The 1021336-nt window shown below is 40.5% G+C and overlaps 6 protein-coding genes, 1 long non-coding RNA gene, 1 other non-coding gene and 1 pseudogene across 24 annotated transcripts; 7 read left to right on the top strand and 2 right to left on the bottom strand.

Annotated features, from left to right (window-relative positions):
* Positions 1-81757: 81757 nt before the first annotated feature.
* On the bottom strand, positions 81758-91197 carry VIM (vimentin). Its single transcript, XM_063709918.1, has 9 exons — positions 89358-91197; positions 88633-88693; positions 85672-85767; positions 85423-85584; positions 84534-84659; positions 83963-84183; positions 83462-83505; positions 82972-83057; positions 81758-82122 (listed from the first exon to the last, which is right to left on the bottom strand). The coding sequence occupies exons 1-9, from the start codon at positions 89918-89920 to the stop codon at positions 82081-82083; spliced, it is 1401 nt and encodes a 466-aa protein (XP_063565988.1). The 5' UTR covers positions 89921-91197; the 3' UTR covers positions 81758-82080.
* A 7933-nt stretch (positions 91198-99130) lies between these two features.
* Positions 99131-105290, top strand: LOC109028502 (uncharacterized). The gene is made up of 2 exons (XR_008668841.2): positions 99131-103350; positions 104165-105290. It is a non-coding gene; the product is annotated as an uncharacterized lncRNA (long non-coding RNA).
* A 12348-nt stretch (positions 105291-117638) lies between these two features.
* Positions 117639-172708, top strand: TRDMT1 (tRNA aspartic acid methyltransferase 1). Of its 11 annotated transcripts, none has more exons than XM_019035596.4 (11): positions 117639-117930; positions 144800-144909; positions 150554-150630; positions 157238-157309; positions 157927-157992; positions 159082-159151; positions 160227-160310; positions 161671-162014; positions 164721-164778; positions 165825-165954; positions 170326-172708. In XM_019035596.4, the coding sequence occupies exons 1-11, from the start codon at positions 117867-117869 to the stop codon at positions 170424-170426; spliced, it is 1176 nt and encodes a 391-aa protein (XP_018891141.1). In that variant the 5' UTR covers positions 117639-117866; the 3' UTR covers positions 170427-172708. The 11 variants fall into 11 exon arrangements, with proteins under 11 accessions (XP_018891141.1, XP_030871483.1, XP_055208209.1 ...); XM_031015623.3 differs by having other exon boundaries at positions 117698-117930; positions 161671-161993; XM_055352234.2 differs by lacking the exon at positions 170326-172708 and adding an exon at positions 166453-168742 and having other exon boundaries at positions 117698-117930.
* A 15673-nt stretch (positions 172709-188381) lies between these two features.
* CUBN (cubilin) lies at positions 188382-497809 on the top strand. The gene is made up of 67 exons (XM_031015408.3): positions 188382-189786; positions 190180-190309; positions 191491-191586; positions 192598-192636; positions 195704-195805; positions 196496-196599; positions 203807-203933; positions 205213-205375; positions 208338-208469; positions 209648-209743; positions 213807-213925; positions 214772-214958; positions 216141-216253; positions 219112-219346; positions 231009-231190; positions 233605-233767; positions 234907-235097; positions 247397-247541; positions 247764-247942; positions 250593-250758; positions 251083-251299; positions 253724-253854; positions 271748-271937; positions 273258-273418; positions 274160-274341; positions 275451-275607; positions 278214-278401; positions 299440-299590; positions 329029-329210; positions 335211-335385; positions 336843-337012; positions 365058-365217; positions 367249-367362; positions 369518-369628; positions 371024-371152; positions 372263-372395; positions 379428-379633; positions 380507-380691; positions 381874-382066; positions 386375-386572; positions 391340-391486; positions 393890-394080; positions 394240-394423; positions 399540-399714; positions 400877-401055; positions 403635-403844; positions 404494-404634; positions 405673-405854; positions 412141-412312; positions 413359-413565; positions 415652-415801; positions 418333-418454; positions 418942-419167; positions 420608-420795; positions 429255-429411; positions 431226-431375; positions 442687-442887; positions 445260-445389; positions 449911-450128; positions 470011-470219; positions 480384-480546; positions 480896-481101; positions 485048-485195; positions 486263-486444; positions 490048-490213; positions 492684-492919; positions 496638-497809. Exons 1-67 carry the CDS (start codon positions 189668-189670, stop codon positions 496743-496745), a joined length of 10869 nt encoding a protein of 3622 aa, XP_030871268.3. The 5' UTR covers positions 188382-189667; the 3' UTR covers positions 496746-497809.
* A 6359-nt stretch (positions 497810-504168) lies between these two features.
* RSU1 (Ras suppressor protein 1) lies at positions 504169-730556 on the top strand. Of its 2 annotated transcripts, XM_004049102.4 has the most exons (9): positions 504169-504401; positions 504645-504756; positions 539641-539691; positions 557181-557301; positions 566756-566874; positions 568740-568822; positions 569090-569204; positions 626466-626598; positions 727767-730556. In XM_004049102.4, the coding sequence occupies exons 2-9, from the start codon at positions 504648-504650 to the stop codon at positions 727867-727869; spliced, it is 834 nt and encodes a 277-aa protein (XP_004049150.1). In that variant the 5' UTR covers positions 504169-504401; positions 504645-504647; the 3' UTR covers positions 727870-730556. The 2 variants fall into 2 exon arrangements, with proteins under 2 accessions (XP_004049150.1, XP_018890841.1); XM_019035296.3 differs by lacking the exon at positions 539641-539691 and having other exon boundaries at positions 504190-504401.
* Positions 730557-798931: 68375 nt separating this feature from the next.
* Positions 798932-808829, top strand: C1QL3 (complement C1q like 3). Its single transcript, XM_031015560.3, has 2 exons — positions 798932-800336; positions 806106-808829. Exons 1-2 carry the CDS (start codon positions 799749-799751, stop codon positions 806283-806285), a joined length of 768 nt encoding a protein of 255 aa, XP_030871420.1. The 5' UTR covers positions 798932-799748; the 3' UTR covers positions 806286-808829.
* Positions 808830-808991: 162 nt separating this feature from the next.
* PTER (phosphotriesterase related) lies at positions 808992-886106 on the bottom strand. Of its 6 annotated transcripts, XM_063709915.1 has the most exons (9): positions 885957-886083; positions 885384-885649; positions 866964-867037; positions 855795-855873; positions 844785-844912; positions 836204-836683; positions 834402-834667; positions 815643-815783; positions 808992-809763 (listed from the first exon to the last, which is right to left on the bottom strand). In XM_063709915.1, exons 6-9 carry the CDS (start codon positions 836633-836635, stop codon positions 809553-809555), a joined length of 1050 nt encoding a protein of 349 aa, XP_063565985.1. In that variant the 5' UTR covers positions 836636-836683; positions 844785-844912; positions 855795-855873; positions 866964-867037; positions 885384-885649; positions 885957-886083; the 3' UTR covers positions 808992-809552. The 6 variants fall into 6 exon arrangements, with proteins under 6 accessions (XP_063565985.1, XP_063565986.1, XP_055208207.1 ...); XM_063709916.1 differs by lacking the exon at positions 885384-885649 and having other exon boundaries at positions 885957-886027; XM_055352232.2 differs by lacking the exons at positions 866964-867037; positions 885384-885649 and having other exon boundaries at positions 885957-886106.
* LOC115936157 (uncharacterized) lies at positions 848699-848860 on the top strand (annotated as a pseudogene).
* Positions 886107-924134: 38028 nt separating the features above from the next.
* Positions 924135-924239, top strand: LOC115936145 (small nucleolar RNA U13). The gene has a single exon (XR_004071723.1). It is a non-coding gene; the product is annotated as a small nucleolar RNA U13 (small nucleolar RNA).
* The last annotated feature ends 97097 nt before the right edge of the window (positions 924240-1021336 follow it).

Below are 1021336 nucleotides of genomic sequence, written 5' to 3'. Positions count from 1 at the left end.
TCTTCTTGCAGTTCTAGCGATTTTTGCTTCATGCATTTTGAAATTCTGTTTAGTATATGCATGAATATTTAGGATTGTTATGTTTTCTTGATCAATGATCCATTGTTATAAAATAATCCTCTTTATCCCTGCTAATATTTTTTCTCTAAAATCTAATTTGTCTGATATTATTATAGCCACTCTAGCTTTTTATGTTACTGTTAGCATATCTTTTTATCGTAGTTTTACTTTTAAGTTGATTCTTTATATCAAAAGTGTTTTTAATTAACTGAATATAGTTGAGTTTTGCTTTTTGATATAACCTGGAAATCTGCCTTTTATTTGGTGCTTTGTAATTAATGCCACACATTATTCTTATACATATATTGTAAACCCCCAGGACATTATTATTTTTCTGCTTTAAACTGTCAGTTACCTTTCAAAAATATTTTTTTAAGGCTGGGCATGATGGCTCACACCTATAGTACCAGCACTTTGGGAGGCCAAAAATGCTGGATCGCTTGAGCCCAGGAGTTCGTGACCAGCCTGGGAAATATAGCGAGACCTTGTCTGTACAAAAAATACAAAAAAAAAACACAAAACAAAACAAAACAAAAAACACACACAGCCATTGTGGCACACACCTGTAGTCCCAGCAACCTGAGAGGCTGAGGTGGGAGGATCGCTTGAGCCCAGGAGGTCGAGGCTGCAGTGAGCTGTGATCATGCTACTGCACTCCAGCCTGGGTGACAAAGTGAGACTGCGTCTCAAAAATATTTTTTTCTTTTTAAAGAAAATATTTTTTTCTCTTATCTTTCTTTGTTTTTTTTAATTGATTAACTTATTTATTATTTTACTTTAAGTTCCAGGATATATGAGCAGAACGTTCAGGTTTGTTACATAGGCATACATGTGCCATGGTGGTTTGCTGCACCTATTAACCTGTCATCTAGGTTCCCTCCCCTCAGCCCCCAACACCCCAACAAACCCTAGTGTGTGTTGTTCCCCTACCTGTGTTCATGTTTTCTCATTGTTCAACTCACACTTATAAGTGAGAACATGTGGTGTTTGGCTTTCTGTTCCTGTGTTAGTTTGCTGAGGGCAATGGCCTCCAGCTTCATCCATGTCCCTGCAAAGGACATGATCGCATTCCTTTTTATGGCTGCATAGGATTCCATGGTCTATAGGTACCATATTTTCTTTATCCAGTCTATCATTGATGGGCATTTGGGTTGGTTCCATGTCTTTGCTATTGTAAACAGTGCTGCAATAAACATATGTGTGCATGTGTCTTTACAGTAGAATGATTTATATTCCTTTGTGTATATACCCAGTAATGAGATTGCTGGGTTGAATGGTATTTCTGGTTCTAGAACCTTGAGGAATCGCCACATTGTCTTCCACAATGGTTGAACTAATTTACATTCCTACCAACAGGGTAGAAGCGTTCCTATTTCTCCACAGGCTCACCAGCATCTATTGTTTCTTGACTTTTTAATAATTGCCATTCTGACTGGCGTGAGATAGTATCTCATTGTGGTTTTGATCTGCATTTCTCTAATGATCAGTGATGTTAAGCTTTTCTTCATATGTTTGTTGACTGCATAAATGTCCTGTCTCGAGAAGTATCTAGTCATAACCTTTGCCCACTTTTTGATGGGGTTCTTTTTTTCTTGTAAATTTGTTTAAGTTCCCTGTAGATTCTCGATATTAGCCCTTTGTCAGATGAGTAGATTGCAGATATTTTCTCCCATTCTGTAGGTTGCCTGTTCACTCTGATGATAGTTTCTTTTGCTGTACAGAAGCTCTTTAGTTTAATTAGATCTTATGTGTCAATTCTGGCTTTTGTTGCAATTGCTTTTGGCGTTTTCTTCATGAAGTCTTTGCCTTTGCCTATGTCCTGAATGGTATTGCCTAGGTTTTCTCCTAGGGTTTTTATGGTTTTGGGTTTTACATTTAATTCTTTAATCCATCTTGAGTTAATTTTTGGGTAAGGTGTAAGAAGGGGTCCACTTTCAGTTTTCCACATATGAATAGCCAGTAAGAAAAGAATTTATATTTACTTATATTTACCATTTCCAGTGTTCTTCATATTGTGTGAAGATTTAGACTTTTAATGATTATCATTTCTCCGAGGGATTTTCTTTAACATGCCTTATAGTGCCAGACTGCCTGGTAATACATTTTTTCAGCTTTTGTATGTCTGAAAAGTGTTTATTTCTTCATTTTCAAGTGATATTTTTGCTGGCGATGAATTCTAGATTGATGGCATCTTTCACTACTTTAAATGTGTGCTATTCTTCTGACTTGTATCGTTTTCAATGCAAAGTCTGTTGTCATCCTTATTTTTGTTCTCAGATACATCATATATCTTTTTGTTATTGTTCCTTTTAAGATATTGCTTTCTACCACTGGTTCTAAGCACTTTTATTTTTATATGTATTGGTGTCATTTTCTTTATGTGTTTTGTACTTGGAATTCTTTGAGCTTCTCATTAATAGATCTGTGAGCTTATAGCTTTCATTAAATTTAGAAAGTTTTTTTGCCATTATTTTCAAATCTTTTCTGTGTACTCCCTTCCCCTTTTCAGGGACTTCAATTACTCATACATATGAAGCCACTTTAATTTGTTCTGTAATTCACTGATTCTCTGTTCATTTTATTTGTTTTTTTCTTTGGAAAAGAACTTTCCAAAGTAAATTCTTTAGATAATTTCTATTATCTTTGTGTACTACATAATTTCTATTTGGATCATTTCTGTTCCTATTTCTTCAACCTAACTAGTATTTTCTTTTGCAATGTCTAATTTTCCATTAATCTCAATCTATGTGTTTTTAATCTAAAACACTGTAGAAGTTTGATTTGTGTCTTTTTCTATCTTCCTTGTCTATTGTATTAGTCCATTTGCACTCCTGTAACAAAAATATCATAGACTGGCTGGCTTACAAATAACAGAAATCTATTTTTTCTCACCGTTCTGGAGTCAGGGAAGTACAAGATGCAGGCAGCAGCCTTGGTCTAATGAAGGCCCACTTCCTGGTTCATAAATAACCTTCTTCTTACTGTGTCCTCACATGGCAAAAGGGTGGATGGAATTTTCTGGAGCCTTTTCAATAAGGGCACTAATCCCATTCATAAGATCTTTGGCTTCATAAGCTAATCATCTCCCAAAACCCCTACCTTCAAATATCATCACATTGGTGATTATGTTTCAACATATGAATTTAGGGGAGTCATAAACATTTAGTCTATAGCATCTCTATTTGACATGTGCTATCATTCTTCTACCCTCTTCAACACATAAAATATAGTTTTAACTCTTCTAATGTCCTTTTCTACTAATTTCATCATCTGTGTAATTCCTGGATCTGTCTCTACTAATTAATTTTCTTCTCATTATGGGTTATATTTTCCTGCTTCTTTGAATGTCTGGTAATTTTTTTATTGAGTGCCAGACATTGTGAATTTTACTTTGTTAGATGCTGGATATTTTGATATTCTGACAAATATCTTAAAATTTATTCCCAAAGCATTTGAGTTACTTGCAAACTTAGAAACAATTTGCTTCTTTCAGAGGCTTACTTTTAGTCTTTGTTGGAATGAGAGCAGTGGTTATTCTAGTTTTTTGGTGTTTATTTTAGTTTTCTCTTGTGCCTCTTCTAATTTTTTCCCATTCTCAGACAATACCCTTGTGAGTACACTACTCCAGTTCAGGGTCACAGGTGGCCAGAGCCTATTCGAGCAGCTTCAGGGCAAGGAGGGAACAAAACCTGGCAGGATTCCCCTGCATCCCAGGACACATTCACACCCACACCCCACACCCAGTATTCTCATTAGACTGCAACCACGTTGACACACCAATTCACATAATATGCACATTTCTGGTATATAGTGAGAAATTGGAGTACCCTGAGAAAAACCAGGCATGTGTGGAGAGAACATTCAAGCTCTACACAAACAGTGGCCCCAGCCAGCAATTAAAGTTTTTTTTTTCTCATCAACAATATAACAAAACAATGTTGAATGAACCCATGTTATTCAATGACCTGCTGGGCAAGGTTGTCCTTTCTGTTGGGTGGGAGCATGAATTATTGCTGGACTTCTAAGTTTCAGGGGATGTTCCCTTTGCTCCTTTGGGGTGACTCTTCCCTGACTCAAGTAGTGATATGGTTTGGCTGTGTCCCCAGCCAAATCTCATCTTGAATTGTAGCTCCCATAATTCCCCTGTGTGGTGGGAGGGACCCAGTGGGAGATAATTGAATCATGGAGGCGATTTCGCCCATACTATTCTCATGGTAGTGAGTAAATCTCACGAGATCTGATGGTTTTTTTAAGGGGAAACCCCTTTTGCTTGGCTCTCATTCTCTTCTTTTTTCTGCCGCCACGTGAGATGTGCCTTTCACCTTCCACCATGATTTTGAGGCCTCCCCAGCCACGTGAAACTGTGAGTCTTTTTTTTTGGTAAATTGCCCAGTCTCAGGTATGTCTTTTTCAGCAGCAGGAAAACAAACTAATGCAGGTAGTTTCCTCCCACACATGTGCTGGTCAGGACTCATTTGAAGACTAGAGGGAACCCTCTGCTGAGATCCATGAAGCTGTCTTCCCTCTGCAGCTCCCTTGGTCTTCCAGGCTCCTAGATCTGTAACCTCTCTACTCAGACCTCTGGACCCCACTGAGTTCCTCCTGCCTGTGCTGTAGCCTGCAAACCCTCCAGGCAGTGGGCTGGGCATCAGTAGGCTCACCTCATTTCTTTTCTCTTTCTTGAGGATCACAGTCCTGAGTTTCCTGATGTCCAGTGTCTGAAAACCATTGTTTCATATAGCTTGTCTGGTTTTCCTTTTTATATTTGTTTAGATGGCGGCTAAATCCAGTCCTTGGTACTTCACCTTATTCAGAAGGAGAAATTACCTTCTGATTTTATTTTTATAGTGTTTGTCTCTTGTTTTTATTGGGGTTGCTGCAAATATCTTCTAGTAGTTCCCTCTGCCCATCTGAAATTTGAGCCTGTCTTCTCAGTCCCAGGATTATGTGATCACTTTCAACTTAGACCACCAGAAGTCAGTGGGATCCCATGGCACTAATTCTATTAGAAGAAAGTTTTATTTTAATAAAAACATTTTATTGGCCGGGTGCAGTGGCTCCTGCTGTAATCCCAGCACTTTGGGAGGTAGAGGCGGGCAGATCACTTGAAGTTGAGAGTTCAAGACCAGCCTGGGCAACACGGCAAAACCCCATCTCTACTAAAAATACAAAACTTATCCCGGCATGGTGGTGCAAGTCTGTGGTCCCAGATACTTGGGAGTCTGAGGCACGAGAATCGAATCACTTGAATCCAGGAGGCAGAGGCTGCAGTGAGCAGAGATCACACCACTTGCTGAGGCGTTGGTGGTACAGTGGTTAGCATAGCTGCCTTCCACACCACTGCATTCCAGCCTAGTCAACAGAGCGAGACCCTGTCTCAAAAAAAAAATTTTTTTTTATTAAGTGCTTACTATATATTTGGCACCTATATAAGCACTTGGCCTAGATTATCTTATCTTATTTAAACCTAAGTCAGGGTAGAGTTTTACTATCTACATTTTATAAGTCTGAAACCTGAGGTTAAGAAAGGCTAAGAAACTTGTCCTAGGTTTTATAGTTACAAACGTTAGGGGCAAGTTTCAAATTCCGATTGTATACCCAAAGCCCATGTGCTTAATCAGTATCTTTTAGTTTCATTGTTGTTGATGGTTGAAAAAAATAACATCTAAAATTTAAAAGTTTTGGAATTTGACCATCATTATATTGGTTTTTTGTTTTTTTTTAAATTGTCCCGTTCTTTGTGATTGGTTCCAAATTTTAACTTTTCTCATTTAAGGAATTATCACTCAAGCTTATACTATAAATTTTGTTTATTCTACTGGATTTATTTTAAAGTTTAATTAACTTTGGAATTATCCAATATGTTGTACTCTGATAAATTAGTTTATTTTCTGGGCCTTTAAGAGTGTGTGTGTATGCACGTGTGTGTGTATGAGTGTGTGCGACATCCAATAAAATACCACTGCATTATTATTCTATTCTTTGCCTTTTGAGGATCTCAAAGAGATTGAAAACCCTCACCTCAGCGATTACAGTGTCTTCCCGGGACACTAATATCACCAACTCATCTGATGTGAAAATGCAAGCAATCAAAAATCCAGGCTGTTAAACATTTGCTTAATTGTTCCGTAAGTTAGTAGCAGGTATTCAGCGTGTAGACAACCAACACCCCACGTCTGGTGTCCTTTATTAAAAGCTTGCTCTGTGTCGAGCACTGTGCCTAATACTTTACATGTATTATCATGAATTACTGGAAGAATGCAATATAGCTATCCAGCTGACTTTCACAGATAAAAAACTGGCTTAGAACCATTAGAGTGCTTTCAGCCACAAATATCAAAAAGCCCCATCAAATTGTTTTACACTGTTTGGAATTCTTGGCTCACAGATCTGGAAGTCCAGAGACAGGGAAGCTTAACAGTTGCCTTCACCCTTTGGTTCTGGCTTCATTTCCCTGTGGCATCTTAGCCCAGTTTACCTCTGTGTGATGACTTCATGCTGAGACCAGCTGTTGAACAAGTGTCATACATGCAGGTCTCATATCTGTATATCTGTATATCTGCAGTGCAGAGGAGAAGGTCACTTCTGGACTATCCCGGAAGAAAGAACTTTCTTTAAAGCCCCTACAAACCTTTGCTTGTTTCTCATTGGTTCACATTGTCCACACTCCTATTCTATTCTATTCTATTCTATTCTATTCTATTCTATTCTATTCTATTCTATTCTATTCTATTCATTTATTTATTGTTTTTATTTTTGAGATGGAGTCTCGGTCTGTCACCCAGGCCGGAATGCAGTGGTGCGATCTTGGCTCACTGCAACCTCCGCCTCCCAGGTTCAAGTGATTCTCCTGCCTCAGCCTCCTGAGTGGCTGGGATTACAGGTATGAGCCACCACGCCTGGCTAATTTTTGTATTTTTAGTAGAGATGAGTTTCACCATGTTGGTCAGGCTAGTCTCGTACTCTTGACCACGTGATCCACCCGCCTCAGTCTCCCAATGTGCTAGGATTACAGGCCTGAGTTACTGCGCCCGGCCCACATGCCTGTTCTTAAAGTAGCCATTGGCAAAGGGATTTGGGGTGTAACCCTCACCTTTAGTCTCATCCCTAGGGGTTCTAAGGCGGACACGTGTGTACCCGAGCAAATTGAGGGTTCTGTCGGGAAGGAGGAAGGGAGGAATAAATGATGTTGGATGGGCAACTAACCATAGTTAGTATAAGTATCTTCCCCTGTCTCCTAAGTGACTGAACTAGAGTTTGAGCTCAAATAGTTCGGTCTCCACATTTCATGATCTTCTCTCAAGTCCTGAAGCTTCTTAGAATGCCATCCTGCTGATCACTGAGCAGATACGCTGTAGGTGACATTAAATTCTCCCCCATAAAATTAGTTACTAGACACGACATGCATTCACTCTAGAAACAATACTTACATCGCTACCTTTTAAAAATTCCTTTTATGCACTGATTAAATTACATCATCGATATTTTATTAATACCACAGTGTGTAAACACTGGAAGATATTATATAAATATCATCGATATTGTGTTAATAACATAGTGTGTTAACACAAGATGATAGGAAATAAATAAATATGATTGATATATTTTATTAATATCACGGCATGTTAACACTAGATGATATGGCTGGGCGCAGTGGCTCACACCTGTAATCCCAGAACTTTGGGAGGCCAAGACGAGTGGATCACCTGAGTTCAGGAGTTCAAGACCAGCCTGGCCAACATGGTGAAACGCTGTCTCTACTAAAAAATACAAAAATTAGCTGGATGTGGTGGCGCATGCCTGTAATCCCAGCTACTCTGGAGGCTGAGGCAGGAGAATTGCTGGAACCTGGGAGGGGGAGGTTGCAGTGAGCCGAGATCATGCCATTGTACTCCAGCCCACGCCGACAACAGCCAGACAGTATTACAGGGGAGTGTACACACCCCCCACGATATAGGGGTACTATCATCCTTTCTCTTCCTGGATATTACGACCGCTATCATAGGGGGGTGTATACATGCCCTGCGATATCGGGGATACTATGAGTCTTCCCCCCGCTGGATTTTTCGACCAGTATCATAAAGGGGTGTATAAACTCTCTGCGATATTGGGGTCACTATCATCCTGTCCCTTCCTGGAAATAATATCCGGAATCACAGGGGAGTGAAAACGCCACATGTGATATGGGGGGTACTATCATTCTGTCCTCCCTTAGATACTGCAACCGGTATCACGGGGGGTGTACACATCCCCTGCGACATTAGGGGTACTATCACCCTATCTCCCTCTGAATATTACGACCGCTATCACAGGGTGGTGTATATATGCCTTGCGATGTCGGGGGTACTATCATCCTGTCCCACCCTTGATATTTCGACCGGTAGCATTATCCTGCTTCTCCCTGGATATTACGACCAGTATTACAGGGGTGTGTACACACCCCCTGCAATATTGCAGGTACTATCATCCTGTCCCCAATAGAATATTACGTCCAGTATCACGGACTGTAATTTTAGGAGTAATGTCTCTGTAGAATATGATAAATAATATCACAGAATGTACACCAACTGTGATATTAGGTGTAATATCTCCCTAGAATATTAAGAATAATATCCCAGTGTGTACACCCCCTTGTGATATTAGGAGTAATATCTCCCTAAAATATTATGAATAATATCACAGGGTATACACCCGCTATGATATTAAAAGTAATATTTCCCTAGGAAATTACGAATAATATCATGGTGGGTCTACACCCTTCATACTACCTGTGATATTGGGTGTACACCTACCATGATATTAGGAGTATTATCTCCCTGGGATATTACGAAAAATATCACAGGGTGTACAACTACTGTGATACTAGAAGTAAAATCCTTCTAGGACATCACGAATATCACAAAGGGTGTACACACATGGTGTACACCCACTGTGATATTAGGAGTAGTATCTTCCTAAGATATTACAAATAATACTCCTAATTATTTGCTCCTAAATATTATTCCTAATATCACAGAAGGTGTATACTCATGATGTACACCCACTGTGATATTAGGAGTAATATCTCCCTAGGATATTACAAATTACATCACAGGGTTTACACAAATGGTATATGCTTAATGTGATATTAGCAATAATATATTCCTAGGATACGTACAAATAATACCACAGGGTGTACACTCACTGTGGTATTAGGAGTAATATCTCCCTAGGATATTACAAATAATATCACAGGGTGTACACACATGGTGTACATTCACTGTGATATTAGAAGTAATATTTCCCTAGGATAGCATGGATAATAAAACAAGGTGCACAGACTTGGTGTAAACCCACTGTGATATTAAAAGTAATATCTTCCTAGAATGTTACAAATAATATCACAGGGTGTACACTCACTGTGATATTAGTAGTAATATCTCCTTAGGATATTACAAATAATTTCACAAGGTGTACACCCACTGTGATATTAAGAGTAATATATTCCTAAAATATTACCATACTATCACAGAGCCTACCCCCACTGTGTTATTAGGAGTAATACCTTCCCAGGATATTACGAATAACATCACAAGGGTGTACACCCACTTTGATATTAGGTGTAATCGATGCCTAGAATATTACAATAGTATCATAGAATGTACACCTATTGTGATTTAGAAGAAATGGCTTTCTAGGATATTGCACATAATATCACAGGGTATACACCCACTGTGATATTAGGAGAAATCACTCTCTAGGATGTTATGAATAATATCACAGGGTTCACACCCACTGTGATATTAGAAGTAATATCTCCCTAGGATATTATGTATAATATCACAGGGTGTATACTCACTTTGATATTAGAAGTAATATCTCCCTAGGATATTATGAATAATATTACAGGGTGTATACACATGGTGTACACCAAATGTGATATTAGGAATAATATCTCCCTAAGATATGAATAATAGTGTGTTAACACTAGATGAAATTATACAGCTATCATCGATGTACTTCGTCAATATCATAGTGTGCTAACACTAGATGATCTAGAAATAACATTGATTTATTTCATCAATATCATAGTGTGTCAACTCTGTGTCAACACTAGATGATATTACATAAATATCATCCATATTTATTAATATCACTAGATGATATAAAAATATCATTGATATTTTATTAATATCATAGTATGTTAACACTAGATGTTCTGTATTAAATTGAAATGTAATATGGAGGATCTGATATTCTTATTTTTCTTTTTCATAAGACAATACGTTGATTAGTTTTTTCATCAAACAAGTGTAATGAAACGTGTGCTCATGTGTGAAGTCTTAGAAATAGCTATTAAGACTAGACTTTGTAGTAGACTTTCTGGACCTACTGATCTTTGGGTAAAGATAGTGATATTTTAACAAGTTTGTCTAAAGAGCTCAATGCTGATGGCTTCCTAAAATAGTTGCCCTTTCATTCAGTATTCACCCAAGCTGCTCTTCTAAGAATCGTGCAGTGTCTTATACATTAGCAACACCACAGTAGTTCTACTCACAGGACAATGGTTGGTTTCCTAGCAATAAACATCTCTGAAGACAATGCATCTTTTCATTTTACATCAGTAAGTCAACAGCTTATAAAAGTTTATTCTTTTTGTTTTGTTTTCTGATATTTATTTTAAAAGTCATATATTTGTATTAGCAAATTAAAAAGAAAGGTATAGAGTAAAAAGTAAAAGTTGTGGAGTAAAAAAACTCCATGAACAAAATGAAAATATAGTACACAAAAGATTACTCTCCAGACTATATAATTACTGACATTAAATCAATACAAAAACATTTAAATACCAAAAAGTTAATAATAAAAAGAAGTTATTCACAGTTTTAAAAATCTAAGCTTCATTTATACTCAGGAAAATGTAATCATTGAAATCACACTGACATACCATTTCCAGTCCAAGAGACTGGGGGGGAAAAGTTATGAATAACGCTAAATGATTAATCTCAATCTACAGTTAAGACTGTACATTAGAATCACTAATTTAGAGAACAATTTGACAATGTCTAGTAAAGATGACGATGCACACGTCAGAAACTCAGAAAATGAATTTCCAGGTATTTGCCCAAGAGAGACTCTTGCCCATGTGCTCAAAGAGAGATGTACTGGTAACTAGCATTGTTCATAAATGCAAATAAAAAAGACACATTAATCCAGATAGTGGATAAATAAACTGCATATTACACACTACAATACCACGAGAAGACAAAAATTAACTAAATTTAAAAAGTGTATGTTTCAATGGGTTAATCTCAAAAACACAGTCTGGAGGGTTTTTAAAGAAAATTTGCAAGTAGTAGAAGAATATGTGCAATATTATATTATTTTATAAAGATACTATTTAATAGAGTAATCATATGTCCTAGTTTGCCCAGACAGTCCTAGTTTATCCTTTTTCATTCTCAAAGTTGTCCAGTTTGAATGGCAATGTATATAGTCACCAAGGTTCTTTGAAATTAGAATTTCGTAAACAGAATTCATTAAGAATGTACCACATCATTACTGAAAAGTTTAAAGTTCAGGTTTTTTAAACTCTTAACCAGAGATGGCATATTTCTAACCCTCTGAGATTCAAGAGGACATTGATACCTGGTCACACAGGTGTGTAAAGGTCTTTAGGGGAACTGCCTGAATTTTGAACGCTTTTTATCTCTACTGTGAATGGATTTTGTTTTCTGAATGGGCATCTCTCTAGAAATGATGCATAATTAGAAAACTATGAGGTCAGTTCCAGTACTTCCCTGGTTCATTCCAGTACCAGCTTCCAATTGCGGTCATAAATATATTTAATCTCTCTTTTTCTTTTCCTTCATTCTAAGAAATGTAAATGGAAGTACCCACGCCACAAAATATCTTCATAGATTAATACGTTCAGCATTTTAAAGGTAAAAGCAACCTATCACTTAAATATCCTAACATATTTATTGTCAGCTTGTGAAAATATTTCTGGATACAATTAAAGCTAGACATTGAAGACACCAGAGTAATTATAGCTCTCCTGAAGATCAGAAAAAGAATTCACTGTGTGAAAAATAAAACTGGTCCTAATTTAAACACAGGTTTCAAAAGAAGACCTTATGCAGCCAACAAACATATGAAAAAGAGCTCATCATCACTGGTCATTAGAGAAATGCAAATCAAAACCACAATGAGATACCATCTCACACTAGTTAGAATGGCAATTATTAAAAAGTCAGGAAACAACAGATGCTGGCAAGGATGTGGAGAAATAGGAATGCTTTTACACTGTTAGTGGGAGTGTAAATCAGTTCAACCATTGTGGAAGACAGTGTGGCGATTCCTCAAGGATCTAAAACTAGATATACCATTTGACCCAGCGATCCCATTACTGGGTATATACCCAAATGATTAGAAATCATTCTACTGTAAAGACACATGCACACGTATGTTTATTGCAGTGCTATTCACAATAGCAAACACCTGAAACCCACCCAAATGCCCATCAATGTTAGACTGGATAAAGAAAATGTGGCACATATACAACATGGAATACTATGCAGCCATAAAAAAGGGTGAGTTCATGTCCTTTGCAGGGACATGGATGTAGCTGGAAATCCTCATTCTCAGCAAGCTAACACAGGAAGAGGAAACCAAACTACACGTGTTCTCACTCATGAGTGGGAGCTGAACAATAAGAACATATAGGCACAGGGAGGGGAACGTCACACACTGGGGCCTTTTGGGGGGTGGGGGGCAAAGGGAGGGATACCATTAGGAGAAATACCTTATGTAGATGACGGGTTGATGGGTGCAGCAAACCACCATGGCACATGTATACCTATGTAACAAACCCGCAGTTCTGCACATGTATCCCAGAACTTAAAGTATAATTTCAAAAAAGAAGAAAAATAAAACTGGTCCTGATTTAAACACAGGTACCAGCCCACTCAAGAGGTGGTGCCAATATTTATTTTCCCTGTTGACAAAATATTCCTCCCATCTCCATGGCACGGTAATAACAGTAAATAGGCTTCCTTGTCTATACATGCCAGAGACAATTATTAACGCTTTTTTTTTTTTTTTTAAGACCAGCAGTCTCCCTTTGTCACCCCAGGTTGGAGTGCAGTGGTGTGATCATGGCTCACTGAAGCCTCTAATTCCTGGGCTCAAGCGATTTTTCCACCTCACCCTCCTGAGTACTTAGAACCACAGGAGTGTACCACCACACCTGGATAACTTTTTAAGTTTTTGTAGAGATGGGATCTCACTGTTTTCCAGTCTTGAACTCCTGGCCTCAAGCCATCCTCCGTCCTCAGTCTCTCAAAGCACTAGGACTACAGGCGTGAGCCACCACGCCCAGCCAATTATTAACATTTTTATGGTATATTGGAAAACTTCAGAAAACATTTCTTTGCTTCTTGCTTTTTGTCTGTCTTTTCTATGTTTTGAAAAGCTACTAAAAATTCCATACCATTTCTAAATAAATCTTAATATCTGATAAATTTCCAGTTCTCTCTGTTTCATTTAATACATATCTTTGGGTAAATATGTTTTATAACTAGAGGGCTTCTGTGATAAATAGCCTGTTTTACAATGTTTGCATTTGTAAATATTGAATATCATTGAGCACTGATGGCCATGTAATAAACATGGTATCAGCATATTTTCTTATCATAGTAGATATCATATAAGGACTCAGCTACTTGTAACTGACTAAAACCAAAATACATGATCTATTATTTATAAATAACTTCTGAGATTTGTATAAACTATCACCAACTTTTCTTGAGTTGTCATTTTATTGAATTTTTTTAGGTTTTCACTAGTGTTTTATCCTCATTTTATAGATAAGAAAATTAAAGATTCAAAACTTGAGCTAGATTTACAACTAAGTGGAAACTAAAAAAATACATGTTTAATAACTCCTTATTTTGAAATATTTTAAATTTCCTAGTAATAATATTTTCAAGAATAGTATAATAAATTTCCCATATGCTCCTTTAGATGAAATTACCAATTGATTTGGGGTTATATGAATGAGATTATGATTCTTCATCCTAAATTCCTAAATCACCAAGTCCTTTCTTTTCCTTTCTTTCTTTCTCCTTCCTTCCTTCCTTCCCTCCCTCCTTCCTTCCTTTTCTTTCTCTTTCTTTTTTCCTTTTCTTTCTTTCTTTCTTTCCATATTTCTCTCTGTCTCTTTCTTTTTTTTTTTTTTTTTGACAGACTCTTGCTCTGTTGCCCAGGCTGGAGTGCAGTGGGGCAATCTCGGCTCACTGCGGCCTCCACCTCTTGGGCTCAAGTGGTCCTCTCACCTCAGCCTCCCAAGTAGCTGGGACTACAGGCATGTGCCACCATGCCCAGCTAATTTCTTTTGTATCTTTTGGTAGAGAGAGGGTCTCACTATGTTGCCAAGTTTGGTCTAGAAATTCTGGGCTCAAGCGATCCTCCCACCTTGGCCTCCCAAAGTAATGGGATTACAGGTGTGAGCCATTGAGCCTGGTCTCACCAAGTATTTTCTAAGAACAGTATCATCTGCTTATATAACTATAATATAATTGGAAATGAATTGCAGAAAAAAAACTTCCTTCTTTACCAACATACTCGATTGCCTCCTCCATCTGGGTGAAGAACAAGAGTATTATTTATGTCTGCAATCCTTGAGTCAGTTATTTATTCAGTTCCTGAGAAGAATTTTTCTAGTGTTTTTGCTATTCTTTGGCATATTTGTAGGCAACTGGTGAGTGGTATTTTACTTGTCAGGAAATACAGTCTGAAAATACTTCACAAAATTCTTATTATTATAACTCATTTTTAGCTAGCTTTTAAGCAGCCTACATGGTCTCTGGATGCAAATTAGAAAATTGAGCAAGAGATGAGAGTCAGCAGATTTTCTCTTCCAAAATATCATTCAACACATTTACTGCAGTGAATCAAACAAAACAGAACTCTTTGGTCTTCAGAAGTCTTTGGTTTCTTCTGTATGCCTTAAGAAAATGTCAGGGTCATTCATTTTTGTCACAGCCTTTCTGAGGATTATTACAAAACACTGGAAGGTTTTAGGGTTCCCCTGTCTTCTCTCCATTTCCAGCAAAGGGGTGAACACTGGTTTTGAACACATCTTCAAGCAGAGGACTCTATAGGCTTCCTATGACATGTATTCCAAGGATGTTTTTCTTTCTTCTGCATAATAAAATTTGGAATCAATGAATTCTGACCTTAAGGACTTCACTACATTTACTGGTCGAGCCACGAACCTGGAAGTATTTTGTGAGCTCTCAACCTTGGCACTGTTGCAAGGCAAGTGATATGGTTTTGCTGTGTCCCACTCAAATCTCATCTTGAATTGTGGCTCCCATAATTCCCTTGTGTTGTGGGAGGGACCTGGGAGGAGATCATTGAATCATGAGGGCAGTTTCCCCCATACTGTTCTCATGGTAGTGAATAAGTCTCACGAGATCTGATGGTTTTATAAGTGGAAACCTCTTTCACTTGGTTCTCATGCTGTCTGGCCTGCTGCCACGTAAGACATGCCTTTCACCTTCTGCCATGATTGTGAGGCCTCCCCAGCCACGTGTAACTGTGAGTCCATTAAACATCCTTTTCTTTATAAATGATCCAGTCTCAGGTATGTCTTTATCAGCAGCATGAAAACGGAGTAATACAGCCGGACACAAAAACAAACCAGCCACATTACAGCATCCCATCACAGGTAACAAGTTTGACTTTTCATTCTAGTTCCTCAGTAGATAGGCAGTAAAATTGTATGTATAATATTAGGCACTTGGAGGTATGACCTGTCAACCTCTGAGACAATGGGGATGGCAAAGCACCTCCGTTTAATAAAGAGCAGTATGTACTGGCACTTCTGACATTAAACATAACATCCATCTTTCCCCAGACACTTCATGGAAGCTAGATTCCTGATGAGACAATGATCTCATTCCCATTTTATTTTTCATAGAACTACAGTCTCAAAGCTTAAAGCTGGCATATTTTTTTGTTCCCAATATTTCAACCATATGTCAGGTTCACGGAGTTGATGAACTCAAGTCCCTTGGCATGCTGAGGGCTCTGCCTGCTTAGCCACCCGCCAGGTCTCAGAAGAGAGCTCAGAGATGCCTGCCCTAAGAGGTTTGCTGTCCTCATCTCTAAAGTTCTTTCTTTCATTCCCCCAAATCAACAAACCGGTGATGACTACTTTGTCCAAGACAAGGTGGGAGGGGAGGACATTTTAAAGGCAGGATGGGGCTGGACATCGTGGCTCACACCTGAAATCTCAGGACTTTGGGAGGCCAAGATGGGAGGATCGCTTGAGCCCAGGAGTTCGAGACCAGCCTGGACAATGTAGTGAGACTGCATCTCCACAAAAAGTTTAAAAAATTAGCCCACTGTGGTGGCACACACCTGTAGCCCCAGCTACTTGGGAGGCCCAGGTGGTGGGATCACTTGAGCCCAGGAGTTTGAGGTTGCAGGGAACCACGACTGCACCACTGCATTTCAGCCTTGGCAACAGAGCAAGACTCTGTCTCTAAATTTAAATAAATAAACACTAATTTTAGATGCAGTTAATTATTTCTTTGAGTTGCCTTGCCCATAAGGCTGTGGGGTAAATGAGCCATGAAAAGTGAGAAGCACATAGGGTCTCAACACATGTAGCCATAGCTGTTTATTACATTATTATTATCTCACACACATTTCTGTTTTTTTTTTTATTTTGAGACAGGGTCTTGCTCTCTTGCCCAGGCTGGAGTGCAATGGAACAATTACAGCTCACTGGAGCCTTCAGCTCCTGAGCTCAAGCAATCTTTCCATCTCAGCCTCCCAAGTAGCTGGGGATACAGGTGCACACCACCATGCCCAGCTAATTTTTGTTTTTGGTGGTTTTTTTTTGTAGAGATGGGGTCTCACTATATTGTCCAAGCTGGTCTCCAACTCCTGGCTTCAAGCAATCTACCTCCCTCAACTCCCCAGTGTGCTGGGATTACAGGTGTGAGCCACTGTGCCGGGCCTACACATTCCTTTTATAACCTCTAAAAGTATGGAACAGAGATGTGTCAATGAGAACATCCTAAAAGCTGACGGTAAGCAAATGTAACTTGTAGTGAAATAAAGTCAATATTATATATGTAAAGAGACTTCTGCCATTATATTTAAACTGCAATTAATCAAGACTACATTGTAAAGCATGTTATTCTTTTTTCTTTTGAGGTATACAAATGGTTGTCTTTTAGTTGTGATTTCCAAGTGGAGAAATTTTTGGTAGGCACTCTGGACTTCCCCTACATTATTTTTGTTCCAGTGAAATGCAGCTTCTCATAGATTCTAGAAATCTATACTTGAATGAAGTCATTTTTCAAAATAAAATAATAGTAACTGTTTTCAAAGATATATTCAAATGACTGGATTTTTAAAATATTAATCGACATTCAAGAGAGGCAAAATTAATGCACTGTTTTTAAAGTATAAGTCAAGTATTGTTAAGATATTTCAGTCAGGCCAGGTGCAGTGGCTCATGCCGGTAATCCTAGCACTTTGGGAGGCTGAGACAGGAAGATCACTAGAGCCCAGGAGTTTGAGACTGGCCTGGGCAACATGGCAAGACCCTGTCTCTACAAAAGATTAAAAAGTTAGCTGGGTGTAATGGCAAGCACCGGTAGTCCCTGCTACTTGGGAGGCTGAGAAGGGAGGATTGCTTGAGCCCAGGAGGCTGCAGTGAGCCATGTTCACACTGCTGCACTCTAGCCTGGGTGACAGAACAAGAACTTGTCTCAAAAAAAAAAAAAAATCCAGGCCACGTGTGGTGGCTCACGCCTGTAATCCCAGCACTTTGGGAGGCTCAGGCAGGTAGCTCACCTGAGGTCAGGAGTTCGAGGCCAACAAGGTGAAACTCCGTCTCCACTAAAAATACAAAAATTAGCTAGGCACCTGTTATCCCAGCCATTCAGGAGGCTGAGGCAGGAGAATCACTTGAACCTGCGAGGCGGAGATTGCAGCGAGCTGAGATTGTGCCATTGCACTCCAGCCTAGGCGATGAAGTGAGACTCCATCTTAAAAAAAAAAGCCCAATAACTACTTTGTGTTTAAATCCTTGAAAAAGTATAAAGATGCATTTGGTTCATGTGGCGACTAAGCAATGTTTTAAGGAACGAGCAAAGACATCTTTTTATTCTGTGTTTATGGTTTCTCTGCCGATGTGATTCCCTCAAAAACTTAAGAAAAATTTCTGAAATTTTACTTCCTATCAGTTGCTTGTGTTAGTAACCAAACCTGTGTTCTTTCCTAGATGTAATCATCAAGGCCAGTTAATTTTTTTTTTCTATCTCTCCTGCCTCTTTTTTTCCACTTATTTTTAATTACCTTAAGGCTGGCGGGGCGCGGTGGCTCACGCCTGTAATCCCAGCACTTTGGGAGGCCAAGGTGGGCAGATCATGAGGTCAGGAGATCAAGACCATCCTGGGTAACACCGTGAAACCCCCGTCTCTACTAAAAAAAAAATACAAAAAAATTAGCCGGGCGTGATGGTGGTCGCCTGTAGTCCCAGCTACTCAGGAGGCTGAGGCAGGAGAATGGCGTGAACCCGGGAGGCAGAGCTTGCAGTGAGCTGAGATCGCGCCACTACACCCCAGCATGGGAGACAGAGCGAGACTCCGTCTCAAAAAAAAAAAAAAAAAAAATTACCTTAAGGTCGTGCAATGTAGATAAGGCAGGAGGGAAGGCTTGGAAAAGTTGTCATGCTGAATCAAACTTTGGGCAAAACTGTCACTGCTACAAATTGGGAAGAAGACCACATGCCTACTAGAACTGTAGCTTTGAGGGAAGAACTTGGAAATCAGAACATTAGAAGTGTTCATTGCTATCACTTATATTTAGCAAAGTGTTTTAAGAATGAGAAGAGCTCATATAAGAAATGGCTGCTTTGAGACACAGATAGAAGGGAACCGAGTGAGACCATCCAACTGGTGATATGAACTGTTGGAAAATCCATGCTTTGCACTATGCAAGGGACGCTTTTGGATCCTATGCAAAAGGGGAAGACCCCCAAGAGCTTTCCCTGAGATTGCCACTGACCAAGCATCATAATTCTAAAGTACTAAATGCTACTGCTAACTCCTTTGTTTTAGTTGAAAATTCTAGCATTCATAAATATAACTGGTAGTCCCCAGCTTATTAAGTGATTGCATAAATAGAAAAATCAGGCCAGGCGCAGTGGCTCATGCTTGCAATCCCAGCAGTTTGGGAGGCTGAGGCGGGTGGATCACTTGAGGCTAGGAGTTCAAGACCAGCCTGGCCAACATGGTGAAACCCCATCTCTACTAAAAATACAAAAATTAGCCAGACTTGGTGGCAGGTGCCCATAATGCCAGCTACTTGGGAGGCTGAGGCAGGAGAATCACTTGAACCTGGGAGGCAGAGGTTGCAGTGAGCAAAGATTGCACCACTGCACTCCAGCCTGGGTGACAGAGCGAGACTCTGTCTCAAGAAAGAAAAAAAAATAGAAAAAGCATGTAATAAAATGTAATGTAATCTTTATTAGATGATATTCAACTGCTCTTATTATAATTGTAATCTGAATTCAATAAGAGATGAAAATGCATTATCTTCATCTATAAAACACATACACAGCACATACATATTCACACACAAGTACACAAAAACACACACACACATACAGCTAAATTAGAGCTCTGTGACTCCTTGGCAGTGCCACTGGGAAACACAGATGACAGAAACTTTATATTTGGGTTTCTAGGAAAGCACGTTAGCATAAATTACAACAATGATATTTTCTACCAATTTACGGTTTCCCTGTTATCTGCACTTACTTTAAAATCTCTCCAATAATGATCTTTACTGCAAGTATATTCACAGTTTACTTATAGGAAAAATGACATAACCATAGCTACCAGCCTGGTGCAGTGGCTCCCCCCTGTAAACCCAACACTCTGGGAGGCCGAGGCCAGCAGATTTCTTGAGCTCAGGAACTTAAGACCAGCCTGGGCAACATAGCAAGACCCCGTCTCTACCAAAAATACAAAAATTAACCAGATGTGGTGGTATGTGCCTGTAGTCCCAGCTACTTAGAAGGCTGAGGTGGGAGGATCGCTCGAGCTCAGAAAGTCGAGGCTGCAGTGAGTGTGATCTCACCGCCCCTGCACTCCAGCCTGGGTGACAGAGCAAGACCCTGTCTCTAAATAAATAAAAAAGTAGCTACTATTTATTGAATGTACTTGCTGGCATTTTACACATATCCTCTAACTTTCATAGTTGCCCTCATATTTAGGTACTATTAGCCTTGTAGTGGTTGTGAGTATTTTATTTTCTACTAATAGGAAATTCACTTTAAAATATCTAAAAAATAAATAGGAAATTGACTAAAATATACTGCCTCAGTCAAGAGCAGTTTGGCCTCTTGCGTGACTTAAGCCAAGAAACGAAAGGCCATGGGATACCAAGACAGTCCCCTCTTCAGTCACGCTCCCTATGTCTGGAACCACATTGACCTTGATTTCCACATATGGCTTCTAGTTCTCTGCTGTCTGACTTTCTTGGCTTTTTCTCGCACCTGCTACCCCACCATTCTCTGGTGCCAGTCACAAACAGAGATTCAGTGACAGCTATTTCATGTCAACTACAACTTCCCTGGAGAGGAAAGCTAATGGTTCGGTCTGGGTTACACATCACATCCACTCCAGATAATAGTCATGCAGTAACAAACATGGCTGCTAAATGATTCACAATAGCCAACATGTGGAAACAACCGAAGTGGTGAATGGATGAATGGATACAATGTGAAATATACATACACACACAATGGAATATTATGCAGGCTTAAAAAAGAAGGAAATCCTGCCATTTGCAACAACATGAATAAACTTGGAGGACATTATGTTAAGTGAAACAAGCCAGACACAGAAAGACAAACATTGCATGAATCTCACTTATCGTGGAAACTAAAGGAGTCAAACTCACAGAAGCAGAGGGTAGAGTGATCGTTGCCAGGGGCTGGGAGTAGAAGGAGAGGTGGGGGAATGGGGACATGTCAATCAAATGGTACAAACTTTCAGTTATAGATGAGATAAAAAAGTTCTGGAGACGTGATGTACAGCATGGTGACTACACTTAATAATTACATATTGTACACTTGAAATTTGCTGAGAGAAGATCTTAAGTGTTCTCAACACATACACACACATACACACACACAGAAAATAATAACTGTGAGGCAATGGATATGTTAATTCAGCCCTCATAGAAACACACAGCATATTTTAATATATTAACATATATTAATTGGCTTGATTGTGGCAATCGATTCACAAAATAAACATATGCAAAACATCATATTGTACTCTTCAAGTATTTGCAATTTTTTTGAAGACAGGGTCTTGCTCTGTTGCCCAGGCTGGAGTGCAGTGGTGCCATCATGGCTCACTGCAGGCTCCACTTCCCCAGGCTCAAGTGATCCTCCTACCTCAGCCTCAGAAGTAGTTGGGACTACAGTTGATGCCACCACACCTGGCTAATTTTTTGTATTTTTTTTTTTCAATAGAGACAGCATTTCACTATACTGCCTAGGCTGGTCTTGATCTTCTGGGCTCAAGCAATCTGTCCACCTTGGCCTCTCATAGTGCTAAGATTATAGGCGTGAGCCACTGCACCTGGTCACAATTTTTATTTGTCAATCAACAAAGTTTTATTTGTCTCAATAAAGCTGGGGGAAAAAAAACTCACCTGGTTGCCAACACTCCAGTCTGAGCAGGAACATAGGAGGAGGGGACTTACTTAGAGGAAGGATACTATGAGGTCTAAGCAGACACCATAAGGAGATATTCTACAACCACTATCTTAAAAATAAGAAAGCAGAGACATTGACAAGGTGAATAATTTATCCAAAGCCGCTAAAAAGAGGAGAAGCCAGCAGGAATTCAACTCGGGTCTTTGTGACTCCTAAGCCCATAACGTTAAGCTTTGCTCTCAGCTTCCTGTAGAGCATTCACTGCAGTTCTTTGAATCACCATCTTCTCATTTTATTATCTGAATTCAGATACATACAACTCGTAAGTAAATGAATAACCCATGATCATCATAATCCTCAACTCCTTTAGAAATTTTAATAAATTTAAAAATTTAATAAATTTTCAGTTAACCTGTCTTCTCCTTAAGGATTTATCCAACATGAATACACACTGGAGAAATAAGTAAGATTTAAAAAGCCTTACTATTAATTTACTTTCCCACTAAATCCAGTGGATTTCCCAGAAGTTGAATCTTCTGGGAAAAAATGTTTAACTCATTGATAGGCAGAAATGAGAGACCCATTGAGTAGATAATATGGTTCCTCCGGAGGTGACTTTTTTTTTTCTTTGAGATAGGGTCTTACTCTGTTGCCTAGGCTGGAGTGCAGTGGCGCTATCTTGGCTCACTGCAACCTCCACCTCTCCTGCCTCAGCCTCCTGCGTAGCTGGGATTACAGGCACTTACCACCACCCCCAGCTAATTTTTGTATTGCAAATTTTGTACTGCAAATTTTGTATTTGCAGTAGAGACAGTTTCACCATGTTGGCCAGGCTGGTCTCAAACTCCTGGCCTCAAGTGATCTGCCTGACTCAGCCTCACAAAGTGCTGGGATTACAGGTATGAGCCACCACACCTGGCTGACATTTTTAAAATCTTAAGCCCTGCTATTAGTTGTAGTTAGAGCCTTGTAATTCTTCTTCATAACCAAAATAAGGGAACGCCCCTTGAACCAGCTGGTGTCTTAGTTATGACACTTCTGTTCTGCAAGAAGTGAAGGTGAATGGATGGCAAAATGTTTTCTGCTATCAGAAAATAAGGATTTTATGATTCTGAGAAAACAAAAGGTAGTAGAGCAATTCCTGGTGAAAGATTCTGTGCAAAAACGGGTAAGCTTTTAATCTTACCCGAAGAGGAGTGATTCCGCTCTGTGGTGCTTGAACCTGTCTAAATGGAAACAGGCTGTCACATAAAATCAGCATGAATTCATACACGCAATGGCTTTTTGATGTGGATTGACTATCCTGTAGGGCCCTCTAGGGACTGAACTGTAATCTCCAAAACTCGTTTCAATCAGACCCGAGAACCAGAGGTGAAACCATTGTGTTCAGGTGACCCACGTCTTCAGCTCAGTCTTGCCTTCAAGAGATTTTCTGCAATATGTTATTTGACTTCATTCACTAGGTACAAATCTAATGTTTGAGAGAGGAAGGAAGAGGGGCATCGTCATATTTTCTTAAAGGATTATTTATTTTAGCAGAGAGTAGCTATCAGGGAACTGAATTTCATAATCACCACTATCTAATAACCTGCACTGTGGCTAAATCAGATTTGCTCTTCTCCTGAAATGAAGGATTAGCAGAATTGCAGGTGCTGAAATGGCAATTTAATAGAAGCTTCTATTTTCTACAGTTTAACAGAGGTGAGAACGGTTGGCACGCATGGGACATAAAGGTGTCCAGTGGAATGCATAATGCTGACAGCCCTGTAGAAATGCACCTGCTCTAATGGATGATCCTTTCTCATTATACACAGAATGCTACTCACAAGCTATAAACTACAGAGAGTCAAAATATTAGATCGCAACCACAGGACACATTAAAAGTTAAACCGGCTGGGCGCGGTGGTTCACGCCTATAATCTCAGCACTTTGGGAGGCTGAGTCGCGCAGATCACGAGGTCAGGAGATCGATACCATCCTGGCTAACACGGCGAAACCCCGTCTCCACTAAAAATACAAAAAATTAGCCAGGAATGGTGGCGGGCGCCTGTAGTCCCAGCTACTCAGGAGGCTGAGGCATGAGAATGGCGTGAACCCGGGAGACGGAGCTTGCAGTGAGCCGAGATTGCGCCACTGCACTCCAGCCTGGGCAACAGAGCAAGACTGAGTCTCAAAAAAGAAAAAGAAAAAAAAAAAAACCACCAAGCTCTCCAGATTGCTAAATGGTGACTTGGGCTGATAGTTATTTTCAGCTTTTGATTTTCAAAGCTTTCTGAGGGTGCTTTGGGTTGCTCACAGGTCAATGTCCCTCTTCTTTTTGTTTCACAGGGAAATAAAATTCTCACCTCCTGGGTGTGGGGACAATTTTTCATCCTCAAAAAATTAGGTGGCAGGGAATAGTGGAGATCCTCCAGCTTGCTCAGGATTCAACTTGTAAAGCCTCCAGTATTCATATATTTCAGCTCATGTGATCTTTATTGTAGACAATTTAAAAAATTCTAGCCTGGATCTCTTTTATGAAGCGGGTCTTCTGTGCTATAAATGATTTAGTGGGAACTCAAAAATGTTTATTGGTTCATAATTTCATAAATGTGGTGCAAGTGACTGGGGAAAACGAAAAAGTAGTGTTTCTTTTAAAATAAAATAACACTCGATAAAAAGTTAGTTCTTCTCTCCATTCTCAGACTAGACATTAATCCCATGGTGTTCTTGGCATTCTGAAATACAGTAATCCAAAGGAAATATTTCTTTCTTTCCATGCACATATGTATGTTTGAATGAATGTAAGCTACCTTCTGTGTTTTCAACTGATTCTGAATTACTGGCAAAATAGCAATGGTAGTGCCACCAGAAGCCATTTGATCAGCATGAGTAATAGTGATACCAGGTTATAAAGAAGAATTATGACTTCTTCCCATTTATCTTTTTTCCATGAGGTCTTCAGGGTGGCAGCTCTTAACCAGTAGTTCAAAAGAGCAACGTTTACATTTTGATTTAAAAAGAAAAAATAGTAACTCTCCACCCAAACAATACTGACCCAATATTACAAAAAGAGATTGTTGAGAAGAGAGATTATTTAGACTTGACCTAGTATGCCTAGCAGCAGCCTCTTTTTTCATATTAGTATTATACTAACTTGAATTTGGTTTATTCAAACTAGAACTGTTTATGAAGTGACTTTTGTAGTCTGTGTCACCTGTACATACAGCTTGAATCCTTAAAAGATGCAGGGTAAATGTACACAAACGTACCTATAAAAGGTGCATGGTAAATGTGTACAAATTTACCTATAAAAGGTGCATGATAAATGTATACAATTAATGTCATACATGCACAGTAGCAGGTGGAGTGTTGCACAGAGTGGATGAGAAATGCGTTATGGAGTGAGTACCTGTCCCTGCAAATGATTGGTCTCACTTAGCTTCATGTTGCTGTCAAGGAAGGAAAAGCATTTAGGAAGCGAGTGAACACTTGAACTCCTGAGTAAACAAGAGAAGGCTGTCAGGATAGGAAACTGTTGTATTCAAAAGATGCTAAGGGCAATTAATTGCAGAAGCCGAGGAAACCCTCAATTTCACACTACGATGTATTCAAGAAATAATTATTACTGTGGAAGTCCATTTCTGACCATTCGTTTTGTGTTATGTGAACCCAAAAGTATCTGAGACATATCTCAATCAATTTAAAAAGTTTATTCTGCCAAGGTTAAGGACATGCCCGTGACACAGCCTCAAGAGGTCCTGAAAACATGTGCCTAAGGTGGTCAGTGAACAGCTTGGTTTTATACTTTTTTTTTGAGATGGAGTCTCACTCTGTCACCCAGGCTGGAGTGCAGTGGCGCAATCTTGGCTCACTGTAACCTATGACTCCAGGGTTCATGCCATTGTCCTGCCTCAGCCTCTCAAGTATCTGGGACTACAGGCACCCGCCACCGCGCCCGGCTAATTTTTTGTATTTTTGGTAGAGACACAGGTTCACCGTGTTAGCCAGGATGGTCTCGATCTCCTGACCTCGTGATCCGCCCTCCTCAGTCTCCCAAAGTGTTGGGATTACAGGCGTGAACCACCGCACCCGGCCGGTTTTATACATTTTATGGAGACATGAGACGTCAGTCAATATGTGTAAGATGAATACTGGTTCGCTCTGGAAAGGTCGGACAACTTGAAGCTAGGAAGAAGTCTGCCGTGTCATAAGTAGTTAAGAGACAATCGGTTGCATTCTTTTGAGTCTCTGATTAGCCTTTCACTGAATACACAATCTACCTGTGAGATGACAGTAGAGGAATAGTCACTCAAGCCTTAGTGTGGCTCCGTGAAACAAAAGGGCAGAGAAAGCTATCAGATATGCATTTGCCTCACATGAGCAGAGGGATGACTTTGAGTTCTGTGTGTCCGCTGTCCACAAGGAATTTCCTTGTGGGCAAATTGTGAGGGAGGGAGGTAGCTGGTTTATCTTTGTAGCTTTGTTATTTAGGAATCAAATGGGAGGCAGCTTTGCCTGATGCGGTTCCCTGCTTGACTTTTCCTTATGGCTTAATAATTTTGGGATCCTGAGATACGAGTCTCTAGGTCCCTCCAAGTACATCCCAGCTTTGCACACTTGCAAGAATAAATTAGACATGGATCCTATGCTCAAGAATGCAACACACTAGTTAGGGAAATAAAATATGTAAGAAGCAACTCTAATAAAGCCTGGAAGTGAGCCACAGCATGTGAGAAATAGAGGGGGATAGCTCAGCTGTGCTGTGCAGACTTTCCTGCGGATCCTCCGGGAGGAGACCTGCTGTGGGGAGTGGAGTTAGCTAAAGAGCTCCACTGGCCACACCTCCAGGACCTACTGCAGACTTCAGCCAGGGCCATACACTCTCTGGGTTGCTCCCAGTCAGTAAGGATGGGACACCTGAGCCAAACCATTCTGCTCCAGGGCAGCACTCTAACAATCTTTGCTCCAGGGCACTCCATCATCCTGGCCAGGCTTTCTCAGAGCTGCACTGGAATCTGAGGTTCTTCCTGACACCTCCTCCTTCCTCTTCTTTCACAGGTGTCAGACTGCAAGCCTGGTCTGGAAGCTTTGCCGACTCTTGGTCCTCCTCTCCTTTACCTTCTACAGGGGATTCCAATTCCCCTAATAAATTTCTTGCATGTGTTATTCTATATTGATATCTCTTTCCTGGATGACATGAACTGATACTGAAAGCTAAAGTCTTTGAAGGTTCAGAAAAGTGATCAGTTTTCATTCATTTGCGGAGATTAGGAAAGAAGACGAAGATAAGGGAACATTTGAGCTGGGCCTCTCTATGAGGCAGATGGGAGTAGAAGTAAAACACTCTTTAGCACATTTAAAAATATGAAATGGTTTATATTAATGAATGAATTCTAAGACCATTCTTTGAGACTGCCATAGTGGTGCTCCATTGATTTCAACACCAACTGGTATGATTTGGATCTGTATCCCCTCCCAAATCTCATGTCGGATTATAATCCCCAGTGTTCGAGGTGGGGCCTGGTGGGAGCTGCCTGGATCATGGGGTGGATCCTTCAAGTATGGTCTAGCACCATCTTCTAGGTGCCGCTCTCATAATAGTGAGAGAGTTATCACAAGATCTGGTTGTTTAAAAGTGTGTACCTCCGGCTGGGCATGGTGGCTTATGCCTGTAATGCCAGCACTTTGGGAGGCTGAGGTGGGTGGATCACGAGGTCAGGAGTTCGAGACCGGCCTGACCAACATGGTAAAACCCCGTCTCTGCTAAAAATACAAAAATTAGCCGGGCATGGTGGTGTGCGCCTGTAATCTCAGCTACTTGGGAGGCTGAGGCAGGAGCGCTGCTTGAACCCGGGAGGCAGAAGTTGTGGTGAGCTGAGATCGTGCTATTGCACTCCAGCCTGGGCAATAACAGCAAAACTCTGTCTCAAAAAAAAAAAAAAAGTATGTACCTCCCCCTTTCCTTTCTCTCTGGTCCTGCTGCGGCCACATAAGATGTGCCTGCTTCCTCTTCACCTTCCGCCACGATTGTAAGTTTCCTGAGGCCTCCCCAGAGGCAGAAGTCATCGTGGTTCCTGTACAGCCTGCAGAACCATGAGTCAATTAAACTTCTTTTCTTAAGCTGGGCGCAGTGGCTCACGCCTGTAATCCCAGCACTTTGGGAGGCCGAAGTGGGTGGATTACTTGAGGCCAGGAGTTTGAGACCAGCCTTGCCAACATGGTGAAACTCCGTCTCTACTAAATATACAAAAAAATTAACTAAGCATGGTGGCAAGTGCCTGTAGTCCCAGCAACTCGGGAGGCTGAGGCAGGAGAATCGCTTGAACCCGGGAGGTGGAGATTGCAGTGAGCCTGCAGTAAGCCGAGATCACAAGACTGCACTCCAGCCTGGGTGACAGAGTGAGACTCCATCGCAAATGTATATATATAAAAATAAAGCTCTTTTCTTTGTAAATTACTCTGTCTCAGGTATTTCTTTATAGCAGGGCGAGAACAGACTAATACACCAAATGTAGCAAAATTCATCATTGGGATTCCATGACATCTCTTTCCCACCAGGTATTCTAGCAAATGGCTTACCTTGACCCCTTCTACCTTCCCTGCCTATGCTGTAGATGAGGGAACTACAGAGTTGTGAAGTTCCGTAAGTCACTGAGGGCAGCTGAGGGACAAAGTGAAGGAAAAAATATTCCACTAATGATCTCAGCCTTAAAATACTCAGCTGCCCCACTGGGATTTATGTCTTTGAGAAAAGAAACCATTATTGTGTAGCACCTCACTTCTATATTAATTTTCCTAAAACATTTACTGGCTTGCTCCAAAAGCTTCTCTGTGGCTATTCACTCCCTAGAGAAGGTCCAAGAAATACAAGAATCTCAAACGGCTTTCCACTTCACAAACAGTGCAGGTGTTGGGCATCCTATGGTTAAATAAGATCTAGAAACAGTTTGTACCATAGCATATACTGAGGGGGACTTACAATGCACATACACAGAGAAGGTCCTGGAAGTTCTAAAGTAAAGAAAACATTCAACTTCATTTACTTTCATGTTTGCCAAACTTATTTGATCACAGTGTTCTTAATTCAGCCACCCCCAATAAATATCTCACAGAATTTGTCCTCTTTGAGAAATTCTGGCTTGGAAGTTTCTTTTATTCTATTTCATAAAAGTTTTATTTTTTTTTAGTCATAAAAGAACACTGTGATGGTTAATTTTAGGTGTCAACTTGACTGGGCTAAGGGATACGCAGATAGCTGGTAAAGTATTATTTCTGGGTATGTCTGTTCAGGTGTTTCCAGAAAAGATTGACATTTGAGTCGGAAGAAAGATCTGCCCTCACCAACGTGGGTGGCACCTTATAATCCACTGAGGGCCCAGAGAGAACTAAAAGGAAGAGAAAAGGTCAATTTGCTTGCTCACTCCTGGAGCTGAGATGCCAATTTTTTCCCACCCTTGGACGTCAGAACTCCAGCATCTCCAGTTGTCAGACTCGGGGATTGCACCAGTGGCGCCCCCCAACCCCGGATCTCAGGCCTTCAGACTGGGGCTGAGCCGCAGTATTGGTTTCCCTTGCTCTCTAGCTTGCAGATAACCCATTGTGAGACTTTGCAGCCTCCATAGTCTTGTGAGGCAATTCCCCTCATAATTAATCTTTTTCTTCCTTCCTTTCTTTCTTTCTTTCTTTCTTTCTTTCTTTCTTTCTTTCTTTCTTTCTTTCTTTCTTTTTCTTTCTTTCTCTGTCTCTTTCTTTTTCTGTCTCTCTTTCTTTCTTTCTCTCTCCTTCCTTCCTTCCTTTTTCTTTCTATCTCATTTATCTGTCTATCAAATCATCTATCTGTCTCTATCATCTATCATCCTATCTATCCATTTATCTCTACCATCTCTCTTTCTCTACCTCTATTACTTGTTTCTCACACTGCTATGAAGAAATACCTGAGACTGACTAGTTTATAAAGGAAAGAGGTTTAATTGATTCACAGTTCCACATGGCTGGAGAGGCATCAGGAGACTTACAATTATGATGGAAGGCAAAGGAGAAGCAGGCACCTTCTTCACAGGGCAGCAGGATGGAATACGTACAAGCAGGGGAAATGCCAGATGCTTATAAAACCATCAGATCTCATGAGACTCACTCCTTATCACTAGAAGAGTATGGTGAAGACTGCTCCCATAATCCAATTACCTCCACCAGGTTTTGCTCTTGACATATGTGGATTACAATTCAAGATGAGATTTTGGGTGGGGGCACAGTCAAACCATATCATTCTGCCTCTGGCCCCCTCCCAAATCTCATGTCCTCATATTTCAAAATGCAATCATACCTTTTCAACAGTCCCCCGAAATCTTAACTCTTTCCAGCATTAACCCGAAAGTCCAAGTCCAAAGTCTCATCTGAGACAAGGTAAGTCCTTTCCATCTATGGGCCTGTAAAATCAAAAGAAAGTTAGTTACTTCCTAGATATGATGGGAGCACAAGCCTTGGGTAAATTCTCCTGTTCCAAATGGGAGAAATTGGCCAAAACAAAAGGGCTACATGCCCCATGCAAGTTTGAAATCCATCAAGGAAATCATTAAATCTTAAAGCTCCGAAATGATTTCCTTTGATTCCATGGCTCACATCCAGGTCATGCTGATGCAAGAGGTAGGCTCCTATGGCCTCAGGCAGCTTTGCTCCTGTGGCTTTGTAGGGTACCATCCCCCACCTCAGCCGCTTCCAAAGGTGGCATTGAGTGTCTGGCTTCTAGGTGCATGCTGCAAGCTGTCAGTGGATCTACCATTCTGGAGTCTGGAGGACAGTGGCTCTCTTCTCACAGCTCCACTAGGTGGTGGCCCAGTGGGGACTCGGTGGGGGCACAAATCCCACATTTCCCTTCTGCACTGCCCTAGCAGAGTTTCTCCATGAAGGCTCCGACCCTGCAGCAAATTTTTGCCTGGACATCCAGGAGTTTCCATACATCCTCTGAAATCTAGGCAGAGGTTCCCAAATTTCGATTCTTGACTTCTGTGCACCCACAGGCTGAATACCACACGGGAACTGCCAAGGTTTGGGGCTCACAACCTCTGAAGCAACAGCCCAAGCTGTACTTTAACCCTCTTTAGCCACGGCTGGAGCTGGCACAGCTAGGATGCAGGGCACCAAGTCCCAAGGCTGCAAACAGCCGCAGGGCGCTGGACCTGCCCCACAAAACCATTTTTTCCTCCTAGGCCTCTGGGCCTGTCATGTGGGTAGGGCTGCCATGAAGTTATCTGTTATGCCCTGGAGACATTTCCCCCATTGGCTAGGTGATTAACATTTGGCCCCTTGTTACTTATGCAAATTTCTGCAGCTGGCTTGAATTTCTCCCCAGAAAATAGATTTTTCTTTTCTCTTGTATTGTCAGGCTGCAAAATTTCCAAACTTTTATGTTCTGTCACCTCTTGAATGCTTTGCTGTTTAAGAATTTCTTCTGTCAGATACCCTAAGTCATCTCTCTCAAGTTCAAAGTTCCACAGATCTCTACTGCAGAGGCAAAATGCTGCCAGTCTCTTTGCTAAAGCATAGCGAGGGTCACCTTTATTCCAGTTCCCAAAAAGTTCCTCATCTTCATCTGAGACCACCTCAGCCTGGACTTCACTGTTCACATCGCTATCAGCATTTTGGTCAAAACCATTTAACAAGTCTTTAGGAAGTTCCAAACTTTCCCACATCTTCCTTTCTTCTTCTGAGCCCTCCAAATTGTTCCAATCTCTGCCTGTTACCCCATTCCAAAGTTATTCCACATTTTCAGGTACCTTTCTAGCAGCACTCCACTTCTGGGACCAATTTATACTGCTTTGAAGAAATGGGTAATTTATAAAGGAAAGAAGTTTAATTGATTCACAGTTTATTATGGCTGGGGAGGTCTCAGGAGACTTACAATCATGGCAGAAGGCAAAGGAGAAGCAGACACCTTCACAGGGCAGCAGGACGGAATGAGTACAAGCAGGGGAAATGCCAGATGCTGATAAAACCATCAGATCATATGAGACTCACTCATTATCACAAGAACAGCATGGGGGAAACCACCTCTATGATCCAATTACCTCCACTTGGTCCATCCTTGACACATGGGGATTATAATTCAAGATGAGATTTTGAGTGGGGATACAGCCTAACCATATCACTATCTGTCTTCCTATCCATATATCTATCATCCATCAAATCATCTACGATGTATCAGTCTTCCTATCTATCTCCCTATCTATCATCGATCTATTTATCTTCCTATGTATTTATCTATCTAAACATCTATCTATCTCTATCTATCTATGTCTATCCTCTATCTTCCTATCTATCTCTCTATCTATTAAGTCATGTATTTATCTCTCTGTTTATCAAATCATCTATTCTCTCTCTCTCTCTCTGCCATTGGTTCTGTTCCTTGGAGAACCCTGACTAATACAAACACACATTAATTAAAATTAAGACTCAAAAATATATGAAACAGAGAGGCAAAACCATCTCTGATATCTTGTCACATGATACTATTTAATTTTGGAGACCTGCTTTTCATATATTTCTTTATATCCATACACATATAGAATGATGCATAGATATTGATATAGTTTGGCTCTTCATCCCCACCCAAATCTCATGTTGAATTGTAATCCCCACATGTCAGGGGAGGGGCCTGGTGGAGGTGATTGAATCATGGTGGCAGATTTCTCCCGTGCTGTTCTTGTGATAGTGAGGTGTTCTCACGAGATCTGATGGTTTAAAAGTGTGGCACTTCCCCCCTCAGTCTCTCTCTCTTCCTACCATGTAAGAAGTGCCTTTCTTCCCCTTCACCTTCCACCATGATTGTGTTTCCTGAGGCCTCCCCAGCAATATGGAACTGTGAGTCAGCTAAACCTCTTTTTTCATAAATTACCCAGTCTCAGAGAGTTTTTTTTATAGCAATGTGAAAATGGGCTAACAGAGATATCATACATATTTTTTAATCTTGGGTCTCTCTCTCTCTCTTTCCTTCCCAAACATTGGCATTACTACCATCTCTCTCCACCACCAGCAGAAGCAGGGTACCTTGTGTACTAAGCTACTGAGCATCCTTCTGGACCTTCCTTCATGCTTTTGTACAAGCATAAACACAGATACAATGTGATTTAACTTTTTTTTACTAAAATGAAATCATATTATGGAAATTCCTCCATATCTTAGCTTTCTCACTTAATAATACATTGAAAAATTCTTCTGATTTGATCTATTTAGATCTAACTCATTTTAAAATTTTATTTTATAAATTTATTTAAAGTTTTTTAAATTCTTAGTAGAGGTGGGATCTCACTATGTTGCCTGGGCTGCTCTTGAACTCCTGGCCTTAATTATCTTCCTGCCTCAGCCTCCCAAAGTGCTGGGATTACAGGCATGAGCCACCATGCCTGGCCATAACTCATTTTTAATAGGTGAACAATTGTACACCGTATGGAGGTATTAATATGTTTTCAGCCATTTTCCTATTGATTGGCATTTTCTTTTCTAAAAATCTCTACAATATTGCTGTAAAATCTCCCTGATCATATATTCCTATAGATTGTTGCATTTATTTTATTTCCATGGGATGGATCCCTAGAACTGGAATTGCTAAAACAAATTACACACACACACACACACACACACACACACACAACTTGAATTTTAATGTATATTATTGGATTGTTTCTCAATAGGTTGTGACAATTCATACTTCCACCACCAAATATAAGAGAATCTTTTTTTCCTGTGGGCCTCCAGCCATAAGCATCTGTAATTCCCCCTTGTAATTGCCAATATTATGGGCACAATGATGTCTATTGTTTTAATGTGCATTTACTTGCCTACCAGGGCAATTAACATATTTTTGCCCTAGTAGTTGTTGCAGATACTATCAGTGTTCTGTCGGGTCCTCTCACTCTTACCTTTTCTGTGAATGCCTGCTGGACTTCCAGCTGCCAACACCTGCATCTCCTTGCTAGAGGGCTTTCCTCAGCTGTGACAATATCTTATACTGCTGTCTTTCTTAATTGTAGATCTTCCATTACCTTTTCCATCCCTTCTATGGTAATTTGTTTATTCATGGTTTTTGCTTCCTCTGGGATCAATAGTGGCAGCTTATATTTTGCTAAAAAAATACACATTTCCTCCAGGTTTTGACCTTTATTTCTGTGCATTGTCCTAGGATATTCTTAAAACTATTTTAATGCCTTCCTTATCTATGGTCATGTTTTCTTTCTCATTCCTAAGCTTGTATATTTCTGTCCTCTTTAATTCTTGATTAAACTCATGGAAGTTTGTCTATTTTATTGGTCCTTTGGAAGAACTGGCTTTGGGATATATTTAACCTATTATTACATTTTATTTCTTTTTGTTATCTTAATTCCTTCTTGTGCTACTTTTTGTTTTTTATTTCTAATTTCTTAAACCAAGCATTGAATTTTTTAAAAAATTTATTGTTTCTTCTATAATCATGGAGACATTTGTGCAGAAGGTGCTAACTGCAGGTCTGGCTGCTAAACTCCACATGTTCCCAAAAAAGGCCTGCCTTTATGATCAGCCCTAGCTGGCTCCTGGGAGCTGAGCTCTGAGATGTTGAAATATTCTGCAGGATAAGAGAATTTTGCATGACTGAGGCCTAGGGCTACCTGGTACTAGTTTAGTCAGATCGTTTATGCTAACAATGTGATTTATGGTGATGCTTATTTTTGCTATTTTTGCTCTGAGACGCTGAGGGCAATCATGCATGTACTACGTCTATGTTACTGACTCTGCCAGTAAAAACCGTGGACACCAAGCCTCAGGTAAGTTTCCCTGGCTGGCAATATTTTGCATGTATAGTCACACATTCTTGCTGGGAGAATTAAATGCACCTGTGTTTCTCTACTGGGCGAGGACATCTGGAAGTTGGCACTTAGTTTCTCCTGGACTTTGCTCCATGACCCTTGGCATTTTGCTGATTTTAATCTGCATCTTTCCCTGCAATAAACTGTAATTGTGAGCACACCGGCTTTTCTGACTCCTCTGAGTCCTACTAGTATATTGACAAGCCTGAGGGTGGTCTTGGGGACCCCCAACACAGCTTTCAAGCTTGTAATCTCCCCATGAGTATAGTTGTCATTGTGTACCAGATGCTTTTATTATTATTATTATTTGAAATAAATTCCTTCCTCTGTTGCCCAGGCTAGAGTACAGCGGCGTGGTCTCGGCTCACTGCAGCCTCCACCTCCTGGGTTCAAGCGATTCTCCTGCCTCAGCCCCCCAAGTAGCTGAGATTACAGGTCTGCACCATCACACCCAGCTAATTTTTGTATTTTTAGTGGAGATGGGTTTTCACCATGTTGGCCAGGCTGGTCTCAAACTCCTGACCTCAAGTGATCTGCCTGCCTCGACCTCCCTAAGTGCTGGGATTACAGGCAGGAGCCACCATGCCCGGCCTGTGTGCCAGAGGTTTTAGAATGTAGTGGCCTTCCTTTCACTGGTCTACCTACAGTTGATGATTTTATTTTGACTTTTCTCTTCTATCAAAGATTTAAGTAGAAGTGGATTTATTATTTTCTGAGTAATAGAGGCATAGTTTTATTTTTTGCCTAACTGTATCAGATTATGATCAAGGAATGTGGTCTCTTAAAATTTCTTCTTTTGAAAATGTGTTAGTTTTTTTCTTTGTTTGAACAATTAGCTTCATAATTAAATACTGTTTCTTGACTATTACATGAAAGCAAGATAGAATTCCTACATACTTCAGATACTCTATTTCCCTATTGCTTTTATTCATACACCAGAAAGTAGATAAATTTAGACTACTTTTAATTTTACTTAACTCACTCCCATCCCCTCAAGGCCTAGCTTTTGCTAAATTTATAACTTTTAGTACAAGGCTGTTGTTAGTATTTCACTCACAGTGCATGGAAGAAAGAGGCTTTGTACTCTACATGGATCAGATCTGTCAGAGGCAGCTTAAATCACTTCTATATCTGTTGGGAATAGAACTGGTAAGGGAAGAAAAAGCTCTCTAAAAAATAGGAGAACAGGCACAGTGTGGTGGATTCATTATCACAAGGCCAGAAAGTTCACATCCTGAGTGGTAGGTTACTTGTCACAAAACTGATGAGTTAATTTACAGCTGAAGTGAAGAAAATCAATTTCCCATAACAACATTTTCAAGCTTTGTGGTTAAACCATTATATTTACAGGCCTTGTTGTCAAACACATTTCTCAGGAATTCCTGTTGTTGTTTTTTTCTTATAGCTATCAGTAAATTTAGGGACAGTACCTCTAACTGAGCTAGCATACGGTTTGTTCTCCCAGACCATGAATGCTTTTAGTTTCTAGCACTGTTTGTTTGTTTAAAGTGCTCTTGTCGTCACCAGGAAATAAATATTCTTTATCTTTTTTTTCTTATCTTGCTAATGTTGGAAGTAAGAGCTCAGGGTCACAAAGAAAATGAGCAGTAAAACAAAGAATTTCTCAGCAAGGCAAATTTACTTCCGCAGAAGGGTGCTGCTCATAAACCTGGCTGTCACAAGAGCACGCGGAGCAAAGAAGAGTAGGGGGTTTTCTTCCTAATGCAGATTCTGCCTCTGTGTCTTTCCCGCATTGCCTGGGGTTGGACTGCACAATGCAAATTGGTCTCAATTGGCTAAACATTTAAACTCTCTTAGATAAGGTAGGTGCGTGATAGAGGAGAGAGGGAGAGGAGGAAGGGGTCACCTATAGGGCACTAGAAAGCTAACCTATTCCCACATAAGGAAAGGAATGTGGACTGGGGCTGTGGCATGTCTAAGTATATTTAGACAGGTTAAGGTGCAGCAAAAGCGGGGGCGGGGGGTGGGTACTTGGAATTAGAGAATAACGAATAGGGGAACTGGGCATGCTGTTTGAAGAGGAACCTAGCTGTATCTAACACTAAGAAAGGCAGTATTAGCACAGCCCTTAAGGACTTAAGTCACCAAATCTAGTTTCCTCACAAGGCTTGTCATCAAATAAAATGGCAAATTAGATTTCTATCACTAAGATCAGCCAAAAAAATTAAATGCATAATTTCTAATTTTTATATTCTACCATTCTCTGTTTAGGCTTAACAATGTATACATTTTTTGAAATGTTCTTTATTGGCCACTATTTAACCTTCTTTTCCCCCTTCTCTGTCCTCTGACATCTGAGATATTTTGTTTGGCTAAAAGTTTTTTTCTTGAATATTCTCCTGGGATGTTCACAGATTATATAGTTTTGGAATTCTGGAATATTTATAAATGTCTTTGTTTTCCTTGATGGGTGAATGATATCTTAGATGGAAACACATTTCCTGGATTTTAGTCTGTGGGTGTCCAAACTCTTCCATGTTCATTCCACAGATAAATGTAATGCTAATCTTATATGTGTATGCATACATTACTAAATTTTATGTCTAGAATGTTGTAAAAATTTATTCTTCATTTTGGAATTCAGCAATTTTGATGAAATGCATAGAGACGCCCCAGAACTCTCAATTATTGAATTTTAGACTCAGTTGAGGCAATAGGCAGAATAGTGGTCTTCCAAAGATGTCTAATCCCAAGAATTTGTGAATATGTTCTATTACAAGGGGGAATTAAGATTGTGGATGGAATTAAGGTTGCTAATCAGATGACCTTGAGATGGGGAGGTTATCCTTGATTATCTAGGTGTGGGAGGCAGGAGGGTCAGAGTCCTGTAGAGATTTGAAGAGGCCCCTTTGCTGGCTTTGAACATGGAGGAAGCGGCCATGAGCCAAGGAATGTAGGTGGCCTGGAAAAGGTAAGGACATGGAGTTTTTCCCTAAGGCCTCTTCAAAAAACACAACCCCACCAACAATTTTCTTTTAGTCCAGTGAGACCTATTTTGAACTTCTGACCTCCAGAACTGTAAGATAATAGATTTGTGCTGTTTTTAAGCTGCTAAATTCATGGTCATTTGTAACAGCAGTAATAGAAATCTCATACAGTTGATCTGGCATCAAGAGGGAAACAAATCCTGCCTAAGCTACTTCCTGTGGGCCTGGGTAGAGGCTTTGCTGACATCCTCCAGGTCTGCTAATGGCTTGCAGGTGCCAAATTGCAGAGAAACAGCTGGAAATTGGAGTCCAGAGAAAAGGACAGGAGGAAAGCACTCTGGAATCCTCTCCGTAAAATCCTCATTACTTAAGCTTTTCAACCTTCTCTCCTGCCATTCCCTAGCACCGTATCTTCATGTTAGCCCTGAGCTTCATTTCTCTAGCAAAACCAGGCTACATACTGTTTTTCCATGCCATTTGTTTGAGTGGAAATATTCTATTGTGTAACAAATGTAGAGGTTTCAGGCAAGAGAGAGGGAAAAAAAAAAACACCTAGATCTGAAAAACAAACAAAACCATTGTCAGGTATTGCTCTTGTTGTCTGGGGGATAAAACCAGAGTTATGGGTCACAGAGATTTTGACATTCCCTGAACTGTGTAGGGTAAGAGAGCCTCTAACTATAGTAAACAAATAAATTAGTGAGAATAATTAGCATGACCTACAGTAAGACCAGGGTTAGGCTAAAGAAAATAACTGACAAAATAGAGTTAAAGCCATGCCTGAGACTTTCAGTGAGGGAATTAAAAAGCAACAGATCTAATTAAGTAGTCTGGTACACCATTTGGAATTTGGAATTTGCTTGTTAATTAGAAGCCTTGCTCTATTTGGCAATAATTATTGCTGACTGGAAAATGTATACATGCAGCAGTACTCTTTTTAATGAGGCAATGCACTCTCAAACACACTTCTCTGTCAAAAGTACATATTACCACAGGCAAAAATAAGATAAAAGGCACAGGAATGTTTCCAGATATCAGACAGCAGTTTAAGAAATGTAAGTAAAATAACATCAAATGTTCAAGGAAAAATAAGCTACGTCGGATTTTGTTTGGAGGGGAGAGGATGGTGAATTGCAGAGGAGAGAAACCCACCAGGGATGGGCTAACACTGGATGATGAAGGGAGACGAGGGTCCTGTCTGAGTCCAAGAGTGGGCAAGAGGTGGTAAGAACAGGGTTGGGGAACTACACAGCCCCTGAGCCCAATCAGCCTGCTCATCATCGCAAATAAAGTTTTACTGGAACATAACTAGCACCCATTGGTTAAGTCATCATCATCTACAGCTGCTTTTGTATTACGGTAGCAGGGCTGAATAGTTGTGGCAAAGACCATACAGCCCCCAAAGTTGAAAATATTTACAGCCTCACCCTTTACAAAAGTAGTTTGCTGAGCCTTGGTTAGAGGAAGGTCTCTGGTCATAGCTCTCCATAGAAGCACTGAGATTAGTTGTGAGGTACATTGGGATTCAGTGGTAACTAATAATAATTTAATGGCCCAAGTTGACAAATGATTCACTTTTTAACAATTAAAATACAGCGGATGCAAAGTTATCCCCATGAAGAACTCTCGTATACTTTCCTTGGGAAAGAAAGAGATAGTAGGCCAGGTGTGGTGGCTCATGCCTGTAATCCCAGCATTTTGGGAGGCCAAGGCAGGTGGATTGCTTGAGACTGGAGTTCAACACCAACTAGATAACATAGTGGGACCCCCTCCCCCGCCCGCCCCCCGCCCCCCACCCCCCGATCGCTACAAAAAATGTAAAAATGAGCTGGGCAAGGTAGTGCACACCTGTAATGCCTGCTACTTGGGAGGCTTAGATGGGGGGATTGCTTGAGCCCAGGAAGTCAAGGATGCAGTGGGCCGTGACTGTACCACAGCAGAACAGCCTGGGTGACAGAGTTAGATCCTGTCTCAAAAAACAAAAGCGAGAGAGAGAGAGAAAAGAAGAAGAAGAAGAAGAAGAAGAAAAGGAGAAGAAGGAGAAGAAGAAGAAGAATAAGAAGGAGGAGAAGGAGGAGGAGAAGGAGGAGGAGGAGAGGAGGAGGAGGGGAGAAGGAGGAAGGGGAAGGCGGGGAGGGGGAGGGGAGTTACAGCTACCAAGCAGAATTTTATACAGAAAGAGAGAGAGAAAGAAAGGAAGGAAGGAAAGAAAAAGCGAGTTACAGCTAGCAAGCAGAATTCTGTATGTCCAGGAAAGAAAGTGAGTTACAGCTACCAAGCAGAATCTTCTGTTCCCTGGACATGAAATGAGTGAGACTCTATCACGTGACTCACTCTCAGGGTTAATCCCAGCACTCCTTTTGAGTGAGTTGTGTGGTAGACGTGACTCCCACCCATCATGAATACCTGCTGAGAAAACACAGTGAAAACTGCTTCCCTACAGAAGCCTGAATTAAGGGTTTGGGGAAGAGTGTGTGTGTGTGTGTGTGTGTGTGTGTGTGTGTGAAAGGTGTCAGTGATGAGGAGACCCAGAGGACCTTTCTTCTTCAGCAGCACAGCCTGGCCTAAACCTCTACGAGGCTCACCCTGCGTCCTCCAGCTCTGATTCAGGGGTCATTCTAGGGCCGCCTATTTGACGGCCCTCCCTCCTGGTTGTCCATCCAAAGGTCAACATCAGGTGTTCCTTTCGACTCACTGAAAAGGCCTAAAGGTGATTTCAGGTGTTCCTTGTATCCTAAAAATGTTCTGCTCTCTCTGTTGGAAGTTTAGGGTGGTGGGGAGGTGGGTATGGAGTTGAGGACACAGGATGAGAGGTTTAGAGAAAATGCAATGTGTGATTGAGCAAATACCTAAGAGTGAATCTGTAAGCTACATGGATGTGCTTTGGTCAAGAATTAGGCTGAGGCAGACATCCGGGCCTGCATGACTTAGTGAGTTTAGGGCACAGGCGCAATACTCCACTTGTTATATAACCTGTTTGGGTAAGCTCATACCTGTCTTTGAGCCATTATTGTTTGAAAAAGTATAACTGCCCGGCTAACACTGTGTATATGGCTTGGCTCGGCCCAGCACGGAACGGAATGGCTCGACATGGCTCGGGCGCTGGTGCCCAGAGAGAGAGTAAGGCTACTTACCCCTGTAAGGGAGAGTGGGTCACCTTGAAGGCAGGCAGTGGGGAGCCAGGAACCAGCTTGTGCCCAGAGGGAAAGAGTTAAGCTGCTCTCCCTGTAAGAGAGAGCTGGCCTTGTAGGCCAGAGAGCGCAGCTGCAGGTGTGGGGTCGGCGAGAGCCTCAGAGCTGGAGCAAATAGCCGAAGTAAAGGTGGACGGTGTGAGTACGCTGCTGATGAGAGAGCTGCTGCATAAAACCATATTCACCTGCCTATGGCCCCCTGAGTGTTCTTTCAGCTATCTGCCCACCCACCCACTCCCCTCAAACCTCAGCTGGGGCTCACACCTGAAAGAATCGCTTTCTGTTAGTCCCTACTTAACTGGTACCATATTCTCTCTGGTTTGGGGAGTGGAAGGAGGTGGAAAGAATAATGGCAAAACGGTCTCCTAAAAACTAGAACGTCACAAACTTTTCCCAAGGCAGACCTGGGAACGTATTGAAGGCAGAGACGGGATCTGCAGAGAGAAATTTTGAAGCTCATAATTTTATGAAATGCTGAGCTATTTGCCTTCAATTCGACCAGGAAAAACAGAAGCTTTATGTCGAAATATGTCATTTTTTTTCATAAAGCAGACCCCTGCTTTAGATTACATAGAAAGATACTTGAGTTTGTCTTGATTACTTTAGTCTTGTTTTTTTTTTAAAAAAAAAATCGTAAATGTAAATTCCATATGCTTTAAAGGTTGGGACTTTATCCTATCTCATGTTAAATGCATCTGTTCTAGTGCCGGATAGCACTGAATAAATGAGTTGATTGCAATTAATCACAGACACTTCACAAACGGTCATTCAATAAAGTTGAGCAATGCTTATCCAGGTGTTTAATACGGAGGACTGATTTCATTCCTGGAGGTGGGGGAAGAAGCTAGTGCTTCATTTGTGAGATCTGAAATATTTTCTGATGTCTACCACCATAAATGTATTGTTCCAAATTCCCCCTTACACTCATGGTCTCGGAAAGGAAATAGAAAATGTGAAAAATTCACCATATATATATGAGTGTGTGTGTGTATATATATACATATAGATACACATATGTGTGTGTATATATACATACATATGTATACATCATAGATATATACCATGTTTGTAAGTATACCGTGTGTGTGTGTATATATATATAACATATATACCATGTATGTATACAATAGAAATAGAAAATGGGAAAAATTCACCATATATATGTATATATACATATATATACACACATATATAGTATATAATTTAAGCACCTGGAGGGCAGAGTCTTTATCTTGTTCACTGTGTATCCCTAGCACTTAAAATCTTATCTGACACACAGAAGAGACCAAGTTTTTTCTTTTCTTTTTTTGTTTTTCTTTGTTTTTTTGAGATGGAGTCTTGCTCCGTCACCCACCACTGCCTTGGCCTTGGGTCTGCCCGCCTCAGCCTCCTAAAGTGCTGGGATTACAGGTGTGAGCCACTGCGCCTGGCCTGTTTATTTGTTTTTGAGACAGGGTCTCTCTCTGTTGGCAGGCTGGAGTGCAGTGGTGCAGTCATAGCTCACTGCAGCCTCAACCTCCCAAGGTCAAGCGATCCTCCCATCTCAGCCTCCCAAGTAGCTGAAAGTACAGGTGCACAGCACCATGCTCAGCTAATTTTTATATTTTTTGTCAAAACAGGGTTTCACCATGTTGCCCAGGCTGGTCTCAAACCCCTGGGCTCAAGTGATCCTCCTGTCTCGGACTCCCAAAGCTCTGGGATTCCAGGCATGAATCATTGCACCTGGCCAAGGCTAAGTACTTTTAAAATTGTACTCTTAACAGGCTTTTTTTCTTGTGTTGCTGTAGTTTTAACTCCTTAAGTCAAATATTCTGATTTCTGAATGTCTTTCTGCAACCACAGGGAGAACTTTACCAGATATTATGCAGATCAAATTTAAGATGTGAATAAACAACAATAGAGAAGTAGACTTTATATATATTTGATTTCTCAAGAAAGTGTTCCTTTACTTCCCTTACTTTATTCTGTCGCATCTTATTTATTTTGCTTTATCAATTCAAAGATATCATCTCAGTGTTTATTTTCACAAGGGGAGCCTGTGAGGTTGGGGGAGCTACTGTTTCTTTAGCGAAAAAGAAGCAGTGGGCTGGGCACGGTGGCTCATGCCTGTTATCCCAGCACTTTAGGAGGCCGAGGTGAGTGGATTACTTGAGGTCAGGAGTTCAAGACCAGCCTGGCCAACATGGTGAAATGCCGTCTCTACTAAAAATAAAAAAAATTAGCTGGACGTGGTGGCGGGCGCCTGAAATCACAGCTACTTGGGAGGCTGAAGCAGGAGAATCACTTGAAGCTGGGAGGTGGAGTTTGTAGTGAGCCGAGATGATGCCACTGCACTTCAGCCTGGGTGACAGGGCGAAACTCAGTCTCAAAAAAAAAAAAAAAAGAAGAAGAAGAAGAGGAAGTGGCAACTACAATAACTACAATGTACTCTTTACACAGCAAGGACTTTGTGTAAAAAGAGGGCATTTACGTAAGTTTGAGGTAAATATAAAAATAACTTCCTCATGCTTCCAAAACCATTCACTATGCCCTACATTCTCTCTTTAACAAGAAATGAATAAAAGTGAAATCTAGAATGAGGTTAATATTTTAGAAGTACTGTGATCCCATCTGTTTGGTAAGAGAGAAATAATATAACCTTCACATTTTTAAAGTTCTTTCAAGAAGATTTGAAGTAAGTACAAGAAGGAATATAGGTTCGTAACTTTGATCTACTACAAGTCATAGATATTTTAGGTTTCTATAGGAGGGATGGTATGCACCATAGCCAAGCCTGGTGTACCTCATTCTTTTATAGCTATACATAGTGTTCATTTGCCTTCAAATTTGAGATATCCATTAACCTGAGATTTCTATATTTATGTTTCAAGATAGCTAGAAAGAGCAAGAATCAACAAAAGCTGATGATTTAATAGGGGACAATTGTGTCATATTCTTAGACTAGTGAGTGGGGAAGACTTCAGATTAGAAAATAACCAAAAGTAGGACTTTATTATTATTATTATTTGAGAGGGAGTCTCACTCTGTCACCCAGGCTGGAGTGCAGTGATGGGATCTCGGCTCACTGCAACCTCTGCCTCCCAGGTTCAAGTGATTCTCCTGCCTCTGCCTCCCTAGTAGCTGGGACTGCAGGCGCACACCACCATGCCCAGCTAGTTTTTGTATTTTTGGTAGAGATGGGGTTTTACCATGTTGGCCAGGCTGGTCTCAAACTCCTGACCTCAAGTGATCTTCCCACCTCAGCCTGAAGACTTATATTATTTTAACATTGAATTAGAGACTATAGGGTGAATTTTAAGGAACTCAATAAAAATTATCATTTTCTTTAATAAAAAAAGTTGTATGATGTTTATAATCCTAAATAAAAGAAGGTTACACTGTTATTTTGAGTTTTTCTGTTTGATGATCTTCAACTCACTTATTTCTGGAGTATCAAAATAAGGTGGGAATTGGGTCCTACCAAGCTGCTGGGCTTCTCTATTTGAAAAAAATGAAGAGTTAGAATCATCAAGTTCATGTCATTCACACTTTGAAGTTATTTTACATAAACTTTAAATTTTTAAAAAATCACCATAAATTGAAATAGAGCTCAAGATTAAGAAAGCAATTAGAGGGTTTGGAGGAGAGGCAGGAAATAGCTATTTGACTGAGCCAGTTTCTGAATAATGCTATAATTTGGATTGAATCTTCTGGCCGTGTGGTTTGTTATTCAGTCTGCTTTAAGACTTTCTCAAAATATTGAATACTTTTGTGGAGTTCTTGATTGCCAACTATAGATTATATCATGCTAACATGGTTTTATTTCTCAGGTTTTAATGAAACTCTTATTCTTAAAAGAAAAATTCAGCATATTGATTCTTCTTTACTCATGTAATAAGCTCTGCAATATCATAGTAAAACACACTGGCTTCATTTTTTATGTTAGTAGTCTTTTGATATAAAATTCCTGTTAATTTTCCAGCTAACAGAACAGCAGTGTGTTCTGATTCAAATTGAGACTGGCCAGTTTTGTTGTGCGTATTTGATGGAAAATAATTGCCCTCCCTGCATGTCACCTAGCTAAATGGATTTTATCTCATTTCTGAGATGTTTTATATACCATAATCACATGGAACTTGAAAGGGACATGAAAGCTTGTCTGTGCTGACAAATCTCACCTTATCTGAACCATTATTATGTGTTAATTTCCTTCTGTGAGTTTTTGCTCTGCCATTGATTATAAATCAGAGTCTATTTTTTCCAATGTATTAGTCATCAATACTTATGACATTTATAGATGGGTGGAACATGGTAATTTTCAGTGATTTTTCATATACCTTGTCCCATTTGGCCCAAGGGGGCATTCTTCTTCATTTTGCAAAAGGGAAGGCCACAGCTCAGCAGGATCAAATGGCTCCAGGTAGACCCACAGTGGATGAATGACAGAGCCAAAAGCTGTGTTGTATTTCTGGCCTTGAGGATTGGTAGAGCTGTCTCATTTCACAAGGGATGAGTTTTAAGATGTCCATCATAAAATGCCAGCAACAATAATCTATGGTAATCATCATAGATGTTGGATTGAAGCTTCAATTTTCTAGAACCACTGCCTCTAAAGGAGCTCTAGTGTGTCATACAAAAGGGTTCTATTTCATCTTTTGGTGTACTTCAGGAACTAGAAGTTTTCATACTAGAGATTCTCCAGAGGATACTGAATTATTTAAACCACTGAAAAGCTGCCCTGAGAAGAGTGAGGGAACCACTTGAAAGATTATTTTAATGTAGAGGGATAATGGAACAATTTGCTGAGTTTTAAACCACCACATTAGCAAGATGGTTGCTAAGCTAATTAAGCCTCCTGCCCCATGTTGTGCCACTGAAAGCTGAAGTCCTCAACCAGTTGCCTCATTTCCATTCTCCTGTTTTGAGAGCCTGCGTTTCTCCCAATGAAGAGGTAAACTGTTTCTTCTCTGGGAAAGCAGGGGGCTGCCTGCCATTGACTTTCATGCTGCACCCTTTTGTGCCTAATATCCCATAAAAGGGAGTCCCTGTCTCCTGCCACTGAAGTGTACCTAACACCTAGATTGTTGTGAGACGTGCACACTTTGCCTATGTGAACTGTGAATTTTTGCAAAAATGTATCACTATTATAAAGGGCCCTGCCCTACACTGTTCATCACATGCAGGATGTATAGTAAATGTTAGCTGATGGAGTAATCATTCTTCTAAGACTTTCCAGCTCCTTTTCTTAAGCTGGCAACACCTGTGCTAGGTGCTTTTATGTGTGTTTATTTTAAAAGACAAGAAGGAGGCTTGAAGGGGAGAGCAAAGAAGCTGGCGAGCACCAGCTTAAGAAGAGCGTTAGCAACTAAGATAGTGGGAGAGGCTGGGTGTGGTGGCTGACACCTGTAATCCCAGCGCTTTGGGAGGGCGGGGCAGGTGGATCACTTGAAGTTGGGAGTTCAAGACTAGCCTGGCCAAAATGGTGAAACCCCGCCTCTACTAAAAATACAAAAAAATTGGCTGGGTATGGTGGCACGCATATGTACTCCCAGCTACTTGGGAGGCTGAGGCAGAAGGATCGCTTGAACCTGGGAGGCAGAGGCTGCAGTGAGTCAAGATCGTGCCACAGCACTCCAGCCTGGGCAACAGAGAGAGACTCTGTATCAAAAAGGATAGTGGGAGATAGGGCGGGGCACAGTGGCTCACACCTGTAATCTCAGCACTTCGGGACCAATCCCACATTTCCCTTCAGCACTGCCCTAGCAGAGTTTCTCTATGAAGGCTCTGACCCTGCAGCAACTTTTTGCCTGGACATCCAGGAGTTTCCATACATCCTCTGAAATCTAGGCGGAGGTTCCCAAACTTCAATTCCTGACTTCTGTGCACCCACAGGCTGAATACCACATGGGAGCTGCCAAGGTTTGGGGCTCACACCCTCTGAAGCAACAGCCCAAGCTGTACTTTGACCCCTTTTAGCCACAGCCAGAGCTGGCACAGCTAGGATGCTGGGCACCAAGTCCCAAAGCTTTGGGAGGCCGAGGCCAGTGGATCACGAGGTCAGGAGACCGACACCATCCTGGCCAACAGGGTGAAACCCCATCTCTACTCAAAATGCAAAAGTTAGGTGGGTGTGGTGGTGCATGCCTGTAGTCCCAGCTACTCGGAAGGCTGAGGCAGGAGAATTGCTTGAAGCCGGGAGGCGGAGGTTGCAGTGAGCCGAGGTTGTGCCACTGCACTCCAGCCTGGTGACCAAGGTGTGAGCCCCAAACCTTGGCAGCTCCCATATGGTATTCAGCCTGTGGGTGCACAGAAGTCAGGAATTGAGGTTTGGGAATCTCCACCTAGATTTCAGAGGATGTATGGTAACTCCTGGATGTCCAGGCAAAAAGTTGCTGCAGGGTCGGAGCCTTCATAGAGAAACTCTGCCAGGACAGTGCAGAAGGGAAATGTGGGATTGGTCCCAAAGTGCTGAGATTACAGGTGTGAGCCACTGTGCCCGGCCCTATCTCCCACTATCTTCTTGGATACAGAGTCTCTCTCTGTTGCCCAGGCTGGAGTTCAGTGGCGCGATGTCGACTCACTTCAGCCTCTGCCTCCCGGGTTCAAGCGATCCTCCCACCTCCTCCTCCGGAGTAGCTGGGACTACACATGTGTGCCACCACACCCAGCTATTTTTTTTTTGTACTTTTAGTGGAGGCAGGGTTTCCCCATTTTGGCCAGACTAGTCTTGAACTCCCGACCTCAAGTGATCCACCTGCCCTGGCCTCCCAAAGTGCTGGTATTACAGGCGTGAGCCCCCTCGCCAAGCCTCTCCCACTATCTTAATTGCTAATGCTTTTCTTAAGCTGAGACTCTGTCTCAAAAAAAAAAAAATAGTGGGAGATACCCACTGCGGAATCAATGCTGCAGTCTACACAAGTAAGGTCAAGAGAAGCCAACTCAGGCTACTTTCTTCTTCCAAAATAATGGTTTGTTTAGTTATCCATTAGAATTCTTTCTACAACGTGCACCTCCATAAGAAATGACTCTCCTTAGTATTTCTGACTCATGAAGATACATCTCATGGAACTCATGCCTTGACATGAATTTCTAGGCAATATCAGCTCTGAGCTTGGCTACACCCCAGATTCTGCAGAGCAAAACAAAAGCAAAAATCAAGGAGGCAGTGTGGAAAGAATTCCTTGAATAATCCATGTCATAAACCATCACACAAAAACCACACTGAACTTCTTTGAAGCCTGAAAGCTCTGAAGCTGTCCTGTAGATAATTAGATATTTACATTCTCTAGAGTTCTAATTTAAAGCAGAAATGATGGCAAAGAAATCAGATGAGACAGTTTGCTAGTTTACCAGACATAAAAACCGTGTGTGTGTGTGTGTGTGTGTGTGTGTGTGTGTGTAAAATCTTATTTTCGTTTCTGAAAATCTGGAGCAGATTTTTTTTTCTTTTGAGATGGGGTCTTACTCTGTTGTCCAGGCTGGAGCGCAGTGGCATGATCTCAGCTCACTGCAACCTCCACCTCCCGGGCTCAAGCTTGAGCAGGTTTTCTGAAAAGATCACTCACTCCTGATAAAATGAATTTCCAGGAACCACAGTATAAGATACATCAAGTCCATAGAATCCATAGATGGACTACTGTTAACCCTCAGATCAGAGTCATAGAATTTAGTCTGCCTACTAAAGAAAAGAGAAGAGGAAGTGAAGCAACACCTATTAAGCCCTCATTTGAGGCCCTCCCTGTGCTAGGTGCTTTTATTTGTGTTTGTTTTTAAAGTGAAGAAAGATGCTTAAAAGGGAGAGCAAAGAAAGATGGCTTAGAATAACCAGAGTGCCAAATGCTTGCTTTGAGTTTACAGCTTGACTCTATCACAAGGTAAAGGATATAACCTTAAACTAGAGAACACTCTTTCATATTCTCCACTCTAAAATACAATCTCTACTTAGACAACTAATGGTCCTTAAAATGCCTCATCAAGGAAGCTGTGGAACACGTCTAAAATGTAGAGTTGTTTTTCCTTTCTTTTTTCCAGGTAATAAACACTTGACATTTAGAAAATGTGGTTCTAAATTTACGAAGAACACCATGTTTTCAGCTGTGCTCACAGTCACATACGTAAATATTTATTATCAAACAGGCTTCCATTTATTACTGTGGGAGTTACTGTCAGCTTTAGAAAGGAAGATTACTGCCTGTAATCTCTCTGTCTGTAAATGGAGAATAAAGTGATATTCAATTTAAAATTATGGAAAGAGAGATAACTACTTTGTAATTACTTACCCTGCCTTTCTTGGTGCCTCATGTACCTCGCACAATTATGAATCATGGTTTAAATTGTATTCCCTCAGATCATCACAAGAAGGTTGGCAGTAGCTTTAGCAAAAAAAAAAAAAAAAAAAAAAAAAAAAATGAAGGCTTGGTTCATCACGGTCTTAGTGGCAAGCCAGATGTTGTGGGAAGTCAGGGATCCCGAATGGAGGGACCGGCTGGAGCCATGGCAAAGGAACATAAATTGTGAAGATTTCAGGGACATTTATCACTTCCCTAATAATATTCTTAAAATTTCTTACGCCTGTCTTACTTTAATCTCTTAATCCTGTTATCTTCGTAAGTTGAGGATGTACGTCACCACAGGTCCATTGTGATCATTGTGTTAACTGTAAAAGTTGATCGTAAAACGTGTGTTTGAACAATGTGAAATCAGTGCACCTTGAAAACAAACAGAATAACAGCGATTTTAGGGAACAAGGGAAGACAACCATATGTTCTGACTGCCTGTGGGGTCGGGCAAAAAAAACCATATTTTTCTTCTTGCAGAGAGCCTACAAATGGACGTGCAAGTGGGAGAGATATCGCTAAATTCTTTTCCTAGCAAGGAATATTAATATTAAGACTGTAGGAAAAGAATTGCATTCCTGGGGGGAGGTCTATAAACAGTCACTCCGGGAGTGTCTGTCCTATGCAGCTGAGATAAGGACTGAGATATGCCCTGGTCTCCTGCAGTACCCTCAGGCTTACTGGGATTGGGAAACCCCACTCTGGTAAATTCAAGGTCAGACTAGATCTCTGCTCTCGAACCCTGTTTTCTGTTGTTTGAGATGTTTATCAAGACAATACGTGCACAGCTGAACATAGACCCTTCTCAGGAGTTCCTGATTTTGTCCTTGCCCTGTTTCCTCAGAAGCATGTGATCTTTGTTCTCCTTTTTGCCCTTTGAAGCATGTGATCTTGTGACCTACTCCCTGTTCTTGCACCCCCTCCCCTTTTAAAATCCCTAATAAAACTTGCTGGCTTTCAGGCTCAGGTGGGCATTACAGTCCTACTGATATGTGATGTCACCCCCAGCGGCCCAGCTGTAAAATTCCTCTCTTTGTACTCTTTCTCTTTATTTCTCAGACCCACAGACACTTAGGGAAAATAGAAAGAACCTACACTGAAATATTGGGGGCGGGTTCCCCCAATACCACAGACTCCAACTCTGGCTATCTTGAACTGCATTTCCAATTTATCAGAATGAGATGGGAGATGGAGGACCAGGCTTGGAAAAAACAGCCAAGAAGTCTGGGGAAGCTAGAGAGCTGGAATCACACAAAAGAGCACGCGGTGTCTAGTCCATAAATCATCAACGATGTGGCCATGAACATGAACCTCAGACATCTCTCTACCTTCCTAACACTCATTGAAGATTTGAAGTCCAAGGAAAGAGTCCTCCATCCCTGTCTGCTTTGTGGTAGAAAGAGGAATTGTCTGTTACTTAGATTTCAGTAGAAAGACTTCCACACTACGAGAGATTTCCTAAAAGGGAGAATAGGGTACTAAGAGAAGAATAGTGTTGCTGTTGGATGATGCTTTGGATGACATTATATCCTCAACATTCAAGGACAAGCTTATCTAAAATAGAGAATATAATATATTCTTATATTTAATCTTATCTCTTGTTATAAGTAAAATGTTTATTCAGAAACAGAATGCTTGTTCCTTGGTACTGCAAGGAAAAATCACCATTCAGCCAAAAAGTTTTCTCAGCAAGGCAAATTTACTTTCTGCAGAAAGGGTGCTCCTCGCAGATGGAATAATGGTGAGAAGGAGGGAAGCAATTTTTATCCCTTAAACAGCTTGCCCTTGCTACTGTGTCCTGTCCCCATTGGCTGGAGCCAGACCGCATAATCTAAACTGAACCTGATTGACTAACAACTTAAAATTTTCTAAATAGATAAAAGCAATGTACAACAAAGGAAAAGTGGAAGTTGTTTTTGAAAAGACTTAGAAAAGTGGTAACATTCCTAAATAAGGAAGGGGTATACGCTGCAAGCTGGGACATGCCTGTGAGCATGTCCAGCACAGATATCTTGGTTAAAGTACAAGGACATAGAATGTACTCATTCCTTTATATCTAACAGCTACATAATATAGGGCTTAAAAAAGAGTTATTAGTGTGAAGCAAGGAGGTTTGAAGAAAGTTAGTCTTTAAAAGAAACTATGATTTCTAACACTTATGATTTATTCTTTAACAAGAAGGGATAATTTGAAGAGGAACTTTTTACTTTCTACATCTCTCTTCCTCTGGCAATGAACACTGTTAAATCAAGTTTAGCCTAAAGTTACCTCCCTACATATTTTAAGTTCAGCCTAAAGGTTTCTCTGTACATAGTGAACCATAACCTAAATGGAACTGTAAACAGACTGTAGCCTACTTTTGCGCCAGTCACCAAGTTTTGCCAATCACATTGGCCAACTGTTCAAACCATGTTCAGATAAGGCAAATGCCAAGCAACAACCAATCCAGCTGTTTCTGTCCCTCACTTCCATTTTCTGTATGTCATTTTCCTTTTTCTGTCCATAAATCCTCTTCCACCACATGGCTGTCCTGGAGTATCTGAGCTCGCTCTGGCTCAGGATGCTGTCTGAGTCATGAGTCGTTCTTTGCTCAATTAAATTATTTTAAATTTAACTTGGCTACAGTTTTTCTTTTAACCCCACCATCCCTACAACCAGTTTAAAAGCAAAGAAGACTATTGGCTATGATCTAGTTCAAAGTCCTCCTTCTACAGGTAAAGCAAGAATCTGAGATAACCATGGTTTTGCTCAACATCACCAGTGAAAAGTAACAGTGCTGGGCCTTGAACTCATTTCTTCTGAGCCGATATACAGTGACTTTTTCCATCAATCATGCTCAAGTCTCAATCACCCAATAGTGGTAAAAACACGGGGGCATTTTCACCAGCCCAATTAAATACTACTTTCTGCTCCATGAGGCTCTACCATAAGTTCTGTGGGAGTGAGAATATCTTTCATTGCGAACTCCATGGTCTTAAAAAAGTTGCTTAATTTCTCTGAATTCCTGTTGCTTTGCTTGTAAAATACATAAATAAATAAAAACACACTCACCCTTCCTACCTTACACCATTGTTTTACAAAATGATGATGCTAATATGTAAGGAAAACATTTGTATACCGTGAAAAATTATCCGTGTGTAAAAATACTTGAAAATATCATTTAACTAATTACAATAATTAAAACATGACTTTGGGCTGGGCATGGTGGCTCATGCCTATAATCCCAGCACTTTGGGAGATGGAGGCAGGCAGATCAGTTGAGATCGGGAGTTTGAGACGAACCTGGCCAATATGGTGAAACCCTGTCCCTACTAAAAAATACAAAAATTAGCCAGGTGTGGTGGCACGCGCCTGCAATCCCTCAGCCTCCCTCAGCTCCTCAGGAGGCTGAACCAGGAGAATCGCTTGAACCTGGAGGTGGAGGTGGCAGTGAGCTAAGATCACTCCACTGCACTCCAGCCTGGGTGAAAAAAAAAAAAAAAGCAGGAATCTAGGTAGAGGAGTCAGGGGAGTCTAAGGAGCTACCAAACCTAAGTCAGAAAACACTATATCAATATTAATATCCCACTGTATTATGTAATATCCCACGGTGGCTCATGCCTGTAATCCCAGCACTTCGGATCTTGTGGATAACCTGAGGTTAGGAGTTCAAGACCAGCCTGGCCAACGTGGTGAAACCCTGTCTCTACTAAAAATACTAAAAACTAGCCAGGCACAGTAGTGGGTGCCTGTAATCCCAGCTACTCGGGAGGCTGAGGCAGGAGAATCACTTGAACTCGGGAGGGAGAGGTTACAGTGAGCTGAGATTGTGCTACTGCACTTACAACCTGGGCAAGAAGAGCAAAACTCCGTCTCAAAACAAAAACAAAAACATAAACCAAAAAACCCACTGTTGTTAATAGTAACTAATTTTGAGGGCTGATTGCATAGCAGTACTTGACAGGGTTTTCTAATCCTCACACTGCCTACATTGTCATCTCTCTATTGTGCAGATGAACCCTGAAGCCCAGAGATACTATATAACCCAGCCCAAAGTCCTCCACCATTCTGGTGGTGGAACTAGGATTTAAACCTGCATCTTACTTCCTGCAAAACAGCATTCTGTGCTGTTCCACTGCTTGCTCTACCACAATCTTCCCCAAAGCTATAGTGCTATACTTAAAAATTAAGGGATGACTCTTGCCTGTAGTACCAGCTAATCCGGAGACTGATCGCTTGAGCCCAGGAGTTCAAGACCAGTCTTGGCAACACAGAGAGACTCCATTCTCAAAAAAAAGTGTGCTGGGGAGAAATAACAGCTGCATTATTTTGCCTAAAAACAATTATAATGCAATCATTTATTGAGCAGTATATGTGCTAATGTCTTATCTGTATTATCTCATTGAACTGTTCACAATATTCACAATATACTCTGAGAAATCTGAGGTCTAGAAAAGTTAAGGAAGTTGTCTATGACCTGGCAGATGGCAAGTTACCGAGTCAGGATGCAAATTCACCTGTGACTCCAGATCCCCTTAGCTTAATTGCTTGCCATTGCCAGATTCTACAGAAAGCCTAAAGCTGAAACAGAATAAATTAACTACTGGGATTTCATTCTGTCACCCTAGCTGGAGCAACTGTGAACTTCTGGGCTCAGGCGATCCTCCCACCTCAGCCTCCTGAGTAGCTGGGACTACAGGCATGCACCACCACACCTGGCTAATTTTAAAATTTTTGTAGAGATAGGATCTCGCTACATTGCCTAGCCTGGTCTCAAACTCCAGGGCTCGAGTAATCTTCCCACTTCAGCCTCCCAAAGTGCTAGGATTACAGGTGTGACCTACCATGTCTAACCTATGGGGGCATTTCTGATTCAGAACCCAAACACCTCTTCTCTCTCATGATAAGTAGAATCTGTATATTGGGAATGGGTGTGAAGTAAATTTTTAGTATTTATTTATTTATTTATTTGGAGAGGGAGTCTCTTGCTCTGTTGCCCAGGCTGGAGTGCAGTGGTGCAATCTCGGCTCAGTGCAACTTCCACCTCCCGGGTTGAAGCGATTCTCCTGCCTCAGCTTCCCGAGTAGCTGGGACTACAGGCACGTGCCACCATGCCTAGCTAATGTTTTTTGTATTTTTAATAGAGATGAGGTTTCACCATGTTGGCCAGGATGGTCTTGAACTCCTGACCTCAGGTGATCCACCCACCTTGGCTTCCCAAAGTGCTGGGATTACAGGTGTGAGCCACTGTGCCCGGCCGATTTTTAGTGCTTCTACATTAGGCAAACCCATCTTTCCTGGCAATTTTCTTATGTACACTTTGTTTATACTTTGAAACAACTGAAATTTTGAGAGCTATTTCCCCTCACATACGAAGCCAATTGACGGGGGCCACCTCAATGCTCTTGACCTCTAGTGGGGATTGGACCCCACAGATTCTTGCTACTCAGTGCTGTCCCAGGCCAGCGTATCAACATCTCTTGGGAGCTTGCTGGAGATGCAGTATCTCAGGCCCCGCCCTTGGCAGCTGAAACAGAACCTTCATTTTAACAAGATTCCCTAGTGAGTCGAGTGCAAATTAAAGTTTGAGAAGTACTCTCCTAAATCACAGCTTGGTCAGTCAAGAAGCAAATGGTCCCAGGATGTTTCTATCCTTTAAATGTAACAACAATCCCATTACTGAGTTTTTTTGTTCCTTTTGTTTGTTTGTTTTTGTTTTTTTTGAGATGGAGCATTGCTTTGTCGCCCAGGCTGGAGTGCAGTAGTGCCATCTCAGCTCACTGCAACCTCCACTTCCCAGGTTCAAGCAATTCTCCTGCCCCAGCCTCCTGAGTAGCTGGGGCTACAGGTGCATGCCACAACACCCAGCTAATTTTTGTATTTTTAGTAGAGATGTGGTTTCACCATGTTGGTCAGGCGTGTCTCGAACACCTGACCTCAGGTGATCCACCCGCCTCGGCCTCCCAAAGTGCTAGGATTACAGGTGTGAGCCACTGCGCCCAGCCATTACTCAGTGTGTAATGTAAACCACAGGCACTTTGAGTTCGTGGTCTCTAATTACTGACAGAGTCATTTAGGGCAGATATCCTCAATTCTCATTTCCAGCTGAGAAAGAATGAGATTTGGGAGACATAGTAACTTGGTAGAAATTACACAGCCAATAAATGAAAGTTCCTGGATGTGAACACAGGTTTATCTTCTGACTGAGCAATATTACTTCCCATTCTTCTTGCTGTTTTTCAAAGCACCGTTTTTGATGAGGTAGGTCCTGGGGTCATAAAGAGAAAGGAATTTTGTTCATTTTACTCTTCCCTGGACTGTGTGAAATATTTCAGGTATAGAGACTAAGTCAATGATTATCTATCTGGTGGATTAAAGAACAGACAATTCAGAAATGGTCTTGATGGTCATAAGTCAATTTAAAAAATTTATTTAGAAGGGATCCTCAGGAATGCCTAATTGTATCCACTGGATTTTAATACTTTCAATTCCGTGCAACTAAATGTGGCCCTTGGAAAAGTCCTGTGACTTCCGAACCCACCAGTAGATGTCAGTATTTCTTTGGACACCACAATGGCCTCTCAAGTTTTTGCCCTACCAGGCTCTTCACAAGATCCATTGTGTCTGAAGAAGGAGCAGCGACTTTTTTTCTACATTTTTACTTGGTTGGAACAATCTTCTGAGATATCTTCAAGGGTGTTAGTGACTCCAAGGCAGTACTCTCTTGCCCTCTGTCTCTCCCTGTCTCTCTCTGTCTCTGTATGTGTGCGCCTCTTTCCTTCTCTTTCTCTCCCTATTTCCTCTCCCCATACTCCCACACTGACATTTTTTAATGAAAAAGATGATTTTCTCCCATGAAGATATTTCTGTGCAGATGTTGGAAAAGGACATTCGAAGACACTAAAGTCAGATTTTGTCAAGCCCTCTGGCTGGTAAACCAATCAGATCCCACTCTCCAGGAATGAAGCAACTATTATGTTGGGGTGAAAGTTATTGCTATTACTTTTAATGGCAAAAAACCACGATTTTTCCCCCAACCTAATACTACCATGCTAAATGCCAATTCAAAAAGGATTGCCCTTTGAAGAAAAAAAGTCAGAAGTTAGCAGGAAGGATAGCTCACTTGAAGTATCGTCAGAGTTAGCTTAGGTAAAGACTGTAGCTTTCTACTAAAGCGTAATTTATTTCTCAAAGAATATTTTATATGCAACTATTTTCTGGGCTCTGTTCTGGAGCTTTATTAAATGTGTAAGAAGGCTGAATAATTGATCAGGTTAACCGAAGACTATAATTTAAGCTGACAGGCATTTGATTTTAGATGCTGGTGTCGCATTTGTGTGGCTTTTTCACGCATCTGCCAGCAACGGGTACGCTAAGACAATTATGTTCTTCCCACTGGACTGCGTTTTCTTGTCTCCTTTTCAGAACGATCCTTCTATTTTTTTTTTAGAAAAAGCTTTGCTTTAGGTTAACCACATAAAATTATTTGACAGATATCTGAAGAGACTCACTTCCTTGACAAGAGAGGTTAATAGTAGCTTCTCAGTAAGGAAAAAAAAAAAAAACGCTGAGAGGGATTAAATAAGAGAAATGCTTTCTGAGTCATTAGATGCTAGACAGGTTAAAATACCAGAAAAGTACACTGTAGCATTCAATTTGGCACGAGGTAATGACTTAATGATTTTCCCGATTTCTGATATTCGGTGTGGAACACTTAAGCCTTTCTGAGGCCTGATTAGCAAAGTTTTATTTCCCTTTGCAGAAGAGGATGTAATTAGTTGTTAGGTGGACAATTTAGAAGTGCTTTAGGATTTTTCACACTGCTGGTTTCATAATTTAGCGATTATGTAGCTTGATGGTGAGAGTCATTACGTTCAAGAAGTTTGGAAATTGAACTAGTCCAGTGTTTCCCAGAACCTCATCTATTTACAAGCTAGAGGGGTTTTTTTTTTTGATATTAATATTCTATAGTGGTTGAGGACATATAGTGTGTAACTGCATTCAGAGCCCAGCTTTGTAATTTACTAGCCGAATGACCTTGTCAATATTACTTAACTTCTATAAACCACAGTTTCCTTATCTGCAAAATGGGGGTGATAATGCTTTATTTGTAGGATGATTGTGAAGTGTCTATAATATTATTAGTTCTCTATCCCCATCCTCCACTCTGAGGACTGGTTTTAGGTATGTATGGGGGAGGCTGGCCTACCACAGATTTTATCTACTCTTTCAAAATAATCACAAGTTATGCACATACTCTGTGCCAGGCAGTATGAACTGAACACCGAAGATACTCCAGTGAACAAGACAGAAGAGGCTTCTACTGGCATGAAACTTACATTCTAATGGAGGACACAGAAAATTATAAAGTAAACAAACACATAAATACGGAATAACATAGATAGTAATGAGTGTGTAGAAGGAAAGTAAGGTAGGATAAGGAAACAAAGTAAAGAAGAAGATCAAGGAAAGTCACTTTGAGTAAATGACTGTGTTAGTCCCTTCTCACATTGCTATGAAGCACTACCTGAGACTGGGTAATTACATAAATTACCTAGTATAAATTTATAAAGAAAAGAGGTTTAGTTGACAAACAGTTCTGCAGGAAGTACAGGAAGGTGCCTGGGGAGGCCTCAGGAAACTTACAATCAGAGTGGAAAGGGGAAGGGGAAGCAAGTATTTCTTCACGCAGCAGCAGGAGAGACAGAGCATGAAGAGGGAAATGCTACACACTTTTAAACAAGCAGATCTTCTGAGAACTCATTGTTATCACAAGAACAGCAAGGGGGAAGTCTGCCCCTATGATTCAATGGCCACCTACCATGCCCCTCCTCCAACACATGAGGATTACAATTTGACATGAGATTTAGCTGGGGACACAGAGCCAAACCATATTAATAACATTAAAGGAAAACAATAATTTTAAAACTTTAGTTGGGCCTTCGTGTAGCTGAAGAGGCCATCAAAGGATGGCTGGATATGTAATGAATTTCTTTTCTCAAATGCAGAGAGAGCCAAGGCACAGTCTGAAAAATGAGAATGAACACATACACTGTTCTGTCTGAAAATGTAATATTTTCTCCTCATTGGAGGCTCAGAGGAATCTTTGCAGATTCTGCTGCATTTATGGAAATACTCTTCTTTAATAAGAATTAGTGTGTGGCCCTGATGACCAAACAGATGACTATGGAGGTTCAGAGCTCCCTTTGAGAAATGGAATACAGCTGATTGACAGTCTCAAGCTATCATACCTCTGCATTCTTTCTAAACCAATTATACCACTAGGCTATTCCCACCCAATGATGTAGCCGGGCATGTACACTGGCATAGGAACATTTGCCTGTTGAAAGATTCCTCTAATCGGCAACTTTTGTTCAGGACACCCCATAGTCCTAGCCAAGACTTTTCTTAGAGAAGCTCTGTAAGCTCAGACTCTTCCAGATCAATTCTTCCTTTTTCCTCTCCTTTTACAGATATAAAACTTACACTGTGATCTGAAGGCTTGTCCTGCCTACTTCTTCTCCAGGTTCATTTATCTGTCACAGACTGTATTAGTCTGTTTGCATGCTGCTGATAAAGGCATACCCAAGACTGGGCACTTTACAAAAGATAGTGGTTGAATGTACTTACAGTTCCACGTGGCTGGCTTCACAATCATGGTGGAAGGCAAGGAGGAGCAAGTCATGTCTTACATGGATGGCAGCAGGCAAAAAGAGAGCTTGTGCAGGGAAACTCTCATTTTTTAAGACCATCAGATCTCATGAGACTTATTCACTATCACAAGAACAGCACAGGAAAGACCTGCCCCCATAATTCAATTATCTCCCACTGGGTCCCTCCCACAACACATGGGAATTCAAGATGAGATTTGGGTGGGGACACAGCCAAACCATATCACAGACATTTCATACAATAAGTCTTTTGTACATATAATCCTGTCTTGGCTTCTACTTCTTAGAAGACCTGAACAGACACAGTTGGAACCAGGAGTGATCAGAGAAAACAGCTAGTAAGATAAGGTCTGCAGGCCTGGACTGATGGTGGAGGATGGGGTGTCACTTAACCATTAGAAGCCAGGGAGTCATGATGACCATAGTGACCAGCAAGCTTGGAAGAGCAGCCAAAGAGTCTTGGCCTACAGAAAGTTGTGAAGATGGTTAATAGAACCTAGCTCCTTTAGGGGAAAAATAGACAGTCAACCAGCAAGGGGCCTTCTTAATTTCTACAACAAGAAAAAAGGCAAGAATGGAGGAGCAGAAAACTAACGGTGATCACCCAATAAAAAGTTTTCATACCTTGCTCAGTTCTCGGACTTTAGTCAATTTTCAGATCTAGAAGCTATTGGCTCAAGAGGTAGTTGAAGCCCTAAGAGAAAGAACTCTGCAATGCTGCAGCAATAATTCCTGTAATGATTCCCAAGACTACTCTCCAGACAGATCTGTAGCTGTTTACCTGAGCAACTGTACACTGGGGTAAGTGGAATCTCTAGAACTTTTGGGGGACTTTTGAACACAGGCTCTCAACTGATTATAGTACCCAGAGATCTGAAGCAACACTATGGCCCCTCTGTTAGAATGGGGGATTTGGGGACAAAGAAACAAACAGGGTGTTGGGTAAAGTGTTATTCAGAGTGGGCCCACTGGGTGCATAGACAAGTCCACTCATCATTTTTCTAGTCGGCAAGTGTAGAGTTGAAATGAATGTACTTGACAGCAGGAGTATCCCCACCTTGGGACATCAGCTTACAAGGTAAGAGCTATCACAGTAGAAAAGGTCAAGTAGAAGTCTGAATCTTGCCCCCTCCATGGTCAAGATAGTAAATCACAAACAATATCACATACCAGGGGGTGGCAAACATAAATACCATCATTAAAAACCAAAGGAATGCAGGAGTGGTGAGCTCTATCCTATCTCTGTTCAATTCACCACCGGCCTGAGCCTTGCAGAAACTGGCTGGATCTAAGAAAATGACTGTAGACTAATAATGCACACTCAACCAAGTAGTAGTCCTATTTTGGCTGCAGTGCTGAAAGTGGCATTGCTAGAACAGATTAATAATGTCTCCAGTAAGAGCGTGCTGCCATTGATTTGGCAAACGTGGGTTTGTGTGTGTGTGTTTTTTTTTTTTTGAGATGGAGTCTCATTTAGTCACCCAAGCTGGAGTGCAGTGGTGTAACCATGGCTCAGTGCAACCTCTACCTCCCAGGTTCAAGTGATTCTCCTGCCTCAGCCTCCCAAGTAGCTGGGACTACAGGCGTGTGCCACCATGCCTGGCTAATTTTTGTATTTTTAGTAGAGACGAGTTTTGCCATGTAAGCCAGACTGGTCTTGAACCACTGACCTCAGGTGGTTCACCCACCTCGGCCTCCCAAAGTGCTGGGATTACAGGCATGAGCAACTGCGCCCAGCGTCTATTCTTATCAGAAACAGTTTGCGTTCACGTGGAATGGACAGGAACATTCATTTACAGTTTTGCTCCAGGCTTCTGTTAATTCCCCACTCTCAGCTGTGGTGGAATCCAAGGAGATCTAGACATCCCGTAGAATATCATATCCATTCCCCATATCAATGCCATCATACTGATTGAGCAGGACCAGGAAGAGATGGCCAGGACACTGAAGGCCTTGGTAAGAAACATGCATAGCAGAAGGTGGAGGATAAACCCTGTGAAAAGTCAGGGACCTGCTGCTTTATAAAGTGTTTAGGGGTCAGAGGTTAGGGAAATGCCTGGCTATTCCCTCCAAAGTGAAAAACAATTGCTGCATCTTGCATCCCTTTCCCCAAAGAACAGCACACAGCCTGTTAAACCTCTTTGGAACCTTCTTGGTTTATGGAATGCTGCTTTTGTCCATACACCAGCTAACACAGAGGGCTGCCTGCTTTGTGAGTCCAGAGCAAGGAAGGGCTCTGCACAGGTCCAACCCATGGAATGAGCAGCCTTGATTCATTGGCCATAACATCCAAGGAAGGACTCTGTGCAGGTCCAGCCCATGGAATGAGCAGCCTTGATTCATTGACCATAACATCCAAGGAAGGACTCTGCAGCAGTTCCAGCCCATGGAATGAGAAGCCTTGATTCATTGGCCATAACATCCAAGGAAGGACTCTGCAGCAGGTCCAGCCCATGGAATGAGCAGCCTTGATTCATTGGCCATAACATCCAGCTGACGTTTTGATGTCGGAGGGGTCCTCGGTGAGAAAAGATGTAGTGTGTCATTTATAGAAAGTCCAAACAGGAAAAATACTATGCAGACCCCTGGATTCTGAAGGAAGGCCATGTCATCTGCAGAGAATCACATCATTGAGGAATAGTTACCGTTACTGCATCTTACTAAAGATGAAAATGATACATCTCAAGTTAAGTCTGAACAGGGCCAGAGAGCACATGTAAGCTGCAGGATCAGGCAGACCAGAGGTCCCCAAGTCACCATCCATGGTTGCATTAATCCCCCTTCCCCAGCTCACACCCGTGGCCCTATGGGGAGAGATGCCACACAACCAGATGAACGAGGAACAACTTGAGTTTGGTTTATATATGGGCTGGCTCAGTTTGTGGGTATATGATGAAAATACCTGGTGGTTCCATTGCTGACATATTCAGAGGTGGCCTTAAAAGATAGTGGGGGCTGGCTACAGTGGCTCATGCCTGTAATCCCAGCACTTCGGGAGGCCGAGGTGGGCAAGTCATCTGAGGTCAGGAGTTCGAGACCACCCTGGCCAACATGGCGAAACGCTGCCTCTACTAAAAATACAAAAATTAGCAGACATGGTGGCACGTGCCTGTAATCACAGCTACTCAGGAGGCTGAGACAGGAGAATCGCTTGAACCCAGGAGGCAGAGGTTTCAGTGAGCCAAGATTGCACCACTGCGCTCCAGCCTGGGCGACAGAGCAAGACTCCATCTCACAAAGAAGAAAAAAGATAGTGGGGAGGGGAAAAAAGTTTCCTAATGAGCAGGATGCAAGTGGTGTTTCTGGCATAGAAGGAGAAGGAACCCAAGGTAAGATTATATAGATATCCCTAGGCTGAGACCACCAGCATGGCTAGCGGGTCAAAGGCCTGTAAAGAAAAGGACCAGACCATTAGACGCAAGGAGGGCTGGGGTAGAGGCAGGTGGATGGACAAAATGGAGATGCACAGCAACAAAAACATTAACATGTGATCCAAAAAATTTTGTACACAAAGTTTTTGTATCACATATTAATGGCCACCAGAGAGCATCCCACCACAGAAGTCACACTGAACAGCCAAGTGGACAAAATGACACAGCCAATTAATATTAGCCAGCCTCAGCATTGATCTCTCTGGAACTGGGAAAATGAGCATAAAAATGGAGTGGGCATGGTAGCCAACCAGAGGCTACACATGGGCCCAAAGCTATAGACACCCATTTCCCAAGGACAGGCTACCTACTGCAGGCACTGATTATTAAAGTCAAGCAGGCCTGCCCGCCTCTGGGCCACGTGATAGCTTTGCACTTAGTATGCATAACCAGAGACCCCAAATCTCTCTATGTTCTCTGAGCAGCTGGCTTGATTCCACAATTCATCTTCTCTAGCTTTGAGGACAGTAGTCCATCCTTAGCAGAAATCCATTTACAATGTATTTTTAGAACATCCAAAAAAACAATATTTGAAATTCAACTTTCTGTCATTCTAGTAGGCTCACATTTTATAACCTCAAACTTTATTTGCAGAAACCTATTAAAAAGAAGGTCCATTAACAAAATTATAAGAATGCAGAGTTGCTTTGGAATAGGCCACCTTGTCGTTTTTCTGATCAACCTTCTTTAGATAGTTGTTGGCATTACCAGGTCCTGCTTTTGTTGTTGACTTTAGCACAAATGGTAAAATCTCATCCACACAGTATTGTCAAGAGAACTTTATAGTCAAGCCAAGAAATGTCATTAGCTCATGGTACTGAAAGCCAGGCATAGGTCTGAATATATCAAATTCTTGAATACAACAGACTGGAACTGCATGGGTGACATTCTGTTTTCATTTTCTCCATCAGTTTGAGGCAAAAGAACTCAAATGGTAACTCATGGCTTGAAAGGTGGCTACTCAGAATAGGCAGAATGATTTGCTAAAGCACATGGCATTTGGAAGAAAAATTGTCTGTACCTGTCAAACCCCATAGGGAGAAGCACTTTGAAATGTGTACTGCCTGGAGTGGATTGCATTGTTTTATAGGCAGTTCATCCTACCTACCACCTGGGGACAACGTCAACCTATCCATTTCTTTTTTTCCTCACAGTAAACCGATTTATGATCAGTGAATCGCAGAGGGGAAGAGAATTTATCTGGAGGTGGTAAGGAGAACATTCAGTTATTTGACTACACCCGTAACCCTACATACACTGGATTCTACAAAGGTAATTTATATTATCCATATTTAATTGGAATTCAAAGATAAGATTTGTGGGGTGAAATTGGCAACAAATAGAAAAAGAAATGTTTTTAAGATTGTCAAGCATAATATAAGCTTTCCAGAATTAACTTCAGACTATGTATTTATCTAAAATTAATTTTGTTTGTAGTTGGTGGACAATTAGGTATGAAATTTGTGTATTGTCAAAGAAATCTTTGAAAAGTCATAAAGGGACATTAAAACCATCCATTCATCATCCTTTTTCCTTAAAGAAGGAACACATTTCTTCAGGTCAGAAGACAGGGGACAGAAAGAGAATGTTGGTACATGTTACAGAAAACTGTCAGAAAAACTTTTGGTTATATAATGCTGGCATCTCCCTTTTAAGGGTCCTCCTCAAAGTAATTTTCTAATTAACGCATGTTAGAGGGATGCTTGCTCTATCAAAAATAAAATTTCATACACATGCGTTCATTCTTGAGTGCTTTATTATGTTTCCTTGGTGCCTGTTTCTGTACCAATCTACACTATTACATTTTACTACAGCTGTATCTGGTAGGATGTGTTTTTCTATCTAGATATTCTCCTTATCTTATCCCATCCCCACCTTATCTCATCTTATCTCACCTCACCTTATCTTATCTCATCTTATCTCATCTTATCTGGGGTGTCTTATCTCCTCTTGGCCTTTTGCTTTTCTTTATATATAATTTATCTGTAAATAGTTTTGGATTTTCCAAATAAGCAATAGTATCATTTGTAATTCATGACATTTTAATCTCTTCTATTACTATGCCCTCTTTTTTTTTTTTTTTGAGATGGAGTATTGCTCTATTGCCCAGGCTGGAGTGCAGGGGCACAATCTCAGCTCACTGCAAGCTCCGCCTCCCAAGTTCACGCCATTCTCCTGCCTCAGCCTCCAGAGTAGCTGTGACTACAGGCACCCACCACCATGCCTGGCTAATTTTTTGTATTTTTTAGTAGAGGTGGGGTTTTACCGTGTTAGCCAGGATGGTCTCCATTTCCTGATTCGTGATCCGCCCACCTCAGCCTCCCAAAGTGCTGTGATTACAGCTGTGAGCCACTGCGCCAGGCCACTATGCCTTTTAAGTCTTTATTTTTTTGAGACAGGGTCTCATTCTTTCACCCAGGCAGAAATGCAGTGATATGATCATAGTGCACTGCAGCCTCAACTTCCCAGGCTCAAGCTATCCTCCCACCTCAGCCTTGCCTGCACTGAATAGCTGGGACTACAAGCATGGACTACCACATCTAGTTAAATTTTTAATTTTTTGTAGAGATAAGGTTTCACTATGTTGCCCAGGTTAATCTCAAACTGCTGGGCTTAAGCAATCCTCCCACTTTGGCCTCCCAAAGTGCTGGGATTACAGGGATGAGCCACTGTGCCTGACCTTTTTTTTTTTTTTCTCCTGTGGTACAATATTGGATAGGAGTGGGAATGGATAGTGGGTGTTCTTGTTCTTTTGATCTTATAGGGACTAGTTATATTATTTCCGTATTGTTTTTTATATTTACTCCTGGTTTCTTTCTTTCTTTTTTTTTTTTTTTTCTGAGACAGGGTATCACTCCCTCACCCAGGCTAGAGTACAGTGGCACAATCTCTGCTCACTGCAACCTCTGTCTCCTCGGTTCAAGTGTTTCTCCAGCCTCAGCCTCCTGAGTAGCTGAGATTACAGGCATGCACAATAATGTCCAGCTAAATTTTTTTTGTATTGTTAGCAGAGATGAGGTTTCACCATGTTGGCCATGCTGGTCTTGAACTCCTGGCTTCAAGTGAACCCCCACCTCAGCCTCCCAAAGTTTGGTTTCTTATAGATCCTTTTACCAAGTTAAGAAAAGTCTTTATATTCCTATTTTTTTTGTAAGTTTTTATAATGATTAGATGTTGAATTTTATGGAACATTTTTTCTATATTTCAAGCGGATCATGTTACAGCCTAGCCAATACACCACAATGTAGCAGTCTCTCGTTATGAGGTTTCGCCTGGAGTTCTTTGTCTCATGACCAAGAGAATTAAGGAGTGTGGACACAAAGGGTGAGGTTGGAGCAAAAGTTTAATAAACAAAAGAAGAAAGCACTCTGCTGTGGAGAGAGGGCCTGGAAAAGGGTTGCCATTTTTACAATTGAACGCAAAAGCTTTTATAAAAAACCAGTGAGGGCTAGACATCTCATTTGCATAAGGTGTGAATTTCTGGTAGCTCCACCCTGTCCTCCTAATGCGCATGCAGGCCATTAGGTTGAGTTACTCCTATTGTTTTTTTCCCCTTAGTGTGCACATGTTAGGGGACAGAATTTTCCATTGCAGGCATGTCTGGACAAGTCACCTGTGTAGTGTTTCTTATCTGTGTGGCTGTAGGCATGTCTCAAGCAAGCCCACTTGTTCAAGTTCCCTTATCTGTGCCTGCAGCTTGAGTTTTCAGGCTGTTCTTTTGTTTGAAAAAATTCAACTGAGGACCCACCCTAACTGCCTGCCTGCCAGGTTTTTTCCTTTCTCCTCTCTCCATCACATGATTTTCTGCTTTAATTTTTTTTCTTCCTCTCTTTTTTTCTTTTCTTTTCTTTTTTTTTTTTTTTTTGAGCTAGGGTCTCACTCTGTTGCCCAGGCTGGAGTCTAGTGGTTCAATCATAACTCACTGCAGCCTCAACCCCTGGGGCTCAAGCAATCCTCCCACTTCAGCCTCCTGAGTAGCTGAGACTACAGGCATGCACCACCATGCCCATCTAATTGTTTTTTTTAATTATTTTCTTCTTAATTTTTTTTAATTTGTTGCACAGATGAGGTTTCACTATATTGCTTAGGCTGGCCTCAAACTCCTGGGCTCAAGTGATCCACCCACTTCAGCCTCCCAAAGCACTAGGATTACAGGTGTGAGCCATTGCATCTCACCATTTTTCCCTCTAATTTCTTAATGTATTAAATTGTGTACATCAATTTTGAATATTAAAATAATATTACTTTTCTGAGCTATATCCAACATGCGTATTATCTTTATACACTGATAATACATTTAAACATTTTAAAATATATTGCTAGATTTGTGTAGTGGCAAGGAAAATAGATCATGAACATCTCTTGTTTCAGGGAGCATCATTAACTGACAGCTCCACTTGCCACCCTTCTGGATCATCACTACATCTGGGTCAAAAGCATGCCTCCCCCAGCCTCCTCCCAACCAATGACTGCATGTGGTAAAGATTATGGTACTGACCCATTCCTATGGGACATAAAATTCCTCTAAACTGTGATTGACTTAAGGACCCCCTCATTGACTTGGCCAAAATTTTCTTGAGTCTGCCCTGCAATCGAGGTACTCCTATTCCTCCGTCCTTCCCTCTCTCCTTTCGCTAGTTTAAGAGTTACATTAACACCTGAAGTCTCACCTGCCTACTCCTACTTCTTCCCATTTATCCTTCTCTAGAAGTCTCTTGTACATCTAAGCCCACTTTTTGCTTCTCAAAGAACCTTAGCCAACACAATTGTTTTGCTGATACTTCATTAAGATGTTTGCCTCAATATCCCTGAATAAAGTTAGGCTGCAATTTTCATCTCCTGTTGCATCTCTGTATAGTTTTGGAATTAAGGTTATGCTACTGTTTTTGTCCCCTTCAAAATTCACGTTGAAACCTAATCCCAATGCAACAGTATTGAGAGGCGTGGGCTTGAGGGGGTGATTAAGTCATGACAGTTACACTCTCATGAATGGGATTAGGTTTCTTATAAAAGGTCTTGACAGAGGGAGTACAACGCTTTTCACCCCTTCCATCTCTTTTGCTGTCTGAAGACACAATGTTCCTCCAGAGGGGAACATTACAGCAACAAGGCACCATCTTGGAAATGAAGAGCTGACCTGACCAGACTCGGAACCTGCTAGCACCTTGATCTTGGACTTCCCAGCTCCAGAACTATGAAAAATAAATTTCTGTTCTTTATAAATTACCCAATCTCAGATATTTCGTGACAGCAGCACAAATAGATTCACAAATATAGTAAGTTTGATAATGTTTCCTCATTTTCTGATCTGGAAGCATTTGACTTGACTTTGTATATTAAATGCTTGGCAGAACTTAACTGTTAGGTCATTTTGGTATTTTCTTTTAAGAAAGACTTTTAACTATTGACTTGACTTGATGGTAACGAGACTATTGAGATTTTTCTTTCTTTCTTTCTTTCTTTTTTTTTTTTTTGAGAAAGTTTTGCTCTTGTTGCCCAGGCTGGAGTGCAATGGCGCCACCTCTGCTCACTGCAAATTCCGCCTCCAGGGTGCAAGCAATTCTCCTTTCCCAGCTTCCCATGTAGTTGGCATTACAGGCGCATGCCATTAGGCCCAGCGAATTTTTGTAGTAGAGACGGGGTTTCACCATGTTGGCCAGGCTGGTACTGAACTCCTGACCTCAGGTGATCCACCCTCCTCGGCCTCCCAAAGTGCTCGTATTACAGGCGTGAGCCACCGCTCCCAGCCTATTTAGATTTTTCGTATCTTCTTCAGTCAGTTTTGATTGCGACTTCCTGTTTAAAAGATTTATGGAGTTTCATTAACCTAGTTGAGCTACCCTGCAATAAACTCATCTTCAGTCAAGGAGCACACCAAATGCATGTTACTTTTGCACCATCATAAAGTGGAAAAATCATAAAGTAAACAATGGAAGAATAGGTTGTATCTATGGTAGATTGTATTTGCCAAAATTGCACACCATCTTACCTCATCTCACATGCTCTTCTGTAGTGTGACCTTGCCACTGTCCCATGAAGAAGTGGAATCTGCTTCTCTACCCGTGAATTTGGGTGGTCCTTGTGACATATTTGACTGACAAAATATAATGGTAATTATCCTGTGCCATTTACAGATGCAGCCCTTATCAAACCTGGACATTACTGCTTTCTGCCTCTTAGCAGTGAGTCACAATGCCAAAAGCATAAATAACCTGAGATCTTGCTGTGAGATGCCTAGGCCCTGGATTCTGAGATAATTAGTAGAAAGTAAAATAAGTCAAGGAGCACTGAAGAAAGAGACAGAAGAATGAAGAAGACATCTTACAAGTCCAGTACAGTTTGCTTCAGATAACCACAGCTCAGCTGCCATCTCATTGTAATTGCATGAACATTCCCAAGTAAACTCTCCAGCTGTGCCAACTCACAGAAAAATAAATTGTTGTTTTAAGCTGCCGAGTTTTGCAGTTAGATGTTTCAGAGTGGCAATAGATAACTGGAATGCAAATGCTATTCAACTTATGATAAGGTTACCTCCCAGTAAACAAATCTTTTTTTTTTTTTTATACTTTAAGTTTTAGGGTACATGTGCACCTTGTGCAGGTTAGTTACATATGTATACATGTGCCATGCTGGTGCACTGCACCCACTAACTCGTCATCTAGCATTAGGTATATCTCCCAATGCTATCCCTCCCCCCTCCCCCTACCCCACAACAGTCCCCAGAGTGTGATATTCCCCTTCCTGTGTCCATGTGATCTCACTGTTCGATTCCCACCTATGAGTGAGAATATGCGGTGTTTGGTTTTTTGTTCTTGTGACAGTTTACTGAGAATGATGTTTTCCAGTTTCATCCATGTCCCTACAAAGGACATGAACTCATCCTTTTTTATGGCTGCATAGTATTCCATGGTGTATATGTGCCACATTTTCTTAATCCAGTCCATCATTGTTGGACATTTGGGTTGGTTCCAAGTCTTTGCTATGGGGAATAATGCCGCAATAAACATACGTGTGCATGTGTCTTTATAGCAGCATGATTTATAGTCCTTTGGGTATATACCCAGTAATGGGATGGCTGGGTCAAATGGTATTTCCAGTTCTAGATCCCTGAGGAATCGCCACACTGACTTCCACAATGGTTGAACTAGTTTACAGTCCCATTGACAGTGTAAAAGTGTTCCTATTTCTCTACATCCTCTCCAGCACCTGTTGTTTCCTGACTTATTAATGATTGCCGTTCTAACTGGTGTGAGATGGTATCTCATTGTGGTTTTGATTTGCATTTCTCTGATGGCCAGTGATGATGAGCATTTTTTCATGTGTTTTTTGACTGCATAAATGTCTTCCTTTGAGAAGTGTCTGTTCATGTCCTTCGCCCACTTTTTGATGGGGTTGTTTGTTTTTTTCTTGTAAATTTGTTTGAGTTCATTGTAGATTCTGGATATTAGCCCTTTGCCAGATGAGTAGGTTGCGAAAATTTTCTCCCATTTTGTAGGTTGCCTGTTCACTCTGATGGTAGTTTCTTTTGCTGTGCAGAAGCTCTTTAGTTTAATTAGATCCCATTTGTCAATTTTGGCTTTGGTTGCCGTTGCTTTTGGTGTTTTGGACATGAAGTCCTTGCCCGTGCCTATGTCCTGAATGGTAATGCCTAGGTTTTCTTCTAGGGTTTTTATGGTTTTATGTCTAACGTTTAAGTCTTTAATCCATCTTGAATTGATTTTTGTATAAGGTGTAAGGAAGGGATCCAGTTTCAGCTTTCTACATATGGCTAGCTAGTTTTCCCAGCACCATTTATTAAATAGGGAATCCTTTCCCCATTGCTTGTTTTTGTCAGGTTTGTCAAAGATCAGATAGTTGTAGATATATGGCGTTATTTCTGAGGGCTCTGTTCTGTTCCATTGATCTGTATCTCTGTTTTGGTGCCAGTACCTTGCTGTTTTGGTTACTGTAGCCTTGTAGTATAGTTTGAAGTCAGGTAGCATGATGCCTCCAGCTTTGTTCTTTTGGCTTAGGATTGACTTGGCGATGTGGGCTCTTTTTTGGTTCCATATGAACTTTAAAGTAGTTTTTTCCAATTCTGTGAAGAAAGTCATTGGTAGCTTGATGGGGATGGCATCGAATCTATAAATTACCTCGGGCAGTATGGCCATTTTCATGATATTGATTCTTCCTACCCTGAGCATGGAATGTTCTTCCATTTGTTTGTATCCTCTTTTATTTCATTGAGCAGTGGTTTGTAGTTCTCCTTGAAGAGGTCCTTCACATCCCTTGTAAGTTGGATTCCTAGGTATTTTATTCTCTTTGAAGCAATTGTGAATGGGAGTTCACTCCTGATTTGGCTCTCTGTTTGTCTGTTGTTGGTGTATAAGAATGCTTGTGATTTTTGTACATTGATTTTGTATCCTGAGACTTTGCTGAAGTTGCTTATCAGCTTAAGGAGATTTTGGGCTGAGACAATGGGGTTTTCTAGATATACAATCATGTCGTCTGCAAACAGGGACAATTTGACTTCCTCTTTTCCTAATCGAATACCCTTTATTTCCTTCTCCTGCCTAATTGCCCTGGCCAGAACTTCCAACACTATGTTGAATAGGAGTGGTGAGAGAGGGCATCCCTGTCTTGTGCCAGTTTTCAAAGGGAATGCTTCCAGTTTTTGCCCATTCAGTATGATATTGGCTGTGGGTTTGTCATAGATAGCTCTTATTATTTTGAAATACGTCCCATCAATACCTAATTTATTGAGAGTTTTTAGCATGAAGGGTTGTTGAATTTTGTCAAAGGCCTTTTCTGCATCTATTGAGATAATCATGTGGTTTTTGTCTTTGGCTCTGTTTATATGCTGGATTACATTTATTGATTTGCGTATATTGAACCAGCCTTGCATCCCAGGGATGAAGCCCACTTGATCATGGTGGATAAGCTTTTTGATGTGCTGCTGGATTCGTTTTGCCAGTATTTTATTGAGGATTTTTGCATCAATGTTCGTCAAGGATATTGGTCTAAAATTCTCTTTTTTTTTGTTGTGTCTCTGCCTGGCTTTGGTATCAGAATGATGCTGGCTTCATAAAATGAGTTAGGGAGGATTCCCTCTTTTTCTATTGATTGGAATAGTTTCAGAAGGAATGGTACCAGTTCCTCCTTGTACCTCTGGTAGAATTCGGCTGTGAATCCATCTGGTCCTGGACTCTTTTTGGTTGGTAAGCTATTGATTATTGCCACAATTTCAGATCCTGTTATTGGTCTATTCAGAGATTCAACTTCTTCCTGGTTTAGTCTTAGGAGAGTGTATGTGTCGAGGAATTTATCCGTTTCTTCTAGATTTTCTAGTTTATTTGTGTAGAGGTGTTTGTAGTATTCTCTGATGGTAGTTTGTATTTCTGTGGGATCGGTGGTGATATCCCCTTTATTGTTTTTTATTGTGTCTATTTGATTCTTCTCTCTTTTTTTCTTTATTAGTCTTGCTAGCAGTCTATCAATTTTGTTGATCCTTTCAAAAAACCAGCTCCTGGATTCATTAATTTTTTGAAGGGCTTTTTGTGTCTCTATTTCCTTCAGTTCTGCTCTGATTTTAGTTATTTCTTGCCTTCTGCTAGCTTTTGAATGTGTTTGCTCTTGCTTTTCTAGTTCTTTTAATTGTGATGTTAGGGTGTCAATTTTGGATCTTTCCTGCTTTCTCTTGTGGGCATTTAGTGCTATAAATTTCCCTCTACACACTGCTTTGAATGCATCCCAGAGATTCTGGTATGTTGTGTCTTTGTTCTCGTTGGTTTCAAAGAACATCTTTATTTCTGCCTTCATTTCGTTATGTACCCAGTAGTCATTCAGGAGCAGGTTGTTCAGTTTCCATGTAGTTGAGCGGTTTTGAGTGAGATTCTTAATCCTGAGTTCTAGTTTGATTGCACTGTGGTCTGAGAGATAGTTTGTTATAATTTCTGTTCTTTTACATTTGCTGAGGAGAGCTTTACTTCCAAGTATGTGGTCAATTTTGGAATAGGTGTGGTGTGGTGCTGAAAAAAAATGTATATTCTGTTGATTTGGGGTGGAGAGTTCTGTAGATGTCTATTAGGTCCGCTTGGTGCAGAGCTGAGTTCAATTCCTGGGTATCCTTGTCGACTTTCTGTCTCGTTGATCTGTGTAATGTTGACAGTGGGGTGTTAAAGTCTCCCATTATTAATGTGTGGGAGTCTAAGTCTCTTTGTAGGTCACTCAGGACTTGCTTTATGAATCTTGGTGCTCCTGTATTGGGTGCACATATATTTAGGATAGTTAGCTCTTCTTGTTGAATTGATCCCTTTACCATTATGTAATGACATTCTTTGTCTCTTTTGATCTTTGTTGGTTTAAAGTCTGTTTTATCAGAGACTAGGATTGCAACCCCTGCCTTTTTTTGTTTTCCATTTGCTTGGTAGATCTTCCTCCATCCTTTTATTTTGAGCCTATGTGTGTCTCTGCACGTGAGATGGGTTTCCTGCATACAGCACACTGATGGGTCTTGACTCTTTATCCAATTTGCCAGTCTGTGTCTTTTAATTGGAGCATTTAGTCCATTGACATTTAAAGTTAATATTGTTATGTGTGAATTTGATCCTGTCATTATGATGTTAGCTGGTTATTTTGCTCGTTAGTTGATGCAGTTTCTTCCTAGTCTTGATGGTCTTTACATTTTGGCATGATTTTGCAGTGGCTGGTACCAGTGGTTCCTTTCCATGTTTAGTGCTTCCTTCAGGAGCTCTTTTAGGGCAGGCCTGGTGGTGACCAAATCTCTCAGCATTTGCTTGTCTGTAAAGTATTTTATTTCTCCTTCGCTTATGAAGCTTAGCTTGGCTGGATATGAAATTCTGGGTTGAAAATTCTTGTCTTTAAAAATGTTGAATATTGGCCCCCACTCTCTTCTGGCTTTTAGGGTTTCTGCCGAGAGATCTGCTGTTAGTCTGATGGGCTTCCCTTTGAGGGTAACCCGACCTTTCTCTCTGGCTGCCCTTAACATTTTTTCCTTCATTTCAACTTTGGTGAATCTGACAATTATGTGTCTTGGAGTTGCTCTTCTCGAGGAGTATCTTTGTGGCATTCTCTGTATTTCCTGAATCTGAACTTTGGCCTGCCTTGCTAGATTGGGGAAATTCTCCTGGATAATATCCTGCAGAGTGTTTTCCAACTTGGTTCCATTCTCCCCATCACTTTCAGGTACACCAATCAGATGTAGATTTGGTCTTTTCACATAGTCCCATATTTCTTGGAGGCTTTGCTCATTTCTTTTTATTCTTTTTTCTCTAAACTTCCCTTCTTGCTTCATTTCATTCATTTCATCTTCCATCACTGATACCCTTTCTTCCAGTTGATCGCATTGGCTCCTGAGGCTTCTGCATTCTTCACGTAGTTCTCGAGCCTTGGTTTTCAGCTCCATCAGCTCCTTTAAGCACTTCTCTGTATTGGTTATTCTAGTTATATATTCTTCTAAATTTTTTCAAAGTTTTCAACTTCTTTGCCTTTGGTTTGAATGTCCTCCTGTAGCTCAGAGTAATTTGATCGTCTGAAGCCTTCTTCTCTCAGCTCGTCAAAGTCATTCTCCATCCAGCTTTGTTCCGTTGCTGGTGAGGAACTGCGTTCCTTTGGAGGAGGAGAGGTGCTCTGCTTTCTAGAGTTTCCAGTTTTTCTGTTCTGTTTTTTCCCCATCTTTGTGGTTTTATCTACTTTTGGTCTTTGATGATGGTGATGTACAGATGGGTTTTTGGTGTAGATGTCCTTGCTGTTTGTTAGTTTTCCTTCTAACAGACAGGACCCTCAGCTGCAGGTCTGTTGGAATACCCTGCCGTGTGAGGTGTCAGTGTGCCCCTGCTGGGGGGTGCCTCCCAGTTAGGCTGCTCGGGGGTCAGGGAGCCACTTGAGGAAGCAGTCTGCCCGTTCTCAGATCTCCAGCTGCGTGCTGGGAGAACCACTGCTCTCTTCAAAGCTGTCAGACAGGGACATTTAAGTCTGCGGAGGTTACTGCTGTCTTTTTGTTTGTCTGTGCCCTGCCCCCAGAGGTGGAGCCTACAGAGGCAGGCAGGCCTCCTTGAGCTGTGGTGGGCTCCACCCAGTTGGAGCTTCCCTGCTGCTTTGTTTACCTAAGCGAGCCTGGGCAATGGCGGGCGCCCCTCCCCCAGCCTCGCTGCGGCCTTGCAGTTTGATCTCAGACTGCTGTGCTGGCAATCAGCGAGACTCCGTGGGCGTAGGACCCTCGGAGCCAGGTGCAGGATATAATCTCGTGGTGCGCCATTTTTTAAGCCATCGGAAAAGCGCAGTATTGGGGTGGGAGTGACCCGATTTTCCAGGTGCCGTCCATCACCCCTTTCTTTGACTCGGAAAGGGAACTCCCTGACCCCTTGTGCTTCCCGAGTGAGGCAATGCCTCACCCTGCTTCGGCTCGTGCACGGTGCACGCACCCACTGACCTGCGCCCACTGTCTGGCACTCCCTAGTGAGATGAACCCGGTACCTCAGATGGAAATGCAGAAATCACCCATCTTCTGCGTCGCTCATGCTGGGAGCTGTAGACCAGAGCTGTTCCTATTCGGCCATCTTGGCTCCTCCCATCCCAGTAAACAAATCTAAAGTCAAGGAGCATACTCAATGCATATCTCTTTCACTCCATTGTAAAGTGGAAAAATCATCAAACCATTGTAAGCTGGGGATGTCTGTACCTCTCCCCTCCATAAAAACAACTATAGTATTTGGAACACACACACAAACACACACACACACACACACACACCCTGCCCCACCACACACACACCCCTAGCTGTTTGAATGCCTATGAAAGCAAACAATGCAGTCCTGAATTAAGTTGGAGAGTTATACTCCTTGAAAGAAGAAAAATATGCAAGGTAAAATTCATGTTTGCCTGGCTTTTCCCATGAGGGTAATTTCCAAATGAGGGAGAGAGAGCTCAAACATAAAATGGAATTCTTATTGGGCTGAGGGGACAGGAATTCATTCCAATTATTGGCCGTCTCCTAAGCTGCATGTTCAGGAAGAGGCTCCAAGAAACACAGCAGAAAACAGCACCCAGGAAGCTAAAAGTTGGGCAGAGATTTCAGCACCTCAGTAGTGTTGGAGAAACAGAAGTTAGAGTTTAGCTCTGCCAAGGTGGAAGGGCTTTGATAAACGCACGCAGGTTGTAGTTGAGGCGGAGAAATAGCCCACACTAGGGCTAAAGAACGCAGTTGGGAAGTAAGTACCAGTACTAAGATAATGTTTAAATAGACCAGCCCTAACAAAGGCTAAAACTAACTCTGGCCAGGATCGAGGTAATGCCTGGTTCTCCCTTTTCCTGTAAAAAAGAAAACTTTTCTTGTTCTTTAGAGGAAGAAAACATCATCCAGGTCCTACCTAAGTATCCATTTAAAATGTCCAGCATTAAGGAGAAATTATGAGACATGCTAAAAAATAAAAAAAGAGAGACCAAATGATCATAACAAAAACAGAAGATGGATAAATGTAATTCACATGTTATTTACATGTTGACTTTAGCACAGAAGGACATTTAAGCCACTATGAAAAATAAATTAAAAAAATAAGTGCAATTTATATAATTAACTACATAAAGGAGAAGATAATAGAAAAAATATCTCATATTCTGGAGAGACAGAGGCCTATATTGAGTTATGAACAGCATCGGGACTGGAATCTACTGTCTGAACAGAACTTGACCCTCCTTCAGGTTACCTTGCATCAAGGAGAATTGAATTGAACTGAACTGACCTGGTGGTCTGCTTTGCCACATTTACCAAGTAAAACGGGTAGGCCGTACTGGTCAATATTCCTGGAAAAGATAGCTGTTATATGGGGACTGGAATTAATGGATTACAGTTGATTTAAGAAGTAGACAGTGCTTGCCTGTAAGCATGTCCTGTAGGCTTCACTTGTGCTGTATGTCTTTTGTATGTAGTATGTACAGTTAAACATATATAGTACACCTCATGCATTTTCCTTATGTTCTCTGTTCTTTCCCAGTAGGCTGATAGACTGTGAACTCAGTAACAGAGGAAACTTTATCATTGTACAGCCAGCACCTAGCATAGTGCCTGATACATACAAGAAACTGAAACTTCCTAAGAAATCGGCCTTCTGGTATTGTAGAATGAGAAAAATTTTCACTGGCGGGTACCCTACTTATTGATTCTTCCAAGGTCTTTGACGGCTGCCTGCTTGCCTCCTACAGTGCCCTAAAAGAAGTATTTGCTTGACATGAAAGATCTTTGTAGAAAGACTCCATGGAACTGACCTCAAACTGCCCTGACTCTAGACAAGGGACCAAAAAAAAAAAAAAAAAAAAAAAAGTGGAGAAGCTGGGCAGTCACAAATGATCAACAAATCTGTAAGCCATGCATTCCCTATCAATGATTTTGCAAATTTACAGCTTTTGAAAATCTGTATCACAGACCTATTGTGAGTACAGACAAGGAGAGTGTTTCCCAATGTTTAATGGTGATCCTAGTATGAGCTGAAGTGTGTTTCCCCAAAATTCATATGTTGAAGCCCTAACCTCCAGTACTTCAAAATGTGGCTGTATTTGGGCTGGGCGTGGTGGCTCACACTTGTAATCCCAGCACCTTGGGAGGCCCAGGTGGGCAGATCACTTGAGGTCAGGAGTTCGAGACCAGCCTGGCAAACATAGCAAAACCCCGTCTCTATTCAAATACAAAAATTAGCTGGGCATGGTGGTGTGTAGCTGTAATCCTAGCTACTTGGGAGGTTGAGGTAGGAGAATCGCTTGAACCCAGGAGGCAGAGGTTGCAGTGAGCCAATATTGTGCCACTACACCCCAGCCTGGGTGACAGAGTGAGACTCCATCTCAAAAAAAAAAAAAATTGTAACAGTATTTGGAGATAAGGCCTTTAAATAGGTGATTAAGGTAGAATGGAACCATACGGGTAGGCCCTAATCCAGTGGGACTAGTGTCTTTAGAAGAAGACACTAGGACACAGACCAAACAGACTAAGGGGTGACCACGTGAGGTCATAGGGAGAACGTGTCATCTGCAAGCCAAGGGGAGAGGCTCAGAATAAACCAACCCTGCCAGCACCTCTATCTTGGACTTCCAGCCTCTGTTACTGTGAGACAATAAAATTCTGTTGTTTAAACCACCCAGTCTGTGGTATTCTGTTACAGTAACACTAGCTGAGTAGTACAGACCCTTCTTCATGCAGCTGGTCTGGCAGGTTGGAGAAGGAGCCTTCGTGTGGGCATAGCGCCTGCTTTATCCTTGCTTCCTTCAAAAAGCTCATGAGTAATCCTTAGGATGGAGCTGTCTTAGGCTGTTTCGGGTGCTGTAACAAAATCATGCGCACTGGGTGGCTTTTAAACAACAGAAACATTTCTCACAGTTCTGGAGGCTGAGAAGTTCATGATCAAAGCACCAGCAGATTCCGTGTCTGCTGAGGGCCACTTCCTGGTTTATAGAAGGTGCCTTCTTGCTGTGTCCTCGCATGATGGAAGGGACAAGTGGGTTTTTAAGGGTCTTTTTTGAGATGGGGTCTCCTCTGTCACCCAGGCTGGAGTACAGTGGCACCTTCTTAGCTCACTGCAGACTTGAGTTCCTGGGTTCTTGTGATCCTCTCCCACCTCAGCCTCCAAAGTAGCTGGGACTATAGGCACGTACCACCATGCCTGTTTTTTTTATATTTTTATTTTTTGTAGATATGGGGCCTCATATTGTTGCCCAAGCTGGTCTTGAACTCTGGTCTCAAGCAATCCTCCTGCCTCAGCATCCCAAAGTGTTGGGATTATGGGCTTTTTTATTTTATTTTATTTTATTTATTTTTTTGAGGTAGGGTCTCACTCTGTCACCCAGGCTAGAGTGCAGTGGCATGATCTTGGCTCATGCAACTTCTGCCTCCGGGGCTTAAGTGATTCTCCTACCTCAGCCTCCCGAGTAACTGGGACTACAGGTGTGCACCACCACACCTGGTTTGTTTGTTTTTTGTTTTTTGTAGAGATAGGGTTTCACGATGTTGCTCAGGTTGGTCTGGAATTCCTGGACTCAAACAATCCACCTGCCTTAGCCTCCAAACCTGCTGAGATTACAAGTGTAAACCACCACGCCCAGCCTGGAGTTTCTTTTATAAGGGCATTAATCTCATTCACAAGGGCTTCGGCCTCCTGACCTAATCACTTCACAAGAGACATATCTGAATACCATGACGTTGCAGGTTAGGTTTCAACATACAAAGTTGGGGGGACACAAACATTCAGACGATTGTTGGAGTGAAAGTCTGTCTCCCTCCCCCATCGCTACACACACTCACTCCCTTAGTCTCATAGCCTGGGAAGAGATTTTATTTTTTTAGCACCTTTGTTAGCGGCTAGTTGTGGGAAGACAACTCACTACATTTTAGGCTAAAAGTAGACATTTGTTTCATTCACCAGCAGCCTCTTCCATCTGTCACTGTGAGAAAACTTAGTAGGACTTTACAGTCACATGAGTTCCATGAATTTCACCATCCCCTTAGTAACTTTTTTCAGACTTAAACACTTTATGCCACCATTTCTTTCTCCCCATCCCCCTACTTTTTTCCGTCTCCTTTAATCTTGGATTAATATTATACATGAAGGAACCAAGCATTAATCTCTCTTTCACCATAGGTGGTGAGAACATAATTTCTTTTTATAAATTTTTCAAAGTGGAAGATAAGGAAAAACGCTAACAGTATAATTAAAGATAAAATAAAAGAAGACTGAAATAAATTTGAATTCTTCTGAGATGGGGCACCTGCGAGGTTTTTCGTTATGGTCTAATTTCTGACAGTCGCAGATAAGGGAGGCCCACTCCTCTTTTCCATTTCTGGGATGTGACTTTAGAAAGAGCTGTAAGATATTTTTTTTTCATTGAGATTCAGGGGGTATATGTGCAGGTTTGTTACATAGATATATTGCGTAATGCTAGAGCTTGGGCTTCTGTTGAACCCATCACCTAAGTACTCAATAGGTGGTTTCTCAACCCTTGCCCTCCTCCCAACCTCCTCCTTTTTGAAGTCCCCAGTGTCTGTTGTTTCCATCTGTAAAGCATATTTTTTCTTTTTCTGAGATAGAGTCTCATTCTGTTGCCCAGGCTGGAGTGCAGTGGCACAATCTCGGCTCACTGCAACCTCCATCTCCTGGGTTCAAGCAATTCTCATGCCTCAGCCTCCCGAGTGGTTGAGATTACAGGTGTGCACCACCACCCCTGGCTAGTTTTTGTGTCTTTAGTAGAGACGGGGTTTCGCCTTATTGGCCAGGCTGGTCTTGAACTCCTGACCTCAGGGGATCCACCCACCTTGGTCACCATGCCTGGCCTCCATCTGTAAAGGATTTTTAAGGGTGGGAGTCTACTAATCTCAATAGGTATGAGCAGAACTTGCTGTCCTGGTTCTTTTCCCCTGAAAGAAAACTGTGGCTTGTTTTTCAATTTTTAAAAAAATAATAAGGAGTCTGGTGTGTGAAGAAAGCCAATATGGGGCTGGGGTCTTCCCTGGATGACCCTTATAAGCCAAAGGTGGGATAGAAGTGGAAGAGGAGACAGGGATCCTAGGGTTAGGAGGCTGCGGGGAACAGTGGTGAGAATGGCTAAAGAACAGAAAGCAAAACGAAAAATCAAATAGAAAAAGTTTCATAAGGGCCCAAAGACCTGGATGTTTACACTAATAAAATTAATTATGCCATTTTCCATGTCAGTTGTTTGAATATGGGGGCTGAGGGGACAGACACATTTTCTGTAAGATTATTCTAAGGGTAGCATGACCTGACCACATACAATCTATTGTCCAAACTGTTATTATTAATAATTATGCTTACACAACAGTCATAAACCAAGAGTGTCCCAAGTAAACTAGAATGTAAAGTTTACTTTTACGTTTAGAATTTACATTTAGAATGGCTAGGAGTTACTTCAGCAGCCAATCCTTTTTATCTTTTTTTCTAAGACAGCATCTCGCTCTGTCACCCAGGCTGGAGTTTAGTGGTACAATCTTGGCTCACTGAAACCTCTACCTTCCAAGCTGAAGCAATTCTACTGCCTCTGCCTCCAGAGTAGCTGGGGTTATAGGCATGCACCACCATGGCTGGCTAATTTTTGTATTTTTTGTGGAGACAGGATTTCGCCACGTTGGCCAGTCTAGTCTGGAACTCCTGACTTCAAGTGATCCACCCGCCTCAGCCTCCCAAAGTGCTGATATTACAGGCATGAGCCACTGCATCCAGCCCCAATCTTTTCTTTATTCATGCAGTACCCACAGTAACCAAAGTGATGAAAATCACAGTGAACATTCCTGCAAATGGGCAGGGCTTTGTGAGAACCATCTTACTAGTTAACTCCAGAGAGAGGCAGATGCAAACACAGAAAAATTATGACAATGTCTACCACATCATTCTCGGAGGAGAGAAGATAATAATATTTCCATAATTTGAAACTTAGAGATGTCCGAGAACGTACTCGAAGTTTTCACTCCAGAACACACATTATTGACCATTACTACACTATTGTCTCTTGGCAATACCTTCTCTCGTCTATTTATATAAGTTCTATGCTCACACTGAGTGCTTTCTAGGGAGCTTTCCATGACTGCCCCACTTCATTTTTATTGCTCCAGACTTTGAAACCTTATTACACCTACAGTTAGCACCATGTGATTCACGTGTAATAATCTCATCTCCCCGGAAGAAAAGGTAAGAGGTTTTATTTTGTGCCTAATGCCATTCTCCAAACACAAAGGTCTTTACAAATATCTGTATCTACAGATAGATGGATATAGGTATAGCTATCACACACACACACAATAAAGCAGAACGGTTTCATATATTAAATCTTGGTGAACTAGGTTGAGTGTGGTGGCTTATGCCTGTAATCCCAGCTTTTTAGGAGGCCGAGGGAGGATTGCTTGAGCACGGGAGTTCCAGGCTAGGCTGGACAACACTTTGAGACCCCATCTCTACAAAAAATTTAAAAAATTAGCCAGGTGTGTGGCTAGTTTTGGGAAGACAACTCACATTTTAGGCTAAAGTTAGACATTCGTTTATTTGTTTTGAGTACTCCTAGCTACTGAGGAGGCTGAGGTGGGAGGATTGCCTGAGCCTAGGAGTCGCTGGCTGCAGGGAACTATGATTGAGTCACTTTACTCCAGCTTGAGTGACAAAGTGAGATCCTGTCTTAAATAAAAGAAAAACTTGGTGAACTTTTTCCATTTCTCTGCATCTTGCTAGCGGAAGATAAGCCCCTATATCTTGGCAACTTCCTATGCTTTAACTCCCAAAGTGGAATTTGTGTTACTCATATGCTATATGTACTAAAAAAGTTATTATTTTTTAATTTTAGGAAGTCTGTTTGTTATGATTAAAATCACAGAGCTGAGCTCATTTTATAGAGACCTATCTTCATTTTGGTACAAGTTATTTTATTCGACAGCACCTATTTGTAAATGTTTTTAAGTAATAATAAAAAGAAGTGAGGTCTATCAAAAATGACAAAATTAAGAACTACATCTCAAGCATAAATAACCTGAATTTATCAAGTTACATGATTGTAATGACAAATTAACTAATAGGACCAAGTAGAGAATTGTTTAGATATTATCCAATAAATAACACAACAAAAGAGTTTTTCCAAAGATTTATTGAAGCAGAAACAAGTTGGTTGGATACTTGCTGGAAAAAAAAAAAGCAGTTTTAATGGTATTCAAAATACCTTTTAAAAATTATTCTAGCACAAGATTTTTCTGTAAACTAGATTATGTTGTAAACTTTTTTCTAAATCTTGTAGGAGTGTCGGTTGTTAAGAACTAGAGCTTATTCCTATTCCAAATCTATCTTGCGCTCCTGAAAAACTGCAGAAAGGCACTTGAAAGCTGTTTCTTTAAGATATGGATTTCTTTTTTATTCTTGCTGGTAATATATTGCTGCACTGAGTGTGTGCAATTTTTATTCAAGGTCATCGTGATGCTGAGAAGTTTCGTTGATAACCTGTTTAAAAAAAAAAACCCAAAATAAATATAATGCCACATGCCAAAGACTAAATTATCCTATATATCACGGCAAATAAAAATCCTGCTAAATATATGTAATTTACTGTGCAAATCAGAAGGTTATGTTGCTTCTGCATGAGTGAAAGCTAGAAGGGGCAGACACACAAGACCCTCTTCCACTACAGGCAATATAAGGATCCAGTGGAATGCTGTAACTTACAAAAAGAAATTTCTTAAAAAACTGTGTTTATAAAAGATGGTATAATAGTTGTACACAACACAGCCAAGTTTAAAAGCAATTAAGACATTAAAATGTGCAGCAGGTACATTTTAAATTTATGTGCAAGGGAAGATTTCATGATTACTACAATCAATTGCAACTATTTCTTTCCTGGCATAGGGAGGTAATAAGAAACTAAATGATCATATGGCACATGCTTGTATTAAATAGATGGGTTTAGGAATCTATAAAGTATGGAGGTAGGAAGACACCATATATCCAGGATCAAAACATTCCTCATATTGAGGTAGTCTAGTGAAGCTGTTTCATGTAGCTGCTTTAGGAAGTGGTTTAAGGAAGCTTACTCCCACTTCAAATTAAGCACCAAAGCATATCACTAATTCTGGAGCACAGGAAGATTGGTATCTCAACTTCACATCCAGGAGCCAAATAATTAGTTGGCTGTGTGTACTGCTGGAAGAAGAAGCCTATTCTTTTTTTACTAGGCATGAATGAAACCTGAACCTCTCAAATTAGCCAGCTGTATCTGAGATGTAGATTCATTGATTTTAAAATATATCAACTCCTGTATGAGATTACTCTATTTTTTACTTAAAAGATACCAACCTGTCCATCTCTAGTTTCAACCGTCTTAATCAGAAGTGTCCTTTTTGAGTGGGTGTCAACCAGAGGGAGTGAATCCAGATTAGTTTCTAAATAAACAAACAGGCCAAAAATGAGTAAAAATGAGTTTTTTCTTGGAAAAACCAAGTAACCATTTTACTGAAACAATTATGATTCGTGGGGGAGAGGCAATTGTGTAAAGTACTACTCCCCAAATAATTTTAAGGTAGTCTCTGTTTGCAAACCCAGGCCCTGACACTCTTGAGCATCAGGATGAGATAGTACTTGCAGCAGGAAGAAGGAAAAAGGAGTTTGCATTTAACTTAAAGCATAGAATGCAAGAGTATACTTGGGTTTGAAAATTATAAATGTTTTATAGAGTTTTCTCTTATATGGCATTTTTTCAGATATCCTAAAAAAAATGAATGCTTTGACATAAACACAGTGGTTACAAGCTGCTGACGTTTTTCTTAAAGGGAAATAAAATGCTTACCCCTCAGGTTCAGGGAGGAAAAGTTTGGAAGAGGCAGAGAAATCCTATAAAGAGATGAAGAGAAACAGTAAAATTGTTGGCAAATAACTTCAACCACTAGGAACAAATTAACACACTTTTTGTTTTCATCACGTAAGAAAACGTACTGTTTTAAATCATAAACTAGAGATTTGTCTCAGAAACATTTTCCCATGACTTGTCTTGTTAGTACATTTAAAATATGTTACTACAAGCATTTTCTCCACAGGAGCATGAACAGGAGTTAGGAGTGGAGGCTTTGACAGAGTTATGGGTTCAAATCCCAGCTCTGCTGTTGATTAACCCTTACTTCAGCAAGTCACTAACTCTCTCTCAATTCAAATTCCTCCTCTACAAAAAGTGGAAAGTAGTTACCTCAAAGAAACTTTCTAAAGATTAAATGTGACACTGCTTAGAGCCCAGTGGCACAGGGCCTAACAAATGGTCACCATTAGTTCACACATCCAAGTCTGAGTTCCCTACCTGCTCTCCTCGCCTTCCAGCAGCTTCCTGTAGGTGGCAATCTCAATGTCAAGGGCCATCTTAACATTGAGCAGGTCTTGATATTCACGAAGGTGACGAGCCATTTCCTCCTTCATATTCTGAATCTCATCCTGCAGGCGGCCAATAGTGTCTTGGTAGTTAGCAGCTTCAACGGCAAAGTTCTCTTCCATTTCACGCATCTGGCGTTCCAGGGACTCATTCTGCAGGAGGTGAGAAAGATGTCTGGTGTTATTTCTCAGAAAAACCCAGCTGTTCCCAGAACCATTTACAGACCTTCTGCAATAATTTCCATTAGCGGCAAATGGCGACCACTCTAATTTTAGGTGGAGAATGCAAGTACCAAGTCCTTCATATTAGAAGCAATGATATAGGCAAGCTAAAACCTTCAAGAGTTCCATGAAGTCCCTTTTGAGTCTGTCTTGATAACTCATTTTCTTTGCATTATGATATACATTTTTACTCACTCAACATTTTGTTCAGGTATCATCATGAGCTTAGTCAGCAGAATGGGTCATTATTTTCCCTCTTTTACTGCAGGGTTGGTACTCACGGTTCCTTTAAGGGCATCCACTTCACAGGTGAGGGACTGCACCTGTCTCCGGTACTCAGTGGACTCCTGCTTTGCCTGGCGCAGGGCATCATTGTTCCGGTTGGCAGCCTCAGAGAGGTCAGCAAACTGTCGGGAAGAAAACAGAAATGTAGATTGCTCACATTCAAGTCTTTTGACTCTCTTAGAAAAAAAAATCATATTTCTCACTGAATGTCTTCCAGTATAGGTTTAAATTTCTGTTTTGAAAGCCAGGGAAAGAGCAGTGGAGTACTGACATTAGTATTTTCAGAGTTCACTCTACAGTGCTCATTTCAACACAGTGGAGGTCAAAGGTATGGCATTGGGGTTTACTTGGAGGCAAGGTTAGGGGGAAGAGAGTCTGCTATTCTGAAGGAGGTGATGTGGCCAGGCGTGGTGGCTCACGCCTGTAATCCCAACATTTTGGGAGGCTGAGGAGGGTGGATCACCTGAGGTCAGGAGTTTGAGAGAAGCCTGGTCAACATGGTGAAACCCATCTCTACTAAAAATACAAAAATTAGCCGGGCATGGTGGTGCTTGCCTGTGGTCCCAGCTCTTAGGGGGCTGAGGCAGGAGAATCACTTGAACCTGGGAGGCGGAGGTTGCAGTGTGCCAAGATGATGCCACTGCACTCCAGCCTGGGCAGTAGAGCAAGACTCTGTCTCATAAATAAATAAGAGAATAAATAAATAAATAAATAAAGGAGGTGATGTGAGTGGTGGGGAGGCTGTGGTGACAAACACAATATGAGCAAGAAGTCAAAGCCAGCTTTGCATTGGAGCTAGAGGATATTTAGGAATCACACACAGGTATGGGGTTTTGAGAACACAATGCTTTTCTTTGGTTGAAGCCGCACTGATTTGTTTCCTACCTTGGATTTGTACCATTCTTCTGCCTCCTGCAGGTTCTTGGCAGCCACACTTTCATATTGCTGACGTACGTCACGCAGGGCAGCCGTGAGGTCAGGCTTGGAAACATCCACATCGATTTGGACATGCTGTTCCTGAATCTGAGCCTGCAGCTCCTGGATTTCCTGCAAAAAGAACAGACAGACGGTCAGCTCTGCCAACCGTGGGGGCTGCCTTACCCTCATTCATTCCCCGAAAGTCACTCCACTAACCTCTTCGTGGAGTTTCTTCAAAAAGGCAATCTCTTCTTGCAAAGATTCCACTTTGCGTTCAAGGTCAAGACGTGCCAGAGACGCATTGTCAACATCCTATTTTGAAGAGAGAAAAGACAGGACATGGAGGATGTAAAAGTGTATGGCTTATCTCATTTATTTGTCTTAGATTAACCATCTGAACCTAGTCTCCTTACTATAGAAAAGGCGTTGACACATTTTATGACCCTGGAATAGGTTTATAAATCATTCAGTGCTATAATATGCTGTGCTTTCTCCTGCTCACTAATATATTTTAATTGTGACTGCTTGTGTTTTACTCAAGGTGGTGATCAGACAATTTTAAAATAAATAAATGTCCACACACATGGTAAACTGCACTCAATCATGACTGAATCCACATTTTACCAGTGATATTTTAAAATTACTTTTTAAGGCTGGTCATGGTGGCTTACGCTTGTAATCCCAGCACTTTGGGAGGCTGAGACGGGTGGATCACTTGAGGTCAGGAGTTCGAGACCAGCCTAGCCAACATGGCGAAACCCCGTCTCTACCAAAAATACAAAAATTAGCTGGGTGTGGTGGCACATGCCTGTAGTCCCAGCTACTTGGGAGGTTGAGGCAGGAGAATTTCTTCAACCCAGGAGGCAGAGGTTGCAGTGAGCCAACATAGTGCCACTGCACTCCAGCCTGGGCAACAGAGTGACACTCTGTCTCAAAAAATAAAGTAATTCATTTAATTTAATTACTTTTTAAATCCAGAAAATCTATGCCACAACATTTTTAAGATTTGTTTTGTAATTTCATGGAATAACATGATGATAGAGGTGGACAAATTTTCACAACTTCATGTACACTTGAGTACATGGAGAACAGAAACTTGTGCTTCAAGAGTTTTAGCTTTTTTCTCCACTCAAATCTTTTGAAACTTATCCTTAGCTCCAAAGCAAATATGTAGTCATCTGGCATCCATTGTACAAGGCTAGATTTATATTCAATAACCCAATTCAGGATATGCAGGCCAAAGATTCAGTTCAGGAAAAAATGGAAAAGAAATGTAACTCTGAACTGTATTTGCTTTGCTTTCTCTGGTGAATTTTTCTTCTAAAACTCCTTTGACTCATCCTATAAAGGCATGTCTTTTTCACTTGCCACTGTATCAGTTCAGTTAGCCTGTTTCAGAATGACTGGTCAAGCTTGCAAAGAATGAAACTACATAAAGGATTTTTTCTGATTCAGCTGTCCTTCTATATTTCCATTTATAAAGCTCAGCATTCCAAATCACAATATGTAATCTTGCAACTAAGATTTTATTTCCTCTCAAAAGGATGCGTGAGGATTGCTTATCTTGTCAGCAATTATATTTGGAGTTTATAGCCTTACGGTCTTAAACTGTTGAGACTTTTCTAACACCTTAGTGGAAAAATGAATGAAGAGTGGGTGACAAAAAGATCAGACTTGATGAAAACATTCATTTTTACTTGTTAAGCCCTGAAAAATACATAAAAGATATTTTACTAACCTCCAAAGAAAGATCAATGTGGTATTCTATCACATTGAAGAGAATGAGGAATTTTGCTTAATCTCGAAACAGAGGATCTTTTGTATTGATGTTGTTTTATGTTAACTCACTACACTGCAGAAAACATGACAGGTATGATAATCAAAAATGCTCAAGGACTAAAATGAACCACACATTGCTGTGGTTTAATTTGGTAAATGTATTTCAGTTTCAAAATGTTATACTGCACTATTCATCTGAGAGTGCTTTGCAGTTAATCCCAGTAAATATTCCACGGAATAAAACTATAAACTATAATGGGGATCTTCTGGCTTTTGGATTCCAATTTTAAGTTAAAAATTCTGTAAGTCCATTTAATTTTGGTGAAAAAAAAAAACACGCACAAAAACCCTTTAGTTAAAATTCAGTTTTTCAGCCTTGGGTTTATTACTATTATTATTTTTTATGGCAAGAGTGCTAGAGAACACAAGAACCCAATCAAGAAAGGACTTTTAAAATGTGAGGTATGCTTGTAGCTTTAAAAACTTTTTACATTACATACTTCTCAAGTCTGGGCCAGATATTAGATAACGGATGTTAGCAAATACTTGTGTCCAATTAGAACCGTGCTTACATCATTATATATTCAGTAAGAATGTAGCCTGTTGCAAAGCTTCCCTGGGAATACAAAGACTCCTATTATTTCTGTCCAGAGCCACCACATTTGCCAGAATGTCTGTATCTACATTCCATAGTGAAGCCCATAGAAACCATTAATACCCCTTAGCCGAGGGGACAGATGGCTCCTTTTCACCCTTATTAGATCACAAAATAGTTGTGCATAGTGATACTTCCATCGAACTTTAATGCCACAATAGAATTTGCAAAGAAGAAAAGAAACTTGCTGGCTCCATTCCAGTTGGAAACTAAGTTTTCTTATCTTCCAACACGTTTTCCATTTTAAACTGCAGGGCATAATTGCGCTTTTTGTGGCCTTGTAAAAATTAAGCAACTTGACTTTGGCAAACCACAATCTAAAACTGTAACCGTTCGAAACCAGAAGGTCAATGTGTTGCAAAACTGTGCGACATTTTGGAAACAAAGTAAAAAGTTAAAAGATTTGTCTTTATGTCCCAAGGAACTGCTTAGAAATTATTCAAGGATCGCTTGAACCTGGGAGGCGGAGGTTGCAGTGAGCCAAGATCTCGCCACTGCACTCCAGCCTGGGCGACAGAGTGAGACTCCGTCTCAAAAAAAAAAAAAAAAATCGTTCAAAGGGTTTTATTAATATTTTTTCTAATCATGAGAAGCTCCAACCTGTGGTCTTCCCGCCACTAGAGGGCTTTACGCGCAGCCCTGAAGTTTTGCACTTTTTAGACGTGAGTTAAGCAACTTTTAGAATTGCTCGTGGGTTGTGTTGGGTGGGGTCAGGCGGCTGCGAGTGGGAAGAGTCTACAAACCTGTCTGAAAGATTGCAGGGTGTTCTCGGCTTCCTCTCTCTGAAGCATCTCCTCCTGCAATCTGAAACAGTTGCGCATTAACCAAAGGGGAACGGGGAAACCGCCAGGGGCGGGGCGGCCACACCCAACCACCACGTATTCGCTCTGCGCCTCCAGAGCAGCTGCGCCACCTCCGCGCAACTAGCGCCTGCAGCTTTCAGACCTGCTGCCCTCGGCAGTTTTCAGCGGGACCTCGGGCACCGCGCAGAGGGGCAATCACCGTGGCCGCACAGACCTACAGGACAGCCCCGCCATCCCCGCCCCCGAGGGACCATCCCTTTGTCTCGCTCCCTCCACCGCCTTCCCCTCCTTCCTTCTCCCGCCCGGTGATTGGCAGCCTGCCAGAAGGGGCAGGAAACTTTCTGAAAGTTTGGAGGACTGGCTATCATTGTGCCCAAGGGCCTTCAACTGCACACAAAGTGGTAGTTTTAAGAAATCTGTAACTTGAAACGGAGCGTCCTTGGGCAATGTGTGGGGACAGAGGAGGAAATGCGAACTGCAAGGTCTGGGTTCTGGGCGGGGCTGCGCCACCACAGCCACAGCCCGGCTCTCCGCTGTCTCCCTGGCAGGCCTCCCCCCGGCCACATCCCCAAGGGCGTGGCAGCTCTCGCGGGGGCCGGGGGGGCGTTCCCCTCTCCCTCCAGCCCCCTCCCGAGGCCCAGCTACTTGCATGGGCGCAGCCTTACTTCTCCCGGAGGCGCATGATGTCCTCGGCCAGGTTGTCGCGCTCCACCTCGACGCGGGCTTTGTCGTTGGTTAGCTGGTCCACCTGCCGGCGCAGCTCTCGCATCTCTTCCTCGTAGAGGTCCCCCAGGCGCGACTTGCCCTGGCCCTTGAGCTGCTCGAGCTCGGCCAGCAGGATCTTATTCTGCTGCTCCAGGAAGCGCACCTTGTCGATGTAGTTGGCGAAGCGGTCATTCAGCTCCTGCAGCTCCACCTTCTCGTTGGTGCGGGTGTTCTTGAACTCGGTGTTGATGGCGTCGGCCAGCGAGAAGTCCACCGAGTCCTGCAGGAGCCGCACCCCGGGCACGCTGCTCCGCAGGCGCACGGCAGAGGAGCGCGTGGCATACACGCCGCCCGGGGACGAGGCGTAGAGGCTGCGGCTGGTGCTGGGGCGCAGCGCGCTGCCCAGGCTGTAGGTGCGGGTGGACGTAGTCACGTAGCTCCGGCTGGAGCTCGGCCGGCTCGCAGTGCCCGGGCCGCCGAACATCCTGCGGTAGGAGGACGAGGACACGGACCTGGTGGACATGGCTGCGGAGGGTGGCGATGGGCTGGGCGGCGGCGGTGGCGCGGACTGGCTCCCGGAGAAGAGGCGAACGAGGGCGCGGTGGGTGTGGGTGGTGGGAGCGCGGCTGCGTCTTTGACGCGGGGACCTCGGAGCGAGAATGGCAGAGGACTGGACCCCGCCGAGGGCGCTGTTTTTATAACCCCGTTAGTAAAGAGGGTCCCCTCCCACTGCCATCCCAGCCGCGGAGCGCGCCAGCCAATAGGGACCTAGCGAGAAGCGGGGAGGGTGGGCGGTTGGGGTGGGGGCGCCCTCGAGCCTTCCTGCTCCGGGGCCTGGGACTGGGCATGGTCCCATTACTTCAGCGCTGGCCTGGGACTTTTGGGGGCTTTCCGGATGATAGTCTGAGCTGGGCTCACCCTGGGGTGCTGAAAAAGGCGGGGTCGCGCGGTGAGGGGGGGATCCGCCCGGGACTGAACTAGAGGGGTCCAGTGGCACCACGCCAAAGGGGCGTGGGAGGAGGCGCGCAGCGGCCTCGGGGCTGCGGTCAGGTGGGGAGACCCGCGGGCAAAGGAGCGGGAAGAGGAAAGAGTAAGGAATCCCTCAGATCTGAAGTCGCGGAGAAAGAAACAAAGAGCGCCTGAGATTGGAACGCGGGGTGGGGGCGCGCACAGCGCAGGAACGCAGGGCACGGGCCTCGCCGCAGCCTCGCGCACCGCCCGCTTGGAAAGGGGGGCTGCTCCGGCCCGCGCCTCTGTCCATCGACTTGCCTTGGCGGGGAGACGTTGGGGGGAGGGGAGGTTCTGTCGAGGGACCTAACGGGCTCAGTCCAGCTTCGGACGGCGGGAGTTGCGAGACGGCGGTGGCAGAGGAAAGCCCGAGGGAGAAGGGTGGGGTCGCTTAGTCACCGGCGGTGACTCACCGCGCCCTGCTGTCCCGCCGATTGAGGGCTCCTAGCGGTTTAGGGGAAACCGTTAGACCAGATTGATTCAAGTCTCCGCGGGCTCCGCGCGCGCTGCTAGTTCTCAGTGCTACCAACTTAGAGCTGGGCCATCGCTTTGCTGTGTGCGGTCGGGCCCTGTGGGGGACAAGAGAGCCCCTAAGTTCTTAATAACTCGCTAAAGCCTGGCTTTGCTCGAATGTGCGGACTTTTTGTTAGCAAGAAACTTCTGCAGCCTTTGGAGAGGCGCCATACGTGGGCCTCCCAGATCACGATTGCACCGGGAAGGTTTTTCTTGCAGAGTCCCCGCCCCCGTCCCTCCGGTCTCCTCTCGCTCTTCCCCCTCCCCCCATGAAACCACACCCAACTTTTTAAACAAGATCTGAAAATTCTGGGTGAAAGAGGAAACTCGACGTCCGTAGTTTCAAAATCGAACTCAGTGATCAGTGGTTTTTACCCTGGTGGAAGTCATTAAAGGTATAATATGAGCCAGTTAAAGAATTAATTAGGTGTTGCTTAAAAACCCCAGTTTGATTAATGAGTTCAAATGAAAGGCAATTATATAACACAAATGACAGAATGTTTGGCGGCAATAGATTTATGTGTTAATTTTAGGACAGCAATGCACAGTACAGGGTTCACGGTGATTTGTCTGGGAAATGTCATAGGTCCTGTTTTCCAAAAGAATTCATGCAACTGACCTTGGGGTGAGGGGGATAAAACTGTCTACGCAGCAAAAAACTTCGTGTCCAAGACATGGAGGGAGTGTTCAGATTCGGTCACTTTAACCTATCTAGGGAAATCACTCAATCCAAGGGCTGTTGTTTCAATATTAGTAGCGAGCAGAGCTGAGTACTTACCCGCCAAGGGAGATAAAAGGAGACTATGTAAATCAGTCTTCTCGTGATTTAGTAGCAACTGAAAAGGCACAGGTTTTTTTGAGTATTTAGATTTATGGTGTACTGAAAGGATTAACTGCAGAACCACTGTAAAATTGATTCTGCAGTGGATAGGAGAAAAAAAAGTATTTCTTTTTTTTTTTTTTGGTGGCGGCAGGGGGTACTGCAGGTTACTTGGTATTTAAGAAACATAATTTAGAGGTAAATGAAGAGCGTATTCTGACTTATTTGGACAAGCCTCTTTTAGGCAATATTTTGTTTACCTTTTCCCAGTTCGTTCTTGCAAATGGTGCTTGCCAAGGTGGAATTACAGGACTCTCTACTGCCCAGCTCGCCTGCTGGGGCTTTCTTTTATTCTCTCTTTCACTGGGAGGCTGCAGGTCATTCCCCAAGAGCATTCCTGGGGCTGGGTGCCCTGGAGGACAGGCCTATGCTCTGAGTTACATCTTGCTTTCTGAGAGCCCTTTATTCAAGCCACTGCTCAGCAAATGCCACCATTGTGAGTTTGCCTGGAACCCTTAGAATGAGAAAAGTGATCTCCCTGTGGGAGGAAGAGAGTGTGGAACTCACTTCTACATGCAGTGCCGATCCCAGGGCAATGCAGTGGCACTGTCAGGGGACGCTTGCTGACTCACTATGGAAAAGGAGGACAAGGCATTGGCGAGGTGTGGCACTGTGCCCTGCTGGTTCCCATAGCCGATTCCTCAGGGCTGCGGTGATGTCTCCTGGAATGGGCAGTGGTCCTCTTCATCATCTCAGGGATAGGTAGCTCCTCCTTCCAACCTGTCCCCATTCTGAAGTCTCTGGGCTGTGATAGGCTGCTCTCTTGTCACAGACATATGTTTGTTTGATGCATATAGAATGTATAAAAGTGTAGATGTTCTGTAGTCCCAGCACTTTGGGAGGCCAAAGCAGGAGGATTGCTTGAGATCAGGAGTTTGAGACCAGCTTAGGCAACATATATATATGAAACCAAAAAAAGCCAGGCGTGATGGTGCACACCTGTGGTCCCCGCTACTTGGGAGACTGAGGCAGGGGGATTGCTTGAGCCTGGGAAATTGAGGCTGCAGTAGGCTGTGCACACCACTGCACTCCACCCTGTGCAACAGAGTGAGAACCTGTCTCAAAATAAAGTATATGTATGTACTACACACACATAAACATATGCACATATACAGCGTTCAATGTGTTTTTCCTATTAGAAAATGCCATTGTTTTTGGTGGGCTGTAAGAGAAGTGAAAGTTGCAGAAACACTTTCATTCATTCATGTAGAATTCATGAGACTTAAGAATTCATTTCATTCTGAGATAAGATATACAGTGCCTCAATCAATGGGTGATAGTTTTCAGTCAGGGAGATCAATGAATCTGAACTCACATCCTTGAGTGAGACAACTCAGCCTGCTCTCTATGCTACTATGTTCTTAGGTATCTTTTGGGTACACAGACATAGCTTTCCCGGGTTTTGTGTTTAGTTTTTAATTGCTATGAAAACCTATCTGAGAAGTATTTTTAAGTGCTGGACTGGGAAGCTGCTTTCAACACAGCAGGATGCAAGTCGCATATAAATAAAGACGTGGTGGTATAATTCATAGGCCAGGCATAAACACTGCCACATCTAAATTAACAACAGTGATTTTGGAATTTGCAAGCTGTCATGATGTCAGTTGAATTGGGTGACTTAAACTGACGGACCAGCCAGCCGTGTGGACAGAAGCTTAGTGGCCTATGGAGGCTTTGGGAAAGCTGGCTAGCCGTGCCAAGAGAACAGCATCTAGCAGGACTGTTTGGATGGAATGTTAGAAAGAAGAAGGAGGGTACACTGAGAGCATGAAAACCATAGTAAAACCTAAAATCCATGGAAATACAGGTAATAATAATAAATAGTATAATAAGTAATGTCGATGCCAACTGAATGACAGACACTGTGTATATATTTAATTTAACTTAATGCACTCACACCCTCCTGCAGGATAGACTTGATCATCCATTTCACTAATGAGGAGCCTAAGATGCAGGCTAGCAATTTTCTTGTGGTTGTGTGACTAGCAGGGGTGGGAAGAAGGGGACAAGAATTTGAATCGAGGCCTTTCTGACTCTAAATGCACTTCTCTTTTCTGTTTGCCTTGATAACAAAATTTTGCTTACTATCAACCAGTTCAATTCACAAATATTAAGTGCTGGACTTATTATTTAGGGACCTACTGTGTTCCAGGAACTGAAGAGATGGGATGATTAACACAGATCTTGCTGCGAAGGGGCATATTTTTAGAGGAATTTGGCAGACAGCTATAACACCATGTTTAGGATGTAAAATGATGTAAAAAACAAAATCAAATGACTTAACAGTGATCATACTATATAAGAAGGGAGATTTGTTTTCACCTGCATTCTAAAACATTATTTTCATTTGTGAGTTAAAAATTTTCATTTAGATTCCATTTTGCCTCTTAGGAGGAATCACATGCAAGATTGGGTTTAGCTCGTCTCACGCCCTAAAACCCATGAACCACCGTCGCTTCCCCCGCCAGCTTCCCTGTCTATTCAGGGCAATACAGCAAAACAACAAGATTGGAAACTTTCATCGTTGCCACTTCCTAACTCTTCCATCTCAGATCCAATGGGTATCATGCCCCGCTCTTCCTGGATCCACTCCTCTGTTACGTTGCTGTCACTCAGATCCAAGCCATTTCATACCTCCTTCCTGCAATACTGCAATTGGCTTCCGTTCCTCCATGCTTTCTTTCTTTCTTTTTTTTTTTTTGAGACGGAGTCTCGCCCTATCCCCCGGGGCTGCAGTGCAGTGGCGCGATCTCGGCTCACTGCAAGCTCCGCCTCCCAGGTTCACGCCATTCTCCTGCCTCAGCCTCCCCAGTAGCTGGGACTACAGGCGCCCGCCACCAAGCGCGGCTAAGTTTTTGTATTTTTTTAGTAGAGACGGGGTTTCACTGTGTTAGCCAGGATGGTCTCAATCTCCTGACCTCGTGATCCGCCCGCCTTGGCCTCCCGAAGTGCTGGGATTACAGGTGTGAGCCACTGCGCCCGGCCCCTCCATGCTTTCTTTTCTCTCACCAATGCATCTATCTTCAAGCCATCACCCCTTTTTCTTTAAAACTTATATATATATATAGAGAGAGAGAGAGAGAGAGAGAGAGAGAGACAAAGGCTTGCTCTGTTGCCTAGGCTGGAGTGCGGTGGCGCAGTCATAGCTCACTGCAGCCTCTTAACTCCTGAGCTCAAGCATTCCTACTGCCTTAGCCTCCCTAGAAGCTGGGAGTGCCACCCATGCCCAGCTAACTTTTTATTTTTTGTAGAGCCAGGGTCTTGCTGTGTTGCCCAAGCTGGTCTTGAACTCCTGGGCTCAAGCAATCCTCCAGCATTGGCCTCCCAAAATGCTGGGATTAAATGTGTGAGCCTCCACATTTGGCCAAAAACTTCCTTCTTTAAACTTCTTGGCAGGAATTGCTCATCTCCTCACTAGAATGTAATCTCCCTAAGGGCAGGTAGGAATTTTTCTCTCTTTTGTTGACTATTGTATTTCCAGTGGCTAGAGAAAAGCCAGGCACATCTGTTGAATATATACATTAATACATGAGTAGTTCATAGAAGGAAGAAATATAGGTGTGGGGCTAATATTTACTGGTGCTTATTATGTTTAAGCATTGTGCTAGTCAATTTAGACATGACTACATTTAATCTTCACAAGGTATCATGATACACAACTTTTATTCTTTTACTCCGAACATATTTATTGAGTATTTGCCATGTGCCGGGCAGTCTGGTAGACACTGGGGAAGGGACCAAAGCAGGTATGGCCCAAAGCCTCTTGGAACATAGTGTAGAGTCTGCGTATATGTATATGATACAGAGAGACAATACTCGTAAAGGAACAAACAAAATGATTGCAACTGGTGATAAAGACTATGAGGGAAACAGAAATTTTCCTGCAGAGGAGGTTGAGGATCATAGTTAACTAATGCCCTTTGGAAGTTATGTCAAGTATATATATCTATCCTCATTTTCCACTGTTCCCCTCAGGCAGCAATTTCAGTAGAACCCTAAGGTCCTTCTTCTTCCATGAATATAGTACATTTCCCCCATCCTCAGGTCTTTCCTCATATTCCATTCAACAGATAGATGTATTCGTATTTTTTTGCACTGCCTGCAATGTTTCTTAGTATATTTCAGTAAGTAAGGTACTTTTTGTGCCTCTAGGGATCTCATAGCTTTGTATAAGGATTAGAAAGCAGATAAAGAGTTGGAATACATAGCAGAATGTGGTAAGTGAGTGCTGTAGCACAGATAGGATAAAATGCTAAAGAGCATAGGTGGAGAAATAATCATTGCAGCGCTATTCACAATAACAAAGACATGGAATCAACTCAGGTGCCCATTAACAGTGGATTGGATAAAGAAAACATGGTACATATACACTGTAGAATATTACATAAGCATAAAAAAGAATGAAATCATGCCCTTTGTAGCAACACGGGTACAAGTAGTAGAAACCATAAACCTAAGCAAATTAATGCAGAAACAGAAAACCAAATACTGCATGTTCTCACTTCTAAGTGGGAGCTAAACATTGAGTATACACAGACACAAAGATGGAAACAATAAACACTAGGGATTCCCAAAGTGGGAAGGGAGGGAGGAGGCAAGGATTGAAAGACCACCTATCGAGTACTATGTTCACTATTTGGGCAAAGGGATCATTAGAAGCCCAAACCTCAGTATCACACAACATACCCATGTAACAAACCTGCACATGTACCCCCTAAATCTAAATTTAAAAAACTATAATACTATACCTAAAAATAAGTTAAATATTGTTGAGAAAACAAATGATCCTATCTACTTGGGGGAGAACAGAAAATGTCATTAGAAAAGATAGTATTTGAAGAATGAGTACAATTTCTACAGTTTATCATGGCAAAGAAAGGTTGCTCTACTGCTGACCAAACAGTATAAGCAAAAACTGTGTGGGTGGCAGAGTGCTGAGGACATTTAGGGAACAGTAATAATCCCAGGGTTGCTGGATTATGGAGTATTTGTAGGGGAGAAAGGGAACTGAAAGTTAACGTGGGGCCATGCGTTGGATGAGTAAATGCCAGGAAGAGGAGTTGATAATTAATGTGGTGGGCAGAGGGAATGCACTGTGAATTTCAACTAGGAGAAAGACATGCTTGTAGCTGTATTTTAGGGGTGGAGAATGAGGCTGATTTGAGGTCTGCTTGAGGTAGATCAAGTGAATGGTAAAGGGAGCCTGACGCGGAGATGATTTAAGGAATTGTGATGTTTAAGGGCTAGGGGATAAGAAAAATCGAGTGGGCTCTGAGCCTTGTGAACAGGATAATTAAAAGAATAGATGCGGCTGGGCGCTGTGGCTCACGCCTGTAATCCCAGCACTTTGGGAGACCCAGGTGGGCGGATCATGAGGTCAAGAGATGGAGACCATCCTGGTTAACATCGTGAAACTCTGTCTCTACTAAAAATACAAAAATTAGCTGGGCCTGGTGGTGCTCGCCTGTAGTCCCAGCTACTGGGGAGGTTGGAGCAGGAGAATCGCTTGAACCCAGGAGGCGGAGGTTGCAGTGAGCCGAGATTCTGCCCCTGTACTCCAGCCTGGCGACAGAATGAGGCTCCATCTCAAAAAAAAAAAAAAAAAAAAAAAAAAAAAGAAAGAAAGAAAGAATAGATGCATTCCAGACAGAAATAATTAGTTGGAAAGTTAATTTGAGTTGAAAGACGGTTAATTCAGGTCCCTTAACCTGGAAGTATCTTCCCTTCTCTAGTCTATATAAATTATAGTCTCATGAAGGTGAACTGTAATTGGATAGTGTGGTTTTACATTATGCAGCAGTGGTCCCCAGCCTTTTTGGCACCAGGGACCGATTCCATGGAAGTCAATTTTTCCATGGACCAGGCGGGGGGATGGTTTCAGGATGATTCAAACATTTCTATTATTATTGCATTGTAATATATAATGAAATAATTATACAACTCACCATAATATAAAATCAGTGGGAGCCCTGAGCTGGTTTTCCTGCAACTATATGGTCCCATCTGGGGATGATGGGAGACAATGATGGATCATCAGGCGTTATGTTCTCATAAAGAGCGCACAACCTGGATCCCTGGTATGCACAGTTCACAATGGGGTTCACGCTCCTACAAGAATCTAATACCCACCGACCACTATCAGACCATGGCCCAGGGTCTACAGCATTTCTAAGCACTTCTAATCTGTTCCCTTAAAGGAATAAAGTAGATGGTCTTTTATTGTCATTTAGCTGCTTTGAGTGTGTTAATCTTGTTCCCATAGCTAGTATAAAATCATGAACTTCATCACGATTCTCTAAAACAGTGTTTAAAACATCAGAAGGGAAAGAAAAACCTTAAAGACACTTTCTGGGAGGTATCTTTGAACATTTGAGGGGGAAAACACAGCTAACAATTCCCTGTAGACTATAAGTGATTTTTAACTTCATCAATGTCTAATTCACAGTCTATGACAGAGGAAAGAGAAGGTGGTAAGTATGCAGGGGGAACACAAGAGTTTAATTAACAGATGGAGGAGAAATCTAGTGCAAAAATAGCTCCAGCTGATGTTGGACAAAGAATTAAAGCCAGATTTTCAGTATTAGTTCACTTGATCAAAAAACAGTAACAACCAAAAACAAACAAAAACCCCATCAATCCAGTTATAAAAACCTCATGTCACTTGAAAGAGCCCTAAATGACATCATCCCAGTTTAGTTACTGGCTGAGTTAGACTACCATAAGAAAACTAGCAGGTATTTGCCCAGTGGCCTATACTGTTGTTTTTCCTTTTTTTTTTTTTTTTTTGTAGACAGAAAAAGGTTATGCCACAGCTAGAAAATTTGCCAAGTGCAATTAGCATCTTGGGAATTTATTCTGCCTACTTTGAGGAGGTCATGTAGTTCCCCAGTGGTAGAAGTTTTTTTCTCAAGATATTTAGGTAAGGGACCTAATAATAATTTTGTTTAATAGCACAATTCTCTTTGTTAACTTTTTTTGTAGGTTCAAGGGTACATGTGCAGGTTTGTTATGTAGGTAAATTCGTGTCATGTGGGTTTGTTGTATGGATGATTTCATCACTCAGGTATTAAGCTTAGTATCCAACAGTTATTTTTTCTTATCTTCTCCCTTCTTCCACCCACCACCCTCAAGTAGGCCCCAGTGTCTGTTGTTACCCTCTTTGTGTCCATGTGTTCTCATCTTATCTCCCACTTATAAGTGACAACATGCAGTATTTGCTTTTCTGTTCCTGCATTAGTTTGCTAAGGATGATGGTCTCCAGCTGCATCCATGTTACTGCAAAGGACTTGATCTCTTTTTTTTTTTTTTTTTTTTTTTGAGACAGAGTCTCACTGTCTCCCAGGTTGGAGTGCAGTGGCACGATCTTGGCTGACTGCAACCTCTGCCTCCCAGGTTCAAGCAATTCTCCTGCCTCAGCCTCCCAAGTAGCTGGGATTAGAGGTGCATGCCACCATGCCTGGCTAATTTTTGTGTTTTAGTAGAGATGGGGTTTCCGCATATTGGCCAGGCTGGTCTCGAACTCCTGACCTCAGGTGATCTGCCCACCTTGGCCTCCCAAAGTGCTGGGATTACAGGCGTGAGCCACCGTGCCTGGCTGATGTTCTTTTTCATGGTTGCATTGTATTCCATGGTGTATATGTACCACATTTTCCTTAGCCAGTCTCCTATTGATGTGCATATCAGTTTATTAATTTTCTTTTAAAGAACAGATAAATTTATAATGTAAATTTTTATTTGCCTTTATGGTAACCTGTGACATTGGAAGGGGATTATTGACCATCTGTATAGTCATAATCTCTTTCCTATAAATCTGAAAAATATAATGGAACTCCATCTTATGTATTTCAAAACTGATTAATGAATTGACTGATATTTTCAAAAATGGACAATTGGGAGATGCTTTAACTCTGGCATATCACATTCACTCAGCCAGTGAAATGATTTTCTTCAGTATATTAAATATTATATTTAATTGTGAATATGTTTGATAAACTCAGAGTTTAAAATAAACCTCTCAAGCTTTGGTTTTTGTGTATGGTGACAAAGCTCAGTATGATTTGCAGAGGTTGGAAATGAAAATCAAAGACAAATTCTAGAAAAAAAATAACACAAAGTAATCCTAAATGAAGCCATGTAGCAAATGGAAGGAAATATAAAATGACATAATGACAATATGCAAGGATGAAAAGATAAGAAAATTCATTAACATTACAATGAGATATAAGTAAAGAAAGACCATTCAGAGTTAACTGTAGCAGAATAAAGGATTTGGCAGCCCTCTTTGTAATTCTACCATGACGATTTCCAAACCACTGAATAAGGTTTTGTATTTCTAATTAGCTAAGTACTAGAAATATGTTCTCTAATGTGACTCATATGGATATGTGGCATATGGACAAAAAAATTCTGTGGTACTCAAGCTTAATATAGATTAAATACATGTTCTTTGTGACATAAATTATGAGAAGTTTTTCCGATACAATATTGTAATTTACTTGAATGGCATCTCTAGAACTTCAGACAGGTGTGATAGAATACACTGCAGAGATATTTATGTGTTTGATCAGGGTTTTTCTTTTTCTTTTTTTAAGACAGAGTCTCACTCTGTTGTCCAGGCTGGAGTGCAGTGGCACTATCTCGGCTCCAACCTCTGCCCCCCAAGTTCAGGCGATTCTCCTGCCTCAGCCTCCCAAATAGCTGGGATTACAAGTGCCCACCACTATGCCCGGCTAATGTTGTATTTTTAGTAGAGATGGGGTTTCACCATGTTGGCCAGGCTGGTCTCAAACTCCTAACCTCCAGTGATCCACCCACCTCAGCCTCCCAAAGTTTTGTAATTACAGGCGTGAGCCACCACACCAGGCCAGGGTTTTTCCTTTGCTAACTCTAGGCTAGCTTTCACAGTCCTTGACCAATACTAGGTCTTTGAGTGAACCCCAAACAATCATCACCAGGCACACTTTGATATCATTGCTAAAACTGAAGTCTGACCTGGATAGAAAGGCTAATGGTAACCATAATGATTGCTTTCATATATTGAGTGCCTATGACATATGAAAGCAATCATTATGTACTGCCCATGGGTTACCTTATTTAATCCTCACGACAGCCCGGTTTGACATATGAAGAAACTGAGGCACAGAGAAGGTAAGTAGCTTACTCAAGTTTATCCAGCCAAGAAGTGGCAGACCTGAACACAGGACTTCTGGCTCCAGTCCCCAAACTCTAAACCTTACCGTGCTGTAGTACTTTATATGCAATAGTAATTTTGTGCTACCATTGGAGATGTCCCCAAATCTCTTTGGCATTGTTATCATGATGTTTGTCTCTTTGGTCTACTTTTTTCCTGTTCTGATGCAGCAACAGGACCCATTTTGATTCAGAGAATATGGTGCCCTTAATGAATCATCAAGAAGTCCATAGACAGTTTTAGGGGTTTTCTGTGGAGATCTCATTTCTTAATTCTGACTCAACCCACCAGAATGAATGGATAATTATGGCATTTGAATCTTGCATACGATTAAGTGAATAAAAATGCTTTGCCCCATTTGCTAGTAGAAAAGAAATAAAGCCACATTTTTGGAATGCAATACTTATATCAGTTAAAAACAACTTCTCCCTATACTTACCGTCTATTAGTTTGATTTTTAGGGAGATTTATTAACATTTTAGTCCTTCATGGTAGTACTATTGTGCAATCCAAGAATTATGGGGGAGTTTTTGGAAATGAGAGGAGGCTCAGGGAATTATAGGCAACCAAGATTCTCAAGGCCAAACCCAACAGCGATACTGATAATACATGTGTGCTTAATATCCAGTTTTTAAATTTTCTCATGCAATACTAATCTCATTGCTTTTGTATGTCAGATTTTAAAATAGAGCATGCTTAATGTACTTCACATGTCTGCAAGGGGAACAGCAGCAAATACCACAGTCCCATGGTAAATAATGTACCCAACAGCGTTACTGATAATACATATGTGCTTACTATCCAGTTTTTAAATTTTCTCATGCAATACTAATCTCATTGCTTATGTATGTCAGATTTTAAAATAGAGCATGCTTAATGTACTTCACATGTCTGCAAGGGGAACAGCAGCAAATACCACAGTCCCATGGTAAATATAAGGGAAAAACAAAGGCACATATGTGTTAACAAGTCTGATGAATGGCTCATGCCTGTAATTGCAGCACTTTGGGAGGCCCAGGTGAGAGGATCACGAGGTCAGGTGTTCGAGACCAGCCTGGCCAACATGGTGAAACCCCGTCTCTACTAAAAATACAAAAATTAGCCGGGCGTGGTGGCAGGCACCTGTAATCCCAGTTACTCGGGAGGCTGAGGCAGGAGAGTCACTTGAAACCAGAAGGTGGAGGTTGCAGTGAGCTGAGATCACACCACTGCACTCCAGCCTGGGCAACAAGAGCAAAACTCCGTCTCAACAGCAACAACAACAACAATAACAGCAAAGCCTGATGAAATCCTAACTCAGCAGTGGCACAATTACTTCATAGATTGGATTATTTTGAAAAGAACCAGCAAACCCCATTTGGTAGATGTATTTTGAGTCTTTTTTTTTTTCTGAGACAGGATCTTGCAATATCACCCAGGCTAGAATACAGTGACTCCATCACAGCTCACTGTAGCCTCGACCTCCTGGGCTCAGGCAATCCTCTTACCTCAGCCTCTTGAGCAGCTGGGACTACAGGCACATGCCACCATGCCCAGATAATTTTCTTAAAATATATTTTGTAGAGACAGGGTTTTGCCGTGTTGTCAGGCTAGTCGCAAGCTCCTGAGCTCAAGTGACCCCTCCTTGGCCTACCCAAAGTGCTGGGATTACAGGCATCAGCCACTGCGCCTGTGCGGCCTGCATTTTGAATCTGTAGGTGAGCCGGCTCCCTGCTAGGTGCTAAGGACACAGAAATGAATACCACCCCTCCCTTCCTCTCAGAGGGCTCCCAATCTGCTCCTCTTTTCTCTGTTAAATCATTTTGCCTTTGAGTCTTGCATAATGATGTGGCCACATTGAGACCTAGTTGAACAGTTTCACAATAACTCCCTTAAGTCAGAGGGCCTTGGTGAAATAACATTGACTTTTACTCTGAAATCCATGAAAATACAAAGTTTACTGTTTTGTTCTCCTTGATAAAATATAGCATAATAACTAGTTGCTGGGTTACTACCTAAAACACAGGCCCCAAACTACAGCCAGGAAGGGCAGTTAGCAATTAAGTAAAGGAAATGACTATGACTAGTGGGTCTGAAACCCAACACACTGCCCATATCCTTCTTAGCATAGGGAGGCATTGATGTTACTTAGGCAACTTTTATCACTAAGGAAGTAGTTTTGGTGACTCATGCTCATACAGAATGACTTATTTCAAGACCTGAGCGTTCAGTAACCTTACCATTATGCTTCTGTTTTCTTTTTTTTTGGACTCAGATAGCAAAGCTCCCTTTGGATGACATAGATTTATTACTTAGTAGTATATTATGTATTGGCTGTCCCACATTTTGAAATTTAATGGACTCGTGGTGATCAAAATAAAAGGTCAGTATTTCCTACAATATATTGATACGTTAAAGGTAGAACTAACACCTTATTTTCTAAGCAGAACTATTATCTTATTAACATATCTTATTTAATGTCTAAGTTGACATTTCTTGCCAATTTTTTTTACTTAATGTAACAGTGCTGTTTCAAATACTAGTCATTATTTAATAACTAAAATGGAATGCTGAAGAATTTTATGCTATGACATAAAATGCCGTATTTTTTTCCCCAAATATATGAAAAATGGAATTAAAATCTCCACTGAGTGTTGCTATTACAAAAGGAAGAAATCCTAAGGAAATTCATTGGCTAGGTTCTCGGTTCAGATTTACAGCCTACCTGCTTGATGGCCCAACAGCATTTATTTCTTGACAATTGACATTTTTTTCTGTGTTAAAAATAGCTGAGAAGTGTAGAAAAATTAGTTAATTAAAAGAGTTATAGGTTGCTAATGTGTTTGGAGAGCTTTATGGAAGAACTTACTGTTGACAGAAAAAGCAAGCCACAAGCCAAGGAACTGAGCTGGCTTCTGGGATAGTGCAGGAGCAACTTGGCTTGGGTTCCAGGGTTTGTCGGGAGCCTTGGAGATGCCAGCTTCCAGTGTGGTCAGCCCAGGAGTTACCTGAATCACTAGTATACCTTTTGTCCTAATTCCAGAAATCATGCCATAAATCTCAAAATTTGGACAGTGTTACTTGAGCTGTTTTTATTTTGCTTTCAGTTGAGTCCTTTTCTGGTTTTAATTTTGTAGCTGGAACAGCTTGAAAAAGGCAATGAGTCATGACAAATATTTCTTTTCTTCTCAATATAGAAGCCTTCGATGTGAGGCCCAGGCATTGAGTACCATGTGTGCGATTCACGAGGCTTGGCATCTGAACAATTTTTTGGAAGGATCCATCAGGACAACACATCGGGGGTGTACTAGTGAAGTGATTTTCAAAATGTGCTACTCAGACCTGTAGCATCAGCATCACCGGATAATTTGTTAGAAATTCCAACTGTTAGGCCCCACTTTAGACCAACTGAATGTGAAACTCTGGGAGTACGTGGGGCACAGCAATTTGTGTTTTTACAAGACTTACCAGGTGATTCTGAGAACCACTGTGCTAGTGAATTGTTCCTGTCTGTGGCCACGTAGAATAAGAAAACCATAGGGTTGGAAAATGGGGAAATTGATGAGTGTTCGCTTATGAGGAAATGAAGAATAGATAGAAAAGAATTAGTTAACTTTTGGAATTCAAAAAAGAAGCAGTTTGTAAAAGCCAGGAATTTGATTTGAAGGACTAATTGCTTGCAGAATCTTTGCTTTCTCAGAGAGGGGCAATCCAGATCACTAGGTTACCGTGAAATATATTGGTATGGCTCTAAAATTCTAGAATAATCTCTTTAGTGAGAAAAGGCATACCTTTCCATATTAGGACAAAACTTCAAATCAGGTTTGTAAAATCCTATAAGATTATTGTATCCCATTGCCATGGCCAACTTGTTTGTCTCTGGAGATCCCAGTTTCTACATCTGAAAACCATATGCATTCCTGCTCACCAGGAATTATCTCGCTGAATGAAGCAAGAGATTCAGGATGTGTAAGAGAATTTATGAAGCATTTGGATTACCAAGAAATGTGAAGTATAAAGATCAAGAATGATTAATACAAACACTGATGGTAAAGAGGTGTTTCGAAGTCGATACAAAAAATGAGTTGCTTATTTCAGTCTCTCTTTGATATGTCTGCCTTTTTAGTGCTGACTCTATCATGTATTCACTATTTGATTTTCAGTGAATCACATTTTTTAAAGCTTTTAATCTGTTTCCTCAAAAAATATATTTTTAAAAAATATTTACTCAGAATTGTTGTGAGAATAAAATTGATTCGATTGATATTTCAAAAAAGAAATATATTTTTAAAAAATAAAGCAATACCATTTTTGGATATGCTAGTGCTCTGACTGTTATTTTATGTCTGGGTTGAGGAATCCTAAAGGACTGTTGACATAATGACATCATCCAGGGGTTTGGAATAAGAGTATACATCAGCAAGTTTTCTGATTACAAAAAGTAGCTATGTTTACTTTTCTGTTAATTCTCCTTCAGTGGAATGTTTCAATTTTCTCATGAGATGGGGGAGATCCATTTTTTTGAGAGCTCTGTTTTATTAAAGAAAGCAAGTCTGGTGGCTCATGCCTATAATTTTAGCACTTCAAGAGGCTGAAGTGGGAGGATCACCTGAGCTCAGGAATTCAAGACCAGCCTGGGCAACATAGCAAAAACCTATCTCTATGAAAAATTTTTAAAAACTAGCTGGGCATGGTGTTGCATGCCTGTAGTACCAGCCACTCAGGAGGCTGAGATGGGAGGATCACTTAAGCCCTGGAGGACTAGGCTGCAGTGAGCAATAAGCTATGATCATGCCACTGCACTCCGGTCTGGAAGACAGAGTTTGTTTAAAAAAAAGGCAAATTTGATACTTTGTGTCCTTTGAACTGAGAAAATACACTTCATTCATTCTTTCAGGGAAGAAAAGTGGGACTCTGGAGTCAGAGTACCCAAGGTAAATTTCTCAGCTCCTAAGCTTAGTAATTATGCTACCTTGGAAGAGCCTCATTTTCTTGATATAAAAAATGGAGGTGATAATAACAGTTGTATGTACATGAAATGAGAAATGTATATAAAATACATAATCGATTGTCTGGCCTAGAGTAAATCCTCAATAAGTGTTGATGGTTGGTGATGATATTATTAAACTATGGCATAAAGAGGAGAAAAAAGAACCTGTGTCCAAAAACCAAGGGCAGGAAGGAATAAGAAGACAAGAGAGCAGTTGATAAACGATCATTTTACAAATGAAAATTTGTGCAGCTCCTGTGACTTTTCCAGTCATTTATTAAAACCAAACCATTCTTTGATCACTTCTAAGGAGAAAAGTGATCATAGTAATTTACAACGCTCACATGTATGTAACTTTCAAAATTTCAATCTTGCCCAAGAGTTAATATCCTCCCTCCCGTGGCTTGACTGTGCCTTAGGAAAGGGAAGTCCTGGGTTTCTCACTCGCCCTACTTAGGTGCCTCCCTTCCTCTTTCCTCATTTTGCTAACTAAGGTTTCTTGCCACTGCAGGATTAGAGCTCACAGAGGGAAAGAGGTGCAGGAGATAAGAAAACTCTTACTTGACAAGGGCTATTGGTGATCTGGTGTTTACACCTCAAGGTTTGGCATATGCTCAAAGCTGGCCCTTTTTCTAGCAGGTGCTTCTTTGGGGTTTTCTTCTCTCTCTCTCTCTTTCTCTCTCTCTCTCTCTGTCTCTCCCTCTCTTTCTCTTTCTCAAAGCTTCCCTGACATGCAAACATGCCCTTGTGTCCTGCTTCTCTGTGACTGCTGCCACAGCCCCTAGGAGTCATTCAGTGGTATACCCCTTGTTCCTTTTTGCATGACACCTTTTTTTCTTGTGAGTGACCCCTTGAACAGGGCTTAAGACAGCTTTCTGTCTTGTATGGCTCAGATCTATCCAAGGGAATTACTTTGCCTCCCCAAACTCAAAGGTTAGATGGTTACATTTTAAACTCTCTCGGTGGTTCTCTGAATCTCCTTGTCTCAGGCTTGAGGTGAGAAGCAGACAGCCTCTATAGCATGCTGATAACTTTCTCCAAAGACCTTCTCTTTGTCTTCAAGAATCTTCAACTCTTTTGTACCTTCAACATAAGTATATGTTTGTAAGAATTATGTAACTATTTCTGCCCCCCTTCCTTTGGAAAACTTGCATTATACTGCTATATTTCACTTTGGAATATGTTTCTAGTGTTTGGGTACCTTAGGCAAAATATACTCATTTTTTTTTTCCTTTTTCTTTTTGAGAGACAGGTCTCACTAGTCACCCAGGCTGGAGTGCAGTGGTACAATGATAGCTCACTGCAGCCTCAAACTCCTTGGCTCAAGTGATCCTCCTGCCTCAGCCTCCTGAGTACCTGGGACTACAGGCACACACCCCCACACCTAGCTAATTAAATTTTTTTGTTTTGTTTTGTTTTTTTTAAAGGCTGGTCTTTAACTTCTGGCCTCAAGGGATCCTGCTGTTCTGGTTTCCCAAAACACTGGGATTGTAGACATGAGCTACTGCACTGCAATGGCCAAAATGTGGTCTATAGCGCCATATTAAAGGTAAAAGGGGGAATAAATCACTTTGTGGATGCCCTGACTTTACAGACCATCATCCTGTAGGAGCTGAGGCTGCTGAGGTGAAGATGCTTTATACACGCAAGGGTTGTAATTATGACTTTCATGGTACTCAGTCTAATCACAAAATATAGCTTTAAAGGTGAATTATTTTTGAAATGTTCATATTTAGTATTTTCCTCATAGGCAGAATTTTGAAAGAGTGCCTATCTGAGGCCTGACATATTGTTTGGGGAGCTAAAATGTGTTTAAAATGTAACGTTCAGAGGAAGTTAACTGCTAACTTTTCTCAGTTGTAAGATGATTCCAGATTCCCATGTATATAAAATACATCAGTCTTAAGACAAATTAAACAAAATGTATTATGTATTTTATTTAAATTATTATTTTTTGCACTTCAGGCATAAATATTTTTAAATATGAAAACTCCACATGAACATATGCGTACAACTCTGAGCTCATTGCAAAAATGTCTGTGACTGCCTTGTCATAGTTTTGGAGATGAACATCTTTATTAGAAGACATTCAACAAACTTAAAATTTTTTTTAAGGGGGAGGATGGAATCAAGGTTAACAGAAGGAAGTGCCTTTAATTTTTGTATACTTTTGTAATTTGTTTTACCCCTGGAAATTAGCATGTATTATTTTTAAAATGCAGAAAAATAAAGTCAGCATTTAAAAAGGGTATATATCTTTGATGTGTTTAATGAAGTACAGAACTGACAATGATAACATATTAGGTGAAAAAGAGCTAGGTATAAAACATATGCAATAAGATTCTGATTTGGGTAAAATACAATTAGTTCAAAGACTACGGGGGAGAAACCTCAAAATGTTAGCTATGGTCAGGCACGGTGGCTCACACCTGTAATCCCAGCACTTTGGGAGGCCAAGAAAGGCAGAACAGTTGAGGTCACGAGTTTAAGGCCAGTCTGGCCAACATGATGAAACTCGTCTCTACCAAAAATACAAAAATTAGCCAGGTGTGCTGGTGCATGCCTATAGTCCCAGCTACTCAGGAGGCTGAGGCAGGAGAATCACTTGAATCCAGGAGGTGGAGGTTGCAGTGGAGGTTGCAGTGAGCTGAGATCGCACAAAAGCAAAAAAGAGAAAAAATGGTCAGAAGCGAGACTCTTGCAGTTATATTGAGTTTTCAGTACTTTGGGCTTTTCCAATGTTTGTTTATTAAGTCCCTTTCACTTTAGGCGATAATCAAAAATTTATTTTCCAAACAATAATGCCTCATCTCTCGAGGGAACAAGTAACATGATAAAACTGCTTTTTGATTTTAAAACTGTGCAAAGATATATAAATAATGCTGTTTGTGGCATTCTTTTTTCACTCTATTCTAGGATTTGGTCCTAAAATGAAACGAGAAAAAAAAAAAAAAAAAGACATGCGGACTCCTGACATTCTTTCCTAACCAGAATCCTGTCTAACTCCTAATATGAAATCCTTCCTCAAAATATATACTAACTCCCTTTCATTTTTATGTGATGAGTTCCAGCCTATTTTTTCCTCAAAAAACTAGTGTTATCGTCTAAATTCCCTTCTTTTAAAAATATGTTTGTGTGATTTGCAAATAAATCTGTTAACCTGCAGAATGTTAACTTATGTGACTTTGAGCAAATGACATGAAGTTTTCTACTTTTTATTTGTAAAAAAGTGAATATTAAAAAAGAAAAGCCGATAGGTCTAAAATGGGTTAATAAGCATTTTAAACATTTATAAAGTTATTTGAAACATACAAGTCATTATTGTGTTATTATTATTTTCCTATTAGTCAAACATACTTTTTCTGTCTTTTGGAATGTGGTCTATTTTCGTCAGCCAGTATTCTCTGAGTGACTAAACATAGTACCAATCCCATTGGAGGATTTATACATTTTAACTTAGCAGTAATTACCTTAGATGGAAATAAAACATTTTAGTCTTGATCTGCAGGAATAAGTTTAACTCTGTAAAGTAAAGGTTGACAGCCTCTAGAACATGAGGCTAGAGGAGAAAGTTTGAAAAATGAAATGTGCTTGTATGTTGTAATATGCTCACATAAGTGACTTGAAACTGACAAGAAATGTTTTAATAATTTTAAATAATAGGAAGTTTTTTTCTTATAGAGTGAATAGATACAGTCATGGCAGTACTATAAAAGTGTTATTATATTTTAGTTATATTTGTCATTATTGGATCATGTGAGAACAATTCTAAGTGATATTGTTGTCTACCTAAACTAGTACCTAAGTAGGGTAAAATTAAAAGTCTTTGTCTTTGAATTTTCTCTGGGTTTTAGTTTATCAGTTCTGATGATGTAGCAATGCAGAAAAAAGACTATGAAGGGTTGTGTGCCTGTGTATGTGTGTATGTGTATGTGTGTTTTCCCTTTCCTGGTGTGGGTAGGTCTGATTTGTGTTCTTTGGTTACCTTGAGCAGTTCTAAATGTTCAGATAAATTACAAGAGAAAAGGAGCAAAGTACTAACAGCTCTCCAAGATACTAAATTCTGTCTCCTATATTCTCAACATGGGTCGTGTTTTTCCACCTGAAAAGATTGAAGGCTATAATAGAAAACAATAAAGAAAGACACCTTGTTAGGCAATATGCAAATTAATCTCTTGGTAATATACCCTTTATGGAAACATACTAGGAAAATAATTCTCCCTATTGTTAGAAGAAATGGGTTATATATTATGACAAAGTTGTTCAGAAAGTGAAAGGAAACCAGTATTTATTGTTCTAGGCACATTATTGATATATATCTATCAGTGTGTGTGTGTGTACCTATGTATATACTGATATATATACATATATACACACTTATATACATTGTGTTTATATTGAAATGTACATATATACATTGTCTATATACACACATTGTATATATAGATATGTACACATATAAATGATATATGTATATATTGATATGTACACATATATAATTGATACGTGTACAATTATATACACATGATATATATATACACACACAGTTACCTTGTTATCAAATATTACCCGTTTAATATGTGAAGAAAGGGAGTATTTGAGGCAGGATCCATGGTAATCCATCTAGTTCTAAGGACCATATACTTTGTACTGTATCAAGCTGTCTTTGCAGGAGTGATTGGGCAGGGGATCTGTTATCAATGTTAAACATTAGTTTCTGAGATAGTCTCTAATTTGTGCAGCTATGTTAACATTTTTGTCTGGCTTTTATAGCATGCATTACCGTATCAGATCAAGTTTGCTTCATAGATCTCTGAAGTTCCCCTCAGTCCTCAGGTCAGCCTGCTCTCAGGAAGTGACATATTGTGCCTCCTATGATTGCTTTGCTTTAGATCCCTGGCCTTGCCTCTGGGTGTAGAGGGGCAGCAGGCAGGACCAAATGAGTCTACTTAGTATCTTTTATACTAAGTTACAGTGTAGCTGTTGCTCTACCTCTCTATCTTTGCTCCCCATTCCAGAGGAGATTTTGTTTGAACAAAAGGCTTTATGTCTAAAAATAGTTTAAAAAACAGTGTATCAAATAGTCCTTAAGATACTTTCTAGTTCTAATTTTCTGTGAAGTTAAGAAAGCAGTTTTAAAGAATGGATCCCACTATATTTACTTTGAAACATCATCTTTTAAATTTGCTGCAAAATATTTTTAAATTGAGAATTTAAGAATGAGCCTCCAAGAGCAAAATCCATGTTAAAAATCTATGAGTACTTTGAAATGGCAAAGTATGAGGCAAACTGCATGGTTTCTATTTTATTTGGCAGAAAATGTATAATTAACTTTATTCATGATCCTAATTTTTAAAAACATGTTTTCTTTTTATTCCTTCTGAGGTAAGTGTAAGATAACATTATTCACAGTCAGAAGTCACTAGAATATACTTTATAACAGAAAAGTACTACTTCTGGCTGGGCACGGTGGCTCATGCCTGTAACCCAGGCTTTTGGGGGGCCATGGCGAGTGGATCACTTGAGGTCAGGAGTTCGAGACTAGCCTGGCCAACATGGCGAAACCCCGTCTCTGCTAAAAATATAAAAGCTGGGTGTGGTGGTGCACACTTGTAATCCCAGCTACTTGGGTGGCTGAGGCAGGAGAATCACTTGAATCTGGAAGGTGGAGCTTGCAGTGAGCTGAAATTGCACCATTGCACTCCAGCCTGGGTGACAGAGTGAGACTCTGTCTCAAAAAAAAAAAAAAAAAAAAAAAAGTACTACTCCTTAAAGACATCATGAAGTTCATTTTCCATCTGTTCTTTTTCTCTTGAAAGTTTATCACATCCACTGACAGAACACATCTGCTGTTCCTGTTTCTTTTCCTCCATGACAGTTTATCAGTAAGGTGACTGGATAATAGAGAAAGAGAAAGAATGTTTAGCTGTAAGGTTTGCTTTAATTTGAGTTCGTTTTGCCCCATATTTTGGGGGACATTTATTTAAAATTGGTGCTCAGTATGCAATAATTGATGCACACATTCCAACACTGGTCATTTATTGATGGGCTATTAATAAAGGCTGTAACTAAAAGGGACCATCACTGCATAGCAGCTCTGCCCAATAGAACTTTCTGTGATGATGGAAATATTCTACATCTGTGCTGAGCAATACGGAGCACTTGATATGTGCCTAGTATAATTAATTCAATTTTATTTAATGTTAATTAAATTAATTTAAACTTAATTTACCAAATGTGGCTACTGGTTATCCTATTGGATAGTGAGAATCAATTAAATTAGAAAAAATCCCCTATGCTTTGGAAATGAAAGTATTCAATTGCATTTTTTACTATTGGCACTTTTATGGTCTGAAATAGATTACAAAGTTTTGCACTTTGTAAGTTTTTTGTTTGTTTGCTTGCTTGCTTGTTTGTGTTTTGAGACAGAGTCTCGCTCTGTCAGCCAGGCCTCCCAAAGTGCTGGGATTACAGGCAAGATCCACCACTCCGGCTGCTTTTTAAATTTTTTAAATTGCAAATCTCCTCAGTGCCTAGTGTATGAAAGAGTCAACACATGACTAGCTGCTATAAAATAGGTTCCCCTCCTCTGCACCCCAGATCTCCCCAGTTCATGAATCCTGGTTAAGGTCACTGAAAAAATTTTCCCCGAAGATTGTCAGAGCTGTAGCTCTGGCCTTCACAGCAATCCTGGTTCTTCTGGAAGTTAAGAGTTAAGCGGTATCTATTTTACTATGAATTCTGCTGTCTATTCTCTGACTTCTTTATTTCCATGCTCAGCACCTACTCAGTCAGGGCTGAGGTAGCTTCCAGACTTTCAGTCTTTACTCCACGACGGTCTAAGCCGAGGAACCCTGAACACTTCCTACAGGGCCTAAAGCTGCCCTAGAGCCCTTGAATGTCTGTAGCCATCTGGTTCGCTCTACCATATGCTGATCTATGTTCAGTTTGTTTCATGCAGTGTTGGCTCCTAAAATGGGTATCACCAAGCTGGACTGTGACCAATGCGAGGGATCTGAATCATGCCATGTGATAGTTCATAGCCGACAGGACTGAGAATGCATCACTTAGAGGATGTCATTGCACAGGCACTCTTTATTTAACATACATTTATTTGTATTGTGCTAGGCACTGGGCTAAGTGCTTTTAATCTTCATAGCAACTGCATGTCCTATTACTTATACATTTTAGAGGTGCACTTGGGCTCAAAAAAGGATGTAGTGACTTTCTCCACGTCACCTAGCTAGGGAGCAGCAGCAGCAGATGTGTGCTTCCTGTCTACACTGTGGCTCTCAAGCTTGCATTCTTAACCACAAAGCAAATCATTATAGAAGAGAAAAAAATCTTTTTTTTTTTTGAGATGGAGTTTCACTCTTGTTGACCAGGCTGGAGTGCAATGGCACAATTTTGGCTTACTGCAACCTCTGCCTCCCGGGTTCAGCGATTCTCCTGCCTCAGCCTCCCGAGGAGCAGGGATTATAGGCATGCACCACCATGAGCCGCTAATTTTTGTATTTTTAGTAGAGACGGGGTTTCACCATGTTGGTCAGGCTGGTCTCGAACTCCTGACATCAGGTGATCCACCCGCCTCGGCCTCCCAAATGCTGGGATTACAGGTGTGAGCCACCTCACCCAGCCCCCAACCGACTAATTTTTGTATTTGTAGTAGAGATGGGTTTCACCATGTTGGCCAAGCTGGTCTTGAACTCCTGACCTCAGGTAATCCACCCGCCTCTGCCTCCCAAAGTGCTGGGATTACAGGCATGAGCCACAGTGCCCAACCAGAAGAGGAATAATTCTTTAAAATCAGTGCAGAGGGCAAATCTAAAAGAAACTGGAATTTAGGAGACTATAAGGAAGAATTTTCTAATAATTCCAGCTGTTCACCATGAAACATTTCATTAGCAGTTTGCAAGCTGAGGCTTATTGCCCACGGATCAGGAAAATAGTAGAAGGCATTCTCAAATAAGTGGGAGCTCAGAAGTGGTAAATGAGCTCTGTGGGCCTTTCCAATTCAAATTTGTAAAATTTACTCTGTTGAGGACATTTCTTATTGTCAATTTCTTCTCATATGACTTTTTCTTTTTCCATTCAATTCATAAAGACCTTCTTTTTTGGTATAAAGCCAGAATGCAACTTATTCATGACTGAAATTGGCATAAGCAGGGTGTCCTCAGCCTGTAAGTGAGCCTGTATAGGAATCCACGTCATGTTTTGCTGAGAAAGAGAGTGGCCTGGATCATGGAAATTCAAAGATGATTGAAAAAGCATTTTCAGCACTTGGAAAACTTTATTTCATTTAATTAGATATTAATGATCAGTGAAAGAACACATAAGGGTAGAAGATAAAAATGTCATTAGATTCCAAGCCCAGTGCCTTCAATAATTGAGTGTGTGCTATTACTCTTTTAATATGGTCCTTAGTATTGTGATGTGCCCCTTAATTATTTCTGATATGCTTTATATGTGCCTTTATTTTCCAGGTGTTAATTAATGTGTTTTTTTTTAAAGAAACACATTTTCTGCTTTTAGAGAAAATGTAGTAAATATACTAACATTCCAGTTTTGATATTTGCTTGCTTTTTAAAAAGTATGTCTAGTTTCTCTAATTAAAATATAAATAGTATTGTACCTATCATTGAGGATGACTTTATGGGAAATTATGGGACTAGAGAGCTTTTCTTCTCTCTTATGAGCCTGCAGGATTTGCTTTCGGAAAAAGTAATCAATATTTACTTTCATTCTGCTCACCTCACTTTTCTCCTCAGCTACTCCCTACTGTATCACCTCCACCAGCCCTCCCACTCTTCCACCAAATCATGTAATTTGTGCCAGTGGTTGGAAGACACTTGCATACATAATCCCAGGGGGCCTAATATCTACAGATGCTTCCATGGAGATAGTCGTAAATTATGATTATGGAGAGAGTTTTCATTCTTGAAATAATTAGCACGAGATAAGCCTTAGAGAGGAAATAATACATAAAGATGTGGCACGTATGAGGTGAAAATTGGGCTAGAATAACTGGAAGGATTGAATGACAAGTACAAGGGTGATCTGTATTTCAGAAGATGAGGGAGACCTAGGAGTTGCAATGTGTCAGGGTATTTTAGGCTGGGAGTCTAGAAGGAAGGTTCCACTTGAAGTATAGGTCTTAAAGAAGTCTAGGAGATTTCTAGAGAAGGGAAAGAACACAAGCAGAGAAGTGAACTGAAGGGCATGTTTGGGGAACACCAAGTAGTTTCATTTATAGCAGAGTTCAAGAAGAGAAAAAAGTTAAGGAAGAAAAGTAAGTTCAGGGCTACACCGTGAAGATCCTTAAGTATCAGAGTAAACAGTTTGTAATCAGCCTGTGTGGGGAAGGGGTTTGAGGCTCCTTCCTCTCAGGAGGTTGGTATTTTTCATTAACTCTGCCATGTGTCTGTACTGTCTCTCCCCTACAGGTAAGGTCTTTTGTCACATTTATTTTGATTTATAGCATGAATGCTGAAAATTCCAGATTTGTTTAATATATTGGTTTTTGGCTATATATAAATCACTATGACTACATAGTTCCCTTTACATTTTATGTACTGATGTTTATTTCTGGTACTATATGTAATAAATATTTAAAAAGTTTGCTTCATGCATTATACATATGTCAGTGTGTACATGGTTTCTGTAAGCTGAGTTAGTTTAAGAGTACATTTGCTTAAAGCAGGTAACAAGTCTTCTTTCTACATATTTCAAATTCAATAAATAATTAACAGGTTGCCAAATCAGGTCTCATTTTTTCTAATTTGAATTCAGCCATGAATTCATTTCTTGGCACTAAAACACCCTCAACAATCCATCTCTTTCTGTTCCCTTCTCCTTTATCTTACAGATGAGGAAACGAGGGTCATCTCAAAGTCACACAATCAGTTAACTGGCAATGCCAGGGCTAAAGCTGAGTTATCTGGTATCTTTCTACCACACACCTCTTCTTATCTGAAAGTGACTAACAAAAAGCAAAGCACATGGCCAATGCACATGTACAATTTAAAAGTTAATTTCATAGACCACATCAGAAGGAACCAGTGAATTCTATAATTTGGATGCAGTGGTTATACTTTTGTTAACAGCATTACATTAGCAGGCATGCAACATTTCTAACAAATCAGTTATCGTTATTACAAGTGGTACCCCCAAGTTCCCCCTAACAAAAACCTGTGGCAGTGTTGGGAACAAAGAGAAGAACACTTCACAACGGGAACATTTTCTATCCTCCATATGGGCACCTTATTTTTATTTATAATTGACTGTAAACACCGCTCCCCCCACAAAATTTCTAAGCTCGCCCCAGCTGACTGAGTGAACACCTCCACCAAGCGGATTCCAAAGAAACTTGAAAAACTAGTTCAGGCCATGCTGGGAAAGGGAAGTCAGACATGCCTCATTATACTCTCCTCTCTTTGGAGTTCAGGCACAACTGACCAGTATTAATATTAAAACAAGAGATCTTCATACTGACAAAACAGACTCTTCTTAGCAATAAGATACCCAAATTCCAACATGACTCTAGTATAGCATCACATGAAAGATAGCAGGCCCTAAATCAAAGCATTTTACCCTAAAATAAATTTCTTTGACACTTTTTGAAATGGCCCTGCACAGCCATCCCCTGTGGGGAAAATCTACATTCTATAGAGACTCCCTTTCCCTTTCCAGGTCTTTTCCTGATCCAAGAGAGATTTAACTAAGAGTCTGGCATCTTTTTACACATGATAAGAGACATTTGCCAATTATTTTCTCTGAAGCCTGTTACGTATGAGACTTCGTCTACATAATAAGAACCTTGGTCTCCACCTTATCTTAACCCAGACACATTCCTTTCTATTGATTCCAGGTCTTTAGGTCACAACTTAACTCTCAACCAACTGCCAATCAGAAAATCTTTGAATCCACCTGTAACCTGGAATCCTTCCCCTTTTTGAGTTGTCCCATCTTTATGGACCAAACTAAGTACACCTTGCATATACCAGTTAATGTCCTTATGTCTCCCTAAAACCATATAATCCCAAGCTGTAGCCCAACCACCTTGGGTACATGTTGTCAGGACCCTGTGGGGTTGTGTCATGGGTCACGGTCCTCACCTTGTGCTCAGAATAAACCTTTTCAAACGTTTTACGGAGTTTGGCTTTTTTCGTCAACATGAGCCTCTAACAGTTGGTTACTGGATCATCCTGAGGAATCAAGGCCCTAGCACTTAAAGACCCATAAATAATCCTGCGTGATATTCACTGTGTATTCTATGTAGGTGTAATTTCCAAGCTAAAACATAATTAACCCCACTAATAGACACAACAAACATCCTCTGTATTATTAGCACGCACACAGGGCTTTCTCTGCTGCGAGTCGACTTGTGTCCTTACTTATAATTCTGGAATCTTCTCTAGGAGAGAGGCTGGTCTAATTTCTCTCTATTGACCCAGGGCAGGCAGGAAACAAGGCACACTGTGGAAAGAATGTTTGAATGTTCAGGCTTCTAAGTGACAGAAAAGCAGCTTGTCTGAAAAATGATTTTTTTCTGGCTTCTAACCAGTGTTAATTCACTTGGAAACCAAGGCAGTTTTCTCCCCTTTACTGAACTCTGGATTTCTTTTCCAATCAAGGCCCCTGACACCAAAGAAGGAAATGGAGCGTAAATCAGGCTACAGAGTGGCTGCCATTTATTCGGGAAGCCTTATTGTTTTCCGTCCTTTGTTCCCCTCCAGACCCTTGCCAACCCCCAGGCCGCGAGGCCCTCTGAAGCCCTGAGCCTGGAGCGGTAGGAGACGGGGGAACTGAAACGCCGCGGAACCAGAGGCTGAGGGAGCGGCGCGATGGAGGGAGGAGGAGCGACGGACCGGCAGGCCTAGCTCCGGGGCTGCGGCGGCTGAGGCGCGGGGATGGAACCCCTGCGGGTGCTGGAGCTGTACAGCGGCGTGGGCGGCATGCACCACGCGCTGAGAGGTGAGAGTCCATCGAGCACCCCTCTCTCTATTCCCTCACGGGGGCTGGTTGGAGCACCCGCGCCGGGAAGGGGCGGAGCGGCGAGACGCTAGGGGCGGACACTGTGGGGCGGACACTGTGGGGCGGCCCTCGGTTGTCGTGGAAACAGCTCCTGCGCGCCGCCCTGTCCACCCCTTCAGACGCTGACTCCCTTCTGCTGGCGCCGAGTCTGGCTCGAGGGGCCGCACATGGCGCCTCAAAGGGCCCAGTTGGGAGTCAGGATTCGCAAGGCAGTAAATCAACCTCAAAGGGTATCAAAGGGGCGAGACCCTCGCCTGGTGCCAAGCCCCCATTCTAAGTGTGCAGCCACCGAGAAGCATGGAGACTCGGTCCTTCATCCTGGGGGGCTTCCCAGCTGGGGAGGGAGGGAGCTGGCAGGGGCTCCCCTGGTGAGAGATGGATCTTGGAAGGGGTAATAGCTACAATTCAAGGTAGAAGTTTGCGAATGTTAAATAGGACGGTAGAGGAAGCTTGAAGAACTTGGAAGTCTGATCGTTGGAAAGAAACGTGTCTTCTATAGTTCTGCGTTTAGATGCCAGAGAACTGAGTTCCAGCTTGGTGGCAGTGTGACGTTGGGCTAGTTCGTGAACAGTGATGAACCTGTTTCCTGGTTTTAAAAGAGAATGATTATTATAAGGATTAAAGTCTGTCAAGTGCTTGTTAGTGCCTGATACATTGTAACCACTCCAAATATTACACATTATTATCACTATTAGTTTAAAACGACATCACTAGATATTATCAAGCAAACTATTACTTTTATGCACGTCTTTGATTTTGAGGTTTTTGATTTCTTTCATGCTGAGTTGGAACTGAAAGTTTTACTTTTGGTGATATTCACTCAAAATTATTTATTGAGCTCCTATTCTGTGCCAGATTTTGTGCTAGGAGCTGGGGATATAGAATGACAAACAGGCTTTGAAGGTGCATGTTTATTCTTAAATTACTAAGACAACCACCAAACTGAAACTTCCCTGCTTCCTTATTTAGGACCAAGAGTAACAAGAGACTAACTGTAAGATACAGACAATATTGAATGGATTTGGCATATAAGTTTTTTGAGCAGATTTATTGAGTTTCAATTCTAGACTAGGTTAATGATCATTAAGTTTTTAGTACTTGTTTGCTGGCTTTCTATCTTTATTTCTCATTTTAAAACTTAGCAGCATCAAAGCAAAACTCTAGTACTATTTACTCTTTGTTAATTCTCTGAAGTGATATAATGTCCGCGTTTTCCCATATCTTGAAACTCCTTAATGAATTGCTTAGTACTTTGTCATAAGCTGTAATTCAGCCATTCCTTAAGTGTCGAATATTTAGATCATTCTTCAGTTTTTTGCAAGTACAGTGTGCTACAGTTACATTCTTGAGCATAATGCCGATTTTCTCTTTAAGCATGTTTCCTAACTGTTGGAATTAATTCAACAGTAAGACTTAACTGTGTGCTAGTTACTAAGTGAAAAACTGAGAATTTTTAAGGCTTTTGAGAGAGAGGATAGCAAGTTGCTTTTCAGAGATTTTTGAGTGCCTTAACTACATATTCATCAGGGATATGTATTATCAATTTTTAATCCTTGCTAATTTGTTAGGGGAAATTGTGTAATTTTAAGTGACAGTTTTGGGATTAATGAAAGAGTAAAATATTTGCTCTCCTATTAGCCAATGCAATGTGAATTTGTACACGTTTTTCTATTGCCAGTGCTGCTGTTGTGAATCCAAGCTATTATGTTCTCTAATTTAAATTATTAACATAGTTTCCCAGCTTCTCTCCTTACTTCCATTCTGCCTCACTACTCCATCTGTTTTCCTTCTAGCAGGCAGAATGATCATTTGCACAGTAAACCAGATCATGTTACTTCGTTGCTTAAATGGTTGCTTTTGAGACTGTAATCACAGTCCCATCTTAACAGGCTTGTGAGTTCTGGCTTCTGTCTTCTCTTCAATTTTATCTGCCACTCTCCCTTCAGCATCCCGCTTCACCGTCAACACCCAAAGCTGAAATTCTAATTAAACGATTCCCTGAATTCTTTCCTCAGCCTTTCTTGTCGAGGCTTACTGGTTTTCTTTCTCTCTACTCCTCAAACCCTCGAAGTTCTTCGATGTTCTGGCCTTTGCTTTTGCTGTTGCCTCATCCAGAGTGCTCCCTAACCCCAGACTTTTTCACTCTAGCTTCGGTTCACATTTCATGTCTTAGTTCATATATTGGCCTTCCCTGGCTGACCCTGTGATCCAAAGCAACTTTCCTGCCTCCCTGTACCTCTCTGCTCTCTCATCTTTTCGGTGGAAATCTGCATGTTAGGGATATAGACTCTTAATCATATTGATGCAAATATTTTTCCACGCTTGTTTGCCTTCCAATGTTCACTTATTTGATGTACTAAAGTTTAAAATTTACTTGTAATAAAATGCATTGCTCCTTTCCAGGTGGTTTTTAATATAATAATAAAGACTAATAACAGCAGCTAACTCTAGTGTTTATTAGGGATCTTTTAAATTCAGGTCCTTTTTAAAGTATGTAATAAACTAGTTAGCAGTAGAACCGGTGTTCTAACCTAGGTCTACCTACCTGACCTTTTAACTATGCTATGTTGCCGTTGTTCTGGTTAGAACTACTAACTTCCTTGGATCTATACATTAAATAATATAACAAGCAGCACAAAAGGAATAATATTGAACTTCAGTTTTGACTGATTTCTAGATAAGGTTCATAATGGAATTTTTTTATTGTGGTAAAACACAACATGAAATGTATCATTTAAACTATTTTTAAATGTATAGTTCAATGGCATTAAGTACATTCACAATGTTGTGCAACCATCACCCTTGTTTGTTTCTAAAAGTTTTTAATCATCTCAAACAGAGCTCTGTACCTATTAAACAATAACTCCAAATTCCCTTTCCCCCCAGTCCCTGGTAACCTTGATTCTGCTTTGTCTTTATGAACTTGTCTACTCTGTGTACCACACATAAGTAGAATAATACATTTGTCCTTTTGTGTCTGGCTTATTTCACTTAGAATAATGTCTTCAAAGTTCATTTATTTTGTAGCCTGTATCAATATCTCAGTTCTTTTTGTGGTTGAATAATATTCCATTGTATAGCTGTACAATTTCGTGTATCCATTCTTCTGTTGATAGACACTTGAGTTGTATCAATTACCTGCTGACCATGGTGAATAGTGCTGCTTTGGATATTGGTATATAAGTATTGTTTGAGTCCTTACTTTTAAGTTTTGGGGTATAGACCTAGCAGTGGAATTGCTGGATCATATGATAATTCTGTGTAACTCTTGAGGAACCACCAGCCTGTTTTCCGCAGCAGCGGCACAATTTTCCATTGCATGAGCACTCCGTTTCCTCCATCTCCATATTCTCCACTTGTTATTCCATTTTTTAAAAATAGTAGCCATTCTGATGGATATGAAATCACATCCTATTGTGGTTTTGATTTGCATTTTCTTAATAGCTAAAGATGTTGAACATCTTTTCTTTTTCTTTTTTTTTTTTTGAGATGGAGTTCCGCTCTTCTTGCCCAGGCTGGAGTGCAATGGCGCGATCTCAGTTCACTGCAACCTCCGCCTCCCGGGTTCAAGCGATCTTCCTGCCTCAGCCTCCCGAGCAGCTGGGATTACAAGTCCCTGCCACCATGCCCGGCTAATTTTTTGTATTTTTAGTAGAGATGGGGTTTCACCATGTTGGCCAGGCTGGTCTCGAACTCCTGACCTCAGGCGATCCACCCACCTTGGCCTCCCAAAGTGTTGGGATTACAGGTGTGAGCCACTGTGCCGGGTTGTTGAGGGTCTTTTCATGTGCCTGTTAATCATTTGTTTTCTTCAATACAGAGAAGTGTCTTTTCAAGGCCTTTGCCCATTTTGGAATTTTCTTTTTGTTGTTGTTGAGTTGTAGGCTTTATAGATTCTGGATCTTAATGTCTTATTAGATATATGATTTGCAAATATTTTTCCCCACATTAGTGAATTTTCAGTTATAAAAAGTATATTTAATTTCTTTAGCAACATGATAGATTTGCCTCAAACCCAGTGAACATTTAAAAAATATGTCAATAAAAGTTTTTCATCCTTATCAGCATATCCAATGTGCTGTTGCATTTTTACAGTCACTACATAGATGCTTCTGTATTTTCTAAATTTCATTTAACTTGATTTATATCTATTTTCCCATGTATTTACATGGCTTAAATGTACCATTCTTTGCTGTTCCTTTCTGTTCCTGTACAGCCTCTAGCACAGTACCACACTCTTTCTAGCTTACTATTGAGGTTACTATTGAATTGATAATCATTCTGCTATCGTCGTATCAAATGAGGAAGGTTTATTTAGCCCAGATTCTTTTTTTGTATTATATGTAGTTCTTAGTTGCAACCCACAGAATCCACTCTAGCTAACATAATCAGGAAAAAAAAAATTAAAAACATTTGGAAACTCACAGAATCTCCAGGACACCCAACAAACAGGTTAGGTGAACAGGAGCACTGCCCACACTATAGTGTGGGTATTGCCACAGTGAAACTTTATCCCGACATCACAGCTTACACCAACAGTGCTGGGTTCTGGAAGCCAGAAGTGCTGTCACAGTTTTCCCTTGAGAGGTGGATGCCTCTTAACCACCTCCCTCGCCAGAAAGATGGGGTTCCTCATTTGTTTAAGTCCTTCCATTGCTACCTCTGAATTGAAGTCTCTCCTCACACTGCTAACTCTAAACTGAGGTCTTATCATGTGGATGCAGGTGGTTGGTAGGCACTAGATACCACGGCCAGACAAGGGAAGCTGAGAAGGTGAGTTCTGGCTTCTATTTGGGGAAGGAAGGATCCATACTGTGGCAAATTTTCAAACACAGGAAACATAGGCAAAGATTCTAGATGGCCACAGTGTAACAATGTCTATTACATTTTTAAATACATATTTGACCTATACAGAAACTACTTATGTGCACTTTGATATTTATGTCTGCACAGTCTACAAAGTTTTGGCTAATGAGAATCTTCCAAGTGAAAATATCTTCTTTCAGAAAGCAGTGGAAGAAGTAGTGTCACAGGTTATATATCAGTGGAGCCTGCAAGGTCACCTGCAAATATATGCAAATAAGATTGTGTATGTTTCTCATTTTAAAATGTGGTATCAGGAGCAGAGTAAAGTGTGGTTTAAGGTGGTGAATAAAGGAAAGCTCTAGCTGCATGACTGTTTTCTATATAGTCAAATATTGGAGTCAGCCTTAAAAGCAAAAAGGCCTGTCTGCCAAATAGCTTCTAAAGCTCTTCCAGGGAGTTGGCTTTGAGTTTTACCCCATAATACTTCATTGTGTTTAGTAAGAATTACTCAGGCTTAATATTTTCTTTTAAAATGCTAAGCCTCTCATTTGTCACGTATTAATTATTCATTTTCTGAATCTCTTTGGTCTTTGTTCCTCAATGACTTACATGCCAACTTGGGAGTCTACCAGACCAGCTTGTAACTGGGTGTGTTTGTAACTCAATCAGGCAACTACATTACGATGAAGTGTATTTGTATGTAGATACGAATGTCACCTAAGGATATTTTTATAGCATCAGTTGTTAGGGGCTGGCATATGAACCGCTTAATTTTTTTTTCAGTTATACATACCTGTCTTTGGGATCATAAAATTTTCCTTTTCATGCCTCTTTCCTTCTAGTTACTCTTATATAGCAAGTCAGATTTAAAATGAAGCAACGTAAAAAGTTGTCCTATTAAAATAAATTTATCATTTCTTTTCTGGCAGCTGTGGAAGTTAATAAACTTGAAATACAAAAAAGAAATACGTAAGATGAATTTTGAGTATTCAGTAAAAGAGAACTTTAACTTCCCATTAGACAATTGAATTACTTATCTTTTCTTGTGAGGAATAATGTGTGCTTACTTCACTGCAAAGTATTTTTTGGGGTTAGGGGTAAATGTTTTTTTTTTTTTTTTTCAACTTCTAGATTCAAGGGGTACATGTGCAAGTTTGTTACTTAGGTATATTGTGTGATGCTCAGATGTGAGGTATCAATGATCCCACCACCCAGGCACTGAGCATAGTACCCACAGTTAGTTTTTTAACCTTTGCTGCCACCCTTCTCTCTCTAGTAGTCCGCAGTTGTCTATTATTGCCATCTTTTTGTCCATGAGTATCCAATGTTTAACTCCCACTTATTAGTGAGAACATGAGGTATTTGGTTTTCTGTTTCTGTGTTAATTCGCTAAGGATAATGGCCTCCAGATGCATCCATGTTGCTACAAAGGATATGATTTTGTTCTTTTTTATGGCTGCATAGTATTCCAATGGTGTATATATACCACATTTTCTTAATTCAGTCCGCCATTGATGGGCACGTCTTTGCTATTGTGACTAGTGCTGTGATGAACATGCAAGTATATGTGTCTTTTTGGTAGAATGATTTGCTTTCTTTTGCATATATACTCAGTAATGAGCTTGCTGGGTTGAATGGTAGTTTTGTTTTAAGTTCTTTGAGAAATTTCCAAGCTGCTTTCCACCATGGCTGAATTTATTTACATTCCCATCAACAGTGCATAAGGGTTCCCTTTTCTCCGCAGCCTTGCCAGCATCTGCGGGTTTTTTTGACTTTTTTTTTTTTTTTTTTTTTGAGTCGGATTCTTGCTTTGTTGCACAGGCTGGAGTGCAGTGGTGCAATCTTGGCTCACTGCAACCTCTGCCTCCCGGTTTCAAGCTCTTCTCCTGCCTCAGCCTCCCTAGTAGCTGTGATTACAGGTGCCCACCACCACGCTTGGCTAATTTTTGTATTTTTAGTAGAGACAGGGTTTCACCATGTTGACCAGGCTGGTCTCGAACTCCTGATCCCAAGCAATCCACCTGTCTTGATCTCCCAAAGTGCTGGGATTACAGGCATGAGCCATCACGCCTAGCCTTTTATTGACTTTTTAATCGTAGCCATTGTGACTGGTGTGAGATGCTGTCTTATTGTGGTTTTGATTGGCATTTCTTGAAGATTAGCGATGATGACTATTTTTTTTCATTTTGTTGATGGGCCACTTCTTTTGAGAAGTATCTGTTCATGTCTTTTGCCTAGTTTTTAAATGGGGTTGTTTGTTTTTCGCTTGTTCAGTTGTTTAAGTTTCTTTTAGATTCTGGATATTAGACCTTTCCCAGATGCATAGTTTGCAAATATTTTCTCCCATTCTGTGAGTTGTCTGTTTACTTTGTTGATAGTTTCTTTAGCTGTGCTGAAGCTCTGTAGTTTAATTAGGTCCCACTTGTCAATTTTGTTTTTGTTGCAATCGCTTATGAAGACTTAGTCATAAATTCTTTTCCAAGGCCAATGTCCAGAGTGGTGTTTCCTAGGTTTTCTTCTAGAATTCTTATTGTTCGAGGTCTTACGTTTAAGTCTTTAATCCATCTTGAGTTAATTTTTGTATATGGTGAAAGGTAGGGGTCCGGTTTCATTCTCCTGCATATGGCTAGCCAGCTATCCTAGCACCGTTTATTAAATAGTGAGTCCTTTCCCCATTTTTTTTTTGTCTACTTTGTTGAAGATCAGATGACTGTAGGTGTGTGCCTTTATTTCTGGGTTATCTATTCTGTTTCGTTTGTCTAATATGTCTGTTTTGTACCAGTACCATGCTGTCTTGGTTACCGTAGTCTTATAGTGTAGTTTGAAGTCCATTAATGTGATACCTCTGGCCTTGTTCTTTTTGCTTAGGATTGCTTTGGCTATTCAGGCTTTTATATGGTTCCATATGAGTTTTAGAATAGGTTTTTTCCAATTTTATGAAAAAATGATGCTAGTAGTTTGACAGGAATAGCACTGAATCTGTAGATTGCTTCAGGCAGTACTACCATTTTAACAACATTGATTTTTTGAATCCATAAGCATGGGATGTTTTTCCATTTGTTTGTCACCTGTATGATGTGTCTTAGCAGTATTTTGTCGTTCTCCTTGTAGAGATCTTTCACCTCCTTGGTTAGATGTATTCCTAGGTATTTTTATATGTTTTTTGTGGCTGTTATAAAGAAGATCACATTCTTGATTTGACTCTCAGTTCGAACATTATTTGTGCATAGAAATGCTTCTAATTTTTGCACATTAATTTAGTATCCTGAAACTTTGATGAAGTCATTTATTAGTTCCAGTAGACTTTTGGTGGAGTCTTTAGAGTATTCTAGGTATAAAATAATATCATCTGCAAAGAGAGATCGTTTGACGTCTTCTCACTCTGTCACCCAGGGTGGAGTGCAGTGGCTTAATCTTGGCTCACTGCAACCTCTGCCTCCTGGGTTCCAGCGATTCTCCTGCTTCAGCCTCCCGGGTAGCTGGGACTACAGGCATGCGCCACCATGCCTGGCTAATTTTGTATTTTTAGTAGAGACGGGGTTTCACCATGTTGGCCAGGCTGGTCTCGAACTCCTGACCTCAGGTGATCAGCCCACCTTGACCTCCCAAAGTGCTGGGATTACAGGTGTGAGCCACTGTGCCTGGCTCCTTTATTTCTTTCTGTTGAGGGATTGCTCTGGCTAGTACTTCCAATACTATGTTGAATAGAGTGGTGAGAATGGGCATCCTTGTCTTGTTTCAGTTCGCAAGGGGAATGCTTCCATCATTTGCCCACTCAGTATGATGTTGGCTGTGGGCTTGTCATAGATGCCTCTTATTATTTTGAGGTATGTTCCTTTGATGCCTACTTTCTTCAGGGGTTTTTATCATGAGGAAATGTTGGATTTTATTGAAAGCTTTTTCCACATCTTTTGAGAGGATCATATGGATTTTGTTTATTCAGTGTACCTTGATGTTCAAATACGTTTAGAAACTCTCCACACAACATCTTTCCTTGAGACCTTCTCAAGACACGTGAAATGTATCAGGTTTTGAGAAGTAAAGAAGCTGTTTGGCTTAAAACAGTGCCTCCCATATGTATTTATATTTGGGCAAGGACCCTGCTGCTCCTGCCCCCCGCCCACCCTTTTGTTTTGTGGGGAAGGAGAGCACACCTACATTGTGAAAACAGCGCTCCTTAGTGCGTGTTTCCGGAAATGTCTGATGGGCAACAAAAGGGCAGTGATGGAGCTGAGGGAGATGCTGGGGTTGTGAAAGAAAAGACGCGCCAGGGCTATACATATTAGCCAACTGTGTTCATAATTTGGACGAACTTTGAAATAAGCTTCTCTGTAATATTTCTATTAGGCAGGTATTGTCGTTCTTACTATCTCTGTTTTCTCCTAGAATGCCCAAGGCTGAACTACTGGTCTCTGATCCCTTCCAAAACTTGCCACTCCTGTAACCTGCCTCACCCCAATAACAGGTGGCTTTGTTCTTCTAGTTGCCGACACCTGAGCCTTGGAGTCATCTTGTTTCTTCTTTTTCACCCACATCAGCCAGTTCTACAGGCTCTACCTTCAGACTATATTTATAACTCTATCATTTCTCTCCATTTTCACCTTTACCACCTGATCTATAATCTCTCTCCTGTCTTGTCAGACTTAATTTTTGCGCTGCCCAGATTTGCTTGGCCCCACCTGCCTCCTGGCCTGGGGCTGCTGGTTCAGTGTCACACCCTGACTAATGCCACCTTGCCTCATCTGACACTGTCAGGGGGTGATGGCCGAGCTTGACCCTCAGAATGATTGTCAACCTCTGTACCTGGACTCAGGTGAAGCGTCAGGCTGTGGGCATGCACTCTGTCTGCTCAGTAGCTGTCTTGAGGAGTCAGATCACAAAACCTGACTTGTGTGTGTAGGTAGCAGGGAGGTGGGGAGTCACGCTTTGGGGGGACTTTTGACCAGTAACAGACAGGATGAGAAAGGAGCCAGCAGATACAACTCTCTCCCTCCTCCCCCTGCGGTGCTCCTTGCTCAAATGCCAGTGAGAAGATAGGAAGTGCTATTTCAGACCCAGTAGCGTCTCTACTGCAGGGCATCTCATCATCTCCCACAGCAGATACAGCCCTCCCCTGACAGCTCTGAGGTGTGGTCATCCCATCCAGCCTGGCTCTACCAAATCCCTCATGCCAGAGCAGTTGGCTGGGTTTCTGGGAAGCATTGACCGACGTGCTAATGCACTCCCTCCTTCTCTGCCTCACTGCCCTAACTCTTGCTGCTTCGGAGTTTTCCTTCCAGATAAAGCATCTGCAGCTAAGCTTGGCCTGAGCTACTTTTCTGGGACTCTGGACAAAGGATTATTGCAGTAGCCTCTTTACTGATCTTGCTTCTGCTCTGGCATCGCAAGTTTGTTTTCAGTAGAGTGGCCAGAGTGATCTTTAAAAAATATATCTGGTAAGTTATTACTGTGATTAAAACTCCTGAGGAGCTTCTCTGACCACTCAAAAACCAGAGTCCTGAATGGGTCCCCAGGCCTGCTTGGGCTAGAGACACTTTCTCTCTGGGGCCACATCTCCTGTGGCTGTCCCCTTGCTCACTCTACTCCAGGCTCCCTGGCCTCTTGGTTGTTCTTCCTACAAAACCAGCATGTTCCCATCTCTGGGCCTTTGCCGTGTCTCTTCTCTCTGTCCTAGAAAGTGCTTCTCCCTGATATCTGTCAGGCCCATCCCCTCATCTCTTCCAGGTTGCTGCTAAAGAGACATTCTGTAACCGACCTACATAAAACTAGAACCACTCCCTTCTCCCATGCTGTCTTGCTCTGGTTTTTAGTTTTCTCCATAGTACTTTTTATTGTTAGGCATAATTTAAACTTGTGTGTTTATTGTCTGTCTCTCTCCTCTAGAATGTAGGCTCCATGATAGGATAGGCTTTGTCTGGAATAATCCTTTTATATACTTGTTGAATGCGTGAATGAACAAATGAAAAAATGAACTATAGGCATGCTTGCTGTGAAATATCTGCAGCTTGATGTAGATATCATCCTTCTGTGATAAGTTTAAACTGAAGTATTAAGTCTGAATCATGAAGAGTTTTTGTAGGCATGGTTGTGTGTGAGATTTTAATAGATAACAAATATTTTTCTGTAATACATGATAAAACTTTTTTGTTCTTTTTATTTAAAACATTTTAAATATTGTCAAAATAATCAGGGCTTTTGAGAATAAATTGGTCTTTACTCACTGTAAAATTTAAATCATATGCTAACAGTGAGCTATGGCCAAAATAATTAAGTTTAAGTGGTTTTTTTTTTCTCTTTTATTCCTGTCAAGAAATATGAACTCTTTATTTTTCAAAGTTGAAAAGAAGTTGATGTATGAGAGCAAATCTACACATAATTACATGGTGATTATTATCATAATGATAAATAAGGTCAAGGTTACATGTACAGTTTGGTGTCTGGAACCTTTTTAGAATCTCTGTTGCCTTTTGCTTTCCCATGGAACATTATCAGAAATATTGGTGAAAAGTGCTACCCAGGAATAGTGCCAACCAGCTCTCATCTTGTCTAAAAGCATAAAATTATATCTCATTTTTAGGGACTAGGTAAAGTGTATGTTGGAATTTTAAAAATTACCGTTACTTCGCCTGGACCAATGATTTCTTTTACTTATATCCACTAATTATTTTCATTCTGAGACTTTAAATCAACACAAACCTAGCCAAACCCCTTTGTCTAAAGTAAAAAAGCTCTATTAGAGAGCTGAACATTAATATTAAATAGTTCTTTTGCATCCATTACTGATTTTTGTTCAAACTCAATAATGAAGTTAATTACCCTCTAGTACTCAATGAATGAGACTTAAGAAACAAATGCCAGAGTCTTTTAGCACATACAGGACCCCATAGATTTTGGCAGATGCCTTCATTAGAGTTGAATTTTGGTTCAAAAAGAACCTATAATTCAAAGGATTTGTAGTTTAAAAATTCTAGTTAAATTTAAATCATATGTTAGCATATGATTTTAAATTAACTAGAATTTTAAAACTATGCTAAACTTTAATAGATCGCTAAGGTTTAGATGGTAATAAAGTACCAGAATAATTTCTCTGCTTCTTCAGAATGGATGTTATTCTTGTGTTCTCAATTTATTTTTGTGTTATTGTTTGCTGAGATAATTGTTAAAACTATATTATTTGAATATTCAGATTAAATGATGTTCTTTGTTGATTGTGACTTAATCTCTAGCTTGTTCTCCATCCAGTGAGATTTCTTTTCATTAATTTTGAACTGTCAGAATGTTGGTACCATGGTTTGAAGAAAAAGATGTGAATCTACCATTTTTCTAAATTTTTTATGGCTTTGCATATCAATATATGGCAAAGGCACTATATTTAAAATCCAAGGGTTTTTTGCTATGAAGACATCATCTTTTGCATTTCCTTCATGACTGTAAATTCAAAGGCTTGTGATCCCAGTATTTTAACTAAGAACAAAAACAAAATACAAACATATATACATATACTCTTATAGACATGTTTGGCATAAATTCTTCTATATGAGATATTCATTTTACCTGAAAAATTATACTTCAGAAAGAGAGTATGGCCTTATAATTTAGTCTTCTGAAAGGAAATCTCTTCATATTACTCAATTACTAAACTTTTCAAAAATAGCAAATCAATAAAGTACTGCTTGGATAAACTACATTTGCCTGAAGAAACTTAATACCAGTTCTAGATGCTTATTGAGGTCACTCAATGGAATTGGCCAAAAACCATAGAAATGAATTTAAAGATCTAGAAGTAATTTTTAGGAGGATGACCTCACAATTACAAGTGTTGGATGTTATTGTAAACAAGCCTTTTGAAAATTACTTTATAAAGCAATACAGTAGGTGATTACTTTGCGGAAATCACAAATAGCTACTGGGTATTTGTGGTGGGCATAAAATTTCCAGTGACATCATTATACACGAACTCAAAAAGGGCTAGTTCTCAAGTAACTCTGACTGAAGGAAAGTTGGTGTGTCCTTGAACACTGTTAGATGATTTAAAAGGTGGCTCTGTTGATGATAGTGACCCTGATTTCAAAGAGGCACATGAGAAAGCAGAATAAAATCATTTCATGAACTTTGAGTAGAAAATATACAATATTTCCAAATGAACATGCTAAGATAGTGCTGTATAAAATATGTTGGAGGCTTCTCCTTGTGTGAAGCTCTGTGGGAGCAGGGATTCATTGTTTTCTCATCTCTGCCTGGAGCCAGAGCCAGCCTCAGTCATGCTCAATAAATATGTCTTGAATTCATAAATGAACCTGGTTATAAACTCACAGGAAATACTTGCTGAAAATATTTTGCAGAGCATGAATAAACACTTGACAGGGTTGGTAAAACGTTTTCATAAGCATTGTCCATTTCAGTAGTGAGGGGATAAGAAATCCTTTCTCTATTTTTTAAAGATATTACCTGGAATTATATCTTTATAAATTCATAACGGATCCTAAAGATTACCTCAGATGGCTTCTTCAGGTGCATATTTATTGAATACAAGCTAGCCAGACCTGTTAAATGGGATAAATACCCTTTTCCCTTCCCATGTTAACACCTAAGAGCTGTAATTCTTCATGCCAGTTAAAAAAAAGTTCAAAAAACAGAGTTTGTTTTACTAATGTAGAACTTAATTTTAATATAAAAATAGTAATTAAACTGAATATAAAAAATAAAATATGTTTAAATTATAAATTATACAATATGAAGTCATTTGACTATTTTGGCTACATCCTTAAACGTATATAATGAAAACGGCCAGAAATCTAATTTTGGATATTCTCATGGGGAAAATAGGGGATTAACGTTTATTCTAGTTGTCTTATGTTTGGGCACATACAGTGGGTATGTGTGTAATGTATTTGTGTTTAGACACAGAAAAAGGTCAGGAAAGATGCACAGTGAACTGTTCTCAGTACCAAAACTTGTATCCTCTGCCCTGCCTCCCTATCCTCTGGCCTGTTTTGTTTTTCACTTTAGCACTTATTACTGCCTATCATATTTTGTATTGTACTTGTTTATCTTTAAAATTGACTGCCTCCTCTTCTAGAATGTAAGCTCCTTGAGGGTGGGATTTTTTTGTTGCATTTTGTTCTATTTTGTTCACCATTGTATCCTTGGGTCTAAAAGCACCATTGTATAGTGGATGCTCAACAAATATTTGTAGAATTAATGAATAAGCTATAGTACATGAACATTTTAAAGGTTGTTGATGATTGTCAAATTATTTTTTTAAAAGGACATACTAGTTTATATTCAATAACGTCTCTGTGACCATAAATATGCCAATATAATATGTTAACCCATATAATTTACTAGGTGAAATTGTTATCTTAATTTTTGATTACTAGTGAAGTTGAATATTTAAAAATTATTATGTGCATTTCTTGTTTTTTATTTTTAGCAATATTAGTAATACATTTGTTAAAAAATTGGGACACACTAAAAATATTCATTTATTCAGTACGTAACTATGGAGTGATTTTTCTTTGTTGCTTACTGTGTTGTATGGTGAGGATACAGCATTGAACGAGACAGTCATGTTCCTTTTTCCAGAGATTTTGCTCTACTGGGCAATACCAATGCTACATAAATAGAGAAGAAAATTTAAAAAACTCACCAATGATGCTAATGCAGACATAAACACTGGCGAAGGCTTAGATTAAATCTTTATTCTAATGTGACCATGAACATTAAAATAAATTATAGCTTTCTTTCTTTACTTAGAATATCTTGAATATTTTCGCTTGCCATTAAATGTAGAATTTATAAACTTTTAATGGTTGTATGATACTCCACTTTATGAAAGTACAGTATTTGTTCGGATTAATCATCTATTCTGGGACATTTAGATCATTCATAAATTTGCACTATTATAAATAAAATAGCATCACTTATCCTATATATAAATATTTTCTTTACATCTCTAATTATTATCATATGTATGAGTTTCCTATTGCTGCTGTAACAAACATAAACTTAGTGGCTTAAAGCAACACAGGTTTATTAGCTTATAATTCTGGAGGTCAGAAGTCTTAAAATCAAGGTATCCACAGGGCTGCATTCCTTCTGGAGGTTCTAGGGGAGAATTCATTTGCTTGGCTTTTCTAGCTTCTAGGAGCTGCCCATAGTACGTGGCTCATTATCCCTTTTTCTATCTTTGAAGCCAGAAGTGTAGCATCCCAAAGCCTTCTCTCTGACCTCTACTCCATCTCCAAATCCCCTTCTCTGATTTTAATCTTCCTCAGTCCTTCCTGTGATTATACTGGGCCCACCTGCATAATTCAGGATAATCTCCTCATCTCAAGTTTAATCACATCTTCAAAATCCGGATTCCCATGTAAGGTAACATTTTCACAGGTTTCAGGGATTAGGATGTGGATATCTTTGGGGATTATTATTTTGCCTATCACACCTTAAGAAATGTGCCAAAACGTAAAACTAAAAAATCCAAAGTAATTTTTAGGGTTTTAAATGTATACCACCAAATATTCATTGAAATATTGACTGTTAATTGATGCTCACAACTGCATTGACCTTATTTATTTATTTATTTATTTATTTATTTATTTATTTATTATACTGTAAGTTCTAGGGTACATGTGCACAACATGCAGGTTTGTTACATAGGTATACATGTGCCATGTTGGTGTGCTGCACCTGTTAACTTGTTATTTACATTAGGTATATCTCCTAATGCTATCCCTCCTTCCTCCCTCCACCCCACAACAGGCCCTGGTGTGTGATGTTCCCACCCTGTGTCCAAGTGTTCTCATTGTTCAATTCCCACCTATGAGTGAGAATGTGTGGTGTTTGGTTTTCTGTCCTTGCAATAGTTTGCTGAGAATGATGGTTTCCAGCTTCATCCATGTCCCTACAAAGGACATGAACTCATACTTTTTATGGCTGCATAGTATTCCATGGTGTATATGTGCCACATTTTCTTAATCCAGTCTATCATTGATGGACATTTGGGTTGGTTCCAAGTCTTTGCTATTGTGAATAGTGCCGCAATAAACATACCTGTGCATGTGTCTTTATGGCAGCATGATTTATAATCCTTTGGGTATATGCCCAGTAATGGGATGGTATTTCTAGTTCTAGATCCCTGAAGAATCGCCACACTGTCTTCTACAATGGTTGAACTAGTTTACAGTCCCACCAACAGTGTGAAAGCATTCCTATTTCTCCACATCCTCTCCAGCACCTGTTGTTTCCTGAGTTTTTAATGATCGCCGTTCTAACTGGTGTGAGATGGTATCTTGTTGTGGTTTTGATTTGCATTTCTCTGATGGCCAGTGATGATGAGCATTTTTTCATGTGTCTTTTGGCTGCATAAATGTCTTCTTTTGAGAAGTGCCGCACTGACGATTTTTAAATCACACCTGGTCCTTTCTAGCATTTGATATTCTCATTTTTAAAAAGTCTTTGCCCTTTCAATAATAATAATGGCAAACATTTATTATATGCCAGACACTAATCAAATAATAATCCCCAAAGATGTCCACATCCTATTATAGTTATTAACTCATTTAGTCCTCAGAAAATTCTATGGCACGGGTACTTTATTATCCTCTTAATAGGTGAAGATACTGAGGCTTAAAGACACAGAGAAACTTGCCTAAATCACACAACTGGAAATAGCCAAGCTAGGATATAAATGCAGAATTCTAGCAGAGAAAGAGAGAAGGAAATACACAAACAGATATCCATATTCTAAATCTTCATCAGGACGTATGAACACACACACACACAAAATAAAAAATTCCATAAGACTGTCCCTAAGATAGCTTTGATAAAAAATAAAATAATAATGCCTAATGTTGAATACTGTGTGGCTTAGTGGAAAAAGATTTGTAGAGAATGATGTGGTTAGGAGGAGACTTGGAAAGGGGAAATGAGTGAGGCAGTTGAAGTGCATAGGTCTTATGACAAGCCTATACTTTCTGGCCTAGTGCAAAACTGTAAAACTTAACTCTCCTTTTAGAGGTATCTGTAGCAGAAATTATACTGCTAGTGTTTTGCAGGATAGGATTTGAAATTTTATTGAGTCAATAATGATGAAAAGTAGAAGCTTTCAAGGAGGGCTAACTATAAAGCAAAGAAGGCTCAGAATGGGAAGACAAATTTAGAGAGGATTTTCTTAGGCTAATTTTAGGGATCTTTGTGAGTTAATTATTATATATATTATACTATATGTTATAAAATATTAAAATACTTATATTTTTACAAGTCTTTAAAAATTCAGTTAACTAGATATAGGGTACTAATGTTTATGTCACTTCTCATTTTTTCATTGACTTTTCCATAAATACGTCAGAAATGATCACCTCATAAGTTATGAGAAAGCATCAGTAAAGAGGACCGTAAACATTTTATAGTAAGGAACCATTCATGAGTGGTCATTCACTCAAAACAAATGTATGTAAAACAAAATCAAAGTCTTTGTTGTTCACACCTGTAATTGACCGCATCACATGTGTTTCTATTATTTCTTGACTTTTTAAGTAGTTTATATCTTTTGACTTCTGTAAGCATGTGAATAGGTTACTTTCAGCTCTACATTTTTTGAGCGTATGCTAGCTACTTGCTGATCTTTAGAAGACTTTCATAAGGTAGTTTAATTTTTAGTTTTTCTTTTGATTATTGTTGAGTTAGCAGGTAAAATAATGCACTGAGTTACAATTGTTGTAATTATAATGAGTTATAATTGTTTACTGGTGTGTATGTGCCTGTGCCAGGTCACAGCACAATTGGCATGCCTTGAGAAAAGAGCCAAACCTTTCTTGTCTGTCCTTGTTACTTTCCTTTTGTTGTTTTTCAGGGTCAAAACCAAGAGCAGCATTGAATTCTTTCGTTCCAAAATAAAAGTCATTTTTTTGTTTGCTTTTTGCCAATAATAAAAATAGTACATTCTTGCCAGGCGTGGTGGCTCATGCCTGTAATCCCAGCACTTTGGGAGGCCGAGGCAGGTGGATCACGAGGTCAGGAGTTCGAGACCAGCCTGGCCCATATGGTGAAACCCTGTCTCTTTCTAAAAATACAAGAATTAGCCGGGCATGGTGGCACACACCTGTAGTCCCAGCTACTCAGGAAGCTGAAGCAGAAGAATCACTTGAACCCAGGAGGTGGAGATTGCAGTGAGCTGAGATCATGCCACGGCACTCCAGCCTGGGCGACAGAGCAAGAGTCCATCTCAAAAAAATAAATAAAGGTATAAATAAAATAATAGTATATTCTCAATGAGAAAAAAATCAAATTATTCAAAAGAGTTTAAAGGAAGAAGAATTACCTCCAAATCTCACCACCAGGAGATAGCCTCTGTTGATATTTGCTGTTTTCTCTGTCCTAAGGTGCACACATACACATACACATACACTTTATAAAACTTGGATTTTTACTCAAGATATTCTGAAACTGCTCTATGTAGTAAATAATATGGATATTGCTTTGTGACAGTAAATATGGATGTTATCTTTTTAACATCTCTATTTTCATACATGTATGTAATCTTACACTCTTATCTTTACATACTTGTTTACAATTTTCCTTAGCAAACATTTCCAGATGTAGTATAACTAGGTCTAATAATCAGAAGAATTATGTCAATTTATACCACAAATGACATGAGGGACAGCACATTTTCTTAAATCCTTGCTGGCATTAGACAGTGTTCATTTATCCAGTCTTTGCCAAGCTGCTAAGTAAAACTGGTTAATGTGGATTTCTGTCATTATTGATGAGGTTTGGCATCTTTTATATGTTTATCGATCATTTAAAATTTGGTATTTTTGAATTGCTTGTAATGAAATTTCTATTTTAACTGTTTTACTTTCAGGACTTGAGCTTTGTAAGAATTGATGAGACTGGGCAACTGAAAATATTCTGTGCTCCTTAAAAGACATGGGAGCTATAGTTTATAAGTAGCTCTCTCTCTGTATTTGTTGTATTTAGTATCCATATGTAGAAATAGGTAATTGGATATTACCATAAGGAAGTCTTCACTCCCCAAATTGAAGACTATTGACCTTCTTTCTTCAATTTAGAACAGTTTTATCAAGAAGAATATTTCTATTTTGTAGATGCATGGTTAATTAATTACTTATTTACAGGACTTTTGCATTCATATTGCTCTGTTTGCCAGTTTGGAATTCGAAATGCTTCTCCTCATAGGAACAAATGGCATATTAGTTTGTGTTCACTTGAATGCCACTTAGAAGTGTTATTTGCAAGTGACAGAAACTTAGCTCAGACTGGTTTCCTAAAAGTTGTAAATATGGACTCATTTAATTGACCAGGTCCAAATGTAGGCCCAGTTAGGGGTAGAGTTTGAAGCAGGGGCTCAAATCATGTCACCAGAAACCAGTTTTTTTCTCCATGTATCTCAGCCTTGTTTCTTCTAGGTTGGGTGCATTTTTATATATGTTCTCCCCTTATTGCATCAAAATGCCTGTAGTAGCCTCTGAACTTATCTCCATCCAAGGTTTAACCTGGTAAGAAAGATCAAGCAACTCTTGCTATTAATAGTTACACAAGAAAAAGCCAGGGGTCACCTCTTATTGTGCCTAATTGGCTTGTTTTGAGTTGCATGCCCATCCTGAAACCGGTCTGGCTAGTCTTACTGGCTCAGGCACTTGACCGAGGCTTCTAGAAGCTAGGAGAGGGGGATTTGAGGCCATCTGAACCACTTCAACAGAGCATGAGTGAGGTAAGGTTCCCCCAAAGAAAATCTGGGACTATTGCCAGAAAAGGAGGGGCCAGATGCTGGTAAAACAGAAAACAAATGTCCACTCATTTTGTATCCTCAGTAGAGTGCTCAGTACATGATAGGTAATCTCACAGATATTTACTTACTGCCTGACAATAGCACTACTGGGACTATATTTAAGACATTTGTAACATAAATAGAATTTTGTAGGTTTCCTGGGAACTTCATTGTAGGTGTTTCCAAGGTAAAAAATTTGACCTAAATGTCAAACAATTACTTAAAAATGAGCATTGAGATAATCATATAAGTTCAGACATATTAAATACGTTTTAAGCTAGCAGTGTTCTCAGAAACAGGAGAACAAGGAGGGTAATCAGTAATAATCAGGAGTTGATTTTAGGAAGTATAATTCACTTATTCTCCTGTATATATTCAGTCAATAGATGTTTATTGAGCGCCTATTCTGTGCCAATTACTGCAATGCCTGGGTGCTGAGAGTACCCATATGAATGAGACATGGTGTCAGCACTGAGATGATTGACTAGTCTAGTGTGGGAGCAACTGTCCTGGGAAAAATGTGACAGTAGAGTGAAGTGGAGTGTGATGAGAGTGCACGGATCAGCCTTCATGGTCCGTCACAGCAAACGGAGCTCAAGTCATTACATCTGCTTTCCAAACCTCCAGTGGAAAGGCCAGAGAGCATAGGGAACTACCGCTCTCTTCCTTTATAGAACACTCTCTGAGAGTCTGATGCACTTATTCTGTCTCATTAATCTGACCTTAGTCCATGGCTGCATCTAGCTGTAGAGGGGTGGCAGATATCCTTTTAGCAGGGTGCATTGCCACAGTGAATAAATTTGATGTTTGGTTATTGAAGAGGAGGAAGAAATAAATGTTGGGATATGCAAATAATTTTTGCAGAGATAGTATAACTAGAAATCATATTTTTGAGTCATTAGTAAAACATATTAGTAAAATTTCATTAGCAAAATTTAATTTGATGTAAAATTTACTTCAAAGAGACTGAGCACTAAGGAGAAATTGTGAAGTTCCTTGAGTTCTGTAATAGGAAAAATATGTTGTTTGCTATCCATCATTCATACTGTTTCTTAGGTACTCATTTGCTTAGTGTTCAGTTTAACATTTTGCTAGGCAGTTTGAAATGGGAAGAGGGACAAGGGAATTAAAGATTGATTATCATGAAAAAAAGCACGGCACTATTTCACCTAAGGTCCAGCTTTGTCTAGGAAATACTAGTTTCTCTCCTAATAGACAGTTATAAGTAGAAGGAAAAAATTAAGCATTAATGCAATGTTACTTCATGTTGATTCCCACAAATCAGGTTTTCTCTGTACCGAATATGGAAAGAGAATTTTTTTTTTTTTTTTTGAGACAGAGTTCCGCTCTTTTGCCCAGGCTGGAGTGAAGTGGCTCAATCTCGGCTCACTGCAACCTCCACCTCGTGGGTTCAAGCGATTCTCCTGCCTCAGGCCCTGAGTAGCTGGGATTACAGGTGCCTACCACCATGCCTAGCTGATTTTTGTGTTTTTAGTAGAGACGGGGTTTTGCCATGTTGGCCAGGCTGGTCTCAAACTCCTGACCTCAGGTGATCCACCCACCTCAGCCTCCCATAGTGCTAGGATGAAAGGCGTGAGCCACCACACCCAGCAGAAAGAGAAAATTTATATTGTTTGTCATAGTTCACTTACTATTTTTATTCCTTAATAGTTGTTTTAAACATAGTATCTAGGAAAGGCAAATTAATAGACAAACATAACCATAAAAGAGCATTTCTCTTGTATCAGTTCTTTAGTTTCTAACCAGTGAATTAGGGTGAAAAGGCCAAGATCTTTGTCAATAATGGCAGGTAGTAAAAGATGATCTGAAGACCTACACTTCTTACTTAAATGCTCATAGAGTATTAGGGCTAGAAGGTGTCTTTAGAGGTTTGCTTAGTGGGACTATCCTCCTCCAAATTGGATAAAACAAGTAATAAATATCCTGGGAAGAAAATTTTTCTGCCCTGTGTTAAAAAAATCCTTTCCCCGATACCTCCGATTTCTCTCTTTCATTCTAGGGTTTCATAGCAAGGTCAGGAAAGCTTTTCCCATCAATGCTAGTCTCTTGGGATTAAATTTTAGCCCGTTTCTGTTTTTCCTCTTTTTTTTTTTATTAGTAGAGATTGGAATCAGCTAGTTTTTGTCATTTGTGAAGATCTCTTCTTACATTACTTGAAACTCTTTCAAAAATATTTCTCCTGCAGTTCATCTCCCAGATGAACAGTATGAGTCTTAAGCTTTTGTCACTGGTCTTATTTTCTAACCTTAATAATAATGATAATGATTGTTTTAATTTTGATTTTTAAATTTTAGTTAAAATAACCATTATCATTATTATTTTATCTATTTAATCTATAATATTCCAGATAAATGCCAAGCAGTGAATATGAATTTTAATAATTATTGAGCATTTACTATATCCTAGGCGTTCGTTACCTATATTCTTTTTAGAGACCAGTTTATGCCCCTGGAAATTGAGGTCCCTGCATCATCAGGACTAAGGGTAATGCTGGGCTGTGTGGCCTTTCTGTAGCCCCTGCTGAAAGTGGATAACTAAATTGCTTTTTCTCTTCTCTTCTGCCAAGGAAAGCTTCAGGGCTGGTGCGAGGTTGTGGGTTGAGGGGCTGGAGAAGCTGTATTAGCTACCTCATGACATCAACATGACTTTAAATAGACTTTCCTAGAGATGTTCTGGAAAGATTACTCATGCCTTAATTTTCTTTCTCAAGGTCCTCCTCAAAACTCCAAACTGCATTATACTATCTGACATAACATCTTTATTTTCCATTCTTTGTAGATTCCTTCACTGTGCTCCTTTTTTTTTACATTAATTTGCCATATTTCTCTCTTCCACCACTTCTCTGGTTCTGGTATGTCTTTTGGTATTTTGTTGAAAAATAAATTCTCCTAAGATATAGTGTCAAGGACGTGATAATTTCATAGATCTCCAGCAGTTCCAATCCGTATTTTGGCTGGTGGTCTCTTATATTTAGTTGGGTGTTAGTAACAATAATAATCTAAGGTATGTCTTGACACAAAGTAAATTTTGTTTTGAGTGTTAGCTGACTATGGAAACTTTCTAAGGAAACTAGATCTTTGAAAAATATTTTTAATGTATTTTTTATTTTATTCTTGGAAATAATTTATCAGCAATTTTTAAAATGCAAGAATTTTTTTTTTTTTTCTGAGACATAGTCTCACTCTGTCATCTAGGCGGGAGTGCAATGGTGCAATCTCAGCTTACTGTACCCGCCGCCTCCAGGGTTCAAGCGATTCTCCTGCTTCAGCCTCCTGAGTAGCTGGGATTACAGGCATGTGCCACCATGCCCGGCTAATTTTTGTATTTTTAGTAGAGATAGGGTTTCACTATTTTGGCCAGGCTGGTCTCAAACTCCGAACCTCAAATGGTGCGCCCTCCTTGGCTTCCCAAAGTGCTAGAATTACAGGTGTGAGCCACCTCACCCAGCAAAATACAAGAACTTTTAAAAAGAACAAAACAATACACTTTACTAATAGTGATAAAACATTTGGCAGCAATTTTAAGTTCAGATCCTTATAGGTCTGTATGTTCTTTAGTACTTTTATTCCTAACTAAGCCAGCACTTTGAATGAAAGGACATTGGATGTATTCAACTGATCTTTCATCTTACAACTAGATGTCAGTGTTAACATACTTGATTAAATGTCTCAGGTGTGAGTATAATGAGTAATTCAGTAGTTACTCACCTATACGAGATATAGATTAGAAAATAAATAATAAAGAAGGAATAGAATTTTAAAAATTTCTTACCTTATTTCAAAGTGGACTGGTTATGCCTTAGTTTTCTTTCTCAAGGTCCTCCTCAAAACTTCAAACTGCATTATATTATCTAACATAACGTCTTTACATTTACATTTTTTACATTTGCATTTACATCTTGTAAATATTGATTTTTTTCCCACATTAATAACTACACAAGAACAGTTAAATTTTTTTATTTATTTGATTAGGAAAGTCAAGAAGAGTGTGAACTTGTAAAGCTTTTCACTACTACCAACAAAAAGTTCTTCCCTACAGCGTTTCCAGAAAGAATCATCAGAAAAAGAAAGGAAAGTATTGCTGTTCAAATGTCTGTGTGTGTGTGTGTGTCTGTGTGTGTGTGTTTCTTGTCTATTTTTGTAAGAAGCATATTGAAAGCAAGAATTATGTATGTATCCTCAGTGACATTTCTAACATCTTACCTAGAAATCTCTCTTGAAATAACTAAATCTACCTTTTAAATTTAGTCCTCATATAAATGGAAGCGTGATGTCCTTATGTATTCCTTTCGGAGCCAATCTGACAACCTTTTAAAATAATTTGTACTGTGTTTCTCAGCCAAGCGTGGTGGCCCACACCTGTAATCCCAGCACTTTGGAAGGCTGAGGCAGGCAGATCACTTGAGGTCAGGAGTTTGAGACCAGCCTGGCCAACATGGTGAAACCCTGTCCCTACTAAAAATACAGAAATTAGCTGGGTGTGGTGGCACGTGTCTGTAGTTTCTGTTACTCTGGAGACTGAGGCAGGAGAATCAAATTGCTTGAACCTGAGAGGTGGAGGTTGCAGTGAGCCGAGATCATGCCACTGAACTCCAGCCTGGGCAACAGAGTGAGACACTATCTCAAAAAATAAATAAATAAATAAATAAATAAATAAATAAATAAAATAAATAATTGTGTTTCTCTAAGTAGGATATCTCACCTTTTTTTTTAAACCAGGCTTCCTGTTAATAAATATGAAATCCTGAATATTAACTGAAATATCATGAATAAAGTCTAGGCAAAGTAATACATCAAAGTACTGAAAACACATCCTCTTCCTCTGTTTCAATGAAAAGATACTCACGAATCCCTTTCCCAAATTCTGCCTCCTTTTTGAGAATTACTACTCTTGGATCACTCAAGCGATGGAGCTCACATAGGCAAAATTCTATAGAATTATATTCACTTTGACATTTTTAATTATACATTTTCAAAATCTATATATGTAACTTAAAAGTAAAGAATTTTGGAGATTGTAGATTTAAACTGTATACTAAGAAATATCAAGGCAACTAGTCTTTGGCAAGTTAAGATTTTGACAGAATTGACAGGTTTGCTTTTTAAAACTTATCTGTTAAGTTTAACCTTTTCGTTAGAAACAATAACCACCCCCCAATTCTATTTTGAAAAGGCAAGTTGAATTAGTGTCAGTAATATCTTAGTACATCCATTTCTCTTAATAGAAATAACTTTTTAAGTTATGCAGTAGGTCCTAATTTTATAACAGTCTAAAATATGTGCATCAATCCATGCAAACCGTGCATTTGCTTATTGGCTTTGAAAATCTGTTCTTTCCTGAGAAAGAACTTTCAGTTCATCAGTTTTTGGATCACCATATGAAATACTCATTTGGCAGTTGATTTTTGTCAGTTTTTGTGACCTCCAGGCATATAACACAAGAACATAAAATTAATTATTGATTACAGTGCAGATTCAGCACATCTCTGTACATTTTCACTCTGCCTGAAAAAAGATACAAGTCCTATTAACCAATGTCAGGCAATCCCAGTTTGCTTCATATATGGTGGAAATACAAGCAGGCTACATCATGCTGATTACAACATATTTAACAAAACAGTAAAATAGTACAATGAAGTTTATTTAATTTTCAACTGTCTTACAGTGATTAGTAGTAGCTTAATTCTTGACTTGAATTATGATAGTTTTGTGTTTGCAAATTGATCTTATATATTAATATTTTCTTTTGTTTAGAAGCCTTCTTGATTTATGTTTCAAGATCTGATGGCTTTAACAGATATAATTTATAACCTCAAATTTATTTTATACTAAGGCCAGTAACTACTTATTGCACTTAAATGCAGAAGAGGCAGCTGTCTATGGCATTACTGATCAGACCACCAAGTTTGCAGCACGCAGGGGATCTTACTTTTCAGCAGGATACCTGCTGAGTGTCTTGAGCCTAGCAGCCATTTAGTATAAATCCTTGGAGACATTTGTGCCTTTCTTTTCTTCCTGGCCTCATCTCTTCTAGGCCTCAGTGGAAGGTTATGATTGTTTTCTGAGCGTGTGTGAGCCTTTCTCCTTGCCCTGTCTCCTGTGGTCTGCTTTTATTTCCGGGTGCCTGCTGCATGAGTCCTAGTTCCTCACACCATTCTTTTTTTTTTTTTTTTTTCCCTTTTTTGATATTTGGGGTAAGCTAATCAGCTGACTATTAATCAGCTAATGGTATTAAAGAATCGGCTACTTGGATCTACTATGTAATATTATATTGCTTTCTCTGATGATTTTCTGAAGTCTCAAATACTTTTATTTTTAAAACTTCACACTTTCTCCTGACTTGGGTCAGGGCATGCACATAATTGGTTTTATACATATTTGGGGAAAGAGGGTGGTCATTGTAAAATATAGCTACGGCTACAATTGTGGAGTTCCAATTTCGGCTAACATTAAAGAATATGCTAGAATTCTCTGAATCTGAAAACATTTTGAAAACGGTTTTCTTCACCAGCAAGACAGAAGGGCAGTGAAGGCATTCCTTTATAATTATTTCCCTTATTCTTCTTATATTCTCTTCTGGTCTGTCAACATTTAAAATGTTGGTAAATGAACCGTTTACATTTGGATACCAATTAATTGTTCATCTCATTTAAAAACTTATGTAAGCTCTAATTGGGTGAATTTTGTCAAATGTGAATTACATCTCAATAAAGCTGTTACTAAAAAAACAATTAAAGCATTTTCAATGGTACTGTGAAGCAACATTGTATTAATGTGAGAAGGTGCAGAACAAATGGTAGTTTATTTATACAAAGTTCCAGATCATAGGGCTTTTAGAATATATCTCACTTTTCAATTTTTGGTTTGTTTTAACTTAGGAAAACTTTCTATTTGACTTATAAGTGTGTCTCTTAATGAGGGAGGAAAGCAAATATAAGAGGTAAGCACTAAAATATTTAAATCTTATCTTTAGCATTGGAATGCTGTTTAGAGAGATGAACCAGAAGTCCATGTTCAAATATTTCACTTCATGCCTGGCTTCCCCAGGCCTGACCTTCCACTGACAGTCTGAGATGAGGCTAATAAATGAGGAAATAAGGAAATGGATTACTAAATTCTGCTATTTTGATTTCTTTCTATAATGAACTTAAGGACTTTTCTTTTCAAGATATTCCATTTATCATTACAGAAAGCTGTATACCTGCACAAGTGGTGGCTGCCATTGATGTCAACACTGTCGCTAATGAAGTATACAAGTATAATTTTCCTAACACACAGTTACTTGCCAAGACAATTGAAGTGAGTAATTGTCATTGTTTTAATAAGTATGTAGCAAGGGAAATGTGATTGAAAAACACTGCCTAATACTGGTTTCCGTTGGCTTAATTGGAAGATAAAGCATATATAAATTTAAGAGTTCAGGAGAAGGGGATTAACATTTTATATCCTATCAGAAGATAGCATGCTTTTAAAAAAAAGTCCAGCTATAGACAGGGAGATCAATATTTTGGTCTTTCAGAGAAATAATTGAAATGTAAGGATATGCTTGACTTCTAAATGCTTGGTTCTGTGGTGATATTGAACTTTGAAAAAGTATTTACTTTTATTAAATACTTATGCAATATATATAGCATGCAGTAAGAACAAGGGAGAAAAATCATTGGCTATTACTGAATGCTTCTTATTTTAGCAAACCTGTCAAGGTTAACCTTTTTCACCTGTGATGACTTCAGCACAAGTATTGAAACACTGATTTATGTTGAGTTATTTTTTAAATAATGTGAAATTGGCTGGGCGCGGTGGCTGACGCCTGTAATACCAGCACTTTGGGAGGCCGAGGCAGGTGGATCACGAAGTTACGAGTTCGAGACCAGCCTGGCTGACATAGCAAAACCTGGTCTCTACTAAAAATACAAAAATTAGCCAGGTGTGTTGGCACATGCCTGTAGTCCCAGCTACTTGGGAGGCTGAGGCAGGAGAATCGCTTGAACCCAGGAGGCGGAGGTTGCAGTGAGCTGAGATCGCGCCACTGCACTCCAGCCTGGTCGACTTTGTCTCAAAAAAAAAAAAAAAAAAAAAAAAGAACCTGTGTTGTTTCTCCTAATTTATTATGAAAAATTTTACAAGCAAATTTCTCATGAAATTTCTCATAATTTACATGCAATAAACATGTAGTTTATTGTACGTAATTTTAAGTGGGCATTTTGAGTTTCGACTCAGTCATCAACTGTGTAACTACCACCACCACAATCAAGACTTAGAACACTTCCATCATGCTAAATTGTTCTTAGTGCCACATTTCTGTCAGTCTCCAACCCCAAACCAGGTGACAATGGATCTGCTTTCTTTTCATTATGGATTAAGTTTTCCCTTCCTAGTATATCACAAATAAAATCATAAGAGTGTAGTTCTTTTGAGTGGAACTGCTTTTGTTTAGTGTTGATGGTTTTGGAATTCATCATGTTTTGTTGTATATCAATAATTTGCTCTTTTTTATTGTTGAGTGATATTTTGTACAGTAGAATATCATATACTACAATATGTGTATGTATTCACATTATTATAGACATTTAAGTAGTTTCTAGTTTTTTACCATTACAAGTAAAGTTGCAATGAACATATATGTACAAATCTGTGTGGATCTTAGTTTTCATTTATTGTGGATAAATACCTACATTTATTAAACTTTATGAGAAAATACCAAATTTTCGAATTTTTTGAAGTGTTTTTACCATTTTACATTGTCACTATTTTTATTTGGATTTTTAAAAAATTCATTATTCTTCACTAATGTCTTTTTAAATACAATTAGTCATAATATTTATTCAATGTAAACTGAAATTTCTTTTTAAATATCTAATTATCTATATCTATCTTTGTTTTATTTTCTTATTGGATTCTCTAGGGTTTACAAGATGCATCTTTTACTTGTGGAAGCCCGCGTTCAAATAACATTATACCACTTTATGTTTAAATTTTAACAGTATTCCTCCAATTTCGCCTACGGTCTATTTTGATATTTTGTCTTGCACTTTACTGCTACGAATGTTATAGGCACCAACATACATTGTTACTATTTTTTGGATTAAATAGTCAAATATCTATTAAAGAACTTTTAAAAAGCACAAAAAGTCTTTTATATTTATCTATATACCTACAATTTTCAGCACTTTTTATCCTTGTGTTTTAGATCAAAGTTTGCATGTGATATAATTTTTCTTCTTCCTGAAAAACCTTCTTTAGTGTCTCTTGTTGGTTATATGTGGAAAGGGACAAATTACCTTGGTGCTTTTGAGTAAAAAAGTGTTTTATTTTGTCTTCACTGTGAAATATAATTTTTACTCATTTTTTTTTCTTTTTTGGAGAGGCAGGGTCTCACTGTGTGCCCAGGCTGGTCTCAAACTCTTGGGCTCAACTGATCCTCCCACATCAGCCTCTCAAAGTGCTGGGATTACAGGCATGAGCCACTGTGCCTGGCCCACTGAATCTTTGATTGCATTCATTTTGAAAGATATTTTTGTAAAAATCTGCTTGTTTTCTTTTAATACTTTCCTGTGTTACCTGGGTTACTTAATTTCTGGCTTAAGGTCTGTAATAATTTCTGTTTTCATTCCTCTTAATATATTGTGTCTTTCTCTGTCTACATTTAAGATTTTATCTTTATCACGTGTTTTGAAAAGTTTTATTTTGATGTGCTCTTTATGTTTTTCTTTATTTGTAGTGCTTGGACCTTGTGGTGCTTTTCTTATTTATAATTTTCATCAAATTTGGGGGTTTTGACCATTATTGCTTCAAAAATAATCTCTGTTCTCTTTCTTCACTTTCTCCAGTTACATACTGTAGAGTAAATGATAGCTACCGAAGACAGAGTGATCCGTGATAAATATCATTAATGCCTCTGAAGAAGAGAATGACTCCAGTGGAACAAAAACTCTTAATAAAAATAGATAAAAATTTTTCTAGAATGAAATTTACAATATAACATCCATGAGCCCTTCTGGAACAGATGACTGCATCACATAATCTAGCTGAGCAAGAGATGAATCAAAGTAGAAAACCCAGGAATGAAGCTGCTGTGTTAGGAGGAAAACTATGGTTAGAAAATAGCTGAAAATGTTGTAAAGCTTTGCAGTGTAGAAATAATAATGTAATCGGAGTGGGAAGAGTCAGTGAGACACAAAAAATATGTCTTTGCAGATAAATGAAACTATCAATTTTTTAGGACATTGTTCAGTGTTATTGTCAGGGTCTCAACAGAGTTGGGGAAGAGAAAGCTCAGCTGTCAAGAGCGTTAAAGTAGCTGATTAAGGCCAAAAACAAAAGAGTTAAGGCTTCACTCACTTACGGTGGTGTTACTGGCAAGAATCTAAAAGCAGAGACAATGCCACTCTCTCGGTTCCATTTACCCATGGATCAGTGTATATGTGAGGGCCCTCTCACTGTTGAGGGAATCCTTGGCCTTAAGGGAAGGGAAAGCAGGGAGGGCTAGCAGTGGAAAAGTGCTGGGGACTGAGTCAGAGTGGCACACTCTTCAGGTGTCATCAGTGTCTTCAGGGTTTCCCACACCTCCCCACACAAGGAGGCCTTGGCAGAGAAGTTCTGCTCAAGGCCTCAGATAAGGACACCTCGGAATGAAGGCTCTGGGACTAAGAATGCAAATGTTCCAAGAGCCTGACACACACATATCTAACCTTGACTACACACACACACGCGCACACACACACACACACACACACACACACATCTAAATCCAGTAACATACCAAATGGTGAAACTTTAAAAGTATTCTCATTAAAATAATAAAAAGACAAAGATGTCCACCATTAGCACTATTACTTGATATAGTTGTGGATCTGTTAGCTAATGTACTTACACAGAGAAATATCATATAAATAGAAATATTTGAAAATGTGATTGAGTATGCCGGAAAATACCAACAAGTTAAGCAAAAATAGTATATGAGGAACAATTAGTGCTTTAATAAGGAGGCTGGCTACAAAAATATGATAACCTATAGCATACAATATACAAATAAAAACCTACTAGAAGACATAATAGGAGAAAGTTCCTATTTTTAGTAACAACACAAGAATCTGTATAACAAGAAATCTATATAACTCACATGGGAGTTAAAGAGATTTGAAAAATGATGAAAGCATACTGTGGTCTTGGATAGGATGGCTGAATATTGTAAAAATATTGGCTCTGTTTCACTATAACTTCAATAAAATAGTCAAAAGTTGTTGTTTTCTAATCTGCCAAGTTCTCCCTAAAGTTCAAATGGAAATTCAGTTTAAGAATAGCCAGAAGACTTTCTGAGAAAATAAGCAGTAAGGCAGGCAGAGGGACAAATACACCTGCCAGTCAATACAGGATGAACAGTGTTAGCACACTGACTTGATCTAATATTATCTGAAAGCAAAAGTATTTTCCTTAACTTGTATTGTCATATAATGTAAAAAATCAATTTCCATTGGCTTTAAAATATTTAGTCATTAAAAATAACCTGTGTATTTCCATGACTACTTTGTTTAATCCAAATACACTTTCATTGACCTAGAATACCAGGTTAAATAAGTTGTGAATGGTTCAATTTAGTGATGAATTTTTGCCTAACTGCCTTATCAGTTGGCCTACACTATTAAAAAAATCACTATTTTCAAGAATCTGTTAAAGCTGTAATTTTTTTCAGTGGCTAGCTGTATTAGAGACATTGACTCTGTTTACTTCCTTTCGATTCTAGACATAGCATGCCCCTGGAATAATTGCTATGAGAGATTGTTGTTTTATTTTTACTTTAGTTTTAGGAATTTAGCTGTTATCATTCCACGTCCAGTTGCTTATCATAATGGCCCTGTATGTACAGGCTGTTGAACTTGAATGTGATGTGCTAATACCCTGCCCCGTGTGTTTTGGCAGACTGCTCAGTGTAGGATTTTCAGATTGCTTTCCTTAACACTGGGGAGTCGAGAAGTGCTTTAGGAAATTTTCAATATCTGATTTTGATTTCATTTTCACAGTTGTATATTTAATTATTTAAAATCCTATGATCAAAAACTGATAGATGTGCACATTCAAACTGTTAATACAATGGAGACAACTGACATGTTCCCACGTTAACTCACTCTTTACAGGATTCAGAGTAAAGCTTTTCCTGCTTTATTCATGTGCTTGAACTTCTTAGAAGTGGGCTATAATTAGGAAGGTTTTGATTCTGGGCTCATTTCTTTAAGTTTCTAGCTAAAGATGTGCACTGAGAGTGCTTAATGTGAGTTGGCAAACCCCTGACGTGTGCTTCCCTGCGTTTGTCTTCTGAGATATAGAAAGGGAGCAACACAGCACAGTTTTCAGCTAGTTAGCCCATTAGGAATTCTTTTGATTCATCTTGTCAACAGTCATTTGAAGTTCATTGCACACAACCGCAAAACAAAATAATTGTGGATATCTGAGAATGAGGCCCTTTTCCATTTGATAATATATGAACAGATGTATATGAAAGGGATGGTGACTGGTCTGAATTTCACATTTGCTAAATAAAGAACATTATTGACAGGTAGGTATTTAAAAATTTGCTAGACCCCATCCCCATGAAAGTTATCAATTATAAAATAAGGTTCTCCACGTTTTACTCTAGAAAACAGCAGTGTTACACTTGAGGCATGATACAGGCCAGATGTGCTTAGGATCCAGGAAACAACTGTTCCAGCTCTGGGCTGGTGCTGGGACCTTGGGGGAAGTCACTTAATTTCTTAGCTTCAGTTTACTGCCCCACTTCCTTCACAGGATTGCTTTGAGAAGTTAGTTAACCAAAGTTGATTTGACAAGCATTTTATTATAAACTGTTTCAGTTTCTGATATATTTAATTATAGTTAGTATTTTCCTTCTTCCCCATTCTATCCATGTTTTTATGTTCTTTTTTCCCCCTAAATGTTCATTCCTCAGGGCATTACACTCGAAGAGTTTGACAGATTATCTTTCGATATGATTTTAATGAGCCCTCCCTGCCAGCCATTCACAAGGTATGTGTCATAAATATTTCAGTGTTGTATTGGTCCATTTTCATGCTGCTGATAAAGACATACCTGAGACTGGGCAATTTACAAAAGAAAGAGGTTTACTAGACTTACAGTTCCATGTGGCTAGGGAAACCTCACAATCATGGCGGAAGGCAAGGAGGAACAAGTCACGGGCAGCAGGTAAAGAGAGAGATGTTGTGCAGGGAAACTGCCCTTTATAGAACCATCAGATCTCATGAGACTTATTCACTGTCACAAGAACAGCACAGCAGAGACCTGCCCCCATGATTCAGTTACCTCCCACCGGGTCCGTCCCACAACAGGTGGAAATTCAAGATGAGATTTGGATGGGGACACAGCCAAACCATATCAAGTGTAGAGAAAGTGCTTTTGAAGGACTTACTAAATCAGATCATACTGTAGTGTCAAACATGGACACTCTGAAGTTTATTAGCTGCATTTCATAGTTTGGAAATTTTTTCATAAATCCTTTTATCTACTTATGTATGTATTTATTTATTTTTAAATAATAATAATTATTGGGACAGGGTCTTGCTCTGTCACCCAGGCTGCAGTGCAGTAGCATGAGCACAGCTCCCTGCAGCCTCAATCTCCCAGGTTCAAGCAATCCTCCTGCCTCAGCCTCCTGAGTAGCTGGGACTAAAGGTATGTACTTCCATGCCCAGCTAATTTTTAAATTTTTGGTAGAGATGGCGTCTCACTATGTTGCCATGGCTGGCCTAAAAGCCCTGGGCTCAAGCTATCCTCCCACCTCGACCTCCCAAAGTGCTGGGATTATACACGGAGCCACCGTGCCCAGCCTCCATTCATATTTATAATTAAGCATTAATCACAAAGGAAATAGCAGTTGCTACCACATGAGCAAATTAATTTGGTCAAAAGTAGATATGCAAGACTGTAGGATACCTCTTTTATACTTACCTAAGACACAATGTTTATTTCCAGCCCAAAGTACCTTAATTCATTTAAACTAATGAGCATTCAAGAATATCTTTCTAATACTGATTAAGCAAAGTGAATTTCCACAATAAATATTCAATTCCTAAATTGCTTAATTGTACAATTTAAAAGCTAGTTAAGCATGCACTTGTGAACTTTACATTTCTTAAAATTCATATGTACATTGAATAATTCTGACTTTTCATAGCAACATTATAATCTCTTCATTTAAAAAATTATATATATGTGTGTATATATATATTTGGCTATATTTTTCAGGAAATTATATCTTCGACCAAATCTTGACTAATTCATTTTCATTTAGATGTTTTTAATAAGAGTATTTTGGATTATTTTAAATGATAATAGCAGTAGTAATCCTCTAAGTGTCTATGTCTTATGCAGAGGATGTCATTTAATTTAACAAGCTTATGGGGTAGCCATTGCTGTTATAATGATTTTACAGATGAGAAACTGGGGCATAGAAAGGTTAACTTTCTCTAGGATATACAATTAAAGAATGTCAGAGCCAAGATATGTCAATCATTTTATATATTCCATGATTTTAAGTAGAATATCATATGTAATAACCAGTCTAATTCAGTGAAAGAATATTTTAATGCCAAATTTCCATCTACATTTGGATTTATTTAAACAATTCTCTAGGAAATGAATTTCCCAAGGATTTGTTGTTCACCTACAAGCCAGGCATTATTTTTGATGCTGTAGTTCCTGTCCTTTGGGAGCTCATAGTCTAATGGGAATGGCTGACAAATAATTATCTTATAATGTTATCTTAAATTATCTTATAAGCTATATAATAAGAGAATGCCGAAAGTGTCAGAGGAGTGCAGAGGAGAAAAGGGCTTGCTGCATACCAAGAGAAGGGAATTCTTTCAGAGGTGATGTCTGAACTGTGTCTGGAAGTAGATTAGGAGTGTATCAGAGCAGGCAGAGGCCATTCCATCTCAGGGTGGCTCTAGGCACGTGCAAGAGTGTGGCCTGTGGAGTACAGTGAGCAGGATATACACAGCGGAATGCAGCTCCAGCTCTGTGAAGCCTCAGGTAATACTGCAGAGGGCCCCGTAGCTTTCCTACTCCCACCTCCCCCTTGTCTTAGCACAGCTCCAGCTGCTGATGGCAGGAGTAACTGATTCTGTAGTCCTCATGTGAAAGTCTGACAGGAAAGGACAAATAAGAACTGAAGATTTCTGAGAAGTCTGTTCACGTCCAGTCTAATCCCATAGCTGAACCTCAGATCCACTGATGGTTTTGGTCCTGCCATCAGGTATGAGGAAAGTGACCAATGATGCCAGGTAACTTATTTAAGACTCTGAAGATAAATAGCATGCTTTTTTTTTATTATTATACTTTAAGTTTTAGGATACATGTGCACAACGTGCAGGTTTGTTACATATGTATACGTGTGCCATGTTGGTGTGCTGCACCCATTAACTCATCATTTACATTAGGTATATCTCCTAATGCTATCCCTCCTCCCTCCCCCCACCCCACAACAGGCCCCGGTGTGTGATGTTCCCCTTCCTGTGTCCATGTGTTCTGATTGTTCAATTCCCACCTACGAGTGAGAACTTGCGGTGTTTGGTTTTTTGTCCTTGCAATAGTTTGCTGAGAATGATGGTTTCCAGCTTCATCCATGTCCCTACAAAGGACATGAACTCATCCTTTTTATGGCTGCATAGTATTCCATGGTGTATATGTGCCACATTTTCTTAATCTAGTCTATCATTGTTGGACATTTGGGTTGGTTCCAAGTCTTTGCTATTGTGAATAGTGCCGCAATAAACATACATGTGCATGTGTCTTTATAGCAGCATGATTTATAATCCTTTGGGTATATACCCAGTAATGGGATGGCAGGGTCAAATGGTATTTCTAGTTCTAGATCCCTGAGGAATCCCCACACTGACTTCCACAATGGTTGAACTAGTTTACAGTCCCACCCACAGTGTAAAAGTGTTCCTATTTCTCCACATCCTCTCCAGCACCTGTTGTTTCCTGAGTTTTTAATGATCGCCATTCTAGCTGGTGTGAGATGGTATCTCATTGTGGTTTTGATTTGCATCTCTGTGATGGCCAGTGATGATGAGCATTTTTTCATGTGTCTTTTGGCTGCATAAATGTCTTCTTTTGAGAAGTGTCTGTTCATGTCCTTCGCCCACTTTTTGATGGGGTTTTTTTGTTTTTTTCTTGTAAATTTGTTTGAGTTCATTGTAGATTCTGGATATTAGCCCTTTGTCAGATGAGTAGATTGCAAAAATTTTCTCCCATTCTGTAGGTTGCCTGTTCACTCTGATGGTAGTTTCTTTTGCTGTGCAGAAGCTCTTTAGTTTAATGAGATCCCATTTGTCAATTTTGGCTTTTGTTGCCATTGCTTTTGGTGTTTTAGACATGAAGTCCTTGCCCATGCCTATGTCCTGAATGGTATTGCCTAGGTTTTCTTCTAGGGTTTTTATGGTTTTAGGTCTAACATTTAAGTCTTTAATCCATCTTGAATTGATTTTTGTATAAGGTGTAAGGAAGGGATCCAGTTTCAGCTTTCTACATATGGCTAGCCAGTTTTGCCAGCACCATTTATTAAATAGGGAATCCTTTCCCCATTTCTTGTTTTTGTCAGGTTTGTCAAAGATCAGATGGTTGTAGATATGTGGCATTATTTCTGAGGGCTCTGTTCTGTTCCATTGATCTATATCTCTGTTTTGGTACCAGTACCATGCTGTTTTGGTTACTGTAGCCTTGTAGTATAGTTTGAAGTCAGGTAGCATGATGCCTCCAGCTTCGTTCTTTTGGCTTAGGATTGACTTGGCAATGTGGGCTCTTTTTTGGTTCCATATGAACTTTAAAGTAGTTTTTTCCAGTTCTGTGAAGAAAATCATTGGTAGCTTGATGGGGATGGCATCGAATCTATAAATTACCTTGGGCAGTGTGGCCATTTTCACAATACTGATTCTTCCTACACATGAGCATGGAATGTTCTTCCATTTGTTTGTATCCTCTTTTATTTCATTGAGCAGTGGTTTGTAGATCTCCTTGAAGAGGTCCTTCACATCCCTTGTAAATTGGATTCCTAGGTATTTTATTATCTTTGAAGCAATTGTGAATGGGAGTTCACTCATGATTTGGCTCTCTGTTTGTCTGTTATTGGTGTATAAGAATGCTTGTAATTTTTGCACATTGATTTTGTATCCTGAGACTTTGCTGAAGTTGCTTATCAGCTTAAGGAGATTTTGGGCTGAGATGATGGATTTTTCTAGATATACAATCATGTCATCTGCAAATAGGGACAATTCGACTTCCTCTTTTCCTAATTGAATGCCCTTTATTTCCTTCTCCTGCCTGATTGCCCTGGCCAGAACTTCCAACACTATGTTGAATAGGAGTGATGAGAGAGGGCATCCCTGTCTTGTGCCAGTTTTCAAAGGGAATGCTTCCAGTTTTTGCCCATTCAGTATGATATTGGCTGTGGGTTTGTCATAGATAGCTCTTATTATTTTGAGATAAGTCCCATCAATACCTAATTTATTGAGAGTTTTTAGCATGAAGGGTTGTTGAATTTTGTCAAAGGTCTTTTCTGCATTTATTGAGATAATCATGTGGTTTTTGTCGTTGGTTCTGTTTATATGCTGGATTACATTTATTGATTTGCATATGTTGAACCAGCCTTGCATCCCAGGGGTGAAGCCCACTTGATCGTGGTGGATAAGCTTTTTGATGTGCTGCTGGATTCGGTTTGCCAGTATTTTATTGTGGATTTTTGCATCGATGTTCATCAGGGATATTGGTCTAAAATTCTCTTTTTTTGTTGTGTCTCTGCTAGGCTTTGGTATCAGGATGATGCTGGCCTCATAAAATGAGTTAGGGAGGATTCCCTCTTTTTCTATTGATTGGAATAGTTTCAGAAGGAATGGTACCAGCTCCTTTTTGTACCTCTGGTAGAATTTGACTGTGAATCTGTCTGGTCCTGGACTTTTTTTGGTTGGTAAGCTATTAATTATTGCCTCAATTTCAGAGCCTGTTATTGGTCTATTCAGAGATTCAACTTCTTCCTGGTTTAGTCTTGGGAGGGTGTATGTGTTGAGGAATTTATCCATTTCTTCTAGATTTTCTAGTTTATTTGTGTAGAGGTGTTTATAGTATTCTGTGATGGTGGTTTGTATTTCTGTGGGATCGGTGGTGATATCCCCTTTATCATTTTTTTATTGCATCTATTTGATTCTTCTCTCTTCTTTATTAGTCTTGCTAGTGGTCTATCAATTTTGTTGATCTTTTCAGAAAACCAGCTCCTGGATTCATTTATTTTTTGAAGGGTTTTTTGTGTCTCTATTTCCTTCAGTTCTGCTCTGATTTTAGTTATTTCTTGCCTTCTCCTAGCTTTTGAATGTGTTTGCTGTTGCTTCTCTAGTTCTTTTAATTGTGATGTTAGGGTGTCAATTTTAGATCTTTCCTGCTTTCTCTTGTGGGCTTTTAGTGCTATAAATTTCCCTCTATACACATGCTTTTGAACCCTGGTCCTCTGTTCCTGCTGCTCAGGCTCAATTCAAGTCTTCATTTCTGCTTTTCTGCTTTATCCTCTATTCCTGCTGCTTGGGTTCAATTCAAGTCTTCATTTCTGCTTTATCTTTGGTCATGCTGTGAATCTTACTTGTAGGATCTATTTGCTAGCCCAAATACTGCCTGTTTACATGACTTGTTTTGACCGTGGTTACTCTAACCAAGTTGCACCTCCTGCTTATAGAATCTAGACTTCAGCTTAAGTCTCTCCTATTTACTTTGGACAAAATTGTGTTAGTTTTACCTACTGCTTTGATTGGCTTAGATTGGCCACCAGTGCCATTAGCTTCGGGTTGCTACTCCATTCAGCAGTTCATTCATCTGAACTCTGGTTATATCACCAAGGGGAAAGCAAAAAGTGTAGTCAGCCAGCATATGTGTGTGTGTTTTCCTAAACAAAGTGATTTTAAGAGAGCAGTTGGTTTTATTCTGCATTGACTTCTTGTTCTTTTTTGATTAATGTAAGTCATTTGTCATATTGTTTTATAAAGATAAATTTTAAGTGTACTTATTAGATATGTAAGGATTTTTTTCTTTTAAACCTCTGCCTTCCAGGTTCAAGTGATTCTTGTGCCTCTGCCTCCTGAGTAGGTGGGATTACAGGCGTACCCCACCACGCCCGGCTGATTTTTGCATTTTTAATAGAGATGGAGTTTTGCCATGTTGGCCAGGCTGGTCTGGAACTCCCGGGCTCAAGTGTTCTGTCCACCTCAGCCTTCCGAAGTGCTGGGATTATAGATGTGAGCCACCACGCTCGATCTAATTTTTGTATTTTTAGTAGAGACGGGGTTTCGCCATGTCGGCCAGGCTGGTCCCGAACTCCTGGCCTCACGTAATCCACCTGCCTCACCTCCCAAAGTGCTGGGATTACAGGCGTGAGCCTCTGCGCCTGGACCCCTTTTTTCTTTGTAAATGAATAAATGTATTTTCTTCTCTGTAACAACAAAGATGACCCTATTTTTTGTGAGGACCAACTTATTGTTATTCTCCTTTTGACTTAAAAAGTAATTTGACATCTTTTTATCAGATTCTTAATAAACTTTCTGTGTTTTATTTATTTATTTTTTTACCCCTTTAGGATTGGCCGGCAGGGTGATATGACTGATTCAAGGACGAATAGCTTCTTATATATTCTAGATATTCTCCCAAGGTAAAAACTTAGGTTCCTGTACAAGCATACCTTTAATTTGAAACTCCAGGTCTGGAAGAATGTGACGTTTGTCATTTTGTAGAGGATAGCCATTTATACATGCTCCCTTGAGATATTGGGCATGTCATTTATCTTCTCCTACCATGACTTATAGAGTAACTGCAAATGTTTCACAATTCCATGCTTGCCACCACAGTGAGTGACAGGGAATCACAGCCTACTAGCTAGATTCTGCTGCCTCTGCTCATAGTGTTGATGCAGATGGTGCTAATATTAGTGAATGCTGTTACCCATGGCCTGGAAGTATGTGCAAACCCTTAAAGCCACCCTTCTGTGTGAGTAGCAGCCCTTTCAGTTGACACTGCAGAGGCTCTGTGTGAACCCATGCTTGAGATAAACTTCAATGGAAATCAACATTTCAAATGTTAACTTTATCAAGTGTGCTGTGTTTAAGGGAAAAATGAATAAAATATAGTTTGTCTCCAGCCTTATAAAATTCCATTTTAAAAAGAGTTCAGAAAATTACTTACCTCGTATTTCCCACAAGTAATGATTTTCTCTACTTTTTCTTCTTAGTAATGAGATATTTAGAATTCCATTTGTTTATTTTTTTATAGATTACAAAAATTACCAAAGTATATTCTTTTGGAAAATGTTAAAGGTTTTGAAGTATCTTCTACAAGGTAAAAAAATGTATTTGTCTTGCATACATCTTAGACTTGGTATATCTTATAGTAGGAACTGTTGTGAAATAAAAATCTTAAAAACCAGTGCATACATTCTGACATTTTATATATTAAATGTCTTATTCATCAGTATTGATTTTACTAATAATGTAAAGTATTACAAAGTTTTGTTCAACTGATTCTTTTCTATTTTGATATTTTCGAATTTTTCTGGAGTGAGTGGTTGGTAAGAATGGCATTTCTCAGTTTTAGTCATTTATATTGGTGCTTATTTCTGTGGAAGTAGAAATGTTTTCAGTAAGAATTGGTCCTGTTGACAAGTATTTTCTGCCCTACAGTTGGATGCAGGAAGAATCCCTGTGTCGGGGTTCTTTCAGATGGTGGCTCAGCTGGAGAGAAAGCATCCACCCGAGTCCTTGAGTCAGCTGCTGTCTGTAACAGTGCTCCTATCTGATTGGCCACCTTGAAGATAAAGTTCTAGTTCCCATGGCAGATTGATCATCACTAGATTAGCAATTCTGACTTTCATCAGTTTGGATAATTTATCTGGCAGCTTTATTTATTTGTAATAATGAATTATCTGTATCTTTTGATTCAATATTATTTCTGAGGTGCTGAACTTAGTAAAAACGTAGGGTCATTATCTTTCTAAACAAGTGAACTTACAGTTTTCACTTAAAATGAGGTTCTGTGGGCCGGGCGCGGTGGCTCACGCCTGTAATCCCAGCACTTTGGGAGGCCGCGGCGGGTGGATCATGAGGTCGGGAGTTCAAGACCAGCCTGGCCAAGATGGTGAAACCCTGTATCTACTAAAAATACAAAAAAATTAGCCAGGCGTGGTGGTGGGTGCCTGTAATCCCAGTTACTCAGGAGACTGAGGCAGAGAATTGCTTGAACCCGGGAGGCAGAGGATGCAGTGAGCCGAGATTGCGCCATTGCATTCCAGCCTGGGCGACAGAGTGAGACTCTTTCTCAAAAAAACCCAAAAAAACAAGGAAACAAAAAGAAACCCAGTTTTGGTGTACATTATTTAAATAAGAACCGCCTTTCCAAGTAAAGAATTAAATTTTTTTTTTTTCTTTTTAGAGACCTCTTGATACAAACGATAGAAAATTGTGGCTTTCAGTACCAAGAGTTTCTATTATCTCCAACCTCTGTAGGTACCACAGTTATAAATGCTTATATAAATTATAATTTAAAGGCTTTTTTTCCCAAAGGAATTTGATTCGATAAGCAGAATGGCTTTATTTTGGATAATATTATAGGTAAACTCTGAAAATAGTTTAGATTATGGGTCTTCCTTCCCAAAGAATTTAGTGCATGCATATAAATTCATTCATACATATTTTATGAAAAAAATTATATAGCTTGAAAGAGAGACTATATTTCTCTTTTAGAGAGCAAAGGATAGCATATTTTGAAAATATGTCAAGTTTGGTATTTCCAAACTTGGTGTTAATAATGTTAATAATTAATAATGTTAATGTTTCAAAATAATCCAAAATAGAAAACAATATAAACATGTAGTAACTTTCTAGTTACTACTTTGGGGACATAACATTAAGTTGAAAACACTGCTTCCATTTCATGGATAAGAAATTTAAGTAATTGATCATGATAAGACAAGTTATTTGACAGATTTGAATTTTGCAAGTGTTGCTGTCAGCTTTTTGTTATTGTTCTTGTTAGTTTCTTGTCATCTTTAGCCATATTATATTGTTCTTTGCCCAGAAATTAATAGAAAACCCATTACAAAAATTCAAGATACAAGCTGCGGAAATTGGCAACATATTTGATCTCTTTAAATTTATTTCATATTTATTGCCTTTTAGCTTGTAAAACATAGTGAATCATCCTTTTTTAACAAAATGAGGTAATAAATAACCAAGAATAGCTATATTTGAATTTTTAAATTATTAATATATTATCAATAACGAATGTAAAAATATTTGTACTACATCTTAGCTGGGAAATATAAAATGGAAGTGACTTGTAGATATATTTGTCAGCTTCAATCTTTAACTCATTCAAATAAAAGTACAAAGTAGCAACTTAATAGTTTAGAATGTACTACAATGGAGTCTTCTACAAATCCATAGCAAATTTTCCTGTGGTAGAAGCTAATTGTAGGCTCGTTTGAGTTTTTTGTTGTTGCTGTTTAACTTGGTGCTAAAGTTAGTACCGGTCTCTTTAATTTTTTAGCGTAACTAACTGCTTTGCTTTGCTTACAGCTTGGCATTCCAAATTCAAGGCTACGATATTTTCTTATTGCAAAGCTTCAGTCAGAGCCATTACCCTTTCAAGCCCCTGGTCAGGTATTATTATTGGAATTTTATTATGAGTATTATGGCTTATTTATTATAAATATATATTAGTCTGCTAATTTATTTTCAAGAACTACTTTGTGTCTCTGTGTACTATAGAATCTAAAGTATAGACCATGCCCTAGGTCCATCTTCAAGGCCGTTTTCATCTTGCCACTTTTATTGTTTTAAAACAAAACAAAAACAAAACAAAACAATTTTTCTTTTCCTCATTAGAAAACAAATGAGTTAAAAAACTTATCATTAGTATTGTTGTCTTCCTCCTTCCCCCATAATTTCCCTTTTGACCGTTGACTATTTTGCATTTATCATTTTATCCTTCCCATAGAAGCCATTGGTTACTTTTGATAATATTTTATCTTAAAAGTGGCTTACAAATATTTTAATACATGGGTTGCATTTTCTTTAAAGCCAATGCTATTTAGCTTAATTGATTAAAATACAGTAATGATTAGTACAAGCTAGAATAAAATGCTTAATTGCTACAGATAGAATCTCTAATTATGTGAGCAGTTTTACATGCTTAGGTCAAAAAACGGGGATGGATAACTGAGTTTCAGCATTTTGGCGAAACTCTCCTTAACTTTCATAGGTAAGGACACAAAAGTCATGTCTACTAATAAGGGATTGGTAGTGTCACCTCAATCCCTTTATAGTATAATACTAATATTGCTCCCTTTCCATAGTAGCCAATTCCAATGTAAAGTTAATATACCTTACACATTGTATTAAGTTAATAGTAACTTTATACATTGACTTCAAGGACTTCATCATTAAAAATTCCTGGAATGGTTTTCCTTTTACAAAATAGGACTTTATACATGGTTATACCTTTTGCAGAAACAAGTTTTTCCCATAGGACTCATGAGTAGAAATAACCTTTCACAGTGAAAAGCGCTTTTCCTTTTTTAATTGCTAGTTTTCCTTTAGATCATAGCTATGTTTTGGTTTTTCCTTTTTAATGAAGGAGTATGGCAAAACTTGATTCAAAACACGTTTTCTGGAAATGTTAGTGTTGCTTTCTAAACTTCTTTTCCAAATAGGATACAAATATGATTTATCTGTATTCAGTATATACTTTCTGTTAGTTTATTGAATGTTTTTATTAATAAATACTGTAAACACTAATCCATGAAATAAATCATCTGTAGCCTGATGACAGATCATATAGCTATATGATTAATAACTTGTAATAACTTGTACAAATACAAGTAAACCACAATTTCTATCTTTTAATGGCAACCCCATAAAGACTAATGAGGTTTTTTTTTGTAATGTTGACTGGGCATTATTAATTTCTCTTATTTTTAATGCAACTTTTGACAATTTATGTATTTTTATGTAATGCCAGGTACTGATGGAGTTCCCCAAAATTGAATCTGTACATCCACAAAAATATGCAATGGATGTAGAAAATAAAATTCAAGAAAAGAACATTGAACCAAATATTAGCTTTGATGGCAGCATACAGTGTTCTGGAAAAGATGCCATTCTTTTTAAGCTTGAAACTGCAGAAGAAATTCACAGGAAAAATCAACAAGATAGTGATCTCTCTGTGAAAATGCTAAAAGATTTTCTTGAAGATGACACTGACATGAACCAGTATCTTTTACCACCAAAGTCATTGCTGCGATATGCTCTTCTATTAGACATTGTTCAACCCACTTGTAGAAGGTCCGTGTGCTTTACCAAAGGGTAGGTTTTAAAGATCTATTCATCCTGTATCCAAAATAACCAGGTTTTTTAAAGCTATTGTTTCTTTAAGTTCTTCTAAAAACAAGGAGCATTTTATAAAATGTTTTTGCTAGAATGATGTATTTTCCCTTAATTGCCTGCTTCATGTTCCAGTAGAACACAAGTAAAAATTCCGTTTGGCAGAACATTATGTGCACCACCCACAAAAGTGCTCATAAAAGACAATGTCATTTGTTTGGTGACCTTCATAGGAGCTTAAATACCCATAGTGGAGACATGGTTTCTGTAGACTATTACTTGCTAATTCTTTAGCACTTCTGTGGCACATCATACCTCAAGTGTTCACTCTTATGATCAATGTATAATAAGAAATTAAATTTTAAACTAAAGAAGTAATATTGAGTCATCTGGAGAATATTAGGGTAACTTTTAAATTTAAATTTTATTCAGGTTTTTATATAAGTAATATATGCCCAAGGTTTCCAATTCAAAAGATAACTAAGATTGTAAGACTCTCTTCCATTTCTGTCTCTTGACCATTCAGTTCTTCTCCCCACATGTGACCAATGATATCAGTTTACTGTATAATCTTCCAGAGGTATTGTATCTGAAAGTGTATTTAAATATCCATGTGTATTTTATCCCCCTTTATAAGTAAATGGCAGGATATTATATATATGCCCCTTTTTTCACTGCACAATATAAATAGAATATTATCGCATATCAGTACTTAAAGGACTTTCTGTTTTCATGGTGTAGGTATATTATATAATTTACTTTACTGGTTACCTATTCATGAACATTTAGAGGGCTTCCTTTGGGTTATTACTTGAACATTTAATACAGTTCTCACTAATTTTTTTAAACCTAGAAAGGGGAAAATTAGACCTTTTTAAGAAAAATTTTGGCCGGGCACGCTGGCTTATGCCTGTAATCCCAACACTTAGGGAGGCTGAGGCAGGTAGATCACCTGAGGTCAGGAGTTTGAGACTAGCCTGGCCAACATGGTGAAACCCTGTCTGTACGAAGACTACAAAAATTGACCAGGCATGGTGGTGGGTGCCTGCAATCCCAGCTACTTGGGAGACTGAGGCAGGAGAATCGCTTCAATCTGGGGGGCAGAGGTTGCAGTGAGCCGAGATCATATCCCTGCACTCCAGCCTGGGCGACAGTGAGACTCTGTCTCAAAAAAAAAAAGAAAAATTTTGCCAAGGATCTCTGTCTGTGCTTTCTGAATGCTACTCAACCTCATTTGGTAGGTAGTTGTATGATTTGTCAATTCAGGCTTTCTGTTCTTACCTTCTAGCTAGCTATTAATATCTTGTATGATACACTGTACCCCAGTAGAACCATACCAGAGTCATTCTGGCTTTATTATACTCTGCCCTTGTACTTCAGGGGAAAGGGTTTATTGCTTTCCATTATCTTGAAAGACTTCACTGGGCTGTCGTCAATTACCAAGTTCAATAGGTTCTGTTTAGGACTCTCATAAAATAAGACTTAGCAATTTTGTAATAAAAAACAACCTTGAAATTCTTTTCTAATTATAAAGATGACATAAAAGGAGCCTGATGGTAAAATTTATTTTGGTATAGATACTGTGTGTATATACACACATATTTATATGTGTAATATATATGAAAAAGACAGTTTGAAAAAAATTTTTTTTTCCTGGTTTGACTTTTTCCCTCTTAATTCTTATTTTAAACTGTTTTCTTTGTGAAAAAGAAATAATGCTAATATGTTGAACAGCCAGCTTGGCAATAATCTTAGAGAGAGAAATACTGCTAATGACTTGCATTTCTGAAGTGTTTTATACTTTCTATGCAGTTTTTTATATAATGGTCTGATTGTTGTATGAAAGTGATCATAAAATCATACTGTGTTAAATGACAAGCAGACATAGGATCAGTGGCACTGTGTTTGCTGTGGTGTTAGAGAGCAGGGTGGTGGGTTCCTGAGAGGAAATGATGGTTCAGGCGTGATAAAAATGGCAGCAATTTCTTTTCACCTATACAACATTTAGGTTAATGTGTCAAGGGAGCCATTATTGAATTATATTTGAATATAAAGTGCATCCTTTCCAGTGATGAACATTCAAGACAAGACAATTAATAAAAAGAAATGACAATTTATAGTTCATCATTCAGTGGTGTTTACTCAACTCAAAAAACTGTGCCATGTTTCATTTCTGAGACATTTATTATTTATTATTATTATCATTTTTTTGAGACGGAGTCTCACTCTGTTGCCCAGGCTGGAGTGCAGTGGCGTGATCTTGGCTCACTGCAACCTCCGCCTCCCAGGTTCAAGAGATTCTCCTACCTCAGCCTCCTGAGTTAGGCACGCACCACCACGCCTGGCTCATTTTTTAAATATTTTTAGTAGAGACAGGATTTCACCATGTTGGCCAGGCTGACCTCGAACTCCTGACCTCAGGTGATCCACCTGCCTGGGGCTCCCAAAGTGCTGGGATTACAGACATTAGCCACTGTGCCTGGCCCATTGATGAGACGTTTGAATGGAACTATATTATGTCTTTTACCTAGTAATTTTTTACCTACAAAGGATATTTATGTGACATTATTCAAGGTATTTCAGAAGGATGTAACTGTGTAGATTGATTAATTCATTCAATAAATATTTAAGAAATTTAGCATTAACACATACATCAGGTGCTGCATAATAGTTGTGTTGATTTTTCAGATATGGAAGCTACATAGAAGGGACAGGGTCTGTGTTACAGACTGCAGAGGATGTGCAGGTACTATGCATGTTTTAAAGCTAAAACACTTTAAAACTTTTAACTAAAATTGTTTAATACTTTGAGAACATTAGAATAATTTTATGCATTCAACTGGCCATGAATATATATTTTATTCATTCATATGTATATTCATATCTATAATATTTTATTACTGTTGAATAAATCTTTTTCTTGTTGCTCTACATGAGTATATGCACAAGGAATGTTTTATGTTTTTCTTTTTCTTATTTTTACCTTCTGCTTTTCTTTTATTCCATAAATAGTAGTTGAAACTCAGCCTACAATAGTTAATGGTCTCTAAAATGTTGTACAAACATCTTAATATTGGAGCCCTCCTTTGCAGCACACACTGTAAAACTTCCATTTAAGGAAAAAAAAATCTTAACAATATGCTTTATGAATACTTCAGTTGTTAACTCTTCATGGTGTCATGGTTGAATACAAGTCTAATATATAGCAAGTTTTATATTTTTTTGAATAATTTTAAAGTGAGATCACATTATCTTTTATACTGATTCAAACTTTTAACTACTGATAAAATTTACCCATGGTAAAAATTCTGTTATAGGCAATTGAATGTCTGGATTTGAGAAATTATATTTGCTTAATATATTTAATCATTTTAAGGAAGTATCTTGATGAACCTGAGTATAAAAAAATAAAAGTTTTAATGATTCTCCTGTTTTATTGTAAAATCGACTTTGTTGTTCTGTCAAGCTTCATTTGCATTTTTCACTATATTTCTTTTATATTGTCATTTATTGTTTATACTCTTATGATTTTATTTTAAGGGCTCAAAAATGACAGACACCCTGAAAAATATCCTGATCTGTTGAATGTTAACCTTTTTTTCTTTTCAAAGTTTACATTGCCCTTATCGAGCCAATATGTAGTCTATTGCACAGAGCCATTTTGCCCTGTGCACTTTGCCACTGTGTGTTACAGCAGACTGTATGTCCATCGAGTTTAAACTATCTCACAGCAGGAGATCTTAAATCTAGTTGCACATTACTTTTTTAGTTATCTTGGGTATTTTCTTACAGGTTGAGAATATCTACAAATCCCTTACCAACTTGTCACAAGAAGAGCAGATAACAAAGCTGTCAATGCTTAAACTGCGATATTTCACTCCTAAAGAAATAGCAAATCTCCTTGGATTTCCTCCAGAGTTCGGTATGTGGGATACATGCAGAATTCAGCTTTCATGTGTTAAAACTCTCAAAAATCTTTAGGGACTTGTGTGTCTAGGACTTGCCTAAACAAATGGGCTCAAGAAACCTCTTTCCTTTCCTGATCATGCCATTTATGGCATCTTTCTTCCCTCTTTCCCCTCATAACTGCCTCATTCGGTTCTCTACTGACTCATTCTCCCTCTCTCTAACTCCAGTAGTGGGTCACAGAGGTTGGCATGGCTAGAAGGGTCACATTGGCAATTCCTTGCCTCTTTCCACAGATGGCTGTGCATAGCATCCCCTTTCCAGCTTATTTTCTTTTCCAGAGGTCCTCTCCTAATCACCCCACACTAGAGCTTGTGAAAGAATGCTTTCGATTGGCTTTTTATAAATTAAAAGGCAGTTGAGGGATTATTTTGGAAGGGTGGGGGTGTATTGGTATTTATTCTCCTCAGAGATACACCTGTGTCAGCTGTGTGCCCCTATCCTTCTCTACAAGGGGTAGGTGGAAAAAGAGGAGGTGGAGAGGCTGTCTAGGAAGGAGCTTTCATAATGGAACGAAAGGGGGACTCAGAAGATGAAATTGACACAGGAGATGAATTGACACAGAGTTAATGAAAGATTGGGGATCTACAGCAAGGAATCTCAAGAACAAATGGGAAGATTTAGTTGTAGAGTGAGAAAGTCAAAGGCCTAATTCCATTGGCAGTCCAAGAAGTCCAGGGATTGGTGCTCTGAAGAGATTGGACACACTGCTTTGGCCTTCTCAGAGATGCCCCAGCCCATCTCCCTGATCCCACTACCGGGGCCAGTGCTCTCAGCTCTGAGGAGGCTGTGGGTTTCTTAGGCCTGGGGTGGGCATGCTCCCAGTACCTGGCTGATGGGCTGGGAGGAAGACTCACCTTCCTCGCATGCTTCCCTGGCTAGAGAAGGAGGAAATGTGCTTTTGAGGACTCTTGAGAGTTCGAATGCAGAAAAGTCAAACTTTGTTAAGTCCAATACTTTTGTAATATTAATATGGCACTATCCCTCAAATAAATAATGGGTTTAATAGATCTTGTTTCAAATTCTAAATAATGGATTTAAGCTGAGGTTTTGGAACACAACCATTTTGTACATAGGGAACAAACTGCCAATATAATTTGACTACTCTCTTGGTAATTGATTCTCTGAGTGTAGTCGCAGCAACCAGGTTTATTTTGTACTCCCTGCCTCTTTCTTGGTGATCTCATGTTTGTCCCAAATATCCTGGGGAGTGTTGTTTGAGAAAAATACAAACTTTCCTTGTAGTTTATGTCACAAAACGAGTGACAGCATTACAAAACAAATAGAAGAGCTGAGAATTAGACTCAAGAATTCTCATTCCTAGTCTGCTTTCCTAGCTACTATTTTTTTTCCTTTTTTTAGATGAGCAATCAGACATACTCTTGAAGACAGAAAAGAGATTAACTATTTAATTAAAATGAATTCCTCAGCTTTTTTTCAGTGCTTTTTTGTTTTCAAAGGGCAGTGGTCACTTTGGTAATACTGAACCTTGGTAAGGAGCACAGAGCCCAGAGTCAGACTGAATGATTTCATATCCCAGCCCCACCTTAACCGTTCCCTTCTTTAGTTTACTTCTCTGTAAAATGAGGATGATCATAACTCCTGCTTCGTAGAGTTATTGTGATAGTTAAATGAGTCAATGTTTATGAAATTCTTATATAATATCTGAGACATAATGTAAAATTTGTTTTAGCTTTCATTTTTAGAATGAGCCATGTATTTACTTTTATAATCTTTATTTCATAAATATTTTTCTCATTTTTTAAAATTTAAAGTGGGTGAAATAGAATTTTTTCAAAGCTCTCTGAATATATATGTATAATACTTAGAAAAACAGCCTTTGAAATTACTGAACCTCCTTTTAAAATGCGTGATATGTTTGTGGAGTTGAGCTTACCCTGATGTCACCACTGAGCAGCACCGTGACACAACTGTCCCTCATGTGTGTGTTTCCAACATTATTGACCCTGGGTCCAATAATGGGCATTGTTTGAGCTGTTTGTCTACTGGCAATGATGGATCTGCATTGATCCTTCCAAACGCTCTGTCCTGGTTCTGTGACTGGTGGTGTGTATTCTGCGGTAGCGGGCTTTTGAAGAAAAACACTAACCTGTCCTTATGGGTGAAAGCTGATATCTTGACCTTGTTCATCCCATGTTTCTTTGTTTTTGAGGATTATTATTGTTATTTTTAATGTACCTAAGTTTTTTAAAAGTTGTTTTTTAACTTAACAAATTATGTCATTTTTTTCACAAGTTGTTAGATTGGTAGAAAAGTAATTTGCCATCACTTTCAATGGCAAAAACTGCAGTTACTTTTGTGCCAACCTAATAGTTTAGATTTAAAGAAATATGCACAGATGCTTTACTTTCAGTGGCAAAAACTGCAATACTTTTGCGCCAACCTAATAATTTAGATTTAAAGAAATATGCACAGATGCACGTGCACACACACACACACGTGCACACACACATAGATATAATTTGTACGAATCTTACCTGTTTGTTTTCAAACCTTTCTTTCCTTCTGAGGTAATTGTAATATCGCAAAAGATCATCTCTGGGATAGTCTAAAAGCCTGTTTGTAGGTACATTTGTACCTCTGGCTACTTTGAAGTAAATAATTTTAGATAAATAATGTGCTTGCCTAAGATATTATCTTTAGAATAGAAACTTTATGATCATGTTTAATTGCAACAGTAATTGCTGTTATTTTATTGCAGTTAATAAAATGTCAAGTGTCAATGAAGCAATTTTATTGTAACTAATTCTACCTTCCTGTCCTCACGAGTATATGAAATTTTGCTATTCTTAATGCTCCTAATTGTTTTTCATTTTCTTATCTAAGTTATTTTTCCTTTATTTCCTTGCTATGCTAGAGTATGCTGAATGTGGAATCCTGCCATTATAACTAACATTATAGTGCACACTCTTGTACGTGGACAGTCTTTTATGCTGATATTTGCAAGGCCTTCTTCCAGCATATGAGGGATCCATGGGCCTTTTTGTTTTAAGAAAGGAATGTAGCAAATGGAAGTCCAATATGAGAAAGGCAATTTGTGGAAGCAGAGTGTAAAAACATCCGTGGGGTACTTGTATCCAGAATATGTAAAGGACTCTTACCATTCAACAATTAAAAAAAGAGAAATCCAATTTTAAAATGGGCAAGGATTTGAGTCAACATTTCTCCAAAAGGAATAGATAAATGGCCAATAAGCACATTAAAAATATGTTAGTTAGTTATTAGGGAAATGTAAATCAAAACACAATGTGATATTACTTCATACTCATTAGGATGGCTAAAATAGAAAAGACAAACAATAATAGTATTGATGAAGATGTGGAGATATTGGAAGCCTCATACATTGTTGGGTGTGAATGTAAAATGGTGCAGCTGCTTTGAAAAACAGTCTAATGGTTCCTCATACCTTAAAAATAGAGTTAGCGTGTGACCCAGCAGTTTCACCCCTATGTATATATCCAAGAGAACTGAAAATATGTATCTATACAAAAACATACATGAATGTTCATAACAGCATTATTCTCAACAGCCAAAAAAGTAGATACAATCCAAATGTCTATGAATGAATGAATGGAAAAATAAAATGTGATAAATCCATACAATAGAATATTATTCACCGACAACAAGGAATGAAGTATTAATACATGCTATGACATGAATGAATGTTTAAAACATGTTTAGTGAAAGAAAGCAGACACAAAAGACAACATATTTTATGGCTCCGTTTATATGAAATATAATCCAGTAGACAACCCTAGAAACAGAAAGTAGATTAATGGTTGGGGGGCCGGGAGGTAGTAGGGAGTGACTGCTAATAGGTACGAAATTTTTTTTTGAAGAAATGAAAATATTCTGGAATTAGATAATGGAGATGTTTGAAAAACTCAGTGACTATACTAACAACCTCTTAATTGTACACTTTAAATGGGTGATTTTTATGCTATGCAAATTATATCCATAAAAGGATTATTAAATCAAAGAAAGAACTGTGAAATAATAGCAGCCACAGCTTTTTTAAAAAGTGCACTAATACATGCATTTCTCTGAGTTCTGTGGATATTATATGTGTACGTGTGTGTGTGCTGAGCATAACACATAATGTGATGTGTTACTATCTCACTGTGTAGGCAATATAATGTTATAGAATATTTTTGGCTCCAAATTCTCTTTTGTTAATAAAACTTCATGGAGACCTTAGTGATTTGATTATGAAATGACCGCTGTGCCCTTACTAAAGGATACATCCTTTCATTTCTGGAAATTGTGATTACAAATGATTTCTTTAAATTGTTCTTTGTCTTTTTAGGATTTCCTAAGAAGATAACAGTGAAACAGCGTTATCGCCTACTTGGAAATAGTCTCAACGTGCATGTAGTAGCTAAACTAATCAAAATACTATATGAATAATTTTGAAATAACTCTGAAAGATGGTCATATGATATTCCTTCATTTTCAGAGAGTAATTCTGAAATTCTATTTTGAGCTAATTCTGGTGAAATTTAACTAAATTATTTTAATCTGTCCTTAATAAGAAATTTGGATTTTATAAAAAAAATCCATGTGTTTCATCAAATTTATATTACTGTATTTTATAAAATACGAACTATTGTTATGCTTTATGGAGAGTATATTTTCATATGAAACTGGTAAATATATATGTGGAATATTCTTTTTAAAAATGATTTTATAAACAAATCAAGGAGCACTAGAGCTTTAGTGTCTACATGAGTATCTTGTGAAGTGTCATAACAGGCATAACATATTTTTATGTTAATTAAAGAAGTTTTTTATTTCTAATTTTAAAATAATGATTCTAATTCTAGCCCATTGAATGTTTTACTTAATTTCCAATCCTGTAAATATTTCTTTATTTCATCTAAACAAATGCATATGATATGTAAACCAAATTATCATCATTCAATTTATACAGCAGACTGAAGAATACGTCAGGAAAAATAATCCTAAATGTTTGATTACCTCTCCATGAAGCGGCCACAGAAACTGTTGGTGCACATTATCTACATTTTCCTCAGCCTCTATCTGAAGGACAAAACTCATTTTTCCTTCTTCATTTTGTATGTACTTTCCTTTAGTTGGCTATTATCAAAGCTTGTTTTTGTCTTCTCAGCTTCTGAGTTGAATTTGCCTTTGCACGCTGAGGAATGTAGCATGACGTTAAGATTTCAGGGAGGAAGCTGCCCTCTGATCCCATGTCATATGACACTACTCCCCTCCCCCCAGTTGTTCTTTATTGTAGCAACATACACTCTGAATGAACTTTTATGACTTTTAACTTTCTCTGTCTCTCTTCCTCAGCAGACCTCTTGGAATTAGGGTTTCTAATCAAACTAAGTCTTGCATCGTAAATTCTATGGTTTGTGATAAAAGCAAGTGACAAAGAGAAGAGAGATGAAAAGAAACAAGTCCAGAAATCATATTACAAGATTTTAATTCAAATTTTTCTTCTTAAAAGTCAACTATTTAGAGGTGGATAAATTGGAAGTTTGTGCATTGCTTGTGGGAACGTAAAATGGTTCAGCTGCTGTTGGAAAACGCTATGGAGGTTCGTCACAAAATTCAACATAGAATTACCCTATGATTCAGCGATTCCACCTCAGGCTATAGACCCAAAAGAATTGAAAGCAGGGACTTGAACAGATATTTGTACGCCAGTGTTTATAACACCATTATTTACAGTAGCCAAAAGGTAGAAGCAGCCCAAGTGTCATCCCATTCACCCATGAATGGATGCAGGAAGTGTGTTCCGTGCATGCAGTGGAATAGTACCAGCCTTCCGCAGGAAGGAAATTCTGACATATGCGGTGACACGGATGAACCTTGAGTATATTATGCGAAGTGAAATAAGCCACCCTGTGGGGAGGGAGAATGGGTAGTTAGTGCATAATGGATACAAAGTTTCTGATTGGGGTGATGAGAAAGTTCTGGAGGTGGATGGGGAGGATGGTTGCACAACAGTGTGAGTGTACTTAATGCCACTGCAACTGTATATTTAAAAATAGTTAAAATGATAAATTTTACATTATGTATATTTTACTGCAATTGAAAAAATCATACTCTATTACCAATTTTTCAGAACTCATAGATAAATATGAATGTAGGGAAGCTGCAAGCCAGCCCATATACAGAAACTATCACTGTCTACATTTTTCATATGTGTTCAGACAGAGCCTATTACAAGTTTCAAATTTCAGTAAACAATCGCAAATTATTTTGGCACACTTTCATGTAGTTTCTGTTCACTGCTGAAATATTCTAAATAAAATGGTTTAGAGTTTTACTGTAACTACGAATAATTATGCTATAATTATAGTATCCCACATTCGGTTGAGCAACATTACACAAAATAAGTGTCGAGTTACTGTGCACCAACTATAAATACTTGAAAGGTCGGTAGAGACATTTGCTTACAAACTGGTAGACAGAATGTAGCTTAGTGGAATTCTTAAATTATGGGAATGTATTCACAGGAAGACGGTGATTCTTGCCCTTAATTCATAATTGAAAATATGCAGTAACAAGCATAAAACTCACATCTTAATATGTATCTACCAGTGTCATTCAATTAGCAGATGTATATGTATGCATAATTAATTTGGAAAATGTTATTTTATGGAATGTCTGCTATATGCTTTTGGTAATAATGCTGTATATAAAATTTGCACTGGAAATTCTGTTTCCTGATGTTTGGACTTGTACATTTATTCAGATGTTGGAAAACATAGCTTCTCATTTTCAGGAGAACTGTGTGTAATTCAGTCTTCACCATACCTTACAGTAAACCGATTTTTCGTTCTCCTTTTCCCATCATCCCTGCTCTTTTAAACGGCTTGCCAGATAATTCTAAGGTATTTATTACCCTGCTTCATATTTTTAGTATGTCTTCAGGATCCAAAACTAATTCTAAAAGGTGACCAAATCAATTAATGTAAACAAAATGAGTCATAATTGGAAAATGATTTCGAAGAGGTGGGTAGTCATTGTAGGAGGGGTCAGAGCCTGACAATCCTCAGTGGCAGGCAAGAAAGAGGAATGACGGCATCACCTTCACAGAGGACCCTGGCCATGGTGTTCTGGCTGTGAAATCAGACCTTCACCATGGGCACTGCCCTATGTCTGGAAAGATGAGAAAATACCTCCAACCTTCAGCCAACTTATTCTTCCTCAAAAAGTAGAGCCTTCTAAAGAGGCAAAAACAGTAGTTGAAATTGTGAACAGTGAAGGTCCACCCAGCACTTTTTTTAGAAATTTGAGGGTAAACTGTTGCTTGAAATGACCCAACTTTTCAAAGAGGTAAAGTTATTTAGTAGAGAGGCTTTTAAGTTGCCCTGAAAGGCTGTATTGCTACCATGTGGGATGTAAAATTGGATGGGGTTAGAGATGAGTGCAGGCAATTCAACGCATTGGTAGGGGTGGAATTCCTCAGCAGAAATAACCATCTGGGTTTTTGCTCCCATCTCAACCTAGTTCAGGTCTAGAGTGATTAAGCTGGAGACTTCTGAGGAGAGAGAAATGAACTAAAGATAAATACAACTGATTTAATTTTAGCCATAGCAGAACAGAACAAAGAAGCAACCACATTTCATCTAACATCAAGCACCTACTAAAGGATGCATTCTGCAGGCCAGCTGCATCTGCATCCAAACCAAAGTCACTCTGGTTGCTCTTTTGCTTTGATAACTTAAGAGTTTAGAAACAAGAGGTTTCTAAAAAAGCCAAGATAACACAATAAGGACCAAATTTTAATCCCACATAGACAAAGAGATTAAAGTGGGTTTTCCTGAATTGCTTATCTTATGAACAGGTTACCTTGTCATAATTTGGCCTTCGGCTTGGGATTCTAACTGTTTTAGGCCACCAGTTATGACACTGACTTACTAATAGCTTTGGACTTTGAAACTGTGTGAGGGTCATATAGCCTCAGCAGTTTTCTTGTACCCTGTGATTGCACTGAGATTATATAATTTTTAAAGACATGGCCTTTGGACCTCTGTCTACTAGTTAATCTCTTCCATCTACCATTCAAATGTGCTATATACAACTATCATATCAGCTTCTTAGCAAGCACTTTTCTGGTCCTCTGTCACACCCACCAAGATGTCTAGTTATGCCTTTCATTTGAGAGTTTCCCTTTGCTGTTTTTTTGTTTTGTTTTGTTTTGTTTTGTTTTGTTTTTGAGACTGAGTCTCGCTCTGTTGCCCGGGCTGGAGTGCAGTGGCGTGATCTCGGCTCACTGCAATCTCCCCCTCCCGGGTTAAAGTGATTTTCCTGCCTCAGCCTCCCTAATAGCTGGGATTACAGGCGAGTGCCACCACACCTAGCTAATTTTTGTATTAGTAGAGATCGGGTTTCACCATGTTGGCCAGGCTGGTCTCGAACACCACCTGACTTCAAGTTAATCCACCCACTTGGCTTCCCAAAGTGCTGGGTTTTACAGGCATGAGCCACCACGCCCAGCCTCCCTTTGCATGTTTTTTAAAAAGGCATTAAGCATCTTGCACATGTTCTTTAGTTTCAGTTTGCATGAGTCAACCTGTGTGCATCATTTTCCCTTTTACTATTTCTTGTCTTTGCTGGTGAAATTTTAAAGCTTCAGTTTAAAAAAAAAAAAGTATTTTTTTGTTGTTGTTGTTTCTAGCTTCCATTTCTCTCTTTAGGCTGTCTAGGAACATTTTAAGGTACTCATGCTCTTCAAAATCTTACACAATCAAGATCCAAACTCCATCACCATTCGTGTCTTAGCTTGTGAATTTATTTCTTTTTAAATATATTTGTTCAAGAAATATGAGCATGTGCAATGAGCTGTTTTGGCTTTGTATTCCCCAAGTTCTCATATACATTGGCTTTATATTTACCATAGATTCTGAGTCTTACTTTCAGCCACATCCAGCACTTACTGAAGTCTCCCTCAAGTACACCACACTTGACTCCTAAAGCTTCCAAAATCTCATTTTTCCTATAAATATGAGACCGGAAATTTTCACAAAAATTACAAGATAGGAACTGAGTTCTCCCATAGAACTCTTTTCTGAATAACCCTAGGGTTTTTTTTATTTCTTTGCTTGTACCTAGCATGGCTTCAGTGTTCACTTCAAATATTTGCTCTGTATTTTGTTTGCATTTTGATTTCTATTTTTATCAGGACAGATTGAAATTATAAGAGTGTACATAGAGAACATGTTTGTTTAGCTAAATTAGCTCTATAATCAGATGAGATCACCTAGAGGGTCAGAGGATGAGAGTGAAAGAGAGAAAGAGAAAAAGAAGAGCAGAGGCTTGGAGCTGACTTATCTGAAGATTCCGTCCTCAGGTCTCTTTCTACCCTTCACTTTTCATGCCATTTTTCTTAGAGATTCTCACCCTTTCCTACAACTTCAGCCATTTTGCCGATGACATCCAGATGACTCTAAATCTGCTGTTTTCCTAAGTCCTATTCTAGAATCTTCATGCTGGGACATTTTTAACTTGGATATCTTGCTATTCAAGTTGTATCGGATTTGCATCAAATTTAGCATGCTTGCAACCTAAGCACACTCCATTCTATAGTCATTTCCACTCTTGACTTTAATATTTATGGTACGGTTAGTCTCCACATCTTCCAAGTTCAAGCCTCATAACCAAAGATCATCTTCACCTTCCTTCTCACTCTTTATTCCATTGGTCAGCTTCTGTTAAAATGGCCTTCCTAAGGCAGGCCTCTGAACGATCATTTATTTTTAGGAAAACTTATAAAAAGTCACTGAGATTTAAAAACACCCACACATATATTTGCAATCATATTTGTGTGCTTGGTTAAACATGTCGACATTTAACAGATTTGAGCCTTCTAAATTTAATCTAGCATGAATGTTGTTTTTACTAAAATATTTGCTGTTTTACTCACTTAGCTGGTTCCTTACACAAGTCCAGTTAAATTTCACATGTGAAAAAAATGACTGAAAACACCCAATGGAATGTGATACTCCTTGTGTAGTAGAAATGAGTTGAGTTTCATATTTAAGAGCTGATCCTATGAATGAGTAGACAATAAGCTGAATAGTTGTTACGATCTGAGTTTTAAAAATGGAAAATGTTTCATGTTTTAGAGAATGTAAACTTCCACAAGGGCAGAGATTGTTAATACGTTTTCCCCCCAGTGACTTAAAACAGTACTGGCACATAGTAAGCACTCAATAAATATTTGTTGAATGAGTGAATGTAGGAACCATACTGGAATCAATATTGAAGCTACATAGAAAGCACCACACTGTGGAGTTCAAACAATGTCTTTAAGTTGTTCTCTTGAAAACTATTTAATTTGTCTGTTACTGCCACTTCTTCCATGCCCAGAGGAACAGCCAAAGTTACTCAAGTCTGGAACACATGATTTAAAAAATAATTCTGGGATAGGCTTTTGGCTTTTGGAAAGTAGCGCAAATAAAACTTTTTAAAATACTGTATTCTGACTTCTGGTCTTGACAAGAGAGTGTAGATTTATTTCTCCCTGCTCTCCCTGAAAAGTATAATTATAAACTCTGGGTAAGTATAATTATAAAATAATGCAAGAGGAATCAGAAGGAGAATTCTGAAAGGTGGGAACAGGAAGACACACTGTGGAGGGACCCCAAGACTAGAGGAACAACATGGTTCCAAGACATCTGACCCGTCACCCAACAGAGGAAGGTTACCCAGGCTTGGTGTTTCCCGACCTATAACCACACAATAGAAGACAGCCCAGAAAGGCTCGTTCCTACAGAAGAGGGAACTGAAGTCTGGTCGGTAATACCAGGTGAGTCTGGCTCTACCAGCACGGGGGTATATCAGGAACCCCACTGACAAACATCCAGACCTGAGACTTGTCTTTTGTGCTGAGAGATGAGCATCCAGGGGCCTCTGGCAAAAAGCATCTAACCCAGGAAGATTTTTTATTACCCTGAGCCTGAGACTCCCTTCTCCCAGAGGTACCATGGGACCTGGCTTGGGAGAAAATCCTTCTTTCCCTAAAGTAGCATCATGAAGGACCATTCGGGAACCCCAGCAGCACCAGATAAACCAAGCAGACCAAAATAACACTGCAAAGGCTTTAAAAACTAAATTACCACTGGAGTCATAGCCCACAAAAACTAAGCCAGGGCTTGCATGCTAAACATAAATGGAGTGACTGCCTACTAAAAATAAAAGATTAAAATAATAGACAAAAGGTTCAGGATACGATGTAAAATAGCCTGTCATACCAAGAACCAGAAAAATCACAACTTGAATAAGAAATGACAGTCAACAGATGACAACACTGAGACAAATCAGATGTTGGAATTACTTGACAAGGATTTTAAGCAACTCTCATAAAAATGCTTCAACAGGTAATTACAAGTTGTCTTGCCACAAAAAATAGAAAAGCTCAGCAAAGAAATAGAAGTTAACAAAAGAACCATTATGGTAGGTGCACTATATGCCAATTTTTAAGAATAGAAATAAATGGCAGTTATGTAACTGAAAAATAACCAAAATAGAAAACATTCTGTGGTAACAGATAATTTGATTAGATCCTGGACATTTTGTCTGTTACATTAACTTTATTTTCAGAAATTTAATTATGATGTGTCTTGGCATGAATTTCTTTCAAAGTGGCAGATATTTCAAAGTGAATGTAATATCCTGTTTGGTGTTCATTCACCTTCTTGAATCTGAACATTTATATCTTTTGCTAAACTTGAGATCAGTAGTAGAGAGGAAATGACAGAAGATAGAAATCAGTGAACCTGAGGATGGATCAGTAGAATTTACCTGATCTAAATGATAGGGCAAAGATAGGCTGACAAAAAAAATTAACAGAGCCTTGGGGACCTGTGGGACAATAACAAAAGAACCAACATTTATATGTTTGGGGTGCCAGAAGTAGAGGGGAAAAAATGGAGCTGAAAGAGCATTTAAATAATGGCTGGAAACATCCCAAATTTGGCAAAACCTTAAAAGCAGCTGGAGGCTGGGCGTGGTGGCTGACACCTGTAATCCCAGCACTTTAGGAGGCGAAGGGGGGCAGATCATAAGGTCAGGAGATAGAGACCATCCTGGCCAACATGGTGAAACCCTGTCTCTACTAAAATACAAAAAAATTAGCCGGGCATGGTGGTGCATGCCTGTAGTCCCAGCTACTCGGGAGGCTGAGGCAGGGGAATGGCTTGAACCCAGGAGCGGAGACTGCACTCCAGCCTGGTGACAGAGTGAGACTCCGTCTCAAAAAAATAAATAAATAAATGAAAGCAGCTGGAGAAAAATGACACGTTGCCATGGGGCGGGGGACACAATTTGGATGACAGTAGATGTCTCATCCAAAACCATGAGGACCAGAAGGAGGTGGCATTGTCAACTATGAATTCTATATCTAGCCAAACTATCCTTCAAGAGATCTCTGTTTTATCTATATATGTATCGATACATATATACCTCTATGCAGCTCTTTACAATTATTAGGGAGAGCAGGTAGTTAACATGGAATTAGGCTTATCTGATATGTGAAATAATCAAAGATGAAAGGAAGACACCTAACGTATAGCTAATGATTATAACTGTGAAATTATTCATCTAAAAATAGATTGGAATAAAATAATGATAGCAGTTATGTTAGAGTAATAGCATTTTAATTTTTCTTGTTTATATTTTTCAATTTAATGTGATCTTTTTTGTTGTTTTTGTTTTCATCAATGTGGCATAATATTAGTTTTATAATTTAAAATGTTCTTTCTTTCAAAACACTCAATTTCAAGTCTTTACTGTAGAGTCTGGTCATTGTAAGCTTGTAAGTTGCTACCTCATTTGCATCTTGATGCTATGTAATATAATCCCCTCCCCTGCTGACTTTTTTCCTCCAGAGCAGAAGCTACATCTTGCCCATTTGTGTATCCTCAGTACCTTTCTCAGATGCTGACAGATAGTGGGTACCTAATAAATAATTGTCCAATTAACTGACTTAGATATGAGTATGCTGAGTATGATAATAGAATTGTAGGTTCTTTCATGGCTTGGGGGATTGTTTGAATAATTCTGTCAGCCAAAAAGAAAAGAAGTGCTGGGCATGGTGCCTCACACCTGTAATCCCAGCACTTTGGGAGGTCGAGGTGAACGGACCATGAGGTCAGGAGTTCAAGACCAGCCTGGCCATGATGAAACCCTATCTCTACTAAAGGTACAAAAAAAAAAACATTAGCTGGACGTGGTGGCATGTGCCTGTAATCTCAGCTATTCAGGAGGCTGAGGCAGGAGACTCACTGGAACCTGGGAGGCGGAGGTTGCAGTGAGCCGAGATCATGCCATTGCATCAATCCAGCCTGGGTGATGCGGCAAGACTCTGTCTCAAAAAAAAAAAAAAAAAAAAAAAGAAGCACATTAGATGTTACTGGAAGAATATTTAATGCCAAAATTGTGTATAACTCCTAGGGTATTGTTTATGTCTCTTCTAAACATAGTCTAGGAATTGTTGACAAAGCTTGATTTAGCAGTACTTCCGTAACAAATATGGTCCAAGTCACTATAAAGAAAGCATACAAAGGTGTTGTTTTTTATAGATCTTAGAATAATGGCATTGAAAAAGACAGAAGTGAGGTCATCTCATCCTTTCTGCCATTGCTGACAACACCTTAAATCTTCCCACAGATCTATGTGGCACTTCAATTAACAAATCCCCTGGGAATGATGCCCCTTTGTAAGGCATCAGCCTTGTTAAATCCCTCCTCTTACCGTAAATCACATCCGTAATGCAAAGCTTCCTCTCACAAGATAAAGATGCCTGTGTGTACTGCTTCTGCGTCTATCTTCCCAATTAAAGGTACAAGAGGCAGAGTCTGAAGAGTGCCAAGTATCCCCAAACTTTGTTTTCTTTTTCTTTTTTTTCATTTTCCTTCCCAGAAGAGAACCAAACTGTTTTTTTCTTCCCCCCCTCGGTGGTGACATCCTCACCTCTCTTGCTCTCCTCCCCTAATAGAACACAAAATATCGTCACAAAGATGTACTTTCCCCTTTTCCTAAGATCAGATCCAATATAAGTTGTTCGCAGTTATTTACCACCTACATTTCTTCTGTCATTCATGCTGAAGTCTGAGTGCAATCAGACATTTTCCTTTGATTATCGTATGAATGGTGTCTAAATATTTAACTTCACCACCTTGTTTGGGGAATTTTAGGGGTCACCAAGTAGAAAACTCATTTTGTCCTTTTTAGGTTGATTTGGAACAGGATGGCAGGAGGGTTCACCTATGGTAAACGCCGCTTCATTGCTTCACACCTTGGAAACCAAGCTTGGATTAATCCAGTGGAGCTGCTGAAGTCCCCATTCCGGGAGCTGTTGGAGGTAGAGAAAGCTCTGTTGATTTTTCTACTAGCTTTTGGAGCCTTTAATCCTAGCAATTAGTATCTCCTCTGCTATGGCTGATCCTTAACCACTCCCTGTCTCATAATGATGCGAGACCCTCCAGTGCATATTTTATGTTTTCTGTAACATTTGCTTGAGTTACAATTAGGAAGCTGTGTGTGCACACGTGTGTATACATGTGCCACGAACACCCCTGTGCTCGTCCTCCAAAGCCCTATTCCCCTATTGCGTTTGTCCCTCTGGATTTGAATTTCGTTATTTTTTTCTCATTGTTTATGAAGGGATTATATTACTTAAAAAAAAAAACTTGAAAAAAGTGGAAAAGTTCTCCAAACTCTCAACAATCTGCTTTCTCAGGAAAAGCTCTGCCAAACCTCAGTAATTTAAATGGTAATGATTAACTCATAATTCTTTTTCATTCTAATCAAAGATAATTGTAGTCATTGTAATAATGAGCATGGAGAACAAATGTCTGCTTTATGTGCCTTGAGCCAAGACCACACTGCTTTCAAAAAGATCAGTTCATCACAGTAGTAGACTTGGTAATTTCCTACGTGGTAATGGACTTCCCATGAAATGAGCAAAAGAATAGTTTTAAATGTACCTTGATTTCCATAATTATTTTAGGTAATCCTTCATGGAAAATGAAAGAATTGGAACAATGTTATATTGCCCTGAAATTTTGCAGAAAATCACAAAACTGACATATGTAAATGTATCTTTTAAGCAATGTTACGTCCCTGAAAAAGAGAATGAATTAAGTGTCATGAAGGTTAAAAGATCGTTATATTCACAAATGTTTCCATTAACGACTAAAAACCAGATTAATTCTACAGTGTTCTGTTTTAAACTGATATGAACATGAAAAGGGACTAAAAAAAGCACAAAAGCCAGATTGAAGCTATAACCTGTAATGGGAGCTAGCATTAGGGGTGTGAGAATCTTGCCAATTTGTCCATCCTCCAACGCACCTCTGCATCTCAACCCTCTCCTCATTTTTATGACTCCCACATTGATCCAGTCCTCCAGATAAATTCAGCTGGCCTAGCAGAAATATCACATAAGGATTATTGCACTCAAGATAAACGAACATCCCCCTATTAAAAAGATTAAATCAACATTCTTTAACCTGCCACTTAAGGCTTTCTGTCGATGTCTCTTCCTTTACCCAGCCACTTTCCTTCAAGGTCACCCTGCTGGACAAGTGGAATAACCTTTTTTTTTTTCTTTTTTTTTTTGGCAGAGTTTCGCTCTGTCACCCACGCTGGAGTGCAGTGGCGCTCGGCTTGCTGCAAACCCGCCTCCTGGGTTCAAGCGATTCTCCTGCCCCAGCCTTGCCTCCTGAGTAGCTGGGACTACAGGCGTGTGCCACCATGCCCGGCTAATTTTTTTGTATTTTTAGTAGAGACAGGGTTTCACCATGTTGGCTGGTCTCAAATTCCTGACCTCAAATGATCAGCCCGCCTTGGCCTCCCAAAGTGCTGGGATTACAGGCACGAGGCACTGCGCCCGGCCAGTGGAACCACTTTCTATAGTGTGCCCATACTGGGCCTTGGACATCTTTCCTAGTTTGGTACCTGCTGTTTACTTAACAGCATGTTACTGTGTATCTGTGCCATCTTGTCACACTTGTCTTTGTAATGTTGCCTAACTCTGGCTCTCCAGATTTGTACATTATGACTTTATTGTAACTCAGAGAAGGTCAATAAATTTACTTCTTTCAAATTTCCCCCATGGTCAAGGACTTCGTATATCTTCACTAAATGCTTATTAAGCCTCTAAAACAATGGAATTTAGATAAAGCTGGTAGGAATAAAAAGTGAACATTGGTATAAAAAACAGCAGTGAAATATACTAATGTGGCAATGAGATGCTCTTCAAGAATTTGGAGAAAAATATACAAAATAAGAGGGTAAGTAAAGTCTGTACACTTAGTATAAAATCTCCAGTCACCTCTACTAGTCCAGGTAGAAAACTGGAGAATTTTTTTCTGAACATCTCCAGGGCAAGATGCCTTCAAAGATGGGCATTTGGCATTCCCCAGTGAAATTGTCAGTTTGCCATTCAGTTGCTCTGTGGCAAAGCCTGCCAGTTATAATCACCACCCATGCACACAGAGCCTACCATCCATTCTGTAATGTGTTATTTTTAAATGTCAATGAACATATAAGGATCCATAGGTATTTGAGGAAAGCCTCTAGCATGAAATAGAAAGACCTAAACCAGCAAACAAATGGGAGAAAAACAACTTAGAGAAAACGGAGCCCATACAGGAAACAAGAAAACGTCAAAAAGCAACTATCTAAAAATTACTAGATGATGTTACAACTACGAAACAAGAGCAAAAAGCAAAAAAGGGGTTTTCAAATTTAAAATGATAGCAACATTTTAAAACAAATTACTAGAAAATTAAAAGATAAATACTTTCTCAGAAAGTGTAACAAAACAAGACAAAGAGGTGGAAAATAGAAAATTATTTAAAAATTGGAGAATCAATCTAAGAAAAATGTAGAAATGGAAATGCAGACGCAATGGCAGGGACCACTTGACTCTCTTCATGAGTGAAGGTGTCTTTGTGCTCCTAGGTCACTTTAATGAGTGTACAGATAATTGGCAGGGAGGAGGATCTTTGTAAAATGAAGATTCTAATTCAGCAGGTTGGCGGTAGCACCTGAGATTTTGCATTTCTGACACGCTCCTGAGTGACGCCTGTGCTGGGTCTGTGGACCACACTTGGAGTAGAAAGGTTCTAGTCTACGCCATCTCTACATCTTCCCCACTCCCATCTTAGATGGTTAAACCACTTGCAGAGAGTGAGGCCTGTGAAGCAGCAGAGTGGTTGATGTTCCTTAGAGCTCTATGTATCCAAATCTGAACTATCTTTCCTCCAAAATCTTCTTCCCCTGATTATTCTCTTACTCAATTAATGACATCTCTTTCCTTCCAATTCCAATTTTCCAAGCAAGAAACCTCTGTTCTTTTTTTTTTTTTTTTTTTTTTTTTTTTGAGACAGTCTCCCTCTGTTGCCCAGGCTGGAGTGCAGTAGTGCATAGTGCAATCATGGTTCACTGCAGCCTCTGCCTCCCAGGTTCAAGTGATTCTCCTGCCTCAGCCTCCTGAGTAGCTGGGACTACAGGTGCCCGCCACCACGCCTAGCTAATTTTTGTATTTTTAGTAGAGACAGGGTTTCACCATGTTGGCCAGGCTGGTCTTGAACTCCCGACCTCAAGTGATCTGCCTGCCTCGGCCTCCCAAAGTGTCAGGATTACAGACATGAGCCACTGCACCCGGCCAACTTCCCCCTCTAATAGTTCTAATGAAATATTAACTGCCCAAGTATTTCTTTAGCCTGTTTTCTGAATATCTTTCTCACTGTCTCCTCATCTGACTGTCCATTGCCTTAAGGCTCCCCAGGTCACATCTCTTTAAGTGTACTCTAGGCGGGCGGATCACGAGGTCAGGAGTTCGAAACCACCCTGGCCAACATGGTGAAACCCCGTCTCTAATAATAATACAAAAATTAGCCGGGCGTGGTGGTGTGTGCCTGCAATCCCAGCTACTCGGGAGGTGGAGGCAGGAGAATTGCCTGAACCCAGGAGGCAGAGGTTGCAGTAAGCCGAGATCACGCCACTGCACTCCAGCCTGGGTGACAGAGTGAGACTCCGTCTGCGGGGGGAAACATGTACTCTAACCTCCTTACCAACTCTGGGTCTCAGACATGGCTCCACAGGGATGCTTGTAAAATGCAAACATGACCATGTTAATCTCTTCCCTAAGAGACTCTCATAATTCTGCAGTATTAGAAGTAAATAAAATCTAAGCTCATTAAAATGATATTTCAAAGTCCTTCTTGATTTGGCTTCCTGTTCATTTTTAAAACTTCATCTCCCACATATACACACTGCTGTAGCCCTGGTGAGCTACTTTCTACTGAAAAGCTTTGTATACACCATTACTCTGCCTGAAACTCCTCACTCCACTATTCTACCTGGGAACTACTCAGATGGACTCCTGGGAAGCCTGAATTCCCCTTCCAGGCAGAGTTAATTCTCTCCTCCATTGTTCTCCAATAAAGGTCTCTCTCTCTCTCTCTCTCTCTCTCTCTCTCCCCCCCTCCCCCCACCTCTGTTTTTGTCCTTAGCCATATTCTGATTACCATGACCCCTTCTTAACCTTAAATTCCCCTCATATGAAATTCTAGTATACTGGGATTAACTTTCATGTATGTTTTTGATGACCACAGGAATTTTTATTTGTGAAGTCTGTGGGAATTATTTAAAGGAGGAGCAAAGAACTGAGCATTCAGAATATAAAGGGAGGAGAAGTGAATGTCACAGAAGGAGAAAAGGTTGCACAGAGATATCTTGAAAAACATAAAAAACAGGAGAAATGAGTAGTTCATTCTGATTCTTACAACCACCTTCAGGTGGTTTTGGAAGGAGGGAGGGAGGGAGAGAAGGGAGCTAAGACTTCAGTGAGAAAGGCTGTGGAGCCAGGATGAGGAAGAAAGAGAAAGGTGAGACCATGCGACAGGACCGGAGCAGAAGTCAGCAGGTCATGAATTATGGATGAGCAGTACACTGAACATTTGGATACCACCCTATTCCATGTACCATGTATGATATCAGCAACAATGCAAAATACATTTGCGTGTGTCTTGCTGAAGAAGTCAAAGAGAGTAAAGGCTGATGAGTGGAAATCAACAGTACAGCAGACACCGTTATAAACTTAAAGTCTACAACATGCCATTGATGTTATCAGTGTTCTGACCTAAGGGTTTTATTTATTTTTTATTATTTTATTTTATTTTTATTTTTTGAGACAGAGTCTCACTCTGTCACCCAGGCTGGAGGGCAGTGGCATGATCTCAGCTCACTGCAAGCTCCGCTTCCCGGGTTCAAGCCATTCTCCTGCCTCAGCCTCCTGAGTAGCTGGTACTACAGGCGCCCACCACCACGCCCAGCTAATTTTTTGTATTTTTAGTAGAGACGGGGTTTCACCGTGTTAGCCAGGATGGTCTCCATCTCCTGACCTCGTGACCCACCCGCCTCGGCCTCGCAAAGTGCTGGGATTACAGGTTTGAGCCACCGCGCCGGGCCCTAAGGGTTTTATTTTAATGAATGCGTACAAATGTGCATAAGGGTTCCTTAGGTAAACTCTCCAACTAGGTGCCCTCCTCCAAACACTGAGCAGCCCCCAGAGCAGATCCTCCCTGTCCGAGGGCTCTATTGCTAGCACCCCATTTAAAAGCTTCCTCACCCTGGTTACTCAGTTCCACTCAAGGATGATACCGTTTCTTTTGGATTGCCTGCTCTTCAAAACTCTTGGATTTAAATGGAATCTTGCTCTCCACCCACCAATGTGGAGTTGTTCTGTGCTTCCTGGAGTCACCTTGCCTTGTTCTTAGACATCAGTTACCTTTGCCTCACACCTTTAACTCCGGGTCAGCAATCATCTTCCTCACTCAAAGTCCCCAATTCATCTCTCTGCTCTGAAATCCTCTTTTATAGGAGAAATGATCAGACACCCTTGCTTCTCCTTGTACCCAAGATTATAAAGACAGCTGTGAATTCTTTTTGTCATTTTTTCTTTTAAGGAATCTAAACCCAAGAGAGGATACAGGAGGGTGAGGATTATTATATTTCTTTACATGATATTGATAACAGCTTATATTTAATGAACACTTATTTTGTGCCAGAAACCTAATGTGCTAAACATTTTACATAGCTTCAGTGCTGTTATTATCTGTCTGCTGATGAAAAAACAAGGTTCCGTGGTCAGTAAGTGATGGAGTCAGACTTTGAACGCACATAAATGAGCTTCAGGCCCATGTTCTTAACCTTCAACCATGTGGTCTTCCCTAGACTGGAGCCTTCAGAGGGAATAATCTGCAATTTACTACATTTCGTGTTCCTATCATCTTATAGATGGCTAATATGTGAAGGGCACATGCAGAATATTAGTGGAATGCATTCTAGATTAGGGAACAGACAGGAGCTTTACTAGTCAATGAAAGATAGAATTTCAGGTCTATAGAATGTTTACCTTGGGGGAGGAGAAGAAGAGAGGTTATCTACCATATAGATCTGAAGGTCATAGATTCTAAAACTACTTTAATTCATCTTTCCTGAAGTATTTCTGAATAGAGTAAGTAAACAGAATGAGTGACAATGCCTTGGAAACAGCAATTGATTTTTATATTGCTTTTCACAGAGTCAACATATGCAGACAGTCTGACTTGTCTATTGATCTGAGCTAGAGTTGAGTGAATGAGCTGGATGTAAAATTCCCTAACTCATCACTAAAAGTCAGTCAGACCTTGAAAGACGGTTACTTTCTTTTTTTTTTCTAACATGGGTGACAATGAGCAATTGAATGCTTAGATTGGGAGCTGAGAGAGTATCTTTACTTTGTTGAGTAATAAACACATTAATTAACAAAACAGGAAAATCCTGTCAAAGAGGAAGTCCTTATTAAGATCATGCTGGAGGCCTTTTCTATTGCACTGGAAAGATTAGCTGAGTTCAGTGGTCTTTAAGAAAGTATAATCATGAAAATAGTTACGTCCAGAGCTCAGAGAGTTTGAATTGTCCTTTTGATTGGAAGATTCTAGCCCAGACTATTTTATCCTATTCTAAACTTGCCAAAAATTTCATATTGTCAAGCTTTCCCTCCACCCCATGCCAAGTTGTTAAGCTTTCAAATAAACAAATTTATTATGATAAATTTCATCTCTATTGATGTAAAGGCTATTGGATATCTTTTCTTAGCATTTAATTTAATACCAAATTAATATTTTGTATCATCCTGATATATGAAGACATTTACAAATATAGAAGAGAAATAATTTTAATCAGTTTTATTGTGCTGTAATTTACATCTACCAAAGATTATCTATTTTAAGTATACAGCTTTATGAGTTTTGACAAATTTATACAGTCATGCAACCACAATCACAATCATGATACAGAACATTTTCATCACCCTGAAATATTCCCTCATGCCTCCTTGCGATCAATCTCCTCCCCAACCCCTGGCCTCTGATTTGTTGTCTATCAGTGTAGTTTTGGCTTTTTTAGATTTTCATATGGAATCATATGATATAGAATCACTTAGGAAGTAGTCTTTTGTGTCTTATTGTTGTCCTTGAAAAATATTTTTAAGCAAGCAAAATGACTTGCCACATGTTGGCAGAAAAATATTTGCAAAATACATATTTGAAAATTCTTGTATCTAGAATATGTGAGCTCTTACAATCAATAAAAGACAAACAACAAAATTTTAAAAAATAGGCAAAATATCTAAACAGAGTTCACCGAAGAAGATAAACAAATGGCAAATATACATAAAAAGATGCCCAACATCTTTGGTAATTAGGGAAATATAAATTAAAATCATAATGAGATACCTATGTTGACACAAAGACCTGTTCACAAATGTTCATAACAGCTTTATTTATAATAGTCCCAAACTGGAAATAACTCAAGTGTTTATCAACTGATGAGCAGAGAAGCAAACTATGGGATAGCCATATGATGAAATACTACTCAATAATAAAAGGGAACCAATTAATGATATACACTACAGCACAGATGAATTACAAAAGCATTATGTTGAGTGAAAGAAGCAGATACAAGAGACATATAGAAGAAATTGGGAAGGTTTAAAAAAAATTTTAAAAGCAGTGACTATTTGAGTATCACAAGTAAAGTTTTTTTTTTTTTTTGAGACGGCATCTCGCTCTGTCCCCCAGGCTGGAGTGCAGTGGCATGATCTCGGCTCACTGCAAGCTCCGCCTCCCGGGTTCACGCCATTCTCCTGCCTCAGCCTCCTGAGTAGCTGGGACTACAGGCGCCTGCCACTAAACCCGGCTAATTTTTTGTATTTGTAGTAGAGACGGGGTTTCACCACGTTAGCCAGGATGGTCTCTGTCTCCTGACCTCGTGATCCGCCCGCCTCGGCCTCCCAAAGTGCTGGGATTACAGGCGTGAGCCACCGAGCCCGGCATAAGTAAAGAATTATAAGCTATGGTACATAATGATCCTCTCCTCAAAGAGCCTACATAAGTAAGACACAAAATAAGTAAAACACAAAGAGGCTTGTCCTGAAAGAGCCTGCATGGGTATTAACCAATGCAATGGTAATTACCTAGAGATTTTTCTTAGAAGTGAGATTTTACAGCTCTCCCTCAAATTCAGTTTTGTCTGTGTGCTCATGGAAAGTCTGAGTGCATCAATAGTTGATTTTACAATCGGAATGTAGAATATTTTCATCACTCTCAGTGGTTTCTGTAGTCCCAGCACAGAGTCAGTGGGGACATCAATGCTCCATGTCCTCAAACCATATATCCAGCTGGAAGGGTGTATAGCGCAGTGTGGAAAGTGGGAATGGATTCCACAGCCGTCCATAGGTCCCACAGGGATAATGAAAAGTAAAAAGTACAAATTCTTTGTACATTCTGGATATTAACCCATTTTCATATATATATGATTTGCAAATATTTTCTTCCATTCTGTGAGTTGCTTTTTCACCCTGTTGATGTATTTTTTGATGCACAAACGTTTTTAATTTTGATGTATTCCAATTTATATCTTTTGGTTGTCTGTGTGTTTTTCTTTTTTTGCCCATGCTTTTGGTATCATACTCAAGAAATCATTGCCAAATCCAAAATCCAAGGTCATGAATTTTTCTCCTATTCTTCTGAGTTTTATGTTATAGTTTCAGATTTTTTGAACCATTGTGAGTTAATTTTATAGTTTTAGCTATTAGATTTAGATCTTTGAACTTTTTTGAGTTAATTTTTGCATATGGTATGAGGTAAGCCTCCAACTTCTTTTGCATGTGGATATCTAGTTTTCCTAGCACTGGGTAAAGTTGGAACTCCTCTGCAGGGGAGGTGAGGAAGGAGGGGAACAGAGAAAGGTGTAGATGATGACCAGTTTACTTTTGTTGAAACCTAGTTACTTTTAAGCAAAGATTGTTTAAGTGGATGTTTTCAAAGCTGCTTGTTACTGTTTCAAAGGTCAAATAGATAATGATTAAGTTGCGCATCACTTAAGATAGATTTTGACCTCTCACAAGTTGAAGAGTACTGAAGATCTAAGATCATTTACATCCCTCTGGAAGAAAAAATAACATAGCCTTCTAGGGCAAAGAAGAAAAAACTCAACAGTTACAGGATATTCCATGGTTCAAAGTACACCTGCCTGGTTTGCTGTTCTCCAAAATCCCATGCTCATTTGGTTGGAGTGGCCTCACTCTTACCTGCCAACCTGGGAGGTTGGTGATGAACATGTCTTTACCTTTTCTTTGGAGTTTGCTTACCTTATTAACATTTGCTGAAGTAAATGGCGAAGCTGGAGAACTTGAGCTGCAGAGACAAAAAAGAAGCATCCATCTCCAACAGTAAGTAAACACATGGGTCATTCCTGCTCAGGGACTAGGCTAATTCCTCACCAGTTTTCCCAAATAGCCAGATAAACCAAGGTGCAATTTTTCTTGAGGAAAATTATGTTGAGAAGCAAACAGGGAAAAACATTTAGACTGAGGTATGAAATTACTTTCCTATGCACAAATTATTGTCTGTCATTTTGCAAATAATCTGTTTACAATTGCCAGGAGGTATCTCTGAGAAATGTGCAGAGAAAAAAGTGGCAGATGAGCAGGGGCAGTTGGGTTGAGTTGATCAAAAAGTGAAGATGTATTTGGCCTGTAGTTATTCAGTAAGAAACTTTGTTATTTTGGTTTAAAAATTGTACCTGCTAATTACTGATGCATTCTCTGGTTTGAATTATATAGGCCTCGAATGGCTACAGAGAGAGGAAATTTGGTGTTTCTTACGGGGTCTGCTCAAAACATTGAGTTTAGAACCGGATCCCTGGGAAAAATTAAATTAAATGATGAAGATCTCAGTGAGTGTTTACATCAGGTAATACACTGGAAATATCTTGAAGTCATTTTGTATATCCATATACGGTGACTTAATTGAACAAGTCTAGATTAATCTGTACCTTGAATCTTTTTTAATTATTATTTTTTATTAATACATAATTTGATGCATTCTTATAATGTGTAAAGTTCAAATCAGGGTAATTGGGATATCCATCACCTTAAATATTTACCTTTTCTTCATGCTAAGAACGTATGAATTGTTCTCTTCTAGTTGTTTTGAAATGTACAATAGATTAATGTAAACTATAGTCACCCTACTGGTCTATCAAACACTAGGTCTTATTTCTTCTATCTAACTGTATATTGTATTCATTAATCAACCTGTTTTCAACCTCCCTCCCCCTTCCTAGTGTACCTTGAATCTGTAGCATAGAGAACATAATTGGGCATCAGACATGTTCTTGCAAAGGACGATGGCCTGGGGTTAATGGCGGGTAGAGGGAGTATGCTGTGCCAGACAATGCACGCTAGTCCAGAGAAGGCACGGAGGGTAGAACTGAAACTCCTCCACAGGGGATGCGAGGAAGTAGGGGACCAAGGATATGTGGACATGTGACCAGTTTGCTTTTGCCACAGAACAGAATTGGCCAGTTATTCTCCTGCCTTTCTGGGTGTTTTCAGTTCCCAATAATCACTGCATATTTCAGTCATAATGTTAGAAGTCAGCATTATTCAGAGCTTACTGTAGGCCATCCACTGTGCTTAGCACCGTATGGATGTTATCTCATTTGACCTTCACAGCTGTCCTATGAGGTGGCCTTTATTGTCACCCTAGTTTTATGAGAGGTAAAGAAACCCTGAAGCAGTTAAGTAACTTGCCCAGGACATGCAATAAATAGCTGAGCCAGGACTTAAAACCTAAACAGTCTGCTTCCAAGCCAGGTTTCTTAATAAGCACCCTAAACTGGTATTATAGGAAAACATACAAATGGAAAATACCTTGATCTATTGTTACCGAAAAGGATAAGTGGAATTATGCTGTGGCTATTTTAGCCCAGTGTTTATTACGCATGGTGTTGTTTTGGTTTTTATAATAATAGGCAAGATCTTAGTGCTTAAAGTAGAATACTACTCAAGTTTTTAATTATATTACTGTAAGATAAATATGATATCTTCACTAGTGCTCTTCATTTCTTCTTCTTCTTTTTCTAAAATTAGATCCAGAAAAACAAAGATGATATTATAGAGTTAAAAGGGAGTGCAATTGGTCTGCCTCAAAATATATCTAGTCAAATCTATCAGCTTAATTCCAAGGTAAGTCTGACATCTACATCACAAGAACCAATGAGTTCTCCCTAATTCTATTTTATAAGTAACCGTTTTGTAGGGGATATACCAACTTTGCGTGCTCTTTAGAGATTTAGCATGTAACTACGCACTGTTTGGTTAAATGACACAGCTGTAATGGAGGCTGTAGAAGTGATGGACAGAAGGTAGGAAATGCTGTGCAAGCACTTGTTGCAGAGGTAGGCCTTGGGCTGGGAGCAGTGGCTCACTGCAAGTGAATGGATGATTAATATAAAAAACTGCCTGTAATCCCAGCAATTTGGGAGGCCACAGAGGGAGGATCGCTTGAGCCCAGGAGTTTGAGACCAGCCTGGCCAACATAGTGAGACTCCGTCTCTACCAAAAAAAAAAAAAAAATAGCTGGGCATGGTGGCATGAGCCTGTACTCACAGCTACTTGGGAGGCTGAAGTGGGAGGATGGCTTGAGCCAGGGAGGTTGAGACTGCAGTGAGCTGTGATCATGCCACTGTGCTCCAGCCCAGGCAACAGAGTGGGACCTCGCCAGAAAAAAAAAAAAAAGAAAGAGACAGAAAGAAAGAAAGACAGAGAGAGAGAGAGAGACAGAGAGAAAGAAAGACAGAGTGAAAGAAAGAGAGAGAAAGAAAGAAAGGAAGAAAGAAAGAAAAGAAGCCTTGCTGAAGTTCTGAGAGCAACCTTCTTATTGGGGAAGTGGATGTATCACTGACATTTATGAATGTTCCCATAGTCACTGCCTACAGAGAAGCAATTGGTCAACTTATCAGTGGGTTGTACTTTAAAAAAAAACTTAAAAAAACCCCAGAAATCTATGTGATAGGAGGGAATAGAAAGGAAGAAAATCCTGAGGGGAGAGGAATGAAGAGGAAAAAGGGAATAAAAGGAGGAATGAACAAAGTGTGCCCCTAGCAGAGGGCATTAGGACAATATGTCAAGGATATAACATCACATGTGCAATGCCTTTGAACCAGCTAACTGAAGCTTTTTCTTCCCTATTGCCAGCTGGTGGATCTTGAGAGAAAATTCCAAGGCTTGCAGCAGGTAGGTCTCATCCTACTACATACCCAACATCTTTCACAGAAAACATACTAGAATCATTAATAGAGCTGCTATTCTTATTTTAAAGGTGAATTGATGATTAATATTAAAAACCTGCTTTTTCCCATAATTTAATTCTCATCCCAGCATATGCTTCCCAGGATGCAGATGCAGAGCTGAGTCTAAGACAGATGAAATGACAAGGCTGAGGTCGCTGAGCCTGTTAGGGCTTCTGACCCTGAGTTTGCAGCCCACAGCCCACATCCTTTACCATCACCCTTTAGCTGTGTGTGCTGTGCTTGGTCAGCTAGTGATCTCCCAACTTGCTGATTCTCCCATCAGGGACTGGGGCTCAGAAAGCAAGCATCCTCTCTTACACTAAACTCGGAAGTCTAGATGTATCACAAAATAGTCCGAATTTTCTTAAAATGACATTTGCTGGTAATTAAACTTGAACGGTTTCTTACAGAAAACATTCTATAACTGTACTACATGCTTGTAGACTGATCTATGTAAACTTAGGCTTCTTACCCCTTTTGTAGGAAGCTGACCTTTTAAAGACTTTCATGGAAGCTGTAACCTTCTATGCAGAGAAATGTACAGAATCTCTTCATATTTAAAATTTTGCATAAAAGTCTGGGGATTCCAGTGTAAGAATTTCTGCAAAAATATTCTTCATCTGTTTTGCTCATGCTTCAAGCATTTCCTTCTACTTTTAAGTTTGATCTGTCCCACTGTGAAGGACAGATACAAAAAAAAGGACTCATGCAGATTGAGGCAGGTCCCACCATTCTGGCAAGGATTGCTGCTGCAAACCTTTTTGTCATTTGATGATCAAGTTCGTGTATTCCTTTTCTCCACTTAGATAATACATTGACCCCTCAGCTGTCATTTTTTAGAGAGTAGTTGAGCGAAAGAAAATGAGTAAAGAATAGTGCTGTGGACCGTGACACTGCACTCAAGTTTTGTCTCCTGGAGGGCTTCATTATTTTTGCTCGGCCGGTCCTCCTACCCCCATCCCTCAGGAGGAACGTTGAATGATTTTCAAATGTGAATGCCTTTGTGCCTTTGGATAGGGCAAATGCTCTCTGGCCACCACAGTCCCCACCACTCCCTATTGTCTTCCTCCTGACTCCTGATTTCATTTTCTACTGGGCCCCTGTAGGCTTTTAAGATTTTAGTCCCCAGACAGTGTTCCTTTTGTCTGACAGAAAACCTTTGAATGAGTTTGTGGTTAATGTTTTAAAGAGCATTCTATGATGGACAGAGCCAATTGTTGTGCTAACACAAAGAGAAAAATAGAATAATGGAATAAAACAGGGTTCGTAAAGAGACCCCCAGATGTATGGTCATCTAATTTATGACCAAAGTGGAGAAGGAATGTGCTTTGCAGAAAATGGTATTGAGTCAGTTGGCTATCCTCTGGCTTTCTATTTCATCCATAAAATGAAGGAAACCGACGTAATTTTTTTTATGAGTCACTGTATATAGTATGTTGTATTTGTATGTGTGTGTGTATGTATGTGCATATATATAGACACATATATAATATATATGTATGTGTGTGTATACATATATATGAAATGTAATGAACAGTTTGCCCCTATTTTAACTTTTTAAAAACAGAGAATTAGGTTGGGTACGGTGGCTCACGCCTGTAATCCCAGCACTTTAGGAGGCCGAGGCAGGTGGATCATGTGAGGTCGGGAGTTTGAGACCAGCCTGGTCAACATGGTGGAACCCTGTCTCTACTAAAAATAGGAAAATTAGCCAGGCGTAGTGGGACATTCCCGTAGTCCCAGCTACTGAGGAGGCTGAGGCATGAGAATCGCTTCAACCCAAGAGGTGGAGGTTGCAGTGAGCCGAGATCATACCACTGCACTCCAGCCTGGGTGACAGACCGAGGCTCCATCTCAAAAACAAACAAACAAAACAACAATACCAACCAAAACCCAGACAATTGGACTATGAGTGAAATTCATAAAATGGTCATCATTGCATAATCAAGTGTTCCCTCTAAAGAAGTTTTCTCTGGCTGGGCGCGGTGGCTCACACCTGTAATCCCAGCACTTTAGGAGGCTGAGGCGGGTGGATCACGAGGTCAGGAGATCGAGACCATCCTGGCTAACACGGTGAAACCCCGTCTCTACTAAAAATACAAAAAATTAGCTGGGTGTGGTGGCGGGCGCCTGTAGTCCCAGCTACTTAGGAGGCTGAGGCAGGAGAATGGCATGGACCCGGGAGGCAGAGCCTGCAGTGAGCAGAGATCGCGCCACTGCACTCCAGCCTGGGCAACAGAGCAAGACTCTGTCTCAAAAAAAAGAAAAAAAATAATCAAAGAGAAAGAAAAAAGAAAAAAGAAAAAAAAGAAGTTTTCTCTGCACCCAAAGGCAATAAAAATCTTAACAAGATTCAAACTGGTAGCTGACATAGGGTCAGATTCACCAGGTTATGTAGATGTAGATGTAGACAAAGGTAGGTCTGTTTGTGATCTGGGTTGAAAGCAGTTAGGTGAGCACCAGGGTGAAAGATATGTCTTAGCTGGCCACATTTCTAACAAAGGGACTTGGAGCAGGAGTTCAGTCACCTTAACCCATGGGAGGAGGGGCAGCAGCAGCAGATGATTATATTTCAAAGGCTCACCTCGAGGGACCAAAGATAAGAATCACCGGTAAAATAACCGGAATCTCCATTTTATTTTCTTTGTGCAATAGCAACATCCGTTATTATTTCCACACCTGAAACCTTTACTCCTGTCCACTGAGGTCTCTTTCTCAGGTGAATAATTCTTTTCCAAGACAAAGTGAGAATCTTCTCCCCTCAGACTTCATCCCACCCGTGGTCAAAAGCATGCTGAGAGTTAAGGAATAGGAACAAGATTGATAATAGAAAATGCTTTCTGTTTTTTCACAAGAGAGGTGATTTGAAGAAGAACATAAGTAATGGCTTTAAAGTGTAGAAGGAGACCCCCACTGATTCAGAGTTAAATGTAATCCCACGTGCACGGTAACATGCGTTTTGTTGCTGCTGACTGCAAGTCATCTCATTGACTGTCCTGTTTTTGTTTCAGACTGTTGACAAAAAGGTTTGCAGCAGCAATCCTTGCCAGAATGGTGGAACCTGCCTCAATCTGCATGATTCCTTTTTTTGTATCTGTCCCCCACAGTGGAAGGTGAGTCACCTACTCTTTGGTTAAGAATGATGGCAGGTCAGCATCTGTGGTTTCCTTGGAATCATCAGGCATATTTAATTCTCCATCTAAAGTTTCTAGGATTCTGTGGCCTCCCAAATCAAATTGAAATATACCAGGTATGCTAAAACCCAGACAGTGGTGAGTATGATTGTATAACCCACCAAATACTAAAGCCATTGAAAGGAGAGGTTCACTTGATTGGATAACTGCCTGGAAGAACACAATATTTCTGTTAACATTAATTTAACTTTTTCAGCATTGGAAAGTACCAAACAAATCTTGACATACCTATGCAAATTTTCTCGTTTTCTTTGTTTGTTTATTTTTTCTGATAACGGTGGAAACTGTCTCCAGCATGCGCATAAAAAAAAAAAGTTAAGTAAGTATTCCCAGATGTAGCACCACTGTGAACTGAGGATTCTATTATGTTTAGATAAGGATTCCTCTCCTGTGACTGCTGTGATCTTACGAAGAGCTCTTGTGTTCTATTAGGTGAAATCTGAGTTCCAGAGGAAGAATAGCCAGGGGTTAATATCAGTATTATTGTATTTGGCTTTATGAGGACTTATATACTGTCCACGTATAAATCCTTAAACGTATCATATGAATGTTCGCTCCAGATACCTCTGTGACCTTTGGCACCTGACTTTGTTCCTTATATGATCACAGGGTCCTCTCTGCTCAGCTGATGTTAACGAATGTGAGATTTACTCAGGAACACCCTTGAGCTGCCAGAATGGAGGCACATGTGTTAATACAATGGGAAGTTACAGGTAACTTTTTTTTTTTTTTGGTAAATATCAGGTATATTTTTGAAGGCCTAGAACATCCCATAGTTAAGAGCATCCTAAATTAACTATCTGTATTCCACCAAAAGTTGGTACTCCATGAGGAAATATTTAGCTCTTGCTTAATGTCTACATAGCTATTTTTACTTAATTGAAGAAAAGCTCATGAGTCCTTTACTCTCACCCCGTGAAGAAATCCTTGCTCTAACATCCCCAAGGAACCAGAAGAAGGCTCCCGTGATTGGCACAGAGAGTAAGCATGGCCTGGTGCAAAAGGAGCTGAAGACTTGGGAAGAGCCAGAGCATTGAAGGGGAGCCACTGAATGGCCTTAAGTAGAAAAGGGGACACCCCACCACTCCAGTGCCCCCACCTGTACTCTTTCCATGTATTAGCAAGCTCATAGTTTTGGGTAAAGAGAGCTTTAGTCAATGCTATGTCAAAATGTGACCATAACAAGGTCAAAGATTAAACTGAGGTTCAATGAATGAAGTAACTCTCTCTGACCACAGTCATCGTTATCATTACAGCTCTATCTTCTCTTCTGACTTATTCTGTCAAGTGACTTGTCCACAGAATTCTCCTGCTCAGCTCAGGCATCACTTTCTGCAGGAAACCTTCCCTTCCCTTTTTAAGCAGAGTGAGGCATCTCAGGGCCTCTATGTTCCCATCATGCTCTAGGGATATCCATCATCAAAGCTTTGCTGATGACACACACATTGTCTTTCTAATAACGAAGTCCAAAAAATTAAGGCAGATCAATGCCAAACTTACTTTTGTACAGTTCTTTGAAGTCACCTTTTAAACTAGACATTGTCTTTCCTTATACTTTGGCTGGTCTCTTTTATTGGTGATTTTTAAAAGATTAATAGATAAATTCTGCTATAGAATGAACAAATCCTTTCAATACTCTGGAGTAGAATCTCACTGGATTAAAGAGCAATTTTATTTGCTCTCTTACTGGTGTTTCTGCTATCTTGTTCTTCAATTTCCACATAACAATATCCATTCTAGTCTTTCCAGCAAAAATGAGTGCAGTAATTTTGTTTTCTAAACCATCACTATTTTTTTTAAATTTTATTATTATTATACTTTAAGTTTTAGGGTACATGTGCACAACGTGCAGGTTTGTTACTTATGTATACATGTGCCATGTTGGTGTGCTGCACCCATTAACTCATCATTTAGCATTAGGTATATCTCCTAATGCTATCCCTCCACCCTCCCCCCACCCCCCACCCCACAACAGTCCCCAGAGTGTGATGTTCCCCTTCCTGTGTCCATGTGTTCTCATTGTTCAATTCCCACCTATGAGTGAGAACATGCGGTGTTTGGTTTTTTGTCCTTGCGATAGTTTGCTGAGAATGATGGTTTCCAGCTTCATCCATGTCCCTACAAAGGACATGAACTCATCACTTTTTATGGCTGCATAGTATTCCATGTTAAACCATCACTATTAACACACACTTCTAAAAATGCAGTCACAAACCTTCTCTTTTTATTTGATACTTTTGTTTTTTTGATCTGATCTTTAAAACTTTTACTCATTCCAGGTTATAAACTCAAATTATTCAAACTTCTACTAGATATGTCTATGAGTTCAATCATTATGCAAAAGTAAAATTAACCACTTCTGACTTAAATTTAGTGTTATGTTATTAAAGTGCTTTTTGATTCCAGGACTCTGTTTCTCATTTAAATGAAGCCTTTTTTCCCTGCCTTTGTTAGGCTTGGGCTGGAAGCAAAATGCAGTCTAGTCTCTCATTTCCTTGAACCCATTATCTCCTGATTTCTGTTTATGGGCATTTATCAAGGAGGATTGCTACATAGAGGTATTGGTGGCAAATGTCCAGGCTCCTAGAACTTCTGCTTTCTGACCTTCCTGATATCTAGGAATGTTATAGAGATTAGATTTCACTCCTAGTCTTCCTTTATCATCACTGTCTTTTGGAGTCTTGTGGGCCAATACAGCGACAAGTATGGGCAAACTGTGATGAGATCCATAGACCAAGATAAAGGCTGTTGCTGTTTTCAGCACGTTATTTTTTTCCCCCTGCAAAATGAAAAACAAAACAAAAACCCTTTTACTACTCACCACTCTTTGCAGCATGTCAGAGGTTAGAGTTCTTTATCCACACACACATATGACGGAATGAGAGCTAGGAGGGAAGGAACCATTTATTTGTTGAAAGCTGCATTTCTAAATGACAGATTCAACTTTGTAAGAACAGTACGAAATTCTCTCTTGCACTCTTTTATAAAGGAGAGCAAGAATGCAGAAGAACTGATGATGTGTGGATGGCTTTGGAAATGATCTTGATTCCTAGACTCTGCCCTTCATAGATTTGCTGGAGGACATTAGAGAACAGAGCATTTAAATCAGGGTTCTTTCTCTTGATATGGGAATAGTTTCTGAAACCTCATGAATTCCATTTCATTATCTACACTTTAAGTCCCCTAATTCAGGCATATGTTGGAGACTTTTTGAGGGAATAAAAGAAAATGAAAAAAGGTGCATGAGCATAAGATTAAATTATTGCTTTGTGGAATCCACGTGTAATGAAACAAGTGAACATTTAGATACTTTCTTGAGTTCTGTTAATTATGTGAGGTTAAATCCTTGTTAATCAGGATATTCACTGAGGCTAGAAAACCCTTTGGGAAATTTCAGCACACATTAGCTAAAAGAAAACTTGAGCCTCAGAATCATCTGGACCTGCAAAAATGTAGTCATGGCATCAAAGTTCGCTTTGGAGTTCGGACCTCATTCAGTTTCTTTAACTCTTTGAGCTCTTTTACTTGGATGGAAAAAGGAGTCTTTAACTGGATTAATAATTTGCCATTTTAAAGACCTCTGAAAAGGTGCAGATACTCATTCATGGAAAGTCCTGTTTCATACCTGTTTCATAGGTAAACTTCTGATGGAAATTCTTTTTTAGAACAATGATTATAGCACAAGAAACATCATTTTCTGTTTCCACTGATTCTTTTGGCTTGAGGTCTAGACCCAGAGCTTCAGACAACTAACACAATTATATTTTGCCACTTCTCCGTGCTGTTACTCCCTCTTTGTTCTGAAGACTTGATTCTTACTGTTTCCCTGCTCACTTTGTTTGGTTTGTTTGTTTTTGTTTGTTTGTTTTTGAGACGGAGTCTTGCTCTTGTCACCCAGGCTGGAGTGCAATTGCTGCAACCTCCGCATCCTGGGTACAAGCAATTCTCCTGCCTCAGCCTCCCAAGTAGCTGGGATTACAGGCACCTGACACCATACACGGCTAATTTTTGTATTTTTAGTAGAGATGGGGTTTCACCATGTTGGCCAGGCTGGTCTCAAACTCCTGACCTCAGGTGATCTGCCCGCTTCAGCCACCCAAAGTGCTGGGATTACAGGCGTGAGCCACCGTGCCCAGCCTCCCCTTCTTACTTTGGATTTAAGACAGCCCTTGGGATCTGAACTTGCTATGCATGGATGGTGTGTGTTGTACATTTAGGGCTCAGATCTAGAAGGCTTTCCAGAAAAACAAAAAGTTGAGTTTCTCTGGTTTTCCAGAAACATGATGATTAGTAAATTTTATTTCACTTATTTCCATTCATATCACTGGTAGATTTTACATCATACAGAGTTTAAACAATGAGGATAATCTGGTTTTAGCTCAGGTGGTAGTTAGGTATTAAACTTATTACCTTTTTCAGTCAGTCAGTAAAATTAGTATTGAACCATGGACTCTAACACAAGTTAAACTATGACTATCAAAGTGTGTTTAACCTCTTCTCAATTGCCAAAATGCACTTGCAGTGTTTTCAAAGAAAAGCCCAGATTTTTCTGCTGGAACCAAGTTGGCAATAAAAGGTCATAGAAAAGACACTTCTGCTATATCAGTAACTAATAACTAAAGCAGGAATAGTAGTAAGTTGGTTTTAAAAATACAATATATGGCTTTTATTTTCACTTAGGGAGGTATATAAGTAATTGTCCATTTTTAAAGGCTATATCAAGACACCTTGAAAATATATTTTGCCTGTTAACCCTGTTATGTTTAAAAGGTACATGAGGCTGGGCATGGTGGCTCACACCTGTAATCCCAGCATTTTGGGAGGCCGAGGTGGGTGGATCACCTGATGTCAGGAGTTCGAGACCAGCCTTGCTAACATGGTGAAACCCTGTCTCTACCAAAAAATGCAATACTTAGCTTACCTGCTGGCACGCATCTGTAGTCCCAGCTACTTGAGAGGCAGAGGTGGGAAGATTGCTTGAACCTGGGAGGCAGATGTTGCAGTGAGCCGAGATCGCACCACTGCACTCCGCCTGGGCACAAGACCCTGTCTCAAAACAAAACAAAACAAAACAAAACAAAAAGGTGCATAAAAATGCAGCATCTTCATATAACTCTACTTATCAGAATGTAAGAATATAACATGCAGGAACAATGGTGCAGGAGCCGGGTAGACCTAAGTGTCTATTTATCTTCTGCCAATTATTCATTTTGTGGTTTTGGGAAATGTTAGTCTGTAAAATGGGATTAATAATACTTGTCTTTGAGGATCATAGGAAGGAATCCTATGGTTTACTTGAGTTTCTTCCTCCCTTTCTCTATCTTCTCACATCATCTAAACTTAAGTGAAAGAAGTATACTCTGTAGCTATTTAGAGAACAGTATAGGATTAATGCCTACTCATCTCCCAGTGATAATAGCAAGGATGAAGGAAGAGAGAGATAAAGAGAAAGGATTTAACTGCAGGTCCATGAACCAGAATCTCCTCTCAAATCTTATGTCATTTTGCAATAGTTAAGCACTTAGTGATAAAATAAAGACAATCTTCTTAGCACTTGCTACAGGGGAATGCCTTTAGACTGCAATATGACCATAATTCACTGAGATTACCACTATTATTTCATAAGAAATTGAGGCAGAGGGAGTTAGTACATTGTCTGGGTGAACAGTTAACAGGAAGGACCAAAATTTAAACCTAGGCAATCTTATCCCAGGGGTTTCCAAACACTCAGATCTCCCAGATATAGAAAATGGAAAGCTAGTAACAGTTGGTTTAAAGATTCTTCAGCAGGGTGCGGTGGCTCACGCCTGTAATCCCAGGACTTTGGGAGGCCGAGGTGGGCAGATCACCTGAGGTCAAGAGTTCGAGACTAGCGTCTACCTCTAGAAAAGAGACTTCTGCCAAATCAGTAACTAATCAATTGGTTTCACCACATGGTGAAAACCCATCTCTACTAAAAAAAAAAAAAAAAATTAGCCAGGTGTGGTGGCACGCACCTGTAGTCCGAGCTACTCGGGAGGCTGAAGCAGGAGAATTGCTTGAACCTGGGAGGCGGAGGTTGCAGTGAGCTGAGATCACACCACTGCAGTCCAGCCTGGGTGACAGAGTGAGACTCCATCTCAAAAAAAAAAACAAAAACAAAAGTAAAAAAGATTCTTAAACATTTTTGGGAGGTGTTGGGACAGGTGGCAAAGTAAGCTTTTAGTAATGAAGCCTCCTGGATCAAATGCTCAAATATGTGTATGAACTGTTTTAAAGTTCCATAATCCTCAAGAGTCTAATTAAATTCTCTATACAAATATTCTATGTAAAGATGGGAGGACAAAGAGGAAAGAAAACAATATGAGAAGGAAAGTAGAGAGAGATGCGGGGAATATAAATGTCTATGGGGGCGATGGATAATTCAATTTCTCTTTAAGTTTAATCATTTATTGTTATTTTCCTATGACTTTATCTTAGTGAGCCATTCCAAAGGCAACTTTGGAATGCTCAGAAATGTCATGTATTAATGAATCAGCTTTTATGTAAATATATACTGATGTTGTAAATTGCATGGAACATATTTATACCAAAAAATATTCATTTATTGGAAACTCACATTTATTTGGGCATGCTGTATTTTTGTTTGCTAAGTCTGTCCTCCCGACATGAATGCATGGATGGTGCTCCCTGCATTCTTATTCTCCATTTCTGGCCACACCCATTGCTCTCCTCTTCCTTAGAAACTGCCAAAAAGCTGCCACCCCAGCAATTGGTTCTGGGGCCCACCACAGGCAAGCCGAATCCTGTGCCTGGAGTTTGGTTCTTGATGCCTTTCAAACAGTCAAATGCTAATTTCCCACAATGTCATTCATACATTGTCATCCATGAACATTACTAAGCTCCTTGTACCTCACTGTGTCTTGTTAAAATAGCTCTTTTCCTTTGTAGAATGGCATGGGAGGGAGGCCTGGCCACGCAGGCACGCCCTGTTCCTTGTCTCTGACCCCTGGCACCAACAGTCATTTCCCCCATGAGAGCTTTTCTTGCCAATTCGGCTCAAGTCCGGCAATCGGCAACCTCTGGGCCTAGCCCTCCCTCTCCATCAGATGTGCTCTGGCATGTGGGGATAGGCTTAGGCTTCTGGGACTCCTCTACCCTCCTCCTCCCCTAGCTCCCATGCTCAGATCATAGAAGTTCCCATTAAGCTGCAGAGATAAGGCTAAAGCAGCTTTAACAATGACAAGGGTTTAAAACAACATTGCTTATTTGATTATCATTGGACTTAAATCTTCTAGTAACAAAGCACCCACTGCTAGCTTACGCATAATGTAATAATTACCACATTTTGTTGGAAATTCAAGTGTGCCTATGAAAGAAATGCCACTGTATTATATTATATAACTACACTTTTTATGGGTAGAAGACATATTGCCCTTTGTAATATAATAATAATGATCATAGACTGTGAGGTGTGGACACTGGATTGCATGTGGGGTTATATAATCCTAGAGAGCATTCGGAGTTATCAGTGTAGCCCACGTTGCCTGTGCTTCATGGCAGGTCCAATTGGACAGATGATGAATGGATTTGCTGATCTCTCCCTTTACCTTCTTGAACTAACTCTATTACCTTTGGCTTATACACATCTGACCTTTGAAAATGCTGTTTGATGACCTGATAACACAAGAATTTATAGCGCTAGGCTTACCAGATAATAAGTTGTGATTCACCAACATTGTATTTACTCAATCCACCACTTGGAGCAGAGCAGAGTGATTTTTCTCCCGAGACTCCAGTCAGTAAATTTGCATTGCTGGCTGACGATTCCAAGTTAACATCGTTGATTTGTAATTTTAATTATTTTTCTCATTGATATTAAGAGACAGGCACTGGCCCCAAAGCGCATGCCCTGACATTGTGCTTTTGTGTAACCAACAGTTGTCACTGCCCACCTGAGACGTACGGACCCCAGTGTGCATCCAAATATGATGACTGTGAAGGGGGTTCTGTGGCACGCTGTGTCCATGGCATCTGTGAGGATTTAATCCGAGAGCAAGCTGGAGAGGTGGGTCTCTTCCCCAAATGTGCCTCCTTGCAGAGAGCCATGGTTAGTAGCTCCTCCTCCTCCTATGCCCACTGTATACAAGCACTACCTGGAGCTTGCAGAGGTGAAGTCACTTCCTGTCTGTAAGTGGGACGTAGGCGAGGAAGGGAGATGAAATATGCAGGAAGTAGGACCCAGAGATTAAGATGTCATTATGTAAAATAGGATTTTTTTTTTTTTTTTTTTGAGATGGAGCCTCACTCTGTCACCCAGGCTGGAGTGCAGTGGCACGATCTCAGCTCACTGCAACCTTCACCTCCCAGGTTCAAGCAATTCTCGTGACTCAGCCTCCTGAGTAGCTGGGATTACAGGGGCATGCCAACATGCCTGGCTAATTTTGGTATTTTTAGTAGAGACGGGGTTTTGCCATGTTGGCCAGGATGGTCTCGAACTCCTGACCTCAGGTGATCCACCCGCCTCAGCCCTGCAAAGCACTGCGATTACAGGCATGAGCCACCATGCCCGGCCGAAATGGGACCATTTTTATTATCCCGTCATGACTCTCTCTGAGATAAGACCTTCTCTTGGCCTTGTAAGTTTTATTTTAACAGTGACAAAACACAGGAATATAAAAGGACCAGTCTTGTTGGCAACATGTGGTTTCAAGGAGTCTGACTTTTCCCGGCCTGGGTCTCTGGAACTGCTGCAGACTCTAAGAGCCCACTCCCCAGAACGACCCTCCATGCCCTGCGTCCTGATGACTCTGACTCCTGACCCTCAAGGTTGTCCAGTCTTGGCTGGCTTGGCTCTTCAAGAGAACTTCAATTCTTTATTTTTAGTTGTATTTTTTCTACCCATGTGATGGAAAATAGTTCCCGTCCAATGATGGGGATGGAAGGGTTGAGGAGGTGGGTAGGAGGAAGAACTTTCCAAAGAAAAACAAACAGAATTGATTTTCCAAGGTCTGTGCCTACATGGGTGTTTTTCCCTCTAAAAACATAGCAGGCTGAGTTGATTGACTTTAATTATATTGACTTACAGTTCTTGATTGTTGTTACTCTTTCCCTGGCATCTTTGGGAGAAATTATAGCTTGCTTTTACTCTGAAATAAAGATGTTTCCCTTTTTGCATGGTCTGGTCTAAATGCTTAATCATATGGGAAGAAAAAGAGAAGCCAGTGGATTGGCCTTATGCAAATGAACGTTAGAGGATAAACAGTTTGGGGCTTGATGAAATGTTCAAAGGCTTTTCTTGCTGATTTTCATGATTGTCTTTATTCACGCTGTTGTCATCCTGCCAGCCCAAGTACAGCTGCATCTGTGATGCTGGGTGGATGTCTTCACCCAACAGCCCTGCCTGCACGCTGGACAGAGACGAGTGCAGCTTCCAGCCCGGGCCTTGCTCCACACTTGTGCAGTGTTTCAACACTCAAGGCTCTTTCTACTGTGGGGCCTGTCCAACAGGTACATTCTCAGGGCCACATGCCAGGCTCTGCATGCCAGGTTGGCGGGGTGCCAGAACCAATTTTCTTTCACTATTGATGAGTAAGAAGACCATTCTTAGGAGGTGTTCAAATCCAGTTTTGTGTCCTGGTTCTGCTCAACGATCTCACTGCTATCACAATTCCACGTCAAAAGGGGGAGGCTTGTCCAAAACTGTGCTAGAGTCAGACTTTGGGGCAAGGTTAGCCATAGAATTTGTAAGTTAGACAATGCATTGCAGTGACCACCAACTGACCAGATTTGAGATCAAAAGAGATACTCTAGTCCCACCTTTCGTACTAACCAGATGTTTGTACACATGGGGAAATTATTTGACCTCTTTGCATCTCCACCACAGTCTAGTAGCTCTTGCCTGGGTGTGTCATTAGAGTATCTTGCAGCCTTGACCTAAACAGAGGTATCCAGCTCCATTACGCCCTGCAGCGACTGAATCTCCAGGGATGCCATATGTTGAGTCATGGAAAACATGGGCTCCGTTAGTCAAAGATTGCCTGGGTTTGAATCCGAGGGCATCTTTTGTTTTATGAGATAGTCATCATATATTCCACACATTTTTTTTTTGTAGGATGCCTACTATGAGCAAAGCACTGTGCTGGGTGCATTGGTAGGCAATTAGCCAGACCTCAGGTTCATCTGCGCTCCAGGGGTGTTCTTAGAAATGGAGCCACAAAGATAATGTAATAATAGTAGCTGGTTTTGTTTTGTTTTGTTGTTGTTGTTTTGAGACAGAGTCTCTCCCTGTCACCCAGGCTGGAGTACAGTGGCATGATCTCAGCTCACTGCAACCTCCACCTCCTGGTTTCAAGCGATTCTCCTGCCTCACCCTCCCGAGTAGCTGGGATTACAGGCACACGCCATCACACCCGGCTAATTTTTGTATTTTTAGTAGAGACGGGGTTTGCCATGTTGGCCAGGCTGGTCTCAAACTCCTGGCCTCAAGTGATCTGCCTGCCTTGGCCTCCAAAACTGCTGGGGTTACAGGCGTGAGCCACCACACACGGCCTGGTTTTTATTTTTAATCAAAGTGTTATTAAGGCATTGTATAAGCAATTTTTAATTGTTTTAACTACAACAAAATCAAGACATGGTAAAAATAAGTATTACTCACATTTTACAATATGAGAACTTGAGCTTAAAGAGGTTGAATAACTTGCCCAAGATTGCATAGCTTTACAGATAGCCAGAATTGAAACCCAAGTTTCTTGGCAAGTTTCTTCTTGCCAAGAAACCCCACACACCTATTGCCCCATGTAGTGATTTTTGGTTTAGTGGTTTTCTACGTGTATATATTTAGATCTTGTAAAACTGGAAAGAAATGGAAAAAAAAAACCTACAAAGACTTTTTCCCTCTTAGTTCTCAGGGGCAAGCACAACTTGCAAGCAGTCACATTTTGAAGGTAATTTATCATGGACAATCTTTAAAAACTATAAATCACAAAAATAAATTATTTAAATTAGAAGATTGGCAATGTTTTTACATTCTTCTTTTTATTGTTGGAGAGGAAAAAGAGAAACAATTTTTTTGTTTTCTTGTTTATCACCCTATTTTTCCTGAAATATATAGTAGTTATATTTTATAAGCAGCAAAGCAATATATGCTGTTATAAAATATCACTACAAAAATATGGAAAAAATAGAAAAAAATACCTTTGATCTTATCACACAGAGGACCATGATGAACATTTGGGCATTTTTTTCTTCCAACTTTTTTTCATGTACACATTTTGCCATGCACAAATATGATAATTTTCTTAGGTAGAGTCTTAGAAGAGGATTCTACTTAAATCAAAGAATATGAATATTTTTAAATCTTTAAAGGTTTTTAAGAATTCTTATAATTTTAATAATTTGAATTATAAATCTACAACCATTGAATAAAATGGGAACCACTAAACTAAAATTATTAAATCTCATCTTCCTAATGACACCATTAGTCATTTGTTCTCCTTCTTCTTCTACTTTATTCTTCATTCGTACAAGCACATATGCAAGAGTTTAAAAAATTCTTTCCCCATTAGGAGTATGAGCCAAATCCTCCATATGATTTTAACAGTTAGTTTGTTTTTGTTTTTGAGACAAAGTCTCGCCCAGGCTGGAGTGCAGTGGTGCAATCTTGGCTTACTGCAACCTCTACCTCCCGGGTTTGAGGGATTCTTCTGCCTCAGCCTCCCAAGTAGCTGGGACTACAGGCATGAACCACCACATCCAGCTGATTTTTGTATTTTTAGTACAGATGGTGTTTCACCATTTTGGCCAGGCTGGTCTTGAACTCCTGGCCTCAGGTGATCTGCCCACCTCGGCCTCCCAAAGTGCTGGGATTACAGGCATGAGCCACCTTGCCCAGCCACATTTAGTATTTTAATTAATGTATATACAAAAATTCTTTCAATGTGTGTGTATGCAAATGCAGGTATACAGGTGTACACGATATTAAAAAGTGTTTTTAGTATTTGGTCACAAAGATGAAACATAAGGTGTTCAGCTATGCTTCTATTGATAATTGAGGGGTTTTTCCCTATTAAACAGTGCTGCGGTAGACATCCTCTTACCTACTTATACCAATATACTACCATCTTAGTATACTGGTAGTTTTATCACAGTAGGCTGAGTTTTAATAAGTGCAACTGGCAGTCAAAGTCTATGTATTTTAAAAATTTTAGTGAATACTGCCAGAGCTCTTTCCAAATAGGTTATATCAATTTAATGTCTAACTATCAGCATATAAGAGGAGCCCATTTGCCCACTTTGTTGTCAGAATTTGATTTTAAGAATTCAGAACAACTTTTGTCAATCTGATAAGCATATCTCATTTTTATTTTATAGTTCCTTAGGTGGAGAAGGTTTTTATATGTTTTGATTCTTGTATTTCTTCCTTGTTGACTTGTCTATAGAGCTAAACTTTTAAATCCTCTTGTTTTCCTAGGCTGGCAAGGCAATGGATATGTTTGCGAAGATATCAATGAATGTGAGATAAATAACGGCGGCTGTTCTGTGGCTCCACCCGTTGAGTGTGTGAATACACCTGGGTCTTCCCACTGCCAGGCCTGTCCACCAGGTGCTGCCTCGGTTCAACGTCAACCTCCTGACCCCAGCACGGGGAACACAGACATATGAATACGGAATCTAGTGCTCCATTTAAAATATGATTTCTGGCTGAGTGCGGTTGCTCATGCCTGTAATCCCAGCACTTTGGGAGGCTGAGGTGGGCAGATCACATGAGGTCAGGAGTTCGAGCCTGGCCAACATGGTGAAACCCTGTCTCTACTAAAAAGACAAAAATTATCTGGGCATGGTGGTGCATGCTTGTAATCCTAGCTACTCAGGAGGCTGAGGCACGAGAATCGCTTGAACCTGGGAAGCGGAGATTGCAGTGAGCTGAGATCGCACCATTGCACTCCAGCCTGGGCAACAGAGTGAGACTCTGTCTTAAAAAAATAAAAAATAAAATATGATTTCTGTCTTAGGAGAGGAAATAGTACAGAAAGTTTTGCTTATCTTGTGAATTCAGGACACATTAGTACAACTCTATGATAAGAAAGAAAAAACATTCTGAATATCAGTAGAAAACAAGCTTTACAAACTGTCAAATAGCTACAAAGATAATGCAGAATTTGAAAAGTTTTCTGAGTGGATCACAGACTTACTGTTCCATTGCCCTCACGAATAATTTATTAATATCGTGCACTCCTGAGTTGTTTTGCATATACCAAGTTTACTAAACCACAGGCAGCACAGTAGGCATATATTGTAATTGTTGGTTTCCCTCCTTTTCTGGAAAGAAGTCTTTTCTGCTATTCTCTAATCTAAATCGAATTACTACCCAAGAAGTTCAGGGAGTACTAAGGGATAAACTGAAACCTTGTATGTTTAAATAACATGGAACTACAGTACTTTGGGCTTCTATAATAATTGACCTCTAAGAACATCAGAGTCACTGTAATATAAAAATATTAACTTTCTTAGTGTCAGCACTTTCTAAGTCTACCAGTAGTTTTATACATATTTTTTTCATTAGAAACAACCCAGAACATTGTTACTAATCAGGTTACTAATTCTTGTCATTTTTCTTATTTATGAAATTTCATTTGTTGATGACATTTTATACTTATATTTTTTGTTTTGATGATAGAGGATCCCTGATTGGTCCATTTCATGATATTTGAATCCTAGACAGGCATTGTCCTCTCATCTTCTTGACATTGTTTCTTATGCCCCGGCTCTTGTTCTCATCAGGGTACCAGGGTGACGGAAGAGTGTGCACACTCATAGACATCTGCTCAGTCAGTAATGGAGGCTGCCACCCAGATGCCTCATGCTCCTCAACTCTAGGTAATGACTCATCTCTCTCTTTGGCTTTGGGTATTGTAATATGACCTTCTAAACCAATTCAACATCTTAAACACAAAATCCTCTGTTCTCAAAATTGTTATTTTTGACCTTCAAACCTAAAATTAATCCATGCCATAAAACTACACATTTGGCTTTCTTAAATATGTAATAAACTGTGCTCTTTAATGGTCTGCTCTGATTTAGGAAATAAGGTAATTAAGCCAGTTAATTAATTAATGACTGTATTCCAACAAGCAGGCAGGAGAAAAGGAGGAAGAAGGCAATGCCACCTGTTTTTAAAGGACTCTTCCATTTCTAGGCCATTGCTTAGAACTGAGCCTTGCTGCAAAGGGAGTTTGGGAAGTACACTCTATATTTCAGGCATCCTGAGTCCAGCTGAAATAAGGAGTTCAGAACGAAGGAAGTAGAAAATAGATCTAGGGTGACAACCAACAGTGTTTGCAATGCTGCATAGAAGGGTTTAACCCTGTAATTTAACAAAATATATACTGCTAAACTTTCTCCAAGAAAGATTGTATCAATTTATGTATTCACTGACAGTGTATAAAAATACATATTTACTCCATCTTTGACAATAATAGATATTATTATTATTTTTCATCTTGGTCAGTTTTATAGGCAAAATTAGTTTTTCCATTATTTTCATTTATACTTTTTGATTACTAATAATTAATACTTTCCACATTTTCACTGGGCATCTTTCTACTTGTTCATCCCCTTTGCTCTCTTTCTTTCTTACTGATTGGTAAAATTTCTTTATGTACTAAGGACATTATCTCATTATCTGTCTTATGTTTTATAAGTGTTTTTCCTGGCATGTTGTTTTTGTTTTAATCTTGTAGTGGTAGTGCTATTCAGAAGTTTAGAATTTTTACGTAGTCAAAAAGATAAATCTTTTCTCTTACTATTTCTCCCTTCACAGTCATGTTTAGGAAGGCTTTCTTTGCTGAACTCTTTAAAAATTGTCAAGTACATGTTCTTTTATACTTCTATGGTTTCTTTTTTTATGGTGAGATATTTTATATTTTTAGAATGTATTTTTTTATCCGTAGCATCAAATAGAGATCTGGCTTGGTATTTTTGCTCAAATAAGTGGACCCAATTCCATTTCTTGAATAATCATGTCTCTTGCTATTTCAAGATACCACCTTTATTTTTTATTAATTTGTCATATACTTGCATATATAGAAAAGAACATATATGTGTATGTAAACACACACACACACACACACACATATACTTGTGACTAAATGCTTATTAAATGATTATCAACATACCAAAGTGGTTAGGAGCATGATTTCTAGATAAAGACTGCTTGCGTTTTTCCCTGGGCTCCACCATATTTTAGCGCTTGTCCTCAGTGAAGACACTTAATCTCTATGCTTTAGTTCTTCATCTGTAAAATGAGGATAATAATAGCACCTACCTCAGGGTGCTTCAGATGATTAAATGAGTCCTTATATGCAAAGTGCTTGTAACAAATATTATTACAAAAATAACTCTTTTTTAATATGGAGGACAGTCATAATGTTATGACATGAAGTATTAATAACACTTTATGTACTTTTAGGCTGCCCTTCTTTACTGCAACCTGTAAGCTTACCCTGGGAAACTTAAAAAATATCTACTCAGAACTTCAACAGTTTTAGAGCTTGCTTACTCCATTTTTCCCTACAAATATTTTTAAAAGAAGTGATTAACTATAAAAAAATGCATTTCTAGGCAATTATTTATTTAAAAGAAATATTTGTGTTTTTTAATATTGAAGTGGAATCTTGCAAGTAATATAAGCTGAGAACATAATGAAACTTATATTTTTGCCAGGCGCGGTGGCTCACGCCTGTCATCCCAGCACTTTGGGAGGTCGAGGCAGGTGGATCACGAGGTCAGGAGATAGAGACCATCCTGGCCAACATGGTGAAACCCCGTCTCTACTGAAAATACAAAAAATTAGCCAGGCGTGGTGGCGGGCACCTGTAGTCCCAGCTACTCGGGAGGCTGAGGCAGGAGAATGGCCTGAACCCGGGAGGTGGAGCTTGCAGTGAGCTGAGATCGCACCACTACACTCCAGCCTGGGCGACACAGAGCGAGACTCCGTCTCAAAAAAAAAAAAAAAAAGAACAACTTATATTGTCATTCAATTCTACTGTAAATCTGTCACATTGTGTAATTTGTTCTATTTTTTAAATTATTCAGCAGGGTTTTTCTATCCATCTTAAACAGTTCTTGCTGATGGAGGAATGTAGTTAACTGCCACATTGATTTCCTTGTATTATTTCAACCATTGTGCAGTAGTAGAAAGAACATATATTTCTGCAATGAGATGTGGCTTTTTGCTATTAAGTGAGAAATCTGGAAAAGTCTCTGGATATTAAATTTAGTAAAATTTTGTAATGTCTATGACGAGTATTTTTTACCTAACATTGCGTAAGAAAACTGTCAAGACGCTGGATGCTCTAAAACTATTGTTAGCTATTACCTCATGTCATCATAATTAATCGTGGATGTTAATTCATGTTTTAAATAGACACGATCATTTCAAATTCCTTTTGACCAAGTTCCTTCCCAACCTAATTTGATTGCCATTGTTTTAACCTTGTACCTTGGCGATGAGGAGCTCATCAGAAGTGTGGGAGAAGTTTTGGTGCTGGTATTTTGTTGATGTCCCCATATATTTATGTTACTATATTATCTTCAATCTGTGGTTTTATTGCAAACATCTTTTAGAGACTTAAGTTCATTCTGTGATAGCTATTTAGCCTTTTTAGAACTGGCAGCATGCAATCTGCACATCCACATAACTGGGGACATGTGGCCTGCCTCTGTAAGCCACACTCCTGTACAGGTGTGCTGTAGGCAGCCTACACACAAGGGGGATGCTTGCTCTCTGGGCTCCCCTCATTCTAGCTGTGTGTGTGTGTCCTTGGCCGGGACAGGCTGTCTGTGTTCTGGCTTCATCTGTAAAGTGGGGATTATAAGAGAGTACCTATATAGGGCTTTTTTTTTTTTTTTTTTTTTTGAGATGGCGTTTTGCTCTGTCGCCCAGGCTGGAGTGCAGTGGCAGGATCTTGGCTCACTGCAACCTCCACCTCCTGGGTTCAAGCGATTCTCCTGCCTTGGCCTCCTGATTAGCCTGGACTACAGGCCACCATGCCCCGCTAATTGTTTTGTATTTTTAGTAGAGACAGGGCTTAACCATGTTGGCCAGGCTGGTCTCAAACTCCTGACCTCAGGTGATCCGCCTGCCTCGGCCTCCCAAAGTTCAGGGATTACAGATTCCATAGGGCTCTTTATTAGTATTATTATTATTATTATTAAAAAATTTTTTTCTTGGAAATGGAGTCTCACTCTGTCGCCCAGGCTGGAGTGCAGTGGCACTATCTCAGCTCACTACAACCTCTGCCTCCTGGGTTCAAGTGATTCTCCTGCCTCACCCTCCCAAGTAGCTGGGATTACAGGCGTGTGCCACCATGCCTGGCTAATTTTTGTATTTTTAGTAGAGACAGGGTTTCTCCACATTGGCCAGGCTGGTCTCAAACTCCTGAACTCAAGTGATCTGCCCTCCTCAGCCTCCCAAACTGCTGGGATTACAGGCGTGAGCCACTGTGCCTGGCCCTCTATTGGGCTCTTGGGAGGATTAAATCAGTCAGAGTAAGTCCAGTGCTTGCAACAGATAGTTTCATCCTAAGAATCTCCTTTTCTGCATTAACTCCTCCATGATGAGGAATGTCTGTCTTCCCCAGGTGCAGCTCACCTTTGTGCACAGCTCAGGACCATCTGACATATGGGCTGACAGCACCCATGTCAACCCAGTACGTCAATAATGTGTGGAAGGCATTTAATGGCTTTCTTATTTTAAGATAAGAAATACAAAAATAAAGATTCTCATATTTTCTCCTCATACCTTGTTTTGTCTGCCCATCAAAATACGCAGACTGGATGTTGGTGGATCCTTGTCTAGACAGCAGATTCTGAGTTTAGATACTGCATCCGAACAGAGGAGGAGACCTGTATTTACACGTTTGTTTTTATTTCTGAACAGGTTCCTTACCTCTCTGCACGTGTCTCCCGGGTTATACTGGAAATGGCTATGGGCCAAATGGATGTGTGCAGCTCAGTAATATTTGCCTAAGTCACCCCTGTCTAAATGGACAATGCATCGTGAGTCCTTTGTTCTTCCTGTGGACAGAGAGTACCTGAGAATTAGTTTCACGCCTATAAAATGTAACGTTATAGGATTCAGGAATGTTAAGATAATGAGTCAAGTTTCAGATAAGGAACTGTCGAGAACTCTCAGATGAAAGATAGATAATGATTTTAGTTCTCAGAAAAAAATATTGAGTTAATTTTTCGTCTCAGTGGTTTATGAAGTACTAAAACTACGCCTGCGGTTTGATCTAAATAAATCTGACATACAAAACAATTACCATTTAAACCTATTAATAACAAGTAGATTACTAGAAAATACTTACATATAAATACACATATATTTGTAGCACCTGTTAAATATATCAGTAGGTCAGGCATGGTGGCTCATGCCTGTAATCCCAACACTTTGGGAGGGTGAGGCAGCTGCATCACGAGCCAGGAGATCAAGACCAGCCTGACCGACATGGTGAAACACTGTCTCTACTGAAAAAAGTTAGCCAGGTGTGGTGGCGCATGCCTGTAATCCCAGCTACTCAGGAGGCTGAGACCGGAGAATCACTTGAACCCGGGAGGTAGAGGTTGCAGTGAGCTGAGATTGCACCACTGCACTCCAGCCTGGGCGACAGAGCGAGACTCCATCTCAAAAAAAAAATTATATATATATAATTATACATATATAATTATTACATAAATAATTATTTTTAAATATATAATAATTATATATTATTTTATATATAATAATTATATATAATTATTATATATTATATATCTCCATGGCACTACATTCCTATTATTTGGATTGATTAAAGTTTATTGTCTATCCATTTGTTTTATGGTATTGTGTTTTTTTCTCCTTAGGACGCTGTCTCTGGTTATTTTTGTAAGTGTGACTCAGGTTGGACAGGTGTCAACTGTACAGAAAACATCAATGAGTGTTTGAGCAGCCCCTGTTTGAATGGAGGAACTTGTGTTGATGGCGTTGATTCTTTCAGTTGTGAATGCACACGTCTCTGGACTGGAGCTCTCTGTCAGGTTCCTCAGCAAGGTACAGTCAGCATTTCTTATGCCACGTATGCTCACAGCATAGCAGCAGCATCCTTTAATGAGTCCCTCAACAGATTCCTCTGCTGAACCCACTTTCTTGTCCAGTTGCTCAGATACTGAGAACTAAGTCTTTCCTTGCAGAAATGGTATAAAATTCACAAGCTAAATATTTATAAATCTCACTGTAAGCCAAGAACTTTTCTTCCAAAGAATAATTACATTAGTATTTGCCATTTTCACTATGTCCTTTTTGAATATAAAACATGCTAAGGTATTGTCTTTTATGGTTTTCTAAAGGGAAGTTTTCTGAGGAGCAGCCACTTAATTTCCCTAGAGTACTGCATTGAATCAAGTCCTTCTCCCTTTCCAGGATACACAGTGGCTTCCCGTTGCCTGTTAAATAGAGACTGGGATTAATTTTCAATGATCTTCTATAACCAAGTCTCACTCAATCCATCTAACCTTTTTTTTTCACTAGTTCCCTAGAAATGCCTTCACTCAAGCAAGTTTTCTTTCGTCATCGGACCCCATGTACCACCATGAGTATTTTCCACTGTGTTCATTTATTTGGAATGTTTCTCCCTATAAACCTCCTCACACATCTTCCTTGTTTCTCATCCAGATGTGTCTGTCCCTCAGGAGCACTTCCGTCTCAACTTCTTCCATAAAGTCACTTTTGACTCTTCTGCCCCTCACTTAAACTCCTGATTTGGAATCAACACATTTATTGAGAGGTTGTTGTTATATGTTTAGGACAATAGTAGACCCTATGGAAAAATATGAAAGTGTAAAATGCTGTCTCCACTTATGAACTGCTCACCTTGCAGCTGAGGAGACAAGACCAACCCCAATGGGAGAACAGATACAAGAGTTAAAGATATGAGCTATGTTGTGGGGGGTGAAATCGGGTGTCACAGGGACATAGAGAATGGGAATCAGTGAAAACATAAGACATGGCAGTTCATGGAGCAGGTGATGAGGCATCAGCTGAGCTTTGAACAAGAGGTGGGATTTCTGTGGAAGTTGACAGAAAAAGGGCACAGAGGAGAGGGAATGGCAGGGCTTTTATCTCCAACTTTCATTACTCAAATTTTCTCTAAGTTTATCAGCAGCAGGGTTACAGTTGCCCAACCTCTTCCTTTTAGGAAGCTCTGAAAAGCACAGTTCATCTTTTCCTTTGCAGTTTGTGGAGAGTCCCTCTCAGGAATAAATGGAAGCTTCAGCTACAGGAGCCCAGATGTTGGTTATGTTCATGATGTTAACTGCTTCTGGGTTATCAAAACTGAAATGGGAAAGGTAAATGCAGTAACTCTTGCCCAAATGCATATTATATTTGTATATATAAATATGGAGTATGTGTATATTTTATTACATAAAATACATGCAATGATAATTCAACTATCATATATTGAGTGCTTACTAAGTACGGAGTGCCATTATTTTGGCTAGACATATACCTACCTTTTCATAACCTTACATTAATTGTTTGAAATAAGTCACAGGGGCTGGGTGCAGTAGCTCTTGCCTATAATCCCAGCACTTTGAGAGGATGAGGTGGGTGCATCACCTGAGGTCAGGAGTTCCAGACCAGTCCGGTCAATATGGCGAAACCCTGTCTCTACTAAAAATAAAACAAATAAAAAAAAATTAGCCAGGTGTACTGGCACATTCCTGTAATCCCAGCTACTCGGGAGGCTGAGGCAGGAGAATTGCTTGAATCCAGGAGGCAGAGTTTGTAGTGAGCGGAGACAGTGCCACTGTACTCCAGCCTGGCCAACAGAGTAAGACTCCATCTCACAAAAAAAAAAAAAAAAAAAAAAAAGAGTAACAAGGCCAGGCCTGGTGGCTCACGCCTGTGATCCTAGTACTTTATGAGGCTGAGGCGGGCACATTGCCTGAGGTCAGGAATTCAAGACCAGCCTGGCCAACATGGTGAAAATCTGGCTCTACTAAAATGACAAAAATTAGCCAGGTATGGTGATGGGTGCCTTTAATCTCAGGTACTAGGAAGGCTGAGGCAGGAGAATCACTTGAGCTCAGGAGGCAGAGGTTCCAGTGAGCTGAGATTGCGCCACTGCACTCCAGCCTGGGTGACAGAGCAAGACTCCGTCTCAAAAATAAATAAATAAATAAATAAATAAATAAATAAATAAATAAATAAGAAGATCCTCCTTTTATAGATGAAATAATGAAAAATAGGTGAAGCTAAACATTTTTTGTTAACACTTCTTAGCTTGTAATTGTAATAGTTGAATTTCAAAGTCAAGTTTGTCTGGTTCCAAAGTCCAGGCTTTCTCCAGCATCAGTGATTCTCTACACTGGTTGACTGACTGCAAGCCGCTAGTTAATTTGTAAAATCATGTTGTTACTGAGACAGTATTTTAGAAGATGGTTGCTCAGTTTTATGTTGATTATTATGCAAAAATGGCCACTGATATTAAGATAGTTTTCTTATCAAATATCTTTGCTCTGCCATGTTCTATGCTAAGTGCTTCAGATACATTACAGCATTCCATTTTTAACTCTCATAACCCTGAAAGATAGAAATTATTATCTTCATTTTACACATGAGGAAACAGAGCCTAGTGCCATTAAGAAGTGTGTCCAGGTGCATGTGGTTCGAAAGTGGCATGCAGTGACTCAGACACAGGCCAGTCACCTCCACAGCCTGTCACTCTGAGCCGCTCCGTGAACACTCTTCAAATTAAGATCCAAGTCCAAGGTTTTTAGTGCTCTTATACCCGACATTAATTACCCAGACATTTCTAAATATTGTTTCTCAACCACCTCCTGGATTCATAAAAATAAAATGGTATGTCTGAGTAGATAAAATTTTCCCTTGAAATCCTGTTAACTTTTTCCAGCAAACTATTACAGAGGGCATTGTACAAGGGTCAAAAAACATTTTTTTTCCCTTGAGGAGGGAGGACTATTTGCGACCTGGTAACCTCACACTAAAATAAACTCCAAAATAAATTTCCCAGTGGGTATGCTATGTGAATTTCCTTCCTTCCATTTAGTTTTCATGAATTCTATTTCCTGGCATTGAAAACATTCTTTTGAAAAAAAAAATATTCTTAGGTGAGAAACTTGTAATACTTTTATTACCAATTTGCAAGAAAATTCATCTTGTTTTTTTCTTGATTATTGTGATTTCATATCTTCTCACTCATAATGGACATAATATGGTAGAAAATATATACAAATCAGGATAGTTCAATTAATGAACATTTGAATTTCATTTAAACTGTTTTAAGAAAGTCATGTAGTAATAGGTAACTGATCTTAAAATACCCTAGCACAGAATTTCAAAAATTCCTTATATTCTTTTTCATTAACTGAATATTGTTGTGATTTTAGGTTCTGATGAAAATTAAATTCGACAGCCTTCTTTTGATTGTTTATCTCAAATGAGGTTGTCAGTACATTTTATAAGTTATATTACTATATTTGAAGTCTGTATTCTAATCCATTAGGACACATTTTTGTGTTTATTCTCTTCTACTTGTATGCTCAGTATTTTTCCTGTTACCTTCCTCTCATTCTCTACTCTTGGTATTACTCATCCTTTAATTATATACAGTCCCTGAAGCCTTCCAGGCCTTGCTTGTCTACATCCCACCTACTCCGCCCACACCTGAGTGTGTCGGTCTGGGCTGGCGTCAGAATCTTAGCCCCTCTGGAATCAACATCCCTGGCGGGCAGTGATGAACGTCTGTGTGTTTGATACAGGCCACAGGTTATTCAGGGAATTGGGGTGTACATTCTTGTGAATGGTAATATTAGCCAGTTCAACTTAATTCAGGTAGATTTTCAAATCTCCAATTTATTTTACTGCTTTAGAAACAATGTCAGTTATATATTTGACATACCTTGGTCTGGTGGACTTGACGAGTTTAATGAAATTGGGGTAAATCTATGTTATTAACATTAACATTTTTTGATATATTTTGATATTAGTTGAAGTTTGTTTTAATAATATTTAGCACAAGTTATTTAATATATAGATTGCCATATGTACTGGTGGATAATTAGGAAATGATAGGTCTAGCTCTTGAAAGTGCCTCAGTATGAATGCTGCCTAGGAAGTGGGAGAAATACTTTAAAATTAACATGGAAGTAAAAGATAATATATGTGGCCTTTGTATTTTTAGGTCCTGCGTATCACTTTCACTTTTTTCCGGTTAGAATCCATGGACAACTGTCCACACGAGTTTCTTCAGGTTTATGATGGAGATTCCTCTTCTGCTTTTCAACTTGGAAGATTTTGTGGCTCCAGCCTCCCTCATGAACTCCTCAGCAGTGACAATGCTCTCTATTTTCATCTCTATTCTGAACATTTAAGAAATGGGAGAGGCTTTACAGTAAGATGGGAAACACAGCAACCAGGTATGTGTGAACCTGGAGAAAAAAACAAGCAAAATTTTGAGGTTATTAAGTTTTCTTAATCAGTGTTAGACTTTTGGATACATGAGATGTTTTGGGATCTGAAGATATATAATATTTTTATAATTTATTTTATTTTACTCATTTATTTATTTTGAGATAAGGTCTCACTCTGTTGCCCAGGCTGGAGTGCAGTGGCCTGATCAAGGCTCACTGAAACCTCGACCTCCTTTGCTCAAGTGATCCTCACACCTCAGCCTTCTGAGTAGCTGGGACTACAGGTGTGCACCACCACTCCAGGCTAATGTTTTGTGTGTTTTTTATAGAGATAGAGTTTCTCTATGTTGCCCAGACTGGTCTCAAACTCCTGGGCTCAAGCAATCCATCTAATTTGGCCTCCCAAAGTGCTGGGATTACAGGCATGAGCCACTGTGACCAACCATAATTACTTTAAAATCAAATCAATCTAGAATGAATTAGAATTTATTTTGTGTCTAAAGACAACAAAATAAGCATGAAATAGAAGGGATTAAAAAACATGAGTCTTAGTTGGTCCCTTATCAAATTACTGAACAGCCTTTTTATAAGCTCTACTAGTAGTTTACTGCAGGAATATTGAGGACATTGTCCACCCCTTCATGTAGTATTCCTTCATCTTAATGATCACTGAATACTTTTTTCTTTTTGTTATTATTTTGTTTTAATTATTCTATTTTCTTTTAAGTTTTTACTATGAAAGTTTTAAACAAATAAAAAGTAAAGAGATCAGTATACCATGCCCCCAATTCATTCATCAGTACATCTGTGGATCAGTTTCAGCATTTTCTCATCTTTTTTACTGGTGTTTTTATCTATCCTGATGCTACCTAGGCTTAACTTCTGAAGCTTGAAATCTGAGAGTGTAATTTCAACTTTGTTCTTTTCAAAGATGTTGGATATTGTGCATTTCCATATAAGTTTTTGAATCAACTTGTCAGTTTTCCCAAAGAATTTTATGGGAATTACATTGAATCTATAATTAACTTTGGAAGAAATGACATCTTAAAAATATTCAGCCTGCCAATGCATGAAAATAAACTATTTTTAAATTTAGTTCTCTTTTCATTTATCCTGGCGATGTTTTATAGCTTTCAGTGTCTAAGTATTCCATATCTTTGTTGGATTTATTTATAGATATTTGATATATTATGCTTAGTGAAATATTAATTTTCTAAAATTTAATTTTTCACTTATGTAAAAATATGTATTTTTTAAATATTTGATTTTGATTCCATATACATTGTTAAATTCACTCATCATGTCTAATTATTTTTTGTAGATTCTTTTGGATTTTTTAAACATACACAATTACATCATGTGTGAATGAAGGATATTTTTCCTCTTCCTTTCCAGTCTTTGTAACTATTATTTCTTTTCCTTGACTTATTGCCCTGGCTAGGACCTTCAATACCAAGCTGAATAAAAGTGGTGAAAAGGAAGTCCTTGTCTTTTCCCCAGCAGCATGGGGAAATGCTCAATATTTCATTGTTGAATATGATGTTAGCTGTAAGTTTTCACAGATAATTTTTATCAGATGAAGAGTGTTCTTTCCTGTGTCAACTACTATTGCTGTATAACTGATTTCCCACAAATTTAGTGTTGTAGAACATTAATCATTTGACTTTCTTTCTGATTTTGTGGGCCAGGAATTTGGAAAGAACCTAACATGACAGTTGCTACTTGAAATCTATTCAGCAATTATAAGCGGGTGTCATCTGGGACTGTAGCAGTCTAAAGGCTGGACTGGGCTGAATATCCAAGATGGCCTACTCCAGTGGCTACCAATTGATGCTGGCTTTCAATGAGAGTTCAACTAGGCTATGGACCTGAGTGCCTATATGTGGCTACTCTAAAAAGTTTGTCTTAGAATAGTGAAACTTTTTTCGTGGCAATTGGCTTCTCTCAGAGCAAGCATTACAACAGAACCAGACAGGTACTGCGTGGGAATTTTTCAGCCTATGTTTGGAAGTCATTGTGTTATTTCTGCCATACTCAATGGGTTAAATTAGTCACAAGCTGACCCAAATTCAAGGCGAGGGGACATAGGCCCACTTCTAAATGGGAGAGGTGTCAGAATTTATAAAGAATTAAAAAAACGCACACCTTTTGTTCCTAGTTACCAAGAATTTTAAAAAATCATGAATGAACGTTGAAACATATAAAATACTTTTTCTGACTCTGTTCAGGTGATCATATGTTTTTTGTCCTCTATTCTGTAAATATAGTGAGTTAAATTGATTGATTTTGAATGGTGAATCAACTTTGCATTCATCAAATATTTTCCATTTGTTCATGGCAAGTTATGCTTTTTATACATTGCTAGATTTTATTTGCTAATATATATTTTTAGGATTTTTATATCTATATTTGGGTGATATTCTTTTGTAATTTTGTCAAGTTACAGGTAATGTCAATCTTTTAAAATTAATAGAAAAGTGTCCTCTCTTTTTATATTCTCTGGAAGGATTTGTGTAAGATTGACAATATTTCTTAAATGTTTGAAATAATTTACCATAAAGTTAATTGAGCCTGCAGGCTTCCTTGTGAGAAGGCTTTAAATTATGATTCAATGTATTTAATATAGATCTATTCAGACTTTACATTTCTTCTTTTTTCAGTTTTGGTAATTTTTTCTCAAGAAACTCATCTGTACTTTCAGAATATTTTCTTACTATGTTTTAGTGTTCGTACGCTCTGTAGTGATGTCGTCTCTTTTAATTCCTGATGTTGATAATTTATGTTATCTTTTTTACCTTGATAAGTCTTACCAAGGATTTGTTAGTTTTACTAATGTTTTCAAAATTCCAACTATTGGCTCCGTTAATGTTTTCTGTTGATTTTTATTTCATTGATTTTCCTCATGGTTTTATCATTTTCTTCCCTTGTGTTATTTTGCACCTAATGTACAGTTACTTTAAAAATTTTTCCTAGCTTCTTGACTTGGAAGCATTGACAAATGAGTTTGAACTTTTTAGAATTTCTAATGTATGCACTAAAACTAATGCATTTTCCTTGGAGAACTTTTATTTGCATCCCACAGGTTTTAATATGTATGTTTTCATTAGCATTCAGCTGAAAGTATTTTGTCATTTTTATTTTGAATTCTCTGTGACCATAGGTTTTATTAAAATTATACTCTTTATTTACCAATGTGATCACTAATCATGCAGTATATTATTTCAATCTTTAAAATTTGTTGAGATTTACTTTATAGACTAAAGTCTATTTTGGTGCATTTATTGTATGGACAGGAAAGAATGTATATTCTGTAATGGTTAGATGTAGTCCTCTACCTATATTAACTTAGTCAAGTTGGTAAATAGTGTTTTTCAAATATTAAATTTCTTTACTGATTTAAAAAAATATTTGCTTTATTACTTAGTGAAAAAGTTATAGTAAAATCTCAAACTATGATTCTAGATTTGCCACCTTTTTGTTCTGAAACTTTTCCTTTATATATTTTCTTATATTATTTTTATCTTCTTTTTCCAATATTTCAAGCATTTATGTTTTCCCAGCTTTATTGGAGCTTAACTGACAAATGAAAGTTATATATATTTAAGATGTACAATGTAATGTTTTGATATTTTGATATATGTATAACTTGTGAAATGATTACCACAATCTAACTAATATATCTATCATACATAGTTACCATTTTAGTCAATATGGTGAAAATATTTAAGATCTACTCTCAGCAATTTTCAAGTGTATAATACAATATTGTTAATGATAGTCACCATGCTGTACATTAGATCTCCAGAAGCTATTCATTCCAGAGAACATAAACGTTTTACCCTTTGACCAACATTTCCCTATTGCCCCCACCTCTCAGCTCCTGGCCACCACCATTCTACTTTCTGCTTCTATGAGTTTAACTTTTTTTAGATTTCACATATAAGCGAGAGCATGCAGTGTTTGTCCTCCTATGTCTGGCTTATTTCACTTAGCATGTCTCGCTGTTTCATCCATGTTGTCACAAATGACAGGATTTCCTTTTCTTTTTAAGGATAAATAATATCCCATTTATGTCTGCGTGTGTTTTTGTGTGTATTTATATATTGCACATTTTCTTTATCCATTTACCTGTTGATGAGCACTTAGATTGATTCCATATCTTGGCTATGGTGAATGTATGAATGTATTGTGAATAATGCTGCAATGAACATGAAAGTGCAGATAGCTCTTCCAGATATTTATTTAATTTTCTGTGGATATATAACCAGAAGTGAGATTGCTGAATCACGTGGTAGCTCTGTGTTTAATTTTTTGAGGAACCTCCATATTGTTTTAAATATGGCTGTACCAATATACTTTCAACAAGGGTTCCCTTTTCTCCACATCTCATCAATACTTGTTGTCTTTTATCTTCTCGATAATGGCCATTCTAACAAGTGTGAGGTGGCATCTTGTTGTGGTTTTGATTTGCATTTCCATGATGATTAGTGATGTTGAGCATTTTCTCATATATTTGTTGACCATTTATATGTTTTCTATTGAGAAATGTCTATTTGGATCCTTTGCCCATTTTTAAGATTGGGTTAGTTTGTTTTGTTGATATTGAGTTGAGTTTTTTATATATTTCAGTTGTGCTTTTGTGGTCATATCCAAAAAAATCACTACTCAGACTAATGTCATAGGGCTTTTCCTGTATGTTTTCCTGGATTAGTTCTTCAGTTTTAGGCCTTATGTTTAAGTCTTTAATTTTGAGTTGACTTTGTATGTGGTGTGGGATAAGGGTTCAGTTTCATTTTTCTGCAAATGGATATCCAGTTTTCTTAGCACCATTTATTATAGACTATCCTTTAAATGTTGTATGTTCTTGCCATGTTTGTCAAAAATCAGTTCAGCATAATGTATGGACTTATTTCTGGGCTCTCTATTCTGTTCCATAGGTCTAGATATCTGTTTTTAATGCCAATACCATACTGTTTTGATTACTACAGTTTTGTAATATATTTTAAAATCAAGTAGTGTATTTTTATTTTAAATGTGTTTTTAAATCAGGATGCCTCCAGGTTTCTTCTTTTTGCTCAAGATTGCTTTAGCTATTTGGGGTCTTTTGTGGTTTCATATGAATTATAGGATTCTTTTTCTATTTTGTGAAAAATACCATTGGAATTCTGTTAGAGATGGCATTGAACTGTAGACTGCTTTGCATAGTATGGACATTTTAACAGTATTCTTTCAATTTGTGAACACCAAATATTTTCTTTTTTTCATTAATGTGGTATAGTTTTCAAAATACAGATATTTCACTTTCTTGGTTAAATTCATTCCTAAGTATTTAACTTTTTGACACTATTGTAAATGGGATTTTCTTCTTAATTTCCTTTTTGTACAGTTAGTTGTTAATGTATAGAAATGCAACTAATTTTATATGTTGATTTTATATCCTGTAACTTTACTGAATTAGTTTGTTCATTTATTAGTTCTAAAAGTATTTTGGTGGAGTCTTTAGGGTATTCTACGTATGAAAGATCATGCCATTTGCAAACAGACCATTTTACATTCTAATGGGATCATTTTTCTTCAGCCTGAAGAACGTATTTTAATATTTCTCACAGAGCATGTCTGTTGAAGCCAGATTCCCTCAGCTTTTGTTTAAGAATGCATTTTTTACCTTAATTTTTGAAGGATATTATTACACATAGAATTTTAGGTTGACCATTTCCTATTAGCTCTCTAAGAATGCCACATCAGTGTCTTGTCACTTCCATAATTTTTTTGGGGAGAGGAACCTCAGCAGTAATTCTTGTTGTTCTCCTGAAGATAATGTGTCTTTTTCTCCCCCCTCACGGCTTTTTTTGTGTGTTTATATTTAATTTTCCACAACTTGATTATGGCGTATCTAGATCTGGTTTTCTCTGTGTTTGTCCTGCTTGAGAGTCACTGAGAGTTTTGAATCTATAGGTTGCTTTCTTTTATACAATTTTGAGAAATTTCAGCCAATATTTTTTCAAATATTGCATTGCCACTTTTCTTCTCTTTCTTCTCCTTCTGAGACTCAAATTACACATATGCTGAAGGGTTTGACTGTTTCTAATAGTTCTTGTGGTTTTATATTCTTGCCTTCTTTTTTTGCTTTGATTCTATTTGGTTATTTTGTTTTGGAAAGTCTGTAAGTACTGTTGAAATGTTCTTCAACTATTTTGTCAACCTTTTCCTCTAAGTTTTATCATAGTTATTTTGGAGTCATTGTTTGGTAGCCTCAGTATCTGGAATGTTTCTGGCTTTGCTCAGATTGCCTGTTTTATTTATTATTGGTTTTTTTTTTTTTTTTTTTACTACTTCCTCACAGGCCTAGTCAGTTTTTATTGTGAGCAGGACATTATACGTGATATGTTGCAGGGGTTCTGGATTATATTATCTTCCTCTCAGAAGGGTTGGGTTTTGTTCTAGTAGGCACTTATGTTCCTGGCAGATCACTTTCATTCAATCAAGGCTTGAATTTACAGGGGACCTATTTCAAATTTTCCATGAATTCTGGTGGACTGCCATATTTCCTAGAATAAGAATCTTACTACTGTAGCATACTTTTCTCGTGTTTCAATTCAGTTTTCAGGGTTTTCATAAAAGTATCTCCTTTCTGACTGAATGAGGCAACACATCCCTTCAGTATTTATTATGCAGTCTCTCTTCAATTCTTAGCAACCTCCCTCCCCTCCAAAACTGTTCTCTGTTAGACCTGCTGTCTTCTCTGTGCATTTGCAGCTTGGGAATGAGCTAAGGACCCAAGGAAATGCCTGTACATTTTTGAGGTGCCATTTCCATGCAGCTGCTTTCCTTATAGTATGCAGCTCCAAAAGCCCCAGATGCTTTGGTAGCCCTAAATCATGAGTTGTTTGTTTACCATAGCAAGGGTATTGCTGTCTCCTTGGGCTTCACTTCTTTGAATTCTTGAGTGTGTATGGGACATACTTCATATGCTTCTCTTTTCAGAGATTACAGTCCTTTGCTGTTTGTTCTCAATGCCTGAAAATGATAAAAACTAAAACAAACAAACAATAATTCCTTACTATTATCAAACATTAATCATTGTTCATTTTTTCTTAAGTGAGAGCAAGTTTATTAAGAAAGTAAAGAAATAAAAGAATGGCTACTCCATAAGCAGAGCAGTGGCATGGACTGCTTGACTGAGTATACTTACAGTTATTTTGTGATTATTTGCTAAACAAGGAGTGAATTATTCATCAGTTTTCTGGGTAAGAGGTGGGCAATTCCTGGAACTGAGGGTTCCTCTTCTTTTTAGACCATGTGGGGTAACTTCCTGATGTTACCATGGCATTTGTAAACTGTCATAGCACTGGTAGGAGTGTCTTTTAGCATGCTAATGCACTATAATTAGCATATAGTGAGCAGTGAGGACGACCAGAGGTCACTTTCCTCACCATCTTGGTTTTGGTGGTTTTTGACTGCCTTCTTTACTGCATCCTGTTTTATCAACAAGGTCTTTGCGACCTGTATCTTGTGCCGACCTCCTATCTCATCCCGTGACTATGAATTCCTTAAACTCCTGGAAATGCAGTCTAGTAGGTCTCAGCCCTATTTTATCCAGCCCCTATTCAAGATGGAGTTGCTCTGGTTTGAATGCCTATGGTTTATTACCCCACTCCCTTTTACAAGGGGACCTTTAATCCTAAGGGTTGTAGAGGGACGACAGTCCATTTTCTGTAACTCCTTCAGGATGAATAGGGGTGATGATATTCCTGCCTAACTATTAGGGTCTCTTGTATTCAGGGTAGAGAGGAGCTTAGTCAGAAAGCGTCAGTATGGTGAGACCCGTTCATAACTCTGATAAAAGGTGATATCCACAGTCGGCCAATTGGTGCTGCAGTCTGTTTCCTATGGGTCAGGGGTTTCCTCCGTATCGTCCCTGTGGGGTTTGCCAGGAAGATGTTACCAGAAAGGAGTCCTGATCTAGACCCCAAGAGAGGGTTCTTGGACCTTGCACAAGAAAGAATTTGGGGTGAGTCCATACAGTAAAGTGAAAGCAAGTTTATTAAGAAAGTAAAGGAATAAAGAATGGCTACTCCATAGGCAGAGCAGCCCATTGTTCAAATTTATTTGTGAAAGAAATGGATTGTTTGTTCTGTAGATCATCCCACATCTTGGATTTTGCTGTTTATATTCTACATGCCATTTGTCATGTTGTTTGTAAACTGGTACTTATACCAAAAAGTTTGGTTAAATCCAGGGGGTTTTATTTGGTAAAAAATAATCTTTTCAGGAGATACATGAAATCTGCTTTTCTATTATGAAGTTAACATTGGTCAGAGTGTTCTGATCTCCTCAGGTTGAACTTCCCATTAAAAGCTTCTTTTGCACTTTCTCTAATGGTTTTAGCATTCTTTAGGTTCATGATTTAGATGAGTTAGTCATTGCGACCTACAACATGATAATAGTTTGATTTTATTATTTCTTCTTTATTTATTTATTATTTGAAGTTATTTAATGGAATAGAAGTTACTCATATCAGCTATTTGGTTGCTCTCATACAGAGATCATGTAGGAAAGGTAGGATAAATGCTTGATTTTCTCTCTTTTTCTTTTTTTTAAAAGTATTCAAATTAATAACTTGGTTCCTTAGCATTCTTCAAAATGGTCACTTATTCCATTTTATTTTGTTTTGTTTTTGATATCTGTACATTTATATATTATATCACATTTGATGTGCTTTAATCAATTCTAGGCATTTAAAAATGAAACATTTTTCCATGTTTTGTTTGTTACGTTTGTTAATAATTTGTTTTCAAAACTCTGGAAAATTTTCCAGTTAGTTTCTGAACTTCTTTAACCAAACTCCAGTTATCTTTGAAAGCTTCTTTGCTTTCTGGTCAGAAAAGATGTTCTAGGCTCTTCCTGCATATTATTTACCTCAGGACTGAAAACCCTGATTTCCCTAAAGAGCTCCTACTTTTTCTGTGGGAAATGGTATTTAGATCTCACAATCTGGGTGCTACGGATGGCTATTGGTACTGGGTGTGTCATCGTCTCTAGACCTTTCAGTGGACAGAATTAGAAAACACTTTTTTGTTGTTTTTTAAAGAAAAAATACCCTATATATTCATAGTGATCTTACACTGTATTGGAATATTGAGATTATAGAGTTCCTTTTTTTTTTTTTTTTTTTTTTACTTTACATTTCTACCTCTTCTCTCATACAGTAAAAATCCTGGTTGACATGAACATATTATTTATGTACTTAGTCCTACTGTACATATTTTCAAAATAACAATACTAATATTATTACTAATGGTATGATAACTGGAAACCATTTAAGATTTCTTTGTTCTTTTTTGTGTATTTAAAATATGTTTTGCTTGAGCGGTATAGTCAAATTACAGTGTTTAAGGTCCCTTGGAATATTTCTACTCTCTATGGTTGTCAGCTCAATGCAGTTATTTCACCAGTTTCACTTCAGTTGTGATTTTAAAGATTTCTTTCATTTTTCTCAAGTTTTGCTTTATAATTATGTAAAATATATTTATAGTTCCAAAGCCAAATCAATGGGCATGGTAGATTATGAGAGGTCTAGCTTTTTTTTTTTCCTGTCCCTTCCACTCTGTTCTTTCTCCCCCATTAGAGAACAGTTTTTATTAGTTTTTCATTTATCCTTCTATTTAAAAATTAAGCAAATGATCTCATATGATTGTGTTTTCCTCTTTCTTAGATAAAAGGGAGCATAATATACACACTGGTCTATAGTTGGCTTTTTTTTCACATCATATATCCTGGAGATTACTCCATAATCAGAGCATAGCATGCCGCTACGTGATGTCTCATTTTCTGTTCAATCAATACTCTATTGACGGACATTTGGCTTGTTTCCAGTCCTTTGGCCATTTTCTTTTTAGTCCTTTGTTTTTTATTTTTGAGACAGGGTGCGATCGTGTCTCACAGCAGCCTCAACCTCCCAGGCTCAAATGATCCTCCTTCCTCAGTCTCCCCAGTAGCTGGGATTACAGACACACACCACCATACCCAGCTAATTTTTATTTTTTTATTTTTTGTAGCGATGGGGTCTCCTCATGTTGCCCAGGCCGTTCTTAAACTGGGCTCAAATGATATTCCTGCCTCAGCCTCCCAAAGTGCTGGGACTACAAGCATGAGACATCACACCCAGTCTTGTTTCCAATCTTTTGGAATTCCAAATGTTACTGCAACAAAATACCTTATTCACTTGTCATATTGTATTTTTGCCAATGTACCTTTGGGATATCTTTCCAATGGTAGTATTGTTTGGTCAAAAAAAAAATGAAATGCATAGGCTTTTGCTAGGTATTGCTATATTCTCTTATGTAGTGATCGTACCATCTTGCATTCTCTAGCAATGTGTGAGAACGTCTGTGTCCCCACAGCCTCTCCAATAATTTGTTTTCAAAACTCTGCATTTTTAACATTCTGAGGGGTAAGAAATGGCATCTCAATTAAGGTTTTATTTGCACCTTCTTTGTGATGAGTGAGGTTGAACATCCTTTCATATGTTTAAGAGACATCTGAACTTTTTTCAGTGCACTCTATTCATGTCTCTATTCTTTTTAGAAGTTCTGTATATTTTAGGATAATAACTCTTTGTTGCATATTGCATTTTTTCTTATTTTGTCATTAATCTTTTCCTTTTCTTATGCTATTTTATGCATTTAAAAGTGGTAACTTTTAAAGTATTACATTGGGAAATGCCTCTTTTTCTGAGGAACTGAGATGTTTTCTCAGTAGGAACAATGAGACTCATGGAACTAATTTGTTTCATTTTTTACTTTGGCAGCAAAATTTTTATTTGAACAACCTGTATAGCTATGTAAATTTCATATCTTACACATCTAAAATGTTACCTATCTCACTTATTTCTAATGTCTGTATTACTACAGTCTGGATTTTTATTATTTAGTGTTTCTATCATTTGATTTACAGTAGCATTTCTCATAGAAATCTAAGCCACTACAGATTCTTTGTTAAATAAATGTGGGTATTAATGAAGAGCAGGTTCTTCCAGTCACTAGTCAGCAACGTTAGGGGGCCGGTGTGGTATAATGAGGATGGTAGTGGGGTCAGCATCAGAAAGCCTGGCTCAGTCCCTCACTTGCTCCATTCTTGGAACAGTGGCTCGATCACTACAGACATTTGAATTTTTTCATTTATTAAATGAATGTTTTAACTATATGATAGTATTAAGAAACCTTCTCAAATGAAAATTATGTAGCGCTTAACCATTTTAATATGCAAAGTGATCTGGTTTGCTGAAACACATAGAGGTAGGCAGAAGTTCTGGAATTCTTTACAATTTCACATACAGAAATTAATATCATCAGAGTGAAAAAGATGACTCTGCAATCCTGGTATTCATCCCTCAGATGGTTCAGCCCTGTTTAAATAGTGTCAGCATGTGATGGCTCACAAGCACAGAGCTTGACACATGGGTGATTCATTTGTTTATCAATTGATACTTCTAGACTTGTAACTTTATAAAACTGGAAAATGTAAGTCTTTTTTAATTTATGAGGGTGTCTAAAACTACTCATAGTTATTTAAACAAAGTTTGGCTTCTTACGCCAAGGGCTCTGATCATTCTCCATGAATTATAACATCTATACAAATGTAACATTATTTTTCCCTCTTATTTTAGACTGTGGAGGTATCCTGACTGGTCCTTACGGTTCTATTAAGTCTCCGGGGTATCCTGGAAACTATCCCCCAGGAAGAGATTGTGTCTGGATTGTTGTAACTAGTCCTGACCTCCTGGTAACATTTACTTTTGGGACCTTGAGCCTCGAGCACCATGATGACTGCAACAAAGATTACCTTGAGGTAAATAATTATATTTAGATAGAACATATCACAATATGATTAGGACTCAGGGCACTATGGTCTAGCCATGCCCGTGGATGACCCCAAAATATTAGCTGTAGTTAGGTGTGTTTCTCAATAGTCAGTCAATATCTAACTCTTGCAAAGTCTGTATTTTTAATTGTGCCTGTTTGTTGCTTCTTCTTCTGGGTTCCATTTGAATCTGGGAAACAGATTACCTTGCCCTGCTATGGTGTTACCTGGAAGCTCACACCTCTGCCATGAGAATGCAGAATTTATGAAATAAACACTCAGTAATAGCCATCTCCTTCAATGCAGATTCAAACCTTCCATTGTCTATGGTAAACTGGCAAGGTCTTTCACAGCTTAACTGTAGTATTCCACGAAGAGGCCGGGTGTGGTGGCTCAAGCCTGAAATCCCTGCATTTTGGGAGGCTGAGGTGGGCAGATCACTTTAGGTTAGGAGTTGGAGACAGCCTGGCCAACATGGTGAAAACCCATCTCTATTAAAAATACAAAAACTAACTGGACAAGGTGGCGGGTGTCTGTAACCCCAGCTAGTCGTGAGTCTGAGGCAGGAGAATTGTTTGGACCCGGGAGGCGGAGGTTGCAGTGAGCTGAAATCGTGCCACTGCACTCCAGCCTGGGTGACAGAGTGAGGCTCTGTCTGAAAAAAAAAAAAAAAGAAAAAGAAAAATAATAGTGATTGTGTTGAACTGGGTTAGGTTCCTGGAATAAAGTAATCATTATTACTGCGAGGAGAGGTATCAGCCGAAGCTCCTTCTGCCTGCCCATTAGTAAAAGATTAAAATATGGAGGAGGAGAAAAGGCTCTTATATTCAAATGCCGTTTGTACGTAGGTGCATCAAAAAGTGTTGCTCTTCATTTGTAGACTGACAAGATAATGGAGAAGATTGAGTTCCCAGGTTGTCCTGTATTTTTTATCACCATAAATCTCAGCCCCTTGCAGTAGTGTGAAAAAGACAATACGCATTTCCAAGTCCATTAGAGAGGGATAGAGTCAATGCAATTATTCATAAACGATAGAAGGATGTGGTGTCAAAAAGGGGCTCCGCAAGTAAAAGTCATTAGTAATTCAGCAATAATGGATTTGAAACGTTTGGGAATGACTGGAAGATCTGTCTCTCTCTGGAAAATTTCTGCAAAATGGTCATTTAAATGTTGACAGAAAAGTGAGTTATCTTGAAATTAATTTTCAATAAATTCCATCAGGTTAAAATTAGAGGCTTTAAAAAATTCCTACACATTCATTTCTGGAGACCATATGGTAGAAAGTGTCAACCACTCTTACAATATTGAAATGTCTCTCATTTCTCTTTAAACTACAGTATTTCAAAGAACCAGTTAAATATTAGAATAAAGTAATGCTGCCATCTAACTTTGATCCCAGTAAGAAAAGTAATTTGAATAGACAAAATTGACCATATTAAAATATTCTTTTGATCATTGACTCTTCGGTGGCCTATATAGTATAGAATTTGCAATTACAACAAATTTATAGAGAGATTGACATGATTACATCATAGATTAAAAACCAACAATTAGAAAAGGATTTCTAAGGTCACATCATTATCATTGTAGTACTTACTTACTATCAAAGTTGCATTTTTAAATTCACTAACCTGTCTTTCTGTTGTGTCTAATCTGACAGCACTTCCTCTCTACCTCTGACCCTTCTGAAAACCTGGACCAAGTGATGAATCAGTTGGCATCAATGGTGTTCCTTCTTCTGTTTTCTTTGCTTATATTCATTTTCTTCTAGATCACTAAGAATTTATAATGAAAAAAATCAAAAGGGAAAGATCTTTGATTAGTAACATCATGACAGAAATTCAAACTATATGTCCAGCCTTGGAATTGAAATCCAGTCACAGGCCAGGCGCAGTGGCTCATGCCTGTAATCCCAGCACTTTGGGAGGCCGAGATGGGCAGATCATGAGGTCAAGAGATTGAGACCATCCTGGCCAATATGGTGAAACCCCGTCTCTACTAAAAATACAACAAATAGCTGGGTGTGGTGGCAGGTGCCTGTAGTCCCAGCTACTTGGGAGGCTGAGGCAGGAGAATTGCTTGAACCTGGGAGGTGGAGGTTGCAGTCAGCTGAGATCACACCACTGCACTCCAGCCTGGTGACAGAGCAAGACTCCATCTCAAAAAAAAAAAAAAAAAAAGAAAAAAAAGAAAAAATTCAGACAGAGAGAAGGCACTGGGGTGATGGGAGAAGGAGACACCCTTTGCTGAACCTCAGCCATGAGTTACATTTGGATGTGATGGGGAAACTTCCTTGAGCGATCACTTTTAAATGATAGATTTTATGAAGTTAATATCCAAAGTGACCTAGTTTGTTAAAAATCTGACCATTTTGAGCTTAATGATTCATCCTTTTGTTTTAGATTCGAGATGGTCCTTTGTATCAGGACCCCCTTCTTGGGAAGTTCTGCACCACTTTCTCTGTCCCACCGCTCCAGACTACTGGCCCCTTTGCCAGAATTCACTTCCATTCAGACTCCCAGATTAGTGACCAAGGCTTCCATATCACCTACTTAACATCACCTTGTAAGTAACCTACCAGTTGGGAGCTTAAGAGGGATTTGAAGGCCAATGCTATGCTTACATCTGTTTTATATTTTAATGTGATTCAGAGGATGACTGACTGTCTTAGACCAAGAACACTTCTTTGTAAATATTTCTCTCATAGCTTCATATTTTTTCTTTATCTTCCCGATGCTCTATTATTAATACTGCAATACCCTTTGATCCCTAAATTATGGGATCCACATCATGATAAAGATGTATGAGGCACCCAAACTTAAATAATTCAGGGCACCAGGTCCCTCGTGGTGTTTGATGTTTAGTTGTGAGAGAGGTTTGTGCATGCGAGCAGTGCAGTCTCTCTGGATTTTATCCTCGGATCAAGTCCAGCTGCACTGGGGCTGGGGCTGGCTTCCAGCATCACAGTGTCCCAGACTCTAGAGCTTCCCTTCCAGCCAAATACTATTAGCTGTTAGGACCTCAGTTGCTTTGAAACCTTAAAACAAACAAACAACAAAACACAGGAAATACTCTATGATTTGGATTTTTTTAGGGAAGTGGAGGATTTTGTTTATGACATCTATTATTGTGCCCTTAATAAATGTTCTCAGAAAAAGTACCTTTTAAGTTTCAATATCAGGAAGAGTAACAATGAACATCTTTACTTGTCCCCTTTCTTCATTTCCTTTTCTTTCCACGGAATCTGGTGCCAACCTCCTGTTCCCCTTTCAATTGTTTTCTGTGCAAATCAACTCCCCCTGGCTACATCTTGCTATTCTGTATTCATTTTTTCTTTAATCTGCTTCATGTATACAGTTATGTAGTTTATTTTGTTACATGTTTTTAATAGCCATCTCAAATCTTATTGGAATGAAGCAGAGCATTCATGTATTTAAAAAGCAACTTATAGAACAGAATGGCAGATTGGAAGCTAGATCACACATCTCTGCATCTATTTCTTTAAGCCACTACAGAGATGTCCCACAACACATCAAACTGAAAATCTTAAAATTAGAGGCACAAGCTTATAGAGGGTGAATAAAATGGATATGTGCTTGTGTGTGTGTGTGTGTGTGTGTGTAAATTTTTAGAAATTGGATCCAATGCCTGCAAGCCAGAGCACTGCCATTGCCATGACCTGTTCGTCTCTTCCCTGTTCTTAGCGGATCTGCGTTGTGGTGGGAACTACACGGACCCAGAGGGTGAGCTCTTCTTGCCTGAGTTGTCTGGGCCTTTCACTCACACCAGGCAATGCGTCTATATGATGAAGCAGCCCCAGGGAGAACAAATACAAATCAACTTCACCCACGTGGAGCTGCAATGCCAGAGTGACAGTTCTCAGAATTACATTGAGGTAACTGTCACTACTCAATCGCCCTTAGATGACATTCATCAACATTTTTATATTCTGCAGAGTGGTGGTCTTCAAAAGATTGTTGGGCCACCAGCAGCCAGAATACCTGAGAACTTGTTAGAAATACAATAATAACTAAGCTCTAACGACTAAGGTGCAGGCAAATAAGGCTGATAGGATGTACTAATAAGATACAGATTTATTATCTAGAATAATTAATACAGGAAAGAACTCAACCCAGGAAAGTGAAGGGATTTGCCCAGATGACCCAGCTAGTCAGTGGTAATAAAGTTTAAGTGTTGAATGACCCTTGTTTTGGAGGTTAGGGTTTTTCCTTCCTTTACTCTGCTTGCTCTCCTCCAGAAATCTTTAATTTTGATTTAAGTGTGCGTAATGATTGTAATACAGGGAATATTTGAAACAGAGACAGGCTGTTTTTGTTTGCTGGGCCTGGTATTTCTTATGCTAAATTATTGGTCAAGCCACAAATTAAAGTGTTGAGCAAGGTAAAACATTGTTTTTTGGGCATAATCATTTTACATAAACTAGAGAAGAATTTACAATTTTGTTTGTTTGTGCAAGTTAAATCCATTTATTCATCCAGGAAAAACCTATGTGACCTTCTGTCCTCTTCTTTCTACGTTTAGACAGAGGAAACAGAACTTTAGCATAAGATCTAGCTAGACTTAGTTGAAGTGCATTGACCATAGCACTACAGCAGTATGTATGTATGTATGTATGTATGTATGTATGTATTTATTTATTTTGAGACGGAGTTTTGCTCTTGTTGCCCAGGCTAGAGTACAATGTCGTGATCTCGGCTCACCGCAACCTCTGCCTCCTGAGTTCAAGCAATTCTCCTGCCTCAGCCTCCTGAGTAGCTGGCATTACAGGCATGTGCCACCACGCCCGGCTAATTTTGTATTTTTAGTAGAGATGAGGTTTCTCCATGTTGGGCAGGCTGGTCTCAAACTCCCAACCTCAGGTGATCCTCCGGCCTCAGCCTCCCAAAGTGCTGGGATTACAGGCATGAGCTACTACACCTGGCCTGCATTTTTTTAATCCAGAAATTTTTATATCAGATCATTTCAGAATGGGTATATTTATTCAATTTAGGTTTTCTAAAGTCTCTTATAAAGTATATTAAAGTTTTATACTATGGAAGAATTTCAAATATTTTTATGTAATCAAAATTAAATTATTAACCCTTTTTTTTAACTTTTGAGAACAGCAAAAATAGCTTTCAATTAGAGAGTGCTTCCTATACTCCAGGTACTATTATAAGACTTTAAAATAGTATAACAAATTAAATAGATAATGATTATTGTCAGCTTACTGCCTGCCATGTGCGGTAAGTGCTTTTCGTGAGTTATTTCATTGAATCCTCTCAACAACCATTATTATTTCTGTTTTAATCTTAGGAAACTGTAGCCCAGAGAAGTTACTTGTCCATGGTTACATGTCTAGCAAGTAATGGAGCTGGGATTCAAATTTAGGAGATCTAGTTATACTGATCTTCAGTAAGAACAGAAATGCAATTGTGTGACTTTGACTACAAGAGGTGTCTCATCTTCCACAGGGAGGAAGGTCTTGTGAATTACCCAATTCCATACCTGGCTCTCCGATCACGAGACTAAAACGTGAAGCCGAGCATCATGATTTTCTCAGATACGCAAGAATGTAACTATAATTTTCAGGGAAATTTGGGGCCCTTTCTATTAAAGCCTTCATGGTGATTCTGTGGTTCTAAAGAACTATCAGTACCTCTGAATGGTTCATCCTCTCAGGCTTTGCAGAACACTAGAACTGAATTTCAGTGAGCGGTTCCATGAACCCCTCTGAATTCTTCTGAAAAGTTCACACAAAAAATCATAAAACTGGCTTTGGAAGATTTAATTTCTTAAACCAGAATGGTCGAATGTTTTGTAGCCAGAAGGGGATTAAAGTTAGTTCACCTAACTTCTTATTTTAGTTCATTTGTCAGATGACCGTATAACCTTGGACAAACAATTCTTTATCTGGATCTTTCAGTTCCTACTTCAGTAAGATGTCCTATCTATTTCTCTAAACTTTGGGGGTAGAATCAAGGAAATAAATGATAAAAGAAGCTTGAAGTGTTAAAAAAAATAATGAAAGTGCAAGGTTTTTCTGGAACAAAGTTTTAACTCTAGCCTTGAATTTATCAGTTCAGAGACAGCCGATGTGGCTGTCACAGTTGGCCAGCGAGGTATCTACATTCTGATGTAACCACATATCCTCAAAGTCTTGACCAAATTTCCCTCAAGGATTGTTGATGGAAAAAAAACTGTATTATTCAGAAGGACAGGTCATGTATGGTGATTTAAATATTAATAGATAGATTTTTATATTATATCTTTGACCAGCCAACCTAAAGGAATACAACCAACCTGTAGAATGTTGGCATCAGCAAGGACCTTAATTTTACAAATGAGAAAATTGAGGCTCACAAAGGTCAAACTCTAGTTATTGTCAAAGTAGAACTTAGATGTACCTCTATGAGATTCTAGATGGGCATACGTTGACTTTGGTTAAAGCTCTTGTCTTTAAATCATCTCTATCCATTGGGAAAATTTGTGAACTGAACCCGTTTTCTAAAAAGTATATTCACTTCTCTTGTTGTTCTTCAGATAGTGGTCATAGAAGAAAGTGATACAGGAACCAAATTCTAATGGCATTATTATGACTCAATATATTGTTCCCTAAAATGATGTCTTCATTTTTTAAAGCTATCTCTAAAAAATGAAATATTTATGAAAAAGAATTAAAAAAAGAATGTTGGTATTTTGAATACTTTGGTGGTTTAGAGGGGGGTTGACTTTGTCCTTTACTGACTCCATTGATGAGTAAAAGCAGTCCACCCAAAATTTTAGAAAGAGTAGAGAACAGAAAAGAAATTCTACAGAGATGTGGGAGAATGATCCTAAGGACATTTACTTTGCATGTGAATAGGTGTACTTTTAAGAATCCTAGATCTTCTCTTTGTGTGGTTTTAGGTGCCTTGGTTGCCAGGCAAACATATCCTTCAAATGAAGATTAAGGTACCATTGCTGAGTGTGTATCTTTCACGGATACTGTGGTTTCGAAAGACTTACTTTTGCTCAGTAAGAGAGTTCCATAAGCATTCATTAAAGAATAGATTTTAACTGCAAAAGATAAGAATGATATTGACCCAGTGTAGCATATCTTTCTTTTTTTAACACAAGAAACACACATTAACATATTAATTCTTAGATTTATATATCTCTCTTAAGTGAAGTTTCTACTTTTAAAGATATACATTACCCATGGAAGATGTGACATGGCTACAAATGAATGAATACAAGAACAGATCAATTGTTAGTTCATCTGTTTTTGTCGAGGAGAGCTTTTAAATTGTATAGAATAGTTCAATGAAGGTGATGGAAGCATCTTTCCAGAATAAAAAGCAGCACCTCTCGTTAATATTTCATAAGTGATTTAAGCCATGAGAACTCTGAGTGAAGGACACATAGGTAGTAATGAAAGTTTAATTTTAAATCCCAGAGAAGGGAAGTTGTAGGCTGAATAATAAATTCAGAAGGCTATACGATGTTAAGGTGAAGGCTTGAGGTAGGATACGAAGGGAAATGAGTAGAATTGTTCACCCATCAAATCTCCTTGACCAATCCCAAAGTATCTGCCTCCTCTCCCCAGAGACACTGAGGAACCAGAAAGGGAGCTCTACAAGAGACGCAGGGAGAGCGATGTGCCTTCTGGAGAAAGAGAAGGGCTTTTGAGAAGTTGTTCTTTCTTAGATGTGGAAAGCAAATACAAACAGAAAAGTTGAAAAATATAATCAATAAGACAGGAAGGAGTAATTTACATTGAATTTTATTTCTGAAATCTAGGGAATATACCTGTTCTACAAGTGGCGTTGAACCCTAATTCATCATATTTTAGACCTCTATGGCAATCCCAGTAAATTAACAAAGCAGAAATTGTACATCTCTTCACAATATAACATAACCCAAGATTATTTATAAACATTTTAAAATGCCCAAGTGTGTGGAAGTATGTGAACTCTCCAAAATAATCATTGGCTTGAGAAAGAAATAAAAAATGAAAGACTACATAGAAAATGACAAACAGGAAATGCTGTGTATCAAAACCTGTGAGATGTGATGAAACTCAACTCCCTGGTAAAATCTTTAAGATTTAAAAGAAGAGAACCAAAATAATTGGGAAAGCAGGAGAGCAGAAGCTGAGGCAGGAAGGTCTGTCCTCCGTCTGAACCTTTGCTTTCACCACCTTCCCCTCCATCCTTCCCTCTATGTCTCCCTCCCCGCTACACTCCTGCTTCAGCCTAAGCAGCCCTCCCGCATCTCCTGCATGTCTTTAGATGAATGCAAATTCACAAAGGACCTCCTTTTGTGACTTCTTAGGCATTGAGATGATTCCGCTATGAGCTTGGGATTGGGTGGGGGAGAGCCAGGACTTGTGGAATGCATGAGGCACTTGCTTCCCTCAAGTGGACCTGCTGCTCAGAGTCTCACGGCTGCAATTCACAGAATACACACCTAAATGTCAGAAAAAGAATAAGGCCTGGAGCAAGCAAACACACCACATAGGCTGAATAGTATTGTGTTTTTCAGTTAAGTACATATTGAAATTAATTGTAGGTCAGAAAAATATCTTTCTAGAGAGGGTAGGATAAAGGGAAAAGGGGAAGATCCTCAAGAGTTTGCACTCTTGGCCGGGCATGGTGGCTCATGCCTGTAACTCCAGCACTTTGGGAGGCTGAGGTGGGTGGATCACCTGAGGTCAGGAGTTTGAGACCAGCCTGGCCAACATGGTGTGAAACCCCATCTCTACTAAAAATACAAAAAAGTAGCCAGGTGTGATGGTGGGCACCTGTAATCCCAGCTACTTGGGAGGCTGAGGCAGGAGAATCACTTGAATCCAAGAGGTGGAGGTTGCAGTGAGCTGAAATCACGCCACTGTACTCCAGCTTGGGTGACAGAGTGAGACTCCATCTAAAAAAAAAAGAAACAAAAAAGAGTTTGCATTCTTGAGCATATTGGATTTAGGGTTTTGACAGAGACTAGGAACATTTGGTTAGACTCTGAGCTCTGTTGTTGTGAGCACAGTTTTTCCACAACTGCTGGACCATCCTGATGCTTTTTAGTGAAGGAAGAAGATAGGCCATTCCTCTAGTGAAATAATTCTGTAGGTTGGAGTAGTGGGAGGCAGGAAACAGACTGAGAGATGATAGAACACCTAATTTGGAGTTGTGAGAGCTTGTAGAGAATACATTTTTGCTGTGTTTGAAGGAGTTGCATGCTCATGTAGAAGCTGCAAACCCATTGAACATGCGTGATGTAGAGCAGTAAGCAGGAATAAGAGGATAGGGATGGACCATTATCAAGAACATTACAAATTCCTAGGTCAAATAGAGGGTATGGCTGGTACTTTTCTGATATAAAATGGAAACAATATTGCATGGAAACATGATAAAACCCTTCAGCTCTCTGTGTTACTAAAGGCAAGATACCTGTAAGCCACAGCTTCCTCATGTGTAATAGGGATAGTACTAGTAGTTTCCCAAAAGGGACCAAAAGAGACCATTCATTCATTTATCTATTCATTCTCTAAATATTTATCAAACCACTTAGGTTTCAGTCTCCATGCTAGGGAATGGGTATGTAATATAGATATTAAATAAGTAAGCACACACTACATAATTTCAAGAGGAGATAAGTATGGGCAGGAAAGAAACAGTACTGTAAGAGAAAAGAACGGGCTACTGACTTCAGTGGAGCAGTTTGAGTTTGCTTCTCAAGGGTCTTTGTATGGGTAGCTCATTCTCATCTGTAGACCCTGTACGTAGGATCTGCAGATGAGGAGTGAGCAATGCAAAGAACTGAGAGAAGGAGGACTCCAGGTAGTGGTGCTAATCCAGCCCTAGAGACTGAAGTCAGAAAAAATAAACTAAAATAATTGGAAATAGACCAGGGTGGCTGGAATCACACAGGGATGGAAGAGAGCAATATGAGTTAGGCAGGAGCTAGACCCTGAAGGGTCTTGTAGACTGAGATAAAGAGCCTGAGTTATATTCTATATGCAAGGACAAACAATTAGAATGTTCCTTGTCACATTGTGCCTGTCACACAATGAATGCTCACTGAAGTTAACATCATGATGATAATGACGATGATGATCATCATGATGGGGAGAAGAGAGGGCAGGAGAAGGTGACCTACTGGAGTTTGCAATCATGAGGGAAGGCACTTCTAGGTAAAACTTATTCATGTGTTCTTGATTTTAGAATATCAGATCTTAAAAGATCAGATTATATTTATTAATAGAGATGTTAGAAGGGACACTGTTTCACAAGGCATGAAAAGGTTTAAAATACCAACTCTAAAAATCATGAAACATACTAATAAAGAACAAAGGATAATAACCAAAGTAAATGATTTTGAGATCCTAAATGGCTTCTCTCATCTCTTATCCTCCTCACCCCTTATTCTCTCACTGGGGGCAGGGCCTCATTCCTCTCCTGCTCACCCAGATTAGCCCAAGGCTCCTCTCTAAGGTCCAGTCTTTACTTAGCTGAGATGTATGTCAGCCTGAAGCTCACTTCACAGAAAGCCACATGTTAAAGACTACCATACGGTGTGGTTCTGTTTTCAGCTCTCAGATGGACTAAGCGTAAGTGCCAGCATATTTGAATGGCTTTGAATTAAAATTTAATGCTTATTATTTTAGAAATTATAGTATAAAACCAAATCTGGATTCATAGCAGAGGAAGACAAATGAGCGTGCGTAATAAGACAAGGCTTTGGGACTTGACTCATTCCAGATGTTAAAGCTCACGACTCATTAGGCTCAAAAGCCCACATTTAAAATTTCATGTAAATGGTGTTTCTCATCCCAGTACATTTTAGTTCTCTCTATAGAAAATCATTCCTTTACAAAAACTCATTTTTTTTTTATGAGTAGTTTCTCTTCTGGAACTAGTTTAATCTGATGAATGTAAAAATTGGAAGCCATTTGGAATACACCATATGCTGAACATCCTGGGACCTGAAACCTTCAGTGTTTCCTGGACGAATAAGGCAATCCACAAGAAATCTGAACCTGGTCCATGAAACACTAGAATTTTGAATTGGTTCTTGTTGTTTCCTTGCAAATGCAATTCACTAAAAAGAATGAATTCGCTGTGACTCCTCTGCAAGTGATCACGGCATGGCTTCACCTGACTTAGAAAAATTCAGTTTTTCTGCACAAACCAGACTCAGATATTGGTCATCTTTCTCTAGGTTATGCTGCAATAACAAACAATTAGTAACAACAACCAGAAAAATCAAAAACAATAACAAACCAAAAGCATCTGTGGCTTTCAATAACTTGTTTATTCTTTGCTCACAATAGCAGGTTAGTTTTGGATCCATTGCAGTTCTGTTTCCTATGTCAGTTTCCTGTGCCTTCACCGTCCTGAGACCCAGGCTCTAGAGCTTGCTGGGGGAAAAGTAAAAGATGGTTGAATTATGCAGTGACTTCCAAAGCTTCTACGTGGAAATTGGTGTATCACTTTTGCTCACACTCTGTTGGGCAAAGCAAGTCCTATGGCTAAGCCCATAGTCAATGGGAAGATTATGTATTAATTCTCTGTTTGGCGGTATTGCAAGTCACATGGCAAAAAGCATAGATAGTCAATCCTTTTACAGGAAGGGAAGTGAATAACTATGTAAAATAATGCCATCCATCCCAGTTCATGAGCATAAAGGAAAGAGGTTGTTTTTTTTTTTTTTTGGTGGGGGTGCAAATTTATCAAGTCCTAGATTATTGAATGCAATACATGCTGCAGAGGTAGCTAGGGTCACTTTAGAACATTTGATGAATTTTATTCTAGTGTCTCTTTCAAAGTAGTTGTAGTTAAAGTATTGCCATGTCTAGGATCCAGGGAGAATACAGGCTTTCAGAATTAATAAGGTTTCATTTCCACAGAGAGAGAGAGAAACAGAGCCAAAATCAATTGCACCTTCTAGGTTCAGGGCCCTTGAGCCCTATGAGTTCCTCTTAAAACATTTGGACTACAGCTGCCTTTCTCCTTGTTAAAATCTTTGAATTTCATTAGTTGGTGCCCAGGGGAATGGCCCACTTTGGCTTGCAGTGATGCTATTTGGCTGGGTTTTTTTCCTTCTTGTCATCTTCTAATGGGCAAAATAAAAAAGAAAGACTACAATCTTCGAAGAAGCAAATAGAACCCTGGAGGATTAGAGAGCAGGAAGATAACTTACTCTGTGTTTCATGCTTTCTAGTTTTCAAGAACTGCAGTATGTCTGTATCTCTAACAAAAACTGAACCATCATACTGTACCTTAAAATTAATGAATCAACAAGAATTTGTCAAATACCTATTTGCGAAGTTTTTTTTGTTAGATGCTGAAGGGCAAACAGAAATTTTTCCCTTCCCTCAGAGACTTACTGTTTGGTTAGAGATAAATTTAGCATAACTTTACTACAATATGTGAAATTTGTGTTACAGATGTTGTAAGAGCTCAGAGAAAAGAACTAGTATGAGCCTGAGTCAGTGGAGAGGCATGTGATTTTTCGTGTCTGTGTCAGACTCTATCATATGGCTGAATCATAATTTATTTAATCACCTCACTATTATTAGGCCTTTAGAATGGTTTCAATTATTGTTATTATAGAGCAGACTTTGATGTGGATCTGTATATGTCTTTTCCTGCATCTTGAATATCCTTGTGATACAGTGTTAGAAGCGAAATACCCTTAATACATATTGTCAGTTTATTTTCCAGAACTTTGTACTTCCACCAGTTATGGATGAGAGTAACTGTGTCGCCACATCCCTACCAACTTTGAATATCATCCTTTTAAAATCTTTCCTTTACTGGCTAGGCACGGTGGTTCACATCTGTAATCCCAGCACTTTAGGAGGTCAAGGCAGGCAGATCACCTGAGGTCAAGAGTTCAAGACCAGCCTGGCCAACATAGTGAAACCCCATCTCTACTAAAAATACAAAAATTAGCTGGGCGTGGTGGCGTGCCCTTGCAGTCTCAGCTATTTGGGAGGCTGAGGCAGGAGAATTGCTTGAATCTGGGAGGCGGAGGTTGCAGTGATCCGAGATCGTGCCACTGCACTCCAGCCTAGGTGACAGAGTGAGACTTCATCTCAAAAAAAAAAAAAAAAAAAATAGAAAACAAAGAAAAATCTTCTCTTTACTACCTGTTTGCCTTGGCCTAGATAACTCCTACTCAGCTTTCAAGTCTCCACTTAAATGTTATTTCCACTGAGTTTTCCATAATCCCCTGGGTGAGTTCAGAGTCTTTGGTTAACCCAGTGGTTCTCTACAATTTAAGACTTTTTAATATCACTCCTTGATTATTCAGAAATGAAATTCACTGATTTAACCCCACTAGACACATTATATTTAAAAATATGTAAAGTTGTAAGAATAACATTAAGAAAAAACAAAGTAACAGAATAAAATCACATTTATTTCAGTATCTGAAAACCTAGGCAAGCTGTACTTGAAGACAAAATAAAGTAGTTGATTGTCCAGACCCCAAATTGCTATGAATATGACAGTACAAATGCAGGCTGACACAGTTATGTGGGTTGGTGACTAATTTTTCAGAAATAGTGACTAACTCTTGACAGATTTCCAGGAGAAAGAATCTTCAGTTTACACTCTACTTGTAATCCTGGAAAATTCAGTATGCATTAAAATTGCACAAAACTACTTTGCACTTAATATGTAAAATAGAGCGAGATTTTACACCCAATAACAGAACTTTCACTTATGTGAATGTCACACAGGTTCAGGAGAATTCTTGTTGTGTGTGACGTTCACATTTCAGGCTGCCTCGTGTCTTTGGTCCCTTGCTACTTACTAAATGCCAGTAATGCCCCATGATTGCTGTGATAATAATTAACACAAAACCAAAAAGGTACTCACACATTTCCCAAATGCTAGATTGTGGTCCCTGCTGAGAACCATTGGTTAGGTAACAATGAAGCATCCTGTGCTTCCCCAAAAACCACAGTCATCATACTTTTCAAAAATGTTCCTGCCTATTGTTAGTTCCTTGTGAGCAGTGACTGTTTCATGGTATTGTCACCTGCACAGTTCCTGGCATTTATTCATGCCTTGATAATGTTAATGAAGTGAATGAATTAATATTTGGATGGCTGTATCCTTCAGAATAATTGTACTGAACAGCGGCAGTATATATATCCATCGAATAATTCCTGCTCATAGTAGCAAGCCTCCAGTGTTTCACCTCTAAAAATGTCCAGAATAACAACAGCTATCCTTAGTCAACATTTTCCATTACCAAACATTTGGCTAAGGAATTCACACTATTGTTTCATCTGTTTGCTTCAACAACCCCATGAGCTTAGATAGAGTAACTTGCTCAAGGCTATTAAGTGAGGTGGTTTGTAAGTGACAGAGGTAGGTTTTGAACCCAAGTCCATAGACTGCGTTCATGGCCACTATCCTATAAGAGCTGGCTATTTGGCCGGGCGCAGTGGCTCACGCGTGTAATCCCAGCACTTTGGGAGTCCGAGGTGGGTGGATCACCTGAGATTGGGAGTTTGAGACCAGTCTGACCAACATAAAGAAACCCCGTCTCTACTAAAAATACAAAACTAGCTGGGTGTGGTGGCACATGCCTGTAATCCCAGCTACTTGGGAGGCTGAGGCAGGAGAATCACTTGAACCCAGGAGGCGGAGGTTGCGGTGAACTGAGATCACGCCATTGCACTCCAGCCTGGGTGACAAGAGCGAAACTCCATCTCAAAAAAAAAAAAAAAAAAAAAGAGCTGGTTATTGATTTAAAATCAGTAGTCTATTATATGAAGGAAATTCCTTTTTTTCTAATAAAACAGGAATGCTAACAATGTTTTTTGAATTTATGGAGTTATCATATGGCTTATCTGATCTCCTGAGGAAGTTAATTTATAGTTTATAATTTCTAACCTTTCTTGCACTATTCTTATTCCCATATTTGATCTGGTATATAAGCTGGCAATGGACTGTGAATTTATTTTTCTAGAACTGTGTTCAGGATTTGTGTATCTATATTAATAGGTGACATCAGTCTATAGTTTTTATTTCTATAATCTATGTTGGGATTTGGTAACAGCGTTCTGACAAAAATTAGTTGGAAATTATTCTATGTTTGAGGATGGCTTAGAATAAATTATACATGGGAATTATCTCTTCCTTAAAAGTTTTAAAGAATGTACTAAGTAGAGCATCTTATGGGAGATTTTTCTTTTTGGGGGTTGAGGGTGGGATGGGAATAATTATTTGATAATGTTTTCAATTTTATTTATGACTTATGTCTGTTCAAATCTTATTTTTCTTCTCCTTCAGATAATCTCAATGTTATACTTTTTCTGAAAATAACCCATTAAAAACATGCATAGAGTTGTACATAGATTTCATGTTTAAAAAAATCTTAGTATCTGTGTCTTTGTCATTTTTAATTTTGTATATTTGTGCTTATATATTTATTTTCTTATTAGACTTGCGAGAGATTTGTCTTTTATATCCCCACCCGTAACCTTCCTCAAAAAAACAGTTCTTGAATGTATTTATGAATACCACATGATTTTGTATTTCATTTATTAAGTTTTGCTCTTCTTTTTACTGTATTCTTCCTCATTTTAAGGATTTTTTTCTAACTTAAAAAAATTGTACATAGAGCTGGGTCTCACTATGTTGCCCAGGCTGTCTCCAATTCCTCCCACCTTGACCTTCCAAAGTGCTGAGATAATAGGTGTGTGCCACTGTCCCTGGCCTTCTTTCTGAGTTTTTAAGTCGACTCCTTACATTCTTTTACTTTCTCTCTCTTTCATCAACTTTTCTTTTTTTCCTTTTTTCTTTCAATGGCAAAAGTAGTTTAGTCCATAACTTTCTTTGATTGCAGATTTGGCTAACACTTGTATTTTTTCATAGGTAATATTCTCATTTTTTATTGTTTTCCAAGTAGTATAAATTGTGAATTTATTTCCTCTTTGACATTGTGAAAATTATTAGGAGAACATTGTTTAAATTCTTGTGATTTTGGACTTTATTGGCTTAGGATTTTATCAGCATTTCATGTTATTGCATTGTGCTTAAAAATGACCTACTACTTTAGAAAATAATAGAAATATGTAACTCAAATTGGATTATCATTCATTTTGAATCTGCCATTTTTTCATCTCCAAGTAATGCCACCATTGCCGATGTAGGTTTCTTTATTAGAATTACATCTCTATTTTATTTTTCTCTTTAGGTTCGAGATGGTGAAACCTTACTTGGAAAAGTCTGTGGCAATGGAACCATCTCTCACATTAAATCCATTACTAATAGTGTCTGGATCAGGTTTAAAATAGATGCTTCTGTTGAAAAAGCTAGTTTCAGAGCTGTTTATCAAGTCGGTAAGGAAACATATAATTTTTAAGTGTCTAATTTGCCTGATTGTAATATTTTAATTCTTCAAAATAATTTAGTCATTTTATGTCCTCAAGTGTTAAGTGGAAAATATTCTCATAGAAATGTTATATTCGGTTATCTCCTCAGGCAGTATTAGATTTTGCAATAAAATTGAGATAAAATTATTAATATCTGGACAAGCACTACTATAATTTTTATGCTTCCAGCTTGCGGGGGTGAATTAACTGGAGAAGGAGTCATTCGCTCACCTTTTTTTCCTAACGTGTATCCTGGAGAAAGAACCTGTAGGTGGACCATCCACCAGCCCCAAAGCCAAGTCATTCTCCTCAACTTCACTGTCTTTGAAATTGGAAGTTCTGCCCACTGTGAAACAGATTATGTTGAGGTAAGAGGGGAAAAATCTTTGAATTTGTATTTGGTTGTATATTATAAAAAATATTATGGGTTGTTGTCTTCAAATCTGTTATAGGAAATGAAAGTAGTTTATGTAGACCAATATGTCTTATGGATACATATGTAAAAATCCTCAGCAAAATACTGGTTCAGTGAATCTAGCACAAGGATTTATATACCATGATTAAGTGAGATTTGTCCCGAGAATTCTAGGTTGATATAAAACCCCAGAATCAGTTAATGTAATACATGGTACCAATAAAATAAAGAACAAAAACTCCATGATCACCTCAATAGATGTGAGACCTGGATTTTGCTAGATTTGACAAAATCCAACATCCTTTCAAGATGAAACACTCAACAAACTAGGAATAGAAGGAACCTTCCTTAATCTCATAATGGACATTCATTTAAAAACTCACATCTAACATCGTATTTAATTATGAAACACTGAATGCTTTGCCCCTATGGTCACAAAAAGACAAGAACTTCTGTTCTCACTACTTCTATTCAGCATTACACTGGAAATTCTAGCTAGAGCAATTAAGTAAGGAGAAGAGATAAAATGCATCCAGAATGAAAGGGAACGAGTAAAATTCTCTCTATTCACAGATAACATGACCTTGTATATAGAAAATCATAAGAAATCCACAGACATAAAAAACGATTAGAACTAATCCATTCAGCAAGTTGTGGGTTATGAGATCAAAATATAGAAATCTTTCTTTTTCTATACACCAGCAATGAACAATTTGAAAATGAAATCAAGGAAACAATTCCATTTACAATAGCATAAAAAATAATAAACATCAAGGAATACAGTTCTAAAAATAAGTGTAAAACTTGTCCTCTGAGACTATAAAACGTCCTTGAAGGAAATTTAAAAAGACCTAAATAAATGGAAAGACATTTAATGTTCATGGATTAGAAGACAATATTGTTAAGATGGCAATACTCCCTAAAGTGAGCTAAAGATTCAATTCAATCCCCATAAAAATCACAGCGGGCTCTTTTTAAAAAATACATAAGCTGATCGTAAAATTCATATGAATATGCAAGGGAACCAGAATAACCAAAATGTTCTTGAAAAATTACAAAGTTGAAGGCCTCACACTTCCTGATTTCAAAACTTAGAACAAAGCTACAATAATCAAGACAGTATCTTATTGAAGTAAGGATATAAATATAGATCTATGGAACACAATTGCAAGTCCAGAAGTGAACACATACTTTTATGGCCAATTGATATATGAAAATGATGCCAAAACATATCAATGGAGAAAAATCATTTTTTCAACAAATGGTGCTCAATAGCCACATGCAAAATTATGTTGCTGGACCCCTTCCTTATAGCATACACAAAAATTAACTAAAAATGGATTATAGACCTAAATGTCAGAGCTAAAACCATGAAACTCTTAGGAGAAACCTAGGAGTAGTCTCTATGCCCTTCAGTTTAGGCAAAGCCTTCTTAAATATGACACAAAAAGCACAAACAAAAAAAGAAAAAAGAAAAATAACTTCCTCAAAATTAAAAACAAATAACTTGATTTTTAAAATGGGCAAAGGAGGCTGAGCACAGTGGCTCACACCTCATCCCAGCACTTTAAGAGATCAAGGTGGATGAATTACTTGAGCTCAGGAGTTCAAGACCAGCCTGGGCAACATAGTGAGACCCCATCTCTACAAAAAATTTAAAAAATAGCTGAATGTGGTAATACACGCCTGTAGCCTCAGCTACTCAGAAGGCTGTGGTAGGAGGATCACTTGAGCCTGGGAGGTAGAGGCTGCAGTGAGCTATGATTGTGCCATTGCACCCTAGCCTGGGTAACAGAGTGAGACCCTGTATCAAAAAAAAAAAAATGCCAAAAACAAAAGGACACACCCATAGGATAGCTATAATAAGAAGAGTCAGATAATGGTGTGGACAAGGATGTGGAGAAATTGGAACCTTTATACACTCCTGGTGGAGATGTAAAATGGTATAGCCACCTTGAAAAAAAGTTGGCAGTTCCTCAAAAAGTTAAACATAGAGATACCATCTGATCCAGCAATTTTACTTTTAGATATATTCTCAAGGGGAATGAAAATATATGTCCACACAAAAATTTGTATGTGAATAGATCTACAGTCATCATCTATAATAACATATACAAGTAGCAAAATGCAATCATTATTTTTAATTTTAAAAGTAGAAACAACTTAAGTGTCCATCAACTGGTAAACGGATAAATAAAATGTGGTGTATCTTTACAGTGGAATATTATAAGGCATTAAAAAAGAGTGAGATAATGATCCATGCTACAACGTGGATGAACTTTGAAAATGTTATACAGTGTGAAAGAAGCTAATCACAAAAGACCGCATATTGTATAATCCCATTTTGTTTGAAATGTCCAAAATGGGCAATCTACAGAGACAGAAAGTAGATTAGTGGCTGCCTGGGGCTGTGGTTTCAGGGGAATGGGGAGTGACTGCTAAAGGATATGAGTGTTTTTTGGGGGGTGACTAAAATGTGCTAAAATTGATTGTATTCTCAAATTGATTTGTACTCTATTAAAAACATTTCAGAAATAATTATTCTTGAAGCAGTTTTCAATATTGATATACAACATAGTTGAACATATCTTCTCTAATTTTAGATTGGTAGCAGTTCCATTTTGGGTTCTCCTGAAAATAAAAAGTATTGTGGTACAGACATACCTTCATTTATAACATCTGTGTACAATTTTCTTTATGTCACATTCGTGAAAAGTTCTTCTACTGAAAACCATGGTTTCATGGCTAAGTTCAGTGCTGAGGATTTGGGTAAGAGATTGTTCCCTTTTTTTTTTCCTCCTCTTGGGCTTGTATCAGAATAAGTGAATGTTAGAAATAAATTATATGAAAATCATCTGTACTGTGAAAAATTTTAAAGTACACTCAAAGACAAAGAATATATATTTTCTAATCAACATTTATATCAAAAGTTAATTGTTACTTACTAATAAGAGAAAAATCAGGTTATCTTAAGTGGCATCTAAGAAACATTTTTCCTTTTAATCTTTGAAGAGGTTATTATCAGAGCCTTTTAATTTGAAATCCAGGTAGCTTGGTTACTTGCTGCGGTAATTATAATTTTTATTTCAACAGCATGTGGAGAAATTCTTACAGAATCAACAGGGACCATTCAAAGTCCTGGCCATCCAAATGTCTACCCCCACGGTATCAACTGTACTTGGCATATATTAGTCCAACCTAATCACCTGATTCATTTAATGTTCGAAACATTTCATCTGGAGTTTCATTACAATTGCACAAATGACTACTTGGAAGTTTATGACACCGACTCTGAGACATCCCTTGGAAGGTAAGGTTATTTTTGTTTGTTTGTTTAACAATAAAACTTCACTGATTTCCTGCTTCAGTGAAGGATCTTAAAATCGACCACGTTGTGTTATGAAAACCAGGCGAGATCCTCATGCTTCTTAATGACCACTTCTACATAACTACTCTGTAGTTTGGGCCTGTAGGCATTAAGTTTTGACATCTGTATATATTCATGAAGTCAAAACCAAAATTAAAATAATGCATATATCCACTACCCACGAAACTTTTTTCCTTTCTGTTATAATTCCTTGCTTTTGCTCCTCACCCCCACCCACAGGAAGCCACAAATCTACTTTCTATCTCTGTAGATTCATTTACATATCATCTAAATGGAATCGTACTATACGTACTGAATGTTTTTCTGACTTTCCTCAATTAGCATAATTTTTTGTTGAGCTTCTTGGATCCAAAGATTTGTAGTTTTATCCAATTGAAACATTCTTGGCCACTGGTTCTTAAAATATTTTTCTGTCTTTCCTCCCCATTAGGGACTCCGATTTCATGTATATTAGGCACTTGAAATTGTTCTACAACTCTCTTGATAGTCTGTTTGATTTCAAGCCTCTGTTCTCTGTGTGTTTTACTTTGGAAAGTTTCTACTACTATATATTCAAGTTCACTCATCTTTTCTTCTGCAATGTCTAATCTGCTATTAACTTTACCAAGTGTATTTTTCATCTTAGATATTGTAGTTTTCATTTTAGAAGTTCAATGTGAGTCATTTTATATGTAGTCCATGTCTCTACTTTACACATGAATTTTTTTTCTCTAGCTTAAAAAATCTATGAGATATAGTTGTAGCTATTTTAATGACTTTATCTACTAATTCAAACATTTGGATTGTTTCCTGCTATGGCTTTATAGATTGATTTTTCCTCTCTTTCTGAGTTATACTTTCCCACGTCTTTTCATGTCTGGGTAATATTCAGTGGGATACCAGACATTTTCAATTTTATGTTTTTGGCTGCTGGACATTGTCATATTCCTGTAAGTATTCATGAGCGTTGTTCTGGAAAGCAGTTAAGCTACTTGGAAACAGGTTGATCCATTTCAGTTTTGCCTTTAAACTCATTTGTTTCCTGTCTCTGAAGGTTTGTTGTCCTACATTGCTTGATATCCAGTGTTTTGAGAGCCATTGTTTTATACGTTTTTGTCCAGGATTTTTGTTGTTTCAGGTGCAAAGTTAAATCTAGCCCCTGTTATTACATTTCTGTTGGAAATGGAAATCTTTTGATATTTTAAAATGTCTTTATCTTGCATTTTATTTTCTTTATTTCTCATTCATGTTTTAAATATCCTTCTTATCCTAATCTTTCATCTTTTTAACTTTCTTCTTTTTCTTTTTTGGGAAGATACTTAACACATCACCACTGCAAAATACAGAACGTTTGCTGAATGGCATAAACTATAATGATCTTCCCTAAATTTCATATACATGGGCATATACGAAGGCATTTAAAATATCCATTAGTTCACCTACCTTTATTTTGATGAAGATATTAAATTTTTTTCACACTGCAATGGTATTATACACCAAATTTTCTTTCTTTTTCTCCTTTAGCAATTGACTTATCCATTTCCCGTACTCAACATTTCCTCTTTTTTTGGTTTCTATATTTGTTTTCTTTATCATTTCTTTTGGTTAATTTTACTAAGTGTGCTTTGATTTGAGATTCCTATTTGATTGTCACTTCTTCCTACAGGTATTTCTCCAGATAAAAGCTCATGGCATTCTGTCTTTTATCACAACTCTCTTTTTAACATTAATAGAATAGTTTTTCTGAGCTAAACTGCTTTTGTTCAGCAGAAACATGGCATGGCTGAATCATCACTCATCTCTTTATAAGTGAGCTGTTTAAGGACAATAGATTCCCTCTATAGGGATTACGATTCTAGGCACTGTTCTAAGTGCTTTATATACAGGGTATTAACTCATCACGTTCTCAAAACAACTCTATGAAGTAGGTACTGTCATCATTCCCATTTTAGGGATGAGGAAGGCAAGGCACAGGGATTGAGTGATCTATGAGTTTAGATTAGAGAGATGACTCTATGATTTTATGATATATTGTTTCCCTTTGTTGTATAAGTTTATTACATTTCTATTAAAAAGTGTATTAATATGCTATATGGCAATCTAGTGTAGCTTTTACTAAACTTCTCATACATGACAACTCACATAGCCAGTCACATACCTAAAACCATTTCAGGGATATAATCATGAACAGGACAATCTGTAGTAAGTTTGCAAATCTTTTTTGCCTGAAATATATTTGTGTTTTAAGGTTGATGAGAGGTAGAGAACAAAACCTATTATTATATTTACATGTCCAAATTTTTGTTACATCATTTTCAATATACCAAACTAAAATACACACATCTGTCCTTTCTTGGTTTGGAATAGATACTGTGGAAAATCGATCCCGCCATCTCTCACAAGCAGTGGTAACTCATTGATGCTGGTGTTTGTGACTGACTCTGACCTCGCTTATGAAGGCTTCTCAATAAACTATGAAGCAATCAGTGCAGCAACAGGTAACAAAACAGCATTGCATACTCGGTTTTATTGACTCCATTGCAAAACAGTGCTAATAGCTAAAACACAATGAGAATACATCATCCGCAAACCTGTGGCACACAATGAGAGCTATATTTAGAATAAAGGGTAGTGACTTAAATACCTTCCTTATTAAAAGTAGTGACTAGATAAGAATATTGTGTCAATATTAAATCTTCTAATGTTGGTAATTGTACTGTGGTTTTGTTAAAAGAATGTTTTTTCTTCCCTTAGGAACAATACACTGAAGTTTTCAGACTGTAAAGAAATATAATGTCTCCAAAGTACTCTGAATTGGCTGAGATAATAAGTGTGAATATTTGTGTGTCTGTGCGCATGTGTGTGTGGGGGGGGGAGAGAGAGAGAGAGAAATGATAAAGTAATGGGAGCAGAATACAAATACATAATAAATCTGGGTAAAAAGAATTCAGGAGCTCATTCTTGCATCTTTTAAAATTCTATCAGAATGAAAAGTTACCAAAGAGACTGAATACTTATGTTAAGAAATTAGAAACAGAATAACAACGTATAAAAATTAGAGACTACCGCATGAAATTCCAGGGAAAGGAATGGAAGATTTCTTGGCAAAATATGCATTTCTCAATTTGACCTAATGAAGTTAAACTTTTCAGCATTTATTCCTTTCATTGTATTTTTCTTATTACTTAATTTCTCATTATTACTATGCTCTTTGCAAATGAAGTATAGGAAACAAATCCCTTTTGCAGGCACGGTCTTTGAGGTAAGATGTGAACCAGAGGTGCTCACAGCCCCAAGAGCCTGTGCATGGGATTGATGAAGGAGTCATATTTCGTTAGGCTCATGTTTCCCTAGGATGTGTTCTTTTTTAGAGACTCTGAGCTTTCCTTTTGCATCATTGTATTAAAGGACCCAAATAACATCCAGCATAGACCCATAGTAGGCATATGGTGACCATGCTTCCAAGCATTTCTCCGCCTTGGGATTACCCCAGCAGCATGGTACAATTCACTGAGCTCCCTCCAGAAAGAACTGGTAGCTTTTCCTATGTTGGGACATGCAACCTGTGACACACTCTGGCATCCTGAGAACCCCAGGTGCTTATCTTTTAAAGTTCCCACTCCCTAAAATAAATAAAAGTTTAAACATCTCCCACTCAAAATCTTACCCAATTTCCCATTTATTTCTCCTTCAGAGGGGCTGGCCACTACTCTTCATTTCAGGCAAAACTCTGCAGCAGTTCAAGTTCTATGTTTGAAAGCATGGCTTTAGATTTGCTCCAGAATCCTGAGTGTGAGAGAATCAATCGATACTTTTCTCCCAGGTGGGAACCTCTGCAGGAGCAGTTCATTATCCAGCTCAAGTGCAAGCGCATGCGAAATGGAATCCCTGGCAGTTACAATAGGCTATGGTGTGTGATTGACGTATTCACTGGACTTCATTCAGGTGGTTAACATCCAGTGACCAAAATTGGTTTCTTAAGAAATTATAGGGTGCACACAATTTTTCATGCTGTTGTAGTTTTATCTGTCTCGTATGTTTGGCCCCAAAGCACACTGAATATTAGATCAGGATTTGGAACAAGTCACTTGAACTCTCTAGGCCAGTTTTCTCATCTGTAAAATTAAGGAATTGGATTTGGTAATCTTCGAGAGATGACTTCTGGCTTTAATCATCTATGAACATAATTTTAATTTGCTGCATGAATAAACTGGCTGTATCTTAGATAACATATAATACAGGCAGGGCCTCCTGAAAATGTGGAAATCTTTGTAATGATATGCAAAGTAAGACATACCTTTGTAAAACAATTCTATTACCATCCTAGCTTGTAAGGCAATATTTTGTGCAGAAAGAACCCAGAGCAGTTAAAATAATTGGGCAGGATATTAGATTTTAATTCTAAAAGTTTTCAGAAAGATAAGATACAGGTAAAATAAAAATGAGTCAGGAAAAGAGATAGAAGCAAACTGGACAGGAAAGGAAACTATAAAGAAAGAGAGAAGAAAAAGCAAGCGATAAAAGTGAAGGGGAGACGATGTTTTCATAGAAACTCAAAAGATTCTCCAGCCGGCTTCCCTGTGTGATAATCATTACTTTGGCCTCTATTTGGTCTGCATAAGGCTGAAATCACAGACCAGGGAGTGTTTGCTTTCTGTCCCTGGGCTGAGCCCGGCTGGTCACTGTGCCCGCTTGTTGTTGGATGAACTCATAGGTCTGACTAACACAGTCAAGCCATTCTAAATAGCAATCAGATGACGAGATCCAGGAAGACACAACACACCTTCTGTTTATAATTCTGGAGCCTGTCACAGTTTCCCATAGATCAAGACCTGAGATATCGGCTCTCATGCATTGCTGAGGGGGGGTCCTGCAGCATTTTTTAGGGAAGGGCTGGTGTCAGGAGACTGAGCTGGTGTTGGGCTGGTGACACCAGGTGGTGGGCTAGTCCTTTAAGGCAGTGGCTAGACCTAGAAGGCAGCCAGAGTCAGAGTGAGCTGCTGGTGTGGAAACACAGAGATGCTAGGACTCATTCTTTTCGGGTGTCATCGTATGTTGGATATTTTCTGCAGAATAAAATAGCATCAGGGAAAAGCATCAAGGGAAGCTGAGTCATTGGCCCTCATCTTACTTTACTGTTCTAACAGAAGTTATTTCCAGAGCAGTAATGTTGGTATTTGGTTGTTGATTTCTAGCTCCTCAGCCAACAGGTGTGAGTTTGCCTGCTGAAGTCTTTCTTGTCTTCATCTGATAAAGGTTAAGTTTCCGGATTTGAGTTCAGATACTTTTCCATCTGTAGTTTGTGCCATGTGGCTATGATGTCAGCCCCAAAATATGTGTTTGGGAGAAAAAAGATTGGCTTCTTGTGATTACTGGGACTTCCTCCCTTGTTACTTTGTTTCTGCCTTTATCCAGATGTGCCTGGGAAAACAGAAAGAAAAGAACTAACAAGTAGAAGGTTAACAGGTTAAAACTCTTACGAAGTTCTTAGAAACTACAAGACTAATCTTTAATTTAACGTATTAGATTTTGCTCATTCAAACTACAAAATATTTGAATCTTGAGAGAATGTGATTGACTAATGTTATCAATTTAAAGTAAAATTTTATATTCTATTAACATGTATTGCATATACATTAATATATAATCCTGCTAAGAGGGAACTTTAAAAGTATAAACAGGAACAGATAAATGTACCTGATTCATTTTCAACTTTAATATTAGAGGAAAACCTATTTAACATCTAGTCCAATGCTTTTCAAACTGCAATTCATGACTCATTCGTGAGTCATGAAATTAATTTATTTGGTTGCTACTTGTGATTGTTAAAAGTATGGAGTAGGATAGAAAGGAATAGGAGAGAAAGTATCAGAGTTTATCATACAAAGTAAGGTGCCGCTTCATGAGACCCGTTTGTAGTATCTCCACGCACGTGGGTGGCTAATGTAAATGTATTTTTTAGGGTATGTCAAGAAAGTTTGAAGCACAAATCTATTCCAGTTACCTTAATTTTCAAATGAGGGAGATAGAAGTCTAGGATGTTGAATTTATCCTCCCAAGAATACATAGCTGATTGGTTTGAAAGTCAGACTAAACAACTGAGTCCCGTCTTAGAATCCATTGCTTTTGCCATGTCTAGGTTAGCTCTTAGAAACGCTCTAAATGAACTGCATATAACAGCTAGTAACATTTAATTCAGGGCTATCATCAAACTGTGGTGGATTTTTCATATTTCCTGCAAAGCGAAAACCTTCACAGTTGTCCAGGGAAATGGCCAAGGATGATCCCAACAACAACAACACAGGATTAGAGATGAGCCCTACTGGGCTTTCTTGGCCTCCGTCCTTCCCAGGGCAGGGTTCCCACCTACTCGTCAGTGGGTGGTTAGTGCTGTTTTTTTATCAGTGATCCTGGAATGAGCTCAGAAGAGGCATCTAGCAGTGCAAAGTTAAGAAATGATGACAAACATGCCCAAAGAGGCCTTCTTTACACTAAACGGGTAAAGAGAGTTCTGTTTCTATTTTAAAACTTCAGTTTGGGAGTGTAGTGTTCTCAAATTCTAGTGTTCATAAGAAATTTGAGATGGGGGATTTTCTTGCTATAAATTCAGGCATCTGGGCCCCACCCAGAAATTCTGATTAAAATAGGTCTAGGGTGCTTGTTTGCCAAGCAATTCAAGGGGTTCTAATGAAACTTTGTAGTTTATCAAGGACTCTGAAAGTCAAGCCTTAGCATGTGAATTGCTGTAGAATTACAAGGGAGATACAATAGTAGATTGGACTGTAACTGCTCATGATGGAAAGTACTATTCATGACACAGGGAAAGGGGATGCTGTAGGGAGGTCAGAAGTCTTGGTCCTACTCTCAGCCTTGATACTAATTAGGAATACTTTTTTTTATTTGTTTTTGGGTTTTTTTTGTTGTTGTTTTTGTTGTTTGTTGGTTTGTTTTTTGAGATGGAGTTTCGCTCTTGTTGCCCACGCTGGAGTGCAATGGCAAGATCTCAGCTCACTGTAACCTCTGCCTCCTAGGTTCAAGTGATTCTCCTGCCTCAGCCTCCCAAGTAGCTGGGATTACAGGCATGGTCACCATGCCTGGCTAATTTTGTATTTTTAGTAGAGACAGGGTTTCACTGTGTTGGTCAGGCTGGTCCTGAACTCCTGACCTCAGGTGATCCCCCCGCCTCGGCCTCCCAAAGTGCTGTTATTACAGGCATGAGCCACCGCACCCAGCCATAATTTGGAATACTCTGGACAACTCACAAGCCTCTCTGATTATTTCTATCCACCTTGAATTCTGTATTCTTTGCTATGAGAGATTCAGATATTTTCCCTCTGGAAAAGGTGTTGTAGTAAGTCGATTCGTCTTTTAAAGATTTACTTTCTTACTGGCTAGTGTTTTCTCATAATTTGGTATGTACAGGTGTCCCAGCACTTCTCTGCTCAGTTCATTTATCTTGTTTGTTATATTTCTTACTCCTTAGAATAAAAATGCAACAAAATGCTTAATCATGATATTCTGAGTTCCCTACTTGTCTTCATCCTTAAATTGACATTTCCTGTGTAGAAAAACCAGGGATTGTGGCCAGGCAGGGTGGCTTATGCCTGTAATCCCAGCACTTTGGGAGGCCGAGGCAGTCGGATCACCTGAGATCGGGAGTTCGAGACCAGCCTGACCAACATGGAGAAACCCAGTTTCTACTAAAAATACAAAACTAGCCAGGCATGGTGGCTCATGCCTGTAATCCCAGCCACTTGGGAGGCTGAGGCAGGAGAATTGCTTGAACCTGGGAGGCAGAGGTTGTGGTGAGAGAAAATCGCACCACTGCACTCCAGCCTGGGCAACAAGAGCGAAACTCCATGAAAAAAAAAAGAAAAAGAAAAAGAAAAGAAAAACCAGGGATTGTTAAAGAGAATAGGATTTGGAAAGAGGGAACTTGGGTTCATATTTTATCTTGGCCATGTCTGAAGTTAAGTGTCTTTTAGAATTTAATCTCCAGGAACCTGAGATCTCTCATCTACACCTCTCTAAAAAGTGTGGTGATAATGCCTGGCTGTTTTGCAAAGTTGAAGAAGACAAAATGAGACATTCAATGTGAAAATTACATTAGAGTTGTAAAGGACCATGACTTTGCCAGATATAAAATATGATTCTCAATATCCAAGGACAATTTTACAATAGCTACTTTGCTTATTTCTATATGAATCTGCACTGGTCATCTGAGAGGGAAAAGAAAAAGCAATGACCATGACCGCCTAGCAGAAAATTGTGGCAAAATGTTAAGTTTGATTGAGAAGCCTTCTTCTTTCTTAAGGGAGAAACTGAACCTGTAATTATATCTTCCCTTGGGTCTTCACTTTGAAGGATGCTAAACCAAATATGTCTGTGGAAGCAGATGATGGCTCCTGGGTTGGCTGTTTATTTAGCACATTCCTAGAATATCTGCGGTCATATGGATTCATTCAGAAACCAAACATTTCATAAGTGATTTCAGAAAGCATGGCCTAAAGATTGAGCCTCAATGTAATTGGATAGTCACATAAATCATCCCATAATGCAAAGCAGGAAGGAGCTGGAGCATTTCCCCATAATCTAGAGTCTCCCTATGAGATGCATTCCTCTCTCCAGAGGATCAGCTTATCCTATTTCTGTGGCTCAAATTTTATGGGACTGATATCATTGTTGCTTTGTGGTTTGGAAGGTTATAGATGTTTCTCATTTTCCCCTTTGATAATGAGCCAAGTCCTGTGTTACAAAAACTTATCTGAAAATGTTTAGTGAAGGCAAAGATACATTGTGAGTTTTAGAAAAGTCTAGTTTTGTGATTTTTGTAATGGTCCACAGAAGGCATTTGTATGTTTTTTCATTTCTTTCTTTACTTTTTTTTTTTTTGAGGTTGGTCAGAGAGAAAAATATGTGAGTTTTGCCAACAGTTGTCTTTGATCCTCAGAGATGTGCTTTTCCATTGCTAGTTCAGTTGAATTTAGGGGATAGAAAAAATGTACTTTCATTTTTCATTTCTTTGTAAATGTTCTTAGACCATAATAAAAGGCTAAACTGATATTGGATATGAATTTTCCTTTGGCAATATAAGATAAAATAAAAGGCATAGATACATTTTTATCTTTGCATTTTGTGTTGATGTAATAATAAGCATCATGCCAACACATAAATATCCTTGTATGGAAACACATTCTAATTTAATCATTTGTGTTTTGTTGAAAATCACAAGAGGAAACCAAAACTTAGTATTGATATTTTTCAGTATTACTATTATTCTAGAAGGAGCCATTTATATTGTCAAGGGAAGAAATGTAAACATCTATAGAGTTCAGTGATAGTTAAGAGGGGTTTTTAATCTTTCAAGAAATAGATACATTAAGTTCAGAGAATAGTAATTTTTCTCTCTATGAAATTTGAATCTTATAAAACTACCATTAGGTTTTAAGATTAAATATCCTATTGTTTAATATGTGTAGCAGGGGTCCCTTCAAATATGATGTTTTATTTCTCTATTTCAATTTTATGTATTCTGTATTAGATACCTGAATTATTTATTGGACTTTCTCTAGAGAGTGCAACCTGTCTGCGCACAGAACTTTCAAGCTTTTAACATAATATGGATTTTTTCCTGTAATTTCAGTAAATTTATCCATAATTTTCAGAATTGTGTACACCCATTTAACCACCTCTCCATTTAAGCTATCGAATACTTCTGTCCCTCCAGAAGGGATCCTCGTGTTCCTTTTATTAGTTTCCTCAACACCCTCTATGTCAGCAAACACACACCTGGTTTCTACCAATATAGAAGTTTTAACTGTGCAAAAGGCAGCTGTGAACAGGAATACATAGTATGTATTCTTTTGTGTCTGGCTTCTTTTTTTTTTAGACGGAGTCTCTCTGTCACCCAGGCTGGAGTGCAGTGGCGCGATCTCGGCTCACTGCTACCTCCGCCTCCCAGGTTCAAGCGATTCTCTTGCCTCAGCCTGCCCAGTAGCTGGGATTACAGGCGCGCGCCACCATGCCCGGCTAATTTTTTGTATTTTTAGTAGAGACGGGTTTTCATCATGTTGACCAGGCTGGTCTTGAACTCCTGACCTCTTGATCTGCCCAAATTGGCCTCCCAAAGTGCTGGGATTACAGGCGTGAGCCACCACACCCGGCTTGGCTTCTTTCATTTAGCATAATGTGTCTGGAAATTTTTCATGTTGCTGTATTTGTGTGTTTTTTTCTTTCTATTGCTGACTAGCCTTCCATTGCATGAATATATCATAATTTGATTATATGTTCACCTGTTGTTAGATAGTTGAGCTTTTTTTTCCCCAGTTTTTAGCTATTACAAAAAAAGCTACCATGAACATTGACTTGCAGGTTTTTTGTGGACGTATTCATTCTCTTGCGTAAAATACCTAGGAGTAGAATTTCTGGGTCTCATATGGTAATGATATGTTTAACTTTACAAGAAAGTGCTAAATTGTTTTCCAAAGTGGTTATGCCATTTTGTATTCCCACCTATATGATTGACAATTCTGAAATAGGAATTGGGACTCCACACCAGACCAGATGGAAGACTGGCTAAAACAGGGAAGAGACAGAAGCACCTCTGCATAAGACATGCCCAACAGCGCCATGACAGTGTGCCATTGCCATGACAACACCCAGAAGTTACCATCCTTTTTCTAGAAATTTCCAAATAACTCACCCCTTAATTTGCATGTGGGTGTAAATATGACTGCACAACTGCGTCAAGCTGCTACTCTCAACACGTTGCCTATGGGGTAGCTCTGCTCTGCAGGAGCAGTCACGGAGCTGGAACACTGATACCTCAGTGAAGCTGATTTTTTCTACCACCAGCTCACCCTTGAATTCTTTCCTGGGCAAAGCCCAAAACCTTCCTGGGTGGAGTCCCAATATGGGGGCTTGCCTGCCTTGCAGCAGTTCTTTTCTCCATCTTTCCCAATCCTTAATATTGCCAACCTTTTCATTTTTAGCCACTGGCAGTTACATAGCAGTATCTGATGGTTTTATTTTGCATTTCCCCGATGACTAATAGTGCTGAGTCCTTTTCACATGCTTTTTGACAATTCATTTATTTTCTTTTGTGAGGTGTTCATTAAAACCATATGGTTCATTTTTGTTTGTTTCTTATTAATGAGTCATATGTTATATATTCTGCATACAAATACGTCCTTTGCCAGATAAATGTATTGCAAGTATTTTCTTCCAGTGTGTGGCTAAACTTTTCTTTTCCTTATGGTATCCTTTGAAGAACAGAAGTTCAATATATCCTTTTATCCCTTTTATAGTTAGTGCATTTTGTATCTTGTCTGAGAAATATTTCACTACCGAAGTTATCAGGATCTCCCACGTGCATCCTTCTAGAAGTTGTTTTTTTTTGAGACGGAGTCTCACTCTGTCGCCCAGGCTGGAGTCCGGTGGCGCGATCTTGGCTCACTGCAAGCTCCGAATCCCGGGTTCACGTCATTCTCTTGCCTCAGCCTCCCGAGTAGCTGGGACTGCAGGCGCCCGCCACCACGCCCAGGTAATTTTTTGTATTTTTAGTAGAGACGGGTTTCACCGTGTGAGCCAAGATGGTCTCGATATCCTGACCTTGTGATCCCCCCGCCTCGGCTTCCCAAAGTGCTGGAATTACAGGCGTGAGCCACCGCACCCGGCTCCTTCTAGAAGTTTTATGGTTTGAGATTTTATACGTGTTCTATGATCCATTTTGAATCGGTTTTTCTATATGGTGTGAGTTATGTGTCCAAGTGTGTTTAGCAAATGGTATTTAATTGTTCAAGCACCATTTATCGAAAAGATTCTCCTTCACCCCCACTCCCACTGAATTGCTTTTGCATTTTTGTTGAAAATCACCTGCCTGTGTTCATGTGTAGGTCTGCTTGTGGAATCTCTATTTCATCACACTGCTGTACATATTTACCACTTTAACAATAGAACATTATATTTCTTAATGTTACATAATTTCATATTGTATATTAAAATCTGGAAGTATAAAACCTCTAGATTGATACTTATTTTTCAAAATTGTTTGGGCTATCCTAGATTTTTTGTGTCTCCATATTCATTTTAGAATCAGCTTTTCAATATATAAAAAAACTTGAGAATTTGATTGAGATTGCATTGAATTTACAGACCAATTTGGGGATAAAGGTCATCTTAAATTCAGCCTTCCAATCCATGAACATATTTTACCTCTCCATTTATTCAGATCTTCCTTCATTTCCTTCAGCAATAAAGTTTTTAGTGTAGAGTTTGTGCATGTTTCTATTAAACTTGTTATCAAGTGTTTCGTGTTTTTATGCTATTATAAAATGACATGCCATATTATATATGCTATTTTAAATTTTACTTTCTGGTTGTTTGGCTGATATATGCAACATAAATGGATTTTTGTGCACATATCTTGTATTCTGCAGTCTTGTTTAACTCAGTTATTAGTTCTAATAACTTAAATAAATCCTTTAGTATATACTACATAGATGACAATAACTGTGAATAAGTTAAATAAGTTTTATTTTTTCCCTTCTCTCTCTCTGTCCCTCTTTCTCTGTGTATGTGTATTGCTGTGATGGCTAGAACTTTCTGTGCATTCTTGAACAGAAAGGATGAGGTTGGAATGTTGACCTTTTTCTTAATCTTGACAGGAAAGCGTTTAGTCCTTCACCACTTAAGTATGATGTTAGCTTTGGATTTTCCATAGATGCCATTCATCAGTTTGTGGAGTTCCCTTCTGGGCATACTTGCTGAGTTTTTATCCTGGATAGGTGTTGAATTTTTCTGCATCTTTTGGTATCTTTCAAAGCTTTTCTTTTTTTATTCTGTTTAGGTGGTAAATTACGTTGATTTAGTTTTCTACTGTCAAACCAATCTTGTATAATACATCAGAACTCCACCTGGTTCTGATCTATTATAATTTTTACGTGTATTCAGAATTGTTATGCTAAAATTTTCTTATGGATTTTTGCATCAATGTAAGACATACTGAACTGTAATCTTTCTGAATTTCTTTGGTTTGGTATAGGAGTAATATTGGTCTTGTTAGTTAGAAAATATCTTCTCCTCTATTTTCTGAGTTTGTGGAATATAAAAAATTTCTTAATTGTTTGATACAATTTCAGCAGTGAAATTATTTGAGTCTGTAGTTTTCTTTGTAGGAAGGTTTAATATTACAAATTTAATTTCTTCAATTAATAGAGACTATTAAAGCTTTCTATTTCATTTTGAGTCAGTTATGGGAATTTTGAAAGAATTCATCTATTTTATGTATGTTGTCAAATATATTTGCACAGGTTTTTGTAATGGTGTCTTTCTATTATTTTAATGTCTGAAGATTCTATAGTGACATCCCCTCTTCATTCCTGAAAATGGTAATTTGTGTTTTTTTTTCTTTTTTCTTTAATCAGTTTTGGTAGAATTCTATCAATTTTAATAATTTTCTCAAAGAACCAGTTTTTGACATTGTTTATTTTCTCTATTGCTATTGCATTTTCCATTTAATTGATTTCTGTTCTTATATTATTTCATTTAATTCTTGCCTTAGTTAGCTTTTCTCTAGTTTCTTTAGATAAAAATTAACTACGGATAGATAGATATAGATATAGCCTTTAAGCACTACTTCACTTCACCTCCCCAGTTTTTTTTTTTTTTTTTGAGACGGAGTTTCACTCTCGTTGCCCAGGCTGGAGTGCAGTGGTGCGATCTCAGCTCACTGCAACCTCCACCTCCTGGTTTCAAGTGATTCTCCTGCCTCAGCCTCCCAAGTAGCTGGGATTACAGGCGCTCACCACCATGCCTGGTTAATTTTTGTATTTTTGGTAGAGACGGGGTTTCACCATGTTGGTCACCCTGGTCTTGAACTCCTGACCACATAATCTGCCTGCCTTGGCCTCCCAAAGTGCTAGGATTACAGGATTGAGCCACTGCGCCCAGCCACCTCCCAAATTTTAATGTTTTATTTTCACTAACCTCCAGCTCAAAATATTTTCCAATTATCTTGTGATCTCTTCTTTGTTCTATGGATTATTTGCAAATGTATTATTTAACTTTCAAATACTTGCAGGTTTTCTAGATGTCTTATTGATTTATAATTTCAGTTTTATTGTGGTTAAATGATATGCTTTCTAAGTTTTCAATTGTTTAAAATTTATGGAGAAATGTGTTACAGCCCTGCATGTGGTCTATGCTGCTGAGTGTTTCATGTATGCTTGAAAAACTGTGTTGTCTGCAGTTATTAAGTGTAGTGCTCTCTGTCAATTAGCTTTAAGTCGGCTGAGTGTTGGTCAGATTTTCTATACCCCTATTCATCTTTATCTGTTTCATTTTCAGTTACTGAGAGAAAGGTGTTAAAATCTTCAACTCTAATCATGGTTTTATTTTTTTCTTTAATTTTTGCCTTTTCACTTTCCTTCATGTATTTTGAAACTATTACTTCGTCCATGCACATTTAGGATTATTATGTTTTACTGATAAATCGTCCCCTTTGTCATTATGAAATGTCTTTCTATAAATCTAATAATATTATCCTTCTTGAAGTCACTTTTGTTTGATATTATTTCAGTGATTTCAGCTTTCTTATATTTACTGTTCATATGGTATATCTTTTTTCATTCTTTTACTTACAACTTAGTTTCACCATTATATATAATGGCATCATTATATATAATGTGCATGTATAGTAAAAAACATATAATTGGGTCCTGCTTTTTCTGTTTTTTAGTTGAAGAATTTAGACCATTTACAACTAATGTAATTATTTTTATGGTTGAATTTAACATACCATTATGGTAGTTGTTTTCCATTCATCTCTTTTTGTGTTGCCATTATTCTGTCTTCATTTTGGTTTACAGAATATTATTAGTATTCCATTCTATTTCCTTCATTGTCTTTTTAATGATACCTTTTTTTTTGTATTTTTACATTAGGTCTAAAAATATACTCCTTAACTTATAAGCAAGTTTTCTTAGAGTTAATATGCAGCTGCTTTACATTTCATACCTTCCAATTCATACCTGACACTTCATATTACACAAATTCCCCTTTATACTTCACAAGTGAAATACTGTCATACTAGTGTAATTCCATGTGCCTATCCTTCTGTGTGCTGTTTTAGTTATATCTTTTACTTCTCTCTGTGTTATAAATTCACCTTACTATTATTTTTGCTTTAAATCACTAATTCTCTCTCTCTCTCTCTCTCTTTTTTTTTTTTTTTTTGAGACTGAGTCTCACTCTGTTGCTCAGGCTGGAGTGCAGTGGCAAGCTCCCAGCTCACTGCAACTTCCACCTTTCGGGTTTCAGCAATTCTCGTGCCTCAGCCTCCCGAGTAGCTGGGACTACAGGCATGCACCACCACGCCTGGCTAATTTTTGTATTTTTTTTAGTAGAGACAGGGTTTCACCATGTTGGCCAGGCTGGTCTCGGACTCCTGACCTCAGGTGATCTGCCCACCTCAGCCTCCCAAAGTGCTGGGATTACAGGCATGAGCCACCACACCCAGCCTACTTCTCTCTATATTATAAATTCACCTTACTATTATTTTTGCTTTAAATCACTAATTCTCTTTTAAGGAGATAATGAAAAGAAAGCCTAGCATTTATATTTATACAATGATTTATCATTTCCAGTGTTCTTCATTCCTTCTTGGAGATATTTTCTGTTTGGTATCATTTTCCTTTGGCCCAATGGATATTATTATTTCATACAGTACAAGTCTTCCAGTGACAAATTATGTCAGCTTCTGTTTGTTTAAAAATGTTACACTCTCGTTTTTTAAAAAAGTAGTTTTGCTGGATATTTAAACCTGTTTTCCCCATCTCAACATTTTAAAGATGTGTTCCATTTTCTTCTTGCCTCCATTGCTTCTGATTAGAAGCCAGCTGTCATCCTTATCATGATGTCCCTGTATGTGATGTGGCTTCCCCCCCGCCCCAACTGGCTTCTGTGTTTTCCTTGTTTCTGTTTTCTAATAGATTCACTCTGACATGTCCAAGTGTAGTTTTCTTTTATTTCTCCTGTTTAGTATTGACTGAACTCCTATATCTTACTAGACATTTTTCATAAAATTTAGGAGAATTTTAGCCCCTATTTCCTTCTCTTTTTTTGACCCATTTTTATTACCTTCTCCTTCTGGTTCTCTAATTGTATGTGTGTTAACCTATTTGTTGTTTTTTCTTTGTTTTTTTTAAATATCTGTCCATTTTCCCGGAGTTCTTTTTTCTTTGTTCTTTAGATTAAATTACGTCTATTAATACATATTAAAGTTTACTGACCTTTTTTTCTTCTGCCTACAGTTTACTGTTCAACTTGTCATGAAGTTTTAATTTGAATTAGTGTAATTTTAAGTTATATAATTTCCATGGTTCCTTTTAATAATTTTCTCCCTTTTTGGGCCAAAATTTCTTATCTGTTTACTTTTTAAGGCTTTTTCTTTAAGTCTTTGCACATATTTTTAATGGCTGCTTTAAAGTGTTTCTCTTTTAAATCTAACACCTGGATCATCTTTGAATCACAAGATGATATTTTTTTTCTCAACTATGACCACATTTTTCTTGACTACTGATGACATTTCTTTTCTTGATTTGATTCATATTTTCTCATTTTTTGTTTTGTTTTTTTTAAGATGGACTCTCACTTTGTCGCCAGGCTGGAGTGCAGTGGCATGATCTCGGCTTACTGCAAACTCCACCTCCCAGGTTCAAGCGATCCTCCTGCCTTAGCCTCCTGAGTAGCTGGGACTACAGGTGCCCACCACCACACCCAGCTAATTTTTTGTATTTTTAGTAGAGATGGGGTTTCACCATGTTGGCCAGGATGGTCTTGATCTCTTGACCTCATGATCCACCTGCCTTGACCTCCTAAAGTGCTGGGATTACAGGTGTGAGCCACCGCACCCAGCCCATATTTTCTTTTTTTTTTTTTTTTAACATTTGTAATAGTTTTGGGTTTTATAGTGGACATGATAGGTTGGGACATGATATGGGTGTCCCATATCATGGGGGTAAATTATGTGTTGTAGACACTCTGTATTATCTTATCTTCCTCTGAAGCTAGTTTGATATCTAGCTGATTACTTTGTATCTGCATAGGTTTATATCTTTACTTGCTAAAGAATATTTGTGAACATCCCTGTTTCTCGAGCCCCTCTAACTTGCTAGGTCTCAACCTCCAACTTCTATGATTCCTGCAGGTCTTGTTAAGACTTATCCTTTGGCAGGGAAGTTCTAGAGAGCCCTACTCTTGGCCATGGTCTTCACTTGTAAGATATGGCCTTTTAGGTGTCTCGTTTGAATGCCTGAGGTGTTAAGGAGGTATCCCCATTCTGGAATGGGAGAGAACTCTAAATGATCTTGTTTCCACTTCCAGCCTAGTAGCAGCTCCTGTCTGACATGCTTTCTGAAGTCTCACCTTATGTATTCTCAGCCCAGGCTTAGCTAAGAATCCATGGGAAGCCCTACTCAGATGCCCGGCTTTCCTCTCTATATACTTCTTCTTCTCTGTAGAATTTCCATATAGTTCCAGCTGCTTTGGCAACTCTAATCTTTGCATCATCAGCTCAGTAGGACTGTCATTCACTACTTGGACTTCAGCTCCCTTCTGTGGTCAGGAAATTCTGCACAGGTAGAAAGCCAAGGAAATCAAGAGTCGTACATCATGAGTTTCCTTTCTGTCAAGAATCACAATCTTGTACTGCAGATTGTCCAATATTTTGTTCAGTTTTACAGTTCTTAAGGAGAGCAGCTAGTTTAGTACAGTTGCTTGTCATAGCTGGAATTAAAAAAATATTAAAGAAACTCAGCCAACCAGGATAGAGTACAGGAAGAAGAGAGAGAGGAAAAATGAGGTGAGAAAAATAGAAGTCGTAGGATTGGGATTTAGGGGTAGTTTGAAAGAGAAGAACTGAGTGGAGTAGGGAGAGTGGGAGGAACTTAGATGCATGTAGCAGTCCCCTTCGTTTCCAACACATCATGTAATAATATTTCAACAACTACTTACTGGGACCTCATCTGGGCCAGGTGCTACAGTAATAGTAAATAATGGTTAATAAAGTCTTAGTCATATCCCAAGGTTTAGTAAGGTAAATATACTCACATAAAAACAATTACAAAATATGTTTGGGGTTCAAATTGCTATTTGCATAACATTTTATTATGCGAGATAAATTAATTCTGCTTGGTTGGGAAAGGTTTCAGCCAACCTTAAATGATGGGTAAGAGTGTATATGTTAAACTGTGTATTGGCAGGGGTTGTGGGGTGGTGGGTTAGGTAAAGGGTAAAGCATTTCAGACAAAGTGAATGGTGTAAATATCACTGGAACACATCAAGAACTGTAGTTTACTTTTGTGCCAGCAACAGAAAAGAAGCTTGGTGAGTAAATCAAAATTTCAGTACAGATTAACAGACTCCCACCAGTTGTTCCAGAATAATCACATGCATGTAAGCAAGATAAAGGGAAACTACCCATCATTATTGCCCCAAAATGTCATTAATTCAGGTTCCTCCACCTGAGAACCTAATCACACTTAACATTCTCCCGCAGACAAGTTGCATTACAGATATGCAAGACAATTGTATTTCCCCTCCGGGAGTACAGTGAGTAAGCAAGAACAAGTGACGACAGATAATTTCCTCTAAATATTTGATTTACTGGCTAAAGCTCTGTGTGTGTGGGTCAATGAGTCTGTCTATTGTGTCAACTCAGGGATACTGGGTCATTGCTTTCACTTGATGTCCTTTTTTTAGCTTAGTAAGTTTCGTTACTGGGTCTGAAATATTAATAGACCAATGCTATACTCCTCCCCGCTCTCTTTATCCCTCTTTTCTGCCTTTCCTGTTGTCTCCCTTCTGTCTGTCTTATTCCCTTCCTCTCTACCTTCCTTTCCACTTGGGGAAATATTTTGGCAGACTACAGAGAAGCATACTTTTCTGTACTTTTGGAGTTAAACATAATCTTTGGTGTTAAATGTCACTGTGAATTCCTTCAATAAAGTAAAGCCTTGATTGCTTGCTGTTTAAAATAGAGTAAAATCAAATATCTGGTGAATGCCCATTCCTTTGAGAGCTACACACAGATAGTAGAACCTATAATATGTTCTATGCATCTCTATGTTTTCAATACCAGTGATTCTTCTTTTCTGAGTATGGGGATTATATAGCAGCAACTAGGGAAACAGCATAACTAAACATCCTTATTATTATTATTATTTTGACTCACAATGAAACACAATAGTTTATTGTATCCAAAACCTTTCAGTAGGAGACCTCTGTCTACTCCTATACCCTATATTTAGGTTATGGCTGGATGCAATTGGAAATACATTAAAAATGCATTTATTTGCTGGGCATGGTGGTGCATGCTTGTAGTCCCAGCCGCTGGGGAGGCTGAGACAGGAGAATTGCTTGAACTCGGGGGGCAGAGGTTGCAGTGAGCCAAGATCCCGCCACTCCACTCCAGCCTTGGCAACAGAGCAAGACCCTGTCTCAAAAGCAAAAACAAAAACAAAAGCATTCAAACCAGATTTTCTTTGTAAAATATTTCAGATTTGGAGGGCATAGGAGATTGAGTGGGTGGTAGTAAACACAGAATCGACTGAATAGGTAACGTTAAAACTGTTAAACTAGAAAAGTTTTTAAAGAAGATATTTATTTAGGACTTCAAAATTGTCCAGGTACTATGCTAAATGTTTTATAAATGACCTAATGTCTTCCTTATAATGTAAATGACCACCATTTACTGAGTGCATATCATGGGCTAAGCCCTTGTAATGCATTATCTTTAACTCTTAAACCTTCAGTCAAAGGTAGCAACCCTCTTCATTTGCGAGATGTGAGAACTAAGGCTTAGAGAAGTACAGTAACTCTCCCAAGGCTGCAGAGCTTGTCAGTGTTTGAGAGGGTTTTCATTCGAGATCACTCTGATCCTTGAGCCTGGGCTCCTATTCTTCACCCCATGGTGGAGGTACCTGCTTTGTCATTTCTCATAAATGCATGCTTTGGTGAAAACCACTTTAAAGGGAGCTTATGAAAAGACAAGACTGAATTATTTCTAGGCCCTCCTGCAGTGGATCCTAATTTTTAATGTTTATGGTAATTTGCAAGGATTAGAAAAACGTAACACTTTCAAGACTTAAAGGGTTGTTTACTCAAGATATATATAACAATTTCCACTCCATAGCTTAGATTTATTGTTGGTAATTATTTTGCCTTTAAGATTACAAAAACTTTGTTTCAGAATGAAATCTTTATTTGCACATTCCAGAATGGCTTATTGAAAATCAAGTATAGGCACAAATTAATGAAATACATATTACTGGATGTATTATAAACATATCAATATTTTCTATTTTCTCTCTTATGGTCTGTTTCTGTTCACAGCATGTTTGCAAGACTACACAGATGATTTGGGGACATTCACTTCTCCAAACTTCCCCAATAATTATCCCAACAACTGGGAATGCATTTATCGGATCACAGTGAGAACTGGCCAACTGATTGCAGTGCACTTCACAAACTTCTCCTTGGAGGAAGCCATTGGAAACTATTATACAGATTTTCTGGAAATCAGGTCAGCACTTTTATTTATTTCATTATAATCTTTTCATTATTTATTCTCATTAATAATCTTTCCTAGGAAGATTAAGGAAAAAAATATGGAAATTCTCTGCAAAGCTCCCTGCTGTGCACTTTCTTGCAAGAAATAAAGTTTGTCATTTGGAGCCTGACTTAGGAGAAATACAGGAATTGCATGATTCTGTGGTTATTTTGAAGTGATTATTTTATTGGAAATACTTGGAAATAAACTCCAGATTTTATGTGGGCAAAGAAACAGATGTGCTACTACTCTGAAATGATGTAACTTGCTACTGTTGAATACCTACTTTAATTATGTAAAATCGATGTAAATTTTAGGCTGTTTGCTGTTCATTTAATCTAATTATATTACAAAATGATGGCAGGATAGCAATCTTAAAGTTTTCACAAAGTTTTCATGTTCAGATAATAAAAGTCTAGGCTTGTGAATTTCAGTACAAGGCATTATTCTTTCATTATCATCACTTTGAAAGAATGTGTTTAAAAAATTATATATGCAGTAAAAGTAAGTTAACTTATATGTTACTATCTCTCCATGACACTACTTTGAGTTAAATTAGGCTAATCATTCTGGTGGGCATCTAAATCAAATGTTTTATTTGGGATTTTAAATCTGGAATCTTATGTATTATAATAAATGTTATTCTATAATATAAAGTAAGGTATTAAAATAATAAATCATAATTGGACCCTATCGTGCTAAAATAACATAATTTTCTTAATTTACAGCAGTTACTCACTGGACTTTGATGTTGAATAAATCCCTTTTTTATTGTTTGTTTCAAAAAGCTACAGATTATAAACTAGATTTAAGGCCCCAAAAGTTTTTAGGAAAATGCTATTTCCAGAATTTTGCTAAATATATCAAATATGATATATTACATTTCAAAAATTTCCAAATCAGAAGGAAAACATTGAAAGATTCTCTGTAAAATACAGCAGTATGTTTATATAGTTAATAGTATAGTTTCTTTATCATGTTTTCTCTGACACATTTGCCAGAGGCTTTATTCGAAAGGGTGAAGATTAAACATATTCTCTCAGTTTGTGATTGGTTATATAAAACACCATGCCAGCCATGAATGATGGTTATTCTTTGTTAAGTCATTCAAATATGATTTTTAAAAATTTAAAAGTTAAAATCGTGTTTTTTAGAGTAAGTGTAGTGTTTGAGAGAAATTACTTCATCCAATAAACTGCTAATGTTTGCAATCCCAAAGTTCAAATTATGTTAAATGTTTATACAGTAATATTGTCAGTAACCCAATAAATTTTAATTTCTGTATTCTGCCAGAGATGGAGGCTATGAAAAATCACCATTGTTGGGAATATTCTACGGCTCAAATCTACCCCCAACAATCATCTCTCATAGTAACAAACTATGGTTAAAATTTAAGAGTGACCAAATAGACACAAGGTCTGGATTCTCAGCTTACTGGGATGGGTCATCAACAGGTAAATAGCAAAGAGCTGTCTTTTACTGGAGAAGCCAATCTGATTGGTTTCTTGATTCCGGGATTGTCATGCTCTGTCCATCACGTGTCCATGTTTGCTCAGCTGTATTTAAACTTCAATATTGCAAATAATTTTAAATTAACAGCAGCCATTTCTTTTTAACAGACAAAGGGAGAAAGTTCTAGTTTCTTTTTATCAATAAATAAGAATCCTGGTTAGAATAAGGAAATTGCATTAATGGAAATTGGGGCTGGGTGCTGTGGCTCACTCCCGTACTCACAAACACTTTGGGAGGCCGAGGCAGGGGGATCACCTGAGGTCAGGAGTTTGAAACCAGCCTGGCCAACATAGTCTCTACTAAACATAGTCTCTACTCGCCAACCCCGTCTCTACTAAAAATACAAAAATTAGCTGGACGTGGTGGCAGGTGCCTATAATCTCAGCTACTAGGGAGGCTGAGGCAGGAGAATCGCTTGAACCTAGGAGGTGGAAATTGCAGTGAGTCGAGATCATGCCGTTGCACTCCAGCCTGGGTGACCCAGTGAGACTCCATCTCAAAAAAAAAAAAAAAAGAAAAAATAGAAATTGGATTTTTAGGCTATAACTACTCTTTCATGATGCCATTTTGCTGTGCAATTTGATTTAAAGGATAGTAGAATGGCACCAGTTTAATGCAGACAAAAAGATTCAATTTCCCCAGAAGGAAAGGGGTGTGCGTCATTCCATTTCTTTCTCCTCTAGGTTGCGGGGGTAATCTCACCACTTCAAGCGGCACGTTCATATCTCCCAACTACCCGATGCCCTATTACCACAGCTCTGAATGCTACTGGTGGTTGAAATCTAGCCACGGCAGCGCATTTGAACTGGAATTCAAAGACTTTCACTTGGAGCATCATCCAAACTGCACTTTAGATTACCTGGCTGTATGTATAATGTTTCCATCATATTGTTCCCTGCTCCCATCTCACCCAACACACAATGCACTTATTTTTATTTTCGAGATTCAGGAAAGGGGAGCATCTAAACCGAACATCCATATAAAAATTCAAACAAAATAAAAACATAAAAGAAGTTTGGTGAAAATGACCATCTTCGAAGTACTCAATGGCTCGATACACTAAGTATTTAAAATATATTGATAGACTATTAAGATATGGTGAAAATCTCCTGAAAGGGATTACAAGATTTATTATAATCATTATTTATGTTTTTCCACATATGCATTGAAAAATCACAATTTAGAAGACAGTTTTGGCGAAGTAGAGAAGATAATATGAGTCATTCAACTAGGACTTTTCACAGTACAGCAATTCACCATTGTTCATTTGTTAAAAATCTAAATAAAAATGTATTGAAGTGTCATGAATCATAAACTATGGAATCAAAAAACAAGGAAGACAATTGACATCAGCTGCGGCATTACAATATGTATTGGGCTTTCATTTTCAATCTTCAGCCTTCAGCGTAAGCTCACACGCTTGTTACTGCTGCACGTGTCCACAGCTTAATTGCCTGAGTTTATGGCCTGAGTTTATAAATACCTAAATATAATTTGTAAGGTTATTTTATTTCATGGCTATTCTTTTGTGATGTCATATATATAACAAAAGATATATCTTTATTATATATAAAGATATATTTATTTTATATATATTTATGTTTACATATAAATATTTAATACATATATAAATATATGTATTTAATATATATATAAAATATATGTATTTAATACATATATAAAATATATGTATTTAATACATATATAAAAATGTATGTATTTAATACATATATAAAAATATATGTATTTAATACATATATAAAAATATATGTATTAAATAAATTTATTTTATAAATATATTATATATAATTAATATTTATAATATTTTATATACAATTACATATAATATATTTATTTATAATATATATACATAATAAATATATATATTTTTTCTTCCTCACTTCTTCTGGATTATAGTGCTTTACATAATGTTTATAGTCTCAACCATCTAACATTCAAAATATTTTCTTAAAGGTATATGATGGCCCAAGTAGCAACTCTCATCTGCTAACTCAGCTTTGTGGGGATGAGAAACCCCCTCTTATTCGTTCTAGTGGAGACAGCATGTTTATAAAACTGAGGACAGATGAAGGTCAGCAAGGACGTGGCTTCAAGGCTGAATACCGGCAGAGTAAGTGTGAATACCGGCAGAGTGAGTGTGTATACTGGCAGAGTAAGTGTGAATACCAGCAGAGTAAATGTGAATACCGGCAAAGTAAGTATGTATACTGGCTGTCCCGTGCCTAGAGTGGGCCTTCAAATTCTTGAAACAAACTGAAATAAGTGTAACGCATTGGTGTGAGCAATTGAACTTCATCTTAGTTTCTTCTGTGAATCGTTTAACTGCATTTGAGGGAGAAATACGTATTAAATTTAACCACATATAACTAAAACATCTGGCAAACTATAGAAACTTAGAAGAGTATTTAATATGCTGAGAGAGTTGCAATTCAGTGAAAGATCAGTGTACCAGACTAATGACTAATAGCTTTTCATTTGCCTCACACATTGCAATCTTGCAGTGTACATTATATTATTCCAATGTACATAGTATTCTATCACACTAGTCTCTACCTTAAAAAGTACCTTAATTTTATTAGGGAAAGCTGTGGTCCATGTGAGTCATGCATGGAATAAGCATGTTCTTTACAGTAGAAAAATCTGGCCATTGTACAGATGCCATTTTAAATCTACTGTTCCCAGATAGCAACATGATGGAATTAAAGGAACACTGAGCAAAATGTCAAGGGGCCTGGGGTTTGTTCTGACTCCTAACCCTTGAGAAAGTCACTTTTCTTTGTGGTCCCATGGTTTCTTCTTTTAGAAAAGGAGATTAAATTAGATGGTCTCTAAACCTGCCTTCTAGCTCTAGAATTAAATGCTTTTTGAAGTTAGCTCCAAAATGGACATTCAAGAAAACAACATTTTCTTGAATTTGTTATTTGATAGAGACTTTTACTTTATCAAAGTAAAGTCTAGGTTTTGGAAACATAATTCTACTGAATCAAAATTTATCCATGATTTTACACAATTATCTTTTCCCACAGAATCAAAATTTATCCATAATTTTATGTAATTATCTGAAAATGGAATTAAAAGTCACAAAATTATTAACTGAATACACAATACCCTTGAATTAACTGAAAGAGTAATAACATTTAACCTTGATTATGTATGAATTTTAAGATTCACATTGATTTATATCTGGGGATTAGGCTGAATCCTAGATAGTTTTGAATATTGAGTTTTAATATATAGCTTTGTTCTTCAGAAATGTATCACTAGTACATAAAAAGGTCTCCTAAGTTCTATCAGAGATACATCTGTTTGACTATGTAATCATTTCTCTAATTTTATTACTGCTGTGCTAATCTATTTCTGGTTATACTCAGATTGTTTAAGGGTTTCTTTTTTTTCCTTTTCATTTCTGAGATATTTTATTTTTCTCTCATAATTTCAGAAACCTGAAAGTGTAAATGAGTGCACATAAGAGGCAAAATCAGAGCAAACTAGTGAGATTATCTGTACAATTTGCCATGGGAAATTGGAGATTTACAAATAGTGTAAGGTCTGAGTGCTGAGAGTGGCCCATGTGGTTTACTGGAATGTATTTTCCTGGGCCCTGTGTTGCCCCTAGTCATCGAGGCACGTGATGCCTATCTGCCTAATAGGTGTACCTTCTCACAGGCTTCTAAAACAATAAGATTATTCTTTAAAAATCCTTTATGGACAAAACTGCGACCTAAAGATTTTCAAACAGGATGGGTTTAAGTATTCTCCCTGCTCCAACAAAGCAATATTTTGAAGAGCCACAAATGTACACTTTTTTAAACCAAAGTTATAAATGGTGTTCTACCCACCTGCAGAAAGCATATCGTAGTAGGAATACATCTATGAATCACACTTTCAGAGACAGCTCATTCCATGTAATGTTTATTTCCCGTTCTCTTTTATTGCACATCATAGAGATAATATATTCCTTGTTTCAGTCATTAGGATTGGTTGAACTGGGCACCCAGGATTAGACATACTTAGAGGTATCTGGTTTGGTTTTGTTGAAAACTCAGCTCAAGAAAATGCCACCATTGGATTGAAGACTTTTTTTCTGTAATTTCACATTTTCCTTTCTTCTTTAAATCCTTTCTACTCTGTCTATTCGCTTGGTACTTCCTGATGACTAACTAGAGGGAGAACGGAGCCTTTATTGTGAATTTCACGCAGACTTTTGAATGTCCAACAAAGCCATGTTGTTACTGGTTTTTAGCATTCCCATAGGATTTTGGGTTTTTAAACTGTTGAATTTAAAAGTCAGAATTTCTGTCCCTTCCACATGTTGACATTAAAAAAACAGCAGCGCAGAACGTCGAATGCGCTTCTCTAACAAACAAATCAGACTGATCCCTGAATATAATCAAGTTATTCTGCTCTCCACAAATTCAAGGGAATTTGATGCCTATTTTAACATGACTATTTAATTTTCATGACTCTTTAGTTTGAATTCACTTCAGTATTATTTCACATTTCTTCTAAATGGAAATCCTTTCACTATGAAAATATTGCACCAAATATATATGTGTGTGTGTCTCTGTGTGTGTATATATACACACACATATATACACATCATATGTGTGTGTGTACATACACAGATGATTTTTATTTTTTTTTAAAGGAAAATCTCATCTTGGAGCACTTATGAAGTATATAATAGTGGTTCTTAACAGTCATTTCTTTTTCCAGCATGTGAGAATGTGGTAATAGTCAATCAAACCTATGGCATCTTAGAGAGTATAGGGTATCCGAATCCTTATTCTGAAAATCAGCATTGCAACTGGACCATCCGGGCAACAACAGGCAACACTGTGAACTACACATTTTTAGCATTTGACTTGGAACATCACATAAACTGCTCCACAGATTATTTAGAGGTATGTATTATAAAGCTTGATTGATCACTGCTTTTTCAGATCAAGGGAGATGTGTCAAGTTAGAATCCATCATGCTTTTTAGAATAAAATCCCTAACTCTGCCCCACGCATCTATAACACACCAACCACCCATGGTATTTGAACAGGTATATTTCATATTTAATGTATTAAATTGTGAATACAGAGAACTATCTATGTTTTTAGGTTTCAGTGTAACTTCTGGACTCATTGACCTCATATTACTTAACTTACATGGAAGGAGAGTAATAACCTCTATTTTTTGTTGGTTGTTTTTATGTTTGTTCTCTGTGTATAAGAGATCAGAAGATGTTTGGGTATCTTGGATTTATTTAAGATGTCATTTTTCTAGTATGAGGTATCATGGTTTTAATTGTTGTTTTTATTTTTAAATGTAAGTTCATTTCAGTATATTTTTATTTTTGTAAAATTGAAGTTTCAATTGTTATAATCATGACCACTAGTAACATTTATTCAACTGTCTGTATGCAATTTTAGGCAATAAATGTTGCTTAAATATTAGGCAACCTTGAATATAAGGTAATATGTTATTTTTGCAATAAGAAATTTTAACTTAAAAAGCTTTTTGATAACTTGCATATGTAACTTTTAGAGCTACAAATTGGGAGGTTATTTTGGCATCTACGTTTCGTCATCAGTAAAATAACTTTTTGAGTCATCTAAGGCATTATCTTTATTTCTGTCTATATTGTTAATATATAATACTTCAAAAAATCCACATATAATGTTTTCACTAGATACCCTTTCTGAAGTGATAAGTACTTGCTCTGATAACAGGACATTTTTTTCCCACCTGCCCACCTACCTGCAGCCTAGTGACTTAAGGTAGTTGTTTTTAAGATGGTCAGTGATTTTTAGAAGTCTTACTTACAAAGACTTCAACATCCATTGCTGGCAACTCTGGGGTCATATTCCCAGGAAAAAATATGTTATTCTTGTAAAATGTTCTTAATTGTGTTTTTACAAGTTGTATAGGAAAACTAGCATTGGTTGAGGTTGTTTGAGGTTAACATATATTTTCCAAATAGCACTTTTGTTTATGAAAACAAAGAGTGACAACAAAGCATTCTGCATTTTGAGAGACTCTGTGAGGTCCTAACTATAAGGAGATTCCCTTGTTTTTCAGAGATAATTTTTTGGGAAAAAATTTTGCCTTATATTTACAAAAGTACAATATTACAGAAATATTAGCCATAGTGTTTACCCATTAGAAAGTTTTGTTTACCAGTATTCTAAGAAAATATGACACAACATGAAACAAACTTACAAGCACGTACTTGGCAATGGTTTTAAAGTCCACCTTCCTTGACCTGGAGTTCAACTGGTCTTCACAAGCTTAATGATACCAGGATGGTATCATTAAGATACTACTAGAATAGGCATCCATTTCTTCACATGGTGAGACCTTGTTTGTGTTTTAGAAAAAGCAGAAAAGTTGCTTTCAAAGCCCTTTGTTTATACCATGAACACAGCAGTTGGTCATACCTCCTTTTACCAGTTAGGACTATCCTGATTCCCACTGGACTGTGGGCTTCTCGAAGGTCTGTGCTGTCTCCTACTAACTTTGTAACCCAGGCACTTATTATACAGGTGGGACATTACAGGAGTTCAGTAAGTTCAAGTTGAATTGAATATCACAGCCATATTTTAGTATCAGCCTAATGATAACTACTAATGAATGAGAAAGATTGAATTCCAAACTGGCGTTTTTGTATGACCTCCTACACACGCAGTGCAATCCTACAAATTGGAGCACAAACCAAAATAGGACTCATGACCTTGCCGAGCGTTGCACGTATAACAGTGTGCTGGGCACCATAATCGTGATTTGGTAAAGCATAATGGAGAAAGCTACAGAAAGGAGGATGCTTTTGAACTGGGCTTTAAAGGAGGCTTTGGCAGAAAGAGGGGGGAGGAAAGAGATGAAACATTTCCAGGACCTGAACTCCACTTCTTTCGACTCATTTGAGGATGAAATGGCAACAAAAAGGTGTTTAAAAACTCAAATTAAAAAATGCTTGTTCCAGCAACTGCAGAGTAGCTCATTAGAGCCCCTTATGGATGACGTGTCTGTCATGTTATGGTCATGCCATTTCTCTTGTGCAACATTGACGGTGAAAGAGCAAAAATACAAAATGAGAACCAGAAGTTCAGAAAGGCCTTCCAAAAAAACGGCGCTGTTGCCAGAGGGAGGAGATTGTTTTCCATCTCTGTGAGCCAAGAGGCCAGACCACAGCAATAGCTGCAATAGCTGGTCTATGATGGAAATTTTAACACACAAACAACCATTTACAGAGAGAAAATTCACACACACAGAAATCTAGCTTCCATTATTTTAATCGCTTCTGGGTTTTTTCAACTGACTTCCCCAAATCCCAATTGGATGCCTGTTACTAGAGCCAGAATTTAGTTATTCTGAATTAATAAAATGGAAACTATAAAAAGACTTAATTACGTGCTGGTCAGACACTATCCCGCCTTGATGAGAGGAATGGGTTGGAAAAGATCCCATTGGAAACCAAATGCATCCTTTATTATTTCACCCTCTGGGCAAAACAAAATGTTTCAGATCTGGAAATAAAATATACAGTGGGAGAAGGGACCATTTGCTTAAAGGAGTAAGACCATTTGCCCGTGCACACATGGGGAATCAACCTGAAGAGTTCTGGCTGTATTTTACAACTTGATTTCAGTCTTCCATTTTTTTTTGAGTCTGAGTCTCCATGCAGAAGAGGAGATTTCAAACGAGTGATTGAATATAGAAATGGAAATGATAGATTTGGGAGAAATCAACATGGAGATGTATAGGAAGCCCAGGGTGTTTGTTAAGTCAACAGGGAGCATGTGTGTAGTGAGAAGAGGAAGTAGGAACACTAAGAGGTGATTGTGGCTGGGCACGGTGGCTCACGCCTATAATCTCAGCTACTCAGGAGGCTGAGGCAGGAGAATCACTAGAACCCGGGAGGCAGAGTTTGCAGTGAGCTGGGATCGAACCATTGCATTCCAGCCTGGGTGACGAAGTGAGACCCTGTCTCAAAAAAAAAAAAAAAAAGAGGTGACTGTCATGGGAGCCAAGGGAAGAGCAGTCGAGAGAGGTTGTGGTTCAGAAGGGTCCCTTGGAGATCAGTGTGACTCTGGTCAGAGCAGTGTTTGTGGGGTGGCGAGAGCAGGAACCAGACAGTGTAAAGAGGTACAAAGAGGAGAGTGAGTGTAGACTGAAGTCTAGGTCCCTGAATTCTGAGGCTCTCTGTAACAAACCAGAGTAAGTGATGGCTTCTTTTCTCCAATCCTTATCCTTCATTTCCCTAACTGGTCCTCATCTAGTTCACGTGTGTGGGACACACTCCTTTGCATGTTCTCTTGTATGTCAGTGCCTCTTTAAATGTGGCCCCAGAATTGGATGCAACAGTTCAACTAAACCTGGCTAGGCCCAAGTAGGTTGGAACTATATTATCCAGTTCATATATTTCTGGTGGTCTATGCTGAAGTTAAATGGGGTTTATTGTAGCTAAGTCATGATATTGGCCTATATCAAGATTTATAATCTCCATATCACTTTTACATGAATTATGAATTTATAGCCTTAGTTTATACGATTTTTAAGAATCTAAACAGAGATATTTTTCCTAATAAGTCAGATTTGATTTTGTCTGAGAATCCCAACACATCATGACCTCCCTAAATCTTCATTCATTGCTTTTCAGAGCATTATTCATTTGCATACAGACTCATTGGCCACTGACCTAGTACTTCTTCAAAAATAATTGATAAAAATGTCAAACAAGATTGCATCTATTTCAAATACTTTTAAATGATAGGTTCTTTTGGTTAAAATCGATCTATTATTAAGTGCTTTTGGAATAGCACTATTCAAACTACTAGGTAATAAAAGCTAATATTTATTCAGCATGTATTATTTGCCAGGTAATTCTCACAGCAACCCTGTATTATAAGAAATATTATTCCCATTCGTTAGGTGAGAAAAGTGAGGCAGATATAGGTTGTTCATATTCAGAAAGATTATAAGTGTCAAGGCAGGCCTTCTAGCAGGCACTGTAACTCCACACCGATGCTCTCAGCCATAACACCACATACCCCGGGAGCACTCTCACAGCGTCCTGTCACCCTCACAGGGATCATGGGGAAGTGTTCCTGCAGCCCCCAAGTCTGCCATTCTATTGACACTGCTGCAAAGAGAAATCAGTGTTTTGCATGACTCCATAGATAAGCAGGTGTCATTTATTATAGTCACCTCTTTCTTTGCTTCATGTTGACAAATTATTTTTAGTGTCTAATTTAGAATTTTTCCAAAAATTACTGTTAATCTTACTGATCTACGAGATTCTAGAATGAATCTTTCCCCATCTTGGAAGCTGGAACGTTTTCCCTTCAGCCCCCTGGCAGCCCTGCTGGTTCTCCTTGCCTGGGCTCGCACTCTTGGTGGTGGCACCGAAACACAATCTGAGCCACATGAAGAGGACAGGCGCATGTGACAGGGTGGTTACTTTGAGAAGGCTCACACCTCCCCACACACAGGAGAGGCTGAGAAGCCCGGAGAAGGTGGGAAGCCAAGACAGTGAGGCAGATTCTCCACTCCCACTTCCTAAGGCTCTGCTCCTGCTCCCTGACTGTTCCCATCCATTCCCATCACTCTCCCCAAAGGCTTCCTCTGAGTATCAGCAACCTCAGAATTTTAGCTTCAACAACATGACCACCCCAGCCTTGACCCTACAGGATCATTTACCTCAAGTGCTTGCATACAACCGGACTTTCCCTTGGTGACAAATCCCCAGCACAGGGAGCTCATGTGTTTGAGCTCGACAGCAAATGCATGGGTCTAGCCTGCCTATGGACAGTACTCATTAGGGCAGTGTAGCCAAGCCCTCTAGCCGGTGATGTTCACAGATTATGTTCTGGGCAGAAGCAGAACTTGTGAGCAGGGGCATAGATTCTGCTGGAATGCTAAAACTTTTTTTTTTTTAATTTAACTTTCAAGTTCAGGGTATGTGCACTACCCTGATAGTAGTACACATACCCTGAACTTATTTATTATGTAGGTAAATTTGTGTCATGGGTGTTTGTTGCACAGATCATTTCATCACCTAGGTATTAGCCTAGTTCTCATTATTTTTTTGGATCCTCTCCCTCCTCCCACCCTCCACCCTCAGGTAGGCCCCAGTGCCTGCTGTTTCCCTGTCATGTGTCCATGTGTTCTCAGCACTTAGCTCCCACATATAAGTGAGAACATGCAGTACTTGGTTTTCTGTTTCCTGCATTCGTTTGCTGAGGAAAATGGCCTCCAGCTCCATTCACATTCTTGCAAAGGACCTGATCTTGCTCTTTTTTATGGCTGCGTCGAAAACATTAACCATGAACTAAGCACCCATGAATTCACCAAGATTACAAAATCAACTCTGTAATGACTATACCTTTCAGTGCTGTAGAATATAATTCCCTTAAGCCTGGAAAAGTTCATTGAAAAGAGTTGACTCTTTTATCTTCTAAACTGGAATTCCATGTCTCTTCTTCCAGTTTCAAAATCAAACTAGGCATATTTCTACCTCCTCTTCATTGACATCACACTCTCTTCTGAAAGCATCCATGCCATCCATGTTTCCCTCTTTCATTTGCCCTAGTCACAGCCTTAAAATTAGACATTTTTTCTAATGTTCAACAATATTTTTCTGTGCCATTTCCCAAAGTTTAGCTAGTTCGTATGTGTACCCATAAAATGGTCAGAAAGTTCCATGGAGCCTCTTGGGTTTCTGCTTAGATTGATTTCTTTAGAGGGTTCTCCTTTTTTGCACCCCCCAAAATTATTCCTGATTTTGTAGTGAGAATTTAGTTTTTCAGAATTTGCCAATTTTCTAGAATGTTCTTTCCTTTTTCGATTGCTTTTTCATTTGTTTTTTTTTTTTATCCGTAGGTTTATATCTTGTTTTGAAGTTTGAATCCCCAAAACCTTAGTCCGGTTAAGTGGTCAGCCATCACAGGCTCTAAGTTAAGGCAAGGCGATCACTGTCTCCTATTGTTTTGGTCACTTCCATATTAACAACCACTTCTTTGCTAGCCAGAATTAGTCCAGAGTTGCACTTCTCTTCACTGTCTCCTTTATATGAGGAGAGCATATAAAGAATTCAACAAATGCTACATTTTTTGGGGAACAAGACGTCTCATAAGCGTCCAGATGGTTGAAACAGTCTCCCCGTCGCCACTCCTGTAGATCTCTTTTGGTACATTAGTGTTTATGGATTTCCTTTACAAAAGATTGCAGTCTCTACTGAAAAGAAGCTGAGGTGGGAGGATAAAGTCCTTATCACTGGCTACCAAATCTGGCTGCATTCCAGAATCATCTGGGGATCTTGTTAGAAAAATTTATTCCTAGTCCTCATCCCAGACTTAATCAAATCCTTGAGGATTCCCCAAGAGCAAGCTTTGCACAAGCCCCTGGTCCAGCACTTGAGACCACTGTTCATAGCCCACTTCCACCAAGATAGCCTGTTTTATCTTCACTTCAATGCTCTCTCCTGGGGAGGGAAAAGTATCTTAATAGGCATCTTGTTAACATACATTTGCCTGCTATTAAATGTTACTTTCCAGTGAGGACTTACTCTTCCATTGCTATGGCTGAGTTATGTATTTTATCTCACCAAGGCCTGGTCATACTGTTGATATTATGTTTACCTCATTATATTAAAAATGTCAGATTCACTTTACAGTTTTTGTATTCTGATTCTAAACTTTCTCCCCCTTTTCCTTACCGGGCACCTTGACCACTATCATCTTCCATTAAATCATTTTCTTATTCCTTCCCCTTTTCTACTAAAGTCCATTTCAAGTCCTCGTGATAGTGTGGGGGACTTCAATCAAAGGCATTTCCCTCCAGTCTTTATAACATGCATTTCATCTCTTGCCAAATCCTTGCTGATGTCATCCTGTTCACCCCAAATGCTTATATCACAGTTTGTTGCACTCCCATATTCTCCTTTCAGTTGCAAAATAATGCATTCCAAGAGGAAGAATGGATAAAAACATCACCAGTATCCCTGAATCTTGCAGTGTCACATCCATATTCTCCATGTCTATAGCCTAAACAACATTTTCCATATACCATGACTGAGAAACATCGGGCTCATGGGATATTGTCAATACTTAAGGTGATGCTAGCTGTTATGGAGAACTCATACATTCTCAGTTGCTTACTGCAACACAGGTTGTTTCTAATCACATCAGAGTAAAAGGCAGGTGTTCCTGGCTTCCATGTGGTAGTTCATGAAACCAAAGGAAGGGGAAGTCAATTTGCAGAAGCCACATAACTGTCTCTGCCACAAATGTTGGTAGATGTTTCACAAATAGAGACCTATATTCTAATAAATCTGTGATATGCCAAATTAAAACACAATTAAGCAGGGTTTGTTGTTTTGTTTTGTGTTTGCTGTGGTATTTCCTCAGGCTGTCACTATCCTAAATATGCATTCTTCATTCCTTTATCCATGCATCCAGTCAGTAGGATATATTTTAGACACTTAGGCTATGGACATGTGACTGTTTTAGCATCAGTTTTCCTTGTCATGACGGAGGAAACACACCTTAATCAATTTATCACGCAATAAAAATTTAACCACAGGCAGTGTTAAGTGCTGGGAGGGACAGTTATAGTGCACCCAGAAGGCATGAGATGGGAACTGAGCTCCTTTGTGGGTCAGGAAAGGCCTCCCCGAGGATGAATAACACACCAGGTGCCAGGAGGCTTGAGATGTGAGGGACTGGAAGGAGAGCAGTGTGAGGCTCTCAGGTGGACAGGGACCTGGCCTGCAGAGCAGGGTGGGCACATTAAGAGTTTCAGAGACCTCCTGGAGAGCAGCAGGAGGTCTTTCAAGGATGTGGTGAGATCTGCACTTTTAAAACAATCACTCTGGCTACCAGAATAAACTGGAGGGAGGTAAGAGTAACGGTGGAGACCCAGTAAGGGGATTGCTATAGGCCAAGGGAGAGAGAGCTCCAGGTCTTCACCATTGCTGGGGAGGAAGCATGAGATCGAATGATTTCAGAGCACTTAGGAGGTACAATTGACAGAGATGGATAACAACAGGATGAAGGAAAGGGAGACATCAGAATATAGCCTGATAGATAGAACTGCATGCAGGGAAAACCACCAGGGGAGATTAGTCCCAAAGAGATTATCCTTGCCCAGAAGTCTGATTAATGAACATCTATTGGACATTTGTATTCCATAGAACATTCTCAGGAAAACATTATTCTAGAGATATTTTCCAAGTTTATTTCATTTTCCCCTCATACAAACAAGCAAACTTTGAAGTTCATGAGGCATTAGAGAGTTATTCGCATCTCAGGTGTTATTTTGAGAATTACGGTAATATTTGTCATTAATGGAATGCCCATCATGTGCTAGACACTACTACCAACACTTTGATAGATATAATTGTCTGTCCTCATAGTAGTCCAGTAACTGAGTATAATTATGCTCACAGGAGAACAGGGATTGAGATGGGGAACCATACTCAGTGCAGGAAGTGTCATCACTACAGGAAGTGATGAAACTACATTCACACTCAGTGCTGCATGAATACAGTGTGGGCTCTGGAGTCCACCTGGCTCCAAAGCTCTTTACCAGCTGTGATCTTGGGCAAGGAATTTAATGTCTGGCTGCTTTGGTTCTCTCGTGTGTAAAATGAAGATAATAATCCACACACCTGGAAAATATTGAGTCCTCAGGAAATGCTTATTACTCCCCTCCACACCCCTTCTGGAGAGATCCCAGCTCCTGCCTGGTCATTCAGCTTCTTCCTGGGTCACTTCAGGAAATGGTTTCTCACCCTTACACCAGCTGACCTCCATCTCTTGCAAATGCCATCTCCGTTCCTTGTGCCCTGCCAGTTAGGAGCGGTGGCTCCTCCCTGGCGAGGTCTATCTTCCTCTCCAGGCAGAGTTCACATTTTGTTTTCTTTCTCTTCCGAGTTCCCTAACTCGATTCATGGACTTCTCCATAAGGGCTTTGCTTTCTCTCTGTGCTCTCAGAATCTGTTTAAAGGCAAATTTCTTCTGTCCTTGGAAAGACCTTGCATCCGCTCTAATAAGTGAAGCGTAAATCACTGTTTGTGTTTGCAGTGCACGTCGCTGCTGGTCACATGAAGGCATAACAGATTCCAAACAGGTGCCAAGGATGATTCTTCAGTTTCCAAATTGCTTGGTTTAAAGGTAAATGCCAGTCTTTAGCTCCCTATTGAAAACAGCTCCAGGCACTGTGCTTTCTATTGTTCTAGAGGGGAGTCACTGGAATTAGAACTGCCTCAGCCAGCACTCTTCTATCTGGTGACTACCATGGGATGCTAATGACAAAGATGTAGTAAGTCCGCTAGCACTCATTCGCAAGAGAATGTCTTCTAGGCACCCAGACATATGATAGAATGTGCTAAATTGGTAGTCTCTGTACCTGCTTCAGAGTGAAGCAGGTAACTTCAGAATGAAGTTTAAACCCAAACTCCACTACTTAGTAGCTAGGTGACCTTGGGCAAGTTCCTTAGTGTGTATGTGCCTCACTTTCCCCTTCTGTAAAACGGAGTAATAGGAGTCAATGAATCCATGTATGTAAAGAGCCAAAACAAAGTCTGGCAAATAGCGAACAAATCTATAAATGTTCACTGTTATTATTTGCACTGATGCTGATGTAAGAGAAACACCTCAGTAAGGTGTAGAGAAATTCACAAATAGAGAGTCTTCAATTCTTTAGGTTGAGATATAATTAATGATTCATTTCTCAAGACATTTAATTTTCCTCTTGTTTTCTGCCTGCAGCCTGCATGGTTAATGCATTTTGACACGTCTCACCAAGGATAAATGACAAATGATAAAACCAACAATTTTTGTCCACTTATTTTACTCAAATCTCCGTTAAGAAAAATAATGAAAAAAATTTTAATTTCAGTGACTAACAGGAGTGTTCGTATTGTCCCTATCATTTTAAAAATTGTTTTGGTTACTCTCTATTATTACAGAGAATAAAGACTTGCTGTATCCTGGAGTTTAACAACTCTTATTTTATTTTATTTTATTTTTGAGACAGAGTCTTACTCTGTCGCCCAGGCTGGAGTGCAGTGGCGTAATCTTGGCTCACTGCAACCTGTGCCTCCCGGGTTCCAATGATTCTCCTGCCTCAGCCTCCCGAGTAGCTGGGGCCACAGGCACCCACCACCACACCTGGCTAATTTTTGTATTTTTAGTAGAAATGGGGTTTCACCATGTTGGTCAGGCTGGTCTCGAACTCCTGACCTCAGGTGATCCACACACCTCAGCTTCCCAAAGTGCAGGGATTACAGGCATGAGCCACCATGCCCGACCAACAATGCTTATTCTTAAGAAAAGAATTGCCACTGAAGGAAATAGGAAAAATTCTTCTTGAGTAGTTGATGCCTTTCAAAATATTAAATTACTAAACCTCTACCTACCTCGGTTTCCAGAACTCTAAAATGAAGATAACAATACTACCTGCATTACAGAGCTGCTAGGATTTTTAAATTAGAATAATGACCAGCATGGAATAAGTGCTAATACATATTATCTATGGTTATTTTAACATAAACATAGTCTCATGGATTATTTTTTTGCGCTCTGAAACAGGAGACCCCAATCTTTTTGGCACCAGGGACTGTTTTTGTGGAAGACAGTTTTTCCACGGACCAGGGGTGGGGTGGGAGGGTGGTTTCAGGATGATTCAAGTGCATTGTATTTATTGTGCATTTTATTTCCATTATTCTTACATTGTAATATATAGTGAAATAATTATACAAGTCACCATCATGTAGAATCAGTGGGAGCCCTGAGCTTGGTTTCCTTCATTAGACAGTACCACTGGGGGGTGATGGGAAACAATGACAGATTATCAGGCATTCGATTCTCATAAGGAGCATGCAACCTAGATTCCTCGCATGTGCAGTTCACAATAGGGTTCATGCTCCTATGAGAGTTTAATGCCACCAGTACTGGGGCCCTTGCTCTATAGCATTTTGAGGTAAATAAATCTGTGGTTTCCAGAGCAGCCTTCCCTGTTGTAATTAACATCAATTGGCCCCACTGTGTTGAAAGCAGTGCTGCTTCTCCTGCCTCCCAGTTTTCCTACAAAAGCCACTGGGATTGTAGATAAAATCCTGTTTTCCAGTTGGCGAGATGCAGAGAAGCAGATGAGATTTTGTCTGAGCAGCTGTGGATCTGAGCCGACTTTGATTATGGCTCCACCGCCAACGCTTCCTGGGCAGATGAGTCATGCTTCCTGGAACTGTCTGTCAGAGGAAGTTTGCTTCTGGGACTTGTGCATTTTGCTTAGAGCTTAGAGATAAGCTATTACAATTCTAAGTTCAGCTGCTATTCAAAAACATGCCTAAAAGCTGGGAAGAGTTTACCAAACATTTCAATTTATAACTTGATACCAGATATGAGTCTAGCACCGTACTAAGCATGATACCTGGATTCAAAAAAAGTTTAGAATGAAGTATATCCATTAGTTAGTGAAGCCAGATGCTTTGTAGTGTCGTTGAGTTTAGCATGAGGCATTTTAGAAGAAATTTTGGTTTTAAGATTGCCTGAGTAAAATGTGATTTTTTAGTTATAAAAAATTGAAAGAAGAAATGTTATTTCAGTGTGATCAGAATCCCTTTCCTTAAAAAGAAATGCTGATCTTTTCTGACCATCTTTCACAATGAAGGATTTTCGTATGATTGCATTAATTTGCAGCAGTTAATGAACCAAACATTCCAACCTTCAAAAGAGCCTCTACTCTCAGATTCAAAAGAAACTCTGCGTGTTTCCTCTCTTCAAACATGAAGGACAGAATTAGGATGAATAATAATCAAACTTAAAATAATTTCTGAACTACCCTGAAGCAGTAAAAATTCCATTAGATGCTCAGAACTTGAATTGTCCTATGCACACTGCCTTTCCTGGTTGACCTCAGGTTGCTCTGCTCCTCAGACTGGCCAAAGGCAGGGCAACCGAAAGGTCTCTTCCACTATGAGACAGGCTCATGGTATGAATAAGCATGCATTGAGCAAAATGCTAAATTTTAAACACTGGTAATCACAGTTGTGGATTTCAGTTAACTATGTTGACTTTCTGCTTTTTAAAATGGGAAAGATTTCCAATGGCAACATTACAGAATTTTGTTTAAACACATCTTTACCCTGCAGTTCCTACATTGGCTCTTTATTTATTTATTTATTATTTTTTCTTTCTTTCTTTATTTTTTTTTGAGACAGAGTCTCACTCTGTTGCCCAGGCTTGAGTGCAGTGTTGTATTCTCAGTTCACTGCAACCTCCGCCTCCCAGATTCAAGTCATTCTCCTCCCTCAGCCTCCTGAGTAGCTGGGATTACATGCGCCCACCACCACGCCTGGCGAATTTTTGTATTTTTAGTAGAGACAGGGTTTCGCCTTGATGGCCAGTGTGGTCTCGGGCTCCTGGCCTCACGTGATCCACCCACTTCGGCCTCCCAAAGTGCTGGGATTACAGGCGTGAACCACCGCACCCGGCAGGCTCTTTATTTAATAGACTTTCTTGTCCTGCTCTCACTGTCTTCAGGGAGAGCCCGGATGGCAGTCCTCTGGCTTCTTCCAGCTCAAAGGTCTGTGATTTCACGTTGTTCTATGAACCAGGTTCTTCTCTGTTCCTGAGACCATCTGCAGCAGGTGGTGAGAATTTTAAGAGGCATAATAATAATAATAATAATAATAATAATAATAATAAATGTTTAGTGTTTTACTGTAGCAGGACAATTGGCAGAGGGAAGGCTGAGGTTTATGGAATTAAATTTTCATGTATACACAGGAGAGTATGCTTAGGTTTCAAAGCATTTCACTTACCACTAGGGAGGGATTTAGGAGCCCTTGCTCCATCAGTGACTATCAAAACATATGTTTACATGAAACCATCAGTCCCTGAACATCTGAAGACATTATTATTTTTAAAATTTTTAATTTTTGTGGGTAATTAATAGGTGTATATATTATGGGGTACATGGTGTGTTTTGATACAGGCATGCAATGCGTGATAGTCACATCATGGAAATAAAGAAATAATTTTTTGTAAATAATTAGCCTAATTAATAATAAAAATCTAGTTATGATAAAAGGAAGCATTATAGGCAAAATATGATTTTAAATTAATGCTGGAGCAGATTACCTTACATGGTAACATTTCAGTGGATTAATTTTTACATATAACCTTGAGATACTTAAGAAAAGATTATGGAGATAGACAATATAATATTTTTAGTAGGCCAGGTGTTTATTTGACAGTCTAAAATGGTATGAAATTCTGAGATTGGAGAAGCATTACTAATGCATATCTCTACTGCCATGTCAATAGGTCCCCAAAGATATTGCTTTAAAAATAAATTTATCAGGTCACAAAGGAATTTATAGTCATTATAGGAAATTGGGAAAATGCAGAAAAAGCTAGATTAAAAAATCCTAAATTATATCACTATTACTAATGTTTGGTGGTATTGATTTCCTGTCATCGCTCATTGTATATTTATTTTATTTTAATATTCGAAGGAGATTATTCAGTACATACTAACCCTTAATGACTTTTTTCACCTAGCAATAGCTTGTGACTATTTCCCCATGTTATTTATTATGTCATTTTCAACATTGCACATCCCATCATCACAATACAGCCGCCAATTCCTGTTGTGAAACACTTAGAATCTTTTCAAATCTTCACCATTAGAAACAGTTCTGAGATAAATATCTTTGTAGTTAAATGTTTTCCCACACCCATGATTGGACAATGATTTAAAAAATAAAAAGACCCAAATTGTGGCTTCTAATAGGAGTAATATATAGAAAGCAGAAATAAAAATGTAAATTCACTAGTAAGAGCAGACAGCAACTAGCCACCACATAGAAAGGAAACGCTGGTTTTTATATGAGACAGACCTGTAACTCAGGGTGACACCAAGTAACTCAAAATGTGGTCTTTCGATGGGTTTTTTGCTCTCATGCAAAGCCCAACATTATGAGTAATTGTTACTTTTAGATGATATTTCATATTTCCTGCCCCACCCTGTCAGCACATGGCAAGGCGGCTTTTTCTGTGCCTATGTCAGGGAGCATGCTATGAGTGGCCATGTGCCTTATGGAGGGGACTTAGCCTCCCAAGGGCCATCTTGGAGTCCGCTGGGATCAACCATGCTCTGCTTATCAGCCTTTCTCTACATTTGCCTCATTTATCCACCATGATTTGATTTTGCATTTGCCCCCTTGGGCTTTGCTTATCCACAATGGAAGCGCTGTATCTCCTCCGTGATTCTTATTATTTATTTATTTATTTATTTATTTTTGAGAGAGAATCTTGCTCTGTTTCCCAGGCTGGAGTGCAGTGGTGCGATCTCGGCTCACTGCAAGCTCCACCTCCTGGGGTTCAAGTGATTCTCCTGCCTCAGTCTTCCAAGTAGCTGGGACTACAGGCGTACGCCACCACACCCGGCTAATTTTTTGTATTTTTAGTAGAGACAGGGTTTTGCCACGTTGCCCAGGCTGGTCTTTAACTCCTGGCCTCAGGTGATCACCCGCTTCGGCTTCCCTAAGGGCTGGGATTACAGGCGTGAGCCACCACACCCAGCCTCTGTGATTCTTGTTTTGCAATTTCTACTGTTGTTACAGGAACATTTCAAAGCCCTTCAAATTTAAAGTAACCTAAACTTGGATAAAGTTCCAAGTTTTTCCAGGAGATGTGAGTGCAAACCTCAGCAACAACATTTTTAACGATCACCCTAATGAGGCCTCTCCACAGATCCTGCTGTGGTGGTTGTTTGGGGTGGGGAACATCTGAGCAGATGCCCTGAGAATTCCCTAGGTCCCATCCTTCTGAATCTCCAGTGATTCAGCAGCAGGAACTACAGGGCTGGGTAGGACCCAAAGGGGAAGGGAGGCTGCAACAGGAAGAAATGCTTCTCACTTTTAGCATGAGAGCCACTTTGCTTGCCAGTGGACTCTATCCACCTCACCGTGGCAGCCTTAACAGCCTCTGGTTTCCTAACTCTCTTTGCTGCTGTCCCCTGCATGATCTGTCCTCCCGCAATCCCTTCCACACACACAGCATGCTTATCTCCACCCCACACAGGATGATTCGCCTTGGTTTCTGCATGGCTGTCCGGGATGCCTCAGTCTCCACAATGCCCAGGTTGTCATAGCAACACACTGCAAGGATTGGCCTCCACCTCCTCACTGAATTCATCACTTCCCCATCTGCCCTACCAGTGACGATTTCTGTGAACTCTTTTATGTGAGTCAGCTCCTGTTCTCTAATCCCCAACATCTTTCTTTTCTCATAGCTATTTTGGGTGGTTTCTCTGGAAAAAAATGTTGATTCCCTTTGCCTCTGACAAAGAGTTAGAGTAACAATTTGAGCACATTCCACATGCCAGGCCTCATAGCAAACCTTTTACGTGGTTTATCTCATTTGCTGTTGGCAACAATATTATGAGATAAGTACCATTATGGTGCCAGATTTATAGATAAAGGTATTTTAGCTTGAAGAAGTTCAATAATTTTCACAAAATTGTGTTCTCTAAATTTTAGAGCTGGGCTATGAACACAGAGCCTGGCTCTGGCCACATTGACATTAGTCTAGTACATTCTACAATAAAATTGCTTTCCTGCTTGTGATTGAAATATAATCTTCTATTAGTGACACTGACTTCAAAATGCCACTCTATAAACTCATTGAGTATAGTTCTCAAAAATTGAACGATCATCTTTTCATTGAGTAGAATTTTTATTCTATAGAAAGAGTAGGGGATTGTCTACTACACCCAAAATTTCTCCTCACAGCAGATGAATTATTTCAATTACATATTAAGCTCTAAAGAATAGAGGTTTTATGGAATTTGCAAAGATTTATAATTGGAAATGGACCAAATTATTCTCCAGAAGTTTCTCCATGTTTTAATGATATCATCCTAAAGAAACTCTTGAGTTGCTTTTTCTACATGAACTATATTTAATTAATTCTTAAAATTGATCTCCTATAAAAAAGAATTTTCTTCCAGAAGACCTTCCAGGAAATAAAAGAAACAACATTTACAAACAGTATGAATTAGATGTCAATCTAAAACAGAAAGGGCTGAGTTTTAATTGTCATTCACTGTGATTCTAAAATGAGTTTGGGGCTGGGCATGGTGGCTCACACTTGTAATCTCAGCTCTTTGGGAAGCCGAGGTGGGCAGATTGCTTGAGCCCAGGAGTTCGAGACCAGCCTGGGCAACATGGCGAAACTCTGTCTCTACAAAAAATACAAAAAAAGTAGCTGGGCATGGTACTGCATGCCTGTAGTTTCAGCCATCAGGAGGCTTAGGCAGGAGGATTGCTTGAGCCTGGGAGGGTGAGGCTACAGTTAACCTTATTGCACCACTGCACTCCAGCCTGTGCAACAGAGCAAGATCCTGTCTCAAACAAACAAAAGAATAGTTAAGAAAAAAAGTTAATCTCTACATCCCAAGCTCATATATATAAGATAATTACTTGTAATTTTAATTTATTACAGTTTTAAATTTTTAGCCATAAAACAATTTAGCAAGCAAGGCACTTGAAAGACATATTTTTGTTCTTGGAGATCCTGCAGTTCATAAAGTTGATTTCTACTGAGGGGACAGGTGGGATGTCTGCGTCTCTGCTCACTTAGAACTTGACTTTCAGTGACTCCTAAGTACCCTCAATCTTACAAAAAAATTGGATCTCTATCAGTGATTGACCACACTTGGTGTCTTTAGTGTTATATCCTCCCCTTTGTTATGGGTCCTTCCTATTTAGAAGTCCACGGATCACTTCCTACTGCAACTGGAGTCTGAATTCACTAATGGTATTGTAAACCGTGTGCCAAATTATCAAACCCGCACAAAGGAAGTAGAAACTGGTAACTATGGCTAAGGCAAGAGATTTCCTTCCTCTCTGAGTGTGTCAAGAGGAGTTGAGATATTTGGGGGTAGGGTGGGGGTGGGGGGACCTAAGCCACGAAAATCCTAAATGAATAATCTCTTTAAGAGAATAACAAAAGATTTCACAGAGGAAGGTTTTGTAATATACACATCTCCACATCTGAAGATATATTTAATGGCCAATTTGAAAATGTAAGCATTATTTTAGTAATTTAGAAAAATACCTCTAAACACAGTTATAGAAATTAGATCTGCATATTCAAGGTGAGAATCGCAATCTTTCTTAGTTTTTACTAGTTTCCTTTCTGTAACTCAATTAGAACTTCAAGTATTGTTCACTCTGAGTAGATCTTCAGGCTCTCTAAAAGCAGGGCCGCTCCAGCGTGCTTGTCAGTAGTTGCAATGAGTCACAGCTGGAATGTCCTGTGGTTAACATTCTGCTCTGAAAACAGAATCAGAATCAGTGAGACGGGTTTCCGTGGTAACCTGTATTTGTATACTTTGAAAAATGACTGTTCCTTTTTGTGTGGTTTTGGGTGGTCAATTTGCGCGGGAATGAATTGTAGAGGTGACGTTACCCATCTGTGTGAATATAAACAAAAAACCTGATTTTATTAACGGCAAACTTTAAAAAACGAGGTATGAGTTTTTTTTTTTCCTTTTCGAGACATTCTACACATTTATTACTTGATTGGACATTATATTTAAGCATTTTCATAAATGTCTATTTGATGCTTATTTTAATGCATAATTTTCTCCCCCTCAAAGGCAAAAAGAAACTAATTGTCATTCATCAGTGTTGCCCCCGAAACCTACTGCCTAGCCCCTCCACCCCCACCCAGTACTTTTACAATGTGTTATTAAAGACCACTGAACAGCTGAGATCCAGGGGTCTCCTTCAATGCGTAATCCCATCCAGAAGGAAGGAAAAAAAAAATCTCTTTAAGTCACGTGAAAATGCCACGTCTCTTAACCTTACAGAGCTGACAGGCAAAAATGCTACGCTGTTCATGACCTTGTGCAGAATTGAAATATGATTCCGCAACATGTTGCGACCTAGTATTCCATAAGACACATCGAGCTTAGGGTGATTATAGTTATGGAGAAATCTTACCTTCTGTTTTGTTGGATAAGGGTTATGATGACTTAGCCTGGGCTCAGAGGCCTGACAGAAATGAAATAATTTATGCTTTGGTCACTAAATTACAATCCAAAGGTTAAGATTTGGGGAGTGAAAGATGGTAGAGCATTTGCTTGCTAATTACTCCACTACTTGGGAGCAGTATGTTTGTTTCTGTGCTAATTAGTTTAGAACTGTACTTCATGCCCTAGAATTAAGAAAAACTCTAAAGCTGAGATGAATCTCCTGCAGGGAAGCAGGGATTTAGAAGCACAGACTGCAAGGTTGGCCTCTCGCCCTCCAGTTTCTCCGCCTGCATGAGAGGGTGGGACTGAACGCTAAGGTGAAAAGCTTCTGTTCCGTTTCGTTTCCCTCTTCATTTTCTGTTGCTTTATTCTTCTCTCATTCTCCCCTATTCATTATAGGGGAGGCTTCTGATAAATGTGTAGAATATGAGAAACTTGATAATAAATATACACATTCAAAGCAGCAGTACGAAAAACAGAAAAAAAGGAAGCTACAGCAGTAAGCCTGAAAAATAAAACTCATCTTTATTCATTTGCTTAAAATGCTTAGGTTTAGTGCTTTGGGGTGAATGACATAATAGGCTTCTGAGCTTGTCTTTTTAAAAATATCTGCTGACCTTCCCTGAAATCTCACAAGCACTTATGATGAGCAGCCGATTTGAGAACTCAGCGAGACACGCCAAGGTTTAAAAATCTGCGATTTATCATAACCTTAAACAAGGCCCTCACCTGGTTCTCCCTTCTACGGAGTGGCACAAAGGGTCCAAATCCTTTATGGTCTAAGAGGAGCCTGTTGAAATTGAGGATTGTATGGCACTACTACCTATCTAACTGTACAGAGTGCAAATAATCGTGCAGATTGGGTCCTAAGTAGAATAAATACAGCTGGCGGGGGAAATCACTGCGTTCATTCATTGGAGGTGCATGGGGAACCTGCCTTTATCAAAGCCCTGCTCTGGGCAGTGAGGGGAAGGCCAGAGGTGGTCTGTGCTTTAAGGCGACTCACAATCAGTAGGGGAGGTAAGACACACAAGCCCATAACAAGAATGCCTGGGGATGTGACCATTTCCACAAAAGAAGCACAGATGAAAAGCTAAGGGCTTTCAAAGGCAGACTAATTTATGCCTGACTGCAGGGATTAGGGGCGGCTCCATGGAGGTGCTTTGTAACATTTGGTGGTAAAGTTCTCCACACTCAAATCAATATGTTTCAAACAATATTTCATGTCATAACATTTTTTTCAATGAAAATAATTTGATCAGTCTGGAATTCATTGAATCCAGATTATACATTTATGCACGGACACATGCAAACACACAGACACTCACACATACTCTTAAGTAGATGTACTCTCCAAGGGAATCCTCGAGGAAATCCATGAGTCCATTACCAGGTATTTTATGTTTCGTTGTCATGGGCAGCTTATCCCAAGGGTAACTTGAACAAAGTGTTTAAAGGGAACATGAAGGCGATTAGGTGAAAATGTAATGGCCTTAGTCCTGAGGAAGCCAGTCTTGTTGGATTGCCATTATCTTTCTCAAGTGAAGAGATATAGTAGAGAGATTTTTGTGTTTTTTAATTTCTATTTTTCAGTTTGGAGATATACAGCTGATAAAATCATTAAATGAGGTAGGTTAAGGGGACACAACCTTGCACCCTCCATTTCTCTTTGAAGATGTATAAATACCTCAATGGAAAAATGGGCGAAGACATCAGTAAACAATTTACAAGAGAAGAAATCTAAATGCCCCTAAACATGAAAAAACATCCTTCAATGTCAAAGTAATTAAAATAACACAAATTAAGACAATTACAAAAAGGCAATTTTTCACTGTCAGTACTAGTTTAAAACATGGTCGTCATCATAATTGACAAAGCTCCACTGAAAGAAACACCTCTGTTAACTGCTTGTGGGAGGACAGGTTGGTATAAACTTTCTGGTAAGAAATTTAATAATATTTTGTAAAGAGCCATATGATTATACTGTTTGTTATTCCCTTTCTAGGAATCTTTTAAAAGAAACATTTGAAGTATCAAACAGCTATTTATATCAGCAAAAGATTGGAAATACCTTAAATGAAACAACAATAGAATTATAATATAAATACATTATATTTGTGGCATTTTACGCCAAGGTTTACACAATTAAGTGATATGTTCAATGAAAAACAAGAAACACAATTAAATACATAGCTCAAATGTATAAACACATATATACACCTGCACAAATAGGTATATTACACATATATACAAATGAAAAAAGTATCAAGAGAAATTTTTGGATTTAATGAAATATTAACAGTGTTTGTCTTTAGTCGAATCAATGTTTGTATTTTCCTTTTTCATATATTTCTAAAATGTCTGATTATTTTACAGGTAGCATTTATTTTAAAAATTACCTCTTGAGGGGATGGCTACCCCATTTTCTATGATGTGATTATTATACATTGCATGCCTGTGTCAAAGTATCTCATGTACCCTATAAATATATACACCTAATATGTACCCATAAACATTTAAAAATATTTTTAAATTATATCTTACAATTATAATAGCTGCTATTCATTGAGCCCCACTATGTGTTGTTAATATGTGAATGCCTACGATTTCCGTATTCTGAGCCTGAATTATACTTTGGACTTGCTAGGTTGACATAAAACCAAAAGTTACTAGTTGGGTTTCCAAATTTATTGGGCTTAGGAATCAGATCCATCTCTAATACCCTCTCTATGCAATTATCGATTTTTAATTCTTATGTTGAGTTCTGTGTACTCAATCCACCTCAGCAGATTTACCTCTAACTTTTGAACCAAGGAACAGCTTTTGCTACTTGTGTAGACTTGGATTTTTCCATCCCACAAACCATGTGTTTTTATATGGGAAAGTTTCTCTTCAATTTCAGCTCTATGATGGACCACGGCGGATGGGACGCTACTGTGGAGTAGACCTGCCCCCTCCAGGGAGTACTACAAGCTCCAAGCTTCAAGTGCTGCTCCTTACAGATGGGGTTGGCCGCCGTGAGAAAGGATTTCAGATGCAGTGGTTTGTTTACGGTAAGCTAGGTGCTGATCTCAGTTGTATTTGCAGTTGCTATTTGGCCAAGAATTTTTTCTTTTTCAGTTCCAAACTTAGAAACAATACCATGAACAAATAATGGAACCCAGGTAGTCATCTCATGCAAGGGTTTAAGAAATATACTTAGACATTGATGGAACTTGGAGAGTTAAGTCTGTTAGGATTAAGAGAGGAAGTGACATCAAAGTGGAAAGAATTTGGTTAATTGTAGGTGTAGTAATAAATTGCCTTAGATAAAGAAGCAGAATGAAGTTTCTAGGGATGAAGAGTTGAACCTGGGTATAGCAAGCTAACTGCAAGTTGGGGTGGGAGTATCTCAGGTGCAATGGAATAGAATGAGACTTAAGGCTCACCTTGACGTTAAGCAGAGAAAGGGTAGGGATAGACTAGAAAGAATGAAAGACAGGGATGGGGAAAAGGAAGGGGTAGGGTTGGCTTGAGAGGAGGAGAATTTAAGCTGCGATGCACAAAGCCAGGGGCATATGTTGTACTTGTCAAACAGGAAGGGGCACATCTGGATCCCACCTACGAATTGGTGGTTCAGGAAGCAGGTAGGGATCATCATTCCTCTGAAGATGAAAGGTCTTCTTTAACAAGAGATCTGAAATGTCTTCAAATCTCAGGTGGGCCAATCTGCAAGTGGAGAGCCCCAGAGCAGTGGTTCCCAAAATGTGGTCCCTAGAGAGCAGCATCAGCATTACCTGGAACCTGTTAGAAATTCAAATTCTTGGGCCCCATCCCAGGCCTACAGAATCACAAACTTTGAAGTGGAGCCCAATAATCTGTGTCTTAACTGGTCTCCCTGGTGATTAAAGTTTGGAAACTACTGAGAGGTGAAGCCGGCTGAGCTTCTGGGTCAGGTGGGGACTTGGAGAACTTTTCTGTCTAGCTAAAGGTTTGTAAATGCACCAATCAGCGCTCTGTGTCTAGCTAAAGGTTTGTAAATGCACCAATCAGCACTCTGTAAAAACCCACCAATCAGCGCTCTGTGTCTAGCTAAAGGTTTGTAAATGTACCAATCAGCAGTCTGTAAAAACGGACCAATCAGTGCTCTATAAAATGTATGAATCAGTGCTCTGTAAAATGGACCAATCAGTGCTCTGTAAAATGGACCAATCAGCAGGACGTGGGCGGGGCCAAATAAAGGAATAAAAGCTGGCCACCCTAGCCAGCAGCGGCAACCCACTTGGGTCCCCTTCCACACTGTGGAAGCTTTGTTCTTTCACTCTTCACAATGAATCTTGCTGCTGCTCACTCTTTGGGTCCACACTACCTTAATGAGCTGTAGCACTCACTGCGAAGGTCTGCGGCTTCATTCCTGAAGTCAGCGAGACCATGAACCCACAAGAAGGAAAAAACTGCAGACGCATCTGAACATCTGAACAGACAAAATCCGGACACACCATCTTTAAGAACTATAACACTCACCACGAGGGTCCGCAGCTTCATTCTTGAAGTCAGCGAGACCAAGAACCCACTGGAAGGAATAAATTCCGGACACATTTTGGTGACCCAGATGGGACAATCACCAAGCGGTGAGTACCATTGGACCCCTTTCGCTTGCTATTCTGTCCTATTTTTCCTTAGAATTTGGGGGCTATATACTGGGCACCTGTCGGCCAGTTAAAAGTGACTAGCATGGCCGCCGGACTAAAGACATGGGTGTCAGGCTTTCTGGGAAATGGCTCTGTAACAACCCCCAACTCTTCGGAGTTGGGAGCGTTGGTTGGCCTGGAACCAGCTTCCGCTTTTCCTGTACTTCTGGGCTGAGCTGAGGGTTGACAGAGAGGAAAGCCATTCAGCTCTGGGGTCCCAACAACAAGTTGGTTGACCCTGCAGCCATGAGTAGAACTCTCAAAGTCATGTCACCCAAGCAAGACTTGCCCATCTATCCTATCTATCCTGACCCTTGCCTCCTGGGTCCTAATGCCTGTCAGACAAATTTCCTCTCGCCTCTCTTCTCTGAGGCTAGTCCCGCTTCTAAAAACCACTCCCTGTCTCTGTTGCTTTTCTAGGTTCTCCTGTAAGAATGATTTCTAGTATAAACTCCAGGACTCTGTTACCTTCTTTAGGCACCTGGGCTCACCAATCAGAAAGACATAATTTTTGCCCAAAGCCCCATTGTAGGGGGTACTATCTGGAATTTTAGGATCCCTCCTCAGACAAGCAGGCCTATCAAAAGCTATTCCTGAAGCTAGGATATGGGTAGCATCAGAAATTGTATCCTTCCTATTCATATAAGTGAGGACAAAAGGCATCACTCTTCCAACTCTGGAGATCCCTTCCCTTCCTCAGGATATGGCCCTCTGCTTCATTTTTGGGGCATAACACCTTTATACGATGTGGGTTAGGTCCCAGTACTAACAAGAGAATGCTTAGGACTCTAACAGGTTTTCGAGAATGTGTCAGTAAGGGCCACTAAATCCAATTTTTCTTGGTCCTCCTTGTGGTCTAGGAGGACAGGCAAGGGTGCAGGTTTTGGAGAATACATTGGTACGGGCCACTAAATCTGACCTTCCTCAGTCCTCCTTGTGGTCTAGGAGGAAAACTAGTGTTTCTGCTGCTGCGTTGGTGAGTGCAACTATTCCGATCAGCAGGGTCCAGGGACTGTTGTGGGTTCTTGGGCAGAGGGAGAAACAAAACAAACCAAAACCATGGGCAGTTTTGTCTTTCAGATGGGAAACACTCAGGCATCAACAGGCTCACCCTTGAAATGTGTCCTAAGCCATTGGGACCAATTTGACCCACAAACCCTGAAAAAGAGGTGGCTCACTTTTTTCTGCACTATGGCCTGGCCCCAATATTCTCTCTCTGATGGGGATAAATGGCCACCTGAGGGAAGTATAAATTACAATACTATCCTGCAGCTTGGCCTTTTCTGTAAGAGGGAAGGCAAATGGAGTGAAATACCTTATGTCCAAGCTTTCTTTTCATTGAAGGTGAATACACAACTATGCAAAGCTTGCAATTTACATCCCACAGGAGGACCTTTCAGCTTACCCCCATATCCTAGCCTCCCTATAGCTCCGCTCCCTATTAATGATAAGCCTCCTCTAATCTCCCCCACCCAGAAGGAAATAAGCAAAGAAATCTCCAAGGGACCACAAAAACCCCCGGGATATTGGTTATGTACCCTTAAAGCTGTAGGGAGAGGAGAATTTGGCCCAACCCAGGTACATGTCCCCTTCTCCCTCTCTGATTTAAAGCAGATCAATGCAGACCTGGGTAAGTTTTCAGATGATTCTGATAGGTACATAGATGTCCTACAGGGTCTAGGGCAAACCTTTGATCTCACTTGAAGAGATATCTTGCTATTGTTAGATCAAACCCTGGCCTTTAATGAAAAGAATGCGGCTTTAGCTGCAGCCCAAGAGTTTGGAGATACCTGGTGTCTTAGTGAAGTAAATGATAGGATGACAGCTGAAGAAAGGGACAAATTCCCTACTGGTCAAAAAGCCTTCCCCAGTATGGATCCCCACTGGGACCTCGACTCAGATTATGGGGACTGGAGTTGTAAACATCCAATGACCTGTGCTCTAGAAGGACTGAGGAGAATTAGGAAAAAGCCCATGAATTATTCAATGATGTCCACCATAACTCAGGGAAAGGAAGAAAATCCTTCTGCCTTCCTCGAGCGGCTATGGGAGGCCTTAAGAAAATATACTCACCTGTCACCCAACTCACTTGAGGGTCAATTGATCCTAAAAGATAAATTTATTACCCAATCAGCTGCAGATATCAGGAGAAGGCTCCAGAAGCGAGCCCTGGGCCCTGAACAAAATCTGGAGGCATTATTAAACCTGGTAACCTCAGTGTTCTATCATAGGGACCAAGAGGAACAGACCCAAAAGGAAAAGTGAGATCAGAGAAAGGCCACAGCCTTAGTCATGGTCCTCAGACAAACAAACCTTGGTGGTTCAGAAAGGACAAAAAATGGAGCAGGCCAATCACCTGGGAGGGCTTGTTATCAGTGTAGTTTACAAGGACACTTTAAAAAAGATTGTCCAGTGAGAAACAAGCCGCCCCCTTGTCCATGTCCACTATGCTGAGGCAATCACTGGAAGGTGCACTGCCCCAGAGTGCAGTGGTTCTCTGGGCCAGAAGTCCCCAGCCAGATGATCCAACAACAGGACTGAGGGTGCCTGGGGCAAGTGCCAGCTCATGTTATGACCCTCATTGAGCCCTGGGTACATTTAACCATTGAGGGCCAGGAAATTGACTTCCTCCTGGACACTGGCATGGCCTTCTCAGTGTTAATCTCTTGTCCTGGATGACTGTCCTCAAGGTCCGTTACCATCCAAGGAAAACTGGGACATCCTGTAACCAGGTATTTCTCCTACCTCCCCAGTTGTAATTGGGAGACTTTGCTCTTTTCACATGCCTTCTTGTTATGCCTGAAAGTCCCACACCCTTTTTAGGGAGGGATATATTAGCCAAAGCTGGAGCTATTATCTACATGAATATGGGGAACAATTTACCCATTTGTTTTCCCCTACTTGAGGAGGGAATCAACCCTGGAGTCTGGACACTGGAAGGACAATTTGGAAGGGTAAAAAATGCCCACCCAGTCCAAATCAGGCTAAAAGACCCCACCACTTTTCCTTATCAAAGGCAATATCCCTCAAGGCCTGAAGCTCATAAAGGATTACAGGATATTGTTAAACATTTAAAAGCTCAAGGCTTAGTAAGGAAATGCAGCAGTCCCTGCAACACCCCAATTCTAGGAGTACAATAGTCGAAAGGTCATTGGAGACTAGTGCAGGATCTTGGACTCATCAATGAGGTGGTTCCTCTATGTCCAGTTGTACTGAACCCCTGTACCCTGCTCTCTCAAATGCCAAGGGAGGCAGATTGGTTTGCTGTTCTGGACCTCAAGGATGCCTTCTTCTGTATTCTCCTGCACTCTGACTCCCAGTTTCTCTTTGCCTTTGAGGATCCCACAGACCACACGTCCCAACTTACATGGATAGTTGTGCCCCAAGGGTTTAGGGATAGCCCTCATCTGTTTGCTTAGGCACTGGCCCAAGATCTAGGTAACTTCTCAAGTCCAGGCACTCTGGTCCTTCAATATGTGGATGATTTACTTTTGGCTACCTGTTTGGAAGCCTCATCCCAGCAGGCGACTCTAGATCTCTTGAAATTTCTAGCTAATCAAGGGTACAAGGCATCTAGGTCAAAGACCCAGCTTTGCCTACAGCAGGCCAAATATCTAGGCCTAATCTTAGCCAGAGGAACCAGGGCCCTCAGCAAGGAACGAAAGCAGCCTACACTGGATTATGCTCACCCTAAGACATTAAAACAGTTGCGGGGGTTCCTTGGAATCATCGGCTTTTGCTGACTGTGGATCCCCAGATACAAGGAGATAGCCAGGCCCCTCTATACTCTAATCAAGGAGACCCAGAGGGCAAATACTCATCTAGTAGAATGGGAACCAGGGGCAGAAACAGCCTTCAAAACCTTAAAGCAGGCCCTAGTAAAAGCTCCAGCTTTAAGCTTTCCCACAGGACAAAACTTTTCTTTATACATCACAGAGAGAGCAGGAATAGCTCTTGGGGTCCTTAGACTCATGGGACAACCCCACAACCAGTGGCATACCTAAGTAAGAAAATTGATATAGTAGCAATAGTCAGAGGCTACCAAAATAATACAAGGAAAGGATCTCACTGTCTGGACTACTCATGATGTAAATGGCATACTAGGTGCCAAAGGAAGTTTATGGCTATCAGACAACCGCCTACTTAGATACCAGGTGCTACTCCTTGAGGGACCAGTGCTTCAGATACGTATGTGCATGGCCCTCAACCCTGCCACTTTTCTCCCAGAGGATGGGGAACCGATTGAGCATGACTGCCAACAAATTATAGTCCAGATTTATGCAGCCTGAGATGATCTTTTACAAGTCCCCTTAGCTAATCCTGACCTTAACCTATATACTGATGAAAGTTCATTTGTGGAAAATGGGATACGAAAGGCAGGTTGTGCCATAGTTAGTGATGTAACCGTACTGAAGTAAGCCTCTTCCCCCAGGGACCAGCAACTAGTTAGCAGAACTAGTGGCACTTACTTGAGCCTTAGAACTGGGAAACGGAAAAAGAATAAATGTGTATACAGATAGCAAGTATGCTTATCTAATCCTACATGCCCGTGCTGCAATATGGAAAGAAAGGGAGTTCCTAACCTCTGGGGGAACCCCCATTAAATACCACAAGGAAATCATGGAGTTATTGTACTCAGTGCCAAAACCCAAGGAGGTGGCAGTCTTACACTGCTGAAGCCATCAAAAAGGGGAAGGAGAGAGGAGAACAGCAGCATAAGTGGCTGGCAGAGGCAGGGAAAGACCAGCAGAAAGGAAAGAAAGAGACAGAAAGTCAGACAGAGAGACAGAGAGAGGAAGAGAGAGACAAAGAGGGAGTCAGAAAGAGAAAGAAAGAAGGAGACAGAGAGGAAGAGACAGAGAGAAAGTCAGAGAGTGAGAGAGAAGAAGAGACAGAGAGACAGAGAGAGAAAGAGAAAGATAGGAAGTCAAAAGAAGGAGACAGGAAGAGACAGAGAGAAAGTCAGAGAGAGAGAGAGGAAGAGACAGACAAAGTCAGAGAAGGAAAGAGAGGAAGAGACAAAGGAGTCAAAGAGAGGGAAAGATATAGAAGTAGTAAAGAAAAAACAGTGTACCCTATTCCTTTAAAAGCCAGGGTAAATTTAAAACCTATAATAGATAATTGAAGGTCTTCTCTGTAACTCTGTAACACTCCAATACCACCTTGTTGTCAGTGTAAACAAGGGCATAACCTGAAAGCACTGAGGCCACTGACAACCTGTAGCATTCCTAGCAAACATCCTTAACCCAGCAAGTTTCCTAACAGGATCTAAATCTTAATTACCATACAAAGGTCCCACCAGACATAGGAGGAACTCCCTTCAGGACAGGATATAGATGGTTCCTCCCAGGTGATTAAGGAAAAAGACACAATGGGTATTCAGGAAACTCTTATAGAAGCAGAGTTAGGAAAATTGCCTAATAATTGGTCTGCTCAAATGTGCAAGTTGTTTTCACTCAGCCAAATCTTAAAGTACTTACAGAATCAGGAAGGAGCCATCTATACCAATTCTAAGTTAATATGGATGGAATGAGGTTTTATTAATAGCAAAGAAAAATTAAAATCCCAAATTTACAAGGTTTTCTACTAATGTAGAGTTTGCTAAAAGTTAACAGTGTAACATGCATTATCCTACTACCACACACTCTCAAAGCATTTCTCAGACAGTTTGCAAGAAATAACCAAATCTGTCCAGTAAGGATAGTAACTACAATCCCAAATAGACTCTTTGGCAGCAGTGACTCTCCGAAACTGCTGAGGCCTAGACCCTCCTCACTGCGGAGAAAGGAGGACTTTGCACCTTCTTTGGGAAAGAGTGTTGCTTTTACACTAACCAGTAAGGGATAGTACGAGATGCCACCCAGCATTTACAGGAAAAGGCTTCTCATATCAGACAACGCCTTTCAAACCAACCTCTGGAGTTGGGCAACATGCCTTCTCCCCTTTCTAGGTCCCATGGCAGCCATCTTGCTATTACTTGCCTTCGGGCCCTGTATTTTTAACCTCCTTGTCAAATTTGTTTCCTCTAGAATCAAGGCCATCAAGCTACAGATGGTCTTACAAATGGAACCCCAAATGAGCTCAACTAACAGCTTCTATCAAGGACCCCTGGACCGACCCACTGGCCCTTTCACTGGCCTAAAGAGTTCCCCTCTGGAGGACACTACAACTGCAGGGCCCCTTCTTTGCCCCTATCCAGTGGGAAGTAGCTAGAGTGGTCATCACCCAATTCCCAGCAGCATTTGGGGTGTCCTGTTTAGAGGGGGGATTAAGAGGTGAAGCCAGCTGAGCTTCTGGGTCAGGTGGGGACTTGGAGAACTTTTCTGTCTAGCTAAAGGTTTGTAAATGCGCCAATCAGCACTCTGTGTCTAGCTAAAGGTTTGTAAATGCACCAATCAGCACTTTGTAAAAACACACCAATCTGCGCTCTGTGTCTAATTAAAGGTTTGTAAACGCACCGATCAGCACTCTGTAAAAACGGACCAATCTGCACTCTGTAAAATGGACCAATCAGTGCTCTGTAAAATGGACCAATCAGCAGGACATGGGCAGGGCCAAATAAGGGAATAAAAGCTGGCCACCCGAGCTAGCAGCGGCAACCTGCTCGGGTCCCCTTCCACGCTGTGGAAGCTTTGTTCTCTCACTCTTCACAATAAATCTTGCTGCTGCTCACTCTTTGGGTTCACACTACCTTTATGAGCTGTAACACTCACTGTGAAGGTCTGCGGCTTCATTCCTGAAGTCAGCAAGACCACGAACCCACCGGGAGGAACAAACAACTCCGTACTACCTTTAAGGGCCGTAACACTCATGGTGAAGGTCTGCAGCTTCACTCCTAAAGTCAGTGAGACCACAAACCCACTGGAAGGATGAAACTGTGGACACATCTGAACATCTGAACAAACTCCGGACACACCATCTTTAAGAACTGTAACACTCACTGTGAGGGTCCATGGTTTCATTCTTGAAGTCAGCGAGACCAAGAACCCACCAGAAGGAATAAATTCCAGAGACACTACTGTCTTGGAGTGATCTAGCCCTGGAACATGTAGTGCTTGTGGGTCTCATAGCAGTAGTTCTCAACCATGATGCTAGAGCTCATTGGTGTATTTCAATCAACTGGAAAGAGAAGTGGAGTTCCAAGATTATACCAGGAATCAAGCATAGACATCTAAGCTGTGGCCCTGCTGTCAAAATCAGGGCTGAGCTCTAGCTGAGCACACGTGAATGTGTGCAGTGGTTGACTCTTAACATTGTTCACATTCTGGTGCACTCATTATAGGAATGTCAGACCTACTTATAACTGAATAGCCCTATTATACACTTAAGAGTGCTAGGCGTTCTGAGATTATAAACTGGGCTCTGAGTGTATGTCTTTTAAAATATGTGTGGGGCTTTCAGTATTTAAAAATAGTCAGTGGTCATCCACAGAGCTACTTGCAGCTTGAAACGTACATTAGGAATTCCCAAAGTAAATGAGTTGTGATAATTAAGCTTGTAGAAGTTCTGGACCTTCCTCTTCATCAAGTGAGTAGATATTTATTTATTTATTTATTTATCGAGATAGGCTCTCGCTCTGTCATCCGAACTGGAGTGCAGTGATCTGATCATAGCTCACTGGAGCCTTGAGCTCTGAGGCTTAAGTGATTCTCTCACCTCAGCCTCTTGAGTAGCTGAGACTACAGGTGTGTACCACTGCACCTGGCATTTTTTTTTTTTAGTAGAGTTGAGGTCTTGCTGTGTTGCCCAGTCTGATCTTGAACTTCTGAGCTCAAGCAATCCTCCTGCCTTGGCCTCCCAAAGTGATGGGATTACAGGTGTGAGCCACTGCACCTGGCCCAAGTGGGTAGATTCAACCTAAGTCAACTCATGGATCCGTTAAATGCAGGGATTGGATTGATTCATCTCTATAATACAGATGATCTGTAGTATTCCATGATCCTGAAACACATGATTCTAACTAGAGACAGTGTGAAAAGAGACAGAAAGGTCAGGAGAATCCTGGGAAATGGCCCAGAATTTCAAGGGCTGGGGCATTCTCCAGAGCATACGTGCTACCCAGATGCTCCTGTGCACATGAACCCTGGGGATCTTGTTGGATAGAGGATGGGGTCTGGGGCAAGGCCCATGAATCTGCATTTCTAACAAGCTCCTGGGTAATGCTGCTGGTGCTGCTCTATGGACTGCTCTGAGGAACAAGGTGAGAGCAAGTGTTGAGACTGGAGAAATGAGATGGTAGAAAGACAGTATCCGTAGAGACTGGAGAATCCTTCTGAGATGTTGAAAGGGCACATTGTACTGTTTGTTTTAATGACAGTAGGATAATAGCAAGATCTAAAGCAGAGAGAACTTTCCCCCAGGGACAGAAGTGTAGAAGGTAAGAAATGTTAACCAGGAAGCCTGGGCTCAGGGCCCTGGAGAGTGTTCTCAGTCCTAGATGCACCATTGGAATTGCCTGGGAGTTTTAAAAAGTGCCCATGCCTGGGTTCCAATATCCAGAGACAGGATTCAATTGGTCTGCAGTGGGGCCCTGACTATTGCTAATTTCTAAATGCTCCTCAAGTGATTCATCCGTACAGTCAGGATGGAGAGTTTGGGAGGGCAGTGATTTTGCTGATTACTTCCTCCTAAGTGGCTGCTTCCTCTCCCCTCCAGGCTGTTCTAGCCTTACTAACCCAAGGCCACTCTAAGGAGCTTGATTGAACGGTCATGGCAGGCTGTGCCCAGATTACTGTATCAATGGGCTCTTCCAGCCAACGTGCTGAATATTCTGGTGAAATCTCTGAGTTTTATGTTGGGAACATTTTTTTCTACCAGTTCTACTTGGAATCTGTCTTCCTTTGGGAGAGTCAAAGGCACCCTCTGTCTATTCTGCTTTCCTGTTTACTATTTCAAAACTTTCTCCCAGTTGCTGGAAACTCGGAGCTGGAGTTATGCAACAAAATGTTGCCAGCTGGGACCAGAACTGAAATATAAAATTGTTTTTTAACTCTGTGCTGCTCACAATATGTAAATTATACTTGGGAGGAAACTTCTGGAAAGGAATTTTTAGTCATTTAGATCTGTGCAAAATTGACTATCATATTCTACAGGTATGCAATGCCACAGGTACACAGAGTTCAATACTCTGCATCTGAAGTAGGTCTTTAGTTTGAGATAACCTGAGAAGGGGAGCCCACAGAGAGGGCGAGCTCTTCCATGGGAGAGGTCCCGCCATTTTTGATCCATTGGAGGTAAATGCAAGACGTAAATCATGATGTATCATTCACGCATTTGTTCATTCCACAGACACTAAGGATGTCTTTTGTGCCAGGTACTGTGCTGAGACGGGGGACACAGAGTGACTCAGACCAGCAGGCCTGGTTTCTACTCTACAGAGCTAGGCTAGGTGGGAGAAGCAGACATCACGCAAAAACACACTTAAATAAATAGAAAATCAAAACCATGAGTAGTGCCAAGCGGGCACACACAGGGCATCTGACTTGGGCCCAGCAGGAGGTCAGGGATGATCTCCATGCAAATGAGACCTCTGAACCAAAACCTAAAAAATAAGCAGGAGTTAACTAGGCAAGCAGGATAAGGAAAAGGATTCCAGGTAGAAGAAAGACCCTGTGATAGGAGGGAGCAGGGAGAGCCCGAGGGACCTGAGAAGTCAAGAGGATGGAACTGAGTCGAAGAGAAACAGCGCTGCCAAGGTGGCTGCAGAGCTAAGCATATAATGTGGCTAAGCACACACACACACACACACACACACACACACACACACACACGGGCAGGGATTCTGCAGCCATGGGGCCAAAATAAATTTAAAAATTACTCTCAATGCTCAAGACACAGACACACACACCACACACACACACACACGGGGAGGGACTCTACAGCCACGCGACTAAATAAATGTAAAAATTACTCTCAGTGCTCAAGAGACACACACCACACACACACACACACACACACACACACACACACACACACACACACACACCACACACGGGCAGGGACTCTACAGCCATGCGGCTAAACAAATGTAAAAATTACTCTCAATGCTCAAGTGTAATTGTAATTTTTATTTTGAGACAAGGTGTCATTCTATTTCCCAGGCTAGAGTGCAGTGGCGCGATCTCAGCTCACTGCAGCCTCAGCCTTTTGATAAGGTGATCCTCCCACCTCATCCTCTTGAGTAGCTGGGACTACAGGGGTGCACCACTTCACCCAGTTAACTTTTGTATTTTTTGTAGAGATAGGGTTTCTCTGTTTTCCAGGCTGGTCTCAAACTCCTGAGCTAAGCAATTTGCTAGCTTTGGCCTCTCAAAATGCTGGGATTACAGGCATGAGCCACTGAGCTGGTCATAACATTCTTAAATGCATTTGTGTGAGTGTGTGTAACATATCAGAAGGAAAGTAATTAGAAAGGCTTCTCCCTGCACAGCCCCACAAGGGATATCTCAGAATCAGGTGGAGGGCTCAGGATAGCCCCCCTAACGCTGGCCCTGGAGTTGCTCTTCCTGCCCTGGCCAGGTCAAGTGGCTTTAAACTCCTAGCCTCTTTTCCTCAGAATCCTATCACCTTGCAATCCCTTCCCCCTGCCCCACCCTCCCCACTGGACTCTTTTCTAAACTGTGCAGTACGATCTCCAAACACCAAGCAGAGAGTTCAAACTTGGCAGCGACATCATTTCCTGAGCACTGCTTCTGAGGAAGAGTTCCTACACACTTCATTCATTTCCCCAGTTCATACACAAACGCATTTACAAAATATGCTTCTTTGTGAACGACATAAACCTTCTATTGGCTTTAAGAAAACGGATCTACAGCGAGGTTTTATCTGTGGGCTCTTTCTGAACATGGCCACGTAGACATGAGACAAAGTAACATTGCAGGGCCTTTTATGCGGGTCCTCAAAGAGGGCCCCACCCTGGAAATAAAGAAATGGCCACAGTTGCCCTGTCTCTAATCGGTTCATGGTATTCAGCCTTGACAGCATTGTCCAGCAGCTGAATTCGGCCTTGGAGGCCTCCAAGGGGAGGGGGTGGGGGATAGGGGTGGGGAATACAGAAGTTTCCGCAGGCTGTGTGAAAAGTGGCCTCCCAACCAGCTGCACAGACCCCCTCGCCTCTTCTGGTTGTTGCTCCCAGAAGCCTTCTTTCACTTAGTGATGGAATCCAGCATACAAACAAGGTCAAGGAGCTTTGTGAGCCAGAGAGTGACATTTGCAAAGGGAGGGAACCCTTCAGCTGGGAGCTCGCAGGAGCAGGGCTAAGGGGCATGTGATCAGGAGGTGATGTCACCCAGGATTTCCACAAAGGAAAAAGTGGCCTTTTCTTTGGGAAGATAGATGACATCAGCCTCTCAAATGGGGGCTGGGTCCATTTTATCTTCCTTTTAGCTATTAATGAGATTTCTCAAGCCTTGAGAAGTTTCAGAAATTAGTTAGAAGAGAACATTTTAAAAACCGTGTCAACATCTTTTATGACTGACTCGGTTTGGATGTAAGCCAGTGCCTTCTTGACTACCTGTGGGCATGAGGCACTGTACCAAAGGGCTTTTAAAAAACATCTTTAGAGCACTGGCAGAAAACCGCCATGAGGTCAGCAGTGTTTCTCTTAAAGTTAGATCTTTGCTCCAGGTCTCTTTCTCTCGAGTGGTCTTTCATTAGTCTTTGTTTATCACTGGTCTTTCAGGGGAATTCCTTCTCATTCAAAAATTTTATTCCTTTTATGACTTAGAGTACATGTAGTAGGATTTCTGGGAGGTTCACCCTTTAAAGACAAAGGTTTTATCTTTTGTAATTCTGTTATCCACTTGTCTTGTGTGAGAGAAAGTGCCTTAGGGTGTGAGGGTGAGTAAGCTGGGCTCTAGGAGAAGATCTGCTGGACCCAGCCTATAATGAACAGGCAGCTACAACTGTGAATCATGTTAATTACATGATTATTTACATGTCAATTACACATACCCTCTGCCAGCAGATATTTTTTGAGAAGAAGTTTTTCATTCATTCAACCAACCATCCAGCACATATTTTGGGCTTGGTGTCTAAATGTAGAGAGTATTAATTTGCTTGGGCTGTCGTAACAAAAATGCCACAGATTGGGAGGCTTAAGCAGCGGAAGTGTGCTGTCTCCTGGAGGCTGGAAGTCCAAGGTCAAGGTGGCGGCAGGGTTGGTTTCTCCTGAGGCCTCTCTCCTTGGTTTGCGGATGCTGCCTTTTCCCTGTGTCCTCACATGGTGTTTTCTCTGTGTGTGTTCATCCTGATAGCTCTGTGTGTCCAAATTTGCTCCTTATAAGGACACCAGTCAGATTGGATTACAGTCCATTCAGCTTCATTTTAACTTAATCGCCTCTTTTTAAAGGCCCTATCCCCAAAGACAGTCACATTCTGAGGTCTGGGAGTAATAACTTCAACATATGAATTTTGGCAGAGATACAATTCAGCCCATACCAGAAAGGAAGGAGATCACATTCTTGACTTTGGGGAGTTAGTCATAGAGTAGGCAAGGCGGGTAAACCTAGTGTAGAAATATATACATAATCCAGGACGCCATGGGAACACAGAAAAAAATAGCTAGGACAGACTGCGGAAGTTCGAAGGGCCCTCCAGGCAGCTCTGACATTTGAACTGAGTTTTAAAGAATGGGCAAGAATTGATCAGACAAATATCTGGGAGAGGAAGGCATTTCTAAGTAGAAGCAGCAAGGCGTGAGGGCACAAAAGTTTTGCAAAGAGCAAGTCCTTCAGCTAGACCACACATTCTCTGCATTCTCCATTGGGGCAGTATCAACTCCAAGGAGGTAAAATTGGCTCTTGGTAGGGGGATTAAGAAATTCTTACTCTTTAATGTATAAAGCATGAAGATATACTGTACATAACAGATATGCAATATACTTGTGGTATTAAATTTTCATGGTTGAGAATTTGGAAAAAAATGTCCGAATAATCTCCTTAGGGGGCTGATAATGAACAAAAGGTGAGAAACACTAGGGAAAGGGAGTGATAGAAGTTGAGGCAGGACACGTTATCAGAAACCAACTGATAAGAAACATCACAAGAATTTGGATTTTATCCTGCCATCAGGGAAAGACCACCAATGGATTTTTAAGTGGGAAATTTAGTGATGCAAACAGAAGTACACTTTAGAATAAGAGTTCTGGTAAGTAGAGGGATGCCCAAGAAGAGGAAGAGACTGAGAGTTTGGTGACTAGTCAGAGCAGGGAGAAAGGAAATGAGTAGTGGGTGAGGCAGTGTATTAAAGAGCTGTTTAGGGCTGGGCGCAGTGGCTCACACCTATAATCCCAGCACTTCAGGAGGCCAAGGCAGGTGGACCATGAGGTCAGGAGTTTGAGACTGGCCTGGCCCACCCCATCTCTACTAAAAATTCAAAAATTAGCCAGCTGTGGTGGTGCGTGCCTGTAATCCTAGCTACTCAGGAGGCTGAGGCAGGAGAATAGCTTGAAACTGGGAGGCAGAAGTTGCAGTGAGCCAAGATGGCACCACTGCACTCCAGCCTGGGCAATAGAGTGAGATTCTGCTAAAAAAAAAAAAAAATAAAAGAGCTATTTAGAAGGTAGGATGGGCAGATCTGATGGTGGAGTAGATGTGTGTCAATCTGGGAGACAGAAGAAGGAATCATGGATAGCTCCCGTTTTCCTGCGGTATATGATTTGGCGCATGTTGGTGCCATTATTCATAGATAGGAAATCCCAGATAAAGACCATGTTTGGGGGAAAATTGTGAGCTTCTATTTGAACATGCTGAATTTGAGATGTTCAGGGGATGCATCCTTTCAGCAATTGCCGGTGTCAGTATAAAAATTAGGTGAGGCTTTGGGCCAGAGAAAGAGACTTTGGAATAAACTACATGTTGGTGAATTTGGAGTTGTGAGCATGATGAAATATATATCCAAAACTGTGCAAGGTATTTTTAGGCATATGAAAGAAATGCCACGTTAGTCTTTGTCTTCAAGCTGTGCATGATCAGTTAGGAAGCAGGTGTAGAAAACTAACAAGTGCTGAACTGTGAGGTGCCTATTGCAAGGCTAGTAAGGAGGCTGGAAGTCATTGGGGAAAATCTTCACGGACTCTGAGATTTTAGAGCCCTTGAAGAATGATCAGGACAAGAAATGACAGATGGTGCCTGGATAAGCATGAGCAAAGAAAGAGAGAGAAACAAGCCTGATGTTATGAAGACAGTGGGATATGAGGCTTCGTAGACCTCCTGGGCTAGATTCTTTAGAACTCTCAAAGCCAGCCAGACTAGTGTGAACTTAATGTAGGAAGGAAAAGGGAACCACTGTTGTTTTAGACAATGGAGTGGGAAATGTCAAGGGAGGAGATTACAACTGGAGACATCATAGATCACAGTGACAGAGGCAACCCCAGGGGACCATTCTGGGTCCTGGTTACTAGGAGCAGGGAATAGCGGTCTGCAGAGACAAGACAACTGATGATCCAAGGTGAGTAACATTCTGATGAATCCTCAGCAAAGACACTCAAGGGCTATGTGGCCAGTGCTGTGATAAATCCTGGCACAGAAAATATTAGACCAATTGCTGCATTCTCTCTTCCTAATAATTTCTTCAAAGTTATAACTTTGAAATACAGACTCATGATTACCTAAGTTTTCCAGTTTGAAAATGATTTTAGGGCTCTTTTTTGTTATTGAACAAAAAACTTTTGTTGAACGAAAAAATTTTATTGAACAAAAAATGTTCAATTTAAAATTTTTATTATTGTGTGTCCTTGCTGCCACGTGGTGAAAAAATTCACAACAATCTGGAAGTATGATGTTGGCAATGAAAGTGATTTATGATTTGTGGTCAGCAAAGATTCTAGGGCAGGTTCACAGGGCTGGGCTGTGAATCACACTGTCTGGTTCTAATCTCAGGCGCAGACCTTCTCTCTGTAGGTGATGGAATTGCTTTCATAGTGTCGCTTCCTGCTAGGCTGTGATAGACATAATGTCACACAGAGAGAAATGGTAAAGCACCCATCCATCAGCCTCCAAAGTAACCTCAAGAATGTGATGTCAGATAAGGAAATCCTGCTTGGTTTTGGTAGAAATTTAAGTAAAAGAGAAGCTTTTAAAAACAACTAGCTCTGTTTAAGTTAAGAGATATTTCCCTAAATGCTGACTATTCTTTCTCTCACATTTATACATGCTATATCCCATCCTGTTTATGATGGCTTTTTCAGCCTATTTGATATTTTGGGCTTTTGTCTTTGCGATACTCTTAAAATATTTTTAAGCATGGAGACTGGAAATGAGTTCCATCTTAGTGTGGAACCAAAGCACAGGTTTCTGCATCATGATACTGAGTCTGATTTTTATTTATGACAAATTTTCACTTATATCTTTTCTGCAAAGAAATTCTTAATGGACGATGCTCATTTCTAAGAAATCTGTTTCTAAATAACTCCTTGTTGTAAAGTTGGGATAGTGACTAAGAAAATCCCGCAGCTCTTTTGGCCTTGACTTCAGAGTTTCTCCAGCAAGGTCCCAATGATCAGAGGCAGCATTAAAGCTGTGCATATGCAGACCTTTCAGAATGAGTGGAAAAGCTCACTCCTGACATTTCTGCCTCCTTGACGACAGCGGTAAATACACATCCACAGAGTTGACCTTCATCTCATGTTGGCTCTGAGTCTCTTCACCAGCAAGGGCCTCTCAGGAGTCTCGCCGCCCCATTCCCATGTCGCCACTGTTTGAAAAAGTTGGAGTTCTATTTCTATTGCCACTCTTTGAAACAGTTATAAAAAGAAAAAAAAAATAACCCTCAAACCACCATGACCTTCCCAAATCACAGATTGCACAATTTGTAATAACAGTCCTTGAGATCTGGGCCAAAGAAAGGGGTTTCTCGAAACTTCTGTTTGTGTTCTGGTTCCCTGGCAACAATATCCCCAATAGAGAAATGCATGTACTTTGCAGGGGATTCCACACTTTTTCGTATGACACAAAAACCAAAACCACACTTTTTTTTTTTTCAGTTTCAAATATCATAGCAGCCAAAAATGAAGTGTAGAAACTTGAGTTCTAAGCCAACTCAGAACAAATGTGACGTTCAGCGTAGAACCTGAATTTTTGTCCCCAGAGGTTTCTCTTTTTGACCATTGACTTAAATGTTGCCATATTTGTTTCAAACATTACATATCCAAGCACTTGTTTTGTGTGAATGCACTGTGTACTCAGAGGAACAGAGGAAGCAGTGCCAGGTGGCAGCAGCATTGTCTCACAAACAGAACAAATCTGGTGGAGGACAGTAACTACCACTTGTAAGAGTTAGTAGAATTTGATAATCTGTAGATCAGTAATGACAATAGTATACTCTGTCCCTGATTTTTTTCTCCTCTTAGTTCCACAGGCTACTCAAATATAGACTATTTTGACCCTGTGTACCAAAATAATGAAATTGAAGGAATGCAGGATAAATAATATAGATTTTACCACCTAAATGTAATCTTAAATTTGTCTGAAGATATTATGATAAAAATAAACTATCTTGCCATATAAAGAGTGAATGAAAATATGATTAAACGCTTAGTGCATTGGTTTGACATCTCATTCACTATTACTGTTGTTGATGTTATCATTTTAAAACATGACTCAACATATGTAATTTAAAAATATGATCTTGAGAAGTGAAGCCAGCTGGACTTCCTGGGTCCAGTGGGGACTTGGAGAACTTTTCTGTCTAGCTTGAAGGATTGTAAATGCACCAATCGGCGCTCTGTGGCTAGCTAAAGGTTTGTAAACGCACCAATCAGCACTCTGTAAAAACAGACCAATCAGCACCCTGTAAAATGGACCAATCAGCACTCTGTAAAGTGGACCAACCAGCGCTCTGTAAAATGGACCAATCAGCAGGATGTGGGCGGGGCCAAATAAGGGAGTAAAAGCTGGCCTCCTGAGCAGCAGTGGCAGTCCACTGGGGTTGCCTTCCACGCTGTGGAAGCTTTGTTCTTTTGCTCTTCACAATAAATCTTGCTGCTGCTCACTCTTTGGGTCCTCACTACATTTATGAGCTGTAACACTCACTCCAAAGGTCTCCAGCTTCAGTCCTGAAGCCAGCAAGACCACAAAGCTCCTGGGAGGAATGAACAACTCCGAAAGCGCCACCTTTATGAGCTGTAACACTCACCGTGAAGGTCTGCTGCTTCAGTCCTGAAGTCAGTGAGACCACAAACCCACCGGGAAGAACGAACAACTCTGGACACACCACCTTTAAGAGCTGTAACACTCACTGTGAAGGTCTGCAGCTTCACACCTGAAGTCAGTAAGATCACGAACGCACCAGAAGGAAGAAACTCCGGACACGTCTCAACATTTGAAGGAGCAAACTCCGGACACACCATCTTTAAGAACTGTAACACTCACTCTGAGGGTCTGCAGCTTCATTCTTGAAGTCAGCGAGACCAAGAACCCCCCGGAAGAAACCAATTCCGAACACAATCTCATGTCTCATCCCGATAATTGTCTTAAATGAGCATTATCGTTCCCTTATTATGGATGAGAAAACTAAGGAAGAAGCCTGAGACAAGTTAAGTGACGTGTCCAAACGTACAAATCCACTAAGCAATGGAATCAGAACACAAAACTCAGTGTGTGATGTCAAACTCAAAGGCCATGCAATAAGTAGCACGATGGTGCCTGAAAGCAAATATTTTTTCCCCACAGCTTTTCATTGCAAAAAAAGGTCAAATGATATTGCAAGGCAAAGAAGGTCAGAGCTTATAGTAGGTAATTTTATAAATTCCCATAATAATAAATGTTTTTAAAGAGATGTGTGCAATCTTTCCCAAGTAAATGGTGATCCAGTTTCAAAGGCTTCCCACTAAATTACACAATTCATTCTTTCTTTAGGTTCAAGTAGCAATAATATGTGGGTTGGGGCGGAGGGGCGCATTGCTTGGCAAAAGTCAAGTTCAAAATAGCTGATGTTATTTGCAATCCTTAAACACAATTTCTGCTTTATTACTCATTTTATAAAGTGCTGTTCTGGAGCTGCTATATGTTGCTGATGGAATCCACCGATCTGGGAGAAACCACGGAGATCATCTGGTCATTTACCAAGGTTTAGTTATACAAACTCGCTTACAGGAGGGAGAAGTTGTATTAAAGTGAAGAGTGAAAGGGTAGCTGCTCCCAGAACAGCTTGGCCGGGCTAGAGTGGGCCATGGGAATGGAGTGGAGCATGTGAGGATTTGGGTAATTTAGTTGTTTTGCTTCCCCTAAGCTAAGGACCCAGGCTGGATGCAGGATTTGCCCTGCGAGGGGCCTGCAGCATGGGATGCTGTAATCAGAGAAAACAATCTTGAGGCTCAGATTTGGACAGAGTTTAAAGGGTCACAGAACACCACTGCCATGGACGTGGTGCTGCCCACATGTGTCCATTTCCCCGGGTGGAGTCCTCTCCCTGCAGAGGGAAGGTTAGAGGTTGGAGGAGGTGAGGGAAGGAATCAGGGAGAGGCCTGCAATGTGGGTCCCTGGAGGCTCTTTGAGCTTTTCCCTGCAAGAGCCCTGTGTACCAAAATAATGAAATTGAAGGAATGCAGGTTTGAATAATATTTCTAAATAGAGGTATGACTGTTGAACTTGGAAACTGCCTACAGATAACATGTTTTCTCTGTCTTTGTTTGTTTGAGGGATTTCATAAAGAAGCTTTCAGTAGCCTTAGGCATGACTGCTTATTTCAGGGAAGATTAGTACAGTTATCTTAGTCTCATTTCTTTCCTTGTACCTTTTTATACTAAACTTTGTTTAGAAGTCTTCAATCATTTCAAAAACATCCAAGGAGAGGGAAAAGAGATTGATCAAATGATTGATTTCTCCTGAAGAATTGTAAGCAAGGGATTTCTACTGGGAAACCATTTTTTAATTTGATTGAAATTAGTAGCTTAAAAGGAAACTGATAAAGTTAATCAAAGTGAAAAGATGACAAGATTGGCTAACTTCTCTAGGTTAAGACGAAGGATAGTATCCTTTTGTATACAGGAAATTAAAATTTATATTACACAGAAACTCCAAAATTATGGCTTCTTTGGATTTCTTTCTCTTTGATGATGTACTAAAGGGAAACACATCAGTATTTAGATCTAGGCCATCTTAGATAGTCAGATGGCTATGACAGTCTTAACTTTGAGTATTTATATGACATCTTGAATAGGAATGTAAAGGTCATTTTATAGCGGTCCACAGCATTGATTTCTAAGCTTCTTGTATCTGTTTTCCAAGTCACTGACTTCATGCAATAACTTATTCTTTCACTGTTTTTTATTGTATCTCTACCATTGAAACCCAACGCTCTACTTTATATCCACTGCTGTATAGAAATTAGTCGAATAAAATGGATTATCACAAAATGTCGGGCAAGGATGAAGTCTCCATGGAACATGAAACTTTCTAAACGTTCATTGACTCTCCAACGCTAAAAATCGTTATGACTTAACTCCCTGGTTCTTGGGTTTACCTATTTCTTCCTGATGTGATACCTGGCTCTGTATTTGCTGCTAGTTTTCTCAACAATAGACCTTTTCTATTTTCATGAAAATCTTACCCTTGACCAACCATCCTCTAAACCTCAAGATGACAAATAGGAAGTAATAATTACAAGATGGAATACAGAAGGTTTACAAATGTGCACTCCTTGAATACCACACAAATAGTTGTTACCATTTTGTACCTACCTGGGAGTTTGGCCACCTCAATTATCAGGAAAAGAATGAGGATATATTAGCTTCTTAGGGCTACTGTAACTAAGTAACATAAACTGGGTGGCATGGGACAACAGAAATTTGTTCTCTTTATTCTGGAGGCTGGAATTCCAAAGTCAAGGTGTTGGCAGGGTCATCCCTCTGACGGCTCTAGGGAAGACCCTTCCTTGCTTCTTCTAGCTTCTGTTGATTGATGGCTGTCTTTGGCTTTCTAAGCCTTGTAGATGCATAACTCCAATTTATGCCTCTATCCACACATGACCTTCTTCCTTCTTAGTGTCTGGGACCAAATTTCCCTCTTCGTATAAGGATACCAAGAATATTGGATTTCAGTTCCACCCCAATCCAGTATGATCTCATTTTAACTTGATTGCATCTGCCAAGACCCTTTCCTCCAAAAAGGTCACAGTCACAGGTTCCTGGTAGGCAAGAGTCTGGGGGGACAGTGTTCAACCCAATACAGGGACAACTCTCTCCTCTCCTGGAGTCACGATGTTTTGTCCTCTTCTCCCTTTTCACTATCTTCTTTCTTCCTTCTTTTTTCTCAAGGAAATTTTATGTTCCTTGGCCTTTATATTACTTGATTTTCTTCTTTGATTTCATCTCGTGATCACTCCAGTTTGTGTCCCCTTCCTCACAGAATGCATGCTATCTGACCAAATCCCTCAGAAAAATCCATCTGCACATGCTTCATGTCCTTATGAATTTGAGGAGCTCCACCCTTGGCCTTGTGTTCAGAGAGGACTAGTGACCCTAGTAGGACAGATGCCTATCACTTGGCCACATACCTGTGAAATGTTGGGGAATTAACTGGTAACATCAAACCAGGAATTACTGACTTTTTGTGGTTCTCATTTCATGCCAGTCACCTTTGGACAACTTTGGCCATTTTAAGGAGCACATATTCCTGTCCACTTCCCCACCCTCCCTGACCTGAAAGTTTCTGTTCAAAATCTTTGTAATTAACGTTTTTTTATGTTTCATAGATGTATCAGAAGTGAGGCCTGTATACTCACTCCAGGAAATAGTTCACTTTGCCTTGGGTTGGGCCTTCCCCCGATTCTGAGCTCTTAGTTACCAATTCACATCACACCTGCCTTACCAAAAGAGTCCTTGCTGGCAGTTTCCCTTTTGTGTCCTCCCTTCATCCACAAGCTGCCTTTTTTTTTTTTTTTTTTTTTTTTTTTTTTTTTTTTTTTTGAGATGGAGTCTCACTCTGTCGCCAGGCTGGAGTGCAGTGGTGTGATCTCAGCTCACTGCAACCTCCACTTCTTGGGTTCAAGTGATTCTCCTGCCTCAGTCTCCTGAGTAGCTGGGACTACAGGTGCCTGCCACCACGCCCAGCTAATTTTTTATATTTTTAATAGAGACAGGGTTTCACCATGTTTGCCAGGATGGTCTCGATCTCCAGACCTTGTGATCGGCCTGCCTTTGCCTCCCTAAGTGCTGGGATTACAGGCATGAGCCACTGCGCCCAGCCCACAAGCCGCCTTTTTACACAATGAAGGCAAACTGGCCTTGCCAATGAGGCACATCTCAAGGTCTTATAGAGCAGAAAGAGTTTTTATTGTTAAGTTATAGAAAAAAAGCTATTAAAATATAAATTGAGCATTTTAATGAAGCACGTGAACATCCTCACTAATTACTTTTAAAATTTAATTCTTTTTCACTGTGCCTTGGCTTTTGGCTTCGTTTTAACAGCAACTGTTGATTTCCCAGGCATTTCCTTTAGGAATGAAGGGATAAGGGTGGGAGGGTGTCGGTGCTGGATCACTTCTCTCTTCCTTTTCTGCCATCCTCTTTGGGCTTTAGCCATGTCTATTTCAAGATGTTATTCCTCCTGATGCCATCAGTTTATGGCATATAGTTTCAGGAAAATGCCAGCCAGCAAAGCGCTGACTGCATTTGAGCAGTCGCCGGGCAATACAGCATTTACTTTTTAAATTTTGTGCCTTGGATTCCATTTAGCTGTTTCATTACTGGTTTGCTTTTATTAAAGCTCTTATTAAAAACACACAGATACGAACTTAAAGATAGTACCTACATAGGAGATTATTATTAAATGTTTCAGTACTGGAATTTTATAACTCATGGCTTGTTTTGGACAAAAACCAAAACAATATTAGTGAAGTTCTTTTATGAAGGTATTTTAAGTTATCTACACAAGTAAGCAGGTTTAGCAACAGCTTGTAACTCTTGGTTGTTATGAGTTCAGCAGATCAATGTGCTTCCTGCAGATAAAGCAAGCACTTCCTTTCAGCTGATGAGCGAGAGTTTGGAGGAAAATCAAGGCAAACAGATGATCAGTCACCAGTTCTAAAACTTTTATAAAGATTAACTCTTTAAAACTGGAATACATAGGCTTCTCTTCAGGGCATTATTTTATTCCAGTTCAGCTGGTGTCTAATGATGTATTCTGTTAGATTTTGCCTCAAAGTCAATTAAAAGATTTTTGCTTTGTTTACATTTTCCAGGTTGCTATGGTGATTGTCTTCAGTGGAGGGACAGGACAGTAATGAGGGCAGCATTCAACATTGTTAGTTCCGTGCCTTTGAGCTGAAGTTCTCGGCAAGGCATGGGGGAGAGAGAACACAGAAGTGGAGGTCAGGATCGGGGAGGGTTGGTGTCACAATAGGGTTTTGTACCCACATCTGCCATTCACTAAGTGATATGAGCATGTTCCACAGCTTTCTTGAACCTCACTTTGCTCACCTCTACAATGGGCCTGACGTCATTGTTACCTGCCTCCCGTTGTCATGATTAATTTCAAATAAAATAATGCATTTCAAATAAAAATAATTCAAATAAAATAAAAGCACTTGAGAACTGAACTACCATAAAAATATGGATTGTCTTTTAAAAAATTTTTGTGCACCTTAATGAAAAACCAATTTCTTACCTCTTCTCTAGCTATTCATGATAGCTTTTTAACCAGTAATTCCTCTTCTAGCTCCAAGTCTTTGTCTCAAATCTGGGGATAAAGTCTTGTGAGGATACAAAACACGGCCAGGTGTGGTGGCTCATACCTGTAATCCCAGCACTTTGGGAGGGAAAGGTGGATCACTTGAGCCTAGGAGTTCAAGACCAGCCTGGGCAATATAGCAAGATCCTGTTTCAAAAGAAAAGAGTAAAAAAAAAAAGTAAAGATAGAATACACAGCGTGTATGAAAGGATTGTGATATGCACAACATTTAGCTAAAAACTTTGGATTGTTTCATTCGTTCTATGTAACAACCCTATGAAGTAAGTATTCATACAGCTATAGATGAAAGAAAGGTTAGATTACTTACCTAGGAACTATCACAGCCAGTTTAGGAACCCATTTGTCTGAACTACAGCCCATGCTTCCTCTGTTACACTATAATGTTTCCAAAAGTTTTGCAATCTAACATGCCAATTAAGCAGTTCTAAAATCGTGTCTACTCCATGAAAACTTTCTCTTACCAAAGTGACAAAGAGCCACTGTGTCTATTTTTCTCAAAACTCTTTATTCCTCATGTCACTGTTCCCTTCTTGGTTGGTATTTTCATCTTTTTCATTTTTGAGATGGGGTCTTGCTCTGTCACCCAGGCTGGAGAGCAGTGGTGTGATCTCAGCTCAACGCGACTTCCACCTCCTGGGTTCAAGCAATTCTCCTGCCTCAGTCTCCTGAATAGTTGAGATTACAGGCACATACCACCACGCCCAGCTAATTTTTGCATTTTTAGTAGAGACAGGGTTTCACCATGTTGGGACAGGCTGGTCTCGAACTCCTGACCTCAGGTGATCTGCCCACCTTGGTCTCCCAAAGTGTTGGGATTACAGGTGTGAACTACCACGCCTGGCTGGTATTTTCATCTTTTAAATTATCTTCTTTTATCTTCTTTGGAAAGGCTTTTCTAAATCATTGTCATCTATTTTAGATTATGAATGACCAGTGTTAAAAACTTCTCTATTTCTTTTACATTTTATTGTTCATTCAACTGGACAGGTAACCGGATGACGACAAGGATGCTGGTGATCTAAACATCCCTGCCTGTGTTATTTCCTGATGGGTATTGGTTTATATAACTTCTTTCCTCTCCAGACTTGTGTATTCTCCATCTCTTTTTCCCTTCCCTGTTTGTTATCCCTTTGTCATGCGTCCAGAGTCGCAAATATGACTGGTAATGGCAGGATGAGTTATTTATTCTTATTTGTAACTTACCAGTGATTAACATGTAAAGGATAGAATAGTATTCAGGTTGTTTTCTTCAAATAAAAACTTATTGAAATTACTCTTAGTAAACTGAAGGAGAAGCAAAAAGGGTTTAATAACTTGCAAGAAGACATGTGGGCAATAACACTTTTTATGTCTATAAATGTCTTTCTTTTTTTCAAAAGATATTAAATATGCTTTGCTTCTATAGCACTGCTTGTATTATGGGCAGATGCTCAATAAACACTTATGAGTGAATGAAGGAATAAAAATAAATGGAATTGGGAAGCTAGTTTACCTCTTTCAAATTTTAGAAATACGAAGACAGTTAAGTTTCTACCGTAATTACCAGAATTACAACGTGCAGGTTTGTTACATATGTATGCATGTGCCATGTTGGTGTGCTGCATCCTCCTAGTACTGTATAATTTTGACCAGAAAGTACCACTAAATTAATCTATCCTATTTTGCATTTGCTGTGAACTTTTAATTCAAATGTTTCCTTTTGATATGTTAATCCTCAGAGGTAGTGAGAGCATGAAGGAGAAAAAGAAAACTCAGAGATTTCAAGCCCTGTTTCTTTCCCTCTTTCTCATGATCATACAATATTTTTCCTGACAGAGTATCACTTATAAAATTGAAATTTCTCAGCTGGGCATGGTGGCTCACACCTGTAATCCCAGCACTTTGGGAGGCCAAGGCGGGTGGATCACCTAAGGTCAGGAGTTCGAGACCAGCCTGGCCAACATGGTGATGAAACCCCATCTCTACTAAAAAAAAAAAAAGAAAAGAAAAAGAAATTTTTCTTTAAGAAACATACATATATGTGCTATTAACAAGATATACTTAAAAGTAAAATTTTGCTCTTTTTATTAAAGAAAACCTTTTGGATTATTTGCTTTAAATACTAGGAAAAAAGACATTGTGGGTCCATATAACTATACTGTAATTTTTTTAAAGCATTACTGAATGCCACGAATCTGTATTACCATTCCAGTTTACAGCGACAATTTAAGGGTATTAGTATCCTGTTATTTGCGAAGGAATTCACAAGGAAACGTAAAACAATTGGAAAAGACAATGGTAAAATGTTACACAGAGTTTTATGTGAATCAACTAAGATAAAAAAATTGAATCAGATTGGCTGATGAACGAATGCTAAATAAAAATGCAGAAATGAGCTATCTAAACTTTCATTTCCTTCTTATCTTTTATATCATGTGGCCATAAAGTTATTTTCCTCTAGATTTTTTCCATTGGATAATTTATTTGATACCACTGATAGAAAGAACCATCTGAGCTGAAAATGCAAGTTGAGAAAAAAATTTCAGTAACAGGCTTTGCTTACCTGTAATGTATTTTAGTAAAAGGTGGTACATCTTAACACGAGTTACATGAGGCACTGTGTTGTACCACTCCGGAAGCATCCTGTTATAGAATGTCCTGTGAGCGGTGCTCCCTGGAGTTGGGCATTGGTACAGGAGATACGGACAATCTGTGATGATTTTGGCTTCAGGAATATTTGCCATGTGTTGTTGTAGTCGGACAAATATTTTCTCATCTTTTACGGTACTTGTGTTTTTTTAAGATTCATCGTAGTCTCTAAACAATGTCAGCACATCTAATTTTAAACAGCTTTTTCGTAGGCTTTAGAAATAAAAGCGGGAACTTTTTAGGACACAGGAAAGATATTGCTCTGTGCAATACATTTAAAGTCTGAAAACGCAGAGGTTTTCAAGTGAAAGGAGACTGAGAAGTCAAGAAGATAGTAGTGCTTTGAGCTAGAGTCAGATTTCTCTGCCGAATCAAGATTCTTAGAATTCTCAGTGCTTCTCAGTGCAGTGGGGAATTCTGCACGGAGATTTTTTTTTTAACTCCTTAACTTTTAAAAGCTTTTCTTCTAACTCACTGTACAGGAGGAATTTGCATAGAGTGGACAGTAGACAAGATCTCAGACTTGGTGTTTTACTTTAGAAGCCATGGTAGTTTAATGTTATTCATGTGAAAAATGCACGTTTACTCATAATGGAGTGAGGAGGCGCTGTTACTTTTATTTTTTATTATTATACTTTAAGTTCTAGGGTACATGTGCACAGCATGCAGGTTTGTCACATATGTATGCATGTGCCATGTTGGTGTGCTGCACCCATTAACTCGTCATTTACATTAGGTATTCCTCCTAATGCTATCCCTCCCCCCTCCCCCCACCCCATGACAGACCTTGGTGTGTGATGTTCCCCACCCTGTGTCCAAGTGTTCTCATTGTTGAATTCCCACCTATGAGTGAGAACATGTGGTGTTTGGTTTTCTGTCCTTGTGACAGTGTGCTCAGAATGATGGTTTCCAGCTTCATCCATGTCCCTACAAAGGATATGAACTCATCATTTTTTATGGCTGCATAGTATTCCATGGTGTATATGTGCCACATTTTCTTAATCCAGTCTATCATTGATGGACATTTGGGTTGGTTCCAAGTCTTTGCTATTGTGAATAGTGCCGGAATAAACATACGTGTGCATGTGTCTTTATAGCAGCATGATTTATATTCCTTTGGGTATATACCCAGTAATGGGATGGCTGGGTCAAATGGTATTTTTAGTTCTAGATCCCTGAGGAATTGCCACATTGACTTCCACAATGGTTGAACTAGTTTACAGTCCCACCAACAGTGTAAAAGTGTTCCTATTTCTCCACATCCTCTCCAGCACTTGTTGTTTCCTGACTTTTTAATGATCGCACATAAAAAGCCTTGATGAAGAATAAGAGAAGGTAATTGGAAGAATTTACCAACCAATAAAGAATATTTAAAAAAAAAACAGAAAAAGAGGCCCAGAAATGTTAAGAGCAAAAAATGTTTTGTTAATCACCAAAAATTGCTGTTGGAAAACAAGATAATTTCTTTTCTAATTGTGTCTCTCATAAGCCTTCCTCAAATTTTACCTCTTCTGCAAAGTTTTCTCTTCCTCTCCATATTGAAATCTCTGTCTGAATTCCTGCAAACGATTTGACAGCCTGTGCGGTATAGTAATGAAGTATTAAGATACAACCAGATCACCTCAGTTAGTGTCCTAGCATCAATTAACCTTGGAAAATCCACACCACCTATGTTTGCACTGATTTGCTCATTTAAGATTTGGATCCTAACAGTACCTACCTCATGTGGTCCTTATGAGTACTGAAACAGAAAACACATGGAAAGCCCATATGAGCACTCAATGAAAGGTGGCATTATTCTACTGTGTGCCGCAGGCTACAGCATTTGATTATTTGTTGTCATGGTCTGCCTGAATGGCTTTCTAAGGCATGGCATATCCAGATTCTGAAACACATGCTGTTGTCTTTTTCCTTGGTTGGATTTTTCTATATCCATTGTATTTTTTTAAGGTAAATTTGCTGAGTTAGGAACTATATAATTTACTTGTTTATTTCCTACAGTCTTTGGTACAAAGCTAAGGATTTTTAGCCCTTAAAATTCTAGTTCTTAGATCTGCACGGGACTGTGGAATAATGTATTAGCTACAAGGACACTGAAGGCCCAGGGACCTGAAGTTCACGACCACGGCTCACACAGTCCATTGTACTTCCAACTATGTTATGTAATTCTTACCTCATTATAATAAAGAAAATCTAAAATTAGAATGACTTTTTTTTTTAAAGTAGAAAGGTTTGATATGGTAAGAAAAAGGATCGAGCATTATTGTACTAAATTATATATAATCCAGTGGTTTTTTTTTTGAAAGGATAAACTTAATAAGTTGTAGCCATGATTTTTTTCTCATTGTTTTATAACTGCATAATTATAACTTTATTGTAACTTAACGGTTTTCTCCTAAATTAGGCATTGTATATTTATGATGGCCTTTCGGTGAGTTGAATTTGGAATTATTTTCCACGGGCTGTTGCCCACTTTGAACTGACTGAGCCTTGCTGTTTTAACAGGTTGTGGTGGAGAGCTGTCTGGGGCCACAGGCTCCTTCAGCAGCCCCGGGTACCCCAACAGGTATCCACCAAACAAGGAGTGTATCTGGTACATTAGGACGGCCCCCGGGAGTAGCATTCAGCTCACCATCCATGACTTCGATGTGGAGTATCATTCAAGGTGCAACTTTGATGTCTTGGAGGTAGGAAGTGAGATGGTTTTTTCAGCACATTCCAAAGTTTGGGGTAGAACAGGAAATCACTCTGCCAAGATTCCGAATTCTTTCCAGTAGTCAGCAGTGTTCTATTCTTAGACATTTTAATGAGCATCAGCCCTTCGGTGATCATTTGGTAGACATGGGATTAATATGTGGTTTGGGTTTTCCTGAAGCAATGCCTGAGGGCCTTGCAGCAGCTGAGTTAGGAGGTGATGCCAGGAAGCAGGAGCCCAGGACGAGTGAGTGAAGGAAAGGAGGAGGGGGAACCAGCAGAGGGAGCCCCTGGGGGCAACTTGGGCTCCGTCCGCTGGGACCTTCTGAAGGACCACAGTGGAGGCACTGGTCCGCCAACTCTGGTTCCCATTGGTAAGGACTGCACTTGGGATGGCTAACACCTCACACTTGCAGTCTGAGAAAGCTCCCCCAGAAAGAGCATTCGTGTGGCGGAGCATAGAGACTGGGCACTGCCGACAAGCACAGGGACGGCCTACCAGGGCTGCCGCTGCTCTTCAAGGGGCCGCCAGGGCCATCTGCCGCAGAGCGCTTTTGTAAAAAAAATGGCCACCTAAGTAGCATGAGGCATTTGAAGATGAAAATTTTCCCAGCGCTTCTGCGAAGGGTGTGTCTTGGATCATTAAAACAGTCTTTGAGAATCTTGAGCCCAAAAGTTTATTATAATCAATGTTTAATTGCAGGAATTTAGTCATTAGAATATGTGTGTGTGTGTGTATATATATATATATATTTTAAATATATAGCTTTAAAATATTTTGTTATAGTTTATAAAATTATATAAATATAATTCATTATAATTATATAACATACTATATAGTTACATTATTTATGTAATATTCTTATATAATTTTATAACATATATAGATATGTCCCAGATATATGTAATATATTATGTAGTATATTATATACTTACATTATAAATTATAATAATTAATAATTACAATAATTAATATTTATTATAATAGATTATTATATTATATATTTTAATGTAAGTATATAATACAGTACGTAATTATGTAATATGTTATATATAGTCACATGTATGTAACACATTTATTATGTATACTTTGAACTTTGACCTGTCTGCAAACTTTAATATCTTCCAAATACACACAAAAATCCTGTCACCTCAGCTCTAGGGACTGCTGTAGCACAGCATGACAAGGATTCTATATCCAGTAGAACCTAAATTCCATGAGGCTAGATGTTTGTTTGCTTTGTTTTACTGCTATATTCCCAGCTCCACAGAGTACCTGGCAAAGAGTAAACACTCAATAGATGTTTGTGGAATGAATGAAAGCATCAACATCTCTGGTTGTCACACCATAATAATGCACATTTAGGGCACTGTACAGAGGAATTTTTACCTCCATGTTCTCATTTAAACATTAAATCGTTCCATGAGGTAAGAGGGGAATTTTATTCCCATTTTACAGTGGTCAAAACTAACGCTCAAAAAGATTAATGGGCTTTTCTATGACCACATGGAAGGGGAGTGGAAGAGCTAATAACTGAAGCCAGTCACTGCTCAACACTTCAGTAAATCCTGAGACCATAGATGGGTGCAGGGTGCAAGGGGTCGATATGAATAGTATGGACGTTACAGGAAACTTTAACAAAAACTTTAATTATAAAACAAGTTCTTACCTTGAAAAGAAATGGAATTATCCCCTCAGTGAGAGTCACTAAGAATTACTTTTAGTAGCTCTAAAAGACTTACCATTTCTATCTCTGATTTCATTTACTGTAGCTCTACAGACAATTTACTATTGTAATTGTAAATGAAATCAGATAGAACTGGAAAGTCTTCACGGAAGGACTGTTGCCAAGTCATGACTCCATCTCAGAGGAGAAACAAGGTGCCTCCTGAAATTCACACTCACAGCACAAAGTAGGACTAGCATGCACATGCAGAATGTTCAGATGGCCTCGCTCACCTGCAAGGATATTGCTTGGTTGCATAAGACCCCTTATCACTTACAAAGGGCTGGAGGTGGATCTTCCACAGCTATGTGCAATGTTCCAAACCCTTTATTTTCATACTCCAAAGTGCATGTGATTGTTGCCCACTTGGCAAATTATAAATGGGCCAATTGTGTTTCGGGTTGTGTCATACCCATTACGGGAGAAAGTAGAGACAGGGGCTGTTCCCTGCAAGCAGGCCTGGGGCCTGAGGGACGAAATCAGGGACTCCAGGCAGAAGCAGCTTTCAAGGAGAGCCCTATGCCTGACAGAAATGGCTGTGAGAAGACACACAGTCTGCTTGGGGCTTATTTTTATTATGACAAGCTGACATTGCAGTGGCCTCCCATGTTCCACCAAAAGCAGGGTTTGGGGGACTATTCTGAGGCTCTTAAATATTTGGGGAAAGTTTTTTTCTGAAAGCTAAAATGAGCAACCCTCTGACATTTTGTTCAAAAGCCTTGTTTTGCTTTTCTGCAAATGTTCATTTGGAAAATGCTGTAATAAAATTGGGCTAATGGTGATGGAATGGTTTTTTTCACCCCTCCCTAGCTGCTGATAACATGTTAGTAGTCGGTTTAAAAGTTTGTTACCCGTGATGGGCATGTGATCTAAAAACTTTGCTGACTTTCTCAGCCTGCATGTGAGTGTAGTCAAGTGGGGCCTTACAGTCACTAAGTATTGGGCTTACCTGGGTTTCACAAAATTTATTCAGAAGCCATTTTTCCCCTGAAAAATCAGAGTTCGGAAAGTGGCCCATTGCAAAAAGCAGCAGCTGTTTGGTTACTCATAACCCCGGAATGCTGACTTGATTGTAACAATAAATGGAGCTAACAGAGCAGAAAGAAATGTTCAAAACAGATTAAAACCATAGGCTTTGAAATGTCCTCCATCCTGAGCATTTGCTAAAACACACTTTTAAATCTCTGATCATCAGACCACTTCTTTTTCCCCCAAAGTTTAGTCACATGCTGTAGTGGAATGAACCACGCCCTGAAATTCTTTCCATCTTTTTCTTCTTTTGAAGAGTCGTGTACTAACTATCGGTTTTATTTGTGGAAGCCAGAAGGACCATTGTTTCGGTCATGGAAACACACTGCCTGATTTTACTTTAATCTCTGAGAAAGTCTTTAGAGAGATTCTGAACTGGCATTAGGCAGAAAAGGAAATCCACTCCTTGGAGCAGTAAACCAGGACAATTGCTTGGTGTGGACAGTTACCTCAGTCTGGCCTCTCTGCGATAGGCTTTTGTGAGCTCAGCCTTGCAAGAAGGGAAGCAAATAATGTCCAAAGTGGCAGTGTTTATTCTTCTAGAGGCTTCTGGGTCCAGCCAACTCATACCCATTATGTTTGTGATCTCAAGGGGATGTTTGAGCAGAGAAAACAAAGAATATTTTGCCGACATGAGAGTTTTCTTTGTTAGAACTTAACACTTGCGTTCAGTGGTCTTTCCAAATATGTGCTGTTGGTTGGGCTTGGGTGATGGGGAGCACATGCTGTCAGTTTCATGCTGTGGGGACTGTGCCCTAGGCAAGGGGGTAGGGAGATCTTGAAAATGGGAAAGAAAGCTGGCTCTACACACCATGCAAGCTTGCTTCTGCCATTTGCATATGTGTACGTGTCAGGGGCCACACAGGGCTCTTCCTAAAGCCCTGCTTTTGATGGGACTTGGGGGGAGTGCACAAACATCAGCTCCTCCTAATAAAAATAAGCCTGAAGCAGTCGGTATGCTTCATTCCTTTGCAATTACTCTCCTTGTGCTCAGCCCTCTGTGGAACAGCAGTTTCATTCATTTTGGCCTTTACCGGATGGCTGGGGGGAATTAATCAGACAAAGAAATCATTATAGATTCAAATCACACACTCCTCCCCAAAGTAGGCTTCTTGTTCTCACTCCCTCTCTCCAGAGAACACTTGAGTGATTTTCCTATCAGTCGGCAGTGGGTCCTGAGGGTGGGCAAGGGCCGGGGGTGCTGAGGAATGGGGGCAGAGTGTCCCGAGGTGGGGGAAAGGCACAGAGGGAGGGTGGGAGGGCGCTGTGCCCAGATCCCCCTGAGAGCCGCCTTCCTGGCTCTGGCCCTGAGTGCCTGTACATGGATGGCTGCGGTTGCAGTTGTGAAGGTGTCAGATACCAACTCTTTGAAAACTGTCTCCCAAAGATGGTCTTTCTTTTACAAATCGAAGTTTGAAAAGACCTGAAGATGAAGAGTCAGCATCTTCTATTTGATTCCCATCCTCCCTTCGCCACCCTCCCCAGCCCCACACATACACACAGGAGATAAACAGGACCCAGAGGAGACTGAGAAACCTGTCTGTGAGGCCTCCTGGAGGCCTGGCCTAGGCTATCCTTGCCCGCAAGATGCCCTCCGTGAGCCCAAGGAGACTCTTTCCAGAGGACTATGTCACTGAGGTATTGGATTCCAGTCAGACAGACAGTTTGGCAGATTTGGAGGAGCCTACGTGGTCTGAAGTCATGTGTGATAGATCTAGAAGTGAAACAAGAGAGTTCCCTGACCACCCCGTTGCAGGACCTGTGACAGGGGTGTGGCACATGTGTTTGGCTGTGGTGCCCTCAAACCCCTTATGGGAGGGGGAGCATGCAGATTGGCAGGTGCAGGAACCCAGGCAAGATGCTACCCACAGTAGGGTCTAGTGGTGGGTGCCTATGACTCTCAAAGTCCCCATGGGCAGGCTACAGTATTCTTTTAGCTCTGCCATCCACAGAGGGCTCAAGTGTTAACCAGCTCAGTGACTCTTGGTACCTGACTTCTTGTCTGGCATCCAGGAAGAATCAGGTCACACACGGACTTGAAGGATGGTGAATGTGGGGATTTTATTGGGTGATGGAGGTAGCTGTCATTGCAATGGATGGGGAACTGGAAAGGGGATGGAGTGTGAAGATGATCTTCCCCATAGAGTTTGGCTGTGCTGTGGATGATCAACTGTCTGACCATCCCCAGCCAAACTACTCTCAACGTTCAGATGCTCCTTCTCTCTCCTTCTCTGCCATGTTGTTCTTCTCCTCCTCTGCTCTTCTATTCATCTGCCCATCTGCTCGTGGAGCCTGGAGTTGGAGGTTTATATGGGTACAGGAGATGGGGACGTGGCAGGCCAAAAGGCAACATCTGGGTGTGAAAACAAGAATGCCTGTTCCCATTTAGGGCCATGGGTTTCCAGGCTTGGGGATGGGGCATTTGCCAGGGAACCTCCCTCTTCTACCCAGTGTTTCCCTGTCTGCTGTCTATATCAGAAGGAGCCATCTGGAGACTAAGGCAGAGTCTAGGGCAATCCCTGAGCAGAAAAGTGGGATGCACTTAGTCAGGTTCCTGGGCATGGGCGTGCTGGGAGCAGGCACAGGGAGGGTGCATAGCATCCCCTTCCTTAGGCTCCAAAACACACCCAGAGAGCTGGTATTTCCACTCCTCCTAAAGAAGCATACGTGTTATATTCAATGTGTGGTCTTAGAAAACATTCAGTTTGCAGGGTAGGTGGAAATTCCTAAAAATATAACTGGGATATTGGTAGCCTTCAGTGAACTCAACTTTCATAACAAAATGGCTTTATGCTAAGACTAATCATATGTGCCAGAGTTAGAAAATCAGACATTTCTTTTTTTAAAGGTCCCCCTAAAATTCAGAAAATCGACTTAATATTGTATGATCTGTAATGTTTCTGCTAGAGAAAGCAGGAAAGCCCACGAAGACATGAAAAAGACAAAAAGAGGAGATAGGGAAGATTCTGGAATAATCTACTCCGTCCTCCTCTGCAATTCTGACTGATGAAACAAGCAGGCATTTTATGGGTGATTGAACTTGTGTGTTCCTAAGGCACAGGGAGTGCCTTTGAAAACTCAGCTCAAGTTTATAGTGCATCCCCACCCAGGGAGGCTGAGATTTCAATCTCTAATAATCATAGAACCCAAGGAGCCGGGGGTCAAAATGAGCCAGGGCAAGGGCCTGTAATTGCTTAAAATATTTTTTAAAGTCTTTTTTCCTACATCCCATGTTAGATCTATGGAGGCCCCGATTTCCACTCTCCCAGAATAGCCCAACTGTGTACCCAGAGATCACCTGAGAACCCGATGCAGGTCTCCAGCACTGGAAATGAGCTAGCAATTCGATTCAAGACCGACTTGTCTATAAATGGGAGAGGCTTCAATGCGTCATGGCAAGCAGTCACTGGAGGTGAGTGAGAAAAGGAGGTTTCCTAAAGTACTTAAGCTGAGCCCTCATTAAATTTCATGAAATGCTTGGGAAAACGTATGAAGGCTACACACTGATAACTTAGTGACATCCCAAAGGGCAGCCTACTGAGACCTGACATATACCCTTCCCTAAAATACGTGATAAAGTTTAACTTCCTAAGGGTCACCACATATGTGAAAGCAAGAATGTAAGTGTGTAAGACCATGGTGAGAGCAGAACTAGGGTGATAGGCCAGACCCACTCTCCAAGGGCTCATACCTCTTAACCAGCCTCCATACCTCATGCCATAGTACAGACCTTTAGATTCTTGGCAAATATCAAACTTGCAAACATTAAATTTGTGAATCCCAAGGAATTACTGTGTGTTCTATGGTGACTTTCTGCCCAAGATTTTAGGTAGTCTAAATAAATTGCCTGTTGTATATTTTTAAACTATAACAAAAATCTATGGCACAAAATAGTGTAACAGATGTTAGCATATGCAACTACTAGAGATAGCCACATTTGCAGAATGCTTACTGAGTACTAGGCACTTTTCTAACTATTTTATGAGGATTATCTCTAGTCCTTACAACCACCCTGTGAGGGAAGTCCGCTTCATATCCTCATCTTACCAGTGTGGACACTGAAGCTTAAAAGGTTAGTGGCTTGCCCAAAATTCCACAGCTAGAAAATGTCAAAGCACATATGTGATCCCAGACTACCTTATGGCCACACTTCTTCAACTCTATCATAACCAAGGTATCTATATAAGAGCTCTCCCCTTAAGTTAATTATGTAGGAATTTAAATAAACACACACACACACACACACACACACACACATTTACTGTTTAGATTACCCCTAAATGATTCTCCATTATTAGAAAATAGTGCCAAATTTTTCTATTATTGGTTTATATTATCATAAATCCAAGAAATGGTGGGTCATAGAGAAGACATTGCACTAACAGGTATTTGATAACATCAAAGGAATTTTTAAAAACCTAAGTAACTGTACTATATCCGAATATTAAATTTTTAAAGGGTAGATATTAAATTATTTTTAAATGCATGCACTACTAGATTATCACAATTCTTGGAAGGAAACATGTTATTCTTCCAGTATGCTATATTTTTAGAGGACAATGAAGAAGCAGCGTTCCATGGCTTTGTGAAAACGTGATTTCATTTGCGTTTCCTTTTAATTATTTTTAAAAATAAATTTTGGCATCTGTATTTAAAGTGTTTGAAGTATTTTCTTAGTATCATCTATGTCATCCCTTCTTATTCTGTTGGGATAAATGGCTTAATGTGGATATCAAATTCTTCAGTGTTTTTAGCATCGACTAACTGATAGTCAAGCAAAGTAATGTATTGATCTATACAACCAGGTAATGGATTATTTTAGAGCATCCATGATTCCTCTCATGAAATAATTGTGTTCCCCACTTCCAGGTTGTGGTGGGATTTTCCAGGCTCCCAGTGGAGAGATTCATTCTCCAAATTACCCCAGTCCTTATAGGAGCAACACAGACTGTTCTTGGGTTATTCGGGTTGACAGAAATCATCGTGTTCTCTTGAACTTCACTGACTTTGATCTTGAACCACAAGACTCTTGTATTATGGTAAGTGACATAAATTTCAAGCATTGTCTCCAGTCAAATCTGGGTCAAAACACTGCCATGTAAGCGTATTTAGTGAATGTACTACTTATGGGTGTTTTTAATGTCGAATCATAGGAAACCAAACTATTAGCAACTTAAAATATAAGGACATTTATTTTTTACCTAAAAACAAATCAGGAAGTAGATAATCTCTAGGTTTTTTAGCAAGTCAGTTTCTGCTCTACCATTATTAGCCTGTTGGCTTTTCATTTTGTTGTTACTTCATGGTCAAAAAATGGCTGCAGTGGTTTTTATCTGAATGTCCTACCTGAGTCTACCTCTGAAAAAAGAAAGAAGCAATAGTGTTAACTATTTCTGTTTTGTTTGTGTTTCTTTTAATAAGGAAAGCAAATTTTCCAAAAAAGCCCCCGATATATCATTAGCCAGAACTGACTACAAAAGAGATCCAGAAAGTATCATGGAATAGATTTATCATAAATGTTTTAGATCAATTATTATTATTAAGCCTCTGGGATTTTCACAGGATTCTGCTTCTCTTGAGACAAGGATATCTTGATTTGCTACTTGAACAAATCCATGTTCTGATAGAACAGGTTGGGAGATGGGAGTGGAGGAGAAGGAATATGGCTATGAATTGGTCAGATGACAAAAAGAGTTTCTGCTACTGAGATGGGAGAGTTTCCTTGACTCCTTTACAGGACTTGTGAAGGGGGTGGCTTATTTGCTTGGCTGCCTAGCTGAATTCAGGAGGGAGCACGCGAATAGACGAATGCAGGAACCAGGGTGAACAAACCCTAGAACTGGCTGGTCCCTCCTCTCTGGTCGGAGCAGGCTCTGTGCATGGCCCATGGCAGCGTCCAAGCTTGTTACAATGCTCTTTTAGCTCTGCCATCTCGGAGAGGGTGTCTGCGACCCCAAGAGCCCAAAAGGGCATGTGTTGCAATCAGTGCTCTTTTAGCATTTGCCGTCCATGGACAGCTAAGTGTTAACCAGCTCAGTGGAGGGTCAGGGTGACGGCCTTTTACACCCTGACCTCTTGGTACCTGAGTTCTTGTCCAGTGTCCAGGAAGAATCAGGTCACACGAACAAATTGAAGGGTGGTGAATGTGGATAACTTTATTAAGAGGTAGAAGTGGCTCTCAGCAGGAAGGCGAGCTTGAAAGAGGTTGGAGGAAGTGGGTTGCAGGAGTCTGGCCTTCCTTGGCTGAACTCCTCTCTGACCATAGTCTCCGATGTCCAGCTCCTTCTTCTCCTCTTGACGTTCAGACACTTCTCTCTTCTGTGTGTGTGTGTCTGCTGAGTCTGGGGCTTGGAGTTCTTATGGGCACCAGATGGGCGCAGGGCAGGCCAAAAGGCAACATTTGGGTGGGAAAACAGGGATGGTTCTCACTTTAAGTGGCAGATCCAGGCTTGAGGGTGGAGCACTCACCAGGGACCTCAACCTCTTCTACCAAGCATTTTCCTGCCTTCTGTCCCATCACTACTACCAACACTTTTAATGCATTCCTACCTGAAACTAATGCTTTGCGCTTCATATAAGAGTGAATGAAGTTTTATTTTGAAGGTTTCTTTTTTCTTTCTGTTTTTAAATTTTTTGGCTACCTAATTTTCTTTTATTATTGTTATTATTATTATACTTTAAGTTCTGGGATACATGTGTAGAAGCTGCAGGTTTGTTACATAGGTATACACGTGCCATGGTGGTTTGCTGCTCTCATCAACCCGTCATCTACATAAGGTATTTCTCCTAATGCTGTCCCTCCCTTAGCCCCCCACCCCTCGACAGGCACCGGTGTGTGATGTTCCCCTCCCTGTGTCCATGCGTTCTCATTGTTCAACTCCCACTTACGAGTGAGAATATGCGGTGTTTGGTTTTTTGTTCCTGCGTTAGTTTGCTGAGAATGATGGTTTCCAGCTTCATCCATGTCCCTTCAAAGTACATGAACTCATCCTTTTTTATGGCTACAAAGTATTCCATGGTGTATAGGTGCCACATTTTCTTTATCCAGTATATCATTGATGGACATTTGGGTTGGTTCCAAGTCTTTGCCATTGTGAATAGTGCTGCATTAAACATACATGTGCATCTGTCTTTATAGTAGAATGATTTATAATCCTTTGGGTATATACCCAGTAATGGGATTGCTGAGTCAAATGGTGTTTCTGGTTCTAGATCCTTGAGGAATTGCCACATTGTCTTCCACAATGGTTGAACTAATTTACACTCCCACCAACAGAGTAAAAACGTTCCTATTTCTCCACATCCTTGCCAGCATCTGTTGTTTCCTGACTTTTTAATGATTGCCATTCTAACTGGCATGAGATGGTATCTCATTGTGGTTTTGATTTGCATTTCTCTAAGGACCAATGATGGTGAACTTTTTTTTTCATATGTTTGTTGGCTGCATAAATGTCTTCTTTTAAGTGTCTGTTCATATCCTTTGCCCACTTTTTGATGAGGTTGTTTATTTTTTTCTTGTAAATTTCTTTAAGTTTCTTGTAGATTCTGGATATTAGCCCTTTGTCAGCTGGATAGATTGCAAAAATTCTCTCCTATTCTGTAGATTGCCTGTTCACTCTGGTGATAGTTTCTTTTGCTATGAAGAAGCTCTTTAGTTTAATTAGATCCCATTTGTTAATTTTGGCTTTTGTTGCCATTGCTCTTGGTGTTTAAGTCATGAAGTGTTTAAGACATTAAGCCCATGCCTATGTCCTGAATGGTATTGCCTAGGTTTTCTTCTAGGGTTTTTATGATTTTAGGTCTTACATTTAAGTCTTTAATCCATCTTGAGTTAATTTTTGTATAAGGTGTAAGGAAGGGGTCCAATTTCAGTTTTCTGCATATGGCTAGCCAGTTTTCCCAACTCCATTTATTAAATAGGGAATCCTTTCCTCGTTGCTTGTTTTTGTCAGGTTTGTTAAAGATCAGATGGTTGTAGATGTGTGGCGTTATTTCTGAGGCCTTTCTTCTGTTACATTGGTCAGTATATCTCTTTTGGTACCAGTACCATGCTGTTTTGGTTACTGTAGGCTTGTAGTATAGTTTGAAGTCAGGTAACGTTATGTCTCCAGCTTTGTTCTTTTTGCTTAGGATTGTCTTGGCTATACAGGCTCTTTTTTGGTTCCACATGAAATTTAGAGTTTTTTTTCTAATTCAGTGAAGAAAGTCAATGGTAGCTTGATGGGTATAGCATTGAATCTATAAATTACTTTGGACATTATGGCCATTTTCATGATATTAATTCTTCCTATCCATGAGCGTGGAATGTTTTTCCATTTGTTTGTGTCCTCTCTTATTTCCTTGAGCAGTGGTTTATAATTCTCCTTGAAGAGATCCTTCACATCCCTTGTAAGTTGTATTCCTAGGTATTTTATTCTCTTTGTAGCAATTGTGAATGGGAGTTCACTCATGATTTGGCTTTCTGTTTGGCTATTACTGGTGTATAGGAATGCTTGTGATTTTTGCACATTGATTTTGTGTCCTGAGACTTTGCTGAAGTTGCCTCTGTCTCAGCTTAAGAAGATTTTGGGCTGAGACGATGGGGTTTTCTAAATATACAATCATGTCATCCACTACAGAGACAATTTGACTTCCTCTCTATTTGAATATGCTTTGTTTCTTTCTCTTGCCTGATTGCTCTGACCTGAACTTCCAATACTATGTTGAATAGGAGTGGTTAGAGAGGGCACCCTTGTTTTGTTCCGGGCTACCTGATTTTCTAACAAAAAGTTTTTCATCTTTCATTTGTGTATATCAACATTTCATTCAAATACAAACCAGATTCTCTTGGTTACTGGATCTTTCAATGTTAGCGTCCTGATAGTTTCCTACACAATTTCCAACTGGCTAGCTTCTTTCAAATTTAACTCAAGAAAACTCAAAGGTTGTTTTACATTTTTCCAAGTAGTCCATTTTAATGGTATGATTTCAATATTATTTTACAAGATTAGGTTATTAATGAAAGTTAAGTTTATTTATCACTGTATATTAACCATCCAAATGAGTCTTCAGAGTCTAAGTTGGCTAAGCATCATGCAGAATGAAAGTGTAGAACATCCAGCTACTCTCATGACAAAGACCATTTCGAAATTTTGGATGACATTTACAAACATCTTTCTAAAAGTAGCCAATGGCTCATGAGGTAGTGTGAAGTTTCTGAGTGAATATCTGAGAGAGGTGTGAGTCCAGTCTTTGGGACCATTTTTGCCTGCAGGGCCTTTACTGATCCACAGAGGTTTAGCAGCTCTTCTGAGAGCCTCTCAGGACAAAGAGGACCAAAGTTTGAGTCCAGAGCTTTGTTAGAGTGGCAGTCTTGGTAAGCCATTCGTATCTTAGGTAAAATGAAAGGAAAACAGCCTTCACTGAGACTGCATTCAATGTTTGAGTTACCTGAGTGAATCCCCAAAATCGGAAGCCATGAAATAATGAGAGTGAATCTTGTATTTCTTGTGCATCTAGGCACTGGACATCCAGCAAAAGCAATTTAAAATCTTCTTCAAAGGGAGATATTAACATTCTAGACATTATTTCTACCTATAATTTTTCATGTGTAATAGCCGATTAAATAAGAGAGTTCCCTGACCTCCGTTACAGGGCATTCAACAGGGGTGTGTCTCATCTGTTCAAGTGCTGCATGTTCAAACCCCTTATGGGCAGGGAAGCATGCAGACAGGGGTGCAGGAGCCGGGGAGAGTGCTTCTGGACTCCGGGCCCCATGGTAGCATCTAGCGGTGGGTGCCTACAACTCCCAAAGCCCTAGTGGGCATGCTACAGTGCTCTTTTAGCTCTGCCATCCTCAGATGGCTTAAGTTTTAACCAGCTCAGTGTCCTCTTGGTACCCATCTTCTTGTTTGGTGTCCAGGAAGAATCAGGTCACACATGGACTTGAAGGATGGTGAATGCAGGGGTTTTACTGGATGATGGAGACGGCTCCCAGTGGGATGGATGGGGAGCTGGAAAGGGGGTGGAAAGGGAAGATGATCCTCCCCCTGGAGTTCACTGTCCCATGGCCGATTTCTTCTTTGACTGACCCTGGCTGAACTCCTCTCAATGTTCAGATGCTCCTTCTCTTCTCTCTTTCTCTGCTGTACTGCTTTTCTGCTCCTCGGCTCTTCTATCTATCTGCTCATCTGCTTGTCTACTTTTGAAGCCTGGGTTTAGGGGTTTATATGAGTACAGGATAAGGGGGTGTGGCAGGCCAAAAGGCAAAATTTGGGTGTGGAAACAGGAATGCCTGTTCCCATTTAGGGCCGTGGGTTTCCAGGCTTGAGAGTGGGGCCTTTGCTGGGGAACTGCCCTCTTCTACCTAGTATTTCCCTGTATCCTGTGTGTATCACCAACACACTATCAAAGATAGTCATGTACTTGAGGGGACAATATAACAAAAATGAGATGTAATATGAGTAAGAGACAATAGAAACAAATCCACTAATATGCCAGATACTAAAGTTACCTGGCACACTTGCTATACAACTGTGATTACTCAACTCATGGAAATAAAAGTCAAACTGAGAACTTTCAGCAAGGAACTGCATAGTATAGAAAGTGACATTGCAGTATGAAGAAGACCCAACTACAAATCTGAGAAATGATAAATACCATAGCTAAAATTAACACCTCAGCAGAAGGTTTTTTGGGGGGATTAGGCAGAGATGAAGAGATAAATAGTGACTACAGAGAAACAGTGAACTGGAAGATAAGTCAAGAATCTACTCAGAAAAAAGTATGGATAAAAAAAGGATGAAAAATATATAAGAGAGGTTAAGACACATAGAGAACACTCAGAAAGTATATAACACACACTTAATTGGAGTCTCACAAGGAAAAGAGAGATATATGGAACAGAAGCAAACTTTGAAGAGCTACTGACTAAAATTTTTCCAAAACTGGTGGAAGTCATCATTAAAAAAATAGAATCTCAAGGAACCCAAACAGCAAAGCAGGATAAATAGAATGATGTACTTTTCTTAAAAAAAAAAAAACAAAGATAAAGAAAAAATGTTACAGTCAGCTAGAGGAGTAGGTAGGTGGGGAACAGATTGCTTGTTAGAAAGTAGAGACTAAATGCTGACTTTTCAACCAGGATTGGAAGTAAAAAAAATTTTTTTTAAGGCAATAGAGTGATATATTCAGATTAAAGAAAAAAAAAGTAACTACCAGCCGGGAACTCTATGCTCTCCTAAAATTCCTTTAAGAATGAAGGTGAGGCTGTGTATGGCAGATCACACCTGTAATTTCAGCACTTTGGGAGCATGAGGCAAGAGGATCACTTGAGCCCAGGAGTTTGAGACCAGCCTGGGCAATGTAGTGAGACCCTGTCTCTACAAAACAGTTAAAAAATTAGCCAAGCATGGTGGCACAGACCTGTAATCCCAGCTACTTGGGAGGCTGAGGTGAAAGGACCACTTGAGGGTGGAAGGCAGGAGTTGCAGTGAGCACAGATCTTGCCACTGCACTTCAGCCTAGGCAACAAGCAAGACCCTGTCTGTTAAAAAAAAAAAAAAGGAATAACGGTGAAATAAATATTGAAGCAAAAGAAGGGCCTTGGCCCGGCATGGTGGCTCACAACTGTAATCCCAGCACGTTGGGAGGCCTAGGCAGGCAGATCATGAAGTCAGGAGGTCGAGACCATCCTGGCCAACATGGTGAAACCCCATCTCTATTAAAAATACAAAAATTAGCTGGGCGTGGTGGTGTGTGCTTGTAATCCCAGCAACTTGGGAGGCTGAGGCATGAGAATCGCTTGAACCCAGGAGGCGGAGGTTGCAGTGAGCCAAGATTGCGTCACTGCACTCCAGCCTGGCAACACAGCGAGACTCCTTCTCAAACAAAAAAAAAAAAAAAAAAAAAAAAAGAGGATCTTTAAGAGACGTTTGAATGGGCCAGAGACAAAGCTACTTATAGTTTTGACTATGGTGGGTATTGCTCTACCCCTTGTTTCCTCCCTCGTCTGCATGGTGTTCTTTTCTTTGATACAGTGCAGAATCCATGGAATTTAACATACAAAGTGTGTCACCAAACCAAAGCCTAGGTCAACAGCATGCAGCATGGCTAGGATTTTCCCTCTTGTGGTCATGAGGAGGGTTTTCCACCTACATGGGACATAAACACACAGACAAGGTTTTCTATGAACACTGCCATATTTCAGCATGCAGCTGGGCTTGGCTTAACAAAGTGCAGCAGGAGGAAACAGCAGGAGTGAAACCTCAAATGCGATCGGGTCTTAGGCACAGAGATGGAAAATAAACTCAAAAACAAGTGCTGGGAGGAGTTTGGGCTGGTAGGTAAGGCAAAATATAAAATGTAATAATAGTCCAAACAACTTGTCAGAATCAGATAATGCTGTATGAAGTACAGTTGACTCTTGAACAATGCTGGGATTAGGGTCGTTGGCCCCCTGCTTCCCTGTCGTGCAGTGAAAAATCTACGTACAACTTTCAAGTCCCCCAAAACTTAACTACTAATACCTATGATGGACAGAAGGCTTACCGTTAACATAAACAGTCAATTAACAGATATTTTATATGTTTTATATATTACATACTGTATTCTTTCAACAAAGTAAGCTAGAGAAAATAAAATGCTATCAAGAAAATTGTAAAGAAGAGAAAATATATTTACTATTTATTAAGTGGAAGTTGATCATCATAAAGGTCTCCATCCTCATCATCTTCACATTGAGTGGGTTGGGGAGGAAGAGGGAGGGGGCGCTAGTCTTGCTGTCTCAGGGGTGCCAGAGACGGAAGAAAATCTGTGTTTAAGTGGACCCAGGCAGTTCAAACCTGTGTTGTTCAAGACTTAACTGTAGGCCGGGCGCGGTGGCTCACGCCTGTAATCCCAGCACTTTAGGAGGCCGAGGCGGGGGGATCACGAGGTCAGGAGATCGAGACCATCCTGGCTAACACTGTGAAACCCCGTCTCTACTAAAAATATAAAAAATCAGCCAGGTGTGGCGGGAACTCGGGAGGCGGAGCTTGCAGTGAGCCAAGATCACGCCACTGCACTCCAGCCTGGGCGACAGAGTGAGACCCCCTCTCAAAAAAAAAAAAAGAGTTAATTGTAGTTGGAAAATCCCAGCCAGTGGGCAGAAGAGACATTAGAAGCAAATACCTCTAAGCATCCAGGCAAGATATTAAAATAAAAAGTGAGCCACACTGAGAGTGTGAGTCAGCACAGTACTTCAGCTAAGAAATCTAGCTCTAATATAGGGTGGTTCTGGGGCTGAGCCTGGACTTTGTGATATTCTAGCTGTGTTCTTTGGAAGAAAGTGAATCTTTCAGCTTCAGTTTCCTTAATGGAAATGGGGATAATAAGAGGACCTGGGTCAGATTTATTGTTAGGTATTTGAGATAATATAGATGACCTGCTTGCTGTCCCATAGAAAGTTCTCCACTTGTGCTAGCCATTATGATGCTACTGATGGTGAGTGTTTTGGGGGAGTTTCATTTAATGAGGACTAGAAGAAGAGACAGCGTCGAATACTAGGAGCAGAAATGCAGAAATGCACTTAGAAGTCAGAGTCAGACATGCATGCCCATGTTCGTCACAGCACTGTCCACAATAGCAAAGGCATGGAATCAACCTAGATGCCCATCAGTGGTGCATGGGATAAAGAAAACGTGCTACATATGCACCAGGGAATGTGACACAGCCACAAGAATGAACAAGATCATGTCCTTTTCAGCAACATGGATAGAGCTGGAGGCCATAATCCTAAATGAAGTAACAAAGGAACAGAAAACTAAATACTGCATGTTCTCACTTAGAAGTGGGAGCTAAACACTGAGTACATATGGACACAAAGAAGGGAACAACAGGCACCAGGGCCTACTTGAGGTTGGAAGCTGGGAGGAGGGAGCAAATTGAAAAACTACCCATCACATTCTTTGCTTATTACCTGGGTGACAAAATAGACTGTACACCAAACCCCCATGACAGGCAATTTACCTCTATAGCAAACCTGCACATGGACCCTTGAACCTAAGGTGAAAGTTTTTTAAAAAAAGAAGTCAGGGTCAGGACTTGCCATCTGTAATTCTGGGCCTCAAGCTCTTAAGTAGAAGAGCCTACTTTCGAATCTTTCTCGTAGTATAGCACCTAGGATTTAGCACATCTAGGACTCAGTGCTCTGGAATCATTGTGAAAATGGCCGACATCATTCATTTGGGCCTGGAAGCCAGAGAAGCATTCACACTGGAGGCGACATTTAAGTGGCAGAGTCTCGCCAGTAGAAATGCAGCAGTGAGGCCACGAGGGGAGGCTGCAAGGGAAGGATGGGGAAATGGTGCACACACATTTGGGAATAAAAAATGAGAGTGTTGTCCCTGGAGCGTGAACAAATGCTGGGGAGCATGTGGAGACCAAGGGGCTACAGAAGACATCTGAGCTCTCTTCTGCTCCAGTTAAGAATTTGAAATTATCCTATAGGTAGTATGGAGTCAGTGAAAATTTTCTGTAAAATGGGAATAACATACTCAGAGCTGTATTCTACAGTGACAACAGGCAGCAGTGTGTGAAGAATGGGTTGGCAGAGAAAAAGAAAGATGGTAGCATGTCTGTTTGGGAAGCAATGGAAAAAGCTTGGATCAGAGGTGATAAGGTCTCATAGTAGGCAGTGGTCTTGGGACACATGGAGAGCGCAGGGACACGTGGAGAACTGTCACGGTGGCAGTCACTAGAATTAGAGGCTAATTACATGGTGGTGGGTGGAGCTGGTGATAGAGATGGTGGGGGGAAGGCTATTTGCTTGAAGAATGAATGAATGTCTGGGAGTGATGGCTCATACCTGTAATTCCAGCACTTTGGGAGGCCGAGACAGGAGAATTGTTTGAGCTCAGGAGTTCGACACCAGCCTGGACCCCATCTCTGCAAAAAAATAAAAAAATTAGTCTGGCAAAGTGGGACATACCTATATTCCCAGTAACTCAGGAGGCTGAGGTGGGAGGATGGCTTGAGCATGGGAGGTCGAGGCTGCGGTGAGCTGTGATCACACCACTGTACTACAGCCTGGGTGACGGCATGACCCTGTTTCAAAAAAAAAAAAAAATTGTGAATGATGAGGCCATTAACTGAGTAAAGGGAGTAGATGATAGTGAGTTTGACTTATAAACTTTTGGGTTTAAATATTATATAGTTTGACATAAGAGTTCAGAGCTTGGGATAGGATCTGAGCTAGACATATACAATTGAGGATAATTTCTGTATATTGGGTGGTTATTAAAGTTGTGGGAGTAGGTATGATCACTTTTAGGAGTATTTTACCAAGAGAAAGGGGCCAAGCCAACTGTTGGGGAAACACTGCCATGTAACGGGTGGATGAAAGATCAGAGGAGAGGAGGCTGAGGAGGTGCGCTGAGTGCTTGGCAGAGAACCAGAAGAGTGGTAGCATTCAAACCACGAGGGAAGCTGAATTTCAAGGGTGGGTGATCAAAGGTATCAAATCCCATGCAGGATACCAACGAGCATGAGGATTGCAACAAAGCCCCTGGATTCCGTCTTTAATAACCTGCAAGGAGCAGGATTGTGGCGGGTGGTGGTGGAAGACTCAAGGTCACAGTGGTCAGGAGGTGCAGGAGCTTCTGAGCTTTTCCCCAGAGTTACGGAAATGAGTGGCATAAGGAGAAAATGGGCAGTAACCAATGGGTTAACCAAAATCAGTGGAGAGTTGGTTTTTTTTTTAAAAAAAGGAGAAATTTAAGTTGTGTCAAGAGGGCAGGGTGGAAAAAGAGCAGCTGAATGTTAGAGCCAGGCGAACAATAGAGAAAATCATGTTTTCAGGACAGAGACACCAAGAAGCGCCAGATTGGTTCTATTAATTTTGTATTTTTTAGAATAAGAAATTGAAACCCATGGCTTGGCACAAGATTTTTCTGATTTATAAATTCATTATGTTAAAAATTGCATAAATTGTATACAAACTAGTCATTTTTTCTTGGATGATTTATAAATCAACTTTACAAAAAGATAAGGAAGTTTTAAAAGAAAACAAGACTGTCCAGGTAAGTCGGGGTGGAGATCTGCTATATATTTGCCAAATGTGCCCACTTAAGGGGACAGGAGGTCTGCAGAGGTTTGGAACCAGACCAGGCAATGCCCTGGCAAGGCTGGAAGCTTGGCTTGCAGTTACAGTTAGTTGTCCAGGGATTCATGAAGGCCGGCGTTGAAGCACCAGCCCTCTATCTTTACAGCCAGATGGACACTGGACGGGAAACGTACCCCAAAGTCCAACATCTTACATAATATCTCTGCAGTCTCAGTTCATATAAAGCCAATCATTCATTTTGGAGACATACAAGTTAACGTCCTGGTCCTGTTGCTTACACAGAGTTATTAGCAAAGAGAAAAATATTCAGTCACCAGTGATGCTGTCAGATAATGTTGGGGTTCAGGAGATTTTTAATAGAGTTCAAGTGTGCTCTTTAAATACCCGTGAAAATTATGCTGGAATGGGACCAGCCATCCTGTTTTTTCAAAACTTCTATAACAATTTGGGTTGTTAGAAGAAGAAATAGTAATTTAGCTGTGTGTTAAATATGATTTCACATATGATTAACTGTCATAAACCTATAGATACATAGAATGTTAAGGTTGGAAGAAGAAAGCTTAGAGTTCGTTTGCTGTTGTCACCCAATTTTTTAAAAAAAGACATTGACGTGGAGGTGGGGCAGTGCAAAAAATAAAAATAAATTTAAAAAATAAAAAAGATATTGAGATCCAGAAATGTCAGGGTCAAGGCTAAGTAGAAATTAACAGCAGGATCAGCACTAAAACGAAAGCCTTATGCTTCCTACAAAGTGAATAAGCATTTCGGTAAAATATAAAAATTGCAGTTATGTACAGGAAACGGAATGGCAGACTGGAAAAATAGAGGGAGAAAATAAACTTAGGGTCAGGCTGGAGCCACTTTGATTTTTTTTTTTTTTTTTTGAGATGGAGTTTCACTCTTGTTGCCCAGGCTGGAGTGCAAAGGCGTGATCTCAGCTCACTGCGACCTCCACCTCCCAGGTTCAAGCAATTCTCCTGCCTCAGCCTCCCAAGTAGCTGGGATTACAGGTGTGTGCCACCATGCCCGGCTAATATTTTGTGTTTTTAGTAGAGATGGGGTTTCACCATGTTGGCCAGGCTGGTTTTGAACTTCTGACCTCAGGTGATCCACCCGCCTCGGCCTCCGATTACAGGTGTGAATGCTGGAATTATAGGTGTGAGCCACCGTGCCCAGCCCACTTTGACTTCTATATCTGATGAACCCAGCCTTCATTTGTCAATAGAAGGAAAAGTGTTAAGATTTCAAATATGAAAAGGAAAGTGTCCTTGCTTTGAAGTCAGGAGGTCAGGGTTTCCTTCATTACTTTCCTCTTCGGTGCCAAATATGTACCAGACACCGCCAGGCACTTGTTTCTGGACATGTACCACCCCTCACCCTCTTCATGGCTTGGGGTTCTTAGTTTGCTTATTTAGAAAATCAGGTGCCTGGGGAACACAAGCAGAAAGAAGAAAACTAAGGAAGAGGATTCAGTTAGGAGTTGCATTTGTGGGTAAGAAAAGGAGGACAAGATGGCAGATGAAATGGCCACTGAGGGCCCAGTGACGTCAGTGGTGGTTTCATCCTCAAAGCTGAAGTCAGCCTCAGGCAGCCACCAGGCTTCACATGGTCTCTGGGTTACAAGACTATCCCCATACTCTTCTGGGAATACAACAGAAAGCTCTTCTTAGAGTAGGCGTAGTCCCCATAGGTTCCAAATTGAGGCAAGCTAAGCCCACATGTAACAGCCATTACTCTTGGTGTCATGGAAACAAAGGCAAAATTCGCCAAGTAGAAGAAACAAATGAACATTTAAAAATGGAACAGTAGACTGGGCTCAGTGGCTCACGCCTGTAATCCCAGCACTTTGGGATGCCAAGGCAGGCGGATCACGAGGTCAAGAGATCGAGACCATCCTGGCCAACATGGTGAAACCCCGTCTCTACTAAAAATACAAAAAATAGCTGGGCTTGGTGGCGCATACCTGTAGTCCCAGCTACTCGGGAGGCTAAGGCAGGAGAATCACTTGAACCCCGGAGGCAGAGGCTGCAGTGAGCTGGGATCATGCCACTGCACTCCAGCCTGGCAACTGAGCAAGACTCCGTCTAAAAAAAAAAAAATGGAGCAGTAATACACAGCCTCCATCCTCTTTCACAGAACCCACAGCAGTAGTCTTTATATCGCCAAAGCACCAATGTTTTTGATGCATGAATTGTTAATAGATGCATAGCTGAATAAATGAATTTTTGTCATCTCTGCTCCTGCAATGCTCAGTGCTTTGGTGGAAAGTCTCAGAGGACACCATCGGGAATGTGCTGTACTGAGTTCACTCCCTGGCACTGTTATTGATATACAATCTTCGTGTGTGAGCCACATGAGGACTTAGATAACATCACAGAAGTGCGTTTTCTAGAATTGCATGCTGCTATAATGAGAAAAGGGAAAAACTGAATTTTTTGACTTCTATTGAAATTGTGATGGCATCAAGGGGAGCTAATCAGGAAGCTGGACTTGCAGGCAGGTTTCAACACATTTGGTAATATATTTGCACTTTCTGCTCAGTCACCTTCAAGTGTCTGGTGTGATTAACCTTGGGCTCTCCTCAATGACACATCAGGAGCATTTCTTGCTAAGGAAGCTGTGGGACCCATTGGCTGGGCGTGGCCTTGTCTGGTCAGCACGCAAGTGGCTTCATTACGTTTCCTTTCACGAAGGCTGAGTATTAAAGTGACCTCCGACTGACAGTTTAATTGCTTAATTAGAGCCTTTCTTCTAAGTCTTCGATTCATGTAGCTCTGCAAGCTCTTATTGATCTCCTAGAAAGGCTGCTTGTAGCTCAGTGTGAGAGCAGGAAGAGGAAAGTCCGTTCAGCAGCACCAGCTGGCCCCTGGAGATTCCTGACCTCTGCTTCCAGCATCCTCTTTGCTCAGATCATTGGAATGTCTGCTTTGTGAGAATCAGCAAGGAGCAGCTCAAAGCAAGCCGACCATGGTCCAGGGCCTGCCTCTCATTTGGAGGAAAACACAAACGAGGGCTAACAGAGCCTGGTACCAAAAAGAAAAAGAAAAAGCAATATGATTAGTAGCTTCTGAAGCTTTTTGTGGCTATCTAGAAGAAAGAAAGAAAAGTGTCTGATGTGATCCGGAAAAAAAAAAAAATTCCCTGTTCTCCCACCCAAAGCTGCAGTGTCTGTTGTTGTTCCATTATTCGACAATAAAATGCAGGGTGGAACAGGGCAGATATCTAACGCAGCATCCTCTTTTGTTGTATTTTTGTAATACACCACCCATGATGTGTTTCCTTTTAAAACACTGATAGTTTCCAAAGCAGAACAAACAGACACAGGAATAATAGAACTCCGGGTTTCAAAGAGATGATGGAAACAAGTCTTCTTTAAATATTTACTGTTTTACAAACAAATCCATGACAGAAACCAGTCTCTCTCTCCCCTCCTCTTCCTCTTTCCCTGTCTCTCTTTTCCTCTCTCTCTCTCTTTTTCTCTCTCTCTCTCCCTGTCTTTCTGTCCCTCTTTCTTTCCCTCTTCCTCTTCCTCTCTCTCTCTTCCTCTTTCCCTCTCTCTCTCTCCGTCTCTCCATCTCTCTCTCTCCCTGTCTCTCCTTCTTTCTCTCTCCGTCTCTCCTTCTCTCTCTCTCCCTCTGTCTCTCCTTCTCTCTCTCTCCCTCTGTCTCTCCTTCTCTCTCTCTCTGTCTCTCCTTCTTTCTCTCTCCCTCTGTCTCTCCTTCTCTCTCTTTCTCCCTCCTTCTCTTCTTGTCTTTCCCTTTCTTTGTTCCTCTCCCTCCCTGTCTCTCTCTCTCCCTCTCCCTTTTTGTCTCTTTCTCTCTCTCCTCCCTCTGTCTCTCTCTCACTCTCTCTTTCTTCCCTCCCTCCTTTACGCCCCACCACAGGAATTTTTGTTTCCATCTGATACTTGAGGATGATCTTTTACAAACGTTTATCTTGTGACTTGCATTTGTATTAACATGCTTAGCTACTTTGCTTCCTGGTGCGGGTATCTTATTAACAACCAAATGCTGAGCCAGTGCTTTGCATCTATCTGCAAGATGAAGGAAGAGTTGAGTTGAAGCCACAGCTCTCAATCTGTGGACACGGGTTTGGTTTGGCTTGGTTTCCATTTCAGCTCAGACTCTCCTTAAATGTTTATTTGTGAAAGTAAAACGAGCATCTTAGATTTCTTCTCATGTCAACATTTCCAGGAATCTTTGAGTCAGTGCTCGCAACAACTGCAAATTTTTAGAGTTTATAGTCTCTTGTAAGATGTGAAGACTGAGTGGGAGAGTGTAGAACAAAGAAATAGGGGTGAACGCATCGTGATATGAGATGTGGGGTTGTGAATTGAACTTAGTATTGAATTTCCAAGGAGCGTAACTGGAAAAAAATCACTGACAAAGGAAACCGATGCTTCCTCCTTCCCCAGCCCCAAGAAAAGATGCTATAATGAGTAATATTTTCATTTCCTTCCGCACTCACATTTATGACTGTAACAGCTTGTATAATTTCCTGAGGGATTTCCCTCCCTATCACTTAATGTTTCCTCTATTTTGGAGAAGTTCATATTCCAAAGTGGGAATTCCATTAGCAGCTATACCGCCATATTATAACATGTGAAAATACCTCATGGACTCTCGATCCTCAAAATCACTTTGCACCTCCGTGTGAATTATCTCTCCTGTGCCCTAAATGTCTTATCCTTCACCACATTTTTGCACCCTGCTAAGATCAAAGGCAATCCAGGGCAGGAGACCTGTGTTACCATCTGGAGTTAAAAATGTAGCAAAGCGGGACTGGCACAGTGGTTCATGCCTGTAATCCCAGCACTTTGAAAGGCCAAGGTGGGTGGATCATTTGAGGTCAAGAGTTCAAGACCAGCCTGGCCAACATGGTGAGACCCTGTCTCTACTAAAAATACGAAATGTAGCTGGCTGTACTGGTGCATGCCTGTAATCCCAGCTACTGTGGAGGCTGAGACATGAGAATTGCTTGAACCTGGGAGACAGAGGCTGCAGTGAGCCGAGATTGCACCACTGCACTCCATTCTGGGTGACAGAGCGAGACTCTGTCTCAGAAAAAAAAAAAAAAAATGTAGTAAAGCATAAGGGTCCAGGTGAGAAAGAGGCCACACTAGACCAGAGAATGGCGGTTGGACCAGAGAAGGACAAGGAGGAGCTTCATATCTGAATCCAGGAATAGAATCAAGTTTATGTGGCAACGATAGAAGTTCTGGGTTTATGTATTGACCCCAGACACTGCACTCTTTGTTACCCATTCTGCTAAGTGAGCCATGCTGGGAATCCCATGCACGTTCACTGGAATGGAATGCAGGACAGATGCCAACCACTTGGAAAGCCACAGGAGCCCAGTACAAGACTTTCTCAAATGCTACTGAGGATGCTTGATTGCAGGTTCAGATGCAAAGGATGGGGGACTCCCACCCTATTTCCAGAGCTGCTGTGGTTTTCTTTCTTGGAGACCGTGAATATCTCACTTAGCTTCACAGAATCATGGTCTCTCAACATTCTAACTGAATTAATACAACTTGATTTCACCTTTTCTCTAGGTTTAATCATACTTGGTCGGATGTCAGACAGATGGGGTTTGTATATTGGCTCTGCACTGCTAAGCATGTGATTGGGCAAGTCATGTATGTTTTCAGAGCTCAGTTTTCCCTGCTGCAAAGTGGAACTGTAAGAATCAAATGTAAACAAATGTATTTAAAGTACCTATCAGTGTCTGGTTCAGATAAGTATTTGCTGCTATTCCTAATTTTTCTATTACAATAACTCCTGCTTCTATTACTATTAACGCTATGTTAAAGATCTTAAGGAATCTTTTAAAAAAATTTTCTCCCTGAGCAAGATGAAACTTAGTAAACAAGAAGATAAAAAATCCAGTAGAAAAAAATTCCTCACTTCCTACTTTCCAACAATCTCAGGGAATATATTCCTGTTTTTTTTTTTTAGAAATAAAAATACAGATATTACTGAGGAAGCTACAATTCATTTCCCCTTCAGTCATGAGGGGTGCAAACGATGACTGACATTTCAGTCAGGTGGTCACGAGCCATTTAATCACCCCAGGGTTTTGATTACAGCAGAGAGGGGCAGCTGCTGAAGTGCTCTGCATCACGTCCACGTCAGTCACGTGGTCTTTAGTGCTTAGGCAAAGCATGCGTGATTACTGGTCTTTATTTCGTGCAATTTAAAAATGTATGCTCAGCTTTACTTTAGTATGTGATGTTACATTTTAGAAAGCGCACGCTGTGCACTGAGTTGTTTTGAGACTGAATGGAAGGAAGACACAAATGGAAGGCAGGGGAAATTTCAGGGTGTTGTAGTGGCCTAGGCAAGATGTAATGAGGCCCCACACCAAGACACCAGAGAGGGACATGGATGAAGTAGAGGGAAGGAGCCAAGCGATACATCGGACAAACAGATGTTAGAACATGCTGATCCATTACATGTAGCAGGGATGGGGGCGGTTCCCCAAACGGTCTGGCCGTTGGGTACATGCTTCCGGCATTTACTGTGGCAAGAAATGTAGGTAAGGGAGAAATGAGAGGGACAGGAAGAGGGCTTCAGTTTGAGACACTGATTTTCGGGGTTTGTGGAACATGGAAGAGATGATGTCTACCATACAGTTGTCTATACGAGCCTAGGGCTTAGGGGAGAGGACTGGGGCACAGTTATAGATATTAGGCAATGAACAGATGCTTTGGAGATCTTAAAACAGAAGCCATGTCCATTAAACTTGATACATTCCTGGCGGCAGCAAGAGGCTAGATTAACTGGCATTAGTAGCCATCTGGCTTGAGTACTGCAGTGCTGTTATGTGAATAGTGCCCTTTCATGTCTGTATGTAATCACTTATGCGTCCGAGTGATGAAACACTAAAGAACTTTTAATATAGATTTTATTTTTCAATCTTACATGCTCCTCATATTAAATTTGTAGAATACAGAAAAGAAGAAATAAGAAATTAATGCCATCCTTGGTATTACAATATAGATACAAGCTATTGAAATTTTGGTTTATTTCCCTCACTAACACACACATACAAATATATACATGCACTCATGTACACACAAACATGCATAGTTAAGATAATATTATATATAATTTTATATCTTGCCTTTTTCACTTCATATTATTTGAAATTTTCTTAAATAGTTTCTTTGGCTAGTCAATGAAATGGACGTGCTGTAATTCAGTTAGCCACGGTTTATTATTAACCATTTGGATTATTAATGGGTTTTTTCTTTTCTTGTTATAACAATGCTATGAGGAGTATCTTTATATGTGAATCTTAGTACATTTCCTATTATTTCCTTTATATAGCTTTTCTTTTCTTTATTGAACACTATACTATGAAATATTTTAAGTATGTAGAGAAATACAGACTATAAGATGCATACAAAGTATATAACATACAAAAACTTCTCCCTGTCCAGACTGGCCAAATCTTCATATTTTGCCACATTTGCTTCAAGTTCTTTTGTTTTCTCCCAAACAGAAATGAACTGTTCAAGACACAGGTGAAGTCCCACGTGCTCCTATCATTGATCCCATGCCCTGTTCCCCGTCCCAGAGGAAACTGCTAATGAGATTTCTGGTTTGTGATTCCCATGAAGGTTTTTATAGTTTTTTCATTGTATGCATATATCCATACACACTATGAAATATTATTTTGCATATTTTAAGACTTTATGTACATCATGTCACACGCTACATATCCTTCTTCAACTTGCTCTATTCACTCATTATTCTGTTTTTCACATTTTCTACATTGTAACGCATACAGATCTAATGCATTCTTTTAGTCACTACACATTCTATTTTATATATGCACCACAAGTCATTTGCCCATTCTCCTGTTAATGAACATTTAAGTTGCTTGCAATATTTTTCCTTAGCAACTTTTTGTACCGAATATTCTTGTAGCAATATCTGTATGTAACCACCTAAGACTTTCTCTAGTGTAAACCTGCAGAAGTAGAATATCTAGCTTTTAACTTTTCTGTATGTTGTTAAATTTCATTAGAAATTTATATATGAGGCTGGACACAGTGGCTCATGCCTGTAATCCCAGCACTTTGGGAGGCTGAGGTGGATGGATTGCTTGAGGTCAGGAGTTCGAAAATAGCCTGGCCAACATGCAGAAAACCTGTCCCTACTAAAAATACAAAAAATTAGCTGAGCGTGGTGTTGTGTACCTGTAATCCCAGCTGCTCGGGAGGCTGAGGCAGGAGAATCACTTGAACCTGGAAGGCAGAGGTTGCAGTGAGCACCACTGCACTCCAACCTGGGTGACAGAGTAAGACTCTGTCTCAAAAAAAAAAAAAAAAAAAAAAAAAAAAGAAAGAAAGAAAAGAAAAGAAAAGAAAAAAGAAATGTATATATGAGAATTTCTGGAATGAAGTGAGAAAAACTTACCTTCATACTTGTAATTAGTTTCCACAAAACTTTCAGTACATTGTCTTATTTGATCTTTACAATAACCTTATGAGGCTGCAAGGCGAGTTTACCTACCCTCATTTTTAGATGAGGTCTCTGAGGTGCTTACTGCAAAGAGCAGCACAGCATGTGACTTGAATACAGCACTGGACAGCCTCATTCTTCGGAAGCCTTTGTTCTTCATTCCACACCCGCAGACTTACCCCAGAACTTACCGGCTTAAGACAACAACATTTACAGTTTCCGTGGGTCAGGAAGCCAGGTGCCACTCACCTGCGTGCTTCCTGGCTCACTCATGTGAATGTACACAGGGTTCAGTTCCTTGCAGGCTGGTGGCTGAGGCCTCCCTTGACTCCCTGCCACACAGGCCTCTCCACAGAGTATCTCAGAACACGGCACCTTGCTCACCAGGGCAAGCAATAGAGAGGACAAGAGAGAGTCCAACAAGACAGAAAGTGCTAGCAAGAGGGCAGGAACCATCTCTTCTCACCTCATTATGGAGGTGACAGACTATCACTTCCATTGTATTCTGTTAATTAGAACAAATCACGAGGTCTATCCCATACGCCAGGGAGGAGATTACACAGAGGCATGAATACCAGGACGTGGGGCTCACTGAGAGCTGGGTCAGAAGTTGCCTACCACCCCGCTCCCCTACAATCTCCAGTTGGAAAATTTTCATTTCTTATCTCTCCCACTCCTACCTACCCATATTTCTGGACAACCCCCCCCCCCCCCCCCCCCACCCCTTGGTTCTCTTTTCTTTTTTCCCTCCATAGCTTTCTAATTCCCTACTTCATTTCTTACACAGCAATTTAGCTCCCACTTTGTCTCACTTTAATACTAGAGGCTAACATCTATCACATGCTTACTAAATGCCGGCCACTCTCCTAAGTATTTGTATCTTTTAACTTATTCTTGTGAACAGTATGAGCTATATATTCATATTAATCCAATTTTGCAGATTAAGAAACTTCGCAACAGATGAGGAAGCAAAGAGAAGGGGGCAGCTTGTCCCCAACAACATAAAATAACACCTCCCCTACTATACTCATGTTCTGAGAGCCTATGAAGATATTTTCGTCAATAAAGATTGCTTTTCCGGCCGGGCGCGGTGGCTCACGCCTGTAATCCCAGCACTTTGGGAGGCCGAGGCGGGCGGATCACGAGGTCAGGAGATGGAGACCATCCTGGCTAACACGGTGAAACCTTGTCTCTACTGAAAATACAAAAAAATTAGCCGGGCGTGGTGGCGGGCGCCTGTAGTCCCAGCTACTCAGGAGGCTGAGGCAGGAGAATGGCGTGAACCCGGGAGGCGGAGGTTGCAGTGAGTCGAGATCGCGCCACTGCTCTCCAACCTGGGCCACAGAGCGAGACTCCGTCTCAAAAAAAAAAAAAAAAAAAAAAGAGATTGCTTTTCCCTCTAAAAGGAACCCTGCCACCAACTTTTAAATAATGCAACATACTTTTAAATAATGCTTATTTATACGACAAAGGTGTGTATGAGAAGTAAAAAGTTCCCTTTGCTTGGCTTCTTTATTTTCCCACATTACCGTTCTTTAGAACTATGATCACAGGCCTCCAGAACTAGAAATGCCACCAGGAAGGGATGTTGGTCTCTCACTTGAATGGTTTTCCTCCTGTGTCACTTGATATGTGACAAAGTTGAACACATGTTAACTTTAGAAATGATGGACATTTATGCAAATCTCCTCAAGGTATCGAAGCATCAGGTATGAAAATTAAGGCTGGGCACATGCCTATAATCCCAGCACTTTGGGAGGCTGAGATGGGAGGATCGCTTGAGACAGGGATTCCACACTAGGCAACACAGCAAAATCCCCTCTCTACAAAACATTTAAAAATTAGCCAAGTGTGGTGGTGCACACCTGTAGTCCCAGCTATTTGGGAGGCTGAGGTGGGAGGATCCCTTAAGCCCAGGAGGTCAAGGCTGCAGTGAGCTGTCACACCACTGTATGCCAGCCTGGGTGACAGGGTAAGACCCTGACTACAAAAATAATAATTATAATAATAATTAAAAGAAATTTCATAAATGTTTGGCTTAGTTCTCACTTCTGGCTAGAGCTAAGGATGTGGAGGGGACTTGATAGCACCATAATATCTCATGTGTTCAGAATACTGTGGGCCTTGGGGACGGGTCCGATGTCCTCTGCCCACATTCTGCCTCTGCCTTCTCTCACCCTGTTGGTGAAGGGCCCCCGGGAGCAGAGTGCATGATTTTGGCTGTGCCCTGTGGTTGGGCCCCTTCATTCTCCTTCAGACCTGGCATATAGGAAGCCTGCCCAGAAAGCAGCCGAGCTGACCTCCGTCCCCCTGTGAATAGCCTCTTACCCACAATTGTGTCTACTATGTGTTTACAGCATTGAATCCATGAGGGCAAGGACAGCTGTTTCTTAACTCAGGGTTTTCCTCAACCCTAGTTCTCAATTTTTAGAGACTAGCAACTGTCATACATATTCATTTATTCATTTGTTCATCAAACATTTATTGCCTGTATGTGCCAGGTTCTGTACTTTTTAAAAAGTCTCCTATTTTTATATAATAAAGTTAAGCTTTTTGTTTTTGTGGGGGTTTTTTGTTTGTTTTGTTTTGAGATGGAGTCTTATTCTGTCACCCAGGCTGGAGTACAGTGGCACCATCTCCACTCACTGTAGCCTCTGCCTCCCGGGTTCAAGCAATTCTCGTGCCTCAGCCTCCCAGGTAGCTGGGATTACAGGCACACGTCACTACGCCTGGCTAATTTTTGTATTTTTAATAGAGATGGGGTTTCACCATGTTGGCCAGACTGGTCTCAAACTCCTGACCTCAGGTGATCCACCCGCCTCGGCCTCCCAAAGTGCTGGGATTACAGGCGTGAGCCACTGCACCCGGCCTCATATGTATTTTGAATATGTGTGTTAGTATCTTGGCATTTTATAAAATTCTGGATATTTTACAAAAAGACTGGTCAACTTTTCTGTAGAAATCAAATGACCACTCCACTAGATCTGCCTCTGTTTTAAGAGCTTCTGCAGTTAGAATTCTCTGGGGGACAGTGGCCACTTTTTATTTTGTGGCTTCAACTTCAAATTTTTATTTTATTACTATCATCTAGAAATAAATTAGTTGACATGTACAAAGTTTTATTTCGTTTGTATATTGCCCTGACTTTTACCACTTAAGTAACGATCGGAAAATCAATGCTGAGGCCTAGCAAACTCTTGGCAGTAGACTTAAGTAAGAATTATATGTTATATTAATACATGTGTATCCAATAGTAATATCATTTGCTAGCTTTGCCTTGGGAACTAAATGGAAGTTAAGGGGAAATTCATATTGATAATTTTTATGACTTTAGAATTGTAAATGAATGGGAACAAGGTTTCTCATATTTTCTTCCTTGAAGTGCTTTTCTTGTGGAATTTTATAAATTGAAACTTTAAATGTGAGTTGTTTTTTGTTTTGTTTTTTTTTTTGAGACGGAGTTTCGCTCTTGTTGCCCAGGCTGGAGTGCAATGGCACTATCTCAGCTCACCACAACCTCCGCCTCCTGGGTTCAAGTGATTCTCCTGCCTCAGCCTCCCGAGTAGCTGGGATTACAGGCATGTGCCACCACACCTGGCTAATTTTGTATTTTTAGTAGAGATGGAGCTTCTCCATGCTGGTCAGGCTGGTCTTGAACTCCTGACTTCAGGTGATCTGCCCACCTCAGCTTCCCAAAGTCTGGGATTACAGGCGTGAACCACCACACGAAGGCTGAGAATATTGATTTGATATTATAAGTGTTAAAAACACTCAAATGAAAGAATTTATATTTCAAAATCTGTTAAAAATATTCTCCCTCCTTGATAGCCTGAGGTTTTAAAATTTCATAAAATGACAATTAGGTACATAAAACTTAATAACTATAATGCTACGGTTTGAATGTGTCCCCTCCAAGTTCATGTGCTGGAAGCTTAATACCTCCTCCAGTGTCAGGAGGTATGGCCTTTGGGTGGTGTTCAGGTACTGAAAGCCTTGCCATCATGAATGGATTAATGTTGCTATAAAAAGGGCTTGCAAGAGCGGGTTCTCTCTCTTCTGCACTTCTGCCACTTGGTGACATGATGTTCCTCCCCACAAGAGGATGCACCATTCAAGGTACCACCTTGAAGCAGAGAGACCTGGCTGTAACTTGCTGGCAGCTTGTTCTTGGACTTCCCAGCCTTCAGAACTGTTAGAAATAAATTTCTGCTCTTTATAAATCACCTGGCCTCAGGTATTCTATGGTATCACAAAGAAGCAGACTGAGATGTGTCGTGAGCATTTTAAAGAGAAGTAACATGGTAAATCTAGAATTTGGAGAGAGAAGACTCTGCTACTCACTAGTGATGTGAACTTGGATGACTTACTAGCTTACACTGAATGAGACGGTAGTTTAATAGCTTACGCACTTGCCTCCCTGTCTTTATTTTTATAGAAAATCACATAGGTTAGGATGTTTGTGATGAAGCTTGTAGAATTATAACATGCTCATCACATTTGGGGTGTCATCGGTATATAATTTGAATTCCGGGACACATGAAAACCTTCTTTTTATTGAGATGGAGTCTCACTCTGTCACCCATGATGGAGTGCAGTGGTGCAATTGCGGCTCACTGCAACCTCTGCCTCCTGGGTTGAAGCAAATCTCATGCCTCAGCCTCCTGAGTAGCTGGGATTACAGGCGCCCGCCACCATGCCTGGCTAATTTTTTTTTTGTATTTTTAGTAGAGACATGGTTTTGTCATGTTGGCCAGGCTGGTCTCGAGAAAACCTTCTATTTTTGATCCATTCCTTGTGAAGTATTACTTCAGCCAGATGAATTTTAGCAGAGGTCTTGTAATTCCAGGACCTCAGGGGCTGGGGGTAGGGGAAATAGCTGGGAAATCTGTAAAGCTTCTAGGTGTGCCCCTTTCAAAGGATCCCCAAGGAAACGGGTCATTCGGGTGATTTTCTGAAGATTTCAGCCTTAATGTTTTAGTTTACTTTTGTTCCCCTTACTTCCTCTTGTCCCTTGAGAGGATTCCAACCACTCAGACTGAAAACAAGGACTGTGAGAGGGAAGAAACAATATGTACTTACTCCTTGGACCTTTGAATTTCGGAGAAAATTTTTTTAAAACCAGAAGAGTCTTATTTTGTGAGTCCATGGACTTGCAAAATCTTAGAGTTTTTTCTTTTTTTTTTTTTTTGAGAAGTCTATAAACACCATAGAACCCATTGTTCCACTAGTTTAAAAACTTAAGAAATGCTAGACACTTAGGTTGATTCCATATTTTGGCTATTGTGACTAGTGCTTCAGTTAACAAGGAAATGCAGATATATTCAACATACTTATTTAATTTCCTTTGTCTGTTTATCCCAGGAGTGAGACTGTTGGATCATATGGTAGCTCTATTTTTGATTTTTTGAGAAATGTCCATACTGTTTTTCATAATGGCTGTATCAATTTACATTCCCATCAATAGTGTGTAAAGGTTCCCTTTTCCCCACATCCACACCAGCCCTTGTTATTTTCTAATTGGGATAAAGTGGTATTTCACTGTGGCTTTGATTTGGATTTCACTGGTGATTAGTGATGTTGAGCATTTTTTCATTTACCTGTTGGTCATTTGTATGTCTTCTCTTGAAGACAAAAAGACTTATCAATGGATGAATGGATTTTTAAAATGTGATATATATAAACAATGGGATGGTACTTAGCAATAGAAATGAACACAATCCTGTCATTTGTGGCATCATGGATGAGCCTGAAGGACTTTATGTTCATGGAAATAAGCCAGGCACAGAAAGATAAATATTGCATGATCTCACTCATTTGTGGAGTGTAAAAATGCTGATCTCGCACAAGTACAGGGTAGAATAGTGGTTACCAGAGGCTGGGGACGGTAGCAGGGAGGAAATTATGGGGAGATATTTGTCAAGGGGTACACAATTACAGTTAGGTAAGAGGAATAAGTTCTGATGTTCTATAACACAGTAGGGCACCCACAGTAAACAATATTATGGTTTATAAATATTATAGTGTGTTAAAAGTAACTGGAAGAGAGGATTCTTAATGATCTCACCACAAATAAATGATAAATGTTTGAATTGATGGTCATGCTGAATACCATGATTTGATAATTACACAATGTATATGTGTATTGAAACATCACACTATACCTCATACATGTGTTCAATTATTATGCATCAGTTAAAACCAAAATAAAAAATAAATATAAACTATATATATTCATAAAATTGAATCTTAAACTTTTATAAAAATGAAAAAATGCTATTCTAAACAAATAAATGAATAAATTATCTTGAGAGAAGTAAATAGTCTGTGACTTAAGATTCAATTGGTATATTCTCCATACTCTGTAACCACAGATGTTCTAAGAAGGTATTCATTATCCTTTGATATTAAAACTAAGACAGTATTAATAGAATATTACTAAAAGCTTAGGACACTGTATCTATAACCTTAGGACAGCATAAAACCAAGTATAGAGATAATAAAGACTTGAATTAAACCAATGGTGGTGCTATGTGAGAGTAGACTCAAGTATGAATGTAGTAAGAGGTTTTGTAGTGACGGGTTAAATGTCATTTTGTCTACTGTTTACAGTGTTCAACGTGTTCAAAGGAAGCATTCATACTAGATTGGAAATTATAATTTGAATTGGTTAGAAAAATGGAATTTAGTTTTTAATCAATCTTTGTTGAATGAAAATCAGTCATCAGCTTTCATTTATTGGAGATATATATATATATATATTTAAATTTTGAACATTAAATAATAAAAAAGAAAAGATTTGCTGTTCCAGAACAGACCCACATTTGTTTTAAACTTATTATTGTAAGAGCTTTAGCTCCTCAGAAAGTTAAAAATCCTATTGATATTTGATTCATGGGCTTGTATAAGCCAAACTGAGAATATACTGCCAATCATACCTGTGGCTAAAGAGAACATGCAGAATCATACCTGTGAGCTAAACAGAACACCGATTATAATCATCACCAGATTTCTAAAGTCACTTGCGAGTACCTTCCTTACATTGAATCTCTGAACTTTCTATTTTTTTCCCCAAGATTTTCTTATGAAATATAAATGGCAATTTGTTTTGAATGAAATGGCCATATTTTACCTTCATACTTTCAGTCACATTCTAGTGGTTGGCAGGTTGATGCATGCGTCCTGCTCACTTGACACCTTGCAGTGAACAGGAGGAAAGGGTTTCAGTTCTGGACTCTGGAATCTAGTGGTCTGATTCAACGTGACCTGCTCCCTCTTAGGAATTGTGTGACTTGGGCCCATTACTTAGGCTCTCTGTGCCTCTGTTGTCCTGTTCTTAAAAATAGAAAGAAATTTGGGAGGATAAAATGGGACAGTGTATGTGAAGGGCTGAATCCAGTTCCTGGCACATAGTAGGCACTAATGAATGGGAGTTATTATTAATCATCCAAGCAGAGGAACTCATTTCCCCCCTGATTTACACATAAGAGTATTCAAAAACTCATCTAGACACTGAGTTCCAAGCAAATTAGTAAGCTTCAAATTTTACAAATCAATACAGAGATTTCAGGTATATGTGACGTTGATTCCATTTCATTACATGCCTGGAGGGTCAGCTAGGTCCCAGCATGGCACTAGGCAAGACAGAGACCAACAGTTAAAAAGAGAGAGGTAATTTTCTTTTCCTTTTTTTTTTTTTTTTTTTGAGACAGAATCTCACTCTCTGTTGCCCAGGCTGGAGTGCAGTGGTGGGATCTCAGCTCACTGCAACCTCCGCCTCCCGGGTTCAAGCAATTCCCCTGCCTCAGCCTCCTGAGTAGCTTTGACTACAGGTGCACACCACCACACCTGGCTAATTTGTGTATTTTTTGTTAGAGACGGGGTCTCGCCATGTTGGCCAGGCTGGTCTTGAACTCCTGACCTCAGGTGATCCACCCGCCTCAGCCTCCCAAAGTGCTGGGATTGTAGATGTGAGCCACCATGCACAGGCAAAAAGAGAGAGAGGTAGTTTTCTAAATCAGCCTTATATCACCTCTATCATTTGAAAAGAATTCTGCCATTTCTCTTCTCTTGAGCATTACCCTATCACGAAACTTGTGAAGAACAAACAGATCCAACAAATGTTGGGATTCTGACAACAAATGCTCATCACTCATCATTATTTCTCATCTGTTTTCTCATGTGTCTATTCTTGCATTACACATTTCCAGCACATGTTGTGGGCATGGCCTGTGAGGTGACTACACTGGGGTTGGGGAGGAAGGGGAGTGTGGAAGGGACGGCATTTATGAAGATATCAAGAAATCTAATAGTGGCTCTGACAGAGGAAGTCCTGCTGAAATTCACGTCAGCATCCCTAGAAATGACCAAAGACTTGTTACAGCTGTGAGACAAGACAAGAAAATAAAGCCAGTTTCCCTAGATCCAGCAAACGTGTGATTTTCCACTAGTACATCGGTATGCAGACAGTTCATGGAATACAGGCCTTCTAGATGTGAATCTGAACCACTGTTTGCCCTGTCTCCTTTCTTGTAGGCATACGATGGCTTAAGCTCCACAATGTCCCGCCTTGCCAGGACGTGTGGAAGGGAGCAGCTGGCTAACCCCATCGTCTCCTCAGGAAACAGCCTCTTCTTGAGATTTCAGTCTGGCCCTTCCAGACAGAACAGAGGCTTCCGAGCTCAATTCAGGCAAGGCAAGTACCTGTGGATCTTCCCAAGCACAAGAGAAATCTTCAGTGCTCTGTTTGGTGCAACAGTGAAATGAGACCTGTGCTCAGAAATTGATCACAGCCTTCTACATAACATGTAAAAAATTAAATAGAACAAAAGAACTGTGACTTACAATTATCCCAACTCCTGATGCTTGTAACCTTCTTCTCTGACTTCCTTTGGACCCGCATCTCTAACAAGTTTAAAAGTGCTTTTAAGACTAGAAACAGTATAGAAAAGTTTTTATCCAAATTCACTGATCTAGCACTACCCAAGGCTTTACACTAGAATGGGATACACTGCTATCAATTACAAGACTTGCTTGTAATGTAATCAGATTCCAGCCCCCGGAAGCAGTGGTTTCCCTCATTTCTGAATCCTGCCATTGTCCAACTGAGGAGTCACTGCTGTTTTCCATTTATTTTTCTTTCTTTGTTCCCTCCCTTCCTCCCCTCCTCCCCTCTTCTTCCCTTTCCTCTCCTCCCCTTCCTTTTCCTCATCTCTCTGTCCCTCCCCTTCCCTTTCTTTCCACAGGGTCTCTCTCTGTCACCCAGGCTGGAGTGCAGTGGTGCAATCACGGCTCACTGAAGCCTCGACCTCCCAGGCTCAGGCAATCCTCCCACCTCAGCCTCCTGAGTAGCTGGGACTATAGGTGCACCCCCACACCTGGCTATTTTTTTTCTTTTTTAGAGATGGGATCTGCTCTGTTGCCCGGGCTGGTCTCAAACTCCTGGCCTCAAGTGATTCTCCTGTCTTAGCCTCCCAAAGTGCTAGAATTACAGGCATGAGCCACCATACCTGGCCATTGTTTTTGTTTTTAAATCACCACTTCTCCAAGACCTTTTTACCCATTGCCTTTCATCTGCTCGTTCTAAGAGGTGAACCCCTTATCCCATAGTCAGAGATGACTTGTATTCAGATGATTCAGAACATTCACTACAAATACATTTAGTCTGTGTAGTCATTATGTCTATCTTAGTCAACTCGCTTATATTCTGTAGTAAAGAGCTCTGGATGGGGACGGTGCCTGGATCGAGGTCTCCCAAATACGCACCATAGACCTTTAGACTTCGGAGCAAGACAGACTATATTCTTGTTGATTTTAAAGAAAAACTAGTTTCCTAATAGTTCTCTTGCATGTTATTATTCACTTGTATGTTGCTTCATAGTAAAAAGTCCCTGCTAGCTTTCATCTGGACTATAACAACCTCCTGAAAGTCACCTACCCTTACCCCATCTCTCTCCAAAGTCGCCTGTAAAAGCCCTGCTCTGATCATGCCATTGGAATGCTCAATGTCTGTCCTGTCTCCACCTGGCCTGGAGAATAAAGCTCAAGCTCCTGCAGATGTTAACCAAGAGCCCCAGAACCCACCCTGACCTCTCTCCAGCGTCAGTCACCCACATCCCTGGGGCACCCCATGCTCCAGCTGAGCCTCTATAGATGCTCCTCTGTGTCTGCTCAGGCAGTCCCCTCCCTGGCCTCCCTTTTCTCACCCTCCAAGTCCTAGTTTAGCCTCGGCCTCCTCCTCAGCAAGACTCCTCTTACGCCCTCCAGCGGTGACCGCCTCTCCCTCTTCAAGACTCCCATTGAATTTTGCTCTTCTCTAGTAATCTGCAGTCATCCTTATGAAGCCTTGTTCAATTGAGTATTTATTTTCCTGAAAAAAAGAAGTCATTTATAAGCAGACTATCCCTATACCTATGATTTATGAGTGGGCAATGTAAGTGAATCCATGCAAGAATTTTGTTTGAATGACTTAGGCAATTCATAGACATTTAACCTGTTGCTTTTTGCCACTTCCTACTTCCTGTAGTTGAAGAATAATTGTTAAAAATATAAACTGTGCTCCTGTTTTCTCATGGTTTATGTACAGCTCTTCTTATGGAGAATTTTCTTGGCGTGCATTTTAGAAATAAGAAAAATCATTGATGGTTTTATTCATCAAATAATTGTTTTGTACGGTCAGTAGAAATGAAAAGCATATGACATGTATGTGTGTTTGTGTGTTCCTCAGCCTGCGGAGGCCACATCCTCACCAGCTCATTTGATACTGTTTCCTCTCCACGGTTCCCTGACAATTATCCAAACAATCAGAACTGCAGCTGGATCATTCAAGCGCAACCTCCATGTAAGTAACAAAAATAAAAAAGAAAAGGCACACAGGAGAGAAGGTGTCTGTGGCAAGGTCAGTCTATGAGTAACCTTCTTATCTCAGTGCTAACAATCGATGGCCTTCCTCTTCATCTTTTGCAAGTCCCAATTCCTGATGTGCATAAGAACAAGCATTTCCTAATCTGATAGGGAAGTCATTTTTACAGTTGCTTCTAAATTTAAAAACAATTTCTTTTTTTTTCATTTCAAGGCCTAGCAAAGGTTAAAAAACACACACACGCACAACAACACAACACACCTACAACCTTGCTGTATTAACAGGCGTATGAGATTGGGGGTAAACCAAAATAATCGATAAATAGTTTTTGACATGTGTGCCTTGAGTATAGCTGATGCTCAAGACAGTTGCTGAGTGAACAAATGAATAAGAGTCACAGACTGGAGAATCAGTGACTCACGGGCCAGAATGCAATGCGTGCGCCTATCCATCAAAGCAAACATTCATAAAACCTGGGCTCTCCTGCAAGGTACTATTCCAGCACAGGCCTAGAAGAAACACTGAAGAAACGCTTACTTTCTTTTCTTTTTTGGAACCCTCGAATCTTATTTTCTGACCTGGTAACAGTCTGATGGTAAGGACTTCTGTCCTCATTTTACAGACAGAGAACATCAGGAAATGCCCCTCGAGGACATGACAGAATGGCTGCAAAGCGGGTGATGCTGGGGCCCTTCTGAGTCCTGTTTCAGAGGAGCCCTGCCCTCCTTTGAGGTTTGCAGGAAAATACAGTTTCAGGCATAATGTAGGAAAGGCTTTAAGTTCTTCACTCTGCACAGTAATTAATCGCCTGTGTGAAAATAGGGAAGTCATTTAAGCTAATGAGGCCATGAAAAAGTAATCTGCAAAATGAAGAGTTTGGCTTAAATATTCTCTAGCACTTTCCCCTGGGATGTCAGGAGTTAACAAATTGCTTGTATCTTCATTGACATGCATAAGATGTGGCAGCCAATGATGTCATCCTTAGCCAATTCAAACGGGGAGGTGGAGCCCCAAAGAAAATTGCCAGCCGGCCAGAAACTGAGCTGTCGATAAAGAAGCCCCCTCCCTTGAACTGAGAAGTTTGTGCTTGAGGATTATTTTCTAATGAGTTGTAAAGCATTTAGGTGAAAGATCTCACTGGTTCAAGAACAGCAATAGGAAAAGATCCTATTCTGAAGATTAGGGAGCTTGAAGAACAACAAAAAGAAAATGTATCCTGGTGCTTGCTGTTCTGCAAGTAATTCAAAACTTTCTTGATAAATGTCTCTGAACCTTAGGGCACTAGCTCTAGCCTGAAAATAAAACTGAGTGAGCTAAAATGTGAGCGCCAGGGAGAAAAGAATGCCTTATTTACAAGCACATGCAAAGAATCCGAATTTAAGGAAATGAGTCTATTGAGAAAAATGCTTCTGCGAGGAGCACAGCAATGGTGATATAAAAACTGGAAAGATGGCATTTTCCAACAAGATATTACCTTACAGTGCCTGGAATGAACCTACCCAGGAGTCCTCTTATTTACCACTGCCAGTGTTTCAGATGCCACAGGCACTTTCAAAAGCATCTATTCCGTTACTCTTCAAAGGAAACCATCTATTCTATTACTCTTCAAAGGAAACCATCTAGGATAGAAGTTGTCCCCTTCCCTTGCTTTATCCCTTCAACCATGTGCAAATCCGCCTCATTCATTACTTCTCTGCTGGAGAACCCTTACATGAAATTACCAGAAGTAAAATTTATCTCCCTGTATGTTTTTTAATTTTAATTTTATTTTGTAAAAAAATTTTATTGTTAATTTTTGTGGGTACATAGTAGATGTATATATTTATGGGGTACATGAGATGTTTTGATATAGGCATGCAATGTGAAATAATCCCATCATGGAAATGGGGTATCCATCCCTTCAAGCATTTATCCTTTGTGTTACAAATAATCCAATTATACTCTTTTAATTATTTTTAAATGTACAATAAGTTATTATCGACTACAATTACCCTGTTGTGCTATCAAACAGGTCTTACTCATTCCTTCTATTTTTTATAGTCATTAACCATCCCCACCTCCCTGTCTTGCCCCATCTCCCTGTATGTTTTATTTGCCAGTACTTTACGAGAGAATCTTGTCTTTTTTCTTCCAGTAAATCATATCACCCTCTCTTTTACCCACTTTGAACTTGAAAGAAGCACAACGTGTGCACGTGACTTTGTAGAAATTTTGGATGGCGGCCACGAAGACGCGCCCGTCCGAGGTACCTCAGCGTTCACTCATCTACATCTGTGGTCTTGGCTGTGCTTTATTTATAGATCTGCATATTTATAGGCTGCCATTCTAGGTTACAATGTTTCCAATAAATAGAAAGAGCAGCCTAAGCCAAATAAAGATGATTAGAGGAAAAGAAAGCAGGCTTGAATGTGGGGTTCAGGGAACTCAGCCTGTTTATTAATATATTCAAACGTGTGAATAGTTTGTGTATATGTTTTAAAACATTTAAAAATTGCAGCTGCTTTAAAGAATAGTGGAATGCAACCCATCCCAGCATTAGATAGCATTCTGTCAGAAATTTCTTGTTAATATTTGACCAAGTTCTTACATTCACATGGAGCATGTTTCTTTCAGCCTTGTCCTTAGTGGAAGCGAAAATAAAAGCACTTAATTAATTAATTAATTAATTCCATTAAAAATCTGTCTTTTGGTTTGTTAGACATCCCAATAAAATTAAAGAGTGCCGCTATCTAGTTTCTGAAATGCTCTCAGGCAAAACAAACAAACAAACAAACAAACACACACACACACACACACACACCAGGCCATTTAAGCTTTCTCCGTAAATTTCCTAACTTTTGAATTTTGTTGTAAAAACTTCTCATCCTGCACTAGATGACAAGGTCTGTCAGAGAGGAGACTGTTTTGCCTGTTGCCTAATTCCCAGTGCCCAGGACAGTGTCTGAGACAATAGTGAACAATCAATGAACTCTCCACACCCTATGCACACCTCTCACAGCATTGCCTGAGGTCTTTGTTAGTAAGCATTTGACCAAGGATAAGGGTATATTATTTAACAAGCTGTTACATAGCAATACCTTGCACTGAGTACTGTTCTCAGTATGTTATAAATAGTAGGTCAATCCTTGTAATCTTATGAGATAGGTTTGATTATTTTCAATATGCCCCTTTTTCCAAGTGGGGAAACTGAGGCACCAAGCACGTAAGTCACTTGCCTAGGATCACACAGCTAGCAAATGGCTGAGCCAGGGGCTGAATCCAGATAGCCTGGCTCCAGCATCCACACTTTTCTGTGCTACAAAATATTGGATATTAGTGCATTTATTTGTATGGGTCCACCTGGGCTGGAGATTTTTGCTTTAGGTACATGTGTCCCTTGGTCATCTAAGTTTTTCCTCTGGTCCTATTGTTCTTGATCATGTTTATAAATCACCTCTCCTATATATAGCTCCTATATATAGTTTATTTTAAATCATCAGGTATTGTCTCAAACACTGACCCTGAATGAAGTGGTTCTCCTAGTGGCAATTTCTTCACTTTGTTTTGGTGTCTTGTAATTCGAGTAAAGATGTGTTTCCTAGAAACAGCGGTCTCTGCCATGTTGTCATTCATTCTCTTTGTCGTTATCTTCATTATTTAGGCCGTTACTGTGGCACCGACATGCCCCATCCTATCACATCCTTCAGCAGCGCCCTGACGCTGAGGTTCGTCTCTGATTCTAGCATGAGTGCTGGGGGTTTCCACACCACGGTCACTGCATCAGTGTCGAGTAAGAAACGTTAGCACCTGACTCTAGCGGTTAACAGGGATGTGGTAGAAATTCTTGGTTTGTTATTGGGGACTCTGACCTTCGTAGTTGGGAGCTAGTTTCCTGAGATCACCTCTGGGCCAAATCTTACCTTCTTCCCAATTAAGTGATCGTGTTGTAAATTCTAGCAATAATGAACTCTGGAAGTGTGGAGGATTGGTTGGAAATGTAGCTGTCTTTTCAGCTACATGCCATGCTATCAGATGACTTGGTGTTCTTTTGTTGTTTTTGAGACGGAGTCTCACTTGGTCGCCCAGGTTGAAGTGCAATGGCACGGTCTTGGCTCACTACAACCTCCGCCTCCCCGGTTCAAGCGATTCTCCTGCCTCAGCCTCCTGCATAGCTGGGATTACAGGCGACCGCCACCACACCTGGCTAATTTTTGTATTTTTAGTAGAGACGAGGTTTCACTATGTTGGCCAGACTGGTCTCAAACTCCTGACCTCGTGATCCACCAGCCTCGGCCTCCCAAAGTGCTGGGATTACAGGTGTGAGCCACCGCGCTCACCCTGGTGTTCTTTTTGGCTTGTTTGTTAAGGCAGCCCCAACCTGGGGAGGAGAGGAACGAGGAGCTACCCAGGACTGGGTTTCTTAGCCTCTTAGCCCAGAGAGTGCTGTTGGTCACTGCCATCTTCCTTGTTTTTAGTGGTTAAAAGCTACAGAACACCTAGAAGATTGGTGTGTGCATTTCGGTGCTCTACTGAGGGGGAAAGCAAGCATGCTGCGTTGGGTTCTAGGCCAGGGTTGAATAGAATCCTGGTCACAAAAGCCAAGTGGCTGTAGGATGGTAAACAAGTCTTTTATTCTTCAAAGTTACCATTCACAGGAAGAAACAGCTTTGAGAAAAGACATTGCAGAAATTCCTTCTAATCCATCACACTGCATGGCCCTTGGTCTTCAGTTTGCAGAATTGTTCCCTTATTTTATATGACATGAATGTTTTAAAATGTGAGATGGAAATACTATCTATTCTTTTACATTGATAATGGCTCTAGCGTTCTTTCTCCTTTATTTTATAGTGTCTGATGCAGTCTTTGCTCTGATACTCATTTTATTTCTATTTTCTTCCAGCTTGTGGTGGAACGTTCTACATGGCTGAAGGCATCTTCAACAGCCCTGGCTACCCAGACGTTTATCCCCCTAATGTGGAATGTGTCTGGAACATCGTCAGTTCCCCTGGCAACCGGCTCCAGCTGTCTTTTATGTAAATCCTTTTTTTGTTTTGTGTATTGTTTCAGTGCTAATGAATCTGTAGGAAAGAAGTTCTGGTGCTAATAGGATGCGCAACTCATAGTGTACGTGAAATTTAGGAAGTATTTTTCCAGATTTCCTCTGTTTCAGTCATAGTTTGAGTTATAAGTAGCATGAAGTTTCTCTCGACCATAGTTCTTGAGTCCTGTCTAACATTTCCAAAAGTACATTCTTGAGTCCTTGGTGAATGAATGAATCTGTGGCGCATTCATGTTCAGAGTACAGGAATCTTATCTTTTTTTTGGAATTAGACACATTAAGGTTCTTCCAGGGAATCACTAGTATTGTTTATTCCAGCAGAGCCCTCCCATCTCAATTAAGCATTCTTTACGCTTTTATCTTATCCCTACCTCAATCCACCTTTCCTTCTATTTCTGTCAGAAGAATGGTTCTGGGGCTGGGTGTAGTGGCTCATGCCTGTAATCCCGCACTTTGGGAGGCCAAGGCGGGTGGATCACTTGACGTCAAGAGTTCGAGACCAGCCCGGCCAACATGGCGAAACCCCGTCTCTACTAAAAATACAAAAATTAGCCAGGAGTGGTGGCGGGCACCTGTAATCCCAGCTGCTTGGGAGGCTGAGGCAGGAGAATGCCCTGAACCTGGGAGGTGGAGGTTGTGGTGCACTGAGATTGAGCCACTGCAATCCAGCCTGGGCAACAGAGTGAGACTCCATCTTGAAAAAAAAAAAAAAAAAAAAGAATGGTTTTGGAAGTTTTTTTAACTTCCAAACTTAAACTTACTTAAACTTTAAACTTAATTTTTTAGAACACTTTCATATTCCTCATTGCACTACAACACTTTTTGAAATGGACTATAAATATGGAATTAGTAGTAGGATCCTATCACATTCTGAGTGGTCTTAGATTAAACTAGACAGCAACAATAATATCTCCTAGAGTAGATGTAAAAAGCACACATTTTAATCAACTGATAGAGAGGTATATGTGACACGTCACACTGATAATGGATGCTTATTATATATTGAGAGATAAGATCCTGGAATTTAAATTGCCGTTTTGAATTAAAATTTATTTACCAGTCTATTTTACATATTACTAGGCTGTGGTTGGGATTGCTAATTCTGTTTTGAAGAGAATATAAGTAACTTATGGTTGAGAGAAGAGGATTGTTTTGAGGACCCTGGCCTGTTTATTTAAAAGTCTTACTTTTCTTCCAAGACTTGCTAATCTGTGCATGAGGAACTGATTAAAAATATGGGACAACTATCCTATTTGTGGACCAAGTTCAAACATCTCAAGTTGCTTTTTTTAATCCATCAGTCAGACAGAGCCTCTTCAGGGTATAAGTGGCCTTGTGTTAAAACAAAGACACCCTCTGCATGCCGAAAGACAATGCAAGTTTAAGCTGCCTCACAGGAAGGAGGTTTTGGTTTGTGTTTTTTTTTTTTTTTTTTGGGGGGGGACACAGTCTGGCTCTGTTGCCCAGGCTGGAGTGCAATGGAGTGATCTCAGCTCACTGAAACGTCGCCTCCGGGGTTTAAGCTATTCTCCTGCCTCAGCCTCCTGAGTAGCTAGGATTACAGGCACATGCCACCATCCCAGGCTAGTTTTTATATTTTTAGTAGTGATGGAGTTTCACCATGTTGGCCAAGCTGGTCTCGAACTCCCAACTTCAAGTAATTCACCCACCTTGGCCTCCCAAAGTGCTGGGATTACAGGCATGAGCCACCGTGCCTGGCCTGGTTTGTCTTTGTCTTCACTAAGAGCACAGAGTTCTGGATGGGAAGAAATCTATATACTTTATAATGTTTACCAGACATATATTTATTCTTTCACTCAACAGATATTTATTAAGCTCCTAATATGTGCTAGGCATGTAGTTGGCACATGCTACTCTCCTATGAGGTGCTTTCTATATATTGATCAATAAAACACCATCATTGTCCTTAGAATAAAATCCAAAGCCTTTCGCACAGCTTTAGTAGGCCTATCAGAATTGCCAAATAAAATGATTTTTTTTTTTTGGTCTTTTCCTGTTTGTCTCTACCACATTCACATTGTTGACTGCTCTCATTCAGTGGTTGCCAGGAACTGAGCTAGGTGTTCAAGACAGATAAGATTTCAGGTCTTGACAAATTACTCATAAGCCAACATTAAGAAGCTATTTAATTAAATTCATTTTATTTCTGTGGGATAATAATAACAAGTTTCTATAAACAAATTTATAGTAATTTCAAATTTCTAGGACTGTGAAGGTTAAAGAAGATGTCAAATTTAAAACGCATACCACACAGGTAGTGCATAGCAAATGTTTGGTGACTTATTTCTCTCAATCTTTACCATTTCTGAAGTATCTTCTGTGATAGCTCACAAATAAATCCAAACGGGCAGCACTAGGCTCTCCTTCCAGAGGATGGGAGATTACACACACAGAAAGCAAGTTTCGTCTGTTTCAGTGCTTAATAGACATTACATTTTAATTACCATATAGAACATCGTAATGACTCAGCTATTTCCTTTCTCGCCTGTAAGAAGTTAATTTTGATTCCTCTGAGTTACTTGCTTGAGTTTTATTTTTAAAATGGACGTTTTAGGCTGCAAGATGCCTCTTTTTTTGCATTTGATTAATGAGAAGGCAAGGCCTGTGAGTTATTTCTGCCCTGGTCTAAATTCTATCCAGATGGATGCTTGGAAACATTACCCTGGGGTGTGTGAAAGCGTATGAGAAGCATGTGTATCACATCAAGTTCTAAAACATGGGGCTGGGATTGTGGTGAAACTGAGTAGGGAAGAAGACTGGAGAAATTATGGTTGAATCTGCAACAAAAAGGAACGGGGAGAAATAAAACCTAAAAAGGAGTTTTTTGTAAGACATATATTTAACCATTTATTACCCATAATATGACCAACAATGTGAAATATGGTAAATTGTTTTCTTCTGCTTCTCAGAAAGCAGAAAGGGAAGAAAGGGAGATCATTTTCCTCAGAAGGTAAATTACATGCAGTTGTCTCTAAAATCTTTCTATTCAAAGTGCAGTGCAATCTTTCTGACCAGTTACTTCACCCCTGCGGTTTGGTGGGCAGGGAATTGACAGAAATTGTATTTTATACTTGCAGAGTGCTTTTAGAAAGTGATAGGTCTCAGTTCAAGAATCAGAATGAGATAATAAGAAACAGTGATTGTACTATTTTTGTTCCACATCCTACATTTACTAACAGATCTAAGCCAAAGGGTGTAGTCGCTTATAAAATGTACCAGCCTAAAGCAAAGACTTCCAAGCATAATAAAGCTTTTTTTATAGTTTCATTTAATCCTTCTAGGTATTTGCCTACCACCATGTCCAACGGAATGTCTTTTCTGCCATCTAGCACTGGATTACAGTAGTCAAGTACTTAGAAAAGACCTTCACTTTGTAATCTTCTGGAGCATCGGACAGAATGCTAATGTGCATGTTGATCACCTAGGATCTTGCTGAAATTCACTTTCTCACTGAGTTGGTTGGTGGGGCCAGATTCCTTGTTTCAAACAAGCTCTCCGGTGATGCCGATGTTGCTGGATTATGCACTTTGCATAGAAAGATTTTAGAGGCAACTCCGTGTAATTCACCTTCTGAGGAAAATGATCTCCCTTTCTTCCCTTTCTGCTTTCTGAGAAGCAGAAGAAAACAATTTTAGCGTATTTCACATTGTTGATCATATTATGGGTAATAAAATTGAGCCCGAATGTATGCATGAAACTTGGCAGCCATCCCAAAGATGGATTTAGACCAATTCCTTGCAAAATAAAAAAAGATTGAAGATAGAAATATTGTGTTATAAATCATCAGATTGTCAAAGGAGACAAATATGTGGTTTGCTTTGTCTGATGTGGATATATCCTGATTTCAATTATCAGTTATAGCTTGCTGTAAAAATTCCATCTAGACTAGTCCAGATGGTCTATACTGTAGTGACCCACCTTGGTGGAATTGTGAGAGCCACTAGCTTACCACCAGGCTTACTGATTTGGTTAGAGACCTACCGATGCTAGTATCTGGCTTGAGAGCTAGGTTAGAGCAGAACTGACCAGTTACTTCACCCCTGTGGTCTGGTAGGCAGGGAGTGACCAGAGATGTGCCTGGTATATTGATTAGTGGTAGAGCTTGAGGTGGCCAGAGCCTCCAGGCTGGTTATCTCTAACTATTCTCCTCCATTAGCTGAGATAGAGCCCCAGGGGAGCACTTACTTAGCATAAAGTAAAATCTTGCAATGGATAATGTTGAGCATTAACAGAAAGATACACATGACAGAGAAGTACATTTTTCCTTTCCTTTCCCCTTCCCCTTCCCCTTGCCTTCCGTTCCCCTCCTTTCCCTTTCCTTCCCTTCCCTTCCCTTCCTTTCCCTTCCCCTTCCCTTCCTTTTCCCTTCCCTTCCTTTTCCCTTCCCTTCCCTTCCTTTTCCCTTCCCTTCCCTTCCTTTTCCCTTCCCTTCCCTTCCCTTTTTCCTTTCCCCTTTCCTGTTTGAGTTCGTGCTTTCATTTCATTGGGGTATAAACCTAGAAGTGAAATTGCTGGTTCATATGATAATACTGTGTTTAACTTTTTGAGGAACCACCAAACTTTTCTATAGGGGTGGACTATTTTACATTCCCGTTAGTAATGCGTAAGAGTTCTAATTTCTCCATATCCTCATCAGCACTTCTTATTTTCCATTTTTAAATAATAGTCTTCCTGGTGGTTTGTAGTGTTATCTCATTGTGGTTTTGATTTGCATTTCTCTAATGACTAATAATGTTTGAAAATCTTTTCATGTTTTTATTGGCCATTCATAAATCTTCTTAGGAGAAATGTGTATTCGGTTTCTTAGCCATTTTAATTGGGTTATTTGTTTTTTAATTTTCGAGTTGCAGGAGTTATTTTATATTCAGGATACTACCTTGGTCATGTGTTTTTATTTTCTTTGGGTATATATTTAGGGGTGGAATTTCTGGGCATTAATTGGATATACATTTAATTTTATGAGAAACTCCCAAATAATTATTCAAAGTGGCTATGCCAGTATGCAGTCCCACTAGGAATATATAAGACCTCAGTTGCTTTGCACGCTTGTCAACAATTGATCTTGTCAGCCTTTTAATTTTAGCCCTTATGATGGGTGTGGAATGATATCTGACTGTGGTATTTAAGTTGCATTGCTCTGATGACTAATCATGCAGAGTACTTTTCACATTCTTGGTAGCCATTTTCTTGTCTTCTTTTATGATTATCTGTTCAAGCCCTTTGTCCACTTTTAATTTGGTTGTTTTTTCATTATCTGTAGGAATTCCTTTTATATTTCAACTTTGAGTCCCTTGCTAGATAAATGCTTTACGATTATCTCCCCTTTCCCCACCCCGGTCTGTAACTTGCCTTTTCATTTTTTTAAATATATATATTTTTCTGGACAGAGTCTCACTCTGTTGCATAGGCTGGAGTGAAGTGGCACGATCACCCCTCACTTCAGCCTCTATCTCCCAGGCTTAAGCCATCTTCCTGCCTCAGCCTCCCAAGTAGCTGGGATTATAGGCACAGGCCACCACACATAGCTACATTTTATTTTTTGTAGAGAGGGGGTTTCACTGTGTTGCTCAGGCTGGTCTCAAACTCCTGGGCTCAAGTGATCCTCCCACCTCAGCCTCCCAAAGTGCTGAGATTATGGTTGTGAGCTACCACACACAGCTTATTCATTTTCTTATTCATGTCTTTAATGAAATGTTTATTTATGAATTCAAATTTATTAATGTTTTATCTTATGGTTAGTGCTTTTTGCATTCTATCCAAGAAATATTGGCCCATCCCAAGGTCACAAAGATTTTTCTCAATGTTTTCTTCTAGTATCTTTATGTTTCTAGCCTTTATGCTTACATCCTTGAGAAATATTAAATTAGTTTCTGTGTACGAAGATAGGCAGAAGTAGAGGTTCTTTTTTTCCTCTCTCTCCATAAGGATATCCGTTATTGCATCACCATTTGTTAAAATGAGTTTTCCCCTTGATTTGTCTTGGCCCCATGGATTGAATTGGATTGACAGTGTATTTGTGGGTCCCCTTCTGGAAATTCTTTCCTATTCCATTCATCCATTTGTCTACCCTTACACCAATACCACTTTATCTTGAGTAGCTCATGTTTTTAAGCAGTAAGGCCAAGTTTTGAAAGTACTCAGCTAGCACCTACATGTACAAGACTCTTTAGATATGTTACCTATGAACATCATATGAGGTAGATACTATTTCCTATCCTCGACTCCCCATCACATCGTAGTTGCAGAATATAAGACAAGTTGAATAGGTCACATTCAAGCACCAGCGGGTGTTGTTACAAATCCCATAATTTTGCTGCCTCTCCAGAAATTAAGTACGTACGCCTTTGTGGCGCATTTAAGTGCCACCTAAATGGTCCAATCATATTGCCCCAGTTACATGTTTTAATGGTTTCTTTTTTTTTTTATTATTTACCTTCAACCAACCCACACCATGTCTTAGAGGTACTCAGTGTTTTAAACAAACCAGGTATCTCGCAGTTTTCTGAATATGTCCCGCCCTTCTCTGCACATGTGCCTTGGTGGCATGATTCTTTGCCCACCATCTATAGTGCTTACATCCAGCTCATATGTATATTTGCATCTCAAAAAGTCTTCCCATCAAGCTATTGCAGAGCACCACAATCAGATATGATGCCTCTGCTTTGCAATTCTTAAACGCCACTTTATAACTCTGATGGCACTCACACTATTCTGCCTTATATATTTTTTTTCTGTATTCTTACCCAGTTTTGCCCACTAGGAAGAAAACTCCTTGATGGAAGTGTATTCATTGTCTTTGTAGCTATTGGATACACATTTCAACAAATCCGAGTGAAAGAAATTTTTGAGACAGCCAAATAATGTTGTGATCAAAGTTAAAGAAAGTTTAAAAAAGTGAACGGGTTAACCTAGCATGTGATCCAGGAGAATCCCAAAGTCTATTCTCTCAATTTAATCCCTATAAATATTTTTTTCCCCAAATCAGATCTTTCCAGTTGGAAGACTCTCAGGACTGCAGCAGAGATTTTGTGGAGATCCGTGAAGGAAATGCCACGGGTCACTTGGTGGGACGATACTGTGGAAACTCCTTCCCTCTCAATTATTCTTCCATCGTTGGACATACCCTGTGGGTCAGATTTATCTCGGATGGTTCTGGCAGCGGCACAGGCTTCCAGGCCACATTTATGAAGAGTAAGTTGTTTCTATTTTAGTGATAGCTTCCAGAATATGTCTTACAAACTAGAAATAATAATTTTTTCAGTAATATATTAAGCAAGAACAATCCTAAACTCTACACTATTTTCCTACATTGTCTTTGTGAATTACCTTATAACATATTAGAAAAACTGAATTATATATGAATGGCTCAATAAGGGCAAGGGAGAGCACTCTCAATGGTTCTATTGTTCTTTTTAAGCTCTAATTTCTACCTAATGTTAAATTAGTTTTTTTCATGATACTGTGTTAGAGTCTGGTAATATATTATAGTTTGGGTTTGGTGTATTTATATCAAGTGTGTTTCATTTGATTTCATAAACTCTACATTCTTCACATTTAAGACATTTAGTATTACTTTGGGATTGGCTTAAGTGCTTACATATAACAACAATAGGGTATTCTTCTAATAGTATAAAATGTTAAATGTTTTTATTCTCTAGCTCAACTTTTCCATTATTGGCTATTCCATATGTGATTTCAAACTATCAGTTTTTCTTGTAAATTTTTTTAAATGTTCCATTCTTTTGAAAATAGATAAACCAAAATTAGAGAGTGGGGCTGCTCACCCCACCTTCCCATGTCCCCAAGTCCCCTAGGGGCTCAGAACCCCTTTTCACATGGGAAGTTGTGGCCTCTTTTCACACCATGCAACGTTTTAAGGACCTTTTCTAAGGAAGTGATAGCCCAGAAACCAAAAAGGAGGCAGTATTTCTTTCAATAGTCAGAAAAGAAATCACAGTCAATTAAAAGTCCATCCTTTTCAACACCCTTTGCCTTTTGTTTTTTTCATTTGATTAAAGAGCAATTCTAAGTGGGTCTGATTTACTACTCTGTCTTCCCTCCTAGTATTTGGCAATGATAATATTGTGGGAACTCATGGGAAAGTCGCCTCTCCTTTCTGGCCTGAAAACTACCCACATAACTCTAATTACCAATGGACAGTAAATGTGAATGCATCTCACGTTGTCCATGGTAGAATCTTGGAGATGGACATAGAAGAAATACAAAACTGCTATTACGACAAATTAAGGGTGAGTTTCCACATGCAATCAATGTTCACAAATATTGGTGAATTGCTATTGGTAAAAATAAATCCAAGGTAACGTCTATTCAAGCATTTGCAAATCATGTGGGATAGTCTGCTCTAAAGCGTGTTTAGAGCAGACTGCCTCTAGATTACATGGACAAAGGCAATTTCAGTATTGTATTTATGATTTTCCATTTCATATCTAAGGGGTTTTTTAGAATTATTATAATTTTCCTGTTGAGCTTTGTCTAAGCATGCATGTATGTCCTAAATAAGTATTTATTCTGTCCTATTTCCTACTATCCTCTTTGTTTTTATGTTAGAGTATTAAAAATTTTAATGATCATATAAAAATAAATATAAATATAAAAATCATGGTGATCATTGCTATCCAGACATTGGCTACCATATCAATTCCAGAAACACAATCGGATTCTTACAGGCTATGACCCCACCTTATTCATCTTGGATTCTTGGTCATGAATAGAACCCAGTGCCCGATGGGTGCCCAATATGTATGGGAATGACTATTACATAATTTGTTTGGTAGAGTATTTTATAATAACTGTTCATATGAATTTGTCCTGAGCTATTTAAAAATTATCACAGAATATGCCTCAAAATAGGTAATTTGAGATTTTAAAACCAAAGGTAGGAGATTTACTAAGTGCTTTGAACATGGTGAGCCCTGCAAGTTTTGGCTATTTTGTTGTCATTAATTCTTCTTTCCTTCTGTGGAAATATGGACTCCTTTAGGATACCTGTCCACTTTCTCTCATTAAAGCTTTTCTCTTCTTGTTATTTTCCCTTCTTTCTTCCTAATTCCTCCCTTTGAAGCCCCAAAGCACATTTATTAAGTACTGTTGGTAGGCAACCATCTTGGTTCCTATTTTTCCATCCACAAATTTTACTGTAAATCATCTTATGAGTGATTCCCACAGTGCATGTTTATTAATATAATTCTGCAACAAAGATGCAAATGTTTTCAAAACATTAAATTACCTTCAATAATATTTTATATTCTCTGGCAGTATCTGTTTTAAGCTAAAATAAAATGTTTACTCATTTGTCATTTTTTTGTTATGATAACATTGTAATAATATAAGGCATCTTTTTTATTTTATCTTTTTATGAAGAAAAATGTAGATAGATAATACAATGCTCTATTATCTGTTTTTATGTACAGATCTATGATGGGCCTAGCATTCATGCCCGCCTAATTGGAGCTTACTGTGGTACCCAGACTGAATCTTTCAGCTCCACTGGAAATTCTTTGACATTTCATTTTTACTCCGACTCTTCAATCTCGGGGAAGGGATTCCTTCTGGAGTGGTTTGCAGTGGATGCACCTGATGGTGTTTTACCTACCATTGCTCCAGGTGTGTTTGGTAATAAATGAAGTTCTTTTTAGGACTGATATGTGCAGGCCAATGTTTCAAAGGGTCCTATCATAACAGGGGTCAGATATAAAAATAAGTACAGCCCCAAAGCCCTTCCACCATATGTTCAGATGTTATTTTAAATTCATAAACACTACCTTTTGTAGAAATTGTACGTTTCTTTCTAAAAAATGCAGGTTTCCCATTATATTGTTTATATTAATTAGGGGCTTGATATCCATAAGATCATCTACTTACAATTTCTAGAGACCACTTTAGAAATCCCTGAAAATTTGATTTGCAGATACTACACATGTACATTCACACACACACACAATCAGTTAGTTAAGGATCAACTCATAAAAGTAACTATTTTTCCTCTGCATTTTATTTCAAATGTACCTTCAGAAATGCTTCAGTTTCTCCTTAGCTGGTTGTAAATTTCCATGTTTCAAAGTAAAATGGGCCGAATTTTAAACTTTTATTTTACTTTTTTACATTCCTAATCCCCTCAGTGAAAGTAATATTGAGCTAGCATTGTTTGGGGAGACTTTTTTCTTGAAAAATTTTTAGATGACGCCGGGTGCGGTGGCTGATGCCTGTAATCCCAGCACTTTTGGAGGCAGAGGTAGATGGATCACTTGTGGTCGGGGGTTCGAGACTAGCCTGGCCAACATGGCAAAATCCCATCTCTACTAAAAATACAAAAATTAGCTGGGCATGGTAGAGCGCGTCTGTAGCCTCAGCTACTCGGGAGGCTGAGACATGAGAATTGCCTGAACCAGGAGGCAGAGTAGAGTTTGTAGTGAGCCGAGAACATGCCACTGCACTCCAGCCTGGGCGACAGAGTGAGACTCCGTTTCGAAAAGAAAAGCAAAGCAATTTATTTAAATGAATTTGAGCGTTTCTTATGGATTTCAGGATTGACATAGAAGAAATTCATCAGATATTTCTTGGAGGATATTCTAAGTCCTTGAATACGTGATTGGAGCACAGAATCATGGTATCTCATTGAAGAATATTCGAACTCTGAACTTGTTCTATGACTTAAAAGATTAGCCTATTTGCTTCTAACTTCTTATATCAGCAGGTCACTAATGAAGATAATTTGTACTTATATTTATTTAACGTCCCTTAGTATTCCATTCTGAAATGTTGTTCTTACCTCTCTAATAAGGTGCTTTCATGACACTGAATACAAATCTCTTACTTAAAATATTGATCTGTTTATCTAAGAGCAAAGAACCATCAGCAAGATTGACAAATGCAATTTAGAGACAACATTTAATTCTGGATGGATATATCCAGAGTTCTTAGAAATAAACTTGAGTTAAGCTTTCTTTTATATTTACAACCCTCAAGGTAGAAAAGGAATTATTTACTTGTGTAAAATATTATACCAACAAATTTTCTTCTAATATTTTATTATGAAATTTCATAATTATTTGATGTAAGTGGACAGGTGAAGAAGAGAGCCATAAACCTTATTTTTCTTAGTCAAGAAGAAAAAGAAAAAAGGAAAGTAAGGGGTCAAGAGAATTTTAGAGTTTATTAATTATCTAGATGGCATAAGTGATTATCCTGTAATGATACCACACTGTGAAAGTGTCATTAAAACTAAAAAAAACCTTAATATTTTGAAATATGTCAACTTATTGAGCATTGTCCTATCAGTATTTCTTTCTTTCTTTCTTTCTTTTTTTTTTTTTGAGATGGAGTCTCGCTCTGTCGCCCAGGCTGGAGTGCAGTGGCGCAATCTCAGCTCTCTGCAAGCTCCGCCTCCCGGGTTCACACCATTCTCCTGCCTCAGCCTCCCAAGTAGCTGGGACTACAGGTGCCCACCACCACACCCGGCTGATTTTTTTGTATTTTTAGTACAGATGGGGTTTCACCGTGTTAGGCAGGATGGTCTCGATCTCCTGACCTCATGATCTGCCCACCTCGGCCTCCCAAAGTGCTAGAATTACAGGCATGAGCCACTGCATCCGTCCTGTCCTATCAGCATTTCTTATACACATATATATTTATTTTAAATCAACGCATATTTATTGAGAATTTATTATGGATACACTAAGAAGACTAAGAAAAGAAAATGAGATACAATCTCTACTCTCCAGGAGCTTAAAAGTAATGGGAACCAGGCATAGTGGCTCATGCCTATAATCCCAGCACTTTGGGAGGCTGAGGCAGGAGGGTTGCTTGAAGCCCAGGAGTTTGAGACCAGCTTGGGCAACAGAGGGAGACCCCATCTCTACAAAAGATTTAAAAAATTAGGTAGGCATGGTGGTGCATGCCTGTAGTCCCAGCTACTCAGGAGGCAGAGGCAGGGGAATCACTTGAGCCTACGAGTTCCATGCTGCCAGTGAGCAGTGATCATGACACTGCACTCCAGTGAGACCCTGTCCTAAAAATAAATACATAAATAGTAAAAATAAATAATAAATAAAAGAGATTGGGAAAGAAAAAGCACTCATATGTGAGTTAAGTAATGGTATCGTAATTAAATGGGTACATGACAAAGCAAGTGGTAACAGTAGCAAATAAGCAAGGGAAGAAAAATGAGCTTACTGTGGACTAGGGTCAACTGAAGGAAATTCAATGTGTCAAGTAGGAAAAGCAGTCAGTGTGTCAGTCAGGAAAAGCTCAACCATATGGCGGTAACAAACAATTTCAAACTCTTAGGGACTGAAAACAACAGGTCTCCTACATGTTCCTCTCGTGTTAACTGGGTGCCTCTCATCATCCATCACTTCCTAACTCAGGCTGTTGGAGCTGCCATTGTCTGCGATATTGCCTGAGACCATGGCAGGAGGCAAAAGAGCCCTTGGATGTCTCGGTTTAAAAGCGCTCAGTGTACAGTAACACATGCCTTTTGCTCATAGTTCATTGGCCAAAACTGGTCAAATGGCCTCTCTCAGCCACTTGCAGAATGCAGTTCTACCATGTGTTTGGAAGTGGAGACAAAGGAAATATTTGGCAAACAGCACTAATGACCCACAGTCATTATAACCATATTTTACAAATTCAAGATAAGAAATATTTCACATAGAGGAAAACCTTAAAATTTGAAGATACTGGATAACATTCAGCATTCAGATTTTCCATGTGAAATTGCTTTAAAAAAATCTGTAGCCTACATAGTAATAGGGTAAAGAAATCAGGACCTCGTTCTACAACATTTTATATTCACTTCCTGTTGGCCCTGATAAGATTCAAACATATTATGGTATAAAAGTCGTAAACTTCTGAAATGGTGAAGATTGGATCTCTGAAATCTATTGCTACATAAAAGTGATGGCAAAAATAATTGTTAAAATCAACTTTTTGAGAACTCTGGAAATAGACCAAAGCCTTACAACAATCTGTGGCATATTTATTCAAGAAAAATCACTGAATCTCAGTAAGAGTCATTTTTGTGGCATTCTCTTCCTATTCCCATCTCTCTCTCTCCTCCTAGCTTTGTAGTAGCCTCATGACCACAGTAGCTGTGAAAATGAGCAGCTTTAACAGCTGTGGGTGGTGGGGCCGCAGAGGTCCAGAAAACAGCGCATCTCCTCAGCATTGCCATTATTCCAGTTTAGCGACTTCCTGGAAAACTGCATTCTCAGGTCTTGTCTTCACAGGACCTGGGCAAGAGCTCACTCTTTTGTAAACAGCCTTGTCCCTGGGGTCTTTGCCGAAAACAATCAGCAACAGCTGTTTCACATCACAACCGTGCAAGGCAGTGACACCAGTTACAGCTAATGAGAAACTGACCAGTAAACTTGAAAGGAAAAAATGGGGAAGGAGATGCCCACTGGGGCTTTGAAAAGCTCCAACATGTTTCTGGAAATCTAGAAGGCCACACACATAGCCCAGCTGTGCACATGCCCAAAAATAGACCCCGAGAAGGCCCTAATCTGTCACCTCAAAATTGCCTAGATATAAATTACATAAGTAACTACGCAAAAATGATAAAGAAACATGAGAAACACAGGAATGAATACAGTTCTACCTCAGTAATACAGGGGATCCTCTACGTGTCTTTATTGATGCCTAAATAGTCAGCACTCGATATTAAATGGGTTATATAGCAAAATTATGGTGAAAATGGAGAACACAATGCATTTTTTTTACATCAAAGATCAATTGCGGAAATTGCAGCTCTCCGAATCAGTGGGTTACATACGATATTCATTGATTTCTCTGAGAAATTGTTTCAATTGGTTGCTTCTTTTCAGTAGAGGGCTGTCACTTTCAAGTGAAAAAGTGTTAGCTAGCGTCTTTTCCATTAGGGCTGTGTCAAAGATGTTGCTTTCTATTCTACAGGTGCTTGTGGTGGCTTCCTGAGGACGGGAGATGCACCCGTGTTTCTCTTCTCCCCGGGCTGGCCTGACAGTTACAGTAATAGAGTGGACTGTACGTGGCTCATCCAGGCTCCCGACTCTACCGTGGAACTCAACATCCTTTCCCTGGACATTGAATCTCACCGAACGTGTGCCTATGATAGCCTTGTGATACGAGATGGTGAGAACATTATAAAGAACGCTGAGTTTCAACCCTCACACATAATTAGTTCTAGTCCATTATCACCAGACTTGCATACTGCCTCCATCCGTTTGGTTTGGAATTACACAGATATTATGGTCAAGGAAGGCATCAGTACCAGAAATGGCTACAACTTCTGAAGGACATAGAAAGTATTAAATTACCGGTCACAGAATGTCAGGAATAGCACATTTCTATAAGGAAGAAAGGCTTTTTTAGAGGCTTAAGAAGGAAAGAATGGTCTGAATGTCAACGTTTTTCACCTGTCCTATTGAGATACCTCTGAGATAAATACTGATATTTTATATTTCTGGCTGAAAAAAAAACTTATAATTGTAATGTGACTGGACACGGTGGTTCACACCATAATCCCAGCACTTTGGGAGGTCGAGGAGAAGGATCACTTGAGTCCAGGAGTTCAAGACCAGCCTGGGCAGCAGAATGAGACCCTGTCTCTAAAATAATAAGAAGAAGAACGTAAAATAGTGATGTATTCATTTCTCTTTGTCCCCTGAATGTGGGTAGAATAGATAGAGTTAAGGGGTGATATTGTTGTATTCTTTCCTTTGCACACAGGCATGGTGTTGCTATGTGACATAAAGTTAGAGACATAAATATTGCTGATGTATGCCTTATACAAAATTGGGCTTCACAGTTTGCAGGGACTGGAATGAAGGAGGACAGCAGAAAGGCCACATCCTCCACATCAGTATTTCTCAGTGTGGCCCCCAGATCCACAGCATCATTTGTTAGATGTACACGTTCTCAGCAAAAAGAAACGTGTTTGTCTTTGGCCCACAGGTTGCTAGTGTGCAAGATCTTGTCTCCCTTATCCCTGATCCCTAGACCCCTGCTGAGTGAGAAAAATTGAATGGTGAAGGTGCTTTATGTCCCTTTTGTAGAGGCAGGACACTAAGTAGAGACTCAAATCAATCATACACACGTGATGAGATGTCAAAGCGTGACTCTCCCCCATTTTCCCATCAGCAATCGGCTATCAGCACGTTGCACAGAGGAGCATCAAAGCACCAGAATGCTCTCTTCACATCTAAGCCTTCCTGTGCATACTGAAATTTAAAACTTTTCATGTAATGGAAAGGATATGTGTCCTTGCACACATATTCTAGTGTTCAGAACCTACTAGAAGTTTTAAAAAATATCTTTGAAAAAAATCTTAAGTAGGTAACTGCATCTATGAAGTAAATTATGGTTATTCTTTTAAAATCACATTCCATTGAGTTGTTTTTGTTCCATCACTAACTTCTCTTGGAAGCAGAGAGTCTGGGGAGCAGTCCTTTTTTCCTGTGTGGCTTTGCACAGGTCACCAAGTGGCTCCAAACCCGTTCTACCTGTGAGATAGACAAATACCTCCCTCACAGGCTTTTTCTGAGGATTAAGGAAAGTAATAAATGAAATCTTTTTAGCAAAAGTACAAGCATTTTGTAGATGATGAATTTGGAATAGTTTAGATTTCAGTTTACTTAGATGGAAATTTCTAAGAGAGGTTTAATCAGTGTCCTTGCTCAGGCACAGGGCGGCTTGAAAGAGCTAAAGAAACTCAGGTGCATGCCAAAACAACACAAATGTTTTAAATTGGTTATGCGGCCTTTCCGTATGGATTCCTTTTTATGCACTGGCAATGTGAGTAGATGCTCAATAAGGTTCCTTCCTTCCTCATTTGTTTAATTATTTATTCAAGAAATAGTTATTGAGTGCCTAGTCTGTGTCAGTTGGTGAGTATTGTAGTCATTTACACATTGTTAATATATTTTTATGACTAAATTTAATTTTTTTTTTTTTTTTCAGATGGAGTCTCGCTCTTTTGTCCAGGCCGGACTGCAGTGGCGCTATCTTGGCTCACTGCAAACTCTGCCTCCCGGGTTCATGCCATTCTCCTGCCTCAGCCTCCCTAATAGCTGGGACTATAGGCACCCGCCACCACGCTCAGCTAATTTTTTTTTTTTTTTTTTTTTTAGTAGAGACGGGATTTCACTGTGTTAACCAGGATGGTCTTGATCTCCTGACCTCGTGATCTGCCCACCTTGGCCTCCCAAAGTGCTAGGATTACAGGCGTGAGCCACCACACCTGGCCTATGACTAAATTTTAAATCCCACTTCAATTATTTGTTCTTTGCCCAGCCACCCTTTTGCTTCTGAGTAGCAGAAGCATGTAACATTCTGAAGCAAATATCTAAAGCCAACTGGCCACAGACAAAGATACTTATAGGCTATTCCTGCTCATGCAATTGGCCTGTCATCGCAGGCCTTTGGCCGTATGGAGGCTGTGAACCTTCCTGGGCTACCCCAGAGAGGGTCATGCAGCATTCTTGGGAGAACTGAGTCACTGTCCCACCTGCTTATTCATTTTATAGAGTTGCCATGGTTCAAAATGAATCAGCTTCTTCCAGACCACGCACCTACCCATTCTGCATACCAAAGATCCCTCCAAACTGAGATTCCATGAAACTACATTGGTCCTAGCAAAACTTTTAAATAGAAAAGAAATTGTATAAAAAATCAGTAATCCTTTAATCTAGTTCCAGATCTTAAGTGTACTTTCTTCATGACCTTAGATAAATCATTTAATAGCATGGTTTTGGGGCATCTGAGGTTAATCTGCAAAGGTTAACATCACTGCTAACTTCTATCTCTATGCCCTTGCATACAGCAAAGTGACTTGTATCTCCTGTAAGATTCAGTTCCTCATATACAAAATGGGGATAAAAATAAATGCCCACCTAATAGTGTCACTGTGAAGATAAAATCAGATAGTACATGTGAAGCACTTAAAGGGGTATATAGTAATTGCTCAATAAATGTCAGTCTTGAATAATCTTGGGGCCTCAGTGTCTATATCTGTAAACTGAAGAGGTTGGACTAGAGAAAGAATTCCCAAGTTGCCTCCTAGTGCTAGCCTTTACTGTTCTTTGACTTCCCCTCCTCTTTAAAGATTAGGCTCAATCTTTCTGCAATCTATATGTTGAGGTTTTGGAAGGCTCCAGAAATACCCCAGTACTCAGTATGAAGACTGAAGGGGTGGATGGGCAAGTAACAAACCATCTGTGATTTTTGGGTCATCTTCCCACTAATGAGTAGGCTAATCAACAAGCACTTATTTTGAGATAAGCATTGTTTCACCAGATGATCTGGAGTGAATTTTAGAAAAGAAATCAAAATCAATAGACTCAACTCACTTTCATCCAGTGATAAAATATACATGTGAACTAATAACATATAATAAACTTCAAAATTTTGTAGTACAGGTAATCAGAGAATAAGTCAACAAAAAATAATATTGGGTGAAATGTGTAGCAAAACAGCATAATGAAGTGCACTTACTATAAATGCAAAAGAAGTATAAGAGATACACTTTTGAATTATAAAGAACGCAAAAGTTTCCAGAGATCAGAAACCCTCCAAAGAATGCCATTCCGAGCATTTTGTATTTATAACTCTGCCATTACATTTGTAATCACAAGAATAGAAAATAACTTATTTTCTCAAGTGGTTAATAATGAATGAGTTTCAAGTTGTAGTCAGTGCCACAAAGAATCCATGTGGCTGGTTGTATAAAAGGGCATATTTACTCATGTCTCATATTCTATTTCTGTTTTTTATAAACTCGAAATTTATTAATTCTCTGCCTTAGGACAAAAGAAAAAAAAAACAACATATTTTCCCAGCCACGGCATCCAAGTCTGCTATAATCCCCTTTGCTCCATTTTGGTTTCAGCCGGCACAGGGGCTTTGATCAAAGCTTATATCCAAGATAATCAAGATGAAAGGAGACGTGAGGTGCCCCTGCTGTCCTTTGTGTCTCTATGGGGGTGGGGCACAGTTGCTGGAACTCTTCTCTCACCGTCCACACAAGTGTGTGGTTGTTTTTATACCAAAACAAACAAAAGCAATGAACAAACACAGATGAAAAGTTTTGTTTAAAAAAAACCCACTGGCACTGAAGAAAGGGCACATACAATTGCATACCTTTTGGTGAATGATACTGTAACATTAGTGTAGGATCTGAGGTCAAAGAGCCAACTTTTTTTTTTTTCTTTTACCTACTTGACCTTCAGCAATCAGAGTAACTGAGGTCAGAGTCTCTAATCGACAGACATATCATCACTGGGTCTCCATCGCTTCCCAATCCCAGGTACTCTGATTTTGAGTTTTAGTGACAGGGAGAACTGGCAGCCATTTTTTAGAAAGACGGTGGAAACTGTCAAAGACGTCTTTATCAAAAAGGGTAAAGAACCCAGCACTTTGGGAGGCTGAGGAGGGCGGATCACTTGAGATGAGGAGTTCAAGACCAGCCTGGCCAACATGGTAAAACCCCTGCCTCTACTAAAAATACAATAATTAGTCAGAAGTGGTGGTTCACCCCTATAAAACCAGCTACTCAGGAGGCTGAGGCAGGAGAATCACTTGAACCCCGGAGGCAGAGGCTGCATTAAGCCGAGACTGTGCCACTGCACTCCAGACTGGGCAACAGAGGAAGACTCCATCTGAAAAAAAAAAAAAAAAAGCGGGGGAGGGGTGGGAGTAAAGAAAAGGGCAGGAAGCACCGTTGCAAGCTGGAGCCAGAATGATATCACTCCTGAGGGGTCCTTCTTTTTGAGAATCCCATTATCTCCTACCAGTCCTGATGTTCTGAGAAGAATGTGTGAGCTGCTTTGGCTAAGCTGCAAATGATTGTAGAGTAGATTCTCAAGACTGTATTTTCACGTTGTTCCCTTTCTTTCAACGTAGGAGACAATAACTTGGCCCAGCAGCTAGCAGTTCTCTGTGGCAGAGAGATCCCTGGGCCCATCCGGTCTACTGGAGAGTACATGTTCATCCGCTTCACCTCGGACTCCAGTGTAACCAGGGCAGGCTTCAATGCATCCTTTCACAAGAGTAATGAGTTCAAATATTTTTTAATCCCATGTTATCTCATCTCCTCTCTTTTCCTCTCTCTTTCTCTCTTCCTAATATAATTTTTTTGGGCACCAGGACACAAGACAAGTCAGAGGACATGGGTCTCTGCCCAGGCTCTGGATGGCTGGCTCCCCTTACATGGATGCTGAGTCCTGATCCAAAGCACTGGGGCCAAGTCGTACAAAAATGTACTGCCTTCAGGTCTCTGGTGGGGCATCTTCGCTCCAAAGGAGGTGTGTCCAGGGAATGCATGAGAGAGAGCTTTATGGCAATTTTTCAGCCTAGCTGAGGGCTGGAACTAGATAGAGCACAGCTCATATCCATAACTCATCGAAGGAGCAAAACGTCGTCATTTATTCTCATAAATTACTTGGTTGAAGTCATCCATCTGAGGGTTGGCAGGAAGAGTTTGTTGCTCTTGAAATATGAATTTGATGAGTCAAAAGCGGGCACCATATATGGGATACCATCATGCACAGTATGACTGAGACTTTTCAAACTTGACATGTGAAGTCCAGTAACAGCCTTAAATCCAAACTAACTGAAAGGTAATAAAGTAGTCCAAGGAAGAGTGGAAGACTCTCATGTTTTTGATCAAAAAACATAATTTTAAAGTAGATTCTCAATCTAACATTAAAAATTAATCTAATATTTCCTCCATGCTTATATATACCTTTTATAAAGTAGGGAGCAACTGAAAATAAGTTGTGTTCCTCACGCTCAAGGGAGGCAGGCTGCATAGTGGCTTAAGAGCATGGGCTTTGGAACTAGACCTAAGATACATTTTCACCTCTACAATTTAACTAGCTGTGTGAGATGTCTGCCCTTACTGATGAGCTTCTAGTCCCTGACAACTGGAGAATTAATGCCTCCTCCTTTTATCCTCTTCCTTTATCTCCTGCCCTCTCATTCTCATGTATATATTAATATGTATCGCAACTCATTATACATACATACATGTATACACATGTATGTATATAGTAAGGGTGGAACCATTGGAATTAATATGTGTGTTTATATATGTATATAATATATATAAATATGTGTGTGTATCTATGTATATATACATACTTGGCAGCTCCCGGTCTAGAATGTATTTCAAATTTAACCTGTGAGTGGCATAATGGACTTTGGAGACTCAGAAGCGGGGAGGATGGGTGGGGTATGAGGGATAAAAAACTACATATTAGGTGTAATGTATACTAGTCAGGGAACCAGTGCACTAAAATCTAGACTTCACCACTATGCAATTCATCCATGTAATGAAAAACCACTTCTATCCCAATTAGATAGATAGACAGATAGATAGATAGATAGATAGATAGATAGATAGATAGATAGATAGATAGAAAAAATTTCACCTTTGAAAGTTGAACACTTTATTCCCACCCTTTTCCACGCCACCACCCCCCAATTCTACACTCCTCATAATCTTAGCAAATGGAAAGTACATTTTTCTCATTATTTAAGTCAAAATCTTGATGTTATTTTTGACTTTTCTGTTTGTCTCACACTTAACCATCAACAAATCACACAGGCTCTACCCTCACAGTGTATCTAGATTCCAACCACGCCTCTCCATTTCTGTTGCTACCAGCCTAGCCCATGCACCTATCATCTCTCCTTGGCCTCAGGCGGTCCCCTCCTTATTGGACACTCTGCTCCTGTCCTTCCCTGTCCTCCATCCCTTACAGTCTAAGGACTGCACATAGAGTGATATTTTCAAACTTAAGTGAGATCATGCCATTCTGATGCCCAAAACCCTTCAACATCTTCCTCTTCTTACTCAGAATAAGTCTTTTCAGTTTCCTGCATGACCTAGCCATGCTACCTTTGGAATCTCTCATTCTGCCTCATCCATTCTGACTTCCATGATGTACCTCTAACACATCAAGCCTTTACACTGTTTTCTGAACTGGAATGTTTTCTCCCCCATAACTATCTGGCTTGATCCTTTATTTCATTCATGTCTCTGCTAAGATGTTACTCCAATGACGTGGCTTTTCTAACTTAACTCTAACAATAAAGTACCCTTCTCCCTCCTCTCATCCATTTTTCTTTATAGAATTTATCACCATCTCACATGTCATGTATTTGTTTATTGTATGTCTTCCCCATCTATAAAGAAATCTTTATGAAAGCAGGTAATTTGTCTTGTTTACTTACCTCTGTATCCCAGATCTCAACGACCACCACAAACTGAGTAGCCAATAGCATGTGCTCAATACATGCTTGTTATGATAATCATTTCCTGCAGTCTGGCTTTATTTTCAAGCAGTTGTATTGCCTCCACTTTGAAAACTCCCCAAGAAAACTAAGAAAGCATAAAAATCAAGTTGCCAATGCTATTTAAATAACCGGCCTTTGTTTCTTTGTGGGAAGGCTGCGGTGGATATTTGCATGCAGACAGAGGGATCATCACGTCCCCCAAGTATCCAGAGACTTACCCATCCAACCTCAACTGTTCTTGGCATGTCCTGGTCCAAAGTGGCCTGACCATTGCTGTCCATTTTGAACAGCCTTTCCAGATTCCAAATGGAGATTCTTCTTGCAACCAGGGGGATTACTTGGTGGTAGGTCTTGCTGCTACCCTTTCTAATTACATTTTCCATAGACTTCATTCAGAAAACAAAATGATAATTTTTCTCTCCTGGGACATAAATGGATAAGAATTGCGTACTCCTTCTTTTGCAATGTAAAGGAGTTGATGCAGTTTTTATTTGTCTTTCCAGCTAAGAAATGGTCCTGATATCTATTCTCCACCCTTGGGACCCCCTGGAGGAAATGGTCATTTTTGTGGCAGTCATGCTTCATCAACTCTGTTCACCTCGGATAATCAAATGTTTGTTCAGTTTATTTCTGATCACAGTAATGAAGGGCAAGGATTTAAAATCAAATATGAGGCAAAGAGTTTAGGTAAGTATTTTCACTGAGAATTATATCTGCTTTTCCTGCAATTGCTTGATCTTCTTTGATATAAAATTTTCTTTTCTGAACCAACAGTAATAGAATTAATAAGAATGCCTACTGTCAAGTACTTATTATAGTTGATACATTCAATATCTCATCGTGACTACTTTTCAAGTAAAGTATCATTATTTCCATTTTAAAGATAAGTAAAGTGAGGCTTGGGCTTTTCCAAGGCCACATACCTAATTAGTGAGCAAAGTGAAATTTTCCATGAGCATAAAATAAACTATTCTTCTTGATCCCTGAAATTCCTTAGTCCTTTCCATTATAAGATGTCTAATTGTAAGTTAATTCTAGTTACAGAAACATTATAAGACTTACATTTGCCTTATTTTGTAATAATTTGTATGCTGTTTTCAAAAGAACACATAATTTTTTGATTCTATTATTACTGATTTAATTATATATTACATGATATCCTTAATTGCTTGTACTTAATTACACTTGATTATAATTGGATTTAATTCTACTGTAATGATTTGATTTTGATGACATTTGCTTTTTAGTAATGTTTAATTGAATAAATAAATGAATAAATAGGCATCACTTCAAAAAAAGGGAGTAATGTCAGTAGAAAGTAATATAATAATAAATTTTTCCTTTGTCCCACCAGAAGGTAGATAATATAGATTTCAAAATGATCCTATGACTTGAATCCCAGATTCATATATATAATATATATATATATATAAATGAAATCATATGTTTTATTGCACATTGTATGAGATTTAAAGTCAACATGGTTTCTTTATTTTGGTAAAAGAGATGCATAAGAGTCTTCACCAACTGACACACAAAAATAAGCAAATAGCTTGAGTAAGGTCCAAAACACCAGGGAAGGAGCTTTGGTCACTTCCCAGAGCTCTGACACAAGGAGGGAGCTTTAATGCAGCTCTGTGGGCACCTGCGCCATTGCTTTCTAAGCTGGGACCTTCTCATCCCTCCATCTCTTGATGCTGAGCTTTGCAGGTGAGTCATGAATGGGCAGTTTTCACCTGGTACCAAAGCATTTCAAGAGTAGCAGTGTTCTGAGTCTAGTGAGTAGACGTCAGCCCATCCTACCCATCCTACATAACTCTATTCTTTTGTTTTTGTTTATAATAGACTCAGTCTTTTTTTTCTTTCTTGAGACAGGGTCTCTCTCTGTCGCCCAGGCTGGAGTACAGCGGCACGATCTCAGGTTACTGCAACCTCTGCCTCAGGTTCAAGTGATTTCCTGACCCAGCCTCCCTAGTAGCTGGGATTATAGGCATGCACCATCATGCCCAGCTAATTTTTGTACTTTTGGTAAACATGGGATTTCACCATGTTGCCCAGACTGGTCTTGAATTCCTGAGCTCAGGTGAGCCACCTGCCTCGGCTTCCCAAAGTGCTAGGATTACTGGAGTGAGCCACTGTCCTCAGCCAATAGACTCAGTTTGATTTATATTTTTAAAGTCAACATTTAGTGGTAATTCAGGTACACTAAGAGATACACTAAGGGTGTGTTTGACATTGCACCTCTTCTATTCCTTTGTGGATTCACTGTTCATGCAAGTATGGTTATGGCCATTACTTTCTCCCTGTCTTTCTTGAAGCTTATTATGACTCCTGTTAACATCAGACTTAAAAGTCTTTTGATTTCACAACCTGTTCTTGGCAACCTGAAACAACAGCATCACTGTTATTTCTCTCTACTTACCAACTCAACCATGTTCCATAACTATAGCCAGCCTTCTACTTCCCACATCTATCTGGCTATCTTCCCACCATATCTATTTCCATGCCACTCCCACTTCTCAGCCTTTAACCTAGGTCCTTTTGTGAACATTTTTTGACATCAAATCACCTAGTTTTATACCATTTTTCTCCAGAGACACTCCTTCACTATGGTTGGTTGAGATTTCTAGGACCCTGTGGTAGATGCCTTTTATTCTCACCTGATTAATAGGCCTGTTAATTAATTAATCAAACAGTTACAAGGTGTTTCACATCATGCAAACCACCGAGTTCTGCCAAGGAGTTCACAGTGTGGTAGAGGAGACAGACAAGCAAAGGCACAATTAGAACATGATATAAGGCTGGGCACGGTGGTTCATGCCTGTAATCCCAGCACTTTGAGAAGCCAAGGCAGGAGGATCAATTGAGCTTAGGAGTTTGAGACCAACCTGGGTAACATAGAAAGACCTTAGTTTTCAAAGTAGCTGAACATGGTGGCGCACTTCTGTGGTTTCACCTGCTCAGTAAGCTGAGTTGGGAGGATCTCTTGAGCCCGGGAAGTTGAGGCTGCAGTGAGCCACGATCATACCACTGCACTCCAGCCTGAGTGACAAAGCAAGACCCTGTCTCAAAGGAAAAAAAAAAAAAAAAAAAAGAACATGGTATATGGTATAATAAGTGCTAGAAAGAGGAATGCACAGAACAGAAACACCTACTTCAGCCCAGGACATCAGAGAGGGTTCCAGGGGAAGTGGATGAAGAGATTTGGCCATCAGTGATAAAAAGATGTGAATGCGTAGAAAGTCTCAATGTTACAAGTCATATTCAGTAATTTGAAAGAATTCACTACTGCTAGAGAACAGAGTCAAAAAGAGATAAACATAATAGTGATGAAGCAGGCAGGAATCACTGTGCTCAGGGCCCTGGATACCACCCTAAGTTAGTTAAGATGTTAATCAAAAGGTTATGGGAGGCATTGGAAGTTTTTGCTCCAAAGCCTGAACAGCGTGATCAGATTAAAAACACTAATGTAGCTGCAACACTGAAAACATTGGAGACGGGGAAGGCTGAAGAGAGAGAGACCAGATGAAAGAGTAATTTAGGGAAAAAAATTACTCCCTGAACTAAGGCAATGGCAGTAAGAAGGTAGGAGAGAGGGCATATCAAAGATATTATAAATACAGGATTGAGTGAATTTGGCGGTCAGTTGGATGTGAGGCAGGAGGGAAGGGATGGGAGGAGCCTTAGGAGCAGTTGTTAGGTTTTTGGCTGTGTGGATCCATTCTTCCCACAGACATTTATCAAGAACTTTCCATGGGACAGACACTGTATCAGGCCCCGGGGATGTGGCAGTAAACAAACAAAATCCATGTCCTCATGGAACCTAATTCTAGTGTTAAGATGCAGACAATAAATAAGTAAAATATATAATATGCCATATGGTGAAAGGTATCAAGGAGAAAAATAAGGCAGTAAGAGTGGATGCAGAGTGTCCATAGGAAGAGGGGCTGATGCTGTCATCAGCAGACTCAGGTATGGAGCTCTGGATGACGAGCAAATGAGAATGTTCATTTGAGACAAGTTCAGTTTGAAATCTCTGAATTACCTCCATTGGAGATGCCCAGTAAGTGGTCGGAACAGGAATCTCGAGGTCAGAACAGGGATCTAGACTGAATCTGTAAATACGGAATAATCAACAGACTGCTTATCATTTAAGTCATGAGGATGTATGACAGCAATTGAGGAATTATTCAGAGTGAGATGAAAGGCCTACAGGAGGATTCCTGAGGGCCTCCAGCAATGTCAGGGAAGCCCTGGAGAGATGCACCCAAGAGCCAGAGGAAGAATGATGTGAAGAGTAAAAGGAGGAGAAGAGCTTGGCGTCAGAAGCCAAGGGACAAAAATGTAAAGAAGAACAGTGTGATCAACTGTGTTAAATGCTGTGGATATAAAATAAGAATTTAAAAAGTTCTTTGGGCGTATGACTGTGAGGTGACTTGGGAGAACGTGAGTGCTTTCATAGGGTTGAAGAAGGAAGGGCAAAAAGAGAGAAAGAGAGACAGACAGACAGATAGGGAGAGAGAGATTAAATAGGGCAAGATCCTGCAGGAGACAATAGGATGGGAACTTGATCCAGAGATACAGGAAGTTAACGTACAGAGGGAAAAATAGAGTGTAGAGATGCAGATTAATTTATTGAGGATAGTAACAAATTAGGGGTAACAAATTGAAGAGATTCTCATCTGATTTCTTCTACTTTCTTTGTAAAGTGGAGCCTAATGTAATGTGCTTAGAATCAAGAGGAAATGGGGAAAGTCAAGGGTTTAGGGAGTAGAGTTCCAAACAGCCATTGTAGTTTATATGAAAAGTAATGGGTGAATTGCTTGGCGGTGTTGAGATGGGATAACATATATTTGCAGGGGCATCAATTTCCATGAATGAATGGCTTGAATTGAACACAACCACGGAGTTGGTATTTTGCAAGGGAAGTTTGAAGGAAAGACACGAAGCAAGGGAGTTGGAGCTCATCAAAGGGATTTGCAATTTAGAGTTTCAGAGATGGGGGAGTTGGAAGTATGACAGAATTCAGGATGTGACTATAAGTGGGATGAGTGACAGTGGACACAAATGTTCTAGAGTTGAGCAGATCAAGTATGTGTATGGCTAAGTGATTGGACAGGTTAATTTCATTGGCATTGTAAGTACTTTTACTCCTGTCTGGTTTGTTTGTTGAAAATGCCAAAGAATATTTATTGATAATAGAAAAATATTTTTTGATAATACTTTGGTTTTTTAGAAAAGGAATATTAAAAAGCTCCTTTATCCTCTGGCATAACATTACTAATAAGTTATTTCATTCCATTGATCTTGTTTCTCAAATGCGTCTAAATCCTGAAGAAATGTAATGAATGAATGCTCCCTGAGTTGTGCAAAGATATATCTGCTTAGTCTTTTAAATATACCGAGGTCATAGCTCTGCATCATTCTGCTGTACTGAATGCTCAGTGAGAAGCTGTAACTGCTAGCATACTTACATGCTTATCGAAGTGGTGGATATTTATTCATGCTTCTGTGATGTTCTGCCCCGTGCACCATGTGCCATAATCATTTGGTTGGCTTTAAGAAAGAATGAAATTTCCAATGAGAATAGATAGATGGTCTGGCAAAATAAAAAGTGTCACACCTGGTAGCTCCCTCGATAGCAAATTGAGAATTTGTTTGCTGGAAAAGAAAATGAGGATCATAACAGATGAAAGGAAATGGAGACAAAATACAGAGAAGTCGACTTTAAAAGATGATTTGTGGCCATTGACTGCATCCCCTTCACCAGATCATAGACTGATTTAAGTGTGTTTGCTCACAGCCTGTGGGGGCAACGTCTACATCCATGATGCTGATTCTGCTGGGTATGTGACCTCCCCCAACCACCCTCATAATTATCCCCCGCACGCTGATTGCATTTGGATCTTAGCGGCTCCACCGGAAACACGCATACAGCTGCAATTTGAAGATCAATTCGATATTGAAGTAACACCCAAGTATGTCACTTCCATTTTCATTTTTTTCCTACCCAAAGTTAGTATTTTTTAAGCGTCATGTCTCAAAACAGTCCATTTCTTTCAGTAGCACATACTGCAAGGAAATCTAGGGGAGAAGGGAAATGCTTAATGGCTCAGGCCTGAAAACACAGTCGGCCAGCCACTCTCCCATCAGCTGAGCCGGTTATGTACGTGGATACTGTCCCTTGTGACCCTAGACACTTCCTGCAAGGGACACTGAGGGTGGCTACTTGAGATTGATGTTATCCATTCTTCCTCCCACAGGAAATATATCGTGTTTCTGATAGATGAATATTTATTTGCCCAGCCTCATATTCGGTGTCACAAATGATAAAATGTCTGTTTAACAAGTGGGAATTTGTGTGGTGTGTCACCCGGGGTCAGCACTGTCGGAACAGTACTAAAGCATGCACAGTATAATTTCTCAGTCTTTATTTAATAAGAGTTCTGAAAGGATTACAAAACAGTAAGTCTTACTATGTTGAAGAGAAAGAAAAACTATATTGATTGTAGAAAACATTTTTCTCTTTCCTTGAACAAAAGTGTGTATACATTTGCATGAATGCAGCTGTGGTGCAAAACTTGGATATAAGATCTTTTGTTACTATTTCTGGCACTGGGTCTAATACTACTCTTCCACTCATGGAGCATTAATTGGCTAATGTGACTTCCTGAAGAAACGTTAGATACATGCTTATCTACTTTTATGGACACAGAAAATTCCAGTTGGGACGCTCCATTAGTCCCAATTACATAGCTGTTAGAGAATTTATCTTTGTCCTGTGAAATGTATCAAGTCATTGTGTGGAACAAAATATTTGTTGTTTTTTGAAATTCATAGGGACTAATTTGAAAGCAACATTTATGTTTGTAAAACCAATACAGAATATGGAAGGGAAGTAAATATTCTTGAATGTAGAACATGTAAAACCTGTCTTTTGAGCTACTAATAAAAGAATGTATTATTAGGAAAAATATCATACAGCATTTTAAAGTGACATAGCTTATGCTGATTCTATCATAGTTTTTTATGCTAAGAAATGATGATTTAATAATATCTTCAAAGAAAGTAAGTAAGGTTGTCATTATCAAAATAAGCATTTGACCATGTAAATTTAACAGAATTTTGTTCCCACTTCAGCTGTACTTCCAGCTACCTTGAGTTGCGGGATGGAGTGGATTCGGATGCACCAATACTTTCCAAATTTTGTGGGACATCTTTGCCCAGCAGTCAGTGGTCCTCAGGAGAGGTTATGTATTTGAGATTTCGATCTGACAACAGCCCCACACATGTGGGATTCAAGGCCAAGTATTCTATAGGTAATAATTTTTTTAAAACTTTTATTTTAGGTTCAGGGGTACATGTGCAGATTTGTTATATAGGTAAATTCGTGCTTGGGGGTTTGTTGTAGAGATTATTTCATCAGCCAGGTACTAAGCCTAGTACCTAATAGTTATTTTTTCTGCTCTTCTCCCTTCTCCCACCCTCCACCCTATCAAATGAAAAAAACATTCTGTGCTCATGGATAGGAAGAATCAATATTATTAAAATGGCCATACTGCTCCCCAAAATTTACAGATTCAGTGTGATTCCTATCAAACTATTATGACATTCTTTGCAGAACTAGAAAAAACTATTTTAAAACTCATATGGACCCCAAAAAGAACCCAAATAACCAAGGCCATCCTAAACAAAAAGAACAAAGCTAGAGGCATCACAATACCTGACTTGAAACTATACTACAGGGCTACAGTAACCAAAACAGCATGGTACTGGTACAAAAATAGACACATAGACCAATAGAATGGAGTAGAGACCTCAGAAATAAGGTCTCACACCTACAGGCATCTGATCTTCAACAAAGCTGACAAAAGCAAGCAATAGGGAAAAGATTCCCTATCCAATAAATGATGCTGGGAGAACTGGCCAGCAGTATACAGAAGATTGAAACTGTACCCCTTCCTTATATCATATACAAAAATTAATTCAAGATGGAGTAAAGACTTAACTGCAAAACATGAAACTATAAAAACCCTGGGAAACATTTTTATATTAAATAAGAGTTATAGAATGAATATGTTAAAACTTTTTTAAAAACCATGACTTTTTAAAAATAAGTCTATTTGCCTAATTTTAAAAATATTTTAATGCTAGAAATAAGTAAGGAGTGTAAATGTTTGAAACCACAGTCATTAATCAACTTTAATTTCTTTTAATTTTCATTTTAAAAAGTAATCTAAGTAAACTTGAATATTTTATATTTTCTCTAACTTATTTGTGAAGAAATACATGTGGTTAAATCAAACTGTTTCTTCAGCTTACTATGAAATACAGTAGTTCTCTCTTATCCATGGTTTCATGTTCCATGGTTTCAATGCCCTTGGTAAACAGAGGCCCAAAAATAGGTGAGTACAGTACACCAAGATATTTTGAGAGACCACATTTACATAACTTTTCTTACAGTATACTATTATGATTGTTCTATTTTATTATTAGTTATTGTTGTTAATCTCTTATGTCTAATTTATACAGTAAACTTTATCATAGGTACATATATAGAGAAAAAATAGTCTATATGTCTGTATAGGGTTTGGTACTATCTGAGGTTTTAGGCACTCACTGGGGGTCTTGGAAAGTATCCCCCAAGGAAAAGGAAGAAATGCAGTATGTTTATTACTTTAAGTAATAAAACCATTTAAGAACCAGGTAACTCTATTTAGAACAGTGTCTTTGAATTCCTCATCATATATAAAATAATTAACCTTTTTTTTCTCTGAGTCTCTAGTGCCAAATCAGTCACTGGATAAAAGGCAAACATGTCAGTGGGGCATGGTGGCTCATGCTTGTAATCCTAGCACTTTGGGAGGCCAAGGCAGGTGGATCACGAGGTCAGGAGTTCAAGACCAGCCTGGCCAAGATGGTGAAACCCTGTCTCCACTAAAAATACAAAAATTAGCCAGGCATGGTGGTGGGCGCCTATAATTCCTACTACTCAGGAGGCTGAGGCAGAGAATTGTTTGAACCCAGGAGGCGGAGGTTGCAGTGAGCCGAGATTGCGCCACTGCACTCTAGGCTGGGTGACAGAGCAAGACTCTGTCTCAAAAAAAAGAAAAAAGAAAAGAAAAGAAAAAAAGAAAGCAAATATGCCTCTTCAGCATTTTGATTTCCTTATTTAAAAAATGAGCGGTTGAAGATTCACTATAATATGGTCACAATAGCACATAATTTGGTATCTAATAGGTTTAGACACAAACCAAACAAATATTTAATACCGCGAAAGTTCAGAAAGCCTAGTGGTAACAATGTTTAACTACACCATAGATCATGTTATATCCTGAGTCAAGCTGCATATAATTCAATTAGCTATCACACCCAGCTAATAAGACATAATTGAATAGTAATTTTCAAGGCCCTGAGATATCAGTTACTGTAGTGAACTGTTTAGTTGAGAGTAAAACTAGGAATGGCAGGTGTCCCCACAGTACCCCTTCCAGCTGAGCTTGGGTTCAGTCTTTAGGATCAACACAGGGTACTAGGCAGGCCAGATCAGCCTATCAGTTGGTTCTTGAGATGAAACTTACTTGTGACTGTTAGCTCTTACATAGTGTCCCAAAAGAATTAATGTGACATTACAGAATATTCCATTTAGTCATCATCTTCTGTTTCCCATAATTGTATTGGACTTGTGGTATCATTTCTGTTTACATCAACGGTAGAATTCAAATAATGAGGAAAGCACTAACCATTTTCAGAATTTTAAAAACTTCAATTCAGAGTCACTTGGCACCTAAAAGTTTTCAAATGTGCTGGTGAAATTAAGAAAACAAAATTTGTAATAGAATCAATCTTTCTGGCTTGCTTGCTTTCTTATTTATTTATTTATTTTTATTTTTTGCAGCTCAGTGTGGGGGAAGAGTAACAGGGCAAAGTGGTGTTGTTGAAAGCATTGGACATCCAACACTTCCATATAGAGACAACTTATTCTGTGAGTGGCATCTCCAGGGGCTCTCTGGACACTATCTCACCATCTCTTTTGAAGACTTTAACCTTCAGAATTCCTCTGGCTGTGAAAAAGACTTCGTGGAGATCTGGGACAATCATACCTCTGGTTAGTAAAATATATCTGCTCTCTTTTGGGTGTTTATTTTCACATGTACTTATTCAGCCTCTGAAGTTCTTCACTTCCAAGAAAGGCAAAAGCACATCTATATTCTGCAGAGAAGTGCAGACTAATGAGCTTTGGGCAGTACTGGTGATTCTCTCCCACAATTCTACCATTAACAATGGATGCCCAGAGCCCAGGTGTCATATAGCCCACCCTGGAGGCCACTTGGGGAGAGCAACGGTAGTGGGAAGGCACCTCTTGCTGCTGAGACATCCCATTGCCACATGCCGTTATTTGAGGGGTGTTCTATAGCTTGAGACGGGGAAGGGATCATGCATGTCTCCTAGTGGTAGCATAAGGCAGATACTTGTCACTCTGTTGTCTCAGATCATTTTTTCAACCAAATGAGCAAGTGTTCCTCATTGTGCTGAGATATCCTTCCCCTAATTGGTTGCATTTTTTTCACTTCTTCATGTATTTGAATATGTTCATTTTTATTCATGTTTTCCTGTTGTCTTGACAGAGATTAACGTTTCTTCATAGGCAGGGTCTTGTTTTTTATTATTTTCTTTGTACACACAGGACACCTTGAATAGAGGTTAAAAGAAATCAATCACTTGGACATGTATATTTAATTATTTGTCTCTCACAGGAAACATCTTGGGCAGATACTGTGGAAACACCATTCCTGACAGCGTAGACACTTCTAGCAATATTGCTGTGGTCAGGTTTGTCACAGACGGCTCTGTGACTGCCTCAGGATTCAGACTGCGATTTGAATCCAGTATGGAAGGTGAGTTCATTGATTCATTCAACACAACATTGAGCACCTGCATTGGACAGACACTATGCTAGGCACCAGTGTTAAAATATTTGAAAAACAAAACAAAACATGACCCCTATTTTCTTGGACCTTAATCAGAAAGTCACAGTGATAAACGAAAAATTACAGCTGTGATCAGTGCTATAAGGGAAAATAACTAGTATCACGAGAGAGATAATAAGAGGATGAGAGTTATACTGTAATGCCCACCTTAAGAGAGTCCTGTAGTTACTCAGAATTTGTCTTACTGCAAACCCAACAAACTCAGATGAAATAAAGATCTTGTTCAGAAAAACTGGGTACTTAACATTAACTTTCTGGTTTTCCTCTTTTTTTTTTTTTTGTAAACATGGGGTCTTGCCTTGACCTCCCAAAGTGTTGGGGTTACAGGTGTGAGCCACCACTCCTGGACAATTTTCTTGATTCTTTTTTTTTCTTTTCTGAGACAGTGTCTCACTCTGTTGTCCAGGCTGGAGGGCAATGGCATGATATCAGCTCACTGCAACCTCTGCCTCCCGGGTTCAAGCAATTCTTCTGCCTCAGGCTCCTGAGTAGCTGAGATTACAGGCGCACGCCACAACGCCCGGCTAATTTTTGTATTTTTATTAGAGACAGGGTTTCACCATGTTGGTCAGGCTGGTCTTGAACTCCTGGCCTTCTGATGGGCCTGCCTCGGCCTCCCAAAGTGCTACAAGTGTGAATCACCATGCGTGGCCCGATTTTCCTGATTCTTAAGTTCATTACATTCATTGGTCTCTCATTTCTTGGGCCATGATGATAACTAAATTGCTGCCTGTGGACTATCGCCCATGGAAGGCAGGGTTAAATATTAATAGAGATAAAAAGTGAATGTATATGTTCACTGAAATCCTCATGCACATAAGTAAATATGGAGACTAATTTTATCTAGAAGGATAATTTTTAAATACCTGAATTTTGAGAGCTTTCTTGATGGAAGGAAACATTTTGATTTGATTGAAAGTTTTCTTGGCTTTTTCCCCACATCAGAGTGTGGTGGGGATCTTCAGGGCTCTATTGGAACATTTACTTCTCCCAACTACCCGAACCCAAATCCTCATGGCCGGATCTGCGAGTGGAGAATCACCGCCCTGGAGGGAAGGCGGATCACCCTAACGTTTAACAACCTGAGGCTGGCCACGCATCCGTCCTGCAACAATGAGCATGTGATAGTAAGTGTTCCCTGCCGCCTGAGATGTTATATTCCATCATTTAAAGAGTTTACCGACCCATAAATCATAGTCAGAAAACTAGGTCAGGAAAATTGCCATCTATGCAACTATAACTCAGACAAATTCTAAGTATTGTTGAAAGAGCAAAATCACAGTAACCTGTCAAAATAATTGTAAAAGTTGTTTGAAGAGACTATCAGCTATCACTCTGTGCATCAGGGTCACAGAATAAATTTTAAGAGTGAATGATCATGACAAATGGCAAAACTGGAGAGGCTGTGGGAAGCTAAGCCTACAGCAGCACATAGCTGAATGGGACCAGAGTCACAGCACAAGCCACCACGAAAGTTCTGAGCAGGTGGGTGGTCCTGCATAAGCGCTGCTCTCTCCAGGGGTACCGAGGGACTCTTGGTGGGAGAGCACTGCTACGTGACCTCCATGTCACCAACCTCCAGTGGTTTCAGATGTGCCTTCAGCACTCTCAGCTTCCTGCAGTGAAAGAAAGCAAATGAGATTCCTGAGTGTGAATAACAAATAGATTGTTAACTGTGAAGTGCTGTGCACACATATGTGTGTGTAGATAGGAAGATTGGATTAATATTAGTAAATTTCTCCACCCAACTTGCCCCTTCTGCAGTGTTTGTTATCTCAGTAAATAATTCCAAACTTCTGGTTGCTTGGGTCAAAAATCTTGATGTCTATTTTGGAATCCTTCCTGATGTTATGCCCAGACCGTTTGTTCCCCAAAGAAGACCACCAGAGTCCAGAGTCAAAGCCAAGCGGCAAGGATCTTTACTACAAGTTCGAACCTGGTCCCTCCATTCCACAGCATACAAGAGGGCCCTGAACAATGCGAGTGTTTGCTTTTTATAGCCTGAGAGTTACAGGGGAACAAAGGAATTCTTTTGGTTCCTGCTTTTTCAGTAAAACTTTGAACGGCTGTCTCCTTATCGGAGACTTTCCTGGTGGTGTTTGTACTGGGCTCAGGAAGTTTGAGAGATGTATGGCGATATGTGGTGAGGTGGGAGGATGGGATGTGTTTGTACTGGGCTCAGGAAGTTTGAGAGATATATGGCGATATGTGGTGAGATGGGAGGATGGGATGTGTTTGTACTGGGCTTGTTTGTTTTGAGCCCGGGGCCAAGGAATGTGCCCGGCTCCTTTCACTCACACACCCTATATGGCATCTATAAGCAAGTCCCATTGGGTGTATCTTTAAAAATATCCACAATTGAACTATTTCTCATCATATCTACTACTAATACCCCCACCGTTCACTTGGATTATTTTAGAAAGTTCCACCTCGTCCCCCTGGTTCCGTTCTCATCTCCCTACATTCTCAACACAGCAGGATGTGATGGTTTTAAACCTCAATCGGATCATGTTGCTGCCTTTGAAAATCCTCTAAGGGCTTCTCATCTAACTTAGAGGAAAATCCCAAATTGCACCTGTGGCCCACCTGGCTGATATTATCTGCTGCCCCTCCCTCTTCTACCTGTTTGTCTTATCTCAAATTCCTCTCTTCTTTGCTCTCTGGGATCCAGCCACCTGGCCTCCATTCCGTTCCCTGAATGTGCTGAGATGCTCCCCATCTGGCTGTTGCCTTCATCTGGAATGCCCCTCCCCAGATGGCGGCCTGCTCCACACCCTCACTTCATTGGGGTCTCTGCTTGAATGCCTTTTAATCCATAAGGTCTAAGTACCTTATATTACAGACCCCACCCTGGCCTGACCCTTCTCTGCCATGTTGTTTTGCAGCACTTCACACCTGCTGCCATACATCATTTTGATTTGTTCATCAGTTTATTGTATGCTTCCCCCACTAGAATGTAAGCTCCTTGAGGTCAAGCCATAGTTTCATTCACTGCTGGGGAGTCACTGAATCCCCAGTGCCTGTACATAATAGAGATAAATAATTGTTGAATGAATGGATAGTAGAGGTACTATCATTATCCCTTTTATAACAAGCCACTTTTGTTTTCAGTTTAATTGTCTCCTGTTGGGTAGTGAATTTCAAAAATATGAAATATCTTTGTATCTTATGACCACTTTGTATTGTCGTAAAATGATCTCATTCAACCTTCAGATTTTATTTCCAAGTTCTAATATCTGAAGGACTGAACTGTTTTCTTTCAGATCTTGAAAATAAGAAACCAAGTGTGTTTTCTTTTATTTGAGAGCCAGGAAATTTTGGACTAAGGTTGTTTGTTATAAAGAAACTTTTTTTCCTGTTATTGATTGAATTATATAAACAAAGATGAAGTAGAAAAAATACTAACCACTCCCACTATACCACATTTTGATTCATTTTCTCATCTCTTCTTGGCAAAGCATACTTTATGTACTTGTAATCATGTGATATAAATCCACTTGAATTCTGATTTTAATCTATTTTTCTGGTTATAAATATGATGGATGCTTATTGAGCAATATTTGGAGAGTTCAGAAAATAAAAAATATAAAGATATTTTTAATTCTACTCATGTATTACTAAAATTTTGATGTCTATGCTAACAGTTGTTTTTACCTTTAAAATTATTTTCATAGTTTAAATCATACTGAATATAATGATTATTAGAAATTTTACAAGCAGAGTATTCACATGTCCTTTAGGAAAGAGAATATGAACAGTCATAGTTTTAGATCTCAAATAAAAGTTACAGTCACAACCACAAATTCCAAAGCAGATCTTACTTGTCATCTCCCTATCCCTTAATTATCAACTTATAACTCTTGCAGCTACTGCTGGTCGGTTTTATGTCATTATTTCTAAATAATATTCCTATTCTACTACTCCTTGCTTTTTTTGGACATTATCTATCCACATCCTACTCTAGAAGATGAGACTTACCCCTTTGCCACCACAAACACACATGAGGTATGCAATGTTTATATACTTTCCCAATCGTCTCCCAAAATACATATGTCACAGCTTTTGCTTAAATTGCCGTTCAGTTGACATTACCATGATTATGTAAACACCATTCACAACTGAGCCAAGTAGTGTACTATTGCAACATTTGCTTTTGTTTTCCTAAAGAATAATAATAATTGGGTCCTCTTTACATTTTCTTGGGTTTTATGCATTGATCACCAATTCGTCCACACCCTCTCCACCCCGGATGTGCATCTTTACCTTCTGCAGTAAAACATATCAGTTCCATTTCTTTTCCTCAGTAATATCCTTCCTTGAGCCTTTGTACGTCAGCTGCAAGCCTGATGCTAGCTGTCATTTCAGAATTTCCCTTTGCCATCAAATGTGCAAGTTCCTTCATTCTTCTCCTGGGCTAGAGAGCTGACTTTGTGATGCTATGCACGTCCCTTTCTTGGTTAATTTCCTCTTTTGGTGAGCATACCCTCTTGTAGCTCCCCAAGGAAATGGGCAAGGGCAATAAATCTTTTGAAAAATGGTATACCTGAAATTATCTTTATGTTACCATAAATTTTTGAAAAGTATATATTTAAATATTTTATATGTTTGATATATTAATATATATATGAATATATTAATAATAATTTTGAAGTTTTGTGTTGCTTATTTGGGGTCAGTTTTCTTCATGTTCCTATCTCCTGTTTACTAATATTGGTCTCTGCCTTTTACATTAGTCACTTCCCTAAATGTCTGCTGATCCTTGGCTATTCATTCGTATTTAAGAATGAATTACTGAAAGGATGACTGGCATCTCTGTATGCATGAGGGGGCCCTGACTCTTTAATTAGAGACACCTACAAACCTACAAATGTCATATCCACAGGTCTTTTCTCTTGGGGAGGTTAAAACTCCAGCAACGAATCACTTTCAGAATTAATTTTTCTTCTGAGTCTTTAGTATAATGTCCACATTCCTTTTTTTGAAATGTATTTTTATATGTTCAATGTTTATTTTGGTTCCTCTTTACTCTGCTCCAAACAAGGGCATGTGGATTGGCCTTTGCCCCTACTCTGTTTGATTGAGAACTTGCCGAAAAGAGGAAGAAGAAAGATGAAAGAGGAAGAAGAAGAAGGAGAAGGAGGAGGAGAAGAGGGAGAAGAAGAAGAGGGAGAAGAGAGGGAGAAGGAGAAGAGGGAGAAGGGGAAGGAGAAAAAAAGAAGAACAAGAAGAAGGAGAAGGAGAGAAGAAGAAAAGAAGTAGAAGAAGGAGAAAGGGGAGGAGGAGGAGAATGAGAAGGAGAGGGAGAAAGAGAAAAGAAGAAGTAAAAGATGAAAGAAAAAAAAGAAAAGAGAGAAGAAGAAAGAAGAAGATCTGCTGGTGCAGAGGAGGCAGCTTTAACTTTCATTGCACTGCTTCCTAGCTAATACCTTATCCAGCTGGACTGAGCCTAAAATTTCTCTAAACCCACCTGCCTATCTGACTCTCTGTACAGATAGAGAAAATAAAAAGCTATGCCACCCAGTGTGTCCTACAATAAGACCTGTGTCTGATTTTGTCCCTGCTCATAGCAGATCCTAAATCTCACGTGCCTGCTTCCTATCCATTTGTACTCTGAGAGTTGTAGTTTCTAAGTACAAAAGGGATTAGAGGACAATGATGGGAATTGCATTCTGGTTGCTTCTAACAGCAGAAGTCCATGTGATAAATGGATGACTATAACATGTTCAGTCATTGTGATTCTATGCCAAAGGCAGACTCAGAGGCAGGATAACAGCCATTGATCACAGTTTCCAACATGTCCCATTAACCTTATAGTTGGTTCTAATCCCTTTTGATTCCAGCAATGTGGTGCCCATTCCTGTTTTCAGCATTATAGAAATATTTTTCCTCATCTGTTTCTTTATGCATTACTTAATGGTTTGGAATCAGAGGGATGGTTTGAATCCCAGTTCTATTATTACTAGTTATTTGAACTTCAGCAAATTACATCATCTTTCTGGATTCTGGTATCTTAATCTGGAAAACAGGGATACTGTTATCTGCCTGGGAGGGTGTTTTGTTGATTAGATAAGACAGGCTGAGTGGATGATAAGCAAAGACTGGCATTTTTGTCTGCTCAGTAAATGATAGCAAACTCTTCTTCTGGTCCAGTGAGCCAGAAGACACTTTACACCAGAAGCCCCCAGAGAGCTAAATGTGATTAATTATAGTAAATTTAAAGAGATGACATCTTTTGTTGTGGAGTGCATTCTCCTTCTGCATAACTGTTAGTGCCATAGTCTGAGTCATTATTTCTAATCTTGAGTCATTCAAATCCTTTTAAAAATGGGAATATCAACCATTCAATCAATGAATTATTGTTCACTTATTTCATCTAGATTTTTTTTTGAACTGTGAAAACCAGTCATGCAAATTCATTTGATTTTGTAAAGCATTGGAAGAATAGTTTGCCAATTATTGTAACTATGTGAATGACTACAGCTATTATTTAATATTTTAGAGTCAATAATAATCCATTCTTAGAAATTCAAATAAGTCAGAAAATTGAAGCTTTGAATCCATGACTAATGAGGAAAGAACTATTATGTTTAATTGCAGATGGAGATTGATTTTTCAATTTACTTTTCAAGGTATTTAAAAATATCTGCTTGCTGGGTGCTGTGGCTCACACCTGTAATCCCAGCACTTTGGGAGGCCAAAGCAGGTGGATCACCTGAAGTCAGGAGTTCAAGACCAGCCTGACCAACATGGTGAAACCCCATCTCTACTAAAAATACAAAATTAGCTGGGCGTGGTGGTGCATGCCTATAATCTCAGCTGCTTGGGAGTCTGAGGCAGGAGAACTGCTTGAATCTGGGAAGTGGAGGATACGGTGAGCCAAGATCACACCACTGCACTCCAGCCTGGGCAACAAGAGCAAAACTCTGTCTCAAAAAATAAATAAATAAAAATTAAAGTAAATAAAGAAAAATATCTGCTTTATTATGTACATGAAATCATCAGAAACTGATATTTAAGCTTCCCTTCCAAGTAACAAATGTCCTGATGCATTATTAAGAAAAACTGCCCATCAGTGAGCTCTGCAGACCACATTGTAAGCACAATGGCTCATCTCCTTTACATTGAGAGCACAATTTCCAGTTGCGAAGTGTATAGCAGCTTTTAATCTATCACCACATGGCAGGAAGGCATTACTGCAATACTTTCATTCTGGTGAAATCACCCTGAAGTCACAAAATGTGCTTGGGGTAACAGTGGCTTGTGGCACTGCGATTGAAACCTGCATTGTTAGGTCATTCATTTTGGGGCAGGGTTCCCATAAAAGGAAGTGGGTCTGGGCTGGGAATATCACCTCCTAGGAAATATGCAGTAAGATGGATTGTGTGCCTGAAGGTTAAACTCTTTTTCCAACAGGTATTCAATGGCATTAGAAGTAACTCACCCCAGCTAGAGAAACTGTGTAGTAGCGTGAATGTAAGCAATGAGATTAAATCTTCAGGAAACACAATGAAAGTCATTTTTTTCACGGATGGATCCAGGCCATATGGTGGCTTCACTGCTTCCTATACCTCCAGTGAAGATGCAGGTAATGTAGGATGTTGTAAATGCCCCCCATTTTAATCAGGTGCACTGCAGATGCCCCCAGCTACTGCCAATGGCAGCAGAGCCATCCATTTTCCCTTTAGTGATACTTGAAATCTTTGACATAAGACAAACACACATAAGCAGATCAAAAACGCACTGCAGACAGAAAAAAAGCTTTCTGATTTCAGAAAGAAACTGCCATAGTGAATTTAAAACTTTTAATGCTATTAGATTAGCTTCTAGCACAGTTTCAGGTCATGTTACCATGAGGGTTGGTGACCTGTTCCGTAGTCCCTGGTCAATTCTTTTGTGCTGAAAGAAACCATCTACCTCCTAGAGGGTAACTTAGTCTCAGAGAGTAATTAATTTTACTGGGGACAGAACAGGCTTTATTGTTTCTAGTCATCTATCCACACACATATTTCCAGTGAAAATAAATGGGAGGTTTGATTTGATATAGAATATTCCAAAATTAAGCAATTAATTATAAATATCCTCCTATTTCCTGAATTGGTGCTATTATCTAAGGGTTTTAAAATTTAGAAGTGGGAGTGAATATTAAAAGAAAAATGCTAAGTTATTTCATTGGTACAAGAAGCATCTGTTCCTTTATTAAAAGGGGGCAAATTCATGGCAAATTAATGTCCCATTATCTGTTTGATTTAAAATAATTTATTAGATCAAGTGGAGAATTTCTAATCAAGCCATTAGGACCTGCCACCATTATATTTATGTATTCCTCTAAATTAAATATTAATGAACAGTAGGCCTCAATATTTGGACCTATTGATACAGAGCCAAACGCCCACCACTTAATCTACAGCAACAGGAAAAAAGAGAAGTTGTTGATTTTTGCACATCTTTCCTTTATAAACTTGCAGAAACTTCCACAATTTGCATACCTTTTACCCATAACCCTGACTGCATCTAGAAAAACAAATCAAAGCAGTAATGTTGATGTTTTAGTTACTGTTCCTGTATTGTTTATCTCTTCTGTTGTGGCCTGAATCTTACTACTACTTTCTCTGTTGCCTTCTGTTTTCTTAGTGTGTGGTGGGTCTCTTCCAAATATTCCTGAAGGAAACTTTACTTCTCCTGGCTATGATGGAGTCAGGAATTACTCAAGAAACCTGAACTGCGAATGGACTCTCAGCAATCCAAATCAGGAAAATTCATCCATTTCCATTCATTTTGAAGATTTTTACCTAGAAAGTCACCAAGACTGTCAATTTGATGTCCTCGAGTTTCGAGTGGGTGAGTTCTATCTAAGAATGCATTCTCCCATTTATCTACAATATTCTTTTTATCTTTTTTGTTGTTGTTGCTGCTGCTGTTGTTGTTTTGAGACAGGAGCTTGCTCTCTTGCCCGAACTGGAGTGCAGTGGTGTGATCATAACTCACTGCAGCCTCAACCTCCCAGGCTCAGGTGATCCTCTTGCCTCAGTCCCCCAAGTGGCTTGGACTACAGGTGTACATCACCACATACAACTAATTTTCAAAATTTTTTGTAGAGATGGGGTCTCCCTATGTTGTCCAGGCTTGTCTCAAACTCCTGGCCTCAAGTGATCCTCCCTCTTTGGCCTCCCAAAGTGCTGGGGTTACAGGCATGAGCCACCACGCCTGGCCTACAGTATTCTTCTTATGCTTGGAGACTACTAACAATGAAGGGAGTCAAATGGCTCTAACATAGGTACACACGATCCAAAAGAACTCTGTTCAAAGCCATAATTCTGTGTGTGCCCAGCTGAGGAAAACGAACCCCAGGAACAGTGAGTGAGGCGGATCACTGTACAACTAGACTCTGTGTTACAGTCACTTCGTTTCCTGACATGTGACTTTTGCCGAAGCGAGAGTCCACTACTATCAAGACTCCTTTCCAAGGAGACTGGGACTTAGCATGCTCAGCATGTGTTGGCAGTTTCCTGAACTTCCAGGATTTATGAAGGGGCTGTGAAATTCTCCTGAGGCCTTAGGAGTTAAAAGAAGTTTTGCAATATACCAGATGGAGAAACACATGGAAGCTATTTGGGGAAATAACCCCAAAGCAGTCATTTGTCTTGGTTTTCGTGATGGAAAAGGATTGCGGTGTACTCAATAAACCGTAATTCCCTTAAGAATTTTTAAAACTCTGTATTCAAAGAGGATGAATCAATTTTCTTTCTTTCCCATAGTCAAGGTGTAGGTTATTCATTAGGTTGCTTCCATGATTATGCTGACACGTTTTTCTCAGTAAATAAACAAGTAGATAGAGGAAGACAATAATATTGTAAATAGTACGTAATCATCCATACTGTAAAAGTTTTGCTGAGTTCTGTGTAATCCCAAAATTTAAAGAAAAGGAGGCTGAAAGCAGCAGAAGCTCATCAGTTAGTTGGTGGAGAAGTCCTTGGGAAACTGAGAGGTCAATGTTAATTACCTTTGAGAACGTGAGCGACAGAATTTTCAGGAAGGAGAATTTGATAGAGCCTGCACCCACGGACCAAGGGCCTCAGCCAGAGAGTCCTCCAACCTCTCTGAGGCTGAAGAGTCTAAAAAGGCTTATAAGGGAAAGGGAAATTGTGGTTTGAGAATGTTCTCCATGGAATTCTGATAAACCCTCACCTCCTCTGCCTGGTTCAAAACCACGGGCTTGTGGTATTAAGCAGAACAGCTGTATCTCAAATTTCAGTCAGGTAAATGCTGTCTTCTCTTTATTTGCTCAGGTTTAGAGGCAGTTAAAATACTATATATCATTGATTTAGAAGACAGTGATGTTTATCTGACAGAATAGAAAGAAAGCAGATAAATGAGAGCTCTGTTGGTGCTCTGTACATGTTCATCAAACCCACGAAAAGTAATCTTCATGAAAAATATTAGGCTCAGATCTGACAGCTCTTGGCCTGAATGCTGAATATTGAGTCCATTTCAGTTGATTGAATATGGTGAAGAGATCTTTCAAATTTTAGGCAATGATCACTTTATCTTGAGGATATATTTTATCACTGTTGGTATTATATTTCTTACACCCTACAAAAGGTGTGTCCAAAAGTGCTATTTTAATTCATTGTATCTCTGTTTAGATATGCTGAAATAACTATGAAAACACAAATTGGAACAAAATGGTGTCCATCATAGAGGTTCATTTCAAAATTGCTTTGATTTTTTTGTGTTTGTTTTACCCCCTTGGAGGGACTTTCTTTTGCAGTTAACAGAGACACAGAAACATTGTGCAATGTCTGCTACTAAATCAGAATTTAAATGTGTGTCAATGAATATCTTGAAATTTGTTTTTATCAAATTCATTGAATGTATTTCTCAAAAGCTGTATCAATGATGGCACTTGGTATATTATTTTGTTCAGGTGATGCTGATGGGCCCCTGATGTGGAGACTTTGTGGTCCTTCAAAGCCTACATTGCCATTGGTTATACCTTATTCTCAGGTATGGATTCACTTTGTCACCAACGAACGTGTAGAACACATTGGATTCCATGCAAAGTATTCCTTTACAGGTAAGAATTATAAGTAAGATCTTGATAAAATTACTTATAAAGATTAATTATTTTTTTATAAAGATTTCTTATATATTTTGTTAGATTTATTTCTACATTGCTATTAGTTTTGTTAATATTATCAATGAGATTTTCTAAATTACATTTTTTAATTGGTTGTGGCTGATATCTAGAAATTTTATAATTTGCATAATTTTAAAATTATTATTTAATTTAAAAATTTTCAATAATAAATTGCATAATTTTAAAATTATTATTTAATTTTAAAATTATTCAATAATAAGTATTTTTTAATAATTAATAATTATTAATTATTATTGAATAATTTTAACATTATTTTATAATTTGTGTGATTATTATAAATTTTATAATTTTGCATACATGTAACTTTAGTCCAAAGATCTAGCTATCCTCTTATTAGTGTTAATATGTTGTCTATAGATTCTTTTTGATCTTTCTGTGTAAACTTCTGCAAATGTTAGTTCTTTATGCTTTCAGTCGTAATACTTAATTTCATTTTCTTGCATCCTTTTGCTAGCTAGGGCCACCATTGAATACTGAACAGAAGGAATGATAGCATCTTGTTTCTGACCTGGATGTGACTGTCTATGACATTTTATTATTAAATATATTGGTTGCTCTTAAGTTTCCAATAAATATCTTTTGTTAAAGAAAGTCGCTTCCATCCTTAGTGTGAAAAAGCTTTTTTTAAATGTAAATGGGCATAAGATTTTATCAGATGATTTTCTGCATCCATTGAGATGATTCAACTTTTTCTCCTTTCATAAGTTAATGTGACGAATTATATGAAAGATTTATTTCTCTTGGTAAACCATCCTTGCATTTCTGGGATAAATCCTATTTTGTCATGATGTGTGTTTTATACATATGATGGGTATTATTTGCTAGTGTTTTGTATTGGATTTGCATATGCAACATTCAGAGTTTGTGCTGGAAAACCCAGCCCTACTCTTGACTGCTTCCCTTGGCAATGGGAGGTTTTCTAGTGCCTTTTCACGAGCATGCCAGTTTGTTTAGATTCCCAACTTCATGTAAAAGTCTCAATTCCAGTCCTTCCTTCTGTGGAGACCCAGAGCCCTATCTTCTCCTCCTACCCGGTCATCAAAACCTCAGAGCCCAACCCTGGGACCCAAACCTGCATTCTTTACCCTCTCAGACTTCACTCTTTCAGTTTCACTCCTCTCACTTTGAGTACACTTACTGCTGCTAGATTTTGGAGAGCTGCTTTTCTTTCCATTGAGTTGGCTATGAATCAAAATACGTTTTAGTTATGGTTTTATCTAACATTCCTTTGTGTTATAACCAAATGGCTGGTTGAAGGAGTGAAATTGATTATCTACTCACTCAACCATCTTGCCAGTTGATTTTCCTTCATCAGATTCAAAGAAGAGTCAGGTTTCAGTAAACAGTATTATTTGTATTGAACATCAGACCATATTATTCTTCAGAAATGTATTTGTTTTTCAATTTTCAATTTTCTATGCTAATACCGTATGGAATTTTGTTATTCCTAAACTTTTACCCAATTTTACTTTTCTTCTATTTAATTTCATTTATTTTATACATATATATACATAAAATATACATATACAAAAAATATACAAAATATATATACAAATATATATACTATATATACACAAATATATGTACTATATATACAAATATATATACTATATATACAAATATATATACTATATATACAAATATATATTATATATACAAATATATATACTATATATACAAATATATATATACTATATATACAAATATATATACTATATATACAAACATATATATACTATATATACAAATATATATACTATATATACAAATATATATATACTATATATACAAATATATATACTATATATACAAATATATATATACTATATATACAAATATATATACTATATATACAAATATATATATACTATATATACAAATATATATACTATATATAGTATATACAAATATATATACTATATATAGTGTGTATATATATACTATATATGGTGTGTATATATATATACAGTATATACGGTGTGTGTGTGTGTGTATATATATATATATACTATATATGGTGTATATATATATATATATATATATATGGTTTTTTTTTGAGATGGAGTCTTGTTCTGTCACCCTGACTGGAGTGCAATGGCATGATCTCGGTTCACTACAGCCTCCACCTTCTGATTCAAGCGATTCTCCTGCCTCAGCCTCCTGAATACCTGGGATTACAGGCAGACGCCACCAAGCCCAGCAATTTTTGGATTTTTAATGAGATGGGGTTTCACCACGTTGGCCAGGCTGGTCTTGAGCTCCTGACCTCAGGTGATTTGCCCACTTCGGCCTCCCAAAGTGCTGGTATTACTGGCGTGAGCCACCATGCCTGGCCTTACTATGTTTTTAATCACAAAATCTGATGGTTATGATTACTACTTAGTTTGGCATTATCGGTTCTTTTTTTTACTTCTGTTTTATTGAGAGGGTTACCAATCTCATTTCAGATTGTGGCGGAATACAGATAGGTGACAGTGGAGTGATCACAAGCCCCAACTATCCAAATGCTTATGACAGCCTGACCCACTGCTCTTGGCTGTTGGAGGCCCCACAAGGGCACACCATCACTGTGAGTGCTAATGACTGGCTGAAATGCTTCTGAGACAATAGAACCACAATAGCCTGTCCTGCATGAAAATGGAGCTCTTTTAGTAAGCAAGTGATTAGAGAAGGCTTTGATTCTACAATGAGATCACTGTTTTTCCGTAACATTTTCTCACTAGAGCACATACATTGGCATTTATTATTAATGAAGAGTGAAATCTCTTTTTTAAGCATAGGGAAAGATATACACAGAAGATAATTCTGCATCTTAGAGAGAAGTGTATTCAGTTTCTTAATATGTGTTGCCATCCCAAACCAGGGAAATGTCTTTTCTCAAAATTTCCAAGAGAACCTTCAATAAGGAAAAAAAAGGAGAGGGGAAGGGAGAATTAAATAAGAGACAAAAATACAAATTGTAAAAATTAAAACAAAATTAAACGATTTGTAAGGGCCTTATCTTCGTAACGGTTGATAAAAGCTCACTGACAACCATTTTCTTTTTTCTCCTGCAGCTCACATTTAGTGACTTTGATATTGAACCCCATACAACTTGTGCTTGGGACTCCGTCACTGTCAGGAATGGTGGGTCCCCTGAATCACCCATCATAGGACAGTACTGTGGAAATTCAAACCCCAGGACAATACAGTCAGGTTCCAATCAGCTGGTCGTGACTTTTAACTCAGACCATTCATTGCAAGGTGGTGGATTTTATGCTACATGGAACACACAAACTTTAGGTAAAAGAAATGTTTGCTCCATTTGATTTTCTTTTTAGTGATGTATATTATGAACTCATAATATGTACATTTTGTACCTACTTTACATCAGGCTTAATTCTAAATGTTTGGACATGTCATCTCATGCAGCAACCCTGGTGGGATAACACAATATCAATACCTGGCGTCTCTATTTTGCATGGGCAGAGACTGAGGAAGCATGGGTTGATCATTTGCCCAGATACATACCGATAATTGGTAGAGTCAGGATTTGAATAAAGGCAATTCAGTCCAGAAACTTTGATCTCAACACTTCATGATGCTGCCTTCATCGGCAAAAGGGTGTGGCACAACCTGGGAATCTCAAGTAATAGAAACATGAGTTGGAATCCCAAGTGCTTGAAAATATCTGGAGCCTAAAAGCAGAATGCTGAGTGGTGAGCTGAGGGCAGGAAAATAAGTCCACAACATAAACAGCCTTGGTTTATACGTTATCCCTTGAACAATGGGAAACTGTTGAAGAGTTTTGAAAAGGAAGGTGACAAGATGAGATTTGTAATTTAGAACAAATGCTGTAGTGAATGGGTCCTGAGTCAAAATATGACAGATTTCATTTTAAAAGAATAGTTTTTGTGCGTAGAAAGTATAAACATTGTGAAAATTCTCAGAAAATACAAGGACTTGTATCACATACTTTATTAGGGATTTCTGTAAATCTTGTATATCACACAAGACAATTCTTTCTGGTAGAGTCACAGTTATTATGAAGCTCTTTGTTGACTGAGTCAGACTTCCCCTGGTTAAAAACCACTGGCTGTTATTGAAGTGAGAAGGGAGTTTTAGGTGAATCCCTGATTTCCAGGGGTTTCACAGCAAAAGATTCGGAGAATGCCTCTTTAACTTCATTTTGTTTTGTATGAAAATTCTAGATTTTTCTTCATTTGAATCTACGTAATTAATTTTGATCCATCAGTCAGTTTCAATATGAATCAATCAGATTGCTTAATAAAAGAATTTTCCCCAACTCAAAATCACTTTCTCTAGTCCAGTTAGAGTAATGTTGCAAATGGAGTGTAGAGTAATATTCTCATGTGTGAATGGTAATAAAATACAGAACTTAGCATTGCCAAGTTACATATACTACATAGGCTCAAAGAGAATAAAAATACAGCTCTTGTTTGGAGACAGGATGGAAATCTATCCTCTCTATGGCACGGATTAGTGTTCTTGGTTGAATTCAATATCATTGTAACACAACTGTAACAGCTGAAATTTTCTCTCAATTTAACTCACCTTTCCATTTATGGAGAGAGCTTGCTGTGCACCTGACTGGAAGATGATCACTTGTAAAAAATGATGAATTGAAATCTCACATTTAGAAATGTTCCTTCTGTAGCAGTCTTGAGTTTCCAAAATTACTTTCCTTGCTGATTGATGGCTTTTTACATGACAATATTTCAGGTTGTGGTGGAATATTTCATTCCGATAATGGTACAATCAGATCCCCTCACTGGCCTCAGAATTTTCCCGAAAACAGCAGATGTTCCTGGACGGCCATTACTCACAAAAGTAAACACTTGGAGATCAGCTTTGACAACAACTTCCTAATCCCCAGCGGTGATGGACAATGTCAGAACAGCTTCGTGAAGGTTAGTACACTTGTTCATTTAATTGGAGCCAAGTTGGTTTTGTGAACATTAGTGTTTAAGCTAGAAATGATTCATTGTCGCTCAAAGTAAGAAAATTTTGCTGCCTGGATTCCTTGGATGAAAAGTGAGAAAGTGAGAAACCTCGACTGTTAGGAGTTAGAATTTCTTTTCTTTCTTACTTTTCTAATAGATCCTAAAGAGAAAAATACCCTTTATAATGTAGGGCACTACCACAGGCAAAATTTAAAGCATGCCACAAAAATTACGAAACGTTGAAGGAGCAGCTAATGCTAGCCTCCACCTTGGGCCTTAAGACCCCACAGTCTGAAAAAACCGTGAGAAAGCCATGTAAAAATGATGGGAATGGGGCATCAGGAGAGCAAAGCTCTTTCAAAATCTAAAGTTATAAATGCTGCTCGTGTGGCAGTGGCTTGTCACTTTCCACTGACTTGTGACTATGGTGACTGTCTTAGAAATTCATTTCATCTGTACTGTTTTGCATCTTCCAAGTTATATCTCTAAAAGGTTGTGCCTTTTAGAGAAAGAGTGCCTTATTTCCACTGTGCCTTTCCAGTGGAAATAACACTGGTCACGTTAGCCCCTCCATTCATGTCTGTCATACCTACCTCCTGCATGTTCTTCTCTGAGCTACTTAAACAATTGGCCTTTAAGTTATTCAACTGTAAAATGAAGAGCATGATTCCTTCTTTAGTGGGGCTGTTTTAAGCATTGGAGATAATACGATGTAATAACATAGGTAGTGCTAAGTACTTGGAATTTAAAGTCACTTGATGAGTCAAAGTGGCTTTTATTGTCAGTGTTATTACTTCTATCAACTCTCAAATGATGTTTTATATCTCATTGACCCATGCTTACTGTTCAAATGAAAATCTCATATGTGTATAACATATGTATATAATAAAATACATTTAATATACACTTTTCTTAATGGCTTTTTCCATAAACTAAATGAACTCTCTTCTCATGAAATGAATCAATATCAAGTATTCAGACTTAAGTAAAACTTTCAAGTGCTCCAGTTGTAAAACTGGAATGTGGAAAATGGCCTAGGCTCCTTCCTTCTCTGGATTGAATGGGGGTCCCTCTGATAACATCGGGCAAGCCCAACGCTGCTGGTGAGTGGGATGGATTAGGAACCCTGCCAAAAATAAGTGGCCATGGGAAGCACTCGTCTTCTCCTAATGGGCCCGAGATGCTTGTTTCTGCCAAGAAATGCTGTGTTGGTGGACGGAACCAGTAAAGGGACCCAGCTTCGGCAAGCAGCCCCTGCAGGAAGCCACTTAACACCTGTAAAGCTGAGATTCTCTTTACCCACCGAGAGACACCAGGGTAGGTGGGACTGGAAAAATGGGTCCCAGTCACAGAAAGGGGCCAGTCTGGGAAGCCTCTTTGTCCCCACAGGCCAGACATGCTCCTCTTCCACCCAGAGACATTGAGGTACCCGGGGGTATTGGTAGGGGAAAATTACTATACCCTTTGCCTTCAATTGAGAAACACACAGAGTCCCTCAGGTAGCACCAGCAAGAACCAGTGAGAGCCCTGGTAGCACCATGTAAACCAAGCAGACCAGAATTCCACCACACAGATTCTGAATATTGAAGAGCAACTGGAACTGTAGTCCGCAAATTTGCAAGGCCACGTGGTAAACATAAACAGGGTGACAGCCTGCTAAAATAAAAGATTTGAATAGGACCCAAAGTTCCCTAACATAATAAATGACATGTCCTGGGTACAATCAGAAAGAACACGTCATATCAGGAATCAAGAACATCACAACTTGAAAGAGAAAAGAATCAAGTGATGTCAACAGTGAGATAAATCAGATGTTGAAATATATGACAAGGATGTTGAAGTAGCTTCCATTAACATGCTTCAACAATCACTGACGAGCTCTCTTGAAACAAATAGAAAATATCAGCAAAAAAACAATGGTTACAATAAAGAACTAAATAGCAATTATTGAACTGAAAAATACACTAACATAAATAAAGAACATGCTGAATAGGCTCAATAGTAGCATGGAGATGACAGAGAATAGAATCAGTGAACTTGAAGATGGAACAGTAGAATTCACCCAGTCTGCACAACAAAGAGAAAATAGACTGAAAAAACAAACAAATTAGATCAACACAGACTTAGGGACTCATGGACAATAACAAAAGATTCAACATTTTCTCAAAGGGAGAGGACAGAGTGCAGCTGAAAGAACAGTCAAAGAACTAGTGGCTGTAAACTTTCCCAAATTTGGCAAAAGAAACACACCTATAGGTTCAAGAAGCTGAGTGAACCTAAACCAAGATAAACACAAAGAAATGTAAGTTCAGACATATCTTAATTAAACTTCTGAACACTGAAGGAAAACAAAAAGTCTTGAAAGCAGTCAGAGAGAATTGGGACATTACCTAGAGAGGAAGACCAGTTAGAATAAAAGCAGATTTCTCATCTGAAACCATGGAGGCCCTAATGAATTGACAATATATTCTTCAAGTGCTGAAACAAAGGAATTGTCAACCATACATTTTATATCTGGAAAACTATCTTTCAGGAGTAAAGAGGAAATAAAAACTTCTCATATGAAGGAAAACTAAACAAAATTATCACTAGGAGACCTACCATTAAAGATGGTCAAACAGAAGTTCTTCAAACAAAAATGAAATTATTAAAGAACCGTGGAGCATGAGAAAAGAAAAAGGAATGTGGAAAAAGCAAAAATATGTATACATACAATAGAATATCCTTTTCCCCATAAAGCTTGTGAATCATATCTAATAAAACAAGAAATTATAATGCCCTCTGATACTCAGTATAATGATATGGAAAAGTTGAAAGGGGACCTAAATGGAAATCACATTTCCACAAGTGGTCAGATGTGGATGCTGGTAGACTACTATAATCACATAGGCACATTGTCACACCCAGAACAACCACTACCAAAACTGTGTGAAGAAATGTACAGAGAAACGCTAATATCAATCAAAATGGAATCCCCAAGATATCAAGAAAAGAGAAATAAAGGACCAAAAAGCAGATAAAGTAAACAGAAGTTATATAATAAAATGTAGATACAGAACTGATATATATCAGTATAATTGTAAATAGTTTAGTTAGACCAATCACAATACAGGTTATCAAGCCAAAACATGATCTAAGTGATAATAAACTGATTTCAAATTCAACCACATAGGTACATGAAAAGTAAAAGGATGGAAAAGGATGTCATGCAAAGGTTAACCAAAAAAAGCAGGAGTGGATATATTTATATCTGATGAAGTAGACTTTAGAGTACAGAAAATTACAACAGAAAAAGAGGAATCTTACATAATGATAAAAGGATCAATCCTCCAGGAAGACATAATGATCCTCCTAAATGTGTATGCACCAAACAACAGAGGCGCAAAATGCATAAAGCAATAACTGATAGAGCTAAGAAGAGAGGCAGACAAATCTTCGGTTATAGCTGAGGACTTCAACACTCTCCTCTCAGTAATTGATAGAACAACGAGACAGATAATTGACAAGGATATAGAAGAACTCTACAAAACCATCAGTTAATAGGATCTGATTGACATATATGTGTGTGTGTGTGTGTATATATGTGTGTGTGAGTATATATATATATATATATATATATATATATATATGTAAAATACACCACACAGCAACATCAGAATACACAATTTTTTAGGAACTCTTGTAACATTCCAAGGTAGATCATATCCTGAGACATCAAAAAACCTCAACCAAGTCAAGGAATTGAAATACAGAGTGTGTTCTTTGACTATATTAAAACTGAACTAGAAAACAATAACAGAAAGAATATCTTATTAAGCACTGAGCTGAGCTGGAGAGAACTGAGCTGCCAAGTGTTGGAGCAGCTAATTAAAACAACAGGCCAAAATGTAAGTAACAGTCCTGTCTTTCATCATTTTCTGCTGTGGTGTAAGAGGCCAAACAGGAGAAAGCTCTGTCTCCCTCAATCATCCATTCTTTCCCATGGGAAGTGCCTAGTAAGGATCAGATGGATCAGTGTAGATATAGAAATGGTCTCATTGCCAAGTAAGCCCCAAACAAATATGTGCAGGATCTGAGTGCTAAAAATAATGAAATGCTGGCATAGACCTAAATGAAAGAGACAATTATATTTATGAATTGGAAGACTCAACATAGTAAAGATGTCCCTTCTCCCCAAAATGATGGATAGGTTTAATGCAATTCCTATCCAAATTTATCCAGTCTTTTGTAGGCATAGACAACTTTTTCCACAACTTATATGAAGGCAGAGACCCTTCAATGGCTAAAAGAATCTTGGAAAAGAAAAATAAAATGGGAGGAAGAATTCTACCTTACTATTTACCTAGGCTTACTTATCTTAGTTACAGTAATCAAGACAATGTGGTATTGGTTGAAAACCCAGATGAAAACAGAGAACCTAGAAATACACTCACACAAACATCCTCAATTGATTTTTGACAAAGGTGCAAAAACATTCCCATGTAGGAAGAATGGTTTTTTCAACAAATGGTACTAGAGCAATTGAACATCCACAGGCAAAAAATATGAATCTCAACCTAAACCTCATATTTTGTAGAAAACCTCACTCAAAATAAATGATAGACTGAAAAGTAAAATATAAAACTTCTAGAGAAAAAAAAATAGCAGATGTCTTCAGGACCTGGAGATAGGCAAAGAGGTCTTAGATGAAACAGCAAAAGAATGATTCATAAGAGAAAAAATAAAATGATAAATTTTACCTCATTTAAATTAAAAATCTTATGCCATCTGAAATATTTTCATCCAGTCTGTAGCCGGTCTGTTCATTTTCTTCACATAGGCAATGTACTACTATGTAAAAAATATAAAGAACTCTCAAACTCAGCAGTAGAATACAAACAATTCTATTAGAATATGGACAAAAGACATGGGCAGATATTCTACCAAAGAGACTATACAGATGATAAATACCAGAAAAGATGTTCAACGTCATTAACTTCTGGAGAAGTATGAATTAAAACCACAGTGAGCTATCACTACACACCTATTCGAAGACAAATATTTACCAATTGCATAATATTTACCAATTGCACTCTGGGCATTTATCTGAGAGAAATGAAAACTATGTTTACACAAAAACTTGTTTACGAATCTATATAAATAGCACCTTTATTTGTAATAGTTGAAACCAGCACTAAGGCCTTTCAACAGGTGAACGGTTAAACAAATTGTTGTACTTGCTTACCGTGGAATGTAACTCCTGAATAAAAACAAACTATTCATAGATTAACAATCTGGACAAATCACTGAGGGATTATGCCAAGTGAAAAAAGGCAGCCTCCAAAGATTACATACTCTGCTGTTCCATTTATATAATATTTTGAAATGATAGTGTTTTAGAAATGGAAAGCAGAGAGCCAGAGGTTAGAGAGAAGGCAATGTAGGAGTAAACTGTATGTGGTTATAAATAACAAGAGCAACTTAGGGATTCTTGTGGTATTGGAATTTCAGTATCTTGAATGCAATTGTGTACAACTTGTATATAACTTAATACACACACACACACACACACACACGAGTTCAAGTGAAACTAGGAAACTGAGTAAAATTGGTGAGTTATATCAATGCCAGTAACCTGGTTGTGATAGTATACTACAGTTTTGCAAGATGTCATTATTGGAGGAACTCAGAAATGTGTACAAGGAATTTCTCCATATTATATCTTACAAATGTATGTGAATCTGCAATTATGTCAGTAAACATTTGTTTAAAAAAATAGTTGAATGATAAAATATAACCTACAACCTGACTGAATTATATAGAACACTAAGAAAAATCAGAAAGTTTTTGACCTGATGACAGTTAAGTAACATTTTGTAGGTTCAATATAGTTTTGATGAGTCCTCTGTCATATAGCCAATGAAATGAGTTCTTGATAGGCAAGGCAGAAATGAATATTGAATAACTCTTTACCATTGTCATCACCATTATCATCATTATTATTAAACTTATGTTCCCAGGCCAAAAGGTAGAGATGCCAGATCTATAATTAATGATTTCAGAAAAGTATAAGCACTTAAGCATTCTTGGATTCCTTCATTAAAGAACTTGAGGCTCTTTATTAAGTTTTAGCCCTTCTTACTTTGCCTGTTTAGTAATGTTTGTAAAAATGTAGTATATGGCCCAGGCATGGTGGCTTATGCCTGTAATCCCAGCACTTTTGGAGGCCAAGGCAGGCAGATCACTTGAGTCCAGGAGTTTGAGACCAGGCTGGGCAACATGGTAAAACCCCATCTCTACAAAAAAATACAAAAAACTAGCCAGGCATGGTTGCACGCACCTGTAGTCCCAGCTACTTGGGAGGCTGAAGTGGGAAGATCACCTGAGTCCAGAAAGTCGAGGCTGCAGTGAGCTGTGATTGTGCCACTGCGCTCCAGCCTGAGTGAGAGTGAGACTGTCTCAAAAAAATACATATATATATAAAATATATATACAGATTATCTATTGATAAATTGTGTTTATAATTTTATGAAATGTGGATAAAAAACTGCCATATACTGTTTCCTTGGATAGATTATTAGGGGGAAATCTAATTAGAGATCATTAAGTAAAATTGAGTAGGTGCATTTTTTTCCTGACATTTTTATTGATCTTAGGCATTTGGCAGAATATCTGCACTTTTGTTCTCAGTAGGTCCAGCGCCAGGCACCTCCCTTATCTAATAAATGGCTAATATAATTTGTCTTCAGTAGGATGACTAACAGCTGGATACCCAGTGCTTAAAAATCAATTGAAACAATACAGCTTTAAAGAGCTGAGAATTATTAAACCAATGCTATGAATCAGCGCTATTTCACATCTCTTCCTATGGACTGATTTCCCAATAGAAATGTTTTTAATGACTTGATGTTTTATTGCTGTGGGTAAGGAGTATCCTTGAGAAAAGATGTGTTTGGAATGAGTAATTTGGTATCATTCCATGTGAAGAAAATGTTGAATAGTCAAGTAAGATTAATACACATCCAATAACATCCTGGATTGAGATAATTCTCTGTTGGGAGAGAGCTTGTCTTGGGCACTGTAGGACGCTTAGCAATAGTCCTGGCCCCTGCCCACTAGATACTACCCATCACACCAAGTGTGACAATAGAAAAATGTCTACAAACCTTGCCAGAGGTCCCAAAATTGCTCCTAGTTGAGACCTCTGAACTAGGACGAGCTTCTCTGGTTAATATGTTTAATGTTTTTGGGGTTTTTTTCCCCCCAAGTTTTGTATATTCATTACCTAATATGCATACTTTCCTTGAGTGACTCAGCATTGTAGATAACCATGATCTCTCACCTGAACTAGGGCAAAACATACCTGACTGTTTTCCGGCATCCTTTCTGACTCCTATTTTCCGAATTGTAATGTTTTCCAAAAACCAAGCTTCCTGGTGGCTCCTTGCTGTATTCAGGACAGTGGCCCGAGTCTCTAACGTGTCCTGCAGCCCCCTCTGCAGCCTTCCTCACCCCTTCCTCCTTGGTTTTCTCTCTGTTGTCTGAACTAGCCATGGCCCTTCCTGCCATCGGGGTTCGCTCGGAGCAGGCTCACTTCCCCCAGTTAGGTAAAGCCACCAATTATATATTCTCAACAGCCCCATCATAATGCCTTGTTTATAGCTGGAATTTTGCATGTAAATTTATGATTGTGTGATTCATGTCTCTGTTTTTCCCTGGACTGATAAGAATTGGTTTGATTTGGAATTTTGGTGCTCACCATTTATTTCCAAGCAACTGTTTTTTGCATGAGTATATAAATTCAGTCATTCGAGGTGGCCAGACCAATTAAGCGACAGCCCAGGTCTACTTGGGAGTTGCCAACCAAATCTTTGGTGAATAGCAGACACTGACTGGATGTCAGCTTTTCATCAAAATGGACCCTACAATTGCACACAGCCAAGAAGTGTTCTGATTTATTCCATTTCATGCTGATTATACGTATACTTGGAATTCATGCCCACTTTCTTCATGCACCACGATGTGCCTCTTGCTTGCTGGTGTTGTCCAGCTGTGACCACAATTTGCTATCTTCCCAGGAGCAGGGCTGAGTTCCACCTGGCTGCTCCGTCTCCCTCAGCACCTCGGAAGCTCGGCTAGGTCAGGGCAACTAGAAGTTATGGGGAAACCGAACAGTGATCCAGGAAGCTGGATTTTTAAAAAATCACCACCCAGCTATGCAAAAAGGAATGCCATCTCCTTAGAGAAGTCAAGAATGGGACATGCTACTTTAAAAACAGCTTTAAAAAAATTATTCTCAAAAGAAAATACTACAGATTTGTCCGTGTTTTGTTTACTCTTATGCTTAGTTCTGTATACGTGTGAGTGCCATTATTTTGAAACCTAAGTGCATTAAAATATTGATGGGAAACCCTTAAGCATTAAAGTTCTGTGTATGTCCGTGCTAGGTGTGGGCAGGAACTGAGGAGGTCGACAAAGCCCTGCTAGCCACTGGCTGTGGGAACGTGGCTCCGGGTCCCGTTATCACACCAAGTAACACATTCACTGCCGTCTTCCAGTCTCAGGAGGCACCAGCTCAGGGCTTCTCCGCGTCCTTTGTTAGCCGTAAGTAGCCCTAAGAACCAAACTCAGAGGTCTTTGAGGGAGTGTGGTTGTCACAGGCAGGCAGGGTTGGCTAAACCTGGGGATCTAGGGGAGGAGTATGGGGGTCTACGGGGAGGATGAGTCACCTAATCCCAAGAAGACACCTTTCTTCCAAATAGCAGTGAGAACAGAACTGAATTGAGAAGTGATATAAAAGCCATGAGGGGCACTAGCCAACGTCTAGAAATAAGCCTGGCACCCAGAGTGGGCTGATATTGGGCAGAAGCGCAGATGGCTAGTTTGTTAGCAAACAACCAGTGTGGCTGGCCTGTGGCACCTTGACCACAAAATCCCGTGGGGGGCTTGAAACACATGCAGATTCCTGAGCCTCACTCCAGGCCCATCTGAATTCAGAATTTCCATGACGAAGTCTTTCATGTTTTTTTTTGTTTTTTTTTTTTTTGAGACGGAGTCTCACTCTGTCGCCAGGCTGGAGTGCAGTGGTGCAATCTCGGCTCACTGCAACCTCCACGTCCTGGGTTCACGCCATTCTCCTGCAACCTCCACCTCCTGGGTTCAAGCTGTTCTCCTGCCTTAGCCTGCCGAGTAGCTGGGACTGCAGGTGTGTGCCACCATGCCCAGCTAATTTTTTTTTTTTTTTTGTATTTTTAGTAGAGACGGGGTTTCACCATGTTGGCCAGGATGATCTCGATCTCTTGACCCCGTGAACCGCCCACCTCGGCCTCCCAAAGTGCTGGCATAAGCCACTGTGCCCGGCCGGTCTTGCATGTTTTAACTGTCATCCAGAGGGTTCTCATGCTAAGTCAACTTTGGGAGCCAGTTTCTTTGGGAATGTTCTTTCCTAATTTTGATTAGGGAGGATGGATCTCCTTTTCTAGCTACTGTACACTATTAGATTCGTGGGAAATGTAGCAGTTTTCAAGTCAGAGAAGCAATGGTGTGTGCCTGTTGGCTGAGTTAAATCAAGTGTAGCCACTCATGGCAAACCACTGTTTAGGGAAAAGTTCGAGGAAAGGAATTAGAGGAAGTAATACAATAGACAGGTTTTTCAGACTGAATCAGAGAGTGCTGGAAAGGAAGTACTGAAAGACAACCCCAGACCAAATCTTAGGTCTGCAGGTGGTCCACTGTGTAAGTGTGCACGTGTGTACTTGTGTGTGTTTTAATGTCAATTTAAAAGGATAGAGATATTTTCGTGCTTGATAGATCAGAGAGTGAAGTGAATTAACTAGTCAATGGTTATATGAAAACAAATCATTTTAGTGGTGAAAACATATTTCTTTCTGTTTCGAAAACCAGGGATGCATGTAAGAATTTGATAAGAGTTGGGATTAATAAATCCAGCTAGTTTTAAAAAGCAACCATTGTTTTGGCTAGATTACAATGGTAATTAAAATAGCAGTTTTCTAATAATAAGACATTTTAAAAACATTAATTGTGTAAAGTACTAATCAGATACAAATCATTTTTTATCTGTTTTATTTCTTTATCTGCATGAACCATATTCTATCTTTGCTCATTTATCCTTTCTTAATATCTTAATATTAAGGGATTTGCAGTAGATTTGTGGTAATATTACGAGGACTCAGTCCATAAAACTCTGCAGCATTTTCTAAAAATGTATAATATTCTTATTAAGCACATATGTATGTTTTTAAATCAGAGCTTCATTCTCTTCGTTCTTGCTTCTTCCATTTGGAATATCTCAGGGAACTATGTCTATAGATAATTTAGGAAAATGCCTCTTTCCTTCATGGACAAAATAGATACATGAGAAATAAATGATCTGATGATGACTTTTTGTTCCCACATAGGATGTGGAAGTAATTTCACTGGCCCTTCAGGTTACATCATTTCTCCAAATTACCCAAAACAATATGACAACAACATGAATTGCACCTATGTCATAGAGGCTAATCCTCTGTCAGTGGTCCTCTTGACTTTTGTGTCCTTCCACTTAGAAGGTAAGTTTATTCTTTTAAAAAAATTACGTTTAATTGACAAACAAAAATTGTATATTTATGGTGTACAACATGTTTTGACATATGTACATGTTGTAGAGTGGCTAAATCCAGTTAATTAACATGTCTGCTCACTCACATACTTAGCGCTTTTTGTGGGGAGAGCATTTAAAACCTCTCTTAGCAATTTTTAAGTATTCGGCAAGTAATGAAGTATTTCAGGTATTCAACCTTGTTATTAGCTATTGGCACCATGTTGTACAGTAGATCTCCTGAACTTATTCCTCCTAGCTGAAATTTTGTATCCTGTGACCAATATATCCTAAATCTCCACTCCCACATACCCTACCAGCCTCTGGTAACCAACATTCTACTCTCTGCTTCTATGAGTTCGACATTTTTAGATTCCACATCCGAGTGAGATCATGCAATGTTTGCCTTTCTGCGTATATCTTATTTCACTTAGCATAATGTCCTCCAGGTTCATCCATGTTGTCACAAATGACAAGATTTTATTCTTTTTTAAGGCCAAAGAGTATTCCATTGTGTATATCTACCACATTTTCTTTATCCATTCATTCACTGATGGACACTCAGGTCCATTCCATGTCTTGGCCATTATGAATCATGCTGCAATGAACACGACAGTATAGATAATCTCTTGGACACGCTGATTTGATTTCCTTTGGATCTATGCCCAGAAGTGAACTTGGTGGATCATATGGTAGTTCTGTTTTTAATGTTTTGGGAAACTGCCATGCATTTTTCCATAATGGCTGCACTAATTTACATTCCCATCAAAAGTGTACAAGGAAGAGTTCCCTTTTCTCCACATCCTTGCCAAAACTTATCTCTTGTCTTTTGATAATAGCCTTGGAAGATAAGTTCATTCTTAAGTAAACTCTAATTGGTTCTTCAGAAATGAATGAGGAGTAAGTAGAGGCAGAAGTCTAAAACTCACCATTTAAAGAAAATATTGAAAATATGTTACAGAGTAGTTTTAATGTAAACATGATTAAAATTTCATCCAATTTTTAAAGAATACAAGTATTATTCTATGTATTCCATCTAGAAGTAAAAAAATAGTGAGAAAACTTTAACAACACAAGTATTGCATAGATTGCTTAAAGAAAATAAGTCTGAAATGTTTCATGTTAACATAGCTTTTAATTTATTCACTTGCATTTAAAGTTTATAGACATACGCGTGCACACACACACCCACATTCATGCACACACTATTAACCAAACCAGTGAGAGAAACTATCTTATTGAGTCAACATAGGTGTTCGACAAATATTGAATAAGTGAGTAAATTAATAAAATTAATATAGGCTGGGCACGGTGGCTCACGCCTATAATCCCAGCACTTTGGGAGGCCAAGGTGGGCAGATCACCTGAGGTCGGGAGTTCGAGACCAGCCTGACCAACATGGAGAAACCCTGTCCCTGTTAAAAATACAAAATTAGCCAGGTGTGGTGGCACATGCCTGTAATCCCAGCTACTCGGGAGGCTGAGGCAGGAGAATCGCTTGAACCCAGGAGGCAGAAGTTGCGGTGAGCTGAGATCACGCCATTGCACTCCAGCCTGGCCAACAAGAGCAAAACTCTGTCTCAAAAAGAAAAAATTAATATATGTGCCCTGCTTTTAGTAAATACTACCATTGGGCGTTCTTTCTTCTGCTCCATCTCGGTCATCTTCATCTTCTCAGTCCTGACTCTTCAGTGCCTGAGTTCCTGGCCACAAGTGCCCTCTGTGTTCATTCTCCCACTCTAGGGAATGGGCCTTGGCAGAGGGAACAGTAGAGATGCCGATTTGGGCTGGGCTTTGACTGACAATAGACACAACTTGGTGTTTAATGGAGGCTTTCACACAGTGGAAAGGAAATTCCTTCAAATAGATGGGTATTTTCAACCGCTCATAACCATATTAATTTTCTTGTTACATGTCAGCTTTCTATTTCTAAACCACAATTTATCTGCAGATTTGTCAAGCTACCTCGGTATATTCGAAATTTCTTACTCTTGGGTTAATCTCTCATGGCAGTGAAAAGTTACACTTTGCAAAATGTTCTATAGCCTTCAACATCTGGGAAATGTATGGTTTATAAAAATGACATGTCAGAACTCATAAATGGATAAATTTAACAAAGCTTGTCTCACTTAATCCTTTTTCCTATGACCTCACTGCCTTTTCATACGTCTCTGCAGTTGTAATTTTTAGCACATGTGTTTGCTTAAAAAAATGCCGAGTGTAAATCAATGTATGTCACTGTAAAAATGGAATATAAAGTGTCATCTTTTCAGCATTTGCTAGCACAAAATCCCAGTACCATAAAAAGATGTCCATGATATATGAAGGCCTGAGGGAGGGTAAAATAGTTTGTATAAGATGATCCAATTTTCTTTTTAAAATAATTTGTGTGAATAAAATCTATAAGGCTATTAACCAGTACATTAAGAGTTGTCACCACTGTGTGATAGATTTATTCGAGATGCTTATTTTCTTCTTTATAGCTTTTATGTTATTTTTAAAATTAGGACAATTATTTTAATAACAGGGGAACAACATGTGGCTTGGATTTTGTGTTTGTGGTCATTAAGTTAAATAAACAGTGCATCTCACAAGACCGTATCATTCAGACTAAGAAAGGAGACTCTAGTAATTGTACTATAAAGCCACAGAAAGCACTGCTGATACCAGTGGTGTATGTATTATTATAAGAGACTCTATCATGACCTGAGACAGCTCCCTGAGCTCAGTTGATCAGGTGAGAAAAAGGGGAGCAGCCCTGGAATATCTCAGTATAGTACAGGGAAAGTGAGCACAGCATTTAGGATGGATCTTAATGCCTGGTCAGCCACTTACTGCTATTCAAGTGACTTTGTGCAAATTACTTCACCTTTATTTCTGATACTTATATATATAGCACTTTGCTATATATGTGTGTATGTGTGTGTCTAATATATATTTATTATATATGTATAATAGTAGTTCTGAAAGTCAGATAATGTTAGATTGATTTCTGCTTCCGCTAATGGATTTGCCAATCCTCACTCAGTTGAAGACTGATTCTTTTCTAAGATGGTATCCTTACAACAATGCCATGTGACATTTCCAGTGTTTAAGTGTTCAGCATTTTCAAACTGCTGCCTGAGTAATTTCTGGCTATAGATTCATCTAATTATGATGATTCCCCAAAAGGGTGACATTAATCAAATTTATTTTATAATTAGCTTCTTATCCTTAACCATATCAATGCTGACATTTATTGAATACCATCACCGAGCTAGAGATTCACTAGCTACAGTAAAAGTAACCTTTCCCCAGCCCTTCTAAAGTGAGCCTGAGGGATTCATGTGCAATATATTGGGATGAAAGGGATGAAACTGAGAATTGCTCTCAAGGAAGGTCATAGCTTTATTGAAGGAGCCTTGGCCTTTCTAGCTGCTATAGGCACTTGGAACTGTTTCTGAGAGACTCTGTTCAAATGGCTAAGCATTTCTGAGCCCAGGATCCCAGCAGAGCCAGTGTTGACTTAGGTGGTGATGAAGGTTCTAGATCTGTCATCTTGGTGGACCATTAGCACAAAAGGTGGGATTGGCAAGGAAAAGATGTGGTATCCCAGGCTACAAAATACTGTAAGGAAACACACTTGTCCCTATGTGGCATCTACTAAACATTGACAACTGCTTAGGGAGGGTTTTACTATGAAGGGAAAAATACAGATTGTTGAACCACACTCAACTCTTAGGTTACAAAGGCTCAGTGACCTACTTTCCGCTTACCACAAAGTAACTTGCTCCAAGTTTAATGTTGGTCTAAATTTCTCTAACTTTCTCATTACTTTTACATTTCCAGTACTAGACATCCCATGAAGTACAGACCATTGATGTTTGTCCTCATTTTGGAATCTGGTATTATTACATAACTGCTTATTTTATTTTCCCAAATATTAAACAGTCCAAAATTTTGTGTTCTCATTATTCATGTGGCCAACTAGATGCCCTCAATCTGCTAAAAAAAAAAAAAAAAATTATAGATCCAGTTTTCTTACTTCATAGGTAAAGCACTTCTTGAGGCAAAATGAAGCAAGCCAGTGCCTTCTAAACCTTGATTATTCTTTCATTAAAATTGGATAGTAGGCCAGGTATGGTGGCTCACGCCTGTAATTCCAGCACTTTGGGAGGCCGAGGTGGGCGGATCATGAGGTCAGGGGGTCGAAAACATCCTGGCTAACACGGTGAAACCTTGTCTCTACTAAACAAAATGCAAAAAAATTAGCCGGGCGTGGTGGCGGGCGCCTGTAGTCCCAGCTACTCGGGAAGCTGAAGCAGGAGAATGGCGTGAACCCGGGAGGCAGAGCTTGCAGTGAGCCAAGATTGCACTACTGCCCTCCAGCCTGGACAACAGAGCAAGACTCTGTCTCAAAATAAATAAATAAATAAATAAAATTTAAAAAATAAAAAAAATTGGGTAGTAACATTAATTCACCTTGGTGATAATGAGGAATTTAGAAATTCTCAATTTAAAAATTCTACACGCAGTAAACTGTAAACTCAGTGTTTCTCAGATCCAGTAATTCTTGACAAGCATTGGAGGGTGGAGCAGCACTTAGCTCATGAGGTGGAAACACCAAAGGGACAAATGCCTTTGCTTGTTGTCCTCTAGAGATGGCTTCAAAGCCCCAACAGGAGTGGGCCCAGATTCACACCTAATATTTGCCTAAATTCTCTTGGATTAACTGAAGTCCCAGTTTATGGGTTATACCTAATAGAAAGCTTAAAGAAAAAAAGTAAAAAAAAATTAGTTTTAGATTTTTCTTTTTGACATTTTTTTCCCCATCAAGAAGCACAATAAATGAGCTTTGTCAGTTTTCTTTATTTCCTCCTATTTAAATTTTTTAAAAACTGGTATTGCTCAACTACTGTTTCTTCTCTTTGCTTTCTCAGTTGTTTCTAAAGAGCTCAGAATGCAGTCGCATTCCACATTACTTTAGAAAAAAGTGGGCAGTGGTCCTTTTGAAATGTTTCCTATTGATATTTTATTCAATTGGCAGAGCACTGGAGCAGATGTTGTAGTTTCTGTGAAATCCCTTGTTTGCCTGTGTTACACTCCAATTTGCTTTAATTTGTTTGGCCTTCATGCGCAATGGAACTTAGCTGTATACTAGTACATGCTTCCCCCTCCTCTGAATCATGCCTCCGTAGAGGAGACCAGTCTCCCAGCTACTTAGGGTAAAGTTAACAAGACAGATGATAGGTCTCAGTCACTGCTGCCTGGTAATTCATGTGCCTCTGCCTAGAACCCATTTCTTTCTTCCTTCCTTCCTTTCTTTTTCTTTCTTTCTTCCTTTCCTTCCTTCCTTCCTTCTTTTTCCTTCCTTCTTTTCTTTTCTTTTCTTCACAGAGGCTTGCTCTGTTGCCCAGGCTGGACTACAGTGGTGCAATCTCGGCTCACTGCAACCTCCGCTTCCCAGGTTCAAGCAATTCTCGTGGCTCAGCCTCCTGAGTAGCTGGGATTGCAGGCACCAGACACCATGCCCAGCTAATTATTGTATTTTTAGTAGAGATGGGGTTTCACCTTGTTGGCCAGGCTGGTCTCAAACTCCTGACCTCAAATGATCTGCCTGCCTCAGCCTCCCAAAGTGTTGGGATTACAGGTGTGAGCCACTGTGCCTGGCCCCTAGAACCCATTTCTATTTCCTGAAAATACTTGATCTTATCTACAACATGGAAATATCCCAAACAAAGGGTTTTCCCTCATCTCTAGTCCTCTTTGCTGTCTCAGCCCATGCCCTCCCCCGACTTTGGAGAAAAATTGTGGTCCGACTCTAAATCCCACAGGTTTATTCTATTTGTGGAATTACTCATCCTTAGTTTTCATTCAGTTCTCTCATAGTTCTTAGAACTATGATGAAGTTTGGAATTAGACGTTGCCCAGTAATAAATCCCAGAAAAATAGAACAAAAAATTAAATTTTACTGCATGGCATAGAGCCTTGCCCATTGCAAACGATGAATATGTTTTACAGTTTTTAGGAAGGATGGAAAATAGTCATAAAAACAAATGATAGGGAATCGTTTTGCAGCTCAGAGATTTCAGTAGTAAATGTCTGTCAAGTCACTTGTTGAAGATAGAGTTAAGAATTACTGAGTTCCCGGTCCCATGACGTGGACTCTAGTCCACGGAGAAAGTATTGTTCAATTTCAGGGTGCTTCTCTTCCTCACAAGTTCGCATATGTCTGATTGAATGCTGCCTCTTGGTCATAGACTCAACTTTGATATCCATCTTGCTCCTTGAAGAAGTTTTTCCAAACCTCAACTAAGTTTCCTTCTCTCCCTAGAAGACAGTCACCCCAATTATGAGAGTTTTGTGTATATTTTGATTTTACATGCAATTGGCTCTTCCAATAATGATGAGAAAGTGTTTAATATGATTATTTTCTGACGCCTTTAGTCTGTCACCAAGCACCTTCTCACTGAAGAATCAGGCTGATATTTTTGATCTAATGCAGTGATGGGATATATAGAACTTTAGAATATGATATATGTGTGTAAAGTACTTAATGCCTAATGACACACATATCCATTTTCTTGCATATTACATTGTTCATGTTAATTTTTGATATTTTCTTAGACTTTAGCTAATTTTACCAGCTTCTAATATTATGTACATATTTGATTTCTTTTGGAGAGAATTTGAAAGGGCATAACATCCTACCTTAAACAAATGACTACTAGAAAGGATACAAGAATGTTTTAATCCATGAAACAAGTTGCCAGATATTATAATTTCTACATTTTACTGAATTAGGCTTTGAGAAGCAGACTGTCTTACATAATTTGTTTAGTTAGTTGATATTCTATTGCCATCTACAAAAAATCTAAAATCCCTTGTCAACTTCCTCTGCATTTCCCCAACAAACTTCCTTATTGTTCAATACAGACATTTAATAAATTCTTGATGAGTTTTGATTATGTCTCGTACCACTGCCATTTCATGAATGAACTTTCTGTATTTCAATTAGTTCCTTTAATCAACTATTTGTCAACATAAGTATAAGTGACGCGATACCTTATGTTTCACAGTCTTTTCACTGTTTTCTAAGACAACTGCCACTGTGATCATTTGTGTGATTAGCCCACAACTTAACAACTAACTCTTTAATACTTAACACATGCATAGCAGCCTATTTGATCAAATGTGGGACCAAGATTTCAATCCAGCATCAGCAATTTTTCCCTACATTCTGTGATTTTGGTTTTATAACTTGATATATTGTTGCTAAATAATTTCTATAACTAATGCACAATTGTTTTATTCTGAAACTCATCTACTTTGAATTTTTTAAAATTCCAGTGCAGCTTTTGATGTCTTAAAGACAAATACTAAGTTTATAACTAAGGTACATAATTTGTCAATATTCAAACCATGCATCTGAGTTTAACATTTCTTTTTTGTCCTCTTTTTCCACATCATATTGCTTCTAATTACATGAAAAGGCCATTGAAGTTCAGTCTTTCACTCTTTCAACTTATAGATTTATGCCCAATTAGAAATATTTCTATTCCAGCATTTTCAAAATAAGGGAATTCTTTGAGGTTAATTTAAAAATGTATATCTTGAATTGATACCTCAAGATTTCTGCAGGCTGAATAGAAACTTAGCGAAGGAGCTCAATGTATTCTTAAAATGATTTAAGAATATGTGGTAACTCTTTAATGCACAGAGATACTTTTTAAAAGTATTTGTCAAGATTCTTTGAATGACAAGTTATCTTCAAAAGTTAGCTTAGATACAAAGTAGGGTTTATAAGAAGGATACTGGGTGATTTCATCTCATCAAAGGAAGGGCTTCTAGAACAAAGGAAACCAGGGACATGAATCTGTCAGCATGCTCTCTCTTCCCCGCTCTTTTTGCTGATTTCTGCACAACTTCTTTTTCCCTTATGGCAGCCTGGCTTCCTTAATGTGTCAGGAAACATGGCTGCAGACATTTTTTAAGTTTAGTATCTTTGGCTCCTACCATTGACTCTTACTCAGTTGCAGTTTGGACACATCTGATTGGCCTGGTTTGGGTCTGATGCCATGCCTTGCCATTGATTGACTGGAATTATCAATCAATCAATCAATCAACCATGGTCAGGATGGTGGGGTTGTATAAACAATAGCAACAGTGACTCTAATCATAAAAATATCTACCATATCCATTAGGAGGTTTTATGGCACAATTAACAGGAAACTTGATTCAACCTGGTTTAAACACAAAGGAGCAATTCATTGGTTTTTAATTCTGGAAGGTTTTAAAGTTGGGTGTGCCTCAGATCTCTCAATTCAGCATTTTAATTATGTCATCAAATATTCAACTGTTTCTATTTTTACTTTGTGCTACTCCAGTGTGAGCCTCATCCTAAGGCTGGCTCCTCTCATTGCTGTAGGGGTGCTGCTCTCACAGTGGGTACTCCTCACCCACATCAGAAAGAGAGATGGTTTCTATTCTGTGGTAAGCTAGAGTTCAGTTGTACCATCTTGCAAGAGTCAGTTTTACTCATCTATTCCTATTCTGCATTTAATGACTTGTTGTTAATAGCTTGAAATTGGCTATCGTGGGAGTATTTATACGATGGAAATTGGCAAATGCCACAAATCTCTCGGAGAGTTGGTTGTTATATTTACCAGCATACTACTGCCTCTATTCCAACTTCCAAATATCAAACAAGGGTGTTGAAATTCACCTTTATTGGACTGGATTGGGTGACACACCCACCTTTGAACCAAGGTCTATGGCCAGGGGACTTGGAATTATAAAGTAAGTGTGCATAACAATTTTGTCAGCGTGCTCTTATAGGAAGAGTATTCTAACAGCAAACAGGAAACAGGATGTCTGATTTCAGAGTCCACTGTGCCATAGTATGTGCTTATATAAAATAATGTAGTTTTGGTCATTCCCAATGGGGCATTTGTAAGTAAGTAAATTTTGTGTGTTGGGGTGATGTGGATCATTAGATATATGTTCAAGTTAGCATGGCCATGAAATAAAAGCATTTTGTTCTTGTGGTTTGTAAATGAAAATGGGAAAATATTTCACATTGTTAATCATCAGAGCAATTAAAATTAAATATCACAATGAAGTTTCGTTTCGCATGCACCAGAATGGCTAAAATTAAAAAGACTAACAATGTCAAATGTTGGCATCCCTGCAGAGCACTGGAAGCCCCACACATCCCTGGTGAGAATGTATACTGATGTAACTACTTTGAGATATAGTTTGGCAGTTTCTTGTAAAATTAAATACATACCTAATTTGGGGGCTAATAATTTCACTCCCATTTATATACCCAAAGGAACTGAAAGCATGTGCCCACACAAAATCTCATGCATGAATGTTCATAGCAGCATTATCCATAATAGCCAAAAGGTGGAAACAAACCAAATGTCTGTCAACTGATGAATAGATAAACAACATGTGCTATCACTATAAAAAGGAAAATATTCAGCTGTAAAGAGGAATGACATACTGACACATGCTACTACATGGATGGACTCAAAAACATTATATTAAGTGAAAGAAGCCAGCCACAAAAGGTCACATATTGCATGATTTTATTCATGTGAAATGTCCGGAGTAGACAAATCCATAGAGGCAGAAAGTAGTTTAGTAATTATGTGGGGCAGGAGACCATATACAGGAAGGATGAGACTGGAGTGATTGTTAATGGGCATAACATTTTCCTATGGGCAGTGAAAATGTAGAACTGGGAAGAATGTCAGATGCCAAAAATGTTGTGGGAGAGTAAGTCGGCAACACCAATCTAGGGATCATTTGGTAACCTGAAAAATAGTCTTACCTTAGTGCCAGTATCTAACTTCTGAAAACTTATTCTGATGAAATGATGAAAAACTTCCTCAAATATTTATGTACAGGAATGTTTGTTTCAACAATATTTTTATTTACAGAAATGTGGAGAATATAGAATTTCAAGCAATAGGGGATTGATGGAATGTGGATGGCACATCTATATGTTGGAATTTGATATAGGCATTAATATATTATGTTGTTGCAAAAGTTAGGGTGGTTTTTTTCCTTTCCTTTCATAATAATATAATGTTTTATTTTATTTGAGATGGAGTCTTGCGCTATCACCCGGGCTGGAGTGAAGTGGCACGATCTCAGCTCACTGTAACTTCTGCCTTCCAGGTTCAAGCGATTCTCTTGCCTCAGCCTCCTGAGTAGCTGGGACTACAGGCGCGCACCACCACACCTGACTAATTTTTGTATTTTTAGTAGAGACAGGGTTTTGCCATGTTGCCCAGGCTGGCCTCGAATTCCTGAACTCAGGTGATCCGCCCGCCTAGGCCTCCCAAAGTGCTGGGATTATAGGCATGAGCCACCATGTCTGGCCCTAATATAATGTTTTAGAAGAATATTTAATCACATACAAATGCATGATGGATATAATTTTATATTGATACAAATTAGGTTACCATATGGGTGTCATTTCATATTAATACAAATTAGGTATGATCCAAGTTAATATTTTAACAGTATGTGTTCACCTACAAAAATCACTGGATATGTTGTAGTGGACACATATCTTTTTAATTTCTTGTTTATTTCATTTTATATTTTTCTTTGGGGGATGGTAGGCTGGAGCATATATTCACATTATAATTAGCAAACAAAACAATAATATATATTTTATAGTCCTTAAACACTAATAGTGTTTGTGTGAACATCTGAAATGGTTGTTCAATAAACATTAAGGAGTTTCTAATGATATCTCCATGATAGGAGTCCCTTATCTGGACATAAGCTTGGAGCAAGTTTTCTCAGTAGCAGCGCTATTGACATGTTGGGCTAGGTAGTTTTTTGTGGGTCCCAGAGGGTCCGGGGTGTAGGGGCTGCCCTGTGTATAGCAGCATCTTCAGCAGCATCCCTGGTCTCTACTCCACTCTACAGTGTGACAGCAAAAATGCCTTCAGATAGTGCCAGGTGTTCTTGGGGAGGCAACACGGTCCCCAGTTTACAGTCACTGAGTTAAAGGAACCGTTATATAAAGAAAGGAAATTCTGAATTGTTTCAAGGTGGAATGTGTCTATTGTGAAGTCCTACCTGTTTTATCATACCTGTGCTTGTTTTGTAGTTAGAGTAAACATTGTTTCAACAGGAAACTAAGTTAAATATCTCTTGTTTCTCATTTTAATTTTTATAGCAATTGCATGAATCATCATCACATTTTAGTTTTTATTTTTATGGCATTAATTGTTTGTGTTGATTCTGATCATAATACGGTTGTTCCATGCCTTTTCCAGCTCGTTCCGCTGTGACAGGAAGCTGTGTCAACGATGGCGTGCACATTATCAGAGGTTACAGCGTCACGTCCACCCCATTTGCTACTGTGTGTGGGGATGAGATGCCAGCTCCCCTCACCATCGCCGGGCCAGTTCTGCTTAACTTCTACTCCAACGAGCAAATCACAGACTTCGGATTCAAGTTTTCCTATAGGATAATCTGTGAGTAGCCATAATGACAGAGGTTGGAATTTTCTTCTTTTCTGAGTAATGTATACAAAGAGTTTTCACTGTGATTCATACAGCACTAACTTGAAGATTCAGAGAATTTAAGGGGAAAAGATTGTCAATGAGGTTCATGGTTAAAAAATACATACACACATTTTTTCTTAAAAAGAAGAGGACCTTTTTCAGGAACTTTGGCTAGAACTACTCTGAAAATCAAATGAAGAATTGACATTTGTTTTGTAATTTAATTTAAATAAATACTACTGCTATTTTTTTGTTTTTCTTACCTTACACAAACTTGCCTGTTAGTCCAAATTATCCAGATGCCTGTTTTGTTTCCCCAAGTCATTTTACTAATACAAAAATTAATATTTTATATATTTAGAAGAAATAGAATGTCTTTACAATCTGATAGGAAAGACTTTTTTAAAACACTATGCACAAAGCACAAGCCCTAATGGAAAAGATTGATATATTCAACTATGCTATAATTTACAACTTCTCTGCATCAAAGGCAAAGAGAAAAGAGGAGCAACAGACTGGACAGAGGCATTTGTTGCTACCCAGAAAATTCTAAGGTTGCATTTCCTGATCTTGAATAGTCTTTTCCCCTCCTGCCTGGTTAGTTTGCTGACAGTATTTATGCACTATCTAATAGACATCTCAGCTGCAGTCAAACTGGCACACAAATCTTGTAACATCTTTCTTGAGTCTGTTTCATCTTTGCTCCACCAAACCCATTGCTAAAGGTAGAAAGTTAAATAGTTTCCCTTGGAATAAATTATTGTTCCCATCCCCAGAGAAGACTAAAAACATGTATTTGCTTCTGAAAAGGGCCTCCATAATTTGTTCACATTAGCTGCTATCGGCATCCTGACTCCCACAGTTTGTAACGTATGATTGCATATGGCTGCGTAGCTCTGTTGGCTCTAGCAGAATAGAACCACGCAATTAACGTTTCCTCTCCCGTCGTCTTGTTGAATAAAGAGAAGGATGGATTTGTTTTATTCTTTTGGCACAACTGCTGCTTTGGAGAGGTAAACTCCTGCTTTATATTCTTCTTCTCTTTAATCTCTCATTTTCCTACAAGGAAGTAGTCAAGATTCAATATATTCTAGTATAAGAGGCCCACTTAAAGAGTGTCGTTGACTTCAAATGCTGATATTGTGCAAAGATGGGAGTTATTTAGGCCTTGATAAACTTCCAGAGATCACATAATTGTGTATAAAGTGAAAAGGAGTGATTGCTACCCTTATCTGACATGTAATTCACTTTTACAGATGGACCTGGGGGTCTGAACACACAAGTACTTACAGGCACGTAGAGAAGAGTGCTCCCTGCAAGGTGGGCTCAGCTGAGGCAAAAACAGTAAAGAAATAAAGAGCCTGACATGGCAGCCCCAATTTGTTCCTCATTTCTGAGGATGTAAAGTGGAACGTGTCCACTGATGGTGTATAAACCATGGAAATACTTCAAAATGCATTAACCCCATTATAATTTTAGAATCATAAATATACAAAGATAGGTCTTTCCACTGCAGGGAGAGTGATCATCAGGAGGTACAATCTGATCCTCATATGTAAACCCAAGCAAAAATAATCACTTTATATTGTGGATAAGAAGGCTTTATTACATTTTTATGTCTGTTGTTTTATTGACTAATGGGTCTAGCTCAAGGTTCTGAGCTGTTAATTGCTGGAATCCTGGAGAGGAATGGGCCTGGCCTCCTCCTGCTTGTTGAGGATTGAGGATCAGTGATATTAATACAAACTGGGGCAAGTTTAGTCCTTACCAGTCTCAAAACTGACTGCAAATCCATCAGACTGGAGAGCTATGCATTTGAGCCCACAGAAGGAACTAAACTGGAAAGTTCCAAAAATGATTTCCAGTAGTTTACCTTATAATATTCTAACCCTGACAGAAGAGACAGGGATCTCTATTATTTCAGATTTCCAGATCACAACCTTTCCTAGATCTGTACGCCCAGAACATCATTCTGGCCGCCTTTTCCATACTTCGTTACTGTTGTCATCCCTCTCTCAACCTGTCAATGAAATACAGCGAAGTGATGGTGAAATGTTCCTTCTCGTCATTTTCACTCTGGCCATTAATTTGACTCAGACTGATTCCTTTCCAATTAAATATTCTTCCCTGTTTCTACCCTCGTGCTGTCTTTCATCTTCCTTCCTAGTGGAAAAATCAGAATTATGTGTAAACACAATGAAGGGAGATATAAGTCACTTTAAGAAAAATAATTATTACCTCTTTTAGGGAAAAATGTACAATAGTATAGAATCTCTTAAAATCATTTTTCCATGCTGGGACTAATCGTTGTTCTCTTCATATTCCCTTGTCTTCTGTTGCAGCCTGTGGTGGTGTGTTCAATTTCTCTTCTGGAATCATCACGAGTCCTGCCTATTCATACACAGACTACCCAAATGATATGCACTGTCTGTATACCATCACCGTTAGTGACGACAAGGTGATCGAGCTCAAGTACGTAAGACAAATTGGCTTTCTTAAGAAAATCCTTTCAGCATTATTTATAGAAGAGCCTTTCCTTTATTGATGGAGGGCACTGATTCTCATCAGCAGTCTGGAGGGAAATCTACACGGAGGAGTGATGTTCCTAGATGACAGTTCAACCTGGGAAATGACACTCCCCCTCTCCACACAAGCTGGTAGTAACTAAGGGCAAAAAACAAGCACTCACCAGTTAAAACAGTCGTTATAGTTTCCCAACAATTGTGAAGGAGCATCATAAAATGGATTGTCAAGGTATAATAAGCCCATCTTGAAATCAAAGGAGAGAGGAAGGGCAAGAGAAAGCTGTTGCCATGTGTTGGGTATTTATTATACACAAAGAACTTTGATTCACACGTGCCGTAATTGTCTCATTGTATTCTTAAAACAGTCATATGAGGTATATATAGATTCTAGATTGGGAATTGTATAGATTATTCCCATTTCACTGATGAGGAAACTGAGGCTCAGAAGGATCAAATTGCTTTCCAAAAGTAACACACACATAAAGAGTCAAAATGTGTATTCATGCCAGGCTTCCTCCAAACACCACATCCTCAATGTTTCCCAATACTGTCTCTCAAAGGATACATTTTCTTTTTTCTTTTCTTTTCTTTTTTTTTTTTTTTTTGAGAGAAGGTCTCACTTTGTCACCCAGGCTGGAGTGTAGTGGCACAATCTCGGCTCACTGCAACCTCTGCCTCCCAGGTTCAAGAGATTCTCCTACCTCAGCCTCCTGAGTAGCTGGGATTACAGGCAGGCGCCACCAAGCCCTGCTCAGTTTTGTATTTCTGGTAGTGACGGGGTTTCACCATGTTGGTCAGGCTGGTCTCGAACTCCTGACCTCAAGTGATCCTCCCGCCTCGGCCTCCCACGGTGTTGGGATTACAGGCGTGAGCCACCGCGCCCAGCCTCAAAGGATACATTTTCTAACTACTTAAGAAATCTATTTTTGTACCTGTGTCAGAACACCTCTAAACTGATGCTATGAGAGACGGCTCGCGTCACTGGTCAATTTTCTTCCCAGTCTTACCTATTCCCAACAAGACTGATGAGGGCGATGCAACCTCCCACTCTCCAGAATGATAAAGTTCAAGACTGTTTTCACCTGACAGCCTATTTCGGTGATATACGTATGGCATGTAGTGGGAAACTCTGACAGTAATATAGTTCATGGTCATGTAGGACTTTCCATACAGAAGCCTGATGGGCTAAGACCACACCTACAACCTACCTACCTACCTCCCCTCTATTTGTCTGTGATCATTTTCTACCCTAAAGATTCTGTACTCCCTGCAGTTTACTTCCAGTGGCCTCATGTATCAGTTGGCTCTCCAAGTGAACAAGAGATGTCTTGATGAAAGACATCTCTCATCAAGCCTGATTTGCTTCCTGTATCAGGCGTTCTATAGGCTGGACCTCGAAGAAAACTGCAGCTCTTACCTGGACTATTTGTAGGAAAACAGAGTGTCCTTTAGGTCTTGGGGACAAAAGAACAGAAACTGTCAGATGGCCAGGAGCAGGAGGTCTGTGAAGTACGCCTGCACAGGCGTGGAAGTGTAACTGGGAGCCATTTGCTACTGTGACTCACTGTTTGTTTCTCATATGTGTAGGATTGATTATTGCCTTGTTCTGTTCAGGTTGCTTTAACAAAATATCATAAACTGGGTGGTTTATAAAAAACAAAAGGCTGCAAAAGTCCAAGGTCAAGGCAGATTCGTTGTCTGGTGAGTCCTGTTTTCTGGCTCATAGAAGATACCTTCTTGCTGTGTCTTCATGAGCTGGAAGGGCCTCTTATAAAACACTAATCCCATTTGTGAGGGGTCCTCCCCCATGACCTAATCACCTCCCATAGGCCCCACTTCCTATACCGTTAGCTTAGGGAACATATGAATTTAGGGGAACACAAACATTCCGACCATGGTATACACACCAACTCATAGAGGTATGTTATATATTCTCTCTCTCTTTATCTGTCTATCTATCTATCTATATATGTATGTATACAATCTAAATATATTTTTTCAGTTTTCTGCCTGGATCCTGGAGCTCACCATAATGAAATTTACATCTGCATGTTTATTTTATTTTATTTTACTTATTTATTTATTTGAGACTAGCTCTCACTCTGTCACCCAGGCTGGAGTGCAGTGGCGTGATCTCAGCTCACTGCAACCTCCACCTCCTGGGTTCAAGCGATTCTCCCACCTTAGCCTCCCGAGTAGCTGGGACTACAGGTGTGTGCCACCAGCCTGGGTAATTTTTTTTTTTGTATATATATTTAGTAGAGATGGAGTTTTGCCATGTTGGCCAGGCTGGTCTTGAATCCCTGACCTCAAGTGGTCCACCTGCCTCGGCCTCCCAAAGTGCTGGGATTGCAGGTGTGAGCCACCACACCCAGCCTACATCTGCAGGTTTAGAAAATTATTTATTGCGCACTAAGAGCCTACATTCTAGGAAACAGATAAGATTCTAGGTGTGGTAGAAGATGCAGACATTAATAAAAGGCTCTCAAAAGATTCTGGTTACACAAGCTTTTCTGTCAATGGGCTTTTCAGATCTCTTCTGTGCTCTCCTGGGAAAATGATGTAAAATAAAAAGCCAAAGCAGATTTAAGTCCTCTTAGAAAGTCAGATTTTATTTCTCTTTGTGGATTCTTTTTGTGGAAAATAAATGTGTTGTCTGTAGAGAATTAAAATGAATACAGTGTTGTTGGAAATTATCTAGCTATTGTTCTTCCCTGATCTTTTACAATAACATTAAATGTTAAATGCGGCAAAAGAAAATCAGTACGGTTTTCATCTTGTTCCTCATCATCAGTCTGAAAACCTTCAACCAACCAAAACCTTTTAGAAAAAAAACCAACAATTTTTTTTCTCAAGGCTGTTAAAAGGAAGCATTTATTATATATTTTATATATAAATATATATTATTTAGTATATATTTTCAAAATTATTCCATATTATGAATTGTTTATTAGAGCTGCTGCCAAAATAAATTGAAAATGCGGGCTGGGCATGGTGTCCCATGCCTGTAATCCCAGCACAGGGAGGTTTAGGCAGGCAGGTCACCTGAGGTCAGAAGTTCAAGACCAGCCTGGCCAACATGGCAGAAACCTCATCTCTACTAAAAAATATACATATAATTAAAAAAAATAGCCAGGCATGGTGGTGGACACCTGTAATCCCAGCTACTCGGGAGGCTGAGGCAAGAGAATCACTTGAACCAGGGAGGCAGAGGTTGCAGTGAGCTGAGATAGCGCCACTGCACTCCAGCCTGGGCAACAGAGTGAGACTCTGTCTCAAAAAAAAAAAAGAAAAAGCAGAAGAACCTATAAAAATGAGGACAGGATATGAAATATTATTATTTTTAAACAAGTTTTAAAAATAAGCTATAATAAACCCACCACAAAACTCTAAAGTAAATCCATGTAAGAAGCCTTGCTTGTTCAGGAACTCTAGAAATCTTTATTTGAAATGACAAAGAATAAGGCCTGAATTAAACACTGTATAAGACAGAGAAAAGTTAGGGATGCATCTGTCAGGATGGGTTATGCTCATAGTAACAAACAACTCCACCTCACAGCAGCCTAACTCAACAAGTTTATTTCTCATTCTAATGAGCATGTTCAGTGTGGCCTGGCATGGAAGCTCTGCTCATCGTGGTCATCCAACAACCCAGGCTGATGGAAGCTTCGTTTTTACGTTTGCTTCCATGATCATCACTGCAGTGAGAAGGCAGTGTGGCAAAGCAAGTAGTCGTTTGTAAAGCTTCTTCCGTAAAGTAATATGTATCCCTTCTGCTTACATTTCTGTGGTCAAAGCAACTCTAGCAGCCATGTCAAGCCTCAAAGTGTGCACCTAGGGCAATCCTACCAGTGCTGGGGAGGCAGAGAGCTGGGACCATGTGCAGAAGTGTCAGTGACCACCACAGAGGTCTTAAATGTGAATTTCCTGTTCTTCACCTGACCTTAATATAAACTTCATTTTAAAAGAGGAAAATGAGACTGTGAGGAGAATGGAACTGTGATTCTAAAAGCAGCATTTCTTCTATTATATTAACATGCTTCCCATAAGTTCTACTTCATCTCATAAAATAACAAGGGAAGAGTAAATATGGTATTTTTAATGAGACCTAAAAAACTAAAGTGTTGCTGGGATAGTAAATATCAGTTCAACTTGTCAAAAGTTGTTCTCAGATGGACTTTAATATGCCCTAGACTGTGAATTCCTTGAAATGTAAGACTGTATCTTACTCACCTTGACATCCCCAGCTGCTGTCACAGTTTTTGGTGTATTGTAATTACTAAAAACAAATTTGGCTAAACTTTTGAACTGATCAGTAAAGTACTGTTTGATTTCTCATATTTCCTATCAAGTGAGTTTTGAATGCTCTACTGGTAGTTTTTTCCTTGTCATTTTTTGCAAGAGCTAAAGCTACAATTTAATAGAAGTCCAAATGGAAACATCAGTATTAACAAGGTACATTTCACAGGTTCAGTGATTTTGATGTGGTTCCCTCCACCTCCTGCTCCCATGACTACCTGGCAATTTACGATGGTGCCAATACCAGCGATCCCCTTCTTGGCAAATTCTGCGGTTCCAAGCGCCCACCAAATGTGAAGAGCAGCAATAATAGTATGCTGCTGGTGTTCAAGACAGATTCATTTCAGACAGCAAAAGGCTGGAAGATGTCTTTCCGGCAGACATTGGGTAAGAATTCTGGACTTGTAAATCTATTTTTCAAGATTGTTACCTTTCTGCTTTATTTAATTTCCCTGCCTCCCCACCACACCTGATTATGATTGCTTTTCCTTGAAGCTTAGAAGAATATGCCATGTAAGGGCTTGGTTTTAAAACTTATGTATGACATATTTTAATGTTGTAAAAAAATCACTCAACAAATGTACCCAGCACTTTGGGAGGTTGAAGCGGGTGGATCACCTGAGGTCAGGAGTTCAGCCTGGCCAACATGGTGAAACCCCATCTCTACAAAAATACAAAAATTAGCTGGGCTTGGTGGTGTGTGCCTGTAATCCCAGCTACGCAGGAGGCTGAGGTGGGAGAATTGCTTGAACCCAGGAGATGGAGGTTGCAGTGGGCCAAAATCATACCATTGCACTCTAGCCTGGGTGACAGAGTGAGACTCTGTCTCAAAAAAAAAAAAAAAAAAAAAAGGGTCACTTTGGTAGCACAGTGGAGGAAGGCTAGAAGAACCTACAACATGGGAAGGAAGAAGCTTATGATAGAAATCTGGATGGGAAGTGTCAAAGCCTTGAACGGACCCAGAGGGGAAAGAGATAAAGGGAAGGGCAGAAATCTGAGAGACGGAAGGCAGAATACATTGGAAGCACAGTGTTTGGACTCTGATGATATTTTAATGAGGACATGAATTGAGGATGACTTTCTATAGGTAATTTGTTGGATGGTGGTGGCTTAGGAGACTAAGATTTAAGGGAGAAATGTTTTATTTAATTTGGAGTATTTTAAGTTGGAAGACCTGTTTAAATGGAGCTGTCTAGTTGGAAGCTGATGCTTGAGAAGGAATTTGGACTGGAGAGGGTGATGTAGGGGGGGTAGGTAAAGTTAGGTGAGAGGATAAACTGAAAATATGCCCCAGATTACTCCCACTGCATGTGAGAAATAAATTATCCACATCAAACACCGCTGGTGAGAAATACCCATATCAAATTAACTCAGAATTTTGAATAATTTAAAATAAAAGGTAGTTAATCAATTACCTGTTTGGCTATTCTAACAGCATCAGTGACACAGTCTAAGATCATTAATATTCGACTCTGGAAAGTGTTTTGATCCTTTTCCTTTTGAATATAGATGTGATTAATGTTCTAAAAATGCACAACTCTCCAAACAAATCTCATACTCTGTGAAGACTCAGAAAAATCCAGGCAGTTTTCTGTAATAATAACCCTGATTCACTTTTCAAACTTTCTGTTTCTCCCATAGTGTGGATAAACTTCGTTTCTCTGATGCAAAACAGAGTTTACCTTCAACTTCTTGATATTGGGCATGTGAATTTTTCCATGCAGTACTTGAGGAAAGCAATTAGACATTGTGTTTTGAAGGCTTCCCGGTAAACCACACACCTCAAGACAAATTGTATCAGAAAATCCCTTTGCCACCTCCCCTACTTAGCTGTCTCAACAGTAACTTGAAAGCAAGTCTCACGGGCAGTGAGAGAGTGTTGTCCTAACAGAATTGTGTAGGTGAAGTAGCATACAAAAGCCAGAAGGCTATTTTGAAAGAAAAATTAATTTTCCTTTGGAGATTTTTTTTTTGCACAAAAAAGGGATATATTCTTGCCTTTAGCACAGACTTTAGACCAAATGTCCTATGTCTGCATTTGCTTTGCTACCTTTCAAGTTGTTTTTCTTTTTCCTAATATAGTCTCACAAGAAAATGGTAATTGTTGTGTTAACAATCTCCTCACTGCTATCATCTGCATGAAGCTTCTCAAGTGAGCCAGGGTTCCCTAGCCTCATTAAATTACCATGTCTTTCCAAGCCACAAAGAAGACATTTTTAGACCTATTGTGATTTAACAGAAGGAAAAGTCTTACACTGTCAGAAGCATTGTCTATGCATGAGTCACCGAACAATTACAGTCACTTACTGTTTTCCTCTGGCCACAGTTAGAGAAAAGGTTTAAGTGGAGAATGTAGAAACGGAACTCCTTGCCAGCATTGTGTTACCCCTGTATTTCATGAAGATGATTTTTACCTCTTTTTCATCTGCATAAATGCCATCAGCCACTTGGAAATAACTTTAAAAGTCATTGTAACTACTCTTTGATGGTAATGTTTAAGTGAAAACCTAAGTATTATGATTTTGCATTGCAGTGGTCTTACAAAGCTTTCAAGACCACACTGACAAGTTTATTGATCATTCTGCATAACTTTTAAATTTTGTTTCGTTTTGGTTTTTGTTGTTTGTAGTGAGGAGAGGGGGAAGGAACAATTAGAAGAGCTTTGACTGTAAGGTTTATAGGGTCGTTTAGTTATAGCTTTGGATGAAGACAAACTTGGCTAATAGGATGCCCCTTTTGCCTCCAACTCATTTATGTAAAACAACTCTGTCTTTCCCCTGAAGAGAGGGAAAGCAACTTTGTGGACCAGATAGTGGATTTTCATTTACAAAGCTGTTTGTTCAGCCTGGAAAACAATATCTTCACTTAGTAAATAATTGATGTGAAGAGGAGACCATTTTAGTCTATGATATTTCCGTTTCGATCTTAACTAAAACACTAAGTAGGGTTTTGCAGATTTGCTATTTAGATTATACACTTGGCAATGTTTTATGTACATCTGCTTCAATTTTTCAGGATGAAGAGATTGGCTTATATAATTATGTGACTATTAGGTTCATTTCGCCTTGTGCATTTGTTATATTTGTATTGCTAGTGAGTCACAGCAAATTTGGGGGAACTATCCCTAGTTGCTAATTACTAAATATGTAGTGAAATTGGGTCTCCTTTTTCCTCGGAACTTCTGCTGCTGGAGGCCCATATGCATGGATGCAAGGTAAGGAGAAAGCACATTTGGCAAGCAGGAGCTGATCTCTAACTGCAATGGAAATGTGCCTGCTTGTCTCCCCCCTGTGCTCCAATGCTATATGAATAATTGATCCTGAATGGCGGACAACCAGCAAAATGATCACACTGGGCTGCAGCAATCTGTGAAACTCTGAAATAATCTGCAAATCGGAGCATTTTTCTTAACCGAGTTCATAGTTTGCATCAGATTGTCAATGGCTTCTATGCTCCTATAAAGTTTAAAAAGCTGTTGGTTCTGTGGATTTGGCTAAGTGGGCATGGCCTGTAGGCAGAACGGATGCTTTTAAGTACCTTCTGTCCTGTTAACTTCTGCTAGTTTAGTTGCTGCCCCTTCCTTTACCAGCAGGGTCAGCTCCTGCCTTGACTCTGCTTATGTGTGTCCTGTGCAAAGCACTTCACACTTGCAAACGTATTTTTAACCATCAGAGTCTCCAGTTCTTCTTCCTGAGGGGGTCTCATACCAGAGAGTTGCTTGGCCTATTCACAATATGCACGTCACACTACACACCAAACTTCTACACATAGGGTTAGATCAGGGGCTTTCAGTAAACTTATTTATTTACTGTGCAGTAGCATCGTTGTTTCATTTTTTTTTCTAAAATGATGTATTCTATAACACTTCAGCAAAACTTCAGTGTAGAAAATGGAACTTGGCTCTATTAGATGGGAGGTCTGCAGGCATTTCAATTAGTGAGTTGCCAAGGAGAGACTGAGGGGTGTCCCCTGCAAGACAGCAGGGGGACAGACAGCACAGGAAGACAGATGGGGAAGACGCACCCTCAGGGACAAGTGGTGGCAGTGCCTGTGTTTCTGGAGTTGGTTCCTTCTGGTGGGTTTGTGGTCTCACTGACTTCAAGAATGAAGCCACGGACCTTCGTGGTGAGTATTACAGCTCTTAAAATTGGCATGGACCCAAAGAGTGAGCAGTAGCAGGGTTTATTGTAAAGAGCAAAAGAACAAAACTTCCACAGCGTGGAAGGGGACCCGAGCAGGTTGAGGCTGCTGGCTGGGGTGGCCAGCTTTTATTCCCTTATTGCCCCCTCTCATGTTCCATTTTTGTCCTATCAGAGTGCCCTTTTTTCAATCCTCCCTGTGATTGGGTACTTTTAGGATCCTGCTGATTGGTGCATTTTACAGAGCGTTGATTGGTGCATTTTACAATCCTCTTGCTAGCTACAGAGTGCTGATTGGTGCATTTTACAATCCTCTTGTAAGACAGAAAAGTTCTCCAAGTCCCCACGTGACCCAGGAAGTCCAACTGGCTTCACCTCTCACCTGGACTCAAAGTTCCCAGCCAGCCCCTCTTGCCCAGAGCACACATTGCTGACAACGAGGGCCACTGTCTGCCTTCCTCCACCTGGGGTATTTGTCACATGGAGAATGAGTCAGGTTGCATTAAGGTCAGTTCAGAGACCTTTGCTAAGAGACCAAGGCAAAAATATCCAAGCACATATATAACAAGGACAGAATGAATTACAGTCCAACAAATGTATAAATATGTTCAGGTAGGCTGGGCACGGTGGCTCACGCCTGTAATACTGGCACTTTAGGAGGCCGAGGCAGGCAGATCACTTGAGGTCAGGAGTCCAAGACCAGCCTGGCCTACACGGTGAAACCCCGTCTCTACTAAAAATACAAAAAATTAGCCAGGCATGGTGGTGCATGCTTACAAACCCAGCTACTTGGGAGGGTGAGGCAGGAGAATCACTTGAACCCAGGAGGCAGAGGTTGCAGTGACCCAGTGACCCAAGATAGCACCATTGCACTCCAGCCTGGGCAACAAGAGCAAAACTCCGTCTCAAAAAAAAAAAAAAAAAAAAGCTGGGCATGGTGGCTCACACCTGTAATCTCAGCACTTTTGGAGGCCGACGTGGGTGAATCACCTGAGGTCAGGAGTTCGAGGCCAGCTTGACCAACATGGAGAAACCCTGTCTCTACTAAAAATACAAAATTAGTCAGGCATGGTGGCACATGCCTGTAATCCCAGCTACTCGGGAGGCTGAGGCAGGAGAATCGCTTGAACTTGGGAGGTGAAGGTTGTGGTGAGCCAAGATTGTGCCCAGCCTGAGGAACAAGAGCAAAAAAATCCATCTAAAAAAAAAAAAAAAAAAAAGACATATGGCCAGATGGAAAGAGCTGGTTGATGCATGATATCATTGCCTGGTGATACGGCTTTAGAAAAGCCCTATAACGTTTTGAATCTCAATTTTTATCTACTAAAAAACTGATCAATTTGGAATATTACAACTGTTTAAGAATGTGATGGGGATAAAGCAGATAATTTCTGGAAAGCACCTTAGCTGTCAGAGTGAAAGACTCTATGTATTAGAAAGTAATATTGAAGTCCCAAATTTTCAAGCCCCCCCCAACCCTATTTCCAAGGTTGGGGGGTGGCTGAGGGTGGGGTGGGCAGGGATCAACATTCTCAACAGGACCACATCATGCTACAGTGATTTTTTGTTCTTTCCTACCCACTTTGCAGTGACATCTAACCGTCAAATCCTAAAGTACATTTTATAACCTAAATCTGAAATCAAAAGCTACATTCTGATTAAATCCTCAGGCCTTGCAGAGGCCTGGTGCACAATTGTTACTCCATCGATATTGTCCATATGAGTGATTTACAGAATAAATGGATAAATTGTGCCTACTTCAAAATCATATTTTATAATGAGATATAATAATATACCATATAGAACACATTAGATTTTATCTAGATTCAGCTCATTCTCAAAATTCAATCCTGGTTTATATAATTGTTGGGTAAGCTCTACACAGGGAGGTAAATTGAATCACTTTCATCCTCAGAGAATTAGGAATACCGGATCACACTCAATATTTAGGTCATCTGTGTTTCTCGCCTGTGAGTTTTTGCCTGTTACCTTAACATCTGGAAAATGTCTCTCAAACACGCTAAATGAAGACAGTGGGAGTGGCAGGAGGAAGTTGAAGGGGATAAAAAAGAAGGAAACAGGAAAGAAAGAAAGAAGGAGACAGAGAAAGCTGAAGAGAGTCTAGGGCCACAAAGATGGAAAACATGGTCACAACAAATGGAAAAAAAAAACTAACATGTCCAATTCAGACTTCTGCTTCTAGTTATTTTTAAGTTTCCCAGTTTTGGTGTTAAATTTAAACTTTGTGAGGCATTCTAAAATAGCTAAACAATACAAGAATAAACTTAAAAATTCAATGGCATAAAAAATATATGTATGTGTCTCTAGGTACCTCTTGGTGGCCTGATTGAAGTTGTCAGCTCACGTTACTGTTAGAAGTACAAATGTAATAAGGAAGTTGAATTATAACTTGAATAATTGGATAAATCACTGATCAAATAACTCTCAGTTTAGCAATAATGAGGGTATTGCTCGAAAGCAACCAAGGAATGTCATTTTTCTGGTTTCCTAATGTCATTTGCTCCCTGTGATGAAGTCTGTGAATGAGATGAGCTGAAACTGTAAACCCATTTAAAGAAAAACCCAACTAAGCTTATTTCCGCCCTTTTTAAGCCCTGTACCTTTTACTGGTGATTAGACTTCCCTTGGGGGATGATCCTAAAGACAAGGTTATCTTCAGGTTATTCTTTGTGGGTTTTATGGGGAAAGGTTTTTTGCTGAGCTGAGAATGTGGGAACGGGATAAAGAAACCAACAAATGCTTAGTTCACCAAAACTTTACAAAAGCAAGTAGACAGGAGTTAAATACCACATCAGCAAGAAGAAAGGAAAGGTTCTTAATAAACATATTTCAACACTGGAGTCTGTGCCCCCACCAATGACTAGATTGCCACTCCTGGTCTTGAAAGATGGGGCTGTCCTTGTGAAAATAAAACCACATGGTATAGTGGAGACCAAACTAAGTGATAAAATTGAGTTAATGGTAAATTATAGGATAACATTTTGAAAAACACTGAAGGGAACAGGTGCTGGGAAGAAGCACTTATTATGTGTAATCTAAAACACAAGACGCAACCTAGTTTTGTCGCAGGTAACTGGTTATTTTGGGTTAAATTATTTGTACCCATAAATTCCCTATAATAATCAACATCCTTACTCAGATCAGCCTGGCTTTGTTATAGCATTCCCAGGAACATAAAAACAAAATATATGCAGTGAGCAATAAAAATTTTAAAACATTTTTTTGTTATAAATAAATTGTTAGGAAATATAATAGTGGGACCGTGTTCTTCTCTTCATTCTAATATGTGAAAAGTCTGTTAACATTACATGGTAGCTGTACATTTTGCTCGCTCACAAGTAAAGACTTGTCAGGAAATCCCAGGGCATCGTGAAAATCACTGCTTGTCCCTGAACCTGTGCCCTACCAGATGTAGCATGAGCTGCTTGATGTATATTACTTTATCCAATCCTCAGAGCTACCAGATGAGACAGGAATTACCCCATTTTACAAAGGAAGAAAGAAGAATTTAAGAGATTAAGTAATTTGTCTGTGGTCCAAAGGGTTTGTAAGAGGTAAAGCCAGGCTTTGAACTAGGTTTGACTGTCCCCCAAACTCATGATTTTCTTAGTAAGCCTTCATTGCCTCTGTGGCAATTGATAAAAATACCCAGGGATGTGATTTGTGTGTGTGTGTGTGTGTGTGTGTGTGTGTGTGTGTGTGTGAGAGAGAGAGAGAGAGAGAGAGAGAGAGATGGAGTCTCACTCTGTTGCCAGGCTGGAGTGCAATGGCATGATCTCGGCTCACTGCAACCTCCTTCTCCCAGGTTCAAGCAATTCTCCTGCCTCAGCCCCTTGAGTAGCTGGGATTACCCGCGCATGCAACCACGCCTGGCTAAGTTTTGTATTTTTAGTGGAGACGGGCTTTCACCATGTTGGTCAGGCTGGTCTCGAACTCCTGACCTCATGATCACTCCTCAGCCTCCCAAAGTGCTGGGATTACAGGTGTGAGCCACTGCGCCCGGCCCCCAGGGATTCTTTTTAACAGAAATGTATGCAAAAGGGCACTGGAAGCAGGAAAGAAGGGATCTATGGTACTTGGATGTTCCGTGGAAGAAAGTACACAGGACTGTTAGAGGATGCACCTCAGAGAATGTGAGTCCTGAATTATGGTGCAGTGGGTAAGAGGGTAAACGTGGAGCATCACATCCCAGATTCAAACTCAGTTTGTACATCTCAATGAGGTCGATCTTGGACAATTTACTTATCCACTCTGAGTCTTGATTTTTTTTTTATCTGTAAAAACAGTACACTAATAATAATGACCTTATAGGGTTCAGTGATTAAATTAGAAAATACTTGTCACTCATTTCACATGCAAGAATTTTTAGCTATAAATAGTATTATTTTGGAAGGATAAGAAGGCATTCATTGGCCAGGCATGCTGGCTCACGCCTGTAATCCCAGCGCTTGGGAGGCTGAGGCGGGCTGATCACCTGAGGTCAGGAGTTTGAGACCAGCCTGGCCAACATGGTGAAACCCCATCTCTACCAAAGAATACAAAAATTAGCTAGGCTTGGTGGCACACACCTGTAGTCCCAGCTACTCGGGCAGCTGAAGCAGGACAATCCCTTGAACCTGGGAGGCGGAGGTTGCAGTGAGTGGAGATCACACCACTGCACTCCAGCCTGGGTGACAGAGTGAAACTCTATCTCAAAAAAAAAAAAAAAAAAGGCATTCATTGGGAAAATGGACAATCTATGGAGAAATACAACACATGCACAAAGTTACAGGTGCATCCCATTTTAATGGATGCCGGCTAACCTGAACATTGGTAATGCTTTGGGGCATAAGGCAGAGAACAATAGGTGCTGAGAGAGGAGAGATATGCAAAGGCCAGACATGGAGGGCTCTGTATCATGTGCAAAGAGGAGCCAGTCATTGTTTTGAGCTGGAGAGTGCTATCATCTGGTCAGATTTATTTTAGAAAGCACATCCCAGCACCTCTGGGGATGATGTTTTGAAGTAGCATTCCAGGGAAAAAGTTAGAAAAGTATTGCAATAGTTTAGGCATGGGATGGTAAGAGCAGTGGTACCATGAAAATAAAGAAAGAGACTGAAAGGAGAAATCCTCAAGATATTGAATCAATAACACAGTGTTCCATTTGAGAGAAGCGGCTTGGGAAGAAGAAATAATAATGCTCCTAAGGTTTCTGGACAATGTCTTGTGACACCACTATTCAAATAGAAAATTACTAGGAGAGGACAGTGCTTTGCAGAATAAAATAATAAAAATGTTGGGTTTTGTCTGGAGAATTTTATGCCTTTAGGATATCCAGCTAGTAGTGTTCAGTAGGTAGTCAGATAAGAGAGTTAGAAGCTCAGTAGAAACATCTTGGCTGGAGTTTTGCTCTTTTTTATTTTGAAGCCATATAATGTGGCACATGTACATTTATAATTATTATATCTTTCTAGTGGATTGACTGATACCATTATGTAACAACGTTTTTAAATGCTTTTTGCCTTAATTTCTACTTGTTCTGATTTAGTATAACTTCCATAGCTTTCTTTTGATTCATATTTGCATGATATGTTTTTAAACCCTTTTATTTTCAACTTGTCTCTATCCTGAAGAATGTATTTGGCTTTTGTTTGGCTATGCCTTTCTATTGAAGAATTTAATGTGTTTATATCTGATAAAATTACTAACAATATTAGTTTTAGATAGACCTTTGTACTATTTGTGTTTTGTTTGTCCCACTTCTTTTTGTTTTCCTTTAACTATTTTTTCTTTTTAAAATTAATCACTTTTTTATTACTCCCCTTTTAAAATTCTTATTTATACATCCTGTTACTCTTGTTTCAGTAGTTACCTTAGAGATTACAGTATTCAACCTTAATATGTTAGAATCTAATTTGAAGTTGATACTTTTATCATGTTATAATCAATCATCAATCCAAGGACCTTGGAACATTTTAAACCCACTTACCCACTTCCTGTCTTTTGTGCTATCTATGCCAAGTATTTTAATTCCACGTACATAATAGGTACATAAAACATTTTTATTGTTTTACACAATTACTAATAATGTAAAATTACCCTTGCTGTTATTTTTCTTTTCTTCCTGAAATTCTATGCTTCCATATGGGATTAATGTATTTCTTTTGGAAGACTTCTCTTTTATGTTTCTTTCATTGGAGATCTTCTGGTAAAAAGTGTTCTTTGTTTTTGTTTTTCGAAAATGACTTGATTTTCTTAAATTTTGTGGGATTCTTGCTCTGAGTATAGAGTTCTAATTTGGCATTTATTTTCATTCAGGACTTTATGATGCTATTCCATCATGCTCTGGCTTGTATTATTTTGATTAGGAAGCCATTGCTTTCTATAACTGGGGACCCCCATCCCTCCCCTGGTCATCTCATTGTAGAGTACTGTTATTGTTGCTGTTGTTGTTATTTAATTTTATTTTAGCCATTCTGGTAGGTGTGTATTAATATCTCATGTGGTTTTAATTTAATAGTGAACAATTTTCACATGCTTTTTGTCATCTATATATCTATTCTCTGGTGAAATATCTATTTATATCTTTTACCCATTTTCTAATTGAATTGTTTATTTTTCTACTGTTGGGTTTTGAGAGCTTTTTATCTATTCTCAATCAATGATCCTTTGTCAGTATGTGGTTTGCAAATGTTATTTCCCAGTCTATATCTTGCCTTTTAATTTTCTTGCCTTATATTGGCCTTTCACTGAACAAAAGTTTTTAATGTTGAAGTTCAATTTATCGACTTTTTCTTTTATAGATCATGTTTTTGATACCAAGTCTAAGAATTCTTTGCCTACCCCAAGGTCCCAGAGATTATTCTGGTGTTTTCTTTTAAAAGTTTTATGATTTTACATTTTTCATTTGTGTCTATGATCCATTTTGAGCTCATTTTGGTTTAGATATGAGATTTAGGTGGAAGTCAGTTTTTTGCCTCTGGATGTCCAATTGCTCTAGCACCATTGGTTGAAAAGGCTGTCCTTCCTTCATTGAATTGCACTGGCACATTTGAAAAAAATCAGTTGGACATATTTGTATAGGTCTATTTCTGGGTTCTGTATTCTATTCCATCGATTATGTGTCTAACTCCTCACCAATATCACACTGTCTTGATTACTATAGCTACATGGTAAGCCTTAATATCAGGTGGAGTGATTTCTCCCACTTCATTTTTCTTTGTGAAGTTGTTTTAGCTATTTGAAGGCCTGTGCTTTTCCATATAAATTTTAAAATAAAGGCTGGGTGCAGTGTCTCATGCCTGTAATCCCGGAAATTTGGGAGACCAAGGTGGGAGGATCCCTTGAGGCCAGGAGTTCAAGACCAGCCTGGCCAATATAGCAAGACCCTGTCTTCACCAAAAATAACAAAATTAGCCAGGCATGGTGGCATTTGCCTGTGGTCCTAGCTAACTGGGAGGCTGAGGTAGGAGGATCCCTTGAGCCCAGGAGTTCAAAGTTGCAGTGAGCTGTGATCACACCACTGCACTCCAGTCTGGGTGACAGAGCAAGCCTCTATCCTAAAAAAACGTAAATAAATAAAAATAAAAATAAGTTAAGCTTTTTGATGTTTGCAGAAAAACCTTGCTGAGATTTTTACAGGAATTGCATTAAATCTATCCATCAATTTGGGGAAAACTGATGTCTTTACTATGTTGAGTTTTCCAATCCATGAACATATATGTATCTAGACTTATTTAGGCCTTCTTTTATTTATTTCATTATTTTGTAATTTTCATCACATAAGCTTGTATATGCTTCATTAAGTATATACCTAAATATTTCATTTTTTTGTAATGATTATAAATGGTATTGTTTTTTAATTTTGGTCTCCACATGTTAATGGTTAGTATATTAAAATTTGATTGATTTTTGTGTATTATTCCTTTATCCTGAGTTCTTGCTGAACTCATATATTAGTTCTAAGAATGTTTTTCCATATTACTTGGGATTTTCTGCAGCTAATAGTTACTTGCAAAAGTGGAAATTTTATTTCTTCCTCTCCAGTCTCTCTCTATATTTTTTCTTGCTTTATTCTGGCAAGAATTCTAATACTATGCTGAGTTAGAGGGGTGTGAAATCAATATCGTTGCCTTGTTCCTGATCTTAGGGAGAAAGCGTTTAGTATTTCACCATTAATTATGCTGTTAGCTGTAGGTTTTTGCAGATGGTTTTTATCAAGTCAAGAAATTTCTCCTCTATTCCTAGTTTGCCAAGAGTTTTTATCATGAATGTGTGTTGGATTTTGTCAAATCCTTTTTCAGCATCAACTGACATGATCATGTCATTTTGCTTAGTAAATTATTTTTTTAATTTCCAAGTTGGAAAGAATGATTCTCATAAAATGCCCTGGGGCTAATGATGTATACATAGAGCATTTTCAGTGATATCTAAATAATGCAAGATAAATTATAAGATAACGATAAAATTTTCCTTCTCCTAAGTTCTTTATACAAGTATTGCTCTTTTTCTATTAACTACAGCTACTGATTAGCTTCCTGAAATTACCTTTCTTTTAGTAAATCACCATTCTTTTAGTTTTATGATTCCTAAATATTACCAGACTAAATACACATTTTAATTTAGATTAAGCTGGGTTTCAAATTAGGATAACTAAAGTGAGTCAAAGTAAGTGAAGCTACTAAAAACAAACAAAACAATAAAAAACCTCATTAAAAAAACTACTAACATTTTTTCTTGTAAAACATAAATATTATACCTGAAGTATTGTACACATTGGAGATTAGGGAGTAAAATAATAAACACTGTTTACTTTTAGAGAAAAAGACAAACCAGTTTCATCTGAAACCTAGTAGAATGTTTTTACATGAATACACTGCTTTGGGGCAATTGTGTATCTGCAGCTTTATAAATTACAGTAAGGCTGATTCCAAAAAAGGATAATGCATTTCTAGCCCTGCATCCCTGGGTGGTAGAAAGGAAGCTGTCTAGGTGTGCTCGCATTTCCCTAAGGCACCAGCTTTAAATGTCTTTGTATTCTGCTTCCTGTAGTTTCCAGTAAAGCTTCCTTCAGCTGCAGCCTAAAGCCACAGATGGCTTGCTGGAAACAGGAGAGCGCCTGAAGTCAAGCCAGTCTGTATGTGCTGGTACAGCACACTGTGCACCTTCAGTAGTGCTCAACCAGAGACAGGCAGAGATACTATGCAGACAACCTCAGGAAAAAATGTCAGCCATATAGAATGTGAGCCACAAAAATGTCAGTTCTCCAAATAATGATTTTAAAATGTATCTAACTCCACTGAAGCCTTCGAGATGTTTTATCCGAGAGAATGTAACTATTTTTTCCCTTATCAGATTGATCTTGGCTTAAGCTTCACTCTGAGGTTTAGTCATTGGAAGGTAATAATTCAGGATTCGGTTACCGACTTTTAATTAAGTAGATTTAGACCTGGATCTCACTCCTTATTATGGGGTTATATTTCCAATATTTCTTTAGCCAAAACATGTATTTTCTCTGAAGAAATGGCTCTTTTGTGTGAGAGAGATATTTCCAATTCAGGGAAGAAAGTTAGAGTGACGTTTGTTCTTGGACACAGAGTGTGTCATCAGAGAGTGACTAACACACCTGATTGATGAGGCAGGTGCTGATGGATGAGAGCTGTCTAGGTGGCCCAAAAATGTGTAGTAATGAGGAAATGATGGATTGGTGATGCTAAACATATCAAGGTTAAGATGGCTTATACATTAAAAAATGCAATTTCAAAATACCAGTATGGTAAATATATATGACTTTCTGATGCGTGGGACTCTATTTCATAGTCACAGAGGTCGCCCTTGTTTATATTCCTCCTCCATTGAAACACAGAAAGAGCAATGTGGCAATAGCTCCTTTTAGGAAAGAACCCTTCTTTTGTTAATATTGATCATTACATTTTCTCAAAGACATATACACTTACATTTCATTTTGCATGGAGCAGTTTTGCTATATTTAAGCACTAAAGAGGGGGAATTAGAGCAATTGCTATTCCCTGCACTACACAAATAACTGTTCACTCATGTAATATGATATTCACTTCAAATATTTGACTATTTTGGCCAGGATTATCTCATGATATTTTTCTCCATGTTCTTTATTCTGTGTGTATATTTTGTGAATTGAACAAGGAGCTCTATTATAGTTTGATAGCTCAAACAAGCTATTAATATTAGTTGTGTGTATTAGTCTGCTATTACCATGACAGTGCTACTTAACAAACCATCCAAAATTCAGTGTCTTATAATGAAAGCATTTGTTTTTATCACTTATGGGTCCACGGACTAGCTTGCCTGCCTCCGTTCCAAGCTGCGGGTTGGCTGTAGTTGGCTGTAAAGTTGAGTCTGGGTTCAAGTCTGCTCCACATGAATCCACTTTTTCTTTGAACCAGCAGTTACTCAGCGCATGATATCTTAGTGGATCACAGGAGCACAAAGTCCTAGACAACAATAAAAACAAGAACAAAACGTAAGCACGTTTAAGGCCTCTGGCTGCTTCATGACCACTAACACTCATTCTAAAGCAAGTCGTGGGGCCAAGCCTAACATCAAGTGCACAGAAAAATATACTCTCCATTTTAGTGCAGTGCAAAGAGAGAGACTGAAGAATTAAAAATCAGCCAGTTAAGCTGGGCATGGTGGCATGCACCTGTAATCCCAGCTATTCAAGAGGCTGAGGTGGAAGGATTTGCTTGACCCCAAGAATACGAGACCAGCCTGGGCATCATGGCAAGTCCTCATCTAGAAGAAAGGAAGGAAGGAAGGAAGGGAAGGAGGGAGGGAGGGGAGGGGAGGGGAAGAGACAGGAGGGGAGGGGAGGGGAAGAGAGATAGAGAGAAAGAAGAGAGAAAGAGAGAGAAAGAAAGAGAGAGAAAAAAAAGGAAAGGAAAGGAAGAAAAAAGAAGGAGTGAGGGAAGAAGAGAGGAAGGGACGGAGGGAGGAAGGAAGGAAGGAAGGAAGGAAAGGAGGGAGGATGGATCAGCCAATTTACCACTCAATCCATGGCAAACACATCAGTGATTTAAGGCTGCTTGTTCTGGGGTTCCCTGGAATGTGGGTGTGCTGCCTTATGGCATTAGTCATAGCAGTAGTACTACATAATAAGTGTGTGTAATGGCATTCACTGGGCCCAAGTACAATTGCCATCTTGCCCTTATGAACTTATTAGTAACAATTAATAAACAAGTAGTGATAAATATAGCTTGAATGTTTAAAAATAACATTTAGTTTTTGAAGCTGATGGTTAATAGAATAATGCCCAGCAGCAGCATTTTCCTGTCTACCTACCTCCAGCTCTTCAGTGCTCCTACCTGCAGCCCTCACCACAGCAATGTCCTTTCACCTGGTCTCATCTCCTTCAGTCTCGTTCCCTTACATGTAAAATGCTGGTTCTGGATCGATTTTTAGATAAGACTTGATTAGCAAGTGCATCCTGATTCTACCACTTACTTGATTAAAAATCTTTCAACTGAATCCCATTAGCCACAGAACACAGTCTGACAGCCAAACTCTGTGTAATCCAGCATTGAAGGCCCTCTATAGAAGACCCCATCCTGTTTTCCCAATCCTAGTTCTCATTATTCTCCTTCATGTGCCCTATTCTTTTCTCAGAGTTATGCTTGCCCATGCATATAATGTAAATTCTTGCCCATTTAGCCTTGGATCAAGAGATTCTTTCAGGCTGGAATTGCCAATGCCAATTCCATTTCTACATGGTTTTATTCTATTTATGCTTCAAGACCCAGATCCAAATCACCTCCTCCTTGGAACAGTTGAGATCCTCATAGCCCAAAGTAATCTTCATCTTTTTGCAAAACTGTAAGACTTTTCTGCCTCTTTTACTGAACCTATCATTTTCTAAATTGCATCATCATTATTTATCTATGTCTTACTACTAATGGACTATCATTTATCTTTCTCTACTTAAATACTAAATATACTTTCTTGAATATGAAAACAATATGTAATAAATAAATTTATCAATCCATTCGTACCCTCAGTCATCGTTCTTCTGTGCTACGCATGCCAATAAGCTTAAGTGGTTTCCTTAAGTAACAGTCAGTTCACACTGGAATCAAAGCTGCTCAAACTCCACAAACTCCAACCCTCTCTTTAGTTTGCAGGCCCATTTCAGATGAGCAGAATCATTAGCAACATGTGGTGAAGCACTGCGTATTGCTTACGTTTCAGAATAATTTTGTCCTAGATGACCTCTGTGAATATATCAGGGACTGGGCCTTTGGAAGCATTTCAACTTTGGGAAATGTCTGACTATGCAAATACTCTATAGTTTCGCCTGACTTAGAAGCTATGGACAGGCCAAGCCTGACCTACTAAGTAATGTGCCTGTAACAAAAATCACCCTGCGCGTTTGCTATCCATTGGACTTACAGACAGGGTTCAGGAGAGCCGCCATTGTTCATGTTTACTGCCAAGGTCCAAGAACAAAATCTTAGCACCCCCTAATGTTGAAAGCAGTCTTTTCACCGTGAGCAGAAAATGGAATGAGAAAAATAGACTGAAGGCCAATCCCAGCAAAGTTTAACTTTGGAACTAGCTATGACCTATATTTGTGTAGAATACAAGCTTTATAGACATTAGTTTCAGCACCAGTTTAATCCCTGTTCCTACTAGGGCTATTTTGAGCTTATTTCACCATTTCTTTCAAGACTGTCAATAAATTGTTCATCCCTTTATGTTCTTCTTAAATCATTTCTGAGCTATCTGCTTAGGCCATGGAGTAGACAAAACTAAATCTTATGTTCTGAGGATTGTTTTTTTGTATTCTTTTACGGTAGACCATTTAATCATCTTGAGATTATTCTTTATCTCTCCTTTGTATTTTTATTCTGAATTATAAAATTTTTATCTCAAAGAACGCCTTTTTCTTCTTTAAAGATTTTTTCCTTTAGCTTCTCATGTTTTGGAAAAGAAAAAGTTAAATATAGAGTGTGGCTGAATATAAACTGGACTGCAGTGTTAAATGCCTCTCAGCCTCTTTCTATCACACTGTGTAAATAAAAGATTTGTTGGCAGCAATTTTCTTGGTTTGTTGGGTAAATTCTTCATGAATTCAGTTTTCAGTCTGACAGTGTTCATGAAAGCAGAACATAAAAGTAAAACATATGCACATTTTCCACCAGCTTTATTATGCAAAGTACTTGATTTTGTATAAAACTGGATTTTTCAAGGCCAGGAAAATCTTCAATAAATCACATGAGCAATCCCAAAAACGTCTGTAGAACCCTATGTGTTTTCCCGCTTCTTTCAGCAACTCTGTGAATAAGAAGGAGACACCTGAAGGCTCTGCTATGGAAGCAAAGAGCGAGGGAGGCAAAGATAGAGTGAGGGAGGGAAAGATAGAGGGAGGGAGGGAAAGATGATAGAGGGAGGGAGGGAAAGATGGAGGGAGGGAAAGATGGAGGGAGGGAAAGATAGAGGGAGGGAGAGAAAGATAGAGGGAGGGAGGGAAAGATAGAGTGAGGGAGGGAAAGATAGAGGGAGGGAGGGAAAGATAGAGTGAGGAAGGGAAAGATAGAGGGAGGGAGGGAAAGATAGAGTGAGGGAGGGAGGGTAAGATGGAGGGATGGAAAGATAGAGGGAGGGAGGGAAAGATGGAGGGAGGGAAAGATGGAGGGAGGGAAAGATAGAGGGAGCAAGGGAAAGATGGAGGGAGGGAAAGATAGAGGGAGGGAGGGAAAGATAGAGGGAGGGAGGCAAAGATACAGTGAGGGAGGGAAAGATAGAGGGAGGGAGGGAAAAATAGAGGGAAGGAGGGAAAGATAGAGGGAGGGAGGGAAAGATAGAGTGAGGTAGGGAAAGATGGAGGGAGGGAAAGTTTGAGGGAGGGAGGGAAAGATAGAGTGAGGGAGGGAAAGATAGAGGGAGGGAGGGAAAGATAGAGTCAGGGAGGGAAAGATAGAGGGAGGGAGGGAAAGATAGAGTCAGGGAGGGAAAGATAGAGGGAGGGAGGGAAAGATAGAGTCAGGGAGGGAAAGATAGAGTCAGGGAAAGATAGAGGGAGAGAGGGAAAGAGAGGGAGGGAAAGACAGAGTGAGGGAGGGAAAGATGGAGGGAGGGAGGGAAAGATAGAGGGAGGGAGGGAAAGATAGAGTGAGGAAGGGAAAGATTGAGGGAGGGAGGGAAAGATAGAGGGAGGGAGGGAAAGACTGAGGGAGGGAAAGATAGACTGAGGGAGGGAAAGATAGAGGGAGGGAGGGAAAGATAGAGGGAGGGAGGGAAAGATAGAGTGAGGAAGGGAAAGATTGAGGGAGGGAGGGAAAGATAGAGGGAGGGAGGGAAAGATGATAGAGGGAGGGAGGGAAAGATGGAGGGAGGGAAAGATGGAGGGAGGGAAAGATAGAGGGAGGGAGAGAAAGATAGAGGGAGGGAGGGAAACATAGAGTGAGGGAGGGAAAGATAGAGTGAGGGAGGGAAAGATAGAGGGAGGGAGGGAAAGATAGAGTGAGGGAGGGAAAGATAGAGTGAGGGAGGGAAAGATAGAGGGAGGGAGGGAAAGATAGAGTGAGGGAGGGAAAGATAGAGTGAGGGAGAGAAAGATAGAGTGAGGGAGGGAAAGATAGAGTGAGGGAGGGAAAGATAGAGTGAGGGAGGGAAAGATAGAGTGAGGGAGGGAAAGATAGAGGGAGGGAGGGAAAGATAGAGTGAGGGAGGGAAAGATAGAGGGAGGGAGGGAAAGATAGAGGGAGGGAGGGAAAGATAGAGGGAGGGAGGAAAGATAGAGTGAGGAAGGGAAAGACAGAGGGAGGGAGGGAAAGATAGAGTGAGGGAGGGAAAGATAGAGGGAGGGAGGGAAAGATAGAGTGAGGGAGGGAAAGATAGAGTGAGGGAGGGAAAGATAGAGGGAGGGAGGGAAAGATAGAGTGAGGAAGGGAAAGATGGAGGGAGGGAAAGATGGAGGGAGGAAAAGATAGAGGGAGGGAGGAAAAGATAGAGCGAGGGAGGGAAAGACAGAGGGAGGGAGGGAAAGATAGAGTGAGGGAGGGAAAGATAGAGGGAGGGAGGGAAAGATGGAGGGAGGGAAAGATAGAGGGAGGGAGGGAAAGATAGAGTGAGGGAGGGAAAGATAGAGGGAGGGAGGGAAAGATAGAGGGAGGGAGGGAAAGATAGAGGGAGGGAGGGAAAGATAGAGGGAGGGAGGGAAAGACAGAGTGAGGGAGGGAAAGATAGAGTGAGGGAGGGAAAGATGGAGGGAGGGAAAGATGGAGGGAGGGAAAGACAGTGAGGGAGGGAAAGATGGAGGGAGGGAAAGATGGAGTGAGGGAGGGAAAGATAGAGGGAGGGAGGGAAAGATAGAGGGAGGGAGGGAAAGATAGAGTGAGGGAGGGAAAGATGGAGGGCGGGAAAGATGGAGTGAAGGAGGGAAAGATAGAGTGAGGGAGGGAAGGATAGAGTCAGGGAGGGAAAGATGGAGAGAGGGAGGGAAAGATAGATTGAGGGAGGGAAAGATAGAGTGAGGGAGGGAAAGATAGAGGGAGGGAGGGAAAGATAGAGTCAGGGAGGGAAAGATTGAGGGAGGGAGGGAAAGATAGAGTGAGGGAGGGAAAGATAGAGGGAGGGAGGGAAAGACAGAGTGAGGGAGGGGAAGATAGAGTGAGGGAGGGAAAGATAGAGTGAGGGAGGGAAAGATGGAGGGAGGGAAAGATAGAGGGAGGGAGGGAAAGATAGAGTGAGGGAGGGAAAGATTGAGGGAGGAAAAGATAGATTGAGGGAGGGAAAGATAGAGTGAGGGAGGGAAAGATAGAGTGAGGGAAGGAAAGATAGAGTGAGGGAGGGAAAGATAGATTGAGGGAGGGAAAGATAGAGTGAGGGAAGGAAAGATAGAGTGAGGGATGGAAAGATAGAGTGAGGGAGGGAAAGATGGAGGGAGGGAAGGAGGGAGAGATGGGGCGGGGTGCGGGGAAGGAAGAAAGAAAAGAGGGAGGGAGGAAAGGAGGGAGCCCAGGAGGGAATGATCTGATCATGTTCTCAGAGTGTGACAGAAAATGGAAACTATGTTCTTTTTAAAAATCCTCCATGTACAATGTAAGGTCGGTTCTGTTTGGTCTGCATAGTGATGTGTCTTTGTTTTAATGCAGGGCCTCAGCAAGGATGTGGTGGTTATCTGACAGGCTCGAATAATACCTTTGCCTCTCCTGATTCTGATTCGAATGGAATGTATGACAAGAATTTAAACTGTGTATGGATCATAATTGCACCTGTAAACAAAGTAATTCACCTCACCTTCAATACATTTGCTCTGGAGGCAGCAAGTACTAGGCAAAGATGCCTTTATGATTATGTAAAGGTAAGGCTGTTTTATTTTTTTAACAGAGTCTATTCATCCCAGACTCTAATATAGTGTATTCCCGTTTATGTCATTACAGGAAGTCCTGAAAATTGTGAGTACAGGTGCTACTGCTTTCTAAAATGACCTATTCTTCAGTGATGCTACATTTAATATTACAGATGCTCTATCTTCATATCAAATTAATCTTTAATATGGGTGACTCAAGTATTTTGTGTGACTGGCTTCCAACATTAGCATTTAAATTTCCTATTCATCAATGTCTTGCAAGAGACGATCTATAGGAAGGTCGGTTTTCTGGAGAGAGATACTCAAAGGACCTTTGGCAAATCCTAAAATGAACAATGTCAGTGACACAAATAATCACCTCTTAATTTGTCTATTTCTTAGGCTTATAGATTTGCTTATCACATTGTTTAGATATTAAAATGGTTCTGAAATCCCATTAAAAGTAAATAAAGGCTGGCCACTGTGGCTCATGCCTGTAATTCCAGCAATTTGGGAGGCCGAGGCAGGAGGATCACTTGAGGCCAGGAGTTTGAGACCATCCTGGCCAACATGGTGAAACCCTGTCTCTACTAAAGACACAAAAAATTAGCCGGGTGTGGCGGCGGGCGCCTGTAGTCCCAGCTGCTCCAGAGGCTGAGGCAGGAGAATCGCTTGAACCCGGGAGGTGGAGGTTGCAGTGAGCTGAGATCTCGCCACTGCACTCTAGCCTGGGTAGCAGAGCAAGACTCCGTCTCAAAAATAAATAAATAAATAAAATAAAAAAGTAAATCAAGAAACTTCTGTTCAATTTTTAATGACTTTAATATTAAATTATTATACCTATCAGGTTATATAGGTTCAGATTACAAGTGTTAAGTAGCATCAATCAATATTTACTACTGCACTCTCAGGGGAAAAATAAAAAGTATGGCAAGATTTGTATTTATGAGGAGCTTAAGTCTGATTAGAAAATCATGGGATGACACATGCAAATTAAGAATGCATAGTTCAGGATAGTCAGCATTTAAGCTCTAATGAATGCATTCAATGCAGGCTTGAAGCAATGTGCAAGCTTAGGAGGAAAGAAAGTTCATGAAACTCGTGTCATCAAGAATAACTTGATAGAGCGAGGGAAAACTTACTCAGGTCAGGAGAGCATTCAGGCAAGGTGAACATTTTCAAAAAGGCATAGGACTTGATATGTGCATGTTCTCGAAAGCATAAAGAGGCTGGCTGTATTGAAGCAGAATAGTGCTAAAGAGTAGCAAGAAATAAGATGGCCTACATAGAGAAATACCGAGATTACAAAGGATCCTGAAAGTCAAACTAATGACTTTAGACTCTGTGAGGGTGAAAATAAGGAGTGGTTGAAGGTTTTCCAATGAGTGAGGTGACAACAGCAGTAGCTAGGGAAGACTAACCTGAAATCAGCAGCTGTGGGAACTGGAAGGAGAGGAGGCTAGGAGGGCTCCAGAGAGAGGTCCCTCCTAGGTGAGAAAGTCAGTCTTAGACCTTAGATCAGGGGTGCAGCCAAGGCGGTGATGGCAAGAGGGGTGCAAGAGAAACTTAAGTTCTAGGATTGCAATAAACTTTAAAGAAAATAATTTTAAAAGAAAAGGAAGGAAAATTTGTGGAGGGAATACCCATTTGAGCACTTAGTTATATGCTTATGTTTTTACTATGAAAAGGGCTAAGGCTTGGAGACCAGAAAAATAACAGTGTGGTTTTGGTGAGAGCAAGACAGACAAGTGAGACTGCAGTGGGCAGAGAATGGAATGGGGCTCCAGTGAGAAGACAGCTCCATGAATAGAGAGGACACAGCAAATAGCCTTCCTTCCATCAGGAGAAAGGATGCTTTCTTAGAGGGAGTCAGCATAGATTTCAGAGAGTCAGGTTCTCAGCTCCAGGAAAAGTACCCAGGGAGGCAGTTGGAGAAGGCAAAAGGCACAGGAAAAGAACAGATGCATCATGAAAAGATAAATGTGAAGACCAGGAATAGTGTAGTATCCCTGAAGTCAAGGGGCAGGGGGATTCTTTTACAAAGCATGGGTGGTCAATACTATTGAATTGTAAAGTAGAGGCCAAGAAAGGGAAAGATGAAGAACAGCCTCATTGCACTGGATGACAACCATTTTAATAAAGTATTGGCACAGAAGCTGGATCAGAGGAGTTCATGAAAGACTAAAGATAGCAAGGAATGTCAATTCCAGTTTAATTCTCCTTTCCTAAAATGAGACCTGGCCGGCCGGGTGCGGTGACTCACATCTGTAATCCCAGCACTTTGGGAGGCAGAGGTAGGCAGATTGCTTGAGCTCAGAAGTTTGAGACAAGCCCTGGCAACACAGTGAGACCCCGTCTCTACAAAAAATACAAAAAAATTATCTGGGTGTGGTGGTGTGCACCTATGGTACCAGCTTCTTGGGAGACTGAGGTGGAAGGATCCTCTGAACCCAGAAGGCATAAGCTGCAGTCAGTCATGATTGCATCACTGCACACCAGCCTGGGCAACAGAGTGAGATACTTTCGCCAAAAAAAAAAAAAAAAAAAAGGCTGGGAGAGACCAAAATGACTAGAGCAGTCCTAAAGCTGAATTCAAAACTGTTTGAGAGCTCTCCTGGCTTTACAGAAAGGTAATAAGGTTTAGAGATGGACAGTATGGGGACTCTAACCCAATTTTGCTGTCAGACAAATTTCCTAATCTCCCTGATTCCTCATCATTTCATCAATTTTTCTTTAAATCACATAATAGTACCTACTGTGAAAGGCAGTTTTGAGGATTGAAATTATGTGTACTAGAGCATTTAGCACTGTGCCTGACATAAATTGTAAACAAATTTACCTCCCTTTTTTTCCCCCTTGGAGTAATTCCAAATAGGCATGGGCACTCTGGAATTTCTTTTTCTTAAAAACTAAAAATAATGGATTTGCATATAAAATTACAATTTTAAATTCTTATAGAATGATTTGAGTATGGCCCTGCTAGGAGAGTTGATTGGATTTACTCTCAAGATCCATTTTTATGGAGTGTAATTTGATAATGTCATCAAAACAGCCTGTCATTGTCTGAATTTCCGCAATTCATTCAGGCCAGAAACTGCAATATCAAAAACAAGGAGTTATTTTCTTGCTTCAAAATCAAATATCGTTTTTTTCAAATAAATTCTGTTCAGAACTATTCTTGTTTTCCCCCTTGGAAAAGCAATTTCCTTCCATTGGCAACGTTTCCAACTACCACTAAACTGGCAGATCAAAGAATAGCCCTTGGAATGTGGAGCTTGGAGCTTTCTTTATTAAAGATATTTTTCTGTGATAAATGGGACAGTTGATTCCTTTTAGATTTTTTTTTAGAGATTATAATCAAATCACTTTCTAGAAAAGCTAATTTAACTGAACTCTGTGGTAGATACACAAGTAAAATCATACCAATTCCGTTATTCATTCATAATTCTATCATGATTGTTTGTGAAAGGGTTGACTTGGAGAGTAATTACGGTAACTGAATCACGTAGTGAATTGTGCATGTCACTGAGAGGTCTCTGTTGAAATCCACATCGCATCCATTGCAGGAGTTAGTTGGCAAGGGTACGTGCCAGGCCCTGTACCAGCATCACTGGAGATGTAGAGAGTTAAAGACATATCTTGAAGAGTTCAAGCTTCTTGAGGAGCTGCTAGTAAAGTGTAGGAGACTGACACGTAAACAAAAAACATACATTTAAATAATTACATTTAAAGTACAAATAAAATACATTTTTTTTTTTTTGAGATGGAGTCTTGCTCTTTTGCCCAGGCTGGACTGCAGTGGTGCTATCTCGGCTCACTGCAAGCTCTGTCTCCCGGGTTCACGCCATTCTTCTGCCTTAGCCTCCTGAGTAGCTGGGACTACAGGCGCCTGCCACCACACCCAGCTAATTTTTTGTATTTTTAGTAGAGATGAAGTTTCACTGTGTTAGCCAAGATGGTCTCGATCTCCTGACCTTGTGATCCGCCCACCTCAGCCTCCCAAAGTGCTGGGATTACAGGCATGAGCCACCACGCCGGGCCAAAATACATTTAAATAATGGACATTTTTTTCACATTGTATAACATGTTGCATAACATGACAAAAATCATAAATAGAAACAACATAGAAGCGCAGAGCAGAAGAGCCTCTGATTGGCTTTGTCTTGGCTAGGAAAGGCTTTCTAGAGGGTGATGGCTGAGCTGGAATTTACAAAATGAACAGAAACTCACTCCCTTTTGTTATCCTTTACAAAACTGAGAGGAGCATGAACCTAGCTGACTTTTCCTGCCAGGAAGTATGGAACCAGCAGAGAGAGGTCCTCATCCTAACATTGCCCAGTTTTTCCTCAACCCCATCAGTGCCGCTTTTCTTTTTCTTTTTCTTTTCTTTTTTTTTTGAGACAGAGTTTCTATCTTGTCACCCAGGCTCGAGTGCAATGGTGCGATATTGGCTCACTGCAACCTCTGCCTCCCGAGTTCAAGTGATTCTCCTGCCTCAGCCTCCCAAGTTGCTGGGATTACAGACATGCACCACCATGCCCAGCTAATTTTTGTATTTTTAGTAGAGATGGGGTTTCACCATGTTGGCCAGGCTTGTCTCGAACTCCTGACCTTAGGTGATCCACCTACCTTGGCCTCCCAAAGTGCTGGGATTACAGGTGTCACTGCCCCTTTTCATAGCCAATATTTTGTAATCCTTCCTTTCCCACCTGAAGTGAACGTCATCTATGCTATAACCTACCCATAATGTAATTTCAGAAAATCACTATACTATCCCAAAGGCAATGAAAAGGAGAAATAAAAGGAAAGTATATAAAATAGTGTGTCTTCGCATATGTAAATACTCTAACACTGCTACACAAAGTCACATAATAAAATAGATTCCTTTTATATGTAGAATGGTGGTGAATAAAAAGTATAAATGTAAACACGGGTGGGTTGTATTTGCAACCCACATGCCAATAGCAGCATCACCATGTGCAACATAAGTTTCCAAAATGGTGGAAAAACTCAAAACAAACATTTCTAAACCAAACAAAGTACAGTCTTCCCTCAGCTTACACAATAATTGCATTTCTGGAAATTTGGTGCATATCAAAACTGTGCAAAAATATTTTTGTGTTTATATATAAAATGGACTTAGGTTCTGGGATCAAATAATTATAAACAAGTTTTTTTTTTACACACATGTCTGACAGGACATTCAAAAGTTATGTGGGACAAAAATCTTCACTTTGCAAAACTGTCCTGTGAATTACTAAATGCCAGTTATAGGCCCAAATTACAGTGATGACCCAAAAACCACCACACTTGTGCAAAACACTCCCTATGGGGTGGTATTGACCTCATTGAGAAGGTCTGACTCAATGCACCAGGCTTAACCATTCAGTCTGTGTCAGACACTGGAGCTGAGGAGGGGCTGTCCCTCTTTGGGGAGAGGATCAGCAGTCTGTGGAAGGCATCACGTTCCTATCCACATGAGGTCGTACCTACTATTCATTCATTCTTTCATTCAGTTCAGTGTTAATTAGCATACCTACTATATTCTAGACATTGCTCCAAGAACTAGAGAAGAACATTGAGATTTTAGAAAACAATACTAGGAAAATTCCTGCTCTTGTAGAGCTGATTCTAATCATTGCTTCTTTGTGGCTTTTTCCCAGACATCTGGGACTAGTATAACTTTTTTCTCCAGAAGATTCTGAAATGGGTCAGAGTTTAGCCCCAAACCGGAAAAGTCACTCTCTATTCTTCTTCCCATACTAAATTATGCCCTGGTATGTTGCCCAGCAGACCTCATCAGAGGTTCTGCAATAAGATCAAAGAATTCATGAAGATACTCTAAGATTCTGCTCCCAGTAAGAATATCAAAATCCTCTTGTGATCAAATTCCCAGGAAAATATTAAAAGATAAAGTCCTAAGGATATTAATGTATGAAATTATTAGATTTGAAAAGAATTGTAGTCCAATATCAAAGTCTATTGCCCTTGTGCATTAAAAGTTCGTAGAAATTAAAATCCAAAAATTTTCTTTCCCAGTTTTTCTAACTGCTCAAGTCAATAGCTGGGTGAAATGTGGGATTTTGCCGTGGTTGTAGCAGAGCCTGCCTGCCACTAAGTTATTTGTACAATGCCTTCAGGATCTTTAGCAGATTCTAAAATGATCAGATTTCTAAAAGTTGAGAAAATATAACATTCTTCTCAGCACTTACCCACATCCACAAGACTTAGAACGTAATTCAAGCTCCAGGTCCATCACAGTTGTGCCAGGAAATGTTTGCTCCCAGAATGTGGCCCGTAGCTGCGTATAATGGTGTAGATCCTAAAGGCACCATTTATATCCCAGTTTATATATGATTCCCCCTCCTCATCATTGGATAGGGCGTCCCCTGCAACGCACTGTAGGGCAACCTGGCAAAAGTCTGTAGTGAAGATTTAGTGTTATCAGAGAACAAGAGAGCAGATAGAGATCTTGGGTTTGAGGCAGAGGAGTTTAGAGCCTCCTGTGTCAGTTCTCCCGAGGCCACAAGCTATTTCAACTCACTTAGGAGAAATCTTACTGTGGCAATGAATGAACTAACACAAGACCAGCTTGGGGCCAGGTATGTATGTCATTTCCTTCCATCCAGCCCTGGCTTCTGCCTCCTACCTTCCTTCACATTTACCAGTTATCCATTTAAAACCCAAATCTGATCTTACATCACGTAGGATCAGATCCAGACTCCTTGGATGAAATGTATGGAACTTCACAGCTTTCTTTGTTGGACTTCGTCATTTCTCCTGTTCTCTCACCCTGGCCTCCAGGGCCAATGAAGGGGGTCAGAAGTTGTTGACACATGCCATGCATTTCACACTTCCATGGCCTGGCATTTATTACTGTCTGGCTGGGATACCCTTCCTGTTTTGTAGGTCTGGAAGGTCTTTTTTTTTTTTTTTTTTTTGAGACAGAGTTTCGCTCTTGTCGCCCAGGCTGGAATGCAGTGGTGCGATCTCGGCTCACTGCAACCTCTGCCTCCCGGGTTCAAGCAATTCTCCTGCCTCAGCCTCCCAAGTAGCTGGGATTACAGGCATGCATCACCACGTCTGGCTAATTTCGTATTTTTAATAGAGATGGGGTTTCTCCATGTTGGTCAGGCTGGTCTCGAACTCCTGACCTCAGGCGATCTGCCTGCCTCAGCCTCCCAAAGTGCTGGGATTACAGGGATGAGCCACCACGTCCCGCAGGTCTGGAAGGTCTCTACTTACATTTAAGGGCCAACCCAAATGTCTGTCTCCATCACGTGGGTTCTCATGATACACTCCCATTATTTTATTGTAGCACTTATTTTTCTCTATTTTGTATATAATTTATATACACACATATATTTATGTGTATGCATAGTGTACGTGCATATATACACAAATATATGTATTTGTATATTTAATTTGTAGACCTTTACTCTCCTTTGTTCATGAAAGGGTCTTATGTCTTGAAGATCTAGAAAGGGCTTTACATGTCTTTGTAGGCCTGGGATCTAGCACAGAGGCCTGGCACACAGGTCCCAGAATAAAAATTCTTGCTAATATAAATGTGATCATAAAGACAGCAATGATTATCATGAAATTTTAACTTGTTTACCAGAAAAAGTGCATGACCTAAAACTTGGCAAATGTGCTCTTCCATGAAACAAAGGGGTGAAGATTAGAAAACTCGAGTTTCATCTGATTCTGAATTAACTAAAATCATGTTTAAGTTGGAAAGACAGTGCCATCTAGTGGTGCATTTCTTTTTCTTTTACAATGACTGGTTTTAGTCATTCCTGTCTTACATAACCCTAGCGCTTTAGAATAATGTCAGTGGTCATGGTCATGGCTGTTCTGAGGCCTTGAACACATCATAGCTCTGTTATGAATTGAATATTTGGAGTTAGATACACACAGACACTCATTTTAGAAGTACAGTGGAGATTACTCAGAAGAAAACGTTTTCTAGTTATGTGTTTCAGAGAAATCCAAGCACCCACTATTTCAATGGATGTTTCTAGAAGGGAGCCATGGTTGGGAATTGTTCTGGGTGCTGGCGACACCACAGTGAAGAAGTCAGACAGAGTCTCTGTCTCCCCACACGTGGGACTTACATCCTTGTTGGGAAAGAGACCGGACAAAGTAAATAAACAATAAATAAGATCAGTTTTGATTATAATAGGAAAATAAAACAGGATGATGCTATGGGAGGGCAACATTCAATAGCATTGGCTTCTCTGAGGAGGTGACATGTCAGGTGAGGGCCCATGACAGGGAGTTCTTAGCTGTGTGGGTTCAGCTTCACCTGAGGAAGGAAAAGCAGCAGGAACAGGGCTGTGGACAGGAGTCCTCCTGGGATGAAGGAAGTGCAGCTGGCAGTGAGGTGTGGGCAGCCTGGGAAGGAGGCACAGGCCAGAGCAGCTGGGGCTTGCAGACCGTGGGAAGGAGCTGGAATTTTACTTTAGGTGCAATGGGGATCTGCCGGAGCATTTTAGAGCAGGAGCATCACCTCATTGGAGTTTGCAGACATGCAGGCAGTTCAGTGGAGAACACTATGGCTGCTCCGGAATTAGGCCTATTAAGAACATGTTTCAGTGGGAACAGGTGAAGGACGATGGAGGTCACCTGGAGATGGAGCCCTCTGGGATATATTTTGAAGGTAGATTGGAGTAGCTGTGGAGTGAAGAGAGAGAGAGGAATCAGAGATGACTAAAGTTGTAGGCTTGAAACACTGAGGTAAAGATGGCTCTGGGAGAACAGTTTTGGGAGGGCTAGTGGGACAGAGGAATCAAAGCACTTGTTTATTTATTTATTAGATATTTATTGAGAGCCTCTCATGTGCAGACACTTTTCTAAAAACTGGGAACATGGCAGTGAGCAGAAAAGAAATCTGCATTCATGGAACTTGTATTCTCTTCAGAGGGAAAGCCAATGAAATAAGCAAGTTTAGCCTGGACAACATAGAAAGACCCCATCTCTAAAAATTTTTTTTAATTAGCTAGGCATGGTGGCATGCACCTGTAGTCCCAGGTACTTGGGAGGCTGAGGTGGGAGGATCACTTGAGCCCAGAAGTTCAAGGTTGCAGTGAGCTACGATTGCAGCACTGCACTCCAGCCTGGGCAACAGCGTGAGACCTTATTTCAAAAAAAAAAAAAAAAAAAAGCTAAATATGTAGTATATAGAAGAAGGTAACAGTTGCTGTGGAGAAAAATCAAGCAGGAAAGGAGATGGGAATGTTGGGAGAGTTTACATCTGGAAGGCCTTATTGAGTTGGGGATATCTTTTTTTTTTTTTTTTTTTTTTTTTTTGAGAGAGTCTTGCACTGTCACCCAGGCTGGAGTGCAGTCGCACCATCTCAGCTCACTGTAACCTCCACCTCCTAGATTCAAGTTATTCTCCTGCCTCAGCCTCCCAAGTATATGGGATTACAGGCGTGTACCACCACGCCCAGCCGAGTTGGGGATATGTGAGTAAAGACATGAAGAAATGCACGAGGACAAACTATGTGGATATACAGGGAAGAGCATTCCAGGCAAAGTGAACAGCAAATGCCATACCCAAGAAGCAGCAACACACCTGGTTTGGCTCAAGAAGCGGAATCGAACAAAGTGAAGACAAAAAGAAATTAGATTAGAAACGTCAGGGGTGGGAGAGGAGAGAAAGCCATTGTGATGCCTTTGGCTGTTCTATTGAGTGGATGGGAAGCAGTTAGGAGGATTTCAGCAGAGCAGTGACATGGTGTGACTTACATTTTAACAGTATCCTCTCGATGACATTTTGAGAATACACTAAAGAGGAACACGAGCAGAATCAGGGGCTTCATGGGAGGCTGCAGTGATCATCTAGGCAAGAGGTCAGAGCAGTTGGGGCCATAGTGTAAGTCGGTGCAGAGGTTAAAGTAGCAGTGGGTGAGCGGACTCTCATAACACCTTCTTTTAAAAATCATATATTTCCCAAAGAGGAAAAAAATGTTAGGCGTTATAACAGGTTTTTCCTGCAAGTCATAATATAATCAATCCAATTATAATTCTGTTCCTAAATTAAGACTACCTCTAAGAAAATCAATGTAAAAATGTTTAATCGTGACCTATTGCGACTTCGCGTCCAATTTAGCGTGAAATATGCAATTTTTTGTAAGTAATGGAGAAGTAATGAATTGTTTTTCTTCTCAGTTATATGATGGGGATAGTGAAAATGCGAACTTGGCTGGAACGTTTTGTGGTTCCACAGTACCTGCTCCTTTTATGTCTTCTGGTAACTTCCTTACGGTTCAATTCATCAGTGACTTAACATTAGAAAGGGAAGGATTTAATGCTACATACACCATCATGGACAGTGAGTAAATAGAAGCATTTTTATATGTTATGAAATACACATGTATTTATGCACTGAAAAGAATGCCCTGCTTATTATATCGAAATTTCAATGTTAATTACTAAACTCAATGTCAATTACTATCTAAACTCAATGTCAATTGCTAAACACCATGTTAATTACTGTATGTTTAATCTGTGGTACAAATTTGATACAATCTTTAGTCAAGGATATAAACCCTGAATTCTTAATAGAGTGATGAAAATATAGCTCCTCCGGGGTGGGAGGCAGGGAAGACAGAATTTTAAAGATTGCCTGAGATGAGACATGAATAAAATGTCTCCTGTGTTGCTTTTTCTTCCCTCTCCAGTGCCTTGTAGTGGAACATACAATGCAACTTGGACCCCACAAAATATTTCATCACCCAATTCATCAGACCCAGATGTCCCATTTTCCATCTGTACTTGGGTCATTGACTCCCCTCCGCATCAGCAGGTCAAGATAACTGTGTGGGCATTACAGCTGACCTCGCAAGACTGCACGCAGAATTACTTACAGCTTCAGGACTCACCACAGGTAACAATTATAGGATGAATGGCAGTCACATCTAGTGACCTTTTCACCAGTATTTGCAAAACACTTGAAGTAATGAAGCCATGATGAAATAATTTTCTTTTTTTTAATTATACTTTAAGTTTTAGGGTACATGTGCACAACATGCAGGTTAGTTACATATGTATACATGTGCCATGTTCGTGTGCTGCACCCATTAACTCGTCATTTAACATTAGATATATCTCCTAATGCTATCCCTCCCCCCTCCCCCCTTCCCCCACCTCACAACAGGCCCCAGTGTGTGATGTTCCCCTTCCTGTGTCCATGTGTTCTGATTGCTCAATTCCCACCTATGAGTGAGAACTTGTGGTGTTTGGTTTTTTGTCCTTGCGATAGTTTGCTGAGAATGATGGTTTCCAGCTTCATCCATGTCCCTACAAAGGACATGAACTCATCATTTTTTATGGCTGCATAGTATTCCATGGTGTATATGTGCCACATTTTCTTAATCCGGTCTATCATTGTTGGACATTTGGGTTGGTTCCAAGTCTTTGCTATTGTGAATAGTGCCGGAATAAACATATGTGTGCATGTGTCTTTATAGCAGCATGATTTATAATCCTTTGGGTATATACCCAGTAATGGGATGGCTGGATCAAATGGTATTTCTAGTTCTAGATCCCTAAGGAATCGCCACACTGACTTCCACAATGGTTGAACTAGTTCACAGTCCCACCAACAGTGTCAAAGCATTCCTATTTCTCCACATCCTCTCCAGCACCTGTTGTTTCCTGACTTTTTAACGATCACCATTCTAACTGGTGTGAGATGGTATCTCATTGTGGTTTTGATTTGCATTTCTCTGATGGCCAGTGATGAGCATTTTTTCATGTGTCTTTTGGCTGCATAAATGTCTTCTTTTGAGAAGTGTCTGTTCATATCCTTCACCCACTTTTTGATGGGGTGGTTTGTTTCATGATGAAATAATTTTCTAAGTTACTTCCAGCTTAATGTGTTTTTCATCCATACACAAAGCCCTCCAATCAGGTGTGTCGAGAAACTTGAACTTGGTCCTGCAGGTCCAGAGCTCTCAAAGCTTCATGTGCCTAAGAATGCATTAAGATGCATCTTAAAAGTGCATCCTCCCTGGCCCACCCTCAGAGACCGAATCCCCCATATAACACCCATTTATCTGAATTTTTGACAAACACCTCTGGTGTTTTGGTGCCAATACCAGAGCTCCACGGACCATGCTTGGAGAAATACCTCTAGTTAGTGGGATTTATGTATAGGTTGAATTGAAAGGGTCAGTACAGAACACAAGAGAATCAGTGAAGAGGCTGTTTGGCACTAGTGTGATAGGTTTATATTCATGGTAATATAAGAGAGATAAAAAGAAAAGGGCTGGGTGTGGTGGCTCATGCTTATAATCCCAGCACTTTGGGAGGCCAAGGCTGGCGGATTACCTGAGGTCAGGAGTTCAAGATCAGCCTGGCCAATGTGATGAAACCCTGCCTCTACTGAAAATATAAAAAATTAGCTGGGTGCAGTGGTGTGCGCTTGTAATCCCAGCTACTCAGGAGGCTGAGGTAGGAGAATCGCTTGAACCTGGGAGGCGGAGGTTGCGGTGAGCCAAGATCACGCCACTGCACTCCAGCCTGAGCGACAGAGTGAGACTTCGTCTCAACAACAAGAACAACAAAATCCATTTTGAGCTTTAAAAAAGGCTGAGTCTGAATTTCCTCTGGAATAAGATGTTGAGGAGACAGTTGGACACAAAGTGGGTTGTTGACCAAAGGCCCAAAGATTTTTGTGCATCATCATTATCATGATAGGTAATTGAAAAATGAGAAGAATGAGATTATCTGGGGAAAATATGCAAAGGGATTGGCCATGAACTGAGGATGGATACCAGGAGAACATCTGAGAATACCTGGATTGTCTTTCTGCAGTTTGGGGAGCAACTAACCCTCTCCAGTTCATTCCAGTAAAATGTCATGGTCAAAGCCCCATATGCTGGACTAGTAGAGTATCTGTTGTCTTCTGAGTTTTCAGGGTCCCCTTCATTATAAATCTGGGGTCCCCTGCTTCTCCTGTGGTCTTGCTGGGGAAAGAAAAGTCCAGGTTGTGTGACTCCAGTGTGGAGAGGCGTGAGATGTGCTGGCAGCTGAATAGACCCTGGACTTGCTGAGTTTTGTGCAAAGCATATATGCTGAGATGAGCTCCCAAGGTGGACAAGATGCTAGATTATCGTCATTCCATTGGTAATGGTTTTCGGGACAAAATCTCTATTACCCAGTGGTACCCTAGAGGACTTACAGCCAAGTGGAACAGGCCCTTTGGGTGAAAGCTCTCTCAATTTTCCCTGGCTTCACGAAGCTAAGACAGTGGGGATCAGGGTGGACCACTCAGCAGGGCACAGAATGGCACTTTCAGGGCACGAGGCACCGGCTGAAACATAACAGCAGCTGGAGCAGCCTCGAGTAAGACCCAGTGTTTGTCATGACTGAATAATGTTTTCCACTGAATGAATACAGGAAACAATCAAGGGTTTCAGACTGGGTAGGTAGGGAGGAAAGACAAACATTGACGGATGAGCTGGGAGAAACTGGGATTCTCGGGGTATCCAAGAGTAGACAGAGCAGCCCTAATTGGCAGATCATGAAGGAATGATGTGTAGGGTGGTTATGGAGGATGTTCAGTGGTTAGCTGGCACTGGAGATGAACAGAGATGCAGAGATGTAAGGCCCTAGGGTTAAGAAATACAAAGTTGAGGGTGTTTAATGGCTTGTCTATAAAAACACAGAAACCTCTAAAGGGTTCAGAAAGGAAATCAGGGGCAGGAGATGACTATGAGCTGAGACACCTCAAGTCTTTCATAAATGAAGGGAAGTAACTGGGAGAAAAGTAAATGAGAGTGACGATAATGGTAAGAATATCTTTGGCCAGATGTAGAGACTGTCGAAGGAGAACCAGCTTTGAGACAAGGACGGAAGCTGCAGTGAGGAATGTGGAGCATCCCTCCCTTCCTCCGAGGCTAGCCCCCCACCCTTCCCACTCAATGAACTGTGGAGCATGGGTAAAGAACAGCCTCTACCAGGAGGCTGCTGGAGAACCAGGTTTTGCTAAGGCCACAAAGTGGAAAGGTGGGGGATGTATACCGAGAATGACTGACAGTACGGTTAAAGTTCACAGGATACAGCAAAGTTAGACAAGGACCGAGAGCAGGAGACAGTGGGGAAGAGGGGTGGAAGCCCCGAGCAGTTACAGGAGTTTTGCAAGCAGAGACGGGTGGGGTGTTTCAGTAGGTTCCTAAGGACTGCAGACATTAGAGACATTCCTGTGACAGGGAGGCTGCAAATACCCTGACTTTGGTACAACTTGTTTTTACCCAAGAACTGATGGGCATTCGACTGCATTTACTCCAGGCTTTTGAGAGGTGATGAGGGCTGCCCTAGTGTTACAAAGGGGAACCGGTACCTCATGACAGGTCCCAGCTGGCTTGGGGGATGTACAGTGGAACCAAAGGCTCTGGTTAGATTTGCTAAGGGGTAGCAAGGGCTGGATCAGGGCGATGGTGGTTGTTAGTCCCATGGAGCTCAGGACAATGGCAAAAGCCCCAGGAGGAGAGATCCAGTGAGCTCTCAAACAGCCTAGCGATCCTCAGAGCAATGGCACAGGCCTCAGCTAGGAAGTTGCATAAAAGGCGAGGGATCTTATTTTCAGCAGGGAAATGTCTGTGGTTTCAGCAGAAGCTTTGCCTCCCTTCCTCCTGCGCCTCTGGGAAGGTGCAACTTGCATCAGTTCCCAGGCCAACGTGAGTCTTCTTGCAGAGCACTTCCAACAACAGAGCTGGTTTCCATGGCTAAATATTTAAACCATACTTTTATATGCAGTCTAATTTCTGTTATGGCCTGTTCTCTTCTAAGACTAAATCTAACATGATTTGGCTCCCATTTCATTTCAGGGTCACGGAAATTCAAGAATTCAGTTCTGTGGCAGAAATGCTTCGGCTGTGCCAGTGTTTTATTCTTCTATGAGTACTGCAATTGTCATTTTCAAATCTGGAGTTGTAAACAGAAACTCTAGAATGAGTTTCACCTATCAGATCGCAGGTGAGGCCAGGAACTTCATCTTTTATTCAGAAAAGCTGCCATCATTACCATTATTCCTAGAATAATTACAATTATTTCTAGAATTGACTCCTGTGAGTAAATTAGGATTTGTTAACAAAAACCACATCCCTCTCTTAACTAGAACCCAGGCCCAATTTAGCAAATTACTACAGTTGGTTTCTAAAGAGATAAAGAGAATATAATACTAACCAGGATGGTTAGAATGCTAGCATTTTCTTCAAAGTATATGTAGTTGATTTTAAAAATATGCCAGTTATCTTATTAATTATACACTTAACCACACTGAATATACATTTTTATTTACAAGAAATATATATATTTATTTACAAAAGCTTTATCAAAATATAATTCTCATATCATACAATTTACCCATTTAAAGTTTATATTTCAGAGGTTTTTAGTATTTTCACAAAATTGAAAATCACAAAATTGAAAATCTTAGAAAATTATTTTGTAAAAATCAGAAAGCCTTGAAAGAGTTACCTGATTACTATCACTAAGAAGTTTATTTTCACAGAACACTTTATTTAGTACTTATTTTGAATTGGCTCAAATGAAAGCTTCCTTTGGTTAAAACAAACAAAAGTACTTTTGGTATTTTTTTACCAAAAAAAAAAACAAAACAAAACGGTAAAGAATGATTTGCCACAAATAACTCAACAATGGATTTAAAATCCTTGTGCAAAACTCTGTCTTGGAGGTAGCATCCTTGTCGAAAAGAGAGTCTGAATGCTACTTCCACCTCAATGTGATCAGAAAAGTTCAAAGGATGCTCGAGTATTCGTCTTTAAAGGAGAAGCCTCCTGTGTCATGCTTCCTGTAGGCGTGTTTGTGTGAACGAGCTGTTGCGTTGCACCTGTGTGTGCTGCTTGAGCAATTCACTTCACTGCTCAGGGTCTCAGTTATCTCAAAGGTAAACGAAGAAGCTGGATTACTTTTTTCTAAAGTTTATCAAATGTAATGATCTTTTTGAATGATTCCTGTGAAGTTGAAAGAGCACTAAATATTGGAATGCATACATTAATTATGCATATTTTTCCTCTAAGATTGCAACAGAGACTATCACAAGGCATTTGGCAACCTGAGAAGCCCTGGATGGCCACGTAACTACGACAATGACAAGGATTGCACCGTTACTCTCACGGCCCCCCAGAACCACACCATTTCCCTCTTTTTTCATTCATTTGGCATCGAGAACTCAGTTGAATGCAGAAACGATTTCTTGGAGGTGACATGCATTTGAATATCGTTTGAATGAATTATTTAAAAGATGGTGGATCACTTAAGATTTTACACCTTTTCTCTAGTGCTGCTAATACTATATGATTCTTATTTGTTTCATTAATTTATTCATTACCCTTTCATTCCCTAAACATCTACAGAGCACCAGTCCAAACACCAGAAATTGGGAACCCCAGGGCCCGCAGGAGACTCCTAGTCTGGCAGGAAGGACAGATGGGGTATAGCCAATTACAGCACAATGTGGAAAGGACTAACTGAGTCCAGCATGGGTTGGGGTTCCTAACTCAGCCTGGGAACTAGAAGTCTCAAGAGAGCAATATGTAAGTTGAGACCTAAAAGGATCAGAGGGAAGTCTAAGGACAACATGCTGGTTCTGTAAAATGAAACTCAATGATACTAAATAGCTCACCTAATTTTCCTGACAGCTACAGTAAGTTTGGGGCATCGTCAACATCCTCTAAAGACAAGCGTTTCCTTGAATAAATGCTCCCTGGTCTCAGGGGGTGTGGTCTGTCCTTTCTTCACCACAACTCCAGAGCTTGAATTTGGGCACAGAAGTGACTTCACTGTTTGCCCATCGTCCACCCACCCACCCTCCACTCCCACCCCAGGACACACTGAGAGAGAAGCCCCCTTGTGCCTGGAGCAGGCAGAACCATGCGCCTCGTGGGCCTGAAACTTTGGGGTCCTCCAGTGCCCCCGATGAGCTCCCTCTGTGCTCTTTCTGCCCCATCGCCTGCATTGGGCATATGAGATGGAACATGAACATCATCGCTCATAGGCAGGAGATAGTCTGAATAAGCCTCATCTGATGTGGACCCAGTGTGTGGAACTCAGCCCCTGTGTTTTGCCAGAAAAACCCCAGAGCTCACGGGGTTTGAGCTTTGCAAGCTCTGTCGAAAATGCATTCATCCTTAGGAAATATACTTAGGTGGAACCTAAAAACCAAGAGCATAAAGATGCTGAGTTCCTCTGTGAGTGGAGTTTAAATCTAAACCTCATCCTGACCGTCTCTAAACTGGCTTTGTACCACACAAGAGTCTTCAGTAAAGTTTCCAAAAAGTGTGCTTGTTCCTCTACCCCTGATCTGGAGTTGTATTTTTTATTTTATTTTTTTTTCTCACTGCCTCTTTAATCAGGTCTTCATTCAAAATAAGCCGCCCAAGAGGGTTTGACCTTTGTAGCATAAACAAATGTACCGGTGTAGGCAGCGGGCTCCTTTCATTCTGTGGGACGATTCTTTCTAGCGGGCCTCTGCTCAGCTGATAAGTTTCTTGGTAGCTTCAGCCTTTCTTCCCAACAAAACATCTTCTGCTTCTTAGCACCAAGGGCTTTCTTTCTTTCTTTTCTTTCTTCTTCTTTCTTTTCTCCCCTGCAACCCGCCTCATCCGATTTGGCTCCTAGGGCTGCTGGCACCTTCTGCCCAGCCTGGCCAGGAAGGGTGTTCTGGCATATGGTCTTTGCATATGGGTTTAGCTTCAACATGATTCCTGATGCGGAGTTTTATCATCCTGGAAAGCTCTCCCCTTTGGAATTCATTTAAATCCTTTATTAATCAATAGCCTTAACATATAGTGCCATAAATAACACTCGGAGGAAGCTCATGCCTTTTTTAAAGGAATACTCGCCACGACAGGAGACCGAAAGATGTATATAGCAGGGAGGAAATGAAGAGGCAAATACAGTTATTCTTTCTGCCGGTCAGGTTATTCAACTTGGACCTGTGTACCTACCCCACCATGGAGATCCAAATATTTATATGAAGTGTAAAGCAGAAAGAATGAGGAGAGTGGGATCTGGAGGAAAGATGGAATAATCCCGTTAGGTTGGAGTCACAGTGCAACTAACTCTTAACTCACTCCAGCTTGAATGGACCATTATTGAGCAGAGTCAACATTTGCCATTTGCCTGATAGATGCTGGGAAGCAAAGCCTTGCTTTCCAGCCGTGGACAGTGAGAATTCCTCCTCCTAGCTGTCCTTCATTACTCCACAGAATGGATCTGAAACTTCCTGTCCCATAAGCAAAGAAAGGAAACCACCGCTTAGGCCTGTAAAATGTAGCTCCATCTGGCTCTCAGTGGGAAGGCTGTGGGCATAGTTTCTTGGCAGCTGTACCAGGAAGCCTCAGCATTCCGTTCTTGTGAACTGCGGTGGGAACGGAAATGTCTGACTGAGAATTCTGACTGTGTTACTACCAAGCGAGGGCCGAGCTCTAGACCATGCTTGGAATCTGTTTTCATGCCTTCACCTCCCCTTTCAAGATCCTCTGATGTCCCAGAGATGCCCACTGCTCTAGATGGCCCCATTCTTCCTAGGAGAGGAAAGTGAATAAGACAAGTTGTCAGCAGTGTCAGTGGAAATTAGTATCTTGCTGCTCCTCTCAGAGCAACAGCATTTTAAAAGAGGACCCTGAGGGAAAAACGCCCAAACTCAAGAGCGTGGTGCTGGCTATGGCAGCCCTCCCATCTACTAGTGGATGACTGGCTACTCTGTCATGGCAAGGTTACTCTGTTTAAACACTTAGCAGAATAATCCCCAAAGCACTAGAAAGGCGTTATTCTCTCCCATGGGCTACTACATAGACCTGAAAGCAATCTCACCTGATCAACACAGCCCAGCAAGATGTCTTAACTCTGTGACTTAAGATACCAGCAATTAACCAAAGTTTAAACCATGAAATTATAAAGGGAACAGCGGAACTTCCAATATTTTGAATACATAGATCAGTAAAATCAGCATTTCCGCATGTCAGGCTGGTTCCAACATACATTGCCTGCGTAACGTTTCCGTAAGAAGCGTCGAGAGCCCTCCTGGAAGCAGGGATGGTTGTGAATGCAGGGTAGGAGCCAGGCTGGGGGACAGAAAGTGGTTCAGTTCACAGTGTGGTTCTCTCTCCCCATAAAACACAGGCTCATCTCCTGTTTTTATATGTGTCTACTCAAAAATGAGTTGAAACAAAAAAGCAACAAGGCCTCGGAATGTGTTTGTAAAACACATTTAACAGCAGACATTGTATAGATTTATAATTCTGTCCTTTGCCCATACAGAAATTCCTTTCGTTCTTAACTTTATTATACTTTGCATTGTATTTTTTCATAGCCTCTTTACAGCCAAGTAATTTTCAATGGGAAACACGTGCACACACACACATACGCACACAAACACACACACAATGAGAAAGGTGTGATAGTTGACTGGAAGCAGAGCAGGCAACATCGCCCCCATCCATCTCCACCTTTTAAAAATTCACTTTACCTACATTCTCCAATATGTTTCCCCAAAAGCAAAGGCTGCAGGATCACAGCACAAACTACGGTATAAAAAAGCTGCCTGGTGTTTTAATTGCTGTAGGTTAACAGGTATTTCTGAATCCAAATGCAAATGTTTTTTGATCTACACGTGGAACATTTTTCCCCTTTGCAAGTGAAGGTGACTTCTGCATGTATTTTCAGAAAACCCTTCATTCTTAACTGTATAAAAAGACAAAGCTTTTCCGACCAATGTCATCATTCAAATTGTCTCCCATTTTAATGTATATACCTTAGAGAAGAAAGTGTAAGTTTAATAATGAATGACTCCTTCCTAAAGGTGAGAAATGGAAGTAACAGCAATTCACCATTACTGGGCAAGTACTGTGGAACTCTGCTGCCAAACCCTGTCTTCTCTCAAAATAATGAACTATACCTACGATTTAAGAGTGATAGTGTAACTTCTGATCGTGGATATGAAATCATCTGGACTTCATCACCCTCTGGTAAGACATTTGCACTTTGTACAGGAAAGCACTGTGAGAAAAACATGAGGTGTCTAATAGTAAAAGGCAAAGTAACCTTATATTTTTAGCTACCTGTGTACCTGATTAGTTTATGTTAAGAACAGAGATTTTAACAATGAAAGTACAGATTACTTTTTTTTTTTTTTTTGAAATGGAATCTCGCTGTGTCACCCAGGCTAGAGTACAGTGGCGTGATCTTAGCTCACTGCAACCTCCACCTCCCAGGTTCAAGTGATTCTCCTACCTCAGCCTCCCAAGTAGCTGAGATTACAGGCATGCACCACCATGCCCAGCTAATTTTTGTATTTTTAGTAGAGACAGGGTTTCCCCATATTGGCCAGGCTGGTCTCAAACTCCCGAACTCAGGTGATCCACCCATGTCAGCCTCCCAAAGTGCTGGGATTACAGGCATGAGCCACCTTGCCTGGCCAGATTGCTTTAAATTCTAAATTTATTCATTATTTCTGTTTATAAAAGAACATATATTCATATATGAAGCATATATAAGGTAAGGTATGAAGATTTAAAAATTCCTTGTTAAATTAAATTTTGTTAGATTTTTTGACTTTTGGCTTGACCATCAAGGAAGTTCTCTGAGAATTTAAAGAAAAATTTTTACCAAAAATCCAACCTATGAACACATTCTGGCATATATATGAGTGGTTGTGCTTCTCGTGGCATGTATATGAGTGGTTGTGCTTCTCGTGGCATATATATGAGTGGTTGTGCTTCTCGTGGCATATATATGAGTGGTTGTGCTTCTCGTGGCATATATATGAGTGGTTGTGCTTCTCGTGGCATATATATGAGTGGTTGTGCTTCTCGTGGCATATATATGAGTGGTTGTGCTTCTCGTGGCATATATATGAGTGGTTGTGCTTCTCGTGGCATATATATGAGTGGTTGTGCTTCTCGCAGGCCCTGACGTTTCTTGGCGGTCCTGGAGAGAAATTGCTTTTTTTAGGGTAGTAAGTATCTTCTCACATTTTTGGCTGGCTATTTATCAAACAACTAAAGAAAATTTAAGTCATGTCAATACATTTAATTCAAGAGAGGAGGAATACCTTTATAAAATATCCCAAAATACCAAAATACCTTCAAAATAAGAAAGATAAACAGAACTCACTTTAAATATCTTAAGAAAAGACATTCGTGGGTAACGGAATCTTGGCACCCAAAGGAAGCTTAAAGTTAACCTCCAATGCTCAAATTTTATCAACGAGCAAATAAAACACCAAGATTAAGCTAGGTGCTGTGGCTCACACCTATAATCCCTGGGAGACCAAGGTGGGTGGGTCACCTGAGGTCAGGAGTTCCAGACCAGTGTGGCCCACATGGTGAAACCCCGTCTCCACTAAAAACACAAAAATTAACTGGGTGTAGTGGCACATGCCTGTAATCCCAGCTACTCAGGAGGCTGAGACCGGAGAATCACTTGAACTTGGGAGATGGAGGCTGTAGTGAGCCAAGATCACACCACTGCACTCCAGCCTGGGTGACAGAGCAAGACTCCATCGCAAAAAACAAACAAACAAACAAAACAAAAACAAAAACAAAAAAACCCCACAAAACCCACCATGAACCTGGGAGGCGGAACTTGCAGTGAGCCAAGATCGTGCCACTGCACTCCAGCCTGGGCGACAGAGCAAGACTCCATCTCAAACAAACAAACAAACAAACCCACCAAGATTAATGAGTTGCCCAAAATGCTCCACTAGACTGAGGTGGAGGTGAGATTAGACCTCAGTGGTCAGAGGCCCAGCCACGTGCTCTGTAACTATGCCAGCCAGCTTCTTCCTGTCCCAGAGATGACCTGGATCTCCACAGATACACAGTCTAAATCATGACAGCCTTCATATACAGATTAACAAATTGAACAAATTAACACCAAAACTGGAAGTATTTGACCTTAAGTATGTCAGTTATTAGCCTGGTAAAGTCACTTTTGTAATGAAGTCATTCCTGCCATCACCTACAATAACGCACTCCCTCTTGGTTTAGTGCTGAATTTTACTTCTAATTTTACTTCACTCACATCACTGGTGTCAACTCTGGGCATGCAAAGATCTCTACACCATCGAAAGCACACAGACAACAACTTGATTTTCTCCCACAGTTACTTTATCAAGTTTTTTTTTTTTTTTTTTCCATTCTGCTCTCAACCCCCAATTTTCAAAGTACAGTCCTGGAGGAAGTTATCCCTGGGTTGTGATATGGAGGCAAAGGCACGTGTGTGGAGGATGGAAGAGGTGGAGGTGGCAGTGGGAAGAGAGGGGAAGAGAGGAGAAAGGGTGTAGCCCAAAGAAGAGGAAAAGGAAAAGGGATTTCTGCCTCCATTATTCTTGCAGAGTCTCAGCACCTTGAGAAAATAAAGTCTTATTGCCTAACAAGCCAGACTGGACGGCTTATATGTTGTTGAATCAAACTTCCTGTCCTGTTTTCCTTGCAGGATGTGGTGGAACTCTTTATGGAGACAGAGGCTCATTCACCAGCCCCGGCTATCCAGGCACATACCCAAACAACACGCACTGCGAGTGGGTCCTTGTTGCTCCTGCTGGAAGGCTTGTCACCATCAACTTCTACTTCATCAGCATTGACGATCCAGGAGACTGTGTCCAGAACTATCTCACACTCTACGATGGGCCCAACGCCAGCTCTCCATCCTCTGGACCATACTGCGGAGGCGTGAGTAAAACAAACATTTTATATTCCCATTTGTTATTTTTAGACAATAATGAGTCACTTAGTGTAGACTTTTTTTTTTTTTTTTTTTTTTGAGATGGAATCTCGCTCTTGTCACCCAGGCTGGAGTGCAGTGGTGCGCGTGATCTCAACTCACTGCAACCTCTGCCTCCCGGGTTCAAGCAATTCTCCTGCCTCAGCCTCCTGAGTAGCTGGGATTACAGGCGCCTGCCACCACACTCAGCTAATTTTTGTACTTTTAGTAGAAACAGGGTTTTGCCATGTTGACCAGGCTGGTCTCGAACTCCTGACCTCAGGTGATCCACCCGCTTCGGCCTCCGAAAGTGTTGGGATTACACGCGTGAGCCGCTGGGCCCGGCCTAGTGTAGACTTTCAAAGGCAGACACTGCAGAGGGGGAAGCACAGCCTTTAACAAATTGAGCAGTTTTCCGACTTGCCTTTCTATTCTGGGAGCATGAGTGCCATCTGGTGGGCATTGCCTTAAATTACTATTAAGAGTTACCAAAATCAGCTCTGCGTCAGACAGAATCACCTGTGGAGTTACTTACATTAGACTTCCAGTTCCCACCGAAACCCACTGAATCGGGATTTCCCAGGGAGGAGTCACGCACGCTGTTTTTTAAAAAAAGCTCCCTCTGTGACGTCAGTGCACTGCCTAGGGTTGAATACCCATGTTTATTTCTGCATAAATAGAGCTGTAGAAAATTTGGACACGTGGCTCTATTTTATCTACTTCTTGCTGAAAATTGCAGAAATTATTTGAAGAAATGGTGACCGATAGTTTGTTTTTGTAAAGCTCTGATATCTTCCCTAAACAACTCAGAATCTGACGTTGATTCAATATTGCAGGCATCTGTGCTTACGATCCTCTCATTTGATGTGCAAGTAGATACTTAAAGAGAGTAAGGGCTCACACCTGTAATCCCAACACTTTGGGAGGCCCAGGCAGGTGGATCACTTGAGCTCAGAAGTTTGAGACTAGCCTGGCCAACATGGGGAAACCCCGTCTGTACTAAAAATACAAAAATTAGCTGGTATAGTGGCACACGCCTGTAATCCCAAGTACTCCGGAGGCTGAGGGAAAAGAATTGCTTGAGCCGGGGAGGCAGAGGTTGCAGTGAGCCGAGATGGCGCCACTCCACTCCAGCCTGGGCGACAGAGCCAGACTCCACCTCAAAATAACAAGAGAGTAAGTAAGGGAAAATTGGCTGTTGGCAAGTGGGTATCTGTTTCTGATTTTTCTGCCCTTTAATCACTTAGACTTTGTAATCAAACTAGACAGAGAACTGTATCAGCTGGAAATCTAGATGGTTTTTAAAATATAACTTACTATTTATAAAATTGATAAATGCTGTTTTCAGAAGTATCAGAAAATAGTCTAATTTTTCTAAAACCCTGGGCATTCTCATATATTCTTAACATCTTTCTTTGAATATATTTGCATATATTTTTACATGCATATTTTTTACTGTTTGATGGTGTGTTTTTTCTACTTACCAATATATCATTAGTAACATATCAATAAAAACACTGGTGCATCATATTTAACTTTTGGAGAGTATTCCATTGCACGAGTGTGGCCTAATTTATTTAATGAAGCCCCTCTAAGTGGACATTTAGGTCTCTTGAACTTTTTGCAACTACAGACAACACTTAAACTTTTTGGTAGTGAAATCTTTATACATATAGTTACATTACTTGGTGAGAAATGGTAATCACAGGACCAGCAGACACTGTATCACGGGGATGCACAGAAGGCCCACAGAGAGAGAGACCCCAGTAAATGTGCCACACATCAGATTTAGAAGCTAATCAGCTCTTAGACATTGAATTGAAATTTACAAACATTTCAAAAGGGAGGAAAAGAGGCAATTTTAACAATACCATGACTTTATATTGGTAGGGGTTTTTTTGTGGGCATGGTTTTCAGTGGCTTGCAAACATACAACCCCGTTTGATCCCCACAGTGACACTCCCATAAGGTGGAAAGAACAAGTATATCCTGGACTTGTATAAACCGAGTTCAGGTTTATACTGAACAAGTATAAACCGAGTCACTGAGGGAAGTGATGGCCATTTAATCCAATGCCACGTTAAGTTGAAGTATATAGCGAGATACATCAATTTTTTTAACTGTTGGTGTTTACGGTATTTTCCCAGTTTTACATTTTTTTATAAATGTGGATATAATTTCATGTGTAATTGTTTTTTTTCTTAAAGGTCTGATTTCTTTAACACTTTATCAATGTTAAACATAAATGAAAAAATGTAAAACGTAAGTTTAAAACATGAAGTACAGAGGTAGCTCTTGTTTTGCTAATATTTACATACTTACAACTTTTTGTAAGTTGTAATATTTTGCTAATATTTACATACATACAACTCTTACATGTTACATACATACATATTTACATGCATACTTATGTACATATGAAAGTTGTATACTTTTGTATGTATACTCCTTAAGTATACAATTCAACTTTTTATGTATGTAAATATGCATGTAAATATGTTTGTTAAACTTGTAATATTTATATACATACAGTATTTAAATACATACAATGTACATACAGAGGTAGCTCCTTATTTTGCTAAAATAAACACAAACCCTGATTTGGAGATATTTTATATTACGGTAAATACCATTGTTCACAGGGAAATCCTATATCCCTTGCAGCTACAGAAAATGAAGATCTAGCAAATGAAAGAATAACGGGACAAACAAGGAGAATCAAAGGAGATTCTAAAACTTCTGTTGACCGTCTGTTGACATACTAGTTTGTCAATATAAAAGAAGTTATTGAAATTTGGAAGCAGATTAAAATGGAAGTAAACAGTAGATGTGCATAGGAATAAAAATATTGTATATTCCTTGATGTATTTCTTACAGAAAAAAAAATCTACACTCACTTGAGTAAGTGAGTATCTTGGAAATAAGCCTGTGTTTTGATGACTTGGGGTAGGGCTGAGGCAGGAGAAGCCAGTCATGTAAGCATCATGAGAGCAGGGCTTTTTGCCTGTTTTGCTCATTTTTTAATGTCTTCTTAATACCTGCAGCGTGGCAGTGCCTTGATCAATAGTTGCCAAATGAATGAATAGAAAGTGAGAGACAACGGGGACCCATGTATCCCCCCAACACACATACAAACTCACACTGTTCCACGAAGTATATGAAAATAAATCTCAAGAGGAAACTATAAACACTGAGGATGAAAATACTATATTTTACTTAATAGGATCATTTTAATTATATATGTTTGTTTCAGAAAAATTAAATTTGCAGTAAGAACTTGAATAAGAAGTTCAAGTTTTTTGATAACAGTTTTATTGAGATACAATTTGCATACCATCCAATTCATCTCCTTAAAGTATACAATTCAGTGGTTTTTAGTAGGTTCACAGAGCTGTGGGGCCATTATCAGCACAGCCAATTTTGGGACACTTTCATTACCCACCCAAAGAAACCCAGTACCCATTAGCAGTCCTTCCCCATTTTCCCTCAACTCCCCACGCCCAGAAATATTCCTTTGTAAAGCATTTGCATTCATTCTTTGCAAGGTTACTTCAAGAAATATATGCAGGTTCACCATAAATTCTATAAAGTTTCTTTATCTGGTACTTTGTTACTAGGCTAACATTCCTAGAAAAATGTTCAAATATGTGAAATATATAATTGGATACTTTTTTTTTTCAATTTTAGGACACCAGCATAGCTCCCTTCGTGGCTTCCTCAAATCAGGTCTTCATAAAATTTCATGCTGATTATGCACGGCGTCCATCCGCATTCCGATTAACTTGGGACAGCTAAGTGGGTAACAACTCGTGTTCACTCAGCACTTTCCCTCTGCAGCACGCTGGACAGGACTCTGCCATCTTTATACATGACCCCTGCTGATGCCACAGAGAATAAGCTGAACTTGTATGGTTTTTCACCAAACCATGGATAGAATCAATATTTGTAGGCCAGGTGTGGTGGCTCACGCCCCTGTATTCTCAGCACTTTGGGAGGCCGAGGCAGGTGGATCACCTGAGGTCAGGAGTTTGAGACTAGCCTGGCCAACATGGTGAAACCCCATCTCTACTAACAATATAATAATTAGCCAGGTGTGGTGGTGGGTGCCTGTAATTCCAGCTACTGGAGAGGCTGAGGCAGGAGAATTGCTTGAACCCAGGAGGCAGAGGTTGCAGTGAGCTAAGATCACAACACTACACTCTAGCCTGGGTGAGACAGCGAGACTCCATCTCAAAAAAAAAAAAAAAAAAAAAACCAGAATCAATATTTGTACATTTTCTCGAACATAGAATATAGCTTCTTTAGTCTTGAGTGTGCATTTCATTCTAATATTTTGAGCTGAAATTTAAAAAACTTTGAAAGAGTTGGAAATGATTATGGCATATGTGACATACATTTTTAAAAGTTAATAATAATAGCCAGGGGCAGTGGTTCATACCCATAATTCCAGCACGTTGGGAGGCCATGGTGGGAGGATTGCTTGAACCTAGGAGTTTGAGACCAGCCTGGGCTACAAAGTGAGACCTTATTTTTACAAAAAATCAAAAAATTAGCCAGGCATGGTGGCATGCACCCGTGGTTCCAGCTACACAGGAGGTTGAAGCAGGAGGATCACTTGAGCCCAGTAGGTTAAGGCTGCAGTGAAACCCTGTGAATTAACCACTGTACTCCAGCCTGGGTGACAGACTGAGACCCTATCTCAAAAAAGACAACAAGAACAACAAAAGTTAATGATAATATAGAAGCATAAATTTCCTGTGAATGTTCAATTATGCATAATAAACATTATTGAATTGTACACAATTATGCTGCACTAATTTTTTGACTTATTAAAACTCTGTCTTTCACTATGGGGCATATATAGATTTTCAAGTTTAATTTTTACATTTTGGCAAAGAATTCAATATATATATGAATCTTCCAGAGCTTCAGTTCTGGAGCCAAGCTGCCTGAGTTTGAATTTTAACTGTACTAGTTAAGTGCTTACACAATCTCTCTGTGCTCAGTTTCTTTATTTGCATAAGGGGATTATTTTACCTGTCTCACAGGGTTGCAGTAATTAAGTATATATGTGTAAAGACTCAGAATAATACCTGGTGCATGTTAAGTAATTGGTAAATGCTAGCTTCTATGTCAATTAGTAGTAGTATGACTCTCCTCCTTACCATACAGATGTACCTGCTTTTCCCATACTCCTCCAAAGCCAGGCCCAATTCTCACCTGTGTTTACCTTTTGCCATGCCCCTAGGTCAATCTGAGCTTCTCCAAAGACCTTGCTTTAACTACAGAGAAATTTGCTGTAACCTCTGAATTCTCTATTTCCCTCCCATTTGCCTCAAACTTCTGTTTCTCCTGGCCACGCCGAACCTTTTCTTCATTTATCCCCAGGACCCTGTACTCTCCTGGTTATTTAATTTCTCTGAGTATTCTCCACTCTCCTGTAGAATGGTGGCCCTCTTCACACAGCTCCACTAGGCAGTGCCCCAGTAGGAACTCAGTGTGGGGCCTCCAACCCACATTTCCCTGCTACACTGCCCTAGTAGAGGTTCTCTGTGAGGATTCTGCCCCTGCAGAAGGCTGCTTCCTGAAAACCCAGGCTTTTCCATACTGCCTCCAAAATCTAGGGAAAAGCTGCCAAGAATCTACCACTCTTGTACTCTGTGTGCCGGCAGGTTTAACACCCCGTGGAGGCTGCCAAGGCTTATGGCTTTCATTCTCCAAAGTGGCAGCCCAAGCTGTACCTGGGCCCCTTTGAGCCATAGCTGGAGCTGGAGTGACCAGGGCATGGGGAGCCCTGTCTTGAGCCTGTGCAGGGAAGCAGGGCCCTGGGCCTGGTCCATGAAATCATTCTTTCCTCCCAGGCCTCTGGGCCTGTGATGGGAGGGGTTTCAGCAAAGGTTTCTGAAATGCCTTTGGGGACTTTTCTCCATTATCTTGGATATTAGCAGTTGACTTTTAATTATGCAAATATCTCTAGCAAGTGGATGCCTCACAGCCTGCTTGAATTCCTCTCCTGAAAAAGCTTTTTCTTTCTCTGCCATATGGCCAGGCTGTAAATTTTCCAAATTTTTACACTCTGCTTTCCTTTTTAATATAAGTTCCACTTTGAAGTCATTTCTTTGCTCCCACATCTGAGCACATGCTATTAGAAGCAGCCAGCCCAAATCTTGAACACTTTGCTGCTTAGAAATTTTTTCCACCAGATACCCCAGGTTGCCACTCTTTAGTTCAAACTTCCACAGATCCCTAGGGCATGGACAGAATGCAGCCAAGCTCTTTGCTAAGGCATAATATGTGTCACCTTTGCTCCAGTTCCCACTAAGTTCCTCATTACCATCAAAGACCTTGGCAGCCTGGACTTCATTATCCATATCACTATCAGAATTTTAGTTGCAACTTTTAAACAGTCTCTAAGAAGTTCCAAATTTTCCCTCATCTTTCTGTCTTCTGAGCCTTCCAAACTCTTCCAACCTCTACCCATTACCTTGTTCCAAAGTCAGTTCCACATTTTCAGGTATCTTTATAACAAAACCCCACTCCTGGTACCAATTTTCTGTAATAGATCATTCTTGCATTGCTATAAAGAAATACCCGAGACTGGGTAACGTATAAAGAAAAGAGGTTTAATCTGCTCACAGCTCTGCAGGCTTTATAGGAAACATGGTGCTGACATCTGCTTGGCTTCTGGGGCAGCCTCAGGAAGCTTATAATCATGGAGGAAGGCGAAGGGGAAACAGGCATGTCACATGGTGAAAGCAGGAGCAAGACAGCGAGAGTATGGGACAGGTGCCACACACTTTTAAGTGACCAGCTCTCATGTGAACTCAGAGCAAGAGCTCACTTATCACCAAGGGGATGGCCCAAGCCATTCATGAGGGATCTACCCCCACGATCTAAACACCTCCCACCAGGCCCATCTCCAACACTGGCTTTTATAACTCAACATGAGATTTGAGCAGGGACAAATATCCAAGCTCTATTATGTATTTACGCTCAGGAGTACAAAGTTTCCATAAGCACCACCATTGCCTATTCCTTAACACAATATGTTGTTATAAATAAACAATATGGTTTGCCATTTAACAAGAAGTAGAAAGTTCAGTAGCACATCCTTATCTCCAATGCTGCCAGACATGTAACTAAGTGAGGTAGTTATTAGCTTCCTTTTCATAAGAAAATTCAATGCTTTTATAAAGTTTTTCAGTGCCTCTAGAAAAGCGGAAGCCTTTACAAAGGAGATTTGCTTTATGTTAATTATGCAAAATCAAGGGTTATTAACAAGAGACCATGTGAATGAAAGAAGCTGAGGAATGTAACTTCATCTTACTCTAATACTCAAATGACAGATAATTATTTCTGGACAGAGTATGGAGCCACAGAAATAAAATACTCTCACCTTAAAAATTCAGCTACTCAGGAGGCTGAGGCTGGAGAATCACTTGAACCTAGGAGGCGGAGGTTTCAGTGAGCCAACATCATGCCACTTCACTCCAGTGTGGGTTACAGAGTGAGACTCCATCTCAAAAAAACAAACAACAACAATAAAAATTCCTGTTCCCTTTTTGTATTATGGATAGATATATCAACTTTATGGGTGACAATTATATTGGAAAGGACGGTAAATGCGATAAGTAACACCATCAAATCCAAAAGGTCTTGATAAGCTACAACAATGGGCCAATTGTAACAGACGAAATGTGACAGATATAAGATCTTCCTCTTTTATCAAAAAATGAATTGCAAAAGTACAGAATACAGGGAAAGTTTAACAATAACATGAAATGACATAGTACTTTTCTGAAAGAAAGATTAACATGATGTCACTGTCAAAAAATGATGCTTAGATCATGGACTGCATCATTAGAGTAACAGTATCATTTCCTCTCAGAAGGGCATGCTTTTCTAGGAGGCATATTGGAATATCTGGGAGGTGTGTACCTGAAATTGAGGAAAACATAGTCAATATTATGATGTAATTTTAAAATTAAAAATACAGAAAAAAAGAGACAAAATGAAGCTTTACAAAATCTTCCAGGCTGGGCATCTAGGAAATAAACAGTGATTTTTTTAGTGGGTTAGGGATGGTCAGGCTTGGGAGAATGACATTTTCATGTATAGCAAAGGGAAGTAGTTATTGAGTAATTCAGTTTTTGAGTAATTCAGCTGGAAGAAGGAGAAAAGAGTCAACTCTACTCTCATTAGTAAGACCCACCATATATCCTCTGGTTCTGCTTTACATTTAATTCACTTGTTTCCAAATGTTTATTGAGCATCAGCTATGTGATATGTACTCAGCGCACTGAGGATAAAGCAGAGAACAAGACAGCCATACAAGACTAGCAGCTGATGACTCCCAACTTCACAAAGCACACTTCCCAGCTCCATCTTGCTTGACTTCCTGAGCCAGTCCTGAGGCAAAAACCTTAATATTCTTATCTGGTGAAACATACATTGAGCCAACTTCCCAGATCTAGTGGCCAAGGGATAAGTTTCCTGATTCCAAATTGTGTCACCATGAAGTTTCACTGCTAGCAATCAGGACCCTGGACAGGCTAACCATCATCCTAGCAAATTAATCAAACCTGAGAAGGGGGTGTGGGAACCCTGATTTATAGCTGGTCAGTCAGAAGTGTAGGTGACAGTCAACCTAAAGTCTTGTAGAAATGAACCCTTAACTTGTGGGATTTGACTGTAAGTTGAGGTAGACAGTATCAGAATTAAGTTAAACTGTAAGACACCGAGCTGGTGTCTGCTGGAGAACTGTTTCATGTGTGGGGGATTCTCTGGTGTCAGAAGTGTTGAGCCAGTGGAGAGTAGCAAAAACAGTTTGGTTTTTCCTATCTCAAACGGAAGTGAAAACAAATTCCTATGAAACAGGAGTGAATGGAGGCATGCAGCTCAAAATAACTTCAAGAGAGACATGCAGGAGGGCTGGGACTCTCTGTTCCAGGTGTTACCTGGATGTGGGGCTGGCAGGTGCAGTGTGAGGGGCTAAAACCAAAGTCAGGGAGTTGCCCTAACTGGCACTCACAATCCACCATTTCCCTCCACCTGCAAAGGTAGCCCGGTGATGACCTGCAGGCATAACACTGGGTTCTTGCCTCTAAAGAAATTTGACTATCAGTCTAGGGATCTAGGAGGAAAACAATACAAACAAACAAGAGACCACTCCAGCTATCTAGAAAAACCAGTTCAGATCTTCACACTTGAACTCAAAAGGACAACCAAGAATCAATCACCAGAGAGGGGAAGAATCCTTCTTTTCTATGGAAAAGACTAGATAAATACACGTAAGAATGGACCCTTAAAGAAACATAATTGAGTGAACAGAAGACAGGTTTAAAAACTATTATCCTCGGTGATACTTGAGAAGAGAGTACATTCATGAAAGAAATGCAGGGTGTTATTATACGCCAGCATTCCAGTAGGACTGGTGTCCTTAGAAGAAGAGACACCAAGGGTGTGACTGCATAGAGAAAATGCCCTGGAGGGACACCAAGAGAAGACAGTCATCCACGAGGCAGGGGAGAGGCCACAGGATAAATCAAATCTGCTGGCAGCTTGATCTAGAACTTCCAGGATTGTGAGAAATTTCTGTCGTTTAAGTCATCCAGGCTGTGGTATATTGTTACGACAGCCCTAGCCGACTAACACAGGTACTGTATGTCTTCAGCCTACATAGGCAAGATTCACTATTAGAAATTGATAGAATAAGAAAAATTCTGATTGCTTCAAAACAGGACTTTTGCTTTAAAAGAGTTAATGATTCAAGAAATAAATGTATTAGGAGATTACCAACTAATACGTATTGATGAAATTATGAAGTTAGAAAATCATCAGTGGATGCTAAAACTTGTGGGTAAAAATTAGATGAGGAATGGGTTGTAATCAAGTAGCACCTCCCCCCAGCATTATTTTTAATCATAAAGAAAAAAATACTAACTTTATGGTGAAGAAACCTGGCAGACACTACCTTACCTAAGTGAACATCACCTATACTGGGAGAAACCGATGCCATGTGTACCTTGATATCATGCACTGGAAAAGAGACATCGCTTTAGTGGTGTTTCTCCAAAAATTCATAACCTGAAAGGGAACATCAAACTTACTTTAAAGGATATTCCACACAATACCTGGTTTGTATTCTTAAATAATGTCTAGTTCAATAAACATAAAAGCCAAGGACGGTTCCAGATCAAAGAAGACTAATGGAGGAATAACTCTTTCATCCGGAATGTTTTTTAAGCAAGAAATACCTGCTTTCGAATTTAAGAGTGCAGATCCTTTTTTTATCCAATTGGTTCGGAGATATAATTACATTATTTTACCACATCTCCTTAAGGCTTTGATCGCTGCTACAATCTACAATATATAAATGCATATGTGTGGCATCCGTCTATCATCAATTTAGGTGACCAATAGAAGAAAAGTGCCTGGTGCCAATCTTTATTCCATAGCATAAAATAGTCTCTCAGGACAGGGTTTTTGGTGAGAGAAGCACAGGATGTTGCTGGGTGACTGAGACTGGGTCAGGAAATAGGGAGGCAGAGGGCAGCAGTTTCTCTAGAATTTAAAATTTGGTTGCTTTTGGAAGAGAAAGCGGGAGATTCCTGGAAGCCAGAACGTCATGTTTCACAGATGTAAAAGTCCTAGCTGGGAAAGACATATCGCTTTAGTGGTGTTTTCAAATGACTTTTAAAATAGTAGGGTTTTACTTGTAGCTTCTAGCTACAAGTAAAAGGGCTAAAAGCCAGCGTTAGAAACCTGTCAAAAAAGATTTCCAGCGGGGCGCTGGGGAAATGCAGACCGCGCCGGAATCCCTGCCTGGAGAAGCTCTTAATAGGGCGGGAAGCTGCGTGCTCCACAAGGTCCCTCAGAGGCACATTGTGGAGACGGGCTCAGGGTAGCAACTTCTGGCGAGTGGAGCGGCTATTACACAAGCGAAACATTCGGAAGCAATTTACTTCCAGCTTTCGCAACACCCACCCTGAGCCACTACCCTCCCTTACACAGTCACGCCACAAACTTCCCCACTTCCGCCCACAGCCCTCTGGGCTTCGACCCATCAACTGAGCTTGCGCCAAGTCTACTACGCACGCGCCAACTTCGGCCCAATCAGCGTCCCAAACCGTGGGGAGGACGCCACGGGGATAAACTATCCTCAGCGTGGGGCGGGGTCTCGAAGCCGAATAACGAACGTGATTAGCCAGCCTCTTCCACAGACTTTTAAGGGCGGAGCCTGGCCCTGGAGCCACGTCTGGAGAGCTGTTCTCCTAATATGGGTAGGGTCGGGCGTGGAGCTCGCAGCGCCGCTGTGTGCGCCTGCGCGGGGCGCCGAGACAGGGCGTGTTCGCTGTTCAGTGCCGGTGTTGGAGGGAGTGAGGGCAGCCGGAGTGCGTTCTGCCGAAGCTTGTGGTTGCACGCCCATCCTTTTAGGGGCTACCTTCCGTGGTGAGTGTGTGCGGTGTTGCACTTAGGGTTGCTTCTCGCTGCGTGGCCGCAGCGGGGCTGAACCCTTCCCACTCCCCTGCCCTACCCCATCCCCTCCCCGCACCCGGACCAGCCCCTGGGACGCCCTCGGACGCCCACCCGCTCCAACCCTAGGGAAGCCCCAGAGTGGCAGCGAAGGCCTCTTTCCTTTCCGCATTTGCGCTTGCTGTCATCGCCCACGTGCTTTGTTGTTGTTTGGTGCAGACCATGTCCAAGTCTCTGAAGAAGTTGGTGGAGGAGAGCCGGGAGAAGAACCAGCCCGAAGTGGACATGAGTGACCGGGGCATCTCCAACATGCTGGATGTCAACGGCCTCTGTGAGTTCTCTGGCAGGACCCTCCCGTGGATGAGCTGGAAGGCTTTATAAGTTTGCCAATTCACTGCTGGTCCTGCTGTGAGCGATTGTACTGGTTTAGACCCCAGCCCCTGCTTGTAAACATCACTTGTCAGGGGCTTCTCGCAGAGGGTTTGCAGTAGGATTTGTTCTGTTCCACTTGGAAAACGATCCTGAGAGTCCACGATGAGAATCACACAGATAGCTGTGCCTCATCGGTTGTCTCTGCTGTATGGCATTGAGGTGGATTTTTCACAGTTTGCTTAATAGTCACTTTAATTATAAATTGAAAATTAATTTTGAGTCCTTCTTACTGTCTCCTAATACAGTCTTTGTCCATGAACAAATGACACAGAAAAGTTCCATGATTAATAAGCATTCTTGTGCCTGGAGCATTTTAAGCATTTCTTGAATCTTTACATTCTTCTGAGTATTTATTCTCCGAACTTGGTTCAGGCTTTTGTCACCTCCTCATGCTGTGGTGAAATCCTCCTAACTTGCCCTCTTGCCTTCAGTTTCACTGCCCAGGTTAATCACAGGGTCACTTTCAGTGTTATTTTGCTGTAACCCCTGTCTATGGTGTTACCCTCTCCCTTAAAATCAGGGATTGCAAATTCACGTGTCTCCAAGTGAGGGCGGTCGGGGCGGTTATGAACTAGGTGATAGGTGTCCCACTTGAAGGGGCCAGCTGCTGCACCTGCTACTCAGACACATGTCACCATAGGAATGTTGGCCCAGTGTGCCAGATTATTTTCTTAAAGGAACCAAGATTCTATATTTTTATGTGAAATTAGCTAATTTTTAGATGTTGGCTACTAATTCTAATATTTGAAAAACCTGTGATAAGTGAGCTAAAGCAGTTCTTCAGGCTGACGTGGCTTTGGTTTAAACCCTCTCCGCGCTTCTCCAGGTTGTCCATTATCGACGGTAATGCTCCAGGTTTCTTGGCGTGATGTACAAGGCGTTTCTGAATCTGAACACAACCTTACCCTTCCATGCAGCTGGCATTCCAGCCATTCTGAACCTATTGCCCTTCCTGGACCAGAGCTTACTCGTTCAGATCTTGGTGCCTTTACGAATTCTGTTTTCCCTCTTTCTCAGTCGTTTGCACCTGAAATCCTTTTACTTCTAAGAGTCAGCTTAGACATCACCACCTGTGTAAAACCTTATCTGTCTGCACCAGGCTAACATATCCCTTCCCTCCTCTGTGAAGGTGGTTGTGTGTATTGCTTTGTGACTCCTCTCACATAGGATTGTACTGATTTTTTTCTTTTTTAATCTAAAAGTCTCTCATCTCCGCTGGGACATTGGGAAGACAAAAGCTGTGCAATATTCATGCTTGCATTTTTTTTAATAATAGTGCCTGGAGCACAGTAGATGCTCAAAAATAGTTGAGGAATGAAGAAAATGAAAGAATGATGGATTAGGCCTGTGAGTTTGGGATATCAGGTCCAGGATGTGACAAGAGAGAAGAAGGGAGATGTTCAGGAGACCCTGAAAGGCAATGGATAGCCATTTTGGCATGGAGAGAACGGCAGAGTCAGGTTTACTGTGAATTCATGGTTTTCACGGTTCAAAAACCTGCCTGGGACAGAGGTTGGAGTTGATGCTATTGATATGTCTTGGCAGAAGGAAAAGGGAGGAAACGTAGATTTGCGTTTCGTAGGCTTTATGAAAATACGTGCCATTAAACTTAGGTTGTGTACTAGTTAGTCTCTCAGGCTTGGTGTGTGTTGGTCTCGCATTCCGTAAGGGTCCTTGCTGTCAGCAACTGAGCAGGTGCCTCTGGAATTGGATATCTGAGTTTGCCCCTTGCTGCCCCTGCCCGGCTCTGCCATGACCATGGTCATTATTGTGGGCACTGTTGATACAGAGGAGAAAGAGAAGGGGATAGGGAAGATGATGCCTAGCGGGACCCTTGGCCCCATGGCCTTCCTCCCTCCAGCACTCATTCTCACCGGGTAGAAGAGAGGCTGCTTTCAGCAGAGGAGCTTTATACCCTTCGGCTTTTGAAGAGGAGACTTTATATAATATTTATAAATGGGGAGAATGGCTTAGCTATTTCGGTTCAGCTCCGTTATCTCTTTGAAGCCTTGGCTTTTATTAAGGAAGAAAAGATAGCCACTTGCTTCCTGAAATATATTTCCGGTATAACATTGGGTGGTGAAAAGCAAGATCATTCTTAAGTTTTCCTAAAGAAGTAGCTAACAAAGGATAATAGTACTTTTTGGGAAGTTGGGTGGAAGTGAATTTGGAGATTTGCAGATTCCACCTCCTCTGGCTTCTGTAGCATTGAGCCAAGGCTGCTCTCTGCAAACTCCCTGACCTCAGGACTCCTCGGAGCCTAGGGGGTTCCAGGATGCTCTTCGAAGCCTCCACCAGGGCTCACTTCTCAGCAGTGCACACACACTGACACAGTGCTTAATATATACAAGTATTAAAATACTTCACATGGCTACATTAATTATAAGTGTAAGAATTTTTTTTCTTTTTTTTTTTTCCTGAAAACAGGGTCTCGCTCTGACACCCAGGCTGGAATGCAGTGGTGCAGTCACAGCTCACTGGGGCCTCAACCTCCCAGGCTCAAGCAATCCTCCCACCTCAGCCTCCCGAGTAGCTGGGACTATAGGTACACGCCATCACGCCTGGCTAATGGTTTTATTTTTTATTTCTTTGTAGAGATGGGGTCTTGCTATGCTGCCCAGGCTGGCCTCAAACTCCTGGGCTCAAGGAGTGCCCCCATCTTGGCCTCCTAAAGTGCTGGCATTACGCATGTGAGCTACCACACCCAACCTCCATGTTTCTTTACTGATAAACTTTTAGCTGTAACCAGGAAGTTTTATATATGAGTATCCAGCTTAAACACAGGGAACAGTTAACTTGTATGTATAGAGAATAGCTGTTTCTTGCATCTCAAGCTTTCCCTTTATTATTCTTACTTTGTTTAATTTCTCAAGAGGTTAGAATTAAGCTTTGAAGATAAAAGTAAGGTTTTGTACTACTAAGCATATGAGATGCCCGTCTTTCTTCCTGGGAGAGTTGTATCTTCTAACGCAGCCCTTCCTTAGAGACAGCAAATTACCTTTAAAAGATGTTTTGAGGAGTTTAGGTACCAAGAACTTTCTGATGGGGAAAACTTCTTAGGCTGGAGACAAATATCAGACAGGTTCTACAGTTTTCTAGTAGTCCAGCCAGATTCTAGAAATGCTCACTTCCTACCATGAGAGGCAGAGGAGTACAGCACATAGGAGGGGAACGTGGATTTGGATAGACGTGGATTCAAATTCTGCTACTTAGCACTGTGTAACCTTAGAGAAGCTACTTAACCTCTCTGATCCTCAAGTTACTTAATAATTGGTAACCTAAGAAACCACTTCATAAGACTGGTTTAATGGTTTGCGTTAAATGCAATAATGCACATTAAATGTTAGTTGTTAACTAGTTAGTGTTAGATCCAATAATGTACGTTAAATGTTAACTATTAATGTGAATATCCAGCTATAGGCCCATATCTCTCAGACATACCCAGTTCCAACATAGTCAGTAGCCTGAACCAAGAACTTTATTTACTTTGTTAACTCGACTGGGTAAGGCATTTGTATCAGGTGTTGGAATTTTTTGTGTGGCTTATTAGAACCTGTAGTGTTTGGTACTTTTGCCTAAGGTTCTAATTGATTTAGATAGCTATTTAGTTAAAATTTGTCCTAATTTATTTCTTTTCCATCATTTTGTTTTAACATGGCATGTAATTTGCACACACATTCTCCTTAAAGCTTCCAAGAGCACCAGTGTGGGCAATAGAGTGAGACCCCATCTCTACAAAACATTAAAAAATGAGCTGAGGGTGATGTGGAAGTCCCAGCTTTCAGGGAGGCTGCGGTGGGAGGGTTGCTTGAACCCAGGAGTTTGAGTTTGTAGTGAGCTATGATCGTGTTACTAGGTGACAGAACAAGACCTTGTCTCTTAAAAAAAAAAAAAAAAGCTTCCCAGCATAATCGTAAGGCTGCTGATTTTATTCTTTTTATTAAAGAGATTTCACCGCAGAAACTTTCCCAAGCAGCAGCTGTCTTCATCTGGTTGATAAAGTTGATTTTGAAGGGCCCTGTAATCAGCTTCCATTTCCATAGAGACAGAATCCCAGCTGTAGCCGGAGGAGCTTTCTTTCATTTCTCTTATTTAAGTGTTTCCTGATTTTTTAATCTCTTCAAGTGTATTGCCCTCTCTGGGTGGTCAAACCTTTATCATTTTTTTTCCAAGTTAGACTAAAATATTTTTCAGATAAATCTCGAAAACAACCTGCTTTCAAGGGAGTGGTCTTTCTAAAGGACCAGGCAAAATAATAAACAAATATGATCATGGGTTATCTGGAAGAGCTATCTCAGAAGTCTTGTTAAACCTGGAACACATGCTATCCATGTCAACCTTCTTTGGGGGATAGATTAAAGAGCTGGGGAGGACCTGTAATTTTAGCTATAATCTATTAAAATCATTTTTTTGTTTTTTAATTTTTGTTTTTCGTTTTTGAGATGGAGTCTTGCTCTATTGCCCAGGCTGGAGTGCAGTGGCGTGATCTCTGCTCACTGCAGCCTCCACCTCTTGGGTTCAAGCGATTCTCCTGCCTCAGCCTCCCGAGTAGCTGGGATTACAGGCGTGTGCCACCACACCTGGCTATTTTTATATTTTTAGTACAGACGGGGTTTCACCATATTGACCAGGCTGGTCTTGAACTCGTGACCTCAAGTGATCCACCCGCCTTGGCCTCCCAAAGTTCTGGGATTACAGGCGTGAGCCACTGTGCCCGGCCTTAAAATTATTTATGTTCTCACTCCTCTAGGTTGTGTGTATGTGCCCACCTTTCTGTTTTTAAACACGCCACATCTTGGCCTGGGGAGCCCTTTTCATTTTTCTCTGTCCAGCTAGCCCTTGCCCCCTTGTCAGTTAGTGCTTGTTAAAAGAAAGAAGGACTTAACTATTCACATGACTCCATTTCCTGTCACCTCCTCAAGGAGGCCCCTCGAGAATACTCATTTCTGACCCACCATCCCATCTAGCCTAGCTGAAGTGTCTCTCTACTTGGCATAGTACTTGGGGAAAAATTTATTGAAGAAGGAATGTTACTGCTTTTAGTTAAGAGATTCACGCTGGCTAAGGGAGAAAGCATAGCTCTGGAGAAAGAGCATGTACCCTGTCTCCTTCCTGCAGGCTTCTCTGCAGTTTCCAGAGGGAAGCAGTTTCCAGCTATCAGGAACAAGATGGAACTGACAACTTCTATTTTTGATTGTATGATAGGGTTAAAACTGGAAATGTTTCATTGAAATAAAGAAGAGTTGTAGCCCTTTTGGCATGACTGAATCAGTAATGGCATTTGACTTTTTGTCAGTCCTCTGACATTCTGGCCCTAGTGGCCCCGGTGGCTTTTTTGTAAGCATCTTTTTTATTTGCTACTAGCTGTGTATCCTTGGGCAAGTTGCTTGACCTCTCTGTGCCTCAGGTGCCTCATCTATAAAATGGGAATAATAAGAGCACCTCATAGGTCATTGTGAATTAATATCTATAAGGGCCTAGTTTACCACCCGGTTCCCGATGGTCTTAATACTTGCTGTTATTAGAACAGTCATGCGTTACTTAATGGTGGGGATACATTATGAGAAATGCGTAATAAGATTTTGTCATTGTGTGATCATCCCAGAATGTCCCTACACACACCCAAATGGTGTAGCCTACTACACACCTGGGCTAGGTGGTGTGCTTGTGACGCAGGCTTTTGCTTTTAGGCTACAAACCTGTACAGCATATGATTGTATGGAATCCCATAGGGAATTGTAACATGGTGGTATGTGTGTCTTTATAGAAAAGATACAGTAAAAATATAGTACATTATTGTTATCTCATGGGACCACTGTCATATTTGTGGTCCATTGTTTGTTTGTGTTTTTGAGACAAGGTCTCACTCTGTTGCCCAGGCTGGACTACAGTGGCATGATCTTGCCTCACTGTAGCCTCCGCTTCCTGGGCTCAAGTGATCCTCCCACCTCAGCCTCCCAATTAGCGTAGATTACAGGCACATGCCACCACTGCCGGCAAATTTTTTAATGTTTGTAAGAGATAGTGTTTTGCCATTTCTCCCAGGCTGGTGTTGAACTCCTGGACTCAAGCGATCTGCCTGCCCCAGCCTCCCGGGTGGTCCATTGTTGAGTGAAACATTATTAAGTGGTGCATGACTATTGTAAAAACCGTTTTATCTGTGATGGTGTAACAAGTGCAAAACAATACCTGTATTTCTTGGAAATCTTGGTGATGGTACTTCTCAGTGGTCTTTGCCCACCTGTCCCATGGTCTTGTCAAACCAGCACACCCACTGCCTTATTCCTCACCTGAGTCAGAATCCCAGGAGAAGTTGGGCGGCTGGGCCCAGTGTGCTAGGGTCAAGAGGAACAGCCATGGCCACACACTGGCGAGTTCAGAGCTGTGCATAGCCCGGGGGGCGGCTGCTGGGGGAACAGCAGCAGGATTTTCGCTGGGATGTGCTTGTGGCCAAGTTTCTGTTGAGAATGGCAGACATGCTTTGAAAACTGGTAATTTTTCCACTAATAATTAAAATACTCTGTGTCCTGCAGTAACTATTTATTGAATGTATTTTTTTATGATAGGCATTATGTAACCAGAGTTCGTTTGGGAGTTTACATTGAATTTTTTAATTTCTATTTTTTTATTTTTTTATTTTTTTATTTTTTTATTTTTTGAGACACAGTCTCACTCTGTTGCCCAGGCTGGAGTGCAGTGGTGCGATTTTGGCTCACTGCAACCTCCACCTCCCAGGTTGAAGCAATTCTCCTGCCTTGGCCTCTGGAGTAGTTGGGATTACAGGTGCCAGCTACCATGCTCCGCTGATTTATTTTTGGTAGAGATGGGGTTTTGCCATGTTGGCCAGGCTGGTCTTGAACTCCTGACCTCAGGTGATTCACCCCCCCACCCCCGGCCTCCCAAATTGCTGAGATTACAGGTGTGAGCCACTGTGCCTGGTCTTATATTGAATTTTTAAATTATCTACTGATGAATTATTATTTGTTATGTTAAGATGACTATAAGGTGTCTATTACATGTGAAGTAGTTATATTTTCACCATAAGAAACTATAACACTCACTGCTTTGCCATTATAACCAGTGCTACAATTGGTATGGATAATAATTGAAAACCATACCCTGTATTATTTATTCATAAATTCACATGAACCTACTTGAAAGAAAACACAATCTAGATACAGGAGATCCACTGTTAGAGAAAAGACTAGAGATGACTTTTTTTTAATGCAGCATAAAGACCTCTTCTTTGGATAGCAAGTTTGTGCAGGTGGGTTAATTTTTTTATTTTTTAAACCAAAGGATGATGTAAAAATGTGGCCAAGGAGCAGTTGGTCTAGATCAAGTGTGTGAGCGACAGGGGTCAGTGTTGAGCCTCTGTGTTTTGCTCCTGGGCTTCTTGGGAGGCTGGACACAGCTAGTCTCATCTCCACACAGACCTTTGCTGCCTCTACAGTTCTTCCAGCTTCATTCGCCAGGTTCTGTCTTTGGGTAGAGAGATGGAGTCTTAATGGCATTTTATCTGTGTAGCTCACAAGGAAAGAAATCTCACGTGTGTTACAGTCAACCAGAGCATCTTTGAGGTTGGCATGTTTCACAGCTGCCTTGCATGTGGCCTCTGAATAGAGAAGTGCTGATCAGAGCATGTTTCCAATCAAAGGAAATGGAATTTGCAGTGTCCCCATTGAGCAGATTCCATCAGTGTGTGATGCTTAATGATGTAAAACAGTATTTCAGGTTTGAGGTGCTAGCAAAGCCCAAAAGGCCAATAATAGGATTAATACTGCCTACTTTGTTAATGTCCTGGGCTGCAAAACAAAACACCACAGGTTGGGTGATTTTGACAACAGAAATTTATTTCCCATGGTCCTGGAGGCTGGAAGTTCAAGATCACAGTGTCAGCAGGGCTGGCTGCTCCTGAGGCCTCTCTCCTGGGCTTGCAGGTGGCCGTCTTCTTGCTCACATGATCTTGCTGATCACGTGATCATGCTCACATGATCTTCCCTCTGCATCCCTGGTGTCCCTCAGTCTGTTCAGTTTCCTCTTCTCATGAGGACAATAGTCAGATTGGGATAGGGTCCACCTTAAGGACCTCATTTTAACCTGATCGCCTCTTTAAAGGCCCCATCTCCAAATATAGTCACATGTTGAGGTATTTGGGGTTGGGGCTTCAGCATATTAGTTTTGGGAAGACATAGTTCATTCCATAACACCTAGATTAGAGGTTCTCAAATGATACAGACCTGAGTGCCTACTCTGTTGTAAGTGCTTCTCACACTCATAACATCCCTCTTTGGTTCACCTGATTACTGTCAGCATTTTATAGATGAGAAAGTAGAGAGCTATCAAGGTTCTATAAAGTCCCCAGTGTCACTCAGGCAGTGGTGGAAACGGAGTTCACTTTGTTTTTTTTTTTTTTTTTTGAAATGGAGTTTCACTCTTGTTGCCCAGGCTAGAGTGCAGTGGCATGATCACGGTCACTGCCGCCTCCGCCTCCCAGGTTCGAGCGATTCTCCTGCCTTAGGCTTCCAAGTAGCTGGGATTACAGGTACCTGCCACAACGCCTGGCTAATTTTTTGTATTTTTAGTAGAGATGGTGATGGGGTTTCGCTATGTTGACCAGGCTGGTCTTCAAATCCTGGCCTCAGGTGATCCACCTGCCTTCGCCACTCAAAGTGTTGGGATTACAGGTGTGAGCCACTGCGCCTGGTTGGAGTTCACTCTTGAGTGTGTCTGAAAGGTTTGCTGTGTGATACTGTGCTGTGTTGTATCCTAGCCCCGAAGGGCTCACCAGGGCCACGCTTGGATGCCAAGGAGAGGTGACTCCTAGGTCCTGCCTTGCCATAAGGCATCCATTTTCAGAATTCTTTTTTTTTTTTTTTTTTTTTTGAGACAGAGTCTCGCTGTGTCACCCAGGCTGTAGTGCAGTGGCGTGATCTCGGCTCGCTGCAAGCTCCACCTCCCAGGTTCCTGCCATTCTCCTGCCTCAGCCTCCCCAGTCGCTGGGACTACAGGCACCTGCCATCACGCGCGGCTAATTTTTTGTATTTTTCATAGAGACGGGATTTCACCGTGTTGGCCAGGATGGTCTCAATCTCCTGACATCATGATCCGCCTGCCTCAGCCTCCCAAAGTGCTAGGATTACAGGCGTGAGCCACCGTACCTTGTCTCAGAGTTCTTTAAAACACTTTGTTAGGCAAATAAAATAGTGTTATTGGGCTAGCCCTGCCAGCTTGGAAACTTGGGTTTACAGGATGGTTGCAGAGCTTTAACTGTTGAAGAAAACATAAGAAGCAACTTAATCTCCATCAATATTAGCAGAACCCTCCCCACTTTCTTTATGGTTTCCTGAAAAACTATTAATCTCAATAGAATGGAATGATCAGATGTGAGATCTTTGTATACCGTATGTTAATTCATTTTCTTTTGTCTTCAAACTTAGAACATTAGCTTAAAACACTACAAAGTATGGGGCTGGAAAAGATTGTGTTGGGGAAATATTGGCTCATGTATCAAATAGAATAAACCTGAAGTACATTAAATGGTAGTTTTAGTTATAGTATCCATACCTCATAAAGATCCTTCTTATTTCATCCGTTTCTTTGCATATCCATTAATTATTCCTTTGGACTCTGTGTAGCTTATAATTTTAAGGGTGAGGCCAAATGAAAGGCACACATCAGAACAAGCAATTACTTGCAAGGAGGTTTCACCTCTTAGTTTTTCAGGACACAGTGCAGACCGGAGAACGGTAATGTGGTTTGCAATCTCAGTGTTTGAATGGTGGTCTATGTAACTTGGTGTTCTTAACAGCTGTAAGTGAGTCTGGGTGCAGTGGCTCATGCCTGCTGTAATCCCAGCACTTTGGGAGGCCAACGTGGGTGGATCACCTGAGTGAGGTCAGGAGTTTGAGACCACCCTGGCCAACACGGTGAAACCCCCTCTCTACTAACAATACAAGAATTAGCTGGGTGTGGTGGTACATGCCTGTAATCCCAGCTACTTGGGAGGCTGAGGCAGGAGAATCGCTTGAACCTGGGAGGTGGAGGCTACAGTGGGCTAAGATCACGCCACTGTACTCCAGCCTGGGCGACAAGAATGAGACTATTTCAAAATAAATAAATAATGAAACAGCTGTAAATGCTTAAGTCTTTAGGGCGTGACAGAGATGCCTATGTAATTTGTTATATGTTTGTATTCTACAACGTTGTGCACTCTTTGTTAGGAGGATGAAAATAATAGATAATATGATTGAAATACCGTGCCATCTATGCATGGAGTGTATTAATATAATACACGCACACATTTACCACATACCAGGCATTGTGCTAAGCCCTCTGTATGGATTAATCTTTCAAACCTCATAATGTATTGTCATTATATAGTTAATAGGTAAGGAAACAGATTTAGGGAGCATCATTAACTTGCTCAAAGTCACCCAGACAATAAGTGGTAGAGCCCAGATTTGAAGCCACACATGCAGACTTCGGAAGCAGTGTTCTCAGCTTCTCCTGTTTTGCCTTACTCGTTTCTGACAGTCATATGCACATACCCAATGGAGGAGATGAAAATAACGGCTAATTCAGCGAGCACGCTGAGGGCCTGTGGCCACCCAGTCATGTTCTAGAAGCCATGGTAGCTGTCCTGTCTGGGCTAATGATTCTGTAACAATTTAGGAATGCATTCAGGGACACTATCTATGTTTATCCCATTTGAACCAGGGAAACAGGAACCTTCATCTTCCCACAATACTTACACATAGTTTTAAAAAAAATCTATTCCAAAAAACTTTATTGAAGTATTCATATCGATAAGTGCATAATGACAGTACAAGTTGACAGATTTTCAAAGCAAGAAACATTATCAGTAGGTTGGGAGCTGGTGCTCCTCCTAGTCACTCTCCCTTTAAGTCCTGAGACTGCCAGCCTCCTGAGCTTATACTGGTAGTTCCAATGGAAATACATAACAGAATGCAAGGCTTTTACTTAACTCCTCCTTCTAGTCCTCATCTTGACCTCCCTTCCACTCAGAAGCGTGCCTCTCACAGATATGGGTGATGATAGAATTGGAATATCTCACAATCTGATTTGGTACCTGACATGCAATTAACAATACTAATATTACTAATGCCAGTATTGCTAAAAACAGTTGTCTTCTGCATATGCTATCTTCATTCTCCCTCTTTAAAAAAAAAAAAGCTCTTTTTTTTTTTTGAGACGGAGTTTCGCTCTGTCGGAGTGCAGTGGCGTGATCTCCGCTCACTGCAAGCTCCGCCTCCCGGGTTCACGCCATTCTCCTGCCTCAGCCTCTCGAGTAGCTGGGATTACAGGCGCCTGCCACAACGCCTGGCTAACTTTTTTTTTGTATTTTTAGTAGAGACAGGGTTTCACCGTGTTAGCCAGGATGGTCTCGATCTCCTCACGTCGTGATCCACCCTCCTCGGCCTCCCAAAATGTTGGGATTACAGGCGTGAGCCACCGTGCCCGGCCAAAAAAGGCTATTTTTTTAAGAGCAGTTTTCGATTCCCAGAGAACTGGAGCAGGAAGTACAGATCCACGTCTCTCTTCCATCTTCCCTTCCTAGTTTCCCATATTAACATCTTGCATCGGTGTGTTACGTTTGCTATGATTGCTGAACCAATATTGATGCGTTATTATTATTATTATTATTTGAGATGGAGTCTCACTCTGTCACCCAGGCTGGAGTGCAATGGTGTGATCTGGGCTCACTGCAGCCTCTGCCTCCCAGATTCAAGGGGTGCTCCTGCCTCAGCCTCAGCCTCCCGAGTAGCTGGGATTACAGGCAGGCGCCATCACACCCGGCAAATTTTTAAAAAATTTTTAGTAGAGACAGGGTTTCACCAAGTTAGCCAGGTTATTGATGCATTATTGTTAACTAAAGCTTATAGCTAACATCAGGGTTCACTGTATATAGTATAGTTTTATGGGTTTTGGCAAATTAATGTAATGTATTCACCGTTACAGTATCATATGGAACAGTTTCACTGCTCTAAAAATCCTCTCTGCTTTACCTCTTCATCCCCTCTCCCTCATTATCTACCTCCAAAACCTCAACCACTGAAATGTTACAGTTTGTCTCTATAATTTTACCCTTTCCAGAATGTCATATAGCTGGAATCGTAGGGTATATAGCCTCTACAGATTGGCTACTTTTGCTTAGCAACATGCATTTAAGATTCCGCCCTGTCTTTTTGTGGTTCGATAGCTCATTTCTTTTTAGCAGTGAATGATACTCCATTGTCTGGATGTACCACAGTTTGCTTATCCATTCACCTATTGGATGATATTTTGGCAGCTTCCAACTTTGGACGATTATGAATAAAGCTGGTGTAAACATTGTTGTGCAGATTTTTGTATAGACAGAAGATTTCAGCACATCTGGGCGAATACCTAGGAATGTGATTACTGGATCATGTGATAAGATTATGTTTAGCTTTATAAGAGACTATTAAACTGTCTTCTCAAGTGGCTGTACCATTTTGTATTCTACCAATAAAGAATGAGGTTTCCTGTTGCTCCACATCCTCACCAGCATTTGGTGTTGTTGGTGTTTTGGATTTTAGCCATTTTAGTGGGTATGCAGTGGTATCTCATTGTTTCCATTTGCAATTCCTTAATGACATATGATGCTGAGCATCTTTTCATATGCCTATTTGCCATATGTTTATCTTCTTTGGTGAGATGTCCATTCAGATTTTTCACGTACTTTTTAATTGGGTTGGTGTTCCTGAGTTTTAAGTCTTCTCTTTATATTTTGGATACTAGTTCTTTATCAGATATGTGTGTTAACAAATACTTTCTCCTTGTTTGCGCTGGTCTTTCACTCCCTTAATGATATTTTTCACGGAGCAGAAATTTTTAATTATAATGAAGTCTTATCAAGTTTTTCCTTCATAAGTTGTGCCTTTGGTATTTTATCTAAGAAGTCATTGCCAAATCTCAGGTCAACTAGATTTTTCTCCTTTGTTATATCTAGAAATTTTTATAGCTTTGTGTTTTATATTAGGTTTGTGATTCATTTGGAGTTCATTTTTGTGAACGATGTTAGGTCTTTGTCTAGATTGATTTTTGTGTGTGTTGATGTCCATCTGTTTCAGCACCATTTGTTGAAAAGACTCCTTTTCTCACTGAATTGCCTTTGCACTTTTGCCAAAAATTAGCTGATTATATTTGTGTGGGTCTATTTCTGGGCTTTCTATTTTATTCCAGTGACCTGCTTGTCTATTGTTTCACCAACACCACTCTGTCTTGTTACTATAACTGACATGAAGTTTTGAAGTTGGGCAGTGTCAGTGCTCCAACTGTATTTTCTTCAATATTGCATTGGCTGTTTTGCCTTTCCATGTAAATTTTAGGATCAGTTTGTTGATATCCATAAACTTGCTGGTATTTTGACTGGAATTGATATGTAGATCAACTTGGGAAGAACTGACATCTTAACAATGTTGAGTCTTCCTATTCATGAACCTGAAGTATCTCTTTGTTTATTTAGGTCTTTGATTTCTTCCATACTAGCTTTGAAGCTTTTCTCATATAGAGCTTGTACATATTTTGTTAGCTATATATCTAAATATTTCATTTGTTTGGTGTTAATGTAAATGGTGTGTTTTTAATGTAAAATTCTAATTTTTTATATAGAAAAGCAATTGCCTTTGTATATTACCTTGTATCCTGCAAACTTGCTGTAGTTATTAGTTTCAGTTCTTCTTTGTTGATTCTTTGGGATTTTCTACATAGACATCATATTATCTGTGGACAAAGACAGTTTTAGTTCATCCTTTCCAATCTGCATACATTTTGCTGCTTTTTCTTACCTTACTGCGTTAACAAGGACGTCCAATCTGATTTTGGCTAGAAGTGGTGAGAGGGGACATCCTTGCCTTGTTCCCAACTGTAGTAGAAAAGCAACTATTTCCTTAACATTAAGTATCTTGTTAATTGTAGGTTTTTTGTAGATATTGTTTTATTAAGTTGAGAAAGTTCTTCCTCTATTCCTAGTTTGCTAAGAGTTTTTATGGGTGTTGAATTTTGTCCAGTGCTTTTTCTGCATCTATACATATAATTGTATGGATTTTCTTCTTTCACCTGTTTGAAGTGATGGATTGCTTTTGTTTCTGAATTTGAACCACCTTTGCATACCTGGAGTAAGTTCCACTTGGTCATTGTGTGTACTCTTAGTACATTTTTGAATTTATTTGCTAACGCTTTGTAGAGGATTTTTGTATCTATGTCCATGAGAGAGACTGGTCTGTAGTTTCTCCTTTTTGTAATGTCTTTGGCTTAATGAGTTAGAAATTGTTCTCTCTGCTTCTATTTTGTGAAAGGTATTGTAGAGAATTGGTATAATTTCTTCCTTAAATGTTTGGTAGAATTCATGAGTAAACCTATCTGGGCATAGTGCTTTCTCTTTTAGAAGGTTATTAATTTATGATTCAATTTCTTTAATAGACATAGGCCTACTCAAATGATCTGTTTCTTCCTGTGTGAATTTTGGTAGATTATGTCTTTCCAGCAGTTGGTCCATTTTATCTAAGTTATAACATTTTTGGACATTAAGTTGTTTATAATGTTACTTTATTATCCCTTTAACATCCATGAAATCAGTAGTAATGGCCCTTCTTTCATTTCTGTTTGTAATTCGTTCGTTCTTTTTTTTTTTGGTTAGCCTCCCTAGAGGATTACTAGTTTTATTGATCTTTTCCAAAAACCAGCTTTTGTACTCAGAGATTTTCTCTATTATTTCCCCTTTTAAGTATCACTGATTTCTGCCCTAATTTTTATTAATTTTTTTCTGTTTACTTGTAGTTCAATTCATTCTCATTTTTCTTGTTTTCTAGGGTAGAAGTTTAGATTATTGATTTTATTAGGTTGGTGCAGAGGTAACTGCCGTTTTGCCATTACTTTTGCACCAACCTAATAGAACTGTCTTGTTTTGTAATACATGCATTTAATGCTATAAATTTCCTTTAGCATTGATTTTGCTGCAGTTCACAAATTCTGATAAGTAGCATTTTCGCTTTCATTTAATTAAAATATTTTTTAAAATTTTTTGACATTTCTTTGACATGTTATTTAGAAATATGTTGTTAATGTCCAGATGTTTTGGGATTTTTCACCTATCTTTCTGTTTGATTTCTAGTTTAATTCCAATGTGGACTGAGAGCATATATTGTATAATTTCTATTTTCTTAAGTTTAAGGGGTGTTTTATGGCCCAGAATGTGGTCTATGTTTATGAATGTTCTGTGCAAGCTTCAGAAGAATGTGTATTTTTCTGTTAGATGGAGTAGTCTATAGATGTCAATTATATCCAGCTGATAGATGGTGGTGTTGTGTTTTTAACTCTGTCCTTACTGATTTTCTGCCTGCTGGATCTGTCAATTGCTGATAGAATGGAGTCTTGACGTCTCCAAGTATAATAGCGGATTTGTTTCTTTCTCTTTGCCTTTCTATAAGTTTTTGTCTAACATATTTTGACGCTGTTGTTAGGTACATTCACATTAAGGATTGCTGTGTCTTTCTTGGAAAGTTTACCATTTAATCGTTATGTAATACCCTTTTTTATTTCTGATAATCTTCCTTGCTTTGAAGTCAACTTTGTCAGAAATTAACATGACTACTGCAGCTTTTTTTGCTTAGTGTTTAGTGTCATATCTCTTTCTCCATCCCGTTACTTTTAATTTAGTTGTATCTATATATTTAAAGTGGATTTCTCATAGATAACATATAGTTAGATCCTGTTTTTTTTTTTAAAAGAAAGATCCACCCTGATAGTCTTATAATTGATATGTTTGGTTATTAACATCTAATGTGATAATTGATATTACTTAGATTAATACCTACAAAACAAGTGTTTTCTATTCTTGCCCTTGTTCTTTTTTTTTTTTTTGTCTTCCGCTCTTTTTCTGCTTTCTGTGGCTTTAATTGAGCATTTAATATGATTTAATTTTCTCTTCTCACAACATATTCCATTTTCTCTTCTCAGCAAATGTAAATTTAAAAATTTATTTTTTAGAAGGAGGATAAAGCAAGGAATAAAAACTTCTTAATGATAGCCCTAGAGTTTGCAATATACATTTACAATTAATCTTAACTCACTTTTAAATAACACTGTGCCACTTCAGAGCCAGTGCAGGTAACTTAAAATCAGACATTTCCATTTCCTTCTTGTTGTCCTTTATAGAATCGGTATCATTCATTTCAGTTATCTGTAAACTATAATCAACCAACACGCCTGTTACGCCTTTTGTAATTATCCCATTGTTCTTAGATATTTTGTCTTACTTTTCTCCTACTCTTCTTTCTCTTTGCTTTTCAGTTTAGGAAGTTTCTGTTGACATGTCTTCAAGATCACTGATTCTTTCCTTGACTGTATCCATTCTACTAATGAGCCAGTCAGAGGCACTCTTTATTTCTGTTACAGTGTTTGTGAACTCTAGCATTTCCTTTCAATTCTCTCTTAGGGCTTTTGTCTCTGCTGACATTACCCATCTTTTCTTGCATGTTGTCTACTTTTTCCATTAGAGCTCTTAGCATATCAATCATATTAATTTTAAAGTCCCAGTCAGATAACTTTAAAATGTCTGCCATATCCGAGTGTGCTTCTTTTGCTTGACTTCTCTCCTCAGCCTTTCTTCTTTTTAGAGTACCTTGTAATTTTGTTGTAAGCCAGACATGATGCATTGGGTAAAAGGAACTGAGGTAAATAGACTTTTAGTGCGAGTTCTCACATTTTTGTAGCTTTGGGTGTCAGAGGGTAAAATTTTCTCTTGTGTCTTCCTTGTGTTTTCCTCCCCTTTTGTCTTAGATTTTCCCTGTTGAATCCTTAAATACTGTGTGAGCCTTGAACTTCTGCCGTGATTCCGTATTATTTTACAGGACGCCTTCTGATGAGAAGGCATCGGGAAAAGAGAAACGTTCTGTAATCCTGTGCTTAGATCTCTCTAGTGAGCCTGTGCCACTTGGCTGTGACCTTCACAGCTGTTGCTCAACTCCCCACTGCTACCAAATTGAGACAGGAACGTGTGAGCGGGCTGGAGTTGGGTATTTCCATTGGTTCTTGTTGGTCAGGCTCTGGTAAATCCCAGATAGCCTAGGCTCTGCTAAATCATTTCTCCGTTTGTTAAGGAGAGCAGAATGCTTTGGGCTTCTTTCACAGTGGTTGCTCTTCTCCCCTTCCATGAAGCACAGAGGGATTTTTTTTTTCTAAGTTTTTTCACCCTTAGAACCTGGTAGGGCTTTTAGAGGTAAAACTCAGCAAAGTACAGGAGACCCCTTAAGACTGGGCCCCCAGGAATTTGTTGTTGTTTTTGTTGTTGTTGTTGTTGTTGTTTTTAATCTCTCAAACTAGTCTACCACTCAGTCTCTGGCAATTCGGCAGTTACCCTTGAGGCATCCCTAGTGGTTGCTGGCTCCAGCAGGTATTTCTGCTCCTAGTATGCTGTGATTCTCTGTGTTTGCCTGTCTCTAGATTTCGGTATGGTGGTTTGCCCTGTGACCTGAGTTTTCTAATGAATCTATGGAAGAGTTGTTTGTTTTCTGTTTGCTCAGCTTTCTTCTTACTGTGAGTATGGTAGTGACAACTTCCAGAATCTCTATTTGCTAACCAGAAACCCGATACATCTCTAATCTGGTATTAATTTTGGAAATACGGCTCCCTGCTTTTTAGAATTTGAACTGTATCTAGATTTTCAGCACATATAGCCATTTCCTATGATACAGTCTCTCCTTTAGCTCTCACGTAGTCTTAGTTCTACAGGCACCCCTATCTTTTATGCGCATTAGGAATTCTTAGGACAATGTATCTCTAGTTATTTTGATTGTCTGAAGCTTATACTCTGGAATATTCCTCAGAAAGGTATCAAGAGAATAATCCCAGAGTTTTTTCTGTGGATAGTACATAAAAATTTGTGTTCTTTTTACATGAAAGTCAATTTTACAGGTATAGAGACTCAACAGTTTCTTTTCTGGAGTGTAGTCGATGTGTTACTCTATTTCTTCTGGCATAAAGCATTGTCTGAAAGTCTGGTGATACAATTTTATTTCCTGTAATTTTACTGGAGCATGACTTGGTGTAGGGCGTAGGTCATTCTGGTCTGATTATTTCCCAGGTATGTAGTATGCTCTTTAAAGTTTGAAAATTGTATTAGTCTGTTTTCATACTGCTATAAAGAACTGCTCAAGATGGGTAATTTATGAAGGAAAGAGGTTTAATTGACTCACCATTCAGCATAGTTGGGGAGGCCTCAGGAAACTTACAATCATGGCGGAAGGGAAAGCAAGGTGCCTTTTTCACAAGGCAGTAGGAAGGAGAAGTGCTGAGCGAAGGGGGAAGAGCCCCTTATAAAACCATCAGATCTCATGAGAACCCACTATCGAGGGGACAGTATGCGGGAAACCACCCCCATGATTCAGTTACCTCCACCTGGTCTCTCCCTTGACATAGGAAGATTATGAGGATTACAGTTCAAGATGAGATTTGGGTGGGAACACACAGCCTAACCATATCAAAACTTTTAAATACCTTTTATTTCAAGAAAGTATTTTTATTGTGATTTTTAGTCTATGAGCTCTTTCCTTATGTTCTTCTTTATGGTTTTCTGGGGTCTGTATGTTGATCTTTTTGCCCATCTTTAATATTTGTCACTTTCGCCCAGATCCCTGTTCTTGCTTCATTTCTTTGTTTTAAAAGAAATCCCTTATGCCTGTAATCCCAGCACTTTGGGAGGCGGAGGCAGGCATATCAGGTGAGGTCAGGAGTTCGAGACCAGCCTGGCCAACATGGTAAAACCCCGTCGCTACTAAAAATACAAGAATTAGCCTGGCGTGGTGGTGGACACCTATAATCCCAGCTACTCTGGAGGCTGAGGCAGGAGAATCGCTTGAACCCGAGAGGCGGAGGTTACAGTGAGCCGAGATTGCACCGCTCCACTCCAGTCTGGGCAACAGAGTGAGATTCCATCTCAAAAAAAAAAAAAAAAGAAGAAATCTCCACTTTAACTTCTGTTTCTTGTAAAGTATTACGTATTGTGTTTATTTGCTCTTATATGTCTTTGAATTTAGCTTTCATTTGTGAAATAATTTTTTTTGTTTCTAATTTTTTTCTTAAGGTTTGTCCCTTTATTGCTGAATTTTTGGAAATCAGATTTATGTTTCTGTTTTATGTCATGTATCATTGTTGTAATGTCTTTTTACCTTGTTTTGAAATAGTCAATTATAGTTTTGCCCTGTTTTCTGGGCATCTTTTTGGTTAGTGAGTTTTCATGGTCAATGATGTTCTTCTACACTTTCTTTTTCCTTTTATTCCATAATAACGTTATGGGATTTGCTCCCAATATTTTTTATGTTGCTCATTTTTAAATGAAATTAATTGTCCTAAACTTTCAGAGGAAGGCTTAGTTCTAGATAGCTTTTCTAACTTTACAGAGCTCTGTCCTCTGGTTGATTTTATGTAGTTTTCAGAAATACAGTGGCTTGCTTTCAGATGACTTGGTTCAGTCCTTCTGCCCACTTTTATCTGGATCTTCTCTATCCTTGGTCTCTTTTTCTCTCTCTTTTTAAAAGTGTTTTATTTTTACTTCTCCTTGTGGAGTAGGGCTACCCTATAGGCAGTGTGCCTCTATCATTGGTCTCTATTATTTCTGTCTTATCTAGCTTTGATTCTAGGCCCTGTCCTGCAAGGGAGCCCTAGGTGGTCAGTTTCCAGGTCACAGGGCCTAGACTTGTCCTAGTCCATCAGACCCTACTGCAGGCCCTGCTGTTGGAATGGGCAAACCCTTCCTAATTTCAGCTGCTATTCTCACAGAGGTCTTCTGGGCTTTCTGGTGAATTTGTTTAGCTATTCGGGGGTTCTCAGTTGTCAAGTTTGTTAGTTGCTCCTTGGGTTCTCTCTGCTTTCATCACATGCATGCTGATATCATGCCAATCTTTGAGTTACTGGTAGCTTGTCCTCATCTACTTGTATTTCAGAGTTCTTTGTGGGGACACTTTATAACCTAGTTTTGTTGTAAATTGTGTCCTTGAATTTTTTCTTGCTGCCTAGTTTCTCTATTTTGATGTAGGGTTTCAGGATTCCTAAAATCTGCCATGCTGCCTCCACGTTTCCTGCACCTACACTTTTCCCTCTGTGGTACAGTGGGAAAAATAAGCTTCTCCTCAAATGAAGGATAATGTGTATGTAGTATCTGATGCAGACCAGGTACTCAAAAAATGATCATTGTGATGAACAGTTTGACAATTTCATACTTGTTGAGCTGAGGCATAGTCTGTTTTGAAGCTGCCATTGTGGGAGCTCTGATAAGAGGGGGATTTAGGGGTGAAGAGTCTAATGGGCCTTTGGGGTGAGGAAAGAACAAGAGGGTGAGGGTTTGTGGGTGTCATTGATGGCAGATTTGTTTGCAGTGTTGAGAGAAAGGCAGAGGGAATGGACTGGAGCAGGACTGGGAGAAAAGACATCACACACAGTGAAGACCTAGCGAGGCCCTGGAGCAGATCAGAAGAAACAGACCTAAGTTTGACTTAGGGGCTGATTGATGATCAGTGTCAATCTAGGTGACTGGTTATAGGATTGGAGAAGGCAACACTTGGAGGCCAGGATAAGGGATGACATGTGGGGAGAGAATCAAAATCCAAGGTTACAAATAATGGTTGAGTTGCCTACGAGACCAAATCATGTTTTGCCTTCGGGTAAGAGCAGGTGGCACACCATGGTCTTCTAATATTTAGTGACTGTTGAGGGACTTAGAACTCTTAGAGCTCCAAGAGTCATGTGGCTTTTGTACAGGCAGCAGGTTTAGGATTCCAGCTCCTCCTGCTTGGAAAGAAGGTTTACTTTTCCCAGGGAAATGTGGGGCCAGGTTCAGGTGAGAAGTATGGGGGAAGGTTGAGGCAGACGCAGAGAGCTGCTGCTCAAGGGGAGAATGGAGAGTCATAGAGAAACATCTGACATCAGCCCCTGGGAAGAGGGTGCCGGCGCCTCACCTGGGCGGCTTGTTTAGGGGTCCCGGGGCTTGAAGATACACCCGATTTTCTGAAATGCAAAGTGTGCACAGTTAATACCACTCATGTCTTAACTTTGGCAAAAAAATAACCTATGTACTTAAACTCCTTCTTGTCTTTTGAACATCATAAAATGCCATGCAGTTGGCAAATTGTGGATGCAACCGGTGGCATATTTGTTTAGTCAGTAAGACAGTATCAGAATTAATCAGCTTCTTGTTTGGAAACAGCTTTTAGGGGGTTCTCTCTGCTTACTAGTTCTGAAATCACAGGCAAGTTACATAACCTCTTGTGTCTCATTTTTCTCATCTAAAATTGAGAGGGAAGAAGAGACTACTATTGCCTTGTAGGGTTATCGTGAGAAATAAATGAGTTGATAAAGTTCTTAGAACTGTGCCAGTCATGTTTTAAGCATTTGGTAAGCATTAGCTATTGTTGTTTGTTATTACCTTATTTTTATTTATTTATTTATTTATTTTATTTTATTTTTTTTTTGAGATGGAGTCTCACTCTGTCGCCCAGGCTTGGGTGCAGTGGCGCGATCTTGGCTCACTGCAACCACTGCTTCCTGGGTTCAAGCAATTCTCCTGCCTCAGCCTCCCCAGTAGCTGGGATTACAGGCACCCACCATCACACTTGGCTAATTTTTGTATTTTTAGTAGAGATGGGGCTTCACCATGTTGGCCAGGCTGGTCTCGAACTCCTGACCTCAGGTGATCTGTCTGCCCCGGCCTCCCGAAGTGCTGGAAATACAAGCATGAGCCACCGCGCTGGGACTGTTTTAACATTTTTGATTCTAGTGAACACATATGTAAGTGCTCAGCACAACACAGTGATGTAGTGGTCATTACATAAATAATCTTTTTTCTCTCTTTTATTTGTTTCATTTTAAAGATGAGGAATTTGTGCTCCAGAACAATCCAGTGATTTTTCTCAGGATCTCATGGGATGACAGGGCAGGTCTCACCTGCTAGGAACTGTGCATTCTTTGCTTTGCTTTTGTGTCATATTTTATTCTAGATAGGAAGGAATTTTCCGTTCAGGTCTATATTATTTTTATTATGGTTGGAATTGCTGTCATAAAGGACATTCCATCCAGGTGTCAATAATAATTTTCCAGTTTGCAAAGAAGAAGCTCAAGATTTAGAATCTGGAAACCTTGATTGTACTCTGTTCTGATTCTGCTGGCCCGTGGAATCTTAGAATACCTTTACTTCTCTGGCCCACTGTTTTCTTATCTGTAAATTGAGGAGCTTAAGTTCTTTGATTTCTAGAGTTCCTTTGGCTCCAACGTTCTACAACCATGATTTCTAAAACTACATATATTTTGTGTTACACAAATAAAATAGTTTATGCTAGAAAAATTAGTCAATACAAACAAGCCAAAAAGAAAAAAGAAGAGACAGAGGAGGAAGGTAGTTAGAAATAAAATAAAATGGTCTCTGGTCCTTGAAGGTTTTATTAACCCTAAAAAAAATTTCAGGCACTTCCCTTTTAATGGGAGTTTCAAAGCAAGCTTACTACTTTTATGGTACAAGTCTGCCTGTCAGAGTTCTCCAGAGAAACAGAATCCATAGGCAATATATATATGGACATTTATTATGGAAATTGGCCCAGGTGATTATGGAGGCTAAGAAGTCCCATGATGTGCTGTCTGCAAGCTGGAGAACCTGGACAGTTGGTAATGTAATTTAGTGCAAGGCCAAAGGCTGGAGAGTCATAGGAGGGGTGCGTGTCAGTGATGCAAATCCCAGAATCTGAAGGCCCAGGAACCAGGAACTCTGATGTCTGAGGGCAGGAGAAGATGGATCTTCACGAATTCTCCCTTCCTCTGCCTTCTTATTCTACTGAGGCGCTCAATGAATTGGTTATTGCTCACCTGCACTGGCAAGGGTAGGTCTTCTTTACTCAGTCCCCTGATTCAAATGCTAATCTCTTCTGGAAACACCCTCACAGACCCTGGAAAAGAACATTTTACCAGCTATCTGGGTATCTCGTAGCCCAGTCAAGTTGACAAATAACATTCACCATCACTTTCTGTATTGCATCCTAGTGTTTTATTTCATCTCCTTATTGCAGAGGAAGCTCATTGAGGGCAGCAGCTGCATCTCACTCATATTCTATCCCTGTCCCACCAAAGAAGTACAGTGGCTTGCAGAGTAGTTGTAGCTCACCAAGTTTTGTTAATACTGTCCAGTGACTGCATATCTTAGGTGGCTTACTATATTTTTCTCTTTAATTCTCTCAGGCATCTTCAGAAATAGTTTTTCTGTGTATTTTTTCCTGGAGCAAAAACTATGTGTTTGGACAGGAATGATGTGGGCTCCATAATTTAAATACCAGTGTCTTGGGTCTGTCTGTCTTCTTTCTCCTTAATGTCCTAATGGACTCATAGACCCCAATTAGTGACCAGCTCATGGGGGGTTCTCAAGATAGGTGAATTTGCTGCTATTATGTGTAGAAACAGGGGCCATCTTTTTTTTCAGTTGTCATTTATGTTCAATTGTTTTGTCATTGATTGAGAGAGGACTTAATTGTGATTGATAGACCCTTTATCTATAAATAGTAGAATTCAGTCAAGTATTCAAAATCTCAAGTATTTTGCAAACTTACTACTGAAGAGTTTCAGTAAACCTGCACACTAATTAGTTGTGAAATAAGGAAAAGCTTTCATCCCACAGTGATATTTTAAAAGTTTTAGCTTATGAACAAAATTCAGAAGAAAGCTTTTTATGATTCTGGGTGTGTTGGTGAATATGATAGTTTTATTATTTATTGATATCAAATATTTTATTGTCTGTCTTCATTTTAATACATTGTCAGAACCTGCATACGTAAGTAGATCCTGAATCTGTGTCCTGCTACCAAGGGTGAAATAACTTCAGCCATGTGGCATGGGCAGGCGTTTTAAGCAGCATTACGGAGATGCAGAGCTCAAGTTGGTCAGCATTGCTGACCAGTGCTGACATCTGGCCAGCTTCCACATTCCTGTGGAGCCTCTGATGAGGGTTATTTAAAGCTGTGGCTGTTTCTAGTCCACCAGGGAACCAAAATGGAAAAGCCATTTACACCGTGCTACATGTAAAGATCCAGTTACTTCTTTGGGGTCTAGAACTCTGGGATGATTTGCATTAACGTGGCTGTCTCTGTGCACCACTGCCGAGGGTTCTGTCTACAGTGCAATTCGTAGAATCTTGGAGAATTGGAATAGTGCAGCCTGCAGTGCTAAAACAAGGCGGACTCCTTTGAATATTCTAGAAGGTATGGTGGTTCTTCTAGCATGTTACATTTGAAACCACAAGAGGTGTGAAAAAGCCCTGGCCGGGCGCGGTGGTTCATACCTGTAATCCCAGCACTTTGGGAGGCTGAGGCAGGTGGATCATGAGGTCGGGAGTTCGAGACCAGCTTGGCCAACATAATGAAACCCCGTCTCTATTAAAAATACAAAAATTAGCCAGTTGTGGTGGTGCGTGCTTGTAGTCTCAGCTACTCGGGAGGCTGAGGCAGGAGAATCATTTGAACTCGGGAGGCGGAGGTTGTAGTGAGCCGAGACTGTGCCACTGCACTCCAGCCTGAGACAGTGAGACTCTGTTTCAAAACAAACAAAAAAGTGATGAATCCTTTGCAGATAGCAAAGGCCTTTTTAGTGGCTTCCATTCAGAATGCACAGTCTGTGAGCTGAACTGGTGATTGCAGTCTAGTTTTTATGACCAAAGTTACAGAACCTTTCATTTAGAGTCCAAGATGGCCAATGCTCACCCATGAGAAGATCTTAGAAACTTCCAAGTTCCGTATCATTTTGTGTGTTTTCAGGCCTCATTTCCCGTGTCTCATCCTGGCTTTGTTCGCCCTCATCTGTCTGGATGTAAGTGCCATTCTGTGACACTAGAACTTTTTCCCATCTCTGAAGTTCTACTAAAGGAATCATTTGCTTCCTAGTTTGCCAGATTGAAAACTATGGAGACAAGTTCCAGAGTTCCACATCTTTGTGATAAGTTGGGCCACCTTGGGAACGAGTCTGTAATGTCATCTTACAGGGCTGTGGATTGTATCCTGCTTATTTTTTCTTCCTTGTATTGTCTACTTTATCCTGAAGAAGAGGAAAAAGCGGGACCTATTTCAAATACTGATACCTGCTTCCATGAGTTATCTAGACATAATGATTCTTTCTCTAGGAGTTTCAGTTTTTCGATTTTTCTTTTTTTTTATTTTTTTTTGTTTTTTTGAGACGGAGTCTCGCTCTGTCACCCAGGCTGGAGTGCAGTGGTGTGATGTCGGTCACTGCAACCTCTGCCTCCTGGTTTCAAGCAATTCTTCTGCCTCGAGTAGCTGGGACTACAGGTATGCACCACCATGCCCAACTAATTTTTTGTACTTCAGTAGAGACGGGATTTCACTATGTCCTGAAATCCTGAACTCCTGAGCTCAGGCAGTCTGCCCACCTCGGCCTCCGAAAGTGCTGGGATTACAGGCATGAGCCACCACATCTGCCCAGTTTTTTGATTTTTTTTTTTTTTTTTGACAGGTGGCTCACGCCTGTAATCACAGCACTTTGGGAGACCAAGTCAGGTGAATCACCTGAGGTCAGGAGTTCGAGACCAGCCTGGCCAACATGGTGAAACCCTGTCTCTACTAAAAATAGAAAAATTAGCTGGGTATGGTGGTGCACGCTTGTAACTCCAGCTACTCAGGAGGATGTGGCATGAGAATTGCTTGAACCTGGGAGGTGGAGGTTACAGTGAGCCAAGATCATGCCACTGCACTCCAGCTAGTTCTTTGATTTTTCTGAATTTACTCCATTAAAATACTGACCACTCCTTCCATGTTATATCCTGTATTAGTATGTTCTCACACTGCTATAAAGAACTACTTGAGGCTGGGTAGTTTCTGAAGAAAAGAGGTTTAATTGGCTCACAGTTCCACAGGCTGTACTTGGAAGCATGGCTGGGAGGCTTCAGAAAACTTATAATCATGGTGGAAGGCGAAGGGGAAGAAATCACATCTTCGTGATGGGAGCAGGAGAAAGAGAGGACAAATAGGGAGGTGCTAACACACTTTCAAACAACCAGATCTGGTGAGAACTCACTCACCATCATGAGAAAAGCAAGGGGGAATCCACCCCCATGATCCAGTCACTTCCCACCAGGTCCCTCCCTCAACACAAACGATTACAATTCAACATGAAATTTAGGAGGGGACACAGAGCCAGACCCTATCATATGCCTTCCCTGTTTTTCATCTCTGTGCTCAGATAAGCCTGGGATTGATTCCATCACCCATGAGTTGTATAGGTCCCCTGGGTGCATGGTGTACTCTCTACCCTAAAGCATTTCTCAGTTTGTCATCCTACGATAAGTAACATCTCTTTCTGAACTGCCATTGTCTTTGTAAATCCAGCTCTCAGTGTCCATGATTCTTTTATACCTAGCGTGTTAGGTGGTTGGTCCATATTCTCTGTTCCGTAAGTTGGGTGGTCGTGTAGCTTATCCTCCAAACCGGGACATTTTTTAGAGGGACAGCTGGTATAATCCAAGACCATTCCAGGCTAATCAGGATGTGTGGTCGAAGCTGCCTCTAAGAGAATCTCCAAGGTAGAGACGGCCGGCGCTCTGAGTGTGATCAGTAAATATCCAGTCAATAAGTGCCTGCGTGAGTCCTTGATTGTCTTTCTTTTGAAATTATTGAACCAACTAGTTCCTTTTGAGCATTTTCCTGCTGATTCCCTTCCTGGCTCAAGAATAAAAAAATCATAAATCACAGGGACAGTGCCAGCAACCTCACCCTGCCCCCACACCCCACAAATGCTTCCCTCCCAATGATTTTGCTTCCCTCTGTTCATTTTGGCCAGATCCAGCGTTCACCTAAATAACATTCCTATAGAGGCTAGAGTAGAATGATAACCAAGGCACTGTAGTATTTAACTGTGCACGTCAACACGTTTTCTTAGTTACTGAGTTGAATTTTGAAATGTATTCTGCTCTGAAAATGCCCGGGCAAAGCATAGTTGAATATTGCTTTAGGAATTTTAATAACAGTTTGTTCTCACTGCTTTGGGGGAGCTCATTCTGAATGGTGTCTGGTTAGCAGGAGCATTAGAGGATGTTATCAACACAGCAGAAAATCTACCAGGTGTGATTACGGTCAGCAAGGCACCAGTAGCGGGTCAGTGGTACACCCTGCTCCCATTTTCCCGACACGTTCAACGGGGGCAGCTTTTGTACTTTTAAATAACCCATTCTATTTTGGTAGACCTTTTCTCCCTTCTTTTCTAACAGTGCAGTTTCCATACAAGACTCACAGTGACCTCACCATTCCCGAGTGGAAAGGAGTGACTGGTTGTATAAATACGTCTGTCTCCACTTGGTCTTTGCCTGTCCGGGCTTTGTGGGGGTCTGTTGATTCTTTCAGCTTAACTGCCTTCCCTGCAGACCCGACCTGGAGTCCTTTGTTGCCCTAAATATTTTTCTCAAAGATCTTTTATTAACTTTTTCTTTTCTGCTCTTGTTTTTCTTCCTCTTACCTACTTTAGCATGTGGCCCTGTGGCAAGAGTGAGAAAGAAAAATACATTCTAGTGGTGTGATCGGGTGAAGCAACTACTGAATTTCTCTTCTCCATTAAAGAAAAAAAAAAGAAAACACAACTTTTAAACTTTTTTAGTTTCTCTCCTGCTAAGTGTTTGTTGAAAGGACACAATGAAATGACTGAAAAGAACCAGTTTTCCCTCATTAAATCTGTCCTTGTGAACCTGAGCTTGTGAACTTTGCACTTTTTTGAGAAGAGCAACATTTTTTTTTCCTCGCTAATTAGTTGCTTGTGCTATTTTCGGAGAAATTAAGGGAAGATAGGAGTACCTTCAGTTTTCTTTTGACTTCAGTGACTCTCAGATGGATGGTCTGCAGGTGTGAGACACTGCTAATTGTCTGCCAGTTTCAGCTCACCCATCTTTCTTGGTCATAAAACCCCTAATTTTTAGCTGGCACGTGGTCACCCAGAAGCCAGCCTTGTAGCTAGGCATCACTGTGTTACTGAATTTTGATTAATTGCTTATAAGTGGAAATACCTTGTACAACTTCTTGGAAGTGTCCTGAAGGAGGAAGCCTTCTTTATCCTTTCCTTTTTCCTGAGAGGAATGTAGATGTGATGGCTGAGCTCAGGCCGTCATCTTGGACCTTGAGGTGTGTTTTAGTCAGCTCTGGCCGTTATAACAATAATACTATAGACTGGGTAACTTAAACAACAGAAGTTTTTTATTCGTGGTTTTGAAGCCTGGAAAAATCCAAGATCAAGGTACTGACGGATGCACTGTGTCCGGTGAGGGCTCTCTTACTGGTTTGTGGAAGGCCACCTTCTTGTATCCTCACCCAGTGGAGGAAGAGATCGTGTCTCGCATGTCTCCTCTCATGAAGGCACTAACCTCATTCATGAAGGCTCCACCCTCATGACCTAATCACCTCCCAAAGGCCCCGCCTCCCAATACCATACACTGGGGATTAGGGCTTCCGTATATGAAATTTTTGGGGAAAATTTTCAAATGTACAGTCCCTAGCAAGGTGGGAGCCATGCATGGGGGATGGCTTGGTAACAGGAAACCAGGGGCCTCTGGACTGCCTATGAGAGAAACTCCCGTTTTGTGTAACTCCTGTTGAGTGTGGTTTGCTCTTACATGAAGCTGAGCATAGTCTTAACTGATACATCTATGAATCTATTTAATAATCTTGTTTGTTATCAGGGATTTCTGGGGAGATTTTTTTCATGTCAGACTATACATCTCAGGGATAGAGCAATGCTTTGTCTGGTGGACAGAAAAATCTGAACTCAAAGAAATAAAAATGTGTGAGATTTCTGCAGCGTATAAAATCTTAACCATGATGTGGGAAACCACTATCAGGATTCTGTTTAAAAGCCACAAAAATGCTTTTCTTCTTCCCCTTGGCCTCTCTCTGTCCCATTCTGTAACAATTCGGTCCTAAAGCCATTAACTGGGTGTATTAGTTTGTTTTCACACTGCTAATAAAGACATACCAAGACTGTGTAATTTATAAAGAGAGAGGTTTAATGGACTCACATTTCCACATGGCTGGAGAGGCCTCACAATGATGGCAGGAGATGAAGGAAGAGCAAAGGGACAACTTACATGGGCGCAGGTAAGAGAGCGTGTGCAGGGGAACTCCCATTTATATAACCATCAGATCCCGTGAGACTTATTTACTGTCACGCGAACAGTATGGGGAAACTGCCCCCCATGATTCAGTTATCTCCATCTGGCCCCGCCCTTGACATGTGGGGATTATTAAAATTCAAGGTGAGATTTGGGCGAGGACGCAGCCTAAGCATATCAGTGGGACAGGAAAACAGAGGCGTTCAGGGGTGGCCTGCGGGGGAGCATTGGCGCCTTGGTGAGGAGAGCAGCCATGTGGGTTGGGCAAGTCAGGGCCCAGGCAGAGTGAGGAGGGCGTCCTGGTGGAGGTGGCCTGGCATGGAGTTTAGTATCAGGGCAGAGTGAGGAGGAAGGGGTGATGGGGAGATTGGTTGCTCTACATAGTGGAGCACGTGTTGGATAATTGAAAGGGCTGGCAAGATTCCACAGCACCTGCTCACGTGAAGACTTAATAAAAGCACAAGAGGTGGTTCAGCTGTAGGAAGAAAGCACAAGGCAGCATCAGTGACCCAAGAGACTCACTGGTGTGGCTCCAAAGGGCACATTTTTTCTCCAGATTATGAACCATCAACATGTGTCCAAGGAATCTTGGTGTCAGGAGAGCCTGGGCAGAAACATCAAGCACTGTCTTCTGTGCTTGGCCAGTCACCAAGCCAACCCAGGCCCTGTGTCCAGGTGTAAGGCATCGATCCGATCTGCCCCTCCCTGAATGGTCTAAGCAAGGTGGCTCTGGGGACCACCAGGGGCGTTTTTAACTTTAAGCTGGCCCACTCCTCCTTATCTTGATTAAGAATCAGTACCAAACTTCCAGGTGTCCTTGCAGATGAGCACAGAGCTGTCCCGGTTTCACTGTAAGATAACCATTTTATGTAGCTCTATATAGGGGCATTTATTAAATAAGTAAACGGTTTAAAGGCCAAGGAAGCGGAGTTCTCGTCATTAGAGGAGAGAATTACAAATACGGGAAGGGAGAAAACTAGAATGAGCCCTGAGATGTATTGGAATTGAGTAGATAGGGGTGAACGTAGGGTGTTTAAAAATAGAAGTAGACAGTGAAATCAGTATAGGTGTTAGGAGTGTGTTATTCCCTAGCTCTGACCACTGAGAGGGGCCGAGGGTACCTAACTCCCCCCCACCCCAAAGTAATGAGCACATCTAGTGCCTGAATTTTGGCTTATAAATATTATTTCCCACAAAAAGGAACCAGAGATCATGGGATAAATGGCTGATTCCAGGGCTGTGGCAGAAAAAATACAAGATGAACCTGAATATCTTGTGTCAGAAGGCAAGAAAGTGCTGCAAGAATGAGGGCATGTGTCGAAAGGACTAATAAGCCAGCTAGGATGGACTCATACTGGCCAAATCAGGGGCAATTTAACCATCACTGTAAATAATAATGATAGATTATAACCCGTCAGCTAAAATAGCAAGCTGCAAAGCCATGCAAGTATAACTAAATAAACCATGATCTCCCAGCACCAATGCTGTTGACCTTTTGGACTGGACGATTCTTTGTCATGGGTTGGGCTGCCTTGCGTGATGTAGGATGTGTGTCAGCATCCCTGGCTTCCACCCACTACACCAGTGTTTTACACTAGTGCCATCCAGCAGACAAAGAATGCCAGTCACCAACGAAATTTTAGATTTTCTAGTGGCCACAGTTGTTACAATCCAAAATGTCTCCAGACATTGCCAGATATCCCAATTGTGGGGGTTGGGGAAGTTGCCTTGATTGGGGACCAAAAGACACAATAAGCTTAGAGTTTGGTGAGGAACAGGATATTGACATTGTGTCAAAGTACCCTTCGTGCTTTTCCCAAATTTACTAATTACAAGAGGGGAAAACAAGACATTGACAATGGAGAGGCCAGGCAAACTTCAGCGATCAAAGTGAAGATCCTTATCAATGGGATAAATGGAAGTCGTGTGTCCTAGGTAGGGTGCCATGACAAGAGCACAGTGTTTCTGCGATACCCCTGCCAAAGATGCTGATACGATTTGGATCTGTGTCCCCACCAAATGTCATGTGGAATTGTAATCCCCAGTGTTGGAGGTGGGGCCTGGTGGGAGGTGACTGGATCACGGGGGCAAAGTTCTCATGAATGGGTTAGCACCATCCATCCTGTATTAGGGTTCTCTAGAGGGAAAGAACTAATATGATATATATATATATTATATATGCATATATACGTATATATATGTGTGTGTGTATATATATGTGTGTATATATATTTATATATGTATATATATAGAGAGAGAGAGAGAGTGTGAATGAGTTTATTAAGTAGTATTAACTCACACGATCACAAGGTCCTGCAATAGGCCATCTGCAAGCTGAGGAGCAACGAAAGCCGGTCCAAGTTCCAAAGGTGAAGAACTTGGAGGCCAACATTCGAGGGCAGCAAGCATCCAGCACAGGAGAAAGATGTAGGCTGGGAGACTAAGCCAGTTTAGCCTTTTCAGACGCTAAGCCAGTTTAACCTTTTTCTGCCTGCTTTATATCCTGGCCATGCTGGCAGCTGATTAGATGGTGCCCACCCAAAATTAAGGGTGGGTCTGCCTTTCCCAGCCCACTGACTCAAATGTTAATCTCCTTTGGCAACACCCTCACAGAAACACCTAGGATCAATACTTTGCATCTTTCAATCCAATCAAGTTGACACTCAGTATTAACCATCACACCACCTTTGTACTGTATAGTGATAGAGTTCTCATGAGATCTAGTTGTTTAAGAGTGTGTGGTACCTCCTCCCAACCCCCTACTTCCTCCTGCCCTGGCCACGTGGTATGGTTTGGCTGTGTCCCCATCCAAATCTCATCTTGAATTATAGCTCCCATAATTCCTACATGTCGTGAGAGGGACCTGGTAGGTAACTGAATCATGGGGGTGGGACTTTCCCATGCTGTTCTTGTTATAGTGAATAAGTCTCACGAGATCGAATGGTTTTATGAAGGGGAGTTCCCCTGCATACGCTCTCTTACTTGCTGCCATGTAAGATGTGCCTTTGCTTCCTCTTTGCCTTCTGCCATGATTATGAGGCTTCCCAGCCATATGGAACTGTGAGTCCATTAAACCTCTTTCCTTTATAAATAACGCAGTCTCACTTTCAGGTATGTCTTTACTAGCAGTGTGAGAACAGGCTAATACCCCATGTGAAGATACCTGCTCCAGCTTTGCCTTCCACCATGAGTTCCCTGAGGTCTCCCCAGAATCAGATGCTTCTGTGCTTCCTGTACAGCCTGCAGAACCATAAGCCATATAAACTTCTTTTCTTATAAATTACTCAGTCTCAGGTGTTTCTTTATAGCAATGCGAGAATGGACTAATACAGATGAATAAATCAAGAATCAACAAATGACAAATCTCCAGCCTGGGCAACAGAGTGAGAACCCATTTCTTAAAAAAAAAACAAAACAAAAAAACATTTAAATCAAGCAAGCATGGTGCTGTGAGCCTGTGGTCTCAGTTGCTTGGGAGGCTGAGGTAGGGGGATTGCTTGAGCCTGGGACGCTGAGGCTGCAATGAGCTGTAATTGCACCACTGCACCCCAGCCTGGGCAACAGAGCAAGTCGTGTTAAAAAAAAAAAAAAATTCTACATAGAGGGACATAATACAAAACAATTGCCCCTGCAATCTTCACAATTGCCAAGGTCATGAAAGTCAAGGAAAGAGAAATTCTCAGCTTAGAGGAGACGACAAAGACCTGACAGCTACCTGCAGCATGAATTCTCAACCAGATCGTATTTCTTCCCTAGAATAAATGATTGGGACATTTGGAGAAACTTGAATGGGGGCTAGGATTAGATGGTCCTCATGTACTGGGTTAACTGTTTTAATGGTTGTATTGTGGTTATGTACATTTTTGCTTGTAGGAGGTATACCATAGACTTTATGGGGCATCAGGCCAGCAGCTTAATCTCAGTGGCTCAAGCTGGGAAAACAGGTTTTTGTATTGCATTTTGAACTTCTCTATAAGTTTGCAATGGTTTGAAAAAAAAGAGAACATGCAGCCGGACTCAGTGGCCCATGCCTGTAATCCCAGCACTTTGGGAGGCCAAGGTGGGCAGATCATGAGGTCAAGAGATGGATACCATCTGGCTAACATGGTGAAACCCCATCTGTACTAAAAATACACAAATTAGCTGGGCGTGGTGGCACGCACCTGTAGTCCTAGCTACTGTGGAGGCTGAGGCAGGAGAATCGCTTGAACTTGGGAGGCAGAAATTGCAGTGAGCTGAGATTGCGCCGCTGTATTCCAAACTGGCAACAGAATGAGACTCAGTCTCAAAAAAAAAAAAAAAAAAAGCAAAAGTTGTGGTCAGTAGAAGTGATGCATATTTTTTTCAAAGCGTGCTGAGCCCCAACATCGAGACTCTTCCTGAGAAAAATTTTTGTCTTATCCGTTTAAGGAAAAACCTCTACTGCATTAATAGAATGTTCTTAAAGAAATAATATTGGAGCCTGGATACAGTGGCTGATGCCTGTAATCCCAGCACTTTGGGAGGCTAAGGTGGGAGAATTACTTGAGCCCAGGAGTTTGAGACCACCCTGGGCAAAATAACGAGAACCACATCTCTACAAAAAATATAAAATTAGCCGGGCATGGTGGCATGCGCCTGTGATCTCAGCTACACGGGAGGCTGAGGCAGGAGAATCATTTGAACCTGGGAGGTGGAGGTTACAGTGAGCTGACATTGTGCCACTGTACTCCAACCTGGGCAACAGATTGAGACCCTGTCTCAAAAAAAAAAAAAAATTGGAAAAATTTAGACATACACACACACACAGACACACACGCACACAGAGACACACGCACATGTGTATATGCATATGTGTGTAAATGCTGACACATGCAGTAAAGTTTTAGACCCCAGAGTAGAGGGCAGATAATTTCTCTATTTTACTTTTGTGGCTCTGTATATATTTTCTTTATTTATAGTTAGAAAAACCATTCTTTAAGCAAACCTAATCTTACTGAGCAGATTAAACCGCCATGATAATGTTTGAAGCTGGAGAGCAATCTGCATTTCAAATCAGTGCTTTGAAATGTCAACCAAAATATGTTTAGAAGAAATTGTGAAGGGTTTTAACTCTGATCATCTGATAGCATGGGGGAGAATTTCTGGATGGGCACGGAACATAGCTGAAGCAATAACACTGGCGGCCTTCTGCTAGATAAAGTTTCTGTTTGGATGAAGTGGCTTCAAAAATAATAATTAAAATTTTTTAGCACAAGGTAAGGCCCCTGTGCACCTCTGCCCCCTTGGCTGGCCTTTCTGACTGGCACAGATAATTGAAATGGATCACTAACGGCTGGGCAAGCAGGCCGGGGCGCCACGCAGAGCTAACTGGCCCTCCTCATGTTGGATTCTGTAACATTAATGTGATTAGCTCTAACTTGCTGAGCTAATTGCACCGTTAGTTGCATGCCTTTTCTTCCTTTGGTTTAACATTGAACAGATCGTGTTACATGAATCCTAGCTTCTATTTTGGTGAGCGATAATGCTTCAACCTGTGAAAATAACTTTGCTGTTTGCTTTGTAGGAGTACAGGTAGAATCCGGATACAGTGATATATTTACTGACTGACTTTTTTTTTTTTCTTTTTAGTTACCTTATCCCATATCACACAACTGGTCCTCAGCCATAACAAGCTAGCAAGTAAGTGATGTTTCTCATTTGTTACAGTTTCTGACATTTAGGTAATCCTATGGCACTGCTGAGTCCGTTACTGTTTCCTTGGAAGAAACTAATGACGAATGATTATTTGCAGAAACCTTAGTTTACTTTGGTGACACTAAGATGAGAATATTGTCATCCTGTATTTTGTCCTTTTGTAGTTAGCTCTACTTTGAAGATTCTTTTCTTTTTTTTTGAGACAGGGTCTTGCCGTGTTACCCGGGTTGGTCTTGAACTCCTGGGCTCAAGCGATCCTCCTGCCTTGGCCTCCCAAAGTGCTGGGATTACAGGCGTGACCCGTGGCGCCTGGCCTGAAGATTCTTTCTTATCATGTTTATAAACCAAAGAGAAAAAAATGACACTGTTGCTCTGGAAGTGGTTCCATTCGGAGATAGTAAATGCTATGCTGACCTGAACTGCCAGACCATTGGTGAGCATTTCATGAGCAAAACTTACTTGAAAGCATTGAAAACTTGAAATTATTAGAACGAGTTCTTTGTTTTCATTTATATTTCCTCCTCAAAAGGAAAAGTTTTAGCTGTTCAATACACTTTCTGTCCCTGCTTGATGGAGGAAAAGATGCAAAATTGTGTACATGATATACCTTTATATCTGCATTTTTCAAATTTTTGAGTCTGGCTTCCCCAAAAGAAAAATTCTGCTGGGCATCCATAGAGCCCCACAGTAGACGTATCTGCTTAGCATACAGTAGGATGAATGCCTATTTTTATATGACTATCTTGTGTGCATGATGGGCCATTTTCTTCGTAGAGCTGTGGCTTTAAAGATTTTAATGACAGGGACCCATGCTCCTTTCCCATTCCTAATGACTGTCAGTTCTTTTTCTTGCCATTTTTCTTGCAGACTTGAATGATTTTCTAATCATGTGGCAAGAATTTGTGAAGGAGCTTTCCGAGTCCAGTGAAATTGAGCAGAATGTCATGTTGAGGGATTTGTGTCGTGAATTTATGTGTGTATGTGCATTATATACAGCTTGAAGCGATGTCACAGAGCTGTTGATTATTGAGAATTAAGAGTGGCAGTAGGGTCCCCTCATGCACAAGAAACAAGCGGATTAGTTCGTTTTTAGCCAAAGCGCATATTTGTAAGGCAAAGGCAGAGTGACGGCACAGTTGTCACACTTAAGTAGTGGTGGCCACAAAAGTCAAAAGTGAGACCTACAAGTCATGTGTGGTCATTTTTGTAACAGGTAATTTATTGCCGGTTCCATTGTTTTTCTGGGAAATGGTCCCGTGGTCCACAGAGACCCAGTTCTCAGTTCAGAAGGGATTCGTGGTTTGTTTTGAAGCGTGGACCACATGATTCCTAAATCCCCCAAGATTTGTGAGCAGTAATAACTGACATGCTCTGTTGTGTAGTTTATTCAAGTATTTCTTAATTGCTAAGCTTATTATTGTTACAACAACGATATCTTGTTTTGCTTATCTTGTGCAAACCAATTTACACAAGAAAGCAAAACTGGCCAGGATCAGTGACCGATGCCTGTAATCCCAGCACTTAGGAAGGCTGAGGTAGGAGGATTGCTTGAGCCTAGGAGTTTGAGACCAGCCAAGGCAGCATATTGAGATCCCCATCTCTACCAAAAATCAAAAAATTAGCTGGACATAGTGGGTCCAGCACCTGTGGTCCCAGCTACTCAAGAGGCTGAGCCCAGTAGGTGGAGGTTGCAGTGAGCCATGATGACGACCCTGCTCTGCAGCCTGGACGACAGAGATAGACCCTGTCTCCAACAGGAAGAAAGCAAAACCTTTATTTCTATTATATCATTCATTGATCTCTTCTTTAAAAACATCTTTCAGATCACTGTAGTTTATTTCTTTTTACATCTTCACAAAGATAGAAATCTCAGGAGTCAATGGATCAGTTTCTTCCTCCAGGCATTATAATATTAGGTTAATTTAGAGGGGCATATTTATATGTGGAGTTACATTGTGTTGGCCATTCAGGAGACTGACTGTGAAAGAATCCAAACTTTATATTTCTGCCTTGCCAGTTTTTTTTTCCTTTTCTTCACTCCATTTGAGACACTCTTGACCTAATCCAGTAAACTCTAATTAATAGTCTTGGTAAATTCTGTTTCAAGCCATCCTGAGTAGTGTCACTGACACCCGATCTGTCTCAGTAAGGTCAAATTAGCATCCTTTACTATTTTTCTGGCATTTAAATGAATGACTTTGCTATGGTTTTTCAAGTGTTTATAGTAAATATGTCCATTTGATGGAAATATAAATATGCATTAAATGTAAGTGGCTAGGCACACCCTGCTGTCACTTTTTATGGTAATCAGTGTCTTTCACTTTCTGTTGTTTTTAATAGGGACCAGCTGACAACGCCACATTAAAACCACAGGGACTCAAAAGATAACTCCCCCACCCCCTCACCCGGCACTGCTTTTATCTTGCAAAAGTATTCATGTTTTTCTCTTAGTATGCCAATTACACCATTCTCTGACATTTCCACTTATGTACTCATGGAAGGAATGAATGGTTTACTCAAACTGGGACATTGATTTGGGGACACTGTTGACTCCACTGACTTAAGATCTACAGGGTTATTGAAACAGTGTGGCGCGCGGTTGACTTGCCTTTTCTTGCCAAATTTGGCCTTGACGTGTCCACCCAGGGCAGTAAAAGTGAGGCGACGAGGAAGCTGAAAGTGGGATCTGTGATTCTGAAATTCCTCAAGAATCTGGGAGCAGAAATTCCTGAACTTTTAAATACTGCAGTTCATAAAAATATTAATGTATTGTCAAGCTAATTGCTGTTAATACTCCAAGACTATTATGGTGACACTATTTGAATTTAAACCTGGGAGGTTGGGGCAGTGTTGATGGGTTTTTGAAGTCAGCGGGGGACTTAATCTGTCTGTAGCAACTTTCCTAGATATGTATATATGCATGATGTGTTTAAGGAGATGGGAAGAATAGTTGCAAGTGAATTTTTTTCTTCTGCCTTTTTGCTATGAATGGGCAGGTACTGACTTTGAATGCAACAAAGTCATTGGCAGAGTCAGAATGCAAAGCCATCCTGGCCCATTGGGAAGAGTTTCAGATTAAAGATCCTTTCGGAAACAATGCTTTCTTTGAGCACCTGCCTGTGATGCAGTACGCACCTGGCAGAAGGCTGGCTCACTCTCATGCACTCACTGTCCCTCTCTGCCTTTCAGAAACTGCCCTAATCTGCCCCACATCCCATGCCAGCCTCTCCTCTTCATTTGCTGCTCTAGGAAGATGGATCATCTTCTGTCCCCCCGTAGCCCTGCCTCTGGGCCCAGGATCTACTCCTGCCTGCCTCTCCTCCTCCCTCCTCCTCTCTACCAGCCTCTCCCCATCCTCCCCTGGGGGCCCCCTGGCTGGTCTGGCCCATCTGAAGCCTTTCCTCCCCAAACTCTCTTGCATGTAGACTCTTTAACTCCAGCATGGCATTCCCTGTCCTTCTCTTCCTTTGTGTTTTTTTTCTCTCTCCAAATAGATGGTCAGCTTTTGTGGAAGCAGGGATCATTTCATATTCTTCCTGAATGCCTGTGACTGGGCACTTAGTGGCTTCGCAGTAATTACCTGTATAAACCGAGTGTTCATTGCTCCCAGGAGGTATGTGAATGACAGGGAAGGGCAGAGAGGAAACTGCTGGCTGGAGAGAAAGTGGGGAACATTGGGATCAGATGGTTTCTTTGGGATTAACTGGTATAGGGACTTGAGTAGATGTGGCCGCCACAGACTTCTGTTTCTTACTCGTTGTGTGCTCATTTCAAACATGGTAGAGCGTGATGCTCTAAAGATACATGACCTTCAGCCTGGGCAACATAGCAAGACCCCATCTCTTAAAAAAAACATGAGCCAGGCATCTCAGCTACTGTGGAGGCTGTAGTGCGAGGATCACTTCAACCCAGGAGTTTGAGGCTGCAGTGAGCTGTGATTGTACTACTGCACTCCAGCCCGGGTGACAGGGCAAGACCCTATTTCAAAAAAAAAAAAAAAGGTATATGACCTTATGTCCAATAAATGATGGCCATCTCATCTTTACACTCATAGAGCCAAGGAATGATGGGCTGTGATGTGTTACTCAGGCACACAAAGGACTCGCAGCCAGGGAAACTGTTATGACCACTCAGATGCGTGGGAAGGCAGCAATAATGCCGAAGGTCATCTTCCTGTGTTTCTTTGCTTTTCCTTCCTGCCCCTGGCCTCTGTGGTTACCCTCCCTTTCAAGCCACTGTCAGCTGAGTCTTTTTTAGTCTGCTCCTTAATCCAATCCCTAGGTTTTATGGTGTTTTGGAAGTGTGAGCTTTGTAAATGCTTTCCTACTTGTTTTTTGTTATTAAAAAGGAGTTTCTTTTGGGGACAACCATTTTAAGACTTGTCCACTAGAGGTCACTGTTGAGACACATATGTCTCCTCCAGGTTTTGTACCTAAAGATTAGAAACCAACTTTGTTGTGAGAATAAATTTTGTGCAGGCTCTCCGGCCCTGCACCACAGGGCATGTTGCTATTGCTGCTTACACAGTGCAGTTTTTACCACATTTAAGGTAAATCCTTATAGAAGGAGGTATGCTGTGTTTTTTGTTCTCCTACCATGAAAATATTCAGTTTCACGTATCATTTTTTAGTGTTTATTATGGCTACTTTCTCATATTAGAAACATTTCTCTTCCTCCAATATCCTTACATTGAAAGAATTATACTGCTTTCCATAGTATTTTGTATTAGGCATATCTGAGATTTTTTTTTTTAATCTGTGGAAGAAAGTTTGAAGTATTTATGTAACCAGATTTTAATTCAAAAATAACTGTAAAAATCAGGAAAATGTGTATTTTGTGCATATTTATGCTGATTCGTATACTGCTCAATTCCATTGTGTTGGGGAGAATATGAAATGAATGTACAACAGGAAATGAATTGCATTCTGTAGCAGTGATAAAACAAGCTCTGGGCATTACGTTTTTAAGTGAAGTTTTCCTTAAGTTTTAAAAATAATTTTATTCCAACAGCAAAACCCACACGTAAACATTGCAAGCTACTACTGCACTCCAGCCTGGGTGACAGGGCAAGACCCTATCTCAAAAAAAAAAGAATTAAAAAAAATAAAAATATGACCTTATGTCCAGTAAATGATGGCCATCTCATCTTTACAATCATAGAGCCAAGGAATGATGGGCTTAAATATGACAGTAGTTTTTTTTTTTTTAATTTTGCGACCCATGTGTGTTGAGGATTAGACATTCGTCATTTTGTGCAAGAAATAACCAAGGATCTCTTTTTGCTCTGTGCAAACATTGAGGAGCCGACATTTATGTAAAACTTTTCAGAAGTGTGGGTCTCTGAATGTAATTGTTTAGTTTTATACTTTTAACTGCCATGTAAAACCTTTTCCTGAGGTATTGGCAGTTTTGCCTACAATTTCAGGTCTTCACTGTGACCATATCTCATCATTTAATGCATCGGAAATGGCTAGGCAGGTAGTAAACCTAAGTTTTATGGCAAAATGTGGGTTTTTTTTTTAATATACACTATTTCCTATTAGTTATAGCTTATGTATGAATTTAGAACTATAACAAACAAGAAATACTAAGATACCTTCTTTGATGGTTTCAATAATTTATTTATCAAAGATAATATTCTAAGTACATAGAACTTAATACTTTTAAATTTTATGCAGATGTATATATTGATTATCTACCATAAGTCATATTATAAACAAATTAAGCGCATATTTCACATGAAAATACTGCATTCTTAAAATTTGTAGATCCAATTATAATGAAGACAATTTAGCAGTTTTTAAAAAGCATAACACATTGAAACCTTTTTATGCAGCCATAATAGATTGCTGGGATGATTGAGAAGAATTAACTGAATTCCTGAGGACGACCTTCACCACTCTTCTCAGACCTTGCTGTTCTTAAGTCTGTAGTTATTCCCTCCTTCATAGATTATTTGTCATGCTTTATGCAAAAGTTCTTGTGCATGGCTTATATGAAATTAAACCATGAGGGGGGCATATGTAAAATAAATGGTCTCTGTGTCATGAATTTATCTTGTGACAATATCAAAACAACTTGCTGTTTGCATTTTAACAGAGTGTAAATGTATCTATAATACAGAGGCTTTGATCAATAACTTATTTTTTTTAATTACTGCACATTTATCAGTTTGGTTCTCTGCCATCATTAAAAGATGAGAGTTAAAAAAATATGCATAGTATCTTTGAGTCTAACAGCTATTAATTAAACAATATCTATCTGATGGTACTGGTAGTCAGGTTACCATAAAAAAGCACTGGCAGTTGGGCATGTGTTGCTATTTTTTGGCTGTAGTGAGTGAGCACCTGAGATCATGCTATGGGAGGGTCTGTTGACCCAGGAACCCAGAACCAGTGCAGCCAAGGCCAGCGAATGAAGTCGAAGACGTGTCCTGCCGGTGGCATCTTATCTGTCCTCAGCTTGTAGACTGTGGCCACCCCCCACCCCCATTCCTTTTGTTGTCAGCCCCACCAACCAAAATGTACCTGTTCTAGAATCCTTTTTCTGGAGGTCCTGTTTTGTGCTAAGCGGAAGCCAGCTAATGTGCTAATTCCTCCACAATATATTTTTAAATGGAACCACCCCAATCGTGAGAACTTCAGAACGGTGGCAGGCTGTGGAGAAAATAAGACGGGGGAGTGTAAGCCTGTCACTTTCCAACTCATAATTAGCCCATGTGCGGGGCTGATCCTGAAAAAGGTTTCTATTGCTATTGATGATAGCATGTCTATCAAACAGAATTGATTTAATAGCAAAATATTATACATACATTTTCAGTTGATGCACTCTCTCCTAAATCACTTGATGTGTGTGTACATGTGAGTATGTGTGCAGAATGATAGAGGAGATATACCAAGAGGTGCAATACTTAGGTACATACATTCTTGTAGAGCATCTCTTCTTTATGTTTTTATTTTTTAGAGATAGTGTTTTTATCACCCAGGTTGGAGTACAGTGGCACAATCCTAGCTCACTGTAACCTGAAACTCCTGGGCTCAAGCAAGCCTCCTAGATAGATGTGCACCACCACGCCTGGCTAATTTGCCCAGGCTGGACTCAAACTCCTGGGCTCAAGTGGTCCTCCTGCCTTGGCCTCCAAAAGTACCAGAAATACAGGCCACTGTGAGCCCCTGTGCCCAGCCTTCTTAACTTTTCTTAAGTCACTGATCTTTTTAAATAATAGAGTGAAAACTACAACCCTGATCCGTAGAGAAGTGCACGTGATGGTTGTAATTCCGGCAGAGGCTTGTGGATCCCATTGTGTTCATCCATGAATTCTTTAGAGGTCCATGCAGTGCAGATTTAGAAACTCCGGAATCAGATGAAGATAACACTAGTATGTTTGCATGCAGTGTGGACATAGGGATGCTATTTTTTTGTTTGTTTGTTTGAGACAGGATCTCACTCTGTCACCCAGGTTGGAATGCGGTGGCATGATTTCGGCTCACTGCAACCTCCATCTCCCGAGTTCAAGCGATTCTTCTGCCTCAGCCTCCCTAGTAGCTGGGACTACAGGTGTGCACTGCCATGCCCAGCTAGTTTTTGTTTTTAGTAGAGACGGGTTTCACCATGTTGGCCAGGCTGGTCTTGAACTCCTGGCCTCAAGCAATCTGCCTGCCTCGGCCTAATGATGCTATTTCTTAAAGGAGATGCTCCTTGGAGATTTGTATAAAACTTTAGATGATTTTTAATGCATCACAGAACTCATTCTTGATGACTTTTTAAAAAATATTGATAAGTGCCATCTTATTAATCTGCTTAAATTTACGTTTTGTTAAATAAGAATTTGCAATCCTGTAGCTCCCAGGGTTGAACAGAACGTGTGTGGGCATATGGGCATATGCAGTTTGTTTTTTTGTTTCTAACGGAATACCTTTCCCATTTCCATTTTTCTTTCTGTTCATCAGTCAGCCTCATAGACCAAAACCACTCAAATACAATTGATAACCAGTAACAAACTCATTGACCTTGCGTTTTGCTGTTTTCAGTCTGAACCCTCTTTTGTCTAATTTTTTGCTGGTTCTTTAGCTTTTTTCCCCTGCCTATCTATTCTTTGTTCTAGTCACCTGATTTTTTTAAAAAAACTGATTTTCCTACCCCTTTCTCTGAATTTGGCTTATCCTTCAGAAAGTTGAGATGAATGCTCATCTTTCTCTGTGAAGCCCTCCTTTTCATCCAACTGAACCAGCACTGTGTGGAAAGAAATACAAGGCACCCCACAGCCTGTGGGACCATCAAGAACAACACCTATATAATAACTTCAGCAGGAAGTGAAAGAGAAAAGAGTGAATTTGTTGAACCCCCACTCTGTATCACGTGGAGGAGGCAGGTGTAAAGTGGTTAAGTGACCAGAATGAGGAGGCGACAGAGCTTTCTGTACAGCTTCCAAGTGGCTGCTCCGCCGTGTCCCCTGCCGCCTCTGCAAGTGATCTGTGTGTGCACTTGACGTCCCGTTAGGTCAGTGTAGGAGCTCCATGGACGAAGCGTTCCTGTGGCTCTGGATCCTTACTCCTTCCAATCGAAGAACGGGAGAATTCCTAAGGTTAAAAGCCATAGTTGGTTATTTCGAAGGGAATGATCAAAGCTCCCATTTGGATTTGGTGGATTTTCCTAGCCCTGGGCCTCTTCCTTTTCCTCCGCTTCCTGCCCTCTTCATGCAGTGACCCTAAACATAAGGTCTGGTAGGAAGAGAAGCAGTCCAGTTGTGGCCTCTTGATGGATTTGATGGATTAATTCCTTTTTTTTTTTTTTTTCTTTTTTTTGAGACAGGGTCTCACGTTGTTGCCCAGGTTGGAGTGCAGTGGTGCAATCTCAGCTCACTGCAGCCTTAACCTCCAGGCTCAAGTGATCTTCCCACCTCAGCCTCCGGAGTAGCTAGGACTGCAGGCATGCACCACCATGCAAAGCTAATTTTTTTGTAGAGGTGGAGTTTCGCCCTGTTGCCCAGGCTGGTCTGAAACTCCTGGGCTCCAGCAATCCACCCACCTCGGCCTCTCAAAGTGCTGGGATTACAGGTGTGAGCCACTGCACCCAGCCTAGATTAATTCTTAATTGTGAAAGAAGACAGAAACTAATGACAAAACGTGCTTTTTCTGTGTGCATGTAAAAGAGTGCAAGATAGAATGTGACTTGCTTACTATGTACCTTGTAATGTTAATAATCGAGGCTTATGTGTAGATATACATCCATATATATTATACATAGTAAAGGCATGTACTCATATAAAAGAGCCTAGATCACTCCTTTTATAACACTGAGCCTGCTTTTTTCCATTGATGGATTGAAATTGTTTTTTTTTTCATATTCTACTCCTCTCTCTTTCCAGTGTTTTGGAATTTTCTAGGCATTTTTCCTACCCTTCCTTTTCTTACCCTTTGCTGGATGTCACTTCCTCCCCAGGCCACTGAATGCCATTTCCTTTCCTCTCAGTGCTTCTTCTCCCTCCCAGCTCCCCAATTAAAGCTCTTTATTGATGTATGGCTTTGCTGGAGGGGTCGCACATCAGAACTGTAGTGCAATTTAGAAGTGGTGTTCCTGCAAGATTTCAGAGTTCATACGTCCTCCTGAAGATGCTTTGGGAGTTAACACAAGATTCAGGCATTAACTAATTTTTATATCCTCAGAGGAGAAGAAATCCATACTTGTCAGCTTTTTAGGAAATTTGTTTGGTTATGCATACATACTTTTTATAGCTCAGGAACATGTATTTTTGCAAGTTTGGCTTTATCCTCTGAAATCGACCTTATCACTTGCTTATGCCTTTTTTCCTCTAATTTTCACGTAATTGATTTTTCACATTGCTGCTGAAAGAGTAGGACCATTGTGTTGCGGTGAGTTAAGCCAGGGGATATTTTTGTTTACTAAAATGACTAAGGCTATAGAATCCTGAGGCGGCTCATGATAGCATAGAGTGACCGTGTGCTTTTGGGGCACAGGTCCCCAGTAATACTTGTTGTTTATTAACCAAAAGTACATTACCATTGTTATTTATAAAGCTAATAATTGGAGGATGTTGGCCTTTCTTGGGGTAGATGCTTAGATACTTTGCTATTTTATGTTTACCTTGAGGAACATGTAGAACCTTTTAAATGAGAATTTGCTTTACTGTTTCATAAACTTTATGTTTTTAAATAACCTGGAACTACTGTAATTCACTGCTTTAATAGCTGCTTTGGGGGAAATCCCATAAAATCTGTGAAGACAGTTATCATTAGTATACTTTTGAACATCAGACTCTTGTGGTAATATGTAATTAGTTCATTATTATCCACCTTGTGTTTTTGGCCAGAAAACAAAGGTAATTAATCACTATAACTACAAATGACCTTTTTTTATTATTTTGGCATATAAAGTCCTGAAGAGTGTAATTATTCCTACGTGAGAGTGAGAAGATTCTTTATGTATAATCATTAAGATGGCATTGAGAACTATGATTTGCTGAAAGAATCGTCATGTATGTAATTAGTCTAGACACCACCTCTGTGCTATGAATGGACTCATGTTCTCCAGTTATTACAGCTAGAGATTAAAAAGGCTGTGCTTTTACTTTGACCACGGATGCCCCACGTCATATTTCATCTAGTTTCTGCTAATTTGATTTTTTCCTCCCTTACTTCATTCAGGCCAAAGGGGGATGCTTGTTTTTCAGTATCATATTCATCAAATGCTGGGGCAAGGAAATGTTTGCTTTCACCATTTTCTCATAAATGGTCCATCCCCCGCCTCCCGTAAATATAATGAAGAACCTCACTCATTTTCACCTATTCTCATGTTTTTAGTAATTTTTCTAGTGACTTGGTTGTAGTAATGTGACATACTAAGTTATCTAAATAACAAGCTAATTTTAATATCCTCTGCCATCCTCTGTCCTTCTATGATTTATAAAAAAAGCTGCAGAAATATATGACATTGTGAACATCTGCCCAGGCATTTTCATTTGTTGTGACAACAGACAAAAACTTCCTTTTTTTTTTTTTTAAATAGCAATATGTCAGGTTTTTAGAAGCAATACTACTCAGTTTCATTTTGCTGTGACTCATTCTATGTAGTTTCTTTGGGGACTCTTTGGCCCGAGGATTGGTGGCATTTTTGCTTCCTGGAAATGGGCACGAGACAGTAGTGTTGCCTCCATTGCAGCACAAGGGCGGACATGCCGTGATGCCACCTGCTGTCCTGGCCCTGGCTGTGAGCAGTTGCCTCCCACGAAGTACCTGCCTTAAGTCCTCCTCTTCATCCCCTTGCTGTAATTCACAATCCATCACTGGAGGCAGAGGTTGAGCTATCAGTTCACTTGTTTCAAAGAGGCTGGGTCCCCTGGCTTTCATGCCCTGGGCCAGCCCTAGCTCAGGAATCACCAGCTCTGAAAACATCCTTTGGTGCTTCTGCAAAAACAGTTGGGTGTAGTGCAGCCCCCAACTCCCCAGAAGTTTGGTGGAGATGGTGGGTGGAGGTCACCTCCAGATTTCATGCCTGTGCTGCGGAGGGAAAGCGCCATGTGTTTGGAGCAGCTTCTGGCTTCCTGGCAGCCGTGGGTGTGTGTTAGCATGGTGCAGGGTCTAGTGCTGCCCTTCTGGAGCTGAAGAGGACCTGGCTGTCGCTGGTAACCATATGGCTCTAAAGACCAAAGTGTGACCCCCTGACCCTCCCGTGGGCTGCACCCAGGCAGAGCTCCTGTCCTTATGTTTTTTGCGTGGTGCCTGCTGCTCCCAGAGTCTGTCGCTCCTTACAGCTTTGATTTTTTTTTGCCTCAAGGGCCCCAAGATGCTTTTGCTCAAAAAGTCCCCAAATCAGCTGCACCCAAGCCGATCTGTCTGTACCGTCACTACCACCCAGCATCCTGCCATTAGGGCTCAGTGTTTTGAAGCCGAGCAGTAGAGCAGGTGACATCTCTTTGTATGACTACCCTTGGTCATGATGAATTTGCCACTGAGTGACTTAATTCAGTGCGCTAGGGAATTCAAGGCTTTTCTCCTCTGGAAAGTTGTCCGTCTGAAGCAACAGTGATCTTACCATAAAATCCTGTGTGGGGAAGCAGAAGTTGACTAGAAAGGGTTTGATTGTAGCATCCACGTTGAACGTGTTAAGCTACCTAGAGTATCATTTGTTTCACGTGTCATCAATTCCCCAGGCTCAAGAGGCATCTTTATTTGGATCAGATTGATTATTATACTCATCGCATTATCGCACGGGGTAAGGGACGTATGTGTTGGATTGATAATCGTGATGCTCTCAATGAATTAAAAGTTTTCTGAGCCAAAAGAGGGTTGGTTCCCAGACCAGCAACATCGGCATCCCCTGGGAAGTTGTTGGAAATTCAGAGTCTCAGGCTTTACCCCAAACCTACTAAATCAGAAACTCCGGGATACCCCTCCATCTGTGTTTTAGCAAGCCATCTGGTGATTCTGACGTCTCTGTGGTTTGAGACCCACTGCCATCGGGTAGGGCTGTGTAATAAAACGTTCTGCGGTGATGGAAACGGTCAGTATCCCTGCCATGCAGTAGTGGAGCCACTAGTCACCACATGTGACTGTCAAGCTCTTGAAATGGGGCTGCTGTGACCAACAATAGCATTCATCATTTTATTTAATTTTGATTAATCTAGATTTAAATTCAAACAGCTGCATATCACTAGTGGCTGTCCATCAGAAAGCCCAGCCCAGAACATACCCTGCTAATTATTATTGTATAAACTCCTAAAATGCTTTGAGTTGTTGGTTGTGGAATTATTAATTTTAGATCATAGAACAGAATCTTCCTTACTCTATTCAACAATTGAAACTGCGATTGTTACAACAGGTGATTTTGATTCTTCCTATGGAGGGGAGACAGTTTGTGGGCTGCTGGCCAGTTGGGGGAAGCCTATTCTTGAGCTGATTGATTGTTGATTTTGTGAATGTGCATCAATGGTGCAGTACCAGCTGGCTCATGCCTGTTGCAGATATTACCGATGGCCGTAGATACATGTCCTTTTAGGAGTAAAGCTGTTGCTCAGGAAGGGGCTGTGTCAGTATTTCACGCAGATGGACTTTGGTTTCTCCAGCCTGTCCAGCAAAGTGGAGGTGCTTCCGGCCAAAGAGAAGTTAATGAACCCTTCAGGCACTTTGGGCTGCTTGTGGAACCTTCCAGAAACTGCTGGGGGAGGTGGGAGTGCTGAATTGCCAAGTCTGGGCTGGCACATCAGATGGACAAAACTCCTGAATCACATTCAGTTTCTTCAGTTTAGGAGGACCTGAAGGAAAGAAGGTCATGCCGGGTGTGTTAGGCGGAACTGCTGCTGCAAAGTCCAGAAGAAACTTTGAGATTTGTCTCTGGGGTGATGTGACCACATCCTTGTCACCTTTCCAAAACACCAGCAGAGGCTCTGGGACGAGAGCGTCCCCAGCAGTCCTGTGACCCTGTGGCTAGAGCCAAATGGGACATTGAGGAGCCAGGGGATATCTGAGTCCTTTGGGACTGTTCCCGCAAACCTAGCAACTGAAGTCTCAAAATTAAAGCAGCCATCTTTGGCTAGGCAGAAAATGATACTCAGTTCTCTGTCAGAAGCGAAGTTCTACATGACTAAGCTTCCTAATTGAGAGCCCCATTTGTTGAATTATTTAAAGCCATATCATTGATTTTCATAATCCGTCTCCTTTTAGAATCCTAGAATGTTAAAATGAGGTGGAAGAGACCTTGGAAATGGTCATAATCCAGCCTTCTTATTTTACAGAGGCCCAGAGAGGTTATGAGTTGAGTGAGGGCACACACAGCACTGTAGGGTCAGGGACCACGTTGCTCTTTAGTTCCTTTGGTGTCATAGGTCAGCTGGGGTCATAGATCAGAAGCTGGACAGATTGATGAAAAAGGATCGTTTCAAAGATGTAAGAAATATACTGATGTGCACTGTTAGCTTTTAAAAATGCTTCTTGCTCGTGCATCCTGTAGATATCTAGAAAATTCCAGTAGAATATTTTGACTGGTAAAATATTGCAGTGGCCTTTTTGGAATAGCTAAAATTGTTCCCACCACGTATGTATAGGATTTAGTCATAGCACAATTCATATTGCTAACTGGTTATTTTTTCAGAGAGTTTGGTTGGGAGTAGTTTATTTTCCAAGCACTAGGCCTGTTTCAGTTGATTGACTTTGATACTCTGTCTTTTGTAACTTACTTTCTTTAAATAACATGCCTCTCCTACTTTATCTCCCAAGTATTGAGATGCTGTGTGTGCAAAGTATGGCACTGTGCACCTAATCAGCATTCTCGAAGTATTGGTTCGAAGAGTGAATACCATCCCATCCAGAAGGGTCTGCATGTTAATTTCTTTAGATTTTCACTATGGCTGGGGGTTAAAAAAAAATTCCGTGTATTGAGGGAGACTGTCAGCTGTGTATAATTTTTTTTTCCTCGTCTAGCTTGAATGGAGTCTTAAACGAAAAATTCACATGCTCACCAAAAGGCTGGGAGAGATTTTGTAAATTGAATATGGGGTTATTGTTTGCGTTCACAAAACAAAGCCCTAAATCACATTTAGCGTAATTTGTGGTTTTAAATTGGACTGATTTAGCAAGGAGAGTGAAATAATCTCTCATCCTGTCAAAAAGGCGATACCTTTGGACCAGCATTTAATTGCATTGGCAGAGTAACTTCGGGAAGACGGCAGTAATTCTGGCTGCATTATTCTTGGTTTGTGGCTAAATTGAGATCATCATTTTCTCCTGGTTTCACTAACTTTCGTTATTGCTCTTCAAACTAATCAGATGAATGTGCTCTTCAAACTAATCAGATGAAGGCTTAGTGGTAGCTGGAGGGTGGACAGGGGAGGGATGAGGTCTGTGGGCAGCTGTAATGTATATACTTTATGATCTGGGGGGAGAAGATGACATCCAGTGACCCAGAAGGCACAGCCTGGTGATTTTCTTTTTTTTTTTTTTTTTTTTTTTTGAGATAGAGTTTCACTCTTGTCACCCAGGCTGGAGTATAATGGCTTGATCTCCGCTCACTGCACCTCTGCTTCCCAGGTTCAAGCGATTCTCCTGCCTCAGCTTCCCGAGTAGCTGGGACTACAGGCGTGCGCCACCATGCCCAGCTAATTATTTGTTTATTTATTTATTTTTTGTAGAGATGGGGTTTCACCACGTCGGCCAGGCTGGTCTCAAACTCCTGACCTCAGGTGATTCACCTGCCTCAGCCTCCCAAAGTGCTGGGATTACAGGAGTGAGCTACCGCACCAGGCCAATCTTTTCTCTTCTCTTCTCGAGATAGAGTTTTACTCTTGTCACCTAGGCTGGAGTGTAATGGCATGATCTTGGCTTACTGCAACCTCTGCCTCCCAGGTTCAAGCGATTCTCCTGCCTCAGCTTCCCGAGTAGTGGGGATTACAGGCGTCTGCCACCATGCCCAGCTAATTTTTGTATTTTTAATACAGTCAGAGTTTCACCGTGTTGGTCAGGCTAGTCTTGAACTCCTGACCTCAGATAGTCCACCCACCTCAGCCTCCTAAAGTGCTGGGTTACAGGTGTGAGCCACCGCTCCCAGCCCTGGTGATTTTCTTGGTAATCCCTTACACACAGTGAATACCATTCATTTGCACAGAAGCGTTCCATGGACTGTGAACCTAAGAAAGAATGTACATTTGCAGCCACACTGTACAGGTAGGGTTCATTTGCATTCCTGCAGGTAGCTAAGAGGGAGGGTTCTGGAGGAACTTTGAGCTGTCTAGATTACCCGATGAAAACTTGTTCTTTTATCAACGGCCACTTCAGGAGCTCACCCAGGGGCTGCTCACTAGACCACTGCTCCCTGCCCGTGTGCCCCAGTTCAGAGTAATCTGTGTTCTTCACAGTCCCTTCTTCCAGTGAAAGCATCTCTTTTACCTTTCACCAAGCCTTACCTCTAAAAGGCCAGTGATACCTTAGACATTTCAGATAGCTCAAAATGATGACTCAAAACTATAATAAGCAATGTGCCTGTCCCTTCACTTTTATTACCCTGGGAGTTATCAATTGGTCATCTTGAAATGGCTAGCTGCTTAAATATTTTAGATGTATGTTTGTCATTTTACACACACATTTGTGGTGGTTCTAATCACAGGTGCTCCCGGGTCTGAGTTTAGGTCTGACTGCAGGAAGCAGGTTGGTCTCCCAACCTCCTGGGGCATCCCTGGAGGAAGCAGATGGGATGGGAAGTAAACCTGACTGATAAGAGACATCACACTTTCTCAGGCTGAGTTCCACGCCCCTGTTCGTGTTCTTAGTTATCTGGATAGTCTTGGTATCAGAGTTTACGTGAACAATGGCCAAGCTTATCACCCACAGAAATGTTTGTAGGAAGACTGAATAGCAAATGGGATAGATGAATTACAGTCTATGGAAACTCCTGCTGCTGCCAATTTACAGTTTGTGCTTTTAAGATAAAGATGCCTTTGGCTTTTACATTTGTATTTTCAAGTGTATATATTCTAGGGAAGGAGGAACCTTTCAGGTCCCCAGTGGTTGATTTTCACCTTTGATCTGAATACTAGTATTCATAGCATGCTACTGAGTTGACTTTTTGTATTTCTATATAATAACAGTATATCGATCTCTTGCTAATCTGATGTAACCTTTGTGTGTGTATATGTATGTATGTGTGTGTGTGTTACTGATCAAGATAAATTGCTCCAGAGGCCAAAATCAGAAACTAGGGAGGGTGAATATTTCATCATTTAAAATTGAACTTATATTGTTATTAATGCAATGTTAAGAGGACAGCTTTTCAGATACTGGGTTATTTAAGCAGCTTCAATGTACATCATCCTGGAAGGGATTTGGAGGTCTCCATCTTTCTTCTGGTGGCAATGCAAGAAAACCAAAAGAAAAAAAAAATTGCACCTGTAAGATCATATATGACAACCATAAGTATATATGCTTCATAATACTCATTTTTATAGACTGTTTGTGGTACAGAAATTCTCTTTTGTGCATTTTTGCTCTGTTTCCCCCCCATTATCCATCTGAAACAAACTGTGCCAAGCACTTAGCTAATCATATACGAAGAAGCATTTCTTCTTCTGACGGCAATGCAAGAAAACCAAAAGAAAAAAAAAGTTGCACTTAGAAGATCGTATATGACAAGCATAATATGCTTCCTAATATTCATTTTTATAGGCTGTTTATGGTACAGAAATTCTCTTTTGTGCATTTTTGCTCTGTTTCCCCCCTCATTGTCCATCTGAAACAAACTATGCCAAGCACTTAGCTAACCATATATGAAGAAGCATTTAAGCAGCCACTCAGAAGTGAGTGACTGCTTATGAAAAACCTCTAAAAAATAAATAAGACCGGTAGGTGAATTCGATGGCCCTTTTGAAGTTATGTCTTTCTTTGCTTTGAAAGAAAAACAAAATGTGCCGCTGCCATCCCTTGCTAGGAGTTCCATTCCCAGATTCACACTCAGCATTTTTGTTTCCATAGCGGTGCCACCAAACATCGCAGAACTGAAGAATTTGGAGGTGCTCAACTTTTTTAATAACCAAATCGAGGAGCTGCCCACACAGATCAGTAGCCTTCAGAAACTCAAACACCTGAACCTTGGGTGAGTATCAGTGGAGGGGAAAGGATGGAGAGGAAGAGAGTGGAAGGGGCGTGCCGGGTAAGGCCAGGGGAGGGGTTCCTTTTATATCTTTGCACAGAAATGGATTTCTACTTTCTTTTTATGTTTTGGGTCTTAAAAAAATTTTATTGTTTTAATATATTCTTTCAGTGGCCTACATTAGTGCATATTTGAGAGCTAATTGAGAGGCTAATTGTTGGCACAATAAGGAAGTTAAATTTTTATTGTATTTTGTGTCCAGTAAAATTTTATCTCAGTTCTGCTGACCGAGAAGGGACTTATTTGCATAGCATGAACTGGCGGACAAGTGGTAATATGGCTGATTTTTTTTTCCTTTCTGTGTTAAATTGGAATAGTTTACAAAGCACCTTCGTGCCATGGAGGGAAGAATATTTTCCCTAATGATGCTTCATTCATTTATGCAATTCTTCTCTTTAGCTGAGAGGTGACAATCCTGTCTTTCTTTATGCAAAGGTGAAGAGAGGAGTTTTGATTCAGCTGAGGTTGCACAACCAGGGAGCAGTAAATAATAATAATGATAATCTATTTTTGTGTATTGCTTTGCAGCACTTGACCCTCTCAACATTTGTGAGGTACGGAGGGCAGGTTTTAGTGCTTTCATTGTATACAGAGGAAGCCAAGCCTTTTCAAAGGGGCTAAGGGCCTGGCTCCTGGTCACCCCTGAGGTTAGCGGCCAAGCTGGGAAGATGGTTCTGGGTCTAAAGGTTCCTTCAGACCCCATTGTTATGGTTTGGGTCTGTGTCCCCAGCAAATCTCATGTGGAATTGTAATCCCCAGTGTTGGAGGTGGGGCCTGGTGGGAGGTGATTAGATCATGGGGGCGGAGCTCTCCTGAATGGTTTAGCACCATCCCCTCTTGGTACTATCCTTATGATAGTGAGTGAGTTACTGTGAGACCTGGTTGTTTAAAAGTGCATAGCTCCTCCCCCCTTGTGCTGTCTTGCTCCTGCCATGTAATAAGCATGCTCCTGCATTGCCTTCCACCATGAGTAAAAGCTCCCTGAGACTTCCCCACAAGCAGCTGCTGCCATGCTTCCTATACAGCCGGTAGAACCATGAGTCGGTTAAACCTCTTTTCTTGTAAGTTACCCAGCCTCAGGCATTCCTTTATAGCAATGGGAGAACAGACAAATACATCCATAGACCCCAACCGGAACTGCGGCATCAGAATTTCATCTTCATTGGCGCAGCTATCAGATGAAACTGCCCACTCATGCTGTAGTCTCTGTGCAAACTCATATGTTCATTAAATTTGTAGCCACTAAATGCTCTAGTTAAGTTAGTGATTGACGTGGAGTGGCAATAGATGCTGGCCAGGTATTTGCCAGGTTTTTTTTTTTTTTTTTTTTTTTTTTTTTTTTTGAGACAGAGTCTCGCTTTGTCACCAGGCGATCTCGGCTAGCTGCAGCCTCCGCCTCCTGGGTTCAAGCGATTCTTCTGCCTCAACTTCCCAAGTAGCTGGGACTACAGGCGTACGCCACCATGCCCAGCTAATACTTGTATTTTTATTAGAGATGGGGTTTCACCATGTTGGCCAGGATGGTCTTAATCTCTTGACCTCATGTCCATCTGCCTTGGCCTCCCAAAGTGCTGGGATTACTGCGTCTGGCCGTATTTGCCAATTTAATAGGGAGCAGTCATGAAAAAAAATCTCATTCATGGAGTGATTTTTAGTTTATTGCTCCCACAAGGAATTTGGTCAGACACATTATTTTGAAGTTCACTTGGGCTTAGGGACCAACTTTGTGAGATCCATGGGCAGCCTTTATTCTTATGTCTGAGAGAAAGTGAAGTTAAAAGGAGGGAGGAACATCGCTTGAGATGAGATGGTTTTTTTTTTTTTTTCTCCCTACAAATTTGGAGCCTGTATACCCATCTGGCAAAGCAGAAATGAAAAGATGCTCCATTTATATCTTGATTTTACAGGCTATTCTATCCTGATCTTTAATTTGTATGTGAGAAAGAAGCTAAAACTACATATAGATGTATATTCTTACTGTTAATTTGTTCATTTATTAAATGAAATATATATATACATTATATATATTTTATATATATAATATATATATAAAATCTCAATCACTAGGAACAGTGCTTGGTACATACTGAGCAGTACCTAGTATTAGTTAGCTATTGTTATCATCATAATTGTCTTATTTACGTTTTCATTGATTCCATGACTATGTAAGTGACTATTCTATGTCAGGAATCTTCCTAGTACCGGAGAGCCAAGGTGAAGGTTATGGTCCCTGACCTTACCTATTGGGGCAAGGCTGGTTATAAACAGGAACAGACCAATGAGGTCACAGATATGCTGGCGGTTGTGGACCAACAGGGGGAACAGCAAGACCGGGGAGCACTTTAGTCCGCAGATGAGATCCTCAGGAGCACGAACACAGCAGGTAGCGCAGGAGCCGAGACTTGATGCGTGAGAATTTCTCAGACTTACAAGTTGAAGGAATGCATCTCAGATGGAGTGAATGGCACTCTTTTGTTTTGTTTTTGAGACAGAGTCTCACTCTGTCGTCGAGGCTGGAGTATGGTGGCACAATCTTGGCTCGCTGCAAGCTCCACCTCCTGAGTTCAAGAGATTCTCCTGCCTCAGCCTCCCAAGTAGCTGGGACTACAGGCACCTGCCACCACGCCCAGCTAATTTTTTACATTTTTAGTAGAGATGGGGTTTTGCAGTGTTAGCCAGGATAGTCTTTATCTCCTGACCTCATGATCCACCCGCCTCGGCCTCCCAAAGTGCTGGCATTACAGGTGTGAGCCACCGTGCCCAGCTGAGAATGACATATTTAAACGCTCACAGCACTGCCTGCCTGGGGCCTGGGAATTGTCAGTTTTTTGGCACTGTTGAGTATAAAGTGTGAGGCAGGTGGCTGTAAGGTCAGAGGTCAGGCTAGACAGGGAATCCTGGATGTCTGTTGTTCAGTGAATGAGGATTTACCAAGTTCCTTACCGTGTACCAGGCATTGTTCTAGCTACTGGCCATCCAGCCCTAATGGAGCTTCCATTACAGTTGGGGAAACCAACTATAAACAAATAAATGTTTATAATAATGACAGAAAGTAAAAAGTGCTAAGAAAAGCACTCTGTGCTAAATAAAGCAGCTCCTCTCGGGCGTGGTGGCTCATACCTGTAGTTCCAGAAGTTTGAGAGGCTGAGGCTGGCAGGTCATCTGAGGCCAGGAGTTCGAGAATAGCCTGGTCAACGTGGCGAAACCTTGTCTCTACTAAATATACAAAAATTAAGTGTGGTGGCACGTGCCTGTGATCGCAGCTACTCTACCTGTGAGGCTGAGGCAGGAGAATTGTTTGAACCCAGGAGGCAGAGGTTTCAGTGAACTGAGATCGCACCACTGCACTCCAGCCTAGGTGACAGAGTGAGACTCCATCTCAAAAATAAATACATACAAAAATAAATAAACGAGCTCCAATTTTATACTGACCCTTGAGAAATTTGCATAGCAGAGTAGCAGATAGGAGATATGGTCAGATTTCCGTATGAAAGAGTATGGAGAAGAGGGTGGAGGGAGGTAAACTAGAGGTTAGGAGACCAGTAAGAACATGAGCTTCATGTCCCAGGTGAACTAGGACAGTGACAGTGGAGGCAGGGGGAGATTTTATATGAAAAATATACAGGCGGTAACGTTGACAGACAGTAACTGATGGGATGGAATGATACCTTCATTTCTGTGTTGGGCAGCTGAAAAATACAACAGATGGAGACAGGTTTGGGGAGAAGATAATAAGCTCAAATTTGGTTCTTTTTTGACTTTCCTAATAACATTTTGGTTTGAGGCAGCAGAGGACAGAGTCGTACACTTTTCTTTTTTTTTTTTTTCTTTTTTTTCTTTTTTTGAGATGGAGTTTCTTTCTTGTTGCCCAGGTTCCAGTGCAATGGCATGATCTCGGCTCACTGCAACCTCCACCTCCTGGGTTCAAACGATTCTCCTGCCTCAGCCTCCTGAGTAGCTGGGATTACAAGTGCACACACCCACACCCAGCTACTTTTGTATTTTTAGTAGAGATGGCGTTTCACCATGTTGGTCAGGCTGGTCTGGAACTCCTGACCTCAGGTGATCCACCTGCCTCGGCCTCCCAAAATGCTGGGATTACAGGCATGAGCCACTGCGCCCAGCCCTAAACTTTTCTTTTTCAATGAATGCATGTTAGTTGCCTTCTTGTTCTCTTTGGAGTTGTTTGCATTTTTGGCTGTCGGTGCTGTATTGATTGTGTAAAGCTTTTTGTATTTAATTACATAGCTACATAGACGGAGTTGTCAAAGTTTGAACAAAACTCACAGTTCTTTGAGAAAGGAGCTAAGATGGGTTTCACTAAAGGATACTCTGTCTTCAAATGGCATAAAGAATTATACTCACACAGTGAGGCAAGTTATAGGGAGGACTCCTTATTCTAAGGAGCCAGGGTGAAAAGCATACACACAGGAGATCACAAAGTGGAGATGGGAAGCCACTTGTATGTGTGATCCAAAAGGCACCCTCCATCAGAATTTGCTTTCAAAGTTTTTATAGTATTTACAGTTTATTCTGGTGATTGTAAGACATGAGAGAATTTTAGGCCACCTGCATAAGTAAAAGAAAGTTTAGTTCTGTTCTCAATTCCTTAAATGCAGTTTATTTCATAGAGTTATTTTCCAAAAAGTGTGAAGCCACATAGGCTGATGTGGCTTCAACAATTATCCATGTTGATGATTATTTCTAGGGTAACTTCACTGCAGGACCACCGTGCCCAACTATTTGGGAATAACGTTTGACCTCGTTTGTTGCTAGAGCTTGTCTCATAAACACATATAAGTTTTTATTAAGTCCTGTGTTGGATATTTATGGATTTGGATTATTTATTTATTTATTTTTTGAGACAAGATCTCACTCTGTCACCCAGGCTGGAGTGCAGTGGCATGCTCTCCGCTCACTGCAACCTATGCCTCCTGGGCTCAAGTGATCCTCCCACATCAGCCTCCTGAGTAGCTGGGACCACAGGTACGCACCACCACGCCACGCTAATTTTTGTAGGTTTTTTTTTGGTATAGACGGGTTTATGCCATGTTGCTCAGGCTGGTCTCGAGCTCCTGAGCTCAAGCAATCTGCCTGTGCTGGCCTTCCAAAATGCTGGGATTACAGACGTGAGCCACTGGGCTCGGCCTGGATTTTTTTTAATTTTTATTTTTGATAAGTGTGAGTAGGTCACTGTGGAGGTGAGAAAAATTAGTGCCTTTAGACAAGAAGGTTTCTTTGAAGCTGGAGGTGCTCAGGACAACCTGCAGAGAAGAAACTGCTCTGAAAAGGAGGCATTAGTACAGACCTTTCTGGGGCTTTAGAAGACAAGGAAAAAAGATGCTGAAATAGCCTGAAACCCCTTGGTTTTATCAACTTCTCCATCATATGCAGGCATTTGCCCACTTCCAACACGCATTTGAAAAATCTTCCCATGCAAACAAAAGAATTGATACCACTTGGCATAGCTGAGCCCTGTGAAGCTTTATGTTTCAACACCTGAAGTCACCTGAGATTAAGCAAGTGTGGCACAAATAGAAAACCACATTTGATAGTTGAGACTATCCAGAGTGGCTTGTCATGAGGTGAGCTTGCTCGCTTAGGGCTAAATCAAAATTTTCTCTCAAATCTTTTGAAAAATAATTCTAGCAACAGCTCTCATTCCCTGAAAAGCCACATGTGAGCCATGGATTGGGTGTTGGGTGCTTCGGATATTTTCTCTCTTATCCTCTCAGTGATCCTGCCCTGAAGGTGTTGTCAGCCTCATTTTATAGTTGAGGAAACTGGGTCTCAGAGAAGCTGAGTAACTTGGTGAAGGTCACACAGCTAGCAAGTGCTAGAGCCGGTCTCCTCACCTAGCTGTATCCTACCTTAAAGCTCCATACTTTTCCTACCCCCACTGTAGCCTCTCATGGAAACCTTGATTGCTAGCAGTGTCAGAGCGGGGCCCTGAGCATGGAATTCCTATGTGTCGAAATGTGGATGGATGGAGATGGGTGTTAGCACCTGCTGGAGGGAGGGGGGACAGCCAGCATGTTCCATCCTTCATTCTGCAGAGAGAGATGCCACCATGTCACCATCCACCTGGACTGGTGTCCGGAGAGGTGGCCAGAAGTCTCTGCAGTTCCTTGGCCGCTTTGTAGCTGGGGCTGTTGCTAGCAGTTCTTCTGAAGTTTTAGCATTTGTTTAAGGGCTTCCTTTCTGCCCACCAGGGTGGTGTGCCTATTACTGTTACTTACTGCTGTCAGCTGCACATGGGACTCTGCTGTGTTCCTTAAATGTTTTGGGTATTGGTTTGTCACTCAAAGGAAAAAGGAATCTGCAACTAAGTAGATTCTTGCCACCAGGAGGTGGAGGGGCTCCAGGCTTGCTCTGGGCTGGAGATTGAGTGGGAGCTCTCTCTCAGGTGAGATGCCTCTTCCCTCTAAGCCTGTCTAACCGTGGATTTCCTCTACCTAATATTGCAAAAGTGTATTTATTTGCAGAGAAAAATGTTAAGGAATCAGCAGTTTTCAAAAACAGATAACTTAAAGCAGCGTTTAAAGACAGAAGCACCTAGTGTGGTCTTCTCTGCTGTCCTTCCTTTGACTTGCAATTCTTCTCAGAATCCTTGTATCGGAGCCCAAAGGTCTGGAGCAGCTTTGGCCTCCGTGCGGTATGGGGTGTTTCCAGAGTCATGTCACCTTCATCAGTCACTTCTGAAGTCTTGGCTCCTCACCCTCTCTTAGGCTGTTTTTTCATCTCAACATAGCATTAATGACAAGCTCCATCTTGCCTGTATTGCAAGGTAGTTTTAGTGAACAAGCGAAGTCCTTGCCATAATGTGCTTCACAAATTGTGACTTCATGGAGAATGTTTGTTCTTGCTGTCGTGGCAGTAGATAGTCGTGGAGGTAGTTTTGCTGGGTGTAGTCTGTCTGGGACGTTTTCTGCCTGACAGGGGGAACCTGCGTTTCCCTTTTGGTTGCCCCCTCTGCTGTCAGCTGTTTCTGGTGAGGCCCTCTTGGTAGGGCTGGACGGAGCTGAATATGTTATGAGAAGGATCGATGGCTAGAATGATTTTTATTGTCACAGTCCCTTCCACCTTTCAATATCTGTCAACTTTTATTAAAGTTTTATTTTAAAAATTGGCTTTTAAGTATGCTCAAAGGGAACTGCATTAAGAAAAATAAGGGGCTTGAAGAAAGGATAAAAGATAGTGTAGAAAAAAATTGCCTTAGACTTCATTGGAGACACGCACACACACACACACACGCACACCCACACATACCCACACACACCACACCCACAGCACACACATACCGTGTACAAACACACCCACACACACACCACACCACACACACACTGCGTACACACACACCACCACACCCCCAAACACACCCTATACACACACCACACCACACTCATACCTACCCCACACCACACACATACCACCCCACACACAGCCCCCCCCACGTCCTTCACACACCACACCCCTCACACACCACACCCCTCACACACCACACGAAACACCCAGATACACAAACACATAACATCACACACAATACCCCACACACACACACAGCACACACCCCACACACACACTCACACACAATTGACCCTTGAGCAACACATGGGTTGAGGGAGCAACACAATGACTCATGTAGTCACAAATCCACACGTGACTTTTGACTCCGAAAAATCTTAATTCCTAATAGCCTACAGTTGACTGGAAGCCTCACCAAAACTAGAAATAGTTGATGAACACATACTTTGTATGTTATATGTATTCTATTCTGCATTCTTACCATAAAGTAAGCTAGAGAAAAGAAAATGTTATTAAGAAAGTCATAAGGAAAAGAAAGTGCATTTACTGTGCTTTAAGTGGAAGTGGATCATCTTAAAGGTCTTCGTCCTCTTCATGTTGAGTGGGCTGACGAGGAAGCGGAGGGTTGGTTTTGCTGTCTCAGGGGTGGCAGAGGCAGAAGAAAAATATCCATGTGTCATTGGACCCAGGCAGTTCAAACCCATGTTGCTCAAGGGTCAGTTGTATGATTTAAAAATTTTTTAGGTTGTGATAAAATGCACACAAAATGTACCGTCTTCGTAGTAGACAGTTCAGTGGTGTTAAGCGTATTCACATTGTCGTTCAGCCAATCCCCAGAATTTTCTCATCTTGCAAACCTCAATCCTACGCCCATTAAACAACACCTCTCCATTCCCCCTCCCTCCAGCCCCTGGCCATCACCATTCTAATTGAAGATAATTTTCAGTGTTAGCAGTTGTAGAACAAAAACATGATTTTCCCTCCAAAAAGGAATAAATGGAATGAAATCAAGCGAAAGCCTGAAAACTACAAAGCTTCATGTGTATTTTGAGATATTATCACTACGTTCATAGGGAAGTTGTTCTTTACAAGGAAAGATATTTTGTAATGGTTTGAGTTTTTGTGTAAAACAGTGATTAAGTTTCACCGTTGGAGGAAAATAACAACTAAGAAATTTTCAAGTGTTTCAAGAACATGTAGGCTGTCTGACTGAAATTATTAGCCTAAATAGGACAACATACCACACCTTCTCACTTATATGTGGAATGTACAAAAGTAAACCTCATTGAAACAGGGAATAAAATGGTTACCACAGGCTGGAGGGAGAGGGGAATTGCAGAGATGTTAGCCAAAGGACATGAAATTTTAGTTAGGAGAAATAAGTTCAAGAGATGGATTGTACATCATGGTGACTGCAGTTAATAGCAATATGTGGTATACTTGAAAATTGCTAAGAGAGTGAATTTTAAGCAGTCTCACCACAAAAGACAAAAAAAATGACAAGCATATGAGGCAGTGCGTATGTTAAATAGTGTGATTTAAACCATTCCACGATGTATTATACATATATCAGAAGTATCATGTTGTACACCATAAGTATGTACAATCTTTGTCATTGTAAATATTAAATAAATGCTTTTTTTAATTAAAAAAAATAAAGGATGGGCATGGGGGCTCACGCGTGTAATCCCAGCATTCTGGGAGGCCTAGGTGAGAGGATTGCTTGAGCCTAGGAGTTTGAGACCAGCCTGAGCAACATGGCAAAACCCCATCTCTGCAAAAAATACAAACATTAGCAGGGTGTGGTGACGTGCACCTGTGGTACCAGTTACTTGGGAGGCTGAAGTGGAAGGATCGCTTGAGCCTGGGGAGGTTGAGGCTGCAGTGAGCTGAGATCATGCCGCTGCACTAAAACCTAGGCAGCAGAGCAAGACCCTGTCTCAAAAAAATAAAAAATAAAAATAAAGTATAAAGTGACTCTAGGATCATGGCACTGTCTTACACTTTCAGCGTCTGAAACAGAGGTGCCCTTGATAGTCTGTATGAACGTGTCTTTGGTGTCATGACATAGATTTTTGTCCCCCTGCAACAGCATGAACAGGCTGAACACTTTGCCACGAGGCTTCGGCTCCCTGCCAGCTCTTGAGGTTCTGGACTTGACTTACAACAACTTGAGCGAAAATTCTCTTCCTGGAAACTTCTTCTACCTGAGTAAGAAACTTTCAATTCTATAAATCTCCTCAACCTTGTACTTTGCGTTCTGAGAGGGAAATTTATTTGCCAGGACCCAAACTCCAAGAGAAATTATTGGACAGAGATAATTTTTTCTTTAGAGACTCCTTTTGAATATTCCTTCGTAGCTCAGCAGTATGTGCATTTGATATATCATTATGTGACACCATTGGGCTGAAGTGGACTTAGTAATGTCATATTAACATTCTGAGACAGATTATATACCTAAATGAGATCAAGCCTCACATTTAGCTAAGAGACTTGACTTTCTTTTAAATAGCATGCCAAAAAAAAAAAAAAAAGTATCTTCCTATGTTGCTATTAATTCTTTGTAGGATATTTGCCCAGGATATTCCAACCAATTATTTATTAAAAATATTAATAAACCAGTAACACAATTTTTAAATTTTCCAGCCAGTATTCTTATTTTCAGCCTTTTAAAAAGTACTCTTATTGACCTATTTATCCAGTACACAGGCATTAAGAAGTTATTGGCCACAGGTGAACACACTTTATTCTTTCATATGCAAACAAATTTCTTGCTGGAGATGCTTTTGAAAATTAAAAAATGATTTCTTCTGGGAACTCATGCACTATTTTGGACAAGGTTTGCTTCCCTTAAATCAGTGTTCTCTTTCTTCAAATAGTAACTTGTGTGGCATTCAGAAAATCTGAATTTTCAGAGCTCGTCTCTAAAATTTTATTTTTTACCTTATGTACATTACCTTTCTATGACTTTCTCAAGCACATGAAACCAACTATAAAATATTTTCTTGGGCAGTGGAGCAACTATTTTTATTATGTTACATTAACATGCAGTTCTCGGGAGTCTGAGCTACAAAGATCACTTGAGGCTAGGAGTTTAAGACCAGCCTGGGCAACATAGAGAGACCCTGTCTCTAGAAATAAAAATTTAAAAAGTAGCCAGGCATAGCAGCATGAGCCTGTGATCTTAGCTACTTGGGAGGCTGAGGTAGAAAGAGTGCTTGAGGCCAGGAGTTTGAGGCTGCAGTGACCCACTGCGCTCCAGCCTAGATGACAGAGCGAGACTCTGTCTCTAAAAAATAAATACGGGTAAACAAAACATGTATCTAATTATACTCAGCTTTTTTGGTTGAAGATAAACAGATGCTTCAGAATTTTAGCCTTCAGTAGGTTGGAATCGTATTATCATTGTGTAATAATTATGAACAAATTTCTGACTACTGATATTCTCCTTAAGTTAGGATTTACTCTGTTAACTTCATGTCATTATTTTAGCCTCTTTGTCTTCATTTACTTTTGTCCTTAAGGCTGTAGAAACACGTAGTAATAATTAGTCAGATTATGGAACTGATGAGCTGTGGTTATAGCCTCCATCACCAGAAAGCCTTCCATTAATTTGTAACACAGTGCTATTTACATAGGAAAAGGTCTATTTTAACAGAGCTGTATTCTCTTGAAAGAACCCTTTTGCCCTAGGTATCCATAAAAGTGGCACAGTAGTGTTCTTTGTTTTACTTTGGATGCAAATGGAGAAATAAATGTGAATCAAAAGTAATCTATGAGAAAAATAGCAATCTTTTCTGAAAATGTGCTGAAACTCTGTGCCCCAAAATGCTGGCGCCCACAGTTGTTAATTGCGTCATTCCTCTTGGATATACATGTTTTCCTGGACACACCAGCTACACAATAAGCCAGTAAATCTAAGTTTGACCTGCTTGTTATTATTGGGAGCCCTAGGTATGTCAAAGGCTTTTCACCAAGCCAGGGTTATTAATCAAAGCTGACTCCCTTGTATTGATCAGACCTCAAATGGTTGTGTTCCATGCCACCCTGTTTATATATTGCTGTTTAATTTGCAGCCACCCTGCGTGCACTCTATCTAAGTGACAACGATTTTGAAATCCTGCCGCCAGATATTGGGAAGCTCACAAAGTTGCAGATAGTAAGTAATTTATCTAAATTCTTAGAAAATCAATTCACTGCTGCAGCCTTGTAGGGGTAGAATCAAGTCAATTTGAGCAGGAGTAAGGTTTGTTTTGTGGGAATAAACCACTACTCCTGATGGTGTTTCTTGATTATCCGCCGGCACTTGTAAATACATGGAAAGGATTGAGCTTTAGTAGAAGAGAGGACATAGAGGATGAGAGTTTCTGTGGAGCACCTTTTAATGTGTAAATATGTTGACAACTCCTTGTTTTCTTCTGTTTAGCTCAGCCTTAGGGATAACGACCTGATCTCGCTGCCTAAGGAAATTGGGGAGCTTACCCAGCTTAAAGAGCTCCACATTCAGGGGAACCGCCTCACCGTTCTGCCCCCAGAACTAGGTAAGGTTGCTGATGAATGAACTTAGTTCTAGGTTTCATGAATAACAATTATCCTAATGTAGCAATTCTGAACAACCTCTGTCCTCTTCTTGGCAACTACTCTCCACCTAGGCACACGATGCTGATCATTTGAGAACCATTTGTCATTGACCAGAGTTAGCTGTTATAGGTTTGACCTTCCCCGATCCTGTGTTCTGCAGCTGTAGTGTCCCGTGTCTTAGAAACTGCTGATGAAAGATGACCCCGCTCAGCTCCCTGCGTGATGTAGTGGGAAAAGCATGGGATTAGTAGTAAGAGCCTTATCCCTGGCTCCTCACTGACTAGCTGGGTAAGCTTTCTGGGTCTTGGTTGGTTATTAATAACTTTAAGTATCACTCTTACTTTTTAACCCCTTAAAATTTTATTGACCTGGAAAAACTTTTACCAAATAGTTAAAGTAGTTGTTACGGCTACTTGAACACGTTGATACCTCTGCGGGTCGTGAATTTGCCTCTCTCCTGATCCCATCTCTAGTAGGAATTGTTAACTGTGTTCTTGCTGGGAATGGATCCTACTCCTGGCCGCTGAGTCCTAATCCTGTTTCTCTGCCAGGTCGTTCCTATTTCCAGAGTGGGTTTATGTCCCCCGCCAGAAATAACCTCCAAGCCAGTAATTCTGTTACTGCTTCGTTCCACTGCAAAAGGTTCACGAGTTCCCTTATCTTTTCTTGTGCAGACCCTCCATAGCCTCTCATTTCTTCAATCCTTTGAACCACATTGTTTTCTCAAACTGCGATTATTTGCTTTTTTACTCCAAAATACCATCATTTTTAAGAAACACATTGAGGAAGCAGTTCTTTAAACAAGTTTGGCAGTTTGAAGAGGCCATTTGTTAGAAATTAGAATGCAATCACCAGGAGGGCAGGGACATTTTTGTATTTGTTCCCTCGGGTACAGTAGGTGCTCAGAAAACACTGACTGAATGAATTAATGAAGCAAGGACCTTGGATGACAGGACGTTAGCAAGGTTATGAGCAGGCTCATGTGGCTAATGGTTACGAATAGGAAGACTGAGACACAGAGCACGCCTATCAGCACCTAGAGTTCTGTTGGCAGCCATATTAGTCTAAAGGGAAGGCAGTCACGTGATTTCGTGGACCAGCTGGGAAGTCCCGCCTCCTCTCTTGCCATTTCCCTTAGCTCTCTTGCTAGTGTTAAAAATCCACCCAGAGGATTATTTAATGATTTTTTAAGGGCTGAGGAGCAACTCAACACTTCTCTTTACTGAATTGCAAGTAGTCAAGTGTTGCTTTGGGAGCAGGGTGACAGAATCAAGAAACGCTTTTTGCAAACATTTTAAAGGCAAAAAACTTCTTGTTAAAGGAGAGATCTTGGGCTGGGCACGGTGGCTCCCACTTGTAATCCCAGCACTTTGGGAGGCCAAAGCAGGCGGATAGCTTGAGCCCAGGAGTTTGAGACCAGCCTGTGCAACGTGGTGAAACCCCGTCTCTACAAAAAGTACAAAAAATTAGCTGGACGTGGTGGTGCATGCCTGTAGTCCCAGCTACTCGGGAGGCTGAGGTGGGAGGATCACCTGAGCCTGGGAGGTCAAAGCTGCAGTGAGCAGTGATCGTGCCACTGCACTCCTGGCTGGGTGACAGAACAAGACCTTGTTGAAAGGAAAAGAAAAAGATCTTGTACAGTGGTTAATAACCACAGATGTTAGCATTAGTAATAGCTGGGGAGCTTCTGCAGAACTCAAAAACTTGCTCCCTCCCCAACCTACTAAATCAGAATCTCCATGTGTGAGGTGAATTCTTCTATAACTTGGTGTAAAGCTCACTTAATGCCTCTGACATGTATGCTTGGTTAGCGTGGTTAGTAGAAACGGAAAAATAAATGTGTATTTTGATGTCATTTGATCTTATTTCATTTTTCAAGCAGTGAGGCAACGTAGGATATTAAACAATTATTTTATCAGACAGTAATTTGCCACAAAAATGTCTAGTTGAACCTATGCATGCCTATGTATACATTTTAAAATCTTACTCATTTTGCTTATCTTATTTAAATACTGCATGAGGTCATATTTGTTCAACATTTCTGTAAGGCTTTCCATTAACAAATCATGTATATTTTTATTCAGGTGTAGAATTGAGGGGGAAGGCTTTAAATGACTTTATTTTTGCCAGCCGTATGTAGAAAAGCTTAATCTTAACATTTGCCTGATAGCAGTTTTTCCTGATTATAGACAAACACTTAGTTGTAAGTAAGTGATAAACCTTTAGAAGTCACTGTCACAAGCAAAACTCAAGATGAAGACAAATGGACTATTTATTTTTGAATGGTGATTTTTTTTAAAAAGTCAAGATTAGTATAATACTAATACAGTAACAGCTATTATAATAATAGGTAGTATCTATTAAGGCCTGGAATTGCAAGGCACTGTAAATGTTTTTCCTGCAATATCACCTATAATTATATTAAGAATTATAAGGAGACTTTTTAAAGATGAGGACACTGAGGCGTAGAGAGAGTTGGTTGGTGACAAGTCTGTGGGGACACAGCTAGTGACTCAGGTGAGATTTGAACCTGACAGTCCCTCCTCTGGGTCCAGCTTCCTGATCACGGTGAGGTCCTTTTTCCCACCCATATGCTGGTAAGAGGATTCCTAGAAATGCAGTTTCCAAGTTTGAACAAAACACAACCCCAGCACACTCTCCCGAAAAGGCAGGCGGAGAGATGTTGCTGGATGGTGAGTTGGCGTGGGCTTTGCCGGCATGTGAGCAAGGCTAGCATAACACTTTGCAAAATGCAGCTGAGATGGCCTCTGCAAGACAAATTGCTGGCCCTTTCAAAGCCAGTTGCGTTGTCCCCGTGTCTCTTTCCCCTCAGTAAACATGCCCCAGGATGGGATCGTCTTTGGTTTTTTTGTGACCCCAACACCTGAGGTGACCGTCTGGATGCTGCTCCGGGCTGGCTGATGGGCAGTGCTGGGCACTGGTGATGCATATGAAGCTTATGCTGCAGGTTTGCTTCTGGGGGTGTTTTAAAGTGTGGATGATGATCTCTCCCTGTATATTTTTTACATATCTGAATACACGAGATAAATGCTTTTGAGATTTCTGTGAAATTTCCTTTCATAATAAATCCAGAGTTTATTGACTTGTAACCTTTTTGGCACTGGTATTTGAGCCAAGCAAGAGAATCCAGGCGAGTTCTGATTTATCAGGTCTGAGAACATACAGGGACACAGCAAAATAAAGTCAGGGGCTTGGCTGGAGGTTTAATATGTGATTGTATTACTTTACCTTTACTGTGTGTCTTTGAATAAGCTATTTAAACTGTTATGTCTGGTTCTTAAGTAGTAAAGCACTTGCTTTCATATTAGTCTATATACCTATAAGAAATGAGATGTAAGTTGAGTCTCGTGTACCCATTCATTCATTTATTCATTCAGGTTAAGTTCCTATTTGAGGGCAGACCTTTGAGTCCAAGGAACTTGCCTTTTCCGGTAAAGTAAGAGTCACTTATTCAACAACTGTTTGTTGAGCCCCTGGTATTTGCTAGGGATTAGAACAAGAGACAGAACACGCGTTATTGATGATGTTCTAGTGGGAGAAGACAGAAGAAAGAGAGAGAGAGAATATGAATGACAGATACGTGGTATTAAGAGCTCTGGGAAAAAAATGGAGCGTGGAAGGGAGAGCCCGGCTGGGGAACGGGTAATCAGAGAAACCCTCACTCACAGGGTGATGCCCTTTATGCAGAGACTTAAAGGAAGGAGGGAGGTCCCCTGACAGAGAGAATGGTTAAGTGCAAAGGTCCTGGGTGGGCTTGTGTTGAGGAAGAGCAAGGCCAGTGTGGCTGGAACAGAGTGAGTGAAGGGGAGAGAGTTGTAAGCAATGAGCTTAGACAGGAGATGGGGTCTGGTTCACATGGGAACTAGTAGGACATTGTCCGAACTTGGGCTTTTACTCTGGGTGAAATGGGCACTCCCATAGATGCTCCCGTCCTAATCACCAGAATGTGAGAATTTGTTACCTTATATAGGGAAAGTGACTTTGCTTATGGACTTTGGAGTCTTGAGATGGGGAGATTATCCTGGATTGCCCAGGTGAGCCCGGTGTAATCACAAGGGGCCTCCTAAGAGGCAGGAAGGAGGGTCAGAAGTAGGAGTAGAAGACGTGGTGACAGAAGCAAGAGGCTGGAGTCACTCATGGAAGGGGCCACGAGCCGAGAAGTACAGGCAGCCTCCAGAAACTGGAAAGGCATGCAGCCGGATTTCCCCCCTGCAATCCCGAAGCCTCCAGAAGGAATGCAGCCTTATTGGCACCTCAATTTTAGCTCCATAAAATCCAGTTTTTGGACTTGTGCACTCTACAACAGTAAGAGACTAGATTTCTATTATTTTAAGCCACTGCTTGTAGTCATTGGTTAGAGCAGCAAAAGGAAACTGATACAAATGGGAAGACATTGAAGGGTTTTGAGGAAAGGTATAGCATGATCTGACTTTCTTATTTAGACACAGAGTCTCATGTGATCACCCAGGCTGGAGTGCAGTGGTGCAATCATAGCTCACTGCAGCTTCTCTCTCCCAGGCTCAAGCCATCCTCCTGCCTCAGCCTCCCAAGTAGCTGGGACTACAGGCATGCACCACTGTGCCCCACTGGTTTTCTCAGTTTTTTGTGGAGATGGGGTCTTGCCGTATTGCCCAGGCTAGTCTCAAACTCCTAGGCTTGAGTGATCCTCCTGCCTCAGCCTCCTGAAGCACTGGGATTACAGGCATGAGCCATGGTGTGTAGCCCCTGATTGTTTTTCAGAGGAGTTCTTTGGCTGCTGTGCTGAAAATAGGCTGGAGGGCAGAGGGCAAGGGTGGAAGTGGAGAGTCTGAGAGATAGGAGACTATCATAGCAATCCTGGTGGGAGTAGATGCTGGCTTCATCCAAATGGTAGTGGTAGTGGTAGAAGTAATGGTCGGATACTGGATCTGTTTCAAAGGCAAAACTAACAGGAATTGGTGACAGTTTAGATGAGAGGTGAGAGAGTTAAGGTTAACTGTGAGGTTTTTGGTCTAAGCAACTGGAAGGCTGGGAAAGATTTTAGGAAGAGTAGATTAGGAGAGGGATTGAGGAGAGGAGGTCATCCTGACCTGAGCCTCAGATATCTTAAATTTGAGATGCCTTAGGGGTGTCTCATTGAGAAGGCAATAGGGTATAAGAATCTAGAGTCCAGAAGAGACGTCTAGGCTGCATATATAGTTTGGGGCATTATCAGCATACATTTAAGAGTACAAATTGGATGAGATCCCTTGTGTGTGACTGCAGACAGTGAAAGATTGAGCCTGAAGCACTGTGGTTCCTAAACACTGAAGCCAGAAGGATCGAGGATGTTTATGGGTCAGGCTGACTCCCAGGCAGACATCCGTGGCCATTCAGGGACTGTGGCCACCTCGGTTGACACCACAGATGGCTCCCCATTGCTGGAGCTGTGTGGTGTGTTTTAGCTTCATAGGGAAAAGGGGTTCTCTTACGAGACAGGTGGGGGTTGGGGGATTATTCTCTTTTTCCTGACATATGCGGTTAACTCGGCCAGGACAGGACAGTGAAATGCACATAACTGAAATATCCTCCGGAGCCTGCCTGAATGCAGAAGGCCCTTTTTGCCCAGTATTTTCAGCCAGCATCCGGACTCCTAAAAAGCAGCCACCCGTGTGGCTAACTGAACTTTCACCCCTTTTTTGTTCTTTTATATATTATTTCTTAGAAGAATTAATTAGTAGAGAGGATAAAAATCCTGTGTTGGTAGTGAAGAAAGGAAACTGAATATATACCCTGAACAATCCTCAGAAAAGGTCAATAGCCCCAGAAAAAAAAAAAAAAAAAAAGGTGATTTGGGAGCTGGTGACGTCACCTGGGGTTTGTTAGCAGTTTTCTGTTCCATTTCTGCATTTTCTCACCTGCCGATGAGACCGGTGTTGTGTGAGCTGAAGAACTGGATTCTGTGTTTTGCATAATTCTCTTTCCTGAGCATTCCATGGTTTCTGCTGCTTGTTCTGAATTGGAATCGTTTCTGGTTTCTTGGTTTCTAGGCAGTAATGGGACCTCTTGTCCCGCATTTGTTACCCAGATAATTTTGCCTTTGGAGAAGAGGAAAAAAAATCACATTGGTCTGCTCGGCATGCAACAAAACAAAGTGCTATAGACATCAAAACCTTATTTGCACCAATCCCAGCAGTCTATGGGACGTATGTCTGCAACGCTGCATACACTTGGGGCTAGCCAGCTTAGTGCCCTACGATATGTGCCCACAATCGATAGCATTTTTTACTACAGTAACTATGAGAAGCATAGTATTTTCTAGCATACTTGTGAAGAGTGGAAACATACTAATCCGCTTCAGAGAGTAAAGGTTGTTATGAATTGAGAATTTCCTCTCAATTATATACTCCAGAATAAACAGAATTAACAATGAGTGGATGTACAGTCAAAAATCTCTGTTATATCTCTTAATCCTTTTCCTGTGGACATTAAGAAGCTAAAGAAAAATAACTTTCTTTTCTGAGGCAGGGAAGAAGAAAATCCAGTATTCTTTGTTTGGTCAATTAAGTCCCTGATTATAAGTGTCTTGTTTATCTTCTCTTCTGTTATTGTCATTCTGTCAACTGGTTCCCATTTATTTTATCCAGAGGTTTAAAACATTTTTTAAATGTAAACAGTAGAGGATAGAGGTTAAGTGCTGGACTCTCCATCACTAGGCTTGGGTTGAAACCTCACTCTCCCACTGCCTTGTTCTGTGACCTTCAGATATTGATATGATTTGGCTCTGTGTCCTCACCCAAATCTCATCTTGTAGCTCCCATAATTCCCACGCGTTGTGGGAGGGACCTGGTGGGAGATGACTGAATCATGGGGGCGGGTCTTTCCTGGGCCGTTCTTGTGATAGTGAATGGGTCTCACAAGATCTCATGGTTTTAAAAATGGGAGTCTCCTACACAAGCCCTCTCTTGTGGCTCCTGCCATTCATGTAAGATGTGACTTGCTTCTCCTTGCCTTCCACCATGATTGTGAGGCCTCCCCAGCCTTGTGGAACTGTAAGTCCAATTAAACCTTTCTTTTGTAAATTGCCCAGTCTCGGGTATGTCTTTATCAGTAGTGTGAAAACGGACTAGAACAGATAACGTTATTTTACCTCCCTTCTATACCTCATGTAAAATGAGGGTAATAACAGCTCCCACCTCATGGTGTCTTTGTGAGGATTAAAAGGATAATCTGCTTAAAGAATTTAGCCTTGATTCAGGAATGAGTACAGCTGCTCAGTGAATGTTACGTAAATGAACACACACACGCACATACACATACGGGCACAGTGGATATTTATGCTATTAAACTTTGACTGTTTAGAGACCAGCTTTCTGAAACCTGGGCTCTTCTGAAACAGTCTAAGCAGAGAGGTCACCCCAGCCCCACCCTTTTGACGGGGAAGAGGCAGTTAGTTACCGAGTGCCTAGTGAGAAAGAAACAACAGAGTAGATCCAAAGCCAAAGTCTCACCTCACACAGTGGGATTGGTCAATGTATCCTGTGGATAAAAGAAAGGCTGGGAATTATCCTCCTGTGTGAAAATTGAGGCACATAGGAAGGGTCAGAAGAGAAAAGCGAGGGAAAAGAAGGGGCAAGAGGGAGGAGCTCAGATGAAGGGATTCTGCATGGCCAGTACTCAGGGTGGACAAAAGACATAGCAAGAAGAGTATGCCTGCAGTCCACCCATCCTAAGAATTGTATAATTACAAGCAATTTTCCAAGTCTGTGCCTTTCTTGGGAGTTTTATATTGAGGCTGGGAGCAAGTTCTGGTTGTTCTGTGTAAAAAGCTCTGATTGGCTTTTTGGTTGGACCATTGGTTGTTTCATTCACTCATTCGCCCATTCATTCAATTCTTTCTTTTTGACATCCTTTGTATGATTATTAACTTGTTCCTAGTAAGTGTTGGGTACTTTGTAGTACTTGCACTAACTGATTAGACTCACTTCTTTATCCATATTAAGATCTTAAACTACCTCTCTGCAAGTGACAACATTATTTTCTAATTGTTTAATTTCTCACTGTCTTAACATTACCTTTTGTGACAGCGCTTATTTCATTGGGGATTTTTTTATTCTCCCAGAATTCATGACAACAACCACTGTTCTGAACCAATTGCTTCATTTGTTATATCAGTTGTGTGCCTACACTATAATGCTTTTGTCACTTGTCTACATATTAGTAATTTATTTCATGTTTAAAATATGCTATATAAATCCATCTTTCGAAATCTTTATTATATTATAAATTAAAAGCATTATAGAAAAAGAAGTCTCTTCTGGAGTTCGACAAAGTAGTTGAGCTCTCATATGAAGTCTTTTCTTTCTTTCTTGTTTTTTTTTTTTTTTGAGACAGAGTCTTGCTCTGTGTCACCCAGACTGGCTTGCAGTGGCATGATCATGGCTCACTACAGCCTTGACCTTCTGGGCCCAGGTGATCCTTGCACCTCAGCCTTCCAAGTAGCTGGGACCACAGGCATGCATCACCATGCTTTGCTAATTTTTTAACTTTTTTAGAGATGGAGTCTCCCTACGTTGCCCAGGCTGGTCTCGAACTCCTGAGCTGAGGCCATCCTTCCACCTTGTCCTCCCAAAATGTTAGGATTACAGGAATGAGCCACCCACCTGGCTAAATCTTTTAACTATTTCCTTAAGAAAGGATGTAGTGTGATTATTAACTATGTCTAGAATAAGCAGACTCCAAATACATAATAAAAAAGTTAATTTTTTTAGACTAGATTTTTGATTGGGGGTGATTACTCTTCCCCAACCCAAGGCAGCTTTATGTTGTTATCAGAATTGGTTTTCTTGCCTAAATCCTATTACTATGAAAAGAAGATCTAGCTTAATAGATAGAGCAGTAAGTGACAAGGATGTTCTTTATGGAATTGTAAACTGTGCCACTTACGCATGAATAAGATTGAATTTGTCAATTGATCACTAACATTTTTCAGATTTGTTTTAAGCTAGATATAATTACAGACATATCTTAGTTTTTGTGCAGAATATCGTAATTTGCAGAAGAGTTTCATGCACTTAATCTCAGTTGTATAATGTAGGCAAGGAGAACTCTCTGGCCTCTTTTTAAAGATGATGGGACCAAGGGAGATTGTGACTTGCCTAAGGCCACATTATTGACGTGGCTTATTATAGACAGAATCCAGTTTTTAGTTCAGATCTTCCTAATTCAAAAATAAGCATTCCTCCCAATGGTATACCCATCAATGTGTCAAAACTGAGCCAATAAAAAGGCCTAATTTATTATTAGATGACAGATTGCTGTGATTCCAAATATATGCCTTAATTTTATTTGAAAAAGAAAATATTGGGAATAGAATATTTGTACCCAACTTTGAATTTTGACTTGGATTTTATTGCATGCTCCTACATTTTATTTCTGCATTAATATTTCTTTTGCCGTACTTCACAAAAAATCATACCATATCCTTTGATTCCCCTGGCCTTCACTGATAATCAAAAATGACTCCCGTCCAGTCTCCTACATGATATTTTTTAACAAGTTCCATTTTATATATTCTATTTCAGTGAAATCTTTAGCCCCAGAAAATGTTTTCAGCATGGATTTTTAAAATGCTAAGTGAATTATAAATCTGCCTGGTGAGTTATTGCCTTAAAGGGGGTGGGAAGTTGCAACACATAAAACGTTTCCGTTTTGTAGTATAAATTTCAGGAAGCCCAGCGTCAGGTTCAGCGTGATTGAACGTGTGCATCAATCTGTGTTAACACCAGCTGGAAAAGCTTGCCACTGTGTGCAGTGGACTTCCTTTGATTTAATAGGATGCTAAATGTATTTTGCCCTGGGAGAAATGCTGGCAGTGCTAACGTTCCGGGTTTAATTTTTTTTTTTTTTAAATTCCAGAGGCATGTCTGTAAATACAGTTGTTATCACCTCAATACATATATAATATCTTACATTTATGTAGCCTCTCCCTTTGAGGCATCTGCTATATATTATAGTGTTCCTATGTTAAAAGAAAAAAGAAAGCAAGGTTATACTGAGTCAGACCCAAATGGTATTGCATGCGTGTGTGAGTGTGAGAGTTTCTTTCAGAGTGCAGTGGGAGTTTGAAAGGAGTGAAGTGGGTGACAGTTGTCCCTCATGTTGTCAACACCAGAAATCTAGGCCTTACCGTGACATCATGGATGAGTCTTTTATATTTATATTTAGACCTTTCCAGAATTCTTCACATTTTCAACTGAGTATTAATTCCATAAGTTGACTACCCATTACACAAAACCATCTAATTGTACCATTTATACTCCTGTGAAGTTTTAGGTGATAGCATTCTAATATTAGTAAATAAGCTTATGCTCATTTTTTCAACATACGTAGAGTGATTTTAACACGCCCAGTACTCTCTGTTGCCTTTTATATTTGCTGTTTTAAAAATATCGGCTCTTCTCCTTGGACAGCCCCTATTGAATCCATCTTACCATATCAGAATCTGACTTCCAACCCCATATACATTATATTTCTGTAATCAGTTCAGTTTGAGGAGCACTGGTTAAATGAAACATACATAACCCTTACCTTCATGAAGAAAATCTTTGAAAGAAAGAAACAGCTGCACAAATAGTTAAACATTACAAAATGGCTGCTGGAATGTAAGCTTCCCCAAGACATTGGTTTAAGCCACCCTCATCTCTCACCTGGGTTGCTAGAATAACCTCCCAACTGGTTTCCTGCTTCCTACCTTCCCTTTACAATCCACTCTTCACCCCGTAGTCCAGGTGATCTTAGAAAATTACAGAGTGGATTGTATGCCTTTGTCAGTTAGAGCTCTTTAATGTTCCCTAGGAATATTTAAGGCCCATCTGGCACCCATGGTTTCCATGCTACTTATCACCCTCACTCACTAATGAACCGCTGTCAATAACCTCCTCTCACTTCTTCATGATCTTTGCTCTCTCCTTGGAATTTTCACCTGAATATTTTTGCAGCTCATACCACACAATTCGTACATTCTAAGTGTACAATTCAGTGTTTTTTAGTGTGTTGAGAGTTGTACAACCATTATCACAACTTTAGAACATCGTTTGTTACCTCAAAATGAAACGCCATACCCTTTTCTTTCTCGCTCCAATCCGTCCATCTCTCCTAGCCCTAAGGGTTTTATAGTTTGGCTCTTACATTTATATCTTTGATCCATTTTGAGTTAATTTTTGTATGTGATATGAGCTAAGGATTCGGTTTTATTCTTTTGCCTGTGGCTGTCCTGTTGTTCCAGCACCATGTGTAGAAAAGACTGTTCTCTTTTTATCAAATGGTCTTGGCACTCTTGTCAACAACCGATTGACAGCAGATATATAGTTTTATTTTTGTACTCTAAATGCTATTTCACTTATTTATATGTCTATCCTTATGCGAGTACCACACTATCTTTAGTACTGTTGCTTTGTAGTAAGTTTTTAAATTGGGGCATGTTAGTTTCAACTTTGTTATTCTTTTTCAAGATTGTTTTAGCTATTTTGAGGCCTGTGAGTTTCCATATGAATTTTAGAATCAGCTTGTTAATTTATACAAAGAAGCCAACTTGTATTTTGGTAGAAATTGCACTGAATTTGTAGATTATTTCAGGGATTATCATAATCTCAACAATATGAAGGCTTCAGTTCAGATCCATGAACATGGGATATTTTTTCTATTTATTTAGATCTTCGATGTCTTTCAGTAATGTTTTGTAGATTTCAGAGTTTTTTATACTTTTGCTAAATTTTTTCCTAAGCATTTTATTATTTTTGTTGCTATTATAAATGAAATTATTTTCTTAATTTTACTTTTGGGTTGTTGGTTGCTAGTATGTGGGAAGACAGTGGATATTGTATTGATTTTATATTTTACAACCTTATGAACTCAGTTATTCTCATTGTTTTTTAGTGGATTCCTTAGAATTTTCTCTTTATGAGAGCTATTTTACCTCCTCCTTTCCAATCTGGATGTCTTTAATTTTATTTTCTTGGCAATTACTTTGGCTGCAACTTCTAGTACAGTGTGGAATATAGATGGCAAGAGCAGACATCCTTTCTTAAATCTTAAGGGGAAAGCATCCAGTCATTCACCATAGAATATTATGTTATCTGTAAGATTTTTTTGTGTAACCCTTGTCAGATTTTACAAATGCCCTTCTATTTTTTGTTTGCAGAATGATTTATCATGAAATGTTGAATTGTGTCAAATGCCTTTTCTATGTCTATGTGGCTTTTATTTTTTGTATCTTCCTTTTTATATATTTCTGGATTTCATTTGTTAGTATTTTACTTAAAATTTTTCCACGTTCATGAGGGATATTAGTTTGTAGTTTTCTTCTGGTATTATAGTATAGTATCTTTGTATAGTTTTTGTTTCAGGAATATCAAGTCTCATAAAATGAGTAAAATTTGATAATTTTTCTTTTTTGAATGTTTGAAAGAATTCATTATTGACGCCATCTGGGTCTTGAATTTTCTTTGTGGGAAACTTTTGAATTATGAATTCAGTTTTTTGATATAAGGCTCTTCAGATTTTCTGTTTCCTCTAGAGTCTTTTGGTAATTCTCATGTCTTAAAAATGTACATTTTGGCCGGGCACGGTGGCTCATGCCTGTAATCCCAGCACTTTGAGAGGCTGAGGTGGGTGGATCACCTCAGTTCAGGAGTTCGAGACTAGCCTGACCAACATGGAGAAACCCCGTCTCAACAAAAAATACAAAATTAGCCGAGTGTGGTGGTGCACACCTGTGATCCCTGCTACTCGGGAGGCTGAGGCAGGAGAATTGCTTGAACCCAGGAAGTGGAGTGAGCTGAGATCACACCATTGTACTCCAGCCTGGGCAACAAGAGTGAAACTCCATCTCAAAAGAAAGAAAGAAAGAAAATATGTAGTCCCAGCTACTCAGGAGGCTGAGGCAGGAGAATGGCATGAACCCGGGAGGCGGAGCTTGCAGTGAGTCGAGATTGTGCCACTGCACTCCAGCCTGGGCGACAGAGCGAGACTCCGTCTCAAAAAAAAAAAAAAAAAAAAAGAAGAAAATGTACATTTCTTGCAAATCAAAACCACAATGAGATACCATCTCACGCCAGTTAGAATGGTGATTATTAAAAAGTCAGGAAGCAACAGATGCTGGAGAGGATGTAGAGAAATAGGAACACTTTTACACTCTTAGTGGGTGTATAAATTAGTTCAACCATTCTGGAAGACAGTGTGGCAATTCCTCTAGGATCTAGAACCAGAAATACCATTTGACCCAGCAATCCCATTACTGGGTATATACCCAAAGGATTATAAATCATTCTACTATGAAGATACATGTGCATGTATGTTTATTGCAGCACTATTTACAATAGCAAAGACTTAGAACCAAGCCAAATGCCCATCAATGATAGACTGGATAAAGAAAATGTGGTCCATATACACCATGGAATACTATGCAGCCATAAAAAAGAATGAGTTCATGTCCTTTGCGGAGACATGGATGAAGCTGGAAGCCATCATTCTCAGCAGCCTAACATAGGAACAGAAAACCAAACACCACATGTTCTCATTCATAAGTGGGAGTTGAATGATGAGAACAGAGGGACAACAGGGAGGGGAACATCACACCCTGGGGCCCGCTGGGGGTGGGGGGCAAGGAGAGGGAGAGTATTAGGACAAATACCTAATGCATGTGTGGCTGAAAACCTAGTTGATGGGTTGATAGGTGCAGCAAACCACCATGGTACATGTATATGTATGTAACAAATCTGCAAGTTCTGCATAGGTATCCTGGAACTTAAAATAATTTTTTTTTTAAAAGTACATTTCTTCTGAGTTAGTCTGTATTGTCCCCATTTTTATTGTTAATTTATGTTTTCCATTTTTCCCCCCTTTGATTGATTGGTCCACGATAGCTAATTGTAGTTTCACTGAGTTATTTTATTCTTTGTTTTGTATTTCAATGATTTGCTTTTCTTCTTCTGAGTACAGCTGGCTGTGATTTTTCTAGCTGTTTAGGTGAAAGCTTACGTGATTGATTTTCAGTTTTTCTCCTTTTTTTTTTTGAGACAGAGTCTTGCTCTTTCACACAGGCCAGAGTCCAGTGACGCTATCTTGGCTCACTGCAAGCTCCGCCTCCTGGGTTCACGTCATTCTCCTCCCTCAGCCTCCCGAGTAGCTGGGACTACAGGTGGCCGCCACTGCGCCCAGCTAATTTTTTTGTATTTTTTTTTAGTAGAGACGGAGTTTCACTGTGTTAGCCATGATGGTCTCGATCTGCTGACACCATGATCCGCCTGTTTTGGCCTTCCAAAGTGCTGGGATTACAGGCGTGAGCCACCATGCCAGTCCTCTTCTTTTTTAGTGTAAGCATTTCAAGTTAGAAGTTTTTCTCCATTGTTTTAGCAGCATCTCACACATTCTGTAATTTCATTATCATTCAGTTTCAAATATTTTCTTTTGTAAGACCTGGGGCCTGTTATTTAGAAATTGAGAATTTGTTTGTTTTCAAGTATTTGGAGATATCCGAAACATTTTGTTACTGATTTCTAATTTAAATTATGTCCTGATCAAAATTCGTAGTCTATATAATTCTAATCCTTCACAATTTGTTGATTTGTTTTATGGGCCTGCATATTCTCTAGTTGGTGAATTTTACATGCACACTTAAAAATTTTATATGCCCCATCAGTGTTCCATAAATGTTAGGTTACATTAGTTGATATAACTCCCAATAATATTGTTTTTTTTTTTTCCTTAAGTTAGTTTTCTTAAATAACTTTGGAGAGGAGGAAAAAGTTTTTTACATTGACTGCCGCTTCTGTATTTACCATTTCTGATGCTCTTCTTTCCTTGTTGTAGATAGGCGCTTCCATCTGGTATCATTTACCTTTATCGTGAAGAATTTTTTCTTTTGTATTTATTGTAGTACAGTTCTTTTTGGTCATTAATTAGCTTTTGTTTATCTGAAATATTTTTATTTTGTTGTCAGTTTTTGGAGGAATTTTTTTTCAGGATATGAAATTTTAGGTTGACAGGTTTTTTATTTTTTTTACTTCTACCTTGCTTCAAGGGTGTTTTCTTGTCTCTGGTTTGCATTGTTTTAGTGTCTTTCTTACATTGTTCTCTGTGTCTGTTTTTCTGTGGCCTCTTTTAAAATTATCTGTTTATCATTGGGTTTTGGCAGTTTCACATGTAACATGTTCTTTATTTCTTTTTGACAGTTTTATGGAGCTTGTCTCATATATGGGTTTATAGTGTTCATAAAGTTTGATAAATTTTCAGCCATTTTTAAAAATTGATTGGTTGGTAGGTTAGTAATTTTCAGCCTTTTTTTTTTATTGATTGATTGATTTCCCATCTCTCTCTCCTCTCCTAGAACTTACATTACTCTTATGTTAGATCACTTGATATCTTCCACAGGTCACTTATACAAAACTTTTTATCTTGTTTTGTTTCTTTTCAGCATCTTCCCCCCTCCCCTCCCCCACTATCCCCCTTTTGGCTTCAGTTTGGATAGTTTCTTGTGCACTGTCATTAAGTTCAGTGATTTTTTTTTTGTTCTGTAGTGTCTAATCTCCTGATAAGCATATTCAGTAAGATTTATTGTTTCAGATGTTGCATTTTTCACTTCCAAGTGTATCCAAGGTATAGCTCTTTTTATAATTTCATTTCTCAATTTAGATAGTATTTATTTCCTTATTATGTTCATGTTTTTCTTTAAATCTTTGCACATATTTTAAATTGCTGTTTTAACATTTTTATCTGGTAATGTAATTTCTGATTCTGTTTGCGTTGATGGATTTTTCTTTTGTTTGTAAGCCACTTTTTTCCTCTTACTCTGCATCTCTAGTTTTTTGTGGGTTTTTTTTTTTTTTTTGGTTTTTGGTTTTTACTGTATTGTAGACATTAAGAATAGTACATTTTTGGTTGTATGAATTCTTTTTGTCTTTTTTTATGGTCTGTTGGGTTTCATTCTAGCAGGTCGTTAATTTTTGGTTAGCTTGATTCTTTCAGGGCTGGTTTTTAATGCCTGTTAGACTTGGTGCTTACTAGTCTTTACTCCTGGGCTAGATTAACCCTAATCTTAAGACTTCTGGGATTACTACCTCTTGACCAGGGTGCTTAGTAACATCGTTACTCTCTGGCTGATCAGAGTGTGAGTGTTTTCTAGTTCTGTGAAAACTCCAGTAATTGTTTAGCTTATATCTTTCTTGTAATTGGCCTTTCCCTGGTAGTTATATCTTCCTTGTAGTTGGTCTTTCCCTGGTAGTTTTTGTTTTTTCTTTCCCAGCCTTTAGGAGTCTTGTCCTGAACATTGCAGTTAATATTTGGCAAAGATTCATGGGAATTCCTGTGCAGCTTTCTGGGCCTCTTTTTCTTCATAGCTCCTTTCCTGCTTTGCCCTCCTTGCCCCACAAATTCAAGCTCCTTGAGTAGCCTCAAACTCTGATTTCTGTCCTTTCAATTCAGCATTGCCACTGTATTGTTTGATCCACTCTTGCACAGCTGTCTGGAAATGCTTCTCAGAGAAAACCAGAGTGAATGTGGAGTTTTCCTTACTCATTTCCCTTCCCTCATGCATCATAGTCCTGTGCTGCTTGTTTCCTGATACAGTTTGGCTGTGCCCCCACCTAAATCTCATCTTGAATTGTAGTTTCCATAATCTCCACATGTGGGAGGGACCCAGTGGGAGACAACTGAATCATAGGGGCTGTTAGTGCATGCTTCTGTTCTTGTGATAGTGAGTTCTTACAAGCTCTGATGGTTTTATAAAGGGCGTTTTCCCTTTTTGCTTGGCACCTCTCCTTGCTGCCGCTACGTGAAGAAGGACATGTTTGCTTCCCCTCTGCCATGATTGTAAGTTTCCTGAGGCCTCCCCAGCCATGCTGAACTGTGACTCAATTAAACCTCTTTCCTTTATAAATTAACTAGTCTTGGGTATGTCTTTATTAGCAGTGTGAGAATGGACTAATACATTGCCCAATATCTAGAAGCATTTCTATTTTACATTTTGTCCAGTTACTTCAGAATGCCAGAAGCAAAAGTCTGGATTAATTTTTGATACCTGCCAATGGGGAAAGGTATAATTATTTTTCTGCTCTTTTCTTACCCATTTACACAACCTCCAGAGGTTATTTTTGCTCAGGTCATTCCCTCAACCCTGCATTCACCAGCTGGATTCCATAGCAGACATAGCAGTATTAGGATGCATATCAGACTTCATGTTATGTACACATGTTCTTTAAGACCATTTTCATCTTTATTCTTGTTATTATCAAGTTTTTAACCCCTAGAATAATTTCTTGGTCTTTATTGCTTTTTAACTTATCTGTTAATGCACTATTATAGCTGAGACCAACTGTATTAGTTTGCTGGGTCTGCCATAACAAAGTGCCAAAGACTGGGTGACTTAAGCAACAGAAATAAATTTTCTTGTGTTTGTGGGGATTAGAAGTCTAATGTCAAAATAACAGAATTGGTTTCTTCTGAGGGTTTAAGGGAATGATTTTTTCTAGACCTCACTCCTTGGCTTGTGGGTGGCCCTTTTCTCCCTGTGTCTTCACTGTGCCTTCCCTCAGTACCTGTCTGTGTTCAGCTTTGCCCTTCTTATAAGGACAACAGTCATAATGGATTAAGATCCACTGATATGACCTCATTTTAACTAAATCATCTCTGTGAAGTCACCATTTCCAAATACAGTCACATTCTGAGATATTGAGGGTTAGGATGGAATTCAGCCCATAACACCAACCATTTCTCATGTTTCTTACTTTTTGCTGCTGAGCCTTGGTGTAAAACTTGATATCCTGTGATACTGTTTCATTGATACTGTTTCATTGTTCACCTGCTTATTCATGTCATCATTCTTTTTCATTATTGCAACAATAAGTCAAGTTTCCTTAAGCCATTATTTTTCATCTTTTCAAAAATCTTTGAGAAACAAGTGAAACCCATGGAGATAACCCCCCCAATATATATTTTCACATATGAAATTTTACATCTAATTTGGAGAGTTTTAAGATGCCCCCATATCCACGCATGTGCCCTTTAGTGCAGAATTCCCGCCCCAAATATTCATCACTGTAACCCTTTATTCTAGGTTCCATCCACTGACTGGTATAGATGTCATTCATGTATAACTACCAGATTTCTCTCTGAATCATATGCAAATGAAGAAGAGCGTGTGAGCACAGGATGCATGAATGCCCAGTGCAGGAAGTTATAGGTATTGAAAGGGAAAAGCAATACATTACTCATTTGATCTGCTCTCTTTCAGATCATAGGATGTAGTGGTGGATGGTCACATATTAAACTTTAAAGAGGTGTTGGCTTTCTTCCCCCTTGCATTTAAAAGGTTATGTGCTGCAATGTGAGATAAATCATGATTCACTACAACAGTGTTGCAGTCAGTTATATAAATTGCCAATGAAACACTAAATCTGTCACTTTGTGTGTTCCGACAGTTTAGCAATTGGGTCGTGTTGGAAGAGGGCTGACTGGGAACAAAAGAAGCTGATATAGTGGCAGACGCAATTAGCAAGATCAATGGTTAGTGTTAAATGTTCATTGTTTGGTCATTTTGGTTGACCGAATTGAAAGCAATTGCTATCTAAAAGACTTTGCCAGCTGTAATTTGCTATAAGAGAATGCAGAAAAGTTAGTTGCCCAACTTTATAACATCATGGAGTATGTTATTTCTCAACTTGCTGTGTTCCTAGGACAGTGACCAAAAGATTCAGCTTGTTCTTCTCATTTAAGCTCATTCAAGCTTTTAATAGATACTCTAGAATTTCTGCATGCTCAGTATATATACGTTTTTTACTTTAGCTGTTCACCTACTTCTTTCACAGAAATTTTTGGGTCTGTGTTATAGCCTTTGTAACAGTTCTTTGAACCGTAATTTATTACAGCTTTCTGTTGCTTCAGACTATGAGAGTTTTCGCTGATCACTACTTGAACTATAGCAAACACCACTTTGAATAACATTGGGTTTTCTGTTTTTGTTTGTTTATTTGTTTTGCGACAGAGTCTCACTCTGTCACCCAAGCTGGAGTGCAGTGGTGTGATGTCACTTCACTGCACCCTCTGCCTCCTGGGTTCAGGCAACTCTCCTGCCTCAGCCTCTTGAGTAGCTGGGATTACAGGCACCTGCCACCACGCTTGGCTCATTTTTTTTTTTTTTTTAATTTTCGTAGAGATGGGGTTTCACCATGTTGGCCAGACTGGTATTGAACTCCTGACCTCAGGTGATCCGTCCACCTTGGCCTCCCAAAGTGCTGGGATTACAGGCATGAGCCACCATGCCCAGCCGGGTTTTCTATTTTAATAAGATTTATATAACTTTGCATTTCAGTGCCTTAAATTGACCAGTTTTTAGAAATGAATATAGGTGAAAATATTTGCCTAGTAATGATGATGGCTGATGATACTAATAGTCCATTTATGAGTGCTTATCTTCCCTAAGATAGGTCATCTTAAATAAGATATTTCTATGAGTTGGAGTTACTTTTTTCCCATTTTACAGATGAGGAACCTTAAGCTTAGAGTAACCTGTCAAAGCCATGCAGGTAGACTTTATCAAACTCCATCCATGCTTCCAACCTTGGAAGTTAACCAAGAGCTTTTAACCACTTCTGCAGAAGTGGTTAAGAACCTATGAAATGTTTATTAAATTCTTATCTTATATCTTCGTAAGCCTTTCTGAAAGGCACAAAAGGTATGACCCAGTTCTGTTTCTAACAGAGCTACTAACCTAGTGAAACCTGGAGAATAGTTAACCTGTTAAATTGGAACACCAAGTGTCACTGCAGTAGAAATGTAGCCTGGGTAGAAATCATCATGGCTTGAGATAGTCTAAAAAAGTTTCAGCAGTATCTTAGTCAGCTTGGGCTGCTATAACAAAAATACCATAGACTGGGTGACTTAGACAGCAGAAATTTATTTCTCATGGTTCTTTGGGCTGGGAAATCTGAGCTCAAAGTGCTGGCTAATTCATTTCCTGGCAAGAGCTCTCTTTCTGGTCCCAGGTGACACATCCTTTCTGTATCATCACATGGCAGACAGATGATTTTTCTTGTGTCTGTTCTTATAAGAGCACTAATCCTATTTATAAGGGCTCCACTCTGATGACCTAATTCTCTTCCAAGGACCCTACTTCCAAACACCATCACATTAGCACTTAGGGCTTTAACATATGGATTTGGAGGGGTCATAAATACTCAGTCCACAGCAAGTAGAGGTGAGACTTTAGCTGGCACATAGCAGAATCAACAACAGTAAGAGAAAATGCAAAGCAGTGGTATATATTACATTTCATGACTTGAATATAAATTTAAACTGTTATTAGGCTATGGTCTCTGTCCTTTGTGTACTTCCCATGAGCACTCATCAGAACTCCTGCCTTCAGTTAGGTTTTCTGTGACTAGTTGGGCAATACTGAGGCATCGGTTTGGTGGAAGATACTGATACTGTACTTCCTCATTTAGCCTAGTTGGTTCTCAGAGTTTATAAGTCCATCGGCCCCTTAAGGAAGTCAATGAAAGCCATAGATTCTGTCTAGGAAAAATTGTATATACTTGACCATGGGACCTGGGATTAAATATCTCTGCCCTGTCCCTACAATATCGGCTTATCTTAACCACTCTCAAAAGTGTTGGAGATAAATGGCAGAAAGCTACTTTTTATACCTCAGTAGAAAAAAATTGAGCAAGAACAGATATTTCACAAGAGAAGGTCAATGACCAAGCCTAAAAAAAACTGGTCAGCCTTAGTAGCAATCAATGAAACACAGATTAAAACAAGTTACTATTTTTTAGAATATCGATTAATGAAGATTTTAGAAAATGATAATGCAAAGTGATAGTAAAGGTTTGGTGAAGTAGACATTTTCATGCATTGCTGTTGGGTTGTAAATTAGCGTGTTAATTCTAGACCCATTTTTGGAGTTTATGCCAGGCACTGTAAAAGCTTCCAACCTTTTGTTGCAGTAAGCTCCCTTGGAATTCTATCATCAAGAAATAATCAGGAACTCAGAAAAGGTTAGTATAAATATGTTCCTTGCCACAGTATTTTTTTTTTTTTTTTTTTGAGACGGAGTCTTGCTCTTTCACCCAGGCTGGAGCGCAGTGGCGCTATCTCGGCTCACTGCAAGCTCCGCCTCCTGGGTTCACGCCATTCTCCTGCCTCAGTCTCCCAAGTAGCTGGGACTACAGGCGCCCGCCCCCACGCCCGGCTAATTTTTTGTATTTTTTACTGGAGACGGGGTTTCATTTGCCACAGTACTTTTAACAGTAGAAGCTTTGAGCCACCTTGATATAAAAATGGTTAAATTAACTAGTAGATGATGGAACATAAAATGACATGAGAATACTTAAAATAGCACATTATAAGATTGCATTTACAAGGCTGGGTGCCATGGCTCACGCCTGTAATCCCAGCACTTTGGGAGTCTAAGGCAGGTGCATCAGGAGTTCTAGACCAGCCTGGCCAACATGGTGAAACCCCGTCTCTACTAAAAATACAAAAATAAGCTGGGCGTGGTGGCGGGCACTTATAATCCCAGCTACTTGGGAGACTGAGGCACGAGAATCGCTTGAACCCAGGAGACGGAGGTTGTAATGAGCCAAGATCACGCCATTGCACTCCAGTCTGAGTGACAGAGTGAGACTCAGTCTCGCTGAAAAAAACAACAACATTGCTTTACAGTGTGATTCCAGTTACAGAGAATATTCACATAGCTGCATAAATAAATGAAAAAGTTATTGGTTAATGTCTCTGTATGTTGGGATTCTCAGTGATTTTATTTTTCTACTTGTTTTTTATTTTTTATAATTTGTCCAGTGTGTTGGTGTTAGCTTTATAGATTATATCAAGTAACCTTTTGCTGCACAAAAAAATAACTCCAAATCTAGTGGATTAAAACAAAACCATCTTACAATTTTGTCAGAACTGTCTAAGCTGATATTTACTGGGCTCTCTCCTGAATGTGGGGTCAGCTGGGGGGTTGGCTAATAGGGTACCCTAGGATGGTCTCACTCATGTGTGGTGCTTGGCAGACCGTTGTCCAAGGCACTGCACTTCTCTTCCGGGTGGCTTCTCAGGCCTTCTGATGTGCTAGCTTGGGTTTGTTCACATGGTGGTCTCTTCCAGGGATAGTACAAGATACAGCTCACGTGCATGAGGTGCAAGTTGATACAGTTTGGATGTTTGTCCCCTCCAAATCTGATGTTGAAATTTGATCCCCAGTGCTGGAGGTTGGGCCTGGTGGGAGGTCTTTGGGACATTGGGGCCGATCCCTCTTGAATGGCTTGGTGTGTCCTCATGGTAACCAGTGAGGTCTTGCTTTATGAATCCCCAGGAGAGCTGATTCTTAAAAAGAGCCTATCACCTCCCTTCCGTCTATCCCTCCATCCTCTCGCTGTCCTCTATACACAACAGCTCCCCTTCCCCTTCTGCCTTGAGCGGAAGCTTCCTGAAGCCCTCACAAGAAGCAGATGCTGGCGCCATGCTTCTTGTGCAGCCTGTGGAACCAGGAGCTAAATAAACCACTTTTCTTTATAAATTACCCAGCCTCAAGTATTCCATTATAGCAGCACAAAAATGGACTAAGACATAAGCCCAGGTACACAAGCACTTGCCAAGTCTGTTACATTCACATTTGCTAATGCCCTCTCTATTGACCAAAGCAATTCACATGATTAGGCCCAAAGCCAGTGTACAAGGAAACACCAAGGGCATGGAAGGTACAGGGGAGAGGGAGGGATGATCACAGCTGTTTTTGCAAACAATCTTTGACATAAACAGTGATATCAATGCCATAAAAAAGAAAAATAAACCCCTAACCCATCTGAATCCTAGTGCAGAGCCTTCTGAGAGTGATAGTATCTTTATGTTTTGACTGCTTCAGAGGTCTCCATATCTTTTCATGCCTTTGTGGTTATAAGGAGTAGCGAAGAGGGGGGCGGGCAGATCACTGATCACCTTCCTTGGCCTTCCTTGGCCATCTAGCATACAGTTAGCTTTCCTTGACTATCTAGCCTTCAGTTCCCCTACCACTCCCTTGTCAGCCTGAGTGGCCAGGTACTTGGGCTTATCTGTTAATTTTTCTTTCTCTTTCACTGAAACTTCCTGCCACACCCAGAAGAAAACCAATAGCATGGTACTCACAGGGAGGTGAATAGAATTATAATCGAAGAGTGCTCATTTTGTGGGTCTGAATTGGAAGTGTATTTTTGTTTTTGCAATATCGCTAATAATGTTTCATAGCCTTCTGTAAGAATTAAAATGTGTTGCATTTCATTGCAAATTTTCTGTGCCAAGACAAAAGTAGATTCTTCTACTCTCACTTTGTGTAACAGGAGGCAAAAGCTTCCATAGATGCTTTATGAATAGTATTTTGAGGCCTAGAAAAATAAGTTGCAGAGTAGCTGAAAGTGCTAATGGAGATAAATACGTGGCATATGTTTGCATAGTGCCTTAGTTTCCTATTGCTGCTATAAACAATGAGCACAAACAGTGGCTGAAAACAGCACCGATTTATTCTCTTACGCTTCTGGAGGGCGGAAGTCTGAGATCTGTTTCACTGAATTAGACTCCACATGTCACCCAAGTCACTTCCTTCAGGAGGCTTTAGAGGAGAATGGCTCCTTGCCTTTCTCAGCTTCTAGTGAGTGTCTGCATTCCTTGGCTTACAGCCCCTTCCTTCATCCTCAGAACCTACCACATCATTCTCTGCTACCGTCATCACATTGCATTCTCCTCTCACTCTGATTCTTCTCCCATCCCTCTTATAAGCACCACTGTAATTATATCAGGCCCACCCAGATAACCTCCCCAACTCAAGATCCTTCACTTATCCACTTCGACAAAGTCCCTTTTGCCTCATAAGCTGATATGCACAGGTTCCAGGGATTGGGACAGAAATATATTTGGGGAGCCATCACCCCGCCTCCCACACATAGTAACACACCTATGAACCTCATAGTTCCGTTGCGTTTGTGAAAATGGTTTCTTTCCCCTGCTTCACGATGGGCCTATGTGTCATCTTATGGATGAGCTGGCTGGTCTGCAGGGTTCTGCCTCACTTCCTGATCCTGATTCCACTGGGATTTGGGTCTGGGTATGATGAAGGGTGTAGGTGTATATGTGACTGATTTTTATTCTTCATATTGGGGAGAAATGAAGTTTATTTTGCTCTCCTCCCTCATTCTATATATTGATATTATGATTAATAGCTTTTGACACCAAACTATTTTGAAATATGAGTCTTTTATGACGTATTTTGACAGCAGCAATGGCATGCTTTTCGCTGTTGTAACAGGAGTAAATGACAGGGGCCACTCGCTCATTATTTTATACCCAAGTAATCAACCAAAGATGTCATGTCCAGAAATAACACTAAAATGTCAACCACCCAAATCTCTTGCAAATAGTCTCATTCAGAGGGTTGGAATCTGCCTGAGTTGCAGTTTTGAAAGATACAATTTGTTGAAGACAGGGAGCCCTAAGTGATTTCTTTCTCTCTCCGAGATGCCAGATGGGTGTTGAATGAAGTCCAGTTTTTAGTTTTTCTGTAGATAATTTTTTTAAGTTTGTGGTGGTGTTTTGGATCTTCATCCGTGTGTTCTCCCTCCTCTAGTCCCCCACGGCTACCCACAGCCTGGCAGCGGTATGGTTGCCTTGGTACCTGTTCCTGAAGGCTGTCTGCAATGAAATTTGGTTGTCTAAATAGCACGACTTGTCATCTAAAAGTAGAAGTCATTAGCACGATGCCGTTTGGCTAGTGGTGTCTTGAATGCTGTTTTAAAAATCTTCTTATTTTATCACTTTACTGTTACTGTTTACTCATGTCATCACTGGAAATTTCAGGGCCTGCTTCACAGTATGGATCCGGAGTGAAAAATATGAAATGTTCTCCCTAAGAGTCTCCCAGAACTTGCACCAAAAACAGTGGCCCGGGTTGGACATTTTGTATATTTTTAGAGACACAGATTTTGAAATTCCAGCCGTTAATACCTCGCGTGATCAGTAATACTTGCATATTGGTAGCGGCAATCCATGATTGAACAGCCTTCTGCTGTTTCTGAGGGAAATGAAATTTCTGCCAGCTTCTGTTTGAACTTTAATTGGCGTTCATTGTGGTCCTGAATTTGCCAGAAACGCATATTTATCTCAGAAAAGGTAGCATGTTTTTTAAGTTTGATATAAAAGTTGAATTGGGTGCTTTGGGAGGATTTGTATCCATTTGCCTCCAATCAAGTTACCTCCTCTGTGAAATTATAACAAAAGATGCAGCCAGGCGGAACATCGTCTCTCTTTCCGCCCAGGTGAGTCCACTCTGAAGTCAATGACTCCTGTCACCATAGGTAAGATGGGAGGCCACATCCTGTTCCCTTGTGGTAGGCATCTTGGCAAAAACCACCAACTGGCAGCCTGTGTTGTGAGGAATGCACATTAATTAGTTCCTTGAAACTCTTCCCTCATTAACTCCAGGTAAGTTGTTAAAGCAAATGTTCCGGAGTTCAGAGTGTTGCTTTTGATAATGAGAAAACAAGTTTAGTCATCAGAATCTGTCATCTTGTTTATAAAACAGTCAAACCATATGCAACGCCCTTCTGCATGGTGGATTTTGTTTTGTTCCTTGAACCTACTGGCTCGCTTCATCCAATGCCTACAGATAGTAAATAAAGAGGTCCATTTTTTAAGGTACATTAAATACTACAAATTTTGGGAGGGGAGGTAGAGTAGGAGGGTGGTGGGCAGAAGGCAGCCAGGCAATTTTTTTGGTAACTAATTCAATATGAGAAAAAAGATGGTATTGCTCTCATAAAAATAATTTATATTCATTTTTTCAACCAACTGAAACATTCAGAAAGCTAAAAACATTTCAGTCAAATTCCCACCACCTTGAAATAATCAGAAGTATGTTTTGGTGACCATCATTCAAGATACGTTCTTGGCCGGGCACAGTGGCTCACGCCTGTAATCCCCGCACTTTGGGAGGCCGAGATGGGCGGATCACGAGGTCAAGAGATCGGGACCATCCTGGCCAACTTGGTAAAACCCCGTCTCTACTAAAAATACAAAAATTAGCTGGGCATGGTGGTGGGCACCTGTAATCCAGCTAGTCAGGAGGCTGAGGTAGGAGAATCACTTGAACCTGGGAGGTGGAGTTTGTAGTGAGCCGAGATTGCGCCACTGCACTCTAACCTGGTGACAGAGCAAGACTCTGTCTCAAAAAAAAAAAAAAAAAGATACGTTCCTAAGATAGACAGAAAGGTAGGTCAAGAAGCAGGTAACTATATTGACAAGTGAAGAAACATAATATTTTTAAACGTAAATTTGAATCTAAGAAAGGAAAATCAGATGAAGTAATTTCTGAACTTTTACTATGTGAGTCCAAGAATATTAAGCTATTACTTCCTAAAATATTACTGTAAAGTAAAAATAACAATTATTGACAATATTGAGAAGTTTTATATGTATATACACATATATACGTGTGTATGTATCTACATTCTGTGTATGTTTTGTACATATATAACTGTATTTTAAACTTGTAATTTTCAAAATAGTTTTGATAGCTTTTTGATTGTTGCTTATTTGGCTAGATTTAATTTCCAAGAATTTTATTTTTGTTTATTTCAAATATGGTTTATGTTATATATCCTTTGTTCCTGCATACTTGATGCCTTAGTCCATTTTGTGCTGGTTTCACAAAATACTTGAGACTGGGTAATTTATAAATAATAGAACTTTATTTCTTACCATTCTGGGGGCTGGGAAGCCTGAGATCAAGGAGCGGACAGATTTAGTTTTCTGGCGAGGGCTGCATTCCATCTGGTGACACTGCATCCTCTGGAGAAGAGAAATGCTGTGTCCTCCCATGACAGAAGGCAGAAGGGCAAGAGGAATGAACTTCCCTTCTCAAGCCCTTTTATAAGCGCACCGAATCCCTTTCGCAAGGGTTTAGGTGTGCTTATAAACATCATGACTTAATCACCTCCTGAAGGCCCCCGCTCTCAAGATGCTTTCGTTGATAATTAAGTTTGAACTTGAATTGTAGAGGGAACAGAAACATTCAGACCCTAACACTTCAGAGTATCTGTTCCTTTCTCATTTAATAGATAATTTGTCTAGGTATAAAAATCTCGAGTCACCTTTTGTTTTACTGGAATCTTGTAGATACTGTCTTTGGGCATTGAATTTCCTTAATGTGACATTGGGGGCTAACTTGAGTTTCCCACTTAATGATGACTTGCTTTCTCTGCTAGGAGGTACATAGGATTATTTATTTTTATTTATTCATATTCTCTCTCTCTTCTCCCATCTCTACTATATTTATTAAAGCATTGTACATGTACAGAAAAGCGCATATAACATAATCTTATAGTTCAGCGAATGATCAACATGCAAAAACTCACGACAGCTATTCAGGTGAAGAAATAGAATACCACTGGAGTTTCAGAGTTTCCTCTGGTCTCCTTTCAGTCATTAGGCAGGCCTTCCTCTCTGCTCAAAGGTAGCTACTTCTTCAACTTCTAATATTATTGACTTTTGCTGTTTTGGGATTCTACATGAACGGAACCATTCAGTATGCATTCTGCCTGCTTTCACTCAACATTGCTTCTTGAGATTGATCCCCTTGTTGCATAGAGCAGTGTTTCATTCATTTTCCTTGCTCCCATGATATGTGAATTATCTGTGTGTCAGCCCTAGTTCTCGTTTGAGCTACTTACTGGCTTAAGCAACAGCCTTGTCACTTTTGAGTCATTCCCCACTTTGGGACTGGCAGTGAAATAGAGGCTGTCAGTGGGTTGATGAGTGAGCACTATGTCCCCTCCCTCGTTCCTGTCACTTCCTTCTCGGACAGTAAAGTCACTTCGTGATTCCCCCTTCTGCTCCTCTTCTGCCATGTGCTGTTAGCAGGGTTTCTCTGGGGATACCCACTGCTGCCCCTTTTCTTTTAGTATGTTCTCACTCGGATCTTAGCCCTTTAGCCAATGGCTCATTTCAGTGGTCTTTTAGGACTGAGAAAAATCTGTGTCATGCTTGCATTCCAAGGAGCCATGTGTTCACTGCTAATGCCCTCCCTCATTTTGGTCCAGTTTCCCTGTATTCAGCTAATGTTCATTATAGTTTGTGGTGTTGGAGTAATAACCATTTATTTATGAAACCATTTTATTACATTTTATCTTTTCTCTTTCACAGTAGATTTTAGGGAAGGAGAATATACAGAAATGTTTTTGTTCCTTCCTGTTTAACTGCATGTCTCAGCTGGGCCCGGTGGCTCATGCCTGTAATCCCAGCACTTTGGGAGGCGAAGGCAGGCAAATCACCTGAGGTCAGGAGTTCGAGACCAGCCTGGCCAACATGGTGAAACCCCGTCTCTACTAAAAATACAAAAAAATTAGCTGGACATGGTGGCAGGTGCCTGTAGTCCCAGCTATTCGGGAGGCTGAGGCAGGAGAATCGCTTGAACCCGGGAGATGGAGGTTGCAGTGAGCCGAGATCATACCATTGCACTCCAGCCTGGGCAAGAAGAGTGAAACCCTGTCTCAAAAAAATAAATAAAAAGACATGTCTTATAAATTAGCTTAGGAATAAGTGCATTTAACAACCCAGGACTGATAATGCGAGGATTACTAACATGGTGAATATTTACCGTGTTGGTATATCTCTGCACGGGTGGACTGAGTTTCCTTTTGGGGCCATCTCAGTCACCTTCTTCCCCCTCATTTGTCCCAGCGTCCTGCCCTCCACCCTCTAGTCCATCTTCCTGCAGGCCTGGCTGTCCACTGTCCTGTGTTAGCCCTGACACCTGCCAAGCCATCTGAAGCTTCCCATTCTTCTTGGAGGCTGATAAACTCAGAAGAATGCTTTAACCAGAGGGGGTAAACTATAGTATGCGGCTAGCTTTATGTTCTTTTATAGGTTTTTAATATCAGGGAATGGAGAATTATTCTATGCTGCCTTTGAGTATGAGCTTAATATTCTCATTCATCATCAAAAAGCATCTGGAATCTGCCATTGGAGCTCTTGCCCAAATGCTTCACTGAACTGTAGGGAGGTGCTTTTTGTTCTAGTGTGTATAATGTGTATAATTTGGTGCCAACATGGCAGCCCCTTCAGATCAGAGCCATAACTTTACAGAAGGAACAGTATCTCTTTAAAAATAGACACAGGTTTAAGATTTAAAGTGACAGCAACATTTTTGAGAAAATTTTTTATCTGAAGGTTGAAAAAACGTTGGATCTTATATAATTAAAGAGAAATGTAACCTTTATGTCTGACTGTATCTTTGCTTTCCAGTTCACCAAAATGGTACCCACAGTTGAAAACACTCATAAGAATAATGAAGTCACATTGCGATGGACTTAGCTCTCCCAGCTCAAATTATGTGCCAACTAATACAGTAAACTGTATGATATATGTATACATATATATCACATGATATATATGTGTGTATGTGTGTCTATATACATATACATATATATGTGTATGTTTGTGTCTATATGCATATATGTATATGTGTGTATATATACATATATGTATATATGTATGTATATGTATATATTTGTGGCTGTATACATGTATATATGTGTATATATGTATATAGACACACACATACACATATATACAGATATACACATATGTAGTTTGAGTTATATAAAAAGTGTGCTCTTAAGACAGCTTGCTTTTCTCTAACCTCTATTGTCTGGAATATTGTCTATTTGGCCCTTCTGTAAATGCTATATAGACCCATAATATCCTTAACTTTAATTTTGGATTTCTTCACTCATGAGTTCTAACTCCATATCCCCAACCTAGCTAGTCCTCTCATCTGATACCCCAGATGATAAATCTTATTGCTTGGTGGATATTTTCACTTTCATGTTCCAGAGGCACCTCACATTGTAACAAGCCTGAGGTTGGGCTCCTCCACTCCTCTTGAATTCTGTGCTTAGGTCAATGACACCACCATTCATGCATCCACCAGCTAGAAGCCTGGGTGTCAGCTCCCATGCTTCATCAAATCCCTTTCCTGGATCAGAGGTTCTTACTTTTCATCTGTTTTCTTAAACAATATTCCCACCTCATTAGTGTGGGATATGTTCCAAGACCCCCAGTGGATGCCTGAACCTGCAGATAGTACTGAACCCTAGAAAAACAGTACTCTGTTTTTCTGATACATGCATACCTTTGATAAAGTTTAATTTATAAATCAGGCACAGTAAGAGATTAACAATAATAATCAAATAGATCAGTTATAACAGTATACTGTAATAAAAGCTATGTGAATGTAGTATCTCTCTCTCAAAATATCTCTTCATACTGGACTCACCTATTTTTGGACCATGAGTGACTAAAACCAGGAAAGTGAAACCACGGATAAGAGAGAACCACTATGATAGTATAGTGGCAGTAGCAATAGTCACGGTAGTAATTAATAATACAAATTTCTCTTGTACTTGCTATGTAGCAGGCTTTGTTCTAACAGCTTTACATTGATGTTTTAATCCCTTAGTAAGGTAAGCACTTATAATCCTTATTTTTAGATGAGGCAGCTGAGATGCAGAGAGGGTAAATATGAACTTGTCCAAGTTCATATTGCTAGTACATCTGGGATTCTAATGGCAATGTATGGAAATGGAGAAGGAATACCAGGGCATCGATTTTCCATTGCAGTTATCAAGTGATTTGCCACCCACATCTCTCCCACTCAGAAAAGCCTATTGCAATGCAAGAGAATGAGCGTGATACCATTAAAGGGTTAATCTTGGATCTAGTCTAATTTGTGAAGAACATTTTATAAGTCACTCAACCATCATGAGTAACAAATCGCTGGGGAAGTGGCTTAGGCCTCCCAGCCACATGCCAGGAAGCCTGTGTTTGGCAATGACTGTTGCTCTGTACAGAATGGCTCAAGTGTTCTATTGGAAGCAGTTGGACCTTGTGGCTTTCATGTTGTCACCCTTGTATTATTTCTTGGTGTGTCCAGGTAAAGCTGGAGCTCCTTAGCCCAGCCAGAAAGGCAGCTCATGGTGCAGCCCCTGCCTGCCTCTCTGGACTCATCTCCCCTGCTTCCCTGTTTGCATTGTGGTTTTTGCTTTCTGCCTCCAGAGATATTGGAGACTCTGCTGTATTCACTATGATCTGGTTAAGCATCTCCTCCTGAAAGTCATTCCGAGCCTCTTCACTGCTGTCTCGACACTGGGTCAAGAGCCTATGGTGTTCTCATGAGCTCTTTCTTCAGTATCCATATGAACCACTAGACCAAGAGCACCTGACGGACAAGTTATTTATCTTCATGACACAAACTGTACTAATGGAATGTGTGTGGATGAAAATGTACTTTGATGAACCAGAACCAGATACTCTATTTATTTATTTGTTTGTTTGTTTATTTATTTATTTATTTATGTGAGACAGGGTCTTGCTCAGTTGTCCAGGCTGGAGTGCAGTGGTGCAGTCTCAGTTCACTGCAGCCTCAAACTCTCAGGGCTCAGGTGATCCTCCCACCTCAGCCTCCCAAGCAGTTGGGCCCACAGGAGTGCACCACCATGCCCAGCTAATGACTGTATTTTTTGTAGACATGGGGTTTCGCCATGGTGCTCAGGCTGTCATGGCAGCCCTAACAGATGAATCCAGTGGCATATGAAATAACTGCTAAGAACCATGTGATAGCTGGATGGGAGTTTGTGTGTGCACATATGCACATACACACAAGACATCCACATGTGTGAAAGAGGGCGTTGCATTCCTTAAGAGTAGTATACTTATTTATATATTCTGTGTAGGATACTTATTTATATGAGAAACTCTAGCGCATGAGAAAATGTTGAACAAGAATTTAAGAGGATTTTCTGTTTACCCTGAGTTTAACTATAAAATTAAGAGTTCTTCCCTAAATATTATTGTTAATATTATACATGTTGTTTTTTGCTGTAAAATATTCAGAGATTATCTGAGTAATTCTGCCACCATCTGTCATGATTTAGTGACTATGTGCATTTCTGTTGGACATTTAATTTCTATTTGATAATTTATTTCTGTTCAATATGTATATTTGTAGAATTATTTCTGAGATATAGATGTTCGTTGCTATCCAGAATATTTTATGTAATAAACCCTATGTTTTCTGTCATAACTATGGTTAGGTACTGGTTTAGGGATAATCAGCCAGTTGCCTTGACTCCAAAGAACATCAAGATTTATTTGCCATTGCCACTGTCATGTTTCTTTAAAGGGAAGAGACGGGGAAAAAGGAAAGATTGGAAAGCGTTGCGGGAAGGAAAGCAAATGTCCCTTCAGACACGTGATTGTGCCACATAGGAAGGAACAGACCCTGGTTTGAATCCCAGCCTTACTGTGTATTGACCCTGTGACCTTTGGGAAATGAGTCAATCCTTGCACCACATTTTCCTCGGCTGCAAAGCACCTCAATTTGCAGGTTCCTTTGAGGGCTGAGATTATATACATAAAGCATGTGGGCTAGTCTCCTCTGGTGTATATATGCAAAAAGCATTGTCCCCAATCTTGAATTGTTAGATATTCATTTAAGGCAAACATTTTTGTTTTCTTTTTCCTTACTGAATGAGAGAAGCTGGTAAGGAAACGGTGGGATGTGGCCAGGTGATAGGAGCACAGACATAGCAGCCATTGATGCAGACAGAGCTTAGAGAAGGCGTCATCACCAGGCACCACACTGAGCAAGTCTGTGCGGCCCCTGTGCCCATGAGGCTTACAGTGCAGTTGGAGAAACAGACCAAAGGGAATAAACGTGAACAAGATAATTGCAAAATATAGTAAGTATTGTGAAACAAACCAATAGATTCTGGGAGAAACTAAAATAAGAAGGAGCAACTTTGAGTGGAGACATCCAGGAGGTGTCTGAAGAGGTGACATCAAATAAGTTACGTTTTAGGAAGCAGAGGGGGGAAGAGGGTATTGGGTAGGTGAAGAAGCGCGACAGCCCATGGTGTGTTTGGGTGATACAAGTGAGCCACCATTGTCTGATGGAAAGGGACTGAAAAAGAAACTGGATTGCTGTAAGAATGATTTTGAATGACATTGGGGTTTTTCTGGTTTGTTTTTGTTTTTGAGATGGAGTTTCCCTCAGTTGCGCAGGCTGGAGTGCAGTGGTGCGGTCCTAGCTCACTGCAGCCTCAAATTCCTGGGCTGAAGTGATCCTCTTGCCTCAGCCTCCTGAGTAGCTGGGACTAGAGGCATGCGCCACCACACTCGGCGAATTTTTTATCTTTTTGTAGAGATAGGTTGTCACTGTGTTGCCGAGGCTTGTCTTCAACTCCTGCCGTCAAGCAGTCCTCCTGCCTTCAAGCAATCCTCCTGCCTTAGCCTCTCAAAGTGATGGGATTACAGGCATGAGCCTTACGCCCAGCCAACATAATTTTTTTTTTTTTTTTGAGATGATGTTTCACTCTCTGTTGCCCAGGCTGGAGTGCAGTGGCACGATCTCAGCTCACTTCAACCTCCACCTCCAGGGATCAAGCAATTCTCCTGTCCCAGCCTTTCGAGTAGCTGGGATTACAGGTGCCCACCACCATGCCCGGCTAATTATTGTATTTTTAGTAGAGACGGGGTTTCACCATGTTGGCCAGGCTGGTCTTGAACTACTGACCTCAGGTGATCTGCCCGCCTCAGCCTCCCAAAGTGCTGGGAATACAGATGTGAGCCACCATGCCGGGCCACCACTTTTTTTGTTGTTACTTTATTTTACAATTTTTAAATACAGTTGTATAAAATTTGAGCCACAAGTCTGACCATTCTGAGAGGCCTACTTTTGTTTCTCCTAAGATGTACCATTTACCGTTGTAAATTTTCATCATTGGCTAGGGGACCTGGCTCTCCATTAGATTAGAGGACACCATTTGTTCACATTTGTTGATGTCAGATTACTACCAAACAAAAATTTTTGCCCTTGTGACCATCTCTTTGACTTTCCAGATCAGGATAATCAAATAAAATGGTAAATACGAATAATGTATAACACGTCACATATAGTTTATTTACTGCCTAAGGTTGTTATTTTGTGTTTAAAATGATTCTTGCTACTGAGTATAAATTCTGTGTACCCTTTTTTGATGTCAGTTTTTATTATATTAATGCTAAGGAATATTAGAATAGTCTGGAATTCGGGAATTGATAGTAGCAAGCTGGAATTTGGGTATGGAAAATGCTGTGTAAACCAGTAGCAAGAAGTGCCAATGCTTGGAGTCAAGCCAGGGCCCAGATAATTCAAGCTCTATTTCTTTTTCTTTTCTTTCTTTCTTTCTTTCTTTTTTTTTTTTAATAAATTGAGCTTTGGAAACACCTTCACATTTGAAAATGACTTTGTGTTTGTTGATTGTTTTCTTTCTTGAGTAGAGTATCATAGTACTTTCTTTTTTTGTTATTTGTTACTGTGACAGTATTTCATATTTTTAACCCAAGACAGTTGGCTTTCCAAAAATACTGGAAACAAATGCATGAGGTAATCATCCTCACCCGCGTCCAAAATTGTGGTAGATCTCCACTTTCACTCTGTTATTTATAGTAATGCGTTTTTATGTGTTAGGACTGGTAAGTTGTCTAAGTAGATCCTTGAGAGGCGGGATAGACATTTTTTCCCTTGAGTCATATAGTTAATTTGCTTTCATTTTTCTTGAGTCCTACTGTTAAATTTTTGAAGTACAACAGTTTATGTCCTTGGTCTGTGCTTGACTGTGGAGTAATACTAGACAATAAGGCATCCTTTATTTATATTAGCTTTGGTATGTTGTTTTTGCTTTTCTCAGATTTCTCCAGTCCTAAAGAAGGTTATGTACATTTATCTGTGTGTTTACATACATGGTTATATGGAAATAATTGCTTTCAGATAGTTGTGGTTTTCTTTTCGTTGTTTCTTCTGAAATATTCTTGTTAAACCTGAGAACAAGTGAAAATGTTTCATGAAAATGCATTAAAATGCATTGTTAATATATAACCTAAAAACTATTGGATTGGTTTATTTTTAGCATGAAGAATTTTGAATTCACTGGAATTTAAGTTACAGTTGTTGCAGTTTTTATGTAGACTTGGCAGTTATGTCACTCATACTTCTTAATTATCTTTGTACATATTTTATATGACATAATATCTGCACACTCACCATCTCCAGCCTCTGTAGAGAATGTAACACATAGCACCAAAGTAATAAAAATATAAGCCCCAGAGCGGGAAGCAAAGCTGAAGCAAGCCATTTTTACATATAACTTAAGTTTAGGTTCTGTATAGTAGGTTGATCCCTTACTTAACCTTTAATAAAATTGGATTCAAGGGTATTTATATGTAAATAAAAAAATAAAGTTAATTTCGTTTCATACTTCCCTATGAGCAAGTGTCTAGTAATATATTACAATGACATTTAAACTTCAGTATTTGTCCTATTGGCTGAAAAAATTCCCATACTTTTTTAGCAACAGTGTTTGAGGTTAGACATTAAAGAGGGAAGGTTCTTAAGATGAATATTAAGATTACATGATCATATGCACAGTGATTAAATCAGTCTGTATTTGTTTGACCTCTTATCTCCTATGAAGGTATCTAAGAAGTCATGTCCTCCTGTTACATATTTTAGAAATTAAAATTTAATAACCTTTCATACCCTCCAAACTTCTCTGAAAGGGCTCTTTAGTTGTACAGGCATCTAGATCATGGTCAGACTCCTTTTCTAAGTAATGTTATCAATAGTGTATTTGTATACATGGTTATAGATCAAAGGTTGTTGAAGTATGCTTATCAATGCCTCCTGAAGAGGCAGTCCCCTGGAGTCTTCTTATCTCACCTGATGAGTGTGGTCTTTTGGTGCTCATATCATGTGTGGAGGGAGGTGGCAGGGATCAGGAGGGCATATCCCCTTTGCCTCTCATTCCCTACCCGACTTCCCAGAGAAAGCAGCATTTTCAAACTTGCAGAAATATGTGAGGGCTCTCAGAATTGCTTAGGATCAGCCATGTACATTGTGAAAAGTGAGTCATGGCTTTTTCTCTGCAATAGTGTAGACGTTTCTACTCTTAAAAATAAAGATAGATTAAAATATAACACCTCAACTCCAAGAGCTCCAAGCCTCCCACAGAACATCGTAGTCCTGCTACACTCAGTTGAACATTTATGCCCTGGCCCTGGCACCCACCTCCCTTAGCCTGCCTGTGAAGGCATCTCTCTGATGCCCTATCTAGACCTGTTCTTCCTTTTCCTACATTTGAACTTTTTTCTGAGATAGTTTCAGTTTCCATAATCTCTGTGTGATGATTTTCATCAAGAATTCCGACTAAGGAGATTTTATTCTTTTAAAAAGATTTGTTCAACATATACTTACATGAGATTTTGTTCTTTTTAAAGACTGTGTAAATAAATTATCTGATTAAGAAAAATTTTTCTACTTTGTTTTGACTCTTGAATAGGGAAATGCTTGCCTATATTTAAATGCAACCTGCTAAAAATATTTGTTCTGTCCTATTAGTGAAAGTATATCACACTATCTAAAGCAATCTGTAGATTTAATGCACTGGCTATGAAAATGTCGCTGATGTTTTTTGCAGAAATAGAAAATCCCATCCTAAAGTTCATATGGAATTGCAGTAGACCTCAAGTAGTCAAAACAATCTTGAGAAAGAACAAAACCGAAGGATTTAACAATTCCTGATTTCAAACTTGCTACAGTTACAGTAGTCAAAACAGTGTGGTACTGGCCTAAAGGCAGACATATTGACCAATGGAATAGAAGAGAGAGCCCAGAAATAAATTCTTGCATAAATGGTCAAGTGATTTTTTTGACAAGTGTGTCCAAACCACTCAATGGGGAAAAGACAGTCTTGTTAAGAAATGATGAAGTGAAAAACTACATAGCCATATGCAAAAGAATGAAGTTGGACCCTTGCCTAATAACATATAGAAGAATTAACTCAAAATGAATCAAAAACCTAAATGTAAGAACTACAACTATAAAAATTTTAGGGGAAATCGTACGATAAAATCTTCAAGACGTTGGACTTTAAGATGACTTCTTGGCTATGACACCAAAGGCACAGACAACAAAAGAAAAAATAGGCAAATTGGACTTCATGAAAATTTAAAAATTTTGTGCATCAAAAGACAACATCAACACAACGAAAAGGCAACCCAGAGCAATATGGCCAATGAGAGTTGCCTAGTGCTCATCCCTCCCCCAAAAGGGGATCTAAACAACAAATAAACAACTATATTTCAACTATAATGACGAGGAAGTATGCTGGACCGCACTAGGGGAGCAGCGAACTTCCTGTGGTGCATGGAAGGCCAGGACAGCACCATGGACAGGTGAGCGAGGCATCCTGCCTCTGCCACAGTCTCCCCCAGTGGAGACTTGGCAGTCATGGGGTGCTGTTTATAGGGAAAGGTATGCTGGTGATTCCCAGCAGTCCCAATTGCCACCAGAAATGCTAGCAGTCTTTGATATAGGAGTCCCCTAAACTTCACAGGCCCCCAATCCAGTTTGGAGAGTAGCCGGGAGCTCACACAGATGCAATGCCTCAGTGTCCACATTGAGGACCCGCAACCTAAGCAGCTTCAACTCTGTCCCATCTTGAACCTTTCCCACTGCTAGAGTGCATCCTGCCCTGCGCACCAGTAGCAATTGACTCTTTTCATCCTGGAGGCCCAGCTGTCCTTATACCACATTCACACAGGTACCTGCAGCACCATGACCATAGCTACCCAAAGCATAGGTCACATGGAATGACTGAGACCCCAGTGTTCAAACCCAAGTGACACACCACATCCCCCCACACCCCAGGGAACAGGCAGATCTGTACGGTGCTGAAGTCACTGAACAGTCATCCAGTTACCTCTCCTGCACATACCTGCACCATAGCCACCTGTCCCACCAAGCATGGTGCATCCATAGCTGGTCCAACTGTTGGTCCTGTGGCAGCCTCGTTCCCACATACAGACACCCAAAGAGCAGCTGAATGCTATTCTATGTCTAGCCTGACAGCTGGTCCAGTAGCAGCCCTCCCTCCCAAATAACTGCAGGGCTGCCCAACCCTATTTCACACTGGCATCCAGCCCAAGAGCTGGGCCAGTGGTGGACCTGCTCCTCTAGACAGACTCCTACAGGGCCACCTGACACAGCTGCACCTATGTGCAGCTGGCACAGCATCAGACCAGTAGACTCTTCATCCATCCTCTTGAAGAGACAGCCATGTAGCTGCTCAGCTAGCCACACCCATATGCACCTGAGCTCAGCCCAACAGCCAGACTAGTGGTGGCCCCACCTCCCTGAAAAGCCTGTTGGAGAGCCTTTTTGCCCTCCACACCCATACATATTCAGCCCAACAGCCAGCCCAACACCCCTACTCTCAGCAAAACCACACACTACGACTACCACAAATACCTACAGCATAGGCCATTGAGGCATTTGCAGACATTGCTGATGAAGATTGCAGCTGAAAAAACTACATGTAGACCATGCTACTGAGTCCACCCAGAACTAAAGCCAACTCACCACACTCAAATGACACCTTGGGACCTATCTACAGGAAGAATTATCTCCTAATGAAAGTTACTTCATAAACCTGGAAAAGGTCACTATTCCACTAGATGTTCAGATATCAGCATAGGGACACAAGGAATGTGAAAAAGCAAGGAAAAGTGATACCTCTAAAGGAATACAATAAGTCTTTAGTAAAAGACCCCAAAGAAAAGGACATTTATGAAATGCCTGAAAATAAATTAAGATAATCTTAAGGAAACTCATGGAGATACAAGAGAATACAGCAAATAATTCAGTGAGATCAGGAAAACAATTCATCATCTGAATGAGAAATGCAACAAAGATAAGTGTCATAAAGAACCAAACAGAAATCTTGGAGCTAAGGAATTATGAATGAAATAAAAAGTGCAAGTGAAAGCTTCAACAACAGACTACATCAGGCAGAATAATTTCTGAACTTGAAGACAGGCCTCTTGAATTATCCCAGTCAGAGGGGGGGAAAAAAATAAGAATTTTAAGTGAAGAAAGCCTGTGGGACTCATGCGATACCATTAAATGAACAAATGTTTGCATTATAGGAACTTCGTAGGGAGAAGAGTTGGAGAAAGGCACAGAAAACCTATGTAATGAAATAATAGATGAAAACTTCCCTAGTCTTGGGAGAAATACGGACATAGGAATTCAGCAAGTTCAGAGGTCCCCAGTTAGATTCAGTCCTCTCTGAGGCACATTATAATCATACTCTCAAAAGTTAAAGACAGAATTTTAAAAGCCACAAGAAAACAGTGTCACATCACACACAAGGGAATGTCCATTAGACTAGTAGTAGATTTCTCAGAAGAAACCTTGCAGGTTAGAAGAGAATGGGATGATATATTCAAAGTGCTGAAAGAAGGGGGGCTTGTGGGGAGGAGGAACTGTCAGCCAAGAGTATTATATCCGACAAAGTTATCCTTCAGAAATGAAGGAGAAATAAAGACCTTTTCAGACAAGCAAAGGCTGAGAGAATTTGTCACCAGTAGGTTGGCCTTATAAGGAATGCTTAAGGGAGTGCTACCACTGGAAAAGAAAGGACAATAATTATCATGAAAACATGTGAAGGTGTAAAACTCACTAGTAGAGGTAAATTCATAAACTTAAAATACTCTAGTGATTTAATGGTCCTATGTAAATCTCTCAATCCTCTAGTATGAAGACTTAGAAGTCAAAATGGTCAAAAACAACAACAACCACACTTAGTGGCTACAAATATATAATAAATAAGTAGATTAAGGCAACAAAAATATTAATTGTGTATGGGGTTAAGTCTAGAATATTTTCATGCAACCAGATTTAAATTGCTTTCAGGTTGATGTAGTCTATTGTAACTACAAGACTCTTATGTTAGCCCCATGGTAACCACAAAGAAAGAAATTACTACAGAATACTAAACAGTAAAGAGAAAGAAAACAAAACTTCGCAGCACAGAAAACCACCAAACCACTAAGGAAAATAACATGAGTAAAAGAAGGGGGAAAAGGATCTACAAAACAAGCAGAAAACAACAATATGGCAGGAATAAATTTTTATTGATATGACCTTGAATATAAATGGATTAAAGTCTCAGATTTAAAAATACAGAGTGGCCGAACAGATTTTAAAAATAAGACCCAACTATCTGCTGGCTACAAGAGGCTCACATCATCATTAAAGACAAACATAAACTGAAAGTGAAGGAATGGAAAAACATATTCCACACAAACAGAAACCAAAAGTGAGCAGGAGTAGCTATAATTGTATCAGATAAGACAGATTTTAAGTCAAAAACTGGAAAAAGAAAAAAGGTCATTATGTCATGATTAAAGGATAAATTCAACAAGAGAATATTGTAACAAATACATATGCACTCAACCCTGAAACATACAGCTGTACAAAACAAACATGATTGCACATAAAGGTACAGATCAACTGCAATACAATTATAAAAGGGAAGTTTGGCAAAGAAATATCAGACTAAAACTGCATCAAAGACCTAATGCACCTAGCAGATATTTACAGAACATTCTAACAGCTGCAGAATACAAATTCTTCTCAACTGCACATGAAACATTCTCCAGGATAGAGCACATGCTAGGCCACAAAACAAATCTTAACAGATTTGAGATAGAGATCCTATCAAGTATCTTTTCTAACCACAATGGGATGAAACTAGAAAACAACAACATGAGCAACTTTGGATACTTTGAAATACGTGGAAATTAAACAACATGGCCCTCAACAACCAGTGGGTCAATTAAATTAACAGAGAAATGAAAAATTGCTTTGAGACAAACAAGAATGCAAACACATCTTACCAAAACCTGTGAGACACAGCGAGAGAGCAGTTCTAAGAGGGAATTTTATAGCAATACACAGCTACATTAGAAAAGAAGAGAGATTTTTAATGAACAACCTAATGACGTACCACAAGGAACTAGAAAAACAAGAACAAACTGAACCCAAAATTGATAGAAGGAAAGATAGAATAAGGCTCAGAGCAGAAATAAAGACAAATTAACATTCAAAAGATCAACAAAACAAAGAGTTGGTTTTTTGAAAAGATAAGCAAAATCAACAAAATTTAAGCTAGACTAAAAAAAACAAGACTCAAGTAAAATCAGAGATGGAAAAGGAGATGTTACAACTGATACTACAGAAATACAGAAAATTATAGAGAATATTATGAGCTGCTATATGCCAACAAATTTGATAATATGGTAGAAATAGGTAAGTTCTTGGACACATACAACCTACTGAGATTCAATTATAAAGAAATTAAAGATCTGAACAGACTAATAACTAGTGAGACAATTAGTTATAAAGTGTCTTTTCTGGATAGAGAAAATGTGGCACATATACACCATGTGGAATACTGTGCAGCCATAAAAAAGAAAGAATTTATGTCCTTTGCAGGAACATGGATGAAGCCGGAAACCATCATTTTCAGCAAACTAACACAGGAACAGAAAACCAAACATTGCATGTTCTCACTCATAAGTGGGAGTTGAACAATGAAAACACATGGACACATGGAGGGGAACATTACACACCGGGACCTGTCGGGGGGTAGGGGGTAAGAGGAGGGATAGCATTGGAGAAATTCCTAATGTAGATGACGAGTTGATGGGTTCAGCAAACCACCATGACACATGTATACCTATGTAACAAACCTGCACTTTCTGCACATATATCCCAGAACTTAAAGTATAATAAAAAATAAAAAAATTTAAAAAAATTGTTTCATCAAAGAAAAGCTTAGGACCTGATGGCTTCACTACTGAATTCTACAAAACATTTGAAGAAGAACTAATAACAGTTCTCCTCAAACTATTCCAGAAAATTGATAAGTGGGGAGTATTTGTAAAATTTTATGAGTCCAGCATTAACCTGATCCTGAAACCAGACAATGATACAACAACAACAACAAAACTACAGGTAAGTATCTGTAATGTGAACATAGATGCAGAAATTCTTAATAAGATATTAACAAACTGAATCCAGCAGCACATTAAAAAGATCATTCACTGTGATCAAGTATTACTCATACCAGTGATGCAAGGGTAGTTTAACGTATGCAAGTCAATAAGTGTAATACATCACATTAAAAAAAAGAGACAAAAACAATATGATCATTTCAGTAGATGCAGAAAAAGCATTTGACATCCTTCAACATTCTTTCATAAAAACTCAACAAATTAGTTATGGAAGGTATGTACCTTAACACAATAAAGGTCATGTATGAAAAACCCACAGCTGACATCATACTGAATGAGGAAAAGCTTTCTTTTAATATATGGAACAAGACAAGGATGCCAACTTCTGCTACTTCTGTTCAACATAGTACTGGAAGTCCTAGCCTAAGCCATTAGGGAAGAGAAAGATATAAAAGGCATCCAAATTGGAAAAGAGGAAGTCAAATTGTCCTGTTCGCAGACATGATCTTACATATAGAAAACCAAATGGGAGAAAATTTTTGCAACCTACTCATCTGACAAAGGGCTAATATCCAGAATCTACAATGAACTCAAAAAAATTTACAAGAAAAAAACAACCCCATCAAAAAGTGGGCAAAGGATATGAACAGACACTTCTCAAAAGAAGACATTTATGCAGCCAAAAGACACATGAAAAAATGCTCATCATCACTGGCCATCAGAGAAATGCAAATCAAAACCACAATGAGATACCATCTCACACCAGTTAGAATGGCAGTCATTAAAAAGTCAGGAAACAACAGGTGCTGGAGAGGATGTGGAAAAATAGGAACACTTTTATACTGTTGGTGGGACTGTAAACTAGTTCAACCATTGTGGAAGTCAGTGTGGCAATTCCTCAGGGATCTAGAACTAGAAATACCATTTGAGCCAGCCATCCCATTACTGGGTATATACCCAAAGGACTATAAATCATGCTGCTATAAAGACACACGCACACGTATGTTTATTGCGGCACTATTCACAATAGCAAAGACTTGGAACCAACCGAAATGTCCAACAATGATAGACTGGATTAATAAAATGTGGCACATAAACACCATGGAATACTATGCTGCCATAAAAAATGATGAGTTCATATCCTTTGTAGGTACATGGATGAAATTGGAAATCATCATTCTCAGTAAACTATCACAAGGACAAAAAACCGAACACCGCATGTTCTCACTCATAGATGGGAATTGAACAATGAGAACACATGGACACGGGAAGGGGAACATCACACTCTGGGGACTGTTGTGGGGTGGGGGTAGGGGGAGGGATAGCATTAGGAGATATACCTAATGCTAAATGACGAGTTAATGGGTGCAACACACCAGCATGGCACATGTATACATATGTAACTAACCTGCACATTGTGCACATGTACCCTAAAACAAAGTATAATTAAAAAACCAAAGGACTCTACTAAAGAACTGGTAGAACTAATAAATGAATTCAATAAAGTTATGGGATACAAAATCAGCATACAAGAATCAGTAGTCTTTCTACATATTAACCATTACTAATATTAGTTCATTAACTATCTGAAAAAGAAATCAAGAAAACAGCTCCATTTACTGTAGCTTAAAAAAAAAGATAATAGAAACAAAACCAAATTGAAAGCTCTCTATATTGAAACTCTAAAACTTTAACAAAAGAAATTGAAGAGGACACAAATAAATGGCAAGCTACTTTGTCTTCATGGTTTGGAAGAATTAATATAGTTAAGATGGCCATATTACCTAAAATGATCTACAGATTTGATGCAATTCCTATCAAAATACTAATGACATTCTTTACACAAATAGAAAAAAAAAATCCTAAAATTCATATGGAACCACAGAAGGACCCAAATAGCCAAAGCAACCCTGAGCAAAAAGAAAAACCTGGAGGTATCACACCAACCAAGTTCAAAATGTACAGTTGACTCCTAAAGAACTTAGATTTAAACTGTGCACACTCACTTTTGTGTAGATTTTCTTCTGCTTCTGCCACCCCTGAAACAGCAAGACAAATCCCTCAACAGGAAGCGTACTCACCAGGAAGACAATGAGGATGAAGACCTTTATAATACTCCACATCCACTTAATAAATAATAAATATATTTACTCTTCCTTATGTTTTTCTTAATGACATTTTCTCTAGCTTTTTTGTAAGAATATAGTATATAATGTATGTAACAGCCAAAATATGTTAATTGACTATGTTATCCGTAAGGTTTCTGATCAATAGTAGGCTATTAATAGTTTTTTTGGGGGAAGTCAAAAGTTGTTCAAGGGTCAATGCTACTACAAAGTTATGGGAACCTAAACATGTTACTGGCTTTAAAAACAGACGCATAAACCAGTGGAACAGAATAGAGAGCCGACAAATAAATTTACATACCTATAGCCAACTAATTTTTCATAATGGTGGCAAGAACACACATTAAGGAAAAGACAAATCTTTTTAGTAAATGGTGCTGGGAAAATTGGATATCAACATGCAAAAGAATGAGTCTAGACCTCTACCTCTTACCAAAAAAAAGAAAAATCAAAACAGATTAAAATGTAAATGTAAAACCCAAAACTATGTAACTATTGGAAGAAAACAGAGAGGAAACTTTTCACAGCATTGACCTGGAGAAGGGTTTTTTAAACAAGACTTCAAAAGCAACAGGCAACAAAAGCAAAACTAGACAGACAAGATTACATCAAATTATAAAGCTTTTGCACAGCAAAGGAAGCTATTAACAGAGTGAAGAGGCACCTAAAGAATGAGAGTAAATATTAACAAACTATGTATCCGGCAAGAGGTTAATATTCAGAACATAAAAGGATCATAACAGCAAAAAAAAAACCTGATTAAAAAAATGGGCAAACTACCTTAATAGACATGTGTCAAAAGCAGACATACAGATGGCCAACATGTATATGAAAAAATGCTCAACATCAGTAATCATCAAGAAAGTGCAAATCAGAACCACGATAAAATACCACCTCACTCCAGTTAGCATGGCTGTTGTTAAAAAGAGAAAATAAGGGTTGTCAAGGATGTGGAGAAAGGGAAACACATTGTTGGTGGGATTGTAAATTAGCCATTATGGAAAAGAGTATGGAGATTCTTCAAAAAATTAAAAATAGGACTACCATACAATCCAGCCATTCCATTACTAGGTATATATCCAAAAGAAATTACTATGTTGAAAAGAAAACTTCAACTCCTATGTTTATTGCAGCACTGTTTACAATAACTAAGATACGTAATCAACCTAAGTGCCCATTAATGCAAGAATGAATACAGAAAATGTATATATACATAATGGAATATTATTCAGCCATGAAAGTATGAAATCTTCTCATTTGCCACAATTGGATGAACCTGAAGGAAGTCATGTTTTGTGAAATAATCCAGACACAGAAAGACACATAACACATGATCTCACTCATATGAGATCTTTTTTTCTTAACAACAAAAACTTGAAACAGGAAGTAGAATAGTGGTTACCAGAGACTGGGAGGGGAGGGAAGAGAAGGAAGGATGCAGAGATGTTGGCCAGTGGGTACATAGTTACAATTAGATAGTAGGAATAAATTTTGATGTTCTGTTACACAGTAGAGTGACTGTAACTAACAGTGAAATATTGTGTATTAGGAAACAGCTAGAAGAGAGGCTGTCAAATGTTCCCACCACAAAGAAAGAAGTGCATGAGGTGATGAATACTAGCCACCCAGATTGGATAATTATATAGCATAGATAGGTATCAAAACATCAAATTGTACCCCCATAAGTATGTATAATTTCACTGTGTCAATTAAAATATATTTTTTCTAAAAAGACCACCCACGGAATGAGAGAAAATATTTGTAAATTGTATATCTGATAAAGGATTAAAATTTAGAGTATATAGAGAACTAAAACTCAACAGCAGCAACAATAAAAAACACAACCCAGTTGAAAAATGGCAAGGGACTTGAATAACTTTTTCCCAAGGAAGATACATAAATGGCCAATAAGCACATGAAAAAATGTTCAACATCTCTAGTCATTAGGGAAGTGCAAGTGAAAACTACAATGCTATATAATTTCATATCCATTAGGGTGGTTACTATAAAAAAATTTACAAGTATTAACAAAAAGATGAGGTTGGGAACCCTTGTGCACTGTTGGTGGAGATGGAAAATTGTATGACAGTTTCTCGAAAAATTAAAACTACCATATGACCCAGCAGTTTCACTTCTGAGTATATTCCCGAAATAATTGAAAAACAGGGTCTCAAAAAGATATGTGTACAGCCATATTTATAGCAGCATTGTTCACAGTAGCTAAAATGTGAATGCAGCACACGTGTACATCAACAGATGAATGGATAAGCAAAATATGGTGTTTACATTTGGCCCTTTGTATCCACAGAGTCTGCATTCATGGATTCAACCAACCACAGATCAAAAACATTTGGGCTGGGTGTGGTGGTGTGTGCCTATAATCCCAGCTACTCAGGAGACTGAGGTAGGAGGATTGCTTGAGCCAAGAAGTCCACCACCAGCCTGTGCAACAGAGACAGCATCTCTCAAAAAAGAATCAGCCAATAAATAAATAAAAATAAAATGTGTGGGGGCTGGGTGCAGTGGCTCACTCCTGTAATCCCAGCACTTTGGGAGGCTGAGGCGGGCTGATCATTTGAGGTCAGGAGTTCAAGACCAGCTTGGCCAACATGGTGAAACCCCATCTCTACTTAAAAATACAAAAATTAGCTGAGTGTGGTGGCACTCGCCTATAGTCTCAGCTACTTGGGAGGCTGAGGCAGGAAAATCGTTTGAACTGGGAAGCAGATGTTGCAGTGAGCTGAGATCACGCCTCTGCACTCCAGCCTGTGTGACAGAGCGAGACCCTGTCTCAAAAAAATAAATAAAATGCATGGGGAAAAAAAACAAAAATAGCAGAACAACAATTTTAAAGATACATATCTTAAAATATAGTATAAAATCATTTATGTCACATTTACATTGTATTATAAATAATGTAGAGATTATTTAAAGCGTACAGAGGATGTGTATAGGTTATATGAAAATTTACACTGTTTTATATGAGAGACTTGAGCATCCGTGGATTTTGACATCCACAGGGGTCCTGGAACCTGTCCCCCATGGATACTGAGAGATGACTGTATATAGAGTGGAATATTAGCCTTTAAAAGGAAGTTAATTTTGACATATGCTACAACATGGACGAACCTTGAGGAAATTATGTGAAGTGAAATAAGCCAGTCCAAAAGAAAAAATGCTGTATTATTCCATGTATATGAGATACTTAGAACAGTCAAAATCACAGAGATAAACGGAATGGTGGTTGCCAAGAGATAAGGGAAAGGAGAAATGGGGAGTTATTGTTGTCTGGTTTTAGAGTTAAGGTTTTACAAGATGAAAAAAAGTTATGGAGGCAGATGGTACAGTGGTGTTTGCACAAAATTACAAATGTATTAATATCACCAAGCCATACCCTTAAAAATCATGAAAATGATAAATTTTATCCTATGTGTATTTTAATGCAAATAAAAAGTGGGGGAAAAATTAACCAGTCAACTAACAAAAGCAGAGGATATTATTTTTTTAAAAATAACCAATTTAAAGTAGAACCAAAAAAACTAAACAAAAAGAAAAGAAAGTGTATTCACCTAATGCATTACCCCCCTCGGGTGTTTTCATTTAAAAATAAAATTTCTGCAGGTAATAGGGCTTTCAGGCCAAAGGGAATGATTCTGATGACAGAATTCTGGGCCCTGTGAGGGAGGTGAGTGACTTGTTTTTGTGTATAACTCCCCAGTGCTCCTAAATCATCTCACATTATTGATTATACCAACAATATTCAATACCTTTTGAAAGGAGGGAGAAAATCTGTTAAGTGTCATGTACTGGAAAGACCAAGGCCTCTGGAAGAGCCAGATAAATTGGTTTTTAAATACCTGCCTGGCTGCCTACTAGTCACATGACCTTGAGTATGAATCCTGAACCCCCAAAATGGTAGCTGCTACTTCTTAATTTTAAGATGAGATCATAATAATGCCTTCCATGCAAGATTATTGTGACACCCTGGAATAATGTATGCAAAGCTCCTGAAATGATACCTGGTACATGGTACATGTATAACAAATAAAAACCAATATTATTATGATAATGAGGATTCTCCAGTTGGTGGGTTTTTATCCTTTGTAGAACTTGTGATAGTATCTAAAAATTCAGATTTCTTTTTCAGCACTCAAAATAGATTTAATTTTTTCTTTTATTTAAAATTTTAAAGTTCTAATGTTAAAAATTTTATCCTTCTGAAAGAAAAGGGATTTTTTTTTAGAGTGTGGTCCTTCGACCAGAAACACCATCATCCACTAAGAACTTGTTAGAAATGCAAACACTAGGGCTTCACCCAAGACCTATGAAACTAAAAACTCTGGAAGTTTTAGTCATTCTGTAAAAAATATTCTGATGCACACTCAAGTTTGAGAACGCCTGCTTCAGTAAATCTGGGAAACAGACAAGGGTAGCATTTATGATCTGTCATCCAAAAATAACCACTTTAAATTCTGAGATTTTTTTTCCAGTGTTTTCTCTGTTCATATGCATATACACTTATATGTGTATTTCTTCCAGTCTTTTTCCTATACACCTGTGTATATATTTATGGTGTTTTAAAAAGTTAAGATCATGCTGTATAAGTTTTACAGCCTTCATTTTGACCTTCAATATTATGTCATGACCATTGCCCCATGTCATTAAATTTTATTTGAAAACATTTTTAATCATATGGCTACATACTATACCATGCTCTGAGTGTCTCATAATTATGAACCAACCCCCTAGACATCTGAGTTGTTTCTAGTTGTTCAGAAGGACATAAGCAACACTCAGTTGAAAATCTGTATTCATAAATCATTGTTAATATGAGTGATTATTTCCTCAACATAAATTTATTACTAGGGTGGAATTACCAGGTCAAACAGTATGAACATTTTTACAACTCTTAATAGAAATTGCCAAATTGCTTTTCAGAGAAGAGGTGCCAGTTTGGATTCTAACCAGCAATGTAGGGAAAATGTTTGTCCATTCCTCTAACACAACCGACGCTGCTGTATTAGTCTGTTCTCGCACTGCTATAAAGAAGTGCCTTAGACTGGGTAATTTATAAAGAAAAGAGGTTTAATTGGCTCAGAGTTCTGCATGGCGTATAGGAAGCATGATGCTGGCATCTGCTCGGCTTCTGGGGAGGCCTCAGGAAACTTAAAATCATAGCAGAAGGCAAAGGGGGAGTGAGATGACTCACATGGTGGGAGCAGGAGCAAGAAAGGAAGTAGGGAGGTGCCCCACACTTTTAAACAACTAGATTTTGTGATTACTTGCTGTCACTAGAACAGCACCAGAGGGATGTTGCTAAATCATTCATGAAGGATTACTCTTATGATCCTGCCACCTCACACCAGGCCTCCCTCCGACATTGAGGTTTACAGTTCGACCTGTGACTTGGGCAGGGTTGCAGATCCAAACGATATCATTCTGCCCCTGGCCCCTCCAAATCTTGTATTCTTCTTACATTGCAAAATATAATCATGCCTTCCCAACTGTCTCCCAAAGTCTTAACTCATTCCAGCATTAACTCAAAAGTCCGAAGTCTCACCTGAGACAAGGCTGGTCCCTTCCACCTGTGAACCTATAAAATAAAAAATAAGTTTGTTACTTTCAAGATACAATGGAGGTATAGGCATTGGGTAAATACTCCTGTTCCAGTAGGGAGAAATTGGCCAAAAGAAAGGGGCTACAGCTCCCATGGAAGTTCAAAACCCAGCATGGCAGTCATTAAATCTTAAGACATAAAAATTATCTCCCTTGACTCCATGTTCCACATTTAGGGCACTCTAATTCAAGAGATGGCCTTCCAAAGCCCTGGATGGCTCCCTGTGGCCTTGCAGTGTTTAGCTCCTGTGACTGCTCTATTGGGCTGGCGTTGAGTGCCTGCAGCTTTTCCCGGTGCAGGGTTCAGCCTGTCAGTGGATCTACCATTCTCTGGTCTAGAGGTTGGTGGCCCTCCACTGATAGCTCCAGTAAGGCGTTTCCTCAGTGGAGACTGTGTGTCTGGGCTCCAACCCCATATTTCTCCTTCACACTGCCCTAGTAGAGGTTCTCCATGAGGGCTCTGCCCCTGCAGCGGGCTTCTGCCTGGACATCCAGGCTTTTCCCTACCTTCTCTGAAATCTAGGCAGAGGCTTCCAGTCTTCAATTCTTTCACTCTGGAATTTGCCCAAGTCAGTGAATCGTTCTTGAGATCAGGAGCCAGATCCACCAGACTTTTGTCCATTATGTCCTAACATTACCTGAACAATAAAAAGGAAATCTGGCAAGGAAAAACAAGATTGCCTCCCACATTTAGAAGAATGATTGAGAAATCCTAAATGAATGCCAGGTTTAAAACATAAATTATTTACTTAACAGCCATTTCAACTTGCAACATAAGGCAACCTTGGAGGTGACTGTTAAGGATGGCACTGTTCTGTTGCTGGTTAATTATATTTATAAGCAACTGAGAGCTTCTTCTATCCCTTCTTAACCTGGACCACAGATATCAAATGGCCAAGAAGAGCATCAGATGGAAGCAATGTAAAATGCTATTTTTCTTCATTGGCATAAGGACTTCTGGGCCTTTTCACACCAGCACACACTTAAATCAGGTGCTGCTTGTGTTGGAACCATTTGGTAGGGTGGTGGTTTTCTCTTCTTAAATCTTTTTGTGTGTGTGTGTGTGTAAGTTGTACTATCCTCCCCGACTAGATCTGAAGAGTAGCTGTTTATTTTAGTATGTATCTTAAAGCAGCAATGCAATGCATGTATTAAATGTACAGAATGCCTCTTTTAAAAATGTGTTGCTGGAAAGGCCAAGCAGACAGTTGCCGGAATGACAGTGTGGCCTTGCGTTCCCCACAGAATAAATTTGAGAGCTGTCATGAGACATCCCAGCTTACATTGCATTGATGATGCACAGAAAGAAAAGCAACCTCAGACCTAGATTCTCATTCCACTTAGGTTTATAGACCATCATCTATTACGCAGACAGAAGAGAATGGGCCACAAGCGTGATGTTCACTGCAATAGGGTATACTTAAAGGATACTGTTTTGTACCAATTAGTGTGCACCATGTGCTTTGAATTTGTTTTTGACCATTCCCTTTCAATGTACTTTAATCTTTTTTAATTATGAGAATAATCCATACTGTTAGCATGGAATTCTCCAAATCGGTAATTAATGTTTATCCTTTGCTCTGCCAGTTCAACCTCCTGCCCTACCTTAATTTGAGAAAACCAACATTAATATTTCCCTTATTTGAGAAAATCAACCTTAAAAACTTAATATTATCCTTTTCTTCTTTTACACATAAACATTTAGTCATATACATATATGGATTTCTACTGTATTTTTTCAAAAATTGGTTGATAGCAAGCTTAGTAGATCCTCATTGTTTTAATTATAGTTACAGACCTCCCTCCAGGTCAGTGCATACAAATAACTCTCTTTTAATAACTGAATAGCATTTCACAGTATGGCTATAGCACATTATTCTGCTTATCACCTGGTAATGAAATTTCCAGTTGTTTCCAATGTTTAGTTACTGCAGACACTGTTTATTACAATATGAGCATTTTATAGGCCTTCTGATCATTTTCCACTCAGTAAAGTGTGTTCCTAAAGAAGTGAAAAAGTAGGAACTTTCCAGAGTCGGCCATTTGTCTGTAATCATGCACTGCTATAATTAGTAGCCTAGCACATGATAATGAGAATTATGGAGACTTATGTGTAGAATCTTTGTCTATGTGGGAGAGTCCCTAAATGTAGCTTTTATTTTGTATTGGAGTCATTTGTAGTTAGCTTCCATGTGAGGATTCGCCACAGAGAAGAGGTGATCTTTCAGCTGTTATTATGTCCCATCTCGATCCTTTCTGAGCAAATCAATTGCTTGGTTTTGGAGAAATCTAGTATAGTAATGATGGACTATAGCCAATCAGCCACTTTTTTTTAGTTTTACCTTGTTAGACCACAATCTTAGATATTTATGAATGAATGAGAGAGCGTGGCTTTTGGAGTGCATTAATTTAAAAAAGCTCTCTGTGGTACTATTTTGAAATTAGGAAGGGAGGGAATGCTACTTTGATGACGTGAAAAATTTGCCCAGATCACCTCGATTGCTTACTATATGATAAATGGTGCCGCTAGCCACATGTTTCAGGATTTTGAATACTCAGGAAGAATTCTTAGAGTGTGATTATGGAAACAACCAATTTCCATAAGTGAAAATGAGCATGCTTATTAATGGGGCTGCAATTGCCTATTGCATTCAATCACATTTATAACCAGCAAGGAGAATGAGTGTTTTGCATGATTTAATGTTTACACAATTGCAGTTGCATGGCAAAGCTTGCTGTACTAGAGGCTTTGGAAAGAAGCATATGTGGTCCTTTTGCAGGTAATAAAATGGAAAATCCAATTTGCAATTGCAGAATAAGCCTCTGAGTGATATACGATCTTCATAGCAGCATCGGTCAGAGGGTCAATGCTAATCACAGCGCTGCCTGGCTTCCGCAGTGGCCTGCGCCTTCCGACTGAGGAGTGAGCAAAGTGAATCTGTGTCTGGGAGCCAGCCAGCGTGTCTGTAGATGCACCACTTTCTAGCTTATTAGATCCTCTTTGTCACAGTGCTTAATCCTGCTGCCTGATCCTTGTTAGAACACCACCAGAGCGCCGCTCAGCCTTCTAATAAAGGGGATGGGTGAGGGCTCCTAACTCAACGCACTGAAGCGTGTGGCGTCAGAGCGATTGCAGGCTGACTGACAGCGGGATGAGATGCTTCCTGCATGTTATTACTTAAAAGGGAACCTACCTCCGACAGCTGACAGACGAGCTCTGCCGAGGCAATGGTAACTTGTTGCTAGGCCAATATGAGTCGGGTGTCATCTTTTCACACAATATAATGGCCAGCTTTACTCTAATTATATTAACCCTCTTCTGAAATTGCTTCATCCCCAACTGGTGCAGAGTGAGGCAAGAGAACCCAGAGACAAATCGCTTGCTGGAGGATTGCAGCGCTACAGAAACAGGTATTGTGTTATCCACCGGTGACATTAAGTTGAAAAACAAAACAAGCATGCCCTATTACAGCAAGTCCCAGTTCTAACTCCAAAGAGACATTGTTCTGTTTCGCTCGTGCAGTTTCCATTTCTGTCATTTATAATAGTTTCCTCCTTTAAGGTTTGCCACGGACATTATACCTGGGTTTCATGGCTCTTTGTTAAAAAGAAAGAACAACATCATACAAGAAGCTTTTTTCTTTTCTTTTTTTTCCCCAGTGAACCCTAATCATTCTTTTCTATTAGGCTCTTAAGTTCATGTAGCTTTAGGAAGCACTTGTGGATTTAATTTAGTAGCGTTGCTTGATACTGAAGTAAGTAAATGAGGGTGGGGAGGGTAACCCAGTCATCTGTCCCCTCCTTCCCACTCCCCATCCCAGCTAAAATATGCAGATGGGTTGAAAGTGATATAAGTGAAGATGATCGTGAATAGCCTGTGGTCCTTTCTGTTAACTCTGACTTGTAGACATCAGCGTGTGACTCCTTTTCCCTTAAGGGAGTATGTCTAGCTCGCATCCAACGTCTCCTGTGTGCTCCAGTTAGCAGCCGTCATTAGCAATCTGTGATGCCTCTGCCGTCTCCACTGACAGCACCTAAATAGAGACATCACTTGGGATTGACAGATCTCCAGGGGGTTACAGGCTTCAGACAAAAGGGCCCAGAGAACATGGCTGACCTTTCTTGGCATTATTCTCCTTCCATGAGTGGCAGTCAGGGAGCATAGAACTTTAGTACATTATTTTCAGAGGATTACCACTGAAAAGACTGCACGCTTAGTAAGATGCTGTTAATAAGTTAACAAGAGGCTGTGTGCATTCCAGAGTGGTTTTGCAGGCCGTCAGTAGTAGAACACGAGTGCTTCTTTCCCGCAGATATACGTACCTATTCCTTAAGTTCACGGAGGGGTCTTTAAAACCAGCTTTACTCATAACATACCTTCAGTTTCGGATGATCGGGCAAGGCTTGGGACTCGGCGGAAGGGAGCTTGTGATGCAGGCTAGAAAAGAAGAGTCTCTTCCCCTCATTATCCCAAGCAAATCTTCCCAGGGAAAATTTGAAATAGCCGAGACTTGTGCGTGTCATCCTTCCCGGATCCTTTCCCTGCTCCACGTTGTTCTCATGCTTGCCAAGGGCCCTGAGAATACAGTGTGGTGAGAAATGCTGCTCTGTGCCCAAATGTAGCTGACTTCCCTCCTCTTCTCCCTCTTCCCAAAGTAAAAAAAAAAAAAAAAAAAAAAAGGTGTGTTCCTGCAATCCCCCCTCTGAACCAGATGATGAAAGCAAAGCAGTTGTGTAAATGATGGAAAATCCTGGACGCTTCTTCAACAGAATAAAATTCTACCAACTAGAAGTTCCGACTATATTTCTCATTAGGATAACCAATTTTGCAGAAGAAGGAAAGATATTTAGGGCAAAATACTCACTAACTAGAAAATCCCCTTAGCTTAGGAATTCATTTCTGTCCTATTCCATAAATATGTAGTTTATACTTTTCATGGCTTCTGCTGCTTTTTTTTCATCTACTTTGCAATACACATATTTTTTCTTTTTCTTTTTCTTTTTTTTTTTTTTTAAGACAGTCTTGCTCTGTTACCCAGGCTGGAGTGCAGTGGTGCCATCTCGGCTCACTGCAACCTCCGCCTCCCAGGTTCATGCAGTTCTCCTGCCTCAGCCTCCCAAGAGGCTGGGACTACAGGTGCGCACCACTGTGCCTGGCTAATTTTTGTATTTTTAGCAGAGGCTGGGTTTTGCCATGTTGGCCAAACTGCCATGTGGTCTCGAACTCCTGACCTCAAGTGATCCACCCGCCTCGGCCTCCCAAAGTGCTGGGATTATAGGCATCAGCCACAACTCCTGGCCAAGAATACCCATATTTTTTCCAAACACCTCAAGTTTATTTTTTTCATAGTTGATTCATGCTGATGTCTGTGGGCAGAGATTAGAGGCAGGAAGATGACAAGATGTAAGCATAGGCTGTTTCTCAGGTGAATGTTTTAAGAGAGATATATTGAGCTGCAGCACTACCATTCCCAGCTGATGAGGGCATTGCTGCACCGTGGTCATTGTTGTCCGGTTTGTAACCCCTTCCCTTACTAGTCCTGCCTCCTGTGCACAATGGGCAACATACCATCGTGCACATAAAATACGACACATCAGAAATAGACTTGTTTTTAAATGGATGGCTTCTTTCCAGGAATGTATATTATATTCATTTTTAGGAAAAGGAAAAATTGGAGAAAAAAAACATGAAGGAATTATATGGAAGACAAGATAAATTGAGTGCAGCAAACTAGATTTTAAGAGGAAATAAGAATTATAGAGAAATGTAAACAAGGGGTCAGTTTCATTCTTGGGACTCTAAAAACCCCCTCCCTAAGTAAAGATAAAAACAAAGATCAATGGCAGCCCCTTGCCAACAAGATGAAACCCAGGTGAGATACTCAGCTAAGGAGAATGCATACCACCCCTGGGTTTTCATTCGCCCTAGGCAGCTTTCTGACTCATGGTTTAGAGAATCAAGCTCACTAATTTCCCAAGTGACTTAATATCTGACTAACGATGTTTAACCATTAAGATGAGGAAATTGACAATATTGATAATCTTGGAGAGAAATGGATCTGCTTATTTTTGTACCAAGCGCCAACAAATTCTTAGTAGCTTTGGAAAGATGACGAATTACTCTCTCTTGATATTTAGTAGTGTCTATTTTCTTAAAAAGATTTTGTGAAATTGTAGTCGTTTTTCTTTTCTTTGTTTTTCTGAATAGTTGCAAGTTCATAGAACAAAAAGGAAAGATTCAAAGTATCTATTATTTTGTTTTAACAAGCAATATTGCATTATCTTCCTCATAAAAAAATTCATTTATCCTTTCATTTCCAAAGCTCAGATCAGCTAGGCAATGATTTGCTTTGTACTTGCGTCCCAGGATATGTTTTCATTGTCCTGAGTTACCATCTATGAAAACATAGGCAGTAGAACCTGGGAACAGCAACAGCACGTAACTTCGGTTGTGTCTTAGCAAAAATCTTTGCTGTGTCTCTAGATTCAAACAGTACCAGGCCATGGACGAGAAGTCTGAAAATTGATTTCCTCAGTAGGACTTTTAGGGACAGACCTTCACATATATCCCTGCTGCCTAACTTCTCTTTCTCTGCTTCTTGCTTTCATAGGCGAGCGCATTTTAGGAAGTTCTTTCACACATTGCCTTTTCCATTTTTGAATATATCAAAAAGAAAAAAAAAACAGTCAACTGGTCATTAACAGAGGATATCCAGATGAGGGGTGCTTGCTGGCTTTTTTATGCTACCTTCATTAACTCAACCTTATCTAGATTGATATGTAACCTGATGGCCTCACCAGACACTAGAAGGTGTATGAGATTGAGCATCAGCTTGAAATCTTCATGCTGGCTTTTTCTGATCTTGGGCATATTAGTTAATTTCCTTAAGTTTCCATTTCTTCACCTATAAAGTAATATTAGTATCTGACCTTCCAAATTGCTGGAGAATGAAATGAGGAATGATTTTAAAAGGTAATTAGTCTTTATCACTGCCATGTTAATGAGATTCATTTAGGGCTGATTCTGAGATGTGCTTATGCTCTTATACTTGAGTAACAACGGTTTGGCTTGGGTAATATTCCTGTCTTTCTCCATTCATACGCTGTCTTGATTGGTGAAAAAAGTGGTGTTGATCAGATTGGGCCCAGATCAGCCAGGACACGGCATGATGCATACTGACATGGTCAAGACAGAATTTTAAATGGTTTTCATATTATCACTTCTCTTAATCTTGAACAAGTCATTTTTGTCTCTGCAGCAAATACCTCCTTCCCTCTGCTTTGCTTTCCTTTTCCATCTGTCTTCTTTCTTCCTTCCTTTGTTCTTAATTTCTGGGGCCAAGGTACTGTCATGACTGTGTACCTGTGATGACTTGGGTTAAGAAATTTAAAAGACATCAAATGATCCAAGAGGCACTTAGGGTTTGATTTAGGGTACTTAGGCTGTGATTACTGAGAAGGACTTCTTAGACCTGATCTGTGTTGGATGAAGTGACCTTCACTTTTTTTTTTTTTTCCTCCCAGGAAACTTGGATTTAACTGGCCAGAAGCAGGTATTCAAAGCAGAGAACAATCCCTGGGTGACCCCCATTGCAGACCAGTTCCAGCTTGGCGTGTCCCATGTTTTTGAGTATATCCGTTCTGAGACATACAAATAGTAAGTAGACTCTGATTTTCTGAAATAGTAGACTGTGATTTTATAGTATTTATAATTATGCCTTTAAAAATATTATATGACAGTATCCTATTGATGGCAGTTAGCACTTAGCATTTTAAAATGTTTTATTAAAAACTGCATGTTGGCCAGGTGTGGTGTGGCTCACACCTGTAATCCTAGCATTTGGGGAAGTCGAGACTGGAGGATTGCTTGAGCCCAGGAGTTTGAGACCAGCCTGGGCAACATAGCAAGACCCCGTCTCTACAAAAGAAAAAGAAAAAGAAATTATCCAGGCATGGTAGTGCATGCTTGTCATTGTAGCTATTCTGGAGGCTGAGTTGGGAGGATCACTTGAGCCCAGGAGATTGAGGCTGCACAGAGCCGTGGTCATGCCCTGCACTCGAGCCTGGATGAGAGAGCAAGACCCTTTCTGAAAAGAAAAAAACAAAAACAAGAAAAAACAGCATGTGGTCATTGTCTCTATTTGTAAATTGTTTTTTATTGATATTTTCAAGGGGATTTTTACCGATTTTCTTTAGAGAATTTTTGAGGTATTAAATTAGTTGAATATTAATGGCACTAAGGAAATTCACCATTCAGATCAGAACATATTTTTTTTCTTCTGTGAATGCAAAGAATTACAAGTGGTCTGAACAAAATTGTTAAGCAGTTTATTTATAAAATCAGTAGAGAGTACTAGCAATGCGTCATTCTATTATAGAGAAGCTTGTACTGTAGTGAGATGATAATCTCTTAGAGAAAAGGAGAAGGCAGGAGAGGAAGCGGAATCTGCCAGCCTAAAGTCACAGCGTCCAAATACCTCAAGTCCTCACTCCAGGTGAAAGGAGTCTATGCAAAACTGTCCCCAAAACCTCACCATTCCTGCTTCTTTCTTCCTCCATGTGTCAAGGTTGAAAGGAATTCTGCCACTTCCACGTGCTTCTGTTGTTATATGTACCGTCATGATTTTCCTACCTTATCCCAGCCCCCAGCTGCAAAACAAACTGTCATTTATCAAATACTTGCCTGACCCCAAATGCTGAGATCTAGTATAATTTTAAGCATATACAAAAAAGACAAAAACATCCCTAGTCAAATGTAATCTGTTTTTGTGTCTGACATCAACTTTTAAAATTTATTTTTTAATTAATTATTTTATTTTTTTTAAGAGACAGGGTCTCACTGTATTGCTGGGCTGGAGTGCAGTGGCACAATCACGGCTCACTGCAGCCTCAAGCGCCTGGGCTGAGGCAATCCTTCCCTTTCAGCCTTCCAAGTAGCTGGGACTACAGGAGCACACCACCATGCCCAGCTAATTTTTTAAATTTTTTGCAGAGATGGGGTCTCCCTATGTTGCCCAGGCTGGTCTCAAACTCCTGGTGTCAAGCAATCCTGCTTTCATCTTCCAAAGTGCTGGGATTACAGTCATGAGCCACCATGCCCAGCCTGGCACGAACTTTTGAGAATTTAACATCCCAACTATTGGAAGAAAGCTAGAAGATTGCTAAAGGTCACATTTAGTTAAGAGTTTCTTTTCTTTTCTTTTTTTTTTTTTTTGGTATCAGAAATATGTCCCACACTCAAGAAAACCCTGTGAATCTGTGCCAGGCCAGTGGGTCGGGATTGATTGGCAGGGCAGAGCCTCTGCCCAGAAGTGGCTGGCTGCATTTCTGCAGTCTTGCAGCCTGAGCGCCATACTCCTGTTCAAACATTTAGCACTTGCTGTGGCCATGTTTCCACCAGACAGAAACAGAGAAGACAAGCTGTAAAGAATAATGGCCGGCCTGAGCATGGTGGCTCACGCCTGCAACCCCAACACTTTGGGAAGCCAAGGCGGGTGGATCACTTGAGGTCAGGAGTTTGAGATCAGCCTGGCCAACATGGTGAAACTAAAAATACAAAAATTAGCCAGGCATGGTGGAGGGGCACCTGTAATCCTAGCTACTCAGGAGGCTGAGGCACAAGAATCGCTTGAGCCAGGGAGGCAGAGGTTGCAGTGAGCTGAGATCGTGCGACTGCACTGCAGCCTGGGCGACAGAACAAGATTCCATCCCAAAAAAAAGAAAAGAGAAAAGAACAATGGCCTTAAAATGAAATACACTAAAATTGCTAAAATGATACCATATCCTCCTATATAAAAGCAATGTAAAGCGTGGTTTAGATTACTTTAGACAATACTATGACACTTACAGTATAAGTCTAAAGACTTACCTTAAGGATAAAATGAGATAGGTATAGGATGTGTATTAATTGTTTCATAAGCCATATAGATATGTACAGTTATTACAGATTCAGTTTTTTTAAAAAAAATACGAATGTAGCTCACCCTTAGAAATTAGTTAATTATGAAAATGTGTGAAAATATAGTCACAAATTAGCAGATGATTGTTTATCTTCTTCCTTGTAAATTGTTAATCATTGCTATCATGAGTTTTAGATGGGGCTCTAATTTTTTCTTAGTAAACAGGAAGCTATTTAGAGCTTGGTTTGTATGGTATCTTGAAAAAAGTCATTCTGTATATGATAGTATACAGAAAAATGCATGAACAAACTCCTAGCCATCTGGAATTAGAGGAAATTCTTTGTTTATTATTCTGGTTAACAATTTTTAGTTTTCCATAGATCAGTTTATAATTTACAGAGGATGAGAATACATTGCATATGAAAGTGCTTTTAACTTTAAAAGATTAAATTGTGAGTTTCTGGATTTTGTGTTACCTCAAAGTAATTATTAGGCAATTAATAACCATTCTGCACTGTTACAGACTATTTTAACTGATTTGAATGTGGTCAGGATTCTGGATAAATGAGAGGTATCTATAACATAATTGGTATATCTGTTTTTATGTCTGTTATTAGCATCCTATTTTGGGGGGTTGGCGTAGTCTAAGCAATGTGTCTGCTCACTTTTTGTTTCATTTCCTTATGGAGCCTTGGATTACCTTTTATGCAGTTAAGTCAACATTAAAAAGTTTCAGTAGGCTGGGTGCGGTGGCTCACGCCTATGATCCCAGCACTTTGGGGTGAATTGTGGGGTGATTCACCATGAGGAGGGTGAATCACTTGAGGCCAGGAGTTCAAGACCAGCCTTGCCAACATGGTGAAACCCCATTTCTACTCAAACTACAAAAATTAGCCGAGTGTGGTGGTGGGTGCCTGTAATCCCAGCTACTTGGGAGGCTGAGGCAGGAGAATCGCTTGAACCTGAGAGGTGGAGGTTGCAGTGAGTTGAGATAGATGGCGCCACTGCACTCCAGCCTGGGTGACATAGTGAAACTGTGTTTCAAAAAAAAAAAAAAAGAAGAAGCAGCTTCAGTAAGCACCGGAGAGCCATTGCCTCCTTTCCACAGGGACCAGCTGGTTCCATAACGGCTGCTTTTAGGGGCATCTGCATGATCCTCTGCTGGGAGGTCACAAGGTACATGAGCTATGCTAGGGCAGGGGCCTGCTGTGAGTTCTCTTCTCTCCTCCTTGGGAAGGAGAAGAAGGTTGGTTACTTTGTGTATTTCAGTTTTTTTGTCCTTCTCTCATTCTCCTGTAGCAGCTGTCGTCACCCCTTTGTCAAACATACTAGCCCAAAATATGGACTGTTAGCTGATAAGACAATAAGTCAAACTCTTAGTCGTTTAAAAAAAAAAAAAAACTGCACAAAAATGCCGCTATTGTGTTTCACCAGATTAACACACACTGATTTTCAAAATTAAGGGCCTCCTCTGTATGAATAGATCTGTATTATATTAAGTATATCCTCATATAATTAGAACCCAACTCAACTCTTTGTTTGAAGCAGCCATTTCATAATTAGGGGATTTTTAGTATCCTATCTGAAAAATATTATGCGAATTAGCAGGTATTTGGCTACTTTTTAAAAACGTTTTACATGTGGCAGCCTTCGGGGGAGGCAGTTTATTCATGATACTCATAGTTTTTTTAAAAAAGCAAATTTCAGATTCATTGCCTTAGTTTTTGATCTTGTAGTCTAAAACTTATTATAGTTCCTAATTTTCACTTCTTTGTCTCTATTGTTTAAGCCACATACTTCCCCTTTATTAAAAAGAATCATTACTTATATATTTATCAGTGTCTGTGTGTTGCGGATGTGTATTTATCTGTCTATCTTTAAACTACCATGAAAACATACTTTTGGTTTTGGCACTTAAAACACCTGTGAACCTCCTCCTCCTTCCCCCACCCCCACCCCTTTTTTCTAACCAGTTAACCCATTACCTAAATGAGAGGAATAAAGAACTAAAAAACTTACCGGAATGTTTTCTTTTCATTCACGTCTATGATCGGCGTTCACGGTGACCTTCCTCAGAGCACGTCCTCAAGTTCTTCTGAGTCTAGGGCAGAGAGGATGGATGATCTGATTTATAGGCTCTAATGGACTCCAAGAGGAGACATGGATACTTGAAAGAAAACAATGAATTCAGTGTGTCAGCAGAATTAAAATACTTGGAGATGACTTAGCTTCATGAAGATGGGAACTTGTTCCATTAAGCAGGAGGGGTGTGGCTGGTAGGATGGTGAGGTATAGTTCTTCAGAGATTGCTCTTTGGAGTAACATTTTGGGCATTAATCACGGCCCCTTCATCATGTCTCAGGTGGAAGCTGCTGTCTCTTCATCTTTCGTGCCTTCCACAGGGGAACGTGTTGGCTGGTGTCATTGAGTTGCCGGTTAACATAAAATGATGAGCTTGGTTGGGTCATTGAAGCTCACATCCTACATGCTCCATTGTGTTTTTAAACTGTCGCTGAGTTACACAATTACCTGTTAACTCTTTATTTGATGGTGGTTGTCTCTTCGACCTCTTTTATTTCTTTGAAGCAGAATTATGATGGAATACTCATCACTTAAGTTTCCAGAAGGTAGAATTTTTCCCCCCAGGAGAGGCAGTCAAGTTGAAGTCAGCACCCTTGACAAGATTCTTTGTGAAAGGGGGTAACTCACACTTTGCACATTTCCATCAAGGAACGTGGATAGCAACTGCAAGCCATTTTAAAAGCTGACAAGTTAACTCTTGTCAACAAGTTAACAAAAGAGGTTTGACAAATGTTAGGCTGGAAATGCTTCCCTTGAAAGAGGTATTTGGCAAACAGGCGTCATCATGAAAACTGCAATTTGCCAAGCATGGCAGTCCTAAAGCCTCATTTCCAGCATGGCATCACTCACAAGATGCTTCCTCGTGATTCTGCCTGTCTTTTTCACCTTTCTTTTCTCTCTCTGGAAAAGTTCCCCACTCATTTGTGTTTTGTGTGTTCCGTTTTTTTAACCTTAAATGAAAGACCAGCCATACTATTATTCATATTAGTTAACAGAAACATTTTAACAAAGCAGTCTTTGGTGAATGGTGGGAAACCATGAGATAAAAGCTGAGAATTCCTCTTTATTAGAAATCTAGCCAAATAAATCATCCTGTTTGATTTATAAGGAAACATTCTTTTGGCTGTTGGTTATTGTTTTTCACATTGTTTTACTTGTGGAATTAAAGCTAATTAATGTTTTATTTTTCTTCTGCACGCTGTGCAAACCTGTTACAAGCTATAATGGACGTACATGGGCTTTATTAAACAACTACTATATCCTCTAGTGACTGCTGAGTCAGTGGCCTAGAAATTCTTTAAATAACTTCACTGATAAAACCAGTCCACCACAAGGCTAGGGCATTTCAAACCTAATAGGTGAGCCCATTCATTTTAAAACAGCCCTTCACTGTAGGAAATTATCTCTAAGAAAAACTTAATAAACATCTGATGAAGTATAAATGGGTGCACAGAGCTAGCAGATGGTTTTATAAATATCTTCACAAAGATGGAGGAGAGGGTTAAATTTCCAGGATCTTTCTAGTGGTTAGTAAATTGAACATAGTGACAATCAGTATGTAGAACAATGTAGACTCTTCTTTTTCATTGCTGTATCTGAAAATAGTTCAAATTAAGCCACAGAAAAACAATTTCTGTGTAGTAGACATGAAAATGAAGAACTGTTTTTCTTTAAAGCTTTTTTTTTTTTTTTTCCTTAGGGACACAGTATCACTTTGTCACCCAGGCTGCAGTGCAGTGGCACCATGATAGCTCACTGCAGCCTTGATCTCCAGGGCTCAAGCAATCCCCCTGCCTCAGCTTCCCTAGTACCTGGGACTACAGGCACTCACCACAACGCCTGGCTAGTTTTCTATTTTATTTTTTTGTGGAGACTGGGGGTCTTGCTATGTTGCCCAAGCTACTCTCAAACCACTGGCCTCAAGAGGTTTTCCTGCCTCAGCCTTTCAAAGCGCTGAGATTACAGGCATGCACCACGGCACCTGGCTTTTAACATAAAGGTAGTTTTTACATTTTACAAGTTGACTATGTATTCTCTTCCTGGTGATATATATTTTCTTTATAAATGGTACATATTTGTATTATTTTTTCTTTTTTTGAGACGGAGCCTCGCTCTGTCGCCGAAGCTGGACCGCAGTGGCGTGATCTGGGCTCACTGCAAGCTCCGCCTCCCCGGGTTCACGTCATTCTCCTGCCTCAGCCTCCCGAGTGGCTGGGACTACAGGCGCTCGCTACCACATCCGGCTGATTTTTTGTATTTTTTTTAGTAGAGACAGGGTTTCGCCTTGTTGGCCAGAATGGTCTTGATCTCCTGACCTCGTGATCCGTCCGCCTCGGCCTCCCAAAGTGCTGGGATTACAGGCCTGAGCCACCACGACTGGCCTATATTTTCCTTTTTAAAGTTGAAAATGCATTATCACATTTTATCCATAATATGTGACTCAAAGTTTTGGCATCTGTGGACCTATTTGCAAGAAAATATGTTGCATTTAACCAGTATTGCTAAAAAGTATCAGAGAAAAGGGAAACCCATATAATATGTTATATTTGAGGTGTATTGTGTCACATCTCTTATTTCATGTTAACTTCAATGACAAAATTAGGTAGCATCACATTTTAAAACACAAAAAACTCCAGAATGTTTATTCTACTGAATAAAAGTAAGTCAATATGTAATATTAACTTTTGAAGGCTGGGTGCAGTGGCTCGTGCCTGTAATTCCAGTACTTTGGGAAGGCGAGGCAGGAGGATCACTTGAGCCCAGGGAGTTCAAGACCAGCCTGGGCAACATAGTGAGACTTCGTCTGTACAGAAAATGAAAAAAAATTAGCCGGGCATGGTGGCACATGCCTGTAGTCTCATCTACTTGGGTGGCTGAGGTGGGAGGATGCCTTGAGCCCAGGAGGTCAAGGTTGCAATGAGCCAAGATCACACCACTGCACTCCAGCGACAGAGTGAGACCCTATCTCAAAATAATAATAATAATAATAATTTGATTTTTTGTTTAATTGCTCAACTGTTCCTGTATGTGATCATGAGGTATCAGTTACCCTGCTAAATTGATACCTCCCTCTTTAATATGTCAGGAGGAATACAGAGGATGTAAGGAAGAATATGTAAGTTCTTACTCTATTCCAAGTGTTGTGATAGATTGCTTAGTGTATTTTGCATTTAAAGGATTTTTTTTTCTACCTTGTAACTTGGTTAACACTATTACTCATATATATTTCACAGGTAACTAGTATTTTTCCCTTTTTCGCATTTTCATAATTTATTCAATATATGATGTTTTCACAGGCTTTTGAGGCTTTACTTTTCTGTAATTTTATAGCTCATGCAAAATGGTTCAGTTTTTTAAATGGAAGGTGCTTGTTCCCATTTGATATTTCCAGGACACTTGGATTCTGTGAGTTAAGTTGGGAACTTCCATCCCCTAATCCTATGAAGGTCAAAGGTGAAACTCTACTAGGGCTTAAAAACCAGCTTCAGGAGACTAGCTGTATTCCTGAAGGCATCTAGTAAGACTCCATTTTATACGTGTCCTACTCTGGAGTGTTTTTCACTGTGATACGCAATAGATGCAAATAAAGACTTGGAAAATGTACCCTCCCATATCCACGTTGCTTTCTTCACTACTTCCCTCTGGTCCTCTAATGTGGTCAATCCTCCAGCACTCTGTGCTTGCCTGGGAGCTCTGACTGGGACCTGGTAGGCTCAGGTTTGACCAGTGAGAAAAAACTCTATGCTCCTTGCCTTTTTTACTCAATGCAATTTGCATTTTATTCAGTGACTAGTGTACTTATCTTTGAAGAGTTGTGGATAACTATTAGAGGGGCATAGGGGAAAAAAACTACAGCTGCAACATCAAAGGGAGAAGAGAGGTTTATCCTGAACCTTGCACTACAAAAGGCTTTTCCGTAGGACTTTAAAGATTAAAACTATCTCAGTCTCTCTGTGTGTGTCTCTCTCCTCCTATTCCAGTCCCCTCTTTCCCCTGTTCCCTTCTCCATCCCCCTTACTTGATTATTGACTATCAAGCCTGCATTTGGCATGCCTTATACAGCTCCTAAAGTGGAGCATGATACATTACAGTATCAATTTAAGGCAAATAGAATGTAGATAATTTGTCTCACTTGACAGAAGGAAAATAAATATCAGCTAGACTCCATCCATACTCCAAAAAACCCATAATGTGTCAGGTTACGTTCTCTTCAAGAGGAGCTATTCTGAGCTCCTTTTTTTTTGGATGCTATTCATTTGATATAATCATATTGAACTATTGGATATTGACCTCAATGAAGTGAAATTGGTCAGCTCTACATATTGATTATTAACTCCCAGGAATCTTAAAAGTTCAATGCTTGATGCTTTCTTTTCAGCTGAGATGAATTATTGCCTGCATTTGCTGTTTTTATTTGAGAGATAAATTTCAAAGTGGCGCTTTTATAATCAGAACTGTTTGTGGTTTCTAATCTCTACACAGTAATAACTTGTTTTATTACATGCTGGTTTTTTATTGAACTCTGGTTTCTTATCCTGGCCAGGCATTGTTGGAGGTTTGTGGGGTTTTTTAAATTTTTAATTTTGGGCATTTAAGGGTTCTTCTGTGTTGTCAGTTATTTTAGATTAAAATGCAAAATGCTATGAAAGGAGTTTCAATCAACTTTATCAGATAAAAAACTTAAATGTGAGTTATGTTCACAGGCATTTATCTATGCCTCAATGTATTCATCAAGCATTAAGGAAATAACTTTCCCTATTTTGTTCTACTGTGTTTGCATATTATTTGTTTATAAGACTCTTGATATTTTTTAAAATGTAGTCGAGAATAAAATATTATTTTCCACTTTAATAGTTCTCTCTGAGACGCATGAACCAGAGCGACTCCATCTTGAATGGTAACTGAGTAAAATGAGGCTGAGACCTGCTGGGCTGCATTCCCAGATGGTTAAAGCATTCTAAGTCACAGGGTGAGATAGGAAGTCAGCACAAAATACGGGTCATAAAGACCTTGCTGATAAAACAGGTTGCAGTAAAGAAGCTGGCCAAATCCAACAAAACCAAGATGGCGATGAGAGTAACCTCTGGTCGTCCTCACTGCTACCCTCCCATCAGCGCCATGATAGCTTACAAATGCCATGGCAATGTCAGGAAGTTACCCTATATGGTCTAGAAAGGAGAGGAATGAATAATCCACCGCTTGTTTAGCATATCATCAAGAAATAACCATAAAAATGGGCAAACAGCAGCCCTTGGGGCTGTTCTGTCTGTGGAGTAGCCATTCTTTTATTCCTTTACTTTCCTAATAAACTTCCTTTAACTTTACTCTGTGGACTCGCCCTGAATTCTTTCTTGTGTGAGATCCAAGAATTCTCTCTTAGGGTCTGGATCGCGACCCCTTTCCTGTAACAGTTCATTTTTAAATACTCTTATTTGGTTTTGTTTGGTTTTGAGACGGAGTCCCGCTCTGTTGCCCAGGCTGGAGTGCAGTGGTGCGATCTCGGCTCACTGCAACCTTTGCCTCCCAGGTTCAAGCGATTCTCTTGCCTCGGTCTCCCGAGTACCTGGGGTTACAGGCACACACTACCATGCCCAGCTAATTTTTTTGTGTTTTTAGCAGAGATGGGGTTTTGCCATGTTGGCCAGACTGGTCCCAAACCCCTGACCTCAGGTGATCCACTCACCTCAGCCTCCCAAAGTCCTGGGATTACAAGCATCAGCCACCATACCCGGCCTAAATAATCTCATTTGGAACATATGCAATACTGTCATTGTCAAAATGCACATACTTTATATTCTCTCTCCAATTAGGTAGTGTCTATTTGGAAATTAAATTATTGAAGTTTTGGGGGTTTTTTGTGGCAGGTTAATGAATAAGTACAGTGGCTTTTGGGTGTTTCTTTTTCTTTTCCTGGTGACAGCTGATTTTGTCTTTACTATTTGTATTCGTTTGCTTGGGCTGCCATAATCAAGTACCACAAACGGCGTGGTTTAAAAGCAGAAATTCATTGTCTCATGTTCTAGAGGACGGAAGTCCCAGATCAAGGTGTCAGCAGGATTGGTTTTTTCTGAGGGCAGTTAGGGAAGGGTTTGTCTAAGGCCTCTCTCCTTGGGTCTTTTACCCCGTGCTGCTTCACATCATCATCTCTCTAGGTATGCCTGTCTCTGTGTCCAAAGCTCACCATTTCACAAGGATATCAGTTATCCGGGGTGAGGGCCCACCCTAATGACTGCATTTTAACTTGATTATCTCTTTAAAAACGCTGTCTCTGAATATGACCATTGAGGACTAAGCTCTGGTTTTTTTATCTTGCCAAAATTCGTATCTAGAGAGTTGGGGAGTCATGCCCTACAAACCATAAATTCTTATCAGATGGGTTTTATTTAATCCTACATATCCTGACTTACTTTCCAATCTGACTCTGACATAACACTATGTGACAAAGAAGAAAATAAAAATCTTTTACCCCAAAACATGTTTCTTTGCCATATTTTGAAATGGCCCTGCACAGCCATCTTTTGTGGGTGAAAATGCGCATCTGTAAAGAATCTCTGCTAACATAGCTAGATCTTTTTCTTTCACCACCCTCCCAATCCTGAGGAGATGAACTGTCTAGCACCTTTTATAGGTCTGAGTAGGGAACATTTGTCATCTGTTGTCTCTAAGGACAGCCACTATGACACTTCAAGAATCTTGATCTCCACAATCTTCTATCTTAACCTGAGCACTTCCTTTCTATTAATCCCAGGTCTTAGACAAACTCAACCAATTGTCAACCAGAAAATGTTTAAATTTACCTAAAGCCTGGAAGACCCAGCTTCAAATCGTTCGAAGTTGAACAATTGAATTGAAGTTGAATTGTTGAACTGCCTTTGGACCAAACCAGTATATTTCTCAAATGTATTTGATTGATGTCTCATGCCTCCCTAAAATGCATGAAACCAAGCTGCGCCCCAACCACCTTGGACACATTGTTCTCAGGACCTCCTGGGGGCTGTGTCACGACCGTGGTCACTCATATTTAGCTCAGAATAAATCTCTCCAAATATTTTACAGAGTTTCTACTCTTTTTGTTAGGGGGTTAGGACTTCAACAAAAAAGTATTTGGTAAATTTGCCGTATAAAATACCAAAAGTTCAATGATAATTTACTCAGTCTCCATATAAACATCAATCAAAAGTATGTGCATGTCAAAGGTGATAGAATTGTCTATCTTCCCAATGAGATGATTTACAAATTAACCATTATAGTGGAAAACAGTATTTCCTGGGCTATTTTTTAATACCATGAGCCTTATAAACACATATGAAATAATATACAAACACAATAGAATGAAATATTTATTGTTACTCAAATGCCCAGAAACGGCATTGAGTTCTTTATGAATTTGTTCCTTCATTTTCCTCTTTTCATCTGTAGCCTCTACACCTTCACAGGGAGACACGTTGTGTTTGAGCCAGTGCGTTTAAATGGCTCTCTAAGTCTTGATCCACGCTCCTACCGCAACACACACACACACACACACACACACACACACCACACACACACCACACACCCATTCCTCTCTTAAGGCTTGGGTTTCAACATCATGTTATTCTCCAGAAATGCACATTTACCACTATTTCATTGTAAGGAATGGCAGAGGGGTCTGTTATTGTTAATCTTTTAAGAATGGACCCTGTTAAAACAAAAGCTGCTTTGAATTTGAAGATGCGTTAGGAATGAAAGGTACCTAACAAACCGCCTCTTTGTCCTATTTGGTAGAGAATTCATGAAGGCAGGGTTCCACAGAGCACCAACCCCCATTGTGTCCTTCACTCGTAAGGAAGGCATGTGCGGTAAGGAGGGCATGTGCGGTGTGGAGGGTCATGTGATGGGACCCCCTCCAGTAGGTGTGGATCCTGGGACCTGCGTGGTCCTGTGTGATGGCTATTGGAGTTCTGTTACAGGAAAGGGGTCCCGATCCAGACCCCAAGAGAGGGTTGTTGGATTTTGCACAAGAAAGATCCAGGGTGAGTCTGCAGTGCAAAGTAAAAGTAAGTTTATTAGGAAAGTAAAGTGGTGAAAGAACAGCTACTCCAGAGACAGAGTAGGGTGTTCCCGAAAGTAAGAGGAGGAACGCATGTCCACCCTAGGTAACATGCATATGTGTGTGTGTGTGTGTGTGTGTGTGTGTGTGTGTGTGTATGAATGATTTTAAAAGACCATGGAGAGATGTGTTCTGCTACAAGGGTTTCTGATAAAGGATTAATTTTCTTAATTACTATATTTTGCAAGAATCAATATTATCTTTAAAGCAAAATTAGGAATGCCTTTGTTCTCCAGATATCGGGATATCAGGACACTCCCAAGTCTGGGTCTGTTTAGTCAACATTATCAGTCTGTTCCCATAACTATAAGCATCTAGAGGCTAGGAATGCCTAGCTTTCTGGGAGTGCAGGCCAGCAGGTCCCAGCCTCATTTTCCTAGCCCTCACTCAAGATGGAGTCACTCTGGTTCGAACGCCTCTGAGAGTTTTGCCCTATAGAGTGTGGAGTCAGAGATTCCCTGTCCCATCTTGGGACTCTGGTCACCACATCTACAGCCTTCATGATTTTTGTCTCATTTTTCCTACCTTGTCCCAGGAGATCTATGGATTGGTGGGTAGCATCAAGAAGCACAGAATTCTCTTCTCACGTAGTTAAAGCTGGCTTGCTTTCTCAGCATGCCGAGAGAGGTATCAAAGATGGAGTGCTTATTTTCATAGGATGCACCATGCTGTAAAGACGCAGTGACTCTTCCGTGAAACACTAAGGAAAAAGAAGGGGAAATAAGGAATATAGGACTTGTTAGAGGAAAAAGGCTCCAGGTAGAGATGGATTGATTTTTATTACAAATTTGAACTTTTTAAAATCAAAATAACATTTTTAAAAAACATACAGCACATATATATGGCATATAAATAGGACTTGTTCTTAGATTACTCATCTTAGAGGTGGCTTCTAGTGTCAGTTTTCTCATGGCAAATGACCTCATCCCACCCACCTCAGCTTCCCCGTCTGCACAGCTCAAGTTTCAAACTAGATCATCTCTGAGGGTCGTCCCAGCAATGATTTCTAATCCTCAGTTCTTTATTTTTCTAGGAAACATATTTTATTGACATCAATTCATTATTTTTTTAATTCAATTTAATTCTTAAATTTGCCTCCCATCTGGATTTACTTTATCGATTTTTTTAAGGCAATAGAAGACAATGATGACCCTGAATACAAATTGTTACAGGAAAATGGATCCAAGATAAAATTACCAGATCAACCTTTTTATTCCATATTTTATGGAATATCTAATGGATGTTTGGCAGTAACTTATTCTTACACACGAATTCCTGACAGTTTCGATTCTTCAGACTTATTAATCAGTGTAGTCAGCACCAGAGCAATTTTATGAGACTTACCAGTCATCAAAAATTTATTATCAGATAAATCAAAGAAACAACGAGCATCTTAATATTAAGGGTAGAGAAAGTGGCACGTAAAGGATCATTTAAGATGGTGCTTTTTGTCAGTTGTGCGTTATATTTACAACCAATATCTAAGAACTTACTCATAATTTCATGCAAATAGTCAGCAGGGTGATAGTTGCTGTCTTAGGTCAACCTTTTCTCTTTGTTTTTCTCCAGCAGAATGTTGTGTTTGGTGTAACTATAAGGCTAAGACTGCTTAATAGACACAATAGGAAGCATCGTTTCCCAATGTTAAGCCTATAGCATTTGTTTTAATGCAGTATCTCCATTTTCTTCTGGATTTTATTAGAGTTGTCATCAAAAATTAAGAGTTACTGAGCTCAGCCCTTTCCCTTGGGAACAAGATGCTAAACTTGAGCTCTTTGTTTTGTTGTTTCGTTTTTTCCTGACATAGTTTGGATATCTGTCCGCACCCAAATCTGATGTTGAAATGCAATACCCAGCGTTGGAGGTGAGGCCTGGTGGGAGGTGTTTGGATCAGAGGGGAGATCCCTCATGAATGGCTTTTGCCGTCCTCTTGGTGATGAGTGAGCTCTTGCTCTGAGTTCACACAAGATCTGGTTGTTTAAAAGTGTGTGCCACCTCCCTCCCTCCCCTTCCCTTTCCTCTTGCTCCTGCTTTTGCCACATGACATGCCTGCACCCCCTTCATCTTCTGCCATGTTTGTAAACTTCCTGAGGCCTCCCTAGAAGCAAGCAGATGCCAGCACTATGCTTCTTGTATAGCCTGAAGAACCATGAGCCAGTTAAACTTCTTTTCTGTATAAATTGCCCAGCCTCGGGTATTTATAGCAACGCAAGAATGAACTAACACAGTCCTTGTTTTTTATTTTTCTTCTTCTTACTATTTTTTTAAACTTGAGCTCTTTGGAATGTCACGGGAAAATGGTATTCAGATTGCCTTTCTTATGTCCAGGCTTCACGTGTACATTCTGTCCTGAGACACAGGCCTGTGTCTGCTGTATTCTCGGCACTGTTTTTGATACCCCGTTAAAGGTGTAATAAGAGACCAGATTTCTTAAAAATCCAGTTTTTGGCTGGGTGCGATGTCTCACACCTGTAATCCCAGCACTTTGGGAGGCGAGGGCAGGCAGATCACTTGAGGTTAGGAGTTTGAAACCAGACTGGCCAACATGGTGAAACCCCATCTCTACTGAAAATACAAAAATTAGCCAAGCATGGTGGTGCACGTCTGTAATCCCAGGTACTCCGGAGGCTGAGGCTGGAGAATCGCTTGAACCTGGGAGGCAGAGATTGCAGTGAGCCAAGATTGTGCCACTGCACTCCAGCCTGGGCAACAGAGTGAGACTCTGTCTCATTAAAAAAAAAAAAAAAAAAAAAAAAAAAAAAAAAAACTTGAGTCTTTATTGTGCCAGATGAGGGGAGTTTTTCCATCACCGTTTCTTTGCCCTGAGTGTTCCTGCATCACAGTATCCTCTAGGGCAGAAGGATGGTGATGGTGGGCCACGTGGGAGCTGAGCTGGCAATAGAGAGCCTTCAGACAGAGCTGCTGGGAATGGACCCAGAAAGACAAGGCCGGGTTACATCCCAGCAGAGATACAACCTGCTTTCCACCTCACATCCACGTGTGCCGCCTTGTCTGTCTGGAATGCCCTTTCTTCACATCTTTACCTATTGAATGCCCAGTTATTCTTCAAGTCTCAGGTTAAATATCGCTTCCTCAGAGATCTTTTCTTGGAAGGTTTCCCTACTGCCCATCAACTCTAGGCTCCTTTTATCATCTTTCTTTAGGGCCTCTACTTTCATTAGTAGTAATTTTAATAATAACAGTGGCTATCACTTCCTTCCCAGGTGTCAGACATTGTATGCCTTGTAGGTACTGTATGTAAGTTTCTCACTCAATATTTATTGGTGGGAATACTACCTGTATTTTAGTAGTTAAGTATGTGTTTTTTTCTCCTGTAAGAGACTGAAGTCTGTTTGAAAGCAAGATTCCTTCCTGACTGGGCTTTGCACATGACATCCCCAGTGTCTTATATAACTTCTGACAGGTCACCCTACTTTCTGAAAAGTAAGACCGTTCTGGGGTCTGGAGTGTTCCAAGTTATACAGTTCATTGTTTTTGGTGGTAGGTAATAAACAGTACTGGAAACATTAAAATGTGTTCTCACTGTCTAATACTCAGCTTAGATTATGTCTTCCCTATGGTACTTCATTATTTTTATAGATCTTTCTTTTTACCACATTACTCTTATGGTGCAAATGAAACATTTCCTTAACCAATAAACTAATTATGTTTGAAAGCAAGACTTTTTTTTTTTAATTCAAATCTGAGGGATCTGTGATTCACTTGTCTGCCTTCTCTTTTTCCATTGATGGAGTAGTCCATGGGGCATGTGGAATGCGTGATTGTGCTTGTAAGTGGATGGAATATTCCTGAAGGATAGGCAATAAACTAGTAATGTAGTAATGGTGGTTATCTCTAGGGAAAGAAACTGGATGGCAAGAGACAGGGAGGAGTGGGCACATCCTCTTCACTCTTTATCCTGTGGTACCTATTGAATGTCCTATTTTCACATGTATTCACTATTGAAAAGATTATTTTTTAAAAAAGAAAATACTCCCCAGTAGGAAATTTTTACTTCCCCATGAATGTATAAAGGAAGAAACCACAAAGAATGTGGCTTTGTAACTGGTTTTGTCTACACTATCTCCTATTTTCATTCGTTTGAAGATTGTGTGGAAGTCCTCCTTTTTAGTCTCCCTTTGATCAGGTACACTAAAAATTTTCAAGGTGATATCACCTCATAAAATGAGTCCCGAATCTTGGAAAGAGACAATCTGAAAGACAGCTTGAGAGAAGGTTTCTCGCTTAATGCATGGACCATCCCAATTCTTGGCTGAAGCATTGTGAAATCTTCCACTGTTTATAACACCTGTCAGATAACATTAGGCTTTCCTGTGTTCTTGGAAGAATCTGTGGCAGTCTGTTTTTCCTTGAGAATCAAATGAGAAAAGATGGTCATTCATGAAGACCAACAAAAGAGAAGAATAAAGAAAAAGCAAGAAAATGGATTTCTACGTTGGGTTTGTTTTGTTTTGTTAGGGGTATTTTCCCACCTAAGACTTTAAGTGAGAGAAAGGCTTTTCTATTTTTGAAAGGGCATGAGGGTTTGAAATAAGGAAGAATGGATCTTGAAAGAATTGATTGTGTCTTAAAGGATGGAAATGCGCTTCGGATTCCTACAGTGAGACAAGGATTTTTTTTTTGTTTCTTTTCTCCTTAATTTTTTTAAGCTGTCAACTAAGATGACGTGTGTGTTTCAGACTGTTTATGTGGGATTATGAGCATGTTTAATCTGTTCTTGTGCATTCCCAATAGAAACTGCGTGAGTGGTGTGATCTTTTAATAGAATGTGTCTTGCAACTAACAAATGTATTTTGGTGCTAAATTTTGGATAATTCCTAAGAAATGTAAATGTTGTCAATAAAAGTTTTTGTTTTGAAATACTTATCGTCTTGGAGCTATATTATTTTAAGTTTTCTGAAGACAGTCTCTGCTTCATTTTTCTTAGTTGAGACAGGGCAACAAGAAAAAATACTGGCCATAAAGTAAAAATATTCTTTATAAATTTTTGGAACATGGTTAGAAGAGAACTGCAAATGGGGAAACAGCTCCTTGCAGGCCACTGTACGCATGCATGATACAAGATGACTCGGGTTTACTCTGGTTTCAGTACTAAGAGTATTGAGTGGCTTTTACTAGAAAAATTCAGGACCTGCATTATAAAGTCAGCTACTCCCAACTTCCTACCCCCATTTTTATTTTCTTCATATAGATTAGTGTGTGATACACTTTGCCTCAATTACACTAAGGAGAGAGAATTGACATTTATTGACTTCTGTGTTCCTACCATGCACATCCAGGCCCTGGTGAGTTCTTTACAGAATTCATCTCCTGTAGGTTCACAGTTTGCCTCTGCTTTCAGACGAGAAAATGGACAGTCATCGTTTAAGTAAAACAACTGATGACAAAGCCAGAAATCAAGTTCTGGCCAGTTTAAAAGAACGTTGTCTCATTTTCCATGTTGCTTTGAGTAACATCTGGGAAGAAAATAAGAAAATGTTAAGTTTATGTTGATACCCTCAAAGGGAAGCCAGTGTATGAAGTTTAGGGGAATGTACATGATCATTTGACTTTTCTGGTTCTTGAATCAAATTCAGCCTCCTACAAGGCCTCATCCTCATACTAGGGTTGCAGGCACATGCGACATTCAAGGGTCCCTAACAGTATTCCTACTGCCAGCTCCTTAGTCCCTCAAGGCTATCTTCCTGCAATTCACCCTGATTCTAATTTAACAACCCCTTATCTGAGTGGTTGTGGTACAACAAGTACAAATCTATCTTTCTGCTAGATACACCCTCTGATTTTGGGATTAGGGATACTCAACCTGTATAACTGCAGCCCACAGTGGATATATAACACACACTTATACAGGTTGAGTATCCCTAATCCAAAAATCCAAAATCTGAAAGGCACCATATCTGAAACTTTTTGAGTGCTGACATGACACTCAAAGGAAATGCTCATTGGAATATTTTGGATTTTCAGACTAGAGATAATGCACTGGTAAATAGAGTACAAATATGTCAGTCCAAAAAAATCTGAAATCCAAAACACTTCTGGTCCCAAGAATTCTGGATAAAGGATTGATATGGTTTGGCTGTGTCCCCACCCAAATCTCATCTTGAATTGTAGCTTTCATAATCCCCACATGTTGTGGGAGGGACCCAGTGGGAGATAATTGGATCATAGGGTTGGGTTTTTCTCATGTTGTTCTTGTGATAGTGAATAAGTCTCATGAGATCTGATGGTTTTATAAAGGGCAGTTCCCCTGCACACAGTCTCTTGCCTGCCACCATGTAAGATGTGCCTTTGCTCATCCTTCATCTTCTGCCATGATTGTGAAGCCTCCCCAGCCATGCAGAACTGTGAGTCCATTAAGCCTCTTTTTCTTCATAAGAAGTTTAATTTATAAACTACTCAGTCTTGGGTATTTCTTCATAGCAGTATGAAAATGGACTAATACAGGGATCAACCTGTGTTATTTTGTAGTCAGGCTTCAGTCTGTTAATGCGTATTAAAGGGTATGACCTTTCTCTAGAATACTTACTAGTATTTGTCTCTTTTGGACTTGAGGATGGACTCCTGGCCTTTCTTGGCTCATCATGTACCAACTGACTGTAATCAGATTGGCCAGGACAGTCTTTACCAAGCTTTCTGCGTGATCCCTTCTTTGTCTTTGTTTTATTAGCTCTAGACTCAGGCTCTAATTCTGTTGCCCATCCAAGAATGAGCCCTTCTCCAGGGAGCTCTTATCCACTAAGTGGAAAATCATATTAGCATCCAAATCTGAGGCCCAAGAAAGTTAGAGCATGGAAGCAGAGGCAGGGTGATGTCAGGTCTGCCAGCTATTTGAGTGACAAAGCAGAAAAATTACTTTATACTCAAAGGAGCACGCGTTCATGTTGATGTTCTCCATTTACTTCTATCTTTTTTACGTTTATTTTGTCCTTACTATATTACCATAATTTATTAATCCAGTCCCCCTTTGCCAAGCCATATGTACTAAATGAAACCATGTGTTTATGTGAATAGTGATCCCATATTTCCAAATTTTCATTTTCTTGTCTCTTCCTGACGCTGGTCTCTAGTGTTCTGGAATTGGCTGCCAAGTGTGTAAGCTCAGGAAGTTCCCCTTGTTACTGTCCACAGAGCAATACCTGCCTGAAAAGAAAAAGAAACAGCGACCTCCTTCTAGGTTTTATACTTTAAAAAAGAAAAAGAGAAGCGTGGGCCACTCAGTAGTAGAAACCTTAGGTCACCTGATGTCTAGATAGATACCATTTAATTATGGAACAATAACAGTGACGTAGGGAAGACATAAGTACAAAACCTTTTGAAGTCTGTTACCTCCTGATTTTCTTGGGCACTAATGTTTGTCTTTTAACACTAACAGCTTTACACTTTTTTTTTTTTTTGAGACAGAGTCTCACTCTGTCACTCAGGCTGGAGTGCAGGGGTGCAATCTTAGCTCACTGCAACCTCCGCCTCCTGGATTCAGGCGATTCTCATGCCTCAGCCTCCCAAACAGCTGGGGTTACAGGTATGTACCACCATGCCTAGCTAATTTTTATTTTTATTTATTTATTTTTGATACAGGGTCTCACTCTGTCACCCAGGCTGGAGTGTAGTGGCACAGTCTTGGCTCACTGCAACCTCCGCCTCCCAGGTTCAAGAGATGCTCCTGTCTCAGCCTCCCGAGTAGCTGGGATTACAGGCGTGTGCCACCACACCTGGCTAATCTTCGTATTTTTAGTAGAGATGGGGTTTCACTGTGTTAGCCAGGCTGGTCTCGAACTCCTGACTCTCAAGTGATCTGCCCACCTCGGCCTCCCAGAGTGCTGGGATTACAGCTTCTGGCCAGCTTTACACTTATATTCAATTTCTAAATGACCTTAGGCTTGCTGTCTTATCTCATTCAAGTTTCAGTTCAAATGCCATCTCAACAAAATTTTTTCCATATCACTATATCTAAAGTGGACCCCATCGCCCACCACCCACTCCTGCCTCCAATTTTATCATCTCTCTTATGCTTAGAATGGAGTCTTCTGCAAGAGCGGGAGACTTAGTTGTGTACGCTGCTCTTCCTCGGGAGCTTCAGACATTGCCTGGCACCTAGTGGACTCTCTGAATATTCGATGAGAGCTGTTGTTCTTTCAAGCATACTTTGTCACCTGCAGTGTAAACATTTCTGTTAGAGGATTTAAAAAAAAAAAAAAACCTTCCGTGACACATCCGTGACACATTTTCAGTGTTTCCCTTTTCCTTGTGTCTGAGTTGCTCAGATTTCATACTATTACTGCCACTTCCATCACCATAAATGTTGCTCTGATGTTTCCAAGGCTGCAGCCTTTCCCAACCAGCTATTTCCCATCAAATCTAGTCGCTCTTTTTAGCTAGGCTTTGAAAGAAACTCCTGCACACAGAATTTTAAAGGGCAATATCGGGGGCCAGGGGGAGGGGAACAAAACAAAAACAGACGCTTTGTTTGACCTGGACTCAGCCCATTTGCCTTATATTTTGTTTTGTTTTTGAGTCAGCCAGGCCTCCCATCTCCTAACAGACACCTCTGTGTGTAGGACCTAGATATTGGCTGCTGAGAGCCTCAGGATGCAGGTGTTGCTTTTGTGTTCCATCACGATGGTGTGAAAGAGCCTATAAAAGGTAAATTGGCAGGCTTTGAACTATAGTAATTGCTTGAAAATAAACAGCAGAGGAGAGGGGAGGGGAGGCAGCTCTTCTTCCCAGCCCTTAAAATATGTGCGGGTTACGTTGGCAAGTCAGAAAAAGTACTTAGAGCCTGATCTCTGAACCTAAGGACTTAGGCAGAAGCGAGCATAAAGAGTCCCTCAGTCATCACGCAGTCTTTGGGTGCCAGGGGTCTCCTGATCGGCCACATTGAGAAGCATCTGTGTGCTGCAGGAGGCTGTGCCGTTGCTCATCCTTCCACCTGCGTCATTTGAGATGGAGCCTGACCTGTTGAACACAGGGACATCCAGCGCCGGTCAGGCATGATCACGTGCTTCAAGAAACATTTGGCTTCTCTCCACACAAAAGAATCCTGTCAAGACACGGCTTCTCCATTTGAGCTTAAATTTTCTCACAGATGGAATTAATTTTCTATATTGCTAAGAAAAATTCTCCCAGTCAAATTCCCATTGTTAATTAAGTGTTGAGGAGAAAATTGGTATTTTGTTTCTTTCTCCTAAAATGTGGAAATAACATGGTTTCATTTTAATTATGTATGGCACCAGTAAAAAGAAAAATTTGTAGCTGCTCTGTTCATGTTGGAGCAAATGTCCTGCTTTTGAGAATAAGTGTGGCTGCATGCTATACAAAAGAGAAACAGGGACTCCACAGCAATTGTCAGAACCATAGTGAGTATCACAGCACTTCTGGTCTCTGAGTCCTACCAGGTACCGGAGATGCACGCTTCTGCCAGCGGGACTTATGGACCCTGAAGAAGCATTTCTGTGGGGCCAAAGGACTTCTGAATACCCTCTAAGGAAATGTACAAAAACTATGAAGTGCCTTTTAATGAGGAGCAGGTGTAGCGTTGGAGAATAAGCTTGCCCTAGGAGACATGCTAGGTTCTCTTCCACCTGTAGACCAGTGGGTGTAAGCCTGGCCCTGGAAACAGGCTGCCTGGGTTCAAGCCCTACCCTTACCTTTTGCTAGCTTTGTCATTGGGCCAGATAGATTTGTTTTTCTTTTAACATCTTTATTTGACAACAATTGGCATACAACAGACTACAATTAGGGTGTACAGTTTGATGCATTTGATAAATGTATACATCTGTAAAACAATCAACTTAAGACAGTGAACAAATTCCTCATCCCCAAGGGTTTTTTTATGCCCATGTATAAACCATATTTCTCATTTGTGCCTCTCCCTTCATTTCCCCCATCCCCAGGCAACCACTGACCTACTTTCTGACTGTATGTTTGCATTTTGTAGAGTGTTCGATAAATATAGACATATAATGTGTACTCTATTTAAAAAAAAAAACAACTGGCTCCTTTCATTCAGCATAAGTATTTTGAGAGTCATTCATTCTTGTTCCATGCATCAGTAGTTGATTTCTTTTCATTGCTGATTTGTAGTCCATTGTGTGGATATACCTCAGTTTGTTTATCCTTTTGCCTGCTGATGGACATTAGGCTTATTTCCAGTTAGGGGCTATTAGAAATAAAGCTGCTGTGAGCTTTTGTGTAAAAGTCTTTTGTTGAACATGTGCTGTTGTTTCTCTTGGGTAAACACCTAGGAGTGGAATGGGTGGGTCATATGGCAGGTATGGATTTACCTTTTTTTTTTGAGACAGAGTCTTGCCCTGTCGCCCAGGCTGGAGTGCAGTGGCGTGATCTCAGCTCACTGCAAGCTCTGCCTCCTGGGTTCACGCCATTCTCCTGCCTCAGCCTCCCGAGTAGCTGGGACTACAGGCACCCGCCACCACGCCTGGCTAATTTTTTTTTTTTTGTATTTTTAGTAGAGACGGGGTTTCACCATGTTAGCCAGGATGGTCTCAGTCTCCTGACCTCATGATCCGCCTGCCTCAGCCTCCTAAAGTGCTGGGATTACAGGCATGAGCCACCGCGTCTGGCCAGATTTACCTTTTTAAGTAACCGCAAAACTGTAAAATAAGATAATCCTGGATTATCTTATATACAGTTTCTCACTTAAAAGCCTTTGAGCCAGCCGGGCATGGTGGCTCATGCCTGTAATCCCAGCACTTTGGGAGGCCGAGGGGGGTCGATCACAAGGTTAGGAGATAGAGACCATCCTGGACAACATGGTGAAACCCCATCTCTACTAAAAAAATACAAAAATTAGCTGGGCGTGGTGGTGTGTGCCTGTAGCCCCAGCTGCTTGGGAGGCTGAGGCAGGAGAATTGCTTGAACCTGGGAGGTGGAGGTAGCAGTGAGCCAAAATCGTGCCACTGCCCTCCAGCCTCGCAACAGAGTGAGACTCCATCTCAAAAACAAACAAACAAAAAAAAACACCTTTGAGCCAGGTGTGGTGGTATGCGCATGTAGTCCCAGTTACTTGAGAAGCTGAGGTGGGAGGATCGCTTGAGCCCAGGAGATGAAGGATACAGTGAACTCTGATCATACCACTGTACTCCAGCCTGGACAACAGAACAAGACCCTGCCTCAAAACAAAAACAAAACAACCGCCTTTGGGGCCTTTGAGGAAATGACTAATTGCAGGTCCCTATCAGGAGAATGTAGAACAAAGCCTCAAACATCTTAACAATCCAGAAAGCAAGGGAGCTATCAAAGATTGTCAAAAGATCACACCTGTAATCCCAGCTCTTTGGGAGGACAAGGCAGGAGGATCACTTGAACCCAGGAGTTCCAAGACCAGCCTGGACAACATAGTGTGACCCTGTTTCTACCACATTTTCTTAACCCAGCCCACCATTGATGGGCACCTAGGTTGATTCCATGTCTTTGCAATTGTGAGTAGTGCTGTGATGAACATAGGAGTAGGTATAAATTATTCTACCACAAGGTTCTTTCATTTCAGTCATTTCAGGAGCTTTAACAGGGTTCTGGCTGGGTGTGGTGGCTCATGCCTGTAATCCCAGTATTTTGGGAAGCCGAGGCAGGTGGATCACCTGAGGTCAGCAGTTCAAGACCAGCCTTACCAACGTGGTGAAACCCCTACTCTACTAAAAATACAAAAAATTAGCCGGGTGTGGTGGTGGGCCCCTGTAATCCCAGCTACTGGGGAGGCTGGAGCAGGAGAATCACTTGAACCTGGGAGGTGGAGGTTGTAGTGAGTCAAGATTGTGCCGTTGGACTCCAGCCTGGGTGACAAGAGCAAGACTCAGGCTTAAAAAAAGAGGTTCTGCGGCGCTATCCATGGTGCTGACCAGTACTGACCAAGGGAACACCAGAAGAAAAAGAGGCAAAGCAGGGAGCATGAAAGATGAGTTTGGTCTTATGTACACTAAATTTGAGGTTTTGGGAGACCCTTAAGTGGAGAGATATCTAATTGAGAAGGTTTTATGGGCTTGGAATTCAGGAAGCAAGTTTAGGCTGGAGGTAGAACTTACCTTCCTGTGGCCAAGTCCTCCCAGAAACACTGCTTTGATTAGTCACCAGCCTGGCAACCCCTCATTATGGTGCAGCCCAGAATACTGCAGCAACAGAATATTCTAGCTTCAGGGCCTTTTGCTTTGAAGAGGTAGGTTCTCAGTTTATCAATTCATGTCTGTGGGTATGCATTGCTTGCTGCTTTGAGGAGTTTTGTTTATCAGATTGAGTGGCCATATCTTGGATCTTACCATGGAATAAAAAGGGGTCTTTAGCATGTACGATTATGTAGCAAGCTCAGTGAACACTGTCGAAATCTATCTCTTTTCATTTTAGGCACCAAGCCAACTTTGCTAGCCCCTGTGCTTTCTTCTGTAATTTAAAATGTTCTACGTTTTTCCTCCTTAGTTATTCTACAGCATAAGCAATGGGAAGTCAACAATTCACCTGGTCAGCTTAGAAAACAGCTTACTGAATTGATTTGCACTACATGGGCCTGAGTAGAAACTGCTTTATCTAGACTTTAGTTTTATAATTTGGGAGAAAAGATGGACCTAGACACCATTTGTGAGAGACTACAGTTTCTATGAACTCCTCTTAATCAGTCTATAAGGTAAGAAAGACATACTATATGCTATTAAATACCAGTACTTTTGCCTTCTTGCTCTGACTTTGGGCATGTAAGTATGAATAAAGAAGAGAAGATGAATTTACAATAGCAAAGACATGGAATAAACCCCAATGCCCATCAGTGATAGACTGGATAAAGAAAATATGGTACATATACACCATGGAATACTACGCAACCATAATATAGGAATGAGATCATGTCCTTTGCAGGGACACGGATGGAGCTGGAAGCCATTATCCTCAGCAAACTAACACAGGAACAGAAAACCAAACACCACATGTTCTCATTTGTAAGTGGGAGCCGAACAATGAGAATACATAGACACAGGGAGGGGAACAACACACACACATAAAACAAACAAAAAAAAGAAGATGAAGAAATGGCAGCTTTTGTAGATGAGTGTCACTGACAGGAGGGGGGAGGTTTCTCTTTGATGATGTGGAAAGAAGACATTGGCGTGGCTTTCCCTGGGGTGGGTAAGTAGCCAAACGTAGTGAAAGATCAGCAGCTGGTAGAAATTCCAAAAGGGGAATTAATGAAAAATGGTTAAAAAGCAGTGTGGTGCTTTGGGGGGGGTGGGAAAAAAACAGAAAATGTTAATTTCAAGAAGACAGTACAAGAGAAATCACATGGGCCTTTTAGAGTGAGGCAGGCCTGGGTTTGAATGACAGTTCTACATTCTGGGTGGTCACATGATCGTGAGCGCATTATTTTAATGCCCCGAATTTTTTTTCTTCTGTAACATATTAGGAGTTGCACGTTTGTAGGTCACACTGTGCACAGCTCTGGTCTAGCATTTGTTTTGGGAAAAATAAGATCTGATAGCACAATTCTAACATTTGTATAAATGTTCCTCTTAAACAACAGAAACTTACAAAGACTCTTTGTAATAGACTGCAGGTCAAAGTAGTGAGGCTTGAACCGCTACAGAAAGCACAACAGTGTTAAAGGAAAAGTGCACCACCTCTTGGTGAATGAACATGTCTTATGGCCATAACTATATATAAGATTCTCTGAGAAGTTTGGTAACTTTAAACATATAACCAGCCATATTTGTACACAACAGGCTTTCTGAGGAGACGTAGTTGCCTGGAATCATGTCAGTGGCTGATACTCTTGAAACGGCAAATTGACATCACAGTGGGAAAAGTGTAAACCACCATCAAAGACAGAAAATGAGGTCACTGCAGTGTGCCTCCTTTTATTTACAGACCTAGGAAAGTTAATAATGAGGGAGATCAGAGGAAGGGGAGAAGAAAGGAGACAAAATAGGAATGCTCTTGAAATTTATATCTGAGGACCTTTGTGACTGCACTGAGAACCAGGGAAAGCAATAAAACTTGGGGGGGAAAAAAACATGTTCAATTAAATCCTATTTCAGATGTTTTATGATGTTCAAATTTTATAGAATTATAAAGTTCAGGAAACCATAGAAATGATCTCGTTTTCCTTGTTACTTTTTAGATGATGAAATTGAGTTCCAAAATGATTAAATGACCAACCCAAGACGATCTAGCTAGGTAATATATTTTGCTCACAGGATCTTCTCAACCACTGGTCCCTCTGCCTGAAACGTTTCTTCTATACAATACTCATCGTCCTTCATTGCACAGTTAATTTCCACTGTTCTGCAGATTTTAGGTCTTTTATCACTTTCCTTTGGGAGTCTACCCCTAACCACTGCCCCCACATCTCATCAAGGTCAAATAATGATAATAACAGAAAACAACCGCATCTAATGTTCATTGAATACTTATTAATCATGATAACTCTATGAGGTGAATACTGCTTATCCCCATTTTCTCAAAGGAGAAGCTGAAATACAGGGGGATTAAGTAACTTGCTCAAGGTTACAGTTTTAATATGTGGTAGAGCCAGAATTGAAACCCAAGCATTTCTCACTGCAAACTCCAGGCTCAGTCCTAGTCTACCAGTTATTCTATTATCAGAATACCTTGTTCCTCCTTTAGCATTTATTGTTCTCATATGTTTATATTTATTTGTGTGGTTATTTGATTAATACATTTTTTTCTACTAGAATGTAACTTTTAGGCTTAGATTATGTATCTTTTTGATTCACTAAATTTTGCTTAGAGCCGAAGTACGTGATATCTGGCAGGCTCATTGAATATAGTTCATATGTAAAGTAGAGGTGATAATAGCATATTTTGGCCAGGCGCAGTGCCTCATGCCTGTAATTGGAGCACCTTGGGAGGCCAAGGTGGGCAGATCACCTGAGGTCAGGAGTTCGAGACCAGCCTGGCCAACATGGCGAAACCCTGTCTCTACTAAAAATGTAAAACTTAGCCCAGTGTGGTGGCGCACGCCTGTAATCCTAGCTACTTGGGAGGCTGAGGCACGAGAATCACTTGAACCCGGGAAGCAGAGGTTGCAGTGAGCCAAGATAGCACCACTGCACTCCAGCCTGGGTGACAGAGGGGGACTCTGTCTCAAAAAAAAAAATTAATTAATAAATAATAGAGTTGATAGCATATTTTATGGTACTATTTAATGTACCCTAGTGCTAATTGCATTGTTTGGAGAATTGAGATAGTATATACAGAGTAGTCACTAGTTCATGTCACTCGCTAGTACTCAATAACTGAAAGAAGGTTAATTGTAATGAATAGATTTAGCTTAAGGTCACAAGACAGAATCTGAATCCAAATGCTCAGTGCTCTTAACTTTTATTCCCTACCCCTTTGGGTACCTATAATGAACATAATTAGAAAAGTGAATCTTAGAAAATATATTGCTTCCCAGAGGTGATTTCAGATTAACTAACAGACAGCTAAAGTATAAGTTCCCTCCTTGGTGTCAGTTTTATTCTTGAGCTGAAGATAGATCCAGAGTCTTTATGACTCAGTGGTAATTAACAGATAACTTGTTTTTTTCTTTGTTTTTTGTTGTTGTTGTTGTTGTTTGTTTTGCTTTGTTTTGGTTTGGTTTTTTTTGATGCGGAGTGTCACTCTGTCGCCCAGGCTGGAGTGCAGCAGTAGCGTAATCTCGACTCACTGCAACCTTCACCCCCCCACGCTGGGGTTCAAGCAGTTCTCCCGCCTTAGCCTCCTGAGTAGCTGGGATTACAGGCATGCGTCACCATGCCCAGATAATTTTTGTATTTTTATATAAAGATGAGGTTTCACCATGCTGGCCAGGCTGGTCTTGAACTCCTGACCTCAAGTAATCCACCCACCTTAGCCTCCCAAAGTGCTGAGATTACAGGTGTGCGCCACCACACCCGGTTGTTGGCTCATTTTTGAACACCCTGAGTTTAAGGTGGCTGCGAGCCCACCTAGAGATTTCCCAGTGGCAGTTAGGTCTATCCTTGCAAAACACAAACTTGTTATAATAGTTTTGGACTATTTTTAAATACTTCAGTGCAAACACTATGTGATCCACCTGCCTCGGCCTCCTAAAGTGCTGGGATTACAGGTGTGAGCCACCACGCCTGGCCCAGACAACTCTCTGAACCAGCATCTCAAGCTTTGGCCATTAGGAAAGTCTAAAGTAAGTATCTTCAGATCAACATGTTATTTGAGAGTGCAGTTGTGATGTCCTTGTTCAGTTACTGCAGGAGAAGGGTACTTGCTTCTTTACCTTTCTTTGACCTTTTAGATGTATTTGTTTCTATACGCATTCCGTGGCTTTCTGTGTATATTTCAAAGATGTAGATATGATCTATTATTTCAAATCATATCCTTGAAGTTAGTTCAGCAGTGCTATCTCTAGGTATAAAAGTACTTGTAGTAAGGGATCATCAATGTATTCTAGTATACAGACCTAGAATAGCTGTAGAATAAAAATTGAGTTATATTAATAACCTGTAAAATAGTCACAGATAAAATGGTGAAGAGATCAAAATTAATCTTAAAAAAGCATAAGCCAAAAATGCAGATATCATAGGGTCAAAAATAGTGATATTCATGAAAGTTATGATTAATTATTTAATCTCAAGGACACAGTATACTTTAAAAATATTTTTCAGGTTCACAATTAACTAGCTATTTTATGTGGCAGAATACCAGCTTTGCATATTTATTAAAATTATTCATAACTGCATAGCTGCCTAGTTGAACTGTTGAGTCCTTGTTCCTTTGTCCAATATATTATCTTGTCCATTTATCATAGCACTGTAATAGAAATTTATCTAAATTTTAGGATGATCCGTGGAATATCTTCAGTGTCAGCATGTCTTAAATATTTTATTCTTTCCGTTTTGCCTAATGTGATCTTTTTACATAGGTTTAGAAGATATCTCCATGGGGAAAAAAATGCAGTTTTTTTAAGGAATAAATTTTAGACAGAAGTCTTTGTTCAATACGAAAAGTTATTATATATCATTAATATTTATGTGTCAAAATATTTCTGTTACCTAAAAATCTGGACAAGATGTGAATGCTTTTTGTGGAAGAATAGAAGTTTGTGTTCTTCATGCAGATTTTGAGATAACTATGTTTGCTTTGAGTATTATTTGTTGAGAATTTAATGCGTTGCTGTGGTCATTCAATTTAACAGTGTATTTGGGTGGTGGGTTCTGGAGTCAGACTTCCTTTAGTTCAAATCCTGAGCCCACCACTTAGTGTTTATGTTGTTTAACTTTCTGAGCACCAGTTAGCTCATCTGTAAAATTAGATGATAATAGTGTTCGTCTTGGAGGGTTCTTAGGAAAGAGTGTATGAGATAATGCATATAAGAGCACTTAGAACGTGGCCAGGTGTGGTGGCTCATGCCTGTAATCCCAGCACTTTGGGAGGCTGAGGCAGGTGGGATCACCTGAGGTCAGGAGTTTGAGACTAGCCTGGCCAACATGGCGAAACCCCATCTCTACTGAAAATACAAAAATCAGCCGAGCGTGATGGCAGGCGCCTGTAATCCCAGCTACTCGGGAGACTGAGGCAGGAGAATTGCTTAAACCTGGGAGGCTGAGGTTGCAGTGAACTGAGATCGTGCCACTGCATTCCAGCCTGGGCGACAGAGTAAGAATCTGTCTCAAAAGAGAAAGAAAAAAGAACTGAGTCAGACACATAATAAGCATTCAATAAATACTAGGTGCTGTCAGTGTTAATAATAGTATATAATGGAATGCCTCAGCAAGCATAGGCTAGAGTTTTAGCAAGAATATTTAGTAAAGAGAAGTTTATTTCCGGTATTATGTCTCTAAACTGCTAAAGACTTCATTAGAAGATGATGTTAGGAAAGAAAAGTTGTACAACTCTTAAGCTAGAATATTAATTAAATTATAATATAGTAGAGTTCAAAGAAGTCTCAGATAATCTAGTTTAATGACCTCTCTTTGCGTAGGTAAAAAGTGTAGTTCCCATAGGTCAAGTGACAACTGCAGGATCACCCATCTGGGACTGCAGACTCTAACCCAGGTCTCCTGGTTCAAAGCCTAGTACTCGGCCTGTTTTGAAACACTCTTAGCAAGAAGCATTCATTAATGTTGTCTTAGATGCAGCAATTATTTTGGGAAATAAGCAGTACGTGAAATTTTAGGCAGTATGTAACGCTTCCTTGCTTCTCTGGGTTTGGTGTCCTAGTGACTTTTAAGCCTCCAGAAATATCTTTCCACATACCTAAGAGTCACACAGAAAGTGATTGACTGTCGCAGAGCTAGGGCCATCATCAGTGCGTGTGAGCAGCTCTCCCTGAATTCCTCATTGGGACGATAGTGGTCGTTTTGGTATGGGTACAGGAAATGGAATGTCCGTGGAGTGATCTGTAATTTCCCTCAAGACCTCATAAACTTCTAAAATTAACATAAAGCCTTTCTTCCTTATAAAATAGAGTCATGTGTTAAAGGAGATGCGTTAGATGCTTCTGTGCAGTATATTTTAGTAGGTTCTGTAAAATTTGCAATAAAGGAAAGGTCAGTGTTGGTACCATAAACAGTGTTCGTGGAGTCATATTTAACCCTAGTCCCTTCTGTGATTCCTGGAGTGTAGAGTAATTGAACTACTCTTCTTTGAAAATGCCCCTGTACCTGTCACTGCCCAAGAAAGACCCCACTACTACCCAGCACTCTTTTTTCTTAGAGGCACTACCTGCTCCTGGCTCTGGGACCCGCCTGTCACCAAAGGGCAGTCTGAAAAGAGGGTGGATTTCATCTCATTCACAGCATGGGAGTGGAAGCTTCCCTTCTGGCTCAGCCACAGTTTTGTAGTTGAGGTGAAAGTGAAAAGATTGTCGTCACGCTGATCTGTGGGATATGCAGAGCAGAGTCCTTTTTCTGTATTTTCTTGATCACATGTGAAACTAAGAGAGCGCAAGGGTGACCTCTGCATACTGACGACACATGTAGTTGTTCTGCGCGGCGAGTGGCTATTCATGTGACCTTTCTGGCTGTAGGTGTAGCTTCCCAGCCTGCAGAGCCTCCTGCACTGTATAATGGCAGAGATAATGGCCCTGGGCTTGTTCCACAGAGCAGTTTTGAGGCTTAATTGAAGAATATTTTTAACCCATTATCAAGAGCATTAGGAGGAAATGTTCAAAGAGTCTTGCTTGATACAGCTCTTTCAAATGAAGAAAGTAGACTCCCAAATAAGCAAATTACAACCTTAAATAGTAATCCATCTTTATTTGCAATCCCTTCATCTTTCCAGGATAAAGACTCCTCTCTTCACTCTGAAAGCATGAAAAGGGGCAGATCCAGACAGAGCATCACACATGCTTCTTCCTCCTGGCGTACAGGAGCACGTAGGGCCCTTTGTTTAGAACAGGATGCCTTTGAATGGACTGCCTTGAAAAAATTTTTCAGAACGATCCTAACCGTGTCTGCCAGGCTCTCATGGCGCATACAGATCTGGTTGGAAGATATTTAAAGGTGTTCAGGCAACGTGAAGGGAAAGCACCCATCTGAGACACCATGAATGGGCTTTTCTTTACGTCGTTATTTCTAGCTCCTTTCTGTTTCTACGCTGAGCAAATTTGCTCTCATCCTTTCAAACTTAGAGGGTGTTTTTTTTTTTTTAAAGATTGCTGAGAGATGCCCCCGAAATTATGATTACCACAGCCAGTTTCTCACTCAGTCATGGACTCTAGTCAAATTTAATCTTATCTTTAACTTCACAGAATAGTTAATGTTATCACACGCTTGATTTCTTGGATTATTTTGTCTTTTACTTTTAAAATGGCAGGAGAAAAATAACCCAATTTTTTTCTGTAATTAAAATAAGTCTGTATGAATTAGCATATGAGTGATCAGATAATATCTAACCAGGTGAAGTTTGGAAGCTCCTTTCGTTTAAACAAAAATAGAATTTCAGCACCATTTTCATTTATTGATTCTTCTTTTCCTGTATTTCACAGTTTTTAAAAATGTGTTTGAAGTCACCAAAAATATACTTCTAATGCTGTGACTAAATTTGCCACAATTAAGACACCCAAGAGTCCATCAGGATTAAAGTAGGCTACAATATGTTTATAAGGACAGGCAAAAGGTGTCAGTGTAATTTTATTAGGAAAGTGAAAAAGAGAAGTCTATGGGCAGTCAGGAACAAGCTGAGTTATTTACCAAAAATATATGGTAACTTCTCTTTTAGGTGTGTAGTGTGTATCTCAGAGAAACACATATTAGTTCACAAGGATTTATGATTTTTTGATTAATCAGAAATCCATTCAAAAAATTTACCAGTATTTCTCAAAGAGAAGTGCTGTCTGTAGACACCATGGGCACATGAAGTAAAATAATCTGTGAAAATTCTTTGTCTTGTAAAAATAGGAGTGCCAATCTGATCAATGTATTGGGTTATACCAGCTGTGTGGGTGTCACAGAATGAATTTTGGTCTCAATTTTGTAACTTACAGAAAAGCTATAATTGCAGTCTCTCCTGCCCACTTGTATGGTCAACTAATTTTAACCATCTCTAAAAGGCACTTGCAAAAAGGGAAAAATGCCCAATTCCTGGGTGCTTGGGCAAAATATACATATAAAAATGATAGTTCATGAGGACCAGATATTCTGAAAACCTTCTCACCTTGGTAGACTAGATGCAGAATGAGTCAGAGAAATGTATTTTATAAATATATTGCTGAACTTGTAAGAGTAGAGGAAAATCCTCAAGGGTCAGAAAGACCTTATAATAATTTGAAACCAAAGAAATGTACTAAAGGAGAGCAGGACTGTCTCAATAGCAATGCCCATGTAAGGAACTCAGAACTTAACCACTATGGAAAAAGATGACTAAGCCTGGGGTTTGGTTGCAGTTGGAGGACCAAACTCTTTCACAAAGCTAGCACATTCAAAGGGGCTACCCCCTCAGAGAAAGTCAGAGCTGAAAAAATGAGCCTACCAAGAAAGGAAGCAGATGGGAAAATGTGTCTGCTTTTGCCATTGCTCTACATCAAGGAAAAATAGTAGTCATCATAGTCATCTTCTCTCCTCTCCTAACCCTTTGTGACTGTAAGCTTAATGTTGGATGGGCATGCAGTATAAGTATACGCTACTTGCCAGGTCATGGAAACTCTAATTTAAAAAAATGTAGATAACTTGTTTCCAAATTGGTGGAACTCTGTGGCATTTGGTAGAGATAAGCATAAATCTGGAGCAAAGCATTAACAAAATCGTGTCCTAAGAATTCCTACAGATTCAGCTGATATGAAGTCATCATAAATACTTACACACACACACACGCACACACACACACTCTACATATCACACATACACTCTCAAGAAAGCAATGAAAAATTCCCAAACAGGGAATAACATAAGCCAAAATTTGCAAGACTCAGCAGAAACAAGAAACACAGATCTACATCCCCCATGCCTTATAACATTGGGGTGCAGAATACCGCATATAGAAAAATACATGTGAGCTATATAGAGAAAAACGTGGAGCAAAGAGTCAGCAACCATCAAAAACAACCAGAAAGATCTGAAAAATAATAGAATAACAAGAAATGAAAAATATAATCATCACAATTAAAATTTCAGTAGATAGGTTAAAAAGGGTATTACACATAAATGAAGAGAGAATAAGTGGGTCAGGAACAGTGGCTCACACCTGTAATCCCACCACTTTGGGAGGTCTGCGGCGGGTGGATCACTTGAGGCCAGGAGTTCGAGGACAGCCTAGCCAACATGGTGAAACCCCATCTCTACTAAAAATACAAAAATTAGCTGGGCGTAGTGGTGTGTGCCTGTAATTCCAGCTACTAGGAGGCTGAGGTGGGAGGATCACTTTGAGCCCAGGAAGTGGAAGTTGCAGTGAGCCAAGATGGTGCCATTGCACTTCAGCCTGAGTGACAGAACGAGAGCCTTCCTCAAAAAAAAAAAAAAAAAAGGAGAGTTCAAGAATAAATGAACTGGAAAGTCATGAAAAAGATAACCCAACACAAAACACAGAGTAACGAGATGAAAAACAGTAAAGAGAGAGTAAGACATAGGGACGACAGATTGAAAAGATTTAACATATGTTGATTGAAGATCCACTATATTAAAATACTAAAAATGAGAGAAGTTAAGAATTGGAAAAGGTTTGAGATTTTACCTTCCTTCCAAGCTCATAAATTAGCTTCCCACAGTTTCACGGATGCTGTTTGAAGACACAACATTCCTGGGTCAAACACAAAGGACTTTATTTCTCACCGCACAACAGGTAGCATGAACTTTATGTTCAAGCCAATTCCCCCTGCTCCCCAAGTCCCATGAGGATGATGTGGCCCTGATGCACACTGGGCGTGCAGTGAGTTTGAGTCATGCCCAGAGACACCTGAGCTTCGGAAGTCCAAGCCTTTTAAAATGGTCTGTAAGCAAATGTGCTCTTTACCTTGGAGGGAGACATTATCTTTAGTATTATTTATCGTAGTAGAGAGTATTACCTTACTAGACAGTAAACAAATCTGCTGTCTGCTCCAGAGAGACACTATCTCTATCTTCCAAATATCCTTGAATAGTTTTTTCAGAACTGATGCTCTCAGGGCCTCTGCTCACAAAATATGCAAAAGTTTGTGAGTCCCATGGAGAATTATTTCCCACTAGTGGAGAAACAATTTAAGACTGAGACGTTTCAGAACGCTAGAACATTGGAATCCTCTGATACAGTTTACACTTTGTATACCAAGCAGCACTAATACATATATAGTTAGACCTATCATGGTGGACACCAAAAACAAAAGAGGAGACATTAAAAGCAACCAGTAAGAAAAGAGTTCAAATTGACAAGCTAATTCTTCAGTTATTTGGAAGAGTGAAGGGTCAGAAATAACAAAAACCCTCCTGAGGAAGAACCAAAGTAGTAGAGATGGGCTGTCTTGCCTTAGAGACATTAAGGTCTGTTATAAAGCTATAATAACGAAGACAGCCTGGTATTAGGGTACCAGTGTAGTTATAGACAAAGAGACCAATGGAACAGGATAAAAAGCCCATAAATAATCTCATGCATATATGCACACTTGACTTACAATGGAAGGAGTATTGCAGATCTATGGGGAGAGAATGAGCTAATCAATAAATCATGCAGTTACAAGATCATACGTGTGGAGAAACAAAATGAAACCGGATCTTGAAGTACACAATCGGTTCCAGGTATATTAAATATTTGTATTTTTAAATCACCAACAGAAAGGTTTTAAAGGAAAGGGAAACAGTAGAACTTTCAAAGAACGAAAAAAAAAAAAAAAAAGACTATAACCTCAGAGTAGAGAAGGGTTTCTTACCCCAAACTCAAGAAAACACAGATTGTAAAGGAAAGGTGAATAAATTCAACTACATTAAAATGAACTTTCTCTTTATCAAAGGATACCATTAATAAGTTGAAAAGATGCAAGCCACAACTGAGAAAAGTAGTCTGCAACACACACATTGCTGACAGCCGATTAGTATCTAAAACATTTAAGAAAGATAAATTGATAAAAGGTATGAACAAGCATTTCAAAGAAAAGAAAACATGACTTGCTAATATACATGAAAAATGGTCAACTTCAGTTGTAATTAGAGAGCTAGAAATTAAAACCATGCGACAGCATTTTATATCTACCAGGTTGGCAAAATTAACATTTGGAACAATACAGTTTGTGGGCAAGGATACGGAGCCACAGGAACTCTGATGGTCTCAGTCTAATTCCCTGCAAAGACCAAGGCAGACATGTATAGTCTAAGTTCTCTAGGGTTTTATCAAACATAAGGAGAAGCTGATTTAACAAAAATCTTATCTGTTCTTCTTAACGAGCACCAAAATATTTTTATTATTTATTTATTTTAGAGACGGGATCTCACTCTGTCACCTAGGTTAGAGTGCAGTGGCGTGATCTCAGCTTACTGCAACCTCCACCTCCCGGGTTCAAGCAGTTCTCTTGCCTCAGCCTCCTGAGTAGCTGAGACTACAGGTGCTTGCCACCATGCTCGGTTAATTTTTGTATTTTTAGTAGAGACGGGGTTTCACCATGTTACCCAGGCTGGTCTCGAACTCCTGATCTCCGGTGATCTGCCTGCATCACCCTCCCAAAGTGCTGGGATTACAGATATGAGCCCCTGTGCCCGTCCACACCAAAATATTTTCAAGCCAAATTGTTCTCTGGTCAAACCTTGAATATTGAGATAGATGTGCTTTATTTTTTCAAGGGGAAATAAATACCTGCAGAGAAAAATCCACTGCATCCCAGATGGATACCAGTTTTGTTTATCTTCATCCCAATTTCCAAGGTTAAATAATTCAAAAGAGAACCTTAAGGAATAGCCCTCTTAGATATATTCTGCTTTTATTTCTATTGCAAATGGAAATTGACAAATTGACGTACAAAATGAAAAATTAAAACACAAAATATATAGTGATTGGAATAAAGGAAAAGGCACAAACTGCTAAAATTCTCCATGTTTGAGAGAGAAATCAAGCAACTGAGCCCTGTTATCCCCTTGAAGAATCCTCCGGGGCATCAAGTTGCATCTTGTCATGAACCAATGGGACAGGATTACAGAATTTTTTATTATTTTTTTTGAGACAGATTCTCGCTCTGTTCCCCAGGCTGGAGTGCAGTCGTGTGATCTCGGCTCACTGCAACCTCCGCCTCCCAGTTTCAAGCAATTCTTTTGCCTCAGCCTCCCGAGTAGCTGGGATCACAAGTGTGCACCACATCTGGCTAATTTTTGTATGTTTAGTAGAGATGGGGTTTCACCATGTTGGCCAGGCGTGTCTCGAATTCCTGGCCTCAAGTGATCTGCCTGCCTCAAACTCCCAAAGTGCTGGGATTACGGGTGTGAGCCACCATGCCTGGCCCTTTGGATTACCGAATTTGACGATAATGGGTTCAAAGCTGTTTGGAGGCATAACCTCCGGGGCAGCTGAACAAGATTATAGGAAAGGAATAATAAAATATTCTGAAGTCTGTCTATGCAAACAAACACAGATGTCTGCTCTGGAGGAATAAAATGTACCCTAGAATTGCTTTTTTTTTTTTTTAGTATGATTGAGATGTTATGGTAATATTAAAAATGAAAAAAAAAATCCCGAAAGTCTAACCTAGAATAACTGCACTGATCATATTGCCTTGTTCTTTAAATTCTTAGTATCCAAATAACTTTCAGTATTTAGTGAGACATATTCGTACATACTCTTACTACCAGACAGCCTATTTATTAAACATTCTTCATTCTTGAACTAAACTGAATAGTCAAGTAAGTTACCTAATTAGCCAGGGAAGCTAAAGGAAGTACCAGGAGTTACCATCTTAGGGAAGAATTTCCACACTTGGATTTGAATACTTGTGAAACTTGGTAGCAGTGAACTAGATCTGAATCAATATCTCTGCCTGCAAGTCATATAACCTCTATGAGAGGTTACTGTGGCTCCTGTTTGACTCTGTGTTCCCCATCAGCTAAGCATGTGCACGTGTCATTCATATTTTGTTTTCAGCTTGTTACACTGACAGGAAAATCTCTGCGGAATAAAGAACCAGTTTTCTCAGCCTCTAAAGCTATACTGTATTTGCATATTTCCAAGATTTAAAGAGAACAGTGTTTTCCTTGTGTGGACAGTTCTTCTATTTGTACTGTACTGGAAAACACTGACAGCTACCAAACTGTCTCTCATTTTGTTCCTGCTCATTACTAATTTTGTTGATTCAATAGTAGAAGTGGGGAATTTTTTTAATCAGATGGCATATTTCAAAACCATTTTCTTAAAAACCCTGAATAAAATGTCCGACTTTTGTTAAAGCCACTTTGCTTTGTGCATTACATGTTGTGTTTATGAAAGAATTAATATATATAAGCCAATTCTGTTAGGTAGATAAGACCTTCCAGTTTTACCTCTGTTAATTCAATACATGATTGTGCATATGTTTGTGCATACTTGGTTGGTCAAGGATGTATGATGGGAAGGAATAGTGAAGCTACCTGAGAATCACTTGTTTAAATACATTGATTTTATACAATCTCACTCTGCAGGCCCTGGTTGACACCTTAAAATAAAATAGAATTCTTTAGCTGGTGTTCTCTTGATTTTGTACATAAGGTAATCCCCTTAACAAACAAGCAAACAAAAGCTTAATCTCATTTGTAATACTAACAATTGGAAACAACAGAATGCCCTGTGAGATTTGATTGATTAAGTAAATAACAATGCAACAATATGATTGAATCCTAGGCAACCATTTCAAGTTGTGATGTATAAGATGGTTTAATGATTTTGAGAATTTTCGTAACATACTATAAATTTGAAAAGCCGAGAGTCTATATCCCAAGGCAAATCTGTATGGAAACAAAAAAAAAGCTTTGAAGGATACATCTCAAATATTAATAGTTTTCTTAAGTGGTAGGATTGTATGTGGGTTTTTTCTCTCTTTATGCTTTCCAGTACTTTGTAATTTTTCTCTAATTATTATGTGCAACTTAATTTATTTTTTTCTAACAATGTAAATTTCAATAATTTATCATTTTGGCTAAAAACATAGAAATGTTTTAATAAACTTTCATAATGAGAAATATATTAAGAAAAAAAGAGCATCACATTTCTTGTATTTTTATTATCACAGTAGTATTCAGTATAATTACAGGCAGGCCTCAAAGATATCTCAGCTCCAGAACACAGCAATAAGGCAAATAGTGCAATAAAGCAAGTCATAGTGCATGTAACAGTTACATTTATACTGTACTAAGATATATTAGGTGTGCAGTAGCATTGTATCTAAAAGAAATAGTGGACATACCTTAATTTAAAATATGTGCTGCTAAAGATGCTGACCTGGAAATACAAAGTGAACACCTACTGTCGGAAAAATGGCACCCAAAAGCTTGCTTGACATAGGGTTGCCACAAACTTTCAGTATCTCCAAAGCATAAGAAAACAAGGTATGCCTGTATTATAGGCATATGCTTTAAATGCATATATAATTAACAATTATATGAATCTGAATTATATAATAAGCAATTATGTTACTGCATACATATGCAAATTGTATATAATATGTAATTATCAAACAGTTATTGTATATCACATACTCTGCTAAGCTCTTTATACAAGTTTTCAGGTAGGCAGAAAACATAATCATCCCCACTTTGTAGGTCAGCAAACTGAGGATTTGATCAAGTGCTTTGCCCTCAGAAGTGTTAACCTCTATGTGACAGATCCCAGCTTTGACCTGGAGCCTAAGCCCCAAGCCCGTGCTCTTAAGCATTGCCCTTTTGTCTTTTACTTTATTTAATTGTTGTCAAATATTAGCAGTGGTTTTGCCTTTATCCATTTCTTGTCTTCCATTTCTCATTGCAGAAGAAGATGCAAATTTCATTTGAGAGAAAGTTATAAAGATTGTCACAATTGAATTGAAGCAAATGGTATTTTTAAATATCTATTGACTAATTATTAGATTGCATTTCACTTATTTTATTGAATGATACAGAATGCATTTCTCTCTCTCTCTCTCTTTTTTTTTTTTTTAAGGGACAAAGTCTTTCTCTGTTGCCCAGCACTCCAGGCACATTCGTGGCTCACTGCAGCCTCGATTTCCTGGGCTCAAGTGATCCTCCCACCTCAGCCTCCTGAGTAGCTAGGGCTACAGGCACATGCCACCACACCCACCTGTCTTTCAAAAAAGAATTTTTGTAGAAATGAGGTCTCACTGTGTTGCCCAGGCTGGTCTCAAACTCCTAGCCTCAAGTGATCCTCCCACCTTGGCTTCCAGGAGTGCTCGGATTATAGGCATGAGCCACTACGCTGGGCCCATTTCTCTATTTAGAAAGGAAAAGGTGCACTTGGGCTGTGTCAAAGGTTGTGATTCTTAAATTCACACAAAATCATTTCCTTTTTTTGTTTGTTTTTGTTTTTGAGATGGAGTCTCACTCTGTCACTCAGGCTGGAATACAGTGGTGCAGTCTGGCTCACTGCAACCTCCGCCTCCCGGGTTCAAGCGATTCTTGTGCCTCAGCCTCCCAAGCAGTTGGGATTACAGGCACATGCCACCATGCCCAGCCAATTTTTGTATTTTTAGTAAAGACAGGGTTTCACCATGTTGGCCGGGCTGGTCTCAAACTCCTGACCTCAAGTGATCCACCCACCTCAGCCTCCCAAAGTGCTGGGATTACAAGCGTGAGTCACCACACCCAGCCAATTTCCTCTTTTTTTTTTTTTTTTTTTTTTTGCAAATTTAGGTGTAGGCAACAAACCAAATATGGCACACATTTGTGTTTCAGGGTCACACCATGTGACTGGTGGCACACACTTGTAATCCCAACGCTTTGGGAGGCCGAGGTGAGCTGATCACCTGAGGTCAGTAGTTCGAGACCAGCCAAGCCAACATGGTGAAACCCCATTTCTACAAAAAAATACAAAAATTAGCTGGGCGTGATGGTGTGCGCATGTAATCCCAGCTACTCAGGATGCTAAAGCAAGAGAATCGCTTGAGCCCGGGAGGCAGAGGTTGCAGTGAGCCAGGATCACACCGTTGCACTCCAGCCTGGGTGACAAGAGCAAAACTCCATCTCAAAAAAAATAAAAAAGAAGTCACAGTTACCCTCTTACTGTAGGCACTTAGGGTTACTTGGGGGTGTATGGAGAAACAGGCATTATTAATGTAGAGCCTTTACTTGTATGTTCATAAATCTAGGGATTAGCTCTGGTGTCACATTGGGCATCAGTGAAATTCTGTGAAATTCCTTTGATAATTCAATCTCCCCTCTCCCCAGTTTTCGTAAGATTTCTGGAAAGCATATCCCACTTATTAATGCACAGGTAGTATGCTCTTGTCCGATATTATCTTCTTTCTGCTCTTCTGAAATCTAGTACAGCTGTCTTCAATCAAATCATAATACAAATCGCATACTGAAATAAAAAATAATACTCAGTGTTTGTAGCCAGAGACCCCTTTTGGCCCTAAGTATTTAGCTTATATGTATTTTTAGGCACAAGTATTACTTGTTGCAGAATTTTCAACCAAGGAGTGAATGAATATTTAAGAAAAAAAAATCTCGATTGTTTCAGTTCATGCTCTCAGTCAAAGCACATCCCGGCACATTTATACTCATCCATCCTGTGTGGGCGAGGAGGGAAAGCCGTGTTACTACCATGTGAAACTTGCAGTGGTTTTTATTTTTACCCTCTGCACACACACAACAGAGTATTGTTTTGTGAGAAGAATTATGTGTAGGAGTTTTAGAGATCTATTTGTATCCTAGCTCTTTCCTAATTGTATATCCTTAGGGATGTCACTGAACTGTTCTGTATATTTCATCAACTTTAAAATGGAGATAGTGTTAATAGCCTGTTGTAACACAGAAACTTGTTTATTAAAAGTAGGTAACATATGTCGGAGTTACACAGACTTGAAGCCTGCTTCTTCCCTTTCTTCGCTTGCCTCATGAGCACTGTTAGAACCTTTGGAAAGATACTTCTTTTCCAATGGTGATGCAAAGTTTAGTGGTTTGTCTCTCGGCTTTACTTGTATTTTTTTCCCTAGATTTTTTTAGCTCTCCCTTTTATATTTTTCTGTTCTCTATGTAAAGAAAGATTCATTAAAAATTAATTAGGCCAGGCATGGTGGCTCACGCATGTAATCTCAGCACTTTGGGAGGCTGAGGCAAGCAGATCACTTGAGCCTAAGAGTTTCAAACCAGCCTGGGCAACAGAGCGAGACCCCATCTCTTTAAAAAAAAAAAATGTAGCTAGGCATGGTGGTGCACCTGTAGTCCCTGCTACTCGGGAGGCTGAGATGGGAGGATCATTTCAGCCCTGGAGGTTGAGGCTGCAGTGAGCCGTGATCACACCACTGCACTCCAGCCTGGGTGACAGAGTCACACCCTGTCTCAAAAATAAATAAATGAAATAAGATTTTTAGTTTTGTATCTAATACATTAAAATAACCTTATACATTTGCCATGTTTATGAGTTCTTTTTTAATTGAAGTGTAATTTACATACATTTGTACAGACCGTGTGTGTGTGTGTGTGTGTGTTTGTGTGTATATAATATAGTTCCCTGAGTTTTGACAAACGTGTATAACCAGTATACCAGTTTAGGTATGGAACATTCCGATCATCCTGGAAAGTCTGGGAAATGTTTTTTTCCACTTAAGAATGGCTCATTTCTCCAGATTCTCGGGGTTTTTTTTGCTTTGGGGCAGGTGAATCATCTCTTGTTATCAGCGCCCCTCCCGTAGCTTCAGAGCTACAGTCTTTCTCAATCAGCCTCCTTTTACTGATGACATGCTTCTTGGAGAGGAAAAAGTTTGCTTTCTTTTTCTATGAGAATTTTCCAGTTTTTTGTTTTGTTTTGTTTATTATCTTCCTAGCATCTCTCTTCCTCATTTCCAGGTGATGCTGGCAATATATTTTACAGTTTAGCACAACCTTTAGACTCCAAAGAGGTCATTTAAGGGTACTTTCCAATAAGAAGCATTTTAGTGTTGTCTCTGAAATGTTTTTACTCTCCCCCTGCACCACTCAGAATTTACATAGTTTTTGCGTACATAAATGCGCTCTCTCCTCCCCCAAATTTAGTAAAATGTAAAAGTCTGAGTTACTGTCAATTTTGGGATATTTAGGAAATTTAACTCAATACCGAACCAGCCATTTCTTTAAAGTAGAAATAAATATTTCATTTACTTACTTTATTTTGTTTTCCTCTTGGCAAACACGTAGTGTTACATTAGTTTAAACTATGTCTGTTATTTTAAGTCAGTTATTTGTTATTTTTTAAAGGCTTCATTAGGTATAAAAGCTATCTGTAAGTCAAGCTTTTAAAGTACTATTGAGATTTGTCAGCCATAATTCAATTTTTATTCTTTGAATCAAGACCTAAACTAGTACCTTTAGAGTAATATTTCAAATGAGCACTACTTATTAGAACTGTTTTTGAAAGTATGCAAAGTGTGTTTGTTCTACCTTGCCTTGTATATTTACACCTCTTCGATTTTGCTTTATGAGGAGCAAAAGAAACTGTCACTATTTGCTGTAAAAATTGAAGCTTTTAATAACTAAGTCTTTTCTACAACATTTGTCAGCTTTGAATATTCTGTCAGTGGAAAATAAAAATAGCAGGGAAACCCAGCAGTGGTGACACTGAGAATTTATCTGTTTATGCTAAACTAAGGTAAGAAAATAAAATCTTGAAGGGTGAGCATTTGACATTTTTCTTTCAAACAAAGTACATTTGAACTGACACTTCCTTGAATAAATTTTAGATGAAAAGTTGGCAAGATAAATGAATAAGTTTCATCATTAAACACAGAACACCTTTTAACCTAGAAACAAGAGAATAAAGAGGTTGCTTCATATCATTGATTCAATCCTGTATGCCTTGTTTGACATAAGCTTGAAAAATAAGCTTTATAAATACATAAAAAGGAACATCATAGCTCAGTAGTAAAAACGTTGATGCATATGGCATTTAAAGTTTTAAACTATTTCATAGTAAAAATTCATGTGCAGATCATCTTGAATATGTGACAATAAAAATTAATTTATCTAATGAAGATGATTCAAGTAAGTCAAATCTAAATTCCATACTCCACATTTTTGTTCGTAAATTGTGTGCATCCGTTAGAAATATTAAAAACATGAATGAAATATACATTATGAAAAACTCACTGCTTTCTCTTTTTGGATAAAAACATTGAAAGTTTTTCAGCCAGGTGCAGTGGCTCACGCCTGCAATCCCAGCACTTTGGGAGGCCAGGGCAGGCAGATCACGAGGTCAGGAGATCAAGACCATCCTGGTTAACACGGTGAAATCTCATCTCTGCTAAAAATAAAAAAAAAGTAGCCGGGTGTGGTGGCGGGTGCCTGTAGTCCCAGCTACTCAGGAGGCTGAGGCAGGAGAATGGCGTGAATCCAGGAGGCGGAGCTTGCAGTGAGCCAAGATTGTGCCACTGTATTCCAGCCTGGGCGACAGAGGGAGATTCTGTCTCACAAAAAAAAAAAAAAAAAAAAAAAAAAGCTTTTCAGGACTCCTTATTAGTGCTGACTTCCAGTTTTAGTTAGATCCACTTCTTGTTCTTCTGCCTCTTTCTTTTCTTTGCCTGTCTACTTGTAAGTCTCTTCTCAAAAGATGCCTTTATCATTGTCTTTATGAATAACAGTGAACATTTATGGAGGACCTACTGTGTGGCAGGTTTGATAAACGTAACAATAGGTCAGCGCTATTTTGAGGAGGAAGAAAAATGTTGTTGGAAGTGTGCTTAACTATGCTACTGTATAATCTTCACTTAAACCTCTGTTATAATAGAAAGGTGATTAATGAGACCCCATGAACCTGCCTCCTCCTGTCAACCTTTTGACGTGCCTGCAAATATACAGAATTTTAAAAATAACCTCTCAGTGAGCTAGAGATACTCTCAGCTTTGACAGAATGGACATGCCTGCATCTTTTAATTTAGCTTTCTGTTGGTGTGATTCCATTCTTACAGATTGAGCCTGAGGGAAAGAGAGAATTAATTATTGTCAAAATAAATGAGATAATTGCATATGTGTAATTTTACAAAGCGCTCTACAACTGTGTTTCTCAGTGATGAGAAATGCCTAGTTCTAAAAGTTCCTTGGGAAGGAGTGGAATTTGAAGAGTTTTAAATGGCAAGATGTGTTTACTTTTGGTTTTAAACAAAAGTCCTAGTATAGTGTTAGGGCCTGGTTTTTCATAGTGATAAATTGGGACTTTATTGCTGTATGAATGGTGGGGTTTTTTCCCCCCAAAATTAAATCTCCTTATGTCTCTTATGAAATCTCATTTCAAACAAGATTACAGGAATCATTTCTGGTAAAATTTGGACATTAACACACATTAGTGATTTGTGAAGATGCTTGAATTTTTTGTACGGAGAATTTTTATACTAAATTCAGTAAATAGTTCTGTTGTGCCGCGTGCCCCCTAGAAAAATCACGTGCCTATAAAGAACTTAATAGGGAAAATTGAAGATAATGATTTTCCTCTTTGGCAGTTTTGTCGCTGATTTGCAAGGTAGTAACAGGGCATTTGAGTTCATTTTCTGTTTTGTGTGTGCCCCTTCCATATTGGAAAGTTACAATTTTTATTTGCTTTTGTCTTTTTTTAGTAGTCTGATTTCGAGTACCTCTTAGGAGTTACAAAGCTGTCAGGTACAATATTTCTCTTTTAAAGACTGATAAGATTTTCCCCTTTGAATATGCTTTTTCTTTCTAATTGTGTTACTTGATTTGGATAAATAAGCTATTCCAATTGTTTGGATAATGAAATAAGATGCATATCTCTGAGAAGGAGACTGATTTAATTCCTCGTTTTCATACATGCTGAATATGCCTTCGTGATTCATAAGAGCCGTTTCTAATCTGCATTTTGTTAGGGTATTTGTCTTGCTTCTAAATAAAGAGAATGAAAACCTTTTTAAGTTAAGACTGCATTGATGGTTCAAAAAATAATTAAAATAAAGATGAGATTGTTTAAATCTTTGATTAATAAGCAAGCTCATAAAGTTCTTGTGAATTTTAAGGGAAATATTTAAATGGATTTTTCCTAACCATTTAAAAGTCTCAGAACGGAATCATTTTATAGAGTATCTACTGGAAAGAGGAAAGTGAATATACCACAGAAGTCTTTCTTTATAAATAAATGAAATCTTAAAGTCATCTGCTAATGACTTTTATACTAATGTTTTTGTAGTTGTGACTTGGGTAAACTGTTTAACATTTTACAGCCCACGGTTTCCTGTTCTTAATAGTAAAGCAAAGCTATTTATTTATTTATTTATTTATTTTTAAGTATCTTGGTTTTCAACAATAAACTGTGAAAGCTGGCAGCTCTTTGTTCTAAATCTTCTGAATATAGTCCAGGTACATTCAATTTTCTGGAAAGCAGTGCTTTCAAGTAGAATAGTGAATAATTGAATTTCCCATTTGATTTTAGAAAAAAAAATGGATTCCCATTGTTTACTTCAGCCATCTGTTCATCTCCCTTCCTCACTGTTGTCCCCTTCCTGCTCTTTCAAACAAGCCATAGACTTGGCTAACTGTAGATTACAGCTTCTCCTCCTCTCTCTCAAATGTGGAGGCTCATAGCAAGCTTTGACCTATCTTCGTAGGCAATGTGAAGGAGAAAAGCAATAAGCTCTCTGCCCAGAGTCAGCACATTAGCATTTGAGAAATCAGGTTATCTGACTTTGGTTGATTGAGCTGCCTTTGAACTGCCTTAGTTTCCCCAAAATGATCAGTCTTTGTGAGATTAAAGACAAAAGTGATTCAAAGACACTTCATTCAGAAGAAAGCACGTAACGCCAGGTGTGGAGGCTAGTGACTGTAATCCCAGCACTTTAGGAAGTGGAGGCAGGAGGATGGCTTGAGCCTAGGAGTTCAAGACCAGCCTAGGCAACATAGTGAGACCTAGTCTCTAAAAAAAAAAAAAAATTATTTTTTAATTAGCCAGGCACAATGGCTCATGACTGTAGTCTCAGCTACTTGGGAGGCTGAGGTAGGAGGATTGCTTAAACCCAGCAGGTCAAGGCTGCAGTGAGCCTTGAGCAGGCCACCACACTCCAGCCTGGGTGACAGAGCAAAACCTTGTCTCAAAGAAAAACAAGAAAAAGAAGAAAGCACACAGTTTAGCAGTCATCCCAATTCCTGCCTATGTGCCAGTCAAAGAATAGTCAGATGCCAAAGAGCTCATGTGGTGGTGGAGTTTTTTTAAATAGCTTTATTGAGATAAAATTCACATCCCATACAATTCACTCATTCAAAATGTACAGTTGAGTAGCTTTTTATATATTCATACAGTTAGCATTCATCCCTACAGTCAATTATAGAACATTTTATAATCCCCCCAGAAGATGCCACAACCCTTAGCATCACCACCAACTTCTCTTCCCCCAGCCCTTGGCAACCACTCGTCTACTCTCTGTCTCTCTGCATTTGCCTGTTCTGGACATTTCATATAAATGGAGTCATACCATATGTTAGTACTTAATTCCTTTTTATGTCTGAATAACATCCTACTATATGGTTTTACCATGTTTCTTTGTCCATTCACAAATTGATGGATATTTGGGTTATTCTGGCTATTATGAGTAATGCTGCTGTGAACATTTCCGTACAAGTTTTTGCATGGACATATGTTTTCATTTGTCATTTCATTCCACCTAGGAGTGGAATTGCTGGGTCAAATGGTAACTACGTTTAACCGTTTGAGGAGCAGCCAGACTCTTTTCCAAAGCACCTGCAACCACTTTACATACCTATCCACAATATGTAAAAGTTCCAGTACGGGCTGGGCGCGGTGGCTCAAGCCTTTAATCCCAACACTTTGGGAGGCCGAGGCAGGTAGATCACGAGGTCAGGAGATTGAGGCTATCCTGGCCAACATGGTGAAACTCCATCTCTACTTAAAAATTAAAAAATGAGCTGGGTGCGTTGGCACGCATCTGTTATCCCAGCTACTCAGGAGGCTGAGGCAGGAGAATTGCTTGAACCCGGGAGGCGGAGATTGCAGTGAGCCGAGATCACGCCACTGCACTCCAGCCTGGAGACAGAGTGAGACTCCATCTGAAAACAAACAAACAAAAAGTTGCAGTACCTCCACATCCTGGCCAACACATGTTACCATCTGACATTTTGATTCCAGCCCCATTTCACACCCACTGGTATGAAATGCTATCTCATTGTGGTTTTGGTTTGCATGTTGATTCCAGCCCCATTTCACATCAGTGTGATGTCTCATTGTGGTTTTGATTTGCATTTCCCTAATGGCTTTGATGCTGGACATCTTATCCATGTGCTTACTCACATATTTTAATATTATTAGTTACAATGCCTTGCAAGCTAATACTTGCCACCATGGTATCTTTGAGACTGTTACTCAGAAGTATTGACTGACATGTGCCATGTAGTAACCCCTGGAGCTGGAAGGAGCTTGAGGCCCTGCCTCGGTGTCATACAGGGTAGGAGGAAGGAAAAAAACACTTTAAATATATGAAATAAAGTGTTTGGGGAGCTACGATGGAAGTGTGTGCAGGGACCAATGGGAACATCAGGGTGGAAGGGTTTGATTTTGCTGGAGAGAAGGGACTTGATCGGGGCAAAAGAGTCAGAGAGGAGGTGATGGTTCATTTGTAAACAATGATGTTTCAGCCATTGAACCAAGAAGGAGGATACCAGGATGAATAAACCACGGCTCCTGACTGTACGGATAGTGAGCAGGGGCTGTTGTGAATCTTGATTCTTGACAGTTAAGATGTTTGAGGCCACAGTTGAACACAGCGTTCCTGACCTGGTGTCTTTCTCCTTTACTGAAACTCTCCCAAATGGGGAACGGGCTTTCTCCTATCACTCAGAAGGGGCGGGATATCACAAAACACCAGAATGAGAGCTGTGCCCAGTGGTTCCAGAAACTGCTTTCTTGCTGTTGCTTTTGTTGTAGTTGTGGTTTCTGTTTTGAATGCACATTTATATATATATATATGTATATTTAAAACCTTTTAGACAAAATGTGACTTGTTTTTGTTGTTTTTTTTTTGTGACAGAGTCTCGCTCTGTCGTCCAGGCTGGAGTGCAGTGGCGCGATCTCGGCTCACTGCAACCTCCGCCTCCTGAGTTCAAGTGATTCTCCTGCCTCAGCCTCCCAAGTAGTTGGGATTACAGGTGTGCGCCACACGCCTGGCTAATTTTTGTGTTTTTAGTAGAGATGAGGTTTTGCCGTGTTGCCCAGCCTGGTCCTGAACTCCTGAGCTCAAGCGATCCGCCCGCCTCAGCTTCCCAAAGTGCTGGGATTACAGCGTGAGCCACTGCACCCAGCCAAAATGTGACTTGTAATCTTTGATTTACGAGAGATGAAGTGACTATCCTAGGTCTGTTGCATACATGAAAGAAATTTTTTCTTTTGGAAAAGTTTATTTTCCAATGAAATGTTTGGGTTTTCAGGGTTTTTCATTATTATGATTCATTCTTTTTCTGATATCTTCTATGACATTTTGGAGGAAAAGATGAGCTTTTGGGAAGCATGCAAACAAACAAAACCACCTTTGGTACTAAATCTCACCTAGAATGAATACTTCTGCATTTTAAAAACTCTCCAAGATACGGTTTAAAAGATGAGAGTAGAAGTGACCTTCACCAACCTTGCTAGCCCAAATCCTTATTTATGTTTACGAAATTTGCGACTCCGACATGATATTTTAGAAAGCCATATAAAATGATTTTGCCCATTGGTTATGGTGTTTAATGGCTTAAGGAAAAATATATTTGTATCTTGAAACTTCTGGACCCATTCCAACAAGACTGCTTTTTCCCCCCTTTAAGATATATGAGGAAGCGTGTTGAGAAATCAGAGCTGTTAAATATTATCATACAATTTCCTTGATTTTATTTTCTTGCAGATAAAATTAGACCAGGAATATAGGGTTTTCTGGAATGCTTTCATGAAAAAATAGGTGATTGCAGAAATGCCATGAAATAATTAAATCTCAATTATTTGTACTGGTGTTTTCTTAAATGTAATTTAACCTGTCACAATACATATTTTTGCTTATCAGATCACTTTTATTAATAGCATTGAGAAAATGTTCACTCTTACTTCCTCCTGCGATGAATATTGCTCTACTGTTCACCATTTAGCAGGCAAAATCAGAACACTGTGCTACGTGTGGCAGTTAATGCCACAGGTCTGGGAGACCCAGAGCCTGGTTTCTGTTCTAGAGTCACTACTTTTTAGCTGTATGACCTTGAGCAAGACCTTTAAGTTCTCTTAGGGCTCAATTTCCTCTTCCGTAACATGTAAAGTCTGTTATAGCACATATATCCAAGCACTACTTGGAAGAATAATAAGATAGTGCAGAAAAACACACACAGCCAGGTATCTGGCACGTGGGAAATGCCACTCACGTAACGTGTAATCACCATATTTGTGGTTATGTCTACTTAGGGTAGGAAAGGGGAGTGTTTAAATTCAGATCCCTCAGACTATCGAGAAACATGTTTGTTGTGGAGATGACTCACTTTGAAAACATGAACTTCCTATATAATTTGTAAGTCATTTTCATTGGGGAGCATAGTAGTGAGTTGTAGATAGGAATTGCCCCAGCTTACAGTTATTGACAGCTTTGCAGGTGCCAAACACAGCTCTAGGGACTATATAATCACTCTTCAGTAACCACAGGGGATTGGTTCTGGGACCCCCTCACCACCCTCTGCCCACCTTACAATACCAAAATCTGCAGATGCTTAAGTCCCTGAAATAAAATGGTGTATTTGCATGTAACCTATGCACTTCCTCCCCTATACTTGAAATCATCTCTGGATTACTTATAATACCCATTATGATGTCAGCGTTATGTAAATAGTTGTTACACTGTATTGGTTAGAGAATAATGACAAGTTTTTAAAAAAAAAAATCTTCACGTGTTCAGTACAGATGCAGCCATCCATTGTTTTTTCTTTGAGTATTTTTTTTACTTGGAGTTGATTGGGCTTACAGATATGAAGGGCTGAATATACTTGCATTCTCTACTTTAGCCTTAACAGCAAACCTTTAAGGCAGGTGCTCTTAGTATGCACATTTGGAGAACCATGTTCCAAGTCTATTATGTAGATTTGGAAACTGAGACACAGAAAAGTTAGCTAAGTTTCCCAAGATCACAGAGTTAATAAAGGCAGATAGGTAACTCTATGGGCTATTTTGCATACTGCTCACTTTATGTTATGTGAGTGAGAGTGAATATGAAATGCAAGGTGTTTGTCATTTTAATTCTTGGAAGGAGGAGAAGTAAGGCAACAAGAGTTCCAATATACTTGTTTCTAACCTAATTTTGGATGTAATATATAATTTATATATTTTAAGTCATGCATTCATTATCATAAATAAAGCTTCTGCCCACAAAGTACTAAGTTAATAATCTGGCCAATTTTTTAATATATGAGCATTATTTATGTACTGAAAATAACTTTTACATCTTCAAAGTATCTACTGGGAATCATTGAAGCAAAGGGTAGCTATCATTTTTAAGGCAATGATGGTATTTCATGTCTCAGTAACAGATCACATCTTCCATGCTTTTCTATAAATTGTTATTTATGTGTTTGAAGTCATCCAGACAAATCCATATGACCCCCATAGCTGGGCATTACTGAGTTCATATACTGTATTATGATTATTAAATAAACTAGTTCTGTACAGATTCACAACTGTCCTTCAAGGTGATATCTCTGCATAGCCGTGCTGTTTTACAAATTCCATCATTATGAAAATATTGATTTTTTTTGTCTCCTAAGTAAAGTAAGCAGTAAACACTTGTACTTATCAAAAAGGACTTGTTAACATTTCACCTCTTAAAATTAACATTTTAATTATAAGCATTGGTAGGTTTTTGTTTTGACTTGTTGTTTAAAGAATAAGCATGAAATTTTACTGTGCATAAATTATACCTCAATAAACCTGACTTTTAGAAGGCAAAGGAATGCATAACTATTGGAAATGTTGAGACTGGCGAAGAAGTATGCATAAATTCAAAACGGAATTTACAAGGATTTTGTTTGATGCGGTGGTTAGTGTTTTGGAAATAGGTTTAAGATTAGTGCTTTTACATAATATATGATTTCAGGGTCCATTTAGAGAATATTTATCTGTATGACTAGAAGAGAATGTTACAAATTGAATTTTAAGAATAATGCTCTAATTTTACATAACGCCAAGAATGATGTTTCTTTGTTTACCTACCATATGAAAACGTGCCATCCTGGATATCATTAATGGCCAAAAAACTTAAGACGAAAGTGGCTCTTCCCCCAGCATGCAGCAGACAGTCTATGAAAAATCACTGATAGGAAAGGTTAGAGACTCAAAAATCTATCACTGGTAATAGATTCCTATTGCTAACCAGAGTCCAAGGTGAGAAGCTGGCATTGGTGCAGTTTCTGCCTGCAAGATGCCCTCTGTGGGTCTCCGCAGAGCAGCACGTTGTTTTTCTAAAGCTTCTCTGGATTATCCTGTTTGCTTTTGCATACATTTATTACCATGTCCCTTGCCTCTTTTCCTCCTCCCTACCTGCCTGCCTTAGCTCATCTCACTGTTTTTTTCAGTAACGTTATTACAGAGAAAGTGGATATCAGTATTCCTCTCTATCAGGTGATGTGTCAGGTGACAGAGAAAATCAGAATCAGACTGAAATCAGACTGCTGCCTGTTATCAATTCCATCTCTGTTTCCATATCCTAAAAAAATCAAGAGCAGCAGGATGTTTTTATAAACCTGTAATACCAAGTTTACGAAAGTTAGCTGAATCTTAGATTGTCAGTGCTAAAAGGAATCCTGTGGGACGCTTTTCACACTTGGAGCAGCCAGCTTGTCAGAGGGCCCTGGGCCAGGTTCCGGGCCCTGCTGCCCGCTCTGCTACATGGATCAGGTTTCTGATGCCTTACCCTGCTCAGAGCCAAACTGTACAACCCAGCCCGTGCCTTCCTGCTCTCCTGCCTGGATGAGAAGTCGGTCTGCTGTGAAAGTGGGCAGGACTGCTACTGGATGTGAACCTGGGATGAATATCCCTGGGTAGTAGCAGAAGTTGAAGAATTATCCAGGCTTTCAGGCTCCAAGTCACATTCTGGGAAGGCAGGGGCTGTTGTTGGCAATGGAAATCTGGCCTGAGAGTTTCAGAGAGCCAGGTTCATTAATGGGCCCACCCAAGCCCTGGCTGTGTGCTTGTCCTAATAAAGATGTACTTACAACAACCAATTCCATATGCAGTTGTGAGTGTGGGTGTGTGAATAACCTTTTTAATTTTTTTTTTTTTTTGACATAAAGTCTCACCCTGTTGCCCAGGCTGGAGTGCAGTGGCGCAGTCTCGGCTTACTGCAACCTCCGCCTCTTGGGTTCATGCGAGTCTTCTGCCTCAGCCTCCCGAGTAGCTGGGACTACAGGTGCCTGCCACCATGCCCGGTTAATTTTTTGTATGCTTAGTAGAGATGGGGTTTCACCATGTTGGCCAGGCTGAACCTTTTTAAAGTCTTCAATCTGCTTTGAGGAAACAAACAACCTGATAACATAACCAATTAGCTGGTGGAAGGTAGTGTTGTCAGGTGATTCCATTTGTGATCCTAGAGCCTGAGTGTTTATTTTATTTCATTTTAAGTGCCGGGGTACATGGGCAGGAGGTGCCCATTACATAGGTAAACGTGTGCCATGGTGGTTTGCTGCACCTGTCAACCCATCACCTAAGTACTAAGCATAACATGCATTAGCTATTTTTCCTGACGTAGAGCCTGACTTCAATGGTGGCCATGGTGGGAATGATGATGCTACAAGCCTTCTTCCCTAATAATAATGCTGTGGGAAGACCCATTGTTCAGTTCCATTCTTTCAGTCAGCAGCACTGCCTCAGAACCTGTTTCATGTTTATGACAGGCCCTTGGCTAAGGGATTCAATGGTGCCTGAAGACAGGGAGCTTCATAAATAGATGTAAGCTCAAAGCATGGTGAATCAAGCTGTGCTATGAGAGCTTGTAACAGGGGACTCAACAGCCAACTGAACCCCTGAAGAGGGGCAAGAGCTCACCAGGTGAAGGAATGAGAAGGCGGGTACCATCCGGGTGTGAGCCTGGAAGGCGTTCCCAGCAGAGAAAAGCACACATGCGAAGGCCCTGTGGCAGCAGAGAGCAAGGCCCATTTGAGAAACTGACTATGCTTGGAGTAGTCACCAGTGGTCCCAGGGAAGGTCAGAATGCAAGCAGGGGCTACCTTATTCCAGGCCCAGTGGCCCATGTTCAGGATTTTTATCCTCTAGTAGCAAATGTGAAAGGGCAGGGGTGTGATCAGATTGACTTTTTGAAAAAGATTGCTTTAGACTCTGGGCATAGAATGAAGTGGAGAGACCGGTTGCTAGGCTATTTCAAGAGCCAGATGAGAGACAGTGGTAACTCAGACCAGGGGGATGCTGAAGAGGTTAACAGAGTTACTTAGGGTTAAGAATTTGGCAGCACCTAAGTGATGATTAGATAAGAGGAGGTGTGAAATATCAAGGGTTGTTTCTGGGGGTTATGCTCCCACCACAGGCAAAATAAATACAGGATCTAAAATTAAAAATGCAGTTCTGAATGACCAGAGTCCAGCATTTATCCTCTTTCTCTCCCTCTCCTTCCTTCTTTCTCCTTTTCCTTCCCTCTCTTCCCCTGTCATAATTTTTCTAATTTTCTGGGTTAAACTCAGGCAGAAAGATTGGGTACTTCTAAAGAAACTTTGGAAACTTTGGCCCATAACTTTCTAGATACCCAATGCTAGATCGGTTCCCATTAATATGAAATGGAATTTTGATATGAAACCTTTCTAAAATATATTGTCTCATTTATATTAAAAAGCATACAACTTCTGAGCATTTATTTGAAGCTCGCTGGTGAGATAAAACATGAGCTGGCTGGGTTGTTTCTAGGTGCTAAACCAAATGTCCGCTTGAATTGCGGTGTTGCTGTAAATATTTCCAGGCACAGACAGATAGATGCAATAGGAAAAACCCGAACAAATTCTTAGGATGCCAATATTGTCACAAAGTCTCCATGCAGAATGAAGTTGTTTGACAAAGTGTTTCCCTGGTGATTTGGCTGCAGATGAAAATGTCTTTGGCAATAAAATTTCATGCCCGAGTCTCAGCTCTGTGCTCTCATCAGTCAACAAATGACATATCAAGGATCCTTTTTGCTGTATTAGTTAATATGTTGGCAGAAATATGTGAAACATTGTTATTCCCCTCCAGTTCTGTGCATAGATTTTTTTCTACCTTTAAACCCACATTAATTGTACCAAAATATTTTGCCAGCTGTAATTTAATACTAATCAATAGGATTGCCTTAGAACAGAGATAAAAGGTTCTTTATTACAGGGGTTTTCTTACTTCACCAGTATTAGAAGACATAATAGTAAGGGCTGCTGTTTTGCCATCATTTGAAAATGGTTTGAGGGAAATTTAAGGATTGGTAAGGCAATTAGTAGTGAAGCATATTTTAATTATAGTAACTGGATAAGCTGCTTTCAGCTTTATGGATTAATACGTTATTGTTTAATAGGCCGGAGTCACGTGTGATTTTGATCACACTTCTCACTGTAGCCACAGTTTTATTAGCAATGGTGTTTTATAACTTAATAATTTATACATAATGAGTTCAGAAGTTCCATTTACATGATATCCAAGAAATAATTTATCCCATACATTACCACTCGTCAACAGGAAAGAAGTCCTTCAGGATCACAACGAAATAACTGTCCGAGATTGTTTTGCATTAAAGGTACTTATAATAATGAGATCATTTTACACTGCATTATGTTATTTCTGTTGATGCCAAGTCTGGGTTTTACAAAGTCATTTAAAACACAGGAGGAAGATGAATCACAATAATTTCACACATATTTAATAAGCATGAATTATCCACTGAAGTCTACATCCATTCTTTAAGTTGTGAAAACCATAAGGTGTTTGAGTTAATGCTCTGTTGTAGAATTTTCTCGTCTAGCGCGGCCCTCCTCCGTGCACCCCACCATTCCCGCCAGGCCTCCTCGCATTTCAGAAGCTGTTATATGGACGAGATTGAGCTATGTTAATGACACGTGCGTCATGGTTTAGCTTAGGATTTGCAAAGCCTCTGTATATGCTAGCCTCTGGGCATCCATTACCATCTCCGAGAACACAGTGTCATCTCATCCAAAACGAACCTCTCAAAGAGCCCCCTGTGAGGACACCTCGGGGCCCCTGTCCTTGTGCGGAAGCAAAGAAACTAACAGTCAGTGATTGACTACTTTACAGCAGATGCCATGCTAGTTTATACTTGTCATTTTCCTGAGGATTTTTTTGAACTCATAAACCCACTGGGGTTTCAGTTCTGCAAAGTCTTTTGAGGCCACGATGTGTGATATTGCAGAATCTTTTGGCGGGGATGATCTGCGTAAGACACAAGGATGTTAAAAGGTACTACACACACACATGCGCGCGAAAAAAAGGCATTACGTTCAAATGAGCTTGGAAACCTTGGCGAGACTTTTTCTGATATGCAGTTGTACATCATGAGTGTCCAGGGAGCCGACCCAGTTTGCAGCATTTCCCAAACTTAATTGACCATAGAACCCTTTTTGGAAGAGTAGCTTAACTTCAAGTTCTTTGCCTATAAAATATATAAATCTAAATCAAAATATATGAAAAAGTACACCGCTACACTATTCTGGCCACCACTCAAATTTTATCAGGGCAGAAAAGACAATGTATGTTCAGGTGATTTACAAGCTGGAAAGTACCATAAAAATGCAACAGATGATGATTTTTTTCTCCTTTGGTCTTTTTGGAAACAGTTTGGAAGAAATGATGTGCCGATGCTTTAATTGTTCAGAGTCTGGGGATTCCGGTACTGTTCTTTGCGTTCCTTTATTCTTCCTATCCAACTCTCCTCTCTGCTAGGAAAATCACTTTTTTTTTTTTTTTGAGGATCCATATTACTAATTGCAGAAAATTGCCGTTAGTCAGCGCTTGGTCTTGAGTTCTCATTTTAAGCGGCTTTACTAGTCATGTTTACGCGGTCATCTAGATGCTCACCCTTATAATGCCTAGAATGGCTTCTCTTCATAATGGGGCCCGATAATTATCTGTGTGTTCCCTCTGTTTTCCATGCTCTGCTTTTCCAGCATGGCCTAAGGTTTACTAAAAGAACAAAACTTTAGGGAGTCTTGTGTCTTACGCAGATCATCCCCGCCTAAGGATTCTCCAGTATCACACATCATGGCCTGAAAAGACTTCGCAGAACTGAAACTCCAGTGGGTTTATGAGTTTAAAAAAAAAAAAAAAAATCCTTAGGAAAATGACAAGTATAAACTAGCACGGCGTCCACTCTTAAGGGAGTCAGGAAGGGGGAGCAAAGTTCACTGCAGATTCCCTGCTGCACAGATTGGTAGATGGCAGGCCCCTGCGTAAACCCCTTTTTGGTCCAACCTCCTGATTCCTCCTGTCTAACTAGTTTACACTCACAGTGGCATGTTCATGAACGTTTACTGAATTAACAGATAACTGTGGATATCATAAAAGTGCTCTTTTTATTTCATGTGGGGGCAAGATTGAATTTCTTCATGGTTTGATTTGGTGCAGTTGAAACTGCTTATGGTGGCTTGGAGAGCAGTGGCCTCAGCTAGCTAATTTGTTAATAATGTGGTTTATCTGTAATGCTTTGGTTGCAGGAAATAAAGGAACATGTTCCACTCAATACAAGCATAGCCGTTCTTTTATTATTCATTCATTTATTCAGCCAATATTTATAGTGCCTGTTTCTTACAAAAGGGAACAAAATACAGAATCCCTGTCCTCATGCAGTTTGGAGTCTAGTGGGGAGACAAACAGTGAACAGATGGCTGTGTATTGTGCCCAATGGTGGGTGATAAGAATGTGAGGGGTAGGGGATGTGAGGGAAGGAGATTGCACAGTTATAGTGGATCAAAGAAGACCTCAGAGACCTAAAGGATGTGCAGAAATTTAGAGAAAGAATGTTTCAGACAGTGGGACTGGCAAGTGCACCCGCCCTGCCCCCCAGGGAGAAGCAGGTTCACACAGGAGAGAGCTAGGAGACAGATCAGATAGGAGGTCTCCTGCACCATTTTAAGGAGTTTGGCCTTTGTTCACAAGGAGACCCGAAAGCCTGGGTGGGTTTTAAGCAAAAGAGTGACAAGGTCAAAGTAATTTTTTCAAAATGATCACTGCTACAAGGAGGTAAAAAGGGAAGCGCAGAAAACAGGAGGCAACTGCAATCATCCAGGCAAGAGCTGAAAGTGGCTTGGCCCAGAGTGCCAACCACAGACAGGATGAGAAGTCGTAAAATGCTAGGTATTTATTCGAAGCGGGAGAGGGACAGAGTTTGGCAAAGAATTGGATGTAGGTTGGGAGAGAAGGAGAGGAGTCAGGGCTGACTTTATATTTTAGCTGAGCGACTTGAAGAATGATGTTGGCATTACTAAGATGGGGGAATATTGAGAGTGAACAGATTTGAAGGAGGGGGCAGTTTGGGGATAGTTAAAGGTGAGCTGCCTCCAGATATCTAAGTGGAGATATTCAGTAGGCAGGTGGCTCCAGGCATCTGGAGGCAGGATTGAGATCTTGGCTGGAGATAGAGATGTGTTGTTGGTTGATAGTGATGAGTCTGGAAGAGATCACTTAGCAAGTGAGTATAAAAAGAAGAGAAGTACTTCATATACCAAGCCTGGAGGCACCAGCAGCAAGAGAAGAGACTAGCACAGGAAACTGAGGAGCAGCAGCCAGTCATGAAGAAAACCGAGAGGGCGCGGTGTCCTGGAAACCAAGGGAGTTGAGTATCTCCAGAAGGTAAACGTTGTTCACTTTGCCCGCTGCTGTTGATGACTGGAGTAACATTAAGAGGGAGAGGTTGCCTTTGGAGTTGAGGATGTGGAGGTCCTACCAAGGCCAGGAGCTGGCTTTGGTGACGTAATGGGGCTAGAAGCTTACCCATGATGGGTACAACATGGATAAGCCCTTGAAAAGTTTATTCCAAGTGAAGGCAAATAAATTGCAATTGCTGGAAGAGGATGTAGGGTTAAGGAATGGTGTTTTTAAGAAAGGCAGTAGCACAATGTGTCTTTTGTAATTGCGGGTGGCTAACAGAGTGGGGACAATGAGGTAGGAGATGGGCCCAGTTGCTGGGACAGTATCATTGTGCACAGAAAAGGGATTGGGATCTTGAATGCCAGTGGAGGGACTGGCCTTGGCCAGAGTCCCAGCGACAGGGGAAAAGGCAGAATGTGTAGTAGCAGCATGGTAGGCTGGTAAGGGTGTGGGGACCAGACAGAAGTTCTCTTTGGAGTGTTTCGGTTTTCTCAGTGAAACACGAAGCAGGGTTATCAGCTAGCTGAGAGGGAGGATGGAGGAGAAAGTATTATCATATTAGAGTTTTGCAGAGAGAGGAAAGGATATGAAATAGTTGGTTAGCAGAGGGATAGAGAAGAAAAGTAGAAAGATGATAATTCAAGAGGTGATAACTCAAGAAAATTGAAGTTTCTCTTCTCATTGCTGCATCAGGAGAATTTCGTTTGGATATTGGCAAAAGCAGCCAATATTCCATTGCACATGTATACCACAATTTGTGTATTTCATTTGCCTATATTGGGCATGATTGTTACTTCCAGTAGGAGGCTGTTATGAACACAGCTGCTGTGAACATTCATTTATGGACGTCCGTTTTCTTCCCAGAAGCAGAATGGCTGGGTCATAGAATAGGTATAGAATAACTTGGTAAGAAACTGCCAAACAATTTTCTGAAGTAGTTGTTCTGTAAAAGTAACCAGGCAAATGTTTCAGCCCTGAAGATAGAAAATTAGCTATAATAAATGAAAAGTAGAAATTTACAAGTTAGAAATTTAGATAGAATTTCTATCACTATAGAAAGTCAGCTTCTGTCGTTTCTACTTAGCCACAGCTAAGTCTTAGCAAATCTTAGGAACATCACCGAACATCCATGGACTCAATTTCCTTAGGTAATTGAGGTAACTGGGTGACGTGTAAGGTCCCTTCCAGACCCCACATTCTTTGATTTTTGGTGGAATTGTGCTAAATGGTAATGGATGGAAAGACACCTCTGTGTACATTTTTATCCCATGGGAGTTGAGCAGCATTTAATATAGTGGACACAGTAAGAAAAAATCTAGAACATAAGATGCAGAGGCAAAAGGATGAGGCTGCTACGAAGTACATACTTTTGTGTGAAAATCACATATTCTTTCAAAAAAACCATTGTAAGGTGATACAGGACTCTATTCTTGTATAAAAAGTTATATACCTATGAATAGCTCCAATTCTGTTTTAATTATAACAAATACCGGGAGATGCATTTGGATGGTTTGAGGAAAAAAAGGTTGCGCATCCACTGTTTGGATTGTTGTGGCTTGTTTTGAAGCCAGCGTAACAAAACATTTGCCTCTATTACTTTTGCAGTACTGCTGGGCAAGTGTTTTGTCTGCCTGGGCTCTCTCTAGCCAGGAGAGAAGAAATTTCTGTTTCCTCCCACCAGACAGAGTCGGTAGCCCCAGGGCCATCTTTGCGCTAGCTCTGGTCTGTAAATGTATCTAAATAAGCATTGTTATAAATCTTTCTCTCTTAATCTTCTAGCTGTTCCCAAACTTCAGCACTGCCTGGTGAAGGTGCACTTCGCCAAAGACTGAGGAGTCATGGTTCACTTGGTGGAAGCTGTCTGATAAATAGAGGATGCTGGAAAAGACAGATTGAACATCAGTGTGAGATCGTGCACTGCCGTAATCTGTCTTTCGGGTTAATGAGAATTAGGAATTGGGAGGGGAAAACCAGTTGGAGATAGCCCCGAACCAGGTGGTGATCAGTGGTGGAGGTAGATGTCCAGTCGGTCTCGGTCACCCTTCGGGGTCCTGGGGTTGTGAGATCCTGACCCACCCAGGGCAGGACAAATGCCCTCTGCTTGTCACTGCCTTTTTGGAAGGGACTCTGAGGAGTGTGAGCATTGAAAAGCACACAGAAGCCCATGGAATCGTGGAGTTAAGACAGTGGAGGTCACTTAGGCCAAACTCTTGCCCTGGGTGGAGTCCTTTTCACGGCCTCCCTGAGCTGGTTGTCGTCTGGCCCCTGCTTGAATACCCCCAGTGACCTGGGACGCACCACCTCAACATAGTCACTGTATAGGACTCAGGCATTCCAGAACATTCCTTGAGGACTCAGCCTCACCACACCAGTGCTGAATAACCTTTCTTCCATGATAAGAAGAAAGACTAAAGCTAGCTTGGGGTAACAGCTCTGGATGTTTTTTTTTCCTCTCCCCAGGTGGGGATGGGTGTTGGACACAATAAGCATTTTATTTCTGTTTTTTCTTGGAGGCACAAATTTACATTTTTTCCTACCCAGGGGCCATCATACCCTAAGCTGCACTGATTTTTAAATTGGTCTATAGAGACAACTCATTTCCCATGTTCGGCTGATGCTCCCCATAGCTACCCAAAAGTCCATTTATTTGTAACTCTAAAGCAATGATTCCCAGCCATAGCAATTTCACACACACCCCCACTCCCGCTGGGGACACTTGGCGCTCTCTGGAGACACTTTGGTTCCCACAGCTGGTGTGGGGGTGCTACTGATATCCAGTGGGTAACAGCCAGGGGGTGCTGATAAAGACTCTACAGTTCACAGGACAGCCCCCCAAAACAAAGAATGATTTGACCCAGAATGTCTCAGTGCCAAGGCTGAGAAACTCTAGTCTAAAGGTACCATAAATAGCCAACCAGTAGGACCATCTGCATTTATATTTGTCTTCAGGGTTTTTTTAAAAATTTTGTTGTTTGAGATGGGATCTCACTCAGGCTGGAGTGCAGTGGCATGATCTTGGCTCACTGCAACCTCTGCCTCCCAGGCTTCAGAGATCCTCCCATCTCAGCCTCCCTAGGAGCTAGGACGTGTACAGATGTGCACCACCACACCCAGCTATTTTTTTTTGTCTTCTTGGTAGAGACGAGGTTTTGCCATGTTGCTCAGTCTGGTCTCAAACCCCTGAGCTCAAGTGATATGCCCATCTCGGCCTCTCAAAGTGCTTGGATTACAGGTGTGAGCCACCACACTCAGCCTGTCTTTAGGGTTCTTACAGAAGAGTTCGTGTAGAAGCAAGCAGTTTGCTGTAGGAAGAATTCATGGAAAATCAGGTGTTGTGGGGCATGGTGGTTGTGATAGGATGCAGGGGCACTGCAGTTTGCCAGCTTTCAACCATAACTTTCCTCACAGATTGGTGGATATCTTTGAATCATAATTAGGAGTTTTTTTTTAAAAGGTCTCTCGGGTTTTGTAAGACACGTCCAACTTATTACTAATAAACCAAGGAGGTATCTGTTACCTCCAATTAGAGGAGAAGACAGCACGGAGTCCCAATCAAAGAGTTTTAAAAGGCCTTGTTTTTTCAATAGCTTATTCATCCAGTTTCAGAAAGCAATTTCTTTGCTGTAGTTTATGGAGAATTCTAAATCTGGTAAATTGTTTATTGCTTCATAGGGGTTTGCTTTGGTTGATGTCATGTATGTACCAGGGGAGACCAAAAATATTTTTTTTTGAAAAAACATGTGAGGTCATGTTTTTTTCTCCTTGACTTTAGAAGACAAAGATAATGATGCAAGTGTTGCTATATGGTGGTGGGATGATGACAGACAGAGGCACTGGGTCATTCCCACACCCGCTTTCTGGGGAGGGCCCATGGTGAGAGAGGAGGTGGAAGAGCTTGTCAGTCAAGGCAGCAGCTAATTTCACTGAGCTCCAGGACTCTCCGGACTCTTCCAGAATCAATCACATTTGCCATGAACATCAGGTCCCCTTGTCCCCCATCCCCATGACCGAGACCAATCCAAACTTGAAAATGGATGAAATCAACATTTCTGGGGTGCCCCCTCTGTGCTGGCCTTATCTGTGGCTTGGTGCAAGATCCTAGAATGGGAACAAGAGGTGTGCACTCCTTAGGGACAAGGAAGTTGGGGCAAGGAAGGAGTCCTGGGCCCACCATGTGCTGTCACTTGGCAACATAAGACCAGCAGTATAAACAAAGGACTGTGGGATTCTGAATTGTCCCACCAGGTGAAATCCTCTTTTTCTTTTCTGACTTGTAAGCATAATGATTGAGTGACACTTTTCACTTTTAAAATGAAAATGGCAAAACTTAAATGAGGGAGTTTTTGTTAAGTCGTGGTAGCCCAGTTGGAGTTTAAAGATGTTCTAGGGCACAGTACAGGAATCCTCCTCCAATTGTGTGATTATTTTTTCCCCCATGGTAAAAGTCACGCCATGTTTCCCCTCCTTGTGAGGCTCCTGGAAACACACAGCCGAGGTTCTGATGGTGGCCACCGCTGGACAAGCACACTCTCTGAGATGTGGCCATGTCCCTGCCGTGCTAACAGGCCCCAGCGCCATTGCGCCCTGGGCTTATTTGTGGCTTAAATCATCTCAGCACCCTGAATTCTTCCCTCTGGAGACATGCTCGGAACCGTCCCCCCAATTGATGACATTGCAGCTCTCATGCAAGAGCTTGCCTTCACATCTCTCCTGTGGAACGTGACAGTTTTCTCTGTGATGGCCAAATTAATTATTAGAAATGGTTTGCTAGCAGACAGTTGGATGCTGATTATGATTGGAACCTTAGGGACCCTGGAACCCAAATGTGTTGATGTTTGTTGTTGCTGAGAAACCATAAAATAAGAAAGAAATGTTTTTAAACTGAAAACAATGCAGATTAAGCCAGGAAACTTTTGGACTGAGTTAACTGAGATCTGAGTGAAATCTACCCAAACCCTTGCTCGCAGTGAGAAGGTTTAGAGAAGTGGTTAATTAGTTGCTACTTTCTGTTAGAGAGGGGATTGAGCTTGGCTATTTCTATGTAAAGCAAAAAGACTGGCATTGATTAAATTGGAGATGCCATTTGGGAGGTGTTCTCAGAATATCTAAGTTTGATTATCTAATTTGCCTTCATACTGTGTCCTGGGTTTGTGAAGCCTTTCTAGCAAGTACCACCCAGGAAGAATTATTTTCAATTAAATGGATCATGACCACTGCAGAAGGAATCATGAAACGCACCTGTAGCGTGGGGTCATGGTGTGAACAAAGCTGCCGGGCTCACAAAGAGACAGTCTGGGAGTCGGCTGTGCTAATGCCAGCTTTGAGCATCATTTCACTCCTTCCCGTCAACAGTTCCATTAATGAGATACAGAGATGAAGGCAGGCAGATACTTCATGGAGCTGTGTGACGCAAGATTGATGCTGTCACCAGCTCTCATTGGAACGAATAAGAAAGAGGCCAGCAGACTCTTGATCATTGGAAGGGCTGATAATCTATTGTGAGTTTGTCAAAAGAGGAGGAAGGAGATCAAATATTAGTGGAGAAAGAACACAGAGTAAAGAACACGATGGAAACTTCCTAATCATTTTGTGTAGTTATGAAATGGGTAGCTTTATTTAGCAACACATATGATATGATACAGGAATATGATATATTCCAAGCATGCGTTCTAGAGTAATCTTTAATAAATAAGTAAACAAAGGCCAGGGCGGTGGCTTGCACGTGTTGTAATCCCAGCACTTTGAGAGGCCGATGCAGGAGGATCACTTGAGCCCAGGAGTTTGAGACCAGCCTGAGCAACATGGTGAGAAGCCGCCTTTCAAAAAATAAAAAAAAATTTTAAAAACTTTAAAAAGTAAACAAAGAGCATCCATAAATACTTTTTTGGGGATTCCGTGGGATTTTTTAATAGTCATTTTTTTCTCAAAGAAAGTTAAGTAATTTATAATTTCTTGTTAAATGAGGGTGGCTGTTATAACAATATAAAAAATAAGTTTTGTCTAATGTTGCAGCTCAATCGTTATTCATCATACAGGACTGTCTTTTGGCAGACACAGAAATTTCCCCTTAGTGTCACCTGTGGATGCAGCAGGTCAATGAGTTCCCCCACTTCCTTTAGAGACACGTGAACCACTCTAAATACAGTCATTTCTCAGGGAAAATTTACACAGAGGTAATGACAGATGCATAAATTCCATTGTTCCAGAGCAGAACAAGTGTGGTTGAGGGAGGAATGATGTTATAAGAAACTGCTTTACAGTCCCTGAGATTCTTTTCCAATTACATTTAGGGTTGAATTTTCAGATACTTTTTGTTGCATCCAAGGAAGGAATTTTAGGGGAATTATATTTATTAAATCTCATTTTTCTTTGCTTCATCCAGCTTTTCCTTGATACTTTTAATTCTTACCATGCAGTAATTCAGTGACCTCAATTCTCCCTCCCCTGAGCCAGAAAGGAAAGCCCTCTGTGTTTAAACAGACTCAGAGCCTCCTGCCTGTCCTAGTTCTGCAGAAAGGAAGCTGCACCTTTGCAGAGCCCCTCTTGGCACAGGTAGAGATTGGCAGTTCGGTTCTTTTCAAAAGGTTAAGGAGGATTGGGGCCAGTTCAGCAGCATAAACATCTGATACTCAAGTAAGGTCTCCCAAACAGCAGCATCGATATCACCTGGTAACTTGTCAGAAGTGCAGAGTCTGAGGCCCCACCCTGGACCCACCGCATCAGAATCTGCATGTGCACAGGGTCCCCAGGCAATTCCTATGCACACTGAAGTGTGGAGAGCTCTGCAGGTCTAGCAGGCTCCCAGGCAGACTCCAAGCTCATAGACACAGGAACACAGCCTGAGTTTCACTCCATGGCAGCGGTGTTGATAGTGCTGTGGCCAAGAGTGATGCATTTGAGGAATATATGAGGAACGGAGGACAGTGAGGAGGGATGAAAATGACCTGAACACAAGCAAAGCTGTAAAAGTGAAAAATCTCTCTTCATGGACCTTGCTGCTTGTGTGGTTGAGGAAGAATTTTTTTTCCACCTTTGGAGAAGAAATTCATTCTACATTGATTGACTGGAAGGTCAAACAATGAATGAAAAGTAAGAATTAATTTAAAAAAAGGAGAGAGAGAGGGAGGCAAGAACTTAATTATAAACCAAGGTTCTCATGTTCAGCTAAACTACAGGGCACTTTGCCCCATATTTTTTCCCTGTAAGTTCACATTTCTTATAAAACAACTACAAAGTAAAAAAATCGTATGTGTCATATAAAACAATTACTTATATCTCTTGTTGAGAAAAAATATACAGCATGCATTAACAAATGCCTTTCCTTTCTCATGTAGTTGTTTATTGAGTTTAAAATGTAAAATTTCTTACAGTTTGTTTATTCTAATTAATAAGTGAACTTGATACCTCACTTACAGAAAGTTAAATGATGTGGTCAGTGATGTTTTTAAGGTTTATATTGAAAGAAATTAAGTATTAGGTACACGACAAATTGATTAGAAGGTAAATCGAATCTACTGAGAAATGTGAGCATATAAAGAAGGTCAAAGCAAATCAAAGTGTTGCAAGAATGTTCAAAACTTATCCACCCTAACTTCTAGGATCATGTTCTTCAAACTGCTAATTAATGAAAAGTCAGCTTCGTATATTGAGATGTTTAATCAATTGGCAGATTGTTGTCAATAAATATGTGTCGTAAGTGGTTTGTAATAGACAGGCTAATGAAGTACCCTCTGTGAGTGTCAGAGCTATTTGGAAAAATCTGTCTCCCTTCTGGGCGGTTTGCCATACGTTATTAGTCTCCCTCTGACTCAAGGAAGAGTGCCCTTCAACATCGCTGGTCTCACCTCTGAATGGAGAAGCAGAAAGTAAATTTCATTTTCTACTAGCAGTTAGTCAAGCAACAGGAGGCAGAAAGAAGGGTGGCTACTGATAATATTAATGATCATCAGAGAAGCCAACGTTTCTTAGGCAGTTGCTTCTATATGTGCTGGACTCCGCAGTCAGTACCATAATTCGGTTACTTCTTTTTTTTTTTTTTTTTTTTTTTTTTTTTTTGAGATGGAGTTTCACTCTTGTTGCCCAGGCCGGAGTGCAATGGCACAATCTTGGCTCACTGCAATCTCTGCCTCTCAGATTCAAGCGATTCTCCTGCCTCAGCCTCCTGAGTAGCTGGGATTACAGGCATGCACCACCATCCATGCCTGACTGATTTTTTGTATTTAGTAGAGACAGGGTTTCACCATTTTGGTTAGGCTGGTCTCGAACTCCTGACCTCAAGTGATCCACCTGCCTCGGTCTCCCAAAGTGCTGGGATTACAGGTCTGAGCCACCATGCCTGGCCAGGAATTGTTACTTCTTAATCTTCACCCTATGAGAAAGATTCTGCAACCTCTCAGATTCTTCATTACAAACATTTTTGTCATGCCACTACGATCCTGAAATAGATCTTGTAGCTAACATAACCTACTCTACACGTAATTGTTTTAAAAGTCATTATAATTCCCCAACTATAACATAATGAAGAAATAAAGGGAATAGAATTGACTGTTGAGTACATTCAATATATAAGTTATTTGTTTCTGGCTATAACGGAGGGAAGTAATAGACATTTGCATCTCTGCATAGAAATCCTGCGAATCTAACAGCTGTAACTGCAGACTGATAGCGAAGTGATGTTCTAGCTACTCACACTAGAACTGTTGGTCCTGTCAGTGAAGTGATATTATAAATTGGTGAATACTTCTTAGAAAAGTTCCCCAAATTCAGTGTCACCTCATTTGCACAGGAATATCAGTATACATTCTTACTGGCCAGAAAATGCTTTGCATTCACATATAAAACAGATTTAGGTTCCAGGCACAAATATTTGTAAACAGGATTTTCGTTTCCACGACTACCCACTGGGACATCAAGAAGGTATGCAGCCTGGGAGACCACTCCCAATGCTCCAGGCCTGGCTTGTTCATGAAAGACATCTGGCATCCAAACCTTCATTCAATAAATACTAGTAGAATCCCCCATTCATGAGGTCGATCATGAACTGCCCTATAGATTTCCAAAAGTCTACAGTGAAGCGTTGCCACCCCATGAGACCAGGCTACTAGGATTTTCATTTCTCCTTTTCAGATGTGGCAACTGAAGCTTCAGTAGTTTCCCCAAAGACAAAGAGCTAGGAGGTAGAGGAGTTGGGATTCAGACTCTGATCTGTCTGACCCCAGAATCTCTGCATTTAACCCACTGTTCCATCCTCCCCAGTGCATCAAGACAGGCCAACATTGCCACAGAAGAGCCCGAGTAGGCTTACTGGATCATTTTTTAGAATTGTGCTTATGAAAAGGAAAAGGATTGATCAGGCATGGTGGCGCATTCCCATAATCCCAGCACTTTGGGAGGCCAAGAGTTCAAGACCAGCCTGGGCAACATAGGGAGAATCTGTCTCTACAAAACATAAAAAAACAAGTTAGCCAGGTGTGGTGGCATGCACCTGTGGCCCCAGCTCCTCAGGAGGCCTAGGTGGGAGGATCACTTGATCCCAGGAGTTCAAGACCAGCCCAGACAACATAGGGAGACCCTGTCTCTACAAAAAATTTAAAATAACAAATTAGCTGGACGTGGTGGCATGCACCTTTAGTCCCAGCTATTCAGGAGGCGAGATGGGAGGATCACTTAAGCCTGGGAGGATGAGGCTGCACTGAGCCCTGATCGCATCATTGGCACTCCAGCCTGGACAACGGAGTGAGACCTTGTCTCAAAAAAAAAAAAAAAGAAAAAAGGAAAAGGATTGGCTGAAATGCACTGAGCGCCCATCCCATCTCTTGCCAGCTGTAATACCATGCCCCAGTGTTTTGTGTATGTTACTGAATGTTCACAACAGCCCTGCAGTGTAGTTAGTTGTGAGTAATCCCTTTTCACAAACAGGAAGCCTGAGTCTGAGCCCTTTCCCCAGTCAACCAGCCTATGAGAAGAACTGGATTGATTTCAATCCTGTGATGACTTCAAAGCCCAACCTCTTGCTCCTACTCCTTAGACCAGAATGGGCCCTCAAGAGGATGGGTGTGTATAACCTGTTGATGCCATTCACCCACCTCTTCTTGATTTCCATCCACTTTCTTTCTCATTACCTGATAAGTAAGGTGAGCAAATAATTTATTGGCCAGGCAAAGACATTTTTGAGAGTGACAGGGGACACTTCCACCAGGACATTGATGTGGGTCACTCAGTGATGCCTGTTTCAGGGCCTTGAAGCAGGTAGCAGCCTTACCAAGTCATGGTTGATGCTTCTGTACAGAGTTGGAAACGTGTCGTGGGTTTCCCGATCAGAACGCACTGGGGACCCTGCTGTCACAGGAACACTGCTTTGCTTCTTTCAGTGAATGCATGATTATCTTGAGGATGGTGAGATTTTTCTGTTGAGATCTTTTCTAGTTTAAAAAGTCCCCACTGTTTTCGTGAGGCAGGGACAGGTGAGCCTCCGGCCATCATGAGAGTGGGTGGGAGCGGGCCTGGTGAGGACACACCAGACCCCATAAGACAGAAGCTCTTCCCAGTTGGTGACTGGGAGAGAGTCTGCTTCCCAAGTCCAGTCTGGTTCACTTCCTCTCAGGAGCAGGACAAGAGAAGACTTCCTTCAGCTTACATGAAAAGCTTGCAGTAAAAGAGTACAAGTGACGGATTCTGCCTGAATTTCCCCAAGTTTCTGCACTTGTCTTTATTATATTAATAAATACTATGCAGCTAATGTTCCCATCTGGCAGGGCAGAGAAAAGAGCATAAAAATGAAGTTGTGGCTACATCACTTAAATACTAATGAAGGTGATACCCACTTGGCATGGTGGAAAGGTGGGTCTTTGTTTTAGAGTTCTTAATTAAGAACTGCGAAGTGACTAATATTAATTAGGAAGCCAGCTGTAGCCTTCAGTTTCATAGTATATTTCTTCTTAGGAACCTGTGACAGGAGTCAGTCTGAACTTTTTTTAATCAATCAGCCCATGAGCAATTACCTATTAAATATACCTTGCGTGCACGGGACCAGACTATGTGGACAGAGATTTATAAGATTCTGTCTTTGCCTTCAGAATCTCCACCTAATCAAAGAGTGTGCACAGATAGAGAGCCAGTATTTCAGAGAGTGAGGTCAAAGCATTTTCACAACACTGAGTGAATAAGAGAAGTGTCGCATTATGGGGGTCAGGGAGCTTTTCAAACTACACTGGTGCCCCTCCTGCTCTGGGGTTGCAGTAGTGAGCCAGTGTAAGTGATGGGAGGGTATCATACCCCTGGGAGTCTGGGGCACAAGGGTGGTTACGGACCACCTGGCAGGCTGAAAGCTGGAGTTCAGAGGGAGGATTGACAGTCATGGGCAGAAATAGTTGGGATGGCTAGAACTGGGCTCTCAGGAGGAGGGATCATATTTCCAAAAGGTGAGGAGTGATGGGCAGCCACAGAGGTGGAAGGAAAGAGGTCAGGGCAGTGGGACCAGAAAGGGAAGTAACTGGCATTGAGCTGGGATGTCTACTCCAGCCCTTCAGCTCTCAGTCGGTCTACCAGCCATTACATTATTGATATTGTTGACTCTGTTCACACTTACACACACACACACACATGTGCAAGCTTGGCCTCCTGCAGGGACCTGATACCCTGAGCTAGAGGACGGGGAAGTGGTCAAAGAGGGGACTCAATACACTACGTGTAGCTGACATGACCACCCAGCACGTCATAAAATTGTACCTAGAACAATACCTAGTTGTGGGTAATCCCTTTTTACAAACAGAAGACTGAATGTGAGCCCTTAGACTGAGAAGCAGAACTGGGTTTCATACTCATTTTGACTTCAGAGCCCAAGGTCTAAGATCTAAGGAGCCAGGAGCAAGAGCTCAAAAAGAAGCACCTTAAAACCTATGTTGTAATGTCTCTTGACACTGATGTATTAATATCCACTGAATTCTAGTTTCTTGAATCTCTTGTAACTGGAGAAGGGTTTTATGAAGATAAGTTGTAATGAGGGGCCAACAAACATGAAAAAATACTTGACAGCACTAATCATTAGAGAAATGCAAGTTAAAACCACAGTGAGATACTATCTCACACCAGTCAGAATGGCTGTTATTAAAATGTCAAAAAACAACAGATGCTGGCGAGGCTGCAGAGAACACGGAATGGTTATATACTGCTGGTGGGAATATGAATTAGTTCAATCACTGTGAAAAGCAGTTTGGAGATTACTGGAACTTAGAATTACCATTCAACCCAGCAATCCCACTGGTGGGTATATATCTAAAAGAAATCATTCTCCCATAAAGACACATGCACTCGTGTGTTTGTTGCAGCACTATTCACAATAGCAAAGGCATGGAATCAACCTGGGTGCCCATCGGTGCTGGATTTGATGAAAAGAATGTGATGCATATATACCACTGAATACTACACAGCCATAAAAGAATGAGATTACATCCTTTGCAGCAACACATGGAGCTGGAGGCCATTATCCTAAGCGAATTAACACAGAAACAGAAAACCAGATTACTGCATGTTCTCACCTATAAGTGGGAGCTAAACATTGGCCTTCATGGACAAAAAAATGGCAACCATAGAAACTGAGGGCTACTAGAGGCAGGTGGGAGAGAGGGAGCAAGGTTCGAAAAACGATTGAAAAACTATTCTCAGTACATGTTCAGTGGGTTCATTACTACCCCAAACTCAGCATCACACATTTTGTCCAGGTGACCAATCTCTACATGGACCCCCTGAATCTAAAATGAAAGTTGGGGGAAAAAAAGATTAGAATGTACTTTTTCTTGATTTACACAGTGTGTTAATTATTACAGTTTTTTTCAAGTTGAGTTGTAGTCTCACATGCAGCTCTCTCCTAATTTCATACTTAGACATTCAGATCATTGAATTGTATCTGCGAAATTGCAGTTCTTTTTTTTTTTTTTTTTTTTTTGAGACGGAGTCTTGCTTTGTCGCCCAGGCTGGAGTGCAGTGGCGCGATCTCGGCTCACGAAATTGCAGTTCTTTTAAATTAGCCTGCCAGAGCGCTGTGGGTCTTGTTCAGGGGCCCTGAGGCCAGGCAGTCTGAGACTCTGCTTGCTCCTTGATAAACTTTGATGAGTAGCATTTATTTTAAATCATCCAAGAACACCTCAAGGGCAAGGATCCTTAACCTTGATCCTGGGCCGTGGTGATTCACAAAGGCATATCCTTTGTAGATTTAGGCTCATCTTTCAGGGAGCTCAGTTTGATATGCTTTTCTCTCCTTGAGCTCTGCCATTCAACATTTTTTTTCCCATATCTATTCTCACTGAGTGCTAATTTTAGTTCAGGTTGCACCTGTGTGTATGTGTGTGTGTAAACCCTCTGTAGCCCTAGTTTATAGCCTTTTTCAATAAAATCACATATCCAGAGAAATTTTTTTTCCACCTGAGCACTTTATCAGAGTGTTTTCCAGAACTCTGCCTGCTGTTCTAAAGTCAACATCAGTTGCCCTCTTTAGAACGCTTCCCTAATGCAATGGTTCTGAAATCCCTGAATATATTGTTACAAGCACAGTTCTCTTCAGAAAAAGAAACCTTGGAAATGGTGGATCTGTGCTTTTGTTTTTCATTTTGGAGCTTGGAGAAGTTTGTTGACCTCATGTCATCATCAGCCTCCAGTTGAATCTGTTAAACAGCCAATGTGAATAGTATCTATATAAAAACACAAAGTAAGCACAGAAACACTTTTTCAGGGGAGGTATTTTGTCATATTCAAACAGCACCTGTATTGGGGTTTTAAAATTTTAATTTTTGTGGGCATTTAGTAGGTATGTATATTTATGGGGTACATGAGATGTTTTGATACAGGCATGCAGTACAAAATAATCAGAGCATGGAGAATGGAGTATCCATTCCCTCAAGCAAGGCACCTGTATTGTTATAATGTTTTTCCTTTAATAAGTTCAGTTCTCAAATTTATGTCTAAAAAACTATAGCAGTATTCTAAATGAAAACTAGGTTTCATTTGCTATCAATAAAATTACATACATAGTCATTGATATGGTTTGGCTGTGTCCCCACCCAAATCTCATCTTGAATTGTAGCTCCCATAATCCCCATGTGTTGTGGGAGGGACCCAGTGGGAGGTAACTGAATCATGGGTGGCAGGTTTTTCCCATGCTGTTCTTGTGATAGTGAATAAGTCTCATGAGATCTGATGGTTTTATAAAGAGGGGTTCCCCAGCACAAGCTTTCTTGCCTGCCGCTATGTAAGATGTGCCTTTGCTCCTCCTACTCCACCTTCCACCGTGATTGTGAGGCTTCCCCAATCATGTGGAACTGTGAGTTCATTAAACCTCTTTTTCCTGATAAATTATCCAGTGTTGGGTATGTCTTTCTTAGCAGTGTGAGAACAGACTAATACAGTCATTAAAATTGACAACTTGCATCTGTGTACACATAGAATCTTCTCATAGAACACCTTTGGGAACCACTACTGGAAGGAAATGTTACATTTCAGTGACTGAGGCTGGGTACGGGAAACAGAGCCAGTTGTCCATAGTGTTAATATTCGTAGGGGCCTCAGATTTAATTTTACCTGTAAGTTTTTCTTACACCAGAAATTTTCAGCCTTAGCACTGTTGATGTTTTGGGCCAGGATGTCCTGTGCAGGGTGGCATGTTCAGTGGCATCCCTGATCTCCACCTGCTAGATGCCAATAACACACCCCCACAGGCGCCCCTAGGTGTGACAATTGACAACCAAAAATATCCCTAGACATTGCCAAATATCCCCTGGCAGAGGCAGAATTGCACAGGTTACGACTGTGCCTGTGTCACAAATAAGTCACACATAAGTCATTATGTTGCTTTAATTCTTCTGTGTGTCCTTGGTCTTAAACTGTTACTTGGTTAAGTATGCAGATTGAAAAAACACTGCAAGGGAATTTTTTAGAGTCTCTCTGCACCTATTCTGGTTTCAGGACTGCCCAGTTTGCATTGTTGTTCAAAATGGAAAGAGAGGGAGGAATTTTTTACAAAATAAAATTCACTACAATTTTTGAGACTTTTTTTTTTTTTTTTTGAGATGGAGTCTTGCTCTGTCGCCCAGGCTGGAGTTCAGTGGCGCGATCTAGGCTCACTGCAAGCTCCGCCTCCTGGGTTCACACCATTCTCCTGCCTCAGCCTCCCAAGTAGCTGGGACTACAGGCGCCCGTCACCACACCCAGCTAATTTTTTGTATTTTTAGTAGAGACGGGGTCTCACCATGTTAGCCATGATGGTCTTGATCTCCTCACTTCATGATCCGCCCGCCTTGGCCTCCCAAAGTGCTGGGATTACAGGCATGAGCAAGACTTTTTTTTTTTTTTTTAACATTTTGTTCATATGCGAGTAACTCCCCTCCCCCAAAAATGGAAGATTGTCTTGACCTCTCATGAGACCTGCTGAGGCCACATCTGGTTCCCCCACTGTAGAGGTGAGTTAGGTCTCCCCACTGAATGTCAGTTCTCAAAGAAATCTCATGTGTAAATGAAAGACCAGATTCTCCCTCCCCTCCTCACTGTTTTTTGCTTATATGTAAATGTGATTCCTTTCAAGAAAACTCCGTGAGAAATTACTTCACTATCATCCACTATTGACATCAACAGCAGCCTACATTTTTTCGAGATACTTACTTTAAGTGCATTTTTGCTTTTAACTTTCACAACACTTTAATGTTGCTGGTTAATATTATTGATCCCTACTTTTTTATGAGAAAAACTGAACCTTAGATAGGTTAAATAACCTGCTCAAAGCCACACCACTGACATTGCTATTCTGATAAAGCAGAATATTTGAAGCAGTTTCCCCCAAAACAGAGCAGTGTTCACGTTAATTATGATACATAGCATGAATTCATAGGTAGCCTGTCAATAATTATGAGTATGTGGTATACTGATGTCATAATTTTTATATAAATGTATAAACCTGTTGGCACCCTGTGATTGTTACTGATTTGTTTTTTTAAGTACCTTGGATGAAAACTTGAAAGAAATATATGAAAATAGAAGCAGAAGTTATGTTTAAGTGGGATACTTCTGCAGTTTTCTTTTGAACTCCCTTGTGAATTTCTAAATGGGTTGCAATATATTTTTACTTCTTTGGAAAATGAAATTTGTAAGTTAAAAGTGAAGGGAGATAGATATAGCTAACATAACTGCCAAAGTTGCTTTTTCTCTGTAAGTCTAACTAAGAAATGACCATATTCTGTCCATGTGTCCATATGTCTAGGCTCAGGAGTCTTTCAGAGTTTATTTGATATACCGTTGAGCTGAGGGCTCTGTCCTGCCACCTCTTGTTCAAGGAAACACACGAGGCACTTCCTTAGGGAACCCAGTGAAGATACCTACTGATGGGACGCAGGAGAGTTGATTCACTCCCTCTGTTTCTATTTTAATGCTACACTGGGGTGAGATTAAGTGGTACCTCTCAAGAGAAAGAGCAGGGAACCCAATGTGCCTAGATTGGTTCACTCTGAATCACAGCACTTGTTCCCGTTGCCATCACAGAGGGGACATTGATGGTAGATCATGTCACCATCAGCACTTCCTAGTGAAGACTCGTATCTGAAACCACATGGAGAAGACTGTGAGGTGAAAACATGCTACTCTCTGTCACATACTGCCAGGTAGATGCTTGCTGCTGGCAGAAGGCATAGAATATTTTGTAAACTACGTGAGTATTCTATCAAGTAATATTTTTCTGAAGCAGGCTTCCATCTGTCTTGCCATTCATTTTTAATTTCTTAGCACTTCATGGTAGACGTGTTTTGAGTATTTTGGTCAGAATTGTAAACATTGTCCTCTAAGGGAATCATTCTCAATGAGGTGCTAAGTACCTGATGTTCAGTCCTCATAACTACTCTATTAGGTAGCAGGTGGAATGCCCATTTTATTTATAATTTTTTTAAAGTTCTGGGATACATGTGCAGAACACACAGGTTTGTTACATAGGTATACATGTGCCATGGTGATTTGCCACACCTATCAACCATCATCTAGGTTTTAAGCCCCACATGCATTAGGTATTTGTACTAATGTTCTCCCTCTCCTTGTCCCCTACCCCACCACGGGCCCCAGTGTGTGAGTTCCCCTCCCTGTGTCTTTGTGTTCTCATCATTCAGCTCCCACTTACGAGTGATAGCATGTGGTGTTTGGTTTTCTGTTTCTGTGTTAGTTTGCTGAGAATGATGGCTTCCAGCTTCATCCATGTCCCTGCAAAGGACTTTAACTCATTCTTTTTTATGGGTGTATATAGTATTCCACGGTGTGTATGTGCCCTATTTTCTTTATCCAGTCTATCATCAAAGGGCATTTGGGTTGGTTCCAAGTCTTTGCTATTGTAAATAGTGCTGCAATAAATATACGTGTGCATGTGTCTTTATAGTAGAATGATTTATAATCCTTTGGGTATATACCCAGTAATGGGATTGCTGAGTCAAATGGTATTTTTGGTTCTAGATCCTTGAGGAATCGCCACACTGACTTCCATAATGGTTAAAGTAATTTACACTCCCACCAACGGTGTAGTAGCGTGCCTATTTCTCCACAGCCTTGCCAGCATCTGTTGTTTCCTGACTTTTAAATAATTGCCATTGTAACTGGTGTGAGATGGTATCTCATTGTGGTTTTGATTTGCATTCTCTAATGACCAGTGGTGATGAGCTTTTCTTCATGTTTGTTGGCTGCATAAATGTCTTCTTTTGAGAAGTGTCTGTTCATATCCTTTGCCCACTTTTTGGTAGGGTTGTTTTCTTCTTGTAAATTTACTTAAGTTCCTCATAGATTCTAGATAATAGACCTTTGTCGGATGGGTAGATTGCAAAAATTTTCTCCCATTTGAAGATTGCCTGTTCATTCTGATGGTAGTTTCTTTTGCTGTGCAGAAGCTCTTTAGTTTAATTAGATCCCGTTTGTCTATTTTGGCTTTTGTTGCTGTTGCTTTTGGTGTTTTAGTCATGAAGTCTTTGCCCATGCCTATGCCTGAATGGAATTGCCTAGGTTTTCTTCTAGGGGTTTTATGGTTTTGGGTTTTACATTTAAGTCTGTAATCCATCTTGAGTTAATTTTTGTTTGAGGTGTAAGGAAGGGGTCTAGTTTCTGTTTTCTGCATATGGCTAGCCAGTTTTCACAGCACCATTAATGAAATAGGGAATTCTTTCCCCATGGGTTTTGTCAGGTTTGTCGAAGGTCAGATGGTTGTAGGTGTGCGGTGTTATTTCTGAGGTCTCTGTTCTGTTCCATTGGTCTATATATCTGTTTTGATACCAGTACCATGCTGTTTTGGTTACTGTAGCCTTGTAGTTGGAAGTCGGGTAGCATGATGCCTCCAGCTTTGTTCTTTTTGCTTAGGATTGTCTTGGCTATATGGGCTCTTTTTTGGTTCCATGTGAAAGGTAAAGTAGTTTTTTTCTAATTCTGTAAAGAAAGGCAATGGTAGCTTGATGGGAATAGCATAGAATCTATAGATTACTTTGGGCAGTATGGCCATTTTCATGATATTGATTCTTCCCATCCATGAGCATGGAATGTTCTTCAGTTTCTTTGTGTCCTCTCTTACTTTCTTGAGCAGTGGTTTGTAGTTCTCCTTGAAGAGGTCCTTCACATCCCTTGTAAGTTGGATTCCTAGGTATTTTATTCTCTTTGTAGCAATTGTGAAGGGGAGCTCACTCATGATTTCACTCTCTGCTTATCTATTATTAGTGCATAGGAATGCTTGTGATTTTTGCACATTGATTTTGTATCTTGAGACTTTGCTGAAGTTGCTTATCAGCTTAATGAGTTTTGGGGATGAGACAATAAGGTTTTCTAAATATGCAATCATGTCATCTGCAAACAGAGACAATTTGACTTCCTCTCTTCCTAGTTGAATACTTTCCTTCTCTTGCCTGATTGCCCTGGCCAGAGCTTCCAATACTATAGGAGTGGTGAGAGAGGGCATCTTTGTCTTGTGCCAGTTTTCAAAGGGAATGCCCGTTCAGTATGATATTGGCTAGAGTTTGTCATAAACAGCTCTTTTTGAGATATGTGCCATTAATACCTAGTTTATTGAGAGTTTTTAGCATGAAGGGATGTTGAATTTTATCAAAGGCCTTTTCTGCATCTATTGAGATAATCACGTGGTGTTTGTCCTTGATTCAGTTAATGTGGTGGATTACTTTTATTGATTTGCGTATGCTGAACCAGCCTTGCATCCCAGGGATGAAGCCTACTTGACCTTGGTGGATAAGCTTTTTGATGTGCTGCTGGATTCAGTTTGCCAGTATTTTATTGAGGATTTTCACCTGTTGATCTTCATCAGGAATATTGGCCTGAAATTTTCTTTTTTTGTTGTGTCCCTGACAGTTTTTAGTATTAGGATGATGCTGGCCTCATAAAATGAGTTGAGGAGGAGTCCCTCTTTTTCTATTATTTGGAATCATTTCAGAAGGAATGGTATTAGCTCTTTTTATCTCTGGTAGAATTTGGCTGTGAATCCATCTGGTCCTGGGCTTTTTTTTTTTTTTTTTTTTTGGTTGGTAGGCTATTAATTACTGCCTCAATTTCAGAATTTGTTATTGGTCTCTTCAGAGATTTGGCTTCTTCCTGCTTTAGTCTTGGGAGGGGGTGTGTGTCCAGGAATTTATCCATTTCTTCTAGATTTTCTAGTTTTAGTAGAGGTGTTTATAGTATTCTGATGGTAGTTTGTATTTCTGTGGGATCAGGGGTGATATCCCCTTTTTATTTTGTCTATTTGATTCTTCTCTTTTTCTTTGTTAGTCTAGCTAGTAGTCTATTTTGTTAATCTTCTCAAAAAACCAACTCCTGGGTTCATTGGTTTTTTTGAAGTGTTTTTCCTGTCTCTGACTCCTTCAGTTCTGCTCTGATCTTATTTCTTGTCTTCTGCTAGCTTTTGAATTTGTATGCTCTTGCTTCTCTAGTTCTTTTCCTTGTAATGTTAGGGTGTTGATTTCAGATCTTTCCAGCTTTCTGATGTGGGCATTTAGTGCTATAAATTTCCCTCTAAACACTGCTTTAGCTACATCCCAGAGATTCTGATAATGTCATCTCTTTGTTCTCATTGGTATCAGAGAACTTACTTGTTTCTGCCTTAATTTTGTTATTTACCCAGGAGTCATTCTGGAGCAGGTTCAGTTTCCATGTAGTTGTGCAGTTTTGAGTGTTTCTTAATTCCGAGTTCTAATTTGATTGCACTGTGGTCTGACAGACTGTTAGGATTTCATTCTTTTGCATGTGCTGAGGAGCGTTTTAGTTCAAATTGTGTGGATGATTTTAGAATAAGTGCCCTGTGGCATTGAGAAGAATGTATATTCTGTTGATTTGGAGTGAAGAGTTCCGTAGATGTCTATTAGGTGCACTTAATCCAGAGCTGAGTTCAAGTCCTGAATATCCTTCTTAATTTTCGGTCTTGTTGATCTGTCTAGTATGGACAGTGGGGTGTTAAAGTCTCCCACTATTATTGTGTGGGAGTCTAAGTCTCTTTGTAGGTCTCTCAGAAGTTGTTTTATGTATCTGTGTGCTCCTGTATTGGGTGCATATATATTTAGGATAGTTTGCTCTTCTTGTTGCATTGATCCCTTTACCATTATGTAATGCCCTTCTTTGTCTTTTTTTATCTTTTTTAGTTTAAAGTCTGTGTTGTCAGAGACTAGAATTGCAACCCCTGCTTTTTTTTTCTCTCAATTTGCTTAGTAAATATTCTTCCATTCCTTTATTTTGAGCCTTTGTTTGTCTTTGCACGTGAGATGGGTCTCCTGAATACAGCACAGCAATGGGTCTTGACTTTTTATCCACTTTGCCAGTCTGTGTCTTTTAACTAGGGCATTTAGCCTATTTACATTTAAGGTTAATATTGTTATGTGTGAATTTGATCCCATCATGATGCTAGCTGGTTATTTTGCACATTAGTTGATGCAGTTTCTTCATAGTGTTCTTGGTCTTTATATTTTGTTATATTTTTGCAGTGGCTGTTACCAGTTTTTCCTTTCCATATTTAGTGCTTCCTCAGGAGCTCTTGTAAGGCAGGGAATGCCCATTTTAGATATGAGTAAATGAGGCTCAGACCTGTTCAGGATTCTTGCCTCGGTGGCTCTGCATGGTGATCTATTCCTTAGTGAGTCCTCTTGAATTTGGGGTAAGTCTATTTATTGTCTGTCATCTAAGGCAGCTTGCTTTTTGTCTTCTGGTGCGTATCAAAAAGTGGCTGTTTCCTCTTTTAAAAGCTTATTTTTAATTTTTGTGGGTACACAGTAGGTGTATGTATTTATGGGGAACATGAGATACTGTGGCTCAGGCATGCAATGTGTAATAATCACATCTTGGTATATTGGGTATCTATCCTTTTGAGCATTTGTCCTTGTTACAAACAATGCAATGATACTCTTATTTTTAAGTGTAAATTATTGATTACAGTTCTCTTGTGGTGGGGGGACTATAGTGCCTCGTTTAATTATTGTTCATTCAATTTTTTTTTTAACCATTAACTATCGCTACTTTTCCTCCCAGCCCCCCAGTACCCCTTCCAGCCTCCGGTCACCATCCTTCTACTCTCTGTCTCCATGAGTTCAATTGCTTTGATTTTTAGATCCCACAAGTTAGTAAGAACATGGACTAGCTGGTTCTTGATTTAACATCTGCAACATTTTCAGATTATTTTGGCTTGTTTACAGTTTTTATATGTTATACCTAATTTGAAATTTAGATATTGGTGAATTAACTGCTAAGCACGATTATTTCCATTAAGTACGGGGGAGCTTTGCTTACCTACTTTGTACTTCTTGTTCCTAAATGTTAGGGTTATATAGCTCATCTCAGCACTAACATTATTCCTTACTCATATTTTGAACTTTTTTTTTTCTGGCCTTAATGCTGTTGTCCACAGTCCCTGCGAGTACCCCTGAATCCGAACGAGTAGTTTTGCCTTGTAACCTCAAATTCCCAAGGAATATAGCCTGGCAAGAGATTGTTTCATGTATTTTTACACATATGTGATCTTCATATCCATCAATAGTTAGTTAGTCTTCTGCACTCACCAGAAGCAATATGTCATGTCTGGGGAAAGGTTTTTTTTTTTTTTTACGAGCTGTAGACATTTTAATAACAGTTTCTTCTCAGCTTTTCTCTGATGCATATCAGGAGGAAAGTATAGTAAAAGAGAATATAGCATTACTGCAACATGCCTGTCTGAATACATTTCAGTTCATTGAGCTAGATTTCCCTGAAAAGGGAACATTCCCAGCCAAGTCTGCCCTAAAATCACAACCAAGGTGGCAAGCCCAGATTCTTGGTGTCTGCAGGTGTCATTTTTGTAATATTTTATTCTCCAGCACAGTGGCAACCAGGATCAGAGCTAATAGTCTAATCCAAACGAAAGATGCCCAGGCTCAGATGGGGATGGGATGAAGCCCTACACCCAGTTAGAGTGGTGAAGTCCACTAGTGTTTCTGACCAAGGTGCCGACTCTTGGCATGAACCCACACAGTCTCTGAACCATTGTGCTGGTCATGACCACTAAGGCGTGGCAGGAACGTAGTCTCTGTGGAGACTCACAGCCTGCTTACAAGCAATTCCAGGAGCAGGAAGCACAGAGACATATGGAAATTCCACTCTCATGCTTAATATACAACATGCAAAATGAATTTTTCATATTGGCTTTTTTAAAAAATGGAAGAGTTCCAGCTTTGCCTCACTGGTGTGCCTTTTGGAGTTAGTGTCCTTTAAAGCAGCCAGAGGGGGAATAACTGTAATGTAAGCAGAGTGGTGTTTGCAAGTGAGAGCTGGGGGAGAGGTGATGATGATTTTGGAAACATTATTCTGGGTGTTGAATTGAACAAAGAGTTATTACTGAAGGAAAAAATACCCAGAAATGCCTTGTTAATGCTCTCTCAGATTTGGGCCTGGAGAACCATACTGTGAACTGAGTGGAAGATAAATAGAGAGGAAAATAGCAAATTAAGGGGACAAATAACCAGGGGGAAGAGGAGGGGGGAAGGTTGCCTGCTGGCATCAGGAGAGAATATATAACCAGTGTCTGATGCATTTCCTTAAGAATCAGTGTGTTTGCAAATTGCTCCATTGCATCTTAGCAGAATCTAATCTGGGTAACGAAGAGCTGACTAGCGAACATAGTTGGATGAATTCCCCAAGTACTCCTGAAATATAACAGAGCAAGGAACAGTATAATGAAAAATAACAGAGAGAGTAGCTAGAGGCTTAACTTATGATCAGTGTTCATTACAACAAATGACATTTTCACTGCAGAGTTACCATAAGATTATTGACTCTTACGTAATATGGTTCCCATCTGAACAGATTCGAGAACAGCTTAGCCTGTGAATGGGAGAGCTGCAGAGGACTGAAGATATACTCAGTCCCCTTATTCATGTTTTCAATTAGTCCTTGGGAGCTGCCTGTTCAGGACCATGGACAGAGCAAAAAAGAGTTTACACCTTCCTCCAGGCAGAATCTTGGTGATTGTCTTTGGCAATGACTGGCATGGTCATGTGTAATATTCAGTGAAAACCAGGCTCAGAAAGTGACTAAACTTGTTGGTAGTTTCATATCCAAGGCCTCCTCCTTATGTTCTCTGCCATTTGCTATTTTCCTCAAGCATACATATTGCAACATTTAAAAAATATATATCTCTTTGGAAAGAAACAGTGTTTTGTCTAAAACTTTGGGCACACAACCATAAGGCATATTGCAACTCTATGGCTTCAACCACATTTGAATGGACAACACCCAGTTCTGAGCGTAGTGTGGCATTGCCTTGGTTTATTGAGCACCTGTTTGATACTTGCTGAGCACTCTGTATTTCTGTTATTTTGTCCTCCCAACAACCCTATTGAGTTATGTGCTATTATTATCAGTCCTATTTTATGGATGATAAAGCACTTTTATCAGAGAGGTTAGGTAACTTGTCTAAGGGTACCCAGCTGCCAAGAATCACGAATGAATTTCAAAGTCGTTTCTACCAGTCTGCTGTACATTATAACTTTCACACAGGTGCTGAACATAAAGAGAGATTCATTCATATTCATTATCTCTCACTCTTTTGCTCTCTGGAAAAGCAGCCTGGATAGTAAGTCTATCCAGAAGCCTTGTTTTCACGCAGTATTCATGAGTCATACCAGCGTTGCTTGCTGTGTATTTTAAAAGTTAACTCTATACAGGTGTCTCCCATGAGAAAGGGTTTACTGTCACTATTAGCTGGAGGTGCAGATGTCAGCCCCCAGTACATGGGAGTTAGAAGCAGAGCAAGAGAACACAAAGAGGCCAGTGGGTGAGGGGCTGTCTTGTTGCAGGGAAAGAAGCAAAGTGGTATTTGGAAACAAATCAACAGTTGTCAAAAGAATAATGAAGACATCTATGGGAACTCAGTAGTAGCGTTTTCGGATCTCACCTTTTCTTTAGTTTTCAGTTGTGTATTTCTAAATTTTATGGGAAAAAAAATACCTCAACAAAGAATGGGGAAGTTAAAAAATACAGTTAGCCCTATTATAACCAGGGGATTTCTAAGCAGTTTATTGCCTTGTTTATAAAAGCCTGATTGATTGGGACGTCCCTCCTCCTGGCCACTGCAGCCTATTCTGGAGACTTCCCTGCAGCCCGTCTTCCCTGGCAATGGGCCCAGAGGCTAGACGTAGTATGGACACTCGAGAAGGATCACAGCTGAGTGAGGAAGTCTGGTCCACCCTGGAAATGGCAAACTCATGAATGCACCCAGCCTGTAGTCACTGCTGCTTGAGCCCCCAGGGAGGGCCTCATGGATAATGCACTCTAGCCAACTGGGCATTGGGGACCTTTGGCTCTTAAAGCTGCTTTTATGTTTTTGTGCTTTGGGGAAAGAGAAGGACTGAACATATTTTCTCCAACCAAGTAGCATCTACGGGCTTCAGGAGTTATTCATTTTGGCTTAAAAACCTTTCCAATATCACAACTATTACAAATAAGGATATTGGGAAAATCTCTAGGTAAACGGGACTCTAGATAACAGATTTCCTGTGTGTATCCTTCCTTACTCGAAACCAGCAGTTTCCAGCCTTTTTGGCACCAGGCACCAGTTTTGTAGAAGACAGTTTTTCCGTGGACCAGCAGGGTTGCGGGGAGATGGTTTTGGGATGCGTCAAGCACGTTACATTATAGTGTGCCTTATTTCTATTATTATTACATTGTAATATATAATGAAATAATTATACAGTACACCATAATACACAATCAGTGGGAGCCCTGAGCTTATTTTCCTGCAACTAGACAGTCCCATCTGGGGGTGATGGGAAATAGTGACGGATCATCAGGCATTAGATTCTCATAAGGAGTGTGCAACCTAGATCTCTCGCATGTGCAGTGGGGAGCAGCTGTAAATAAAAATGAAGCTTTGCTTCCTCGCCTGCCACTCACCACCTACTATGCGGCCCAGCTTCTAACAGGCTGCAGTTAGGTACCTGTCCACGGCCCAAGGGTTGCCCACCCGTGTTCTAAAGTATTAAAAGTAACCAAGTGCCAGGATGACAGGAAAGGGGCCGTCAGCCTTTAAAGTGGCTTTCATCTAAATATAAGAAGGTGGCTCAACTCCACCGTATTCAGCTTGTCTATATCTGCTGTGCAGTAGCATAGCCACCAACTACAGGTGGCTCCTGAGCTGTTGAACTGTAGCTTGTCTGACGGACAGTGTGCTCTAACTCTAAAATACTCACCAGGGTTCAAAGACATAGTACTCAAAAAATCATTAAATTTATGTAATAAATTTACTAAATTATTCATCATCAAATTACAGATAACATAGATCATGAATCATTTTTAAATTGATGACATGTTGAAATGATATTTTGGCTATATTGGGTTAAATAAAATATGATATTAAAATTAATTCCATCCAGTCTTCTTTACTTTACTTTTATAATGCAGCTATGAGAAAATTTAAAGCTATATTCATGGCTCAAATTGTATTTTGGACAGCGCTATTCTGCAGAGATAGTGGAATATGGAATGTGTCTCTGCAAATTGGACGTACTAATGTGTGTTTAAGAAGATTTTAGAAACAGCTTATGAGAAGAGAAATTAACTCACTCGAGGTATTCACTGAGCAAATACTAAATAAAAGAGGGCTTGTTTTACCTTTTTGGGGAGATATGTTGGATGGAAATCTTCTTGGATGATCGTTGTTCAGGGAAGAATACTTTTCCATGAGAATATTGTTGGGGTAGTAGGAGACGATTGTTACAGAACATGGTTTGTTGACGTTTGAAAATAACCATGGTGCACACGTTCCTTTGGAATGTTCCATCCAGTGTCGTCGTATGGGGCCCAGGAGGTGCTTGGCTTTGCAGACACCTGCTCCTCTGCCATCTCCACCCCACGCTTTTACTTCCACCTCGCTTTCACCAGCTGTATTTAGCATGCTCTAGCACCTTCCAGGGGTGTTTTGTGGGTGAGATTCTTAGATGAAACACTTTGGATTCTTGGATGCTAGGGGCTGTTATGACAAGCTTCGGCTCTTCCCTCCCCACCCACAGCCACAGTTTTGCTTGCAGCCTACGGGGCCTGTTGGGGGCATGAAGCAGCTAAGGCTCTCCCCTAGCCAGAGGCAGCTCCTAGGTGAGGCAGTGCCAGGGTCCCACTCAATTCCTTGCTGATGCATGGAATCTTCTCATAGATCATAGACATCTTTATTTTTAAGCTTTTTGCACTTGCAGACCATACATTTTTCTGAGATTCTTAAAAATCTGATTTTAGGCTGGGCACCGTGGCTCACACCTGTAATCCCAGAAGGTCTGAGGAGGAGGAGGTCTCAGGCCAAGGCAGGAGCATCATTGGAGTCCAGGAGTTCTATATTAGCCTGGGCAATATAGCAAGACCCTATCTCTACAAAATATTTAAAAATCATCCAGACATGATGATGCATACCTGTAGTCCCAGCACTTTGGGAGGCTGAGACAGGAGGATCTATTGAGTCCAGGAGTTTGAGGCTGCAGTGAGCTATGATCGCACCGCAGCCAGGGCAACAGATCAAGACCTTGTCCCTAAACTAGGAGGAAATGGATGAAAATTATTAAGTCTGCTGAATCTACCCAGGGCTACAAGTATTTTTTTAAACGTTAAACTCTTCATTCTTTTTCAGGATTTTTTTTTCCAAAAAACTCAAAAATGTGAAAGTGAAAAAAGAAGAGATGGAGTTCAAAGTCTCATCTCCTGTTGAGCTCTCGGAGATGCCGTCTCCATTATCCCATTGCCAGGTGTTCACTTGCTCCTAAATACCACTTTGCTCTTCCTGCACACCAGCAGAAATGAGATGCTGTGTTTGTGGATAGTATTTGCCACTTCAGAGAGAACACGGCTTACATGGGGAAGTTTGTCTTTGCCAGGGAAGTGGGAAAAGGTACCAGATGCAGTTTCTCCGAGCTGCTTCTGCCTGAAGCTCACCTGGTGAGAGCCGCATGGATAATGCACATGTAGGTAGTAGGTAGCTGGGTATTTTCTGGCGTTGATTCCTAAGGATTTTTAAAATATGATTACTCTACTTGTTTTTGTTTTTAAACAGACATGGGGTATTGCTATGTTTCCCAGACTAATCTGGAACTCCTAGGCTCAAAGGATCCTCCTGCCTCAGGCTCCGAAAGTGCTGAGATTATAGGCATGAGCCACCACACCTGGTCTGCTCCATAAGTGGAACGTGATTCACCTTCCAGAAAATCCATGGGTGATGGAGGAGGGGAAAATAATACAGTGCTGTCTAAAATCTCATGATAATGGCCGGGTGTGGTGGCTCACGCCTGTAATCCCAGCACTTTGGGAGGCCAAGGCGGGTGGATGGCTTGAGTCCAAGAGTTCAAGACTAGCGTGGGAAACAAGGCAAAACTCCATCTCTACAAGAAATGCAAAAATAAGCCGGGTGTGGTGGTATGTGCCTGTAATCCCAGCTACTTGGGAGGCAGAGGTTGCAGTGAGCTGATAATGTTGCAGTGCACTCCAGCTGGGCGACAGAGCAAGACTCTGTCTCAAAAAAACTCACAATAATCATAGATTATCATGCCATAATCTAACCAGAGCACAGAAGGAATCTTAGAGGTACAAGCCCTGTAGAGTTTCATGTAACATGATTTGGTTAAGGGGTAAATATGTTAATATTAAAGTGATTTGCTCTACAGGGTTCCTGGGCAAAGCATGTAAGTTCCATTCAGATGCCCAACCCTGACCAGGTTGAATCCTTTGCCTGGAGTGCTTTATCTTTGTGAGGTCTGGCACACTCCAACAGAGCACCTGTTCAGTGTGTGATATCTGCCGTGGATACGAGATGGGGAGTAGCAGTGCTCAGGCCAGATAGTTACCACCCCTGTTTAGATCCACACGCCTCCTTTTTCTGTTTGGGGAAACGCAAATCACCCTGCTAGTGGATTAATCCCAAAGCCTTCTGAATTCCAATTCACCATTCTCTGCCCTGCACTCTGAAACCTATAGGCCTGAACTTAGATTAAACATGATGTCCAGCTTTCCACTGACATGGTGTATTAGTCCATTCTCACACTGCTATAAAGACATACCTGAGACTGCGTAATTTATATAGAAGAGGTTTAACTGGCTCATGGTTCTGCAGGAGGTACAGGAAGCATGGCGGCTTCTGCTTCTGGGGAGGTCTCAGGAAACTTAGAATCATGGTGGAAGGCAAAGGAGGCAGGCACACATGGCAGAGCCAGAACGAAAGAGCACAAGGGCGTCAATGCTGCGTGCTTTTCAACAACCAGATCTCGCGAGAACTCACTCACTATCGCCAGAACAGCACCAAGGGGATAGTGCTGAACCATTCATGAGAAACCTCCCCCGTGATCCAACCACCTCCAACATTGAGGACTACAATTCTACATGAGATTTGGTGGGAACACAGATCCAAACTATAGCACACGGCCATGTGTCACCTGCTGTGGTGAAATCATCAGGTCACCTGGGCAGAGAGAAACTGAGAGGGAGGGACAGTGCCAAAAGCAGATGGCCAACAGCCACAAATAGGGAGAGGAGGAGGAATATCAGTGGTGATACTAACACCACTATGTATGGTATGCTTTTACCGTTTGTCCTTATTGTAAAACAAGAGAAAGCAAAGGCTTCTCTCTAGATACTGGCATTCCTTTTCATGGGACACCAGATCTGTGTAATGTCACTACATCTAGAGCCACAGGACAATGTGTGCTCCACATGGTTTCCTTCACGTGATATTGCTTAAGGCTTCAATGACTTAGTATATACAACGTGACAGAGAAGCTTCCTGTGCACACTCTACAGGAATCCTGCCCTGGTGATGACCAGCCTAATGATTCAGAGTTCATGAACGACCCTTATCTGCCCATGTAGGAGCCTCGTGAGGCCAGAAAGACTCTAACCCTTCCATGATAATAAAAATTCATTCTGATTTTTTTTTCCAACAAAGGGAAGAAAACACTACTTTTATGTTAATTTTAGCTGGGCCTGGTGAGTTGTACCTGTAATCCCAGCTACTCAAGAGTCTGAGATCACTTGAGGTCAGAAGTTTGAGACTAACCTGGGCAACATAGCAAGATCTCATCTATAAAAATAGTTTAAAATATATATATAATGTTAATTTTAACTGAATTCTCTTATAAATTACTATCTTCAACTAGTTCTTATCAACATTAAAAATAATTGACATTCTATAAAAGTCCTTTGTACCTTAAAGGAATTTAGTAGAATCACCCTGGTCACAGTACTGTACAAAAGTGTCTGCAAGAGGACAATGGCCTGGCTCCCAGAAGGCCTCACGAAGCAGCACTGCAGCACCTTTACTGAGTGCCTGGTCTTCCCTTTAGCCTTAGAAGCCCTGCAAGCTGGCAAGGTGTGCCTGTAATCCCAGCACCTTGGGAGGCTGAGGCAGGAGGATCACTTGAAGCCAAGTGTTTAAGAAAAAAAATTAGGCATGGTGGCATGTGCGTGTGCCAGCTACTCAGGAGGCTGAGGCAGGAGGATCACTTGAGCTCAAGAGGTGGAGGCTACAGTGAGCCATGATCGTACCACTGCACTCCAGCCTGGGCAACAGAGTGAGACCCTGTCTCAAAAAGGCAAGAAAAATGAAACCCTGCAGCCAACTGAGGAAAAAACATAAGAAGCTGTTGGAGGAACTGGAATTCCACCACAGAGGATAACTGCCCCCAAAGACGGGAACACTTGCCTCGGTCTGCACAGCACACATCCCTTCAGTAGACAGCTCCAGGTGGGAAGCTGATGGTAGTCACCTGATGAGCGTGGAATTGAGGACATCAGGAAGTGATCCTTGGCTCAGATGTTCAGTCACTCCATACTTTTGGGGTGACAGTTGTGTACGAGGCACCAGGCACTGGAGAAACAAAAGTGATGTTGGCCTAGTCCCTGTCTCAGAGGCACTAATGATCCAGTTGGGATCCATGTATTTGGATATTTGTAATACTTCCTAGTAAGTACAGCTATACACACTTTCAGTCAATCAACAAACATTTCTAGTGTGTCCCAGGGACACTGAACAAGACAGATAAGGTTCTAGTGCTCTAGGAATGAACCTTCTGTCAGGGGAGGCAGGAAACAGACATCAAATAAATAACTAGATGGTGACGAGTGGTATCATGGAAATGAACGTAGTCAAAGATAGAAAGTGTGGGCAAAGATGACCTGGCTGGGGAACTCACATTTGCAGTAGACCAGAGTGGTGATGTATTCATCAAGACCAGCATTGCTTTGATTACAAGGAACACAAGGCCTAAGAGGGAGGGGGATTATTTGATGATTTTACACTAAACATCATCCAGCAATACAGCTGACTTCAGGCATGGGGACCCACCCAATGTCCTTAGGCCCAGTCTCTCTCCGTCCTTCACTCCTGCTTTGTCTGCTGGTTTATCCCCCAAGCAGGCTCTCTCACCACAGTGCTAGGACAAGGTACCGGCAGATCTGGGCTCATCCTTCCTACTTCAAGTAAAACAGAAAAGAAAGGACTTTTCTTCCCACGCGGTTTGAGCTCCGATGTAAGGCCTGTTTTTCTCGCTGGCTCTTCTTGGCCCCGTGCTTGTGTGTAAACCAGTTACGGCACCCAGGGTGACAGGACACCCTGATGGACCTAAGACTGAGTCATGTTGACACTAACATCAGGGAAGCACAGCCAGACCCCAGAGTCTGAACACCTGCAGTCACATCACGGTATTTAAACTCTGGGCTTTGTTTCCCCACCTGTCAAATGGGAATGGTGGTAGCGCCTGTCTCAGGGGGACCTTGAGATGAGCATTCCAAGGAGAGTGAATAGCGATGGGAAACAGAAGCCCCTAAGGAATTGGGATCAGGGGCATGGAGGGTCACGGCAGAAGGTATGGAGGGGAGCTGGCCAGAAGCTGGACCGTGCAGGTGTGGATCGCGTGTGCCAGGTGGGCGGTACTGTGTTGTTTTCTGTGATTCCTCCTAGGCACATAGTCCCGCCAGGGCATCCACAGAACTCACAGCCGCTGGTCCCTACTGCCTGCATTTTCTCCCCCGTTTTCAGTGCTGACTCTGATGGGCAGGTTCTCTCTCCGGCTTTGTTGATATCCCTGGTCTGCTTATAGTCGAGGCGCACTGGTCTGGGAGTTACGCTGGTGTTATTTCGGGTGACTTTTCATGTTTCTGCTTTGATCTATTCTGTGTTTTTATTACTTAACACCCAGGGGAAAACCTTATTTCCCCATACGTTCAAGTTTTGGGGTGGTGCCTCACTCTTTCCCCGACCAGAGTCATCCCCAGCTAGTTCTGTGTTGGCAGGGCATAAAATCTGAAGCAGGTTATGTTAGTATGGGCCAAAGTGATCACTGGTGACTGTATCGTATCATCATCCAGCTAGCCATTTTAAGAGGTCCATTAGATGATTACTATTTAGGTTCTGAGAGCTAGATTCAAGTTAGTGCATTTTCATAGTAGTGGTTTTGAAGAGTAATTTTTAAACGGGTAAATTACCCATACAAAAATAATTCCTAACTTACTTCCTTATATTTATGAATAGGTTTGTGTATCGTTGTATTACAAGCACATACATATACAGTTGGATGTCTCTTTTTAGTCTCTGCAGATGCCAAGTACTAAAATGATTCTTTCTTTTCATAAATAAAAGAAATCCACTCCAGGTATGAAGTCTATCAGGGAAGTAACTTACCAGTGCCCTTGCACTGATTTCCTTTTGCCTTTGAGTTTATTCTGGAAAGTGCAACATTTAGCACTTTGCAGTTTAATTTAAAAGGATTACCCATTTTCTTAAATGCTTAAGCAGGGAAGCAAGTTGCAGTTATTGATTTTTCTCTGCATGTATTCCATGAAAGCTCCTTCCCCAGGGAACATACCTCCTGAACTGCATGCCTGCTGGTGACAGCTTGGACCTCTGATACATAACCAAAGACCTTACCTAATATCCTTGCAACTGCTCCGGGAATTTTTATTAAGTAAAAGCATCATTAGAGTAGACAGGATGATGAAGTTTAATGAGCATCTTTTTTGCATGATATTGTTAGTTTTGCTCTGCCAGAATCCTCATTTCTCCCCTCCAGTGGGGCAGATCGTGAGTCTAGAATATATGGCTGTTTTGAAATCTGCCTTATATATTATAGCCTATTTTTCATATAGCTTGCTATCTGTCTTAAGCCAACTACACATTTCCTTGTGGCTGTTTATATAGATGCCATTTGTGCATGCATGTTTATACTTTCTTTCTCCACTATGTTGGGAACAGAAAGCAGGTTATAATGGAGAAGAATGTGACAGACACACGCTGCCATTTGTAAATTGCATGGAACCATCTCTTGGAGGTTTGATCTCAAAAAGAAAAAAAAAATCATTTCCTTTTGAATTAATGAGACTTCTCACAGGAATTAGGGTAACTGTTAATTTTTTTTTCTTTAGGACTCAGCAATTTACATGCTCAGGTTCTGTCACCAGCCCCTGATAGCTGCCGGCTAGGAGAAATAAAGCTATTGCAAGTGCTTATTAATAATCTCGGCTTCACACTTTGTCCGCAGATCTATTTGCAGAGATTTTAAATTTAGCATCCTACCAGAAGATTACAGATTAGAAGCAAAATTATTTTTCTCTATTATTTTCACTGGCCATATCCTGAGATTTTAAAATTGGTTCTTTTCTTGGTCTGTATGAGGACTTGCCATGGAAACACCCAAAACAACAGTAGGGATACATATGACACGAGCAAACGACTTCAGAACAGCATATTGCACCTCTCATATACCTGGCATTCTGAAAGACAATATTTACATAGCACACAATGTGTTTCTAGCAGTGCCTGGAGTGTATAGACTACAAAAGAAGTTAAGCCTGCACTCCCTGCCCTGCAGAAAATGGTAGACTTCTTAAGAAAACAAAACCAAGATGGGAGATGAGGTAACTTAGTGCTTTAAGAGTTTGAACTTTGGAGTCGTTGCCTGGGTTTATCGGAGCCTCAAGCTGCTAAGCCTCAATTTCCTCATCTGACAAATAATGATCATAATAGGAGCTTCCTCTCTGGGTTGTTGCGACAGTGAATAATGAATGCACGTTAGCTGCATTGGAAATGTTGTGCTGTGATCACGGCACTCTGCTGATGTTTTGAGATAACATGCCAAGGTCAGGAGTCACTTTATGTATCATCAAGGACTTAGTGATGAGATCCTGATACATCCCATAGGGCTTTGTGATGGCAGAATGGAGAAGGGGAGGAGGAAGCTGTGAAAGTCTTCAAGGCCTCAAAATATGGACAGAGGAGATCTCAGTTGCAGAGGGGACCTAAGCAGGCATTCCTGGCAGTAATAACACAGATAAGCAACAACAACAAAAACAAGCCAAAAGGAATGCTGGCTGTCAGGAAAGGCTTATCTCAGGCCTCAGATTGAGTTAGCCATTTTTACATTTTTCAATGAGTGAGCCCAAGGCAACCTGATTACCAGTTCACCTGCCAGGTAGATAATGAGCGAATACTCCCCTTTTCCAGTTCAGATGGTAGAGGTTCTGGAAAGATACAAGACTCTGAGGCTACTCAGCCAATAGGTGGCAGAACTCACACTCACTCCATCTTTCCTGCACTCTGCCCTGCCTGCCTCAAGCCCAGCCTTACCTTGCACACGCCTGTTAGTGCAGAAAGAGAGGACATTAGGCAAGCCAGATTCCCCAGCCACATGCGCTGTGGCTGCTCCGTGCCAGGTGCCAGGCTAGGTACCCCATCCAGGGGCCAGAGGTTGCTGTTTTTCATCCATGCACCAGGAAGAGTTGTTCAGACATCCTGTGTAGGACACACTGGGAAGGGAAGTCACCTGCATCAGGAAGACCAAGAAGGGAACCATTATAATATTTGAATGGCCATGTGACATGGGCCTGATTAAAGAAGAAAAAAGGAGTGGATGATGGAAATAAATGAGGTACCATAAAACAGCTAATTAATGAGTTATGGGCCCTTTGAGGAGCTGATGAAAACTGTGGTCCCTTTCTGCCGAAATATACATATACAACTTTACTTAGAGTTTCAGACACTTCTAGGGTCCTAGGCTAAGGACTTCTACTGTAGAGGAAACTAAATTCCTATCAGACCTGATTAATATGGTGACCAAAAACAAAAAGAGGAGAATGTCAAAATAACTTAGCATTTGCTCCTGAAGTTCTGGAGACATGGAGGGACAGACCTGTGGAAGGTGGGGTGAGGGACTCTTCCCTGCCTTTTGGGGATTCATAGCCAAAGTGTCCCAGTGGGCTGATGAGGACTTGGAGAGCAGCTGCTCGGAGACAATCATTAAAGTTATAAAATTAGATGGAAAGAAGACACAAAGACAGACAGGACCAAAGAGGTGTCCAGAGAGAAAACAAGAACCAGGATGACATCCTAGAGCCAAGCGAGGACATTTTTAAGAATGAATGGCTCCGCGGGGTGGGGTCTTCCTTGCTGCTGCAGCAAAGGGATATGAGACCCTTGGATCTGACATAAGACTCAATTTTTCCAAAAATAAAGATGCCCATATTAAATAAAATCCACCTATCAGCCAGGCGCCGTGGCTTACACTTGTGATCCCAGCACTTTGGGAGTGTGAGGTGAGAGGATTGCTTGAACCCCAGAGTTTGAAACCAGCCTAGCAACATAGACCCCATCTCTACAATAAGATTTTAAAATAAGCTGGGCATGGTGGTCTGCACCTGTAGCCCCAGCTACTTGGGAGGCTGAGGCAGGAGGATCGCTTGAGCACAGCAGTCAATGCTGCAGTGAGCTGTGATCATGCCACTGCATTCCTGGGTGACAGAGCAAGACCCTGTCTCAAAAACCACCCCCCCAAAAAAAAAACACATGTCAGTAATAGAAAATCATGCCTAATATATCTGCTTAATCAAAAAAAAAAGTTGCAAAATTTATTCTGAGTACAGTGGACTGGATTTTTTGCTGCGCAATCTTAGCTGTCCAGGCGGTAGTGGTCAGTTGCACAGAGCTTGAAGCGGCCTGTCTGCAGGCTGTTTTAACAGCACACCACCGAAGTCACCAGCCTACCAACCCAGGCAGTCTCCAGGATCATTTCCCCATGATCCTTCTAGAAGTGGGCTTCAGCAGGGGTTCCTGGGGTGGCAGCTCAGGGCAGCGCCCACCCCCACATTGGCATTTGGGCTTCACAGTGAGATCAAGAGCCCTTGTGAGCCTAGCAGACTGGTTCACTCATCTCCCACCACTGAGAGCATCGCAGGCATCTCATCTTTGAAACCGTCTTCAGTGACAGAAGCCTGTTCATCAGACTCTCAAGAGCAACTGATCCTCTTGTGTCACCTCAGAGCGCGCTTTCTCGTTTTTTTCCCATTTCTTAATCATCTCCCAATTCTCCTCTCCAAACCCCGGCTATCAGGGGAGAGATGCTCTAGGGCTCCATGCCAAAGGGTTTCCTCCAGTTCCTGGGCTAAGCATTTTACCCACCAGCCACTGCAGCCCCATGGGTGACCTTGGGCCAGGCTCCCTTTATCACTCTCCAGCTGTTATAGCTGAGTGGCAGTGCCCGCCGAAGCTTTCCCAGAAAGATCTACACCAAAGGCACAGGCTGGCAGTGCAGATTCCGGGCAGCACGAGGGCATGGCAGCAGCCTGCAAGAGGTGGAAGGAGCTGGCCCTGGTAGCCTGCATCAGAGAAGCTTCCTGAGAGGTTAGAAGCGGCAGCTGTCATTCTGAAATGCCTACTGTGTGCCCAAGGGACAAGAGCGTTTCCCTAATTTAATCTTCTCCCAAGCCCTCCATTGTAGTTGGGAATCTTCATCTTCCTCTTGCAGATGGAGACATCAGACTGTGGGAGGTGAGGGAGGTTCCCCAGGGCACACATCGTTCAGGGCTGAGCAGGGTGTGGAAGGGAGAGGTGGCTGTGAGTCCCAGAGACTGTTCTCCAGGAATCCCCGGTGCAGGATGTGGTGGGCTCCTGTAGGGCCAGACAGGTACCACATGAGCAGAGAGCTGCAGTGGCCCCGAGGGCACATGCTGTCTAGGAGGGGACAGTGGTGCCCGGGTCTGAGGGACGGTTGGCGTTTCCCAGGCGAAGGAGATGGAGAAGCTTTGTTCACCAAGGCCCTGGGGGAAAAGTACAAGTTACAAGAGGTCAGGACAAAAGTTTTTCGCCAATCTTGGCACTTCCCCGCATGGCCCTGCATGGTATGCCACACTCTTTCCTCTCAGGAACTGCAAGGAATAGGATGTCTTTCAATGGCACTGACTGTTCTGTCCTCTGTAGTCAGTCACTGCTAAAAATTCAATCCAGGTACATGCAAAACACAAGCCACGAGTGTTAGCTTCAGAGGATGGTGGGACAGGGACCAGCCAGTTCGTAGTAGCAAGGGGACAGTTTGCAAAGCTGTTTGTACTTCCTCTCGTAGAAACAACACCCATTTTTCCTTTGGGACACACCTTGCCTCTCTGCATCTTGGTTCTTTCATTTCTCCATCTTTTTAATTTACCCCAGAAACTCATTTTTCCTATTGAAATTAAGCAGAATCCTCACGGACAGGCCACCCTGTCAGGCCCAGAGAGGCTCACCTACTATGTTAGTTCTCTATTGCTGCCCTAACAGATTACCAAGAACTTAGTAGGTGAAAACAAAACGAATGTATTACCTGATAGGTCTGGAGGTCAGAAGTCTGAAACCAGTGTTGCCAGGTTGCCTCTTGCAGGAGATTCTAGGGAAGAGCATTTCCTTGCTTTTCTGGCTTACACAGACCACCTGTGTTCCTTGGTTCATAGCCCCTTTCCCCATCTTCAGAGACCGCAGTGTAACATCTTCAAATCTCTTTCACTCTGACCCCCTGCCTGTTTTTATTTTTGATTGATTGTTAATGTCTTGCCCTGTGGCCAGGCTGGAATGCAGTGGTGTGATCACGGCTCACTGCAGCCTCAAACTCCCAGGCTCAAGCGATCCTCCCAACGCAGCCTCCCAAGTAAGTAGCTGGGACTACAGGTGTGCTCCACCACACCTGGCTAATTTTTTTTTTTACTTTTTGTAGAGATAGGGTCTCCCTATGTTGCCCAGGCTGGTCGTGAACGCCTGGCCTCAAGCAATCCTCCCGCCTTGGCCTCCTGAAGTGCTGGGATTACAGATGTGTACCCCTGCAGCTGCTCCCTCCTGCTGCTTTCTTGTAAGGACCCTTTTGATGACACTGAGCCCACGGGATCATCCAGGATTCTCCTCCCAGCTCAAGGTTCTTAACTAAGTCATGCCTGCAGAGTCCCCACTGCCATGGAAAGTAACAGTCACAGGTTTCAGGGATCGGATGTGGCCATCTTTGGGAGCTGTGATTCTGTCTACCACACTTACTTGCCCAGTTGAGGCCCCGTGGCTCGTAACTGGCAGAGCCAGGAATGGAACACCAGACTTTGGAGCTTGTTATGACTGCACCGCCACTGCCATAGCCACATCCCTGTGAAAATGGCCACTTATGGCCGCTTAGTAAAACGCCAGCTCTCATCTGCCCACACAGCTGGAGGAGTTAAAGGATCGTGCGGCGGACGGCAGCGTCATCCAGCCCTGCCGATGACTCACTGAGGAAGTGGGCCATGCATTTAGCTCTGTCTTAGTTGCTTTCTTCAAAAAGGCTTAAAACCTTTGTTCCAGAGGTGTTTGGGGATTTAGTGTTGATAGAAAATACCCTGTTATTTTGCAGGGGAAACAGCCCTAAAGAAGGAAGGTAATCATATAATTATCTTGATTTAATCATTCTTGACTGTAACCCCATGTCTGTCCTACTTTTCAATAAGCATTCGCTGACTGCTTCCAGTAGGTTTGCCATGGTGCTGGGCTTACCGAAACACCCTGCAAGGAAGACAAATGACATCTCTAGCTTACAGATAAAGAAACTGAGGCACGGAGAGGCAGGCAAACATTGCTGATCATTTGCCCAGAGTCATCAGCTAATAAACGTCAAAAGCAGGATTTGAACAGCAAGTTCAGGGCCACTGGCTCCCACCTGGCCCTTTGTAGTGACTTGTTCTGCAGCCCCAGGATGTTCAGACACACACAGTGGGATCTGAATATAAAAAGGCAGAGACTGAAACAGTGGAACATTCCAGTTCGCTCCGAAAAAGGAGAAGAGCCCTGCAGCTTTTGCAACCCCTTCTGAGATCGCTTGCCTGGATCCCCATCGTCAGGGCCAAGCTGAACACCCACCTCAGCCCTTCCCGCATTCAACGCTTGACTCGAAGAAGGGCCTTGTCAGTTCCTCTCAATTCCTACTGCTCCTCTCCCTCTGCTGACCTCTTATCATTGCCAAGACTCCTTCCCTACACTCAGGTATTGCTAGGTTTCCATGGGCATGAACAGTGGAGTCATCTTTCTGTCGACTTTTAGAATCCTTACAGTTTGGAGGCCAGGTGCGTGGCTCACGCCTGCAATCCCAGCACTTTGGGAGGCCAAGGTGGGTGGATCATTTGAGGTCAGGAGTTTGAGATCAGCATGGCCAATGTGGCGAAACCCCATCTCTACTAAAAATACAAAAATTAGGCAGGCATGGTGGTACACACTTGTAATTCCAGCTACTTGGGAGGCTGAGGCACGAGAATCACTTGAACTCGGGAGGCAGAAGCTGCAGTGAACTGAGATAGTGCCACTGCACTCCAGCCTGGGCGACAGAGCAAGACTCCATCTGAAAAAATAATAATAATAATCCTTGAAGTTTGAAACTATCTTTGAATAAAAATGTACATACGTATTTTTTTGCTCTGTGTGGATAAGAGGTTGGGAAATAGAGGAAAGATCTCTGAGGCTGGAAGGAAGCTGTGTGTGTAGCTGAAGCTACCTAGGCCATAGGTGCCTGTGTGAAGACACATAACAGAGTCAGACGCTTGCTTCCTGCCAGGTGAGGGGAGCCTGGAGACCTGATGCCTCCAGGGTTTACTACTCTGCAGTGCTAAGCCCTTGAGCATTGAGTCAGTGGCCCTGAGTAGATCAACATCCAAGGACAAGGGCAGGTGCTATTAGAGGAGTAAGCATGTTTCGGAGCTTGGAGGATGAGGAATAGAATGGAGGGATCTACTTTGAGCATTTCCTCTGCCTATTTGTTGTGTCTGGGAGAGATGCCGAGGAGGAGGAACACAGGTTGAGTCCACATGGCTAATGCAGGGTGGTCCTTAGCTTCGACACCTGCAGAGCCCCTTTTGTCATGTAAGGTAACATACTCCCAGGTTTCAGGACTTGAACACAGGTATCTTTGGAAATTGGGGGCAGCAACAGAGACAAGGTTGGACCCGCTGAACTTTACTCCCTATCTAAACCAGTGGTCTCCTACCTGGGACACAGGACCCAGGACCCCCAGGTGCCCATGGCCTCGTCTTCAGGGGGACCCGTGACCCTTTTAAAAGTGTAGGTTGGGGGAGCCCCTATAGGTTGAAAAATGCGCTTTCATGGAGCAGATTTTTTTTTTTTCTGAGACAGAGTCTCACTCTGTTGCCAGGCTGGAGTGCAGTGGTGTGATCTCAGCTCACTGCAACCTCTACCTCCCAGGTTCAAGTAATTCTGCTGCCTCAGCCTCCTGAGTAGCTGGGACTACAGGCACGCACCACTATGCGCAGCTAATTTTTTCTTTTTTCTTTTTTTTTTTTTTTTAGTAGAGATGGAGTTTCACCATGTTGGCCAGGATGGTCTCCATCTCTTGACCTCGTGATCTACCTGCCTTAGCCTCTCAAAGTTCAGATTCTCTTAAGGAGTTCTTTCTTCTCCTGTGGCTTCAGAGGAGGCACAGCCGGGCTGGGCAGGACAGGGCTACTGTCTCCATTACACAAGCAAAAAGGCCTCCAAACTAATTCCTAGAGATGTGGAAAGCCAATTTGCAGGCTCTTATGTTCTCTGTCTAGGACATATGGAAACTTCTTGATGCAAAAGAATGGCCTCCCCTTTTCCTGGAGTGTAATCCCAGCACCTGGCTGGATGTGCACGCCCTGGCTCATAGGTCTGTCTCTGGCCAGCTCTGAACCCTGTGTTCTACACTCCGTGAGAGTGACTGCCGATGGAACCTGCTTGTACCGCTTCCAAGGCAACACTTGGAAGACTGGAATAGTTAGAATACAGTATGGCCTTTCAAAACCATAGTGTCCAGCTTTCCTGGATCACAAAATCAACTGGGCAGTTCCATCTGCCAGCCCTTCCCCTCTGCCTGTCAGCCATGGTGGAGATGTCATCAAGAACACTAGTATTGGAGGCCAGGCACAGTGGCTCATCCCTGTAATCCCACTTTGGGAGGCCAAGGCAGGAGGATTGCTTGGGGCCAGGAGTGTAAGACCAGCCTGGGCAACCTAGTGAGACCCCATGTCTATTAAAATAATTTTTTTGTTGGGGCATGGTGGCTCACACCTGAATCTCAGCACTTTGGGAGGCCGAGGTGGGTGGATCACTGGAAGTCAAGAGTTCAAGACCAGCCTGGCCAACATGGTGAAACCCCATTGCTACTAAAAATATGAAATTAGCTGGGCATGGTGGTGCATGCCTGTAAGCCCAGTTACTCAGGAGGCTGAGGCAGGAGAATTGCTTGAACCTGGGAGGCAGAGGTTGCAGTGAGCCAAGATCACACCACTGTACTCCAGCCTGGGCAACACAATAGGACTCCATCTCAAAAAAAAAAATATATATATATATGATATATAATAGATAATAGTATATTATATATGATATATATGATAGATAATATATGATACAGATAATATATGATATAGATAATATATATGTGATATATATCATATTATCTATCATATATATCATATAATAGATATTATATATGAGATACATATATATTTTAATTAGCTAGGCATGGTGGCATATATCTGTAGTCCAGCTACTCAGGAGGCTGAGGCATGAGATCGCTTGAGCCCAGGAGTTTGAGGCTGCAGTGAGCTATGATCATGCACTGCCCTCCAGCCTGGGGAGCAGAGTGACAGAGTGAGACACTCAGAAAAAAAAAAAAAAAATGCCGGACGCCAGTATATGCTAAACAGCCCAAGATGCCAGCATCCAGAGAGTGTGCATATTCCTTGTGTGGATGCTGGAGCTGGGCCACCTGGTACAGGGACGTCAGGCTCTGTGCCAGCCCTCATTCACAGCAACTGCGGGCTGTGGAGCCGGGTATGCCCTTGTTGCAGAGGACCTGAGACACCCACCAGGCTCTCTTGGAGACACAGTCATATCAATAAAAGGAGTTAAGTTTGAGCTGTATTTATTTTAGGGTGGCTTTTAATTTGGTTTCATCCGAATTACTCATAAATTATCGATTAATTACCTTCTGCTGTTCAGTTAAATCCTCTCAGCCACGGAGCCAGCTTCGCTGTGCAATGAATGCCATCCACCGTAATTATAGGGCACTTTGTCAGCATTTAATCAGCGGTACTTATTAATGTGGCATTGATGTGTGGTGGCCAGCTCCACGCTATCCATCATGGGTGAGCAGCCAGCACAGATTTGGACACCGTTGCTCTCTGTCCCATTAGCCAGCCCCTGGGCTTTCGGGCCAAGCATCATGCTCGCTTTTCACTAAATGGACACTCTGTCTCTTCCATTCAATCCCATTTTTATCATTGTTGACTTAAACACTCATAAGCTTTTGAACTTCAGTCCAGAACGGCTGAGCAGGGCCTGACCACTTCTCCCAGTGAGTGTGAAATCCCAAGAGACTGGTCCATGATCGGACATCATGGCATGGTGTGCATGTGTAAGAGAATTTTATATTCAACACAGCATAGCACCCAAAGAACACAGAAGTGATCTTTTGGTTTTCTTTGGCTTACTGAATATTTTTGGAGAATCTTCTATTCCTGAAAGCTCTTCCAGTGAAAGCTATCTTGTGTTGGCAAACTAGATCTGATAGTGTCCTTTCTCTGTCTTTGCAGCCTCTACGGCAGACACATGCAGGCCAACCCAGAACCACCGAAGAAGAATAATGACAAATCGAAAAAGATCAGCCGGAAACCCCTGGCAGCCAAGAATAGATAAGGAAGGGATTGGCATCGGCTGGCCTTCCAGCACCTTCTCTCTCCAACACTTCATTCTGTCTTGCTCTCTCAAATAAACACAATGCGTGTGAGGCCTTTTTTATTTTTCTTTTCACTCTCTTTCTAATGCTTCCCACCTTACCTTTTAGATTCTTTTGCTAGGTGGGACATTGTTATAAGGTCTTTAAACCATTTCCATTTGTTTCTTTAAAATTACCAAAAGCAGGGAACAAAGCTCTTATTCAACTGCAAATTCCATAGTGGGCTCTGGCTTTTCTTGAATAGACATCACAAGGTTGCTTATTATCAAAAGAATAATTAAAATCATGTAACCATTTAAATGTCACTGTTAACACTTTTCACTCTTTCTGTTGATTCACATAACTCATTATTTTGCTTTATTAAAAGTCTTCCTTCACCACCGAGATATGCTAATTTAACTTACAAATGATTTTAATAAAATCTTGAGTTTGTATCACATGTTACTTATTGACTCAGAATAAAAGAACAGTCTGATCTTGGGGTATAACACATTTTCATTTACTTTTCTCCCCCAAAATCATCTTATCCAATTTTATTGGTTATACATGATAAACTTTTCATGAAAGAAATGCAAAATTAAATCACAGTTCGTTTCTTCTCACATTAATTTGTCAAGTTTTTTTTTTTCTTTGAAGACTTTCTAAATTAGGAAGCAGAAAAACAAATCTCTAGGAGATTCTGCCAAAGGATTTTGGAAAGTAGCATTCCTTCGCCGAAGAAATGGTGATTTCTGCCAGGGGCTGGTAGACAAGAACTGTGAAAGGGAGAGAGAAAAAACCTCAACTGTGTATTTTGTCACGGCAGAAAATCTGCTCACATCGAAGCATTCTTCTAAGTGACTTCGATGCCAAGGAAGTTGTGTAAATGTGCACGCGCTACACCACACCCAGGGTGGAAACCACAGTTGCAGAGTCATTAAACAATCAATCAATTGTTTAACATCTGTGATAGGCAGCTTTCCTTCTTTTCAACAGTGATACCTACGAAAATCAAAATAAATGCAAGCTGAGGTTTTGTGCTCACTGAAAGGGCTGTCAACCCCAGAAGGCCGACACAAAAAAAATGGTATGTGAAGATGCACCGTCTTTTCAAATGGCCTGGGAGAGGGGGCCTGCCCTTCTCTGCTGTGTCCTTTGGCTTCCCAGTTGAGCTCCCAACACCAGGACCCACTGGGGCATATAAAAGCCAAAAATCAAAATCAAACAACAAGTTCTGAGTTAATTAGGAAACAGACTTTGCATTTCAATCAGAGAGGCCACAGAGCAAGGCCTAAACTTCTGGCTTCTAGACAAATTCCTGATAGAACATTTAAATGTGGGAAGTGGCTTCCCCAGGTCCCATCCCCTGTTTAGGGATAGAGTTGATATCATTTTTATAGGTGCCATGTTTGCCTCTGCCTGAATTTTTTTAATTGACTTTTGAGCTTTTGAGATTGCACGAGGGAGAACAAGGCCTCTGCTGTTGTGGATAGGAAAGACTTAATCTAAAATTAAACCAGCCAGCAAGCATTAGTAAAAATCTAACAATATGAAGGGCTCTTATGAGTCATTTTTTTCAAAAGATGAAAACTCCAGAAACGCACAGGAACGAAATACCTCCCAGAAACGTGAAGCAATCATCGAAGACTCACTGGTAATATTTTTTAAAAGTATACAGATCAAAGCAAAAAGAAGCCATGTGTAACAAAGAGAAATGTGCAAATATTTTTTAAGGCAGTATTAAGTGCAAGAGGAGTAACATGAAATAAACATTCTTTCACATGGCTACTGGGAATATAAATTTCGCTCCAGAAAGGCCGTAGTAGTTTGACGATAGGTGGCAAAACCTTAAGATTGTGTACTGGGGCCCAGAATTTTTATTTCTAGGAATGTATCCTGAGGAAATTATCAGAGATCCCCACAAACTGCAGTGTTTAGGAATTGTCCTTATAGCATTGCATACACAAGAAAAACAGAGAAAAGCCTGATCCCTGTCAGTGGAAAAGGGGTTCAATGAATTATGGTGTATCTGCATGAGGCTTTTATGACATTAAAAATTGTTGAACAACAGCCAGGTACAGTGGCTCATGCCTGTAATCCTAACACTTTGGGAGGCCAAGGTGGGAAGATTGCCTGAGCTCAGGAGTTTGAGACCAGCCTGGGCAACACGGTGAAACCCCGTCTCTACTAAAATACAAAAAATTAGCCGAGCGTCGCAGCGTGCGCCTGTAGTCCCAGCTGCTCAGGAGGCTGAGGCAGGAGAATTGATTGAACCCAGGAGGCAGAGGTTGCACTGAGCTGAGATTGCACCACCGCACTCCAGCCTGGGCGACAGAGCAAGATTCTGTTTCCAAGAAAAAAAAATTGTTCAACAATAAGGGCAAAGGGAGAGAATCATAACATCTGATTAAACAGAAAAAGCAAGATTTTTCAAACTAACTATATAAGGATGGTCCCAGCTGTGTCAAAAGGAAGCTTGTTTGTAATATGTATGCATAAAAAATTAAATAGAGATGAACACAGTTTTAAGGCAGTTAAATTATCTCTGTATTATGAACTAAGACTTTCTAGAATTTTACTTATTCATTCTGTACTTAAATTTTTTCTAATGAACACATATACTTTTGTAATCAGAAAATATTAAATGCATGTATTTTTCAAAATCAAATTGGTATGTCATGGTATATTATGCAATCCAGGAAATATATATTTAAGCTCAAGGCATAATATAAAATGTCAGGAGGGTTTTTTCTCTTTTTGTTACCAAAATAGATTTCACGTCTTTTCCTACAGTTTTCAGTTACTTGATATCTGGATCAGCAAACAAAATATCCAAAGTTTGAAAGGTGGCCTTTTTTTTTTTTTTTTTTTTTGAAACGGAGTCTCTCTCTGTCACCTAGGCTGAAATGCAATAGCGTGATCTCAGCCTACTGCAACCTCCGCCTCCCGGGTTCAACCGATTCTCCTGTCTCAGCCTCCCGAGTAGCTGGGATTCCGGCGCCCGCCACCACGCCCAGTTAATTTTTGTATTTTTAGTAGAGACGGGGTTTCACCATGTTGGCCAGGCTGGTCTCAAACTCCTGGCCTCAGGTGATCCATCTGCCCGCCTCGTCCTCCGAAAATGCTGAAATTACAGCCACTGTGCCCAGCTGAAAGGTGGCCTTTTCACAAAGATAATCTAACCTTTTCAGCCCAATGATGAAATTAGCTGGCCCCCTTCTCCCCCCCTCCCTTTGATGCCTTGCAGTCTGGTCTTCCAAGTGCTAAGAGCCCACATGGGAAGCCGTGCATATTTCTTTATTCCTCATTTGAAACTTCTTCCACAGGGTTTCTCCCCTTCATGTAAAACACTGTCCTTGCCCACGTGGCTAGGTAGCTTAGAGATGTTATGCAAAATACTTTCATGCACATAATCACATAGTTTGTGCAAGAGCCTTGTGGGATAGGTAAGGCAGGTTATTTGAGAATAAACTGTATAATGGTTCTCAGATCTAGGAGAGAAGTGTTTCTCTTTATTTGCTGGAGGTGATATAATGTTTATTAGGAGCCCTTTTTTTTTTTTTTTCAATTAAGGTAGGAGCAAGTAGAAAAAGTGGATGGGCCATTTGGCCACAGAACCACTTCTCTAAGCTTTGTACCGCCCTTATAATCTGTGGAACCCACGTTAGGAAATAGTCTGTGGGACAAAGCCACAGGCCCCCAGTCACATCATTTTCGCCCTTTGGAATAGAAGTGACTTGTACACCACTCTGCAGAAGTGAATCTTCACTTTGATAAACTTAAATATAGAAGAGAAAATCCTGTGACTGCAGAGAACTGGGTTGTCCCAATCACTGTGTCCATATTCACTGAAAACACAAGTTGCCCCGTCCATGTTTTTATCCTGTACTTTTACCTCCTTCTACAGACTCTGCACACAACACTTGTTTGTTGCCTCAGATTGCAAAGTTAAGTCACTAATAGTTCAGTTTCTAATAAAGCTTCATAGTCATAATATCCCACAAGTACCGTGTTAGAAAATCTCTAGTCTCTACCTGCAAAACATAACATGAACTGAAGACTTCGCACCATCTTCTTCCACACTGGCCCAGGTCACCCTGCCCTCTTGCCTGCTCCACTCTGGTATCCTCTGGTGGGGCTCCTGCTTTTGCTCTTGCACTGAGATCTCCATGCAACAGAGCAAATTTTTATATGCTGACATCACATCAGGACGCTCTTCTGCCCACTGTCTTCCAGTGAAGTCCCCTTGTGTCTTTCACTCAGAGTGAAAGCCTAGGTTACCAGGGTCTAGGGTCCCCCTACTCCTCCAGGTTCTTCCCCCTTCAAGACTTTTGTGCAGGTGATCCTTTTCTAGAATGTTCTGCCAAATGTATACCTGTAACTCCTTCATCTACTTCAAATCTTGGTTAAACAGTCACTTTCTCAACAGAGCCTCCCCTGATTACCCTGCTTTAAATTTGCAATTTATTTTGTCCGTCACCTGCCTCCCACCCCCAGTGAAGTAGAGGTTCCTCCAGGAAAAGGGTCAGCCAGCTACAGCTCAGAGGCACCCAGAAGCCAAACCTGGCCCACGCCTGTTTTTGTAAATAAAGTTGTGGGAACACAGCCATTCTCATTCACTTAAGGTCTGTGGCTGCTTTTTTCTTTTCTTTTTTTCTTTTTTTTATTTTTTAATTTTGGAAAGGGAGTCTCCCTCTCTTGCTCAGGCTAGAATGCAGTGACACAATCTCAGCTCACTGCAACCTCCACCTCCAGGATTCCAGTGGTTCTCATGCCTCAGCCTTCCAACTAGCTGGGATTACAGGTGTGCACCATCAGACCGAACTAATTTTTTTTTTTTTTTTTTTTTGAGACGGAGTCTTGCTCTGTCTCCCAGGCTGGAGTGCAGTTTGGCTCACTGCAAGCTCCGCCTCCCGGGTTCACGCCATTCTCCTGCCTCAGCCTCCCGAGTAGCTGGGACTACAGGCACCCGCCACCACGCCTGGCTAATTTTTTGTATTTTTCATAGAGACGGGGTTTCGCCATGTTAGCCAGGATGATCTCCATCTCCTGACCTCGTGATCCGCCCACCTCTGCCTCCCAAAGTGCTGGGATTACAGGCTTGAGCCACCATGCCCGGCCTAATTTTTGTATTTTTAATAGAGACAGGGTTTTGTCATGTTAGCCAGGCTTGTCTCGAACTCCTGGCCTCAAGTGATCCATCTGCCGCAGCCTCCCAAAGTGCGGGGATTACAGGCATGAGCCACCATGCCCAGCCAGTCTGTGGCTGTTTTTATGTGACCACAACAGAGCTGACTGGCTGACACAGAGACCTTATGGCTCACAAAGCAAAAGGTTTCTACTATCTGGCCCTTTCCAGAGAAACTTCTGGTGATTATTCTATCAACTGTTACATCCCCAGCACCCAGAATGGTGCCTTGTATACAATAGGGGCTCAATAATTATTTAATTGAATAGACTACAAATTGGATACTTGTGATTTGGATGATATAAAGCTAATATTAAGGTAGAGGGAAGGGAAAAAGTCCTAGACATCCCTTTTATACTTCATCATTCTAGGCTACTTTATCAAAGCTGAATTCTCCTAAGGGAAAAAAAATGTATGAATATTATTACAGGTGAGAATTTATGCAACCCTGTAAGAGTTCAAACCTTTACCTGGATGTTTGGTTTTCCTTATAATTACACAATTGTTTCATACTTGACCATTTAGCCTTCCTCAAACAACCATCAATTTCTTCAGTAACAAAACCAGAAAGAGCTGTCACCCCAATTTACCTGTATGAACCCAGAAGAAGGGTTCATGTCAAAGGCAAAATCCAAACTGGCCTTGTCAATGTGAGTCAATTCAGATGTTTAGAAGCAGCAGAACTGGCAAGTAAAGTGAAAATTCTCTGTTCTCTGGACATTTTGTGACCTAAAATTAGGCATTAATCATTCCTGTATCTCTCCATTTATAGTATCATGTGATCCTACCATATATGGTGTGTCCTTATTTTTATAATTGATCTTCCCATCAATAACAGTTTGGGGAGACTCCTGGGCTCTAACATCATGTTTCTGTTAAGACTGCATAAACATTTTGTGTATTACCTCTTTCTTACCACATGCTTATTTTGTACACAATAGAATTTGGTAATTGGCCACTGTTAAATTTCCCTCTTAATCTATTTTCTTTTACTAATAATAGCACTCATTGATTGCAGCCTGTTCATGTATCAGGCACTTTGTTTCCTTTCATTCTCACTCAATGGATATCCTCATCTTGTGGGAAATTTGACCTCAGAGAAATTAAGGAACTTCCCGCAAGAGCCCACAGCTGGCAAGTGGCAGAGGAAGGATGGAAAAGAACATGCATTTGACTGTAGAGCTAATGTCCTTTCCTCAATCCCACATCACACTCTGCTGTCAATCAAGACTCCCTTGGCCTATCCAAAAGGCAGCAATTTTCCTTCCGATGAAGGAAGTTTCTGCTTTTGAGCTCCTTAAGTGTTCATTTTATTAACACATTCAAGTTACTGCATGATGACAGCTTTACCCCATTTCTATAAACGACAGAAACCTTTGGTTTCTGCTGTCTCTGTTCCTCATGCTTGGTCAGGCGACAGCATCTCTCTGATGGTTCAGTGATGGATTGACCAAAGCGGATAAGCCTCACTTCTGAGAATAACTTTGCCCCTTCCCCGTCTCATCCAGAAATTCACTTCCAACACTGTCCTATCAGTGAACTATTTTACTCCAAAGGGGATTCCCTCATATGACCCACCCAAAGAGCAGCGCTTCCTGAAATAGGTAGAGAGTGGCTTTGGGTTTCGTTTTGAAGCAGGTTTGGGCTAGCATCATCAGACCACCTGGAGACTTTGTTTTTTAGTCATTCAATCAGAGACTGAGGGCTGGGTGAGGTGGCTCACATCTGTAATCCTAGCACTTTGGGAGACCACGGTGGGAGGATCGCTTGAACTCAGGAGTTAGAGACCAGCCTGGGCAACATAATGAAACGCTGTCCCTACAAAAAAAATTTTTTAGCCAGATATGGTGGCACAGGCCTGTGGTCCCAGCTACTCGGGAAGCTGAGGTGGGAGAATCACCTGAGCCTGGAGATCAAAACTGCAGTGAGCTGTGATCTTGCCACTGCACTCCAGCCTGGGTGACACGGTGAGACCCTATCAAGGAAAGGAAAAAGGAAAGGAAAAGAAAGGAAAAAGGAAAGGGAAAAGGAAAAGGAAAGGAAAACCAGAGACTGAGGAGAGACTGCATCTCATCCATCCTGGTCTCACAGCTAGTGAGTACCTGAAACCTTGGACATTCAAACATTATTGCATGCATGTTCCATTTCCACTGGAAATTTCTAATGCCCTACTGACATTTTTCGCTAAGCATTTATACTCCCTCTATAAATGGAGAGACCATGTCCTGTGATGGGATATAGGAGTCAGCCAATATCTCTATGTTTTCAGACCCAGGAATTGGGAGTGAATTAAGCAATCAGGGTTGGATACAAATATAGCATTATCAGAAAAGACTTGTAATTAGAATTGCTCATCTCCAGTTACTTACGGGTTGTGTCAGACCCTCCTTAGAATCAACAAGACTTCAGTTACACAGCTGACATACACACAGCTCCCTGGGGTCAAGAATTGTGCTGTCCCCCAACGTCCACCCCAGGAAGCCTCCCAGTGTCTGCATTCACAGGACCAACTTTATCTGTCTCTGGAGACACGGTCTTCTGTATACATCTACTGCCCAGCACACTCTGACGCTGCCATTTCCAGTGTACAGATGTTGTCAGCAAAACTGACTCCTTCCTGCCCTAGGAAGAAAGCGCTTCCACTGACTAATAGCTGAAAGCAGGGAAAGAAGCACAGTCCATTCATAACTCCCCCAGAGCGCCACCCAAAATAGCCCTGCCACACCAGGTGGACAATCTCGCTGTTTGTGTGGGCTGCTGTATTTGTCATTGTGCAATCAGGATTTTAACAAAGAGCCACTTTTTAACTCGCCATGCACAATGCAGCTGTGAAACCAGTATTTTCATTAAGGAAGGCTGGGTCTGAGATGCAGACCATCAAACCATTTAGCAGCTCCAGTGTGACGTGGAGCTTTGCGGTTGCCGGTTAGGATCAGTAACTGGAAGGATTTGAATGAAAGGCCATAAAGACATGAGGCCAGGCACGATGGCTCATGCCTGTAATTCCAGCACTTTGGAGGCCAAGGTGGGAGGATCTCTTGAGGCCAGGAGTTTGAGACCAGTCTTGGTAACATAGGGAGACACTGTCTCTACAAAAACATTCTTTTTTTTTTTTTTTTGAGACACAGTCTTGGTCTGTCACCCAGGCTGGGGTGCAGTGGGGCAATCTCTGCTCACTACAACCTCTGCCTCCCAGGTTCAAGTGATTCTCTTGCCTCAGCCTCCCAAGCAGCTGGGATTACAGGCATGAGCCACCACACCCAGCTAATTTTTTTGTATTTTTAGTAGAGACGGGGTTTGGCCATGTTGGCCAGGCTGGTCTTGAACCTCTGACCTCAGGTGAACCATGCGCCTTGGGCCCCCCCCCCCCAAGGTACTGGGATTACAGGCGTGAGCCGCCACCATGCCAGGTCTAAAATAAACATCCTAAAAATTAGCCAGGCATGATGGCAAGCACCTATAGTCCTAGCTACTTGTTTCCTAGGCACACTATATTCAAATACCACCAACGTGGTGGCTTGTATTCTCTAACATTGCTCTTCACCATGAAGAGCAATTAGCACAAATTGAGTTCACCATTGCACCGATGTTTCATAAACTGTCATAAAATCAGAGCTCTACAAAGACACTAATATGAAATATTTAGAAATAGTCCTTGCAGATACAGTTAGTGATGTTAACTACATCACTAGGTAGGCTGGGGCTGGAGGATTTCTTGACCCCAGTAGTTCCAAGCTGCAGCAAGCTATGATCACGCCACTGCCCTCCAGCCTGGGTAACAGAGCAAGACCCTAGCTTAAAAAAAAAAAAGGTATGAGAAAGTAGTTATTTAAACCTCAGGTGTGTAAAAGATACTGGTGTCCCTGCTGGCTGGGAAGACCCCGCAGAGAGTTGGTCACACTTGCCTGCCTTGGACACTGTTCTGGGTTGAAGAGTGTGTCTCAAAGATTCATGTCCATCAGAACTCTCAGAATGTGACCTTATTTAGAAATAGTCTTTGCAGATACAGTTAGCCATGTTCAAATGAGGTTATTCTGGATTAGGGTGAGCTCTAAATCCAATGACAGTGTCCTTATGAGAAGGCTGTGTGCCAACACAGGGACATGCAGGGAAGAGGCCACTTGATGAAACAGGCAGAGATTGGAGGGATACAGTAATAAGCCAAGAGAGCCTAGGACAGCCAGAAACAGGAGAAGCTGGAAGGGGCATGGAAGGGTCCTTCCCGTGAGACTTCAGAGGGATCGTGGTCTTCCTGACACCTTGATTTTTGGACTTCTCACCTTCAGAAATGTAAGAGAACACATTTCTGCTAGTTTAAGCCACCACGACGTTGGTGGTACTTGGATATAGCGCACTTAATAAACAAACACAGGCACCCAGAACGAGCTCAGAGCAGACGCTGCGACATGAAACGTTGCCTGCAGTGGTTGCCCCTGTACTCAGAACAGGGAAGCCAGAGCAAACCAGGGCTGTCTGGCTCTGCATTCCGTTGTTGGCAGGCACAGAACTATGTGTGACCAACTGCCTTGGATGAGGCAAATCAGCCTGGGTAGTGAATCCCCCGGAGTGCCCTGGGGACATTCTCTACCCCAGCCTTGTGTTTCCGGCTCCCCATTTAAGAACCCAAATGGGGCCAGGCACCGTGTCTCATTCCTGTAATCCCAGGACTTTGCAAGGCCAAGACGGGCAGATCACCTGAGGTCAGGTGTTGGTGATCGGCCTGGCCAACATGGCAAAACCCTGTCTCTACGAAAAATACAAAAATCAGCCAGGCATGGTGGCAGGCACTTGTAATCTCAAATGCTTGGGAGGCTGAGGCAGGAGAATCGCTTGAGCCCCAGAGGCGGAGGGTGCAGTGAGCCGAGATTGTGCCATTGCACTCCAGCCTGGGCAACAGAGGGAGACTCTGTCTCCGGAAAACAAAACAAAACCAAACCTGAAAGATTCCTATTTCACCAGGTAGCTTCTGTTGCTAAAATAAAGTCTAAGAACAGAATTATCTCTTCTGTGGAAAGAAAATCTTTTTGGTTACCTCATTAAAGAATTCTCCTTTCTTTGTAGGAGTTGGGTGACATTCTATAATCATTGTTGATTTTCTGATCCAGAGCTATAAACAAAGACAAAAAGATTCAATATGAAAAGGTTTGTTTTTGTGTTTTATTTTTCCTGAGCTGGATAAATTATGGGTTTTTTGTTGTTGTTGCCTAGGTAAGGCTTACTCAACACAGTTTTATGAACAGAAGGAGAAGCTCTCATCTAATTGCCCCCATGAACTTTCACAATGGGTTTGCAATAAGAGTGATTCATGAATTCATTCATCAAAAGACTATTTGTTGAACATATGTGAAATATATGCTTATATATTCACAGATTATCCCAAGAATGAGATCTAAGCAATGTAACAGAGGTTGCATCTGGGGATAGAAAATGAAGACTTATTTTTACTGTATACCCTTTTTAAAAAAGCATCAGTGTGACAATCATCATTGTGATAATCATCAATGTGTATGTATATGAAATATTTAGAATAAAATTTAATTTTTTAATATGGCAATGGTTTCTCTGAAATATATATATAATACACACACACACACACACACACTTTTCAAGACAGAGTCTTGCTCTGTTGCCCAGGCTGGAGTGCAGTGGCATGATCTTGGCTCACTGCAACCTCCACTTCCTGGGTTCAAGCGATTCTCCTGCCTCAGCCTCCCCAGTAGCTGGGATTACAGGGGCGTGCCACCATGCCCAGCTCATTTTTTATATTTTTAATAGAGACAGGGTTTCACCATGTTGGCCAGCCTGGCCTCGAACTCCTGACCTCGTGATCAACCCACCTCTGCCTCCCGAAGTGCTGGGATTACAGGCGTGAGTGACCACACCCAGCCCTCTAAAATATTTTTAAAATAAATACTTATTGGGTGCTTATTACATGTCTATACTGCACTGATTATGAAACATCCATACACTTTTTTTTTTTAACTTTTAGGTTCAAGGGTGCACGTGCAGGTTTTTATATAGGTAAACTCTTGTCACAGGGGTTTGTGGTACAGATTATTTCATCACCCAGGTACTAAGCCTAGTACCCATTAGTTATTTTTTCTGATCCTCTCCCTCCTCCCACTTGAGGCAGGCCCCAGTGTCTGTGTCCATGTGTTCTCATCATTTAGCTCCCACTTGTGAGTGAGAACATGCTGTATTTGGTTTTCTGTTCCTGCATTAGTTTGCTAAGAATAATGGCCTCCAGCTCCATCCATGTTTGTGCAAAGGACATGTTCTCGTTCTTTTTCATGGCTGCGTAGAATTCGATGGTGTATATGTACCAGGTTTCATTTATCCAGTCTTCCACTGATGAACATTTAGGTTGATTCCATGTCTTGAGCATATAGTTTTAAATGAAGCAGACACAATCTCTGCCCTTATGGAACTTAATAGCCTAGCGTAATGGAAGAAACTATAAACTAATATTCACAAAATAATTGTGTCAATCAGAATTGGATAATTATCTGAAAGAGAAGAATTTGGTACTGTAAGAATGCATAATAAAAGGGACCAAGTAAGATCAGAGCATCATGGAAAACTGTTGAGGGAATTATGAGTCATCTGAAAGAAAGCAGAAGTTAACTAGACAAGAAGAAGGACATTAGCGGCATGCTGAAGCTCTTCAGCGGAACAGGAGCGTGGTCTGTTTCTCTAACTGGAAGAAGGTCAGTGTGGCTGGAGCAGAGTGAAGAGGTAGGAAAGAACAGGGACAAGACCTTGCAGGACCTCTATTCATTCAACAAGCATTCACTGGGCACCCACTCCATGCCTCATGCTGTTCCCAGCACCAGGGACACAGCAGTGAACAGACACAGGGCTATTCCAGCCATCTCATGGAGGCTGGATTTGCTTACAAAGCCAAAGGGAACCCACTGAAGGATTTGAAGCAGAGAATCCGTATGATCCCACGTAGTTATTTAAAAGACCACTTGGGAGAGGTGGAGAATAGATGTATCAGACTGTCTTGGCACAGTAGCCCCTGGGTGATGAGCTGTGTCAGGCCATTTTCTGCATGGAGACCAAGGAGAACAAGACCAGCATTTATTTTACTGGCCTTAAATAGCAAAATGGCAGCCATTCTATTCCATAGCAATGGTATGTCCATACCCATTTCCATTCTTGTAGAAAACCAAGAACTGGGAAGATGGCATTTAATCTGGTTATTGGTTTTGACTGCTAACTTTTTAAAACGGTAATAAACTTCTTTTCAGCATGAAGACCAATTAGCACAAATTGAGTTCACCACTGCACCAGCATTTAACAAACTGTCATAAAATCAGAGCTCTACAATGACACTAATCTGAGTCCAGGCACCAACTCGTCACACTGAATCAGATAATGACATTCCGGTTATAAGACAACTTTTATTTTGCCATTTTACCCTTCAAGGGCACTAATACAGCCCTCCTAGCTTCTCATTGATTTCTTTTTCTATATGATTTCTGACTGCAAGAGAACAGAGATCACCAACTTTATAGAGATCATATGTACACATTATAAAAGAGTTCTTACCACATTTACATTTTTCACATTTTCCCAAGAAATGCTTCCTTGCATATAGTTAGCAACTTATGCCATTATATATGGAGACAAGAGTAGATAGATATAAGTTTCGTACTCAGCCAATTTCGTTTAATCAAAGTTTTGGGGAAAAAAAAATACTGTCATCATCTTATCCACATCCCCCTCCTCCTCTTATACAAAGATCATAGTCTGAAAACTGGATGTCAGAGAACCTTGAAGGATGTGCTCAGGCAAGGCTTCCAGAGAACATCTTGTTCAGTCCCTTTATTTGGCTGATGAGAAAATAGAAGCACAGAGACAAGTTGAGTGATCCCAGAAATTCAAGAGTCTCACAGCAGATTAGTGGCAAAATAAAGACAAGAATCTGGACATCCAGACATCATTAAAGAATCATCTCAGTAAAATACTAAAGAAGAATAGAAACAAACCAACGAAATGTATGCTAATGTGGTCTATCCTCAGAATTTCTTTTTTTTGTTGTTTTCTTTTTGAGACAGGGTCTCATTCTGTCACCCAGGCTGGAGTGCAGTGGCATGATCATGGCTCCCAACATCCTTGACATTCCAGGCTCAAGCAATTCTACCACCTCAGCCTCCCAAGTAGCTGGGACCCTATGCACGCATGAATCAATCAATCTATCTATGTAATATATATGTATATATGTAATACATATATACACACACATATATATATACACACATACATATATATATGTGTGTGTATATATATATACCTCACTCTCCTCATCTGAAAAGTGGGAATGACAGTATCTGTAGCTTTTGTCTCTTTTATGAGGAGTTGAGTGATTTAGGAGATGTGCTATTTGGAGACTGCATGGAGTTACCAACAGCAAAGTGTCAGTAGCCTAAGAACGTGGCATAATGGTTATTGTGCCACAGTGCAAAACACTCAGCCCCACTGTTGGATTTGAAGGCAAACCACCAGGGTCAAGTCAAGCTGATTCAAAGCCCACATGGTAAAAGCCCTGATACCTGGAACGTGATATAACAAGATGTTTATTTGGATAATGTCAGAAACTGATTGAGGTTGGGGTGAAAATACAACCCAAAAGACCAAAAACAACCCCCTTTCATTAATTATCTCAGAAAGGCGCAATAAGAGCTCATGCAAAGATGAGCGTATTTTGTTCAAAACCAATGAGAAAGATCAAGTAAACTGAAGGGCTAGTGAAACAGAGCTGGTGGTTTCCTATACCTTTTGAAGACTGCCTGAAGCAGAGAACTACATTTGAGTTAAAAATCCATCTCAATTCCCTTAGCAGACACATATATTTCCAGCAGATCTCTCGTAGACCATTCTGTTCATTTGGAACTAGATTTCTCTCCGAAGCTAACAGAGCCAGAAGATAAAGGAAGTGAACTAACTATTGTTTGACCTGGTCTCTGATATGTTCTGCCTCCTTACACATTGATTCAGTTAAATTCAAATAACCCCAGCATAATATGGCAGTGCTAAGTTGTATGTTTACATATCCCCACCCATTGATCTTTTTCATTCACCTAGGGTGGGACAAACATTAAACCTGTATGAAATGAACAGCAGCATCCTGTTACATCTTTTCCTCCCCTGCTCTCTTTCTCTCTCACCCATATAAACCCTCAATCTCCTCTAAAACAAGGATACAAACCCCAAGCAGCTCTCCTAAGAGGGAGCTTGAATCCATAAAAAATAAGGAATCCCCAGACTAACTAATTATCTAGAAAGATGTTCGAGGGATAGCCCTTGAGTAGCCTTGTTCATGGGCATCAAAAGCCTAGAACTGCCAGAATAACATGGAGGAGGCAGGTGAGGGTAGCAGAAAAATTGTTGTGGAAAATCTGCATGACAATTAAAAATTAACAACCAGAATGATGGGAGTCACATTTTCATTCAGTATTGTTTGAAGTAAAGGCAAATCATCCTAAATTGCCTTCATCACGCCTCTATTTTGGACATGTAAATTTGGTTAAAGTTTTTTGTTTGTTTTCCAGTCAGATCAACTGAAATCCTCCTCTTAAGGGTGTTCATCCTCCTCCCTCTAGAAATACACAGCCAAGCAGTGGACTTCTGCCCACTTTTCAACAGAAAAGTTTAACGTGGCAGAAGTTTTGAGAATGATGTTGTCTACCATAATTTTATGCTTAGATCTGTGTGTGGCGCAAGAGTTGTTAAGCATCGGTACAGGCTCTAGCTAAATTCCACTGCTTCAAAGGTGCCTAGGGAGTGAGCTCTGAAGCTTGCAGAGTCACAAAAGGGTTCTGCACTGGGTGGAGGGGGTTGACATTACGGAAGAGTCTGTTATAGATGTGAACCTCTTGCTGTATTTCAAAGGCTGTGTTTCTTGAAACATTTTAATGTCCTCCCTCAGTTGGAATCATCTGTGTCCAAAATAACAAATGGTCCCCCTATTTCCCCCCGCCCCCCAGCTCTGTATCTCAGGAGGCTTGCTTTTTTGAAGTAGATGGAAATTGGTGTGGAAATCATGAGGTTTAGAGAAGAATCAAATCAGCCATTCAAAGCTTCCATCAACCCCTGGGCCCCCTCTAAATTGCTATTTCCATGTCACAGAATTTTTTCATTTTAAAACATTCTGAGATATTTTCATGGTGTTGTGGCTAACCATTTTTAGTCAGTTAAAAAAATGCCTTCATCACCTCCCACCAGGAAACTCATGGAACACACTGTTGGAGATGTTAAAACTTTTTTTTTTCATTTTCTCCTTTAAAAATATTAATGGTAAGCATTAAAAAAGAAACGAAAAGTCTTTAATTTGGTTTTCAGACAGCTTAGTTTGAAATTAAAAATTGTTCATATCACCGTGAATCAAGCATCTGTGAGTAATCACCGTGAACCAACCTGATCATTTTTATCAAACAGCAGGGTAGATGCCAAGTTCTCCATCCCACCGAGTGGGTGTAAAGTGCCAGTGTGCACTGGTGGAAATGGCTCTGGGTTGGAGGGCTCTGAGTTACAAAATTAAAAAGCTTCAGTTCACAAACAGTAAGAGGTCTGGTGGATGAGAAAGACAAAGTAAGAGGAAGGTAGCCAGGAGCTAGGGTAAATGAAGAAGCCAAGACCAGACAGCTTCTCAGCTTGGCATAATGAAGAAGGCTGCTATCCACCTGATGAGCAGGAGTCTTTGTTAGGTCTCCTCTCAGTTTCCATCTCTTTCCAGCAATGAAACTCAGGGCTCCCTCCCATCCAGCTTCCCTCCAGGCCAGGGGCAGAGTGACTGTGGTCCTAAATGACCATCCAGATGATCTTTGTGTTTCCCAAAAGCAGCTGAGAGTGCTCACTCAACTTTTCATAGCTTACAAACCCTTCCTGCATCCAGAAGAGCTTGAAAGTTGGTAAAAGGTGTTATGTTTTGCTTTGGTTGGTGGACTACATAAACCATGGCCAACTTCCAGCCACAGTCTCTCATGGAAGAAAAGGATGGCAACAAGACAAAAATGCACTCACAAGTTCCTGGCCATTGGTATTTTCCCCCATTGTGGGAAGAAATGCAAATGAATACAATATGATTTTCCCCCTTTTTCTTAAAAAGAGCAAGAAAATAAGTGAAATGAAGTTGGAAGGGAAAAGAGTGACAGAAACAAAACCAAGGAAGATAACATAATTATTCATAGAAAGAGCTCAGTATATGCACAATTTCCACAACAGCTTTCACCTCCAAGTGGATCAGAAATCCACCCGTAGTCAGAGAAAGGGAATGTGCTAGATAGAAGGGAGATCCAGTACACTGAACACTTGGCCAAGTTCTTATTTCCTCACTTATTTTCTCTCTCTGGAAAGATGATTTTAAAATCTTTTTAAAGTCTTTAGTAAACAGACACATGAACTAAAGCACATAAATGAGTAGTGCTCTTAGGGTGAATTATACCTCCCCAAAAATTTGTATGTTGAAGTCCTCAGCAATGGAACCTTATAGTGTGACCTTATTTGGAAACAGAGTCACTGTAGATATATTTAGTTAAGATAAAGTCATACTGGAATAGGGTGAGCAACTGATCCAATATGACTGATGATCTTATTTCTTTCAATGTTATTAAAAAGAGAGACATACAAAGAGAGAAGATAATGGGAAGAGACACAGGGAGAAGATGAATCTAAAGCCAAAGAGAGAGGTTAAGATGGATCCTTCCTTCTCAGCCCTCAGAAGGAACCAACCCTGCTATCACCTTGATCTCAGACTTATAGCCTCCGGAACTATGAGACAATAAATTTATGTTGCTTAAGCCACTCAGTTTTTGAGACTTTTGTATTAATCTGTTCTCACTCTGCTAATAATGACATACCCGAGATTGAGTAATTTACAAAGGAAAGAGGTTTAATTGACTCAGTTCTGCAGGGCTGGAGAGGCCTCAGGAAACTTACAATCGTGGCAAAAACAAAAGCAAACACATCCTTCTTCACATGGTGGCAGCAAGAAGTGCTGAGCAAAAGGGGAATAGCCTCTTGTAAAACCATCTGATCTCATAAGAACTATCATGGGAACAGCATGAGTAACCGCCTTCATGATTAAATTATGTCCACCTGGCCCCTCCCACAACATGTAGGGATTATGGGAACTACAATTCAAGATGAGATTTGGGTGGGGACACAGCCAAACCATAACACTTTGTTATGAAAGCTCTAGCAATCCAATATAAGAAATTTCTTTAGAGCAAGATAGTATCACATAACATCAAAAGTAAATGAAAGCTAAAATCCATTGAGCAATTTCTAGGTGCCAAGGCCTATGCATTGTATATGCATCACTTCTGTTAATCCTCACAGTTTCAATCTTCAGTTGCATCAGGATTTGATGGCTGGAGCTGTGGCAGCCATTTTTATCCACAAGTGTGAAGACTGAAGCCAACATACTGAACCTATCAGGGTTGAAAGACAGAAAAATCTGAGTCTCATGATGACATTGGGCCACTGAATCAACCAACTCTAGAATCCTCTATATCTTGAGACTTTTTAAATGCAAGATATTATTTAAGCCACATTTTGTTGGAACTTCTGTTACTTGCAGTCAAAAGCATACCAACTGATACACTTCCCTCCTAGTAAATGTTTTTTTACTAACTTTCTCCAAAGGTAAGGGTTACGTTACGCTAATTTTTACATTTCTAGATCCAACCACAGGGACCATCATATGTAGGTAAAATTCAATCAGCATTTGTTGAATAAGCAAACAGGTAAATTTCTCCTCAAACAGATGTCAGTGATGTTTGACAGATGGAGAGATGAAAACTCCATGAATTTAACTGATGTGCTGAAGACCATGCAGGAGTTCAGTGATTTAATGATAGGGCAGGAGTCCCGTGACCACCTCACTTTCACACTGCACTGCCCCTTTTACCATTTTGTATAATTATGGAATGTTCTCTATAATTCTCTAATATTCTCTCTTCCTTCTCCTCTGCAATACTTTCAACCTGTACACGATGTGCGTACTTCCTACTTGTCCATCGTTTAGAATTTTGTTTTTTCTGCCTGTGAATACTTTACTCATTTGTATAAGTAACAGTCTCAAAGCCAGGGACCATATCTGTGCTGTTATCATCTCTGTGCAACACCCGATATAGCTCAACTTTAATTTGTCAATAAATAAATCTTCCTGGATGATGATGGTATCTGAAAACATAAAATGAACTCTGCAGAGAAATAATCTTCTCTTCTCAGCCCATATCCTATATCCTCTTCAGGAGGGAATGGCTAAATGAGAAATTAATAGGATTGGAAACATGTAGTACCTGTGGACTGAACCACATAGATTTTTTTTTTAAAGTTTGTGAGTTTATGACCTTTGTACTTTGTGCAAGTTGTAGTTGTGGAGAAAGTAGTCACACTGTTCTGAAGTCGTATCTCCACATTTGGGACTGGTAAATGTGGAATGATTATCTTAAAACTCTGGTCTTCATCTCCAATTGCCTAGTGGTTTGTTTTTTTTTTGGAGACAGAGTCTCGCTGTGTCGCCCAGGCTGGAGTGCAGTGGTGCGATCTCGCCTCACTACAACCACCGCCTCCTGGGTTCAAGCGATTCTTCTGCCTCAGCCTCCTGAGCAGCTGGGATTACAGGTGCCTAGTGGTCATTTCTATTGGAATGTTTCATTGCTACCTCTATTTCAACATGGTTATGAAAAAACCCATGATCACCTGTGAACAGAAATTGGCTTTTTTTTCCCCCCAAATCTTGTCACTTTTATTCCCATCCATGAGGCCACCAAGATCAAAAACTTTATCTTCTAATTATTCCTATCTTTCACCCTCCATATCTAGCCAGGTTCTGTCCATGTTCCCTATAAAATTCATCTAATCTATTACCACTCCCTTCTGTTCCCCTTATCATCACCTAATTCAGTCCCCTAGCTGCCAAGGACACTGTTATATCTTCCCAATTTGTTTCCTTGAATCCAATCTGTCCCCCATGAAATCAATCCTTACGGTGCAGGGAAGCCAACTCCCTTACACACACTCATCAGGACAGTGACCTATTTCTTTTTATATCTAAATACATTTGTATTTCCAGTCCTGTCCTAATTCTCCTATGTAACCGTATTTTCTACTATTCACTCATGTAGATTAGTCCTTGTTAATGGATTGGTTTTAGTATATTCCCAAGAAAATCAGGGTTGAAAGACACACAAATTCTGGATCTCTCATGATGACACTGAGTCACTGAATTAACCAACTCTAGAACCATCTTGAGATGTTTTTCTAATATGAAATAGTATTATCATTTAAGCCACATTCTTTTGGAACTTCTGTTACTTGCAGTCAAGAGCTTAACAACTGTTACGGGAAAACTGATACAGGCCTTGGGAACTGATATTTCCAAGACATTCGGGACACAAGAACATGCCTATCTACGTTCAGAAAACCAAAACACTCTGTTCGTTTGGAAGAACCAAGTATTTTAAGTTGTAAACATGTTGTTTTGCCCAAAAAAGTAAAGGATCATCCTACTCTCTCAGTCTATTTGGGATGTTGATAGAGCCAAGTTCCAGAAAGGAGAATGTTTCTCCCCAGGGACTCATACAGTTTATGATGACTCTAAAATCCATCCACATTCATGAGGGAAAACTTTTAAATATAAAACATACAGCACAAAATTAAAAATAAATCTTGGTCTCACCGTCCAGAGATAATCACTGTTAATAATTTGATTTATTCATTCAGTTTTTAAAAATGAGTATACAGGGAGGGTAGGAGGAGTAGGAAGGATAAAAAATCTACATATTGGGTACAACGTATATGACTTGAGTGATGGGTACACTCAGACTTCACCACTCTACAATTCATCATGGAACCAAAAACCACTTATACCCTTACAGCTTTTGAAGTAAAAAACATAGAATGAAAATTAAACAATGACTACATATACCTGAATATACTGTAAAAAGTAAAGAGCACTATACATTCAAATACTTTGCATTTATTTATTTATTTATGTAGAGATGGAGTCTCACTCTGTTGCCCAGGCTGAAGTGCTGTGGCACAATCTCAGCTCACTGCAACCTCTACCTCCCGGGTTCAAGTGATTCTCCTGCCTCAGCCTCCTGAATAGCTGGAATTACAGGCACATGCCACGAAGCCCAGCTGATTTTCTTATTTCTAGTAGAGATGGGGTTTCACCATGTTGGCCAGGCTGGTCTCGAACCCTGGCAGCAAGTGATCTGCCTGCCTCGGCCTCCCAAAGTGCTAGGATTACAGGTGTAAGCCACCTCGCCTGGCCTACTTTGCTTTTATTTATTACTATTACTTTTTTGAGACAGAGTCTCGTTCTATCACCCAGGCTGGAGTGCAGCAGCATGATCACAGCTCACTGCAGCCTCTGCCTCCCGGGCTCAAGCCATCCTCCCACTTCAGCCTCCTGAGTAGCTGGGACCACAGGTGTATGCCACCACGCCTAATTTTTTTTTTTTTTTGGTACTTTTATTAGAGATGGGGTTTTGCCATGTTGCCCATGCTGGCCTTGAACTCGTGAGCTCAAAGTGATCCACCCGCCTCAGCTTTCCACAGTGCTGGTAATATAGGCATGAACCCCTGTGCCTGGCCTACTTTGCTTTTATTTAAAACACACACACACATTTTTATTGCAGACATCTGAGAGTACTTAAGATAACAAATAAAATATTATCCTCCCTCCTTATATTTATCGCATCAATATTTTCATACAGATAACCCCTGTTAATAATTAAACTGTATCTTTCCTGGTTTTTCTATGCATATGCAAATATATCTTTTTCTTTTTACAAAAATAGCATACATATTGTTATGCATCATATACGTTTCTACAGATTTTGGATAGCTTCCTACATGGTATAACTGTATCTCTTTCTTTTAAATTTACATTGTAATACCATTGAATAAATGTAGCAAAAGATTCTTAACCAGTCTCCAATTATGGCCTGTTGGATTCTTTGTTTTTGCTCCGACAATCACTTTTGCCAAGAATGTTTCTGTACACATGTATTTCAATACTTGAGCAAGTTTTACTGTAAGACAGATTTGAGAAGTGGAAATACTGAATCAAAAATGTACAATCTAAATTTTGTAAGATACTATCTATCTGCCCTCCAAATATTTTATGATTAGCTCTTAAAAATGAATTTATTTGGATCAAACTTGTTGAAAATTAGTAGAGTTTTAGTAAAGGATTCACATGTGTAACTACTATTCTTATTTTCATTTGCTTGCAGTATAAGGTCAAAATTATATACCAAGTTGACTTTTTTAAAAAATGGTGAGTACATAGGTATATATATTTATGGGGTACATGAGATCTTTTGATCCAGGCATGCAATGTTTAATAATCACACCATGGAAGATGGGGTTCCCATCCCCACAAACATTTATCCTTTGTGTTATAAATAATCCAATTACACTCTTTTAGTTATTTTTAAATGCACAATTAAATTATTTTGACTATAGTCTCCCTGCTGTGCTATCAAATACTAGGTATTATTAATTATTTCAGGGTTTATTTGTAGCTGTTAACCATCCCCACTTCTCCCTACCCCATGCTACCCTTCCCAGCCTCTGGTAACTGTCTTTCTACTCTCTACCAGATTGACTTTTAGTTTTGGGTTGAGTCTATCCTTATTCTCTGTGAAAAATCTCTCTTCCATTGAACAGAGTTGGACTGTCTTTGATGTCTGCATAAGTAGGCACCAAGGTTTGCAATAAGAAAAGAAGTATACCTTGGTGACTGTGAAGTCAGACAGATTACATTTGACTCCTACCTCTTTTAATCATTAGCTGTGTGTCCTTGGGGAAATGACATGACCTCTCTTAGTTTCAGTTTTCTTTTCTGCAAAAATAGAAATGACAACAATAATTGCTACCTTGTAGGGAGGTTTGGAGAATTAAAACTCGTTCTACAGTGCCTAGTATGCAATAGACGCTTGTTGGTTGGTTTCCTTCTAAGGGTGCAACGGGTATGGCTCAAGCAAGAATGAAACCTATTACTGAAGATGATCCAAAATGAGATGCCAGAAGGTAGACATCAGACCAAAAAAATCCCACTGTCCACATCAGTCAGGCAATTGGCATTGGTAACTCTAGAAGACTTTTAAATCATCCTTATCATTTAGTTTCCCTAATAATAACAAATAAAAACAAAGTGGAAAGTGAGATGCCTAGATTCCCCTGCAACTAGATTTACCTTAAGAGCAAAGGAGGCCAGGCATGGTGGATCACGCCTGTAATCCCAGCACTTTGGGAGGCCGAGGTGGGTGGATCACAAGGTCAGGAGTTCAAGACCAGCCTGGCCAACATGGTGAAACCCCGTCTCTACTCAAAATATAAAAATTAGCCGGGCATGGTGGCAGGTGCCTGTAATCCCAGCTACTCAGGAGGCTGAGTCAGAGAATTGCTGGGAGGCAGAGGTTGCAGTGAGCTGAGATTGCACCATTGCTCCACAACCTGGGCCATAGAGTGAGACTCCACCTCAAAAACAAAACAAAACAAAACAAAAAACAAGAAATAACCAAAGGAGACCTTTCCACAGGTGTTAGTTGACAGAATTATAAGCCTTGCACATCTAGGATGAACCAGACAAGGAACATTTTGCAAAGATTAAGGCAGCAAGGAAATGTTGTCATTCTTGTGTAAGCAAAGTCTACGTTATTCTGCTATAATCAGAGCATTTTGCATTTGTGCAACAATTCTTGCTCTTATGGGTACATCAGAGCTCAAGTGTATCATGAAAAGGTAATGGCAATAAATTCCACAAAAGAATGAATGACAGTAATTGGAAGGAATTTGAGCAGAAGGGATATGAAAAAGTAGCTTTTGATTATTCTCTTCTTTCTTATAATATAAACGATCATTGGTAACACATTTAATTTGACAGTAGTCCAAGGCCTTCAAAAATATTCCTACGAACCAGTTATAAACTGTGATAATCAATTTCTTGGCAATTATACTGATTAAGGAAATTATTCATCTACTACATTCTTCATCTCAGATATTTTTCATATGTCACTTGAGCCTCTTAAGCTTAAAAAAACCTTGCTATTAGCCAGTACGCACAATAAATGTAAAACCGATGGCACCAATATTATGAATAGTACCTCTTAGGACAAAATCTGATTTGTTTGAAGGCAGATGACATTATAAAGGATAGTCAAGATGTCACTAGAGGGACTTGGTATGCAGCTTGATTTACTTAGCATCTTTGTCACTTTATAGATTGAGATATGATTGATAGTAACATTAATATAGAAAGTATGTTAATATTAGAACAGGCTTTAAGATCCCCTACTAGAAAATTCTCCACCTCCTCAAATTGATATAATTTGGAATAAAATGCCCTAAGGATGCAATGATTCTTAGTCTTGCTACCCCTTGATGTAAGCTTCTATTTTTTTTAGAAAATTAAATCAGTTTTATTGAGGTACACTTTATATACAATAAAATAATACACCCAATGTAAGTATACATTTCCGTAAGTTTTGACAAATGTGCACACCTGTGTAACCATTACCACAATCAAGGTACATTTTATCACCCCAAAAGTTCCTTTTTGTCCTTCCCAGGCAACACCCTCTACCCCTCAGCCCTAGGCAAATGCTAACGTATTTTATGTCACTATGAATTGGATTGGATTTCTCTTTTCTGGAGTTTTATATCAATCAATCTTAAAGAGTGTAGAATTTTGTGTCTGCTTCCTTTACTCAGCACAATGCTTCTGAGATTCACCCACGTTTCCTGTATCAGCCGTTCATTTTCTTTTTTCAGCTTGTGAGAACATAGTGTAACATGTGTAGACATTCAATTGATGACAGCCATTTTTGTTTCCAGTTTGGGGCCATTATCAGTGAAGCTGCTTTATCTATTCATAAATAAACCTTTGTTGTGGACCTATTTATTTCTCTTGGGTAAGCATCTAGGAAGAGTATTGTAGGGCGGCAGTCCCCAGTCTTTTTTGTACCGGGGATTCATTTTGTGGAAGACACTTTTTCCACAGACTGTGGGTGGCGTGGGATGTTTCTGGGACGAAACTGTTCTACCTCAGATCATCAGGCGTTAGATTCTCATACAGAGCATACAACCTAGATCCCGGGCATGCACAGTTCACAATAGGGTTCCACTCCAAGGTGGGTGTATCATCTGAGGTCAGGAGTTCAAGACCAGTCTGACCAACATGGTGAAACCCCATCTCTGCTAAAAATACAAAAAAGTTAGCCGGGTGCGGTGGCATGCACCTGTAATCCCAGCTACTCGGGAGGCTGAGGCAGGAGAATCGCTTGAACCTCGGAGGCAGAGGTTGCAGTGAGCCAAGATCACATCACTGCACTCCAGCCTGGGCGACGAGAGCAAAAAACTCCCATCTCAAAAAAAAAAAAAAAAAGAAAGAAAAAGAAAAAAAAATCGAATGTCCCTGCTGATCTGACGGAGGGTGGAGCTCAAGCAGTAACGCTAGCTCCCAACTCACCTCCTGCTGTGCCGCCTGGTTCCTAACAGGCCAGGACCGGTACCAGTCCACCACCTGAGAGTTGGGGAGCCCTGTTGTATGGCACATGATAATATGATTTTATAAGAAACTATCAAACTGTTTTCAAGAGGGGTTGAACAATTTTATATCCTCATGAGCAGTGTATGAGACTTCAACTTGTTCCGTACGCTTGCTAACACTTGATGTTGGCAGTCTTTTAACTTTCGGCCATTGTAGTGGGTCTGTAGAAGGATGTAGTTGTGGGTAATGACTAATGATGTTAAGCTTCTTTCCATGTGCTCAGGCATGTGAATATTGATTCATATCATTTCTCATTTAAAAAAATCAGGTTGTCTTATCGTTGAATTGCAATAATTCTTTTTATTTTTTAGATGTAGTCCTTTGCCGGATATGTGTATTGTAGGCTGGGTGTGGTGGCTCACACCTGTAATCCCAGCAGTTTGGGAGGCCGAGGCTGGCGGACCACTTGAAGTCAGGAGTTTGAGACCAACATGGCCTACATGGTGAAACCCTGTCTCTACTAAAAATACAAAAAATAAAAATAAAAAAAGGAAAAAAAATTAGCTGGGCTCTATGGCGCATGCCTGTAGTCCCAGCTACTCAAGAGGCTGAAGCAAGAGAATCTCTTGAACCTGGGAGATGGAGGTTGCAGTGAGTCAAGATTGTGCCACTGCACTCCAGCCTGGGCAACACAGCGAGACTCTTTTCAACAACAACAACAACAACAAAAAAAAAAAAAAAAAAAAAAGGATATATGTATTGTGATTCTCCAATCTGTGGCTTGCCTCTTTATTTTCTTAACATTGTCATTTGAAGACGAGAAATTGTGAATTGTGATGAAAAGGGATGCTTTTCAATGTCTGCTTCTTTGTCTCCTCCACAGCTTTGAACTTGGAACTGGGCGTTTTTGAACACAAAAGTAGAGCCTTAGTTAATCTTTGTTTATTGACAAATTAGAAAAGGCAAAAAAATTCACTCTGAATTGAGAATTTTTAAAATATTGTCATTCTTGCTTCAAGTAAATTATGCACATTTTTAAAAAGCAGTCCCATGAGGTCAAAATATATCACTGCTCCCATTTCATAGAAAAATAACCTGAGGTGTGAAAACCTGAAGCCCATGACCTGAGGTGATGAAAAATGACTGAGGCAGAGCAGGGGATGCAGTGAAACTAATTGGTCACAGTGAAGGGTCTCAGACGAGCCCTCTGGGGACTGGTGCTGGTGCCTAAACTCACTGAGCTAAATAATTACAGCAAGGCTGGGGCCTGGAGGGATTCACCCAGGTCTGCTGTTGTTGACCCTTCTTGCTTCATTTTATTTCTTTTTCCACTCTCCTTCCCTCTCTTCTTTCCTTTTCTATTCTTGTCTGCTTTCAGTTGCGTATGAACTCCATTCAGCTGTGCTTGGTTCTGCAATTCTTTGTCTCTCCATTTCTTTCTTCCCCTCCTCTCCCTCCCTCTTCTCTCTCCTTCTGTGTGTCTCTCTTCCCCTCACTTCACCTCTCTACCTCTCCCCCATTCTGTCTCCTCCCTCACTCTTTCCCTCTGTGTGTCTCTCTCCCCTCACTCCACCTCTCTCTCTCTGCCTCTCCCCCTTTCTCTGCCTCCTCCCTCACTTTCCCTCTGTTTGTCTCTTTTCCTCCCACTCCACCTCTCTTTGCCTCTCCCCCTTTATCTCTGCTTCCTCCCTCACTCTTTCCCTCTCTGCCTCCCTCCCTCTTGCTCTGCCTCTGTGTACCCCCTCACCTCCCACTTTCTGCCTCCCTCCCCAGGCCACTATTCACCTCCCTCTTTGCCTCCTTCCCCATGCTCCACGTCCCTCTCTACCTCTTTCCCCACCCCCGCCTTTCTCTCTTTCTCTCTCTCTCTCTCTCTCTCTCTCTCTCTCTGTCTGCCTATCTTAAATGAGGAACTCTCCTTTCGTAACTGATCAAAGCTTGATCTCCATGTTGTACGGGAATATATATGTGTGATTACAGCTATATCATCTTCTGAGGGTGACAGGACCCAAAGCAATGGCGAGACTCCCCTTCAAAAGTATAGATATCAGCCTGGGCGAAAATACTGACTGCCAAGTGGCGTCCACCGGGACTGAAGAACACACCTCATTTTAGCGGAAACCCCAATATGTTCTGGATTGTTGTTCTCTCAAGTTTACCAAAACTGATAATTTTCCTATGACTATACGTCTGAAAAAAAACAGCAGTCACCTCTCTAGACTTTAAACACAGTGATCTTCTCATGATAGGACATTTCCCTGCTTCAAGCTTGGATGAAGTCCTAAATGCTTCAGGTAGCCTACAAGGTCCTATCGAATTAGGATCTCTCTCTGCCCTCCACTCATCTCTGAACACTCCCTCATGTTCCACTGTTGGGTTTTTTTGTGTGTGTGTTTTTCCTTATTCGTTTGTTTCATACCAAGCCCCTCCCACTTCAGACTATTCCCATGAGAACTCCCAGTTCCGGAAATGCTCTTCCGCCTGTTCAATTGACTTCCTGCCACTCACCTTCTTCATAGTAACTAATAACTATTTGTTTACCAAAAATGCAGTATGCTTCAAAGCAACAAACTCAAGCAATACAGAGCTCAAAATAGAGTCTTAAAAAAGTCAGTTCACCACTAATTACCATCATTCACATTGAACATTGTTTCAAACCTTGTTTATATACACAAATACATATGTATACATGTTTAAGATATGTAGTACATATTAAATACACAAACACACATAAAATATATTTAATATATGTATATACATTTAAATGTATGTTACATATAATGTATATATATATTTTATACATGCTCATGTGATATATATTACTTACATAATACTTATATACACACATATATACATGTAAAAAGTACTTCATGCTGGGCACAGTGGCTTATGCCTGTAATTCCAATATTTTGGGAGGCTGCGGCAGGCGGATTTCTTGAGCCCAGGAGTATGACACCAGCCTGGACAATGTAGTGAGACTTTGTCTCTGCAAAAAAAAATTTCTTTCTAATTAGCCTGGCATGGTGGTGTACCCCCATATTCCCTGCACCAGTGCACTCCAGCCTGGGCGACAGAGTGAGACCTTATCTCAAAAAAAAAAAAGAAGAAAAAAAGGTCACGTGCAGTGGCTCATGCCTGTAATACCAGCACTTTGGGAGGCCAAGGCAGGTAGATCACCTGATGTCAGGAGTTCAAGACCAACCTGGCCAACATGACAAAACCATGTCTCAAAAAAATTCAATTGTCTACTGATAAATTTTTCAGAATGGAACCATCTGAAAATTACTAATGGTTGTTTTATTTCTATTTTAACAAGGGAGGTAAGGAAAAAAAAATACCAATCCATGTCATAATTTGGAATTAAGAAACAACAAAGCCTCGTAAGAGCAAGTCAGGAACTGTGCACACTCTGTAAGGATGTGTTTGTATTTCATAAAAAGCTAAAGGGCAGGAGCAAGAATGACTGCTGTATGGCAAATAAACCCTGTTCTTTATACTTTCCCCAAGTGTTCATCTTCTGCCTGGCCACCACCCCCAACCTCTCCAAGCATTTTGTATCTAGCGCAGCTTCCCTCACATGTAAGAAACAAGCAGCTGGGTGCAGGGGCTCACGCCTCTAATCCCAACACTTTGGGAGGCTGAGGCAGGTGGACCACCTGAGGTCAGGATTTCGAAACCAGCCTGGCCAACATGGTGAAACCCCATCTCTACTAAAAATACAAAAACTAGCTGGGTGTGGTGGTGGGCACCTGTAATCCCAGCTACTCAGGAAGCTGAGGCAGGAGAATCACTCCTGTGAGGCGGAGTTGCAGTGAGCCAAGATTGCACCACTTCACTCCAGCCTGGGCAACAAGAGTAAAACTCTGTCTACAAAAAAAAAAAAAAAAAAAAAAAAAAAAGGAAAATCCCCCTAAAGTTAATAAAAACACAGACTAGTTAATAGACTTATTCTGTTTTATAACAGCTTTCTGGAGCTACACTTGACGAATTATAAACTGCACAAACTCCAAGCACTGAAGGTGGTAAGTTTTGTCTTTGTACGTGCCGTGAAACCATCTCCATACTCGAGAGAGTGAACACACCTTCACTACCAAAAGTTTCCTCGTACACTTTTGCAGATTCCTTTTACCCTTCCCTGCCACCTTTCCCCAAACATATTTGCTTTCTTTCTCTATAAACTATTGATTACTTTGAATTTGTTAAGGGTTTTCTATAAATAGAATCATATAATACACACTCATTTTGTCTGGCTTATTTAACTCAGATAATTATTTTGAGATTATTTGATGTGTTGTTGCATGCATCAGTAGTTTATTCTTTTTAATTACCATATAATATTTCATTGTACCTATGTACCACAATTTGTTTATCATTACCTGTTGATGGATATGTGGGTTCTTTCCAACTTGGGGATATTGCAATGATAAATTGGACTTCCTCACAAATTTAAAGCATCTGCTCTTCAAAATACATTGTTGAGAGGAAAAAAAGACAAGCCACAGACCCAGAGAAAATATTTGCAAAGCACGTATCTGATAATGGGTATCCGAGTTACATAAAGACTTCTCAAAACTCAGTAAGTAAACTAACAACCCATTATAATTTTTAAATCATGTATTTTGATTGTAACAGATTCTGTTGACTCCTTGCTACAAAAGATTAGAAAATTAGCATTCATACTTTCTCCTACGATTTTTCCCTCCTCCTTCTACTTTTGCAGTTTTATTACTATTTTTATGTTGTCAAGGTTTATAAGGTTTTCATTATGGTCCTAACCACAACTGCCATTGTGTTTATCCTTAGTCCTTTATCTAAATGGATTCAGTGTTCACAGCTAGTTCTTCCACTATATCATCTTAATTACTAAATTTATTTTTTTTTTTAGAGGCAGGGTCTTACTATGTTGCCCAGGCCGGTCTTGAACTCCTGGGCTCAAGTGATCCTACCGCCTTGGCCTCCCAAAGTGCTGGGACTACAGGCGTCAGACACCGCACCTGGCCTAATTACTAAATGTACACTAAATTTGGTAATTAAGCTAAAATTTTAAATTTGTATTTATTCATGAGCTGCTGGATCTTGTCAGCAAGCAACTTTATCCAACAAGGGCTCACAGCACCCTGTTCCTTAGGTTCTTGAATGCTTAACATAGCTTTCTGTTGCCCTCACTCCTGATGCTTGGTTGTGTCTACATACCTTCTGTGAAATCTCAGCCTAAAAAGTAGTGATTTTTAACCCTTTTCCTGTTTGCCCCGAGAATACTCGCCGGCAGTACTTGTGGATGCAGCACTCACCCCGAGATAACTTTGCCAGAAGATAGCTCACTTTTATTATTATTGTATCGCTCTATTTCATCGACTTTGGAAACCAAAGACATCATTCTATTTATAGCATTCTGTTTTTAGTAGTGGCATTTCCGTTTACAAAATATAGTAATTCTCAATTGCTGAAAATGTCAAATTCTAGAAAACGTAGCATTCCTACACATGATGTTAATATGACTCTCTAACAGCCGTAGGCTGAAAATTCATTTCATGAATCTGATTTTTCTGAAACAGACAATTCTGATGATTCGGATGATTCGGATGTTAGTTTTGTTTACAAATAACTCCAAGAACAGGATTTTTGTTTTTGTTTTTGAGATGGAGTCTCGCTCTGTTGCCCAGGCTGGAGTGCAGTGGCGAGATCTCGGCTCACTGCAACCTCCGCCTCCTGGGTTCAAGCAGTTCTCCTGCCTCAGCCTCCTGAGTAGGTGAGACTACAGGTACCCGCCACCACACCCAATTAATTTTTGTATTTTTAGTAGAGACAGGGTTTCACCGTGTTAGCCAGGATAGTCTCAATGCCTTGACCTCGTGATCCACCCGCCTTGGTCTCCCAAAGTGCTGGGATTACAGGCGTGAGCCACTGCGCCTGGACAATTTTTGGTGGAGGCAGGGTTTCACCATGTTGGCCAGGCTGATCTCTCTCAAATGATCCACCCACCTCGGCCTCCCAAAGTGCTTGGATTACAGGCATGAACCACCATGCCCCAGCCATGTTTTATATTTCATTTTCACATTGAAAATCAGTCAGATTTGCTTCAACTTCAAAGAGTGTGTTTATGTAAAATTAAATGAGTTCTGGCAGCAAGCTGCACTTTTTCTAAATGGGAAATGGTTAAGTAAGGCTGCATTAGTCCATTCTGGAATTGCTATAAAGAAATGCCTGAGGGCTGGGCGTGGTGGCTTGCACCTGTAATCCAAGCACTTTGGGAGGCCCAGCCTGGCAGATCACGAGATCAGGAGATTAACACCAGCCTGGGCAACATGGCGAAACCCGTCTCTACTAAAAACACAAAAATAAATAACCAGGTATGGTGGTGCATACCTGGGGTCCCAGCCACTCTGGAGGCTAAGGTGGGAGGATCACTTGAGCCTGGGAGGCAGTGGTTGCAGTGAGCCAAGATTGTGCCACTCTACTCCAAGCTGGGTGATAAAATGAGACTCTGTCTCAATTTTAAAAAAGAAAAAGAAATGCCTGAGACCGGGAAATGTATTTTTAAAAAAATAGGTTTAATTGGCCCATGGTTCTGCAAGCTGTACAGGAAGCATGATGCTGGCAACTGCTTGGCTTCTCGGGAGGCCTGAGGAAACTTACAGTGAGGACTGAGGACAAAGAGGGAATGAGCACTTCACATGGCTGGAGCAGGAGCAAGAGGGAATGAGGTGGGAGGGGCCACACACATTTAAACAACCAAATCTCATGAGAACTCAGCATAGTGAGGACAGCACCAAGGGGGATGGTGTAAAACCATGAGAAACTTCCCCCATGATCCAACCATCTCCCACCAGGCCCCAGCTTCAACATTGTGGATTACAATTCAACATGAGATTTGGGTTGGGACACAGATTCAAACCATATCAGAGGCGGTCCATTAATTTAGGATTTGGCTAATCAACCTGTACCCTACCTCCAACTTACATCCTAAGACCATAACTCATCAATGATTTGGCCACTAAACAAAAAAGAATTCACGTAAATCATTGATGAGTTATAGTCTTATGTAAATTGTTGTATGTAAGCATGTTATTGTATACTTAACAAGTATAATAAGTATGTTATGGTATACTTAAGTATGTTGTGGTATACATCCATGTCATGGATGAGTTATGGTATTATGTAAGTATGCTGTATGTTGTTATGTTCACATAAATCATTGATGAATTATGGTCTTATATAAGTTGAAGTTTTCTAAAATGTAAATTTTAAGGATAGAAATTTTGTCTTTCTTGTTTACCACTCACTCTTAGAACAGTTTGTGGTTCAAAGTAGGTGCTCAATACATTGGCTTATGCATTTAATATCTATTGTTTGAGGAACTGGAGATACTTTAACCAAATAGACAACAACAAAAAATCTCTGCCTTCCTGGAGCTTACATTCTGGTAGGGTGAGGCAGAAAATGAACCCATAAACATATGTAGTATGTACAGTGTTTTGGAGAAATAATAAATATAATTTCTATATATTAAATATATAGTGTGTAGAATGTTTCAGAGAAAACTAAAGAAAGGCAAAGGGATTATGGTGATGTGAGATGCATACTGTTTAAATATGGTGGCCAAGGAAAGCCTTACCTGCAAAGCGACGTTTAAGAAAATAGCTCAATCAGGCAGCATTCACTTAGGACCAGGACGAAGATGGTAAGGAATGAAGACAAAGTGTGACTAATACAAACATGAGGAGGAAGAAAGCAAGCTTAGAATGGATATCTAATCTCTTTCTTATTACAGAAGTCCACCTTCAACTGGGAATTTATTCTGAGCTAAGTGGCAGAAATATAATTTGGATTTTCTGATTCACTTCTTTCCCTCAACCATCCCTGTTACTGACCAAGGAAGGAAAGGATGTTGGGAAACCCTCTCAGCCCTCTGTGGGACTGCTAGATCTCAGTCACAAAATAGGAACAAAAAGTAACCACCTCTCTAAACCAAGCAATTTTAATGAAATAACTCCCAGAAGGTTAGGAGTTTCTGTTTTCTTCTTGCATGTACCATAAACTGTACAATGTCTAGGGGATACAGTTGTGTGCATAGCAGATAAGGGTCTGTCCTCCCCGCATCAAGCTTCCAGCTTAGTAATTAATACTAGAGGGTTACACACTAGATTTACACCACAGAAATGGGCAAACCCTCCAAATCAGAGCTTCATTTCTCATTTGTTGATTTTCCAGGCTTTAAGTGATGGAGAAAATGTTAATCCTACACACACAACACAAAAACGTGTTGTGTGTGTGGCTGCTACGTTGCCTACAGCACAGAAGCATGAGGCAGTATTCTAGTATTGAAAAATTATTGCCTGAGAGGATAAGAACACCAAAGGGGGAGAAATGACAGAATAGGAGGCAGAACTAATCTGCATCTCCCACTTCAAGGGACAGAGCAGTGTGTGGAGAGCTGCATCTTGAACTTTTGCTCCAAGGACTAATGCAGGAACATACCAGGAAAGCTAAGAGAATCCACAGACCCTTTGAAGGAGGTGGACTGCTGCTGCAGGCTCCGTGGGACAACTGAGGAACTGTGAGTCCGCTTGCTTTCAGAGCTGGGAGGCTTGTATCCTGGGGCAAGTTCTCAGCCCTGCTCACTGGCTACCTGGAAATAAACTTCGTGCTGTTGGTGGGGCATGGTTGGAAAGAGAGGAGTCTGGCCTTTTGGCTGCAGCTGTTTGAGAGCTAGGTGAGGCCTGTGTGTGGCTGCCTGCTTTTCCTCGCTTCTTTGGTGACCTGTGTGATGCAGCAGAGACAGCCGTAATCCCCCTGGGAACATAACTCCATTGGCCTGGGAACCATATCCCCATCCCCTATGGCAGCCACAGCAAGCCCCACTCAAGGAGAGTCTGAGCTCAGACACGCCTATCCCTGCCCCCACCTGATGGTCTTTCTTTACCTCTCCTGATAGCCAAAGACAAAGGCCATTATCTCTTGGGAGCTCTAGGGCCCCCACTACCACCTGATCTTCCCTATGCTACCACAACTGATGTGCTTCTTGAAAGTGCCAACTCCTGGCTGGAGGCCAACACAAAACCAGAACACTTAACAAAAATACAACCAAGGACCCTCACAGAATCCACTTCACTGCCCTGCTACCTTCACCAGAGTAGGTACTGGTATCCATGCCTTACAGACCTGAAGATAGATCACATCACAGGATTCTTTGCATATGCTCCCCAGTACCAGCCCAGAGCCCGGTAGCTCTGCTGGGTGGCCAGATCCAAAAGAGAAATAATAATCACTGCAGTTTGGCTCTCAGAAGCCCCATCCATAAGGGAAAGGGGAGAGCAACACATCAAGGGGGCACTCTGTGGGACAAAAGAATCTGAACAGCAGCTCCTGAGTCCCAGATCTTCCCTCTGATATAGTCTACCCAAATGAGAAGGAACCAGGAAAACAATTCTGGTAATATGACAAAATAAGATTCTTTAACACCCCCAAAAGATCACACTAGCTCACCAGCAGTGGATCCAAACAAAGATGAAATCTCTGAATTGCCAGAAAAAGAATCCAGAAGGTCAATTATTAAGCCAGTCAAAAAGGCACCAGAGAAAAGTGAAGTCCAACTTAAAGAAATTTAAAAAACGATACAGGATATGAATGGGAAAATCTCCAGTGTAATAGATGGCATAAATTAAAAAAAATCACAACTTCCGGAAAGCAAGGACACACTTAGAGAAATGCAAAAATCACTGGAAAGTCTCAGCAATAGAATGGAACAAGTAGAAGAAAGAATTTCAGAACTCAAAGACAAGGCTTTTGAATTAACCCAATCCAATAAAGACAAAGAAAAAAATAACTTTAAACAATGAGCAAAGCCTCCATAAGTATGAGATTATGTTAAATAACCAAACCTAAGAATAATTGGTGTTCCCTAGGAAGAAGAAAAATCTAAAATTTTGGAAAACATATTTGAGAGAAAAATCGAGGAAAACTTCCCTGGCCTTGCTAGAGATCTAGACATCCATATAGTAGAAGCTCAAAGAGTGCCTGCGAAATTCATCACGAAAAGATCATCGCCTAGGCATATGGTCATCAGGTTATCTAAGGTCAAGAGAAAGGAAAAAGTCTTAAGTACTGTGAGGCAAAATCATCAGGAACCTATAAAGGAAAACCTGTCAGATTAACAGCAGGTTTCTCAGAAGAAACCTTACAAGCTAGAAGGGATTGGGGTCCTATCTTTAGCCTCCTTAAACAAACAAGTATCAGCCAACAATTTTGTATCCAGCAAAACTATGCTCCATAAAGAAAAGATAGTCTTTTTCAGACAAACAAATGCTGAGAGAATTCACCACTACCAAGCCAGCACTACAAGAACTACTAAAAGGAGCTCTAAATCTTGAAACAAATCCTTGAAATACACCAAAATAGAATCTCCTTAAAGCATAAATCTCACAGGACCCATAAAAAAAAAAAACACAATGGAAAAAAAAAAAAGAAAGAAACAGGATAGAGGCAACAAATAGCACAATGAATAGAATAGTACCTCACATCTCAATACTAACATTGACTGTAAATGATCTAAATGCTCCACTTAAAAGATACAGAATGGCAGAATGGATAAGAACTCACCAACTAAGTATCTGCTGTCTTCAAGAGACTCACCTGACACATAAGGACTCACATAAACTTAAGGTAAATGGGTGGAAAAAGATAGTCCATGCAAATGGACACCAAAATTGACCAGAAGTAGCTATTTTTATATCAGACAAACCTTAAAGGAACAGCAGTTTAAAAAGACAAAGAGGGACATTATATAATGATAAAAGGACTAGTCCAACAGGAAAACATCACAATCCTAAATACATATGCAACTAACACTGGAGCTCTAAAATTTATAAAACAATTACTATTAGACCTAAGAAATGAGATAGGCAGCAACACAATAATAGTGGGGGACTTTAATACTCCACTGACAGCACTAGACAGTCATCAAGACAGAAAGTCAACACAGAAACAATGGACTTAAACTATACCCTACAACCAACAGACTAAACAGATATTTACAGAATATTCTACCCAACTGCAGAATATACATTCTGTTCATCAGCACATGAAACATTCTCCAAGATAGACCATATGATAGGCCACAAACCAAGTCTCAACACATTTTTAAAAATCAAAATTATATCAAGTACTTTCTCAGACCACAGTGGAATAAAATTAGAAATCAACTCCAAAATACACCCTCAAAACTATGCAAGTACATGGAAATTAACCCGCTCCTGAAAATTGTTGTGTCAACAATGAAATCCAGTTGGAAATTAAAAAATTCTTTGAACTGAATAGTGACACAACCTATTAAAACTTCTGGGATACGGCAAAAGTGGTGCTAAGAGGAAAGTTCATAGCATTAAATGCCTATATCAAAAAGTCTCAAAGAGCATAAATGAACAATCTAAGGTGACACCTCACGGAACTAGAGAAAGAAAAACCAAACTGAAACCCAGCAGAAGAAAAGAAATAACCAAGATCAGAGCAGAACTAAATGAAATTGAAATAAAAACAAAAGATAAATGAAACAAAAAGCTGGTTCTTTGAAAAGATAAATAAAATTGATAGACCATTAGTGAGATTAACCAAGAAAAGAGAGAAGATCCAAATAAGCTCAATTAGAAATGAAATGGGTGATATTATAACTGATACCACAGAAATACCAAAAATCATTCAAGGCTACTATGAATGTTCGCCTTTACATGCATAAATGAGAAAACCTAGAGGAGATGGATAAATTACTGGAAATATGCAACCCTCCTAGATTAAACCAGGAAGAAATAGAAACTCTGAACAGACCAATAACAAGCAGTGAGATTGAAATGGTAATTAATAAGTTACCAACAACAACAAAGCAGCTCAGGACCAGGCAGATTCACAGCTGAATTCTATCAGACATTCAAAGAAGAATTGGTACCAATCCTATTGATGCTATTTCAAAAGATACAGAAAGAGAGAACCCTCCCTAAATCTATGAAGCAGTATCACCCTAATACCAAAAACAGGGAAGGACATAACAAAGAAAGAAAACCACAGACCAATATCCCTGATGAACATAAATGGAAAAATTCTTAACAAAATACAAGCTACCAGAATACAACAGCATATCAGAAAGATAATCTACCATGATCAAGTGGGTTTCATACCAGGGATACAGGGATGGTTTAATAACCACAATAAATGTGATACACCATGCGAACAGAATTAAAAACAAAAATCACATGATCATCTCCACAGATGCAGAAAAAGCATTTGACAAAATCCAGCATCCCTTTATGATTAAAATCCTCAGCAAAATTGGCATAGAAGGGACATACTTTAAGGTAATAAAAGCCACCTATGGCAAACCAACAGCCAGTATTATACTGAGTTGGGAAAAGTTGAAAGCAACCCCCTGAGAAATGGAACAAGACACAGATGCCCACTCTCACCACTTGGTACTGGAAGTCCTAGCCAGAGCAATCAAACAATAGAAAGAAATAAAGGGCATCCAAATCGGTAAAGAGGAAGTCAAAATGCTACTGTTTGCTTATGACATGATCGTATACCTAGAAAACCCCAAAGACTCATCCAAAAAACTCTTAGAACTGGTAAATGAATTCAGCAAAGTTTCAGGATACAATATTAATGTACACAAATCAGTACCTTTGCTATACACCAACAGCAACCAAGTCGAGAATCAAATCAAGAACTCAACTCCTTTTACAATAGCTGCAACAACATAAAAATACTTAGGAATATACTTAATCAAGGAGGTCAAAGACCTCTAGAAGGAAAACTACAAAACACTGCTGAAAGAAATCACAAATGATACAAACAAATGGAAACACATCCCATGCTCATGGATGGATAGAATCAATATTGTGAAAATGACCATACTGCCAAAAGCAATCTACAAATTCAATGCAATTCTTATCAAAATACCACCAGACTTCTTCGCAGAACTAGAAAAAACAATCCTAACATTCATACGGAACCAAAAAAGAGCCCACATGACCAAAGCAAGACTAAGCAAAAAACAAACAAAAACCACACCAAATCTGGAGGCATTACCCAAATTCAAGCTGTGCTATAAGGCCATAGTCACCACAACACCATGGTAATGGTATAAAAATAGGAACAGTGGAACAGAATAGAAAGCGCAGATATAAAGCCAAACACTTACAGTCAACTGATCTCTGACAAAGCAAACCAAAACATAAAGTGGGAAAGGATACCCTATTCAACAAATGGTGCTGGAATAACTGGCAAGCCACATGTAGAATGAAACTGGATCCTCATCTCTCACCCTATACAAGAATCAACTCTAGCTAAATCAAAGATTTAAATCTAAGACACGAAACCATAAAATTCTGGAAGATAACACTGGAAAATCCCTTCTGGAAATTGGCTTAGGCAAAGACTTCATGACCAAGAACCCAAAAGGAAATCCAACAAGAACAAAGATAGATGGGACTTAATTACACTACAAAGCTTCTGCACAGTGAAAGACATAATCAGCAAAATAAACAGGCAACCCATAGAGTGGGAGAAAATCTTCACAATCTATACATCTGACAAAGGGCTAATGCCCAGAATCTACAAAGAACTCAAATCCGCAAGAACAAAACAATCCCATCAAAAAGTGGGCTAAGGATGGGAACAGATAATTCTCAAAAGAAGATATACAAATGGCTGATGTGAAAAAATGCTCAACGTCACTAATGATCAGGGAAATGCAAATCAAAACCACAATGAGATACCACCTCACTCCTGCAAGAATGACCATAATAAAAAAAAATACATGTTGGAGTGGATGTGGTGAAAAGCCAACACTTCTACACTGTTGGTGGAGTGTAAACCAGCACAACCTCAATGGGAAACAGCGTGAAAATTCCTTAAAGAATTAAATCTACTATTTGATCCAGCAATCCTACTCCTGGTTATCTACTCAGAGGAAAAGAAGTCAATGTACAAAAAAGATACTCGCACATGCATATTCATAGACACACAATTCACACTTGCAAAAATAGGGAACTAGCCCAAATGCCCATCAGTCAATGAGTGCATAAAGAAAATGTGGTCTGTATGTATATATGTGTGTGTGTGTGTGTGGGCCATCTACCATGGCCCAAGGTAATACACACACACACAAACACACACACATGTGTGCACACACACACCATCGAATACTACTCAGCTCTAAAAAGGAATGAAATAATGGCATTCACAGCAACCTGGATAGAATTGGAAACCATTATTCTAAGTGAAGTAACTCAGGAATAGAAAACCAAACATCGTATGTTCTCACTTATACGTGGGAGCTAAGTTATGAGCACGCAAAAACGTAAGAATGATACAATGGGCTTTGCTGACTCGGGGAAAGGGTGGGAAGTGGGTGAGGGATAAAAGACTGCATGTTGGGTACAGTGTACGCTGCTTGTGTAATAGGTGCACCAGAATCTCAGAAATGGCCACTGAAGAACTTATTCATGTAACTGATCACTACCCATTCCCCAAAAACCACTGAAATTAATAAAAAGTTATTACCTAAATCTGCAAAGGAGCCACTCATATCATTGACAAATGAGTGAAATTCCTATATACATTTCCTTTGTTGTTTTACTTTCCTTTTTTACTCATTAAGGAAAACATCAACCAACATTCATGTCAGAATTATTCTCCTTTGTCTTTCACACAGCACGGCCACAGATACAGGTATTCATCAAAAGGCAACATTCTGAACAATCAGTTGGCTCACATTAGAATCCATTGTTGTTTCTGTCCACAGCATCATCATGATCTTGAAATGAAAAGACAGAAGGGCAAATGCTCTGCATTGCTTGTTGGTTTGTAACCAAACATCTACCACGGCCCAAAGTGAGTAATGGCAGGGGCTGAATAATGCAGCAGGGTTAGAAACACTGGGAAGACTGACCAGGATAAACTGTACAAAGTTTGGGGGACACAGCTGTGTGTATAGCAGATACTCACGTCCCCACATCAAGCTTCCAGCTTAGTGATTAATGCTAGAGGGTTACACACTAACACTTACACCATGGAAATGGGCAAATCCTCCAAATCAGAGCTTGGTTTTCAAAATTTTAAATTTTTTTTTTTTTTTTTGAGATGGAGTCTGTCACCCAGGCTGGAGTGCAGTGGCGTGATCTCCGCTCACTGTAACTTCTACCTCCCAGGTTCAAGCGATTCTCCTTCCTCAGCCTCCCTAGTAGCTGGGACTACAGGCATGTGCCACCATGCCTGGCTAATTTTTGTATTTTTAGTAGAAACAGGGTTTTACCATGTTGGTCAGGCTGGTCTCAAACTCCTGACCTCAGGTGATCCACCTGCCTTGGCTTTCCATAGTGCTGGGATTACAGGTATGAGCCACTGTGCCTGGCCCAGAGCTTGATCAATTATTTGATTTTTTGAGGCTTAAGAGAGTGATAGAGAAAGTGTTAATCGTGCCAATTAAACTAAAAACAAAATTTTTTTCAACTTGCATCTGAGAAGGTACCTCTAGTGAGCCTCCATCATGCAGGTTTACTCCTGGCTCCTGATTGTGAGACCTATTGCATTGAATTGTTCTCTCCTCCTGTTTTTGCCTAAGGCTACCATTGGGCTACTGATAGGTGTGGCAAGAAGCTACATCTAAGGATTAAGTCAGCACTCATAAAACAGTGTTACCTCTGCGAGATACAGGGCCCACCTAGGCACTAATCCACAGCCTAGGCTAACTGGCTCTTTAATACATATTCATACACAAATGTTAGATAAAGAGCTGGAATAGCAGCTCCACTTTTGTGGGTTGAGCCTTTGCATTTGAGCATCCCTTCCTCAACATTTTCCTGCAAACTCCAGTCATAAATGGCATATCATAAAAAGGGCAAGAAAGTTTATACTCTGTAACAGTCTAGGAATTCACTCCTTTGAGGAAGTATCTCTACTTTATACCAAGATGTGCCAAGGAGACCAAATGAATGGGTTTCTGAATAACTATGGATAAAACATGTTTTTGAATGACCAGGACACTCAGTATATGCTTGTTTTCAGTGCTTGCTAATTCTGGGCTTTGTAGATTTAGTGATGCCAAGTACCTATTGTAGATTTGGTGATGCCAAGTACCTACTGAATGCATGACATAACGGTAAAGGAGGAGGAAGTAGAGTTCTTCTTCAGAGTCCCTGGAACAGGATCAGCTCCTGGCCCAGAGGACCAAGAACACAGATTTGTGGCATCATGGATTAGATGGCAATGCTGGATTTGGGATTCTCAATTAGGTCAATGATCTGTCTAGCAAAATGTTTAACATGTTGTTTTACTAAATGCAAGAACGCATTTTCCTTTAGCAATTTATTAATGAGCTAAAAGCATTCTTAAAGTGGTGGAAGCTCACTGGATGTGCTTTGGGTGATTGTTTAACTAAAACAAAGTTATATATATATATATATATATACAGATTTATTCATGCACACATATATTAAAAGTATCATATATATTTACATGCACGCAAATAGAGGGATGCATGACTCATGGGATGCTCTTATGGTTGGGATCTAACCAGGAATCAGAAACCATTTGAGTTTTTAAAAAAGAAGGAGTTTAGCCCTGGCGCAGTGGCTCACGCCTGTAATCCCAGCACTTTGGGAAGCTGAGATGGGAGGATCACGAGATCAGGACATGGAGACCATCCTGGCTAACATGGTGAAAACCCATCTCTACTAAAAGCACACACACACAAAAAAATTGGCTGGGTGTGGTGGCCAGCCTGTAGTCCCAGCTACTCTGGAGCCTGAGGCAGGAGAATGGCGTGAACCTGGGAGGCAGAACTTGCAGTAAGCTGAGATCACGCCACTGCACTCCATCCCAGGAGACAGAGCGAGACTCCGTCTCAAAAAAAAAAAAAAAAATCAACTAAAGGGTTAAACTCATGCCTAGGTCATAACACACTGTGCCAATTTACTGATTGGACTGTCCAGTTGCATGTCAGGGCCTGTTTTTTTTTTTTTGGGATGAAGTCTCACTTTGTTGCCCAGGCTGCAGTGCAGTGGCTTGATCTCAACTCACTGCAACATCTGCCTCCTGGGTTCAAGTGATTTTCCTGCCTTAGTCTCCCAAGCAGCTGGGATTACAGGCACGTGCCACCACGCCCGGCTAATTCTTGTATTTTTAGTAGACACGGGGTTTCACCATGTTGGCCAGGCTGGTCTCAAACTTCTGACCTCAGATGATCTACCCACCTTGGCCTCCCAAACTGCTGGGATTACAGGCATGAGCCACCATGCCTGGCCCAGAGCTAACATTTTAAGTTGATCAAAGTGGATGTTTCTCTTCCTTTTCCTAACTCAGGCCCAGGAAGCTGTCCCTTCACATTGTGTGTGGCCATCTTAGACTGGATTGAGACCATCTTAGACTGGATTAAGGCTGTGATCAGTTTCTGCTGTTTCCCTGCTTTGCTCTTCTTTTTCTCTCCGTGTTGCTCAGTGCAGTTTCCAACACCTTCACAAAGCGGGCAGAGAAGTGACGAGCCTTAAAGAGGGGCATGGAGGGTAGGGCAGGAAACTTATTTGACCAGTGCTGTCGAAGCTTGGCTTCATGCTTTCTGGGCCTGGCAGATGTTTAATGCTTCCTTTCTCTTGTAGACATGTGTATGGGTTTCTTGGAGACGTTTCCAGGGTTGGGCATCTCCTACCTACAGTTCCCTTGTATTTGTCTGTTTTCACACTGCTATAAAGAACTACCTGAGGACAGGCACCATGGCTCATGCCGGTAATCCCAGCACTTTGGGGGCTAAGGTGGATGGATCACTTGAGGCCAGGAGTCTGAGACCAGTCTGGCCAACATGGCAAAACCTCATATCTACTGAAAATACAAAAATTAGCCGAATGTGGTAGCGAGTGCCTATAATCCCAGCTACTCGGGAGGCTGAGGCGCAAGAATTGCTTAAACCCAGAACGGGGAGGCTGCGGTGAGATGAGACTGGGTAATTTATAAAGAAAAGAGTTTTAATTGGCTCACAGTTCTGCATGACTGGAGAGGCCTCAGGAAACTTACAATCATGGCAGAAGGCAAAGGGGAAACAAGGCACGTCTTACATGGCAGCAGGAGATAGTAAGCACAAAGGTGCAAGTGCCACACTTTGAAACCATCAGATTTCATGAGATCCCACTATCACCAGAACACCAAGGGGGAAACTACCCCATGATCCAATCACCTCCCACCAGGTCCCTCCCCTGACACATGGGGATTACAATCTGAGATGAGATTTGGGTGAGACACAGAGCCAAACCACATCATCCCCTAATGAGGGAGAACGAATTTCTTTTCCCGCTGGTCTCTAAAAGGCTCCTTTCTCAGCCTCTGTGAATCTGCACTTCACTGCCAGCCTCTTTGCACTGAAGTTCCTTCACATTGTGTGTGGCCATCTCAGACTGGATTAAGACTAGCCCATCAGCACCCTCCCACATGATCCATTTCCAATCTGCAAGAAATCTTGGTGCATCCTTTGCTCCAGTAAACTCTCATAGAGCAGGGAGTCCCCAGCTCAACTGTTCCCCCTTCCACTTGCCAGCCTGCTCTCCACTCTCAGGAGATGCAGTCAGACACTGGGCCGCTGGGCCCCACCGTGCCACTCTGTGGGGTCCTGATGGAACTCCACTGGGCTTGAAGTGCAGGGCAGAGCCTCTCCATCTGCTCTTTGGGTGGGTGTGGTAGAAGGGGACACCTAGCACCCTAATTGCTCCTTTTACTCCTTCAATGTGGGTAGGGGCTTCGGAATCTTATAATACTTTTTGGTTTTCTCTTTTAAAAACTTGCAGCTTGGCTTGGCACTCAACTAAGCAATATCATCTGTTTTATCTCAGTGCATCAGTTGAAATTTATTTTTTCCAGATGGGGAATCTTAGAACTAAGGGAATCTCCCGATTGCATGAAGAGAACATGCCCGCATCTTGAGAGAAACGGATGGATCTTCCAGTCTCTACTTTTTTCTCTCATACTGAAACTATCCCAGATACAGCCCTGGGGATATCACTTGACTTTAGAGACTAGAATCCAACACCACACTCAACAACTTTCCCACCTATGCGGGAATTCTAATAAACCTAGTAACTCGGACAAATGTCTGTAAGCATTATAAAAATCACGTTTCATCAGGAAGCTGTCATAAGCAACTTTAGTTGACTTACAGCTCAAAAAAAAAAATCAACTTCATTTTCCCTGCAGCATTCATGTTATGCCTTGGTGTTTCAAAGATTTCTCACGTCTCAACATTGAAACATCCATCTTGACTAATGGCAAAATTATACCCACAGGGTTTTACAAAAGACAAAAATTTGTCCTCATTTTCTATCAGAGTATCTCCTACAATGTTTCAGTCCAGTATCTTTGAAATACCATGTTTCATCAACTGCATTTATCCCTATGTAGCTGGTAGACCCCTTACAGTTTATTTTCTTGTCTTGCTGATGCAATTGCATATGAAGGCATTTTGAATGTCACAAATTAAGAGGAAAATAGCAAAGTTGTATCAGGAGAAGAGAAACAAATTGTTCACAGAAGAAAACAAAAGCCTACATAAACAAACTGCACTTACTAAGTGGTTATCATAAAATACATGATTTGTTAACCTAGGCACAAATCCCCCTTTCCAAACTTGGATTCTGCCATTGTCCTGTACATTTATTGTCACTCACATGTCATATTTTCCCCAAATACCAATTTTCAATCGGGGTTCCCCAATTATAAACACATTTCTCTCTGCTCGGAATGACTTTCTCCTTTGTGGCCTGATATCCAGGGATTAATTCAAAAGTCTGTTTCTCACGTTTGGGCAGAATTGGTTTTTCTATTCCTTGTAATCCCCTAGAACAGAGTTTGACAAACTACAGTCCTGTGGGTGAAATCCAGCTGACCACCTGTTTTTATAAAGTTTTATTGGAACACAGCCACCTCATTCATTTACATATTATTTGTGGTTGCTTTCTTGCTAGTATGTAGAGTTAAGCAGTTGCATCAGGGACTGTTTGGCCCGCAAAGCCTAAATATTAATTATGTGGCACTTGACAGAAGAAAACTGCTGACACCTGCTGTATTAGTCCGTTCTGGCATTGCTATAAAGAAATACCTGAGACTGGTAATTTATAAAGAAAAGAGGTTTAGCAGGGACATGGATGAAGCTGGAAACCATCATCCTTAGCAAACTAACAAAGGAACAGAAAACCAAACACCGCACGTTCTCACTCATAAGTGGGAGCTGAACAATGAGAACACATGGACACAGGGAGGGGAACATCACATACTGGCGTCTATTGGGGTGGGTGAGGGAAAAGGGAGGGAGAGCATTAGGACAAATACCTAATGCATGCAGGGCTTAACCTAGATGATGGGGTTGATAAGTGCAGCAAACCACCATGGCACATGGATACCTATGTAACAAACCTGTATGTTCAGCACATGTATCCCAGAACTTAATGTAAAATAAAAAAAGAAAGAAGAGAGGTTTAATTGGCTTACAGCTCCACAGGCTGTACAGGAAGCATGATGCTGGCATCTGCTCAGCTTCTGGGGAAGCCTGAGGAAACTTACAATCATGGTGGAAGTCAAAGGAGGAGCAGGCAGGTCACAAGGCCAGAGCAGCAACAATGGAAGTAGGAGGGAGGTGACATACACGCTTTAATGACCACATCTCAAGAGAACTCACTATCACAAGGACAGCAGCAAAGGGATAGTGCTAAACCATTCATGAGAAATCCAGTCACCTCCCACCAGGACCCACCTCCAACACTGGGAACTACGTTTCAACATGAGATCTGGGCAGGGACACACATCCAAATGATACCACCTGCCCTAACACATTGCGTATGTACAAGAGGACCCTTGTCATCCTGGATGGAGATTGTTTGCTAACTTACAGGTTCACCCCCACCCCCACCCCCAACAGTGATAGTCCTTCCACGTACAGACCAGGAAGAACAAGGTGTCTGAAAGTTTCAAGTTTTAGCTCTGCCACTTATGAGCTGTGTGGCCTTGAAAAAACTATGTAATCTGTCTGAGATGCTGGTTTCTCACTTGCAAAATAGGGATAATAATAACCGCAAAGGTTTACTGAGAGGATTAAATGAGATATACCAAAAGTGCTTCCAATACTGTCTGGAACAACAACAAAAAAATGTTAGTGATAAGTAATCTTTTTATCCCACATACCATGGAAGTAGCCCACACTAGTAGAGTGCCTGAAATCTAGTGTCTTCTCCATAAAGTTTCCTGCATTTGTTGGCAGAGTGAATGAAAAAAGATATAAATATTCCTGGAAGATTAAAATAATGGAAAATATCCAAAGTCATAGACTGATTCCATGCACAAAGCAGAAGCTTGACTCAACATAAAGGAGGTACAATAAAGCAAAGACGTAAAAATCTTCATAGAAGCATGTCTTACTCCATTTGCATTGCTATAAAGAAGTACCTGAGGCGGGGTAATTTATAAAGAAAAGAGGTTTATTTGGCTCATGCTTCTTCAAGCTGTGCAAGCATGGTGCCAGCATCTGCTTGGCTTCTGGTGAGGGTTCAGGAAGCTTAGTGGTAGATGAAGGGGGAGCAGGCATGTCACATGGCAAGAGTGGGAGCAAGAGAGAAGCCAGACTCTTTTAAAGCACCAGTTATTGTGTGAACTAACAGAGTAAAAATTCACTCATTACCATGAGGAGGGCATCAAGCCATTCATGAGGAATCCACCCCCATGACCCAAACACCTCCCACTAGCCCCACTTCCGACATTGGCGGTCCCATTTCGACATGAGATTTGGAGGGGACACATAACCAAATCATTTCAAAGGAGAAAAACTGGAAAGCTTTGTTAAAGAATATAAATCCTCCTTGAGTTACGTGGTTAGTTTGTGTAAGACGGAAATCACAGAAATGTAGTAGGAAAGTCTACCCTCCAGCCCGCTCTGCTATTCTGTTGAGTTTGAAAGAAGGAAGACAAGACACCAGTGTAATTCTCACCTGCAGTTCGTGCTAAGTGAGGAGACTCCCTAAATCCTTATGTACCATGACTTTTTTTTTTTTGAGATGGAGTCTCGCTCTGTCGCCCAGGCTGGAGTGCAGTGGCGCCATCTCAGCTCACTGCAACTTTTGCCTCCTAGGTTCAAGTAATTCTCCTGCCTCAGCCTCCCTAGTAGCTGGGACTACAGGCGTGTGCCACCATGCCCAGCTAATTTTTGCATTTTTAGTAGAGATGGGGTTTCACCATGTTGGCCAGGATGGTCTCGATCTCTTGACCTCGTGATCTGCCCACCCCAGCCTCCCCCATGACTACTGAATTAACCAAATACATGTTATACAAGAAATACCCACAACTTGGTCCCCAAATGGGACTAGATACTCCTCCAGCTTGTGCTACACCCAGGGCCTCACCTGCCCATCTCTTTCCTAAGTCTATGGGTCCTATGCTCTTAATTCTGCAGCCTCTTTGCAGAACCCCAAGCCGTAGCACTGTAGCTGTGTCACTGGTAAGGGGGAACTGTGCTCATTTGCCATGGTTAGAAGATCTTTGAAGGTCTTTGGTAGTTTTCATCAAGGCATAAAAAGCAATTATTGCAATTAATGCAATTTACATGTGTTACTCTTCCAGAAAAGCTATTTCAGGGTAGGTCTGCCATCTGTCCCTTTCAGAGCGATAAGCCTTATCATTTAACACTGTCCAGAGTCTCAGGGTTTGCATGTAAAACCTCAGGGAGTATCCTCAGAGAAACCCACTCCAGCATTTCCTGTGGGGCTCTTCCAGGTCTCAGGTTCATAGACAGTCTTCACCTCCAATAACAGAAAAGTGTTTGTGTCTGGGTAGGAAGAAGAAAGAACGCGGTTTCTAAATGGATATTCAGACATTCGTTTCTGCAGAGGGAGCCCTCAACCAGCAGAGGGAGCTTACTTTTTGCCATCAACAACCCTTTCCCTTAACACAACACTGATGCTTGAAGACGTAGTCTACCAACATTGCTTCTAACAACCAGGAAATACAGAGGAAACACCATAACTGGCATATGTTGTTGCACGAGCCAAGGGGAATAGAAGAGTTCTTGCCAAAGAGATCCAAGCTAAACAGGAAGGAAAGGAGACAAAATCACGACTCCTAGTTTATATTGGGTGATTTTTCAAACATAAAAAATAATGGACATTTAAGACCAAAGTCCAACTATCACAGATCAAGTTAAAATCCACCTGCTATTTTTATTCTTTTGAAAAAAAAAAAACCAACCAAATACTTGATTCCTGTCTTTGTCTTTTTTAGATGGATGATGTGGGGTTCTTGGGAAATATGAAGTGGTATAAACCATTTTAAAAAGCACAGTGCCAGCCAAATGGCTGCAAAACTCGTACTTTGCTTCTCACCAATCTCCCTCATTCCTCTCTAAAAAATCTGGCTGCAGGGCTGCTAAGTGTATCGTGAAAAGAGAAACAGGGCAGGCTTTCCCCCGTGAAAATAAGATTCACGAAGGCACTAAGAAGCAAACCAGCTTTTCTCCTCATTCACACATTTGGTAGAAGCTGCCATTTTCCAAGTTTGGCACCTTTTTCCTTTCCAATAACCAAGAAGATTTTATGTATAAAATATTTATGTATCTATCAAGTACTGCCTCTATGCTTTTTAATGACTAAATGTTTCTATAATTCTTAAAATCCTAATGCTTTGGTTTGTACACTGTCTTTTTTTTTTTTTTTTTTTTTTTTACTGTGAGCCATGTAGCCCTTGGGTTTATGAAAAGTTGCTCCAAAATAAATTTGGCTCTTTGAGATGATATTTGGAACCCTCTGCACTTGTTTATCAGGAGACAGGCTGTTCCCTCCTTGCCTACCTTCCAATGAGCCCAAGGGACTGGGGCAACGGTGTTTGTCTGAGGTGTAATGACAGCGTGTCCTTCTTCAGTGGAAAGAGCAGGGGTGGGGCAGAGAGTTATGTTGATTGTTCCTGAAAACTTTCCATTTTTCTTTCAATCGTGAGCTAATGCAGAGCTCTCATTTACTTTTTAGATTTTTTTTTTTCCAAAAGATACTTCTGTACTAAAGGCTTTTATTTATGTGGTAAGGGAACTAGAGATGTCAGTTTCATTGTCAGTTTCTTAAAAAGACGGTTTTCTTTACAATGTTTGAACAGCGTGTCCACTGTAACATTTTATATTTGCTATCAGGCATTTGTTGACAAGATAGATATTTAAAAATTACTACCAGGGTTGGGTGTGGTGGCCCATGCCTGTAATCCCAGCACTTTGCGAGGCCAAGGCGAGTGGATCACCTGAGGCCAGGAGTTCAAGACCAGCCTGGCCAATGTGGTGAAACCCCGTCTCTACTAAAAATAAAATTTTAAAAAAATTAGCCGAGTGTGGTGGCGGGCACCTGTAATCCCAGCTACTCAGGAGGCTGAGGTGGAAGAATTGCTTGAACCTGGGAGGTGGAGGGTGCAGTGAGCTGACATCACGCCACTGCACTCCAGCCTGAAGGACAGAGTGAGACTCTGTCTAAAAAAAATTACTACCAAGATGTTGCATTGAAGTTATTGGAATATTTGAAGCTTTCAAATTTTAAGTTATTGAATACTTGAAGTTTTCAAACAAGATTCAGTTCTGCATATCTGATGTGCAAATGAAATATAATTTGCAAAGTAGACTAAAGTTAATAGATATGAAAAATAACCAATGAAGAGATCATTATTGTTGTTCCAACAATGACCCGCCTCCCTGCTTTTGTTTTCTTCACACCCTTCTGCCACTTCAGACTGATGAGCTTTGAAGAACACAGGTGATAACTGAGATTCACGTAAACAGAGTACGAAAGCAAGGCACCCCAGATGTGCATATCATGGTCGCAGACAATTCAACCATTCCTTCTGCAAGCCACTGGACCAGTGGCTTGTCGGGGGCCCCACAGACAGCCCCAGAGCCACTGGGCACAACCCACAGAGTCCCACAAAGTGCCCTAGACAGCCTGGCCATAAACCTGTCCAATGACCTGACATGGCCTCGCACAGAGCACTCTTCCCAAAGTCGCTGTGGTAATGAACTAAACAAAGGAAATGAATTCTCTCTGGAATCGAAGAATACATAAAGGCAGGGTCAGTTAGGACCTACAGGAGAACTGAGAATCAGCGAAACAAGAAGCCATACTTAAGAGAGAACATACAGACCAGATGAGAAAGCCAGCAGAAAGTCTATCTTTGAACACGCCTCACTTCCTAATGGTTTTTGCTCTAGCCCACGTGTGTTTTTATGCTCTATGCCACTTGGCTTAAGTTGCTCAAGGGAGGCTGTGTTCCTTCTTTCCAAATAAGCCTAGCACCACAGGTGAGGACTACTGTAAATAACTCAGTTTACTCCCTGGAACAGCGAGTGCTGTTATTCTTAAATATCTCATAAACGTGCCTTTAAACCTGTTGTATTAGTTCGTTTTCACACTGCTATCAACATACTACCCGAGGCTGGGTAATTTATAAAGGAAAGAGGTTGAATTGACTCACAGTTCCACATGGCTGGGGAGGCCTCAGGAAGCTTACAATCATGACGGACTGGGAAACAGACACCTCCTTCACAAGGTGGCAGAAGAGAAAAAGGAAACCTATGGAAACTGCCATTTATAAAACCATCAGATCTCGTGAGAACTCTCTCACTATAACGAGAACAGCATAGGTGAAACCGCCCCCACGCTCCAATCACCTCAACACCTGGGGATTACAATTTGAGATGAGATTTCAGTGGGGACACAAAGCCAAACCATATCACCTGTATAGAATAAAGACCACTTTTTATTTTCACTTAGTTCTCTGTAGACTCGACTTCTGGTAATAGGGTATTTTTTGCTACACCAAGGCTATACAGATGATTAAACAGTTCTCTAAAGAATACAGTTACCTGGTGCATACCCACCTAGAGAACCAGGTGCCCCTAGAGACTTCTCTAGTGAGAATGGTGAGAAAAAATATGATATTTGTTTGCTTACAGCTGTTTTTTTTTACTTAGGTGATTTCAAAAATAAATTTGGAGGCCAGATGCAGTGGTTAACACCTGTAATTCCAGCGCTTTGGGAGGCTAGCTGGGAGGATCTCTTGAGGCCAGGAGTTCAAGACCATCCTAGGAAACATACCAATACCTTGTCTCTACTAAAAATTCTTTTTAAAAAATTAGCTGGGCATGGTAGCACATACCTGTAATCCCATCACTCAGTAGGCTGAGGCAGGGGGATCACTTGAGCCCAGGAGGCCAAGGCTGCAGTGAGCTGTGATTGTACCACTGCACTCCCGCCTAGGCGACACAGTGAGGCCCTGTTTTGAACTCCTGACCTAAAGCGATCCTCCCATCTTGGCCTCTCAAAATGCTGGGATTACAGGTGTGAGCCAGCATGCTAGGCCCTCAGTAGGTTTTCTTATAGCAGGTCTTCACAGCTGTTATGAGTTTACCAGGGCTGCCATAACAAAGTACCACAGACTGGGGGGCTTAAGCAACAAAAATGTATTGTCTCATGGTTCTAGAGGCTGAAACCCATAATTCAAGGTGTTGGCAGGGCTGATTTCTTCCAAAGGCAGTGAGGGAAATACCTGTTCAGGGTCTCTCTGTAGGGCCTGTGTACGTCTATCTTCGGGTTTATTCAGTATCTTCCCTGTATATGCCTGTGTTCCTATTTCTCCCTTTTATAAAGACACCAATCATATTGGATTACAGCCCACCCCACTCCGGTGTGACCTCATCTTAATTATATCTCCAATGACCCTATTTCCAAATAACTTCACATATTCTGAGATACTGTGGGTTAGGACTTCAGTATAGGAATTTTTTTGGGGAGGTCGGGAATAGAATCCAGCCCCTAACAACAGCTTTTGTGAAGCTGGGTCTTCCAAAATTGTACATCAGACGAAGTCAGTTCCATTCTCCACCTACACTAAGATCCCTTCAATGAAAGTGTGAACCCTAATGTAAACTATAGAGTTTATAATAATGTGTCAGTATTGATTCCCCAATTGTAATAAATATGCCCACTAACGCAAAGATTAACATCTTTAATAATAGGGGAAACTGAGGTAGAGGAAGAGGGGAGAAGATACCTGGGAACTCTGTACTCTCTGCTCTATTTTTCTGGAAAGCTCAAACTGCTCTTAACAATAGTCTATTAATTTTTTTTTTGAGACGGAGTCTCCCTGTGTCACCCAGGCTGGAGTGCAGTGGCGTGATCTTGGCTCACTGCAGCCTCTATCTCTTGGGTTCAAGTGATTCTCCTGCCTCAGCCTCCTGAGAAGCTGGGATTAAAGGTGCACAACACCAAGTCTGGCTAATTTTTGTATTTTTAGTAGAGATGGGGTTTCACCATGTGGCCATGCTGTCTGGAACTCCTGACCTCAGGCAATCCGCCCGCCTCAGCCTCCCCAAGTACTGGGGTTAGAGGCATGAGCCACTGTGCCCAGCCCATTTTTTAAAAGGGAAAATCCTATGTTTTCCTTTTTTTTTAAAATGGAAAAAAAGAGCCCTTTGCCTGGCTACAATGACCAGAGCCTCCAGGGACCTTGGGGAGTTGCTCCCTTCCTTCTGTGACCCCTCCTCCCGTTCACTTCACTCTGCACCAACCATACTGACTTTCCTTCTGTTTCTAGAGCCTGCCAGTCTCGTTAAAAATCAAGTGCCAAGTGTTCCCTCATCCTGGAATCTTTTTCTCTCCTCAGATTCTCCAGGTCCCAGTTTACCTGTCAGTCCTCCCAGAGGACAATGCCCCAGCTCTCATTTTCCTCACTGAATTTACCATTGCTAGGTTTGATTCCTTCATCTATTACCTGTTTCTTCCTTTTCTGTCTCTGATTCTTGCTCTCATTGGGCCCCCTCTGTCTCCACCAAGACCTCCTGGTCTAAGCCACCATCTGACTTGATCTACAGCAACTGCCTTCTCACTGGTTATCAATAAGAAACTAATGAAGACAGGTGGAAGTCCTTGAAGATCTGTCCAACAATTTTGTTCTTTCACTGCAATCTGAATTTAATGAACAAGGATTTTTTTCTTCCCTATTTTCCTCTTGAACAGTGTTGCTGTAAACACACACACACACACACACACACACACACACACACACGCACACACACACGCACACTCTGAACGCCCTTCTTCACAGAAAGATCTTCGTTCAGCATTTCCGATTGAGCATCTTGGAACTGTTAGGGTAACCGCCTTAGTTGATCTCAGCTGGTACAGTTGAGAAAGGTGATCCTGAGAACAGCAAGAATTTATGAGGCAATTTAGAAAGAGATAGATTTAAAAACATTGAGTGTTCCTGGTAGATTTGGGAGCACAGGTGTACTATCTTTGATTTGGAAAGAATTGCAAAGAAATGCTGTCCAACACTGTACATGAGCTGATGTGTGGGAACAGCTTCTACATTACCTTGGAGCAAATGGGCTTTAATAGGCAATCAGAGAGGTAGAGGAGGAGGGCAGAGTTTTTATGCTTTGTTTTCTGAAGGAAATCACCTCTATTTCTCAAAATACAATCACAGGGATGAGTGAGTTAATGGTTTTGTTTTGGTTTTTGTTTGATGTTTCTTTTGTTTGGGGTTTTGTTGTTGTTGTTGTTTTTCAAACAGCAGAAACAAACTCAAACCAGTTTAAGCAAGCAAGCGGGGGTTGAAGGCAGGGACTCAGGAGCATCGAGTGGAAAAGAAGGACAGAGATGGACATTGGCTCCACGAAGCTCCCAAGCCTGCTCCCCTCCGCCCGACTGTCTAGTCCTCTTTCTCTGTGAACTGCCTGCCTTCCTCTGTTCCACAAGGTAGGCATCTGCTGCCCCTCTTCTATTGCCTAAATATAAAAATATAAGTCTTGCAGCCAGAAGAGGATGCCGTGAGTCTCTTGGTCTCAATCCAAGTTCCTGGAAGAAGTAATCTGCATGGTACAGTGTCCATCTGTGGTCCAGTCTACTATAGCCAAGATGAGGGGTGTGCAGAGACTCATGGTACAAACACTCCTACTTTCCCTCCGTGCTTTGCATGCTGTGGAGGAGAAATGAAGAGACAGGGAAGTGAGATGATCCTCAGAGAAGGGAGCTGTTGGGAGCTCAATTAATATTCCCCAAGGGTCCCACAGAATGGGTATATGTGTCATTCATTCATTAAAGATTTATTGAGTCACTACTACAAGAGGGCAGAATTTCAGGCCTTAGGGACAACTCTCCCCTTTAGAAGCTGAGATGCTAGCTGGGAATCAAAACATGCATGCATGAAATTGTCAGGAAACATGTAAATAGGACCTTATTTAGGAAAATATTCACTGAGTGTCTGCCAATGGCAAGATACTGCAGGGTGTTAGGGAGCAAGAGTACTAAGCACTAGCACCCCTCCTTCTTGCCCAAGTTCTAAGCCAATTGAGAAATGAGAAAAAGCCAACAGAGACGAAAGCACTACCTCCATGACCAACAAAGGCTAGGTTGGAGGATGTAGCTTATAGTGGCAGGCAGATGGGCTTCCTTTTCTAAACCCCAGAACGAGGCAGGGATGGGCAGAGCTGGGCACAAATGGATGGGCAGAGCTGGGCACAAAGAATGATCTTCCAAAACCCATTCACTGAGCACCTTCTGCATGACAGGCACTACTCTAGATAAGGAGACACTGCAGTGAATAAAACTATGTTTCTGCCCTTGTGAACTTGATTTCTAGTGAGGGAATATAAACCCCTCTTCAAAAAAAAAAGTTAGATAGTCATATATACAGCTCTGTTACTTTGCTCAGGCTGCCATAGCAAAGTAGCATGGACTGGGTAACTTAAACAACAGAAATGCATTTTCTCAGATGGGTGCAGTGGCTCATGCCTGTAATCCCAGCACTTTTGGAGGCCAAGGTGGGTGGATCCCTTGAGGCCAGGAGTTGGAGGCCAGGAGTCTAACCAACATGGCAGAACCCCATCTCTACTAAAAATACAAAAATTCACTGGGCTTGGTGGTATGTGCTGTAATCCCAGCTACTGGGGAGGCTGAGGCACAAGAATTACCTGAACCTGAGAGTCGGAGGTTACAGTGAGCCAAGATGGCACCACTGCACTCTAATCTGGGCGACAGAGTGAGACTCTGTCTCAAAAAAAAAGAAAAGAAAGAAATTAATTTTCTCTCAGCTCTGGAGGCTGGAAGCTGGGACCAAGGTGCCGGCAGGGTTGGGTTGTTCTGAGAGTCACTAGGGAAGGTCTGTTCCAGGGCTCTCTTCCTGGTGTGTAGATGGTCTTCTCATTGCATCTTCACAAGGCCTCCCCTCTGTGCATGTGTGTGTGTGCTAATCACCTCTTTCTTATAAGGACACCAGTCATACCAGATCAGGGCCCACAAGAATGACCTTATTGTAATTTAAAGATCACCTCTCTAAAGACCCTGTGATCAACAAAGTCTAGGTTGGAGGCTGTAGTTTTTAGCTGCAGGCAGATGGGCTTCCTTTAATAATCCCCAGAATGAGGCAGGGATGGGACACAGCTGGCACATAGAAGGGTGTGCCAAATACAGTCTAAAGACCCTACCTCCTTTACTTCCAAGATTGGGTTATAGAAAAATAATAATAAATAAAACAAAAAATAAAAATAAATAAGAAAAGACCCTATCACCAAATCACCTCCCTTCTGGAGGCTGTGAGTCTGAGATTCAGGTGTCTGTGGGTTGCTTTCTTGTAAAGTCCCTGTACCTGGCTTGCAGACGGCCACCTTCTCCCTGTGTCTTCACACGGTTTTTCCTCTGTGCATGCCTGTGTCCTAATCTCTTCTTCTTAGGAGGGTACCCGTATGACCGTATTTGACCTTAATTACCTCTCTAAAGACACTTTCTCCAAATACAATCACATTCTGAGCTAACTAGAGGTTGGGACCTCAACACACAAATTTGGGGTGAGGAGGTACAATTCAGCCCATAACATCATAAAGAAAAAGAAAGCAGTGTTATAGGATTTTGGCTGACGGAGCACTGTTTTACACGGAATGACCAGGGAAGACATTTCTGAGAAAGAAACATTTGAGTAAAAGCTTTCTTTTTGTCGAGTGCAGTGGCTCACGCCTGTAATCCCCACACTCTGAGAGGCCGAAGTGGGAGGATTGCTTGAGACCAGGAGTTCGAGACCAGCCCGGGCAACATAGCAAGACTCTGTCTCTACAAAAAATAATGAATGAATGAATGAATGAATGAATGAACGGAAAGTTTTCTTGTGACGAATAAGTGCCTTGAGATCTGGAGCTCTTGGAGGCATTCTAGGTGAGTAGCATAAACAAGAACCTGGGCCTTGACATGTGTGAGAAATGTCATGGAAAGTAAGAAAATAGATCTGGGGGTCATAGAAGAGTTTTATTTTGTTTTGTTTTTAGTAGCAATAGAAATTAATGTCCTATGCAGGGTGATATGCTAAAGTTATAGCAATAGAAATTACAGTCAGAAGTCAAAGACTAAATAAAGTCATAGTTAGGTGATAAAGTACAATTAATGAGAAGTTAGAGATTTGGGATTAATCTTGAGACAACTGGGTTGAGAGAGTCCTTTGAAGTTTCAGGGAAATGGGAGGAATCATGAACATGGTCTCATGGGAAGAAGAATCTCAACTCGGTACACAGAATGAATGAGAATTGGGATAAACTGAAAGGCCAGGTGACTGTGCAGGAAGCTATTCTGAGGCCCTGTGTACGTGGTCATAAAGGGCTGCTTTAAATCGCAACTGTAGCAGGAGAAATACAAAACTGGATATAATTTCAAAGGAAGAATTGACTGAGTCAAAACTGGCATTGAAATCTCTTAGTTACGTGAACTAAGTCACACTCATTAAACTCCCTGGAAATGGTAACCTAGAAAGGAGCTATGCCATATCTACAGCTCATCTGATGCCACAATTAAAATGCATGAGGCGCAGCAAAACTCGGATTGGAAAATGCTGAACAGGTCTCTGGTCTCAGGAGACTGCAAGTTCCCGGCCATGCTGTGATTGGAATTTTCATCATTCCTTCATCTCTCAGGCATATTCACACCTAAACCGCTTGTTATCGGCTAAATTGTGTCTCTCCCAAATGCATGCATTGAAGCCCTAACCCCCAGTACCTGAAAGTGTGACTGTTTTTGGAGACAGGGTCTTTAATAAGGTAATTCAAGTAAAATGAAGTCCTATGGGTACCCTTCTAAGAAGAGAACAGGACACAGACATGAACAGATGGAAAACCACATGAAGGGGGACACGGGGAGAAGATGGACATCTACAAGCCCAGAGATGGGCCCTAGAATAAACCAACCTGCTGACACCTCGGCCTCAGACTTACAGACTGTAGAACAGCGAGAAAATTAATTTCTGGAGTTAAGCCACCCAGTCTGTGGATACTTTGTTAAGGGAGCCCAAGCAAAAGATTACGCCATTCTACTCAGTGGCCACTTCTGAGCATGCCAGGGGCTTCCAGGAACCTTTCTTGATCCTCTTTTCCAGTGATTTGGCTCACGGCCAATACATAGCTTCATTGCTTCCTCTTAAATCCATTTTCTCTCGCTCTGTCCTTTAGTAGAGAAAATGAATTCATATCATCCTCATCATACTGCATCATCTAATACATAACCACTGGTCACTTATGGTTATTTATTTATTTATTTTAGACGGAGTTTTGCTCTGGTCGCCCAGGCTGGAGTGTAGTAGCGCGATCTCGGTTCACCGTAACCTCCACCTCCCAGGTTCAAGTGATTCTCCTGCCTCAGTCTCCCTAGTAGCTGGGATTATAGGAATGTGCCACCATGCGTGGCTAATTTTTGCATTTTTAGTAGAGACGGGGTTTTACCATGTTGGCCAGGCTGGTCTCAAACTCCTGACCTGAAGTGATCCACCCGCCTCAGCCTCCCAAAGTGCTGGGACTACAGGCGTGAACCACCACATCTGGCCCACTTATGGTTATTTAAATTCCACTTAATTAACATGAAATACAATATAAAATTCAGATTCTTTCTTGCAGCAGCTACATTTTAAGTGTTCAATAGCCACATGTGACTAGTGGCTAACTTATTGGATGGCACATATAGAACATTTCCCTTATCGTAGAGAGTTCTCTTGGACATGCTATAGGAGAAAGCTTAAATCCCCTCTTTTAGAGCCCCAACCTGGTTGTATTTGTTAAGGTTCTTGCAGGTGCAAGCAACATAAATCTGCTTGAGGTAGATTTTTCTTCTTCTTTTAAGGTGGAATAGGAAGGTAGTTGTGGGCCTTATTGGAAGATATAAATACCCCACGAGATCAAAAGGACAGCTGGAAGAACCAAGGGCAGCTCTGATGACTTTGGCAGCAGGCTCTTGTGGCCTTTCCTCTATGGAGCTGCCAGTGGTCTTCAGTTTCCATGTTTTTTTTTTTTTTTTGAGACAGAGTCTCACTCTGCCGCTCAGGCTGGAGTGCAGTGGCGTGATCTCAGCTCACTGCAACCTCCACCTCCTAGGCTCAAGCGATTTTCTTGCCTCAGCCACCCCAGTAGCTGGGGCTACAGGTGCCCACCACCACGCTTGGCTAATTTTTGTGTTTTCAGTAGAGACGGGGTTTTGCCATGTTGGCCAGGCTGGTCTAGAACTTCTGACCTCACGTGATCCACCTACCTCGGCCTCCCAAAGTGCTGGAATTATAGGCGTGAGCCACTGCACCTGGCTAAGTTTGCATGTCTTTTTGTTCCAAGTCTCAAAAATCAGGAAAGAGAATCTGATCGGCCCATGTCGGGACAAGGGTTCACTTGGTCAACTGTGGCTGGTGAAAATGTGGCAACTGGGTCCTCAAGGACAGAGGACAGCATGGCTACCGGTCGCCCATCCCAGTGTCTTCCCAATGATCCTGGAGAACGAGGAGTCACTCTGAGTGGGACCACAACCTCCATAAGGATCCAGGGTACTGGATGAAGGTGTCCCTTTAGTGGCTGATCCAGAACCCTCCATTGTACCATAAGAACTGCAAATGCTTTGATCTTAGCTTTACACAAACATGCTATTTCTTTTCACTCATTTGGAAAAAAACAATTATTGTGGCCTTACTTGGTGCACAGGTGCTGGTATAGATGTTCTGGGACATATAAAAGGGAAGAAGATATGTTTTGTTGCAAATATATCCAACCCCTGAATACAGACCTTTTCTATCCAAAACTGAATAATTTGAGAACTGAAAGGAGGCTGGCTTCTTTGCTGCTTCTTTCTTTAACAGCCTTAAGAAATATTTTTATGATTTTGCTGCTTCGTCATTATGAAAAACGAAACAAAACAAACAGCCCTCGAATCTGAGGCCCTCCTTTCAAAGAATCCCATTTACTTGAACAAGATCTTACTGTCAGAATCAGGGATGGTGTTTATATTATCCTCCTATAGCCCCAAATTTTTTGTTACTGAGAAAAATCCTATCATTTTTCACTTTCATGAATAGTTCATCCAAAAAGATTTTTCCAACTCCAATCATGTACATTTTATTTAAGTCTGTGAAGACACGCCTCAATCATCCCACTACCTTGGACTCTAGGATTGCAGCAAAATTCCTCCCAAAGACTTCGAGTCCCCTTAAAACAGGCTATCTACCACAAAGAAGCCAGTTCATTTCGGAGAACTCAGTTTAGATTAAACTTTCTCCTACTTTAAATTTAAAAATATTACACATGTGAAGGCAGGCACGGTGGCTCACGCCTGTCATCCCAGCACTTTGGGAGGCCGAGGTGGGTGGATCATGAGGTCAGGAGATCGAGACCATCCTGGCCAACATGGTGAAACCGCGTCTCTACTAAAAAATACACAAATCAGCTGGGTGTGGTGGCGGGTGCCTGTAGTCCCAGCTACTCAGGAGGCTGAGGCAGGAGAATCACCTGAACCGGGGAGGCGGAGGTTGCAGTGAGCGGAGATCGTGCCACTGCACTCTGGCATTGCGACAGAGCAAGACTTTGTCAAAAAAAAAAAAAAAATTACACATGAATAATTAAAATGATTGCATTTGTGGTTAAAAAATTAAATTATGAATGATTCCAAATTTAATAATCAGGAAACAAAGGGAGGAGTATATAAAGAGGATGACAGCCAAAATGAATCTCCTGGCTAATGAAACAGTGGAGATTTTAATTTGGAGTTGCCCACTCCCAACCCTCCACTCAGAACACACATCCATCAAGTTTCTGATGAGTAAAAAGGACCGTGGTTTATCATGCCACCAGGGCGCTCATTAAAGATGACAGTAGATTTTGAGTTGGTGGAAGAAACTGGCACACAATAGCATGGCAGACTTTCACATTTCCTCTCATGCCTCCCTTCTGGCTATTTTCTTTATTTCTTTCTCTCTTTCTTCTTTCTCTCCTTTCTTCTTCTTTTTTTTTTTTTTTCTTTTTTGAGACAGAGGCTCCTGCTGTCATCCAGGCTGGAGTGCAGTGGTGCGATCTCAGCTTACTGCAACCTCTGCCTCCTGGCTTCAAGTGATTCTCCTGCCTCAGTCTCCTGAGTAGCTGGGACTACAGGTGCATGCCACCATGCCCAGCTAATTTGTATTTTTAGTAGAGATTGGATTTCACCATGTTGGCCAGGCTGGTCTCGAACTCTTGAGCTCAAGTGATCCGCCCACCTTGGCCTCCCAAAGTGCTGGGATAACAGGCATGTGCCACCATGCCTGGCTAATTTTTTGTATTTTTAGTAGAGACGGGGTTTTGCCATGTTGGCCAGGTTGGTCTCAAACTCCTGGCCTCAGGTGATCCACTCGCCCCGGCCTCCCAAAGTGCTGGAGTTACAGGCGTGAGCCAGCGCACCTGGCCTCCCTACTCATTATTTTTAATTGCACTGAAAAATAGTGTAACCGTTGTTTCGAAGAGGTTCCAATTTTTCGATACGCTCACAGTGCTTCAACATCTTTCCATGACCATGATGGGATTCAAACACTGAACTTGAATATGCTGCCATGTTTGAAACTTGAGTTATTCTGAGAAAGCTTGTCTGTAAAGCCCTCAAGTACAGCAGCCAAATCATTTTTCTCCCTCATTTAGATTCTCTTTTACTAATGGAAAGTACCCATATTTATTCTTGTATTTTCTTTTTTTGAGATGGGCTGGTCTGTCACTCAGGATGGAGTACAGTTGCACAATCATGGCTCTTTGCACCCTCAACCTCCTAAACTCACGCAATCCTCCCACATCAGCCTCCCAAGTAGCTGGGACTACAGTCACATGCCACTATGCCTGGCTAATTAAAAAAAAAAAAAATTCTGTAGAGACAGAGTCTCACTGTGTTGTCCAGGCTGGTCTTGAACTCCTGGACTCACGCTATCCTCTTTCCTCGATCTCCCAAAGTGCTGGGATTACAGGTGTAAGCCACCATGCCTGGCACATTCCTGCATTTTTTTCTCCCTAGCTCCATTCTCTTTTGTGTTACATAAAAGTATTTACTTCCCCTGTTTGGACATGTAGTTTATTATTTTGTTAGAGCAGTTTGCCTGTTCTCTTTTGCTGATGGAAGAGTGTTACCTTTTGAGCAGTTTTTGGTCCTGGGTATTAATGCAACCATCCCAGGGATGGCAGTACCTTCCACTAAACCCATTTCCAGTTCATTTGCATTGCACAATATACATTTCCATATTTGTGTCTAGATCTAAGAGGAGCTGAAGATCATTAAAATTCTTACTATTCTGAATGCTCAAAAATCTTCAGAAAATTCATTGGCTGTCTCAAGAATACCGTGATGCCTTTACCTTGCATATCCTTGTCTGTATTTTGGAGACTTTGAGTAATTATGCAATGACTTACTATAGGGCAAATTAAGGAGTTACTGGGGTTGAAATAAATTTTCTAATTATAAGTTACAAGTTAAATGTGAGGGGGAAATGGCTTTTATATTTGCGGTAAGTAGATCAGTGCTTGCATATTCAAAGAGGGTGCATACAATTGTTAATTTTTTATTACAGTAGTTCCCAGCGGTGATGAATATCATTATCAAATAGTGTTGACAATCATTTTCTGTTTTCAAAATTGAAGATTTCAGTGTGATTTCGTTAACTTCCTATTTGCTCAAGGTTGTGTTTTTATAATACAAGTAGTAACATTTTTATATCTGTAGTAATTCATGGGTCAAAATATTGTAGGCATGACTTGGGAACAAATCTGCCAAATTGTTTAATTTTTTTTTTCTGCAGCTAGTCACACACATTTGACTGATCTTTTCAAATTACTTACTGAAAAGAAACAGAAATGTGGAATTTATTTGCATTCGTTCTAGCTGAGTCTCATCACTCCAGTGATAGCATTTACTGCACTTTTGCTTTTTATTTGAAAACGAGTTGTCACTCCTTCTGGTGAAAAGTTCAGTCTCTGCTCTTCAATCTATCCCATCCATTCTGTTCTTGCTAATTGCGCATTTTCTTGGGGTACTATTTGCCTCTTATTCAACATGTCAGCTTTCTTTGAATGAATTTCAAGGTGTTCTAGGAAATGGTGAACTGGGTAAGACTTGAACTGCTTTAGTTCCTCATTGAGAAACAATGAGCAAAAGCACAATGAGGTAAGTGTTTTCAGGAGGAGACATTCAACGTGCTTGGGAGCACAGGGAAGAAAGATCCAGTGGTTGGCAGTTCGGGGTTCAGGGTGGAGAGATAGGGGAAGGAGGTGACTTTGCAGCAGGGTCTTGAAAGAGTGATAAGATCAGAAGGAGTGAGAGCTGGGCGTGGTAGCTGATGTCTGTAATTTCTTTATTTTCTATAAAGCCTCCTTTAATTAGTATCCATGATATTATTTTATATCCCTCACTTGATAAATTCTTCCCAGAATTCTGAGATAGGAAAAAATCTCCTGTCTCATGAAAAACTGGAATGTTTATTTTAAACAATCATAAGATAAGGGTAACTTGTAGTGTTTCCCTTTTTGCCTTGGCTATTGGGAAACTCAGAAAGTATTTTTATTTCTTATATAGCAGCTATCATCCTTGACACAGCACTTCTGGTACAATTCTTTCTTTTCCATGGCCCTTCTTTCAGCCACATAGCTGTAGGTCTCTTATTTTTGTTAAAAAAAAAAAAACTATTTTGTATGTCTAGGGTATAGACAAAATACTTGTCCACAAACCTTAAAGAGATGAGGTGAAGAACCTCATAGAATATCCACTGAGGTACATAATTTAGGTGGTTCATACGGCCACCATCTTGGGCAGAAATCTGTGAGAAAGTCATGTTCTCTTCCAGTGACCACAGTGCAATTTCTGCTTCCACCACACACATGGTGTGAGACATTTAGAAACCACAATAGTTAAACAAATCTAATCATATATTTAAACTATTAGAACCAGTTCCAAATATCAGCGGGTCTGCAAGCATCCCTTCGCATCACATATAAGGTCTGACATCCAAGGCCCTAATACGTTTCAAACTCCAACTCTTGTGCAAGTTATCTCTCTGTTCTTATCTTTACTTCTTTTGTAAAGAATTGACACTAAGCTGGCTCTTAATCTAACCTCTCTGGCAGAGTTGAAAGAGTGTCCAGTCCTTTAGGGAAAGTGGGTCATAGAAATGCCTAATTTTCAGTCCAGGCTTGTTCACTACATCTAGGTTTCTTAAATTTATAGAATATTTTGCAAGCTGGGCTATTTGTTCCCAATTCAGCCATTCAAATAAACAAACATGTATTTAGCCCTAGTAAATGTGTCCTTGGTGCCTGGGTGTGGGAGTGAGGGTGGGGTTGGAGACCAGAGATTAAGAGACTTCGTATTTCTCTCAGTAACAGGAAAAAGGATGAGGGTATACAGCAAAAAGAGAATGAGGTAAGTGTTTTCAGGAGGAGACATTCAACGTGCTTGGGAGCACAGGAAAGAAAGATCCAGTGGTTGGCAGCTTGGGGCTCAGGGTGGAGAGCTAGGGGAAGGAGGTGACTTTGCAGCAGGGTCTTGAAAAAGTGATAAGATCAGGAGGAGTGAGAGCTGGGCATGGTAGCTGACGTCTGTAATTGTAGCACTTTGGGAGGTGGAGGTGGGAGTATTGCTTGAGGCCGGGAGCTTGAGACCAGCCTGGGTAACATAGTGAGACCTCATCTCTACAAAAAAAAAGAAAAAAAGAAAATGCCTGGTGAGGTGGCAAGTACCTGTGGTTCCAGCGACTTGGGAGGCTGAAATGGGAGGATTGCTTGAACCTGGATGCTGGAGGCTACAGTGAGCCATGATCACGCCACTGCATTCCAGCCTGGACTGCAAAATGAGACACTGTCTTTAAAAAAAAAAAAAAAAGAGAGAGAGAGAGAGGGAGGAGGTGGGTTGAAAGAGTCAAGGGGAAGGCAAAATGAGAAATGACAAGGTGATTTAAGGTGTAAATACCCGATAACTGAACAATGGAGTAGAAGACAGGGCCAGTTATGAAAATGAAACCCGGGAATTTAGAGAAGCTTTGCGCCCATGGTGCAGGGCCTGGCACCAGGGAGTTAGACTTTCTGACAATGTGGACAACAAGGAAGGATATCATTGTTTCTGAGCTGAGTGGACACAGGCTGTGAGCAGTTGATACAGGAAGATGACCACTGATGCCCTGTGTGAGACAGTTTGGAGATGGGAAAGGCTGGAGGAAGGGAAATAGACAGCAAAGTCCACTTCTTTTCTTGCATGTTTTAAATTAAATTGAATTAAACATTACACATTAATGAGAAGATAATAGAATGGATATACCCAGAGAATTCATTCTAACCAGTGCAGTCAAACATCAGATTAAAACATTGGATTAGGGCCTTCTGGCTCTTTCAGAATTTCTGAAGGAAAGCTTGATTGTGTAGTTTAGATTTAGTGCATGATTTTTTAAAAAAATGTTTTATTTTTGAGACAGAGAGGGTCTCAGTTTGTTGCTCAAGCTGGAGTGCAGTGACACCATCACAGCACCAAGCCTGGCTAATTTTTTATTTTATTTTTCATAAAGATGAAGTCTCCCTATGTTGCTCAGGCTGGTCTCAAACTCCTGGACTCAAGTAACCCTCCTGCCTTGGCCTCCCATGAGCCACTGTGCTTGGCCCAGTGCATTTTTGCTGAGGACACTTCTCCTAAAATCCCTTTTAATTCGCTCCTAATTTTTTTTCTCTTTTCTGTTCAAGAACTTTTACAAAACTGCCACCGAGGCTGAATGCACCCTCATTCCCGGGGAACATGGGCAGAGGGCCAGTCGGTTGTCTGTTTCATGACAGAACAATGTTCCTATGTACTGGAGCTTTGGACAAAAAGAACCCATCATGGGTACTCAATATCTGACCCTCATTATGTAGCCATTGAGACCCTCTGCCCACCTACAAAAACAAATTCTTAAGAGTAAATGTCAAAGAAATAATATACATATGTATAATGGAAGGCATACACACAAATGTAGATACATAATGGATAATGGATATCCTATTGGATAATAGGCATGTTCAGGTAATCCCTTAATTTAATCGATAGTTTTAACTTTTTTTCACCCATTGATAACAAAACAAAAACCAACCAGCCAAACAAACAAATCTTACCTCTGTCCTTGTCCCTGCAAAGTTGCTGGCTTACTGGAATGGTTCAAACACCGCAGCAGCAGGCAACAAAAGGCTAAAACTCCCAGGATCATTAGCATCTTAGAAGTGGCTAGAAAGGGGAGAAACCTCTTAACTGCTGATATGTAATTAGAGGGGCCTATGTGAAAACATAGATGCCTTTGTGGGTATTGGCAGGTGTAAGGATTTCTACTTGTATCTTGACTAATCCGGGACAAACGAAAACTCCAAATCTCCATTTAAGTAGGACCAACTTTCACGGACTTTTTCCACTTTCCAGAGCCAGAGATTAAATTATTGATTAATGAATTAAAGCATGAATTGTTACAGCTACTTTCAGTGGGAAACACTGAGGTATACAACTACTTCTATGGAACATACAGCCACTTGCAATAGGTTACTTTTGTCTTCTCTCTTCTCCTCCTGCAACTTATTACAAATCTAAAATACCTTACTTTTAGGATTATGGTTTCAAATTATATCTATTTTTACATGTTACAGAACTATCCCCAAGAGACTGCCTGCATTAGGGAAAAGCTGATATGTCTATTTGCACATAAGTACCCAAGAGACACTGATCTGTTTACAGGATGTGCTGCTCCTCGTTGAAGGTAACTTGCTCTGAAGCTACATTCACATAGGAGTGGGGCTGAATACACTTTCCCATGGTGTTCATGTCTCCTCCAGCCTTATTATTTTAAGAGCCAGATTCTAGAAATATCAGTCGCTCTTGGCAAGTTCTGCCTCTGTTGGGGGCTCTCTGCAAACTCTGCTTTCAAAATGCGTGATGCTTTAGGTTTTTTGAACAAAACAAAAAAGTACAGTAAGACAACTACGATTCTCATCACTGCCTGCCCAGTTGACAGCTTCTCACCTGACTTCCTATGATATATCTTTTGTTTGAAAGTTCCCTGTAATCTAATGGCAGCTGCTTTTAGTTCTTTGAATTCACTTATTTTCCTTGTATGATGAGGTATCATGGCTATAGCTTAGGAGGATTTGCTAAGCTCTCAGATCTCATTCTTGGTAACTTTTCCTTTAATTCTACATCAAGTAAGGTCATACGGATTGAACATTCTATGTATGGCAGGTATAAAGTGTCACATCCATACTTGAGATTTCATCCTTTTCTTGACTGATATAGTTAGAATTTTGGACCAACATGAAGCCATACATTGTACATTGAGTCTTCTGTAATGTGCTGGTAACCATCTCCATTTAGCGGTTCAATAATTTTTGACAATACACCTGCCAAGCTAGCTTTCCAACTTGCCTTCTATAGAGAGTTTCGTGTTGAAAATTCCCTAGAGACGTGGCTATGACTTAGGTGTCTTTCAGAGTGACTGCTCTTCTGGTTCATGTACAAAGTGGGGCCAGGCTCAGTGGCTCACTCTTGTAATCCCAACACTTAGGGAGGCCAAGGCAGCTGGATAATTTGAGGCCAGGAGTTCGAGACCAGACTGGGTAACATTGTGAAACCCTGTCTCTACTTAAAAAAAATTTATATATATATATAAAAATTAGCTGGTATGGGGTTCATGCCTGTAATCCCAGCTATTTAGGAGACTGAGGCATGAGAATCCCTTGAACCTGGGAGGCAGAGGTTGCAGTGAGCCGAGATCATGCTACTGCACTCCATCCTGAGTGATGGAGTGCGACCCTGTCTCAAAAAAAACCAACTCCCAAAACAACAAACACACAACAAAACAAAGCAGCCCTCTCTGGTATGTTTGCTTTTTTGAGAATTGTTACCCACAGAAACAGTTCCTGAATAACGACCTCAATAATTTTTAAGTACATTTGCAACTTGTTGACTTGCGGAATTCCTAGAGGACAAAAAGCATGTGTTAATACATCCTACTAGGTCTTACATCTGAAAACTTGGGCTATCAAAGCACAATGAATTCAAATGACCTTGATATAAAACTTTGTCTTCTTACTTTGGAGAAGAGTCATGTGATCCTTGTTTTGAGTTTTGAGTTTTGTTTTGCTTGATATTACAGGAGAGTACACCTTGGCAACTCTCCTGGAGAACTTTGGTGTTCCCCTCAGTTTTATCTAAGTCTAACATACTTACCGTTCATTTTATGCCATTTGTCTTAAGTCAGGCCCTTTGGTTTCAGCTTCCTTTACTAAGCCTTGCATTCTTCCATTCAATTCATAGGCATACACTACTCTTTAGTCCTACAATATACTAAGTTGACAGTTGGCAGTTATTAGGCTCTTATTATAAATTGGGTACCATTGTAATTATATGCATTAACTCACTTACTCTTCACAACAACCCTATAATTTAGGTATTAGTGTTATTTCCACTTTACAGAAATGGAAATCGAGTCTCTGGGAGATTAAGTCACTTTCACAGCTCCTAAATGAGGAAGCTAGTATTCAAATTAAGACTCATCTGATTCCAAAGCCATAAGGATATACGGCTTCCCTACATAACTCCAGGCAGACTCTCTCTGGTTAGAAATGTACAGTTCTTCAGTCAAAGGAGTATATGTTCTGAAACGAAATTTGGAGACCACAAAATTAAAGATAAATAGCAGATCTAGTCCCAATTTTTTTTTTTTTTTGTATTTTTTATGTCCGATTCTCTAGACACTCCTTGGGTTTGTTAATTTATTATTATTTTTTCCTGTTCTAAGAAATGCTATTTCTGCTTAAGTGCTGCTGGATTTGGAAATCATTTTCATGACTAAATATTTGTCTGCCTGGTAAGAGCCCAGCGTAGGGCTGTGCTGTCCGTAGATACTCAATACTGATTAATGGATGGCCGTGCATGTCTGTGTGGGAGTCGTGTGCTTAGGATCTGTTCAGCTCTCCGAAAGCAACAGAAATGATGTGGGGAAGAAGAAAATCACAGGATAGTGATCCAACCACGATCACGGCTTTCTGGATTGGACTTCATCTTCTGGAGGGTCCACAAGGTCCAGGTCCAGGTGCAATGGGAGTAGGGAGCCTGGTGTTTTCTTGAGAGATGGTTGGGAGATGCTGCAGAAATGAGATTCCAGGGCCCACTTCCAAGATTCTTATCGAATATGAGAGAAAACTTGGTTCTCTAATGAGGACTGAAGAAAATCAAATATTTTTTTAATTGACACGTTTTCTATTATTATATATATAAAGATGATGAGTAATATGCCATATCAGATGGTTTATCCAAACTGTCAGAACAAGAGCTGAAGCGTGAGTAACTTTGCAGAGAACCTTCTGGGAAATTCAAGCAGTAGAAAGTGTCAATAACCAGCCATAAGTTCGTTTACTACCAAGTCATCCTTGAAAATTGTGGGGGAACCAAAAGGTTCCCCCAAAGTGCACAGTGAGATACTTCTGGAGGAGAGGAAGGAGACCAAGAATTTAAATTTGCTTCACTACAGAGCCAAATATCCATGTGTTGCCCAGGCTTGTGCAGTTAATAGAAAGTCTGGGGTCAGCCACGTGGCCTGGGAGGGAGTGACTTCATGATAAATGATGACTGCTGAGTGCCTTTCTAAATCTCAGCATAGCTTTAAAATATGAGGGCACTCACTTGCAAAATCAAATTTGCTTTGGCGTCAGAGAAAGTAGGAGGAAAGCCTCAGTTACTAGAACTAATATGGCCAGTCTCGGGCTGGGATGGGATATATCCATATTGTGTAGAGGGGAGTACAGCAGCAAGCTCATTGAATGGCACTGATCCTCCTGGAAGCTCTCTGTTTTGGTCTCATCATCTGCATGAACAGAGGGTCCATTTCAACTCTAATATTTTATAAGCATTGATGAGCATTTTATGAGCATTTGACTCCAATATATCTTAAGCGTTAGTCAATGGGAAAACTCCATATAGCTTGAGGTTTTGATGAGAACTTCTCTATACATCTCTACCTTTTAAAAACTCCTTTTGTGTCACCTACAGAACTCTTCATAGCAATAGAGAGGCCTTATGAAATTTGATAATTTGGTGCATCAGAGTTTTATTAATATCCTACCCCCCCCCCCCCCCCCCAGTGCTGGCAGCAAACCTCACCATTTTGTCCTCCAAAAGGAAGGTGATTTTTAAGAAGCAATCCAGAAGCTGTGTTAGGAAAGTAAGTATTATGGCCAGGAGACAACTTATTATGTGTTTGCTCCTTAAAAATATGAAAATAAGGCAGCTCATGTGAACAAAAATATTATGGAAATATGTGTATAATTATGGCCAAGCAATAGGCGCGCATTTATAAATCCACTACCCTAAAATAAAAGTTAAGGGCTTGAGAAGTGGGAAGGCCTATTTTCCAATACCAGGAGCAGTGTGGCTCTCTCAGTAGCCAGGAGGTGGAGACCCCCACCCCGCTGAGCCGCACAGCACACCTTTTAGGGTTGATTCTCCCAGCCAAGGCCTGAAGGAGCTACTGACATTTCTCTTAAAAGAATCCATCAGTCTTTGTTTCATTCTGTCTGCTCATTTGACCTTATTTTGTTTTGAAACAGAGAAGAAAGAAAGAAAGAAAGAAAGAACTAAATTGGTGGGGTGGACTGGAGTAGGCTGGGGGGCGGGGAGATTGAGGCACAGGGAGGAAAGGAGAAGTCCATGCTGTGACACCCGCAGACAAGATCACAGGCTGCTGATCGTCACCCAGGATGTTACTGTTTGCTTGCTGTAGTCTTATTTGTTCCTGCTTTTCTCATTTCAGATTCTCACCCTGATGTAATAAGTCACCGTCTTCCCAGCCATCATCCTCGTATTGACAAGCAAATGTCACCCACGTTTGATTGACATCTGTTGCTCCTGAATGCAAAAGTATGATTTAGGAATCAGTTCTACTTATTTATTTAAAGCCATTCTTGTGTGTCTTATGTATTTGTTGGTGGGGTAACTTGCCTGATATCTACCCTGGAGGCCTTCCAGTAATATGATAAACCATGCTGTTCCTTCTGCAGCTCACCCACTGAGAATGGGGGCTCTTCTTTCTTGTATTTCTCCTACTTCTCCCCTCCCTCAATGTATATTCGGGAAATCTGCTATGGAGTTTATAGAACTCTTTCCATATGCTAGGAAAAGACCTTGCCCAGCACTTGTGCAAAAGCTTCTTGCTTGATCTTTTGACGCCATTTTGACAAGTGATTATTTCTTGTACATTTAGCGACTTTAAGTAAACGCAACTTCAGGGCCATTGGCGGTATCCCCCGAAAGACTGCTAGAACTGTAAGACTGTAAGTAGAGTACGTATGTATGCACTCACCACAGTGCAGCATTTGTAAAAAGGACCAACCCCCTCCTCCCCCAGATGCGGTGGACATGTTCATTTAAAATCATTCAGAAATGTTCTTTGGCTTTTCAATATACCTCACTGTTCTTGGGGTAACATCTTATTCATTTAGAAGGCAGAGGAGGAAAACCATCAGGTTAAAAGAAAATCACATCTACCATCTGGAAAATTCTAAAAGGCCCTCCTTCTGTTAACAGTGGCATTTTGAAAACACCTGAAGCACTGATTGTAGAGGAGCTAGCAAAGAAACATTGTCAACTCAGCCACCCTCCTTTCAACCTTCACCTCCACCCTCCAACTGGGGCTGCTGGCAGTGGGGAAATCCGGGATTTAGGTGTGACCCTTGAGCTCTGAAAGCTGTCGCACAGCTGTCTCCCTCCCCCAGGTGGGTCCAGCAGGACCTGCCATCGCTTGGTTCAGCAAGGGAGTATTCAGAATCTCACTGTTCATCCATGTGCAGAGAGAGAAAAAAAGAGAGGCCGAAAAAAAAAATCCCACATTGTCAGAGTAATGCCAAACTCTCTCTGAGTGGGATGAGCAGAGCAGATGCTGCAATGAGATGCCAAAGCGGCTCCCCTTCCTCTGTGCCTTGGGTGCCTATAAATTGCTCCGGCGCGCGTTTGTCAGCCTCCTCTTCTCCTGGCAGGTGGTACCCAGGCAGAATTCTGCCTTCAGTCTCTCTCTCGCTCCGCTCCCGGCCGTGAGGCGCTCGCCGCTGCTCGCTCGCTCCTCCGCCCCAGCTCTGAGCCTCGCCGTGCCGACCGTGCCCGCCGCCGCCGCCGCTGGGCGCACCCGGGGGACGCCCGGGCCCACGCGGGGCTTTGGGGTGCGCGTCTATTCGAGTTGTGGTGGTGGCAAAGGAGGAAGAGAGAAAGGAGGCAATAATAAAAAAAAAAGGCAGCGGACGGGCGAACTGAGCGAGCGAAAGAAGAGGAGGAGGAGGCAGAAAAAGGCAACTTCAGACGGAAAGTTGGTGCGAACTGGCGCAGTCTGCAAAAACGGAAAAGTCGATCGCAGGCGGCGGCGGCATAAAAGTGTGAGCTGCCCGGGCGAGCTCAGGAGGCGGCGGCTGGCTCTGCCCTCCCGGCGGCCGCGCCGGCGCCGGCTGCAGCCACAGGTGCGAAGGAGCTCGCGGGGGGCGAGGGCGCCCCGCGCACCACTCCCCCGGCCCCCACCCCGGGCTCGGGACTTCGGCTCAAGTCACTGGGCGCCCGCGCTCCCTCCCCAGCCGCAGCCTCCGCGGGGGGAGCAGGAGTCGGCAGCAGCGGCCGGCGCACGCACGCCCAGGGGAGTTGGGGTTCGCAGGGGGTTGTTTTCGGCTCTGAAGAGGTCCCCGCCCAACCTTCAAAATTCTGTCCAAAAGCAGACAAGAGGATCGCCCCGCGCTGAGCCGGCTGGTGGGCAGCAGGAGGCGCCTGATCGCCGCCGGGGCGCTGGGGGTGGTGATGGTGCTGCTGCTGGTGATCCTCATCCCGGTGCTGGTGAGCTCGGCCGGCACGTCGGCGCACTACGAGATGCTGGGCACCTGCCGCATGGTCTGCGACCCCTACGGGGGCACCAAGGCGCCCAGCACCGCTGCCACGCCCGACCGCGGCCTCATGCAGTCCCTGCCCACCTTCATCCAGGGCCCCAAAGGCGAGGCCGGCAGGCCCGGGAAGGCGGGTCCGCGCGGGCCCCCCGGAGAGCCCGGGCCACCGGGCCCCATGGGGCCCCCGGGCGAGAAGGGCGAGCCGGGCCGCCAAGGCCTGCCCGGCCCGCCCGGGGCGCCCGGCCTGAACGCGGCCGGGGCCATCAGCGCCGCCACCTACAGCACGGTGCCCAAGATCGCCTTCTACGCCGGCCTCAAGCGGCAGCATGAAGGCTACGAGGTGCTCAAGTTCGACGACGTGGTCACCAACCTCGGAAACCACTACGACCCCACCACCGGCAAGTTCACCTGCTCCATCCCAGGCATCTACTTCTTCACCTACCACGTCCTGATGCGCGGAGGGGACGGCACCAGCATGTGGGCTGATCTCTGCAAAAACAACCAGGTGAGCGCGGGCGGGCGGCGGGGAGGGCGGGGAGGGAGCGCGGGAAGGTGCGGGCGAGAGGGAGGAGACCCCGGAAATGGGGGTGGGAGCCCGCCGAGGAAGGGCGCGGTGGCCGGGCTCCCTGGAGCGACGGCAAGGGGGGACGCTGTCCCACCCTGGAAAGGCGGGGGTCGTGCGCGCAGGAGGGCGCCCCGCGGCCTGGAGAGGGCGGTTCCGGAGTCTGGGACCCTCGATCGGTGCGCGCGCCTGCGAGCGCGACCCTCGAGGGGCGGGAAGCCGGGAGCTGGGTCCCGGGGACAGCTCGTGCGCTGGGGAGTCCCGGCGCGGGAAGCGACCCCTGGCCGTGGGATCCTCCGCAACATAGGGTAGCTTACGGGCTTTCTGGGGAGTGGAGAGGCCTGGGGGAGTCCGGAATGGGCGTGGCAGGGTGACCGACTCGGGGGTGGTAGACAAAGGCCGGAGGGAGAAACAAGGGCCTCGAAGGAATGAGTCCAAGCAGGGCTCAGCCACAGCGGAGGAGCGACCGTGGGGCTCGCCGTCGCCGAGTCCTTGCGGTGTCCCAGGCCGTGAAACTCACATATAGTCAATTTCAAGGCGCAAACTCCAGTTTCGTTTTCAGCCAAAAAATAGCGGAGGGGAGAGGCAAGGAGTGCTGATAACAAAAAGAATAGTTGAGATTCGGGGGTTCATGCGGTGAAACACAGCGCGCAGCCAGACTCAGAACCTAAACTCTCTATGGAGTCGGAGGACGCTCAGGCAGGTGGCCTGGGGGGCGACCGGTTCGAGCCCAGCCCCGGGTCTATCGGCCTCTGGACCAGCCGGCCAAGAGGATTTGATTCCCTGAGCCGGTCGGCGCCGCTACAAGGGCCACGCATGGGTCTGCAGTATTCTGCTGGGGCCACTTTACTTTGGAGAAATTCGAGGTCATTGCAAAACCGAAGCTTGTTTGATTTCTTAGTCAAAGGAGGAAAATAATATTTGTAACTACCTAAAAGTGTAATGGGACCTTCTGTGCACGCTGAATCAGTAGCCACTGAGGCGAGGCCTTGCAGCCTGCAGCCTGCGGTGTGGGCTGAGTTTCTCGGTTTTAACTTTGCTTATTGAGTGGCATAGGGGATGGCCCGCGATCCTGGCATCGCCATCAAGAGACCTCCTCTCCTGCAGCAACTTTGACTTAACGAGGTCTATTGGGCTTTAGGTAACTCGACCCCTGGACATTCAGAGATTCTTAGCTATAACCCAGGTTTCTGTTAAGCACCATTCAAGCAGGATTCGGAAGACCTACTTCAGTGTCAGAATTCTTTCAAAAGTGAAAGACCAAAAAAAAAAAAAAAAAAAATCCTAAATGCGTAAGAGAGAAAAAAGACAAAAAACGTCCTGTTCTCTACCCTATCCTACAAATAGCTTAAGGGACCCTCAGGACACATAGAACAAAAAGAGGAAAAATGGCCACCAGGAGGCACTGACAGGGTTGTTTATTATAGTTATTATGCATGAAAATAATATTAAGATAAATAAAAATTATTCACAGAACAGTAAAACAGTTATAGGCAAATGGCTAAAACGGGCAGGACTCACTGTACCAGAATGGAGCTATTGAATCACCCTCACAAAAAGGCTTATGAACAGTCCCTCAGCAGGCAGCCATGAGACACCCCTTTATTTGCAAATTGGCTCTCTTCTGACTCAAAGGTCAGGTCTGGAAAATACAATCGGGCTGAAGAGATGATTTTTAGAGGTATTAATTAAAATGAAATGATTCCAATTTTATCAGCAAATGTGTAAAAATGCTCACATCTTTAAATATCTGGAAATTGCAATTGCATGAAAAAAGCAGGGATTAATACATTTAAATTAGTTTAAATGTTGATGTCTAGACTGCTGAGCCTGTGTATATTACACTGATTTGAAGAAAATAACACCATGTAGGTGTTCTATGTGCGTTTTGTTTTTAAAATTATTTCATTGTTTGGGGTGTAAAATCTTCCTTTGTATCACACTAGCACACGCATTCCTTGAGGATCAGGAAAAATAGTAAGGTAAAACAGCTGACCTTATAATGTATAAGGCTTTTCATTGGTAATATTAAGCTGCTACTTCTGCAAAAGGTATGCAACAGGTAATTCAGAAAAATAAATCTATAGTGGTAAACATTTTTTTTTAGTTCAGTGTGGACTATTTTGGAAAATGGGTACTACACTACTACTGTTAAGGAATTTTATCTCTAGATTAGAACTATTTTGTCAAGTCCAGTCTGCAGGCAGTTACAAATGAGAAATCTTTTAAAATCTTTTTATTAATTTTAAATAATACTTCACTTTTGCTTTTCAATTATATTCCGGTCTGATCACTTCTTAGAATGGCAGGTTCCCTCTCTGAGCTGACTTAATTTTTCGTAAAACAGAAACTCAGAGATCCATGTCAGTGTAATAATGTTCTATGGATTAAGTGGATTTTGAGAAGCACAAAAATTAAACTAAAAATGCAGTTCCCTCTAAGAGAGAAACGCTTCTGAACTGTAACCATATGAGAGCCATTTTATTTATGCTTTGTGTAGAATGTAAGATCACAGATGGAAACATCAAAGACCAGTAAATTAACCTGATGTGCCACTTAACCTTTTGTTTATGATTCCACAGAAGTACAATGAAAATGAAATTACGAGAACTTCAGTAGCAATTAATTAAATTACAAATGTCACCATAAATATGATCTCTAATGATAGATCCTCACTAATAAGATAATGCTAAAACTATGCAACCTATTGCAGACACAGAAACATACCCCTAAAATGACCGCAGCTCTCATACTCCCCATGAAGCCATCAACCTAAATTTAATCCTACCATTTGTTGAAAGCCCATGACAGTGCATATTAAAGGTAAAAGTTCAACTCAAATAGCTTTACATTTGGAAAGAGGAAATCTCTTTAATGTTGGTAATCCTTTTAGCAGAAAACATAAAGAAAAATTGCTATTTGAATGCAATCACTCTAATGCCACTATAATAAATAAGCCACTCGAATGAAAACTAATACTGTTTCAGGATTAAAAGCATAAAATAATTAAAGACCAGTTGCTACTCTTAAAAATGTATTAGTTATGGCACCGATGCACATGAAATATTTTTAAAAGGATGAGTGGTTTGTGGGTTGGTATTTGCTTATTAGAGAGATCAATGACATGTCAAATTCATAATCTTTTTAGGGTTAAAGAAATATGGACTAAACATAAAGCAGAATCTAAATAGTTATCTTGTAATAAGAAAAGATATTAGAGTAAATTCAGGTGGAAATCGGTCGATTGCGCTGAAGAAAGGATGGATCTTATTCCCAGACAGAATGCTGAAATCACTGTACATTTAGGAATCTGGAAACAGCCTCCAGGGTGAACACATTACCTTCCTCAATAGTTTGATGGCTTGAAAGAATTGTTGAAGTCACTGAGCTGAATACTAGAGCTTGAAATTTCAAGTCCTGTTATATCTTTAGAGTATGATCAGGTGAGCAGCCATACCAAAATCATGCCAGGTACACTGGAGTATGGCAATTATTTAATTGGGACAGTCTTACGGTACAGTATAGGTTAAAATCTTAGAGAATTACATTCATTAAAAGCAACCACACTGGCTTGATCCAACAAAGGTGGTGGAAACTGTGAGGGTAACCTTTCAGTCTGTGGAATCACTCTAATGCATTCGCAGGTTTTTGTGGTTACGCCTACTGAATAAAAATGGTGACGTTCACTCGGTTTTGTGGTTACACCCTGGAGAATAAAAATGGCATTATATTTTTAAAAGGATTATTGTGTCTAAATCAAGTAATTTTAGTATGTCCTGTTTCTCCAATACCTTCATGTAGAAAACTATGTTAAAGCCCAGTAACCATAGAACATGTCCTAAATACCCAAAGCACTGAATAAAATATGTCTGGTTATTAGTAATAGCTGAGGAGTATATTATGAGTTGATAACTAATGTATTACTAATATAGCTCATGAATATTTTGTTTTTAATTTTTTTCACCATTAAAAATCCAAAGATGAGAAAAAAACACAAGTCATAATAGCAATATCCTTCTTGTAGATTTGTTTCCCTGGGAATTAATGGCTAGATGAAATTAATGAATCAAAGCATTCAACTCCTACAAACTCATGATTAATCTTTAGAAAATATTATGAAGTCAAACTGCATCATTATTTAATGGTCAAAACGGACCACTTTACTAAATTGGCATATATATTGGAGTCAGTGCTTCCAAGCATAATTACATGGTATATTGCTTTCACTATATTAGTGCCTGTTAGTACAGCGTTAAGCAATTCTAAATCCTTTAAGCCATTTTCTCCTTTTGCTATGTGATACCCAGAAAGACACTTTAAAGATACTACTCAAATGACTTTACAAGTTCAGCAGTGTTAAAGAGTCTTCTTTTTTTTAACATTTCAGCATTAACGTGAGACTATATCACAAGAAAATTTAATTGGAAAACTCATCATTTAAATTTTGAAAGAAATGCATGGAAATTCTTGACTTCTGTCTCATTTCCCTCATTTTGCCAAGTGATAAAATCCAGCATATTGTACCCCAAATCATGCATTATTACATAGTGCAGGTTTACAAAACCACTAAATCACTTGCTATGTTATTCAGGGAAATATCATTATAGTGGAATAGAAATGAAACAAGCCACAAAGTAGAAGATGTTTTACTGAAATAAATCAAATCTAAGTCTGCCTGCTGAAAGATTTTCCAAGGCAGAATCACAATATATCTAAATGAATATGAAGCCTAATTTGAGCTAAGGATCTGACAGAATGTCCACAATGCATGAGATGATAGGCAATTTGACTGTTTGTAAATGTCTATCAACTCACTAATGAGATCACAGGCTTACCATGGGCAGATTATAAGCAGCCTCTGTCCTCAAGTCAAGCCACATATTTAGAATCTCCTAAGTGTAAGTGGATATTCAACGAAATCATTCAAAAATTCTTGAAACTTGAGAGGCCTCAGAGCATGAAAATTTAGTCCTTTCTTTAACTTTTAGATATGTTGAGGTTAAATTCTTGATTTAAATGCACATGTCATAGTTAAGTAATAAAAAGACACGATGGAAAAAAGAACTCTGAAAACTCAGGTGATATAATCAAAGATGTATAAATGAGCTAAGCTTCTGAAGCAGCCTGGTAAAGGGGGCTTTACATGAATTAGATTGGGAAAGCCCTAAATCAAAAGACTTTTTCTTTTTTTTTTTCTTTGTAAGTAGTAGAGGAGTTGGTATTTTCCTGGGTATTTTTAGCTATTACATACCTCAATTTTCTAATAATTGTGGTGAACAGCTGAACTTAGACTTGAACTTCTGTACTCATAAACAGCTGATTAGAATATTGCTATTTGGCTTAAATTAAAATGCAAAAAATACTATTAGTTTCATTTCAAAATGTGATTGGGCATAGGGATCAAAGGAGTTAGAAAAATGAGTGATACAGGAAGATAATAAATTGTATGCATAGTTTAGAATGTGTAGTTAGATAAGACTGTCAGAATGGTCCCCACTGAAGCACTATTTTGTCCCTTTCTGTCCTCCTTCTCACTAACGTAGCTGAAACTGCCACAGCACTATCCTCATAAAGCTCTGAGGTCAACATGGACTTTGCTATGCTCAATTCTGTACTATGGCAGCAAGTCAGCTTGTGATGCTACATGAATGGCAAAAAAGAAAACTTGAGAATTCTCGTTTATGCATCCTAATTCTTGTCTGTTTCACATAGGTGCGTGCTAGTGCAATTGCCCAAGATGCTGATCAGAATTACGACTATGCCAGTAACAGTGTGGTTCTTCATTTGGAGCCGGGAGATGAAGTCTATATCAAATTAGATGGCGGGAAAGCCCATGGAGGAAACAACAACAAATACAGCACGTTTTCTGGATTTATTATTTATGCTGACTGATAATGCAGAAACTAAGCTTATTATTCTGAGTTTGAACACTGGATTCGTATGGCTAACGTCAGTGAATCAAGGATCCCAGGGGATGCCAATGGCAGGGCACCTCAGTTGTGTATATGTGGGGAAATCAAATGCTACCTGACTCACATCTGTATCACTCAGAAACATTATGTAAAAAATATCAAAGCAAGATAAGCAGATGTGTGATCCACTACCGCCAAAGCAAATACTCCTTATCGTTAGTGTCCATGTGAATGAAGTCCTATATAGATCACAAATTTTTATAGACAAATCTAAGACATTGAATTATTTCTTCTATATATATGATACTTTGGTGTACTGTGATCTTGCTGCTTTTATCCATATGTCGGCTTTGGTTCTTGTGAGTTTACCTGCTTATTATGATACTTGGAGTCCATTCATAGTGTGGGGAAGAATGATTTTTGCCCCGCAGGAGAAGGTCTAATTGAAATAATGCTGCTTGTCCCCAAAGAAATTGTTTGCCTTGTACTCTTGTTAACTTTAGAGCTAGACCTGGGAATGATTCAACTTCAAGCCTTAACCTGGAATTTTCTGGATTTGAGGGAATTCCCAAGCCTATGATCATTTTCACATTTTCTTTTTCTTATATGAATTTTCTTTTCTCTCTTTTCTGGTGATAGTCTTTAAAAATAGAGATTGACAGTGTATCATAGGACCACCCTCTAAGTCTGAAAATGTGTGATTATGTACGGTATTTAGAAAAAGCCCTTATGTGTCCATTTTGTCAACTGAATACATTTAGATTCACTGGGAAAGTCAGAGAAATGTATTCTTTAGTATCAGATCAAACTGAGGCTTTTGCCATCTTTGGAAGAAAACATTATTCATAACCCAATGCACAAAGGTTTAATTTGAGCTGCTGCATACGTCACCAAGGGGACACTAGGTGAGGCCTTCAAATGATTACTACAAGTCTGTGGCCTGAGGTTATTTTAAAATTAACAATTTCGCATATAACCAATATGACAACAGAGTGTTTATATTTTATACAAATATCTGCTAAACATGCACACATATACTCACACACACATATATATATTAGATGAAATGTTTTATATATGTATAAAACATATACATATAAAACATTTATATATATGGCTTTATTCCACAGGGCACAGTGGCTGTATAGCCTCAAAATTTTAATATAAAAAAGTGTATGCATATATACACACACAAACATGCACAAATTATTTAACTTATTTTGGGTTAAAATATATTTTGAATGACTATATATGGAGTAGCAAAAACAGTTAAAATGACTTCTCTTTAAGAGTTATCCAGAAAATTAATTGTATTAGGTCAAAATGCCCTTTATTTCACAGGTCTGTAAGTTAAGGCTATGGTTGCTCTATTACCATATGCCAATCAATACTTTAACTGCATTCTGTGACAGACTGTTAATATGAGGACTGCAGACACCAAGTGGCTCTCCTTTGCAGTGTTTATGAATTACATGCATTTGAGCTATCAATTTTTTTTTCTTTTTTCTCAGGTAGAGTGAAGCTGACAGTACAGTAGATTTGGAGAGTAATACAAATCCTTTCTTTCTGGTTAGAACACACTGCCAAAAGCCATCTCTTTCATCTAAGGAAAAGATTAAAAATGCATGTTGATATCTCCTAACTATCACACAACTTCCACTATTACAATGAAAAATCTGTTCCCCTTTCATTGCCTCTGAAAACTCTTTGACAAGTAGATTTCGAAAACAGAGATTTTAAAAAAGTGCTTGCTTTACTGGTGAAGGACATTTGCATTTTTTTAAATTTATTTAAAGGAATTAGTTTGTTCTCCTGGCTCATTCCTCTGTGTTACTTTCTGTTCCAATACACAGAAAGCTTGATCATCTTTGATCAGCAGAAATATCTTTTATTTAGCAAAGCTCAACTTCCCAAGAGTTATGCATGGTGTGCCTATCTGAAGGTGGTGTTAGCTCTGTTGAAATGCCTGGGTCTGAGTAACTGTCATGATTTTTATGATTAAAAACAGACTCTTCATCAAGAATAATGACTAATTCTAACTGGCCTTTGTGATATGTAAGATAACTCATAAATGAATTGCAATGGATTTTATTTGGAATTAACTATATATTTATCAAAGAGGAATTGGCAGCAAGGGTTTGGAGAATATTTTTAGGTACCAAATAGCATAGTGAGGATTCAACCAAAAGATGAATTTACAAGCAGCAGTGCCCATCACCTAAGTGTTTTAACTAACAGTTTTTAAAAACGTTTTATTTACAGAAAATATCAGGGCTGGATACCTTTTAAAGAGGAGGCTCAAGTATCGGGCTGTCATTTCCAATAGATCTGACCTTTTCTTCAGATACATAAGCATTATTTTCTCTGTTTAGGTCCAAGGAAAAACAAAAGGTAAAGGAAATAAAGGGAATATATATAAGGCAAACATTTCTCTTTTTTTTTGCATTATATCTTACCAATTAATTAAATTGTGGCCTTTGTTATTATAAATGTAATGATTCATTAAACTATATTATGTAATATATTTTGACTTTTATGATTGAATTTTTATAATTCAGTAGTGTTATGTGTTCTTATACAAACTTTGCAAAACAGCAAAATGTATGGCAAGAATAGATACCGGAAAGCCAAAGATATCAAAATCATTTCATTAGAAGAATATAGAGATAGGTTGGACAGTATAAAATTAACCTTTCAAAATATTTTTATCATTGTGAATTGGTAATTGTATTACAGTCAGTATCCTTTGGGGAAAAAAGTCTCAAAATTTAACTTCCCTTGTTGCAGAAGCTATTTTACAGTGCCATATTATTCATTAAGCATTAATTAAAGAACAGCAGGATAATTAGTAGGATCATCAATATTACAAGAAACATTAGATCGCTCAAGAAGGAAATAATTTAACTAGAAACACTTTAAATTTTCTCAAGTAGTGCAGCTGACAGATTAGGGAGAAAAACAACAACTCTGCTTAGGGGATACAGACTTTAAATCATTGTTTAGAAATAGGTACTTCTGTATTTATTTTGTTAAGGCAAAATAATAGGGCTCAATTAGGCTGAGTAACTCCCTAGAGGCACAGTTGTAATAGCTGGTCTCAGAGAAGGCAAACCCTCCTAGTTCTCATCAGAAGGAAATGATCAGTCATTAGTCCTAGGTAACTGATTAATATCTCACAGTGGACTGGAAATCGCTGAATGTTCTCTGCAAGTTTTATACTCAAGGTGTGAATTCATAAGCAACCATCCTATTTGAAAGTTAGCCATTGCTTAGGGTTCTCTATTAGAATCTTATCAAGCACATTCTCAGTTATACCTCTCAGCAACATTTTAGGAACAACATTGGTGAGTATATGAGAATAGCCGTGACCTCCATATTTCATCAGCCGGGTTTTCGTATGTATGTCATGTGCTACCAGAATTCGATCTTCATAGCCCTCTTCCACCAGGAGACGCACCCTGTGAAAAATGTTAACTCATTAGATGTCATTTGTCTTTCATTTTCGCTTTTCAGGATGCTTTCGACTTTTTACTCATTAACCTATTGTGCTTGTCGTAAAGATACTGCCTTCTACTGTGGCGTGTGTACTGAGAGACCTTTAATAAATATTGTGTGGTGACGATAAAAATATTGCTGCATCCTAGCAGGAACATATCCTTATTCCATGCACACAGAAATTTCTAACCTGTGATATTTATGACAATGCCTGGCAATACCGCATTAAAGATAGCTTCTAATAGGGTGTGCCAGTTTGGATGAATGACCATTTTGGCATTTCACTAAATAACTTTGTTCTGGATTTGTATTCAGCAATCCTCTCTCAAATGCCTCTCCCTGTGGGCCCATTTTTCAGATCTCATTCTTGCTCTCTCCTTTTATCTGGCAAATAAATATCAAGGACTATTTGCGATTAAAATAGGGAAACAAAAGGAATCTCACTACAAGTAAAATATTCTGAGAGCAAAATCAGTTGGTCTGCAAGTGAGGGGCATTTGATAAGCTACAAAGCCACTGAAAAAGGGTTGGTCAGTATTTTAACCATTTGCCCCTTTGAAGTCTATGGCAATTTTGATTTAGTTGTAGCCTCTGAGCATTGGATTAAACTGACCAATACAAATATATTCCGTCTTCTTTCCATGTCAGCAAGATTGCTAAAATAATAAGCTGTTCCTTTAAATTTATAGTCGGTGGACTAAAGAACAGCTTCCTGACTATTCTCTAAAAATGAAATCCTCTTTGCTTTGTTAAATGCTGGAATCTGTAGTGTGAGTCACCTCCTGACAGCCACCATCTGTACGTGTCTGGACTCTGGGCAGTGTCTGTCGTGACTTCCATGGGTCTTTGATGGTAGAAGATGCCACTCGCAGACAATGGCTCTTCTATGGGATTCTCTGAATAGTTTTTTTGGCGTCTAGATTCTAAAGTGGATCTAGACGGACGGACAGTGCCTTCCTCCAGAGGCTGATTATTTGAAAGGTATCTTTTTTGTTTCAAAAGCATTTCTTGGTGTCCTAGTACATGAGTCATATTTAATAACTACTACAGTGAGCAAAACGTGGGGTACTACACACACACACAAAACTCAAGCACAAAGCCCTGCCCTCTGAGAACACATATTTTAAAATAAATTATAATGGAAGAATAGACTTTGTATCTGCAGGTCAAAGGAATGCAAGCACTAGCAGAGAAGAACCATGCCTGTCCTATAAGTGCATGTAATGACTTTTGTGCCACTATGATTTTTTGCCTCACTGAAATTTGTATACTATCCTGCAGTTCTGATCTGCAGTTACTTTTGGAGCACACTCAGTTTAGGGGAATTATCTAAGATAAGTTATATTATCACGTAAAAAGACAAAGATTTGACAGAATGCATACACAATGCTGAAGCTTAGGGTGACAAACCTTGATCCACAACTGCAAAGAAGTATCACGGTATAGGAGGTTTTAGGAAACACTTTCTCCCTGATATTTTCTGGGCATTTTCCAAAACTTTTGCCTATGTTTCTTATCTGATAAATATAATTTCTCACACTATAAAGGCAGATCGTGTGGATAAACAAATTCCTCTAAGATGTCTTGTGTCAGACCTTGAAACACAATGTTATCAAATCATGAAGTAGAATGAAAGACTATAGAGGACAAGATACTCATACTTAAAACCGGGAATCCTTAGAACCCATTAAGTCAAGAATCTGGAGACTACTTATCTCATGAGAAAGATAACGTTATGGCTCTGGACACACAATCATATCCTGACTATGAAGAAAACCTGCCCCGTCCTGCTTACACTAAAAGATCATCTCTCCTGTTGTGCCATTATATGGAAGAACAGGAGTTACAGAGATGCTGCCAGAAAAGGGGGAGCCACTACAGACGAGAAGACAAAAAATCACGGTAATTATAGAAATACAAATGAGTTAGTGTTTGCAAACAAATATTAGAGAGAGACTACAAAGTGTGAAAAGGCAGAGATATAATAAGATTTGAGAAATGGAGCAGAAGATTGAAAACAGGTGTTAGACACAGAATTTCTGGTGCTGAACACCAGAGGTAGGCAGAAGCGTGCTTCTGTGTTCATGCACTTCAAGGTTTAAGACTACGATGGCTGAGAAAAGGACCCTGTGGTCCTTTCATGCATGATGAAAATCAAGTGTGCAAGACAGTGGGTACTGCAGCACACGCAACCCAAAAGGGCATTCAGTGCTTAACATGGGCTGTCCTTGGGTCAAGCGAGAATGCATGGTTTAATTTAAGGAAGATTAAGCACACACACATACACGTACGTATGGAATAGCACACAGGCATTATATATATATATATATACACAGATTTATAATAATTTTTATTATTTCCATACATCCAGAATAGCTATATTTAGCACAGTAAAGGATAAACAAATGGCTAAAAGGAGCTAAGAAGGAATGCTGGGGGAGCCATCCGTCATCTGACCCTTCTATCTCCTTCACAGATGCCCCTTTACGGATCTTCTTTCTCTTGTTCTAGAAGGTCTGGGAGCCTCACGCGAGACACAGGCGTGCAAAAGATGCACCCCACTACCACAAAGGGGCTTCGGAAAAGGAAGCCGATCCAGAGTGCAAAGTTCCCATTTCCAAGATGATTTAGAAAACATGTGTTGAGGCTGGGCGCGGTGGCTCACACATGTAATCCCAGCACTTTAGGAGGCCGAGGCGGGCGGATCACGAGGTCAGGAGATCAAGACCATCCTGGCTAACACGGTGAAACCCTGTCTCTACTAAAAATACAAAAAATTAGCCGGGTGTGGTGGCAGGTGCCTGTAGTCCCAGCTACTCGGGAGGCTGAGGTAGGAGAATGGCGTGAACCTGGGAGGCAGAGCTTGCAGTGAGGTGAGACTGCGCCACTGCACTCCTGCCTGGGCGACAGAGCAAGTCTCCATCTCAAAAAAAAAAAAGAAAAGAAAAAAGAAATAAAACATATGTTGAGGGCATTGATCAGGAAATCATGTTTTTGAGATTGTGAAAGATGAGAATGACTGAATGCACTGCCCTATTTTAAATTCCAGATGCCCTTAGGCAAGGAATAGTCTCCTCTGAGTATAAACTAACTACTAGGGCTTTAGGGGAACAGGTTCACCTGTATTGAATCGGGTTCCTGGGCAAGTAAATTAAAATAATAAAACAAAAATAAACAAAGAAACAATACATCTACTTGTCAAATAACTGATCTGAGTATTAAAAGAAAAGACAGAACTTCATTGGTCAAGACAGGTGAAGTCACTTGCTCATGTAGGGTTGAGAGTTGCCATCTTACTTAACTAATGCAACACTGATTAACTAGCTTTCCCTAATGATACTAAACTTGAAGCATAGTACTATTAATGAGGTGATCAAGGCAGAATGCCAGTACTTGGAGACAGCAGAAGGCATACAGACGTAAATGTGACTTCCCAGGGAAAGACCCTCAGGATGTCCCAACTATGACCACTGGATCAAGATCTTCCCCTCAACCCAGTGTGCCTTATTCAACTAGCAATACTTGAATCTCATGGTTCCTGGACATCACTTCTTAATTCCAGCTTTGCTACTTCCATTGCAACCACTTTTCTGTTCTCATAATTATATTCTAGTTCTTGTTATCATAGGGAACTACTGCTCCCCCTCTGAAATCTCCATCCTCAGTTTCCCACTCTGATCATGTTACATTTTTCTACTTTTTCCACTCACTTCTTCTACTGTGTATATATATACACACACACATATATATACACATACACATACAGTATATATATTTGAACATATATATATATATATATGCTCCACCCACTTCATTAAAGCCTGCAGTCCAGTTATTTGCCCTGCTATGCTTTTCCTGTCTATCTGCCCATTCCTCTCTATGCTTTCTTCCCTCCAGCTTGGATCCCATGACCCTCATCTCAACCCCTCCATTGTTATCCATCTCTTTCAGATAGAATCCCAACCCTCAATCTCTTGAACTGTTCCCATTTTCTGCCTGTATGCACACAACTTCTCTGGTTCCACTACCAAAACGCAAAACAGTTTTGCTTTTGGAAAATAATCACCAAATCGTGTGCATTGGTGCCAATACACAGGCATACAATCATGATTTCTAGACTCAACTAGGTCTCGCACATAACACATCCATGTCAAGATCTCTCTCATTGACCTGACAGCCATTCCTAGCCTTTCTCCTGCTCTACATGGTGCTGCCCTAAATCCACTCTTTTTTTCTCAGGAGATAACCATGTCCACCTCACAGAGACACTAGAGGACATGTGGCCACGTGTCCTCAGTGTCCTGTTTCCCTCACTAAGACTTCTGTTTGCATTTACCCCATCGCTGTGTCATGCCCTCTCATTTCCATGGAGAAAGCATCCTTTCAACCGACTTCCTATTTGTTCCCCAGATTCCATCTATTTGTCGCCTTAGGAACCTTGCTCTATATTTCTTATCTATCCAGAGTTTTTAAAGTCAACATCTATTGAACACTTCCATATTCTGCACCAGACACTCAGACAAAAACTTGGAAAACATTATTTCATGTCAATTCTATAGTAACCCTGTGGAATGGGCACCACTTCCCTGGACTCATTCTCTCTGGCTCTGTCTCTGCTCTTGCTCTTAAGTCACATAAACATTGCTTAACTCTTGCTAGAAGCTTCCCTTGATCCTTTATTGACTTCTAACTCCAGACCCATCTCCTTGCTTCCCTCCACCGCCACGCTTCTTGAAAGAGTCACCTCAACATCCTCTCTCCTCTTCCTCATGGCCCACCCATTTCTCAAGCCTTTTCCACTGAGATTGCACTTACTGTTTATAAAATGTGAGCCTCCTAATTGTGAAATCCAATGGATGCTTTTCAGTATTTATTTCCCTTGATATTTGTCACTTATTACTGGCATTCAAGCCCTTCTGCCCTGAGACTTCCTCTCTACTGACTTCCATAAGAATATATATCTCTCATGTTATCACTTTGAAAACTTCTCCTCGACCTTTCCTTGAGCAACGGTTCCTACTCCATTCCTTAAATGTCTCTGTCCCCACGTCTCTGTCCTCATCTTCTTCTCTGAGTGATGTCATTCATTCCCACGGATCAACTATCACATACAAACCATATCTTAGGGCTTCACTGGGTAGCAACACTTAGATATTCCCAAACGAAAGTCTTCCTTGTCAATCTCCAATTTATTTCTCCTCCTAGGTATTCTAACTTGGATCATTCAATCTTCTTATCACCATGTGACCAAGACCAAACTAGGTAGCTATCATTGACGCCTAAAATTTTCTACTTGACTACAAAGAATGACTCCTACAATTATCTGCCAGCATCACACATTATACAGTTTTGGAAGGTTGCATTCATTTTACATAATATTTAGTCTTTAGACCTTATACTTTTAGCATTTAACTTGAAATCACCTTTTTAATGAAAACTTTTGATAAAGCATCTCAAATATTACTTGTAGGAAGTTATGGCTTTAGTGTGGTCAACCTGAGAGAGGAACAGCTTATTTCATTAGGGGTAAATAGAGGAAAATGTCTTTTGTTCTCTGATTTTCATGGCAGGGGTTGGGTATTATCTGTGTTTCCTGTCAGCTGCCCATCTGCACTGAACTTCTAAGGCTCTGCTAAGCTTTAGCCTACTTAGGATGACTCATTTTCTCCTTAAAATAATATAGAGAGATTTTCTCCCTGAAACAGCATAGATATATTTTTCTCTGCAAGTCTGTGGTTCGGCCTGCTTACTGTTTTCTGAATCTTTGCTAATACTTCCCTAGATATGACAATCAAAAAGGGCTAGGGAAAGGGAATGCTATGAGAGACTTTACCATATTTACCTTCTAATTCTTTTGTTATCATCAGGCATGTCAATATCTGGGCCGAGTTGGTAATGAAGTAGTTCAGTACCAAAGAGATCATATTCCAAGTAGCAGCCAAGTTGAGCAAACTCCAAGAGCTCCTTCTTATCAAGTATAGTCCTAGAAACAATGCGACAGATGAATTGTTATTATGAAGAGCCCATTTTCCACATGTACATACCAGAAGTTTTAAGCACACTGTGTACAAGAACATAGTTGAAGTCAAGTAACAGACACTTCTGAAATGGCTCTTAACGATGTGAGTATAAAAGAGTAAGTTCAATTTGTTACTAGAAATAACAGAACTTACTCATCTAAAAAGGAGTTTTCCCCTCTAAAGTACTTGGGTACTACAGACTTAGTTTAACGATGCTTCCATTATTCCAAAGCAAGTTTGGAATTCTCCCTCAGAACTGTGTTCAGAATATGCCCCCACACTATTTTGAGAATCCTTAATGGGGTAAATTTTCATCCTCTAAGGACTGCTATGAACTGTGAAAACTATCAAAGGAAATCTGGCCTCAGGTCTGGTGAATTAGGTGAGTAATGCTAATCTGGGTAACACATGAGGCTTTGCCTTGTGGTAGCAGGGTGATTTTCTTGTGAAGACTGTAAAGAGGTTCTAAAATTAATTCTAAAGCCTTTAAAGAATATCATTCCAACATTTTCTTTAAGGCACAATACTCATACAGATATTTATGTTCTGGAGTGCTTATTTTTTAAATAAAATTTATTATTTTATGATAAATTTTATGGATATCTTCTCATTTCAATAGATGTCATATAAAGAATGTAACTATTTTAGGATGTAAGATTATGTAAATGAAAGGGAAAGGAGAGAAATGTAAGACAAGTACAGGCTACAGACAAGCGTAGAGTACAGAGCAAGAGTAGATTATATCAAGAAATTTGCATTATAACAAGTAAAAAGAGATGCACTAAGGTAACCCCAAAATACCACTGTAGAGATCCAATCACACAGAGAGCTAAGAAGGAATAAAAACATCCTAGCAGAAGACAATATGGGAAAAAAAAGTGAAGGAAAAATATACCCCATTAGACATTTCATGAAGGGAAGGAAGACATTGCATGAAGGGAATGAAGGAAAAATATACCCCATTTGACATTTCATGAAGGGAAGGAAGACATTGCATGAAGGGAATGAAGGAAAAATATACCCCATTAGACATTGCATGAAAGGAATGAAGGACCTAGAGAAATGTAAGGGATCGTTTTGGATTGGAAATTGGCCTGGAGATGAGTAGAGAACATTAGACAGTCATTGTCTTATTGGCTTTTTATCCATGCTGATATTTCTATTACTTTGGCAACTCCACAATGTGAGGATTAAAGCACTATTTTGTGGCAGGGTGCGGTGGCTCAATCCCAGCAGTTTGTGAGGCCAAGGTGGGTGAATCACTTGAGGTCAGGTGTTCCAGACCAGTCTAGCCAACATAGTGAAACCATGTCTCTACTAAAAATACAAATATGGCTGGGTGTGGTGGCTCACACCTGTAATCCCAGCACTTTGGGAGGCCGAGGTGGGTGGATCACCTGAGGTCAGGAGTTCAAGACCAGCTTGGCCAACATGGCGAAACCCCGTCTCTACTAAAAATACGAAAAATTAGCTGGGCATAGTGGTGGGTGCCTGTAATCCCAGCTACTTGGGAGGCTGAGGCAGGAGAATTGCTTGAACCTGGGAGATGGAGGTTGCAGTGAGCTGAGATCACACTATTGCACTCCAGCCTGGGCAACAGAGTGAGACTCCGTCTCAAAAGACAAAAACAAAAACAAAACAAAAATTAGCTGGGGGTGGTGGCAGGCACCTATAATCCCAGCTACTCGGGAGGCTGAGGCATGAGAATCGCTTGAAACCAGGAAGTGGAGGTTGCAGTGAGCTGAGATTGTGCCATTGCATTCCAGCCTGGGTGACAGAGCAAGACTCCATCTCAAAAAACAAAAAGCACTAATATGTGGCTGGGCGTGGTGGCTCACGTCTGTAATCCTAGCACTTTGAGAGGCCAAGGTGGGTGGATCATTTGAGGCCAGGAGTTTGAGACCAGCCTGGCCAACATGGTGAAAACCCATCTCTACTAAAAATACAAAAAAAAAAAAAAAAAAAAAAAAAAAAAAAAAAAAAAAAAAAAGCACTATCATGTGTCCATGAATCTACTTCTAAGAGGTCAGAAGTATTTTCAAAGATTTTTTTTTTTTTTTTTTTTTTTTTTTTTGAGACAGAGTCTCCCTCTGTCGCCCAGGCTGGAGTGCAGTGGCGTGATCTCGGCTCACTGCAACCTCCACCTCTCGGGTTCAAGTGATTCTCTTGCTTCAGCCTCCCGAGTAGCTGGGACTACAGGTGTGTGCCACTACTCCTGGCTAATTGTTGTATTTTTAGTAAAGACGGGGTTTTGCCATGTTGGCCAGGCTGGTCTCGAACTCCTGACCTCAGGTGATCCACCTGTTTCAGCCTCCCAAAGTCCTGGGATTACAGGCGTGAGCCACCGCACCTGATCAAAGCTTTTCTTATAAACCACAGGAGAACCAATTAAGCCTCCGTGCGCCACAGGTGCGGGAAGTTTCTCCTTTCCTGTGAGATTCCTGGGAGTTGACTACTGACTTTCATTCTGAGCTATCATACCCTGGCTGGCTCCTTTTCATTTATTCACCAAATTAGCATAACTTAGAGTTCACGATGTTGTTTTAGGCAGGGAGGCTAAAAAATCTTTCCTTTCTACTATAAAATGTACATTAGTTCTGTGCTATCTTCTATTAATACTACTCATTTTCCATCTTCTTACCATGGAGACCATCTTTTGCTTCCAAAATTACTAGGCTGAAAGAATATGTGTTTTTCTATAGAAAACATATTCTGTTTTCCCCAAAGAACCATACTTGAAAAAAACAAAATATACACAATTAAAGTAACGTAAGCGGGAAGAGGTAAGTTTAGTATTTTTCCTTTTGAGTAAATTCAGTGTGTTAATTATCCAATATGGGCAGGGTACTGGGGGAGGGGAGGAGTCACCACGGAAATGGAGCCACCAGTTACAGGTTGGATCTTACTCTTATTTCTGCTCCTAATGTCTTTTTCTGTCCTTTGGCCCAATGCCTTGAGAATAACTTTCCTAAATTTTCAGTGCTATATCGAGGCATATACTTAGTGAAAAGTCCGTGGTAAATGTAAAGCCTTAGAAAACTCTTTAGCCTTAGCTCCAATTGAAAATAAAAAGTCAAGTCACTTAGCATCATTATCATCATGCTGACGATTATGAGAACTTACTATGTGTCCGACATTGTGCGAAGTGCATTATATGTATTATCTCATTTAATACTCTCCATGATCCCAGCAGCTCTGAATTTTGAAGACTGAGAAACTGGGACTTGATTAGATAGTCACTCAAGGTGATGTGCTAGAATTTAAATTCATCTCAAAGTTAGAACTTACGCTGTAAACCACCATACTGTATGGCTTCTCCTATTGCTAAATATTGTTTTTTTACTCAAAGGACATTTTCCAGAATTACAATGACTGAATGTGCACAGAGTGCGCTTTAATTTTTAATTTGAGATTTCCTCCCCATGGTACCCTCATACTGCACTTGAAAAACGGAGAATTTACCATCAAAGGGTAGTATGGGGGGAAGAAAGTGAAAATCCCAGAAAGGTAAGAAAGGATTCACTTGTGGAGATTTTTAATTGCTAAGTCAGAGGGTAACTATATATAGTAAGCAGGATTAAATCTTTACAGTTATTTTAGACAATTTGAATGACATGATCAAAGAGAAAGCAACTATGGTAATCATGACAACTGCTTACTTTCTTACTATGGGGGGGTGTGTGTGTGTGTGCATGTGTGTGTGTGTGTGTGTGTGTGTAGTTATTCATTTTTTTAACTGACATATAGTGATATGACCCCCTCTGGATAACTAAACACTAGTGTGAAGTCAACTAAGAAATGAATATTACAAATATTGGCTGAGCATGGGGGCTCACACCTGTAATCCCAGCACTTTGGGAGGCTGAGGCAGGTGGATCATTTGAGGTCAGGAGTTCAAGACCAGCCTGGCCAACATGGTGAAACCCTGGCTTTACTAAAAATACAAAAATTAACTGGGTGTGGTGGCACGTGCTGCAGTCCCAACTGCTCAGGAGGATGAGGCAGAAGAATCGCTTGAACCTGGAAGGCAGAGGTTGCAGTGAGCCGAGATCGTGCCACTGTACTCCAGCTTGGGTGACAGAGTGAGACTGTGTCTCAAAAAACAAAAATAAAAAAATAAAATAAAAGAGGAATGGGGAGATGGCAGGCATGGTGGCTCACGCCTGTGGTCCCAGCTACTTGCAAGGCTGAGTGAGGAGGATTGCTTGAGCCCAAGAGTTCAAGGCTGCAGTGACCTATGGTCACACCACTAGACTCCAGCTTGGGTGACAGAGTGAGCCCCTGACTCTAATAAAAGAAATATAAACAAATAAAAAATAAAAGATGAATGGGGACTGTAGGGACCCAATTCTCCAGATGCAATGAAATATAAATGTTACCCACGTTATAAACGTTAACTGAAGAATCTCACAATAAGCAGAGATGTCTTTCTAGAGGAAGACTAACACTGTCCCATAAGATTCATCCACACATGTAAGTTTCAAAAGTAACCCCTGGCCAGGCACATTGGCTCACTCCTGTAATCCCAGCACTTTGGGAAGCCAAGGTGGAAGGATCCCTTGAGCTCAGGAGTTTGAGACTAGCCTTGGAAACAAAGCAAGACCCTGTGTCTACAATGAAACTTTAAAAATTAGCAGGGTGTGGTGGTGTGTGCCTGTGGTCCCAGTTGCTCAGGAGGCTGAGGTGGGAAGATCATTTGAGCCCAAGAGTTTGAGGCTACAGCGAGCTATGGTCGCACTGCTGCACTCCAGCCTGGGTCGCACTGCTGCACTCCAGCCTCGGTGACAGAGTGAGGCCTTGTCTCAAAAAAAAAAAAAAAAAAAAGTAATCCCTATGAATTCTTATCTGCTCAAAAACTTATATAAAGGGGCGTGACTTTGGGGAAGCTGGTTCATCTGTTAAAATGCTCTTAAAAATTTCATGATCACACGTGAGGGGAGATTGCTTCAGAAGGGAAGCAATTAGGCTGATATTTTAGACATCAGGAAAATGCAGTTGAAAAAAGGGGCAAGGCCAGATGCAGTGAGTGGCTCATGCCTGTAATCCCAGCACTTTGGGAGGCCGAGCCTCTGGGAGGGTTGCTTGAGCCCAGGAGTTTGAAACGAAACACAGAGAGACCCTGCCTCTATAACATTAACAAACAAATAGAAAGAAAAAGAGGGGAAGAGAAATTTGCTGTCATAAAAAAACCAAGACATACATACATATATATGCAGTTTTTTTTCTGATTTTTAAACTGACATTAATTGATATGACCTCCTTTGGGTAACTAAACATTAATGTGAAGGCAATTAAGAAATGAATTCAGCTGCACACAGTGGCTCATGCTTGCAGTCCCAGAACTTTGGGAGGCTGAGGTGGAAGGGTCACTTGAGCTCATGAATTCCAGACCAGCTTGGGCAACATGGCAAAACCCCATTTCTAACAAAAATACAAAAAATCAGCCAGGTTAGGGTGGTGCACACCCGGGGTCCCAGCTACTCGGGAGACTGAGGTGGGAGGATTGTTGGAGCCTGGGAAGTCGAGGCTGCAGTGAGTCATGATCAAGCCACTGCACTCCAGCCTAGGTGACAGAGCAAGCGAGACCCTGTCTCCAAAATATAAATAAATAAATAAATAAATAAATAAATAAATAAATAAATAAAATAATTAAATTAAAATAAAAAAGGGAATGAATTCCTTTAAATTCTTCTTATTGACAAAGCAAACTGAGTGCAAAATTCAGGGGAAGAAAATAGTGTGAGTGATCACACAGGTTTCCAAAGGAAAGTCCTGAAAATAAGTAGTATGTGGTATGAGATATTAATAAGGGGTGGGACCGGAAACAAGAAAATCAACACCTGATAGTCATCAGGTATTTAATACGGCCCCAGCTCATTTAATCCTTACAGAAGCTCTATCAGGAAGGTGTGACTGTCCCCATCTTACAGATGAGGACTTTAAGTCTCAGAAAAGATAAACTCAGGTCTCAACCTGAAGAGCTTCAAACAAACCCAAACTGCTTTTGTGTTGAGGCCATGTTCTTAAACCAGGCTGCCCCTCCAGGGGTAAGAACACCCAGGCACCAGGGCAACTCCGTTCCTCCTGCAAGGCACTCACACTACGGAGACACACTCACCATCGTAGTGACATCTAGGAACAAGCACCTTGCACCGTGAATGTCTAACAAGGTGACTTACCCATGTGAAATTGACATTCAGCTGGATGGCTTCCAGGGACTGCCAAAGCGCTACTGAAGTTGCATTTATGCAAGTGACTTTCTTTTTCACTTGGAGAGGGTTGACCCCTAATGTCAGTATATTACCATGGGAAAATGAACTCTGTGTGCCATCCAGCAGATGAGGATTAAACAGAGGTCCTGTCCCTCCCAGTCGCCAATGATCTCATAGCACATCTTAGAAGAGTGGAGGTTCTAACCTCAGCCAGTTTTCCTCATTCTGCATTCTATATCCATGAATACTTCTTGAGAGTTGTTTTTTATTTTATTTTTTTGAGACAGAGTCTCGCTCTGTCACACAGGCTGGAGTGCAGTGGTGCAATCTTGGCTCACTGCAGCTTTCATCTCCTGGGTTCAAGCGCTTCTCCTGCCTCAGCCTCCCGAGTAGCTGGGATTACAAGTGCCCACCACCACACCAGGCTAATTTTGTATTTTTAGTAGAGATAGGGTTTCGCCATGTTGGCCAGGCTGGTCTCAAACTCCTGACCTCAGCTGATCCGTCAGCTGATCTGCCTGCCTTGGCCTCCCAAAATGCTGGGATTACAGCGTGAGACACTGCGCCTGGCCATCCATGAATAATTCTATTCTTTCTTACTCCAATCTTTCCCAGCTTTTAAGGTCGGTATTTTTCACTTCTTCCCCTGAAAAGTCAGTGAAGTGATTGTGATGCCCAGAAGAGCTACCGTATTTCACACTGAAGAAAAGTCCCATCTTCAAGGTGGATGAAATGATTGCAATGTCATTTACAAAATATCCTGGGATTTCCCAGAAGGAAGACCAGATTTTGGTATCAAGTACTTGTTCATGTCATTCATATGATATCATTTCCTCTGCTGCATATTTTATACTTTTGCTCAACTAGTAAGTAACTTTTCTGCATATAAAAAACAGGCATAAATTTAGGGAAAATAAATTGTCATCAGCTAAAAAAAAAAAACGGTGTCCAAAGTGATTTGGCTCTTTATTGTCAGAATACAGTTATCATATACCCAGTTTCTTAAGGCTGGTACTATAATGCAAGACAGGTGATTCTATTTTCAACCCCCTTTTATATTCTAGATCTTATCCATATGCTGAGGGGTTTAGTTTAATGTCAAAATGCACTCTGTGTGGGAGAAAGGAAGTCTGCATAAAGTGATAATTTAGACAAGGGTCTGTGGGCTCCCTAGCTAGAAGGAACTAAGGAGCAGAGGAAAGAATTTGATCCATGGGTAGGATCAAGATAACAAAAGCACCTACCATTTGTCTTGGGCTTTACAGTTTCAAATAACTCTCAGGTACATTATTTCATTTCACACATTGAAACACACCTTCATAAATTAATTCAGTGAACATCTACTATCAGATATCTTGTGCTATTCTCTGTGTTAGGAATATAGACACGAATAAGAAATTTAAGATGCTGTTTCAAGGAAATTAAAGTCTGCAGAAGGAAGATATTTAAGCTAATAATTATAGTTAAATGTGCTAAAAATATTTAAGTACAAATAAATACACAGTATTGCGAAAGAAGAATGAAGCACTTAATTTTTTTCACTTGATTCACTTTGATTCATTTGAGTTGAGTCTTAAAGGACACCATTTAGACAAATGTTGGTAGGGTTCAAGATGAATGATCCAGAGAGGCTGGGCATATGGCTCATGCCTGTAATCCCAGCACTTTGGGAGGCCAAGTCGAGTGGATTACCTGAGGTTAGGAGTTTGAGACCAGCCTGGCCAACATGGTGAGACCTTGTCTCTACTAAAAATACAAAAACTAGCCAGGCGTGGTGGCAGGCGCCTGTAATCCCAGCTACTTGGGAGGCTGAGGTAGGAGAACTGCTGGAACCCAGGAGGCAAAGGCTGCAGTGAGCCGAGATCGCGCAACTGCACTCCAGCCTGGGTGACAGTGTGAGATTTCATCTCAAAAAAAAAAAAAAAAAAATCCAGAGAACCACCTGCTGAGAGGCAAAAAGGGAGCTTGCTGTTCCTGAATATAAGGGTGTAGTTTATCAGACAAAGGGGAGAAGAGAGGAGAATCATCCATCCATCTATCCATCCATCTATCCATCATTCCATTTAACAAGAAATTGTTGATCACCTACTTGCAATCAGCCATGAGCTGGGAAAGCAAACACAAATAACACCAGTCCCATCTTGGAAGAATTTCAGCATCTACTATGGAAAAGAGACACGGAAACAAATACTTGCTGTACAGAATTTACCAAGTGTCATGGTAAGAGTGCTGCTAGGAACTAGGTTGGCAAAGAGAAGGAGATATCAAACAGTGGTTGGCTGGCTCTGGAAAAGCTTCATAGAGGAGAAAACCCCTGGTGAATTGCATTCTGAAGAAAGATTCTGCTAAATAGATAAGGGGAAATAGAACATTCATAGCAGAGAGAACAGCATGTGTGAGATGCATATAAGGACAACCAATACAGGGCACTCAAAGACATGGTCAGTGTGGCTTTGGCCCAGAGACTGTGTGCATACTGGGAATAACGAGAGATAAGGTGGAGGGAGGCGAGGGAACCAGAAGACCAAGACCTTTGGATTTTGTGCCTGAGGTAAAGGTGACCCATTGGAGGCTTTTAAGTCAGGATCAGGGATATAATTAGATTTGCCTTTGGAAAGATCTGGTGGATTGTGGAGGCTAGATGTGGGACCAAAACTAAGGGAGGGATTTGTGTTTGGAGACTTATAATAATTCAAATGATAAATGAGGGGCTGAATTCAGAGAACACCAGAGGAGTGGATAGGAGAGCTTGTATTTGGAGGTCTTTAGGCTAACAGCTGGGTAAATAGCGCTGTTATTAGCCAGATTACGGAGCACAGCAGCAAGAGTGAAGGATGAGGCATTGCCACCACAGGGACAGCCATGCAGGAGGAGAATCACAAGCCTGTCTTGCTTGGGCAACTGATTAGATGTTGGCACCATTAAATAAAAAGAACAAGGAGCAGGTTGTGAAACTCACAATAGACTGGTGAAATAATTATGTCACATATTAATGTCACTGCACAAATAAAGAAACGAAAGCATGGGTCTTCTTTAAAGTGATCAACAATGCAGGTATTCCAACTCCTAATCTAGCGCCCTTTCCATTGTGCTGAGCTTTGATTTAATTGTAACTCATCAGCCACTTGACTCTGTGAATTCCTTGGGCAAGTGGTGGGCCTGTGAGGGCAGCTCTATGTGGCTCATGGAACTAGCTCAGGCCCTGACATCTGAATTTATGCATCATAAATTGCATTCCCTGATAAAACTTACAGACTTGATCAAGTATGTTTTAAAAATTGGCATACAAATAAAATAACAATAGAATGCTTATATATACAACTGATTTATTGAAAAAAATTGTTGAATTTCAATGACTGATCATTAAAAATTGTTTACCAAAAAAGTAATTGAAGGTTGGGCATGGTGGCTCACGCCTATAATCCCAGCACTTTGGGAGGCTGAGGTGGGTGGATCACTTGAGGTCGATAGTTTGAGACCAGCCTGGCCAACATGGCAAAACCTCGTCTCTACTAAAAATACAAAATTGGCTGAGCGTGGTAGTGCATGCTTGTAATCTCAGTTACTTAGGAGGCTGAGGCACAAGAATCGCTCGAACCTGGGAGGTGGAGGTTGCAGTGAGCTGAGATGGCGCCACTGCACTCCAGCCTGGGTAAGAGAGCAAGACACTGTCTCAAAAAAAAAAAAAAAAAAGTAATTCCAAAAAATCTTTGTACTCCTCCCCCTTGAGTTTATCAATTTAGAACCAATGAATATTTGTACAGCTATGTGGAATTCTTATTTTTTTAAAGTTTTTCAACAACTACTTAAAATAATTACTAAACTCAGCTAGAATTATACACTTAATAACCTAAAATTAATTTTAAAATGTTTATAATGCAATCTTTAAAAAAAGCAAATTACTATAATTGAGTGATTGTAACCTAATTTACTATACTCCAATTTGATATTAACATAATTTTAAAACATTATTCATGTATATTCTTACACTGCTAATGACAGCTCCACTGCAACTATGAGATCTGAGAAATTCTTAATTGATGGAATTTAACTGATCTCAATTAATTAAAAATAAATTTAAATGTCAAAAATAGAAAGTAAATAGAGATGATGCAAGTTTTTAATGTGTGGTCTAAATATTGCCTATGATTAAAAATATGTAATTTGCTACTTCCACTAATAATTTGCCAAGAATTTTAGTTTGATCCAGACCCAAGCCAAAAATGGGAGTGGTACGTTTGCATTAATGTACTAGTTTATGACCAAATACGTAGGTATTTTAAAGATTTATTTTTTATGGGATTCTTTTTGCACGGAGGCATGACTTTTATTGAACAATATTTTTGATATTGGAGAATAACTTGGAATGAAAAAGAAAAAAATTCAGTATGCTATTATCTATATTTTAACAAGCATCTCCCCCCATCACTTATTCAGTTCTCTGACTGCTTGGGTCGCTAAAGAAATGTTTAATGACATCATAAGGAAGGAATGACGTCACCCTTTCAATATTATGACTTAAGTGTAGGCTTAAGCAAAAGGAACAGATGGCTGCAAGAGAGAAAAACCCTTGTTTAAATTAGACTAAACCCAGAAGTTGGCTCCGAATTACAAAGTGTAATTAAAACTTTATTTTAGAATGCATTTCACAGTTTATACATCCCAGGAAGAGCTTTTTACCGTATGAACTCTTCAGCTACCACATAGCACAAAAGAGGTTGAGTTTTTCATGTAAGGCGATACACGGTTCAGGGAATGACGGTATTGAGGAGAGTGAAGATAAATCTCACAGACCTGGCAATCCTATTTGTTAAAATGTCACATTTCACGGGAATGGTGTCAGAGTTATGAAAAATTGCTTTAGAAAAAAAATTACTCGTGGAAGGCTTTGGTGGGTAGAATGTACTGGATAGAGCACATGGCCAGCGTTTCCCTTTCACCAGGAAGGCAAGTCTGCCCAAAATAGTATAATTTGGGATACTCCACAATTAATCATTAATTATCACCATAACTTTATTGCATTTTTTTGGCACTATTTATCAATATAAAGAATTTTGGTGCATTTTACTTTGTCAAATATTTGCCTGGATTTCTTTCTGTTTCCTTTTTTCCTTCTTTCTTTCTCTCCTTTCTCCCTCCCTCCCCTTCCTTCCATCCTTTCTGCCTCCCTCCCTCCCCTTTTCCCTTTCTTCCTTCCATATGTTCTACATGTTGAGAGAAAATACATAGTAAGCAATAATTAGGGCAGGGGTGGGGAAAATTTGCATAACACTTTAGGGTTAAAAATAATTTTTCTGGCCAGCTCAGTGGCTCAAGCCTGTAACCCCAGCATTTTGGGAGGCCAAGGCAGGAGGATCACTTGAGGAAGGAGTTCAAAATTAACTTGGGAAACATAGCAAGTCCCCGTCTCTTTTATTCTTAAAAATTAAAATTGTTTTTAAGAATAAAAGAAACTCAGTGTCATATTCATAGGATTCTAGATGTTACAAACAAATACATGCACATAGCATTCCAATTATTCTTAAACACCACTGCACTACTTAACTATATCACGATGTTTTGCTCAGTTTCAGTTTGTCAAACATTTGCTTGGAATTGTTTTTGAATGACTTCCCGTTAACTCACGAATATTCACACGGATTAAATGTGTGTAAGTTCCAAGGAAACCACATAATTATTTTTTGTGGCTTTTCACAGAAAACCTTAAGGTTAAAAATCACCATAATTATAATTAAATAATGACTTTGAAGGCAGAGAGTGGGTTGTTCTTCAGGCTACAGCCCAGCGTCTGGTATATGGTAATTAGACATGCAAGTATTTGTGGAATGAATGAATGATGTGATATCCCACTCTCTTATTTCATGTAATTAAGAGCATGAAAAAAATATCAAAATTATAGCTTTCCAAGAGTTTGGCCAATTTGGCACGAATGATCAGAGGCAAAGGGAATAAAATGTGCTGTTGGCCGGTTCCCTAAATGTTTCCCTCTTGTTGTCTTTCAGAAACCCTTAGGTCAATTCCTCTACCTTCCTCAGCTAGGAATTTTCAAAGACAGTGATGCACTATTTTCCTTCACTTAATTATCATTGTGCCCTTAATCAAACTCTAGGCCCTGGATTTCTATCAAAGCCCTTTGGCTTGTTGAATAGATAACCAAGTAGAAAAAAGATTCAGGCACACAGCACCTGTCTGTTGCCCCTCCAGGGGGCTCAAGTATTTAATCAGTAAATAGTTGCTACCCAAATACCTGCCAACCATGCTGTTTTACTCAGCTTTCATTGGTAAAGAATTTTGTTGTCATAAAAATACCTACAGCTACTCTAATAGTTCATTAAGGATAAAATCTCCTTGAAGATGAATGGCAAAAAGGATATATGTGGGGTGTTGTTTTTTTTAATCGCATCTAGCCTGTATTAGACAGGAGGCCAAGGCAGTGCTATCATTACACGTCACCTGGACACGTGGGTAGAGTTTTAACAGGTAGTAAAATTATAGTAAGTGATTGAAAGGCAGAAAGCCTTCATAGATTAAGACCAAGCAGGAACACTTAAGTGCCAGGTGCTCTTTTCCATTAAATGTTGACTTTGGGTGGCTGTAACCATCAAGGGCAGCCCCCTGCAATGTTCCCTAGGGTTAAATTCACAGCAACCAACAGGCCCATGTTTCTTAAAGGGAGCAGATGGTTAGGGGATGGCCTAGACACAGAAGCAGATTTATCTTGTCAAGCTGTTATCTCCTAGTAAATGACCTTAAGCAGGTCACCAATGGTCACATGACAACAATGTAGTTCAGAGGTCTCCTAAGGTGATGGCCATTCATTAACTCTTCCCTCTCAGGGTCCCAAATGCCCCTTTTGGATAGCCATGTAGCAATTTGTTGTTGTCACAATGAGTGTATGTGTGTGTGTGTGCACCCACACAAATGCATGAATCCTAATGAAGATTGTATATCTTCAAAAATATTTACCTGCTTCAATGTGATTGGGGGCACACTGTAATATTTTATTTTTGTATACTGAAATGATGGAAATACTACTTTAAAGGGGAAAAATAAACTGATCATGGGTAGGTAAGACTGAGGGTCAGTCCCATTGGAGAGTCCCAGCATTCTGGAGGGGGCTATGAAGCAGAGCGACGGCCTGATTATCTTCCAATCACAAGGTAGCCTCAGATCCTTTTTTCTGGTTTTTAAACCAGAAAAACCATCTGAAAAGGCATGATGGGGGAAATGAAATGATTTGCCATTTTGTCTTGGTTTTTATTTTTTGGAGGCCTTGTTTTGGGGATGCAGGTCTGTTTCGTGAGGCTTCTGTGCATTTCGTTGCATGAAATACATGCCCTTTGTGATTTGTCCCCGTTACAGAAAGCTGAAGTCCTTGGCCTTTCAGTATGGCTCAGATCGTATGCACAGCCCTGCAGACCTCAGAGAGTCTGTGAGAGGCTGACCCAGTCAAACTTCAGCATGGCCACTGTCTTGCTGTGAACAGCCACTTCAAAGAGCTAACAATGCCTGCATCTGTCTCCCTGATTATTTTTTTCTGTTACTTTATTCGGTATGTTTTTCCGAATGCACTGCTTTTTCTAAAGCCATGTTCCCTAGCTGCCTCCCTACTGAAATGCTCATACTTTCATGTATGTCTTTTTCATGCACTGGAACCCTGAATAATCCATCAGATAGGTACAGAATGGATGGCTGCTCTAGCGATGGTCTCAGAATTTTCTAGAATGTTCTGAGTTTGTCTGATGTCAGGTCAACCTTCCCATTCTGTTCTGACCCATTCTAGAGAGATATATTGAAACTGCAGCCAAATGGAAATCTGGTAATGTATCTTTATTGTTTAACAGAAAAAAAATACATATGTGTGTATATACATAAATATATACATATGTGTATATATAGGTGTAGCGTATACATATATGTATATCACTAGGCAATAAAGAAAACATTTGCAATTTATATATTGTTTGATTTTATGAGCAGGGAAATACTACTGTGGTAGAAGTAAAGGTTTATTTCACATTTTCCAGTGAAAGCTTGTTTTCTATTTGTGCCAAGCATAATTTTCTAACTTACATACATGTCTAACTGTAAATAGATGGAGATAGAAAGCTTCTTCTTTACGAATCATCTTGAGCCAGTTTCAAGCAGTATGGCAGACTAGATGTTCACAGAAAACCTTTCCAGCAGAATGCATGTAAAATACTACATTATATTGAAGAGAGAGAAAAAAAACACCCTATTTTGAAATGCTTGGTTTAGCTGGTGGGAAAGTAACACTTACTTGCTCGTGGGACAGAGACAACAAGAGAGCTGAGAAAATGAGGAATAAGTTGAGACCTAGAGCTAGCATTTGCCTAAAAGGTATTAATGAACCAAGTAAGACAGAGTTTGGGCTTGAACTGAGTAGGAGATCAGACTGGAGACATATAAAGGGCTACTTCCTTTATATGGAAGGCAACACCCTTGAGGATGAAGTAGGTAAAAACTTGCCCCACATACAGTTTTTGGAGATTACAGATGGTCCCTGGCTAGTTCGCCTTAATGCTTTTTGGACTTTACAATGGCGTGAATGCAATACACATTCACTAGAAACCGTACTTCAAGTACCCAGAGAAACATTCCGTTTTCCACTTTCGGTACAGTATTCAATAAATTACATGAGCTGTTCAACACCTTATTATAAAATAGGCTTTGTGATAGATGATTCTGCGGAAGTATAGGCTAATGTAAGGGTTCTGAGCATGTTTAAGGTAGACTACGTTAAGCTGTAGTGTTCAGTAGGTTAGGTATATTAAATACACTTTCAGCTTACAATATTTTTGACTTACAGTGGGTTTATTGGAACATAACCCATCTTAAGTCAAGGGGTATCTGTATGTATCTTTCTCAGTCTTGTCTTCTAGTGAAAGGAAGGTAAGTTGAGAAAAAGTCTCCCTTGAGAATCCATAGCCCTATTCCTGCACTTGCTAAGCTGAGGGGGTCAGAACTCATAGCACCTGTGTGGGTCTAAGTCTCTCAAGTCTAAAATTTAGTTTAAACAGTCACAAAAAGCTTTATGTGATTCCATCTACATGAGGTACCTAGAGTAGTCAAATTCATAGAGACAGAAAGTAGAATGGCATTTGTCACAGGCCATGGGGAGTGAATACTCAACATTACTGAACTGTACATTTCAAAATGTTTAAAAGATCATAAATTTTATGTTATGCAAATTTTACCACAATTAAAAAATTTAGTATAAAGTGTCCCATGTAAGTAGTGCCACAACTGCCTACCAGAAATAAAAAATAAACAACCAAAAAAAAAAAAAACAGGGGTAAGAGGAAACCAACCTAACACTCATAATAATTTCCAAGAAGTCTGATCTTACAACAAAAAATTGTACTCTAAAACATAAGGAAATAACCTCCTATCAATGACAGCCAGAAGAACTAGTAAACTATATCAGAGTAAAAAAAAGGCAGTAGAAATTAGATTTATCAATTACAAGTTATACATTGTATGTTTAATATTTTTTTAAAGGTTGAATTGAAACCGTGTTGAAAGGAACATAAATGATCAAAATTAACCAAGCAGATTTGAAAAGTAACCAACTAGAACTTAATAGGTAACAGAAAAACTATGTAGTTCTCAATATTATAAACCAAATATATTGGCTAAGCGACAGATTGATTCCGTTGGAAACAGAAGTAGTAAATAGGAAGATCAAACTGAAGAAATTATAGCTCAGTGATGCACGTGGATGGAAATATGAAAGAGGTGTTAAGAAACATAGAGTATAGGTAAGAAAGCCCCACATATATCAAATTGGAGTTTGTGATACAGATGATAAACAACATGTGAGTGAAACAATATTTAAAGAGATAATGGCTGAGGCTTTTCAGAAACAATGAAAGATACATCCTTACATTCAGGAATCCCAAGGAATGCCAAGCACGCAATTAAAAGAAATTTATGACCAGGTACAATGGCATATGCCTACAGTCCCAGAACTTTGAGAGGCCAAGACGAGTGACTTGCTTGAGCTCAGGAGTTTGAGACCAGCCTGGGCAACAGGACAAGAACCTATCTCTACAAAAAATATAAAAATTAGCCAGGTGTGGAGGCACATGCCTGTAGCCCCAGCCTCTTGGGAGGCTGAGGTTGGAGGATCACTTGAACTTGGGAGGTTGAGGCTGCAGTGAGCCAAAATCATGCCACTGCACTCCAGCCTGGGCAACAGGGAGAGAGACTCTCTCTCTCTCTCTCTCTCCATACATATATATACATATATACATATATATATACACACATATATATACACATATATAATATATATACACATATATATACATATATACATATATATACACATATATATACATATATACGTATATATACATACATATATTTAAATTAGTAGAAATGCAGAATACTTGAACATGATAAACGATTATGTTCTAATAGACATATAGAACACTTACACTGTGTAATAACTGCAGAATGCAATGCTTTTAAGAATCTAAAACATTTTATAAAATTTAAAAGTATTAGTGTAATACATTTTTGAAGGTATGAGGTACTTCACAATGTTTAAAAAGTATCATCCTTACTCAATAAATGTGCTACATATATCCCATATCATACAAGGCAACACTATAAAATACATTGTTTTAAATTCAAATTAAGCTGTCCAAGATGTTACACCAATGAGAGTCAGAATTCAAAGTTCTCACTGGGTCCAAAGAGTCTAGTTTTCACAGTCTGATGCATTGCCTCTGTGACCAGTATATAGAAGCATGCCTCTACTTTATCAGTGCAACCAGAAGATTCCTCAAGATAGCCAAGTATGGATCTTGATACCAACCCGGTTGCCAGGAGAATTACCTTTATCCTATTGTGCCTCAGTTTCCTCATTAATACTGACTTGTCTGTTCTGCTATAACTACAACTTGTTTATATTTCCTGCACGTGATTTTACAGTATTTTTTATTAAGTAGAAGAATTTTTTTTTTTCTTGAGACAGGGTCTTGCTCTGTTGCCTAGGCTGGAGTGTAGTGGTCTGATCATGGTTCACTGCAGCCTCATAAGGAGAGGCATTTTATCAATACATTCTGCAGGGCTGTTAGTTTATTAAATAGCAACGTGTCTGGTCTGATAATCAGGATTTATCAATATGTTAATATGGCTTTATTCCAATAGGCAAGATAGAAGTCACTATAATATATTATTAATCTCACTGGTGCTGTATTAATTCTATAATAAATTCAATTGAAGGCTAATGAGTAGCCTTAGCAACACTGTTAGACTTGTTCATAAAATTAACAGCAGCTGGCATTTCTTCATTTAGTCATTTATTTTACTGTCCCCTATGCATCTAAAATAATATGTAGGGATTAAATGGTGAACCCCAACAAGATAGGTCCATATTCCAACTCTTGGAACCTCTGAAAGTGACATTATTTGGGGAAAAGGTCTTTGCAGATATAATTAAGTAAATGATCTGAGATGAGATTATTCTGGATTATCTGGATGGGCCATAAATCCAATGGCAACTGTGGTTGTAACAAACAGAGGAGAAGACATAGACAGTGAGGAAAAGGCTATGCGAAGACAGAGGCAAAAACTGTAGTTATGCGGCTACAAACCATGGGACAGCTGGATCTGAGGCTATGGAAGAAGCAAGGAAAGATTCTCCCTGCAGCCTTTGGAGGAAGTGGAGCCCTGACAAAGTTTCATTTCAGACTTCTGGCCTCCAGAACTTTGAGAGACTAAATTTCTGTTGTTTAGGGGCACCCAGTTTGCGATAACTTGTTACAGCAGCAATAGGAAACTAATGCATGATACTACCCAACACATGCTATACTTATTACTATTATTTTTTATAATAGCATTTTCCAAAATTCAGATGATTCAAACCACAAGTGACACAAATGTGAACATTTATATTTGCAGCTTTCTTCTCTGGGTGAAACCATTGACATTCCCTCCCTTTATATGTGTGATAACTTTATTACTCCAACTACTGGTAAACATTGAGCAAGTGGAATTGGCAGCTACTTTGATAACATACCATGAGACAAAGAAATGAAGTAGACAGTGACACCTGTTATGAGTTAAAAAGGATTGAGTAAATTAAAGGAAATGACTTATGCAAAATATCTTATGTGAAATACGTAGGATACTATCCGACACAGAGGAGGGACACAAAAATGGCAGCATTGACTTTTATTCATGTCAGCTGTGAAACTTTATAAATACTACCTTCCATATAGTTAGTGGTTTTCTCTGCGTGATTAGTATTGCATTGACTGATTACTGTAGATTCTTAATTTGATCATGCATTAATTATATGGCGGTTTGCATCCATTTGTAAGACAGCCTGCTTACCTATCCAGGTGTGACATGACTGTTTTGGAGATGTCTGCACCTGCTTCTTGCAATATTCGGATAATCTGAAATGGTGCCCTGGAGCTCCGTCCAGGATGGATAATAACAGGACAACCAAGCTGAGCCTGGGCATGAGCTGTGGCCTGGAGAACCTTTCTTTCACTCTCAGTCAAAGGCCAGGAGCAACCAATTTCTCCAATAACGCCACACTTGATACTGGTTCCATCAGCTCCATGGACAATTTCATTCATAAGGACATCGGTAAGCTAAGGAAGAGTGAGAAAGAATATATTTTTATAGGTTGTGAAATTTATCAAAATAGATCCACCACAGTATGTGAATGAATTTATTTATTTTGTCATTCATTCTTTTAAAAATGTATTCAATATTCATCAATTAATATTGGCCAAGGAAAAAGGCATTTTGCTGGCCAAATCAAAAATCAACAAGTTGCACTAAATCCAAGATTAGATCATATCATACCATGATTATTTAACAAGAACTTTATAGCTTTAGGAAGCTGGAGGGGGACAAAGTGACTTAATGAGATTACATTCAGGATGAAGCAAAAAAAATCTGTAACTTAACCTGGGGAGCAGCATCTAGAATATAGAAAGACCGCCAATGAATTGAATCTATGTCCCGTGTATCAAGTCATTCTTTTTCTTTCTTCTTTGTTTTATTTAAAGAAGCAGAGGTCTCACCATGTTACTCAGGCTGGACTTGGAACCCCTGAGATCAAGTGATCCTCCCATCTCAGGCTCCCAAGTAGCTAGGACTACAGGCTTGCATCACCGCACAAGGCATCAAGAAATGCTTTAATTCTCTCCTATTTATTCCAGTCTTTTATCATAGACAGCATAGAAAATTCACAGCACACTATACTACTATTAGACTTTTGGGTTCATATGTATAGTTACCACTAAGAGTGGTTGGAAAAATATATAATCCTCATCATCAGCATAGTCTTTAAACAACAAAAATACATTAAAAAAAATAAAGTCCTGGTTGGAAAATAACGCAGAAAAAATTTTGAAATATAAAATACTCTAGAGAGTAAGTGATCTTTTGCAAAGACTGAGCTGACACCCTATGCCTGTCATGCAGGCAATGGAAGATACATACGAATATATACATATATGTGTAAACATGTATAAATAGATACATGTGTGTTTAGAAAGAGAACACATACACGTGCAAAAAAGGTTTTGCACCTTATTCTTTTTGTCCCTAAACAATTTACTTCCTTCTGCCCATTCTTAAGACAATATTATGACAAAACACAGGGGAATGAATTTTCTTCCACCTCTCCTGTTTTGTGAAAGGAGACTGAAACATATTCACAAATGTGCCAAGTCTTTGACTGCCAAGTTTCACCCTACAGTGAATCTTCATTGCTGGTTATTATAAAATCCAGGGTGAAAAAAAATCGAGGTAGCATAAATGAAGATGGAAAAGTGAGGTTTACAAATAGACTGTGGTGCCAATACTGAGGACATATACGATATACATAAATCTAACTATTATCACGTTGGATTTTCCAACGACCAGTGCACTAAGATCTCTTTCCTTGACACTTATTATTATTATTTTCTTTTTTCTTTACCACAAGGCTTGCTTGCAAAATTGGCACTTTCTTTATGAAATACAGTGTTACTAACTGGGGCCCCAACTGGCAGATGTCTTTGCTAGCTAGCAAATTTCCGTAGCATGACCAGCTACCTCTGAACCCAGGGCATTTCCAAGGTTCTGGCTGTTCTGAATTTATGAACAAATATTGTCAAAGAACTTAGGCTTTTTACCTGCTCCACTGACATGGCCCTGGTCTCTGAGGAGTGAGTTGCATCCACATAAAACCCGGCTCCGGATATGATATGGACGCCAGTCTCTTCTGCAAGCCTCTTCAACGTCTGTGTGTCTCGGCTAATCCCAGTGGTTGTGTTTTCCACCAAAGCCCCTCCACCATTAGCTTTAAAATACAACAGTTCTTCCTTTATGGCTTCTGTCTCCTGATTTAATTGAAGGTTTTCTTTATGGGAATAGGCGTTTTTCTGAATCCAATATAAATTTTTCATCACGATAGGTTCTTTGGAAATAGCTTCCTGGCACGGGGGAGGTGGACAGTAACAGCAGTCAAAGGTCATGGCCAAGTGTTCATGGGTCAGGGTACGGCCCAGTTTGCTTGGCTCTACAAGGCCCAAAACGGTTTGGACTTTTCCACTTAAGGAAGACATTTCTGACGGTACCACCAAGAGATGTTCTAAAAAGAGGATTTCTTTTTTCTAAAAACAAACAAACAAACAACTACAATCAGAATATTTAACACACACATAAACTCTTGTCCGTAAGGGGTGGGAGACTGTGAACATATACCCATGTAAGAAGGCAAACCAATAAAACTAGAGATACGATCTCACGATCCTGCCGACTTCAGAATCTATCCCCACTGCAGATCTAAGTGACATGCGTGGTGTTAATTGCCTCCCACCCCTTCTACTGGGAGTCCTCTGCCTGAGTTAGTCCTAACCTTATCTACTGGAAATATTCTTTGATATTCAGTTCACTTTCCTTTAACTTAATTGTATCTCTTAATCATAGCTATGCATTCTTGGATAAATCAACAGTAATTGTAATTAAAAAAAAAGTATTCAGAATCAATAACTTACACCCATACTAACCATGTATCAGTACTGTTTCATTTGTCACTTTTTAGCTAAATTAAATATCCCGAAGCAACTGATCTTTCCTCCTTTTTTTTCTTTTTGAGGGAGAGTCTTGCTCTGTTGCCCAGGTTGGAATGCAGTGGTACAATCTCAGCTCACTGCAACTTCCGCCTCCGCCTCCTGGGTTCAAGGGATTTTCCTGCCCCAGCCTCCTGAGTAGCTGGGACTACACGCATGTGCCACCAAGCCTGGCTAATTTTTGTATTTTTAGGAGAGATGGGGTTTCCCTATGTTGGCCAGGCTGGTCGTGAACTCCTGACCTCAGGTGATCTGCCTGGCTCGGCCTCCCAAAGTGCTTGGATTACAGGTGTGAGCCATCACGCCTGGCCACAACTGATCTTTCTACTGTTCCTCCACTACCCAAGCAAACAAATTTCTGTTGAAGGTCCATTATGTGTCAGAAATTAGAGCCGTAAAGAAACAAAAGACGCTCTCCCTCTCCCCCTCCCCCTCCCTCTCCCCCTCCCCCTCCCCCCTCCCTCTCCCTCTCCCCACGGTCTCCCTCTCCCTCTCTTTCCACTGTCTCCCTCTCATGCCGAGCCAAAGCTGGACTGTGCTGCTGCCATCTCAGCTCACTGCAACCTCCCTGCCTGATTCTCCTGCCTCAGCCTGCCGAGTGCCTGCGATTGCAGGCACGCGCCGCCACGCCTGACTGGTTTTCGTATTTTTTTGGTGGAGACGGGGTTTCGCTGTGTCGGCCGGGCTGGTCTCCAGCTCCTAACCGCGAGTGATCCGCCAGCCTCCGCCTCCCGAGGTGCCGGGATTGCAGACGGAGTCTCGTTAACTCAGTGCTCAATGGTGCCCAGGCTGGAGTGCAGTGGCGTGATCTCCCTTGTTACAACGTCCACCCCCCAGCCGCCTGCCTTGGCCCCCCAAAGTGCCGAGATTGCAGCCTCTGCCCGGCCGCCACCCCATCTGGGAAGTGAGGAGCGTCTCTGCCTGGCCACCCATCGTCTGGGATGTGAGGAGCCCCTCTGCCTGGCTGCCCAGTCTGGAAAGTGAGGAGCGTCTCCGCCCGGCCACCATCCCACCTAGGAAGTGAGGAGCGCCTCTTCCCTGCCGCCATCCCATTTAGCAAGTGAGGAGCGTCTCTGCCCGGCCGCCCATCGTCTGAGATGTGGGGAGCGCCTCTGCCCCGCCGCCCGGTCTGGGATGTGAGGAGCACCTCGGCCCGGCCGCAACCCCATCTGGGAGGTGAGGAGCGTCTCTGCCCTGCCGCCCCGTGTGAGAAGTGAGGAGCCCCTCCGCCCGGCAGCCGCCCCATCTGAGAAGTGAGGAGCCCCTCCGCCCGGCTGCCACCCCGTCTGGGAAGTGAGGAGCATCTCCGCCCGTCAGCCACCCCGTCCGGGAGGGAGGTGGGGGGGTCAGCCCCCGCCAGGCCAGCCGCCCTGACCGGGAGGGAGGTGGGGGGGTCAGCCCCCCGCCCGGCCAGCCGCCCCGTCCGGGAGGTGAGGGGCGCCTCTGCCCGGCGGCCCCTACTGGGAAGTGAGGAGCCCCTCTGCCCGGCCAGCTGCCCCTTCCGGGAGGAGGTGGGGGGGGTCAGCCCCCCGCCCGGCCAGCCGCCCCGTCCGGGAGGTGAGGGGCGCCTCTGCCCGGCCGCCCCTACTGGGAAGTGAGGAGCCCCTCTGCCCGGCCAGCTGCCCCTTCCGGGAGGAGGTGGGGGGGGTCAGCCCCCCGCCCGGCCAGCCGCCCCGTCCGGGAGGTGAGGGGCGCCTCTGCCCGGCCGCCCCTACTGGGAAGTGAGGAGCCCCTCTGCCCGGCCACCACCCCGTCTGGGAGGTGTACCCAACAGCTCATTGAGAACGGGCCATGATGACAATGGCGGTTTTGTGGCATAGAAAAGGGGGAAAGGTGAGGAAAAGATTGAGAAATCGGATGGTTGCTGTGTCTGTGTAGAAAGAAGTAGACATGGGAGACTTTTCATTTTGTTCTGTACTAAGAAAAATTCTTCTGCCTTGGGATCCTGTTGATCTATGACCTTACCCCCAACCCTGTGCTCTCTGAAACATGTGCTGTGTCCACTCAGGGTTAAATGGATTAAGGGCGGTGCAAGATGTGCTTTGTTAAACAGATGCTTGAAGGCAGCATGCTCGTTAAGAGTCATCACCACTCCCTAATCTCAAGTACCCAGGGACACAAACACTCTGCTTAGGAAAACCAGAGACCTTTGTTCACTTGTTTATCTGCTGACCTTCCCTCCACTATTGTCCTATGACCCTGCCAAATCCCCCTCTGCGAGAAACACCCAAGAATGATCAATAAAAAAAAAAAAAAAAAAAAGAACTTACTATAAAATAGTTACTGTGAGCTATCCATAAAAAAAAAACTTATTTAAAAAATATTTCCTTCATTAAAGATCATGAGAATGTTAAAAAAAAAAAAAAAAGAAACAAAAGACAAGATCTCTGACTCACATGACTTCATAGAATATGCCCCTCCCCAAAACAACTGAGGAGCACACTCGGTTGAATAATGAAATAACAACAAGAAACGAACCTCTTCAGGTTGAATGCTTGATTGTCTAGGGCACACAGAAACACACTTCAAAAATACTGAAAAGCAAAGATTCTTAGCCATAATGAAAGCGATTGTGATTTATCGAAACTGAAATCGGCTATCTCTAAAAAGAGCAAAGCCCTCTCTATCCTTTCATTTGTAGCACAAATTAAGTGTTCACCAACGTCTATCAGTGATACCAAGAACTCCAATTCCAGTACTTTCCTTTAAAAGTACATTTCCTTTTAAAAAATTTGTTTAAATTAAAAATTAAATGGCCAGGTGCAGTGGCTCATGCCTATAATCCCAGCACTTTTGGGAGGCTGAGGTGGGAAGATCACATAAGGTCAGGAGTTTGAGACCAGCCTGGCCAACATGGTGAAAACCCATCTCTACTAAAAATACAAAAATTTGCCAAGTGTGGTGGAGCGTGCCTGTAATCCTAGCTACTTGGGAGGCTGAGGCAGAAAAATTGCTTGAACCCAGGAGGCGGAGGTTGCAGTGAGCCGAGATCGCACCACTGCACTCCAGCCTGGGAAACAGAGCGAGATTATGTCTCAAAAAAAAAAAATTTTAAGTACATTTCCTAAATGAAGGGTTTATAAAGGAACAAGAGCTACTGAAAATAGTGAGGACAAACTCCTGCATGGCCAAGAGCAAAATCAGGACTCGAGTCCCAGACTCTGGGAACTGAAGAAAAGGAGCATCACGTGTTTCCAAGCTCTCAAACTGTTCCTTCGAATAATGTTCTGAAGTCATCATTTCCCCCATATCCCTTGAAAGCCTTCTTTGACTTCCATTTTTGTCATCTGTAAATTAAAATAACAAAGCACATTTCATAGACTGTCGTAAAAATAAATTAGATACCACAGGTAAAAATACCTGTAGATGCATTTGGCATGCAGCCCACATTCAACAAATAGTAGCTTTGTTTTGCGAATTCTAGGAACGATTCATGTATTTTCTAGATTATTTCTTTTCAGAGGAAGTGGCTGATGAGAGGGGAGATGATTTGGGGGGAAGAAAGGGGAAAATTTGTGAAGGGTATAGTACACACATAAGACAAGGTGAAAACAACATCAGAGGTCAGAGGGTGACAGAATTGTAGGCCAATTTATAGCAAGCCACTGCAATTATCTGGAACTCAGGTGTTTGCGATATATTAGCTTATAAGGCATAAATGATGGATTTAGACTTTTGGACAGAAGTTAGGACTTGTGGCTAACATGGCCATTGATTTTGTTTGACAGTGCCTATCTGGAAGCCAAACTTCTATGAGCTAGGCAATTCAAATGGTGGCTGGGAGAAAAGCAGGGAGTGTCTGTTCAGAGAATCACCACACAGCTGCCAGGCACTATACAGGGCAATATTTTCCATTGATGATGGATAGGAATTTACTGTTCAATGTCTTATTCCTTGCTACTGAGAGCAAGGAGTATGTAGTTCATGCCTTCCGTTGATGAAATCACAGTACCATTAATAATAGATGCAAGCTTCCATATGGGTTAATTTGCCGTTTCTTTCCTTCTGGCTGACCATCTTACAGACGTGTTCCAGAGAGTCACAGGGGCAGAAACTGAGCTAAACTGATAAAATGCTATCACTTTTGCTAGAAAAGTACCAAACTGCATATTCAATTGATGCATATTTGAAAGAGCAATGTTGGTACGTTTCAAGCTCACAAGCTGTGAGTCTTTCTGAAAAAAAAAAATCACTTACGAAATGTCATCCCTTCTGGGAGATTCCTCTAATGCTCTCAGGCAGAACGGGCTGGCACTTCCTATGATCACACACAATGTAACCTCCACTCAAAGGATAAGAAACGATTAAAGAACAAACTGTAGCCAACATTGCTCTAAGCTGGAATGTCTTTGAGTGGGGTGGAGTGTGTATCTAGAATACACGCTTCCTGTGCAGTAAGGGAGCCCTTTTCCCTCTGCATTCAGCTTGGAGGTTGCTCTCTTCTCAACATACAGGCAAGGGGCTATTCATGGCCTTCCCCCATAGAGAAGAGAGTTCACAGAACAAGGAGGAAGGTAAGAAACGATGAGAGCAGCTACACCCCATGGTGCAAACAGGACTGGTTACCAACAAACAAAGCAGGCTTCTGGCATTTTCCAGAGTATGCCTGAGAGGCTTAAGCATCACTCACATACACCGGCACAGAAGCTAGTGAGAAAGTGGGTAGCCAGAGCTACAAACACACGGGTCAAAAGTTCTGTTGCACTTCATATGTGAAATTTGAACAATCTGAGGACTGAGGATAGACTGCAATTACTATTACAGCCTAGCCAAGGGGAACAACATTTCTAATTCTGATGCATCTAGAACTGAAAAAGCACAGAGGGTTTAAAGACAAAAAATAAAAGGGATAAGAGAAGAGAATCAGAGGACAGTCCTCCAGCACAGCTGAAAGCCAGAAACGATAAATAGGATTTGTCTTATTTAAAATACGCATGTTTAAAATATGTGTATTCTAAAACCATATGCATAAATCAACTTCTACAAAATATTTAGACAATTCACCTAATTGTTGAAGATTTGGTGTGCAGGACGGTAGTTTGGGGGCAATTTTAGTTTAGTTTCACTGAGAGTTCCTCACAGCTATTTCACCCTGGCCATTATACTTAAGATGATTCTGTCTATGTAGATTGAATATATTTTTCAGTGGCATTTTGAATTGCAGAGGGTAGGACTTTCCAGAACTCTACCTGTGAATGAGGAGAGCTTCTCTTAACTGCAATACACTGTCCTTATTTCATAAACATAGGCTCTTCTCCCACCCCTGACTCTGTTATACCCAGCCCTTGACCTGGTTGAAGGTACTCGTCTAACAATTTTAAATGCAATGGTCAAATTAGGTCAGGCACAGTGGCTCACGCCTGTAATCCCAACACTTTGGGAGGTTGAGGCAGGCAGATCACTTGAGGCCAGGAGTTCGAGACCAGCCTGGCCAGCATGATGAAACCCTGTCTCTATAAAAAATACAAAAATTAGCCGGGCCTGGTGGCACATGCCTGTCATCACTCAGGAGGCTACTCGGGAGGCTGAGGCAGGAGAATTGCTTGAACCTGGGAGGTGGAGGGTGCAGTCAGCCAAGATTGCGCCACTGCACTCTAGCCTGGACAACAGAGCGAGACTCTATCTCAAAAAAAAAAAAAATGCTATAGTCAAATTACAAAACTGAGTTTTGGTGGATCAGTTTTCAGTTGACTTTCCCAACTCCTCCCCCAACCATGAAAGGTCTAATTCTTATCATACATCCCTTGTTTCATTTTACTCATAGTATTAGGTTGGTGCAAATGTAATCGCGGTCTTTGCCATGACCGTGATTACATTTGCACCAACCTAATACTATGAGTAAAATGAAGTGATGGTAAAAACCAGAATTACTTTTGCACCAACCTAATAGTTTTGTGGCTCTGAAGAAACCCTAACTGACAAAAAAACGGGAAGGCATCTCAGGGTTTTTTGCAGACAATATGAAGTGAAGAGCCTGGCAGCCGTGTACGAATGGATGAAGGGAGGGGGCCCGTTGTACCTGCAGGGAGCCCCATAGGATGTCGCTATTATCCAGAAAAAATCAGGTAGTGTCTTGTCTGAGATGACACCAGTGTAGATGGCAAGAAACCAGAAGCAGTAAGAGGCAGAGCAGATGGAACTTTCTAACTGGACTTGCTGGTACTATAAAAGTATCCTCCAAATAAATGGACTTCTAAGAAAAAAGTGCTGTCTGGCCCAAATAGATCAGCACTTCTATTTTTTGAAGTGTTACATCACAGAGCGTGGCTGCACTCTAGAAACACTGCACTTAACACTGACATTTGATTTGTCACAAAAATATTTTTTAAATGCATCCTTTTTTTTTTTAAAGCTTGTTTGAATACTTCCATTGTGCATACAGGTTCAGACCTGCAATATATCTTCTTTGAAGCAGCCTGGGCCTGGACGCTGACCAACGGTGACCCCAGGAGTCCCTCCTTGGACACAGTCATCATGCTTCTACTCTCTCAGCTATTTATGGTGTAATGGCCCTACTGCATATGCATTTATAACTTTTAATATTAAACACTGTCAAAAGAATCAGTAACCATGCCTGAATGAAAAGAAAGAAATCCCACCACTTCAGGATACAGAGCAATAATGGGACCCAGCAAGTTCTTTAAACTGTGACATAAATAAAGCAAAACTGCTCAGAGACACAAATGAGCAGCTTGTCGTTGGAGGAAAATGTTGGGTTTCATTCCCAAGCTTTCCTTTTTTTTTTTCAAATTGACTAAGAATGTAAGAAGAAAACCTGAGGAAATTTGCAAATTCTAAACAATTACGAGGACTATGGCAGTGACGCACCCAGGAAGTGACAGTGCTGGGAAAAGGCCTTTGCAGACAGGTCAACCTGGGAAAGGTCTCCTCCTCTGGGTCAGCTCAGGCTTTTGCCATCCTGTATTCCTTGATGTGAGCTGTTCATCTTAAACTGGTAAGTAAATCCATTGAAGCCATTTGAAAACCCAGAAAACACGTCAGACTCCTTGAATAAAAAAAATCGGCTTGTGGCTTCATTAACTCTTCAATTTAACTTGGGCCAGTCAACCTCAAGTCACCAGGGTTAAGCAGATGGCCTTTGTGTAGACTGTGGTCTACAAACTTGTAACTGGTACCAGTGGCTTCCCAAATTTCTCTGTTTAGTGGCCAACTGAAAACATTTTTTTTTTTTTTAAATGGGGCTGGGCACGGTGGCTCACGCCTGTAATCCCAGCACTTTGGGAGGCTGAGGCAGGCAAATCACCTGAGGTCAGGTGTTCGAGACTAGCCTGGCCAACATAGTAAAACCGCGTCTCTACTAAAAATACAAAAATTAGTCAGCTGTGGTGGCAGGCACCTGTAATACCAGCTACTCGGGAGGCTGAGGCAGGATAATCGCTTGAACCCGGGAGGCGGAGGTTGCAGTGAGCCAAAATCTTGCCATTGCACTCCAGCCTGGGCAACAAGAGCAACACTCCAACTCCAGAAAAAAAAAAAAAAAGGAAACGAGGGAGGAAAAGGGAGAGGGAGGAAGAAAACAGTATTTCAACCCAGATCGAAGTGCAACATTATTCACTATAGTAACATCCTAGAGTTGGGACAAGTGCAATATTATTGTCAAGACACTGTCGGAATAACTGACCTTTAAATTTTACTTAATTTGAAAAACGGAGATCTCATCTCTGCCCTTTTCATTCTCAGAAGGTTCCACACTCAATGCCTTGAGAATGTTTGATGTAAAATTCTTGATTTTACTAGCCACATATATTCCTGAGAGTGAAACATACAAGTTACTTGAATACAATGGTTATCACCTGCTTTTCTTCATGAAGAACTCTCCACATTGAAGTCTGTCCTCTGCTGTTTCTACAGGGGATTTTCTGTCCTATGAAACCCTAGTCATAGGTTTCCTCCCAGAAATAGTGATACTTCGAGCCAGCTGCACAACTGGTCTTTAGCTGTATTTGATCAGTAAAGCGCTTAAAATTTATATTACTTTTAAGTCCTGGCAAACCACAGACAAATGTTTTAAACATGTAAAATATCTATATTCCTCTCATAGTTTCATCCAGAAGGCTATTCTTGAGGTGTTGTGGTCTAGTTGGTAAAATGATGGGTTCAGAGGCAAGAATCCACGGCTCTTCACTAAATAGCTGTGTGGGTTTGGGCAACTTATTAACCACTCCACACCTGTTTTTCCCATCTGTGAAATGAAGGGGTTGACCAGATAACTTCCAGATGGCATCCATGCATCGGTGATTCCTTTAGCTTGAAATGGATATTATTGACCACCTATAGATCACTAACAAACAATGAAAGCTATACTTGCAGAATGGATTTTTAAATGTATATTTTAGGCTGGGCACAGTAGCTCACGTCTGTAGTCCCAGCACTTTGGAAGGCCGAGGTGGGTGGATCATTTGAGGTCAGGAGTTCAAGACTAGCCTGGCCAACATGGTGAAACCCCATCTCTAAAAAAAAAATAAAATAAAATGTGTATGTTACATGCATGTGCAGACAGACAGACATCCATCTATCTATCTATCTATCTATCTATCTATCTATCTATCTATCTATCTATCTATCGAAAGACAGAATGAATTTCCATTTCACACCCTTCAAAGTTTAAAAGAGAACTCTAGGCCCAGCATGGTGGCACATGCCTGTAATCCCAGCACTCTGGGAGGCCAAGGCAGGCAGACTGCTTGAGCTCAAGGGTTTGATACCAGCCTGCGCAATATGGCCAGCCCATCTCTACTAAAAACACAAAAATTAGCCAGGCATGGTGGTGTGTGCCTATAGTCCCAGCTACTTGAGAGGCTGAGGTGGGAGTACTGCTTGAGCCTGGAAGCCAGAGGCTGCAGTGAGCCCAAATCACACCACTACACTCCAATCTGGGTGACAGAGTGAGATCCTGTCTCAAAAAAAAAAAAAAAAAAAAAAAAAAAAAAGAGAGAGAGAGAATTCTAGGATGGAGGGGTGGTTTGAATAAAACCCCAATGCCAGGCACAGCAGCTCAAGCCTGTAATTCCAGGACTTTGAGAGGCTGAGGTGGGACAATTGCTTGAGTCTAGAAGTTTGAGACCAGCCTGGGAAACATAGCAACACCTTGTCTCTACAAAAATTAGCTGGGCATGGTGGGGCACTCCTGTGGTCCAAGCTACTCTGGAGGCTGAGGTGGGAGGATCACTTGAACCTTCGAGGTTGAGGCTGAGGCTGCAGTGAGCCTTGATCACACCACTGCACTCCAACCTGGCCAACAAAGTAAAAACCTGTCTTAAAAAAATAAAAAAGGAAGAACCCAAAACTTGGAGTCTTGGCTCCAGTGTTTTCTGGCTGTGTGACTGTGGAGCATTTACAAGCTTCTCATGACTTAGTTTCCTCACTTGAAAACTGGAATATCTGCCTGATTAATCACATAAGATTTGACATAAAAAGCAAGTAAAACGATACCTAAAAGCACCACTTAAATAATAAAGTACGAGGTCGGGCATGGTGGCTCAGGCCTGTAATCCCAGCACTTTGGGAGGCCGAGGTGGGCAGATCACGAGGTCAGGAGTTCGAGACCAGCCTGGCCAACACAGTGCAACGTCATCTCTACTAAAAATACAAAAAATTAGCCAGTTGTGGTGGCATGTGCCTGTAATCCCAGCTACTTGAGAGGCTGAGGCAGGAAAATTGTTTGAACCTGGGAGTTAGACCCTTAACAGCCCAAGAGGAGAAATTGGTAGGAATGGTATCAAGACAAGTGCTTCAGAATAGAAGAAGTTGCATAACAACCAGTTAATAGAGGACCTTGGTAAAAAAAAAATGATAGACTTCAAAAATATTTTTGCAAAACTTTTTTCATCACTGGGGTACAAAAGTCAAGAAAAGAATGTCATCTCACATAATTTTGTCAGAAAAATGATCTTCCCTCCCCACCAAATCTAACACTCAACTAATTCTTTGTTCTAACCATTAGGGCATGTTTATAATGATGACTTATTTTGATTTTTTTTAGTGTAAAATCTTAAGCCCTTTAAAAATGACATATTATTCGGCATTAGTCTCTATATTTTGATTACCTACTGCTATGTAACAAACCACCTACCCATTTGGGGTGCTCTAATAGAATAACATAGCCTGGGTGGCTTACAAAAAAAACCCAGAAATTTGGTCAGGCGTTGTGGCTGACAACTGTAATCCCAGCAGTTTGGGAGGCCGAGGCAGGTGGATCATGAGGTCAGGAGTTCGAGACCAGCCTGGCCAGCATGGTGAAACCCCGTCTCTGCTAAAAATACAAAAAATTAGCTGGGCATGGTGGTGTGCACCTGTAATCCCAGCTACTCAGGAGGCTGAGGCAGGAGAATCGCTTGAACTCAGGAAGCAGAGGTTGCAGTGAGCCGAGATCGCACCACTGCACTCCAGCCTGGGTGATGAAGTGAGACTCCATCTCAAAAAACAAAACAAAACAAATTTATTTCTCATCATTCTGAAGGCTGAGAAGTCTAAGATTGAAGCCCTGGCAGATTTGGTGTCTGGGAGGGCCTATGTCCTGGTTTGCAGATGGTCATCTTGCTGTGTCTTCACATGGTGGAAGGAAGGAGCAAGCTCTTTGGGGTCTTTTTTATAAAGGGACTAATTCCATTTATGAAGCCTTTACCTTCATCAGTTGATCACCTCTCAAAGGCCCCACCTGCTAATACTGTTACTGGGGATTAGGATTTCAACATAGGAATTTTGGAGGGACACACACATTTATAGCACCATCACTAAGCCAGAGGTTACAAACAACCACCATTTTATTGTCCCTCATCATTCTGTGGGTTGGTCAGATTCTGCCGGTTGCATTTAGCTGGGCCTGACATCATTTGGGATCTTGGCTGGACTAGAATGTCCAGGGTAACTCACTTATCTGCTACCTTCACAGGGACGGCCTGAAGGCTGAGATGATTGGGGGCCCTGGGATAGCTGGAGACTCTCTCTTTCTCTCCATATTGTCTCAGGGCCTCTTCTCCATGTAGGAAGGTAGCCAGATTCTTACATTGCAACTCGGGGTTTTGCAAGGTACAAAAGCAGAAGCTGCTTCCAATGATATGGGTCCCAAACTGGCTTTGCATCACTTTATTCACATTCTGTTGGTTAAAGTGATTCACAGACCTGCTCTGGTACAGGGTAGAAGGGGGCTACACAAGGATTTGAGTATTGGAATGCACTGAAGGTCATCATGGAGACTAACCCACTGTAGGAAGCACATTCATCGAAAACGTCATTTCCAGTACTGCTTATCCATGGATAATGAGGACCTCCTGTAGCTGTAGTCACTTTGGTGCATCATTTCCAAAAACCTAATGAGTTGTGATGTCAATTGCAGCTGTCACTCTCCTTTTAATCACAGGCCTCAAATGAAGAAATTCATTTAGAGGATAAGCAAATTACAGCTTCAGTTTTGTTCATAAACTTAAGCCCCTTATTGCTAATTTTTTTGAAAGAACAAGTTTATGCTGATTTGTCCAAGGATACTCAGCAAATATTTGGAAAATAATTCAAAGTTTAATGTATAATCATAATCCTATTGCTTCTTGGCCTTTTGGCAAAGATCAAGTGTAGTGTCTGTTCTTATCAGTTTAATAATCATAATCCTGAACATTTATATATTATTATTATTATTTTGAGATGGAGCCTCGCTCTGTTGCCCAGGCTGGAGTGCAATGGTACGGCCTCGGCTCACTACAACCTCTGCCTCCCGGATTCAAACGATTCTCCTGCCTCAGCCTCTTGACTAGCTGGGACTACAGACGCATGCCACCACACCTGGCTAATTTTTGTATTTTTAGTAGAGACAGGATTTCACTGTGATGGCCAGGCTGGTCTTGAACTCCTGACCTCGTGATCTGCCCACCTAGGCCTCCCAAAGTGCTGGGATTACAGGCCTGAGCCACGGTGCCCGGCCAGGTACTTTATTATTTAAGTAGTGCTTTTAGGTATCATTTTACTTGATTTTTATTTCAAATTTCATGTGGTTAATCAGGCAGATATTCCAGTTTTCAAGTGAGGAAACTAAGTCATGAGAAGCTTTTAAATGCTCCACAGTCACACAGCCAGACTTTGGCTTTGGAGGTATTTTGGCATTTCTCCAATATCTCTCTCAGCAGCTTCATGACAAACTGCATCTTTAAGGTTTTCAGTTTTAGTTTGCAATCTCTTTGCATCTTATTACTTGATATTTATGAGCGTTTACAGCATTCGGCCAGAGACGAAGAAAAAGATGCGGAGATGCAAGGCAGGAACAGAAAGTGATATTAAGGACATAGGAATGCTTACAGGAGAACTAACTTTTTTTTTTTTTCGGATGGAATCTCACTCTATCACCCCGGCTGGAGTGCAGTGGTGCGATTTCGGCTCACTGCAACCTCTGCCTCCCGGGTTCAAGCGCTAGGAGAACTAATTTTTAATAGTGAGTTCATTTGTGCATAGATTTGGTTTATCTAAGTAACTTACTAACTGGGGTGTGCTGGAGAGGAGGACTCATAATGAATATATCATGAGGTTCCACAGTATATTCCAGCACTGCGTGGATTTATCTTCCTTTGACTTCATCAGGGGCTTCGTCAGCTTAGAGGTGGGGTGGGCAGAAGGCCTCCTTTATTCCCAATAGTTACATAGTATCTAGTGTTTATTTTGCATCAGTGAGACTCATTTGAGCTGAATAAAGAGAAGGAAAGTATCACAACTAGTTTATACCTTAATTAAAGAATGAAAGAGCCAGAGGGTTTATTCCAAAGTGAATAAAGTACAATGTGCTCTAACTCTAAAATTCCAATAAAGTTTTTTCCTTTTTTTTTTTTTGGTTGAAGTTTGCAAGGAAATTGGGTATGTAATATGGAGAGCTATGCCCTAAGACCTACTCGATTAAATTACTCTACAAATAATTACTTTATCTTTTATGTCCAGACAACATGAAGTCTGGTTTAAATGTTGACTTCTTAGTGAGAAATGAAGAGAATAGAAGCTACGTACATAAAATTCTCACTTCTACAAACTAAACCTGAAGCACAGTGTATTTTATTTGTATAAATTCCAGATGGCACAACATAATAGAAAACTGTTCAAATTTCAAAAAGCTGTCCAGAGGTCCAAATGCCAAAGAAGTAAAGTATTTATTAGGAATTATTATCCTCAGATAAACCCCAAAACATGGTGGGGGAGAAGGACTGTATTAGTCTGTTCTCAGGCTGCTAATAAAGATATAACTGAGACTGGGTAATTTACAAAGGAAAGAGGTTTAATGGACTCACAATTCCATATGGCTGGGGAGGACTCTCAATCATGGCGGAAGGCAAATGAGGAACAAAGCCATGACTTACATGGCAGCAGGCAAGAGAGCTTGCACAGGGGAACTCCCATTTATAAAACCAGCGGATCTCATGAGATTTATTCACTACCAGGAGAACAGTATGGGGGAAACCGCCCCCGCGATTCAATTATCTCCACCTGGCCCCACCCTTGACACATGGGGATTATTACAATTCAAGGTGAGATGTGGGTGGGGACACAGTCAATCCGTATTAGGCATACATGATTCCAGTTTTATCATGGGATAAATGCTAAATCATAAAAATAATATCTATATAATATTTAAGGAACTTATACTAGCAATGCAAGAAACACCAAATAACCAATTGCAATTTTTTATTTATAGATATCCAGCTTCACATTCAAGATAAAATCTTTCCATTTAAAATGGTAACTTAGTCCTTAAAAGTTAGCAGTAGTCATATTGTGGGAATCCAATAGAAAGCATCACTTGAGAGACAGTTACAACAAATCCAGCCCGTTCATTGACTCATTTGTGAAAATAGGAAGATTGTAGTGAGCGTGGAAGTATGACAACCTCCTAGCCACACGCTGGCAAAAGTGCAAATTTGCCCAACTTGTCTGAAAAGTAATTTAGCAGTAAGTATCCCAAGTCTTAAAAATGTTGCTCTGCTGGTGAGAATCTGTCTTAAGGGAATATTTAGATATGTGTAAAAAAGATTTATACTCAAAGAGTCCATTATGGCATTATATAGAATGGCAACAAAATGTCTTATAACATAGGAATGTTTACATATAAACAGGATGGAACATTATGCAACCATTCAATTACATTTGCAAAGAATATTTAATGACATAGAAAAATGCTCTTATATTCTGTATGCTCTTTGATGTGAAGAAAAAAATGAGGAAAATAAAGAAAAACGCTCTTATTACCTGAAAAAGCAAAACACAAAACTAGTTTAAGTATTTTAAGTACGATAAAAATTTATACGGAGTGTATGTATCTACACATAAATAGGACTTAACAGCCAGAGACACTAAAATGTGAAGCTCATCTTTGAGCAGGAGGAGTGAAGATCGACCATTTTTTTCCTTCATTACAATTTAATGTATTTTCCAGTTTTTAATGTTTATAACATTTATAATCAGTAAAAGGGAGTAAAATGGGAAAAGATCAATGTTACTAGTGTAAATCCATCAGATGCTTATAGTAATGTCACAGGTAAAATAGTAACATATACATTTTGAATCCCCCAACCAAAACACACAGGCAGGCAACGAGTTATGAACTCAAGAGCTATTTCAAATTCTTTATTATCACAAAGTTGCTAATTGCCCGTCTTGCCTGAGACTTGATATTGTTCCTGTGCAATATTTCAGATCAAATTACATGCCTTTCTAGTGCTATGGTTCATTTTAATTCAATTCAAGCTGTTTGAGGTAGTCCATCGCCGACTGATTTTGACTTTGGTGGAAGTCTTGAAGCCCAGTGACAATTCTGGAAAAAGCTCCATGGCCTGAATAATTCTTATCACAGTTAAGCCAGACCAGGAACAAGATCTCATCTGAACACACTAATGTGAGGGGTTAGCAGCGGAAATGGAGGCGGGGGTGTTGTGAAGGGAACTTCTTAATCATAAATTAGGAAGTGTCAGTCATCATTTTTAAGTTAAAAAAAAAAGAATCAAGAACAATAAATTTTAAGTAAAGATAAACCATAAAAATAGAACCATAGAAAGAAACCTTTTTAAAGAATAGAACCATAATAAGAATTTTTTTTGTTTTTTTTGAGATGGAGCCTTGCTCTGTTGCCCCAGCTGGAGTGGAGTGGCACAATCTTGGCTCACTGCAACCTCCACCTTCCAGATTCAAGTGATTCTCCTGCCTCAGCCTCCCAAGTAGCTGGGATTACGGGCACCCGCCACCACACCCAGCTAAGTTTTGTATTTTTAGTAGACATGGGGTTTCACTCTGTTGGCCAGGCTGGTCTTGAACTCCTGACCTCAAGCGATCTGCCTGCCTTGACCTCCCAAAGTGCTGGGATTACAGTCGTGAGCCACTGCTCCCTCCCAAGAAACCTTTTTAATGGAGGGCGAAAAGCCTCAACAAGATGAAATAAAAAGTTACTATGGATTTGATAAATATGTATTAAGCAGTTAATAAGTGTAAGATGTTATTCGAGGCAGGTAAGGTCTATGGGAGATACAAAGATAGATAAGAGTCCTGTGGCCTCACTTGGAGGCTGGGAACCAACAATAATGCCTTTTGTTCATTGACTAAGCTTCTACTATGTGTTGCTTAAAGCACTTTACATCTCTTATCTCAAATTCTCACGAATGCATTGCTGGCTTGATATTCTATGAGGAAAGTAAGGCCAAGAAAAGTTAAGAAACTTGCCCCTGGACTGAAAGGCCGCAATTCCAACCTGAGTCCGTTTAGAGAATGCCAAATATTGACTATGAACAGCACTTCATACACAGTTCTGTTAAGATTAATTAGACCAGTTTAGCCGACAATAACAATAGATAGCAACCTTATTGTAAAATTACCATGTGCCAAGCCCAGCACTTGGTAATTTACATGACATTTCTATATTTTTCACATTCTCTCTGATGCAACATCTACAAATGCTCTTATTTAAATTAAAAAAAACAAAAAAACAAACAAAAAAAACTGCCAGGCACGGTGGCTTATGCTGTAACCCCAGCACCACTTCGGGAGGCTGAGGCAGGAGGACCGCTTGAGCCCAGGAGTTCGCAATCAGCTTGGGCAACAAAGTGAGACCTCATCTCTAGAAAAACAAATCCCAAAATTAGCCAGCCATGGTGGCATGCACCTGTGGTCCCAGCTACACAGGAGGCTGAGGCAGAAGGATCACTTGAGCCTGGACTCGAGGCTATGAGCCAAGTTCATGCTCTCAGAAACAAACAAACAAACAACAAAATGAACTCAGATTTCATCCAAGACTCCTGCCTCACTCACACCCACTCAGTTTCTAAATCCCGTAAATTCCACCACTTTAATAGCTCTTTGATTCCTCTTTTCCCCTTCATTCTCACAGTCACGATCTTAGTAGGAACCACCATCATCTCACAGATGGATTCCAGTAAAAGCTTCTCAGCAGTCTCTCTGGCTTTGCAATCCACCTTAGGAAGCCTACACAGCGCTCTTTCTAAATCGCAGACATGAATGTGTCTCTCCTTGAGTCTTCTTCTAATCGTAAAAAACAAATCTGAACATAGAGCCTGATAGTACCCTGTGAACCCACTCTGCACTCACCTGCCCTTTCCTGGACTTTTCATCTTCTCCCCTGTCGCATGGTCTCTGAGCAGGTTTCTGCCTCTTTGCTCTCAGCTTGCAAATCCAGCCCACTCCCACTCTGCCTCCCTAACCCTTTCCCAGTCCTGGCCAACTTCTACTCGGCCTTCAGCACTCTTCCTAACTAGAAGATTGTCCTGTGGTTCCTCCTTGTTGCTCAAACAATACAGGTTAGATGTCAATTCTAGGTACTCTCATAGCACCTCAATTTCACCTTAATAATGCACTTCTTCTGATTTTTGTTTTTTGGCTTTTTTTTTTTAAGAGACAGGGTCTCACTCTGTCACTCAGGCTGGGGTACAGGGGTATGATCGTAGCTCATTGCAGCCTCAAACTCCTGGGCTCAAGTGATCCTCCCACCTCAGCCTCCTGAATAGTTGGGACTACAAGTGCACATTGCCACACCCAACTATTTTTTTTATTTCTATAGAGAAAGGGGTCTCCCTGTGTTGCCCAGGCTGGTTTTGAACTCCTGGACTCAAGGGATCCTCCCACCTTGGCCCCCAAAGTAATGGGATTATAGGCATGAGCCATTGCACCTAGCTACCTTCTTCTGTTTTATGTCTTTTCCATCAGACTTTGAGCTCGTTGCGGTGAGTCACATCTTTGCCTCTCAGTCCTCAGTTCCCTGCAGTGCCTGGTACACAGTACGTATTTAGCGAACATCTAGATGCTTGCTTGTTTTAGTCCAGCTTTATCCACAAAGGGTTTGAGGAGACTTGCACAAAGGAATCATACAATAAAGTAAGAAAACAAAAATTAAAGCAGAAGCAAAGAATTATAAATAGAAGTGGAATTAGCACTAGAAAAGAACAACATAAATGTGTAGTTAATAGAGGTTAAAAGTCATTAAAAAAAAAAAAAGAGCTAAACATTTTCCTGGAAGTTTTTTGTTTTGAGATGGAGTTTTGCTCTGTCACCCAGGCTGGAGTACGGTGGTTTGATCTTGGCTCACTGCAACCTCTGCCTCCCTGGTTCAAGTGATTCTCCTGCCTCGGCCTTCTGAGTAGCTAGGATTACAGGTGTCTGCCACCACACTCGGCTAATTTTTGTATTTTTAGTGGAGACGGGGTTTCACCGTGTTGGCCAGGCTGGTCTCAAACTCCTGACCTAAAGTGATCCGCCTGCCTCAGCCTCCCAAAGTGCTGGGATTACAGTCATGAGCCACCATGCCTGGCCATTTTCTTGGAATCTTTATTTAATATATTTCTGACAATAGATAATTCTGAGATCACAGCACAGCCCTTTTATGGAATATCACATTATTTTCCCAAATCGGAAGAGCTAAAAATTATTAAAAAGCATGGAAAATGTTTTTCCAAAAGTGTTTGGGCTCTGGATTTTGAAGCCAGGTTTGTTTTTTCAGCTTTCCTGTGTCTTCACACTCCAAGTTCTCAGAAGGCAGCAAATATACTATTTTATTTTACTATTATTATTTTTTGAGACATAATTTTACTCATGTAACCCAGGCTGGAGTGCAATTGCACACTACAATCTGCATCTTCCAGGTTCAAGCAATTCTCCTGCGTCAGCCTCCAGAGTAGCTAGGATTACAGGCACCCACTACCACACCTGGCTAATTTTTGTATTTTTAGTAGAGACTGCGTTTCACCATGTAGGCCAGACTGGTCTCGAACTCCTGACCTCAGGTGATCCACCCACCTCAACCTCCCAAAGTGTTGGGATTACAGGCGTGAGTCACTGAGCCCGGCAGCAAATGTGCTATTTTAGATTATTCTTCTGTACCCAACTACCTAGGAATACATAGCCTTTTTATGTTTTGTTTTTGTTTTTTTAACTTTCCTTTACTATCCACAGTAGTGCCCTCTTATCCAAAGAAAATCTGTTCCAGGGGCCCCAGTAGATGTGTGAAACTGCAAATAGTACCTAACCCTGTAGAGACTATGTTTTTGTCCCATATATACATACTTATGATAAAGTTTAATTTATAATTTAGGCACAGTAAAAGATTAACAACAATAACTAATAATAAAATGGAAGAATTATAACAATATGCTGGAATAAAACTTACGTGAATGCGGTTTCTCTCCTCTCTCTCTTTCTGTCTTAAAATACCTTAATATTTTCAGACTGTGGTTGACTACAGGTAACTGAAACCACAAAAAGCAAAACAATGGATAAGGGGAGAGTAGTGTAAGAGCCAGAATCTTGAGCATACAAAAAAATAACAGCAAGTGACTTCATCTCCAAAGACATTTCCTATCTGCATTGGTGGAAGTCAACTGAAAATCAGAAAACTAAAAATACTTAGTAAAGTTACTGCAGGTGACTCATGGCCATACGTCTTCCTTTATAAGAAGTAAAACTGGATAATGGCTCTTAGGTAAATGTTTTAAATGTATAGACCATCCTCAGGAATTTCTTGCTAAGGCCGTTTAATTTTTAAATAAACTTTGAATCACAGAAAGGCTGTATGATTCAGTTGCACAAATAACAATACAGTATATCTAAAAGGTATTTCCCACACAAGTCTCCCCAGGTCCTTTGAAGATCACACGGTAGACTCTCCAAGAAAAGTCTTGATTTTGGCTACTATGTTTTGTTAATCCAGAGTTGAAAAGAATCAGGCCAGGTGCAGTGGCTCATGCCTGTAATCCCAGCACTTTGGGAGGCAGAGACAGGAGGATCACTTGAGGCCAGGAGTTTGAGACCAGCCTGGCCAACATGGCAAGACCCCATCTCTACTAATAATACAAAAATTAGCTGGGCGTGGTGGCCCATGCCTGTAATCCCAGCTACTTGGGAGGCTGAGTCACAAGAATCACTTGAACAGGGGAGGTGGAGGTTGCAGTGAGCTGAGATGGTGCCACTGCACTGCAACCTGGGTGACAGGGCAAAATTCTGTCTCAAACAAACAATCGGTGCAGATACCTGTTTTTAGATGGTCTAACCTAGCCTGTTTGGTGTAAAAAAAAAAAAAGGTAGTTATAACAGAAAAAGGTCTGACAGCCACTAGCAGGGAGCTCAGAGACTTTTCCATTCTGACTCTAGCCCTTGCCTTGCTCTGGTCTGCTGCCTGCCTGGACACCTGCCTGGGAAACTCAACACCATAATTGATGAAAAGGAGAGTTGTACTTGTAACTAGATTTTGTTTTGATAACTAACTCCATTCCCATACTTGGAACACTAGGTACAACTCTAAGCTATAACAGTGATATGGTTTGGCTCCACATCCCCCACCAAATCTCATCTCAAATTGTAATGCCCATCATCCCTACATATTGAGGGAGGGAACAGATGGGAGGTGATTGGAGCATGGGGACAGTTTTCCCCATGCTGTTCTCATGATAGTTAGTGGGTTCTCATGAGATCTTATGGTTTTATGAGGCAGTTTTCCCTGCTCTCACTTGCGCTCTCTCTCCTGCGGCCATGTAAGACATGCGTGATTCCCCTTCCACCACAATTTTACGTTTCCTGAGGCCTCCCCAGCCAGGCAGAACTATGAGTCAATTAAACGTCTTTCCATTATAAATTACCCAGACTTGGGTAGTATCTTTATAGCAGTGTGAGAATGAACTAATACAAACAGCAATTGCACAGAGGCAGATGCTCAATAAATGTCTGCTCAACCAATGAGCAAATATTTAGTTCTGTTCTATCCACCCTTCAATTCCATACTGATGGAATGTAATTTCAGCCACAAGCAAACCTATGTTTTCATTGGCATTATGTCCTCTTTATAGGCGTGTGACCAATGATCTTTATGCTTCCTGAAATATTAAGAAAAACTGCTTTGATTTACAGATCTGAGGGGGCAACTTCGGTCTTAACTTCTCAGGGCATAGGAAGGGAATTCAAGGAAATCAGCTTTCCAAACATGTGCTAATTTCACCTGCATACATTTCAATTTAATGTTGCAAATGTTTCCTGAGGATCTACTAACTTCAACTGAAGATATGCAGGGAAACAAAGATGAAAAAGAAACAATCCTGGCCCTAGGAGAGGAGCCACCAACACAGTGCCTAGCACATATATGGTAAGCATTCAATGAGTCACTCATTGTTTTTATATATTCATAGGATACTTATGATACAAAGCAGAGTGCAGTAAATGTTAGGAGAGAGGTACTGATATGGTTTGGCTGTGTCCGCACCCAAATCTTATCTTGAACTGTAGCTCCCACAATTCCCGTATGTCATGGAGGGACCCAGTGGGAGGTATTTGAATCATGGGGGTGGGTCTTTCTCATGCTATTCTCATGATAGTGTTTAAGTCTCACGAAATCTGATGGTTTTATAAAGAGGAATTCCCCTGCACGAGTTCTCTCTTCCCTGTTGCCATGTAAGATGTGACTTTGCTCATCCTTCCCTTCCCACCATGATTGTGAGGCCTCCCCAGCCATGTGGAACAGTGAGTCAATTAAACCTCCTTTCTTTATAAATTACCCAGTCTCAGGAATGTCTTTATCTGGAGCATGAAAATGGATGGATACAGGTACAAAGCAAGTGCCCTGTGAGATCGGTATGGACAACATTCACTGATACTGGAGGAATGAGAAGGCTTCCTGGAGGAGGTGGCTTGTCACAGAGACATTCTGATGATATGAGCAATGAGGAGCATGTTTCCAGACTTTAAAGCATCCCGTAAAGGCTGATTGTAGGTTGTACATTAGCTTACAGTGAAAAATACTGACACAAGGGCTTGGCCCAGAGGATGAGAACTACATAAGGGCGATCATTAAGTAGGCAGTTGGAATACAGGTTGAAAGCTGGAGAAACCGGAGACCAGGAGACGAGTCAGGAAACACAAGCCTAAATAAATACTCTTTTCCCCCCTGCTCCAACTTACCAAAGTATTGTAATAATCATAGTTTGAAAACAAAATAGGAAAGCCTTCAAAGTTGAGTAAAACCAGCATGACCCGAATACTTAACTGATCTCTCGAATGTGTTTATTGACAGGAAAAAAGTTAAATCAAAATGCTTAGAACAATTAGAAAGTTCCTAGGAATTGAATTCTGAACTCTCAAGGCCACAATGATGACCACTATTAATAAAGTATTGTATGGATGTGTCTTCATAAAACTCTGACTATATTAAACCCTCAGCTTTCTATATTGCTGGTTTCATTACCTTCAAGAGATTATGGAAGATCAGAAGTGTTATCTGCCATAATAATGCTGTGTGTTTCTCTGAAGAGCTTAGATCCTCTACACACTTTAATTAAATCTCCTGATGTACCAGTGAAGTAGGCAAGGGATCAACAGAAGGTGAGTCATCAAAAACAGTGGAAGACCGGACCATCGGATGTACTTTGAGATGAAATCCACTTTTATTATTATTGTTCCCATTTCACCAATGAGGAAATGGGGTTATTATTGAGACAAGGATGATGAGCTGTATTCCACTTTCACTAAAGGCAGAATCCACTGCTATAGGTTCCTTAAGCATCCTGTGGGAGACCTTTAAAAATAGTATAACAACCATGACCTCTGAGATTTCTCCTTTGGGTGTCGACCAACGTTTATTAATAAACACCTAAAATGTGGGCCAAAGAAAATATGCATTGGCCGGGCATGGTAGCTCACGCCTGTAATCCCAGCAGTTTGGGAAGCCGAGGTGGGCGGATCACCTGAGGTCAGGAGTTCGAGACCAGCCTGGCCAACATGGTGAAACCCTGTCTCTACTAAAAATACAAAAATTAGCCGGGCATGGTGGCACCCGCCTGTAATCCCGGCTACTTGGGAGGCTGAGGCAGGAGAATTGCTTGAACCCGGGAGGCAGAGGTTGCAGTTAGCCAAGATCGCGCCTGCCATGGCACTCCAGCCTGGGTGACAAGAGCGAGACTTGGTCTCAAAAAAAAAAAAAAAAAGAAAATATGCATCACCTGTTTCTTATAAAAGAACACAGGACAAGAATCCCAATTTATCATGATAATCCCAATTAACATTTATCATGATAATCCCAATTAACATTTATCATGATAATCTCTTAGCTGTAATTAAGTGGTTTATCAGGAGCTTGGCTGAGTTCTTCCCTCTGTCTCCAAGTTTCCCTCAGCTAGAGAGATGAGTGAGCAACAGTATTTTTTTTTTTTTTTTTTAGACAGTCTCGCTCTGTCGCCCAGGCTGGAGTATGGAGTGCAGTGGAACAATCTTGGCTCACAGCAACCTCCGCCTCCCGGGTTCAAGGGATTCTGCTGCCTCAGTCTCCCGAGTAGCTGAGCCTACAGGCGCCTGCCATCAAGCCCGGCTAATTTTTTGTATTTTTAGTACAGACGGGGTTTCACCATGTTAGCCAGGATGGTCTCAATCTCCTGACCTTGTGATTTGCCCTCCTCGGCCTCCCAAAGTGCTGGGGTTACAGGCATGACTCACCACGCCCGGCAGGCATCAATCTTAAGGAGGTAATGTTAAGAGTAGTTTATGTGGCCGGGCATGGTGGCTCATGCCTGTAATCCCAGCACTTTGGGAGGCTGAGGCAGGTCGATCACTTGAGGCCAGGAGTTTGAGACCTGGCTGGCCTACATGGTGAAACCCCATCTCTACTAAAAATACAAAAATTAGCCAGGCATAGTAGTACATGCCTGTAATCCCAGCTACTCAGGAGGCTGAGGCAGGAGAATCGCTTGAACCTGGGAGCCGGAGTCTACAGAGCGCTGAGATTGTATCACTGCACTCCAGCCTGGGCAACAGAGCGAGACTCTGTCTCAAAAAAAAAAAAAAAAAAAAAAAAAAAAAGAGTAGATTATGTGGAAGACACAGCACAAATCGCAGGGCTGGAAAAATTGCAAAGACGAGAAAACTCACAACAAGTCTTAACTCTTGGTTCTACCCTTAGGATACTGCTATAAACAAACCCTAAAGTCAGACTCAGAAAAACAAACACACACGCCACCATCATATATGATTTAATTTGTAAACCAACCGTACTTCTTATAAAGGAAATAAATAAAGGAAGTAAACCACTTTGACATATTATCCACTGCTCTCTCAATCCAACCACCTCTCATAAAGTCCTAGGAAAAGGTTGGGCACGGTGGCTCACACCTGTAATCCCAGCACTTTGGGAGGCCGAGGCGGGTGGATTGCTTGAGGTCAGGAGTTCAGGACCAGCCTGGCCTTCATGGGGAAACCCCATCTGTACTAAAAATACAAAAATTAGCCAGGCGTAGTGGCAGTTGTCTGTAATTCCAGGTACTCGGGAGGCTGAGGCAGGAGAATCGCTTGAACCCGGGAGGCAGAGGTTGCAGCGAGCCGAGATCATGCCATCACACTCCAGCCTGGGTGACAAGAGCAAGACTTCACCTCAAAAAAAAAAAAAAAAATCCTAGAAAATACGGTCATGGCTTCCAGTAAAACAGAGACCCCAGTTTGAAAAAAAAAGTCATGAAAAAGATAAACGTTGTTATTTTAGGTAATGATTTGGTATCACTCAAGTCTTAAAAAGTAATGGAAATGCATATAATGAAACCCTAGGGCAATATATGGTTATAAAATAGGCATATTGATTCAGAATATGCTTAAAATGGTTTGATGATTATAAAAATGAAAAGACAAAATCAAAATTTTGTTGAGAGTTTGTGGAACTCCAAGTTTGAGAAAAATTGCTCTAGAGGTCGCCGCCTTTATTAATGGTCTAGGAAAGAACTCAAAGTAACAAATTTTGTCTGGTCCTAAGAGAGTGCGGCACCTGACAGAGAGAAGTGTTTTGGGGAAAGACTAGTATTTGATGTACTAAAAGTAAGGTAACAAACGGCTAATTTCAACTCCTGAAAGCTGATTTACTACAATGGGGTCAAGGGCAAATCTGTAATGACTACATGTGTCATAGAGCAATAATCACTCTTTCCTGGTCTTTGAGATGGCTGAGAAAATACTCTAACTGAATTCTAAATTCTCTAGCGAAAAAGTCTCACAAAAATAGAAAAAAATCTCCACTATCAAATAACAAATTTTAATTAACTCATATGTATATATAATTATATATGTAATTAAATATAAAGGAATTTAATTATATTTAATTTGCTTAAATTTAATTTGCTTATATATTTTCCCCATAAAAATAAGCTGCAGTAAAATATTTAGAAAGGTTCGTCTAGCACCATAGCTTCATTGAGCACCTCAATCATTGCTATCACCTGCTTCCTAAGAATTCACAGAAAATCATATACTCAAAATATTATTTGACACAATGATTTATCTATATACTTATATAATTATGCAAGTGAAAAATCTCCTTTCACTGTAGTTTTAACTGTAATTTAACAATATTGCCAATATATCAAATGACTGTAATTTTCGGCCAGGCGCGGTGGCTCATGCCTATAATCCCAGCACTTTGGGAGGCTGAAGCAGGTGGATCACCTGAGGTCAGGAGTTCGAGACCAGCCTGGCCAACATGGTGAAACCCCGTCTCTAACAAAATTACCAAAATTAGCCAGACGTGGTGGCGGGTGCCTGTAATCCCGGCTAATCGGGAGGCTGAGGCAGGAGAATCTCTTGAACCCGGGAGGTAGAGGTTGCAGTAGGATGCCTGGGCAACAGAGTGAGACTTTATTTTAAAAAAAAGACTGTAATTTTCATCTCTTTTTGATTAGATTTATATCTGCAACTTTAATAATTTTAATACATTTCTTAAATAAAAAAAGAAAGTTTAAGTCAAATTACAAATCTACTGCTAAAAAATGTCAAATTATTAAATGCCATCCAAGTAAGGACTGGTTTTAAATTTAGATTAATGGTTTTTAAAGTAGGTAAAATATATTATTAAGTATTAAAATGTATAATGCTTAAAATAAAAATATTTGCATTTCAATCAATGTTAAATACTATTTGACTTTAGAATTTTTGAGCTGGAATAAACTATGGAGATCATTTAATTTGATGACTTCATTTTTAGACGCTAAAATGGAATCCTTAATCTTTTGAAGGTCAGATAGCCTAAACTAGAACCCAGTCTCTCAACTTGTCCAATGTTTGTTTTACTAAGCTATGTAGGTATTTACTATGAACATCAAAATTAGTTATTCTTGTCTCTATTAATAAAGAAGTATTAACCCAAGGTAACATCACATCTTAGCCTAAAAAAGAGGCTATGCTAACCCAGGACCAGAAGACCTAATCTGAATTCCACTGTTCACTGAATGACACGAAACAAGCCCATTAACTGCAGTGTGCTTTCCTTTTCCCAATTAGAAAAATAAGACTCTAGTAATTTAAATTGTCTTCTTCATTTGGTCATTGCAAGAAGGGGTAATAAAAATAACCCTGGGCTGGGTGCAGCAGCCCCTGACTGTAATCCCAGCACTATGGGAGGCCGAGGCGGGCAGATCACCTGAGGTCGGGAGTTCAAGATTAGCCTGACCAACATGGAAAAAACCCCATCTCTACTAAAAATACAAAATTACCCAGGCATGGTGGCACATGCCTGTAATCCCAGCCACTCAGGAGGCTGAGGCAGGAGACTCGGTTGAACCCGGGAGGCGGAGGTTGTGGTGAGCCAAGATGGTGCCATCGCACCCCAGCCTGGGTAAGGAGAGCAAAACTTGGTCTCAAATAAGTAAATAAATAAATAAATAAATAAATAAATAAATAAATAACTCTGAAATATACAGCATATCTAAGTGCAAAGCAAATACTTAATAACAAAAACTCAACTATATTTAGACCAAGGAGCAAGAACTAGTTTGAGTCATAATTAGGAGGGAATACAAACGAGCTGCTGTGTGACCTCAAAACATCTAAACTAGCAGATGCAGGGGTATATCTAACAAGTTCTGTAGTTCCTAAATGTTCCTAGTTTTTTAGAAATAATCGATGTTTATCTAAACTGTACAATAATTATCAGTTTGAGAACAAATTAGAGCCCTGTGATTTCTCAAAGGCCCCATTGATTCCTTAAACAGAGACAAATGTGGAGTAGCTACAGCACTGCTGGTAGAATCTGAAGAATTTACTATAGACCCACCCTGTAACTGATATATGCAGAGTATAAACCTTTGCAAGTATGGTTCTCTAATAGTAAAATATACTTGCCCAAGTGACACGTAAAATCGTCCAGCTTGAGCTGACCTTTAAAAAACAAACAAAACTTATCAACTGGAATCTCTTGGATAAGAAATAGATCTTGCAACTGGAAGGGGTGAGAAGAATCACTAAGTGGGTTTTAAAAGTGTTGTAGAATGCAAAATTTTGAAGAAAAATACATTGATACTATGCATGGAGAATAGTCTGAAAGAAAATACCCAGAGATGCTAATATAGGTCATTTCTGGGGGTAGAATTTTTAAGGCTTTTAAAAAATCTTTTTCCCCTTTGCACTTATCTGTTCTGTCTGATTTTGAATGTGGACTAATTTTGTTGTATATAAAAAAGGTTATTATTCATGGAAAAAAATTGTGCTTTAGTCTCTTGTATTGAGGGAGGTAAGGTGCTTTATGCCCACTTCAAAAATGAAACAAAAAGGCTGTCAATGTTAGCGGCTGTGATAGGAATGGAAATTGGACTCACGCTTCTTGTGTCTTGGTACTGTTTTTGGTTGCTTTAGAGCACCAGCAGAGAGGCAGCAAATCTGGAGAAGCAGCTTCAGTGACAGCTTTCACACCCAGTAAATACTAAAGGGCAGAGTTGCAAATGGTTTCTAGATACTTCTAAGCTTACACTCACCATGCACTCCTTCCCCACAACTTTCATTCCTGGATTGCACGTCTCCGTCTCAAATTTAAACAAGCATTGCTTTCAGTGTTTAATTACAATTTAATGGAAATATGACCTGCATTCCAATTAGCTTTTGGTTTTCACATCACGAATGTGCATCCAAGTTACTGTGTCATTATAATCTCATGTTCTAATGGCTTCATAATGCAAGTCCCTGCAGGGTTGAATTAGTAGTTTCCTATGGTAATCGCCCATCACTATAATATCATAATCGCATAAGCACAGTCCCCACATGCATACACTGCAATCACTTTGACATTGTAAGAGCATTTTAATAGTATTAGCATAGATTCTCCAGAGAAATCATCTCATTGTCACTGCATTACCACGTAAGATTAATTGTGATGGAGCCAAGTTGTGATATGAGAGCTTAAAAAAAAAAAGTGCTGGGCAGCAGCAAAACATTTCACTTCTCAAAAGTTCAACCCATTTTGCAGTCAGGTCTTCCTACAATCCTTAATTGAATATAAGGTCCTTCCACAAGATAATAGGGTTTCTTTTGTTTTGTTTTTCTTTTTGTTTGCTGACAGTTCATACAACAGTAATAAATTGGGTCAGACCCTCTCTACCGTAGAGACAGGAAAAGCAGACATGGTGCCTGTCTTCAAGGAGTTTGCAATTTCATCAGGTTTATAACAAATTTTATACAGCATGTAGGTAAATGGAATGAATGCACTTATGATAAACAAAATACTTTGAGGGCCCCGCATGGTGGCAGATGCCTGTAATCTCAGCACTTTGGGAGGCCAAGGCAGGTAGATCACCTGAGGCTGGGAGTTGAGACTAGCCCGGCCAACATGGTGAAATCCCATCTCTACTAAAAATACAAAAATTAGCCACCACACCTGTAGTCCCAGTTTCTGGGAAGGCTGAGGCAGGAGAATCACTTGAACCTGGGAGGCAGAGGTTGCAGTGAGCCAAGATCAGGCCACTGCACTCCAGCCTGGGTGACAGAGTGAGACTCTTTCTCAAAAAAACAAAAACAAAGTACTTTGAAGTAACTGGCATTACATAGCGGTGAGAGTAACTAAACACGGCTTTCCTAAAGAAGAAATGCTTAATAATCAACTAAAGGGGCCGGGCACAGTGGCTCATGCCCGTAATCCCAGCACTCTGGGAGGCCGAGGCAGGCGGATCAGGAGGACATGAGATCGAGACCATCCTGGCTAACACGGTGAAATGCCGTCTCTACTAAAAAATACAAAAAATTAGCCGGGCGTGGTGGCGGGTGCCTGTAGTCCCAGCTACTTGGGAGGCTGAGGCAGGAGAATGGCGTGAACCCGGGAGGCGGAGCTTGCAGTGAGCCGAGATTGCACCACTGCACTCCAGCCTGGGCGACACAGCGAGACTCCATCTCAAAACAAACAAACAAACAAACAAACAAACAACAACAAAAAAACAACTAAAGGGTTAAACGTATTAAAGGGTTAATGACTATGAGGCAGAAATGAAGCGCATGTAACTCGCTGAAGTCTTTGTATTCACTAATTCACTCTGGGAAGAAAGAAGGGTGTTTTCATGCTGCTGATAAAGACATAACCGAGACTGGGTAATTTATTTAAAAAAAGGTTTAATGGACTCACAGTTGCACGTGGCTAGAAAAGCCTCACAATCATGGCAGCAGGCAAGAGAGAATGAGAGAGCCAAGTGAAAGTGGAAACCCCTTATAAAATCATCAGATCTTGTGAGACTTATTCACTCCCACGAGAACAGCATGGCGGAACCCCCCCTGCCCCCAATGATTCAGTTACCTCCCACCAGGTCCCTCCCACAACATGTGGGAATTATGGGAGCTACAATTCAAGATGAGATTTGGATGGGGACACAGCCAAACCATATCAGCCACCAAAGACACTAACAATGGACACAGCCACAGCCCTATCCAAGAAGGGAGCAAGAACAGGTAATGCGCAGAATTCTTCTCCCCTGCGGGTACCTCTACTGCTTTCAGTGGAGAGAATGGAAGGTGGGACCTTGTTCTTTATTGCTAAGAGAAGAACAAGCAGAGCTGTTCTTCTGAAGCCTGAGACCAAGAGCCAGAAAAAAAGAAACTCCTATGCAGAACAGCATTGCCCAGCTTCTAAGAGTCTCCTTGGTTTGCTTTTCATAGTTGCAACAATGGTGCAAAATGACTACCCTATGTCAATGACAAATGATGCACACTGCAGAGACTGGCAGGATATTGTGTTCATTTGAGGGGCCTCTAATCTCCTGGCATTCTCTGGGGACACCACAGGAGAACTACAGAAGGATTATCACAACTCTTAAAGAATCATCTCTGCTCAATGTTTAAGTGAGAACAGCATCACAGACAGCATTTAGTACAATGGATGGCCCATAGCAGGATTTTGTAAATGTTTATGGATGGATGGATAAATGAACTTGACTGGAAAGAATGTACATGTTTTAGAGCTGCTTTGAGTCTCAAAACACAGGTGAACAGATTTAGAATATGTACTCTCTGGTAGCATTAACAGAAGAATGAACAACTGGCAACGTCTTTTGCACTGTGAAAACTCACTTGCCTTCTTGGTTATGGCAAATCACAGCATTCCGGGGATGATGGTTGTTCATCTTCCCTGTCTCAGTTTCTGTTGGCCTGGGAGAACTCAGAATTACTCGGATGCTCGGTTTCCAAAAAAAAGTAATAACACTTTTTAAATTGGAACACACTAAGTATAAAGATGTGTTCTCTAAGTGCTCAAAGTGACTTTTACCAACAAGCTGTGGAGTAATCCAGTATAAACCTATTACAAACACAAAATTAGCTGTCCTTCCTTTGAAATTATTTTTCACTTCATAGGTAAAGTCTCTATGGCACTTGCTATGCTATTCTTGAGTTCTTGTTTAGGTATCAGATGAAGTTAAACCTTTACCTCTTGGCTTGCTCTTTTTATTTTTTGAGAGGGTCTCGCTCTGTTGCCCAGGCTAGAGTGCAGTGGCATGATCGTGGCTCACTGCAGCTTCAGCCTCCCAGGTACAAGTGATCCACCTCGCTCAGCCTCCTGAGTAGCTGGGACCACAGAAATATGCCATCTCACTTCACTAATTTTTTTATTTTTAATAGAGATGAGGTATTGATATGTTGCCCAGGCTGGTCTCAAACTCCTGGGCTCAAACGATCCTCCTGACTCGGTCTCCCAAAGTGTTGGGATTATAGGCATGAGTCACTGCACCTGTTAATTTGTCACTGACACATGATAATCGTTTTATACCATGGTTGCAAATATGGAAAGGAAACCAAGGAAACTATTGGGGCCAGGGCAGTACTTTTCTGCACAGAAGTTTCTCTTTTTTCTGGCCCTTGGTCTGATGCTTCAGGAGAACAGCTCTGCTTATTCATTTTTTTTGTTTTGTTTTGTTTTGAGACAGGGTCTCTCTCTGTCATCCAGACTGGAGTACAGCGGCATGGTTATAGCTCACTGCAACCTCTGACTCCCAGGCTCAAGTGATCCTCCCACTGCAGCCTCCCTAATAGCTGGGACTACAGGTGTATACCACCATGCCCAGATAATTTGTGTATGTTTTGTAGAGACAGGGTTTCACCATGTCCCCCAGGCTGGTCTTCAACTCCTGGGCTTAAGTGATCCACCTTCCTCAGCTCCTCAAAGTGCTGGGATCACAGGCATGAGCCACTGCACCTGGCCAGTTTAGTCTTTAGGTAACTTATTTCATACAGTTTTCATTATGCATTAATATGAAAATGTTCTTTTATTACGTTTGATTATCAGCTTTTATTATTTCATTACTATATAGTACTTATTATCAGTTTATTATTATATATTAGTATTTATTGTTCTATTATTTATTGTTATTAGACATAATTGTAGATTAAAAATCAAGAACTTGGAATGTTTAAATGTACGTATACTTACTTGCCATAAAAATGGAAATTATATTATGTATGTCTTGACATTGCTTACAAAAATACATTTTTCTCTCTTGTTCACGTATATTAGAAACACAAATAATTCCTGATTCAATAGGCTAATTCTCTAATTCAATAGGTTTTTTTTTTTTTTGAGAGTCTCACTCTGTTATCCAGGCTGGAGTGCAGTGGCGTGATCTTGGCTCATTGCAACCTCTGCCTTCCGGGTTCAAGCAATTCTCATGGCTCAGCCTCCTAAGTATCTGCGATTACAGGTGTGCACCACCACGCCTGGCTAATTTTTTGTATTTTTAGTAGAGATGGAGTTTTGCCATGTTGCCCAGGCTGGTCTTGAACTCCTAGCCTCAAGCAATCCACCCACCTCAGCCTCCCAAAGTGTTGGGATTACAGGCATGAGCCACCGTGCCTGGCAGGTTAATTTTGTATTTATACGAATAATAGTAGTTATAAAGTATCTTCTGTGCCACCAAAAATTAATGTTAACTTACTGTATTTCAAAAATGGCTTAGAAGTGGAGTTGGTTGACCATGGAATTTCTGTAATTTAAAATAAAAGTGGATGCTATTTCATTGTACTCCAAAAAATTGTCTCCCTCACAAAAAAAATGGACACAGACGGGATGACATAATGCTTTCTGAACATATCACTATTTCCCCAAGAGGAAGAAAAGCTAAAACTTTACCAACTGCATAAATGTGATAAAGCTGATATGCCAGAAGCACATATTTGGGCAAATCACTTAGTCTGAGGACCTCAGTTTTCTCATTAATAAAACAAGGGAGTGGAACAAAGTGATTTCTAAGCTTCCTTCCAGATACAAGTTTTGTGAGTCTATGTGGAGAGATGTTACATGGGCTCTAAATGACCTCCGCAGAAGCTTCTCCATTTGTTCACATCTGTTTAAATATTAAGTGAATGGGGATATATGTATAGTAGAAAATCAGACAGACCATTTTGTTACAAGGAATGTGAAAACCATTGATATCTTTCTTTATATGATTTTTTCTGATGTCCCATGAGGCAAACCATACTTAAATGAACCATATTCCAGTATTTACTTTACTATAAACTTAGTATAAACAACAGATTATTACTAACAGATGCATGAAATAAAAATACTTCACAACCCAGAAGTTCCAGATTGTTAATTATTTATTATCATTCTTCATACTGCTTGTGAGTAAGAATAGAGGCACAAGTATGCAATAATGGTGTCTTTATAGTAGCCCTCAAATACGTGATGCTGACTGCCTAAGCAACTGAAAACGGCTGGCTATATCCCAAATAAAAGTTCATATAATCCACTATCTAGGCATATATGTATTATATATATGTATATATGTGTGTCTGTATATATGCACAATGTTTAGTTTCCAATCATCACAACTACAGAAACTACTCTGAAAATTTTGTGCCAACTTAACCAAGAATAATTTTATTCTTTAGTAGATGGTGAAAAAAGTGTTAAAAAAAAATCAATAACCTGGCCAGGTGCAGTGGCTCATGCCTATAATCCCAGCACTTTGGATGGCTGAGGCAGAAGAATCTCTTGAGCCCAGGAATTCAAGATCAGCCTGGGCAACACAGTGAGACCCCACCTGGACAACATAGTGAGACCCCATCTCTATTATATTAAAAAATAAGAAGAAATGGCTGGACGCAGTGGCTCACACCTGTAATCCCAGTAATTTGGGAGGCTGAGGCAGGCAGATCACTTGAGGTCAGGAGTTTGAGACCAGCCTGGGCAACATGGTAAAACTCCGTCTCTAAAAAAGTACAAAAATTAGCTGGGTGTGAGGGCATGCCTGTAATCCCACCCACTCGGGAGGCTGAGGCAGGAGAATCACTTGAACCTGGGTGGTGGAGGTTGCAGTGAGCCAAGATCATGCCACTGCACTCCAGCCTGGGTGACAGAGCAAGACACTGTCTCAAAATAATAACAATAATAATAAATGAGGAAGAAGTAGAAGAAGAAAAGGAAGAGGAAAAGGAAGGAGAAGGAGAAGGAGAATCAGCAGCAGCAGCAGCAGCAGGAGAAGAAGAGGAAGAAGGAGGAGGAGGAGGAGAGAAAACAAAAAGTCACAGCTGGGAGCAGTAGTTCATGCCTGTAAATCTCAGCACTTTGGGAGGCTTAGACAGATGGAGTACTTGAGGTCAGGAGTTCAAGACCAGCCTGACCAACATAGTAAAACCCCATCTCTACTAAAAATACAAAAATTAGCTGAGCTGAGCGTGGTCATGCACACCTATAGTCCTAGCTACTTGGGAGGCTGAGGCAAGAGCACTGCTTGAGCCTGAGAGGCGCAGGTTGCAATGAGCTGAGATCATGCCACTGCACTCCAGCCTGGGTGACAGAGTGAGACTCAATCTCAAAAAAAAAAACAAAAAAAGTCAATAATCTGCTTGGCTTTTTTCAGTGCTTTCAAAAACTGTGATATTATATATGTGTATATGTATATGTGTGTGTGTGTGTGTGTGTGTGTGTGTGTGTGTGTATCCCACTGGTGGTTCAAACTGATTTTAGGTGATATATAGGCATTTAAAACTTTTTTAAACAAGTTGTTATTTATTTTAATGTGTTTTAGAAAAAAGAAAGTAATCAACATTGCAAGCCTGTGATTTCATAGATATTATTGTTTAGGATGGAGCTAAAGTAAAAAAAAGTGGATTGGTTTAAAGAAAAACTATTAAGTAATTAGTGGTAAAGGTAGTACACAGGCATAGCCAACACTCTGGAAGATGATACGAGCATAAATCAAGTTTCACAAGAACTGATGAAAATTATACTGAGTTTCCAAAAATTAAAGGGCTTAGCAACAACTCCACAATGTCTTGTAATGAATTCATTTTATTTCATCTATTAAAGAAGTCCTTTTCTGGGGGGGTAATAATCCTCCCAACACATCAGATATATAGACTGACTTCTAATTAGACAGAGAAAACTATTGTCCGATTTTATTTTATTTATTTATTTACTTTTGAGATGGAGTCTCACTCTGTTGTGCAGGCTGGAGTGCAGTGGCACAATCTTGGCTCACTGCAACCTCTGCCTCCCAGGTTCAAGTGATTCTCCTGCCTCAGCCTCCTGAGTAGCTGGGATTACAGGAGTGCACCACCACACCCAGCTACTTTCTTTTGTATTTTTAGTACAGACAGGGTTTTGTAATGTTGGCCAGGCTGGTCTCAAACTCCTGATCTCAAGTGATCCACCCACCTTGGCCTCTCAAAATGCTAGGACTACAGGCGTGAGCCACCACGCCCAGCCTATTATCCAATTTTAACTCTCAAACCTTGTGATGGTTAATATTGAGTGTCAACTTGATGGACTGAAGGATGCAAAGTATAGTTCCTGAGTATGTCTGTGAGGGTGTTGGCAAAGATTAACATTTGAGTCAGTGGACGGGGAGTGGCAGACCCACCTTCATTCTGGGTGGGCACCATCTAATCAGCTGCCAGTGCAGCTAGAGTAAAGCAGGCAGGAGAAGATGACAGAGCAGGCTTGCTGAGCCTTCTGGACTTCATCTTTCTCCCGTGCTGGAGGCTTTCTGCCCTCAAACATTAGACTCCAAGTTCTTCAGCTTTCGGACTCTTGTACTTACACCAGTGGTTTACCAGGGGCTCTTGGGCCTTTGGTCACAGACAGAATTTTAAGGATGGAGTTCTTTAGTCCGTTTTGGGGTTTCTGGAGTCGACTGCTTAATCTAACGACATCCAAAAATGCTAAGTACTCTACTTCTAATAGTATGGAGAACGCTGATAGTCCTTAGTGCAAACTGTTTAAAGAGTTATGCAAAATAGATGCATTTGATACTCCTGATTCACCACTCATGAGGGGCAAGGGGTTTAGTGACTCTGTACATAATACCTTTGACCATATGTGGAGAACCAAGGAATACAATAAAGTTGGTTGGTTGCTACTTAGTTCGCTGGACAAGGTAATGAAAGCAAAGGATGAGTTCAGGGATTCTAACTTCCAGCTCCAGAAGCACATACTGAGCCTCTTCTCAGATTGCCCTGAGGGAGAGTCTTATCTCCTGTAGACAAAGGGCTGAAATTGTGGAAAATCAGACATAAGCTTTTATCATGTGAGTGGCTGATCTGCAATGAAAGGTGGATGCTCAGTCTCATCAGATGTCTGCTGTCAAAGTGAGGGCATTGACTGGAAAAGAATGGGACGCTGCAACTTGGAATGGGGACATGTGGGATGACCCAGATGAAACTGGGGACACTGAGCTTATAAACTCTTATGAGCCTTTTTTTTTTTTTTTAATCCAGAGGAAACATCTTCCCCATCCCCAGTGATGGCAACATCCCCTCTTCCACCCATACTGCCATCAGCCTTTCCACCTTTGTCTGAGGAGATTAACCATGTACTACCTGAGGCAACAGTGATGGCCTCTCCTGAGGCAGTTGCCAGGCAAGACAATGTCAATTCTCCTCAGGACCCACTCCCAATACCCGTTTGCTTCTAGATATGTAACTAGACTAAAGTCCCAGTAGGCCCCTAGAGATGAGGTTCAGAGTATGACCCATGAGGGGGTGCGCTACATTCCAGAAGAATTGCTTTACTTTTCTGACTTATATAGGCAGAAATCTGGAGAACAGGCATGGGAATGGATATTAAGGGTGTGAGATAATGGTGGATGGAACATAAAGTTGGATCAGCCTGAACTTACTGATTTGGGCCCACTAAGCAGGGATTCTGCATTTAATGTTGCAACTCATGGCGTTAGAAAAGGTTCTAATAGTTTATTTGTTTGGTTAGCTGAAATGTGGACCAAAAGATGACCCACTGTGTGTGAGCTAGAAATGCCTGATTTCCCTTGGTTTAAGGTAGAGGAAGGGATCCAAGGGCTTAGGGAGATTAAGATGCTAGAGTGGATTAGTCACTTTAGACCTACCCATCCCAGCTGGGAGGGCCCAGAAGATATGTTCTTCACCAATACCTTGTGAAATAGATTTGTGAGAGGAGCACCTGCATCCTTGAAGAGCTCTGTGATTGCTCTTCTTTGTATGCCAGATCTTACAGTGGGAACAGCAGTCACTCAACTACAAAATTTAAATGCAGTGGGAATAACTGGATCCTAAAGTGGCAGAGGGCAAGTGGCAACACTCAACCATCAAAGACAAGGTGGGCATTGTTACTGTAATGGACAGCAGAAGCAAAGAGGCGGAGGTTGCAGTGAGCCGAGATTGCGCCACTGCACTGTACCCCGGGCGACAGAGTGAGTGAAACTCCGTCTCAAAAAAAAAAAAAAGAAAATTATTGTTGAAACCCTTATCCGAGAGTAGCTGGAAGAACATCTTTTAATAGAGTTTTAGCTCAGGTCTGAAATACAGTGGCTCCAGTGGGTCCCCGGACTCATCATGTGGGAATTTCCCTAGTACCAGAATGCAGAATTGGCTTAGACATACTTAGCACCTGGCAGAATCCCCACAGTGGCTCCCTGAATGGTAGAGTGAGGGCTACTATGCTGGGAAAGGCCAAATAGAAGCCATTAGAGCTGCCTCTACCTAGAAAAATGGTAAATCAAAAACAGTATTGCATCCCTGGAGGGACTGCAGAGATTAGTGCCACCATCAAGGACGTGAAAGACACAGGGGTGGTGATTCCCACCACATCCCCGTTCAACTCTCCTATTTGGCCTGTGCAGAAGACAGACGGATCTTAGAGAATGACAGTGGATTATTGTAAGCTTAACCAAGTGGTGACTCCAATTGCAGCTGCTGTACCAGATGTGGTTTCATTGCTTGTGAAAATTAATAAATCTCCTGGTACCTAGAATGCAGCCATTGACTTGGCAAATGCCTTTTTCTCCATTCCTATCCATAAGGCACACCAGAAGCAATTTGCCTTCAGATGGCAAGGCCAGCAATATATCTTTACTGTCCTACCTTAAGGGTATATCAACTCTCTGGCTTTGTGTCATAATCTTGTTCAGAGGGAGCCTGATCGCTTTTTCCTTCCATGACGTATCACACTGGTCCATTACATTGATGACATTATGCTGATTGTACACAGTGAATAAGAAGTAACAAACACACCGGACTTATTGGTGAGATATTTGCATGCCAGGAGATGGGAAATAAATCCGACTAAAATTCAGGGGCCTTCCACCTCAGTAAAATGTCTAGGGGTCCAGTGGTGTGGGGCCTGTCGAGATATTCCTTTTAAGACGAAGGATAAGTCGCTGCATTTGGCCCCTCCTACAACCAAGAAAGAGGCACAATGCTTAGTGGGCCTATTTAGACTATTGGAGGCAACACGTTCCTCATTTGGGTGTGTTACTCCCACCCATTTATCAAGTGACCTGAAAGGCTGCCAGTTTTGAGTGGGGTCCAGAACAGGAGAAGTCTCTGCAACAGGTCCAGGCTACTATGCAAGCTCCTCTGCCACTTGGACCATATGACCCAGCAGATCCAATGGTGCTCAAGGTGTCCGTGGCAGATAGGGATGCTGTTTGGAGCCCTTGGCAGGCTCCCATAGGAGAATCACAGCAGAGGCTTCTGGGATTTTGGAGTAAGGCCCTGCCATCTTCTGCAGATAACTAGTGTCCTTTTGAGAGACAGCTCTTGGCCAGTTACTGGGCTTTGGTAGAAACTGAACGTTTAACTATGGGTCATCAAGTCACCATGTGACCTGAACTGCTTATCATGAACTCAGTGCTTTCTGACCCACCTAGCCAGAAAGTAGGGTGTGCACAGCAGCATTCCATCATCAAATGGAAGTGGTATATAAGTGATCGGGCTTGAACGGGTCCTGAAGACACAAGTAAGTTATATGAGGAAGTGGCTCAAATGCCCATGGTCTCCAATCCTGCCACCCTGCCTTCTCTCCCCAGCCTGCACCAATGGTATCATGGGGAGTTCCCTATGATCAGTTGACAGAGGAAGAGAAGACTAGGATCTGGTTCACAGGTGGTTCTTCACAATATGCAGGCATGAATATATGCAGGCATATATATAAATACGACGTATGGTGTAAAGAATATGGACCAAGACCTTATAGTAAGAGATAGTATAGCCACTTACAAAGCTTTCCCATATTTATAGATAAAAAGTCTAAAATTTAATACATCATTCTTTGTATAGAAACAACTTATAAAAAATGTCCTTAATGCTAATGTGAAATTGTTATGTTATATAGTAATAATGAATGTAAACCTATTTTGACCAAGGTATTACTAACACAAAAATAAAAACAGAGAAGTGAAAACAGGTTAACAAAAAAACTGGTGTAACTACATAATGCATTACGAAAATTCCACATAAAAAATATTTTACAGGCTTAGTGCAGTGGTTCACACCTGTAATCTTAGCACTTTGGGAGGTTGTGGCTGGAGGATCACTTGAGGCCAAGAGTTCAAGACATTGACCTGAGCAACACAGTGACACCTTATCTCTACAAAAGTAAAAAAAAAAAAATTAGGTGTGGCATGCGCCTGTCGTCTCAGCTATTTGAGAGGCTGAGGTGGGAGGATTGCTTGAGCCCAATAGTTCAAGGCTGCAGTGAGCTATGATGGCACCACTGCACTCCAGCCTGGGCAACAGAGCAAGACTCTGACTCAAAAAAAAAAAAAGGAAAAGAAAAAAAGGCCGGGTATGCTATCTCATACCTGTAATTCCAGCACTTTGGGAAGCCAAGGGAGGCAGATCGCCTGAAGTCAGGAGTTCAAGACCAACCTAGCTAACATGGCAAAACCCTGTCTCTACTAAAAATACAAAAATTAGCTTGGCATGGTAGCGCACGCCTGTAATCCCAGCTCCTTGGGAGGCTGAGGCATGAGAATTGCTTGAACCCGGGAGGCAGAGGTTGCAGCAAGCCGTGATCGCACCAATGCACTCCAGCCAAGTCAATAGAGGGAGACCCTGTCTCAAAAAAACAAAACAAACAAACAAACAAAAATGTCTTACAATCTTGGTGGTCTGTCAAAATAAAAAAGAAAGAATTTAAAAATTAAGCCTTTTGACCTCACCATGGCAACAATAACGAGTAGCAACAGTCCATGAAATGTTTCTAATGCTAAGAAACTGCATGTTCTTTAATATATATAACAAATCTAACAATTAAATTCAATACACAAATGGGACTATGTAGAGTCTTCATGGAGAACATTTTACACTTGAACTTCTAGCTTGAAATAGTTTGATCTCTCTATCCAACTACACTATCAGGCAAAGAGTGAAAAGATAACACTTGAGAGGAATGAACGTCAACAAGGGGCACTGCACCAGCCTGACCAACATGGTGGAAACACGTCTCTAGTAAAAATACAAAAAATTAGCCAGGCATTGTGGTGCACGCCTTTAATCTCAGCTACTCAAGAAGCTGAGGCACAAGAATCACTTGAACCTGGGAGGTGGTGGAGGTTGCAGTTAGCCAAGATCACACTGCTACACTCCAGCCTGGGCGACAGACCAACTCTGTCTCAAAAAAAAAAAAAAAAAAAAATGTTGGGGTGGGGTGGCGTGCATTGCATCTCTATTTGTAAGAGCCTTCTCCCCACCCCCGAACATTCAAGATCAACTATGGTTGCAAGTCAAAGTCTCAGTAATGTCAGTATTGGAAATAGCAAATTCTTTACCACTTATGCACTGAGCTGCTCCGAAATATTTGGCACACAGGAGAAAGAGAAACACTCTTGAAGATGCACTTTACTAAATGATAACGGGGCAAGCTCAAAGCAGCACCAGAGCAAAAGAGAATCATCTATGCCAGGCCTGACACTTATGCAGAAATGTGAGCGAGACTCACAGGCCCAGGACAACTTCTAATCCTAGATATGGAGGCTGAGAGGACTTGGATGGGCTTTGGCCATGTCAGCCCCTCAGGAGGCAATGTCCTCTGAAGAACACCCAGGAGAGAGCATGGCTTCCTTGGTGTCAGCCTGTAGGATCCTTCCTACAACAGCAGGGAATGTTTTCAGAGAAGACATTGGGCAGAAGGCACTAGCCACGCATGGTGCATCAGTGCATCGGAGACAAGTGGCCTCTTTGTAAGTTTCTGTGTTCACTGGATTTGTGCCATGGCTAATAGGCTCTGAAATCAAAGACTGAACTTGGAGACACTGCAGCCTGAGAGCCTGGGAAATGCTAACTGGGAGAAAGGCACTGACTCATGGAAGTAATAGACATGTCATATGCCAGAGAAGCATAAATAAAAAATGTCTCAAATAATCTAGGCCAAAACTAGGAAAGATGCTCTTCCAGCTACTCTTGGATAAGGGTTTCAATAATAATTTTCTTTTTTGTTTTTGAGATGGAATCTCACTCACTCTGTCGCCCAGGCTAGAGTACAGTGGCACGATCTCGGCTCACAGCAACCTTTGCCTCCCACGTTCAAGCCATTCTCCTGCCTCAGCCTCCTGAGTAGCTGTGATTACAGGCATGAGCCACCACGCTCAGCCTCAACAATACTTTTCTACAGAGCGATTGGTAGTTAAAACCATACTCGACTTAATATTGTCTAACATAGGCATGCATACCTCATTTAATGTGTCCCTTATATAGGTATCGAATTTTGCCTCACAGGAGGCCATATATTTCACTCATTTATTCTCCTTTTTAAAAAATAACTTTTATTTAAACTTTTTAATATGGACATTCTCAAAAATTCGCTAATGTAGAGATTGCAGTGTAGTGAACCCCTACTCATCCATCACACAGCTTCAATAATACATTTCCACTTAAAACAGTTTTAAAGAGAAAAGTGTTTTACAGCCCATTCAAAACCCCAAGTTTTACTTATATACTCTTACATACCCACGTAACAACCCTCTAATATTTCTGACTACCAATTTACTATGCAAGATTCTTTTAAGGATTAAAAAAAACCCTATTATTCTATTCTGAGGGAACATTGTAAAAGCTCGTCAGAATCAAAGATAGTATGCATTATAGATATGGACAGATAATGTCAAACTGAGGCCTTCTGTGCCTTCACATTCCCCAATATTTCTTTGAATATAAGAGCTTTGCTAGCTGGGTGTGGTGGCTCATGCCTGTGATCCTAGCATTTTGGGAGGCCGAGGTGGGAGGATCACTTGAGCCTTGGAGTTGGAGACGAACCTGGGCAACAGAGTGAGACCCCATCTCTAAAAAAAAATGTTTTTAAATTAACCAGGTGTATCCCTGTGCCAGGAGCCAACCTGGTCTTCCCGAGGGGTAGTGCCCCAGTGAAGACAAAAGCACGAGAATAAAGTTCCCTGTAGGTCCTCTGTCCAAAAAAAAAAAAATTAACCAGGCGTGGTATTGAGGTATTGAGCACCTGTAATCCAGCTACTCAGGAGGATCGCTTTAGCCCAGAAGCTCAAGTGAGCTATGATCACCACCACACTCCGGCCTGGGTGACAGAGCAAGACACCGTCTCAAAAAAAAAGAAAAGAGGCCGGGTGCGCTGGTTCATGCCTGTAATCCCAGCACTTTGGGAGGCCGAGGCGGGTAGATCACGAGTCAAGAGATTGAGACCATCCTGGCCAACATGCTGAAAATATATTAAAAATATAAAAGTTAGCTGGGCGTGGTGGCACTTGCCTATAGTTCCAGCTACTCGGGAGGCTGAGGCAGGAGAATCGCTTGAATTCGGGAGGCAGAGGTTGCAGTGAGCCAAGATTGCGCCAATGCACTCCAGCATGGCAACAGAGCGAGACTCCATCTCAAAAAAAAAAAAAAAAGAAAAAATTTTTAGCTTCCTAGGCTCACATCTTTTCTCAGAGACCTTTCTGTTTTCAGTTGATAGTATCGTGATAATTGTAAGACACAACATATTTAAGCAAGATGAGCACAAGATACCACTTTATAGAAAGAGCAGATAGGACCACAGCATACTCTAGCGATCCTCTTGCCCTTTTTGATGGTACACGTAAGTACATGGACTCATCATAGTAAGTTTCTGATTCAGAGAGGAAATTTTTGGTAAAAATATGTGCGAGTTGTTACAGCAAATATTTGGATGTTTGTCATGCAGACTGCAAGGTACGCTTGATTATGTACATTTTTTTCTTAACTGCTTGATGAACTCTATCCAATTCATTTAATAATGTTGCTTCCCTTTTTACCTAATTACATAAATGTTTAAAGTCACAAGCATTAAGCTCTCCTCCAAGTAATATTAGTTGAAAAGAAGTTCCTGAACTGAGGAGATTCTCCAAAGATGTGTAGTCATCACTTGGAAGGTCAAATTTAACAATCAAAGAAAATAACTCCAAAAACAGTAGCTTCCAAACAGACCATTACTATTGCAGGGTAGCATTTTGGGCTCAGTTGTATCTCCCTGCAAAATTTGTCTGTTGCAGCCCAAACCCTCAGCACCTTAGGATGTGGTTGTATTTGCAGATAGTCTTTACAGAAGTAATTAAGTTAAAATGGGGTTGTTAGGGTAGGTCTCAATCCAATAGGACTGGTGTCCCTATAAAAGATCAATACACAGACATGCATAAAAGGGAAGACGGCCATCTACAAGCCAAAGAGAGAGACCTCAAAAGAGGCCAACACTGTTGACACCTTGATCTGGGACTTCCAGCTGCCAGAGCTGTGAGAAAATAAATGTCTGTTGTTTAAGCCACCCAGTTTGTGGTATTTTGTGATGGCAGCCCTAGGAAAACAAATATAGTGAGTAATCAAGGTCATCTAATCTAAGCTACAGAAATGGCCCTTAATTACACCTGGGGGCTCTAAATTTTATTTCATTTTATTTTTATTTTTTTTGAGACAGAGTCTCACTCTGTCACCCAGGCTGGTATGCAGTGGCACAATCTTGGCTCACTGCAATCTTCGCCTCCTGGGTTCAAGCGATTCTCCTGCCTCAACCTCCTGAGTAGCTGGACTTACAGACGTATGCCTGCCTAATTTTTGTATTTTTAGTAGAGATGGGGTTTCGCCATGTTGGCCAGGCTGGTATCAAACTCTTGACCTCAAGTGATCCGCCTGCCTTGGTCTCCCAAAGTGCTAGGATTACAGGCATGAGACACCACGCCTGGCCTGCAGGCTCTGAATTTATAAAGTGAGAAGAAAATCTGTCAAAAGAGCTGGCCAGGCACATGCAAGTCAACCTAATTCTTATTTACCTATTTAATAGAGATGGGAGTCTCACTGTTGCCCAGGCTGGTCTTGAACTCCTGAGCTCAAGCAATCCTCCCGCCTTGGCCTCCCAAAGTGCCGGGATTACAGCATGAGCCACTGTGCATGGCCAACCTAACACTTTTAAACAAATTCTGATGGCAATCAGATGACAGCTCAGGGCATGGGCTCTGACCAAATAAATCTTTATTTCAATTTCTCAATTACACGGTCGGGCTTTATCTGTCCTCCAAACTGTTAGAGAGCAAGACTGATAACATCTAACCTTTCAGATATGCAAGAATGTACGAGATGAGACATGTCGAATTGTGAAGGCATAAACATGAGATAACTTTGAGAATTTATGAAAATTTAAAAAATATTTTTAAAAATCAACAAACAAATAATTTTGAAAATAGTAAGCCACATCAGGAAAGAAATTTTGTGGGTACACAATAACACCAAGGATTTTGTGGTCGCAGTGGGCTTTCAGTTACACAAAAGAGCACGAAATTAACAATATTTACCAATATTCTCTTCAAAGTGCTCTTCACACACCAAATAATTACCCAATTAAGCCACTGCAAGATAAGCTGCTATTACTCTGGATTTAGTAAAAAGAACTAATAATTACTCTTTTAACAGTTTCTGTGAAGAAAGAACTCAGTGTTTACCATACACAAGTGAGCACATCCCACCCGTTTAATGAGTAGGGAACAGGAAAAAAAAAAAAAGGCTGATTATGTAAGTGAATTCAGTGGAGGACACAGATGACTAAGAACCACAACCTGTGAAAACAGAGAATTTAATATGTAAAGCAGAGACCACCATTGGCAAAAGGCTATTTATGAATACTGCCAATACTTAGCATTGCCAGCTGACAATAGAAGATCTTTGGTCATGCCCTGAACAACATAATTCATCACACTAGTGCTTGGGCCAGTCATGTCCAAGCAATTTATCATCATCATATCACTCCCCTGACTATAAGAGGGGGAGAACTTTGATTGTTAACCTCTAGGGAGACTGGATTTATAGCCAGTGTCCCCTAAGAATGCAGCACAGCTCTGTCCAAAGCACAATGCTCCCGGCTTGCCTTCTGTTTAACTCAGAATAAAAGAGTGAACACACTGCCCCCAGGACATTAACAGCAAAACCTAAGTCTGATACTCTTAGATCCGAAATCAGATAGCCAGGAAATCATATTTAAAATACTCTTTGAAGCTGCCTGAAAAAACATGTATTAGTCAATGGTAAGTATGGATGATTCATTTCAAATGTCCTTCAGTGACAAAATAATTTCTGAAATGTATCCACTGATAACTGCATTTGGGAAGAATCATCTTTTCACAACTCACCCACGAACATTCCTCTGTATTGGAAAACTTGGAAGTGCACTGAAAATTGTTAAAAATATATAAATTGTGTTTTTCAAAGTAAAAATGAAAGCCTTGATTCTTATCCCTTCCAGGCATACAGCCTTTACCTATTTCACACTTCAACATGGTCTGCCCTTACAGAATGCAATTAAACATCTAAATGCCATTTTTGCCACTTTTGATTAAAATCACAAAGCAGACTGGAGCATGATGGGAACAGCACACCTGCCATCTCCCACACAGTAAAAGGAGCATGATTCATAGGACAAGCCTCTTTCAGGGCCCTCCCTACAGCTCCCAAGGTATCTGGTAAACCAGAGCCAGAAATCCCCGCATACATGCAGCTTATCTGTTAATATTCATTATGCAGGCTTGACCAGGCTAGGCCACAGTAACACTCAAATCCCCAAATCTCAGGGTCTGAACACAACAAAAGTTTATTTCTAGCTCATCGAATACGTCTAACACAGGAAGGCAGGGGGCTCCGCTCACTGTCCTCTATGACCCAGGCTGAGACCGCTGCCTCTATCTGGATGGTCACTGTGGCAGAGGGAAAGTGATTCTGACAAATCTTTCACTGGCTTTTAACACACTTTTACCTGGAAGTGACACAGGTCACTCCACTTGCGTTTCATTAGCCAAACAAGTCACATGGACATACCTGCCTGGAAGGAGACAGGGAAATGGCTAACACTCACAGCTCTCACGCTGAGCAGGCAGAGAGGTATTTGTACTCAGGTGGTTATTGTTTTGACAAAATAGGTACAACCACAGAGCCAGTTTATGCCAAATGGAACCAGATATTTTATTTTTCTTATTCTTTTTTCTTTTTTTTTTTTTTAAGAGATGATGTCTATGAATGAGAAGCCTTTTGTTATAAAAGTGTTATTAAGGGCTGGGCGTGGTGGCTCATGCCGGTAATCCCAGCACTTTGGGAGGCTGAGGCAGGCGGATCACCTGAGGTCAGGAGTTCAAGAGCAGCCTGATCAATATGATGAAACCCTGTCTCTACCAAAAATACAAAAAAATTAGCTGGGCGTGGTGGTGCATGCCTATATTTCCAGCTAGTTGGGAGGCTGATGCAGGAGAATCACTTAAACCTGGGAGGCAGAGGTTGCAGTGAGTCAAGATAGCGCCACTGCACTCCAGTCTGGGCAATAGAGTGAGACCCTGCCACAAAAAAAAAAAAAAAAAAAAAAAAAAAAAAATCTTATTAGGAAAACCTGGACCACTGAAAATACACTAGAAAGAACAGCTAAAGAAAACAGAACAAAGCCACATTTGATGTATGAAAAAATATTCAACAACTATCTCAGTCAAGTTCATAGGGATACTGAGCAGACTCGAGTTTGATCAGAAATTCTCAATATTGTTACTATATGGCTTACTAGGGTATTTAATAGATTTGAAGTTGGCTGGGTGCTGTGGCTCACGCCTGTAATCTCAACAGTTTGGGAGGCCGAGGTGGGAAGATCACTTGAGCCCAGGAGTTTAAGACCAGCCTGGGCAACAAAACAAGACCCCCCATCTCTACAAAAATAAATAAACAAATAAATATTTTAAAAAGAAGATATTTAAGGATAAACATTCCTCCTGTATGAACACTTTAAAGCACATGGAAGCAAAGGTGGATGTTTACCAAGCTCCTCTCATGCTATACAGTTCATCATTTTGTCTTTAAGCTTAAAACTGAGACAATCTCTAAAATCCTTGCATCAGGGCTGCTCACTCAACTTAAAATAGTCACAGGGATCCTATGGCCAAGTCCTGGCACTGAGTACACGGTCATGTACTTCTCCAGATTCTAAATGATCTATTTTTGTGTTCTCTTAGTCTCTGCTTCTATTTGGCTCAAAATTTACTGACACTTCAAAGGATATTAAATTGCATTTTTTTTCAGAAATGCTTCTCACTTTAGCCATATTCAAGGTATTTTCTGTCCTTCACAGGGAAGGGGAAATTTGCCCAGTGAAACTGATCTTTCCCTAAGTCCCTCCAGAAAAGCCACTGTCCTGATTTTCCTCCTGTCTCACTAGCCACCTTCTGGCTGGATACTCCGCTACTGACCTCCAAAATACACATTTATTGATATTTGATTGAATAAACAGACCCTTCCTGACTACCTTGTAATTTCAGCAGCAAATATGACCCAAAACTGGAAGACCTTCTCAATCTATTCTGGTTTGAGGGCTGCCCAATTAAAAAGGAAAAAAACTGGCCCAAAATATCATTAAATGGTAAAATCAGGATCTTATCCTCATAAATCCGTAGATTATTAGATCCACTAGCGACCTAGAGACCACTTACCTTTTTTTTTTTTTTTTTTTTGACACAGAGTCTTGCTCTGACACCCAGGCTGGAGTGCAGTGGTGTGATCTCAGCTCACAGCCGCCTCTGCCTCCCAGGTTCAAGCAATTCTCGTGCCTCAACCTCTCCAGTAGCTGGGATTACAGGCATGCCCACCACCATGCCCAGCTAATTTTTTGAAGAAAAGAGGTTTCACATGTTGGCCAGGCTGGTCTCGAACTCCTGGCCTCAAGTGATCCACCTGCCTCAGCCTCCCAAAGTGCCGGGATTACAGGCGTGAGCCACCGCGCCTGGCCTGAGACCACTCACTTAATGTGTCTAGAAAACAGGCAGGCCAGGCGCAGTGGCTACACCTGTAATCCCAGCACTTTGGGAGGCCGAGGCAGCCAGATCATTTGAGCCCAGGAGTCGCACACCAACCTGGACAAAATGGCAAAACCCCGTCTCTACCAAAAATACAAAAAAAATAAAATAGAAAATAAAAACTAGCCGGGCGTGGTGGTGTGCACCTGTAGGAGACTGAGCTGGGAGGATCACTTGAACCGGGGAAGTGAAGGTTGCAGTGAGCTGTGATAGCACCACTGCACTCCAGCTTTGGTGAAAGAATGAGACCTAGTCTTAAAAAGCAAGAGGCCGGGCGCGGTGGCTTACGCCTGTAATCCCAGCACTTTGGGAGGCCGAGGTGGGTGAATCACAAGGTCAGGAGTTCGAGATCAGCCTGGCCAATATGGTGAAACCCCGTCTCTACTAAAAATACAAAAATTAGCTGTGTGTGGTGGAGCGCGCCTGTAGTCCCAGCCACTCAGAAGGCTGAGGCAAGAGAATCGCTTGATCCCGGGAGGCGGAGGTTGCAGTGAGCCGAGATCGCACCACTGCACTCCAGCCTGGGCAAGGGCGAGACTCTGTCTAAAAAAATAGCAAAAGAAAACCAACTTGTCGAAAGTCACTGAGCTGGAACCAGAACTAGAATAGGGCTCTACTCTTTCTGGGTCCAAAGTTCTTTAAATCAGCAACCCCTCTTACTGCCTATGTAAGGGTATACCTTTAGTTCCTGTTGACTTGTGATGTACAAAGAATGAGGTAGTCTAAGAGAGTAACAGCACACTGGCTGTGGAGTCAGAAAGACTCCACCTCTAAACTTTGTTTCCATCTCTAAATTTTCCAGCAGTGTGGCCTAATTTTTCTGTACCTTAGCCTTGTCGTTATCACTAGAATCCTTCACAGGGCTGCAGAGTGGATTAAGCAAGAGTGCACAGGACTCACACATATGACCGCTGGTAATTAGCTTTTACAAACTGTCAAAAAATATAGACCTGTAATGCCAGCACTTTGGGAGGCCGAGGCAGGCAGACTGATTGAGCCCAGGAGTTCGAAACCAGCCTGGGCAACATGGCGAGACACTCTCTACAAAAAATACAAAAATAACCGGGCATGGTGGCACGTGCCAGTAGTCGCAGCTACTCAGGAAGCTCAGGAGGCTGAGGCAGGAAGTTCGCTTGAGCTCAGGAGGTCGAGGCTGCAGTGAGCTGTGATCGCGCCAAATGCACTCTAGCCTGGGAAGCAGAGCCAGACCCTGAATCTTAAAAAAAAAAAAAAAAAGCTTATTAAAGGAGGCTCAGCACAGCTACCCGATGACGCCCCCGGGCACTGCTGTCGAGCCACAGGGCGCTGGCGCCGCACGCGACTGGCGCTCTTTGCAACGCCCCACAAGCACTTAAGGAGAGGCGGCAGGGCCCAAGCGCAGCGGCTAGAAAATCCTTCCTTCCGGCAGGACCCTCGCGTGGAGCTCTGCAGCGAACCCCGGCCGCGCAGCCTCCGCCGTCGGGCCCCACTCTTCCTACCGGGCCCACAGTTCCGGCTCCTGCTCTGACTCCAAGAAGCCTTACCTCGGGTACAACGCGCTGCCTTCTGCCTGGGAACTTCCGCCAGGCCAACTTCCCGGGCCTTTTTAGTCTCCCCTGTTCCCTCCCACTTCGCCCTCTGGTTCTCTCCCCGCCCCTGCCCCGAGGTCACGCCCTCACCGAGTCCTAGGACACGCCCCGTGGGTCCTTGCCAAGCCCTACCTCTTCGTAGGACACGCCCTTCAAACCGTTGCCACGCCCCACCCTGGTCCGGGGCCGTTCCCCGCGTTTCTGCCTAGCCACACCCTCCTGCAGGCGCTGTCTGACTGTCCGTAGTTTGGCTGAATGAAAAAAATTCGGGGCTAGATCCCCAAACGGAAAGAAACTGTTGCATTTTCCCCAGATCCCAGTTCTCCATAGAACAGTCTGGAACAAGGGAGCATTCCGTAGCTCTTTTAGTTTTCCCCAAGAATAAATCGGAGGTGGTGCTCTGGCAATTTGATGTCACAGTGGGTTCTGGATCCTAATCTGCATACGGAGAACTTTGGTTTTTGTGTTCCCACTTGTCACTGTTTCCTGCCCCGGGGCCGCGTTTCCTTCTGTTTAGAATTAGAGTGCCGTGCTAGAGCACTTGAACTGGCCCTGGTACTTGCTGTGACTGAAATAAACTTAGTATGTGTGAGTCTGTTGGCAAAACACGATGCTTGGAGCACCTGCCACAGTAAAGAGTCATACCTTTAGGTATTGTAGGGGGCCAAGGGCAAACCTCTCCTTCCTCCTCTGAAGGTTTGCTGAAAATCAACTGACAAAAGGCAGTTTCACAGTAGAAAAGGCATACAAATATACTAGATCGTAACTTTATGTGATCCGGGAGCCTTCAGAATGAAAACCCAAAGATGCAGGGGAAACGGTCCATTTTTTTGCTTAGGTTCAATAAAGTATGGACTGCCATGTATTCAGCTGGTGCAAAAGTAATTGCGGTTTTTAATGGCAAAAACCGCAATTACTTCTGCACCAACCTAATAGATACTACGGTGGCATAAAAAGGGTCTGATCTAATGCCAATAGACTAAGTGAGCAAGCCCTGTCTGTTTAGATTCTTTTTGGCTTTTCTGTGCAGTGTTCCTTCCTTCTGGGTATAGAGCAGGATCCTTTCTGGAATGGGGGTCTTATGACCTACGGTCAAACAAAGCAGGCCAGAGAATTTCTTTATGGCCAGTTTTGACACAGAAAGGCAGGGGACACGCAGAGTCAAACTTTTAGGTTTTATGCTTGGCTTTGGGGATGGGAGGTTCTGGCTTCTGTGAATCACCTTGGGGAAGAGGGATTCCAGTTTCTAGAATGAGGGGCCAGAGGCAGGAGGACATGAGGTTAGAGAGAGCTGCTTCTAAGGCCTTCATTTTGGGGTATCATTTTCTGAACCCCAACCATATTACACTGTCATCAATTATTATTATTATTATTATTTTGAAATGGCTCTGTTGCCCAGGCTGGATTACAGTGGTGTAGTCATAGCTCACTGCAGCCTTGAACTCCTGGGCTCGAGGGATCCTCCTGCCTCAGCCTCCTGAGCAGCTGGGACTATAGGTGTGCACCACCACACTCAGCTAATATTTGTAATTTTTGTAGAGATGGAGGTCTCGCTATGATGCCCAGCCTGGTCTCAAACTCCTAAGCTCAAAGGATCCTCCCACCTCAGCCTCCCAAAGTGTTAGGACTACAGGCATAAGCCACAGCACAAGGCCTAGTCAATTAATTTTATCCTGAATTCTGAGAAAAAAGAGAATAGGTATGCAGATGGGCAGAAGCTACAGATGTCATTTCAAAGGAAAGTAGAGTTTTAATAATAATATTAATAGATGATGTTTATCGGGGCCAACTCTGCCAGGTTTTGTAATGGGTGTATGTTATTTTGTTTAAGATTTTGAGCAACCTGCATGTGGCAGGAGCTATTTCCCTCCAATTACAGACAAGAAAACAAACTTAGACAAGCACCTTGTTCAAGGATAGGACTAGGGACCCAGATTAGTTGATATCAGTCACTACACTATGCCTTCTTAGTAAAGAATGGGGAATTTTTTTGGTTTGTTTGTTTGTTTGTTTTTGAGACAGAGTCTTGCTCTGTTGCCCAGGCTGGAGTGCAGTGGTGCAATCTCACCTCACTGCAGCCTCCACCTCCTGGTTTCAAGGGATTCTCCTGCCTCAGCCTCCTGAGTAGCTGGGATTACAGGCACGTCCCACCATGCTCAGCTAATTTTGTGTAATTTTAGTAGAGGTGAGGTTTTGCCATGTTGGCCAGGTTGGTCTCGAACTCCTGACCTCAAGTGATCCACCTGCCTTGACCTCCCAAAGTGCTGGGATTACAGGCATGGGCCACCGCACCAGGAGAGAATGGGGTGCTTTGATAGGAGATTAACAGAAATAAATTAATTCATTTAAATCAGAAAAAAAGGAGGAGAAAAGGATATACAGGTCTCGTTCTCTGTTTTTTGTTTTTTAAGGGTAAAAGTACAAGAAGTCATTTAGAAAAGGGGTTGGTTGGTAAGGGACAGTCAGGGAGAAGATACTGAGGAAAAAATTGGTTCTTAAGGAGGGTGGCTGGGTAAATCCTAGAAACAGAAAAGGGATAAAAATAGGGCCCAAGAGTAGCAGAGACAAGAATAACTGTAGGGGTTAAGAACTGCAGAGGCATGAGTGCTGGGACAGTTGGATATTAGTAGCAATGACGGGCTCACACTGAGATTCTGTAATGAGGAGATGGATCCAGGGAGGCTTCTGGAGTGATTTCAGTGCTGGCTCCCACTTTGTGTGTGCCACAAGCATGGAGCCATATAAATGTGTACCCGACAGTGGGTGGTAAGGAGAGGCTCGAAAGTCCATTATTTATAATGTTATGTATTTTAGTAGTCTATGCTGCTAGATGTTAAATGATACATGAGGTCCTTGTTAAAAAATGACTTCAGGCCAGGCGCAGTGGCTCACGCCTGTAGTCCCACCACTTTGGGAGGCCAAGATGGGCAGATCACTTGAGGCCAGGAATTGGAGACCAGCCTGGCCAACATGGTAAAACCCCATCTCTATTAAAAATGCAAAAATTATCCGGGTGTGGTGCTGCATGCCCGTAGTCCCAGCCACTCAGGAGGCTGAGGCATGAGAATTGCTTGAACCTGGGACGTGGAGATTGCAGTGAGCTGAGATCATGCCACTGCACTTCAACCTAGTGACAAAGACCCTGTCTCGAAAAAAAAAAAAAGAAAAGAAAAATAAACTCTAGTTTTTCTTTATGGAAGTTACTAAATTCTCCACTGCCCACAGTAAATCCACTGAGCAAGATTTGTGATGGATTTCAAATGCAGGCTCTTATTTCTGCGGCTTTACTCCTTAAAAAGATACTAGTAAAGAGATTTTATTTCTCTTTTGAAAGAAGCAGCTACAAAGAAACTTCAAATTAATATGCAGGAGATTTATTTCAGGAACTTTCTCAAACTATTGCCTACAGGTGTGTTCAAAGAAAGGCAGAGGCCAGGTGTTGTGGCTCACGTCTGTAATCCCAACAATTTGGGAGGCCAGGGTAACGGATCCCTTGAGGCCAGGAGTTTGAGACCAGCCTGGCCAACATGGTGAAAACCTATCTTCCCTAAAACAAACAAGCAAACGAAAAAAAAAACAGGCCAGGTGCAGTGGCTCATGCCTGTAATCCCAGCATTTTGGGAGGCCGAGGCGGGTGCATCACAAGGTCAGGAGTTCAAGATCAGCCTGGCCAAGATGGTGAAACCCTGTCTCTACTAAACACACACATACACACACACACACACACACACACACAAAACTACCTAGGTGTGGTGGTGGGTGCCTGTAATCCCAGCTACTCGGGAGGCTAAGGCAGAGAATTGCTTAAACCCGGGAGGCAGAGGATGTATTGCGCCAAGATCACGCCACTGCACTCCAGGCTGGGCAACAGAGTGAAACTCCATCTCAAAAAAAACCAAAAAAACAAAAAAACAAAAATTAGCCGAGCGTCATGCCATGTACCTGTAGTCTCAGCTACTCAGGAGGCTGAGGCAGGAAAATAGATTAAACCTGGGAGATGGAGATTGCAGTGAGCCGAGATCGTGCCACTGCACTCCAGCCTGGGAGGTACAGCGAGATTCCATCTCAGAAAACAAAAACAAAAACAAACACAAACAAACAAACAAAGAACAGTAGAGAAAATCATGTAAATCCAATGCACAAGAATGGAAAACTTTTTAGCATATAGCACCTGTGTACATACTGTAATCCTATTTCACTAAGCACTGTTGTTAGTTAAGCACTAAATGCTATTGAATCTTTTAGAAAGTAAAATAAACATTCTTCACTACTGGACTCAAAATCTACTAGCCCTGGGATAGGCAGACAAGAATGGGTGAAAAGGGTTCTTGAGGATGTTCTGCTGTTAAACATGATAATCTGGCATCAAGCTTGTGCCCAACTTTATTTTTCAGTCTTTCTTCCTAGAGAAGCTTAACTTGGAAATAATTTTTGAAACCGAGAATATCAATGTACTGTCGTATGTCTGTGATGAAATAGCAAAGTTGCAAATCACATTATTAAGGAACCGAGTTTCCAAATCGATCTCTCAGTTAAAGGTTTAGTTCAAATGCACTCTCATTTCTACAGTACTTGCTTTTCATTTTCATAGTATCTTTGAATTTTGACAGTACCTGTACCCGGGAACACTAAATTGGCAAAAAGAATGAAATCAAAAGCAAACATCCAAAGCCCCTGCTGTTTGGGTTAAACTTCTAGAAAACACTCAGGTTTTCATCACCCTGGTTAGTTGTTTTAAATATTTACACAAAAGTAGTCTACAGAAACAATCTGGGAAGGGCAAAATAGAAAATAATCCAGATAATGATCAGATAAGCAGCAGGAAAAAAAAGCAGGACCTATGATGTCAATTCTATCAATGATGTTGCTGTTAGGTTTTAATTGTTAATTGGGAGCTGAAATTTACAGTGCTGCAGAGATTTTCTTGGTTTAATTTTGAGTCTTGGTGTGATAAGCCATTCCTATCATTTATAGGACACCTATTAGATACTAATGTCACAAGAGAACTAGAACAGAACTTTGAACACACAGATCTTTTTCTATCAAATTCCTATTCTTTGTACCCCCCAGAAAATACAACTAAGTATTCAACGTATATTATTACTTCACTTAGAAGCAAAGGAAAAGTGAAATTTAAATCATTCTAGATCTTTTTTTTTTTTGAGATGGAGTCCTCTCTCTGTCGCCAGGCTGGAGGGCAGTATCGGCTCACTGCAACCTCCGCCTCCCGGGTTCAAGTGATTTTCCTGCCTCAGCCTCCTGAGTAGCTGGGACTACAGGCACGCACCACCATGCCCAGCTAATTTTTGTATTTTTAGTAGAGAGAGGGGTTTCACCATGTGGGCCAGGATGGTCTCGATCTCCTGACCTCATGATCCGCCTGCCTCAGCCTCCCAAAGTGTTGTGATTATAGGCGTGAGCCACGGCGCCTAACCTCATTCTAGATCTTAAAGAGCCAGATTGAGAACACACAACCCCGAAACTGAGTGAGACTTTCATCCAGGACTATGTCTTCATCAGTACGTTTTTACAACCTTTTGTAGAAGCCAACTACAAGTTTGTCTTAAAAAATATTTTGACTTTATAGCTGCTGTGGATAATGGGCAGGCAATTCCTCAAAAAAAATCCATCATAATTGCCATGTGATCCAGCAATTCCACTTCTTAGTGGAATTCTACCAAAGAAGTAAACGCAGGAGCTCAAACAGTCTTTTATAGCATTATTCACAATAACCAAACGGTGGAAGCAACCCAAATGTCCAACAGATGAGCAGATTATTTAAAAAAGGGGGCATATAGGCACAATAGAATATTATTTAACCTTAAAAAAGAATAAAATTCTGGGCCAGGCACGGTGGCTCACGCCTGTAATCCTAGCACTTTGGGAGGCTGAGGTGGATGGATCACCTGGGGTCAGGAGTTCAAGACCAGCCTGGCCAACGTGGTGAAATCCCGTCTCTACTGAAAATACAAAAAATTAGCCAGGTGTGATGGCGGGCCTCTGTAATCCCAGCTACCTGGGAGGCTGAGGCAGGAGAATCACTGGAACCCAGGAGGAGAGATTGCAATGAGCCGAAATCACACCATTGCACTCCAGCCTGGGCAACAAGAGAGAAAATTCGTCTTTAAAAAAAAAAAAGAAAGAAAGAAAGAAAGAAAGAATAAAATTCTGATAATGCTGGAGCTTAGATGAACCTGGAAGACATTTTTCTATGTGATATAAGCCAGACACAGAGCAGACATTGTATTATTTCACTTCTATGAGATACCTTGAGTAGTACACTTACAGAGACAGAAGGGAGAAAAGTGGTTACCAGGGGCTGAGGGAAGAAGAAAATGAAGAGCTGTTATCTGTTTGGGATGATAAAAAGTTCGGAAGAGCAGCAGTGTGGGTAGTTGTACAACAATGTGAATGTACCCATATTGAACCATACTTCAAAATGGTTAAAACCAAACATAATAATAATAAAAGGTTAAAATAGTAAATTTTATGTTGTGTATAGTTTGCCACAATAAAAAATATTTGACTTTATATGGCTGTGTAGATAACCAGCAATAACTCGAATTAGAACACCTATTACTCTCACTGATATTTGCTAGTGTTAAAGAAAGGGTCAGAATTTTAAATTATATCACCATTACTTAAAAAAACTTGTTAATCAAATCACTTTGTTGATATATATATATATATAATATAGATATATATAGACATATACAGATTATATATATTATATATAGACATATGTATTTTTTATATATATAATATATATATTATATATATATAGACAGAGCCTCACTCTGTCACTCAGGCTGAAGTACAAGGCTCAATCTCAGCTCATGCAACCTCTGCCTCCCAGGTTCAAGCAATTCTCCTGCCTCAGCCTCCTGTATAGCTGGGATTACAGGCATGTGCCACCATGCCCAGCTAATTTTTGTATTTTTAGTAGAGACAGCGTTTCACCATGTTGGCCGGCTGGTCTTGAACTCCTGACCTCAAGTGATCCACCCACCTTGGCCTCCAAAAGTGCTGGGATTACAGGCGTAATCCCGGCCTATGTATTTTTTAGCTTAGCAATTTCTTTTGGTATTTGTAATTGTGCCCAGCCTACGTATTTTTTAGCTTAGCAATTTCTTTTGGTATTTGCGACGGAGACTTAATGGTATTTGGCGACTGTGCTCACTGAACCCGTTTCCCACTACCCCTGGACACATAGCTATACTACCTTTCCCAGTCTCCCTGGCAGTTAGGTGTGTTCCTGCCGCCACATTCCAGCCAATGGGATGTGGGAGAAGTAGACATATTCCTTCCAGAACCAGCCCACCAAAACCATCCTTCCTCTCTTTGTTCATCTGTGGGCTGGCTAAAGAGAATTCTCTAGGACCTGTAGAATGCAGCCACAGGAGGGCAGGGGGCTATATTTGAAGAGCTGTGTGGAGCAGAACCCTCCTACCAACCCTAACATCTGATATAAATATAAATGATATAAATAAAAGATGCAGGCCAGGCATGGCAGTGCACATCTGTAATCCCAGCTACTCAGGAGGCTGAGGCAAGAGAATCGCTTGAACCCAGGAGGCAGAGGCTGCAGTGAGCCACGACCTCACCACTGCACTCCAGTCTGGGCAACAGAGAAAGATTCTGTCTCAAAAAAAAAAAAAAAAAAAGAGAGAGAGAGAAAGAAAGAAAAATGTAGTTTTATTGTGGTAAGTCACTGAGATTTGGGGATTATTTGTTACAGCAGATAGCCTACCCTAATTAATATGGTATTTGTCCTAGTAAGAGAATTCGAAGAACCTGTACGCAAATTGAAAACCACCTTTCTTTAGCAAGCCATTAATAACTAATATTAAATAGGTCCCAGGATGACTTCCAAATCCTTGGAAGAATTATTTAAATACTAGAGGCATCTATTAGCACACAATAATGTGATTATTGGTCTCTAATAAATACAATGTTGAGAGCTGGATTAATTAAACAGAAGGAATTAAACCCTCAAAATGATGGCCGGGAAGCTATTTATTAACTGGAAGCTCAAGCATGTGTGTCTGTGAAGAACGCCAAATGGTGGTGTTCTCAGTGTTGAAAAACAATGTGGTCTGGAACCAAACATTGCAAGGATAACTTGAATTTATAAATCAAATTCCTTGACTTTTTTTCTTTAAGTAATATGAATAATTTGTTTTCATTTGAAGGTCTTCTAAAGAAATTTTTCTGCCATGGACTTAGTTAAAACTTCTAATCAGAAACTTTGTTTAATACTGTTTTTAGGCCGGGTGCAGTTGCTCATGTCTGTAATTCCAGTGCCTTGGGAGGCTAAGGCAGGAGGATCACTTGAGTCCAGGAGTTCAAGAGCAGCCTGGGCAACATAGGAAGAGCCTGTCTCTACAAAATGGAAAAACTAGACATTAGGCAGGCATGGTGGCACGCACCTGTGATCCCAGCTACTCGGGAGGCTTAGGTGGGAGAATCTCTTGAACCTGAAAGGTCAAGGCTGCAGTGACCCATGATTGTGCCACTGTACCCCAGCCCGAGCAACAGAGCAGAGACCGAGTCTCTTAAAAAATAAAAAAAAGTCCTGTTTTTGATTGCACTATGTAAGGAACACAGGCCTTGGCAGCTTTAGTTACTAAAGAACTCCTCTGCATGTGTAGTTTGCAAAATTGTGTCACTTAGTAAATATTACCAGGATATATAAAAATATCTAGGATATATAAAAATATCTAGGATATATAAAAACATCTAGGATACATAAAATTATATATAAAAATAAAAATCATAGATACAATATATAAAAATTATGTTGCAGCTAAAATAACCAAAGAGTTTGATTCAATCTCCTAGCTAGAATAAAGGGGAACTATCAGAGTCTTGTCTTTGGAATGAATCTCCTGCCAGGGTGTGCTGCATCACGTGGATTCTCTGTGAACACGGGGGACCAGGCGGTGTAGACCAGTCCATTGGAAAGTAGCTCTGCAGTCAGATAGACCTGACTTCAATTTCTGGCTCCTCTCTTTTCTTGCTATGAGAACTCTTAATATCTCTGAGCCATGGTGTCTTCATATAAAGTGGGGATATTATTACATTGCCCTGGCCAACTCCAGGTTGTCTCAAAGATCGTTTTCCCTTTTCTGTCACACAACTAATTTAGTGAGGTTCATGGCCTCCCAGTTAAAGATGACATTGCCCAGCGTCTCTTGCAGCTAGGCATGGCCCTATGACTAAGAAGATGAGGTGCATATCCCACCCCACTGGGAGACGATGAGAATTGAAGAAGCTGCCAGGAAGCCAGAGTTTAAGTGTTGAGGATGGCAGAAACCCTGTACCTTCGTAGGACTGGCATGTGAATTAAATGCCACACAATATGAAAGTGTCTTATTTGGGGTCTTTAGAAAAACACTGTGGAGTTTGCCAGACAAGAGAGGCTAATTAGGATTTAAGTACAGAGAAGTCAGAAATAGCAAACAGAATTGAGTAAATAATGTGCTTTTAACTGAGGTCAGGAGTTCGAGACCAGCCTGGCCAAAATGGCAAAATCCCATCTCTACTAAAAATACAAAAATTGGCCAGGTGTGGTGGCTCGCAGCTGTAATGCCAGCTACTCGGGAGGCTGAGGCAGAAGAATTCCTTGAACCCAGGAGACAGAGGTTGCAGTGAGCTGAGATCGCACCACTGAACTCTAGCCTGGGCAACAGAGCGTGGCTCCATTAAAAAAAAAAAAAAAAAAAAAAAAGCTGGCTCACACCTGTAATCCCAGCACTTTGGGAAGCCAAGATGGGCAGATCACCTGTGGTCACGAGTTCGACACCAGCCTGGCCAACATAGTGAAACCCTGTCTCTACTAAAAATACAAAAATTAGCCAGGCGTGATGGTGCCGCACCTGCAGTCCCAGCTACTCGGGAGGCTGAAGCAGGAGAATCGCTTGAACCCGGGAGGTGGAGGTTGCGGTGAGCCAAGATCATGCCACTGCACTCAACCCTGTGTGACAGAGTGAGACTCCATCTTAGAAAGAAAAAAATAGTGCTTTTAGACAGGAGGGTAGGTGGGACTCAGGGTGTGGTAGCCTCAGTGATCACCATGCAGGGAGCATCTGCCAGAAGCCCAGGATCCAAAGGTCGGGAGAAAGGATCCAACACCATGACTGCGGGCAGGAAAACCAAGTTATCAGGGCCCTGAACCGAGAGTCTAGGTGCAATGATTTAGGAATCTCTGTCAATGTAGTGGCAATAACAATAATAACAGTGACAAAAATAACTATCATTTATTAACAGTCTGTGTGCCAGTTTCTATTCTAGTAGTGCTTTGTAAACATTTTAAAAGTTTACAGGCACATAATCCCCATTTTACTGACGCTCAGATATGTGAAGTCTTTTTGCTCAAGGTCTCATAGCTAATAAATGGCTAAGTCAAGATTCAAATTGACATGGTTTGGTTGTGTCCCCATCCAAATCTCATCCTGAATTGTAGTTCCCATAATCCCTATGTGTCATGGGAGGGACCTGGTGGGAGGTAGTTGAGTCATGGGGGCAGTTACCCCCATGCTGCTGTTCTCAGATAGTGAGTGAATTCTCACAATACCTGACGGTTTTATAAGGGGCTTTTCTCCCTTTTGCTCAGCACTTCTCCTTCCTGCTACCATGTGAAGAAGGACATGTTTGCTTCTCCTTCACCATGATTTTAAGTTTCCTGAGGCCTCCACAGACCCACGGAACTGTGAGTCAATTAAACCTCTTTCCTGTATAAATTACCCAGTCTTGGGTAGTGCTTTGCAGTAGCATGAGAACAGACTAAGACAGTAAGTCCAGGACGAGCTGACTCTAAAACTCAAACTCTAAGCACTGCTTAGTAGTCCAATCCCAGTTATTTGGGAGGCTCAGGCAGGAGGATCGCTCAAGATCAGGAGTTTGAGACCAGCCTGGGCAACATAGTGAAACCTCATCTCTTAAAAAAAAAAAAAATTAGCTGGACATGGTGGCAGACTCCTATTGTTCCAGCTACTCAGGGGGCTAAGGCAAGAGGATTGCTTGAGCCCAGGAGTTCGAGGCTGGAGTGAGCTATGATCACGCCATGGCACTCCAAGCTGGGAAACAGAATGAGACCCTGTCTCTTAAAACAAAACAAAACAAAACAACCCAGTAATCTAAGTGAAGTGTTTAGCACAGTGCATACCAAAGGTATCAACAGATGTTAGCTGTTATCTAGACAAGGGATTGTTAGGTACAGATCAGCAGAAACAGAGTGGAAACTCACCTGGAGACCCTGTGAAGCCAGGCTCCTTATATACTGGTGTATGCGTGTGCATGTGTGTGTGTGTGTGTGCACGCACGCAGGCATGTGTGCATGCATGGGTGTGTGGAGGGGAGGCCAGTGTGTAGGTGGAGGGACACAGTGGGAGGTGTTCTGGTGAGTAAGGAAACTTGACTCATATCGGAGAGTAAAGAAGTGAGGAGTCAGAAAGCAAAGGTATTCCTAATTTCAAGCATTCTTTTTTCTCTCCAATTGTGCAGAGAAGGAACCAGATGCTTTCATAACAAGGAAGCTGGAAAGAAAAGCTAACACTCTTCCTGATTATCACAAAATGAGAGAGGTTTAGAGCCAGAAGAAGATCTTAAAAACAATCTAGTGTCCAACCCTTTCCTCTTGGAAGGAGGCAAAGGACATTCACTGGGATTTTAAAAAATCACCATCTGCGGAGAAATAAGTAAACTCAAAAGGGCTTTTAACGCAAAGAGCCTGAAGTCTCAGAGAGAGGTTTTAGAGAAGCAGGGTGAGTCAGAAAGCACTTCATAATCACAGCATATGTGTGAGATTGAGGTTAGAATACGTGTTAATAGGAACAGATGTAATACGAAAACTTTCATATTAGGCTTTGCATTCTTTTTCTTAAGATTCCTTAAACTGTTTAAAAATAGAGTATTTCATTATTCTGATATTTAGATGGTAATAGGATGTGAGGATGATTGGGTCATTTTCATAAAGAACTATCTTTGGCTGGGTGTGGTGACTCACACCTGTGATCCCGGCACTTTGCGGGGCTGAGACGGGAGGATGGCTTGAGCCCATGAGTTTGAAACTAGCCTGGGCAACATAGCAAAACTTCATCTCTACAAAAAGTAAATAATTAGCAGGGCTAGGTGCAGTGGCTCATGCCTGTCATCTCAGCACTCTGGGAGGCCAAGGCGGGCAGATCACCTGAGGTTAGGAGTTCAAGACCAGCCTCACCAACATGGCAAAACCACGTCTCTACTAAAAATACAAAAATTAGCCAGGCGTGGTGGCACATGCCTGTAATCCTAGCTACTTGGGAGGCTGAGACAGGAGAATCGCTTGAACCTGGGAGGTGGAGGTTGCAGTGAGCCGAAATCACACCACTGCATTTCAGCCTGGGTGACAGAGCGAGCCTCCATCTCAACAACAACAACAACAACAACAACAAAACAAAATAATTAGCCAGGTGTGGTGTTGCATGCTGTAGTCCCAGCTACTTGGAAGGCTGAGGTGGGAAAATGGCTGGATCCCAGGAGTTTGAGGCTATAGTGAGCTATTATCGCCCCACTGTGCTCCAGCCTGGGTGACAAAGCAAGACCCGGTCTCAAAAAAACAAAAAGAAAAAAACACTATTTTTTTAATCTAAGGAGCATAAATGTGGCAGCTCTTATTTGAGGGCAAGCACACAGGTTTTTTTTTTTAATTGATACAGATGAATAATGCAATATATATTATGTAATTTATAAGGCCTAGTAATAAGGTAAACAGCTGTGAACCCAACCCAGCATCGTTAATGCCATTGATGTTCTTTGCATATCTCTCCACTGCCACATTTCTCACCTCCCCATTGCAGGCAGCCACCCCCCTGAATTTTATGTTAATTATTCTTTTTTTTTTTTTGAGACAGAGTCTCACTCTGTCATCCAGGCTGGAGTGCAGTGACATGATCTCGGCTCACTGCAACCTCCGCCTCCTGAGTTCAAGCGATTCTCCTGCCTCCAACTCCTGAGAGGCTGGGATTACAGGTGTGTGCCACCATGCCCGGCTAATTTTTGTATTTTTAGTAGAAATGGGGTTTCAACATTTTGGCCAGGCTGATCTTGAACTCCTGACCTCAGGTGATTCATCTGCCTCGGCCTCCCAAAGTGCTGGGATTACAGGCAGGAGCCACTGTGCTCAGCCTATGCCAATTATTCTTCGTTATTTTTAGAGACATCTGGTACTGCAGGCCCTTCACCACTACCACCTCCTGCAGGCAGGACACAGAATAGTGGGAAAGTGTTACCCTTGAAAATCAGACCTGCAAAGTGACAGCAAATGCCATTTTTCTTAATACAGTTTTGCTCGAATTTAAGTTGTCTTTAAAGTTAATGACGGTACTTTGCAGACATGGAACATAAGACATAAGTCACTTATAAAAGTTCCTTCAAGCGCTAGAATCAACAACAGTATTCAACACATAGTATGTCAGTTAGCCGCTATAACAAATCAATACACTTGACTTTTTCTAAGCTTTTTAGGGATAAAAATTCCCAAACGGCTAATTTCTAGAGTAATTACCTATTGAAAGACTGTTCTGTGTTTGTCAGTTTTTTTTTTTTTTTGGTAAAGGTGGGGATCTCACTACATTGCCCAGGCTGGTCTTGAGCTCCTGAGCTCAAGTGATCCTCCCGCTTTTGCCTCCCAGTGCTGGGATTACAGGTGCCAGCCACGGCACCTGCCTATGTTTGGCAGATTTTGAATGATTGAGAAGAGTTCCTGGCTCGCTCCTCTGCTCTTTAAGTTAGAGATCCCAAGGGTTTACTGGTGAAACTCTATATTGTAGAAATAGAATGACTCTGTTTTTGTAGGCACAGCGTGGGCTGGGAAAATTCTTCAAAGAGGGTAAGACCTTGATAGGGGCAGTTCTGGCCACACTGGCTTCCCTGTTGAAGTTAGAACAGGGGCAGACCAAGAGCCTAAGCACCAAGACTTCAGGATCTATGGGATCCACCGCAAGTCCCACTGAACCTTCAGAACCTCGGTTAACCCCATGGTGTCCGAGGAATACCGCGGATAATAGATCCTCCATCTCAATACTGCTTGGACTCTCCCAGTGAAACATCTTGACTCAGGTCGTTCAACAGAAAGAAACCTGAGAACCAGAGTCCGAGAGCAAATGATGATTTGGGATAAGAAGGCATGTGACTGTCAGAGTGTGGAGTGCAAGTGAAGAGGAGAAGAAAATGGAAGGCAGTCCTGGCTTTGTCTTTCTCTCCAAATAGTAAGTCAGTAACTAAAGACAATGATGTTAAATAACTTGCTTTATTCTTTTGAGTATTTTGATATCAACGGTTTGAAAAGGAATACTGGTTGTGTCTTATTTTGCAGCTAATTTTGGCACATTTCTCTCTGCCTCTAGTTTTGTGTTCCAGTAATAACACTGGCAAAGGTCTCAGAATGGAGATGCCGGTGGCTACTACGTGCCTGCTCTGAGACAGTTGTTTATGTTGTGCTCTGTTGAAATGCTACCATGAGCTGCTGAGTGTTGCCGTAGAATTTCTGTACCTGATTAGCAGATTGGATAAGTTTCCTTTGCCTGGCTTGAGAGTTGCACTTTGCTAATGAATTGCATGAACACCTAATGTGGTTCTTAATAGCTCACACCTGACCTTGTAGTTGCACCTGTACCGAGTGATTCCTGTGATTCTGTTCACATTCAAAATCCTTAACCAGCCTTATTTAAAGATGACTTCCTGATTGGTAGGGGGATAGACAGAAAGGCAAGGAGAGAAAAAGTTGGAAAAGACAGGATTTGAAATTAACCAGGGACTTCTTTAAAAGGACAAGCTATTATTACTCACATTATTTATTATAGTAATAGAAGACAACCTAATTTTGTTTGGACATCAGGCAAATTCAATATTTTACAAGAAATCTTGTAGGAATAAGGTATCATTTGTACCCCTCAGAGATGGGATTATTGCTTTCCTTCTGGCATGGGTGCAGTCATAGAAATGTTTATTTCCCTAACTTTTTTGCTTGCCTTCTTTCCTCTTTTAGATAACAGGACAGCCTGGCTTATCAGCATAAAAAATATTTCTGTCAGCATCCAGAGAACAGCAAGTAAGTGTAAAAGGAGAGCAGTTATGTCAGCCTGCACCTTTAACCTAAGCCTAGACACCAAGGGCTGCCGTAAATTAATAAAAAAAGTCTCAGGCTGTCACACTAATTAACAGATGACAAGGTACAAATATGTTAGCACATCCCTTTTGACAGGTGATAGAAACCGCACATGAAAATATTTAATTGAATATGAGTATTAAGGTGGAAAACATGACTTTAGGTGGGAAGAAGAAAAAAAAACCCTCTTGCTACAGCAAGACACATTTTCCCTTCATTTGGAAAAGGATGCAGTTCAAAATAACAGTCCACGTGTGTATCGCGTCTTTGTTGAATTATGATACTGACATGATTTGCTCATCTCCCAAAATAAAAGTGCTATCACCACTTTCTTTTGAATTTATTCAGTTATACTGAGAGGTGATGTTGGAAAGTTCTCTTAGGATCAAGTGAATCCCTAATCTCTTTAAACTGAGAAACTTAATTTTAAAATTGGAATGGTGTTTACATATGAATTCAGGGTCTTGACTAACACTTAACTTTACAGAAGAAATTAATATTTTCTGGGGGTTCTATTACAGGTGCTTTTCCTTGGAGGCAAATCTGAAACTCTCGTCATAAGAATAAATTCCAAATACAGAATTAAAAATTGTGTGCTTTTGAGTAATGGTTTTAAAATAAGGAAATTAACTCATTCTCCACAGAGAAGCGGGGGAATTAAAATGTGGTTGTTAAAGTTCAGAGCACTGGAGAGTCGCAGAGTATTGTTAGGCTGTAACTTCATATTTCTGAAGGTCTCCACTATTTTGCACACTGTAATTACATCAATTTACAGTGTGCTGCAGGAAGAATCACATTTGGGTGACTTCCTTAGAAGCAGCCTGTTATAGCTGGCTGCCTCTGGAAATGAAAAATGGTGGATTTTACTTTTCTGGTAAAGGTAGTTCTAGGCAAAAGATTTGCATCCACAAAAAAATGTCTTTTGACTGGGCATGGTGGCTCATGTCTGTAATCCCAGCACTTCTTTGGGAGGCTGAGGCAGGAGGATTGCTTGAGCTAGGAGTTTGAGGCCAGCCCGGGCAACATTGTAAGACCCTGTCTCAAAAAAAAAAAATTGTTTAAAAAATTAGCTGGGCATGTTGGTGCAGGCCTGTAGTCCCAGCTACTCAGGAGGCTGAGGTGGAAGGATTGCTTGAGTCTGGGAGTTTGAGACTACAATGAGCTATGATAAGCCCACTGCACTCCAGCCTGGGCGATGGAGGAAGACCTTGTCTCTACTTAAAAAAAAAAAAAAAAAAAAAAAGCTAGCTAGGCACAGTGGCTCATGCCTGTAATCCCAGCACTTTGGGAGGCCGAGGTGGGCAGATCACGAGGTCAGGAGTTTGAGACCATCCTGGCCAACATGGTGAAACCCTGTCTCTAGTAAAATACAAAAAATTAGTCAGGCATGGTGGCACACGCCTGTGCTCCCAGCTACTCAGGATGCTGAGGGAGGGGAATCGCTCAAATCCGGGAGGCAAAAGTTGCAGTGAGTTGAGATCGCGCTACTGCACTCCAGCCTAGCAACAGAGGGAGATTCCATCTCAAAAACAAACAACAAACAAACAAAAAACCTTTAATGTCTCCCACCATTTTCCCAATGCACTTCCATTTCTGTCTTTTTGATGATTCTCACACATGCTCTCTGTTCTCCATTGCATGCTCTCCTCACTCTGGGATTTCTTGTAATTTTTACTGGGTAGTGCTGTACATGAGTTCAGCTGCTCAGCAATTTTCCTCGTCGACGCCCTAGCGCTCACTAGGTATCACCATTCTCTCTTAATCACACCAACATGAAAATCCCCTGCTGCTGCAAGTTTTAAGTTTTTTTGATGAAAAAAAAAAAAAGCCTTACACCTGTAATCCCAGCGCTTTGGGAGGCTGAGGCAGGAGAACCACTTGAGGCCAGTAGTTTGAAACTACCCTGGACAATATAATGAGATTTGCAAATCTACCAAAAAAAAAAAAATTCGTGCTCAATTATTTATGCAGGATAATGTATTCAGGAGTTGCCCATCTAGTTAGGATATTTGCATACTGCCATGGTCTGAATAATTGTGTCGCCCCACCCTCAAATTTATACATTGAAAGCTAGTCCTCAGTGCAATCGTATTAGAAGGTGGAGATGTTGGAATGTGACTAGGTCATGAGAATAGAGCCCTCTCATATGGGATTAGTGCCTTTATAAAAGAAACCCCAAAGAGCTAGCTAGCTCCTTCCACTATGACAGGTGACAGTGAGAAAGTGCCATCTATTAACCAGAGAATGAGCTCTCACCAGACACCAAATCTGCTGGTGCCTTTAATCTTGGACTTTCAGGTCTCCAGAATTGTGAGCAATAAATGTTTTTGTTTATAAGCCACTCCATTTATTCCGCTTTTGTTATAGTAGCCCCGTCAGACTATGATACATACTCTCAATTGTCACCTGGGAAAGACGCCTTTTTTAATCTGAGTAAAACCAATCTCATAAGACGTATTATAAAACAGTGTCCCATTGCCAATCAAGTTTGAAACATACTGCCTATTATGTCACATTTTTTGGAGATTTGTAATTCTTAGTTTTTCCAAACGCCAGTAAGTTTTACGGTAAATGCAACTATTTCTTTAAATCTAGGATTTCTTTACATTCATGGACATTAATGAACATCTGTCTGTGTGTATAGTTTTTTTCTTAGTATGACATAGATTAATGCTCTGTGGAGTACACACTTAGAGATATATACTGCCTTCATTCAAAGTAGTGATTTGTCTGATGGTATGGGTTTCAGATACTGTGATGACAACTTGGGATAAAGTTTTTTTTGTTGCGCAGGCTGGAGTGTAGTGGCACAATCTTGGCTCACTGCAACTGCTGCCTCCCATGTTCAAGTGATTCTCCTGCCTCAGCATCCCAAGTAGCTGGGATTACGGGCGTGCACCACAACACCTGGCTAATTTTTGTATTTTTAGTAGAGATGGGATTTCACCATGTTGGTCAGGCTGGTCTCGAACTCCTGACATCAAGTCATGCACCTGCCTCAGCATCCCAAAGTGCTGGGATTGTAGGTGTGAGCCACCACACCCACCAGGATAAAGTTGTTTTTTGTTTTTGTTTTTGAGATGGAGTCTTACTCTGTCGCCCAGGCTGGAGTGCAATGACACAATCTCGGCTCACTGCAGTCTCTGCCTCCTGGGTTCAAACGATTCTCCTGTCTCAGCCTCCAGAGCAGCTGGGATTACAGGCGAGCGCCACCACACCTGACTAATTTTTGTATTTTTAATAGAGATGGGGTTTCACCATGTTGACCAGACTGGTCTTGAACTCCTGACCTTAGGTTATCTGCCCACTGCGGCCTCCCAAAGCACTGGGATTACAGGAGTGAGCCACTGCGCCATGCCAGCATAAAGTATTTTGAAGTTAGAGAATCTTTCAATACTTCTAAAGTCAGACTGTGTAAATAGTTGTCTATTCCATAAATGTGGTGTTAGCTTTCTTATCCAGTTTACCTTAATCAATAATCACTTCTGTTTATCTGGTTAATTCAAACAAATCATTTACATATCCTTTACCCATTCCTTTAGCTGCTCATTCAAGACAGAGGACTGTGTGGCCACAAAGAAAAGCCTCGTCATGTTTCTTCCAGCCAAATGTTGACCATTTCTTTTCACCCAAAGGAGACAATCTGTAATAACAAGGATCGTTGCTCAGAGTGTGTCACTCCCACGAAACATAACTCTGAAGGACCAGCGATCATTGTTGGAATCTGGAAGACTGAGAGAGGCAATCTGTTTCCCTTTGCCCTAGATCAGCTCTGCAGGAGATGCTCTGTGGGTGTGAGCTGGGAGCTATCTCAAGGACTCCAGTTGCCATTGCAAAGCTGCACTGTCCAAGCATGTATGCATAGGAAATGGCATGCTTTTATTTAGAGGCGTTTCTTCATATAATTTGGGATTAGGAATAGAGAAGCGACATACAGTGTCGACGAAGAGTCAAACTCTGTAAAACGTCTGAAGAGATTTATTCTAAGCCAAATAAGAGTGACCATGGCCAGTAACACAGCCCTCAGGAGGCCCTGAGAACATGAGCCCGAGGTGGTCAGGGCACAGCCTGGTTTTATATATTTTAGGGAGGCATGAAACATCAATCAAATACATTTAAAAAATGCATTGGTTTGGTTCAGAAAGGTGGGACAACTCAAAGTGTGGGGCTTTCAGGGTATAGGTAGATTTAAACATTTTCTGGTTGACAACTGGTTGAGTTCATCTGAAGACCTGGGATCAAGAGAAAGGAAATGTTCAGGTTAAGATAAAGGATTGCAGAGACCAAGTTTTACTGTGCAGAGGAAGCTCTCAGATAGCCGACTTCAGAGAGAGCAGGTTGTAAAATGTTTCTTATCAGACCTAAGAGGGTGCCTGGCTCTTAGTTGATTATATTCTGGACCTGGAAAAGAAGGAAGAAAAACAAAGGGGAAAGGGGATTCTCTATAGAATGTGGATTCTTCCCACAAGAGACTCTGCAGGGCAATTTCAAGGTATGGCAAGGAAATATAGAGTGAGGTTAAATATTTTGATTTTTTTCCTTGTCTCATAATGGTATGCCAGAATCAGATTGGAAGGTAAGTCACGATATATAGGGTCAAATAAAACCCATCTGGCTGGGCACCTGTAATCCCAGCAATTTGGGAGGCCAAGGCGGGCAGATCACTTGAGGTCAGGAGTTTGAGACCAGCCTGGCCAACATGGCGAAACCCCGTCTCTACTAAAAATACAAAAATCAGCCAGGCGTGGTGGCATGTGCCTGTAATCCTATACAATTTGGGAGGCTAAGACAGGAGAATCACTTGACCCTGGGAAGTGGAGTTTGCAGTGAGCCGAGATCGCGCCACTGCACTCCAGCCTTGGCAACAAAGCAAGACTCCATCTCAGAAAAAAAAAAAAAAAAAAAAAGACATCACTTTGGAGATTCCCAGGATTTCAGGAGTTGCATGACAGGAAACAGGGTTGAAGACCAAATAAATGTGTATTTTATAATATCACATTCTCTCTTCAGCAACTCTGTCTGGCACACGCTTGCACTCTTAAGGGAACTAGAATCAACTGGTCCTCACATAAGATAGCATCAATAATTTTACTCCTCTATAAATTGGGAAGAGATTAGAAATAAGAACCTTAATAGAAGCACAAGCATGTGTTAGTTTAAATTACTCTAGGGTGTGTAATTTCTGGTGAAAAGTAAATAGTATGTACTGATTTACAAAGGAAGTAATCATGGAATAGTTTACTAAAGAAAAGTAGATTCATCCATCACACAGTACTTTTCTTGAACATTATTTAAGAATTTATGGGGAAAGATATTGTTCTCCAAAAACCACAGCAAACAAGAAATGGTAAAAATGGCACACATTAGAAGCTTAATTTTGTTCTAAAACAATGTAAAAGACATTATATTTGTCTGTATTTCCTTACACTTTAACATGACTTTCCTCATGCCTATAATCCCAGCAATTTGGGAGGCCGAGGCAGGTGGATCACTCGAGGTTGAGAGTTTAAGACCAGCCTGGCCAACATGGTGAAATCTTGTCTCTACCAAAAAATACAAAAATCAGTCAGATGTGGTGGTGCATGCCTGTAATCCCAGCTACTTGGGAGGCTGAGACAGGAGAATTGCTTGAACCTGGGAGGCAGAGGTTGCAGTGAGCCAAGATCACGCACTGCACTCCAGCTTGGGTGACAGAGTGAGACTCTGTCTCAAAAAAAAAATAAAAAAAAACAAATAAATAAATATGACTTTTAAAAAATATTGCTCAGAACTTTCAAATATTGCTCATAAAAACTATAATTTTAAAGATATACAGGTCAAATTCTGCTAAGTGAGAGTTTTGATAAACTCCACTCAATCTGTTTACTGGAAAAATATACTGGGCATATAGTAAATTTTATAGATTATCATAGCGTGAAAGTGTTATATAACATAAATACGAAGCAGATCAAATTGCTATTATTATACTGTAATTCAAATTTCTTTTGGGGGAAAAGTTATAAGAAAGCAAGCTATTCTGATAGAAAAGGAAGGCCAGGTGTGGTGGCTCACACCTGTAATCCCAGCACTTTGAGAGGCCAAGGCGGGTGGATCACCTGAGGCCAGGAATTCGAGACCAGCCTGGATAACATAGTGAAACCCCGTCTCTACTAAAAATACAAAAATTAGCCAGGCGTGGTGGTGCATGCCTTTAATCCTAGCTACTCGGGAGGCTGAGGCAAGAGAATCTATTGAACCCGAGTGGCGGAGGTTGCCCTGAGCTGAGATTGTGCCACTACACTCCAGCCTGGGCCACAGAGTGAGACTCCATCCCAAAAAAAAAGAAAACATAATAAAACATAACTGTGGCCCCATGCCAGTATGCCAACGGGCCTCACAGTGCCTCTGTCTCCATGCTCCGGTGAAAGAACTGGAGTTTTGAATGCTCATCCTCAAACACTGGCTGACCCTAGATTTATGAGAACAAGCTAAATAATATTTTCTACCTTCTAAGAAAAGAGTTAATGCATTTGGGAAGGTTGTTCAATAACAAGGATTGAAATGAAAATGTTTTCTGTTTAACCCAGAGTTAAACAGAAGTTTATCATTGTTAAAAATTACAAAGCACATTCAAACTGACCACAATACCTTTTAGTGAATATTTATACTAACCCAGGGGAACAGTGACTTTTCAGAAAAAGGATACCATAGGAAAAAGGGTGGGCATAGGATCACCTGGGCCTGTGGATTAAAATGCATATCAGTGGGTTCCACACCAAGAGATTCTGATGCATTGATTTAGGCTTAATAATTTTCCCAGTCAAAAATCATGACCCCTTGGCCAAGTGCGGTGGCTCATGCCTATAATCCCAGCACTTTGGGAGGCCGAGGCAGGTGTACCACCTGAGGTCAGGAGTTCAAGACCAGCCTGGCCAACGGGGCGAAACTTCTTTTCTACAAAAAATACAAAAAAATTAGCCGGGTGTGGTGGTACATGCCTGTAATCCCAGCTACTCGGGAGGCTGAGGCATGAGAATGGCTTGAAACCAGGGGAGGCGGGAGGTGGGGGGAGCTGGGGGGCAGAGGTTGCTGTAAGTCAAGATCGCACCACTGCACTCCAGCCTGGGTGACAGAGGAAGACTCCATCTCAAAAAAAAAAAAAAAAGAAATCATGACCCCTGACTGGGGCTGTGACTTATGTCCATAATCTGAGCGCTTTGATAGGCCAAGGCAGGAGAATTGCTTGAGGCCCCAAGTTTGAGACCAGCCTGGGTAACATAGTGAGACCCACCGCCCCCACCCACCTCCTCACCCTCATCTCCACAAAAAATACAAAAATTAGCCAGGCACAGTGGTGCATGCCTATAGTTCCAGTTACTCAGTGGGCTGAGGCAGGAGGATTGCTTGAGCCACAGAGGTCTAGGCTACAGTGGGTCGTTATTGTGAAACTGTACTCCCAGGCTGGGAGGCAGAGGGTGTTCAAAAAACACACACAAAAAAGCAAAAACAGATGAAGCTACCCCTCCTATCCTCACTCCCACCCCAACTCCCTCTGATGGTTTTCATGCAAGAGGTCTGCAAATGCACTTTGAGAAAATCTGCCTGTATCTTATTGCCAGGTTGTTAATATTTATCTTTATAAAATGTATCCTAAATATATGCATGCAGAATTCTGGATCAGAGATAGATTTCATATCAAACACCTCATAGTAAATGTAATAAGTGCGCTGGTACCCCTAGCTTCAGTCTTACCCCTGAGGTAACATAATGAGAGCCAGGTCAATTGTCCTACAGGAGAAGGCAAGAACAAGGAAACTGATTTCTCCTGTTCCTAAAAGGGTAGGAGGCAGTTGCCCACTCTGCTCCTGAGAAAGTCTCCTCCTTATCCAATCCTTTTGTGTGGAAATAAAATCTAGCCAGAAGCTGGACAGCTTGGGTGTCTCTGCCTTAATGATCTTGAGACTTCTTTAAATTCCCAGCCTTGGCAGGATGTGGTGGCTCACACCTGTAATTCCAGCATTTTGGGAGGCCAAGGCAGGCTGATCACTTGAGACCAGGAGTTCGAGACCAACCTGGCCAACATGGTGAAACTCCATCTCTACCAAAAATACAAAAATTAGCTGGGCATGGTGGTGCAGGCCTGTAATTGCAGCTACTTGGGAGGCTGAAGCATGAGAATTGCTTGAACCCTGGAGGCCGAGGTTGCAATGAGGCGAGATTGCACCACTGCACTCCAGCCTGGGCAACAGAGAGAGACTCTGTCTCAAAAAAAAAAAAAAAAAAAAAAAAAATTCCCAGCCTTGTTTCTCTCTGAAATGCAGATACCTAGAAATGTAGTACTGCTGCTTCTCTTGCAACTTGGGCTCAGCCTAAGGTACCTACTCAGGCTGTAACTCTTTGGTTCACCTGGGGAGATAAGAGAAGTTAGTACTGTTTCAGATCAGAACAATTAACTAGACAAATGGCTACAGATGAAGGCTAGGGCTTCTTATAGAAACACCGAAAAAAATTCAGGGAAGTTTTCTTTTTCGCCTCTTATTTACCAGGAGGAGAAGGAAAGAGAAACTTTCTAGACGATCAAAGCTGCAATAGAAGAAATTATTTCACATGGACCTTATGATTTAGCAAATTCAATAGTGCCTGTGCTCTATTGGGATGGGTTATGGAACTTGTGTAAAACCCTGGTGGATTTAAGCTGTAAAGCAGCCATTTTTATGAATGGATATCCAGTAACAACAACTGTCAGGAAGGCAGGAAGGCAGGTAAGAAGGTCTAAATAGGAGGAAAAGGAGACTAAGCAACAAAGGACAATGGAGCCAGTCCAGGGGCCCAGTATGGTGGCTCATGCCTGCAATCTCAGCACTTGGGAGGTCTGATGTGGGAGGGTCACTTGAGCTCAGCTCAGGAGTTCAAAATCAGCCTGGACAACACGACAAGACCTCATCTGTCTTTAAAAAAAAAAAGAGCATTTTCTTTCTTTTCTTTTCTTTTCTTTCTTTCTTTCTTTCTTTCTTTCTTTCTTTCTTTCTTTCTCTTTCTTTCTTCTTTCTTTCTTTCTTCCTTCCTTCCTTCCTTTCTTTCTCTCTTTCTCTCCCTTCCTCCCTTTCTCTCTCTCTCTTTTTCTCCCTTTCTCCCTTCCTCCCTTCCTTCCTTCCTTTCTTTTTTTTTTTTACAGGCAGGATCTCACTCTGTCACCTAGGCTGGAGTGCAGTGGCACGATCTCAGCTCACTGCAGCCTCCTCCCCCCAGGTTCAAGCGATTCTCCTATCTCAGCCTTCCGAGTAGCTGGGACTATAGGCACTCACCACCATGCCAAGTTAATTTTTGTATTTTTTGGTAAAGACGGGGTTTCACCATGTTGGCCAGGCTGGTCTCAAATTCCTGACCTCAAGTGATCCACCCACCTTGACCTCCCAAAGTGCTGGGATTACAGGCATGAGCCACCTCGCCTGGTCTGCATTTTCATTTTCATTTTCACTGCCACTGCTGTTCTTAGGCAAACAGCCATTTACACCAATGAATGCTATACTCTTAATACCTCTCAGGCCCCAGGAAAACACTTCTGGACATCTCTTTCTCTACATCCTTGAAACAAAATGCCACTCTACCCAATGCCGTGAATGTAGGTAGCATCCCTGCCAACATTAGAGATGAATACTGCTTCAGAGCATAGGGAAAAGAAGGAGCAAAAGAACTTAGGTAGGAGAAGTGCGTAATTAACTAGTCAGATCCATCTCAGACACTATCAATGCAATTTATTCTTACATAGGAAACGACATTTCTTAGCAGAAATGTTGACTATCCAAGGATCAGGCACGGTGGCTCATGTCTGTAATCCCAGCACTTTGGGAGGCTGAGGCGGGTGGATCACCCAAGCCCAGGAGTTTGAGACCAGCCTGGGCAACATGGTGAAACCCTGTCTCTACAAAAAAAAATGTTGAACATCTGCTTTACTTTCCTGCTTCTTTTCATGTTCTAATTTGCACTCCTGAGGATGCTCACAAATTAATGTGGTCTTTGCTATAGTGACACATAGCGGTTGAGGACATGTTTGCTTTATCAATTCATGTTACTCTTAAATTTGTAAATACTTAGGTCTAGTCTGCCATTGTCATCTCCGGAAATTGGATGCTACTGCCATTGCCACCGAAAATTTTGAGTCATTTTGTTCTCAATTCTGAGTGAAGAGTTTATGTATTGATGGATCAAGGACAAATAGAGCCAGTGCCTACCTGCAAGGGATTTGGTATTGTGGGGCTTCTATAGTAGAATGTGGACTTTTTCTCCTACCAGTTCCCAAATGGTGCCTATTGCCCAAGTATAGAAAAAGGCCCAGATAGTGTAGGCAACCAAAAAAGCAAAATGAGACAAAATGAAAAGACAGTAACAAGTCTGCAGCACCCTGTAATTCACATTGTGCTATGTAGGCAATAGGACTGTGCTGTAAGAGTGGTGGGTGTATGCGTAGATATTGATTACTTTTCTTTTAAAAATCTTACCAGGAGGGCCAGGTGCAGTGGCTCACACCTGTAATTCCAGCACTGTGGGAGGCCGAGGCGGGCCGATCACGAGGTCAGGAGATCGAGACCATGTTGGCCAACATGGTGAAACCCCATCTCTACTAAAAATACAAAAATTAGCTGGGCGTGGTGGCACGTGCCTGTAATCCCAGCTACTTGGGAGGCTGAGGCAGGAGAATTGCTTAAACTAGGGAATCAGAGGTTGTAGTTAGTTGAGATCGCACAACTGCACTCCACCCTGGTGACAGAGCAAGACTCTATCTCAAAGAAAAGAAAAAAAAAAAACATCTTGCCAGGAAAGATTGCTACCATTGAAGATAACAGCTTTTACACTTTTTTGATTCTCTGCTTCCAGTACATTTTTTGAAATTAAGCTTCTAGCTGGTCCTATCTTTTCTTTTCTTTTTTTTTTTGCTTCATTTTCTTTATTTTTATTTTTAAAATTCTATCTTGGGAACCATGAATAGTCTTCGTAACCACTTTTCCAACACACCGCACGAGCTCATTTGCTTTATATATTTTCTCAAGGAAGTTACTAGGTGATATGTGTCTGTCATCTGGGTAGCTGTTAAAAGTACATATTACTGATTTACGGACATGAAAATTTAAACGTTATATACAATTATGCATCACTTAATGATGGGGATGGGTTCTGAGAAATATGTCATTAGGCAATTTCGTCATTGTGTGAACACTATAATATACTTACACAAAACCGAGATGGTGTAGCGTACTACACACCTATGCTAGATGCTACAGCCTGTTGCTTCTAGGCTACAAATCTGCATAAACTCCTGACCTCAAGTGATCCACGTGCCTCGATCTCCCAAACTGCTGGGATTATAGGCATGAGCCACCGCACCTGGCCAAAACATGCATATCTTGATATATAATGAATCTCTCTCCTCTATTGTATGCGTTTTCATGCTCCCTCTCTATTTCTTTGCAGACTTCCATGTTTAAGTAAACAGATGTTTCATGAGACACATGAAACAGAACCTCATACTTCTGTGGTTCTTCATATAAAAACAAAACAGCATCAACAACACAAGGTAAGGTAAGAGAACATCAACAAATATGTAACAGGTACCTTTGCTAATGTAAACCAGAACTGTGTAAATAGGGATAGTGTGAGCTATGCATTTCTACAAACACAGAAATTTGGTGCCAGATTTCCATGGCATCACCCTCTAGATCTATTATTATTCCCTTCCATTTGAAAAAAGCAAACATATTTTTTAAATTCACAAATATTGAAAATTTGGACTTACTCTTCCTTATCTCCTCCATCATGAATGCAGCTGTTCATTTTAAAATATCATCATCCAGGCACTGCTTTGCAGCGACTGTTCTTCAAAAGAACACCAGGTTGTATGAGTGTTGAGTGTGGATTTCCTGGGCACACTGTTGATCACAGGAGTCTTTCACCAGCAGATTGGTGGCTTTTGAGGCTTTAGAAAATGTGAAATTAGTCCAGGTTACTTCCTTACTGCAGTTGGTGAGGCTTTTCAGCTCATAGGAGATAAGATGTTTAGTGAGGCAGGGCAAACAAAGAAACAACACTGAGTGCTGAGGTTTCAGAACTTTTCAACTTTTCCCAGCTTCAAGGAACTTCACCATCAACAATGCTACAATGTTCCCAGCACACAATCATATTACCTCACTCCCTCCTTCACTCCTTCACCAAATCCCAGACATGATTCAGATTCTGCAGGTCATATAGCTGTGTGTGTGTGTGTGTGTGTGCGTGTGCGTGTGTGTGTGTGAGACAGAGACAGAGAGAGAGAGAGAGAGAGAGCAAGAGCGAGAGAGAGCATGCAGGCGCTGGTTCCTTAATCACGTTGATAACTTCTTTTTTTTTTTTTCTTTTTTTTTTGAGACAGTCTTGCTCTGTTGCCCAGGCTAGAGTGCTGTGGTGCAATCTCAGCTCACTGCAACCTCTGCTTCCTACGTTCAAACGATTCTCGCGCCTCAGCCTCCTGAGTAGCTGGGATTACAGGCGCCCGCCACCATGCCCAGCTAATTTTTTTGTATTTTTAGTAGAGATGAGGTTTTGCCGTGTTGGCCAGGCTGGTCTCGAACTCCTGACCTCAGGTGATTCATCCGTCTCAGCCTCCCAAAGTGTTGAGTTGTATCTCATGTGAGTACACAGAAAAAGAATTTTGCTTCCCTGAGATTTAGTACCTAATATTAGTCATAATTAAAATTAAAGTGAGAAAATAGAAATAATTTACCCAGTTGGTTTTGAGGCACACACAGTCAATTTGGGGGTGTGTCCTACTTGTGAATATTATGGGAATACATTTTAAAAGCAAGAATCAAAGTAGCTCACGGCCATTTATCCTAGAAAATGTAAAAGGAAGCCATATTCTTTCAAACGCCTTGTTGCTATGGGAAGTTTCTTGGTGATATGCACCCTAAACTGTTTTCAAAAATGAAATAGACAATGCAATAAAAGTGAAGTTCTTTGTTTTTCTACACATTTTAAGAGGTAGGGTTTGATCATAAAATGTCTAGGATTTCTCTTCTATTAACATGAAAAAGAAGTTGTCTTCATTTGTGATTTTTACAGAGGCAAGACCTCCTTTGTAGCTGTTCAAAAATAGAGTGATAAAGCTGGATATAACAGAGATAACATACATGACACCTAAAAACAGGCACAGAGGGAGACACACACAGGAACTGAAGTGCCAGGGCTGAAGACATGTGCACAGAATGCTGACTGCAGGAAGTACAAAATTCGATGGATTATTGCCAGATTCTCATTTGTTTAAACTGAAACAAAGGCAGAGAAACATTTAAGAGAGTAGAGAAACAAGATACTATCAGGTAGGAGCCCAGCCTTATGTGCAAGGCAAATGAAAGGACTCTGTGACCAACATGATCAAAAGCAGCTGCCATTTCTAACACAAATAAGATCCGAAAATGTTGGTGGAACTGCTTATACGTCTATTCTGACTCCCAGAGAAAGACCCTATTAAGTCAAACTAAATTGTTCCAAGTGCCTTAAAGAGATGGCTGTCTGTTTTAATTTTCCTGACATTCCTCACCGAGGCTTGGTCTAATAGTGATTGTATGGAACTATTAGGAATGCATCTGATAGAAAACTGCAGTTGTCAGCTATTGCTTTATTATTCTGATGCTATACAATAATTTTTCTCTTGACCATTGTTACAGTAAAAGGATATATTGACCTATCGTCTTACACCCTAATTAAGCAACAATGAAATTTATAATAATATTGGATTCAAAGGGAAGATTGTATTGAAGATTGCATTTATCTTCAAACCTTACCCCATTAACGTTAGTGTGCTATTCCAGACATAAAGAAGTTCACTTTAAAAATGGATTTAACAATGCAATGCATTTTGTTCATTATTTTTTTGAAATCTAATTCCTTAAATTAGCTGAGTTTTTAACACTTACTTTCCCTTTAAAAATGAAGGCTAGAAAAACTTTATATCTGGCAAAGACATTTGGTAGGCACCTTTTTTTTTCTTGTATTACAAAAATAGATGCTATAGAAATGTCACATTGCACTAATAATATATTTTGATTGTTTAAGTGATGAACCAATCTCAGCAGATACAAATTAACCTGAAAGAAATGAGGAGTTCTTTTCCAAACCGAGAGACCACTTCGAAATTAGTAAGAAAATCGATGAGGTGAAATTAGTCAGCTAGTGAAACACAATGAAGCAAAAAAAGGATTGATCACAGCTTGATTCATTTGTGTTTATTTTAGGCACACATGCTTTTATTTCCAACTTTGTACTTTTATAATTCGGTATTTCCTGGCCCTGACCGTCATAATCATCAAGCTCCTTGCAAGAGCCAGGTGATCTGTGCCCACTGCATTCCTGCCTGCTTCTCCTGACCACTCCTTCTGTCTCAGTGCCATCAATTTTGATTCTTGTCCTAGTTTATCAAATACTATTTCAGCTCCAGCTGGCCCTCTGTTTTTCCTTTCAAATTGGAAGCAATATATTTTCAATTTCTTGTGAAAACAGTACCTCCAGTTGCTTATAGGGTCTTTACACACAATATCATTTAAGCAGCAACATTTCTATAGGGAAGTTATAATTACTCTAATTGTTTTCATGTAAGAAGCCAAGAGTCAGAAAGGAAAATGACTTGCCAAAAAAAAGTATCTCATTGCTGCTAAGTGGCAGGGGCAGGATTTGAACCCAGGGCTGTCCAACTTTGCAATTAATGCTCTTTCCCCCTTGTAAGCCACACCTTCTAAATAGAGACCCTGAAAACATTTTGGTGGATGTCTTGATCTGTTTGGGCTGCTATAACAAACTCTCATAGACGGAGTGGCTTTTTAATAGCAGAAATTTATTTCTTGCATTTCTAGAGGCTGGAAAGTCCAAGGTCAAGGCTCTGGCCAATTCAGTGTCCTGGTTCTTAGATGGCCTCCCTCTTTCTGGGTCTTTCTATGGTGGAAGGAGTGAGGCAGCTCGCTGGGGTCTCCTTGATGAGGACACTAATCCCATGCATGAAGGCTTCACTCTCCTGCTGTGATCAAGACCCAATCACCTTGGGGATTAAGCTTCAATCTATGAATTTTGGGAGGGACACAAACAGTTCGTTTATAGCAGCAGAATTGTTGGACAAGTGCCTGAGAAAACAAAATGGTCTGTGGAGGGACCATGTAGGGGGAAATGATGCTTAGGGTGATTGGCTAAGGATAGGATGGGTTAGCACATTCGGAGGTGAATCCTGAGATATTCCAGAAGTTGGTCGTGATAGCAGCTGTGTCTTTTGGGCTATCTGAGTGGATCGCAGAATGCCCAGCAGTGAAAACCAGAATCGGCTCTAGTGCAGCAGTCCCCAACCTTTTGGCACCAGGGACCAGTTTTGGGGAAGACAATTTGGGTGGGGAGAGACGAGGAATGCTTTCAGACTGATTCAAGTGCATTACATTTGTTGTGTACTTTATTTCTATTATTATTACATACTCACCATAATGTAGAATCAGTGGGAGGCCTGAGCTTGTTTTCCTGCAACAGTCCCATGTAGGGGTGATGGGAGACAGTGACAGGTCATCAGGCATTAGACTCTCATAAGGAGCACACAACCTCGATCTTTCACACGCGCAGTTCACAATAGGGTTCACACACCTGTAAGAATCTAATGCTGCTGCTATTCTAACAGGAGGCAGAGTTTAGGCAGTAATGTGAGCAATGCGGAGTGGCTGTAAATACAGATGAAGCTTCTCTCACTCACCTGCCACTCACCTCCTGCTGTGTGGCCTGGTTCCTAACAGTAACTGGTACTGGTCCCTGGCCCAGGGGTTGGGGACCCCTGCTTTAAGGCAGCGGTTCTCAACCAAGGGTGATTTTGTGCCTCCCTCCCCCTGCCCTGGGAACAGTTGACAATTCTAGAGACATTTTTGGTGTCTTAACTTGGGTGGAGGATGCTACTAGCATCTAGTGGTAAAAGTTCAAAAATGCTGCTAAACATCCTACAATGCGCAGGATAGCTCCCCATAACAAACAGTCATGCAGCCCAAAATGTCAGAAGCACTGAGGGTGGGGATCCCTAGGCTAGGGTGATCCAAAGATATCAGAGTAAGAGAATGGTGCTTCAATATGGTCCATTTCACAGCCCTAATTTTTCTATGTGTGGACAACTGATTTCATTATTTTCAATGAGTTGGATTTAAATTATTTTAAAATGAATGAAGCCATTTTCAGCTTGTTCATTTCTGTTGGGTTGATAGCTATTTCACTGCTGTGCTATAGATGCAAAATGTTTTCTAATGTATCTTCCTTCATTATTCTTCAACCCTAATGACTTTGAAGTAACTACTAACTTAAAAACAGCACTCTGGGTGGGCGTGGTGGCTCACGCCTGTAATCTCAGCATTTTGGAAGGCCAAGGCAGGAGGATTGCTTGAGCCCAGGAGTTCGAGAGTAGCTTAGGCAGCATAGCGAGGCCCTATCTCTACAAAAAATGAGTGGTGCATGGTGGCGCACGCCTGTAGTCTCAGCTACTAGGGAGGCTGAGGCAGGATGATTGATTGAGCCCAGGGGGTCCAGGCTGGAGTGAGCCGTGATCGCACCGCTGCATTCCAGTTTGGGTGACAGAGCAAGACGGTCTCAAAAAAACAAAAACAAAAATGAAAACTCAGCACTCCACTTTGTCTGTGATGGAGGCAACATCTTCACTCTTTGCATTGTTTTTAAACCAGAGGTAGAGCGATTTTGAGAGAAAGAGAGACTGAGAGAGAGAGAGAGAGAGAGAAAGTACTTTATTTGCAACCCTCCTTCAGTTTGTGTCAAATCCCATAAAAATCAGGGAAGGCATGATGGCTTCTGACAGGAGACAACTTCTCAGAATGTGGTATCACGCTGTCCAATCTTTAAGAGAAGATACTTCTTCATTCTCTGTAGGTTTCTTTTCAAAACACCACAATGAAATCATTCCTTTCTCCCTCCAAGATGGAATCTAAGATCTAGCAGGGTATCAGCGGCTCATATATTCATCAGCCTCTTTTATTTTTTGAAGATAAGGTTTCTTCTGTGTCGAGTATGAAAAGGCATTTTAATGCTATCTCTCTGACTTATTCTCCTGTGCACTTCCCCTTCCATGCTCACATTATTCTCGGTGATATCCACTCTTATTTCTTTTTAAATAGTGTGGCTTTTGATCAGGGTAGACTCTGGTGGAAATGATCAGGGAGGATTTCATAGAAATATTGCTTCTAGCGAAGGCTTTAATTGCCCCCTCCTAACAGACTGAACGAGAACAGTGTTTGTCCTCTTTCAGTTCCACGGCCCAGAGAATATTTACTGCTCTTCTTTATCAAAATCTCCTGCTCTTGAGGTTCTTGAAAGATGAATCTGAAATAAAGTATTGTTTTCCCATTCCAGCTATTGATAGGCCATTCTGTGTGGAAGGATATTGATTATGATCTTGGATAGAGAATAGTGCAGAAGAACAGAAGGAGTGATTCTCTGCTACTTTTTTTTTTCCCCCTGACAATTTGCTGCCTCCACAAAGCAGTCACTTGGCAGCATCTCACTTGGGGCCCCAATGTCCTCATTTGCTAGAAGTAATGCAAGCTGCCCCTTCAGTCCCCCACCTCTATGCAAGGTACCTGATGTTCCACAGATAATGGCACATAATAACTACAAGTTTCTCAGGAATTTCAACTACCCAACACAGTTTTACTAAGCACTCATTAATAACCAGATTAAAGAGGCTTGAACACAATTGTTCACATGCATAGAGTCTGCTCCAGGTCTGCATTAGTGAATATTGTTGTCATAATTAAGTTCAAAAGGCCAGACCATTAAACCATATTTTAAGGATCAAAGGTCAAGATGAGGCACATTGCAGTTAACAGGAAAATTTCTTATTTTTAGGTAACCCCCTAAACTAGAACTGAGCCTGAGGGAACCACAGCCTGGCTGGGATTGTCACACTTTGCTCTTCTATGTAACTACGGTAAAGTTCATGGTAAAGTTTGTCTCTTTCTGCATTTCTCTCCTACCCACCTTTTTGCAAAAGGATTTGCTGTAATCTGACAGGCACTCTCTCTCCATATACAGTCTCGACCATTTGATCTTTCTCTAGCGATGTTTCATCTTTGTTCTTCTCATACTTATTGGGCACTAATTAAATACTAGGCTTAAACATTCTGACATTTCCAGAATGTAGGTACCAGTATTAGCTCTCATTTCACAGGTAAGAGGCTGTGATTTGGATACTTAGCACCTTGCCCGGAGTTACCCAGTGAACAAGTGGTGCCACTAGACCTTGAGCCCTTAGACTTTTGAGGTAGGAGCCAGGACTTGCCTCAGGAAGTGGGACTTGACTCTGAAGACAGGGTTCTAACACTGGGCCAAATTGAGGACTAGTTAAAACAGTGACAGGCCGGGCATGGTGGCTCACGCCTGTAATCCCAGCACTTTGGGAGGCCCAGGTGGGCAGATTACTTGACGCCAGGAGTTCGAGGCCAGCCTAGCCAACATGGTGAAACCCCATATCTACTAAAAATACAACAACATTAGTCAGTCATGGTGGTGTGTGCCTGTAATCCCAGCTTCTTGGGAGGCGGAGGCACAAGAATTGGTTGAACCCAGGAGGCGGAGGGTGGAGGTTGCAGGGAGCCGAGATTGCATCATTGCACTCCAGCCTAGGCGACAGAGCGAGACTCAGGGACAGAGCAGAGGCAGCTTTCCATAAAGCACACCCACCAGTGTGCCATGTCAGTTTACCATTGCTATGCAGCACCCAGAAGTGATCTCCCCTTTCCATGGCAATGACATAATGACCCAGATGTTATCACTCATTTTCTAGAAATTTCTGCATAATAGCTCCTTAATTTGCATTTAATTAAAAAGTAGGTATAAATAGGACTGCAGGACGGCCTCTGAGCTGCTACTCTGGGCATGCAGCCTATGGGGTAGCCCTGCTCTGCAGGGAGCAGTGCCTCTGCTGCTGCTGGGCACTGCTGCTCCAATTAAGGTTGTTAAGACCCCTGTAATCCCAGCACTTTGGGAGGCTGAGGCAGGCAGATCACAAGGTCAGGAATTCAAGACCAGCCTGACCAACGTGGTGAAACCCTGTCTGTACTAAAAATACAAAAATTAGCTGGGTGCGGTGGCACACACCTGTAATCCCAGCTACTCAGGAGTCTGAGGCAGGAGAATCACTTCAACCTGGGAGGCAGGGGTTGCAGTGAGCCGAGATCACACCATTGCATTCCAGCCTGGGTGACAGAGAGACACTCCATCTGAAGAAAAAAAAAAGTTGCTAAGACCACTGGTTCACCTTGATTTCTTTCCTGAGTGAAGCTAAGAACCCTCCCAGGCTAAGCCCCAGTTTTGGGCTCACTTCTCCTGCATCAGCTTAGCTGCAGAGTCAGTTAGGTCTACTGTATCTGACAGACTGCTGTATTCTTCCACCACCACAGAAATGAATCAGTGTTTGATGCACATTTGTTCTCTGAATGATCTTTGTCATTATGGCTGTGGAAACCTAGAGATAGTATGAGCCACCTGTTTACCCTTGTGGATTGCCAAAGATCACCCTTCCAACTATAGTGAATGGACAGTTCTTTATGTTCTTAGTAAAAAGAACTGAATCCTAACCTCCTTATTCTGAGGCCTGCAACTATAGTAAAGAGTTGTGAATGTGGAATCGAAATAAAAATTTTGGGAGAATGGTAAGTTCTTTTAAAAAAAAACAAAGTGTGGACCAGGCTCATGCCTATAATCCCAGCACTCTGGGAGGCCGAGGTGGGAGGATCATTTGAGCTAGGAGTTCGAGACCAGCCTGGGCAACAAAGTGAGACCGCATGTCTACAAAAAGTAAAACAATTAGCTGGGCATGGTGGTGCATGCCTGTAGTCCCAGCTTCTCAGGAGATGGAGGCAGGAGGATTGCTTGAGCCCAGGATATCAAGGCTGCAGTGAGCTATGTATGATTGTGCCACTGCACTCCAGCCTGGGCAATAGAGTGACACCCTATCTCAAAAATAACAACAACGACAAAGTGCATGATACATTATGGATAATTCTGTTTATTTACAAACTCATACTTAACATGATATAATGGAGAAATATGTTACTATCTCTAAGAGAAGTATGAGGTAGCTTTCTTTTTCACTTCCCGAGATCACTTTCCAGTGGTTTTGACATTTTAGTCTCAGAGAATTTTACTGGGCCCTAGGTTAATGTCTGTTACTTCTCACACATGTTTGTTGTCTCATGGTGCTTGAGTAAAGAGGTTTTTTTTTTTTTTTCTTCTCTGGTCCCTAGATAGACCTTCATTTTGTTTAGAGAAAATTGAAGGCTCCTATTGCTAAAAATAAGAGAGATGAATTGATAGTTAAATGTATTAAATAAAAACATTATACTTGGCTGAAAATGAGACTAGCAAGACATAAAAAATACCATTATAATATTTTCCACTTCTCTTAATTTGACACTAAACGGCTTGCTTTCCTTTATACATAGTCAACATCAGCTCGCCAGAAGGTTTGGTAGTTAAGAAACAAGCTGTTAAATATTAAAGCTGTATCTATGTAATTGAATGTTTTTGGTGTGGCTGTGCTCTAAATATATCCTATTAAAATACTGTTCTACAGAGATATTTAATTACTGACATCTAATCATGCTACTGCTGCTTCTTTAACCAAGCGAAAATATGAAGTGCTAGAAAGAAAACAGTTTCATTTTAAACAGCAACATTTTATTAATCTCAGCCATAAAAGCAAACTCAGATTTCCAAATGAAATCAAACCATTTTTAAAGACAGCATTTTTCAGTTTGGTAATCCTTGTGTAATGCGGAGATATATGGCTATACTTCAGGCATTAAAACATTCTCACAAATAATGCACACAATAAAAGTTAATTATGCTCATTTATTACATCAAAATAAAATCTAAACTATGAAATTCACAAGGAGAATTTCGCAGTCAACTATGGAAGATTATTTTAGATGTTTATGACCATAACAGTTTTAATACCGTAGACAATTTAGGAAGACATTAAGACCATAAACAGACAATAATAATGTCTTTCACTTGTGGAGTGCTTTCACAAATTCACGAACATTACCTCATTTTATCAAAACAGTAGTTCTGTGAATTAGGTGGGGAAAATATTGTTATAATCATTTTGACATATGGAGAAATTGAGGACATGGAAATGTGTGTGTCTTGTTTTAGTTCACAAAGTAAGTAGCAAAAGTGGAATTATAATCCAAGACTCTTAATTTCAATTTTTGAAAATTAGAAACCATGTTAAATGTTAGTAGTTTTTAATAGTGGTTTCTGGTGTTCAATCTTATGCTTTTTAAAATTAAGAAGGTGCTATTTAAAGTGATGTGGGCTGGGCGTGGTGGCTCACACCTGTAATCCCAGCACTTTGGGAGGCCGAGGCGGGCGGATCATGAGATCAGGAGATCTAGACCATCCTGGCTAACATGGTAAAACCCCATCTCTACTAAAAATACAAAAAATTACCTGGGTGCAGTGGTGGGCACCTGTAGTCCCAGCTACTCGGGAGGCTGAGGCAGGAGAATGGCGTGAACTCAGAAGGCAAAGCTTGCAGCGAGCCAAGATTGCGCCACTGCACTCCAGCCTGGGCAACAGAGCGAGACTCCGTCTCAAAAAAATAAAAATAAATAAATAAATAAATATATAGATAAAGTGTGTGGCAAAAATGACTTCATCAATAAATATTTTCCCTCAGTGCAACATACTAAAAATTCTAACTTCATACAAAGACCACAAAACAACTACAAACCCATTTTGGTTCGAAGGTAGTATTGTGGGGGAAGAAGCCTATTGATTGATTTTTCTCCTCATTCTCACTAAATAAATTTACTCTTACAAACACGTGAATTTTTCCCTCTTTTTTTTATTTTGGATATGGAATCTTGCTCTGTCACCTAGACTAGAGTGCAGTGGCACGATCATGGCTCATCATAATCTTGACCTCCCAGGCTCAAGTGATCCTCCCACCTCAGCCTCCTGAGTAGCTGGGACTGCAATCATGTGCCACCGTGCCTGGCTGATTTTTGTATTTTTTTGTAGAGATGGGTTCTCAGTAAGTTGCCCAGATTGGTCTTGACCTCCTGGGCTCAGTGATCCTCCTGCCTTGGCCTCCCAAGTGCTGGGATTACAAGCAATAGCCACTGCACTTGGCCAAACAAGTTAATTTCTATCAAAGAGAAGAGAGTGACTCTTTCTTCCTAGTGTCTGTGAGTACGTTCACAAGAGGCAAGTAGGAAGGAGAAATGATGTACCTTCAATGCTAAAAGGAAAGTTGCCCCTGTTAAATACTGACATGATGATTTGGTTCATGTTCACAATGAAGGAGTCAGGAAATTTAAAGTTTGATCTTTGAATAAGAAATGGGATATACCACTCTCTTATCCCAGCTCTCAAGATATTCAAAATAAATAAACTGACCAGCTTTATAATTTCATGACTTCGGATTAAAATGTCAGCCCACTAATCTACTGAGTAAGAGACAGCCCAGCCAAAGAGATGGACAATCAATCAATATCCATGATAATGAAATACGTGAATTCAGCTTTCTGATTTTTGGGGTTTTTTTTGTTTGTTTGTTTTTGGTCACGCCGCACGTGAACCCATGAATTCCGCTTTCAAAATGTTTAATCTAACCTGCTTTGAACAAAATTGTGATTTTTTTTTTTTTTTGAGACAGAGTCTCGCCTTGTCACCCAGGCTGGAGTCCAGTGGCATGGTCTTGGCTCACTGCAACCTCCATCTCCTGGGTTCAAGTGGTTCTCCTGCCTCTGTATTCTGAGTAGCTGGGATTACAGGCGTGTGCCACCATGCCTGGCTAATTTTCATATTTTTAGTAGAGACGGAATTTCATCATGTTGGCCAGGCTGGTCTCAAAATCCTGATCTCAGGTGATCCACACACCTCGCCCTCCCAAAGTCCTGGAATTACAGGTGTGAGCCATTGCACCCGGCCAAAATTCTGATTTAATGATCCTTTTGTAGTTCATGGGCATGACCATCGAGTGTTTACATGCATGTGTGAGATATGACACCTTCTGAACCTTGTTACGGAGTTGGCATGTTACCCATCTAACCTGAAAAAAAATTCTTATTTAACCTTTCTAATTATCTAGACCAGTAGTCAACCAATATCTTCTGTAAAGTGCCAGACAGTAAATATTTCAGGCTTGCAGAGCATAGAGTCTCCACTGAAACTGCTCAACTCTGCCATTATAGTGCAAAAGCAGCCACAGCCAGTGTGCTAACAAATGGATCCCTCCGCCTTTCAGTAAAACTTTTTTTTTTTTTGAGATGGAGTTTTGCTGTTGTCGCCCAGGCTAGAGTGCAATGGTGTGATCTCGGCTCGCCGCAGCCTCTGCCTCCCGCCTCCCAGGTTCAAGTGATTCTCCTGCCTCAGCCTCCTGGGATTACAGGCGTGTGCCACCACACCCAGCTAATTTTTGTATTATTAGTAGAGACAGGGTTTCATCATGTTGGCCAGGCTTGTCTCAAACTCCTGACCTCAGGCAGCCACAGGCTGCAGTTGGCCAACCCCTGATCTAGACAGGTTGGATTTTGTTGTTTTATCTATGAAACTTTATGACAAAATGATGAATTTCATTGTGCTTTTTCTTCCAACCATTTACTTTGGCCTGTTGATCTTACTTGCTTGTCAAATAATAGCCTTACAGCAAAATTGTCCTTGCTCTCTTTTTTCCTTAGTATTCTTTGCCACGAATATTCAGTTTAATTTTTTGAACATCTGCTAAGTCATAGGCAACATTCTAGGCCCTGAAGAAACAACCTGAAGACCCAAGATGCCTCGCTCTGGGGGATAATAGTCTTTTCTTTTCTTTTTTTGAGCTGGAGCCTCGCTCTGTCACCCACTCTGGAGTGCAGTGATGCGATCTTGGCTCACTACAAACTCTGTCTCCCGGGTTCAAGCAATTCTCCTGCTTTAGCCTCCCAAGTAGCTGGGATTACAGGTGTGTGTCACCACATGTGGCTAATTTTTGTATTTTTAGTAGAGATTGAGTTTCGCTGTGTTGGCCAGGCTGGTCTCGAACTCCTGACCTCAAGTGATCTACCTGCCTCGGCCTCCCAAACTGCTGGGATTACAGGCGTGAGCCGCCGCGCCTGGCTGATATTAGCCTTTGAGGGTGACTTCTGTAAACAAATTGTCCCTTAGTGTTATGCAGCTGACATGGACATTTCTAAATGGAACACTGGGCTCACAGCGGGTAGACAGAATTATGGCCCCCAGAGATGTCCATGTCCTAATCCCCAGAGCCTGGGGATATGTGACTTTACGTGGGAGAAGGGACTTTGAGATGCACTGTGGATCTCAAGATGGAGAGATTATCTTGGATTATTTTGGTGGGTCCAATATCATCAGAAAGGTTCCAGTCAGTGAAAGAGGGAGGCAAGAGAGTTGCTGCAGAGAGGAAGATGAAACTTGATAGCAGAGATCAGAGTGATCTGAGGAAGGGACCACAAGCCAGGGAATACAGGCAGCCTCCAGAAGGTGGAAAAAGCAAAGAAACACATTTTCTTCAAAAGCTTTTAGAAGGAACACAGTCCTGCCAACACTGTGATTTTAGGACTTCTGACCTCTAGAATTGTTAGGTGCGGCGAGATGGCACCATTGCACTCCAAACCTGTTAAGTCATTAGGTTTATGGTAATTTGTTACAGCAGCAGTAGGAGTAAAGACGGGAGCCAGGGATTGAGGTAATTCTGCTGAGCAGAATGGGAAGTAGAAAGGATCATGATGGGAGACCAGCACGATGGTTAACGCCTAGAATCCAAGCGCTCTGAGAGGCCGAAGAGGGAGGATTGCTTGAGCCTGGGAGATCGAGACCAGCCTGGGCAACAACATAGTGAGAACCCCTCTTTACAGAAAAATTTAAAATTTAGCTAGATGTGGTGGAGTATGCAGGTGGTCTCAGCTACTCAGGAGGCTGAGGTGGGAGGATTATTTGGGCCCAGAAAGTCGAGGCTGCAGTGAACTGTGATTGAGCCACTGCACTCTAGCCCAGCAACGGAATGAAACTCTGCTTTAATAATAATTATTATTATGTAATTATATTTAATTTAATTATTTTTAATTATTTTAATTATTATTATTATTATTATTCTTGAGGGAATGGTTCTTGAACTGGTTTTGAAAGACAAGGTTGTGTTCTAGAGGAGAAAAGGGTTTGGGTGGCAAAGGCCTTTCCAGGCAGAGTGAGCAATTCAAGAACAGATTCAGAGGCACAAAATAGGCTGGTGTCTTTGGGTAGTTTTGAGAAATTTGCGAATTCACTTGCTAATTTAACATCCTGGTTTTGTCCAAGCCGGGCTACAGAGACAAAACCTGGAGAAGGGGATCAACTTCTAAGTCATTGTGAGTGGGAAAGCAGTACTTCCCTCTTATGCCCGAAATCCCCTGATGTCACAGCTGGAAGAAAGCGGGCCATGCCCGTGCCTCTGTCCCCTGTCACTGAAATTTTGCAGCTAGAGGCTACTGCCCTCAGCTGTGTCGCTCAGTCCTCCCACCTTGATCATCTCTCAAAGGAGCTTGCAGAAATGATGGGGAGAAATGTTGCAAGAAGTGTATTTGTAACTGTAACGTTAATTCATTTAATAAACTCTTTTGGACCAAAAAATAAACTCTGGATGCCTACCTTAAAAGAAAATACAGCCACATACCAGCAGAGTGCTTACACGGCTAAACTGCTGCTACTTTTCCAAGTGGATTGCTGTTCCTTCAATATAAAAGGCAAAAATGGGCCAAGCGTGGTGGCTCAGGCCTCTAATCCAGCACTTTGGGAGGCTGATGTGGGCAGATCACCTGAGGTCACGAGTTCGAGACCAGCCTGGCCAACGTGGTGAAAACCCATTTTTACTAAAAATACAAAATTAACTGGGCATGGTGGCACTTGCCTGTAATCCCAGCTACTGGAGAGGCTGGGGCAGGAGATTTACTTGAACTTGGGAGGCGGAGGTTGCAGCGAGCTGAGATCATGCCACTGTACTCCAGCCTGGGCAAAAAGAGCGAAACTTGGTCTCAAAAAAAAAAAGTGATTGGTGTTTTTCATTGAGCACATTATCAGCTCTTTGCCAAAAATAACTATGGACCTTATACTGGGCTCATATGTGAGATTTTTCCCACCAAAGAAAGGCAATCTAGCGTTTCGGTCATGCAGGTAGAGGTGTTTGTTTTCAGAGTTCTGCCACTGACCACTGATTGTTTCTGTTTTTGTCACGAAAAAAAAATGCATGAAAGAAAGATTAATCGCTCATTTGAGCAATGACTTTGCTCTGATGATACTATTTAAGACATGAAAGTGTATTTGAACTGTTGCATTTCAAACAAGGGATCTGGCTCCAGGAAAATACTTCTCAAGTGGGACCAGTTCTGATTCAGGCAGACACCATCAAAGTAAGGAAGCATAAAGAAGAATAAAGAGCCAGGCTCAGTGGCTCACACCTGTAATCCCAGCACTTTGGGAGGCTGAGGCAGGCAGATCACCTGGGGTCAGGAGTTCCAGACCAGCCTGGCCAACATGGCAAAACTCATCCCTACTAAAAATACAAAAATTAGCAGGGCATAGTGGCATGTACTTGTAGTCCCAGCTAACTTGGGAGACTGAGGGAACAGATCAAAACCCTGTCTAAAAAAAAAAAAATAATAAGGATAAAGAAAGAGATAATTTATGAGTGTTTAGCTCACACATATGCTCACTTTTCCTTTCTTTTTTGTATATATTTCTTGAGACGGAGTCTCACTCTATTGCCTGGGCTGGAGTGCAATGGCGTGATCTCAGCTCACTGCAACTTCCGCCTCCCAGGTTCAAGTGATTCTCCTGCCTCAGCCTCCCGAGTAGCTGGGATTACAGGCATGCACCACCATGCCTAGCTTTTTTTGTATTTTTAGTACAGACAGGGTTTCACCATGTTGGCCAGGCTGGTCTCGAACTCCTGACCTTGTGATACACCTGCCTTGGCCTCCCAAAGTGCTGGGATTACAGGCATGAGCCACTGTGCCCAACCACTTTTCCTTTCTTAAATTGAAATTCTTCTGTAATTCCAGAACTTTGAAAGGCTGAGGTGGGAGGATCACTTGAGCCCAGGAGTTTGAAACCACATTGGACAACATGGTGAAATCCCATCTCTCCAAAAAAAAAAAAAAAAAAAAAAAATTAGCTGGGCATGGTGGTGTACACCTGTAGTCCCAGCTACTTGGGAGACTGAGGTGGGAGGATCACCTGAGTCCAGCAGGCAGAGGTTGCAGTGAGCTGAGAAGGCACCACTGCACTCAAGCCTGCGTAGTAACAGAGTGAGACTCTGTCTCAATAAATAAATAAACAAATAAATAAATAAATAAATAGTTGAAGTTCTGCTTCCTAAGGTTTAGTCCAGAATGCTGTATTTGAATGGAAGCTACTAGAAGGTAGGAATCATACCTATTCATGGTTGCATCTCCCATAGTTCCTAATATAGTATTTTACACATTCTAGGTGTTTAAGACAGTGAACAAATGATGAGTGAATGAAAAGATGAATTAGGAATAAAGAAATGAACAGATTGTCCTGCTTTATCCTGGTAGATTTGGAATGGAGAAAATAATGGAAACATCAATGGCATTTTAACCCTGCTACTTATTGCCATATTTTATCGCATTTACCAAATTATCCTGTTATATTAGATTTCTTTTGTGCTGATTATCCTGTTGTATTAGATTTCTTTCATCACATGCTGATCCCCTTGTTAAAAGACGAGCACCATTTTTTCTAGGAATTGCTGAACAAAAGCCCACCAGATTCACATCAGGTTCATAGGTCTTTAAACAGGAATTCAGTCCGACCCTGGCAAACCATTGAAATTCTGATCCCTTTCCCCATCCAGGTCTGTGCTGTGAGGGAGGATATCATATTGCTGAACTTGTAATAAGATTCAGTCGTTCTGATAAATATAAATTATTTATCACTTACTCCCTATTTTATGGGCTTGATGGTATTTAGAATTATATTACCCAGCATCATAAGGCTCCCTTTTCCGCATCTCGCAGTACTGAGCCCCTCTGCTAAAGGGAAAAATTGGCACATGTGGTATAAGGGTGACAGGCTTTCCAACAGCTAGATGAAGTGATTGTATAATTTAATCCCAGCCACTTACTGCATAAGCCTTTATGAAGGAGAGAATCACAGTAGCTATTTTTCCCCTTCAAGGACATAAGCCAAGTGATAGTAATCTTTGATGATTGAGGTATTGGTTTGACCGGTTGGCAAAAATGCAGCAACCTTCACCAAAAGCAGAGTACCGTATGAGCTATATGGGTTGTTATTCTTCCATAACTGCCTGATGAGGAACCTTCCGCTAGTTCAAATCAGAGGGTATCTGGAAAGAGGTCCCCTGGCAGATAGCTGAGCATCTAATTCCAGGGAGAGAAATATGAGTGCACTAGGAAAGTAAAGATCAAGGTACAGTGACTTGCTGAGCTTATTAACTCCAACACCCTTATAGTTGACCTCCAGAGTCCAGCAGCTCTATTCCTGGAGGTGAGCAGCATTTAGCAGAAACTAGAAATAAAGCAGAGAGAAAGTTGGGGGTTTTGTCTGATAATTTAAGACTCTTAGAGCTGGAGCCATTCACCATCAAAGATGCTTGTAGGTGACAAAGAGACATTCGTACTTTTAAAAAATACAAATGTAAACTGAAGCAATCCTGGGCTTGGGACTTGGCAAGGTATTTACATCTCTCCTAAAGAAAGGCAAACAGGATCAGGGTTCAAGATCATTTAAGCAGAGACAGAAAACAGCCGCCTCAAGAATCAGGGAGCTGCATATGTAATTCAGGTAGACAGTATGAGCTTGTGCATGTCCAAGATGTACACACTGATAGAACCAAGGATAGATACATTAATTAGAAAGGAGGTTCTGGCTAAAAGACAAGAAAAATGAAATAATCAATATGTCAAGGGGAACTTGTTTGCGGTGATGGATGGAACATATGGTAAGTGGTGACCCCTGGAAAGCAGTCAATATTGGTGGAGTTAGACGGTCATTTGGGGGCTGTTTACAAAGAGGGTGGGGCAGAAAGGTGCTGCCCTCTCTGAATGAATAGACTGCAATGCTTTGGAGAAGCAAGTCAAATCTTGATGTGGAATAGATTTCACGGATAAGCAATCTTGGGATTTCTCTAGGCTGAAACATATTCATTCTAATAAGTCCTTCTTGGCACAATTAGCCTTTCCTTTCCCTCCTCACATTGTCTTTTATTTTATTCTGTGTTCTTGTAGCAGGAGAAAATTACCCAACTGCCTCTCATAATGCTCTCCTTATAGAATGTAAGCTCTGTGAAGGTGGGGGGATTTGGCTTGATTTTCTTCTCCCCTGCTTTATCTCCAGTGTCTAGAGCAGCATCTGGTGCTTAGTACATGCTCCATCCATATTTATTGGAATGTCTGCCTTTCCCGTCTTGGTTTTTCTTTCTACTCCTCACTGCTTTTCCCATGAATTTTATTTATTTATTTATTATTTATTTATTTATTTATTTTGAGACAGAGTCTTGTCCTGTTGCCCAGGCTGGAGTGCAGTGGTGCAATCTCAGCTCACTGCAATCTCTGCCTCCCCGGTTCAAGCGATTCTCCTGCCACAGCCTCCTGAGTAGCTGGGATTACAGGCGTGCGGGCGCGACGACACCCAGCTAATTTTCGTATTTTTAGTAGAGATGAGGTTTCACCGTGTTGGCCAGGCTGGTCTCAAACTCCCAACCTCAGGTGATCTCCTGGCCACAGCCTCGCAAAGTGTTGGGATTATAGGTGTGAGCCACTGCGCCTGGCCTCTACTCCTCATTGCTTTCTACTCACTTTCCTGTTTCAACTTGCTTCCAGAAACCTGAGCTAGCTAGGATAAAAACAAATAATAGAAACCTTTCTATGGTGCTGAAAGCATCTCAGATTTATCGACTCCCTTCCCTAAACACTCTCAGTAGAAAGAATCCATTGGGTAACAATTCTGGCTGAGTCATCATTCAGTCTGTGCTTGATTACCTCCACAACAGGGAGCTCACTTCTATTCTGAATTCTCTATTGCATTTCTGGAGATTTTGAACGGTTTCATTGTCTTGTTTTACATTTAATGTGATATGCCTTCTTACAACGTTCACATACCTGTGATCTTACCTAGCATCAACCCAGTAAGTCTATGGACAATCTATTATTTGAAGAAAGACACGTTCCCATCCCCCACCCCCAAGCTAAACATAGTAGTTTATGGATTCTTCATCATGCTTGAAATCCACTTTTGGCTCCATGGTAACCTGAGGATGTCTCCTTTTAAAATGTCATGCTCAGAGATGAATCTGTTTAAATAAAACAGTGGTTTGACCAGCATAGAATAGAGTAGGATTATTTCCTTTCAAGAACTGAAAAATCACACATATATGAATTGCAGTACCAGTAAGGCTCAAACAAAACTTGTTTGCAATGACATTTTAAAAAGCATCCTCAGCCAGGCACAGTGGCTCATGCCTATAATCCCAGCATTTTGGGAGGCTGAGGTGGCCAGATCACTTGAGGTCAGGAGTTCGAGATCAGCCTGGCCAACATGGTGAAACTCCGTCTCCACTAAAAATACAAAAAAAATTAGCTGGGTGTGGTGGTGCATGCCTGTAATCCCAGATACTTAGGAGGCTGAAGTGGGAGGATCGCTTTAACCCAGGAGGTGGAGGTTGCAGTGAGCCAACATCATGCCACTACACTCCAGCCTGGGTGACCGAGTGAGACGCCATCTCAAAAACGAACAAATAAACAAACAGAAACCATCCTGATGTTTTTCCTTTTCATTCATGCTTCTGCCCGTTCCATGATCTTACTTGTTTTTGGTTCTTAGGCCAGCCTGTGAGGGTTACTTTGCAATCTGATCATTATCCATTTCTGGGTATTTATTCCTTCTAGATTTATATCATCTGCATAGTCCTAGGTCTGCATTTTCCTAGGTAAGGTGAGCACGTTATACTAGGTGTCCATCCAAGCTACTGATAACAGGGTTGAACAGGACATCCCCAGAAAGCAGCATCTTGCCATCCCACTAGAAACGTTGTTTCAGGGTTTATGACTGTTACCTACTTTCTTCAGGAGGGTAGTATCTCTCCGTGCAATAGATACACATTCAGCTAACATTAGACCGTCTCATACACCTGATCTTGCTGAAATTGTGACATATGTTTGAATAGCATGTTCTTCAGCTACAATTGTAGTGGATCTATCAAGAAAGAAAATGTGGCGGGGTGCGGTGGCTCATGCCTGTAATCCCAGCACTTTGGGAGGCCAAGGTGGGCGGATCACTTGAGGCCAGGAGTTCAAGACCAGCCTGACCAAGGTGGTGAAGCCCCGTCTCTTCTAAAAATACAAAAATTAGCTGGGCATGCTGGCGCACACGTGTAATCCTCGCTACTCGGGAGACTCAGGCAGGAGAATTGTTTGAACCCAGGAGATGGAGGTTGCAGTGAGCCCAGATCACACCACTGCACTCCAGCCTGGTGACACAGCAAGACTCTGTCTCACAAAAAAAAAAAAAAGAAAGAAAGAAAGAGAAAAAAGTTAAACAAAGGATGAAGTCCAACAGAGCTTAAAGGGGAAAGGAAGGAAGTGAGCAAGGAAGGAAGGGAAGAAAATATACAAGCCAGACACTTGCCCCTTACTATGGAAGAGAGGTGAAGGGTCGAACTCTCAGTAGAAAATTGGACTTCTGGCCATGTGTGGTGGGTCACTTCTGTGATCCTAGCACTTTGGGAGGCTTGATCACCTGAGCTCAGGAGTGCGAGACGAGCCTGCTCAACATGATGAAACCACATCTCTACAAAAAACACAAAAAAATTAGCTGGGCATGGTGGGCATGCACCTGTAGTCCCAGCAGGTTGAGGCTGCAGTGAGCCAAGATCATGCCACTGCACTCTAGCCTGGGTGACAAAGTGAAACCCTCTCTCAAAAAAAATAAAAAAAAAATGGACTTTTTCTGAGCCAACTGGAATATATATGGAATCCTGAAAACTATTTGATTAGTTCTTCATTTCAGGTTCCATCCATAAGCAGGGGCTCTTAAACTAAATGGAATTCAAAATCAGTTGGTGGAGAGCTTGTTTAAAAAGCAGAATCCTGAACTCCATCGCCGAGGTCCTGAGTCAGTGGGCCATGATAGGCCCGGGGAGTTTGTGTTTTCATCGAGGTTCCTCAGGTGGTTCTGTTGCTGAATGCCAGGGGTTCATTCTAGGTTTGGTTGCTCACCACACAGAAAGCCAATTGCTGAGACAAGGAGACTTGCCAGGAAGAAAGGCTTTACTATGGGTGACATTAGTTGGAGAGACACGGGAGGTGAAACCTTAAGACCCTCGCTACTTTGCAACCCCTCTGATTACAGGTAGGGGTTTATATAGTGGGGAAGGAAAACAGGAGGGGTAGGGAAGACAAATTGGCCAACAGCCAGCAGTTGCATCTCATTGTCTGGGTGCTGTGATCTGGAAAGCCTCAGTTTCCTGATACCATCCGGGAGGCCTGGTCAGTTTCTAAGACAGGAGCTCAAATTAGGCCAGGCGCTGTGGCTCACGCCTGTAATCCCAGCACTTTGGGAGGCCAAGGCGGGCAGGTCACGAGGTCAGGAGATCAAGACCATCCAGGCTAACACAGTGAAACCCCGTCTCTACTGAAAATACAAAAAATTAGCTGGGTTTGGTGGCGGGCGCCTGTAGTCCCAGCTACTCGGGAGGCTGAGGCAGGAGAATGGCGTGAACCCAGGAGGCGGAGCTTGGAGTGAGCCGAGATGGCGCCACTGCACTCCAGCCTGGGCAACAAGAGCAAGACTCTGTTTAAAAAAAAAAGGAACTCAAATAAGACAAATGTAAGTTTTTCAAACTTCAAGTCTATGGGAGGATTGGGCCCTGTTCAGTTCTGATGCAGTTGGATGATAGACCGCATGTGGACAAACAGCCACACTGAGCCATGCGGTGCTTCACACTTGGCTCTTGCTCTCTAGCCCCCCAGTCCCCACCCTGCTCTCCATGATGAGGCTCCCCCAGAACCCTTGCAAATGCTATTGTGTGTGTGTGTGTGTGTGTGTGTGTGTTTGAGATGGGATCTCTCTCTCTCACCCAGGTTGGAGTACAGTGGCATGATCCTAGCTCACTGCAGCCTTGAACACCTGGGCTCAAGGGATCCTCCCTTCTCAGCCTCCCTTGTAGCTGGGACCACAGATGCCCACCACCATGCAGGCTAATTTTAAAATTTTTTGTAGAGACGGGAATCTCACTATGTTGCCCAGGCTAGTCTTGAACTCCTGGGCTCAAGTGCTTCTCCCACCTTGGTCTCCCAAAATATTGGGATCACAGGCATGAGCCACTGTGCTCAGCCCTTGCTTCTGCTCTTCGCTTTTACAATTCTTTCTCCACATTTAAGTTGGCCCATCCTGTGATCTGTTCATTTGCAGCCTACCTTCCTAATGCACCTAAATGAGGTTACATGTGTATAATTAAGGCTTCTTTTTTTTTTTAATTTTTTTGAGATGGAGTCTTGCTCTTGTCACCCAGTCTGGAGTGCAATGGCATGATCTCGGCTCATTGCAACCTACACCTCCCAGGTTCAAGTGATTCTCCTGCCTCAGCCTTCCGAGTAGCTGGGATTACAGGCACCTGCCACCACGCCTGCCTAATTTTTTTTTTTTTTTTTTTTTTTTTTTTGTATTTTTAGTAGAGACGGGGTTTTGCTATGATGGCCAGGCTGGTCTCAACTCCTGATCTCGTGTCCACCCACTTCGGCCTCCCAAAGTGCTGGGATTACAGGCATGAGCTACCGCGCCCGGCTGTGTATAATTAAGGCATAAACCACAAGTGTTGCTAGAGATTGGGCCAGGCATCTCAGCAGGCTCAGGTGTGGCATATTAGAGGATGGGTTAAATTTTGTATAACCTGTAAGCAATGCCATTATGTGGTCACCTTCTCTACATTTACCCAGGGACAGATCCAAACCTATAGCCTGTGAATCTGGTGACAATAATGTCGCTTATTGGACAATGACTACGGGCCAGTTACCTTGTATTTATTATCCTTTTTAATCATCATACAAGGGCACATCTGGGATTTGTAGGGCCTGAAGTTCGTACGATTTGGGAAGCTTGGTTTAAGAACACGGACAAAGCCCAGGTGTGGCAACTCATACCTGTAATCCCAGCACTTTGGGAACCCAGCATGGGTGGATTGCTTGAGCCCAGGAGTTTGACACCAGCCTAGGCAACACGGTGGAACCCCGTCTTTACAAAAAAAAAAAAAAATACAAAAATTAGCTGAGCATGGTGGCACATGCCTGTGATCCCAGCTACTTGGGAGGCTGATGTAGAAGGATCGAGGCTGCAGTAAGCCATGGCCATTGCACTCCAGTCTGGGCAATAGAGTGAGACCCTGTCTCAAAAACAAATACCTTCCCCCCACAAAAAAAAAAGAAAGAAAAGAAAAGGACAAATACAGGATGAGGTACAGGGCCTTGGAAGAGACCCATGTAAGTGCGCAGTCCTGGTGATTAAGTTTCATTAGCATCACCGCAAAGCCCCCTGGATCTTTGACCGATGCTAAGAGGCAGCGGCGTAAAACCTGTGGTGCAATTAGCAAAACTGACTCAGCAAGCTTGAACACCTTGCCGGGTATCATGCAGTTGAATATGGTAGAAGTGGGAATTGAAGCCAGGTGTGCCTCACTCCAAAGGTTACACCCCTGCTGCCCTGACAAGTAACAATGGGCCTCTTCCAGTGAAATGCTTGCGTGGTTGCCTGCTGCTCTTGGTTTTGGTGGCATCTTGTTTTACGACTTCCCTGCACATCCTGATTTGAGGACAAGAACGAACGAGAAGATTTAAAGTGAAAAAGGACATTGAGTTGATTTGAATGAGAGATATATCTGCAAGGAGGTATGTAGATGAGTGTGTTCTGTCTCAGTCTCTCTAATCAATTTCCAAAGGATTCACTAAATTATGGGTCCAAGAGTTTATTTCTTTTCTTTTCTTGCTCTATCCCAGGCTGGAGTACAGTGGTGCAATCTTGGCTCACTGCAGCTTCAACCTCTTGGGCTCAGGCGATTCTCCCACTTCAGCCTCCTGAGTAGCTGGCACTACAGACTTGTGCTATCAGGCCTGGCTAATTTTTTTTTTTTTTTTTTTGAGACGGTCTCGCTCTCTCGCCCAGGCTAGAGTGCGGTGGCGCAATCTTGGCTCACTGCAACCTCCGCCTTCTGGGTTCAAGTGATTCTCCTGCCTCAGCCTCCCAAGTAGCTGAGACTACAGGTGCTCACCACCATGGCCGGCTAATTTTTGTATTTTTAGTAGAGATGGGGTTTCACCATGTTGCCCAGGCTGGTCTGAAACTCCTGACCTCAAGTGATCCACCCACTTCAGCCTCCCAAAGTGCTGGGATTATAGTCGTGAGCCACGGCGCCTGGCCAGCTAATTTTTTTGCTTTTTCTTGTAGAGAGGAGGTCTCACTATGCTGCCTAGGTTGGTTTCGAATTCCTGGGCTCAAGGAATCCTCCCGCGTTGGCCTTCCAAAGTGCTGACATTACAGGCGTGAGCTACCTTGCTCGGCCAGGTCCAAGGGTTTAAACACTATTCTTTTCCTTTGCATTTTGTTTTGATGAAATAGCAAATGGAACTAAAATAGAATTTTGTTATTTAAGAATATTTAACACAAAGTCTTGATAAAAAGATTGCTTGTGAATGGGAGGGAAGGGAGAGATAAGTAACTCATATTTTTTGAGAGATTATTGTGTGCTAAGCATAATCCTCAATGTGAACCTTTGGGATAGACACACAAATCTCAATTTCGCCAGTGATTGAGGGGACTGAGACTCAGATTAAGTAAATAGGTCAAATCTATACTATCACAGCAGGGAAGAGGCTGCTATTTGTTTTAAGACAAAGAAAATTTCTACAAAACACCATGTCAAATCCACATGTATTTTAACAAAAGTTAATTTAACCCAAGATAGTGGTTTTCTGCAAAAGAAAAAAAATAAGTCTCATTTTCACAGATATGAAATATGACTTATCCTATATGGTATTGCATCACTGACATTTTTTAATTGCAGCCTATTTAAGGGGTTAGTTAAAAAGAATTTGAAGGACCTATTAACACACGGTATAAAAATGTGACAGAAGACTAAGAGGACAGACAATCCCAATTTCTAATTGTGAAATCAGACCCTGCTTGGGTTCAGTGCGGATTTGCAGCAAGCTCATTAAAGTCCTGTAAGGGACCATCTCTCTACTCAGAGCTGACTGCGTTGCGCCCCCCTGAGGAATAATCTGATTGTTAGCCCAAGTCTGACATACAGGGCTATATGTCAACCTCTGACCTTACAAAGGTGGGAAGTTTCCTTGAGGGCTTAGAAAATATTTCTCTCCCTTGATCATCTGTAGAGAACTGTTCCTAGATTATTCTTGACACAAAAGGAAAGTAATCATTGTGAATGCAAACTTTGAAGGTCTTTGAATACACAAAGTAATAAAGAATAGTATGTCTGAGCCATACAATAGGTAATAATGGGAATGCAAACCTTAACTTCGGCGTGGAACAATTTTATCCCAGCCTTATTCAGTGAGAACATGCCAATTTCACACAATAGTAAGAAACTATAATTTTGGTCTCTTTTTGGCACACTGGACATATACATTGTATTATAAAAATTATACAATAGAGGTATATTTTCTCTTACAGATTTCCCCATTTATATTTCCTTTTCTTTTTTGGAGACAGAGTCTAGTTCTGTCGCCAGGCTGGAGTGCAGTGGCACGATCTTGGCTTACTGTAACCTCCGCCTCCCAGGTTCAAGCAATTCTCCTGCCTCAGCCTCTCCAGTAGCTGGGAACACCAGCATGTGCCACCATGCCCAGCTAATTTTTGTATTTTTAGTAGAGACGGGGTTTCACCATGTTGACCAGGCTGGTCTTGAACTCCTGACCTCAAGTGATCACCCACCTAGGCCTCCCAAAGTGCTGGGATTACAGGTGTGAGCCACTGTGCCCAGCCCCCTTTATATTTTCATCTTTTCAGAGGATGTCTCAAACAAAAGTCACCAATTTACTTAGGGTCAATATAGCAGAAAAAAATATTTAAAGAGTTTGTCCCTTAATATAGTCTCTGCAGAATTACTGTAAAATCTAACAATTCATAATGATAGTAGTGTTGTTTAGGTTTCGATTGCTTTCTTTTCATCATTTTCGTAGGATCATGCTTCCTCGATTTTTCTCAGACTGTGTTGCTAGTGGTTCACTGATTTCAACCCAGCTGCAATTCTTCGGATATCTGTCAGGACCCTTTCCAGGGTCTGAGCAGGTCTTATTTGCAGAGTGCTCACTCGGACCAATGAAGCAGAGGCAGCCAGCTGGGCGCATCAGCAGTTGGCATGCCTTTCCCACTCGGTTTCTAACCATATGCCTCGTTCCACGTTTTGGCACGGGCTCTGCGCGCGTGTGTGTAGGAGCAGCCTAATGGACAGCTGCAGCCTACTCGAAGGAGGTAACCCTTCTGAGATAATCAGATCTGCTTCCTCCACGGCTCTGTGAATTTTACCTTGCCCCTCCACAGGGCGAGAGTCTGTGATGATTGCCATGGTGATCAATTTGTCCCCTGGGAACCAGCTAGAGACCATCACACTGATTCTACGTAGGCCATTAGGTAATGCTGAGAATCTTGGAGAGAATTGCATTTTTCTATGAAAAGAATCCCTGTGGACGACCGGTGCGAGGTTTAATTGGACTGTATTGTTAATGCTGACTGAGAGGGGACAAAGGGTCCGGGGAAATAGTCACAGAAGTGAACTGACTGATGGGTTAGTCATATTCCGCTCCATTGTTCTTTTTTAGATATTTAACAGGAAGGAGGTGAATCTCAGTGTTTTAGGGCCAAAAGCGAGGACCTATTCGCAAGTAATGGATTTGCAGATAACAAATAGTTGGGAAATTTTTAGAATACAGCATGCATTTAGGACTTCATTGCTAGGACACCTAAAAAGTAATTGTTGCTTCTTAGAGACAAATTACTAGACATCAGCTCAGCTGGGGACCACATTCCCTTTCTTCCCAGTTCTTGCTGAGATTTTGCCATAGACCAACTAACCACTCATGGGCAGCTTTCTGGACCTTAGGAACCTCATCTCTATCTTTGCAGACATTGTTCAATCAACCTTGTTCTGATACTGGGAACTCCATTGTGGGGTTGAGCACCGCAGTCCTCTGTGAGCTCCTTCTGAAGTCTTCAAACAGTGATTTTAGGATGGCTACCTAAGTCATTAATGAGAGTTATGTGGATTCATAGGCATGACCAATTTGTTAATATCGCTACAATTTGGTGCATGCTGTTCTATGCTGTGTCTGTAGGCCCTCAAGTAAAAGTCATCAAGGCGACTTGCCCTGAGTGGTCATAAAGTCGATTACAGGAGGGAGGCAAGACTAATATTAAAGTCATCTGGCTTAAATTGAATGCACTTTATGGTTACAGGCTTGCATTGGCTTTGCTTGCTATTCTTGGCTGTTCAGATTTTCTAACTTCAATGTATATTGGACTAGTCTTACAGAGTTCCAGCTATGCTAATTCCTATGTTCAAATTCTCTTTTTCCACTGGGATTTCCATGCCTAGAAAATAAGAATGTCAGCAGAGAAGAAGAGCATACCATTCTGGAATATTCTAATCCAGTGCCAAAGCCTCTCCCTACCATGCAGGTTTCCACAGTCACCTTAATACCATTTCTATTTAAGGCTCTCCACACTTCACCTTCCTTTATACCTTCCTGTACCTCAGCCCGTGGTTTCTATTTATCTCAGATGCACACATACAAGGTGTTATTTATTAAGAAACAGGGTCTTGATCTGTCTCCCAGGCGGGAAGTACAGTGGTGTGAACACGGCTCACTGCAGCCTCAACCTCCTGGATTCAAGTGATCCTCCCACCTCAGCCTGCGCGTAGCTGGGACTACAGGTGCATCCCACCAAGCCTGGATAATTTTTAAATATTTTGTGGAGACAAGAGTCTCACTATTTTGCCCAGGATAGTCTTGAACATTTGGACTCAAGTGATCCTCCTGCCTTGTCCTCCCAAAGTGCTGGGATTAAAGTTGTGAGCCATTGCACCCAGCCCACAGGGTGTTATTAAGTTGGCTGAGACCCTGCTTGGAGCCTTCTCCCCCAGAACACTGAGCTGTTTCTCTTTCACCTATCACTAGAAATACTGTTACATCCGCTACTTTTCCCTGCAGCCCCCCCAAGAGATGAGAGTAAAGCTGACCATTCCCTTTACAGGGAGCAAGTTAAACTCAGCGGCCCCTTTCCTTGATGCCATCTTGATAATCTATGTCTTAATTTATGTTATCAAGATGTATTCATTTGAACAGCTACTAAGCAACATGTTTTAGACCATTTCTGATAAAGTTTTCCTCTTCTATATTCCTATAACTGATGATCTTTGTCAGCCTAACAAAACTAGCAAAGTATTATGCACTAAATGTGTAACAAAGTAATGTGCTAGGTAAAAACTAAGAAAATGTAATCACTGCAAATGTACATATACACCAAATAAACAGGACCTGAACAGTCACGCTTAATGGACATTTAGTAGATGCTTCCAGAAGATGATGGTGATGATTCATGAGATTTGGTTAAGCAAATCACAGCTGCTCAAAATATGATTGAAAATTCCTTAATTTTAGCTGATGGCCTCAAAACTATTTGGATTTTAGATTTTATTACTATTACTTTGTTGTCTAGCCACTTTTCTGAATTTGTTTGTTGGTGAAGTTTTATTCTTTCTCTTAAAGGTCAAGCTTTTTTTTTTTTTTTTTTGCATTTTCCTTCTTGTTTTGAGATGGAGTTTCATTCTTGTTGTCCAGGCTGGAGTGCAGTGGCCTGGTCTTGACTCACTGCAACCTCTGCCTTCCCAGGTTCAAGTGATTCTCCGGTTTCAGCCTCCTGAATAGCTGGGATTACAGGCATGCGCCACCACTCTGGGCTAATTTTGTATTTTTAGTAGAGACGGTGTTTCACCATGTTGGTCAGGCTGGTCTCAAGCTGCTGACATCAGGTGATCTGCACACCTCAACCTCCCAAAGTGCTGGGATTACAGGTGTGAGCCACCATGCCTGGCCTCCTCTTTCTTTTATTTTTGATTCTTTTTCTTTCTGAAACTTAATTTCTGTTTCATATTCATTTCCCCATAGCTTCAGTAGTTCCTGCAAAATGCTGTTGTCATAACTCAGCAACATCCGTTCATCATTTGTCTACATTCTGGTTGTGATAGCATTCTCCCTTGGTGCAGACACTATAAGAAGCAAAGGAGAAAACAAATGCTTGACTCATTAATCATTTTCTCAGTCTCCACGTCAACTGAGACCATGACAAAGGTTAATCATAAAGCAGGTGTCCATCTGTACCGGTCAGTGCTCATGAACAGCAGTCATCAATGAATCATCTCTGAATCAAGAACTTCTGTAGATGATTGTGTACTTTTCAAATAAAGGTCAACCATTTGGGCTAGGTTAAAACCGCTGGTGGAGCCAAGGTGCAGAAAGTCATGTACAAGTCCAAAAAATGGACATAAACATTAGCTTACAGTTGTTTTGAACCTTTGCACTCTTTTAAAATAAGGTTCCTTATTAAAAGAAGCCTTTTAATAGGTAAGTTTAGTAAGGTTTCTTTAACACATCTATTTCTTTGCCAAAGAACTTGATGGACTAAGGGTAGTTTCAGATGGCTCTAAAATTTCACTTTCAAAATTCATTAAATTGTATTTAAGTTTGTTTTATATCTTATGAGACTCTCCACCTTATGAAAATTTCATCACTTTTTAAAGTTAATTCCATTAATCTTCCAAGTCTTTTTCTGATCTTATGAGATATGAACTGTTATAAGTTCTCTGAAAAAATGTTTATATCTGTTTAAATTCCTCATTAATTTCTATCGAAATATGCTTAAAATGTTATAGAAAAATTTCATTTTTTTAAAGAAGTATATATCAGACAAGGCTGTATTTATTTTTAACAGGCTTAAACATTGTATCTGAATTAAAAATTTTAAAAGAATAATTGGAATGGGTTAAGAGTTGAGATAGGGCCAGGTGCAGTGGGTCACACCTGTAATCCCAGCACTTTTGGAGGCTGTACTGGGGGGATTGCTTGAGCCCAGGAATGGTTGAGACCAGCCTGGGCAACACAGTGAGACCCCATCTCTGAACAAAATTGAAAAAATTAGCTGGGCGTGGTGGTGGTGGTGCATGCCTGTAGTTCTAGGCTGAGGAAGGAAGATCATTTGAGCCTGGGAGTTCGAAGCTACATTGAGCTATGATTGCACTGCGCTCCAGCCTGGGTAACAGAGCCAGACCCTATCTCAAAAAAAGAAAAAAAAAGAAAAAAGTTGACTTACAAATGAGGTTAATGGAGGAAAGCTATTTGAACCAAAACAGCAGGCACAGGTATATCCAGCAAACAAAAAAGGGAATGATAAGGACAAGGAGTTCTGAAACTAGCAGACCTGATCTGAAGTCTAGGCCAAGCTCTAACTGGCTGTGAGACTTGGGGCAGGTGGGTGCGCTGCTCTGAGTTGTGCTCACGTGTGTAACGGAGGTGGTGGTGATGATGCCGCCTGGCTACCTTCGTAGGGTCTTTCTGAGGAAGACAGGAGCAGGGTGCTTAGCTGCATGCTGCACAGCATGGACTAAATATTTTATTTTTTAAAGTTTGCTTATTCACTTTCTGCTTTCATGTTTAAAAACTAGAAAAAAGCTTTTTCTTTAGAATGTTCACTGGAGGGTCAGGTGCGGTGGCTCACGCCTGTAATTCCAGCACTTTGGGAGGCCAAGGCAGGCAATCTCTTGAGGTCGTGAGTTTGAGACCAGCCTGGGCATCATGGCGAAACCCAGTCTCTACTAAAAATACAAATATTAGCTGAGTGTGATGGTGCACGCCTGTAGTCACATAGTCCCAGTTACTCAGGAGGTTGAGGTGGGAGGACCACTTGAGCCTGGGAGGTTGAGGCTGCAGTGAGCTGAGATCACAATACTGCACTGTACTGTAGCCTGGGCAACAGAGCCAGACCATGTGAAAAAAAAAAAAAAAAGATGCTCTCTATGGGTGGAAGATATGACTCAAGATACTCCCATGCTTAAGAAAAAAATGTAATGATACAACTAATGCCTGAGATGTAAAAGAATCACCATTTTCGTCTACTCTGGGTGAAATTGAACCTGTCTTTTTTTGTTTTGGTTTTAATTGACAAACGAGGATTATATATACTTACCAGGTACAATGGGATGTTTCCATACGTGTATGCATTGTGGAATGAGCAAATCAGGCTAATTAGCATATCCATCACCTCAAATATTTATCACTTCTTTATGGTGAGAACATTTAAAATTCCTTTCTATTTAGCCTCAATACTAGAGGACAACTAACTAAAAATCTACCCCCCCAATTTTTTTTTTTTTTTTTTTTTTTGAGATGGAGTTTTGCTCTTGTTGCCCAGGCTGGAGTGCAATGGCGTGATTTCGGCTCACTGCAACCTCTGCCTAATGGGTTCAAGCGATTGTCCCACCTCAGCTTCTGAGTAGCTGGGATTACATGTGCCTGCCACCACGCCCAGCTAGTTTTTTATTTTTAGTAGAGAAGGGGTTTCGTCATGTTAGCCAGGCTGGTCTCGAACTCCCTACCTCAGATGATCCACCTGCCTCGGCCTCCGAAAGTGCTGGGATTACAGGCATGAGTCACCACACTCGGCCTAAAATCCCCGTTTTAAGATTTTTATTTATTTCTATTTTTTTTTAAATATAGATGGGGTGGGGTGGTGGGTCTCACTTTGTTTTCCAGGCTGGTGTTGAACTCTTGGGCTCAAGTGATCCTCCTGCCTTGGCGTCCCAAAGTCACTGGATTACAGGTGTGAGCCATTACAATCTGCCTGTTTTTAGGTTTGAATGCCTTTAGGTGGACCCAGCCTTTCCAGTTGGCCACAGGCTCCATCACTTCCTCTTGTCTCTCCTTTCACCCATTTCCCACGTTTCTCCAATCTCTTACCTGTTCAGACAAAGATAAGTTGTGGATTTAGTTACATCAGTTTAAACATTTTTGCTGGTGGGGTAGTGGGGCGAGGTTCTCTGATCTAAGGCCGACCGTGAACTTGAGAGAAGATAATCACAAATCTATGCCACAAATAAATGTAGGTACTCAGAATCCCCAAGGCTACATCCACAATCATAAACAACTGCAGTGATGGCTAACACACGCCCTTCAGGCCCCAGCAAACTTTACCCACTTTTTTTTTTTTTTTTAAGACAGAGTCTTGATCTGTCACCCAGGCTGGAATGCAGTGGTGTGATCGTGGCTTACTGCAACCTCTGCCTCCCAGGTTCAAGCAATTCTCCTGCCTCAGCCTCCCAAGTAGCTGGGATTACAGGCATGCACCACCACACCCAGCTAATTTTGTATTTTTAGCAGAGACAGGGTTTCGCCATGATGGCCAGGCTGGCCTTGAACTCCTGAGCTCAGGCAATCCGCCCTCCTTGGCCTCCCAAAGTGCTGGGATTACAGGCATGAGCCACCACGCCCGGCCACATTTCTTGCTGCTTCACCTTGAAACAAAGGGGGGCTGCACTTGATTGCCCTCAAGGATTGCCTATGAGATTTGTGGGTTTGCTGACTGTGCAGCTGGTTGCTGCTTGGGAAGGCTGGGTTGGAGAGGGACCTGGGGACTTGGACTGCGCTTTGTGGGTTTTTTTTTTTTTTTTTTTTTTTTGAGACAGGGGCTTGCTCTGTTGTCCAGGCTGGAGTGCAATGGTGCGATCTCAGCTCACTGCAACCTCCACCTCCTGGTTTCAAGCTATTTTCCTGCCTCAGCCTCCTGAGTAGCTGGGATTACAGTGCCCAGCCAATTTTTGTATTTTTAGTAGAGACAGGGTTTCACCATGTAGGCCAGGCTGGTCTTGAACTCCTGACCTCATGATCCACCCATGTTGGCCTCCCAAAGTGCTGGGATTGCAGGTGTGAGCCACCATGCCCGGCCAATGGGACTGGGCTTTGAATAGTGGATGTACCTAATTACTGGGAAGACAAATGAATTAAGTTACCAAAGTTTTCCTCTCAACTGGTATACACCCAATAGATTCTTGTATAGCAAGTAGAACCTAAAAACTGAGAACTCAAAGCTAAAAACTGAACCTCAGTAGAACCAAGAGGTTAGTTTTTAGTTTTCCTTCCTTTCCCCACTCATGGTTCTAGAGGTACTAAGCAGTATGGAATTTACAAGACAGGCGGGTATTTGCAGAGGAGCATTTTGTTGCATTAAATGAATCATGCCATTTTTCAGTTTCTACATATAGTACGGGAGCAGTGGCTCACACCTGTAATCCCGGCACTTTGGGAGGCCGAGGTGGGCTGATCGCTTGAGCCCAGGAGTTCAATACCAGCCTGGACAACAAAGTGAGACCTCGGCTCTCCAAAAATAAACAAAATTAGCCTGGCTTGATGGTGTGTGCCTGTAATTCCAGCTACTTGTGAGGCTGAGGCAGGAGAGTGGCTTGAACCCAGGAGGTGGAGGTTGCAGTGAGTTGAGATAATGCCACTGCACTCTAGCCTGGGCAACACAGCAAGACTGTTGCTAAAAAATAAAAAATTAACTGGGTATGGTGGCACATGCCTGTAGTCCCAGCTACTCAGGCTGAGGTCAGGGTGGGAGGATCCCTTGAGCCTAGGAGGTTGAGGCTGCCGTGATCTATGATCACACCACTACAATCTATCCTGGGTAACAGAGTGAGATCCTGACTCAAAAAAAAAAAAAAAAAAGTTTCTACATGTATGTAGGCTTAGGAGTGTAAAGCAGATATAAATTCTTTACAATGGCAATTAAGTGAACATTGAAGTCTAGAATTACAAGTAGTTTCATTTTTATGAGTATACTTAATGAGATTGAATTAAATTTTCAAAAACTATTTAAATTTAGTTAATTAAAATTGTCATATACATTAATTATAATGTGTATTTTCCCTTGATTTTAATTAATCTCTATTATAGAAGAAAACACCTTTTTTAAAAGAACATACAAATATTTGATTTTTCGCATTTATATTAATTTACCTTTTAGATAAAATATGCTCAAGTTTTGGACACAATTAAAAAATTTAAAAATTCTTTAGGTAATGACTGATAATTGAGCAAAAATTATGTAAATATCTTCATTATAATAGCATAATTATTGATTTTTGTGGAAAGGCAAAGAAACTATGAAATTATAATTTATGAAGTATATATCATTATGTTATTACTCATCTAATCATCACCGGTGCATTGACAAAATGCCTTGGACATATACAAAAATAATTAAATTCAGCCACCTTCTGTTTTACTGACTTTTAGTTACATAAAATTCATAGCTTAATTTACTGTTTTTTATTAAGATATATTTGTGAAGGCGGGGGAACAATGAACAATTTTGTAGATTTTTGGCTGGATTTTTAATGTGAAAATATTTAAACAAATATTATATCTGTCTACATTTGTCAACTTAACCTTCTGTTCCCCAGATGTTAGCAGCAGGTCTAGAATGAGGCAGAGTGGAGTATCTAAAGGGAGACAGTTACTCTCATTTCCCTACTGAATTCTAGAGAAGATTTTATGGAAACATGGCAGAAGTTACTCTGTACTGACCTCACAGAAATTGACCCATGTATTTCTGTTTGGTTAATTGTGGTTCCATATTCAAAGTTCCTTGACTCAAGAAGTTGCTGTGTCTCTCATAGTCCTTGTCTATAAAAACAGACACTCTGATAGTAGAATTGCATCAAATACTGATCAAGAAAACAAAAAGGAATTAGAGGGTGGAATTTATAATAACCACTCTTCTTTTAAAAAAAAAGTGGGGTTGATGTCTTACTGTGGGGAAACTTGGAGACATTTTAGAGGTGTCATTTTTACTAAAATTGTGCTTAGATTTTATGTCGTTTTAGCGATGAACATATTTATGTACTCTTTCTCTACAAAAATGTTATGTACCTACTTGGGTATTTACATGAAAATGGAAGCACTCTAGATGAGTTAGTAACAGTCTTATCGTATGAGGTATGCATCATACTGTTATTATGTGAATTTGGGATTAAAATACATTCAAAGTTCGTTCTTTACAGAACTTACCAACTCAGTTCTATTTTTTCCTTGTAAGTATTTTAAAAACACACAGCTTTTTATACTATGAAAACACACATTTGTAAAAATGGGATTACGTCTGTGCTGATGTTAAAGTTTACTGAATTTTTCTCACTTGACTGTGAGTGAAATTAATCTGGAGAGTTTTACGTGGGGGCCATGTGACTTACCTCTGGGGAAAAGTCTTGAACTTTTCTCCCTAGAACCTGAACACGAATGTCTGTCACTCTTGTAGTTATTTCGAGACCCGCCTCTAAAAGATAAAGTGTGGCTTTGAGCAAAACTGATCTCTTTTCCTAACAGCTGCTGTATTTATGGGAAAATGTCCCTGCCTGTGACTATCCAATGATTCAGTCATCTTATCTGTTGAACACTTGAGTAGCTTGACACTGATGATTTCTCATGTTTCTTGTGACCTTCGGGGCTTCCTTACTGGAGGCTTCAAGGATAAAGACCTCAGTTGTAAGCTCCTTAACTCCTAGAGAGGAAAGAGCCTGCTTTTATCTTTCCATGTGTTCCAGATACAATACTTTAATTTTCTAAGTGTCCAACAGTCAATGAAGTGCCTTTGCCTGCAGTATTGATTCCATCAGACACCCAGAAAGCATGATTTATAAATACTCAATGCCTTTTTCTATTCTTAGGCGAATGGAATCTACAGTAAGTATAATGAAGATTAGACACTCATGAGACTTGGTATCCAGGTAGACATATTACACATTTTAAGTGCTGATGATCAACTCAGAGCAGAAGTTTTGTGAAGTGATACAAGGACATGCACTTGTCGTCAGGATCACCCATATCACTTTTGTTTTACTCTCTTTTTTTTCCTTAAGCTCTTTTGGACTTGACCTATATAGCATTTAAAGATTTAAATTCCTGGCAGTGTGCTGTGGCTCACATGAGTAATCCCACACTTTGGGAGACTGAGAAAGGAGGATTGCTTGAGGCCAGGAGTTTGAGACCAGCCTGGGCAACACAGGGAAACCTTGTCTCCACCAAAAAAAAAAAAAAGAAAAGAAAAAAGATTCAAATTCCTTAGCCCACTCTTTATCTACCAAATAAAAACTGGGGGGCAGTGAGAGGATGGAAAGAGCTGGAAGTTACACTCTTTATGTTCTACTTGCCTCTCCGCATTCACGCTTCTGTCTTTACTTGGTACCCAAGAGGCTGGTCTGTATGGACATCACTGAGCACCTTGCCTTCTGGCTTCCAGGTGTGTTCAGCAAAGTGGGAGGCAGAGCAGGCGACAGGAGGGAGTGGGGAGAGTAAGTCTGGATATTTCTCTCTCCTCCCCGCACCTCTCCCTGCAGGTCATTTCTAGCTGGCTATCTCCCTCCTAAATATTCTATCAAGGTAGTACTCTCTACAAGACTCCTTTTTTAATTGAGACAGAGTCTTGCTTTACTCTGGAGGCTGGAGTGCAGTGGCACCATCATGGCTTCTTGCAGCCTCCATCTCCTGGACCTAAGCTATCCTCCTGCCTCAGCCTCCCAAGTAGCTGGGACCACAGGCATGCAACACCATGCCTGGCTAGTTTTTCAAACTTTTTTTTTTTTTTCCATAGAGATGAGGTCTCACTATGTTGCCTAGACTGGTCTTGAACTCCTCCACTCAAGTGATCCTCCCACGTTGGCCTCCCAAAGTGCTGGGATTGCAGGCATGAACTGCTGCACCCAGCCTACAGGACTCTTCTTTATCCTGGTGGCCACTTCCTTCCTTGTGCCTGTGGTCTTGCGGCTGTTAGCCCTCTGTTACTGCACTTTCTCTTACAGTTTTCTTACACTCTGCTTGTGTCTTTAAAATAACCCTTTTATTAAATTCTCCTCAAATGACCTAATTTGCATATGTCATCTCTTTCTACTTTCTGCTGGAATCCTGATACAGAATTTTAAATATTCATTTAAAATTTGCAAGATCTCTTTGTTCCTGGAGATAGCATGTTGCTATATATCTTCTGAGTACACTGAGTTTATGTAGAATGAGTTCTCATTCTGTGCATGCCTATAAATGGTAATTTTAAAAAATTTTTACTTTTGAAATACAATTTATTGCACCCATTTTAAGTGTACAGTTTGAGTTTTGAAAATTGTATATCGCTTTGTAATCATCTTGACAATCAAGTTAAAGAACATATCCATCACACCAAAAAGTTCTCTTCCCTGCCTAGCTCCTCTCTATACCAGCCCCAGGCATAAACTCATCTGCTTTGTCACTACAGATTAGTTTTGCCTGTTCTAGAATTTTATATAAATGGAAATGTATAGTATTTATTCTTTTAATTTTTTTGAGACAGGGTCTGAAAAGACCTGTAGGTGACAGGTGCACTAAAACCTCAGACTTCAGGCCAGGCACAGTGGCTCACACCTGTAATCCCAGAATTTTGGCAGGCCAAGGCAGGTGGATCACCTGAGGCCAGGAGTTGGAGACCATCTTGACCAACATGGCAAAACCCCATCTCTACTAAAAATACAAAAATTAGCCGGGCATGGTAGCATGTGCCTGTAATCCCAGCTTCTTGGGAGGCTGAGGCAGGAGAATCGTTTGAACCTGGCAGGTGGAGGTTGCATCGAGCCAAGATTGCACCACTCCACTGCACTCCAGCCTGGGCAACAGAGTGAGACTCTATCTCCAGAAAAAAATAAAAATAAAAATAAAAATAGAAACACTCCTCAAACTTTACACTACACAGTTGATCCGTGTAACCAAAAGCCACTTATACCCCAAAAGCTATTGAAATAAAAACATAAAAAATAAAAAAAAATAAATACCTGTCTGTGCTCAGGCTGGAATGCAGTTGCACAGTCATTGCTTCCTTTAGTCTTGAACTCTTGGGTTAAGAAATCCTCGTACTTCAGCCTCCCAAGTAGCTAGGACCACAGGTGTGTGCCACCACATCCAGCTAAATTTTTAAATTATTTTGTAGGAACAGGATCTCTCTATGTCGCCCAGACTGGTCTTGAACTTCTGGGCCCAAGAGATCCACCTGTCTCAGCCTCCCAAAGTGCTAGGATTATAGGTGTGAGCCACTGCACCCAACCTATTTATTCTTAAGTCTGTTTTTCTATTCATCATGTTTTTGAGATGTATCCTTCTTGTGTGTCTATCATTGGTTTGTCTTTTTTTTTATTGCTCATTAGAATTCCAATGTATAAACAGATCACAATTTGTTTATTCACTTGGCTATTAATGAATATTTGAGTTATTTCTAGTTTTTGGCTATTATAAGTAAGCTGGTATGAGCATTCATGAATGTGTTTCTGTGGATATGCTTTTATTTTTTTCCATAAATATCTGGGAGTGGAATGGCTATATCATAAGGAAAGTATATATTTAGCTTCATTAACTGAAACTTTCATAGTATTGTTCTTACAAACCATAAATATATTTATCCATTGACTTAAATCCTATTTAATTTCTCCCAGTAGCATCTTACAATTTTCAGTATCGAACTTTTACACATCTTTTCTTAGATTTATCTCTAACTTGTTACGTTTGTTGATGCTATTTTAAATAGCATAATTATTTAGACTCTATTTTTTGTTGCTGATCTTTAGAAATACAATTGATTTTTATAAACTAATCTTGGAACCAGCGACCTTGCTGAATTTATTTACTATTTCTAATAATCTTTCTTTCTTTTGCATGTTGTCTGTGAAAATCATTTTAACTACAAATAATGAACAATTTTTTTTGCTTTCTAATTCTAATGCATACTTTATTTTTCTTGCCTTATTACACTAGCTAGACCTACATGATTTTCAATAAAATTGCTATTAACATCTTTGTCTTTTTCTCAACTTGGTGAAAGCTTTGAATATTTCACAATTAACTATGGATTTGGGGGAAACATTGTCAGATTAATGAAGTCTCTTCTATTCTTAATTTGGTAAACATTTCTTTCTTATCATAAATGAGTATTGAATTTCCACAAATGTTTTTGGGGGTTTATTTACCTGATTATCTTTTGTAGAACTGTAATCTGTAGATTCATTTAAAAATTCATTTTTTAAGAACCTACTGGTACTTTATGTCTCCACCATCATTTGGATAATTATTTAATTTGCTTTCTTACTTATTTGCACATTTTCCCCAAACCACTGAGTAAACTCTTATTACGATGCTGAGTTTAAAGAAAGGTATTTTTTTAATTTACATTTTATAATTTTTATAAACTTTGATTAAAATCACTTTTCGATTTTTTTTTTTAATAGAGTCTCACTCTGTCACCCAGGCTGGAGTGCGGCGGCAGGACCTTGACTCACTGCAACCTCCGCCTCCTGGGTTCCAGCAGTTCTCCTGTCTCAGCCTCCCAAGTAGCTGGGACTACAGGTGTGCGCCACCTTGCCTGGCTAATTTTTGTATTTTTAGTAGAGATAGGGTTTCACTATATTGATCAGGCTGGTCTGAAACTCCTGACCTCAGATGATCCACCTGCCTCAGCCTTCCAAAATTTTGGGATTACAGGCATTAGCCACTGAGCCCAACTGCTTTTCATGTTTTTCTTTTTTTTTATGGGTAATAAAAGCATATGTTTTGCAAGGTGTGGTGGCACACGGCTGTAATCCCAGCACTTGGGGAGGCTGAGGCTGGAGGATCACTTCAGCCCAGGAGTTTAAGACCAGCCTGGGTAACATAGCAAGACCCCATCTCAAAAGAAATGTATATCTAAACTCTCAAACCTATTTATATTTTTGATTTGTTACAATCTGTATGAGTTGTTTTATTACTGTGAACCTACAACTCAAATAATTATTACACCTAATTTTAGAACGAGTGATTAACAAAGTAAGTGTGAATTATACGTAACCAAAAATAGGGAGATAAAAATTGGTAAAAATATTCTTTCAAAAATATATAGTTGCATTCTTATTTCTAGTGCACTCAAAATGTGAAATTCTTTGACCTTTGGGCTCAGTCTGATGCTTATTTTCAGAGGCCCCATTCAATGGTAAACAGGTTCTCAGATGGAGATGAGCTTCCAGGAGGTTTATTAGGAAATTTACATGTAAGAAAGGTAGGGAAGCCAAATGGGATCAATGGAGAAGTCCAGCTGCAACACAGCCATAATAGAGAGCTCAGTGATTCCCACAGGAACTTCTAAACTGAGATGTCTTCAGTGTCACCCCACCTTGAGGCAAGGAGTCAAGACTTGCCACTCCTCTTTGGGGCAGTCACTGGAAATGGGCTTCCCTCTGGAAGGCATGCAACCTTTGACCAAGGGCAGTTCCTGGAAAAGGATCAGTGCTGGGGATTCTGTCATCAATATTTCCAGCAGTTGGAGAGTGAGTCCTTCAATTCTGATGGGGAGATCTGGGTAGCACAGCCCAACGTCCACTACACCTCGGTGTTTAAGAAGATAGTATATTAGGCTTGGCATGGTGGCTCTTGCCTGTAATCCCAGGACTTCGGGAGGCTGAGGTGGGAGAATTACTTGAACTTAGGAGTTTGAGACCAGCCTGGGCAACATAATGAGACCCCATCTCTACAAAAAAAAAAAAAAAAATTGTTAAAAAGAAGATATGATATTAAACTAAATAATTTAGAATTGGGTTAATCCATCTTTCTTTCTTTGTTTTTGAGATGGAGTCTCGCTCTGTTGCCCAGGCTGGAGTGCAGTGGCTTGAACTTGGCTTACTGCAACCTCCGCCTCCTGGGCTCAAGTGATTCTCCTGCCTCAGCCTCCCGAGTAGCTGGGACTACAAGCACACGCTACCGTGCCTGGCTAATTTTTGTGTTTTTAGTAGAGATGGCGTTTTGTCATGTTGACCAGGCTGGTCTCGAACTCCTGACCTCAAGTGATCCGCCCACCTTGGCTTCCCGAAGTGTTGGGATTATAGGCATGGGATTATCTTTGTTGATAATGCTTTGATTTTGTTTATATAGTGACCTACAATAGTTTCTACTGTGCTATGGTGTAAAGAGGTGGAAATGAGAGTTGGAAGGCTGTTTTTTTCATTTTGTTTTTTTCATTTCAGTTCTGCTATTTTGCACCTCTCTGTGTACTTTTAAGTATGAAGTATGGTCACTTAAGGCATCTGCATCTTGGTTTTTCTGTTAAATGAAAAGAATAGTATACTTTAAAGTTGAGAGGCATGAGAAATTTGTGAACTGTTACCTTATACTTTGCTTTTGTATTTTTGCTGAAGAATTTTCCCATAGACGTTTGTAGATTATTTACTTTAGTTATTCACAAACCAAATCTCATGGAGTGACTTGAAAAATATTTAATTGCACTATTTTAGAAGCTGGGTGAGATGGCTGATTCTAAGGACCTCTGAATAACTGAATTAGTCTCACATATTGACTTTCTGTATAATACATAGGAACTAAAAGGCAATGGCCATTTTAATAGGACAGCTACTTGAACTCTGAAGAGCCCTGCCCTAGGGGTTAGCATTCTAGTTAGTTTCACAGGAAAGGTATGTCTTTAACAGAAGACCAAATGGACTCTGAAAGTTGATATTATTACTATTCACGGATGCAGTTTTGCACTCAAACACAAATATCAACATAAATAGACACATGGAGTAATCCATGCTAGTGAGTTACTAATTTCCAGGAAAATGCCTCCTAAAATTTCCCTGCTGAAGGCTGCATGGCGGCTCTTCTTTGAGTAATCTTTTCCTTGTCTTATATTTGCAGTAATCACTCTTTTCCAATGGGACATATGTGGTTGTCTTTCCTTTTCTGTGGCATGATTATCAATTCATAAGCAGTGGCTGTTTGAGGCTGAATTTTAATTTCCCCTGGACTAAGCTGGATATTTTTCCTGTAGCTGATCCTTAAAGAACACACCAAACCTGGAGGCTGCAACTAGGTTCAGAAGGTGAAGTGCAGTGGGGGAAATCCACCTGGAGTTAAAAAAACAGCTAGTTGATTTGTCTTCCTCGCTTTGTTATTCTATGTGGCTGTGAGATGTGTTACATCTCCTAAAATGTCCACTAAATGTACTTTCTCTCCCCCCGCCCCGCCCCTGAAATGACATTATGAGATTTCCTCTTGTATGCAAGTTAGTTAATAGCTAAATTTCATCAAAATCAATTTCTGAATAAGTAAACACCTCATAATAAATAACCCACTTTCGAAGTACATGTTTTCTGGGATTGATCTAACAGCATCCAATAAGTTCTGCCAATATCATTTCACATTAACTTCTGTCATGTTTAAATGCTTTTATAGGCTAATGGAGCAGTTTGTAATTTTGCCATACCTACGCTATTACTCAGATACATGGCATATGTTGGAAAAATAAGACGTCCTCAAATGTATTTGCATTAAATGTTCGCTGGGGGTTTCCTGTCTTACTGCCCCCACTCCCAGAAGCTACCCTGGGAGATGAGTTATCTGGGGCTCATAAAATCTTTTCCAGAAGATTGAAATAAAGTCAGTGCTTGCAGAAGACAAATCAATTGTGACATTTCTGAATAGAGTGCGATGCATTTAATTAGCACAAGACATACTAGCAAATGCTGAATTACCCAATAAATCACTGGATGCTGGAACCCATACAGAGCGGGGAATCAGCTGTCTTGTGAGATGTACAGCAAGTGATAATAGGGAATCTGGCCATTTGTATTGTCACTTTGCCTCATTTTCTGCTAATTTTTTTCTGTGTTGACATTTGCGCATAGAGACCCTGTAATTATTCTAAACTATCAGCAAACTCTGTCCCCACCTAGTCTGAGAATATTTTACAAATATTTGCATTTGCAAAGGACATTCACTACTGTTGATGTGATATGGCAGATGTGGCAGTAAGGTCCTCTGTAGAGGGAGAGAGCGTGCAGGTAAAAATCTTCAGCACGGACATACTGAAAAAGCAACTAACGGGGTCATTGTATTGCAGTTCATTGAAAATATTGAAGGTGTTGCTTCAGTCATTTTTAAGTCTCACAAAGATATCTATCAGTTTAGGCCGAAAAGTGGCTCACTTTAATGTTTGACACCTTTGGATTTTTTTTTTTTTTTTAACCTGGAACTTAGATGCTACTTCAGTCTGTCTTTGAAATGCTACAGCTTGGGAGCATTAAGGCTTAAATCCAATGTTTTGGAGATAGAGAATCTGGGAGAAAATTGAAAATGAATTCTAAATGAGTCTTGCTGGCTCTGGAAGGCAAGGTGAAACGTTCCCTCCAGTGAGGGGCACTTTATGGATAAATTGGTGATTGTCCTAGTGAAGCTTGAATTGAGTAGGTTGCTATGATGGAAACATTAAGGTAGCTTACCTAATGAGCACCAGATCTTACAGAAGATGCCTGCTACATACCCACTGCACTCTGCTTTGATACCAGGTTAATTGGTGACATTTCATAGGTAGGTAAAGGTAGATCCAATCAGGTTTTCATTTATAAAAAAATCTCAGGTCTGCGAAGCTGGAGTCTGATATTCTGGAGAAGTGAGACTCCAGAAATACCAGCATCATTTATCTGAAGGCATGGGAGTCTAGCTTGTGTTATTGGGGCTTATGATCACGATGCAGAGAGGAGAAAAAAAAATCTCAGAATAACCAAAGAAGGCTTTGCAAATTATGCAAGGGCCCTTTCCTCCCCGCCTGTCCCCCGCACCCATCCCAGGCATCCTAAAACATGAAAGGGAAAGAGTTCTCCTTACCCCAAGGAATCAACAGGGATGGAGAGGCAGACAAAACTAAAAAGATGGAACTCGTAGGCAACCAACAATAACTGCTGCATGGACACTGTCCAAATGCATCATCATCCACCAGTACCTTTCTTTGTTTTTCTTTCCTTATGTTTTTCTCTCCTTATGTCTTGCTCTGTTGCCCAGGCTGGAGTGTAGTGGCACCATCATAGCTCACTGCAGCCTCGAACTCCTGCACTCAAGCAATCCTTCCGCCTCAGCCCCCCAGTAGCTAAGACTATAGGCATGCACCACTATGGCTGGCTAATTTTTGTATTTTTTCTAGAGACAGAAGTCTTACTGTATTACCCAGGCTGATCTCGAACTCCTGGTCTCAAGCGATCCTCCTGCCTTGGCCTCTTTTTCTTGTTTTCCCCATCACTGCTTGGGGAAGATGACGTCCACATCCCCAGGCAGCTGAATCTTGATTAGGGTACACCTGTCCTGACAATTCCCTTTCCTTAGTCAGCGTCTGGTTGAGGAAAGGGGACGTCAGATAGTTCTGACCAATGGGACGTCTGGGGAAATCTGTTGGACAGTTTCTAGGACAGTTTAATGCTTTAAAATAGAGGTACAGAAAGAGAAATAGTCTTTTCTGTCTCTGAATGAATTTGAATATAGAGAACTCAAGCTGATGTAGTCATTTTTAGCAATGAGAGCACAGGCCCCAGGACCAAAGCTAGCACCCTGAGGGTAAAAGGACTCATAGGGTGACCAACCATCCAGGTTTATCTCAGACTAAGGGGGTTCTCAGGACTTCTCATTTGAAGTGCTAAAACCAGGAAAGTCCCAGAAAACTGGGACAAGTTGGTCACTCCAGAAAAGAAAGCGTTGGATGTTTGATGATATCATCACTTCTAAGTTAAGCAGCTCTGTGGAAGGTCTACCTCTAGGCTTCAATCCTTGTGACAAGTGTCTTTATTGTTCATGCCGTTCTGAGCTGTGTTTTATTTTATGCAGCTGAAAGTGTCCTAATGGCCAATATAGAAGGAATTGTGTTTCAAATAAAAGCCTACACAAAGAGCTGGATGTGGTGGCTCATGCCTGTAATCCCAGGACTTTGGGGAGCTGAGGCTGTAGGATAGCTTGAGCTCGAAAATTCATGACCACCCTGGGCAACATAGTGAGACCTTGTCTGTACTAAAAAATAAAAATAATTAGCTGGGTGTGGTGGTGTGCCCCTGCAGTCCTAGCTACTGGGGAGGCTAAGGAGGGAGGATCGTTTGAGCCCAGGGGTTGGAGGCTGCAGTAAGCTATGATGGCACCACTGCACTCCAGCCTGGGCAACAGAGCGAGACCCTGTCTCAAACCCTACAAATATGAGTGGTGCTATAGTAAGAGGAAGATAGGGTCTTTCACATATGCTCTTCTTAATCTTAAACATTTCCTTTATAGTTAACTAATACATGGATATTTATTAAAATGTGTTTAATAGAGATTAATAGTTCATCACCAGCCATATTATGTTGCCTTATTTTAAATTGCTACTCTCTGCTCTTAGAGTGTGATGAATTCTTAGACATACAAATGACCATAAAGCAGAGCAAGCCTGTATTATTGGTGAAATATCTTTTATATCAGCAGCAATAAATGTCAAATGAGCAGGTACGAATTCAAAATGTGAAATAAAGCTTTCATCAGCAGCTTCAGATGATCAAAGCAGCAAGCAGCTTAAGCACTAACAGAAAAGAGACCTCAATATTATCATGTTTGAAAACTTAGATTACTGTCGATTCACCATTAGCTTTCTTTCTTTTGAGACAGAGTCTTACTCTGTTGCCCAGGCTGGAGTGCAGTGGCAGGATGTCAGCTCACTGCAAACTCCGCCTCCCAGATTCAAGTGATTCTCCTGCCTCAGCATCCGGAGGAGCTGGGATAAAGTGCCTGCCATCATTCCTGGCTAATTTTCGTATTTTTTTTTTTTTTTTTTTTGGTAGAGATGGGGTTTCACCATGTTGGTAAGGCTGGCCTTGAACTCCTGACCTCAAGTGATCCTCCTGCCTTGGCCTCCCAAAGTGCTGGGATTACAGGTGTAAACCACTGCACCCAGCCACTATTAGCTATTAATTGTCTGGAGATTTCTTACTCTGTGCTTCCAGGGAGAAGGGTGCTACTAGAAGTCTATCTCAAAGTCTAAGCAACCATGAGGCAGAGACTTGTCTTCTTCAATGTGTCCCTTACTTAATTTTATCACAAATACTGAGGAGTTTATTTGTAGAGTGATTGTTAAGTACTGGCCTTGCACATGACCTCAGACAACCAATTTCATCATCTCTTTAAACACAGAAGAATAGTAGAAATTCACGCCAACAGAATTGCTTAATTGCCTAGGTATCATTGTAATTGCAACTTGGAAAAAGCCCTAGAGATAATTGGGCATTATAACATTTGACAATAGAAGTTCTGTTCAGCCTGGTGCAGTGGCTCATGCCTGTAATCCCAGCACTTTGGGAGACCGAGGTGGGAGGATCACTTAAGCCCAGGAGTTCTAGAGCAGCCTGGGCAACATAATGAGACCCTGTCTCTACAAGAAATCGTGAAAATTAGTTGGGCCATGGTGATGGGTGCCTATAGTCCCAGCTACTAGGGAAGCTTAGGAGGATTCCTGGAGCCCGGGAGACCGAGGCTGCAGTGAGCCATGATCATGCCACTGTACTTTAGCCTGGGTGACAGAGTGAGACCCTGTCTCAAAAAAAAAAAAAAAAAAAAAAAAAGTTACTAGAAGTTTTGGTCCAGGATACTATCTTAGTACCTTGGGATCCATTTCCATCCATTGCTCTTATAAAATGTGCGATGATACCACTCGAGAAATGAGGAAATGGTGTTGGCAATAGGACCATCGGCACACTGACAGCACTCAGCTGTTAATGTCCCTTTGTCAGAGCTGGATGGTGGCAGATTCCAACGCCTGGTGAGTTGAGGCTCTGAATCAAAGTGAACTGCTACGACTTGTGATCCACACAGGGATGACAGCATCTAGGGGAAATCCGCAGCGGACAGAAGGAGGTCTCACGCTCGGCAGAAGGATATATAATTGTACCTTGTAATTTTTCCAACTTTAATTGGACAATTCTCCTTTTAAAAAGATAAGAATGTTTAAAGGAATCCAAACTAAGCCTTTCTTGTGTCTTCATATTTTCCTTTTTCAGACCAAAACAAACCGAAACCTGCTAGCAAGAGTATCTGATTTCCACAATAATGTTTTCAAAAATTGCTGGTTTTTTTTTTCTTTTTTTGTTTTGTTTTTGAGATGAGGTTTCTCTGTTGGCTCGTCTCAAACTCCTGGGCTCAGTGGATCCTCCCGTCTCAGCCTCCGTAAAAGCTAGGGCTATAGGCACTCACCACGCCCAGCTAAGTTTTATTATTTTATCTTTTATTTTTATTTTTTTATAGAGATAGGGGACTTGCTATGTTACCCAGGCTAGTCTTGAACTTGGGGTAAAGCAATCCTCCTTCATCAGCCTCCCAAAGTGCAACAATTACAGGCGTGAGCCACTATGCCTGGCCCAAAAATGCTGCTTTGTAATTATTAAATTAATGACTTGCCTTGCCTTGCTGTAAGGCTGTTTCTTGCAAAAACTTTTCTCTGATTAAAAGATGTGGTTACAAATGCTTGATTAATTTGTCATTCTTCACTTAATGTTTCTGGAGAAGCTTCACTCTGCCTCTCTAATTCTCTTTAAGAATGAACCCACCAAGCACTCTGGGTATACCCCATAATAAGTACATATTCCTCTATAAAAGAACCAAGAAATTAAAAATCAAATATGAAATCAAATGTCACTTCTGGAAATACTTAGGAAAGGATCATATAAATCATTTATAATAGCCTCCAAAAAAAAAATTAGAAGAATTCTGAATTTTCATCTAAACCAGCGTGCCCTTTTTTCCTTGAAATGAGATAGTGATGCATAGATGCTTAGACTTAGAGCATGGCTTTTGAGATCCTGCAGACTCTGAATTTAAATCCTTCGCCACTTGCCTGTATGACATGCGTCAAATTACTTAAATTTTCAAATCTTCACTTCTGCTCATTTGAACATTGGAGTCATAATACCAACCAAATGGGATTTTAAATTAGATGATGTAAAGGAATTAGCAGTGTCCAGCACATAGTGGTCAATAAATGGTATCAATGTAATAATAGTGTAACCACCCAATGGGTTCACTTTGCCTGCTGCCTAGACAGAGCCAATTTATCAAGACAGGGGAACTGCAATAGAGAAAGAGTAATTCACACAGAGTCAGCTGTGCAGGAGATCAGAGTTTTATTATTACTCAGATCAGTCTCTCTGAGGATTCAGGGATTAGAGCTCTTCAGGGTAACTTGGTGGGTTGGGGAAGGCCATTGAGTTGGAAGTGCTGATTGGTTGGGTCAGAGATGAATCACAGAGAATTAAAGCTGTCCTCTTATACTGAGTCCATTCCTGGGTGGAGGCCACAAGATCAGATGAGCCAGTTTATCGATCTGGGTGGTGTACTCGATCCATCAAGTACAGGGTCTGCAAAATATCTCAAGCACGGATCTTAGGAGCAGTTTAGGGAGGGTCAGAATCTTGTAGCCTCCAGTTATATGACTTCTAACCCATAATTTCTTTGTGCGTGTGTGTATGTGTATGTGTGTGTGTATGTCAGGGTGTTTCTCTGTTGCCCAGAGAAGTGCAGTGGTGTGATATCGGCTCACTGCAATCTCAGCCTCCCAGGCTCAAGTGATTCTTCTGTCTTAGCCTTCTGAGTAGCTGGACTACAGGTCCATGCCACGACGCCTGGATAATTTTTGTATTTTTGGTAGAGATGGGGTTTTACCATGTTGGCCAGGCTTGTCTCGAACTCCTGACCTCCAGTGATCTGCTCGCCTTGGCCTCCCAAAGTGCTGGGATTAGAGGCGTGAGCCATTGTGCATAACCCAGATTTGTGCTATCTCTAACTCCACAACCTGTTCACTTGACTCCATGTTGCTCTCTCAAGCTCTGCACGTTGACCAACCAGCTAATCTCCTTGTGAAATCGTCACCTTTATCACATATTTTGGAACATTTTTCTTATTGTTATGCGTCTTGTGGCCAATGCATTTTGCTATTGCCATTGGCTATTTTTGTTTTCCTAGTTAGAGGTTCGATTATCCTTTTCAGATACATGTGATAAATAACACAAACAATTCTTTCTCCCCATGACAAGCCATTATCAATATCAGAGAGATAAGAAAAAAAAAACAATCAGAACTTTTTCTTGCTTTTCTTCCCCTGGGTCATTTTAAAGGAGAGAATTAACTACTCTGTTAGTTGCCTGGGACAGCCATAACAAATTAACAAAAACTGAGTGGCCTAAAACAACGGAAATGGATTCTCTAACAGTTCTGGAGGCTGGAAGTCCTAAGTCAAGGTGTTGGCAGGGTTGATTCCTTCCAGGAACTCTTAGAGAGACTTTGTTCTAGGCCTGTCTCCTGGCTTCTAGAGGTGGCTGGCAGTCCCTGATGTCCCCTGGCTGCCGATGCGTCACTCCAATATCTCCCTTCATCTTTACCTGGCCCTCTTCCCTCTGTATCTCTGTGTATCTTCTGGTCTTCCTCTTCCTCCTCCTCCTCTTCTTCCTTCTTCCTCCTCCTCCTCTTCCTCCTCCTCCTCCTCTTCATCCGTTGTTGTCATCTTGCTCTGTGGCCCAGGCTGGAGTGTGCAGTGGCGGGATCATAGCTCACTGTAGCCTTGAACTCCTGGGCTCAAGTGATCTTCCTACCTCAGCCTCCCAAGCAGCTGGGACCACAGGTGTGCACCGCCACACCCAGCTAGTTTAATTTTTTTGTACAAATGGGGTCTCACTGCGTTGCCCAGGCTGGTCTTGAACTCCTAGGCTTAAGTGATCCTGTTGCCTCAGCCTCCCAAAGTGCTGGAGTTACAGTTGTGAGCCACAGGCCGAATCTCTCCCTCCTTCTAAGGACACTGGTCATTAGATTCAGAGCTCACCCTAATCCAAGATGACCCTGTTTTAGCTTCATTACAAACTACAAAGAATTTATTTTTAAATACCATCATTTTCTGACTTTCCTAGTGGACATTAATTTTGGAGGGACACTAATCAACTCAGTACAACCACAAACAAATGTTCACTTTTTAAGAAGGGTAAGTAATTAAAGTGAGTTGGTAGCAGTTTTCTGAAGAATCTGCCACTAAAGTGGCCCTTTGTATTTGCCTCTATTATAGTCTGGCCATTGTACCACAATGTAGCAGTCTTTCCTTGTGAGGTATCACCCAGAGTTCTTTGTCTCATGACCAAGAGAATTAAGGAGCCAGGACACAAAGGGTGAGGTTGGAGCAAAAGTTTAATATGCAAAAGAAGAAATCTGTCTGCCACGGAGAGGGCACCTGGAAGATGGTTTCCATTTTTACAGTTAACTGCAAAGGCTTTTTATAAGAAACCAATGAGGGTGGGCATCTCATTTGCATAAGGTGCAAGTTTCTGGTGGCTCCACCTCCTGGTGGGCATGTGGGCCCTTAGCTTCAGTTACTCCATATTGCTTTGTTCCCCTTACCATGCGTGTGTTAGGGGATGGAATTTTCCATTGTGGGCATGTCTGGACAACTCATCTGTGTAGCCTTTATCTGTGTGGCTCTAGGCAAGTCTTAGGCAAGCCCCCCTGTGAAAATTCTCTTACCTATGCCTGCAAGCTGTTCTGTTGTTTAAAGAATTCAACCAAGGACCCGCCCTCACTGCCTGACCAGTTTCTTCTTTTCTCCTCTCTCAACCCCTCCCCCATTCTCAGATTCCCATTGTCATCATTATCACCCCACATAAGATTATAGTGTACAGAGCTAATGTTTTAAAATGTGTAATTTGATCTGTTTTGCTTTCTCAAGTACATACATAAATGTGGCCCTAATTGGCTTGGGGCATGTATCTTCTGGGGATGGGAGACGGGAGATAGAGAAGAATTAGCAGTTGTTGGCTGGACGTGGTGCCTCACGCCTGTAATCCCAGCACTTTGGGAGGCCGAGGCAGGCGGATCACCTGAGGTCAGGAGTTCGAGTTCAGCTTGACCAACATGAAGAAACCCCATCTCTACTAAAAATACGGAAAAAAAGCCCGGGCGTGGTGGCTCATGCCTGTAATCCTAGCACTTTGGGAGGCTGAGGCAGGGGAATCACTTGAGGTCAGGAGTTTGAGGCCAGCGTGTCCAGCATGGCAAAACCCCGTCTCTACTGAAAATACAAAACTTAGGCGTGGTGGCAGGCACCTGTAATCCCAGCTACTCGGGAGGCTGAGGCAGGAGAATTACTTGAACACGGGAGGTAGAGGCTGCAGTAAGCCGAGATCGTGCCATTGCACTCCAGCTTGGGTGACAGAGCAAGACTCTGCTTCAAAAAAATAAAATAAAATATAAAAATAAAAAAATAAAAATGCAAAAAAAATTTGCTAGGCATGGTGGTGCATGCCTGTAATCCCAGCTACTCAGGAGGTTGAGGCAGGAGAATCACTTGAACCAGGGAGGCGGAGGTTGTGGTGAGCCGAGATTGTGCCATTGCACTCCAGCTGGGCAACAAGAGTGAAATGCTGTCTAAAAAAAAAAAAAAAAAGGTTTGTTAAAGGAATAGAAATAAGGTCAGCTTTTGACTTTCAAAATAGGCCTTTATAGTCAAAATTGTCTTGTTAACTTACCTACTTGTTGGAAAGGAAATTACTAAACTCTTTTTGCACTAATCTTTTTATATTTTGGCACATTAATTGCTAAACCAGGGATTCAGGTCACAGAGTACTTGTAAAATACACAGAAAATACCAGTATCTGTGATTAATGCTTAGCTAGGCGTCTGGAATTGGCAAGAAGGAGGTGTATAAAATCACCTCTGTTTCCTGTGTTATAGGAAGAAAATTGGGAGAGAAAGGAGAGTTAAGATACTGGTCAAAAATATCTTCTAGGTAGGATGAAAAAGTCTGTGATAGACAATCATTTCTGCCATAATAAAATGGGCAAATATAAAATCTAAATATTTTAAAACCCAGCAGAGGGTGCAAAGAAATGTAAAGGAACTGTTACTGGATGTCACCACTTACCCAAAATTAGCCTTTGGGTTGGAGGTTTCCTTAGTATTGTCTCTTCCATGGTCCTTAGATGTTACTGAAAAGGGGTCCCAATCCAGACCACAAGAGAGGGTTCTTGGATCTCAAGCAATAAAGAATTCAGGGAGAATCCGTAAAGTGGAAGCAAGTTTATTAGGAAAGTAAGGGAAGAAAAGAATGGTTATTCCATAGGCAGAGCAGCCCCGAAGGCTGCTGGTTGTCCATCTTTATGGTTATTTCTTGACTATATGCCAAACAAGGGGTGGATTATTCATGCCTTCCGTTTTTAGACCATATAAGGTAACTTCATCATGTTGCCATGGTGTTTGTAAACAGTCATGGTGCTGCTGGGAGTGTAGCAGTGAGGATGACCAGAGGTCGCACTTGTTGCCATCTTGGTTTTGGTGGGATTTGGCTGCTGCTTTTCTGCAACCTTTTTATCAGCAAGGTCTTTATGACCTGTATCTTGTGCCTACCTCCTGTCTCATCCTGTGACTAAGAGTGTCTTAACTTTCTGGAAAAACAGTCCAGCGGGTCTCAGCCTTATTTTACCCAGTCCCTACTCAAGATGGAGTTGCTCTGGTTCAAAGACCTCTGACAGAACTGCATTCCAGAGAAGGGTAAACCTTTTCTAGGTGAGAGAAAGCTGTAGCCAATTTCATCCCAGGGCAAATTAACAAATTAGGACATGGACAGGCCAATTATTTGATCTGCCACAGGCAGAGGACTTTCTGGGGGTAATGAAATACCAGCAGAACTCGAAACCATTGTGGGTAGGCTGGTGACAGATTAGAACACAGAGGAACTTCAAATGCACAACTAGTTTTTCCTCATTCCTGTTTTTCCCCCTCCCTCAGAATTTTGCTGAGTATGAGTGGCTGTGGGAAGCTGAGGAAAGAGCTGGAAAATAGAAATTGGTTGATAAACACAGCAAATCTTGCTGTTAAGATATTTGAAACCAGGAGTGAACCAAAAATAAAGTGGCAACCCAGCCTCAACCCAGCGCAGTTCCTGATTGGATCAAAGTAATCAGTTCCTCACCTTGATTGCCAGACAGAAGAAAGGGTATGTCCTCTCCAGGGGAAAATATTACTTAAGTTTCCACAGTTTTAAAATAATAATGTCTGAGATACAATTAAAACAGTATGTGAGACATGCAAACAATGATGAGAAATGAGCCAAGAGGAAATATAGTTAAGGGAAGTTGACTCACAGATGATCCAGATGTTGGAATGAACAGATTAAAGACTTGAACAATTATAAATATTTTCAAGAAAATAGAAAAAATGAGATAAATGAATGAAAACGTGGAGAGTTTTAAAAACTATGAAATGCTAGTAAAAAACCAAATTGATACTTTAGGACTAAAATATGCAACATCTAAAGTTAAGGATTTATTCAATGGACTTAACAGCAAACTGGACACAGCAGAAGAAAGGACCAGTAAACTTGAAGATAGATAATAGAAATGATCTAAACTGAAACAGACTGAAAAGAGAATGGAAGACAATAGCATTCGAGACATGAAGGACAGTAACAAACGGTTTAATAGATGTGACTGAAATCACCAGGGTGGTGGGTGAGGGAGGAGAGAGAGAGAGAGAATAAATACAAAGAGATAATGGCTCAGCCCGGGCAATACGACAAAACCCTGTCTACAACAAATTAGCCAGGCATAGTGGTGCACACCAGCTACTCAGGAGGCTGAGGTGGTGGAATCACTTGAATCTGGGTGGTCAAGGCTGCAGTGAGCTATGATCCTGCCATTGCACTCTATATTTTGTTCAGTGGTTTGGGCAAACCAAACCAATGGCACAGGGGCAATAGTTTGTTGCCCCTGAGCCTGGGCAACAAGGGGAGACCCTGTCTCAAAAAGAGAAAAAAAAAAGAGATTAATGGCTGAATATTTTCCAAAATTGATGAAACATACTAACAGACTGAAGATGCTCATCTAACCCCAATCTGGACAAATAGAAGGAAAACTACACCCTGGCAAATCATCAAATTGCTGAAAGCCAAAGAAAAAATCTTAAAAGCAGTCAGAGGAGAAAAGATATATTTTATGCTGGGGAACAGCAAATGGTTGAAATAAACCTCTCATCAGAAGCAATGGAAGTCAGAACACAATGGCATTGCTTCTTCAGAGTACAGGTTAAAAAAAGCCCCCAATCCCTGCCCATCCAGAATTCTATATCCGGCCAAAATAAAATTCAAAATGAAGATAATGATTTAGAGAAACATGAGCTGAGAGAATTCTTTGTCAGCAGATCCAATACTACAAGAAATAATATAGAAAATATTTTAGGCTAAATGGTAAATATTCCCATCTGTTGAATAACAGATGTACAGGAATGAATGGAAAGCAGCATAAAGGTAACTTGAACATATTGGGAAGATTACTGGCTATTTTAAGCAATGATAAAAATGCCATGATAAAAACATATTATGTAATTTATAACATATAAGGGTGAAATATATGATACCAGCAGCACACAGGGCAGGTGAGTGAAACTATAGTTTTTGTATTGTACATGAAGTAATAAAATAATTCAAGGCAAATAAATAAGGATACGTATAATAATGTCAAGAGTAACCATTGAACAAAATAAATGTATAGCTAAAAAGTAAAAGTAAAGTAAAAAAAAAAGTTTTTAATCCGAAAGGAGGCAGAAAAGGTTGAGCAAAGGAACAAAGAACAGAAGGGATAACTGGTAAACAAATAGCAAGATAGTAGGCCAGGCACAGTGGTTTATGCCTGTAATCCCAGCAGTTTGGGAGGCCAAGGTGGGCGGATCACGAGGTCAGGAGATCGAGACCATCCTGGCTAACGTGATGAAACCCCGTCTCCACTAAAAAAATACAAAAATTAGCCGGGCGTGGTCGTGGGCACCTGTAGTCCCAGCTACTGAGGAGGCTGAGGCAGGAGAATGGTGTAAACCTGGGAGGCAGAGCTTGCAGTGAGCCGAGATCGAGCCTCTGTACTCCAGCCTGGGTGACAGAGCGAGACTCAGTCTCAAAGAAAAAAAAAAAAAAAAAAAAAAGCAAGATGGTAAACTTAAACTATATCAATAATTAATTGTATTACGTGCAAAAGGAATTAATACTCCATTACCAGATTGTGTCAGTCCGAATAACAAAACATCACCTAACTATATGCTGTTTACAAGAGGCATACTTTATTATTATTTTTTTTTAAGAGACGATGTCTTATTCTGTCACCCAGGCTGGCAAGCAGTGGCGTGATCATTGCTCGCTAAAGCCTTCAACTCCTGGGCTCAAATGATTCTTCCACTCCAGCCTCCCAAAGTGCTGGGATCACAGGCACGCACCACCGTGCCCAGCTAATTTTTAGCTTTTCTGTGGAGATGCAGTCTTGGTATGTTGCCCAGGCTGGTGTCAAGCTCCTGGCCTTAAGTGATCTTCCTGCCTCAGCCTCCCAAAGTGCTGTGATTACCGGCATATGGCACTGCACCTGGCCAAGAAGCACATTTTAAATATGAAGATACTGATAGGTTGAAAGTTAAAGAATTGAAAGTAAAAGCTATGTAAGCACTAACTCTAATAAAGTTATTGTCTGATATGGCTATATTAATATCTGACAATACACTTCAAGCTCAAGAACATTGTAAGAAATAAAGAGGAATATTTCAAAATAATAGCATGGTAATTTCATAAAAGTACCCATAAGGACCCCAAATGTGTTTGCTCCTAATAACATACCTTCAAAATTCTATCATCTCATGTGAGCCATCAGCAGGATGTGACATAAAGTATCACACATTCCGATGTCAATTGAGAAAAATGACGAGACAAGTCTCAATCATTTTAGGAGGTTCTTTTGCCAAAGTGAAGGATGCGTGCCCAGGAGACAGATCTATGCCTTTCTCCAGACATGATTCTGAGGACTCCAAATTTAAAGGGGAAAGGGCGGGATATTGAGGAGTATACGATTTTCATGTAAAAGAAGAATAGGGAAAAATAGTAATTCCTGCCTTTGGTTCAGTGAATCTGCATTTTTTTTTAGCATAAGATGACATAGATAAATGGGGCAGAGGAAAAATGCAGGGAATCTGCCTTTTACATAAGATGACCTAGACTAAATGGGGCAGGGGAGCAATCAGATATGCATTGTGTCTGGTGGGCTGGAGGTGACTGCACCTGTAAGGATAAGATGCCAATTTACATTGCCATGGTGAAGTTTTAACAGAAACACCTTAAAAGATCTTGCAGTTCACTAGGAATTGCCTTGTGGGCAAAATATGGGGGAGGCGTGTAGCTTTTCATCTCATAGCCATCTTATTTAGGAACCAAAAGGGGGTGGGCAGGTTTGCGTGACCCAGTTCCCAGCTTGACTTTTTCCTTTGGCTTAATGAGTTTGGGGTCCCGAGATTGAATTTCCTTTCACATCTCCTTGATACCTTTTCTTCACATAGCTTGCAGGACAGCGTGTGTGTTCATGGTTTCCTCACTGGTTAGTACTTTTCAGTCTCTCTTGCCAACATCTCTTCTCTTAGACTTTTTGATACGAGTGTGTTCCAGGGGTCAGTCCCTATTCCTGTTCTCTTCTGAGTCTACATTCACTTCATTGATATTCTCATCCTGGGTAACAGTTTTAACTATTATTGCGACACTAACAACTTCCAAATTTTATATCTATAGCCCAAACTTCTCTCTCAAATTCCTGACTTGTATAGCCAAATACCTATTTAAATCTCTGTTCAGTGATCTTATATAATCATCTTAAACTCAACTCGGCCAAAACTGAACTCCCGTTCTTTGGCTCCCGCTGCAGCCTTCCCATATCAGCTGAAGGCAACTATATTCTTTCAGTTGCTACATCTAAAATCCTTGGAATTACTAGTGATGTAGTTTCTTCCTTTCACAGCTCACATGACTCTATCATGAAAATGTATTTAGAATCAGACTCGTTACCACCTCCATTGTTACCAGCATGGTCCAACATACCATGAACTTGAACTGGCTTTCTGCAGGAGGGTTTTAGTTGCCTTCTACCCTTATGCCCTACTACACAGAGTTCTTTCAATATAGAAATATATTTCTTTTTCTTTTTCTTTGAGATGGAATCTCTCTCTGTCACCAGGCTGGAGTGCATTGGTGCAATCTCCGCTCGCTGCAACTTCTACCTCCTGGGTTTAAGTGATTCTCCTGCCTCAGCCTCCCAAGTAGCTGGGACTACAGGCATGTACCACCACATCCAGCTAATTTTTGTATTTTTAGTAGAGACGGGGTTTCACCAAGTTGGTCAGGATGGTCTTGATCTCTTGACCTTGTGATCCACCCGCCTTGGCCTCCCAAAGTGTTGGAATTACAGGAGTGAGCCACTGTATCTGGCCAGAAATATATTTCTATATATAAATATATAAAAGTATTTTTTTGAGTTGGGGTCTCACTCTGTTGCCCGAGCTGGAGTGCAGTGGTGCAATCTCGGCTCACTGCAACCTCTGCCTCCTGGGTTCCAGCGATTCTCCTACCTCAACCTCCTGAGTAGTTGGGATTACAGGCACATGCCACCACACCCAGCTAATTGTTGTATTTTTAGTAGAGATGGGATTTCACATGTTGGCCAGGCTGGTCTCGAACTCCTGACCTCAGGTGATCCACCCGCCTCAGCTTCCCCAAGTCCTGGGATTACAGGTGTGAGCCACCATGCCCAGCCTAGTTCTAGTATTTTTTTTATTGAGCTGAAATAAACATGAAACTAGATATTTTAACCTGTACAGTCCAGTGGCATTTGGTACATTCACAATGTTGTATAATCACAGCCTCTATCAAGTTAAAATATATCTTCATCTGAAAGGAAAACCCTATACTCACTGAGCAGTCACTCTTCATTTCCTGCTCCCTCCAGACCCTGGCAACTATCAGTTGCTTTTTCTTTCTGTGGTTTTGTTATTCTGGATATTTTATTTAAATAGAATTAGACAATATGTGATCTTTGTGATTTATTTCACTGATCATGTTTCCTTTTTCTTTTTTTAAAGTTTTATTTATTTTTTTTGAGACAAGAGTCTCACTCTAGCACCCAGGCTGGAGTGCAGTGGTGCGATCTTGGCTCACTGCAACCTCTGCCTCCTGGAATCAAGTGATCCTCCTGCCTCATCCTTCAGAGTAGCTGGGACTATAAGCGTGCATCAACATGGCTGGCTAATTCTTTTTTTTTTTTTTTTGGAGAGATGGGGTTTTGCCATCTTGCCCAGGTGGGTTTCGCCATCTTGCCCAGGTTGGTCTCGAACTCCTGGGCTTCTGCCCGTCTCAGCCTCCCAAAGTGCTGGGATTATAGGCATGAGCCACTGCGCCTGGTCTTCACTTAAGTTTTGGAGGCTCATTGATGTTGTAGCATGTATCAATACTTCATTCTTTTTCACGGCTGAGTGATACCTCAGTGTATGTCCACGCCACGTTTTATTTACCCATTCATCCACTGATAGGCATATGGCTTGTTTCCAGCTTTTGACTATTGTGAATAGTGCTACTGTGAACATTTGTGTACAAGTATTTGAGTATCTGTTCTTAATTCCTATTGTTAATATTTTCTTATTTTGAAACCATGACGAACATATAGAAAAATTTAGGCATGTACAATGAACATGTATTTTCCTGAATCATTTGAGAATACATTGCTTTCCTTATGCCTCAACGCTCCCTAATATCTTAGCAAGTATTTGCTACCAACAAGGACACTCTCCTAAGTAACCATGGTACAGTCACTAGTCCTCAGATCTCACTCATATTTTCCTGGCCAGGTGCAGTGACTCATGCCTGTAATCTCAACATTTTGGGAGGCTGAGGTGGGTGGATTTCTTGAGCTCAGGAGTTCGAAACCAGCCGAGGTAACATAGCAAAACTCCATCTCTAAAAGACAACAAAAAACCCCCACAAAAATTAACCAGGCATGGTAGTGCTCCTGTAGTTCCAGCTACTTGGGGGGCTGAGGCAGGAGGATTGCTTGAGTCCTGGAGGTCAAGGCTGCAGTTAGCCGTGATTGAGCTACTATACTCCAGCCTTGGCAACAGAGCAAGACCCGGTCTCAAAAAAAAAAAAAAAAGTTTTCCCATTGTTCTAGTAATAACCTTTATAGCAAAATGATTCAGTGCAGAATCAGGTTGTATTTATTTGTCACATCTTTTTAGATTCTTTCAGTCTGAAACAGTTTCTTTGATTCATCTAACTTTGACACTTTTGAAGATTATAGGCAGGTTATTTTCTAGAATGCCTCTTAACTTGGGGTTCTGATGTTTCTCCATGATTAGACTCAAATTATAAATCTTGGTCAGGGGCTGGGCGTGGTAGCTCATGCCTGTCATCCCAGCACTTTGGGAGGCTGAGGCAGGCAGATCATGAGGTCGGGAGTTGAAGACCAGCCTGGCCAACATGGTGAAACCCCGTGTCTACTAAAAATACAAAAATTAGCCGGGCGTCGTGGCACATGCCTATAATCCCAGCTACTCAGGAGGCTGAGGTAGGAGAATTGCTTGAACCCGGGGAGGTGGAGGTTGCAGTGAGGCAAGATCATGCCACTGCACTCCAGCCTGGGTAACGGAGTGAGATTCTGTCTCGGTGGTGGGCGGAGGGGTGCGGGGTGGAAATCTTGGTCGGGAATGTCCCAGAAATGGTGTGTGCTCTCACTTGACACATGATCTCATTTTCTTCCATTGCTGATAGTGTGCATTCTTTTCCCACTTGCAATTAGCAAGGATTTTGCAGGGTTAATTACTGCAATTAGTAGTTTTAAAACTATCTTAATATCCCAATAATCAAGCTTTCATCAATTTATCTGTATGGACTTGTGATTTCCTATTTTATTCAATGGGTTATTGATTCTTACAATTATTATAATACTCAAATTGTCCCATATTTGGCCAGTAGGAACCCCTTCAAGCTAGCTTCTATGTCCCTTTAAGATGTCATTCTTTTAGTGCTTCTGTGATCTCTAGTACAAGAAAAATGTTCATTTCTTTTTTTTCTTTTTAACTGTTTGTTGAAGTTCTTCTTCTTTTTTTCTTTCTTTCTTTTCTGAGACAGGGTCTGGCTCTATCGCCCAGGCTACCATGCAGTGGCGTGATCTCATCTCGTTGCAGCCTCTGCCTCCCAGGCTCAGGACATTCTCCCACCTCAGCCTCCCCAGTAGCTGGGACTACAGGCGCATGCCACCACCTCCAGCTAATTTTGTATTTTTTATACAGATGAGGTCTCACAGTGTTGCTCAGGCTGGTCTTGAACTCCTGGGCTCAAGTGATCCATTTGCCTAGGCCTCCCAAAGTACTGGGATTATAGGCATGAGTTACCATGCCTGGCCTCCAGATTCATTTTACCCATTCCTTGCACCAACCCTGGAATCAGCCATTTCTCCAAGGAGCCCACCATTCCTTATATTGAAATATAGTACTTAGCACTTAGAACCCATGAACTGGGTACTAGGAGTGCTCATTACTACTGGGATGTCACTGTTCCTAGTTGCCTCAGTGGACAGAGTCAGGGGATGTATGTATGTATATAAACACACACATAGGTACCTTGTTTATTTCCATTACCATATATATTAAAAACCAAGAGCCCATACTAATTACTTCTAACACCACGGGCTTTATTATCATTTTCTCCCTTTCATGTTTTTTACTCTTTTCTGTAACCATGAGAAACTTGGCTCCCATTATCTTTAATATATTTCACTGTTTGTAACCACTTTTCCATCTGCATTTCCACCTGCTCCCTTCATAAATACCCTCCTTACCCAACTTGGGCTTAATTCCACTTTCTGGGCTGCTCTCCCTCCCACCCCTCTCCCACACACAGATGCTCTCCTCATCCAGCTTGGGCTCTAATTCCCTGCACCAGACCACTCCTCTATAGAGATTCTGTCTGCAGATTCCCTCTGCAGAACTTCAGCCTCTGCTTCCTCATACTGGGCCACCCATGTGGTGGTTGCCGCCTGCTTGGACCCAATGCCAAGGCAACCCTCCACAAAGCAGCCTTCCTGGTTCTACTTCGCCTCTGGCAGCCCAGGTTGGGCAGACTTCCAATCAGCATGCATACTGTCTTCACCCTACTTGGGCTATGATACCTGTCTGGGTCACCAAGAGTCCATCCCCCTATTCTTTTTTTTTTTTTTTTTTTTTTGAGATGGAATATTGCTCTGTTGCCCAGGCTGGAGTTCAGTGGTGCAATCTCAGCTCGCTGCAACCTCCACCTCCCGGGTTCAAGCTATTCCCCTGCCTCGGCCTCCTGAGTAGCTGGGACTACAGGCACGTGCCACCACACCCGGCTAATTTTTATATTTTTAGTAGAGACGAGAGTTCACCATGTTGGTCAGGCTGGTCTCGAACTCCTGACCTCAGGTGATTTGCCTACCTCGGCCTCCCAAAGTGCTAAGATTATAGGCATGAGCCACCACGCCTGGCCCATCCCCCTGTCCTGCTGGTAGCAATGCCTACCTTGCTTTGTGTTACCTAATGGCTTATGGACTGAATTTTTCGAGATGAGGAGGGAAGAGGGAGAGGCATAAGAATGGTCCTTTAAAAACCCACATCAAATCAAAACTGTAGTAGTAATTTACATTGCTATGAGGCATCTCATTCCTCTGTATCTTCCTGAAACGGTTCCCTTCTTCATTCAGAGCAAAAGCCGAAGTCCTCATAATAACATGCATAACCCCCCTGACTGTTGCCTTTTATCTTACTAATGTCCTCCTGCCCCTCTACTCTCCACATGCTTTGCTTTCAGACACCTGACTTCGTTCCTGTTCCTCAAGTATGTAAGGTAGACTCCTAACTCAGAGTCCTTTCCTGTAGGTGTTTTTTCTGCATCAAACATTCTTCTCCCAGATTCTCTTTCAAATACCTATGCAAATCTTTTTTTCTTAGTGAGACCTAACCTGATGTATTTGTTTGGTAGGGCTTCCATAATAAAATACTGCAGACAGGATGGCTTCAACAACAGAAATTTATGTTCTCACAGTTCTGGAGGCTGCAAGTTCAAGATCAAGATGCCAATGGGGTTGGTTTCTCCTGAGGCCTCTCTCCTTGGCTTGCAGTTGGCTGCCTGCTTGCTGTGTTCCCACACAGCCTTTCCTCTGTGTGAGCATCCTTGGTGTATCTGGTCTAATCTCCTCCTGTTGTAAGGAAACCAGCCAGATCAGACTAGGGCCCATCCTAATGGCATTATTTTAACTTACCTTTTTTAAAGGACCTGTCTAAATATAGTCACACCAGGAGCTAACTACAGCTTCAAATATGAATTCTATTGTGTCCCCTCTAAGGGGACACAATTCTGCCCATAACAGCTGGCCACCTAATGTAATGTTGAAATTTACATAAAGCTGGCACTTGTAATTCCTGTTACCTTGTATTATATTTTTATTTCTATAGCTCTGATCAACTTCTACCATAGTATATAATTTGATCAATATATATGTATTTTTATGGTCTGTTTACCCCTACTGGAATATAAGTTCTACAGAGGCTTACAACAGTGCTTAGTATATAGTAAGCATGCCATGCATAGTGTTGAATGAATGAATGTAATTAACATATCCACTTGCTGTTGATGAGCATTTGGGTTATTTCCATTTAGTGCTATTATCAACAATGTGCTGTGAATATTATTTAAAATGTATCCAGGAATACATATGCACAGGTTCCTATGTAGTTTATCTGTATTAGTCTGTTTTCACACTGCTGATAAAGACCTACCTGAGACTGCACAATTTACAAAAGAAAGAGTTTTAATGGCCTTACAGTTCCACATGGCTGGGGAGGCCTCACAATCATGGTGTATGGTAAAAGGCACGTCTCACGTGGAGGCAGACAAGAGAAGAGAGCTTGTGCAGGGGAACTCCCATTTTTAAAACCATCAGATCTCCTGAGACATATTCACTATTATGAGAACAGCATGGGAGAGGCCTGCCCTCATGATTCAGTAACCTCCCACCAGGTTCCTCCCATGATATGTGGGAACTGTGGGAGTTATAATTCATGATGAGATTTGGGTGGGGACACAGCCAAACCATATCAATATCCAAGAGGAGAAATTGCTGGGTCACAGGACATGTATATTATATTAGTTTTTTAGAATTACCTTAATAAAGTACCACAAACTATGTGACTTAAAGCAACCAGAACTTTATTTTTTTCACATTCTGGAGGTTACAAGTCTATAGTTAAGGTGTCAGCAAGGTCATGATCCCTTTGAAGGCTCTAGAGAGGAATCCTTCCTTGACTCTTCCAGCTTCTGGCACTCCTTGGCTTGTGGCAGTGTCACTCCAATCTCAGCCTCTGTCTTCATGTGACCTTCTTTTTCTCTATGTGCCTGTGTCTCTACATCTGTGTCTCCAAACTTCATTTATTTACTCTTTTATAAGGATATCAGTCACTGAATTGGGGCCCATTCAAATCCAGTGTGATGTCTTTTTAACTTAATTACATCTACAAAGACCCTATTTCCAAATAAGTTTATATTCACTGATACCCAAAGTTAGGACTTGAACATTACTTTTTGGGGGAAATAAATTAAGCCACAATACGTGTTTATCTACCTTAGTAGATAATGCTAAAATATTTTCTAATGGTTGTGCCAGTGAACACTGCTACCAGTGATCCTATTCCTCCATACCCTTGCCAACACTTGTTGTTATCAGACGTTATAAGTTTAGCTCATGCGGTGATTTTGATAGTATCTCATTTATGGTTTAATTCTAGAATTAGGTTGTCAAGTTTCACAAAATAACTGTTGTATTTTGATTTTGATTACATTATAACTATAAACCAGTTTGGTAACAATTAATATCTTTATATACTGTCTCCCAATTCATGAACATAGTATATTATGTCATTTATTTAGTCTTCTTTAATGTTGCTCAATAAAGTTGTATAATTTCTCCATTAAAAATAATTTAGGTCCAGATACTTCTTTCTCTAGTTTAGGTTCAGGCATTGCAGGCAGGTCTGCCCTGCAATGCAGCTAAAGTATTACCTGGAACTAACCTGCAGTTAACCTGGAGTGCAGCCACAGAAAATTAAACTACATGGCATGCCATTATCAGACAGAGGGGAAGGTCTGAGGTTTAGGATTCTTGTGCCTTTCCATAGCCACTCTCATTTTTATCCTGGTTCAAATGCTGAAAAGCCATGGCTTGTGACTGGCCTACATAGTAGGGAGAAGGGGCTGGGAAGCACAGGTGAGGGGCAGGCAGGTCACTTGGCAAGTGGATTGAAAATTTGTAGCTGGAGCAAGTCAGAAACAAGGCCAAGTGGACTGGAGTGTCTTCCCAGGTTCTAAATAGGCTCAGAGAGATCACATAGCACACTAGATGCAGAGTTCAGCTGCAGATTTTAGCTGAGCAAGCAACCTGTAGGTGGACAGAGGACATTGGCTCTGAGATTAGTGGATGCAGGCCATTGCCTACCTGAGGACTGACATGAAGCCCTTCCCTCCCTTCCCAACACATAGGGCACTCTCCTCCCTCCACATACCTGAACATCAGCTTAGGAAGAACAGCAGAAGACAGGGAAAGTATCTGAGAGATTCAGTGTCTTCATCCTGGAGATACTAAGCAATAGATGTAAGAGCTGTTTAGATTATTAAATAGGTCTACTTTTAAACCAGATTAGACATTCAGTTTATTTCTTCCCTGGTAACCTGTGGGTGCGGGAAAAAGTCTAAATTAAAGACCAAATTTAGCAAGACATCATCTTTGCATATATGAGTTATAAGCTCAAAAATTGGAGCCCCACTACTAAATCTTCCCACCACTCTGCCTCTTTTGCCACTGGCTTTTTCTGCAGATTGAAGAATTCATTAAATGGGTTTATTCTGTTGCTCTAGCTGAGTATATGGAGAGGCTCCCTCTTCTTAATGAACGGTGCATCAAATGCAAGCATTCAGTGCTCTTCATAACACTGCCCTAGGCAGTGCACATAAGTGCAGTCCCTACTACCTTGCAACAGGACCCTCGCTCTGTATCTAGTCAGACTCCACTCCTTCTGCACCAGTGTCCCAGAATATTCCATGTTGTTTCTTTCCAAGTCTATGGCCATAATGTTTTCCTTGCTTAGTATTCTCTCCTACTGAAACACTCTGGCTTCATTTGCAGCCAATTTTAAAACCAGGGCTGGGCATGGTGGCTGACACCTGTAATCTTAGCACTTTGGGAGGCTAAGGCAGGAGGATCTCTTGAGGCTAGGAGTTCGAGACCAGCCTGGGCAACATAGCAAGATCCTATTTAAATAAAACAAACAGGAGGGAAAAAAAAGTAAAAATCAAAAGGGACTTTCCAATAAGTATAATTTGTTCTAAAGTCTTAGCCACTTTAGAACAGGGCTATTGTTTTCTAGTATACATGAACTTTATCTTCTCTTTTTTTGAAAACTGTCTTAAACCATTTTCTAATTCCCTAAAACAGCATAGGAGTATGTAGAGGATAGAAATTCAGTATGTAGCTAAAAGTGAACTAGACTCTTAGAGCAGCAGAAAAGATGGGGAAAAAAGGAGGCTTGGCTGGGCATGGTGGCTCATGTCCATAATCCCAGCACTTTGGGAGGCCAAGGCAGGAGAATCCTTTGAAGTCAGGAGTCCAGGAACAGCCTGGGTAACATAGTGAGACCCTGTCTCTCAAAAAATAAAAACTTCGGAATTAGTCACCATGCCGGTAGACACTTGTAGTCCCAGCTACTTGGGAAGCTGAGGCAGGAGGATTGCTTAAACCCGGGAGTTTTGAGGCTGCAGCAAGCTGTGATTGCACCACCACTCTCCAGCGTGGGCCACAGAGTGAGACTCTGTTTCTAAAAAATGAAGTTAGAAAAATTAAACAAAAGGTATCTTCTACTTATTAGGTGTAATTTTAATTTTTTCATTGTTGCTGACTTTAACTTGTAATGAGCGGCATAGAGTTGTTTCCACGCTCCCAGGAACATCTGTATTTCCATGTGCCCAAGTAATGACAAGATTGTCCTTGACTTACCTTCATTATCCAAATAAAGTATTTGGATCATTTATACCTGTGTCCCTTAGCCAAGGGGAGATGTTAATATTATTATTTATTGAGTATTCACAACACTCTAATGAGGTATTAGTCACCTTTCTTACAGATGAGGAAAACTGGTATTGATTCGTTATTTGTTGAAACTCATACAAGTGAGGAGGAATAAACATTTGAACATAGGTTGTTTAACTCTGAAGCCTTAGGCTACAAAGTGCCTATATAATAAACTGACATTGAGAACTTAAAGAACTCAGACAGAGTTTGGGCGCAGTGGCTCATGCCTGTAATCCCAGCACTTTGGGAGGCCGAGGTGGGTGGATCACCTGAGGTCAGGAGTTCGAGACCAGCCTGGCCAACATGGTGAAACCCTGTCTCTACTAAAAATACAAAAATTAGCTGGGCATGGTGGCAGACACCTGTAATTCCAGATACTCAGGAGGCTGAATTTCTTGAATCTGAGAGGCAGAGGTTGCAGTGAGCGGAGATCGCACCATTGCACTCTAGCCTGGGCAACAGGAGGGAAACTCTTTCTCCAAAAAAGAAAACCAAACAAAAAACTCAAAGACAAGAGTGCTAGTGATTGCTAGAAACTAAAAGAGGGTTCAGGGGAGAAGTGGGTCAGCTGAGCAAAAGTTCAGCTTCATTTGCTGTGCTCTTTGGTTCTGTAGTTTCACTGGGTGTGAAGGTTCTTGTGTGAGTTTTGAAGGCACAGAGTACTCTGCTGAGAAACTTTTTCTTAAGACTCTGTTTTAAGTTTTTCCAGACTCCCTTTTATTCTTATGAAATAAATGGAAATAGGAGGCCAAGTGCAGTCTCTGGTGTCCAAATCCCAGCACTTTGGGAGGCGAAGACAGAAAGATGCCTTGAGCCAAGGAGTTCAAGATTAGCCTGGGCAATGTAGCAAGACCTCATTCTACAAAAATTTAAAAGCATTAGCTGAGCATGATGGTGTTTGCCTGTAGTCCCAGCTCCTGGGGAGGATGGGATGGGAGGATTGCTTGAGCCCAGGAGTTTGAGGCTGCAGTGAATGATGATTGAGCTACTGCACTCCAGCCTGGGTGAGAGTGAGACACTGTCTCTGGAAAAAAAAAAAAAGGAGAAAAAACAAACAAGTAGAAATAGTCTTATTCGTATTTGAGGGCTAATAAGCCTGAGATAGAAAGGCATCCAGTGATTTTGTGATATGCCATTTCATGATGAACAGTTAAGTGAGAAAATAAGAATAAAATCTAGATGTGACTCTCCACTGTCCTACATCCAGGAAACTCCTGCTCTCCCCATGCTAAAGCTAAAGATTCATAACAGGGTCTTTCTTCAAGCTAATATGATACTGTGATTTATTTATATACTCATAAAGTTAAACATTAAAAAAATAAAAGTAGTGAATATTTATGAAGTAACTAAGCAATTTTGGCCAATGTAGGTACATTCAGAAAGACGTCAATAAAAGAAATCATTCATGGCAGTAAATGAATCTCCATGACTCAAGAGAGTGGTAGAAACAAAATTAGATGATGGCTTCGTTGTGTTAGGATTCACATTAGTTTTTCTGCTTGTTAGATATACGAGTTCAAGACTGTGAAAAATGTGAAGCAAATGATTTGCTGCTAAAGTGGTAGGGGCTTGAATTTTTTTTTAAGAGGAGCCTAGGGTTTCCCTCTTCTCTCTCTGCAACTCTAGGGACTCGATGGAGCCAACCCATTCAATCTTCCTGACTTAAACATCCATGCAACTGGGGCCTCTTGGTTCCCCAAAGCCACAAATGAGGCAAGAGTGGGTATGGGACTGCCTGCTTCCAGGAAAATCAGCTCACCTGGGGAGGAGGCAAGACTCAGTAATTCCAGACTCCTTAGGACCCCACAGGAGTCTAGAGGTCTTTAGTGGCAACCCAAAAGACTTAAGTAACTAATTATTTGTATTAAATGAGTTGTTAGCTTATGTGTGTTCATTTAAATATGTACATATTAACATATAATGTTCTGATGTTCATATGAAGTGCTACAAATGTAGCATGCTACATGAATACCTAGTACTATTTTTTTAAAAAACAATAAAAATGCTTCCCCAAACGCTCATGAAGCTTTTTGATTCCCTCCATTCAAAAGCAGACTGTAGGCCCATTAAAAAATGTGGCAGTACTAGGCAAACTCAAGATGCAATTTTGGAAAATTGGAATGAAATTTGCAGTCTTTTTTTTTTTTTTTTTCGAGACAGTCTCTCACTGTCTCTCTGACTAAAGTGCAGTGGTGTAATCATGGCTTATTGCAGCCTCGACCTCCTGGGCTCAAGCATTCCACTAGCCACAGCCTCCCAAGTAGTTGGGATTACGGGCATGTGCCACCACATGTGGCTAATTTTTAATTTTTTGTAGTGATGGGGATCTCATTATGTTGTCCAGGCTGGTCTCAAACTTCTGGGCTCAAACAGTCCTCTCACCTTGGCCTCCCAAAGTGCTGGGATTACAGGCATGAGCCACCATGCCTGGCCATAAATTTGCAGTCTTTGAGAAACAAAAAGTAGAAGTTGTCTTCTCACCAACTTATGCCAGATGGAGAGTGAAGGAGACACACAAACCAACTCATTGATTGGTTCAACATGTATGTACTAAGCCCCTGTGCTGCTCCAGATGCTGAAGTGACAGAGGTGGGGCAGATGCTGCATTCCTGTTCCCACAGGGTTTATGGTCTAGTAGAGCAAGCTCTACAGCAGACCAAATAACCAATTAGAAAAAGTGGCTGACTCATTTAAGCAACACTTATGAAACAGGCATTGTGGTTAAACCTGGAATAGAGAATTGTGAGTTCTTAAGCTGCAAATCTATAATTCAGTTATCCCACCTGCATTTCATAGGCAAGAGAAAATGTTCCCAGCTCATCCTACATATTGTATAGACACCTCTATTTTATGAAAAGGATTATATAATTTTGAGGAAGGTTTTTTTTTCATGTGGTTGTATTAGATGTTTGGTGATACGGTTTGGCTGTGTCCTCAACCAAATCTCATCTTGAATTGCAGCTCCCACAATTCCCCCGTGTTGTGGGAGGGACCCGGTGGGAGATAATTGAATCATGGAGGCTGTTTTTCCTATACTGTTCTTGTGGTAGTAAGTCTCACGAGATCTGACGGTTTTATCAGGGGTTTCCCCTTTCACTTGGCTCTCATTCTCTCTTGCCCACCGCCATGTAAGATGTCCCTTTGCTCTTCCTTCATCTTCCACCGTGATTGTGAGGCCTTTCTAGCCATGTGGAACTGTGGGTCCTTTTAACCCCTTTTCTTTATAAATTACTCTGTCTTGGGTATGTCTTTATCAGCAGTAAGAGAACTAATACATTTGGGCAAAACTCAAGGCCAGTGTTCACTTTGCTATGTTTTGATTTTGGTACCTTGGCAAGACGAGGAATTTTTGGGGGGATTATCCTTCTGAATATTTCTTTCTGGCTAGACATACCATGTACACTGTCCTTTCATAATCATCATACTCTTCTGTTAGTTTTAACTTTGAAGTTAACATAGGTTAAGTTTTCCTTAGTTATGAACTAACTTACCACATATCCCATTACTTATAATGGCATCATGTTATACATTTATGCCTTTACAATATCCTTTCAAATACAATTTAAATTTGATAGTATAAATATTTTTGGCATAGGGAAAAGCATTTTTAACAGGTGGGTGGCATTTAATCTATTTTATTGAGATAGCACCGGCCCAGAAAGCTTGCTGGAATTTACAAATATGATTAGATTTACGTTTCACTTTGTAAACCAGGAGAATGACTAGTTAGAGCCACGACTTAAAGCCATAAGGAGTAGTTAGTGATTCAGATCGTGGAAAGACTGGAATGATCAAAAGCAAACATCCTTCTCCCTCCTCATCCAGAGTTCAGGGGGTTAAGTGCTATTTGTCTCTCAAGGATTTCTTGGCTTTAACTCTATCTTTGTAATGAAGAAGACAATTAACATCTCTCTTCATTCCCTGTTAGGATGTAATATATTAATTAGCAAAATCGCTCAATTAACAGCACTTGGTAAAACATACCACTGGTTTCTCACCTTTCCCGGTCTGTTTGAACACATAAACAAATGTCACATTGAAGAAAATGTCTAAAACCCCTAGAATGCATGTTTATTCCTGTTTCTACTGCACTAAGAATAGGTGTCCTGGTATTTTAAACAAGGACTGGTACAGCATGCAGATACTGGCATGATCTATTTACTATTTTTATTTTATTTAATTATATAACATAATTGTAAGCTTGTACTCATAACTATGCATACCTAGAAATGTCCTCTCTTTTTATGTGTTCCTGAGGCTTAGAAGGGCTACGTAACTGCCTAAGTACACCACAGCTGTAGTTAGTAGTAGAGCACAACTTTTAACTTAGAGTAGAGTGTTTTTAGAGTCTGAGTTTTTTTTTTTTTAACCTACTCGAAGGACTCCTAGGAATGCATAAATGTTACAGAATGATCAGAGTTGTGGTTAAATATTTATGTACCATGTTGATGTTACTCATTTTAGCGTTATTTAAAATAGTGAAAAATTGGAAAGAGCATTAATGTCCAACAGTTGAAAAAATGGTTAAATAATTTATGGTAGAAGAGAATATGATTCTACCATTACAAATTATGCTTTCAAAACATGGAGCCATTTGAAGACGCTTATACCATAATGCAAAACAGAGAAGTAGAATTAGGTGACAAGGCAATAGATACAGTATGAGTATATATTTTTTAAGAAAATACACACATACACATACATAAAAATATATAGGAAAATAACAAAATTGGAAGTAAATAGACCAACAGGTGATCAGATACTATGTCCTGATTTGGGGTAAAGAGTGATTTTAATACTCTTCTGTAAACGTATCTGCATTTGTCTTCTTTTTTGTGTAAATTTAATGTGGACAACATGATTTTATGATATGTACAGTGAAATGATTACTATAGCTAAGAAATTTAACATATCCATCATCTTCCATAGTCATTTCTTGTGTGTGTGTATGTGGTAAGAGCACCTAACATCTGCTCTCTTACTAGGTTTTCGGTAAATACAGTATTATTAACTGTGGTTCTCCTGCTGCACGTTCGTTCTCTAGACTTATTTACACCCTTTGACTCACATCTTTGCCTTACCTCCTCCTCCACAGCCTAATAACTGCCACTCTACTCTCTCTATGTATTTGACATTTTTTTGAGTCCACATATAGGCCATACGCAGTGGCTCATGCCTGTAATTCCAGCACTTTGGGAGGCCAAGGCAGGCAGATCACCTGAGATCAGGACTTCGAGACCAGCCTGATCAACATGGTGAATCCCCATCTCTACTAAAAATACAAAAATTAACTGGGCATGGTGGCATATGCCTGTAGTCCCAGCTACTCGGGAGGCTGAACAGGAGAATCCCTTGAGCCCAGAAGGCGGAGGTTGCAGTGAGCGGAGAGTGCGCCATTGCACTCCAGCCTGAGTGACAGAGGGAGACTCTGTCTCAAAAAAAAGGAAAAAAAACAAGAGTCCACATATAAATAAGATCATGTAGTATTTATCTTTCTGTGCCTGGCTTGTGTCACTTAGCATAATGTTCTCCAGATTCATCTGTGTTGTTACAAATGGCAGACTTTCTGTCTAAGACTGAATTACATTATTCCTTACATATATTATATAATATATATTCCTATATATAATGTGTATATATATATATACACATAAATATATATATGACATTTTCTTTTCTTTTCTTTTTTTTTTAGATAGAGCCTTGCTTTGTTATCCAGGTTGGAGCATGCTGGTGTGATCATGGCTCACTGCAGACTCAAGCAACCCTCCAACCTCAGTCTTCTGAGTAGTTGGGAATACAGGTATGTGCCATCATGCCTGGCTAATTTTTTTTTTCTCCTTGTAGAGACAGGGTTTCACTGTGTTTCCCTGGGCTGGCCTGGAAATCCTCAGCTCAAGTGTTCCTCTCACCTCAGCCTCCCAAAGTTCTGGGATTAGAGGTGTGAGCTACCACACCTGGCCTAAACATTTTCTTTATCTGTTCATCTCCTGCTGGTTAGGTTGTTTGCATATCTTGGCTTTTGCAAATAATACTGAAATGATTATGGGAGTGCATGTATCTCTCTGAGATACTGATGTCATTTTCTTTGGATATAAGCTCAGTGGTGGGTTGGCTGGATCATATGATAATGTACAAGGGTTCCCTTTCCTCCACACCTTGTTATCTATCAACTTTCTGATCATAGCCATTCAAACAGGTGTGAGGTAATATTCATTGTGGTTTTGAGTTGCATTGCTCTGATGCTTAGTAATATTGATCATTTTTTCTTGTACTTGTTGGCCATTTGTATGTCTTCTTTTGAGATATGTCTGGCCAGTTCTTTGGCCCGTTTATTTTCTTGTTACTGAGTTTTTGAGTTCCTTATTTAATTTGGTTATTAGCCCCTTATTAGATGTATCACTTGCAAATATTTTCTCTCATTCAGTCAGTTGTCTCTTCACTTTGTTGATTGTTTCCTTTACTGTGTAGAAGCTTTTCAGTTTGATGTAATCCCACTGGTCTATTTTGGTTTGGTTACTTGTGCTTTTGGGAGTCACATCCAAAAACTCATTGCCCAGACTAATGTCATGGAGCTTCTCCCTTGTATTTTCTTCAACTATTTTTACAGTTTCAGGTCTTACACTTAAGTCTTTTATGCATTTTGAGTTAATTTTCGTTTATGGTGTGAGATACAGGTCTAATTTCATTCTTCTGCACGTGGATATCCAGCTGTCCCAACACCATTTATTGAAGAGACTTTTCTTTCACTATTATGTATTCTTGGCACCCTTGTCAAAAATTAGTTGACCATATATGCATGGGTTTATTTCTGTGCTTTTTATTCTCTTCCATTGGACTATATGTCTGTTTTCACATCAGTATCATATTGTTTTGATTACTAAAGCTTCGTAATATACTTGGAAATCAGGGAATGTGATGCCTCCAGTTTTGTTCTTCTCAAAATTGCTTTGGCTATTTGGTGTCTTTTGTGGTTCCAAATTTTAGAATTGTTTTCTGTATCTATGAAAATGCAATTGGAATTTTCATAGGGATTGCATTAAATCCATAGATTGCTTTAGGTAGTATGGACATCCAATTTCACATCTTAAGAGACTAGAACAGCAAGAGCAAACTAAGCTCAAAGTTGGCAGAAGGAAGGAAATAATGAAGATCAGAGCAGAAATAAATGAAATAGAGATTAGAAAGATAATAGAAAAGATTAATTAAGCTAAGAGTTGTTTGAAAAAATCAACAAAATTGACAAATCTTTATTTAGTCTAACCAGGAAAAAAAGATGAATCAAATGAATTATGAATGAAAGAGGAGACATTACAACTGATACCACAGAAAAGCAGATACATGAGAGACTATGATAAACAATAATGACAACAAATTGGATAACCAAGAAGAAACAGGCCTAGGAGTGGTGGCTTATGCCTCTAATCCCAGCACTTTGGAGACCTGAGGTGAGAGGCTTGCTTGAGGCCAAGAGTTTGAGACCAGCCTGGACAACATAGCAAGACACTGTCTCTACAAAAATAATAATAGAAAGGTTAGCCAGTCATGGTGGTATGTGTCTGTAGCCCCAGTTGCCTGAGAGGCTGAGGGAGGAGGATCATTTGAGCCCAGGAGTTTGAGGCTGCAGTGAGCTATGATAGTGCCATTGCACTCCAACCTGGGTAACAGAGTGAGACCCTGACTCAGAAAAAAGAAAAAAACCTAAGAAGGAATGGACAAATTTCTAGAACTCCGCAAAACCAAATCACGAAGAAACAGAAAGTCTAAACAAACCAATAATGAATAAGGAGATTGAATCGATAGTCAGAAAACTTCCCAATGAAGAAAAGTGCAGGACCAGATAACTTCATAAATAAAATCTTACAAACATCTAAAGAATTAATACCAATTATCTCAGGCTCTTCCAGAAACTTCAACAGGAGGGAATGCTTTCATATATGCATGGGTTTATTTCTGGTGGTGTACACGTCTACATGTATGTTGGTCACCCCACGCCAAGACCAGATAAGGAAACTGCAAGAAAATCAAGGGCCAATATCCCTGATGAACACAATGCAAAAACCCTCAACAATATACCTGCAAACCACATTGAAGAGCACATCACCAAGATCATATGTCATGATCAATTGGAATTTATCCCTGGGATGCAAGAATGGTTCAATATATGCAAATCAATAAATGTGATACACCACATTAACAGAATGAAGAATAAAAATCATATAATTATCTCAGTAAATGCAGAAAAAATTGGAAAGAATGTAATTTTTTTTTTTTTTTTTTTTGAGACGGAGTCTTGCTGTGTCGCCCAGGCTGGAGTGCAGTGGTGCGATCTCGGCTCACTTCAAGCTCTGCCTCCTCGGTTCACGCCATTCTACGTCAGCCTCCTGAGTAGCTGGGACTACAGGTGCCCTCCACCACGCCCGGCTAATTTTTTTTGTATTTTTAGTAGAGAAGGGGTTTCACCGTGGTCTCGATCTCCTGACCTCGTGATCCACCCGACTCGGCCTCCCAAAGTGCTGGGATTACAGGCGTGAGTCACGGCGCCCAGCCGAATTTAACATTCTTTCATGATAAAATTGGAAAGAATTTAACATCCTTTCATGGTAAGAACAGCCAACAAATTAAATCTAGAAGAAATGTTACCTCAACAAAATAAAGGCCACATATGAAAAGCTCAGAGCTTATATCGTACTCCTAGGTCATTCTTGATGACAATATCCTGCTACAATTTTCTTGCAAGACTTACCACTACCTACTATTTTATTTGTTTGCTCTCTGTCTTCCAGCAGTAGAACAGGGGCATTTCTTATCTTGTTCACTGCTTTATGGCTAGTACCAATGAAAATGATTAACACAGAGCAGTTGCTCAAAAAACATTTGTTGAATGAATAATTAAATTCGAGGGCAAACAATATACTCTCTGGGGGTAGAGGCCATGGGAGAATCATCTCTTCATGATTTATAATACCTATGATATTATTTTCAATATTTGTTGAATGAGAGAAAGTTCTTCAAATTTAGCCTGTGCTGCTATGATTTCATGTAAGCTCACTTCAAATGAATTGCTCTGTTTTCAGAAGAAAGTACAGTAGAACCTTTGTCTTTATGAATTTAATGTCTGTGATTGTCTCTCTTTAAAGGTGATCTGGAAGTTCATGACATGAAATATTTTTCAATTTTTTCTAAGTTTTTTTTTTTTTTCTTGAGATGGAGTCTGTGTCACCCAGGATGGAGTACAGTGGTGCAATCCTGGCACATGGCAACTTCTGCCTCAGGGGTTCAAGCGATTCTCGTGCCTCAGCCTCCTGAGTTGCTGGGATTACAGGTGTCTACCACCATGTGTGGCTAATTTTTATATTTTTAGTAGAGACGGGATTTCGCCATGTTGGCCAGGCTGGTCTCAAACTCTTGACCTCAAGTGATCCACCTGCCTCAGCCTCCCAAAGTGCTGAGATTACAGGCATGAGCCACTGCACCTGGTCAATTTTTGCTGAGATTAATTTGAATCCTAAATGCTAGTGAACAGGACTGAATCCCTTTGAGACAAATGTAGCCAAAAGCCAATGTGCAACCCAGGATGTGTGCATCTGGAAGTGGGCTGGGGTTCAATTTATGACCTCATGTGTGCATGAAATTTTTTTATTCTGCCAGAAAATGTTGCCTGAACTGACAACAGCTTCAAGAGCTGATGAAGTAAAGGAAGAAGACTGAAAAAGAAGTACTAGTTCTTAGCTGGAAAATAGACCTTTTTGGTTAGAGTGAAATGTTATATTTATGGGTGACTAGAATCTATGATATCAAGCCAGACATATGTTCTGTATGAGAATTTTAAAAAGCAGAATTTATAAAACAAATTGAGTAAGCATCTCAGGTAGGACAGAAACTGATCATCGAGTGAGAGTTAAATCATTTACATATAATTTTTCAGCTATATGCAACTGCATTGCATGGGGAAAATGATATGTGGTTTATGAATTTGGGGATTTTCCAGGGTTTTAGGAAGTCTCTGATAAGTTAAACAATCTATTCTTTAATGAGCTAACAGGGAGTTGGTATCTTGAAAAACAATAGATGGAGAATAACCTATAAAAAAATAATTAGAATATAAACACTGGCAGAATTTAAAGACAGAAAACTCTCTGTTCCCATGGTTGAAGGATCCATTTCTTTGCTGTTTCCTGAAAAACTCCTTTCATGTTTCCTTCTCATCACTGTGTTCTGTTGATCCTTGCTCCTCAATTCTCCTGCTAGCCATTTTCCCTGGAAATGTTCTACCACTAACAAGTGTCTGACTGTTTAATGTTCTCTCTGAAAGTTCAGAAAATGACATAGACAATGTCTAATTATTAGCTTGCACAGTATGACCAGCGTCAACATTGTTACATTTTGCATAATTTTATGGACAGAATCTGTTTTACTTAAATATCATCAGACTAATTTACTCTGGATCAATGGGCAGGCTGATAATAATTATAAGATGATTGTGTAGACATAGCCTATTATAGGGGCATATCCATTTCATCCTAAGTGATCAAAAAAGAAGTGGCACAATGTTTTGATGTATTAACTGGTGCGTTTTATTACACTATTTTTTGAGATGGGGTCTCACTCTGTTGCCCAGGCTGGAGTGCAATGGCATGATCACAGCTCAGTGCAGCCTCAACCTTCTGGGCTCAAGTGATCTTCCCACCTCAGTATCCTGAGTAGTTGGGACCACAGGTAATGTGCTACCATACTTGGCTAATATATTTTTATGTTTTGTAGAAATGGGGTCTCCCTACATTGCCCGAGCTGATCTTGAACTTCTGTGCTCAAGTGATCTTCCTGCCTTGGCCTCTGGAAGTGCTGGGATTACAAGGTGTGAGCCACCTTACCCAGCCACCTGGTGTGTTTTACATTGTTGTTATCCCTTGCATTTCTTGCCTTTATCCTCATTCGGTCAGTGGTATGCTGCCGATTCATACGTCCCAGTATTATCCTGTAATATTTGGAAAAGTTGGTATGAACTAAGAGTGCAGGAGTACAAGTCTTAACTTTGGAGTTTGAAAAGCTGAAACCCAAGCATAAAATTTCTTAATTTAGAAGAATATACAGCTAGGCAATTTTTCTTATTCCTGGAAATAGACAAAGATTTCTTGGATTGAGGGATGGAAAATGATATCAATAGTTGAGGAGGAACAGGAGAGTTGAACTATGTGTCTTTGAGAACGGGATCATTACTTTATCTCCATGCCAGACTGAAAAACCCTGGACTGGGGATGAAATCAGATAAAAAAAAATTCTGGTAATTTTGGGAAATCTGAAAACAGAGAAATTTTGCCCTGTACTCCCTGGATAGAACCCAAGAAAGCAGCAAAATCTCAGGTTGCTTGTCCTGTGGGGATTGTATTGAATCATTCACACACTGATTTGTCTGTTCAACAGGTATTTTCTTTTTCATTGATTGATGGATTGATTGAGAAAGGGTGTCTGTACTCCAGCTCTGTTACCCAGGATAGAGGGCAATAGTGTGATCATAGCTCACTGCAACCTCAAACTTCTGGGCTCAAACAATCCTCCCACCTCAGTCTCCCAAGTAGCTAGGACTACAGGCATGTGCCACCATGCCTGGCCACTTTTAAAAAAATTCTTTTGTAGGGGCAGGGTATTGCTGTGTTGCCCAGGCTGGTCTTGAACTCTAGGTTCAAGCGATCCTCCTGCCTTGGCCTCTCAAGAGGTATTTTCTGACTACTAAGTGGTAGTCACTGTGCTTAGCACTGGAGACAGCCATGTATGGAACCATGGCCTAGGAACAAAAAATCAGTAGCACCTAATGATTCTCAATAGACCTCTTTGTCTACAGTTGGCCCTATCAAGCTGACGGTAACTCCATTCCCTCCAGTGTCCAGGACAAAACCTTGGTATCTTCAACTCATCTTTCTCCAATCCTATAAGAAATTCTGATGGCTCTACTTCAAATATACCCAGAATCTAAACACTTTTCCCTACCTCCACTGCTACTGAAATAGCTTCTAACTGGTTTCCTTTCTTCAACCCTCTTTCCTTAGTGTGGTCTTAACGTTATGACTAGAGCAGTCCTTTTAAAATCTGTCAAATTGGGCTGGGCACGGTGACTTCCTCTTGTAATCCAAGCTATTTGGGAGACTCAGGCAGGAGGATTCCTAGAGGCCAGGAGTTCGAGGCCAGCCTGGGCAACATAGCAACACCCCATCTCTACAAAAATTTTTTTAAAATACTAGCTGGACATGGTGGCACATACCTATAGTTCCAGCTATTCAAGAGCATGAGGTGGGAAGATCACTTGAGCCCAGGAGGTCAACGATGTAGTGAGCTATGAATGTGCCACTGCACTCTAGCCTGGGCTATAGAGTGAGACCCTGACTCAAATAAATCATAAATAAATAAATGATCAATACATCAAAATATGTCACTTCTTCAGTAACTGTCCATTTCTCTCAGAGTAAAAGCCCAAGCCAGTCTTCCCCTCTCGGTTGCCTTCCTGAATGGATCCCTTGATTTTATCACCCTTGCTCACTCCACTCTGCCATGTTGGCCTTCCTGTTGTTCTTTGGACAGGGCTACTCTTGCCTTTGGGCCTTTGCACCTGTCATTCCTTCTTCCTGGAACGCCCTTCCTCCAACTACTAACCTGACTGTTCTTCACCTCTTCCAAGTCTTTGCTCCGATATCACCTTCCCAATGGACTCCATCTTGACAAGTCTATTTAGAATTTCAAGGAGCCACCCAACCCTGAATTCCTAAGTCCTCTTCATCCCGCTCTACTTTATTCCACAGCACTTCCCCATTTCTTATATACTACATAATTTCTTACTTATCGTTTTGCCTGTTATTTGCTGTTGATTTCCTCATCCGAGAATGCATGTTCATGAGGTCAGAGATTTTTCTCTGTTTTGTTCACTGTAGTTTCCCAGAGTCTGGAACAGTGCCTGGAACACAATAAGTTCTAGGGATATATTTGCTGCTATAGGTCGTTGAAAGAATTGTTTTATAGAAAGGTGCAGGAAGCCCTACATTGATTGTTCAAGCACTAAAAAGTAGCATTATAATAGTGGAAGTTCTTAGCTTTGTAGAGTTTCCTGTCCTTGGAGAGGCGTGAAAGAGGGCTCAGAACTGGTCAAGAAAGAGCTCAACCTGAGAGATTGAGGGGTGAGAATGGGGCATCATGGCAGTGAACAATATGGATGGGTGATTAGGACCCAAGGAATGAGAGTGATTGGGGAAACTGAGTGGAGGGCAGGGTGGACATTTGTTTACCAACAACCAGACCACTCACACCATGTTAGCCCTCTGTAAGCCCTCTGTTATGAAGACGTAGCTTTGGGTACAGGCTGATTAATATTTCTTCTTCTGGTGTGTCTTAGTCCATTTGCAGTGATGTTAAGGAATACCTGAGACTGGGTAATTCATACAGAAAAGAGGTTTATTTGACTCACAGTTCTGCAGGCTGTACAAAAAGCATGGAACCCATATCTGCTTCTGGTGAAAGCTTTAAGGTACTTCTGTTCATGGTGGAAGCAAAGAGAAGTTGGCATGTCACATGGTGACGGAGAGAAGAGGGGCCAGGCTCTTTTTAACAGTTAAGTCTTGCAGGAGCTAATACAGCAAGAACTCACTTATTACCATGAGGACACACCAAGCCATTCACGAGGGATCCACAGCCATGACCCAGATGCCTTCCGTTAGGCTCCACCTTTAACACTGGGGATCAGATTTCAGCATGAGATTTGGAGGAGGCAAATATCCAGACAATATCAACGTAGAATAGAGATAACAAGAAAAAGTTACTATGACACATAGAAAATGTTACATGGTTTTTGTACTTGAATTGTAAGGACTGAGATTTATGCTTCATACGAAAATAGCTTGGCCAATCTCTGTGATTTCTCAGTAAACTTGAAGCCAGTGAACTCATGTCATAGCAGACACATGAAGTATGAATAAATGCAAGATGAATAATGGAGTAGAGAGAAAAGATGACTTCCTTTTATCATTTTTGTGTGTATGGGCAAAAGTCAAGTTTTCATGTCATGCACTGTTTTAAAAGTCTTATTAAGATTTTCTGATTGTGGTAAAATTTCTCAACACTGAGAGGATATTTTATGTATCCCTATGTTCTGCCACTGCTTGTTCTAATAGGCATAGTATACGTACCTGGCAGACAATCAAGTGGGAAATTCGTTTCCATTTATGCATTTAAGGAGCACCAAATACCTATCCCATGTGAAGAATCCTCTACAAATGAAATGCACACAAGCTGAATTGCCAGCAGCTTTATGGGTGCATCTGTCTGTATTCCTCTGGGACATTGAGAATAACACATCCACAGTGGAACTCATCTTCAACCCCCAGATGCACTTGTTTGCTCCTTAACTTGGCTAAAGTCATCACTGTTCTTCTAGTTATCAAGCCAGAAACTCTGCAGTCCTCCTAGAATAGCGCTACTGAAAATGTGCTCTGAAATGAATGCTTGACCACAGATTACCATAACAAGATTAAGTACGGAAATTGAACATAAATGAAACTTTTAAAGCAACTTGACATTTCAGCAATATCCAAGCACATGATCATTTTTCCCTTTACTTTACGGAAGTATTGGTCCACAATGGGTTAGAAATTCTAAAAATGGGACTCCACCAAGATGATTTGAAAAGCCCTATTCTAGGCCATTTCTTTTCCCTCACTAAGAAGGCATACATCCTGAAATACCTCCCAAATGTATATCAGATCATTTCCTTCTTTCCTTTAAGTTTAGGCTCTTCCTTTCTTTTTCCTTTCTTTTTCCTTTTCCTTTCCTTTCCTTTCTTTCCCCTCCTTCCCTCCTTCCCACCTGGCTGCCTTTCTTTCTCCCTTCCCCTTCCCTTTCCCCTTGTCCTTTTTCCTTCCTTCCTTCCAACAGGGTCTCACTCTGTCACAGCCTGGAGTGCAGTGGTGTGATCACTGCTCACTGCAGCTTTGAATTTCTGGGCTGAATTGATCATCCCACCTCAGCCTCCCAAGTAGTTGGGACTATAGGTGCACACCAGCATTCCTGACTCCATATATATATATATATATATATATATATTTTTTTTTTTTTTTTTTTGAGATAGGGTCTTGCTTTGTCACCCAGGCTGGTCTCAAACTCCTGGGCTCAAGTGATCTTCCCATGTCAGCCTCCCAAAGTTCTGGGATTACAGATGTCAACCCCTTTGGCTGGCAGGCTCTCATTTTTTACCTGAGCTATGACAGTGGCCAGCTAACTGTTTTTTCTTCCTCAAGGCTGTCCACTCCTTCTCCAAGTATACACCATATTACCTCTAAAGTAGTATTTTAAGATGTAAATACCATCACATGACTGTTCTTTTAAAATTCTTCTGTGATTCTCTACTAGCTACAGAATGAAGTACATTTTCCTTTGGATGATTTCCAGTGCCCTCTGCTATGGTTTGATGTGGTTTATGTGACCCCATCAAGTCTCATGTTAAAATTTGATTTCCAGTATTGGTGGTGGGGCCCAGTGGGACGTGTTTAGGTCATGGGGATGGGTTCCTCATAAATGGCTTCATGCCATTCTTGTGGGAGTGAGCGAGTTCTCACTTAGTACCTGCAAAAGCTGGTTTTTGAAAAGAGCCTAGGACCTCCTCTTCTTTGTGGCACTTTCTCTTTCACTGTGTCATTTGCATACACCAGCTCCCTTTGGCCTTCCATCCTTAAGTGGAAGCTTCCTGAGGCTCTCATCAGAAGCAGATATTGGTGCCATGCTTCTTGTACAGCCTGCAGGACCATGAGCCAAATAAATCTCTTCTCTTTATAAATAACCTAGCCTCAGTTATTCCTTTAGAGCAATGCAAATGGACCAAGACACCTCCATAATCTGGCCCATTTCCATTTTTTAGTTTTGTCTTCTGCTACTCTCTACCGTTTAGTCTATATACCATCCCTATAAAACTTTTTGGGTTTACTAAACACACTTGGTTTTTTCAGACCTCTGCAACTTCAAACATTCTGTTCTATATAACCAAAATAACTGTCTGTATTTGCTCCTTGGAAAAATCTTTTTCTGTAAAACTTCACTCAACAGAATCCAGTTAGGATTGGGATAATGGGAAGCAGGACAAAGTTAGTTTATTGGTACATCTGGGTCAGAAGTGAAAAGGAGGGCAAGTGCCTCAGGGCAGGGCAGGGCAGGAGAATGTCCAAAGCTTGGGGTGAGGGTGTCTGAGCCACACAGCAGCAGGAACACCTCTGGGTGAGTCCAGATTTCAGAGACAAGAACCATGTCAAATCTAACCAAGAATAAGTTGTGGTGGTGTTGAGCAGCAAACTCCAAGGTCAGGAAAAATGTCACAAAACATTGCCTAGCTGCCACAGCTGGGGAGCACAGCAGGATACTGATCGAGGTACCATCTGAAGATGGAAATGCAGGCTCCACCTACACTTAAGTCTGCTAGATGCTTTGTTGGTGCTGCGGCTGATTTTTGCTTCTACATATGCAGAGCTTCTCACGCTGGGATGTTTGTATCAAGAAATCTCATCTATTCTGCTCAGATATCACTTCATTTCATCTTCTTGCTATAGTTTGCTTATGTGTATAAACTTTTAACCTAGTCATATGCCTGTAAGCTTATTGGCTACTAACTCTCTGTATTGGCATTTATTTATTTACATATTTGCCACTCTGCTAGTCAGAGAGCTTCTGGAGTGGGAGCCTGCCCCTTGTTTATCTCCCTATCTTCATTGCCTAGCACTGTTTGTTGGTGTATAACTGGCATCTAAGCAGATGTTTGTTGAATGAATTATTAAGTGAATACACAAGTGCTAATTTGTGATATTCAAGGAGCTAGATGTAGAGCAACCTTTTGGCTGCCTTTTAGTACATTTTACAGTTGACTGTAAAATCTAGGGCAGAGTCTCACCCAGGCAGTGAGCAAGTTTCCAATGAGCTCTTTGGAGGGGAAATATCATCTACAACTAGTACACTTCACAATATTGACTTGTTCAGGACAAAGACGCTCTGAGTTAGATTCATATGAGAAACTGAATTGTCCAGGTTATGAATGAATCTAGTCAAGGGGTCAGCAAGTTTTTTTTTTTTTTTTTTTCTGTGAAGGTTCAGAGAGTAAATATTTTAGGCTTTGTAGGCTCTACAGTCTCTGTTGCATCTACTCTAATTCTGAATTTGAAGTGTACAAAATGTCATAGCCAATGTATAAATAAATGAGTATAGCTGCATGCTAATAAAACTTTATCTACAAAACCAGGTAGTGGGCCAGATTTGGCCTGTGTGCTATAGTTTGTCCATTCCTGATCTAGTCAGTTCTTCCAGTATTTCATTACCAGAAGGGGTCTGAGTGTGGGAGAAAAGGATAGACAGTAATGGTTACTACATACACTGAGCTTGATACTTAACATTATGTCATTGATTTTTTGCTGCACTCGGTAAGATGTATAGTATTATTCCATTTGATAGTTGGAGAAAGTAAAGTTCAAAATATCTCTGTGGCTTGATAAGATCACATAAACAATAAGTGATAAACTCCCTTTTTATTTTATTTTTCTTTTTTGAGACAGGATTTTGCTCTGTCATCCAGGCTGGTGTGCAGTGGAGTAATCACAGCTCACTGCAGCCTTACCTCCTTGGCTCAAGCAACCTCCTGCATCAGCCTCCTGAGTAACTGGGACCACAGGTGTATGCCACCACAATTGGCTAATTTATTTTTATGTTTTGTAGAGACAGAGTCTCCCTACATTGCTCAGGCTGATCTCAAACTCCTGGGCTCAACTAATCCTACCACCTCAGCCTCCTGTGCTGGGATTACAGGCATGAGCAACTGCTCCTGGCTGGTAAACTCTTTTGATTTCAACCAAATCAAGCTGATTACAAAACTCGTGTTTTCTTCATTAAAATACACTGTCTCCATTTCATTGTCAATTGACTCATTGTGAGAGAAATTGTGGCAAGTTTAAAGTTGTCTTTTGTCAATCAGGAGAGGTGTGGCTGTAATACGGTAATGACCCCAGTAATCTCAAGCACCTTAAGCACCCATGTGGACTGTGAAATACACACTGTTATGAAAGGGGTTTGGATCTTAGGGCCACACAGGTATTTTGTGTGTGTGTGATTCTGATGAGTTTCGTCCATTTCCACAGAAAGTGTAGGCTGAGAACAGATCGGGTTCTTGGTGATACTAGTTGTTCATCTCAGAGCAGCAGGGTCTCTGCTTCCTGTTGTCCTCACTCTGAGACTCAGGCTTGGGGACCTTCACCCCTGGTACAGGGGTATCCCTGCTACCTATGCTGGGGGAAAAGAACAGGGCAGACCATGTATATATCTTATAGGTGTTTCCCAAGAATTGGTATACATTAGAGCCACTCACCTTCACTGGCTGCAGTAAGTCAGATTTTTAAAAAATTTAACTTTAAAGTGGACAGGTAGCTGGCCATGTACCCAGGATAAACATAACTATAAATATAAGCGAATTGGCTGGAGGCAGTGGCTCAAGCCTATAATCTCAGCACTTTGAGAGGCCAAGCTGGGTGGATCACCTGAGGTCAGGAGTTTGAGACCATCCTGGCCAACATGGTGAAACCCTGTCTCTACCGAAAACCCAAAAAATTAGCTGGGTGTGATGGGTGCCTGTAATCCCAGCTACTTGGGAGGCTAAGGCAGGAGAATTGCTTGAACCTGGGAGGCAGAGGTTGTGGTGAACTGAGATCGGTGCCACTGCACTCCAGCCTGGAAGATAGAGTGAGACTCTATCTCAAAAATAAACAAATAAGTTAATAGCACTGATAACTACAAAGAACTTTTTTTTGCTAAGTAGATTAAATGTCAAAAGTTATTCTATCTGAAATTACGCCAATGTGTGTGGGAGAAAACGGAGGTCCAGACGCCTTCAGAACATATTAATGTTAATATCACCTTATGTGTTAATTACCAAAAACGTTCTTTCCTGACTCATTTACTCCATTATATATTTGGACGGTGAGTACTTTCTCCAAATATTTTGACAATAGGGAATGGAGGCATTCCACAAAGTATTGGATGTTATTTAATACCTTGTGGAATTGCTGTCAAGTCAAGGTTTAAAGAAACTTTAGTGATGTTCAAAGAGGCATCTATATGACAGTGAAGTTCTTGTACATGGAAAGGGTATATGGAGATAATATAGCCAATGTGGAAACTAACGTTAATTAAGGAATTGGGTAAGGGTAAACTTGGCTCCTGGGATATGGAGCAAACTTCTGTCTTCAGTTAACACCATACAATTTTACCAACAGAGCTGAGTTCTTTGTAACTATGTATAAATGCACCTCATGCTATATCCTCCTGATCCCCAGGGCATGAGTAACTGCTAGAGAACTGGAGGGTAATTTGCAAGGTCTCTAAGCCTGCTATTGATTTTCACTGAGCCTTTTTCACTGGTTAAAACCCATAAGTGGGCTGTTCACACATCCTGAGAATATGGATTCTTTCATCACTAGGGCCACCAGCTGGCTAGAATCTCCAAGAGACTTCAGGCCTCATGCTGATCATCATGCTGCTTCTCTCTGTTTTCTGTTAATGCTTAGGAGGGATGGGTGGGGGGATTGAAGGCAGTTGAGCTTCCTGCCTCCATCCAAGTGCTGAAAAGAAAAGACTACATATCAGGGTTCATGTTTCAGCATGAAGATGTTGTGTGAACTGATTCCACATATACATCCCTTCAGCTTCTCTTTGTCCAGGTCAGTGATGCTGAAGGAATTACCCATGTTCAGTTGAAGTGGAAGTCTGAGATGATTCCGAGTTTGGTCTATCTGATTCTCTATACTGTGATATAAAATATATTAGGGTGGACATGAGTGCAGAAATGGTGGCCATAGGTTATGGGGTCTCTTTAGAGCAATGAGACTTTTGACTGAAGAGTTCTTTAATTAAAGTTTTAGGAAGGACAACTGTTTCCTAGTCAGTTTGAGAATCCAAGTGATATGATTTGGCTGTGTCCCCACCCAAATCTCAGCTTGAACTGTAGCTCCTAAAATTCTCACATGTCATGGGAGGGACCTGGTGGGAGGTAACTGAATCACTGGGGCTGGTCTTTCTCACACTCTTCTCGTGATAGTGAATAGTCTTATGAGATCTGATGGTTTTATAAAGGGGAGTTTCCCTGCACAAGCTTTCTCTCTTCCCTGCCACCATGTAAGATGTGCCTTTTGCCTTCTGCCATGATTGTGAGGCCTCTCTAGCCATATGGATGTAAGTCCATTGAACTTTTCTTTTCTTTTTCTTTTTCTTTTTCTTTTCCTTTCCTTTCCTCTTTCTTTCTTTCTCTCTCTCTCTTTCTTTCTCTCTTTCTTTCTTTCTTTCTTTCTTTTTTTTGACAGAGTCTCACGCTATGGCCTGGGCTGGAGTGCAGTGGCATGATCTCAGCTCACTGCAACCTCCGTCTCCCTGTTTCAAGCGATTCTCCTGCCTCAGCCTCCCGAGTAGCTGGGATTACAGGCACCCACCACCATGCCCAGCCATTTTTTTTGTATTTTTAGTAGAGACAGGGTTTCACCATGTTGGCCAGGCTGGTCTTGAACTTCTGACCTCATAATTCGCCTACCTCAGCCTCCCAAAGTGCTGGGATTACAGGCATGAGCCGCCACGCCTGGCCTAAACCTCTTTTTCTTTATAAATTACCCAGTCTTGGGAATGTCTTTATCAGCAGCATGAGAGTAGACTAATAAGCCATTGAGTGAGTTAAGCTTTTATTGGCTCTACTTTGGACTTACTGTTGATTCTTAGACTATTTCATCATCTGTGTTTTAATTCCTGTAAATGTAAGAGGGGTAAGTCCATAGAAACCTGTCTTTCTTTTTTTTTTTTTTTTTGAGACGGAGTTTCGCTCTGTCGCCCAGGCTGGAGTGCAGTGGTGCGATCTCGACTCACTACAAGCTCCGCCTCCCGGGTTCACGCCATTCTCCTGCCTCAGCCTCCCGCGTAGCTGGGACTACAGGCGCGCGCCACCATGCCCGGCTAATTTTTGTATTTTTTTTTTGGTAGAGACGGGGTTTCACCGTGTTAGCCAGGATGGTCTTGATCTCCTGACCTCGTGATCCACCCGTCTTGGCCTCCCAAAGTGTTGGGATTACAGGCGTGAGCCACCGCGCCCGGCCAGAAACCTGTCTTTCTTATTGCAGCATCAGAAGGCCAAGTAAAAAAACTTCTTTAGTAAATTTTCTAATGTTTCTCGGTCAAAAAATATCACAATCCTATAAATCATACTGCCATAAGAAATGTCCCGCTGGGTCTGACCAGTACTGCATCCAGCCAGCATCTTGTCCTTGGCTGTGATTCTAACCAACATTTTTGAGGAGAGTTCAGGATAGTGCCCTTTCATGAAACCCATTCCAAATGTACCAAATATATATATATATATTTTTTTACTGGAGGTTTTGTTGCTATCTACTTTTTTCTGAAATCACGTAATAGATTCATAAAAGTATAAAGAGGTATGTCTAAATCCTCTTGAGATTGTTTTTTGTTTAACACATGATTTGTACATTGTATAGGACAACACCTGTTTGACCTCTCTTACTCTTAGAAAAGGAGAAAAGAAGGGTCTATTGAACTAGGAATTGGGTGCTGTATTTTTCTGTTTGGTCATCTAGATTCAGAATTCTCCTTTCTCCACCTTGCTAGTCTTCCCTGGGAGGCTGGCCTCTGTAGATGTAGAGGACATCAGCCACTCTTTTTTGTCTCCTGATTTCTGTTAGATTTCAGCCAATGGGAAGCACTGGCAGGAAAGTCAAGTGTAGGAAGAGAGAAAAGTCAGGGTGTTTATTCTCCTGGTTCCCTCTCTCCACAGTCTAAGATAGGCAGGGGCCCTATTCTTCTACCAAGGCTATGGCTCTTGTCAGGCAGCCCTGTCCCAGAGCATGAGGTCTCACTGAGTTCTAGCACTTGCTTCCACCCCTATCTCTTTAGTCCTAGGCCCAGTTTCCCTCTGTTGCTCATCCCTGGGTGCTTCATCGTCCCTTCTTGGGTACCCTTAACATTGGCTACCATGCTGCACATAGCCACTTTAACAAATCTCTCCAACTTCCCTCTGTGAATGAGGCATCTGTTCCCCGCTAGGCCCCTGACTGATGCAGGGTGGTTTGTACCTTCTGTTGGGGTGCTGTGCCATTTAGGGTGGGTGCAGAGAGACTGAGTGATGGAGATAAATCGGTTTTATGTCCCAAGGACTGGTTTTGTTGAGCTCTGCAGGGTATCTTCTGATGGAAATAACCAATGGTGGTTTTTCTTTTCTGTGCCTTGTTGGAGAAAGCATATTTAGTGCCTTTCTATATGCCAAAGAAGAAACTGAACTGAATACACACTTGAATAGTGTATTAGTTTCCTATTGTTGCTGTAATAAATTACCAAACACTTGGTGGATTAAAACAACACAAATTTATTATCTTACATTTATAGAAATCAAAAGTGGCGGTCTGGTGCAGTGACTCACGCCTGTAATCCCAATACTTTGAGAAGCCAAGGTAGGAGGATTACTTGAGGCCCCAGGAGTTTGAGACCAGCTTGGGCAACATACTGAGATGCCCATCTCTACAAAATAAATAAATAAATAAATAAATTAGCTGAGTGTGGCGATGTGCACCTGGTGTCCCAGCTACTCGGGAGACTGAGGTAGGATTGCTTGAGCCTAGGAGTTTGAGGCTGCAGTGAGCTATAATTGTGCCATTGCACTCCAGCATGGGTGAACAGTGAGACCCCTGTCTTTAAAAAAGAAAGAAAAAAATGGGTCTCACTGGGCTAAAATTAACATGCCAGCATGGATGCTTCCTTTGCAGGGGTGAGGCTGGAGGAGAACAATTTGCTTGCCTTTTCCAGCTTCTAGAGGCTGCCACATTCTTGGTTCATGTCTCCCTTTTGTCTTCAAAGCCAGCAATACCTGGCTGAGTCTTTCTCACATAGCATCACTTTGACTCCACCTCTCCTGCCTCCCTCTTTCACTTATAAGGACTGTATTAGTCCATTTTCACACTGCTGATAAAGACCTACCTGAGATGGGGTAAATTATAAAGAAAAAGAGGTTTAATAGACTCCCAGCTCCACCTGGCTGGAAAGGCCTCACAATCATGGCAGAAGGCAAAAGACACGTCTTACATGGTGACAGGCAAGAGAGAGAATGAGAGAGAAGCAAAAGTGAAAACACCTTATAAAACCATCAGATCTCGTAAGACTTATTCACTACCACGAGGCCAGTATGATTCAATTATCTCCCACTGGGTCCCTCCCACAATGCATGGGAATTATAGGAGCTACAATTCAAGATGAGATTTGGATGGGGACACAGAGCCAAACCATATTAAGGACCCTTCTGATGACACTGGGCTCACTTGGATAATTCAGAATAATCTCTCCAGTTCAAGTTCAGCCTTAATTCTACCTGCAACATTCATTTCCCCTTACCATGTAACGTAGCGTATTTATAGGTTCTGGACACTAAGACCTTGATGTCTTTGGAGAGGGGCCATTATTCTGCCTACCAGACAGACCTCGACAATGTTGAAGGGGATGCAACTCTATAAAACTAAACATTATGCTTCTGTTCCTATGCAAACACAGAGGCAGGGTGAAGAGTATTAGCTAGGAATTCAGGAACTTTAAAGTGGAGGGCATACATTTTGAGAGCTGCTCTACCACCAACCAGCCAGGAGAACTTGAGAAAACAAGATTTGTCCCAGGCCAACTGAAATTCCTTTCTGTCTTTCTGTCTGTCTTCCTGTCTTCCTTTCTTTCCTTTTTTTTTTTTTTTTGACAGTCTTACTCTGTTACCCAGGCTAGAGTGCAGCGGCGTGGTCTTGGCTCACTACAACCTCCACCTCCCGGTTTCAAGTGATCCTCCTGCTTCAGCCTCACAAGTTGCTAAGATTACAGGTGCACACCACCACACCCACTAATTTTTGTAGTTTTAGTAGAGATAGGGTTTCACCATGTTCGCCAGGCTGGTCTTGAGCTCCTGACCTCAGTTGATCTGCCCACCTTGGCCTCCCAAAGTGCTAGGATTACAGGTGTGAGTCACTGTGCCCGGCCCTGAATTTTCTTCTAACTCCAACAGAGTGATTATTTTATTTAATAGACAAAGGAAATACATTTTAAGTTCTAGTACTTGGAAAGAAGGCTAGAATTTCTCTTATGAACTTATGATTATGGTGGAAAAGATTCAATACTCATGACCAATGTGAACCAATGTCTTTCCAACACCGCCTGCAACACATTTAAATTAAGAGTTATGGCCGTAGTTATGGGATCAAAAATAATGCTCACATTGGCCAGATGCAGTGGCTCACGCCTGTAATCCTAGCACTTTGGGAGGCCAAGGTGGGCAGATTGCTTGAGCTTAGGAGTTTGAGACCAGCCTGGGCAACATAGTGAGACCCTGTCTCAGATAAAATAATAATGATGATAATAATAATAATAACAGTCACATTGACCTTTGAGTCTTTCCTTTACAGTTTCCCTACTGACTTTGTTAGAAATGCATTGACTTTGTTAGAAACTTGGTCTCTATTTATACAATGATGTCATTATCTTTTTTTTTTCTTTTACAGATATACCTTTTGCTTTCACAGGTATTATCTTTGCTTAAAACAAGAACATGTGTTTGAAATAGGAATTGTATTGCATAATAAAAGATTTTCCCAAGGCTTACGAATCGGCTTTCACCTCCAGCCTCCACAATAGGAGCCAAAAAGCAATGTGAAAGTGAGAAAATAATAAGACAGAACAATCCTAGAGCATCCCAAGAAGCAGTGAAAAACGCTTTTCAAAGCTAACATATACATGTGAATTGGGTGACATTACATTACGTCTGCGGATACACGGTGAGCTGTGGCCCTTGTTCAAAATGCGTGGAAATTCAGAGCCATATCTTCTGCAGTGAGATAGTCCCTGGGAATTTAGAACACATGTATTTTTTTAAAATGATATCAGACCTATTTCTCCAACCATTTATTTTTCCCTTCCAAAAACCATAGTAATAACCTTTTCTAGTGACATAAAAACTGCATTGGTGCCAAAAAAAATTGCAACAGCATATGCTAATTCAGTGCTGTAGTAACTTCACATCTTGATAATGCCTTAGAAATGAAAACAGCCCTCAGACAGATTGGATCTGACCCTCTAAGCCAATCCTAACTAGGAAGGTAAGTTGCGTTGCCTGTGTCAAAGCCCACAACTCCATCTCCTGTTCAGGGATGGACAAGATCCCTGGGTAGCACTCTGTTGAACTCAAGAGAAGGAAGAGGCCACAAAAAATGTCAAAGATGAGCGAAGAAGCATACATGTAACATCTATGATGTGGACATATTCTGTTACTGGCTCACAGACATGTCCTGATTGGTTATTAAGATCTTTAAGATTTGGGGGCAGCTGCATGATGAAAATGTAGGCACTCTCAGCTTTCAGAGTGTTGTGGGGTTCTCTTCCCTGGGTCTTGAAAAGCAGAATAGATTTTCACCTTTTGGGTGTTCTTTGAGTTAGTCTCATCCTGCCTGAAATGCACAAAGAGAAGAAGGAGTTTCAGGGTGGAGGAGATGAACTGAACACTTCACAAACTACTGAGGAACACTGATTATATCCAATCTGGACAGAAAAGCCACCATTTTCTGATACATGTACGCAGTGTCATGTGATGTGGGAGCAGTAGAAAAAAGTGATGCACAGTCTCCGGGGCTGTCAAGGAGGTAAGAAGCCAGACGGGGAGATGAGATGTGAACATGAATAGAGAGCAAGGCAGCGCCTGATAAGCGTCTGCTGAGACCAAAAGATGTGTTTTCTATATCTTACTGTGTTTATTTATGGAAATCCCATTCATCCTATAAAGTCCATCCTCCACAAGGCTTTCTTTGATCATGCTGAGAAGTGATGTTTTCCCCTTTTGTATCTTTACCGCTTGTAAGGAATTAAAACATTTGTGTGTGTATCTTAATTTCCCTCCTCAATGGAGACATTTCTGGAGGGAAGGGAGGAAAATTAGGTTTCTGGTTTTCTCTCTGTATCTATTTCATGTAACATCTTTAGTAGGAGTCCAATAGCTTATAAAATGAAAAAGTGAATGCCTTCTTATTTTGATTGATTGATTGTTATAGAGACAGGGTCTTACTATGTTGCCTGGGCCAGTCTTGAACTCCTGGTTTCAAGCGATCCTTCTGCCAGGGCCTCCCAACGTGCTGAGATTGCAGCTGTGAGCCACTGTGCCTGGACAAATTTTTGTAAAATGAGTAAATAAGAGGCATAATAAGCGTAAAAATGTGATTGCTTCTGCTTGAAATATTGAGGGAAGGTTTTATGGGAGAAGTTGTATTTGATTCCCTTTGGGGATCATTGTAAGGGTAGAGCCCTTGCTAATACATCAAGTTCATGGCACCAAAAAGTAATAGATCTATAGCTCTGAAGAGACATCCATAAATGTTATCACGTTCCTTCTCTACCACTAACCCCCCAGCCCTAACACACACACACACACACACACACACACACAAGAAGAGTGGGATTTCTGACTTACAGTGTTTAGCACAGTGCCTAGCACATGGAAGATGGTCAGTAAAAGTTGAATAAATTATTAAAATGCTTTGATGAAGAAATTCATCTCAACAATATATTGGCAATCAACAATCCTTCCTTTTAGAAAGAACAGATGGAGTTTTATTGAGACATATCTTATAGCACATATATTTTCTAATTTTAATCCTGACAACAATGCTATGAGGCTGATATTATTCCTGTTTTTTGTTTGTTTGTTTGTTTGTTTTTTTGTTTTTTCCAAGACAGGGTCTCATTCTGTCATCATCACCTGGAGGATGGTGGCACAATCATGACTCACTGCATCCTCAAACTCCTGGGCTCAAACAATCCTCCAGCCTCAGCCTCCCAAGCAGCTGGGGCTACAGGCATGTGTCACCACACCTGGCTAATTTTTTTATTTTTTATTTTTTGTAGAAATGGGGTCTTGCTATATTGCCCAGGCTGGTCTTGAACTCCTGGTCTCAAGCAATCCTCCTACCTGGGCCTCCCAAACTGCTGGGATTATAGGCATGAGCCACTGTGCCTGGCTGCCTGCCGTTTTTTTTTTTTAATAGGTAAAACCTTGGGTGAATTGCCCAGGTCACACAGTATATAAAGGACTGAAGATCCAGATTCAAATCTTACTTCTCATGATCCTTCCACTGTGAGGAAGATGTGCCAATGACATAGGTATCTCTTCTTGCTTAGTTCATATTTTATTTTTACTTATTTATTTTTGAGACAGGGTATTGCTCTGTTGCCCATTCTGGAGTGGTGCATTCTCGGCTCACAGCAACCTCTGACTCCTGGGTTCAAGCCATTCTGCATCAGCCTCCTGAGTAGCTGGGATTACAGGCATGCACTGCCATGCCCAGAAAATTTTTGTATTTTTAGTAGAGATAGGGTTTTGCCATGTTGGGCAGGCTGATCTCCAACTCCTGACCTCAAGTGATCCACCTGCCTCAGCCTCCCAAAGTGCTGGGATTACAGGCATGACCTACCACACCTGGTTCATATTTTAAATAGCACATCATCCTTACTTTTGACCTTGCCTACCATGAGTAACAATTTTTTTGGCACTACCTTAAGATATTGTGATCTTTCTTTGAAGGCACTTAGGTTTCCCATCTTAAGCTAACCCTCTGGGCTTAGAGAAGTATTCATGAAATCTTTCCATCTTTTCCCCTGCATCATTTCAAACTTGTTTCATTTTTACATTAACACATCCTCTGGGATTACATATATATATAAATAAGATACACTAAATTCAGTGCTTCTTGTGCATCGTGATTGGCCAGACCAGATGGAGTGATTTGTGAACCAGAATTGAAAATCAAAACACAAGTGCTTTTTAAAGAGGTTGAAGTTGAGAAGCAACTGTTCATGGCAGACTTAGAGCTTTAATTCTAAGCGGGTTTGCGTTTGTTTTCAAGCTGTGTCTGACTATGGAATATTGGAACCTCCACCCTGGAGCTACTATATATGTATCTTGCATATACATTGCCCTTGACAAAGAGGGGAGTGTAGTTGGAGCTGAGTTGTGGAGTTTTACAGGGCAATGTGCCTGTTATTATCATAGGGTGATAGAAGTGCCAGTTGTTTTGCTTTTGCTTTTGCAGAGCCTGTGTGCAGAAACCAAGAGCAGTGAAAAGTCCCTTTGCTGAATAGGTTCTGGGAGGCCCCCGAAGAACAAATTCTCAAGAGTAAGGCATGTTAATTTCCAGGTGCTTATTCTGAATTTGACTCCTTCTGCTTATTATCATTTAATCCTCAGGATAATCATATGAAATCAGCATTGCAATCCCGGTTTCGCAGAGGATACTGAGAGCATTAGGGTCACAACCAGTATACAGGAGAGCTGATTTAAAAATCAAGGCCGTGACTCCAAAGCACTTAATCTATTGCAATACCATTTCTGAATTTATACAAGGATTTTAGATTGACCAGAAGGCACGTTTCTTCTGTCCCATAAAGTGGAGAAGGAAGGGCCTAGAATATGTCTCTAAGAGAGATCAGTTTCCTGAGATGTATAGAGCTTGGTGGCTTCCAATGCTTGTTTGACTTTTCAGCAGGACCAGACAGAATATGTCGTTCAGTAGGACAGTGTTGATGACGATGAAAGTTGTCTTTTTTTTTTTTTGAGACGAAGTCTCACTCTGTTGCCCAAGCTGGAGTGCAGTGGTGCTATCTTGGCTCACTGCAACCTCCACCTCCTGGGTTCAAGTGATTCTACTGCCTCAGCCTCCTGAGTAGCTGGGACTACAGGCGCGCACCACCATGCCCAGCTAATTTTTTTTTTCTTTTTGTATTGTTAGTGGAGATGGGGTTTCACTGTGTTGGCCAGTCTGGTCTCAAACTCCTGACCTTGTGATCCACCCGCCTCGGCCTCCCAAAGTGCTGGGATTACAGGTGTGAGCCTGGAAAGCACTGTGGCATTATAGCTTATATATAGGATGCATTCACAGAAGCTTGGTGTTGACTTCTACTTTTTTTCCTAGCTATGTTACCTTAAGCAAATTATTCTGTCTACCTCTGTTTCTTCATAAGATGAGGCTAATACAGTCAATCCTGATTATTTCCTGATTGCATATTTGCCAATTTGCCTACTCGATAGTGGTTATTTATAATCCTTAAATCAATGCTTACAAGATTTTGTGGTCATTTGCAGTCATGTCCAGAGCAGCAAAAAGTGTAAGTTGCCTGTTATGTACATTCCTAGGTGAAATTGAACAAGGCCACAGTCTGCCTTTTTGCTTCGGCTCTCATACTGTGAGTATCCTTTTCAAGGTTTATTTAGTGTCAAGTTTTCACATTTTTATGCTTTTTTGATTGATTCTGCTGTTCAGCATGGCCCCCAAGCAGAGCCTTGATGAGCTCTCTATTGTTTCTCAGTACATAGAGGCTGTGATGTGCCTTAGAGGGAGAATACATGTGTTAGATAAACCTCACTCAGAATTATGGTGGTGTTGGCCATGAGTTCAATGCTAATGAATCAACAAGATGGTACATCTAACAAAAGGAAGAGAAAATTGGCCTATCTATATGTGAGGCTGCTCTGCAAAGGGCTAAAGGAATATCTATAGCATGTGATGGAGCTATGGAAAAGATGGAAATGAGGCTAAATTTGTGGATTCATGAGATGAGTTTTAAAAACTTAGCCCTATATGTTTCTATTAATGGTCAAAGGATTGCCCCCCCACCCCAGTTAAAATTCCTCTCTCAGATTACAGTATTTTCTCCTAAAGAATCTATAGGCTGGCTGAGCTCTGTGGTTCAGGCCTGTAATCCCAGCCCTTTGGGAGGCAAAGGTAGGAGGATCACTTGAGGCCAGGAGTTTCAGACCAGCTTGAGCAAAATAGGAAGACCTTGTCTTTACAAAAAAAAAAAAAAAAGAAAAAAAAATTAAAAATTTAGCCGGGCATGGTGGTGTGTGCCTGTAGTCCTTGCTACTCAGGAGGCTGAGGCAGGAGGATTGCTTTCGCTTGAGCCCAGGACTTCAAAGTTATCATGAGCTGTGATCACGCCACTGCACTCCAGCCTGGGAAACAAAGTGAGACCCCGTCTCTAAAGAAAACAACAGGCTGGGCCCAGTGGCTCACACCTGTAATCCCAGCACTTTGGGAGGCCAAGGTGGGCAGATCACAAGGTCAGGAGATGGAGACCATCCTGGCTAACATGGTGAAACCCTGTCTCTATTAAAAATACAAAAAACAATTAGCCAGGCGTGGTGGCGGGTGCCTGTAGTCCCAGCTACTCGGGAGGCTGAGGCAGGAGAATGGCGTGAACACGGGAGGCGGAGCTTGCAGTGAGCTGAGATCGCGCCACTGCGCTCCAGCCTGGGTGACAGAGCGAGACTCCATCACAAAAAAAAAAAAAAAAAAATATATATATATGTATATATATACACATACATACATACATACATACATACATACATACATACATATATATGCCACCAGAACAAGTGAATTGATTGGACTAGTTATTCAATATCAGCAGAGAGTGGTCTTGGGGGAACAGATTACAGGAGGGGTAAATATTTTGGCAAATATCTGGGCCACTGTTTCAGAGAGGACTTTCAATCACAGGGTGGTGATGGGGTTGGGGTACATTGCACAGCTGGAGAAATCCTGACACCTAGAGGGGGCAGGAGTGTTCTGAGAGCCTGCTACAGGTCAGGGGTCACATTTCAGGAGGTGAGGTGAGAACATACACATGGGTAACAAGACTTCCATAGGACAAACTTACTCACTTGCTTTATTTCCCAAGTTTGCCCAGAATTATCAAAGCTTAGAATAAATTATTTTATTGACATACCTCAGAATGAAAATTCAGCCTATTTGGCTCAAAATAACAGTTGTGATTATTTAGAATCTGTGCTAAACACTATTTGTGTTTTTGCATCATCAAATTGCTTTAGAGTCATTCATTAAACAATTACTCGATTTGACATTGTGTCTCTTAGGAGAATGTTAAAAAAGGATGAAAAAGAACCTAATCCTCATTAAGAACTATTAGCCAAGTGTGACAAGCTTTATTTTGTGTTACAGAAAACAGAGATGTCATTTGGTATTGAGTCAACATGAATGGGTTATGACATATTCCACTCTTTAAAATGTCCTGAGGCTGGTGGGATAAACAGAGGAGATCTGCAGATGGTATGCCAAGCAAAGGCGGCTAATGAACCTAGCATTGCTACATAGCAACGGCATTAGCATTTCATTTGTTGGAATGAATTATTTGAGTTTTTCACTTTTTGCCCTGATCTTTATGCAACGGTGTAACTAATGATGAAAAATGAACAAAGCCTTGAAAAATAGGACTTATTAACAAAGGTCACAAGACCTGAAATGATTAAATCTGCAAGAAGGCTGATGGAGTTATTGAGTCGGGATTTTTCAGTGCCCGAATGAGGACTGTCCAGGAGATAGTAACTAGCTGTTCTTTCTCTCTGTGGAATATATTAATAGATCTCAAAGGATGTCAACTTGAACTACAATAGGAGTTATTGGGGTGAGTTATGAAAAAGAACTTCCTGCCTGTTTTTGCAGGAAAGGCTAAAACAATTTAGCAAGGAAGATGTGCAATATCATTCTTCTAAGAGTTTTTCCTGTCCCTCCTTCTAAATTAGAGTCAATTATCTTTGACCTGCAAGATGTAAGAACAGTCTGGTGTGAATATAGGGAACCAAATGATGTTCCAATGCCTCCATTTTCAGTAGGATTGGTTGTTGTAGTCAATGTGGTGTGTTTGATGCTATATGAGTCTACTACTATTCTAAGACTGTATGGCATTATTCTTTTTATGAGAGATCTCAAATTAGAGGTTGAGGATGCAAACATAACTATTGCCTTGGCCCTGAGGAATTCTAAAGCATATCCATTTTCCTTGCCTCTACAAGTTCATTGTTGGCAAAAGCAACTTTATTTATATTTTCTTGCTCATTCCCTCCTTCCTTGTCCCCCTCCTTTTTTCTCCCTCCCTATTTCTAACCCATATAGAGTGGTTACTTGAGGGAATGGTTTTATGAATAAAGATTGTATCCTTTGCTCAGGAGCCTTGGTGTGCGATTATAGATTAAAGCTTTCATTTTGAAAGTCAGAGCAATATACAGCCATAAAAATAGCAATAGCAGAATTATTTTAATTACCACATGTGGAAGTTCCAGAAAGATTCAAGAGAAATACAGCACTGTAGCTTGTAGGCTTCAAGAGCTAATTATTGAGAGTAGGGTATTAGAATATCTGATTATACTGTGGATGTCTATATTTCTTCTTGTACTCTGACTAATTATACTGATGTTCATGCTGGGGCTGAACAACCACCTCGTGGAGAAAGCCATAAAGATTATTCCTGTGTCAGATATTGGTTGCACCTGATTCTACACTTCTCACCATTCTTCTTTCTGTCTTTTTGGTTTTGTTTTAGATCCTATACTTACTCATTTCACCACACATAGGCCCCATGGCCTCTTAACTTTTCTTCACAAGGATTTACCATGTGGTTCTCACCTGCTCTTTCTAGGTGATCTAAAATAATTAGGCTCCATGCGATATTGGGGACATAATTACACTATGGGGTGTGGATCACTTGAGGTCAGGAGTTTGAGACCAGCCTGGCCAACATGGTGAAACCCCATCTCTACTAAAAATACAAAAGTTAGCTGGGCATGGTGGTGTGTGCCTGTAATCCCAGCTATTCGGGAGGCTGAGCACGAGAATCACTTGAACCCGGAGGTAGAGGTTGCAGTGAGCCGAGATTCTGCCACTGCACTCCAGCCTGGGTGATGGAGTGACACTCTGTCTCAAAAAAAAAATGTTTATTTAAAATCCAAAATTCAAAGTTAACTGGACCTCTGTCCTGTATTTTTATTTGCTAAATCTGAGAACTCTACATCGAGATGGTATTTTCATTAATTTGATGGTGTTAAATGTGATTATTTTGTAACAGCAAATGGATGGTGTCTGTTGGAACTCCATAGTAGTTAACATTGAAAAATTTCTAAAACACAGCTATATATGGTGGTGGTGTTTGAATATTAGTCTCCTCCAAATCTCATGTTGAATTTTGATCCTCAGTGTTGGAGGTGGGGCCTGGTAGGAGATGTTAGGATTTTGTTCATAGATCCTTTATGAAGGGTTTGGTGCTGTCCTTGCAGCATTGAGCAAATTCTCATTCTATTAGTTCCTGTGAGAATTGATTGTTAAAAAGAGCCTGGCACCTCCCTCCCTTGCTCTCTCACCATGTTATCTCTGTATGTGCCATCTCCCCTTTTCCTTCCACCATGAGTAGAAGCAACCTGAAGTCCTTACCAAAAGCATATGCTGGCGCCATGCTTCCTGTACAGCCTGCAGAACTGTGAGCCAAATGAACCTCTTTCCTTTATAAATTACTCAGCTCAGATGTTCCTTTATAACAAATCAAATGGACTAAGACATGGGGCAGACTCAAACTTTGACTTAGACAGAGTTAATGGTTTAGGAATCAACAGAGCACTTTTGAGTGGAGAAGCCAAGTAAACTATGTTTTACTGGCTAACCAATGTGTGGGAGAATAAGATGGCACTGATCTGTAGTCCTGACCTGGACCATGGGTTTTTCTTGGTATAGTAGAAACTGTGATTGTGTTTGTTTAAAGTACTTTGTGACTGTATTTGTTTTTACCTGTGAAAGTGAAAAGAAAATAGTTCAAAAAGCAAGTGACACTGTGAGCTAGAGTGAAGAGGTTGCCATGTTGATCATTAACTGCTCTTGCCTGGAGTGATACAGGTGATGTATATTTGAAATTTTGGTAAATGTTCTGAGTGTTTTTGAGAAGAATGTGTATTCTGTTGTTTTTGAATACAGCATTCCATAAATGTCAGTTATGTCAAGTTTATTGGTAGCATTCAAGTCTACTATATTATTGTTTATTTTCTGTCTAGTTGTTCTAATAATTATTGAGAGAGAGGTGTTGAAAGATAAGATTCTAAGCTTGGCATTGTGGCTCACACCTGTAATCCCAGCACTTTGGGAGGCCAGGAGTTGAGACCAGCCTACATAACATAACAAGACCCTATCTTTATAAAAAACAAAATAACAAAAACCAACCAAACAAAAAAATATAAGATTATAATGTGGATTTCTATATTTCTTCTTGCATTTCTATCAGTAATTGCTTCATGTATTTTGAAGCTCTGTTATTAGGGAATCTAAACATTTAGGATTGCTATGTCTTCCTGTTGAACTCATCCTTTACCGTTTATCTTTTATGCAATGACTTTATCTCTCAAAATAATCTTGGCTCTGGGATCTACTTTGTCTCACATTACTGTAGCCACTTCAACTTTCTTTTTATTAGAGTCTTAGGCTATATCTTTTTCCATTTTCTAACTTTAAATCCATTTGTGTGTTTCTATTTGAAGTGTATTTCTTATAGGCAGCCTATAGTGCTGTCTTACCCAATATGACAATCTCTGCCTTTTAATTGGGTGTTTAGACCATTCACATGTAATGTTGTTATTATTAATATGATTATATTTGAGCTCATAACCTTGCTATTTGTTTTTTATTTATGTCATTTGTTCTTTGTTCCCCTTTTCCTCCTATTCTGCCTACGTTGGGATTAATTGAACATTATGTTCCATTTGATCTCCTCTGTTGACTTATTAACTGTAATTCTTTGTTTTATTGTTTTGGTATTTGCTTTAGGAATATGTCCAATTTAATAGAAGTCTCCTTGATGTAGCCAAGACACACTAAACATGCTCCCAGTTAGGGCCTTTGTTCTCTCTGCTCCTCCTTTTGGAAATGCTCTGTTTATGCTTATATTCACATGACTTCTTTACCCATTTATTGTGAATAGGTTTACATTGATATTTATACTGTAATTGATAATAACAATAATGATATTGTAAATATCACTTTATCAAATATTTTTGGACCTCCTAATCTAAGGTAACTCCCCAAACCTGACCTGCCACTCTACCATTTACCCAGTTCATTTGTTCTTCATAGCCCTTATCTCAGGATTTATTTGTTTGTTTATTGTCTCTTTCTTTCCATTGGCATGTAAGTTTCATGAAAATGATGGACTCTGTTTTGTCTACTGCTGAATTTCCAGTATGTAGGACAGTGTCTAACATATCAAACAAATATTTGTTGAATGAATGAATGAAGGATTCAGAATTGGAGGAAGGACAGACATCTAGGTTAATGTCTAGATTGATCTGCTGCCATACCTGATCACCTGAATGTGTTTGTCTGAACTAGTGGGATTGGGCATTGCCCTCTGTCAAGGTGCTGCTCTGTGTTTTTTTTTGGAGTTGCATACTTATTAGAAAGGAAAATCATTTCTAGTCAGCAGAGGAACATTCACTGTTGAAATATACATGAGGAAAGCGTTTGCAGAATTTCTGTGCTCCTTCCTCGCTTCTACACTACATGCTTCCCAACCCCCATCCCACTTTTCTGGCTTCATATTCACCCTCTTGATTACCTTTCTTTTTTTTTTTTTTTTAAGATGGAGTCTGGTTTTGTTGCCCAGGCTGGAGTGCAGTGGCACAATCTTGCCTCACTGCAACCTCCGCCTCTTGGGTTCAAGTGATTCTCCCACCTCAGCCTCCGGAGTATCTGGGATTACAGGTGTGTGCCACCACACCTAGCTAATTTTTGTATTTTTAGTAGAGACAGGATTTCGCCATGTTGGCCAGTCTGGTCTCAAACTCCTGACTTCAGATGATCCTCCTGCTTTGGCCTCCTAAAGTGCTGGGATTACAGGGGTAAGCAACCACACCCGGCCTTCGATTACTTTTGTCACAAGTTTCTCAATACCTCAAGGCTCAGAACTTCAAAGTCATTTTTCAGAAAATGTATACAATAATGTGTGTAAGGGGAAGAGAAGAAGAGAAAGGGAGACATAATGATACAGCAAATAGGATAAGATGTGACATTTGTGAAATTTGGGTGAGGAGCTATGGGAATTATTTATAGTAATTTTTGCAACTTTCGTGTAAGTCTGAATTAAAGAAAGTAACTTTGAGCTTCATTGCTTCCATCCCTTCCTCCAGTCCCTATAGCCCATAGGGTCTCCACCTTCTGTTGTTTCAGTTTGACGTTGGACTTTGTACCCAGCGCCTCATTTCATTTCCCTCTGGCCATACCCCACTTACTGTTCCCGTTGCTCTCACATCCTCTTACCTAGACTCTTGCAATGATTCTGGAACTGGCCTCCTGAGTCAGTCACTCCTGGTTGCTGTTCACCCCACACATGGCTGCCTGGATGCTTGGGCTGAAATACAGATCTAATTATATCACTCCTCTGCTCAATTGCCTGTGCTGTTCCCTCGTTGCTGGCCCTTAGCTAGTAGCTTGATAGCTTTCCACAATTATCTCCACACTCTCTGGTCGGACTTATTTCCCACTTTGCCCCTCTGTGTTTGTCTCACTTGATCCCTTGCCATTCTAGGAATGCACCCTCACTTTTCACTTTTCTCTTCTTTTTGCTGTCTGTCTCATCTCTCTCTTTTTTTTTTTTTTTTTCTCTCGGAGACAGGGTCTTCTTGCTCTGTTGCCCAAGCTCTGCAGTGCAGTGGCATGATCACGGCTCACTGTAGTCTCAACCTCCCCCGCTCAAGTGATCCTCTCACTTCAGCCTCCTGAGTAGCTGGGACTACAGGGACATACCACCACAGCTGGCTAATTTTTGTATTTTTTTGTAGAGATGGGGTTTCGCTACATTACTCAAGCTGGTCTTGAACTCCTGTGCTCAAGTGATCCACCCCTCCTGGCCTCCTAGAGTGCTGGGATTGCAGGCAGGAGCTTCCACACCAGGCCCTCTTCCATCTCTTTCTGTCAAAGGTCTTCTCCAAAGGCTATCTCCTCTGCAAGCCTTCTCTCATCCCCTAGTAAATAGGAAATTTCTTATGAAGGTTGAGAGTCTCTAGTACTGAGATTTGTACCTTTATTATGGAGTTTGCATTTCTGGCTTCACCTGGAAGCTCTGAAGACTTTGAGAGAAAGAAACTCATCTCATTCATCTTTGTATCTCTCTAAATGTAGAACACCTCTGCAACTTGACACATAAAGCTAATATTGCCTAGGTTTTCTTCTAGGGTTTTAACGGTTTTAGGTTTTACATTTAAGTCTTTAATCAATCTTCAGTTAATTTTTGTATAAGGTGTAAGGAAGGGGTCCAGTTTCAGTTTTCTGCATATGGCTAGCCAGTTTTCCCAGCACCATTTATTAAATAGGGAATCCTTTCCCCATTGCTTGTTTTTGTCAGATTTGTCAAAGATCAGATGGTTGTAGATGTGTGGCATTATTTCTGAGGCCTCTCTTCTGTTCCATTGGTCTATATATCTGTTTTGGTGCCAGTACCATGCTGTTTTGATTACTATAGCCTTGTAGTATTGTTTGAAGTCAGGTAGTGTGATGCCTCCAGCTTTGTTCTTTTTGCTTAGGATTGTCTTGGCTATGCAGGCTCTTTTTTAGTTCCATATGAAATTTAAAGTAGTTTTTTCTAATTCTGTGAAGAAAGTCAATGGTAGCTTGATAGGGATAGGATTGAATCTTTAAATTACTTTGGGCAGTATAGCCATTTTCACGATACTGATTCTTCCTATCCATGAGCATGGAATGTTTCTCCATTTGTTTGTGTCCTCTCTTATTTCCTTGAGCAGTGGTTTGTAGATCTCCTTGAGGAGGTTCTTCACATCCCTTGTAAGTTGTATTCCTAGGTACTATTCAGGACATAGCGTGGACAAAGACTTCATGACTAAAGCACCAAAAGTAATGGCAACAAAAGCCAAAATTGACAAATGGGATCTAATTAAACAAAAGAGCTTCTACACAGCAAAAGAAACTATCATCAGAGTGAACAGGCAATCTACAGAATAGGAGAAAATTTTTGTAATCTACTCATCTGACAAAGGGCTAATATCCAGAATCTACAAGGAGCTTAAACACATTTACAAGAAAAAAACAACCCCATCAAAAAGTGGGTGAAGGATATGAATGGACACTTCTCAAAAGAAGACATTCATGCGGCCAACAAACATATGAAAAAAAGTGCATAATCAGTGGTCATTAGAGAAATGCAAACCAAAATTGCAGTGAGATAGCACCTCATGCCAGTTAGAATGGCGATCATTAACAGGTCAGGAAACAATAGATGCTGGAGAGGATGTGGAGAAATAGGAACGCTTTTACACTGTTGGTGGAAGTGTAAATTAGTTCAACCATTGTGGAAGATGGTGTGGAAATTCCTCTAGGATCTAGAACAAGAAATACCATTTAACCCAGCAATCTCATTACTGGGTATATACCCAAAGGATTATAAATCATTCTACTATAAAGACACATGCGCACGTATGTTTATTGCAGCACTATTTACAATAGCAAAGACTTGGAACCAACCCAAATGCCCATCAATGATAGACTGGATAAAGAAAATGTGGCTCATATACACCATGGAAAATGATGCAGCCTTAAAAAAGGATGAGTTCATGCCCTTTGCAGGGACGTGGATGAAACTGGAAACCATCATTCTAAGCAAACTAACACAGGAACAGAAAACCAAAACACTGTATGTTCTCACTCATAAGTAGGAGTCGAACAATGAGAACACATGGACACAGGGAGGGGAACATCACACACCAGGGCCTGTCGGGGGATTAGGGGGCTAGGAGAGGGATAGCATTAGGAGAAATACCTAATATGGATGACTGGTTGATGGGTGCAGCAAACCACCATAGCATGTGTGTACCTATGTAACAAACCTGCACATTCTGCACATGTATTCCAGAACTTAAAGTATAATCAAAAACTAATAAATATTTGCTGAATTGAACTGAATTAATTTTGAATTTTATTATCGTTACCCTAATGGCTACCTCTACAGAGCCATTATCCATGGAACTGTTTCAATTGAATTATATTCATTTTCACCATAATTTTCAAAAGACCCAGTCAGCTAAATTATTCTATATGGTATTCTGATTAGCAAAGGCACAGAAATGATCCAGTGTTTCAGAATTTCCAAGAAAACCATGGGGAGGTATAAGCTGTCGAGAACTTATGTTCAGAATAATTTACAAAGCTTCTGCCATTGTTGAAATCATGCTTTTTGTTATATCCTTAAATTTACTACATAAGTAGAGAGGTGCTTATGTATGTTTCTGTCTTAATAAAGCCCATAAAATATGGTCACAAGCATCCTTCCGATAGGAGCTGTGATTCACACCCTACATAGTTGAGGACTGGCTAATTTCAAAGTTGAAGAACAACCTTTTATGAAATTTTTGTTTGTTGACTCGATTTTACTTTTTATTTTTGCCACAGATTTCAATCATTAGAATCATATACAGAGGTATACCTGCTGTTGGAATGTATATTTTTTGAAGGGTAAAAAAGGAACGTAGATGGTGATTTCTAAACCTTTTTTTATCATTTCATTGGCTGTGAAGATTTTCTGTTTTTTAAAATATGTCTGAATTAAAGAGATTCAAAGCAATATGACATAGAATAATTGCTGACATTTGTACTTCCTGGTTAAGAGCGATGTATGGTATGTAAGGAATGAAATACCCTATAATATTGCTCTACAAGTAAAATGCCATGGCTTGATTTTGTGAATTCTTCCTCTCTGCAAGCTGAAGGCAGTGCTTCCTTTATCTGTTCTTTGTATCTATTTCATGATCTATTACACTACCTTCTGTGAATTGAAAAATTATAGTATTTTAAAATCCATTGAAATACTTGGTAAAGTTCTATTTGTTTTTACTCCCTTCTTGAGTTTACTGTTTTCTCTTGAAATGAGTAGTATTTTTCTAACACGTTTGTGAGACAGGCATTAAATTCCAGGGAAAATCTATTTTTATTATACGGATGCACTTTGACTTATGATAGGGTTACATCCTTATAAACCCATCATAAGTTGAAAATATCATAAGTAGAAAATGCGTTTAATATACCTAACCCATCTAACATCATACCTTATCCTAGGCTACCTTAAATATGCTCAGAGCATTTACATTCGCCTACAGTTGGGCAAAATCATCTAACACAAAGCCTATTTTATAATAAAGTGTTGAGTATTTCATGTAATTAACTACTTTACTGATACTGGAAAACAAAATAGTTGTATGACTACTTGAAGTATGGTTTCTACAAAATGCCTATTGCTTTTTTACCATTGTGAAGTAAAAAAAACTGTTAAGTCAAATGATCATAATAAGTTAGGGACTATTGTATTTTTACTTCAAGAACTCTAAGATATATTTTTTCCCATTCTTATTGTCTAATTTCCAAACTATTAGCATTGTTTCATTTAATTTTACTTTTAACTTTGTTATGGATAATTAGATTCATAGGTATTTTAAAATTATCCACAAATCCAGACCCTCTTTAGTCCTGAATTGTGAGATTCCAGAAGTCTTTGTAACTAGTTCCGTTGATACTCCTGATTCACATACCTAAGTGAGTGTGTAGTTCTGTTGGCTGCAGCTGTTTTACCTTACAGAGGGGGTCAGCACAGCTCCATAGAGAGGGCCAAACGCTGGCCAAATGTCAGTGGAGGCAGTTTGTTTAAGTCTGGGCACCAAGACATCTCAGCATGGACCAACCATAGACATGTGACAGGTGCATCTGCTGCCAACAGTTTTATGGGATTGTTATGGTTAGGGTTAGGTTAGGAGAGTTTTCCGAGTCCTTGAATTGCACAGAGATTTTTTTTTTTTTTGGAGCCGGAGGCTGGAGTGCAATGGCTCAATCTCCGTTCACTGCAACCTCCACCTTCCGGATTCAAGAGATTCTCTAGCCTCAGCCTCCCAAGTAGCTGAGATTACAGGCACCCGCCATCATGCCTGGCTAATTTTTGTATTTTTAGTAGGGACAGGGTTTCACTATGTTGGCCAGGCTGGTCTCCTCGAACTCCTGATCTCAGGTGATCCGCCCACCTCCGCCTCCCAAAGTGCTGGGATTACAGGAGTAAACCACCACACCCAGCCATTACAGAGGCCTTTTAAGGACACTTTCTGGGTGTTAAACATAAGTCTAATATAGATACCTTGACCATCCCTCAAATAAGTAACCCCCTCAAATTTCCTTCTAGTTGTTCCCTTATGATTACCTCATTCTCATCCTATGTCTTCTTTCTTTCTCAGTTATGCTTTGAGCCATTTTTTGCTGGATGAGTTTGAGTAATTTGCAACTACTTCAAAATAATTACAGGAAAGGACCTTGTATGTGTTCAAACCATTTCAGTTCTTGTCTGTTTGCTTTTATGGGATTAGATGCTTAGATTCTGCCTGTCAATTGCAGCTTGTTCTCACTCTGTATTTTTGTGCTATGGTCATAACCCATTTCTGGTAAGGATCCAGTAGCATATTTTAATAGCAACACATTTATTTGCTACTTCCAAAATTTCTACATGATTTCTTCATGCCTAGAAATTATACAAAACTGTTCTTATTAAAAATTAAACATTCACCATAATCTTCTCAATGGCACTTTTTCTTGTGATTCTTGCACAGTTAGGTAATTACAGAGCAGGTCAATCATTCCTATGTATTCTTTCTACTGTGGGCTTACCACTACCTGCACAGGCATGTCTACCAACATCTCAACAGTCTCTCCATGCTGATTTGTAGATGTTTAAGCCAGCTTGAACTTCTAAGAATAGCCTGCCTCAGGCATAGACAAATCCCTTCTCCAAGATCTGAGCCTCCCTACACCCCAGTGAAAGCTAAACCTTATCACCAAGAAACTGAAACGAGGCCTACCTCCTGACATTCCCTATTTATCTTAGCAGTACCATTTTTCTTCCCATCACAGACCTCAGAGTCATCTTTGATTCTTCTTTTCTTCCCAGACCCCGAACTTGAACCATTCAGTGAGCCTGACTTCAAGTGTGCAGCTGACCAGGGCACTCCTATGGAAAGTGGGTTCATAGGTTCCAATCTTGACTCTACTTCTAGTTAACTAGAGACCTCTGTTGTGCTCCAGGTTATCTCCCTACTACTGTCTAAACATGTTTTATTCATTTCCCAGACCTTTTTGCCCAGGCTCTGCTATGGCCCACTGGCCACTGATGCCTCCTGCTAGACTAGCCCACTGCTTGTTTTAAACACACTAGAAACATTGCTCTAATGTGGGCAGTTTCCAGGCTCGATGCTCTATTTTACTGATATGTCAGGTCACAGGTACAATTGGCATGTCACAAGTAAAATTTCTTTTCTTTCTCTATTTTTTTTTTTTTTTTTTTTTTTGAGACAGAGTCTCACTCTGTCACCCAGACTGGTATGCCATGTTGTGATCTTGACTCACTGCACTCACCTCCTGGGTTTAAGCGATTCTCCTGCCACAGCCTATTGAGTAGCTGGGATTACAGGCACCCACCACCATGCCTGGCTAATTTTTGTGTTTTTAGTAGAGATGGGGTTTTGCCATGTTGGCTAGGCTGGTCTCGAACTCCTGACCTCAGGTGATCCACCCACCTCAGCCTCCCAAAGTGCTGGGATTACAGGCATGAGCCACTGCCTCTGGCCTAGGTCACATGTGCAATTTTTTTTTTCTTTTTTTTTTTTTTTTTTTTTGAGACGGAGTCTTTCTCTATTGCCTAGGCTGGAGTCCAGTGGTGCCATCTCGGCTCACTGCAAGCTCCGCCTCCTGGGTTCACGCCATTCTCCTGCCTCAGCCTCCTGAGTAGCTGGGACTACAGGCGCCCGCCACCATGCCTGGCTAATTTTTTGTATTTTTAGTAGAGACAGGGTTTCACCATGTTAGCCAGGATGGTCTCGATCTGACCTCATGATCTGCCTGCTTCAACCTCCCAAAGTGCTGGGATTACAGGTGTGAGCCACTGCGCCCGGTCTACATGTCCAATTTTGCATTGATCAGTTCTAATCCTGAAATGCTATATAGTAAAACCCAAAGTTCTTATGGAAGGAATAGAGACAAACTTTCATTTTTGGCAAGGAGAGAGGATTACAATCTGCTGTGTGTTAGCTGAGTGGAGTATGGGTTTACTTAAATTGCACTGAATTTAAATAAGTTTTGGATTTATTAGGCAACATTTGAATCAACTACTTACTGGGTTAGGACTTTCATTGTATATTTCTATATTCTTTCTACAGTATTCATGGTTTCTTCATGAAAATACTGATAGCAATGATATTCCCCCTTCTTGATTATTTTATAAGCTATATTCTCCTACTTCTTCCTGTATTTTCTCTCCCTACACAAT

Source organism: Gorilla gorilla, chromosome 8 (assembly GCF_029281585.2).
Source record: "Gorilla gorilla gorilla isolate KB3781 chromosome 8, NHGRI_mGorGor1-v2.1_pri, whole genome shotgun sequence".
Lineage (NCBI taxonomy): Eukaryota > Metazoa > Chordata > Mammalia > Primates > Hominidae > Gorilla > Gorilla gorilla.
Note: the sequence above shows the minus strand (reverse complement) of the source record. Positions and strands in the feature narration are given on the sequence as shown.

Coding starts and splice junctions, on each gene's coding strand:
- PTER (XM_055352232.2), bottom strand. CDS start 836,635: ATGTCTTCCTTAAGTGGAAAAGTCCAAACCGTTTTGGGCCTTGTAGAG. Junction 834,668..836,203: donor GGGCCATGTCAGTGGAGCAG/GTAAAAAGCCTA, acceptor ACTCTTCCTTAG/CTTACCGATGTCCTTATGAA. Junction 809,764..815,642: donor GATAACAAAAGAATTAGAAG/GTAAATATGGTA, acceptor CATTTTTCACAG/GGTGCGTCTCCTGGTGGAAG.
- VIM (XM_063709918.1), bottom strand. CDS start 89,920: ATGTCCACCAGGTCCGTGTCCTCGTCCTCCTACCGCAGGATGTTCGGC. Junction 84,660..85,422: donor AAGAATGGTACAAATCCAAG/GTAGGAAACAAA, acceptor TCTTCCCGACAG/TTTGCTGACCTCTCTGAGGC. Junction 83,058..83,461: donor TTCCTCCCTGAACCTGAGGG/GTAAGCATTTTA, acceptor TTGTTTATTTAG/AAACTAATCTGGATTCACTC.
- RSU1 (XM_004049102.4), top strand. CDS start 504,648: ATGTCCAAGTCTCTGAAGAAGTTGGTGGAGGAGAGCCGGGAGAAGAAC. Junction 557,302..566,755: donor CTCAAACACCTGAACCTTGG/GTGAGTATCAGT, acceptor CCCCTGCAACAG/CATGAACAGGCTGAACACTT. Junction 566,875..568,739: donor TGGAAACTTCTTCTACCTGA/GTAAGAAACTTT, acceptor TTTAATTTGCAG/CCACCCTGCGTGCACTCTAT.
- C1QL3 (XM_031015560.3), top strand. CDS start 799,749: ATGGTGCTGCTGCTGGTGATCCTCATCCCGGTGCTGGTGAGCTCGGCC. Junction 800,337..806,105: donor ATCTCTGCAAAAACAACCAG/GTGAGCGCGGGC, acceptor TGTTTCACATAG/GTGCGTGCTAGTGCAATTGC.
- TRDMT1 (XM_019035596.4), top strand. CDS start 117,867: ATGGAACCCCTGCGGGTGCTGGAGCTGTACAGCGGCGTGGGCGGCATG. Junction 150,631..157,237: donor CCCTGCCAGCCATTCACAAG/GTATGTGTCATA, acceptor TTACCCCTTTAG/GATTGGCCGGCAGGGTGATA. Junction 157,993..159,081: donor TTTGAAGTATCTTCTACAAG/GTAAAAAAATGT, acceptor TTTTCTTTTTAG/AGACCTCTTGATACAAACGA.
- CUBN (XM_031015408.3), top strand. CDS start 189,668: ATGAACATGTCTTTACCTTTTCTTTGGAGTTTGCTTACCTTATTAACA. Junction 335,386..336,842: donor ATGGCAAGCAGTCACTGGAG/GTGAGTGAGAAA, acceptor CCCCACTTCCAG/GTTGTGGTGGGATTTTCCAG. Junction 450,129..470,010: donor GTCTTTCCGGCAGACATTGG/GTAAGAATTCTG, acceptor GTTTTAATGCAG/GGCCTCAGCAAGGATGTGGT.